This window comes from Bombus fervidus, chromosome 4 (genome assembly GCF_041682495.2).
Source record: "Bombus fervidus isolate BK054 chromosome 4, iyBomFerv1, whole genome shotgun sequence".
NCBI lineage: Eukaryota > Metazoa > Arthropoda > Insecta > Hymenoptera > Apidae > Bombus > Bombus fervidus.
Window position 1 is genome coordinate 16,120,909 of NC_091520.1, and position 943,974 is coordinate 17,064,882.

The 943,974-nt window shown below is 36.1% G+C and overlaps 85 protein-coding genes, 12 long non-coding RNA genes and 1 other non-coding gene across 208 annotated transcripts; 45 read left to right on the forward strand and 53 right to left on the reverse strand.

Annotated features, from left to right (window-relative positions):
- Positions 1-635: 635 nt before the first annotated feature.
- LOC139986511 (tumor protein D54) lies at positions 636-22,320 on the reverse strand. 5 transcript variants are annotated; one of them, XM_072001911.1, is made up of 6 exons: positions 22,084-22,320; positions 8,615-8,745; positions 7,769-7,917; positions 5,585-5,644; positions 4,186-4,348; positions 636-3,093 (listed from the first exon to the last, which is right to left on the reverse strand). In XM_072001911.1, exons 1-6 carry the CDS (start codon positions 22,100-22,102, stop codon positions 2,965-2,967), a joined length of 651 nt encoding a protein of 216 aa, XP_071858012.1. In that variant the 5' UTR covers positions 22,103-22,320; the 3' UTR covers positions 636-2,964. The 5 variants fall into 5 exon arrangements, with proteins under 5 accessions (XP_071858012.1, XP_071858007.1, XP_071858011.1 ...); XM_072001906.1 differs by lacking the exon at positions 22,084-22,320 and adding an exon at positions 11,657-12,755; XM_072001910.1 differs by lacking the exon at positions 22,084-22,320 and adding an exon at positions 11,000-11,233.
- On the forward strand, positions 13,014-13,895 carry LOC139986522 (uncharacterized). The gene is made up of 2 exons (XR_011799661.1): positions 13,014-13,416; positions 13,490-13,895. It is a non-coding gene; the product is annotated as an uncharacterized lncRNA (long non-coding RNA).
- Positions 22,321-22,812: 492 nt separating the features above from the next.
- Positions 22,813-37,889, reverse strand: LOC139986510 (oxysterol-binding protein-related protein 2). 5 transcript variants are annotated; one of them, XR_011799655.1, is made up of 11 exons: positions 34,974-35,575; positions 32,890-33,088; positions 32,694-32,803; positions 31,838-31,996; positions 31,233-31,433; positions 30,863-31,052; positions 29,682-29,798; positions 28,446-28,663; positions 24,037-27,424; positions 23,876-23,952; positions 22,813-23,780 (listed from the first exon to the last, which is right to left on the reverse strand). XR_011799655.1 is itself a non-coding variant. In XM_072001905.1 (9 exons), exons 1-9 carry the CDS (start codon positions 37,751-37,753, stop codon positions 27,322-27,324), a joined length of 1,314 nt encoding a protein of 437 aa, XP_071858006.1. In that variant the 5' UTR covers positions 37,754-37,889; the 3' UTR covers positions 22,813-27,321. The 5 variants fall into 5 exon arrangements, 2 of the variants coding, with proteins under 2 accessions (XP_071858006.1, XP_071858005.1); XR_011799654.1 differs by having other exon boundaries at positions 22,813-23,952; XR_011799653.1 differs by having other exon boundaries at positions 23,876-27,424.
- On the forward strand, positions 37,882-39,704 carry LOC141445744 (uncharacterized). The gene is made up of 3 exons (XM_074111689.1): positions 37,882-38,396; positions 38,644-38,868; positions 39,468-39,704. Exons 2-3 carry the CDS (start codon positions 38,657-38,659, stop codon positions 39,688-39,690), a joined length of 435 nt encoding a protein of 144 aa, XP_073967790.1. The 5' UTR covers positions 37,882-38,396; positions 38,644-38,656; the 3' UTR covers positions 39,691-39,704.
- A 286-nt stretch (positions 39,705-39,990) lies between these two features.
- LOC139986512 (cilia- and flagella-associated protein 20) lies at positions 39,991-41,410 on the forward strand. Of its 3 annotated transcripts, XM_072001913.2 has the most exons (4): positions 39,991-40,109; positions 40,295-40,486; positions 40,605-40,837; positions 40,956-41,410. In XM_072001913.2, the coding sequence occupies exons 1-4, from the start codon at positions 40,026-40,028 to the stop codon at positions 41,395-41,397; spliced, it is 951 nt and encodes a 316-aa protein (XP_071858014.1). In that variant the 5' UTR covers positions 39,991-40,025; the 3' UTR covers positions 41,398-41,410. The 3 variants fall into 3 exon arrangements, with proteins under 3 accessions (XP_071858014.1, XP_071858013.1, XP_071858015.1); XM_072001912.1 differs by lacking the exon at positions 39,991-40,109 and having other exon boundaries at positions 40,129-40,486; XM_072001914.1 differs by lacking the exons at positions 39,991-40,109; positions 40,295-40,486 and adding an exon at positions 40,129-40,294.
- Positions 41,411-41,515: 105 nt separating this feature from the next.
- On the reverse strand, positions 41,516-43,019 carry Taf9 (TBP-associated factor 9). Its single transcript, XM_072001922.1, has 3 exons — positions 42,823-43,019; positions 42,237-42,686; positions 41,516-42,024 (listed from the first exon to the last, which is right to left on the reverse strand). Exons 1-3 carry the CDS (start codon positions 42,959-42,961, stop codon positions 41,882-41,884), a joined length of 732 nt encoding a protein of 243 aa, XP_071858023.1. The 5' UTR covers positions 42,962-43,019; the 3' UTR covers positions 41,516-41,881.
- LOC139986516 (transcription initiation factor TFIID subunit 9-like) lies at positions 41,516-81,601 on the reverse strand. Its single transcript, XM_072001921.1, has 4 exons — positions 81,355-81,601; positions 80,769-81,218; positions 80,107-80,556; positions 41,516-41,599 (listed from the first exon to the last, which is right to left on the reverse strand). Exons 1-3 carry the CDS (start codon positions 81,491-81,493, stop codon positions 80,411-80,413), a joined length of 735 nt encoding a protein of 244 aa, XP_071858022.1. The 5' UTR covers positions 81,494-81,601; the 3' UTR covers positions 41,516-41,599; positions 80,107-80,410.
- LOC141445725 (26S proteasome non-ATPase regulatory subunit 1-like) lies at positions 43,276-44,455 on the forward strand. Its single transcript, XM_074111690.1, has 3 exons — positions 43,276-43,389; positions 43,498-43,707; positions 44,001-44,455. Exons 2-3 carry the CDS (start codon positions 43,585-43,587, stop codon positions 44,064-44,066), a joined length of 189 nt encoding a protein of 62 aa, XP_073967791.1. The 5' UTR covers positions 43,276-43,389; positions 43,498-43,584; the 3' UTR covers positions 44,067-44,455.
- LOC139986514 (pancreatic lipase-related protein 2) lies at positions 44,173-47,465 on the reverse strand. Its single transcript, XM_072001919.1, has 7 exons — positions 46,895-47,465; positions 46,653-46,818; positions 45,991-46,139; positions 45,330-45,584; positions 44,829-45,017; positions 44,554-44,677; positions 44,173-44,342 (listed from the first exon to the last, which is right to left on the reverse strand). Exons 1-7 carry the CDS (start codon positions 46,914-46,916, stop codon positions 44,282-44,284), a joined length of 966 nt encoding a protein of 321 aa, XP_071858020.1. The 5' UTR covers positions 46,917-47,465; the 3' UTR covers positions 44,173-44,281.
- On the forward strand, positions 48,976-64,820 carry LOC139986521 (uncharacterized). Its single transcript, XR_012453370.1, has 6 exons — positions 48,976-49,232; positions 50,100-50,162; positions 50,893-51,051; positions 54,981-55,074; positions 63,001-63,052; positions 63,967-64,820. It is a non-coding gene; the product is annotated as an uncharacterized lncRNA (long non-coding RNA).
- On the reverse strand, positions 55,129-58,986 carry LOC139986515 (pancreatic lipase-related protein 2-like). Its single transcript, XM_072001920.1, has 9 exons — positions 58,941-58,986; positions 58,441-58,476; positions 58,273-58,367; positions 58,039-58,204; positions 57,389-57,537; positions 56,280-56,534; positions 55,801-55,989; positions 55,555-55,678; positions 55,129-55,281 (listed from the first exon to the last, which is right to left on the reverse strand). The coding sequence occupies exons 3-9, from the start codon at positions 58,295-58,297 to the stop codon at positions 55,245-55,247; spliced, it is 945 nt and encodes a 314-aa protein (XP_071858021.1). The 5' UTR covers positions 58,298-58,367; positions 58,441-58,476; positions 58,941-58,986; the 3' UTR covers positions 55,129-55,244.
- LOC139986513 (phospholipase A1-like) lies at positions 64,243-75,595 on the reverse strand. Of its 3 annotated transcripts, none has more exons than XM_072001915.1 (7): positions 75,512-75,560; positions 75,285-75,444; positions 67,115-67,263; positions 65,448-65,702; positions 64,941-65,129; positions 64,696-64,819; positions 64,243-64,425 (listed from the first exon to the last, which is right to left on the reverse strand). In XM_072001915.1, exons 1-7 carry the CDS (start codon positions 75,543-75,545, stop codon positions 64,365-64,367), a joined length of 972 nt encoding a protein of 323 aa, XP_071858016.1. In that variant the 5' UTR covers positions 75,546-75,560; the 3' UTR covers positions 64,243-64,364. The 3 variants fall into 3 exon arrangements, with proteins under 3 accessions (XP_071858016.1, XP_071858017.1, XP_071858018.1); XM_072001916.1 differs by lacking the exons at positions 65,448-65,702; positions 67,115-67,263 and adding exons at positions 72,752-73,006; positions 74,778-74,920; XM_072001917.1 differs by lacking the exons at positions 64,243-64,425; positions 64,696-64,819; positions 64,941-65,129; positions 65,448-65,702; positions 67,115-67,263 and adding exons at positions 71,553-71,730; positions 72,002-72,125; positions 72,247-72,435; positions 72,752-73,006; positions 74,778-74,920 and having other exon boundaries at positions 75,512-75,595.
- On the forward strand, positions 71,447-80,004 carry LOC139986518 (uncharacterized). Of its 3 annotated transcripts, none has more exons than XM_072001925.1 (3): positions 71,447-71,508; positions 79,114-79,351; positions 79,470-80,004. In XM_072001925.1, exons 2-3 carry the CDS (start codon positions 79,203-79,205, stop codon positions 79,867-79,869), a joined length of 549 nt encoding a protein of 182 aa, XP_071858026.1. In that variant the 5' UTR covers positions 71,447-71,508; positions 79,114-79,202; the 3' UTR covers positions 79,870-80,004. The 3 variants fall into 3 exon arrangements, with proteins under 3 accessions (XP_071858026.1, XP_071858024.1, XP_071858025.1); XM_072001923.1 differs by lacking the exon at positions 71,447-71,508 and adding an exon at positions 75,568-75,658; XM_072001924.1 differs by lacking the exon at positions 71,447-71,508 and adding an exon at positions 78,667-78,995.
- A 199-nt stretch (positions 81,602-81,800) lies between the features above and the next one.
- Rpn2 (Regulatory particle non-ATPase 2) lies at positions 81,801-168,754 on the forward strand. Its single transcript, XM_072001889.1, has 14 exons — positions 81,801-81,957; positions 82,218-82,335; positions 82,415-82,584; positions 82,662-82,870; positions 82,954-83,427; positions 83,517-83,743; positions 83,854-84,106; positions 84,580-84,768; positions 90,910-91,125; positions 92,881-92,945; positions 163,531-163,865; positions 166,268-166,620; positions 167,218-167,563; positions 168,398-168,754. The coding sequence occupies exons 1-14, from the start codon at positions 81,801-81,803 to the stop codon at positions 168,466-168,468; spliced, it is 3,183 nt and encodes a 1,060-aa protein (XP_071857990.1). The 3' UTR covers positions 168,469-168,754.
- Positions 144,596-268,400, reverse strand: 5-ht2b (5-hydroxytryptamine receptor 2B). 2 transcript variants are annotated; one of them, XM_072001892.1, is made up of 7 exons: positions 267,873-268,400; positions 260,701-261,234; positions 180,353-180,585; positions 162,557-162,773; positions 156,003-156,339; positions 148,391-148,911; positions 144,596-147,107 (listed from the first exon to the last, which is right to left on the reverse strand). In XM_072001892.1, exons 2-7 carry the CDS (start codon positions 261,101-261,103, stop codon positions 146,614-146,616), a joined length of 2,205 nt encoding a protein of 734 aa, XP_071857993.1. In that variant the 5' UTR covers positions 261,104-261,234; positions 267,873-268,400; the 3' UTR covers positions 144,596-146,613. The 2 variants fall into 2 exon arrangements, with proteins under 2 accessions (XP_071857993.1, XP_071857992.1); XM_072001891.1 differs by lacking the exon at positions 267,873-268,400 and adding an exon at positions 263,545-263,629.
- Positions 268,401-284,498: 16,098 nt separating this feature from the next.
- LOC139986508 (pickpocket protein 28) lies at positions 284,499-299,774 on the forward strand. 2 transcript variants are annotated; one of them, XM_072001896.1, is made up of 12 exons: positions 284,500-284,846; positions 287,246-287,373; positions 287,464-287,651; positions 290,913-291,063; positions 291,810-291,949; positions 292,235-292,331; positions 292,452-292,715; positions 294,300-294,405; positions 294,819-294,875; positions 297,958-298,084; positions 298,409-298,515; positions 299,222-299,774. In XM_072001896.1, the coding sequence occupies exons 1-12, from the start codon at positions 284,795-284,797 to the stop codon at positions 299,512-299,514; spliced, it is 1,710 nt and encodes a 569-aa protein (XP_071857997.1). In that variant the 5' UTR covers positions 284,500-284,794; the 3' UTR covers positions 299,515-299,774. The 2 variants fall into 2 exon arrangements, with proteins under 2 accessions (XP_071857998.1, XP_071857997.1); XM_072001897.1 differs by lacking the exon at positions 298,409-298,515 and having other exon boundaries at positions 284,499-284,846.
- A 3,642-nt stretch (positions 299,775-303,416) lies between these two features.
- Positions 303,417-388,580, forward strand: LOC139986509 (uncharacterized). 5 transcript variants are annotated; one of them, XM_072001900.1, is made up of 10 exons: positions 303,417-303,491; positions 309,159-309,476; positions 326,906-327,118; positions 329,009-329,047; positions 330,214-330,460; positions 371,603-371,817; positions 378,131-378,294; positions 382,300-382,391; positions 383,455-383,647; positions 387,181-388,580. In XM_072001900.1, exons 2-10 carry the CDS (start codon positions 309,289-309,291, stop codon positions 387,414-387,416), a joined length of 1,587 nt encoding a protein of 528 aa, XP_071858001.1. In that variant the 5' UTR covers positions 303,417-303,491; positions 309,159-309,288; the 3' UTR covers positions 387,417-388,580. The 5 variants fall into 5 exon arrangements, with proteins under 5 accessions (XP_071858001.1, XP_071857999.1, XP_071858002.1 ...); XM_072001898.1 differs by lacking the exon at positions 303,417-303,491 and having other exon boundaries at positions 308,518-309,476; XM_072001901.1 differs by lacking the exon at positions 303,417-303,491 and having other exon boundaries at positions 308,521-309,476; positions 329,039-329,047.
- A 3,595-nt stretch (positions 388,581-392,175) lies between these two features.
- Positions 392,176-393,123, reverse strand: LOC139986520 (uncharacterized). Of its 2 annotated transcripts, XR_011799658.1 has the most exons (3): positions 392,686-393,123; positions 392,516-392,628; positions 392,176-392,415 (listed from the first exon to the last, which is right to left on the reverse strand). It is a non-coding gene; the product is annotated as an uncharacterized lncRNA (long non-coding RNA). The 2 variants fall into 2 exon arrangements; XR_011799657.1 differs by having other exon boundaries at positions 392,516-393,123.
- Positions 393,124-396,088: 2,965 nt separating this feature from the next.
- LOC139986371 (mitochondrial pyruvate carrier 2) lies at positions 396,089-396,755 on the forward strand. Its single transcript, XM_072001646.1, has 3 exons — positions 396,089-396,301; positions 396,373-396,514; positions 396,614-396,755. The coding sequence occupies exons 1-3, from the start codon at positions 396,202-396,204 to the stop codon at positions 396,753-396,755; spliced, it is 384 nt and encodes a 127-aa protein (XP_071857747.1). The 5' UTR covers positions 396,089-396,201.
- Positions 396,756-396,787: 32 nt separating this feature from the next.
- LOC139986366 (peptidylprolyl isomerase domain and WD repeat-containing protein 1) lies at positions 396,788-399,738 on the reverse strand. Its single transcript, XM_072001639.1, has 8 exons — positions 399,575-399,738; positions 399,122-399,224; positions 398,839-399,035; positions 398,551-398,744; positions 398,139-398,476; positions 397,873-398,062; positions 397,211-397,786; positions 396,788-396,968 (listed from the first exon to the last, which is right to left on the reverse strand). Exons 1-8 carry the CDS (start codon positions 399,669-399,671, stop codon positions 396,825-396,827), a joined length of 1,839 nt encoding a protein of 612 aa, XP_071857740.1. The 5' UTR covers positions 399,672-399,738; the 3' UTR covers positions 396,788-396,824.
- Positions 399,739-400,706: 968 nt separating this feature from the next.
- On the forward strand, positions 400,707-402,248 carry San (Probable N-acetyltransferase san). Of its 2 annotated transcripts, none has more exons than XM_072001644.1 (4): positions 400,707-400,893; positions 401,393-401,549; positions 401,656-401,822; positions 401,924-402,248. In XM_072001644.1, the coding sequence occupies exons 1-4, from the start codon at positions 400,886-400,888 to the stop codon at positions 402,096-402,098; spliced, it is 507 nt and encodes a 168-aa protein (XP_071857745.1). In that variant the 5' UTR covers positions 400,707-400,885; the 3' UTR covers positions 402,099-402,248. The 2 variants fall into 2 exon arrangements, with proteins under 2 accessions (XP_071857745.1, XP_071857744.1); XM_072001643.1 differs by lacking the exon at positions 400,707-400,893 and adding an exon at positions 401,143-401,287.
- On the reverse strand, positions 402,141-406,966 carry Hsl (hormone-sensitive lipase). Of its 3 annotated transcripts, none has more exons than XM_072001628.1 (10): positions 406,738-406,966; positions 405,488-405,922; positions 405,208-405,409; positions 404,905-405,118; positions 404,590-404,780; positions 404,164-404,446; positions 403,699-404,061; positions 403,226-403,551; positions 403,022-403,147; positions 402,141-402,946 (listed from the first exon to the last, which is right to left on the reverse strand). In XM_072001628.1, the coding sequence occupies exons 2-10, from the start codon at positions 405,868-405,870 to the stop codon at positions 402,878-402,880; spliced, it is 2,157 nt and encodes a 718-aa protein (XP_071857729.1). In that variant the 5' UTR covers positions 405,871-405,922; positions 406,738-406,966; the 3' UTR covers positions 402,141-402,877. The 3 variants fall into 3 exon arrangements, with proteins under 3 accessions (XP_071857729.1, XP_071857730.1, XP_071857731.1); XM_072001629.1 differs by lacking the exon at positions 406,738-406,966 and adding an exon at positions 406,195-406,589; XM_072001630.1 differs by lacking the exon at positions 406,738-406,966 and adding an exon at positions 406,054-406,155.
- A 304-nt stretch (positions 406,967-407,270) lies between these two features.
- On the reverse strand, positions 407,271-456,403 carry Appl (amyloid-beta-like protein). Of its 6 annotated transcripts, none has more exons than XR_011799630.1 (16): positions 456,059-456,334; positions 429,158-429,211; positions 428,234-428,365; positions 425,763-425,889; positions 421,958-422,048; positions 421,086-421,216; positions 414,906-415,131; positions 414,401-414,611; positions 413,874-414,056; positions 413,118-413,189; positions 412,795-412,985; positions 412,503-412,663; positions 411,850-412,076; positions 411,618-411,764; positions 411,281-411,453; positions 407,271-410,690 (listed from the first exon to the last, which is right to left on the reverse strand). XR_011799630.1 is itself a non-coding variant. In XM_072001632.1 (16 exons), the coding sequence occupies exons 2-16, from the start codon at positions 456,113-456,115 to the stop codon at positions 411,343-411,345; spliced, it is 2,121 nt and encodes a 706-aa protein (XP_071857733.1). In that variant the 5' UTR covers positions 456,116-456,217; positions 456,290-456,403; the 3' UTR covers positions 407,271-411,342. The 6 variants fall into 6 exon arrangements, 5 of the variants coding, with proteins under 5 accessions (XP_071857733.1, XP_071857734.1, XP_071857735.1 ...); XM_072001632.1 differs by having other exon boundaries at positions 407,271-411,453; positions 456,059-456,217; positions 456,290-456,403; XM_072001633.1 differs by having other exon boundaries at positions 407,271-411,453; positions 413,874-414,047.
- Positions 456,404-459,460: 3,057 nt separating this feature from the next.
- Positions 459,461-465,235, reverse strand: LOC139986367 (persulfide dioxygenase ETHE1, mitochondrial). Of its 3 annotated transcripts, none has more exons than XM_072001640.1 (6): positions 464,991-465,229; positions 463,934-464,078; positions 461,115-461,300; positions 460,683-460,771; positions 459,816-460,026; positions 459,461-459,668 (listed from the first exon to the last, which is right to left on the reverse strand). In XM_072001640.1, exons 1-6 carry the CDS (start codon positions 465,123-465,125, stop codon positions 459,613-459,615), a joined length of 822 nt encoding a protein of 273 aa, XP_071857741.1. In that variant the 5' UTR covers positions 465,126-465,229; the 3' UTR covers positions 459,461-459,612. The 3 variants fall into 3 exon arrangements, with proteins under 3 accessions (XP_071857741.1, XP_071857743.1, XP_071857742.1); XM_072001642.1 differs by lacking the exon at positions 464,991-465,229 and adding an exon at positions 464,667-464,865; XM_072001641.1 differs by lacking the exon at positions 459,816-460,026 and having other exon boundaries at positions 464,991-465,235.
- Positions 465,236-465,790: 555 nt separating this feature from the next.
- LOC139986369 (small ribosomal subunit protein eS19) lies at positions 465,791-466,507 on the forward strand. Its single transcript, XM_072001645.1, has 2 exons — positions 465,791-465,937; positions 466,078-466,507. The coding sequence occupies exons 1-2, from the start codon at positions 465,867-465,869 to the stop codon at positions 466,469-466,471; spliced, it is 465 nt and encodes a 154-aa protein (XP_071857746.1). The 5' UTR covers positions 465,791-465,866; the 3' UTR covers positions 466,472-466,507.
- A 558-nt stretch (positions 466,508-467,065) lies between these two features.
- Positions 467,066-521,379, forward strand: Asap (ArfGAP domain of ASAP). Of its 12 annotated transcripts, none has more exons than XM_072001621.1 (18): positions 475,404-475,588; positions 475,695-476,205; positions 501,055-501,127; positions 503,422-503,567; positions 505,661-505,915; positions 506,743-506,828; positions 507,075-507,231; positions 507,357-507,621; positions 507,819-508,046; positions 508,134-508,356; positions 508,433-508,613; positions 508,910-509,185; positions 509,275-509,394; positions 509,469-509,691; positions 509,889-510,221; positions 510,288-510,454; positions 511,675-511,743; positions 514,548-521,379. In XM_072001621.1, the coding sequence occupies exons 2-18, from the start codon at positions 476,140-476,142 to the stop codon at positions 514,761-514,763; spliced, it is 3,084 nt and encodes a 1,027-aa protein (XP_071857722.1). In that variant the 5' UTR covers positions 475,404-475,588; positions 475,695-476,139; the 3' UTR covers positions 514,764-521,379. The 12 variants fall into 12 exon arrangements, with proteins under 12 accessions (XP_071857717.1, XP_071857720.1, XP_071857728.1 ...); XM_072001615.1 differs by lacking the exon at positions 475,695-476,205 and adding an exon at positions 480,735-480,787; XM_072001617.1 differs by lacking the exon at positions 475,695-476,205 and adding an exon at positions 480,735-480,787 and having other exon boundaries at positions 509,889-510,170.
- On the reverse strand, positions 510,762-514,391 carry LOC139986373 (uncharacterized). The gene is made up of 3 exons (XR_011799631.1): positions 514,265-514,391; positions 512,272-514,186; positions 510,762-512,201 (listed from the first exon to the last, which is right to left on the reverse strand). It is a non-coding gene; the product is annotated as an uncharacterized lncRNA (long non-coding RNA).
- Positions 521,380-522,131: 752 nt separating the features above from the next.
- On the reverse strand, positions 522,132-533,151 carry Smg (sterile alpha motif domain containing protein 4 smaug). 2 transcript variants are annotated; one of them, XM_072001638.1, is made up of 9 exons: positions 532,993-533,151; positions 531,039-531,375; positions 530,643-530,961; positions 530,314-530,558; positions 530,119-530,211; positions 529,678-530,049; positions 529,414-529,573; positions 529,045-529,297; positions 522,132-528,963 (listed from the first exon to the last, which is right to left on the reverse strand). In XM_072001638.1, the coding sequence occupies exons 2-9, from the start codon at positions 531,250-531,252 to the stop codon at positions 528,796-528,798; spliced, it is 1,824 nt and encodes a 607-aa protein (XP_071857739.1). In that variant the 5' UTR covers positions 531,253-531,375; positions 532,993-533,151; the 3' UTR covers positions 522,132-528,795. The 2 variants fall into 2 exon arrangements, with proteins under 2 accessions (XP_071857739.1, XP_071857738.1); XM_072001637.1 differs by having other exon boundaries at positions 530,119-530,229; positions 532,993-533,150.
- A 399-nt stretch (positions 533,152-533,550) lies between these two features.
- Positions 533,551-535,038, reverse strand: Yippee (yippee zinc finger protein). The gene is made up of 2 exons (XM_072001647.1): positions 534,784-535,038; positions 533,551-534,147 (listed from the first exon to the last, which is right to left on the reverse strand). The coding sequence occupies exons 1-2, from the start codon at positions 534,942-534,944 to the stop codon at positions 533,958-533,960; spliced, it is 351 nt and encodes a 116-aa protein (XP_071857748.1). The 5' UTR covers positions 534,945-535,038; the 3' UTR covers positions 533,551-533,957.
- LOC139986374 (uncharacterized) lies at positions 534,562-534,922 on the forward strand. The gene is made up of 2 exons (XR_011799632.1): positions 534,562-534,703; positions 534,761-534,922. It is a non-coding gene; the product is annotated as an uncharacterized lncRNA (long non-coding RNA).
- Positions 535,039-536,121: 1,083 nt separating the features above from the next.
- On the reverse strand, positions 536,122-543,340 carry Bbx (bobby sox). Of its 2 annotated transcripts, XM_072002784.1 has the most exons (9): positions 543,184-543,340; positions 542,860-543,099; positions 540,339-540,539; positions 539,653-540,108; positions 539,373-539,560; positions 539,159-539,281; positions 538,972-539,079; positions 538,547-538,884; positions 536,122-538,051 (listed from the first exon to the last, which is right to left on the reverse strand). In XM_072002784.1, exons 2-9 carry the CDS (start codon positions 542,884-542,886, stop codon positions 537,963-537,965), a joined length of 1,530 nt encoding a protein of 509 aa, XP_071858885.1. In that variant the 5' UTR covers positions 542,887-543,099; positions 543,184-543,340; the 3' UTR covers positions 536,122-537,962. The 2 variants fall into 2 exon arrangements, with proteins under 2 accessions (XP_071858885.1, XP_071858884.1); XM_072002783.1 differs by having other exon boundaries at positions 542,860-543,335.
- Positions 543,341-544,375: 1,035 nt separating this feature from the next.
- On the reverse strand, positions 544,376-546,838 carry LOC139986985 (inositol-tetrakisphosphate 1-kinase). Of its 2 annotated transcripts, none has more exons than XM_072002787.1 (5): positions 546,702-546,838; positions 545,888-545,986; positions 545,682-545,823; positions 545,422-545,558; positions 544,376-545,357 (listed from the first exon to the last, which is right to left on the reverse strand). In XM_072002787.1, exons 2-5 carry the CDS (start codon positions 545,927-545,929, stop codon positions 544,773-544,775), a joined length of 906 nt encoding a protein of 301 aa, XP_071858888.1. In that variant the 5' UTR covers positions 545,930-545,986; positions 546,702-546,838; the 3' UTR covers positions 544,376-544,772. The 2 variants fall into 2 exon arrangements, with proteins under 2 accessions (XP_071858888.1, XP_071858887.1); XM_072002786.1 differs by lacking the exon at positions 546,702-546,838 and adding an exon at positions 546,141-546,693.
- On the reverse strand, positions 546,757-618,566 carry LOC139986983 (uncharacterized). 3 transcript variants are annotated; one of them, XM_072002780.1, is made up of 9 exons: positions 618,423-618,566; positions 616,846-617,293; positions 616,665-616,752; positions 568,627-568,891; positions 552,754-552,920; positions 547,975-551,712; positions 547,733-547,778; positions 547,128-547,319; positions 546,757-546,890 (listed from the first exon to the last, which is right to left on the reverse strand). In XM_072002780.1, exons 2-9 carry the CDS (start codon positions 617,237-617,239, stop codon positions 546,861-546,863), a joined length of 4,920 nt encoding a protein of 1,639 aa, XP_071858881.1. In that variant the 5' UTR covers positions 617,240-617,293; positions 618,423-618,566; the 3' UTR covers positions 546,757-546,860. The 3 variants fall into 3 exon arrangements, with proteins under 3 accessions (XP_071858881.1, XP_071858882.1, XP_071858883.1); XM_072002781.1 differs by lacking the exons at positions 616,665-616,752; positions 616,846-617,293; positions 618,423-618,566 and adding an exon at positions 571,133-571,300; XM_072002782.1 differs by lacking the exons at positions 552,754-552,920; positions 616,665-616,752; positions 616,846-617,293; positions 618,423-618,566 and having other exon boundaries at positions 568,627-568,769.
- On the reverse strand, positions 574,353-589,015 carry Pits (Protein interacting with Ttk69 and Sin3A). 2 transcript variants are annotated; one of them, XM_072002585.1, is made up of 5 exons: positions 587,580-589,015; positions 580,040-580,248; positions 579,559-579,745; positions 579,012-579,256; positions 574,353-578,916 (listed from the first exon to the last, which is right to left on the reverse strand). In XM_072002585.1, the coding sequence occupies exons 1-5, from the start codon at positions 588,289-588,291 to the stop codon at positions 578,776-578,778; spliced, it is 1,494 nt and encodes a 497-aa protein (XP_071858686.1). In that variant the 5' UTR covers positions 588,292-589,015; the 3' UTR covers positions 574,353-578,775. The 2 variants fall into 2 exon arrangements, with proteins under 2 accessions (XP_071858686.1, XP_071858687.1); XM_072002586.1 differs by having other exon boundaries at positions 580,097-580,248; positions 587,580-589,004.
- Positions 596,046-598,380, forward strand: LOC139986275 (uncharacterized). The gene is made up of 2 exons (XR_011799605.1): positions 596,046-596,567; positions 597,825-598,380. It is a non-coding gene; the product is annotated as an uncharacterized lncRNA (long non-coding RNA).
- LOC139986273 (uncharacterized) lies at positions 598,431-608,475 on the forward strand. The gene is made up of 2 exons (XR_011799604.1): positions 598,431-600,268; positions 608,164-608,475. It is a non-coding gene; the product is annotated as an uncharacterized lncRNA (long non-coding RNA).
- On the reverse strand, positions 608,132-609,229 carry LOC139986276 (uncharacterized). The gene is made up of 2 exons (XR_011799606.1): positions 608,543-609,229; positions 608,132-608,368 (listed from the first exon to the last, which is right to left on the reverse strand). It is a non-coding gene; the product is annotated as an uncharacterized lncRNA (long non-coding RNA).
- Trnat-cgu (transfer RNA threonine (anticodon CGU)) lies at positions 609,653-609,724 on the reverse strand. Its single transcript has one exon. It is a non-coding gene; the product is annotated as a tRNA-Thr (tRNA).
- A 415-nt stretch (positions 618,567-618,981) lies between the features above and the next one.
- Positions 618,982-619,661, forward strand: Tim9a (translocase of inner membrane 9). The gene is made up of 2 exons (XM_072002161.1): positions 618,982-619,198; positions 619,386-619,661. Exons 1-2 carry the CDS (start codon positions 619,151-619,153, stop codon positions 619,620-619,622), a joined length of 285 nt encoding a protein of 94 aa, XP_071858262.1. The 5' UTR covers positions 618,982-619,150; the 3' UTR covers positions 619,623-619,661.
- Positions 619,662-619,749: 88 nt separating this feature from the next.
- Positions 619,750-622,795, reverse strand: LOC139986663 (G patch domain-containing protein 2-like). Its single transcript, XM_072002158.1, has 5 exons — positions 622,533-622,795; positions 621,846-622,021; positions 621,164-621,515; positions 620,858-621,060; positions 619,750-620,798 (listed from the first exon to the last, which is right to left on the reverse strand). The coding sequence occupies exons 2-5, from the start codon at positions 622,000-622,002 to the stop codon at positions 620,089-620,091; spliced, it is 1,422 nt and encodes a 473-aa protein (XP_071858259.1). The 5' UTR covers positions 622,003-622,021; positions 622,533-622,795; the 3' UTR covers positions 619,750-620,088.
- Positions 622,796-623,123: 328 nt separating this feature from the next.
- LOC139986658 (uncharacterized) lies at positions 623,124-631,669 on the forward strand. Of its 11 annotated transcripts, none has more exons than XM_072002150.1 (11): positions 623,124-623,766; positions 623,827-623,958; positions 624,759-625,283; positions 625,358-625,461; positions 625,545-625,734; positions 626,037-626,157; positions 626,815-626,962; positions 627,292-628,151; positions 629,272-629,839; positions 629,938-630,508; positions 630,609-631,669. In XM_072002150.1, exons 1-11 carry the CDS (start codon positions 623,571-623,573, stop codon positions 630,776-630,778), a joined length of 3,585 nt encoding a protein of 1,194 aa, XP_071858251.1. In that variant the 5' UTR covers positions 623,124-623,570; the 3' UTR covers positions 630,779-631,669. The 11 variants fall into 11 exon arrangements, with proteins under 11 accessions (XP_071858251.1, XP_071858252.1, XP_071858253.1 ...); XM_072002151.1 differs by having other exon boundaries at positions 623,124-623,736; XM_072002152.1 differs by having other exon boundaries at positions 623,124-623,736; positions 623,827-623,952.
- A 1,178-nt stretch (positions 631,670-632,847) lies between these two features.
- Positions 632,848-658,855, forward strand: Setd3 (SET domain containing 3). Its single transcript, XM_072002156.1, has 7 exons — positions 632,848-633,467; positions 633,798-634,289; positions 634,688-634,811; positions 656,500-656,614; positions 657,197-657,349; positions 657,758-658,081; positions 658,193-658,855. Exons 1-7 carry the CDS (start codon positions 633,347-633,349, stop codon positions 658,316-658,318), a joined length of 1,455 nt encoding a protein of 484 aa, XP_071858257.1. The 5' UTR covers positions 632,848-633,346; the 3' UTR covers positions 658,319-658,855.
- Positions 634,831-646,103, reverse strand: LOC139986660 (uncharacterized). The gene is made up of 2 exons (XM_072002154.1): positions 644,678-646,103; positions 634,831-638,371 (listed from the first exon to the last, which is right to left on the reverse strand). The coding sequence occupies exons 1-2, from the start codon at positions 644,807-644,809 to the stop codon at positions 635,342-635,344; spliced, it is 3,162 nt and encodes a 1,053-aa protein (XP_071858255.1). The 5' UTR covers positions 644,810-646,103; the 3' UTR covers positions 634,831-635,341.
- LOC139986667 (uncharacterized) lies at positions 649,595-651,403 on the reverse strand. Its single transcript, XR_011799694.1, has 2 exons — positions 650,671-651,403; positions 649,595-650,604 (listed from the first exon to the last, which is right to left on the reverse strand). It is a non-coding gene; the product is annotated as an uncharacterized lncRNA (long non-coding RNA).
- Positions 658,856-658,920: 65 nt separating the features above from the next.
- Positions 658,921-662,166, reverse strand: LOC139986661 (uncharacterized). Its single transcript, XM_072002155.1, has 2 exons — positions 661,706-662,166; positions 658,921-661,508 (listed from the first exon to the last, which is right to left on the reverse strand). The coding sequence occupies exon 2, from the start codon at positions 661,468-661,470 to the stop codon at positions 659,923-659,925; it is 1,548 nt and encodes a 515-aa protein (XP_071858256.1). The 5' UTR covers positions 661,471-661,508; positions 661,706-662,166; the 3' UTR covers positions 658,921-659,922.
- Positions 662,167-662,637: 471 nt separating this feature from the next.
- LOC139986664 (uncharacterized) lies at positions 662,638-666,369 on the reverse strand. Its single transcript, XM_072002159.1, has 4 exons — positions 665,984-666,369; positions 664,092-664,288; positions 663,765-663,987; positions 662,638-663,426 (listed from the first exon to the last, which is right to left on the reverse strand). The coding sequence occupies exons 1-4, from the start codon at positions 665,996-665,998 to the stop codon at positions 663,016-663,018; spliced, it is 846 nt and encodes a 281-aa protein (XP_071858260.1). The 5' UTR covers positions 665,999-666,369; the 3' UTR covers positions 662,638-663,015.
- Positions 666,370-667,341: 972 nt separating this feature from the next.
- Positions 667,342-671,408, forward strand: LOC139986665 (uncharacterized). Its single transcript, XM_072002160.1, has 3 exons — positions 667,342-668,017; positions 668,448-668,700; positions 669,860-671,408. Exons 1-3 carry the CDS (start codon positions 668,003-668,005, stop codon positions 670,354-670,356), a joined length of 765 nt encoding a protein of 254 aa, XP_071858261.1. The 5' UTR covers positions 667,342-668,002; the 3' UTR covers positions 670,357-671,408.
- Positions 671,409-678,606: 7,198 nt separating this feature from the next.
- LOC139986454 (sensory neuron membrane protein 1) lies at positions 678,607-691,916 on the forward strand. Its single transcript, XM_072001807.1, has 9 exons — positions 678,607-678,848; positions 680,084-680,200; positions 682,735-682,892; positions 684,147-684,346; positions 686,088-686,290; positions 687,027-687,282; positions 688,030-688,241; positions 688,977-689,203; positions 689,957-691,916. Exons 2-9 carry the CDS (start codon positions 680,093-680,095, stop codon positions 690,174-690,176), a joined length of 1,584 nt encoding a protein of 527 aa, XP_071857908.1. The 5' UTR covers positions 678,607-678,848; positions 680,084-680,092; the 3' UTR covers positions 690,177-691,916.
- A 456-nt stretch (positions 691,917-692,372) lies between these two features.
- LOC139986449 (G-protein coupled receptor moody) lies at positions 692,373-721,305 on the reverse strand. 7 transcript variants are annotated; one of them, XM_072001794.1, is made up of 5 exons: positions 721,167-721,299; positions 699,148-699,357; positions 696,835-697,073; positions 694,268-694,580; positions 692,373-694,124 (listed from the first exon to the last, which is right to left on the reverse strand). In XM_072001794.1, exons 2-5 carry the CDS (start codon positions 699,355-699,357, stop codon positions 693,144-693,146), a joined length of 1,743 nt encoding a protein of 580 aa, XP_071857895.1. In that variant the 5' UTR covers positions 721,167-721,299; the 3' UTR covers positions 692,373-693,143. The 7 variants fall into 7 exon arrangements, with proteins under 7 accessions (XP_071857895.1, XP_071857894.1, XP_071857899.1 ...); XM_072001793.1 differs by lacking the exon at positions 721,167-721,299 and adding an exon at positions 704,208-704,663; XM_072001798.1 differs by lacking the exon at positions 699,148-699,357 and having other exon boundaries at positions 721,167-721,305.
- Moody (G-protein coupled receptor moody) lies at positions 709,610-729,133 on the forward strand. 3 transcript variants are annotated; one of them, XM_072001813.1, is made up of 9 exons: positions 709,610-709,787; positions 721,182-721,320; positions 721,468-721,608; positions 721,807-721,977; positions 723,928-724,055; positions 724,141-724,294; positions 724,452-724,651; positions 726,118-726,306; positions 728,066-729,133. In XM_072001813.1, the coding sequence occupies exons 1-9, from the start codon at positions 709,625-709,627 to the stop codon at positions 728,149-728,151; spliced, it is 1,371 nt and encodes a 456-aa protein (XP_071857914.1). In that variant the 5' UTR covers positions 709,610-709,624; the 3' UTR covers positions 728,152-729,133. The 3 variants fall into 3 exon arrangements, with proteins under 3 accessions (XP_071857914.1, XP_071857915.1, XP_071857913.1); XM_072001814.1 differs by lacking the exon at positions 709,610-709,787 and adding an exon at positions 720,839-720,887; XM_072001812.1 differs by lacking the exon at positions 709,610-709,787 and having other exon boundaries at positions 721,188-721,320; positions 726,118-726,387.
- Positions 728,736-736,694, reverse strand: LOC139986487 (ras-related protein Rab-32-like). Its single transcript, XM_072001874.1, has 6 exons — positions 736,280-736,694; positions 734,947-734,979; positions 732,926-733,022; positions 731,238-731,294; positions 730,655-730,899; positions 728,736-729,916 (listed from the first exon to the last, which is right to left on the reverse strand). The coding sequence occupies exons 1-6, from the start codon at positions 736,380-736,382 to the stop codon at positions 729,792-729,794; spliced, it is 660 nt and encodes a 219-aa protein (XP_071857975.1). The 5' UTR covers positions 736,383-736,694; the 3' UTR covers positions 728,736-729,791.
- A 1,320-nt stretch (positions 736,695-738,014) lies between these two features.
- Positions 738,015-748,446, reverse strand: LOC139986472 (phosphotriesterase-related protein). Of its 3 annotated transcripts, none has more exons than XM_072001851.1 (8): positions 748,237-748,446; positions 741,774-741,879; positions 741,332-741,491; positions 740,561-740,751; positions 739,676-739,828; positions 739,218-739,382; positions 738,790-739,010; positions 738,015-738,260 (listed from the first exon to the last, which is right to left on the reverse strand). In XM_072001851.1, the coding sequence occupies exons 2-8, from the start codon at positions 741,802-741,804 to the stop codon at positions 738,129-738,131; spliced, it is 1,053 nt and encodes a 350-aa protein (XP_071857952.1). In that variant the 5' UTR covers positions 741,805-741,879; positions 748,237-748,446; the 3' UTR covers positions 738,015-738,128. The 3 variants fall into 3 exon arrangements, with proteins under 3 accessions (XP_071857952.1, XP_071857951.1, XP_071857950.1); XM_072001850.1 differs by lacking the exon at positions 748,237-748,446 and adding an exon at positions 745,984-746,705; XM_072001849.1 differs by lacking the exon at positions 748,237-748,446 and adding an exon at positions 741,952-742,186.
- A 200-nt stretch (positions 748,447-748,646) lies between these two features.
- Positions 748,647-753,123, reverse strand: Cdc27 (cell division cycle protein 27). The gene is made up of 13 exons (XM_072001780.1): positions 752,947-753,123; positions 752,342-752,417; positions 752,111-752,258; positions 751,663-752,043; positions 751,277-751,601; positions 750,998-751,186; positions 750,630-750,876; positions 750,336-750,516; positions 750,034-750,259; positions 749,788-749,915; positions 749,370-749,691; positions 749,133-749,280; positions 748,647-749,018 (listed from the first exon to the last, which is right to left on the reverse strand). Exons 1-13 carry the CDS (start codon positions 752,968-752,970, stop codon positions 748,891-748,893), a joined length of 2,523 nt encoding a protein of 840 aa, XP_071857881.1. The 5' UTR covers positions 752,971-753,123; the 3' UTR covers positions 748,647-748,890.
- Positions 753,124-753,579: 456 nt separating this feature from the next.
- Positions 753,580-756,665, forward strand: Brn (beta-1,3-galactosyltransferase brn). Its single transcript, XM_072001811.1, has 2 exons — positions 753,580-754,276; positions 754,358-756,665. The coding sequence occupies exon 2, from the start codon at positions 754,395-754,397 to the stop codon at positions 755,778-755,780; it is 1,386 nt and encodes a 461-aa protein (XP_071857912.1). The 5' UTR covers positions 753,580-754,276; positions 754,358-754,394; the 3' UTR covers positions 755,781-756,665.
- Positions 756,666-756,695: 30 nt separating this feature from the next.
- LOC139986492 (microtubule nucleation factor SSNA1) lies at positions 756,696-758,864 on the reverse strand. Of its 6 annotated transcripts, none has more exons than XM_072001883.1 (3): positions 758,729-758,864; positions 757,256-757,455; positions 756,696-757,105 (listed from the first exon to the last, which is right to left on the reverse strand). In XM_072001883.1, the coding sequence occupies exons 1-3, from the start codon at positions 758,862-758,864 to the stop codon at positions 757,001-757,003; spliced, it is 441 nt and encodes a 146-aa protein (XP_071857984.1). In that variant the 3' UTR covers positions 756,696-757,000. The 6 variants fall into 6 exon arrangements, with proteins under 6 accessions (XP_071857984.1, XP_073967785.1, XP_073967786.1 ...); XM_074111684.1 differs by having other exon boundaries at positions 757,190-757,455; XM_074111685.1 differs by lacking the exon at positions 758,729-758,864 and adding an exon at positions 757,617-757,890.
- Positions 758,865-759,142: 278 nt separating this feature from the next.
- LOC139986478 (uncharacterized) lies at positions 759,143-762,065 on the forward strand. Of its 3 annotated transcripts, none has more exons than XM_072001860.1 (6): positions 759,143-759,271; positions 760,160-760,249; positions 760,478-760,639; positions 760,847-761,061; positions 761,153-761,416; positions 761,591-762,065. In XM_072001860.1, exons 3-6 carry the CDS (start codon positions 760,505-760,507, stop codon positions 761,847-761,849), a joined length of 873 nt encoding a protein of 290 aa, XP_071857961.1. In that variant the 5' UTR covers positions 759,143-759,271; positions 760,160-760,249; positions 760,478-760,504; the 3' UTR covers positions 761,850-762,065. The 3 variants fall into 3 exon arrangements, with proteins under 3 accessions (XP_071857961.1, XP_071857963.1, XP_071857962.1); XM_072001862.1 differs by having other exon boundaries at positions 761,171-761,416; XM_072001861.1 differs by lacking the exon at positions 760,160-760,249 and having other exon boundaries at positions 759,149-759,271.
- A 102-nt stretch (positions 762,066-762,167) lies between these two features.
- LOC139986483 (uncharacterized) lies at positions 762,168-764,138 on the reverse strand. 2 transcript variants are annotated; one of them, XM_072001868.1, is made up of 5 exons: positions 764,039-764,138; positions 763,372-763,689; positions 762,990-763,255; positions 762,611-762,753; positions 762,168-762,373 (listed from the first exon to the last, which is right to left on the reverse strand). In XM_072001868.1, exons 2-5 carry the CDS (start codon positions 763,536-763,538, stop codon positions 762,224-762,226), a joined length of 726 nt encoding a protein of 241 aa, XP_071857969.1. In that variant the 5' UTR covers positions 763,539-763,689; positions 764,039-764,138; the 3' UTR covers positions 762,168-762,223. The 2 variants fall into 2 exon arrangements, with proteins under 2 accessions (XP_071857969.1, XP_071857970.1); XM_072001869.1 differs by having other exon boundaries at positions 763,372-763,692; positions 764,039-764,055.
- A 29-nt stretch (positions 764,139-764,167) lies between these two features.
- Strump (WASH complex subunit strump) lies at positions 764,168-770,263 on the forward strand. Its single transcript, XM_072001750.1, has 17 exons — positions 764,168-764,660; positions 764,828-764,930; positions 765,075-765,266; positions 765,615-765,829; positions 765,898-766,264; positions 766,402-766,677; positions 766,758-766,983; positions 767,245-767,480; positions 767,563-767,814; positions 767,917-768,099; positions 768,174-768,290; positions 768,373-768,545; positions 768,757-769,019; positions 769,101-769,284; positions 769,359-769,579; positions 769,689-769,842; positions 769,920-770,263. Exons 1-17 carry the CDS (start codon positions 764,539-764,541, stop codon positions 770,071-770,073), a joined length of 3,438 nt encoding a protein of 1,145 aa, XP_071857851.1. The 5' UTR covers positions 764,168-764,538; the 3' UTR covers positions 770,074-770,263.
- LOC139986491 (small ribosomal subunit protein eS10) lies at positions 766,020-796,458 on the forward strand. 3 transcript variants are annotated; one of them, XM_072001882.1, is made up of 3 exons: positions 766,020-766,028; positions 795,843-795,987; positions 796,083-796,458. In XM_072001882.1, the coding sequence occupies exons 2-3, from the start codon at positions 795,844-795,846 to the stop codon at positions 796,416-796,418; spliced, it is 480 nt and encodes a 159-aa protein (XP_071857983.1). In that variant the 5' UTR covers positions 766,020-766,028; position 795,843; the 3' UTR covers positions 796,419-796,458. The 3 variants fall into 3 exon arrangements, with proteins under 3 accessions (XP_071857983.1, XP_071857982.1, XP_071857981.1); XM_072001881.1 differs by lacking the exon at positions 766,020-766,028 and adding an exon at positions 795,194-795,283; XM_072001880.1 differs by lacking the exon at positions 766,020-766,028 and adding an exon at positions 795,221-795,349 and having other exon boundaries at positions 795,841-795,987.
- LOC139986795 (allatotropin) lies at positions 771,781-773,064 on the forward strand. Its single transcript, XM_072002403.1, has 3 exons — positions 771,781-771,890; positions 772,447-772,694; positions 772,841-773,064. Exons 1-3 carry the CDS (start codon positions 771,822-771,824, stop codon positions 772,983-772,985), a joined length of 462 nt encoding a protein of 153 aa, XP_071858504.1. The 5' UTR covers positions 771,781-771,821; the 3' UTR covers positions 772,986-773,064.
- On the forward strand, positions 773,528-780,129 carry LOC139986791 (uncharacterized). Of its 6 annotated transcripts, none has more exons than XM_072002393.1 (8): positions 773,528-773,788; positions 774,999-775,391; positions 775,485-776,512; positions 776,575-777,068; positions 777,782-778,041; positions 778,142-778,546; positions 778,706-779,086; positions 779,206-780,129. In XM_072002393.1, exons 3-8 carry the CDS (start codon positions 775,501-775,503, stop codon positions 779,615-779,617), a joined length of 2,964 nt encoding a protein of 987 aa, XP_071858494.1. In that variant the 5' UTR covers positions 773,528-773,788; positions 774,999-775,391; positions 775,485-775,500; the 3' UTR covers positions 779,618-780,129. The 6 variants fall into 6 exon arrangements, with proteins under 6 accessions (XP_071858494.1, XP_071858493.1, XP_071858496.1 ...); XM_072002392.1 differs by having other exon boundaries at positions 775,011-775,391; XM_072002395.1 differs by having other exon boundaries at positions 775,011-775,314.
- Positions 780,548-782,851, reverse strand: Fitm (acyl-coenzyme A diphosphatase Fitm). Its single transcript, XM_072002402.1, has one exon. It carries the CDS (start codon positions 782,286-782,288, stop codon positions 781,107-781,109), a length of 1,182 nt encoding a protein of 393 aa, XP_071858503.1. The 5' UTR covers positions 782,289-782,851; the 3' UTR covers positions 780,548-781,106.
- LOC139986792 (uncharacterized) lies at positions 783,598-787,386 on the reverse strand. Its single transcript, XM_072002397.1, is given in 4 exon segments — positions 783,598-784,926; positions 785,278-785,826; positions 786,120-786,447; positions 787,061-787,386. Coding segments are annotated over 4 exon segments (1,713 nt in total). The 5' UTR covers positions 787,196-787,386; the 3' UTR covers positions 783,598-784,225.
- On the reverse strand, positions 789,437-794,406 carry Cds (CDP-diacylglycerol synthase). Of its 3 annotated transcripts, none has more exons than XM_072002401.1 (11): positions 794,141-794,406; positions 793,335-793,450; positions 792,359-792,483; positions 792,131-792,227; positions 791,878-792,054; positions 791,301-791,503; positions 791,067-791,223; positions 790,829-790,981; positions 790,632-790,763; positions 790,411-790,545; positions 789,437-790,069 (listed from the first exon to the last, which is right to left on the reverse strand). In XM_072002401.1, exons 2-11 carry the CDS (start codon positions 793,401-793,403, stop codon positions 789,980-789,982), a joined length of 1,338 nt encoding a protein of 445 aa, XP_071858502.1. In that variant the 5' UTR covers positions 793,404-793,450; positions 794,141-794,406; the 3' UTR covers positions 789,437-789,979. The 3 variants fall into 3 exon arrangements, with proteins under 3 accessions (XP_071858502.1, XP_071858501.1, XP_071858500.1); XM_072002400.1 differs by having other exon boundaries at positions 793,335-793,687; XM_072002399.1 differs by having other exon boundaries at positions 793,335-793,840.
- Positions 796,459-796,549: 91 nt separating the features above from the next.
- Positions 796,550-798,514, reverse strand: Bc10 (BLCAP apoptosis inducing factor bc10). The gene is made up of 2 exons (XM_072001886.1): positions 798,362-798,514; positions 796,550-798,282 (listed from the first exon to the last, which is right to left on the reverse strand). Exon 2 carries the CDS (start codon positions 798,220-798,222, stop codon positions 797,980-797,982), a length of 243 nt encoding a protein of 80 aa, XP_071857987.1. The 5' UTR covers positions 798,223-798,282; positions 798,362-798,514; the 3' UTR covers positions 796,550-797,979.
- A 268-nt stretch (positions 798,515-798,782) lies between these two features.
- Positions 798,783-802,212, forward strand: LOC139986443 (DNA repair and recombination protein RAD54B). The gene is made up of 10 exons (XM_072001781.1): positions 798,783-799,224; positions 799,297-799,396; positions 799,477-799,569; positions 799,636-799,765; positions 799,853-800,421; positions 800,539-801,289; positions 801,363-801,522; positions 801,599-801,725; positions 801,806-802,030; positions 802,101-802,212. Exons 1-10 carry the CDS (start codon positions 798,944-798,946, stop codon positions 802,173-802,175), a joined length of 2,511 nt encoding a protein of 836 aa, XP_071857882.1. The 5' UTR covers positions 798,783-798,943; the 3' UTR covers positions 802,176-802,212.
- Positions 801,829-803,719, reverse strand: LOC139986481 (enoyl-CoA delta isomerase 2). The gene is made up of 6 exons (XM_072001864.1): positions 803,523-803,719; positions 803,062-803,234; positions 802,856-802,976; positions 802,672-802,761; positions 802,469-802,609; positions 801,829-802,391 (listed from the first exon to the last, which is right to left on the reverse strand). Exons 1-6 carry the CDS (start codon positions 803,631-803,633, stop codon positions 802,236-802,238), a joined length of 792 nt encoding a protein of 263 aa, XP_071857965.1. The 5' UTR covers positions 803,634-803,719; the 3' UTR covers positions 801,829-802,235.
- A 67-nt stretch (positions 803,720-803,786) lies between these two features.
- Positions 803,787-805,281, forward strand: LOC139986499 (uncharacterized). Its single transcript, XR_011799651.1, has 2 exons — positions 803,787-804,146; positions 804,268-805,281. It is a non-coding gene; the product is annotated as an uncharacterized lncRNA (long non-coding RNA).
- Positions 805,282-805,934: 653 nt separating this feature from the next.
- Positions 805,935-807,634, reverse strand: Apt1 (Acyl-protein thioesterase 1). Of its 2 annotated transcripts, none has more exons than XM_072001872.1 (7): positions 807,441-807,634; positions 807,058-807,089; positions 806,919-806,984; positions 806,745-806,792; positions 806,389-806,635; positions 806,149-806,313; positions 805,935-806,062 (listed from the first exon to the last, which is right to left on the reverse strand). In XM_072001872.1, the coding sequence occupies exons 1-7, from the start codon at positions 807,492-807,494 to the stop codon at positions 806,015-806,017; spliced, it is 660 nt and encodes a 219-aa protein (XP_071857973.1). In that variant the 5' UTR covers positions 807,495-807,634; the 3' UTR covers positions 805,935-806,014. The 2 variants fall into 2 exon arrangements, with proteins under 2 accessions (XP_071857973.1, XP_071857974.1); XM_072001873.1 differs by lacking the exon at positions 807,441-807,634 and adding an exon at positions 807,327-807,428.
- Positions 807,635-808,266: 632 nt separating this feature from the next.
- On the forward strand, positions 808,267-811,915 carry Akirin (akirin). Its single transcript, XM_072001876.1, has 5 exons — positions 808,267-808,790; positions 809,300-809,499; positions 809,569-809,731; positions 809,822-809,881; positions 810,004-811,915. Exons 1-4 carry the CDS (start codon positions 808,613-808,615, stop codon positions 809,830-809,832), a joined length of 552 nt encoding a protein of 183 aa, XP_071857977.1. The 5' UTR covers positions 808,267-808,612; the 3' UTR covers positions 809,833-809,881; positions 810,004-811,915.
- On the reverse strand, positions 809,379-811,352 carry LOC139986494 (uncharacterized). The gene is made up of 2 exons (XR_011799645.1): positions 811,207-811,352; positions 809,379-809,828 (listed from the first exon to the last, which is right to left on the reverse strand). It is a non-coding gene; the product is annotated as an uncharacterized lncRNA (long non-coding RNA).
- A 297-nt stretch (positions 811,916-812,212) lies between the features above and the next one.
- Positions 812,213-814,725, forward strand: Arr2 (arrestin 2). The gene is made up of 7 exons (XM_072001824.1): positions 812,213-812,364; positions 812,491-812,612; positions 812,744-813,043; positions 813,133-813,360; positions 813,441-813,629; positions 813,712-813,880; positions 814,009-814,725. The coding sequence occupies exons 1-7, from the start codon at positions 812,298-812,300 to the stop codon at positions 814,152-814,154; spliced, it is 1,221 nt and encodes a 406-aa protein (XP_071857925.1). The 5' UTR covers positions 812,213-812,297; the 3' UTR covers positions 814,155-814,725.
- A 74-nt stretch (positions 814,726-814,799) lies between these two features.
- Tfiiealpha (transcription factor IIEalpha) lies at positions 814,800-817,311 on the reverse strand. Its single transcript, XM_072001822.1, has 8 exons — positions 817,079-817,311; positions 816,585-816,747; positions 816,347-816,513; positions 816,152-816,280; positions 815,763-815,989; positions 815,486-815,690; positions 815,188-815,416; positions 814,800-815,093 (listed from the first exon to the last, which is right to left on the reverse strand). Exons 2-8 carry the CDS (start codon positions 816,709-816,711, stop codon positions 814,918-814,920), a joined length of 1,260 nt encoding a protein of 419 aa, XP_071857923.1. The 5' UTR covers positions 816,712-816,747; positions 817,079-817,311; the 3' UTR covers positions 814,800-814,917.
- Positions 817,312-817,368: 57 nt separating this feature from the next.
- LOC139986485 (rab-like protein 3) lies at positions 817,369-818,835 on the forward strand. The gene is made up of 5 exons (XM_072001871.1): positions 817,369-817,462; positions 817,765-817,974; positions 818,054-818,202; positions 818,279-818,392; positions 818,461-818,835. Exons 1-5 carry the CDS (start codon positions 817,417-817,419, stop codon positions 818,638-818,640), a joined length of 699 nt encoding a protein of 232 aa, XP_071857972.1. The 5' UTR covers positions 817,369-817,416; the 3' UTR covers positions 818,641-818,835.
- A 174-nt stretch (positions 818,836-819,009) lies between these two features.
- Positions 819,010-821,857, forward strand: LOC139986461 (putative ATPase N2B). Of its 2 annotated transcripts, none has more exons than XM_072001820.1 (8): positions 819,010-819,150; positions 819,518-819,901; positions 820,208-820,393; positions 820,476-820,717; positions 820,789-820,957; positions 821,020-821,160; positions 821,252-821,371; positions 821,443-821,857. In XM_072001820.1, exons 2-8 carry the CDS (start codon positions 819,530-819,532, stop codon positions 821,563-821,565), a joined length of 1,353 nt encoding a protein of 450 aa, XP_071857921.1. In that variant the 5' UTR covers positions 819,010-819,150; positions 819,518-819,529; the 3' UTR covers positions 821,566-821,857. The 2 variants fall into 2 exon arrangements, with proteins under 2 accessions (XP_071857921.1, XP_071857920.1); XM_072001819.1 differs by lacking the exon at positions 819,010-819,150 and adding an exon at positions 819,274-819,432.
- A 337-nt stretch (positions 821,858-822,194) lies between these two features.
- On the forward strand, positions 822,195-823,725 carry Dera (deoxyribose-phosphate aldolase). Its single transcript, XM_072001859.1, has 5 exons — positions 822,195-822,481; positions 822,546-822,724; positions 822,808-822,943; positions 823,021-823,397; positions 823,475-823,725. Exons 1-5 carry the CDS (start codon positions 822,457-822,459, stop codon positions 823,637-823,639), a joined length of 882 nt encoding a protein of 293 aa, XP_071857960.1. The 5' UTR covers positions 822,195-822,456; the 3' UTR covers positions 823,640-823,725.
- A 184-nt stretch (positions 823,726-823,909) lies between these two features.
- On the forward strand, positions 823,910-826,054 carry Rps4 (ribosomal protein S4). 2 transcript variants are annotated; one of them, XM_072001865.1, is made up of 6 exons: positions 823,910-824,036; positions 824,487-824,745; positions 825,015-825,112; positions 825,197-825,368; positions 825,431-825,560; positions 825,878-826,054. In XM_072001865.1, the coding sequence occupies exons 1-6, from the start codon at positions 824,034-824,036 to the stop codon at positions 826,002-826,004; spliced, it is 789 nt and encodes a 262-aa protein (XP_071857966.1). In that variant the 5' UTR covers positions 823,910-824,033; the 3' UTR covers positions 826,005-826,054. The 2 variants fall into 2 exon arrangements, with proteins under 2 accessions (XP_071857966.1, XP_071857967.1); XM_072001866.1 differs by lacking the exon at positions 823,910-824,036 and adding an exon at positions 824,327-824,346.
- LOC139986452 (probable tubulin polyglutamylase TTLL2) lies at positions 825,140-830,898 on the reverse strand. 2 transcript variants are annotated; one of them, XM_072001805.1, is made up of 10 exons: positions 829,942-830,898; positions 829,577-829,765; positions 828,315-828,440; positions 828,124-828,227; positions 827,921-828,050; positions 827,550-827,826; positions 827,275-827,477; positions 826,937-827,200; positions 826,552-826,850; positions 825,140-826,477 (listed from the first exon to the last, which is right to left on the reverse strand). In XM_072001805.1, exons 2-10 carry the CDS (start codon positions 829,652-829,654, stop codon positions 826,357-826,359), a joined length of 1,602 nt encoding a protein of 533 aa, XP_071857906.1. In that variant the 5' UTR covers positions 829,655-829,765; positions 829,942-830,898; the 3' UTR covers positions 825,140-826,356. The 2 variants fall into 2 exon arrangements, with proteins under 2 accessions (XP_071857906.1, XP_071857907.1); XM_072001806.1 differs by having other exon boundaries at positions 826,552-826,760; positions 829,577-830,456.
- A 111-nt stretch (positions 830,899-831,009) lies between these two features.
- Positions 831,010-857,021, reverse strand: LOC139986425 (PDZ and LIM domain protein 5). 6 transcript variants are annotated; one of them, XM_072001740.1, is made up of 17 exons: positions 856,572-857,007; positions 846,579-846,730; positions 846,323-846,494; positions 846,101-846,237; positions 845,925-846,025; positions 844,762-844,984; positions 843,157-843,342; positions 842,967-843,066; positions 842,545-842,691; positions 841,896-841,949; positions 840,955-841,078; positions 840,378-840,422; positions 834,622-834,772; positions 833,786-833,972; positions 833,587-833,707; positions 833,382-833,497; positions 831,010-833,272 (listed from the first exon to the last, which is right to left on the reverse strand). In XM_072001740.1, the coding sequence occupies exons 1-17, from the start codon at positions 856,674-856,676 to the stop codon at positions 833,195-833,197; spliced, it is 2,199 nt and encodes a 732-aa protein (XP_071857841.1). In that variant the 5' UTR covers positions 856,677-857,007; the 3' UTR covers positions 831,010-833,194. The 6 variants fall into 6 exon arrangements, with proteins under 6 accessions (XP_071857841.1, XP_071857840.1, XP_071857843.1 ...); XM_072001739.1 differs by lacking the exon at positions 840,378-840,422 and having other exon boundaries at positions 834,622-838,405; positions 856,572-857,021; XM_072001742.1 differs by lacking the exon at positions 840,378-840,422 and having other exon boundaries at positions 856,572-857,005.
- A 1,961-nt stretch (positions 857,022-858,982) lies between these two features.
- LOC139986444 (uncharacterized) lies at positions 858,983-867,839 on the reverse strand. Of its 6 annotated transcripts, none has more exons than XM_072001786.1 (11): positions 866,471-867,829; positions 865,845-865,996; positions 865,070-865,136; positions 864,711-864,958; positions 864,296-864,608; positions 861,157-861,634; positions 860,559-860,861; positions 860,397-860,455; positions 859,795-859,964; positions 859,418-859,580; positions 858,983-859,311 (listed from the first exon to the last, which is right to left on the reverse strand). In XM_072001786.1, the coding sequence occupies exons 1-11, from the start codon at positions 866,567-866,569 to the stop codon at positions 859,255-859,257; spliced, it is 2,109 nt and encodes a 702-aa protein (XP_071857887.1). In that variant the 5' UTR covers positions 866,570-867,829; the 3' UTR covers positions 858,983-859,254. The 6 variants fall into 6 exon arrangements, 4 of the variants coding, with proteins under 4 accessions (XP_071857887.1, XP_071857886.1, XP_071857884.1 ...); XM_072001785.1 differs by having other exon boundaries at positions 859,795-859,967; XR_011799643.1 differs by lacking the exons at positions 858,983-859,311; positions 860,397-860,455 and having other exon boundaries at positions 859,439-859,580; positions 866,471-867,831.
- A 1,277-nt stretch (positions 867,840-869,116) lies between these two features.
- Positions 869,117-871,189, forward strand: Def8 (differentially expressed in FDCP 8 homolog). 2 transcript variants are annotated; one of them, XM_072001809.1, is made up of 7 exons: positions 869,117-869,320; positions 869,401-869,692; positions 869,771-869,941; positions 870,083-870,136; positions 870,240-870,481; positions 870,554-870,789; positions 870,861-871,189. In XM_072001809.1, exons 1-7 carry the CDS (start codon positions 869,117-869,119, stop codon positions 871,105-871,107), a joined length of 1,446 nt encoding a protein of 481 aa, XP_071857910.1. In that variant the 3' UTR covers positions 871,108-871,189. The 2 variants fall into 2 exon arrangements, with proteins under 2 accessions (XP_071857910.1, XP_071857911.1); XM_072001810.1 differs by lacking the exon at positions 870,083-870,136.
- A 159-nt stretch (positions 871,190-871,348) lies between these two features.
- Positions 871,349-874,571, forward strand: LOC139986484 (phospholipase A2-like). Its single transcript, XM_072001870.1, has 4 exons — positions 871,349-871,917; positions 871,976-872,135; positions 872,197-872,349; positions 872,424-874,571. Exons 1-4 carry the CDS (start codon positions 871,614-871,616, stop codon positions 872,512-872,514), a joined length of 708 nt encoding a protein of 235 aa, XP_071857971.1. The 5' UTR covers positions 871,349-871,613; the 3' UTR covers positions 872,515-874,571.
- Su(r) (dihydropyrimidine dehydrogenase su(r)) lies at positions 872,108-877,188 on the reverse strand. The gene is made up of 16 exons (XM_072001761.1): positions 876,925-877,188; positions 876,738-876,848; positions 876,252-876,584; positions 875,869-876,177; positions 875,469-875,792; positions 875,181-875,391; positions 874,925-875,109; positions 874,621-874,836; positions 874,396-874,560; positions 874,161-874,313; positions 873,975-874,095; positions 873,642-873,904; positions 873,381-873,557; positions 873,064-873,288; positions 872,822-872,979; positions 872,108-872,751 (listed from the first exon to the last, which is right to left on the reverse strand). Exons 1-16 carry the CDS (start codon positions 876,967-876,969, stop codon positions 872,673-872,675), a joined length of 3,075 nt encoding a protein of 1,024 aa, XP_071857862.1. The 5' UTR covers positions 876,970-877,188; the 3' UTR covers positions 872,108-872,672.
- Positions 877,189-877,266: 78 nt separating this feature from the next.
- Positions 877,267-879,764, forward strand: LOC139986464 (odorant receptor 49b). Its single transcript, XM_072001823.1, has 7 exons — positions 877,267-877,715; positions 877,781-878,059; positions 878,332-878,873; positions 878,950-879,049; positions 879,123-879,230; positions 879,291-879,446; positions 879,509-879,764. The coding sequence occupies exons 2-7, from the start codon at positions 877,784-877,786 to the stop codon at positions 879,563-879,565; spliced, it is 1,239 nt and encodes a 412-aa protein (XP_071857924.1). The 5' UTR covers positions 877,267-877,715; positions 877,781-877,783; the 3' UTR covers positions 879,566-879,764.
- Yip2 (yippee interacting protein 2) lies at positions 879,600-882,299 on the reverse strand. The gene is made up of 8 exons (XM_072001826.1): positions 882,144-882,299; positions 881,410-881,576; positions 881,187-881,318; positions 880,814-881,078; positions 880,546-880,721; positions 880,253-880,453; positions 880,022-880,176; positions 879,600-879,941 (listed from the first exon to the last, which is right to left on the reverse strand). The coding sequence occupies exons 1-8, from the start codon at positions 882,160-882,162 to the stop codon at positions 879,857-879,859; spliced, it is 1,200 nt and encodes a 399-aa protein (XP_071857927.1). The 5' UTR covers positions 882,163-882,299; the 3' UTR covers positions 879,600-879,856.
- A 135-nt stretch (positions 882,300-882,434) lies between these two features.
- Positions 882,435-893,550, reverse strand: LOC139986424 (E3 SUMO-protein ligase RanBP2). 2 transcript variants are annotated; one of them, XM_072001737.1, is made up of 11 exons: positions 893,419-893,550; positions 893,221-893,328; positions 892,493-892,718; positions 892,250-892,426; positions 891,849-892,161; positions 885,160-891,758; positions 884,856-885,077; positions 884,442-884,786; positions 883,114-883,580; positions 882,910-883,035; positions 882,435-882,845 (listed from the first exon to the last, which is right to left on the reverse strand). In XM_072001737.1, the coding sequence occupies exons 2-10, from the start codon at positions 893,290-893,292 to the stop codon at positions 882,910-882,912; spliced, it is 8,547 nt and encodes a 2,848-aa protein (XP_071857838.1). In that variant the 5' UTR covers positions 893,293-893,328; positions 893,419-893,550; the 3' UTR covers positions 882,435-882,845. The 2 variants fall into 2 exon arrangements, with proteins under 2 accessions (XP_071857838.1, XP_071857839.1); XM_072001738.1 differs by having other exon boundaries at positions 893,395-893,481.
- Positions 893,551-893,674: 124 nt separating this feature from the next.
- Positions 893,675-895,015, forward strand: LOC139986476 (RNA pseudouridylate synthase domain-containing protein 1). Of its 3 annotated transcripts, none has more exons than XM_072001857.1 (5): positions 893,675-894,108; positions 894,177-894,420; positions 894,494-894,553; positions 894,653-894,770; positions 894,846-895,015. In XM_072001857.1, exons 1-5 carry the CDS (start codon positions 893,902-893,904, stop codon positions 895,006-895,008), a joined length of 792 nt encoding a protein of 263 aa, XP_071857958.1. In that variant the 5' UTR covers positions 893,675-893,901; the 3' UTR covers positions 895,009-895,015. The 3 variants fall into 3 exon arrangements, with proteins under 3 accessions (XP_071857958.1, XP_071857957.1, XP_071857959.1); XM_072001858.1 differs by having other exon boundaries at positions 893,837-893,967; positions 894,042-894,108; positions 894,494-894,770; XM_072001856.1 differs by having other exon boundaries at positions 894,494-894,770.
- Positions 895,011-896,229, reverse strand: LOC139986480 (DNA repair protein XRCC3). Its single transcript, XM_072001863.1, has 5 exons — positions 896,111-896,229; positions 895,839-896,036; positions 895,598-895,728; positions 895,318-895,527; positions 895,011-895,241 (listed from the first exon to the last, which is right to left on the reverse strand). Exons 1-5 carry the CDS (start codon positions 896,211-896,213, stop codon positions 895,032-895,034), a joined length of 852 nt encoding a protein of 283 aa, XP_071857964.1. The 5' UTR covers positions 896,214-896,229; the 3' UTR covers positions 895,011-895,031.
- A 320-nt stretch (positions 896,230-896,549) lies between these two features.
- Positions 896,550-898,855, reverse strand: Riok1 (RIO kinase 1). Of its 2 annotated transcripts, none has more exons than XM_072001802.1 (5): positions 898,726-898,855; positions 897,547-898,568; positions 897,254-897,465; positions 896,870-897,154; positions 896,550-896,790 (listed from the first exon to the last, which is right to left on the reverse strand). In XM_072001802.1, the coding sequence occupies exons 2-5, from the start codon at positions 898,559-898,561 to the stop codon at positions 896,689-896,691; spliced, it is 1,614 nt and encodes a 537-aa protein (XP_071857903.1). In that variant the 5' UTR covers positions 898,562-898,568; positions 898,726-898,855; the 3' UTR covers positions 896,550-896,688. The 2 variants fall into 2 exon arrangements, with proteins under 2 accessions (XP_071857903.1, XP_071857904.1); XM_072001803.1 differs by lacking the exon at positions 898,726-898,855 and adding an exon at positions 898,645-898,663.
- Positions 898,856-898,899: 44 nt separating this feature from the next.
- On the forward strand, positions 898,900-902,606 carry LOC139986448 (dystrotelin). The gene is made up of 11 exons (XM_072001792.1): positions 898,900-899,004; positions 899,470-899,599; positions 899,721-899,928; positions 900,036-900,279; positions 900,343-900,454; positions 900,540-900,706; positions 900,991-901,103; positions 901,183-901,405; positions 901,484-901,808; positions 901,922-902,218; positions 902,288-902,606. The coding sequence occupies exons 2-11, from the start codon at positions 899,500-899,502 to the stop codon at positions 902,407-902,409; spliced, it is 1,911 nt and encodes a 636-aa protein (XP_071857893.1). The 5' UTR covers positions 898,900-899,004; positions 899,470-899,499; the 3' UTR covers positions 902,410-902,606.
- LOC139986470 (glycerophosphodiester phosphodiesterase 1) lies at positions 901,871-905,288 on the reverse strand. Of its 2 annotated transcripts, none has more exons than XM_072001837.1 (6): positions 905,132-905,288; positions 904,264-904,846; positions 903,810-903,985; positions 903,525-903,726; positions 903,215-903,444; positions 901,871-903,076 (listed from the first exon to the last, which is right to left on the reverse strand). In XM_072001837.1, the coding sequence occupies exons 2-6, from the start codon at positions 904,597-904,599 to the stop codon at positions 902,935-902,937; spliced, it is 1,086 nt and encodes a 361-aa protein (XP_071857938.1). In that variant the 5' UTR covers positions 904,600-904,846; positions 905,132-905,288; the 3' UTR covers positions 901,871-902,934. The 2 variants fall into 2 exon arrangements, with proteins under 2 accessions (XP_071857938.1, XP_071857937.1); XM_072001836.1 differs by having other exon boundaries at positions 905,088-905,276.
- A 13-nt stretch (positions 905,289-905,301) lies between these two features.
- On the forward strand, positions 905,302-907,074 carry LOC139986475 (40-kDa huntingtin-associated protein). The gene is made up of 8 exons (XM_072001855.1): positions 905,302-905,441; positions 905,550-905,686; positions 905,783-905,829; positions 905,901-906,103; positions 906,183-906,384; positions 906,447-906,549; positions 906,634-906,752; positions 906,826-907,074. Exons 2-8 carry the CDS (start codon positions 905,628-905,630, stop codon positions 906,993-906,995), a joined length of 903 nt encoding a protein of 300 aa, XP_071857956.1. The 5' UTR covers positions 905,302-905,441; positions 905,550-905,627; the 3' UTR covers positions 906,996-907,074.
- Positions 907,075-907,270: 196 nt separating this feature from the next.
- LOC139986468 (UDP-glucose 4-epimerase) lies at positions 907,271-910,091 on the forward strand. 6 transcript variants are annotated; one of them, XM_072001830.1, is made up of 7 exons: positions 907,271-907,557; positions 908,484-908,733; positions 908,813-908,926; positions 909,007-909,183; positions 909,294-909,474; positions 909,563-909,844; positions 909,916-910,091. In XM_072001830.1, the coding sequence occupies exons 2-7, from the start codon at positions 908,488-908,490 to the stop codon at positions 910,008-910,010; spliced, it is 1,095 nt and encodes a 364-aa protein (XP_071857931.1). In that variant the 5' UTR covers positions 907,271-907,557; positions 908,484-908,487; the 3' UTR covers positions 910,011-910,091. The 6 variants fall into 6 exon arrangements, with proteins under 6 accessions (XP_071857931.1, XP_071857932.1, XP_071857933.1 ...); XM_072001831.1 differs by having other exon boundaries at positions 908,487-908,733; XM_072001832.1 differs by having other exon boundaries at positions 907,271-907,472.
- On the reverse strand, positions 910,092-911,964 carry Mettl4 (Methyltransferase like 4). Its single transcript, XM_072001827.1, has 5 exons — positions 911,585-911,964; positions 911,139-911,503; positions 910,642-910,816; positions 910,384-910,555; positions 910,092-910,306 (listed from the first exon to the last, which is right to left on the reverse strand). Exons 1-5 carry the CDS (start codon positions 911,837-911,839, stop codon positions 910,116-910,118), a joined length of 1,158 nt encoding a protein of 385 aa, XP_071857928.1. The 5' UTR covers positions 911,840-911,964; the 3' UTR covers positions 910,092-910,115.
- A 74-nt stretch (positions 911,965-912,038) lies between these two features.
- On the forward strand, positions 912,039-914,843 carry LOC139986455 (lariat debranching enzyme). Its single transcript, XM_072001808.1, has 6 exons — positions 912,039-912,366; positions 912,447-912,738; positions 912,881-912,981; positions 913,065-913,622; positions 914,086-914,306; positions 914,383-914,843. Exons 1-6 carry the CDS (start codon positions 912,170-912,172, stop codon positions 914,463-914,465), a joined length of 1,452 nt encoding a protein of 483 aa, XP_071857909.1. The 5' UTR covers positions 912,039-912,169; the 3' UTR covers positions 914,466-914,843.
- LOC139986500 (uncharacterized) lies at positions 913,072-914,840 on the reverse strand. Its single transcript, XR_011799652.1, has 2 exons — positions 914,729-914,840; positions 913,072-914,566 (listed from the first exon to the last, which is right to left on the reverse strand). It is a non-coding gene; the product is annotated as an uncharacterized lncRNA (long non-coding RNA).
- LOC139986489 (uncharacterized protein C16orf52 homolog A-like) lies at positions 914,836-915,877 on the forward strand. Its single transcript, XM_072001877.1, has 3 exons — positions 914,836-915,077; positions 915,228-915,440; positions 915,516-915,877. The coding sequence occupies exons 1-3, from the start codon at positions 914,975-914,977 to the stop codon at positions 915,701-915,703; spliced, it is 504 nt and encodes a 167-aa protein (XP_071857978.1). The 5' UTR covers positions 914,836-914,974; the 3' UTR covers positions 915,704-915,877.
- Positions 915,878-916,758: 881 nt separating this feature from the next.
- Positions 916,759-921,987, reverse strand: Usp10 (ubiquitin specific protease 10). The gene is made up of 9 exons (XM_072001770.1): positions 921,667-921,987; positions 920,887-921,073; positions 919,416-920,777; positions 919,137-919,335; positions 918,764-919,013; positions 918,601-918,687; positions 918,352-918,516; positions 918,049-918,277; positions 916,759-917,968 (listed from the first exon to the last, which is right to left on the reverse strand). Exons 1-9 carry the CDS (start codon positions 921,694-921,696, stop codon positions 917,682-917,684), a joined length of 2,796 nt encoding a protein of 931 aa, XP_071857871.1. The 5' UTR covers positions 921,697-921,987; the 3' UTR covers positions 916,759-917,681.
- Positions 921,988-943,974: the final 21,987 nt, after the last annotated feature.

Consider the following 943,974-nt stretch of genomic DNA (forward strand, 5'->3'; position numbering starts at 1 on the left):
AAATGAATTTACAAAAACGAGGTTTATTTGCAAATAAATATATAAGACGATGGTTAAGATAGTCTATAAAGTGGTCCATTTATTATAAGCAGGAAACTGGAACACTCGAAAGTAGAGTAGTTTCCACAAATTGTTTCTTATATTAGGACGGTAATCTTAAAATATCATACAAAGTACATATATACTTAAACAATATGCAAGATTATTCCAATGACACACTGTATCATGTAACACAGAAAAAAAAAAAAACTCTGAAACATTCTGCATTCTGTATAAAGGGGGAAAAAAAGTCAATCATAAAATAAAGAATTATCTCTAATTTCTATTAATAATCACACAGTGCCAATGTATAATGGAATTACGTAGAAAACGATTGTCAAATATATATTAATATTCCGTGGAATAATCTTAATCTAAATGAACAATCTTATCTAATTAACTAGAAATCGTAGAGATCCTACTGAAACTAGCAAAAGAAAGGGAAACTGCAGAAATTTTCATAAAAAATATATTATTAAATTGCCATTATAAGTACGAATAAGTTCCATATAATTAAGAAGCACACATAGATTTTTAATATGTAACAAACGTTTAGTCACGCTCCGTACTACGGGTGAAAAATCGCTCTTCACGTGTAGCATTTTTCAAAATAATTTATTCATCAATATGAACAAGTAGATCGTGTAGCAGGTTGTCGATGACGATACGAGCACAGATCTTACGACACATTCGCAGGGATTAGATCCAGTTTCAATGACATATAGAGTTCGTTAAATAGGCAGAAAATGCTTTATGTATATGCATTTTTATAATATCTGTGTCCGACTCCTTAAATTAACGAATTTCTTAAACAAGCAAACGCGCTCTGGTCATCGCGCGTCCGCGCCACATAATTTCATTCTAGAGCTTAGTAAAAAATATTCTTCGCTTTCCTAGACAATTTGCAATTAGATCGGTCTTACACGTGTTTCTTTAAAAGTCGTCCTTAAGGCTCAATGATCACGGAACACGGGAAGCCTCGCTGTACCATTGACTATCGTACCAAGCCATCCTTGTAATCCTCATAAACTCTTCAAGGCAAAAACAATTCTTCTTAATATAGTGTAACGCGTAACTCACCTTCCCATTGATCGATTGTATGAAACTCTTTTTCGTTGTATATCTTTAAATACATGTTTCGAATTTTTAAAGACTTTTAAAGACTTTTGAAGATTTATAATAGAAAAGTTAACAACGATCGTTACGACAATTATTACAGAGCAACGAATAACAATTATTGAATTTTATTTTGAAAAACGCTGTTTTAACGAGATGCCAGGTACATTTTCAATTCAATGGGCGTGTTAATTATCAGAATAGCAGATTTTGGGGCAGTGGAAACTGAAGATTTCTACATCAACGAGAATTGCATTCTGTAAAGATTATAGTTTGATGTAATGTTATGTCGCAAAAAGAAATCGCGTCGTATTCTTCTTTCCTTTTTAAGGCTTGTACTTGCTCCTCCGTTATACATTTTTTCAAAAGTCTGAAATAAGAATTTAAAAATATACAATAAAGAAAGTTATACAACTGTTAAATGGGAAAGTGACTTATCGACCATTCTCTATATGTTCGAGCATAGCGCTGAAGAATTTGATTCATTGCAAACATGTATAATAGTATCGCGTTTAGTAACTCTCACAACGATAGGATTTCGATTTTGAACGAAATAACATGGTCGTGATAGCCATAACAGCTTCGTTATTTAAGATCGATATTAGTCTCGCTTAAATGCAACGAGTTATAAAATGTTTCGTAACGTAATTATAAGTACATTTATCAACGTACAAAGATAGATACTTATTCAGAAATATTTTCGGGAATATTTAAGATGAATCGAATAATCGTGAAACAATGGCGGCCACCTGTGTCCCGCGTAAAGTAATCCTGGAAACTCTACAAATGCACGAATTCGAATTATTTTCAAATAGACTGCACGATAGAGGTCGATCATTTTGTATCACACGAAAATAGATAGTATTGTCGAAGCACGAGTCTTATCGAAGAAGATTGATAGTCAGAATTCGTATGTCATAGGAATACATCGAGGTATCGTTTCTGATGTTAAGATTATCGATATCCGGAAAAGGACGAGAACGCCACCAGAGTAAAATATCTATTCAAAGCGTGTGTGCCTACTTTCACGAATTCGTGGTGCAAAAACAGGTTGAACCGCTAAACGTTAAGGTACGTATCCAACGATATATTATATTATACCTTATTAAAATCGCTGTAGTGCAAATAAGTTCGATAAAGTAAAGAAATCAATTGCCATCTTCTTGAGTAACATGTTCCCGATACGAAGAAACGCAAACTATTGATACAACGCTGATAAGCTTGTCACAACTAACACAGAAATCCTGCACGTTCTTTAAACGACAAAAAGGAAAAAATATAAAGAAAAGAAAAGAAACGTCAAGTGTTAAAAATCAACAAGATTTCTCCACACATTTCTAAAAATCAATCCATTAAAAAAGAAATAAACAAGAATAATCCCTAAAGGAAAAAAAGAATCACAAATTAGCTTTTCCGTTCTCAACAGGGCATTATCGTGCAACTTATTAAATCACGAAGAAACATCAAATTGCGAGTTCAATTCCAACAACGTTCAATGTCTTACACAGCTTTGTGCGCGCAAGGAAACATCCAAAAGACACAAATTGTTCGAATCGTTGTATCATATCGATCGATATCCGCAAAGCCAACTCATTTTCCACGACTGACTTGACTTTTTTTTTGCTTTTTTATTTCGTTTTAATAGACGTTCGATTACGTAGACGACATCGCATAGCCCTGATTAATAGCAATACGCAGTGGAAAGTGACAGTTTGTAGCATAGGGCGAAACACCGGCATCGTGGATCGACGCGTCAGCATGTTACGCAGAGAAGAGGCAGAAATCGATGTAAACTCGAGATGCCCAACTCTAAGACAGAAGCTTGTCTTCCGGAATGGTCGGGCTGGTAGCTGTTGGTGCCGAACGTAACGATTCCGTGTCTCGGAGCATCTCGTTGAAGCTTTGCATTGAGCTGGATCTTGAAGGCACGACTTTCGTCTGAAACATAACGTACGATATTAACTATCTACGGCGTCCGTTTTCAAAAGCTACAAAACAGCTATCTCCAAATCTCTTTTGATCCTGTTCTGTTAATTTGTTACATACGAAACAGCCGGATTCCTTTCTTTCACTAACCTCTGTCATCCGATCCGCATTTGTCCTTCGTTCTCGCATCTTCATCCGCTCTTTCATCGATGCAAAATTCTACATATTCACACGCACACACAACACCGTTCATCCTTACACGCACTCGCGTACCATGTGTTTCCTTTCTTTCGTTTAACGCAAATCGGTGCTAACATTGTTCATAAAATACGTCAACGTGGCTCTATTAAATTAAACAATTGTCGACTAACTAAGAATAGCCACTCTAAAAATAAAACATTTCAAAGACCAAGAGGATCACGACGCACAAGTTGGAAAGGACATTGTACCAATGTCGCGTGGTAAAGTTGAATACATGTAAATTAAAACGAATACGAAGAATGAAATTACACACAGCGAAATTATTCACGATTCGTCTATTAAGTCTAAAAGCGTAATCATAGCATCCAAAGACGAAACGAATCGTAGCGTATGAGTCAAGTTGTACGCATTATTTCATTCTCTTTCGTAATATGCTCAAATTACGTATAAATCCAATATAGGACAAGTGGTATTTTATTATTAAGATCTTTAAGAATCATTAACGCGTACGATCGTTTACGTAGAATAAAAATCCAAGAAGTTCGTGAGAATGTAACATTTACAGGGGACTCTAAGAACGTGTCTTAATTAACATCGGGTCTTGGCTATCTTCTTCCGATCATTGTGAACACGTTAAGGAAACTAAGAGGGTCGTGAGCCACAGTTTGAAAAGCCAGGCTTTACAAGTTTTGTGTTATCATTTTTTAAACGAAACTTGGTGGAGCCATGTGTCGCTGTCTACGAATAAAACGACAAAAAAGATCCTGCCAAGATTAGGAAGCATTTGAAATTTGCATAAAAATCAACGATCTAGAAATGGACCGAAAAAACGCGACAGGTTTAAAGGAAGCTTTTCTAAACGGCTAAAAGAAACGGAAAATTCTTTCAATAGTCGGTAACAACCTTCATGTTTTCGTAGGCAGATCCAACTCGTTCCTCCAGGGAACGGAAGCTGTCGGAGTTACGCATCTGGCCGAGCTTCATGGATAATCCACTTCCGAAGCCGCCAAGAATGCTGGTCGTCTTCTCAGCCGTGGTCTTGAACACAGACTCTGTCTTCTGGAATCTGTGGAAGGAGGAGAATGATAAATATTCATTTTACGCGGAACTTGTTCTGTCCAGGCAAGGTCGCGTTGTCCGTGGTCACAGATGCTTTTGCTCGGGACTTCGATAATGACTCAAGCTCGATGTATATGCCATGCATTTTACTTTCTCACACACGGCAAGCTCCGCAATTTCGTAACTACACATTTACATCGCGTTATTCACAAGCATTCCGTGCTCGTCGTTAGATTGTCATCATTATAAAAGCTTATGCTTCTCTGCTATCGTTACTTTTACGCAAGCGGCTAACAGAAGACGCTGTTTCGTGGCAACCCGAGGTCGATACACCCACTTTCTATCTTGGACACTAATTAGCTTAGCGGTGCGTGCCTTTCTATTTTTCTATCTGATTATTTCTCGAGTCTCTGTACATACTTCGTTTCGTCTACATTAGAGCAATCAGAACAACCTGAAGCGTTGTGAATTTTGCGCGAGTGGCGTGACAACGTGCAAGGGAACATCGTGGTAAGAGGAAGTTATGTCTAATACGTATAAATCGCGTTAATATCGTGATCCAAAATTTCTCTCGGACACAACCCTCAAATGGTGCGGTACGATCAGGTCGCTCGCAAACGTAACGTATGTTCTTCCACCTTCAGCGCGTTGTACTTGTTTTTGGTACTCTTGTAATACAGAACGAATGGAGGATTACAGGAGCCACAGGTTTTACTCATCTTACGGAGGAACGATTTTTAAATTCGAGATGTCGATCAGTTTCGTGTTAGTAATTTCTCTTTCATCGTTTAATTTTCCTATTGAAATATGTGGCAACAACTGTTTACCACTTTCTCGGACGTTTTAGAAATATCGATCGTCATTACATTATATCGTTGGTTCGTTACGAAACTACGTTTATCAGGTGTTCCTAAAAAGCTCGCATCTTTGAGTTTAACGAGATCTCCAACTGAGTTATGTAATCACGTAATTTTGTACGATATAATGTCGATGTAAGCACGTTTTCCCTGTGTGTTCTTTAATTGTTAACGGAACTATTTCTCGATCAATTATCTATTTATTGCTCGTTTATCGACGATCTGACTCGCGCTACACCAGTTGAGAATTCTAAGGAAGAAAAAAGAAGAAAAGAAAAGAAGGGAAAGAAGAAAAGAAGCTTATTTTAGTTGAAGATGATAACGGTTAATGGTCGATGGAAGAAATGTTGGATCTGAAAGGATAACACGATTGCTTGTGTACTTACAAAGTGTTCTCGGTGACCGCCTTGCTGAACTGACCGAGTTTCTCGCCGACGTTCTGATAACTGAATGAGAACCCAACCAAAAGTCAAAGAAAAGTGTTCTACATGTCTGAAGAGCAGAAGTAGCAGAAAATAAACGGAAGAGGTACGGAGGGCTGGCAGCCGTCACCTTACGCGCAATTTAAAAATCAACTTTAATTAGAAGTGTGCGGATAAAGTCGAGAAAGTAGAATAAACTGTGTTCGTCTGACGTTTCGTTTTCGAGAAAATGAAATTCGGAAGATTCCAGACCAATTTTTAACTAAACATTTTTGCAACTCCATTTTCTCGACAACGAAGTCTGCCATAGAAAAATTTCATTTTACTTCTATTAATTACTTGCTCGTACCCGGTTGGTAGTCAGTCGAGTTCGTGTTAATCGATTAAACAAACAGTGAAATTCGATTTTATCGGATACGAAAACTCGTATGAGAAAATTTAATTCTATGCTTTTCCTATTATTTCCAATTTGTTTGCTCCCATAGAATTAACATCGTCGTCGACTGTACTACGATTACATACTGGCACTCCCCGTATCCTATTATAGTTCTATCATATCCAACTATGAAACTTCACCACGATAATATCAGAATCCAGAATCGAACCCGCCCCGTTTCTTCCAATCCGTTTAAGACCCGTCAGATACAATGACAATTCTGTCCATCCGCACACATCTAACTGTAAGTCGTCGATACACGTGTAAATGTACAAAAACTTGCGTATTATGCATGCGTTTCGTCTATCGCGGTTCGTAACGCGGTATCTGTACAGGTGATTTAAGAAACCTGTCGAGCGAAATAATAAAATGGGGATCTCTTAACAACGGACATCTACTTAAGTTGCGCGACAATTGGGAATGCTTTACGAAGAGATAAACGAACCGCTCATTTGCCAAATTCGATCAACATCGGGAAACAAGAATCAACAGAGAAAATTGATGAAGTTATAAAGACAGTTTGTCGGTGAAATTTCCAACATTTTTCGTAGAGTGGAGTTGATCATTTTGGTCCGTGAACGGCACGAATAGACGCATCGATTTCGATAAGAACGAAGTTACAGCAACCTCGACGTCTTTCTAGTAGCGACAAGCTTTCATAGCTCTAGCTCGAACCGCACAAATTGTTCGCGTGTGGCATTCGTAACTGTGCTTGAAGTCTCAGGCATCAGCAGCATGCGGTAAAACGAAATTGACCTGTTAACAGAACAGCTATAGTATAATTAAACCGTAACTGCTACGTAAATTGAAAATTATACATTGGCTCTCTTCGATAGAATTTTCAGTTACCCTAACAAAAAGTTGAATCCTTTGTACTCTAACGGCGCTGTCGCAGTAGCGTTCATTGATATAGTATAAAAAAGTTTCGCTTTGTTAAACGATAAAAAAAAAAAAAAACGGGAAGGGAAGTAGGTCGCTGTGTAAATACGTTCAAAGATATTCATAATATTTTTCTTACGAGAACGAAGCTTTCGGTTTTAAAAAGGAAGTTTCACTTTGTTCGATTTTCACAGGTAAACACATAGAAGAGGAAAAATAGAAGGTTGCTATGTAAAAAAAAAGAATACATAGGCATTTATAATATTTTTCTTTCGAAACAGCAGCTTTTCGTTTCAAAGAACATCATTGAAAAAGTACGCTGAATTAATCGTATCGTAAAAATTGTCAGACTATAAAGGGAAAATGATACGCGTAAAGAAAGCGAAGAAGACTATTATATAAATCAATTCACAGACGTTTATAATGTGCCCTTTTCTTTTGAAAATGAAGCTTTTGATTTCAGAGAGTCACGAAACATATTGATTTAATATCCATGGAAACACAACAGTAATGTAATTCGTACGAAGGAAATAGAGAATTTTCTAGCTAAATAATTTATCCGTCGCGAATGTTTTTTCATTCGATCATCGAGAGATAGATGACTAGCTGCTCGATTAACAGGTCGAAACAAGTATTTCATTTAGCGAAATTAAATAACATAATCGAGTAACAATTAAGTACGTAACGATGAAATGGTTGAATAGATCATGCTGCTGACAAGCCTGCGCGTGACAGCGCTGGCAAAAACCCAGCCAGAGACTCCGTTCGTGCAAAATGAGGGTGAAAGATAAAGAAAGAAGTACGTGCTTCTGCAGGACTGAATAAAAACGTACACTTGACTCTCCTTAACGTTTTTCAAGCCCTGATTCATGTCGTCAGTGATCTCTTTCCAAACGCTGATGCCCAGCTTCCTCTTCAGCTCTTGAGAGACTCTGATCTTGTTCGCCAACACGTGCCTCAGGGTTTGAATCTCCTCTTCCACCTACGACACGCGGCTTCTTCAGCTTCTTCGCGAAATAGTTAATCGTTCATGCTCGAATTTCTCTTTTGCACTGAGACTTTTCGTTAATTAAGCGTAAAACATCCGAAAAAACACGAGATCACTATTGATCTTGATCACTATTGAATTGCGTTATGTGAATATTAATCGGCGATCCGCCATAATCGATAGAAGTGACATTTTTATTCGTAAAATTATCGTATTTAATAATTGCAAAGACGTTTGCGTTTATTAATAATTATTTTTCCAATGTGCAAGGGAATTAAAGATTCAACGCAAACGTTCTCCAATGAAATATACTAAATAATAGTAAAATCATAGTTATGTGGAGGATGTCTAAAAGAATGTCTAAATGTCGAATAAAAATATAGCTACGATTTTTTATAAATTTACATAACCATCGTGGTTCGATAGCATGATCGTTTTATTTGAAGTACAAATGCGCATATTTATGTTATAATCAATAATTTTCCAAAATCCATCTTCTATCTTTGAAAACGCCTTTGAAAAAATACAACTAGTTGAAGAATAAAGACCTTGAGTATGTATAGGATAAAACTGTCTTGGCGGAATTAATTGAAACAGATCCTGTAGCCAGTGAATTTCTTGCTGGTCGTATTTCACAATTCTAACTATTTCAGTGCTTTCGACGGAATGAAAAAGCATGGTAAATACGTACCTTGGCCAGTTCCGCGCTCCATTCCTCCTTTTGGCGATTCTGTTCTTCCAGAGAGAGTCCTTGCAGCTCGTTCACTACGTTATCTGACGTTGGCGAGATGTAATCGGCCGAGTGAAGAGTCGCGTCTTCTCCTGAAACCCCCAAAAAGCATTAGAAAAAACGGCTTCGTTGCACGAACGTTAAAAAGGATACATAAGATATCCAAAATACGCTTAGATTCCATAATGATAAAGGCGAGGGACAATGAACGCCAAAATCATTTAAACGATTATTTAAATAATTCTAACCGAAGTCGGCTCTGTACGATAGAATATAACCTTTGGACGAGTGAATTCAGTCGATAGAAATTTGGTAAATTAAGTAGTTCCGAAATTTCGTTCGTCTAAATACAATTGTACATGCCATGTACGCAACTGGACAAATCAAAAAGGACAAGTCGTATCAGTATCGTTCGTATTCGATTGAATTTATTCGATTTAATTCATTGCTCGATTTTATTAGGAATAATCGCTCCAAATCGAGAAATCGGTCAACGTGATCAGACTCACGGATATCATAAAAATAGGACGTAAAAAGTTACGCAAGTGTTCGACCGCCGCAATCGAAGGGGAATGGATCATTGCCATTTTATTGATCGTGTTACGATTAGTCATAGCCTCTCGAATCGCAGATGCTGGTCTCTTCTTACATAAAGAGTTAGTTAAGTTTTTGCTATGTTAGCTGTTGCAGTAGTTTGTTTACGTTAATTATGACTTTTCACGAAATCATCGTGCGAGATTTTTACGTTTTCTAATATTGGTATGTTTAGAATCTAGTATCTAATCTTGTGTATCTATCGATAATTGTTCGACAGAATAAAGATAAGGCGAAAGAAAAGCGTCTAAAAAGGCTCGTATTTAAACAGGAAGTTAATATAAAATAAGAATTTATAAAATACACGCCACTAACGATAACAAGATCTATACATATATATATATGCGTGGGCTTCCGGTTTACGTAAACGATTGCACCAAATTAAAAATGTTCAATTAACAAAAAGGAAATCCGGAAATTCCGCGCAATAACATCGCGAAACTCTGCATTTTCACGTGAGAAACAATTTACGCTGGGTGAAAGTAATAAAACGCTCGTGAAAATACGCGAAATCGGTGGATACAGCAGTTTTTCTACGTTTGTACTGATAACACGACGATAGTAATTTTACCGTCTCTAATCTGTGATTTATATGATTTTTCAACGATCGTAAAATGATGCGAAACTGAGATAATTATAAGTTGACACGTGCTCTTTCTTGTAGCAAAAGGTCATAGTCTTCTTTACAAGACAGATAACTAAATAAAAACATGTATAAGGTGAAGTTGCTATTTGCAGCAACAACGAAAAGACAAGGCCTCGCAGTCATTAATAATGCTTTGTAATATGAAGAAAGATTCGCGGTCAGTTATAATAATTTATTTTAAAAAGTTCCTGATTTTTATTTTACAATTCGGCCTGTGTCTTTGATGGTAGTAGCGATCGTGAAACTACGTACGTAAAAGCGTTAATCTCTGTGATAATTAGTCACTGTGAAAGACAAACTTCGCGTAAGGCGTGTAAAATTTGTGGCAACAGTTTTCACGATTCCTCGAAAGCCAATAAAACGTCTGTCTGCTGGTATAAAAGAAGCGGTTTCAAAAATATTTCGATGTCTGAATTTTTGGCTGCGAAGATAAGAAACGAATTAGATAAGCGTCTTGTTATATATAAACACACGATTTTTCTACGAGACACGGAGCCCGACGTTAAGAAATTAATATTCAAGAGGCAGCGCTTATTTATACGATAAGACGCGTGAAGTGTAACAAACAAGCAGCTTCGAAAATGTCGATAATATCGGAAAGCATATTATTTTCGGAAGAATCAAATATTTAGGAATGCATCATAGATTTCAGGACATATTTTCCGATTAAAGGTTCAGAAATATATCATGAGCCGAATCGATGAATTTCTTACATAATATTACAAATTTCACCGTATAAATTTCACGTCAACTCTATTTGAAAATAGTTCTTCGTGCTATTAATGTTCTCCTAACCATACATAGATAGAAATAAAAAATAAATTCATCGACTATCGAAATAATATCTTCGAAAGCTTAAAATACAATCAACCTACGAGTACGCGTTGCGTTTCATCGCAAATATTCACTGATACAGCATTTACAACATACAAATATAAATTTACCGCCGAAAAGATACAAGCTCGACATCGCTTCGTTGTTCCAATGTTCTTTTTACGACGGAACAAGTGCACGAGGGAAATTTATCGCGACAGTAATATCCTTTGCCTCTAAATAAAATACAAAAGTAGTTTCTTGTCATTACCAAAATGGTAGCGTAACGTTACCCTGGTGTACCGTTGCCCATCGGTATTCCGTGGAAGCAATACCACGAAACGTTGATATAGTTCTCACTTTCATATCTTGCAACATCGTTCTACTTTTTATGGCCGTTTATATATGCATCTACCGGTTCCAATTCACAATTCGCGCAAGAGCGATAAATACGCCCGTGAAACAACAGCTCTTGGAGCCGGCCCCGAAAAAATATTTTACTTCGAACTTCAATCGGACGTGTAAAACACGCGTAAGCTATAAATCTGCAACGAGTACGTGTATTTAAACCAATACTTTAATCCAGCTGGGAATTTTCAACGCAAGCGCATCGCGTGACCGCCATCTATCTGAACACGATCTAAACGAGCTCGATCTCGACCGTAAATAACGCAATTATGTACAACACTCGTAAATTTATAGGGCGCCGGATCTCATAATCGAAACACACATATCCAACGAGCCGATGTATGTGATCGACGTATCGATCGATCTGACGGAAGCCTGTTGTTGTCAAAAGCAACGATAAATAATAACGAACTGTGAGTTTTACCGAGTACGAGGAACAAAACGTTCGAGAGAGGAACCGGTACAAGATACGATATTATTTACTTCGCTTCGGAATAATTTATACGTCGGACTGTACCATTTTCGCGAATTATATGCTGCACCTTTTACCAACTCGAGGAACTTCTTGTAATTTTGGCTGTTGCTGATCTTGGCCAGATACGGCTTCGAGAAGTCCTGGAATATCACTCGAACCGATTTCCTCTTTTTCTTTCCGCGACCAGTGGCGCCGTCCTCGCCGTCAGGCGTCAAAAACTGCGTCTCCACCGATAGATTCGCATCGTCCACCACGATCTCGTCTATATCACCGTTCGAGTCCCGCCAGCAATGGACAACAATTTCGTCCGCATCGTCGCTCAGCTCGTCTATGTCGTCGAAGCTGGGAGTTGCAGTTAAATTCGAATAATAAACGTCTTCCTCGTATTCCAGTGACTCGAACTCGTGTTCGTTTTCACTCGGACAATCCTGTTCACCGTGGTCCGTACACACTCTCGATCTCGTACTTTGTTTCGAAGAACCTCGGCGATCTTCGACTTTAGCCTGGTCCTGTTTAACGTCCGGCATATCGGTTTTCATGTCACCTGAGTTACCCGTTTTTCTTTTTTTTTTTTTTTTTTTTCTTCTCGAGGTATCGAAGCGAATACTTAATTATCATTCGATTCGTTCATTTGCTTATCTGTTTATTTATTCAATCTCGATCGAACAAGTTAGGCTAGTTGTCAGCAAGGTTCGTAGAATAAGCGGACGAGTGAAACGCGAAACGGTCACTTTTGATCAGTTCGTTCGACCGAGATTTAACGTTGCAAATGGAGAACTCCCACGACATTGCGAAATTGTCAAACGTTTTTATGTCTAATTATCCCCCGCATCGGAGATCGTTGATAAAATGCTTGTCATGTCGAATGAAACGTCCTCTTACTGGATATCGCGTCTTTGTTCCTTCGCTACCGGTAAAACGAGTTCCTTCTAAAAACTGTTTACCGTAACCGCGTCAGTCCCGCTAATAAAACCATTTGCACAACTTATCCGTGGATCACACCACAGCGATCATCCCCGCAACGATCTACGAGTTAAACTAAAGCTTTTCGTCGGAAGCGCTGGTCTCACTTTCGCGAACAACACGGTGACCAGTCACGCGTCTCGCGCGTAAACAATTTCAGTTGAAGTTAGGTGTCGCACACATCGAAAATTGCCGCGAGGAAACTTCACCTCTTAAATCCACGGTTTTCCATTCGAGTAACGATCAACGACGATTCGCTAAAATTTTTTTTTTTGCCAACGATCCGAACGACCACGTGCGTCGATCGCCGCGTGCAGACGACGATCACAGCTGGCACGATCACGCTTCGTTTTCCCGACGCGAACAGATCGCGAGTTTCGAATTTGACCAACCACGGCGCTAGTATCACCCGGCCACGTATCCACGAAGGAAAGAAATCGCGGCCAGTTATTTACCTGTTCCTCTTTCGAGAAGGTGAAAGAGGAAGGGACCTAGGGTCCCCACCATTTCCTACTTGTTAGTCCCTCCGTCTTTCCTTGCAACCGATGTCGTCTCGTGTGGCGAAATAAAATCTTTCTCGTTCATCAATTTCCATTTCTACTTCGTATTCATAACGATATTCGTCCTAAACTTGGCATTTAAATATTTAACGAACGTTCATGACACATAATCCTCTTTCAAGCTCGCCATATGCGACACGGAATATGTCCAGAGTCAACGATTAAACAGCAATAACGGTCGCTTTTATGTTCATCGACTTGTTTCTAGGTATTTCGCGCACCAGGAGAAGATGACTTTTGCTACGAATTCGATAAATCGATTGGATTATTTTCCTTTCACCGATTTTGCGTCGTGCAACACCGCGTAAGTGAATACGAAAGGTAAAAGGACGGTGTCCGTTAGAGTCTATACGATAAAATAATTTTTGTATTTTTAGCGCGTGATAGTGCGCGTACACGCTTTTCAAGAATCTTGATCGAGGATAAAAAAGATGGATTGGGGATAAAGGAAAAAAATACGCGCCTGTTCCTACCAAGGATCTCGTTGGATGAGGATGACGGAACGGAATCTTCAACGGTTCGATGACCCTGCTCGGATATTGAATTTCCTCTTGCGGTATATAAAAATACGGATGAAAAGTGGCGTTAAAAGGAACTACCGGTTTGAGAGAGCTTTTTCGGTTATATAAAATTTTTATAATACCGATAGCACCGATAGCGAGTGAAAGTCAATTACGCTTATATAACAATTCTTTTTTTTTTTTTTTTACTATCAAAAATGTTCTTAAAGGTATTAATTTTAGATCCTGTAGGAAACGTTCGTGTTAGATTAAAATGTAAAATTTCAATATAGAGTTATTTTCGTTTAGAGCTTACTCGTTCTAGAGACAGTACTAAGTAGGTTGCACACGGTAAAAATGTGCGATATAACAGAAGAGACGGAATCAGTTCTAAAGTGGCGTTAATTTAGTGCTGGAAAAATAACACAATAATTCACATCGTAGACAGAAAGTATTTCACCAGAATTCTTACAATGAATCTTTCAATTCATTTTCAATTAAATTCCATTTTAAAGCTAGATGCCATCGCCAGTGAAGAATTGCGCGCATCAAATTGCAACACGACATTCGACCCACCGACAATTTCTTAAAAATTCATATACCTAAAAAGCCATCGACCTTCCCATAAAATAACAAACAGAGCGAAAAGAAATTATTAATTCTCAATAAACGTGCAATATATTGAATTATATAGATATAATAGCGTTTAAAGGTCTTTGACACGCTAGCTATAAAAACAGAACAAAGAACAAATAGGAAGCGTGACAAATAGGGATATAACACGTATTTTCAATACCGAGAACTCAGAACGAAGTTTGATAGGACGGGATCTACGTGGAACCGGTTCATCCGCTTCTTTCGTTTCGATGTAGTTCTAAACGTGACCCTCCCTCGGTAACAGGAACTTCAAGGTTAACGGCTGGTTGTCGTAATAATGCACGGATGAAGTGACCGATCGTTTGGAAATATTAAAAATTCCATTGCCGTTCTACAATCGTGTAATTATTATTTCGCTACAGATATCGAACAGCGATAGATGTCGAACGAATCCTGCTTTCCATTCCTGCAAACGTGATTTATCGAAGTGGGTCGCAGAGTAAGTTCGATATAGTGACCCAAGTCCTGCTTCTGTGTAATTGAGTTTAGTATAGAATAGTGGATGCAATTTCGATATTTTAATATTATGACAAACAATATCTAGAAGAATGACCAGATCAATGTGTACATGTTTATGAGCATGTTTTTCTTCTGATATTAAACAAATGTTTATTTTATATTCGGAAAGGAATAGCTTTCTCGTAATACAAAATATATATTCCCTGTATATTCGCAAAAGATGTTAGGTTCTTAACGTGGAATATAATATTGCGCGTATATTTCTATATTAAAAGAAGAATCGAATCCCTTTCTAACATCGTATGAATATATGTTCGATATTTTGCGCTAGCAGGGTAGTTGCAAAGCTAAACTTATTTTTATCTTAATAACGAGGAGCGTCTCCTGTTCTCCAGCGGAACGTTTCCTTGTTTCGCTATCGAAATGCAGAAGGTAGAACGAATACTTGGGATTTTTCGCGAAGCAAGGAATCAGTTCGAGGACCTTATGTGCCTTCAAGTCGACCGAAACACGCGATGTCGGAATTACGGTGGGCAGGCCCGACGTTAGTTCAAGTAAAGATCGATAAAACTGCCGTGCTAAGTATTCGCGAAACTAACAGCTTGCCGTCGAAGTCAAAGTGGCAAGTGAACTTTCTCAACGGCCTGAAGTTACGCTTTATAAGTTTCGCTTTGGCCGGTATCGATGTTGCGACCATCTTTTAATAAATTGCTCGCCGAGCGAATTTCGCTCAACCAGGCTTCAGACAATTCAGCTTACGTGAAAGCGGAATGAAAAAGAAAGACAAAAAGATAAAAGATGAAAGTGGAATCCAAGGTGTAATTTGCGCCGATGAGTACGCTTTCTAAGCGAGAAGATCGTTTGACATATTAGCTATTGAATCGAAAACGCGGGAATTCGGGCGGCTAGAGAATTGTGGTCTTATTAAGAGAAATGGGATTTTTTTTAGAAACGTGAAATTAATTCTACCTCGTTAGAAAATCGAGAATATTCTCGCGTCTAGCGAATCGACTGCGATGAAAATTTTGCCATTTATTAAACATTCTAAGAAATACTAAAATACTTTGGATATTTTATATATTCTATTTATATTATGTGCATTCTGTGTATTTTTGTCACTTCAAATTGCTCGCAAATGCATGAAAATCCGCTGCTTGGCGATGAAAGTATCACAGCTGGTTGCAGAAATTCTCTTCGATAACATTCGATGTGAGAAGATTAGTTCAATTATTATCCCTACATATTTAAATGACAAGTAAAGTTTTTTAAATTTCTCCTGTGAAATGTAATGTATACGTAGGTTTTTTAGATGAATAATATGCAGTAATTTATGCATTATACGAGCCAGATGGCACGTTGCACGGACAAGCAATAACAGCAATAATATTTTATTAGCACGACAGAGAAACGGCTATTGAATGTGCAAGGGAAAAGCGGACAAAAGGTGAGATATTAAACGGGACGAGTGCTGTACACTTAAACTCGTTGTCGGCAGAACGTTTTGCCTTTAATTAATTTGCTGTGTGATTGAAGACGGCATCGTGGCTTTGATTTTCTCTCGTTTTCATATTCCAGGAGCAGATTTTTCTACGCGATTCACAAATCATTAATATTTTGAGAGAAAATAAAGTAAAGTATCTTGATGAATTTTTTTCGATAAGCGTTTAATATCGCGTTAAATACAGGAAATAGAGTTAAGACCTTATTGATGATCATAATATGAGTAAAGTATGCATATCGCGTATGTATTCTATGCTGGATCAGATTTTCTTCTAGAACATTGAATCTCTTAAGAATGAGAATACTTTCAATGTTTGGTTATTACCATTGAAAGTACTTGATAAGTTTGATAAACGAAAATATCTTTTTTAACATGTTGTACTATATATAGAAGCAATTAATTGAGTGGCTGTCTCTAATTAAGAAATATAAAACGATATATATTATATAGTCTCGAAAACCGCGTTGCTACTTCAGCTATTTGGAATTTTTGTTTTACGGTCTACGGGTCACAGACATATTTGCGCATCCACGTGAAACCGAATCTGAATTCTACTCTTTGACTTAGAAACACGAAATCGAGAGAATATCACGAGTTCACTTCGTATGGGAACTGAAAATCGACGACAGTATTTCTACTTGCTACCATTGCATATCGAATTGACGTCAAAGTAAATCTTGTTAATAAAAAGTTAGATATTCGCGTGAATTTTAATACGAAAAATTAAATTAATTTTAATCTTGCGATTAATCGATTTGTTTTCTGTCATTTTTCTCATAATGAATTCATGGTGGAGGATACAAAAACCGATAATCGACTGCTAAACAAGTGTATGCAAGCATAAAGATGAAATCGTTTAAAGTACACGTTACAATGGAGCACGTAATTGAGAAACCTTCAAACTATAGTTACCTTCTAAATTTGCCACTGAAATTCTAACCGACAATTATTTCTAACAAAGGTTTCTGCAACGTTCATGACTAAAACAATTACACTGGAATGTAGATTACGAATCTGTGAATGTTGACTTTCACTTCTACTTTTTATGCAGCTGCACAGGAATGAAAAATAAAAAAAAAAAAGACAATATTTTCTTTATAAGATTAAACGTTAGATCTAGCTAAAATCAAATTCTTATTTCTCTGTTATGTTAGAGAAACTCTATGTTAACTTCCATTATTCGTATTAACACGTTAAGAGTCTTTTATCTCGCTAAAAATTTCTTTTGGATTCAAACTAAAACAATGAGATTGAGATATAAGAAATCGCAGAACCGAATCGTAGAATTAATAACAAAGACGAAATATAAAAATCTTAAATCTTGTTATTAAAATAATAATTATTATTTCACGTATTGTAAAATCAACTGCAAGAGAGTCTTCGATATTTTCCAATGAGTTTTCCGTTCTATATCTGCAAGAATTAAAATATATATATTTCTATACATATCTTAAGTAACATTATTGATTTAACAAAAATGTAGCATTGTAAAAATGCAAGTACAATGCAATTTTACCAAATTATTAAATGCGAATTATGGCAAAAAATAACTACGTTGCAATGAACAAAAAATAATCTAACAGTATAGATAATATTTCGTATGTTTCATGAGGTGAAAGAGTAATGGTTGATAAAAGCATTGAGCATAACAAGTTCACTTACAATCAATCAGATTATGCAATAGATCAATGTTTGTACATAACCAATTATCTTCCTTGCGATTTCAAGAACAAGTATGCATACGGTAGAAAATTTATGTTGTTTCACGAAGCGTGTATGAGAAGCAATAGAAGAGAAATAAAAGTTATTTATATCAAAAATGGTATCATAAATAGGATGCAGGAATACAATCTCGTTTCTTTATGAATTTAAAGATAAAAATTGAAATATAATAATAATTCAGATATACTTCAAACTTTTTAATTGAGTCGTTTATTTTACATTAACTAATTAATTACGAAGCTAATACAATAAAGTAATAAAATATGTAAGTACAGATATTGAATTTCTATTTGAGATAGTTGTAATTTTCAGAATTAAACAAGCGTTTATACAGCGAGAAGAATAATGAAATAATTTTTTAGACTTCTTGTCGAATATCTGTCTGTATTTTTAAAAACAACGAAACAATGAAATATTCTCTTTCTCCTACATCGTTTTGCTTTAGTAACAGAATTTAAAAAAAATAAAATTAGACTCTGTGTTAATAAAATATTCTAAAAGACGAACTTGTGAAGATATATTGACTTGGTAGAACTGTTCTATTGCTTCTGACATGTCGTATATTTTTCAAACCAAAGTATACAATGACGTATCGGAGACTTGGTTCGAAGTAAAATAATCAACAATTTGTTTATTTTGTAGAAAGATACGAATTGTGAGGTTGACGTACATAGATAATTGATCGCGTGTATTTTGAAATTTCTAACAATAGAAGGAACATCAAGCCTACGAAAATACGAAGTTACTAGTACAACTGCTGCATGAAAATAACCACACAGAATTTGCTTTCACGCATTGTGTGAAACAGTGAAAGCAATAATATGGCGGAAGAGCCGTCGTCGAAACGTCGATACACCAAAAATCGCGTATTGTTCGACAAGAATCGCGTTCAAATGGAATTTCAACGAGAAACAAAATCGATCTGACCTTCTCGACAGAAGGGTGAAACAGGAATAACTGTACAAAGCATTTTTTTGCGTGGCGGTATTACATTGCAACCAGAACAACCGCGCGACGCGATTTCCGCGAACACGACACTACGGCGGCCTCAGCTTTTGCAACTTTCTCCTCGCGATTCTGTTCGCTGCAGAATCAACGAATAAGGGCATTGGTTTATACAGAATATTACAAAAAAAAAGGGGATCTAGGACTAAATTTATAGTATTCGCGGAAAAAATATACGCTTCTCTCTCGAATTAACATAAGCAAAAAGTTAATTCTTTTGTGAAAAATACGAAACCCTTAATATCTTAATTCGAAGATTAATTCTTTTTGGGAAAAATACAAAAATTCGTTTCCATGTTTCCACGAAATTTTCGATACAACGTCTTCTCGTTTCAATACCAATTATCACATTCCTAATTATACAAATAGTACACTAGGAATTAATATTATCAGCGAAGTTTCAATCTCATTACCGAGATACAAAAATCATATTTCGCTAATTCTTGACGCGAAAACTAGTCGATTCTAAGTATCAAAATAATGCTCAAATTTTTAAAAAAATTGTAAACTACGACGAATATTCGTGTGAATAGAACCATCCTTTTATCGTCGCACGTCTGAGCGGATATTATAACCTTTATCCTTTGGATTACTACGAGCCAACTGACGATATTGACAATAAGATGTTCGTGAGTAACCAGCGGAAAGGTTCACCGTTACTCTTCCGATTGGTTCGCGGAAAAAAAGGCGAGCGTTTCGCGTAAATCAGTCGTCGCGATACTTCCGCTCATAGTCGGTTTACACGCGGTAAACGGGAAATATTTGCACTGAAAATAACGGGGCCGTTTATGAAAACAGAGTAAGGGAAAGTATGCACGAAACTTGGCCGTTAAACCATGAAAGATAAAACACTAAGTGGGCCTTTTTAATGTTTGGCGTAGGCCGTGAAAATAAGCTTGGTCGGAATCTAGAATCTCGAAAGCAGCGAGGAATAATTTAGCTCGGAGGGGTTCTTCGTCTTTTAGATCGTGCATTGCACAGCTCATAGATCTTTGATGGGATTAAGAATGAATGGTCAAGAACGTGGAACGAAATGGATTCGCGGTACGTACGAAATGAGTTCCTCGTATTGCAAGTATGGTTGATATGTTCGGTGTTTCGATTAATGATATATTTTTTGATGTAGTATTATTTTTGTGAAAGATTAAATTGGTAATATTCCTGAAATATATAATATCCGAATTAATTGTTTAAAAGAATAAAAGTTCTATTGTGGGTATAGTGGTTGTAGAAAAACAAAGTCATTGGATATGTTTTACAATGAAGTGCTTCTTCTTATCGGGTAATATACTTTTAATGAAAAATATTTTTTGTGATACTTTTGTGAACATTCAATAGTACAAATCGTAATAGGACGCTAAATGTTCTCAATATTCAAGTATTTTCAGCATTTTTTATAACCTCTACGCATATAATTCTACTGCGTTTAGTACTTTATGGTTTTTGGCATCCCTAACACAATTCGCTGTATTATGTAATGTTCCTATTAATAGGGTTGACTAAAATAGCACATCTATTTTTATTTTATATATCGCAAAAATATTGTTTCGGTAATTTGAAAAATTTTGCAACTTTTATACCATCAATACTATAATTTAAGAGATTTTTGGTATCAAGTATGTAAGGACAAAGATGACGTGTATGATGTACTTTGTATTTTATCAAAATATTTCACAAGAAAACAGGTAGTCCAATTTTACGTGCAAATCTAACCTAAGCCTAAATTACGAAACATATGTTCCAATTTTTCAAATTCGTCCAAATAATTTAAAATACCTTTTAAAATCAGTAAAGTAGGAAAAGAAACCTATCTATTTATACTGAAACCTAGTTACTATTTTCAGAGTTACAAAAATACGAAAATGATTTTTAACTCGACCTAATTAATTGAATCAACCTTAACCAATTTCATAATCGCAAGAATAATAATAAAGAAATAAGAGTCGTATAAGACATGTAATTTTCATATTTTTCCAACGAAGGTTGATTAAATACGAACAGTAATGATACGTGTAACCATTAAAAACAGTGTATGTGTATAGCACGTCAGGGCGATAATAATTTTCGCGATAAGAAGTTAACAGCGATGACGATATTACTACACGAGTGCTACACGATATAGTTAGCGACATTTACCTATCGTCGCTAAAATATCATTATCTTTCTAGCCACTTACGGCTACGTAATTATTACGAACAAAATACAACATCCGAACCGCATACTCATGTTTCATTCACGAACCAAAACGTGCACCATCTGTTAACAATGTTGATAACAAAACTAAATAAGTAAAAAGATAAAAATGTTCAATATTCCAAGAACAATAAAGCATTTAATGTATTTCAATTTTTTCATTGTTTTCAACGCGTATTAAGTAACAACGCATTTACATAAAAAACGGAAAAATGACGAATGGTATACGTACAAGTAAATGCTGCCCTCTCATCTCGTTAAAGACCACCTTAAACAAAGGCTGGACAAATTCTAATCACGTTAGCGTAATTAACGACCGCCGCGAGACGAGAGTAACACAAACCGGTATATATATATATAACGTGTCATGTATTTGTCCGCCGCGTAATTGGAGAGGTTAGGGCAACGATTGTTCGAACGGTGTACGTTCTGACTTCCTTAAACACGTCATTAACTTTCAACGATAAAATCGTAAATATCGTATAAATAAAAATAATGTTACATGAGATATAATATTCAATATGTTAAATATAACATTCACGGTGTTGCATAAAATATAATATTCACTGTAAAAATTTCCAAGTATTTTCGACAGTTATCTGGTGCAGGATGGCGAGTGATATTTTTCTTGATATCGGACGATTATCGTGTTAGATCGACCGCGCGTCATTCAGCTAGACAAGTGGAGTGATTTTAAAGGCTACGCGAAATGTGAGTGATTCGAAAAAAAAGTCAGCATAGGTTAGGACGCGTTAGCCAGAAATATCGTGCAATTTATATTCTACGTACATGAAATTATATTTCTTGTAAAACTACTCTTTGAAAGAGAAGAATGTTTGAAGTGTATGGCGTGTCACGCCGAAAATATGGAATGCGTTCTTGCAGAGGAAAATAAGAAACGTAAGTCGGGAAAAAGTGGCGTCAGTGATCTCACCTGTTGGTACGTTGCTCATTTTGTCGAATCGATGCGCTTACGTGGATGTTCCCTCTCGCTCGCACACGGATCCACCACTCGCGGTTAATCAACGAAACAATAATACGGACACGTTTTTCCGCGAGAACTTTCGAAATGTGGATACTGTGACGTGTTCACTGCTACCGAACCGAGATCGATTCTTTCCGAATCGCTTCTGAGGAACGGCACCGCGGCCATATTGAAAACAGTCGGCGAGTGGCGGCACCAAGCGACCAAGCAGGAACTAACATGCGCGCAAAACCGCGTTTGAATTTGTGGCGGCATTTCACGATTTCTACGATATCAAATTGCCTACGTACACTGTACAGTAGCTGCAAAAAGTATTGATATATCATTGTATCTATTAAGTGATTTACGTATTAATCAATTAGGTTCGAGCATATTAAATTTTGTAGCATTCAGTAGTACTTTCATATGACTACAAAAATTTCATCGTTCTATGGAAATAAAATGCAGAACCTGATAAAAAAAAGCTCTTTATTGAAAAATAAGGAATATGCTTTTAGTTTCTGTAGCTACTGTACGTTGATATTGTGATATTGAAAATGTGAAGAAAATATGCGTATAACTGGCACTATAACATGATTGATGAAAATATTTGAACAGTTACCGTAGAAAATGGTAAAAAGAATAAAATTTTGTGGGTAAATAGATGTCTATGACATTACGATAATAAAAGAAAATGACAATTTTTCTTTATAACATTTATTTCTAATATCTATTTATCTATGTACAGATACATACATTTGCCTATGCAACATAAATACAATTATATCCTACAGTCCGTGACCCCGATAGTGTAGCTCTTCTAAATATTATTGGCGCTCTTCAAGTAGTATATTTATATTCTGCCGTTCTTATTATTAGTGTAATAATAACAATTCGCGTTCGTAGTCAATGGATCATACCGATCATCAGAAACGTTATACAGAAGCGTAAGAATGTCTGTTATTACGCAGAGATCAATTCCTATAAGTGTATGTATAATCCATGCGTAATACTGTTTCGTTTCGCAGTAATACTGTCGAGTACATTAATTAATGTCTATGTGCTGTGATGTAGAGAGACTATCTTATCGGTGTTTATCGATAACATCTTTCTTTTCTTCGTCTACGCGACAATAGTCGAACAATTGACTTTAGTTGAAAATGAACTCCATATATTCTAAATTATCATTACAAGTATCACATTTTTTTTAACATATCATTAGCCAAAAATCTATTAATTCATCTAATCTTGTTTCTACGTTAGTTAGTACAGGCGAAAAATTAGAGTTGTTTAAATTATTATCAGAAATTTAAAGTCTTTTACATTACGAACGTAATATCAATGGCGTATGATTTTTAAAAATAATATGTAAATTATTACACAACTAATTTCATAAAGAAACCGCTTTGTACAAAGATACGTATACTCTGTCATATTCTAAAATGATATCATAATCCTTCAATATAAAATACGTATTTCAAATTATATATAAATATAAATAAATTACCCTGAAATGAAGAAACGTCTTAATATTAACTTCTATTGTACAAGACATATCCAGTAGCAATTAATTGATAAAAATAAAGTAGTCGGCCAACGATATAATATGTACAAACTACCTCATGTTCTACTTTCTCCAAGGTGTTGCAATCATCTCAATTTCATCCCTAAACAAAAGTGATTTATGAAATATGAAATCGATAAGTAAAGTAAAAGCAGTTGGTGGTTAGCTGGAAAGATTCATGAAATACAATATACATACAGTTGTAATACACACGTACGTCTACCAATTATGGTATCACTTATGACAAATATTTCGTCAAAGTTGATCAGGATCCTCTATAAAGCAACACATTTGGATGATTTTGTACAACAAACTCTAAGATTTGATGGATGTTAGCTTCTCAAAAGCGATGAACATACTTTTAGCTCATACTGGCCTAAATGTCCACATAGTTTTGCGTAAACAAATCGTTAACAAACCGCGATTACAAACACGGCCGGACGACACTTACACGCTAACGATAAGCCGAGCTAAACCCTATGTATGCACCGGTGAAACTGGCAGAAAATGTGTGAATACGTACGACTATACGTTACACGTTCGAGAAAAAATTAGCATGTTGTATCAGCATGTTGTGTTGGCACTGCTGAGTATCAAATAGATCTACGTTATTTTTAGATTTCGAATCAAACTATCTACGCTATTTGAAAAAATTAAATTGTCATACGATCGTTATTGGTTAGTCGATCATACGCGCATAAAGGCTTTCATGGCTTTTAGCTGTCGTAAATGAGCCTACTATCGAAATTATGGAACTGAATCGGAAAATTCTGTAGATAACTTTTACTGTATATTTCTAACTCTGTTCGAGGATTCTCACGAACGGTAAACGATTATGGTCGAAGTAGTATAAAATAAAATTATAAAATAAAATAGTGTAAATCAATCTTTAGTCGTCAAAATATAAAAGGTAACGATGTTAGAAAAATTAGTTACATCGTTGACTTCATTAGCAAATACGTTCCAAGATAAGCTGCATATTTCTTACGGATATCAAATGGAGAAATCTGCAACGAAGGCAACTTTACAAATCCTAATTCATTTAAATTTCGACAATTTTTTTTGACCAATTTCCAGTAGTATTATCACGTGCTTCGAATCTATCAGTAAGATTTTACAATAAATATCAAGAGACATCATTATGCAATTAATATACGCAGTGAACTCCATAGACACAAATTTCGACAGATAGTAACCTTGAAGAAATCCCTATGCGTATGATCGACCATTACCATCGAGCGAAAGTCGCTTCTGAATGGAGTCAGATAATGTAAAAAATGCTAACGAACCGACCAAAAGTTTGAACAACACCAAATGAATTTACGAAGAAAGAATAACGATTAATATTAATTTATTGCTCGTTCGATGCGTGGTTGCGAAGCTTCCCCGGAGACTTGAGCTAACTATTTTGAGCTAACTTGGTCGAGCGATCGCTCATTCCGCTAGAATTCACCGCCTCGCGCGTAAAATCCTTCTAAATCATTAATATTTAGATACAAGTGTATAGTACAGTCGCTGTATGTACAGAAACCTACTAGTCAAAACTAACGTATCGAGAAGGATGGCGTCGGCTATGGGAGCCGGGCCGGGCTCTCCTTTCATTTAATTCTCTTTTTGTTATAAAAATAGTGTCAGAAGTGATCTTGTGTGCTATGTGTAATCGTAAAAACGAATGTGTTTGCGTGAGAAAGATACGATCGCTGCGATCTCTCGATGGTTCTCCTGGAAGGAAATCGAACAGAAGTACCGTTTCTGTAAATGTCCTGTGTATGTGAGTTTATACGAAGTGCGACGATACAGCTTCAGGAATAATTCTGGGCGGAAATCCAACAATATAGACAATTACCTTCATCTGATCGTTTATTATTAGTTAACATCGATACCAGAAATTATGTTAATTAAGGATAACACGAACAACGAATCAGGAAACGATCCTAGATTTTAGTTAAAAAGATTAGTGCAACGGTAATAATTAAAAAAAAAAAAAAAAAACGATAATAAACGAATTATTCTAGAAACATTACTGTCATATCTCGTACATGTATTGTGTCTGTCTTTATGTAATAAAAAATTTGCGGCTATTTGTTCACCACAATTTCGTTCTACAACGAACATCAACTAACGGATGGACTTCGTGCTGTTATCCTTGTGCCATGGGAACCACCTTAACCGCCCGTGCGAAGCTTTTATAACCGTTTACCGGCCGCCACTACTCTGGCAAAGAACAGCCCGTATAATGATAATAAATTTACGTAACCCACATTCCTGAACGAGGAAAAACAAAGATGGCATAAAGAAAACAACAATACTTCGATTTTCTTCAGCTTCGAAATGATAGACGAAACATTGTAACTAAAGAGAGTAGTTTCGTATGCTAAAACAGCGATCAGCAGAGATCGTGTCATCTGGTTCGTTTCTTCGTGTCGTAAATTCTGCTATGCCGCGTTCCTCGATGGCACTCGAAGATAGAGCGCTAGAACACGTATTTGATTACCTAAAAAAGACTATGCACGTACGACCTGCATACGGAATTGCTCTACGAGGCGTAAGCTTGCTCGTCCGGTTCGATCTATCCGACAGTAGATCGGACATTAGAGATTCGTTGGTATTTTCTCTTCGTGGCGCAGCTTGGGTGACTCTTTTGGATCGCGTCGAAAGAATCTATGGAGGACGATCTCGTGCGAGTACGAGAAAAAATACGCTATCGGTCAAAAGTTTGGAACTATCAGATGTTTAAAAATGTATCGAGATAGAGGAGATTATTCTATTTGAGAGCACCGATCCAGTGATTGTCGAGTCTTCGATCGATAATCATTTGTGTTACAATTTTCTATTTTTTTTTTATTTTAGTAGAATAACGCATTTTAGCTGGCAGAAGACATTTGTAACACAATGAAATCGATATCTCGATTTATTGACGAACGAAAATTATCGAAGGCTCTACAAAAACCCTTTTAAATTTCAATTTGCAATCAACGACGCGAATTGATGAAAGATTCAGTACAACTGATTGGAAAACCGATAGCAAATCTCTTTCCAGATTGGCAAAGCGATGTCAGACTTTTGACCGACAGCGTAGATTTCCAGAGTACTGGGATCGCGTTATCGAGATAAGCGTGTGCCTGTCGTGTAAAGCTGCGCGTTGTACAAAAGTTTCGCTCCTCGCAACCGGAGCATTTATTTGACCTAGAAATCTGGCGCGGTTCCATTCTCGTTGATCGATCGTACAACTGTCATCGTCTTGATGGAACACAATGGTACTTGTCGAGAGAAAAAGCTGCTCTTTACTCTTATTGCGCTTTATCCTCCTAAAACGTGTATTCTTCACGTGCTCGACGACAATGTTTTCATAAGTGTGTTTGAGCGTCGTGCTTGCACCTTCTGTATGATTGACTCTCTGTTATTCGTAGATACATATACATACACGGTATCGATACAAGCGACGAAACTTCGGCTTTAAATCGTTTGAGTACAACAAATCGACCAACGATACAAAATTTGAACGATATCAAGGTAGAAGGGCAACCACCTCGATTTAAGTATATCGGCAATTTGTCTGAATACTCCTCGCCAGGACATGCGAGCTAACTTTTCCATTCTGCTACTCGTTAATTATTCCGCCCGGATGAGGGTTTCCACGTATATTAAAAGATATCTTCCATGTTGCCGTAACCACGGTCCCAATAGCCTCCGCGGTATAACCAGTCCATTTGGTTTGTATATGGATTCATGCCCAATTGGAACCACCTGTGACATATCCGATAATCGATATTTACGATATCTTGAAAGAGCAAGATAGTATATATATATATATATATATATTAATTTTAGAATGGAGAGACTGATACTTGATAAAACAAAATTGAATGAGATTAAGCTTGACGAAGCGAAAGTTTTAGAATAATTTTGAAGGAAGCTGAGCGATTTTAGATGGCCTTCTAAAATTTAGAATTTCAAAGTTCGAAGGAAATATTGCGCGCATGAGGGGACTTCGGGAGATATTTTTAACATAAAATAGATTCTCTGAGCATCGTCACACGGTTTACACTCACGAACAATGTCGAACATCCGCTCTAACTTTACTTATCCATCTCACGTGACAATGATGTTACATAATCCTCCGTGTAAAAGTACGAACGAATTAAAGATGTCTCACGATATAAGAATAATTGTAAAAGGAAAAGGAAATTCAATAAGCTAGAAACCATGAGAAGGTATTATGATAACTTTGAACGAACTGAAATATTTATTTTTATTGGTACCTTACTTTTTCATCGTGCCTAGATAAACTAATCTAATAGAACGATTACATCAGATTGATCGATATTATATATTTTTCCTGACTATGAAAGCACAAATTCTCTTCTAATATACAGATTCGATAATTACAGTAGCATGTCGTTATCAATTACCTAGCACAGAAAAGAAAAATCGTCTGTATATTATTCAAAAAACGGTATCTGGATAATTGATCGTGACGATCCAATGTTTAAAACCAGTATAAATATTCAAACGGTTTCTATGAATATTTAAACAACGTTATTATATGTATTCTTTAATTATCTAGTGAAATCAATTAAACAACCAAGTCACTCTGCTGCGCTAAATAAGCAGGTGAGGAAATCAAAGGTGAAAAAGTGTTATGCAATATGCTTGATAAATTATTTGTATGACGTTATTTGTATGACGTTATGGGAAAGATCAAGTAGGAGATCGTGCGATCGTTCGATTCTTTCAAGCAATGCAATTATTTTTAATTATTTATTACCTGGGTGTCCAATCGTCTCCTTTCTTGTGCTTTCGCGATTTCCGTGTATCTCTTTGCTTCTCTTCGAGTCTCGTCTTCTCAGCCGCAGCTCCATCTTGATCGCCGTTCTCCAATTTCCTAATATCCGGCCTTAATCTCGAATCCGTCGGACATATAACTTTTTCTATTTCCGGTGTCAGTTCGTTTAACGACATTGCAAACGTTGTAAACTGGTAATACTGGAAAACGATCCGACAAATGTTTTAAACGTCACGCTGATGCAGTGATTCGCGAAAGTATTTAATTACGCTGACCACGGAATTTTCCTATGGATATATTGTGTGTATTATAAATTTATATGCATTATGAACTTTCTAAAATTTCGTTAGCTCTGCGACGAGACACGACTGTCGTGATTACAATAGTATTTAAAATCGATTCGAAAATCTATATGGAATTTACAAGACATTGATTGCTGTTGAAGTGGTCAGCACTTCTAAGAAAACTCTACATCTGGTCTTTTTAGTTTTCTCAAGCACCGATGCCATCGACAGCGTATAGACAATAGACTGGAAGCGTGCGGATCGGGACCAGCTCAAATTATATTCCTACTTGTACTTACACTTCTGTATTAAAATATATTTTCTACTTTACAATTTATCCACGCGTTCCTCTGTTCATACATCTAATAACCCTAACAATTGCACGTACAATTAGTAAAGAAATTAGCGTACTAATACACGAACAGTAGCCTTAAACGTATAATTAAAGCTAACAATGGTCTCGTTACACGTAGCTTATTAATACAGTGAATAATTGACTGTTCAAGTGGTTTGATCATTTTTGTAAAGTGTATGCTTTCGAAATACCTTGCAACTTGTTGTATATCCATTTTCAGATTCGTTTCAGATTTCACGAATACAACACGATAGTCGTCTCTCGTTACAGTGCAAACGAAATTTCAAAACGTTTCTACAAGCGTCCGAAATACTTTCGTGAGCCACAGCGCATCGAAGGAAATAAGTTTAGTAAAATGATTCAATGGAACACAACTGCGGATATTTATGCAAATTCATATTTTTGTGAATACAATTAAAAGCGGAGATTTGTCACGTCTATTAAATATTGTAGTATTCTACTTTGGATACTTTATACATTTTTGCATATTATATGCGTCCTGTGAATTTTTCTACAAATTTTCCACAAATGCATAAAACACCCGCAGTCTAATAATAATAATAAACAAGGTTTTATTACATCTGCGCTATTAGTTGGCCTCGGTGAAGCTTCCCAAAGAGTAATCGATCCAGGAATGTCTTCGATCGTTGGAGTATCGTCTCCGTCTATACTCGCTGATGGATCGTCGATCGCATCCTTAAATAACCGTGAAAATTGTTTCAACAAATGTATCGAAATATTCCAGTGAAACATACTAAATCAGAATACGTTAAAACGAAATAGAGCGAACGCTTAGGCAGCAGTATTTTATTAGAGTCAAATATCGTAGAAATATTTCATTAGAAATAATCCTAATACGATATTTTATAAATTTTGAATGTTCTAATTATTATCAGTTTTTAACTGCAAGATTTCTTCGAAGAATGACACGATATAATTACTGTTCGTAAATTACGTGAAACATTTGCTAATCCTTTCACGGTGAGATTTTTTTTTCTTTTTTACGAAGAGAACTTGTTGAAGTTGTTGAATATTCAATGCTTTAATGAATGAAGGTACGTATAAATAGGGGTAACATATGATGATCCATATATAACTCGCTTTTAAAACAGTCACTTGAAAGTTGAGAGCATAAAACCGATGAATGGAAAGCAAAATTTTTATACTATACGCGTGTGTGTTATCTTTTGATCGTAATTATCTCGAATTTTAGAGAAATTTCCCAGAAAACATGAATACTTCATTATACGCGTGTGTGTTATCTTTTGATCGGAATTATCTCGAATTTTAGAGAAATTTCCCAGAAAGAGGAAGGATCGTTTTTATCTCTCGATCATGCGTTTCAAGTTGATTTCGCGTTATACCTAAAGCGTAAAAGTTACTCGTACACGTTTGACATTTATCATAAAAAAGCAAATCTCCTGTCAAGTGTCGGAATTAAAATTTGTAATAAATAAATACGAAACCAAGAGACTACGATACATGTTCATAAACACTCGAACATTCATAGCAAGCAATTCATACATCCAAATCTTGTGCATCTTTCCCTACATTTATTCCACTTTCACAAAAATAGAAATACATTTTTATCATATTTCCATTGAGTAGCTCGATCAATATGTAAAACTTATAGTAAAAAAGGATCGTGTCATACTAAAATCCTCGAAAGAAATAAGAAACATATTATTCATCTCTCTCTTTGAAAAAGACTACGATTCTACTAAATTTCTATCAAATTCCTCGATTAATATCGCAAATACCTGGTGAGAGGGTTTGAACGCTCCGACCTTGAGGCTGTGCAGTTTCGCGAGGACCTTCTTATGGCCAGGACTGCCCTGAGGACTCTTTGCCTCGCGTTTCACCTTCTCCAACGCTTCTTCGTACAACGCAGGATCGCACACCATCATCCTCTCCGTCCATTTTCCATAAAGAAATAGCAGTTTCCTCTTCCTAAACGGTAAACAAACGAGACTTAAGTCCAAACCATCATTATTTTTTGAATAGAAACTGTCGTCGATCGAAACGCGTGTAAAACGTGTATACGGTCTATCAGCATGCAGCTCGGTTTGCTACGGAGAATCGCTGTTACCGTTTGCAAATTCAAGTGATGATAAACTGTTACCAGCTTACTCTTGATCCGTTACGAAGCCTTCGACTCGATGAAGGTCCTTGGCATTGCAGCTAGCGCTTTTAAAACACAGAGTCGCCTTCAAGTTCGCTCCGCCGCTTTGTTTGATCTCCAAGGAACCGAGCTGTTCCATCCATAATTGGCCTACCAGCACGTTGTGCAGTATACAATTGATATTCTGCCAAGTATACGCTTCCTTCCATCTGAATTCGTACAAAGTGCTTTCTTTAGAACGCCGGATGCAATCTTTATTTACTGAGTTTTTATTATTTTGGCGCCTTTAGTCTTAGATCTTTGTTTATTTGTTTCTTTGAAACTGGTTGTACAGAGCTTCTAGTACAACGAGAACGATGATAAGAAACCGTAACGGAAATGTAACGAAAGAATATACCTACGTATGTGTATATTGCTGTATGTACGTGGTCACTTTTACAAGTTACTCGAACGTGCAGTCAAATTTTCTTACTGTTCGAGTACATTCGAGAGTAATTCTATTGGGTTGGCAACTAAGTGATTGCGGATTTTGTCATTAGGTGGTATTGACAAAATCCGCAATCACTTAGTTGCCAACCCAATATACGCAACAATAAACGAATCGGGCACTTACTTAGGAAGCTCGACGGTGACAATACCCTTTGGATGTACTTGGATAGATGTACCCCAGAACTTCAATTTCGGGTGTATAGTGCCGTGGAATGTGAATTCCTCGCTGTCCGCGTGGAACGCGGATACCGGTGGATGATGCGACACTTGTTCGCAGACTATTCTAAATAAAGACACAGAGTAAACATGCGTGAACGAGTTCCTACATTTTCTCGATAATGTTACAAATTGGTAGATTGCGCTGTTTCCATGCTTAATGGCAAATAGACTTTAATCCTTTGGAGTTGTCTAATCGTTTCTAGGATATTCTCGAAGAATAACTTCCCAGATGCTTCGTTGGAATATAATCGCAATACGAAATGTATTAGGTTGTCCGAAAAGTTTCTTTCGTTTCATGAGACGACGATAGATGAACAACAATTTCTGTTTAATATTATTTTATTGAATTAGGTATAATCTATTTCGTTAAAGTTCTATTACTACGTTCGTGGATAATTCAATAAACTAATATAAAACAACAAACATCGTGTGTCTATTATTTCCTTATAAAACGAAAGAAACTTTTCGGACAACCTAGTACTTCGATAGAATAATTCAATATTAAAACTTCATTCTGAATTGAGTACTTGTTACCTACTCGGCAACTACTCGACCACAAACTATTAAATTTAATCTTCGGTATAGCAATTTAATTAAAATTCATCTAGCTATTGTCATTTGATAAATTCATTAAACCACAAGTCGATACTCGAATAATACTTGTCAGAGACCGCGTTAACAATCGAATACTTAATTAACTTTGACGCAGAAACTAAACTAAACTGAAATGTTTTTGATAACTTGGACGGTCGGCCACTTACCGGAAGTCCTCGCGCTCCAACTCGTAAGTTTCACCGAGTATCGGATTGAAGGGTTTGCCAAGTCTTTCCCAGTTCGAAGCCAAAGCACTTACAGCGAATGCAGCGACGTACTACGACACAGAGAATATTTTTTACGCTTAAGGAAAAAGATTTTCCTTCAAACAACTTTCGCAACGTAATAAAAACTTCCATTTACCTGCAACCTTCCAATTGGAGTTTCTTCTTGAGCCGCTAGCTTAAGCAATTTCGCGTATTCCATGTACTCTGCGACACGTTGGAGGAAGGAAAGTGGTTCGTTGAATATGACCGGCATGGTGATCTTGCTGAGGTCTTTGCCCAGTGATATCACCGAGCATAAATTCACTTCCGAATGACCCGGAACTGGTAACGTTGTTCTTAAAAGCAAATGATTATTATAAAATTTCATGAAAAATTTCCACTCGATAAAATTTGTACAACGATATCCAAAGATCTAATACCGATATTTAAAAGCTTATATACGATCACCCACAAAGATTTTCGTATATTCTATAAAAAGACTATTCTTTTAAATGAAAATGTAAAACGAAATTAAAATTAAAATTAAAACTGAAATAAAATTAGAAATATACTTTATCATTGATGCGATATTACTTATGCAAGTAAAAGAATGTGCTACGATATTTCACTGTCAAGTTAGTATTAATTAACACTTACTGTGCTAAGTAAGACAACTAGAAACCGTTTTATTATTACTCGACTGCGTGTATTTATACAGACTCGTATCATATTTGTGAACATAATTAAAGAAATGAGATATAAACAAAGCTTGTTTCACCTACTAAATATTACGATCAGTGTTCTACTTTGGATATTTCTATTTATTTTTGCATCCTCGAATTTTTTATAAACGAATAAAAATCCACAGTCTGATTGTTACTCTATATGTTAGGAGAATAAATATGTTATCGTACAATGTTGAAGAGATATCAATTTGGTCCACTCCATCGACGATAATTATTTGATTTTTAAAAAGTTGAACACCAATTATACCAATTAATTAATTAGTAGTATAATAACGAATGCTTTTCCAGCGTGAAATGAGAGAGACTCGGGCAAATCGTTAAATAGTATTATACATTGTATATTTTAAATGTTATCATATATATTGAGATACGTGCTTTATTTTCGGAATTTTTCGTTTCTTTTTTTTTTTTTTTATTAAGATGTGAAGAATTTTTCCAGAAATAAAATTCGTTATTTTAATTTCTGAACAGCTCGCGTATATTTTATTTAAACAAAGAATAGTCCGTTTATAATACGCATAGAAATGTTGACGACTGATTGGCACATTCGGAACACAGATTTATATCTTAGACGTAAACCTATAGATCATAAAATGGAAATATTTGTCTTAATCGATCTTGCTAATAAGCAGCGTAAAGCATGCATGTGAGAGCAGTGCGCAAAATATAATCGATCGTCCTATAAACGAGTTGCTTTAGCAACAATAATATTTAATCGGAATCGATAAATTGGCCAGAATCTGGTCAAGTACGGTCGTCAATTACGTCATTTAAAACACTAGCAACACGCTTATGCAACTTACGGTCGATGTTCGTGCAAAGAATTTCCGAACTTTCTTACGAAACATTTAACCTGTCTGCACAATTGTCTCAATAATTATCTATCGAACCCGATAAGAGCTGTGTAAGATCTTTAAAAATTTTGGAAAAACATAACACGTCCGTTATTATTGATTTTCTGATTCTCATGTTGCTTGATGATTCGAAGCATATTATTACCTAACCATTGCATAATTGAAAAGATACAACCTATTAAACCGAAAGATATAAATCTTTTTCGTACGTTTTTTAGAACTGGTACTGTAGTAATCGATATTTTTTGGTGAAAATATATGTCTAATTTCAAAATTAAGTAGAGCCAAATGAATTAAATTAAAAAGACCACAATATAATATCACCGACAACGATATTGGTAATATCGTCAACATGATGGATACAATTTGACACGCTTCTCATGTTATTTGAAAACTCATAGAGAAATAAGAAATGTAACTCATCGCGCTTTTTCTCTACGATCTTCGTACACTGTCCCAATTTCCACGAGTCATATGCCAATATCGAGCAACAGTCGCGAGGATCGCTTAACAAAATCGCCGTAGCTGCTGTTCAGGTACTTTATCGGGAAAGAGAGAGCGGCTTCGTGGCCGGCTGAGCTGTGATTCTCGCAGCAAGTATTCTTTAGGAAAAGCCTCGAAGCGACCAAGCGATCACGCACCTGTACGGTCTCTGTGTTATTTCGTTGGCCATCATATACGAGCTTATCGGGATTATCGAGCGTGGGCAACTGTGTTCCTCGAAACCGTGGCCTCGAAGCGGCTCGTCCCGTCTCTCGGTCCACCGTCTCTAAACGACGACGTCACGGCAACCAACGACATCCAGATAGGGATCAAAGATTCGTAAATCGCGTGGCTATACGACGCACAGCCGCCCCTTTTTTTTCTTCTTCTTCTTTCGCTACGGTAACCCTTTCACACGTACAAGAATTACATTCACACGTACATTCCACGGTTACGCGACTGAACGGAAGCTGAAGATGGGTGCACGAAGACGACCCTTCGCGTTCTCCAAAGGTGCAATACCCGGCTATCGCCGTAACATCCTCGACTCGGATGCTAAGAACGCGATTTAGAAGTGATTCGTTGGAAAAAGTAAGGTCAGTTTCAAAGGGATCACTGGATTGCTTGACATGTGATCACGACGATATAGCGCGCCTGTTTGCTTGCGAATCACGGAACTCGCGATCAGCTGTACACCCGGAGACTGCACACGTTGAGCATGCGGGCGTGACGAGGGCTCCGGCGCACCCTCTTCACCCTCGCCGCGTCCTACTCGCACCCTTCCGAGCTACACGCTTCGCGCGGCATACCCGTCTCACTCGTGTCGCGCTCGTTACTCTCCAGAAAATATCAATAAGTTGGAGCATGGTTATTGTGGCTCGTACAACGTTCTGTTCCGTTGGACGGGGACGTCTTATTCGCTGTGGCGACCGGCACGTATGTGCGCAGCCGGACGCGGGAGAAGCTTGTACGGAGATTTGAATTTCAGACGCGGCGGTCTTTCTTGTCAAGGGCCAGTTCTGTGCGAATTAATACAACGTTATTTAACATGCAATTATTCCTGATCAAAGCTGTATCATTAAATTCTAAACGCTTCTAGATTGTTCTAGATTCTAACGTTATTTAGAAGATATTGAGCTCGGATGGTCTGATTTGAAACTTTATTAGGAATAAGATCATGCAATTTTTTCGTTCTACTTAATTCCTTGATATTGAATTACCCAGACAATTATACACTTTTATATATACTCGTTATCATTATTAATATACATAGTTTTTAAACAATTCAACGAGTTCGATGACCATAGTCATAATCTAATCGTACTAATAAGGAACCAAATACAGCGTCACGAGCAGAAGATACTGAATTTATTAAATGAACTCAACAATTAAATAAAACACTCTGAAACTAAAGTAATAAAAATTGTAATTTAACAATTTCCTTTTTCAAAGCTAAATCCCTTCCATAAATGCCACAAGTACTTATATTAGGCTTCCTGAGTGACCCTACGTTGGCGCGACCAGAGTTAAACGGGCAACAGTTTATTTTTAACGCAATTTCTAGCACGCTGACTATCACCGGAGCAATTATACCGGGTTAAAGAAATTCTGTTTAGCTAACGCGTTGTAACGAGATGATAGCTGAGTAGACGAAAGGGCAAAAGTTCGTCGTTGACCCGTGTGTTTGCAACTACCGTTTATCGATTGCAGTACACGATTACTTAGCCGATACGAAACCGTGCACGGTTTAATCGATGCGGTAACGAAGTTGTCGGCGACATGTCTGCGTAATTGTAATCGAATTTTCATAGCTCCTAGGAGCGGTGCGCAATATGCCGTCGCACAGAAACGAGAAACCAACCCCTCGAGGACTCGATAGCGCTTCGATAAATATCCTTCGTGCTCTGCGTCTATTTCCCGAGACAATAGCACGCGATGAAGCTCTTACCGCAGTTTCAATGGACTATGTACGATACACGTTAATTAAAATTCTTGTCTGTTTTCAGGATATGGCCGTGACTGGCTATCGATGATTCAGAAATTTGATTCTATACGCAGGCTAGTCTGAAAATTGTGATATAATCGAGAAACGAACTTGTTAACACGATGACTGTCACGGTGATTATACCCACGTTATTAAACTTTTTCGAACGGTTAAAATAAGATAAATCTCACGGATTAAGAAATTTTCGACAATGTCAATGATTTTGATTAAAGATCACGAAAAGGTTAATCACTTTTATAAAATTTTCTTATCTTATGTATATGATAAATTATATTTTTTAAGAAAAATTATATGTACTTTCCTCGTTAGTGATGTATGAAGCAGAAAAAAAGACTAAAGAAATTTTCATGAATATTCTTCACATTGGTAAATACACATTGTCATCGCAACACGCGTTTAATTTAATTATATGTCGTTTCGTTCTGCGTGTAAAAAGTGTAATCGATAAAAATGACAAAAATTGCTAAATGAAATATACATTACTGTATCGTTATTTTGTTATTCTCATTATATATTATTTAATGCTTATAATTATGTATATTTCACTATCACAAACGAAAAAGTTTTCTAATTCTTTATGATACATTCAAGAGATCTCTTATACTTACATCTTATCAGAAATTGTGTATTTTACGTATTTTTCAACATCGTAACAAACTTTTCTTACAAAAGTTTCTTTATGTATTCGCTGAGGCATGCATCCCTATTAAAGTAAAATGACATTTATCCTTTCTTGATATTTTATAAAAATAAATTTCTCAGTTCTTTGTAAATATAAATAAATATTAAGAAATCAATTTAAAGTTGAATGTAGATTATACATATGCAAATAAAGGAATCATATCGAGTTGCTGCATAAGTAACTTCTCATCGAATGCAAAACCACATTCTTATTGTTTCTGTAGTAGATACTTACCTCAAATACAATGTCATCGTGGAAAGGTATAATAAACATAATTCAATTAATTCGGTTCGTCTTAAGGATCGTGTAATTACATACTTCACTCGTATCACTCTACAGATTCGTCCCAAACGACAAATTCAGTACAACTGCGATAATAGTGTGTTACATATAAATACAACAGGAACTTGTACACCTGCCATTTCCATTACCAGAAATTAATTTAATTCTCTAAACAGGTATCTTCACGAACTATCGTGCAACGTACAAATGGAACGCGAGTCATAGATCGTTCGTGAGCTTCGTCGCGGCGTGACTTTATCTGACTGGCAAATTCCTGAGATTACCGCATAATCTTCTCGCAGTCGACTAATTGGAATGGATTAATGGTTCTGTGTGGGAAGTTCGGTGGTTCGACGTGTACACAGGCAAACGCATTGGAATAAGAATGAACCGAATCTCTATTGATTCACCTGGAAACCAAATCGATATCCGTACGAGGCACAGGGGCTCACTTCGTTGCAGATCGGCCAACTTTCGTCGGATCAACGGAGAGACCAGTCAGACTCGCCGAATCGACCATCGAAAAATTCTCCAGTTCGAGCTGCGCGTTTATGGCGATCATCACGTTCCCTTCTTTCGACCATTTAATTTCAAATTTTAGCTTTATCCTGCGTGAGTAATCGTTTTCTGTGATATTTCGTTTCGATAAAGTACACTTGAAGAAACAATTAAATGTATTAATTATTCTAAACACTTTGGAAAATCTTTGACTTGTGTAATTGTTTATACTGTTTTTATGAATTTTTCGCCCATTGAATTGAAATTAGAAAATGAGAATTGCTTGGGTTTCATTCATAAATGATTCATAGGTAAATGATTTATAAAAAAAAAAAGTCGATATTTTTGTGTGAATTCGTAGTTTATGTATCACGATGACCGATCAGGAAGGAGAGAAAATTGTGGATACGGAAAATGACCTGGATCATGATAAAGAAGAGCTTACGACCGAAACGAAGGAAGATATTTCTGCAGCGAAACCACGTGCTAGGAGATATCTCACGAAACATATGAAATTATATCCGGAATTGTATAGAAGCGATGTCTCGATACATCCAAGTTATACTACTCTTAAAAATCTACCTTAGTAAGGATTATTTCATTCGCGAAAATAAATATCATTATTTCTACTAAATTATACTTTGACTTGGAATTAAATTGGATAGCTTTTTAACAATTTCTTCTGTCCTTTGGTAGAACTTATATATTACTTTCAATACAGAATAGTTTCAAAAATATTAAAGGCAAAGTTAATTTTCTTATTTTGCTGTTACGATATTTTGATATAAATTTTTACCTTTTCTTTATATTCTTAACAATTCAACGTAGGTGACATCCTATTTGAAGACTGAAATGCTCTCCTTGCTCTTTAATATCCTTTCATCCTAGATATTCTTAATTTAATTGATAATATTTGTTAACCTCGTTGTTTACTTATTTTTCTAAATATTTTCTGTTAAAACGCGTATCAAACATTTAACGATTATGGCTGTAATTATCGTTGAACATTCAGCAACTAAATTTTACATAATTAAGACGACACAGGGTTAATAGCAGTGAATGTGTCAATATCGTAAATATTCAGAGAATATTAAATTATAAAATATATAAAAACATTTTTATATCTCCTCGATATTTCAATATTTCAAAAGTCGTCTTTCGACAAAATGTTTAATCTGTTAAAAGTTACGTGGTCTGCCGACGACGTGTACAGAGGACCAAGAAGCAGATCAAGCGTCAGCTGAACCGCGATATCATGCACTTTGCGATGATGCAGTTGTTCGCCATCGATAGCGTCAGGATCGACCGTGTATTCAGCGTCGGGATGCCACCGAAGACATTGATTGTCCCCGATTTGCTAACCGTGAACGAAAGACGTCACATCAACGAGCTTCTTCGTGACACATAACGAAACAGCATCTCATTGTGCTCCCAACATTCATTGTGTACGATATGTATCGACATGTGCGATCGAATAAAAGTTGCATTGATACATTGAATAAAGTGGGCGAGTCTATTTCCTTCCTGTAACAAAAAGGTAAACAGACTCCCGAAGCTTTCACGCGAAATCAGAAGAGAAAACAAATTCGATTCGACTAGGAGGGAAACAAAGAAATTCTCATACTTTACGTGTATTAAATGGTTAAACGTGACGTTTTCTCGGGATAATGATAACATGAAAATATTATAATACTTTTTTCCTTTTGATTATTTTTATTAATTCGATGAGAGCAGAAACGTAGGATGTTTCGTAACAAGTATCAGCATGGACTTATGTCTGTTTTGTACAGCTGCGGATCACGTCCGCTAGAGTTATGGGATATGCACGTAAGTTCATCATAATATAAAGAAAACATAAGGAAAGATAACTCTATTTTATGAAATTAATAAAAATAGTTTCACTGTCAGATTTAACGCCATTAATTTCTCCAAATATTATATCTGTTCAAGTTAGTAAAATAAATCTCATTGCATTTGATCTGTTTGCTCCGAGTATCAATCGTCTCGTACAGGTGAAAAATGGATACATTCGAAGAGTAACAGACGACGAAGTGAAATCTCTAGCTCTGGAAATAGCCGGAACCAACGTCACAACAACGTACATCTTCTGCCCATGTGATCCCAAGAAAGTCCTTGGCATTAAACTCCCGTTTCTCATAATGATTATCAAGAATATGAAGAAGTACTTCACGTTCGAAATAACAGTAAATGTCTCACGAGGAAAGCCCTTTACTGATTATATTTTTTTCAATAGCAGTAATAGTATTTCGTAAAACTACAATGAATGTAGAAAAGAAGTATATTTCATTTTTGATTCGACAGATACTCGACGACAAGGATATGCACAGAAGGTTTCGCATGAGCAATTTTCAAAGCACCACGCGAGTTCGACCATTCTGCACATCGATGCCGATCGGTCTATCCGGTGGTTGGAATCAAATTCAATTTAATCTCGCGGACTTCACGCGGAGAGCGTACGGGACAAATTATGTCGAAACTACACGCATACAGATCCACGCAAACTGCAGGGTTCGACGTATCTATTTTGCGGACAGGTAGAAAATTGATCTGGTTTTCCCAATATTGATACTAAACGCATGAAATTAATAGCTACCTTTTTTAAAGAAACTTTTCTTGCGTCAAGCTTATGGAACGATAAAATATGTTTTACAGACTTTATTCGGAAGATGAATTACCCGAAGATTTTAAACTCTTCAAGCCACTTCAGCGAGTGAAATGCGTGCGGGAAAAGGATGTGGCGAAAGAAAAAGGAAAAGAACCGGAGAAGATTGAAACCGAAGAACCTCCACCTTTCGAAGCGGGTGAAGTAGCGGAAGAAGCAGAAGAGCCTGAAGAAGAGCCAACGGAAGATGAATTGGCCGAAGAAGAGATTGCTCCTATAGAAGACGTGCGAAGGCCAGATGAAATGGAGGAAGAGGATGAGGAAGAAGAAGACGAGGATGAAGTAGAACCTGCAGATGTAGGTGATTACGTAGACGAAGACGAAGGTGACGAACCTGTACCTGCTCCAACAACTCCTGGATATGCCACAGAAGACGAAACTGATGTAGAACAAGATGAGGCCGATGAAGATGAAGAATACGGAGTTCCATAGTGAACAGCCCTCGACTTTGTGTAAATACGGTGAATAAAATGTGTATATTTGCGAGGCTTAAAATAAAATTCAAATAGATTACCTTCGAAATAAGTAGGAAGTTGAGAAATTCTATTAATTTATTTAGACAATTATCCCACTTTTTTCTTTATTATCTTATATTGTTTCATGGAAATATTTTACAATACTGAACAAAAAATATCTCTATTATTTTCTTAATTTCCGCTTGAAAAATGTTTAGGAGAAATATAATATACAAAATATGATGATATACAATAAATATATGCAAGTAGAATATAAATTTGTTGAATTCACTATGTACACATTTGTACAATGTCCTCCAATAAAAAATATACAGTTTCAAAAAGGTAAAATTTAATTGAGGCGTTATGTTAAATAATAAAATTATTTTGATACTATATACACCGATTTAAACGATAAAAAAACAAAAAATATAAAATAATTTATCCACCGCCCTTTATTACTATGATACGTCATGATCATCATCTCTTTTTCTTTTTATAGTATCGTCAATCTCTACTTTAATAGGTGGCATTGTTTGTCCTGAAGAAATCTGTATTTTTGGCTTGGTTACTTGTGCCTTTACGGTAGTTCCTCCAGTTGCGGCTATAAATTTAAACGATTAATATAAACAAAAAGAAAAATATAATAGCAAATATTATTATTATTACACAAACAATTTTGTATCTTACGTATTAATGAAATATGGATAGAGGGAATAGATGTTTGGGAATGCAACGTCCGTAAGGGATCTGTGATACGATATAATTAACAAATTAGTTTCTGTCATATATTCTTTACTTTCCTGTATCATTTACCTGATGAAAATTTCAGGACAGGTTTTGGCATTGAAATGCTTTGTGTCCTGGCAACTGTTGCAAGCGTCCCAGGCCTTTTAACTATGGATAGGCCAGATTTATTACTTTCTACTCTGATCTTAGACTGACCACTTTGGATGTTATTTCCAACCAAAGAATGCAATGGTTTCCCAACCACTTTCTTCGTTGTATTCTTAAGTTTATAATTTGTTGCATTCAAGCAAAATCTGTCAGGTGGTAATCTTAAACCACTGTTTGATTTGACAAATGGCAGTGGTACGTTGTTTTTTGCCCGAGCAACATCTAATAACACTTCTCTTGGTGGTGGATTTGTAAACGTACGTTCCAATTGCATCTTAACTGCTAATCTAACGTCATCCAAATCGATAAACTTTTTTTTAGCATGATTTGCGTAAATTCTACTGTCGTCTAATATGCAAGTAACATAACCTGCGAAATTTAAGCCGAAAATAACTTTATAGCTTACTTCCAAATGTAAAATCATAAATGCAAAATCATGCACGATTATATACTTCATTGCATCTACATTACTTTAAATAAATTGTAAATATGATAAATTACGTACGATACGTAAATTCGAGCAATTGGTTTATAACCTTCGAATCATAATCTGTAATTCCCATGTCTTTCATAATTGACATTATAACTTGAGCATCTTTTGGAATATGTTTTAGGTGGCTTATAGTTTTCGGTTTTTCCGCCATTTTAGGAAATACTTCCCTTATAATCGTACTTTTTACAATTGCGAGTGACAACTACATGTATCTTGACTTAACATTTCAACTCAAAGTTTGACTAAACATTATGAAGTACACGCCAATATCATGCAGTGCTACCATTTAGAAAGTTTAAACTTTACAAGATCAGCAATTTATTATTTTCAAATTTCGTAATGAATAATAATTATTCATTGCTGTAATCATTTTTACTATTAAATATTTTTTTTGAAAATCAAGAAGTAAATACATGAAAAGACATGAAAAAATTTGTACTTTTAGTGTGATAGTTAGTGTAGTTAGTGTGGTAGCTATTAAAATAGAGTTCATCATATTACAGTTAAATTTGTTTATTGGGTTCGTGAGTTTATATTTGTTATTTTGGCGAATGTATGTATGTATTATGGAATTACCAGGTACCAATTTTTGAGGTAAATATAGCTCGTTGTATTCAACTGATTTTATGCAAATTATATTTTTAAAGATCATATTTAGTTTTTATTTTATTTTATTTTACATTTTAGAGATATGGACAAAATTAACAGCAATGGCATCCTTAGGGGTAGTTGACAGACATCATGAACAAGAGTTCTTAGCTGTAACGCAATCTTATGTACTATGAGGAGCTGATTGTTCCCAAAGTAGTGGCTTGTGTGCTAGGGCTCATTCATGCAAACCATGGGACAACAATTACAGATTACTTACACACCAAGTCGAAGGACGCACAGAATGAGGTATAATGATCTGCAAAAATCATAGTCATAGAATCAATTGAGCAGTAAAGTAAATGCGTGTTGAGCAATGAAAAGACAAATCAAAAGATAAAGCAGGGAATAGTAAACTTGAACTTATAGATCACAGTTTATTAATAGTTAAAATATCAAATATTAGATATAGAGAATAAAGTTAAAGACATAAAATTAACGTTATATACATAGGATTGAATAAAATAATAATATTGTTTCTTTATATCAATTTGAAACTGCTGGATATGGTATATTTATAATCTGGAATGATTTTCTTATAGATGACCTGTCATTGGAGCTGTTTAGGATTGAGTTTGGCTGCTACAGGATCGCTTGTGGACATCTGAAATTCAGCCTTTATCAAAGTGATATTATTATGGATTAAGGGTTCCGCTATAGGCATGATCATTCTTGGATCCAGATCAATGCAAGCAATTGAGGATATGGTTAAGGTAAGTCGAAATAAAAGTTTGTTTACACATATTTCGATGATTAATACGATCATCTGCTATTTATTTCTCAACTTGAGTAAATATGTTACATATTCATACGAAGAATAACTTTATCCACCAAGTGCATATGGATACTGCTTGTTAGTTTGGAAGGTGTAGGTTCCTTCAGCTCTGTAAAAGAAATTGATATGTATTAGTATCAGATAATTAAATTAATATTAAAAAGAGTAGGAGCCAAAGAAAAAGGTTTCCCTACTAAATATTATAATAAGTACTGTATTTTGGATATCTGCATTCTATGCATTTGCGTATCTTCATATTTCTCGGAAATGCGTAACGCTCCGCAATCATAAATTAATGACAGTAGTAAAGTAAAACTCACTTCGGGTCAAGGGTAGGACCACCCATGTATGCCATCGCACCATTCTGAGATACACCGAGGAAGCCTTTTGAATTCATAACAGATTCACTGTAGTATTCGTAGCTGCGTGAATGTGCGCAAGCTCCTGTATTTCATAAAATTTATTTTTAATATTGTACACACGTGCACAGGCACACGCGCGCGCGCATACACACACACACACACAAAGTACGCAACTAATATCTTTTTCAATTGATAGCTGTTAGTAACTCGAGACTATATTATATGTTCTTTACCTATCAAGTCATTATCGCATCCTGGTTGATTTCTTCCATCATTGGCAAAGAAATCAGAAGTACCAACAGAGCTATCCAGACCTAAATATCCGGCGCATGTGTGAATAACTTGAACATTTCGCGCGTCCGATTTATCAACTCTTCCGTCGGGTCCTTTGTGTTCAAACATTGGCTTGGCAGCATCGAGTGCTATAACGACAAATATTTAGGGATTTAGCATAATTTACTGTATCATGACTACCGGATATAAAATCAATTTGCCTTAAAATGTATAAAGATTTAAAAATTACTTTTCTCCGAGTTAAGTTAATCTAAATATATCTTCGATGTTTTGAAAATTTATCCTTCAAACTTGAAAACTTCACTTATCTTTCTGTTTATCTTTCATTTGCCAATCTCAATCAATCTATTCTATTGTTTCCGATGTGACATTAAAAACTGCGCTCCTCGATCTTCGTGGAGAACTTTAGAATACCATTTTACTAATATATCGTTACCCACCGATAACTTCCGCGACTTGGCTCGTACTTCCTATCTCTAGTGCACTTAAGCCTGCGACATGAGCACCGAGGGAGTGTCCAACAATTTTCAGTTTAGACGTTCGTAAACCAGCGCCAGTTTGTAGGAAATTCACGAAAGCAGCTACACAGAGAGCGACGCGTGGTACGCTTTTTGCAACGACGGAATAAAGCAGGTTTTTTGCTATCTTTCCCCAATCGACGATAATGACGTTGCTATCCCAGACATTAAGGAAAGCTGAAAACAACAAATATTGTTTGTCATAATATTAAAATATTAAAAATATAACCATTACCGTTCATAAGTTATAGCACACCTTCTGATATTCACCACGAACTGATTACTTTTTACTGCTCTTATTTTCTAAATGTTTTGTTATAAATCTATTTCATTGGTCCGTCTTATAATGTACGTGTCTTATATATTTGTTTTATAATGTAAAACATTGATTAAGTTCAACTCGATAAAGTCAGGAAGATTCTGTGTCTCGAAATAAGATGAAAATCAAAAAATGAAATTTCCAACGTAATTTCGCTGTTCGTTCTTTTATTCTTATTTCGAGATCACAAAATCTCCTCTCACTTTAGTTATATCACGAATTTTAGCTCACAGTGTATTTATTACACCGATGAAACTTATTTACCATCGCGTACGAGTGTACATGACGAAGATTGACCATCGGAATTCCAACCGTGAGTAACTATGATGGTTTCCCTGTGCGGGTTCCAATGACTCTCTCGTACAGAGACTATGTCGTTTAGATTTAGCACATCACCAGTTCTAGGGTTATCTCTAGAATTAAATTTTTCAATGTTAATTCACCGAACACGGGATGACCTGCTTGTAATTGTTTCTTCTCTGCGAAAAAAATTTTTTACTTTGCGGACTTATTCTCATTTTAGCAAACGAAGAGCAACTGTAATGTTTTAACATAGAATAGAAAATTGATGAATAACGATAAGACACGTTTTGCTCAAACTGAAGATTCTTTTTAATGTAACAGGTTGAAAATGATCATTGCAATATCATGCGAGGTTTTCTATAGTTCTCTATAGTTCGTGCGTAAGGGTAGACTGACAGGCGATTATTATAGTGATCTTTCATAGCGAACAGATTAGCTTTATTATAATTAGTTTAGTACAAATTACTTTTCTGATCCATCAGATAATTTTAAATATTTTTTCAGTTTATCTTAGATCGTGCATTTTTATGCACTCGTAGAAAACTTAAATATGCAAGAATATACATGAATTGTACATAAGATATTTTCAATAAATAAGAAGGTTACCAAAAAATAATTCTAACCGTGTGTAAAGGTTGAAACTGATCGATTCCACATTGATACCTAAAACGGCAAGTTCTAATTCAGTTAGTGGAGAGTTATCGATTTTAATCAGATATGGCACTCCCGTTTCATCCGGAAAAATCGTATAATTGTTTTTCGTTAACACCGTGAGCAGCGCAGGATAAACTGAAAAGAAATTCTTTTTCATTAATCAGTTACTCGATTTTTCCGTGCCTAGATCGAATAATATTCCGATACGAACTTAATGCCATTCCAGTTGTCATTGCTGTTGTCGTGGCTCACTATGCACACCGCAATATAACAATCCGACTTCTTGGCTTTCGCGTTTTGCCGCTTCTTTTTATAGGTTTAAGGGAAACAATGGTAATCCACTCGAGTATTATACAGTTGATAAGTGACTGATACTCGATTGATGGATTAATACCGAGTCACACTCACGAATCAACTACGAGTAGTTAGAAAAATAGCGTGGATTTTCTATTCTTAACGAAAGCACGGTCTTAAGTGCGAAATTAAGTTCAGTTAAGTGCGAAGACGTTTAATTATTTGTTTTACCTATACTTTAGACGTATTATATGTATTAGAATTTCTTTTAGTTCCTCAAAATTTGAATTCTAATATTTATATTTTGAATCTTTGATTTAGCGATGCTTTAAAATAGGTTTGCTTTAAATTTTTCTATTCACTTCGCGAGTATTTCATTACTTCGAAAGTAGGTAATTTAAATTTGTTGATTTAGAGTGTTAGGCTTCTTTTTAAACTGTTCAATATTTAAATTTGAAGTTAAATAGCACGTAGTAATTTCAAGTAATGCGAGAAACAATAACATTCATATCTCTAAAGTTAATGTCTTTTTCTTTTTTTTTTAATTGGAGCTATCAATTACTTTAGTCTTACTTTTGCTCACCTGGTAGAAGCTCGTTAAGAAAACTACTCAATGAGGTATTACGCTTTATGACATTTCTTTATATTCGTTTTCAAGCTTTTGGGGCTATCTGTAAAACAACGTGAACAATATACAATGCACATAATAAATTATTATGGAAATTCCGGTTATACATAAATAATTGTTAATAGCTATTCTTTAAAGTTCCTTGAACAATCGATAAGTATTAACTACGTGCCTAGTAGACAGGTGTTTGTAATTTTTAAAAGAATATACGAGGAATCGTAATCAAATGATGTAGCCTTGCGGCACCTTTCGTTACTATGAATAATCATCATGAATCATAATAGAACTCATTTGTTTTTCGAATTTTTCGGAACAAGTGTTTTTACATTCTCAAGAATCGCTTCTTGGACATAGTAAGGCCCATCGAAAACTGTAATTTACCATTTCTTTTCACTCTAGTTGTTTTTACAGAAAATTACGATAGTCGTTATTATCTTACCCGTGTTTTGTGATTAAACGATCAGATTAGACAATTCAGGCTGTCCGTCGGTTTCTTCATAGATTGTTATCGAATCGAAATTATTGTGGCATTATCAATACTATCGTCAGAACTGTCATTAGAAATAATTTATTTCGTGATAAAGTAACTATTTTTCTAACAAGTTTTACGCTCGAGAATATCTTAAGTTTCGAAAGACGAAGCAGGGCATTATTCGAAATTGTTTCACCGTAAACTTCACACGTCGTTTGTTGATTACGCTAGCTTTGAAATATTGGATGTGGCCACTCGTTGATTAAATAACTTTAGAGATATAAACGATTAAAAAATTGCACACCTTCGAACGATCGTCGGGCGTTTGTTTTTTTAGACTCACGAAATCATCGTTAACTCATCGTTTCCTTTAGAAAGAGATGTGTCTGTTTTCATGTTTAACACGTAGGATTTATAATAACTGTTGAAGTGATCGCTACTTTTAAGAAAACTCTACATCTAGTCTTCGGTTTTCTCAAGCGCCGAGGCCATCGATAGCGCATAGACAAAAGAATACGTCGATGACAGACCATAAGCGGTACACGTGCAACGTTGGCTTCAGGGTTCTTTTAGTCTCAGGGTAACATTGCTAGCGTGCGAATCTGGACCAGTTTACATTGTATTCCACGCTTTGTACTTTAATATTCACAATATATATATACTTACAATACCTTACAATTTACCCACGCGTTTCTTTGATTCCACATACATCAAATAACCTTAACAATAACGATGCGAGATTTCTATCAGAACTGACCTAATATTAAATCATCTCAGCCTTGTTCCCATTATGGTTAAGTATCTTTCTTTATTTTCCTCGGAAATTCGTGCTTTATGGCACGTGTTAAGTACCCGATATTCGGATAATAATTAGAATTCCAAATATCCGCTAAGGGTCTTTTTTATAACGGCTGGTTGCAGTTATTTCTTATCGTAATTCTTCGCTGCGAGCAATGCCATATTTTCCTAGAGAGACTCGTGCATAATTTTGGCTCATTTATTTGCCAGATTCTCCTTCGCAAATACTGGCGACGAAAAGATAGGTGCAGGACTAACCCCATCGATTTGTCAGCGTTGTTTCACCTGTCTCCGACATAATTTCGTCTCGTGCCACCTCGTTATCGTTGGAGTAAAAAATTACACTGGGTTTTTCAGGTAATATCGATGAAAATGTTTATGCACGTATAAATCTCGTCGCTGTTACATGACGATTCTTCGAAATATTCTTTAAGATCGTGCGAATTATCATTCTCGGTTTCTTGAGAAGCCTATAGGTTTTTTCTAGGTAAATACGTTAAGAGCGATAAGTGTAGCGGAGACGAATGTTCTTCAGATTCTATGTTTTTATATGTTTCCATAATACGATAAAAGACAAAGGGAAAAGAAAACTATGTGAGCGATGAACGAAAGGATCCTTTTTTCCTTTCTTTGGAGAGGTAATGAATTAATGATTAGTTGGAAGAATGTGTTTGTAAAAATTACGTAGATTCCTTTGAATTATTAATTTTTTCTATTAATTTCATCGTATAATTTTTATGTAACTGTGTAAAAATTATTAAACTTGAATATAAACTAAGAAGGAGACAAACACTCGGCCCTTGTTTTTAATAGAATTTTAAGAACACTGAAATTTATTATTAAGTTTCCTTTTCGCAAATTATACACTTCGTACGTTTTTTTTTTTTTTTTTTTATCTACAAATTATACTTCAGTTGCGGATAAATAATAGAAATGCGTGTTAAATACAAATTATTTACTTGTGCCGATTCAAGTTGATGTTTGGTTCATGTATTTTTAAGAAAACACTATTTTGCATATTTTGAAATTTATCTTTTTGTCTAATGCTATCAGTACACATAGGAAAATAAAAGCCTCGCGTTAGAATATGATTTACTTTCGTATTCCTACAAAAATTTATATACTATATATATATATATAATAACTAGATATTAAATTGTTAAAATGTAACGTGATATTTTTATAAAATGAGGAATACGAGTTATCAAGATTCAATGTTTTCAGGTTTATTATGAATTATAAAGGATTATATTCGGTCATAAGTATAGGACTCCTCTAGGTGTTCAGGTGAGTACCAATAAAGAATCAGTGGAATCAATATCACATTGCGGAATGCGAATTCCTCAAAGCGACCAGCTAACTATCGCTGTGTTTTCCGCAAGTCTGATATTCTACGCATAACTCGCATTCGCGCGTCTCGACATATACCTTCTAGCGATTACTCAAATATATATTTGCTGTGTTTCTCACAGTGATTATTAGAATTTTTCTGAACTATTATGATCTATAAATGAAAAGGAATTTTGTATTTTGAAATTTTTAACAGTCCAGTTCTTCCTGACTATACACCGTGTAACTTCATCATTCAACGTTCTTCTTTTTATTGGGCTGTCCGAAAAGTTTCTTTCGTTTTATAAAGAAATAATAGACGCACAATGGTGTTTGTTTTATATTAGTTTATTGAATTATCCACGAACGTAGTAATAGAACTTTAACGAAATAGATCATACCTAATTCAATAAAATAATATTAAACAGAAATTGTTGTTCATCTATCGTCGTCTCATGAAACGAAAGAAACTTTTCGGACAACCTAATACATTTCGTATTGCGATTATATTCCAACGAAGCATCTGGGAAGTTATTCTTCGAGAATATCCTAGAAACGATTAGACAACTCCAAAGGATTAAAGTCTATTTGCCATTAAGCATGGAAACAGCGCAATCTACCAATTTGTAACATTATCGAGAAAATGTAGGAACTCGTTCACGCATGTTTACTCTGTGTCTTTATTTAGAATAGTCTGCGAACAAGTGTCGCATCATCCACCGGTATCCGCGTTTCACGCGGACAGCGAGGAATTCACATTCCACGGCACTATACACCCGAAATTGAAGTTCTGGGGCACATCTATCCAAGTACATCCAAAGGGTGTTGTCACTGTCGAGCTTCCTAAGTAAGTGCCCGATTCGTTTATTGTTACGTATATTGGGTTGGCAACTAAGTGATTGCGGATTTTGTCATTAGGTGGTATTGGGTTGGCAACTAAGTGATCATTAGGTGATATTGACAAAATCCACAATCACTTAGTTGCCAATAGAATTACTCTCGAACATAATAATAAAAACGTAACGAAATAGATCATAGCTAATTCAATAAAATAATATAAAACAGAAATTGTTGTTTATCTATTATCGGTTTATGAAACGAAAGAAACTTTTCGGACAACCTAATATATTTTGCTCATTTAAAATAGAAAGTTTTATAGCATATCCTTATCTTATTTGATCTTGTTAGAAAGTAAGGCCACGTAAAATATTATGCGAAAAGATTTGGATTTTGCACTTCGTGTTTATTCAACAGCGACATTTGCTGATGACACTGCTTTATTAGTATCTCACTCAGACCCGATGATTGATTCCTCAACTCTCCAGCGAGGTCTCGACTCTATGGAAGAATCGCTCCACAGATGACCATAAATAATATTCCAATACCAAACAAAGATTCAGTCAGATATCTGGGCATGATTCTAGACAAAAGAAATGATGGCACATGGTAGATAAATCCAAAGAACTGAAAACAAAACTAAAAAAGTTTTACTGACTCATTGGCAGACGCTGCAACTTAAATATGCAGAGTAAAATAATGCTGTACAAAGTCATATTAAAACCTATTTGGACCGATGAGATCCAACTATGGGGAACAGCGAGCAACTCCAACATAGAAATTTTTCAACGATTCCAATCAAAAACTCTAAGATCCTTAATAGACGCACCTTGGTATTTTACCAACGAAACGATAGATCGCGACCTCAAGATACAGTCAAAGAAAAAATATCCAAATTTATAAACAGATATAATATAGAAGTTAACAACCATTAAAACCCATTAGTTACCTAATTAATTTACACGACGGATCAGATCCGCAGACTAAAAAGGAAATACTCCTTAGATCGAAGCATTAGATTCAACTAGAATCAAACATATTATAAACTTTTATAATCCAAGTTACAGAACCACGCCAAAAAAATTTACTTAAAATTCTGTATGAGAATTGATTGTAAATAATCTACTAAATAAAAAAAAAAAAAAATGTTTATTTAAGGAAGAAACGTCAAAATCTCATTTATTTTTAGACGTCCCGGTATCAGCCTGATTCATATTATTTGTGTTTCTTTTTGTCTCACATTGTCGACTATCTCGATAACCAGCATCCTACCACATCTAAATATTGTTCCGAATTGACGAGAGCTTTCAGTTTTATCGGATCGGAAGTTTTTACGCAGAAGATCACTGTCGTTGATTTCCTGATTATTTTTTATTTGAGATTTTTAAGACGATAAGTCGTGCTTGCGAGATCGAAAGATTCGCGAAGGTTTTTAATAGATAGCTTATCGTAGGTGATCACCGTTCGATGTTAACGTATTGTCTGACGTATGTTTATCGTATCATCGTGGCTCTATTTATACACAGTGTTTAACCGAGCGTGTGCCCAGTATTGTTCAATAACAGGTACTTGAAGAGAGGGTTAAATTATTTGTAAGAGCTGGAAATTTTTATCAACAGGATTTGTCATACTTGCGAAAGAAGGTAGAATTTCCAGTATTTCAATAAAAAAGGAAACGATCGTTCGAATAAGAGCATTGTTTTTAAAACAATCACTTCCCAAAAAGCGACGATTATGTGAAAACGTCCATCATCGTGAAGTACATTAAACGAAACAATAAAGTAGAATAAAGAACAAGAATAAAGTTGGTATTTGTGAAAATTATGTATCAGATTGTCCGGAAAGTGTCTTTCTTTTACAGACACGTCTTTCACAACGACGCATCTTTATACAAACATGAAACCTAATCTGTCGAACGTTGTGATCTTTATTTTGATAGAACAAAATGGATCATACGGTTACTTTTGTCGAAACGCTGTTATGTTACGTAACATAGGACAATGTTACAATACAAGCCATTTATATTATTAAGTTCTTTGTTTAATAATCTTCGAGATAAAACAAAGTATTTTTTGTTAGTCTTTGATGGTCTCATCGAGTCACAGTTGTGTCGGAGTTTCTGTTTCAATTACGAATCAGTAGGTTGTTGCTGTCGTGTATTTCTTTCATTTCCAGTGACTATTTATAAAGTTATTTATATCGTTATTGAAACAGTGTGCTATTTTCGATCAAAATTCAGATGGAGTGAAACGCGCACGTTGTTATTGAGCGATCATACGCGGACTAGTGAATGAAGTTTGCATTTAATCAAATTGACATCTAAAAGAAATATTGCATTAAGATATAATCTCTGCCTTGCACGATTATTTGTTTCTTTTAGAGAAGAATGATTTTACTTTAATCAATTCGATATCAGCTTATCAGAGTTTCATTGGGAATTGAGAAATTGCTACAGCTTAAAGATCGTATTTAAATTTAGAATGATTTTTTTGCTTCTTTACCCGCTTCAGAAAAAAAAAAAAAAAACTGAATATCTGATAATTTATTATACATATCTACCCAAAATTTTGGAGAAATAACTGAAAGAAATCTAGTTTGCGCACGTATTATACTGCTTTCTGTCTAATTTCAAATTCCCTCGTGACGAAATAACGTTGGAACTTCTTCATATTTCGAAAGTGGACATAAATCAGCGATTAGAGCCACGTGCGGGCCAACGTTGTCGTCATCGCGCTCGTTGTTTCGCGAAATTATAGACACCAATCGATCATGAACCTGTCGTTTCAGATATTTGCAGAAAAAGACAAGAAATTGTATCAATTAAAAGTAATTATACGTGAACACTTGAAAAAAAGACTACAACTTTTGCATACATCTGTCATAAGTCGCATGAAGAGGCACCGTTACTCCTAAATTATATCACGTTGCACTGCTGACGTTAGTTCATCACGATTATTGCATCACATTATCGCAAATGTTGGAAGCTCAGAAAGTCGATCAGATGATGCAAATTTTGACAATCCGAATTTAAAGACAGGTCTGGAAGGAAATGTGTTAAACGTACCATCTGAATGTGTAATTAATTAATAATTATAACGCTATATTTTTGCTAAACATTATTATATGCCTAGCAAATAGAAAATTTATACTCATAGATGCTGTCGTGCTAGACGCATAGTGGAAAATCCACTTGACGTACTCCCTGATCGATTTCGCGTGTTCCGCAAAGACTAGCGAAAATCGTGAATGCTTCTTTGTACTCGACGCGATCGAATAAGAAAAGTAAACTGATACCAAAAATCATATAAACGGATAGATTGTACCTGACAATTGTTTAAATACCTGGAAATTGTTCAAATAAATTGTTGCATATTTGTTTGCCACAGGAAATCGCCATTACGTGACTGAAGTTCGTTTTTACTAGTTGGAAAGATATAAAAATAAATATCGCATATACAGGACAATTTACAACCATTCTGACAGAAAGTGAAGATTAGGTTGTCCGAAAAGTGTCTTTCTTTCGCAAACATGTTTATTTACAACAGTGTACCATCGTACAAACGTGAAGCCAAGTTTGTGAAATATCGCCGTGTTTATCTCAATAGAACAAAAATAATATAAAACAAAACCTTGTGCGCTTATTATTTCCTCGTAAAACGAAAGAAACTTATTGGACAGCCTAATATCTAGCGACAGGCCTTTTAGTTCTATTTTTATCGGTTAAAGCCGCTAATTTAATGCGTTAAAATACTACCACGTCGCATCGTTTCTCACGTTTTATTAAGAACTTGAAACCTCGATGAAAGTCGATCTCAGTCTACAGCAATCATAAGTCGCTCTATTGTTCTCTAATCTCAATTTGGAACGATACAAAAATGTTCACTTACGATCTTAGCATACGAAAATGAATATTAACAATTGAAATTAATTTTTATGAAGATGACGCTGTTCCTGGCGAGGCTGCTGGCATCGCTATAGATATATGATCATGCTTGCATCGAAATCAACTCAAACAGCCGAGAATATAGTTGGGGTAAGTGGAAATAAAAGTTCTGTTACACAAATTTCAAGCCATAGTAAGATCGAATGCTATTTACTTCTCAATTTATTTCTTAATTTGTACAAGTACTTTACAATTATTAAAATACATCGAAATATTGAATATTCAGACGAATAATTTTATCCATCAAGAGCATAAGCATATTAACTGCTAGTTTTGAAGTGATAGGTTCCCCTAGCTCTGTAAAAAAATTAACATATATTAGCATCAGCTAACTAAATTAAATTCTAAGAGATAATTAAACAGATATATTCAGCAATTAACTCTCAAGTATCTATGCAAATTCATATTTTTATGAACTCAGCTAAAAGTGCAGGACCAAGAATTTTCGCCTCCTAAATATTATAACATGTACTATTCCATTATTTATTTGCATTCTATGCATTCTTTAAATTTCCCGGAAATGCGTAAAGCTCCATAATTTATCAGTAACAGTAGTAAAATAAAACTTACTTCGGATCGAGGGTAGCACCACCCATGTATGCTGTTGCACCATTGTCAGCTACACCGTTGAAAGCTTTTGGATTCGTAACAGATTGACTGAAGTATTGGTAACTGCGTCCATGTGCGCAAGATCCTGTGTTTCATAAAATTCATTTTTAGTATCGCATATACAGGCGCGCGCACACAACCGCGCAAATAATATTTTTTACATCGAAAATTGTCAGTAACAGACGATTCTCGAAGCATATTACTTACCTAACAAATCATCGCCGCATCCTGGTTGATGTCTTCCATCATTGGCAAAGAAATCGGAAGTACCAATAGAGATATCCATACCCAAATATCCGGCACATGTGTGAATAGCTTGAACATTTTGCGCGTCCGATACATCGACTCTTTCACCGGCTCCTTTGTTTTCAAACAGTGGCTTGGCAGGGTCGAGCGCTGAAATGACAAATATTTAGGGATTTAAGTATAATTTACCGTATCATAATGTCGTTTTGTTGCATGATGATGTTTTTAAAAACGTTTTCTTTCGAGTTACCATAATGTAAACATATTTCTGACATTTTTAAATTTATCGTCCAAGATTGTGAACCTCATTTATCTTTCTGCTTATTTTTCATTTGCAAAACCAAATCAATTTGACGTGTTCAACCTGACGTTAAAATCAACGCTACCGGTGTTTCTTCGAGAATTTTTGAATGCCACTTCGAAAATATATCGTTACTTACCGACAACTTCCGCCACTCGGCTCAATTTTCCTACCTCTCGTGCGCTCAAGCCCGCGACATGAGCACCGAGAGAGTGTCCAATAATTTTCAAGTTGGACGTGCGCAAACCAGCGCTAGTTCGCAAGAAATTCACGAAACTAGCCACGTGACTAGCTACGCGTGGTACGTTCTTTGCAACAGCGATGTAATCCTTGTGATCTGCTATGTTGCTCCAATCGATGACGATGACGTTACAGTCACGGACCTTAAGGAAAGCTGAAAACAAAAAAAAAAAAAAAAAATATTGTTTGTCATAACATTAAAATATAATATAAAATATCGAAGATATGGCTACCGATGCTCGTAAGTTGTAGGATACCTGCTGATAATCTATGCAAATTGAATAATTTTTACTATGTTTAGTTTCGAAGTATTTTTAATATAAATCTGCTATTTTTTTGTTATCGTACCTGTCTTACGATGTAAAATAACAAACGATTTGTTAGATCTTTTCGATAGATATCTATGGCCGACCGGATATATGTCATAGAATACTTCTCTACATTTAAAAACAGTCTTGGAAAATAGAATAAAGTTGTCCCGTTTGAGGCCATGTTTTGAAGAAGATAGGCTTTGAATACGCTCGATCACGTATACTTGACAGATGCAATTTTTTCGAAAACGAATTTTCAAGCGAACAAATTTTATTCTATATTTTCGATTTATTTTTCGCACGTAAAATAATCTCTTACTAATTGTCTGCTTCTATATGATCAATAGTTACGCAATATATTATCAAATGTCTCGTGTTATACCATTTCGAGACGTGAAAAACCAGAAATTTCATTTGCATTTTGTGGCGTTAAAATATTCGGTTATTAGCCTGCATAATATGCATAATTTTATTTAAAAGATAAATCTCACAGGAAGCTTCGAATAAATCAATATATCTTGCAGTATACTTGTCAAGCTTTCAAACTTGATTTTTTCATAAGGTCAAACGTGTAACATAATTTCGCTGTTTCCGATTTTTGTTTTCGAATCACACGATCTCTACTGACTTTAATTATTTGTCACGAACTTTAGTTCACGGTGTATTTATTGTATTACATCGATGATACTTTACTTACCATCGCGTACGAGCGTACATGATTCAGATTCACCGTTGCTATTCCAACCGTGAGTGATTACAACGGTTTCTCTGTTTGCGTTCCAATGACTCTTTCGAACCGACATTACGTCATTTAATTTTAGGACGTCACCATTTTTACTGTTTTTTCTAGAATAAATAGTATGTTTAAGCGAAGCTGTTAAACGTATTTCGAATGTATATTCATGTAACACGGTTGTTTGTTTGCTGGAAACAAAGTTTTAACCCACATTTTGCACATTTTTGCACATTTCGGTCTTACTCTGATTTTAGCGAACAAAATCGCTTTCTCATATATTAAGTTCAAATTGAACATGTTTTCTAATGTTGGAAAGATATAATTGGGTTAAAAATGATCGAAAGAATGTAACAGGGTTAAAAATTCTCTAGATGGATAAAGCAAATTTTACAACATTAAATCGCAGGTTCCTATTTTATTTAAAATTTAACCTGTTTGAATAGGAACTCTGATTGTACGTTAGGAAGAAAAGATATAATTCGTTACGGTGTTTTGCTGTGATTTAAAAAATTAAAGGTAATAATTCCCGTAAGTAGATTTACGACAAAAATGTACAAAATGTATATAAGAATTTTCCATAAAGAAGGAGATTAATATAAAATAATTCTAACTGCGTGTAAAGCGTGAAACTGATCGTGTCCACATTGGCACCGAAAAGAAGCAAGTCTGCTTCACTTAGTAAGGCGTTATCAAGTTTAACCAGAGCCGGGTTTCCTTCTTTGTTCGGTAGAATCGTATAATTGGCTTCTCTCAACGTCGAAAGCAACGTAGGATAAACTGAAAACAAATTTCTTTCGTACTAAGCTATTCGATTTTTCTCGATCGAAAAATATTCTGATACTAACACAGTACCAATGATGCATTTACCATGGTTGTCAAATTGATTCGCTATACGCACCGCGGTATAGATCGACTTCTCAGCTTCCTTTTTTTACCGCTTCTTTTTATAGGTTTCAACGAAACAATGATTATTTACTCAAGCACTGCACAATTGATAAGAAACTGATACTCACCTGATGAATGATGGCCGACTTACACCGATGAATCTTCTACAAATAGAAAATTAAGGTGAATTGTTTCATCTTAAAGGAAGCACGATGTATAGTATATATATAAGTACGAAGTTAAGTTAAGTTAATTGCAAAGATATTTAATTGTTTGCTTTAAGTATAATTTCATTTATTTCTTAGAAGTATATGTATAAATTTTGTAATATTGTATGTACTAAAATATCTTTTAATTCTCCAAAGTCTGAATTCTACTATTTATTTTGAATATTTATATTCACTTCGGGAGTATTTAAGAAATTCGTATATCGAAAATAGATAATTTAGATTTGTTGACTTTGAATGTCAAGCTTCTTTTTTAACTGTTCAAAATTTAGATTTGAAGTCAAACGGTACGTAACTATTTCGAGTAATACAAAGAACAATAATGGTGCTGTATCTAAAATTAATTATCCGCTCTTTGTTTTTATCGAAGCTATCGCTTATTTTAGTCTTACTTTGCTTACCTGCTGCAAGTTACTCCGTAAGGGAACTATGTATTCAATGAAGTATATCGCCACGAATTAGTTATTTATATCTGTTTCAAGCTTTTTGGACCGTCTGTGAACAGATGTGAACATTTTATACAATTCATTATGATGGAAATTTTGATCATACGTAAATTGTTCTTAATAGCTACTATTTTAATTGATTAGTTAATGAATTAATAGCTCTAAGGTTTTCGAAACAATCGGTAGATACTAATTACGTAATAAACAGGTGTTTGCAATTTTTTCAACGAGGGATCGTAATCAGATGTTGCAGCACCTTTCGCTATTAAGGTGAATTATCATCATCATGAATAATAAGAGAATTCGTTTCTTTTTTGGTACACGTGTCAGTATATTTTCGATAATTACACTTACGATCTGTCGTCAATTGTAAGAATTCGTCTGAAAATTATAAGATCCATCCAAAACTATAATTTACGATTCCTTTTCAGTCTAATTGTTTCTACAGGAAATTACCATAGTCGTTATTATCTCATCCATGACTTGTGATTTTGTGATCCTTGAAAATTTTCAGATCCAAAACTGTAATTCGCGATTTCTTCCTCATTTCAGTTATTTTTAGAAAAAATTACTACAACCCGTGATTAGACGACCGAAAGATTAAACTATTCAGAGATTAACCATCGGTTTCTTCATAGATCGTTATAGAATCGGAATTGTTGTAGCATCGTTAATATGAATCGTACTATCTTGCAAACTGTCATTAAAAATAATTTATTTCGTGATAAAGTAACTATGTTTCCAACAAGCTTTATGCTCGAGACTATCTTAAATTTCCAAAGACAGTCAAATATATTTTACCGTAGACTTCGCACGTCATTTTACTGATTACGCTACGTTTGAAATATTGAATATGGATATTCGTTGATTAAATAACTTTAGAGATATAAACGATTAAAAAATTGCATACCTTCAAGCGATCATCGAACGTTTGTCGTTTTCTAGACTCATGAAATCACTGTTAACTCGTTTCCCTTAGAAAGAGATGTGGCCGTCGATGGTTGACATGGAGAATTTATAATAACGATGCGAGATTTCCATCAAAACTGACCCGTGCTCTCATTCAGCTTAATTATTTTTTAAATGTTTCTCTGAAATTCCTGTTTTATGGCATATCTTAATCATCCGATATTTCGATAATAATTGAAATTCCAAATATATGTGTCATCCCCTAAGAGCCTGAATGTGTTTTTTCGGGGCACCGATTCCAGTTATCCTTCCATTGACAACAACAATTCTGTGAGACATCATACTGTGAGACATCATACTGTGAGACAATGCTACGAACTATTTTAGGATAGTCGCAGCGTAGTAATTTACGGCGTGTTTGTTGATTCGAAACTTGTACACGCAGGCGATGGCTTACCATAAATTATCATAGACAAATTTCTTTTAAGTCGTTCCATCTCCAACTCTGTTTTGCTATTTGTTCTTTCATTGTATTACTCGAAACAATCTTTCCTTATCTTCGGTTTACTAGTAAGAATGATGATATCTTGGATGTAACAACTCTTATGAATTAACCATTGATGTAGGTAGAATGTCAACAAAAATATTTACCTTCTCCAACGTAAATATAATACGTTGTTTCTTGTGGAACAAGTGGAAACTGTTCCACTTAAGTGTCATCTCGCGTTCTCAGGTATTGATTTTAATCGACGTAAAAAATTAAACGTTATCAGGGTCATTACGGACTGTATTCTTAAGAAAGTAAGATAGCTGGATAATTTTACCAAGACTAGAATTGAGTTTTAAAACGTAAGGTTTTACCAGCTTAGATTATGGAGATTTGTAGAAAATATTGTTTGGAGAAAAAGAAATAGTGGAGAGATAAGTAAGGTATAAGAGCATTTTGTGTACATCAAAGAGTCCTGTAAATCTAACATCAAAGGGTAAAATTCATTCGTCGGATCAGAGAGTATTATCTAGTGGCAGTTGATGATGATAACGATAGAACCTTTACGAAGGAATTTTTATAAAGAGTATTATGTAATCTCATTTAATACATCTAACGTTTTGTATAAAGATAACAAGTACAGGATAAAATATTATCGTGCAAGACTATACTTCAAAACAATTTAGGTTTTCAACATTTATTTCTCATTCAATTACACGTACAATGTTTATCAATCTTTATAATGAAAAATGAATGATAATGTCTCAGGTACATTAAAATTACATTTCTATCAAGGTGAATGGTGGTGATTTTTTATTCTTTTTTAATCGCTATCATATCTGTTACGTCGGCCGTTACGACTCTCTGCCTGAACCGGGTCACGCGTCGCGGGCAGGATGACAATCAGATGTCTTCACATCCTTACCGCGTATCCTCGATAGTCTCAAGTACCCTCCATAAATCCCAGGCATTTTCTATTTAAGGTCCTGCAGACCGACCAAATATTCTTTCACCGAATAGTTTATTGTCTACTACGGGAAGGTATGGGAAAGTTGGTTTCTCTCACGTTCAGTATCTTCCGTTAGCGACTTTCTCTCAAGGGCGGCTAAGACCCTTACTAGTCCACCAGCCCTCTGTTATCCAATCAGAAGCAACGTCTATTGCCCTCACTTTCCTAGTCAAAATTGTTATCAACAAATCCGATGGTTCCGTGCGCTAGACACACCCATCCTTAGCTTTCCTCCGCCACAGCATCGTCACCGAACAGTACTGATTTTACATCTTTCGAACGGTCAACACCTTTGACGGGGTTTCCATCTTTAGATCAGTCACCTACTTTACTTATACATACGCACCAATGTAACTATATTCATTACAAAGTTGTTGGAATAAACTGTAACTTATAATTTGTTATATCAGTGTCACATTCAATTTAACTATCTCTATTCTCCTAATCGAAATAGGGGATCGATCGTTTCGCGGCGTCGATTGTCTAATCGTAACGGGAATTTACGACTCCCGTTGATGTGCTTCCTCGCGATCGCGTCGCCGGCTTGTCCCGCCTGCCCCGTGTCCCACGGCGACGAACTGTTACATCTAGGTAGAAAGATCAAAGATTTATTAACTACGCGACTACACGATACATAGAACCGCTCTTTATTTTCTGTCTTCTGCTATAGTAACCTTCCTCACGTACGTTCCACGTTTTCGCGACAGTACGCAAAGAACCAACACGGATCAAGAAACAGTGATATGAAATAGATGTACGAAGACGTTCGTTCGCGTTCTTGAAAAGTGCAATACCCCAATATCAGCGTAACATCGCGACACCGAGTGCTAGAAACACGATTTAGAAGATTTACAAGATAGAAGATTTTGGAAAAAGTGAAGTTAGCATTTCAAAGCGATCACTGGATTGCTTTACATGTGCCATCACAATATTATAGTGTGTCTGTTAGGTGGCAAATTATGGAATTCGCGATTAGCCGTACACCTGGAGACTGCACGTATCGAGCTTGTGGGTTTGACGAGGACTCCAGTGCATCTTCTTCATCCTCGCCGCGTCCTACTCGCACTCCTGCGAACCACATGCTTCGCGTGGCATACTCTCCAGAAAATATCAATAAGTTCGAACATGATTATTCGTAGCTCGTACGACGCTCGTTCCGTTGGACGGAGACGCCTTTTTCGCTGTGGCGATCTGCACGCATATGCGCTGCTGGACGCGGACGAAGCTTGTACAACGAGCTTTAATGAGATGATAGCTGAGTAGACGAAAGGGCAAAAGTTCGTCGTTGATACATGTGTTTGCAACTACCGTTTATCGATTGCAGCACACACTTACTTAACGAAATAGGAAACCGTGCACGGTTTAATCGATGCGGTAACGAAGTTGTTGGCGACATGTCTGCGTAATTGTAATGGAATTTTCATGGCTCCTAAGAGCGGTGCGTAATATACCGTCGCACAGAAACGAGAAACCAACCCCTCGAGGACTCGATAGCGCTTCCATAAATATCCTTCGTGCTCTGCGTCTATTTCCCGAAACGATAGCACGCGATGAAGCTCTTACGGCAGTTTCAATGACACACGTTAATTAAATTTCTTGTCTGTTTTCAGGATATGGCAGCGACTGGCTACTGATGATTCAGAAACTTTATTCTATAGACAGGTTAGTCTGAAAATTATGATATAATCGAGAAACGAACTTGTTAACACGATGACTTATTAAACTTTTTCGAACGATTAAAGTAAGATAAATTTCACGGATTAAGAAATTTTCGACAATGTTAATAACTTTTGTTAAAATTTTTTATCTTAAGTATATGATAAATTATATTTTTTAATAAACATTATATGTACTTACCTCGTTAATGAAGTATGAAACAGAAGAAAATACTAAATAAATGTTTAGAAATATTCTTCACATTCGTAAATACTCATTGTCATTGCAACACATGTTTAATTTAAATATATGCATAGCTGGAAATGCGATTATGTGAATTCCTTATCGCAGTCGCTTCACTCTATCTATAAAAGATGTAATTAATTTAAAATGATAATATTTAATGAATTAAACATACTTTACAAAAGTTTCTTTATGTATTTTCTGCGGCATATATTTGTATTAAAGTAAAGTGACGTTTATCCTATCCGTAAGGCGTACTACGAGCGGCTATAGATTACGTATTGTACATACGACGAGTATTGTACATCTTCAAGCCTTTTATTAACAATAAAACAAGAGAGCAGTGTATATGTTGTCCTCTTTCCACAATGAAGAATTGGTTGACACGAAACATTATCGCATGCAAAAATTAATTAAAAAATCGAAGTATGTTGTCGATTATAATCGATCGATGGAAACTGTGGATCAAATTGCGATACCAGTGCGAGATTTGCAGTGTCGGCCTATGTGAAATACTATGTTGCGAAAAATACTACACGCAATACCATTATTAGAAGCTATTAGTATCGTACAATTATATTATATCATATGATATTATTATATTGTGTAATGTTATTCGTTTCTAAATTGTAATTAAAAGTGAGTGTGTTAAGAAATTATTAATATTTTGTTTTGAGGGAATTCTTTTTTCTTCGAAAAACACCGTTAGAGCAGCTCGATTTGCAGTGAGACGTAAACGCGACCGCAGACGATCTTTCTCGCGTGCACTGTTTTGGCGCGAAGGCTCGTTCAGAGGGAGTGCCGCGAAGAAGTCGCCCGTAGCGAAAGGATTAAGATGGCTTTTGCTCGACATCGCTATACGTATGCTCACGCTTGCATCGAAATCAACTCAAGGAATTCAGGATATGGCTGCAGTAAGTGGAAATAAAAGTTCTCTTATACGAATTTCAATCAACAATAAAATCAACGGCTATTTATTTTTTAATTTCCTTCATAATCTATACAAGTATGTTACAAATATTAAAATACATATGTTCAAAATACATCCAAATATTGACTATTTAAAAGAATACTGTTATCCACCAAGAGCATAAGGATACTGACTATTAGTTTTGAAGTAATAGGTTCCTTTAGCACTGTAAAAATTAACATATATTAGCACCAGCTAACTAAATTAAATTTTAAAAAATAATTAAACAGATATATTCAGCAATTAACTCTCAAGTATCTATGCAAATTCATATTTTTATGAACTCAGCTAAAAGTGCAGGACCAAGAATTTTCGCCTCCTAAATATTATAACATGTACTGTCCATTATTTATTTGCATTCTACGCATTCTTTAAATTTCCCGGAAATGCGTAAAGCTCCATAATTTATCAGTAATAGTAGTAAAATAAAACTTACTTCGGATCGAGGGTAGCACCACCCATGTATGCTGTTGCACCATCTGCACGTGTACCGAGAAAGCCTTTCGGATTCGTAATTGATTCAGCGAAGAGTTTGTAGCTACGCACATGTGCGCAAATTCCTGTGTTTCATAACATTCGTTTTCAACATTGTATAAACACACACACAGACTGAGGTACAGAGATAATATTTTTTATGTCGAAGTGTGTCAATGATAGAATATTCTGTAGTATATTCCGTACCCAACAAGTCAATGCCGCATCCTGGTTGATGTCTTCCATCATTCGCATAGAAGTCTGAAGTACCAACAGATAGATAATAACCGAACTGTCCAGCGCATGTGTGGATAATTTGAACATTTTCTGCGTCTGATTTATCAACTCTTTTACCAGGTTTTTTGAGTTGAAACATTACGTTGGCAGGGTCAAGAGCTACAATGACAAATACATAGAGATATAGTATAATTTACTGTATCGCAATGATATTTCGCAGGACATGAAATCGACTTACATTAATGTACATATAGGATTTGGGAGTGCTCTTTTACGAGTTAACATAATCTAGACATATCTTGGACATTTTAAAATTTATCGTTTAACCTTACAAACCTCATTTATCTTTCTGCTTATATTTCATTTGCAAAACCAAATCAATCTACTTTACTGTTTTCAACCTGACGATAAAATCAGCGCTATTGAATTTTCATGGGGAACTTTAGAATACCACTTTAATAATATATCGTTACTCACCGACAACTTCCGCCACTCGGCTTGATTTTCCTACTTCTCGCGCGCTCAAGCCCGCGATTTGAGCACCGAACGAATGCCCAACAATTTTCAAGTTGGACGTTTGTAAACCGGCCTCAACTCGCATAAAATTTATGAAACTAGCTGTACGTTGAGCAACGTACGGTACGATATCTGCGACGACAGAATAAACCAAGTTGTATGCTATCTCACTCCAATCGAGAATAATAACGTTGCAGTCTCGCACCTTAAGAAAACCTGAGAACAAAAAATACTCTTCGTAGTTAATTTTAAATTATCGAATATATGGTCACTGCCGCTCAAAACTCGTAGGACACTTGTTCACATTCAGCAACAACTGAATACTTTTTACTGCGTTTATGTTCTAAGTATTTTAATGTGAATCTGTTATTTTATTAGTATTATATGTGTCCTATAATGTGAACTACCACGCAGAGTCAAATTGTTGTAGCTTATCAATAGATATTTATGGCCGACAGTGCACATATCGTATAAATGTATCTAAATTCGATACAACCGAAGTCCAGGAAGTTTCTATGGCTCAAATTAAGACGAAAATCAGGAGTAACGGAGTTACGTTGTAGCCTTTATTTTCGACAAACTGGAATTTAGAAATTAGACAAATATACGTGAATTTGCCTGGTTCCTAATCACACAAGAATAAAAAATTGGAAAAACGAGTCTAAAATGTGGAATAAAATTATCTCGTTCAGTGTGTAGTTTTGGACAAGACACGGTTTGAACCTTCACGATACAAAAGGAACACAACTGTGTGTATCCGATACCAAAAATATGGGCTCGCTATCAACTACTGTAACAGAATTCGAGCGTGCGTTAAATATGCCGAGATTAACCTTTTTATTTTATAATATTTTTCCTCTGCTATTTGTATATTTTTCTTTTTATTGTTCAATTTGTACTTTACAACTTGTTCAGCTAGACATTCGATAAATATTTGTATATGAGGATGTTAGAAAGGTTGTTGAAGTCATTGAGATTTGTGGCGTGTGAGTGGTCATCTCCATTCAGATGCAATTAGGAAGTGACGATGTATTAGGTTGTGCCAAAACTTTCTTTCGCTTTATTTAGAATTAATACACACAACGTATTTTCTTTTATATTATTTTATTGAATCATGTATGATCATAATAGTAGAAATGTAACAAAATAGATCATACATAGTTCAATAAAATAATATAAGAGAAAAAATGTTGTGCACCTATTATTTCCTTGCAGAACGAAAGAAACTTTTGTGACAACCTAATATTTATATACACTTGTACACATTTGCCATGACCGGTATGTACTAATCATTTATACTGAGATACGTGGAGGTGATGTGGACATTTCCAGTGATGTGGGCGTAAACTTTTGCTGTTAATTCTTTGCTGCATCGTTTAGCATAGTTGCGTATCTCCTTCTACTTCACGATTAGAAATACAAGGTCTTTTTAAAATTCTAGATCGCGGAATTTCATATTGCCGTATTCTTGGCAACTTTCGAAACTCAAGTTTTTTTGAAAAACGAAACCGTGTAATTGTAAAACGTAATTTTGTTGTTCTTTATTTTCGTCTTAATTCGAGTCATCGAACCTCCCCTAACATCAATTATATCACGAATTTACGGTCACTCCATATCTGCGTATTTACCGTCACGTATGGTTGTACAAACTGGACTTTCTCCGCTGTGACTCCAACCATGAGTGATGATAATGGTTTGTTTACTTGAATTCCAATGACTGTTCCGGACGGACTCTATATCATTTGGTTTTATGACATCACCATTTGTGGGATTCTCTCTATATCAAAAATGATATTTGATTTAAACCGTTGAATGTACCTTGAATCTGCCTGTTGTATATTCATTAAACACAAGACGACCTTATATAGTTGTTTCTTCGCCACAAAACATGTTTTAGCCCTACCGATTCACGAATTTCTACGTTTCAGTTTTATTCTCATTTCAGTAAACGATAGCGATGTGTAATTCTTTAAGAAGAAGTTAATTAGTCCTTAAGTCCATCTTTCAAACATTAATCGTAATTAGATTGCCAATTTTCATGCGCTTCTCGATAATTCAAACGTGCAAACTGTACATAAAGATTTTCCGTAAAGAAGGAAATTGATATGAAATAATACCAACTGTGTGAATAACGTGAAATTGATCGCGTCCAAGTATGTGTCTAAAGTGAGGTTTTTAGGCAATGGGTCTTTATTGATTTCAATGTGAGTTATGTGTCCATCTCCATCCGTTTTAATTATTGGATTGATATAAGTCAACACCGCAAGAAGCGTAGGATAAACTGAAAAGATTTCTTTCGTTACTATTGTTACTCGATTTTTCCGTGTTTCGATCTAGAAAAATTCTGATACGAACGTTTTGATAATAATATATTTACCATGGCTGTCGTCGCTATTCACTATACACACCGCGATATTGTTTTACTTCTTCTTCTTCGTGTTTCGCCGCTCTTTTATAGGTTGATGAGAAATAATAATTTTCCACTCAAGGAATGCACGGTTGGTAGGTGACTAATAGCCAATAATGATTGATGAAAACCAACTAGACTGATAATGGATAAAGACCGATATAACTGTTGATTAACGACCGATACAACTAATGATGGATGAAGACCAAATTTATTCCATAAGTAAGTAAGCAGTTAGAGAAATAAGGTAAATTTTTTACTTTGACGGATGCATGATCTGAAGTGGCAAGTTAAGTTAATTGCAAAGCTTTAATTATTTGCTTTAAATATATTTTAATTTATTTCTTAAAAGTATATATATGTGTAAATTCTATTGAATTTAGTACACCAACCGAAGGGTTGACTTTCCATATATTTACTGGAAGTCGGTCGAACGATATAAATTGAGAAGGACGGAGACTTAGGAGAGAAAATAAAACAGGCTTTTGAGAAGCGAAGATTGAACAAAGATGAAGAAAAACAAGTTAAGAGTTGGAAAATGAAAGAGAAGAGGGATTAGAAGCAGAAAGTTTTGAGGAGATACGGAAGAAGACTTAGAAAATCGATTCTTTCCTGATTTCCAAAAATATTACGCTATTAAATATATATCTGTCGGATCATCATTAAGTTTAGGGGCGTGTAACGAATCTTTCTTTGGATTAGACATTGTCGTTATGCAAGAGCGACGATATTTATCAGTATAATTATCATTATGACAGAATTTGACAAGTAACCGTGGTAATTAGATACTAATGATCTTAGACTGAATAACGAATCTACGGTCAATGGGATAACGAATGCGATTTCTTCCACAGTCTAAGTCGAACTCAACTTATTGATCCACGATTCGGGTGTGACTCAACGTACTTCACGGTACAAGTAGAATTTGTCTGACTTGTTGAAGTTGTCACGGATCGAACTTCTGCTTGGCACGTGTTACGCCAGATGCGATGGTCCTCGCGAGGCTCCTCATGGTCTGCGCGCCAAGACCTGCACATTGTTACACTGACCCGCAACAAGCCTAAGGAGATACCATAAACCAAATTTGTTCAGTTTCATTTCTCTTCACATAAATATTTTCGGTTTACGGATAGTCCTTATGTTTGTTGTACGCTCTTACCTATTACGGAGAAAGCGGGTGTCTGGCGAGATAACAGACTTTTCCCATGAACAAGGATGCCCACGAGCCACATTTGCTTTTTCTTTGTCTTCACAGTTTCATTTATTAACCAATAGACATCGCGGATCGTTACCCTCACTTTTCTACCGAAAAGCGTGAACGACGAATCCGCGTTCTAAGTTCAAAAGGGCACACCTACACCGAGCTTTCCTCCTTGATGATACGAGACGGGTCCGGACAGTTCCTGTAATCCTTTTGTACGAAAAAGAACCTAACTGTGCTACTAATAAAGCCAGCCGTTTACTGAACTAATCTGTTATCATTTGAAATTACGTGACAGCTGCAGGGTTTTTCAGTCTTAGGGTAACACTGCTAGCGTGCGGATCTGGGCCAGCTCACATAGTATTCCACACTTTATACTTTAATATTCACAATATATATATGTCGGGTTGACGTTGGGGCTTGGGTTATGGGCGTGTAAAGAATCTTCGCCTGGGTTGTTCATTGTTGTTGCACAATCGAGATAGCCTTTATTATCACGGATACAGATGAAATAAGATCGACCAGTGACCGCGGTAACTAGACGCTAATGGCAATGACCTTAGGTTTGATATAGCGAATCCACGGTCCACGGGCTCACTCTTTGTTAAACTCAGAATAGAATTTTATGTACAAAAGTAACGTTCGCTGTAACGCTCGGTATATCGCTCTCTAGACGATGTGTCACTCACCAAGGAGATCACCAGAATAATTGACTGATGGAAACTTTTCTCTCCTTACGATTACGTTAGCTTTGTTGAACATTGGCCCGGGATACCAACAAAACTGCAGCCACCGTTGCTAGACAGACCCGCGTAGCTGCGACATTGCTCTTACCCGGGGTTTGATTGTTAACACAACGTGTGTTTCATAATATTGGTACTTTTCTGTTAGGTGGAACGTTCATCCCGTGACCGTGGCTACGCTCGGCGACCTGTTGTCGCCTCCAGCCTAAGCTCATTGTTTCAAGTTTCGAATGACTGTGTCTGGATTATTTCGTGAATGCTATTGAAGTTTTTCCAACTAATTTCAACAGGTGACCCCGTTGTCCTTTCATCTCCGACATATATATTTTTTTTCTATCTTACAATTTATCCACGCGTTTCTTTGTATCCACACACATCTAATTGTTTTTAAGAGGAGGTATTTGATTACCTCTATTAGATACAGCCAAGGTCATAAATATCAGGCACTCATTCATATTAAATCATAAACAACAATTTCCCAGTTTTATTATTTAAATACAGCTATAATAAAAAGCCTAAACTAAAGTATTGGGGACCTTCCCAAACATTGTAAAAGGAAGGCCCCAATGTCCTTGCATCTCCGACATATATATAATTATAATAATAATTTAATAATTTCGGAATAATTTTTACTAATACGAAAAATAATAACAGTGATGTTTCTAAAACTAGCTATTTCTTTTATTCAAGCTGTCACTTACTTACTTGTGTTCAACTCATCCAACGAACTACTTAATGGAGTATTTCATTATATCTCGGACCTTTATATACAATGTCGAAATGCTGCTCCGGCAATATGCAAATATATGCAAAAATGCTCCGGTGTAGCTCTTCTTGCAAATTTCGCATTTACGAATAAAACTTGCGAGTCTATTTTCTTCCTTTATTAAGGACCTAAACAGACTCCCGAAGCTTTCACGCGAAATCAGAAGAGAAAACAAATTCCATTCGACTAGAAGCGAAACAAAGAAATTCTCTTACTTTACGTGTATTAAATGGTTAAACGTGATATTTTCACGGGACAATGATAATATGAAAATATTATAATACTTTTTCCTTTTGATTATCTCTATTAATTCGATGAGAGCAGAAACGTAGGATGTTCCGCAACAAGTATCAGCATGGACTTATGTCTGTTTTATACAGCTGCGGTTCACGTCCGCTAGAGTTATGGGATATGCATGTAAGTTCATCAATATAAAGAAAACATAAGGAAAGATAACTTTATTTTATGAAATTAATAAAAATAATCTCACTGTCAGATTTATCGCCATTACAATTCTCCAAATATTATATCTGTTCAAGTTAATAAAATAAATTCCATTGTATTTAATCTGTTTGCTCCGAGTATCAATCGTTTCGAACAAATGAAAAATGTATACATTCGAAGAATAGCAGCCGACAAAGTAAGATCTTTAGCTCTGGAAATAACCGGAATCAATTTCACCACAAGGCTCATCTTCTGCCAAAATGGTTCCAAGAAAGTCATCGGGTTCAAAGAAGTACGACACGAAGTACTTTACGTTCGGTAAATTTTTCGTGAAATATCGCAAAGCCAAGATGTATATGAACAATTGAAATTGAACCTTTATGAAGCTGACGCTTTTACTCGCCATCGCTATGCTCATGCTTGCATCGAAATCAACTCAAGGAATTCAGGATATGGCTGCAGTATGTCGAAATAAAAGTCCTCTTATACAAATTTCAACGAACAATAAAATCAATTGTTATTTATTTTTTAATTTCCTTCATACTCTGCACAAGTATCTTACAAATATTCAAATACATCTGTATCAAATACATCCAAATATTGACTATTTAAAAGAATACTGTTATCCACCAAGAGCATAAGGATACCGACTATTAGTTTTGAAGTAATAGGTTCCTTTAGCACTGTAAAAAATTAACATATATTAGCACCAGCTAACTAAATTAAATTTTAAAAAATAATTAAACAGATATATTCAGCAATTAACTCTCAAGTATCTATGCAAATTCATATTTTTATGAACTCAGCTAAAAGTGCAGGACCAAGAATTTTCGCCTCCTAAATATTATAACATGTACTGTCCATTATTTATTTGCATTCTACGCATTCTTTAAATTTCCCGGAAATGCGTAAAGCTCCATAATTTATCAGTAATAGTAGTAAAATAAAACTTACTTCGGATCGAGGGTAGCACCACCCATGTATGCTGTTGCACCATCTGCACGTGTACTGAGAAAGCCTTTCGGATTTTTAACTGATTCAGCGAAGAATCTGTAGCTACGCAAATGTGCGCAAAATCCTGTATTTCATAACATTCGTTTTTAACATTGTACAAACACACACACAGACTGAGGTACAGAAATAATATTTTTTAAGTCGAAGTGTGTCAATAATAGGATATTCTGTAATATATTCCGTACCCAACAAGTCAATGCCGCATCCTGGTTGACGTCTTCCATTATTCGCATAGAAGTCTGAAGTACCAATCGAGAAATCAATACCTAAATTTCCGGCACATGTGTGAAGTACTTGAACATTTTCTGCGTCCGATTCATCAACTCTTTCACCAGGGTTTTTGTTTTCAAACGTTGGCAAGGCAGGATCGAGTGCTGTAATGGCAAATATTTAAAGGTCTAGCATACTCCGCTGTATCATACTGTCGTTTTGTCAGACATGAAATCAACTTACATCAAAATATATATATAGATTTTAAAAATCCTTCGAGATAAGATAATGTTAGAATATCTCCGACATTGTAAAATTTGTCGTTCAAACTTGTAAACCTCAATTATCCTTCTGCTTATCTTTCATTTGCTAATCACAAATCAATCTACTCTACTGTTCTTAATCTGTTATTAAGATCGGCGCTACTAGATTTTCTCGGAGAACTTTCAATTGACTCTTTAATAATATATCGTTACTCACCGATAACTTCCGCCACTCGGCTCGATTTTCCGACCTCCCGCGCGCTCAAGCCCGCGATTTGAGCACCGAGAGAGTGTCCAATAACTTTCAAGTTGGTTGTTTGCAAACCAGCCTCAGTTCGCATAAAGTTCATGAAATCAGCTAAATACTTAGCAACGTGTGGTACGGTCCCTACGACCTCATAATAATTTATGAAGTTTGATATCTCACTCCAATCGAAAATAATAATGTTACAGTCTCGGACCTCAAGGAAAGCTAAGCACAGAAAATGTTTCTTTGTAATTGATATTAAATTATCGAATATATGGCCACTGTCGCTCAAAACTCGTAGGACACTTGTTCACATTCAGCAACAACTGAATACTTTTTACTGCGTTTATGTTCTAAGTATTTTAAGACGAATCTGTTATTTTATTAGTATTATATGTGTCCTATAATGTGAACTACCACGCAGAGTCAAATTGTTGTAGCTTATCAATAGATATTTATGGCCGACAGTGCACATATCGTATAAATGTATCTAAATTCGATACAACCGAAGTCCAGGAAGTTTCTATGGCTCAAATTAAGACGAAAATCAGGAGTAACGGAGTTACGTTGTAGCCTTTATTTTCGACAAACTGGAATTTAGAAATTAGACAAATATACGTGAATTTGCCTGGTTCCTAATCACACAACAATAAAAAATTGGAACAACGAGTCTAAAATGTGGAATAAAATTATCTCGTTCAGTGTGTAGTTTTGGACAAGACACGGTTTGAACCTTCACGATACAAAAGGAACACAACTGGGTGTATCCGATGCCAAAAATATGGGCTCGCTATCAACTACTGTGACAGAATTCGAGCGTGCGTTAAATATGCCGAGATTAACCTTTTTATTTTATAATATTTTTCCTCTGCTATTTGTATATTTTTCTTTTTATTGTTCAATTTGTACTTTACAACTTGTTCAGCTAGACATTCGATAAATATTTGTATATGAGGATGTTAGAAAGGTTGTTGAAGTCATTGAGATTTGTGGCGTGTGAGTGGTCATCTCCATTCAGATGCAATTAGGAAGTGACGATGTATTAGGTTGTGCCAAAATTTTCTTTCGTTTTATTTCGAATTAATACACACAACGTATTTTCTTTTATATTATTTTATTGAATCATGTATGATCATAATAGTAGAAATGTAACAAAATAGATCATACATAGTTCAATAAAATAATATAAGAGAAAAAATGTTGTGCACCTATTATTTCCTTGCAGAACGAAAGAAACTTTTGTGACAACCTAATATTTATATACACTTGTACACATTTGCCATGACCGGTATGTACTAATTATTTATACTGAAACACGTGGAGGTAATATAGATATTTCCAGTGATGTGTGCGTCGTAAACTTTCGCTGCTAATTCTTTGCTGTACTCTAAGATCCTTAATAGATGTAACTCGTGTATGTTACCAACTAAACGATATATCGCGATCTTCAGATACTCACAGTCAAAGAAGAAATATCCAAGTTCAGAAACAGATATAATATAAGAGTTAGCAACCATCAAAACCCATTAGTTACCCACTTACTTGACACGACGGATCAGATCCGCAGCCTGAAAAGGAAATAGCCCTTAGATCGAAACGTTATATTCAACTAGAATCAAACATACTATAAACTCTTATAATCCAAGTGACAGTACCATGCCATAATAATTTACTTATAATTCTCTATGAGAATTGATTGTAAATAGACTACCAAATAAAAAAAAAAAAAAATTCTTCGCTGCATCGTTTAGCATAGTTGCGTATCTCCTTCTACTTCGCGATTAGAAATACAAGGTCTTTTCAAAATTCTAGATCGCGCAATTTCATATTGCCGTATTCTTGGCAACTTTCGAAACTCAAGTTTTTTTGAAAAACGAAACCGTGTAATTGTAAAACGTAATTTTGTTGTTCTGTATCTTCGTCTTATTTCGAATCATAGAATCTCCTCTAACTTCAATTATATCACGAATTTGCGCTCACGTATCTATGTATTTACCATCGCGTACGATATCGCATGCTGAACTGTTTTGTATCCAACCGTGTGTAATTATGACGGTTTGCTTGCTTGCATTCCAATGACTGTTCCGGACGGACTCTATATCATTTGGTTTTATGACATCGCCATTTGTGGGATTCTCTCTAGATGAAGAATGATATTTCATTTAAACTATTGAATGTATCTTGAATCTGCCTGTTGAATATTCATTAAACGCAAAGCGACCTATATACTTGTTTTTTTGCTACAAGACACGTTTTAACTCTACTGATTCACTGATTTCTACGTTTCAGTTATTCTCATTTCAGCAAACGACAGTGATATGTAATTCTTTAAGAAGAAGTTAATTAGTCCTTAAGTTCATCTTTCAAACATTAATCGCAATTAGATTGCCAATTTTTATGCGCTTCTCGTTAAGATATCTCGTTAAAATAAGATAATTCAAATGTGCAAAGTGTACATAAAGATTTTCCATAAAGAAGAAAATTGATATAAAATAAAACCAACCTTGTGTATAGCATGGATTTGATGACGTCCGGGTAGATGTCTAAAGTGAGGTTTACGGGTAGTGGGGCTATATTGATGTGAAAGAAACTTTCGTATTTATCTTGCACCATTCTAGATATTGGATTGGCATAGAGAAATACCGAAAGGAGCGCAGAATAAACTGAAAAAGTTTCTTTCGTTACTAAGTTACTCGATTTTTTTCGATATAGAAAAATTCTGATACGAACATTTTGTTGGTGATACTTTTATTGTGAATATCATCGCTATTTACTACACACACCACGATATTGGACTATTTCTTCGCCTCCGTGTATCACCGCTTTTCTATGGGTTTACGGAAAACAATGATTTTCCACTCGAGTACTGCACGGTTGGTAAGTAACTGATAGTCAATTGATGATAGACGAAGAACGACTCACACTGACGAATTTAATTTTTTGACTGCAACCGATGTACGATCTTAAGTAGAAAGTCAAGATAAGTTAATTGTAAAGAATTGTTTATTTGCTTTAGATATATTTCAATTTATTTCTCAAAAGCATATATATTTGAAGTCAAACAGTACGTTAATTTCTAGTAATACGAAAAACAATAACACTGACGTTTCTAAAACTAGCCATTTCTTTTATTGAAGCTATCACTTATCGTAGTCTTACTTTTGATTACTTACTTGCTCTTAACTCACCCAGCAATCCAAAATTAGAGAATGGAGTATTTCATTATGGCTCCGTCTCTTATATACAATGTCGAAGTTTGAAAATTACGTAACTATCAATTGCTGCTCCGTACATACGTAACTATACGCAAAAATGCTTCGGTCTTTTCGTGACGTCGTAGCTCTTCTTCCAAATTTTTCATTTACAAAATTGAAAGTATATTGTAAACAAACGTGTAATATTATCCACAGAGTATATCGTCTGAGTACTTATTTAGCATAATTATGGAAGATTATTTCTAATAATATGTTGTAATTAGTCTGTATTATCATAATTATTTAAATACTTCCATACGACATCACAATTTCTCTCTCCATTATAACGCATCTATCATAATTTATTTTCTTTAAACGCTGTTTCTCGATGCTGTTACTCTTAAGGGCAACTTATGCTGTTGTTAGAATACCGAGTATCGTTTTTTATCGAATATTACTTGATTAATATTTTTATATTATACACGCACACATTGTACTAAATTAACGAATTAAACTTTAACACTAATATAATAACTATACGTCGCTCATAGAATTACAAAAATACCAAATGCAAACGACAGTGATGTGTAATTCCTTAAGAAGAAGTTAATTAGTCCTTAAGTTCGTCTTTCAAACTTATGCTGTTGTTAGAATACCGAGTATCGTTTTTTATCGAATATTACTTGATTAATATTTTTATATTATACACGCACACATTGTACTAAATTAACGAATTAAACTTTAACACTAATATAATAACTATACGTCGCTTATAGAATTACAAAAATACCAAATGCAAACGACAGTGATGTGTAATTCCTTAAGAAGAAGTTAATTAGTCCTTAAGTTCGTCTTTCAAACATTAATCGCAATCAGATTGCCAATTTTTAATTGTCACGGTCAATCATTTGTTAATTAAAATTCCCTTTCGCTTCGATGACAAGTGTAAAGTGCCGGAGGTTCTGAACATGTTCCTGTTTCGTTCGACGTTCTTTATTCGGTGATGTACAGTGTAAAGCAAAATTGAGATGCTGAGTCATAATGCCGCGAATCATGTTAAATCTATATATAATTATTGCTGATTCGTATTGGTTGAAATATAAATAACATTGGTATTTTCAACCGTGAAATAAATATGTAACAAAAATTTCTTTCGTCGGTTATTTTTAAAAGTATCATACTGATTTTACAAACGCGATTAGAAATCTATCTCCATTGCCTATTCCTATCAATTCAGTTTTTTATGTCCAATATATCCATTCAATCAATTTTATTGCACTCGTCAGCACATGACCTTTCCGAACCCAAGAGAATTTGGCCGTGAAGCTCAAAGATTTGTATAAATCAAGTTTCTCTAAAACTTTAACTTTCAAATTACAAAGCGATAAATCATATACGTGAAATAATTATTGCATTTTTAACTTGGCAAAAGATTGAAATAACAGATATTATATGTAATGGATGAAATTAAAGTTATGAAATTAACACTATATATATATATATATATATATATATATATATAGGATAAATATTGATAGAAAATGATCTCATTCACTCTACATAGACCAAGCCACACACCGCGGGCAAGATTTCTTTTTTTTTTTTTTTATTTGGTAGTCCACGTAGGACCATCCTAGTCCACCAACCTTTTTATTATCCGATCAGTAGCAATGTCTACTGTCCTCACTTTCCTAATCAAAATTGTCATCAACAAATCCGATGGTCCCGTGCGCTAGACACACCCATCGCTAGCTTTCCTCCGACACAGTATCGTCATTAAACTTCCCTTATTCTTCATCGTTAGAATAGTCAACATATCTGTACCGGATCTCTACCCTTAAATCGATCACTTACTTAACTTGTACATGCGTAACTATCTTCTTTACAAAGTTATTGGAATAAACATTAATTTATACGTGTTAATTCAGTGTATACTCAATTGAACCACCCCTATTATCTTAACAGAAATAAAGGGATGGATCAGTTTGTGGCGTCGATTATATAATCGTAACGGGAATTTACGACTCCCGTTGACGTGCTTTCTCGCGATCGCGTCTCTCCGCGAGTAGTCGATGAAACAAAAGATTCAGATCAAACTGAAACGCGGTATCATGTACTTCGCAATGATAAGATCGTATATTCAGCGCCGGGATGTCATCGAAAACATTGGTTTGCTAATGGTGAACGAAAGACCATCAACGAGCACCTTCGTAACGCATAATACGTGAAAACAGCACTTTCATGAAACAGCATCTATCCCTTTGTGCTTCCAACTTTCATTGTGTTCGATATGATCCACATGTACGATCGAATAAAACTGGCGAGTCTATTTTCTTCCTTTATTAAGGACCTAAACAAACTCGCGAAACATTCACACAGAATCAGGAGAGAAAACAAATTCCATTCGACTAGAAACGAAACAAGGAAATTCTCTTACTTTACGTGTATTAAATGGTTAAACGTGACATTTTCACGGGACAATGATAATATGAAAATATTATAATACTTTTTCCTTTTGATTATCTCTATTAATTCGATGAGAGCAGAAACGTAGGATGTTTCGCAACAAGTATCAGCATGGATTTATGTCTGTTTTATACAGCTGCGGTTCACGTTCGCTAGAGTTATGGGATATGCACGTAAGTTCATCAATATAAAGAAAACATAAGGAAAGATAACTTTATTTTATGAAATTAATAAAAATAATCTCACTGTCAGATTTATCGCCATTACAATTCTCCAAATATTATATCTGTTCAAGTTAATAAAATAAATTCCATTGTATTTAATCTGTTTGCTCCGAGTATCAATCGTCCCGAACAAATGAAAAATGTATACATTCGAAGAATAGCAGCCGACAAAGTAAGATCTCTAGCTCTGAAAATAACCGGAGGCAACGTCACAACAACGTACATCTTCTGCCCATGTTCCAATGAAAATGTCAAACGAAAGTCCTTGGCAAATTTCTGTTTCTCATAATGATTATCAAGAACATGAAGTACTTCACGTTCGAAATAACAGTAAATGTCTCACGAGGAAAGCCCTTTACTGATTATATTTTTTTCAATAGCAGTAATAGCATTTCGTAAAACTACAATGAATGTAAAAAAGAAGTATATTTCATTTTTGATTTGACAGATACTCGACGACAAGGATATGCACAGAAGGTTTGGAATTGCATGAGCAATTTTCGAAGCACCACGCGAGTTTGACCACTCTGCACGTCGATGCCGATCGGCCTATCCGGTGGTTGGAATCAAATCCAATTTAATCTCGCGGACTTCACGCGGAGAGCGTACGGGACAAATTATGTCGAAACTACACGCATACAGATCCACGCAAACTGCAGGGTTCGACGTATCTATTTTGCGGACAGGTAGAAAATTGATCTGGTTTTTCCAATATTGATACGAAACGCATGAAATTAATAGCTACCTTTTTTAAAGAAACTTTTCTTGCGTCAAGCTTATGGAATGATAAAATATGTTTTACAGACTTTATTCGGAAGATGAATTACCCGAAGATTTTAAACTCTTCAAGCCACTTCAGCGAGTGAAATGCGTGCGGGAAAAGGATGTGGCGAAAGAAAAAAGAGGAGAACCGGAGAAGATTGAAACCGAAGAACCACCACCTTTCGAAGCGGGTGAAGTAGCGGAAAAAGCAGAAGAAGAACCTAAAGAAGAGCCAGCGGAAGATGAATTGGCCGAAGAAGAGATTGCTCCTGTAGAAGACGTGCGGAGGTCAGATGAAATCTGGCAAGAGGATGAAGGAGAAGACGAGGATGAAGTAGAACCTGCAGATGTATGTGATTACGAAGGCGAAGACGAAGGTGACGAACCTGTACCTGCTCCAACAACTCCTGGGTATGACATAGAAGACGAAACTGATATATAACAAGATGAGGGCGATGGAGATGAAGAATACGGAGTTCCGTAGTGAACAGCCCTCGACTTTGTGCAAATACGGTGAATAAAATGTGTATATTTTCGAGGCTTAAAGTAACGTCCAAATAAATTACCTTCTAAATAATTTGGAATTTGAGAAATTCTGTTAATTTATTTAATCATATTTTTCTGTTTATTATCTTATATTGTTTAGTGGAAATATTTTACAATTCTGAACAAATAATACCTCTATTATTCTTTTAACAATTTCTGTTTAGAAAATGTTTAGGGGAAATATAGTATATAAAATATGATGACATATAATAAATATATGCAAGTAGGATATGAATTTGTTGAATTCACTATGTACACATTTGTACAATGTTCTTCAATAAAAAATATACAGTTTCATTGGAATTTTTATACAAATTTCAAAAGATACAATTCAATTGAAGTGTAATATGAAATGATAAGATCATTTTGATACTATGTACACTGATTCAAACGATACAAACAGAAAGTATAAAATAATTTATCTGCGTTCTTTATTACTATGAAACGTCATAATCATCATCTTCTCTTTTCCTTTTCATAGAATCTTCAATCTCTACTTTGATAGGAGGCATTGTTTGTCCTGGAGAAATCTGTATTTTTGGCTTAGCTACTTGTGCCTTTACGGTAGTTCCTCCAGTTGTGGCTATAAATTTAAACGATTAATATAAACAAAAAGAAAAATATAATAGCACATATTATTATTATCAAACAAACAATTTTGTATCTTACGTATTAATGAAATATGGATAGAGGGAATAGATGTTTGGGAATGCAAGGCCCGGAAGGGATCTGTGATACGATATAATTAACAAATTAGTTTCTGTCATATATTCTTTACTTTCCTGTATCATTTACCTGATGAAAATTTCAGGACAGGTTTTGGCATTGAAATGCTTTGTGTCCTGGCAACTGTTGCAAGCGTCCCAGGCCTTTTAACTATGGATAGGCCAGATTTATTACTTTCTACTCTGATCTTAGACTGACCACTTTGGATGTTATTTCCAACCAAAGAATGCAATGGTTTCCCAACCACTTTCTTCGTTGTATTCTTAAGTTTATAATTTGTTGCATTCAGACAAAATCTGTCAGGTGGTAATCTTAAACCACTGTTTGATTTGACAAATGGCAGTGGTACGTTGTTTTTTGCTCGAGCAACATCTAATAACACGTCTCTTGGTGGTGGATTTGTAAACGTACGTTCCAATTGCATCTTAACTGCTAATCTAACGTCATCCAAATCGATAAACTTCTTTTTAGCGTGATTTGCGTAAATTCTACTGTCGTCTAATATGCAAGTAACATAACCTGCGAAATTTTAACCGAAAATAACTTTATAGCTTACTTCCAAATGTAAAATTATAAATGCAAAATCATGCACGATTATATACTTCATTGCATCTACATTACTTTAAATAAATTGTAAATATGATAAATTACGTACGATACGTAAATTCGAGCAATTGGTTTATAACCTTCGAATCGTAATCTGTAATACCCATGTCTTTCATAATTGACATTATAACTTGGGCATCTTTTGGAATATGTTTTACGTGGCTCATAATTTTCGCTCTCTCCGACATTTTAAAAACTACTTCTCTTATAATTGCACTTTTTACAACAATTCCCAGTCACAACTATATCTATCTTAGGTTAGCATTTCAAGTAAAAGTTCGAGTAAACATTATAAAATACATGCCATATCATGCAGTACTACCACTTATAAAGTTAAAACTTTACAAAGTCAGAAGTTTATTATTTTCAAATTAATAAATATTCTTTGTTGTAATCATTTTTACTATCAAATATTTTTTTCGAAAATCGAGAAGCGACTATATGGGAAAACGTGAAAAAGTTTGACAATTTAATAATTTTATCAGCGATGTTAGTATGGTAGCCATTAAAACAGCTTGCAGCATATTTCAGTTGAATTTGGTTGATGAGTTCGTAGTTCGGTATTTGCTATTTTGCTATCAAACTCTCTTTGGGAGTCTTTGTTGCAGGCAGACGTATTGTACGAAAACGAAGATGAATATCACATCAGCAGGTAAATTATGTGTTTTAAGTGGGATAGTAAATGTATATCTAGATTTTATTATTAAAAATTTATTAGTACATTTTTACATTGTGTTTGATTATCTGACATGCAATGATTTGCAAATCTCGTGGGTCATAACCTATGTAACTTTGTATTCGGAGTTTTAAATATTGTCGTTTAGTTGATATTAACAGACATTGAGCTCTGTTTTATGATTTTAACTTTTTTTAAATTTAATTGATTAATCAATTTTTTAAATCTTATTTCAGCTGGTATCATTTCCCTCCTTGAGGAGCCTATGCCTGAATTAAAGGTGTTTGCATTGAAGAAGTTGGATATGATAGTAGATGAATTTTGGCCTGAAATTTCTGAAGCCATAGAAAAAATGTATGTACTGTATATGTCATCATCTATTATTTTGAAGATGATTTTAATATGTTATTTAACAGAATGTTATATTTTTCAGTGAGATTCTTCATGAAGATAAGGCATTTCCACAACATGACTTAGCTGCATTAGTTGCTAGTAAAGTATATTATCACTTAGGAAGTTTTGAAGATTCTTTGACTTATGCTCTTGGAGCTGGAGAACTCTTTGATGTTAATGCCCGCAATGAATACGTTGATACTACTATAGGTATTGACAGTGTTTTATTGACTGTTAGTATTAGATTTTATTGGGTAGAGATTCTTTACTATTCTGTATTATTTCAGCTAAATGTATTGACTATTATACTCAACAACGTGTGTTGGAAGCTGAGGGAAAATTACCACCAAACAGCAAAGGAATCGATCCAAGATTGGAAGGAATTGTAAACAGAATGTTTCAACGATGTTTAGATGATAATCAATATCGGCAAGCTTTGGGTCTTGCTCTTGAAACAAGAAGGATGGATATCTTTGAAACAGCAATTATGCAATCAGTAAGTTATATTACATGTTTATTTATGCAAGTAATATAATATAAATAATATAGAAATTATATTTATTAATATGTTTGTTATAGGATGATGTTAGTGGTATGTTATCCTATGCATTCCAAGTTGTCATGAGTCTTATTCAAAATCGTGGATTTCGTAATACCGTGCTTCGTTGCCTAGTGAGCCTTTATCGTAACTTGGGAACACCAGACTATGTCAACATGTGTCAGTGTTTGATATTTCTGGACGATCCATTAGCTGTAGCTGAACTTTTAGACAGACTCAGTAAAGGCTCGCAAGATTGTGTTCTTATGGCCTACCAAATTGCATTTGACTTATACGAATCAGCAACTCAACAGTTCCTTGGTCGTGTCTTACAAGCTTTGAGAGCAACAGCTCCTATTCCAGGAGCCCTTATGGTTAAACCAATTGTAAAACCAGCTGTAAAAGCAACCACTGAAGTTAGCACCGAGCCTGCAGCAGCAACAACAGCAGAGACTGAAAACAGTAGTAGTACGCCAGCTCCAGAAGAGAAATCTCAACGTAGTGTTGAAAGTTTGGTAAGTCTTATTGTTTAAAGAAATAATACTATACAACATTTACTATATAGTAATACACACTGTGCCAATTGATTATTTCACTTGCATAGAATGCCGAAGAACGTGAGCAACAAGAACGCGTAGATGCTTTGTCAAGTATATTAGGCGGAGAAATTTCCATCGATTTGCATCTCCAATTCCTTATTCGTAGTAATCATACCGATATGCTGATACTGAAAAATACTAAAGATACTATACGTGTGTCTATTTGTCATACTGCCACTGTAATCGCGAATGCATACATGCATTCTGGAACTACTAGCGACCAATTTTTAAGGTAAATATACCTTACTGTATTCAATTGATAACTGTATTCAATTGATAATTACGCGGATTATATTCTCAAGGAATATATTTATTTTTCACTTTATTTGTTTCACATTTTAGAGATAATCTAGAATGGTTGGCTAGAGCTACGAATTGGGCAAAATTAACAGCTACGGCATCCTTAGGAGTAATTCACAGAGGTCATGAACAAGAAGCCTTAGCTCTAATGCAATCTTATCTCCCGCGAGATACTGGTGCGGGAGCTGGTTATTCCGAAGGAGGTGGTCTGTACGCGTTAGGGCTCATCCATGCAAACCACGGCGCAGCAATTACAGATTACTTACTTGGTCAGCTGAAAGACGCACAGAATGAGGTACAGTGGTCCATAGAGACATAGTGCGATCATAAAATCAATTGAGCGGTAAAGTAAATGCGTTTCGAACGACGAAACAACGAATTAAATGATAAATCGGGAGATAAGAAACTTGAAATTACCGATAACATCTCTAATCCTATGAAAAATTAAGGTATCAAATATTATATGTAAAGGGCGAAATTATATATATACAAAGTAATTTCCATTTATTCTAATAGCAAGTGTACTGTAGTCAGCTATATACAAGTTTTTTCCAGTTTATTTTAACATCGATTGAAACCGCGATTTAATATTCTTAAACCGGTTAAATTACTATCACATCATATTTTTTCTTTAATTTTATTAAGTACTTGAAACTTCGGTAGAAATCGATTTCAGTCTGGGGCAACTATACATCACTATTGTTATTTTATCTCAGTTTGAAACCACACGATGTCACATATTTAGAATCTGCAATGATTTTCTTACAGATGGTCCGTCATGGAGGCTGTTTAGGCTTGGGTCTAGCCGCTATGGGATCGCATAGGCAAGATGTATACGAACAATTGAAATTCAATCTTTATCAAGACGATGCTGTTACTGGCGAGGCTGCGGGCATTGCTATGGGCATGGTCATGCTTGGATCGAAATCGACGCAAGCAATTGAAGATATGGTTGCGGTAAGTAAAAATGAAAGTTCTTTTAGGAAGATTTTAACGAATCATCTCATCAAGAGTGATTTATTTCTCAACTCGAGTTTGATACATATTTATATATTCAAAATACACGTGAAGAATAATTTTATCCACCAGGAGCATAAGGATACTGACTATTAGTTTTGAAGTAATAGGTTCCTTTAGCACTGTAAAAAATTAACATATATTAGCACCAGCTAACTAAATTAAATTTTCAAAAATAATTAAACAGATATATTCAGCAGTTAACTCTCAAGTATCTATGCAAATTCACATTTTTATGAACTCAGCTAAAGGTGCAGGACCAAGAATTTTCGCCTCCTAAATATTATAACATGTACTGTCCATTATTTATTTGCATTCTACGCATTCTTTAAATTTCCCGGAAATGCGTAAAGCTCCATAATTTATCAGTAACAGTAGTAAAATAAAACTTACTTATGATCGAGGGTAGCACCACCCATGTATGCTGTTGCACCATCTGCACATGTACCGAGAAAGCCTTTCGGATTCGTAATTGATTCAACGAAGAATTCTGTGTTTCATAACATTCGTTTTTAACATTGTACAAACACACACACAGACTGAGGTACAGAAATAATATTTTTTAAGTCGAAGTGTGTCAATGATAGAATATTCTGTAGTATATTCCGTACCCAACAAGTCAATGCCGCATCCTGGTTGACGTCTTCCATCATTCGCATAGAAGTCTGAAGTACCAATAGGCAGAGAATAACCGAGCTCTCCAGCGCATGTGTGAATAATTTGAACATGTTCTGCGTCCAATTTATCAACTCTTTGATCAAGTTTTTTGTTTTCAAACATTAACTTAGCAGGGTCGAGTGCTATAATGGCAAATATTTCGAGGTCTAGTATACTCCACTGTATCATAATGACGTTTTGTCGGAGATCAAATCAATTTACATAAAAATATATATATATATAGTTTTTAAAAACGTTTTTTAACCTTCGAGTTAAGATAATCTAAGGATATTTTCGACATTTAAAAATTTATCGTTCAAACTGGTAGACCTCACTTGTCTTTCTGCTTATCTTTCATTTGCAAAATCAAATCAATCTACCGTACTGTTTTCAATCTAACGTTAAAATCAGCGCTATTGGATCTTTTTGGAGGATTTTAGAATGCCATTCTAATAATATATCGTGACTTACCGACAATTTCCGCTACTCGGCTCGATTTTCCTATTTCTTGCGCGCTCAAACCCGCGATTTGAGCGCCGGACGAGTGTCCAATAATGCTCAAGTTGCAAATCAGTCTCAGTTCGCATGAAATTCACGAAACTAGCCACATGGAGAGCAACGTGTGGTACGATCTCTGCAACGATGGAATAAATCAAGTTGCTTGATATCTTACCCCAATCGACGACAATGACGTTCCAATTCTTGACCTTAATAATAGCTGAAAAGAAGAAATATTACTTGTCATAATATTGAAGTATTGTATAAATACTTTCTTACTTTCTAAGTATTCCACTATAAATCAAAACTAAGAAAATTATTTATTATTTATTGTATCCGCATACGGACGTTCTGTGACGTTAGTATCCGTAAATAAATGAATTATATTTAATTGACGCCTTACAAGTACGTTAATTATCGCTGGTTTTTAGTAATATTTTCCAAGTTTCAGTTTACAACGATACAGAACCGCGTGAAATCACGAACAAGCATGTTATCCACTAAAACTATAGAATTATTAAAATACTTCCGTAAAATGTAACATTTTTTCATTTTAATGTATTTCATAAATTGTTCTTATCGAATATCTCGACTTGTATGAATACGAAATTACCGAATATTAATTTATTGCCATTTTACTCGTAAAATTATGAAATACCAATGTAACTCGTGGTTAGTAATTATTTCCTTTGACTTCGAAAGCAAGCGTACGATGTCTGAAAATGTACTTTACGAAATTCTGCTATAAATGCTTACATGTTTACAATCTACAAACGTAATGTACGTTGCAATTTTATTTACTGTAAAATTCTGCACCATAGTTACTAGAATCAATTCTATAACCGTTTTGGAACCGACACAGAACTTAAAAAATAGTAGTTAGGAAACTGATATGGCAGCTAGTATAAGAACTGTAATTGAAATCGATATATTCCGAAATTTAGGTTCTGCATAACAGTCATTCAGAGTAGAGGTTCTTTGTAACCGTTTTACTCGGGTCCTTCGTATAACAGTTTGAAACAGTTATTTTCGAAACTGTTTCAAACCCTCAGCTATTGGTTTAGTAATATAACATCCGATGTAATATAACATTCTAAGGACTGGTCGAAGCCCACGTGTACTGGCACGTATAAAACAGAATACAAAGCGAAAGACGCCGCAGTGTAACGTATTTTAATTTACATACAACCTCGGTACACGCTTTTTAATTTTTCGTTTATTTTAATTGATCGGGTGAACTGGTATTTGTTGTCGAATCAAACGCATTTATCACAAGCGAAAATAGGAGCCGATTATGGACAGGTGTGATCGGTACGAGATTTATTGCGATGGAAATTTTGGACGTTAATTGTTCTTAATGGTTACTCTTTAAAGTTCTTTGAACAATTGGTTCTTTATGTGTACTACGCAGCTGTTGTTAGTTTTTAAAAGGATATACGAAGAATCCTAATTAAATATAGCAGTGCTTGCAATCGTCGTGATCGTCGTTATCGTGAATTAAAACAGAGTTGTTTGTTCTTTGAATTCTTCGAGACACTTGTCTTAATATTCCCCGTAGTTGAACACTGCCTCCCTCGGTTCTTGACAATTTTCAGATCCAAAACTGTAATTCACGATTTATTTCTCATTTCAATCGTTTTTAGAGAAAATTACTACAACCCGCGATTAGACGACCGAAAGATTAAACTGTTCAGAGACCAACCATCGTTTTCTTCGTGGATTATTATCAGGACGAAATTATTGTAGCACCATCGGTATGAATCGTACTATCATCGAGAAAATGTCATCAGATATAATTTATACAATTTTTTAATAAAATAGACGATACTCCGCTTGTCCTTATAGTTGACATGTATAGGATTTGTAATAACGACGCGAAATTTCCATCAGAATTGACCGAACATTAAATCACTTCGGCCTTGATCTCATTATGCTTGATTATTTTTTGAATTTTCCTCCGAAATTCTTGCTTTATCGCGCGTCTCAGGCACCTGATATTCGGGTAATAATTAGAATTCTAAATATATCCGTCACCCTCTAAAGGTCTTTAAGTGCTTTCCGGGGGACTGGTTGCAGTTATTTTTGATCGTAATTCTCCTCTGGTTACAACGAAACGTTTTCCTAGGGAGACTCGTGCATAATCTTGGCCCATTTATTTGCGAGATCCTTGTTCGCAAAATAACGAGGCCCACGTGACGTCGTATTTCTTTGCGAGACGATTCTCCGGCGGGTAACGACGAAATCCACTTACTGTCGACGGAAAAATAGGTGCAGGACAAACTGCATCGATTTGTCAGCGCTGTTTCAAATGTCTACGCTGCGGCTGAATTTCGTTTCGTTGCTGATACTTCCTACGATTTCCCTGTTACGTGCTACCTCGTTATAGTTTGAATAAAAAATGCCACAAGATTTTTTACCTAATATCGATCGAAAAGTTTGCGTACGTATAAATATTCTTATCGTAAGATCGCTATTACACGGTGGGACGACGATTCTTCGAGGTATTCGCGTTCTTTAAACGAAATGGCTGCTCATTTCCTATCACTCCGCCACTTTTTAGTCAGTCTGTTATTTTATTAGGTTGTCTAAAAAAAAAAAAAAAGAAAGAAAAAATATTGTGCATTTATTATTATTTTTTTTATTTATTAAACTCTACAGTCTTTTCTTCGTATCTATATTGCGTATGTATCGTTTCCTTATAAAACGAAAGAAACTTTTCGAACAATCTCATGTAATTATGACACACTTTTTGAGAAAATCGCATTGAATGCGATCTGAAATCCAATTGAAACTCGTTATTGAAGCTTCGCCATATTATCTTAATTGATTTTGCACACATATGCATCATATGAATTTATTTGCTCATTTCCTGATAGTCCCATACAGTTACAGAAATCATTTTCCGAACCATTCGCTTTTACTGGATCGTTAGATTCAGAAATTGCCTGTTCTTTCAGTGCATTTGTAAGTCGTTTCGCTTCGATAGAGCAGTATCGGATGCAGGAATCATTTGTCTTGCGCGTAAACGTCGATTAAATGAAAAAGAACCCAATTCACGTAAACGTAACGCAAATAAGATTTACGCGATAGCGGCCGTCAAATTGTTAACATCGCGTTGATTATTATTCTTGGTAAATTTCTTGAGGAGTCGATAGGTATCGTTTTGGTGTTTAAATGGATTAAGAAATTTTGTCTTTTTATATATTTTTTCGATGAAAGGAAAAGGGGAAAGGAAACTATGCGAGTATCGGGTTAAAGGATCCTTTTCTTTTCTTTCTTTGGAAAGATAACGGATTAATGATTAGTTGGAAGAATGTATTTGTAAAAATTACGTAGGTTCTGTTGAATTATTAATTTTCCTATTAATTTTATCGTATAATTTTCATGTAACTGTGTGTTAGAAATTAAGATACTTGAATATAAATGAAGAAGAAGAAGACAAAACTTTGGTGCTTGATTTCAATGGAATTTTAAGGACATATACGTAACAGGCTTCTTTTTTACAAATTACCGCCCTGTTATTTCCTTTTGCGAATTATTTTGATATTTTTCATTTCAATTTCACCTTCATATTGCTACAAAAATTTGTATAATATATTATAACTGGATACCAAATTGTTAAAATATAATATAACCTGACATTTTTAGAGAATGAGGAATACAAACTATATAAATAGCCATTTTTCCCACTGATTTATTTACAATATTTTTAAAAGGACCTTCTTTTTTTTTTCTTTTGCTAACGCCCGCAATTCAATTTTTTACCTTTTCAATTTTTTACTCTTCCACCCTTTGGTTTATTCTCATTGATTTTTTGGGTTTCCCCATAGCTAATCCACTCACTTTTCCACTCACTAAAGTGCACTCTAAAACTACCCATCTGTGCATTGCACATATTCACGCTGTACATATTCCTTCTAAAACTTCATTTTCATTCATAGAATCGATTTAAATACATACCTACTTGCTTGAAGCAGGATTTCAATCTCGAGCAGCTACTTCATCTTTTTCACGTTACCTTAAATAAATTTCACGCGTTGCCATCTAAATTACCAGCATTTCATTTTACCCTCGCATTTACCTTTATTCGCAGAAAGTGAATTTCAAATTGAAACGCGGCAAAAGATGTTATTTTTACTCGTTAAAGATGATTACATTGCAAATTATGCAGATAAACCAAATTGAAACGTTATTAAAACATGTTGTAGAAACGAAACGATGTTTCAAAAATTAGCACCACCGCGTTCGTTAAAATGGCTATTTCAAATTTATTCACATTTTTCTTTCAATTATCAAAAATTCGCCGCGCCGTACTTCTGAACCAATTAACGTGGAAGCTTTGAAATTCGCTAAATTTATTAAATGTGTCGCGCGTTTCCGTTTTCGTTAGAATTCTATTTTGCCATTGTTAGAAAATTTCTTAAATTCGAAAAATCCAGATAAAATATGAGTACGAAAGAATTGTTATTGATATAAACGGGAAATCTGACTTATCGTTAGTTACATATCAAGGTAGTCTTAACATTAAATTGCAAATCGTCGCGTCATTCCGCGAGTCGTTTGGAAAATTTTCAACGTTTTGGACCAGTCGATATTAAATTGCACTGTGCATTTACCAGATTGGAAGGGAATTATTCATTACGAATTTCTGGTCAAAACACGAGATACTGAATTTGAAAGCATACAACTCTTAGTTGGATACTAGTCCTTTGTAGTTCTACGTTGACCTGTTCCTGACACTTTAATAGAAATATTTTAATGTAAATGAGTATGGTTGAAATTGGGTACGAGGTCATCTAATAATTTAATGTTTGCTAGTAAAAAGGTTTATCAAAGAAGAAAAGCGCAATAAAACATTTTTCACAAATATACAATAATATATTTTTTATTATTTTATTGTATAATCTTATTTCCTTTTTTTCGTAGTATGCCCAAGAGACGCAGCACGAGAAGATCCTTCGAGGATTAGCTGTGGGTATCGCATTTACCATGTACGGTCGTTTAGAGGAAGCTGATCCTTTGGTTGCTTCCCTTTGCGCCGATAAGGACCCGATTCTTCGAAGAAGTGGCATGTACACGCTAGCGATGGCTTATTGTGGAACCGGAAACAACCAGGCTATCCGGAAGCTGCTGCACGTTGCTGTAAGTTGTCAGGAACAAATCTCTTTTACATCCTCCTGTCTTGAACTCTGTTTTGTTATTTGTTCCTTTATCGCAGAGACAGAAAGGGATAGAGAGAAAGAGAGAGAGAGTATTATATTTTAGAAGAAGAAGAATAGTTAGAATATTTTAGTTACTTTGAAGAATTTTATGAATGTAACATCAAAGCGTAAAATTCATTCATCGGATGGCAATTGATAGTGATAACGATAGCACTGATATGAAGCATTGTTTTGTATGAAAACAAGCGCGAAAGAGTATTATAAGTCCCATTTAATACAACAAACTTTTCGTATAAAGATAACAAGTACAGGATAGAATATTATCGTGGAAGACTATGCTTTGAAAAAATTTAAATCCTCAACATCTACGAGTCGTTTAATTTCATAAAATATTTATCAATCTTTATAACAGAAAAAAAATGACAATTTCTCAGATACGTTAAGATTACATCTCGTTCTGGTTGAATGGTAAAGTTTTTATTTTTGTTTTCATTATATCGTAAAATAATTAATATTTTTTCGTCTGTACATTCGACACGTGCCCAACCTTCGCATACGTCGTTTCATTCGAACATTAAAATTCTCCACGAGTCGTATTTTACCTTCGCTGAGTAGCTTCAAAGTCCCATTCGCGTTCACCTCTGTTCATTTGCCTTTTCTCTGCTTTGGAATATCAGGCAATTTTATGCGGGAAAGGTAGAAAAAAAAAAGATTAATCTTCCTATTTAATTCGAGTTGCCAATAGGTTGAACTTACGGAAAAAAAATTTCCTTTGTACTGTCCGATCGCTGATTAATTGCTAATGAATGACGATTACGTGGATGCGTTTTAGACTACAACGTGTATAATATACAAAGAAAGGTACAAAACTGACGTTAGTAATTATACTTAATGGACTAGATATCACGTACTTGGTACAAAATAAGTCATTTACTTATCTGAGAAACAACATGGATCCGAAATATGTTACACAGAATTGTTATATTCATTTAATTCAAATTTATCATTCAAATAAAGTGCTAATACCTGACGAAAAAAGCCAGAACTAATCTTGGTTAGTATTGTACAACTCTTGTCCACCCAAGAAAATTTGTTCGCTAATTCGCCAGTTTGTTAGTTACAATAATTTAACAAAAACATGCGAATACCAAATATCGAAATTAATTAATCAATGATCGAAATTCTAGAAATCAGCATTAAAGTAATATGGGAAGAAATAGAAACAGTCCCGACGGTGCATTCAGGATTCTAGCGTAGGATGTTAATTTTTGTAGCAGGTTTCTGAGAAATTGTTGCTATTTCTTTAGCGCCGGTAGACATCATTAGACGTAATTCGTCAGTACATAAACGTAGAAATGATAAAATATTTCTACAATTTTTTTTTTTTTTAACTCAGGACTACGTTACGTTATATTAGGTTGTCCGAAAAGTTTCTTTCGTTTTATAAAGAAATAATAGACGCACAATGGTTTTTGTTTGATATTAGTTTATTGAATTATGCACGAACATAATAATAGAAATATAACGAAATAGATCGTACCTAATTTAATAAAATAATATAAAATAGTTGTTGTTCATTTATTAGCACCTTATAAAATTCGGACAACCTAATACTTTGATTTATAACGGAAAGAAACTAGTTAAAAGCTAGTTAAAGTTTTATTTCAAATTTGAAGCATCAAACAACCCGTTCTATTATAAGACGAATCCTATAACGTAAAATATGTTGTTTCAGGTCTCCGACGTGAACGACGATGTTCGGCGTGCTGCGGTCACAGGCCTGGGATTCCTGCTGTTCAGGTGAGTACCAGTAAAGAATACTTAAGTTCGCGGGGTCAATATGAGGTTGCGGAATGCGAATTCCTCGAAGTGACCAGCTTCCTGTCGGTGTTCCAGACCACAAGTCTGGTATTCTTCGCGTAACTCGCATTCGCGCATTTAATAATGTCATTTTTATTTAGAATAGATTTTGGTCATACAATTTTCTCCTCTCAACTGCAACCATTTCTATGATTGAGAGAAATAATGGAAGAATTTCTATGATCTAGCGATTACTAAAATATTTCTAACAATGATTATTAACATTTTTCTAAATTATTTCGATCTATAAATACAAAAGAATTTCGAATTACGAAATTTTAAACGGTCCAGTCCTTTCTGAGAATATACCGTATAATTTCATCGTTTCGTAATATTCTTCTTTCAAAAATATAGGAAAGTAGAGCTAAAAGCTACATTTTAATATCGTCCGAAAGAATCTGGATTTCTCATTTTCTATTTATTTAGGAAAGAAATGTCTGAATCTCGTTTATTTTTAGACGTCATGCGAAAGAAGGTAGAATCTTCGGTATTTGAATAAATAAGGAAACTTGGTCGTTCGAATAAGAACATTTCCAATAGTGGCACATGTTTTTTTCCCTATAGTGATAGTTTAGTAATCGAAAGAATGACTTCTCAAGGATATTGTTCGTACGAAGTTATCCATTATCATTCGACATACCAGAAGTAGAATAAACGAATATTCATTATTTATACAACGAAGAGAATTACGTAGATGATCATATTATAATGACACTGTGTCGATTATTGGCTAATTGAACGTGTATAATAGGTACATCTGGCTGTTTTTGTCGAAACGGTGTAACGTAACTGTTTGATCGTTTCATTGATCGCTTCATTGATCGCTTCATTGATCGCTGTTTGACGCAGCAGTGTCAGAGTTTCAATGGAAATTACGAAGCAATTGATTCTTGCTGTTGTGTATTTTTTTCAGGCGTTTCATTCTAAGTCATTCAAGGTGAACTGTTTATAAAATTGTTTATATTAACATTATTGAAGGAAATTTCAAACTGTGTGCTATTCTCGATGAAAATCTAAATCGAGTGAAACGCGCACGTTGTTTCCGAGAGATCACACGCGGATTAGCGAATGAAGTTTACATTTAATTAAATTTAAATCTAAAAGAAATATTGTATTAGGGTATAATCTCTTCGTTGCACGATTATTTTCTTGGGCATGTCTTTGAGAGAAGAATCATTTTACCTTAATCAATTCGATATCAGCTTATCAGAGTTCCATCGGCAATTGACAAATTGCCACAGCTTAAAGATCGTATTTAAATTGAGAATGATTTTTTTGTTTCTTTACCCGCTTCGTCGTCGTTTAATTCATCTTCAGAAGAATAGCTATACATCGAGCTGTCAAAGTCGCGGATAAACGACTAAATATAAATAGCGTGTTCTCTCAAGTCGTTTAGCTTTCAACTCGAAAATCACGTTTTCATTACTCTGTTGGTTTCTCTTGCATGGAACGTAGTTTCAGAAAAAAATAATTATGATTTATCTGGGGAAAATTTTGGAAAAATTGCTGAATATTATAGATAACGTACTTAAATCGTTTGAATTTGAATTAAGTTGAAAATAACTTATTGTAATGAATTTATATACAATGAAGTTGTGAAATGTGAGTGATACTTTTAAATTGTACACAACTCTTCTTTTAGATTTCATTCAGTTTCTCGTTCATTGTTACTTTAAAAATCTCTAATCTCTAACAGTTTACCAAAAATACATATTTGCACGAATGTCCATAGTTTAATAATAATCAAACTTTATCGTCAACAAGAATTACCGGTAATGTGCACAATGTTTGCGTACAGTTTCGATCTTGTAATTGGTAAATTTGTTGGAGAAATTGGCAAATAATATCGAATTTCATGAAATAAATACAACGAAGATACATTATGTAAAATATGCGATCTGTTGTTTCACTTTTAAAACAAAGTATGCAAAATACACGAAACGTGCAAAATAAATATGTGGTTGAAACCTTTAAAGGGGAAATAAATTGCTAAACTGTGCGATATTTATGCGATATTATATTTTCATAAATACGGCCGATAAAATGAAATTCGCATAGAAATTTGCTTCATTTACTATGCGTTGTAATAGGTATTTTACATTGGATATTTTATATTTCTTTCATATTCTGCGTAATTTGTACGATTTTGCTCTTTTAAATTATCTACACATTCGTAAATATCCGCCTTCTATTAGGTCGTCCGAAAAGTGTCTTTCTTTTACAGACACGTCTCTTACAACGACGCATCTTTATACAAACATGAGACCTAATTTGTCGAACGTTGTGATTTTTATTTTGATAGAACAAAATGGATCGTACGTAATTCGATAAAATAATATAAAACGGAAAATGTGCACCATTATTTCCTTATAAAACGAAAGAAACTTTTCGGACGACCTAATACAAATAAATTATCGATACTCCATAAGAATATTTACAAAGATATGTTGGATTTATCAGTAATGAAAATCCATTCTACTCTTCGGGTGTTTTATCCCATAATTCCTCGATTTTTCAACCGATTCAATTTCATCTATTGTAAATTTATCCGACGCTTAAAGGCGCGACCGAATCTCCGAATCGGAGCTCTTCCTGAAAATTCCTCGAATTTCCTATTCCAGCCGTGCAGACGACACGGACCGTTTGTTTGCCATCGAATACCTGCCATTGTGCTACGAAACGCGCGAAACTTTTTTAATACGTCGACTTACCGAGTATCCCGTTGATCGACGATCGAAGACGCGAACCAGAGAATGCCGATCGATCGATGCTTTTCATCTCTGAGAATTTGACGGATCGAACGTTCCTTTGAGAACGCTGGCCATTCTCGTTTCGCGATTTCACGCTGCAATTTTCGCGGTCCCGAGGTCCGTACTTAATCTGTACCGACGTTTTCTATCAACCAGACGGGACCAAGGATCGATCAAACCCGTCACTGGTTCCTTTCTTTCGTTCGTCGTATCTTCGGTCATCGGCAGAAACTGTTTTTTCGCGATCGTCTTTATTTATCTTTGGAGTTTTATTTTTTTCTGTTTTGCTTCCATCGATCAGTTGTCGGCATGGCTGTGCTTAGCGATGGGCTCAAGCGCGTCTCGAGTACAGAAATTTGAACATCGACTGTGTCTGTAAACTCGAACTTTCAGTACGACGTTCCGAAATGTCCGAATTCAAAGTTCTCTCAAAGCAGCGTATAGTAAAAGAAGCAAAAAAAGAAAAGAAAAAGAAAATAAGTCTTAATAGACGTACGTCGAAATATTTCGGAATCGTGACGTATAGTAGAGTCCAACTGGTGTTCCGTACATTTGACCCATTAACCGTTTGAGTGCCAGGGGTCTTTGAAAAAACAGGGCGGAAAAATCGCAAACAGCGCGATAGCGCTTGCCTTGATCGATTGTGCGAAGAGAAACAAGCGGCGCAATAGCTCTCGTCATATTTCTTATTTTTATGAAATACATGTTATTATATATGCGTACTATTAGTTTATAAATATTTCAAGTTTTGTCCAATAAAAATTATTCAGAAGATAACAATGAAACACAAAATACCGTCAGTTGTCCGTAGCGTTCAAATGTACTGCGATTTTTCCATACAAAATCTAAACAGCGCGATCGTTCTGCTTGGGACTCAAACGATCAAAGGCAGAGCAGTAAAATAGCACGTAAGAATTGCATAAACGCGCATTATTATAAAACATGGCGCAATTTGCGTACTTTAGATAAGGTTCTAAGGTACTAGTAACCGAGAAAACCGCGATTGAAATATCCGGAGAACCTGAAATACGTCGATTTACATATTTATTAAGGTATAAGAAGCATATTTATGGATAATACGTGATTTAGAGAAGTCCGCTATGCAAATCTGCAACATATACATTTTCCATGATCCGAGGGAAAAAATTGATTATAGTGCTACATGTGTACATACCTCAATTTCCTTAGGATTCATAAAATTTTCCCAGCGGATCTTGGTGGCGGAAAAAAGTACGTATTAAAGTTGATCCCATCGCTATCCGGTTTCCTTCTCGTGTCTGCCGTAAAGTCTTTCGCAGATTCGATAAGGTAGATCCGATCCCGTTTCTGCAGGAATTTCCATTCCTCTTCGAGATGGATGAGCGTCGATATAGAATCGTTTCGTGAACGATACTCATTGTTTTCCTGCCAGAACAGGATTAGGGGTGGCTAGGCTTTTCTATTAATACCGAAAGAAGCTTTTTGTTGTCGTTTAACCCTCGTGCGACGAAGCTTGCTCGATCCTTTTAAGAGCATCTAAAGTGGAAACGCGCGCACATCTTTCCTCGCGATTAGCTCGATCATAATGCCGCGACAGCGTTTCTTTTTCAATGACTTTGTAACTCGCGATCGTTTTACGAATTTCCAATCGTACGATCTAACGCATAGTTTCCGTATCTTACGACGATTCAACTTACGCAAGTAAGTTGAGGTGTTTTGTTTCTCAAAAATCGAATGTTAATTTCTTTTCAACTTGAAAATATCGATTCTTCGAGAAAGTGGAGTCTTCCCCACTTTGCGGACGAGGCTTGTTCTCTCGAAGCTTTGGTTAAAAGTATAACGGTAAACCAACGTAGGTGTAGGCGGTGGAGAAGAGAGGAAGTGCGTCAGAGACGACTTTGAGATTTGGTTATCGTATCGTCGTTCCAGGGTCAGATGAGAAAGTTGCGTATCGACTTGCTTGTCCAAGGATTATCGAACGCCCACGCGGAGATTCGCTGTACGGAGCTTTACGACCTTTGAGTTAAACGATATCGTTGATGGCAGCGTGATTCATCCCCTGTCCGATTGACTTCTAATCTTTTCACCCTCAACAGCATAAATTGCGTGGAGCGTGTTGTTTCACGATTAAGCGACGAATATTGCTTTCGCTCGTGCTAGGAATATACCTGATGTTCAACGTCTCGTACCTGATGTTCAAACGTACGTAACATATGCGAATAACATTTGCAAAAATTTGAAACCATACGAAACGATAGAAAAATTGTAAAGTTATATCACCGATGTATGCAAATATATCTTGTCGCACTTTTTACGATATAAATTACAAAAGGCAGAGAAGAATCATCGATTCTCCATTCAACGAGCTGCGAGGCGTATCAGTTTGCTTCAAGAAAAAAAATTTTTCTCTCGTATCGAAGTTTCGTCGTAGAGCGTGTGTGTGTTCGTGTGTTGGAATTCTTCTTGTTCAACGAGTTCAATGAATCTCGATCCGCGGTGGTCAATCGATACCAGGCTAGGTAGAAACTCTTAATTGAAAACAGTCGATCGATCTCCGTGGTATCGCGGAATGGACTGTCGAACAGGATGAATGGTTGGTAGCCTTGCAACGTGTGAAAGCTGTGGATCATTGAGCATCGATTACACAGGTTGAATTTACTCGCTGGCGAAATATTGTTGGATAACCTTTCGCTACGATCGAATCACTGATCTGTCTCAATGACAAAAGTCACGTTCGACCACATGTGCTCGTATTAATATTTGGATACCGCATTGTTGTTTCCGTATCTGTTGCTTCGTACGAGATCGAACAATTGAAATATCGCGTTGCTTATTTTATTAAATTGTCCGAAAAGTTTCTTTCGTTTCATAAGGTGATAATGGATGAGCAACGATTTCTGTTTTGTATTATTTGATTGAATTAGGTATGATACATTTCGTTGTATTTCCATTATTATATTCGTGCATAATTCAATAAACTAATATAAAAGAAAAAACATTGTGCGTCTATTATTTTCTTATAAAACGAAGAAAACATTTCGGACTAATACGAACCTAATACTTTGAATATAAATCATTCGACGCAGCTTGAAAATACGCAACCAACTTTTTTTTCTTTTAACGAGAACGCTTAATCGTTTGGTAGATATTTTTCTTTCCATTTCGATGATGATAGGGGATTTTACTGTCTATCCTTGCGAAGTACTCGAGGGAGCTTGAAATTTCACGCTGCAACGAGCGTATTTCCGACTTGGAAACTTCCGCCACGCGGGTAATCGAATATTTACCGCGACTTCGGCGTCAGATACGGGGTGAGACGTGACCCAGGTGAGAGCGAGTTGTTGTATCGATGCCAGTCTCTTCTTTTCTTCTTCTAAGGGTTAGTACGTCGCTAATTTTCCGAACTTTTGACACTATCGAGTCAAATATAGAGAAGAACAATATCTTCTATCGCGCAGAAGCATAATTTTTCTTTCCACGATATTAGTTTGAGTATAGAAAAAAGGATCTCCCTTCAAAGAAGAGATCTTCGTGCGCAAGGGAAGATTTAGAAATGTAACGCATACAGATTTATAAATCTCCGTAATCTTCGTGTGAGAAGTAGTTCGTTTAGAGGAGAAATTTTGCAAGGAAAGAACTACATCTCTCGTGGATTAATTAACAACTATTTATTAAAACTTACGCTGATAGATTTGTACGTTTTCCTTTATTAATCGACGGAATATTGAAATCCAATTTGGAGGAAAGCTTTGTAGATATAGTTGGTATGCATTTAATTGAAAGTGATTTATAAAAAACGAAACAGGCTTTTGCAGATTTCGCTCTATGATTCGTTGGAAATGGTGGCTTTTTAACAGAGAATCACGAATAATTAATGTAGCGCAGGTTAAATACACTCGAACAGTAGGCGAAATGATGATAACCTCTGACGTTTTCGTGAAACGTAAAAGAGGCCCGAGCGAATTTTAAGCAGACAGGATCCTAAGCTAAGCTCGATTTTAATCAACGCCGGTAATCGGAGGATAAATGTAAATTAATTTCTACGGGGGCCAGACGAGCATTCCCATCCACTAAATGAGATCCGCGAATCGTGACTAGATTATTTGAATCATCGTCCTCCCTAAACCGTGTCCATTGATTTCTGTCGTGGATACGATTGTTTACGCTGTTCATTGAACTTTTCCATTTGCAAATTTTCTCGTTTCACTGAAACTTAAGATTTCTACCTGAAATACATTAGTTTGTCACACAAGAAATTGCAAGAAATTACTACTACATTTTAAATTGTTACAGTATTTAATATTGTAATAGTGCTATTAAATTAGGCTAGTAGTATCATAAAATTTTTCCACATTTTGCTATAAGTACGTGATTTTCCACACGAATTTCTATTTCAAAAACGAGCACACGTTGATTATATGTTGAGTGTAATCTATTGAATTGGCAACTAAGTGATTGCGGATTTTGTCAATAGCTGGTATTGACAAAATCCGCAATCACTTAGGTGCCAACCCAATACTCAAAAGCAGTTTGAGAGATAATTGTCCGAACGAGATTGTTTCGTACGTTGGATAATTTAATTGTTGCAACAATCGAGTGTAGCCAAATATTTGGCCATCGCTGTTACATCGCAGGCGCTTTTTATCGAAGCAAATCAAACCGGATGCGGTCGATAACGGAGATATATCGCGGTCGTTAAGCGCAACGGTATTTGCATCGTGTCTATTTGCACAATCCATAATTTCTAGGAAACGAATAGAAATTCAACGTTGGACGAATCATTCGCATTGTTACGTTCTTCCCCCTTTTATCTTCTCTCTATCCATCTCCGTTCATAGCAATTTCGAGCACGAAATGATCGAGTTAGCCGAAAAATATTAGCCCGGAGAGCAGGATAGAATAGCAACGACGAAATAACGTTTATATGCATCAGAGAATTTGGTTGCGTGTCATTCTAATAAGAATTTCGTATTTCCGTGGAATATTCGATGTGCTGGCATTTGAAAATCGAAATAACGTGACAAGCGACGGAGGATTAATAAACTACATCCTCGAATGAGTTTTGATTAATCACCGTGGCCTAGTGCGATACCAGGAAGCAAGGATAATTTCCTTAAATTGACGTGATTATCAAGCTGCCCCCTTTCCGCGACTTATCTTCCTGATTATCAGTGTGTAATGCATCATCCGTGGTGACAACCATGATAATAAGTCGGCTTCTTAATTTATTCGATTTTCCCTGCGCATCAAAAAATCGTAGCTAAAAGAAGCGTGTTCTATATTCAGACTTTGTTCGACTATTTTGGAATTTTATCCTTGGAACTTTTCATTTTATAATCTTCTTAACAACTTCGTTTTTGGAATTTCAAAAATTATCTTGGGTACCTGAAAAGAGAGACCTTCGCTCTGCAAAACTCTTTTTTTTTTTTTTTAAATACAATGAAATTACATTTCGACTTGCAAGAAATTTCTAACAGCCTCAACTATTCGTTGTCGACTTATTTTTTTTTTCGCGTTTGACGATATCGAACATCGCTTGACCGAAGATGATCGATTTGATTTTTAATTACGTTCCATTCGATCGCCGATCCCACGCTCGCAATGGAAGTTATCCGTACCAGATGATCTCGCGGGAAATGAAAAATCATTAATGAAGTGGAACCGGAAAAATCGAGGTTTTTTACTCCCTTAACTACTTAAATCGTTCTTATCAACCCTTCCGACGAGGTGGGCGTAACACTCGGATACCATCAGCGTTTTTTGTTGTTTAATGAATTCCCTCGGTCGAGCTTTATAGCCGCTTGCGTACGCTCTGAAGTCGTTTTTCCTTTGAGTTGCTTGAGTAACCATTAATCTCCCGTGGAGGGTACTTAGCGTGCATGCTATATTTATGATAATTGCATCTGTTCCTTCGCAAGAAGTTCTCGATGCATTCGCTTGACGAGCACGGTAAATATTAACTGGCTCGGCACTGGCATAGCACACGCTATATTTAGTAACACAGATATTTCAAGAATAGATTAACATTTTTCAACGATTAATCGTTGTAGCCGATATTTCAATCTGTAATTTTGGCACATGCAGCGTGTGCAGCCTACGCGAAAACGAATACAGCGCGATACTTTCTGCGAGAATTAATTAACATCGTAGAACTGAATTTCTCTATCCGAGGCTCAGTTTCTGCGACGATATCGATGATTTTCAACCTTCTAAGAATAAAATCTTTAAAATATATTTCATAGAACGAATTATCCAATGCGCTAGGAATCAAGCAAGCAGATCGAATTAAATTATAAACAAATTATAATTAAAAACAAAATTCACCGTAGCGAACAATACGTTTTTTACCATCTTGCCCTTTTCGCGTTTAAAGCCTCTGAAAATTTTCATTCGCGATATTATAAGCAGCACAAACCCAATTTCTCTAAACTTTTATGGAAAATTGATGTACGCACGTAATACACACGTAGATGGGTTCTTTGTTAATATTCGTTACACGCGTTTAATTACCCGGTAGCTGAACGGCGAAGGTTATCCCCGCGTTGGATTATTATTTCTCGCGCGATATTGTTATACATCAGCATAATTTATATTTTATACTCGTCTTATATACACTCGCGATCACAAATATCAGGACACTTACCGATATTTAGCACGGATCGAATATTCGAACGATCGTTTCTATTGGGTTGGCAACTAGGTGATTGCGGATTTTATCGATACCACCTAATGACAAAATCCGCAATTACTCAGTTGCCAACCGAATAAAACTTCATAGTCAACTATGGCATTGCGCATCGTAACAATTATGAATTGCAGCTAGTTATACAAAATATAAATTTATAGGGTTTGTACGAGGTATGATCGAAAAGTTCGTGTAATTTTTTTTTCCTTTTTTTTTAGAATGACATGTATATATTTCTCAATATTTATATTTTCCTGCTCAAATCAATCCCCATTAAAAATAATACAATTTTATTTTTCCCAGTCCTCAAAACATTTTTGGTATTCACTTTGTCTTATGCTTCTTAGATCGCTCATATAGAACTCATATCTTTGCGAATACGATTAAGAAAATGGAACATAAAGGTTCGTTTCACCCGCTGAATTTTATAGCGAGTTTCTAATTAAGCGCATCCTTCAAATTTCACGTAAATGCGTAAACACCCGCAGTCTGCTTATAACATAAAATACTAAATAAAGTAAAATTCGTCCGAGTATTCAACACTAGAACTATCGATAGTTAACACGAAGCTATTTCTATCAAAACCAGTGAAAATCACTGGTCTTTAAAAAATACGTAATAATAGAATATTTTTATATTTATTGATTCATTACTTTCTTACAGAAGGAATTCCATGTCACGTAGTAGATTTTTGGTATTATTTGTTGAAGTAACTACTCGAAGAAAAACTCTACATCTTTATTTATGTATACCCGTGACCTGGAGATTGCTATTACTCAGAAATATTCTAAATAAGAAGCAGCGCATATTATTGTATCGAGTATACATTATGTTTTGGGTTGCAAGGTCTAGGAACAAAGGAACTAATAAACAGATTTCTATTTATGTTCCCTGTAGCTTCTAGCCCAAGCTATAAGCTTAACCTTTTTGGTAATGTCCTTTTGCTATAAATATATGAGCGTGCTCCCTATCATTCCATTGTCCAGTAACACTAAGAGAGTAAGGATCCGAATCAGCACAAACTTATACATTATACTTATACTTATACCTTTAATTATTTCAATATACTTTTCTATTACAAATTCATCCACTCGTTCTTCGATCAATCAACCTCAACCTCAACGTTGTTAATCTATCTGGGACCATGATCCCTAAACGAGGGTTGACACATTTATAAAATTGTAGAACCAGTCATTTTGAGTGCTGTGGCATTTCTAGCGTTAACATCTAGCGATCTAGCGATCGATTCGGAATTTTCCTGATAACCGATATCGTCACATCGAATGATACGCGGTAAAAATTTGAAAAACGTGTGGCAAGTTGTAGAAAATGAGGAAACTGGTTAATTGGGGTTCGATAAACAGATTACAGCACCCTTTTACACTTTGACAAGTACCAGTCATATATTGGTATAAGTAGCCTTGATACAAAGCTATTTTGAATTTGAATACATAAAAAATAAAACAAAATTCATTATATTATTCTTTTATTTATCGTTGCGAAAGTCATTACATCATCGCGGGGGAAAATATAATACGAAGTAGGAATTATAAGATAAAATTGTAAAACCAGTCAATTTCTAGTGTTAACAGATCGAACGAGTAGGTATATAGCTGATATGTATTTATGGTCGTATAAATGTGTGTTTAATAGAGTCGCGAAGTTTGATACGTTAAATGAAACCGGCCAATAAATAACAGCGTTTCGTGAGAATGTAGGAAACTAATCTCGAGGGAAAGGTTACGCGATTTGAAGGGAAGCAGTTAGGATAGTAGGAGATATGTTTCCCTCGGGGTTATTTTCCTTCCGGGTCATCGATGTTTCTTTAAATGGGAACACATCCTTTCCATAGCCTTGTAGGGGATGAAAAAGTAAATTCATATATTCATAACCATTAAATATGCTTCTTCTATTTCTGATATAGACGGTAACTCGTATCGATGTTCGAACGTTTCTTCCTCTATTTATTTGCCCTTTTGCTTATTTAACTGTTCTAATATTTTCGAACGAGAATTTTAGTTATCTTCATTTTAGTGTACAATGACGAGGTATATTAACTCTTTGACGTGGTGCACATTACGAGTTTCCTATACCGCGTTGTACAATAACGCGTCAGAGACGCTTTAACGACGAGGGATTAAATAATTTTCATTATTAATTATTTAATTTCAAATACGAAAGCTTTTATTCTGACGTCATATACGTTGTTTTTTCTTTCTTAACATCTGTATGGATGCAAACATTCGAAGAAAATCGAATGGTGTTTATACGAAAAATTCCTTTTCGCTGGATCGTACGTTAAAAAGTTAAGCTACGTTAGTAGCGCAGAAAGCAGACTACAATGAAAATTTAAGTACAGTGAAGCCCATTTTATCCGAACACCCATTATCCGGATACCCTAATGTCTATTATTTGAACATAATATTTCCCAACAACGGATACCTTTTCTCATTTCAAATATCCAGGTTGTATAATTTTATACTTTCATAATACTCTCTTTATATTAAACAAGATATATACTAACAAATATAGGCTTTTGTTAATCCCACGTTCCTCTGCTCTTTCTTTTTTAAACAGAGATAATTATAGAAATATAAAGTACAGTATAAAAATCAGTTTTCTCCCTCAAAGTATATCTTTTATCGTCGCGATGCATGAAAGAGAAAATTTGAAAAACCTGGTTTATGGTACAGATAATTTTTTCGTAGAATAAAGAGCGTCGTGCAACAATGGACGGGTAAAGTAGTGTAGATACCGATAATACGCTGCTGAGTATACTAATCAAAAGCTGAAGCATGCACAATGCACATAGCATAGGTATATCAGGTAGCCAGATAATGTCATCCAAATTAGACACGCGATAACCAGCTGAACATACGGGTTCATCCGTGCAAAACAGCCAGCCAATAACCACAACTACGCATCGTTTACTCTAAGAATTTTACGATAATATCGTTGATTCTCTTCTCGTACAAATTGTTGATTTTTCACGCGCATAAACAGATCGTAAACAGTTTATTCAATTGTGGCCAGACTGCAAACTTGTACTTTTCTAAAACCAATTATTAAAAAAAAAAAAAAAAAAAGAAAAAGAAAGAAATGGAATCTGAGTGGAGATTTATTAGGAAATGAAATTGTCCGATTCGATTCTGTAAAGAAGAAATTTTTTAGGAGGATCTCGTAAAATCTGAAACTAAATTCGAAACTCTAAGAACTCTAAAACACTTTATTATTTCGCAATATTTTCGTCCATATGCTTGGACGCTATAGCTAAACGTCAGTCTCGCTTCTTGGTTTCGGACGATTGCGTCTGTTCGCGCAACCTGCACGGCACAGGTGCGTCACTTTTATTATGCAGATCAGCAGACACCGCGCAGAAAAATTCCCTGTTTCCCTGGATATTCGAGTTTATTCCTATGGAGACTCGCGGCCGACCCACCGATATTCAAATGTTGCCAATAACACCGTTGCACTGAATATCATACATGAATTTCAAGCCACTGTTATCCGGTGCACTCTGAGGTATATTCGATTCGTGGTTTTTCAAGTCACCCGCAGCTAAGATCGAACAGCTTCATCGTATTGTTGATTCACTGTATTATTTTAGAGCGTTACCGATCAAAAGTGCAAGAATATCGTATTAGGTCGTCCGAAAAGTTCCGTTCGTTTTCTAAGGAAATAATCGATGCACAATATTTGCCGTTTTATGTTATTTTATCGAATTACGTTCGATCCATTTTCTTCTATCAAAATAAAGATCGCAACGTTCGATAGATTAGGTTTCATGTTTGTATAAAGATGCGTCGTTGTAAAAGACGTGTCTGTGAAAGAAAGACACTTTTCGGACGACCTAATATCTTGCTTTTCTGCTTCTTTCTAAATAAAATGCACGGTAAAGTCGACATACCGATGATCAGTTTCATCGAACGTCGTTTTTTCGTACGAAAATGCCTCGGTTTCCTTTGAAATATTATTTGACCTGATTATTAAGAAATATCATTGTAGTACTATATTGTAGTACTATATCTAGTAGACAAAAGACGTAAATAGCGCGAGAAGCAGAGAGAGAGAGAGAGAGAGAAAGAGAGAAAGACTGGTGCAGTGTAAAGGGTAAAGACGGGCAACAAAGGAACAAGAAGAAGAAAGGAAAACAGGCGGAAAGAGAAGTGGGTGACGACGAGGTAGAAAAGCTATATAATAGGTGCGAAGGGAGAGAAACGAGAAAAGGCATCATCCTTTCGTGCAACACTCATTTATATTCTTTAGGGCGCGTACAATTTTCCGTACAAGTTCGACCTACATTTTCTCGCTATAAATTTTGTAATAACGCAATCGTAATAAAAATTTCTTCGTTTTCTCTTCTTAAATAAGTTAAACAAGTTGCACGATCGAATATAAATGTCGAATCGATCGAGTAATTTCCAACTTACGTATGTTCGAATTAAAAAGAATACCACGCGCGTTTCGACAATTTTCAAACACATTCCATGTTGCTCGCTTTTAAAAAACAAAAAATATTATTTATTGACCCGTGCATTTGTTAAATCTCACGATACATAGTCGGATTATTGAAGCCGTAAAATTGGCCGTTTAAGGTTCGTTAAGGTGAACAGGCATTGAAACGGATAGGTCAGGATGGATCGAAGTTCATTAAGTTATCGTGCATGGGATCGCGGTCATCCGTTCTAAATTTCCTTATCACGAGCACGTGTGAACGTATGAAACGCCGCTACGTAGCCGTTCCTATCGATAACGAAACTATCGTTTACCTCGTTATCACGTTGTCTTGTCCAATTTGTGGTTTCACGACGTGGAATCCGTACCTAGCATCGTGTATCCATGTAATCGTTAAATTCACGAGTAGAGCTCGAATGAGAACGAGTTTTAAAAATGACCGCATACGCTTTCTTTTCCATCGGCGATACAACGAAAATAGTTGTCAGATATAAAAATGATTCGATTGAGTTCGCTGCCACCGAATCCCTTGACAGTTTAGCAAATTTTATTGATATAATTTTAATTTTTCTATAATTGCGGTTCGACAGTTCACGACATAAACAATTTTTCTCAAATTACGTAAAGTAGTTTTTAGGTTTCGATATATGGCGTAAGATATTAATTATCTACTGATAAACCGCTGATTAGTTGGAACGACAATTACGCGGAAACGTTTTAATTAAATTACGTAAACTGGGGATGATAATTACGCTTAATGGACTAGATAATATAATATACACGATAGAAACAAATCATTTATTTATCCGAGATGCAAAATAGCAGTTCTAGAAAAAGTAGCTCCAGAATTTATACGAACCTATAGTTAGAGAGTACGTAGCGTTTCAAATGATTTCTCGTAAAGATAAACGGAAGACGTATAGAGTAGAAATTTTTTATTGGCCACTTGAGTTTCACGAGATAGGGATGTTAAAAATCGCCGAAATACGGGTACATTGTATTAATTCGGACAACCTTGTTCTTTATTACCTTACGCGTTGCCTTACGAATTAATCTTACTACGATGTATTCACTTTGTTGTTAAGGTGGTACGCGTACAGTCATACAGCACTCTGTATAATTAAAAATTAGACGAAGTGGAACGAGATGGTAGATGCTATTAATAAAACAGGTAGTTTCTATTAAGTTGATGTTAAAAATCTAGTTTCATAATGAAGTCATAACAGAATGGCTCGTTAGTAACTATACCATAACGAAAAAAAAAAAACCGTAGAAAGCTGCTTACGAAATTTTTATCCGCGAAATAGTTACCGTTGAGAGATTTCATTAATTCGTAATTCCGCGTAATGCTATACCGAGGACAGGAGTTTGGTCGGCTCTTGCGTTTTGCATAAAAATTGACAAATATAAAAGCTGGAATAATATTACAATTTTTGTCTCTGTTTCTCTCTTCTTTTTTTCCTTTTTTTTTTTTTTTTTTTTTTTTTTTGTCACCACATATAAGAATATAATCAAAATTTCAAAATTTCTCAATTTCGATTTGTCCGTTTTCATCTTCCTTCTGTATATCTATATACATAGACTGCTATAACAAAGAACATTTTGACTAGAATAATTAATTATTCCGCTATGAATGATTAGCTTAATTTTAATTTATTCCGAAAAGGTTACGAACAGCTGAACAGAGAAATGGAAAACAGTCCGACATAAATTTGCATTAATGGCATATGTGCGTTCCTGCTCTATCGATTTTGCCGCCAATTATATTCCTTCCTTTCTACGAATGCCACGTTCCTCTCCTCGTCCATGTGGCTTCATTTACGCCGCTTGAATTACACGGATTTCTAAAATTGCACTATGTCCTTTGCCAGAAGAAACTAGAAATATTTCCTTGATTCTTTCAATTCTAAAGGTTAAAATTCAATTCTACAGGCGTAGAAGTAATTCATCTTCCCGATGAATTTATCTTCATTTCGCCAACAAATCGGTAACAATTTATTTCTATATCCAATAAAAATTACACCAAAATGGATCAACCGAGATAATTGTATTGGATATACATATTTTTAAAGGGATACACGTATTAGAAATATCTCTTGAAATTGAATTATAGTTGATATCAAGACGTTATCGTTCAGATTTTAGCAAGAAAACTATCAAGTCGACGGAGATTAGACAATTTTACATTGTCTACGTTCTAAGTTTCGTCAAACGTAGGATTTCAATTTCAAATTCAGTTGCTCCGTTCTTTTTCTCAGTTTTCCTGGAATTATTTTACCGTCCGCGGTATTTTACACGATTCTTTCGCCGAGCCAGCGATTCGTCGATCGCGGTTGCTACCGTGGATTCCAACAGCGGCAAGTTGGTGCAAATAAATATTTCGTTCTCATCGCGTTAATGCCGGCCCTCTCGAGATGACACTGCCGGAAAGCTGCTACTGACATCCGCCGCGAGCTCGAAGGAAAATAACCGGACGTCGAGTGGAGTCGCTATTGTTTCCCCGGTACGTCGCAGATACTTGAAAATTCTACCGGTGGCTAGATCTGCCAGGCAAATATTATTTTCCATTTCGAGCGGAATTTTTGTTCGCCATCTAACATGTCCTTCATGGAGAAATTGTCTCGCGCACCTGTGACCAATGCGATTACGCTTCGTACAATACGTAGATTATTTTATTTTACCTCGACGATAGCGCTCCGTCTCTTTAAATTCGTACAATAGCAACGTCGATTTATAAGCTTTGAGATATTTTCGTAGGTGGGCAGAGCTCGTGGGAGTAATTTGCTCGAACGAGATTTCATTTCATTTCCTTTCCGCGTATAACTTCGTTCATTTGCTGATTTACCTTTCAGAGTTGGTCAACCGATCCCGCGGCTTCATCTCGTAGTTCGATAACAGTTGCCGCGATTTCCGCGGGCAAACGTAAAAAGAAAAATGGTTATGCTGGAAGAAACTCGGCCCCTTTGTTCGCGTGGATTAACGAGAAACTAGAAGCCACGGGATTAATTCTTTACGCGCAAACAGATTTCCGTGAAAGGAAATCGATCGACGCCGTTTATAACGGCCTTGTCCACCGGAAATCTGTTCGAGAATATTTGCGCTAGTTTACAGGCAACTAGGAAAATGTTGCGATGATTTTTGAACAATTTGAGAACTTATAACGCGGTTTAATCTACACAGGACGTGCTCTGCCGGTCTTTATGCTTCTGACGTTTAATTATTGGCTTGCATTTTTTGTTTCTTTGTTTTCAGTGCGGATAAATAATGGTAATATTGCGAAGCAAAGGTTGGTGATTATGAATTGGGAAATAGCCTTCGTTACGAAGTCGAGATTTGTTTAATAGTTTCGTGTACGTTGGCCCGTTGTAATACTAAAATTGGTTGCTGACCGTAAGCTTGAAAAATTAAAACGTAATGCAAAAGGTGGTTCACGTAATTGAATCGAGAAACGATATATAAAATTGGACGGACACGAACGTGGAATTAATAAAATTGTTTATCAAGTGTGGCTAATTTTCCTTCGATTTCCATTCTACGATACGATTGCCGCGCTTAACGTTCGATTAAATAAGAAGAAATTTCCTATACAGGTACCATTTAATTTCTCGCGCATACAGCGGTGAAAAAGGAAACAATGTACCTGCAATAGCAAGCGTATAATTAAAAATCCTCGTTCGCGAGTTTGATTAATTGTATTCTGAAAATTTATATCTCATCTATTGAATCAAATTTTCCTTTAATATTCTCTATGGTAGGATTACATTTCAAGCGTGACAATTTGTCTTTTTTTTTTTACAAACGACAGAGATATTCGATAATTCTAAAACTTCGGAGAAGTTGGACGATACTTCGATCTTTTAGATTGATCGTAATAACTCGAATTTACGACATATCAAGCATATTACGTCGCGAAGAAAGCGAATGCGATGGGACATTTTGAACCTAACCCTATCATTTATACCATTTTTATATATCATTTATACCAGAAGAATAAAAACAAGAAAAGTTTCCTCTCGCTGTAGCAATTTGAAAAACGCGTATCGAAATGGCCATCGATATTTCCTAGGCGTGTTTTAGCCATCGTTTAAGAGCCTCTATTGAAATTTGTATGACTATTTGCAGAAGAAAACTGCCAGTTTCGCAGCGTTAATGAGAAACGTGGAAACACACGAAATCACACAGGTGTCCCAGTTTCTTCGGTCTCGGCGTGCTGTTTCGCTTTCATTAAAATTCCGCGAATAAAATCAAAGTGAGTTTCGATCGAGTGGCGTTCGTCGCGCGTGTTTCCACGAATAAACTGACCTTCGAACGGACTACAGATACGTCGTTTGCCACCTTACGTTTTAAACTTTCGTCGTCCCTGCACGGATATCGCAAATATTTGCTTGCGCGAATAAAAAATCTCTCGTGTCTTGGAAGAACGGGGAGCGGAAGACGTCTGTTCGTCGATATCTTCCTTCTTCTCTGACTGTCGTTGGAACAATATCAACGTTGCCCTTTAAAACGACGTAATACTGTGATTTTTGCAAATTGGAAAATTGAAAGAATCGAAAATGAACGAACGATTTTTGCTCTGATCGCTTCTCTAAACGAGCGTCGTTAGCATAGAGATGACGAGGTAGAAACTGTTGGAGCGCAATTCTCTCGGTCGATTTCCGCCGATCTCCTTCAATCCAGGATAATTACAAATTGCCTCTTAATTACCATCGGTTGCTGGAGTCGCAGTAAAAGGGCCCGAGGCTCGTATCGTCGACCAAATAATCGCGTCTTACAATTAGTCGGGCAAGTTATCCTCGACCCGGTGGCCAACTTCTCGCCGAACGTTCATTCCGATCGAGCTCTCGGCCTCTAAATAATGATCGATCCTCGGCCCGACAAATTCGGGACGACAGCCGATGCTCGATTAATCGGGCCGCTCTGTAGCGTAATTTCGTTCGCGACGACGTTTCCCGTCTGGAACATTAATCATCGCGTTCCAGCGGATTCCATTCGACGTTTTCGCACACGCTGGAAGAAGAATTCTCTGCCGGTTGGAATTACAGCGACGTTCACGAGAGTGTTCGATCAACTACCATAAAAATGTTTTACGTCCGTGTTGTAGAGAAGCGAGAAAAAGGTAACGTCTGTGTCAGCAGCGTCGAAACTGTTGTAAAAATTCAACTTATAGCAGCGAACGCGTTGATCTGTCGCGGTGGTTCGTCTGGAAATATTTGAATTCTTCTGGTAACGCTTTTTAGTGGGAGTTTTAATAACTTGAAACGTCTCCGTCGATTATTATAAATTCTTGTCGCACGTCGCAATTAACGTATCACTTTACAAACCATTTTACGTTGTACGCGATTTACTGCTATAGTTGTCGTATTGTTATTCGACGCAATTCGATATCGCAAAATTATTTGAATATCTTGGGGAAACACAGCCAGGCTGAACGCTATAGACGCTGCAGAATAATCGAAGTTTGAATTATTTTGATTATCATTGAATCGTTGTGGAAGTGGAACTAGATCAAATTGGCTGTATATCAAAAGCCCATCGAGGACGAGCAAGTGTTCATTTGCGTTCCACTCGCGATTTAATCGTATTCAAACCATATCGAATTCAAATGTGTTCCTGGTCTGACTCGTTTTACGTTTAGTCACTGTTATTGGCTTCTACGCGCAATAAATCATAGCCGTTGCTTGCTTGAAAAACGGGCCTCCTGTTGAAACCGAGGATACGAACTGTAATATATAACGAGATTAAAACGTTCTGCTTACCTGACGTTTTTTGTTTTGCTTATCGTTTATCAGAGAAGATATGAAATTTAAATTAGCGTTTTTAAAGTAACCCTTGTTGATACATCGCCATTCAAATTCTCAAGTACTTCTTTAGCTAGTTAAATGTTCATGAAAATATGAAATTGGTATAGTAATAACTGGAATAATTCACATTCTACTTATAAACATTCAGGTTTTAGAGTTTCATGCGGAATTTTTTTCCCCAGTCCATTCATTCTTCTGACATTTTCTTTTATTTCGTGGTTTTTTTTATCCTTCTTAGGTTTTTTCCATTTAACAATTTATGATTTATGAATAGTCTCAAAATTTATTACAGGCGATACACCTTGAATTTCAAAACGAAAGTTATATTTTATAAAAGTATGAAATAAAAACGTATATATTTATATTTTAAATCCGGTTTGTGCCGATCATCGCTGCAATATCATTCGTACAGAGTCTTGAGGCATTTAGAATGTAAGCAACAGATCGTGAAATATGAATGACATAATTCAAGACTAAAAATTCGCAATTTACGAAGGATTAAAAATTAATTGGACAACAAAGATAAAAGTTGCAACAGAATGCAAGTTTTCTTTCTCCCCTTAATTCGTGTCAAATATTGGCCGAAAGTGGCAATTAAAAGTATATCCAGACGTACGTTCATAAGACTAATCCGCGGGATAATGAAACTTTATTTTGCAGTCCGCGGCTTAAGACATTCCGTTCTTTAGTTATTGTGTCCGTAAGCCGCGCCATTTTTTAATCTTCCTTCCATCTAGAAACTGTAACAAAGTCTACGTAAAAGGAAGAAAAATACTACGAGAAGAGAAATTGTAAGGATTAGATGACAAAAAAGATCTTTTTCCGTCGAAATTTCGCGCTTCAATCCTTTCGTTGAATAACAGAATTTTGATTATATTCTTCTTCTCCTCCTATCTCGCTGCTACACATCGTCTATATTTTTCTTTTTCCTCGTTTCACGGTGCTTGTTTAACCTTTTCTTTCCAACGCTCGGATTACCATCTAATGGGAAATTTCTACTTCCACCGATACGAAATAACGCGAAAGCGTACGAAATATGAACAATTTATTTTCCATTGACACGATTATTTAACTTACACGCGGAAAAGCCAAGTTTACGTATTATTTTCCACTATCATACCCGTATACCGAACGTATAAGAAACGTATCCACGAGAGATATTAAAATATCAAGCGTAATTTACGAATGCTTCATACTCCCGTGTATTAAATATCGCGCGTAATTACTGCTACGATGCAGATGTAATTTATACATCCAGAGGATATTATTTTACAATATTATCTAGCGAAACATATTTCTCTAAATTCGCTTTGTAATATTCATTCCAGTTTTGATTAATTTCCGTTTCACGTCGCTTCGTTGTTCCGCGAAGGAGAAAAAAGAAACGCATGGGAAAGCGAATAGTCGTGTTCGCAACAATAGCGAATTTTTACAGGAATTTAATAGCAAAACGTTTCTCCCCCCATTTTTTTTTTACTCTCGTGCTCTTTATATTCTACGATATTTACGGAAAAAGTTTCCTTGCACGTGGAAAGAAACACGCTTCTTTTTGCATAGACATTCTTTCTCTTTGCGCTCTATTTGCATTGTGCAAACGTACGTTTGCCTTCCGTGTAATAAAATTCTGAATCGTTTGGATTATTTGAATTATGGACGATGCAGTGTCTTTTTGCGCTCTTGTAAACTCGTTTATCTCGTTCCTTTGACGTCCCACGCGCCAATATTCGTTAATTACTTGACTACGGATTTTCAAGAATTTTTGATTAAGTCAATAAATTACAAAATTCCACAGAACGCATATAATATACAAAGTTACACAAAATATCGGAAATGGAATACTTGTTACAATTTTGAACAGACGAAACAAATTACCGTGTACTCTTCGTAGATATACTAAACTGCATAAATAAACTCGTAGTCTCTTAATTTCTTTTACGAGTAATATTTCTAATATTTTTATTTCATTTGTTTTATCTTCTGCCGTGCCGTGTAAAATATTGATACGCAAAGCAAAACGTTTCGATGGATTATAGGAAATATAGGATTATTCTATTCGTAAATGGAAGAAAGTAGAAAAAGACGAATCGTTGCTAACATCATTTTATCTGCATATTCATACCTTTGTCTACACTTTGATTTATTTGCTATTCGTGTTTACGCTCGACTCTTGTACAACCTTTGTCCAAGCCATACCGTTTCCTTTAATTCAATCGTCCTGATTAACATTTTGGAATATTAGAGAAAATGAATTATCTTCGCACCGCCCTTGTCCTCGTGGATCGAATCTAAAAAATGTAGTCATTATCTTGTAACCGTCTGCATAATTGTTTGAAATACCTGTACGTGCAGCAAATGCAATTAACGTGACAATTAATTAAACGCACCAGACGGAACATTTTATTTTCGTCAGAAAAAAACAGAAAAGGACACGTCGGATGACGCGAGTATTTAATTAATTCCATTTACACATCGAGAGACGATATAAACACAATATTCATTGTTGTCGTTATTATTATTATTATTAACAACACGAATGTTCCAAGCCGCAGGCCGAGGTACAGTCGGTCCGAGACAATGTCGTTCCGATATCTTCGATTACAGAACCGAAAAAATGGAGATTTCGATGGTGCAGTTAATTGCAAGAACAGAGGCCACGTTCGAAAGCTGGCGAACACGATTCGTGGACATTTCGCATTGCATCGACCAGGAAATAAAGCGAAGGCTACGGATTCGCTCGAGCTCCTGGTAATTGTTTAATGGCGTTCCAAAGTTGATTATCGGACGTGGTTCTTGCGACAGATCGAGCGCCGGTAAACAATAATCGTTTTTGGATCGACCATTTTCGCGAAGTTAAGCGCGGATAAAGAGCCCAGGAATTTGCAAGTGATTTGTATTTCTCTATTTGCGATTATGCGGTATCGATTCGCTACTACAGAGAAGACAGCTGCAGGCTGTTGCATCGTTATATCTCGCTGTTTGCAATCAATGTACAGTTGATTGGGATTTGCTGCCTTCCTTTATCTTTTTCCATTTACCTCTTTCACGCTTGATTTACGCAAGATTGTACTGTGATATGCACATATGCCATGGATATTTATACAAATTAATCTTTTGCTAAAGAAATGCAACCTGGAAAGAAATTCGTTTTATTTATTAAATATTTGTAAAGAGCAGGCACTCTATGTTGTTTTACGATGTTTTACATATTTTTACGTTTTATGTGCACCGCGCGCGTTTTTGCGTCTTTAGATTTCCCACGAATGCGTAGAAATTCTCAGTCTGTTAGTATACTATTCGATAATTCGAAATGAAAAAGATAGGATTTTTTATAACAGTTGTTTTTTCTTCTTCGAAACGATGCACTGTGCCAATCCATTTGTTGATTGACTTGAATAAAAATTCATCGAAATGTGGGATTCAGAGAGAGAGAGAGAGAGAGAGAGAGAGAGAGAGAGAGAGAGAGAGAGAGAGAGAGAGAGAGAATAAAATTTCACGGAATGGTCGAGAAGGGAGATGCTCGCGCAAGTAGGAAGTCGAAAGATGATGGCATTTCGAAAAGCACAATTTACGAAACAAAAATTTATGAATAATTATTTGCTTCAGCTACAGGGAATTCAATTTTCGAAATAACCATTTACGCTGTTCTAGTGGTCAGAATAAACTTTGTTTCGCTCTACGTGAATGCATAGTTGCGCAATAGGCAATGGAAAAAATCGATTTGTTTGGAATTTTCTTTTTTCTTTTTCCCTTTGGAATTTTTCGGATATTTTTGTGGGTTCTTCTAACACGTTCATTGCATTTATCACGGATCCGAGTCGTCACGTACTTTCACGGTATACGTGTGACGCCAACACAGACAAAGGATGCAAATGGAAAATTGAAAAAAGACGGTTTGAAACAAAAATTGCAACAAATAAAAGGAAGAAGCGACAAAATGCATTAATTTAATTGCGTATCCTAAAAAATATATCATAGTACATACAAGGTACAATTAACACGAGAAATCGTTGGCAAAATTATTTTCTAACAATTCTGTTCATTCTTAAAATTATATTTTTAATCTGTCAATTTCGTGTGTGAGCGAGTTTCCACGTATTTTTCATAGTATTAATTTGTCTCTGTTTTAGGTAAGTGACCGGTGTAAGCAGTTTCCGTAAGTCTTCCACGTGAGTCTATTTTTTTCAACCCTTTATATACCTATGATTTATTTGAACTATCTATTACTATCTTTATCATCGTTGATACGAAGTTAATTCAAACTTGGACGAAAAAGAAAGAGAAGAAAAATCTATACATTACGGAATTTAACTTGTACGAGAAATCTTTTTTCACGAAAAAGCTTCTCAACTTGATATACCGTGGTTATGAGAAAGTATTGACACATGGCCTTATTATCCAACGAAATTTTCTTTTTATCTTATCAGCAAGCCATTTTTTATTCTCGGAAATTTTTACAGTCGCGAAAAACTACTACAAATTTAGATGAAATTCAACATACGAGTATTTGTATCTAGTCGATTGATATTTAAATGGTATAGCAAATACAATGACGTGTCAATACTTTTTGTAGCCGTTTTCCACTTCATACTTCCATAATGACCAATATTCGTCACATGGTTATTACATTTTTACCATCTCAAACTTGTTAATTTTCTTTGGTACCGTTACTGCCCCTTGACGAAAAACGAAGGAAAATCATGGTCTCGTTACGAGTCGATGGTTTACATAGTAAAATACGTTCGGCGGAAAAATTGGCTGTCTTCTTGATCAATCTCATTTGAGAGGTCTAATTAGTCGAAGATGAAGAGACTGGTAATCTAGGAAAATTTTCGTGTTTGCCCTGAAGCGGAATATTGTCGTTAGTGTGATTTAATTAACGGGATGTCAGGCTTTTACCGGAGATCGATGGAACCTGGTAAAAAAATTACCTCAGCAAGGAAATAACTCTTGCAAATTATCGTGATTTATCGTCATAATTTCGTCAATATTATCTTTTACTGTCATTTTATATTCTTTCATTCTACTATTTTATACCTGTCTGCTATTTTTTTTTCTTTTTTCTTTTTTTACTTTCATCGCATCTCTGTTTCTTATTATTATTCCACTACTATTTCTTCGTTTTTTGGTATTATTTTTCTCGTTTCGTTAGCGTTTCATCTTTGTCGCTTTGTATTAAATTATTACGAGGTCTATTTAAATTTACCTTTTGTAGTAAAAATTAAAATTGACGGACGAATATCTAGAAGATGATACGTGGAATTTCCAAGAATATCTTTACTCCCTCTTCGTTTAATTAGAAGATAGCTACGACGTACATAGCCATATCAAAGTCAGATCTTCCATCGCGCAAGGACAAAGACATTCTCTTTCTTTTATACTCGTTATTTATAATTGTGCAAAGGTGGTCTCTTACAAACACGCACTATCGTTTCTTCTACGAAGAAGCAGAACCTATACCGTACGTTGTATACTCTCTTCTGACACTTTCGGTTTTCGCTCAAACAATTCGATGAAAGCTCTTGGCTTTCACAATCCGTTTAATGTCAGTCTTCTGTTTCGTCTTACGTATGAGAAATAAACTTCCTCGAGTCAGCAACAATTTGATAATTCATACTCGGCTAGTCACAAAGCGATCGTTTTGTGTATTTTTTTCAAGCAAAAAGTCAGACCGTTAAGTGTCTCGCGACACATTTACTCGCAAGCTAAACGAAGTTTCGTTCGCGATGAATTTACAAAAGAAAATCCGAGTATAGAGAAGTTCGAAAATTAACGAAATATTTCGCGGTTAAATTTAATATCACGAGATTTCTTGTGCTCTCGGAGATGACATTTTTCTTCGCAACACGTCCGATCGGTCGAGACGTGAAAATTCCCACCGCGAAATAATACAGCGCGCGCTCGGTTCAGAAGTCACGCGTTTCACGTATCGTATCGGTATAAAGTTTGCGCCTTCAGGATCCTGCGGCCGTTTTCCTTCTTGACACATTAACGACGTTGCATCTGATAACTCGGCGCCGACTGTCATGGCTCGGTTTACGATGTTTCGTGACAAACTGTTGAACACGATGAAACGTTAGAATTACGGCGTGACGGCGGCAACGTGAAAATTGCAGGCTCCATTAGCCAGAATTAATTTATGGAAATTTTTGTTTGCAATTTAAACAGGTTGCCGTACGCTTATACAGAGTGAGTCAATAAGCGGCACTATCTAAAACAACACCTTACCTATTGGTTTTCTTGAAAAACATTTGGAATGAATTGTGCCACTTATCGGATGGACGCAATTTTATTCTCAGATATCAAACTGACCTTGAGCTTTCTTAAATGCCGCGGTATACCTTCTATGACGTTGGTCGATCCAGCTGGGCGTTCTCTGCAAAACAGTATTAACCAATTTATGCTGAGAAAGCATCGTAGCTTGCCAGGTACTTTAACCATAGTTTGTCAAATTTACATTTTTCTATACGTCGTCTTTCTTCTTCGTATGTGAAATTTGACAAATTAAGGTTGCAACATCTGCCAAACCACGATAGTTTTCCAGTATAAATACTTGTTTCTAGAGAATGTCCAATCGGGTTGACTAGTGTTATAAAAAATGTAAAGTGCGATTAAAAAAAAAAAAAAAATGAAAGAACACTCAAGATGGTACCTTGATATCACAGAAAATAGAAGATATCAGAAAATAAAATTGTATCCATCGGACGAGTCCCTTCAAACGCAACATAGTTCGTCCAGGACGTTTCTCCATAAAACCTACAATTTAAGGCACATTCCGATCGACTCACTTTGCATATACACTAGTGTATTACTTGTAATAATTAACTAACTAACTAACTAATTAACTAACGTGTCTATGTAATATAACGTATCATACAGCAGAAAGTGGCAGTTATATAACGAACGAAAGGCAACTAATTTACATTGCAAGCACATAACAAAGAAAGTGGTATAACGAATTGGAAGAAGCATATAAAATTATTGTTAAATATATCGGACAAGCATAAAGGACAATAAAGTTGGAAAAACGACGTTCGAAGAGCAGAATCTGCGAGAAGCTGCAGATAGCGTGGCATAGCTGGCATCGAGACTATTCCCTCGATACAGAGAAAAGCCAATTGCAGTAGACATGCAGTTATTAAGCTCGTTATTCATTTTGCATCTGCTCGAGCGCGCCTTGTTGAATTATTCAAACTGGTTTCTAGATATGTACCCGGTCGCTTGTTATTCCTCTTCATCTTCTCGTTGCCTCTGAAAACTTCCTCCCGTAGAACGAATAGTTTAACGAGTACCAAGCCACACGCGTCACTGTCTCGGATGCTGGCGCTGATAAATTATTACAATTCCCGGTTTTCGCACCACCACCGCACACGGTTCTCGCGATCAAGCTTCTTGCCTTGTAACGCGGTTTCGCTGGAAAATGGGCAAACTCACACCCGGATGAGCAACTCGTGAACAAGCTGTCTCGTAAAAAGGGAATGAACCTTGTTACTACCAGGCGCCATTTCATAGAATCATTGAGAAAAAGAGAGGGAGATGAGACACGTGAAGGATTTGTTGGTTTTTTCCCGAATTGAATACTCTGCGTTCCTGGCGAAGGACATACGTACACGCGGTGTTTGTTTGTGGTGTACAGTAAAACGCGTTTACTATGGGATATTTCTTGTTCCGATTAGAAGGAAGCACGAGGTGCAAATTGCGAGCGTTCATTTTCTGTTTTATTGCTAATAAAACGAAAAATCAATAAACAGCATGTCAGGAAAGTTGCCTAACTTGGATCGGACCCTAAATAATCGAGCTATAATCTTCATCGGCGTACAAATTGCTACGTTTCTTAACTTGCAGTTATAGCCTCCGTGTTGCTTAATAGGAGCGTTGAAAGGAAACGCTGTAGAATGATCAATAACCGATGACGCGGCGATCGTCAAGCGTGACTTTCTACTGGTTGGAAAATTTCGACTTCGCGTGGCTATAATCTTTTTAAAAGGGTCGTATCTTGCGCGTGTTACCTGATACTTGTACTAATTTTTGTTTGTTACACGTGAACGTTAGAATCGAGCGAGTTTCTTAAATCGAACCACCTGATGGTTCCTTAGTGGACCGGTCGAAATTATTGAAAATAGTATGGAAGACGTGTAGTAACGATAGATAGAAATGGTGTGATAGATTCGAACGAAATATCCAGGAGATATGATGTATCAAAATTTACGCCGAAACGTAAAGTCGACGATTAGAACAAAAGTGTTCAGGTTTATGCAAAAAATTTGAACGTGTCGCGGATCTTTCTAGAAATAGAAAAAAAGAGATAGCAATTCGCGTTTTGAAGTTTGAAAGACGTCTCTGTGGGATCAGCTGCATTTTTTTATCTTTTTTATTTCTATTTTTTTCAATTTGAAATCTGTGGCCCAATCTAAGAAACCGATTTCCTACTTTGGATCATTGATGATATTTAAAAAATATTTTTTTCCTAGCCAGCGTCTCATTCTGTTTCATATTAGACTTACGCATCAATTACGATGCTACAATTGTTCTGAAAATTGTCCGCTCTCAAAATTATAAAAGCGTTTCCGATTTATACTTTCTCAGATGGCCATCGGATATACAGGAATTTTCCTTTACTCAAATCTTCATATAGATTTTTCCGAATAAACCTATCTCATATATCATACTTATCAATGACGATAGAAACTGTATACACAGTTTCGACGTAGCAATCACACGTTGTAAATAGATTAATTAATCAAACGAATATTTTAACACTTTTATCCCACCGCTAAGGGGTTAACCGCGAGAACGGAAATTCGATTTTGATGAACCGCTCTATATGATAACTACGCGCGATATAAAATGATTTATTACGCGTTGAACCGGCTATACGGAAATGGTCCGTGAGTTATTGAATAAAAGCGACGTGGTTCGACGTGTCGCGAAATTGAAAATGCCTACCATCCCTCCTTTTTTGGCCATCGCAAAGCGCTTTAATTTACGCAATCCAGTTCAATTTGCCGGGCGAACGCCAACACCTCTAATAAGATTCGCATCGTTACCAGAGAAGATAGATAGTGGTAGTCAGCGAACGTTCGTCCGAAGATAATACCGGTACGCCAATTAATTTCGCGAATGCCGCGTTTACTCGTCGTTGTCGTCGTTCGAGTTCTCTCTGACGCGTTGCTCGATGGGAAAGTGGCCATAACCGGGTTAGCTATAACGGTAATAAAAATTACCGGAAGGATGCACATAATTTACGTAGCGTGATAATCGAATTTTGTTAAAAAATATTTTATTGATCGATAAGCTCTGTTGGCACATTTTATTTACACGCTTGCGTACGTTGACGAAAATACAATGTATTTGGTTGGCAACTAAGTTATTGCGGATTTTTTCATTGGGTGGTATTGACAATATCCGCAATCACTTAGTTGCCAATAAGTTTGTACGGTGTGCGAGATTTGTCGAGGGCAGATGAGATTTTCATATCAAATGCTTTGTACGTAAGCCATTTCTACGAATACGATATAAATTCATTCGCTATAAATTCATATACTGTATACTATAAATTCATATAAATTATATTTCAGATAATATGTGATATATCATCTTATAATATTATGGAAATTGTCAGTTCGCGTAAGGGCATTCTGATTAGACTGGAGTGAAATGTTCGCAACATTAATAAGCATACCATCGGTTCAGCCGAGCTTATGCGAATTTTTCCCTTGAGAAAGAAGATTTCCCCTGGATTGTCATTTCAGTCATGCTATTACGGTGATGCAAGGAAAATAGAGGTAACCCGTGACGTAGAAATAGTTACGCGATATATTCACGGTAAATCCTTACGATCTAAATGAAAACAGATTATTCGTTTGCGCTCGACGTGTTACGCTCCTATGCAAATACGGCTCATTATGAAAAAAAATGCCCTAAATGAATATCCATTTTGTGTCTTTACGTGAAAAATATAGCTGTCAACTCTATGGGAATTAGGAAATAGACAGATAGTCGGAGAATAGCGTCAGCGTTAGAGGGAAAAGGAGCAGTCAGAGGTTTAGAATCTCGTAAAATTCCGACAACGTTGATTTTAGAGCTGCGTTTCTCCACGCGAGACACACATCGCAGGGGAACGATCCTCAATATCTTATTTCAGTATTTTCTATAATTAGAAAATTATGTTGCGTCCGTTATCTTCGTCACTGATAATACAAAAGCCACTACTGTTTTGCTTGTTACTAGGCGTTTTATCACGTAACATTTTTACATGTTGTTAGTCTTCCGATTACTCAAAAGTCGCTATACTGTTAATTCGAAACAAATGGATACTTTGCTGTAATTACATCAAGTTTGATCGACAGTCTAGAACATAATCTCGCATATCTTTTAAATTCACATTCGCCGAAGATGCTGAAATTGAAAACAGTTTTACCTATGTTTCCTGTATTTCTTTTTTTTAATGCAGCTATTTATATCGTATTTTCGCAGAATTTGATTGATTGTTACGCCAGAGAGATCTTCGAGATCAAAATTGAGATCTGTTAAGGTTATTGGATGAATGTGAATACAAAGGAACGCGCGGATAAATTGTAAGGTAGAAAATATATATATTTTGAATATTAAAGTGTAAGTACAAAGTTCGGAATATAATTGAGCTGATCCAGATCCGCACACTAGCAGCGTTATCCTATGACTGAAAAACCCTGAAGCCAACGTTGCATGTTTATGGTTTGCTTTCGACGCAGTCTTTTGTCTATGCGCTGTCGATGGCTTCGGTGCTTGAGAAAACTAAAGACCAGATGTAGAGTTTTCTTAGAAGTGGCGACCACTTCAACAAGATCAAAATAAGACACCGAGGCAGGATCCGAAATAGTTTGAAAGAAACACTAGTTCGATACAATCTAAACCAACCCACAGAACACCACGAAAAACTCTGTTCTCACAAATTCGGACAACAAGGCCAGACCCGAACCAAGATCGAACCAAAGTATCGTTTGCGAAAGTTAACGATTGCCAACAGTCGAATGTCGGACGTTCTACACGGCCCTCTCGATATTCTCGCTCCAAACGCGAACACTCCACGCCGCAAGTGCATCTGGCAGTGACTCGAGTTTAAGCTCATCCCCGTCCAGCTTTGATCGTACTCGACGCGCTGATTGACGCGCACAGACGCAATAACGCGAACAACCCTTCTGTTTGCCCGCGAACAACCCTTCGACTGTCGGCCACCGCTGGATGCCTTGTTTCTCCAGCGACTCGCGACCACTCACGAGATTCTTGCCCACGTAGCAACTGTGCAGAACAGGAAAGATGGCTAATGGGATGGCAAAGAAAGCGCTGCTTTCTCTCTCGCTCATCGCCACGCGTTGTTATAGCGCGTCGATCGAGAAAAAAGATAGTTCGCCGTGGAAGAAGTGACTTTCGACGTTTGTTCGGTGTACGTGAGTTTGGCTAGTTATCGATGAGCGAACAGTCAGAAAGAAGATATTCTACGCGCGAAGAAGCTTCATTTTCATGAAGATCGAGTTTGCTCGTGTTTAACGAATAATCGCTTTAGTACGCGCGAATGATAAATTTTCAAATTTACGTTTCACGGAAACAAAGCGCCCTGTGAACAATTTTTATTCGATGCTCCAGCCATAGCGGAGAAATGACGAAATTTAATGCCGTTTATGTTAGATCGATTTAAAGTAGAATTAAAGGTACTTGTAATTCGCCACACTATTTTGTGATATTTTGCCTATTTAAATAACTCTTTGAAATACGTTTGGGAAAAATCACCAAATTGCAAATGTTGTTACTCGATATTTTATAAAAGATAGGTTGAAAGAATCTAGGCAGTTACGTCAAATTAGACTTCTCTTGCGTCTGCCTGTGCGCGTATGAACAACGATGATATAATTGTAAAATTATTCTATTCGAAATTTTGCACTAACAAGTAGAACGCGAAAGATTATTTCTCATGTTGAAGTAACTACTTCAAGAAAAAATCTACATCTTTATTTATGTATATCCGTGACCTAAAGACTGCTATTACGCAGAAATATTCCAAATAAGGAGAGATGCATATTATTATACCCTTGAATATACATTATGTTTTGGGTTGCAAGGTCTAGGAACAAAGGAACTAATAAACAGCTATAACCATAACTTTTTTGATAATGTCCTTTTGCTATAAATATATGAACGTGCTCCCTATCATTCCATTGTCTAGTAACACTAAGAGAGTAAGGATCCGAATCAGCATAAACTTATACATTATACTTATGCCTTTAATTATTTCAATATACTTTTCTATTACAAATTCATCCACTCGTTCTTCTATCAGTCAACCTCAACCTCAACATTTCACACACGGTATGTTATAGATATCAAACTGTTAGCTAATAAATTTCACTCTATTACATCGTGTTAAGTTCTTCGTTCACCAGAAGATAACACTTTAGCAGGTTCTTTCGTAAAAATTCTCTTTGCCTTTTCTTTTAAAACACAGAGAAGCCCGAGTACAGCTTGATCCATTTTTCGCTGAAACCATCCGACGAGCTTTCATTATTTCGTCTTTTTTTCTTTGTCCGACGACGGGAAAACTCGATGCCACCGCTAACAAGCTACGTTAATTTCGAAAATCGATAGCCCGTTCGGTACCTTTCTTTCAGCTTGACACGCCTTTCGTTTCGTTCCAAACGGAATCTCTTCGAACGACCATTGCTATGTATACGCTGAGAAACTGCCGTTGGAAACATCGCATCCTGACGATCAGTCGATCGTACAGATATATTCTACGTACCGTTAAATCTGTTTATTCTTAGAAAGTCTCGTCTCAGGAATCTTTCTATCTCGACCTGTCATCTTTTATCCGTTTTAGCGTCTTAGGTTGTCCGAAAAGTTTCTTTCGTTTTATGAGGAAATAATAGACGCACAAGGGTTTTTGTTTTATATTATTTTGTCGAATTACGTACGATCCATTTTGTTCTGTTGAGATAAACACCGCGACATTTCACAGACTTGGTTTCACGTTTGTACGAAGCTGCATGGTTGTAAAAAACACGAAAGAAAGACACTTTCCGGACAACCTAATATTATACTTTTAATAATTTTAACGTCAAGGAACATGTATTTAATAAACGACAGAGAGGAAAACTATTTTTCGTATCCTGAAGGACGTTGATAAAAATTCGTTTATGTAAAATATTTGGTAAATTCGTTAACCCCTTTGATCTTTACGGCATTAAGATACTTTCTTCTCTTTAGACGTATCTGAGTTTGAATTTACATAGTCTTAGCTGAATTCATCGGGCGAAAGAACGCTTTTAATCAATTTCTATTATCTCGAGTGGCAACAACGCTACTTTTAAACTAAACAATCCTTTTCCGTTTCTTACATTTACGTATCCTTTAATTGAATTCTGATTTCCGAGAAGATTAAGAGAAATTTATAGCTGCCTGCCGTGGATATAATAAATCACCGATTCGAGACAATTGATTCGTTCGCGAGCAAGCAACAATCGAAGAAGAGATTAAATCGTACGACGAGATTTTTTCACCGATTTTACGTATCCTTATTGAATCTACTCAACGATAAATCGAGTTTAATAAGATCGTCTAAGTGTTCGCGGACTCGTTATAGCGTCAGGTAATTCTGGTAATTCATCGTTTTCTTTGTATTTCTTTCGCTTTCCTCTGTGCAATCTTGGCAATTCCTATCATCGCGCTAAGTACGTTTAATTAAGGTACGTTTTTACGTAATTAACTAAAACTACTCTATTAAATTGTACACGCAGGCAATGGCAACGAAAATATTAATTCGCCTAATATACTTACTTTCTCTGGAGAAATCATCTCTTCGTATTGCAAGTTTCACTGCGTTTTGTCCGAGAAATGAAATTTCCCCTCTACTCTCTGTATATTATTTAACGCTCAGTGAAATTGCAAATCCTTCGAACGTTCGGATGTACAAAGATTACGTTAGAAGTAAATTTGTAGCTACGTACCAATCGATAAATAATAAATACACACAACGACACATACATAAACAAATTTAATCTGAAATTTCTTTAAATTCGATTTCAAATTGTTATAAATTCTACTTCGAAGAATAATCGTTCGAAGAAAATTGAATCTTGCCATGTTACGAGAAAAAAGAGATCTGTAAATGAGTTAGAAATACGAGTGCAGCAACGACCAGTTTGTTCAATCGACGTCTATGGCTATCGTCTATGGCTGATAGAGATTATTGTGCTTGGCATGTGTCAGTTATAACCGACAATCTCGTCGAAAGGGCTGAGTGGAAAAGAAGTTTCAGTGCTCCGAAAATATCGATTCGATGGTTCTTCTGTTCGGATCAAATTTTTCTTATCCTCGTTTCATCGTCATTTGGATTTTCATGTAAATAATTTGTTATGATCCGATGCTTTGCTTAAAGAAACAAAAAATAAACTGCATGGATGTTGAGGATCTGGAAACCTCGAGAAATTTCCGACTCGAACTCGCGGATCCAAAAATTCTGTTTCGACTCGTCGTTGCCATAGATAACAGACAAAGACGACTCTGTTCAAACTTCAAACTTTTCAAAATCCTTTATCGTCGAAGCTATTAGAAAGGACGCGTTATATTTAAACAACCTTGTCAATTTATCCTTTTAAACGTGTCTCCGGGGGCAATTAAACGCATCTGGGATTCTCGTCATAGCAGCAGAGCAATGTTAATGCAGCGCAGTTGCATTAGTCAGACGGCCAATCCTGCTACTCGGCATTCGCAATCAGAGCATCCTGCTGAGCATTAAGCGAGCGACAATTTACCAAGCTTTCCCTTTCCCTTCAAAATTCGTGTCTCTCGCAATTCTACGGACCATCTTGCTCGTCGTTCCGCTGTCGAGGCGAAACGGCCACCTTGGAATTGCCATACATAATTGGCAATCCGGCGCAATTAGCTGTGTCCCTTGTCGACTGGAAAGATTCAACGGCAATTTTCACAACTGTCTGGCCATTGATTCGAATTTTCGATGCTCCGCGTCAGAGTGTAAGCTCTCTTAAGGAAAATTATCGAGTGAACATGTAATTCTGCCCAAACTTTCTACCAATCGATACTTCGACCTTCCATCGTTTCGTTAATGCACGTTTCAATGATCGAGGCTCTACTATATCACATCGTTGCTGTGATAGTGACACAACTTAAAAAAAAAAAAAAAAAAAAAAAAAAACAATGAGAGTTTTAGAGGAGAAACTTTTTAAAATTTCTAAGGAAATTTTCGCCAGTCATTTACGAGCGACGATAAAAGCAGAAGATACGTCAGTTCTCGCGAGAGCTTTTATTTGCGACGCCATGAAACAACCGCGAGAATGAGCCGGCGTTGTTGCGAAGCTAAGGACAGGCTATGAATAATAATACTTACGGCATAAATAATAATATTTACTTTCTGACGCAAAATTGATGCAATTATAAATATACCGTACGTGATAAAAGTAGAAACACGGTACAGTCTATTTTTACGATAAAAGCAAATTTGACAATTTTCGAATCGCGCGTCCCATTATCTCTGGCCAGCAGTGATATGGCAGTGTATCACATCGTCGTTCTTTCCGATAAAACACCGCAAGTACGATGTAGAAATATAAAAATCGGCGTGTCTCGTCCATCAGTTGGTCAAAGAATTAGACGCTCGAAATGGCTCACTTGTTGATTTTTGACGAGGGCAATTTTCCTTTGACGATAGAACGACTTATGACGGATGCCCTTGTGTATACATCAACGAGGATCCGTCGGTCTGAGAAATGCGACGCGATTCTATCGCGAGCTTAGGAGATGGAGGCGCACGACTGGCCAGAGAAATGCTGGATTAAGGTTAGTTGTCTGGAAGAAATTCGCTCGGAAGAGACGTATTTTGGGAAGACTGGCAGAAGTGGGTTTTAACGGATGGGAGAATTTTTCGAATTAAACGGATATGAACGTTTAGCGTTAGCTTCCTCGGTCTTCACGTAAATTCACGTAATTGTCGAAATTCAAGATGTAAGAGAAGGAATAAGGTTAGTGTTGAATGGAATTTATATTTGTATTATCTTCGAGACATGCTCGATTATTCTAATTAATCGAAATTCGCGAGCAATTTACGCGAAAGTATATTATCCGATTAATTCTCAGGTTTTGTTAGTGTAACAATTTACATAAAGTTAGACGAACGAAAGAAACGACGATGAATGTAGAATTTGAAATGAAATGAAATTTTGAAGCTGATCGTTTAACCGTGCCTAGTAAGTTTAATGTTAAATGGAATTTATATTTGTATTATCTTCGAGACATGTTCGATTATTCTAATTAATCGAAATTTGCGAGCAATTTACGCGAAAACATATTATCCGATTAATTCTCAGGTTTTGTTAGTATAACAATTTACATAAAGTTAGACGAACGAAAGAAACGACGATGAATGTAGAATTTGAAATGAAATGAAATTTTGAAGCTGATCGTTTAACCGAGCCTAGTAAGGTTAGTGTTAAAGAAGATGCAAATATCGCAGTAAATTTCTAATCGCGAAAGCGGAAGCCTTCGACGACGTCGGCAGTGGTTCGTCGATTTTATCGTTTTATTTGATCGTCGTTTGTAATATTTTACGGTCCCGTTGTCTGTAACTGTGTCGCATCTGGCAATTTGAAATTCTGAAATAACAGTTTTGTGAAAGTTCAATACGCGAGGAAATTGTTTGATGTCCGTAAATATAGGAACAGGACGATAAAACGCGCGATAAAAGTTTCAAGAGCCGAAAAAGATAGTGACACAATTAGCGACCGGTAACTTCCGGCAAAACGAAGTTAACGCGACAAAGGAAATTAAATTTCAGCTACATCCCCAAGCGCTTCGGGGTTACCATTGCATCTTTGTATTTTCTTTGCTACTTCGAAACTTCCTTCGAGCTTATCAAATTCAACAAGCATCGCGTTTAAAAACTTTCAAAGTCGCCGACTTGGATAACGATTGTTAGTTAACACTGACGAACGAAATCAAACAAGAACGAAGTGGAACGACGAACTATTCTTCTTATTCTGTTTGCTAACTTACAAAAACGATCGAGTATCTATTATACTTTTAACTAGTATAACACACGTAACATGACTTTACAAACGATGACTATACCCAGGGGGGGCACGTCGCTTTCTGAAAATTAATTCAATCGCGTCCTAATATTCTATCGTGCGTCCACAAGTCATCGGATATTTGTCTTTGTACAAAATGATCGTTAAAACGTATTTATCTTTGATGTTATGCGATCTCAACATTTCAACGTACACGCTAATTTTGTTTCGTAATGCAGATCGTTTTATAGCATAAAATCGTGCAGATTTTAACTCGACCGAATAGAACTGCAGACTAAAAAAATTTGTTCTATATAGTTGGAGTTTATCTGATAAATTATAGGAGTTTGATTCCCTCATTATGATTTTTCTTTAATACGGTAGGAGTTCACGTTTTAAACAAGCGGATTCGACGAACAAGAGTTCGCTTAATCGGCTACTGATAAAAAATTTTCTGAAATAGACTGAGTTTTACCGCAACTTGTGGACGAACAGTATCGACCTAAAAAGTCGTATCTAAATTCGAAAAATTTATTTTGCCCGAAATAGGTGAATGTCCGGTGATTTATGGACGAAAGGCTACGTGATGATTATGGAAACTAAAATCAGCGTAATTTAGTAATTGAAACACGTCTGGTGGGAAAAGGGGCACGTGTTTCGATACTAAACGTGCTGGCGCGTACTTATATGGATTGATAATATTTTTAAGCTTCGAAGAAAGCACAGTGGCGATTAGCGTGTGCCGATTATTCTAAGAGAATGAAGCTGACACCAGGCTGAAAATTGGATTCTTCGCCTAAAGGATTATCGGTGCGTTGAGAAATTGCTTGCTGCCGCAAATTCGCATTTTCCAGCCACCTTTGAAACCTCGTCGCGCTCGAAAAATATTCGATGATCGTAAAAGTCAACCTTAACCTTATCACGCGGTAACTATCGCGTGGGAATTAACTCGAGGCAAGAAACGAAATTGAGTTTTCGAAACGTTCCGCGCGTCTAGTCATGGGTTAGCGTTGTTCCGACTTTGGTGGCTTTGCAATTCTAGCGGAAATCTTCGCCTCTTCGATACCCAAGAAAATGGTAAGGATAAAGAGAGACTTTGAAACGATATTCGTGAAACGTTGCTCGATGATCGTCGGACAAACGTAAACGAAGAGGAGATAATAGAATTCCGAGAACATCTTGTTGCGTCGAATCGTTATCGCAGTTAAATGTTTTCTGCAAATGATGCAAGTATTCAGCGTTGCTCCTTTGTCGCTGTCGAAGATTACGAAATTAAGAAATTCTAGCAGCGGAGTAAAGTTAACGCCAGCAAATTGAATTCTATGTTGCGTCCCCGAGTGCCAGCGAGTTCTCGTCGCATTCGCGAATTAGTCGCTTTAATAACTCGTCTTCTGTCTTCCTTGACATTTCACGAATATATTCGAATATGTTGTCGCCATAATTTCCATATGCATTCGAGATTTTCCTATTACGAAATGGAGAAGCAGACCGCCACCGTCTTGCGAATATCGCTTCTAGTTTCCAAAATTATTATCGTTATCTCGAAAATCGAAAAATCCAATATAGATAGCATTTGAAAAACATTCTCGATACGATTTCAAATTTCCACGCAATTTGTCTCGTGTATTAGATGTTACAACGAGTACTCCACTTTGGACACCCTATACATTTTTGCACGTTTTGCACAAAATTTCGAATAAACGCGTTCGTGCAACGTAGGTTCGTAGTCTAGTTACGAAGATCAATTTAGAACTGGAATTCGGCATTAACATTTGAAAATACTTGCGTGCGCAATTACCTAATTGAAACATATTATTACGGTCCCCTTGCAAATCTTTAAAAGTCATCGGTTTCGTACAAACGGAGCTTCCCTGTAGCCCCCTTGACACGTTGGAACTGCAGACGTACGAACTTTGAGCAGAGTGGCTGACATGTAGAAGCTCGTGCAACAAGGATATCCTGAAACGCGGGCACGTTGCTGTTATAATAAAAATTTAAAAGTTTGCAAGTACGAGGATGCAGTTAACGTTCGATAACTGTCCGTGGAAGGCAAAGCGAAGGCGAAGGGGCGGAGTAAAACTCCGGCTGCTTATGAAAGCCAGACACGCGCAGCAACTTGCATTCTCAGTTTCAGGTTTGTAGCGAAACCAGTTATTAGTTTTCCCGATATGTCCCATAAACGTTGTACGATATAGTAAAACATATAGTTGAGCCGGTTTAAATAGGAAATTCAAAGATGCATAGGATGAGCATAATATGCAAAGCTGTATAAAATATTCCGAGTAAAATACGATGTTTAACGAAGGAAATAAATTATCATTTAAATCATATTTTTCTATTTACGTTTGTAGAAATGTGATATCGCATAAAGATCCACGGTCTACTACTACTAACCTTCGATGTCAAAACGACGTTAAGACTAATCTGAAATAAAAATAAAACGAGAGGGAGAGAGAGAGAGAGAAAAAAAGGAAAAGACGAGAAATCATTTTGCCCCGCAATTCCCACGTCCTTTTTGTCGATTGGCTGGCACGCGGGAACTCGTATCGCGGTCGGTGCGATTATTTTGCCGCGTGCCGAGGGTTAATTAACGTCAAGTCGAATATAGGTGGGAGCCGGCTTCGTTCTCCGCCTCCATGCCACACGTTTTGTCGCCCCAACGACTCAGTACTCGTCGAAATCCCCGAGAAATCGTTATTTATGGCTGTTTTCTTCGATTTGTTTCGGGCTACTGTTTACGAAACACTTGGACGTTGCTCTATCATCTTGTTTCTTCGTTTCGCGGCTTGTCTCGTTCCTAGTCATCCGGTTGCTGGCTCTCGTATGCTCTCCACAAACACACACAGTTTGTTTCTCTTTGTTTTCGTGCTTCTTCGTTGAAAAATAACGTTCGCTTATTTGTTTGTTTGTTGGAAAATTGTTTCGTGGTTGCAACGAGGCTAACTTAAGGCAACTGATATTTTTATTCTTGCGCTTCTGCGATTATTTCGTAGCTCTTATGGCATTTTCAGTGCGGAGAAAAGAACCTATTAGCGCGCACGACGAATGAATTTATAATTCATTCCATGTGAAACGCCGAACAAGATCAAATTTCTTAGTCTTTTGCAATAGTTTTAACGTCCCAATGCTTACGATCGCTAATGTATGTGTAAGAATTTTTAAATAAATTTTGTACCCTCCAGGTGCATACTGGGTGTCCGAAAACATCGAGACGAAGCTCACACTATTCGTTAACGAGATCAAGTTAATTAATAAAACAAGTTCGTATAAACCTACGTCCGGAAATGATTTTTCGAAGAGTTATAAGAATTTTTTTTTATCAACTTTTATCAATTCTTCTACCAATGTATAATAACATACGATAAATGCGAGAAATTTTCCCAGAACTAACGATCGTCGAATTTTTCAGAACGTTTCTATTCTTGTAGAAATACATAGTATCATCTATACTAAATACTAAACGCATCTTGGATACATACAGCCGGTGTTCCGTTTCTACCACATTTTTATAAACCACGAACGACACCGCCGGAAATCTTCGAACGCTCCTAACTCTTCCATAAAGCATTTTCGGGCACGAGTTTGTACGATTTGTACCTTTTTTTTTTTACCCGCTTGATTTCACTAACACGTAGCACACGGTCCACGTCCACTTTCGACTTTTACCGTATTGTAGGTTCGAGCGACTCGGCCGATTCGCTTTTCGATCGAACGATCAGATTGTTTTTCTTAGAACCTGGTTATTGGTTGAATTGCAGCGGTGACGAATGAAGGTACATTGAAACCGACCGACTTGCCATTTCTGACGTTTGATCGGCAGCGAGGTCGAAAATACGCGCGTCGACCTCTTTTAATATTACTCCGCGTTAAATCGCGAGTCTAATCCGCCATTGTACGAGAAAATCTTCGTCCTCTTCGGCTTTTCGAGAAAGACAGTCGGATATTAAAATTGGGAAACTAGTGGCGAAAGAATTCTTCGTTTTTCATCGGAACGACGCTTACCTACCGTGGATTTAAACTTGGTTATAAATTCTGAAATTCTGTTGAAACGCGATTTCACGAACAAAGCATTTCCTTTCTATTCGTATCGTACCTTTCCTTTCCTTCTATTTATCTTCGATATTTTTTTTCTACTTAGATTTATATCAAATATTTTTACATCAAGTTAGACACCTAATATACATAAAGTATCTAGACAATTTCTTCGAAGATACCTCGCAATCTCCTGTTTTTACGTTAGAGCCGACGATAAAATTCGCAACATCGAAGAACGTCGTATAATGGCAACGTCCTCGAGAAAATACAATATTTTTCAGCTTTCAGTTAAGAAATTAATTATTTAATTAATAATTAGACAAGTCGTGTTTTATTTGCACCGGGTCGTTCGCCCGGAATCGCTCGATCTTGGTCCGTAATTTCGCTGATGGAGACTGGAAGCTGGCTAGCGTGAAAAATCCGGCAAACGTCAGATAATTTCGAGGCGTAGCCGCTGATGAATCGACGTCATTCTCTGTTCGCGATACCCGGCCACACAACAAACATATTTCTCCCGGGGGATGCGCGTCTTTTCCGCGAAAGGGTAGATCGGTGCAGGTTTACAAAAGCTTGGAGGAATCAGGCGAACGACTGCCACTTTCAAAAGAACCGACGACCGCCCCTTTGTTGTCTTCTATCCTTTTGCTTTTCTCGTTTGCGACTCTGCTAACAACGTGCAGCCTTTGAAGTGTTCGCCAGTTTCCTTTTCTTCCGAGCGTTCGTTTCAGCCTGTTTATGCGATCGGCCGCGATCGAAAGAGGAAAGGAAACAGCGTGATTAAAGACTGTGCGCCACGATGTATCTCGTTTGTCATTTGGATTCGAGCGAAACGGGTAGGTGAAATGTTTGGCAAGGTTGACCGGATTTGTGTTTTACGAGGTCGTGGAAACCGCTGGGAGCGAAGGTTATTGGGTTCGATGTTGATGCATTCGTAATGCCCAGTCGATGTTATACGATCTACGGTTTAATGGATTTTTTCCCGTGGTTCTGAATATACACAGTAATGCAAGATAAAATGTTTCACATATAAAATAACAAAAATAATATCTCTTTAATATTGCTCTAGTTTTAACCTTTTGCACTTCTATGTCGAATGTGACTCGACGTCAGTTTTTATCTCAGGAGCTCCTTTGTCGAGTTCCATTCGACATTCTTTCAGTTCCACTATTTTTTTTTTTGTGAAACGTACGAAAGAAAATGAGGATTGTATTCTGGAAATTGTTTCAAGATATATCGTACACTTAAAAATTACAAGATACAACAATAGTGTGAATAAAACTGGTATTTAAGTGAATTTGCTTCTTCCTTTATTTATTTAAATTGTCTTATTTTTTAATTAAAGTAAATTTTAAATAAAACACTTAAAAGCGTTGGCAGCTGTTGGTAACGAAATTGAAATAAAATTCGGAGTGCAAAGGGTTAATAGTTGTTTATTTCAAGTGTTAGTTCCGAGGGGGAAACAATGAAAATTCAATTTTAAATAGCGAATATTAGAAATTGTTTCAAGATATATCATAGACTTAAAAATTACAAGATACAACAATAAAACTGGTATTTAAGTGAATTTGTTTCTTTCTTTATTTATTTAAATTGTCTTATTTTTTAATTAAAGTAAATTTTAAATAAAACACTTAAAAGCGTTGGCAGCTGTTGGTAACGAAATTGAAATAAAATTCGGAGTGCAAAGGGTTAATAGTTGTTTATTTCAAGTGTTAGTTCCGAGGGGGAAAAAATGAAAATTCAATTTTAAATAGCGAATATTTCATTTTCAATTTGCAGTCTCACATTTCGATAGATTAGAAAACATTCTCGTTTGTCATCTGTATGGTGTTTTAAATTCTTTACCTATCATTGAAACTTTTGCATTTTTCTATATTTATATTACATTTATATCGTATGGAAATTGATCAACTAACGTTCTGAATGGTAGCAAGTGCATCGAGATGTTAATTCCACGATCGCGTTTATATTCAATTTAGAAGGATCGTAAAGAACGGTAAGAGATAAATTGAAAAATCCTATTTTCGAAACTTGCGTCGAATTAAGTAAATTATACGATTTCATTTTACCGACAAAAAGAGATCGCGTACTTTCGTCCCACTTTCCGCCCAGGCTAACGAAGTACGTATATCGATTTTTCAAATATCTTGATCATTTACGTACCGGATTTACATATTGAAATTTTATATAATTTGCCAATTACTTTCTCGACGCTAGCCAAAAACAACGAGGTAAAACCTTTTTACGATTAAAGACAGGCTTCTATATGCAAGACGAGACTTGGTCGCTGATGGAAAATCCGTTTCTACCTTTGCGCGATCGTGGCGATGAAATAACGAAATTCGTAAGTAATCAGTAGCAGGGATATATACAGTCAGTGACAAAAGTCCACAATACAACCTTCGTAAAATGTCAAAGTGAAAACGCCAACTTCGCTAATTCTTTTATCACGTCGAGGTAACACGTGGTTAAAGTGTAACGCTGTTCGCTTTCAAATTTGCCAAGAAAAAGGAAAAAAAGATATAAAAATATGAAATACAACGTTAAAAAAGTTACATATTTGTAATTGCCTGTTATATGTCTGCGTGAAGTGGCAGAAACGTCAGGCTCAACGTTGCATTAATATTTTTTAGATTTATAGATAATGTTTTTTTTAAATATTAACAATATTTTTACTACATACGTATCTCGTTGGCATTGAAAGAAAGTCAAAGGCCGTGGCATTTCTGATGTAATCTTTCATGCCAGAATTTTTGCGAGATAAATATCTGTAATTTTTTCTAGAAATTCATTAATAAGAATCGCATTGATACGCAAGAAGAAATAATACCGTGACAAAGGATCTTTAATTTCTTCGGTCGGATAAATAAAATCCGATAGGTTTACGTAGACTTTCGTGACCGACTGTATATATCCCACTGATCATCCAACCAGCTGAATATCTCGCATCGAGAACTTCATTCGAGCAGTTCGACCTACTTTTCCTTTGACCGCCTAATACGAATTGATTTCTGGATATTAGAAGTACAATGCGAAATATCACGTCTTTGCTACTGCGTTTCTTCCGTCGAGTTAACAATTTTATCATCGGTGTGCCTTTACTCTCGAACAATTGCGAACACCGTGATTTCGTTCAAATGTATTTTTTAAACGAGCTACGATATAAGCACGGTATAAAACGTAAAAGCTCGGAGGAATAATACGTAATTAATAAAGGAATAAAGTAATTAAAACGTAAAACCAACTTTTACATACTAAAGCAGTTAAATGATAATACGTTAAAGTATAACGTTGCGTATTTGCAGGATTTTGTTTTAATCTCCTCTGTAAATCCTTCCTGCCATAATATTAGGAAGCCTCTGAGGGGAATAACTTGTTAGAATAATTAATCGAGAATAATTTGTCGGAACAATTTATTATAAATTAACAGTGGTAAAATGGTGTTAAAACTTTACACGATGAAATATAATCCTTAACGATTACAATTTCGTTTAAACAATTTCTTCGAAACGAAATTACTCTCGTGACACGGAAGTTTGTTCCATCGATCGGGCGATCATTTCCACGAAAAATAAGTTACCGTAACGCTGCGTGTTCACGCTGCAAAGCGTGACAGACAACGTTAATTACGCGCAGCGGGACGACCGCTACGAAGAATATATTTGCACGATGTGTGATTCTGATATACAGAAGGCGCGATCAACCGCACGCACAAACTTATAGCAGTTGCATGCTTCTCCGCTCTTCGCTCTTATACGCGCGCACAGCTACCACTTTTATAAATATCAGTGTTGGTAGAAACGCTGAACGTTACTTAAACTTAGGAAAATTCCAGATGACCAATGGAGAAATCGTTAGGAAGTTGCATCTCGTCAGGAAGCTTCTCTTTAATGTAGAACTTTAGATTACAAAGAACCTACGAATTTATTGTTATAATAGACGTTTTATTAATTACGTGCGGTAAACTTTAAAGAATCATCGTTTCTTATTTGCAGCTCTAATCTAGAAAGAATTTACATATTCGACGTTATAATAAAAGTTAGATTTTTCCGCTTAATATCCACGATATCTCTCGATTACTGTTTTAATCCTTTTGAATGGGTGGTTCGTTTTAACGACACTGGCGCAAAAATTTGGTATTTCAGGTCGTGTATTTTACAATTCCGGCAATTAAATTCGAACGAGTTCGCGCGTTACTTTTTTTTTTTTTTATTAAAAAATGCTTGCATATTTCGAAATATCGATATTTATAGTATATTTACAGCGGTATAAAAAGGATACGATTTGGCGTTATCCTATATACACAGGTTGTTCTACATTATGGATAGTTATAATAACTTGAAATCAGATTCTGTAAATGTATTACTTGCAGTAGTTAATGGAATTTACGTATTCGGTAACGAGGCAGAAGCCAATTTCGTTTCCACGAGTATCATAGCTTTTGCAAATCGCTATTTTCCATGATATAATTGGTTGGATACTAATTTAGCCGATACTATATTAATTTAGAGAAGATTCGATTTGTCAGAGAGAAAAATACTCTCTGTTTCAAATAGTTAACTAATCACTTGAAAAAAGAAAAGACTCAAACAATAGCGAAATTATTGACGAAATTGGTAAAAAAAAAAAAAAATTACTTGAAGTAATTAGCAAAATGTCAAGTATTTTATTCGAGTAACACGTATAATCAAATTACCATCTGTTACAGATATTTCTTTAAATTCAAATTTATAATACGTGCGCGGATCGATTATTTTTAGATTCGCAGACTTGTGTCAAATAATTACGGGAGTAGCGGTTCCCACAGAGGATTAACCTAAGAGCTTCCATCACTCCGCGGCTTATCTTGCTCTTGAAGCTCCTTTGAAGCAGAACCATTAGTTATTTAAATTCCTGTCCAAGTTGATCCGAATTTACGGTGGCGCGGCCGCACCGTGGTCTCAAAATTCGCTACGGTCTAAAGTTCATGATCAGGATCGAATCTCTTATATGGGATAAAGCTTAATTGGATTAGAATACTGTTTATTTTATGTGATTATTTTGCCCAGTTGCACGGCGTGTCAACGCGAACAAATTCCTCTGTTGTTGCGAGTTTTACGAAGAATCCGGGTGTCTCGATTTCTTCTTGCTCGCATAATTTCCAGCGTTTAACGATCGCTCCGACTGTTTATCCGCTTTGTAAATTCTATGAAATTGTTAAACCGAAATTCAAACTAAGAACGAGGTCGATCCCGACTCGGGAAATCGTCGACGCGGTTACGAGCAGATTAAATAACGACGTATTTATCCTTCGTAAATTAGGATTCGCGTTCGGGTTACGTATGTAAACAATTAAAAATTAATTATATCAGTCTTCAATCGCGTCGAATTTGTTCTCATATCGTAATTGCAATTAATAGTTTTGTATTATAAGCGAGGTATATGAATGGCATATAACTTTGTTATTATCGTATTTGTTCGATTTCATAGGATGAAAATTATCGGTCGTTTTTTAGCTTAATCGTTTTCCTATCGACCTGCTGGTAATCTTTCATTATCCCCTCTCCTTCCTTTATTTCCCCTCCCTCTCTCACCACCCTTATTTCACCGTCTAGGGTTGAGGTGAAACTGTCTTTCACCTTTCACTTTTTCCATCCATCGTCCCCTCCCCCCTCGTATTTCAGCTTTTTTTTCCTTTTCGATTTTTCATAATTTTTCTTGCTTTACCTTTAACCTTTTCTTTTCCGATCGTTATTTCCTCCGTCTTCGTTTTTAACCTTTTGCCTCCGTACCTTTTATTTTCTTTTTCGTGCTTCGTCTCTCTCGTCTTTAGTTTTTTGATTCATTACACTTTCTTGTTAATATCTCTTCACTTTTTTTTCTTTTTAAACCGATTTATAACCCCTTTTAACCCACTTAATTTTAATTTTAATTTTAGTCGTCGTTCTATCTGGACTCTATCACGTTTCAGACTTCCCTCTTTTCTAATTAATCTTTCTTCCTTTTTCTTCCTTCCGATATTCTAAAATCCTATCCCTTGCTACTTTGTAATTTGTCATATTTCTATGTTTTCCATTCGTCCGTCGCTTCCGCAGCGACGTAAACGTTGTCGCCGTTACGTTTCGCGTCTTTTTAACAATTCCAAGCTTTCTTTCGATTTTCCATGTTTTTTCTGATTTTTTCTGTTTCTCTGCTTTGCATTTGTGCGGGGGGCGTAAAGTTGAAAGCAGGGCCACCATCAGCTTGAAAAATCGATTTTCACGCAGGGCTACGTTGCGTTCGTTGTTTATTTACGCTATGACCGCGTTAATCATTCTATTCAGACGTTGCTCTTGCGGTGATTAATTTTAACTTCCTGACGGACCGTTTAACAAATCTCGCGTTACACAAATGCGATTTGCGATTAACTATTTATTCGACTGTTGTCCTAGAACCGTGTTATCGTTACCAAATTGCGTGTCATCTTTCTATAGTTTGTATTGCTTACGGGTGATTCGTTCTCGTTATTTCCAGCCATTTATTTCAGTTATAGACCCGTCACAATTTTAGCTTATCGATCTGTGATTTGCTTTCTGTAAATGAAATACGACGAAACGTATTTTTTCCCCGACGAAAGGGGGAAACAAACCAACCGTAAAATACGACAAACCGACAAAACTTGCACGTACTGCTAGTTTTACCAAATTTATCACATAAACGCATTTGTTTAGATTCATCGAACGATTTCCCGTCGGTTTAGCGGTAGAATTATAGCGTAGAATCATCTTATGCACGAGTCTAAGAATGCTGGTCGTTATTCTTCAAGGCGTACGGTATATTTCATCGACGAGATGTCGCTTGAAAACCAGCAGTCGTCTCAAAATATATCGATCAATTTAGAATAATTAAGGTAATTAATTAACGTTTAGAATAAATATCATTTTCCGTAAATATTTGTCGTTCGGACAATGTGTCGCGACATATTTATTTCGTACTAACCTGGGGCAAACTGAAATTCCTTGACGAAGCTTTATTTCGAATGCATCGACCTATAATGCTCCTGTCACTTGGCTCATAAATATTACGACGCTTACAGAAAGGCGAAATAGAAGTGAAAAATCGTTAGGAGATTGTCAAAACCTTCGACGTTCTGTTCGTCTTGCGAAGAAAAGTTGTAGAAAGCGTAACATCGTTGTGAAATCAGCAAAGCGTTAACGGTGAAAGAATCACGTCGGTGAAACAGCGATAAATATCGTGGAAACGCAACGATTTCGTACGATCGAAGGGAACGAGGTCTTGTTCGCGATTGCAATCGGGTTCAGGATTAGCGAAAGGGATTTCTGGCTTCTGCTTGGGCTCGCAATCTTCCTAAGAATCTCTCAGAGATCCCGCTACTCTCTCACTAAGCACGCGAGATTAACGTTTTCTAACCACTAGTTCCTTTCTCCAATCGAATCCTCGAACGCTCATCTCTTCGTTCTCACCTTCGATCGTTATTCACCTATACTTGGATCATACACGCACACACACAGGCGGTCGCGTTCAGGTGAATTTTACTTGATTTTTATTTACATTTCTTAACAATATAAATGACGATTACGTTCGACGACTATTTACAAATATACTTAAACGCGCGAATTAAATTATCATATCGATTATACTCGGTAGCTTGAATAATTTTTCCGACTTAACGATACCTCGCAGTATTTGCTAGCTTTGAATCGTCTCTAGATCGATACCGTGTTTCGTGTTGATATTTTATCTTCACGCGTTGGATAATTCCATTTTCTGCTACCTATTAGGTCCCCCGAAAAGTTTCTTTCGTTTGATAAGGAAATAATCGATGTACATTTTCCGTTTTATATAATTTGGCGAATTACGTATGATCCATTTTCTTCTATCAAAATAAAGATCACAACGTTCGACAGATTAGGTTTCATGTTTGTATAAAGATGCGTCGTTGTAAGAGACGTGTCTGTAAAGGAAAGAAACTTTTCGGACAACCTAATATCTTTAACTTTTTATCGTTCTTTCATTTAACGCATTATATCGATGTTCAATTCGATTTTACGATTAATCAATCGGCAAAAGATATGGAATTGGCGTAGTAACGCGCGAACGTTTTATTTACAAACGTTTTCGGTGCGACCTTAACGCAACCAAATATCCAACTAACCCGTTCGGAACGACGTCACGAATCAATCAGTCTGTAAAAAATATTTAATCGCCGTGTAGCGTGCAACACGTTGCGACAAACGCAGTTGGATTTTCCGCCTGCAAACGAGAGCAGCTCGGATCCGACGCAACTCGACAACGTTCAACCGACGTTTTCAGTTGAACGTCGCTAATTAAGCAGAGGTTGGAAAATATTAGATCATTATATACAGTAACGTAATTTTTCTTTTTCGTCGTAGTATCACAAATTAAGCAGTCGTTCAAAACATCGGATTACCGCGTATCGTAATAACGCGCGACTATAAACATTTCGTTTCGACGTTTCATCTACGAACGATGTTTAGTGGCAAGGAAACGCGAACGAAAATTTGAACCAACCTTTTCAGACCTACGTTTTCGATTAATCGATCGTTCGAGAAATATCAAAATCGCTGTATACACGCGAACGCACAATTGGATTTTCTTTTTACAAAACGACTTTACTTGCGATTACACGCAATCGGTGTCGGGGAACCGGCGAAAAATCAGCCAGTAGACAGTCGGTTCACGCATTCCATTTGAGGTTTTATCGTCAGACCGCTCGCCAGAGTAATCTGTCGAAACGAGCAGCAACTTCTTACGGCAGAAAATTGCCGAGAAGCTGCTTTTGTGCTTTCTTTCGGTTTCGCCTCGATCGGGATAGTTATTTCGCCGCTCAGCCACTCTTCCTTTCCACCTTCCAGCAGGGGAATATGCCTGTCGTATCGACTTTTGACTTCTCCGCTCTGTTTGTTCTCGCTTCGATTAAGTCAATTCTGCTCACGTTCTCTGTGGAACTCGGTACGGAGAAACGGAATCCGTTCTTCTAGGTTTTCCACCACATCCTTCCAACCTGAATTCTCTTTTTTACATTCCACATGGATCAGCCAGGCGACACGACTGTTCCATTTTGTCGACAGACTCCGATTGTTTAAGCATTTCCATAGTAGCTACATTCTAACCACTTTTTCAGTAATTAACAAACGTAGATACGAAAATGCGAAAAAAGGAATCGTCTCTCGTTAATTTAGTTTGCCCTGCGACAACTTTTACTTCGGTCTTAAACCCGTTTCTCCTTTGAGTCGAACTCCTTGAACACGAAAATCAACCATCAGAGTCTTCCTACTGTTGTTAGTTTGCCTCTGTGCGAATATAATTTCCTTTAAAATTTCAACACGCGCGAATATAATTTTCTTGAAAATTTCAACACGCGCGAATATAATTTTCTTGAAAATTTCAACACGCGCGAATATAATTTTCTTGAAAATTTCAACACGCGCGAATATAATTTCCTCTGAAATTTGAACACGCGCGATCAATTTTTCGCTGTGCATGATCGTGATCATCTCGACGCATACCGAGAGGATAGAAATTTTCAAACTACGTCCACTCGAAACTACAATCGAACAGATTCCCTTTCTCCGAATCTAGTATTCCGCTGGTTCAACTGGCCCAAGCTGTTTGCTTTATGACACGAACTCGGCCAATCCAGCTACAGCATACAGCCGTTTCAATTTTCGCTGTAGAGCTTCCGGTAGGTTCCCTGGGTTTCGCATCAAGAGAAAGCGCTATCGATACACTTTTATGTATGTAGGTTTTATCGCAGCAGCCGGTTGTTTGTTACGAGAACCTTTCAGTGGTCAATGTGATCAGTTCCGTTTACAATGGAGTCTCGATTATCCGTGATCGTGTTCTGAAAAGGAACCTCGCTCCTATTTACGACCTTCGCGTTTCGGTTCCCCGTGACCCGTCGCTGTTCGTATTCCTCTCGGAATCCTACGTCCCGTAATTTTTAGTGATTGTCGTGTTTTATTGCGTCGACCATCGAAAGACAGTGGAAGAAAGGTGGTTCGGTTCGTCTGATCAAGAAACTACGAGATATTATTCGAATAAATCTCTGCTACGGCTGCAAATCAGCTTCGTGAATTATTAGCCAGCTCTGATTGTCTCGCATTTAACGTAAGATTGTAAAAGAACACATGGAAGAAAGGTTGTTCAGTTACCGAAACACAGTGAAACAGTTACACAGATTCAAAACTTTGAGATATTATTCGAATTAATCTCTGCTACGGCTACAAATCAGTTTCGCGAATTACGAGCCAGCTGATTGTCATATTTAAAAGGAAAATTCTACAAAAAAAAAAAAGAAGGAAAGGAAATAAGACGAATCCAGCGATAAATAATAAATTATCACGCTAAAGTGTCCAGAATACACGAACGTCCATGCTAATGTATATTCGTCTTCTTATTTATCGTTTACAGTAACAATTTACTAAAATTCATCGTCGCTGAACAACGCGTGATGATAGGTTCTTAACCAAAGTATTAGGTTGTCCCGAAAGTTTCTTTCGTTTTAGAAGAAAATAATAGATGACAACGTTTTTTGTTTCGAAACAAACGAAACGTGTCCTGCGACAGCTAGAAGACGATCGAAGCTAAAGACCACAAAATTTGACAGATTAGCTTTCATGTTCGTATCAACGTAGCCAGATAAAGCAGCTGCGTGCAAATAGCGAAAGACATTTTTCGGACAACCTAATCTTTCTCGGCGAAAGGATTCGAGAAAGTGCCAAGTGCGCTCGATAGAAATGCAACGATATCTTTGTATCGCCTTCAAGCGATCATTTTCCACTATCAAAGGTATCGAGCGAGTAAAATGAAACCACATTTCGTCCGATTTTAGAGCAATTTAATTCAGGATTAATATTTCATTACTCGACTTCTGTTTCGCAGAAGGTTGAAGAATTTGCATCATCCGTATGATACTTATCGTTATGAATACTTTTATCACGGAACAATGTTTATTACGCAGCAAACCTATTACCAACAGATAGTTGGCAAGAGAACCGCATTGCTTACGATATAACCTAATGTTATCTTACCTACTTTCGCAGTACATTTGCTTCAACTGTGCATTATAATGGCCATTCGTACGCAGAGATAAGTTTGCGAAAGGCCACGGCAGTGGCCATTAGTAGCGAAAGGGCTAGACTATGTACAAGAATACGAAGTATTTAATACCGAGCTGTTGGTGTTCGTTTGCCGTGTCGTTAAATGGACAATGACCTTAATTCGTTAGCTGAAAGGTTCTCGAGCAACAGCGCCTCGTTTCCACCGGGAAATCGTAACGAAGATCGCGAATTACTTACGTTACGACCTAACGCGTTCGTCGTTCTTTGTTAATAGACTGCCGCCTTTTATGCATACGCACGAAACGTTGAAGAACGTGGAAACTCACAGAATACACGTAAAATGCAAAAATATATCCTATATAAAATTTCCAAAATATAGTTAGCACTCGTTATGAAACAAACGGATAAAAGAAACGTCTACTTGGGTTCCGTATCGTTGATGACGTTTAGAAAAATATTCATTCATTTGCATAAACGTCCACAGTGTTAAGAATCGCACGGAACGTGTAAAGATGTAGAGGGATGAACGGGTGGAAGTGGTGCGACAATTTTTCGAATCATCGCCGTCATTTAATTACGACACACAGATGAATGTCAGGCGGAAGATTTGAGCTCGCTTTATGTCGCGCATTTAGGGAAGCTCTTCTACTAGCCTCTCGTCTCGCTTCTTTTAACCCTAGTTCGGTCAAGTATCGCAGTTTCGTTTATCGATATCGCGAAAGCTCGTCGGACCGCTTTTGGAAGATGAAGTGTTCGGCTCGCATTGGAAACCTTAATCCTCGAAACTGTGCCTTAACAAGTCGATTATCGTTAAAGTCCTTAATCTAAATTGCTCGTCTCGCGTGTTCCGATTTCCCAACTCGCGGAAGCTCTGCCTACAGAAGGAAGGAACGTTTATTGCAGTTCGTAGTTCACTTAGGAGTTTCGTTGGAAACTCTTCATTTCAAGTACACCTGTCTTCGCGTTGTCCGATCTACGTAAGCTTCTCGAATTATTTTATTAACAAAAGGAAGAAAGAGTATCCTTTGTATCGTTCTTTACAACTTTACTGAACGTCACTCGCTGGAATTTCAAATATCTCACTTCGATTCAATATTTTTCATTTTTCGATTATCTAAGATTCCATAACAGCTTCTTCGGTTTTCCTTTGAGAATCAATCTAACCATCACTGTTATTCGTAATTATTTTATTTGAAAAAAAAAGAACTTCTTTATCGCGATGTATCACTCACTGCAGCTTGCAACTGATCTACTCGCTTCAATTTTCCTACCTTTCTCGATTCCGTATTTTCCCCAGATTATTAAACCTTTTACAAAAGCTTCTTCACTTTTTCCTCCACGATCAAACGATCTAACTGCTTGACCATGGTCCGTGACTATATTATATCGAAAACATCTTTCTATCATACTTCACAATTCACTAAACATCACTTGTTGCAACTAGGAACGATCTGCATGGTCTCGATAATTTCTTTTCGCTTCGCTTCGACTCTTCCACTCGTTTTAGTTCAATGGAATCCTCGTTTCATTTTGACTCTAAACTTTCACGGAAGCTTCGAATACACACACACACATACACACACATATATATTATCCAGATTTTCATAAAATCTTCTTCAGTTTATCCGCGATCATGAAACAACCAAAGCTTCACCGTGGCTCGTAATTCGCCGAGAAACCACGGCCGGTCAACCACGGTTCCTCCGCTTCCGCTGCTACCGGAAGCCGACGTTTATTAACGACTTTAAACCCTGGTGACGGCGATCCCCGGTCTCCCGGGGCCAAAGGCCTACCTGGATGGCCTCCAGCTTTGGTTTCTGTATCTGCAGAGCAACACTTTCTTGAAGGCCTGCCGGAACACTTTGTTGAAGATCGTGTAGAAGATAGGATTGACCATAGAACTGGCGTAGCCCAACCAAGTAGCCAAATCGAAGATCTTGTGATTGATCTGCCTTTCACAGTTGGGACACACGGCTAGTATCAAATTGAGGACGAAGAACGGCGCCCAGAGGACCACGAACGTGAAGAAAACGACGCCTAGAACTTTCGTCGCTTTTTGCTCCAGCCTGATGATCCTTCCGTGTCGCGAGCTATTTCGTGAAACAACGCTGCTGGTTCTCGAATGGTGGCTACGAACTGGCCCTGAGTATCTGTGCGGACATGGCGAGGATGAATTGCTGCTTTGCTTAGAGCTGATGCTCGCTGCTCCGTTATGAGCACGCATCGTCGCTGCACGCCGGATCGGACCACCTCTCGTGGTCAATAACGCGGTTCTTGTGTTCCCTGTGGAATTAAAACGAAGAATTATAGTTTCCTAAGACTTGATCGTGGGCGCTGTAATTCGATTCAGATTTTTCCACATTTATGCGAGAAAAAGACGCTGTTGCGAATTTTTGCTAATCTATTTCGTTGCTCTCTTGGAATCGAAACAAAGGACTGTAGTTTTGGAAGATTTTACGATTCGTTGTGGCGAACACGATTCGAATGCATCGTGCGTCTTCATTTATTTACAGGAAAGTTAACTCCACGATGAATTTTTATGTTTCAATCTTACAAATTTTAGCGAAGAAAAAGAATTTGTGAGATTTTCAAAAGGATGACAAGTTTCTGATTCTTCGCATTTCAATCCGGTTACATGTTAGCGTGTTGAATAATAATACGAATCGATGGCTAAAAAGTAGTGGTTAATCCTGAAGGACACACCCTATATATGGGTGTACACTGTATACCGTAGTTTCGGAATTGATCATGTGTTGAAGTTGGTAATTAATTGAGTTACAGCCTGTGTTTAAATTAACGACTATCAGTTAATCTCTACAGCTGTTCTGCAACATTAAACGCATCTGACAGTATATTCGAGTTAACAACTGCTTCTCCAAAGTGACAATTAATTAGGTCACTAAATTCGCCTCGTAAAACTTTTAATACCTTAAACGAAACTAAATGCGAACAGAAACGAAAACGACGGCAATCGAGACAATCGATATATTATATCGATTTCCGCGTCGACAGGCTAAAAAACTAAATCAACTGACATCGAACTATTATAGAAACCGCTTTGCCGATCAGTTCCTATTTCCAATCAACTTGAACGTTACACCTAAGCTGGATCCTTCGTCGTCGTCTCGTTCACGCTTCTAAATAATGGAACTACCTTTTGACATAGCATAGCGAAGCTGAAAGTTTTCTACAAAACACAGCACTGTCTCAATTGCAGGGAAAGAAACGAATTCGTGTCTGCAATTCCAAAGCTCGTCTCCTTCCAAAAAGGAAGAGGAAAGAAAAAAGTGAAAAAAGATGAGACGAATAGCAGCAGCAAACCAAAAACCACATTATCGATTCTCCTTATTCCCAATACCTAATCGCCTTTTAATGTGAGCATCGCGAGAAGGAAGATTTTTCTCTATAAAATACAGTATTCTCTCAATTACAGGGAAGGAAATGAACTCGTGTCTGCAATTCCAAAAGCTCGAAAGAAAAAAGAAAAAGAAAAATCAGACGAATAGCAGCATCGAACCAAAAGCCACTTTATCGATTCTTTTCATTCCCAATCAACTCGCACCCACCTAAACTAGATCCTCTTCTGCCGCTCCTCCACGTGACGATAGAATTTGGCTCGTAGCTTCTGCTCGCCTCCATTCTACCGCTGTTGCTTCTACCGAGAAACGCAGCCTCCAGATTCTTCCCCGAGATTGGCTTCATGGTATCGCTGGAAACGATCACGATATCGCTGGATGGTTGCGGAGGTGGTCTCTTGGACGATTCGCCGAAATAGGGGCAGGTACACGGCGGTGGTAACGCGATTTCGCCTTCCTGTTTATCGCTCGACTTCCTCTGCGTGCTCGAGGTTTCCTCGTTCGACGAGTTCTTCCGCGAAACGGAACCACGGCCGAACACTGGCTGCTCGTGGAAGCTGAAAGATCGTTTCCTGGGTGTTCTCGGCGAACCCGATTCCGCTCGTTCCAAATGAGCCTCGTTGAAGGTGGACGCGCGTCGCCGATGCTTCCACGGGGTGGGCGAGCTTAGGTCTTCCGGTATCGAGAGGCTCGTTCGAGAATCGGACGCGCTGCTTCCGCTTTCTCCGCTCCTGGAACGTTAAATAGTCGCGGTCAGCATTTCGTGAGATTCTTCGTCGTATCGATATGAAATTCGGTTTATACGTGCACTCTGTAACTTGCATGGTGACGCGTAGTAGACAGAATCGTCCGAGTTCTTGGTACTCGTTTTCGACAAAGTTTAGATACTTCACTCGAGAGTACAGTGATTTATTATAATAGATTAACATCGTTCGTTATAACCTTCTCCTTTCCTTTTTTCCCCCTTTTTCTTTAAACTGAAGATTTACTACGTTGCTGTTGAGAGATGCGCTATTTAATCATCAAAGTTTACGATTTATGGACGCAGCCGGAGTATCATATTTTCCTGCCAACCTCTTCCAGCGATACGATTCGTAGAAAGTAGGTGAAACGAGAGATTCGGTTACGGCGGACTAGTTTCGGTTTTTCAAACTTTCCTTCCTTTCTATAGCAACTTTGATTATCGATCAACATATATTTTATCGATTCAAAGTATAATAGCTCGCAGCTACTGGAAACCGAGCATCGTATCGATGCATCCTAGAAGCGAGAAACGTACAATAATTCGTGGAACGTGACACAGGACGAGGCTCGCGTTCCATCCCGATGGAAAAGGTAGTTCTCGAAAGGTAGTGCATTTTTAGGTTCAACTTCTCATTTTTTCCTTTCCTTTCGCCCTGTCTGTATGGAGCGCGGTAATGGATCGCGTGGATTGAAAAAAAAAAAAGAAAGAAAAAAAAAAAAAGAAAATACAGGAACGGTACAGCCTCTCGACGAAAAAGGCCGACGAATGCCGCTATAAATCGGACATATATGAAACGCAGCTGCGCCAGCCACTTTTGACGCGTTCTATCCATTATTGGGGATCAACCAGCCATTATTGCATGCCACGAACCAAAGGCAAAGGCGCCGATGAAGCTCGGTTTCATCGCGAGCAACGCCAGTTCGAACGACTCGTGGCTCTTGAACGTATCGAGTCTCAAACGAATTAGAATTAAAACGAGCGGAGTCGCAAAGGCTTCCAACACGACCAACGGTATGTTTGGAATTGAAAACGAGTTGGAATTAAAGCGAGCGAACTTGTACAGGATTTCTGTTCGGCCGATAGCGAATTTGGAATTCGAAATACGTTGGGATCGAAGTTCTCGCAGCGAAGGTTCGTCGAATGGTTGAATCCAGTCGACGCGTGTTTCGGGACGAATCGAAATTCGGTTAGATCGAGAACGGAGGAAGACGGAATGAAACTAAAAATAAAGAAAATTATGATCGAAACGATGGAGTTCGGAGGCGATGTAATTTTGAAACGTTCGAAGCAGGTGGCAGTGAAATTGAAAAGGATGAATTAGGAGACTTGAAAAGTTGGAACGGAGATGGATTGGCATTAAGACTGGATAAACTTGAAAATGGAATTAAAGTTAAGAGAGAAGAAGGCGAAAGAAAGAAACGCGGAGGAGAATGAATTTAAAAATATCGAGACTCGGATGAGTTTGAAGTTTAAAGTAAGAAACGAGTTTCGAGTTTAAGATAAGATAAATTCCGACGATACTCGCGTCGTAACCGTTCGCATTCGAAGAAAGTTGTCGAGAAGGAAAATGAGAATGCCGCGAATCATATTCCTTTAGCAGATTAAGACGTCCGAAGTATCAAAGCTTCGCATATATTTCGATAATCTGCCTTGTCTTGCGTAAAAACAAGAAATTCATAATACAAAATTGAGTAAAAACAGGGAATCTGCTCTATACGAAAGAGGAATGTTCAGATATGGATAACGTATAATCTTTTTTCTATATCTCCGGCAAAGTTATTTAATAATAGCCGCCGGCTATTACGAAATATGTACTGTACAATACTATCGTCGAAGATTCTTCATCCAATCCATGCGGCTTTTCATTCCCCCGGAAGCCTGATTATTGCAAGGAATTCTTCGAATAACTTTCTCCGTGTTTTTAAAATTCCACGGGAAACTTTCATTACAACGATATCAATTTCATAATAGCGTTAACATTACCGTTTGAAACAAGGCACCGAGAAAAGACGACAACGAAGTACGCAACCACTGACAAATATATGTCAAATTACGCGAAAGTACACGTTGTCGAAACTAATTCAAAGTATAATTACTTTCTGTAACGATCGATAGGTAAAACAATTTTCTACCGATTTTACAATTTTCCTGCTCTATTTTTTGAATCGCGTTCTCGAAACCACGAATTTGCATAAAAATCTGTCGTCCACTTATTCGAAGGAAAGACAGAAAGGAATAACAGTTTTCGAAAGCAAAATGGTGTCGATTCGTGGAGAAATGGATGGCGTGTAATAGATGAAAAATGGGGACAGTTGGGGAAACATCGGTGCAGAAATTTTTCAGCTCCTCGATGGCTTGATAGAACGATTCCCAACACTTTCGAAATTGAAACTGGAATAGGATATTGTTACCGAAATCGATCGTTGAATGATCGTTGACCAAGGTCTTCCTATTCGCTCGACCGATGCGATTGATTGAAGATGCTTCGAGTGCTTGTGGCAAAATCAAAACGCGAACGTATCCGATCCAGCGACACTTCACATTTTTCCCTTCGATCGGATATATTTCAATGGCAGGCATTCACACGTTCGTTTTACAGACGAGCACGTCGATGATCCAAGGAGAAGTCATTGGAAGGTTTTTTCCAATAGAATTTTTAAACTGCAGTTATTTTATCGAGAAACGTAAAGTTCGCAGCATTTGCAATTAAACGTGCGAATTTTATCTGCGATTATAATCGAACGTTGTGTGGAATCGCGTCGAATCAAGTTCGTCAAATTGTTCGCCGCTTGTTCGAACGAACCACGTCCATTGACGTAACTCGGAGTCACCGGTGAAAAAAAAAAAAAAAAGAAAAAAGAAAAAACAGGGAAAGATTTAAAAAGTTTGAAAAAGGAAAAATGCAGGAAATAAACATCGGCGGAAGGGCGAGGGAAGAAGCGAACGGAAAGGTCGTTCCGCGCGAGAAAAGCCATTATATATGGTGGTTCCAGGCCTCGGTAGTGGATCGCACTTAGCTGCTGGGCATTCAAAGTGCAAAACGGGCCGGTGGCCACTTAAGTAAACTGCTCTTACCTACCTGGGGCACTCTAATAAAGGAATGCACTTAGTCGTATCCACAAAGGATTCGTGTCGTAGCTTCGTGCTTTGCTCGTCACTTTGAAGCTCTTTGAAGGGCCGAAAGTTCGGGAGAACTTGGTCGTGCCTGGTAATTGTCCTGGAAACGGCAGCCTCCTTTTTCTATCCATCCGGCAAAGCTTTCTTGCCGAGAGAAAGAGAGACAAAAGATCTGTCCGTATCATTGTTCTCGAAATAACGATTCAATTAATTCCACGCAAACGGATTCTTTGTTTCTTGCCGTGCAACATGCTTCGTGCGCCTCTTGCCGCACAGACCACTTTCCAGGCTTTCATGCTACTAAACCGTACGAAGCTTAATATACTTGCGCCTTATTAATCGGTATTGTAAATGCTATAATAAATAATATTTATTGCACGATGATACGACGTTAAGTGGTACGATAACGCTTGCGAATATAGCCACTGTAATGTACCACAATATATGATATATGCAAAGTATATTGCTCGTTATAACGCTTAATGCGTAACACAAATGTTCGCGTGCCATTTCTCTAATTGTATTTATAAAAGTAGGAATTTGCATGAATATCTACGCGGTCTATCTATTACAAGTTCGGCCATAATTTTCTTGCGCTTCGGATGTAAAAAGTGTGGCCGCATTAAACGCCAATATTTCACCGTGAAATCCCTCGGGCAAGCAATCTACGCTAATAATTGGCAAATACGGCCCCTAATTCCCAATAGCGGTCAAGTGCCACATATTTCAGACCGGTGTGACGCGAAGTATTAGCGAATCGTCTCACGGTCCATACTTCATCGAAGGACGCTTAACGTCTGCATGCCGAGAACGCTTGAGGCAGCGTGAACTTGCTATATTATCGGTGAACGCGACCGCTTCGCAGCCAGGCGAAATGTGGTCACGTCGGCATGTTTCGTCGCTACCGCGTTCGACAAGTTACCTCGTATCCTTGATCGACAGTTTCGAGCGAGGATCGAAGCAGCCCCGAAGCATTGCCTCTTCGTTTCCTTCCAACTGACCTAAATTCGTTAAGATTACTCCTTACGTTGTTACGAGCCGATGGAACAACGATTCCAGAAATTTTACCTACTCTTCGGCAGTGGAACTTGAGATTGGTTTAAGTGGTTCCTGACAAACGTTGGTTCTTCGTTTCTTCGCGTTTTCTTCCTTTCTTGCTATTCACTTCCGGCGAATTGTTCGCAGGCGAAGCTTTTTCGTTCTCTACGGCTGCCTTTTTCACCTTTGATCGCAATTTAGGACATTGTCAAACGTATTATTATATGATTTATTTTGTTGATTCTTTACGCGTTATTTCTGATTAGTAAATTCCCGAATTAAAGCTCCTGGCCTTTTCTTGGATCTATTTTTTTTTTTTTTTTATTTTTATTTTTGTTACACGATTATCGTATAATATTACGTATTCTACGATCATTATATCATCAGATAATTTAATCCTGATCATCTCCTTCGTGTGTTCTAACTACTAATTTCTATTTTTATGTGATTTTATAGACGTGGCAATGTTGTGCAAAATAATTCGTTGGATATAAATATGATGGTGCCGCTTAGTTGTCCTTTCTCTCTTATCTGTGCCTGTCTCGTCCTATTGTAAGATGCAGAGGTAGAGAATGCAAACTAGCGCACTGCGTTTGAATATGTTTTTCAGAGCAGAAGAAATGGCAAAGAAAGATCGACGAAAGAAACGTTGAAGGGGTGTTTCAAATACACACGCCCGTATATACATATATACGTGTGTAAAGCATTGAAACGGTATATAACTATAATTCTAAAGCAAGATTGAGTCGAAAAGAATAAAAATGGCTGAGCTGTCGGCCAACATAATTTACAACGGGAAAAATACATTCCGGAAATATTATAAAATTATACCGACGAAGTTTAAAAACCTTGTCGTATTAATAATCGAGCAATTGTTATTTAAACAACGACGATTCTGCGACGTTCGAGCAAAGATCCATCGATTCACCTTCACCGCCAAATCTCTCGATAAATAATCCCATTTTCAATCTGAAACTCGACACTTTTCTCCTTACACTTTTCCTCGTTCACCGCAAACTTTCGTCGTAGTGTCTCCTCGCGATCTCAGCTAAATTCCCTCGTGAATTTTTCCCCATCCACGCTTCCACGATCCGGCAACATCCAACTGAATTCCCTGTTCGGTTAGCCGTAGGGCCCAGAACAGTAACGAATAGCCAATTTCCGTGGCGGGAATAACGCCCCATTTGTGCGGCCAACTCTATCTTCACTTACGCGTCATTGGAAGTAGATCAGCCTAGACGACGATGCCTTGAACATCGAACGACGTCGACTTCGAATAGCAAAAGACCCATTGAAAGTGGTATCTCGTGTACAAGTGTTGATGCAAGTATTCGAACGCATATCGCAGAAAATTTTCATGCACACGCTGTATCGTGTTGCGTAAAATATTTTGAAATTTCATTAGTGTTAGTATGAGAAACGAAACGACTATATTGATATATATGGAACCAATTTGAAAATGTACGTGGAAGATTGCAAGGTGCTTATTGCAAACATGTATTTGGTAATTTGCACTTTTTCGGGAACTCATTTTACGCATCGTTTGGGAGACTAGTTCTCCTAACTTGCAAAAAACAATCAGGTCGTTTAGTGTAATTTTAAAAATATTACAATGTTTCGAAGGGCGTGTGCTCAGGTTCGTTCGTTGCTGTATGTCGTAGGTTCCATCTAGTTTAATCACGATAACCAAGCCTCATTATAGCGCTAATGAAATTTCAAAACATTTGCTATAGCATAACGTATCTGTGAAAGGTTGCCATAAATGTTTAAATATTTTAGTCAGTCGTTGTTTATTATCGTTTAGAAGAATTCGTATAGAAGAAGAATTTCTTTTTCAGAGGAGCGATTTAATTATTAAACTGTCATTTGGTAGACCGTAACAAACCTCGTGAAACTATCCAATCTTTTGCTGACAACGTACAACTAGCGATACGCTTAAATATCAATTAAAAATCAAAAGGAATCGTGTTCGAGCCTCTTTAAATTAAATTGAATAAAGATTTTCCATCGCGTAATAAAATTATCCCCATGAAACTGGCGAATCTCTCAGACGAGAAGCACGAAGAAATCTTCGATGAACTTTTCTGAGAAAGGAGCTTCTGCCGATCCGAGGCAGCTTTATCAACTCGAATCGCGACTACGTCGACAGGGGTATCGGTTCGTGAAACCGTGTTCGATCCGAGATATCAGCGGCGCAGCCAATCTCCACGTGGAATACGAGACGCGAAAAAACGTACGTGACGCGAGAATGAGAAATATTCCGCGGCCCTCGTAAATCTGCCGCGTTTCCCGCTGCTCCTTCCGACGGGTACCCCGAAGGGAGCCACGGAAAGCATCCGTAAATCGGAATCGCGATCCCGTGCACTCTCACGCCTGGAGAATATTTTCCAGTTGGATGCAGTTCGCCGCGGTGACAGTTGTTTCTCGAAGGAAACTGCGATCGACCAGGCGATCTGCCGAGCGTGAAGTATCGTTTGATATTTTATCTCGCAACGTGACTGAGAAAACTTCTGTATTTACGGTGAAATCGACGCTTCCAGGTCGTTTTACAATTTTATTCGAATGTATTTCAGGTTCGTGTTAAGGTGGTACGAGGTCGAGTCGAGTTTGATGTTACTTTAGGTTTGTAGGTTTCGCGCCATTTGCCTACAAACTATTTCTTTCTTCCTTTGTGGAAGGTTTATGGTTATCGGAGGCTTCCTTTTCTCGTAGAAGAGCATATTCGAAGATTGAAATTCGATGTTCCGTATTAATGGTTCAAAAGTATGTCGTAAAATGATAGAATCGGTGCTTGGTTTGTACTTTAACCAGTGCAATCGTATTGTACGATATTCTAACTTCGCGTTTCCATACATCGAACATTGACATGGTGTAGAAATATGGGTGTGGAATTCGCAGCATACGATACTATCGTAACCTTACCCGTGTCGAAAGCTGCACCGATGCAATTGTTGCTGTTGCTGATGATGCTGGAGCGAGTGTTGAGGCGTCGACCTTGGCGTTCCCATAGGAGTAGGGCTTCCGGGGCTGGCGATGCCCTCCAAACCTCTGGATAACTTGAGCATTTCGGCGCCAAAGGCGTGAAGCGCGAACATCGCCGACGGCGGTGGTTCGCTTTCCGGAAGCCAGAGTTCGTGGGTGTCCAGCGTTGTCAGCTCGGTGTCTGTCGATGTACCGGAAGTGTGCTGCGGCGTACCGCCGCTTCCGGCCGAGCTTTTACTCAACAGGAACCGCTTCCAGGTCCCTCGTCTGTCTAAACCTATGGATGCGAAGAAAAGCCGGTTAATCAGAACTTTTTTTCTGCCCCAATGTATGACATGCAGATGTCTACGACTTTCTAAATCTTTATTTATCTTTATTTATTTAACAAGTATACGAAAAATAAGATTTCTTTATCGAGGATGACGATGATGTCGAGTTGGATGCTGATTGTGCGCTTGGATAACGCGAAATCGACGGAGGAATTGTTCAGTGTGGTCGATTTAGCTTCTAAAGGACTCGTATACGTTTCGTGGCAGAAGGATCGTCGACTGTTATGGCGTAAACTCGGCAGACGGGTGAAAATTAAGAGATGAGAAAATAAGAGATAAAATAAGAGATCAGAAACTACAGTCCTCTAGTTTCGTTTCTGAATCGGTTGATTTATGCTCGCCACTGCACCGCCTCTTTTGTATCCCGTGCCCTCGTGTCTGTATCGATTAATTCGGTCTGAACGATTATTCGGAAGCGTCCTTTTTAGCATACCGTGTCACGTCCGCAACTTGTGCATAATGGGCCACGATTTGCATGCCCTCGCGTACGTCGAAATTTCTTATCGTTGTCAACGAATGGGCGGCGCTGGATGCCGAAGGAGGCGAAAAGGAGCACCATGCTTTCGATTGGCGAAGAAAAATGTCGCGCGAGTTGCGCCAAACGACTGATCGACGGGGCTAAACGATCGTTTTTAATCCTTCGTCCATTTTCAACGTTGATGGAAGAGGCGGTTCGCTCTTCCCAGAGATAAATGTGACGCGCTCTCGTAAAAAGGGGTTAAGATAGAAAAAAATCGATTTTGACGTTTTCACGTCTCCTTTTTCTTTTCTTTTAACGGCCAAAGTGTATGTTCTTTGCAACGAGATCAACCCCGGTTTTCTCGAATAATTATCGAATACTTTGCAATTGAAGATTGGAATTATATGTCAATAACGAAAGCAGACAATCGTTCGTTGTATTTATTAAAGTTACGAAACGTCTTTAGAAAGTCTCTTTCTTCGTTTCGTCTTAACGTGTTTCTCGTTTTCACGTCAATCAAAAAGTATATTGATATATTAGCTGACTCGATATACGATGTTTCGAAATTGATGTATCGATCGTTCTTTTTTGGTACTGAAACACAGCATTCATTTGGCTCGAAAATACCAGTGTCACCCACTGCATATTTCAAAGCCAGATTTGTAATTTATTTCGTCCGATATAACCACGAATGTAGGATTCCCGGAGCTCGAAACGGTGCAACGTGGAGCAGGGATTGACAGTTAATTTCCTTCTTTCGATTCGGAAAAACAGTTGGTATGCATTTTAAAGCAATACGTTGCTGCAGAAATATTATCTAAGGGAAGAAATAAGTCATCTGGTTTTGCGCACGAATATTTGAAAACCGTACTCATCTTCGTTTCTCTAATCTAACCTACGTATCTACATTTTATATTAAATTAGAAAACATTTTGCATTGATCAACGTTTTCAATGAACGTAATATTATATTGTAAACTTTGTAGCTAATTATAATCTTCTTTTTCGCGATCGAAAAGAAAAGAATTCCAGTTACAGAGGAGACATTAAAGTCAGCTCCTGAATTAAACTTTGTTAAACTTGAAACCAGATTTGATTAAAGTAAATTAAACTCTAAATTAAAAACCGGCAACCATTTCTGTAGTTACCCTACAATCAAATGAAATTCTGTATATAGATGCTTAACTATTCTAAAACCTGACGAAAGTATTATAGATTCACTAGAAGGAATCTAGAGCGGCCTGATTTCTGACAGTTCTTAAAACGGCGCCTTTTGTTTCACCGACACTTTTGGCGCACGTTGCAAAACACGAACGATCAATTTGCAAGTGAAATCGGCCGATGCAAATGTTTCAGTCGAAAGAGGCGTCGTTTTGTGTCCCAATTTGCGCCACATAACCTCACGAAACTTTTCCAGCGTTCTTTGCAATTTTCTAGACTTTGCTCAACAACGACAGAAATCTCTCCCTTTTCCGTTAGAAAAATTGTCAATCTCCGGACTACTGTAACTTCGTGGGATAAAAAAAAGCCTACCACAAGTCTACCTGAGCTGATTCTAAAGAGTGCAGCCTCTATTTTTGTATCTCTAAACTAAATCTTTCAAAGATCTTTCCACGCTATAGCGGAATAAGCGACAAATTAAAGTTGCCTTTCGTTTTTGAAATTGTACGAATTCAAACTGTACGAAGTTTAACGAAGCTCTTTTGAAATTCGTTTTAGAATGACCTTGCAAGAGGAACTTTCTCTTGTCGTAGTGAAAAAAGTTAAAAATACCTAGAACTTCAAATACCTCGACGTACGAAAATATTAATATACGAAGAAGATATTAAATAGGACGTTTTAACGAAAGAAAGCAGCGTGTAGCTAACACGTAAATTCCCTAGTAATTCCCTAGAGACTTCATGCTGATAATTAGCGCGTCCCCTCGACAAACGATTTTTCTCACGAGCTCGTACCATTTTTTTCCCGTGACAGCGGAATCTCACTTTGGATGGCTCGAGGTAAGGGAAAGGGTTTAATTTCTTTCACGAAGGAAGCTGCGCCGTCGAACAAAGAGGCCGGCCAATCTATAGAACTCTTAATCGCAATCTCCGCCGAATCGCGCCAAGGCAAAGGCTGGGAAACGTTGCCGGATTACACCGAAATTCTCTGTAATACCCTCTCTCGGCAAGCTCCCCGACAGACACGAACGACACGGAGGCTATTCGCGTTTACGTTCCGTTCGATTCCCTCTGGCTTTGATTAAAAATCGCCCCTTCGCCACGAAAATGTTGTTATCGGTTCCGACTTTGATCCGAGATCAGACGAAATCGGCTAGGATTTTATCGTCTTTTTGCTCGTGATTCTCTTATTTCATTTTCATTTTCTTCTTCTTCCTCTCCATTCCACTTCTTTTTTTTTTTTCTTGTCTTTTTGTGTGCGAGCGTATGGTCGTGAATAGAAGCTTAGCTAACATCGATTGACAGAATGGTCGATTATTGAGAGCATTGATTAATGGAAAATTGAGGAATGATTCGTCGTAATAGAGGTCGACAGACAAGAATTTTTGGCATTTAGTTAATTTAATCGTAGCTCGCAAGTGAAACATCGTCGCGTAATCCTCATATAGGTCGAGGAAATTCTTTACTCGTGAAACTAAGATCTTTGTTATTTACTATCGCCCTGTACAACTTGTATTGTAGCGGAGAATCTAAAACGATTGCTAAGCTTCCAAGTTTTCCGTCGATAAGATATCTTCTTCGTCGGGTTTCGACGCGACATTTTTTACCTCCTTTTCTGTTCTTTTTTTTTTTCCTGTTTTTTCAATTAAAGAACATTTCGTTTTAAAATTTCGCTGTAAAAGCAGCGCGATAACTCGCTTTGTTAAGTTCAGACCCGGAGTAAGGGCGATAAAAAGTGTGGAGTACGCGAGACAATGCTCGAAAGTAAGTTTGACATTTCATTCTTTCGTTGAAACGCGAGGAAAAACTTCTTGTTTGTCGGGGATAATTCTGACACGTGGACGAGCAAAATGGAAATGATGTCTGGCGTCAGAGATGGAGGAAAATGGTTAATAATATTTGATCAGGGAAACGTGGGGGGATGATTCATGACGCAATGCCAACGCTATAGATAGAACGAACCCGTAATAATGACAAAGGATGCGTGGAAATTTTATATTGTTGCGTGACTCTCATAAAACAAATTGCAATATCTCCTGTGTTATTTTATTACTTTTATTGTTACTGGATTATTTCCCATATTTCCTCCTATTTGCTTTTAAATAATATGTTTTATCTTTTGTTTATACGTGTGAATACAATTTATTAATAGCAATTAAAACGACAAACAGACTGTTTAAATGTCAGAGTATAAACCTTCGATTTTCTATCTTTCGTTTCTATTGTCGCGTACCACTGAACGATACTTCGGTCGAAGATTATAGCTTTGCAGAAGCTGTCTGATCGTTTAACGTTAGAGATTCGTCGACGCGCGAACGTGCCGAACGTTGACGCGTTCCCTTCGAAACGATGAAATATCGTCGACGTAACGTTCTGTCTTTTTACGCTTACGTTTGTTCGTTTGCAGTGGGGCGAACTGCGAAATTCAACGTGCTCCGGTTTCACGATTTTGCAAATTTTTACACGCGTTAGATGGCAAACAGCAAGAGAAGCAAAGCTCAACGGTATTGCTGACAGCTTGGTAATTTAGATTTACATTGAAAATACATCCGTACGATACAGCGAAGCATAGCTTTTATTCGACAAATTGAAATATTTATTTTATTGGATTTTTATCGAATCTGTTCGACAAGTGAAATGTTAGTTCGGTAAACTTAACTCGTAAATATCAATATGCAGCATAAATATCATCTTGCTGTGTGTCGTATTAATTCGTACTTTATATCTCCCGTATTTCTCCTATTAATTCACCTTTCCCGTATTTACCATGTTAATTCATATTTTTATAATACAGCGATGTTACAGCGATGCAAATAGGAACTTTGACAGTTTGAATCAACAGTTTCAAAATGGTATCCTTTAGCTTCATAATTATCAAGTTTCAATTTCGATCTCTACCGCAAAATATGTTTTAGTAGCTTTAAATTCTTCTTATACTAATAGATAAAGGTTTACGTTAATAAATATAAGAAACTATCTTACGAAAAGTAGTAGGAAATTGATGTGCATCTCTCGAATCCTCAGCTCGTACTCGATACATCTATGACATGTTAATACAACATTTTTGTCTTGTTCTTGTACGTTTTGATATCGAACAAGTCGTTTAATCGCTGCACTGTCAATTTTACGAATTTTCTAGTAATTTTCAAACGATATTAATTTTCATTGCACTCGTAACATATGTTTAAAGAAACTGAAGGATTCGCAAAGTTCGTTTTTCTTTTTCATTTCTTTTCTCCTTTCTTTTGTTTTTTTTTCTTTTTTTTTTTTTAAGTAACTTTCCAATCTCGAAACTTCATAATATGAAATCTAATACTTTCCTTTACTTCATCGTTCGCTTGCTCGAACCGAACTTGCCAAGATACACGAACTTTCTCTTTTAATACCGACATTATAGAAGCACTTCACATTCCATTGCTTTACTGCTCGTTCGAAGAATTTCCAGAGGCTTTTGTAAATAACAGGACAGAAAAGAGTTACTACATAAACTTTCCTCCTACGAATTACTTCTTCTCCGGTAGATCGATTCGATAGTTCCATTTGAAAATCGATAACCTGCAGCCAGTCGGCCAACTTCTTCGAAATACATAATCGGTTAACCATAAGCAACAGGCAGTCACGTAGAAACTTCTGGCCTTTTACAAGCATTAAAACTTCTTTCTTGGCCGTAGCTAAATCTGTTTTCTCCACTCTCGAAACAAATAATTGCACAGGTTCCCGTTTTTTTGCAAATAACGCGTTTATTATAAGCAAAACCTTTGTAAACTTCTACGTACAGAAAAATATTGGAATTTTAGACGCTTGGAAGTTAAAGTTAAAGGGGACGAACTTTCCAAGAACCTGTCAAAGCACTGTGATACTGGATCTCGCTTATCGTCTTATCTTTGATCTTACAGTTCGCTTAGTATACTTCGGAATAAGTAATTCAACTCAAACGTTTGTTAATCAATCTTTATTTTTTTTTCCTTTTTTTTTTTTTTTTTGCGTACATTGTCAGGACCTTTTTTATTTTCGAGCGAATACATTCTCGAAAGACTTGAATTAATTTTATGTTTATTAAAAAGTATCGAACGAAATTCATATTCGAAGCATATCATTTTTGTCTGTTTCCACATCTTTTTCGAAGCTCTCCCATATTAAGAGCGTAGGATCGTTCGTATTGGATATTTGAAATAATTTTTACCACAATTTAGATAACTTGGATGATAGAAAATTGAACGTCCTTCGCAAATTGATATTTATTTCTTCGTATGTAAATAACCGCGTGATAATAGCAAAATTTTTACGTCTTCTTCATCGAATTCCTGTCTCTGTACGTATAACGTAAACGTAAATACGATAGAGAATCGCACGACGTGTAAAAAGATATGCAGATGGGGAGGGAATCATAGTACTCAGGAATGACGAGAAATTTAGAAATTAAAAAGACACAAAGGAGACAGTAAATGAATCGGTTTACGGATATGAGCGGAGTGCGTTGAAACGGGTGTCGTGGAATGATGGAATCGCGAATGTAGTGGGTCAGTGTACCTGATAATACACTAACCTCCCGAGGGTGGGCCCTGTGGGCCACCCAGCCATCCGGAGGACCAACCTGCAGTTCCTCCTATATTCTGTTGCTGCTTCGCCAACAGTCTGACTGTCAAAGCGTACGTAAGCAACATCACGCCCAGTGGTATGTAAAAGCAGATTATGCTGCCGATCAACTTGTACAGAGGATCCGGTATTTGACACGCGCCGTTCACCAGCACGGAGTCGTCTTCCTGAAACATCGGTATACAGGATTATGCACTTAGTGTCGCGACATTTCACGTTTAACTTTATCTTTCCATTTTATATGGTGTCTTTCTTTTTTTTTCTTTTTTTAAGAGAAGTTGGACATTAGCGGTTTGGTTATTTATTAATTTTTTTATATTATCGTGTTATATATGGAAAACGACGCAGAGGATGTTTCTACGTGTGTCGTGGTATCTGTTACGGATCTAAGGATTATTTGGAACCCCACAAATTTTTTCGTTACCATCGTGTTACTCCGAGATTTTTAAAGTACCTGGAATGTCGTAAACATCGTTGCAATTCCATTCGCAACTAACACACGGTGCTAGCAACGAGCGTCTCGATTTATCTTCGCGTTACGTTGAACCGTGTAATCCACGAATTTCCAAATTTCTCGTCGAAATGCCCGTGAGCCCGATCAAAGGACAGCCACGTTTCCATTTCACCGTAGATTCGCAACAAATACATTCCTCGCAATCTACTCGCTCGTGACGAGATTCGCATCAATATACGGCGAATAGATTGCTCGCAGTCTACTCGCTCGTGACGAGATTCGGCCCGATTCAGAATGAATAGATTCCTCGCGACCTAACAGCTCCATCCAAACCACGCAATTACGTCAAAAACAACCTTGAAACTGTATGATCGATGAATCTCGCGAATGCATTATCTCAACGAACCATACATCATCTCTCATCCGGTATATAAATCAGTTAATGGAGAGCTTTGTTATTTTTGTTGCAGAACACCGGAGCAATGTCCCAGTGTAGTTTCGTTGCTGGCGGAAAGCTACAATCCTCACGTGAGATACGGCGCAGCGATGGCCTTGGGAATAGCGTGCGCTGGCACAGGCTTGAAGGAGGCCATAGCTCTGTTGGATCCTATGACGAACGATTCGGTGAACTTCGTTCGTCAGGGTGCTCTGATCGCGTCTGCGATGATCTTGATCCAGCAAACCGAGGCGACGTGTGCTCGCGTCAAAGATTTCAGGGCGTTGTACGCGAAGGTCGTCGTGGACAAACACGAGGACGTAATGGCGAAGTTCGGCGCTATCTTGGCCCAGGGTATCATCGACGCTGGTGAGTTAACTTTTGAAGCGACGTTCATTCTCTTTCGTACGTTGTTACCATCTTAGATCGCGGATGTTCGTGCGAGTTCAGATTTTTATGGACGCAATTGGAGAAATGAAACGCGAGCAGAGATTTGTTCTGCGTGTTAGATACTATAGCGAGAATTATAATATATCTTCGTAGGTCCTCGCGTTTTTAAATTTCCCACAGGCGCAAAGATATCCGCGGTCTACTTAAATTTCGTTCTCATCTTTGTTTCACAACGACTTCGAATCGTTTTTGAACATGAAAGCGCAACGTACAAATGGGCACGCAATATGAGAGAATTTATAAAATATCCAAAGTATAGTGCTTTCTATGATAACGGGTAGGTAATGCAATGTTCTATCGAGATTCTAATTGCTTAATTATGCTGTGAAAATTATGAATTTGCGTAGAAGTCCGCAGTGTACGTATCGCGTAGACAAGGACTCGGTCCGATTTTTCTCAAACTTGAGAAATTTTGCCAACGATAGGGAGATACGATTCGGCGAAGAATCAGCCGATGAAAGGGCTAGGGTGAAATTGGACGATACTCGATAAGTCTTCTTAGCACGGAAATATAATACAGATGGGCGATCAAAGGTTCTTATTACGAAGCTTGTCCTTTCGTCGACGGGAAATAGCGAAATCGAAACTTCTCCGTTTATCGTTGTAGCGTTGCTTGTTGCGACGTTGTTTGAGGGATAAGTTGCAAGCTGATCGCTTCCTTTTGAAGTGTCTGATACGTTCGATGTGTCTGGATGATTGCGGATTTGTTTTACCGCAGTCCAGCTTATTTTTCAGTTCCGATGCTTTCGATATCGTCGAACAACCGAGTTACGAGTCTCTTTGTAACGCGAAGAAATAGTTTTTTGGTAATGAAAGCTCTCAAGCGGAATATTATTCGAAAGAAATATTGCAAGTCTTTTATAACGTAATGCAGAAATTTATTAAAATTTATGATACGGGGCGACTTTCGTTTTAAAACGTGAAACGTAAGTGACAATTTTACGTATTGGACTTCGAGAAACGTGTTTTTTACAACAGCGCACCTTCGTACAAACGTGAAACAAAGTCTGTGAAATGTCGCGGTGTTTATCTCAACAGAACAAAATGGATCGACAGAATAATATAAAACAAAGAACGTTGTGCGTCTATTATTTCCTCATAAAACGAAGGAAACTTTTCGGACAACCTAATAATTTATCAAGGGAACTAGTTAGTGTATCGTGGTGCACAATGGAACGAGAAAGAAGATTCAAGTTGTACGAGTTACGTGTAACAATTGCCCATTATTATTGCAAATGTATTATTGCCACTAAAAGTCTAAATATATGCGAAACGGATTCTCAATCTTTATTTTAAACAATAATGGAGCGAAATAGTTCAACTAGGGAATTACACTTGAAGAAGTTGAGTCATAAATTTGATCAAGACAGGCGAACTAATTAACTTGTCCACCGTGTTTCCCCTGCAAATGTGTAATTTATCGCCTGCAGGTAAGGCAATAGCAATTATTTAAACATCTTTTAATTGCTTATTAATGGAATGCGAACGTTCGTAATGAATTTATGAGAGGTTTAAAGGCTGCAAAAATACACAGCATGTACACACTGTACGATAGGTCCGCTATTTATTGCATTAGATTGTAACATATTAAACGTGCAATCTTGAACACGTTCTTCGTATCCACGACGTAAGGCGTAGAATATAAATTGAATTGAAAAATTCTGAAATTAAGCGATCTATTTTCTAATCACTTTATAACCCAACGATATCGTAAGATAACATTCTAAACTTCAAAATAACGAATATACCTACAAAAGCAATACCTACTTATCGAATTATCGCGCGATGAAACCGAGATGGTATTAAACGTGTTAGTTTATGAAAAAAGACGAGTGATAAAATTGTAATAGTCAGTGTATATTAAAATCACTTCAAGTACAAGTATAGAGATAGTGTATGTCGGTTGTAATCGTCGCTCTAAACACTCTCCCACCTAAAGAACATGTTCGTTTATTTATATCGACCAGTGAACTTAGAAAAAGTTCAAATGTGGTTCCTTTTGACGATTACTCATAACGGCGATAATATTTTTGTCCGAAGTTCGTTTATTCTTGAAGCTCGCGAATGAAAACAACGTTGACACTCCAAAGCACAACAATATGAGTCACTGCCTACGCTACGAAACGATTCAATATCTTTTGCACGAGAAAAAATTTTGAAAAACCACCGCGACAAAGTTGAATATCTCGAGCGTTACGATACATTTATTTATTTATTAAACAGAGAGAATCTTTGGCTAGGCCCCATTTCCTCGATGCTCATAAAAATATGAATTTGCATATTCAATATTCGCTTGTACGTAAGAATGATAATGATTCCAGGTGGCCGAAACGTGACGGTATCGCTGCAATCAAGAACAGGTCACACGAACATGCTGGCAGTGGTCGGTGCATTAGTATTCACACAGTATTGGTATTGGTTCCCATTGGCCCATTGCTTGGCTCTGGCCTTTACTCCGACTTGTATAATTGCTCTGAACGCTCAACTAAAGATGCCAAAGCTGGAAATTCGTTCGAATGCCAGACCAAGCGTCTATGCCTATCCCGCGCCGCTCGAAGAAAAGAAACGCGAGGAAAGGGAGAAGATCACGACCGCTGTCCTCAGCATCGCTGCCAGAGCTCGTAGACGCGAATCCGAAAGGCGTGCTCGCGATTCTCACGAAAAAATGGAAGTGGTGAGTTTGAACAATTTTCTCGAATATTTCGTCCTTCAGTCGTCGAGTGGTTGTCGTATTGTCAACATTGATCGGGTTCGTAGAGTCACGAGCGAGAGGTTGAGAGAGGGGATCGCAAGTGGGAAAATTTCCAAGTTGAGAAATTAGTGGACGAAACTAAACTTAAATATCAAAGTGCTACTTAAAATATTAAAATACGTAAGATATATTGTATGTATTTTTAAAGGCTTAAAGTTCTGGATAAATAAAACTCTCGTACATGCTTTGCGGTGCTTATCTGGTTTTTAAAAAACGATGCACTTGTATCCCACTTCTCCACTAAGCCCTCAAACAGTCTCGCAGATATCTTTGATAAATCTCAGAACTCTTCACAATTTTCCTTCCTCTCGTCTCGCTTATGCGATGTTACCTCCGCTCCTTGCACGATTTTCTTTCCAGATAATCGTAACTGATTATCTCTCCGGGTCATCCGTTTTCCTAGAGCGAAGACCAATCTCTTAACGCACTGACTCGCCGCAAAGCCAGATAAACGATGCTTCCACAGGCTGGAATTGCCTGCTTCTTTTTTTATTTTCATCGTTTAATGTTTAATCGCAGGATCCGCCAGAGACTGCGAAGGAGACTGTCGAGGCGGCGGCCAAGGAGAAAGAAGAGAAGAAGAAAGAGAAGGAGTCAGCGAAGGAAATGAAAGAAACGAAGGAAAAGGCCGAGAAGAAGGGCAAGGACGAGGCTGAGAAGACGACAGAGAAGGAGAAGAAGGAAGCTGAGCCTAACTTCGAGATCCTTCAGAATCCGGCTCGCGTGCTGAGACAGCAGCTGAAGGTGATACAGTTGGTAGAGGGTAGTCATTACACTTCTGTCAAGGACATTCAGATCGGCGGCATCGTCATGGTGAAACACATTCAATCGGATACCGAAGAGGAACTCGTGGAACCAGTTGCCGGTAAGTCGATACGTTTTAAAGAAATTGTTGCTTTGCGATGACACAAATTATTTTTGTCTTTATATATAAATTAAGTTACGTGTTAGGGAAAAGTAATTAAAGAAGGATTTGAACGAAGAATACATTTCTGTTGCAACGTATCGAAAATGTAGCAAAATGGAAATTATTTCAAGAGGATATATAACGGTACGCATTCGTAAAATACCAATTTAAACGTATTTACTGTTTATCACGAGTAACAACAGATACAACGATGAACATAAGAATAAGTATGATGTAACGAATGTTTGACATAATTGTCCAAGAGTTTGACAATTCGATCGACGAGTTAACTCATCTTCCACGGTTATCGGGTTATACGTTGTTATACTTTGAAAATTACATTTCTCCTTCATTCACATTCTCGCTGACATAGTTCTAAGTTAGGAGATTCTTCCCTCTTCTGTTCCTCGGAAGAAAATTTTCCACCGATAAATGTCAAGAGACCTTCGCACGAAACAGGCAAAGCGAATTTCAATATTTGTCTGGTGAATAAGAACTTTGTAAAATCCAAAAGGTAGATATTTTGCCTACAAAATGTCTCACACAGTTTTCCAACGATCAGAACTGAGAAACTCGTTCCTGGAATTTCTTAATCGATAGACGAGCTTTCTGAAAGTCAAACTCATCAACTATACTTTTTGCGTCTCAAATTTTCTTTGCTTGTAAAAATTATCGCAGAAAGCCAATTACTGTCTTGTCGTTAGTTAGTTGTCCGTAGCGCTCGCCGAACTGATTCGCTTTTCGAAAAAGCTTATCGTCGCTTTGGGTTCGATTATGGTCGTTATGTTTCAGCTTATGGCCCTCATCCGGAAGAAGAGCAAGAAGCGGAACCTCCAGAGCCATTCGAATATACCGAAGATTAAATGGCGTGTGGTAGAAATTCTTCTTGTAGCTCCATCGACGCAACACGGGTCATTTGTTCACGCTACGCACTGTAGTTCACTGTTGATAGAAGCAACACGGGAAAAATACTATGGCCATTTCCTCTCCATTTTATGTAACGCCTACGGCGACACCTCCTATCTCTTATTTTTGTATAGTTAATTTTATCATCGTTAAGCAGCAAATTCTTGACATCGTTTACCATATACGGTTTACAACTGCTGTTTCATTCGAGTTTTAATAAATATATTATTTGGTCTAATCGCATATACGTGTATGTGTTATTAATCCAAAGCTCGTGCTCGTTTTAATATGACCGAAAATTGCGGAAAAATGCGCGTACGAGAGAATTCTGTGGATAGTTGTATAAATTTTCAGTCAGAGATTTTGTTCGTTCGCGCGTTAACTTCGTGCTAAATTTCCATAGTTTTTTAAGTAAATGTATTGCAAAGTTCAAAGCAACTTTTTGAAAAATCTCGGAATTTTTTTCACTCTCGCTATATGAATAGAGGATTGAAAGCTGAGGATTTAACTTTACATAGATTCTTTTTGCAGCCAGTTTTACGTTGTACGCAATTCTTGGCACGCAGGTTTTACGTTTAGCAAACATTTACAGGACTTTTTTAATTATTTTAGTACATACAAAGGATCTACGATACGTTTTATGAAATAAACGAAGATAATTTTAATAATTCACCTCGTAATTAATAATGAAACGAAATTAACGATTAATAAAAGAAAGTTTCTGATGAATAATTTCTACCGTAACAATATTTTAACAATTTCTTAAAGTAAAGCATTAAAAGGTAAGTAGATTTTACAAAATTTTCACGTAATACTTCCATTATTACTTATTCTATCTTTATTGCATGTATTATCTTTTCTGTTGTTCATCGTGGACTATCTTCAATAATCTCTTTTAAAATGGCATTTCGATATGATATTTTCCGGCTTTTCTGCCGACTTATCTTCGAACGTAATATTATGACTCTTGAATTCGACAAATCAACATTTACATAAGCTTCTTCAAGCGGTGAATTTATATTTTCAGCAGCTGTTACGATACGCTTTCAAAGTCGAAACTCATAAAAAAGTTACGCCAGTATCCCGTTGATTCATGACGTCGAATAATGAAGTTCTAACAACTTTATTTTAAATCTTCTAAATATTCAACAGCCGTGCATTGTATTGAATTTTTTCCTCTCCTTTAACCAGCTTATATTAATCAAATATCTGGCAAAATTTTCGAATACGATTAAACTTTCCGCAAATAAAATTTCATATGCACGAAAGTAATATGTATGATGATATACGCTATATTGCATTTGCCATTATACCATCTAGATTATTTTCTTCTCAAGGTTACATATCCCCAAGTTAACGATTCTGCTGCACGATTTTTAGCGCGAACCTTGCCGGCTAAATTAAATAGTTAAAAAGCGAAGAATAAATTAGAGATAGTGCTCCATTTTTCGAATTTTACTTCGTTGATCCAAATATTTGTTTGTCGCGTGACTGCATTCCAAGAACTTACGCTTTCGAGCATAGCACACGTACATACACATACAACAGCAATTTTCTATAAAGATAGCAGAATCCTGAGTTGACCTTTTTCGAACTAGCTCTACGTTCTATAGAATACATAATACGTACTGGTCTGATCGTTTGGTCGATACTGTATTTCATTATACGAGCCAGAAGCCACATTGAACAGCTCCATAAATCGAAACACTGCGATAAATGAGCTTATAGAAAAGAGCGATCCGTTTCTTGGAAATGGATTTATTAATCGTTTACCTAATTAATGAATTAGAAGAATTAATAAAAGAAAATGGAGTCGATCAATTTAGATAATACGTGCGTTAATACGTTAAAGTGGACAGATGTAATATCGTTCTAATTACAGTACCAATTGCATTAATTCTGACATACTTCGTACAGTAATTTAAATAGATGTTCCGATAACTTCACGGAAAAACGAGAAACGAGATTGGTATCAGGAACGATTGATCGGATCACGCGAGATTTCTTTCTAAAAAAAAAAAAAAAAAGAAAACATCGCGATTCATCTATCCGCCCCTTTATCGATATTCTTCTCTTCGACGAGATATTGGCGTGTCGTATAGAGCGATTGACGAATACCTTCATCCGTAACCTCCATCCAAAGCGATCGACTCAACGTTCATCGAACAGTCGGGAAACGAGCGAACATGCCGTTTGAATTCGTGACTCCGTGAGAGCTCTAAACGAGGGTTAGTATCTGCGAGGAAAGAGGCGTGTTCTCGTGGAATAAAAGAGCTCGCTTCATTGTCAGTCACTGATGACAAGACACTGGTCAATCAAACTGCTGGAACCAGTGTTTGTACGCGGTTCCGTGGAACTTCGTTTATCGACGCGCGATGGTGGTTCATTAAATGAGATAATCGGAGGTGAAATAAGATTTATAATTTGGGTTGGCTACTAAGTGATCGCGGATTTTGTCAATATTCTGCAATCACATAGTTGCCAACCCAATAGAATACAGAGAAGAAAAATGTGGCTTGTAGTTTCATTTTCTACTTATCCTATTCGTTTCCTTATCGAGTTTTTATTAAAATTTGACGAAGAAACTTTCCGAACGATCATGAGAAATACAGTTACGTATAGAGGAAAGCGATAAATGATATATCTTGATGCTTGAATTAAACTGACAAGATCAGAACAGGGGCTCGATTGAACTTTTGTAAAAGTTGGATAAAAGATATTAGTAAATAGATAATATTTATAGCGTATATAACAGGCCATTTCAAAATGTGTAGTACTGTACATTTCATGGAATAAGTTATTATTTTAAAAAATTGAACGTTGATTGAAAGATCTCTTTTCATTTATAATATCAAGCTTGTTTACCTATAACCTTTTACTACGTACACGGAAAATGATAGTCTCGATCGAGGCATACTCTCTCGTCCTATTCTATTTCTCTTTTGTCCCTGCTATTATGAAATTCACTATATCCGTCGGTACATTTCCAACCAATTTTTTATCAAACATCGATGAAATTTGATACGCAATCACTGGATTCATTTCACTTCTACCTAAATTGTTTTACCGTCAACGAATCCGAGTCTATTAAAAACAGAGGGTACAATAATATCAATTTCTATAATAGAACGAAAAAGATTTGAACGTTTTGCACACAGTATTTCATTTCATATAGGAAATGAATTTTGAAATGGATAAATTTTTATTTTCTAACGCTTTTTGTAATTCTTAACTGGGTCAGACAAATTATAACTATCCTTTCGATTGTTGCTTTTCTGTTTTTAACGCATTTTTTTTTTTTTTTTTTTTTTAAATTTGCTGTACATCCCGAATATACGTACATTTGCTATTGCACGTTTATATTTACAAATTTTTACATTAGCAAAGCTTACATTTCCTGTCGTACTTAGATTTATAAAAATTGAAAATTAAAATTAACGCTACAACTCATTTACAGTAATTAATTTTCAGTTCCATGGTTGAATTCTTTCGAATTCTTTTAAATAATATAACAGACAGTTAACAGAGCGATAGATCATAGCTGTCGTCACTCGACTCAAAATCTGCAATAAATATTCTATAACATTTTAATTTTTGTTTTCGAATATGAAACGTGAAAAGAACGCAAGAATTTCAAATTAATGTTTAAAAGAATATCGGTAAAAGGCATCTCTGAACAACTTTTCCAACTTTCCACCAACGACATCGTAAATAAATCATTACGATAAATTGGGTGTGAAACGAGGTTTCCTTTACAATCGAATTCCCGCGATTTTTCGCTACGCAATTTTTGCCCTTTAGTCTTGTGACATGCAGAGTGCGCTGCATGCGGTGATTGCGAACGTACGCGATTCGAGTGCGCGGGTATTAAATGATCTTTTCGCATTTCGCCGTGTCGTACAAAGTGATTTTGCTTTCGAAAATGTCTTACCACGAAACAATAACGTTAAATAAACTAAATACTTTAAATTTCTCCGCTTAAAAATGATGTGCGCGTAATGTGTATACCGCGATTCGAGTGTAAACACACAATGGGTGCCATATTGAAGAATTTCGCGCGTTTTGCTGTGTCAGAATACTATTTATTAATTTAAATATTCGATATACACAAACGTATTACGATGAATCTTTGATTATTCGAATTAATGTTGTTTCAGAATGATCAGATAATCACTGTGTGACGATCAGGCTGGAAAAATCGTACGATTCGTGTCATTTACTACGTATCGATGTGTAATTTATTACGTATTGTTATGTTTGTGTGTTTTTATCTTCTTCTCGTCTCGCAGCGTATTTTCTCAATGTTTTTGAGTTGCTAACATGCATCGCGCTTCCTTTAAAGTTCTTTAAAGTAAGGTTAACCTGGTCTTGTGTTTCGTTCATATCATCGTTAAAATTTTCATTTCGAAACGTGTCGTTAACATAGTGTTTGTGCACAACGCTACAGTGATCTGAATTTCCATTATCGTGTGACAGGATTAACGTAATCGAATGTTCCAGCAACGGGTGTTTGGATAATCGAGGATCCGCTTCACTAATATTTGGTAAGTTTGTAATTGTTTGGTTATGTGTTATATATGACATAAGTACAACTTACTTTGTAGTTTCAAGAATTAATTTCTACCGAATGAATCGTTATATTATACAATATTACTCTCTGATTTCTTCGGTTTCTACAAAAATGAAATATATTATGTATGCTTACGAAATATACTATATATTGTATCGATCTAGTATGGAATGTCGACTATTCGAGATAATGAAAGGATAATATATTTCTGGTATTCGATAAAGCAGTTAGGCGGGTTGTAATATGAAATTAATATTGTTAGTCTCATACTTACTATAAATAAGTGTTTAAATAGCTCGTTCAAGGAAATAGAAAGAAATATATGATAATACAATGCAATTGCGAAAGTATCTGTACCTCAACGAGCAAAAGATTATATAAATAGTTTTCTTCGCTTTGATAGATTCTTCGCTAAAAAGTTTTCCGAAAAAAAGTAGAATTCTGAGTTAATTGAAATTGTTGACTTTGATGAAACAGATAGCGGCAAAGAAATTAGAGTTTAATATTATGCGCGTATAGAATAAAAATATAATTTATTAATAGAGTCGATCTAAATGTTGCACACTTAACATTTAGAGAAGCCTACATACATTATCGATGAAAATCGACGTGATAATTCACGCGATATAAATATTAATACACATAAAACGAATTTGAATTTTATAAAGTTTTTTCCCGCGATACTCGATGCATTCTAAATACCTGCATTTGCATTATAATACAAAATTCTTTCCTCCTAATTTTCTTCCCCGAGGCAAAACTTTCAAGGAAACAGATACTACGGGCAAAATTTCGAATACAATTTTTCCCAATAAAATTCATCGCGCCTGGAAACATTCCGCCGCTTAAAACAACGCCTTGAAATACAAACCATCGATTATTAATTTTACGCGCGGCGTGTTGGCGCCAATTTCGTGCATGCTACGCGTGTCGAGGGAAACGCGCGAATTACCATTCGGAATTCGAATTTCCATAGACGAAACACGGACCGAAATTCATCGTTTCTGCAGCCAGAGTCTTGTATTTGACTATGAAATGGTTCACGATATTAACGTTCGAGGATGCAACGGCGCAAATTAGATATGTTAGACCCGCCTGTGAACGTTTTTTCGTACGTTGTCCGCGTGTATCGAATTTCTTCGGTTCGCGTGAGAATATCCCACGTGTTCAACAAAAAACACTCGCCTTCTTTAGTCGCGTGCATCGCAAAAATACTATTTCTCTCGCTGCCGAACAGACTTTTATCGTTTTCGATGTTTTCTCCTTGCGGGAATTACAAAGCCGCGAAGATTGATGACCGTTGGAACGATCGAAATGAAATTATCGAGGATTGGAGATTTAATTGCGTGAAAATTGTTTCTTTTTTTTTTTTTTTTTTTTACAAGTTGCGATCTTTTTTTCTGATTTAGAAGAAATATTCGGAACACGTTGTAGTCCATTTGCGTAAAATTCAGTATCAACTTTTACGTAAATTCTTCTTGAAACGTTAGTGGGAAAATATTTTTGTTCGAAACGTGAAATGGAAACGCAACGAGGTGGAAATGTAAGCCACTGGAAAGATAATAAGTTTATTAGTTAAATATCTCGATTATAGTTAATAAAACGTTCGTACATCGCAATAGAAGAAGAACATTTTTTAGAAATTTCATTTGTTATGATTTTCATATCTGGTTAAGTTAAAATGCTACATCGTTCTCATTCCTTTTTCCTGCGAGCATTTTCCACGTATTCTGCATCTTGAACGACCTATTCGAAATAGTCATAGAATAAAATCACATACAGACTTTAGAAATATCAAGTTCGTAAGGTATTTCCAATTTTGCTTAAAATTGCACGTACAATAAACTAAAATAAAATAAACTGAAATATAATCTATTGGAACGAAAAGTTAGTTTTTAATAATTTATTAAAGTAATAGAGATCAGAGTAATTAGGGAAACGATATTTTATATTTCACATCTGTTTACTTGAATTTCAAATATTACGAAAGATATAGAAGTTTCCAACCAAGTTTCATCAGTTATATCGTAAACGTGGATTTCGAAAGTTTTTCCCAGTTTGCAGAAATACGAATGCTCAACGCTGCATACATAAGTATGTACGTCGATTCTGAATCCAATTTACACTTCTGCCTTTCTTGCTGCTCTCTCAACAACATTTCTTATTAAAAGACGTTTGTGCATTCATGGCATAGAATTTTTATTCCTACCGAGAGATACCGATAAGAAATGGCGAAAACAATCCTGTGAAGTAGCAGATGCTCTCGCAAATTGTTTGCAGTTTCGAATTAAGTGGAAGGAACTGTTGGAACAGTAAACGCGAGTAGCGTTTACTTAAGACGAACGAGAAACTTTGCCGAAATCAATGAATTTAAGAATAAATCGATGAAAGTTTTTCCAACAATTTCCTAGATGAACCTCGGAATAACTTACGAATGTTCTTGAATATTCGACTGATAATAAACAGAAGTATAGCAATCACCTATGATCCATCGCCGGTATCGGTCGAATGTTAAAATAAAAAAAAAAATCAATACAAATTTTTATTAGTAAAAAATGTTTATCAAATGTTGTGTGATTGTAAATTTCAAAAAAAAAAAAAAAAAATCGCGTTTTGCTTCTGCGGTTTTCGTTCGCATAAATACCTGCACCACACGCGAAAGAGTTGCGTGAAACGTGTCGACGCTTCGTTAAAACAAACGACATCCAACCGTAAACGATGAGCATCGGGTGTCCATGGTGCGTTTGGGAATTAATATTGTTCGAATCGCGTTTTAATCCCAGTCGGGTTAATTGGAAGCGCGTTGGTGTGTTCGGTTGTTAGGCCAGTGTGCCACGTTCCCGCACAGAAACCGTGTTACATATTTTAGCGAGTTTAATGAGTACACGAGGAGAATAGGAATTAATAGGGCGGAACGGGATAACTTTTCTTGCTGTTGAAAATTACAGGTGTTTGCGAGACTCTCCGTGAGCCGCCAGCCGAGTGCTTTTTGACAGACAAACCCGTAAGCTCGACGAATATATCGCTTCGCTTGTCGTCGATTCGTGCGTTCCTTTTTTTAGCGAATAAAAAACATACCTTGCGATGATGTTTGAAAAAATAAAAATTTTTATTCGAAAATTGTACAGGTTTGTTGGGTCGTGTATATATATGTATACACGTGGCGGATAAAAGAAAATATAAAATCGAATAATCAAATAAGAACGATCTATTGGGTTGACAACTAAGTGATTGCTGATTTTGTCATTAGGTGGTATTGACAAAATCAGCAATCACTTAGTTGCCAACCCAATATTAACAGATTCAGCAACAGTGTCAGATCTTAGCCGCAGAATTGAATTGTGCGATGCTTTGTTAATGCTATAAACAGCAGCTCGATCGAAATGACTTACTAATAGAGTGGCGACAATTAGAAATTTAAGACATGGGTGAATCTAGGTCAGAATTATAACGAAGAGTTAGATCAAAACGAACTACTAATAAATTCATGGCAATTAGCCCGTTTTGATTCCAGTTAGCGATTCTGAATTTCTGATGAGTCTTTGCGCGGTACATAGCAGAGTTTTACATATTAAAGCTAATGGTACGCGATTTTCGCATAGATGAGTTGTACAATAAAATACCATTGGATATCGCTTTAAAACACCAAAATTATTTAATAGCTTGAGAAGAGAAAAATTGGATTCGAAAGAATTAGAGATTTGCGGCTCTCACAGACCAGAAAAATATGATTTCAGAAATATAACGCCCAAATAAATTGCATTTGCCAATTTTCAAATATATATACCGCCGCTGGAATATTATTAATTTACAGCTAAAATTAACAAGAAAGATAATTCGTTCATTTAGTTATGAAGTGTTTTCTATCAGATTCTATATACGTTTTATTTCCATAATATCGGATTTTTGTAATCGCATGAAAGTACCAGCAAATGATACGAAATTCAATACAATTCGATCAAATTAATAAATGCAACAAGAAACGCGGTGTTGTACAAATGCATTTTGTAGCCACTGTACGTTCACAATTCCGTGATATCAACCTCGAATACTTGAACTCTCGTTCATTAAGACTCGATGAAATTATTGTTGCCACCCGGTTAAACCGTCTTTAGGACGAAGACTTTCCGAAGAAGACACTGGCGATCTCATAAAAGATTTCAAGTTCGCCGAACTGGAAAATTAAATCGCAGATAAGACATTTTATGACGAAGGTTGTCGCATTTAAGACTGTGGTGTTTCCGCGAGTATTTCAGTCGATCGAGTTTCTCATTGGATCGAGAATAGAACGATTCGATCATCCGGAATGTTTCTCACAGTCTCGTTACAATTATCCAGTTTCATTTGACATTTATCATATTTTGTATTTTTGCAGGCGATAAAAATAGAAAGAAAGAAAGAAAAAAAAATGAAAATGTAACGCGAAATGTCGCAAATACGTTGAACCAACCCACGCGAATTATATTTTATTAAAAAGCTGCACGTTTATCGTTCTACTGGCGAGGCACGAAATTTGCAGAACGAGATTTCGTAACTAGGTGAATTGGAACTACACCGATGACAGTGGCTTGGATTCCGTAAAAATGCAAATATGAAATTCCGTGAAACATTGGCAGGGAGTTTTGACCTGGAAAATTCAACGACCCAATTTATCATTTGAATTTTCCCACGGAAGGCGTCAGGATTTGGATGTGGAAAATTATCCGCATTTCATTGTCTGCTTCCTTGTTTGTCTACCGTTTTCGTGTTATTTCGTTGTTTGCTTGAAATTTTCAAGAATTTATTGCAGTAGCTATTTTTAACTGACTGTTAAACGTTTGAAACTGCGCGATGTAATTTATTGTACGTGTGGAATATTTATTACCATCCTCGTACCAACTATTACATATTTATTTCTATCATCGTGTTTAACAGCTATATTAAAAATTAGAAATAAAGCATAGTTTAATCGATTATAAATATATAAAATTATAAATAAATAAATTTTTTTTAATGTTCATATTAATCAATACAGATCTTCTAATGGTTAATATTTATTTCTGTCGTTGGGTATCATAGAAATTTCTTTAAGTTAAGTTAAGTTAGACATTTTGTAATATTCAATTAGACACCTGTATTTTACAAGCTTACTCGACCACGCTTGATTCGGTAAAAAATAATTTCCTTTAGAATATCAACTCTACAGAATTCTTAGTAATTCAATTTCAAGTTGCCACAATTTAATTTGAAATTTGTTTCAAACTTGCGTAAAGGAAGGAAACGTCGTATAATATTTTCCCATTTCTTACGAGAATCTATTTTAAAGTATCCCTTTGTTCAAAATGCAATTGTGATACAAAAGAAACGATCCTATTCAGAATGAGATTTCCAGTAAAAATTAAACAAACTTAGGAAAGAAACGACCAGCGAAACACATCATCCTACGATATTTTGTATGCTTTTATTCTTGTCTTTTTTTTTTTCTTTTTTTAATTTCGTCTTAATGCTGGCTTGATCGTAATTAATACTTAGCGGCCGACACTGTCCCGATAAAATTTGTAATAAAAGTTTGCCATGAGATACATGCAGATAAAATATTTAACATTGGATAGCAACGATATCCTTGAACTCCTTTTCTGCAAAACTTTTCAGAATAATGTTCTTGAAGTGGCTGCCGGTTCTTTGTATTTCATAGATTTTAAAAGCACTTTTAAGAGGTAGCCTTCTACACGCATTCAGTTTCTACGATCCTTGTCGGAAATACACGAGCGAAGAAAGAGCTTTATGTTTCGTGTAGCACGAAAAGCCCGTGAAATTCCTGTCAATGGTTTCATAAACGAGTTATTGGAAAACAAAAGCTGTTTAATGCATTTTTTCTTTCCCATCTTTTTATACGCTCGCTCTGATCTAAATTTTCTAATTGATCCCTCATACACTATAAATTACACACTAATTCGAAAGATTACTTTTCTACTTCCCCTTTTGAGACCAAATTATTCCTTTTATTTTCATTTACCACGTGCGTACATCGAGATATCTTCTATCCTATATATAGTATCGTGGACAAATGGCTTAAGAAATATCGAGTGAACCACAAACAATGTTGCGGCAAAGCCTAAGTGCCAACAGGCCTATCAATGTGTCGTCGGTCCTTCGGTCGAATAATTACGCGGAAAAAAGTCTACATGACCATGACCTCGGACGATTACGGAACGCGTACGTGGTGAGGCTATGAGAAAAGACAAAGGGATGCTTAACACTGTGACGCCACGGTGGTCATTGGTGACCGGAGCTCTTTAACTTCTTACAGTTGTAAACATTGAATGAAAATTGACAGTTGGGGCATTTTGAATATAACCGAAAAATAGAAGATACTTTGAAGTAAAAAGTTCCCCATTGAACGATTAAACATTTTTATTAGAACACCGATGAAAAAAAATGAGAAGAAATCTTGCATCTAACGGTGCACTGTGTTTGCGTTCACATCTTTGAGGGGTAATCTACGAATATTATTATAAACACAGCTTAGAAAATAATCGTAAACGCTGCTTTGCAATCGTATAATTGAAGTTACGAGTGCGAACATACCTTACTATTATATATAGAATGAGCAAATACCGTTTACTAACATCTTCTACACGTTTCAACGATATATTCTGCACGTTTTGCTTACAAAGAAACAACGAACGCGAATGGTTTGTTGAAATAAACCGAGTCTTGTTACAATATGTCGCTATCAACTGTTATCAAGGTGCCACGGTGGTCACCCGTGACCGCCAATGAGATAAACGATGCATCGGGGAAGAATGTTGTCCTACATCGTCAATTTATTATTATTTTGCCATTACATGCTTTGAATAATAAAAATATTCCCGTGGGGTCCTCAGCAAAACGTGTGATTTCGGCGTGGCAGTCAAAGTGTTAAGGGAGAAAGACGAATTAACAGTCAGTAGTTACTTGAGAATTCAGCGCATTGTCAGCGTTCTCGTGGAGGATGGTCCGCGCGAAAGATAGCGTTGGAACCGTGGTGACAAGAATTGTAAATTAACTATTTAGTTGTCTTAGTTATATCACATTATTCTAATTAGTTCACGTTAAATAACCATCGTTTCCTGTTTAATATTTCCAAATAAATAAAAAAATTTTACATATGTAAACACCATTTCGCGGAGAAAAAAAATCCTAAAACATTCTATATAAGGCGTATAAAATGGAATGCCTGGATATCGCGTGCCGCTTAGTTTCACATGAATCGTAACCCGGCATCGATTGTTTCGTCTTAAGTGTCTCACCTTCGAGTACATGAGACTGAGAGGCAGGCTCATGGCGATGCTCAGTACCCAGACGAAGCTGATTTTCAGCATGACCCGCCGCCTGGTTTTATTCCGGCCGAATTTCATCGGGTACCGTAGACTCAGGTACCGGTCCACGCTTATGGTGCACAAGTGCATGATGCTCGCCGTACATAATAATACGTCCAGGCAGATCCACGCGAGGCAGTAAACTGACGGCAGAGGGAAGTATCCTGTAATAAAAATGAACGTTGCTCTATTAGACGCGTTGATTATGCAACTCTATTAAATTCAAGCGTCAGATCATTTGCACTTTGCAATATTTTCCTTCGCTACTTGCACCCGCGCAAATCTACCACGCGAACGTTCTTGTCTTTCAATTAGATTGTTTACCAGTAGTTGTATACGATTGATTAGTATTATCGTAACCTACACACCGCGATTAAATTATCTCTCGTCAGGCATTAGAATTTCATTGTAAAATCCGGTATACGATTCTATGTCGCTTCAAGGAGGAGGGATTTTCGTGCGAAGACGATAAAAGCAACCGAGTTTTCGAAATTTTTGTTAGATCGATTACTGGTTATATGGAACTAGACTTTTTTGAGATGTAAGTAGCGTAGATATAGTCGTGGAGTAGAAATGTAATGTTTTTATTTTAGTTTTTTTTTTTATTGTGTACCGTATAGCGTTTGTCACGGACACCTGAATGCAAAGGTTAAGAAATTTTGCTAAAGTCAGATAGTTTACGTTGAGACGAAACTAATTTTTTGGGGAGAGAAACATGAAATATTGGAAAGTCGCAGCGTTTAGAGGAGAAACGTACTTCTTTGCCAGCAGATGAATAGAGTTGACGTTGTTTAGAAAAGTATTATGAATAAATAATCGAATAAAAATTGCTCCAATCCCCGGAGAAATTTGCAACAAGGTGGATCAGCTTCGTTCGAAATTGATTGATCAATTAGTTTTCCAGTTATCGTGCGCGCCAGTTTGAAAAGTTATTAAACGTGGCGGTATTCAAAAGTTAATAAACCGCAACAAGTATAAATAAATAATCGAATAAAAATTTTGTTCAATCCCTGGCGAAATTTGCAACAAGGTGAACGAGCTTCGTTCCAAATTGATCGAACGATTAGCTTTTTTTAGTTATCGTGTACACCGCAGTTTGAAAAGTTATTACACGTGGCGATGGTATTAAAAAGTTAATAAACCGCAAGGAGAATCGAAAAAAAATTACATCCGTCCTTGAGGACCATATTTGCAGCCGAAAATGACTATGTAGTGGTCGGTCCAAAAAAAGAAGTTCATAAGGTCACTTTGTCACTCTGCTGAAATTCTCAACACGAATTCGCAAGCGTTCAAACTTTCTCGCTGTTTTGCCGCTAAAATCACGTTTTTTCTGAAAGCTTCGCGAGCCAAGCGTTGTCGACGCTGTACGTTCCAGCGAAACCAATCTTCCGTAGATCTCAACGAGGATTTTCCTCGCCGGGAGGAACGGCGCAGCCACTCGGAGAACTCGGCAAAATATTTGACGAGCAATTAGGAAGTTCGAATCCGGCGGCTGTGGGTTTCGGCGCCCGCTGTCCGCAAAAAGCGCAAGCTACGCGCCAGGATTGATCGGAATCTCAGTGCGACGGTGGCACGTGTGATTTCTCGTTCCGTGTTCGCGAGAGTTTCCGGCGGATCGGATTTCCGGGATCGCTCGGCGCGCGAGCGTCGCTTCGCCCACTCTCGCTTAGCTTTCCACCCTCGCGTTTCTCCCCGCCCGCGTTTACTCGCTCAACTTCACCCTGATACTCGCCGTTTTTCGCCACGTTTTACCTCCACGCGGCACGCGAACCGTAAAATAATTTACTGTTAGCGAAATAGTTGGCGGTTTGCTACAACGAACCTCGACTGTCAACGTATCTCGTGACGTAGATCGATTTTCTTCGAAATTTCCGCGATATTTCCAGTATATTATCTGTTGAAGTAATTACTTTAAGAAAAACTCTACATCTTTATTTATGTATATCAGTGACCTGAAGACTGCTATTACGTAGAAATATTCTAAATAACCCATTTGCATCCAAGCGCGGATTAATCCACGCGCTGCGACTGCTTTTTATTTCAGTCGCTAAGTATTCTTCAGATGTGAGACCCTTTAGATCGAAGCATTAGATTCAACTAGAATCAAGCATACCATAAACTCTTATAATCCAAGTTACAGTATCACCCCAAAATAATTTACTTAAAATTCTGTATGAGAATTGATTGTAAATAGTCTACCAAATAAAAAAAAAAAAAAAAGATGTGAGAGATCACGTTTAACCCGTTTGTCAGCATCTCGCCTATATCAGTTTATTATTTTCTAAACAAGTCTTACTTTTGTTGTGAAAATCTTTTTAACTGCCACTATGAGTAAATACTGTCAATCTTAATTAAATTTAACAAATTAAATTTGAAAAATATTCTAATTTTATAATGTAATTTACATGTAATAACATTATGTATTCACCATTTTAAAGAATCCCATGAGAAATGATATGATTTAATTTCCATTTTAATCTAAATAATTTTTTTTTTTAATAAATAATTTGTACGATGTTTGCGATTTTTACGAAGTAACATAGTTTTAACCAATCGTTTTGAACAGTAAATTTTCGATAAACTCCATGAAGAATTCCGATGTCATTTACTGCACCTACGATCGACCTCGCGTGGTCATAGGGATCAGTCGTCAGTTGAACGTCGCTGATGCCTTCAACTGTCCTCTTAAGTAGGGTCATGATGCAAATGGGATAAGGAGCGGTGCATATTATTGTACCCTTGAATATACATTGTGTTTTGGGTTGCAAGGTCTAGGAACAAAGGAACTAATAAACAGATGTCTATTTATGTTCCCTGTAGCCTCTAGCCAAAGCTATAAGCTTAACTTTTTTGGTAATGTCCTTTTGCTATAAATATATGAACGTGCTCCCTATCATTCCATTGTCTAGTAACACTAAGAGAGTAAGGATCCGAATCAGCATAAACTTATACGTTATACTTATACGTTTAATTATTTCAATATACTTTTCTATTACAAATTCATCCACTCGTTTTTCGATCAATCAACCTCAACCTCAATATTACCTATACGCGGGTCGAGTTTTGAACAAAAAGTTCAAGCCTTACCAAGATAGAGATCTTCATTCTTAAAGTAGAAACTTTAACGCGTAGTGGCTACAGCGAGCCGCTGTAGAAATGATTTGTCGTTTAATTACTGTTAGAGAAACTGTTCTTACAAAGTTGGTAGAATGCTTTCTTGAAAAAAAATTATATTAATGCTTCAGGACCGTATTTAATTGCAAAAGGATCTTGTATAATAACTGGCAGCAGTTAGTTTAGAAGAATTTCATAGAAATCACTTGCTTCTATCGTCGTTGCGCGACAGTTGCTTCTTAATTTCTCAACACGAATTCGTAAGCGTTTAAACTTTCTCGCTATCTTACGGCTAAAATGATTTTTCTTCTGAAACCTTCGCTAGCCAAGCATTCTCCACGATTTTTTCTTCTTTCTTTCCTCGTTTTTCCAACAAATTCAGCTCCGACCTCGTCGTTTTCGAACGAAAGTAACGCTAAACGCGTAATATCGGTAATTTCAACGTCTAAGACGTATCGCGATGTGAAGTTCCCTCGATTTCTCAATTGTTTGTTAGTGCGCGCGTGTATCGAGTACAGACAGCCAAGAAATTTCTTCCTACGAGAGGAATGTCAGCCATGCGCGAAGAATATGGCTTTCGAGTCTCGGCGTATTTTACTTTTGAGAGACGTTGTCGCGCTACGAATACCTTAAATGGTATTCTTAAGGTATTTCTCCTCGTACAGTCGCTGGCGAAATTATAGCGCGCGGAAGCGCGACAGACTGCGTGTCAGTACACGCGGCAGAGAAAGAAGCTTTTTGGAAAAACTGAATGCAGTAGCTCGCCCTTCGCGTAAGCTCGCATGGCTTGTGTTATATCTGTGCACAGCGCACACTCGCACACGCGTGCTTTACATTCGTCCAGAACATTATGCAATTGCATATTTTGTATTTCTCTGTCTCAAAAATCATACCGGTCAGATCTGCCCCTTTTTTAATACAAAATTTCCAACACAGATTTTTTACATCGTTAAAAATCTCGTAAGAAAATTTTCGCTGTAATAAACGAAAATGTTATCTTGTTGTCAAACTCGATTTTTTCATTGTGTTAAATATGAAAACGTTGAATCCTTGAATCATTTCCTAACACGTAGCAAAAAATTTGAAGAAATTAATTTGGTTGTCCGAAATAAGTTGGAGGTATGATAATTGGATTCGAGTTGTTTCTTAATTAAAAAGAAGAAAAAAAGTCTACGTACACGGTAAATATTTTTCAAATTCATTTCAGTGAGAGGAACCAGTTTGCAGTGAAAGCAGTTTCCTTTAATTACATTTTTAGTTGTTTTTCACGTACTTACGGTATAGGTATAGCTACTTGTTAAAAGCTTGTAATTTTTACACATTTCGAAATGTTCATGAAATTCTGCACTCATTAAGCAGAGAATATTAGTATTTTAATAAATGCTATATTCGTTAACAAAGTATCATATGAAGTTTATTAAAAGCTTTCCATAGCGTACGAACAATTTCATCAAACGCATGTCAACGCCAATAACACCGGCAGAGACAACAATTTTAGAGAAAATAAATTATATCACTTCATATAGAACTCTCCATAACATTCAAAATTCCCGTGAAGGATTATTATTATGGAACAATCGAATCTCTCCCTGATCGAACGTTTCAAATTGTCCTTATCGATCGACGCAACCCATAATTGCCTCTAGTGTTTATTTATTAACCAACAATTATCTCTAGTGTTTATTTGTTCAAACGTAGAGGAATACAGTGGCTTACGAAAGAGTTGGAACATTTACAGAAACCCTCTATGAATAATTGTGCGTGTCATACGGAATTTTTCGATTTTCACTTTGACTCTTTTAATTTCATTGACAGCGCGATAACAGTTAAATTCTTGTTTTAACGATTGAAATTTAAAGAGAAACACCAGAGGAGATTCATTGGCATTGTAACGGGTAGATAGCAAATTTTTCTGCGTCTGTAGGAAATTTGAGAACGCAAAATTGCATAGAAGTTTGTTAGTATTTTCTATAGAAATTTCTACAGCTTCGGATTGACACGCTCCAAATCTCATCTAATCTAATGTACATTTTGAACATTAAGCGGATTAAATTGAAAGATAACACGTTCTTATTTACTTTCACGAAACTTGGTTTTCTAGGAAAGATTTAGAAATCTCAGATCTTCTTAATAAAATACTCTGTATCAATTTCTCGAAACTCAGCGATTGATTTTTTGTTTGGACTTGAACTAAGCTTGCAAAAGCAAGACCGAAGAAGTTGAACAGCAGTAATTAAGAAAGTCGGCAAACTTCGTAATTACCGTAAATATATCTACAAGTAGAATGTAGAAATTTCATGGAAATTCACCGAGGACACCTCGGTAAATGGCGTTCCGTTTTGTTCAGAGGGTTTCATATTCGCGTCGGCGGTCGTTAAAATTAAACGTGGCGATCTTCTCGAGCGAAGACGGCCACCCGCTTAATGACATCGCGCATAAAAGGAAAACTGTGCGTCGAATTTATCGTTAGCCAGCAATTACAAGCCGAGTTGACAAAGTAAGCTGCGATAATAAAAATAAACGAGCGAACCGCGAATCTAAATAAACGTCGTCGTCCATGGATTTCGCGAACCCGAGATGCAACGCTGTTCTACGAGATGTTTTTTCGTGGATTTCAAAGGTACTTTCCGCAAGTACACGCAACGTTGACTAGGATCGCAGAAACGACGAAGCAGTTGACTGAAAGCTGTAAATTTTAATACGGCGGTTCGGGCTTTTTGATGTTAACTAAACGTGTTATAAAAACAACAGATCTCGCAGTGGAATTTTTTAACATTTTCCAGTGGTGTGAAAATGACGAGAGAAATTGTTTATATACGCGCAGAATTTTATTGGATGATAAAACGTAATTACAGAAAAATGTGGAAGTTAATATGAATAATAATTGAAGCCGATGGATATGAAATCGATTTCAGTTTTCATTGTATGATGCGCTTTCTTCAAAGAGAATAAAACGTTCAAATAATTCCTGTAGAATATTTTGTTCTCTATTGTTTGCATTAACGTTAACGACTAGCGACTATTATTTGCAAATTGTATAATACAAAACCCTTTGTAATATAAAAGACGTTACGAAGCATCGAATAAGGCACTCTTTAATTAATTTCATTATGTCTTTCTATCAGGACGAGGTTGTGCTTTTTTCCATATTATCGCTTAACCTCGTCGATTACACAAAAATACATTCCTTTCACATAAAATTAGTTGTTCTTTATGAAAATTGATATGATTAAAAAAAGGGACTCGTTACCAATAAAAAAGAAGACGTATTTTTACGTAATCGGCGTGAAATATTAAAAAATACGTATATACATTTATACATATTTAGCATTTAATATTTTTCACAAGATGCTTTACAAGATTTCTTCTCAGTCGCCATTTATTTGCAAAAATTGTATTAACACAGACAATGTATCTCGTAACACAGGAAGAATATTTTTCCTGCAATGAACACGTGTTAAGAATCGATGACTATAAAACATCAAGCAACGATCCACTAATTTAGAGATGTGTACATTAGACACTTCCTTAAGCGAAGTAATATAAGTCGGTTGTTCCATCCTCCACGCTAACATAATATACTTGAGTATACAGCGACACAGGTATGATCATAAATCAGCTTTCAAAGCGCGTCGAGTCTACCCTCTTCGCGAATATATCCACGTTCAGCAACGATAAAGCTCGCACGATGTCACGAACAATCACAGAAACATATCCTATCGTTGCTCCCGAAACTAGCAATAACGTCAAACACACTTCTCCGAAAATTGATATAAAACTCAAAGAACTTGTATACCGAAACAGAGTTTAAACTCAACGAGAGTGTAAAACGAAGCTAGGGCGAGTAAATGGAGAATATAAAATCATCTAAATGTACAACCGTCCACGAAAGTGTTTTTACACGCTGTAAAAAAAAAAAAACCATGTTTATTTACCGTGCTCAGAGAAAATCGCGAGATTAAGTTAAAAATTCGCGTGGATTTTGAACGAAATTTTTATGAATTGATTTTCCTGTAACAACTTTGAACTTCGTAACGCTTTGTCAATAACATTACAGATATTTTTCATACATTGGACAAGTACAAGACGATGTAGCTTGAAATTGGAGTATACGTGTTTCTCTTTCATCGGTACAATTATAGCTATTTTTTCTTTAGCTATGTTTTTCTTTTTTTTTTTTTTTGTTGTTGTTTTTCTTGTTTGATTTTAAAGAAACGTTACCTGGCATATAGCACGTGATAGAGACTTTTCAACGTTTCTAGAGAAGTAGCGCAGGAACATCGTGATAAGTTTGCGTTACTCGAGTCTATAATTTCCGAGAGCAATCGCCTTGAAAGACGTAATACCTTCACTCACGCTATTACGGTGACGTATAACGTGCCAATTTTATGTTCATAGGCGTTTTCATGTCATGATAAAACAAATATAAAGAAAGTAGATTAAACTCGCGGCCAGATGTACTTTTATACATTTTTATCGGATCCCGGGGTTAATTTCAAAGATATTCTTGACTGGTTGTCGATAATGCAACGTAGCACGGTTTATAGTAGTCAATACGCAATAAATTATATGGAAATATTAGGAAGTGTTATTAACTTTAGAATATAAGGCAGAATAATTGTTGGAAAATAATTTATCGCGCGAAAGTTTGCTATTCCGTGCAAATAACGTCGATAAAACTTTTTATATAAATAAATATTATTTAGCTGTGACTATGGAAATACCGTTATACCGTGACAAATATGTTTTCAAACTGTATCATGCATTTTTATGGGTAGTTATCGTTCTTTGTCTCTGACCGTTTTACCGCGCTATAGTCTCCATACGTTCGAACTTTTCATACGAGTAGCTATCAAAGTGAAAAAAATTATAACTATGTTTAATCGTTAAATAAAAATTGGCTGATATCATAAAGGATTAACCTATCGACATAGACAAAGAAACCGAAACATTAAAGATTTCCACAGAATTTTAACGACACGACAAAAAGAGAAAACAGCGGTTCGAATGGAATAACGCGAGATCCACGAAGCTGCGTTAAAAACACAGAAATCGAATGTATTATTTCAGGCGAAGAATTTTAATATCGCATTCGCGCCTCGAATCTGCCGCGCGTCTGAACCCAAGCGAAATTTAATTTCTCGTTTCCGCGCATCTGCTTCGGCGGAATCGTTTAAATTCGTTTAATGCGCCGCAAGGAGTTTCATTTTACTTGTCACGTCTATCTTTTCGCGGCATCGCGAATCGAAGGAAAGAGGCATCGGCGAAATTTAAATCGAAAAAGAACCCTCGCCGCTAACTCGGGTCAGTTATTCGTCGCGATTTTCCGATCGTGGAAAAACTTTTCCAGAACCGAATTCGACCAGTTTCTTGGCCAACTTCCGCCTGCAATCGAACGATTCCTGATTCCGTAGCGTCTACCCATCCTACGTCGCTTCTCCTTCAGTTTATTCGAGTTTCGTTTGAACTTTTTTAGTTACCAGTTACCAGTTCTTTTGCCGTTTTAAGAAACGCGTTCTTCGTCGACACGGCACCTACCTTTCAATGTATATGTATGTAAATTCTATAGAATTCAAACTACCCGCCAATCGACATATTTACTTTTGCTTTATTTTACTGGCAGCTATTTTACTGAATAGATTAGATCACGGGAAAAGGACGGTATTTTAGGACTTAGAAAATCGAGTATCGATTTTCCAACTAAAATTCTTAGTAGATTCGTTATTAATTGTTATTGTATATAATTTAAGATATACCCAAAATAAAGTCGATTTTCCAGAATCGATCGTCTCATTTACCCCAAGGATTAACGTTATTACATGTGTATCGGCGAATCGGTATGAAAAGGAACTTGTGTGCCGGAATCAGGATAGCGAGTATAATTTTGTAGGCGATAAATTTCCTTCCGAAATGAATCCTCGAGAAGGCTGCTAATTTATTAGGAGCGAAACCTTCGAGAAGGTTCGAGCAAAGCTCTTTTTTTTTTTTTCTTTCTATGTCGCATCAACTACAAGATTTATAGCGACAGCTTAAGATTAACTATGTCGGTGTTACATTAATCCGTCGATTAATTTGGACTCTTTCACGAAGTCAAGTAAGTCGTGACTCTTCTCATTTTCCAAATTGTCTTTAAGCGAAGGTTTCGATCTAAATTTATCACGAAGACGTTGTACTTGGAGCAGCGTAAGAGCAGACGCTTCCGCTGCAGTTGCGAAAGAGTTCTCGTAGTATCGAGCAACTGGGTCCTTTGACAGAATATGGGAACACGAAATTTTTGCAATGTCAACTTCTAATCTAAAATTAGCCACTTTGTCTCTTCTGGAAAGTGTAATACTCGTTCTACACTTTTTGAAAAAAGTAATATTTTTACCGTGAGAAGAGACTGTTCGATTCCATTCGGATTCCCATTGCAATATTAATCTGTGTTTAGCTTCTTTTAGCAAGTCGTTCGTACGTAAATCATCGTAAATCATCGCGTTTAGAGAGTCGATCAGCTTTTTCGTTGCCAGAGATTCCAACATCAACGGCAATTCGTATACGTTTGATTTCATTTCCTCCTATGATGATGTTTCGGTGGATTTGAAGAATTTGTAGCATGCATTACTCGATTATGTATTAATAATGGAAGTTACTGCGTTTTTAGAATCGGCAAATACTACAGTTCTTTGCTATGATTTATCCTAAGAAGCTCCGAACTCCTGCTACTTGGTTGGCAATTAAGTAATTGAGGATTTTGTCATTACATGGCATTTCACTGCTCGATTTTGCATACTTGTCTGATCGGATTTTGTCCTGATCACGTTATTTTACCTTAGTTCGTATCTACGTGTATATGAAGATTTAATTTATATATTGTTAATATTGTTGTAATAATATAATATATACAAACAACCCAATATAATTCTACTGGCGAGAATGTTGAAGTAACTACTTGAAGAAAAGCTCTACATCTTTATTTATGTATATCTGTGACCTGAAGATTGCTATTACTCAGAAATATTCTAAATAAGAAGCGGCGCATATTATTGTATCGAGTATACATTATGTTTTGGGTTGCAAGGTCTAAGAACGAAGGAACTAATAAACAGATTTCTATTTATGTTCCCTGTAGCCTCTAGCCCAAGCTACAAGGTTAACTTTTTTGGTAATGTCCTTTTGCTATAAATACATGAACGTGCTCCCTATCATTCCATTGTGTAGTAACACTAAGAGAGTAAGGATCTGAATCAGCATAAATTTGTACATTATACTTATACTTATACCTCTAATTATTTCAATATATCTTTCTATTACAAATTCATCCACTCGTTCTTCGATCAGTCAACCTCAACCTCAACAGAGAATAATAATCACGACGAATTTGATTTGTCTTATCTTCATTGACTTTCGTCTTAAATCTCTGCCTCGCGGAACGTCGATCAATGAAACTATGAAATTGCTATCACGTCGTAAGACCGGCTGAATTCGTACGTTACCAGCTATCGTCGGATTCGTTTGAAAAACGTAGCCTCTTTGCAATTTCAACGGCCATTTATTCCGTAATTCGCGGATCCGACTATTCCAAAATCCCGAAGTGTCCCTGTCCGAGCTTCAGAGTGCGCATTTAACCAGCAATTTTAGAATCTAGTTACCCCAAAGCTCTCGAGCACGAAATTATTCAGCAATTTAAGAAGCTGGTTACGCGGACGTTTCCAGGTCGCGGTTATCGCGGCGACCGTGGCAAAATTGTTAAAAAAAAAAAAAAAAAAGGAAGAACGAAGAAAATAATCACGTTCCTCCTCGTTTTCTCTCTTCGTCCGCGGATAAGGAGAGAGTTATGAGGTCCTCATGCGTGGTTGAACGATAATGTGGTCGGCCTTGCTGGAGTTATTAAACATTTTTTCCATTAGGAATTTTTGTAATAATATTTCAGGAGGAGAGGAGCATACACGTAGCCAGTACAAAATGAAAGTATTAACGAGTGAACTATTTCGAACTGTTCTTGTTATACTACTGGGACTCGTTAAAATCACCATCAGTAGGGAATCAGTAAATTACGAATACATACAAATTATGTACTACTAATGTAATGTAATACAAATAATTGTATAATTAGTAGTACTACAAGTTACGGTAGAAAGATAGTTGATAAATTACTACGTCAGAGAGCGATAAATTACGAAAAGAAAGATGGAAAGCAAAGGATGGTTATTTTAACGAGTTTAGTATAGTTCAAATGTTGCCTAAAATATCGTTCGACAGATGGGTATATTTATGTTGCAACCAAAACAGGTAAACATTTGGATTGCTCATGTGTGATAATTTCTCGTCATGTTTCAATTTTCCGAATAGAGTTATGCGGGTTTCGCGGTTTCGTGTTTCAGTGGATAATTAGCGAAGCAAATTGAAACGTGTACGTTGATTGAAAAACACGGGAATTTTGTGAAACTTTCGTACGCGTTGTACATCCATGTAAATCTATTAAAACTGTAACTCTAAACGGAAGCTTACCGCATCAAATTGATCCCAGCGCAAGGTTTATACGGTTACAGTTTCGCATCTAAACTTAAGTTATTCGATAATATTTTCATACAACAAACACTCGCTAGAATATCGCGTAAACTTACAAACAAGCTTCACATTTAAGTAACATTCTTCGGAGGAGAAAGCGTCACTTTTAGGTGACTTTTAAGGTAAAAAGTTACCCGTCAGATATAATTATAGGTATAAGATTATAAAATTAATAGGAGAATTAAAATGTTTCGTCATATTTCTTGAAGAAAACCCAGCATATTCTAGTTATATTATTTATCAGTCTATCTCTTAAAATAATTCGCCAGAGACGATAACGTCTGAAATAATAAGTAGCCAGAAAATATTAAAAAGCAACTTAAAACAACGACTCAAAGAAGAACATTCAACCATTAAAGATACATGTATATATAAGAATAACCCATCGTTACGTACACTGTATAATTATTCTTGACGATGCAATCCACATTTTCATCAAACGGACCGCGGTTCCACGTGATTTAAAGTCGACGCACACGAGCGACAGGTGTCAGTTTTGTAACCGCGTTTTAGCAATATATAAATTTATACGAACACAGGTTCACACGTGACGCAATTTCTGATGGCAATTTGTCTTGTTTGTGCCTAAAAAAAAAAAAAAAAAAAAAAAAATGTGATCGTAGCTACGATGGACACATGCAACTGGTGCCTACACGGTTGAAAGAATCTCGGCTATAAATTATGGCATCGTGGCAATTTACTCTTTTTCTATAAGTGTCTTAATATACACAGAGGTGTATTTAAAATTCGCTGTCCACGATCGAATCGATATTTATGAAAGTCCGTCAATCTGCGCCACCGTTTGCAACAATAAATCCCGAATATGTACCATCTGAAACTGCAGGATCGACCTTTCCGGCCCATTGTGTCCCCTATGATCGATCGGACGTGCATTCGTTTTCGTCGTAACTCGTTTCATAATAAAAGCCAAAAAGAAAGAAAGAAAGATACGAAAGAAACAAAAATGGGGAACAGAAAAATGAAAAATATCGAGAAAAACGAGAAACGGAAACAGAAAGACAGGAGCAGCATCATTTCCGACCGGGACGATAAATTATGCTTCGGCGTATCCTTCCGGCCGTGGAAAATTTATATCCGTGGCTTGTAGAGGATTTCGTATGGCGAACGAGGAGCACGAAAATAGTACGCCAATGAAAGATATCGATTACGTCTGTGCAATTAAAAGCAGGTTCAACGATCTGCCCGTGTGACACAAACGCCTCCCTCTTTCGATCCTCGCGTTCTCTGGTTTTTACGCAAACAATAGGATATTGTTAGGAATCCCGTTTTGCTTCCTTGCCAACCCCTTCCGCAGCACAATGCCACGACCTCGACGTGGCTATCAGACGAAAGTCCAGATATATCGTTTAGGATGGCTGACCATCCCAAGTTTACGATGCGGTCGAGAACGTTCGCTACTTTTCACAGTCCGAGTATTTCAATTTGTTTGGCCCCGTTGTTAACGCGTTAGCCGTAGAATTTCATACGTGAAATTCATGTAATGTCGTTTAACGTAGCGCGATGCATCGCTTTTCATACCGACATTGGCCGAACGTGACATGCCGATTTTCATAAAACTTTGTAAATTCACAATTCTTTTTGTTCATCTGCAAAATACAAGCTCTTCTTTGAATTTGCAACTGGTCCGATCGGCTCATTTAGCGAATGCGATCTTGGCGATAATTCGGCGTACGAGAAAGTGCCAGAGTTCAGTGAGAACTCTTATTAGATTTAGGTTTTACTCTGTGCAAAGTTCCGAAGGTTTACAAGCTTTTATCTTCAGCCGTCTTATCTCTGTTAGATCGTCGATGAGAGAGCTTGCCGGCTGATGTGGATGATTTTGTATTCTGTGTTTATGCGCTGTCGCGTGTTCTCTCGCATATTGGCGCATCCATACCATGTTAAGCTCTTCGTTCCTCGAATACCAAGAGGACTGCTATTATCTTCCTAAGAGTTTCGCCTTGCAGTCGTTGAATACATCAGTTTTTGATTTTTAGCGCAACTTGGTAATCGAATTTCACAGGTCCAGATCAGGATGAGCGCGTCTTTGTGCGTTCAGGAGTTCGTCGTCGTCTATCGAGAGCTGCCAGTTTTGTCCAAAGTTCCACCTCGTTTTATTTCATTTATTTTCCAGTCGTTGCCTCCTAGCCGCCTAGGTTCATAGCGTCTTAAAAATATTCAACGCGTCCTTTGTTTCGTACGTTAGAAAAAGAGAAGAATCCCTTCGTGGGAAACGTTCAAATTTCCGACAAATGCCGACCCAGCGTTCGTTACTGTCTGACTTGATAAGACGGTCCATCAAAGATAAAACGAATCTAGGGATTGCAGGATCGAAATCGGGCGAAGCTTTAATATCAGTCCACTTTAACGAAGCGTCGGACGAACAGGGAGTGCTCGATGGTCCTAGAGTTCGTGAATGTTCTGAACTATGATGAAGAGCAAGAAAGTTTCCGGCACGCTGTCACAGTGAGCAAAGAAGCGTTCGCCGACGACCCTGACTTTGCTCCCTCTCTCTGTCACACTGTCTGTCTTTGGTTAGTCCTGTGGACCGTAGATGGTTGCATATTGCAACAGGCGGCGCAGCGTGGTACGGCTGCATTATTAAGAAGTTGGTGTAACGCGACGGAGACATCGTTGCCGCAGCTGTGGTCGCCGGGAAGTTGCCCTCCTCCCAAGGAAATCTAATAAGCGAGCACAAGTAAATTAACCGAGCTAACTTTTAACCAGTCGAATAATCTCGTTCTTAGCGAATTCGTTTCGCTTTGCCGCGTCTTCACGAGCGCTCTCTGCTAGGTGAATTCGACGCTCGTACAATTGATTTAAGCAGCCTAAAGGATATAAACGATGCTTTGTTTTCAAGCAAACTAAGTCGAAGATCGTAGACGTAGAGTGGGACGAGCAGGTTTTTGTAGAATGACGTAGCGTGGTTGTGATTGTTGGGACTTTTGATTGGAATTACCGAGATGAGAGGAAATGTCTCTCTTCGGTCGTCCACAAGATACCCTTCGTGTTGCAATCATCCTGAAAACTGACCTGAATTTTAATGGATCGTCTTCCGTAGCTAGAGAATTTGAAAGAACTTGCTTTTACGGTTAGCAGCTAATGGACAAAAATATTTTCTCGAAACTCGGAAAGCGTTACTAAATTATTTTCATATTTTTACGTAATAACTGGAGGAGACCAGGAGATACTCGGAAGGGAGGACAAGAAGCAAAGACGAAAGACTTGTAGCGAGATACGGATATGGAAATCATTCTAAATCGAAAGAATATTGGATGGAGAATGCGGAAAAGAAGCGTAGATTCTGTGGGATGAAGAGGGAGGAGACGAGATCCGTGCTGGAGGAGTGTGAAAAGACAAGAACGGAAGAAGACGCGAAGATGATATTAGGATCAATGGGTTGGAGGATAGAAATACCGGGCAGAACAGAGAGAATAAGACGATGAGCTAAGGCAGGCAGGAAGGAAGAGGAGGGGAGAACAAAAGGGTTAGGAGCAATAGTAAGAAACAGAAATCAAAGAGAGACAGGAAACAATATTGAACACCGGAAAGGAGACGAATAGGAGGAAGAACGGTATAACAGAGGGAGAGAACAAAGGAAGGATTTTGGGTAAACGATAGACGTTGTTATATGCAAATGTTGAAACTTTAGAATAGGCTATAGGCTGAGTGTGGGAGGTAAACGTAGAAAATAAAAGGAAAATATAAAGCCGGAAATACGTCCCAAGCCGATAGACAAATGGGCTATGCATAATAAATAAATAAATTACACGAACGTATAATAGAAAGGAAATATCATCGAAAGTGACTATAACGTTGAATTTTACGTTGAGCCTCGATTTCGCAGATTCCGTGTACCTTAAAGCAACAGAAAAATGCAATTAACCGTCGCTGTAAATCTTTCTTACGTCTCGTTGCTACTTTAAAAGATCCAAATTAAACTCGATTCTTCTGTGCGTGACTGGCGTTAGACTGCACTTTTTTGGAAGTGGAAAGAATTTTCATATATCTCTTATCGTTTCTATTTCATTTTAATTCTGAGCCGTTTTATCGAAGAATATTATAGCATTTTTTTCGGTTGTTTGTTCGACTATTAAAACGACTGAGAAAGTGGCTCGACCCGAATAGAAAAATTCGCTCCCTTGGAAAAACCAAAGAACGTAAGACGAAGTATCGAATTTTCGCAAGCTTAGTGCCGCGACACGACGTTGCACGTCGTAAAATATTTCTCAAATCCTACGACGAAAGAACACACACTTACGCACAGACACGGACCCGAGTTAATGCACGAAGGAACGAGGAATTAGCTGTAGAGCTTCACGTGTCGAACGAAATTGCCATGGCTCGTGGAGGCTTGCATATTCATGGACCTGGATTATCATCGTTTACACACGATACTGCATCGCGCATTATTAATGTACTCTCCTTTGTCTAGTGATTTTCCCATGTTCTAAATTCCTTCCACACCTCAGACAGATCCTACTCTGTTGCTTCGTTTCTTCACCAACCAAACGTCATTTACTTCTTTATCGAAGATAGCGAACAGACCAACTTGAATTTCTACAAATTTGAATCAAATCCAATATCCAGGTTTCGTTTCATAAGACTTGAACACTATTCCTACGATACAGTGTTTCGTTCATTGTGCTTGCCAAATATCCGATCTTCGCAAGCTGCTTTCGAACCAGTTTTCGGAACCAGTACTCACCGGATTCGAAAATCCACTTACAATTAGTTGGATAATTTAGCTAATCGGATCCGATACAAACATACGAAACTGAATCACCGTAGAGTCTCGATTATCCGAGATGATACGAAGGTGGACCTACCTCGGATAATAGGGAAAGATCTGTCAGTGTTCGTAAATCGTGTAACAAAGTCATAGAAGATATTTTGACAATGTAACGTATTCAATTATTTAATCGATTATCTGCGAGAGTTTGATTAACCGCTTTCACGATAACCGGTTATTTACGTTTTCGCAACTTTCGTTTTAAAATTTCGACAAAAGCGAAGTTACGGTAAAGTTCAAAGCGTCCCGGACGCTATGAAAACTTCGATTAAACGGTACTCGGATAACCGAGACTCCGTTTTAATTCCATCCATCCACGTCAATTTATATTTCCAATATTTAAAATCCTGAATTTTCTATTTCATTCTCCCTCTGAAAGATTAAAAGCGTATAATTCAGAAGAACACAATTTGGTGGCGAAATCTATCCAGCTTTCCTTTGACGCACAGCGCTCTCGTACAAAGTGACATTTAAACGTCGATTCGTGCCACGTGCGCCGTTCGAATCGAACGTAACAACATTTTCCCGGGTTGACTTCACTCGTCTCGATGCTCGCTGCGGTTTAGAATAGAACGGAGAAACGAGCAACAAGCCGAACGCGTTTCGTCGGGACAAAGCGACCGGTGGTTTTTAACATCGGCCAGTCGTCCATTCGACCATCTATTTCTGGATTTGCCAGGACAAATGTCTCCTGGGTCAATAACCGAGCGCAATTGTAGGTATTCAAGACTGCGGCGACATTCTGGTTGCCTCTCAGGTATGGCAATCGATACGTCCAACTGTATTTTTGCCGGTTTATCGATATTTTCGGCCGACCAAGTTGCTTTATTTTCGCGAAACGAAACGAGCTCCAACGAATTGGAGAAAGGATTGCGCGGGATTATTTTTTACGAGTATTAGATCCGTGCGAGGGGCGTAGTTACTCTTCTATTTTTCGTTCTTGCTTCGGTAAATTTGTCGGTGAGCCGATTAGAAATATTTAACAGAGAAACGGTTAGCAGAGTTGGTTAATTTCTTAGCGAATTCGTTGGAAGTTGATATCTCGTTGTTTTCTTGTTCGGTGAATTCTTTATCGTGTTTACATTGTGAATTTTAAATATAGTACAGATCATTTGTAGGATTTACTTATTTGTAATATTAAGATAATATATGATCTGTGTTATAATAGAATATGGTGATTAAATGTTACGTTTAAACGTCTAAACGTTTAACTTATTTGATTTATGGCGATTAAACACGCGTGATGTATATTACATTAAATATCATGTCGTCGTTAATTGTACGAAATGAAATAGCTATATTGTAATTATATGGAATTATTTCATACTTTTTGATGTTTAGTATCACCTCCCTATTTGCTTTTTAAATTAAACGCACGAGGAGATGGAGGCACCGATATATGTAAAAAGCTTTTAGAAAGTTTTTGATGAAATTAAAGTAATCATATTCGTACGGCCGTTAATTAAAACGTTTCGACAAAATTTTTACTTTGATACGAAAATTTGGACAGAAAAATTACTAATTATTTCGTATTACTTTTGACGCGTTCAACGTGCGTTTTAATATTTAAAAAATTTGTAACATGCGAAAACTGTTGGCAGTGAACGAACGAAACAATAATATAATCATATTATAATTTACAGACTACGTAAAACTACGATAATTAATTTAAGACAAAGTACATAAACCAGCCATGCAGCGAAATTAAAAAAGTTGTTTCTCCTTCCAACTTATTTCCTTCCGCCTAACGTAAACGTCGCGCGTTCCGAAGAAATCTTAAAGTTCGTACGACGAATTAAATTCCTACCACGGAATAAATGGATAAATTAAAACGGGTGAACCTGTTTCCATCGTCAAAAGGTTTCCATTAAAAACTCAATCTCCGATAGAACGATGATGGTGGCTCGTTGTTTAATAACGCGACGCAATTACCGGCCGATGTCAAGAAAATATTCCGTGATCGCTTTAATCTCGAGTGAATCCGCTGAAAACTTATGGCAAATCATTGGTCGCCAGTCACGAACTCGAACCTGTGGTATTTCGCACTGGGAACGAGAACAAAAACGAAACGTCGTTCCAGGAAACTCGTTGCTTGTGAAATAGTTGTACGATGTCAGTCTCGTAGGAAGACGCTTTCCAGTCTTTCGTGTTGTATACCACGAACCAGTGTCGGTCTTCTTTAAGCATTAGAAATCTCATTAATACACCAACCATATCCTGGATCAACGGAACTAAACCGAAGCAGACTGGAAGAAATCGGCGATTTGTTTTCGCTAATAAAACATCACAACGAGTATCGTCCCTCGAGAGTATATCACTCGCGTTCTGTAGATTTATACGCCATTAAACTTCTCATAAACGCGCGTAAATTCCTAGTCTAATTATCATGTTCGAAGATAATTCTTTCTGCCTTTTCTCTTTTTTCTCTCTCTTTTGCTTTTTTTCTTTTCTTTTTTTTTTAAATTATCAGAGCAAGATTACAACGCGACATAAAAACACCCCTGGATTTTTCGAATCTGATCGCGTGCACCGAGCGTTTCCGGTGCGTCACAAGTGTAACGATTCATTTCCCAGAAATTGCGCGACGCTGTTACCTTTTTCACGACGAAACTCGTGCGATACGGTCGTATTTACGTGTAATTGCTGTACATCGAGAATGCATGACCTATGCAAAGCTGAGTTTGTCGGAACCAATCGAATTTAATCACAGATCCAGTACGGCCGTATGGTCGTAATCGAACACGTAGTCGACAGACTTAAGTTCGTGACCCTCTCTCCCCCTGCTCCTGCACCTCCTGAAAACGCGTTTCACGACCAAACCAGTGCTCTTAAAACGGTACCGTTTTCTTATCTGCGTCACGAAAGCCCTTCCGTGGCTTGGTTCGCTTAGTAATAGGGTTTTAGTGTCTGACAGCGAATCGCATGGCGAGAAATGTTTCTTGGCAGAGGTGAAACTTTCCGCGAAGTAGTAAAACTAGAAGCTGTGGAAGCTGTGGTTCGGATAATAATAAAATTCCCAGTTAACAGGTCCGCTTCTTTCGCGTGGTTGCGAGTTCAGTTTTGCTTCTTGTATCGGGGAATTGATTCCATAAACGTAACGTAATAAATACGATGCAATAAATATAAATATCACTAGAGCTGGTATTTGTAACATCGCCTACAGAAATCTTCATACAGCGTGTCTTTTACAGTATCTGGCCATCGCGTTAGGATCTTTAAATGTTCGATAGTCTTTACCTTTTCTTCTTTTTCTTTTCTTTTTTTTTTCTTTAGTAAATTCTACTTTTTTTAGTGCGCTACGAATACGAAGCATTTTGAGATCTCATCAGCTCTGCCGCGAGACTCGATCATCGTGCAAAGTTTGAAACAAACGCAGAGAAGTATAAGTATAGAAATTACAACGTAATCAGTGCAGTAAATGTCTTGCAATTTCTATAAATAATACCAGAGTCGCTTGACAATGTCCCATCGTAATCAGCATACTCCGATTACAAGCGAAACGTCGCGCAAACATAACGTGGGCCTTCGATCGATTAAGGACCGCTCGTGTTAATACCACCGGACACGACTTTGTTGATAATCTGCAAAAGTCAGTAAATTTTTATAACAAATGGAAGCTGCAATCTGTTCTGTTTGAAAAATATATACAGTAGTATCGCTGGCTACAACGTAACTTTCGCCACACCCAGCATTGATAAATCGCCATCGTGTGTATCGTGTCGGTCGTACAATCGTGACACACGCGATAAGCGTCATTCAAATGTTATTCGTCAACCACTGGCTACGCCCCTGTCGTTCACCATCAGAACTGACGTTTCTGCTATAATTATTGCAACCGCTGCGTATATACAATCTATCGTACAATTAAATATTATTAGGAAGAAATTGTTTATGCATTTTCAAGCTGCAACAGACGGTAGACGTAGTTTCGTAGAATAGAATTAACAACACGATGCTTAAATCATCGCTTTTGTGCTCGAAACGACATTAATACGAGCAACTGTACGTTTTCAATAACTTGCAGAGAGGCTATTACGAGAAGAATTACCGATTTCGACGGAATTTACTTAATAGCATATTGCGTGTAACGTGATATATGGCGGTGTATCCTATCAGCAAACGCTAGCTCTCTGTCCGAATCGATTTCACCAATAAATACAATCGATAAAAGCAAACTTCTATCTGTGAAAAGCAAACAAACGGCCGCGATAGCGTTACGTCAACGCACGACGCTTTTAATATTCTATGTATTATTTTTCTCTGCTTTTACGAGGTTTTCGCTGCTGTATCTCGCGAAACGATTGTCACGGACTTTTGGGTAATGCGAGCGTTTATTTACGTTTCTTTGTGATTTGCGTTAATTGAAAGCCGCAGGCGGCGAACGTCCAATTCAATTTGTCGCTTTGAAATTTCAATGAAAACGACAGAGACGAATATCGCGACAAGGAATTGCGCGCCGATCAAATCGCTGACACCCGAGCCTCGATTTTATCCCTGTGGATTTACTCTTTTGTTTCAACTTTGTGGGAACAAGCGGTCTACCGATTCTGCATTCGTTTGACAAGTTTGCTTTCCGTGCGAAATTTAACGGCACACGCAGAACCGTGCAAGAGATCGACTGTTCTGGCTACGTTTCACCATCGTTCATGTTCATAATAGACGCACGACCGTATTTCTCAGACTATTAGGCTGATGAATGTCAAATGTTGTTCCTTCGACGCTGCAATTTAACGTGCTAATAACAACTGTTAAATCTTGTTGTATCGTTAATTATCAACCGTCGAAGGTATTTGTTAGAAATCGCACACAGTATGTTCTGTTTAAGTGGAAACGCTCAGTTACAGTGGAACCTCGATTATACCAATTAATCGTATTCAGAACAAAGGGATAATGGAACGGCTCGCTATAACTATATTATAACTATATTTATAACTTATAACTATATTTTGCGCGAAAAATCATTATTCCTTACGCGTTACGCGTATTACATACATGCGTTTTAAACGTCGTTGTTCTTCGATCTTTTCTGCTAAATTGCATATTCTTTTTAAAGGTAGTATTGCCATTGTATGTCTGTATTCGTCACTATCCTTTTCAATGCCACGGTCAAAGAAAAAATCGGCAGGTACGCAGAAAAATAGAAGGAAAGAACGGCAACACATCGAAACCAGCTGGCTGCTGCAGCGAGCAAAACTCTCACAAAAAAAAAATACTAAAAAGAAAACACACCACTGAGCTCACCAAAGAAATAAAATAGTCAAATTCGAAAATGGTATCCCACTGGGGGTAGCCATCCACGTGTTATTTTGCAATTAAGCTATAAAAATTTACCAAATGTCCAGCTGGACAAATTGTAAAGTACAAATTAATAAAAAAAAAAATTCTACATAGAAGACTAAAGAGAAAACACCCCACTGAGCTCACCAAAGAAATAAAATAGTCAAATTCGAAAATGGTATCCCATTGGGGGTAGCCATCCACGTGTTATTTTGCAATTAAGCTAGAAAAATTTACCAAATGTCCAGCTGGACAAATTGTAAAGTACAAATTAATAAAAAACAAAATTCTACATAGAAGACTAAAGAGAAAACACCCCACTGAGCTCACCAAAGAAATAAAATAGTCAAATTCGAAAATGGTATCCCGCTGGGGGTAGCCATCCACATGTTATTTAGCAATTAAGCTATAAAAATTTACCAAATGTCCAGCTGGACAAATTGTAAAGTACAAATTAATAAAAAAAAAAATTCTACAAAGAAGATTAAAGAGAAAACACCCCACTGAGCTCACCAAAGAAATAAAATAGTCAAATTCGAAAATGGTATCTCGCTGGGGGTAGCCATCCACGTGTTATTTAGCAATTAAATTGGAAAAATTTAGCAAATGTCCAGCTGGACAAATTCTAAAGTACAAATTAATAAAAAAAAAATTCTACAAAGAAGACTAAAGAGAAAACACCCCACTGAGCTCACCAAAAAAATAAAATAGTCAAATTCGAAAATGGTATCCCGCTGGGGGTAGCCATCTACATGTTATTTAGCAATTAAGCTATAAAAATTTACCAAATGTCCAGCTGGACAAATTCTAAAGTACAAATTAAATAATAATAAAAAACTATCCTTTTCTATCTTGTTTATTCGTATATATATATTACATAGATTTATAATTAACATAAAAGCATCAATAACTAATACGTAAATAATCGTACTTCATTGTAGCTCGATATATTACATTTCATACAATATTACAAAACTGTTACCAGACTGGAACGACGTTACGAACACAGTTACCAACACTGGCGCGTTAGAGTTCCATCGATGATTCCTAATTACAACTACGGTTGTGAGCTCATTATTTTATTAAGCCGCGTAACGAGCCGTCAACGGCTGTGCATTGTTAACGAGCACGTCGCGTTTCTGTTGAATCGCGCTGGCATGTCGTGGGTGCAACGATTTCACCGCCATTTTACCGGAAGCCGCGGAATCGTGTGTCCAAACCAAGCCACAGAATCGTGAATCGACCTTGTTCTGAAAAATTTACCGTATCTCGATTAATTGAATATCGCGAACAATCGGTTTTATTTCTTTAAATATCGATCGGATTATCGAAAGTGTTTTAATGAAGCAAGTTGAAATAGTAAGGAAGTAAGAAATAGTAAAATAGTAAGTATTAGGTTGTCCGAAAAGTTTCTTTCGCTTTTTGTTTTATATTAGCTTATTGAAGAAGGGATTAGAAGAGGTGAGAAGTGGAGGGACACGGATGGAAGCAAGAGAAGAGCAAGAAAGAATGACAGTAGATCAAATTATAGAAGAAAGGAGAAAGAGAGAAGCAGAAGAGAGGGGGAAAAGGATAAGGAAATCAAAATATAACAAACATTATAGAAAAATCGCCAAAGAAGAGTTACCAAAATACTAATAACTTAGAAGGGAGGATGAAGTGGAAGGATAGAAAAATATTAGCAAGATTCAGATGTGGAAACGGGAGCAAAGCAAGGGAATACTGGAAAGAAGAGAGAGAAACAAGATGCAGGCTGTGTAAAAGAAAAGAAGAAGACCCGAGGCACGTAATAGAAGAATGCGAAATAACGGGAGGACCAAAGGACACAGAAAAAATACTAAACGAGACTAGAGAAGGACTAATAGAATTGAAAACAATAATGGAGAAGAGAAGGGCAATACAAAACGGGGAGGAACGACAATAAGGAAGCACACCAAGGAGGCAAAAGCCCAAAAGTTGTCATAGTTTTAGAGACAGAATATATAATGCAGTGCAATGTAACAGAGAGATGTAGATAAGAGAGGAGGTAGATAAATAAGAAAAGAGAGACAGACAAGAAAAAGAGTTTAAGATAGATACAAGGGAGGAGGCAATAAGGTGATAACGCCACAAGACTGATAGAATGTAAAAAGCGTGATAGGTAAACGAGATGTAAAACCGAAAGCTCGTCCAAAGCCGAAAGGCACGAACTAAGTAATAATAATAATATTAGTTTATCGAATTATGTACGAACGTAATAGTAGAAATAGAACAAAATGGATCACACATAATTCAATAAAATAATATAAAACAAAAATTGTTGCTTATCTATTATCATCTTATGAAACGAAAGAAACTTTTCGGACAACCTTATACGTAGCTCGAAACACGTAATGGAATCGTAACGTGCGTTGTATCATTAACAACACGAAGATTTTTCACTTATTCATAATTTATTTCAAGTATTACAAAAAACGCAGAATGTAATCGGTAGATTACGTGGCAGAAAAAGATGAAGATGAATCCGTTCACGATTAGAAATTTTAATCTACGTATCTGTTGAGAATTGCGAATCTTAATCGCCGAAATAAATGTATAGGAACACTTCATTATACTTAGAATTGATATCAAAATAGTTTCACATTTATTCGATACGTGATTTATAAGATATTCGTCGATACACATTTGCACGCTTCTCAGCGCTCTCTTTGTCTCGCCATCTCCTTTACCACACTACCAACGGAACAGTTGCATTCATTGTTTTACGAGACGCTGTGCACGCACATACTCCCACACGCTCATACTCGTATACGTGTGTCACTACTACGCGGCTAATCCAGTGCAGCACACAAAATTACACATATCTCAATAGTATTAATTAATTATTTCTGATAGTTCTTTTCTGTTATGCGTTCGCGCAAGTATAGATTATTCAAAAGAATTCTATTTTATGATAATATATTAACGCGTGATAATTATGAATAAAGTAATACCTGTAATATAGTTTGTCATAATGCAATTACTTGTACCTGCGTATCACACGTGTGTCATTTATAAATTGATTGAAACGAAAATTAGGTAGCAGATACAGGTAATAGGAAAATGAGCGTGTGTATAGTTGCGAGCAATTTTTAGTGAAATTAAGATAAAGAAATATTACGATTCCCTCGTACGTATAATTTCCGCACAAACTTAAGACAGACATTTTTTACAATTCGTAATAGAAAGACACGATATACAAAACCTACGACTAACATAAATCATCAGTTCTATTACCCACGAACACGTTAATTGCCATATAGCGTTTCTTCGAAAATGTCTGACATTAAAACATACTCTTTTTTTAAATCGTTACACCATCTACCTCGTACGAATACGAATGTTAACGTACGTTGATGTCGTAAGACATTAAACTTGCGTTTCGATTTTGTATCACGCGAGCTTCTGGAAAGTATTGCGTCATTTGACCAATACATACCCAGATAGAATCTGGATTCTCTTTCGTAATTAGAATACGCATGAGTATCCAGATAATTTAATTTCCGTTATTTAATCTGCTAAGATTACCAAGAAACCTTCTACCAGAGCTACCTATTTTCAAAGTTTCTAAGTAGAATAAACGAGTTAGGAATGATTTCTATTTTAACCGTAGATATGTTACGTATCGCCATTAAATTAATTCGTTTGTTAATATAATTCCAAGGATTAATTAAATCGAACACTGTACGATAATTGAGTTCGATGATAGAGTCCAGAGCCTAGGGAATGTCTATGAATTACGTCGATATTTTATCGCCGATTAATATTTCATAATATGGCAATTAATAACAGCAATTATTGCTGTTTATTATAACAGGCGAAATATCGTGCAAGCAATGTTCTATGAAACGAAATGTTCGCGTTGTTTCGTAAAATGTATCGTGATTTTTTGTTGGTAGTGGCGAGTAAGTAGGTAAATAGGTAATTTGCCATAAAACGACGAAGTTAGTTTAAAACTAAACCAACGAACTCCTCTCTGCTTTGGTTTTCCAAACGCTATAAATTAAGATCCGAAACGAGGAAATTAACGATATCGCGTTATCTTCGAGCATTATCACCGTCAATGCATTATCATCGTTAACCATTACCGTCAAGAGACATTATCATCAAACATTCGTATCAGTACACTTACATTCAATATCGAAATTATCTTCGGCATCAACGTCGTAATTAACTGTTAATCCGATCAATTCTAATTATCCAAATATTAATAATCCTTTACCAAACAAAAATCAGTTACAGTTCATTAGCCACACGCGCAGCGTACCGAGAATTATATTCTCATTGTGCAGTTGTTGCGATGTATCGATAAAAGCAACGTCGTTCGTATAATAAGACCCTCCCTTTTTATTTTAATTTATCTTCTACACGAAAAATTATAGGAGATTTGAGCGAGAAAAGCTGCAATTGTATAAGACCAGATTCCAGTTCATGTTAACTTTCCCTGGACGATCTTCTATGTGTTAGTGATTATTACGTTCGAGATTGACAAGATTCGATGAGATTCTCGAACAACGGACAACCATCGTTCTTTTCATACGAAATTTCATTTATTCGAATACAGACAAAGATAAATCGACAAATTCTTGAAATACTTGCCGATTCCGTATTTATTTGCCTGCTGAGTCACATAATTCTTTCAACGATACAAGTAACTGCATTGAGTTACGTTCTTTCTGTACTTGAAACCATCGAAACTATATTTCCTCTCTATTACCACTTTCGTTTGCTATTTCCATTTGTATGAAATCGTCGTTATTATCGTCTTTATCGCAATGAAACAATTTCATGGCATCGGTGTATTTTGAGGATTTTCTATTGTCGTCAGCATCCGAGGAATCCACGTGGTCCAAATAATTCTCAACGTTTTTGTTTTTCAATGTCTGTGATTGTGACTTTTCCAACACCGTGTATCTTCCTTTTTTTAGTTCCATGGCATTTACACCACTTTCGATATTTTTAATTACGCGGTACTTCGTCTCGATAACTAATGGGTTGGCAACTAAGTGATTGCGCTTTTTTCCATTAGGTGGTATTGACAAAATCCGCAATCACTTAGTTGCCAACCCAATAGAACGCCATTAGATTCATACTAAATTCATTTAATCAGAATTCACTGGATCGAATAAAGGAAAAAATACACTGTATAGAGAAGCTAGTAAAATACGATATATATATTACGAAATATTACGTTTCGGACTGGAATGTCTCTATTTTGTAGATTGCTGTGGAATGTATTCTACCTGCTCTGCGTATGTTTTGCAAATTATTCTAAACAAAAGTCTTTATCAACAAACTCCGCTAACAGTTGGTCTATTATTTCATCTCGTTATGGAAATAGACACACTTTGCGGTAATAAATGCAAAGCCTGTGTAGGGCATTCAGCTGTTGTTGAGGATACGTTTCGGTTACTTCTTCAACAACGTGAATGATGTTTGCCTGTTTTTCAAGTGCAGGATACACTGACATGATATTCGTATATAGGATTTCTGGAACTGCAACTCTAAAACCGTGGCAACCGAGTTACGTCAGGTCTTGCATTATAATTATGGAAATAAACTTGATATTGTTATGTAAAACGGTGTAACGCAAAACATGTCCAAAATATTTTCTCTATACTTAGTACTAATTGTAATTGTAGTTTAAGACTTTCTAGTCTTTATTTATAAATTAGAAAAATAAATATTGTACTATCGTTCATGCACAACGATATTGATAATAAATAATTAGTAATAACAGCGGTGAAAGAATCACGCACGTAGATATAGTATGTTGGTAAATATTTTTCACTTCTCACAGCGGATATACATATTTTGTTATTATTAAACTTTGAGTACTTTTATATCTTTATGATCGCAATGAAGAACATGGTGGAATCTAAACAGAGCTACGTTTCGCTCATGAGAAATTCTAGCGAATGCTATGCTTTAAATACGTCATATGTTTTAACATATTACGCGAATTCGGCGCATTTTTGCGCCTTTAAATTCTCCATAAACATCGAAATCCTTTCAACAATTTTATCTGTCTTCCTTTCTAGCCTTTTATATTTGTAAAATCATTTCGCTAAAAAAATAATTCTTAAGGTTATTATTAATTAACGTCGTTGCGATCTAACGTTTCTGCCAAACACGAGATATTATAAATTCTGTCACGATTTACCGCAAAAAATGTTTTCGTACGCGAGAAATGTTCACGAGAACGAAACTGATGCATATTATAATTATGTATCACGGTTGATTTATGACTTTATCATGAAAACACGAAATGTATTTATAATTGCCTCGTATTATCGTGCTGGGAACGTTCACAGCGAAACGTTTTTACACGATTTCGTTAATCGATTTCTCCGCTAGTATCGCGATCGAGATATACTTCACTTATTCGATCGCGGAGAAAAGAATTTGGCTAAGGTAGCGCGCCGAATAAATTTCCAAACCTACGACTGGATTTAGGTTTATCGGCGGATAAAGTCGAATTTAGCTGTATCGTTCCTGCGGCGAAATACATTTCGAGTGTTCTTTAATCTAGATACTAAGCTAGGATTAAATAAATTCAGGTGAATTTGATAGAATCTCTAAAAGGAAAAAGAACACGGTATTTCCATTGTTTTTTCTACGAGATTAATACGTAGAACAGTATAAACGAATGTGTAACACGTGGAAATTTAAAGATAGTTTTAATTGCTGTAACAGTACACGATATATGCAAACGATATCTTGTTCCTTGCTTTCAAACATCCAGAGACTATTAGCTACCTATTGAAAGGAAAAATCTTGTCGTTAATAAATGGTCAACTTACTTAATAATTTTCTATCTCAAATATTCTACTTTAAGTAGAATTTAGTACAAAGTTTTATTTGTCCTAGTCACGCCACTCCTTGAATAACTCAACGTTCTTAATCTCAGCTGCGTTCTTTGCTTCTTTCAAGATCCAATCCCGTGTTTTATTAGAACTACCAAATTTCAGATTGTTTTTTTTTTTTTTTTTTTAATTACCGTATCTTAGGCCAAAATTAATTGTCGTTTAATTACGACTGTTCTACTTCGATCGGTATCATTCGAATTATACCGATTTATATCAACGTAGAATATCTAGGTACCGTAATTGCGGCGTTAATTCCCTTAAGCGTCTGTTAAAGTTGTTCTTCAATCGTTAAAAATCGTCTTGCTCGTTAAATGGACATAAGAAATTGCGACATAAGGGAACGAGGTCCGTAGCAGCGTTAATTTGCTACAAGACAAGCGCCAAGGAATATGACACGCTGATCCAGCATAATCCTTCTTCGCATTTCCCATTTTTCTCTCCGACTCCTTCCAAAAAATTTCATTTTCTCTCGTATCGTTTCTTTTTTTTTCAACGTCGACGAATCCCTCGACCAGGTGCACGCGATAGGCGTCTCGTAAAGAATAAACAGACGATTCTACAATATTTAGCCCTTCGAATACAATTTGCCCATTCGTCGCGAGCTTTCCTTCCGCGTCCGCCTGATTATTAGTCGTCAACGTTAGTGTCCTTCAATTAGTATCCCTCTCCCTTTCTTCTTTCTCTTTCGCCACCTTTGTCCGTTCAAAAGGACGAGCAAGGGAGACGAAAGGATGCGTTTGACGATGAAACGCGAGGTTGGCGCGTATTAACCATTCGAAAGTGACGGAACTGCATGTAAAAGCGGCATCATGAACTTTAATAGCTCTCGTCACCGGCTTGGAAACGTGAATTAGAGTACCGCTTTCAACGGATTCCTCCTCCTAGTTGAAAGGATGTTCCAGGCGTCGAATAATAAAGACGCGCCACTGTGATCTACTTTGCGTTGATTATTCTGTAATTTGCCGAGGGCATACGGTTCTAGCGGTGTTTAAAGAACCCTGGGAAATTTCATTTCGGAAATAGTTAAACGACCGTGTTCCTTCTGCAGTTCGATCGCGTTATTTATCGTCTGTCCGATTTAGAAATAATTATCTAGGTGGTTATTGTTAATAATTATTTACGTGGTCTATTGGAGGTGATTATTTCGTTTAAACGATCTTCTCTCTGATCTTTGGTAGAAATCGTAAGGTTGGGCGTCGTTCGGTTCGAAAGAGTGTTCCATTTGCAAGAACTTAGGAGTCATCGCATTTGATTAATTAAAAGTGTTGCGAGTACGAGGCAGCTAACGTGTTACCTTATAACCACGTGACAGTTCATTTGAATAATGAGCAGAGAAATTTCGCGAGCTCCTTACAAATGGTTTTGCAAGTCAAATCCAGGAAAGTTGGGGCCGCGTGACGTGCGCGTGAAGTTTGGAAATAGTCATCCAGAATGATAAATAATTGCCCCAGTTACTACGAGTGTTGCGAATATTCCAATTTGTGCAACACTAATGTCATCTAATAAGACCTTTGTTATTAATCATTTTTTGCCCAACTTGACACAATTTCGAGTACAATTTGAAATGAGGAAAATACGAGGAAAGAACGGAATCAAGGCGAATCGATACGAATCAGAGAATTATCATAAATCGTTCAATTTTCCATTTTACTCGAAAGTTTCGAAAATAAAGTGAAATAAAATTGAAGGCGGTGTTCGAAAAGGCAAATCCCATATAAACGAACTTTATTCCACAATTTTGATTTATTATCGTAACAAACGAACAATTTATTTCTTTTTTTCTTCCTATGTATTCCGAATCCTCTCGCTTTCATATTGCATATGTTTTTACCTTCGTTGCAACGAAAACAAAAGTGGTGCATAAATTCGCGCATTCAACACGTGGCAACGTAAATTTCCCTATTCGTTTCAATCCATTCATCGGCCACTAAAATAAGAAAAGACCCGCGTTATTACGAAAACACGTCCTCTCTATTCAAGGTGCGCGACAACCAATCTAAAGCGGATGCTCGCGTGGATATAATATTTCTCTCTCGCGTAAAACACGAATGTTCCAAATGACAGCGAACCAGAAGGGATAATCTTGCATTTGACAGCGACAAGAACTATATCCTCTTGCGCTGCCGTAGCTCTTCTCGGCGAACGTGACAAAAAGCTGCATAAAGTTCGCCGAGAACACTAGAGAATCTGGCTACTGGCTCTTACTCCTAATGGAGGCACGTTTTGCCGCCCGCCGTTTTTCTCTCGGCCGCGTTTTTTCTTTTTTTCTTTTTTCGCGCCGTGTCAAAATTTTCACCCTATTAACGGAAACGTACGGCCGATAAACGCAATGCGTGGAACAATACGTTGCTCGAAATTCCGTAATTTAATTACGAGACTCGAGGCAAGCTTTTGGTGAAACTTTCTATTGCACGGGGTAATTTTTTCGCTGGTTAACCGAAAGGCGAGTTAACTCAATCACACCGCGGATCATGAACTGTGGTTTCCATTGTTTCCCACTTTTCAAACGCCGTTATGGTAAAAGCTAAACGACTCAGAGCGAAAAAACGTTCACCATCGGGAAGAGTGAAAAATTTCGTACGAGAAACAAGTAGAATGTCATTTCAAAGAAAAAATGGTCAACGTAATACACTCCGGCTCTGGAATCCAGCTACGCACAATGGCTCGTAAAAATATTTGAACTCTTATAGAAACTTCTCGCGAATACAGGTATTTCTCGCTTCGAGAGTTCCCGCTTCGCCAATTTTTCCCATCGGAACTTTTATTTTTATACCGCACCGCGCGAACTGAATTCTAATCGTTTTCGGTTTCAATTTTAGTATATTATTATATTACAGATTTTTATATCTTATTTGGTATAACGTTATTTGGTATTGTAGTATATTTTAGTACAGTTCCCATATCCGAAGTAGGTGAATAAAAATGATCGATAATTCTGGCAATGAAGCGAGAGAAAAATATTTTGTGCGGAAGTTATTCGACGTAAGGCGAGTCGTTTTACGAATGTAACAATTTTACTGCAAATGCAGTTACTTACGAGACGTCGGTCGTTTCTGCTTTTTGTTTTTTACGACGTATCATACATTTTGTTCGTAGTTATTTCTCTGAAGGAGTCGCATACGGAGGATTAACGAGGTCTGTCAACCGGTCGCGTGTATCTCTATAAACCTAGGACAAAGTATAGCCATAGCCGCATACTCGTTGCTACAGAGATGTATTGTATGTATTTTCGCCAAAAATACAACTGTGGAAGCATTCGTGGAACTATTTTTTAGGCGTACAGAATGTCGTTTCTTCGAATAAAATTGAAATGTAAATTAAATTGTCAATTTTCAATGATTATTTCTTATTTTATTTTTATTCTATATTTTTTTTTTTTTTTTTTATTTTATATCTTTTTACGCCTTTCCTCTTTACGAAGATGTAAACGAATAAATGGTGTTGTTTTCTAACTATATGTGTGTCAATGTGCTAACGAAATTCACAAAGCTAACGTTTTTACTACGATATTTTATATTTAACGGGTGTACGTATTCGTTTGTGACTGACCGCGTATATACGTTAAAATTGTTACACATATTTTACCGAAACGGTGAACAGCGTTTTCACGGTGCATTACGCGTTGCTCGTGTGACGCCACCGAAAATCCAGACATCTGGGGACATCGGAAATGTCAATAACACTTAGTCATGCGATAGCAATAAGAAAAGACAATAGTCGGACTCCCATCCATAAGATATGTGGATCATAATGAGTAGATAAAAACCACAGTCCTTTAGTCAGTAAGTCAGTCTGTACTCTGCAGTTAATAAAGTATACGAATGGGCTATTGCTCATTCGCCTTTTTATAAAACTTCGTTATTTATTACGTGACACTCGCTGTGTACCTCGTCCAGATATTAGGTTGTCCGAAAAGTTTCTTTCGTTCCATGAGGTGATGATAGATGAACAACAATTTCTGTTTTATATTATTTCATTGAATTAGGTGTGATCCATTTCGTTTTATTTCTATTATTATGTTCGTGCATAATTCGATAAACTGATATAAAAGAAAAAACATCGTGCGTCTATTATTTCCTTAAAACGAAAGATACATTTCGGACAACCTAATATAACGACACCTTATTATCATCGTACTCAGCAAAGTTCACTTTTACGATTACGCGTGAGAGCCTCGTAGCGTCTAATACTTGCTGCAACTTCTAATCCGAAAAACAAATCTTCCAAGTTCGCGGTACAGTCGGTGTACGTTGATATTCGATGCACGCGCTTATGGACTATGAAAAATAATATAAAAGACGTGGTTTCACGGTAAACTGAAAGTACAAGGCATCTGTGGTACTTCGCCCGTATTATTCAACTTTACCAATGAATATGCAACATCAAAGAATTGCAAGCAAACTGTTAGATTGCTAGTTAGTGAGAATTTTCACGGGGGATTTCCTACTTTCGCGCTGAAGTAATTTTTCATTCCGTGGGGAATACCAATGCAAATGATATTATATCGTAACGCTATATGCAATTACGGATAATTAGATTTTAATCTCGACATTCGAATTACTATCGTTTTATTTATATAAAAATGTGTACACGAGACATTTCTTTTTTTTTTTTTTAATAATTTGTAGTCCGAGATATAATTACTTGCAGCTTGAAATGGAATACCCTGTGCTCTTGATAAAAGTTTGGCATAACTACGTTGCCATAATTAAACTTTGCAGAATTGAATTCCCATTTTAATCAAAATTTATATAGTTAATTACGATTTGGAAAAAAGAAGAAAATTATTACAAAATGATAATATCTTAGACAAACGGTTAGTTTGAAATATGAAATTTTCTAAATTCGAAGTTCTAAGTTCAAAAACATCAGACAAATACGTTTTCGTGGCGTTCCCGCGGATTCATAGGGAAAAGTGGTCGCCAATTTTCCAGAAAGAACAGTTGATCGTATCTCGGACAACGAATAAAGCCCTCGGCAGTCCAACATTACTTGGTGACCTCTTGCCTCCATAGTTTAACCACGAAGAATAGTGGCGAATCCATTTGAATAGATTCGATAGAGAAAAAAGAAAGTTGAAATTTTCGTTAAAATGCTGACTCGCAACTGCATTTACAATTCTCTCGGATCCTCGTGGTAATTAGATTTTCTCTGATAAAAGTATTTGGAAAGGATACGGAAGGAAATGATACTATAGCTTTTAAGTAAAACCTACGTTACGAGCGTTGTAGCGGCTAACTTGTGTATGTTACTTTGAGAAAATTGCGCTTCGAAGCAAAAGAGAAAGATGCAATTTATTTTAATCTGATCTAATTTTTACAATTAATTCCTTACTTGTAATTCCTATTACAATAATGAAACGAAAGAAAAGATATTTGGAATCATTTTTATAACGCGTACAACACTTTCACCTACACTATAGTACTGTAGTATCGTGGACGAAAGGCTTAAGAGATATCGGACAAACTATAAACAGTGTCGCGAGAAAGCCGAAGTGCCGACAGATCCAACGATGTATCGTCGGTCCTTCGATCAAATAGTTTTGCGAAAAAGACCCGTGTGACTGTGACGCCAACCACATCTCAATCAACATCAGAGACCAGGCCGCGTTTTGGAACCCGTGGGCTTGTCACACACTGAAGAAGACCACCCGCTCAGTAACCAGATAGACCGAGCACCCTGCATGTCACATCTGTTGAAACAATAACTAAAAAGGCCCCTCCAAAGGGACTAGACCCTCGATAGAAGGACCTTCCTAAACCAGCGCTCGAACAATCCGTTGTAGCATCTCAAGCCAGTCTGTTCTAACATTCCGAACCACGCTGTTGTAACGCTTGAACCGTCACTCTGTTGGATTTCTACAATAAATTTCATTGTCGCATACGAAGTTCAATTTTCTTCGCCCTATTCGTGAAAGAATCATTTCGTTCGAACCGCGACGCGAGGTGATCACCGGCAATCCGTTAATTTCGCGATTTCTTGTGTCTCCGACGTGACAGGCTCATGACGAAAATAAAGGCGGCACTCGGCGACGACGTATGTCGCCGAAGCGAGGTGCCTAATGAACCCTCGATATTCCAACGGTCCTTTCGCCGAATGTTCGAGAAGAAGGCGTGCGTGGCAAAGGTCGCGGACGCCTAACAAACGCGTGGATAGTAAGGATATTGAGGGGTGAAAAAGAAAAGAATCGGATCCCATCGAAAGTCAAGTTGTAAGAGCGTCAGTCTTGAAAAGTCGCGGCTAGAGTTCGGAAGTGAATCGTAATCGGTGTAAACAAAGCGTTAAGAAATAAATTCTCTGTTTTTTTTTTTTTTTTTTATTATTATGACCCTAGCCACAAGCGGTTACGGAACACGTGCGTGGTGGGGCTAAGACAAAAGACGAAGGGATGCCAAGGCAGAAACACGAATTAACAGTCAGTGTCGGTTAAGAAGCCAGAGAGAGTGTTGGTTGAGAAGCGAGGAGTGCGAACCGAGAAGTCAGGGTCAGAAGTCAAATAGTGTCGCTAGTGTCACGTCAGAGACACAATAAATTACGAAACCGATAGATCGCCGGTGATCTCCTCGCGTCACAGTTCGAACGTTTCACGAATAAGGTGAAGAAATTGAACTTTGGGTATGATAATGGAATTTATTATGCAAATCCAACAGAGTGACGGTTCAAAGAGTTACAAGAAACTGGGTCAAAATATTTTAACAGACTCGAGCGCTTATTTTGGAGCCTTTTCATACCGAGGTCTTAGTCCCTCTGGAGGAGTTGTCGTCTGGTGTATTTCAGAGGCGCCTATTCCGTTACTATTTGGTTATTGTTTCGATGACTGTGGTATGCAGGGTGTCTAGCATATCCTATTATTGTGTTTGAGCGTGTCTTCTTGAGCGTGTGACACTAGCGTTGTCGAGAAAGCGTGGTCCGCGTGAGAGAGAGCGTTGGATCCGTAGTGACGAGAGTTGCAGATTAACTATCTACTTGTCTTAATTATAATACGTTATTATGATTGGTTCACGTTAAACAACCATCGTTTCCTGTTTAATCAACATCTGTTTAATTCATTTATTGTAAATAAACTAATTGTAGCAAAGATCCTACAGTACAACTGTATTTCAGGTATTCGATGGTCGATTAATTGACAAGTTCAAACAAATTTAGTTATAGCGTGCGTATAAAAATATTTAAGTTTGCGATGTTCGGAGATATTTTTCTTGGAATCGATTTTTAGCGCTATCGTGGCGTTATTACAAAAGTTAAAACAAATATACATTGCATTCGACTTAATCTCTATTTGAGATACAATTAAGATAAGAAAAATACACTTCAGGATGGAGAGAAGGAAAAAGCATTTACAAGAGAAAACGTAACGATAAAGTTGTAACTGTTCTCACGGAAAATCTGAACTTTATCTGTTCTTGCGCTGATTCTAAGATTGGTTAATTCAATAATTTCAGTAATAAATTATCATACAGTGGAAGATCACCGAAAATACCTTACCAGCTGAGAAATTGATTTAGAAGATCGATAATTCAATGATCGCGTTAATAAATTACCGTGTAATTGAAAATTACCTAAAATACCTTTACCAGAAGAGAGAAATTGTTTTAGAAAATCGATTAGTACCATTCAGGAATTTCCTCGCTAAACACAGCGCTGTGTAAAGGGACTTACAGTTTCTTCGCTGCGCGTTCCAGTTTCCACGAACAACGCTACTTAACAAATTTCCCGGTGAACGTGGGACGTGCGATTGTACGCGCGATCCAGCATACTCGAAAAGCCGCACCCTTTAATCAGAGATTATTGAAAATTCCAAGGAACTCGGCGGAATGAAGTTCTACAAGTTTCTGAGCGCGCGTCTGATCGGCCAGTCATTAATTAAATTTCATTCATTGCGATTCGACTGCAGCTGTTTAAAGCCCAAGTTTCCAGTAATCTCGCTTTGTGTCCATCGTTGTTCGTGCTACGTTGAATTCTACGTTTGAAAATTATTCTCCATACACTCGTTCATAGTCTCGGATCGTGTTCAAAGTAAATTCACGATCTTACTTTTTCAACTTTTGGAAGATAACGCAACGCAAAATTCTTACACGCACGTTACAGTATACCTGGAAAACGTGAAAAATTGTTTTGTGTGTTTTACTATGAATATTCGACTAGAGGAGAAAGTAGAGCGTGACGATGATGTTTAGGGCTGAGAGATAACGCTAGCGATTTTCTATGCCGAGAAATTTTTATAGGTACGCCAGATATGACCGGTCGTAAATTTTAAAATGATGAAGATGGATGACGGCTCGCGCTGCTGAGCTGCATCGAGAATTGTACTTGCCGTGAAATGGACGCGGATAATGGTAATACGCGCCTTATGTGCCAGGTTTTGAGGACAAGACATTACGTTATCTCGAGCCAGTGAGAAAAAAGCAAGAAAAATTGCAACCATCTTTGCTCTAAGGGATAAAAGTTTCGGGGATAAAAGTTTCTAAGGGATGAAAGTTTCATTCGATATGAAAATATTTCTATATTCGCTATCTATCAAAATTAGTTCATTTTATTCGTCCCTGGATGAAAGTATTATTAGATACAACAAAATTTAATATCTTCCGATTCCATTAAGCAATATTTGAATTGAAAAATTGATCCAGAGATCGTACAAATTTAAAACGACAATTTTTGACCAGCAAAATTATTTAAATATGCAATTCCTTCTCCGATTTCTGTACTCCGTTTTAAGAAAAGTTCTTCTTAATTCACGACGATAATGAAATTTCAAAAAGTTCTCTGATATTTATACCTTGGCATAGAATTTGGATAAAATAAGATCTTTAATTTGTTCACTTGCGCTATATTTCGAAGCTACTGATAGGAAGAACATAGTAGAGATAGAACTACGAACGACGTTAAGTGCATAGATTAACACTAGAACTACCGATAGTTGAACGAAGCTATTTCTACCAAAACCAGTGAAAATCACTGGTCTTTACAAAATACGTAATAATAGAATATTTTTATATTTATTGATTAATTACTTTCTTACAGAAGAAATTCCATGTCACGTAATATATTTTTGGTATTATTTGTTGAAGTAACTACTCGAAGAAAAACTCTACACCTTTATTTATGTATACCCGTGACCTGGAGACTGCTATTACTCAGAAATATTCTAAATAAGAAGCGGCGCATATTATTGTATCGAGTATACATTATGTTTTGAGTTGCAATGTCTAGGAACAAAGGAACTAATAAACAGATTTCTATTTATGTTCCCTGTAGCCTCTAGCCCAAGCTATAAGCTTAACCTTTTTGGTAATGTCCTTTTGCTATAAATATATGAGCTTGCTCCCTATCATTCCATTGTCCAGTAACACTAAGAGAGTAAGGATACGAATCAGCATAAACTTATACATTATACTTGTACTTATACCTTTAATTATTTCAATATACTTTTCTATTACAAATTCATCCACTCGTTCTTCTATTAATCAACCTCAACCTCAACGTTGTTAATCTATCTGGGACCATGATCCCTAAACGAGGGTTGACACATTTATAAAATTGTAGAACCAGTCATTTTTACTCCTGTGGTATTTCCAGCGTTAGCATCTAGCGATCTAGCGATCGATCCGGAATTTTCCTGATAACCGATATCGTCATATCGAATGATACGCGGTAAAAACTTGAAAAACGTGTGGGAAGTCGTAGAAAACGAGGAAACTGGTTAATTGGGGTTCGATAAACAGATTGCAGCACCCTTTTACACTTTGACAATAATAAGTAGCCTTGATACAAAATTATTTTCAGTTTGAATACATAAAAAACAAAATAAAATTCACTATATTATTCTTTTAGTTATCGTTGCGAAAGTCATTACATCGTTGCGGAGAAAAAATATAACATAAAGTAAGAATTTTAAAACAAAATTGTAAAACCAATCAATTTGACTGGTGTTGTAGTTCTAACGTTGAGCAGGCAAATATTATTACAATATTATCGCAATATTATTACAATGTATAGATTATAGTCGATGCTTTTATATAATACACAATTCGATCGATTTCCATACAGCTGTTTCGCACGCTTACGAGATAAGCTTTGAAAATATCTATGTAGCAGACGTAGCAAAGAATCGCAAGGGAGGCAGTCAAGGAATCAACACCTGCGCCATCGACGTAGGCTTCTACGTTCCCACGCAAGCGATGCGCTTGCAAGTTAGCTGGTGACAGTTTCGTAAGCTCGTTGAAACTTACGGTGAAAACTTTGTACTTAGCGCTTGGTAACCACGCCGCCGGAATGGAGATGCATTTGTTGCAGTCGTCGAGCAGAAATGCTCGTGGGAGCACGTTGGGAAAACCGATTGTCGAATTTTGCCTCACAGCTCTGCCGTCAAGTGTTTGTGGCTGGTAAATGCATTACAAATTATGCTGTTCCATGGAGGCCACATTTTCATTAAAATTTTGTTCCATCGATGTCTTGAGTTATATTTCAACGTATGATCCAACCAGATCCAATTCTTCCTCGTTTTTTTTTTCAAATAATTTTACTTGTAATAATTTTTTCTTTCAGTCGTCGTCTCATCCACTTTTACAATGACAATTGTACATATTCTGTCTTGTGTTTCCTTTCAGCGTGGATCGTATCGGTGCAGCTGACACAAAGGTTATGTAAATTGGTAGCAGAGGAGGGTAAAATGAGTTTATCGGTCTATTGTGTCCAACAAATGATTACGGTTAAATCTTCCATTTGGTACGCGTGAACTGCTTTGAATTTCTGTGGTTTACAGAGCGTACAAAGCGTCTAATTAATCCAATTGATTATTCTGATCGACAGATCTGTGTTATCTTCTTGTGGAAAAGAAATCTTTTCCAGTTTAATTAACACAATACATCAGATGAAACAAAACTTTCCAAATTGACCAATTATCGTGTTCCTCTCCCAACTTTCTAGTTCCAACAACTCAGAAATTCTCCAATCCGCGTGCTACCGAATTTCCGCGAGAAAACAAACTTCCCGAGACTCGTCATCGTTCTACGATCTTCAGTCTGCAGTGTACCAACTTGTCAGTTGTCTTTAACTCGTGCGTCTAACAAACAGTCAGTTAACATCTATCGCTTTGCTCTGTCTAAGCGTCGAATTAATTCCATTCGACGATCGAACAAACATCAAGTTCGCCGTCTACCACGTCGTCTATTGTAAAGGCAGAATAAATAGCGTGCTCACCGGAGGTTAACTTTGTCCATTGCGTTCCGAGTGAGTTCAAAATTCGCGTCCTGACCAGCTCGCAAACCGCTAAGTCGCTAAGAGCGCGACTCGCAACGTATATTACGCGTACTTATTGGACGAAACTTTTTGAAATCTCATGAATTATAACGAGACGAGGTTACAGAGGCGACGTATAGTTCGCCACGTCGACCAGCCGAGAGCAACTTGACGAAGCCGTTGTCTTTGACGAAAATAGGACGTAAGCTTGAAAAATAAGTTTGACAGCGGAAAATACCTTCCGCGGATAAACTTGAATCAGCCATAACCATAATTACAGAAGTTATCCCGGAAGTTGGGGCTCTGTAAAGAGAAGAATTTTCTAGGGACGAGGAATCTGCACGTTGGAAATGTAGTTTGAGAAAGTTCCAGAATTGTCGTAATAAGTTCGCCGCGGTCATGTTCGCAAGAATGCAAAATGACTGGTTCAGAAAAAAGATTTCTCCGTTATACGACAGATATTTATGGGATTGTTTAAAAAGATGGTATCAAAATTGAAAAAAAAATTTGTGGATAATGTATTAGGTCGTCCGAAAAGTTTCTTTCGTTTTATAAGGAAATAAGGGATGAACAACATTTTCCGTTTTATATTATTTTATCGTATTACGTATGATCCATTTCGTTCTATCAAGATAAACATTACAACGTTCGACAGATTAGGTTTCGTGTTTGTATAAAGAATACGTCGTTGTAAATGACGTGTCTGTAAAAGAAAGACACTTTCCGGACAACCTAATACTTTCGGAAAATTAAAATTTCATTGGACAACCTGGATGTCTGCTGTACTGTGTTTCTTTCACGACGTTGCTTTATGATTGCTTTCGCAAATAAGTTGTCGTTTTCGTAAATTCCAGTTCCAAATGGTTCTTGTATTCCAAGGTATTTCGTTCCTGATTGTTTAAAGAAGTTTTGTAAAAACTTTGATATGCTGTTCATCGGCAGACAAAGCTCGTTTTGTTCAGAAACGATGTCTTCTTTATTGATCGACTTTGGATCTTTTTCGTCGATCGTTGTATTTAAATTTGGAATTTCCCTACTTCGCGAAACTGTATAACAAACGATCATCTTGCGTTTTTGAGAAGGATACGAATTTCTTGAACGAATTTAATGCCAATTTTTTTTATATATTCTTTCACTTTATCGAATTAAACTTTCCTGTCACCGTCCTTAGTTTTGTTGGAAGAATGTTTACCAATCTTTATGAACGGAAGTAACAATATTATCGAAAAGATAGGCACAAGTATGAGAAGTTTATATTTTTTAAGCCTTCTTTATGTGAAAGAAAAAAATTCAAGATTTAAATGCTGGATAAAAATCGTCCTTCAACTTTTCAATATGTGATGATTATATGTAACGCGTCATTATGGTTATCGTTACTTCAGAAAAAGCTGTAAGTTTAAAATTGTTAAGTTTTATCTAGACAGGATAAAAGTCATTTTTGTAGCTTTAATTATTTTAATTTCTCAGTACGTTGTTATTAAGTTGGGTACACTATTATTAATCTTTATATCGAAGAAAAGCAAGCTTCTAACTTTAAAGTTTCTATTACAACGCGATAACAATTATCCTGTCGTAAAATGTCGATGTACAGCGTAGAGTTGCAAAAATTAAACTAATTGTGTATTTGGTATTCTGAATTTGACTTTGCTAATTTATTTGTGCAGCAATTTTGTGCGATTAAATAAAGTTTCACTTGATGGTATCTTCATCAAGATTTAAAAACTTTAATTGGATGTACGTAGACATTTTGATTAATGTATTCACGAAACCGAGCAAAGCTAATTTATTGTAAATTTAATAAAATTAATATTGCCTGATTTTTTCAATTTCCGTACATTTTGCTTACAGCATACGATGAATACGATCATAACATATCAATAAATTTGTTTTAAATATCTAAATTAATATACGACGAACCGATGAATCGTTATTAATTATTTATGGAATTATTAATTATTTATTATTATGTTTGAAAAATACAAATTAATTTCGACCGAATGTAATTACATCGCGGAAAAATCTTACCTAATTAAACGAATTCTGAATTTCATAACGATAGTTGTTCTCATAAAAAGAACTAATTGTCATTCGAACATAAATCGAATATTTCTTGATACGATTCTACAATATTGTAGTATATAGTATATAATAGTAGTAATATAGTAGTAATATAATAGTAGTAATAATATTGTAGTATTGTAATATTGTAGTATATTGTAGTATCAAATGGCCTAAGAAATATCGGCCGAACCATAAATAATATTGCGAGAAGTCCCAAGTGCCGTTAGGCCAAAAGGCCTGGTAGTTTTACCGGGTGGTCTTTATCTTGCAGCTTTTACCGGGTGGTCGTCACCTGAAGAGTCGAGTGGGGTAGTTGTGAGTTAAGAGTCGAGTGGAATAGTCGCGAGTTGAGTAGTTGAATCGAGTAGTCGCGAGTTGAAAGTCGAGTTGAGATAACCGCGAGTTGAGTAGTCGAGTGGAATAGTCGTGAGTTGAGAGTCGAGTTGAGGTAGTCGCGAGTTGAGTAGTCGAGTTGAATAGTCGCGAGTTGAGAGTCAAGTGGAGTAGTCGTGAGTTGAGAGTCGAGTGGTGAGGAGTCGAAAGTTGAGTTTCCGAGTTGTTAACTATTAGTTGTGATTTGTGAATTATCCATTTAGCCGTCTTAGTTATAGCACATTACTATATTTAGTTCACGTTAAATAACCATCGTTTCCTGTTTAAACCATTGTAAATAGATCTATCGATCAATAAACTTAGGATAAAAATCATTGGAAATCTTAATTTCTAATATTTCTGAATAAATAAAAAGTCCTATAATATCCACTATTTTCATGTTATTTATCATTCTATCTTCCATCATCAAGTATTTGATTAATTCTACTATTCCACGATATCGATCCCGTGATATCGGAATTTAATCATATTTCTCACTACTGGAACGCGCATTATTATTTAGAAAGACGACAAATTTAACTGCTTCTCCGAAGTATACTCGAAAGAATCCACTTTCTTTGACATATTTATAACTAGAAAGCCGTGAAAGCAATCTCCTAAAAGGATTCCTAAAGAATCACAATGTTATGAGTGTCGATTCCCTTTCGTCTCAATCAGATTTCCTATACACCACGCATCACGGTGAACTCAACTTTCCGGCTCTGTCGAGTGTATTGTTGCTTCTCGAACGAGGACCGCCTTTCGACGAATTCCAATCGAAAAATGAGCGCTCGCGCGAGATCGAAATTACTTATAGATTCAGTGTTCCGCTACGAAACGAAAATTCAGCGCGTGAAATATTCATCGGGCATGGTGGCGTTTCCGTCGAAGCGACTTCCAGGTGTTTCCGGAAGACAATATCTCTTATTTACTCGGCAATCTTCGGCCGTGATGCACTTCTCGCGTCGGAACGCAAACGCCAGCGAGCGAACTGAATATTTCCTTTCATATTCGAAGGTGCTATTCCTGTATAGGAATTGCAAGGACGAAGAAACGAATATACACAGGGTGCCCCATTTCAATACTTCCACGAAATTGTCTAGCGAAGTATTTATTCGTTATGGTAAAAAAATGTTATGCATAAGACTTGTTTCGTATCGAGGAGGATGTCTTAGATGACCAGGAGATTTGTGGCGAAGGCGTTTCAAAGCCGATCTTTGATTTCTTAAGCGGAACTATACGTCATTTTACTATACATCGATCGATGCAGCTTTTAATTGTCTACAAGAGAGCATCGAGGTACTTGTATTTCAAAATGTTTAGTTAAAAAAAAAAACGCTTCAACGTTAGTGTCATGAAATTGAGCGTATGGAAGACAAGGAAACCTTACGTTTTATTATTTTCACGCGATGAGTTTTACAGGATCAAAGTTAGAATATTTTTGAAAATATCTTTCATCTAATGCGTCTTGGTTAAAATGGGACACCCGGTGTGTTGCGTATTGCTCGAGATGCAATAGGACGTAAACTCCGGCAAATATTTGAAATTAAATTCTATCATACACTCCCCATTTTTATAGTGAGATTCTTCAGCATGGGTTTAAAAGACTATTCGTGTATTGTGGAAGAAAGTTTTGCTTAACCTTAGAACTATTCATCCATCTTTGATAATAATGTACACAGCCAGTCTTATCTATATTCGAACACCACGGTACTCGACAGATTATTGTTCGGTATTTTTAAGAATTGTGAATCTTAATTGCCGAAATAAAAGTAAAGGAACACCAAGGTTATACTTAGAATTCATATTAAAATAGTTTTAGATTTATTTAATAAACGATTTCCAGGATCTTCGTCGATATACATTTGCACGCTTCTCAACACTCTGTCTCATCATCTTCCATACCTCACTGCCAATGGAACAGTTACATTCGTCTGTTTTTCTGTTGTATGTGCACACACATACTTTCACACACTCATATTCACATACCTGTGTCACTACTACGCGGCCAATCTAGTTTAGTACACAAAATTATGCATATTTCAATAGGTATATTTATTGTTGAAGTAATTACTTCAAGAAAAACTCTACATCTTTGCTTTTGCATATCCGCGACCTGGAGACCGCTGTTAAGAAGAGAATAGAATTTAGTGAAACAAAAAATTCGAAACAAAGAGAGGTCCATATTATTGTGCCTTTGAATGTGAATTATGTTTTGGGTTACAAGGACTAGAAACAAAAAAGCAAGTAGATTTCTATTGCTGTTTTTGTAGCCCTCAACTAGAGCTACAAGGTTAACTTTTTGGTAATGTTCTTTGCTATAAATATACGAACGTGCTCCATATCATGGATTCTTCTATTGTATTGTAACACTGTAAGAGTGAGGATCTGGATCAGCATACACTATACTTATACCTTTATTTATTTCAATATATCTTTCTATTACAAATTCACCCACTCGTTATTCTATCAGTCGACCTCAACATTTATTTGTAATATCGTCAGCGAAATAATAGTTCCTTTCAATATATTGAAATGTAAGTTTATTATTAGTAGTATATCGATCATTATTAATACTATATATTCGTAATAGTGATCTATAGTTAAGCCTGCAATTGCGTGGCTCGTTTTCGACCAGTAATTTTAAGTAATTTCTCACCTTTTCCATATTTTTTGTCTAAATTTCGCTTTGACTTTCTTTAATTAATTTCTTCATTAAAGAAATGAAGGTAACGCGTAGCAAGGAGAACTGTTAGATTATTTTCTAGAAACTCGGAAGGGTGCTCAAGCTTTTCTCGGGGTTTTTTGCAGCACAGAGACCTAAAAAAAGCTATATGAAGTTGAACGAGGCAGCATGCTAGTGCTATTATGTGTAGTATAGAGTAGCATTCTTGGAATTATTATAGCGCTGTATGTATCTTTAAATTTATACAATAGTTTACAATAAGTAGCTGCACTGTGATCCTGCGACATTCCCTCGCGAGAGTAGTAATTCTAGTAATATCCCGAGTATATCTGTGCCGAATGTTTGTCGAGGATGTAATTCGATCGCAGATACCAGAACGACATGCTACAAATAATTTTCGTAATTCTCCATTAGGAAAATTTATGAAACTGTATCTGCAAATCTATGGATCAAACCTAGAGTTAGTCGAATTGTAAATCGTCCTGATTTCGTCCGAAATGAGAATCACACGTTTCGTCCATACAACGACTCTTGACTATTAAAACTTCCCTCTCTTTTTTCGTACAGTTAAAACTCGTATCTTTAAACCTTCCGGAAGAAAGTAATTCTTAATACCTAAAAAATATAGATTATTATAAAATTGAAAATCTAAAATTGTTCTAAAATTTAAGAATCTTCTACTATCGCGTCGATATAAATTATTCGAGCTAACGAAGATATTGCTATGACTCGAAGCGACTCTGATTATGTTAACGCGTTGATTTATATTGATTTATATTTTAACGTTGCTTTACATTTTATTCCGTAATAACGGAGTTTATGTGATTTATAGTTACAGTAATTTATTATGCTACTAGTGTTGATATCAAATATACTCATTTTTGGATAACCAGAATCTTTGCTAATCATTCGGTTGAATATAACGTTGAACGAGGAATTTAAGCTGTGAAAGTCACGTTATTATCCTAGAGTTTCCACATTTCCGTCGTCACATGATCCCGACGTCTTATACCATCATTTCGAGTAAGTCTTATCGTCCCATAAACCTACGACGTGATGCACGTCACTGACTTTAGCGATATTATAATCCTCGTGTCTCGTTTCTAGTTATATGTATTTAGCTCACTGATTACCTTATACATTGTATTTATTCGTAGGGAATAATCTCGCATAGTATTAAATTTAATTTCTCTCTTACTATGACCAACTTTTTCATCGCTCTCTACATTTCTCTAAATAAGTGGCTATATTTTAAGTGTTTTATTACTATGCCGTTACAGCAGTTTGTAAAAGTTGCCACTTTTTGTCATTTTTCTCACCTGTAGCTGATAGAATTAAAGTTATTATTGAGAGCGATGATGATAAGTTACATTAATACATTAGGACGCAGCAGAGGGCGCATTTTAACCCTCTTTCAATCCATTACACGGATCAAAGGATTCATCCATATGGGGTTAATATCATATTTACAGTAATTAACGTGTTAATACCGTGTTAAGCATAACAGCTGCATATAAAAATGTAGGTTTCAAAGGTACGAAAAGATTACGTTCGTTAATTTTATTCCAACTTCAAAATAAACTCGTTGCAACTACGTTAGGCTACGTTCGAAGTTTCACGGACAATGAAATATACTTTTCATCGTTTTTCTAGCAAATGATTTTCGAGAACAAACGATCGGCAGCGATTTAATCGTAAAAAAAAACAATCTTCTAACTTATCGACTTAGATCTTGAAACCGAACATTGCTGAAATACGAAACGTTATGCTGCGTAATGTTTGACAAAATGTGAAACACGAGATTTTGCTGGATGTCCGATCGTAACCGGAGACGCGATGTGCCCAAACGTCTATCGTTCGAGATCTATCGTCCAGTGACATAGTACGAGGATCAACATCCTTAACTCAAATAGCTGACAGTGACGTGGCACTGCTTCGTCCTTGCTTTCCTCCGCTAACTACCGGTGTTAACCGTACACTGGTTTGTCGACGAAAGCTTACCTTGCGGCTTCCAATGATCGTGCGCCACTGATTCGTCCACGTTCGTCTGTCTTTGCACTGACTCTATACACACTGGTTGTTCTTCCAATCCCGTGCTGCAATCTCAGTTTATCTAGTCATGTCCGGTTCTCGCAATCGTAACACTAGACAGAAACAGCGGGACAACCATAACAGCCAATTCTGTTTCAATCTAACGCGTTTACCATTAATTCGAAGATATTGCTGTGACCGTGAACGATACTTGAAGCGACACTGATTATGTTAACGCGTTGATTTATATTGATTTATATTCTAACGTTGCTTTACATTTTATTCCATAATAACGAAGTTTATGTGATTTATAGTTGCTTTACGGTAATTTATTATTGTCAGCCGAAGAAGTCGATATGTAACGTAATAATCTAGTAATGAACATTGAACTTTGTCACGTGCCGAGGTAACATTCATAGTGGAAATCTATAATACACGGTAAATGCATCGAGACAGAACAGAGGACAACGTTTCGAGGGCAATTTTCATGCTCGTCGAGCGTTTCTCAGCCAACGAGGTCACGTGTAGACACGTTCGAGTCCACCTGGTCTGGTTAAATAGCTTGCTATCATAGTTACGAAACTTGTGCAGCTGCAGAGGCCATTTCACCGCAAACGGGAACTTTCTGTTCCGCTTCGGCAACACTCTATCCTGGCTGCGTGGAGGGAAACTTATCGCACGAGTTTCCGCCTTTCCACATGCGAGACGTTGTAAAAAATGTATTCTGCTCCTCCTCTGTCTTTCGATGAACGCACAGTCAGAAAGTTGTAATTCCTCGGTTTCTTTCGATGCTGAGCTTTTCTGCCGCCACTCTACGCATCACTTTCTCATTAATACGAATTTGTTGCTACGTTGCGAACTTTGTCTGGAAAATTGCATCTCCACGAGAAAGTTCGATTCGTGTCTCGTGGTATTTCGTTCTTATTAGGTTAGATAGACCAACGAAAGTTCGATTCATATTTTAACATCTTTTAACCAGACGTTTTCTCTGTGTATTAATTAAAACAATTCTACCAGTTTCGAGAGTAATTTGTTAAACGGTGCAGAAAATTCTTAAAGCAATTTGGAAATATACTGAAATATTCGATAAGGAATTGATCGTTCGCAGCACGACAAATACGCACGTAGTTCATTCTTGTTTAAATATCGCGTTTTTATATATCGACGTGAGAACTGGCTGAAATTATTAGGAAGATAATTAATCGGTAAAGATTCACAAATTCATTGTAAATGACTCCATAACGTAACGGTTAGCTATACATGTATCGACGAGAAAATGTTAAACAAATTACATAGAAAATGCAGAAGAGTCTATGGAAATCTCGAATCTGCCTGGCGAAATCGTTCGCGAATAAATTATTAATTCTAAATAATTTTCGTCTTAAATATGGAAATTTTGTTGTGAATCGCAGTCGACAAGAAAATATCACGATCGACGAAACAACATGAATTTAAAAGAAAATGAATTTAAGCTGCAAGTAGTTCATATGCCGGTTATTAAATATCCTGTTGAACTTCTTCTGGTCTGACCTTTTCTCAACAACTTCTTACTTCAAGTATATCGTTCAACTTGAATTTCTTTCTCTTTCTCATTCTCTTTTCTCTCGGCTTCTTTCTCTCCTTTGTATGAGGTATGATCATTTTATTAAAGTTTCCTGTTAGAGAAATCACTTCTTCCGAAAGATAGAGTCTCGCGATATTTCCAGACAGATTATTAAAATGTACTCCTCGGCTGCTTCGTGAAAGAAAGATATCAGCGAAACATTTATGACGCGACGTCGTAGCCGTTTCTTATTGAGAAATCTGAATTTGCAATTAAAAAGATAGCTAGACCATACACAATAACGTAACTATTCTTATTTAATAATTTTGAATTGTTATTGGTCATTGTTGTTATTTCCGTATTTAGAGGTAGGATCACAATAGCTATTATTTTATTCTTTGGATAAATCTATCACACCGTTCTGAGCCGAAAAACCTTCATTGCGCATTCTTCCATGGACTAGGGATAAAAACAGAAGAACATCTTAAACCTATCGATTATATCTAGAACTATCTTCTATTTACTATTTATTGTAGCTGGCGCATCTGCATATGGACGGCGAGCGCGAACTCGCGTTGTCATTTTCCACAGCCATTCTAAATTCTACGTCGTGTAATTATGTTAATTTATAGTGTACGTATAGATGCAATAAAACATTTAAACAGCTGTAGATACTTGTTACCTTATTACAAGTATTGAATCACTCGATTATTTTTGTATATCAAAGAGAAGGCGTTGAAGTGGCCGCCACTTCTAAGAAAACTCTACATCTGGTCTTTAGTTTTCTCAAGCACCGAAGCCATCGACAGCGGATAGACAAAAGATTGGGACGAAGGCAGACCATAAACTGGCTTCAGGGTTCAGTCATAGGGTAACGCTGCTAGCGTGCGGATCTGGACCAGCTCATATCGTATTCCAAACTTGTACTTACACTGCAATATTCAAAATATAAAAATATATATATTTTCTACCTTACAATTTATCCACGCGTTCCTTTGTATTCTCATATATCCAATAACCTTAACAGAAGGAAATACAGACGACTAGTGTTGATCATATTGGGTTGGCAACTAAGTGACTACAAATTTTTTAATAGCTGATATCGACAAAATCCGCGATCACTTAATCGCCAACCCGATAGTATAATAAAATAAACCGCGAAATATTTGTTCGACGATAAAACGTAAATTTCAAATGCAATTTAATCTTGTATTCCTTGAAACGTACATATTTTTAAACATTTCATCTCGTAGTCCTGTCGTAGAGAATACGATCTAACAGTTTGCACCAATATACAATCATCGTCGATGTAACATCATCATTGATATACATATGTTATTTGCCGCAGATTCAATTTCTGCTAGCTACGTATCAATTACCTGGTGTCTGTCTCGTCATTGTCCGTTAACCCATATTCATTCACGATTATCTGGACACGAGTAATCGTGGTCCAAACAGAAATTGGCAACTGCTTGCTCTTTAAACGCAGGCTACTTGCTAATCTTGTTATTAACGTCAATTTTCTATATTCGAATGATCCATCTTTTAGTCCGAAGGAAGAAACAGAACCTTTGAACGAAGCGTAAATTTATTGTAATTGGCGTAATATTGATGAGAAGCGTAAAGAACGTACTTTGAACGAAACGAACCTAAAAATACGTTCAAAGCGGAGCTGCCTCCTTATTACCGCGATTACCTCGATTATTATGAAACGTACACACGTACGATACAAGTCGCACTTTATCGGCCCAACATACGGCGGACTTACAGCAATATCTCATAATTTTCGCGATGCACAGGTACAGATACTACCGAAGCATTCGATGAAACATTCACGAGACGGAAAATTCAACAACCCCGTATCACACATATGGAAATGTATGCTGCTAACACGCTATCAATATTGCAGAACGCGAGAATTTCTAAACAGGCTACCCTTGCCACAAGCGCAATATCGCGATGCGACACGCCAGCAAATATTTTCACCGTCGGGAACGTGACGTTCTGAATGTTTAAGTCGAACAGCGTCGAAATTCGTGGCTCGTTGCCTATTTTATTATCGCTACCTCGCCGAATATCATTGCTCCATACCAGACAGTATAATTTAGTCGAACAATGAACAAGGACAAACGAGCGGTAGTTTGATAGTTATTCGCTAATCACGAATAATCTTACCTTATTTTTCTATTTTATTTTATTATTTTGTGAAATAAGAGAGTCGAATGAAATAGTGGAAATTGAGAAATTAAATGTTTTACCGATCTTGCGCCGAGGCTCTACTTTCTTAAATTATATTCTCAAAAATTTGAATCCGCGTGGATAAACCGCGATTTAATAATCACGTTAACGTGGATCGCGCGGACAAAGTTAGGCGATAATCGTTGCACTGCTAAACATAAAATAGTGAGAAAAGGAACATAAATATATACGTAATAAGTGGAAGATAATAGACTAAAAGGAGATAAAGTAAAGTAAAAGTAATACTCAACTGCTGCGTAATACCGTGGAACGTTGCATCGTGTAGCATCAAATATTCGTCGGTCGGTTTCCCGTACCTCGTCACGATTCCGTCGCCGCGGTTATTTCATTTTGCACACGTTGTAAAGCACCCGTTGCTAACGTACAGGAGATACATTGGAATAGTGGAAGAGGAAAGCATTTTTCCATACAGGACACGCGGTGTCGAACAAAGAGGTTGGAAAATTCGTTTTGTATCGGGGAAGAAGTCGTTTTCCAGAGAGACAAACGGCTACTCTGTGCTTCGGTGCTCTCGCAAGCAGTAAGTAAGACTGCAAGACAGAACGATATAATAAAGAGAGAAGAAAGGATAGGAGAGCAGAAAGTAGATGTGCAGAGATCATTTAAATTGTTGAAGTATGGCGTCGTCTATTTTAAAAGGATTGATTTGTGAGGCTATGGTGACTCGCGAAAATACATTGAATACTTGTCATAGAAACTTTTCTATATATAGCGAGACACGATTTTTATTAGGTTGTCCGAAAAGTTTTATATTATTTTATTGGATTAGGTATGATTCATTTCGTTCCATTTCTATTATCACGTTCGTGCATAATTCAATAAACTAATATAAAAGAATAAATATTGCGCGTCTATTATTTCCTTATGAAACGAAAGAAACTTTTCGGACAACCTAATATAATAAATTATGTGATGGATATATATAGAAATGGCAAGACATCTGCTGTAAATACCTACACATCTCGTCGAGATGATAAAAGTATTTGATACGATATATAAAGTAGTGGAAGAAATGGCCTGTCCAAATACAGGGTGTCTCGGTTAAATGAGATCGCCTAAACATCTACCTTATTTACTATTGTAGGAAACACCGTCTTATGACGTAGTTAAACTACTTCAAGGGGCGCTTGCGAGGGTGGAAAGAAATTTTTCTCGCGTTTATCTCTTCAAGGAGATTTCAAAATTATCGGTATATTTTTTAAGTGGAACCCTATATCTTTTTATCCATCAATCGATGCGTTTTTTTTTATTCCCTAAGAGAAAAAAGTATCGTGGTACCTGTGTCTGAAAATTCTCAGTTTAAAAGATATTTTAATTTTAATTTTAATTTTGTAACACTTGGCGTATAAAAGACGAGGAAAGTCGCACAGTGAAACTCTCCTATCTTTATGTTTTCCTTGTCTTCCATGTACTACATACGACATGATATGATGATTCAACCGAGACAATTAAAACGATCGATAACTAATCGTTTAGAGACATAGAGGCATTTTTATATCTGGTTCGAACTTTACCAGCATAGAATGGCGGACAGAAAAAAAGTTTATAAGATACGAAATACAAAAAGACGCCACAATTTTGCAAACTGGATTTTTATTTAATAAGAGCAATGGAAAAATATAACATACACTAAACGGTAAAAAATTGTCGGTATAAAGATTACTAAAATTCATATTGTGTCAATCTTAAACTTTCTTTTATTCGCCACACCAGTCACGTTAATCCTGGCTCGCAATTGATCAAATTTTTAAACGATTTATATAACACATTACGTTTATAGACGTTTTCTACAAACGTTCGAACATATTTTGATGATAGAAGCGCTACTTTTCTCCCAATCGGACGATCAAACAATTTGTAATCTCATTGTTACAATCCTTGTAATCTCGTGATAATCCCTGTTAATCGATGGATTACAAATCATTCGTCCAAATCGCAGACCTCGTAATAGACTCGACTGTGCACATAGACGAAACTCAGGAAAGCGATGGTATTAATGCTTCGATGGTTTAATCTTCACGAGTTCTGTTCCACTTCTTGGCTGCTATTCGTCGGTACGAGTCAGTCAGCAAACGAGTTTCGAGTTGTCGGTTTCGCGACGAGCACTTTGAATGGGCCGTGGTTCAAAAGCAAACAGGTATTTCATTGAACCTTTGACTAAGATGTGGGAACGCCAAGCGTAATTAGATGCTTTCTTCGCGCAGATATTTCCTGCAGAAATTATCGGAAAGATTTAACGATGTTTAATCGCGCTTTGATTTTAAAACAGCTTCTTTCCTTTCATCAGACATAAACAACTTCGTTAAAAGTATCCTTTGAAATCTATAATATCAATTCGTATGATAGTTACTTACTTTCACCATGATATTCGTCTTTCGTTGAATTTCGACCGAGTCTTCATTTTCTTAACGTATAGTTACGTTTGTGTCTCACTCGTTTTACAGATGTTTCGTATTGCTATTACAATTTTTTCAAAATTGTAAGAAACTGTAACGATCCTTCTTTTTTCTCGAGACACAAATTACCGCAAACCTAATGTTAAAATTATTGAGATACGTATAATTTTATGTGCTAGACTAGGTTAGCTACGTAGTAGCGATACTTGTATGTGAATATCAGTGTGGAAGTACGCGTGTGCGCGGCGTCTCGAAAACAAATGAATGTAAACTGTTCAGTTAACAGTCTGGAACGATAGAAGGTGAGACGCGTGCAAGTGTGTATCGATGAATATCCTTGAAATCGCTTATCAAATAAATATATAACTATTCTAATATAAATTCTAAATGTACATTTAGTGTTCCTATACCATTATTTCGGCTATTAAGATCCAAAATTCTCAACAAAAATTATCGACAATTGAAAGTTACAAATATACGATTTAATGTAGCCTGTAGCTGTTGTCACTATATTTACACAACCCTTTACGCATTTATGATAAACTACATTAATTGAAATATATTCTTACAAAAGAATGTAAAAAATATATGAATGTATAATATATAATATAAACACATAATACATATAAAAAAAGAACATATTTTTATAATCAAACTTCTATCCATTATAACTTTTTTTTTTCTTTTTTATCTATCTACTTACATTCTATAAAGGTACACATTTGCAAGGACGTCCGCAATCGAATAATAATTAAAAAACTGTAAATACGAATGGATCTTTGTTCCTCTCTTGCCAATTAACGTTTAATGTATATATTTATCGTATCTTGAAGAGCAGAGCGTACGACCTTAGCAGTTCATAGTAGAAACACGGATAACGTTCGCCGCGCAGTAGTCAGGGACGGGCATTAGTCAGACGTAAGCAATGCGGTCGAATAGCTCCGCAGTGATAACTGTGGCGCATTAGTCAGACGGAGTACAAGTGATAGCGCGTAGCATTCTCGGTTAGCAATGCACATTACGTCCGAGGGGAATGTTATCGCGCCAATGAACCACGTACGACGCTCTACGTTCTCCTCTGATTCGTTCTAATCGTTTTTTGATCATCTATCTGAACTAACTATGGTACGTAAATGAAAATTACGGGAAAATCTATACGACGAGCAGAATTTTGTCGATTTTGTTATTTTCATGTTATTTAGTAGCTAAAATGCCATGCTTTGGTATAACATATATCGTTATATATTATTATATTATATTACATGGAATTATAAGAAGCTTGTGTATTATCATAAGCACGCCAACTGTATGACAATTATTCGTTTAAAAAATCTTACGTTAACGTAACTTTCGTTTCTGTTGAAGTAAATGCTTCAAGAAAAACTCTTCATCTTTTCTGTTGTATATCTGTGACCTGGAGACCGCTGTTAAGAAGAGAATAGAATTTAGCGAAACAAAAATATTGTAAATAAGGAGGAGTTCATATTATTGTGCCCTCGAATATAAATTTTGTTTTGGATTACAAGATCTGGAAACAAAAGAGCTGCAAGTAGATTTCTATTGCTGTTTCTTGTAGCCTTCCGCTAGAGCTACGAGATTAACTTTTTGTTAATGTCCTTTGCTATAAATATATGAACGTGCTCCCTATCATCCTTTCTTATTATATCGTAAGACTGTAAGAGTGACGATCTGGATCAGCATACACTGTACACTATACTTATACCTTTATTTATCTCAATATATTTCTCTATTACAAACTCATCCACTCGTTCCTCTATCAGTCCACTTCAACAGTTTCATATACAGTTGTTTAATATACACAACGTTTGTTCATACGTGAATATCAATTTTGTCCAGCGATATAGTCTACAGCATAGCGAAAATATATTCTGATTAGTAACGTATATTAATATATGTTACGTTATATGACATATATCGTCGTAATTAGAATTTTTAGCAATAAGTTCCATGTACCTGTTGATCAAATTCTTAAGTTCCCTAAAAGGATGGCCAGCCTCTTGAAAGAATATCGAGTAGCGTGAATAGTATTATACTAGAAAAATCAATTATTTCTTGTTTTTATTTTAAACTCTGAAAACATGATAGGCATGTCTGACTTATCATACGCATTGTATGTTGCACTATTACTTGAAAAACATTGAGAGCTACGTAATACCGAGGAAGGTAGCAAAAGACGACAAGTAAAGTGACAAATCGATATTATATCAGATTGATCAAGTAATAGCATTTCTAATGGTATTAATGATCCGTCGTATACAGCAAGTGGTCAGAACGTATTAGTCAGACAGTGGTAAGCAGTACGCAATGTTCAACGGTCAGTGGTGGTACAATACATTAATCGACCAATAGCCAGACAACCGCATTGGTCAGCAACCTATCGAGCTACATTTCTGGCTCGATACATCGAAATTTGTCGCTTGGCAATAATATCATTTTTAATAACCGTTCATATATCATTGCTTGACAGCAAGACTTTAATTTTTAACGACCAACCGAATTCATATATATATATTTATATATATGTGTGTGTATTGTAGATATACATTCTGGTTATGAAATTTCTAATAAATTTTTTCATTTGTATTTTAGTTCATTATTAAATAGAAATATTCTTGTTGAAACAACGTACCGTTTCTCAACATTGTCAGGTTATCTTATGAAAAATATTAATATGGAAGAATTTGTATCTTTTAATTTATTTCGATGGATCTTGATGCAGTTTCATACCTTACTAATTTATAGTGCAAATAATAACGTAAACATCGACAAAAATAAACCCGAACCGCTAGCAGTTAATTTTTCTAACTTCATCCGATTGAAATAAATTCATCCACTTGCGTGTGTCGATCGACGTGTACAAGAAAATTGAATTCAATTTGCAAACAAAGCTTGACGCTAAAAATTTCTACCAGTACCACTATCTAATTCACACGTTCCACTCCACAATTCGCAGACTCATTTTTCTTCGAAATAATTTCTTATCGGGAAATTGTCTTCCTCATCTGCGATTTATCTTCTCGCGTAGAATATAACAATTCGAAAAAGGGGAAAAAAAAAGGATAAAATTGCCCGAGGAAGAGAATTCGCGAGAATAACCATTAACGATATCTTTTATCTGGTGTAATTAACCGTTTTAGAGACAATCCATTGGGATCGAAACTTTCCATCGTTTACCGGTTAAACCGCGGCCAATAGCTTCGACGGGGATTCGATAAAAATCAGCCATTATCGAGGAAGGTTGGCCGAAGCGGATAGGAAGGTTGTGCGAGGTCTCGAAGAAGTTCCGAACCACTTGGCTGGATTAATCATTATTATCGGGGAAAGTGTCAGTTTGAACAGTCGGTGACGCGTTATTGTCGTGGCCGGGTCATTAATAATCGTTCCTCTCCAGGAGAAACGTTCCTGAGTGATTCGCACGAGGAAGTTCCCTTTTATCGGTGAACTTAGCGAACCTGATGAACTTGGTAGTATTCAGCAGTTCCTTTACATTCGCTTGAATGTGAAAAAAATGTAGGAAGTGATATTCTTAAACGTTATACGCGAATAAAAAAGGAATAGAACGTACGATAGTTGACGCGGAGATTGTTATACAAAACGTTTCGAAATTTCGTTAAAATAATTTCTTGAAAATTAGACGTATCGCTGCTACGTATAAAAAAACTATCGGATAAACTTTTCCGTCTTTTTCTTCTTTTCCGTCAGATATTATACTCTTTAAAATTTAAACGATTTATCGCGACGCTGCTCTTCGAAAGTAGAATTTCTAGAAACTCGAAAACTGGGAAATTACGAAAAATCACGGAATCGAGGATCTCGTATTTCTGCAACCGAATGTTCCAAAGACGTTTCAGCGTTTTAACCGGTCTGTAAGCTGTGCAAAACCATCGTTCTTTAAATACCTGACGTTTAACTCTTTGGATTTACGAGACGGATACTCCTAAAAACACTCGAAATTTAGCCCCGAGAACATTCGCGAGACTCGAGAAACCATCGTTCCTGGAACACGCGAAATTTCCTTCAACATGTGAAATTTCCCTCTTGCGAACATCCTAGGGACGTTGAAAATGGACGTAGAACGTTCGGATATAAACTGAGCACGAAACGAGCGTCGTTCGAACCCACTGCGCTATCCGGCCATCGTATTCCTTTCCTCGAGTCTTGAAAAATAAAATTGTAACGAACGATGCAGCGTTATCGATGAATAAATTAAACAAAAAATCGATGGACGAGGATTTAGATAAATAGCGATGGATGGAACACGCGTTAGAGCAGATGAAAACGGGTCACCGTGTCCAAGATGGACTAACCGAATTGAAACGTGAGTCAAGATAAATCTGGAAGGGTTGTTACGAGTCGAGGAATCTGCCGGTGGATCGAAGCGAATCAGAGGGGATTAAATGTAGTTTAGAGGGATCGGCGCGCGTTCGATCAGATTGCTGTGTAATCGATTCAAATCGAATTCTAGTGGATTCAAGAACGTCGAAACGTGGCGTTTTCAAAGCGGCAAATTCCATTGCATGCCGGACGTTTCTTGTTTGTTTAGGCTATGGCTGAGCCGAGACTCGTACAAATAACGGTGAAAAATTAGTTTGCTCTTCTTTTGTAATAGAACTTAGCTTTATGATCTATCCGATACGATAGAAACGTGACAAATATTGCCTCTGATTATTCGTTCGTCTTTAATTTGAAATTTTCGCAATATTCGCGTGCTTTTATCAAAATTTTATCCAAGTTGTTCAGACACGTCTATGAGCATCGATGCGTTTTAACGTTCGAATAACAGATATAGGAAAAGAAGATGAGAAAGGAGCATTTATTCGGTTAGACAAAGTTAACAAATCAAGTTTATTTCTATCGAAATGTTTTGCAAAGCAATTCATCGTTCTCGAATTTCACGGGCTCGTAAATCCTGCTGGTTACGCTTGCTCACGATGATTTATCAAGAACATGACTTATATGAAATTAATCTTTCCAGTATAAATTGCTTTTTTTGCAGTTTTATCCGAGTTATGGATTGTTTTATCGATTTTCGTATGTTTGCGAAATGTAGGCTGGTAAATAACGTTGAAGAAAATTCCCAAAGAAATTTCACTCGTTAATGTTAAACGAACTATATAATTCGGCAACAAAACGTAATGTCATAGATCGTTAAATTGCGATTAAATATATAATTTGCAATTGCAGAGAAGATCGAATTGAGTGTATTTTTTTGAAATAAGAGATCAGATACTTTTGTGAAAATATTATTAAGCGTATCGAGATCTGAGCAACACGAAAATTTACAAGTAGCATCTTTGAAAGCTTAACAAATATCTTGGTCATTGACGTTGATGGTTCGCCAAGTTACTATCATCTCTAGTCATTTCTCTCTAGCATACAAGTTGCTCGTAAAACAATTTCATTGCTCCGGATGTCGTACGATCAAGAACGAGCTTTATGAGTGAAACGATATTGTCTCGTTTCGAGGTTCATAAAGCGTAACATCGATCCTGTAAATGTTTTGTTTCCTACTTTTCGCTACCTACGAACACGTTCTAAAATGCTCCGGAACGTTGACAGCGTTACGACTTTCTACGATTATGCGTCTTCAATCGTAGAATTCAACGTAGAAACTCAAATATCGAAATCGTGTGTTACGTTCACGCGTATATTCCCTCGCGCGGATAATTTTTTATAATTTTTGAAAAACTTTTAAACATTTTTCTCGATACATTTCGTACGAATTTTTTCCTTCGTTCTTCCAAGAAATAAGATCATCGTAATCGCAAGCTCGATTTCTAAACGTAATTAATTACAGTTTCAAAATATCGCGAACGAAATATTTATTTACCCAAGGAACTCGTTCTTTCTTTTGCAAATTCTACCGTAGATCCTAGGAAGCGTGTAAGATTCCAATGCCAAAACAATTAACAAAAGGAAAAGCAGAGAAATAAAAGACAGTTGCTATGCAATGTGTCGATACGACAAAAGAGAAAACTTGGATCGTTTGACAGATCGTTCGGAGTAAAAAATATCGTGTGGACATAGGAATCGTTTCGTAGGAAATTTCACAGGACAGTGCCGTGATAATACGCGATCGACGCGCAGCGTTGGAAAAGTTACGGGCGTCGAATAAAACGACGCCAACTCATGAACTTCGAACAATGTGGGATGCAATGGGCGAAAGTGTTTGAAGCAGGTACCGCTCGAATCTGCTCGTATTCGAGGCTAACGAAGCGTGTTTCGCCTGTCATCAGGACAAACTGCCATACTTTTTCACGCTGCACCTGTATTGGCAGAGCTGACGCCCGGGTCGGATTTATGAGTGATACAACGCGGTTTCCGGTGCAAAGGCCGGGATTTTCGATGCTCGTTCGTTGCCATGCGTTTGTTCATTGTTGAAAGGCAATCTTTTTCGTTTGTCAGTGGAATATCTGTTTCTAGCTTTGTATAGAGTGATTAGCTAACGACGAATATACAACAGCATCAACTATAGCCCGCAGATACGTTACGTGAAATGCATAGAAATTTGCTACGTTAAATAAGTTATTCTTTTTTTTTTTTTTTTTTTAACTACGACACTGTGAGAAAAATAGTTAACTTGCTGATCAATATGAACAGTCTGTTGTGTTCGATAAAAAATTTAATAAATTCCAGACGATTTCTATTCGCGTCAAAACTGTACCAGAGATTGGATATTTAAATAGAATTGAACTATTGTACAGTGTTGCTGATGATCTTCTATGTCGAAGTTACTTTTCTGTTTGATAATTTTTGCGTGTTATAATCGAGATTTCTTGTTTCACATAGCATACACGATGAGAGATAGGAAAAATTAGCCACGCGTGGTAAACCTAAGTTAACAAACTATACAATCGATAAAACGAATAATTCATTGCTCTTTCACGACGCATAATTGATTCGCAACCTGTTCATACGTTCTACGTGTAGAATCAATCAGTGCAACAAACCGTTTTTTTCTTTTTTTTTTTTTCTTTTTCGAATCGAGAGATATAAAATTTCGAGATGGATTTACACACTCAGTAAAATGAATAATTTATTGTACCTGTACAAATGAATAATTGATTTGTAATTTATTCATACGTTCTACGTATAAAATCACCGGCCAACAAACCCTTTTTTTTTTTCAAATCGAGAGGTATAAAGTTTCAAGATGGATTTATGTAATCGATAAAATGAATAATTTATTGTACCTTTACAAATGCATGATTGTTTCGTAATTTATTCATACGTTGTACATGTAGAGCCATTTGGCAACGAACCTTTTGTCTTTTACAAATCGAAAGGTACAACGTTCCGTGGTGGATTTTAAAAATTCTCTCTTCTAGCATTTTGTGTCCTACAAATTGGCATCTTCAAATATCTTATTACATTTGACAAAAATCATGCGTTCAAAGGTTAAGGTTATTATTTAAGTAACCAGTGAAGTCATTAGCGTCAACAACGTTGTCGCGATTCTAATCGGAAAACGATATAAATCTTTCTTCTTAAAAGTTGCACCGTTGCAAGTGCCGATAAACCTGTCCCAGCCCTTGTACTTGACAATTTCTTTTTTATTATTTAATTTACACTTTACAATTTGTGCAGCTGGAATTTTGGTAAATTTTTCTAACTTAATTGCCAAATAACACGTGGATGGATATCCTCAGCGGGATACCATCTTCGAGTTTGACTATTTTATTTCTTTGGTGAGCTCAGTGGGGTATTTTCTCTTTAGTCTTCTTTGTAGAATTTTTTTTTATTAATTTGTACTTTAGAATTTGTCCAGCTGGACATTTGGTAAATTTTTCTAGCTTAATTGCTAAATAACATGTGGATGGTTACCTCCAGTTTGACTATTTTATTTATTTCATTTCTTTAGTAAGATCAGTGAGGTGTTTTCTTTTTAGTCTTCTTTCTATGAGAGTTTTGCTCGCTTCAGTAGCCAGCTGGTTTCGATGTATTGCCGTTCTTTCCTTGTATTTACTTGCGTACCTGCCGACTCGACAATTGTGCAACAACTTTAGAGCAACAGCTTGCAATATATTCATGCTCCTTGCGAGATATCGGACGTGTTACGAATCATCGCGAAAACATAGACGAGATATGAAAGTGGAGGAATAATTGGGACCTCGAGGAACCGACCGACCGATGAGTAATTTTTCTCAATTACCCGTCAGAAAGCGGCTGAAAGAAAAAGATCGGACAGAAAAGCAGTCCGCCGGTAATTACCTTCCTTCTTATATCACGAAAAGTAGGTACTATCGGACGTAAGTGATTTATATCATTAATTCCCGTAGCTAAGAAGGTGAAATAGAAAGATAGAGGAAAGACGTCGAACCGACCAGTCTCGTCATCTTTTTTTAAGGCGTGTCTACGTTGAATATTAAATATAAATCAATTACAATGGCGAAGGTAAAGAAACAAGAAAGGGTAAAAAGAACGCGTTTAATTGAATTTCTTTGAATTTTTATACGCTTGCGTTTGTCTAGCTGCATCGATATATTAGTTGGAAACATCAACGCGCGATATATCTTTATAAATAGATCTGTTTCACGGACTAACGAATCGATTATCTCGTGAATTATAACGCGAAAAGAAAGAGAGTATACTCGTAATTATTTATATGTTATTATTCAATTCGTTTCGTTTATTTTACCACATACCATTATTTAGTTTAAATCAACGAATTCTAAATTGATGCTGTACTCTATCTACATCACAAATTAATATTACAAAAGCGAGTTTGAATTTTGAATTAGACAGCAATGCGGATCGATTCGACTATACAACGAAATGCAGGCTTATCGACCACAATACCACACAGATTTTATCGAAATATTCAGACGAGTCCTTCATGCACTTAATTTAAATTAATTCTAAATTAATTCGACCAAATTTTCAGGACAGAAGAAGAAACAAGATATATTATTCCTGTGTTTTTTAACAGATAATTTAAATGTACAGTCTGCCGTGCTTCTGATCACCGTCATTTATACGCTTTAGTATAATTCACAGTAGACTACCGATCTGTGCTGTTCTGCGACCAAGTTTTCAGGACAGAAGAAGAAACAAAATATATTATTCGCGTGTTTTTTAACAAATAATTTAAATGTACAGTCTGCCGTGCTTCTGGAATAGTATCGTCCCTGACCACTGTTATTTATACACTTTGGTAAAATTCACAGTAGTCTACCGATCTGTGCTGTTCTGCGACCAAGTTTTCAAGACAGAAGAAGAAACAAACTATATTATTCGCGTGTTTTTTAACAGATAATTTAAATGTACAGTCTGCCGTGTTTCTAATCACCGTCGTTTATACGCTTTAGTATAATTCACAGTAGACTACCGATCTGTGCTGTTCTGCGACCAAGTTTTCAGGACAGAAGAAGAAAAAAATATATTATTCGCGTGTTTTTTAACAAATAATTTAAATGTACAGTCTGCCGTGCTTCTGGAATAGTATCGTCCCTGACCACTGTTATTTATACACTTTGGTAAAATTCACAGTAGTCTACCGATCTGTGCTGTTCTGCCACCAAGTTTTCAAGACAGAAGAAGAAACAAAATATATTATTCGCGTGTTTTTTAACAGATAATTTAAATGTACAGTCTGCCGTGTTTCTAATCACCGTCGTTTATACGCTTTAGTATAATTCACAGTAGACTACCGATCTGTGCTGTTCTGCGACCAAGTTTTCAGGACAGAAGAAGAAAAAAATATATTATCCGCGTGTTTTTTAACGAGTAATTTAAATGTACAGTCTGCCGTGCTTCTGGAATAGTGTCGCTTCTGATCACCGTTATTTATACACTTTGGTAAAATTCACAGTAGACTACGGATCTGTGCTGTCTTGCAACCAAGTTTTCAGGACAAAAGAAGAAAGAAAAGATAGTATCGTATAAAAATAGCGCTTTTGAGCGGCTTAAATTCAATTATAACTGTAATGTTAAAAATGTAAATCCGACAGAAAATATCGTATGGCTACGTCGTATCGTCGTGTAACGGTGCTTTTGCCAAAACCATTTTCCAATAGAAATTCCTTGTTTATTGAGAATATACATATGTAATATATATTTTTATATATGTTATATATATAGAGTTTTAGTAAAATTTACATTTTAAGCGATTACTTAAGATCGTCTGAAGCGTCCGTTTTTCTATAAGCGGTAGCATATAAACGTGAAAACGGACAAAAATCCCTTCTTTGTTTCTATTTTAGACGTTCGCATCGTTTATCATTTCGAGTTTTTAAACATCAACGACCGCGGCACCTTCCGAAACTCGTCAAAAACAGTCGATAAAAAGGGAGATAGGAAGTTCCTTTACACGAAATAGACGATCTCGTCGATATCAAATATCCGAAACGACGTGATATCGAGGAACGAACCCTCTCCAGACAGAAAATCGTTCACTGGTAAGGAGAAACAATACCGTAGCTTCTATTTGTCTGTTCTTGAGTGATTGAAAAACGTTTCGTCGATTTGTCGGACGATGCTCCACACGTTGTCTACACGGAAATATGATGCATAAAGCAGAAGCCTGTACGAATCAGAAGCAATTGACGCCATCGATCCTCTCGAGTGAAAATACAGGCGAGATCTGCACGTCGGATAACAGAGAAAATCGGCGATCTACTGTTTTCACGGCTGGATTCAATTTGTCGTATGTGTAACTGTACACGATCGGTCGTGAGAGTCTACGTACACCTATCGAACTTTGTACGCCTGACTTGACAATCAAACTAATGAAAACCTGCATTCACGCAAAATTATTTACACTTACGCATCACGATACAGTGATTGTCGATGAAAGATAAACATATTTACAGGGCTGTAAAATGGGCGAGGAAATTAGAAAAGAGGAAAGAGAGAAAGAGCGATGAAAGTGAGAGAGAGAGAGAATCTGGTTAAGTAGATAATTAGGCAATTAGGTAAAGATTTATGCAATAGATAATAGATGATAGGCGTGTATAATAGTTGGTAGTCAGACAGATGATAGACATATAATACTGAAATAAGGGTAAAATAAGGTATGTGTGTGTGTACGAGTAGATAGGATGTGTGTGTGTAGATTTATAATAGGGCAAATAGTTGTAAACCGAGTTCCTTTTGTAGCCAGAAGATTGAACATAGACTATGCTGCTACTGTTACCACTACTACTATCACTACTACTATCACTATTATTATTACTACAGTTAATGTACAAAAGAGCCTGCTTTCTATCCAAACTAATAGGAAGACAAAACTGTTGGGATAATGGAATTTTCAGACAATAGAACGATCACTTTTCTGATATGAAATCTCATTTATTCGAATACAGATTATGATTAATTGACGGATACTTTAAACATTTGTAAATCCCGTATCTTTTGGTCGCATAATCTTCTCCACGTAAGTAACTGCATGGAGTTGCGTTCTTTTCACACTTCGAATCATCGATGCTCTTTTTCGAATATTACGAATGCCTCGCCATCGGAAGGAACTTCTCCATTACCATTATTTCGTTTGATATTTCCATTTGTGTGAAATCGTCTTTATTGCCGTTCTTATCGCAATGAAACCATTTCAGGACATCGGTATATTTAAGGCTTTTCTACTGTCGCCAGCATCCGACCAATTTACGCGCTTCAGATAATCTTCGATATCGTATTTTTGCTTCTTAACGTCTGCGACTGTGACTTCTCCAACGCCGTATATTTTTGCTAGTTCCTCGTCGCGATTATACCACTTTCCAGATTTTTAATTACGCCTATTTTGTTTCGATAATTAGAACGCTTATTAAATTCTTATAATCAAAATTCACTAAATCGGCTAAAAAAAAAAAAGAAAAAAACGATACATTGTACACGAACATTAATAAAATATGTTCGGATAATAGAGAGTCCGAAGATTAGGGTATTCGGATAACGGGTGTTTGAATAAGAGGCAGCTCTACTGTACCTACTTCTAGAAGGGATTTAACAAAATGAAGACGCTTATATTAAAAGAATTCTTGGAGTAAAATTACATCAGAAACGATAAGTCACTTCATAGTTAGTCGATATAGTTATCTTTTGAACGTCCAGAAAATAGCAACGATTCTTACGTGTAACTAAACGGCGACTTGCGAAGATATTCACTTACACAATTTACACTTACACATTTTACGGGTGTATTACGTACGTTATACGAAGCTTTCGAAAAGTTGGTTAGCACCGTAACGAGACGCGACGATCGGTCGTTCTTGAGCCATCTGTTCTCGATGAAACTTACTCTCATCGAGCAATTTTTCGAAGAATCACAGGAAGTTGGCGATAACGGCAATCCCCTGACACGAATCGTTTTCTGCGACGAAATCAAATTTCTTAGTCGCCTGTTATCCTTCCTTTCGTCTCTCTAGCATGATTCGCCATCGGCTGGAGCGCGATCATTTTTCACCCCGTAGCCTGGATCTTTCTTCGTCGATTCTTTTTCAGCCGAACGTAGAACCGCGAGGGAAACACCGAAAGCTTCAAAGGAACCGACTTGCGAACAAATATTTTCCCTTTGCCGCTGGCATGAAATTCGTTCGAATTAATTGATCCGACTAGCGATACTCTTTCTCCTGAACCGTGCACTGGAAAGCTTTCGCGTGTACGCTGAACAAAGCGCAGCAGGAGCAGCAGGTCTCCTTTCGTAGGTTGTGTATCACCGTGCCGCAATTTTCAGCGAATCTCAAACCGACTCAGCCGACACTTTGTTACGTGTGTACGTTACGCGAAGTAAGTCGATAGGAATTATTTCGCTGACTAGTTCTCCAACGCGAGTACAAAATATTAGAGTGTGAGTTCGTCGAAAGACGCGCGAGATCACCTTTGCTCCTGAAGCATCGTTCCGAGGCGAACAGAGAAAAATTACGCGAGAAAGCGTAGTGCATGGTACCATAAACGATAAAATACGAGAAACTGATCGAAGATCATAGCCGATGAGTATCTCTGTATATCCAGGAGGAAGCCACGGAGAAACGCGAGAAGAATGGAAATCCCTTCGCGAAACGCGTCAATCGAATCTCGTGGCGTTCGAGTTCCCTGGACGAGCGGTGTAAGAAGAGCCAGACACCTTAAACGTATTCATATTTATGCGAGGTCCGGTTTCCAACCTGCCTGCTACATTTACGCACGACTTTGAGATGTAAATGGTAGGCGGAATTTGATTCGAGGGACACGGATCGTTAGGTTAACGCGAAGGGAAGCACGCGATTAATTTTTCATGTTTCGCCCGCTTTCCGCGTCCTGTCATCCACTTTCGCTATTCTACTTTTCTTTTCTTCTTCTTCTTCTTCTTCTTCTTCTTTGGCGTTACACGTGTCGCCGAGCCGGCTATGAATTCGATCGGAGCAACAGCGTCATAAATTTCGGCTCGCAGAAAAATTAATATGCATGCAAAGAGGAGGCTGCTGAGCCCTGTTATGGAAATTAATGTTAGGGGCTTAGCTCACGAGTGGCTGCTGCTTCTTCTGTACAAAGTTTCTCTAGGTGTTACGGTTATCTTTCAAGTTGCCGACGTGATTTATAGATCGCAAGGTACTTTCGATGGGTTGTAAGCTTTTACGCGGAACCGAGGTTCCGTGGAATTACCCAAGTCGAAAATATTGCACTGGCAACTAAATGATTGCGAATTTTGTCATTAGGTAGTATTGACAAAAGCCGCGATCACTTAGTTGCCAACCCAATATGTAACGCGTTCGATGTTCCGTTCGAAATGTGGAATTTATTTATTTGCGCGAGAAATTTATTGATTTTGTATGTTTAAATAACGCCGCTATATTTCTGATTATTAATATCCAACTGGCTTTCTTTTTTCTCGTCTGCAGCTTCGCGAAGCATTTTTGACGAGACTCTCGTCCTCTTTGTTAACGAGTTTCTCCATGTACTCTCACAAGCTTTTAAAGTACTTATTCAAGCCCTTGTCGTTGAATAATACATTATACAGATTATTTCACGCAGTTCGACCAAGCTATAGTTTTCACATTAATGTTAATTTAATATTCGGTCCGCTAGTTTCATTTCTATCTCTCTTCGTTCCCTTTCGTATCAACCTGATTCTTTCGTCGAGTCCGCAGCCTGTAAAAACCAACAAATTTATGAAGCAAAATATCATTTACAGAATGTTGATCTTAAAGTTGATAAATGATACTTATCAAAGTAAACGTAATCGTTCAGATTATTCGATGCTTCGTGAATTTGAACGAACTGTTCCTCCGAATAAAGTTTAAATAATTCCATGCTCCTGAAACGAGAATTACGAGACGAGAGTAGAAACGATTCGTCGTTCGAAATTGTTCCTTTTAATCTTCGCTAGAGATCAAATTTCATCGAGTCTGCTACGTGCGCGTCAACTTAATAGCAACGAATAATCCGCTATTGGCAATTTTGTTTTTTCAACCATCCTAATTTCCATATATATTCGTATGTAGAATAAAAACTTCTTTCTGCTAACATGAAAAATTAATTGTCCTAATAAAAACGAAATTTCCCATCCGCTCCAAGGACGAACGTAGCGAATTATTTAATCGTTAACCTTCCCAGCCCCTGCTGCTTCGTGCACCGCAAAATTGACCGCAATTATCAACGTCCACGAGACGTCTACCGTTAAGCTGTCCTATATACAGGAGATATGGTTGATATACAGGCATCCGCCAACCTGGAATGCAGCGTGGAGCCAATAGATTGTCCACAAGAACGGCCCAGTAATTAACGGCCGATTATCGTCGCTTAAGGATACCTTGTCATGCAATTAATTAGACGCTGTGAAAGTATTGAACGCGTAAATGAACGCTACGCCTGTAGACTTTAGATTGGCCCGTTTCCGATGACCAGACTGTGGCTCTTCGTGCAAATTCATATTTCTATGAACGAAATTTGAAATTGGAATTTACTTGGAAATCACTTGCTAAATGTAACGACCGTTGTATACTTTGCACATTTTGTTTATTACGCGCGGTCGATGTATCGCGTTGTCCGGAAAGTGTCTTTCTTTCGCAAATGTGTTTTTTACAACAATGCAGCTTCGTACAAACGTGAAACCAAATCTGTGAAATGTCACGGTGTTTATCTCAACGAAACAAAATGGATCGTACGTAATTTGAGAAAATAATATGAAACAAAAAACGTTGTGCGTCTATTATTTCCTCGTAAAACGAAAGAAACTTTTCGGAAGCTAATATCTTTAGACTTTCGGATTTTCGGATAAACGAACGTCAGCGATCCATTAACAAGAGTCGTTTAGATTTCAATATTTTCCTATTTTACGAAACTCTGAGAAAGAATACTATCGAGGGATATTTTGCTCTAAAATATTATTTCTAAGGTTTATCTCGAGATTTTCTTTTCACGAAAGAACCGTCGAATTTTCCGATATCCACTGCTCCGCGTATCTGGGTTTGCCTATGCTTCGGGAATATTTGATATTTTTTTTTAAAATATTTAAAGATTAACTACAGGTTGGTCCGTAATTGTAGCGCAGGACGATTGTACCACCAGTTAGGAACCATCCTGTATGTAAAGAAGCGTCGTAAAGGAATGAGGAAGGAGCGAAATTTAGGCTAAGCGCGCTAAGCAAAGACGAAGCTGCTTTATCGCACGAGACAAACTTTAAGCGAAAGTTCGGTAATCTGGTCGGGGAATCAATTAGCTACGTTATCTTTCGCATTCTTTGAAAATAATCCGTCGAATTGCCAATTATCTTTCTAATTAAATCTCGCAATTAGACGGTGTTAGCGGCTGGCTTCGAGCGAGTTCGTCCGGAAAAACGAACGACAATCGGCCACGCGATTCTAGACACGCAATCTGATCTCGTTTCTCGACTCGTTAATCGGTTTCGCAGGTTGAAATTGTTGCGTTAAACCTGCAATTTGCAGAAGCTTCCGGTGCCAAACGTTAATGATCGCGCTAATTACACATGCAAATTGTAATCCTTGGCAACACAGAGGTTCGAAGTTTCCAATGACATCGTTACATCGTTTACGCGTTACGACGTAAAGTACAAGAATCGATTAAGACTTATCTGAAGAGAAATTATACTTAGAAGAAGCTTCGAAGAGATAAGAGAAATATTTCTTATCGTCAGACTGCTGATTCTTACGCAAATTCATATTTTTGACAGTACGACAGAAAAGGTAAAAACCGTACGTTCTCTGTATTTTTGCAATTTAAAATGTCTCTAATTTATCAAACCTTCGCACTATACAGCACGACGCTTTTCGCTAATGATCTGTACATCATCATCTCGTAATCTACTTATCATATTCGAGTTAAAATTGAATTGCACGATGAATATTCCTTACTGCGTCGTTCTATTTAAATTACCACGAATCAATATGCTTTTAGCGATTGCTATTAATTTCAGGATTTTAAATTAAAATAGCAATGAAATATTTACAATGCTCGGTCTCGTTGAAGCGATATCATCACGACGGATAATTTAATCCTATTTTGTTATTACGTGTATTTTGAAAACGATACTCGAGCTTGTACCATGACAACTAAAGAACGTATCTGATGAAAGTCATCCCCCAACTCATCGGAAGTAATAGCTTTTTAGAGAGCAATATGAAAGTGGTAGGAAACAGGTGAAACAATAAGCTCGTAACTGGCTGAAAACGAGATATACGAGTTCGTGCAAGCAGATAGAGAAAAATATTATTTCATTTACTACGTGCAGAGCTGGATTCAATTTCCAGGCAAGTTGTCCCTTGGTCGGTTCGCGTTGTTGCGTCGTCATCAATTACAGCATAAATTAGCAAAACAACAGGTCGACGAGACGGCCGTGCTAATATCAAAATCGCCGGTAATATATTCGGTACATTGTACGTGGCTGGCATGTCGTTGTTCGATTTACAATTAACCGTGCACCCTCGTGTTTCCTGTCGTCCGCGACGGACACGATAGTTTGGCCAGGATACACAGAATGTTCGCGCGAGATACCGAGACCCGACACTTTCACTCGACATCCTGTCAGCTTTCAAATTGAAATTCGTCGGGAATGCCAACAATTTCTACGCCTGGAATCTAATTTTTATCGCGTGAAAAGAATCTGTCCAACTTCCCTCGCTAGGCTATTTTTCGTGGTTTTATCGTACCAAGCGAACGTGACTTTTATCGTTGAAACGTAACTGTCGAGACAAAGTGGAGGAAAAGTCGAATTCGCGAACAATTGCCTAGAAAATAATTGCCTTATACAATTGGTAATTAACGCTAGAACTATCGACAGTTAACACAAAGCTACTTCTACCAAGTCAAAATCACTGGTCTTTAAGAAATACATAATGGTAGAATATTTGTTTATTTATCGATTTACTACCTTCTTACGAAAGGAATTCCATGTTACCTAATACATTTTTGATATTTTTAACATTAAAACTACCGATAGTTAACACGAAGCTATTTCTACCAAAACCAGACATTTTGGCTGGTCTTTAAACGATACGTAGTAATAGAATATTTTTATATTTATTGATTTATTACTTTCTTACAGAAGGAATTCCATGTTACGTAGTAGATTTTTGGTATTATTTGTTGAAGTAACTACTTGAAGAGAAACTCTACATCTTTATTTATGTATACCCGTGACCTGGAGACTGCTATTACTCAGAAATATTCTAAATAAGAAGCGGCGCATATTATTGTATCGAGTATACATTATGTTTTGAGTTGCAAGGTCTAGGAACAAAGGAACTAATAAATAGATTTCTATTTATATTCCCTGTAGCCTCTGGCCCAAGCTATAAGCTTAACTTTTTTGGTAATGTCCTTTTGCTATAAATATATGAACGTGCTCCCTATCATTCCATTGTCTAGTAACACTAAGAGAGTAAGGATCCGAATCAGCATAAACTTATACATTATACTTGTACTTATACCTTTAATTATATCAATATACTTTTCTATTACAAATTCATCCACTCGTTCTTCGATCAATCAACCTCAACCTCAACGTTGTTAATCTATCTGGGACCATGATCCCTAAACGAGGGTTGACACATTTATAAAATTGTAGAACCAATCGTTTTGACTCCTGTGGTATTTCTAGCGTTAGCATCTAGCGATCTAGCGATCGATCCGGAATTTTCCTGATGACCGATATCGTCACATCGAATGATACGCGGTAAAAATTTGAAAAACGTGTGGGAAGTTGTACAAAACGAGGAAACTAATTAACTGGGGTTCGATAAACAGATTGCAGCACCCTTTTACACTCTGACTATAATAAGTAGCCTTGATACAAAATTATTTTCAGTTTGAATACATAAAAAAGAAAATAAAATTCATTATATTGTTCTTTTAGTTGTCGTTGCGAAAGTCATTACGTTATTACGGAACAAAAAGTAGGAATTTTTAAATAAAATTGTAAAACCAATCAATTTGACTGGTATGGTAGTCCTAGTGTTGTTCCATTTGGGATCACGATCCCTAAATAAGACTTGGTACGTTTCTAAAATATATCGCAAAGATTTTCACGCAATTATAGGAAATCCGATGTTGAAAAAATGCATAGAATGCAGAGAATGTGCAGAAAGATATAGACATAGAAAAGCACAGTACTTTGTTTAGTATTTAGTAGATAAAATAATTCTCTATCCAGATTACACTTTTTAAATGATATCGTAGAAAAAATATTTCTGACGCGCAGTGATAGCACGTGTCGAACGAATTAAGGAAAAAGATGAATGAAGAATTTAAAGGGAAAAACGAGGAGAAATATTTCGCAGCCAATTTCTACCGATTATCTTCGCGTAGACCTCGCAGTTTCTCGCAAGCGGTTAATTTCCATGCTGCGATAAACAATTACCGAACTGCCAAGCTTTGCACGTACGACCATCATTATTTATTAGCCGCGCAATCAGTTGCATTTCATTAATTTGATACATGGCATAATCGTCCAACGCGGTTACAAGCATAAGTCGGATTTACGAGCCGATTCAATTTGTTTAGAGCTTCCGTATTATATTACGAATTGCGTGTTCCACATCCTCGCATAACGCAACAGAGATTAATTTGCCATAGGCTAACGTACATTATTGCAATGGACGCATCAAATTTAACGCTGTAACGGAATAGATAATCGAACGAATATTTCTGATCGTACTCGTTACAGGCGTTGCTGTTGTCGCGTAACAATTCAACAAGTGACTAAAAAAAAATAATCGTCGATCTCCAAACAGGAGATCGAGTTCTTTATTTCCACTCAATTTATACAATAATTTAATGGTAAACCCTTTATAGTATTTGCGGTTCGCAACGATAGACTTTTAATATTCAGGCTGGCTCGGATGATTTTGGGAGGAGTATTTATATTCTTTATTCGTTGGAGTGGAAAAAGACTTTGGTCGTACTTATCATATATTTGTGGCGGCACTCGACGACAAATACCGCCACTCGACATCAACTAGTACCGGACGACGACAGCACAGTGGTTAAGGCCTTTCGTTACGGACGTTCGCGGGATCCGGGTTCGAATCCCGGCGACCGTAGTCCGATATTTTTCTTCTTCGATACATAAATTAGAAGAAAATACAGCAGTATCCCAGCAGCGACATCTGCAGCCAGCAACAACTTACAACTATCACGGCCTATTCGCCTTATATTTCTGAGAATGGGAGTAGAGTGACCGAATGCTACCCAGACGGTCACTCATGGGCGCTTGGAATTTTTACTATCTTATCGCATAATTAGTCGAATTTCACTTTTGTGACACTGTATCCGCAAACCGTAGTACTCGCATTTCCAACCTAACTCATTCTCGTTTCCAACCTTCTTGCGATGCAACAGCTCGTCGAAACGCGCGACTAATCGGTCGTGGCTTCTTTCGCAACATCTCCGTCTTGTGAAAGCTGAGACGCGATACGTGAAAACGCGACGATTATAAATGCTCCGGCCGAAGCTGTTTTTCTTCTCGTTCAATGTTTCAGAGCCGCCGGAGCCGAAACGAAACACGTGCGAAGCGAACAGAAAACAGCCGTCGGAATGCGGACAAAGACAGATTTCTCGTGACTTGCCGCACCGCGAATTCCCCGCGAAATATTTTATTGTCATCGTTGCATGATTCAACGTGACCGCGACTTTGCGTTCCAGTCTGGCGGCTCTGTCGCTCGATCGTCGCAAGGTTCTGCGCTCGATCCAATTCAACCGACGAGATTGAACGAGCGAGGCAGAGTGGCAAGGGGGTTCTATTGCTCTCTGATTGGATCTTTCTTTGAATTTGTAATCTCTTGGCCTGAAATGACGAGTCTGACTCGTCATGGTAATTTGATCTCTCGGCCTGATACGACGAGTCGAACTTGTCGTGGTAATACAGCACCGACGATATACGTAGATCGAGTCAATAACTAAATTACACTGGCCGCGTAAACAGAATACAAGCGAATAGAAAAGATATTTTTATTATCAGCACGAACTTACGTTCGACCATCCTTTCTCGATGCATTCCTCGACCACCTGCGAATGCTTATCATAACGAGGAACCAATTTACGTAAAAAGCAATTTATCGATACTTGGAAATTGTGCATGGGAAATAATATCAGGAAGATGTCCGCCTGTAGACGCTGTGCGAACTCGAGCGTCGATCGCATTTTTCATTACATTTTCACACGTTTCGAAAAGTATGTTCGTCATCGCTTCCTTATTGACTTATTTGTGACGTAATATTCAATTAATGCAACAAATGCCTGCTTCGGCTCTACGTTTACTTGCTTTATATCTGTTGAGAATTGCGGATCTTAATTGCCGAAATAAAAGTAAAGCAACACTAAGATTACACTTAGAATTCATATCAAAATAGTTTTAGATTTATTTATTAAACGATTTCATACCATCCTTCACACCACTGAGCTGGATAGGTCGTGATAGATACGGAAGAAACACTTGAATATATTTAACAATATATATTTATTAACATATACTCTGTGTGTACACTATACGTAGGACTCGCGATTACTATTAGCGTATCTCAATAATATGCATAAAAATATAGATTTGTATAAAAATTCGCAGGCTAGTAATAACGTTGTGTACGAAGTATAGAATGACGAATTAACTTTAACTTTAATTCTCAAGGCGAGAAACGCAAGAGAACGTCCGTTTTCTTCTTCTCTCTGCCTTCGCCACAATTTTACGAGCTTCGTCTCTGTCTATAGTTTTCTCCCGACGACGATAAGAGAATCGTTGGCGAAATATAGAAGGGCGAAAATTGTTCAGAACGCGCAACGATGCTCCAAGACATTATTCCTTGGAAATATTTTAAAACGCTGTAACACGGCGTGTCGCGCTGCTAAATCTATTGGACCGTTAGTCGAGGTATAAAATGCGACAGCGTCGAAACAAACGCCATGTTAAAAATTAATAGAATCGGACAGTCTGCGACGTATTCCGTGGCACGGCTGATTTTCTGGCAAAACAGACGAGAAAGAAAGAAATTCTTCTGATAAAATATTTCGCGCCAAATGCGTTTCCAACATTCGTATAGTTTACGATCGAAATTATACGGAAAGATGAAAATCACGATTATTATAAGAATTTAGAAGTAGAGTTTCATTTTTTTAAACAAAAATTTGTGACGCGAATTTTTCATCGTTTCTATTATTCGATTCTAAAGTTCATCGTGAGCGAATTTTATACAAATTTACGAAGAATTTCTTACTTTTCAATTATTGACTTGGCAACTAAGTGGTTGCGGGTTTTGTCATTAGGTGGTATTGACAAAATCGGCAATCACTTAGTTACCAATAATTACAGATTAATTCGAGATTGCTCCGAATTCTCGTGTAATTAATAGATTATTGAAACAGCAGTTTACATAATTACGTAATACGAGCAGTAGCTATGTGTAAGCGGTATTATGCGACTGCAAGAGGTTTGGTAATGTTCGACGAGAAGAAACGAGAAGGCAGGAGAATGGCGTGTCTGACTACGTACGCGCCAGTTCCACTTACAGTCGTTCCACTTACACACGTTTCACTAGCGGTTGCAAGTAGCATCAGTCCGAACTCTGATCGATGAAACTCGCAGAATCTTTGCTCTTTTCCTAATCATTTTCAAGCGTCAATTTCGCCAAGATTCCACAATTCCATTGTTCAAACTGATCTATATACTACATACACAGTGTGTTGCTAATTCTCCACTAAAGAGCAACCGGTCAGGTCAAACCGATCGGTCGATATCGCGTACCTCGAATGAATTAACGCTCAAGGTGGAGGAGGTTTAATAGATCGAGTGTTAGAGTAATCTAGCACTGTATTTGCACTCGTTGTATAAAAGTAAAGTGTGATGTTATGAGTGAAAATTTGAGTGAGAAGAATTTCACCCACACGGTACGATGTCTGATGATAAACTGTTCTCCTACGTTGCTGATTCTCCCTACCAGCCGTTGGGTTTCGTCTGTCCATCGTTCCCTTCCGGCTGGTCTTTTCCCGAGGTTTTTTACCTGTCCTCGGAGTCATTAGGTTTATAGCTCGGGCAGGACATGTAATTCGGAATTTCCTAAAGAAGGGAATGGGCCTGTCCGTGCCATAAATGGACGGCCACTCAACTAAAAATCGATCGAAAGGGTATCAAGCGCAAACTAATAGCAAAGACATAGATAAGAGAATATTATTCGAAGCATATTTCTGATTCTAATTGTGACTATATAGGAAAGAAAAAAAAAGAAAAACTCTTTTTTCGTTGTGACGTTGGAATGATAAAACGATGGAAATATTCAGAACGAGCTAATAACTGTTATCGCGATTTAAACGAATAACACGTATCACCCAACCATTAGCTGCTCCGATTTAAACTACCATTTCTTGTAACAACGATCCGTCTGACGACGATCGATCGTCAGACGTTTGTATCCGAAACCGTGCAGAAACTCAGAACGAGATACGTATGCGGGGCATTGTTAAAACATTCAGTCGAAACAAGCTGGCAAGTGAGTGAAAAATGGCGACTCGGGGGATCGAGGGTGCTACAAATTGGCCACTTACGTTTCCGACAATTCCGCTGGCATTACTCTCCCCGAACGTGTACGGCAATTTCGGCCAAGCTGGACGGATGTGCCCGTTCGTCTCACGTTCCTCGCTGTTTTCCGCACCGAAAACGCGATCCCCATCGCAACCACCGTTTTCTTATCCGACTTTAATCGACCTGCCCCGCGATCCGAGCTTCTCCTATCGTTGGACAATTAATGGCTCCCAGTCGAGTCGTTCGTGGTTGCAATTTGCGAGGGAGAACAACGAAATCGAAACCGTGCATTTAGAAATTGATCGTAACAGCTTGCAACGATCGCAGTTACCGCTCCGTCTGTTCGAACGCAAGCCACTTTGATTATTTTCCGTTTGCTGGAACAGTTGCGATGTTTATCTTCGCGGAGTCTCCAAGTCGCACGATTATGGCTGACAGTACGTGAACTTTGTGAAAAATCGTATGTAGTAGGTTGTTTCTTCGTTCTTTAAGAGTTTCCTTCGTTTTAAAAGGAAATAATAGACGTGTTACGTCGGCCGACTCTCTGCCTAGACCGGGCCACACGTCGCGGGCAGGATGGCAACCAGATGTCTTCACATCCTTACCGCGTACCCTCAATAGTCTCAAGTACCTTCTATAAATCCCAGGCATTTTCTATTTAAGGTCCTTCAGACAGACCAAATATTCTTTCACCGAATAGTTTATTGTCTACTACGGGAAGACACGGGAAAGTTGGTTTCTCTCACGTTAGCGACTTTCTCTCGAGGGCGGCTAAGACCCTTCCTAGTCCACCAGCCGTTTATTATCCAATCAGAAGCAACTTTTCTCCTCGAGGAAGATCGAAAGAATAAATACCAGCGTGCTCGGTCCCCAGATGCAAACTCTAAACATCAGTTTCCAAGCAATTCGCGGATAGTTAGCTCACAGGTGATCGCTTTTTTCGCGTGATAGGTGGAAACACCGAAGGCCGTTTTTCATTCAGCGGGCTTTCTTATGCATAATGGATCGGCTCCCAGAAAGGATCGCGAGAAAAGTATAATTGTCGGCGCGATTGCTCGCGAGGAAAATGAGGTCTAATATCGTTTAAAAGCCTGGAATTATCTATTCTCGAAAGTAAAAGCCAGGAGATTCATCGCCAGCTGCAAACTGTGCATTGACAGATAATTGGTGAAACGCGCGAGTCATTTTTCCACTTTCTCTGCTTGTACAAGTTTTCGTTGTAGAGTCGCATACGTGTACGTCGCATTATTTTTCGATAGAATCAATCGATCTATTAGAAGGTTAGAAAAATTGTAAAAATTATCTGAAAGACAAATTTAATGTTATTTAATTCGATTTAATATTTAATGTTAATATTTAATATTTAATATTAATTGCAAGTTTTGCTCGACTTTAACACGTGTCTTGAACACGTGTCCTATATTCAAGTGTTATTATTCTTTGTTATTCTTACTCATAGTATAAAAGATATACGTGAGATTTTGTTAAGGAATAGTCAAAAGAACCTGTTTTACGTATACTACATTTATGTATACGGTTATGTGTGTGTACAGTTTGAGCATAATTTCGCTAATTACAAAAGAATAGGATTGGGAGAAAATTTGCTTGTGTAAAATTTATATTTTCATTACGTTATTACGGTATACTACTTACCTTGTAAATTGTTGAACATTCGTGCAATATTTTCTGTCAAATATTTTTCTATTTCAATATATATACATATATATTTTATATTTTTATTATAATGCATGGCGCAAAGCATAAATTGTACGCTATGCGAATTCCGTATCGTACGAGATTTATGATTCATAGATAATACGAAAACATGTTATTTATTGCAAAAGATAGTACGGATGCTATTGTAATTTTTCGTCGCATTATGCCAAATATATCGCGTACAAAATGCAAACAAATTCATATTTATATATTCACCGATATATTATTAAAAATTTATGAATTTCTTGTTAAATGTTCATTTACGAATCTATATTTATCGACAGCAATATTTTACAGTGAAATACAGATATTTTAAACCATAGTTTTATGTTGGAATTAATTTTAAACTTGGCAAATATGTTGGTTATTTAATCGGATTTAACATTATCGCTGTATTTCAAATTTAATAATAACCCTAGTCCGAAATACGTAGAAATCGTTGCTTCATCTAAAATAATACTACTTTTTAAAGTTCTAAAACTAATTAACAGTCTGTTATATTCTGCGAAAATTAGACTCGTTCGTCGTATTTGAGATCATTATTTAAGCATAATCGAGACTATCTTTAATGTTTAAATTTCATTAATGAAAATTAACATTCATTGACGTCAATGTGTACCATTTAATTGCAATATTTATGTACGCGTCATCCTGAAACGTGACGTAATAGAGAAAGAGATAGAAGGAAAGCTAGCAAATAGCCAAGAAATCAGTGACAAGTGAAAATTGGTCAGCATTTCCGGATTCCAAGTTCCGCCCACATTGTCCTGTCTAACAACAGATGTGCCGTGTAAAACTTTGTCAAAGATCTGGACCTAACAGTTGCCCGGCTGTCAAAGCCATTGATTACGTGTAGCATACTGTGAGTTTGTACGTCGATATCTATCGAGGACGAACAAGTAGTAAGACATGCAAATACGTACTGTATATACGAGAGTTAAAAGTTGGTTTATATAATTATAGCCTGCGAATGTAACGATAACAGGATGAAACGAAAGCGGAAAATAAAGAGGAAGCAAGAAAATCAGAAGAGAAATGCTCTACAAACAATTTTACGTAGAATGTTACTTCTATTGGACGCTATAAATCAGAGGGATCCAATTATTCCGCATAAAACTCGTTCAACATCGTTAACCACGTCTCTGCATCCTCCTGCGCATTCTTCCGTTAATTAAAATTATTTTCGACAGCCTGACATTTTTCAATTATCCTACACCTCCACTTTCAATTTATCTGGAAAAAAAAAATATATAGAACTCAAAGGGAAGAAAGAAAAGAACAAAGGGAAAGAAACAAAAGAACAAGCTTCCAGCCGGGCTGTCTATAAAAATGAACTTTAAATCGTTACTCGTCGGTGTCTTTCCCTCTGTTTCAATTTACCCAGATTCGCCAAGTGTAAAGATGAGAGACGAAACGATTCGATCGCGTCAGAGGCGCTATGCACGTACACAGATACTCGCATTAATATTCGGACACGGAGCCATCTCCGTAGAGTGATATTTTTAAGATTTCGATATCTCGTCGAATGTTCTCAGAACGCAAGAAAAATGCACTGCAATGCAGTAGAGACGTGAGTGGAATATTTCAGGAATTTACGAGTTACACTCGGCGTTGGATTAAATTTCACTTAATTACGATATTATGCAGATCGTGAAAGTTCCAGGAATCGAACATTTCCAGCAGCTAATGCAAACAAAGTGTTCGTACATTAGATATTCTAATTCTAAATTATTCGGATGACCTAGATGGGAACAGGCTGGCAGGAAATCATAATTATTTTTTCAATTAGAAGACGTTTCAATTTAGAACGGTGCACGAAAAGTTTCAAGCTTTTAGAAAGCTTTCGGGTAATCTAGAAAATATATTCGTCTAAATCTACTTTTAGATCGTTGATAAGACCGCACCATTGAAATTCGAACAAACAGAGTTCGATATTTTCGAGGTACACGATTTTCAATGGAATCTTATACGTGTTTTTTGAAATACATTGGTCGATGCCATACGTCATTCGCTATGCAAAAGTACTAAATTATCTACGCCAAAGAGCCGATAGTTTACACACGCTTTAACTACCATATTATCAAGTAGAACTCGATTTTGCACATCGGTCGTTCAACAACGTATACACAGTGGCTATAAAACATACTAATGCACGCTCTTCTGTTCCAACGAAGCCAGTTCTTTTCTTTTTTTTTTTTTTTTCTTTTTATTTTTCTACCAAACTGTACGTTTCACTTTGAAAGTTTGCGGAAATTTTCGAGAATCACGCGAAGATTAAACGATATACCCGAACCTAATTAATTAGTACGCGAACTAACTACACCGATAGATAAGACAATAGTGTGCCGGCTACTTCTCGCAGCCACACGCTAGTTTCTCATGCAACCGAACGCTTACCTCTGACCAACGTAAGAATCCCAAGAGGCATCACGAGCACAGCGACCAACAGATCCGTGATCGCCAGGCTCATCAGGAAGTAATTGGTGACGTTTTGAAGCCGCCTTTCCCTGGCGATAGCCAGACAGACCAAAATATTGCCAGCAGCGGTGCCCAGGACCAAGACCAGAGCTAACATAGCCCACCAATTATTCAAACCGTCGACGTCGACGTCCAGACCTGTTCCGTTCACCGGTTCACCATCCAAATCGGTATCGTTGCGTACTCCAGGCACGGCGAATCGGGAACCTTCGCAGAGCACGCCGCTGTCGTTGGCCAACAGCAGAAGGTCCTCGTAGCAGGTATCGACCACGGCCTCGTAAGGATCCGCGCGACCGATCGTTGGCGTCGACGAGCCGATCATCGCTGAAACCGGCTGATCTAGGAATTTCTTGCCTCTACTTGCTGCACGACACCGCTGGCATCTGCGACCGCGTCCTCCTGCTTCTCCGTCTTCTTTGGCTAATCCATCGGATCGTGCACGTGCTGATTTCTCTAGAGGGATGTTTTTTTTCTTTCGTTAGTCTTCGTGAATTTTGAACGTCGTCTCTATCTTTAGTTTTTGAATAAATTTATGAAAATCGATGGATTCTTCTTGAATCACCATTCTCTACGGATGGTGACGCCTTGGCTTTCAGGTTGATCGTGATCTTGGTTCGGTCGTAACAGGTAGAACCTCGATGCACATTTATTTATAGATTGCGATTAGCCGATCGTCGCGCGTTTTATAGGAGATTTGCAGAAACGTACGCGAGTAGCATGGAGAGATAGAGGAAATATTGGAAGCCAATGTAGACGACATTTCGTCATTTTATTTTCCAAGCAAACGATGAATTATTGCCATTGCGGAACGCGAAGCAAGGATTTTAGATTTTCTAACAACAAGCGAAAGGTTTGATCGATGATTTCGTTAATTGCGTGCATCTTCGACCTGGTTTTCGTAGAATTATCGAGGTTCTAGCGTAAATGGAGAGGAAGGAGAGATTTCAAGCAAAGTGCAACGTTTCAATTACTTGGACTGTTTAATTTAACGTTAACAATCGGCCGTTCTTTTGATAATTGCGCAAGGTATTAAATCTGCGAGGAAATTTCATTGCTTTTTATACTGTTGTACTTATGTTTCTATATATTCGTTTTCTATACTAATTCGTAATATAGTGAGCATTATTGTGCTCTCTATGTATAACAGTGTAAATACGAATATGAATTTATACGAATTTAAATAAATCATTTTCTATGTAATTTATCGATCTTTTTCCATATAAATTCGTCGTTTTTTTTTTTTTTTTTCGTTCAGATTACGTCGTCTTCAACTTTGATATATTTTTCGTCTGCAGAGCGTAATAGCGAATCGAAGTGGATTATAATCAGAAGAGAAGGTTAATTGTCTTCGAAAAGAGAACAGAGGCGATATATCATGGCAAAAGATACTAAGAGTATCACGAATTACAATAAAATTAAGATTCTCATACAACGAGTTCCATGTAGCTGGTGTTTCTTTCTTTGAAACGTTCCTTCTTTGAAATATCATTTTCTTTTTAATTGACAGTTTACATTTTCACGTGAAATATGTCATCTATTTGTTTCAGTCGATACACAATTATCATTGATATGTACTTTACTTTTAAATTATAAATAGTTGATTAATATGTCACGTGAATTCGATCCAATTAATACTATGATATCATCGTTATACTGCATAATATCACTAAGGTAAACTGACATATTTTGTTGTATCGCTCTATTATCTGCGACTGTAATGATATTAAACAATTAACATTATCAAACAAAACAAAATCCCCATTATCTCACATCTGCATCTCATATTTTACTCTCAAGCGTTGATTCGCTATCACACGATCGAATAAACAAAAAGATACTTGTTATCGAAATTCATCACTTTCCAGGAACGTTAAAAAATATTTCCGCCAATTATTTCCGACATACGGTACAAATATCCGCCTCTACTTATAAAATAGCGCTTGAATTTCTAAATTTCATCAATTTATTACCAAGTTACGATTATGCGAAGTTAACGATTTCCAATTTTCCCCTCTGCTCTCTTCATACCTCGATCGCATTTTTACAATTTCCCGATCATCTTGCCGAGAAAAAAAGATTGTATTTTCATAATTTCTTGGGACCTACAGAACAACGTCCTTGGAATATTTATGCTACCTGAGCTATGCAAAACCGTCTTCTAGCATCCATCAAAATTTTGTCTCCTATTTATGGGATACGTATTTCATAATTACCAAACACACTTAGCTAAATAGTATTTCAATTCGATTTAAAATATGCCTTAAAACTCTTTTCAAGAAGATAAACATTGCTCGTATAGATATCGCTGTCAGCGAAATTAAAGCAGCTTCCATCGTTAATTGCGGGTTAAATGTCGCGTTAACGTTAGTCCTAGACGAGTTAATTTGACGGGCATCTAGTTGGGGCAACATTTCCGAATACGCGTAATCGAGCGTACAGTCGGATAAATTGGCGCAGAGTCGAGTTGTCACGATACGACATCGTATCGTTTGCTTTTGCAGAAACTTCACGTGGATCGAATACCGAGCCACCAATATAAATTCAAATAGGATAGCAGCAAGTCATCAGAGACAACAAGCTTGCCCGTAGTGGAACTACTCGCGAAAACGCGATTGATTCCCGTTTCCATTTTCCGATCGCGCGGCTCCGATCGTCGCCGGTGTGACAATGTCGCTCTGACCGACCAAACTTTCATCGTCGAGTCCTCCTTTTGCTTGTCTATCGATCCGTCAAACACATGCAACCGTTTGCCAGAGAACTCACTTTCAAACTCGTTGAAATATTTACGTCCAGTCATTTCGTCGAGATCGCTCGATTTCTCGTACGATTTTCGTAAAATTGTAGCCAACGAATTTCCTTCTTGTCTTAAATTGTCTTTCGTGATTGAAATGCACCACGTTAAAAGGAAATTTGTCGATACGCGGGGGTGTGGTGCTACGAAAGGCACAGGTTCCGATGATCTTACAACGAGGCAAATCATTTTGCCGAAATTCGAAACGTACTACGAGCGAGAATTATTCCGTCGTTTCTGACAACGCCACTGTCTAGTCGTTTCGCGTAAACTTCGCCGCGGTCTCACTCGCGACACAATAGCAACAACGGACTTGACGTGTTTCGGGTGCAAAAGGAAAATTTCCTTTGGTTTCGCTGTGGCGTTTTACGAAACAAAGTTACGTACGAAGCGTTAAAGCGCCATATCGCTACGAGTAGCTCGTATTCAAGAGTAGGAAAGGAGAATATTCGACGAGTAGGTTACCGGGGCAAATTGATACAGGCCCAGATTGATACGGATAGAAATTATCTCGATACACTGCCTGTACCATGTACTCGATTATGTCGAATTGCGCTTATCGAATACTTACTACCACACAGTGTGTACATTTCATCTTCATCCAGTTGTATACGCAATGTCGAAATAATTATTCTCTGGATCAACGTGCCCCTGTATCAACTTGCCCAGGTCTCACCAAACTTGATCGATCATTTTCCTTGTCCTCAGCTTGTTTCAATATATAGCTCGTCTATAGTCTTGAACGAGGCTACTGGCAAACTATTTTATTACCTCAATGTCTCGTAGATTTCCGATATACGTACTTGTAACATACCGTTCGCGGATATTCCTACGTCGAACTTGGTTTCTAGGACGCAAATTTCGTGGAAACGTTTACTTTGTAATCGAAGAATCTGTCAAAGTATTCCAGATAAATTACACTCTGTAACTGATGATTTGTAGCGCAAGGAGTTCATTTTTGTCACAGGTTCTACCGCTTTGTAGCGTTAGAATGTAGAATTGTAGTTGGCGATAAGTTTATTTCCATTAACGCGTGCCTTTCTTGCCGCAAACCTGACGACCCATTCAAAATCACCTAGTCGCGAAAGGGACATTTTCCACTGGTTTCAAAATCTAAAATTCTGTTATCTTCTGTTACTATCGATGAGCTTGTAATACATTTTTATCACAAGCCAATGAACGCGCTTTCTTCTTTCGTTTCTCGATGAACTTACGTTTTCAATATCTGCGATCATATCGTGAGAAATCGACGCTAAGAAACATCGTTCCTTTCGTAGCACCTGTCCCCTATCAGGAAGATTTCAGTGAAAAACGACAGCCGAAACGCGCCATTTTTCGCTTTTAATTTATTTCGAGAACCAAGCAACCAGCAGGAAAGCTGACCGTAGGACGCGATGGAACGTACATTTCTAAGGAGAGCGTAGAAAGAACTGAAAAATCACGTTTTGTTTCTCGTACGAAAGCGAAACGGTTTGGTAAAACACGCGACGGCGACAGTATAACGTATGTATGCAGCGATGATGTACGATACTGTGCTGGAAACATAGCGATTTAGAGATTCGTTTTGAACGCGTAAAAATCTACGAGATTCATCGATCAGAGATCGAAAAAGAGTTAAAATTCGAGATGATAGTAGCGTGAGCTAGTCCACTGTTAGTCTTCGTAAAGTAACGTTTTGCGTTTATCACTATAAAATATCGAAATTTACTTCGATACCATATATATATATACGTCGATTTTTATCAGAAATAAATTTCGAAACTGGCCACTTTATTTTCCCTCTCTCTTTCTCCCTCTCTCCAGGTTTCTGTACACCTTGATTCGCGCAATCAAAGATTCCTCGCCATTTCCAATTTCGCTATATTCCTCTAAACAATTTTTCTATTCCATCGAGTCGTTCTTGGCGATCACGATACATCTCTCATAATTATGGCTGTTATAAAGATCTGTACGAGTTATTAAAGCAGTGTGCACCTGCATCGATTTCCGTGTAATCGGCTTACGTGGAAGCAAATTGACGTCAATACTGGCGGAAAAACGAAATCGATATCGACCCGTTGAGAGAGCAAAACGTCGTCTGGGCGGGGAAATTTTTGGCTCTATCGATGCACGCGGTGAGAACGTCCGTTGGCAGCGTGCTATCAACCCAACGTTTTCCGATTCCCGGCCGGAAAAGCCGTAGATCCATCCGCAGAAAGGGTTATCCTTCATTGCCACGAGCAGACTCTCGGCTGCATCAGCCGATCTACGTGGTTATACAGGGCGGCCGGTTATTGATTGTACCAGGCCGAAGAACATGATTCTTTGCGTAAAAGAAAAACGAAATTGGAGAATCTAAAAGAAAATTCTTTCTCCACATAGTTTCCACTCTTCTGCTTCATCTATCAAATGCATGAACATTTGTCTGCGAATTAACGCGGTATCTAACCCGCTTACGTTTGAAAGGACGTCGAAAATTTGAAATGAAATTCGAAGACGCACGTACGTAAAACACCTTCTCCGACAGATTTATCGAATTTATCGGTGTTCTTTTATTTCTTTTTTCTTTTAACTCTAATCGAAGCAAAGAAAGCGGCAGGCATATCAGCATCATCGAGATCTATCTATCGTAAAGGTAATTTAAACGGCCACGATGACTCGTAGAAATATAATAATTCGAACGTTCGACTCTCACGATCGAACGATCGATCGGAAAGCACCGCAGTTCGTTTCCTAGCGTACGAAAAACACGAAATCCAACGTTGTAACAATGCTCATTCTCTTCCGGAATGACGTGCATCGGTGCAATTTTCTCTGGGAGGTTTTGTGTTACGGATCAGAATAAACGAGTTCAATTTATTATCATCTCGGCAGAGAAACGAGGCACAGCTCGGTCGGATTAATTTATTAGCGGGCAATGTGGAGTTTGAATATTCACGAGTAGCAGGACGAAAAACTCTCGAGCCTTGTGACTCGAGATAACCCGATATCTCGACCTGGTGCAATCGGTCGCCCGCAGGGCAATTCAAATTAAATCGTAACAGTTGTGCTGCTGGAAAGCCGACAAGGAAACCTTCGTTAACGCGAGCAAACGACGATTACAAGTGTTTGACGATTTATTAATAGACGAGTGGCAGCTGGATAGCTAGAGCTTTGTGACAAAAGTGGGATTTTGCGTAATACGCTGCTATAACGCAAAGGGAGAAGAGAAAGAGAGGCGTAGACAAATTTCTGAAGGGAAGGTACGAAAGATAACGAGAGATTTCTTATGGTTGGATTGAACATTAACGACAAAATCAATATTTTATTGATAGTTAAATTGAATACACGTTCGTGGCATAACTGGATGTTTAAGGAGCGAAAAATGATCTTCGTCGAAATATAGGAAACTGAATTTTACTTTGATAGAACGTTTGTTTCATTTCCAAGAGATTCGTTCAAGCTGTATTTGTATAATATTTTTCCAGCAGACTTAATACACGTATCTGTAAATTGAAACGAATGTATTTCACCATTTGGATATTTTAACGCGTGCTTTAGAAAATTATTTGCACAGATATAGAACGCAAAGCTATTCGATACTCTATGGAAGAATCCAAATTTCTCAAATAGAATTTTTTTCAGTGAGAAAGAAAAAAACTGTATAATTATATTTCGAAACGTTATATTTCATGGAACAATGAAACTTTTTTCAAAGAAAAGTTCTCGCGTTACCAATCAAGCGATTAATAATCGAATCTTATCTGGAGTAGCGCGCGAAAGAGTAGATCTTTCTTATCAAGAAGGGTGAAACCTTGGCCTCTCCCGCTAGGGGATGCTGCCAACCCTTTTCTCCGCTCTTCTTCGTTCTTTTCCTAAATCAATTATGCAATTATTCTGCAAATAAAAACCCCAATGGAACCTGCAATTCTCCAACGTTCCAACCTTAAATTCCCCAAAAGAACTAAATTTTCATTACAAACTTCTACCTCCGTACAAACTTGCACACTCTCAGTCTCTCCCCTTCCTCTAAAAACCAGCCTAAATTTAATTTGCGATCAATTTCGATTCGCCTTGCTCGATCTGCAACCGATTAACAGAATCCTCCGACGCACAAGAACGTCCAAATTTTCTTACCCCCTGCAAAAATCGCCCTAAATTTAATTTACGATCAACAATTTCGACTCAACTTCTTCTATCTCCTACCAATTACCAGGCAACCCCTAACGTAATATAACGTTCGTATACCGCGTCGACATCGGCGTACAAAAATCTGCAAACTCTCTCTCCTTCCTCTAACAACCATCTTAAATTTAATTTACGATCGACAATTTCGATTCACCTTGTTCGATCCGCGATCGATTAACAGGCAGCCATTAACGATAGCCACCGAAGCAATTTTTCTTCGATTTCACAGCACCGCGCACAAACACACAAACACATACACACACGCGCGCGCGCGCGACTATTTCTTCGCAACTTGGCAAGTGTTTTCGAATTTCAGTTCGCAGGTAAACACTTTCACGGTGGAATCGAGAACGTAACGCACAGAGACAGACAAACAGACAGACAGATAGACGGACACACGTGCACACAACGCGAGAATTTCAACACGAATCCGAACGAATCACGAAAGAAACTTCGAACGACCACTCACTCGCCACAATTCCATCGAACGATCCTCGGCTTCGCGACGTGCCGCGCGCGAAACACGTGTCTCGCGACTGCTCCGGCCCGAACTTGCGGTTCACGGTGCTCCGCGTTCTCTGCGAAGCGTAAGGGCGGCCGCGGCTCGGGGCTGGTTCGCGCGGAATTTCGCGAGGGTTGGCGAGAGGAGCCGCGCGACGGCCGACGATCTACTGAGGCGACGTTATCGCGGATACTACTAGCCCACTGGCCCTCATTCCTCGCAGCGCCCCTTCTTTCCGGCGGCGTGCTTCACTCCCCGTGCTTCGTCCAACCCTGATCGCGGTCCTCTTGCTGGATATAACCGCTTTTCCAGCTGTACGCACGCGCCACGTCGCCACGGACGGCCCACCGTCGCGACGACACAGACCGCGGACACCTGTTCGTGCCGGCGTTTCAGAACTTTCGTTTATGTTCGACCGATCTTGACAATTTTATCGTCGTATCCTGCACATTTTCCCTTCTGTAGAATTTCAATAGAATCGTTCTTCTTGGCGCCACTTTTACGACACGTCGATTAATTCCTAACGATGGACAGTTTGTTTTCTGACAGTCGTCTTTAGGACGATGGAATATTCGCCAAACCGTAGCAACGACAGAAACGCTACGTACAATACGATTTCAAATAGCGACGATCGAGTGTTTTTACGGTGCGGATGACATTTTGAAAATTTGTTGCACCACACGCACGTCGACGTATTTATGAAATGTTTGTACGAGTGTTCGGATACTTTCACCGACGATGTATTTAAAATTGTATTGGCGTTTGTATTACGTTGTCCGGAAAGTGTCTTTCTTTTACAGACACGTCTTTTACAACACCGCATCTTTATACAAACGTGAAACCTAATCTTTCAAACGTTGTGATTTTTATCTTGATCAAGTAAAATGGATCATACGTAATTCGATGAAATAATATAAAATGGAAAATGTGCATCCATTATTTTCTTATAAAACGAAAGAAACTTTTCGGACGACCTAATACGTACGCTATGAAGGAATGCGTACGCGATTGGGATCTTCCACGAGCCGCACCGAAACGTTTCAGTGCGTTTTTAGATCTCGGAGGAGAAGCTGGCTGCTGAAACGAATACCCGCGAAATTCCGCAAGGACATTTCTTTTAGACAGCCGAAACACTCGTTCAGTGTTGGGTACGATAGTGTCAATCGCGATGAACAAATTGGTAATATCGTTAGAGGCGGATGTATTTCTCGGTACACGCGAGGTGTAAGGAAAGTTGGAGCGATATTTCTAAAGAGATGCCTTCGTTTCTCATGCTGTCTTTTTTACACGATAAATTTTCATCGACGATAATGACGCAAGAATTTCATAAACAATTAGAAACTTCGATTAAAACGCGCAAACATCCATCCGCCTCTGGCGAAAGAAATTCATTTCAAGCTTCCGGAGAAACCGCATTAAAGCTAGCATTTTAATAATCAAACTGGCCGATCCCGTCGAACGAAACGCGATAACGATAAGCGAAGAGACGAGAGGATCTCGGACGCTACTCGAGCGAAGGAAAGTCCCGCGAGACTCCATCGGCGAGCTAATATCGTCCTCGCGTGGGAACCACTCGTTCCAGCGGAAGTTTTCCGCTTTACGTTGTTCCGCTAAATTTCGCGCTCTATAAATTCGACGTTTAGTCGCGTTCGTTAACGAGAACCGTTCGACGTTGTCTTGGTAAACAGGAGGAGCGCGATAAAAATCGCGTTAAAAATTGGAGAAAGATGCGAGCAGCGAGGAAGCGAGTGACTACGGTTGATAAATTTTCACGCGAATAGGTGGAGAAAAGCGAAGTAGAAGTTTCTTCTGCCAACTAAATTTTCCAGCAACCGAGATCCTCGACATCATCCAACTCAACCACCGCGCTTTACTACCACTTTTGTTGCCAACTATTCACCGACTAGAAACATTTTGCGCACGGTCGTTGCACAAATTTCGAAACTCTACCATCGTACGGATTGCTCTTCGAGGTTGGAAATCCAGAATTAACCTCGACACACGATTCTACGATAGTCCGCGCCGGAACAAACAACTTTTCTATGAAAAATCCTTCTTCGCTTTTGACAATGGTGGAAACGATAGCTCGTAATTTAACCTTAAGGGAATTCCCTCTATCTCGCTGTGATATCTCGAATTTCCCGGCTAACATACCGCGGAATAAAGTACACCCAGACGGACGAACGTAAAACCCGAAGGTTGACTCACACGGTGGAAAAGAAGAAAATCGTCTAAGTATTGTAGTATCGGGGGAAAAGCTTACGTAATTAACACTTTGACTGCTAAGCCGAAATCGCACGTTTCGCTGAGGTCGCCACGGGAGTATTTTTATTATTCAAAGCATATAATGGCAAAATAATAATAAATTGACGATGTAAGACAACATTCTTCCCCGATGCACCGTTTAACTCATTGCTGGTCACGGGTGACCACCGTGGCACCTTGGTAACAGTCGATAGCGACATATTGTAACAAGACTCGGTTTATTTCAACAAACCATTCGCGTTCGTTGTTTCTTTGTAAGCAAAACGTGCAGAATATATCGTTGAAACGTGTGAAGATATTAGTAAACGGTATTTGCTCATTCTATATATAATAGTAAGGGATGTTCACACTTGTAACTTCAATTATACGATTATAAAGCAGCGTTTACGATTATTTTCTAAGCTGTGTTTGTAATAATATTCGTAGATTACCCCTCAAAGATACGGACGCAAACACAGTGCACCGTGAAACGCAAGATTTCTTCTCATTTTTTTTATCGATGTTCTAATAAAAATGCTTAATCGTTCAATGGGGCACTTTTTACTTCAAAGTATCTTCTATTTATCGGTTACGTTCAAAATTCCCTAACTGTCAATTTTCATTCAATTTTTACAATCGTAAGAAGTTCAAGCGCTCCGGTCACCAATGACCACCGTGGCGTCACAGGAGAAACCGTGGCTGTTCATTTCAACATGGCAGTCAAAGTGTTAAGAAGCTCTATTTGACCATGAGACATGTGCGGGCCAGGTATACCGGAGTCAGCGTATAAAAGGTAGCCGTTAATGAGTTTGCGAGTCTTTAGTGTTGCCGACGTTGTCGGGTTCAAGAGTGTTGTCAGCGTTGTCGAAGACTGTCGTCAGCGTTGTCAAGGAATGTGGTCGGCGTGAAAGAGAGCCGTTGTGACGAGACGGGTTAGTGAGGAATTTTTATTGATTATTTGTTTAAATTTTTACAATTTGTCCAGAAGGACATTTGGTAAAATATTATAGCTTAAAGAATAAAGGGTTAGTGAGGAATGACGACTGCGTGCATATAGACTGACGGAGCATCATACTTGATTTTGTGTTAGCCTGAACGATATTGACATAAGTCACACCGTTACCAAACCTACTACCACTATATATATCTTATATATCCAATAGTATCGTTAATCGTGATAAAGGTGGCTTGTTTGGGGATGATAAGATACGATATACGCGGCGATGAGACGTTCGGTTAAATGCAGAAGGTCGCCGCCAGTCAAGTTAAAAAGAAGGTAGGAAACGAAAGGTGCGACGCAGGAAGTTACGGACGGTCGACGAATGAGATCGGTCATCCTCTGGGCTACGAGCCAGTTTTGCGAGGTTTTATATTCTACGAAACTCTTCATATCCGTTCTATTCTCCCGCCATAATGATTCTCCAGCCTTTAAAACTTGGAACGCGGCAACGCGAATCGAACGCAGGGAGGAAAGTGCCTTGAAGCTTCGCCGCTTTTGCTCGAACCTTCTTTACGAGCAATTCCGTCATTCGTGTACGTACGATGGAGCTTTCGTGCGAGTAGCTTTTACATTTCTGAGAATTTTATAGGACCCGCGCGGGTTCCACTTTAAAGCGGGCTTTTAATTTTAATTTCAGTAATTAACATGGCTGAAAGAGAGATGGATACTTGCACGTTGCATATCGAAAGATACATCTGGTCGATCCTAGAAGTTTTATTTTCTCTTTTAATTTATCTTCCTCGTATGGCTTTAAATGATAGAATTCCGTACGTATGTAGATTATATACCTGGAAAATCGACTCGTAAAGAACTTGGTATTTTACTATTTTATAAAACGATGTAATTTCAAATCGCGGTATTCAGCTGTAGTTGTCGTCAAAAGATGTAATTTCACGTCGGTGGTCGGCGAATGCGGTAAGTACAAAGGAGTTGTACGCGAATTTACCCTTTGACGAAATCTAACGATAATTATATGTACGTGTCGCTCGATCCTTTACACAACGATGAATCCACAAATACCTTACATTTTCCTCTTTACAATTTCCCTCGTCCTTTGTATTTCAACTTGTCTTTCGTTACCAACGAACCGCCAATCAGCTCCTAATTTTCCCTAAAAAGGGAGACGACTATGATTCAAACTTATAACATAAAATCTGCTCAAAAACTGATCGTCGAATACGAAATATAACGTGTACGAAATATCGCGATTCGTATCGCGGTGCCTTTTTGTAGAAGGAAAATCGACGTTAAGCGCGTTGCACAGTTAAAGAAGAAATATCCAAATTCAGTAACATATATAATATAAGAGTTAACAACCACCGAAACCCATTAGTTACCCAATTACTTGACACGACGGATCAGATCCGCAGACTAAAAAGACAATGCTCTTTAGATCGAAGCATTAGATTCAACTAGAGTCAAACATACTATAAACTCTTCTAATCCAAGTTACAGTACCACGCCAAAATAATTCATTTATAATTCTCAATGAGAATTGACTGTGTAGTATCGTGGGCAAAAAGCCTAAAAGATATCGGGTAAATCATAAACATCGTCGGTCCTTCGGTCGAGGAGTTTCGCAGAAAAGGCCTACGTGAACCTGGCCACTAAGCCAAAGGGACAAAACACTAGGACAAACGCTAAGACAAAGGGACAGAAGGGATGCTAAGGCAGGAAGACAAATTTACAGGCAGTGTCAGTGGAGAAGTCATAGAAAGTGTGAGTTGCGTTGTCGAGGTAGAGTTGCTAGTGTAACATCGACCACATCTCAGTCCGCATCGGGGACCAGGCCGCGCTTCGGAACCGATGGGCTGATGACGGAAATAAAGATGTGGCGGCACTCGGTGACGATGTATGTCGCCGAAGCGAGGTGCCTAATGAACCTTCGATATCCCAACGATCATTTCGCCGAATCTTCGAGAACGCCTAACAAACGCGTGGATAGTGAGGATATCGAGGGATGACAAAGAAAAAGAATCGGATTCCGCCGAAAGTCAAGTAGTTGTAAGAGCTTCGGTCTTGAAAATTCGCGTCTGGAGTTCGGAAGTGAATTGTAGTTAGTGTAAGCCAAGTGATAAGAAATAAATTCTGTCGTTTTATTTCTTTATTTTTATCTTTTATTTTTCGCCTTCGACTTCTCTTTTTTATTTTACGTGACACTAGCGTTGTCGAGATAGAATTGCTAGCGTTGTCGATCGAGAGAGTGTGGTCCACATGAGAGAGAGAGAGAGAGTGAGAGAGCGTTGGATCCGTTGTGACGAGAGCTGCAAATTAATTATCGAGTTGTCTAAAGTATAGTACGTTATTGCGATTAGTTCGTGTCAAACAACCATCGTTTCCTGTTTATTCAACATCTGTACAATCCATTCATTCGTAAATAAACCATCAATTGTCATTATTCCCGATACTACAATTGTAAAAAGTCTATCAAATAAGAAAAAGCGCGTTACACTGGAACGTGAAGCTAGAGATTCCTTAAACGTGTACCGATCAGTCTTAAACGTAACTTCAAATACAAAATTTCTCCCAATTCTTCGTGTTACGTTTGCTCTTTTCGTTTAGTAACAAAGAACCACTTTACGCCAACTATCGTCGCAATTTCGAATTATAACGTTGCAACCGGAAAGGAAGAAGCGAGGAGCAACAAGTTCCTCGTCGACTTTCCGATTGTAGCCAGGCCTTTGAGTTCCTCTGGCGCTCGTCGATCGCTTTATTTCTTCATTAAATCGATCTAATTAGGATAAAAGCACTCGGGCCAGGGTCTGCAGAACAAACAGGTCCGTGCAAAAGCGCGCCAGACCGTATTCCGGAATATAATCACGCTAATGCGAATCCTGCGAATCTCGATAAAGGTGAAATTGCAGGAATTAAACGTCAACTGGCAGAGAGAAGAAAACCACTAGTTCGGCTAGTAGCGTCAGCTCGGTAATTGCTGTTCCTGTATCCGCGCCGAATTCTAATCGAACGTCCCGCTCGTTGATAAATTTACGTTAGATCGAGTCAACGTTTGGAAAATTTATTTTTCCACTTAGTTCCTCTACTTTCCCGTTATAAATATAAATTACGTATAACAACGTCAAGCTTATTCCGACGAACGCTATAACGATATATATGTTTATTACGATGAACAAGTTATGATATTATGTGTACAGGATGTAGCATAATATTAGCTTGTCCTAAAAGTGTCCTTTTTTACAACAGTGCACCTTCATAAAAACGTGAAACCAAGTCTGTGAAATATCGCGGTGTTTATCTCAACGGAACAAAATGGATCGTACGAGAATAATATAAAACCAAAAACGTGCGTCTATTATTTCCTCATAAAACGAAAGAAACTTTTCGGACAACCTAATACGCGAGATCTGGTTCAGGAGCGGACAGCAGGCAGAAAAACAATGAGAAAAGTTCGTGCGTATAAGCAAACGTCCTATCCGATCTTCTTCCAAAGTTGTAGCCATTTCATCTCGTTTTATGCTCAAAATGGTCAACTTCGGTCTGCGTGCAAATTCGCAGCGCGCCTATCAAAGAAATTCCGCGATGTTTAAAGAACTCTGCATATTCGTCGAATCTATCGGCAACCTCGTCGTATACGCACGCCAAGTACTTCGACACTGGCAATGTGCGTCGAGCGCACGATTATTTCCAAGTAGCCCGAGAAATAAAAATCTAACGATCTACTGGATTGGATTGGCAACTAGGTGACTGCGGATTATGTCATTAGGTGGTGATGGGAAAATCCGCGATCACTTAGTTGCCAATCCAATAGAACAGAACTGGAATAAGTAAAAATCAAGTGCGGAGAACGAGTAGGTTGCAGGCAAATAAACCCTCGTACTATGGATCTTTCTATTTGTAAGGAAATCGCGAGGGTACGCAGTTGCGGGCTATCGAAACACAAAAATGGCTTTAACTTTGAAACAGGATCGAATAAGACACACGTTCGTACGAACTTTTCTCTTCTTTCGTGTCTGTTGCTCGCTCGTCGGCTGGCTCCCACGTATCACCATACACCCTATATATTATTACATTTGCCTGTAAAAGGTTAAAGCGAATCTCATTAAACCACGCAACGAGAAATAAGCGTAACGAGAAACCATCTCGTTAACGAGTTAACGAAGCAAAATAAAATTGCTATTTAACACGAATCACACGTAAATCTGAAATTAATGCGAAAGCTACCACGCGGAAGTTAGGTCGTTGCAATCTGTTGGTATAATGACGATCATTATAACCAAGACGGTATTCGTTCACAGTCAAACGATTAAATGCACAATTTCTCTCTCTCTCTCTCTCTCTCTCTCTCCCTCTTTGTGTCTGTCTATCGAGAGAGACAGAGTTTGATAAGTGCCGCGAGCGAGAGATGCGGAGAACTTCGTGTTTAGCATGTCCCGCGCGAATCACGTGCTTATAACTCACTTGACGCTGATTGAGTTACGCTTAACGTGCGTGGCAATCACTACGCTTACTGTAGACTTTACGTCGAGGCTCGTCGTCGTTCGGTAACGTTCATCGATCCTCCGGTTTGATCAGATTTTATGGTGTCCTGGATAAGTTGCTCGCTGGTTTGTCCTTGCGATAACAGTGCAAACCTTGCATAATCTTATGAGGAAAGTTTTAAGAGCATGGCGTTAGAGTATGGCGTGTTGCATCCGTGATTCTACACTTATAAGTAGAAGCGATAGCTTGGATTACAATGGTTATCGTCGTAGTTGGTAATTTCGATCATTGACGTAATCGAGGACAGTGGCGAAGAATTCTCGATTTCTTGGCGAATAATTCGCCCGATTTCGTCTCCAAATCAACTATTTTTCGTTCACCCAGTTCTTCGATTTTCTATGTCCGTCGGTGTTTTTACGCGAATCTAAGTTTTAGGCGAATACAAGTAAAAATAGAATTTAAATTTAAATTTAAAAACCTACCAAGTTCCGCCGATGAGATTCTAATTATAAATTCTAAATCATCGGTTGTCCGCGAGTTGTCACTCGTGTTGTCTAAACAATTTAACCTGTAAAATAGAGAAAAGTGAAAACCAAATACAATTGGAAGCAACGAGTAGGCGTTGCGCGAATTAAAGATTAAAACTTGTATCGTTTAATCGAAACGAAATTGTTCACGGTGAGTGTAAATCTGCGAAACGAGCGCACTTTGGGCGACCGCGGCTCAGGAAACACAGGAAAAGGAAGGAAAAGAGACGCTATGTAACGTATGCAAGGGATATAAGATAATGGGATCCTGTGTATGCAACGTAGGAGATAACGATCGTTGGATAATAATAAAGTTTCAAAATTCCGTGGAATTAAGCGAAATTTAGTTACGTGCTTTCGCGATAGTCTAGAAAATGTAACAGCTTGTATAAATTGCATGCAACGCGTGACATAGTGATTATAACAACAACAACAACAATAATAATAATAATAGTAGTAATAATAATAATAATAATCTGGCCGTATTGCGCGTAAAAAGAATTACACGCAGGTGGCAAGATAAAACACGGATAAAGTGGAATGTAAAAATAGGATTGAATTTTACGAGCTCTCGTAATAACTGACTTTACACCTTCTCGCAAAAAAATACACGCGTGCTATCGTTATGCTCTTCTGAAATAAATTCACAATTCTCAAAATTCGACTCGTAACAGAGTTTTACGTTCCCGTAAAAATTCGTTCATTCGAGGAGACAGCTAATTTTACGTTAAATATCTCACCGACGCAGAAAAAGGAAAGACAAGAGATAAAATAGAACGTGTATAGCATAGGCCAGTACACATACAGAGACGTATATCGCGTATGTATAATAGGAACGTACAGACACGATGGAAGCGAGCTTCGGTTAAGCTTTGCACTGACAACGAAGAAAAAGGAGAAAACGAAAGACGAACATCGACACCGACACCACACAGACGAACGTCATAGGCGTGTAATCGTTGAAACTATTCAACTACACCTTCCCTAACACCTTCGTTACGCGTCGTTGAACGAAAAATCTCGTCGAGAAAGACCTGCGCGATCCTCTTACTTTGGTAAGAAATCCTCTCCGCCCGAAGAAAACTGCAATTTGTACGGAGCACACGATTACGTACACAGAGAGAATGCTTTTACGACGCGCGGTTGACATCCGATTCGTCTCTTTCTGCAGATTTCCCGACGGGAATGTTTATAGGCGATCAACGAAATCCGGTACTCGGCCGAACAACCTTACGAACTGGTATTTTTGTGACAGATAATCGATGCCCTGTCCACGCCTGATTTTAGTCGGTCGAAAAATCGCAGTTCATCCGGCGAAATCGAATATCGGCAGAGGATGAAATCGCGCGTTACGTATGGACCGTGAAATTGTTCCGAATCGACGATGAAATCGTGCCCGGACCATCCTGCCTGTGCCGTTTCAAACATGCTTTTTCTATGCAGTTGTGTCGCTGTGTTTAAACGTATCGGTATGAAATAAATTGCTGTCGTTTAATATAGAATCTGCTGTCTGTTGTTTTACACAAATTTTCCGCTTTCTTCGTCACGTTTTATGGGTCGTCTTTTTCATCGTACGATGTGACCATTTGTTTTATCAATATTGAGATATGTATAATTTTATGCGTTAGACTAGATTGACCGCGTAGCAGGGATATACGTATGTGAATACGGCGCCTCGAAAGCAAAGGAACGTAAACTGTTCAGTTAACAAACAGTCTGGTATGGAAGAAGGTGAGACGCGTGCAAGTGTGTATCGATGAATATCTTTGAAATCGCTTACCAAATAAATATATAACTATTCTAATATAAATTCTAAGTGTAAATTTAGTGTTCCTATACCATTATTTCTGCAATTAAGATCCACAATTCTCAACAATTAGATTTTGATCGCGGATAAAACGTTTAGCAAATTATATCGACATAGAGATACCATGGATAGATGATATTTGTCGCTTTGTTATTTTCCTTGTGCATTACGAAGCACTTGGCTTCTCTGCTTCGTTTAGTTAGACAAGCTCTGTCTTGTATTAGGTTGTCCAGAAAGTGTCTTTCTTTCGCAAACGTGTTTTTCACAACAGTGCACCTTCGTACAAACGTGCAACCAAGTCTGTGAAATGTCGCGATGTTCGTCCCAACAGAACAAAATGCATCGTACGTAATTCGACAAAATAATATAAAACAGAAAATGTTGCGCCTCTATTACTTCCTCGTAAAACAAAAGAAACTTTTCGCACAACCTGATACTTTACTCCCTGTCGTCCCACTTCATTCTTTGCCAGTTTAGTATTCGTGTTTGCTTAAATATCCTGTCTTCGCTCCGCTGTTTCTTGCAACACAGTTCCGTCTTCTCCTTTATCTTCCCCGCAATGTTCCCCCAGCCTCTCTTCGAATCTAACCGCTCTAAATGCTTTCATTCCCGGCTTTTCCCTCTTATTGGGTTGGCAACTAAGTGATTGCGGATTTTGTCAAGAGGTGGTATTGACAAAATCCGCAATCACTTAGTTGCCAACGCAATAGTCGCGCCCGCAACGAGACGTTCAAACGTCGTTCTATTCGACAACAAGTTCAGCCAGCGTTTCAGTAGGAAATACGTATAACGCGGTACTTTAATTTCCTTTGAAATTTTCTCTGTTTCCAATAGTTTGGGAAATATATCGTCGCAACAGGCTATGCGGAATATCGTGTATGTTCCAATGAATTGGTAACAGAAGTCTTTGAATTTGTATTTAAAGAAAGACGCGTCTTGTACGTTATTTTCAGCACAGATTCATCTTGTTTTTGGTAGCAGATACACTTGCACCGCTTTTCGCTACCACTGCTCGTACTCGTCGCGTTTCAATGGATACCAAGACAAAAGTTATTTTTCTTTTTCAGCGAAACATCACTCTGTTCGTCTTCTTTTAGCATTTACAAGATCTTTCTTTTTTTCTCCTTTTTGTTTCCTTTTTTTTTCTGTTTCACGAAAGGGGACTTTACACAGGAAAAGAGACGAGACGAAGAGCCGTTGAAATTCGCGTTTTCAGACGCAATCGGATCGCACGGAAGCCTCTTTGGTCGTGCGATTCTTGTCTGGAAAATGACGTAGAGTGGATGGAAACGACGAATCACCACGAAATATTCCATCTGGCTGACAGTTCGCAATGAAACCGATGATTCTTCGTCAATTTGTGGTTCCATCAGTTTGAAAGCTTTCAGACCTTTCTCTCCGCCGCGTACAGTCTCTGCTTTCTCTCGGTTCCACGAATAACGAAACTGACTGCGAGCTTTTCGCTCTTTCGAAACTGGAAATTTCGTCGCCAGTTTCGTAACTTACACGTCGCAACTAGCATCTTGTCGATCGCTTAGCGCGCAAATATCGCCTGTCCACTTCTCGCCTTCTCCAGACGAACAGTTTCCAAAATTCACTGCCACTTTATAATCCGACGAACATTTTCCCCATTGTCTCTGACTTTGCCACTGCTGTCGTGAAATTTGTTGCAAGTGGTGCATTTTTCCGTACGATAAAGCGACAAAGGTGGAGCACTCGAAAATATGGAACGCTTCTCGAAAATATCTCCGTATACGCTGGATACAAATTCACCAACTACGTATAAATGTGATCTTTATACGACACATATACATATAAACAGTCGAGAACCATTTGTTGCGTACGAGAAGTGAAACTTGGCCAAAAGTGGACGTAGAATATTTACACGTCGTAAGCCGTCGATGTAAACGCAACTCCACCGCGAGTGCTCTCTCGTGCTACTCGAAATTATCCGAAAAGTTGCAAGTAGCTGGCGCGATCGACGAATTACACGGTGCAGAATTTTTAAAAGGCGCGTTAAAAATTTTCAAGACGGCGAGCAATTCGATCTCAGCCGGCATGGAAAGTTAAACCGGGAATTTTCGCCCGGCAGGAACGAACGCTCGCCGTGAATTTCTCATCGATCATCGCCGACGTCGGGACGAGAAACGAGGCTTTTCCAGCATTCCGCGTTGCTTGTTCGAACACGCGTAGTCCGTAAGATGGAATCCTTCGAGCACGTCGACTTTTCTTCGCCGAATAGCAACTTCGACTTTTGACTTATTGCGCGAACCTTATCGTACACTCGTGACGAATCAAAAGCACGCGGTGAAAAGACAGACGGTGAATTATTTACTCGTCCGATCGATCTGACTGGCAACTTTTATTTCTTTTCTTCTGTTTTTTAACTTTTTACTAACTCGTTTAACGAGCACAGGATCCTTTGCTATCGGATACACAGGTATGTGTATCGCTTCACGAAGTGAAACTGAAAAGATCGAACGGAAATCTCAAGCTACGATTTTCACAATTTGCTTGGCGTACACGTTCGTCCAGGTCAGAAGGTATTTTTGAGAAAAAAGCCTCTCAGCGTTCGACGATCGGGCATCGATTTCGTCCCACGTCACAATGTACAAACACCGTTACGGTTTTTTTTATTTCATACGCGCACAGATGAACTGTGTTTGCACTAGCTGGCAACAATTGCTCGATGATCGAGCGAAAGTTACAGGTACGCCGTTTTCACCCAACATGGCAATATCGTACGAACGATCCGACTGCGCCAAACGACTTGTCATCCGACAGGCTCGTACAAACCGAACCTGGTTGATCGAGTCGGAATGAGCAAGAGCGTAATTGATCGACGGGAGCTTATTGCAGGTGTGAAAGTAACTAGGAAATGTATAATGAAACGTTTTCATAAGACGCTGCGTTCTCGAGAGAAATAAATTGGAAAATGAGTGGCGCGCCTGCGCTAAACCACTTCTGGACCAAACAGATGCAAATTTCATTTTCTCGAGAACGAAGCCTTAAGGGGAAAAATTGTATCTCACATTTTTCGCTCATTTTCCCGCGTACAATAGTCTCCCGTTGCTCGTTTACCTGCACCTGAACCTTATAATTAACTAAATTTAAATATACCTGACAAACGTTCGAGCTGTCGATTTGAGCTGTTTTTGATAGAAACGACATTCGGAAGAATTTTATTTCAAATTTTCGACTTGCCTTTTCACGTAACGCTCTGTATACACGCGGGTAGTCGAATTTTCTCATCGTCTAAATATTAGGTTGTCCGAAATGTTTCTTTTGTTTTATAAGGAAATAATAGTTATAATTATTATAATTATATATTATTATAGTTATAGTTATATATAGTTATATATACAATAGTCATAATTATAATTATTTTATAAGGAAACAATAGTTTTTTGTTTTTTAGTTTATTGAATTATGCACGAATGTAATAATAGAAATAGAACGAAATGGATCACACATAATTCAATAAAATAATATAAACCAGAAATTGTTGCTCATCTATCATCACCTTATGAAAGGAAGAAAACTTTTCGGACAACCTAATACTTCCGAAGGCAACCGCGTAATCGAGCGATCGATATTTTTCAAGCGCTTTTCCCATTCCTATGTATTTTTTCATTTTTTTTTTTTTTTTTTTCTGATTAACCGGTTAAGTTTGCGCCAACGATTGCAGGATGTGAGCAAAAACGAAAACGTAGCGCGTCAATCTTGCGGCTGTTTTTCCACGCGCAGTCGGCTCCCATTGAAAATTCCTGTTTCAATTTTAATTCGTCCGCACGGCCGACGATGTTTGTAACGTCCGCCAGTCTGATTGCTGTCAATATTAACCTACTTATGTTTGCGCGGGCGTCATCCGTTTCGCGAAATCTCCGCTCTAATAATCGATCAGAGTCCGACTCGTCCCTGGTGACACGCGGAAATGCCCGAAATTTCAGAACACCGCTGATGGCGATTCGATTTCCTCCCTTGTGAATTTTCCAAAGCGAAATTCCGATATCGGCGGAACGCGAAGATATCGGCGAAAATTTGAAAAAGTTTGCCGACGTTCGCCAAGTGAAACGTTCGAAATTGCTTACGGCCGAAGAGAATTTTTCTGCGGAAATTGTACGTACGAGAGAATCGTAGTATTTCTTTATCTTAATTTCACTTAAAGTTGCCCGCAACTATACACGCGCTCATTTTCCTATTACCTGTATCTGCTACCTAATTTTCGTTTCAATCAATTTATAAATGACACACGTGTGATACGCACGTACAAGTAATTGCATTATGATAAATTATATTACAGGTATTACTTTATTCATAATTATCACGCGTCATTATATTCTCACAAAATAGAATTCTTTTGAATAATCTATACTTGCGCGAACGCATAACAAAAAAGAACTATCAGAAATAATTAATTGATATTATTGAGATATGTGTAATTTTGTGTGGTACACTGGATTTGTCGCGTAGTAGTGACACACGTATACGAGTATGAGTGTGTTGGAGTATGTGCGTGCACAGCGTCTCGTAACACAGACAGACGAATGCAACTGTCCGTTGATAATGCGGTAAAGAAGATGGCGAGACAAAGAGAGCGCTGAGACGCGTGCAAATGTGTATCGACGAATATCTTGTAAATCACATATCGAATAAATGTGAAATTATTTTAATATCAATTCTAGGTGTAATGTAAGTGTTCCCATACATTTATTTCGGCGATTAAGATGCACAATTCTCGACAGAATTAATAGCCGATCGAAAGAAACATAGAAACGTACAGCAGGAAAATTGGGATGGTGACAATAGCGTGGTTAATTCTCCATTTCCCATAGTTCGCGAAATGTTTGTTTTTCTTGCTTTTATTACAAATCCGAAATACTTTTCACTACGTCTCGTTACGTGTATTTCTACGCGTCGTGAAAATAGTATTTACAAAGGAAATTCACGAATCTAATTTCATTGGTATGACGAATTCAATGACGAAACTTGGAAAAGGCGAGAAGTTCGTGAGACGTGCGAAGACGAGATCGTTTCTACCGCCCATCATCGATCAGCGATAATTCAATCGCGTAGAAGATACGAGCGATTCGTCGAGATACTCGTCGAGTAAATCTGCGCGAACGAACGAACGTGGATAACCGTTTACGCGTCGATTAACGTATCAAGCGAAACTGTAATCGCGTCGTTATTTGACTGGCGGCGTATCAAATCTAAATTAGTACCGACCGTCTACCACGGTTTCATGGAAGTTAACGAAGTGAGTAATTCGCTAGCATTACTATAATTCCGTGGAATTTACGAGCTTCTGGTCGTAATGTAAATGCATCATTAATTCACAGACCAGCGTATTAGCCGAATTTCAAACTTCCGATAGGAACGACCGGTACAAGGTAAAGTTCAATTTGTTCGTACCGACTGCTCGTTCGTGAAAATCGTTTCAGTTCCATCGAACGTTTTTCGCGCCCATCTCAAACTTTATTCTTCGATCGTGATCGCATCGAACACGATATCGTTCGTGACTTTAAATCGTAAAAGGCGTAACAAGAACTCTGTTCCTTTGCGCAATCGGTATTTCCACAGTTGTATCGCTCGTCGATGGTGTCACGAAGTACCATAAGAGGTCAGGTCTATCCTGTATCGCGTCTCTGATAAACCAACCGTTACCGATAACCGTTGACAAAATAACAGACGAATGGATCGACCGTCGATAGACCGATGTAAATACTACCACGGACGATCGCTGCAGACCATCGACTAAGAAAAGAATAAACGTGACGTCGACCAGTTAGCTGTTTGTGGCGAGTATAGTCGTCATGCGGAAGTGGAAATATTTTGTGTCTTGTATACTCGTTGTCGCTTACTTTTTGCCACACGTTTTAGGTACACGCTTTTCGAAGAGGTCGCAACAGCTAACTGGTCAAATAGAATTTTGTATCTCGGGTTCTGAAGTATCCATAGATGGAAATACCGACCTGGAAAAGAAGCCGAGTGTTTCTTACGCCCTCTGCGAGTTGCTACGACGAACGAAAAATATATCGCGGACCACTCGTCGTCGATGATTCGCAAGAAAGGAATTTGTACGATATTTCGATTTATAATAATTACAAGCTTTCGTCCGATTCCTCTACAAGATTTTGCATTATTCAAGGCTCGTTATTTCACATCTGTAAATTTTTCCTACCTCACTTTTCCAATCGTATATTATAATTACGTTCAATAATTAATTATCGAACACATCGATCTATCGCTTGTCACCTTGCCGGTCCCTCGGCCGCGTATCATTTGCCTAAGTGGTTACGAATCGAAAGTGGACGTCATCGTAACGACGCTTCGCGGAATTGACGGGACGAAATTGGTAGAAAATGGAATTAAAGGCCGCCGATAAAATCAACGCGACGTACAAACGAGTTAGATATTATCGCGAATCGACATCTTCGTTCCTTCGTTAGTTCTGACTCGCTTTGCTCAGTTTTCTACGAGCGTCGAACAAGTTGAAGAAGTTATATACGGAATATTCGTGACGAGTGTCGAAGAAGTTTAACATCGACGTAATAGGATGAAGATTAAGTGTCACAGTACCCGCGGATGGTACAAGAAAAAGCTAAAGAGTACGCGTTTACCATATTATTTCATTGTAATTTCGATTTATGGTAAAGTAGTTGTAACTTTACGCAACACAGTCGATTATTACGACATTACGCATGGTATTTCTACTTTTTCCCACAGAGTGAACACGTTATTATTTCATTGCTTCTTTATTCCTTCGTATAAAAATTCACACACTGCCAATATTACCATGGCTTTCTCTTTCGGCCAATTCCATCGTTACTCCTCTACCTTCCTTCTTGTTTGTCGATTCTATTACATCGTTCGCGTTGTTTCATCCCTCGTCATTTCGAATTCATTTTTCCCAACGATTCCCCACGGTAGAGTGCTCTCCATCCCGCATCGAACATAAATTACTATAGCCAATGTATCAGCACTACGTACTACATCATATTTATGTTCCTTCGAAAATAAGATAATAAATCGTACGAAACGTTACACACGATAACACGGATCGCGTTACATTCTTTTCTTCGTACGCTGTAGAATATTACAGACGAGGCAGATTTTGCGTTTAATATCTCGTGTCTCTACTGGCAACTAAGTGATCGCGGATTTTGTCAATACCGCCTAATGACAAAGTCCGCAATCATTTAGTTGCCAACCCAGTACCATCGATGTAGAGGTTCTACGTAAAATAGCGATTTGCACGCTTTCGATAGTTCGCCGCGTGAATATCTAGACGTCGTTGAAATACCGAAATACGAATATAGAAATTCATATTTCGGCAAGAACGATTCAAAAAATTCCAACTACGCGGAAATTTGTTTCCTCCTCTAACACTTAACGCTCCAAGTGCGCCTCTGAAGTACTGTAGATGAAGCCGATCGATATGCATCAACATATTGTTTCCTGAGAAAATCGTTGAAATGGTGGGAGAAATTGTTCTTTCGGTAGCTAGAAACAAGCGTAATAAATGTTTATATACCTTAGAAGATTTCTCAGGAAATATAAGTTTGTCAAATTAGTGGCAAGTCAGCTCGTAACTTTCGGAATAACAATGCGTACGGCAGGAAACACATAAGGAACAACGTTTAGATGGGAAACTCCATATAATAAATCAGTTGCCGAAAGGGAAAAAGAAAAAATGTCTTGTTTGTTCATGAAAAGAAAGTAACGCGGTAAAAAGCAAACAATTTTCTACTGTGAGAACGCAAACCCGGTTTGCATCCCATGTTGCAATGTTTTAAAAAATTCCACACGTTACTTAATTATAATTAACACTTTGACTGCCAGGTCGAAATCACACGTTTCGCTGAGGACCCCACGGGAATATTTTTATTATTCAAAGCATGTAATGGCAAAATAATAATAAATCGACGATGTAGGACAACATTCTTCCCCGATGCATCGTTTATCTCATTGGCGGTCACGGGTGACCACCGTGGCACCTTGATAACAGTCGATAGCGACATATTGTAACAAGACTCGGTTTATTTCAACAAACCATTCGCGTTCGTTGTTTCTTTGTAAGCAAAACGTGCAGAATATATCGTTGAAACGTGTGAAGATATTAGTAAACGGTATTTGCTCATTCTATATATAATAGTAAGGGATGTTCACACTCGTAACTTCAATTATACGATTATAAAGCAGCGTTTACGATTATTTTCTAAGCTGTGTTTGTAATAATATTCGTAGATTACCCCTCAAAGATACGGACGCAAACACAGTGCACCGTGAGACGCAAGATTTCTTCTCATTTTTTTTTATCGATGTTCTAATAAAAATGTTTAATCGTTCAATGGGGCACTTTTTACTTCAAAGTATCTTCTATTTATCGGTTACGTTCAAAATGCCCTAACTGTCAATTTTCATTCAATTTTTACAATCGTAAAAAGTTCAAGCGTTTCGGTCACCAATGACCACCACCGTGGCGTCACACGAGAACGAGGCAGTCAAAGTGTTAATATAAACATTGTAATCAAAATTCTATTACTTCTGAGATGAATAAAGATTGTTTCGAATGACTTTAATATTATTATTTATACGTGATCGTAGTGTAGAGGATGGTTGTGTGGTTTGTTGTTTCAATAACGAGATAACTCGCTGTTGAAACCGTCAAGTTTATTTTAAAGTAATAAATAAATAAATACCGGCAACATTCGCTAACAGTAGCTACAGAATTCACATACATAATTCATACAAATATATACAGTATTCGCTACAGTAGCATTTAAAATCTGACGCTTAAAAACTTGCAAGTCCAAGTATGATGAGAATAAATTGGAGTTCCCGGTCGCGTATTCGCAATTAAAAGTCGGAGCGTTAAGGGTTAAATATCATAATATTTATCATAATACGTGTGTAACGTATCTAGCATATTTCATGTATTTTTGTCTATGTAAATTTCCTATAAATATTTACATTGTAATTAAAATATTCGCTTGTTTCGATGCAGATAGTCGACTGAATATCGCACATGGTGTAAAGCGATTTTTTCGTGATTATTGCGAGAACACAGGGTTGCATGGTTTCCGATACATCGTTACAGGCAAGACAACATGTCATAAAATAGTTTGGCTCATGGTAAGAGAAAGACTCTTGTCCACGTTTCTTGTCGCGTTGGATAATTTCGATGAAAAATACAAAACTTTCTTTCATTCGTTTAACGCGTAGGTCTGCTTGGCAGCGATCATCTTCTGCGTAATGCTGATGTTACGTTTGTGGGAATATTATTCGAACAATCCTACGGTGACGATAATAGACACGTCGAACCCCATAAGAGACTTACATTTTCCAGGTATCACGATATGCAACAACAACAAAGTTTATAAACCTCATGCTGATAAAATCGCGCAGAAATTGTAAGTAAATCGTAGTTCATAGCTACTTGTACGTTAACAAGCGTGTCTTAAATCGCTCTCACGAAATTCTTTCAAATTTTTAATATCCTTTTAGATCGTAGATTGTGTTGTATAATTTGTTGCACAAATTTTCAGAATATAGCGTCAGAAGGTACGTGTTACAATTTTCCACAGTATATAGCGCTTGATCAAATTTGTTTTTCTCAGTATCTTTTAGCAAATAGAAAGTGATGTTATATTTAGTATGAATTTCATCTTAGGATAATTGAAACGGACACTCGTTGAAAAGCGACGTTTATTGCGTAGGACTTTGATACCTAGGCGAACAGAAATAATATTTTATTCAAGATAGAATAATTTATAAATGTGATGTTGCAACTTTATACAAAACTTGCAAGGATCTATGAATACACGTAAAAGTGAACTCATTCTAACGCATTAATAATACCGACGCCTTGTCACATTCTTTTTCAAAACATTAATAACGAAATGTTCGCGACTCGATAACATCTTCTCCGATAATACCATATCGTCCCTAACATCGTTATTATTATTTATTTATTTATTGTCGCATCGATTGATAGTCACGAGCTACTACAATTACATTACGCAAGATAACATTTCTCACACGAAATTAATTGATACTTAGGTGCGACGAGGAAACGTTACGTCGCGTGTCTCCTATCAAATTATAGCGTTGTCGTTGAAACGTTTGTAAATAAAAGCTCGTCATCGCCTTAGTATCGTACGAATCTTGACATTTTTTGATCTACAAAAGTATCTTATATTCGTTAACACTACAACTATCACACACAGTCAAATTGCCTGGTTTTACAATTTTATTTTCAAATTCCCACTTTATGTTATATTTTGTCTCGCAATGATTAATGACTTTCGCAACGACAACTAAAAGAATAATATAATGAATTGTATTTTCTTTTTTATGTATTCAAACTGAAAATAATTTTGTATCAAGGCTACCTATTATTGTCAAAGTGTAAAAGCGTGCTGCAATCTGTTTATCGAACCCCAGTTAACCAGTTTCCTCGTTTTCTACAACTTCCCACACGTTTTTCAAGTTTTTATTGCGTATCATTCGATGTGACGATATCGGTTATTAGGAAAATTCCGGACCGATCGCTAGATCGCTAGATGCTAACGCTGGAAATGCCACAGCACTCAAAATGACGGGTTCTACAATTTTATAAATGTGTGAACCCTCGTTTAGGGATCATGGTCCCAGATAGATTAACAACGTTGAGGTTGAGGTTGATTGATCGAAGAACGAGTGGATGAATTTGTAATAGAAAAGTATATTGATATAATTAAAGGTATAAGTACAAGTATAATGTATAAGTTTATGCTGATTCGTATCCTTACTCTCTTGGTGTTACTGTACAATGGAATGATAGGGAGCACGTTCATATATTTATAGCAAAAGGACAGTACCAAGAAAGTTAAGCTTATAGCTTGGGCCAGAGGCTACAGGGAACATAAATAGAAATCTGTTTATTAGTTCCTTTGTTCCTAGACCTTGCAACCCAAAACATAATGTATACTCGATACAATAATATGCGCCGCTTCTTATTTAGAATATTTCTGAGTAATAGCAGTCTCCAGGTCACGGGTATACATAAATAAAGATGTAGAGTTTTTCTTCGAGTAGTTACTTCAACAAATAATACCAAAAATATACTACGTGACATGGAATTCCTTCTGTAAGAAAGTAATGAATCAATAAATATAAAAATATTCTATTATTACGTATTTTTTAAAGACCAGTGATTTTCGCTGGTTTTGGTAGAAATAGCTTCGTTCAACTATCGGTAGTTCTAGTGTTAATCCACGCGCTTAACGTCGTTCGTAGTTCTATCTCTACTATGTTCTTCCTATCGGTAGCTTCGAAATATGGCGCAAGTGAACAAATTAAAAATCTTATTTTGAGTTGAACGTTTCAATTTTCTTAACTGCTTTTAAAAGTACATTAATGACGATAATTGTATCGATATGTAAATAATTTCGCAACGTAAAGCGCGTTTTTAGTTTCTCCGATAAGTGTGAGATACACGAAATCCGATAGACACATACAGAGTGTTCGGAAAGGTCGAGGACAAACTTATACTGCGTGTTAATAAGTTAAAGTGGATAAAAAAGTTGCTACAAACTCAACGACGATTTATCTAACAGTTACGAGCGAGCAAAAACTGTTATCGTTTTGACAGTTGTAATAAATTTTTGCAATTTCTTTCCCCTGCAAGAATGCAGTCTTCCATTCGTCCAACTCTTTCAAATATTCCCATTCTTGTATTTTCTACCGCTAAACCCACTTTGCACGCATTTCCAAAAGCTGTTCCGCCGTTTCTATCGCATTTTCATAAACCGACTGTTACGCTCGAACCCATAAAAAAGGTCCGCCGAAGTTAGATCTGATGACCCGGAAGGCCAACTAATTGCTCGTTAAAAATTATCTGTGTGCATACGTATAACGAGTGGAAAGTACAAATTGTCGTTCTTCCTCCATGAATTTTCGAACATAAATTCATACGAAGCTTTCTTTACTTGCTGCTTTGTTCTACTGGCTCATTGGCAGACGCTCCAACCTAAACATGCAGAGTAAAATAATGCTATACAAAGCCGTATTAAAACCTGTTTGGATCTATGGGATCCAACTATGGGGAACAGCGAGTAATTCCAACATAGGAGTTCTTCAACGATTCCAATCAAAAACTCTAAGATCCTTAATAGACGCACCTTGGTACGTTACCAACGAAACGATACATCGCGACCTTAAGATACCCACAGTCGAAGAAGAAATATCCAAATTCAGTAACAGATCTAACATAAGAGTTAACAACCATCAAAACCCATTAGTTACCCAATTACTTGACACGACGGATCAGATCCGCGGACTAAAAAGACAATACCCCTTAGATCGAAGTATTAGATTCAACTAGAATCAAACATACTATAAACTCTTATAATCCAAGTTACAGTACCACGTCAAAATAATTTACTTAAAATTCTGTATGAGAATTGATTGTAAATAGTCTACCAAATAAAAAAAAAAAAAAAAAAACTTGCTCCTTCCTCTTATTAACGCGCATCGTAAATTTCCCGTTGACCTTTTCGGACACCGCGTACATGGACTGCATGATGTTCGCCGAACATATTTCACACGTAGTACACGCACACGTCCAATAAACGAAACGGAGCAATCAAGCTGCCAGATATATATTTCTGAGAAACAATTTCTCTCAATAGGCTGAATTATGGATTCGATAGTGACATGAGCAACAAATTGTTCTCTTCGCTGATGAAACTGATACGACCGGACAAAATTGAGATCGATAACGCAACCGCGTCTTGGGCCCTCGACATCCTCGGTTACACGGTCGAGAGACTTATGCTCGAGGTGAATAACGTTGTTCTTACGTTCTGACAAATCTGTAGAGGACTTGTGTAGAGGATGTTTCACCGTGAGATTTATTAGACGAAATTGCTCGTTGTTGAAACCGTCGAATATATTTCAAATAATTAAATAAATTAGTATACAGACAATATTCGCTGAGACGCTCGTACACTGTATAAATCGCAAAATAAGATTGCTGATAAATACTCGATAGATAACTGGTTGATAACTCAACTCTTTTCGGTTGAGTCCGTTTATTTATGCGGAGGAGAGTCGGAAAATACAAATTCGTCTTTGTTCGAGGGTCGCACGTAGCGGCGTCATTATTTTGCCCGGAGTTTATTTATTATTACATTACGTGTTTCTTAAAGATAAGAAGCAACGACATGATTCGAATCGTCCTCTACTCATGTGCCTCGTTCATCAAAAAAGATAATCGTCCGGCTCGTGGAGAAGATACGCTCGCTCGTTCTTCTTTCCTTTTTTCTTTCTTTTATTTAAACGAAAGAGAGAGATACAAAGCGACGACGAACAAGCAAGGAAAAGTATTTGTCTCATTTATCTCGTTAAATGGGTTCTGGATGGATAGATAAGTTCATGGAAGAATTATATTAATTATGCTTGTTCCTCGAAAATTTATGAATTTTTGTCTCTTCTCGTGTTTTCCATCGTGTTTCCATCGAACGAGAATTTCATATTCTCTCAGCCCGTTTGTTTCAACAAACACGATAATCTTTACTTTGTTGCAGTTGATGCATCCTTGCAACTTGTTGCTAGTGAGATGCGGCTGGTTGGGACAACTTTACGACTGTAGTAAAATTTTCAAAACCGTCAGGTCGAACGAAGGCTTCTGTTGCGGCTTCAACTATCATTTTGTCGGCGATTACAGGTAAATTCGAAAATCCGGAAGTTTCTGCCGATATCGAAACTGTGCTCTTTATAATTGACACAAGCTTCTGGTAAAAAGTATAGAACATAGCTGATATGTTGGGAAATCTAAAAAAAAAAAAAAAAAGAAGGAAGAAGTTTCATCGAAACGTCTCCGGCCTTTTATTTACTTCGTTTCGATATTCTGAATTATTCGATTAATTTTCCCTATCAGAGATTTTTTATTTTCATCGCTGGTATAAACATAGAAATTTAATGTTTGATTGGAATTAACGATTGCTTCTAGCGACGAATATTCTTGGTTAATGAACATCACGATGGACTCCGAAGATCTAGACGTATTAAGTTCGAATAATTCTTTCCCGGGCGTTGACAACATACTGGTAATAGTCTGCAATGATTAATACGTAAACGTATCGCCTGATAATTACTCGGCAAATGTCCACGAGCTACACGGTGAAAGGATTAACGAAGAGGTTAAACACACGAACCTTCTGCTTCAGCACGTGCCTGGAACAGGACGTGATATTGGCTTGGCGGTGGCGTTGAACATCGACGCTGACAATTACAAAAGTTCGGTGGGGCAATTTGTAGGTGCCACGGTTTTGATCCACGATCCGTTAGATTACCCGGATATCGGTGCACAATCCGCCTCTCTGCAACCGGGCCACGTAATGTCGATGACGCTGACCGGCACGAAATTAGAAAGCTCCAAGGATATTCAGAATATACCTCTGTCCAAAAGGATGTGCTTGTTCGATGGCGAGGTACGCGAGGCAATTGATATACGCGGTGATCAAAAAAATCTATCGGTAGATCGTTAACGTTTATCGTATTTTAGCATTTACCTTTTTATTTTACCTATTTATATATCGTACCGTTTAATACTAAATAGTATAATAAAAATATAATATAATATTATTAGTATGATAATATAATTAGTATAATATAATAGTATAATAAAAATAAAAAAGGTAAAAATAGTAAAATTTAGTATAGTAAAATAAAAAACGAATATATTAAATTGCAACCACTGTTTCTCGTTTGTTTATTTATCTCGGAAATTTGTCTTTATTTCTCTTTGGAAATTGATAACGAAAATGATGCGATCGCGAGTAGCAGCGACAGACGAAAGGAACTTTGTACGGGAAACGTGGAGAGAGAAAGAGAAATATTTGAAATATCATATAATAAATATATGAAACAAAGTATAGATATATTTGCACTTTGTGATTGTACGTGTACGTAGCGTGATATCATGGTTTTTAAATTGATAATACGTCGCAAGGAAGCTTTTTCTAACAATTAATATTAAAACTATTTGCCAAGTAACGTTATCTCTCTGAGAGAGAAATAACATTTTATATTTTCTGCTTTGAACTTTGTGTGAATATTTCCCGTCGAATTTTCCCAACGCTTAATGAGATCGCCGTGTTAGACTTTCTTGAACGCCGCTGCTATTAACGTTATCGAAACAAAAATAAGAACTTCGAAAACCAGGGCCGGCGTGACCTGAATACACATTCAAATCTTACACTTAAATTTTACAACGAGGAATTATTTATTTATTACATATTATATATTTTTGTAAGCAGTTTTTTAAACAAATCCAAGTAATATTTTTTCGTATCCATAATTCTCTTTCGAGGGGTAAAATATTCAACGAAAGTACAAAATCTGTAATCGTGTATGACTTTCGCAAAAAACTATCGATGTAGTTTAATTTCTCTAAAGAGTACATTTCTCTGAAAGCGCCTGGATTCTTTTATCTAAAGTAGTTTCCACGATACGAGGACTTTATAGAGTTACATTGAACTTTGACGAAGTTTTCCTTTAACCTGAACCTTTAAACTGAATCATCGCTACTAAAAAAAAATTTCTCGCATCTGTCAATGGTATCGTTATTCTGTAAAGAGCTAATCAAAATCGGTGTTTTTTAATTGGGTAATTTTCATAGACCGCGGAGCCTCTCAAAACGTGGCGAACCTGCCTTGCGCCGGCCCTGTTAAAAACCGTTGTGTAACAAGAAAATAAAAGAAAGTCCACGAACGTACGTACTGGACATATTTCATAAACATTGTTGGCCATATAATAAATGCAATTGTGAAATAAAAATTGTATTAACAAGCTGAAGAGAATACTAAAAGTGATAATTCTCGTTAACTAGAATTCAAGAAATTTCTCGTAATATACGTGAAATACGTGAAATAGATAATTTTTAATAATTTTCCTTTATGAAACGTTTAATTTAATTTAATATGCGTGTATAGAATTTTTAAAACTTTATACCACTGCAATGTAATTTATGAGACATTATTATTATAGAAAGAAATTTCTCTTCTTACTTTTAGATAGCCGGGGAACGAAGATATAGTTATCAAACGTGCATTTCGGAATGCCTACAACAGAAAATTTATGGTTCCTGCGGATGTTTACCCTTTTTCTTTCCAGACCAGCGTGAGTAATTTTTAGACGTAACTTTTGTTAAAGCTATCGATTATTAATAATTTCGTCTAATTTTAAGCGCTAGAACGCAGAATCGCAGAACGAAAAGTTGAATTTCATAGATCGTACCTTTCGCCAAGTAATATTTCAATGTTACACGCTCGAGTATCAAAAATTCAAAGTTATATGTCGATAAAGATGCAAATTGGCGGGAAACCTTTTCAGCAAACTTTCTCGTACGACCAACAGCTCAAAAGAAATTTAATTTATGATATACATAATTCATCGTGATACATAATTCATGATATAAAAATTAAAAAATTCATCGAGGATAGAGCACAAAGTGAATAGCAGAATATCAACCTGATAAATCAAATTCTCTTTACAAAAATTATATCCTTTGTTCGTTTACTGTTTTTTAATAGATCCGAACGTTCGTACTTGTTATTTGACCGACGTGGATTGCATCTTGTCCCGTAGAAGTAAGTTCGTTAAACACCTTCTTTTCTGTGATTTATAATTTCATTTAACTTGCGATTTACTTTTCTATTATCTGTTAGTATCGAATTAAGAAACTCGAACGAAAGTACGAGACGTATCCAGAAAATAAGTTCCGAACTGCTATCAAAAAAAAAAAAGGCAGAAATTAATTTTCAAAACCTCAGGAAACGCATTCCGCGTGGCTTAGGGTGTGTGCAATTATGTTGGCTTTGAAAGCACGAAATTTCCTGTTGTATTTTTCTAAAGCTCGATGTGTGTAAAATACTGCGGTAAAAGAATATTTTGAAATTCTAGAAAGACGCGCGAATGGTACGAATACGTCTGCCACTGAACACGAGTGCGTTCTTTTATTTCGGTGAAAGATCAATTAAAAATTATAAACGCGTTTTTCTCGAAACTAGCTTCTTCCATTTTGCACGGTAAATCTCCGAAACTTATCCGATTAACTTGAAACTTTTGTTCCCGCGTAACATTATCTACGTTGTAGCGTACGATTTTCTCGATATCTTGATCCATTTTTTCTTCTTTTATTTCTTTTAATAGACGTTAATTAAAGTTGTTTTTTTTTTCAGAGAAAAATAAAATTTTATTCTTAAGAAGACGCTATTTTCGTGTTTTTTAAAGTCAGAAAAAAATCGTACGCTACATCGAGGATAATCTGTTAATAATATTTTGCTTTCTACCATCCAGTCACGTTCGCCGCTGGGTACAAGTAAACGAGGTCCCGCAGACGATGTCCTACCTCTCCGTCATTTTGTAATTTTACGTAACAAAAAAAAAAAAAATACGAATCCAGAGTTAAGATGTTGCTCAAGGTTATCTAACAAAATCTTGTGTTAGAATTTAATCTTGAAGTTTACGTAACAAAAAAAAATACGAATCCAGAGTTACGATGATGTTGCTCAAGATTATCTAACAAAATCTTGTGTTAGAATTTAATCTTCAAGTTAAGGTTAATAACCTTTGGAAGACGCAATGTTTATGTTGAAATAATATTCAGTAATGTTTATTAAACAAAAACTACAGAACCTGACGTATACAATAATTGTTGATTGTTGGCCGGTTACTCTCAGATTTAGACTAGGTAGTGACTCATGATCCCTTAAATACTTTGAGCCCCACTCTCTATACGGTAATGAGTATGACCTGTGTAAGTGTCCTGTTCAAATGCCTGTGTGGGTGTCTGTGTAAGGGTACTTATGCCTATGCGTGAAATATTCTTGTATTCCAACATCTTGATCCTTTAATTGTAGCTATAGGCGAAAGAAAATCCTAGATTTACCTTACCTTTTTAGGCCTGTAGAGTTGCACGTCCTTTGAGTTGGCAATTAAATGATTGCGGATTTTATCATTAGATAGTATCGACAAAATCCGCAATCACTTAATTGCCAACTCGATACTTTCGTACGTACGTCTTGCCATTATTCAGACACTTGTCGTAACAGAGCTCTAGTTTCTGTATCCTCGCATCGTAGGATGATGCCGGCTAGGATACCACCCATATAATGAGCATAATTTCCGAAATTCCAGACGATGCACAGTGGTCTGTCTGTTAATGATGTAGCAGGGCAATAATCCAAAATCACGACCCATTGAAAATGAATAAATCTTTGTCATACCACAAGCCACCCACTTGAAGATATTGCAACGTCACCTGGTATGCAACTTTCTATGTGTTTCGTATAAATGTCGCGTTCCTTTCGCCGATCGTTTTGTAATCGATTCTTAAAACGCACCGGTATCGGCTAAATATCGCAAGTGCTTGGTTGTATCGCGATTTAAATCGTCGGTATTTTTACAAGCAAACGGCAAACATCGAGTTTCAGCCACGTGTTTCAATTTCCACACGAACGAAATAAAATACGACCGTAGAAATGATTTTTCGATAACTTTCCTTGGAGAAGCTGTAGGATATCCAGACACTTGGTGGAAATTAAAAATTTGTTGTGCCGCTTCGTTCTATTTGCTTGGCGGAGGATATGTGCGCGAGTTACAATTGCAAATATTTGCAATTCTACGTAATTGTACAATCTCTTCGTAGTAAGAAGAATCGAACCGAAAATAGGAATTCGGATTTGGAAAAACCATCGGAGATCGAATGGTGAAAATTTCAAGGATACTGGAACAATGTCCATGGTGTTTCTCAAACAAACGAGGAATATTTACACCTAATGTAATGCAACGCACTCAAATCTTTTTGCAACTGTTTCACCGCCGACTTGAAACGCCCATCAAATGCGCATACAGCCAACTCGTTCGAAATTTCGCAGTTCTTGCTATCTCCTTGTCGGAGACTCATTGTCGTCTCAATTTCAAAATTTACTGCGATCGACGTCTCGTCGTAAGCTTCGTACGAAATTCAGTTCGAAAATCGGCGGATGAAAAATGGACGAACGAATGGAAAGCGACGACATTGTGAAAATCGTCTGTTGTCACGAACTTGTTCTTTGACTGTGCGCACCAAATCGTCATCGATCGACGGACGGTCGAGCGTTTCGCTGATCGTCGCTAAAATTGCCAACACGTCTTGTCGTAGAATCACGCGTCACTTGTTCTTCATACGCTTGACGAAGTTGACGATGAATGGCTGCCGGTTTCACGTTTCTCTCATTCAGAACGCGTCGCACAGGCCACGGGCCGCTCTATTGTTTCGAACGTGAGAAAAACGAACGAATACCCGTAAACACGATCCGATTGATTCCAACTGGCAATTACGGCTTGTCAATGAACAAAGGAAATTGGCGTGCGTGTGCGCAATTCCGAACGTAGCGTAGCGTTGCTGCAGCGATATTTGTTAAGGGAACATACTTTGTGGAGGCGGCTCGTACACGAAATTTAGTGATAAGATTGACCGTATCGTTCTAAAATGAAAATTAACGGACCAATCGATGGCAGAAAATTTTCAAGAAACGCGTTCAAAGAATAATTTAATAACGACAACTTTTTTCTTTTTTTTTTAACAATTTTTACGAAAATATGGAACGAATAGAGATTATTTTTAATCGCTTCGTAACAATTTTGTCATTTTTCAAGTTTAACCTTTTTGTTTCATTTTCTGAGCAGGAAGTTTATCGCTGGTACAGTCGCATATAAACGATTGCAGTTGCCTTCCTCAGTGTAACGATAAGAGTTACGAAGTGGTCTCTGAATCGGTACAAATGAACGACGTAGGATACGATTCCGAATTGGCGTAAGTCATAATATTTTTTAACCCCGCTGTGCTCATTCTCCGCCCAGCTGTATTTTTCTCGTGTTAAAATATGTCTCATACGTACGTATAATACGATGAAGTTGTTATCGATGCGCGTGATTTCTCATTTCGGCTTGATATTTAAAAGAACTTCTTAGAAGATTAGAAATTTTGCTTAAAAATTTCCTTCCCCTCGTAAGAGAAATGCTGCTTTTGTTAACAAGCTTTTGTCAGCGTCAGATTAAGTTAGACATTTTCGAAATGTTTGAAAATGGAAGCTTCTGTCTACAAGGGTTTATCGGGAGAAAATTTGTTCGTTTACAGACGTGGCTTAGACGTCCAGAGTACTTCGTTTCTGTACGCGTATTTTCGAGATGGCACGTACCTCGAGTACCGGAAGCAAACTATCTTAGGATGGGACAGCCTTCTCGGTAAGAGGGACTTTCTCAGAAAGTCATCCACACGTTCTAGATTTTTTTACACTTCCCGATCGTTGGCATAAGTGGCTAATAGGAAAGCACGGCTAGGAGAATAAAGTAAAATTAAGCTGACTTTGTCGCGTAACTAGGCACGAGTTGGGGAAGTTCAAGAGAAAAAGAAGGGGACGATGAAAAAGTTTGCACGGGAGAATAAGGGAATTTTCTTTGAAAGTTCGCGATTAAGATCGTGATGACCAAGATATATATTTTGAATCGCGTTTATCTATTTATGCGAGAAGGTGAGGTCAGCTTAAAGTAACAGAAAGTAATTTTATCAAACGTGCTGCGAGCTTCGTGTAATCTTCCACACAATCGTATTTTTCTAGCGTTGAAAAGTTCCCTCACTCTGAAGATAAAATTGCAAAATCATTACGTTGTTCGTTCCAATTTTACATATAAACGTTTAACAGTAAAAGTTAAGCGAAAATTAATTGAGAAGCTCTTTCTCCCTTGAACGTAATTAACAAAATTCGATTGTAATGTTAATCTATATACATATATTATATTCGGTAATGACAAATTATATTTAAACAAATTATTCCATTGTATTATTCGTTCAAGCTGTTATTCAAATCGATATTAAAAGCACAACGTGAATTATGATTTATCACAGCGAAATTAATTATGTTATTGTACTAATCAACAAAATAAATTTCAGCTTCCTTCGGGGGAATCTTCGGACTCTGCCTCGGTGGTTCGGTGATAAGTTTAGTGGAGTTCGTGTATTATTTATTTATAGACATCTTTTCATTTCTCAAAGAGAGAACAGAACACCAGGATCGAGATCTACCACCTGCCTCCAAATTATTCGTTTCTGTGCCCGCAAACATGAACTTGAAGAAATATAGCACGTCGAATTTGAACAAACGCATCTGCCTTGCATGGGACCGACAGCTTTCTCAACGAACTCGGAAAAACTCCGAATACACGTGCAATATGTATCACGAATAATCGACGATATCGTGTTTAATTGCATATTATCGAAAGTGCGTAGAATTTCTGGGAACTAATTTCCAATTGATTTGCAGTGTCTAATAAAGTTTAACGTTTAAGAAGAATTTAATTTAACGATATTTAATTATCGTCTAATATAATCTATCAGATAAATGGCAAAGAGAAGATTAGCTGAATGAACAAGAAATGCCAATACTGTAATTAACTCTATTTGAAATTATAGAAATTTAGATCGTATTAATTAAAATCCTAATTATTACTATTTGAATATTCCTTAAATCTCGTTAAAAGCTACCCGCCTAACCCAATATTATTTTTCTTGACGTTTCAAGAAAATTATTCAAAGTTATTTGCAATTATTAAACAACGTTTCAACGACTACAAATTCCAACAAATATTCGTTTTTTACGAATCACCGCTGTTTGTACATTGAAATTCACCCACCTCGGGGGCGACTTTATTTCTGTCTCTCGATGACGCAGGTGGTCGGTACAGAAAAAATTTGAAGGCGTTTTCCGCGATACGAAGGAAATGGTAGCGAAAGAAAATTATGCTGGAGTAAAGGTGGGGGCCAACTTGGAAAACGAGGCAAATTAGAATAGCATCCAGCTTCAAGAACCGACTTGAATTGAACGCTGATGAAACGTCGACTTCACCCACGTTTAATCGCGATTAAACGAACCTTTCTCTTTCACTTCTTAAGAAGAAATGAATAGTATTTGAGGAAAAGTTCTGTTAACGCGAGAACTTTGTATTTTAGGCTCGTGTAAAACAACGGTGATTTCAAGACTATAGCGTTTTTACAGAATTAAAACGACGCTAAATTCCCTCAAGCTTAAATGTTAAATTAACAATGAAATTTTATAATCTTAGGATACCTTCTACTCGTACCTTCTACGGTTTCCATTCCAAGAAATCTAAATCGTTATTTTCTCTACGCTCATATACAGCTTCCTCGTTGCTATTCATAGGAAAATGTAAGGGCTAAGCATCGTTAAACGGAGGAAGTTTGCCAGAACAAGGAAAACCTTTCCCTTTGTCTAAAACCATAATGAACATAGGCGCTTTAATAAGTTACAATGACTCGTACAATATATCTTCTTGAATATTCATTTGTATTTAATATTTGTATAACAAGCTGGCAAACATTGATTAAGTAGAATTTTGCAGTCTTACAGGCGGTAATTCTAATGATAATTTCATTGATTTAATTAGTAATTCTTTGACGTTATAATATTGTTATTGTGATGTTATAATGAAACGAGATTGTTTAGCAAAAGAATTTGATCTTCGATGAACGGCAAACCTTAATCATGATTAACGACGAAGAAATTTCTTCCTATTGAGTGTAATAGAATGGCTTGATCGATCCGCAACGTGTAATTATAACCAATTAAATTCTTATCCTTTCGATCATTAATCATATAAGTCGTATATCTCTAGAAGTATGTTGCTAGAAGTAAGATACGATAATAAGAAAGATAATGACAATTAAATTTGTTAAAGTCATTTCTACGTACATCTTTCGATTGGTTTCAAATGTTACCAGTATAATCATGACAGTTCTGTCTCATTACAATGTTAGTAAAATTTTCAAACGTTTCATGTAACTATTTTATGTAATTTATATTTTATCAATGTAATCGCGATAGTCTTGTCTCGTTGCAATGTTAGCAAAATTTCAACATCTTCTATGTAATATGACATAATGTAGCATACGTAAAAATTCTCTATAATAATCGTTTATAATACTATTCTGAGCCACGATACATAGTACGAACTTACAACAAAGTGATTATGCTTCGATAACGCGATCTTTGAGGAGAAGATCATGCACATGAGCGCGTGGATCAAAAACTTCTGCGTTGGTCGGCGAATTTTATTAAGCGGTCATAATAAACAGTAGCCTCGTCTTAATCATTTTCAAGCGTTAACGAATGAGCTTTGATGTATCCATGGTAACAACCGCGGATAACGATTATCGATCCCCCACGGTACTCGAACACCTTCCGTCACTTCCGTGACGATAAATTAATAGCAGGAAAATTTCAGATACACATCCACGTACAATATTCTTGTCTGCTAACGTCGATTGCCAATTGGAGCGAGATAATTTCATTTCCGGGTATTTGCCGCGGCCAATGAATAACTAATTTGCTCTTTAAACCTGCACAGCTGCCACTTGCCACGTGATTTCCCATTGACCCCCCTGTTCCAGTGTTTTATCTACTTTCCTCGCTCAGCCGTTTCTTCGTTTCGTTAAGATAATTGTGAGTAAGGACGTAACGTTTTCCTGTATTTTATAGCGGACGTCTACTGATTAGACTACGGACGTTTATGCAAATTCGTATTTTTACGAACACGGTAAAAGAAATCGTAGAGAGAGGAAAAGCAGTGATTCGTTTCATCTATCTAATGTTCTAACCAGTAGGAGAGCCCTGTGAAAATAAATTCGGAATAAAGCTTAAATTTAATAAGTACGTGTAAAATATTTGTAAAAGGATTAGATAAATGTTGCAATATTTTCAAATGCCATTCTATATCTCGGAACTCAGTGATCACAATGAATAAAATTTTGTAAAATTATTTTGGAAACTGCTATGGTTTATTATTAATTGAATTCCGTGTTTTAACAAGCGACACGAGCGCGAAGCATGTGCTACGCATTTAATTAATAGAGTTTAATTTAATTAAAATTTTAATTGCCGTCTCATTTTTTAAATGGCAATGCGCATATTTGTTTTATTTACTGAATTATCGTGCGTATCCGGTTGCGCGATCAGACTTGTTATTATCTCACTTTCTCCCTTCTTGCTTTTTCCTGCGGTATCGTCTCACGCGCAATTTTATAATTTCAAATAATAAATGATATCTGACAATAAAGTTTGCATTTCACCTAACAAACTCTGAAAAAATCACGATATTTTGCGAAATATTCGAGGAAAATGTTTTTTACTTTACATAATAGATAAGCGATTGGCTAACATGTACTTTCCAGATAATTTTTCATTCATCTATGTTTTATTTTATTCCTTTAGATTGCTATTGTATATTCAACTGTTAATTATTGCAACAAAGTTACGAGCAACCGACAATAGCTCGAAGCTACTAGCTGGTATATCATAAGCTCCGAGTGGTTGATATTGATAATTAGAAAGTTTAACAATTTGTCGGACCGTGATACTTCTATGCCATATTTTAAATTACTTTTTACAGTTCATCGGCGGCGACTGAAATTTCCAGTTTTCGTGAAATTATAACGATACCACGTTTCTATTTTTAATTTGAAAAGTCGACGTAGCTTCCTGTACAAGCGGCTTTTCCTCCTCTCTTTCCATTCCCTCGGTTCTCTCCTTTTATCTCCGCTGCAACCTTACTTCTGCGAGTGAATATTACATTTTTCAAGTGCAACAGTGGAAATTCATGGACAGGTGAACATGATCGCGGCAGAAATTTAAGGAGAGATATTTCCTACGAGTTCGATCAATTTTACCAATTTCCATATAATATCAGTAATTTTACAAAATCGTTTTATACGATTTTTGAAAAATAGAATTCGCTCTATGTAAAGTTTTACGATTATCAGTTTCAAGATTTACATGTTCGCGTAATTATGGAAAATTGCTTTTTTATTTTTTTTATACAGCGCAGCGGTGTAGAGGGGAAATCTTTCCACCTACGTGTGACGCGCGCATAGCGTGTGTGGCGGTTAGATTTACTTCCTGTTCCGGTCGGTCGAGACAGATGTACGTGTTCGCGACGAAGAGAATAACCTTGTGTGTTCAAATTCCGATTCTATGGAATATAGTTTATCGTCGTAATTTTATCCTCCATACAAAGTGTTTCCTATGAGTGAAAAATATATGGTCTATATCGTTCCCGTGTGTGCCATAGTGATCGTTGGTTTATACCGGAAAGCAGTACCCGATAAGGACTTTTGGAGAGCCAAGAGAACGGTGGAGGATAAGGACAAGGTAGGATGCGTTATTTTCTATATTATTCTATAAGGAGGGAAAGCTCTGTTAGAGGGGAATCAAGTTCCTCGTTCCGCTTCATGCCTGAACATAGTTTCTCATAGTTTCTGCCATCTGTTTTATTATTCTTTCGATCTGATGATACGAGAATTTACGAACTGTGAATGTCGTCGAATCTATAGTCTGTCCAACGAGTCGAGTCGGTAAAGGTAAACAAACATTTAGCTGGTAAGTAAATATGTACATATTTACATACGACTTACATGTAGCAGTTTTAGCTGCTGGCGCGTATTTACATGGGTCGTTGTTAGGTTAGGACTTGTTTCGGCTTCTCAGGTTTATGACGCGACATATAAAGGTTGCGAGCCATTGTTCCAATGCACCAATCATATACGTCTGTATCGACTCGACTCGTCGGACGAGATATAATCGAGATATCTCGACAAGGCAATGTCCGAATCTAAGAGAGATACATTTGTGTTTGTAGACGACGAAATTTCTGGTTATACAAGGTTTGTTAGGGAAAGGAAACGGTTGTCCTGACAGGTTACCGGTTCTCTTTCTATCTTGATCGGGATAGGTGTCGCTGACACGCGTTTCTCTTTCGACGTCTTAAGTAACGTCTAAAGATAGGAGCATTGTCTTAGAAGCGGGCCTCTTTCTCTCGTCGAACTCTCGAAAGGGCCACTGATCTATGAATAGGTCTTTGCCGCTCTTCTTCCTTACTCCTCTTATAATCCTCCTCGTGCCTCGTCGTCAACCCTTTTTATCGGGCTTCACTCGACGTTGCTGACACAAAGATGGTGTTAGCTGCTGGTGAGCTCGATTTATGAACGTAAGAAAGAAATTTGTCGCTGTCTTTTTATAAAGCTCTGAGGAGAACGTGTAGAATGACCAGGAGATTAATACCATACTTATGTAACTTTTTTAATATTTTTATTTAAGGCTTCTTCTTATTATTTATTCATTGTACATAATCTCTTTGTACTTTGCTTCAAGATTTCTTACTATTATTTTCTATTCGATGCTTCAAATTATCTTCTAATCATACTATTGTCAGAAAAAATATACTATCTAAATGGTATTCGTAGTATAAATAGTAGGGGCTCAGATAGATTTCAGTAAAGATTTTTTTTTTTTTATTATTTAATTTGTACTTTACAATTTGTCCAGCTGGACATTTGGTAAATTTTTTTAACTTAATTGCTAAATAACACGTGGGCTACCCCCAGCGGGATACCATCTTCGAGTTTGATTATTTTATTTCTTTAGTGAGGTCAGTGGGGTGGCAGTGAAGATTAGTTGAGTATTTTCAAAGCGTACACACAAACAATTAAAATATTTTTTAATATAGTCATCGGTGATTGTGCCTTTAGCTTCGATGCTACACGTAGTTACATAAAATCTATTTCAACGTAAATTGTATCTTTAAATACTTGTGCTTCTTATGGATCAGATAGTAGGGAAACGAAATTTCGAAATTTCGTGATTTTTAATCTCGCGTTCCTCGGTACAATACTCGAACGAAAGCTAATATTTAAAGAAAATTACTTTTCCATAAATTCTTCCAAAATTTTCTTTCTGTCCAAGCCACTTCGTCGTATATTACAATTTAACTTCATAATCTTTGTTCTACGGTAAATCTCATCTCCATAAACTTAAGATGGCGAGGTAATCTTGTTTCAAGTAATGTCACAAAGTATTTAGAGATATCTATCTGAAATATGTGGGCGCTAGTTTGTTACCTTCATTCGATAGTTATGGCTATGTCTAGCCGTGGAAAAAGTCTATGAAGCTTCGTAGAGTTTCACGCGAAGATCAAAGTGGTTGCCTCTGTTCTTCGATAAAGATCATGTGCTTCGTAAAATTTGCAATAGAGTAGGTCGTATCAGATGCTAAAATAAACGATAAAATCTTTTACTTGCGTCGCCGGGATAAGCTATGGAATAGGTTTAAGATTTCAGCTACTGCAGCTTTTAATACCGTCTGAATAATTCAATGAAACGAAATTGGAAATTCCAAGTACGAATCATTTACAAACGATAAACGAAATGAAACATTTTATTTTGCGCAAGCTGACACTATTTTTAAGACATACATTTTATATAAAATATACAACTTGAACGATACAATATAATATCGTCCAAAAGTATTGTATAGCCATGTGTGGTTTTACCATACGTATTCATACGTATCAAATATATAATTAGTATTTGGCGGATTCTGGTCTTCGTATAATACGAAACCACTCGAACAGATGACCTTGCATACTACTCGCAATGAGAAGTAGCTCTATAGACCTTTTTTTCCCTAGGATGGCAATTTTTATCAAGCTAATTAATAGTAATTCTTATCGCACCAAGACCACGATATGCTTATTAGACACTTTTTATCCGGAATGACACTCTAAATTAACGTGTGAAATTCTAATTTTTTTTTTTTTTGTAGGAGAACTGCTTTTACATTTATTAATAACATGTAACTTGTGGGAAAATTAATCTACACTTTTATTAAGATCGAGATATGATTATTTATACATTTTTTATCTTCATCGTGTCATTTGAATTATAATTACAGTATGTGCCGAATATTTAAATAGAGATTAGAAAGCTGTAATAATAATTATTAAAATTTTCATTTGTCTGTATCTTCGGTATAAACAATTTTACGAGAAGACTGCAACGGTTATAATTATATTCTTAGATGCAACATTAGCCTTAATTGCTATTTATTTTATATTCCGATAAATCTACCTTCGTGTTACGACGTACGTGCTACGAACGAGAATATAAAAGGAACGAAGATGGAAGCCTCCCAACGACGTAATCTATACACTTCAGCAGTAACTACATCTTCGTTAGTTACTGAATTAATTAATTAATACCTACTCTAGGTTTACAGCCTGTTTATACTGTTTGGAAACTTATACGTAATTTCCTTGTTATCGCTGACGTTCTTATATCACGCATTTTATATTACGCATCAGCACATTGATTAAAAATAAAAAAAAAAACAATCGAAATTCAGGAATCAAAATTTAACCAAAGGTATAAATAAAGAAATTATTTATCGTCGATTAAGATTTATTTTATCCTGGTGTAGTATCGTGGACAGATTGCCTAAGAAATATCGGGTGGACTATAAACAATATTGCGAAAAGGCCTAAGTGCCGATAGGACGAAAGGATCGAGGAAACTTGGATAGGCCAAGCGGCCCATCAATGTGTCCAGACGGTTGCGGAATACGTACGTGGTGGAGGTACGAAAGACGAATTAACAGTCAGTCGTTAACTGAGAGTTGAGTTGCAGAGTTGTTATGAGTTATAAACTACTAGTTGCGAGTTGTGAATTATCCATTTAGTTGTCTTAATTATAGCACATTACTGTATTTAGTTCACGTTAAATAACCATCGTTTCCTGTTTAATCCATTGTAAATAAATCCATCTATCAATAAACCAATTTCTAATATTTCTGAACAAATAAATCCTGTACTAGAAATTTCTTTGAACCAGAAATCGTCCTCTCGTTACGCGACGCGTGTATGGAAGAAAAATTGTGGATTAATCTCATCCTCCTATGGTTTGGATCTATGAGATCCAACTATGGGGAACAGCGAGTAATTCCAACATAGAAATTCTCCAACGAGAAAAATTCTTCCAAATAAAAGAAAAAAAAAAAAAAGAAATCTCATCCTACGCTGCGACAGATCTATCGTTGCAAAGACGTTCCGTTTGTAAAAGCGCCACTTAATTTGGCCGATCATCGATAGAATTTGTCAAAACTAATCGGTTCATCTTAGTCTCTTATACGCGCAACTGTTCCTATTCTCATCCTGCTATATACAGGGTGAACAACATAAACCAGATTACGTAAATATCTCAAGGTTATTCTTAAAAGACTCCGACATCATCAGTGCACCAATATACCAATAACAAACATCATCTATTTATAAGAATTACGAGCTCGTAGGCTTCGAATTAAGCCAAAAGACGGCGATCGATCGCGATCTTCTTTCGTCCTAAAACAACGAAATTCTAATCGCGGCGGATCGATTTAACCACTTGGAAACATCAACACCTCAGCTCGTAAACATCAACACCTTCGAGTGTGAAACGTAAAAAGAAAAGCGAGGGTCCTCTTCGAAAAGTTTCCATTCACAACAGAAGCTCGATGTCGAGGCATCGATCAATTTAGCCCCCGATGAATTCTATCTTGGACACGAAGCCAGCTATAATGAAACGAAAGAGGAAAAGTAGAAGTCTCCTCATTGAACCCAGAGTTATCCCGTCTCTCGGCCCCGCTCACATCGTTTCCCACTGATACTACGAGGATAAAGTGATCTAAGAAACACTCCACACGTCTACTTTCGTCGTTGACCCTGTCACAGCGTCTTCTTTCTTTTCAACTACAAATGTCGCAAGGGTCTCTGGGTTTATGCCAGATCGTCGATCGTTTAACTTAACAACGCTGCAACTACCGAACTTTGACTCTGATACGTTTAAAATTGTTTCAAAATTTGCAATAATTTCCAAGCAATTTTATCATGCAAAGAGCAATTCTTAGCGATATTCAAAGTCGAATTCTCGACTGTTTCTTCGACGCTGTATAAAAATCACATTCGCCTGTTGTACTTGGGAAATCTGTTAATGATAACATTTCTCTTTGCTGTATTTAGCGTCTATAGGGGTATTTTCAAGAACCGCGATGCATCTTTGTTACTTTACGTTGCTGAGAAAGCGTGTGTTTAATTGCGAGACACGTAAGATCGAATTTTTAAAACCGTTTTCCACGCTGAAACGCTGGAAGCGGACGTTATTTGCGCGACGAATCGTCGATACGTGAAATTCTCTTAAATTCAACAGCTACCTCGACGTATTCAGAATTAATTTGTCAAAAAGCAGACACCGCGTACATAATAGACGCACAGAGCTAGAAAATAGTCGCGGAAGCTACAGCGAATGGTCAGTTTCACCGAGTTATCGCTTCGCCTCGTTTCGAGGGAGCTTTCGGGGTGAGTCACGCTTGCGCAAGCCGCGTGCACTTTGCGAAGCTAGAACGGCGCGCAACAATCATGCGAGCTTCAGTTTTCACCAAGTTCTCGCCGGGATTGAACGATCGTCGCTCGGCTCATCTTTCGACAATCATCGTGAGATTATTTCGTCCGTGAAAAACGAAAATTTTATCTTCGTGTCACGCGTCTTCGAGCCGTGATTCCACGTGTTAGTCGATCAGAAACAACGCCAAGAATTCGTATGAAAGTTCTTCTCCATCCACGTGAGAAGCTTCACCCTCTGTACCGCGATCCCTTGATCTTCCTACGCGTTTAGATACAGTGTATCCAAAGAAGAACCACTGACTTTTTACATTTTATAAAAACGTCTTTTGCGAACGTCGAATATCGTGACTGTTTCGACAACTTTCTACGCTCGTCTCCACGTTTCGTCAGCGAAGAGATCGGAAGATCTAGTCAAAAGCGAACGCTTTGAACTTCTCAGCCTTTTCTTGTCTTGTCTTCTTCTTTCTCTGCAATTAGAATTTCTATCTAAGATCGCAGAAATTTTGCCGTTTTTGTCGCTGGAGAATCGAACGAAAGACGGTGATTTTCACGAATTTTTCGTTTCTTTCCTTTTCGGGAGAGTTTTCTTTTTTTTTTTTTTTTTATTTAAGACTCGAAGAGTTTCGCGATTTCGTGGTGAACTTTCACGAGACAACGAATGAACGAGAGATGGAGAAAAATGTGTAGAGAAGACGCGAGTTAAATTGTTGCGATTTCTTAAAAGACCGAGTGGTGTACTATATGGCAACATCAACCGTATCGGGACATCATGAAGCTGTCAAGGAAAATTCCACGGAGCTTCTTGATCGGATTTCCATGAATAGTTGCCCGCCAAGTAGTTTTCCAGACAATTTTCAAGACTTCTTCGCCGCTCTTAACGAAGACTCGGACGATCTGCCCAGCATGCTCGAGGATAAGTTGATACCCAGGTGAGAATATGGATGTTTTCATCTACTGTCATTCGCGATTTTCGTTCGAGATCCAAAGGGTGAGACATTGACATTGAAAAGTAAGATTTTGCAAATTTGATACCCAGCTGAGTATACCTCCACTTTTATCTACACATTGTCACTGATAATTTTTATTAGAGCTTGAAAATTAAAGAAAATAATAATAATAACAATAATAATAAGAATAATATTACCAAGTAAGCTTTAGAGACTTGGAAAATTTACAGTAGGTTGCAACGTACGAAATTTTTGATCTTTAACAATTTATTGATCTCTGACAAACCTTTCACTGAATTATACCAAGCAAATCAATCTGCTGTGCCAAAAATCCTCCTTGTAACAGACGCAATGTACAATGAAGTATTGCTATTGTACGTACACGACCGACCATAAATCACATTGTAACAATACAACGTGAGTACAATTTTCTGGCTCGAGTTCATCGCTTAATTTTGCGATATAACGCTGTTTTACGATGATATCCGAATTTAAATGTCCACGTGTATAAATTGAATAAACATTTAAAAATGGATCGCATCCATAAGTATGAAAAATTATACGGCGTATTACGATAGACAGAAGAATAAGGCAAGAATAGGCAAAGTGGAAAGAACAGTTAAGGCAACTATTAGGAGGAAGTTGAACGATGATCACAGTAGAAGTATTAAAACATAAGGTAATCGACAAAGTGTCACGGCCAGTTCACGCGGCTGATGAAAACGAGATATAAGATATTTCGTTAAGATTTTTGACGATACGATTTGACTTACTTATTCTTCAAATTAGAAACGATTGATATAATAATAAATGACATTTTTATTTCATGACGTAGACCCTTTCATAATAAAGAAATCGTTCGTATGCAAATTTCAAATTTCATTCAGCGTTTAATGCTAATGCTATATAAAGCCATATTAAAACCTGTTTGGGATCCAAACATGGGGAACAGCGAGTAATTCCAACATAGAAATTCTCCAACGATTCCAATCAAAAACTCTAAGATCCTTAATAGACGCACCTTGGTACGTTACCAACGAAACGATACATCGCGACCTTAAGATACTCACAGTTAAAGAAGAAATATCCAAATTCAGTAACAGATCTAACATAAGAGTTAACAACCATCAAAACCCATTAGTTACCCAACTAATTGACACGACGGATCAGATCCGCAGACTAAAAAGACACCTAGAATCTTTGTCAGAAGACATCTAAAAAGACAACTAGAATCAAACATACTATAAACACTTATTATTGTTATAAAATGGCCACGCCAGAATAATTTACTTACAATTCTCAATGAGAATTGATTGTAAGATTCTACCAAATAAAATAAAATTCAGCGTTGACTCGTGGACAGAGGTGTATTTACTGGGTTGGCAACAATTGATTGCGGATATTGTCATTAGGTGGTATTTACAAAATCCGCAATCGCTTAGTTGCTGACCCAATATTTGTTTAATTTTGACCTCGCTGTGAAGAAATAGACTGGTTACACGCATGACAGTATACTTATTTAACGTATCTAATGTACTCAAACATACTTATCCTCCATTTTCGCACCCTCGCGTCTATTTACGTCTGAACTTGTAATCTATCCAACGAGACGAGGTGCTAAACATAAACAAAATTTGATTGCTATAGCTGTTATAATATTTTACTTGATAATTTACAACCTCGCCTTGTTGAACACGCCATAGAGCTGTCTAAACCTACAGCTATAACAAGAGAGAACAAAAGAATCTGCTATTGCAACGACTCTAACTTTCATTATAACGAAGTACTATGAATTCTGATAACACGTGTGTTTGTGCATCTAAAAATTAAACGACCAACGACGAAGAGAGTTTTCAGTTTTAAAACGACGCTTAAAGTACAAAATATTTCCTAGTAAAAAGAGAGAGATTTAGAAAGTTGATAGATCAACAAAGGTTTCCTGGAAAAAATAAAAAAAATACTTAACCCTCGTGCGTCCCTGGTTCTCTTTAGTAAAATTATCCGACGATGATGCAAAATTGACGCTGTAATAGAGAAGCATAATGAAAATCGATCGCATAAAAATTCTGAAGATTGAGACGTATAATCCTATTGTTTGCAAATGATAAAACAATGTTCTGGATATACTGTTTTTTTTAAATCATTCATCACGTTAATTGACGCAAGAGACGCAAGAGAACTAATCAGCGTGAAACATGGAGTTGCTATCTTTTCGTGCAAATGGTTGACCGGCGAGTACAAGTGACTTAAATGCAAACATATTAATATTGATGATATCGTATTATCGTGACAAAGAAAAATTACTACGATAGAACGTAGGAGAAGCATAGCGAGATGAACAATTTTATTCCCCTTTTCGCAAACTATATTTGATGCGTCTTCCTTCTATTCCAATCCGACCTTTCTCTCACATATTTGCGAAATTATGAATCATGTCTGTCGTATTCTATGTACGTTCTCTGACATTCGTATATTTTCCAATTATTGTCGCAACGTACGTTGTTCTTAAAATACGGTTAAATGATAACTCGTATCGCAACTCTACCGTTGAAAGTAAAATCAAATTACTGTGGAACTGGATGTGGAAAATTGCAAATATGACAACGAACATCCGTTTAACCCGAGATGACGTTTTCCAAAAAAGTCCTGTAAATTCATTGGACAGGAAACATCAGTCGATACTCGCAAGGCTAAGAATAGGTCACACGAACTTCGCCCGTGTTCACCTAATCGCGAAAGAAGAATCGAACAAGCGTAACATTTGCAAAGAGAAAAATTACTATTCTAAAACACCTATTCATCGAATGCGGAAATTTTCAAATCGAAAGACAACAACGCAACCAATTAACATTTCTCCAATTAATTAATCTAGCAGCTGAGAAGCAGGGCCATTCGCAATGTCTGACACACTTTATAAGTATAAAAATATACCTAACGATACAATGTAAACATTGTACGTACTTATGACCAGGCAATAGCACGTTAGTCTAATATATTGGGTTGGCAACTAAGTGATTGCGAATTTTGTCATTAGGTGGTATTGACAAAATCCGCAATCACTTAGTTGCCAACCCAATAACATTGTATAAACCTACAAAATGTAATTATCATAATTACGGCTATAATCACTCACAATCCTCACAGATGGATATGACTGTAAATAAATAAATAAATAAACGATAATCCTATTACGAATATCAAAACTGTAATTTTAATTTAATTATAATAATTCAACATTAATAATCGTATTATAAGTATCCCCACTATTTTACTCTGCAAGTATTGATTCTAGGATCAATAATAAATGAATTAAGCCATTTTTTTTTTTTATTCCTCTTGGAGAGTACTCTATGGCTTTAAGGTCTTGCACTACTTTTTTTTTCTACTATTATTGACTGGGGTGTGCTAATCAATTAAAGCAGAACGCATTGTAAATTTTACGATATGATTCATTGTTTACAGCTTTACATATTCACGCATACGTTGTACAGTTTTACCTATTAATATCAGGTTACTGCATAAATACTGTTTGCATTTTCGTTCATATAAACATAATAATAATTATATCATTGCTATATAAGTCACTATGAAATATGAAATATAACGTATTCCTAAAGTTTACCAAGGACAGAAATAAAAAAATCTTCATTAATTCCTGTCAAACGTGTTCGTAGAACTTTCGAAATTTCCTTTCTATCGCAAGAATTTTCATTTAGAGTTGGCTTTAATCCTGAATTTTGTACGGGACTATATTTAAGGCGGCAAGTTTGGCAATTAAAGATATCGCATACTGCTGCGACAGATTTAGAAATTAAATGCGAATACGCGTATATAAATCTAGCCTGACCAATTCTAATTCCATTTAATACTATCTGTTGTTCACGGTCGAGATATACAGTGGCTAGATTTTTATTAAAAAAATCCTCCGTTGATTTACAATTGGAATGCCGAGGAATTTTTCTATTCATTGTCCTAAAAGTATTGGACAATGCTTTTCTACAAAAGTTTATAGGATTACGTTTTTTTATACAAATTCCCAAGGTCATTTATACGAACACGATCTTTCCATAAGCCTATTTATACTACGAGGAGATAGTATAAATAATGGTGAATTCTAAAAACCATCGATACACTGTGAACACATTTACGCAAATTGCAAATGTATAGTTTTATGAACGCAATTTAAAAAAAAAAACAAATAGTATAAGATAAAAAATTGTTTTACTCAATTAATTAGTTTGTTTCGTTACTTTGCATGTCTTTCATATTTTCGCATACCGTGTGCATTCAAATTTCCCACAAATCCATGAAATCTCGTGGTCTAATTATCCGCTTTCTTTTATGCAATTGATCGATAACAGCTTGCGCACGACTGACGTATCAAAGTCCAAATTGAATCGTATGATTCGAATAAGATTCAAATTTCAATGAGAATGGTCTTTATCATGCGTAGCTGGAAACGGATATTAATCGCGTTCCTTGTCGGATTTCGACAGGTTGCAGATCCTTTCTGTATCGATGGAAATGTCGAGGTCGGCTAGAAACTCTAACAAGGCCTCTAATGCATACGATACAGATATATGTATCTGGATTTCAATTAGTTCCAGATGCTCCTTATCTTGGTTAAAACGTCGACGTTGTGATATCGTGCCTATTATTGAAATGGTTGATGGAGGGATTAAGCGTGATCTGTAATAACGCTGGCCACTATGCAATGTATGGCAAAATCGGTCGCTGCAGCTTATATTTTGTTACAATCGTGGAATCTCGCGAAATACGCTCAGGAAAATTTCATTTTCGCGTACGGTAGCAAACGAAACAGAGTTTTAAAAATTGCATTCCTCGAATTACGTACGCTATGAATTTCTGTAAAATTTGAATCATATTGATAGTAGCCACGTATTCCGTGTATTATATTCATTCGTTGTATTCATTAGATGTAAACTGTTTTTGTAAAATTACGCTCCTCTTTTCTCTTATTTCATAAAGTTTCTTTTGTTCGATATTGTACGTACAGTGTCTAGAGTTTCGTAGCACAGGGAATCTATTTTATCGGTGGATCGCCCACATGAAAACGAAAAAGTTCGTATAAAAGTATGTTTCATCTTGTTTCCCAGCTATAGCGAATTTCTTCTTTAACGAACTGTTTCTTCGCAAGATCCGTTCGAAATTGACCTGTTTGCATACGAACGTAAAACTGGCTACGTTTCGTCATTGACCAGGTGCATTTACAGAATTACAATGCAAAGTTCAACGTCAAACATATTCACTTCCTTTTTCTAAATATATAGACACGCGAAATTAGTTCAACTATACTTGCATCTTTCGACGGAATTATTCCAACGTAAAGTTCGTTGTAACTCGAAAACAAGGTGGAACAGGGCATGTATGTTCTAAGTTCTGTCGCCTTTTTTAAACCAAGGATTCTAGATACACTTGTGGAAGATAAATTTCCGAGCTAGAATGACACATTTTCCCAACACATAATTTATATTTCAACCAACTTGTCGTACTAAACGGTTAAACAGAAACGCGGAGTTTTCTACTCGAATTTAGGGACAGACGAGAATGTTCCTCGTTGAACTTGTAAGACTTCCAGGAACTTGAAGAAACTTTTCGATGTAGAAACTGCACGCATACGTGGATGACAATGAACCTCTGGACTAACGAACTTGCTAATTGCTGTTGACTTACGTACGGCCAAACGATGGTGAGTTTGATGAAAAAAGGGAGATGACCCCGAAAATTCATAACCTTTTCTAAACTGAGCCTTATATTTTCTTACTGGTTCAAATTTCAACGAGAACACAGTTAACAACGGATGGACGAAGAGATCGGGTCAATCTCAAGTTTGTCCGCGTTCTTGTTTGCTCTCTATCGTTCCTAATAAATGTTTTACGAAGATGAAATTAGAAAGTTTTAGATTCCAGATTTTCGCAGGTTGTTCTCTTTGTTTCTTAAATTAGACGCGGTCGTCTCTGTATCTTCCGATTATATCTGCTATTTATTGATACCAATAATTGTGCGATTTCGCGAATAACTTCTATCCTATTCTCCGTGATAAATTACAAGCTGTCTTCCATGGAAACTATTTTATAACGTTAAATCTAACATAACATTTAACAGTGTCAAATGTCAAAATTTCTTAGTGTATCGTAAAAAGGTGGTGAACGGTGAGACGTGCTGCTGGTTAAATTAATAACGAGACGAGTTGATTTCGTTAACTATATTTACAGATATTTTAAAATGTAGAATACAAAGTTAATCGCAAGCGTTGCTCGTTCGATGATATTCGTTATAAGATTGCGCGATACTACTGATACTAATTGTTATGCTGATTTGTTAGACTGATTCGTTATTCGCTCGAGTTATACTTATTCGCTCGACCGATAATCTCGATGACTCGATGCTGATATTGATTCGCGCGACTGACTGACTATGTCTGGAGAACATGGTCTTCTATTTATACTGTTTGGGAGAGGGGGTACCGGAAGGTTTGGACTTGTCGCCGGTTGTCGGTTGCACGTAGCAGCGAAATTGCTTTGTCCAGAGTTTCTTTATTACATTATGTGCGTCGTACAGTGTTAATTCTCTGTGGCAAAACAACTACGTGAGGCATCTTCGAATCGAAACGTCTTAAGACGCATATGCCGCTACAAAAATATTAGCGTGTACTGGGCAAGATAATTGTACAAGATAAATCTATTTCGCAGTTGGAGCTGTATCTAGGAATTGCTAGATAGCAGAACGTAAAATAGAAGCTGAATATTAGTGTTACGTGAAAATAAGACGATGTTCTGTTAACCAGTTAGCTGATGCGATCTCTTTGAAAAGCGTGTACCTAAAATGTGTCGTAAAGAGTAAGCTTTGACGAGTATACTTTGTAACGAAATGACTGTCCTATGTTTTAATTTCATTGTAGCAACTTATCGCGATCACTAAATTGCAATTTAGTCAGAAAATTCTAACTACTTGTCACGCATGACGAGATACTCGTCGGAAAGCTGACTGTTTAAAGATTTACCGTACAATTAAACCTTTGAATTCGAGAAAAGTTTATTCGCGATTTCGTTGTGCAATTATGTATTTATTTTTGTTATTTATCTATCAAATGCGCTGGGCGAACTCGACCATGGTCTCGGTACTAGAGCTGCACGCTGATCGACGGCTTCGAAATTATATCTGAGGTGATATTGAGTGTAGTGCGTTGAATAATCACTGGATGTTTAGATCAACGATATATTTATTAACAAGTGTCTCCTTTCGATCGCGTCGCGTATCGCTCTCGGTTTCGCTAGTTGATCTCGCTGCCCGGTTACAACTTTATCGCTATCTGGTTCAAACTCGACTTTCGATCGCATTCAATTCTTTTCTTTCTATCGCCTCTCAGTATCCACGCGTTTGTTTGGCGCCACGCACGCCTTCTTCTCGAACATTCGGTGGAAGGACCATTGGGATATCGATAACTCATTAAGCACTTCGCTTCGGCGATATACGTTGTTGCCGAGTGCCGCTACGTATTAAATTAACAAATATCGATACGAATAAATTGTTTTCGAAAAATCTTGTTTTTGCCGAAATTCCCTGAATTCGAAGGGTCAAACGTTTACGTAGAAATTGTTTACGTATGTTCAAGCTGCGATAGACGTAGAACTACCAACGCGATATTTAAATATCCAGCAAATCTCATACGAATCAACAAACCTGAACACAATGTGGGTGTCCGAATATGTCAACATGAATAATTGCGTGTGCAATGAATGTTACGTTGAAACGTACTTTAAAAAAAAAAAAGAGAGAGAGCTTAGTAATGGATGTGTAAAAAGACAATATTAAACGTTTAAACGTGGCCGCGCAAATTGCCCGTTATTAATACATCGCGAAAGGTTGAAGTTAAAAGTGTCAACGAGCAGCCAGGGTTTAGCGAGCAATTATCCGGGAACGGAGTTCAAAGAGGACGATTCGCCTTGCACGCGACCAAATCGGGATTGTTGTACGATAAGATAACTACGAACACGTAGGACGACTGATCCGATTAGATTGATCTGATTACGGAGTATTCTGTCCGAAGCTATTCCTGTAAATCATTTACACCTATCGCATGTCAACGTGCACATAGGTACGTGAATGGATGACGATTACATCGAATTTGTCCGTTCGAGTCTGCGCGTGTCGAGACGTCGTACGGAGGAACTTTGATAATAATCGTTCAAGCGGCTCGAAGGGTTCGTTGATACCGCAAGAATTCTTTCCTTCCATCATTTTCTCTTTTTTTTTTTTTACTTTTATATTTATTTATATATAACGATCGTTACGTGTAAATATTTCGTTGATCACGCGTTACGTTCTTAAGGTATTCATAGCGCGACAATAACGACGATACGCCTGAAAAGCAAAACACGAGATTCTTCCCGGAGGAAGAAATTTCTTGGATGTCTGTACTTCCTGCGCGCGCGCACTAACAAACTATTCAGAAATGAACAGAACGGTGACTTGTCACTGCGATAAATGGTATTTTCGATAGCGAAATTACCGATATTATATATTTCACGCTATTTTTATTCGAAAACGGCAAGGTCGGAGCTGATTTTTTTTTTTAAGAATTCTTCTAGTCATTTTACGCAATGCGTTAGTTTTTTTAACAATTTTGTAAGAACGGTTATTAATGTTTTCCGTAATTAATGAAAACGTCATATTTGCAGCGATTTATTACGCAGTAATTACGTGTTAGAATTATTCATTAAAATTGTTAGTTTCCTTTACTTGAAAGATGAACATAATTCACGGTACACCTAACGTACAGGTTGTCCCGTGCAACTGAAACAAGCTACAGCTTCGAAACGGTACGAGATAGAAAATAATTTCATTAACAAAATTAAACGGTTTCGAACGATCTACGTTTCGCTATGTGTGGCCATTTCGAAAGTACCGATGTTTCGAGTATCTTAACACTTAGCCAACCGCGTGCGCCACGGCGAGCTATACGTTTTCACCGCGTTCGGATAAACTAACTAATACGTTGTCCATCGAGGATTAATAAACACTACTTAAAACACAGAGAAATATAAAAATGATTTAAATGGTTAATTATATTTTTCGGTAATGGTTTTATTTAACGATTTCACATATTGTTTATACAAAACATCAAATTAAAAGTGTATATTAAAGTATAAAAAAATATAGGTAAAATTAAAAACATTAAAGATAACTAAAGATAAATAAGACGACTTGAAGGTGAAATTAAAAAGTTTATAATACATTTTAATATTTTTTTGCAGTGTGGTATCGTTCGATTATAGATTTATTTATTCATAACTGGTAGTGCAACTTTTTAATTAATTTTAACACCACTAAAGCTGTATTTTATCATATACTGTACTTTATAAAAGCAGAAAAAGTGGCGCAATTAATTGGCGACAATTCCACATAAACAATAACTGATAACAACGACAAAAGAAAGGAAAACGCGTTGCTAAAATCGAAAACGAAGATCTTCTCGTTCGGGCCCTATTCGGTTGGCTAAGTGTTAAAATCATCCCCATTTTTTCAAATAGAACTATATACTCTCTTACTCGCCGATCGATGCATTTTTCTACTCTCTATAACGAAAAGTATTACAACAAACACGTAGACCGAATACCTGACAAAAAGTACGGAGATTCGCGTTGACAAATTTTCATAAGATCTTTGCACCCTGTTTCAATGTTATCAGAAGCTCAAATAGACAAGATCATACAGTGTCGCCCTCGATATCGTACAAGTTTTCTCCGAAACATTTTTCCTATCGTTCATACCCCTCGATTATCATTTTTCAATTTTTCAAGTTGAACTGCCCCATGTTGTATACGTTATATCTGTGGTTATATGCGACACCCAACGTTGAATATGTCGATGGGGCAGGCAGCTACGCGCGTTAACCTCCAACTCCATGGCTGGAATACCGCGGGTTCGAATCCTACTGTCCCTGGAATTTTGTACTGCTACGAAAATTTCTTCCGAAAGTACCAAACAGCTGAGAGAAAGGGACGAGGGGATGGGAGGGGGTAGAGCCTGTCCCCGAACCTTTCCGAAGTTTTGTTTGGTAGTTTGTGTGGAGCATTTCTTGTTTATGCAGACGAATCCAGGTGACGGGGACGGCGGACTTACACACAGCTATATTATCCTGTTTCCCATCCGTGGAGGTTTTAGCCGGTAAGAATCCGGCACTACCTTGCGTTCTGTCTTACATTCCAAAAGAGGAACGAAGCTAAACGCGGTGTCTATGAAGATTTCCTCCACGTAAAAAAAAAAAAAAAAAATTTTTTTTTACTTTTGTTTAGTTTATCTTATAGAATTTTCTTTTTAAAAAATTTCTTTTTTTCATTTGCAATATTCTGCTGTTTTATTTATTTCGTTCTTATTTAGCTGTCAATTCACTTCAAATATATTCCATATCGATTTTTATGCAATTTCATATTTCTATAAATGTAAATACAAAGATAAAATTGAGATCTATTTCGTCCTTTCCTTTCTTCTTTTTCTTTTTTTTTTTTTCTTTTTTTCTCTTAACTTCGAGTGAATCTTATAGAGTTATATGGCATAAGAGTCACATTAGGTTTTATTAAATATCGTAACAGTTGCTCCATTTTGGATATTTCATACTCTTTTGCATAGTGTGGGCAGCAGCCCGTGCATCATTTCGCCTTCAAGTTTCCAAGCTTTATTCGTTGGCTCTTGAAATTCACTGTTATCGTATTTAACACTGCTGTCTTCCTCGAGTCTGTACAGCCCCAGATGAACGTTACATTTCAATAGGTATTGTTAGAATATACATAATTATAGAATATTTCGTTCTACCAGGCGATGTAATTTTTGCACCTCTTGTGCGTTACACGATCTTTATGGACGAATAGTTGAAAAAGAAGGAGACATCTGAGGAGATACGAATCGAAGAAGAAGCGAGAACGACGGTGGAGCTAATAATTAACTCTAACCTTTCAAATATTTTAAACATGGAGGAAAAAAATTTAATTGGAAAATTAGCCTCGTAATTAGGATCATGCTATTCCTAAAGATACTTAATCGTAGTTCTTTGCGTTGTATGATAATAAGTTCGAAATACGAATAGAATCAGCTGCCAACAATCGCCATGGAATCTACCAGAAACACTGTATAGACGTCTAATCGATATTTCATGATTTCTTTATAGAGATTCATACGACACGTGCGTAGGTGCAAAAACTATTTTTTACTTTCTCAATAGTTGCAACAGTTTTTAGAAACATAGAAAAGTATAATTAGTATATCGATCGCGTTATATTCTGTCACACAACGATAGAAACGATAAAAGCTCTATCACAGAATCGAATCGAGTAGAATTTTTCTATCTGTTTTATAATTCCTCCGACGCTGCTTCCATTTTTCTACCTTTTATTTCAATAGATTTGCGTACACGGGGAGATAAAAATAGATACGAATAAAACTTTGTACGTAATTGTGATTCGCACAAAGTTTAAACGGGATACTCTGAAACCTGTTTTTGCAAATTCACATTTTTATGAACATGACGAACAACTTATTGTGTATGTACGTCTAACGGTGAAAAATAAACGAGATATTTAAGTATCTTCTTTCTCGTGGCTCGACCAATCGTTCTCATTGTTGTTACATATTGTTAGAGAAAGCAAAGAACGTAAATAAAAGAAAAAGATCCGCGGAAGCTACCTAATGCACGCTCTTCTCTCGGATCATTTATCAAACTAAATGACTGTGAGTACGTTTTATCTCGTATCCAATCCCATCGTATGAAATTGAGGGTTGAAAGGAATTAATGCAGCTCGGTGTAACGTCCGAGATACCAGCATACTATGCACGGCAAACCGCTATTCACTGTACTATAATATACCTGGAATACTCTATTATTCACGCATTATAGGCTTGTGCGCTATTGCATTACTAGCACGTCATATTCATTTGACGTTGACGAAGGAACGTCACTTAAATAATTGTAACAAATTCAGAAGCTTTCTCTTTAGTTTACGACACGAAATATTTTCTCACGCTATAGCAGACTGTGTGAGGAAGATAATTCATAATTCATATAAATAGCATTTCTATTGATAAGCGACAGATATCACATCGTTTGACATAATTAGAGAACGACATTACCATTTACGTGTACGTTCGTGGAATATTGTTGCGTCATTCGCGAGTAATATAGCACTGTTCATCGTATTATAGTCATCGAGCTACAGCCAAGAGAAATACTGTTGTTGATCGCGAACGATTCTGTTATTATACGTATTTTATTGCTTTTTGCCCTCGCAATAGCTTCCGTGAAAAGAGAAAAGGTATCAACAGTTCGTTGGAACGGAAAAGGAGCGATCGCAACGTGACTAACAGAGAAGAAGTTTAATTTTGTTCCGTGGCACGGTTACACGCACTGATTACGCCGTTTCCTCGAGTCTCGAAAGAAACCAATCTCATCGAAGTTTTAATAAGTCTCGTCTATCAAAAGGGTAACCAATAACGATGACCTATTACCTAGATTTTATTCCTGCTCGTTCGAACGAATCAAACGACGATGGACTTCCGATGGAATTCTTAACGATAAAAACGCTGCAATTATCGTTGCAGTACTATATAATTATTATTCTCGTAGATATTGCTTCTTTTTCTCTCTTTTTTTTTTCTCATTTTCTTTTTTCTTTTAAATCGCAAAAGCAGTCAAGAAGGGAAGACGTTTCTTTTCATTAGAGATATATAAATTTCATTAAGAGATCTACAACGACGTTACAACGTGATAACGATATAAGCGAAATGTTAAAACGTAGAATTGGTCTTACAGTTAATCGACGATCGTATAAATAACTTGGAGGAATTTGCTTTCAATATCGCGGCAATAATTACATAATCGTTCGCGCACATGCAATTATATGAAATTATTACCAGGCGGAAATCGATTCTCTGATTGTCCGGTTTTAATTAAAATTTGGTAATACGTTACAGGTAGCAAAAAGACCAATAATTCGCCACGTTTTAAATATTACAATAAAATTGTCGATATCGAAGAGCAATCAACGATAACCATCACTGTTATTACTTTCACGCAGGAAACAATAATTCCACCGCTAGTTCCAAACAGTTTCAGTTCGTTAACGACCTGCTATAATTTGCGAAACAGTCGATTATGTCGCCGATAGCGAGTCCACGCTGTCTCGCCAGCAAATAGAACCGTTTTAAATCGTCTTCGACAAAATTGTTCCTCTGTGTGCTCGCACTTAATTCACAGCGAATTGTAAATCCTTCCTTCTTCGCAGATACGCGTGAATAATTAAGTGGAATTAAAGTCGGAGAACTCACCAAGGTATAGGTACCTTTATTTATCGAGCTCCTCGACCCGGTTTCCCTTCGTCCAGAGATCGTGCGCAGCTGGTGCGCTGTATTACGAGCAACGTAATTTTAGTAGCCAAAATTGTCGTCCTTCCTTCCACTCGTACAAATTCAAAATCACAGTTGATTACTTATCGCCAGGAATAATTTGACGAACGTGACCCGATCTTACGAGAGGTTAAATTTTATCAATTTTAACGAGCGTTATTCGAAGATCATGGAACGTAGAATGTAGGTCGTACGAATTACCATTAGCGTTCGGCGTATCATACGCTGGCAAACAATTGTTAAAAAAAATTTCTTTTCCTCTCGAATTCAGATAATCGTCTCCGCGGCTACGTACGCGAATCACGGGGATATCGCGTATCGCTTTTCCGTTCGATGTGCATATTTCGTAGAGCGAAGCGGAAATCAAAGGTCTGATCCCGCAAATCTGCGTCGTTCTGTCAGACTTTGGATCGCGCTCTACCGAGAACTTTCGAATTACAGGCTGATTACTCGTCAGCCATTCCCATCACTCTTGGAACAGTGATTCGGCCGCTGGAAATGCTGATTTAATTAGAACAGAAACCCGCGGGATTACAGGATGCTTCGCATTAAGCGTCTTTTAAAAACAGCCGAATACCATCGTTGCTCGTTCGAATTGTTTTCCTCTTTCTTTCCGCTTCGAGAGTAATTTCATTTTGTATTTACTCGGATGAAAATTGTGTCGCGCGATATAATCCCATTGAATATATGTATACGATATAATTTGAACGTAATCACGTTGCCTCGCGTATAAGTAAGATAATGATGATTGATGTTAAACGTATTATCGCGTTATCCTGGATCTGGCTGAAAGTGTGATCTTCACTCTATGCGACTTTGGTATTACATACAAGCAGTGTTACAGAAAAATATCGATGGATATTGGACGTACCGTAATGTCACTTGTGAAATTTCATCGCCAAAGGCGACAATTTTTGTTACTCGTTATTTTTATCGTTTATTACGGGGAATGGAGAAATTAATTTTGTCGAATGTTCCGCTACAAAATGTACTCAACTTTAAGATCAGTTTTACCGATAATATTCATCGTTTGGTCGGTTACAAATTTGTGTCAAAGTTCAGTGTAGGGTACGTCGCTGCGTCAGCCATGAAACATCAAATTAAGGAACCATTTTTTATTCAAAGGACTCCATGTATCCCATAACGCACAAAGTGTAATTTTTCCTTTCCTACGTCATCCTCGTTAACACATTTGCATTGCGTATAATACTTGATACGATGGTAAAACTCGTCGCTTCGATATATGCTTGCAAAAATGAACTTGCTTCGAATTCCTTCATAAACGCTGTTTGATTCGAATAAAACATTCATAAAGTAGACCGTACCGAGTCCGAAATACCTGCGAACGTTATTGCGAACATTTTGCGTCCGCAGGATCGTTTGGCGCGAAATTGCGAATGGTAAACGAGGTAGTTGCAGTGGTTCAGAAATGGATCCCGTATCGAACATTACGACTTTATCGTAAAATCACATTTCCCTATGTCCCACCTATACGTACAGGGTGTTCGTTGGAAAATTTCACGATGAATTTTCAGGAAAAGTACGCGTTCTAGGAAGAAGATATTCGAAAAGAAAGTATCGCGATTTCCAGATGGAAATACGCTCCACGTTTTTCATTTTTTGAAACCTTTCAACCTAACGCGTACTTTTCGACATCGAACGTGAAATTTTCAAACGAACACCCTGTATATAGATATATCTTCTATCTTGGAATTCATATAAGTGTGCGGACACTTAGTATAGTAAGTACGGGCGCAAATCGACCATTCACGCGGAATGGAAGCCATTTTCAGCGGAAGACTCTCAGATTCGGGTTTGCCATGTAAAGCGATTTTATGGCTGATACGCGGCCGATAAATCTTCAAGATACGAGCGAAATAGAATGAAGTTATCGTGCCTGACACCGTCAACCGCTAATTTAATTGGCTAACTCGGTCAGGAGTCATTATCGACATTCCGGAGGAGTAAAGCGGACTTAACCAGTCGCAGACTCCACTCAAGTTAGGTATATTTCGATGAAATAATTAAACGAAACGCGCAATAAATACGCCTATTTTCGTAAGATTCGGTGAGAAATTTTAACGCGTGATACTCTCCCAGAAATATATTTAGAAATCGTATTTTCTTATTAATAAACATGTAAGATGAAAGGAACAAATTTATTTAGAAAGTTGAAAAAGAAGACAATTTAAAACTTAGATTATTAATTAAATATTTCAATAGTCTTCTTCTCTTCTGAATCGAAGTTCGATTTTTAAACGTGGAAATTTTATTCACATTTAACGATTAAATATTCGCGTCACATGTTCCTCATAATTTGAAAATGTAGTCCCGAATGAAACGACAAATTTACGAGTAACACGCTACAGTATCCGAATAAACGATGTCAAATAGGTAATTTCTATCGAAATGTTTGTAATCGCTCGAGTATTTAAAGTATTCCTTTGAAACTATATTTTATTTACATTTAACAAGTTAATATTTATGTTACGGAGATAAACGTTTAAAGATAAACGTAAAATAAAAAGAATTCTGGAATGTATGAGTACGCATACATAGTAGTAACTGAACATTACGCCTACAGTGTAAAAATGTCGTAGTTTATTAATTAATAAACTGCTGTCAAAGGTTACGGGTTATTCTGAGATAAATATCGCCATAAAACAAGTACCGTACTTAATAAACTGTATCAAAAATTTTGTTCAAGTTTAGAAGCAAATAAATGCTTGCGATAATTAATATTTCCAACTAAATTTTCGAAGTCTAACATCATTGGTCCTACAATGGAATGGAAAACAGTTTGGAATAAAACCAGTTCTATCGGGTTGGCAACTAAGTGATTGCGGATTTTGTCATACCACCTAATGACAAAATCCGCAATCACTTAGTTGCCAACCGAATAGAAGCGTTCGAGTACTTCTGTACGCCACTGTGTGTGGAGTCTGTCCGAGTCAGTGATTTACTTCTAATTATCACATTATCCTATTCGAAAACACCAATTTTATTATCACTCGTTTTATTTAAGGTTCTATCATTTTGTACGGTCATTAGCAACGGCGATTGACAATCGTATTTATACGTCTTGAACGTATATCGTATGCAGTACAATGCAGTACGATTAACCTAAACTTACATTAATATCATACAGTGTACTTAGAGCTAGCAAGGTAGCTTACAATATCATAATCGCTGATACAAATTAATACGTTTGAGAAAATGAGGAAGAACCTTTCTCCTTTTCTATTTACTTTTTTTTGTGGTTAGTTGGCTCGTTTAAAAAAAATTTTTTTTTTTTCTTTGGTTGTGTCCAATCCTCGGTTTGGTGAGAATAACTCGCTCTTTCGTATTAAATAAAAATCCAATACATTTGGATATATGCTTGTGTCTACATGTAGGCGCGTTTTTCGAGAAATCAACTTGACAACACAAACTACAGATACATATTGGGAATATATCGTGCGGAGCGTGCTAGGAATGACAAAAGTTGCAGTTGCGTCAAGAGAAGCATTACTTTGCCAATATTTAACTACAAGATTCCTGGACAATTTAGCGCGACGTTAGAAGCGACGAAACAAGGACTCGACGCTCCTTGTCAAACTCTGACAACGATAAATAACAAACTTTAATATTAATGGCAAACAAAGAAAATAATATTACCCAGGAAACAACGTTACCATGAACTTTAGGAATACAGCGGGCAAACTTCACCGCTAATTTTAATCGTGTCACCTAACTTTGAATGCTATCAACAGAACGCAACACCGTCTAAAGTTGCATCGGGAAACACCGAAGGTTTTTGCCCGTTCTCCGACGCAATCTTCGAATTTCGATGATGAATCTGACCACTAAGATTATCTCAATTTCGCACAAGTGAAAAACGACGTCTACGATCGCTTGGACCAGGCCTGGTAGAAACGAATTTGGTGCGCGTGCTACGAAAATAGCAGGCTAATTGAATTACGTTTCGCGCTAACTGAAAGTGGTCCTTTCAGAAAACAGGAGGCCTCGAACTCCGACTCGAAGAGCAGACGATGGAGCAAAAGAGCGTTTCAGAGAAGAAGCAGCGAGGTGGAGGTTCGTCTGCATCGCACCTCTTTCACAGGATCTCAAGGACACTCGAGCGTCGATGGTCCAAAGTCGCCGACTCCATCCAGACGTCGTAGCTCCAGCATAGCGGTGGCCAGGCCGACTCCTGACTTGCACAGGTAAGCGTCTGAAGGGATAAGTCGATTTGTTTCTTTGGCTACGTTACTTGTTGGCAGAAAAGTTTTCCTGGTTAAAAAGTTCGGGGTCGGGATTACCAACTTGGCGTTCTTTACACCCAAATTCTGGAAATCTGGCTTCTCTTCAACTTGACTGGCGCTGAGAAATTTTATTTGCCTTTTTCTTCCAATCCTTTGAAACATTTCTTTTTTTTTTCTTTGATAATTTCGTTGGTTACAATTGCAAAGCTAATTTCTTTTTCCTGTGAATATGAATGATAATGACGCAGCGGATATTAGCTACATTTGCCCTCACTACTTGTCTAATGGCCTCCGTAAGCAATGCTACAGCTGAGAGGGGTTTTTTTTTTTTCTCTTGTATACTTCGTTAAAACAGAAGCAAGAAACGGAATGCGGTTGAAACTTCTCGATACTGTTATAAGAATTAGGGCAGAAGTTTTACTCTCGAACAAGCGACGCAAAGATTTTGTCGTATCTGAACAAACGCTTGACAACTCAACCACAAAGAAAGTTTACGAATGTAATTTCAACGAAGAGAACCTGGACTTCGAACTTCTCGCAATTTAATTACAAAAAATATATTTCGATACGTTTGCCGTGCTCCTGTCTATTATTTTTAGCATTGTTTGGCTGAAACCCGAGTGTTCAAGTTGGCAATCCTACTCAGAATCTGTAAAGACAAATTGTGTTAATTGCACGACCTGTTCTAAAGACGATATCTCGATGGCTCGTTACGGAAATATTCTCTCGTTCGCTTTTTGTGAGATTTGATTTCTCGTTCACGACGAATAGCTCTCGATGGTTCTTTTACCCTATGTAAAAATCACGTTTACATCTACTTGAGAAAATTCGTGAAAAATATTAATCGTGTTTACATTTTTAAATAAATCGCCCTTTTTAAATCTGTTGATTTATTCGTGCGTATGATGTATCGGTAGAACATTCGTGAAAAATATTCAAATTCGCATGACAAATCTCTTCGGTGCCCGAGGGCTTAATACGAATGTTCATCGGTATATTAAAAGTGCTACCTTTTCTGCTAGAAAGAGCATAAATAAATTACCAAGTTTATAATATAAGTTTCAGTTTAAAAATTATTATCGCGTAGGGCTTTGAATTCCGGGTCGGAGTCGAGCAAACATTGTTGAAAAATGGACTAAAATGAAGATGGACAGGTTTTGCGTATTGGTAATGGCCTCTTTTGATGCTGTCACTGTGAACGTAATAAAACTTTTGGGAAATTGTGAATTTTATTCAACTCGCTGTAATTGCTGTTTTGTTTAATTCATTTACGATATCTTGTTTATGAAAACGGTATTATACGTAATCGTTTACCTTTTCTCTTTCCAGTCCAAAAATTACAAATCAATGATTGTTATAAATAAATTAATTATGCATTAATGCATTTTTTGATTGGAAGAATGCATAAAAGAGTAAATATATAAAATAACATACTATACCGCTTCAGTTGTGCTACATTTATTTTCAGATTATCATTCAATGAATTATTTCGCCTAATAATTTAACAAATAATTCGTTGGCATAATTTGTTCAGCAATTATTTAAATGTAATCAACTCATCCAATAAAATGTTATTAATATCGATAAGTCCATTAATATTTAATCGAAGTAAACATAAAATCTGATAAATATTGATACTGCTATTTATCATTTAATTTCATTGCCTTTATGTGTAAAATTTTTAATAATGTGTAGTTTCTACGTGAGAAATAATAATAACACGATGTAGATATCGACGATTTTTTAAAATAAAATATGTTACCTTTACGTCTAAGAGAATGTTTCAAATAATCTTTTCTATTTATTTTCCATTTTTTGTTTTTTTTCTTTTTTCTTTTTTTTTTTTTGGAGGAAACTAGTTGGCCCTTTTTTACACCACAGTATCATACAGTTAAGTTTCTGCATCTAAATATTCTTCTGTTCAGTTCTGTTTTTAATCCGAACTTTTTATACGGCTGCGTCTTCGCAATCGCTCGTGTAATTACTTTCTTAATTACTTTCAGTTTTGAAAACTTTCAAATTATCCGAAACTCTTTAAAGCTACTCGCAGCTTTTTATATCATTATACATTGACCTGTTTATACAAAATAACCGAAATAAGAATTTTGATTTTCTCCACAAAACATTAATTTACAGCATTATAATAATGGCTGTATGAAAAGTTCATACGTAACACGAATTGAACGAATTTTTTACGTATTAATCTTTCCACTTTAACATAATAGAATATGTATCAATTTAGCATACAATAATAATGTAGCCTAAAATCAAATTTTTCTATCGTAGACTGTATGCAAATTTGGCTATTCGATCCTAATAAAAATTGCAGATAACATTTATTAATTAATAACACGTCAAGTAGTTTAAAACTAACATATAACACGTCTAAGCAGTAAAAAATCCTCAACGATAAAAATACAAGTAGATACGTACAATGACCACAAGAAGTAGATATTTGCACGTACAATACTGTTATGTACTTGTACGCGCGGTATACGCTACACGAAGTTAGAAATTCGCTAAATTTAGCTCTTTAATCCTTAGACAAAATTAAGGACGAGCGAATCACACAGCCTTCTGCGTACAGTCATACCTTAAGGGAAAATATCCTGCCACGTTATCGTAGGTTACGATTTTCTGCAACAACGCTAGGCGTTTGAAACTGCTGGAAAAATGGCTCCGTGTGATCGCTGATGGAGCAAAGTAGTCCTCGTTGGAATTCGATCGCAAACAGTGTTGTCGCAAACATATGCGAGTTAGTAATCTGCGCTCGAATAATTGAAAGCGTTGCCAATCAAGCAAAATAACAGTATTTAAAATAAAGCGATAGTAAATTCCTCTGTATTGTTAATCGTATTGCAGCAACAACTTGCTTCCTTCTCTGTTTATTTATCGTATTTCTTTCGGTATCAACGGAGTAGAAACTTTTTTTATTTTCCGTCATCATGCTGCTTTCCGCTTTCTCGTTATCATCTAAATGCAACAACTTACACCTATCTTACTATCGAAACCTATGATTAAAATCTCTCATTAAATTCTCCTCGCCCCAACAATAGGTTTCTACAAGCAGAAACCGGCCCTTGGGGTCATTTATCGCCCTCACCGAGGAGTCCCACAAGAACCCCGGCCATAAGTCCTGGAACAGCGTCCTCTTCGTCTCACTTGAGTCCAGGCACGAGCCCAGGCGGACCAAGTCCAACTAGTCCAGCTGGCACAGCTGGTTCAGCGTCAGGATCCCGAGCTCCAGGACCAAAGCAATATCGCGGAAGAACCAGCAGTATGCCGGCGGTTCCACGACACAGAGTAAGTCGTTACTTACAATCGTCATATTTCCTAATGAAACGATCCTTTTTTTCTTCTTTCTTTTTTTTTTTTTTTTTCTCTTATCAAATTTCACGCATTTCATCTTCACGGTATTAAACGTCTGTACTCACGTGACGATATTGCCAAACTCTACACGGAGCTTAATATACAGTTGACAGAGCCTCCGATATGTCAACTAACAGGGAAGCTATTTGATACAACTTTCGAATATTAAAACAATCACTTTCGTGATATTAACTTTCATTCGTTCAAACAGAGATCAAAGAGATGGTGTATTTGCTTTAACATCAGAGGGCTCCGTACCGTTTTGTCGCGCCAAACTGTAGAAATTGTCGACGCGAGAAGGTCTATTACGTTCTCTTTTAGCATTCGCCGTTTATGCTCTAACGCGTACGACGATGCATGTGCTAATGTTGGTCGAAAAGAAGCGTCGCTTCTCAAGAACGTAAGCGTGTACTCCATTAGACGCGGCGATACGTCCACGCCAGTGTACAGTCTGTAGAGGATGTTGTTGAGGATGATTGTTCGTGAGATTTATAAGACGAGATTGCTCGTTGTTGAAGCTGCCAAGTGTATTTAAAATAATTAATAAATAAATACAGATAATGTCGTTAAGACGCTCGTACTAACGGATTCGCTAATATACTCGCTGATTAGATCGCTGATAACTGCTAGATACTGTAATCCTTACGATCGCGCCCATTTATTTATACTCGTCGGGGGAGAGTCAGAAAATTCAAATTCGTCTATGTTTGAGAGTTGCACGTAGTGGTGACATTCTTTCCCCCGGAGTTTTTTTATTATTACATTTCGTGTTTCCTAAAAATATTGATACTCCGAGGCGAAGCAACAAAATGATTTGAATCTTCTAGCTCATGTGCCGCTACAAGTCTAAGAAGCGATCGGTAAGAGATTTTTCCTCGCTACTAAAATGTCGAGCGACGTGCAAGATGCTTCCACCCTACATCGCTACATTCGTTTACAGCTACGACGTCGTACTCGCCTCGCTACTGACAATTTCAAGCCGAATTTACAGCGTTTCGCTTTACATGAACACAGCGGATGAACGCTGCTTTCATCTCGTTTCATCCGCGCATGAAACAAGAATGAAAGCGGCGTTCACCCGCCGTGTTGTTGCCAAGTGAAAGAGCGTAAATTCGGCTTTAACGTCAGTTTTCGTGACGGAAACGCGCAGCAACGAAAGCGAGTGGTCGCTGTTTCGCGGACAGGTGCACGTTACTTCACAATGACGTTAGGATCAACGCGTTTAATACACGAAGCGATACTTCGTGGATAGAGCGGCTCTTTCCAACGCACACGTCGAACGTTCGGCTAACAAAATATTCGAATAGTAGGCGGCTCTGCTATACTTGGCTCTGCTATACTCTACACACTAATTAATTAGCACATAGCCAACGTGTATACGTACGTATTGCGTTTCTGTGGCTCGCATTAATTTGCCAAAGTATCGTCGAATGTGCCGTGTCACACGCCGCGCAAAAGCGTCTGCTGCAGCAATATCGACAGTTTAATACCTTCCCTGCCACGTGTACTGTTTTCCGAGACACGCTGAACTTTTCATTCGAGTAAAACGATACTGCTGTTGTTAACGAATAAAGGATGGTGAAACGATCGACAGACTCGTAACAAAAGCCACGGAAATTTGTGCAAATTTCTTTGATAGTAATGCATTTTCATTGACGAAAGTGACGAAAGCCACGATCCATGTTCCGGCGTAGTTCAAACGAAAGAAGATTAAATGGTTTTATCGATAAAAAGCGAATTTTATCAATCTGATGATTGAATTAAAAAGGAAACATAAAGGTATAGCAACGTATACGAGGAATACGTACGTATAAAATACGCGTCAAATAGATCGAAAATACGCCACGATAATGAAAGTGTTATCACTGTAGACATTATCGTTTGTAATTTAAATTTTAATAAGCTATAAACTGGTCTCTTCGCGTCACTTGCAGTTAATTGATGAGCTTTATCGTAAGCTTGTTTGCTGCAACGTTTCTCTTATGGCCATCTATCCTGGAAAGTATGATAATAGGGCACGTGTTTTTGTATTCAAACTTTTTATATACAAAACATCCATTTTTCTCTGCTATAGACTGTTCAAGATTTATCGACAATCTTTCCCTCTTCTCGAATTCTCATAAAATATCCATTTCCTGCCACCTGTTACGACTTTCTACGAGAAACTTTCACCCCTATTTTCATCTTCCATTTATCATAAACTCTTTTACGCTGCTATTTTAATGCTGTAACTCTCGTGTCTCGAAGGTTGATAAATTAATATCGTTGATTGGAAGAAAACACTTATGGAAACGAGCCAATTTTAACGAACGATTTATTAGAAAATCTAGTAGATACGCCACCGATTGTTAACGTTGTGCGTTTAAGGGTCAAATAACCGTCGGCCTTCTCATAAAACGTCCCTCGTAAAACGCCATAAAAACATAAACCAAGCGATCCGGCATAAATCGTCCGCAATTCTGCTGATAGAATTGATGCCGTGGGATCGAACGGTTCCCTTTAAGTTGGCAAATTTTCATCGGTGCCGGTGAAAAGCGCGGACAAGATGCTCCCTCGTTAAAACAATGGAATTACGTGTTAGCAACAAGATCAATAACGGTCCGGTTTCATTAATTTCTGGTTCTGTTGCCAACAGCCAAGTGAAATACGACGCAGCTACGTGATACACTTCAGCAACGTGCACGTGCACGTGCATCGTGAACAAAAATCGTTGCGTAGCCGACGTTTGTAAAACTGCGGGTTCGCGTCGACTATTATACTCTGCTCGTTGCATCGGGCTAACAACGAAGCGCGTGATCAAGATCTCGCGAAATAGCTGTTAACGACAAAGGTGTTAACGCTGCGGTGTTGTATTCAAATGGAATTTTGATAAGCGTGCTTCGAGTACCTTCTCCTTCTTCGCTCTGGTTTTATGCGTGGCATTTCCGCGAAATGCATATCACGTGCGATCCTAAAATTCAATCTTGCGATTAGCGATAACATCTAATGATACGGTTGTCGATAAATTCTATATGTTCGTGAAAATATTTGAACGTTTACTATAGAGAACTTTCACGAAGGTATTACAGATGTGTCTGTCGCGTGAAACATTTGGATATCTCGTTGGAGTTATAAAGAAACGTCGTGATTTTATATTAGCAAAATTCGCAGCTAATTTGAGAACAGAGATTACGAGATACGTGTCATCCTACATCCCACTGACCTCACTAAAGAAATAAAATAGTCAAACTCGAAGATGGTATCCAGCTGAGGGTAGCCATCGAAATGTTATTTAGCGAATAAGTTAGACAAATTTACCAAATGTCTAGTTGGACAAATTGTAAAGTACAAATTAAATAATAAAAAAGAATTCTACGAAGAAGACTAAAAAGAAAACATCCCTACTGATCTCAATAAGGAAATAAAATAGTCAAACTTGAAGATGGTATTCCGCTGGGGGTAGCCATTCACGTGTTATTTGGCAATTAAATTGGAAAACTTTACCAAATGTCCAGCTGGACAAATTGTAAAGTACAAATTAAATAAAAAAAAAATTCTACAAAGAAGACTAAAAAGAAAACACCCCCAATGATCTCAATAAGGAAATAAAGTAGACAAACTCGAAGATGGTATCCCGCTGAGGGTAGCCATCGAAATGTTATTTAGCGAATAAGTTAGACAAATTTACCAAATGTCCAGCTGGACAAATTGTAAAGTACAAATTAAATAAAAAAAAAAATTCTACAAATAAGACTAAAAAGAAAACACCCCCACTGATCTCAATAAGGAAATAAAGTAGACAAACTCGAAGATGGTATCCCGCTAGGGGTAGCCATTCGCGTGTTATTTGGCAATTAAATTGGAAAAATTTACCAAATGTCCAGCTAGACAAATTGTAAAGTACAAATTAAATAATAAAAAAGAATTCTACAAAGACTAAAAAGAAAACACCCCATTGACCTCAATAAGGAAATAAAATAGTCAAACTCGAAGATGGTATCCCGCTAGGGGTAGCCATTCGCGTGTTATTTGGCAATTAAATTGGAAAAATTTACCAAATGTCCAGCTGGACAAATTGTAAAATACAAATTAAATAATAAAAAAAAAAAAAAAGAGAAAAGGACGTGTCATCCTGAAAATACACGGTGTCCCATTTGAAGCTTCGCGCACAATTATTAATCATTGGTCGTAAATCTTCTCTAGGTGGATGAGCTTTCGAAATTTTCAGCTGAAACTTTGTTTCTTTTTTTTTTTTTTCTTTTTGTACGGAATTGCGTGTTATTGTTCAGGTAGGTAGGTTGTAGTTCGCACCGTGACGAATTCATCCGACTGTAATATGTCTCCCGTATCAAATGCCAACAGAGGGACGAAAATGTTCGGATAATGGAACTCTCGGATGGTAGAACGATCTCTTCTCTCATTGTTAAATTTTATTTGCTCGAGCAGACATCGTGGAAATCGTCAGTTCGTTTTAATATCCGAGAACCTCGTATTTCTCTACTGTCACGCTGATTATCTGTGAACCGTTAGGATATCTGAAAAACTATAAAACACGCGAAAAAATGATTGAAACGAATATAGTAGCGTATGAAGGGACGTGTATCGTGCTGTTATTTATACGATCTCGAAATGGTCCTGAAATGCCCAGTGATCCTCACGTTCAAGTTTTTAAATTCGTTTCAATATCTGAGAACCTCGTATTTTTTCATTGTCGTACGTTTATCTGCAAACACTTAGGATACCTGAGAAAATATTAGGTCGTCCGAAAAGTTTCTTTTGTTTTATAAAGAAATAATGGATGCACAACATTTTCCGTTTTATATTATTTTATCGAATTACGTATGATCCATTTTGTTCTTTCAAAATAAAAATCACAACGTTTGAAAGATTAGGTTCCATGTTTGTATAAAGATGCGTCGTTGTAAAAGACGTGTCTGTAAAAGAAAGACACTTTTCGGACAAGCTAATATAAAACACACGAAGAAACGATTCAAACGAAAGTCACGAAAGAGCGCCTATCGCGCTGTTATTTATACGATCTCGAAGTGGCTCTGAAATGCCCTGTGGACATTACGTTTAAGTTTTTAAATGGATCTCTCTTATTCTTTGTGTCGTTTGTCTTGTAGCTGACGTCAGAACATTTTGCACAAGATAACATCGAGATACGAGACGACAAAGCCATGCCACGGCATTAATATTATATCCGATATACAGCGCAAACAAATTGCACACTGGAATTATAGACGCACGCGGAACGATAGCAACAACAATGGTCGAAAAATGTCGGAGGGAAACCCGCAGGATCAAGAATCGCATTTACGCGAATCCCGCTCATTTGTGGATCGTCATACTGGATTATTCTGCGCACGTTGCAACGCGTTACATTACACGCGTAAAATCGCCTCTTCTCCACGCTGTGTACATCGAGTAATGCTAACGCCAGTGACACGGTAACTCTGCCGTTTCATCTCTCGAAATTGTCCTGCAGAAAATACATACGTGCGTACGCAGTATTTTGGAAATGTTCTGACGTCAGACACGAGAATGTGTAATAAAAAATAAATAAAAGAGACTCGTTTAAAAAATTAAAACAACGGTTGCTTCAAGATCGTACAAATATCAACTCATAAACATTTTTCTTTTTTTCGTATTTTCTATAATTTTCGAGATATTCAAATGTTCGCGGATAAACACACCGTAGATTAGTGTTCGTATTGGAATTATAAATTCGAGAAACAAACGTCGAACGACTTTCCTTGAGCGTAGATCTTCTTCGCTATCTCGACGTCCAGCATCGGAAGTTTAATCATCGTCCACTTCTTTTCAACGACCTGTGCATCACGCTTTGCATTTTGTGACTCAAACGGTACGCATAGTAGATATATATTTCCTCTAAGCAAGTCTAGCGTAATAAGAGACAGTGTTAACTCGATATAAACGAAATTATATCACAAGTTACACGAAAGTGTTTATCATACCGAGTTTACCATACTTTGGGTGAATCAAGTTACATTCTTAAACATTTAACGAATGTTAATATACATTGATGATACAGTGGTTGATATAATATTGTTAATCGATGTAGAAGAACTGAAACATGATAGCTGTTCACGATGTAGAACGGTGATGTATTCGTTTTACCACGCGAAACAATGTTTCATCCATATCAGCAGCAACGGTAACTGTATATCTTTTTTCCGAATGAAAGTTATCGGCGAGCTGTAACTTACTTATCGATCCACTCTCCTATATTAATCCAATACACGTTAGGATGTTGGGGAAGTTCGGAATGTTATTGAAGTTCACGCACACTATTTCCGAGGGTCGTAACGTTTTTGAAGTTTCAGACGTTAATACCTAAATTCTGTTGTGTATTTCGTGGAATTGAATAGGGATATAAGGAAGTCTTAACACTAGAACTACCGATAGTTAACACTAAGCTGTTTCTACCAAAACCAGTGAAAATGACTGGTCTTTAAAAAATTCATAATAATAGAATACTTTTATATTTATATATTTATTTATATATTTTATATTTATTCCTTTCTTATAGAAGGAATTCAATGTCATGTAATACATTTTTGTTGTAGTACATTGTAGTACATGTAGTACATTTTGTATTACATATTTGTTGTAGTAACTACTTGAAGAAAAACTCTACATCTTTATTTATGTATTTCAATGCCAGTACTTAGAAATATTCTAAATAAGAAGCGGCGCATATTATTGTATCGAGTATACATTACGTTTTGGGTTGCAAGGTGTTTTTTCTTTTTTCGTGGAGGAAATCCGCACGGACTCCCGCCGCTTCTAGAGGGAAGAGCTGCGTGGTAGTGTCAGCGGCGAGAGTCAGGCCCAAATATCTCATATTAGTCCCGACCCTGATCTCTGCCTCCACCAACCTCAGGCGATAGTCCGCCGGAGGCGTCCCGTAATTGGCCTCCCGGCAAAACCACATTGCCTCGGACTTCTCGGAGGATACCTCCAGCCCCAACCCTTTGATCGCGGCGACCTGCCCCATGTCGACCCCCATACCAAACCAACGTGTCGTCGGCGTAGCACGTCAGCGCCGAGTCTGGGAGCATCGGTGCCCGAAGTACCGTGTCGTACGCGAGTCCCACAGCAACGGGCCCAGTATCGAGCCTTGCGGGACACCACGGCACATCGCCCTGCCCATCATCCTTCCGCCCCGCCCAGTGTAGACGATACTACGGTCCCGGAGGAAGGCCCGGACCACACCCCGCAGGTAAGCGGGCACCCGATGGAACTCGAGGGCCCGGCTTATCCTGACTCAGGGGATGGGTTGCAAGGTCTAGGAACAAAGGAACTAATAAAGAGATTTCTATTTATGTTCCCTGTAGCCTCTAGCCCAAGCTATAAGCTTAACTTTTTTGGTAATGTCCTTTTGCTATAAATATATGAACGTGCTCCCTATCATTCCATTGTCTAGTAACACTAAGAGAGTAAGGATCCGAATCAGCATAAATTTATACATTGTACTTGTACTTATACCTTTAATTATTTTAATATACTTTTCTATTACAAGTTCATCCACTCGTTCTTCGATCAGTCAACCTCAACCTCAACGTTATTAATCCATCTGGGACCATGATCCCTAAACGAGGGTTGGCACATTTATAAAATTGTAGAATCAATCATTTTGACTGCTGTGGTATTTCCAGCGTTAGTATCTAGCGATCTAGCGACCGATCCAGAATTTTCCTGATATCTGATATCGTCATATCGAATGATACGCAATAAAAATTTGAAAAACGTGTGGGAAGTTGTAGAAAACGAGGAAACTGGTTAACTGGGGTTCGATAAACAGATTGCAGCACCCTTTTACACTTTGACAAGTACCAGTCATTTTCACTAGTATTGGTATAAGTAGCTTTGATACAAAATTATTTTCAGTTTGAATACATAAAAAAGAAAATACAATTCATTATATTCATTATTCGTCTTGTTTATTCGTCTTGTTTTTTTCTACTGCTAAATCAAATTTTGTTAATACATCGAATTACGTTGTATTATATGTTTGTACCTCAAGTTATCTAACCGTAAATCCTCTTTCTAATAGTAGCCATAAATACTTCGAAGCAAGAGGGTCATTTATCCCCAATTTCACCGTAATCTTTTCTTCTCTTCTTCGGTTTCAGAGCTGAAAATATCGCTATTTTTGTTTGTATTCATCCAAATTTCAAATCTTTTTTTCACCTGTATCTAGATACTGGCATTTCTTTGCACATATTTTCTACAGGCTCCGTGTATTAAAATACAGCGTAATAATAACAGAAATCATAATACCTGTTACACCTTTATTTTCCAATAATTTTTAAATTACTATACCTTCAAAAAAAAAAAAAAAAAATAGAAAAATAGAAAAATGATCGTCTCATCGTCAACAACAACTTGCTAAAAGCCTCGAAGTACTCGAGTTTCTAGTAAAAACGAAAATATACGCGTACGTTGTTTTAATAAAAAAAAAAAAATAGTAAACGTTAATAATTCTACGAGTTGTTACGACTTTAAATGATAAAACAAAGTATCTGAAAGTTCGAATAAATTGCAACACAGTTAAATGAAAGTGCTACTTTAATAGGTATATCGGACGTTTAATACGAACAGTCACAATACATAGGCGAGAAACAAGCGGACTCGAAAAGTTGGAAAAAATAAAATGAAAGAAAAAAATAGACATCAAAGTGCGTTCTTACAAAAGACAATTCGAAACGTCGACAATTGGTTGTTCACGCTTCGATTTCGAAAGCCAAGCCGACTTTGTGACCGCCTCTCGTCACATTCGCACAGTCGATGTTAAATGACAGACTTAACGTGGCATTCTCGTCGAGTTTCTGCTGCAAGCTCAAACCCAGCTGAAGATCGGTGTTGAATTTACAACGGAACGTCGATCCTTCGTCGATGTTACATTTCGCCGCGGCGCCTAGCGTCCATTTCTGCATTCCACCGCTTCTAGCTAGAATACCGTTGATTGCCGCGTCCCAATCCGAGTTTACTTGAAAAATTACAGAAACATCGTTTATTTCGTCGCTTCTATCTGCTGAAGATACTTTCTTTTTTTTTTTTTTTCACATTTTAATTAACATTCGTATAGATCTGTCGGTTCGCAAATTTTTGACATTTTTACATTTAGATTCAGAAATTTACAGACCTACAGATTCGTAGACTTACAGATTCACAGATTCGTAGATCTGTACATTTTATAGGTTTAGAGGTTCTGGTATTTCGAAATTTTGAGATCTACAGATTTGTAGAATTTAGGAACGCAAAGATTTAGGAAGCAGCAGATTCGAGAACTAAATTCGAGAATTTAGCGATCTGTAGATTTATAAATTAATCGACTCGTGGATCAGTAGAGTAGAAAATTAGTCAATTAGCAGATTAGGTGGATTTGTAAATTCCTAGACTTTTGGACTAATAAATTTGTCAACACAGAAGCCAGTTAAAAATAGATAATTCAATTTTCTCGCGTGGCTCTTTATCTTCAGTTATCATGAACACGAGCTTTGATGCTCTTTCGCAGAAGAGAATTTGTTACACCGTTTAATATTTCCTTTCAGTTTCTCATTACGCAATCCACTACGTAAGATAAACTCTCGACCAGATCCTTTGACTAAACACGTCAGGAAAGATTCTAGTTACGTAAAAATCGATAACGAAAGCATGTGTGCTTGCTATGCTTTTTCATATTTCAAGCACTTTGATGTATTCACACAGCTAGTCGTGAAAGCAGGAAAATCGATAGAAATCCACGGTGTAAAGAGCAAAAAGGATTTTCTATGCCGTCAGATTCATCGGCCCCAAAGTTCCTTCGCCATCAACGCAAAGAAAAATGTGTCACGTTAACGAAACGAACGAAACGAGAAGGGGAGAAGAAAAACTCGAGCTTTCGTGTCTCGTTGCTAGCACGTGTGAACAGTCGTTAATTCAGGATTATTTCCAGCCAGTATCCGATCGTTTATTTTCTTCCTGATAGATCCGTAATTACAAATTAGTGGCGTGTGAAGCGTAAACACGTCGGATTATAAAATATGCATGGCAACTATGAACAGCGTGGTATCAGAACGACGCTGGCCATCGTCGTCCATTTGCATCTTACGCTGCAGCTGGAAACTGTGAAATAGCGTAATTTAAAAAGACGTAAAAGATATGAAAAATAAAAACAGCTGTGGAACGTGAACGAGAAAAATTGATCGTTTAAATTTAACATTCGAAATATGATATTACGTAATGGATTTATTTTTATATTACTATTATTATTTAATAGAATAGAAAGAGACAAAGTATGGAAAAAATTTTTTGTCACACGTATATGGAAAAATGTCGTACGCATGAAAGAATTTTATCGGGGATTCAAGAAACGTTAGAAAATCGAAAATTCTAACGATAATTCATCGTTGATTATGAGAAATATTTATATCGTTTCGAAATCACGCTAAAATCCGTCAGTTTCTCTATACGATTGTTTAACATTTTGATGGAAATTCCGTCGCAAGAGGATTTTCCCAGAATTCGTATTTTGCTTTCCTCTCCTGTATTTTCATATCGAAGAGCGTACAGTTTTAGCAAACATTGAATACGAATTACGTTGTTGCTGTCCCTGCTACTGTTTGTTCAAATTTCCAAGGAAAAATTGCCTAGGGAAACATTACCCTGTTTCCTATTTTCGAAATTAAACCGCCGAATAAGTTAGAGGTGAAAAAGAAAGAAAAATGAAACAGTTACAAGTAATCGTTCCTTTGCCCGCTTTTTATACTCTGTCCGACTGTTGTAATTTCGTGTTACAAGCAACGTGATTAACTGTCAACTGCTACCGTGCGACTTTGACACAAGAAGTGATCGTATTCCTTATGCATCTAATTTTCTACGATCCAGCGATAATATAGCGACGTTGGAGAATGCGGCAAATCCAACTGTTTTGAAGCGGTCATCGCTTCCAAGAAAACTCTACATCTGATCTTTTAGTTTTCTCAAGCACCGAGCCATCGACAGCGTATAGACAAAAGACTGGGACGAAGGCAGACCATAAACTGGCTTCAGGGTTTTCAGTCATAGGGTAACACTGCTAGCATCAGCTCAATTATATTCCGATTTGTATTTACACTTCAGTATTTAAAATATATATTTTCTACCTTACAATTTATCCTTTGTATTCGCATACATCTAATAACCTCAACACCCACGAACCGTCGTCAAGAGCTTGAGAAAGGAGAAAGCTAAAGTCTGTAACTACTTTGCGGAAAATTTCGCTTTAAGGCTAAGGCAATCGTCTTGGTGTTTACCGTAAGATCGAATAATACTTTTCCATTACAACAGCATGGATTACAAAGTAATCGAGATAGATCGAATTTTCTCTTTTTCCTCGCAATTTCTGGGAAACGATAGCAAACAAGGAAGCTAATGTTATTGTTTCATCTTAGTCCAGGGGAACACGGTATAAATTTCAATATTTAGCGATTAAACTCGGTAATCCTTCGTCAATAGAGGCCACCAGAGCATTGCAAAGCTATCAACTTGAACACCGTGTCTCGTGTATTGTCTACTCGGTGCAGAAGCTTTCGAGAACTTGCTACGTAGGTCGAAATTTACCGGCCACGCAACAGATAATCGACAAGAAGTTTTGAAATTTCCATCAGGGAAGGATTCTCGTTTAACAGCAAAAACATATCCAGAATCCCACCTTTAACGTTTAATAAATTCCAATAAACCCTTCGGTCCTCTGGGGAGAGCTTATACGGGAAAGCGTAAACTTACCATTTTATCGTGAGAGTTGGTTAAAAAGTTCACGAGTATGAATCCATTGGAAAATAAATAAAAAGGATGATAAAACTTTCTCACGACATGTTGTTCGTTCCACTTAGCTATTTTAAAACAGTCGGCAAATATAATGATCTCTCACTTTTTAGCTGCTGTATATATATGTGTGTGTGTTCTAGTTTGTAAAGAAAAATGTAATTCAGCATAAAAAAAAAGGTACATCTGAAAAAACATATCGTATAATTAAAATAGCTACGAGCTTTGTTCCAAAGAAAATGAAATCCGATCGAGCCTGTATCATTTACAAGGGAATATCCCCAGCTCGCAAATTCCAGAAATTGTGAAACTTTCAGGATATGTAGACGACATATAGTCATAATATTACGCAATTTTTCCTTCTGCCTAAATTCACTGTACGTGGGTGAAATCGATCTCTGGAAATTCAGCTATTTCTCGACTTTGCGTTATAACTAGCTACGAAATTAACAAATTTTTTACTTTAAACGATAGTCCTAATTAAAAGAAGTAACTTTTGCCTGAAAAGGTTTTTTCTATCTCCCAGAGTTCGCGAATTACAACGCGAAATCATGAACTAGCCGGATTTTCGGGGCTCGGTTTCACCCCCATGAAGTCGTTTGGCCAGCAAAAAGAAATTCCATAGTCTATATATATCCTTTACACATCCCCGAAGTATCATAATTTTTGGAATTTGCGGCTTGGGAATCCTCCTCTTCCCTTGTTAATCTTTTATTTGCAACTTTTAACCGCTTAGCGGACTCTATCAGACCAAGTCTGAATTAAGCTGCAGCGTGTAGCATTTAGGCCAACTACCACTCCCGAGTATGGTTCACCACATGATAAAACTTCTAAATGGAAGAGTCTAACAAAAGTGATCACAGCTATCGCAAACGTCTCGTTGAGAAAATATCAGCTTGTCCGTAAAGTTCCTTTCGTTTCATAAGGCGATAATAGATGAACAACAATTTCTGTTTTATATTATTTTATCGATCCATTTCGTTCTATTTCTATTATTATATTCGCGCATAATTCAATAAACTAATATAAAAGAAAAAACATTGCGCGTCTATTATTTCCTTATAAAAGGAAAGGGACATTTCGGACAACCTAATATAAATTAGAATGTGTGTGGTGCTGGTGTACGAGCGTAGGCGAACGTCTCACTACACAGCGGCCGAAATTTAACCCCCGAACCTATCTCAATCTGGTGACACAATTCTATACAACACGACAATACTACGACAATATTGCGGTAACACCAACCGATACGAAAACTGACGACGTTTGCCAACGTGACGCATTGTACCATTTCCGACGGACGATTGTTCGTCACAACGAAGGGACCTTTCAGTCGTGTGCGACGCACGATCTTGAACTTCCATGGCGAAATTATGTGTATTTTCTGAGCGGGGAACATTTACGATAGATGGGATTACGGGTCTGCCAATTGACATCTCCAAACGCAATTTTTTTATGAAAAAAAATGGACAGTATTCGTTGGTCCACTTTGAGAAAAAAGAGAAAAGGTACGATGGAATTGAAAAATTTGACATCAGCATCCAGCCGTGAATATTTTTCATCGATTTTGTGAGTGGGATATGATTGTCCGCGATTTGCGCACGTTCGTGCACATTCGCCCGACGAGGATTTTCGATTATCCACTTTGCAAGAAAAAAGAGGAAATTGATGTTTATTTTTTAAAAATTTTTCACCAGCGCTCAACAGCTTCCATTGATTCGTAAGTGGAATACGATCGTCCACGTCGAAAGGATCGACTGTTCTTTTGGTAAAATAATCAATTTTCATTGAATTTATTTTCCTTGCGTAATGTTTCCTCGAAAACGATGAAATTAATGAAATTTGATAAAAATTGTAGCCAGAACATTTCGAGATGAACACTTTGCAGATACTACTTTTTATCGAAAAAAGAATGCTTTTGTCCTTCGTGGTAGCCTGACGAATCTACTCGAGATTCTCTGCTCGTTATTTTTCTAAACGAAGGGCACTCTTCCGCTTTAAGAACGCGCACATCGAATTTAGAATTACTGGTCGTAATTTAAAAATATGTAATTTTTATACAAATAAATAAAATTAAGTAAAATACATTTTTATGTAATTTAAATACGTAATTTAAATATAATTATAATTAAAAAAATAATTCTCGATAGACTAAAGCGTCCAAGCGTAAAATTGTCAAAGCATTTCAATATCTACGACGAAAAATATCTAGCCAGTTCCAAAAAATAGTTTTGCATTTTTCCAAATCGAAATATTCCCAGTACACTGTTCCCTACATAATTGCGCAAGGATCACTTTCGACTTCTTGTTCCACCTCTTAAGTCATTATTCTTTGAAGTGTCACGTACCCTTCAGGCGGAGACACATTTTCTTTTTTATTATTATTATTATTATTATTATTTAATTTGTACTTTACAATTTGTCCAACTGGACATTTGATAAATCAGGAGACACATTGCTCTTCTTCTTACCAACTGTTTAGATTATATGCTCGTGAAATGTTTATCCTGCGCCGCGGATAAGCACTCTAACTTTCATTAAGCTGCATTCAGCTTTTAAACAGCGCTATTCGAGACTGCCTCGTGAAAGAATGCAAAAGCCCAAACCGCTTCGCGTACTTTCGCACCACTGCGCGTTCGAGCAAACGGAATTTTTTAATCACAACTTTATCTTCTCTTCTTTTTTTGTTATGTGGACGAAGGAAAATTTTGGTCGGGTAAACGAATAAAGTTTGTTTTTTATAAAAATTTACGCCAGCTTCACAGACCTCTCGTGGACGTTCTTTGTTGCGTTTCTCTGCTCATAAACGTTTCAACGATGTGTCGTTCTCGTGAGCGAGCGTTGGCCTGCATATTGGGTTGGCAACTAAGTGATTGCGGAGTTTGTCAATACCAACGAACGACAAAATCCGCAATCACTTAGTTGCCAATCCAATAGCAAGAATCGAAGCGCTCGTAGGAAGCTCCAAGTGTAAGTGGCAAGAAACGAATCTTTCGGGAACAAATGAAACCTTACGTGTTAACGTAGCACAAATTCATGAGAAAGTAGCGTATCTGTAGAAAATCGTATATTTGTCACACCTTTGTTCTAAAGAAAATTGGATATTTCGTTCGTTTTATCGAGTATGTGTGTGCACAGCGTCTCGAAAAACAGACGAATGTAACTGTTCCATTGGCGGTGTTGTATGGAAGACGGTGAGACGAAGAAAGCGCTGAGACGCGTGCAAATGTAAATCGACGAAGATCCTAGAAATCGTTTGTTAAATAAATCTAAAACTATCTTAATATGAATTCTAAGAGTAACCTTAGTGTTCCTTTACTTTTATTTCGGCGATTAAGATCCACGATTCTCAACACGTTTACATAGACAACATAGACGCCAAGAACAATCGACTAATATCTTTTATCGGCTGCTATATTTTTGTCTATGGGGGAGACGACGCTGCGGCAGCAAGACCGCGGATTTTTCTGCGTTTGTTTGAGAAATTCAAAAGCGCAGAATTTTACAAAACGTACATGTTAGAATTTAATCTTGAAGTTAAGATTAATAATCTGTGGGAGACACAGTGTTTACGTTGAAATAATATTCAGTGATGTTTATTAAACAGAACTACAGAACCAAATGTATATAATCGAGTGATATAATTAACAACGTATACAAGAATTGTTGATTGTTGGCCAATTACTTTCACACTAGACTTGGGTAGTGACTCATGATCCCTTAAATATTTTGAGCCCCACTCTCTATACAGTAATGAGTATGACCTGTGTAAGTGTCCTGTTCAAATGCCTGTGTGGGTGTCTGTGCAATGGTATTGTGCCTATACGTGAAATATCGTTGTATTCCAACAGTACATAACACTGAAAAGATACATGAAATATCCAAAGTATAGCGCTTTCTATAACACTTGATAGGTAAAATGAATTCGTAGCGAGATTTCACTTGTTCAACTATTAAAAGTTTCTTCCGTTTTATAAGGAAATAATGGATGCACAACCTCTTTTGGTTTTATATTACTTTATCGAATTACGTATGATCCATTTTCTTCTATCAAGATAAAGATCACAATGTTTGATAGATTAGGTTTCATATTTGTATAAAGATGCATCGTTGTAAAGGACGTGTCTGCAAAAGAAAGACACTTTTCGTACAAGCTAATGTATTCTGAAAAATGTGAATTGATATAAAAATCCGCTATCCATGAATAATTATTTAGAAAGGGAGATTGCACTTAAATTCTATACTCTTGCACTCTCGTTAGTACGTAGAACGTTTCACGTTGAAAGATCAAAGTTTTTCCATTTTCGTACGTACAGTGTTTTCTATGAACACTTTTCGATTATGGTAAAGAACAACCTCGGGGCATAAAAGTAATTAAAAATGACCTGCTATCGAGTATGATAGCTCGCGATGCTCGCTTTCTCTCGAGAATAATTCAAGTGAAATAGAACTGCAACCCCTTGTTCAATTTCCTCCGACTACGAGTTCCTTTGCGAGTGCTTGTACGATATTCGCAACATTTTAACGGAAGCGTCGTTCGCTCATCAGTCAACCGGAAACCACGATGAATTAACGGAACCGTTTGCTTTACGAGAAATGTCACTATCGTCAGGGAAACGAATTTGGAACCATTTTGCTGGTTTCGGAGAACGAGGACAAAAATCGATTGGTTAGAACGAACCTTAGGAGCTTGGAAATGCTTGTCTCCTCGAATATTGTTAATTTTGTGGGGAAGAAAAAATGTATCGGGGAAACAACTGTGTGTTTTGTACGATCCAATGCGTTACAGCTTTCGTACGATTAATTTCGATTTTTGGCTGATGAATAATTTAAATTTTGATAATTTCAATGGGGAAAATTTCGTGGCTATCTAACGAAGGGAATTGTGACACGGAAAATAGAGTAAAGTTAAAATTGAATTTAACGGGGACTTAAATTTGGTCGAATAAATTAAAAGCAAATAATATGAATAATAAAAAATAAATTTGATTGATCGATAAAAATATTATACGTGAGAGTAATCGATTCACAGTAATTTTCAGTACACCGTGGCGATAAATATTTTTCGAATATTAATTAATATTATGATAAATATGAAATATTATTAATGATATTTATGTTTCGTTAATAATAATTTATAGATACTTATATTTCATTTAAATTATACGATACGTTTAAATTGTCCGTAAACAAGATTCAAATTATTCGAAGATAAATCGCAAGTATTTCTTCTTTAATTTTTTAAAGAAAAATCGCACCCGATGCGCCAATTAACTATCGCATCGATATTAATCAAGGCAAAACTGAACCGATTATACACGTTGAATTAATTCTGTTAATTACATCAGTTGAATGTGCATTCGCGTGTTAAACCAGATCCATACTAATTTTGCGCTCTAAATTGCCAACGAAATTATATTACCATTACATTTACTTTAACCATCGTATCCGTTACGTTCGTTCTCGTTTCTTTTATAACGTTAAATATAAAAGATTAATAATATACTGTTTAAAACAAGAAAAAAGCAAATCGGTTTTGCTCTTGTCATGGGCAAAGAAGAAACGTGTTAAAAAATTTTAATTAAAAATAGATTGAACCAGCAGCTTCGCTATATGTATATATACTTTAAAAACTAAAAAAAAAAAAACTAAAAAAAAAAGAAGGCTTATAAATAGTAGACTGCGAATATTTATGCATTTAGAAGAAACTTGCATATGAAAATATATACACGAGATGCGAAAAGATGCAATATGTATATCTTTTGAAAAGAGTATTCGTTATAATATTCCATTTAAATTCTGCTTCTTCGCTTATATTCATGGAAGAATATGAAATTACACAGACATCCACAGCCCGGGTATAAATGTTTGCAAAAATTTGTGTTTAAACATCAACCTTCTTTTCTTTCACATTTTTCTACCGGTGATAACAAAAAAGGAACGATGTAGAGATATAAAAATACAAGAAAAAAATGTTCACGTTTCAAGGGTCAAATTATGTCAAGTATGTAATTAAACAATTTAGAAGTTTCACTGCAGTCGGTTTTGTTAAATAAGGGGAATGCAGAAAATTTGCAGTCTACGGTCATCATAGAATGTAATGAAAATTTGTAACCTTTGTACAAGAGGGAAAGTCCGTACTCGTACGGTATCGAGGTGCATCGAAAGTGGAAACCAACGTCCTGGTAGCTGAAGGCCAATCCCAGGTCGTTCTTCGTCATTTTGTTCGTTTCCGTGTTGTAGCCACCTTGATAACCGATCAGGAGACCCTTTACTGCGGTGACTATGGAGCCCAAAATATCCACGTTCGACTGCGCGTCGCTTGCTGCGAATAGAACAGATTTTATGGTCGAGAAATTCGTTGGATTCCGAGGAAAATTGTTCTTGGCGGAAAATATTACCGATTTTTATGCGAATTCGTACTTTCGAGAGTATAATTTCAAAAAATAGAAGCATCGACAGAAAATTATTTTATCCAATTTTCAAGCACCGTAGCAACCACCGGTATAATATTTTAAACGTTTTATATATTTTTTCGTATTAAATACGTTTCGCGCGGTCTTGCACTTTGCCCATAAAATGCATAAAACTACGCAGTCTAGTTTTCACAAATCGTTTCACCTCTCCGCGGGCACCAGGAGTTTCGTGAAATTGCGAAAAAATTTCATTTTTTAAATAAAGTTAAATGTCAATTACAATGTGTGACGCATGGATGGCGAAGAATAATAAAATAAAAAATAATTTGGATATATATATTTATTTCGGTAAATGGTCGAATATTTTCATAACTGCTATTACTATCAATTTTTTGTTTGTTTGTTCGTTAACGCCCCGTGACAAATTCACAATTTATACGAACATTCGGTAAACTGCTGTATCGTTTTGATCGATCAGCGAGTAGATACTGTGCCACATCGGACAGTATCTGGGTCTATTACCAGCAATATTAAGATATTGTGCGGTGGTCAGGTCATCCGGATGTGCTTTCTGCAATCTTCGAACTAATGTGTACAGGCTGCGAGCTGGGCTATTTGGATAATTTTCTAGCCGAGCTTTATATTTGTTTGCAAAGCGTTCTATTTCTTCTTCGTCTGTTCTAACACGTAGGTCTTTCCCGAGGTCATCGTTACAAGCGTACCACGGGCCATTTACAATCGTGCCAAGTATTATCGACTGCATTGGTACTATCTTTTTAATGCGGCTGTCAGCTATTGTTCCCCGTGATTCGATGCCTTACGTCCACATGGGTCTTACGATAACTTTGCATATTAATAGCTTCGGGATTCAAGGGGGTGTCCTGAATTAGAATGTTCTAAAACAGCATCTTTTTGTGATTTTTTTTAGAAGACAAAATTTTAACAAATTATTATATATTTTTCTTCTCGATGAACTAAAAAAGGTCGTCAAAGTTTATTTAAATAATTGTTATAGCACCTTAAAGTTCATTTTTTTCTTTCATAAAACACATTTTTTCTTTAAACCAGCCAAAATTTTTAATTTCATACTATTTTCTGCCTTTTTTTTTTAATTTAATTTAATCCTTTTTTGGTTTTTCGTTTCGGTCAAGAATTACAAGGTAGAACTTTCACGCCGATTGAAAGCTGTAGCTCATGAAATAGGCTGAGAAATCTGTTGCAATTTTCTTTTTACTTCAAAAAATTTTTTTGCATTCGTTAAATATATATAAAACCATACCTCAAAATTCAATAACTTCATTTCCTTCTTTCCCTTCTAAAAAAAAATCACAAAAAGACGCTGTTTTAGAACATTCTAATTCAGGACACCCCCTTAATTACAAGTATCATCAACTTGCTGTAAACCAACGCGTCTATCTTCCTCTGCTATATTTACTCGTTTATTTATTGTTACCAATCCTCCTCTATCGGATTTTTCACAAATCTCCGGTTTTACGTTACATTCTCTAATTCTCTGGTCATTTTCGAAGTATACATGTCGCTTCACGCACGACGAAATAAACAAATTTTCAACGAACCATATACATTTTACAAGGAATAACATTTCATTTAGAACTCGATAGAGTAGCTCTGTCCTTCCATCAAAGAAGATGATTTACGGAATCCTACGCCGCACCATATCAGCAACTTCGATCTCCTATTCGACTTTCCACCACGCAACAAAGATATTGCATGGTAAACTATCCTCTGCTGCGGTTCTACACAGTTTGTTGGTAAACATCGAACGTTCCATCCAATTGGCGACGTCGTGCCCCCGATGTTATTCGATATCCGACATTGGTGTGACGCGTAACATGCGGTTGAACCACAGTTATTACGGTTAAAACTGGGAATTATACGTAAACCGCGTGGCAACAGTGATTTTCGCCTAATATCGATTTCATTCGGATATCAGTGACGGCTAACGAACTTTGCAATATCGAGTTACGTTTGGCATTTCCGTTGCCTCGCTGGATACAAATGTCAGTCACGTGTGTGAAGGTAAGGTTCAGTTCGAAGATACGCACACATGGATATTTACATAGGACGAATCTCATTTCCGTGTACGTAAGCGGGACGTTGTTAAAGCGGAAAGGGAAGAAGGCAATTAGGAAATTACAAATTGCGGATCACCATCGTCTTTAAATATTGGAACGTATATCTTGCTGTTACCGCAGAAGTAATACGCTACTTTCTTCGGTGATTGATCGCCGTTATGTTTCTTATAATTGATCGATCGTCATGCCCGCTACGAAAGGGCAATTCCATCTTGGTGTTCCCTTTGACACGCCGCCAGATTCGAATAACGTGAACCTTCGAATTCGACTGGCCGTGAAACAGTATGCAATTATTATGCACGAGAAAACAACGGAACTGAGACTTTCAGTGAAATAATTCGAAGATGAAAGCAATTAAAAATGTAGCGGCTCTCGACAGCAAAACTTTCCAACGGTTTCTGTCCCATGGCTTGCCACACAAAGACTCTACCTAGGGACGACGGCAGAGCGGTGATTTCTTTTCTTTTTTTTTTTTTATTTGGTAGGCTTTTTACAATCAATTCTCATACAGAATTTTAAGTAAATACGCGTTCCTTTGTATTCACATACGTCCAATAACCTTAACACCAGGAAATATCATCCATATTGTGTAACAACAATGGCTAATTCAAATGAAGATTCGTTACACGCCCCTAACCCTAATGAGAACTCGGCATATATAAGTACATGATGTAATGAAATCTGGAAGCAAATAACAAGGAATGCAATAGAGAAATGAACAATGTGAATGGCAGAACTGGTCAAAGCAATGACGGAGAAACGCGGTTAACGTTTTTGACAAATAGGAGAGGTGCATATTGTTACCGTTAAAATTAGACGTCTGTAAAATAAGGTCTCTCTAGAACCAAAGTACAAGTAATACAATAAAATTCGACTAACGTCAAACAATGAAATCAACTAACAGATCGAGCACATCGCGTTGAAGGCTTGCTTGGTGAATTTGGCGCCGACTTTTATCGCTCTGGCAGTTGTTTCCGGATTGTAACTAATCTCCGAGTTCAGGCCAATATCTGGGATTATCGTCTGTCGAAGAGCATAGCCCAGTGTAACCGTACCATCTGTTGTCCATTTTTGCAGAAAGCTTCCATAGTCTTGCGTTTTATATTCTGCATCGGCGACGCCGGTCAGCTGTAATTGGAAAATCGAAAATGGACGACTTTAATAAAAAATCCCTCGATACCGTGCTAAATAATTTATCGTCGATTGTTTTCCTTCTAGATGAAAATTATAAGAGAATTCCCGTACGAAGAGATCCGAAGAATTTCATTATCCGTAATAGCCGTAATTTCGAAGCACAAGTCGTTTATATCTTTAAAAACTGGTATGGGAATTGCGCGCTTCGCAGCTTTTATTCGTATTTCTTACTATTTTCCAATAACACGATAGTCGTTTCGTTAGTTAGGCGGAGAAATGTCATAATGGAAAATAATATCACGACTGAGAAATAATTATTTCGAGGATTTTGATCAATGCTTCGACTGTTTTCGTGGATATCGAGAACGATGTGTGCATTGTCCTTGACAAAGTATAGTTTCGATTTGTTTAACGATTAAAAACTTTATGAACACATTATGAACAGCGATAAGACACAACGTAAACTGTAAAATATTTAAAACGCTTAAGTTTTTGTACAGTTGTGATACTTCTGCGAAAAAGTTTATCATATCGGAAAGTGTCTTTTTCCTTCGATCTTTTGCATAGTAGGTTATTTACAGTGCACGATCTAAAGGATGTTCGAAAGACGAAACGCAAAGTACATTAACTCTTTGCACTCTGAGCATTTTTTACGATACGATCGATCGATAACCACGGCACACGCTTTGCTGCAGCACAGTGAATCTTTTTGAAAGTCTTGTATAAATCTCGCATCGTATTTGCATTACACGTATCTATTATCATTACTCTCTGTGACAAAAATTATTGCTTAGGAAGTCCAGATATATCGCGCTTAAATGTGAATTTGTCTTTTATATCCGTTATAGCGTCTGCTATCAAAGTATACGTTGATAATAGTATATCACGGTAACAAAAAATATATCCTTTCCTTTACAAAACATCTGATAATATTCTATGCTTATGTATAAAGCATAGTCAAACTCGAAGATGGTATTTCTCTGTGGATAGCCATCCACGTGTTATTTAACAATTAAGTTGGAAAACTTTACCAAATATCCAGCTGGACAAATTGCAAAGTACAAATTAAATAATAAAAAAGAATTCTACAAAGACTAAAAAGAAAACACCCCACTGATCTCAATAAGGAAATAAAATAGACAAACTTGAAGATGATATCTAGCTTGGGGTAGCCATCCACGTGTTATTTAGCAATTAAGATGGAAAACTTTACCAAATATCCAGCTGGACAAACTGCAAAGTACAAATTAAATAATAAAAAAGAATTCTACAAAGACTAAAAGGAGAACACCCCACTAATCTCAGTAAGGAAATGAAATAGTCAAACTCGAAGATGGTATCCCGCTGGGGGTAGCCATCCACGTGTTATTTAGCAATTAAGTTGGAAAACTTTACCAAATATCCAGCTGGACAAACTGCAAAGTACAAATTAAATAATAAAAAAGAATTCTACAAAGACTAAAAAGAAAACACCCCACTGATCTCAATAAGGAAATAAAATAGACAAACTTGAAGATGATATCTAGCTTGGGGTAGCCATCCACGTGTTATTTAGCAATTAAGTTGGAAAACTTTACCAAATATCCAACTGGACAAACTGCAAAGTACAAATTAAATAATAAAAAAGAATTCTACAAAGACTAAAAAGAAAACACCCCACTGATCTCAATAAGGAAATAAAATAGACAAACTTGAAGATGATATCTAACTTGGGGTAGCCATCCACGTGTTATTTAGCAATTAAGTTGGAAAACTTTACCAAATATCCAGCTGGACAAACTGCAAAGTACAAATTAAATAATAAAAAAGAATTCTACAAAGACTAAAAAGAACACACCCCACTGATCTCAATAAGGAAATAAAATAGTCAAACTTGAAGATGATATCTAGCTTGGGGTAGCCATCCACGTGTTATTTAGCAATTAAGTTGGAAAACTTTACCAAATATCCAGCTGGACAAACTGCAAAGTACAAATTAAATAATAAAAAAGAATTCTACAAAGACTAAAAAGAAAACACTCCACTGATCTCAATAAGGAAATAAAATAGACAAACTTGAAGATGATATCTAACTTGGGGTAGCCATCCACGTGTTATTTAGCAATTAAGTTGGAAAACTTTACCAAATATCCAGCTGGACAAACTGCAAAGTACAAATTAAATAATAAAAAAGAATTCTACAAAGACTAAAAAGAACACACCCCACTGATCTCAATAAGAAAATAAAATAGTCAAACTGGAAGATGGTATTCCGCTGGAGGTAGCCATCCACCTGTTATTTAGCAATTAAGTTGGAAAACTTTACCAAATATCCAGCTGGACAAATTGTAAAGTACAAATTAAATAATAAAAAAAAAAAAGTATAAAGCTCGATACGCTATTATATTCCATATACGCAGTAGCAAAAGATTTTGTAAGACCTACGGAAATTTGTGACTTTTTACGAACATGGAAGACTACTCGAACTGTTGATCGCGGATCGGTAGAATCTCCAGTGTAATGTACTTACTCGTTCTTACTTGTTGCGTCCGGAATTTGCATAAGTAAGTACATGCAGAAGGTTAGTAATCGCGTAACACTCGCTTCTAAGCGGGTTACAACTTCTTATATACAAAAGTAATTATACTTGGCGATAATAGTATCACGAAGAATTTCTCAAAATGCGATCGTTCGGTCGCAAATTATTTTGGTATTACTTTTACTTTGTTGCTCCGGTCGAATTACTATGCTTCGATGTTCAGATTATTCGCCCCACAATTTCGATATTTAATCGAAAATACATAGAAAGGAATAGAATTTGAAGGCAGAAACGTGGTAGAAAATTACCTTCGATGTGTCGCAGTCCAAGCGTAAATCGCTGCCCATTTCCAGCGTGTCGATAGACCTCGATTTAACACCCAATTTGATAAGACTTTTTCCATAATGATAGCCAGTTCTAAATACATCTCTCGCGTTTGTACCCAGATCCTTAAAACTCGGCACACTCATGTCGTGTTACTTCCGGAAGGTTAACACCGACTAACGCACCAACAGTATTCGATTTAGCTGTAAAACGTTGCTGTTTTTAGATACCATAAATACCTATAGAAAGACGATGATTAGGTATTAACCTTAATGTATTTAACGCTCACTATCATGGAATAGCAAGAATATTTTTAACTTGCAATTAAAAATTAAATGGCAATAAATTTCGTTTACAGGTGTAGAAAATTAGTGCAGTTTTTTTCGTAACGAATAAACTACAAGTTCGTTTTCATGTTACTTTAATACTTTCAACGATATTTGTGTAACATTAATTTATTCACAGATACACGTTCATCTAATCAAACGTTAGGGCCAGAATATATGCTAATCGATTATATAGAAATTAAAATTGTCTACTTATTTCGATCGTTTTAAACAATAATTATTAAGCACAGTAAGTTAAAGTAGTTAAAAAATAATAATCATTCGAACGAACTAAGTTCCAGTCGAATATATTTCCGGATAACAATGAAACGTTATTCCTAACAAATTATCCCGTTTACGTATCTAATGGAATAGCTGTTGCAACAGATTATTCAAGAAATTATTATCACGTTTTCGTTCGCAACTCTGTTAGAAAACAAATATCCAAGCTATTCGAGATTAAATAGCATTCGCGTTATTCGAAGCGTTTAGGATATTAAGGAACAAGGAGAGAAATTCCTCAAGCACCGTGTTCACATTCGAAGAGATTTCAGATTCTCTACAACGACAAATTCACTGTAAACTTACCTATGGAAAACTGAAATATAGAAAAATGTACAGGGGACAAATGTACAATGTGACACGCAAAAACGTACAAAGTATCGAAAATAAAAACAGAAAGCTTTGTAATATTTAAAAATTGAAAGAAATTCCGTTTAAGTCTCGCTTCTTCGGTTCGCGTTATTTTCATAAAAATACGAAATTACACGAACATTTCAATCTGCGAATCGCCAACATCAGCAATCTGTTTATCACTGTACAAAATCTCCTATCTCTTCAAATTGCTGCAACGTGTTGCTCGAGCAATATTTCCAACCCTTTCGAGTAACACGAAGACTGTACAATATGAAACAACGTGGATATCTTGTTTGTGACGAAGGTTGGCAAAATTTGAGGCAGAAGGATTTGCACGTAAAGGGGTTAAACGACATTCACCAGACCGAGACGTCGACGTAACTGGACCCGACGATGAACGCGACGATCCTCTCGATCGTGTGCAACATCGCCGTCCTTAACCTTCGTTGAAACGATGAGTCAGTTGCCGAGGTATCGAAAAATTGTCCCAGCTACCAGATTTTTCTTATCTGTTTAGACAGAATTTGAACGATAACAGTGCCATTGACGTTTCTCACGGTTAGTGCGCGGCGGTAAAACATTACGAGCTACGATCGTGGAAGGCAACGATTCCTCGATGTTAAGCTTCCTTCACATCGACTTACATTTTACTCGAAGTCGGATAGGTTCAAGCGTTTGCGACAAATTGTTGGCCATACTAAACTTTATCACGCGAATAGAAGTAAGAAAATTCTTTAGCTGTTAATGAAACGTACAATTTCTTCAAATGTTTCTTCAAGAAGATAAATTCCTCGGTCTTCGACGAAACAAGGAAATTCTTTATTTTTTACTCATTCACAGGCTGAACAAATTCAAGAATCCTTAGGAATAAATAAATAAATAATAGTGGATGTACGTTATTTTTATTCCGATATCGATGCTCGTTTATATATCAACACGAAATTCGTGATCGATTTACTTGGAAGAACCGAACGAGCAATGAAAGACTAAACGAAGACTAAACGTGCATTGTTGAAGACGCTCTTGAAGACGGACAAACCTTTCGTCGCCACATGAAATATTCACTCGTTTCGAGCAAACTGAAAATTAAGATGCAGTTAACTCGCACAAACTGGAAGTCAAGTTGCTAGACTAATGCGAACCAGGCTCTGGAATTACCGAGATTTCAAGTTTTACATTCAAACTGTTCCCTACGTTTACCTGCAATGAATAACCATACGCATACAAATAGAATTTACAAATTACAAAATACCTTTAAAATTCCTAATTCAATGTCATATCTAACATTCATCCGTAGAAAACAGTAACTTTTGATCTTTATTGAAGAAACTATTACTCGTACGAACGAATAATCCAAATATTTCCTTGAAGCTGAAAACTCATTTAAAAAAGAAGGTACATCGTTTCTACAACTTCGAGTCGTCCATCAAAGGCAACTGACGAATTCCATCGTGGAAAAGTGTTAGGAAGATGATACATTTACACTGTACATGGGAATGTGTGTGGAAGCGTCAGAGGGTGTCCAGGCCTTAGTTGGGACAAAAGACGATAGTCAGTCGTTTAGAAGCGTCTGAAAGAGTCGATTGACAACCAGCATGCGTGCGAGTAGGTTTACGAGGTCTTCAGAGTGTAGGACATATGTATAACTGTTGTGTGCTGAATAAAGTAAATTATTCGTATTTCCGAATCCCTCCTATATCTTAACAAAAAATGCCGCGTCTTTAACCCTTTCGCTTCGAGCTCCGCAAATAGGCGGCGATCAGGGGACGACTCCTGTGTCACCCGCTCAGGAACAGTAATAGGATAGACTAGACATCCTGCATACCACAGCCATCGAAACAATAACCAAATAGTAACGGAATAGGCGCCTCTGAGATACACCAGACAATCCCTCCAGAGGGACTAAAACCCCAGTATAAAAACCCTCCATGATCATTAAATTCACAATAAAGTTTGATAAAAAGAAGGTTAACAGTTGTATTACGGCTCAACCTTCTTGTTTTTATAATCTAAGTGTCAAGTTTACGTGACAAGATCACCGGCGATCTATCGGTTTCGTGATTTCTTGTATCTCCGATGTGACACCTGAGTCCGGCATCCAAATGATGCATATATAAGTGTTAATATATTTTTTCGTTATCGGCAGAACATTTTCTGTTGATTTTATTGACATATTGGATTAATCGCTTCTTCAAGTTACCGTTACGTCGGCCGACTCTCTACCTAGACCAGGTCACATAGGCTGGCAGGCTGGCAACCAGATGTCCGCAAATCCTCACGGCGTACCCTCGATAGCCTTAAGGATCCATCTTTAATCTTAGAAAATTCCAGCTAAGGTCCTTTAGATCGAACAAACACCTCTTTGGTTTTCTAACAGTTTATTGTTTACCACGGGAAGATTGGGGAAAGTTCGTTTTCTCACGTATAATGCTTCCCACTCGCCACTTTCTCTCAGGGACAGTTAGCCCCTTCCTCACTCACCAACCTCGAAGCCTATTTGCCTCGCTGTCACAGCGAAACCCTGTCTTCAACGAATCAGCTCATCTCATGTCCGTGGATCCACCCATCACAAGTTTTTCTCCGTAGCATCATTTTCATAGAAAGTCAGTTGCTCTTCCGTTTTCGACCTTTCAACGGGAATTTACGACTCCCGTCGACGTGCTTCCGCGAGTGAACGAAACAGTTACTCATTGTTGAAACAACATCAAAACGTTTCACGCGATATATTTCAAACATCCAAACGATCGTATACTGCTTCGTGCTAAAAAATCTATTAAATTCGTTGACGGTGAAACGATATTTCATATACGATTCTTACAAGAATTATCGTTATTTAAGGCTTAGGAAAACGTATATACAGCAACCACGTACACTGTGCGTATTCCTGGCGCGTGTTTCCATTCACTGACAGTACTTCGGCGGATTGGACTGCCGAAACGAAAGGATTAAGCGAGACATCTTTGTATCTGGTCTACTAATTGGAAGTGAGTATATCGGATAAGGTGTGTTACGTTTGCAGATCGAAACATGTAATAATGCGAAGTAGTAACGTCTAATGAATAAGCCTACTGCTGCGAGACGTCGCAAATAAGACTCATTACGATGTCTTTTGTCGTAAAAGCAGTCTGTGGCCTGGCGTTGTCACACAGCAATTTCACAGAACGTTCTGCTTTGTCTCGGTACCTTCGCGATCGCATCTTGTCTAAGGACGCAACATTTCTCCGTGATGGAATTCGCTGCTCGCGCTGGTTTAAAGACGCAGAACGCAGCGACGAGTTCTTTGATCGAACAACTTGCGGTTTTTCTTTTTTCTTATTTTTTTTTTAATAGACTTTGAGCTTCACTGAGTAAATTGGATTATTCATCCGTACAGCAGTTACCTACGATACTTACACTGGCTGTTACGACCGTTCGCGGAGAGACGCGGTCGCGAGGAAAACGCGTCAGCGAGAGGCGTAAATTCTAACGATTCTGCTAATCGACGCCGCGAAAGAGTCGTTCCCCTTGTTTCGATTAAGATAACAGGGGTGGTTGAACGAATAAAACACTGTATTAACAGGTTAATATGGCGTATGTATTTAACAATAGATTGTACAATATTATGAGCGTCACAAAGTATTTGGCGATGAGTACAGTTAATGCGTTACAGAAATTCGACCCGATTTTACGATATCTCTCAATGAGTTCGTTAGATTAAGCGACTTTGTTCGTCAGAGTTCTCGACGTATGCAGTTAGACCTTACGAAACGGACTGATTTAAGGGTAGAATCTTATAGACTTGTTGAAGGTTATAAACTTGTTGACTGTTCTGACGACGAAAACTACTTGAAAGTGACGATGCTGTGTCGGAGGAGAGCTAGAGAAGGGTGTGTCTAGCGCACGGGACCATCGGATTTGTTGATGACAGTTTTTGGCCCGGAAGGTGCGGATAACAGACGTTGTTTCTATTGGCTATTAAGACTGTTGGTAGACTAGGAAGGGTCTTACCCGCCTTCGATAGAAAGTTGATGGTAGGAAGCATCGCACGTGTGAAAAACCAACTTTCACGTGTTTTCCAGAAACAAACCATAAACCTTAGAAGACGCTTTCGTACAAAGATCTTTGTTCGATCTGAAAGACTTTAGCTAGAATTTTCTAAGATTTATGGTCGGTCCCTGAGAGTCTTAAGGGTACGCCATAAGGATGTGCGGACATCTGGCTGCCAACCCGTCCGCGATGTGAGACTTAGTCCAGGTAGAGAGTCGGCCGACGTAACACTGGCAATTAAAATACTTTCACAAATTTACTGCAACAAATTTATTAGATTTTTAATTCAGCGATATTCCTCCATTTTATTAAATTCAAATTTGTTTATCTAAGACACGTTACGCAGCAAGATCTAAGTTTGCTACGATGTTATTGATATTCGTTTATTTTATAAATGTGCGATATTTACAAAGTTGGAACGATATTGGTTATAAGTACGATCGTGGAGAACATTGCAGACGGATGAAGAATAAATGTGTGAACGATAAATGAATTTCAAACGAATGGAATTATTTAAACGAATGAATAAAATTCAGTCGCGTTAAATTATACGCGGAATTACTTCGAAATTTCCAACGAAAAAGGAGGACGCTTAATTAGATCTGATTAAATAGCTCGATAATTACATCTTGGAAATCTATTAAAAAACTTCCTATCGATTAAACGCATCCTCGTAATATCGCCGTTAATCGCATCCTCAATTTTATATTTTAATACTATATAATAATTAATTATATAAACCTTGAAACCGATAAATTGTTTCATAAATTTATCGATTAAATGTTCAAACTATGCTAATGAACAGCTCACTGGAGTTTTATTGCGTTTAATAAACGAATGTCATCGTGATTAAACTACGGAAATTTTCACGCCGGAAAATCTCATTTCTTGGAAATAAGATTCATCGTCTCTGCTAGAAGATATTTTATAAAAATGAATAATTATATTCTGTGTATATAAACTGTACTGCTTTTTGCATGTTAATTAAATATTTACTTATTTACATATTTTAACTATCGGATACACGAGCGCATAAATAAAAATAAGAAGAAACGAACACTAAATACAAGTGACGATTCCTGCGATTTCATCCGAGACAAATACTATAGTTGCTTTAAAGATGGTTACGGATTCGTAAAAGAAAAACGACGATCTCTGCAACGTCGCTCGCAGCCGAACAAAGTCTATTTTAACAAAATCGAAGTTACGTAAGTTAGTCCTGTGTATAGCGTTAGGAAAAAGTTGACGAATTTTTACTACGTTTAACTAATTACGGTCGACTGTACTAAAAACTATAACACTAAACGAACTAATTCGAAAGACCGAGCACACTTCAAAGCGTTAAGAATTTTGTTATTAATCTTGCGAGCTCGAATTAGGACAGTAAGCGACGATAAAATGCCACCAGAATTATTTATATCAGAATTAATCAACTATTCGGTTGGAAACTAAGTGATTGCGGGTTTTGTCATTAGATGCTAATGACAAAATCCTTAGCACTTTGGAGTTACCTAGTCCTGCATGGAGCGATAGGAAAAAGTTGACAAATTTTTACTACGGTTAATTAACCGACTGTATTAAGGACTATAACACTAAACGGACTAATTCGAAAGACCGAGCACACTTCAAAGCGTTGAGAATTTTGTTATTAATCTTGCAAGCTCGAATTAGGACAGTAAGCGGCGCTAAAATGCCATCAGAATTATTTATATCAGAATTAACCAACCAGAATTAACAACAATAGATCGTCCGTGTAACTCAATAACACGGAATTTGCCGATTCGCCAACGTCTCCTTCCTTTGCCAGCAATTTGGCTGATTAACCGCGCGAGTAGGAGTAAATCCGGGTCCTGCAGGACGGACAAAGCGTCAGGAGAGGAGGATTACGCGAAAATCCATCAGCTAGGATTTTTCGAAACGTCGAGGAGGAGCGAGTCTATCCGTGGATTGAGTCGACATTACTCGGTCTAACTACTCTTTCGACGTCCAATGGATTTCTCGTGCAGATCGCGTGAAGCTTCGCGTCTGCGAATCTCGTAAATCCGATGAGAAACTAGAACGAGAAAGCGTAGAGCGATATAGCGGGGCCGTTGTCGAAATGAAAGCCGAGGTTGCCGGTTGGCGATGTTGTCCCAATGTCTGACACTTTTGTTCCTTCTTTGCTGATCGTGTTGAGTTTGACGCGTGTTAGCCGAGAAAGTTCGAGAGCCAACGGCTTAGAAGGATCTACGCCTCGACCGATAAAAGAGCAAACTCGTCGACAAGCGAACAAAGTCTGTGAATCTTTTTACGACAGATTCGCGTTAAGTAAATTGTTTTCGACAATGGTGCGAGCTGATACTGCTGAATCTCTTCAAGATCTCTGCAATCGATAGATTGCATCGAATGTATAGCAATGGAATATTTTTGAGAAGCTGACTAGCATAAACGTGTGGTACTAGGCTAAACTGAAGCGTATTAGAGAGGCAATTTCGACAATTTTTTACTTTTCTTCAACTTTTTTTTTTTTTTTGTGTATTGCGATGTCAGAGAGATGTCTCTTTCTGAATGACTGTTTCTTTATTAGAAAGAACCTAATCGTAGATTCTTGGGATTTCGATAGCGTTTAAGGAAATAAAGTATGTTTCTGGTTAATGTACAATTTATTATTAACCCTTTGCATTCGGAATTTTATTTTATTTTATTATGCAATCCTGCTTTTCTTTCACACGTTTCACAAAAGAAGGTGAGAATGAAAGAATGTCGAGTGGAACTCGACAAAGGTCTACCCACACTCGACATAGCAGTGCAAAGGGTTAATACAATTTTTATTATTCGACGAAACAAATTCCTTTCGAACTGAAAATACTTAGAGAATGAAACCATTAGGGAAGAAGCTCGATGTCGACTAAATGTCACACGGAATATTTGAGTTCTACGCGTTACAAGAAATTAGGCTAAAACGCGAGACATCGGTTTACAACAATACACCTTAATGCCCGTAATGAGCGCGTCAGTATTCGAGGATTCACTTTGACCCTAATCTCTCTTCCTAAGTCTCTCACATGGTACATCGTTTATTCGTTATTCAGTAACCTGACATTTAAAGCGTTGATGTAATCGAGGCCGAGAATTACGCTGACTAAATATCACTCGACTATAGCTTAAATCTTTTCCTTACTTTTTATTGCGAATAAATTGCAAACAAATAAATGGGGTGATACACTGGACGAAAAAGTTCGATGACTTTAACGCGATTAACGTTTATATAGTTACGACTAGTATAAGTCTTAACAATTCTACGACCATTTTAGGTGGAATATTACAATTTTCAAAAATTTCTATAAATTTTATTAATATAAATATAAAACTTGCATAAAGGATTGTAGCATTAAAACGAATAAATGAACGTATTATCCTTGTAATCACTCGCCGTTTTATATTAACCAGTGATCTGTTTTTGACGAGTATATTCGTCACGAAAAATGACAATATTTTGTGCTACGAGGAGGCCTGTCGGTATTAAAATTCAAAAACAAAACAGTCGTTTCGTTAAGACTTAATTATATGCTGTAAGAGCTACGCATACTGTGCGTTTGACGAGTATTCTCGTCACGAAGAAATGGCAATATTTTGTGCTACGAGGAGGCCTGTCGGTAATAAAATTCAAAAACAAAACAGTCGTTTCGTTAAGACTTAATTATATGCTGTAAGAGCTACGCATACTGTGCGTTTGACGAGTATACTCGTCACGAAGAAATGGCAATATTTTGTGCTACGAGGAGGCCTGTCGGTAATAAAATTAAAAAATAAAACAGTCGTTTCGTTAAGACTTAATTCTATATTGTAAGAGCCACGCATACTGCGCGTTTGACGAGTATACTCGTCGTCGCTTGCTTTTTCTCATACATTTTAGGTACACGCTTTTCAAAGTTTTCAAACTGATCGCAACAGCTAACTGGTTAATAGAAATCTCTACGTTGAAAATGCAAATTGAAGAAATGAAAAATTGTTGTAAAATAATTTTAGTGAAATCATAAAGAGTAACGAAAGTGTACCGTGTCCGATATAGAAACGAACGATCAATTATTAATTTCTAAACTAATATTTTCGAATATGATATTCTCTTTCGAAAAGCTCAAACTCGACAAATCAAATAGGTAAAAGCTTCCATTATAAAATCCAACCAGCTATGAATTTTTAAATGACGTAGAATGTACGTTAGCGGTAACAAGTTATCGATTTTAGGATAATGTAGAACTACATCGACAGCTGCCAATATGTTAAGAAGCAGTTTATAATTTATAAAGATCTTTAACCAATAAAATTGTTATAAAATGGATTTAGTTAGTCAAAGTATTAGCAAGATTTATAAAAGATTTTTACAATATTTAAAAGCTGTCAAAATATATACGTAGAAACAGTTAAAAGAAAAACTGATATAAAAATATCGATAACGTTAAATATATTCGAGCGATTTGATTGTTCGTTTTACCACGTTGTTGCCCAAAAACGGTATTCCTAAGTTAAAGATTTTAAACTGATATTCTTGGAAAATATAACGGCGAGAGATGCGGGAAAGTTTTGCGTCTGACAGGAACTGTAATTGATAAAGTCAAGTATAGTATAAGTATCGAATAGAAAATCTTAGTAGTATTAAAATAGTAAGGAAAAGGAAAATGGTAAATAAATTGCGAGACAAAGATGTTGAATTTTCCATGAGACAATCAAACTTATTTTATACGACCAAGATATTACGTACTTTAGATTCAGCAAGATGAAGCATCAAAATATGAAAATATAAAAATACATCGATCTATGTTAGTGTCATTACCGCTATCATTGGCGTACTGTATCGAACGCGACGATATAAGTCTACGAAACCGTACGGTAAAATGTATTTTCTCTTGTCGTTGAAACGTCGAGTAACGAGAAACGACGTATTTTAATAACATTTGTCATTTTCATTCGTCGAGGAAAAATAGAAATCGATGGCACGACCCTTCTGCGCGATAGACGAACAAGCTTCGTCTGATGGAACCCATTCTACTTATTTAAAATGAAAGAACTCAAGGAGATTCTTAATTAGGATGAGTTTGACGATAGCAGATGCCAGAACGAAAGGAAAAGATCGATGATTTAAAGAACGATGGAATTCGACGAAGAAACGAGGCACTATGCGCTTCGATTATGAATTTTTTTCTTCTTTTTTCTGCTTCTTCGACTTTCCATGGCTGAAGAAAATAAGAGAAAGAAGAAAAGTACTAAACTCGCGCTGCTGCAGACTATAGCGATACGTGCGTCGAAGGTGCGCACGAAATTCCAAGCCAATTGGACAAGTAAATTGGACAAGTTAGTGTTAACACTTTGGCTACTAAACCGAAATCGCACGTTTCGCTGAGGACGCCACGGGAGTATTTTTATTATTCAAAGCATATAATGGCAAAATAATAATAAATTGACGATGTAAGACAACATTCTTCCCCGATGCACCGTTTATCTCATTGGCGGTCACGGGTGACCACCGTGGCACCTTGGTAACAGTCGATAGTGACATATTGTAACAAGACTCGGTTTATTTCAACAAACCATTCGCGTTCGTTGTTTCTTTGTAAGCAAAACGTGCAGAATATATCGTTGAAACGTGTAGAAGATATTAGTAAACGGTATTTGCTCATTCTATATATAATAGTAAGGGATGTTCACACTTGTAACTTCAATTATACGATTATAAAGCAGCGTTTACGATTATTTTCTAAGCTGTGTTTGTAATAATATTCGTAGATTACCCCTCAAAGATACGGACGCAAACACAGTGCACCGTGAGACGCAAGATTTCTTCTCATTTTTTTTATCGATGTTCTAATAAAAATGTTTAATCGTTCGATGGGGCACTTTTTACTTCAAAGTATCTTCTATTTATCGGTTACGTTCAAAATTCCCTAACTGTCAATTTTCATTCAATTTTTACAATTGTAAGAAGTTCAAGCGCTCCGGTCATCAACGACCACCGTGGTGTCACAGGAGAAACCGTGGCCGGTCAAATATGACCAACGTGGTCAAAGTGTTAAGAAGGAAACTGCATTTAGAAACCTTCTACACACGGAATAACTCGATTAATGTTAGAAGTTGAGGCGTAGCATAGCGCGAGCATATTTTTACGATCGTATTGTCGAAGAAAATGTAAAACAAATTTTTTTTCCTAAGCTTTGCATTTAAAACATCGTTAATTCCCTAAAACTTATAGCGTAGGTTTAGAATAACAGTTTTCATCCGATACCATTGTACGGCACTCGAGGTGGAGTGTGGCCGAGTCGACGCGAAGCGATAAAAATTTCAAGAGCCGGAGGAAAAAGTTGACATTTCGCAGCGGAGTTTCGTTAACCCTGTCGCGATCGATGCGCACACTGAAAAGGAGCATGAGCGTAAATTCGTCGCACAATGCGCTATCATTTCAATGGGCTTTTATTTGAAACACGGCACGGTTCTTTCGCCGAAGCGCGAATAAAGCGCACGTGCCGCAAAATTAACCTACGCGAAATGAGAAAACGGTTTTACGGCCGAAGCGTGGAAACGAAGTTATTAAATAACTCGATCCGCGCGCAGAAATAGAATTTTCCAATCAAATCAGACTCGCTCAGGCCGATTTCAGGTATCGATCGTGTGATTCGTACGGAACAGCTTCGCATTATGTGCAAAAGAAATCTCGTATTACGAGGTAAAATGTTGGTTTCGTATCTCTTTGAAGGAAAACCATCGGTTCGCCAAACACTCCGCTATTTCGTACGGTGCAGAACGAAAGTTAGGCGAAAGAGAGTAAAGAGAAACGTAACACGGTCGCCTTCCTCGATTTCGTGTTATTTTTATCACATACTCTTTAGTTTCTTTATCGATAATCGAGGCTCTACAACTTTGAAGGTAATTTAAGGATTTTCTTCGATAAGTGAGAAATCTGAAAGTTACTTTCTACGGATATTTCCTTCTTCGTGGTTGTTGAGAATTGTGGATCTTAATCGCCGAAATAAAAGTAAAGAAACACTAAGGTTACACTTAGAATTCATATTAAAATAGTTTTAGATTTATTTGATAAACGATTTCCAGGATCTCCGTCGATTTACATTTGCACGCCTCTCAGCACTCTCTTTGTCTCACCATCTTCCATACCACACTACCAACGGAACAGTTACATTCGTCTGTTTTGCGAGACACTGTGCACACACATGCTTCCATACATTCGTATTCACATAAGTGTGTCACTACTACGCGGCCAATCTAGTACACAAAATTATACATATCTCAATAGTGGTAACAGAAGTCTTACGAGGTATAACGTATGGTATAATATATCTTGAAAAGATGAAATAAAACCACTTGAATTTAATCGATTTATTTCTATTTGCGAAATTATTTTTACTGGCCCGTCGTTTAATCGACATAAATCACTTGATTATCGAGGATATGTGTTACGTTGCAGGTATTATTTTCATGAAATTTCCACCAGTTAAATATTCCAGAGTACTGAAAATACGGTTCTGTATTCACGCAATATTCTGCATATTGGATAAAGCAAAGTCGTCCGTCAAAGCTTTGTCAGTCAAATTTCACCGGTTCTTGCGAATATCCATTTTGCCACGTGTAGTCAGAGCGAAAAGGGGATATTTTTTTCTCATGGCAAACAAACCTGTCTATTTTTATTTCTAGCATTAACCACTCTAGCTAACTATGCTCGATTTCTGTTTTATCATTTCTTCTATAAATGGAACGAATAAGTGTTCGAAGATGTTTAATTTTCAGTATATTCGTTTCCAAAGTTGGCGATCGATTATTAGCCATGATTTAATTAAATAAATTACTTCCACTTATTGGAAATGTTATTATCTAATAAGCAATAATCGAAGTTAACGAAAGTTCAGAAAATGTATATCAAGCGAATAACTCGGATCAATAAAATAATTTTCGACGAAGAATAGATACATTTCGTTGTATTAAAAAAAAAGAAAAAACGCATTTTTGGAAAATTCTATCACGCCTTTTGTTAAACACGCTGTTTCCTTTGTGATTTCTAATTGTCTGCTTAACTAAGGCAAATAATTTTAACGTTACTCCAATGACAGATATTCATTAAACAACTTGGGTTATTTATTAAAATATTTGAAACGCTGGTGTGTCAAACCTTTTGAAATCTCTTATTGGCGTTTAATGAGCAATGCGATAAGCAGCGTGTAAATGAGAAAAAGCGACTGCTATTAATAAAATTCTGATACACAAAAGATGTAACTATATGATATAAGTAAAGTTTGCAAGCTTTGCCCTTCGTTTTTATTAAATTTCATGCATTTAAAAAACTGCAAAAAATTAAAGTTACGCGTTTTTAAACAAAGGTGCAAGTTTGAAGGATTTTCATCCCTATAATGTTATATCTGGACATATTAAAAATACGTGGAACCTCGATGTGAAAAAGTTTCGGATATTCTTTCGAAATCCCTTTCTGATGCAAAGGGATTAAAACGTGAAAAATATTACAATTGATACACAGCGAACAACAAAGGTTAAACAATGATTTTAACGAAACTCGGAGGTAACGTCACGACGAGATAAAAAGGGAAAATATCGTCATTTAAAATATCATTGAATTGTTTCCATTTGATTCCACGTTTCTCGATTTACCAAACATTCGTTCTGTACATTTATCGAGATTTAAAGCAGATCTTAGTTTAATTTAATCGCCGTTGCCTGCAATTAACTGTAAGAAATAAACAAAGTCGTTATTTGTCGAGAGATAATAAATTCGCCAAAGTGAAATTCACGGAAATGGTTTCAATAAAAAGATATATATTTGAACATTTGTAAAAGAAACGTTTACATATCGAGATATTACGTAGAGAGATGAACATTTCAAGTAACAAAAAGATACTTTAATTATCCACCGTCATATTTATTTCAATATCGAGCTTATAACATCACATCGTCTTCTCTCGCAAACATCGCATTGCACACGATAAAACTTTTATTGCGCCAACTTCCATCATCTTTTATTCGAACATAAAATATTTCGGTATCCGGACATGCCCCTTTATTAAAACGCTATTTTTCCTTATGTCGCGTCTCTCTTTAACTCCGTTCGTTCTACCTCGTTGTAACGTCACGCAGAAATCTTCCTTAAATAAATAAATTTCACTAGCTACCACATAATCGGCCCATTTTCTTCCATTCAAACCTAAAAATACAGCTACTTTTACTTGAAAAAAATCACGTAAATTTCACGTTTTTCTTCGTATTCGAACCACTTAACATTTGCTTTACCAACAAATTTTAATTCCCGGAATATCATTGACATTTCTTAGAGATATAACACAATGCACTTTATCCTATAAAGCCTTCTCAGCTCGAATAACACGAACCGTACTATGTACATGCAGTATATCCTCTCATCGTGAGCAAGCTGACTTAAGTGAGAACATCTGAAAGCCCCACTCTCCATTCGCATGAAAAGCAGCAATCTTCTTTCGACCCTGCGAACCGTCGTGTTATTTCAAATCTGATTCTACTCTACTAGTTTCTTTCTCAACAAAGGATCCGTAGGTAATCTCGTTTGCCGGCTGTTCCGATCGAATTCAATCATGCTAATCGTGACAGGGGAAACACAGCTCGGGACAGTCTCTATCCAGGAATCTGTGTAACTGTTTGATGTAACAGCTTCTGAGAAAACAATTCGCACGGAACGGAGTTAACGAGAACCTATTCTTAGTTGGCAAACGTTGTTTTAGCGGTACAATCGATGCTGAATCGTAGCTGTTACCTGTACGCGTATACCGTTTGAGTTGTTAACTGCAATTTGTCGCAGTTCCGCCGTTTCTCGGAAAACGGTCACCGGGTATTGTCGTTGATTATGCGAGTATTCAGTTTATGATCGAATCGAAGCCTACGAACGATCGCTTTTGTCGCGTAGGATATTTTGGGAAAATGTATTTCTTGTTCCTGTACCTGTTTATTCGTATTCTTTCTTTGTAATTTTATTAAGTTGTCCGAAAAGTGTCTTTCCTTTACGGACGTGTCTTTTACAACGACGCATTTTTATACAAATATGAAATCTAATCTGTCGAATGTTGTGATCTTTAAAGAGATCTTGATAAAACAAAATGAATAATTCGATAAAATAATGTAAAATGTGCATCCATTATTTCCTTATAAAACGAAAGAAACTTTACGGACGACCTAATATTTACGTTTCTTTATATAAGATTTATTTTGTTGTATTTAGGAGACAAACTCCGCAGTGTTTGTCACATATTTCGGAGAAATTGTGAAATTTTTATTTCAATTTATTACATTTTTACGAAATGTTCCGAACTGGTTGAAAGCTCGTGGAGTATTCGTTTAATTTCAATTTGTTTCGAATTCTTTATCCAGATTTGTAATATTATGGACATTTCGTTGATTATTTGAGAGGAAATTTATATAATAGTACGAGGAAGACTGACATAATTGTTACTTTTCCCATATGAAATATTTGTACGAAATTTTACGAATATTCTGTAATGCGATTGCATGGAAATATATAGACAGTTCTAAACACAACTGGCTAGTGCAGCTGCTACTACAAAGGGATAAAGCATTTTTATAAAATCTCGCAAAATTGTTCTGGTATTTTTTATATTATCCGTTTAAATAGAAAATCGTAGGTACGTCGACAGAGCAGCCTACAAGCTATTACCTTTTAAATTTTATTGAATTTTACCTATCCCATAATTCGTTCGATTAAAGATCTTTCATACCGTCGATGGAACCTGAAAATTCTAATTTCGTCAGACGAGATAGTTTCGAAAAATTCCATAGAATATTTACCGATACTAATATATCCTGCGATTCGTTCGAATAAAAAGTTTGTAATACGAACGAAGCAGCAAGTGCTAGTCTTGTCACGTAAAATAGCTTTCAAATGTTTCGTAGAATTATATTAATTTCGATATATCCTAGAATTCGTTCGAATATTTATAGATACCTAAATATAACTATATATTTGGTATTTCATCTTTACATGAACAAAAAGGAATTAAAAAGGTTGACCGTGAAACTTGCAAAAAAAAAGCTCATTAATCGTTTCGTTCCTATGCAGAAGCGTCCGTTTGCTGCATGAAAATGACGAACAGAGGAAAACATTTCCTATTCTATTGACAAAAGTTCGAAGACGTGCTCCGACAACCGCCCACGCAAACAGGTCGACAGAATCTCATTGCAACTATTCTCACGTTCCGATCGAATTCATTGTTTGACGAAACAAAACACGCAGATAGCGAACCATCCTCTGTCATTAATTCACTTTGCCTTTGCAATCGGTTCTTCGATATTAGTTTGGCTGGCAATTTTCAGCGCAGCGTAATGTGTACCTGTATCCGAATTGCCTGTAATGATCGTCCTCGACGTTCGAACTGCCAGTGTGTGACATGCATCGTAGCTAAGCTGTTCTATGTTTAAATCAACGTAATTCGTATTTACAGTAATTGAAACAAATAGATTCGTGTAACTACGGTGAGGAAGAAAAATACGTGGATAAGTGTGAGTGACGATAAAGGCAATGAAACATTACTGTTTAGAAAAGTACTATCCTGATTCTCTATTTTTAATCATTTAAATTAGACTTAAGACGTTTTCACTTATTCGTTATTTCTTAGCATCGACCCTCCTCGATTATATCTTTCTTATAATCCGTCGTTTCCTCATCCGTTCCAAATCAAATTGCGACGGATCGAAGAACGTATAGAGAGTTTGCCGAAGGGTCCTCGAAAGAGAAGCACATCAATTAAGAGGATTGTTTCGTTTGGTTGCAGCCGATGCTCGCTGAAACGAAACGCGGCGGCGCCAGCGGGGCCGATGAGGGAGAAGAAGATGGAGTGGAATATTACAGGCTCAGGTCGTTTTCCATAACAGCGAATGGGGTCTATAACCTCGGCGATTCGCTGAAGAGCCGACGTAGCAAGAGTATCAACAGCGTCACATCCTCTGGCACTAGCTGCAGCAGCACCAGGGAGGCCAGGTTATTGAGGTGAGAATAAATCAGTGTATAAAGCACATGTCGCGCATATCCATTATACATGGAACGTTGTTCGGCTATAACAGCGACTATAACAAACGGTTAAAACGCGCGACAAGGGCTAGACACACATTAGGCATAGAATGTCGAGACTTTTGTTGAAACAAAGGAAACCTATACGTAACACTTACCACTGTGTAAAGCTGTTGGAACATTGCACAGGGGTAAGGACAACGTTCCTCTCTCTTTTGTACGTCGTCACGCGATGCTATATATAGTGGGAAAACGTTACGTGTATATTCTTCAAACACTTACTATGGGAAAATGTTAAGCGTATATTGCTTGAACACCTGTCGTGGAAAAGCGTCATGTGTATATTCTTTGAACATTTAATATGGGAAAATGTTATGCTTATATTCCTTGAACAGCTATCGTGGAAAAGCGTTATATGTATATTCTTTGAACACATCTCATAGAAAAATGTTGTGTGTATTCTTTGAACATTTACTATGGAGAAATGTTGTGTATATTTTTTGAACACATATGGAAAAATTTTACGTGTGTATTCTTTGCACATTTACTATGGAAAAATGTTATGTGTATATTTTTTGAACACATATCATGGAAAAATGTCACGTGTGTATTCTTTGAACATTTACTACGGAAAAATGTTATGTGTATATTTTTTGAACACATATCATAGAAAAATGTCACGCGTATATTCTTTGAACATTTAATATGGGAAAATGTTATGCTTATATTCCTTGAACAGCTATCGTGGAAAAGCGTTATATGTATATTCTTTGAACACATCTCATAGAAAAATGTTGTGTATATTCTTTGAACATTTACTATGGAAAAATGTTATGTGTATATTTTTTGAACACATATCATGGAAAAATGTCACGTGTGTATTCTTTGAACATTTAATATGGGAAAATGTTATGCTTATATTCCTTGAACAGCTATCGTGGAAAAGCGTTATATGTATATTCTTTGAACACATCTCATAGAAAAATGTTGTGTATATTCTTTGAACATTTACTATGGAAAAATGTTATGTGTATATTTTTTGAACACATATCATGGAAAAATGTTACGTGTGTATTCTTTGAACATTTACTATGGGAAAAAGTTATGCGTATATTGCTTGAACACCTGTCGTGGAAAAGCGTCATGTGTATATTCTTTGAACACATATCATGGAAAAATGTTATATGTGTATTCTTTGAACACTTATCATGGAAAAGCGTCAATTCTTTGAACACTTATTAGGGAAAAACTTTATGTGTATATTTCTATTTCTAAAAATATTTTTGAATTTCATTGGTTGGCTGTCACGATTATATTGGTAAAACTTAAAACCAATCTGAAAAAATATACAGATACGAAGTACAAGATATAAAAGATATCTATATAGAATTTCATTAGTTTCAACTTTTATCGATATAATCGCGACAGCCGACTAATGAAATTTCAAAATATTTTTGTATAATGCGCAATTTCGCAGAGTATAAATATACACGTAACATTTTTCATTAATACACAGGATATCTATCAGCGTAAATGATATCAAATACACGAGCTTATTTTTATAATTGTATCAAATCTGTCAAAAGTACTTAGATTCCCCCTGATCTTGTCCCGTTTCAATATTATTCCTCCGCCAATCTGTCCGATTTACACGGTAGACATTTACACGTGGCATAGCACAGACTGTGTTATACGTCAGATGAATTTGACTTGTAGATGAATCTTGTACTACGATTTGTACTGTACGTGGATCATCCGTCACGCACGTGTATGTATGCAGCCGCGTTTATGCTAAAAACTATCATCCCCTTGAAACTATTATATCTACTTATCGATATTACGACACGAAATGCCATTTGTCACGAATAGCAGCAACAGCAAGTAGGTCGATCTACGTGAAAACCTGCTAATACGATAACATACATCACGTCCAAAATAGCATAATATCCTGCCCTAATGTGCATACTATCTCAAGTTAAACGACACGCTATGTCGTGTACCGCTTCCTCGGATTTATCTTTCCTCGAAGATGCCCTTGAATAATAGCGCCGAGCGTAGGTAAAGGCATAAAAGACGCAATAAAAAATCAGGGCAGATTTCCTCTTACAAAACGTCCACGGAAATGCTGTTCTCTGTGTCGTACGCGGTTCTTTGTTCAAGAAAGCTAACTCATAAATTCCAAGTCCTTGTCCCCTCGTGCTATTACACACGTATCAGGCTTGCGATACGTCGATTGCCATTGGGGAACCATCGCTGTTGTAAAACTTTCGCAAGAAAGTCGATTGATAAGTCCTGAGCATGCGTCATTTCTTAAGAAAATACGTAATCCTTAAAGCACAACCGACTTCCCTCTCGCTTCGATATTTTCTCTCCACCGCACAATATTTTCGATAGTTGCACGGAATACGGTACGCCTGACCGATTTCAACCAGCTTCGAATATATCGTCTAGATCGATCTTCTGAACAAACATTCTGCTGTACGTGTAACCGCCGCACAATCTTCGTTTCCTACATATTCGCAAAAACCTTTAATTAAATTCAGTTTTCATTTACAATCCATTCTGGCATACACGTGGGTGACCGGATTTTTATTGCCTAAATTAAACTAGCCGGAAACCAACTAAAGTCACCCAAAATTTAACCCGTTCGTACTGACCATCTACGACGCTAACGCGACCCAATTTTTATTTCGCGCGATCTTTTAAGCGTATCGTAAATTTCATTAGTACCAATTATTGTTATTTACAGATGTATCATTGTATATTGTCAAACGTGTTTCTATCTGTAACTGACAAAGTAAACCCGTGCGTGGTTATCGTTAGATTACGCGCGACGAACGTGTATACGTATCTGCTGACTCTAACTATTAGTACACGCTACGTACGTGACGAACAACCAGATAAGACACGGCGCAAACAATTCGCACATCGGTAGATTCATTGAAAATTATTTCACGTTGCTAGTCACTGCTCTAGCCCAACCCATAACCCACTCATCCTCTTTCTTCTCCTTTCTTTTCTTCGTTTGAACAACGTTAAGAACGGCTATCTCTTTTATCAACGAGTTACACGTAGGTTGCACTATATAAAAATACAAACATAAAATGTAATATAAATTGTATCGCAGTTTTACGATTCGATAGTAAGCGAATACAAGTTGTTCGGAAGATAGATGTTAATAAGATATTTCAAGATCGTGGAAATGGGCGGCACTTCCCTGTCTAATTACCACATTTTCTCCAAAACTTCGGTAATATCGTTACAAGCACCGACGTAATTTCTCTTTTAATTATACCATTTGCATACAATGACGGCAAATCGCTTGCGTCCGAAAGCGCTACGAACAGCTTTTCATTTCGCCAGGGTCGATTCGTAAGAATGGACTGACTGAACTTTCCAGCGCCAGCGTTGCAATGGCGAGGTATTTCGGCCTCGATTCTCGACGTCTGCCACTCGTCTTCCTCTCGTCGAGCAATTAACAACCGCGTAATTACCGTCGAGCAATTACAACCGACGCGCGGTGTCGGTGAGACGAGCGGAGGCCGAAAGATTCTCCACGGTTACGGCTCTACTTAAACGAATTAAAGGCCCTTTCTTGCGCTCCTCTGTCTCTCGCGCTCCTCCGCTGTAATTCCACCGCGGCGGTGTCTGTCTGTTCGTCGAGTCCCAAAAGGTTACCCGCGCCGCGAGACGGTCGCACGACCGATGGAACAAGACGCAATCTCGGCAAGTGCTCTTCCGCGAGAAAAAATGCCGAGAATTACGAGCAACGCCGGTCGACCACCGTTTGAACGCAGCGAGGTGTAAACGGGTATACGCGTTGCTGATGGGACAACAGGACGCGACACGAGGCGAACCCCGATGAGAAAATAAGAATAAAGTATATGGAACAGAATATCTTCGTCCTCGGTTTTCGCGAAAACTGACTTTGGATAATTCGTTCGATATATTGGGTTGGCAACTAAGTGATTGCGGATTTTGTCAATACCAGGTAATGAAAAAATCCGCAATCACTTAGTTGCCAACTCAATATTGGACGTAGCCGTATGTACGTGAATTGGATTGCAGCTACCGAGCAGGCGCGAGTAAACGATTAGAAGAAAGTTGTGGTACGTGCGAGAATAAGCGAGAAGCGTGGAATATGATTCTTTCGTTTAACGCTCGGTTTTCAAGAAAACACGAGCACGCTAAATTTTCAAATTCATTCTTTTCTCGGAAACAGGGCGTCTTAGAGACAAATTTTATTTTCCGCGCGTAGAACAATATACCAGCAATATGCTACTAACTTATTTTCGTCCATTTAGTCGGAAATTAGCCGCGTCCGAATACTTTTTCCTCGACAAAGTATGCCTCGGACGAAAGAATTTCACTCCAAGTTTTCTTCTTGTTTCTTCGCAAAGAATCAGCCCATAGCCGCGTGCACGTTGAACCGCGCCCTGTATATTTTCAGGCAGTTTTCAACTTTCATATTTCGCTGATACTTCAGAAACAAACAAGTTGTTAAAAAAAAAAAAAGTGCAAACAATTTTAGTTTCGCGTTTCCCTTTCCGTGGAACGTAGCCTGCAATTTTTCCGTAAAACATATTTTTCCTGGAACGTGATATTCCAAAAATTGTTCTAACCACTCGCGTTCCGCTTACGTACGCGACACGAGTAAACTGCTTCTAATACGATTAGAAGATAGCGAATCGGCAGAACAGTCGGAAATAGCGCCGTCGTTGCAGCGGGTATTAGCTTCTAAAAAGAAATAGAAGAATGTCCAGGAAATGAGGGTAGGAGAGGTATGGGACGAGTGACAGAAAATCGAAGGAAGACACGCCGGGAATTGTGCAAGCTGACAGGAAAGCCTCGTATTTGTCAGAAATAGGGGTGGCTTTTTCCCTTTGCAGCGCAAGGCGCGCTTCCTGTTGCCAGTGCGTTCTCTCGAAACCGGAAAATTACGGTGAATCTGCCGCTGATGTTGGGCCGGATAAAAAAAAAAAAAAAAACGCAGACTCGACCAAATTTCGACAAATTTCCATTCAAACGTAAATGTTTCGAACGTTTAAACGGTTTTGCCTCTGAAACGTATAATCCCGTGCCTGTAAATATACGCTACGCCGCTTTAATTATTTCAAATCTCTTCTTTCGTTTTTCCTCTACCGGCGTGTATCTCCGCTTGGCAAATAATTATTTTCGGGATATTTACAAAAGCGTGTATTTAATATCGTTTATGGGTTAAAAATATTCTCGAGTTTTCAGAAATAACGAAAACCGATCGATTTACGGAATGTCGAGACCTTATCGAACGAAGATAAGGACGTGAGATTTTTTCGTCCGTGTTTCTTCGCCAATTTCACAAAGATCCGGAGAAAAATGTAATTTATAACGTACGTATGAGAAATCAGGAGAGAAGGGAAGAAGTGCGATGCGTTGTTGGTGTATCGTCGAGACTTAAACTGACGTCATGTTATATTCACGAAGGTCGTTTCAGTATCATAAAAATGAAAGATAAAACGGTAGAATGATAATACCTGCAGAAATAGAACAGACTGCGATAAAGCGACCTGAGGCTACTAGCTTTTGCTTTTATACCTCGTTATGACTGCACGTGTGTACGTTTATATTCGTTTACTTATGTAATTAAGCGTTCTTCGGCGAGTTTCTTCTTTCCTTTAATAGCTCGGAAAATCTACTAAAATCGTCAGACGTGAGATTCTTCGTAAGAGATCGTAGCAAGTGGAACGCGATTTGTTCGAAGCAGACCGTCTGATTAAGCGTATTCTCGTTCCACTGAATTCTTTGCTCAACGTTTAAGAATCGCGTGTATCGCGATAGAATTTACCGATGAATTTCTCGATGTAACGCAAAATGATTGCGCCGACAACGCGTCGAATCTTCAGATTATTTTTCAATAGAACACAAAGAACACCGCGTATCGTGTGCTCTACGAATACCGGAAAATTCGAAAATAGAACACAAGCTAAATCGATCGCACGAAACTATCTGGACAGTGACAGTAGAACAGGCTACGGTCTCTGCTTGTTTCCAAAATTTATGCAATAAATCTTAAAACGCTCGAAGACACACCAAACAAATAATAATCTGCCAACGAAACTAAAATCCGTGCTTCCTGTTCGGTGAACTTTCTTCTATTCCCCGGACGAGAATGCAACGACGCTGAACGTAAAAAAACCGACGACGATGCAGACGAGTAAGACGATGAACTCTGTTTTTCTGATGTCGTCGATCGATACCGAGTTTCAGAGTCAGCCACATATTCATCGCACGCTTTCTATCTACGGTGTTTCAGCTCGGCGTCACAGCTTTCAGGCATGGAAGCAGAGGAAGACACGAGCAACGAACGAGTGGCCACTTATAAAGTCGGCATGCTGGGTGCATCCGGGGTTGGGAAAACCGCCCTCACCGCCCAATTCACCACCAGCGACTATATTTGCGCCTACGACACTTCCCTGGGTGAGTGTACGTCGCGTTCCTTTGTTTTCCATAGTTGTAGAAATACCAGCAGTTTGATTTGTAAAAGTAGACTGCGAACGTTCGTGGGGGAAATTTCATTTACGACGGAAGAGGGTGTCAAGAAATGGCCACTTTTTGCGCTTCCGCGGTGATGCGATGGGAAAGTTGAAACGGATGAGCGCGAAGATAAAAACGAAGTGGCTGCGGTCAAACTTTATCTTCGTCTTCTTCGGGTACCGATCCACCTACGAAATGACTCTGGAAATTCAGCCGGCAAATCGTTGGAAGTTTAGCATCGAGGAAATCCGATACGAACAGCGAACAACCACAAGTTCGTCAATTTTCCACCGACTTTCAATGAGCTTCCGACCCGCGAACAAAATATTTTCAATTAACTGCGGAGCCGCTAGAATGGAATTTTATTTCGATGGAAGTCCGTCGTTGATAGGTCGTATCTCGATCCGATATTTTTCGTAGTCAATGAAATCGGACGCTGACGCGATTTGCCATTCAAAGTGCTCATTCCGAACACGAACGTCGAAGCTGTCGGTCGCAATGCAGCAAAGTCCTATCTATTTGTTTACGTGTTCGAGCTAATAACATCTCCGATTATTCCGATATCCGTCGCGCTCCGTGGTTACTTCAAACGAAAGTGTTTTACGCTAATTCTATTTCTGCACCGAGTGCAATTCGTTCGTGACACTCGACGCATACGTATTATACGGATACAAATTGAGCGAGCGTACTGTTGGCTATTGTTCTCGGGCACCAGAAACCTGATGATACTTGGGATTTGCTCGATTTCAAACTCCGATTGATTTATCAGCAGAATCTCCGGAGGATTATTACGTTGATTTAGACGAATAGTCATTTTTTGGCTGGATGAGAATTTGAGGAAAATTAGGATTAAGCGTAAGGTATCCCTCGTTTTTCTTTTTCAAGTTTCCCATCGTATTTGGGGTAAATAGTAATGACATTTCTTCTTTCTCTTCTTAAGTGGCCTGCAAGAACTTTCGTTCGCTAGCAGATCCAGAAAATGATTATTTTGTGAACATCCTCCCTTGAAAGTGCAAAAATGCATGGGACATATTTAGCGTGTAAAAATATACAAAATATTATTTAAAGTATGATATTATAACATTTAATAAGTGAAACAAATTCCTGTTTGGTTTCCATATATTTTTTTTTTTTTTTTTTGGTTATCTAATTTTTAGTTTAGTTGTAAAAATATGAATTTAAATAAACATTCGCTGTCTATAGTGGGATTAATATTTACAACGTGAAGATTATTTGAAAGAAATATTAAAATTCATCCTGCTTTCGTGTGAAATGAACCGAATATTTTCCTTTGGATTGTGTCTCAAAAATGTTGATGACCCTCTTTTTTAGGTCAACCAAATACCGGAAGATCGTATAGCGTGTGCGAGTAACTGTTTCAAATGAAAATAAAAGAAACGTAAATAAAAACAGTTTTTTAGTTTGACTGTGCTTTCAATGGATATAAATTCCAGAAAAACTTTGGCAAAAGTTTCGTGTAAAAATTAGATGCAGTTAGAAACTTCATGTAAAACCTGAGTCGACATTTTCCAACGACGTGTGTCGCTAAAAGTAAAATCATAAAATCGTAAGGGAAGGAAAGACGCGTGTTAGGGCAAAAGATTTGCGGACGAGCGTCACTCTGCGATACTTTGATTACAAAAATATTTGTGTTCCATTTAAAGCGATATCGAAATTGGAAACAAAAGAACGGAAAAGGAGAAAATATAGGAAAGACCTGGAATTTGCAAAATGTTTTGTGCCCTTTGTCAACAGCGACCAAATCGCTTTGTTAGATATAACCCACTTTTCACTGCGTCGCAGGATTTGCTGACCCGATTTGCAAAATCGTGAATGAATTCGTTATCAAGCAGGAAAAGCTACTTTCACGGAATAAATGCAAAAATACTGATAATAAACGAAAGAATAATTGCGCAGTTATTTCTTTAATGTCTGATATTTATTATTTTATATTAGTTTAATCGAAGATCGAACGGTAATTTAAAAAGAATGAATCGAGAAAGAAGATCAACAATTAACGTCCTATTAAAATGCAAATGTACAAGGTCTAATGTAATGTAAATGGCAAGTTTCTTCTGTTTCAGTCTCTCCTTCCCCTATTTTCTTCTCTTTTTACGTACGTGTTCTTTACGTATTATTTGCTTCCTGTTTGTATTCTAATGGGAATTTCTTTCCCGTGCAACGAATAAATAAATAAATAAACGTAATCTTAATGTGATATTTTAAGCTTATTATGATTTTATTTACGATGTTTAACGTTAGACCGTGCACTTCTTGTTACAAAATTTAAATTTCTAAACATTCTGGAATCAAATATTATTTAGATAATTTTTGACTCTGTTGTCTACCCTGTTTTTACAATAAAAAATATTGCCATGTTTTTCAACTTAAAGCGAATCGTCTGATTAACTCTAGAATGAAAGAAAAAGAGAAAAAAAGGAGGAAGGTCATAATTTTCCGTGTATTTATTTTCGTTTTATGGGACAGGAAAGAATTAGCTATTTGTTTTGAAACGATTCTTTTTTTTTTTTAATTACATATTTGAGACTATTTCGTCTGTTGGAAAAAATAAAGTCTTTCCCCTTTTTTTCTCTTTTCTTTGTTTACATCCAATGAAACAAATATAGGAATATCATATTAATCGAATGTCATATTTTAATAGGGGATTTCGCTAAATTCGCGCTTTGAAGGTTTAAAGTGTCAAATGTTACGCTTAATCGAGTTTCGCAGAAAAGAATCGCGCGAGCAACTGCACAGTTTGTTACACGATTTTAATTAACTTCCAATCCGGAAGCGTTACTTTTGTAAACGCGTCGGCTGCCCTTGAACCGTTCACCTGTGCACGTAATTAACATGTTCAATACCGTGGAATATTTAGAGTTGCCGTTGAAAAAATGAACGAACGGCTTGACAGAAATATTTTTAATTAAAGCCAGCCCGGGGTCTGGTTATTATTGAACAAAGCGATGCAAAACCTACGGACAAAGGAAATTTCAAAATTGTAAAATCAATAACTGTGCACATGCAAACATTTCCCGTTTTCGGTTCTTCCTCCCCGTTGTTTTTCTTTTTTCTTTTCTCCTCATACGCAACGAGCAGTTGTCAAATTAGAAATTTTATTTCCATAAAAATTATATTCGAAGATGAAGATCGTAGATTCCGAAATCGTGGAGATTTCGTTTTCATTGATTTAATCGGTTAGCTGTTTTTGACGAGTATACTCGTCACGAAGAAACGACGATACTTTGTCTTATGACAAGCCCTAATAAAATATAAAAACAATCATTTCGTTACAATTTAATTCTGATTATGACAGCCACGCGTACTCCTTGCTCGACGAGTATACTCGTCACGAAGAAACGACAATACTTTGTCTTATGACAAGCCCTAATAAAATATAAAAACAATCATTTCGTTACAATTTAATTCTAATTATAACAGCCACGCGTACTCCGTGCTCGACGAGTATACTCGTCACTGAAGAAACGACGATACTTTGTCTTATGACAAGCCCTAATAAAATATAAAAACAATCATTTCGTTACAATTTAATTCTGATTATGACAGCCACGCGTACTCCGTGCTCGACGAGTATACTCGTCACGAAGAAACGACAATACTTTGTCTTATGACAAGCCCTAATAAAATATAGAAACAATCATTTCGTTACAACTTAATTCTAATTATAACAGCCACGCGTACTCCGTGCTCGACGAGTATACTCGTCGTCGCTTACCTTTCGCAACACATTTTACGTACACGCTTTTCAATGTTCTCAAACAGGTCGCAACTAATTAACGTATTACGCGTATTTTTATATTTAGTCGGATATAATATAATACCAAATATAAATATAATACCAAAAATATTATGCAAATTATGTAATACGCGAAACACGACACGATATCGCAATGAGTAATTTTCAACTGACGGTTTGATTTGTTTCAGACGAGGAATACGGACAGAAAAGTGTTTCCGTGATGCTCAATGGCCAAGAAACGGAATTAGAAATCATAGATCATCCCACGGCGGAAATGTCGGTAAGCTTAATTACGCAATTACGATAAAACCCCCTTTATCCCACACGGTCCACTAATTCTACCTCTTTCTTCGCTGTTTATTCATTCGTATAATCGGAATTAATTTTCATATAACATTTCAGGAAGTGAACCAAGTGGGCTCCTTCCCTCGTAAGGCAAAAACATTTATTCGTGCAAGCGTATAAGGCAGCTGAACTCGGATAACGGAAATTAAGAAACAATACGTTCGATAAATCCGACGATCCGATAACGTCAGTTCGAATAAACGAAGAGGCACTCTGCTAAATCTGATAATTTCCTCGCTTCAACATACGTACATATATATAACTTCTACCCATCTTTATTTATTTAATTGTACATATACAAACACTCTGTACGCTCCTTTTCTCGCTGCGTCTCTATTCTCTTCCATTTCTTCTTGTTTATATCTTCTTCGGCCACATCCATCACGCAGCGTCCCTACGCTCGGATTTCTGCGGCTAAAGGTTTAGCTTGCTTATTAAAATTGGCGGACTTATTTCTACTCGACATCGTACTACCTTTATCTTGATGGAAACACGCGGGATTATATTGTACATCTAATTTGCTACGAGTTGTAAAAGAAAAAAGAAAGGGAACACGAGGTGAAGGGTGTAATAGAATCTTGATAAAATTGAACTTTCTTCTCCCTCGAAAGAAAATTTCGTTCAATCTTTTATACGTCCCTGGATTTCTCTTTTATCCCGCCGCTGCCGACTATACGCGCGTTTCGCATGAAACAGGACTTAATTTTATAAATATTTCGCCATTATGCTTGTATCCTTCTATATCGCGCTACTTGTTGCCTATTTACGTTGTCACGTATCTTTAGATATCCTTTACGTCGAGTCCTCGTAATTTTAAATATGCACAAAGGAAAAATACGCAAGTGGAAAGTTACCATCTCTTTCTCGCTTGAATAACATCGGATATTTATCCATTTGCAAGTGATAATCCGCTTGCCTCTTCTTATGGGGGTAGCAACCGGTAAGACACGAGAATATCCTAACGACTAACGAAACTCCCTTTCTTTTATTTGTTCCAGGTGGAAACGTTCTGCTCGACGTACAATCCGGACGTTTACGTGGTGGTCTACTCCGTGGTGGACAGGCGTAGCTTGAAAATAGCCGAAGATACGTTGATGTATCTATGGAAGAGCGATTATATGGCTAGTCGTGGCGTGATTCTCGTCGGCAACAAAGTCGATCTCGAGAGGAAACGGGAGGTTCCGTCCGTTGGTGCGTACGAGCAATAAGAAACGAACTTTGTAACAACTATGGGGGTGGACTTGGTTATTTACTCGTTGCACGTGCGATACTGGCTTACTTTTTCTACTTGACTTTCTTTGCTACTCTCCAAGCTTTCCTTGGCGTTTATTTGCCATATTTTTGCGCGATCATACTTACGCAAAATTTCCAACTTTCTATTTTTCCTTATTTTGATTATATGCCTTTAGAACGTGCCCTGCTTGCACGTTCGATAAATTCTTCTAATTGTAAATTATCACGTCGGTGACTTTCCCCTAGTTGTCGTCTTACAGCATCTCGTGAGATTCCTACGACAGGACGTTCCTCCTCCAGTTCTCGTTTAATCCACTCTTTGTACGTTCGCGGGGCTGGTTTCTCAGGACATTGCGCAATTCTTTTCTTATGTGTCGTTCCGTCTCTTAATTTCCTCTTGGACAGTTGGTATTTTTACATCTTTCCGTTCGATCTTCGTTCCTGATGTCACCACGAGCCATTGACAGCTCTTTCCCCAGCTCTTTGCCGCTGTTTCCCCATAGAACTATTCCATAAGTTTATACGAGTTTGATTATCGTCTTGTACATTGCCAATTTATTTTCTATGTCTTCCATATCTGTCTTTTTTTTTATCTTCGCGTTTTCAATTATCTTTTGCACCTGGTCCGCCCACGTGAGTTTCGAGACCAGGTGCAGTCCTAGGTAATTAACTTTGGTTTAGTGGACGATCGTGTGATTTTGCTGGATATTCGATTGGCAATTTGGAGCTCGATTAAACGCGTGTAACGTTATAGTTGGATTATAGCTGGCCACGTGAGTTTTGTTCAGATCTCTCGCTTCGTTTGATTATTTATAATAAAAATATAAATAACGAAACTATTCGGTTGTACCAAAAGTTTCCTTCGTTTCCTAAGGAAATAATATCATTTTATGGAATTATGTACGATCCATTTTCTTAACTTTCCAGCCAACTTAATACATTATAAATTCTACGATCTACATGCCTAGAGTACAGTGAATGCAAAATAAAACCGCGTTTTGCATTTTAATTAACAATCGCCACACGTAATTGCAACAAGATACGTATTCCAGGATTTCTTGTTTCGAGTTTGAGTATCAAAATTTTCCGCGAACCATTGCGACGGGTTTCCTCGGACCACTAAAACGTTTTACACATTTGTTGAAACGAAAGCGCAATCGAGACGTAAAGAGACGAAGATCGTAGGAAAGTTAAGTACTACATAAAAGAAGAAGTAACTTCCCTCTCTGTACAAAGATATAGCCCGGTGCAATCGCTAGAATTGCTCTCCGGAACCAGTTCACTGAATTTCTTTCTAACGTAAAAGCTTCTGAAACTAGAAAAGGTCAACAATAAATAAACTTGTTACTCGCGCTGATTAACATCAATTTTTATATTAATGAAAGCTGTTGCCGTGCTTATCGGTTTCTCGCTAACTACACGGTCGTTCTGACGAAAGCTGATAGTTGCCATTTGGCGTGATGATAATTACTGGTCGCGTAATTACGCTTCCGTGTTCGTACGTATTAGACGAGATTCAGTGAAACCTAAGTACCACTAATTTGAATCAAGATTAGGCTTTCTTTTTCGTGCATTAAGTATCATTAAGCAAAATTGATAATCCTAACAACTACGCAACGTAATAATTAATTCTTTTGTTCGTTCTTTCGTTTTGCATATATTTATAGTACTTGAAGTAAACAAGCAATTTTCAATGACACGATCGTGAGGCTGCACGTGAAGTGGCGGACACACGACGTGATCTATATTTATAATATTAAGGTATAAAGTATAAAGTATCAGTGAATAAATAGATCGTTGTACGAACTATGCTAGCTTTTATTCTTCTGTCTTATTCTTTCTTTTGTAATCCGAGTATTTTAGCTTTATTCGTTATTTGCTGTTGCCTTCTTCCAGTGTATTTTACAGACTGTAGTGTGTTTCAGAAATTGGATGGAACAGGAAAATATAACAAATAAAACAGATTTTTCTATGGCAGATTTTCTATGGACGCGTAGATTGACAGCTTTGAAACGTTTAACACTAGAACTACCACACCAGACAAATGGACTGGTTTTACAATTTTATTTTAAAATTCCCACTTTGTGTTATATTTTTTCTCCGCAATGATGTAATGACTTTCGCAACGAAAAGAATAATATAATGAATTGTATTTGCTTTTTTATGTATTCAAACTGAAAATAATTTTGTATCAAAGCTACTTATACCAATAGCAGTGAAAATGACTGGTACTTGTCAAAGTGTAAAAGGGTGCTGCAATCTGTTTATCGAACCCCAGTTAACCAGTTTCCTCGTTTTCTACAACTTCCCACACGTATTTCAAATTTTTATTGCGTATCATTCGATATGACGATATCAGATATCAGGAAAATTCCGGATCGGTCGCTAGATCGCTAGATACTAACGCTGGAAATACCACAGCAGTCAAAATGATTGATTCTACAATTTTATAAATGTGCCAACCCTCGTTTAGGGATCATGGTCCCAGATGAATTAATAACGTTGAGGTTGAGGTTGACTGATCGAAGAACGAGTGGATGAATTTGTAATAGAAAAGTATATTGAAATAATTAAAAGTATAAGTATAAGTATAACGTATAAGTTTATGCTGATTCGTATCCTTACTCTCTTAGTGTTACTGGACAATGGAATGATAGGGAACACGTTCATATATTTATAGCAAAAGGACATTACCAAGAAAGTTAAGCTTATAGCTTGGGTCAGAGGCTACAGGGAACATAAATAGAAATCTGTTTATTAGTTCCTTTGTTCCTAGACCTTGCAACCCAAAACATAATGTATACTCGATACAATAATATGCACCGCTCCTTATTTAGAATATTTCTGAGACTCCAGGTCATTGAAATACATAAATAAAGACGTAGAGCTTTTCTTCAACGAATAATACCAAAAATGTACTACATAACATGGAATTGCTTCTGTAAGAAAGTAATGAATTAATAAATATAAAAGTATTCTATTATTAAGTATTTTTTAAAGTCAGTTTGAGTGTTTTTGGTACAAGTAGCTTCGTGTTAACTACCGGTAGTTCTAGTGTTAAACGTTTTAATATATCTGTGCAGATCGTATACTTAAGGTATTTGATTCTGTTGTAACAGCAAATTATTTAATTACAGCAAATTAGGAAATTCGAGAACGAATTTATTATTCGTTGTTTAAACAGCGATCATTTTCGATTGGTAGAATTACACGACGCAAAAATTGATCCGCCGTTTCTTGCTTCGACTGTCGGATCAATCTCAATAACTACGATTATTCAACGCAATAACGAATGCGATGTTTGTCATTTAAATAGCGATAAATAAAATTCCATTGCAACGATTCCGATGCAACGTAAATAGTCGGCTCGAAGAAGATGTTGAAATAATTTATGAAAGCAAGAAAAAAAGTCATCTTCTGTAATCAAACAGTTATTTTCGCATTTACTGTCTCAACTTCAGCCTCTCAATTCGTAATTTCTATGTCAACAGTTGGCCGACGTTTGGCGAACAACTGCGGCTGCAAGTTCATCGAAACCTCGTCGGGGCTTGCCCATCACGTGGACGAGCTGCTGGTCGGCATCCTAGCGCAGATTAAGCTGAATCCACAACGGGACCGCGACCAGGCAACCAGACGAAGAAGAAGCAAACATCGTAGGAGGATCTTGAAACACCTGTTGGGCTTCAAAAGGAAAACGAAAAGCTGCGAGGACCTGTTCGTCCTCTAACGTTTGCCCGGCTCGAAGTAACGATTAAGAATACGTGAAAATTAGGTTTGTCGATCGTCTGATTCTTCTTTTCTGTGTACGTGAGAATCGATATATAGGATGTATAAAAAATGCTGAGATTAGACCTAAGGAACATGTAGTAGTCGTTAAAATAAAGAATAAGAAAAGCATCTTATAAATAGGGCGCGGATATTTATGCGAGCATATTTTTATGAATATAATAAGATAAAAGTGTTATCTAGATAGACAGTTAATTTTATTTACTAAACGTTACGATGTATTTATTTGTGTATCTTTGTTTATTACGTGGGATTTTGCGTACTTTGCCGCTAGCTTTCGATATTTTCAATTCCACGTAAACGCATAAAAATCCGCAATGTACTTGTAAATATAGATACGAAAATCATTATTTTTCCAGACACACCACCTTTTTCAACTACAAATTATCCTTATGAGTTTATATGCGTTTCTTTCGTACATTATTTGTATATTATTAAACAATGTTAATAATATCTAACGTGATGCGACATAAACGTAATAACTCATTTATTATTCGATACTCGGATAACAACGAGAGGAAATCTAATTAAGTTTTTGAATAACGTCAAGGGAATGAAAATATGTAAAAATTTGGCGATTAATTTCTGGCCCCTTAACAGAAGCCTCTCGCACGCCTCTGAAGAAATGAAATTCGAGAATAGAATCCGTCACGCTCTCCATATTTTATTTATCTTTGCATACTAAACGTATTCTGTACATTTTCGCGCTCTTCAATTTTCCATGAATACATAAACCTACCACCTATAATAATAATAATTTTCGTACCAATATTTCTGAATAGCTTCTTTCTTACTGTAACAACGACAACAACAACAATAATAATAACGATAACAATACTAATCGCCTATAACGACTTTATCTCAGTATTTTCTACTCCTATATTCTAATTGTTCTTAATTTTATTCGTCGAAGCAGAAGGCTCTTGCTTCTGACATTGTTTGTACAAAATATTCTAAGTTGATTTTTGTCTAATTTCTTGTACATTAATTTCACTTGCTCTTTCTCGGTTATTAACAATACCTCAGGATGATACTCCGTTTGTAATATGCAATGTACACGCTGAGTACCGTGCACATTTGTACAATATATGCTGTTTGGTTTCTAGTTCGTAGTTATTGCACATCGCAGCATTTTCCTAATCCACTGCTGAAATATATCGCCTCTGCAGCTTAAGATAATTTCATCCCATCCGGTCGGTGGGATGCCGCGCTATGTCTCCTCTTATCGTCGTTTTTATTTTACCGAGTACTATATGTTCCAACTTCTGGATAATTTGACTGCAACTTCTTTCGACATCCTACGTAGCAGAAAGAAGCTGAAATACAACCGAAGATCGAATACGAAATTAACGTAAGCCGTAAGCGTGTAAAACGTTGGAAAAATACCAGGAGTCTGAGAAATATCGTTTATCGAGAAGAGAAAGCAGATTGCGGAGAAGTATTTTTCTTGGAACCACGTGCAACGGTTTTTCAGACCTTTTTTTAATGGAATTCAGTTTGTACCATTCCGATCGGGCTTGAATAAATCGAAATCGATTTGAATGAAATTGAACCAACAGAGAGAACATCCCTGAGGAAACACGGATCTGGGAATGAGATCGATGAAAAAAGTATAATGTATACTTTGTATACTACGCGCGTGATATTTTCAATTTCGTACGCGTTTGATTTCAAAGGGGAGAGAAAGGGAGGATGCGGAGATCCGCGTACGAATTTACCAAAGTATGAATTTATCAGGGATGTTCCCGGCGAGATTCTCTGTAAAGTTTCCACGTGTTACCGATGCCACGGCTTATGCCTCGTGCGAAACGTTAATGTAAAAATACGATTTGAAATGACCGGCTTCGAAATTTTATTTAAAACTTACATTCCTCGTTATTTCTTTCGTTCGTCCAACTTTATATGTAAATTCTTATATGAACAAAAATTGGGAAATTGGTTAATCAGATAATGTAGATTCTTATGTGAACAAAAATTGGGAAATTGGTTAATCAGATAATGTAGATTCTTATATGAACAAAAATTGGGAAATTGGTTAATCAGATAGTGTAAATTCTTGTGTGAACAAAAATGGGAATATTGGTTAATCAGATAATGTAGATTCTTATATGAACAAAAATTGGGAAATTGGTTAATCAGATAGTGTAAATTCTTATGTGAACAAAAATTGGGAAATTGGTTAATCAGATAATGTAGATTCCTATATGAATAAAAATTGGGAAATTGGTTAATCAGATAATGTAAATTTCTATATGAATAAAAATTGAGAAATTGGTTAATCAGATAATGTAGATTCTTACGTGAACAAAAATTGGGAAATTGGTTAATCAGATAATGTAAATTCTTATGTGAACAAAAATTGGGAAATTGGTTAATCAGATAATGTAAATTCCTATATGAATAAAAATTGAGAAATTGGTTAATCAGATAATGTAAATTCTTATGTGAACAAAAATTGGGAAATTGGTTAAACAGATAATGTAGATTCCTATATGAACAAAAATTGGGAAATTGGTTAATCAGATAGTGCAAATTCTTATATGAACAAAAATTGAGAAATTGGTTAATCAGATAATGTAAATTCTTATATGAACAAAAATTGAGAAATTGGTTAATCAGATAATGTAAGAATTTACATAAAGTTAGACGAATTTAATTAAATTTTGGAACCGGTCGAAAAATCAATGTCGAGGATTAGAAGATAAAAGCTTTGAAGGAGAGAACGACCATTTGACGTACCATATCAACGGTGTACTTCATCCTTCGTGCGAATTAGTTCGTTTCGCGACATTACGGGAGAAGAACGTGATAAGTAGACTACTGCGGATTTTTATGCAAATTCGCATCTTCATGGATGCTACTAACAAAAAAAAAAAAAAAAAAAAAAAAAAATATGGGAACCAGACAGAAATATGCTGTATCCGTTGATCGTATTTGCGAAGAATATCGTACATTCGTATTTTCTGTATACTTGCGTATTGTCCGCGCGCTATTCTTTTCTGCGCGCTTTGCATTTCTTACGATCGCAGGAAAATTCACAGTCAACAATAGGTTACGTTTTCCTTTTCTATTAAAATTCCCCTGTCGATTTGTTTTTGCAGCTAAAGAAAATAAACGAAGCTACGTATTCCAAAGCAGAGCACAGATCCATCGATCGCTGGAATCCCAGAGAAAATCGGTTTCTTTCGTTTGTATCGAAATGTTAAAATATCAACATATTAAACTGTATCAAGATGTTCGTTTGCAATCGTAAAATGTCATTAGACTTTAAAAAAAAAAGTCGATCAAAGTGTTTGCAATCTTGTCGTATCTTCCCTGTAATCTTCAATTGTTTACAAAATTTTCTGTCTCATGGTTCTTATGTAACGTTCATTGTATAAACTACATAGAAGTGAAATTCCCTTCTTCCAGTTGAAAACAATTTGATGGAAGAAGAAATGGGAAACAAAAATCGTAGAGAAAAGGCTAGCGCTTACAATAATTAATAATAATTGAATAAGCTTGTTCAAAAACAAATTGCAAATCCTAACAATCTTTGCAAAGCCTAATTATTTATTCGTTGAAATAGTCCTTACAATTACTTCGTTACATTTATCAATATTACCCAAACATAATTATACCAATTTATTTACATACATTTTCAATTTATTCCTAAACGTAAGAAAATCGAGTGTTGTAAATTCTTCGACGTTCTAGCGCTTCTTCTTTCCGTATATTTGTCCGCTACGCTAAATAAGATCTCTCTAACGATCCTTGAAATTATAAAGCGACGATAGCTAGGCGGACCTATTACCAATGCACTACGTATAAGCGTAAAAATCGAAACGAATAAGATTTACGAGACCGACAGCAACGACTGATAAATTGTTGTTCTTGCGAATTGCTACTCTACATAACGACAACATGCTTCGAATAATTGTAAGAAGAAACGAAAGAAAAACAGAGGGAACGAAATGTGTTATAAAATGTATTTTAGACGAGGCGAGAAAACGTATATGCGTGAATTTATCAGTAATCGATGGACGATTATCCGTGTCCAACGTTACATCGGCTGTTCTCGTCGTAATTGCGTTTTTTCTTTTTTTTTCACTAACTTTTAAGCTTCCGCTGTGAAATAAATAGGATGTTCGAGCGTTGTTATCACTGTGGTATTCAATTTCCAGGATTCGTTATAAGCTAAGCTTCGATTTCAACGATTGGAAGATTTCCTAACCTTTAAATCGATTCGAGACAAGCGTGATTGTATTTTAAGCTTCGACTCATGGGACCCGATATGGACATACGAATAAAGTTGTTGCGTACGATAATCTTGTCGCACATTTAAAATAAGGTTTAAAGTAAGCTTTCTTTTCTCGTGTTTAAATATTTGACGCTTGTTCGTATCTTCTTTTCATTCCAAAATTGCCTGAAAATCTCTGTCGATGTTTGTAGTATTTTATTTTAATCTATAACCTCTTTACATTGTTTACAGGCTGTTTCAATGTTGTTTTTAACGTTGTAAAACGTGTAACTTGGGCAGGAATCAAATTTTAAAAATTAAACAGAAAGCGATTCGATGTGATAGAATTTGAAATTACGTTAATAAGCGAGTAATAGATGAATACATCGATCAACGTATTAATACGGATTAAAATACAGATGATTTTTAAACATTTCAAACAATCTATACCCATTAAGCGTTTCGTGCATTATTTTATTTGTTGTGTTCATATCACGTTGTGCGAAGATTCTCAATGTACATCGAAGTTTAAAATAAATATTATATATCATACAAATTCGGAACGATTCTTCTACAAATTTTTACACTTTTTTTTAACTTCGATCATTGCTCGAAATCGATAGACAATCCGTGTCCAGATATCAAATAAATTTTCCAAAACTGTTCCCACTGACACCTGCTAAATTAAAATCCCCCACTTATCATCGTGTACGCGATCGAACTAAAAAAGCGAAGATTTAACGAAATATATTTAAAAACAAAAGCAAATATCGATCAATCTTCGATCAATATCAATGTTACCTACCGAACAATTGTATTACCTACGTATACGTTCCACAGCTTACTCGTGTTCAATTCAATTTTCAATTCGATACTCTGTCGTTTTTCTTCGTATGGTAACACGTGAGATCTCGTCATCGTCAACAGTACGAAACTACAAAATATGAAGCAATATACGAAATACAATCTTATAAATAATTGGTTAACGTACTTGATTGTTATTAAACTACGAAGAAATTAAGTTATCGCGTAGTGTGTTCTATTCGCAGCTCGTTAACATCGCCAACGCTTTTGTAACATTTCCTCGGAGCTCGTACGAGGCATAAAATGCTACTATAAAATACCATTTTTGTTCCCGCGAAACTTTATCGGCACAGCTAGGGATAAATTATGTCGGTCTACGTTATAATTACATTTTAAAATATTGTCCGCCATTTAAGGACGCAGCACTGGCGTCTACGACAGCAAATCGAATCTATCGCATTACTAAATTTCTTTTCTCGATAGCGGCAAATACGTCGGAAATCCTTCGCGATAACTCCTAACGCCATCTTAATTCGTCTTTAACGACCATCCCTCTTCGCGGTTACAGCGACGAATGAAAGTCCATTGACGCGATATCCGATGATCTGTAGAGCAAAAGAATCGATCCTCCTTCACCTCTATCTATTGTCGAGGTTAATGATCGTTTAAACATTGCCAGCATTGATTGACCGAATCAACGACCTCTACAAGTAGATATCAGAAACAGATAGCGGTAATGCTTTATTAATTACGCTGTGCTGACGAAACACCAGCCCTATTATCTCCTAGTATTTTCTTTCTGATAACTTTTTAATAAAACGTTCTACATATTTCTTTGCTTATCCATTTTGCTTGTAGAATATGCTGGTAAAGTTTCGCGGGAAGAAACCCTTCGGGACACGCCGTACTAATTATATACACAAATTTAAGCATACGCTGTTTTAAGTGAAAACGAGAATTAAAGAGTTGAAGAATCTAATTGTAATGTAAAACCGGAAGTGCGGCGAAACCCAAAAGGCTGGGTCTATGTAAATGAAAAATAATAAACTATATGCTGTCCAAAGGGATGGTCGTGCGTTTGAAATTTTAATCTTCAAAGGCAAACAGACGGCACCAGTGTCAGATTCTGTGTATTTTTGCACCTGAAAATCTTTCGTAAACCCGTAGAAGCACGCGTGGAATTTTTTGATGAATTTGAAGATACAAAATTGCACAAAACGCGCACTAGGAAACGTATACAATATCCAAGGTATAACTGGTAACGCAACTTTCAAAATCTAAGTCCTATGTTTTTAATTATGTCCATTCTCAATTACGAGTAAAATTTCATTGGATATACCGGATTCGATACGGATTTGTGAGCGTACATCGAACTCGATCACTGGCAAGGAGATGGCAGGAACTGCGAAATCTCGAACGAGTTGGCTGTGTTCGATGCTTTAGGTTTACGTGAAACAGCCACGAAAGGATTCCCGAGAAATTGACGTGTCTTTTCTATAGCCTACTTTACCGATTCTGTTAACACCGATATCGGGTTTCCATTTAACGTTAAACGTTTGCCACTTTCTATTTTGAGAAATTGAAACTTTTTGTTATTTCCGCCCGTTACAGCGCTGCTGCGTCTCCTTACGATTTTGCGAAAATCGGAAAGAAATACATTTTAAAACATCGATATCCTTCCTTAAGTTTAACGTTAAATGCTGCTCGTTTTTTATTTCGGTACAGACAACTCGTTCCAGATTTCTTACTACTTTTTACCATCTGCCGGTAAGATCAGCCGATTACAGAAAACGGCGCTCTAGATAAAGCACTTTATAACAACTCACTTGGATAGCACGGCAGTGGAGAAGGTGAAACGCAAGGTTTCGATGGGAGTGGAGCACACATTGGTGGTGGGAAACAAGTAGGACTGGGAACTATAGGTATCCGGCAACAAGGAGGTGATGGCGAACAAGAGGGTGGTAACGGCGCGCAACAAGAAGCTGATATTGGACAAGGTCGTGGTTGTGGACAACAGGGGGTTGGTGGACAACGAGGAGGCGGACAGCAGGGTCTCTGAGGAGGAATAACTGGACACAACTCCTCGATTCTCGGTGGTAATACAACGGAACACGTGGGTGGAGGTGGTACACTAGGACACTTGCTGCAAGAGACATTTATGAAAAGTTTGAGAAAAATGTAATCTCTGTTCTTCGGGTAGTTTTCTTTTTACAAAAATTCAATCTTCTACGTTTTCTACATTCTTTCCTATGTTGTGTTCGTGTAAACTTTTTTGTTATTTAGTTTATTCTTCTATTTAGGTTAGGTTTTACAAACTTGCTCGTACTTTCTAAATTCTTGTTGCATTATTTTAAGATACTTGCTTTAAGAGGCGTTCTTTAAAAGATAGAGGAAAACGTAATCTCGATTCTTTAGATATTCTTTTTACAGAAATTCAAATTTCTAAATCTTCTGTATTCTCCTTGTGTCGTTTGTGCAGCTTGTTTGTTATTTAGTTTATTCTCCTATCGTTAGATTTTAGAAACTCGTTCGTGTGAAACTACTGTGAGTTATTATGATGTACGTGAAATAAATTAGATCTTGAGTATGAATAATGAATGTAGAATAATTAAAAGAGGAAGAAATAAAAATATTCCATCAAGATTCCTGCATGAAATCGAACCACATTCGTATAGAACATATTGCTGTATACATAAATAAAAATAATTCAGAAAAATAATGATTTATATACGTTTAAACTAAGCAATTTCACATAGTTCTGCTTTTAGTAGTAGAAATATTATTTCCTTTATCACTGCATAAAATTTAAGTCTTTTATCCAGAAGATAATAACGAGGGTAAACGTACCAACACTCGATAGCGCAAAGCAAATATTTCATTTCCTCCAAATCGTTCCATGTTCCCTGATTTACACTGATATCGCGACAACTCATTTTGAATTTAATATTACAGAAGTTCGGCTGTGTCTTAATATTGACGACATTCGTGAAAATCTTCTTAAAATTTAATGAATTATATTTTTATGCCATGTGGGTTATATCGTCTTAAACATAATACAAAATGAACAATTTTCGAATCGTAATCAAAAAGTTACCAACAAATATCATTTGTTTTAAATTTCTATGAAAAATACTTGACAAAATAAATATTTGTGAAATTATCTGTATTTCAATATTTTGCGATCTATATTGAAATATTTTGCAGAAGAATAACATATAATAATATAATAGGATAATATATGAAAAGCAAAAATCTGAAATGAAATTTTATACTCAAAATATAATTTTTACATAGAAAAAATGTCAATTTTCTGTTCCTTATTACGATAAATTATTCTAATAATTTTTATTACACAAGTTTATAAACAAAATGTTCTTTTACTTTTTTATACGTACGTCTTTTTTAATTTAAGATCATCTAATACACAATGGTATCACAATTGTAGCCATAAACGCATCTATAAAATAAGTAATATCTTAATTGTTATCCTAATTAATTAACTATAATTACAAATATTTATATTATCTAAACGTGTTCATATTTTCAATTTCTCGAAATAAGCTTTATTTATTAACATCACTAGATATAATCAAACTTCAGTATCAAACCTTCTATTATCCCACATATCATTTTTTTCCTGTCAAACTTTATGACAAAAAAAGATTTTACGATCGAATAAACAAAAATTAATTACCATCATACGATGCCTCCACCGAAGAAGAAAAGTGCTTACCAACGGTTAATGATACGAATATCTTGCCTCCTTCCGGCAAAACTTCGTCCTGTTTTTTTACATCCTGCAGGTTGGGAAAATTTTTCACGAAGACAGTCCATAAAAGCTTTTAATTTGTTGTTAATATTTTTATTAATATAGGACCGACTACTGTATTCTTTTGGGCACCTACATTTAAATGGGGTTTGGTGTTAGCAGGATTGGGTGACATGAAGCGACCACCAAACACGATTTCTCTTACGCAAACTGCGAGTCTGATGATTACTGGTGCCATATGGTCCAGGTATTATTTAAACGACGCTGTTTTCCTTGTAAAAATGTATACAACAAACATATCGTTTTAAGCGAAAGAAGTAAGATTTACAAATTATTTATCCATCAGGTATTCACTGATCATCACACCAAAGAACTATAATTTATTCAGTGTAAACGCATTTACGTGTTTAACGGGAATGTATAATTTTATACGAGCTCTGCTTTACAAAATAGAGCAAGAGAAGACTGAAGAAAAGGATTCAGAATAGTGTTCCGAAAAGGATGTGTATATAGCATATCATAAATTCAATATCATTATTTTATTAAAATTAGAGACATTATTTCACAGTAACACTAACTATTCGAATATCATCATAAGGTTTATCAGTTTTCGGATTTGTTTTTACTTGACTAATATTTTGTACAACTTCCATTCCTTTTACCACTCTACCGAATACGCTGTGTTTATTATCCAACCAAGGCTGAAACAAATATAACATTAATATTAATTAATATGTTAACGCGTTACCATTAATATGTGTATTAAAATGTGAATGATTTCAATTTAATTTTTAATCAATTTCTAATCGATTACAAGATAGTAGTAGATTTTTCACATGCGCTGCACTGATAAATTGTATAAATTATCTACTATTCGTCCTACTTTCACATATTCTTACATAAAAAAAAAAAAAAAGAATTACGCAAACTCATCCCAACTTACAGTTGGCGTTAAAGTAATGAAAAATTGGCTGCCATTTGTGTTCGGTCCAGCATTAGCCATACTTAAAGTATACGGTCTGTCATGTTTTAAATGTGGCCTAAATTCGTCTTCAAACTCTCCTCCCCATATACTTTCTCCGCCAGTACCAGTTCCAGTAGGATCACCAGTTTGAATCATAAATCCCTTAATTACTCTATGGAATATATGTCCATTGTAATAACCATTTTTCGAATGAACACAGAAATTTTCCACTGTTCTCGGAACATCTTTCCCAAAAAGATTCAAGTGAATATCTCCAAGAGCTGTATGGATAATTGCTGTATCATAAATCTTTTGTACGTTGGTAGCTTCTGTAGAGGAAATAATATCTTCTTTCGATGGTCTTTCATTGAAGACATCCCTATCACATTCTTGACTTTTGGTATCCTCTGGTTCTCTCCTTGTAAACATATAAAATCTATTTTTTTTATAAGCTGTACAAAAGAGTGTTGGATCAGGACGATTCATTTCCAATGTTGGATTTTCTGCAGCCTCCATTTCTACAGTCATAGCTGCTGTAGTCTTCCTGGCTTTCCCCTATACATTTTTAAAATATTAGTTGTTATTAGCCAAAGTTTGTAAAGATACAAGCATCTTTCGAAACGTGTAAATTCTATACATACCTGGAATAAAGCTAATTGCATAGGACGAATATTTTCAGGTTTCCCCATAATCCTAATACATCGATTTGTGTACAAATTTACAACTTTTACACCTAACATTGTGCTATATAAAATTATATAACCTGACTCATCAAATACAATATTTCCTAAGTTCGTTTCTGTCTTATCTAGTTCTCTTTCAACCGCCATTCTAAAGACGTTATCAATAACTTGATTAGAAAATAGATTCATTTTTATGCTAAAATTTTATTAAAGAATAACATTACCTTCGTCCAAATTCCATATTTGGTAACTGCTGTGTCATTTGTTGCAATTCAGAAAACCTTTGTAACGTTTCATCAAATATTCTATACAGTTTCCCAGTACGAAAGTTAAAAACCCTAACTTTTCTATCTCCACTGAGAGAAGCAAACTTTTTACCATCTGGTGATACTGCTAACCCACATGGATAAGTTTTATTTTTTGCAAACTCAAACAAATCTGTATCCAACTTGGTTTTAAACGTAACACACTTGGGATGCCTGTACTCCATTTTAGGTCCTGTCCAATATTCCACAATACCGGCTTTGTCTGCAGAGATGCATGTTTCAAATGCAGAATTGTACTACAAATGATAACAGTTTACATAAAAATTACTTAAATAAGATCATAGAATATGACTATGCTAATTCCCCTTACTTTCATTGCAACCACAGGTTCAATATGTAATTTCTTAAAAATATGTAATGGTGTATTGGTCCCTTGTCCATCATAAATATAAATTTTATTTGATTCTTGAGCTGAAACTGCTACAGCAGATATTGCATCACCAGGAGAATATATCCATTCGCAGCAAAGTGGAACAAAATGCAGCTTTATCATATTAATCATGTCTGAAATAAAACGTTAATAATATCAGATAATTAAGTCATATTAGTTTGATGCAACACAATAAATTATTGAACATATCTAATAAGATCTACTTACCAAAATTTATAACATCAAATATCTTTATTGTTTTATCTAAGCTTACAGTACATGCGTGAATACCATTACAGCTAGCAGCCATAGACTGTATAGCCATCATATGTGCGCGAAAATGCTTTACAAATTCTACTAACTCCTCTTGTTTTTTCCAAAATTTAACATGTCCATCGGAACTACCTGTTATTACAAAATTTGATCTGTACAAATACAAAACACAAATTTATATTATAAACATTATATTATTATTTAAGAGATAATATTATATATAATAATAAATACTAACTTTGTTACCACAATGTGGGTGATTACATCTCTGTGCATATAAGATTTTTCGTAACATTCACAACATGGTAAATTGTCTATGTATACTTGTTCATATCCAAGAACTGTAAAATTAACATTGAATTTAGTTAAATAAAAAACATTAAAAATTATATATATACAAAATATTGTATTTTCCAAAATTATAAATTACATTTATTGATAATGAAAAACATGTAATTAACATTACAAACTTATCAAAGGTAAAAAATTTCAATACTAAAATCAATTAATTATTTATATAGTTGTGTCATATTTATCTTATAAAAATAAATTTTCACTTCTCAGTTATATTTAAGAATCATATTGAAATTTTATACGATATAAAAAATAAAACATATAAATAAGAAAGAACACATTCATTTTCTATAAAATGTCAAAAACAATAAACATAGAATAGGTTATACATGTATACCTTTCTGTTTCTTTCGAGATACAGCTTCTGAAGGTAATGGTCCAACCCAATCTTCCTCATTATCGCTTCCATTATGTTCTCTTTTATTATTAGACATTATTATAAAAAAGCGAAACGAAAAACTTATATAAACTTATATAAACAATAAACTACGCTTTACATCGACGCTTAATACTACGCTGCACATTGGCGTTTAATGCTACGTTTCACATTGACGTTTAATAGTACGCTTTTGACACTACGTGTCTCTAGTGTCGTACGATATCATTTCTATTGAAACATTTATTATTATTGATATAATATATTTTTTATGACACAAATTTCTCTTATATTAAAAAAGAAATGTAAGGTTTATAAATAATTTACTATAACCAAATTATGTAATTTTATTTCTATATACTTTAAAAAAAGGTACAATTTTTTATGTATATAATATTATATCATAAATAAGCATATGACATTATGATTTTTGTTTCTTTGTGTCTGTACCACAATGATTAATATTATTTCTAAGTTACAATATAAATTAAATGTATAAAATCATAAACGGCGATAGCATTCTTAAATTTGGCCGAAATTTTCATATATAGCTTTATAATTATATATTTCTATAAAATTATTATACAGTTGCCTATTTTAGTGTAATGTATATTGTTAAATTTAAGTTTTGCAGCTACTTAACTGATTATGTATAGTAAATCAAATTCTGTGACAATAATCAAATTACTAATAAGTAATGAATACATAAATTATTGATAAGTAATTTGCGTCGTAGAGTATTCCATATATTTATATTATTATTTTTTATTTAGATTTTGTGAATACATTTTATATTACACCTTGACAATATAATAAAACGTACAATAATGATATAACTACGCACAAATTTGAAATATAATAAAACATATTATTGAATTCAGTTGGATCTGAAAAAAGTCTGTTGAATTGAAATTTTATGAGTATATATATTTTTCAATATATAATATACAAAAATGTAATGCATTGTTTTCATATATATTTAAATATAATAATACGCATGATATTACTTTTTCTTACAATTAAATATGTTATTCACAAATAATTAATAAATTTTTATGTATTCGAAAACCTATCGAAATGTGAAGAAGCAGATATATGTATATTTAACCTACTCCACTAATAAAATTTCAGCATAAGAAGGACGAAGCCGCGTAACGTTATTGTGTAATGTATACGGCTTATTTCTTTGTAATTAACTTATAAAACAATTAATATCGAAATTTGTTATTGTTATTTATTCGAGAAGCGTTAAAAATTGTTGTACTTCCTAATATGACTAGGTAAGTCTAAAAAATTTTAAGGTTATATTGTTATATTACGAATCAAAACATTCTAAAAACAATTACATTCGTTTTATTCCAACATATTATTAGAAGATCTATACGATCATTTTTCTTTCACTTGTGATGTGCTATAACTATCTGTAAATTGAAATTTTAAATATTCGTGTTTTCAAGGGCATGTTTATTTAAAGACGTGTAATTAGAAAATCGTAGTTACAGCATAAAAAAGTAATGAATGAATGTAAAAATAATCTTTCAAGTACAATAATTTCTAGAAAAAGAATTATTGAAAGTAACAAAATATGAATTCCATAAAAATTTTATAATTTCGCGGTCTTTAAAATCTTTTGTTTTGATAGATAAAAACATGTTTAATGATATCAATGTGCATGTATGTATATATACATATAATATTTTCAAATTTGTATGTGATGTATGAATAAATTATTATAAATATATTTTACACCAAGTAAAAGTGGAAAATTAAAAATTACAGATCAAAAATAGAGTTAGGAGATGTAACACCACATAATATAAAACAGCTCAAACTCCTTAACCAAGTGGTGTTTCCAGTCTCGTACAATGAAAAATTTTATAAAGATGTGTTAGAAGCAGGAGAGCTAGCAAAGCTTGCATATTACAATGATATAGTGGTATGTCATATTTGTTTATATATTCAAACAATACATTGAAAAACATGTCAATATTTTGAATAAAAATTGCTATTAATTTAATAGATTATAATATTATTAATTTCAGGTTGGTGCAGTTTGTTGCCGAGTAGATACTTCTGAAAATTCTAGGCGTTTGTATATTATGACATTAGGATGTCTCTATCCTTATAGAAGATTAGGAATAGGTACTGTAATGGTACAACATGTTTTAAATTATGTTTACAAAGATGGAAACTTTGATTCAATCTTTCTGTAAGTATTTAATGAAATTTATTAAACATATAAAATTCCATTTGCAAATATTCATATATAAATAATAATTATTACTTTTATATGTTACTTCTTGTTTACAGTCATGTTCAGATAAGTAATGAAGGGGCTATTGACTTTTATAAAAAATTTGGTTTTGAAATAGTAGAAACAAAGGAACATTATTACAAACGAATAGAACCTGCAGATGCTCATGTATTACAAAAAACTTTACGCCCTAAAACAAATCAAACAAATAATCAACAAAATAATCAATAAAAATCGTTAATCATTAATTTATCACATCTCAAAAACTACATGTTTTCATAGTCTGGTAATAAAATTATTTTTATTGTACCTCCCAGTGTGTTATAAGTTATAAAATTAGAGTTTTATAAATAATTTAATAAAGTTGATAAATACAATGTACATCGACGTAAACAATATAACATAACAATTGCATAAATTATTAATACTCGTAACAAAAAATTTATAATTTTCTAGTTATTGCCAACATTATACATATCACTCTTATACCACTTCACTAAACTCACATTACATTTATAATACTTTATTTATCTCTAATACATTTAATAACTTGTGTTAGCTGCAAAAAATATTATAATGATCAGAACTGAAACAATCTCAAATATTTTGTACAATCAATATATCTATAGTCTTATTCTTTAAATATTTTCTGAGTAGAAAATTGAAAGCTAATTCGCTTTTCTTGCAAATGCACATTCAATAAACATAATACTAATACAAAGATATTACCATTTAAGTACAGTAACTTGAGATTATTTGATTTTGAATTATTTAAATACTGTGGTTATCATTAATAAAATATAAATATATAATATAAAATATGTAGATAGAAACACACTTATGACATTTATGCACCAGTGGATAAAGCTTTTGGCATATTGCAAATTATTGTGTTTTTGTACATAAAAAATCAATTAAAATTAGCATCTGAAAAACAACAATAGCAAAGAAACTTTTGTTCCCGCATATTAACATTCATATATTAATGAGTATTTTTTATATTCATATAATTATAATGTTAGTAGTTCTTGCAATCTTTTCGCACATAAGTCTGACCCTTCAGATGCCTCTTTTGAAACCTGTAAATTTAAATAATTCGATATAATAGAACATAATTTAATATTATCGATTTATTTGATGAGAAAAATATTTACTGGTGTTAAGTTAAGAAACCCATGAGGTAAACCTGGCAATATGTCAAGCGTGATTAATACACCAAGCGATCGAAGTTTTCTTGCGAACATGACAGAGTCATCCAGGCATGGATCCAACTCTAATGTCTATAATAAAACATTTATATATATGTAATCTTTTTCGCATATTGTATTCCATACAAAATTTACTGTTTAAGAATTTACCAGCATTTTAACGGGTGGTAATTGTGCTAAAAGATGGTCTGCTGCAAGATAAGGACTTAAATATGGGTCTCTGGGTACTGTAAATATAAATTCCTCCATACTACTTTTCGCATTTTCTATATCCAGTTCTCTGGATTCTTTATGTCTTCCACTAAGAGACCATCCAAAAAAAGACCATGATTTATCATTCTTTGAAATATTGTTTTCTGTGCTAATAGTACTATTTCCAATATGTGTTGAAGCATTTGTGCCACAATTTCGATACAGTCCAAAAAATTTATTAACATATTCTTGAGATCTTGCTTCTTCTTGTAGATGTTCTGTCCCTGTTATGTTACAGAATGTTCAAAGAGTATTTAAATGTAAAACCGACTATAATAAAAACAATGAACTGTAATAAAAGTTATATAATACATTTAAATTATTTTCTTAAAAAAATATCTTTATATTTAATTCATTGTGTGTTTATATACCGTCAACTTCTGTTAAAGTAACAGAATTCAAAGTAGAATCAGATGGTAAGGATGCTAACTTATGTGCATCATTTGTTTCATCTCCATTGGGACTAAGAGCTAGCGCTATTAGATCGCTTTCACTCACTTCAGCAAAAGATTCTGATTCTGACTTAAAACAGTCAGCTGCATAAGCTTTTAAGCAACGTAGAAGAAATCCCATAGGTAATAATGGGTCTGTAAGGCAAAGTAATCGTGAAGGTGATAGTACAAAGTCAACAAGTACTGGTGTGTATGCCATAAATATTCCATCAGGTTTTCTGATATTTAACTGTAAACATTTTAAGGTAACTCCCAAATTTAAATTGGCCCCAGCAGAATCACCTATAAAAATTTAATATACTTATTCACGAATATTATATATATAGCAATATTCACATAAAACTATGTTAAGAAGTTAACACCATACAATGTTTTACATCTTACCAGCGAAAAGTATTTTTTGAGCTGTACTCCCAAGCAATGTACTTGCATGATTTAATGCCCACGCATATGCATATAGCACTTCTTCGAGTGCACGAGGGAACGGAGCTTCAGGTGCTAAACTGTAATCTATACTTAAAATAGGTATACCGAGATTTATTGCCCAACTACGTAAGTATGTTTCATGAGATAGCGAAGTCTGTGCTACAAAACCTCCACCATGACAATGAATTATTAATTCGTTCGACAGTCCATGCAGTTCTCCCCCTACTCCACCTGAACCAACCTGAGAGAAGCATGTACTGCACAGGAGTGAAACTGATGATTCACAAAAATTTCTACTCAATTAAAGGTAAAATAAAGATAAAAATAATAATGAAAATACTGCTAAAATTACAGATATATAAAGTAATCGAATTATCTCTTTACCATTCCTAAACGACGTTTAGAACTAAACAGTCTAACATGTATTGGCTTTTTTCCAATATGACTGTTTGGTATTGGAATTGAGATAGTTGATCCACTTAATGTAGGAAGTGTCAATTCTTCGGGTGGTATAGAAATTATTTGATTTATTGCTAAAGAAGGAGCTGTTATAGCAGGCAACCTGCGTGTAAGATCTAAAACATAATAATATATATATATATGACATTTTGAAGTAATTAAACTATAAACATAATGAAATAATTATTACATTTAAAATAAATTACGCATATATTATCATTAAAAATCGCAGTATATTACCAGCCTCATTGAGAAACCAAAAAGCTTGACAAAATGAGATATCAGCACGTTGAGACACATCAACAATACGACGTGCCCTTATTTCAGGATCTAACATGTACTTGACAGAATTAGCACATCTTGCTAATAATGTACCATTAGAATAAAAAGCTTCGCTGAATGTTGCCATACAAACCATTATAGTTTTTAATATGGGTTTTAGATTGTCATAAAACTGAAAACACAACATATTGAACTAGAAAATGTTAAAGTAGTTAATTATTAACTAAAACTATATATATATAGATATCCTTATTAGTATACCTGGAATCCTAAGCACCTGCCATAAAAACAATACTGATTAATACTATCTACTTTACTTAAAATTTCATGTGGATTATGACTATCTCCTATAAAGAGAGATGGTTTTCCATCGCTTAAATGTTCACTCCAAGAATAAAGAGTTTGTAAATGTTCTAAGCAAGTGCACAAAGATGCCAATAGCTGTGAGCAAGCCTCAATTTCTCTATAAATATTTGTACTTGTTAATATAACTTTAAATAAAAATATTTAATAATTTTATTTAGTGAATTTTAACGACTACCTCATATAATAACTTTTACGAAAAAATAAAGAGTCCTTCTGGCAATATATTTGATGACAGACAGAACGAGAGTGAATAATACATTTGTCTATTAGCACTAGAAAACTTCTATATCCATTACCAGGTGTTTCCGCATCAAGATCAAACATTGGTGCAATTCTACTAATTTCTTTGTATAATGGTTGTAACTGTACCAAATGATCTAATATAGCCATAAGCGCAGCTCTAATTCTAATACTGTTCTCATCTTGATGCGACACAAAATATTCTGAATTAGCATGACATAGTTCCCGTAATGCTCCCCATTGTAAAGGCTCAACATCTTCAAATGGTCTGTCAAAGTCATCATCGAGTGACATCTGAGCTGTTTCCTGTCTAGTCATTTAGTAATAAATTTTTAATTCTTTCTTTTACCACAAACAATAACTGTGGAATCTGCAACATAAACATTTATATTATTTTGTTATTTGTTGACAAAAACAAGTGTCCTTATATTTCGTAACAACGTACTGCTATTTTTCAACATAATTAAAATATAATACACATAAAATATCGTTAATACGTACAAAATGAATGCGTTCATAATTGGTAATGAAGACTGATACCTGTTAGTACCTTTACAATTCATGATGTTAATTCGAATTAGGTTATCAAATTTACTCAGGATATTCAGATTACGTTTAATTATTTTTTAACTTTCGATGTACATTGCATCATGCTTACATACATTAAACTCTTTGAATACATTGTATTGTATGTTAGGTAATAGCTTCTATTTTGAATTTGACATTTCCTAAATCTTTATCATGGTCGCCATATTGTTTTTTCGATCGATAGCATTATCTCATCGTAATAGCACGCGCTAGGTACGAATTAAGTGTTATTGACATGCATGTGTTTGAACAATAAACTACGTGTAACTAGCAAGAACATAGTTGTAAGATGGACTTAAAATAATTCTTGATCGGCTATTGTATTTATGCTAAGAGAAAATGATTATCTTTCTGTTTAATTCTAATGTAAATTAAAGACTCGTAACATTCATAATCTTAAATTCATAAGAGCGATAGATTTTATCAATCAATTACTTGATAATTATTGACCTAATTAGAACAGATTATCAAAAGCTTGAGAATCCCTATTATTGAATGAGACCGAATTACTTAAATGATAATATCAACAATATAACAATTAAGAAGTACATATATATAACAAATAATTTTATTATCGATATCAATAGGAATACTTACTAGATACGTGTATGTCTCTAAGCTGTGGTATTTGGAACGATAGCTAAAGAAACCAAAGAAGCGTACATATATGTACATGCGTTGTTTCGGTACCAATTTCGTCAGACTAATGGCAATGAACGACAAACAACAAATTACATTTCTACGATCGCTGATGTTACGTATTAGGTAATGCAGTCGCGTCAGATGAATTAATCACAAAGATATACCAGCGATATCTAATAACACTCAAAAAATAGATTTTCTTAGAAATTTGGTTATCTAAGATTTTTACTCTGAACTATACTTATATGTAATTAACACTAAATGCTATTGATTCATATTTAAAATTATACCGTGTATACTACATATTACATATGAACTTAGTTCATTGCATGATAAAATCTTAATATTAATAAACGATATCATTTACTTTGTGAATATCTTCAGATATAAATATTCTGCAAATATGATTGATACGTTATTCATAAGGAGATATTAAATGAAAAGAAATTTTTGCCGCTGCCGAAAAGTAACTAACGTTCAACTAGTAATTATCTTTGTAATTTATTTATTGATAAGTAAAATTACATATATCCACAAACACAATACGTTCTTTTCACGGAGTGTATTAATGCGATAAAATTTGTGAGTGGCGAGGAGAAATCCTTGTGTGATGGAGAGAAAGAGGGAGACGGGGGAGTTAGTTTTAATCCTCCGGTTAGTAACTTTTCTACTCGTCGAAGAACGGTCACAGAAACGTTCTATAGCAAACGTGTAGTTTCCGATCCTACAATTAAAGGCAACTAAAAAATTATCCATCGTGTTTCTTCGATTTTTCTCTTTTTTCTTTCTTTATCTTTTTTTTTTTTTGCTTCGGTTCGACCAAGTGGGCGTTCATATGAAATATCAGATTTTTTTATCGAACCACGACGCTGATTAAGCCCATGCAACGTCGATCAATCGGTTCGCACAAAGCCAACATCTTAGTCGAGATATTCAGCTGCCGATAAACGATACATTACTGAACAACGTATAATAACATATAAAAATGCGATACCGACGTGAACTTTGATTTAAACTTTGAAATCGCTTTGTTGTCAAATGGCAACGAATGCAGGAAGTAAGATCGAAAACTAATACAGCGCTGTGTATAGGCGTGTACACGAGTATATATTGCACGTACAATCTTGCTCTCGCATCTCATCATTGTTACGATATTAAAGTTCATCGAAGACGCGATTGAATCGATAGAATCGTAAGAATCGATCTATACCGAAAGAACTGCAAAAATAAAGTTTAGTTCCGTTATTATTCCCATTTTCGCCGACTTCTAAGTCCGAACCGCTACGCAAAGGACGTATTTATTTTTCTCATTTTGTTCCTTCATTCTTAAATTTGTTTCCTCTTCTTCTTCTCCTTCCTCTTCTTCTTCTACTTCTTCTTCTTCTTCTTATTATTCTTCTTCTTCCTATTCCTCACTTCTCACGTATCTTTTTTTCCACATTTTTTTTTTCTTTTCTTTAAGCTAAAGTTTAATTACCTCGGTAAATATTTATTACCTCTTTACAAAAATCAATTCTTAAACTTATACAGAGTGGCTCGATGCAAATTCACAATATCTTGAAGTGAGAGACTGACGGATGCTGCCGCCAAACCAACAGACTAAAACTGATATGCTTCGAAGGGGCTTTTCAAGCTTTTCTTGTCCTTAATACTGATGACAGATTTATCTTCGCGTTTCCCTGATCAATTGTCATTGAAGAAACATTTTTCTTTTTTTTTTTTTTTTGTTTCTAACCTCAACATTTGATCGAAGGGATGTTTCTTCTTCTGTTTTCTTCTTTTCCTTTTGTCTTTCTTCTCAGCGTGTATAAAGCTCTGCCAATATCTATGGCGAAAGTGCGTTACGCTATTCAGAAGATGGTACGCAAGGTAAATTTGGCAAGCACTACAGGTGCTGTTCGCATCATATCTTTCGACAAATATAACGTATGATGAGCAACAGCACATCCGCCAACGTAGGCCAATCGACATATGGTCGCGTACCATCTCTGTTCTCTTTTTGTTCTTTCGTCGTATAATGGGTAAAAATCACTTAATAATTGGAATGATATCGCGATTAAAAGAAAGAGAAGCATTTTACGTGTCTTTTTTTCCTTTTTCATCAAAAACATGTTTCTTCCTCAACATCTGTGAATCCGTATCAAGTCAGTTTTTTTTTTATACGCGACGTGTCAATGTTTTTTTTTTTTTCTGTTCATTATAACGACTATATGCTATAGGTACATAATGTATAGTTAATTTGATAGGTGTACATGTATATGCATATGTATATATATATATATCTATGTATATATACTGTTCATATATTACACACACACACACACACATACACACATGAACATATATATTTATATATAGATATTTATATTATTATTAACGCATTGATGCTATGCTTTTGTTGTATTTCCATAGACATATGGATAATTGCTATCATTTTAATATATCTAAAATAATATTTTTAACACTCAGCGATGCGCGAATGTGTGTGCCTGTGTATATACTTTTTTTTTTTTTTCATTGGCTCATTCTTTCACCGGAGTTGCGTGAGAGAAACAGTATGTTCAACTATGTTCGCTAAATAGGAAGGCAGCTGCTTCACGTGCGCTTAGGAATCCAAGGATTATTGTTCATTGTCCTCGGTTTGCGCATTCGCTTAATTTATTTTAGCAAAGAATTAACAAGAGAGAAACCTTAACGATAGAAAGAGAGACAGAGAGAAATCAAGTACAACTCTTTAATGTAGATAGTACTTAAAGTAGAAGCATCTTGAAAGATCGTCGTTAACATAATACTTGCGCGACTAAAATTATTGATATTTTCTGTTGTTCGTAATTATACATAATGGTTATCGAATTGATATATGTATATATTAAAATATGGTTAATTTAATTAACACGAAGAAATATAATCTAAATAAAAATGAAACGTGCAATATTCATTGAAATTAAACGAAAGCTATGCTTTCCCACGCGACCCTGGCTAAAGCGCAGCCTACTACCTTTTGACCATATACAAATATATAAGCATTAAACGTGTAATATATTATCGTCATCATATATAATTAATATCCTAAGATAGTTATTGTATGAACCATCTTTCGAGAGAGAGAAAAAAAAAAACGATGAAATAAAAAAAGGACAGAAACACGCTTGCCTTTAACAGTCGCCACTTATTCGACCTAAATCGGAGGTACTAATGCCACTCAAAAAAACTCCTGTGTTAAACTGTTCCTCTTATTCGGCAACCTCGACGTGATTCTTTCGATTCGTCCGTTTCCATCAAGGAAACACGACGATAACTCGGCCGAATCGAACAAAGCTGACGAATATTTTCCGTGCATACGTTCGGACAGCACCTCGATAAGATAGTGGACTTTTGTTATGGAATGATAAAATATCTTGCTTCTCATTAGAACTTTAGATACGTTCATGATTCAATTTCTTATAAGTATAAAGTTGTATAATCTAAGTAGACGTTAAGTACTGAAAAGGTCGCTGAAAAAATCAGGCAGTGGGAATCGAACGGAGATGAAAAAACAGCTGCAATCACGAAGGTGAACGTGCATTTGATCGCCGTTCTGATATTTTAAGAGTGTCGTATAGAGCATACACGTATTTCTTTTATCGTATAGTGCTATTTATTTAATATGCTTATCATTTCTTGTTCTTTTAAGTCGGATTATACTTTTATATTGCCACTGTGTAAGCTGCTACCGCTGCTACCATTTTTTTTTTTTTTCTTATTGTTAGTTTCACGTATTATTTAAGCTGCGTTTACTTTTATTGCCATTTACTATCTCGAAAAATATCAGAACTCAGAAATATACAGCAAAGAGCGCAACAGCACGCATACTGTGAATGCGTCATCGACGAGATACGTTTCTTCCATCCCATACGCATTTCCTATTGCTGAAAAAAACAATGAGTTCGTAACTGATCATAGTCCACAGCCTTCTAATCGAAGGGTATCGCGTATAACATTTAATATGAGTAATGATTCTCTTTTCATTCCTTTTCTTTTCTTTTTTTTTTTTTTTTCTTTTTTCTTCACCATGAGCGCTCCTTCCTGTGTTTAGTTTGTTAATAACATATATGACAACGAAACGAAAACAACGTGTATGAGATACTTCCGAAGACAACTTTACGCGCTTCCCATATGGCACATTGGCATGTTGTTTCCCTTTCGAATTGTCTCGTAGATAATCCTGGCAGTACGAGCGTGTGTTCTAGCTCGTAACAATTCTATCTACTACGGTGTTTTGTAATATTGCTTTATACATATCATAGATCGTTAAATGTGGTCGTATAACATCGCAAGTTATCATAAAGAGACGTTCACATCATGATACTGTATCGCAATACCTATTTCCCTATGGACAGATTGTATTCCATATATCACTAAGATGTAGATTTGTATACTTTCGGAATCTTCGGAAGAACCTCGAACCTGAAAGTTATCTTACACTAACAAAATACTATGACATTCTTGAAGAACATACGCGAGAACGGACAATTAAAGACCAGTTTCAAATAAAATCTCTTGTAGACCGAGGTGATTAAATTATTCTTTGATCTCGAAGTATTTATATGTAGGATTTTCATATCCATTGATCTGCATGTTTGCAACATGCCGCTCCTCTGGTGTAGCTGCTTGGTCAACTTCAATGAATCCCTGTTTAAAATCACAAATATATGATTGAACTGTAAAATTTGGCTAAAAACTGATTAATGTTAATTTTAAAGAATATTAAAAATCTTAGTATAAATATCATTTAATAATAAAATCACGAGTATTTAATTTTTACTTCGTTTAAAACAGTCTTCTTCTTTATGTACCTGACTGTGAGGGCTTCTTGCATTGCGTCTTTTGAATATTGCTATGCCTACCACTGCTGCAGCCATAAGTGCGATTCCAGCAAACGCAAGTGTGAAGTAGACAGATCGACTTTCCCTGTGATACATCTCCCTTCTCACAGAGTAACCCTATATAACAAAAGGGATAGAAATATGTTCGTATTATGATATTTCTTGGATATTATTATTCAGGCAATTTAATGACTATATTTACCGGTTCAGAGTGGGAAATATCATGTGTCATGCTGTGAGCTGCCCTTACAAGTCCTTCGCTGTGCATAGCTGCTACTGCGGACGGTTGTTCTGGTGGTTGTTGAATATCCTTGTTGTCGTTTATCGAGTCATTTTCTTCCTGTTGCGCCTGTTCCGTACGTAACTCGCCACGTTCAGCTTTGCGTTGCTCCTTGCGTACTCGTTCCAGTAGTTTTTGATGTTCTTTTTCTATAAATCAATAAAGTATATTTAAATATAGTTCTTGTCGAATTTTGTCGCATTTGTTGAACATTATCGATGAGAGTCGAGGGAGCAGAATACAATAAATAACATCTTTTTATAGGAGAGAGAGAAATTCAGTCACCAAAGTTGTCCTTTTCCTTGTTTCTGGGATAAACACGTATTTTTTCGCTGTCACCATAATTTAAAAAACATTACTTACTATAATATTAAAAGATTGTTTATCTTGGCAGTTATATGTCTTTACTTTTTTCAAAGCTTCATCAACTATGTCTTTACATCGAACAGGTTCTTTGCATTTTTAACCAAATTTATATTACAATATTCCTTATTATATTTATCACAAAATCAAGTCAAGAGCGTTCTTATCATGTTCTTTCCCTGTGTTCTTCATTCGTTAAGTTTCGAAGTTACCTTGCTGCTTACTGGTAACGTCAGCCTGATATTTATCTAAGATGGCTGCTTCCGCTTCTCGTGTCATCGCTAGCAGCAGTCCAGGAGTCTCATCTTTGCTCCTGAGGGCCAAAACGTAATCATCCATAAGGCGGCCAATTTTTGCGCTTAAATCAGGATACCTAAATATAACGAACGAAATACATATAGTGTTCTATTAAGTTAAAATATATGTATTTTTTCTGCACTGTCAAAATCTGGAATCTGATATTCTAAGACGTTGACTGTTACGTTATATCGACCGACACGTTACCGTTCTAACATCAACAGACTCTGATTGGTAATTCTATCGATCTCTGCCAAGTGTTCCAATGTTGCTGGCTTCTCGCGTTGAGCTTGTTCCAAGCTGCTATCCAGCAGATGTTTGTAATGAGCAATAGTATGGTGCCTGTCTTTGTGAAGAGCCCGAAGCAATTTCTGAAGACATTTCTGAATACGATGCATCTGAACAAGAAATAAGAGGGTGATATATTATTCGAGGATTTGCGAATGGAATACTTAAATATAGAATATTTCTATATAGAATTCTATGGAATGTAAAAATATGGAATATAGAATATCTTTTGAGAAGCTTACATTTGGTGGAGTTTCGTTCAGAGCAGCTGTGTAGCATGACATTGCTTCCTCGTTTCTTTGTTTAACAGCTTCCTGTAAATTAATACCATACATAATAAATATTATACTTGCCTCTATCTTTTTCTTTTCGTATACACGATGTATATAATTAAGCAATAAACGGCGCTCATTTTAGGAAGAAATGAGATCCATATATTATGATATATTTTGTAATCTAAGTGGAGATAATTTACTAGTACGAAAGAAATTTGTATATATATAATTCTACTATGTACCAATTAAGATAATATTACAATTATGCGTTTCTCTTTCTATTAAAATCAAATTAAACTCTTAATTCCAACATTTTAGAAAAGGAGAGAATATCATTAGTTAGAAACCACATAGTTTGCAAAGTTTGAAACGATATTCATAATATAAATTAGACATGTAAGAATGTGTACATGCAAATTTAGAAGATCATCTATTTTAAATAAAATCATGATGGGTCTGCATGAACTAATTTCGAGAATAAAGCAAAAGAATAAACCAAAGCAAATAAAACAATAAATATATTATATCAACTAAATCTTTAAAAACCCAATATATTAGCTTGTTCGGTACGGAATACGACGTTTAAAAAATACGAAGAAGAAGAATATAATTATTATTACGATTCGCACATAGGAGTGTCCTTCGGCTACTGAAATCTATCCACGACTGTCTCCTTTCTAAATGCTCGTCACCTGCATCGATTATTCTACTCAAATCACGTACTTGTACTCTTTGTTGATGCATAGCGCTCAACTGATGTTTCTCCGCGGCACCGCTCTCTTCCAGAGCAGCAACGGTTTCCTGGAATCGCGCGGTCATCCATCGTTTGAAAGCATCAGCTGCGACCGGGTCATGGGCACGAATGTCTTGATATTTCTCTTCGAGATCACTCCAGTCCTTCATCACCTGAAAACGTTGTAGCACAAAGATTTCGACACTAGTGTCCCGCGAGATAATAGCTATCTCTGGAAACTCGACCGCTTATTTTTCTCTGTCCTCCGTAATAGCTGTCTCTCGAAACTGCTTGTTTCTTCATTCGATAAATTTACGTCATTCGTGATTCAACAAAAGCGAAGAAGCGAAAACAAGGAAAATTGAATGAAAGCAAAAGTGAATAACCGAGTGAACAAGAATAAAAAAAAAAAAAAAAAGAAAAAAATAGAAGGAAAAGACAATAATATCGTTTGGTTTATTCAAGGAAAAATGAATGAATGAAAAGCGAAAGCTAGGTGGTAACAACACCTGCTTACTTTCGTTACTTTCTCCTTGTGCACCTCTTCCAGCCTCATTTGTGCTTGCTTGTAGCTCTGGTGCTCGGAACGAGGATCGAAATGAGTCAGATACGGATCCGGTGTGCTCTGCGATTGAGAGGACTGTTGTGTGCTGGTGCTAACTGGCAACGGCATCGCGGTCACGTCCTGTTTCGGTTTCTCCGTGGTTGAAACTGTCGTTGACAATCGACTGGACAGAACGTGCATACATCTCTCGTTAGTAAATGAACGTTATATTATTCACGATTATGCGATAATCAGGTGGATTTATTGGTAAAATTTAATGGTATTAAGTAGATCGGTAATTAGTAATTTTTAATCAAAAGCGGGTAATTTCTAAATAATGTCCTTGAGGATTTCGTTCTACCTGCAACGAGCAGCGCGTTACTTGATCTCAAGTGAACACGGGATACAACTGGTCCTTATCGATTAAAATTATATTTAATATTTATGAGTTAAACTTGCAGGTTCGATGCAAATTTACCTCGTCGTGGTGTCGTAATTGTAATCGTCGAGATATTCTTCGTCGCTCTCGTCGTCGTCGGGTTGATCGCTAAGCACGTCCTCGGGATCAGCTTCAGAGTCATCTTCGTCATCCGCGTCGGTGTCCAGGCCGTCGTCATCTTCGAGATCATCCTCGTCCTCGTCGAGATCTTCGTCCATACTCTTGGGAATCGGCAGGTCGATCGGTTTCTTGGCTTTCATATTTTCTGCAAATTACACATAAATGTAAATAATATTTTACCGAGATCGTCGGACTTGTTAAAATTCGTTACATTCCGCCCAAGTTCTGTCCGCTGTTTTAAGAAAACTCTTCTGATATTCCAAATTATCCATCCTTCTATCTGAAGTGATTAACCAGTTAGCTGTCTCCGACGAGTATACTCGTCACGAAGAAGCGGCAACGTTTCGCGTTACGACGAGCCCTGTCGATAATAAAATTCAAAAATAAAACGGTTTATTCTTTTTCTAACTCTATTTTCTGTAATTCTATTGCAACAGCTACGCATTCTCTGTGTTCGACGAGTATACTCGTCATCGCTCGTTTCTTGCCACGCGCACGATTTCAGGTACGCGCTTTTCAAAGAGATCGTAACAGCTAACTGGTTGACTAAGATCGAGAGGCATATGAAAATTCTTTATTCGACGTCGAAACAGAGTGAAACTACCGTTTTCAATAAATTCTTTCCGAAAGAGAAATAGCAAATCGATGGAAACAACTTATTTCCCGACAGCGTCATTTGACTTCGTTTCAAATCTTTGCACATCCACCCGACATAGGCTGACACGTATGCAGTGCGACGAAAATCTTTTCTATTCACCGACATCCTTTCAACGAGGATTTAAATTCGTATTACGCGACGCATAAAGAAAAATTTGAATCTCGCTCGGCAAAACGGCAGAGACAGAAACAGAAAGAGAGAGAGAGAGAGAGAGTCACGGAATTAATTTGCATAGCTAACATAAAAGCTGCCGATAGTACTACACGGAGAACGAATGCAAATTACAGGGGAGGTACATGCCGCGGGGATCGCGCATTTCGAAATCCGCCTGTCCGTTGCATCTCCGGCAAGGCGATGTTTTTCCGCGACTCGCGTCCCTTTTCCACCGTGAAAAACTCTAATTTGTCTCTGTTATGTTGAAGAGGACAGCCGTCTTGACTAACTAGGTTCTCGAGATGTCCCATTCTCCGAGAATAGACACGCTGATGAGCTGACTTCTCGAGTTCTGCAAAGGCAGACAAAAGCTTCGCCCGTCGTATCCTCGCCGCTATCCTTTTATCTGGGTCACGTGGCGGTTGTGTTGGCACTTTTTCCATCGAGAATATCGTCCGGCTATTGCACGAACGTATCGACGTATCGTTGTTGATCGAACCCGCCCTCGGAGGGGACGCTCATCCGCAAGTTTCCAACGACGAAGGAAGGAAATATCAAGATTTGTCCGACGATATACCGAAAAGAAACAGAGGGACCGACGATCAACCCCTCCGACCGACCGATACCGAGGGCTTTCCACGTATTTTCACGGACACAGAGGGAAAGAACGCTTTGCCAGTTCGTCCGTGAAAATTACCGCCGTTGAAAACCGTGCACAGCTGGACGCTCGGCTCTCTTAAAAATAGCGGCATAAACAAAATGTGCAAACAAGTAACTCGTCACCGCTACCTGTCGTCCCCTACCAGTCTTTTCCGAGTAGAAGAATTTGACGGTAGGAAAGTTGGACGTGTCGCCGAACTGACCGTATAATTTCAGATAAGGTAATTTTAAAAGAAGATACATAAACGAGAGACGTGGGGATGTTGAAAATTTGCTGGTATTGTTTGTCGCTTCGAATACCGATTCTTATATCAAAGGAATACTCTCCAGGTCTCTGGAAAAGTATACCTTCTTTACAATATTCTATAATATTCTTTATTAAGAAGAATATATAATTTAGAAGATTGAAGAATATAATCTACGAAATTGCTAACCGTCTTTTACTTATTGTATCAGATTTAATCATCACCCTTTTTTTTTTAATTCAACTTTTCATCCCTCTGACGGTTACAACCCTCTGAGAAATTATAAGCCCTGAAACCCCTAAACTTCTACCTTCTTTCCACCGGCCAATGTAGAAAATAAATGATTATTCTCCATTCTCCGACTGATTATTTCTCTTGCTATACGACAGAATCACCTCCCCCTTTCTCTCTCTCTCCTCCTCCTCCTCCTCTTCGTGATTGAGACTTCGTCACAAGCTTGTCAACACAGCGTACATAATAAACCCGGTGAAAGCACCACCCTACGAGCGGTGGTTGGTCGACGATGGTTGCGGTGGCGGAGGTTGGAATTTCGTCGGTGATTCATCGGTCATTCCTATTGATCAGTAAGCTCGAGGGTGGAAAGCCAAGGGGACGTGTCGCGAATCAAGCCAGCAGACAGTGCGGCTACGATGGATAAGCGTATTGGCTGCAGTTTATTAGCTACACACGTACAGCAGGCATATCGGCATCGTGTATTGAAAAGAAAAGATGCGCAGGAACGAGCAAAACCATAGTATTACGTTGCGCAGTCGTCGGGAACGTCGACGGCCGTTATTGATTGCACGAGCGAGTAAGATAGAAGCGGCAAGGGTAAACTACCCCGTGGAGAAACGGAGAGGGTGAATCGAAGTGTACCCACTTTCTTAATGCACTCTCTCTCTCTCTCTCTCCCTCTCTCTCCCTCCATTACCTTCTTTCTCCGTTTCTTCTTTTCTCTCTCTTTCTCTATCTCTCTCGTTTTCAAGTTGCCCGAACGACGCTCGATCGCAAATAGGGCACAAAGTAGCGACGCGATCAAGTTCAACGTGTACGTTACCGTTGATAAGTAAACTGCAGATGTTTATGTAAACTCGGATTTTCATGAACGTAATTGGAAATATGGAACTTACAGTCAATCGCGAAAGTCTATGTACATAGACATCCTTTAAATACGAAATACTCGAGTAAAAAGACTGGTTCTACGAATTTTCACATTGGCTGACGTACAGTGGTTCGCGAAAGTATTTGAACTTGGAAATTAATGTACGGTACGAATAATAGTCTTCAGCGTGCGATTCAACAGCGAAGATACAGCATAGTTAAATATTTCGGCTCGTTGGTACAGCGTATAATTGGCCGTTCGAATCTAATTTTCCGACGTACTTGAGCTCATGGCTTGCACGAAGCTCGCTATCAGACGGCTGTTCGCGATCAATATCGAGCGAGAAACGAACAGACGCGGGTTTTAATTATTAAATTAATTTGCGTTATTAGAACGTTTAATTCTTATTAAATCGTCCTTCTTTTTCTCGTCGTTCATTCGCTTCTTGGGTACGTTGTGCTTTTTAAACGGTTCGCACGTCATAGGCACGGTTTCCAAACGTTAAGTCTCCTTTGTCACTTCGTTAAAAGCTTACATACATCGATGATTAACGGAACAACGACGAGAACCGTTGAAACGATTCAACGATATTACGAGATTCGATGAATTCTAGAATGGTATTGCTCGACGTGCGAAAAAGGGCCCGATTTAAAGCGAGAATGGAACGCGAGAGAACGACAAAGAACGCGTTTTTCGCAGGTAACGCCGATAGTATTTACTCAAATAGATGAATCGGGCTACGTAATATTTTCCATCGTTTTGCGCGCAGATCGGATTACAATAACACGTTTTCCTTTTCAGCGATCAAACGTCGGGCCACGAGTTCGACTCCTACGTTGTTCGAAACACGCGAGTCGTGAAAATGAATCAATAATTACATACACGCGGACACAAAATAAGGCCAACATGTTTTACCGAGTTTACATGGTAAGCAGAATCGATCGTTATTCGAATAAATTTTTATTTGGATAATTATTCGAACAGACGAACTATTCGATGTCTTTATTCGCGAATACCTGGTTTTTCCTCATTTACGATCGAAGCTTGCTATAAGTATCGGTATCGGTGAGGACGAATTATTTAACTTCGACTCTGCTTCACTTTATATTCATAGCTACGTTTTCCAATAATAATCATGCAACGAGCTACTGTGAGTTGCAACGACAACAGCAGAGCATGCAAAATACAAAGTATCTACTATTACCGCCTATATACATCTGAAACATGTTGCAATGCACGGATCGAGTTCTAGATTTCACGATACAACTTACGGTTGAAACCGTAAGACGAATTTCAATAGGAAGACGACGGCTAGGAAAACGTACGAAATAGGCTTTTGTTCATTTCCTGGCTTTTTACGTGTTAATCGATAAATTCGCTGGATTTCGAAAAATATCCCTCACATTAAGATAATCGTTTTCTTCTGGCATCGAACAGCGGGAGATTTGAACAAGACATAGTCGAAAATGAGAACGATCTACGATAAAAGCAGTTAAATCGACGAATTGTCGAAACTTTGTACCAGTCGGAAATATAATATTATCAGGACGAAGAGTAAGTTTCGAAGAGACCGGAAAACGAACGTTTCACTGCGAAACCAAATAAAAGGACATGGGATTACAGAAAGGAGCAACGTAGGATTAATTGGCAATGGACTAGATTTTAATGAAAATTAGAAAAAAAATAGAAAATGTAATTTACTGTCAAAAATATCGCTTCATAAAATTCGTTTAATCTGCTGTACGAAATACGGCGATAAAGTTTCGAGCGCGATTCTCTTTCCGGTAAAATTGCAACAATGTGAATAATTACATTCATCCGTTGTATAATCAGATTACGTTTTTCATCGATATGCGCAAGGCGAACACCGTTAATTATTTTAGTTATTGCAAACATTGTTTCTATTTTTTGTAAAAACGTGTGTGAGATCCGTGTTGCAAGAAAAATGGAATATAAAATTTAAAACAAATAGCTGTAGCAAAATTTTTGATAAAATATGGCCAATCGTCGAGAGTTTATGGAAAGGCGAACAGGATTTATGGAAATTCCATCACGTTGAAACCACGCGTTTTTCATTCGGTAAAAGAGTTTCGAGAGGGACGTAAATCTATCGAAAATATAAAGTGTTCAGGGCGATCTTCCATAAATCGACTAGATATTCTTAGGAAAAAATTCGTGAATTTAAGATCGACCATAACGGTGAGCCAATCTTCTCCTCGTTTTTCCCTGATTTATTCGCTTATGATCGTTTTCTTTCCTCCTTTTCTTCTTTCTTTTTTTTTTTCTTTTTCAATTTTTCGTACAAAAGGAGCTACTCGTCATTCCTAAAATTCGAACTGATATCGTCGATATCGCGACTGATATGCCAGAAAATGTGTGTGCGTTAGCGGAAATATAATAAATAATGGATTCGACGTTGTAACGTGCAATAAGGTACGAAAATAAAATTCCGACAATAGACTACAGCGAAACCCTATTCATCTGAATTCATCGGTGAACAAATAATTCACGTAGCGCGGTTCATATTATAACAAGGTAGTTGAATTTTCTCCATCACCTATCGCTTTGCGTTTACGTAACAGGAGTTCATATTCGGACAAGCGAACTGAACCGGCAAAAGTTCGTTTAACTTGAAACTTCCAAACGTTCCGTATAACGCAAACAACGCGCTCGTAAAATGCGTCTACGGGTATTCGAATGCTTTTAGGATCTCGTACGCGATATATCAGGCGAAGTCGGCGGTTTCGAAGTTTAATATTCTCAATAAAATCTCTTAACGTCTTCTCCTCGCAACTTTGTACAAGTCGACTCGATCGACTTCAGGACACGCACCGAAGGATTTCAGAATGTATTTTCACATTCGACAGAATCAAATGTCGTAACTTAAAATCGGATACGTGCATTGCGTCTCATTTCGGTGCATATAGGCGGTGTAACCCATTCGCTGCTACTGCGATACGATTATTTTATCACTGGAATTGGATTTCTCTCCACGCGTCACCTTTAGCTTTAAGTAATAATTACAGTCTCCTATCGCGTCATCGTTCGTTGCATCGTTTAACTGTCAAAACATAATGACTTTGTTAAAAACTTTGTTAAAATGGGAGGAAAGATAAAACGCAACGGAATTGCAACCAAATAGCGCCAATTAGATCATAGATTAGTGTGCGTCGGTAACAGCGAATGCGTTAAGGGGCTACACCGTTCAACACAGAGATGAGAAAAGTCGTCGATGAACGAACGTGAATGATGATATGAGAGAATGTACGTACGTTACGTACCTTTGAGGTGTTTCGGGCAGCACACGAATTCGACGCCAGAGAACAGCGATATTCCACAGGGCAACAACATCGCGAAGCTCCTCAGGTTCATATTCCTCTCTCTGCAGGTGTCGGCTGCGGTCGCGTTCCATCTGAAACGGAAGATTCCCGGATTATGTTCCCAGTTTCTGTTCCTTTCAGCGAATTACGAGCTTGCGTTTCAGAGAATTGCGTTATATGTTCTGGTTTGGGAGATTCTATTCGCTATCTTCAACGGGGCTCTTTCCATCGGACACGTTCCTCGGTCTATCGTTGTGACAGTGGATATCGATGAGTCTTCGAGAATTCTAAGGCTGCAAAAATCTACAGAATACACGTGCGCGAAAATGTATAAAATATCCAAAGTAAAGGCACCTATTGATAACATTCGGTAGACGAAACAAATTTTGTTCGCTCCTTGGATTCATAAAAATATAAAGCTGTACAAACGTCCACGATTCAGCTATCGCGACGCACTTGGAGCATCGCCTTGAATCAGCAGAGTAAGTCGCAACGTCGTCTTTCTCTGATGATTTTAATTAAGCGTCGAACAAATGTAAACGTTTGTCTGCTTATTATTAGACGGTGGATTTTTATTCGACCAAGGAACGTTTAATGGACTAAACCGAGCGTGTGAGCAAACACGAAGCCATCTGAAAATTCCGGTGGGATTAGCTGCGGTCACCTAACGAGGCAGCAGGTACCTTATTTCAAAGGCAACTTGAAATTATTATCGAACTGGGAACCCCGATGGAGCGTATGGTCGTGGAGGATAGGGTTACGCGGTGGCGGACACGTAAATCGATACGCGTTGGCTCGTCATCGACGAGACGCTCGCTCGTTGGCTAGCTTACCTGTGAGATTCCCAGCATTTCGTCTGATTGTGAAGGTGGTCGAACAGGCAACCTTCCGGCACGAGCAACGCGTCGCTTTGGAACGGTCCCTCTGAAAAGGAGAATGTGTCGATGTGAATAAAAGCGAAGGGAAAAGGTCGGGTACTGTGGCATGGACACGCCTATATTTATCGTTGAAAGAGACACGAGGCAGAGATCGCGTCACATGGTACACGTACAGGTCCATAGCTGTCTACTCAACCCCTTAACGAGAGCCACTCTAGCGCTACGACGCGGCACAACTCCACTCGACACGACTCGCAGGAATCGATACGGCAGAAACTGCAAATCAGAGTGACTCGCTTTGGGGGTGCAAACTTGTATACGGCATCCTAAGACTGCGGTCAGAATTCGCTTGGGATTACGTTCCGTACTCTACACCAGCAAGCAGGTGTTTACGACGTGTACGAAGTCGTGGGAACAGCTTGATTATTAACAACTTGGTTGTTACAGGTTGCATCGACTGAAAGTTGTACAGTTGCTCGTGAAAGTTTACATAAATCAATCGAATCTCGTGAACGCGAACTGGCAACCAAATTAGAAACGCTTTTCGTCGCAACATTTATATTTACGTATTCGATACTCGCGATACGTTATTCCATTAATGGGAAAAAATTGATCTTCGCATTTATGAAGAAATTCTGCCTCTCTGGGGTTATCTCTTTTACGAACCGTACCAATTTTTGTACAATTTAACGCTTTCGCTTGTTAGATACTCGAAACGATGGAGATATTTCGGACGAAGAGAGTTCAAGTTTAATAAATTTACGTAGTTTGTGGAAGAATTCGGAATTTAGATTTCTTGTTTGTCGCGGTACGAGGCGAAAACTCCATCGAATTTATAAATAGCTGGTATCTCGTGCGCACGGCGAAATTAAACAATTTTTGCTGAAATTACCGTTCCTTATTAAAATCGAAGAAAAAGAAGTTACATTTTTATTGGGAAAACTTAGGAAACGCTTATGGCAGCCAATTTATAACCCAAGCTGTTTCATCTATGAATAATTGCTGCGAGTTATTACATTTTTTATTTTTTACACAAACAGAATAAAACGCAAAAGGAATAAATAAATGATTTTGAAACGTTTCGCAAAAATTGTACAACGAGGTTTTAATACAATTTTAATGCCGAAAACGCCAAACGTTTAAATTGCGTTTCATTCGTCGTTCGGAATTTATAAATGCGCCGGCGTGAACGTAAATTTATAACAGCAACAGAATTTGTAAGCTCGAAAAATGCAGCGATACTTTTTTTACGCTTTTGTTAAAAATCCATCGTTGCGGAGATGTTGCGCGAAAAAGGAAAAAGTTGAAATTTAAACATTGAAAAGTTCACAATGGCCAGAAGGATACTTCACGGGGGCTGTTTGTAAATTTTATCTCTTTCTCGTAGTCGTTTTATCAGCTTCGAGTAGAGATTCTATAGGGGAACGTTGTGACGTGTAGTGCGATATTTTTTTATTACGGGCCTTCTATCGTTTTATTATACTCGTGTGCGAGCCCGTGATTCGACAAACGCCCCGTGAATCTTCAATTTTTATTCGCCTGGCCTACAGTCGTACGTTAAAGCTAAACGATTCATCGATCATCTAAAATTCAAATATCAAAAACATCTTGGACAACTTCAATCTCGTTGAATTCTATTTTAACGTGGAACCTGTTAAGCGGAATAAAATTTCCTATTTAATAAGGGAATAAAAATCCCTGCTCCCAATTACCAAGCTCGGTAGCATGACTGAAATATTTCTTGTTGCACGAATTAAACGATCCTCGAGGAAATCTGTTATTACGATGATACGGCAATGGGACGTCCGATTAGCATGGACGAAGTCGAGGAAAGTATATTAACGGTTATAAGCGTTTGTTAAGATCGCCAAGAAGATTTAAATTATCGGGAAACTGGGCGAGAGGTGGGGATTTGAATTTTAAAGCGAATATATTAGCCGGATCGCATCGATACAATGCCTGCGAGGCACTGGGAAAATGGAAAATGGGAAATAAACACGGATAAAGATCTTATCCTAACGGAATGATTATTACGAGCGTCAAGTTGGAAATATTTGTGCGTCGCAGCAATTTTCATATCGACCGAACCGAGTCTCTTTAAATTCGCGGAATTAATAAGCTGAGAGAGAAACTGAGAGATAACGATCTAAAGGAAATATCACTTCTGAACAACATATATTATACAGGATGTGCTAAATGTGGCAAACTTTATCGCTGTATCCTGTGCCATGTAATGCTTAATCTTAAAAGATATGGAACAAAGATATGAAATTTTGTTTACTCGTAGATTATGGAAATTGTTACACAAAAATTATTATAAATGCTAGAGATAAGAGCCGGTGGTAGATAGTCCTTTATTGTTTCGTACTTTTGTTATAACGTTTTTAATTAAGAATTTCTGCAACCATGTATGTATAACAATTTATCTTTTGTTTTTATTCGCGGTATATGCTGACAGATATTTTACAGAGAAAATCCAGGACATCCTGTGTACGCGTGATCCTATTCAACGAACGCTTTATTCCATCCGGATCTATTTAACCTATTTCTTTTCACTTCCTTATGAATGCCACGTTGCAAAGCAAAGGCGATATACATATAGCCGGCTAATCATATTTATTAACGAGAACACACGTTCGGTTGACGCGAGAATAGAGCGATAAACCGTGTTTTCGTTATAACTAATAAACGTACGCAGGTAAACTTTAGCACAGATACTCTTCATGCATATTTAAATTCGAATTCATAAATTTCACGCGGAATGCAATAATTTTGGAAAAAAAGAATGGAGGTGGAGAAAACAGGAGCTTTCTTTAAATTTGTTTGAGATATGCATAAAAGTAATATCAGCGGTGTTACAAAATGGTTATTGGGACATGCAAATGTTTTTCCTTGCACAATTTTTCTGTTGTAAAAAAATATACGAGTGTCAAGAGTAAAAAGTAATATACGTTGGCACACTAAATCGTATCTTGAACGTATCTTTGAATATATTTTTAGTCAGCAGCAGCAGGTGATTTTACATTTTCAACAGAGATCTTCTCACCGCGTTAGGTTTCTTTCTACCATTTAAATATTCAGCCTTTTATCTATGCTTTTACCAAACGCAAATAGTAAAAGTACGCGTTTACTAATCGTCCGTGTACACTTTTTCCCATTGAAATTGCCAGGCTAACATACTAATTTCTCGCTTTCGCTTCAACGCGTTAACGACTGCTCTCGACAGACATTTACGTTAACGTGCAGAAATAGGAATTATGAACGAGACCTTGTTAATTGGTACCACTGAGTTATACGGTAGATGACCATTCAGCCTAGATCAGAGTCGAGTTTCTTAAAATTTAGGATATTCAATTTCAATTCATATTCTTCAATGCCACTGACAGCCTTCGTAACTTACAATACACAGAATACACGGTAGAATCAGATAAATTAAAAATCGTGCTAATGGAAATTGTAATCTTTTATGTGGTTCATCGCAATCGGACTCTCTCGGAGGCAATGCTTCGAATAATAAAAAAAAAAAAAAAGAGAGAATCCTTTGTTCCATATTTTAGATTCAACGTTGCACTAGAAATCACTTCGCGTACATACATCTGCATATTCAAATTCTACCTTTACGTCAAAATTCCATTCTTTATTGACTTAGAAAGCCACGTCGACTCCATTAAAGCGAAACGAGCTGCTAAAGTTAAATGAAAACTGAAACACTGTCCATCCAGATCACTTATCAGAGAGCAATTCTGATGCTAATACGTACCGAGACATCTGTACGGCTTGACCCAACGTGACAATTTGCATTTAGTTCTCCCTGGCTTGCACCAGCCGTTAACCCTCACGTAATGAGACGATTCCACGATATTGGTGATGTCTCTCTTCGGATAAGCCTAGAAATACAAATGTAAATGTAACTTTCTATCCGAAATATTTTCATATTTCGTTAGCGCTACAACAATTGCGTTCGTCATAGTTGTATCGATAAAACTTGAAAGCAATCTGAAAATGTATATGCAAGTTACAAGTTATATATTTGGAAAAATAAGCAAAGAATTAATATGTAGAGCGAATAGCTACGAGAGACGTATAACAAACGTAAAATTATTCCCATCGAACGAACGATTAATTGTTCAAGTACTCTTGTCGTATAATACTCTATGAAACATATACTTGCGCTAAATATTTTGTAGCTTCTGTACATGTGTATATATATCTTTTTTACAAATTTATTTCAACTTTACCTATATGATCACGATAGCCTGTGATTACAATGCCAATAAATTTTCAAAATGCTTCGTACAACGCACATGATAATTCGCGAGAGACCCTTAAAAATATTCTAAAACTCCCGTAAGTCGTTATATCGTCGAGCAATTTTTACCCGATTATACCCACGAGATATACCAACAAAGTTTGGCTGTTAAACCTTGCAACTCTCTGTACATCATAAATTAATAAATATCAATAAATTATCGATAATCTGTGGCACGTAACATCCCTACAGCTTGACCCAGATAATCGTCGTTCACCTACGACCTAGTAGTATCCATTTAAGAATTCTTATTCCGAGCTCTGGTTTATATATCTTTTTATTTTTTTTTTCTTTCAATTTTTCATTATAATTAGAGTAAGCGTATTTACTACAGCGTTCCGTTTCGATCGACGAAATTATACGACACGCGAAATTATCGTACCTTTCACTCGATAACACGGGCATGCGTCGAGAGAAGCAGAGAGAGGTGGTTGCCTCGCGGATATCGAAACTGCAGTGCGCTCGTTTCCGTAAATTAACAACCGGTACGCACACGACGAATAAATTCGCGCATCCCTTCGTAGATTGAAAGTGGATGATAGGATACAAATGTCCGAATCGTTTGAATAAACGAGTCCTACTGAATTTAGTTCAGCTGTTTGGAAATCAGGGGAAGTTCCTATCGCAATTTCAAATTATTTTTATGTAATTAACTCGGGGAGATATATTTTAAGTTTGTATTAGGTTGTGGCAAAAGTTTCTTTATAAGGAAATAATAGATGCGCAATATTTTTTCTTTTACATTATTTTATGTGCGACTATATCTATTTTGTTCTATTAAGATAAAGATCACAACAATATTGGGCTTCATGTTTGTGCAAAGACGCTTTTGGGACAAATTAATATTAATTTAAAAATTGGAAATTTTAATTGCGCGAAATTTGTAATCTAAATTAAGCGAAGATCGTAAATTTCGTTCGATCATAGTTTACATATTTTATATATATAAAATAGAAGATGTAGATAGTCACGAAATTTTATATAGACGATACAAAGTATTAAATATTCGGACAAAACTACGTAACTCGAGTATGGATTGTACGGAAGTATGTAGTTGAATTGCTCGCGAAAGTTTGAAAACATTCTCGCCGAATTATTTAAACAGCTTCGGACATTCGAAGAACGTGCTTGATATGCTTTAAACAATAATTCAAATTATGTAATTTCGAACTACTCGAGAAGCAAGGTTAACTTCTGACATATCGAACTATTCTACATATTAATTTTAGCAAACCCACAATCGAGTTCTATCTTCATGGGAAGGGGTCAAATTGATGACCTATTTACTCCAAAACTACGGAAACAATTCCCAGGCAAATTTGGCCGAGCACTCTGCCAATATACGGTATCGAACAAATTCAATATATGATCTTCCGTGATCTTCTAGAAGAATGATTACGTACGAAGTACAAAGTTCTTCAAAATTTGACGAATAATTTATAATAGAACAAATGTTGTTCTTGTAATTTAATTATCTTTTACCTATAGTATCAAGTAAATTTAATATATCATCTTCCTTAACCTTTCAGAAAGATGATTACGTAAGAAACAAAAAGTTCTTGAAATATTGACGAGTAATTTATAATAAAACGAGCGTTGTTCATCTAATTTAATTATCTTCTATCTACGGTATTAAGCAAATTTAGTACACGATATTCCGTAATCTTATAGAAGAAAAATCATTACATATAAAGTAAAAAGTTGTTCAAATGTTTACGAATAATTTATAAGAAAATGAGCGTTGTTCTTCTAATTTAATTATCTTGCAGAAACTTCAAACATTTAGATCTCATCCAGGGTCCTAACGTTAGCTCTAGCTGCTCGATTCTACTGGAAAGGTTGAAAATCACGGGTATAAATCAAATCATTTATCACGCTGAATGTAAACGTCGGCAGAGACGAACAACGTTCCATGAACTTACCTTCTTGCAATATTCGAGAATCTCTAGCTTATCCGTCATGCAGCTCTTCTTGTCGGCGGATGAGACCCAACGTCCCTGTTCGCCCATGTGTTGCGCCAGGTACACCTCTCCAGCCTCGCATAACGTAGCAACCTGAATGCATAGCGTTCGCATAAACACTCGTCGTCGCGTTTTTCTACTCGCTTGAAAATTCTTTGACGCTATAACCGGCTACTTTCGGCAGTAAGTTTCACTTTGGGATGGACGAGTCCCCTTAGGAATTTGCAAAACGCGAAAAATCCTTACAGCGTTAAAGTTATTCCTCTGACCAGTGAGCTGTTTTCGACGAGTATGCTGACCATGAAGAAACGACAATATTTCGTGTTACGACGAGTATACTCGTCACGCGTAAAAGGTAGCTACAATTTCCTGTGTAAATCGCAATTTAGTAATCGCAGTAAATTGCAATAATAACATTTCTTGAAAGTCGTTTCTCTGTCTGACGAGTATACTTGTCGTCGCTTACTTTTCGCCACGAATTTTAGGTACGCGCTTTTCAAACAACTTCGCAACAGCTGACCGGTTAATTGCCTTATTTATCGCTATTTTCGGGTCAGGAAATAAAATACATCTCGTACTTCTGTTCTCTTCTTTGCCTCTTTCGTGCACGCGGACCTTAGGACGATCTTAATTTGAAGGGAATGGCGCGCGGCTAGAAAATCGAACATTTCGTCAGGCAGCGAACTGGATTTCGCGAGTTACGTAACGTTGAAGACTGGCGAAAATGGGATGAATGGGAGGGACGTGTATTGGAATGGAAGAGATTTCAGACATCTCGTGTGTGCGACGGTGGGAATTTCGTCGCGATGCAAAATCGCTGAGTGGCACGCGGCCTTGATGACATTCGTAAGGAAAAGGAAGCGTACATTTTCAAGTGGTACTCACTTGCGGCTCTGATCTTCCTCCAGCGGGTGCCAACTCGAGCCTCTCCGACACCGCCTGCAATGCAGAAAACATGGATAAATTCAGCTGTCGTAAAACTGTACGGTAGCCAAGAATTTATAGCGACCTCGCGGACATTTTCGCGTATTTCATTCATAAAACTTTTTCTATCGACCTCGGACAACTTCAGGATCGCGTTACACAAGTACACTCAGACACAAGAGTTTACGTCTACATCGCTCGAATATAAGACGTTGTAACGTAACTTACCTGAACGAAGTTTATGGCTAACGACTAATTATTCGACGCGACAATAAATAGACAACGATAGAACACTAATCTTTGAAAGTAACTGGATTCAATTTGTAACTGTTTGGTCCTCGAATTAATAATACAATGTACGAAAAGAAGATGAAACAATCGGATCAATCTTTGGGAAATTTAATTTCTGTGAAATGAATATCCGTTGCTTGTAAAAAAATATCTATTGAAAAAGAAAAGCGAATACGTGTGATAATAATCGTATTCTTTATTTCTCACTTATAATAGATATTATTCTAAAATTATCGGTGCCTGCGAGAACAAATATTTAAATCTTCGAACTGCGCAGTTCTCGATAAAATATCGACGTTTAAACAACTCGGTTAATCTTTAAAGTTTGCTAAAGCTATTGATATAGTCGCGAGTTTCATCCCCGCTTTAAATCTTTCCAATATTGCAAAAGTGAGGTTTTATTAAAAGAAAAAAGAAATCAGCCAACTTTCCTCTTCGTAGCATTAAAATTTATCGATCCGATTTATGTGGCGCAAATATTATTTTCCTTAATGAGAAGTAAAATTTGCACGATGCGAGAAACGATTAATTACCTCGATCATCGGAAACCAAATATTTCCTTGATCAAACTCATTAATACGGATTGCTTCTTAGTAATATCATCCCCGCGTAGTTCGCAGAACACTCTTCGAACGTTCTTCTAAAAACATCTCCCGTAAAAACCTCTTAGGAAATTGAACGAATTCTTACAACGAGTAATTTCAATTCAATCTCCTTAGTTCTTCGTTTAAGGTTTATCACGCTGCCCTATTTTTTATCCATCGAAACCGAAGATCCTTAAATTTGTATCATCAACTACGACGAGTATCTCGAAACATAGAAAAAGCAATTTGTTCCTAGGTGATTTCTCAAACAGAGGATAAACGGCTTGTCGATCTAAGATTAGTTCCAATTTTCAAGATTCATTCTCACGATCCAAGATTAATCTCATAAAGTTAATTGGAAATAAAATAAATAGAAATTAAAACAGGTTACAGATTCGAAGGTTTCCCAGCGATTTATTTTTCACCCTGCATTTATGCTACTCGTTCGAATTTTCTCGAGTTCTAAATATATTCTTACCGAAAAATTCAAATATTTGCGTCAAGCAAATTTGACTTTCCACCTCCGGTAACGATCGACCACCATAGCGTGCAACGTAAATCGATACAAGTGAGCCGTTTATCCGTGCGCGGAATTCGATAAACCATCCAGAGTCCAATAACCAAGCAATCTCCTTAAAATACCCTCACCCCATCGACAAAGAACCACCCTTTCCAAGTACCAATCTTCGAGCAGTCGCTCGTCGAATCTCCTAAAAATACTCCTATACAGTGCAAACAATAAGCGTCTCCAACTCAGCGTGCAATCACGCCACTTCCGGCCTACCTAATCCCTAAACCGTTTAAACGGGCTCTCGAGCAATTCGTCCAACCTTTCGCCGATATAATGGGCGACCATCGTCGAAAGGCGGAACTTCGCCTCGACCCAAACAAGCGAACAACGAAGGGGAATTAGATCCCGGCCGTAATCGCCTCTGCGGACCTTGTATCGTTGATTTAGTCATCTCACCTCGGTTAATGACGTATTAATGGGCTATTGAGCGAGGATATAAGGGTCCCAGAGTAGCAGCGTAGAATAGTAGCATTGAACCGACGAGCCAGCCACGTGACTGTTAGGAAGAGTCACGAGCTTTAGACTTGACGCGAACGAGAGTTAAGATTCGAGATTGATTCTCGCTAATGTCGCGTCTCTACGATTCTTCAGCCATTGTCGAGTTTCATTTCATTTCGTTGCTATCGAGCAACAAGTACTTTAAACTACGCTGACTTTTGACGGTAGATTTACAGAATTTATAGAGTTTAGGTGTCACGTGCGAGTCCCTGCACGAGCGAATACGAACAATTTAACTGTTTTCGAGTTTCATCGGAGCAATATTTTACACTGCGGTTTAATTAAAAAGTGTGGATTTGAGGCGACGCATTTGAGGATTTCTGACGATACGAGTAGGTCGAAAAGTGACGCAGACGCGTAAATATTGAGAAAACGCGGATTGGAATAACGCAACTGATCTGTGCGAACTCTAATACTCGCGCGGTACTTGTAAAAAATGAATTATAACGAGTATAATATTTAGTACTCGTTATAATATGCCGTTCCTCGGACAGTGTATTCAGAACTTACGCTTACGTTCTACAATTATATTACATTGACCGATTAACTGCGTTTGACGTGTATACTCGTCGTCGCTTGTATTCATTTACGCACTCCGTGACCTAACCCCGTGAGACATTTTTAAACCTAAATTCCGCGGTTAACTGGTTAACCGAGGTAGGCGATGTTTTTATCGCTTCGCGAGGGCGGTGCAGAATAGACTGGCATAGACACAGGGAAGGTAGCGTCGTCTATTGTTCGCTATCACTCATCGCTGTATTCTTTATGCAGCTGTATTGCCGCATGTGTGACACTTGCATCCGATGCTCGACACGCGTGTTTATCTTTACGATGTGTTGAGCCTGTGAAGTCAGAATTAATCGATCGCATCTCCTTCTTTCCACCTCTGCGTATACTATGTGTAATTATATGATATGTATAATTTTGTGTGCTAGACTAGACTAGCCGCGTAGTAGTGACAAACGTATGTGAATATGAATGTATGGAAGTATGTGTGTGCCTAGCGTCTCGAAAAACAGATGAATGCAACTGTTCCGTTGGCAGTGTGGTATGGAAGATGGTGAGACGAAGAGAGTGCCGAGACGCGTGTAAATGTACATCGACGAAGATCCTGGAAATCGTTCATTAAATAAATCTAAAACTATTTTAACACATATCTACATAAACATAAAATACAACATAAAAATATTAAAAACACACTATACCATACTTTTTATTAATTTATATTCTGGATAATATATTACATTATCCTATATCGTATAGTATTCGTTAAAACATTCCAAACACATTTGGGGTGATTTTGGGAACTTCGAAAAATAGTTATAGACTACTCTCTACTCTAATCACTTTCAAATATATTTTCACGCTGTTTACTGAACATTTTGAGGAGAAAAAAATCACCGATGTACGTCTCACAAGTATGCTTCTCGACTAAATGAAAGATCTGAGATATCTGCCATGAGACCCCTCGGAATACTCTAGCTGGATAGCCTATTGCTTTCTCCATTTCAGAAATAAATAATCTTTTCTTTATAATGAATCGAAGGCGATAAACGATGAATTCCTGCTTGTCGTTCTATTTACATTCGGATTTGGGCCCCGCAGGAAACTTAGCCGAATCACGCTGGGCGACGAACGTGTTAATATGAATTCTAAGTGTAATCTTAATGTTCCTTTACTTTTATTTCGGCAATTAAAATCCACACTTATCAACATAACGTATTGTACAACAATATGCGCTATACGTGCGACATGTACTAATATCTGACTAATATTAATACAACTCAGCGTTGAGTCTCTCCGCTCTGCACTGAGAAGATGCGCTAGAAATACGCGATCTACGCTCGGCCGAGGCAAAACGCGTTCTACTCATCCGCAAACCAACGTACATATTACGTAGCAGGTTCGATAAACTTCTGTCTAAGTCTCCTTTCAGTTATCTTCGCGACAATATAAATCTGCGCAGATATAAAAATATTCTCCACCTCTAACTTCGATCGCCTCGCAGCGGTACGTTACGCTTCCTCGAGGGTTAAAACCACACGTTGTATCACAGCAGCCACTACGTCACCTGTTAACGCACACGCTATACTCTGCTGTCGTATCATAAATCCATTAACTCGCGTTCAATCACGCACCTCGCTATATGACACACGTGCCTCGAACACGTTCATTACTGGAATCGATGAGAACGTTTCCATTTACCTTGAACAAGCGTACGCACTGCTAGATAGTCGGTAAGTAAATACGTTCGCGTGAACGATTCTACTACCGGACATAGGATCACGTGCCACAAATCAGCGGCCGAATCGTTAAAAGCCGTCTTTGAACGTCTCTAGACTTATTAGTCAACGGAGTGCCAGGTTTTCCCGACATGCGAGCGGAAACGCGACGTTCTGATCGCGTGAACGCCGAATATCCATTCGAAATAAGCATCCAGTCGGGATAAATGCACGCGAGTGGAATTGTCGGACGAACACGTTCGATACGACTCTCCCGGGGAGAATATCTTAAGACTAGCCCTTAGGGCGGTGTTCGTAAACGTTTTGGGACGGTTGAAGTTCGCAACGAGTATAATTCTCGTTAAATATATATTGACTTTTCGAGTATTTGTTTAAAAAGATAAATAGTAAGTAAAAGAGTAATTGTATTAAAGACGCAGAGATACGTAAAATACTCAAAGTACAGTATAGTCCCTATAACAGTTCTTTCTATTCAGAATTCATTCTTTGAATTATACTTATAAGCGATTTAACCAAACCACTTTGCACTGTATGTTATTACTGATGACGTAAGAACGTGCACCTTTAGCATTATTTAATCAACGATCATGCAAATGTTGTGGATTTTTTACTTTTTAGATAGAATTCTAGATAGAATTCTTACGAATATTTTCAGTCTGTAATTTAATTAAACGAAAGGTTCGATACATTTGCTCGAGCGAATAAGCGTTAGTATAATTATTCTTATGCTGTTAAATACCTTAACGGACATATATCTCCGAAAACTACATTCTTAGCAGCCAGTTTTACGTGAGAGCAGCTAGGTTACCTAACAACAGGAATTCGCGGAATCGATCTGACCTTTCCATTTTATTGTACTGTACGCGCCGTAGCAAAAAACTATCGTCGAAATATAGATGGTTTTTATTTATATTTTTGTATTTATATCATTTTATAGTTACTATTATTATAGTTTTTTATTTATATAATTATAGACGTATTTCGATGCTATTAGGTTGTCCCAAATGTTTCTTTCGTTTTATAATTGAATTATGTATGATCGAAATAAAAATTCAATGTCGCGCATTCGTTATTTCCTTATAAAACGAGAGAAACTTTTGCAACAACCTAATACATTTTCACGGATCTCGTTGCTAGAATATATCTACCTTTTCGACGAAGTAGGAACGTGATTTGGGGCAACGATATACTTAGTTAAAAAATAAAATATAGCGACGAACGACTCAAACTCCGATAAAAAAGATTCAACGTAGCGTAAAATGTCGGAATTATCTATATTGAACGATAAAAGAAATTGTTCGCTGCTAGTTTCCTTGTTGTTTAATTTATACGCTGAATTTTCGTCGAATAATTTCACCCGAATTAACCGGAAACCTTTCGATAGATTTTTATAATTTTCTCACAGTTTTTACACAGTATACATTTTTCTTATGGTAGCTGCCATTTGCGTAGTAATCATAATTTCTATAAATTTAGAAAATAAAGATGCCTGTCGTATACCTGTGCCTGTGTACCGTGAGACGATACAACTATGAAAAATAAGAAACTATAGTATGCAAACAAAACAATTACAGAACCGTGGAATTGTTACAAATATACTAAATATAGTAGTAATTAGAAAATTACATTTAATAAATTTAGAAATAGTAACGAGCCTATAAATACTTATATCCCTAAAGATGAATAAATAAATGGATTTCTATAAACGAAATTCATAGATAATACGTAATGCTTTGACGTTACCTTAACTAACAAGTGAAATTGCTTTGAGAAACGGAATTCTATATACGAGATCCAAGGAAATACGAATACAAACGCGAGATTTGGAAGATATACTGGCTCCAATATACTTACGTGCGTTACTTAATTAAGGATTTCATAAGCCGTACAGCTCGACGCAAAGGAACTATGAATATTTATCGTATATATCGCGTCTAAAGATTACGTCTAAAATTTAGCGGAAGAAATATCTCTTATCTGAAAGCATAAATTAAAATATCCTAAATTAAGTAGCGTACGTAAATATAGGGCCGCCACTGTATATAGGTCAAAAGTAATTCGGTAGAAAATCAAGCGAGACGAGCTTTAAATCATCTCGTTGTATCTTTCCTCGTGCTGCTCAATTTTAAGAGGAAAAACCAGGAATAACGAAAGCGTATACATAGTTTAGCCGTTGTTATTATCCTAGGTATTTATCTTGCTTTCGAAAAAGTTTCTTCGAATGAAGCGGACGACGTAGCAGAGAGCGCAGCAGGCTGAAGAGAGCTTGCAAAAAAATGAACGCGAAGAAGGTTAAGTAAGTCTAAGGAGAGCACGCGAGGAAATCAGACGTTTCAGAATTCAAACCGGAAACGGCACTGCGTCTGCTTACTTCCAGTTTCTCTCTCTCTCTCTCTCTTGGATCATCAAAACTCGTAATTTACATAAAAGAGCCGGAAAAGTTTGTACGCAAAGAGACCCGATCCTTTCGACTGAATTTCGTAATGACGTAAATTTTAATAGACTCCCATTGCCTTCGATATTCTCGTGCAACCAAGTACACAGTTCTAATAAGTGAACTTTCCGCGTGCACCGTGCACCGTCGTTGCCAACGACGACAAAATAATAATAAAAATTGAATTTCCTATCTTCTGTCCGATTTTTGTAAATACATGCACGGAGTTCGTGCTATTGCACGAAGATCATAGGAAAACACAACGACGAGTGTATGTTCGTTGGTGATTCGATTTTCATGTTATCTACTGGCTGAAAGGATATACGTGTTTGTACTTAATGATTTAATGATTCAATACCATCACGGTGCGATTCTAGCGATAGACAATCTGCGGCGAAACACGCTGGCTGAGTCAATAAGAAGCATCAACCGAAATAACTCGTTACCTGTCGGTTTTATGGGGAAACGTCTTGAACGAGTAACGTCGCGTTTCAAGGGACTCATCGGATGGACGCAATTTTATTTTTTAATATCGTCTATTCTCCGCGGTATCACAGCGATGTCTTGAGCTCTTTAAAACCCATTGTATATTTTTAATATCGAAAAAGCGTTAATTTTATTTTTTCCCCATAACACACTACAGTTTGACGGATATTTTTAACTTGAATCTGTCAAATTTAACGTATGAAAGGGGAGAACAGCGTAAACGCAAGAATACCGTTTCACGCTTGTCCTTCACGCGTCAAATTTGACAAACTGAAATTAAAATATCCATCAAACTACCAATTTCTCGACACGACACTTTATTAGTTTAATACTTTCTTGCAAATATAATTTGTTAATACTTGATATCGCGTAATATAAATAATTTGAACAGAACAATAGAATAACGAGATATTGTTGCCGATCCGGTCCTGATATTTCACTTGTCAACTGGAAACTCGTAAACATTCGCAAGAACGTCGACAACGATATCCGAAAAATGGAAAAAAATTAAAACACCTATATTTACGACAATTTTCGTGGCTGGCAATTGGATGACAAGACGAGTTCCAAAAGCAATTGACGTTCGTGTTGCAGCATACTCGATTCTTACGCGTATGTACGTATATGTACTTGGACAGAGCCGAAGGCACGATGCAATGGCGAGGTGTGGCTGGCGCGTTATGCGTCGTAAATGTTGTCGCGAATTACATCGAGGTGTACGTCACCATCTCGCTTTGCATTCTCCTCGGAGCGGTAATAAGAGTAGATGGTTTCGCTCTACGGGTGTCCTAGCCGTCGATCCGGATTGCATGCTGATGCCTAGGATCGAGTCACGGCCGACGCAACGGTTATTAACGCTTAAGAGTTTATTTAACAACGTGCAGGTCATTTTACTTACGCCGACTTTGCCCGTTTGTCTGGATCACCTGTAAAGGAATATTCGTGCCGATTACGGTTACCGCTTGCGGCAATTACGCAGAAGAAGAGTATGAACGAAGAGAAGACGTAGATAGAGAGAATGAAATTGGTTCGTGGCAGAAATTTTTCAACGAGTTCGACACGTTCCCTGGTCTCTGCTATTATTACACGATGGCTACGTATTACGCGACAGCTAGTTTTATTTTCCAAGGGACCGTTTTCTTTATGCGGTTTATACGCTTCGTTTCTATCGCAACGATTTCTTGTAAATTTCGCGCGAAAGCGCTATTTGGCGATACAAAATTTCAGATAGTCGAGCCGAATTAATTAGACGCTTAAACGAAACTCTAAGCGATTAATCGGTAAACTTGAGTAGGTCGATGCGCGAGACTACGAGCGGACATGAAACTTCGAAGTTTTTGAGCGAGTTTAAAACGCGCTCGTTGTGTTTTATATTGTACGATGATTACAAAAAGCATCGACGCGTAATTTTATCTTCTAAGAATTTAGGAACCAGGTTCTTTTTCGTTTTCATGTTAAACATTTCCGTAGTCGTACAAAAGCATCATTCAATGATACGAAAGTTGATACACTCGGAGCTAATTAATTAGCATGTAAATGCTGTCATAAATATGTATGTACAGTGGCGTGTCGATATTATTTTTAGCCGCTCTGTATATGACGCATAGAGTAAAACGAAAATATCACGCTTGCTATGGAAATTGTCTATGAGTATCTCAAGTAAGTTATACGAAAACAAAAAGCATTTTGTAGTTGTACTATGCACCGTTGTGACAAAGCTGCAACCATACGTCTGTTAGGTTGCTCCGTGTAAGTTGTGTCTACCAAAGTAAATCAGCGACCAGTTCGATTCGCAAAAATCGTCCAGCCGCGTTGCGTCTCTTTCGTAAAAATCTTCGGGTTCATCGTCGAAAGAAGAAGCTATCGACCTATCGCATCTTTCGCGACTTGAAAATTTCTGATTATTTTTCGTGCACACGGTTCTGATCGAAAGAGATGAAAATCTACTCCTAGTGGATCTATCGTTGTAAAAGGGACTAGTGAAAATTGGTATATATAATACGCGAGGAAAAATGGTAATAAAAGAAGCAAGATCTTCGATGGATGATTTCGAAGAGAATAAGAGGCAAGAGAGAAACGTTGAAATAGACGACAATGTTTCAAAAGGAGTAATCGAAAATAATTCCCAACAGCGAAACAGCGAAGGAAGGGTAGTACACTTTAAATGAAACTAAGTCGGTGTACCATTATTCGTCGCTCGACCCACATAGCAAACGTAAAGAAAATGGACAAATGGATTCCGCATAAGTTAAACGATGCGCACGACACGACGAATGCAGTCACCTCGTTACTTTCATATTTCTCGTGCATACGTTCTTCGTTTATCGTCTTTTGTAATTTCTTCCGAAGAATAAGTAGCAACGGTTATAACGAGGTTGTGTAAAAGCAGCGGTTGCAGGAAGTTTTTCCATTCTAAGGTAAAACCGATGAATTAACGTGAATTTGTTATTACGGAAATATATATTACAAGAAATTTACGTATGTGCGTATATATAATTTGTAATTCCAATTTCAAAATTATTTCATACACGTACTTGAAACATTAAATCGATACACGTATACGAGCTATCGTGTTACAATGAAACATTTTAAACAGACGCATGTATATTTAATTAAAATAATTTTCACGTGCTTCCGTGTACTTTTTCGACTACCAGATAGCTTGGTTGTATTATATTTTTGAAAAATATTTATCAAATATGTATTCAAATATATATACGTGTCGATGTATCTTTATTTATAAAATGTATCGGTAAATTCATTATAAAATATAGTTACGAGGAGTTCATATTAATTCATCGGTTTGTAAATACGTTTTATACTTTTCAAAAAAACGATGTGATGAAATTTTACAACGAAATTTGACGTATAAAATTTTATTACTGCGCGACTATATTTAATACTCTCTGGCGATTTATTTTCTTATTATAAAATCTCTTAAACCAATTGATTAGCTCAATACGTTACAGGTCACTTGTTTTTCAAGTAGCCCTAATTGTAAGTGATTTAAGCTATTGCTCAAACTATATTAAGCAAGTTCTCCAAACGTTCAATCTGCACGAATCTGTTCAAGAGACCATTCGAAGGATTTTTTCCCCCTCAAGCTTACGCGAACAATCGAGCTACTTCATATTCAATTTATTCAAGTTATTCGGCTTAGTTTTTATATTTTAAGCCGACAACGAGTTCCGCCCCCCCCTCCCCCAGCGGTTCGCTTTTTCAACCCGCCGACACGTAAAATGGGTAAAACACGTTTTCAACGTTGCTTTAACTTTTCACCAGATTTTCATTTAAGGGTAATTTGATTTTGTATTCGATGAAATTGTTTGATTTTACGGTAATGGAATAAAACTTGAGAAATGTATTTTCCCTTTGATAACGTCCAACAATTAGTTAATGAAATATTTGAAAACGGTGTTTTGTTTATTCGATTATTTGTTTAATTGCTTATTGCGACGGTGATTTCGAAAATGGTCCTTGTTACGTTATTTTATATTTTCTTCGTAATTTCCTACGGTCTAATACGTTCAAAATATCAGTCGTAACACATTTTTAATTAATATTTTAAAATCAATACGTCGCATAAACTGACGAACCATTTTAGAAGAACCGCGTTCTCTGATCGATTTTATTTGCAACCTTTTCTTCTTCTCGAACGTTCAAATTTATCTAACCAACGTTCAGCGTAATTCTAATCAGATTGTTCGATATTTTTTCAGCGATCGTGGAGATCATTTCGATTACGGACGTTTCTCGAGATATTACTTTCTTTTTTCTTTACTCGATTATCGCATTTTTATGATCTACGGACATTGTTATCCGCGCATCTCTGAATTGCCAATGTTTTACCGCGATAATTCGCTTGTTATTGGATATAAAAAAGTTAGAGGGAAAAAGGGCACTTCTCGGGAAACGTCCTTGTTCGATCCGACGTTTTTCCACGCTACAGAAGACTACATTTTTACAGAAATTGTAACTTTTAATTTTTGTCGGTTTTCATCTTAATACTTTTAAATAAACATGTATCTTTCAAAATCTATTTTTTCGTACTTTTAATGATATTTATCATTGACTTGTACGATGCATTGCGAATTCACGTTCAAAATTAATGACACGTTAGTCTCGTATATGAAACTTATAGACGTCTACGTGAATAGAATTAACGTTGTAAAATTACAAAAAATTATTGGAAATTAAACTTTAAGAAACAAAACGTTTATAAATATTTCTATCGTCATTGATATAATTTGGAATAATGAAATTAAGCTACAAATGTAATCTTCTCCCAGTATTTCTTTTCTATTCGATAAATATTTGTAAGAACTCCTGTATCTCTTCTTATTATTTCGTATCTGTTTGAACGTGTCTTCAATAAGATACTGCACGTATGTAGTTACTTTCAACGTTTGCGATGCTTATGATGGAACGAGGAAATCCGATGTTCGGAAAGAGAGTGTGCAAAATCATGCTTTTAAAGCTTTGTCACTTTTATCGCAAGTGAAATAATCGGTTTTCGTTTTATTCGATACTAAAAGTGAACTTTACGCGATATCGATCGTACAGACTTCTCGTAAATACTATCGCAATCTTACAAACGAAAGACAGTTTCAACTTTCGAACATCTCGGAACACGATTTTGGCTGATACGTCGATATTCGAAACAACTTCTCGATTTAATTATTCTTATCCCATGACGTTACTACCTGCAGTTAAAAAAAAAAAAGAAAGAAAAATAAAAAAAGAAATCCTGCGAATTTTTCCTTCGCCGTTTAACATTACCCACGATCGTCGAATATAATCGCAAGAATCTCGTCGTTCCTACGATCTTCCGCTCGATTAAAATTCGTTTCTTTGGTGGCGAGCAAGCGCGAGATTAAAGTTACACGCAGGTCTAAAATAAAATAATCGTTTTTCGCTTAAATCAACCTCGTTTAATGTCCGCTCCGGCGACTAATCCCATTGCAGGCAAGAAAATCGAACCAGGGCAGCGCCGAAAACGATCAATACAAATTCAACTATCGTCAAACAAACCGACCCGAACCATTACTTCGGCCAACAATCTCAACTGCTCCCTTTCAAACGATTCCAATCTATCCAGGTTGCAGAGGACCGCGCCGAACGAATCTACGAGCGTTTCATTTACACGGCGCTTCGCCGGTCGATCGACGTTTACACTCGCTTTTCGTCTCGAACGCAGCCAGCGGCCAACGCCTGCTACGATTTCACGTGCCACCGTTTCAACCACGTTTCATCCAGTGCTTTTACCGATCTCCTTTTCTCCGGTCCGCCAACGGACGAGAATGGAAACCGGCACTCTGATTCTCTTTTCTCTTCTGTTCTCGTTTCCGTTGGTTGCATGGCCGACGCGCGGCGGTATTTTTCATCGGTATTATTGTGCGTCGTCTGGACCTGTCTCTCCTTTTTCGATCCTATCGATGACAAACGATATTTGACAGAGACGAGACGAAAGGAGACTGCTGCGCTTTCCAACAACTCGAGGACGAAGAGACGAAGGCGGTTTGTTGTCAGCCTCCGGGCGGGTTTGTCGAACTCTTCGTGTACGAGTTCGGAAGCGACGATCTTTAACCGTTCGAGTGTCAAGGGTCTTTGAAAAAACAGGTTTAAAAAATTCCGAATAACGCGATACGCTTGTCTTAATCGATTACGAAGAGAAACAGGCGCTCGTCGTATTTCTTATTTTTATAAAGTACATCTATATTATTATACTACACGGGTACTATTAGTTTATAAATATTTCTAGTTTTGTTAAATAAAAATTATTGAGAAGATAACAATGAAATACAAAATACCTTGAGTCGTCCGCAGCGTTCAAACGCACTGCGATTTCTCGATATAAAATTTTAATAGCGCTGCTTCGGACTCAAACGGTTAATATATCGATATAGATATATAGGGTGACTGTATCCAACGTAATACCGGAACACGTGATTTCAACTACTTAGCTGTCGCGTAAGAAAGAAATAAAACGATCGTTTCGTTACAACTTAATTCTATTGGATTGGCAACTAAGTGATTGTTACACTCAATTGTTGCAACAATTAAATTATTCAATATACGAAACAATCTCGTTCGAACAATCGTCTCTCAAACTGTTTTTGAGTATTGGCTTGGCAACTAAGTGATCGCGGATTTTGTCAATACCACCTAATGACAAAATCCGCAATCACTTAGTTACCAACTCAATATATTACAACAGTCGCACGTACTCTCTGCTTGACGAGTATACTCGTCGTCGCTTACTTTTTGTCACGCGTTCTAGGTACAAGCTTTTCGAAGATATCGCAACAGCTAACTGGCTATTACTAAATCGAACTCGTAACTCTGCAATTAATATGAAACGTTGCAAATGTAGCTTATTACAGCGATATTTTTATCGCACGATAGCCTACGTTAAATCTTTAGAAAAAGAAAGGAAACCCGAAAAATAACGATCTTACGTAAAGGTACACGCGTTTTTACCCCGTGACCCGAGCAAAGCCGGATAGAGTAGCCGATACTGTCCCTAGCATCTGTAACATTGGAATGGATCCAACTGTTTAGATTCCTAACTAGTGAAACAACATTCATGGGTCCATCCAGAACAAGTTATACACTGCAACCAACATTCGTTCGATCTACATGCAGCGGATAAGATTGCCGACAGTAGATGCAAACATCTTCCCTCTTACCATTATATTTCTGTTCTTCTTGTTACCGCTGTCGCAATCTTCTGGATTCTTGTTCGACTTTACGTTTCTACGATCTACGAAGTAGTATGCGAAACGTTAACTCGACACTAGGACTACAGACAGTTCCCTTGCTGCCAACCTCAACCAGGAGGCTTCCCACAACAACAAAGGGAAACGACAACGAAGGAGTGTTGCGGTAGCAAATCTAAAGAAAGGAACCGGGACACCCCTGACAAGCGTCATGAAGACCACCGTGGGGTTTTAGTCGGTAAGAGTCCGACATTACCCGCCGCCCCCCAGAGGGCGGCCAGGCGTCCATGAGGATTTCCCCACGAAAAAAAAAAAAAGAAAGGACTACAGACAGTTAAGGCGAAGCTATTTCTACCAAAACAACGACTGGTCTTCAAAAAATACTCGATGATAGAATATCGTTATATTTATTGATTTATTACTTTCATTATTGTAGGATCTTTACTACAATTAGTTTATTTACAATAAATGGATTAAACGGATGTTGGTTAAACAGGAAGCGATGGTTGTTTAACGTGAACTAATCACAATAACGTATTATAATTAAGACAACTAGATAGTTAATTTGCAACTCTCGTCATCCAACGCTCTCTCAACTCACATTCTGTGACTTCTCAACTAACACTGACTGTTAATTCGTCTTTCTCCCTTAGCACCCCTTTGTCTTTTGTCTTAGCCCCACCGCGCACGTGTTCCGCGACCGCTCGTGGTGTCACGTAAAATCGCAAGTCACAACTCAGATTATGAAAAAAAGAAGAAGGTTGAGCCGAAACACAACTGTTAACTTTCTTTTCTATTGCACCTTATTATGCACTTAATAATCACAATTGAGTATACACTGTATTGGCACGCATAGATTACACTTTACTCTAACAACTTTATATAAATTAAGTAGGCAACTGATCTAAGGGTAGAAACGCGGTAAAGAGACATTGACTGTTCGAAAGTTGGAAAATCAGTAAAATGTAGCGACGATGTTGTGGCGGAGGAAAGCGAGCGATGGGTGGGTCTAAGGACACGAAAAGAGCTGATTTGTCGAGGATAAGTTTGCATTAGGAGAGTGAGGGAAATAGACCTCGCTGTCAATTGGCTGATTTTCTAGGTTGGTGGATGAGGAAGGGTGCTAACTGCCCTTGAGAGAAGGTTGCTAAAGGAAGATACCGAACGTGAGAGAACTAACTTCCCCGTATCTTCCCGTAGTAGACAAAAACATAAAGAACGCTTGTTTTTGGTCCGAAGAACCTTAACTATGAAAATGCCAAGATTTATGGTCCTTAAGAATATTGAGGGTACGCCGCAAGGATGTTTAGACATCTGCTGATTGTCATCTTGCCTTCGACGTGCGGCCTGGTCTCTGATGTGGTTGACGTTACAATAGCCAGGGTCACGCAGGCCTTTTCCGCAAAACTATTTGATCTGAGGACCGACGATACATTGTTGGGCCTGTCGACACTTTGGCTTTCTCGTGGCATTATTTATAGTTCGCCCGATATCTCTTAGGCCTTTCGTCCACGATACTACGTTATATTATATTATTTCACAGGAGGAATTCCTTGTTGCGTAGTACATTTTTGCTACTACTAATCCATCTGGGACTATGATCCTTAAACGAGAGTTGGCACATTTATAAAATTGTAAAACCAATCATCTTCACCGATGCGGTAGTTTCAGCGTTAACAACCTAAATGCGTTTGCAAAATGGACAGTACGCGATGTCATAAATATCGTTATATATTATTGGGAAGTTTTCGTTGGATAAGAGTAGTAAAAGTGGTGAAAACTCTTAGCGAACTGCATCTCTTCAAAAGTCTAGGAAATTTAACGTAAAACAAGGATTGTACCGAATGAACTTCCCAGGGAAAAATATTAGGTTGTCCGAAAAGTTTCTTTCGTTTCACGAGGAAATAATAGACGCACAATGTTTTTTGTTTCATATTATTTTGTCGAATTACGTACGATTCATTTTGTTCCGTTGAGATAAACATCGCGATATTTCACAGACTTGGTTTCGCGTTTGTACGAAGATGTATTGTTGTAAAAAACACGTTTGCGAAAGAAAGGTATTTTCCAGGTAACCTATTATAAACCTGTTAAACCTTGTTACGTGTTATCACATATCGATTTTACAAATATTACCATAAATCATCCGTACCCCTACGGCGAATCGAAAGAAACCCATTTGCATATCCAGGCTTCAACACGTAATACAGTCGAACAGCATAATTCGTAGCAGAAACGTACTTACCTAGACGATATCGGTAATCGTAGAGCTAACAATTCGTTGGAAATCGTCAGAGAAAATCGCAGCACTCGCCATGCCACGGAAAGTATCATAACGCTAGAAAGCACGCGCCTATGGCGATCGTATTTTGTCCAGGCACTGACCCGGATGACGACGACTGAAGGCTGTGGTTGAACGCGCGAAAATCCCAAACCGTTTTAAAGGTTTACAACAGCAGCCTCGAATTTTAACCCAGCGTATCCAATTGTTTCCAGGTGTCTAATTGTAAGATTAGATTTGTACCTGTTCGATACCTGAACAGCTCCTGAAAAGATCAAAGGACAGGAACCATCGTTCGCCTAGCCTTTAATTACATCCGTTAAAACGTCGTGCACTCTGTTAATCAGCTGCAGGTGCGAGAGACCAATTAGCCGATACTCGAGAACGTCTGTCAGAGAGTTCGATCTTAATCGTTAACATCGGCCCAACTGTTGGTCGGCTGCTCGAAAAAGGAATTTCTGTCCACTCGACGAACTTTCCGAAGCTCGTTAAAAAGAGAGGGTGAAGGGGCCGGGGCAACGAACCAGGCAAACGAGCCAGGGTATTCAGAGAGAGAGAGAGGAGAGAGCAAGATTGGCGGCAGTTTCCTTCGACGCGCGTCCGGGAGCGCAGCCCTTTAAAGCTGATTAGCCGATGTTTTATATAAGATTCGATCTAAGTGGATTTACTTAATGCACTTAAAGCGAATCTGACCGCAGCCTTAAGGAGCTTCGGCCACACGCGACACCGAGCGAAACTGAGTTTTTTAGACGCTGACGCACCGAAACGCGACCCTCGTTCTCTTTCTTAAGATGCTCTACGAACACAGCTCGTTCTCTTGCGCGTCCTCCTTCGGACACCTCTTAGCCGACTATGCCGATCGATTCGCAGTTCGTTGATAAATGACAGTTACAACGACAGTAGAAAACTGTGATAGGGGACGATGATAGTAATTGGTAACGATTAACAACAATTTGCACTTACTTAGGAAAGTTAAACGTTGACGTAAATAATACACGCGATACGAAAATAGAAGATTAAATCGACTGGCGGTGGTTGACCGAGGAATCGGATGACAAGTCTGCTGCGTAATGTAAGTTACAAAGCGGGAAGGTATATCGTTAAAAAGAAAATGTCAGAACGAATACGTGCGTCCATTAAACGTAAAATATTATGAATATTAACTTTGTGAATTTCCTTGGACAGATTAAAAGGAATATCGTTGAAACGTAATAATTTGTTCAGTTTCGTTTTTATTGGGAAAAAAGGAAGCGAAAAATGACGAAACAGAAGGTTACAAAAATGCGTACACCTGTTATATATCTAGCTGGGGGAAAAAACGATAACGAACGAGAGAAAATTTTGTTTCGTTGGTTAGTTGTTTCTTAATAAGTTTGTTCCTTGGCGTGATACTTTTTAAACATCAAATGAATTTCTACATTTTCCTCAGATATTACTAGTGTCATTTAGGGGGAATTATTTTTGGTCAGAGTTCGTTATTTATTACGAAGCAAGATTAGATTCTGCAACGTACACATGGCATGCTATAATATCGAGTTATAATCGGCCACTGAAACGTAAGCAATTAGTGAATTTAATTCGAAGCTTATAATATATGCGCATTCGTATCTGCTAATTATTATGCCCTTGCGTGTAATTCTATACTAATACATACTAATACGTATTATATTCCTATACCTAGTCATATTTTATATATAGTAACCAGATTATAGATTCAAATCCTATAATCCTTGTACAATTTCTACGAAGACAACGATTTTACCGCTATCTTATACTGGGTGTATCGCACCCATCGCCTGATCGAGAAGGATCAAACGATCATAATTTTCCCATCTTATTGAAACATTCAAAGCGCTCGAGCAACGAAAACGACGAACCGCCGAAGGCATACAAAGGAAATAACATAGAAAACGCATTATACAATGACTACAAAAGGTATCGACGCGTAATTTTATCTTCTAAGAATTTAGGAAGCAGGTTTTTTTTCGTTTTCATGTTAAACATTTTCCGTAGTCGTACGAAAACACCATTTTATGATACAAAAGTTGATACACTCGAAGCTAATTAATTAGCATGTAAATGTTGTCATAAATATGTATGTACAGTGGCGTGTCGATATTATTTTTAGCCGCTCTGTATATGACGCGTAGAGTAAAACGAAAATATCACGCTTGCTATGGAAATTGTCTACGAGTATCTCAAGTAAGTTATACGAAAACAAAAAGCATTTTGTAGTTGTACTATGCACCGTTGTGACAAAGCTGCAACCATACGTCTGTTAGGTTGCTCCGTGTAAGTTGTGTCTACCAAAGTAAATCAGCGACCAGTTCGATTCGCAAAAATCGTCCAGCCACGTTGCGTCTCTTTCGTAAAAATCTTCGGGTTCATCGTCGAAAGAAGAAGCTATCGACCTATCGCATCTTTCGCGACTTGAAAATTTCTGATTATTTTTCGTGCACACGGTTCTGATCGAAAGAGATGAAAATCTACTCCTAGTGGATCTATCGTTGTAAAAGGAACTAGTGAAAATTGGTATATATAATACGCGAGGAAAAATGGTGATAAAAGAAGCAAGATCTTCGATGGATGATTTTGAAGAGAATAAGAGAGAATAATAATTACTCTTGCGTGTAATTCTATACTAATACATAGTCGTATTTTATATATAGCAACCAAATTATAGATTCAAATCCTATAATCCTTGAAGAATTTCTACAAAGACAACGATTTTACCGCTATCTTGTGCTGAGTGTATTACGCCTATCGCCTGATCGAGAAAGATTAAACGATCATAATTTTCTCATCTTATTGAAGCATTCAAAGCACTCGAGAAACGAAAACGACGAACTACCGAAAGGATAGAAAGGAAATAACGTAGAAAACGCATTATACGTAGTACGAATAATACGCTACGTTTCTCCAACTTGAAATCGTTGTAAGATTTAATAACCTACATACAAGAAGAGAAGAATATAATATTCCTCTCAGGCTCGCAGCCGTAACCCAATATAAAAGGACGGCAGACTGCACAGAAGATAGCTGGGATAATGCTTTGCAATTATTCGGCCACAATCATGCCAGCGGAATGAGAACGGCTAGAAACGAGCACACGATTACAAATACAATACGTAACGATAGTAAGTCAAGTTATATTTTTGCTCATTAACGTTTATCATTACTCGAACGATTTCAAAAATACAGACCGTGTCGGTAATTTGGAATTTCGACGAATCGCTTACACAGCGAATATATTTCAAGCATGTTACGTTAGTCGAGCAATTTTCCATTCAATTGTATCCATTTTCCTATCGTTGATTAATTTCTTTAATTCGTACGAACCGTACGAAATAATTGTTATCGTTTGTCCGGTTTCAATTTTACGTTCAAACAATTATTAATAATTATCGTGGTTTCTCAGTGATATTTCGTACTCTATATATTTTATATTTGTGTTTCGATCGTTGTATTTAACGTTTACTTACCGTTAGATCGTCGCAATACGAATATTTAGTAAAAGCAAGTTTTTGAACGGAAGAAGAATCATCGAAATCGATACGTGAGAATTTTTATTTCAATCCTTGCAAATAATCTTGGTAACAATTGGAAGAAATATATAGTAGAATCTATCGACGTTTGTTAAAATTTATACTCACGAAGGAAAATAGCAGGAAATCGAGTTCCCGCGTTCTTCGTTATAAGAAGAGAGAAAAAGTGTTATTGCTTTAAAACAATTGCCTAGCCAATGAACAAGTAAAATACGAAAGCTTTCTAAACGAACGAGAACAGTCAAGTGGAAAAATGGCATAAATCTCTAAAACTATAAGTACAGAAATTTCGAAATATCCGCATGTATGTAGAAATTTACTTTTATAAAAATGTATAGCAATCTGTTTTATATAATAGATGGTCTAAAAATCAGTTTCCACGGTTCTTCCAGCTAAAGATCTGTTTCGAACAAAAGTTAATCGGCTTTCGGTCGAGTACAGATCGCAATATTATGAATCTAAAAAAAAGTCTTGCTTCGACGAAGAGTCAAGCTTACAGTCATTTTTTTTTTCTTTTTTTTAATGGAGCAATGAATTTTTGTATACTCCGTTCGATGCACTTTCTAATTATGCGTTATTCCGTTTAAAAAAATAAACGTCACTGTGACTCTTCATCGAAGTAAAAATTTCGTTCAAGTCAGCGCAACATTGTAATTCGCAGTCGATCGGTAGCTGATCGATTTTCCTTCGAAATATTCTTTTGTCCGACTATCGAAAATGATTGAAAGATCGTGGCAATTGATTTTTAGATCATCCTTTATACGAGTTTTTTATTTTACGTTTCTGTTTGAACCCGTAGATCGTTCGAGTTTAAGCGCTGCGAGAATACAAGCGATAAAAGCATAGACAATAAGAAATATAAGAGTTACCTTCTATGGTCGAGTCTGAGTCGTTGATTGCGAGTCTAAATGTTAAGTACGAGAGTTAAAAGAGTGGAGCTCGGTGGTTAGAAAAGTAAACGACGAGGGTAAACGGAAGAGAAACGTAACCGGAGATTCACTGCAGCTCGGAGAGGAAGAGCTATGAAAAATAAATAAAAGATATAATTTATTTATTTATTTTTCAGCTTCACAGTACAGGAAAGAAGACTTGGCTTACGTATTTCTAACTCTCATTCGTTGCCATACTTTAATTAGGTCATCCATCACGTTCAAAGGTCCACACCCATCCACACTCTCATCCCAAACACACATATTCCCTTTTACATATACTAAATTAAACATATATACCTTTATTTCTCTTAAGCTACACACACACACACACACACACATACTGTGCAATATTTAACCCATGTACTATCGCAGTAATGTGTTTTCATATTTAGCGCGATACAGATTTCCCTATTAAAGTTTGACTTTAGCCAAAGTTTCGGTAAATTGAACATTTTCTCGTTTGTACCGCGTTCCCTTGAACTTCTCAGCTGTTAGAGCACTTTGGAAATTCGAAATAGCTGTAAAGCAAGACCGCGAAAAGCGACGTTCATTATGCAACAAGCTAATGGCAGAGAGTATTTCTTGGAATTTAGTATTTCGTTATTTGTCAGAAGTTGCTGATAAATTATTCCCATGCAATCTCGCCAGACCTATAGTACAGATAACTTTGTATCGATTAGGATACAGGAACGAATTCTCCGAATAACCCAATACACGTCTAAAACATTCGAAAATAGAGCTACCGATAACATTCTCGGTGCATATCCACGATATCGAGATATCGTTATGGATAATCTGATGTATCAAATTTTCCAGCAGCTCTTCCATCAAACTTTACTTAGGTTCGATCGTATCGAGACCAACGACGATTGACTTAATCGGTTTGCATCGGGTTGGCAACCAAGAGATTGCGGATTTTGTCATCAGCTGGTAATGACAAAAGCCGCAACACCGCTTAGTTGTCGAGCCAATAGCTCTTGCTCGAAATCAACATTTTAAAACGCTTGCACATCTGAGGCGCTTGGAAATACAGGAAATGTATTTTGAAATTCTATATCGTAGAGAAGGATAGAAACTTTTCCTACTTCTACGACTAATTGGATTTCTGTTTACAGACATTCCCTTATTTACTTTTGCAATTTTTGCCACATGGCAGATTCCATTTCTTTGATCGAAGGATCTTCTATATGAACACCGGCGCCAATATCGAAATCGCATTTATCGCAAGAGAAAGAGAACTGCGGATTTCGTGGCTGAAAGTTTTACATTAAAAAGCGCAAAAGTTTCTTACTAATATAATAATAAATATATATATATATAAGTAATATATTAACGATATTGGTCGACTAGGAATTTGTAGTACACTTGAGAAAGCAATTTGCTTTTCTATCGATTTTTAGCGGCTTTTTATCGAAATTGCAGGAGACTGAAGCTATTAGCTTGTCCAAGAAGTTTCTTCCGTTTTATAAGGAATTAATAGACGCACGACATTTTTGCTTTTATATTATTTTATCGAATTATGAATATGAGCCGTTCTCTAAACAAAATGTTCCACTGAAACAAAATGAATTATACATAATTCGATAAAATAATATAAAGCATCTGTTATTTCCTCAGAAAACGAAAGATTCCTTTTCGACGATCTAATATACTTTCTCGTTGCAACAATCCCTTCGATCATACTTGGAAAATAAATAAAATCGAACGTGGAAATTCGTGGTACGTGTCGATAATTAATCAACGATCGTTATAATAACGTTTCTGCTGCAGAAAATTCGCGATTTCGCTGGAGATTCGTAGCGCACGAAAGTAGCCAAACGCGTATCGATTCATACGCGAGGAATTCGACTACGATTTTGTACTGTGTTTCGTGTATCGGTCGATGTTAAATACAAATACCTAAATTTAGGTCGTCGAGCTAGCTGTTAATTTATAAGCACCGGTGAAACTACTTCACGTCACCGTCTGTTATCCGAATGGCCCTTACGGGTGCTCTGACGATTTATTAACACCGTATTGTTAAAAGCTCTCGAAGCGTTCACAAGCAGAAGAGAAACCGGCGTTGCAACCGAAGGGGTTGTTCCATGGAAAAACAAGGCGAGTTCCGTTTCGTTCTCAACCGTTCGCCAAGTTAATAACCACGCGAATCGACTTCTCGAACAAGACTTACTGGTCATTAATCTTCGCGTCGAATCTCTCGACAAATCTGCCAGAAAATCAATAAATACGAACTTAACGCGCCTTTCCCGCGTGCTTTTCATTTCCCACTTCCTTCTGCAAATACATCCACGTCCTACCATGCCGAGTTCTTTTCAATTCGCGCGGCCATTACGAAAAGAAATTTCGAGAATTTCCTTCACCTTTTTCGTTATTATCTCTTCTTCCAACTACTGATTTTGTGAAATTTGGAAAAAAAGAAATAAATGCAATTATTACCCCACACCGTTGTGACGAATTATCAGTTGGGTTGGCAACTAAGTTATTGCGGACTTTGTCATTGGGTGGTATTGCAAAGTCCGCGATCATTTAATTGCCAATCAAATATTTTCTCGAATTATAGAAAGTCGTCATCTCTGCTTCCAACTACTGATTTTGTGAAATTTGAGAAAAAAAAAGAAATAAATGCAATTATCATCCCACATCCTTGTGGCGAATTATCAGTTGAAATGGCAACTAAGTTATTGCGGACTTTGTCATTGGGTGGTATTGCAAAGTCCGCGATCATTTAGTTGCCAACCCAATGTTTTCTCGAATTATAGAAAGTCGTCATCTCTGCTTCCAACTACTGATTTTGTGAAATTTTAAACAAAGAAAGAAATAAATGCAATTATCATCCCACATCCTTGTGACGAATTATCAATTGGAATGGCAACTAAGTTATTGCGGATTTTGTCATGGGTGGTATTGCAAAGTCCGCGATCATTTAGTTGCCAACTCAATATTTTTTCAAATTATAGAAAGTCGCCTGGCGTCTTTGATTTATCAGATGCGCTTCCATAACGCGTATCCATAGTTTTATCGGATTTTTCGGAATTTGCACAAACGATAACTCGTTTCGTTCGCTCGTTAGTTAATCAGTATTTAGCATCCGAACGCTGCATACCTAGTTAGTAGCTTAACGGGCGAAACATTTGGAAGAAGGGGCGCCGAATAGCGAAATAAACCGGCATTCTCATGAATTTATGATTCGCGCAATTTATCAAACCACTAGGCTGAATCGCATAAACTGCAACGTATTTCCCGCTCTCTTTTTCGTAACAAACTCTTTCGCGCATCCAGCCGTTGGATACTGGGACTCGGGTGCGTTGCGCGAGATTTTCATTTCCAGCCACTCGATTAATCGTCGCTAAATTATCGCGGGGCGTGAGTTTCGCGCGAGTAAATCATTTGCGTTCGCTTGCCATTCGGCGTAATAATTGCGCAATCGATTCCGTTAGCGTATTAATACGCAGTTCGATTAAAAAGAGCGAAACAAAAAAAACAGGAGAAAAAGCGGATAAAGGGGATAAATAGAGGAAAAGAAAAACTAGAGAAAAAAATAGGGAAAAGAGGGGCGGACGAAAAAACGAGAGAAAATAGCGATATGAAAGGTGACCTTAAAAGAATCTGCGTCAAAAATGAAAAATGCATTGAAACTCTTTCGTCCTCATTTACTCCGTCCTCTATTACCAGAGCATTTTCTCGTACGCCAGCATGGGGACAAGGAGCCGCATTTAAGCGACGGAATATCTTTTTTTTTTTTCCTTCTTCTTTCTCTTCTTTTCCTCCTCTCTTTCCTTCCCTTTTTCTTTTTTTTTTTTTTTTTTTCTTATTCCGTAAAAACCAGGCTTTACGGCGAGAAATGGGACCACGGGAAATGAGGAAACATCGAAAAGCACGGCAGATCTTTAACTGTGCGTTTCAATCGCGCGACACCGCGTGCCTTTAGCTACGTGGCGAATCTAGGTGAAGATCGTAATTGCTGTTGAGTACAAAACCGCTGGAATATCCAGAAAAACCGATGTGGCTGCGTCAATGAATTTTCGGTTCACCGCGGTGATTTGATTCTGATATTCAGTGAATGCAACCCGTTGCCGATGAATAAAAGTTTTATTCCGATCGCCAATTGAAATATTTGTGTCCGACAGTGGGACGATATCGTAAAAGCACATAGACGTAAGCGACGAACGCGTTGAACGAAGCATAGGATTTCTTTATTCGTGTTTGAAAAACTGTAAATTTAAGGATTTAAGAATGGGTATACATCGAGTATAATCGTGATTTGTTCAATGATTTATAACAATTACGTAAATTGTTCCGCCATTTCGAAATTCATTTAGAAATTTTGAAGAAAGAACGAGTTGAGGGAATATGCAGAAGAAGCGAATCAATTTGATAAAATACGCGAGTTTCGTAACTCTTACTAAATTTGCTTACAAGGTTTTCTTGAAAAATATTTCCATCGAAAATATTCATTTCTCGAAGCTATCGATCTTCGTATTCTAGATGCTAGGTAAGCCATCGAAGTTCCCGCAAAACTTGGTCAGTTTGTCATCTACACATCGATGAAAGGCTCGTGTCATTGGACCGAACAAGTTGCTCTCCCTGCTAACTTCAGATATGATAAAAATCAAAAGATCAACGAAGTCGTAGTCATCGTACCATTTATCCGTGACTTTCGTTCGTTAATCAGACGATCTTGCCTATTTCGTATTCTGTGGTCGTATTCCATGACCAAACGGTGCGATACATCTTGCCAGTACGAACTTTTCCATCTATTAGACACGATTCTATTTCGTAGTAATGGCGACGAACGAGCACGTAAATTGAACTGTCACACGGAATTAACGTTAACGAGAAAATCGTTCGCAAATCCGTTTCCCGACTTACGTATTTGCAATCTCTTTGCTTTGTCTGTGCCTGCGGAGTTTTGCCTATGTTCGTTCGTGCGTGATAATTTGCGCATACACACAAGGTTACTCCCCCGAGATAGGTGCGCTTTGAAACGTTTTAAAAGCGAACGCTTCCTAAGGACCGTGCTTCTTTTTTTCCACCCCGGCAAAAAAGAACACACCGAAAGTTGCGCGGCGACGCTTCGACACTGTTAACACTTTGCCAACCAGAATTTCGAACTAACATTCTTATCGAACGTTACATAAGGACGCTCGGAGCAAAATTTCCAACGTGAGTCAGTTGAAAGTCGATTTACGGTCGTTTTACGACCCGATGAAAACCACGAATTACGATCTCGTTGATAATTATCGCATTTCTTAAGCTAATGTTCTTATCGAACGTTGCTTAAAGATGTTAGAAGAGAAGCTCTTCGCTTCTCTAGTAAGCTCGCGATTAACAACGTGAATTACGATTCGACGTGTATAAAATTAACAATTGATACTGGAACTACTACGGTAGTCAAAATAACCAATTCGTAATTTTTCATTAGAGTTTCGTAAACGTATAACGTTTTAGTGCGGTTTTAAGAATTCGAATGATTTTTACAAAATATACGAACAAGTAGTAAATAATTTTTCTTTTTGAATTATATGTTTCCTCGTATACGCCTTTCGTTTTAATTTATGTCGTACAAGTTCCGTTCTCTGATGCCTGATATAGTACCTATGTAATATAATACAGCATCTAACATAGCCTTATTCCAAGAATCTCTACGCGAAGAAATCTTTACTCGTTAAACTCAATTCCCGATCAAGAATCTAGGCGATTCGATAAAAAAAATAGGAATTAGTATCGTCGCATTACGATATATGACATTAACGTTTAAAATAGCCAGGAAAGTAGCGAGGACAGGATATCGTGAAATATATAACGTCAGATCGGATTAATGCCGCTTGGTCGCATGGAAAGAGCGTTGGAGTCCAGTAGGCGGTTATGTATCGCGTAGTCCTCGAACGAAAGCAAACACATTCTCGTAACGTCGAGCTGTCGATCGTTACAGAGCCGTACACGGTATAATGCACTCTAAATGAACGCATCAAGCATCGTGCGGTGGCATCGATCGAGGCACCATGAACAATTTGACAGGTAGCACACACGGCTTAATTGGCAAGCATTTAAGGGGAATTTCCACGGGACAGGTACACCGTGGCTACTACATCGATCGTGATGCGCGTTGCGCGTGACATTTGCCGCTTGTTCGACGAGAGGGTAAAAAAATAAAAATTGTCATCGAGACTAGTCGCGAATAAATTGTCCGAGGCCATAGATTCCGATTAGTCGTAAGTCTACGCGTTATCTGTTCTATGTTTCTTCTATTTCATTGCTAAATTGATACAGGTACTCACTTGGACCCGGCAGACCATCAAGACGCCCAGCAGTGCGGGCACCAGCATCCCCTTCATCTTCCTTCGTTTGGTCGTCTCTCTATAAAACTCCCCGCACGATGTCTATGTGTGTCGTTTCGATTTCAGGCCGGTTACGATTCCCTGACTCGTCTCGATCTTCTACGAAAAAACGACGACGCACTGACTGAACAAACGGCAGAAACAATTTGCTGTATGCAAGCCACCACTCACCCGCCGTATACGAGAGCACAGCGTACTACTGTGACACTGCTGCTGGGTGGGTCGCTTCACGAGAAATCAAGATGGAGGTGAAGCGCGGCGCCGGTGCCGCTGAAACGATTCGACCAATCAAAAGCTGTCACTAGATGACCGCGCCGGAGGGTGCGTTCACATGCGCGCAATGGTCAGTCGATAATGTAGCGGGAATATCGTGATTTTAAACGGTATTACATACTTCGAACGTAATTGTCAACTTTGGACAGATTTTCCGCCGGAAATGTTGCTTTCAACGAAACACCTGACTGCTCTATTCTATCCAGACTACTAATATTAATCGGTGGAATAACTTTTACACGAACCGATGAATTAAAACGAGTGTTTCGAAATTTTCTTGTTTTATTTCTGACGTACAATATCACTTTTCTAATTAAAAATAACTAAACTAAAGTACAGTATTTCTAAGGAAATACGTGTAATCACGATCTACGATACATAATTTAGATTAGAAAAATTGTATTTTAAGAAATTTAATAAAAAAAGAATCGTTATAAATTATTTTCTAGAAACGAGTTTACAAACTACCGTTTTTTATTTATAAAATCACCTTGAAAATGTTTTCCGCGATAGCTTTGTTTCCGTGCGCGCGTGCGCGCACGTTTTACACAATTTTGTGATATTTAAATGTAAAGTTGGAAAACAAATTCAACATCGAAAATCCGGAAAAAGATGTGTATAATATTTGCGTTCAATCTTCGTTCGAAACATTCGTTTATTTTCTGTGAAAATTTCTGTCGTTTTTTTTTTTTTTTCACTAAAAATTTACAACGTCGATGAAACGTACAAAATAAGAAGAAACTGAAATGCCGAATCGATATATCGCGAAAGTAATTTACACTATAATTAAGATATCCATGTATCGTTAAAATTTGATAAGATTAAATTGATAACATTAGTATCATCGAATAATAATTGCGTTTTAACATATGTAATAAATATTGACCGAATCGCACAGTACTCATTACCATTCCGAATACGTATACGATTAACAACGCATAATTGCATAAATATTCGCTTAAGCCATAAATTCAATCCATCTATATTTCAGGCGTTTCAAGTATTTAATACGGTGAACCGAATTGTCCAGCCAACGAATAGAGAACTGGCTAATACCGAGCGATGAGAGAATTTGGCGCGTCATCCGTCGCAGTCGACTGACACCTCGGGTTTCGATTTCAAACGGGAAAAAAAAAAGAGGAAACCAGAATAAACCTAGTATCCTCGTTCACTATACGTGCGCATGATTGAAAGGAAACATCGTCGAATATTTTTAAGGTCGTTCGATCAGGTTGACGATTTAGAGAAATTGCGCGTTACTGAAGAATTTGAAAAGTTTGCTTTCAGATACTGTCGTTTATTATCGCTTATTTTTATCTAATTCGGATGATAGAAAAAAATTCTCCTTTGTCGATTTCCTTGATAATTGATCTATCTGGCCATAGCTGTGGAAACACGTAATATTAAGTTAGTAGTAGTTAATGCGTTAAAACACGAAGCAATGATTCAGTCTGACGCGAACCTTCTCCAGCTAATCCACCCGCAACGATCTAGTGCAGCAATGTAATCGACATTTCTCACAAATAGCATGTCCATTATAAATATTGTTGATATAAATATCGTTATGACGTATTTACGATTACCCGATAGGAGGCTAGTCTAGTACAATATACAATAAATGTGTAAATCAATCTAATGCAATTGTATGCTACGATAGTCGTTAATTATCCTCAGAAATGGGTGCGACTAAAAAAGAAGCGATTCGATTCGAATTACGTATCCGCCGATGAACATCCAAACGTTAAAGATGATAGAGTTGTAACGTTTCAGGGGCTACTACCTTTTTACTGTGCATTTACATAATATCTTCGCTAATACGCGTCCGTAATAGCCCTATTAATACACAAAGTGTAATATACAACGCTACGACATCGTTTATATTCGTCTCTAATACTTTCATACGTCTATAATACGTAATGAAGGCGAGGCCAAGAGGAACGGCGAGGTACACGAAGACAAAATCAAACGGTATAGAATGAAATATCGTGAGCGGCATATATATCTGCGCATCAACGACTCTTTAAACCGGACGAATTGCCAACACTGTTTCGTTGCATCCGCTCACTTTCCGGCTCTTGTCGTTTTTACGGTTTAGAGAAGCGTGCACGTAAGTATGTACGCCTTAACAAACGTCTCTTGACATTTCATTTTTGTTAACCAACCGCATACTCCGTGCGTTCGACTTCTCTCTATTTTCCGTCTAAGCCATCGCACCCAGAGAAATTACACATTCCGCGTGGCTTCGTCTGTTTTTCTTCCTCCTCACCCCGCTAGCCGTCTCTGTCCGTTTCTTCCTCTTTTTTTTTTTTTTTTCAGAAGAGCATGAAAACGCACGAGCAGATAGCCTTGGCCCATACCTTTGCCCGTGTGTCGGCCACCGTACCCACCGGTTACCCTGGAAACGGTATCGATTTCAACCCTCAGCTATGCAGTAGAAACCAGCGGCACACCATGGGGGTCTCTTCGTCCCGAGTTTCGACAAGACAGCCCGTTTAAACTACCCGATTACAGCAGCCTCCATCTCTATTACCGCCTTACGTTTCGTTTCGCGTGCTTCAGAAAATCAGCCCGCCCATAAACGTCAAAGTAGCTGAGTGGATGGGACGTCGTAAAATCGGCGAAATTTTAACCAGAGCTATCTTTTCATCGCCGCTGATATCCACTTTCGCACGGCGATTAACTCTTTCTTGTTTACCTATGCTAATATAAAATCTCCTTTGTACAGGATAGTAGCGATAACGCGTTTACGGTAAAACTATGGCTGATTCGGTCGAGAAATAAGAACACGCTCGGTTGGTACGCTGCGATAAATACGGTTGGAATTATTTTGAATTATAATTGTGCGTCGAGTTCAGGCTACCTACGCCGTGCACGGGTGGAAATTTAATTAGTGTATAAAATTTAGCATACGTTATTTAGAAGACGTGGCCATAACGTTTAATGAGAACAAAAGGGTTGGAAATGACGTTGCGTTTCTTTACGTGGAATTTTAATTTTAACTTTAATACTAGCACAAATTTCAAAATTAAACAGGTCGAGAGTATTAATTAACAACGATGGGCCACTCCGTTTCGCTTTTAGACTATTACTTTTATTTTTACCGTACGATTGATACTCTTCTATATTATGCGCTATTATCGTACGCAAAACGACTAAATCGAATTAACAACAAGCCGATCGATGAACGTAAAAATATCAGCCGGTTCATCTCTTCGTGGTTTCTATTCCTTCGCAACTTCGTATAGACCGCAAACTTTGTTCGCCGGTACAGCTTTGTCTGCAAAGGTTAAACAGATTTTATCATTACGAAAGTTCAAAAATGTAGCTAGCGGAAATGTCAGCCGCCGTCGTAAATTTCCAGACAACGTTTTCAAACGAAAATCAGGCATCGCGCTTTAAACGACACGCAAGCAAATTAATGTACCGATCATTTTTGGGTACGCCAGATTAAGGTTGTTCATTATGTCGACAAATTCATTTAGGGATTTAGATAATCTAGGATTAAAGGCCTTCTCCTCGGCCACCGTGGTTACTGTTCTACCAGAATAATCGTGGGCAGGATACAGTCTAAAATTTGCTGGCAACGTAAAGATTTTCGAATGAACTGAATTGTACAAGACTTCCGCGGAGCCACCCTGTAATGCAAGAAAATTGCAAAATATTAATTTCGTTAAATACGAATATGAAACAATGAAATGGCGTTTCTCTTACGACGCGTACGTGTAGTGCGCGTGAATTTACGGATTTTTGACGAAATTTGGAGTAAACTGTTTCAAGTATCAATGTACCTACGTCGGATTTTAAACTTGTTAGCGTCTAAATAAATGATGCGCCCGTGTATGCAAGAGTTACCGTGTACGATATTGAACCTGCGCACAATTTTACTTCAACGTTTCTCGTGTAAAATATCGTCGCCAGATTTTGAGACTAAACGAGCCGCACCATCCCCTTGCGGTTAATAAGTTAACCACGCTACGTAAAACGCGATATTTAGAACGTTTTTGAGATTCTTCGTGATACCGCGTATTAAACAACGATATTATGTCAAACTAATTCGGCGCTGTTGCATAAATTGTAATTACAAGGCTCTATAAGAACAACTAGGAACAATTATAAATCCGTTCTGAATCTCTACATTTCTACGGCAACGTAAGATTTTTCAATTATACTCGTATTTATATCTCATATCACATTTTACCGTCGTAATTTTAGATTCAGAATTATGAACCTATTAAATTATCAACTTACGAACTCTTTTATTATAACGTAGGTATCGTTCTTTCGTACAAACCTGGAAATCTGTTCGTCCACATCCGCGTATCAACAAAGCATCGCCTGTGAACGCTATACCTTGTTCGTAGCATACGTAGGTAACGCAACCTGTTAAAATACCAATGTATTGATTATGAGCTGGCTGGCATTCTGATGCATTGGGATACAAATTCGTTGAAAACTTGTGGTTTAACCCTGCTGCGTTCATTACGTCATTTTCGATCTAATTGACATCTCTCTAACGGTACGAAATACCTGGTGTTCCGAACAAACGCAAAAATATGAAGAAAATACTTTACGCGCGATCTCTCGTTTCAACTTTACGCCAAACGTCTCTATGCAAAAGCAAAATTCTCTCGCCGAATAAAATGTCCGCGTATTTATGAGCAGTGGCGTTCATTCTCAAGCACGAGTACCTGCTTTTAATGTGACGAAAAAAAAAATAGCTGACCTTCGGTGTGTCCGGGAGTAGGCAGCACCAGTAAATTATGCTTGCCGAAGCTTATTTGGTCATCCGGACTCAAGAGTATATCAGCCTTAGCACCGCTGCTACGTGATATCATTGACTGGCAACCAGGTAACAAACTCTTCAGCTTTCCTGTTCCGGTGATATGATCAGCGTGCATATGCGTATTTACTGCAAAAGGCGTTTATCCAAACGGTTATCAGCGATCATGTGCACACGCGAGAGCGCTCTTCGTCGACCACTATCGTCCATCTCCTTCTCGCCATTCATTTATAATACAGCGAAACTTTGATTATCCGAAGTAATTAGTTACAGCAAAACCGGATAATCGAATTACTGGAAATGTGAACAGTATTTCGAGTAAAATATAACCGCAAAGTCGAGATTCCGTTGTATTAAAAATCTCAGGCAAGCGATAGCACTTGTCGTTGAACGGTTCCTACGGACGTTTTCATTAATTTTTGTAAGAGCTAACGATAAATATAAAAGGAGCGCCGGAGAGCTCCATTTAAATTATTAAGTTTGTCAATTAAATCGGTAAGAACTTAGAAAATACGAGAAGGAAATTACGAGCCAACGAATCGAGAAAAATGATAATGAAGACGCGGAATATGGTAAAAGTTCCATTTGAATTTACTTTGAGTCTTACTGCGGTCGTAAGTCTATGTCCATTGGATGTTTCGTCGAACCGAATGAAATTAATATCTTGAAAACTGTTAGAAGTACGAACAAATTTCAGAAAGACGAGTTGCAACGTCGTTACTTTTTTAATAAAATTATATCGTTCCTTTCAAACTTTCCTTCCAACTTTAAATATTTCTAGTTAAAAAGTTATATTCTAAAAAAAAAAGAGAGAAGATTAAACAAAGAATCATGGTTTTTACAAAACACCAGATTCGACAAGAAAAGCCAATCTGCGCCAATATTTTCATTCATCGCAATATACCGTTTGTTCGCAACCACAATATGTTACATAAAATTGAATATCGCTTTTTCCAGCTATCTATCTTAATTATATTAATATTAATTCGTTACATAAATTTTGTCTATAATTTATCGTTATACCGCTCGAAACTTTTGTCTATTTATTTTCGATATGTATACAGCTCCATTCAATTACGCGAAACACCCAGTACACAATGTACAAAACTGTGCTCTTTGACTTCTTCAATGAGCCGATGGCCATATAATTACATGTTTTCAAGAGACTGTTTTTTACGTTTTAGTTGGTATAGAAGACTTCTAGTGGCAATTTGAACAATTAAGCGCACGGTTTCCTTAATAATACCAGCACTTCATTTAAATTATTGAATTACCGGCTGCTGTACTCGCGCTCAATAGACTGCAGTTAAGAAGTTTTAACCGACAAGAACGTTTTTGACCTATTGTACCAGCAGATATATCAACGCGGTACATTAAATCGTTCGAGTCTTTGTTTCATCGTACGCGATCTTTAACTGTCGTACATTTCTCCGGTGCAATGTAATCAGATTGAAACAACTGATGGTTAATTTAGTTGCTCGTTCCTCGCAGTCGGAACAAATCAACCGAATAATGCACTTAAACACACAGCTTTTACGTCCAAACAAGATTTGATGCGCTTCGCTTCTCTACAAGGTAAACTGAAAATCATGGTAAAATTGAGAACAATGGAATTGTTCTAAAAGAAACGTACCTTTATGTACGCTACAATATTATAAATTTACAAGAGAAAACGCGTTTCGAGAGAAAATTTTCTCGTGAAATTCGATGTTTTTTTTTTTTTTTTAACTTGACATGAATTGCAATTACTTCAACCGGTGGATGTAATAGTCGAAACAAACGATAAATGGCGATCTTTTGATTTTAACGAACGACTAATTTATCGGTCTTTATATTTCGAAACGACGACACGCGAGTGCTACGAATTATATGCAAAAGCTATGTCAAATATATTTTTAAAGGGATTATATTATACGAAATATTTGCTTGTTTCACGAAAGAGTACGTGCCACGATATGTCGCGAAGGCAATAAAATGAACGGTAAAATGCGCAAACCGGTGATTAATATAGAAATATGAAAAATTATCACAGCTGTGACACGCACCACTTTTTCACCGTACCCTTCGATTATATCGTTCAACGCAATTTTCGGTCCTTAAAAAATCAATTTTCATCGAACCGGATAGTTAATCTGTACTTCATATATGATTCATGTATGATTCATGTATGATAATGCTTGATTGAATATCGACTGATTAAATTTCATTACGATTCTCTGGTATTGGTACATATTCACACATAACAGATGTAAATTTATAAATCGATATGATACGAAAGAGCATATCGTAGTATCACAATGATTAATTTAAAGCTAACTTAATCATTTACATATTGGCAGTGCGACAAATTCGATTAGTTAGTAGCATGAACATGTAGATGTGTAGATCGCAATGAAAAATTTACAGTCTGCCGTTAGCGCATCCCTATTTGGCAGCATTTTTACAAATATCTTGACCGATATTACTACGTACGAGGACAAAGAGTAATTTTTTCGCATACGTTTTTAGCGAAATACCAGAAAGCATTATAACGAAAAGCGTTCAATTTTATTCCAGCTGAAAGTATATTCACCCTCGAATAATTTTCAAAGTCGTTTCTCGAGAATGAAAAATATGTTCGCCTGGGAAAACATATTCCGTGAATCCAATTTTATTTTTCTGTGCAGCAAAAAATGGTCAACCTATTTCCGGTACTGCCGCGAATTTCAAGCAACAACGAATGGAGAATGATTTCTGCGAACGTGATTATACTCTCAACTTACTAGCATATTTTAATGTTAATCCCAATTCCTGAATAATGGTTTTATCTCGTTCTGCCCATTCGATGACCGGATCAATTAAGACCGCGGTCTTATCGTTGATGTCGGCCAATAGATAAGTATACGTACTGGACACGGGATCGAACATCTAAGAATTTCAAGTAAAACTTGTTAAAAAGGGATTCGAAAGTGGTAAACTGAAATTTATGGAAGATTCTAATTTCTGATGGATTTACGATAGACTACGATTATTGATAAAATTTATGTATATATAATTATGTATATTCAATGATAAAATGAAAGTATTGGTATAGACGAAATATGCCTTAAAATTCTACACAGATATATAAAGCATAGGATTCTTTATCAAATTGTTATGTGGGACATCATTTTTAGAAAAATCTACATACTGTGTAATTACGTTATCGATAACGAATAGACTGCGAATTTTTATGGGAAATTTGAAAGAGCAGAATTGCACAGAAAGCACTTACTCTGAAAAAATGAATAAAATATCTAGTAATACTCGATAGGTAAAATAACGTTCTACCGAAACTCTACTCTTTCAATTGTATTCTCAAAAATATGAATCTGCATAAAAATCCGCAATCTAATGACGAATAATTTTTTTGTAATTGCACAATTTTACATAATTTTACATTGCACGTAAGTTTATAACTTTGTATAATTTACAATAATTCTTTTACGCTAAAAGCCGTTGAAAATTATTACTTACCGGTTACTGTGGATAACGATTAATTTGAAGTATTTGTATATCGGAATACTATTGAAAATATCCTTACTATCAAGAAACATGTCATAACTACAGTCGTTACGTAATTCATAAAATTAATAGTAGAGCAATAATATATATTACAAATTTAAATACAAATAACAAGATTTGTATGAATCATAAATCAAGTTAATAAAAGAGTAACATTCAACGTGAAATGCTCAATTCGTAAAAATTGATTCTCTGAAACTGTTAATACATAAGAAATCGTCAGATGTCGCTACAACCACAACAACAGAACGAAAATCTACGCAGTTATTGACTTACTTGACGAAAAAGAAAATCTTTCGAGAAAGGAATTGGCTCCGTTAACGCTACGTCCTTACAATAGGGATTCATAGTGATTAAATTATATTTAGAAAACGAAGATTTTAGATACTGTTGACACAAAGTTTTAAACATATCAAAAGTTTACTGGAATCTCTATTTTACGTCGTAGGAACAACGTATTTATGTTCTCACTTGCAACTACACGTTCAGCAGCGCTGTTTGTCAAAATCAAAATGACGTCATGATTAAAATAAAATTCACCTTTGCGATTACGTTATCTTTATCAAGTATTTAGTTTGCATTTTGATAATATCAGTAAACTTTGTAAACCCTTCGTTTGTATATGTCATGAAACTTATTATAATGTATTTACATGTATAAACGAAACTTTATATAAATTTTGTTATATCCTAACATAATCGAAGAAGTAGTTAAAGATTCAAAATCTCAAAGATAAAATCTAAACTATATTCTTCAATTATGTATATTTTGATTATCGATCAAACAAATAGTCTACTATATTTTTATTAAGACACGTTTCTATGTATCGAAATTTCATGGTCGTTTCCTGTTTGTGCCGCCATTTAACAATTTGCTTCTAGCACCATCTTTTTGCTACTCTCTTTCCGGTTGGCGTTCGGACAAAGGTGTCTACTTCGTTCAGTTTTCCAAACTCGACATATTATTGTAGAAAGAAAGGTAATATAAGTTATAATACAAAGTAATTAACGTACTTTATATAATATTTACATGTATATTTATATACATGACGTACTTTAATTGAACTCTACGATATTGTTACAATACACGTGTGGAGTAAACTTGTACAATATTTGCATTGTTGACAATTTTTAATTACGATGTTTGTTTCAGATGCCGTCTGTAACGCTTAAGGACGTTGACCAGCACAAATTCGTAAAAGCTTTCGCAGCCTTTTTGAAAAAGTAAGTAATTGTTTTTATATAGACGTAACTAACCTCAAAAATTTTCATGACATAGAAGCTTATTATAAATTAACAACAAAATATATATATACCCATAATTTTTTCAAGTATTGTAACTATCGATTTGTTTAATATTTTAGAACTGGTAAAATGCGAGTGCCAGAATGGGTTGACATCGTAAAATCTGCACGTTTCAAGGAACTTGCCCCGTACGATCCAGATTGGTACTACATTAGATGCGCGGCTTTGGTTCGTCATATTTATATTCGTAGTCCAATTGGTGTCGGAGCAGTAACAAAAATCTTTGGAGGACGCAAACGCAATGGCACTCATCCCAGCCACTTCTGCCGATCTGCAGGTGGTGTTGCCCGTAAAGCTCTTCAAAGCTTGGAACAACTGAAACTCATTGAAAAAGCTCCACTAGGTGGACGTAAGCTTACCAGTCAAGGTCGTAGAGATTTAGATCGCATTGCTGCACAAGTGAAGGCAAAAAGCAAAAAACAACTCAAACTACAAGAGACTCTTGTTCTTTAATTTTTCTGTTTCTATAATAAAAATGAAAAAATTGTATTTCGATAGCTCTACTTGTGTCCAAACCTTATTTACTTTACTTTAAGTTAAATCTTGGTAATTTTGAATAAGTTAAACATCGAATAATTAGAGTAAACTTTGATAGAAATGCGTAATTATATTTGGTACCTGACGCTACAATTTATTTTTGAATACTTGTTACCGTACTCTTAATCGTCGTGTGTCTGTAAAACTATAATGATCTATTCATAAATCAGAAAAGGTAATTACAATAGTAAAACTTGGACATACGCCTAAGTATATGTATATTCACATTTCTACGAATTATAAGATTTTTAGTGTTACTATATCTATGACTCTGAAATAACATTGTTATAACAATATTAATAAATAATTAGATATATTCTACATTATATATCTAACACGATATATCTTTGTAACATCACAAGCAATAAATCAAAACTTCAAATTGGAACAGAATTAATTTGCTGAAAATCACAATAATGTCGCCAGATGGTAGCACCAATGGATCCGAATACGAACGACCTTCTTCCTATGAGCAAGCTCAATGGCGAAGGTGCGAGCGTACGCAGCGCCGCCTTAGTGAAACTTAGACCGTGGACGAAAACGTTTCGGCACCGATCAGGTTGATTTTAGATCGAGTGGCGAGTAGGTGTAAAGAGATTTTTCTGGGACGCAGCCGCGTACGCGCGTGAAAGTGTGTATGCAACGCGAGCCGCGCGAACCAAGAAAAGGTGCGAACTATGTTTCCTCGCAGTCAGTGCAGGAAACTCCGATCAAGCAAAATGTTAAAGAAATAATCGTGTCGCGCAAGTGTCTCTCGCTGGTAGAGAAGACAGACGACCGTGTGCTTGAATTTTCTTTCTCTCTTCTCCTCTATTCAACCCCCTTCCCTCTCCTTCTTCTCTTTGTGTCCTTCCCCCCTCCCGCGGGCGCTCCTCTCTGGGTCCGTTCGTCGCACCGGGACGACGTTTACCGTGCGTCACGGGAAACGGCATTGGGAGGAGACAGAAGGTGACAGCCCTCCCGCGGAATTTATGGTGCGCACCGGAGAAACGGTGAAGTGAGTGGTGTTGACGAGTGAAGTGAGTGTGTAACGGCACTAACAGTGCTAGACCGGTGACAAATTTCGGGGGCTCCCCACAATTTTGGCCAATATAGGTAAAAAGAGGGAAAAAATGCCGGGCCTAATCGCCGTAAGTGAGTTCGTCGAGGAGACGAGGGAGGATTACAATTCGCCTACGACATCCACCTTCGTCTCGCGGATGCCACAATGCAGACAGACAATCACATCCCTCGAGGAGGTAAATTTTCGCTTACATACATACACGTTCCCTTCGTTAACGCTAGAACTATCATAATAGACGAAATGTGCAATTTCGATTTGCTACAGTTATACAATCTGTCAGATTTGGAACTGGCCTGTGGACTTTTATGCATTTATAAGAAATTTAATGGTACAGAAATACGAACACGGACAAATGCGTAAAATATCGAAAATATAACACTCGTTGTAATTCTTAGTGGCTACGACAATTCTCTACTAATAGTTCTCCTTCCTTTTTTAAATGATACTCATCAAAATATGAATTTCCGCATAAATATCCGCAGTCTATCTTGTAATAGTGGATTTTTCAGCATTTTTAACGATATATATCTATCAGTTGGATCTCTTTGATACAGGTTTAGTTATAGTCTAGTTACAGTTCTAGCGTTAAAGGAATTAAAGTACATTTTTTGTCGACCATCAAAACCTATGTTGAAAAGCGTATATCCAACGTAACCTTACCGAGGTTTCTGATCAGTGCGGTGGTCGAGCGCGTGTTCTAATGCGTGGGCGTTCCACAATTACATACTTCATGGGTATGCCTTACCTATGATATCCACTAACACTATTGATGTAACGATTTTTCGATGCAACACGCATCGCATTAACCTCTTGCGAATGTCTTTCGATGCTGCACGCAACTTCTACCGTGCTCTCTCTTTCTAGCCTGCATCTCTCGCGCAGTTTCCACGTATCGATGATGTAAATGTCGCTTACGGTCGATTCGCGACTTCCAGTTCGGGTAATGCACGCAGACACGCCGTCATTGCTGTATTTCGTTCGCGTGTCTTCCCTATAGAGGAAAATAATGATCAAGCAAGCAATTTTCAACGCCCGACACGGCCATCGACGAATCATTTTAGACCCAAGAATCAATTTTCTTTCATTTGTACAGCTTTTCATGAGATTTCTCCTCTCACTTCGTATTTCATAGATATTTTCAAGATATTTGTTTACTTATTTATTTAGAGTAATAGACGGTCGTGTAATTGTCCGTTACACGGCAAAAATTCTCCATAATAACGCTGGAACCAAAACTAAAGCTAAAAAGATAACGCAATAACGGAACAATACGAAACACGAGTTTTATGCTAGCAGATAAGATAGATTCACTTGTATATAATGGCGCGTATATATGTATATATATAATCTACACATCAATATGTAAAATTCGATTAGTTTTATATAAATGTCAGAAAGATTTTGGAAGATTTCCTCGTACAATTAATCAATCCATATATTCATCTAAGAATTAAATTCAATATTTATTGAATTTAAAGCAAATGCGTAAATTTCCTGTTTCTCGATCGAAAGTAGAGAGAGATTTCTACATAGTAATAAACATACAAAATTACTATATACATATATATTTAATTAGATAAATGTTACGATCGTAAGGCCTAAAGAGGCTCGTCGTAAGTATTTTAGCGCCGTGCGCCGTGTTAATGGCACTGGTGCACGCATTGAATCGTTCGAATTACCGGGATCCAGGAATGTTTACACGTATATTTTCTCGGGCACCGTGTATACGGTCTGCTGATCGATGATAGTGTATTTTCGCGGTATTACGTGCTCTTACGAGCAAGGCGTTACATCTATGGCCGGACTTTGAGTCAGATTAATTAAGAGGATAACGCAAGGTGCGTCTAGGAAACGTGTGGAATAAAATAGAAACGTTTCGTTGGAAAGGAAGGCGTCCGGTGAACGCGATTCATGCAGATGCGGCTAATAGATCTTTTGTAACAACGAATCGTCGTAATATGGCAACCGTAATTATCGGCGAAGAATGTTATTGCGCGTGTCTTTCGTAATTTAACAGGCATCGTAATTCTTGCGGATAGTAGTGCTGCTTGGCTGAAATAACGTGTATGTATATCGGTGGCCAAAGCAGTCGAGAACCGTTTCCAAGTTGCTCGAGGTCGTGAAAATTTTCACCGATGGCTGCTGCTCAAATCGAAGCGCCCACAGCGTCTCGTCGCACTAACCTTAACGACGAGCCATATTCTTTCCACTATCCACCATGTTTGTTTACTTACTACCAGTTGCAACTTTTTTCACGAAAGTTAAAATATCAGTATCATATATATCGTTGCAAATCGCTTATTAATTGTTAATATCATCCGGAACCTTGTTTACTCGCAAGGTCCTTTTTCCTCGCGTTATAAAATATTACATTTACATTTGCAGGAAAATATATGCATAACACGATAAACGAACAGCGCGCAAAACATTAATGCATTAATGCGTACTGAATACCTATTAACGCGATATCGATATTACATGAATTATTAAATATTAGCCTTCGTACCAAATATCGAAAATAATATAACTTTAAAATTAATTATTATTATTATATTATATAAAATTAAAATTATTTTATAAATAATTTAACTTTATTTCATTGTATATTAAGAAAAATTGAGAAATTAATCAATCGAATAATATAAGAATGTACATCGATTTAGACAAGCGAAAGAGATAACAATGAACGTACGATTTTAAATTGAACATCAACGGATTTATAACAGATCGAGATACAAAGTATTTTCTATCGCTCTATAACTTTCGACAAATTTTTAATACGTTTAATAGATTAGATACAGCGTACGCTTGTTTACAAACAAAGTAAGTTACATGTTACGAGCGAAAAATATATTTTCTATTAGGCTGCAGCGGAATTTGTTTATCAAAGTGAACTGGGTCGATCTGTGCATACGTATCGCGTTTCGATTAGTTCACATGGCGTTTAATTACAATCGGTAAGGAGTGATAAGGCGAACGTTATCATTGCAACACCTCTCCTTTACATATTATCGAAACGTGGGCGTATTTTGTAACACACGTAGATAGGAAACTTGGCGCGGAAAGTGTGCCGTGCGGTCGGAAGTAGAATTTATGCATGGAATTACTAAACTGAAGTTTCTTTTCACAAAGGAACACTGGCTGAGGCTAGCGTTGATTTTAAAGTCGATAGCGCGGAATTCTCTCCGTCGATAAACATTTGTACGGAAATTATAACGATGCATTATGCAAAGTATCGTAATTATACATTTATATGTATAACGCGATCCCAAGCTCGATTATAAATTCCCTTCTTAAATTATTTATCCGAATTAAAGAACGATAGAAGAAACGATCGCAGACATATAATCGTTTATATTAAAATTACAATTATATTTATATTTCATGTATACAGCATTTACATATAGCGTAATGGTATCCGTGACTTTTCAACTGTTTCAAGGACACCTTGTTTATCTTTTCACGTAAACAACAGGGTAATATTAATTTTATGTCGTTCGATTCATCGACACGATTAATTCACGGAATAATAATAATGCAAATAAAATAAGTATGCTTCATAACGTATAATAATAGAGGCAAGAACGATGGCATGGCTTCCAGTAATTTGGGGATCACTTACTCGAACCACTTTCTCGCACGCTACAATATTCGATATCATAAAACTTTCGATGACCCGAATACGACAGTTATAAAATAATCAAGAATTGTTCCTTCATTGCTTCATAGTGAAATTTCGAGTGATAGTAGCAGCAGCAGTAGTAGTAGTAGTAGTAGTAGTAGTAGTTTATTTCAGAATTTGGCGGAGAAATAGGAATTTGGTTGCAAAATTTGCAGAATGTAGAGTATACGTTACACGCGATATTTCTGTCACCCCTTTCTTCTACGGCAAATTTTTTTTTTTTTTTTTTTTTTAATAAATATACGTTGACTTTATTTTCTTTTCTTTCTTTTGTAAATATATATTACAAATATATTTTTTTAAATAATTATTTGTTCGATGAGCATAGTCTGTTTGGAGGTTTAGTTAGCAGAAAGAATGAAACGAAATCGTAGAGTAATAGATGCAGCAGAACATTGTTATTTTCTATGTATATTGTTCGTTCTACGAATATTCTTGGAATGAAACTTTTAATTTAATTCGTGCCTAGTTTAATTTATGCACAAGCATAAAATGGAAGCTAATAGAAATACGTATCTATAAATAAAATTACGGACGATCAAATTATCGCAATATGTGGTACAATAGCACATTGTTATCGTGACAATAAATAATGCTCCCCCCTGACATTCATTTATTACAGTCAATAAATCAGCAACGAATACTATACTGTTTAGCGTAATCTGAGAGTCACGAGTGCATTTATTCAATCTATTCGTTTTCTTTATCTCGTGTAAAAATGTTATTTAAAAGTAGCTCTGTATAATAAGAGGTTATGGTGAAACAGTATCGAATAATGTTACGCGTACTATTTTCAGTTAATATACGTACGCTGCTAGCAGATTAATTTTTCATTTATTATATTTGTAATTGAAGTTGAATAAACAAAATCGAATATACGTTTTAGTAAATATTTCGAAATTCATTAATTTCTCTGAAATTACGAAGTTTCGCATATCGAAATAATTAAATAAATTAATATTTATATCGTTAGTATCTCGTCGAGTAGTTCACAGTAGTTTATCAGTGTTTGAAATTTTTGATCGATTTGTAACAATACGAGACGAATGTTATTAAAATAAAGAATAAAAAATATATAATAAGAATAAATTAACGACTAAAAAAATCACCTTCCTTGGGGTGCGATAGATTATCCATTCAAATTATTCGTTGAAAAACTTGCTAAAATTCGTCGAATTATCCGATTTTGGATATCGTCGTTTCAATTAATCGCGATAATCCTTTTATCAATTGAGGAAAACCTTCTTCTTTTTTTATCTAACTCGCAGTTTACTTAAGGCATAACTTGGGAATAAAAATGCTTCCGAAGTAACACAAAAGGATTTAATTTTTAAGAATCAATTCCATTACTTAATTCCATTTTATTCGTAGTTTAATCTTATTGATTAAAGAATAATACGAAAGAATAGAATCTCGCTACAGCTTTTTTTATCCGTAATTTTATAATTACATTCTATATAAATTACTAAGTTCTGCAATCAATACTGTGAAAAATCAGCAAACGCTTGTACGTTTCTAAGCAAAGAATAGGATTAACCAGGCTACTTCTTAGAATTAGCGAAAAAGATGACAAGATATCTAAAAATTATTTTTTTCCAGATTTGTATTTTTCTTGATCGTGTTTTTAGAACATTTCTTAAAATTCATTTCTTACTGCGCTATCGATATCGTGGTATTTTATTACTGTACAATTGTACCGATCAGTTTGTTCGTGTCCAGTTTTCGACCCAAAGAACTGTAATCTGAGAAACTGTAATCATATTGGTGGTTTTCTCTGATAAGCAAAGCAAATTCCGGTCGTAGGAGATTATATTAAAACCTGTTAGTAGAATATTTACACAAGGGGCATGTATATGGAAAAAAGAAAGATAGGAAATATCCTGCGATAAGTATCGCGTTTCATTATTAAGAAATACCAAAAGAATGTTACAAATATTTGTATTAAAAATATCATTACCATCTATATCGTAATACACTTCGCTATACCTCAACGTATTAATTTCCTAAACGTTAAAAAATTGATTTTTCAATTTTTAATTTTGATCAGCGGCGAGGTACACCGGGTTAAAGCGTAATCTCGTCGAGTATATCGCGTGTGTTACTTTTGCCTCGGTCGAAAGTCGATATCGGTGCACTCGTACCGCAACGGGTCACTTTTACGGTGCAATTCGACTTGGTGCTTTCTTGCAAATTATACTCAACCGCTTCCGTCTGCTTTGATGCGCCAGCAGCTTCCGGGTCAGTTCGTTTTCTCCTGCTTCTCCTTAACGATCCGAAGGACTTCCCGCAGGTTGCGTGCACTCGCCGGAGCAATCGCTTTTTTCTCAACCGAATCCTTTTTTTTTTCTTCCTTATTTTTTCGTTTTTTCCTGTTTTTTTTTTTCAACGTGCTATTGCGAATAGATACAGTTCAAAGAGCAGAAAAATTCTCTTTCGACCGAAGCTACATAAATTTGTTCTATTTCGAACTATTTAAAGATTGTCGAAGAAACGTGCTTGCGTTGCAGAAACTCGAACGATGCACCTCGTTCGCGACCTTTTTCGATCACATTACATCGTGCAATTGTATCAAATGTTCGATGACAAAACAGATATTTCAGTGGCGAATATTACGTCTGTGCAGCGCGCTACTTCAACACTGTACGAAGAAGTTCAATCTATTTAAACCTGTAAATCAAGCAACATTAGTAGGCCAATAAGAAGTGTTCATCGCTAAGCAAACATTAAATGGTCACCTTCAAGTGCCTTCAACGTATGCATGCTCCGATTGCCTCAGCTTGAATCACGTATTACGCCTATCTACCATAAAAAGTGACGATAACAAGATGATCTCACTAGCCTAGTAGTTTGCTAATAGGAATAATCTCTTTTCAGCTAATTTCGCGAATCAACCAGAACATTGGAAAAGATAGAACAAAAAGACTCGATTTGAAAAGCTTGACGCGAAACACGAGTAATTCTATCGCGTGCTGAAATTTCAATTTTAATGTACAGGGTGTTCCGTTTAACTCCGAAGATGGCGAAACATCTTACGAGAGATCGAGGTTAGGAACAAATTATTCTTAATCCTTTTTGTACAAGCAGAAATCCGTTTCTTTGGTTTTTCTCGTACGCATTTAATAAGAGATAAATCGCGAAAATTAATGAGATACGTTTATTTCCATAGCTACTCGATCAAAGTTTTCCAAACCGAATAGAGAACAGTTTTTTACATCGCTGAAATTACACGAAATGAATTTTTATTCGATCGACGTCGTTAGCCTCGACGATGCGTTTTTGTCTCTCGCGATCGATGTCCGTCGAGCATCGGTACGTGTATCAGTTACGTTTCGTACAATGTCAAACGATCGGTCGATCATTCTGCAGTCACTCGGCAACATAACACTAACCTTATCAGAACCGGTCAAACGACCAGTTTCAAAATTTAATCTAGAATTGTGTACGTTCGCCGTTATCTCTTTCGTTCGTCGTTCGTGTAAATTTTGATATCGATAAAAATTCGGCAATCGATTAATCGGATAATACAAGAATTAGCATAAAGTTAGACGGATAAAAGAAATAACGACGAATGTATACAATTTGAAATTACGTTTTAGAAGCGGTCACTTGACTGGCTTGCTAAAGTTAGCGTTAAAAAGTAAACATCTAATTCTGGTAAACGTACGCCTATGCAAACAAAGATCGTAGCAGCCTTTAAGTCTCGCTACGATAAACAATAAAACATGTACACGTAGAGATTACGATATTACAACAAATACGATCTGTTTTCCAATAAATGTGACCGACAGAAGGCTTCTAAAACGATTACGACGATGTAATCGATATTCTTCGTGCCATCGCTAGTTTTACGTCGAATCTTGCTCCTCGTGTCTGACGATTTAAAAGTTGAACAGTCGGCCGGCACGGAACTCGCCTAACCCAGTATCGTCTTCGTTTACTCTTGACCCTGAGTGGGCCGTGTAAGTCACCCACTTTCCCGCTTTAGCGGCGCGACTTACGACACTGGCGCGCGCGCCATCAAAATTTACGTTCCGCCCGGCTATTTTCGATGCGACGCGACCGCAGTCTATTCTCGTTTGCGTCGAACGACGGAAGGAACGCCGCTCTTCCGTCCCTGTTTTCTCCGGCCGCGCCGTTCCAGCAAAACTACGCACCCGCCGTTTTCCAGCCGCTCGATCTCGTAACCGCATGCCGCGGAGCTCGGTCGTCCGTGACGAAAACTTCAACGCGATGACTTTCTTCGCGACGCGCGTTCTCAAACGTTGCACCGTCGACTTCCGCTTCCCAGGTAAACCGTGGATTCGATCGCGATCGCCAGGGAATTGCGTTTCAGCCGGGCGAATTCAGAGGGAATTTTCATCGGTCGATTCGTGACTTTTTCTTGAAATTTACAGAGTTCGTAAGGTTCGCAGAGTAGCAACGGTGCGTCGTCGTCGACGTCTTTCAGGAGGAAAGTTAGCACGCGCGAACGGTTTCCCCTTTCAGAAGCTTTTACGACACTTTACGAGGCATTTTTAGGGCTGTTGCACGCTCGTAGCTACGAAGTCCTGCGTTTCTGGATCGCTCGATCCAAGTACGCGGATCAGTTTGCGATTCTCGTCGCTTACCAGCAACGAGATCAGAAAATTCTCTTTACATTTTTCGGAGAGACGATCGGCGGGAACGTTGGCCGATCGTGTGTAACGTTCCGCCTGTCGGTTATGCGTTTCCAGCTAGACGCGGGTATCTTACAAAATTGCGAACAACAAGCTTAGAGGAGAGAGTTGGTTTTCCACGTCTCTGCGAAGAAATCGCGGACGTGCAGTCTTCGAATAAAATTCTGTTGGTACGCGGGAAGAAATGCGTTGTGAAGTTTCTTCTTTATTGGACCGCGTGGGGAGGGGAATCGAGGACAAAGTTGTATTTGTAAGTGACCTGTTTCTTCTTATTTAGGCTTTGTGCATGGAAATCTTCGTTATCAATGGTTGGCGATAGCTTGTACGTGTGTACGTAGTTGGAAAGTCACACAGTCGTGTACCTACGCTTCGTAAATTGCACAATAGTATTTCAATATTACACCGTTAGATCGCCATCGAGCAATTTATTTATAGCCATCGGTTGTTTCTGCTTCTCTCATCGTCCTCTTACACGTTCAAAATTAATGTAACGCACGATGGCTGGCAAAACTACTGCAACCTACTTGCCATAGGAAATTTTGCTGTCCGCGTTATTTTCAATTTTCATTAGCGCCAATGTCGTGATTGTCTTGGTTGAAGAAACCAACTTGGAAATTCGCAGATGTGGAAATTACCAAATATTTATCGCGAGCATATGTTTGGTAAAAAATTACTGTACAGCGTATGATAATAATATTGACTTGGCAACTAAGTGATTGCGGTGGCATTGACAAAATCCGCAATCACTTAGTTGCCAACCCAATATTATTAATAGATAATTGATCGTTTAAATTTACTTTGACGATGTCTGAGAAATATATATATATATATACGTAGCTGTAGTTGCATTAGAAATATGTTATATTGTATTTACATATGCAAAAGTAGAAGAAACCTAGCTAAAGATTTAATTCTGTTTTATTAATTTTTAATTTCACAATTAGACGAATCTTTCGTGTGTGTGTATATATATATATACGTAGCTGTAGTTGCATTAGAAATATGTTATATTGTATTTACATTTGCAAAAGTAGAAGAAACCTAGCTAAAGATTTAACTCTGTTTTATTAATTTTTAATTTCACAATTAGACGAATCTTTCGTGTGTGTATATATATATATATTTCTCAGACATCGTCAAAGTAAATTTAAACGATATATATATATATATATATATATATACGTAGCTGTAGTTGCATTAGAAATATGTTATATTGTATTTACATTTGCAAAAGTAGAAGAAACCTAGCTAAAGATTTAACTCTGTTTTGTTAATTTTTAATTTCACAATTAGACGAATCTTTCGTGTAGAATACGATTCTCGATTACTTTGCTTAAATCGTTCGTTAGAAAACTGATAAGCAGATTTGCAGATAAACTAAAATGTAAGTTTCTCGAACATCGAAGCTCTTCATGGTAGCTTCGGCATAGATAAGCTTGTAGCGGTTAAAAGAGAGAAAATACGCGTATTATGCAAGGTTTCTATTTCTTGGAAAGTTTAAATTGCAAATTCTATGATTCACTATACACGAGTAGGCTGATACTCGTAAGCCAGCTATATTTAAACATTTTTTATTTATAGTCCGGCGTAGAACGTTCGAAAAAAAAGTCACGTTGTATATCGCGTAGATCTCAAGTTGGAATTTACATTTGCACCTTATTATTTTCGTAAGAAACGAACGCGCCAAGTCCCATTTTCCAAAGATGTCCACGCTTTTTTTTTTAAACAAGTAAAAACAATAAAGCTTTGAAGAATTGAACCTTTGTGTTTCTAAAAATGACGTTTCTACATCTGTGCGTTGATAAATGGAAATAAAATCTCGATCTAAGATACGGTAACATATTTTTCCTCTAAAATCCATCGAAGAAGATATTTCGAAGAAATAAATGTGTTTTTATCGCATCACTCGTTCTACGTTTTATCGCCTTATACTTGCGTAATATTCTGCAATTTGTTAGACTAACATTTTACGACATTTTTTAGCGTATTAATATTAGAAAAAAAGTACGCCGTATCTTACTTCGTTATGGATCATTTAACACGATTATGCAATATCTTGCGAATGCCTGATTGACGATAAACGAATGTAAATATCCTCGTTCAGCTTCTTTCCTACTGTATCGAAGACACCGGTACGTATCGTAGGTTCCTTGAAACCGATAAGATTGCCAACTCAGCTTTACGATTCTTTATCTTATCCAGTAAGCTGATACACTTATTTTAATATCTAACTTAATTAGCGTACAAAATGTGTATCTACGTACATGATTAACCTTTTGCACTCGAGAACTTATTCGGTGGGGCGTAGCAGCTACTCCGCGTGGTTTAGCGTACACGTAACGCGTGCCTTACAGCTAGCGTCAAATGATTTTATATAGAAATTAACTTGCAAAAAAAATTATATTCTAATAATTTATCTATATTCACATCTTTGAAAATACGATTTTGTAATATTAATTTCTGTATTTTTTCTATGATAATTTATAAAGCATTCACCAAGGTGCATTCTTATTTCTTTATTCAATATATCTTCAAATATAATATAATGTAGTTCAAAAACGGTTCAAAATCAAGTTCTTCTTCGTTTCAGCTAATTACACTTCCGAAAACTATTTTTAAGGCTTTCTAAACTATAATACTTTTGCCATGATCGTCGAACCCAAACTAAATTTGAACACGTTGTCGGAACTGTTTATAAAATAGTTATAGGAAATATAAATAATAAATATAAATAAAATATAATAGGAAATATTTTATCTCCATTTTAAAGCCTAACATTTTACGCTTCCTAACAAAGAACACGGAAAACTAAGGAACCAAATAAACAGGGCCTGTCGCTTCTCGCTCGCCACTGCAGTCGCAGCACGGAACGTCGTGATGACTGAGAGTCGTCTCTCGAGTGCAAATGGTTAATTAAGTTCAAATATATTACGCTAATAGTACTTTTACTAGTACTAAGCTAATAGTACTATTACGTTAATAGTACTTTTTTCACGCGACTGTTAAACGAAAAATTTTGTATCGCGAGAGTGAAACGTAGAATCTGTTTGGTTTGGCAACTATGTGATTGCGGATTTTGTCAATACCATCTAATGACAAAATCCGCAACCACTTAGTTGCCAAGCCAATATTTGACGTTTCGTTGGAAAACAACAAGGACACGACGCGGTGATACTTTTTCGTAGTCATCGTAAATGGACCTAAGGCGCATCGGAAATAAGCTCTCTCAGCGTCACGTAAAAACAGTAATTCAATTCCGTTGGCGGCTAACACGAACTCCAGTTAAAAATAAGCTTTCCAGCTAAAGCAAACCCGCGGAATGTTAATTCCCTGCTTTCGATCGGATCCTGCAATTAGCTCTAGCAGACCGGTGATTCCGTAAAACACCAACTCTGCATGCGTTTGATTACAAGCGTATTCTTACTTTAAAATCGACTCGAAGCTTGCGAGTATTAGATTGATTCGAAAGTTCTGTCCGTTTGAAAAGTTTCGCTTTCGAAGATAAGCAAATCGACTGTACTTTTGTTCGTCGAGTTTACGATACAGCGTGCGTGCGTATATCTTTATCTTGCCGATTTATTTATTTTCCATTCTATAAGAGTCTCTTAGTTTTTGTCGTTAGCAGATTTCTATCGATCTCTTCATTTTTTTTTTTTTAAAAAGAAGAAATCGATTGGTCGAGTGAAATTTTTGCCAAGTAATTTCTAGATTTTTTTACTAAATTGCCAAGTATTTCCATTTATATTTTGCTACTTCGTTGTGTATGTCATCGAGCCACAGATATTTGGCAATTTATTTCTTCTGTTTAGTTTCTTTCGCAATTTCCCATTTTTACCGTTAGACGATTTCTATCGCTTTCCGCGTCCTTAGAAGGAAAATCGCGGAAATTACGAGAATGTACACGATTTAATCAAATTTCTTCGTACACCCGAGAGTTGGAAAATTTGTAACGCGATGCAATAGCAACATAGTGTTTCTAATATTACATGCGTTGTCCGTGTTTTATGAACTTCCCTTCCGCGTTAAAAATAAACGTTTATTTTTTTTCAAAGGGTTCAGGAATATTTTCACCGCTATTTCCATAATTTATAACATCCCCCTTAGCCTATTCATGACAAGACACACCTACCCCATCTGTCTAACCTTTTACTTCGAAGCTCGTCGAACTACTTGTTCCAACGAATCTCTTCGAATTTTCAAATTGACCGAAAAACTTGCTTAAAAAAAAATTGTATTTACATGTAATAAAAAACCCATCTCTTAGCTATCTTTTGAGTAATTTTTTAACAATTGTTACTCGTCTAAAGTAACAAAATAGTATCGTTATTTATTATATTCGTTCTATAGTAAAATACAGAATAAAATTGAAAACAGAACTTTCCAATTAATCTAATATACATACATATAAAGCTAAATAAACATTAAAAAAATTATTAAGCAAAGAAAGATAAAGTGACAAATTTTTTGGAAAGAAACTAAAGCGGCAAAGATCAAGATTAAACAATTAAAATTTCAAGAAGAAAAGTATTCGGCAATACCATCGCTTGCCACGTTTAACGCTTTTCTTTTATAATTATTTTTTTTTTTTTTTTTTGTATTCGTCAATCTTTACGTTTGTAACCGCGTGGAAAAGCGTTTTGTCCACCCGATAGGAATACGCTTCGTGTCGGTTCCGGACTCGACGAAGATCCGCGCGAGCGAGCGAACGATTTCGAGCGGAAACGCGGCTCGGACTTTCCACAAGATTTTCACTCGAGTGCGGCGTATCGATTGAAATAGTTGCAGGAAGCATGTTGCGTGTGCTTACCCTCAAAGACGGTAGAGGAATGCCGGTAAGCTAATTCCATCGACATGAATTCAAGCAGCATGCCACGTATTGGATTTTGCGTAACCGGTCGTTTACATGTTGCCGACACATTAACACGCTCCAGATAATTTTTTGATAATTGTTCAACCGGCTCGAGGGGTTCTTTGATACCGCGGATTCTTTCCTCGATCGTCTTCTTTTCCTCGATTTTATATTTACGCGTTGTCTATATATAACGATCGTTACGTATAAATATTTCGTTGATCGTCATCGTCATCGTCGTCGTCGTCATCGTCGTCGTTGATCGTTGTCGTGCCATTACATCCTTCTTAAGGCACGTACAGTGTGCTGCGTGTAATTACGGACGAGGAAAAACATTTTCCGGCTCGTTTCTTCGATATTTCCGGAGAAGTCACCGATCGTGCCAACGTGGATACGTTGAACGAAATTATTTTTGCGAAGGGTAGATTTAATTGCTGCCTCTCGTAATCGAGACGGAAGATAAAAGGACGATTTTTCAGCGAGACAATGCTTCGATTCGTACAGCCGCCAGAACGAAAAATATTGGTTTCAAGATTTCGGAATAGAATTATTATCACGACTGGCATCGTGCCTTCGTGTCCGGAGCCGATCGAGAGAACCTGCGGCCAATTCTAGCGAGAAAAGTTTACGATCGAGAGAAACCATCTATAGGAAGTATCGTTGGACTTGAAAGGAACGAATAAAATCCGCGTGGCGGCGGATATTCGAAAGGAAACTTTGGATAAGTTGGCGGTCAGCGTACACACAGATCGATAAAAGTGAAAGAAGAAAGAAAGATCTACTAAATTTCGGACGGAAACGCAATAAAATTAACAGCGAGTTTATATGTGCTTTACAGCCGAAGATAAAAATTCAGAAGAAAATTTTCATTCGTTGTACCTTCACCTTTGTACCTTTTGTTTCACCTTATAACGCTGAAATTATACAGAAGATTTTGTCAATTTTTGTTTCAATGTTACGGAGAAAATTTAAAAATGGGCTTGAGTTTTTAATTATTTCGCAATTAGACGATAACGTTGAAAAGTAAGACACGCTCTGAGACTCGAAAAATCGTATTCTTCGCGCACATCTCAGCTTCTCTGTTCAGAGAACAAGAGATTTCTTGGCTATCGGTAAAAAGAACAATTATTCCTTTGATATTTAACTCTGGCATCCTCGTCGTTTCTTCCTCGCGTTTGTATCTCCTTGGGTAATCTTCTTCTTTTCAACTATTCTACTATTTTACTCAAGGAAACCGTGGAATACGCAAAGAACACAAGAATTCAATTGGATGGTAAAGTTTCGGATGATAAAATATCTCATCGTTATACCGTTTGTTCGTCTAACTTTGTATAAATTCTTATATTATCCGATTAATCAAGTTCTTATCTTGAATTAAATTTTGAAACCAGTCGTGTTCGACCGGGCTTGGTAAAGTTAGCGTTAATAATATTATCGAAACGTAACATCTATTTCGGGTGATATAGAAGCAAAGAGGACAATAGGATCAACCGAAAATACGAAAAGTACTGGTATTTTATCGACGCAAAATTGAGCGTACACGCTCGTATCTGGGGATGATACTACGCGAATAAATACGCATTGATATTTTGTCGCGCAGCATTTGACTTTAACGACAGTCTATAATCGGCGTGGGACTCGATCAGTTTCCAAATAAAGAAAGACGATTTTGTCAGATTCTTCTGGAGAACGGTCGGTAAATAGAAACAGAAGGAAGAGAAACAAACCTTTCGACGCAAGAATTAATCACTGCCACGCATATAAGGTATCAAAGAATATTCAAAGAAATTGTAAGAAAGTCGATACACAAGTACCTCGCGCGTTCTCGTTGGAAAATGAGAAATCTGATTTTTAAGCATTTGCCAAATCTCCGTCGATAACCGAGAAGCTAATAGATTCGCAGATTTTTTGTGTCGTCTGTACGCGAAATCGTAACGGAAACTGTATCGATTTGTAATCATCGCTTCCGATATCAATTCGCTACGATCAATTTCCGATATTAATTTTCTTCGGTGAAATCGGTTCTCGTCTCGAATTCGTTCCAATCGTGAAATATAAAACGAAACATCTCGAGTGATACCGATTTCTGCGTCTCTCTTATTTGTAATTCGTACATTTGTATCGTTCGAGATTAAAAATTCAATCTTGGAAATAACCCAATTACGAATTATACGTATTGTATATATTGCGTGTTAGTTCCAGTACGTTGCATTTTAATATAATAATAATCAATGTCTATAAATGATTAAATCGAACATAGTACGCGGCTGGAAAATTCAAACATTGAAATTCAGCTCGTTCCGACCACCGTGATACATTCCAGCGGAAATAAGCATTTTAATGGAATCAGTGGCGCGGAAATTCTGCACCTGCTCTATCAGCGTTTATTACGCGAAGAAATTTCGCGTTACGTGATTTTTTTACACTTCCATTGCAAACGATGATTTTGAATACGATTTGTCGATGGGAACGCGATTAAATTAAATTTATGTCTCGATGAAAACGTGCGTGATGAGAGATATTTATTACTCTGGTCTTTTTTTTTTTTTTTAGTTTCCTTTTTTCCTTTCCTCTTTTCTGTCTTTCATTTTATTACAATAAACTAAAACTATTTCGTTAACCATATATATAGTCGCTATACCAACACGTTTAATTTTAACATCTTCTCACAGGAAGTTGTATAATTTAATCCGTAAATTAAATGATTATATCACACTAATAAATCTCCGTTAAACAAGCTTTCGGTATCGATTTATTTTTCTTTGGTTTCGCTCTAGTTCTACGATATGCGTACGAAATTTGCTGTTTTAACAGAAAGTAAACTGAAAATATATACGTTAACACCTCTGATGTTATCTAAGATACGAGTACGAATTTGTTAGAAAATCTAATTTGTAAATAACAAAACAGACGTATAGTAGTCGAACGTGCTAATGTGAAACTCGATATCAGACGTGGTGGATTTACCAGCGATTTGAAAAAATATTCCATCGACGTTTTACTGCTTCCCTGTCTATTCCCTGTAACGCGATATCTTGTTTCCCCGTACGAGCAGAAATTTCAATTTGGAATTTTCGAAATGTCCAATGTGCTTCGTTATTCGCAATTCAGCGTATATACGCATCTCGTACGGAATTTCCGTAGATCGAAAAAATTCACGGAATATCGTTGCACGATCTGTTTCGTTCGCCCTGATTAAAATCTCTGCAAACAGTCGACTCAATGTTGGAAATTCAAAGCGCGCTTCGCTGATCCGACGAAATATCGAAGCAATTGCGCGTGCGACGTTGTAACGAAATACGCAAAATGGTGGCCAAAAGAAAGTTTAAACTTGCGTTTATACGGGTTGCCAGGCGTAACTGGGACAAGAAACAACTTGGAAACGGTGAGAGATAAAAACGAATTTCGTTAGAAAAAAATTACTCGCCTCAGTGGCTGATAACTTTGTTTTGGAATGTGGCCAAACGAAAATTTTTATCGGTCGAACGTAGACAGTCGTACGCCACTTGCTCGTCAACGAAAAATATTCACGACGCTGCTCATGACAAATTCTTTAATTCTACGATAACTTTTTTTTCTTCCTTCTCGAAGAATTCACAAACAAACTGGGTTTTTAATTCGACGAATCGCGAACAGACGAATACCGTTTGTTTCTCTTACGAAAATTTGCACTTGGGGGCGCCAACTTCACACACCACACGCACGCACGCGCGCGCGCGCGCGCGATTATATCCGTAAAGAAACGCTCAGCGTTTCATACGACAAGGAGCGATTGTGCTCATAAACCGGATGCTATGAATGGAAAAATAAATATCCTCAACGGCTTACGCTACGATATATTAAGATATCTTCTTGCCCAGTGTATTTTCCTTCGCGCGCTTTGATACGTCTCGTTGAAAGAGGTCGAGCGTGTCCGCCATAGTCGAAGCATCGCGGTTACCTCCATCAACGTTTGCAAATCGGTCCAGGTAAACGACTCGGATACGAACGACCTACCAAGGTCGCGCAGCCAGGAATTCCTTTCGTTCTTAGTTGCCTCACCTGGTTGTCGCTAGAGAGAGAAAGAGAGAATAGGAGCGAGTAAGAGAAGAGAGGACGGAGATAGGTCGTGAAGCTGGTTTAGTGGTCTAAAGTGTGCTCGATTCTCTCTGGTCCCTCTACGGTCCTCCAGTGACTCATCTGCTTTTTCGTGTCAACATTTATTGCATGCTTGTTACGAGCCTACCGACCTGCATCTCGCTTTAATTAACTGCTTTCAGATTCGTTTCACGATTCATGGCACGTTTTCTCATCGATAGGATAGTTTTTTTTTCTTCTTCTTTTTCTGTTTTTCCTTTTTCTTTTTTTTTCTTTTCTTTTTTTTTTTTGTTACATAATTGAGGTTAGATGTTTGACAAAATTAGCCTGTTACAGATTGAAGCAGTGAAATAACGCGTAAAACAAGAGCTTTATCGTCGCGTATTGATTTTTAGAAATCAATTTAGTCGCGTCGTAATATTCCATTATACGTACAGCCGGTTATGAAATTTTGTATTTATATATACTTTCATTTATTTATTTATTTATTTATCGTTCCAATAGAACAAAATGAATCATACGTAATTCAATAAAAAGTAATATAAAATAAAAACTGCAGTGCATCTAGTATTTCCTTATAAGGCGAAAGAAACTTCTCGAACATTCTAATATATTTTTTATTTATTATAATCTTTGCCTCAGGATGGCTCACGATGGTTTCCGGCTTACGTCGTATTTGCTACTTGTCACTAACTTACGTGCCGATATTCTACGGTATAGAAACGAATTTTCTTCGCGATGTTTGCGTAAGGATGGAAAAAACTTATTCGTACGTCTAATACATATGAAATGTTACATACGCTTGTAGAACTTTGCGTGTAAATAGCATGCGAGACAATGAGATCTGTGGAACGCCGTGTTGTGCAAATATCAAATACGAGATTCGCATGCCCGACGGAAATATCCGCGGAGAGAAAAGCCTATTTTCCTTAACAACCGCTCGTGGTTCTTACGAGTGGAGAGCAAGCTGAAAAAGCTTGTCTGGTTGCTCGCGGCCAGCCTCGTTGAATGAAACACCTTTCTGCGGTTGAATCTCGCTCTTCTGTTCGTGTGGCCCATTACAACCGAAATGGAAGCTGCCGATGACGCGATTTAATTGCGATTTATTTCCATGGAAACGATCGATTTTTCTAACGTTATTTATTTATTTATTATTTCTTTCCTTCTTTTCTTCTTTCGTTTTTAAATGTATCGATATCTTGAAAATTTGATATCCATGTCTCTTCAGAATGTGTTAGAACGATAGAATATATCGAGAAAGTTTGATTGTAAAAATCCTAAGACACGAATGGCTTAAAACTCTCGATGTTATGGTATGTATATTTTACGAAACGCAGGTCGAATTACACTGCTGTATTCTAAGATTCGCCTGACAAAGTGTAACGGTAGAACGTTCCAAGAGTGTTTACATTTGTAAAGACCGGAGACTAGGCTATTGAAGTTAGGAAAAATAATATATTTCTATAACGTGCTATAAACGACTCATCGAAGAGGATAGTATGTTTTTCTTTATCCAGTGCGGATAATAGCGTACCATTTATGGGATAATTAAGCGCCAGTTGCCCTTACCGACTGAAACGCACGACAAGACACTTAATAAGTTGAGAGATAATTTATCATACAAACATAAATCATGTGGCCGAACATGGGGATGATGCTGGATCAACTTGGCATACTCTGTTATGTTCACGATTATACGTTATATCGTATTATATTATATGTAATATACAGAGTGTCCTACCTAACTTTACTTACTCTCAACCAGTTAGCTGTTTTTGACAAGTGTACTCGTCGTCGCTTATTTATGGTCACACATTTTAGATACACGGTTTTCAAAGTTTTCAAAGAGGTCGCTACAGCTGATCGCCTAATTACTCTGTAACAGTACTATTTTAAGGTTTTATTTCTTAGTAAAGAGAGGAAATGCGTGGATGAACGTATAATAGAGAAATATATTTCTGTAAGTTGAAGTATCGGTACAATGTGTATGCTAAATCCGCAGGCTGGCAGCATTACCTTACGAAATACCTACGAATCCATGAATCTATTATGGGTATTTATATAATTATGAAAACTAGCCTCTCTGTACCCCGTTACATTATTTGTGCAAGGCTACGTCATGTTCCTAGAAAGGCAAAGGGACCGAGAGGACCTTCGTATTGATTTTGCTAAACAATACTCAATGGATTAAGGAGGATTAAAAAAAACTAAAGATTAGATAAGATGTGGAGTTTTCCTTGAAGCGGGACCCACCTCAACAAGTAAAATTAACAAATATATTCGGATGCTTACGAAAATTCTTATGCCTTTTATGTTATTCCTTTTGTATTATACGGCAGGGGCGTTTTTCATAATGCTGACCATGCTAATAAATGGCATTGCCAGGGGGGGGCTCGAGGTTGTAGTTTTTCCTAACGTGTTCAGTACTCAGTTCAGTCAGTCAGTCAGTTACAAGCGGAGTTAGAAGAAACTTCAAAATTTATACGTCGATAGTGGGTGCCGCGAGAGACACGAGTTTCTAGTGTTCTTTGAAAACGTACAAAGTGCGCGATGAGAAGAAACGAAGATTCGGAAACAAGCGTTAAATGCGATCGTATGGAAAATTTAATAGAAACGTTTGCTCAGGCATGCGAATACGAATACACCAATAAACGAAGTTCATTGGCTGAAAGTAACGCGGAAACCGGTTTCATCCGTTTATTCCTACGGTGTTGTTGGCGCAGTGAGAACATAAGTGAGGTCAGTTCCAGAGGTGGGCCACGTTTATCAATTTCCCTGTGCCGGTAGTCAGCCTCGTCGCTTTTCGTAAGTTTACAATTAGAGAGCGACGACGCGGCTTTCCGAGACCAAACGCGATTTCTGCATCGTCGCTGCACGATTGCACGTCGATTGCCTCGTTGCGTCTAATCTGTTTCGCGATAGAATTTATCTTCCTTGCTTCGTGTTTCTCGTACAATTTTTATTTTACACTTTAACGCTAAAACTACCACGTCATTCAAAATGGCGGGTTTTTTATTTTAAAATTCCCATTTCGCGTTACATTTTTCCCCCGCAATTACGTGATAACTTTGACGGCAATGACTAAAGGAATAAATATAAAGTTTATTATATTATTATATATATATATTATAAATATAATATATATAATATATATATAAGTTCCCTTTTTATTTATTCAAAATCAAAATAATTTTCTATCGTGGCTACTTACTTCAATACCAGACAACATGACTGGTACTCGTCAAAGCTTGAAAGGGTCCTACAACCTGTTTACCGAATCCGAATTATCCGCTTTCCTCGATTTGTCCTCGTCCAGTCCGGAATTATACATGTTCAAGTATACTTGAAATTATACATCTTCAAACTCGATCTTCTCGAAAACAACAAACATGTTTCTTTTTTATTTTTTCATAAGAAATCGCTATAATAATCGTATCCGCTCGTACGTGCTATTTGACCGCATCCTGTTTACGCGAAATAGACCCACGACGGTTCATAAAGTCTCGGATAATCGAGATTTCGTACGTATCGAAACGAATACTTGCGAGCTTACAGTTTCGAACTTTCCTCCACTGAAAGCTCGACTTGAGAAGCTACGAAACAGCCACTTAGCGATAGACTTTCGTAAAGAAATGGCGTATCGCTGTGGCGATAGCCACAAAAGTATAAACATAGCTGCACGGCTCGAATTACAAATTCGCGTTTCAGCGTGCAACAGATCGTTCGACGAGGCCCAGGCACGCGAGATAAGTTTGTCCAATGCGCGGAGAACGACGACGTTCGACAGGCGCGGCTCAGTTTCGGTAGCGAAATAACGCGTTTAACGCGCTAAATGCACGTGCTATTGTCATGTGTCTCGCGCGGCTGGGAAATCCGTACGTACGCGAGCAGTCGCGTTGTTTTAGTTGCTGCGCGCGTGCAACTAAAATTAGAAAACGTAATCGCGTTTGTCAACCGTGTTTTAACGGGCGGGAGACGCCACAAAAAGAGAAACGCCGCGTGCCATGGGAACGCCCCACGGTATTTAGTCGACGATAAGAAGTTTTAATCCATTCATACCGCAACCTGGTTCAACGAAATCTGCTCTCTTTAATCTGCTTAAACGCTTAACTCGTCGAGGATGAATCGTCGTTAGACGTACGTTTCTCCGCTTGTTCCCAATCTTTTGTTTTTTATCTCCTCCCCTTCGCTTCTTAACGTTACTTCAACCCTGTTTTATATCGTTACATACGTACAATGTCGGATATCATTGAATAAACGACGGTTTAAATAGTTGCTTAGAGAGAAAGAGAGAGTGAGACGTTTGCCGTTTAACGCTAACCTTACCAGGCCCGGTCAAACGACCGGTTTTAAGATTTCGTTGTAAGAATTTGCATAGAGTTAGACGAAGAAAAGAAATAACGATGAACGTACGATTTTTAATTAAATTTTGTAACCGGTTGCTTGACCGGATCTGGTGAAGCCGGTGTTAAAGAGTTCAAAGAGAAAACGAAAGTAAATTAGTTGTTACTCGGACAAGTCTAAATACGCTGTATTAAAATAAGGAAATTAATTATTTACAAATATAACGTTACCATTTCAAGAGAGAGATTACCGTGAATTACAATTTGTAATTTCTAACGACTTTTCGTATCCACGATGAAGCGAGTAGGTTTAAGAAAACTAACCATGCTAATTTCACGGTTTTACGACAAAGTGAAACAGACGAGACGAGACCTGAAACTGTCTATATATAATCATTCACCGTCCTATTAAATCCGAACGAGGAATAAAGTTTCGTTCGTAAATAGAACAGAAGCAACGATCAAGTTATTTTTGGCATCGTTCAAACGACTTTCGTTCGAAGGTAGACAATTTTCCCGTACCAGGAAACGTGTACTTTTAATTTTTCCAGATATTTGCCAATTTACGTACTTCGCCATTCTATAAAATCTACGACTCAACGTACGCACACGTCTCTCGATAAAAGTTTCCCATAACAAGCGTTCAAATACCTTCGCGAGTCACTTAATATTTAATTTCGTAGGATGTTTCATACGCGCGTACGGATACGGAAGCTGGCGGTAGAGTCATCGAGTTTCTGTCATTCTGTCTTCTGTTTTATTCAATTTGTTCAGCGACTCTGGCTCGCTTGCTGTACGCGTCCTATGAACAATAGGAACGTTCATCGATCCGAACGTTTCCATTCCAACTTTCCAATTATACATCGAGCGACGTCTTCGTTCGGCAAACAGCCGCTCTCCAAGATAACGCGCGACCAAAGGAAAGTCCGTCGATTTAATTCTCAGCGTATCGACAAGTCTGTTAAGTCTCGGCTGAACAAATTCCATTATTATCGACCGAGTTTTGCTGCCGGTCAGGTGTTAACGCTACAAATTTCCTGCCACTATCCGAGCTGGCTCTCTTTTCGCTTTCCAATCTTTACGCATCTCGAACTTTGACAGACTTTAGTGAGACGTCAACGACTATGTTTCGTAACCGTCCATTGACAGAGTTGTTGACAATAGCAATGAATGGATATGATTTTTCTGATGAACGCTAATTGTAAATAAAATGTCCCAAGTTACCTATTTTCAATTTTTTTTTTTTTATATTTAAATCGAACATTTGTTAACCGTCAGTTTTTAAAAAACGAAGTTTCCATGCTTTTTCTTACGTTAAAATGTGCAACGTGGTTTAATTCGCCGAAAACCTTTTTGCAACTAGATTGAACAGAACGCAACGAAAAAATTTAAAGATATTCGGTGTAAGATTCCTCGAGTTTATTATTATTATTATTAATAATGATAATAATAGCGCGGAGATCTATTTCTCTACATTCAGTGGCTTATTAAATTCCGTTCGATATTTTATTTTCTTTACAGAGACTGATAATTTTCTGTTGGAACGATCGACGCGAGGATATCCTTGCGATTATCTTCGACATTGTGTTCCTTTTCTTTATTCGTTGCACGCAGAACGCTCTATGATCGTGTCGCTGATTGATAGTTCCACGTTGCAAATGTCACGCTTAACAGCAGCACCATTTTCCAATATCTGCATATATATTTGTGTCGGTTCAGTATGTCCTGATTTTATCCACGGTTATTACGGTTTCGCTCAACTTGCGATTCGACTCTTCGCTTCTCCTCGAATCATAGAAGCCAGAGATCGATTTATGAACCGACGTTGCATTACGTAAATTTACGTCCCAGGTTCGCTAGCGTATCACTTCGATACGTTTTAAGACGTCAAACCACTGATGTTGCGTACGGAAAGCTAATTCGGTTCTTTCGTCGCGATTTTTGCTATTGTTGGATCAGTCAGTTCGTTTCCAAAGATATTCTCGCGGCGATGTGTGCCAACGTAAGCACGAAAATCTGTCTGTCGCAAGTTTTTTCGATCTTGTAAAACGGTAATAGAGTGATACTAACGCAACGAAATTCTCGTTTTTTCTCAACCAGTTAACCGCGTTCGACGTATATCGCGTCAATCGAAAAGAATATTTCGGTGCGGTTGATGTATAACATCGGTCACTCGGAGAGCTCGTTCCGATTTTTAAAGAATTTAACGAAACGATAAATTTTGCTCGGTACCTATCCATAGGGGGAAATTGTTTTCAAACGCATCACGCTGAAAAACGTTACCAAAAGTTTCTTTAAATACGCTCGTGAATTTTTAATAAAATATTACACTCGTCGTACGCCGCCCGGAAAGTTTATTCGGATTTTTAACTCTTTGGTCGACGTAAAGAATCACATTGAAAAGTTTCTCGCCGACAAACCCCAGAGGTTCCGGAAGAATGGAATATTCCAGTCGCGTGAAAGATCGAAAACCTCTTCGAGTCTATTCGATGACTGCAAAAATACACGACGATTCAGACTATCTGCTTGTCGGAGCATAGGATCCCCAGAGTGTCGATCACACAGCTCGTAAGAGACTTTGAAAACTAAATTCCGCGGTTAACTGGTGAAACACCTACGTCTGTACGTCGTCCTGATACGAATCATACGCAGCATGTTTCCGTCCATGCCACGGCTTTCCACCAACAAGACGCTGCAAGACGCGTACGTTCATCGTACGTGGCGCACCTAATTTCTCTGGCGCGTGCAATCGTTTCGCGTAGAGCCGTTGATAGCGCGTTTGCAACGCTAAGTGCACGTACGAGGGACCGCGTGTGCAGCGATAATTAAACGTTGCACGTGTTCCCTCGTAACGCTGAATTGAATAACCGGCGACACGAGGTACGACGATAAATATCAGATAGCTTTGGATAAAGCAACGCACAATGGCGAGAAGGAACGCGCGTATTTTACGAGTAACGAGCAAACCTCCCCTCCCCTTCTGTTTTTTCCCTACCTTTCGAGCCGTACCAGTCGATCGCATCAGCGACAAGATACACCGGCCACCACGTATCGTCGAGCACGTTACGCTGACACGACACTTTGCTCGGCGATTGTTCCTCGCGGAATTCGTGTTTTCCCTGTTTCTCATCGGCGACGAGTCCTCTTGATCCCCGTCGCCTAGGCTAGATGCGCCAACCGATGTCGACGCCGACGCGACGTCAGCAAGGAAGGTTCCATCTTGCCGCTTCTATTCAGCAGGATCCACGACGTTCGCGTACAATTGCAGCGACGCATATATAAACGCATTTGTATATATAATAACGTTAATTTTTGGGGTAAATCGGTCGATCGATTCTGGAAAATTCAGTTTATTTCGGGAATAACTAAATTAAATATATATAAGTATATATAATAATTTAAATTCTTAGGGTAAATCAGACAATCGATTCTGGAAGATCGAGTTTACTTTGGCAATAATTAAATTAAATATATATAAGTATATATAATGATGTAAATTCTTGGGGTAAATCAGAAAATCGATTCTGGAAGATCGAGTTTACTTTGGCAATAATTAAATTAAATATATATAAATATATATAATGATGTAAATTCTTGGGGTAAATCAGAAAATCGATTCTGGAAGATCGAGTTTACTTTGGCAATAATTAAATTAAATATATATAAGTATATATAATGATGTAAATTTTTGGGGTAAATCAGAAAATCGATTCTGGAAAATCGAGTTTACTTAGGAATAATTAAATTAAATATATACAAGTATGTATAATAATGTAAATTCTTGGGGTAAATCAGAAAATCGATTCTGGAAAATTCAGTTTACTTTGGCAATAACTAAATTAAATATATATAAATATAAATAATAATGTAAATTCTTAAGATAAATCAGACAATCGATTCTGGAAAATCAAATTTATTTTGGAAATAATTAAATTAAATACAATAACAATTAATAACAACAAATCTACTACGAATTTTACCTGGGAAATCGAGAATCGATCTTCCAAGTCTTACATTACCGTTCTTCTCTCGTGATCTAATCTATTCAGCAAAATGACACTGTAATAAAACAAGACAAAAGTAAAAATATCGGTTGGCGAGTAGTTTGAATTCTATAAAATTTACATATATATATATAGATGATGTGATCTAATCTATTCAGCAAAATGGCACTGTAATAAAACAAGACAAAAATAAAAATATCGGTTGGCGGGTAGTTTGAATTCTATAGAATTTACATATATATATATATATAGATGATGTGATCTAATCTATTCAGCAAAATGGCACTGTAATAAAACAAGACAAAAGTAAAAATATCGGTTGGCGGGTAATTTGAATTCTATAGAATTTACATATATATATATAGATGATGTTAGCTGGCGATTTTCTTTTTAAACATCGCATTTTTCTTGTTTACTTTCCTTAGTTTCCATGTTTGTCTTACGTCGTTCCCAACGAGCGATCAATTTTCTCGGAAGACTTTGCGCACAAACTCGGGAGAGAACGTCTTTCGTCAGCCTCCTATTTTTTTGAACGTTACCGGTTTGAACCGGTACAGATGGTTCGGAATCGTTATAGTTGTTCCAGACGTAGTTTCAGAGCGAGATTTCGTGATCAATTTCGATTTCGATGACAATAATCTTGGAAAACGACAGCCAGCAGGACGATGAGCGACGATGATAACGTCGGGCTGCGCATGGCTCCAGTCTCCGTCCTTAGCACGAACCTTATCACACCCGGTCGAACGACCGGTTTCAAAGTTTAATTAAAATCGTACATCCGTCGTTGTTTCTTTCGTTCTTCTAACTTCATGTACGATCTTATATCACCCGATTAATCGATTTGTCGATTTTCATTGATAGGGAAATTTACGTAAAGTTGGACGAACGAGAGGAGTAACGACGAATGTACAATTTTGAATTCAATTTTGGAACCGGTCGTTTGACCGGGCCTGCAAGCGTAACTCTGGCTGGCAAGCACTTTCGAAACGTTACAGAAGCGCGAAAATGTCCCAATTTCGTATTTTTTCATCACGAAGAAAGTTGTACAAAATGGCGGAAAATATTTCGAACTTTGATTTACGATATGATCGATCGTGTACGGATAGAAGAAGATTGGACAAAGAAAGACTAGAATTTTTGCATATACGCGAGGTTAACTTTACGTTAACCTTAACAAATAGAATATAAACCTAGAAGGGTCTATAGTAGTACATTTTGGTCAAGGTTGAATTGGCTGCAAAGTATGGTTCTAGAATCCCTATCGATCGTTTTAAAGCACAGGGTGCAGATATTTCATCGGGAAGCGTCGTAACATCGAACGCAAAAAGCGCGTTCAAAGTGTTTACAAATTTGCAACTTACGGGAGAACGTAATTTAAAAACAGCTTCTCCAAAAATATGTTAAACGTTCCTCAGACTTTTCTAATCCGCGGATTCCATTCAATTTACTATTTTTCTATCGCCAACTGTACGTCCGAACGATGTATTGCGTTTAACAGGTTAGCTGCTTTCGACGAATATACTCGGCGCGAAGAAATGGCGATATTTCGTGTTGCGACGAGCTCTGTCGGTAATAAAATGAAGAAATGCAACGATCGTTTCGTTACATTTTAATTCTATGTTATTAGAGCCACGCATATTCTGTGTTCGACGCTTATACTCATCGTCTCTTACTTTTTGTCACGCGTTTTAAGTACAAGCTTTTCAAAGTTTTCAAAGAGGTCGCAACAGTTAACTGCTTAAATAGCTCAGTATGGTAAAACTGAGAATAAAAGGTTTTCCGCTACAATGTCGTTATTGTATCTCTTCCGCTAACTATTCCAAGTTGGTCGTAAATACAATCTTCTCACGTTTCGTGCTAAAAGTTTCGAGAAAAGGTTGATTTCATATTTTACATTTATCAGGCAGTTCGTAAATAGTTGATCCTCGAAGCCCCAAACACTCTTCTTATCAAACACATCTTCTTATCGTCACGCGGTAATTAAGAAATTTTACGACTATACTGGTGAGTTAATTTACTGTTAACATGGTGCCATCGGTCGGTTAACGATCGACGCGTCGTTCGCGTCTTTTGTCGCACCACCAACCAATTAAAATAGATAATTGAAGGCTTAAACGCGGCTTTCTTGCGTTAATTAATGTCGGTCAGGAAGTCGTTGAATTAATTAATATCATTGTTTCCCCTCTGGAACGCGCCACTATTTCGGTTATAACGGGCAAGTCGATGTAACGTGGAGCAACTCGAACAACAGATATTCTTCCAGATGTATCCACGTTTTTGTGTCTCGAACGCGTTTGTTTGTATCGAAAGTAAACGATTTACTGTCCGCTAAGATTATTCGTCGCAAGAAAATGACACGAATACAGAGATAAGTGTGCTTGGAATTTTACATTGCCTTTAATTGAAAAAAAAAAAAAAAAAAAAAATAGGTTGATATTAGAAATTTAGAAATTATAAACGAAACATTTACAAGGCGCTATTCACAAAGTTTAGCAATTCTAAGTAACTTGTGGCTTCTCGCTTTCTGATTGCTCACTCATCGTGTCATTTTGTGAAGTCAGGTTAAATACCGAAATTGGATCAATTTTGAAACGTTTAGACGTAGAATGTTTCAAATGCAAAATTGCAGAACGTTTTCTACGATTGGATGGAATATAATGGTGAATAATAAGAACGTCGTATGAACGATGTTTCAATTCCTTTTCATTTTTTCCTCTTTTTAAATAAATTAAAATTTATCTACACGCTGTAAAATATATCTTCGTCAGAAAATTCCGCAATTTGCAATTTCCCATGCCAACTGTCCATCGAATTTTATTCGCTGTTTATCATCCGATAAATTCCCAAGCGAAAACAGTTTGACTTTTCGGCCAAAGCAGATTAATCGAAACTAACCGAATTAAATTATTATTCAATTTTCAATAGGAAGAATACATTTTGACACGATTCTCCTATGTTCTCGAATAAATCAAAATCCCTTCCTCTGTCGTAGTTATAACGCGGCATGAAACGTTCTAATCCAAGTTAAACACCTCGTTGCAATTTCTATTTCAAAAAAATCACATCTCACGATGTCACTGGTTAAACAGAGAGATAGACAAGCTCGTATACAAAAACGAGATTTCAATTTCAGATACTCCACCGAGCGAAGCGTTCGCCTCTGAGATTTATCGCCTTCCTATACATTCACATATAAAATCGAGGGTTTAATTGCCATCTTCTTCTCTTCTTTTTTTTCTTTCTTTCTTTTTTCGTGTTTTTTTTTTTTTCTTTTTTTTTCGTTCGAAGCTTCTCTCGTACGCTGTTATCATCGGGATCGATAAGGATTGCACGAGCGCGCGCCTCTACCGTAGCGATGGAATCGAGTTCAATATGTATACACTAGAACGCCTCTTATTTATTCTTGATGAAAATTCTTTCCAAGGTTTTGGGTTTCAGGGTCAATTAATGAGAGAACGAGCTGTGAAAAAATACCAGCTCGATTGGATAAGGGAAAAGTCCACTAACGAACACAATTCTTTTGTACAACGAACAATGTTCTTTAAACAGGATGATTCTTCGGGGATGGGAATCAAAATTACACGTTGCTTTTAGCTTTTAATGATCAAGAAAAAAGAATTTGATTAGGAAACGCTTTAATTTTCAAGATTAGAAAAGTAATTTTACCGCTTGTTGCAGGCTTTCTCTCCCATTTCTTTCTTTTTCTTTTTTCCGCGTGTCGAAAAGAAAGAAAAAGGAAAGAAAGTAACAGAATATAAAAGATATATGCTCCCTGTCTAAGTCTACGACTTTTTTCATATAATCCGACATGTTTTTCGATATAATCCGTAACTTGGAAGATGATCGAGTTTTTCGTACATTTACGTAAGAAGAGTTTAGCGTTTGGGATTCCAGTGGCGCGCTTTCCTCTTACCCGAACGAGCTCGTACTTTGCACAGATTCTTCTTTTACCAACTGGAACCATCCTAGGAAGGCGATTGCTAGCGAAAGAAACGTCGAATAAAATTTTCATCGAGAGTATACAAGAGCCAGTCTAATATAAAGCCGTGTGTATGCTTCTTTCACAGACAAATTAGAATCGCATGCAGAAATGTTGCTTGTCCAATCGTAAGATCGCAGCAATTCGAGCACGTACCATTTGATGATACCTCGACTCGAATGTGGTGGACGAAGTAAAATTCGCGAAATTGGAACGAAAAAGTATTTTACAATCGCTCGTATTAAACGCACGCGTAAAGGAGGATGCCGAAAAATTGTCATTTTTCCACCTGCTTACGAACAAAAGTTTCTTGCCGGACGTCTAGCAACGTGTCTCGACGAACGAAGAATAGTTTTTTATTGGCATTTATCTGAAATGCTATAGCACGTGGCTGTCTGTTCGGTAATCTGGTCGTCTTTTTCGTTATCTGGAATGCCGATCGTGGCCTGAAATCCGATGACTTTTATCGACGACGTGTCGAAAGTTCGAAGAATAATAATATCATCGGATGGTAAGTTCGACATTTTTCAAATCCGTGAATATAAGAAATACGCATGTAGGAGGAGCTCTCGTCCGCTATACTTTCGAAAACGTGGTTTGTGGCGATTGATCGAGGCGTAGAAATCGATGCGTTCTCGGCGAGTTTTGTCCGAAGTGATGCGCGGAGTGCGGTTACCGCTTAAGCGTGATCGTTTCGACGACAAGGAAGAGCGTGGATTCGAAAGAGACGCGAAACCGCGCGAGAAAGCGTCCAGGCAGATCTCATAGGCAAATTACAGGCGAGAAAAGCGAACGATTAGCGCGAGACGCGAAAAAAGATCGACGACGATCGGACGATAAAGTAGGTGTAATCTGTTTTAACCATTTGAGCCCAGGGGTCTTTGAAAAAACAGAGTCGAAAAATCCCGAACACCGCGATAGCGTTTGTCTTAATCGATTGCGAAGAGAAACAAACGGCGCTCGTCATATTTGTTATTTTATGAAGTATATCTATATTATTATATACGCGTACTATTGGTTTATCAATATTTCAAATTTTGTTCAATAAAAATTACTGAGAGGATAACAATGAAATACAAAATACCGTCAGTCGTTCGTGTAGCGTTCAAATGTACTGCGACTTTTCGACGCAATATCTAAACGAAATCGTGCTGCTTGAGTTTCAAACAAACGGTTAAAGAGCGCGATGTAAATCTGTAACTACCACCGGATCGAGACCACTGTCGGATTCGAGTTTAGAGTCGCGTTCTTTGAATCCCACAACATCGACAGGCAGAAAACGAAAAACGAAATAGGATTCGTATCGAATCTACCGATCTTCGTTCGCCATAGCTAAATTGCTTGTACGCGTACGCGTACGTGTTGAATTTTCCGTGTTGGAAGAGTGGCGAGCGCCGCTGTATTCGCAACCTGCTTCGTTGCATCGCCGACTATCTTTCTTTGCCCTTTCCACGGTTCTGCTTGTTCGCGTTCGGGTTTATTGAAAATGGTGAAAGCGCGGTGCGAAACGTAAAAATCGCTCGATAAGAAGCGCATGGAACGAAGATAGGCGAATCTTCTGCTCGACGGAGCGTGAGCCGATAAAATGTATCGTTGCTTCGCTCCGCGCGCACGGCAATTCCTTTTTCTCGTCGTCGTTGCTTTTCCTCCTGGCGGCGCGCCGGCCTTTCGCGGCGTCCTCGATGCTGCGTACTCGACCTCGGCGATATCCTCGCCAGCTGCTTACAAGCACCGCCAGAGGATCCCCGTGCAATTTCCTGATCGAACCGGCGGAACTGTTTGTTGCCTGCCGGGCGAATTTTTATTCCCATCCTCCGTGTTACTGTACGTGAAATCGGACTCGCGCACGTAGCTCCGTGTGTATTTTGCAAGTTACTTGGCGCTGTGGGCTGCGCAGTCTCAGTCGGCGACGGTTCGCATGGAATTTCTGATCGCTCGAGTCCACTGGACATACGTCCACTTCGTCTTTGTACGTATCGTACAAAGAGGCGGAAAAGGTGGCTGCAATAATTTAGAGTTTTGATAAAATCGTTTGATATATGAAAAATAGATCTGGCTGCGTTTTTATCAGAGCACGAGATGTACAGATGAAAAACGTCGATATAATACGCAACAGCTACCTTTCCCATGGAATCTCGTGCTGAACCGGATTGTAAATATTGAATTTCGCTGTTCTCCGTATTGCAGAGAAAATTCATATTTTATGATATACGTTTCAGCGTACACGATAAATATTCTTTCTCTTTACTCTTCTTTCTATCTTTATGATTTCTTTCTTTCGTTTGCCTATACCGTTAGCGTAGTCTTTACTTTTCCCTCGTATAATACGTGTACATATATAAACGTATGGTGCAATAAGTATTAGCGATTTAGTTGTATACGTGCATACAGAATTACACGTAGAAGCGGGCACGGCGTGATTCCTTGTGAGAAAGTAAGGAAATAAAATAAAACTTTTTCGTTTTCGAAACGGACAAGGAAGCTCGTTGAAAAATATTGTCGGAGCGCGAAGTCGAAGTAGCACAGAGCCAAGAGGATTGGCATAAGGAGCTCGGCTATGCCATTATTACAGTGTACAAAGAAGGTATTTCATTAAGAGAAATCGCGAGAAAATTGGGTATTTCGTACAATGGAGAGCACTTGACGATGAAGCGTTTTCGAGCCATCGTTCGCACAGGTCATCGCATCGACCGAAATAAAACGAACGATTCGCAATACTGTAAATTATGGATCGGAAACTGAAACAGAAGTCAATAACGATAAGACGTCAGATAATTTGGTATCGGTTGACTGCAGTAAAAAAAAAAAAAAAAAAAGCTCGTGCCGTTATTCGTTCTCAATGGTACAATGATAATACGCATAGAAATCACATTTGCAGGTAAAATTTTCGAAAACGTAAAGATGAATTTTATTCGAGAGTAATGAAGATTAATTCGGTCGAGATTCTGTTCGCTTAGAAATCGTGCGTTTATAACGTGCGAACGAGCGTTGGTTAAAATCAGACATCCAAAATAACGGTTCTTTTAAACGTTTCTCGCGCGAGATTTATCGACTGAAACATAATTTTTTATTTAAATCGAAGCTACTTGTCGATAAATCGAATACACGAATAAATAAAAACGAAACGATTAAAAGGTACTAATATTTAATTGTTCCGAGTAATAATCATCATCGTGAATGATTAAGATTTTCTTCGACTACGTCAATAATCATCGTCGATTTTTATTTTTGTTACCGACAAACATTATCGATAGCGAAAAATTGTACGATTAATTGTCTTACACGTTGTCGATGAACGTGTACTAATTATCGGTAATGGCGTTATCTACATGCGATCTGCGTTATCGTGTATACGCGTATAATTAAGATAAAACAGATACTAACGAACGAAATATCATCCGATGATACTCCATCTTCTTCTGCCAGTGATACAACGATACAAATTCGTTTAAACGCATTCCGCTACAGTTGTAGCAAAATTTCTCTCTTACCGCGCGTCTCTAAATAGAAAACACACGCGCTAAATCCACCGTCCAAATTGAAATCGAATTCGGCTCTCCTGTTGCGTTTGCCGCGAGTCGAACATAAATCACTTGGTGTTACGTCGTCGTACTTGAGCGATTTAAAAGATTCAAGGCCAACGGTGTCGGTCTCAATTAATTGACTTTTAATGTAACACATCGACACAATGGAAACAAACAGTGCATAAGCCTGTTTCCATTGTTCGATGATTATAAAGGAGGAGAAGCGCGTGTCTCCTTTCACTCGACCGTACGATCCACATCGCGCAATAAGAAGAATTACGAGTCGAACGGAGTTTACCTAATTTTTTACGTAATTGTTGCAGACGCTGGACTTCGACAGAGATGGTCTGACGAAGCTGAAGAAAGCGATCAAAGCTATCCACAACTCTGGAAATGGTGAGTGCCACGATTATTTGACAATTTGGAAATTCAACAGACTGTTGCAATAAATGTTTTATTTATTTATTTATTTAAATGTTCCGATTTGCTTGTTATCGCGAATATAGACAAAATACATATAGCCGGAAGAAACGAAGCTACCTCTTTTCTCGAATGAAAATCCTCGAATTAAATTCGCTCAGATTCAGCTCGTCGAAGGTCGGTAGATTTTTGCATAACGCAGGCCAATTAACGTGCGTAAGCGACGCGAAGAAACGAACGAGGTAAAACGTATACGTAAATGTATAAAATACGTGGATGTAGTTAATTAATTATTTACGTCTACAGTTCGTTTAGAAACGCGTTACAAATCGATAGCTGTGGCGTTGAAACGAAAGGAGATATGGAAATCGGCGTAGAACAAACGCAGGCTTGCATTTGTCACGTTAAATACGATACAGTTTGACGCAACTCGGAAACAGAATAATTATATACAAATACGTATTCCCTTTGCCGAGGATCTCGTGATTCCAGCGTATTCTGTAACTGAGGCGAACAATCTGCGTTTGATATACCAAGCTGGTTACCAAACGTAATTATAAACTTATTAACACGAGTATTGTACATTCAGAAACATACAACGATAATGAACACTGTCACGAATTTAATATCCTGTCGCCGAGAATATCGTTGTCGAATGAAATTCACGTCGAAGCTTAGTTCGTTGAAATTAATAGAATTTTAATAAGAGAGGTAGAGAACATGGGGAGTAAAATTGCTGGGAAATTTTTTTACAAGTAGACAAAAGTATTCGTGCTTCAAATTCTCGACTCCGATTTTTTCTCTTCTTTTTTTTTTTTCTTTTTTTTTTAATTTCACTCGAAATTATAACCTGACCTGGCTGGCGAAATTACCTTCAACGCAGCGACGAAGACGTTTTAATTAATACTCGAATACGGGGATACGCTAACAATTAGAGATCGCTGTTCCTTGACAAATCTAATTACACTTTTATATTCGATAGATTGCGCGATCTCGTTGCTCGTGGAAAAAAATTCAAGCGAAACTTCTCGCTTAAAAAAAATTGCCCGAGCTTTACGCAAAATTTGCATAATGTATACTCTCGTGCACGCCTCCTTAATTAATTCGATCTGCGATTAATTGCACAGCTGCGAGGAGATCGTCAAGATCTCGAGAATTATGCTAATGTCGTACGTTGCAGGGAGAAAGAGGAACACGGGTTACGAAATTTGGATAGTCGCAGATTAGAATCGCGTATTAACGTGCAAGAAGAAGATGCAGTTTATAGATAACGAACGTATGTTTCGTGACAGATTCGCGTTAGAGTAACAAGTTCCAACCTCGTTTCTTTTCTATTTTTCTTTTTTTTTTTTTTTCTTTTTCTCTCGATGTTGTTAGTCTCGTGCGTTTCGTGCATTTGGTGCGTTTGGTTGCACAATTAAGCTGGAAAACCGATCGTTGCGTCTGCGATAATTATACCGCGGCTGTTCACGCGGCTTATAGCAACGTTGCGATGAAAATATGAAAATATATGCGATACACCGCGCAGTATGAAAATATGAAAAGCGGACTCGTCCAAGATCCTCGAATCGAAACCGCTGGAAACGATCCTCGTTGAAAAGCTTATCCGAGGAAATCGAAAAGATAAGTTTTCCAAACGTTGGATATCAGCGAGTAAAAATCTCCGATAGCAAAATCAACGTCCAAGTAGTTAACGGTAGATCAACTTTCTTATTAACGTTGTATTAACACTTTACCGACCGATAGTCTATTAATCGGTTTTCTGTCGCCGACGTTTACCGACCGATAGTCTATTAATCGGCCTTTTGTCGCCGACAATTTTTCTCATTATTTGTACAGTCATTTGTTATTTAGTACTAAGTTATCTTGTTCAGCTGCGTCAGTTGCGTTGCTTTGTAAGCTCCCACAGTTTTATACCAATTTGAAAAACTTACCGTTCGCGACAAACGAAAAGAATCGTGTTGGAGAGTCTAAACCGAAACAGAGCTAGCGCCAGGGAGAATCTGCGGCCTGAGCTACCGATCGGACGTGCGTATGCTGTCGAACCGCTAGCGGTCGGTAAAGTGTTGACATAATAAAAAAAGTTGCAGTAATAAAGCAACCGAGAAACAACGACGCGGATAACGAGCGAGCAAAAGGTGGAATGTTTCGATAATCCGGCTTTACGTAGCAGAGGTTTCTACCGTGTGAAAAATTAGACAGAAAATTAATCGGAGATAAATAGCGATGAAAGTGCGACTCATTTTGTTTGTGTGGTTCTCGTGTTACAGCTCACGTCGATAACGAGGTGTATCTTGGAAGGGCACTGGAAAGGCTCGGGGATGCAGCCTTGAAAGAACAGGAACCGGATATCGGTGCTGCTTTCTTGAAGTTCGCCGTCGTCACGAAGGAATTGAGCGCTCTCATGAAAACTCTGGTTCGTATCAACATCTTTACACACGGTTCCATAACAATCCTTCGATCCGACCAACTATACGTTTACGTTCGACGCTGCTTGAACGACGAATATCTCATTAGATCGTTCGAAAAGTTTCTTTCGTTTTATAAGGAAATAATGGATGCACAATATTTTTCGTTTTATATTATTTTATCGAATTACAAATTGTAGGATCTTTACTGCAATTAATTTATTTACAATAAATGGATTAAACAGGAAACGGTGGTTAACGTGAACTAATCGCAATAACGTGCTATAATTAAGACAATTAAATAGTTTTATTTGCAACGCTCGTCACCACGGATTTAATGCTCTCTCGACAACGCAATTCGCACTCTTTGACTTCTCGATTCACAATTTTCAACTTCTCAACTAACACTCTCGTTAATTCCTTTATGTCCCTTAGCAACCCCTTGTCTTTTGCCTTAGCCTCGTGTCTTTTGTCCTAGCTCCACCACGCACACGTTCCATAACCGCTTGTTTATAATTCGCCCGACACCCCTCAGGCCCCTCGTCCACGATACTACGGTACGATCCATTCCCTTCTATCCAGATAAAGATCACAACGTTCGACAGATTAGGTTTCATGTTTACATAAAGATGTATCGTTGTAAAAGACGTGTCCGTAAAAGAAACACACTTTTCGGATAACCTAATATTAAAGTAAATATATTCCAATATCTCGATACGTTACAACTTTCATCAACGAAGAATACGATTTTACCATTCGAGTTTTCTATCACAAACGTGCTACGTTTTTAATTGACAACGAAGAATACGGTTTTACCATTCGAGTTTTCTATCACAAACGCGCTACGTTTTTGATTGTTACGTCGCAATCGCGTCTACAGGTCTGATACAACTTGTTTTTATCGAATTTTTCACCGAAGCCGAAATTCTCGATTTTATTCGTCTCGGCGTCTAAGTATCAGATACGCGTTCGAATTACACGCTGGATTTTTTCAATTCTTCGAGTATCTCCAAGATATTTAATCGCCAGACTGCCGCAAAAGTCAGTTCTCTTGCCAATTGAACTGAAATTTCCTACCACCTCGATTTTCACTCGAAGAAATCAAATTTCCAATTGTCTCGCTGATCTTCCTCCTAATACGCCTAAAAATCCTCAACGTCCGGTTAGACCGATGAAAATTGCGCGTTGTAGATTCGTCGATTCTTCTCGAAAACCATGTTCGATCAAGTATTCGATAGAAGACCAGCGCGGCTGTTTTCCATAGAGGAAAGAGCAAGTTATTCTCACCAGACTTGGAATTCGCCGCGCTAAGCTGAACACGCTCTCATCCCGTGACTAAAATTGAGCCAAATAAGTGCAATCACTGCGACTGTATTCCGTCTGTGTACATCATCTTCTCGAGCGTGGTAACGTTTACTAATGCGAGGTTAAATTTGGTCTTCCAAGCGAGATTCAGTCGCCATAATGGCGACTGGACCATAAAAGGTATCGCGAGATTCTTTATTTTCTCAAAATCGATATTAATTTGTATCGCCGATTACAATGCCGCCGTATCATATCGGTTCAAGCTTAGGTTCGTTTATTTATTTATTCAGCTTGTTATATAATTAATACATAATTGACTGTGTTATTATTGCACCATTATTTCTATTATTATATATTATATAATACATAATATATAAATATTAAATTAATATAATTATGTACTATATAATAATATGTAATAATACAATATATTAATATAATTGATATTAATATTATAATAATTAATATTAATATGATATTAATATGATTAAATTATATTAATATTTCATTAGTATTTAATTAATTATATATAGCTGTATTAATTATTAATATATTTTATTATTATATAATATATTAATAATTATATTAATATAATTAATACTAAGTTTGTAACTCTAGCGTTCTTGTATTTTACACTTCGCCTCCTCTTTTTCTCTTTTTTCGTTTTTTTATGTATAATCTTGTCGCGTGTCTCGAGATGAATCGCCAGCGACGAGAACGAGAAATGTATGACGCTACCTTAAACGAAATAAATAAGAAGGATAACAGCCTGTTAATCTGAGATCTCGTTGAACAGATGCAGAACATCAACAACATCGTGATGTTTCCCCTGGACTCGGTGCTGAAGGGTGATCTGCGAGGCGTGAAAGGCGACTTGAAAAGGCCGTTCGAAAAGGCGTGGAAAGATTACGAGGCTAAATACGCGAAAATCGAGAAGGAAAAGAAGCAGCACGCGAAAGAGGCTGGCCTCATTCGAACGGAAGTGACGCCGGCCGAGATCGCCGACGAGATGGAGAAAGAGAGAAGATTGTTTCAATTGCAAATGTGCGAGGTAAGGCCGCCGAAACAGATCTGCAACAGCCGACTATAATACGTTCACGTTCTATGATTATTACGCGACGATCGCTGTGACTTTTCTGGTCTGCCAAATAAACCGATCAACGAGGAAAACCCGTTCTTTTGTAATCGCTTTGGAACAAAAAAAAAAAAAAAAAAAAAAGGAAGAGAAAGAAAAAACGAAACTTTAGACATCAGAAGCGATTTCGAATTTTCCGCTTTGCACGAATTCGAACGAATAGTTTTCTATCGCGAAATCTCGATCTTTGCTCCCGTTAGAATTTCGAATTTCAAGCTTGTCGAATGGAATTAGTTTACTGTCCTCGGGCCCTTAAACTGCAGACGTTCTTACAAACGAGGTTTCGCGGACGAACGAAAATTAATTTGACGAGTCACGATCGGAGATTGATGGAAACCTGGAAATTTCCAAGTAGATTGCCGCTTGTTGTTCGCATGTTACGCTGATTATGCATGCAAGGGCAAACTACAGATTAATTACTCGGGAAACAAAGACAGAAATTATTTTTAGCTGGTAGGCGCCACGTCCTTGCGTAAATTATAGTTTATTCTACCGAACGATCTCCCATTAATTCTTTTGCATCAATTTCCAATGAATTATTCTCAGATAAAAAAGGAAAAAAAAAAAGAAATCGTAATACGTAGGTAATTAAGGAACGAGCAAAGTAATTTCTGTTTATCGATTTCGAGATATCGGCGAAGGAAGTAGCAATGTAAGATCGTGAAAATTAATACGTAAATGATCTTATGTTATGTAGATCTAATTTATGATATTCTTATATGCGTTGTGTCTCTGTTTCGCAGTATCTTATAAAAGTGAACGAGATCAAAACGAAGAAAGGAATTGAACTGCTTCAGCATCTAGTCGAATATTATCATGCACAAACCAAGTAAGTGCGATATTTTATTTTACAACGCTGTACGTAATATGATTTTTCGAGAATTACAACAAATCTCTCCAGTAACGCGATTCTCGACGATACCTTTCGTTCTCTGTTACAAGCTAAATTATGGGAACATCTCTTTTGAAACGTTCTTTAAATACCCTTCATTCTGTCTTTTAAAATCTTTGAAAATCAACTAGAAAAAAAAATTGGATAGCCTTTCACGTTTTACATCGTTTCTGCATTTTACAGTTACTTTCAAGACGGCCTAAAAACCATCGAACACTTTGGCTCGTACGTGGCGGACCTGAGTGTGAAATTGCAAAAGATCAGGCAGACGCAAGACGAGGAGAGAAGGCGGCTAACAGAACTGAGGAATCTGCTTAGAAGCTCAGGTTGCGACAAAGAGGTAAATTATTAGCCAATCTCCGTATAGGATATTCGAGTATCCTATTGGTTCATTGGGATAGCAATTTATATAAATGTTTAATGTATCGTATCAACGATTGTCATATATCGTTACGCGATTTCCAGTTGAACGTAAACGCGAATGCAGGATATTCGCTTCACCAGCTGCAAGGAGATAAGCAACACGGCGTTACCAGGTCCGGTCATCTTCTGAAGAAAAGCGAAGGAAAAATGAGGAGAGTTTGGCAAAAGAGACGTTGCGCGGTTCAAGCCGAAGGCTATCTAGATATCTGTCACGCGGACGAGAATAAACCACCAACGAGAGTGAATTTATTAACCTGTCAAATCAAGCTAGTACCGGATGACAAACGGGGTTTCGATCTCATTAGTTGTAAGTTGAACTGTTAAGCTATCGACGATGAGGTTTCAAGGCGAGATTTCCAACGATCCTAAACAGATATCTAATATCTATAAGCGTTTGGACACCTCGTGTTCAGATATTGTTACACGAATAATTCAAAATATAACGAAATATATTTGTACTTACACTTGATTGATATATCTGTACTTGATGTTCGTTCGTTGCAGACAATAGGACGTATCATTTTCAAGCGGAAGACGAAGCAGACCAGAGAGCGTGGATGTCGGTTTTGGTAAACTGCAAGGAACGTGCCCTGCTTCGAGCGTTCGACGCCAGTGGCAAAGCAGAGGCTGGCACAGGAAATCCAAGTTTAGTCGAACTTCAACAGGCTGTAATACGATGTGTTATGAGGTTACCTGGAAACGATCAATGTTGCGACTGTTCGTCGCAAAATGGTAAATTTTGTATATAGTATCCATGAACATGATTCAGTGATAATCTGTAAAGATATAAAACTAATGGGATCCTTCTTTGTTCGATAGATGCTACATGGCTCTCTACGAATTTTGGCATAATCGTATGCATAGAGTGTAGTGGAATTCACCGGGACTTAGGAGTGCACATATCCAGAATACAGTCCTTAACGTTAGACAATGTTGGCACTGCTCAGTTACTTCTTGCACGGCACATGACCAATCAGGCGTTTAACGAAGTGATGGAAGCTACATTGCATCATAATCACAAGCCAACGCCAACTTCAACGATGTATGTGCGAGCCAGATTTATTTGAATTTTCATATAGTTTCTCTGTGATTAAACGTGTTTCATTCGTGTGATTTAGGGAGGAAAGATATGAATTTATAAGAGCCAAGTACGTGGATAAGAGATACGTGATGAACACTTGCGCTGATGAACGAGATCTCCTTTCTGATTTGGAACACGCCGTTAATAATCGCGATCTGCAACAGCTTGTACAAGTCTATGCTGAAAATGTGGACTTAGCAGCACCCTTGCCTACCTCGGTACGATTTTTTCAATCGAATTAATGAAAAATAAAAGATGCGATATAGAACGCTGATTATCTCGAGTAAAAATATTTTGTTTTGTGCGAAAACATAGAATGTCAAAAAAAAATAGAATGCAATTTATTTATATTTATTTATATAAAAAAAATGAGCTCGTATTAAAAATTTAACGAGCCTCGAATACGACGATACAATTGCATTAAAATGAATAAATCTGTCATTGAAAAATCAATGTTAATAATTCCAAAAATTGTAACTTGTCAGCACTTATATTGTACGTTGTTTTCCTGTAGGATCTGGGCGAGACGGCTTTACATTTAGCGATTCTACGCGAAATGGGAAACAGTTTGCACATTATAGATTTCCTAGTGCAGAATATGTCGACGGGTGGTATAGATAGGACTACGATCGACGGAGAAACAGCGTTACATCTTTGTGCACGACACGACAGAGCAGAGGCAATGAAGCTGTTACTACGGGCAGGCGCTGATCCAACACACCGAAATAAACAGGATAAAACTCCGCTTGATATTGCTCAGGAAATGGGACACCACACGTGTAAAGAACTGGTAACGCATCAAACAATTGCCATCTAATTTGTATAACAATATCGTACGTATGTACACACAATAACAGTTAACTGTTTCATTGTCCTCAGTTGAGTCATGCTCTACAAAGACAGAAAACATTGTTTGATAATGTTAACATCGATTGGAATCTTTCACACGACGAAGGATCTACTGATTTTTCTGACGATGAAACGATAATAGAAGACAGGGTATGTTTAAAGAATAATAAGTCTAGAAGTTATTGAAATCATTTGTTTTAACAATTAATGCATGTTTATTTTAGAATGGTTGTTTAACACCTGAAAAGAAGTCTCGCAGTAGGCCGCCTTCTTATGTAGGCGGTGGTGGTAGTGGTGGTGGTACCGGATCGGGAGATTCACCAGTGACTTTACGTAGTCGAAGTAGCACTTGCGACAGCCTGCAAAGCGGTTCTTCCCCAAGTTCCTCCACAAACAGACAACAAATGCCTCCACCACCACCACCTCAGTCGAGGAAACCCGTTGTTGGTATGATATCGTATTAAATTAATATTGAATTAGCATCGAATACCGTGCAGATATTGTTAGTTCAAAGAGTCGAGCCAAACAGAATCGATCGTGTGATATTCGCGCCGTTCTCTTCTATTTTAATCTATTTCATAGTAGTTATTGTATATTACACTTTCACCTGCAAATTGTGGATTAAAATCTTATTGCTTTTTCAGTACCTGCTCCCATGGCTCCAGATATTTCGGTCAATATTCATGGATCACTGAAGAAGCGTGTAGCGCCGCCACCACCACCGGCCGGAAGTACAGGTGGTATACCTTCCTCTCATTACGGTACACTACCTCCGTCCGCGTCTTTAGCAGCGTCAACGCATAGCCGTACAACGAGCGAACCGATCTTAGCTGGGCATTCTTTACATACTCTACCACATGCGTTAAATACATTAAACAATCAGCATCATAAAAGATCGCCCAGTGGAGATTCTACAACGGGACACGGTGCGTTTGAAAATTCACGCAAACTCCTCTACGAACTGCCGTCTAGTTCGGGTAAATTTGGAACCTTCCCATCCAATCTGTTCCCCAAGTTTATTCGGTTTTCTCTGTTATCGTTAGGTACGGACAAAGTAAACAGTTCGACGCTTCAGAGGCCGAGGAATCCTCCACCTCCAGCCCCATCCGGTATCAGTTCGTCGAGATTAAGCAATGGACGTAGCAGCGAATCGTTAAGCTCTATGTGTTCGGATCATAGTTTGGGTAATCCCATTCCGCCTCCACGCAAGGTAAGTTCACATCTTAGATTTAGCTTTATAAAGACTTAAAGTGACTCACGCAAGTATTCGAACAGGACACGATTGTTGCGATTATATTGGCACAATTCGAGACAGATAAGGAAATCTACACATAAGAAGTTCTAAGATGTTTATTGGAAGCATATTCATAAAAATATTCTATGATATATGATCGGATACTTTTGCGAGTGACTGTGTGTACGAAAATAGGGAAAATAGGAAAATAGAGTGGCGGGATTTTTTTTTTTTAAAAAAGGAACTATAAAAATATTGAATTAAGGAAATCGAGGAATAACTGTTTTTTTTTTTTTTTTTTTTTATTTTTGACTATGTATTGCGAGTCCATTGAAGTATTATTTCACGCTAAGGCGAATAATGTTTTATTTGTATTTTATTTGGCGCATATCATACATCGATGCTGGTAGATATCTAATATATCCTTTTAAAACCATGTGTATGTACATACATCCGTTTATACGTGAAAATCGTTCATGTTAATATTAACGTATCACGCTAACTATGGAGATATTAACACAATGTTATTCCTATCACTGCCCCATGTAGTACTTAACCAGATAGCTTCTTCTCGATTCTTGTTTTTAGGAACTTTTGGTACTCTGCATATCATACTAACTACACATGTACACCAGTGATTTAATATTCTTATTTATATACGTATTATGTCTATCTCTCATTCACGAATAAAATGTTTATTACACCTCACCAATGTTGAACCTTTGCAAAGTGATTCACATTTGTTCCTATGTTTGCATAAATCATAAATCATAAATCATAAATCATAAATCATAAATCATTAATTCATGTCATTTCAAAAAATAACCAGAACAAAATATTTCAAAGTCTAATATAATAAATACTAATCTTATCAAGAAATTTTGCTATATTTAACGACGCCATATAAAATTGTAGTATAACATTAATGAATCAAGAAATATTAATCAAAGAACTGAAAATTTTGTTAAACAATGTCTATCCTTACAAGGGAAGTTAACAAATGACAATTAACATAACAAGTAAATCTTTCTTATCAAAGTGTTATTTGAATATTAAAAGAGCAAACAAGATACTTTCCACGGAAGAAATCGAGACACATGCCCATTTTCTTTTCAAAATACCAAATTGGTGATTAGACACTGCATGTATCTCAAAGACAATGCTTTATGGTTTGTTATTAACCATTGTTGGTACAGCGAAGGGACCGGGCCAGGCTAGAGAGCTACGCTGAGGAGCCTTCATCTTTGCTCCCAAATCTGAATATGGTAAACATCAATCATCGCACATTACTGCCTGCTACACTTGAAATGTTTTTTGTCGATCGTATACAATACTCTAATATAAAAAGACCAGTGCAAAAATTAAAACGTCAGGACAGAAAAAAAAGTCCAATTATAGAAATGAAATGTTAGCAAATATGTTACTTGCTATCATTATCATTTATTCCTTTGTATATCTCGTTTATTAGTTTATTACTATTATTTACTCAAATATATTTAGATATTTGTATATATTTTGTACCTTGATAATATTGCATATGTATTTCAAAAATGATACAATTCAAACAAGCTTTTCAGGAAAAGCGACTTTAATTGAAATAATAAAAATGGTAACGCAAAAGCATCATTGGATGTTCCTTTCAAGTGTAGTAACACTTTGCATGATCAATCGTGCTGTCCGTAACCATCGTTCTTTCATGTCAATGCTTTTGGTATTATCTCTTCTAAAAACATGATCTCACTAATTTTTGTTCGATCTAATTCATCATAATTTTGTATCGTGATCGTACTTACATAGTTTTGACAGTTCTGTTCGATTTCCGGTCGATTTGTTTCATTTCCTGGATTTCTGCTGTATTTACGAGTCTAATCATTTCTGGCAATAAAATGTTTTGTGTGATTAGGACACCTGGTCGTTAACATGATTCTGTCAACAAACGTCCATGCTTTACCGATCTTAATTTTGAATGTAACATTTACGTTAATCGAAACTTCTGAGTCTGTGTGTGCTTTAGAACTTAATTTGCGCATGAAATTGTCCCGAATTTGTGTTTGATAATAGCACTTGAACGCACTGAACCCGTTAAGTTATTCTAACGTAATATTACCCTCGTAAGCTTGCAAAGTGGATGAAATTAGCGGCAAGGTTAATGGCTACGACCTTACATAGTATAGAAGCCGTGCCATAATCATCTACCACTTTGTTACTAACAATTTTATTAATAGCTTAAATTTGACAATTGTAAATTATTTACAACAGGCATGAAATTGATGTGTATTATTGGAAATTCTAGTTCACTAAAAATAAAGCATTTGGTAAACAGCAATAAGCAAACTATAGAGATTAGATTTAAGAATATTATATTTCATATTCAAAAGAATGTAAATATTGTATAGTTATTTTTTATTTACATTATGTAATTAGAAATTTGTATAATAATTATTTCTAGCAAAGAAACATAATTAAGAGGTACATTAGTTATACTTATATAATTAGACAGTACTTAAATTATATTATAATTTTATTATAAAAGAGTTGTATTATCTTTATAAATTTACAGACAGACATATCACAACACATTGCGTACAGCTAAGAAATGTCCTGCTTTTCTATTTTGTTTTATTAAATGCTATTTGCTTGCTACATTTCAGATAATTGAATCTGAATAATACAGCTTATATTTTGCAACAGACATTCCTGCAAAGGAATCGTGAAATGTACTTGCTAAGTGCCTGCGAAAATTTAAGATAGTTTCAGTCCATTGTAATGCAGCTTCAGTATGTTGCAATGAAAGCATTTTGCATGTCAAAATGCAAACAGAAGAGCAGAGGAATTATTGATCAGTAAAAGTAGATAGTGAAAAGTTGGCTTCATATAGTTTATAGTTCATTTTATGTTATCATTTCAGTCTCATTATTCCTCCATTTCTGAACAAATAGTTTTTATTTAAATCAATTTGTGAACAATCGTATCTAAAAAAACGTTTAATCTACTGCTAATATGTTTTATTTAAATGTATCAATAAAAAAATTATTTTTGTAGGTATGAATATTCATATTTGACATTGTTTGTTAAAATGAAACAAGCAAACATGAGGGAGCACATATTTTAATAACGCCATATTAACAATGTATACTATTTATGAAAATATTTGTTATAAAATCTTGAGCTGATTGAGTACTGTAAGAATAAGGTATGCGAATATTGGTTTGTAAAAAATCTGACTGTATTCATGTGATATGAACAATTGATGTATAGATACTCGTTAATTTGCAAAAAAAAATGTTACAAAGTATCACATTGTTCTTATTAAAATCATGAGTGCTTTTCATCTTTTAAGGATATTACATTTGTATTAATATTAAAAGTATTTCTTACCTGTACAAGATATATTTTTGCATTCTCCAGTAATATTTATTGATACAATTTATTTATATAATTACTATCATCGTGTAAACAATAAATAGCATTTAATTTAACTTCAGAAAATATGAGCATCAATGAAAGAAAATTAATAACATTTATTTTGAAATTTTGTTTAATTATCGAGTATCTACAAAAACAAACGTCTTAATCTTTATCTCTATCTATAAAAATAAAAATAATCCTTTTACGAAAGCAAATAATTGGAACAGTACACTGTACGCAATGTGTTGGTCTCCTACTACAGATTCTTCAAAATCTAGTTTCTTCCATGCATGACATCCACTACAATGTAAAGAAGAAGAACGGAAAAAAAACCACCAAATCAATTAGAAAATAAAGAAAAAATAAAAGTTTACTTACTTATGCACGATCTGCATAGAGTCTTGTCAAAAAGCTATCCTCTTTCTCTTTCTTCCACTTCTAGAATTTCCAATTTAACTATCCTTGCGATCCAAGGAAGCATTCTTAGCACTGTTCTTGATCTTGACTCGCGATCTCGATGCTCGTGAGTTCGTTAAAGAGTGCTTGCTTCGTCCGTGAAAGACTAAAAAAGAAAGAAAAATGCACAAAAATGGACATACGTCCATGTCTCTTTCGTCCATACAGTTAACCATTCGATGGCTAACCATGGTCTTCCTTTTAGCCAACTTCGTCGACCCTAAGCGGTCTGCGACGCTGTCGAGCCTTGTACGACTGCGAAGCGGACAACGAGGACGAATTGTCGTTCCGTGAAGGCGAGGTGATCATCGTGACGAACGAGCAAACTGACGACGACAACTGGATGGAAGGTGCCCTCGAAAGAGCGCCTGAAAGGAGGGGAATGTTCCCGATCAGTTTCGTGCACATGCTGCAAGATTAACATTCGGTAAGCCTGAACTCGTTGGCAAGTGTCTCCAGTACTGCCAGCTCCGTGAGCGTTGCTAGTCTCGGCAGAAGGTCTTGGTTGAGAAAACCAAAGGATTGAAGATGAAGGATCGGGCGTTTGTCTGGCGATTGTTTAAAAATCGTCGATTTCACGATGTCCATTCTTTTGGCACTTCTTGTCTATGTTTCTACAACACACTTGTAGGCCTCGAACTTTTGTACACGAAGTTATTGTCGTTCGAACTAAACACGCGAGTGTAGAAAGTGCTTCGGAAATAGGTAGCTTTAGTGCGGTATTCTAACCTCTTTAACAATAAACCTAATCATAACCTAACCCTAAGAATGAAAGAAGATCACTCTAATATAGATGTAGGAACTCTTTCTTTCTGGAATATAAATGATTTCCGTTTGCACGCATCGTACCGACGTTTTCAGAGACATGCAAAAATTCCAGATGTATTCTGAATTTTCTCATGCGCCGAAATAATTCAGATTTTTAGTATTATCACGCTATAAATAGTATTACCATCTTTCTCCCCATTTCTGAAGCACCATGTATACTATGAACTCGTTCGATCTGTAGTTCGACCAGAACAAGATTCGGTATCCTAACTGCGTTTCCACATAAGCAAACATACATGGTCGAGTGTGTACTTTTGTCACAAATAGTAGTTCGCTCGAACGTAGAAACGTGCTTAGGAAGGTAAATCATAGCCACGCTATGTACTAATGTGGAACGAATCAAATTAATTCACTGTATCGCTTGGTTCCACTGGGATAAATTGACTCGGTTGAACATGTCGGACCTGTTTCTGGTTCAGTTTTTGGAGGTTATATGAAATTTGAAATAGTTTCTTAGCTTGTAGATGACAATCAGCTTGAAATTACTCCGTAGACACATATTGATTTTCTGAAATGGAGATTTTGGCATTTGAATAATGTAAAAAACAGGAAAATAAACGAAGAAACTTTTTTTAAAGATGCTTGTCTACGTCTAAGAGGAGGGGTAGAGTTTGATGACTCTTATGGAAAGAAATATCGTTTAATTAGGAGAAGAGCAATTTGAAAAGGATGGGGTTTGTCTTCGAGAGTGATTTAGAAACATCACGGAGAGTAGCTGCTATAGCCTGAACAAAATCAATTGGCTTTTTTAAAGCCACCGAGAGAAACCCCCGCCATTTAGCTGTTACGCAAATTGACTCAGGAAAAGTAATCTGCAAATGTCCATTCAATTTTAATCATATTATATTTAAAAACAGTAGAAGCGCGTAGTAAAGCTGCAAAAAAGGTATAAAACGGTAAAAGAATTATTTAAAGGAATTATTTTATAAAGTGAAATGCACTAAAACAAAAGCTTGAACAAACTTGAAGCTATAAAGAAAGTTGGTATAGTGAAAGTTTATGCTAGTAGTATAGTTAACTTAAGGTATTTAATGTAATTATGGTAAGGATGATATATCGGAATAAAATTATAATTGGTATGTATAGAAGAAGAAAAGTATATTAGAGTTGTATTTTTTTGAATAATCTTATTGCAATTGGGTTAAAAAAGATTTTAGAAATCCAATTGACATTGTTCAGACTATTAGCCTCGATACTTCATGTGCTGTATCAAAACGTGCCTACTCGAGTCGGATATTCAAGCGTGAAGGAAACGTGTCTTTGACGATTCTACAATTCTAGAAATGCAAAGAATTTCGATAAAGGAAATGCATTCAGTGCCAGAAGAACAAGAACGTAACATTTTGATTGTTTCAAGCAAGACGTCGAAATCGAAGACTGGATCGATTCGCGGTTCTGAAGACCGACGGTAAACAAACAGAAAATGTGATATAAGATATATTTCAGTATAAATTATTAGTATTACGAATCGGATTTAGCGAACAAAAAAAAAAAAAAAAAAAAAAAATTCGGTACACTAATAAAATGGCGCTGTCGTGCGTGTTAATCAAGGCAGAGCGCTGCGATCGGCAAGTCCATCGTAAATTACATTAATTCGTTCGTAACTGATTAGAACTAAGCGGATACCGGTTTATCTTGCTGCTAATTATTATCGATTGTATTATGTAAAACCCAGCAGGTATATTCGATCGAAATAAAAAGTAGACTGCGGATGTTTATGCAATTTTGTATCTTTATGGACATTTTTGATATTTCTGTAGCTCTCGCAAACGAAAGTGTTGTAAAATGGGAAATCACGGAAAATAAACATTCCTCGTCATCCCCCTCCCTCTAATCTCTTCATCTGCATTCTGGAATCTTAAATTTCCCAGTTAAAAAACCAGTAAACGTCCGCAGTCTGGAGTTACGTTCGGTAAATGTGCACAATTTCGTCTATACAGAGCCAAACGTAAAAAACGAGAAAAGATAAGTGTATGTGTGCGTGCGTGCGTGCATGTGTGTATGCGTGCAATTATAAGGAGAACAAAAGCAGAACGGAAAATACAGAGTTTGATCTGTTACCTGTTGCATGTCTTAAATATCTGGCGCACATTTCTACTCTGTACTGCCAATGCTGAGTATACTCTACTATACAGTCGCGTTTCAGGCGAGTGAAACGAAAAGGAATATCATAGAAAAAATTTCTGTGAAATAGACGCAACGAGTGGCGTCGATCGTTATAAAAGATATAATATAAACTTAGGATGTCAAAAAGAAAAAGAAAAAAAAAAAGAGAGGCGTTCATCTCCATAAGAAAAGAAACGATGTGACATTAAAATATTGCATGACACCGATAGTATTATTAGCGTATTCGACTCTTAAGAATCACGTGGTTACGAGCGTATGTACATTTTTGTAATGCCATATTATTTGTTAGTAAATATATATATATATTTATATTTATATATATAACATATAATATATATATAATATAATATATATATATATATTGTGAAATAGAATTATGAAATTAGAGATTTATTAGTCATTAAGTATATATAGTATAAATATATAAATATATATATATATAATGAGATGAAAAGGAGGAGCATAAAAGAAAGGACAGAGTAATGAAGCCAAGCATGTGCTGCGATTTAATCGAGATTTATGCGCCAGAAGCGAATTGAAATTTTTATTTGTTACATATTTTTGCTTGAAACACTCTGAGACACATACGAGACCAAAGAAAACATTTTCTCGCGAGCGAGAGGGGAACCGTTGATGCTGTCTAGCTCAATCTTGTGTAAAAGTGGACTGTAATTTTCTTTCTTTGTCTTTTTTTTTTTTCTTTTTTTTCTAAGCAAGTGTAAATGTTTACTATCCACTTTACTTCCGACACTGAACCGTGTGCTCGCCTTTTATTTTGTTTCTCTCTCTCTCTCTCTCTCTCTTTCCCTCTCTCTTTTTGTATTTAAAATGTTTAACCGGGAAACGTCACCAAATAAATATATATAATTATACACGTATGTTATGTGAATGATGTGCTATTTATGGATTCTGTACTCGTATCGGTTCAAACGAAAAGGAACCACGAAGAAACCGCAAAGCGTGAAATCAACGATCGATAAGGGACTGTGGTCCGTTGCCTAGTCGAAATCGGGATATTATTTATGTTTCTTTTTTTCTTTTCCTCCTTCGATACCGAGACTTTTGCTTTGTATTGAAATTCAAATTTAAATGTATTTGTGATCGTCCGTACATATTTACAATTATTTCACGAATCGAAGATATACAATGTTAATAATATATAATAAAACAAAATATAATTTTAAATAGTGGAATGGCAATGACATTATTTTTTACGAAGTATTCTCGAATTTGCATTGTCTCTAATATTACTTTTTGGATTGATATTTGCTTATATAAAAAAGTAAAATTAATAACTGAGTATAATCCATCAGTTTTTATATAAATTCTTTTACGAAAGAATTTAGAAATTAATCAAAACAAAATATATATATATATAATAATAATAATATTAAGATAAAAAATAAGGTTAATCTAAAAGGATGAATAAATTATTTGGAAATTCACCTGAAAAATAAAAAAAATTAAGTTATTTCAAACATGTTATTCTTTGCTATTATAAACTACAAAGTAGAGTACTCGGAATGATATTATTTTCTATATATAATTATATGCTAGGCTCGCAACGTTTTAATGTTTCACTTGATCAAAACGGACGAAAGTTTTATATGTATGTATAAACAGCTCCTGTTAAGTAGCTAAACGATACGCCGTTAATTAATAAACTTAATTAATGCGCTGTTTATGTGAGAGTATTACGAGAATGACGATCAACGTGTTTCCAATAAACCCATGAAACTTTACCTTGTAAAAAATGGCATCGCTTCTTCACTTAATCTTTTTCCAAACACTGTATATGATAAACAATAAATATTTATAATAAATATAAACAATAGGTCATCGCTTAGGAGTTATTCAGCGGATAATTCAAAGTGATACTTGTTAAACGAAAATGAAAAATTTCGTCACTATCTTGCGTTTGCAACGATGATACTTTCAGAAAATATACACTCTCGATGAGAGTAGATAACAAAGGATTTTTTGAAAAAACAGGGTTAGACACAACAAGTTTCAAGTCATGTCGCTATGTAATGCCAATCTGTAATAAAAGAATAAATGTAAAAGAAGTGAAGAAAACAATCTAATCTACAGACTGCAGATTTTTATGCAATCTTTTGAGAATACCATTAAAGAAATAGAAACTTGTTACAATATTAGTAAGAAAGTAGAAAATTGTTTTACATACCTACCAAGCGTTATATAAAAAGCACTGTATGCCATGCATAAGTATTTGGATACTCGATGTAACCCAATCAAGACATTGATGCATATTTTTATTATATTTTCAACATTATGATACAAGAATCCTGTACTTCTTCCTGTAACTGAGATCAAATATTCTGCTGAATTGAAACTGACGCAAGGAATATGCCTACATCAATTAAAGTCCATATTTATCTCTGATAAATAGCTGACGCTGCATAAAATCTGTATGAACCTTTAAGTGTAGTTTTAAACGCATATTCAACTCATTCTAAAATCTCAACGCTGATTATGTGGATATACTGAAGTAGTAATACATAAGTCATGTAAATTAGGTGTTTCCAAAGAAACAATTTTCATCCAAGTCCAATTTCTATTATTTATTAACTATTGTTTTGAACAACATCCACCAACTGTTATATGTATCCTTGTACTTTTAAATTTCCACCATAAATGCATAAGAATCTGCAGTCTACTAATTCGTTTAGCATTAAGCTGCCTTTAAACTGTGTTTACAACATCCTCGCAATTTTTGACGCGTCTAAACGAGACACGACTTGTTCATATATGCTGACAAAATGCTGAGGATCATACCGTTGGTCGATGTACATATGTGTATAGAGCAAGTGAGCGATCGAGGAATGATTGTCGATGTTTATACTATTTAAGCATACGATAAATGATAGCGTCTTAAGCATGTATTATATGGATATATTTAATGAAACGCGTCGATAACGAAAACGGTGAATGACTCCTGTTCCTTGCATAAAACTTCTGCTGTAGATTGTACACCATGAATAATGTTAAAAGCAAGATGTTTATTTAAGATAAACAATACGTATGGAGAAACTACATGATTTTAACATATTCAAACATGTTATGGACGACAGGACTCAAGTACTTTCTCTCTGAAGAACATAGGATCTTTTTTCATTTCAATACGTTTCTCATCTTCCCTCGAAATAATCTTTAAAAGAACTATCAGAAATTTACTTAGCGGAAAAATAATTTTCTATATAAAAGAAATTATACTTCTAAATAAAGTGTCACATTTATCGTGTATTATATATACTATAAAACGTTCTCAAACAAAGATTTTTGTAGAATAAATGTGTTCACAAACTAACAAAGATTACTTGTTAAATAATTCAAAAGTATATGCAGCAAGTATTTGTTTATTTTTCACATCTAATAAATCAAACATCTGTTATTCGCTACTACAAACTGCACGAACAAAATACCAACTATTTCATTAAATTTCTATTGTAACGAAACTGTATTGGTCCAGTCTTCGAGAACAAAAGAAGTCAATATAACATCAATGCAGATTCTCAATGAAGAACAGGAGTCACAAGCGTACCACTTTGTCCTCTGAACTTATTATACTTTATGCATTTAAAGAATCGTTAAGTAGGCTATAAGTATTTATTACTATTTCGTAGTTACTTGTACTAGGTACGAAAAACGCACGTTAACACGTAATTATATTGAAAGGAGATTTGACGATATAAAGTGTTTTACAGAGAGAATGAATCTTTTAAGACGAGGCGATTATAAATGGCGTGAAATAAATTTCTCGTATATTTGGTAATTTAAAAAAAAAACAGATGCAATCTGAAAACGAGGCGCTGTTATATTATTAAGTCTACCTACGTGTATGTACCTAATAATGCCCGTGCTACTGAAAAAAGTTTATGAAATCTTGTTTAGGTACGGCCTTCGACGATATCGAAGCAGGTCTAAATATCGATATTATATGACGGTAATGTACTAACGTTTACTGTATCCTTCGTGACTAAAGCGCAGCAGGATTGTCTTTCGGACAGTTCAAAAACTTTGAAATGTATCAGAAATAAATATCATTTAGAAAACTATCATAACGTCATTTCTTTTTTATTTAACAATATAATCCATCGAGGGCCAAATCTCGTTTGAGATCAGTCTACACTCTACAATTCCAAGAATTTGCTCAACGGACGCAATCTCAATTTTAATCGATCGAGTTCGCTGAATTGGTGGAAAACAAAAATTCTGGTATTTTATTTTGCTACCAGAAGAAACTAAAAATTTTATTTCTCACGTAGTACAACAGATTCTTATAATTAATAGAACGAAATAAAATTTATACCACGACTATCCGATAACAAAAAAGGAACTATTTAATAAATTCCAAATTAATAAAACATCATCTCATACAGCATACAAACCTCGAATGATAAAATCAGTATTGCGAATAATAGTACGTGAGTTACATTCTAAAACATAAAAAGTGCCATCTTGTACACTTACAACGAACGATCAATCCACCATTATCACACCAAACGACTAACAACGTTTCGTTTGCCACATTATCACGTTACCACAGATTATGACGTTAGCAGACCTTACAGTGACTCGCATTAATATTTTTTGGACATCTCAAGAATTTTGAGAATTATTTAGCTTATTATTTTTTATTTAGAAAAAGTATGTGCGTTAGACGAAGAAAACATATATTTATAACAACTACGGTAGTTGTCCTAATATATTCAAAGAAACAATTGACTAGTTGATTATTAGAAACAAATATATAGAAATATTAATGCCACATTAACGTCACTGTACATATAAAGAGAAGAACACAACCATCAAGTTGTTTGCGTATGAAAAATTTTTTATTGAAAAATGTTCTTTCACGCTACAACGTCAGTATACCTTCGTCTATTTAACGTTATAACAGTACAAAAATTGCATTTTTACAAGTTATCCAGCTTACGTGACTAAAATATCCCAGTTAGCAATCTGATAATTCAAAAGCTACGTCTCTTAATAATTAACAGAAGGCGCCGTGTATAGCAGAGGCATTCTTTGGCCAAAACGCAACATACCCAGTCTCAAGTGGAATTCGTCCACCTTCGATAAATCAATCGGATCGATAAATTCATCCTACAATGTGCATCTATCTCGTCAAATATCGACGAAAACTCTGTTTCTCCTGTTCAATACCCGAATAGAATCGGCGTTTGTTTTACGGTTCGCTGAATTTGCTATACGAAATTTCATCCGGGTCGATACGTCGTCTCGTCACGCACATACGCGCGACTTGGAAACAGGAGAATCAAAGAGAAAACAACGACGAGAAAAGAAAGGAAACAAAAAGAAAAAAAAAAAAAAAAAGAAAAAGAGAGAAGTATTCCGTATCATTCGAACCGTAATGCACAAACGACCGAATCGAACGCAATCGACAAGATACAGAAAGCTAAACTCGAGAAGTGCTTGTTAAAATTGAAACGTGTCAAATAGTCGCGTTCGCCGGCCAAAGCACACCTAAAAAAAGAGCAGAAGCCCTCCCAACACGAGGAGGCGTTACATTTTCACGCGTGATTACACACAGATCGTCTTTCTATTCTTTCAGCTGCTCCTCTTTCGCATAAACTCGTTTCTAAAGCGCATCTTCCGTTTTTGCCTAGCTTCTTTCTCTCGTCGAAGCAAATGTCAGTCGATGGTTGTTTATTTTGCTACCTGGGTTATCGTCAATGACGCTTTATTTCGGCCGGAAACTTGCTCTTTTTCGCTCTTTTTTTTTTTTTTTTGTTCCTTTCTTTAATATATACGCTGTTGGCGAAAATTTATTTTCTTCCATTATTTACGTTCTTCGAGACGATGAGTTTTTCGGCTACATGTTCTCACTTTTCTTTTTTTTTTTCTTTTTGTCCTCTCGATCTCATCGAGATACACACTACGCGTACGCTCTAAGTATGTAGACTACGGATATTTATGCAAATTCATATTTTCATATTAATATAATCAGAAGAATGGAACATAATAGATTAGAAAATCGTTTCAACTATGAAATATTGTAATATATTGTACCATGTGCATTTTGTGTATTTTCGCACCTTTACATTTCCTGTAGATGCATAAAAATCCGCAGTTCAGTTCTAAGTAGTCGATCACCTGAAACGCAAGCATCCGGCCAAAGAGTATATCCTGTGCTATATAGCGTTTTAATAACTCATTTGTCCCCGCGCCGGTACAAGAGATCATATCTCTGAAGCGGATTAAAAGCAAATGCAACGAATGGATAAGCATGGCGACTGATCGTCGAGTGTCAAACGTCTGCATCTATAATGCGACGGGGCCTGTCATCTTGGCCGCCATCTTTGCACAACTCTGGCTGGTACAAATATCGGAGAATTCAAAGCTTTCACAAATCGATTTCTTACCGATCGAAATTACCAAAGCATTTTCCGCGTGTATAGAGCATCCTTTTAGAAGAATTCTTTGATAGCGTTACAGCCAACTTTCTCAGAAATTTCACAATATACCGACAAAGCTGGCTAGCTCTGTGAAAGATCTAAAAAAAATATAAATATTCGAGTCTTAGATGGGAGCAACATAGCGTCTAACGTTAAGATGGACGTTTGGAATGATGAAATTAATGCATCAAAATCTTCCAAAGGCGCATGCGACGTTCTACATGTTCCTATGGGAACTGAACCAAATTTGAAATACGCGGTTCAACGGTTTCGACCTTATGATCCATCAGTTCCCAAAATGTTTACTTTAAATTCTATTTAGGTGTCTTTTAACTCTTGATTTAACTGGGATATCCAATCTATGACGTTCTATATGACTAGAGAGCCCTTCTTAAATAAAATATTTCATCCAACATCTTTTTTCTTTTCTATCTTTTAAAATATGCAAATATTCGAGATGACCCGTGTCTTTTAAAACAAGTTATATATACAGCCTATTATAATATAATTACTAAATATTTTCGAATCGATATTATTTAACGAAGAAAGATAAAGGACGGCGCAGGGAAGTAAAAATAAAAATCGCAGATAAGATGGTTCTTAATCGACGAGGGCAGTAGGATTGGTTACGTGTTCGTTGTTGAATTTGATTTTACACATGTCGTTGAAACGTACATGTTCTACTCTACGAATATATAAAAAAATATAGAAGAAAGACAAAAATAAAAAAATTTTCTTTTTCTTTGCAAATACAATTTAAATTTTATACGATGCGGAGGTAAAGTATTCGCACATCATATTTTTCCAATTGACTTATACCGATAACGAAATCTCGTAACGCCAGGAAATCGTCCTTTCAAAAAGGCACTGCACCCGAAAGTCTCCAGAATTTCAATGGTGAGAATATAAATTTAACATCGTCTTATCCATTCGATGCCATCGAATCGCAGTAAGCTGTGCTTCTGCCGAAAGCCACCGCACCAGTTATCCCTCACGACTATATGAGGCAAAATTTATGGAATATTGTCCACGATCAAACAATGGACTCGATATATAACGACAGCGTAAGTACTATAAGTGCAACGTTCCCTTCGTATCTCGTTTATGCGCGAGATGTACACGATAACTTCTTTGCCTCGTATTAAGATTGGTTTCCATGCAGACGATTTTATTCGCAATTGTGACGCCAATGGAATTCGACAGGTTCAAATTTTTAACGATTAAACCGCGAACGTTTATCCATTTATGGAAAATTTAAATTTATGAAAACCTAGAGAATACATACTGTGATATATATATATTACAACGTAAGTCCTATGTTCAGTCGTATTCGTAAAAATTTGAATAAACGTTCGCAATCTACTAATAACCTAATGCACGCGACCGTGTAACCTTAATATTGGAATATACACGGTACAAAACTGTGGAATCGCATAGCGTCACTTTTGCAAAAAAATATCGCATGGCTCATTAGCATTGAAATTCGGCAAACGACAATTTTCTAAACAAAGACAGGGCGTCGACAAACGTATCGGATTTCGTATTCCTCGTTCTTTTTTCGTTCGTCTGTGATCGTTACAGCGGTCGTCGATCTTTGGCAGAATCACGCTTCCGTTACATTTCTCTATCTCTTCTTCTCTTTCTTTTTTTTTTCCGTTTTTTTGTTTTTTAACTTTTTCTCATAAACACATCATGCATGTTCACTCGATGCGGATAATATCTCTTTGCGTTTCTTAGCTAGTTCAGGTCCTGCCCTTTTTAAAATTGATCGCATTTATTTAGATACTGCGTTTCAGTACGAAATAATAAATCCTACGTTGAACGAATTTCCTGAAGTCGTTTGGAAGCAGTCTTTCAGCTTTTATTTTTGCATGCGTTAACGCTAAAGTCGTCATATATATATTTTTTTCCTCCACCACCTGTTTTCTTTCTTCTCTCTAGATCTTTCCTCCCATCTTCGTTCTTATCTTCTTTCTTTCTTTTTTTTCTTTTTCTTTTTTACCGTTTCTTATCTTTTTTTTCATTTAAGGATTTTAAATCGCGCGCGCTCGCCCTCGCTTTCACTTTTTATCTTTCATTCGTTTCTTTTCTATCTTTTGCTTTCCTTTCCCCGTTTTTGCGCAATTAAATGTACAAATTATATCTATACACATTTAAAACTGGTAGAAATTAGAAATCGTATTCACGTGTGACTAGCTTTTGACCGTCTCTCCCGAAAAATTATTACGTTATCCGTCTTCCTCTCTATATACGAAACATCTCTGGGATTCTAGTCGGATATACGTAGTGTCCATCTGTGTATACGAGTGTCTATGTATGCATGCTATATGTACGTGTATATGTATACGTGAGTAGGATGATACGTAAAATCGTATATGAAACTCGATTCTTTCGTCAATTTGTTCTTTTTTTTTTTCCTCGCAATTATAGAAAGGGGGAAAGAATATGGGGGGGAGGGGGGATAAATGATCACCGCAAAATATCGTATCGATTGATCGTTCCTCTAATCTGTTTCGTGTAGACGAGTTCTTTTTCCATTCAAACAGGCTAATTAGTTAACCGAGAAATCACCGCGCGCCATTACGTAGATTCATGATCCTAATAAGAGTATAATCATTAGAATAAATCGTTATAACCTAGATATATAGCTAGCAAATTACTCTGTCGTTAACTTGATATATACTCTCACACGCACGCACATACAAACGTATTCTCTTCTACTCCCGCCCTTTCATCCAATTTTCTCTTTCACTCGATTTTTTGTCTTCATTCTCTCTTTCCTCTCGCGCTTCGTTCTCTAATTCTTAATATTTTGACAGGTTTTTCCTTCCACAGTCTTCCAATTATTTTTATTCACGCGGCCGTGCAGCTGTTCGAGAATTAAACGAACGTAGAAACGCCCGAAATTCACCACGTGGCTCACGGCGCGTGAATTGTTCAGTCTTTCGTTTATATATTTGTTTTTTTCTTTTTTTTGCTTATTTGTTTGCTTGTCTCGTATATTGTTTATCGATACGTTATATCAGTTTATCGCTAATACTATTATATTTAGTTATTAAATTTAATCTTTCCCGTATCTTTACATGTTCCTTTTTCTTTCACTTCTGTTTCTCGTTCTTTCAGCGTAATCATCACCACCATCCGTTTCATCTTTTCTCTTTCTCGTATCTCCTTCTTCCTCCCTATCCTTGTTGCACGAAAAATATTATGCTACGGTTTTACTCGCGACGTAGTTACGATTAAAGTGCTAATAAGTGCATATTTATAGAGTAGTATGGTGTACGCTTATAATTTAAAGCCACAGATTTCGATGTCGCATCATGAAAGCATAATGCAAGTTTCCCTTTTCAATTCTAATATTCCTCGACTCGTTTCGCTACATGTGTATATTTAATTATTTAGTCTTATACCCTTCCTAGTGTTCGTTAGTACGAGACATATACCTTTTTAAGGCCTTAAAAAATCCGTTTATTATTAATAATCTCTTCGCCTTCTTCCGCTACTCCCTCTCTCTCTCTCTCTCTCTTTCCTTCGGTACTTCTTATCCTCTTCTATTTATAGTTGTTAACTGCGACTTTAAAAGAAGAGACACGTGGTAACTCTCTCTCGCTTTCTCCCTTATCTTCTTCCTCGCGTAAGAGTATAAAGAATCACGAGATCTGTGCGCAAACTACAAAGTATACACACCGCTGCATGTCATCTTTTTCTATTCTTTTTTTCTCCAACAATCGTGATTGCGAAGGCGAATTTAGAACGTGTACATGCGACAGCGCTTCGTCTCTTTCCTTTCTTCCTTTTCTCTCAATGCATATAACGAAGTAATATCGTGTATTATATCTTTTAAGTATGATTTTCCATTTCCTCTAAGGAGAACTATACAGTAATAATGACGATAGCGGGGAGAGTATAATATGTTATAGTATTAGCAGTACTCATAATAGTAAGAGTAGTTGCGAGGGCTACTTGTAGTAGGGTAATGGTAATAGTAATAGCATAGCTGATAGATGATAATAGTAGAAACAGTCGTAACGATAGGAGGGTAAAAATAGCAATAGCGTGAAAGCATATTAATAATGGTGTTAGTGGTCACCCGGAGAAATGGTAGTAAACAGTAGCAGTAATAGGAGTTTACATAGTAATAATTGTAGTAATAACTATAATAATGATGATAATAGTAATAATAATATGACAAGCAGTAAAGACAATGATGAACATAATGAGAATGATGGTGTGGCGAATTAGCTATCGACCGGAATAGTAATAAACGATGTCGACAGAAAATAGAGTAATGAGTAGTAGCAATAGCGGCGGTGGCAATAAGAAAGTAGAACGGAGAGATAATTATCGTAGTAATGTTAAAAAGAAGTAAAATCAGTCAGTTCGTTAAAATGAATACATTAGTATATAATGTGTCCTGGCGCTTAAAATCAGACAAATTCCATTTCCCGAAATGGATAACACACGAAAATAATATTGCAAACATCGCACAATTAATGTGGTGTACCTTTTTCGTCCCCTTTTTTTTCGTTTTAATATATGTTATACGTTTTTTTATCCGCTTCCCATAAAATTCTATCTCATATGTGTATACATATATATTCTTTATATAATACATTTATATAGATGCAGCAATTAGTCAAGGAAAGAATCTATCTTTCTAATAGCATTTGGCTTGCCAAATTCTGTCAGTTTCAATTAAATAGTATAATTGCATCAGATATAATAAAAAATATTTTTTTTTTTTTTTTAGTTTTCCTTCGCGTGTCGTTCTGACATCGCAAAACTGGGTTTTCTTGGTGTAAATGTCTCAAATGTTGGACATTTCATTTGGTAGGGCTATTAAAGCGTGAGAATGCATGCACGTTTATACGTGCTACTTGTCAGCATTTATCATTGCTGTCGGAGTCTCTTTATTCTCGCAAAATGTAAGGGTGTCAGTCTTGCCTTCGACTTTGGAAGAACGAAGCTCGGACACATATGTCGTTTTATAATTTTTCTGTTTTTTAACAGGACTTACTTACTGTGTAGATCCAGTCAACGAAAAAAGTAAAGAATTTATTAGGCCTCACCGAAACCACCGATTGCTTGTTCCGTCATTCTTAAACAAAGAGATTCGAGACGAGAGTTGATTTCTGGCTCCGTTGTTTCGGATACGTTGTTGTTATTCGAGTTAAGAAAATGATCCCTCGGTGCACTGTATGTGCGTTGTAACGTTCTTTGTAACTGCTAAAATGTGAATAGAAATTAATTTTTCTCGTGAAAAAGCTCGCATCTAAATGCAAAATTAAGCTTAATAAAAAAACGTACCTGTAAACTAGATTCTTGTAAACTAGGTCGCTTTTTGGTCGCGTGGACTGAACGTAAAGTATTCTGATTTACGCTTTGGTTCTGATTATTTTGTAAATATGGTGTAGATATACTGTTTCTGTGAGTGCTAACCACAAAAGAATTGTTTTGCGGATGCGTATTATGGATGTGTCCTAAGTTTAAACTTGGTTTTCTATTGTGCTGCTGCGGGTTACAATACCTTCTATTATTGTAGCCATAATTATGTTGCCATCTGAAATTTTAATTGTACGAATGTTAATTGTATATCCAGCTATTTATTTCGAAGTTTATAATTATCATGATTTTAAAAGAAAAATTATTTCTTTTAGTTATTGCTTTTTTTCTTACTTTGGAGTTGGTCGTGGATTTCCAAGTCTACTGCGCCATTGTTGTACCTTCTCCTTTTGATTTGGAGTAAAGCAATCATGCTGCAATACTTTCTCTAATACGTTAATACAAGCGCATAAAATACCGTCATCCACGCTATCCAGTGCCAACCGGCTACACACTACAAAACAAACAAACACGACGTGTTAGAATATTTTTATTCTTGTTATCTGGTACGTATCGTATTATCTTGAAACATTACATTAATAATTATGCAATACTCACGTTTTCCAAGAACCTTGGTGAATTGTGCAGGTATATCCTGAAGATCATTTTCTTGGCTGGGTTTCATGGGAGTAGCTAAGATAGTTTTTAATTCATCGATCGTATTAACCAACACTGTTGGGCCTTGCAAAAACGAAGCCGATTGTGTATTATCGCGCGTTGGTTGTAATAAGTCTTTCTCTAAATTTAGAAGTGTTGTATAGCGTTGTTGCAATTTTGCGATAGAAAGAGCTAGTTTATGTCGAGCCCCTTTGGTCACGCCTTGTTCTGCTAATTGTTCCTCAGTTAACTGAAGCATTTCTTCGTAACTGAGAGTAACAAATAGATAACTATATTTATGAAGGCGTAAAGTTTTAAGCCATGATGGGACATCTGAGAAATAGATAATATGTTACTTTTCTTATCGATGAACTGTAAATTTATGAAATTATATATACTTACCTCTCATACCACTAGCAAGCGATCGGGTAGACGTTTCATCTAAACGTCCTTCGCTGCCGCTACTTGCGCAAGAACTTTGAGGACTCAATGGGCCTAATCCAATAAGATTGCCTGTTTAGAAACCAACAATTATTCAAATAAAATAAAAGTATAATCGAAATACTCTCGTTAACATTAACTTCAAATTAAACTAACTTGTATGATCTCCAGATACGCTGAAGCTTCGTGGCTTATGTTTAGTTGTACAATTTATATTGTTACTGCGATCAACAACTTCTAGATGATGAGATGGAGCAACGGGTGGTGTTAAACTGTTCGATCGTCGTTGACGAGTTACAGGTGGAGGAAATTGCAAATTGAAGGCAGTGCCTGGTTGTGTGCCAAATAAACTTGTCTGTTCACTTTGCTGTTTAGAATTTCGCTGCCATGCATTATCCCATCTAAAATAAAGGTAAGTAAAATTAATATAATAAATATATACATAAATATTATACATAAATATTATACAACTGTTTCTAATTCACCTAATAGTAGTATTAGTGTATTCTTCGAGACTGTGTATTGGTGGTGTACCACTAATACGTTCTTCCAGATGTCGAAGCCACTGAGTCAAAGAACGTCTATCTTGACTAGTTATAGCTGGATGAATCAAACAATAACTTAACAGTTGTTGAGTTTGTTCGGTAAATTGCCCTGTAGTTACACAATGGCTTACTAATTCTGGTATTGCTACTAAGTAACATTGTTTGCACTCTATATTCCCAGGCCTTAATAATGGCAAATGTGTTAGAAGTTGATTTATAGCAATTTCTGTCGATTCTGATAGCAATGAGTTAATAAACGCTACAACAACATTGTTTAATAAAGATCATTTACATTTGTAGACTCTTAAATTCGTACATACTAATTATAAAAATTACCTGGATTATTAGCATTTAGTTCCTGTGAGTCTAATTCAGAAACAGAGTGCAAGGAATGCTGCACTGCTTGTGCAAGAAACCTTGCTTGAACTGCAGGAATGCGACGAAGTAGTGCATATAAAACTACAGTTTGCTCACACTCATTCCATTGTGAGAAAACTCGAGTTAATTCACCAACTTGTTCACAGAATAGAGCACCGGGTGACCACTTCATTTTTAACAGTGCTTTAGTGGTAAGGAGCAAATATTAAAAGCTCCAATTCTTTTTGGATTATTCAGATTATAATTCAATTGTATTCCAATAATATTTAAGCAAAACCAGGTATATGCCAGCGCTCTGTATTAAATATAAAGGATATTTACACTTTTAAGATGTATTCTATGTAAAATAATTTATTAGGAATTTAACCCTAATGTTCTCCCGGAATCTAAATGAGGATTATATTTTAATAAATATTATTAAGATATAAATAGTTATCAAATGTTTGGCTTTTACTATTTTCTGCGTATTCTAAGCTGTTCATGAATAAAGTATTCCAAAATTGGAGAAGATATTGTTTGATACACAAACAAAGAAGAAGTGAGGAGAACAGCAAAGTTAAATATTTAAAAATAAAATTGTACAATATATGAAGGACGATTTAATTCATTTGAAATTTATTGCTAAAATATTGTTCTAATACCAATACAATACATTTTTAATATTAAATTTAATAGGGTAATGTTAATAATGATTTTATACGAGTATATACATTTATTCGTATGTAATATATAAAAAAATCTTATTATATACATACATGATAGAATTGCATGGTTAACTAAAATACATCTTTAAAAACTATCTTTATATTAACTGTATTATAATATTCAAATAGCAAGAGTTGCAGATTTCAATTATTCGAAATTTAATTATTAATTTTTCTTTCTTAAATCACCCATAACTTTATCGTTTAAACCTAGTATCATAAAATTAATATTTAACATAAATTAACATATCAACTTTCTAGAACAGTGAAAGTGTGGAGCAAGTAAAATCGAACGCCTAATATTAATTAGTCTTACAAAATTATTATATTAAACCTACTTGTATTTATTTCAAAAATAAAACTTATAACGTACAACGTACCATAAAAAACAATAACAATAATTTATTACAATTAGGTACACTAAATATTCCAAATAATTTTTTCACCAACTATAATACTGTAAACACTATTTCAGTTTTCGGGAAAAGAAATATATTAATTCTGTAATATCGAATCGTCGGGTTTCTTCGGTCTTTATAGGCGTGTAACGAAGTCTAATGTCCAACATAACCTCAAAATATCTGTGTACACTGCATCGACATGTAGGTACATCGATAAGAATTCCACTGAGGTCAAGTTTGTTTACCCCGCGATGCGTGTGTATTTATAGCTTTCCTGTTACGATCCATTCGGCGGTGCAATGGCACCGTGTGCGAGACTTTACATGCCTCTAACACTGATAGATAAGATACGATTCTTTTTACAGACAGAAATAACGCAACTGTCCATCAAACTTCCACCAAAGCCTCTAAAACCCTCATATGATAAAACTAAATGTTTCTTAGAAAAATTTCATTTTGTATTTCCGTAGAATTCTTTGAGTCGCTTTCATCGGTGCCGCTGCTATCTTTGTATGCGTGGGATAGTAGAGGGGAAAGGACAGAGAACGAACAGAGAAAAACAAGAGAATAAAAAATAATTCGTTTATGTATTAATATTAATCGACTTTCACAGTAAAACGTATATGTAGTAAAATTATCGAAATTGTTGCGAAATAGGTGAAAGGGATATTCTATAAATGTAACAAATATACTGCTACTGTGCGACTAGCACTCGGCCATTGAGCCGAACAGCAAACAACAAATTGTATGCTGAAATCGGTCAACGCGCTTATGCTATATAATATAGCTACATATTGATATAATTACCGTATGCAAGGCTGGAGGTGGCTGTTCCACAAGTTCGTTGTACCCTTGCAAAATAATAACAATACACAATTATAGCATTTTAGACGACGTCGAGTTAAAGGAAACATGTATCCACCATGCGGTATGGTGGGCTTACGTGACCACACTGGTTCGTCGTCGCAACTCGTTGCAGAACTTCACCTCTGCTATTGGACCACGCTCGAATGGTAACAACCAATTGCGTTATAGCTTGGGGCGCGGTTCATTTGTGTCTCAAATGTACGTCGATTTCGTTTGGCTTTTTAGTATATGTTCAAAATTCAATTAGGTTTCTTTCTATTTTTAGTGTATATTTATTAATAAACTGAGGATTTTCATGCAATTGTGGGAAATTTAAAAATATCAGCAGAATACAGAGTGCATTAATATTAAAAATATATAAAATATTCAAAGTACAATATCCGTTTTAATATTTGAGGTGAGTAAAACAAATATTTTCTGAGGTTCTATTTTATTAGTATTACATATTCGTAAAAATATGAATTTGCATAAACATCCGCAGTCTATTTATTGATCAGTATAAACTAACAAATTCTCTGAGATTTATTAAGTTAATTAATATATTTGGTCGTAGTTGACAATTTATCTTACTTATTCAATATAATCTATATTTTTCTTTACAATAAATTTTAATATAAAAAAACTATTGTATTCAAAATTCTAACACAATAATAGACCGAACGTTTATTTTAAATGTGACCTAGCACGAAATACATTGTCGAATGAAACATAGCTTTAAAATAGTAATATATATTTCATGTTTACAAAAATATTAGATATTAGATATAAATCATCGTATACTCATACAATAATCTTTTGTTTTTGATTATTCCAAATAATGAAAGAACACAGAGAAATAGGACAACTGATTTAGCACTGACTATAAGGTATTCTTATCCTATGGCGTGCTACTTATGTGTATGTTATTAAATATTGTCGCCCATTCCATCGCTCTCAGTGACTAAAGCACGTTCCAGGATGACACGGCCTTCCTTGTATCGTTGATTCTCGTCTGTGGCAAATTCATACACCCACCCAAGTTTAGCATCACAGTTTTTGCAGCTGACATCTCGGACCATGTGTCGACCCGTCAACATCACTCTATCCTGTACCTCGCTGTGTATCATTGCAGACAAATTAAATTATGAATGGACAAAAATAATATAGGATTATTCCATTAGTACAATTTCTCTGAGATTTTGTACATTTACGAATGGTATCCTGTGTGCTAAATAATGTTAAAAAGCTACATATGTATAAACAGGCAAATCATGTACCTAAGAATAATATATAATAAACATAAAATAAGTAATAAAAGTTACAAACATTTAAATAATCAATGAAACAATAAAATTATTTTTGTTTGAAATAATGATAAGTTTTTTTAGAATGACAAAGTTTCTTTAAACTGTACTAATAAATCTTAACGTAATATACAAATAATACAATGATGATATCAAAACAAAATGACGCCATGTTGTACTTTCGTAATTAATTTTACAAACAATTATTACAGTTCTCTTTCCCATATGTTTATACACATTCTCCTCTAACGGATAATTCGAGTTTTTTGCTTAAATTTAACTCCTCTGTCCCTCTTTCTTAGGTACATGAGTATAATAACATTCCACCTTACACAATTGTCTTTGTTAAGCGCGAGAATTTTCAAAAGGTAGAAATGTAAACATAAATTTATTGTATATTACGTTTGACGTTAATTTATTTAAAGGAACAAAGGAAAAACGTGAATACCTGTAATTCAAGTTGACGACTTTGTTGAATAGAAAAGCACGGCCCGTCGCACCCGTAAAACGCGTGCTTATCAGCTGACCTCTGTTTGTAAGATTGGTGTCACAAGAAGCGCAGGAGAATAACCGAGTACCTCCGATGTGTTCCAAGAAAATTACGCCCATCCTGAAATATCGTAAATCGCTTTCCAAGTATCTACTGTGAAATAAAAACGACTTGGTAGATTCAAGCGAACTGCTTGACTCTACAAACAAGCAAGGCGTAATTTGGCGTAACTGTACTACAGCGCGATGCACACTCTACGCTACACAATACGATACAACGCGTGAGTCAGGCTGTTTAACCATGATGCATAGATTTCAAACTTCTAGATGGCACAACCGCCTACAAAAATTTTAAACTCGTACGCTGCGATCGGAGCGACGCTGAAAAAAATACAAAAATGACATACAAGACTGTAAATGTAAGATAACATTGCATCAAAATTATTGTCTCTACTATAAATTTTCTTTCGATATGAATATTATTACATACATAATCAACAGTTTAAAAATGATTTAATAAAATAGTGAATAATTTGAAAATAAAACATTTTGTATATAAGTCGTAATTTTAAAATGAGAACGCAGTATTTAGGTAAGTTTAAGTCGAAATTAAAAGAACTATATGTTTATAAAACATGTGTCACTATAGTCATGAAATAAGTTTGATGTAATGTTATTTAACGGTTTTATATGTATATTTACGAAATTTATTTACTTATATCAACATCAATAGCGATACATGAAAATTGATTATTTTTTAAATTAACAAAAAAACAGAAATGTGTAAAACGAAATACCAATAAGAGGATGAATAAGATAGATTTGTAATCTTAACGTTAAAAATCACAGCTGAGGAGAAACATGTATATATATTATCTATATTTATACACGAGCAAATTAAATAAAACATAAGCATCATAATATATTTTTGGAAAATGACGAAAATGCCGCAAATACATATTACTCAAATATTTATTTAATTTCATACCTCATACAAGTATTCGTATGAATTACTATCCATATTCGCGTCTAAAATACACATGCGAATTGGGAAATATTTTTAAATAAATATCATAAATAAAATTAACAAATCTTTTTTAATAGAAATTTTTAAAAAATTTTCTTTGAAAAAAGTACTAAACTTTCTTTAGAATAAGGCCCCTTACACATTATTTTTTTTTCTTTTTTAAAATAAACATACATTGAAAAAATGAATAAGTTATTTTAGAATAAGAACTGTTATATATATTATCCCTGTTATATATATTCAAAATATCTTGTAAATAATTTCAAGAGATTACATCAAAATATTATATCTTTATTATTCATATAAACGGTATACAATATGTTACAAGTATATATATAATATAGATATATATATAATATATATGTTCGTGTAAATTATACTTTTAAAGCTAGGTACATAGATGTTTGTGCAGTAAAATTCGAAACACTTTCCCTTAATTTTTTCTTTTATAATTCCAAATATTCGGACGTTGGCCGTAAAAGCCTCGCTATAATTATGTACCGTAACCACAATTAGAAAATGTGGAAGGTATAAATGTAAAAGCCAAAAAACATTTAGAATTACGAAACGAATCGAAAATATATTGTTGGTCATTGTTTAATATCTATGTTCATATCTCTTCAAGGCACATTTGAAATATAATCAGTATACTCATTTCCATATTACAGAGGAATTTACTAACATTAATTGTTCCTATCATTTCACTAATAGTGTCTGGAGTTAGACTTCAATGAAATTAAAAAAGTGAGAAAGAAAAACGAGAGAAAAAATCAATAGAAAAATATAAAATATTAAAAACTCCTTTAGCCAAAATCACAGACAAGTCCCTTACTTTCTCAAACAGAGCACAGAAACGCATTTTTCATGGTCTTAATTCTAGAATAATAGTTATATAAATATTATAAATATACATTCATATATATATACGTAGTCTTATCAAATTATATACATACACGTATACATACGCTTCTTGATATTGAACATTCGCTAATAATAAAATTTACATTTTTTATTTTGCATACGTAACGTTATTATGTATATTTACATGTACGCACGTACAGCATATAAACAGTGGTCTCTTTCATGTGTACATGTATATTGCGTATGTATATATATATATATATTTATACATATATATTTTGATTATATCCTTTTTTGATATTCAGATCATGAAGGATATCTTCCATAATACTGCACCTATTTCTATGTACATAAAATGTTTACAGAACATAATGAAATATAGATAAAACGTACGCCGATGATAATAACAAAAATAGTAACAAGTGACTTTGCAATTATTACGTGTTATCGTTACTACACATAGATATGATAAAATGCCCTGCTCATCGGCTTTGTGAAGGTTCACGGCTTTGTTACCGTCCCTTCTTCATAGTATTTATAACATTTCATATTAAAAAAATTAATTTGCAAGATCAAATCCTTGCTCTGCCAATATCATCATAATACACGCTCACTAACACTCTTTTATTGCATGCACCTTTCCTTTCCTTCAGCGAATATTTACCTAGTCAGGTCCTATATGACTATAATACGTCCGTTGTTGGAAGTTGCACAAATTTCCCAATGAATATCAATATGCGGGCATTTTTATTTCAAGTTAGATAAAATGGCTATCATCTGCACTGCAGGTATTTATTAACAAGTATAGAATGCTTGACGTAACATTTTAATAATTACACGCAACGCAAAGTGAAAACTAGAATCTTTCTTCAGTATGTAATAGTAACAAGATTATTCATTAACAAACTATACAAGAAACTATATTCCATAAACCACATTTGTGGGACATTCATGCAACATAAAAGAAATATTTTTACATTTTGTGTGACGAAATAATTATAGCAGTCACAGTATTAATATTCATATTAACAGCGATTAACGACATAGATATTAACAATAATAACGTAGTACATTTTTGATAAATCGGAAACGTTATTATTTTTTTTTTTTTTTTTAACAGCAATCAAAGCAATTATTTCAATAATTCAGCTAATAAGAAATTGTATTAAGAAATAAATGAATAAGATTTTGGTTTACTTAGCACAAGTTTACGTCATGAACGACTGCTAAATATGAAAAATATATATCTCTTATGTATTATTTTTGGTAAGTTTTGTTCTGTTGGCGGCAACTGCTGCAAGACATGCCAGTGCTTCTAAGTCCGGCGATGCACACCATGCTATCAATATTTGCACAATTAATTAACTTGATAATAATTAAATAATATAAGCTTATATCGTATTTATAATAACAAACATGAAAGGTAATATCCTCTAGTTTCATAATCTTAAATATTTTAATTTTAAAACCAAGAATGTTTACAAATTATAAAACTTAAGTACAAGTGAAAACTTTGCAGATTGGAACGTAAATTTATGTTTTCTAACTCATACATAAATACCTTATAATATAAATTGAAGCTTTAGTTAACTGAATTCTAGTTCCTAATAAAAAGTACAATTTCTTCTTGTAACTTTCACTTCTTTATAGATGAAAACATAGATAATCTAAATAAAAGATAAGACAATTTTTATAAGTTTTTCTTTCATAAAAATAATAACGTTCCAATCTGAAAAATTTACAAGAAATATTTCTGTTATATTTATGAACAAAACACTAAGAAGTAAAATGAAAGTAAAAAATAAACAATACAGTTTATTTAGTCTATACTTACATTTATTGGGTTCCTCGATCTCAATTTGCTTTGAATCATTTATAGCTGCCGCGTTACGTGTAATGCTTTGTTTTCGTGCTTTCCTTTTTTGACTTCCAACTAGAAGTTTCTCAGCATCTTCTGAATTTTCACGTTCTGTTTGGGACATTTTTGTATTGTTTTGACTGTTTGTTTGATCGTTGCTGTCGAAATTATTCTGATGCCTTTTATTATTCGAAGTCGATGTTAATTTTTGTACAATTTTTTTCTTTTTCGTACGTTGTTGCTTCTTCTTTTCCTGAAATTCTTCTAAACTTAAAGATGGTAACGCTTCAATTTTCTTTTCTAAATTAAAGTCCCTACATAAGAAAATGAAAATAATACATTCTCGTTGTATATTACACAATATTTTAATGAGTACCAATATAAAATGACATTAAACTTACTCAGCTCGAAACCTTTTTCTTGCAGTCCATGGTCCAAAATCAACTTGTCCTTCTGCACCTTCAGTTTCTGTCTCTTCTGGTTTTGATGCTTCTATATTTCCCTCGGCGCTTTAAATAATACTTATATTATTTCTTTTTGTTTCCACATATATAATAAAAATGCAAATGATAAACGAATTTAAATTACCTTTCAACAAGATGCTCTAATTCGCCGCGAGAGCTATTTCCACCTTCACTACTCAAGGAATCTGTTTTTTCACTGACATTTGAAGAAATAGAGTTTCTTCTTTCAGTTGCTTGACCATCAATGCTAATGAAAGCATCAATCAGAAGTAGGTTATTAATGATGAAATCATATTTTACATGCAACACAAGTTTAATGAAATATTGTAATTATTTACCTACGATTTCCAGTTTGTCTTCTTCTCTTAGGCTGCTGTCCTGATGCACCAACATTTTTCATTTGTTCTGCAAGGAACTTTTGATAACGTAAACCTTTGCATGTTCGTTCACTTCTAAAATTACTTTCTTCTGAAGGCATGTTCGTAGTTAAAAAATTATTTATTTCTGTTTTTTCATCTTCTGTATCCTAAATACAATTGTTAATGTTAGAAATTTTAAGAAACAGTACGACTATTTAATTATTTAAAGGTAGAAAATTTAATTAAAAAGGTCCCTTACATATTGATGCACATTATTATTTGATTCAGATTTTTTTCTCTTTTTTGCATCAAAAAGATCAGCTTTACATTCTCTCTTATTATCAGATGAAAAAGGTACTTCTAAATATCTTTTTTTAGGAGGTTTTGGAACTTCAGTATCATTTTCAATCACAGAACCATTAATAGTCACTTTCTCATCTGCTGCTTGTGTTTTTTGAGGTGTAAATAATGAACTGAGGCCACCAATTTGGGATTCATCAGCTAATTTTCCTGGTTGAATTGATTGTCCATCTCGCTTATCAGATTTTGAATAATCGGAAGACTTGTTCTCACATTTTACACTTTCTACTATTTGCTCATTAGAATTTGTTTCTGCCTTTTTGTTTGTAGGCCTAGTATTCAAAGTACGTAAAGGAGGTGCTGGTAATTTGTACCACTTAAAGTCAGGATTTGCATTTAAGAATGCATCTTTGTACTGAAAAATTTTAAATTGTAATCATAAAAATTGAAATTAGGAAAATTAAAAATTTGTAATTAAGATTTCTAATATATAACTTAAAAAAAAATATTTAGTTTTTAATAAAGATTTGTATAGGATTGTAAACAGTATTGAGTTTGTAAGATTTACATCTGACTATGTCAAATTACATCAACAGTATAATTACTAGCATGACATTTAACTTCCTTATTATGCAAGTAATTTACCTCCTGTGCTAGATTTGTATAAGAACGTTTTTGATCTGGATGAAGAGTGGCCCACCATTCTCCAAGAACTCTTGTAACTGCTCGATTTTCTAAATGTGGGAAACCAGATCGCACAGAACCACGGTGACGTTTACAAAAAATAAGAAAAGCATTCATTGGTCTCCTTGCATGGTGGGCTGGTTCTCTTAATTCTCGTGATTCCTAATTGTTAATAGAATTTGATAGATCTATTAATATATATCTCTTTACAAATATATATAACTGGTTAATAAAAATTATGTAAAGGAATCTGATTGAAATAAAACGTGTGTGTGTGTGTGTGTGTAATTATTTTCTATTTCTATTTAAATATGGTAAAAATATGTTTTTAATACTATGTTAAACAATTAATAAGATACGAATTAAAATATTTGTAATTAAATTAACAAAAATATTTAGGTATAAACACAAATACCATCTCTTAAATTAAGTAAATCATTATTATTTATAGAAATTAATATATATTACATATTTAGTTGTTATTTGTTACAAAAATTATATAATATGATGTATAACAATAAAAAAATTACATATATTTTTAGATCAGAACAAAATTCAGTTATATTACAGCACTTGTGAAACCTTAAAATCACATACCTTGACAGATTCTAAGGTCACATATGCTTATCTCTACATTCATAGATAATATCAATATATTAAAACTAATTGTTTATATTAAATGTACAATTTAAAGAAATACACACAAAAATATGTTGTTACTAATTTAAGAAATGGATGTATGTGAATAGATTACTCATCTATGTCTATATACCTTTTTTAACATTGAATAAGCACAAGTGTCATTTGAACATTTTTTAAATGAAATATTTATTAAAGACAATTACTAATATAATATACTAAATGGTAAATAATATGCTTTTCAGTTATTTATTCAATGAAGCATATTACGAACGAAATTATAAGAATATTTTATCATTTTATCTAAGGTAAATTAATTTTATAAAAATAATTTTCTTGATAAAAAAAACTTTATTGATTATTTGATTACGAGTGCAATTAAATGCATTACTTGTAGTATACGTTATTCCCCATACTTTTTCTAATGTTCTATTCACGTCCATACTTAACGAATTGTTATACAAGTGATGAAAAAATGTAAACGTGAATCAACACACAAATATGACGGAGATTGTGCATATACACGTATACAACGCATACATACATATAAGTGAATAAAATAAAAACAGAAATATATCCATTTTAATGGAATGTAATCTTTTCGTTATTTATCCTTATCTTTTCAATATTTTTACCTTCACGATAAGTCAACTTTATTACGAAACGAAAGTATAATAAAAATATATTAATTTGTGTTCTGTGCACAATATTATGAAATCGGTCATAAAATTTAAACATTAACAGTAAAAAGTCATGAGAAAGATTACATTTGCTGCGACGTTTGTAAAAACGATTTTTCCAAAAAAAGATTGCGTTCCATGATAACTCTAAGACAAAAAAGAAAATCACGTCTATTTATGGTACAACGAGGAGAACGATCTACAAATGCTTTGGATTGGTAGAGAATCCAATGTCAAAGGAATGAAAGATTCGCCACATTCCCGAAATATTTCGTAATAATATTGACAATATACGATTAATATTAAAATTGACGGTAGTAGTAGCAGTAGTCTCATTGAAAAAGAAATATAGATATCCGCCGTCATAACAGGCATATGTTAATTTTCGTATTCTGTCTAATTACTTCAGCTGCACAAAGTCCAGGATATTTTCAGTATGAAATGTCGCAATTCCTCACTAATTTCGATTTATGTAAAAGTCGGATCGTTAGTCAAAAATATGATGAAAAATATAACGAAGGAAGTATAGTCAAAAATTGTTAGGGCATGTCGGTTGTCATACGTCGCAGCTTTCGTTAATGCTATTGTACGTTGATTACCTCGATCGCACTACCTATCTCCGTCAAATTCGTATGAGCTTTCGATGTTTTGAAAAAAAATTTCCAACATATTTCATATGAACCAGACATCGAAGAGAATTGCACATTGCACATTTTTTCCAAGACCTCATGACACCTTTCCGATCATCTACTGACAGCTGCTTGTGCAAATGTAAATACTGCATATAACAATTTATACGTCTTTCTATGCACCGATGATCTGGCAAATATTTGAATGAAGTGAAACGTCCCTTGAAAAAATTCCCATTCACACAAAACGCTACTATATTCTTGTATAATTCGTTCTTGAGTCCCTCTAATTGTCAAATATTTATTAACATAGAACTAAGCCCAAGACGTTGTTGTTCCTTTTAGTATGACTAGTCTCGAGACATTGTATAAATCCCGTTTTTTGACTCAAAATCATCGCGAATAAATCACACGTTCGACTGTTCAGAATGATAAATCTAACCTTAGACAGTATTACGAATTCACTGTTGACACAGACGTATCGAAAAGCCATTGGCAATTCGAGAAAAATACAATGTATTTCTCCCTACTCACCTTGCGTTGTTGCTCGTTGGCAGCCATTTCTGATTTCACTTGACAATTCACTCAGCGGCGCATAATAAAGATAAAGCTTCGGCACTGAGTGTCCTCTCTTTTCCTCCGTATCTTGCTTTCTTTCTCTGGCTCTTTTCCGTGCACGAATTAACCTCTCCTTCTTACGTACTATTTCTATCTTTTTCCTCCTTCGATGCCTTCGTCCACATTTGTTTCTGGTGGCCCACGTGAAAGAAAATTCTGGCAAAAAGTCACGATATTTTATCACATTTCACGAAATTTATTAGTCGCTTTGAAAAACATTTCGGGCTATGTTTTACTCACAAGTCACACAAACAGTATTATTCCAGCGATTTGTGTTTGCAACTAAATCATTTGTCGTGCAAACGTCACGAATCTACAAACGTCACTGTTAAAACCAGTCACGCGCCTATATGTGCTCGTTCCAAAAGAATTAATCTGAGTGAATCAATAGATTCTAAATAGTATCGACTGCTAATATTATTTTAAGTCTCTAATGAATACTGAATTCTTGTTTCGCTTCGTATAAAATTACACACACTATTGAGAGAGCAATACGTTAATGTTGTACACATTTTCAGCATCGTGCTCATTGTGTTCAAAAAAATAAAAGGTTCGCGCGTATGAGCATATCAGTATTACCAATTAAACTACACAAACATTACTAAAAGAGATTTATTATCCTTGAATATTTTACTTTTTAACCCTTTAAAATGAAGAATTTACAAATTTGTATAATATTTCTCAATTAATATAAATGACAATATTAATTTTTTATTATAAAATACGCATTATCTTTGAGATTAAGGCATTGATTAATAATGAAGATATTTTTCAGTTTGTGATAAAAATGCTGAGATGATTGCCAATAAAATATAATGGAAAATCAAAATGACTGTGCAAAGCATCTACTGCACGATCATATGAATAAACAGGTCTCGTCACTTGCTAAAGAAAATCGTTCGAAAATTGAGTTCTGAAAAATAAATATGGAAGACAAAAAGGGTCTCGTTCTGTGAGACAGGCAAAGATGAGTAGACTGTCACTGTCTCTGTCTCTGTCTCTGTCTGGGACATTCGTAATATCTGTATATATGAATATATGATTATATATAATTTTTTTCGACTCAAAAGACAGATGACATCGCCGATACCTTCGATATGGAAATGTTCAGATATGTTTATAGTTGATAAGACCGTGGTATGGACACGCAGATCTGCCTTATTTATTGTTGTATGAAAAAGTTTTTCAAGACGAAATTACAGTATTTCAATGGTCACACATAAAAGCGGAGATATTTAGATAATGCCATTTAAACGAACCACCCTGTATTTACAGTTTTGTCAAAATAAGCAATTACATGAAAGTGTTTGAACAAAAAAATATAGTATTCAATAATTCTTTCATTGTGTATTTTTAATATTTTTATAGTAGTTTTAATGTACAATTTCACAGTTCACAATGAAAATGTAAATTTATAAATATACGTTACATATATTAATCCCAGAGGTGTTTTATTCAACCATTTATGCAAATATAGTATACAAGTGAAAAGTACAAAATATTCTTTGGCAGTCATGCGTTTCTTACCATAATGGGCAAAATTTATTAAAAAATTTCAATATAGTTAATAAACAAAATTAATCTTTCCCTACTACAACTATATACCATGAACAAACAACCCAAAAATGTTAGAAAGTAGCAAGGTCACAAAACGCAGATCTGCTGTAACAGTTTCAAGTACCGTCAAGGGTAAACATGAAATAAGTCATTATAAAAAAAAGCATACATTGCTTCATCAAATTATATCACTTTGTACTTGTTACAATATAGTGAATTGGAATATCAGTTTGATATATTTATTAATCTCCTTCACTTTCCTGTTATTTATATTATTTATTCTTTGTAGAATATTTTTTCTTTTCGTCGCTTTCAAACCCAGAATCCAAGTCATCGCTTAAACACTTTTTTAATGTGTAAATTTTAGAATGCTGCTGCAAATCTCTGTTTTCAATTGATAGCTTCTTTATGCAGCTTATTAATTGTTCAAAGAAATTAGGATAACTATCATATCCAGGAAACATATTTACATCTATGATCGCATATTTTTCGGTATGATTTTCAATAACAACATCCACACCAACCAAAAGCAATCCAAAAAGTTCCGTAACTCTCTTAACAATCTTCTTTAGTATTTCATGTTTCGGTTTTACGGTTACTGGAATGTCTTCCTCTGTCAGAATTGACCATTTAGACCTGGAATCGCTCTTACATATATCATGAGAACTAAAAAATATTGTGTTTAATGCAGTACAGTCTTCTTCATAAAAATTTTTGAAACTAGGTCTTTCAACTACATGAAAGTTTTCTCCAACTATATATATTTTATAAAGAATTGCATTATGGTTGACAAATTGTTGAGCCACACAAGGAGGCTGACAATCCTTCACACCTGCTTCATTAAAAATAACCATCATCTAAAAAGCATGATTATTATTAACCTTTAAATAACATTCGTATGTTTTCTAACGATTAAATTACCTTATGTGCATCGTTGGAACCCTGAGCCACAAGTGGTTTACAAAGAAATGGGAACTTAATACCTGCCATTTTTAACAGCGATATATTCTCAATAGCATTTTTACTTTTAATTTCTACAAACCTTGGAGTAAATACCCCTATAAAAAGATTGATCATATAATCATATAATTCACATATTTTATATATAGATCATTATTTATTAATTTTATTACCTTTAATAAAAAAATTATCAAATCTAACTATTAAGAATTTTTATTTACCATCGAGTTGTAGCTGTTCTTGTAAGATTTCATACGATTTATAACGATTTATTAAAATCCTAATATTATCCAAAGGGTCGATAACTATTATTTCGGGATGTTGGTAGAAGTATTCTTTCATTCTTGAGATAATTGCTTTGGCCTGGAATATAAATTAATTGTCATAACGTTGTTAATCACAATAAATATAAAAAATTTGTTCATACATATTGATCACCATATTCAGCATGTGCTAGTTTGTCTGTCATTTTGTATATAAAAACATGGAATGGTCCCTGAGGTTCAAGATCAGAGTTTATATCAATCTGAAATCAACGTATCAATTCTAAGATATTTGATAAAATATTATAGACGTATATAAATTATAAATAAAACATTTTATACATAACCTCACATTATTATATCATGTATGGCATAACTATTTAATAATAATTTCAGAAAGCTTAAAAAATTATTTACCATTTTTAATAGAAACCCTTCAGATTCACAAACACTACAAAAGTCATTCCAATTAAATTTCTGTCGTTTTTTTTCAGATATCGAGTAACCGATGACATACTTGTCGCACATTTTTTTTCGCGTTGTTTTCTTATGTTGAATATAATTTTCATCCATTAAAGCGTATACAATACATTATTTCAATAATAACCATTAGGTAAATTATACTCTATTAATGCGTTGTCTCAGAGATTCTTGTGTCAACTAATTTCATATTTCTCCTGAAATGTAAGGTTATGTTTGCATGATTTAAGAAATACTCCACGGTATTATTGTATTCCCTTTGGTTATATACATTTTACACAATCAGTTTATTTTCTTAAAGCAAAGTATTTTCTCAAATTTTATTCTCATGTACAACTTGGGTTATCGTTATATTTATTTTAGATAGTGTAATAAATGATCACAGGTTATTGCGATATAATAATGACAAGCACATTTCACATTATTTATGCTTAATTACACGACACTTATAATAATCCAATACATAACATGATTATCTAAAATTAACATTTTATTTACAATACTTTCATGATATTTTTCATCGTGTATTTAATGGTCCTTTCAAATCGTAAATATTCGGGAATGTGTCACCGTCGTCGCATCTTCAATTTCAGTATTTGTAATACACGTTCTTCATGTTCATGTTTCTATGGCGCGCTTTCTATCAAATCAGCAATTTTAAATTTCCCCCATGCTCTGTATGAGAGACTAAAAATAAATCGATTAAGTATAATTAAAAAATATAGTTCTCATAATAAAGGTTCAATTAACAATATGATAATATAACATTGAAATTTCTTTAAATAATTTAATTTCTTACTAAGATCTTAACTTTAAGATTTTAATTTATAATAATTCTAATACTAATACATATTATTATACAATAGTATAATTTTAATATTATTTCATGTATATATATATATATTACGAAATTTGTTATTTTACCTTCGAAGATTCGTTCCAAGAAGCCAACATCTCTTTCGTAACGAAAATCGCGACGTTATTATCGAAATCATCGGTGTTTTCGCCATCTGATCGAATCTTTGTCAACATTCGAACTTCTCCGAGAGAATACGAACCGGAACTTGGCATGTATAGTTCCCCTTCGGAGTGTGAAGTATCCGACGAAATTTCCATCTGAGATAATGAGACGTAATTAGACGGAGAATTTAAAAAATATATAAATTTCAATATTAATTATTTTTATCGATTTTATTCGGAAAACTTTTGCGCATGGAATTAAAAATTAATAAAATCGAGCAGATTCGTCTTAATTCTCACAATTGCGAACATGATAATATATTCTTAATACAAAAGGTAGGAGACTTTCTGCCAAATGAATTATTGCCGGACTACTCTATTAAAAACGGATTATAAAAAATTTCAAGATGAATAAATATACAGAATACGTTATAATATTTAACAGAGAAAACGAACTCCTGCCTAGATTCTATTATTTTAATTATATTCGTAAAAATACGAACTTGTATAAATATTCGCAGTTTAATTATCACATTGGACACATTAAATGCTAAAGAGATATTTCTTACCTTGTTCGATTCTATCGTAGATATCGTAGACGTACCATTAGAAAGCCTGTAAAAAGTATAATTTGAGAATTTCAACAATTTCAAGGAAATCGATTAAAGAAAATAATGGCAGTAATTAAATAATTGTAGATATAATTTCATAAATATTTTTTTAGTTAATACGACCAAACATTAAACGTATAATGATCGATTAATTAATTAAGTTACTTGAAATTGCGCGTGTTTTAAGGTATTTCCTTTACCTCTGCCGTTGATTAAGCAAACTTGAATAATTGGTATTGGCATCGAGACAGGTAGAAGAGAAGAACTTTTTGTCCACTCCGTCATACACATCGGATAAAATGTTCTTTTTCTCCAATAAGCTATCGAAATGCGAGTTATTTATACTGCTTATTTTATCAACAATCGCATTATTCGTTTCCATCTGCTTAAATTCGTTCGCTTCCTGTGAAAGTTTCGTATTATTCGATGAAGTTTTCGAAAGGTTTCTCGAGGAAGATCGAAGAGACGCGCAATCGCGCAAAGAATCAGACGATAAACCCTGCGAGATATTATTATTATCAAACTGTTCGTTTTTCCCTGGATTTTCCATCGAACACAATTCTACAGATTTCTCTTTTTTCAATTCATCAACCGTATCGTTCGAAGATACTGATCTTTCATTCCAAGTTTCAAGGTCATCGCGCTTCGCATCTTCGTCATCGTTCGTTTTCACCGAGGTTTCCTTAATATCCTTTACAACTGCCTCGTTGTTGCGTAAATTCGTTCTTTCATCGATATTTCGCGGCAGATTATCTCCTAAAGTTTCAGCAACGTGGCATTCCTTGCTCCTGGTTGGTTCGTGAATAATATTAGACGCGGTTATCGTAGAGATTTTATTTTCCTTCTCGCTTACTTCCATCCGCGAGTTCGCATCCTTCTTCGAGATACTATTCTCGTCGTTCTTTTCGGGATCCTTTTTCGTATTATCAATTCCATCGCTTATTTTAACATCCTCCGCCAATCCGATATCGCGGTCTATTTTATCTGCAGAATTTTCGTTTCTCGATATATCAACGTTACATTTTAAAGACGATCGGTCCTCGGTATTAAGAATCGACTCGTTAAGAACAGCGTCGTCGCGTTCAGATTTATCCTTCATCGAAATATCTTTTTCGATAATTTCTTCGTTCGAGTTAGTTTCAACCCGCGCATGTTCCAATTGCGAATCTCGTTTCTCAGATTCGTCGCCCGATTTCGTCGCTCCGACCATACGAATGTTGTTCGAAGCCGCGTTGTATATCGACGATTTGCCAGAAACTAGCGACTGCAGGTTTCCACGACTGGCCTCGTCGTTCTTCAAACCCTCCAACAAGCTCTTCGCCATCAGAGGCACTATCTCGTTTACCTTCAGCATGTTCTTTATTTTATCTTCTACGAAGCGCGTTTCTTCTCGAAGAGCGCGCGCCATCAAGTTTTCCTCGATCCTCTCTTCCGCTTCAACATTTTTTAAGACAGCGGGGCGAGCGATGTTCCGCAACGTCGTATCATCGAAGTTACCTCCCTGAACCTCTCCTTCCTTCAACTCCAGCGCGTTTATCCTGAGAATCGTCGCCCTCTCATCGCGAGACTCGTCTTTGATCGTCGCCGACCTCCACGTCTCTTGCGACATTTTCGTATCGTTCGCGCTCTTCGTATCCGTACTCGAAGACTGCGGCCAAATCGAAGAGGCGGTTAAGCTCGAGCTATCGTTCACGATTCGAAATAAACGCGTTCTACGAGGAAAAATGTCTCTCGGCTCGTTGGTACCGGTCGTCGTTTCGCAATTCCTGCTGTTATCTTCGCTCGAGCCGGTGGTTTCTTCGTTCGGCGTTCTCCTCCGAAGGGCCGGTCGATCCTTCGTCCTCGAGTTCGTTGGGAAAATTCGCGCCGTAAATTTGTCCGAGACTTTCGGCGCGATACACCTTCTCCTCGAACCATTCTCATTTCTCGTCGATACAGACGACTTTAAACACGTTGTAGCTTTCGTTCGCTCGATCCTATCAAGCTCCCACTCTTCGTTCACGTTCGCTTTATTTCTCGTTAGCAACCGTCGATCTTCGATCGTCGATTTCGTCCGATCTCGACGTTCTTCCACCTCCATCTCTGCACTCTGATCAAATTCGCAATTTTCCAATTCAATCGCTGTATTCCGCTTTGCAAACTTCTCCGGCCTAATCGTCGAGTTCTTCTTTACTTTTGATACCGCGCTGTGTTTAGCGCGCGAGTGAAACCGATCAGCCAGCGTTCTTTGTTTGGATAAATTTTCCGCTCCATCGGTTTCCAGCGTTGCGATCTTCGCGCTGTTTATCGCAACCAGATCAGCGGTATATTTCCCGTCGGGTTTTTCTCTCGTCGTATCTTGCGCGCGATATTCGTCGAGCTCCGGTCGCGAAAGAAACCTGTCTATCGTTTTCGTCGATCGAACGACGCTCTCGATTATCTTATCGTACGAAAGCAACACCTGGTCCAGTTCGTCCATGGAAGGTTCGTACAAATTGCAAAGATCGTCCGATTCCTCGCTATCTTCCGTGAAGATCGCGCTCGACGAAGAAACGTTGTCCTCCGCGTAGTTTCCTCGCTGTTTCTCGTCTCCGTTGCAATATTTTTGAACGATGTTTGCGAAACGTTTATCCATCGCCTCATAGCGCTCATCCTCCTCCGTTCTTCGCTTCTCGCAAACCTCCCTGTGTCTTCTTTTATTGGTCTTGTGCTTTTCTTCCACTTCCTTGCTCGATAAGGGAACCTGCTCGTCGTTCGTTTGAAGTTTCCTCGAAGAGCCTTTGAATCGTTCAGGTTGATCGTTCGAAGCTCGGCGGCTTTGCAAACGTTCGACGAACGTCAACGATGTTTTCGAATTCTCCTCGCAAATTGCATCTGCTCCTTCCGTATTTTGCGACTCCACGCGACTTTCGTGATTTTTCGCTCGCGGCGGACTCCCGTCCTCCGCTATTTCCTCTTCAGGGGATTCCTTCCTCTCCGAGATTCGCTCGTCGAATCTCACTTGCTTCTGGTTGCCCCTCGCCGATATTTTCATCGCAGAATCGTCCGTCCTTTCCTCGATAATTTCACTCTCGGGTTCGTCGTTCGAAATGTCCTCGATCGTTTCTCCAAAATTCTCCTTCAACGCGACCTCGTCGTCGCGATCCGTCGACTCTAGGTTTCCCTCGCTCTCGAGATCCTTCGCCGTCGTTTCGCGCGCATCTCCCAATTTTTCGTCCCATTTATCGTCCAATTTTTCGTCCAGTTTATCGTTCAATTTTTCGTCCTTCGCCAAACTATCGCAGGACCTCTCTGCCGCAACTCTATCCGATTTTCTAGGAACGCGCGCCGCGTCCGATCCATCGCCACTTTCCACACGGTCTTTCCAACTTGCTCTCTTCGATTTCCCCTTCGTCCTACTTTCACCGTCCTCCGCTATTCTTACGACTTTCTCCCTCTTCCTCGGAGAGCCGTCCTTGCCGCGAAAGTCACGACGAACCACGTAAGTTGCGACGTTGCGACTTTCTTGCACGAACGACGGATCCGGTGAGATGCGAATGCTTGCCAAGCTTTGGGTGACCAGGTCACCTTTGATATTCACCGAAGGACCCATCCGCACAGAGAACGCGTTCGCTCTCTTGTCGTCTCTCCGCGTGTCCTCTGGCGGAGGACGTGTAATACGATCTTCGTCTCCGCGCTCGTCGTCCTCGGGCGCGGGACACGAAGAGGAAAGTCTTTGAACGTAGCGCTTCCTTCGTCGCGAGAATTCCTCGTAACGATCGTCGGAAATTTGAAATTTGGGCGCCGTTAGGTCGATCGCCCTCTTGGCTTTGATCGCGTCGCGTTGCTCGCGACCAGGTCGATGATCGCTGGATCCCGCGTCGATCCAGCCGTTCGCTTCTTGAAACTTGTAGGCCACTCGCTCACGGATGTACAAGAGTTGATCGTTCTCGTCGTCGAACGCCGATTCGTCTGGTTCTCTGAAAGAAACGCCAGGCTGTGTATCGATATGGTTGAGAATCCGACGAAGGCCGAGAAGGAGCGGGAATTTTTTGAACCCTTCAACCTACAGCATCGTACGAGAAATCACAAGCAACACGTGCGAGAGACGCGGTACGTGGATGTTATTGATTTATTATTTACTCGAAGACAGTAAATCTTCCTTGTTCGATGATCAATTGGTAGCAATTATTTATGGAACATCTTGGAAAATAAAATTAGTTGTATCTTATGTATTAATAAGCATTTATGTATCAAAAGACATGTGCGGTTTGAACAAGTTGGGACGCTTAGACAAATGGCTCGACGCGTGACCGACTATGTTGTTGCTTGTGGCAGCTGCTATTGAAACTTAAACCGACGCGATGAAACTTTGCAAGCTTCGAGGTGAGTTGGCGTTGCATTGGAATGTTTTGTACGTTGCGAGTGTAACATCGACCACATCTCAGTCCGCATCGGGGACCAGGCCGCGCTTCGGAACCGATGGGCTCATGATGGAAATAAAGATGTGGCGGCACTCGGCGACGATGTATGTCGCCGAAGCGAGGTGCCTGATGAATGAATCCTCGATATCCCAACGGTCCTTTCGCCGAATCTTCGAGAACGCTTAATAAACGCGTGGATAGTGGGGATATCGAGGGATGATAAAGAAAAAGAATCGGATTCCGCCGAAAGTCAAGTAGTTGTAAGAGCTTCGGTCTTGAAAAGTCGCGTCTGGAGTTCGGAAGTGAATTGTAGTTAGTGTAAACCCAGTGCTAAGAAATAAATTCTCTCTTTTTATTTCTTTATTTTTATCTTTTATTTTTCGTCTTCGATTTCTCTTTTTTTTTATTTTACGCGACACGAGCGTCGTCGACGCGCGTTTTTCTTCCAGACGCTCTTCGTTGGCTACGTAGTTCGTTACGAAGTCACGGTTTACTACATGAAATTGGAAATTAAATACATAGCGCGTATCTATTGATCGAGAAGAAAAACGAGCGTAGATTTCGTAGGAAAAAGCACATATCGATCGGGACACTTACACGTCTGTGCATTTTTGAAGGCGACCGCACCTAGCGGACATACTTATCTCCTTCATTTGGATCTGCGCGTCCTTCACCAATTTTTCTACGTTTTCGAGAATGGCCGTCGTTTCCGGACTGAGCACCGGTGAATCCGAAAGAATTGCGCTGGATCTCTTGCTATCGAGCTGCAAATCAGACAACGAATAAACCATCTAACATCCGAGTGTTTTATTAGGTTGTCCGAGAAGTGTCTTTCTCTTCCAGACACGTCTTTTACAACGATACATCTTTATACAAAGGTGAAACCTAACCTATCGAACGTTGTGATCTTTATTTTGGTAGGACAAAATGGATCATACGTAAGAAATCATCATCGATAATAAAATGGATCATCGATAATATAATATAAAATGGAAAATGTTGTGCATCCATTATTTCTTTATAAAGCGAAAGAAACCTTCCGGACGATCTAATACTTTCTACGCGTGACTGTTGTAACATAGAATTAAGTCGCGACGAAACGACTGTTTTCTTATTTTCTGATTTTATTACTGCAACTTACTGCGATTACTAAATTGCAATTTAAAGAACAACTGTTAGGTTGTCCGAAACGCGTCTTTCTTTTACAGACACGTCTTTTACAACGATGCATCTTTATACAAACGTGAAACCTAACCTATCGAACGTTGTGATCTTTATTTTGCTAGAACAAAATGGATCATAGGTAAGAAATCATCATCGATAATAAAATGGATCATCGATAATATAATATAAAATGGAAAATGTTGTGCATCCATTATTTCTTTATAAAGCGAAAGAAACCTTCCGGACGATCTAATACTATCTACGCGTGACTGTTGTAACATAGAATTAAGTCACGACGAAACGACTGTTTTCCTATTTTCTGATTTTATTACTGCAACTTACTGCGATTACTAAATTGCAATTTAAAGAACAACTGTTAGGTTGTCCGAAAAGCGTCTTTCTTTTATAGACACGTCTTTTACAACGATGCATCTTTATACAAAGGTGAAACCTAACCTATCGAACGTTGTGATCTTTATTTTGGTAGGACAAAATGGATCATACGTAAGAAATCATCATCGATAATAAAATGGATCATCGATAATATAATATAAAATGGAAAATGTTGTGCATCCATTATTTCTTTATAAAGCGAAAGAAACCTTCCGGACGATCTAATACTGTCTACGCGTGACTGTTGTAACATAGAATTAAGTCGCGACGAAACGACTGTTTTCCTATTTTCTGATTTTATTACTGCAACTTACTGCGATTACTAAATTGCAATTTAAAGAACAACTGTTAGGTTGCCAAAAAGCGTCTTTCTTTTATAGACACGTCTTTTACAACGATGCATCTTTATACAAAGGTGAAACCTAACCTATCGAACGTTGTGATCTTTATTTTGGTAGGACAAAATGGATCATACGTAAGAAATCATCATCGATAATAAAATGGATCATCGATAATATAATATAAAATGGAAAATGTTGTGCATCCATTATTTCTTTATAAAGCGAAAGAAACCTTCCGGACGATCTAATACTGTCTACGCGTGACTGTTGTAACATAGAATTAAGTCGCGACGAAACGACTGTTTTCCTATTTTCTGATTTTATTACTGCAACTTACTGCGATTACTAAATTGCAATTTAAAGAACAACTGTTAGGTTGCCAAAAAGCGTCTTTCTTTTATAGACACGTCTTTTACAACGATGCATCTTTATACAAAGGTGAAACCTAACCTATCGAACGTTGTGATCTTTATTTTGGTAGGACAAAATGGATCATACGTAAGAAATCATCATCGATAATAAAATGGATCATCGATAATATAATATAAAATGGAAAATGTTGTGCATCCATTATTTCTTTATAAAGCGAAAGAAACCTTCCGGACGATCTAATACTTTCTACGCGTGACTGTTGTAACATAGAATTAAGTCGCGACGAAACGACTGTTTTCCTATTTTCTGATTTTATTACTGCAACTTACTGCGATTACTAAATTGCAATTTAAAGAACAACTGTTAGGTTGTCCGAAAAGCGTCTTTCTTTTATAGACACGTCTTTTACAACGATGCATCTTTATACAAAGGTGAAACCTAACCTATCGAACGTTGTGATCTTTATTTTGGTAGGACAAAATGGATCATACGTAAGAAATCATCATCGATAATAAAATGGATCATCGATAATATAATATAAAATGGAAAATGTTGTGCATCCATTATTTCTTTATAAAGCGAAAGGAACCTTCCGGACGATCTAATACTGTCTACGCGTGACTGTTGTAACATAGAATTAAGTCGCGACGAAACGACTGTTTTCCTATTTTCTGATTTTATTACTGCAACTTACTGCGATTACTAAATTGCAATTTAAAGAACAACTGTTAGGTTGCCAAAAAGTGTCTTTCTTTTATAGACACGTCTTTTACAACGATGCATCTTTATACAAAGGTGAAACCTAACCTATCGAACGTTGTGATCTTTATTTTGGTAGGACAAAATGGATCATACGTAAGAAATCATCATCGATAATAAAATGGATCATCGATAATATAATATAAAATGGAAAATGTTGTGCATCCATTATTTCTTTATAAAGCGAAAGAAACCTTCCGGACGATCTAATACTTTCTACGCGTGACTGTTGTAACATAGAATTAAGTCGCGACGAAACGACTGTTTTCTTATTTTCTGATTTTATTACTGCAACTTACTGCGATTACTAAATTGCAATTTAAAGAACAACTGTTAGGTTGTCCGAAACGCGTCTTTCTTTTACAGACACGTCTTTTACAACGATGCATCTTTATACAAACGTGAAACCTAACCTATCGAACGTTGTGATCTTTATTTTGCTAGAACAAAATGGATCATAGGTAAGAAATCATCATCGATAATAAAATGGATCATCGATAATATAATATAAAATGGAAAATGTTGTGCATCCATTATTTCTTTATAAAGCGAAAGAAACCTTCCGGACGATCTAATACTATCTACGCGTGACTGTTGTAACATAGAATTAAGTCACGACGAAACGACTGTTTTCCTATTTTCTGATTTTATTACTGCAACTTACTGCGATTACTAAATTGCAATTTAAAGAACAACTGTTAGGTTGTCCGAAAAGCGTCTTTCTTTTATAGACACGTCTTTTACAACGATGCATCTTTATACAAAGGTGAAACCTAACCTATCGAACGTTGTGATCTTTATTTTGGTAGGACAAAATGGATCATACGTAAGAAATCATCATCGATAATAAAATGGATCATCGATAATATAATATAAAATGGAAAATGTTGTGCATCCATTATTTCTTTATAAAGCGAAAGAAACCTTCCGGACGATCTAATACTGTCTACGCGTGACTGTTGTAACATAGAATTAAGTCGCGACGAAACGACTGTTTTCCTATTTTCTGATTTTATTACTGCAACTTACTGCGATTACTAAATTGCAATTTAAAGAACAACTGTTAGGTTGCCAAAAAGCGTCTTTCTTTTATAGACACGTCTTTTACAACGATGCATCTTTATACAAAGGTGAAACCTAACCTATCGAACGTTGTGATCTTTATTTTGGTAGGACAAAATGGATCATACGTAAGAAATCATCATCGATAATAAAATGGATCATCGATAATATAATATAAAATGGAAAATGTTGTGCATCCATTATTTCTTTATAAAGCGAAAGAAACCTTCCGGACGATCTAATACTGTCTACGCGTGACTGTTGTAACATAGAATTAAGTCGCGACGAAACGACTGTTTTCCTATTTTCTGATTTTATTACTGCAACTTACTGCGATTACTAAATTGCAATTTAAAGAACAACTGTTAGGTTGCCAAAAAGCGTCTTTCTTTTATAGACACGTCTTTTACAACGATGCATCTTTATACAAAGGTGAAACCTAACCTATCGAACGTTGTGATCTTTATTTTGGTAGGACAAAATGGATCATACGTAAGAAATCATCATCGATAATAAAATGGATCATCGATAATATAATATAAAATGGAAAATGTTGTGCATCCATTATTTCTTTATAAAGCGAAAGAAACCTTCCGGACGATCTAATACTTTCTACGCGTGACTGTTGTAACATAGAATTAAGTCGCGACGAAACGACTGTTTTCCTATTTTCTGATTTTATTACTGCAACTTACTGCGATTACTAAATTGCAATTTAAAGAACAACTGTTAGGTTGTCCGAAAAGCGTCTTTCTTTTATAGACACGTCTTTTACAACGATGCATCTTTATACAAAGGTGAAACCTAACCTATCGAACGTTGTGATCTTTATTTTGGTAGGACAAAATGGATCATACGTAAGAAATCATCATCGATAATAAAATGGATCATCGATAATATAATATAAAATGGAAAATGTTGTGCATCCATTATTTCTTTATAAAGCGAAAGAAACCTTCCGGACGATCTAATACTGTCTACGCGTGACTGTTGTAACATAGAATTAAGTCGCGACGAAACGACTGTTTTCCTATTTTCTGATTTTATTACTGCAACTTACTGCGATTACTAAATTGCAATTTAAAGAACAACTGTTAGGTTGCCAAAAAGCGTCTTTCTTTTATAGACACGTCTTTTACAACGATGCATCTTTATACAAAGGTGAAACCTAACCTATCGAACGTTGTGATCTTTATTTTGGTAGGACAAAATGGATCATACGTAAGAAATCATCATCGATAATAAAATGGATCATCGATAATATAATATAAAATGGAAAATGTTGTGCATCCATTATTTCTTTATAAAGCGAAAGAAACCTTCCGGACGATCTAATACTGTCTACGCGTGACTGTTGTAACATAGAATTAAGTCGCGACGAAACGACTGTTTTCCTATTTTCTGATTTTATTACTGCAACTTACTGCGATTACTAAATTGCAATTTAAAGAACAACTGTTAGGTTGCCAAAAAGCGTCTTTCTTTTATAGACACGTCTTTTACAACGATGCATCTTTATACAAAGGTGAAACCTAACCTATCGAACGTTGTGATCTTTATTTTGGTAGGACAAAATGGATCATACGTAAGAAATCATCATCGATAATAAAATGGATCATCGATAATATAATATAAAATGGAAAATGTTGTGCATCCATTATTTCTTTATAAAGCGAAAGAAACCTTCCGGACGATCTAATACTTTCTACGCGTGACTGTTGTAACATAGAATTAAGTCGCGACGAAACGACTGTTTTCCTATTTTCTGATTTTATTACTGCAACTTACTGCGATTACTAAATTGCAATTTAAAGAACAACTGTTAGGTTGTCCGAAAAGCGTCTTTCTTTTATAGACACGTCTTTTACAACGATGCATCTTTATACAAAGGTGAAACCTAACCTATCGAACGTTGTGATCTTTATTTTGGTAGGACAAAATGGATCATACGTAAGAAATCATCATCGATAATAAAATGGATCATCGATAATATAATATAAAATGGAAAATGTTGTGCATCCATTATTTCTTTATAAAGCGAAAGAAACCTTCCGGACGATCTAATACTGTCTACGCGTGACTGTTGTAACATAGAATTAAGTCGCGACGAAACGACTGTTTTCCTATTTTCTGATTTTATTACTGCAACTTACTGCGATTACTAAATTGCAATTTAAAGAACAACTGTTAGGTTGCCAAAAAGCGTCTTTCTTTTATAGACACGTTTTTTACAACGATGCATCTTTATACAAAGGTGAAACCTAACCTATCGAACGTTGTGATCTTTATTTTGGTAGGACAAAATGGATCATACGTAAGAAATCATCATCGATAATAAAATGGATCATCGATAATATAATATAAAATGGAAAATGTTGTGCATCCATTATTTCTTTATAAAGCGAAAGAAACCTTCCGGACGATCTAATACTGTCTACGCGTGACTGTTGTAACATAGAATTAAGTCGCGACGAAACGACTGTTTTCCTATTTTCTGATTTTATTACTGCAACTTACTGCGATTACTAAATTGCAATTTAAAGAACAACTGTTAGGTTGCCAAAAAGCGTCTTTCTTTTATAGACACGTCTTTTACAACGATGCATCTTTATACAAAGGTGAAACCTAACCTATCGAACGTTGTGATCTTTATTTTGGTAGGACAAAATGGATCATACGTAAGAAATCATCATCGATAATAAAATGGATCATCGATAATATAATATAAAATGGAAAATGTTGTGCATCCATTATTTCTTTATAAAGCGAAAGAAACCTTCCGGACGATCTAATACTTTCTACGCGTGACTGTTGTAACATAGAATTAAGTCGCGACGAAACGACTGTTTTCCTATTTTCTGATTTTATTACTGCAACTTACTGCGATTACTAAATTGCAATTTAAAGAACAACTGTTAGGTTGTCCGAAAAGCGTCTTTCTTTTATAGACACGTCTTTTACAACGATGCATCTTTATACAAAGGTGAAACCTAACCTATCGAACGTTGTGATCTTTATTTTGGTAGGACAAAATGGATCATACGTAAGAAATCATCATCGATAATAAAATGGATCATCGATAATATAATATAAAATGGAAAATGTTGTGCATCCATTATTTCTTTATAAAGCGAAAGGAACCTTCCGGACGATCTAATACTGTCTACGCGTGACTGTTGTAACATAGAATTAAGTCGCGACGAAACGACTGTTTTCCTATTTTCTGATTTTATTACTGCAACTTACTGCGATTACTAAATTGCAATTTAAAGAACAACTGTTAGGTTGCCAAAAAGCGTCTTTCTTTTATAGACACGTCTTTTACAACGATGCATCTTTATACAAAGGTGAAACCTAACCTATCGAACGTTGTGATCTTTATTTTGGTAGGACAAAATGGATCATACGTAAGAAATCATCATCGATAATAAAATGGATCATCGATAATATAATATAAAATGGAAAATGTTGTGCATCCATTATTTCTTTATAAAGCGAAAGAAACCTTCCGGACGATCTAATACTTTCTACGCGTGACTGTTGTAACATAGAATTAAGTCGCGACGAAACGACTGTTTTCTTATTTTCTGATTTTATTACTGCAACTTACTGCGATTACTAAATTGCAATTTAAAGAACAACTGTTAGGTTGTCCGAAACGCGTCTTTCTTTTACAGACACGTCTTTTACAACGATGCATCTTTATACAAACGTGAAACCTAACCTATCGAACGTTGTGATCTTTATTTTGCTAGAACAAAATGGATCATAGGTAAGAAATCATCATCGATAATAAAATGGATCATCGATAATATAATATAAAATGGAAAATGTTGTGCATCCATTATTTCTTTATAAAGCGAAAGAAACCTTCCGGACGATCTAATACTATCTACGCGTGACTGTTGTAACATAGAATTAAGTCACGACGAAACGACTGTTTTCCTATTTTCTGATTTTATTACTGCAACTTACTGCGATTACTAAATTGCAATTTAAAGAACAACTGTTAGGTTGTCCGAAAAGCGTCTTTCTTTTATAGACACGTCTTTTACAACGATGCATCTTTATACAAAGGTGAAACCTAACCTATCGAACGTTGTGATCTTTATTTTGGTAGGACAAAATGGATCATACGTAAGAAATCATCATCGATAATAAAATGGATCATCGATAATATAATATAAAATGGAAAATGTTGTGCATCCATTATTTCTTTATAAAGCGAAAGAAACCTTCCGGACGATCTAATACTGTCTACGCGTGACTGTTGTAACATAGAATTAAGTCGCGACGAAACGACTGTTTTCCTATTTTCTGATTTTATTACTGCAACTTACTGCGATTACTAAATTGCAATTTAAAGAACAACTGTTAGGTTGCCAAAAAGCGTCTTTCTTTTATAGACACGTCTTTTACAACGATGCATCTTTATACAAAGGTGAAACCTAACCTATCGAACGTTGTGATCTTTATTTTGGTAGGACAAAATGGATCATACGTAAGAAATCATCATCGATAATAAAATGGATCATCGATAATATAATATAAAATGGAAAATGTTGTGCATCCATTATTTCTTTATAAAGCGAAAGAAACCTTCCGGACGATCTAATACTGTCTACGCGTGACTGTTGTAACATAGAATTAAGTCGCGACGAAACGACTGTTTTCCTATTTTCTGATTTTATTACTGCAACTTACTGCGATTACTAAATTGCAATTTAAAGAACAACTGTTAGGTTGCCAAAAAGCGTCTTTCTTTTATAGACACGTCTTTTACAACGATGCATCTTTATACAAAGGTGAAACCTAACCTATCGAACGTTGTGATCTTTATTTTGGTAGGACAAAATGGATCATACGTAAGAAATCATCATCGATAATAAAATGGATCATCGATAATATAATATAAAATGGAAAATGTTGTGCATCCATTATTTCTTTATAAAGCGAAAGAAACCTTCCGGACGATCTAATACTTTCTACGCGTGACTGTTGTAACATAGAATTAAGTCGCGACGAAACGACTGTTTTCCTATTTTCTGATTTTATTACTGCAACTTACTGCGATTACTAAATTGCAATTTAAAGAACAACTGTTAGGTTGTCCGAAAAGCGTCTTTCTTTTATAGACACGTCTTTTACAACGATGCATCTTTATACAAAGGTGAAACCTAACCTATCGAACGTTGTGATCTTTATTTTGGTAGGACAAAATGGATCATACGTAAGAAATCATCATCGATAATAAAATGGATCATCGATAATATAATATAAAATGGAAAATGTTGTGCATCCATTATTTCTTTATAAAGCGAAAGGAACCTTCCGGACGATCTAATACTGTCTACGCGTGACTGTTGTAACATAGAATTAAGTCGCGACGAAACGACTGTTTTCCTATTTTCTGATTTTATTACTGCAACTTACTGCGATTACTAAATTGCAATTTAAAGAACAACTGTTAGGTTGCCAAAAAGCGTCTTTCTTTTATAGACACGTCTTTTACAACGATGCATCTTTATACAAAGGTGAAACCTAACCTATCGAACGTTGTGATCTTTATTTTGGTAGGACAAAATGGATCATACGTAAGAAATCATCATCGATAATAAAATGGATCATCGATAATATAATATAAAATGGAAAATGTTGTGCATCCATTATTTCTTTATAAAGCGAAAGAAACCTTCCGGACGATCTAATACTTTCTACGCGTGACTGTTGTAACATAGAATTAAGTCGCGACGAAACGACTGTTTTCCTATTTTCTGATTTTATTACTGCAACTTACTGCGATTACTAAATTGCAATTTAAAGAACAACTGTTAGGTTGTCCGAAAAGCGTCTTTCTTTTATAGACACGTCTTTTACAACGATGCATCTTTATACAAAGGTGAAACCTAACCTATCGAACGTTGTGATCTTTATTTTGGTAGGACAAAATGGATCATACGTAAGAAATCATCATCGATAATAAAATGGATCATCGATAATATAATATAAAATGGAAAATGTTGTGCATCCATTATTTCTTTATAAAGCGAAAGAAACCTTCCGGACGATCTAATACTGTCTACGCGTGACTGTTGTAACATAGAATTAAGTCGCGACGAAACGACTGTTTTCCTATTTTCTGATTTTATTACTGCAACTTACTGCGATTACTAAATTGCAATTTAAAGAACAACTGTTAGGTTGTCCGAAACGCGTCTTTCTTTTACAGACACGTCTTTTACAACGATGCATCTTTATACAAACGTGAAACCTAACCTATCGAACGTTGTGATCTTTATTTTGGTAGGACAAAATGGATCATACGTAAGAAATCATCATCGATAATAAAATGGATCATCGATAATATAATATAAAATGGAAAATGTTGTGCATCCATTATTTCTTTATAAAGCGAAAGAAACCTTCCGGACGATCTAATACTGTCTACGCGTGACTGTTGTAACATAGAATTAAGTCGCGACGAAACGACTGTTTTCCTATTTTCTGATTTTATTACTGCAACTTACTGCGATTACTAAATTGCAATTTAAAGAACAACTGTTAGGTTGCCAAAAAGCGTCTTTCTTTTATAGACACGTCTTTTACAACGATGCATCTTTATACAAAGGTGAAACCTAACCTATCGAACGTTGTGATCTTTATTTTGGTAGGACAAAATGGATCATACGTAAGAAATCATCATCGATAATAAAATGGATCATCGATAATATAATATAAAATGGAAAATGTTGTGCATCCATTATTTCTTTATAAAGCGAAAGAAACCTTCCGGACGATCTAATACTTTCTACGCGTGACTGTTGTAACATAGAATTAAGTCGCGACGAAACGACTGTTTTCCTATTTTCTGATTTTATTACTGCAACTTACTGCGATTACTAAATTGCAATTTAAAGAACAACTGTTAGGTTGTCCGAAAAGCGTCTTTCTTTTATAGACACGTCTTTTACAACGATGCATCTTTATACAAAGGTGAAACCTAACCTATCGAACGTTGTGATCTTTATTTTGGTAGGACAAAATGGATCATACGTAAGAAATCATCATCGATAATAAAATGGATCATCGATAATATAATATAAAATGGAAAATGTTGTGCATCCATTATTTCTTTATAAAGCGAAAGGAACCTTCCGGACGATCTAATACTGTCTACGCGTGACTGTTGTAACATAGAATTAAGTCGCGACGAAACGACTGTTTTCCTATTTTCTGATTTTATTACTGCAACTTACTGCGATTACTAAATTGCAATTTAAAGAACAACTGTTAGGTTGCCAAAAAGCGTCTTTCTTTTATAGACACGTCTTTTACAACGATGCATCTTTATACAAAGGTGAAACCTAACCTATCGAACGTTGTGATCTTTATTTTGGTAGGACAAAATGGATCATACGTAAGAAATCATCATCGATAATAAAATGGATCATCGATAATATAATATAAAATGGAAAATGTTGTGCATCCATTATTTCTTTATAAAGCGAAAGAAACCTTCCGGACGATCTAATACTTTCTACGCGTGACTGTTGTAACATAGAATTAAGTCGCGACGAAACGACTGTTTTCCTATTTTCTGATTTTATTACTGCAACTTACTGCGATTACTAAATTGCAATTTAAAGAACAACTGTTAGGTTGTCCGAAAAGCGTCTTTCTTTTATAGACACGTCTTTTACAACGATGCATCTTTATACAAAGGTGAAACCTAACCTATCGAACGTTGTGATCTTTATTTTGGTAGGACAAAATGGATCATACGTAAGAAATCATCATCGATAATAAAATGGATCATCGATAATATAATATAAAATGGAAAATGTTGTGCATCCATTATTTCTTTATAAAGCGAAAGAAACCTTCCGGACGATCTAATACTGTCTACGCGTGACTGTTGTAACATAGAATTAAGTCGCGACGAAACGACTGTTTTCCTATTTTCTGATTTTATTACTGCAACTTACTGCGATTACTAAATTGCAATTTAAAGAACAACTGTTAGGTTGTCCGAAACGCGTCTTTCTTTTACAGACACGTCTTTTACAACGATGCATCTTTATACAAACGTGAAACCTAACCTATCGAACGTTGTGATCTTTATTTTGGTAGGACAAAATGGATCATACGTAAGAAATCATCATCGATAATAAAATGGATCATCGATAATATAATATAAAATGGAAAATGTTGTGCATCCATTATTTCTTTATAAAGCGAAAGAAACCTTCCGGACGATCTAATACTTTCTACGCGTGACTGTTGTAACATAGAATTAAGTCGCGACGAAACGACTGTTTTCTTATTTTCTGATTTTATTACTGCAACTTACTGCGATTACTAAATTGCAATTTAAAGAACAACTGTTAGGTTGTCCGAAACGCGTCTTTCTTTTACAGACACGTCTTTTACAACGATGCATCTTTATACAAACGTGAAACCTAACCTATCGAACGTTGTGATCTTTATTTTGCTAGAACAAAATGGATCATAGGTAAGAAATCATCATCGATAATAAAATGGATCATCGATAATATAATATAAAATGGAAAATGTTGTGCATCCATTATTTCCTTATAAAACGAAAGAAACCTTTCGAACGATCTAATACTATCTACGCGTGACTGTTGTAACATAGAATTAAGTCGCGACGAAACGACTGTTTTCCTATTTTCTGATTTTATTACTGCAACTTACTGCGATTACTAAATTGCAATTTAAAGAACAACTGTTAGGTTGTCCGAAAAGCATCTTTCTTTTATAGACACGTCTTTTACAACGATACATCTTTATACAAAGGTGAAACCTAACCTATCGAACGTTGTGATCTTTATTTTAGTAGAACAAAATGGATCATACGTAGTTCGATAAAATAATATAAATTGAAAAATGTTGTGCATCCATTATTTCCTTATAAAACGAAAGAAACTTTCCGGACGACCTAATTAATTCTATGTTACAACAGTCACGTGTAGAAAATAAGTGGCGACGAAACGACTGTTTTCTTATTTTCTGATTTTATTACTGCAACTTACTGCGATTACTAAATTGCAATTTAAAGAACAACTGTTAGGTTGTTCGAAACGCGTCTTTCTTTTACAGACACGTCTTTTACAACCATACATCTTTATACAAACGTGAAACCTAACCTATCGAACGTTGTGATCTTTATTTTAGTAGAACAAAATGGATCATACGTAGTTCGATAAAATAATATAAATTGAAAAATGTTGTGCATCCATTATTTCCTTAGAAAACGAAAGAAACTTTCCGGACGACCTAATTAATTCTATGTTACAACAGTCACGTGTAGTAAGTAAGTGGCGACGAAACGACTGTTTTCTTATTTTCTGATTTTATTACTGCAACTTACTGCGATTACTAAATTGCAATTTAAAGAACAACTGTTAGGTTGTTCGAAACGCGTCTTTCTTTTACAGACACGTCTTTTACAACCATACATCTTTATACAAACGTGAAACCTAACCTATCGAACGTTGTGATCTTTATTTTAGTAGAACAAAATGGATCATACGTAGTTCGATAAAATAATATAAATTGAAAAATGTTGTGCATCCATTATTTCCTTAGAAAACGAAAGAAACTTTCCGGACGACCTAATTAATTCTATGTTACAACAGTCACGTGTAGTAAGTAAGTGGCGACGAAACGACTGTTTTCTTATTTTCTGATTTTATTACTGCAACTTACTGCGATTACTAAATTGCAATTTAAAGAACAACTGTTAGGTTGTTCGAAACGCGTCTTTCTTTTACAGACACGTCTTTTACAACCATACATCTTTATACAAACGTGAAACCTAACCTATCGAACGTTGTGATCTTTATTTTAGTAGAACAAAATGGATCATACGTAGTTCGATAAAATAATATAAATTGAAAAATGTTGTGCATCCATTATTTCCTTAGAAAACGAAAGAAACTTTCCGGACGACCTAATTAATTCTATGTTACAACAGTCACGTGTAGTAAGTAAGTGGCGACGAAACGACTGTTTTCTTATTTTCTGATTTTATTACTGCAACTTACTGCGATTACTAAATTGCAATTTAAAGAACAACTGTTAGGTTGTTCGAAACGCGTCTTTCTTTTACAGACACGTCTTTTACAACCATACATCTTTATACAAACGTGAAACCTAACCTATCGAACGTTGTGATCTTTATTTTAGTAGAACAAAATGGATCATACGTAGTTCGATAAAATAATATAAATTGAAAAATGTTGTGCATCCATTATTTCCTTAGAAAACGAAAGAAACTTTCCGGACGACCTAATTAATTCTATGTTACAACAGTCACGTGTAGTAAGTAAGTGGCGACGAAACGACTGTTTTCTTATTTTCTGATTTTATTACTGCAACTTACTGCGATTACTAAATTGCAATTTAAAGAACAACTGTTAGGTTGTTCGAAACGCGTCTTTCTTTTACAGACACGTCTTTTACAACCATACATCTTTATACAAACGTGAAACCTAACCTATCGAACGTTGTGATCTTTATTTTAGTAGAACAAAATGGATCATACGTAGTTCGATAAAATAATATAAATTGAAAAATGTTGTGCATCCATTATTTCCTTATAAAACGAAAGAAACTTTCCGGACGACCTAATTAATTCTATGTTACAACAGTCACGTGTAGTAAGTAAGTGGCGACGAAACGACTGTTTTCTTATTTTCTGATTTTATTACTGCAACTTACTGCGATTACTAAATTGCAATTTAAAGAACAACTGTTAGGTTGTTCGAAACGCGTCTTTCTTTTACAGACACGTCTTTTACAACCATACATCTTTATACAAACGTGAAACCTAACCTATCGAACGTTGTGATCTTTATTTTAGTAGAACAAAATGGATCATACGTAGTTCGATAAAATAATATAAATTGAAAAATGTTGTGCATCCATTATTTCCTTAGAAAACGAAAGAAGCTTTCCGGACGACCTAATATTATCCAAATTATGTGCATACAGGGTGTACTCGTATTCAGAGGTATCAGGAGAGTGGTGAAAGGTAAATGATACAGTTGTTTCATAGGGTGACTCCTTGCGTAGCTCGGAATCTATCCCTCGGTCGAAGCGGCCATTCGTCACGTGAACACAATTAGTTGGGACTAAGGGACTGTCATAAAACGAGTCTTTTCGATTTACCGTTAAGCCGTTAAGAGGCATAAAATATCTTCGAGTCAAGAGGTTCCTTATGGTTATTGCTCTATCAAGTAAAAATGGGGTTTCCCATGTTTCCCGAAATTCTACCCTCGAGCGACCAGTGGTGAGTCAATCGAGCAAGAGTTTTCCTTTGCAATAGCAACCTTCATTTGGATTAGCCATTGTTGTTATACAATATATATGATAGTTAACGGTAGAAATATGATTATTTCAGAATTTGACAATTGGCCGTGGCGATTAGATACTCGAGATGCTAATGACAATAATCTTAAGTTCAATAACGAATACACGGTCAACAAAATGACAAATGCGCTGACTTCTCCAAAGCCCAAGTGGAACTAATCTTACTTGTCCACAGTCCAAGTGAAACTGCACTTACTTGTCCAAAGTCCAAGTGAAACTCGCTCATGTACTTTTCTCTGTACCCCTTGGGTCAATAATATTTTTAAGGAGACAGTTGTACAGTTACTCCATACCTCTGTTAGGTAAAAACGTCCATCCCATGACCGTGGCTATGTTTAACGACCAGATGAATCACCTCGAGACCAAGCCTACTGTCATAAATCTCTGGCAAACACAATCGGATTAAATCATAAACAACTACTTCTAAGTTTTATTATTTAAGTACAGCTATAATAAAAAGTCTAGACTAAGGTATTGGGGATTTTCCCAAAAATCATTTTTCATCATTCTTTCATCTCCGACATACATATTATAACCTCAATGTTATATTGTTAACCTCAATGTTCTACTAATTCAACCACTCCTATTATCCTAACCAAAATAGAGGATCGATCTGTTCGTGGAGTCGATTAACTAATAGTAAAGGGAATTTACGACTCCCGTTGACGCGCTTCCTCACGATCGTGTCTCTCCGTGACTGGTCGAATAAACAACAGGTAACTTTGAAAGATCTCCACATAAGAAATTAACGAAATCTCTTTTTCGGAATTATCTCGCTTGAGATTATCGATTACGCAAAATCCGCACGATATTGTAATAATAATCCCATGGATTTGAAATACCAAAATTGATCCTGTATCTTATCTACGTCTACCACATTTTACGAGCGTTAGTTTCGTTTGCTTTTTCTTCTTCTTTTTATCGCTTGTTATTCTGATCAATTTTCATACTCGTCATATGATCGCGTTTCGTGTTACATCGATACCTGTTCATCGTCGACCTCTTTCGCCGCTGCTAACGTAACTTTCCTCGCGCTTCTCGCCGTTTCTGTTCGACGAACGGAGCTTCTCGACCCTCTGATACCGCTTCTTGCGTATTGAATTTCCTCTCTTTGACGAGCTATCGGCACGCGAGTTTTGCAATAACAATCGCACGCCGACTGTGACTGCATTCTCGAGTGGCAAGACGCGGGCAAACGAAGAGGCGGATCTGTGCACAGGTCCAGGTATTCTAAAACGTCAGGCTTCTTCCTGCGAACGAAAGAACACATAGTATTTATCTGTAGAACACGCGTTTGTAAATATCGTGGATAGAATTAATATTTTTATGAACATAACCAAACAGGCACGTTCTATTCGTTGAAAATTCTAACGGATACTTAACGTACATTTTACGCTCTGAAGTTTCTCGCGAATACATAAAAATCTGTGATCCAGCTATAAAGCGTTTTAAAAGGAATTTATCGCTCATCGAGTGTTATTATAAAAATTATTTTACGAATCGTTCGTAAGCTGGCATTACAGCTAAGAAGATTCTGTTCAAGATTATGCTATGATTTAATCAAATCTACAGCAAATATTCCATCCATCTTTCGTAAATTGCATAAATGAATTTTACATGTGCGTTTATGCAAAATAAAATTTCACGAATCATTGGTAAATCGGAATTATAGTTAAGAAGATTCTGTTAAAGATTACGCTGTAGTTTAATTAAATCTACAGCAAATTTAAATAAAGCTACGACCTGTATTTCATCCATCTTTCATGAATCACATAAATAAAATTTATATATAATTCAAAATAAAATTTATACAACTTGAATGTTTTCAACGATAAGCTACTCGATATCTAAATAATACCAAATCTCCTGTTTCTTCCGCAAGAAAAGTATACTTGGCCCTCTATCGATTAAGAGAGAACGTAAGCACGTTGCAAGTCGCGACGTTGCGTCGGAACGAAAGAAGGAAAAATAAAAAATATCGTCGTTTAAAAACGGGTAAGTCAAAGAATCGACGATAACAAACTTATTTTGAAATTACTGATTTCTGTGCAACAGGGGTGGTTGCCCAAGTCGAGCTTCCACCTTTTCCACGTTCCGTGGTAGAAAATCAAACCGTGGATTACGTCGTCAGCATTGTACAGGTTGCTGGCCACGCTAAAAACTATCTAAACGCGGTAATATCGATCCTTAAAGGGAGCCGCTTCTTTCCTCGTTATCGATTTTCTGTCGTCCACCAAATTGACCAGTTTCTCAAGCATCGAACGTGCCAGTATCGACACTTGAAATTTTCGAATCGAGAGAACTCGAACTTTTGTCTCGTTATCGTGTTCTATCGAATTATTTAATTCGCCGATATTCGACGTATCGATTAATCGTCGTCGCTTCGTTACCACGTGTTCGTTCCGCACGTTTCACGATTTTTTGTTTCGTCGTTCGTTCTCGCTGAGAGAAGCTCGATCGCCGTCGATACAAATAAGATCGACACGTAAATGAAACAACGTTCCTTTGAATTACGATCGACGAGAATTCAGCTACAAGATGGAATATCGAAGCAACGATAAACTCGCGATGGAAGATATCAAACGAGTCGATTTCGAACGCTTTTGGTAACGACGAATATTCAGAAATATCTACTTTACCAACTACGAAACGTTTATTCATCTATGCAACATGCATGCAAGTGAATATACCCGAAAAAAAAATTGTACGAAAAGAAAATATCCGAGAGCCTTTGAAGCGGAAACTTTCGGAATAAAGCTAGGAGTTTCGAAGTTTCGAAGCCTGGAAAAACACAGAATGCTAAAATTTCGAAGCTGACCGTCGAATAACCGTGTATAAAAATTCAAAATAATTCATAGACTTTAATAACACGATTTCAACGCAGAGCAGCATTAATATTTATCGTCGTATTCATAGGCAACGATAGAAAAATCGACGCTGGAATTTCAAATCGCTCGATTAAACGCTCGGCTGCTTGAATAATGTATAAACATCGCCGTAATAAAGATCTTCTCTCGTTAGACGCTTCGTACGTTATTTTCATTAATTTAACTCGGCCGATTCCGGATAAAAACGTGAAGTATAGGGAACCTGAAACAATGAGAGTTGTAGTATCGTACAATCTCTGAGATTCGTATCGCTTCGAATTCCATTAAAACTTTTCAAAGATCACTTTGACGATTAAAACTTGCTCCACGACGATTCCAAAAATCTCTTGGAATTTTTATAAATTGTCCGTCTTTCTATCTTCCAAGAGACGAAGAACTACTCCATTTCGTTTAAAACGTTTATTACGAAACGAAGATAAATAAATCCGTATTCGTATGTATTTCTATATTAATTTGTCCATTGTGATTACGTTGGAAACACAGAGCAGGCGGTCGTGCGAAAGATCGCACAATTTAACGCGCACTCTCGACCGTTAACGATAACATCAACGTTTCCCGTTTCCTATTCGAAGGAAAACGAGTTTCTCTAATTAAATAAATTACCTATTTTCGCAATTCGAGTAAATGGCGGATCACTCTCGATAGCAGCTTGTAAGGAAGATATTTTATAAAGTACCATACTACCATAAGTGTAATCGTAAAAGTTTTAATAGAACTTTAATGGATCAAGATCTCAGCCTGTACGAAAATACCGAAACATGTGTATGAAAAAAATAATGCTTCGTATGTTTCGAAACTACGCCTCTCACCAAACCTGTTAGAATTTCCTCGTTGGATAAGACACGTAATCGCGAATGAAACATTCGATTACGGAGGAATAATATAAGGCGCGAGCACGTTCGCGGTTGAAGAAATTGTTGATTATTTTTTCGATGTTGCGTGTACGCGTGTTTTCTCGGTATTACGGTACACGCACGAACGTGAAAAATTAACGCGTTTGATGACTCTTATTATTCAGACTCGATGACAAAAGTTTGTTCAAGGTTTCTATCGCGCCATCGCTCGGGATATTTGCGATCGATAAAGAGATAATTTGTGCAAAATTTGAGCTCCATCGAATAATCGGGAGAACCGGTCTTCGAGCCCTTAAACGTTCAAATGGTTTATCATTTCCTACATTATCAACTGTAACAAAAAGCGACGCATGGTTTTCGGGTAAAAAAGAAGTGGAATAAGAAGATTGGAATAAACGGGTGAAATTATTTCTTTGATCTTGAAAATTACAGCGTATCCTGATCGTTCTCTCGTCGATAAAAGCTAAAAATAACGTGTAATTTTGAGTTTCATCCCTAAGGGACCATTACATTTAAAGAACATTGTTTATCGTACAAGAAACTTGTAGAGAATTTTTTTTAGATTATTGGAGTTGATAAACAATGTATAGTAAGGAAGAAAGAGATTGAATGGAAAGTAAATTCTCTATTTATTTTTTACTTTTGACATCCATTTACAAACATTAGCTTCCAGAACAAGCTAGAACATACACTTTTTGTTCCTCGTTTTTCACAAATAGTTTGTTATATTCTTCCGTTAATTCGATACGACAAAAACTATTCGACAGTTATTTTCTCCATCGGTAATAGTCGTTACGATGATGGTAACGTTACGAAACGATAATGATCGGTAACGATCGTTATTCTTCCAAGTTAATTCTTACTAAGCAATATCGTTATTTTCGTGTACTATACTGTCACAGTGTTACAAATTGCTGTTTCCAGCGTAATAAAAGTTGTCATACCACGTATAAGGGGTCTGTGCTTTTTACTATAAACGGCACGTGGTCTAGATCCACCTTAATCGAGCTGGATTTATACGAACACCTTAAAAATCCTATTAAAATAAATTACCAGAAATTGGCTTATAAAGTTTTGTTTACCCAAAGGAAGATACCTTGTATCATTGTAAGCAAACTTCAATCATTGATCGTGCGTTATTGTTTTTTGGCAACCGGTCGACGGTTTCGTTATTTTCACTGTACGTGACTTCGTATAAAGTAAAAGTTACTTTTATTTAAGCACGATGTAAGAAAAATATTCGCTGTCGTTCAAACCAAAACAAGACTAAACCAGCCTAGTCTGAGAATAATTTTACAAAGATAAAATAGAATTTGTCAGATCTTTTGAAAATTATATGGAATTTAAACAAAACGTTCCCGAAGCGTTCAAAATTACAGACGCGTTGTCTTTAGCTTTGGCAAAGAATGATTAAGACACGCTTTAATTTTCAAAATTACAAAAATAATTTTTATGATTTTTCTTTCGGGTCTTTTTCACCCAACTCCTCTTTTTTACATTTGGAAAAATCCTATATATTGTTTCTTTGTGTATTAATATCGTCTCGTATTGTGTGTGGTTATCTTTTATTGGAATGGTTTGAAAAAACTGTCAGAACCGCTACAGTCCAATATTATGTAAGTAACGTTGATGATCTCTCTTTTTTTGTGTGTGAACTTCTTCGACGAATATACAACAATAAAACACCATAATTTCTAAGGCATTTTTCGTTGTACAACGGGAAGGGGCCTCTCCTCCTTTTCCTTTCTTGCCTTAGGAGATTTGAACTCGCTTTACCGTAAGTGGTAGCCAACTACGTTACCTACTTCGTTAACTATCAGTTTCGTTTACAAGGCATGTACGTTGTTATTATTCGTAAGACTGCAGACTGTTAATTTTATACTTTCATGAAAAGGACTAAGCGAATGTAACCTATACGGTAACTTGTCTCTTTGCGAATATAACACGATCGCTATAATACGATTATGTAAATAGGTGCGTTAATTTTGCTGCACGCTGTATCTTCCTATTTCGTCGGTCGGAAACTTTCTTCTATTTGACAAAAATATGAAAGGATCCTTGTTGCTCGCGATTCGTCGTTTCGATCTATATACACCGATAGCTTTCGTTAAACCGATTCACGTATTGCGTTATAAGGATGAAAATTCCCTGTAAAAATTCCTCACCGATACACGGCATAGATAAATGAAAATTCGATCAGCGGATGAACGCATTAACCACTCTAAACCACGCGATGTCTATCCGCTTTAAGATTTACGGAGTCTCTGTGGTTGCGCAGACAGTGAAGCGTGGCTGGCATTCGAGCCGTCTGCTAAAGGCAGATCAATATGCTGCTTTTGCCGTTTTCTTCCTGTCTACGTTCCTCCTATACAGACAGGCAGGCTCTTTCTCTCTCTTTGGCCCAACTATCGCACCAGCTGAACATTGGCATTGATTTTCAAAGTTCAGGAAACGTTGCCTGCCTGCGAAGCCTGCGGAGGGCTCCGCCGACTGTTCTCTGTGACCGGGCTACAACGTTGCATGCACTTTGGCTGTGTCGACCGGATCAATACGCTCGATACCGCGTCAATTTTGCGCAGAGGCCGTTCGCTCCGTACCGGAACTTATGATCCCACCGCTTCCGGTCGGCAGCAAGCGTACAGCGCGGGAAAAATATCGAACGCGTATACGGTATACGTAATATCGTTAACCTTTTCCAATTGGAATATTTTTTCCATTAGAAAAATAAGAAAAAAATGAGTATGGCAACGTCGTAGATTACGTAACTATCTCGAATTACGGACAAAAAAAAGGAAAAAGAATTCCGATATATCGTAAGGGAGAAACAATTTAATTTATCGAATTCTTTTAGTGAGGAGAAGCGAAACTTTAGAAATTCGCTTTAGAAAGGAAACTATAGCTGTAAATACTTGCTTACATGTAATAAATGAGAAACAATTGGGAAGAATGGTAGGAAAGAGGACGCACAATTGTTACACATCAACACATATATTTTGCTTTTGCATGTTGCATACATACGATAAACAGTATAGTGTTTACGCGTTCCTCGAGGTATGGTATACTAGAAAATTTCATTATCCACTACTACAATTGCTATTCGACGTATTATTTCGTTACTTCCGCTTTCCTGTGTACTTCTGCTGTGTAGCTATCATGAGAGAGAGAATAATCGATAGAAAAAAGAAAAAAAAACAAAAAAAAAAAAAACAAAAAAAAAGGAAAGAAATCAAACGGAACGAACAAGGTACAGCTGTGAGAGAAACACACTCTGCTCGTAATGATTCGTACAGTATATATATATATATATATAATACATTATTTTTCTTTCTTTGATTCGTCTCTGGAACGAAGATTGCGCGTTCTTGATGCATCTTGGTTTCGTTCGGAATAAGAAACGAAAAATGGGGAAAAACGACGTCTGACGAGAAAGTTGCTGGCTTTTCTTTTTGGTCGTCGACAATGAAATTGGGCGAATGCAAAATGCGACAGGCAAAAGGGGCGGATTTCTAAACTCTATATAATTATCCAAGATTAGTGTAAACAGTCATTATTAATATTATTGTTGCTGCAACGAAACGATCGTTTCCTTTGTGCATTTCCAATTTCGCTCATCTGGCCGACGGACACGGTATAAAATAAAAATTAACAAAAAAAAAAAAAAAAAAAAAGTAGAAGAAAAATAATAGGAGAAAAAAGTAAGGTAGAAACCTTTGCTATATTCGCTTAAAGATCAACGCATACACACACACTGCCTGAGGGAACAATAAACGGATTCGTACGTCGATTATCTTCGACCGATATTCTTCGTTTGTTCCGCAAAACGTCGTCCAAAAATAGTAATCGGAAATTGAGCAAGCGTTTGAGAAAAACGATCGCGCGCGAACAATGCGAAAGACAGCAAAACGGACAGCAAAAAGAGCAAACGATCGCCGCTTAGACGGTCGATTTCGACGACCAATGGTACTTATTGTATCGATGCATTTATCGAGGATAAAGGCTCTCTCGGGTTAACTCGTAACAAATCGATTTTTCTAGAAACAGCGGCCTGAAAGTTATAGCGATGTAAATGAAAATTTTCTAAATTCTATTTGCTCGTCTTCCTTACATCTGTCGACAAAACCGCTCGTTCAATTTCTCCGGTTTGACATTTTCATTCGAGAAATTAATAATTTTAACGCTCGGTTAATTTTAAACAATATATCGAAACTTTTTGAAATGATTTTCACCAACAAAATACATACACGATGTATCTTCGTAACGTTATTGCGATCGGTAATTGTCCTTCGCATCGCCGTAATTTTCAGTCCGCTAAATGTGACGTGGAAAAAAAATATTACATCGCTCGGACAGAAAGAGAGTAAAAGACGGTTCGCAAAATCGCGGAATACGAGGAGAAACGAACGGAATACAACGACAACAGGAGGTTGTATCTGCGCGAAGAACTGTGTCCTTTCTTTTATAGCGAGCCTTCTCTTTTTTTTCTTTTTCACTTTTTCGCCAGTTATCCTCTTTCGCTTTCTATGAACATTTTCTCATTTTTGCAAAAATGGGATAGATCGTATAATAAACCCTTTGCTTTTTTTTTCTTTTTTTTTTTTGAACGAGCGATTCGATTAACTTTGATATCGAAGGTAGGAGAACTACCTGCCTCGGACTAAAAAGTATCATGTACAGCCTCTGTAAGTATTGCTACGATCAATTGTGCTCTTTTCAATTTCGGCTCCTCCATTCTCGTTCGCTTGCATTCTCCGCTCCCCTATAGTCTTTCCCTTTTTCTCTTAAACCTTTCGCTACGATAAGCCTTTAATCATCGAATTATAATTTGCCGAAAGCGTATACAGAAATCTTCTACGGTACAGAATCGTTTCTACTTTCTCTTATACTCTTTTGACTACCGAACTCCTACACTCCTACTCCTAAACGTCGTATTTATTTTCATTTCTCAACGTATAATTAGTTTGTCAAAAATACGTTCTACCAAACAAGTACTTTTTACGCTTGAAATAACCATCGCGTTAACTTACAGTTTTTTATGTTGATAGACATTGACAAGTACTTTGGAATTTTTCCAAATTTTTCCGAAGCCAAGAATGATATAAAAAGAAGTTAGTTTAACACCGATCGACGATCCAATACGCTAGAGACAGTCGACAAAAGTTGCTCGGTTCTGTGTACCAAAAAATTGTTAAGACATTAAAGTTGCAAAGGTATATCGTAGCAAAAGGATTAAATCCATCTTTTGCTCTTTTCCGCGGTATCTCGTCACTCATTCTTTCGCACTCTCTTGTCGATTTTGCACTCCTGTACTCCGGTACAATAAATTCGCTTACGCTAACGCAGATAGCCTCTACTACACTTGGCTACTTCGATCGCGATCACCGCGTCGAAGCAACGTGTAATTCGAAAAAAAGAGCGCCGTTGACCAACAGAAACGATTGTGTTCCTCAAGTTCCGCCGGAAATCAGAGTCCCAACAACAGAGTACGAAGCATGCATGCATCGTCTCTGGATTAGAACTTGAGCTACGCGAACGCATGATTGTTTCCGATTTCGCGCGATTTCGCCGCTCCGTTCTTCGCTTATTGTGCCAAATCCGTTTTGTACAAATATATACAAAAAGGAGCCGTATGTGTTCGCGTCCGAGGGACCGTCTCGCTTGGAGCGGACAAAACTCGCGACAGGTTCCTCGAACGTCGGCAAGAGAACAACGTATGCTTGCATTATATATTTTTCAGTTTCTCGTTTCGTTTCTTTCCATTCCACTTTTTTTTCGCTTTCTTTGCTTCTCGTTACTTATTTATTTACTTTTTTTCGTTTTTTTTTTTTTTTTATTCTTTTTTACGTTTTTAGAGACAATAGCGAGTGTATGGTTCCTATTTGACGGGCATCACCTTTTTCATTGGCAAAATGAAAAACCAAAAGGCCCTCTCACTTAAAGTCTAGCGATTAACTAAAGGCGAAAGTGGACGTTACACAATCGGATACCGATTCGTCTTTTTATTTTTTGTTTTTTTTTCGTTTTTCTTTTTTTTTTCTTTTTTTTTGTTTTTGTTTTTCTTTTAATGAATGACTGGATAAGAACGATGTGTCTCTCCTCTCTCGTGTGTTTTCTTATTTCGGATACCACCAGACGAGTCTTATGAAGAGAATTCGCGATCTTCTTTTTTTTTTTTTTTCGCAAAAACGAGAAAGAACGAAAAGGAAAAGAGAAAATGACGAGGAAAATTGAACAAAATGCGCTCGAACGTCCTACAATGGTTTGAACGTACGGTTCTTGTTTCCTTATAAATGATTCGAGAAGAAAGAAAAAGAGAAACAAAAAAGAAAAATAATTTAATAGAATAACACGCAAAACGAATGTAAGTTTTCCTCCTTTTGTACATTTAAAACTGGTTACTCCTTTAATCCATAAGTTTTATTAATAACGTGGTATGTACACATATACACAATGTACAGAAAACCCGTACGCTGGGTCTAAATATGTCCGCAATGTTTTTTTCTTGTCTTCTATCATACAATGAGTGTGTAGTAATAGAAAGAGTATACAAATAAAAGATTAGAAAAAGACGACCGATCGGAAACTTGTCCGATAAGTTTCAGAGAACACCGAAGCGCGATACTCTCGACTTCGGTTAATCCGCGATCACGCGATAGCGTGAATAAAAATAAAGTACAATACAACCGCCTGACTTTAATGGTATCGTGTTGTGTTACCATAATGTATTTTATGTGTACATATGTAAGTGTCTCGATTTCCTGTGTGTGTGTGTATGTGTGTATGCGCGCATGCGCGCGTGCAAAAAGTCTCTGTATGTATAGTGTTTCAAAAAAACGCGAGAACATTCGCGACACAAGAAATAATAAAGAAAGGCGATCGAGTCTAAGTACAAACCCAAACCGGACACAAAATCTCTCTCGCGTTTTCTTTCAACGTTTATTCGTACATATTCGACAAAAACCACGTCTGTTTCTTTTTATTTCCTCGCGCATTAACCGTTCTATGATTATCCCATATATACACGTGTGCAGGACCGACGCCAGCATGTCAAAAATTGCCAAAGACTTCTTCTCTAGACCAGTCAAAAACAATTGATCGATGAACGAACAATCGATCGAAACAATCGGTTGTCTCGGTGAACAGAACACCCAGCGAAACGTGCCGCTGAAAAAAATCGTCCACTTTCCCCGACAACAACTTCATTATTAATTCCAATTTACACCGACAACGTCTTTGGCTCGAATCGAATAACGTTGGCAATATCGTCGCCAAACATGTATCATCACCGTTACCAAAAAGTATTTTTTGGTTGAACCTTCACGGTTCCACCATGATTAACCCTCGTCAAAGAGGGTGCAAAATTTGAGCCCCGTTTTTAAAACAGCGTGAGAATCTTTAGGTTTCTCTCTCTTTCTTTACTTTAAGCCCAGAGCCTGTGGTATCGTCGCCCAAGATAGTGGCTATCTCGCCTTGCATAAACGCCCATGGCACTTGGCTGTTCGCCAGTGGACATTTCTCTCCACTTGGGCAATAAACCTGAAACGATTGAAATTAACGTGAAATTGGGTCGTTACATCGAATGACGATCGTTCGTTCTAGATGCAGAATAGATATTTCAGTCGGAAACCCACCTCTGAGCCAGCACCCTGTCTCTTTATGCTCTCTCGGCTGCAAGGGAAACAGAATTTGTGGTGTGGCACGCTGGGACACTGAACAAAATGCGTGTCCTCGAGGCGTTCTTGACACAGGGTGCATTTTAATATCGGCGCTGGTACTTGTTCGGCTCCGGTAACTTGGGCAACTGCTCCTTCCGATGACGTTGTTACAGTCGTCGACGACACGTGCCTCGAACCATTAGATCTCCTACCCGAGGATCCTGTAATCGATTAGTATACGCACAATTTAATTTAACGTATTTCTACCAATTTTATGCGCGATAGTAATTGGCATTTAATCCTCAATTTGTACCATTGGATCGTAGACGAACACATAGTTTACATTAGATCTAACTTCAATTATTTAACCTTAAAGTACATGATTTTAATTTGTATATCGTACGAAATAAATGTCATTGGTGGTTTGCAATGCGTAAAATATAACGTATACTACCACCAAAAATACTAGTTGAGGATTTAAACGAAAAAAAAAGAAAGAAAAAAAGGAAACAGACATAATTACCTGAACTGTTCGGGCTATGCTGCGATCCTCTGGAAGCACTGCGTTGCTGAGCGTTCGTGGCCGTGGTCGGTGGGCTTCTACTGGTCGGACTCGGATTATTCGGTGGCTGTGGCACTGATTCCGGCGACGCTAAGTTGTCAGCGACAGACATGAGCGCAGCCATGGGTGACGGGCCATTTGTCGAACCCTAAAACACAACATTCCTTTCAGTATATATATCGGATAGAGCGACATATAACCTCCAAATGATATCGTTAGATCGTACATGATCGTCAAGATTTTAGGTTAAATTACTTAATTTTAGCCTACGCTTCGTTTCAACTTGTATACGATATTTTATATGATAGTGTGAGAAACGAATTAAAGCTTAATATCGAAAATTCAAGTAACCTAAGCAAAAATGTAATCGTCTCGCGATCCAACGATGTCACTTGAGAGTTAAACGTATAAATAGCAAAAAATAATGAATCCTTAGACGAACATTGTTATCCTCATAGATGTATTCGCACGCGGTCGTTAACATTTCGAGCTTGATTACCTGGTGATGATTCGTCTGTGGATTATCGTTGGAGGCTTCCTGCGCCGGTGGCGGCGGTGGTGGAGGGCTCGTTCGCGGGCGAAGAGGAGACCCTCCACCGTTTGCCGCCACATTCGCTGGTGCCAATGGGATAGACGGACCAACGTATGCCCCTGAAATTCGATCATTAATTAACATTTTTGCTATTACTATAACACAATCTATTCTATACGTACTATTAAAATTAACGTGACCAAGCGATTGCTGAATGCGAAAAAAAGAAATTTCGTTCGAAATAATTCAAGTTATTCAAGATAACCTATAAACATCGTCGTATAAGAACAGAGACTCTAATAACACTTTCTATTCTATGTTATTAAACCTAACCTAACCGAACGATTATCGATTGTCGAAAATACGAAATTTCACGCGGAATAAATTATCTAACATAACCTACAAGCATCATCGTATAAAAAGAGCAGAGATTTCAATGGATCATTGGAAGACAGAAATAGATATTCTTTCCCCTCTACATAGAACAGCACGGACAACGTCGTGTGATTATGCTAATTGAAACGAGTGTACTTTTGTCATTCGTTGGTCGCATCGAGGGCAGACAAGCCTCGTTCCTGGATCTTTATAAATAGACTGACAATAGTGACACACGGATATTCGACCGATTTCCAAGCGTCTACAACCAAATCGAAACAGCTGCTGCCCGTTAAGTCCAATAGGTTAAGTCGAACGTTAGCGTGAAATTGATATTCCACGAGAGATCGTCTACCGAACGACACATACAAGACGTGCCATCTGTGTCGCCAGCTGTATACGAAGTGCTTTTCGTGACTTATTTGCTTTCATGAGCGCGCGATTGTTGATGCTACACCAAGGAATATCGAGCATTCTCGTACCTCGATATAATACCACTTACAGTTTACAGGACACATCGCGAGGTTACGCATTTTGATATTGTTTACGAACCGTTTCTATACCATTCTTAGGTCACTTTCAACGATAAAATCATTAACACGCGATACGCGTGTTACCTGTACGTTTATCAATAGTATAGATATGACTGTACGATTACATCGATACTGTATATCATATACTCGTTGGCCTTCGAATTTTCAATATATCGTTCGACGATAAACGTAGAAAATGCTTGGGATTTTTATGAAATATATGTTACAGTAATTACTTTTACTTGTATTAATATTATTCCAAAATACAAACGCAAATACCAATATAACTGTACAATTATAATTCAACTAGAATTAGAAATATTTCAAAATGTCTATATAATAATTAACTTTCGAATTTTCAATACATCGATTAAAAAATATTATTATTTTTGTTATAGTGAAATAATTTGATTGTAATTACATGAGAATTGAGATTTAAATAACGGAAACCTAACCGCAAAAAAAAAGTATTTCAAAATGGAGACGACATATCAAATAAAAGATAAACGTATGGAATAATTGAAGTTTTTATGAATTCAGTCTACTATATTCTCTTTATTATTGCTATAATTAAAAATATTTCTTTAGTTTAAAATTAATTTTGGATATTAATTTTGGGTGGTGACCGCATCGTTGAAATACTTTAAAATAATATTAATTAGTAAAAAATATTCTAGGTTATGAATTACCGTGTGATACCACAATACTATTTTACATTGTCAATGTTCATAAATATGTTCCTTAAAATAACAAACACGCATACCGATAGTTAATTTAATATTTCATGAAAATATGATCCGTTGCCTTATTTAAAAGTGCGTTCTTCTTTTACTTAATCGATTATACGTTAAGAAAGGTCAACAAACAAAAGACAAACATATTCTCCACTGGATACACTTTATTTGATGGCGCTCCTATCTACTGCTGTTGACACTCGTAATATGTATTACCAAAGCGCAATAACATACACTAGGTTGTAACATAAATACGTTCTGTTTTTAAACATACATCATTTATGATACAATAGAGTATATGCGTATAAAATTGATAAAAATATTACCTGTACAAAATTGTTAATTCTCAAAAAATATAAGTATTGCAAATTTTTTATATAGTTGATATTTATACGAATATGTATTTCGTACGAATAACTCCACAAAAATAAAGGACAGAAAAATGCAAGCGAAAGGAATTTCTTTATCCAACACTGATTATTCGTACTTAGAATCCATAAGCTTCCACGAATAAGGCAATTTCAGAACGGCGACAATCTCACAACTTTACTCTGCCATTCCACGTACGATGTTATCAAGAACCGCGCTACGCAACGAAATTCAGCCGACAACGTGCTACTTCTCGGTTATCGCGTGTCTCGTTATTTTTCTTGGCAAGATGTTTACGCGTTTCCGAACCCACATACGAAGAAACGCATTCCCCCTGGTACGAACAGATAAGCGAACGGATCGATATTAAGAAAGAAGTATCGTTTCGTCACGTTCTACGGAGGACCGTGACACGCGATATCTCAGATGACTATATCCACCGACGATCCTGTATATTCCAGTGGAACGCAGCATCCGCACGTATCTATCCCCACCACGAAGAGAAACAGGAATACGAGTCACCGAGATCTCGACTAGAGCGTGGTCTGCCATCGAGAAGATGTGTGACCGGTACTTTTCCGTGACGACTCTGATAGAAGCAAGGACCGTTGGCGCGTCTCCGCTCTCTATCTATCTCTTGAATCGTACACGAAGAAACGTAGCAGCGATGATTCCTGCTGTACCGGAGGAAACGAAAGAGAACGATGGTCACGGAATAAGGAGAAGCAAGAGGGGCGACCGACCCGAGAAAAACGCATGCGCGGTTTTGTAACAGACATCGCATGATGCACGTAGGCGGCCGGCTTAGTCACACTCTGTGCTTTGTATATCGCAGCTAACCGGTCGACTATAGTGGCCTTGTTTCGAAAGTATGACCCTCCCAGCGCGTAGTTGACGCCGTCAATGCGCGCATTTACGACTAACGTCTCTCTACAGAGTGTCCCGAAATGTTTATTTTAAAGCTACGTCCTCACTGAAATAATAATTTAATACTTTGTGTTAATGTTCCATGTTCCTTGAAAATCACATTGTTTCTGTTGCCAATGATAAAAGTCACTGTTGCTTGTTATCGTCCGGATAGATCCAGATAAAAGATCGAGGACTAAATGTTTTTACAAGTAGCAGTAAGTATTTACGTAGTAAGTATTGTTTAGGATGTGCAGCAATAACAGGAAACAGTTTCTCATTGTTGCTTCAGTGAGAACACAGCTTTAGGTTATGTTTTCTATTAGCTTCAAGTTAACCTTGATGAATCGGTCGTGAAACGAGAAAAACAATGCGGTTTAGCTTTGCAACTGATCGAAATATTTAATTATTTCAATAACACATGACCTCACTACGTGCTATGTAAACTACGGAAACTACGTGGTAACAGAGGACAAATAAAAGCAAATATATATTTGTTTATTTCGTTATTTATGCAAAGTAACGTTGAAAACCATTGAATAGTAATACGCCAAATAGATAGCTATAACGTCTTTATCGATATCGTATGAGACTAAAGTTCTGTCACGTATTTTGCAACACCTTGTATATGGCATGGCGAGAAGAGACGTGCACACGAACGCGATACTCGTCCAGTGACGTAGGACGGAGCCGATGTATACATGTCTCTATCTGTACGCGATCGATCGAGCATAGTCGAGAACCGCGAACCGTGGCGATCATTGCGACACACGATTGAAGCTTGCTGCTCTCGTTACTCGGTTACTACCGTTGCTGACAGCCTGTCATTTCTCATCCATCTCTCTCTCTCTCTCTCTCGTATGAACGCATACGTGGCTACGCGTATATTCTAAAACGACTCATCGAACGACGAGAAGAATCGATAACTATTTTTCGGGACGTGATATCGTTCTAAAAACCGATGAACGATGACCATACTAACCTATCAACTGTTTTATTTTATTAATCTTGATAATCTTAAAATTGTTAATATAAATATACACGTGAAATGTTGAAAATAGTAATTTACATGAATATAAGTAAACGAATGAATTCTTAAAACGGAATAATTCTTTCAAGTGAAGAGCTAATTCGTTTTTATCAATTGAGAGGTTAGGAAGTTTGAAACGAAATAAAGATATATATTAAACCAGAATTCTAATTCCACAGGTAGGCTGTTATTTATTTGATATAAGTTATTTCTTTGTCGGATATATCTATGAAATTTTACGCGTTCACTCTTCATTAAAGAGAATAGCAGTGCTTAATGTACGTTAACTCTCTTTGAAGAGGCACAGAGTGACGGGAGAGAACGTAACGGACACACATAGAGTGAAATGAGCAATAAATTTAAATAGCTAGAGAGAGAAAATATCACACGAACGGTCAGATAATTGCCAGTAGGATTATACCGACTCGACTGTTTTAATACGATAAGGACACACGAGAATGATATTATAATGTTTGTCACGTCTTGCGATACTCTCTACGTTTATGAAAATAACTAAAATATAGTAACTTCCTATATGTACTTAAAAATTAATTTCAATATTAGCTATATAGAAAAATAAATTATTTGCAATAAATTTATAGTTACGTAAAAACAATTTCAAAAAGTACCAGAATTAACTTTAAAAGAGACATCTAGACTCTACAAGTAAATTAATAGCAACTTAATCTAACCTCTACTAAGGTCGTAAAAAGTACTTTCTACGATATAAAAATTAAAACAAGCAGGAAAGCTGGTTTTCTATTTTACAAAAATTTTCGGAAAATCCACGTTTATTTCCAGACTATAATCTTTGCCAGCGGCTAATCTATTTTTATCGAAACATGCGTACGTAAACGGGAACCCTGTCTTCCCAACGGAAACGCTACTACTAAGGACAAAAAAAGGATTAGATAAGTTCGGGAAACAGAAGTAAGTCGTCAGAATATCCGTCGTTATCGCTCTGAATTTGATATAGTTTCACGCGTAGGTCCGAATCTATTTAGGCGGCAATTCAAATATTTACAAATATCGACAAACAGTAAACCAGATTTTTATCTTTCGCTACTAATCCGAATCCTCTGTAATGTTCTTTACAGACAGCTATTTACGTGTTTCCTCCACTCTTAGCAAATCTAGTCCCGATCGTTCGATTCAAGTATTTCTTACGGTTATTTTATGTAAGACAGTTTTTAGAAAGCGTTAGATTTGTTCGAATGGTTTCTTCAGTTTTCCAATCCGTTTTAGGCCGCCGCGATGACCGTTAATCGCTAATTTAAATTTAACTCAACCGGTAACAAGCGTCTCAAGATCGGTAATGGAGAAAATTGTTGAAGTTCGATAACGGCGCTGACACTGATCCATTACGCTACCGATTCTTTCCTATTATCTATTACTCAGCGAATAAAATCAGATATATATCTTATGATCATCCTTTTGAATATAATAAATATATTTCTGTTAAATTACAATTTACTGTGGACGTTTCAACGAATAGCGATCAAAGTGGCATTTCTCTAGCAAGAAATTACACGGTGAATAATATTGGATCCGAGTTATTCGTCTCTATTTCTTAGCTGAAGCAACGATAAATCAGTGTATTGTTTCGGGAAACGATGAGAATGATACTAAACTTTTGTTCGGCGTAAGAGAAATATTTATAGCAAAGAGCGAGGCGACAAGACAGATGGCCTCCCTCGGTGACTGCAGCGAACCACCATTCGATAACCGTAAACACACACGCGCGTTAAGGTCGAATTAGAAAGTGGCCAGTGTCGAAATAACGGTCGATGACCAAGGTCACCCCGGCTGTACGTAGGTATACATACGTAGTACGTACGGGCGCAGCAAACGCGAACCTCGGACTCGAGCATCGTCAACCCGCCTCGTCAATGAGCCACGTACGACGGAAAGGAGCGCAAGAAAAAAGGGGGCCACGCTACAGTTACCTTCGCGGTGCAGTCGCGAAAAAAGGTAAAATATATCGCGTACAAGTTGAACCGGTTTTTGAAAGTATTGTAACGACGCGGTACTTCAACAGGAAAAAGAAACGATTTTTTCCACAAAAATTGTACTTTCTATACGTATAATATTCGGTACAGTTGGAAAATGTATGTTCGACAAAAGAGCAATATAAATACGCTAATATTATATCCCAAATTGTTGGTCTTTTCTTTATACTTTTAGTACAAGTCAGTTTCACTTCTTTAACATTCTCTTACCTGAAATTCTATTAATAGAATGTCAAAAATCTAATGCTGATCTTACATTGCACTAAAGATTATAAATAGTTCTCTGCAAGACTTAATAGATCTTATGTACATTGTTTTGCCCGGTCATCACAGATATACATGTTTATTCCATAAAATAGAAGGTTACGTTGACAGTCTGTGGTCAACATTTTTTTTAAAGAGATTTGTCATATCTGACTGGTTACGATCCAGGAGCGAAATTACATTTGTAAAATGTTTGCGACGGTCGATGAGATTTGTATTGAGCAACAACGGACTCATTCATTGTATCTAAATATACTGAGTGACGTCATTCGATTGGACGTCACGGCACGGTACGGCACGGCAACTCGGTGTATCTTTTGGTCGTCCCATCACGTGCTCAACGTACGTCTCCTTTATACGCGTTTGGACGACTGCCGTTCGTCCAGAATGAAGGAACTGGCCGAAGGAAAGACGAAGAGAGAAAAACGCGCGCTGACTCGGAGGCCGCAAGGCAACGCGCGTCCGATTTATAGTGGGAGGAAGAGAGAGAGAGAGAAGGAAGATGTATCATCCTTTTACTGCGGCGCGGATGATTCCCCGAAGCCCAAAGGCTGTGTCTTTTAACTCATACACGCGGTTCCTTTCCCGTGCCAGATGGCCACGCGCACGACCAAACGTTTACCTATTTTTACTACCAGCCGATAAGAGCAACCAAGAAAAAGCATCTGCTTCAAAATGGAAGAAACTCCAATACCTTAATTTCGACATAACCGGCAATCGGTGTTACTAGACCATAGAAAACGGAGATTATATTTTGGTTATACGTAGTTTTACGGTATTTAATTTTGATATTTTCAATTTTACACGATAAACGTTATTAATGGTCTTTGTGACGTAAAATATGCAATAGAAATTAGATCGAAGTATTCCGAGATGAAGCAACTGATGCTAAAGTCTTGTGGGTCAATTACAACAGAACGATACCAATTGAGACGTAATATCGGGATGCCCGGTTAAAATAATGTTACATGCATCTTGGATGGTTATAAATATCAACAACATTACTGGGAAGAATATTTCATCTGTCTTCCAAAATATCTAATTCCTCGTAAAACAATATATCTATGCCCAATAAGAGTAACTATATAACTTCTATAAAAATAAACATTGCAGCCATAAATAATTCTTGGTCGAAATCGAGGATGGCGAAGAGACTACTAGCAGATTTGAAAGCGGAAACGCGTCCATAACACGCGAGTAGCCGGATCGTTTCTTCTGCGTGTAACTCACCATTGGTCTTAAATGTAGTGGCGGTCTCAAAACTGGGCGCTCTAACAGGATGCTTCTCCTTGTTTCTATCCTGCACGTAACTGACGGCAAGGCTTACAGCTGGCAAAGAATCGCCTCTGGTCAATGGCGGCCTGACCGAATGTTGCTCCTCCAACGTGAGCCTCTTGTCTGTATGCTCGTCCTCGTCGATAGTGGAAATACTTCGCTTGAGCTGTGCGATGCCTCTGTTGTGGCTGAGGTTCACGTGATGCGCCACCGCGGCTAGGTGGGCGTTCGGGATTCTCACGTTATTACTCCTCATGCCATTCGCTATCTCATGAGTTTCCTCGTGTTGCCGAGAAATCTGCTGTCTCGACGACCCTGAGTTAAATTCTGTGATAGAATTTCGATGATGAAGCTGCGAGTAACCGGTGATATTGTGATGCCTCGAATGATTCTGTCCGGTATTCTGTATCGGTAGAACATCCAAATTAGCACCGCCGTTGTGTTCAGTGTGTCCAGTTGTTCTATATGTTTTCGATGTGGAGGATCTGGCTTCGTGGAATCCGTGTGCCTTTTTCATTTGCTTGGCCGATTCCAATACTGCATCTATCCTATCGGCACCCTCGTAATTCACGCAACCGCGGCATACGGGTTCCGAAAATTCGGTGATCATCGCCCAGGGCATCCTGGGCAGATCGCACAAGTAGCACTGCGTTCTCTTTCCCATCATTTTGCTCGAATTCTTCGTCCGCGAGTACTCCGCCGAATCGTCACAACGTTACAAAACGTATCACTCACATCCACTTTATCCACGTCTACTATCCTGTTTCTTTTTCTTTCTTTTTTACGTATCTCTCACGCACTATCGAGACGCACAAAGTATCGGTTTTATAGCATATTTGGCATGAGAGATTGCGCTAGTCACCGCATATAAACACTAGGTCAAAAATCAACTTCACTCGCAGAGAAATCACTGAATTATACTCCCACCGCGTCTTTCACGTTTCCTTTCCACTTCGGTTTCGTAAAACTACATGGATCGAGTGGCGACGAGAAAACGATGCCCGATATATTGTTTGTCGGTTATTACGCCGGGAATTCAGCGAGCGCGTATTAACAACGCCCGAAGTGAGCGACGCGCCGTAAAGGCGGAGCTGAGAAAAAGAAGAACACGTTACTCGGACGCCAGATATTTTTACCACCGACTTACTCTCGTGGTAAATCGAAAGCCGACTAACAACTAACCGCCATTAGCACCGATGCGCGAACGTACGATATGTATACAATAGAAACCGTATTCTAGGTTGAACACGAGACACGAAATAATGGTATGCGCGCGACACGACGACGTGCTCTCGCTCGCCTGGTTGCCGTACGAGGAGACGAACGCTCGAGAATGCGGCGGTAAAGCGGAGCTACGGGTGTCGCTCTCTTCCCCCCTCGCCGGTCCCTGCCTTTTCCTCGGCCCCGCTTCGCCTCTCCGCGCACCGCTGTCCGACAACGCGACGACGACGACACAACGGCGGCTACGACGCGCTCCGCCAATCGGGCGTTGTGGCGTCATGGTGCATGACGTCATAATCGCGAAGCTGCGCATGCGTACCGGCTGCCTGCCCTAGGGGACACGTAGTCAGCGACCGGGACTCGAACGCGAACATAGAGTAAGCGAGACAGAGAGGGAAGAGAGAACCGAGGAAAAAAAGATGACGATAACACGCGCGCGCACTCGCGCTCCGTACCCACTCTTCGCAACGAGAGGTCCACTTTACACTCGAGAAAATGCTGTTAACGAACTACTCTTCGATTTTACTGAATATGGATGGGATCTTATAATTTATTGGGGGATTAAAACCGACGATTATTCAGCCGGCTGGATACCTCCTGCAGGTTACTTTTGTTACTGTTTTTAATTCGAGTTCGCGTCGCGATCTTTTGGTGTATTATACGTACATATATATATATATATATATACACACATATACATATATACGCACGTATGCACATGTACGTGCACGTAGAAAAATTGAAAAGGGCTCCACCCATTCTAATCTGCATGTAGTATCTGGATTTTTAGTTCGCCTGGTAAAATGGCGCCTACTAAGAGATACAACTGTATATCGTCCTTGTTGGTTTAATTAACAGAATATGAACTGGAATCTAAAATCCGATTACGCTCTAATTGTGCTCGATGTTTGTTAATGTACTTAACTGAGACAGTATAACGCACAAACACGTATAGCAATGCTAGTTACTACCTCACAACTGACTCTAGTGTGTATACAGTTCTAACCAGTCGGCTATATATTTATAACATAATTAGCATTACGTTATACCTACCGTTACGTAATAATTAGAATTTAAAAACATGCCTTTTTCATTCTCGACAAATTGTCGCTGCAGATTCAATTACATTAATCTTCTCAGTTTGCTTTCCTTTTACATTATCCGAACAATCGAACTGTGTTACTATTTTCTATATTAATTTATGCATTATATATTTTCATTTATACCAAATAGTATATTTTATAGGATATTTCGCAAACCAATTTTCAAAGCTATTCAACTGATAATTTTTCACTTTTATTTTACAATCTTGTCGCCTTCCTAATCTTTTACATAACAAACTGAGAATTTAAAAGATTCCGTTGGAAAGCAATTGTACGAGATATCGTAGACACGATTTTCTCCTTTTTTTCCCTGGCAATCTTAACGCCGCCATTCACCAATTTTATCATCTTTATCATAATCGTTGTTGATCAACGACTTTGGTTCGTTGAGCAAGCATATGAATTGCAATCTTCGGATGCAATTAAACGAAATTGCTTAAGCCAAACGATATAAACAATGGCTATTCATACCATAATACGAATCCAATGATCGCATAATGGTGGCGTGCCATTTTATCGGGCTTTTCGCGATAAGGGAATACGAGATAACGGTCACAGGAGGCTTGGCATCTAGAGTAGATAGTTTGGTTATTGACTGCGTTGCTGTCGTTACAACGACGAACTGCGCGTGATGAAACCTCAGATTATCCTCTACAGATGACCATTGATAAACCCATGTCGTTGAACTCTCTTTCTCACCACTTTTAATTTTATTGATCGTACCGATAGTAGAGATATTATACGGTATTTTGTAATACCTGCACAACTTAAATAGAAAAATTAATCCCCTTGAAAAACGATATCGCGAAGAAAAGAAGAAAGAAAGGTACGATAAGATAGTATCGCCTTATCGAAATATTAAATTATGTGATTACCGTATCACTCGCGATAGTATGTATCTTTTCGTCATCTGTAACATCGTACGCGATGGTGAAATCGATTTTATATCTTGCGTTGTTAAAACGCGATAAAAATTCACGTAATCTGTGGAAGTAACGTTTCACGTGTACACATAAGTCAAAAATAACCAGACACTGGTGAAAATTCTCAAAATTTCTAACTAACAAACATCGCGTTGTTTATACGTAGACGTTTTCATTAGCTCGCTTCGACTATTCTAAAAGTGTTGCTATCGTTTCAACACGATACAAGGAATACGAGCGTCCGATTATGTATGCGCGCAGATGCATATTTATTCCGTTGCCACGAGTTAAAAAAAAAAAAAAAAAAAAAGAAACGCAATTGCAAATTATTAATAATATTCACCGCAAAGTTTTACACGATGTACAAATATCGTGTATCTATAAAGGAATGACATCACTCTGACATCATAATACGACATGACTTCGTAACGCAAAGCTTAGATGCAGCGATGCAGTCGGACAAAAAATTTTACCGGCAACGTTATATAATTTGCGCGAGCTGAAACGGAGAAAAATGAATGACCGCATAGTTTCGTTCGAAGGTATATTAGTTTCTACTATTGCAACTCGATCAGCACGGTTGAACCAATATTATCAGCGAAATTTAACGAGTCGCGAGTTACGAGCTATCGGCACTAATAAATTCTCTTACGTAACAACAACAATTTTCATAATAAAACAAATGAAATTGTACATATAAATATCATAGATTATAAGTCAACCGATTGTTCTATTTGATATTAATTTGTACGTTTTTGTAAAATTCACATACTGTTACTACAAAATCGACTAAAGTATCCGGATGCTTTGCACAAGCATCCGTGCAAGTGTGTCAAACAACCGGCCGCAAATTTAGCCAATTGGTAATTTTAATACGACCAGTTTGTCGATAACACGGCCATGTGCAAGGCTGGAATAGTTCACCGTTAATCTCTCGAAACACATGAAACGCGTCGAATATCTATTTACAGACAAGGGACAAATAACTTTGTCACTGCACTCGATGATACGATTTTATCCATTAACCCTTCCACGTTCTGTGTCAGCGCAAGATTTACATAATTACTTTCCCGAGTATACTCGTGCGACAATTTTGCATGGCACGTTGCATATTGATGGTACGCACACTTAGAAAAATATCGTGTGCATAATAGCGACAAGTATCAGCCACACTAGGCTACCATATTTCATAGGGGCGACTGATAGGGCGACTTTATCTAGCGCGACGCGCTGCAAAATTATTTCCGCTTCGCCGAGACACGCGGTAGACGTGTCTGGCTCGATGACGCCTTCTTTAATATGCTTTAATTTCTAATTTGTCTGCACAGCGTCACGAGTGCAGTGAAATGCAATTATGTGGATGTACGATCGGATAGATACGTCTCTTGTTACCATCGAACGTTACGTAATACTGTGAGATTACTGAAAAACATGTACGGTGACTCACGATAATATTTGAACACTTATACAAACTTCCAGTGAATATATTATGCATGTAATACAAAATATTTTACAATTTCATTTCATTCAGCTCTTTAATGAGATACCACGATCATCGTTATTTTAGTGCAACTTGAAACGAAATATAATAAGTAAATGTATATAAATGTTACGAGGCATTTATCGTAAACATACACTGCGCAAAAATCATCGAAATATTCGAATAATCAAGTATCGATCGTGTTAACTACGTAACGATATTTAGTGGAACTACATTTAGCGCTGTTTGTATGTTGACATTATTTATCCTATGTACTAGATTTTTATTAAGAATATATTTGCAAGGAATGTGTCGTAATCTCTAAATTCTGATTGATTTCATATTTTAATATAATGTAATAATGATAGCCTCGTTACAGTGACAGCGAATTTTCAAAATGTTTCACAAAACGCACATAAAATATCCATGAATATTTTCTATAGCAAGCGTTCGAATATCTTTGTGAGTCAAATAGGTAAAGTTAGTTTATGAGATAAAATTTCTATTCATATATACGAACATGTACGATATGTATAGGACAGAAAGATAAACGTTCAAAAAGTATACTTGCTAATAAAAATGGTTTTACATATCGCGCATTACTAGAGTTTGCGGTATCTGTATCCTTGGTAATCTACTTCGAACGGAAGATTTTTTCAATAGGCGGTTGGTCACGTGAATGAATGTTATGTTTACAATCTTGCAAAACACTTGGTATCATTCATAGATTATCACCGATGATACAAGAGCCGAGCAGTGCAAACGAAAATTTTAACAGGGAGGGTCGTAATTTCTTAAATACTTAATATTTGATGATATAAGTCGAGAATAAATATCCGGACACACCTGGTACGTGTCATAGGGTTATCGCTACAGAAACATTACGTAACGGAATTTAAAGATTCCTTAACGGTGTGGTTTGTTACGCTGTTGGTAACGCGCAAAAACGCGACGAGCTAACCTTCTCTTTCCTTGCGCGGGAAAACATCACGAATCGTCGACACCGTAAGGCGTGATCGTGTACGTAATATTCCTCGTATATTATTTCCCACGAAACTCTTGAAATTCGTCAAAAAATCATCGTTAAAAGATCCCTAGAAGTAGTCGCATAGTATTGTAATTTGTAATAAAACGTAAAAAATATTTGTAACAAATAATAAAGATTTTCAGAATGATTTATAAAGGCTCGTGAATATATTCAGGCACCTACCACGGAATCTTTTTATGAATATATTATGTGCATTATACGAAATTTTTCGAAATTTTGTCAACAGTGTAACGAGACGCGACTATCGTGATTACAATAGCAAAGTTTGAAACCAATTCGAAAATGTATATAGAGATTTCAAAATATTTATTACAAACACGCATTTAATGCAAAATTGGTATACGGCATAAATAGTAGTCTTGAACGTGCAATTAATCTCGTTAAATATTGTGACTTATTAATACATATAACGAATAGTTGATTGTTCAAATATTCTGACGATCTTTAGTGTATGCTCCTTCAATGAATATGTTAGAATTTCTATGCGATAATCCTCGCGTCTCGTTACAGTGCTAATAAGATTTCAAAATGCTTTGTACGATATGTACATAAAAAGTTTCTAAGATCGTTCAAATACTTTCTTAAATCACTCTGAATACATTTACTAAAGACTTTAACGGATCTTAAATTCAAGAAGCGTATTATAACCTATAATTATCGGTTCGTGAATTACGATGCTATTCGTGGAGATTTTTCTGGAAGCTACGGTTTTATCGAAGCGAATACAGGCACAGAGCGTGGAGGACGTAGTTTCTGCATTTCACTAACAATAAGTGCAAACGAAGCGGGTAGATGCGATCTCCGATTATTCCTATCGAGTAACAAAGAGAGCGTTGTACTTTTCCGAGCGTAAGTTTGGCTTTGCCGGCGAGCTGCTTTACGTACTCGTTCGGGAGTCGTATGTCTTGTGACGTCACTGGAGGCGCTGGCAACATTGCGAAAGATCATGCGACGTTGTCAAACCGCTCCATGTGCCGGAAATTCAAAGTCTCTTTCGCCTCTACGTAGATTCGAATAAAGTTCTTACTTGTTTCTTAAACGTTTCACATCGACAATAAAAGCTTTTACGTATAATACTCGAGCGTATGAATTTTCCATGTTTCTCAATCCGTTCGACCGATTCGAGAAACGTACGCTAGATCAAGAGGAAACTTTCGTCGTAGTTTCATAATGGAAGGAGTACCTTTAGTGCGGGTTCGATCGTAAAGAGCAGCACGTTGCTCAGAGCGGATAATATCATTCTGTCACGTCACAGTGTACGCTGGCCAGAGAAAATCAATCCGGCGCTTCTCTACTAACCTTTTGCCTGAACAGCGCCACACTCGCTACTATCCACCTTAAAAACACTCTGTTCTTCAAGGGTCCGTTGCGATATTGACCCGAGGTTGCGTTAGGTTATTTCTGTCGAGGTTCATGTACCTTTTCAGGTGAAATGTTGGAATTTTTGTGAATGCTCTTACAGGCATGCTCTTTATAGCATTTATTAGACGCATTCGGGAGACAATGTTATATCATAGATCGACTTCGCTCGTGTCCTTGACCTCATTGGTAGTTCAAACGGTTAAACGTCGCGTACAATATCGTGGTATGTACATGTTGTTTACTCGCTCTGGCTATTATAACTTTGTAGTCATTTCAATTCGAAATAAACAGTTGAAAGAAACGTTCTGTAAATTAATACAATGTACGAAATCAAGTTGATATTCTAATGCCATGCCAATTTCTCGAGATTTAATTTGGATGGTGTATAATATATCTATAGAATGTACAAGTGTCGTTTAATTATTATTACTATTTTGTTTAAACGCGTATCATGTTTTTTTGTTATTTTCATAAATTAGTATTCTTGGAGCAGTATGTCTTCAAGAAACAATAAGAAAATGAATGTATTTAACTTTTATAGAACTACGATTTGAAAATTTTTATATCGGTACAATTTCCTTATGTTACATTCGAAATGTAAATTTCTAAATAAAAGACAATACAATACGAAAAACATACGTTCGATATCTTTTTTTAATCAACGGATCCAAGTTCGCGTGACAAAGAATCGTCAGAAATACGAGCGATCCTTTAAATCAACCCCCTGTGCTGTGTTTACCGTTCGAAATGGACCAAGGGAAGAGGATATGCGCGCGATATACGACCTAATTCAGTACCCTACTGATAACGATGACGTCACGATAGCTCGTCTACTTGTTACTAGTCACGGACGGTACGTGACACGAGACCAAACTGTAGAGATGAGCAGGATGATAATGGTGTTACTCTACATTACGTTATGCGTTACACTATTCCTCGTGGCACAACACGCGGTGGTTTATTCAATTCTCCCGCGAATATTTTATTATTCGTCCGATCCATTTGCTACGAACGTGATATTGACTAATGTCGAATATTTACGCTTTGCTATTCCTATCGTTACATTATGTGTTTTACCTTTGGTTTATGTGGCAGAATTTTACTTTTCAAAGCGATAAGCTAGACTAACTAGCATGGTATCGATTCGAGTCGAAGACACGCGAAACGTGAGAAAATGAAAGTAGCAGCGGGTCGCTTTTAGATCGATCAGCCAGCGGCTGCAGCAGCAAGCAAGAGCCGCCAAGGGAACGGGGAGACCAGTTGTCGTCTTTCCATCGTCGCGTCGTCCTTTCGTCGGCATCACGAGATTGCGCGATGATGTCATGTATTCGGCCGAGTTTACGCGTGTTTGTAAACAGGCAGAGGGAATGAGAGAAATAACCCAGAAAGCCGAACAAAGAGGGAGGAGAGAAGTGGGAGTAAACGTGTTGAGGACGCGAACGAAAAAGGTGGCGGGGAAGGGATAAGGAGAGGTAGGAGAGCAAGGGGAAAAATTGCCTTGTGTCAGGCACCTTGCTGTTCCGACTGCGCAGCATCTCTCCGCTCGTCTCTCGTACGCCTTCGTCGAGGCTTCCTACGCAGCGTTGCTCATCTCGTTTTCTCGTACACGAGCGTGACGTCATGCTGCAAGTTGCACAGGAGTAACCGACCGTGGGAAGGGGACCAGGGGGGAGTAGTTACGTGGGGATACAAAACGAGCGAACTCTGGCGCGCGCGCGCGCGCATCAGAGAGCCGCAGCGTCGATGGATTTGCTGTTAGCTGTATGCAACGGGCTGCATGTAGAATACACACGCGGTGACATCGTCGTATGTAGTCGTTGGTTAGCTGCTTCCTCCCTTTACCCCCCTTTATCTTCGTCTACCTAACCTCTTGACGAAGCATAACCGGTTCCGCGCCGCGTGCAAACTCCTTCCCATCCCCCTGGCCCCCGACTGTCTCTTTCTTTCTTCCCCCAGTTTTCTTCCTTTCCGTGCAAATCCTATCTCTCTTCCGAACAGTTCCGCCCTCCCTCGCTCGCTCCTTCTCGCTTTTCTTTCTCGCGTTTCATTCTCGCTTCCACCCATTTTCAATACCATGCTCGAACCACAGAACCGGACCGAGTTAACCCTACTGTGTAGCAGCTTGGTCCTGCATTTTACGCGCTTTTCTCTCGTTCTCTTTCGTCACTGATGCACACACACCTCGTATGTGTACAAACTTCAGCTTGGCGGGCGATTCTCGCGGTCATCCAGCGGGACGTGCTACTTTATGCTATAGTTTCTATCTTTTTCTTTCTCTCAATCTCTTGCTCGTGCTACGCGATTCGACGTGCAGTGTGCTTCGCCACGCTACAGTTGCTGCCTCGGTCAATATCACATCGTATTCCGACTACGCGCAGTGCGCGTTAATGCCACACGGCTCGCGGTTTCGTTTTTAGGATAGGTTAGATCAGCCAGGTCACACACCTGTTATATGCATAGATGTATATACATGGATTTCCTTTACCATGAAATTTACAGCACCACTTATGGAGCGATAGGAATTCATCCATTGACAACTCAACTGAGAAATATTTCAATTATTTTTTATATTACAACCCTAACGTCTCGTCGAAATTTAAGCGCGATTGGCGACAAAACCATGGAAAAGATTGGGTTGATTTCTGTGCATTCTTGGTTCACATTGGCCTCGTAACTCAGTCTGTTCCTTTCGGCCAGGGTATGTAATAGCTATCGCAAAGGCGATGGCATGGCGGGGCAATGCCACGAAGGAGACGATGGTCTGAGTCTGAGCGCATATTGCACCGGACGGTTAATGGCGTGATGGCGTGACATCGGTGCACACGCACGCCGCGAGGTGGGGCGAACGGAACAGAACGAAACGGAACGAAGCGAAATGAAACGACCGGAACGCGATGTCGCGTGTCCTATGCTGCACTCGCGTGTGTCGCAAGTATTACACGCGATCTCTTGGCTAAATGCTTTAGCGCACGAATATATGTACTCGTACATCGTTTTGCTTCTGCGTCTCTGCTTCTAATCCTTAACCCTTTAACTCTTCTCTCGTGGTTGATACTGTTACAGGTGGCTATTACTTTATGGTTGCGCAAGATTAGACGAGTTTATCGTTGCACGACAAAACCATATAAATCTCGCCACGACGGAAAAAGGGTGTACGGCCAATACAGGCCGCATTTTGTTTTCTCGGCAATGCGAGACGTATTGCGATTCCATCTTCTACGCCGGCACGTTGATTAACGTACGTACGAAGGAAAAAGTCGACGTGTGAAAAATGAATATTCTTAATTTCCGTGTAATACACGTTGTGCAGCCTCGCGTATCCTCCGAAGAGAAAATGTACTTGTCGGCTTGTGAACTTGGATGGAACGTTGTGTATGCGTTTACGTGTTCTTTTGTCAGGACTCGTGAGAAAGCGTTCCATAATGACACGGTCATACTCATACTTCTTGCGGAAAGGAATGAGTTAGCAGCAGGCCGAATGCCATGATGTTCACGAAATGCTTTATATTTATATACGTTCGTCGCGTTGATGTCTTTATTTTATTAAGTTGTTGCAATTGTTTGCTCGCATATCGTACATGTATAGTTCAAAAGAAATTAAAAATTAAATTTTATTGCATATACATATATGTTTATGTAGAATGATAATAAAATAAAATAAAAAAATAAATAAATAAGCAAAAATAATACATAAATAAATAAAGAAAAACAAAAATTAAACAGAAATAGTAAGTATTCTAAAACGAAGTAAGCGCAGTAACTTAACCTAACTCTCGTTAATCACGTACGATCTACGACAACGACCTAACGTTACTAATTGAGGTTAAAAATGACTACATTCTTTCTACATCGTACAGCCAATTTTAATCGACCAACTGAATATAAACATAATACAATGTACCTTTTATAACCGCTCCATCAATCACACTTTGACTGTTTCGAAAACACCATATCCCCGGACACATACCACGTGTAACTTCCACAGGCGTCGAACGTGGGGCGTGCAGTGCACAGCTGTACAAAGAACGATCCGCCATGGAACTCGATCATTTTCTTATTAGCGGGCCGAGGAAGCGGCCCCGACGCGAAATTTTAATAGTCAACGGACCGATTATCCGCGGCTGGATCTTCATCAGATAGCCGTCGAAACGAGAAAAAGAAGAAAGGAAACGAAGAGAACGTTAGTTCGGTTTGCACCCTCTTCTCTTTGTTTCGATACACGGCGCTCTGTTAAAGCCGCTCGGAGAAGAAACACCTGACGACGTCAGGCGGAGAGTACCTACGTGCATACCTGTGGCAGGTGAATCGAGTCAGGTGCCCGAGCAGATGGGTGTCTCTACTCGAGAAAGCGTTATAAAAGCGGTCTATCTCATAAATGTGGGTTACCAGCTAGAACTAACGCCCGTCGTTAGAGCAACGTCGCGATTTTGCAGGTTACCTCTGTGACTGATGTTATTCTATAAATGGTACCTTGAAGCCATAACGTGTTTTTCCTCGGCTCTTTAAAATTTAAATGACGGTAAATGCCAGGGATGATGTGTAATACGAAGAAGAGTGTTGTTCATTCTTTAAATGATAGGGTATATTTATGAAAATTTCTTTGGATTTCAAGACCGTTAATTTGTAGGATTTTTGACTTACGTAGCGAAAGATGAAAAATGGAGTAACGCGAGAGTTTTAATATTGACAACTTGCCAAGTTAGACGATCATAGTAAATAGTTTTTGTGCGATAAAATACGAATATTTAATTCTGCATGTATTAGTAGTTATTTACCTTTTGTATAAATTATTTAGAGTAGATACTAGATTATTTTTAATAGTGCCATAATTTCCACGATTCTATGGGTGTACAGCCGCCCCGAAAAGTAAGTTAACGATCTTACATTTAAACTACGTATAGCGTCAGTCGAAAAATTTGTACAGCGTTCCTTTCTTAGTTCGAACGTGAAATTCAATGAAATACACCGATTTTCTAAAACGTTTTAATGGGTAGTAAAACAGGAAACGCTATTTCACATCTGTCGGCGGTAAACAGTGAGATTCGAACGTCCTTCGAGACGTTCTCGTCAAGCGAAGGGGTATAACGAGCGGATCTTTTCTTCTTTCTTCCTTCTTTTTTTTTTCCTCTTTTTTCCATAGACACGTGTCGTGTGCAGTGCACACGTAGTATGCATCTTTGGTGTACGCAGTCGCGCGGACAAGAAACTATGTGCAGTCACGTGTAAGAGTGGAATAGCGAAAACGTGATGCGATTATGCATTCTTTCTACGTCGTCATTTCTCACTTGGTACGAGCCGGGCCTCGTGTGTAGATATACATACTTATTAACCTAACGTTTTATGGTAATTTTATTAAACGCTTCTTTTTTACCACAGACGTCACCGGATTTCCACCGACTACAAACATCGTCGATCAATATTCGTCGATCGCGAAATCGACGATGATATCGTTAAACCGCAAATACTTAACATATATCGGTCTCGAGCAAGTTTTCTATCGAATGCAGGTAAAAATATAAGAGCTTGAAGTAATCAGTGATCATTCAATTAATTTACTATTTTTACATGAAAAGTAATTCACGCTTAATTTAATTTTATTATCAAGTATCAAGTATCAAGATAATTATGCACAGATCATTTTCAAACAATTTAACTATTTCAAATAACATAACAAATAATTTGGCTTTTAATATCGATTGGAATTTGACGTATTAGCTGTTGCATGAAGCTTAGACAAACTTTATGTGGAATAAAAATCAGAAATAACGATACGATGAAATAATTTTCGTTTTAATTGCTTTATCATTTTTGTTTTATGTTATGAAATAAAAATACGCTATGGTTACGCTGTTTAATATAAATAACACCGAGGATGTAATTTCATTCTGTTAATTGCATGTACTATTTCAAAAGTATGTTACGATATAAATTAAAAATTCATTTTGAATCCTTCAAACGGAAACTCTGCTCTTATCTTCCCCGTTATGCGAAAATTCTTATTATACATTTCTAGACAGATTTATCGATTTTATAAAATACGTCACGATGAAACAGCCTTGAATATGATCAAATGTTTGAAATAATTTTCCTAAAGGAGCAAATATAGTAATTCGTGGTCTTGCCTGAATAATTTTAGTTAACAGGTATTTTTATCACCCCTTGTGTACTTGTTTGTATTTAATTCTATTATGAACCTCGATGCTTTCTCGACGCAATTGCGTTCTCGTTTTATTAGAAGATGCCTTGATTTGGAAAAACGAACTGTTACGTAAAGTGAGAACAAAGAAACTCGTTTGTAATTTGTAAAAGAAAAAGTTGTAAATTATATACAGAAAAAAAGAAGAAGAAATTTTTTAAAGAATGTATTTTTAATGAAAATTATTTCAAGACCGTGTTACGTAGTTCGTGTACAACATCTGCAATAAAAGAAGGGCACTTTTATTAATAGAAGATAAAAATAATCTCAATACCTTAATATTTAAAAAAAGAACTAACAACGAATTGGCGTCGTTATTTTTTAATTTTATTTCATTTGATTTCAGGAATAAAACCAATCACTTATAATGAATTTTCAAAAGATCCACACAGACAATGATATTCTTTTATACTATGCCAATTTATTAATAGACTGTTATTCTTTATTATTAAGTTAAGGAAATTTATTTTTATGAAGAGATATTTTAAAATTGCGACGATAATGTTTCTAAGGAATTTATATAAACGATACTACGATATCTTCTTCAATGTTCTATATTTCTCCGAATATTAAGTTAATAATGAAACATAATACAAAAGAAAGAGAAATACAATTAAGATTCGTAATAATTGATAAATTAATTATTTAATTTCTATTACGATAATAAGTATTAGAAAGGTGAGATGTTAAGTTTATAAACATTACAGACGATTTAAAAACTCCGCTATTTATGAAAAATCTTCTTCTTCTACTATAATGTTAAAAGTTCAAAAAAAAGTTTAAAGTTTAGCTATCGATTTTTTCCAAGTTGATGACATTTCATCCATAATTCCCCTATAAATGTAACGAGAGATAAAATATTCGTTTAACGTTGCTGTTGAAAACCGCTTGTAATCGTTAAATGAAGCTGGTTTCGTGTTCACTAAAAATGTCGATCGATTGAAAAATTTTGGCGATAATAAACACGTATACAGGCACACACGAAACGATAACGGTCGAAAGTAACAGCTGCGAGAACGTTCGATTAGACGTGCCGATGGAAAAAGGAGGAAGAGATTACAGCAAACAAGATTTTATCGTTTCAAATCACAGCTGCCTTCGATCATCAATTGCTGCCAGTTATTCCTCCAATGCCACTTGTGCGAATTTTGCAAAATCGAGTGGCGGTTGGCGGCGTTTGAAAAATATTTTTTTCACGAGTTTACTTCACCTTTTTTTTCTTCGCGAGTATTGTTACATCCCTTGACCTTACCATAAACTACAGTCTATCCTCGTGCCATCTGTACAAATATATTAACTCGAACCTTTAATAACCTTAAGAAAACATAATAAAATTTAACTTTTACCCTTCTGTCAACGCTCTTAATTGCTACAAACACCTTTCGAGTCGAAACGTTCTTTACGGTTATTACCCCTTAAGGCAAAACATGAGAAAAGCAGCTTTTCCCATGTACAATATTCGGCGGTTTCCTCTACCCGTGAACGACCGTTGGTGGGGGGTGGACAGCACCAATCACTAGTTTCGTATAAATATGGCCGTCACAGAATATATATCTTAACTTGCTCTAAACTCTTCGCTGAAAACACTTCTACACGCAGCACTCACATTCTTCAAAGTTGTTGGAAAGAGAATATTTAATCTGCTAACTCAGTGTTATAATTGTTCAACCACTCCTATTATTTTAACCGAAATAGAGGATCGGCTGATTCGTGACGTCGATCATCGTAACGTGAATTTACGACTGTCGTTGGCGCGTTATACTGTGAACGCGTCTTTCCGCGAAGCGGTCGAACAAGTATCTTTATTGTCAGACGACGTACACCGATACCCTTCCCTAAAATAATCAGTCTTTTGTATTCATTTTTCATCAATTCGTATATTTATGTATATGAACAAAGAAACACGTAAAACACCGTGATGTGTAATCGTTGCTATGTAAGAAATTAGTATATAGGTTGTTGTCGATTATACGATAACTGCAACGTTTCACGAAACTATTCCAACAGGGAATTTTTGTACCGACATATTACGTGCATTTATAGAAATTTTTGTTGAAATTTCGTCAGCGCTCTAACGAGACAGGACTATCGGCGATTATAATAAAGAAGCGAAAGAAAAAAGCAATCGCCTTCGATGATATTCTGACACCGATCTGTTAAAAACATCGCGGCAAGGAAAGTTACAAAGCTTGGGACTTTTTCTTTCTTTTCGAATCTTTCGATAAAGAAAATGTTGTGAAATTTTCGATATCGTGCTTCTTAAAATTCGACTTTAAATTTCTCGTATATTTATCTGATCTTACGTAAAACCATAGTTTTTCGCCATTTATAATATTTATATTTTAGTTAATCGTAGAAAATACCCTATTGCGTTTGTATTATCGAACCTTATCGAATTCACGCGTGAATTCATTCATAGCACACGTCGTATGTTTATACAAATTTTCCGTAGTAAACGTTGGAATTCTTTCGTAAGTCGCTTTAGCTCTGTTTTTGCGAATAAAAAGCTCGAGCTGTAATACCTCCCTCGGCGAAATGCGCGCGAAACTCGTTTCGCTCGAAAGGGAAAATAATCGTGACGCGATGGTTTCTCCGTTTCAGCAGTACACCGGCTTTAACAGCTGTTATTACAAGGAGAAAAGTTATTCGTACACACACGCGACAATGCCATTTCGCGTGTATCGTTCTGACACAATGTACGGTAGTACGGTAGTTTATCACAAGGGTGACACAGGCCAATGAGTGGTCGCCAGTGTCGCGCGAAAATGCAACTTTTCCTCTGTCAGATAAATATTTATGTCACCTCGAGACTCTCAAACCATCGTTCATCGTAATCTGCGCCCGGAAGCGTGTACACCGACGGTCGAAAGTTTCGCGGTCGAGCTTGAGAAACGACGGTAATTTGACTTTTCTCTTGTTTTACGCGATCAATTTTCCACGATCGATTTTACACGACGAGATTCGATCGCGGACTTCAACTAGGCGTTGTCGAATCACACGCGAGCATAGTAATTTCAAATTATTCGATATAATATTTTTTCGTTTCAAATTGTATTTTACAGGGTTTCCTGATTAAAACACGATTCGGTTAACGTATCAAAATTCCTTCGGATATCGCTTTCGAAATGTACGGCGAAAGATCTGCCCAACCAGAAACTTTTATACGTTACTGTATATACGTTTGAAACGAAGGATCGTGAATTTTTAAATGACAATGTACGTTTCCTTTTGATTGCAAATTTGCATCTAATGGAGACGAAAAGAAGAAAAAGAGAACGCACGGATTTTATTTATTTGAAATATTCATCGGTTTTTTGAGTAAGAATAATCGGAGGGAAGAAACGAAAGATCGACGTGACGAATGAAGTAGAACGATTTACTAATTTGTCATCGTTACGCCTACATCTGATACTATGTATCCGTTTTTTCTTTACGCTGATAGTTAACATATATCAAAGAATTATATTTCTACTCGTAGGAAATTTCCAAAGCTTATCTATGATTTATGTTTGTGTCAATGATATACGTTTATTGACTCGTCGTGGGTTGTACGTTTATGTAAAGCCGATATAGATACAGATTATTGTACGTCAGAACATGGAATCGGAGGCTATAGAGGTTGTTCAACTGCTAATGTTCGATTGTTAACAAACTCCGCTCATTTTTGCTGCTACGAATTTCCTCTACGTAGTTGGAATAAAATTCCAGTGGTCGCGTATTTTTACGATTATATTTTCACCGCAAAGCCACAAAATGAATTTAAAATGGATTTGAAATCTTTCTTCTTAATTGTTGATACGTGTAACGTGAGTATAAAATGTACTTTGGATTCGTATGAAGGTAAATGTATTCGCAAAATGCTTGGAGATATTAATAAAATGTATCTATCACATTGTATTTTTGCACAAATGTAGATTTATGTATTTAGAATTGAGACTCGTTTTAATTTTGTCCCAAAATTTAAATTTCATTTTTTAACAAATTCACTGAAAATGATTGAATTCCAAAAATAGCTTTCAACATAGTACCAAAGAAAAAGAAGGAACAAGAAAAGAGTAAACGAATCCAAGCGATGGCGATAAATTTGTAGGAATTAGCAAATTACTAGTAGTACGATAAATCGTAAATGAACGTAAAATTACATTTAGTTGCAACAAAGTTGTATCACAACTCATCGAAAATTGCAGGTGTTGCTTTTAGCTACATACAACTATCAACGCTAGAATTTGTCTTATCTACTATGTTTATTCGTACGAAAAAATAAAAATAAACTAAACAACATTACTAGAGTACTTCGACTAATATTCAAAGCTCTATTACCGGAAGACTTCTCATTTAATTCTATTACACAAATTATACGAGGAGTCCACCATCTTAAACCGATACGTAAGTAAACGGGACTACAAACAAAAATTTAATCCTTTCGTTGTCAATGACCACTTTACCGCTAACACTATCGGGACAATAATCAATCTCGCTGCCATGTTATCAAATTTTTCAAGAAAATGTTCAACATAAAATTAAAATAAAATATCGTACGTACCACTGACCTTCTCCATGTTTTGTTGAAACCGCGTGAAGATACTTTTTAAGGTTAGAAAAATGTAATTGGGTTGAGAATGACCAAAAGAACGTAGCAGGGTTAAAAACACGAGGAGAACAGAACGAGGTTAAATATACCGTAAAGTCTATGCGCGCAGAAAATTTAAATCTATCGCGATATAATTTTTATTTTGGGTCGCACAGACCTCTGGAGACAGGGCAGTGTTAAATATACCATAAAACGTCGATGCATACACGTGTGTCGATGCACGCGCCCAGTGAGAAGCGCGTGCAAAGATCGCGCAGGTGTGAACGGGGCGCAACTGCGACGCGATTACGAATCGACGAAGAAAAAGCGGAAAGTGACGCGGCGTGCAACACGTAAACTGTAAACGAAACTTTTGTATCGATCGCTGCTAGAGAGTCACGTTGCCCTCGCATGTCGATACCGATATGTACCCCGTCACACCCCTCGTATTATGGACCAACGTTGTGTCGTCGTAGTTGGCGAGATAAGCGGTTTATCGCCGCGTATTGCGATACATACCGTGCGTTGAGCGCGCATGAGCGACCGTTCCGATAGAAAGAAAGCCGTAAAGTATATGTATGTATAGTTACTTATTTAGGTGCTACATCGTCTTGCTTTGTTGTGTGCGAACACGTGACGTAGCCTCGATCTCGTCTAGCTCGGTCGTGCGATGATAAACCGATACACGTGTAGGTACGTCGTCGCTAGCGTTGGACTCAAGTACATCGCAGGTACATTAGAATGCATGAGTATTTGGACACTTCCAAAGTATTGGAATTATATGAAACATACTACGAACGAAGTGTGTTTCTTTAATTTAATTTTCGCATCTGATCTTATCTCAGGCAACTATACACAATAGATATTGATAAAAAAAAAAAAAAAAAAAACAGTTCTTATAGCAATATCGATTAATATAAATAAAAAAATAATAATTAGAAGTGGATGAAAATTACTTGGAGGGAAACATCTTAAGCGTATCTGTAATGAGATCTCAGATGATTGCGATATGTAATTTTAAACACTTTCTGAATTGTATATAGATTTCATGAAGTATCAGCTATTTACTAGAGATAAATATGGAACTTGATCGATGCAGATATGTTTCTCGTTTCAGTCTCGATTTAGCAGAACATTTTCATTCCACTTGTGCTAAAGAGTAGGAAATTAAGCGTAGAAAAATGTTTTTCTGTCGCAGCGTTGATAATAAGGATATCAATCTTATGATTGGATTGCACTAAGTGCACAATTATGTACTTGTACTTGTACTTAACAGATTACGCCATTTACCTGCCGTTTATACTAAACGAGCACGAACGACGTGTTCTTGCCTACTCGTTTGTTTTAAGCGCACCTTTAGTGCGAATGCGGCATTACTTATGTTTTCTACATCGTGTTCATTTCCCGATATTTTCAGAATGCTTTCGGATGCGCACGCTCGAGCGAACGCCTCTGGCGTTATTCACTTGCAATTACCCGTTCAGTTCTGAACCGTTACGGAATTATACGCGGTAACGGGATTCGATTCACTGGAGTAAGACTTGCTTAATTTCCCTCTTGAATATAACTTACGAATCTGGGCCATCAGACAGCGAGCATTTTTTCGAAACTTGGATGATACCGCTTGGATATTCCATTTTTCGAGATCAGTGGACGAGCCGGCTGTTTTATAAGCTCGACAGAAGAAAACCGAGGATGTTTAGTTTTAATTCGTCACGTATTTGTTAGGTTATATTACATATTATTTTAATTAACTGGAAAGATGTATAAATCAAGAAACAATTTCGTTTAAATGAAAATTATGCATTTTTGAGCAGTTAGGTCGAAAAGGAATCGTACCCTAAGGGGTTAAGGCACACGTTTTATTCACCCCTGGAAGAAACAGTCGATAGAATCGATGTCGATTGGTCGCGTAGCGAAGGAACGCCACGTACGTCGCGCGGCGAGTTCCGTAATTGTGGAATATTTTGCAATTCGTGGATTGGAAGGCGCCTTTCTCGAAAGAGCGTTGCTGGCAATGCTGGTCACGTAGGCCCGTAGTTCCGAGGGTGCCCCGAGCACGGCACAGAATACTAGAATACTAGCGGCGGGAATGCGCGGCGAATACCCGCAACGCGAGTAACCGCTCGTCCGCGAACCAACGAGCCAGCGAGCAAGCGAATCGTATGCCCCTCACGCTTCGACGCGCCACTGTATATACTTGTATATATATGTATGTATCTATCCGCTTAAACGTACCTATGTACCCCTACGTAGTCGGCATAATTTCAACTTTTTCCGTCGCGGCGGAAGTTAGTGAAAAATTAAGGAGCTCTCACGAATTCGCGATAAAATAATTTTCTAATTTTTTGCTATCGTCCGTGACGTTTCGTTCCGTCTGTCATCCGCTTCCGTTAGCCGCCGCTGGGCACATCGTTTGTTTGAATATGTTCATCATTTGGATGTATACGTATGGAGAATCTTCTCTTAATATTTATAAAATTTTTAAGATAGGTAGTTTTACTCTCTCTCTCTCTCTCTCTCTCTCTCTATCTCTGTCTCTTTTTATCTGTAACGATTTTGAAAAGTATGTACAATTAGAAAAATCATGAAACGTCAGTAACATTAATTAGAAGATTTCATTTTTCATTTTACAGGCACGTGAACCTATCGCAGAGGGATTTCGATTTTCAGCTGAACGGACCATTACCTCGCCCACGTCGCAAACGATCGCCTAAAGTCTCGTGATCGAGTAAAACCGGTTTGAATGCGCCAGTGCTGTAACAACTTATCAGCGAATACTGGGATTAGAGAATACTCCTGAATTTATAACATATTCGTTGTCTCTTTCGTTCATATAAACTAACAGATAATATATTTGTTATAGATGATTAAATACATGATATAAAATAGAGACTAATAAGAAGAAATACTAATAAATGAACATTTTTGTATCATAAATTACCAAACTGATGATATCATTTACAACTATTGACCTTCGTATTATTTATATTGAATATATATATATATATATACCTAATCTGACTAGACGTAAACTCCTTGGAGCGTCGAGTTCTTGCGAGAACATCATTTAAATCACTTTACGATTCTACCCAATGCGAGTAGAAAACGAAAGCGATGATGTAAGAAGACGAGGATCGTGGCCGTGGTTGAAAGTCTGCTCGGCGTAATATCACAGTTTTTTACGCTTTTTCGAGCCCGACCGGGATTTCATTAAGGAACCAGATTCTTGCCGATCGAGCGTCTAACGTCGAGAATTAAGATTCCGTTCGTTCGCTTCGCGACTCGGCGGTATTCCTCGTGAAAACGAGGGGAAAAACGTCTTCCATCCATGGCACGTCACGATCCCTAACCCCTCTCTGAAACAGCCAGGAGTCCAGGAGTATCTCGCTCGGTATTATACGCGAGCGACCTCTGGTTCTCCGCTTTACAGACATTTTACGGAAACAGTACCGTCTCTTCTGGTCGGTGTGACTCTTGAATATCGAGAATGCGCAGCTTCTACGTGGGACGCATTCGCAGCTTCCAACACGCAAGCTGAATTCTGAATCACCGTTTCCAGGCCGATTTCTTATAATAATTGACGATGATCCAACGAATCTCTCCTTACATTTACATTAATTTGCCTTTCGATTCGATAGGTGGTGTTTGGCACGAGCCTCGGTTAAGCACCACTTTCAGTTAAGAATAAAATGTATTAGGATAGTTTACTTAATTCTCGTTTTTACGTGTTAATTATTTCATACAAGAGAGTCTAGTCCATCCGGACAGGTCGGTGAACAAGGCAGTTCGTATAATCGAATAGTTTCGATAATAGAGGTCACTAAATTGTTATCCTGTCCAGCTCCTCTTATTAGTTCAAATATTAGGCTTTAATTGTTACAATTTTTAACTATTTCTTCTTTGACACAGAATTTACTTTGAATAAAAACAAGTGACTGCATATATACTCATTATAAGAATACATGTTTGAAATTACATTCGATTCATAGTTTGTGCAATAAAAGCTCGACATAAATTTGTTCCTATAAACGAATTAAAGCTATAAGACAACGTTTCTTGACAACGTTTAATGATTTCTTCACAATTAAAATAGGAATCGAATGTAATAAATGCAAAAAAATTTGCCTCCTGTGAGGTTTGAACTCACGACCCCTGGTTTACGAGACCAGTGCTCTGCCACTGAGCTAAAGAGGCTCGCTCTTTTTCACTCTTCCCATGAAATTTATCAGTATTTGATTTTCTCTCTGATAATATTATAATTTATATTACAATAATAAAGCTATAAATGCAAAAGAAAAAGAAAATAAAAACATTTTTACATTATAAACTGTCAAATTTATATCATTTGTAACTACTTGTCTCAGCTCAAAAGACTGGTCTCCATCATTTATATTGTATATTAAGCATTATGATATATGTATGTAACAAAAAAAGAAGGTAATCTCATGTGAAAGTATTACTAAATTATATAAAAATTAATATACTTGAAATTAATTAATTAGTTCGTAGGTGCCGTAATAAATACAATGGTGAGCAAATGTGTGTTATGAGTGATGTTATGAGTATGTTACACAAGAATTTAAATATCGCTAGAATGATATAACAATTTACGTAACGAGTAATTGCACATCATAGCAATATCAACCTAAGTACACATTAATTACCGAAATCGCGCGAGTGCACGCTTCAGAAATAACAAACGCAGTTTGGCGGCTATGAAGCACGCGATTAAAAGTCATCGGCACCGCTTCTGCGAGATTAACGTGGCTCCTGAACAAAAATAACCTGCATATTGCGCTTCGTGATAATAGAATCAGTGAAGTTACGTTCGTTTTGATTACGCTCGAGCTGCTCGAGTTTCTATTTGTTAACGCCCGACCGTTCACCGACTGATAACTGTTTCGTGTCTCGTTACTGTACAGTATATCACAATTTGTTTTATTTTGTTGTTTTTAATATACTGCGTATTTAGGATATTTTTCGTAGCGCAATTAAAATCCTAACATGCTTCGTACTTTTGAGTGACAGTACCTACGTACGTTGCGACCTAATGTTCATTCGCTTCTCTCGGTTTTCCCTTCGTTTCATTCACAAAAAACAAGCTTAAAATTAGAAACAATGGATGCAACTCCATACGCTTCGCGTTCTCGATATTTCCGGCGTCGGAAAGTTTTTCGAAATAGAAAAAAGCGTTATTTCGAGACTTACGCACGATCCAATAATACGCGTCTCGTGGAGAACGGACCGAATACATTATCTATTTCTATTTAGCGTAGCCTGAATCGGCAGGAAACATGTTTATGCCAGGGCGAGCATGCACGCAAGGCAACCCTGTCATACGCCGTTTCAAAAATAGTTCGACCCAGAAATCCTGCATAACGCAAGACAGATGTCAATTGTCGCTTCCCGTTTTGCGCGTCGATCACAATGAACGCCACCGAGATCCCTTCCTGAAAGGACACGTGCAAACTCCTTTTTCTCTTTATACGTATATATGCACGTATAAGCTGCCCGAGCAGATGTTGAAACCGTCTTAAAGATTTCGGGAGGGAGAGACCCTTTTCAGGCCCTTTTCGTCCTACTCTTTGAGACGCTATAATAAAGAACCCAACGGAACGTACCCGTAGGTCCATTGTGCGATTAAGCAGATGTTATCCAGTGAATGCGCAATGTATAATATGAATCGCGGACAAAGGACGCGATTTTTCTAGCCTGGCCTGGAAATTTTTGCGTTTTCCCAGTTCTCTATATAATTGAGAAAAATGATACCGTTGCCTCACGGTAAAAATTCGGTGCTGTGTAGAGATTGATGTATGCATTAAACGAGGGATGGCTTTAGACAGTTTTGTTCAGTTATATCCAGAGGACAGAGGATGGAGAAAGATCGTAGACAAATGTTTCTTGCATGGTTTTAAGAAGTTAAATGTCTATTGTGTACGGGTTTTTTTCGTCAAACCGTTTGTTGCCCTTGCGGAGTTCTTCGTAAGAAGAGTGGCAGATGAAACTCTTTTACTGTCTGTGAGAAGATAGTTTGGTATAATGTTCTGGGATCGTAGATTCGACATATAGGTTTTGCTCCTATGAAGAGTAGAATTTTGTGTTACATGAGGCACTTTGAACGAAAGATGAAATCTATGACAAGTACGTTTACTTTTTATATTCAATTACAAAGTGCACATATGAATTTTATAGTCAACTAAAAAAATTAGAATTACCAGTAGCGACGTAGTGACAATGTAATACAATAATCAAACTGTTCTAATGCTAGTAAAGCAGCGATTGAAGTTACATCTGTTCCTTTTAATCGTAACTTCCTCTCAGAAATATATTATCAAATTTCATTAAGAATTATGGAGATAAAATTTGACACTACCATTAGTGACTATATAGTACAATAACCAGGTGTGTCGTAATAGTGTTAAGGAACATAATCAAAGCTACATCCGTTCTTTTTAATCGTAACCCGCCCAGAAACATAATATTTAAAGTGAAATCGTAGCTGAATTCCACTCCGTTTTCATCTTTTGCTCTCATTTTCACGACAGACATAACAATGACTCGGCTTCTGTGAGTCCCACTAGGACAGCACACGGCTGGTGCGCGGTGCGAGTGCGAATGTCAGAGTTGTAAATCCGTTTCCCGTCGATCTCGACGCCAGGGCCGAGGTCAACCAGCAGCAGGACACAGTCGACTCGATGACTCTCTCCTTTCTGTTTTTATTCACTCGCTGGGATCCTTGCCAGCGGATTCTATGTCTCGAAGAAGATCACAGCTATCGCGGCAAAATAGCCTCGTTACTAACCGCGATCCTCTTGCGTGGCTATTCAATGACTCTGCTAAATACCTCGATTATTACACTGTGTTTCGTATGTTCATTTATGTTCTCAAAAGTGGTGCGAAAATTGTATCTTGAAATACCTTATCAACGAATGTACTGCAAGCATGTGCATACGTATCGTTTCTTCGTATTAATGGGTTGACATGACTCAAGAAATAAATATTTTTAATTTTTAATCGAAAGACGGTTCCAAACCCAAAATACAAACAGTCATGTACTTACGATTGCTATAAGTACTACTCAATGTAGCAATTACAGTAAGTAAATGACAATCACAGCATGGCCAAGTAGCGGTTATTAAAAATGCTCCATCTCCTTTCATTTTAAAGGCCGTTGAAGTGAAACTTTGAAGACACGTAATTTATTTCGAGACTACACAGACGTGTCTCGAAACTAAGAAAACGGGAATTTAAAAGAGACAGAAATAAATGGAGGAGACGATGACTCTGAACGATTGAGTCGGTTTAAAATTCCACCATGAATAATCGGTCACGCAGCGTATGCATCAAATACTAGGAGCATTTAACTTCGTCCGCATTTCAGTGGAACAGGGAATTTCTCCGAATACACGAGTAAGTATATAAGTAACGTACAAGCTTTTTACGCGCATCTTTCGAGAAGTTTCCCGTTGGATGAAAGCGGACATGCGGCCAACTGTTTCTCGGGACAAGCTCCCGGTCGTGTCGGACTTAGGGACGAGCGGAGCGGAGCAACCTCCACTCCGTACCCTTGAACCTAGCAGACGCTCGCAGCGTTGCCGCCTCGTGCAACTATGCCGTGTCGTCTCGTTCGGTTATACTCGGCTTCTCTCGGTTAGTGCTTTCTTCGCAAGAATTCCGCGCCCGGCGTCGTTGCTGGCTGGCGCGACGCCGAGTGTGCTGACGTCACGCCTTGGCGTTACGCGTAGCGTTACGTAAAAAACGTGCTGCTCAACTGCTTTACTCTAACATTATAACAACGTCGTACCATATAGTGGCGCGATGTAACATTCATTCTATAAAAAAGAAAAGTTTTATGAAAATTTCTGATCGTCCGTTTGCGATACGATAAATTCGAACGATAGGAAAATGGTAGGAAGAGAATAAAATAAAGGAAATGATTTTACCATAGAATTTTGCCAGTCGGTTTCTATCAGTGACGTTGTACGTTAATAACATAGACGTTAGAAGTATAGATCTCGGATTGCGTCTTGAAAAAATGAGCTTTGTTAAAAAAGAAATAGAAGTAAATAACAAGGTCTCTCTTTTCTTTTTTATCTGTTAGAGACAAATATCTTAGAAAGAGAAAGAGAAACCTTAAACCTCTTTACGTTCTTTCAACAAGGGCAACGCTGTTCATAAGGCACCTGTGGACTATATTTCTTATGTGTATGTCTATGGTTAGTAGTTTTTTCTTTCGTCGTACATTGGCCTTGCCGTTCGGGATTTAGGTTACGCTCAATCATGCTTTCTCCGTAAGATTTCCGTGTCTGTCGACGACGTTGGTTTAGCAGACACACTGCACGCTCTGACGTCACTCGCCGGTGTTACGTAGAAAAAACTGTGTCCTATGAAGTTGATTAACGCGTGCCAACGTTTACTCTCGTAACTCTAATTGTAATAAAATCGTCTCGCTCGTTTTGTTTGTTCAACGGAGGAATTATCTTCGTGTCGATTCGACGGAGAGCAGAAATACATATTTTTTTATTTTTTTGCTTGTTAGGACATTGACCTTGCGTTTACAGTCATCGTGGATCTGGGCTGCGCTCAAGCATGCTTTCTCCACAAGAATTTCATGTCCGCCGACGATGCTGACTGGTAGACAACATTGAGAGTACAAGCTGACGTCACGTGCAGCGTTGCGCGTAGCGTTACGTAAAAAAACGTGGCTGACGAATCAGAAACGCATCGTTCTATTACTGTTAAGGCCGTGTGATGAATCGGCTACGCGGTAAAGTATATAATGGACTTAGCGTGGGTTCATTACGATGAAAAATAACTGGCATTGGTAGTTATTTTACAACTGTAATCCGATACAAAGATAATGTATCCTCGGAGATATGCTTCGAGTGTGAAATAATTGTAACGAAACGAGTCGAGTCGTAGTAATTTACGAAATAATTCGCTTCCTTTTTCGAATATATTCCCGAGAAAAATACACAGGCTCATAAAAGTGTTCAAACACTTATGGATACCTTTTATGAGTATATTATGTGTATTGTATGAAACATTTTGCAATTTCATTAGGATTGTCATCAGATAAAAAAAAAAACAGATATAGAAATTAGAAGATATTTAATATAAATATATACTTCGCAGAAATCACAAAAATACTTAAACAGCCAATTATCAATTATACTAATAAGCTTCAATATTTACCGGGACCATGTTTGATACTTATTATACTATGTTTAAGACGGGCAGTTCTGTTATATCTTATTTAGTAAATATGCGTTTGCGATAAATATCTTTAATTCCTATAAACATGTTCAGACTGATTTCAAATTTTGCCGATATAATCATGACGCTCCATTCTCATTATAGTGCTGATGAAATTTCATGATACATACATACAAATGTATGTAATATATGCAGTACGGACTTAAAAATTTTTTATAGTAAATGTTCAAATATTTTTCGAGTGTATTGACGAAATATCGCTTTACTGTAAATCGCGACCGAGAGATTTCCTTCCTTTGCTTGTCCTTTATTCTTACTCGCTCTTTCTCCTCGTGTCTGTCTCCCGTTCGCACGGTCGTGTGCCATTTACGAGGCAAACCGGTTTACGCTTTTTGCGAACCTCGGCTACACGAAGAATGTTGATTTTTGCGATATATACCGCTGGGAACCTAACCTACATCATTATCTGGATGAGCTGGCCGTACTTGAAGTCTCGTTTCCTCGCAGACCTTGAATCCTCTCGTATCATTTTATTTTTCGTTTCCATTATTAACGCGATAGGGAATGATGCATTTGAAAGTATTCAAGACGAATGTCCTCGGGACTCGTGACTCGACGAAGTAAAATCCTTTCTCGATACGCACGAGCATGGTATCGGCGAAATGACAAGCGTGCACGTATGCTTAAAGATCAAAAATTCAGTCACGACGAAGGAACGACTTCATGGTCGGGGACAAATTCGGCAATGTCTCGGCGTTCCTCATTCGTAGCACGAGCTATCGTCGAAAATATTTTTACTACCGAACGCGCGCGGCATGCACCTCCGTTGATTAGCGTAAGTGGCTATTGTTCTCACTAACCTACAGCACTATGCTCATTATCATTTTTCATTCGTGACGGTACTACCAAAGAATTACAACGGCCTCCCGATAACCATATACTCCGTATCTGTGTATACGTTAACCGTTCGCCGCAACGAACTGCGCTAAAAGCGCGCGAAAGTTAAAATTGACGTTCCGAAAAATATTTTCTCGTTTGTAAAATTATCTACATAATTTAATGAGTCATAAATCTCTATTATCTTCTACCACATATCTAAATATGATTCATCCACATACATATATACATATAAAACGAGTATATTCTTTAAAAAACAGCTAATAATTGTTATAAGTTAAGGACAAAAATAAACAGCTAATTACGTTAAATGCTATATGAACTGTGAAGTTCATCTTGATGCAAGCACCAACGAGTACTAAACGGGTATTACTGTGTACGCAACCAGAAACCGGTTAGACGAAACTTTCGAAAATTCCAGAATGACGTAGTCTTTCTCGCGTGTACATATGCATCGTGAAGACACACAATCGTGTTTCTCCCATCGTTCTTCATTTACAGTTACTTACGTAAGATACGCACTCTCGAGCTTATTTCTTGACTCTTCGACGCATAACAATCAGCTTGGTCACGTCTTATCGAGCATAAAGAAAACGTATATCTTATCAGGAACCATTATTAAAATACGTTAGTAACGAAAAACTATTTTTCAAATAGTAATAATAGAAAAATATAAATTTCTCTTCTACTTACCTTGCTCACACAGTCTAATTATCACAACACCATGATAAAACGTGCAACTGGTAATTTATACTTAAACAAATACACATAACACATAACATAAAGTAAACATTTTGCACTTTCGTGTAAATACGAAACACGTGTTACGAAAATAACGACGAAGAAGCATTATACATATCCCACAACGAAAGTGTAATTCATATAGTCCGATTTGCGATTCCAATTTATAGAATGTATTAATTTTTTCGATTCAGAATTATGCAAATTTTGCGAATCTGCATTAATATCAGAGATGTATAAATAGTATAAGTAAATGTGCATGAAAGTATATAATACTCACGTAGCTGCTGAGAAATCAACACGCGTTGTAGAAACCTTGGAAACGTTGTTAGGACTTTGTTGCCTCTTTGTGGTTTCTCCGGAAGTAACTGTGAATAATGAAAATGCAATGGTGATTAATTATAAATATGCGAAATAAAATATTTCATAAGCATTTTATGATGAGTTAACTCATAACGTACTATAATTGTAACTACGTTGTTCACTTGGAGTTCCAGTAAGCCTTTCTTCAGTTCTAGGTGTTAGTAGTTCATTAATTTTCCAATCTTGTATTTCCTTACGCAACACAGTAATTGGATCGTCGTCAACTATATCTTCATAGCTTTTGTTATCGATGGACTCCGCATATTCTTTGGATTCAACTTTTTTTACTTTTATAATTTCATCTTGGACAGGAATATTTATCGTATGTTGATATTTTGCGGTAGAGCTATTCGTCCATTTTCCTCTCCTTTTGTTCTTTATGAGCATTTTCGTAGATGACGTTTGTTTCGACGTTATCGGACATAATCTTTTATTGGTTACGAAATTCAGAGATTTACCGATTGAAGAAACATTTCGATTATCATGTGACATCTTTCGAAATATTGTACCAATCGAGTTTTCGTTCCTGTGCTTTCATCCAGTTTTCTGAAACAATATAATTATAATAATATTTTAGCTTGTAAAGTATTGATAGTTAATATGAATAAAAAAGGTGACAATTAAAAGCAATTTCATATAAACGATAAATTATTTCTGTATGTAATTAAGTATTAAAAATTATAAGAATTATTTAGGTGTATAACACGCACGTATATAAATACATATAAATAAATGTGAATGAAATAAAATTAATTAAATTACATGGAATAAATGAAAATGAAAAACATTGCGCCATCTATAGAATGCAGCGTTCGTTGGGACAATAATTTTCTTATGGTAGTATAGTAATCACAAATTTGATTACTGAAATAAAAGTACATTGTAAAAGTAGTAAAACTTATAATTATTTACTTACTTAGTATTTTATCAACTAATTTGTGATGGATATAACATTGCCGTTACAAAGCTCATGAAATACAATATTAACAGCATCAATAAAGCATTATGATTTACGACTAACAAAAAGGAAAAGAATTTTGTGGGTAACATTTCGTAACCTTGCAAAGTTTAACTAGAATTTAGCACAATACGAATAATGCTATGATTATAATAACATACTTTAAATTGAAAATGTGAATCTTGTTAATTTTGTTTGAACTGCATTCAAAATGTTAGAATGCATTCATATAACGTAACGTATTTAAGCTTTCTGTTGCTTTTACGAACCCTCGTTTGTCAACTATTTTTGCACCGTTACTACACCAGCGATACAATACTCAATAAAATACGATGAAAAATTGGATGGAAAAATATATATGTATTTTTTAAAGAAATATTTTCTAATTTATAGATCAAATATTATACACATATGTAAATATAATAATATTCATATAATATTAATAATATTGATATTATATAATATGCAGAAATTGATTTTATATAAAAATTGTACAAAAATATTTACATATCCCAATAAAAGTAATTAATTACAAATATTTATTGCAATTTATTACATTATTTTTTCATATGTGTATTGAATTTGAATTTTGATTTCTTTTATGCCGACAAATATGCATACAAATTTATTTTGTATTATTGTAATAGATAAATTAATTACTAATAATATAGAGATTATTATACAAATAATATATAAAAAATATAATGGTCGTCTTACCTTTCAAATATAAGACTCTCGATACATCCAAAACAAAGGCCAAGTTTACTTTGACTCAATACTACCATCAACCGCTGACATGAAACATCTGCTCATTTTCTAGAACTTGGTTCTTTGCGCAGTTTCATTGATAAATTTTACTCTATAATAATAAATAATTTTTATGTTTACTTCTAATTAACTGATTATTTACTAATTTATACAATAATATTTTTTCCATATTTTTACCATTAATGCCTTGTACATATTAATACTTAAAAAATGATTATACATATATTAAACAATTAATTAAATAAGTATTGAGTAATTCTTATTCTTATTACTTGTGTAATCTGCACATATTTTAAATTTTTCTATTACCTGAAATGTTAATTTATACTTCGTTTCCGTAGAATTAATTTGTATTCACAAAGAAAACTTTATAATGTGTTCCAAAAAATATATTAATTAAAATTGGGAAAGTCGAGTTTTAGAACGTGCGACTGACATTTAGATTTGATAGTTTTAGGATCGCATATCTTTACAGCCTATGAAAAACTTTCGGAAGACTAAGCTCGACATTTAACACATGATGTATATACAGTGTACATACATATTTCCAGCGTACACGTGCTTGACAAGAGAAGTCCAAATCTAACCTTTAATTTATATCGAAGGTCTTTTAATTCTTTGTGGTGTATCGATAATTTATTTATCTAAATATATTTTAACAAAATCAGATCATTACAATGGCAATGCAAATTCCTACAAATGTGGATCCTGAACAAATTAAATCTGTATGTATTTGTTATTGTATCATGCATTATTCCATAAAAGAACCAAATTAATCTTATATAAATAGATGATAAACATGTTGATATTCGTTGATGCGAAGATAAAGGATTATAAATTTCATTATGTGAAAATAAAAATAAGTTGTAAAGAATAGAAATTTAAATTATTGGAACTTTTATAATGTTTCAGGTTCGGGATTTTGTGGCATCCTATAATAGATTGATAGAAACTTGTTTTATTGACTGTATAAATGAGTTTACTACACGAGATGTCCAAGCAAAGGAAGAAACTTGTGCTCTGAACTGCATGGAAAAATATTTGAAGATGAACCAAAGGATGTCACAACGTTTCGAAGAATTTCAAATGCTTGCTAATGAAAATGTACTTGCTGCTCAGAAAAAATTAAGCGAGGGTAAAAAGTCTTGAATGTTGTATCAATAAAGTATGTAAATTAATTATCTTTAATATTTTGTTACCTTTGTTTATTAATTATTGGCAAATAGGATTGTTATTAAAAAATTGGTAAGAAGATATCAAAGAATTAGTCTTAGAGTCTGCAAAATAAATAATGTTTTAATTGGTGAGATATATATTATGTGTAACGCTACAAACAAATTTTAATATAAATACATATGTATTATAAACAATATTAAATATGAAATGATTGACAGATTAATAAATATGTATATTAATTTGTTATCAATCTGAATAAAAATATTTAAGAAATGTATATATTTAAATAATTCTAATCACAGTTGAGAACAATGTAACAAATATTGAATATTTAATAATTTTATATATTAAAAAAGTAATACATGAAAGCACCATATATATATATATATGCATAAATAATTTATTTTAAGAAACAAATTAACAAACAATATTGTTTAGTTTAACTCGATTTTGAATGATCAAAATCATGTAATTTTGTTTTCCCATGAATTTCAATATCCATACTATTTGAATCCCACTTGAAATGAGAAAATTGTGGTAATCCTTGCAGTGATTCTAAATTTGACATAGGGCTTATGATTTGTGAATCAAAACTTGTACTAGAAATTTGGTGTTCTTGATTACGTATTATTAATTCTGAATTAGGTGAATTTGGAGGAGTTCTCCTCAATCTCTTGTAACCAGAAAATCGGTTAAATGATACTTGATCTACGCAAATAGCTTGTGTAGTATGTCGAGTTTTATACAATATTGGACAACCTAAATCTCCTTTTAAACTTAGACTATACAAATTTGCAAGCCGACGAAGTTTTTCTCGCTCAGGCTGTCGCATAGGATGTAATCTAAGCTCGTTTTGTGTAGGATCTTGTAAAAATCTAGAAACTTTCTCATTGGCTGATGTAATAATCGAATATCCAGGTTTATTATCAACATGCCGACGACCAGCGCGAATTTCTCTTCCGCTGAGACCTTCCCGAATTCTTTGAATTCTTTTCCTATATGTTTTCCTTGTTTCAAGTGTTGTATGTTCAAAATTTCCATGTATTATCATTTGGAATGATAAGTCAGTATTAACTTTATCTTCATTAGTACTTTCTCCATCATCCCACCAACTTGGTTCACCAATCCAATCAGACTGTTCATCATCTCCTAAAGATAATGTAATCAATTAATTATAGTTTCTATTGCATATATCATTCAGTTAATACCTTCACGATCTTCATCATTTGTGATAAGTCCAGTTTCTGAATCACTAGATGAAATACTTGAACTAGATATTCTTGAGCAATCAATCCCGTCTTCAGTTTGCATTTTGATGTGATTTTTTGATTTTGTATTTCTGTTTGGTTTTAGTGATCTCATATCACAATCTGTAGATCGTTCTCTACAAGACCTCTTACGTTTCCCACACCTACAATAAAAAATTATTTTGGAATTAATTAATAATCTGTAATACTGAATGTAATCTCTTATTATTGTATAATATTTTCTTATATTGTTATGATATACATTACCATATTGTTCCATATCTACTTTTACAATCACTTCGAAGAATTCTCTTTTTATTTGCAAGTGTTGCTGACATTGCAACAGTCTGAGAAGTTGAAGGATTAGACTCAGAGTCAATAGCCATTCTTTTAAATTTTCGTTTACGTCGTGGATTTACTCTAGGTACAAAATTCTCATTAACTGAATCACTTTCAATGTTACTAGCATTATTTGAATTAGAAAAACATGCAAATCTTTTTGTTTGATTAGTATCATCACTATCAGATTGATATTTAGAGACAGTATTACTTTTTGGAATATGGATGTCACAAATAGAAGATGAACTGTCATCTGATTGTTTATTCATATGAAGTGATGCTGAAATAAAAAATAATTATTTAAAGATTATTTTCCAAATTCTTTAATTGTTTTTCAAGTGTTAAAAATTACTTTTCAAAGATTTATAAAATTTGACTTCTTTGAGCAATGAAATATGGTTTCTATAAACACAATCTTGATAACAATCCTCTGTCTGCCTTGTAGAAGTAGACTGGAACTGATTTCATAGACATGTGATTAGAATATATGCGCTTGAACTCATTTTAGTCTTTGAGATACATTTGCATAACATATTAACTCACGAAGTATTCATATAATTTCATAGAAAACAAATTTTGTTGTTTTATGCTTTTATTGCTTTATACTTACGAATATTGCCCGTGGAACGGGCCCTTCTCCTAATACCCCATCTGCGTCTCACATTTGCACTGTTATTGCTTTCTTCTAATGCCAAAGTTAAATCATGCACAAGTGCCTCCATTTTTACTCTTAAATCCGCTGGTACAGCTTTCAAAACACGCTCCATTTGAAGGATATGTTTGTTTCTAACAATGAATAATACTAAATATGATATATAATTTAGAAAATTGTAACAGTATTAAAAAATTGTTATGTAATAAATTTTAATTAAACTACTCTATTAAATTGTTAAATAATATTAAAGATATAAAATCATCTAATCTATTATACTATTTAATTATAATTGCATAATTATATATAAATAACAATACATATCTACTATATCTATTAATTTCTATATACTAACTTCATATATAATTGATAAGTATCTATAAAATAACAAATATATATTATTTAAAAATTAATTCGAATATACTGTACAATATTTACTTTTTTTAATAAGTTTATCTTATACATATTTTGTTTACTATATTACTGATAACAAATTTTAATGAAATATATATTAAGATTTAAAATCTTCATCTCATTACTAAGAAGATTTGATTATCAAGAGTAAATTGGTAGCTGTAGAAGAAATTTCGAATACGTCGTCTTTTAATCAGTCACAAGATAAAAAAATGCAACTTCTATGCTTACCTTGTATATATAATAGCGGAAGGTGTAAATTTTCCTTAGATTGATAACATTGTGGAGCAATGTTTTCGTTAGTTAGCAATGAAAAAAAGGAAACAAATGATAGAAATCTGTGAATTACAAAAGCGTTTTCACTTTGTGCCACAGATCCTCACTATCTTCTTTATTTTGGTATGGTGTGAAGCTGTATTTGTAGAGTATGATATATGTGCGTCCCCACAAGAAATAATTTGGTCATGGTTCAACTAACATATCACCGGTGTGTTCTAAAACTAATCGGTTATTAACATGTTACATTTTATATATATTATATATATATATATATATATGTATATACAAATAAAGGTGATAACAAAAGTACTCGTACATTATTTATTAATATTAAATCAAACATATAAATATTAAATAATTCACGAGTCATTCTTATGTACATCATATGTAAGATACCGAACTATATAAGTTACGAAATGATTCATTACTTAGATAAAATTTTCGTCATAGTCCTGTTATCAAAGTAATTTCAATTATAAATAATTTAGAATTATTCATAAGACACCGCATTGAAAATTATGCGCATTGTAAATACGCCTTCTGCATATTTTTTTCGGCCATTTCCGGTTGTGTGTTTTATGGACGCTTCGTGTCTGTTCAAGGATTTTGTCGTTTTTCATTCGAGCCAGTTCAAACCGTATTTACGGAAATTAAATAATTTTTGCTGCAGCAAAAGTTTCTTGGATCAATTCGAAGTATGAGTGTGATGTGCTAACGTAATGAGGAACTGCTCGAAATTGTATCAAGAAAAATCCTGGCGGTTGTGTAAATAGCGCGTAGTGGTGTCTGCGCGTATGTAATGCGCACTCGCAGACAGATGAGCGCGGGATTGCGGTATCCAGACGCGAGGGGACTGTAGTACAATTGCTTATATTTTAAAACGTTTGATGGAGTCTTTTATGAAGTGACAAATAACAGAAAATCAACGTTTTTCACGCATAGGTTGTTAAAGTACATAAGATCGGTGTTTGGTCCCAAAGGGGCCATACAATGGACGGTATTAATGTGAATGGCGGGAATGCCGATGGGGCGCGCGAGGATCCTAACCTAGAAGCTGGTAGTGTGCCGAATCTACAAGAGACGCAAGTTAAAGTGGATACCTCTAAAATGGATGGGCCGGACGTGAACGGCGACATTAGGAACTCGCCGAAAAAGGGTATGGAAATAAATGTTGGAAGAAAGCTACGTAAGTTCAAGGCAAATTCAACTAGTACCATTGAAAGTGATTCAACATTAAATACAAAAGGACGCAAACGGAAGCTATCGGAACTGGACGATCTTAGCTCAGAGGAATCTATGGAATTCAATGGTTTTGATATACAAGGGGATAACGAAGTGGAACCAGCAAGTCACGTTTTGAAGAAATTAATTGGTATTGGTAATTATTGTTATGGTTTATTCAAGATGTAAGCCTACATGCTTGCCAGCAAATGTCATATCATGAGAGCGAAAAACTATGCCAATGACATGCTGCACAAATATTGTATGTCCACTTTTTGTACAATTTGGTTTTTTATATGCAGCAGATAGTTTTTGATTGTTGCTTTATGTTGTATAAAAAATACATTTATATCTACTTCATAAATTTGTTAAAAATAAAATTTTTATTTATGGTATTTAATGTACATAGAGATAGTTTCAACAACCATGATTCACTTTTGTCATTTTATGTTTCTGAAAGGGATCAATGCACAATTTACAACCAATTTTATAATACTATTAGTAAAGATAAATATAATGCAAAAAGTATTTATTTAATTATAAAATACCATTGAATTTTTGTAATTGCTAAATCTTGTAATTGCTAAAAATGTGTATACAATATTTATGAAGTAAGCTATTGATGTTATGCTTAGAACAGGTCATTATTTTTATAAACGCATATTCTTTAAGAAGTAATCATTTGAATTAATTTTTAAATAAATATATTTGAAATCTTAATCAAACATACTTATGTTAATAATATCTCTTTACTTTTATAAATAAGGCATGAAATTATATAAATATAGGCTATGTATGTAATAGGATGCTATATTTTTAACATATTTGCATTGAATTAAATTATGATATAAATATATATTAATTTATGAAGATATATTGTTTCAATTATGTAGATACTTTAAAATACAAAAAATTTATAATGAAAAAATTAGGTGGCATTAACATGATTTATTGTAGCTGAAGCTGAAGTAGCAGAGGCACAATTGGCAAAACGGTTTAGATATAGTATAAGGAAGAATTTTGATACAAAAAAAGATGATGAAGATTCGGATGATAACAGAATGCATGACAGTGAACATGTATTAGATATAGATAAAGTAAAGAAGGAGAAGGAATCTGATAAATCAGAAACAGAATCACTTGGAATGCCAAATACTGTGGAATCAGAAACAGAAGTACAAAAAACAGATGACACTTCCCTTAAGTCAACAAATTCATCATCTGCAGCCAGTAGTCCAGCAACATCAATAAAATCTAAAGGTTATCGTTTATTACGAGGAGTTAGTCCAGGAAGTACTGGGAAACAAAAAGTATCAAGTGATATATCAAATCCAGCATTCAAAGAGCCTTTTAAGTATGGTTGGAGACGAGAATTGGTATTCAGAGCAAGTAATGATTCTAGTCTTAAAAGAATGGCTGATATCTATTATTATACACCAAAGGGCAAAAAGGTTAGAAGTTTCAGAGAAGTTGCAGAATTTCGTAAGTATAGTTTTGTATACTAATAATAATAATATAATATAAGTAATAATTACAGTAACATGTTTTTTTTTCAGTTAATACGAAGGAGTTAACTATTGATAATTTTACTTTCCTAAAAGAACCAATTGGTCCTGATGATCCGGAAAAAGAGATTATTCGAGACGCAAAAAGAATGAGGGTAAATAACTTGCTTTATATGTATTTCAATATACGTTACATTTATTAAAATTGTATAAAATGTTAACTGTAATTTGAAAATAGGGGCCTGGAATATCAGCTACTCCACCAAGAAAGAATATAGGGTATAAGAGAGGTACATCTGGTAAAAGGGTTATAGAAGAACCTGCACCAGTGCCTGCTCCAGTGGCTACAAAAGCTGCTACCAAATCACCAAAAGCTGCATCAACAGGATTTAAGGTGAAAGTGTCCGCAAAGAAAACTCCACACATAAGTATGCATTAATATCAATATGAAATTTTTATTTGTATTTTGTTAAGTAATTACTACATTATTTTACTGAAATTGTTTTGTGCAATTAATGTTTTTATCAAGTAAAAAATTCACATTTCACTTCTAATTACCGTATATAGGATAACTTTATTTATCTTTGATATCTGAAATTTTTTGCTTAATGTTTATGTTAAATTTTGAAACTTCTAAATTATATATATATATATATAAGTAGAAGTTTCTACATATAATTTTTAAGATAAATTATTATTTTCACAAAAATTTTTGTTCAAATATGCATAGCAGAAATAAAGTCACCTTCTCAAGAAAGGGAGATACTTCCACCTCAAAGAACAACAAGTACAAGAAGAAGTCAGCTACCTGTAGAAAAACCAACACCTCCTAAACCAAAAAGACAATTAACGTGAGTACCTGATGTTTTAATTATTTTATTATAGTATTCAATTGTAATTAGTTTGCAATATTTAAGGGTATCCTAAATGCTTAATAATTAAATGTGATAATAATTACATTTAATATGCTTTAAAAAGGCCCAATGAAAAGTTTACAGCATGTGCACCTTTAAATTTTTTCATGAAAATAGTTTCTTAGAATTTTATTATATGTTAGATATATAATGTACAATGTATAAAGATATATTTAACATTTTATATAAAATTTCACCATTACAATTTTTATAGTAATTATTATTGAATAATTAATGTATTTGTTTTATTATCAAATTTCATAATTTCTAATTATACTAATTATCTAAAACTTTTTCCTTAATAATTGTAGTAAATGTTCTTCTTCAATGAAGAAATGTTAAAAGAGAAAGTTTTACATTTTGCATTGTAAATTAAAAAATACATTAGAGCACATATTGATGATTAAAGTGCATGCTGTATAGTAAATATATGTAATTACAGAGTTCAAAATTTTATTTTGAAATAGTTCAAACTTTTCCTTCTATTTTTTTCATAACTGTATGTCCTCCTTTATCCTTTTGATCCTTAAATCCCTTACTTAAATTACTTGTTTTATTCCTAACCCCTTTCCCCAATCAACGCACATCTTACAGGCCCAAAGTTCAAGAACCATGCAGTATAAGATGCTCAACCAGTATGGGGTTGATACCAAGCTTACAGTGTCGTGTGTGTCTCTGTTTATATCATCCTGAGTGTGTTGGTGGTATAGAGTTTGCAGGAAGTGACAATTATGTTTGCAAGGTAAGTTTTTTTTTGTAAAAAAAGATATATTTTTGTAAATTTATTTTAACTTATTAAACAATTTTCATATTAATATTTCACAATAATATTATTCTTTTATAGTATCATATATAAACAGTATAATTTGTTTCCCAATTTTGAGATTCCTCTTTTAAATATCATAAATATTTAATATTTAAATATATTTTGATATATTATTTAAAAAATTTATTTTTAATCCCCTACTTATTTTTTATTAAATATATTTTAATAAATTAAATAAAAAATTTGAAATACACGTTGGCTGACAGTAATGATATGTTAAATAAACAGCGTTAATTTTGTTGTAGAACTGCCAACAGGATACTAATGAATCTCATCAATCTCAAACGAATCCATCTTTAACACCTCCTCCACTGATACCAATCAGTATGCTAGGTGCACAAAATACAAAACCAAAACATCAAGTAAATCTAAGCCCTCCAAAGCTTCAACGAATACCCAAATCTGATAATGTAGATTCACAATCGCGGAATGCTACTAAAGTTTCAAAAACATCCTCTGCAACATCACATTCTCCTTTAAATTCAGATAATAAAGAAAGCAGTTGGTTTGCTCAAACAGAAAACGAATTTTTACAAAGTCATGATGGAATTTTACCAAAACCGGCCCAGAATATTGCTCTAATGGGGGGCAAGAGATATATTGTTGTACCAAAAAATAATGCTATGGCTGTTCAGCCAGCTATAACTGTGAAACCTGATAAAATTGGTGATAAACCTCCTATACTTCAGGATGGTACACTTACGGATATATCAAACGCTGTTGATAATTCTATGTCCACAAAAGCACGTACTTCTTTAACAACAAAATTTGTCGAAAAAGATGCTTTTGATAAATCAATTGATAAAGATATGTCAAAAGATGTAGCGCATATAGGACTTCCACCAGATTGCATAATGGAGAAAACCAATGAAACGTGTAATAGTAATGATAGAACTGATATATTGTCTGCAACTAAATCGCAAAATGACTTATCTAGTACAACAGATCTTGCAATAGAAAGTAAGAAATCAGAAAATTGTAACAAAGTTGAAAAGAAGAGTATAGTAAAGAATTCAAATACAGCTAACACAAATAATGACTTATTTAAAGTAGATACACAACATTCTGTGACAAGTAGTTTGGGTACTGTTAAAATAAGCAACAAGTAAGTGTTTGTTTCTCAAACACACATATATTTGTTTTACTTCCATTTTTTAAATATTTTCTCCAAATAAGTTAAGGCAACTCTCTTTTGAGGTTTTGGCAGTTGCTTTGTACATATTGTATTTACAAGATATACGTGTTTTTCAGTGATTTTATATCATGTATATGTATTTATATAAAATATTTCATTTATTTGAATATTTTTATAAATTTTATAGAATTACTTCTATAGAATGATTCTATAGAACTATAAAAAAATAATGCATGTAACTACATATCTTTTTCGTGTCATATAAAATTTATACAAATAGTATTGTAAATGCAATATATACTGACGTTTATTATATTTGGAAATATAAAAGTTCGAGGTGGAAAATGAATTTGATTTTATCTTGTGATCGAAGCACACTGCCTTAGCTTCTTAGAAATGCGGCCAAATTTTCGAGACATGTGAAAAGTGAACAAAACAATCACATATCGTTGGTTCTTGCAGGTATTATGCAATTGTAGTATCAAAGTAAAAGTTTGTGTTTTAATTGAAAGCCTTTTCTAAAAATGTATGCAGCAAATTGGACAATACATCATTTACATTCATGCTACAATTACAAATACAGCTACTGATAAGTGCTTCAGTGGAAAAAATCTAATTCATTTTTACTTTTTATATTTACAGATATAAAGACATGTGCGAGCTGAAACACAAAAAAACTCTTAGTGCGTTTTCCCAAAAACGTCCGAAAATCCTTGTTCCTCATGATTTCCACCTCCTATTTATGTTTGTTTTTTTGTTACTATACCTCCATTCAATTTTAGACCGATAAATTTTCGACCTTTGAAAGTTTTTTCAGAGGCTTTTATTTACATTTAATTATTTTCCATTTAACATAGCTAGTATAAAGTTGTCGATTATTATTATTGTAAATCATTGGTCCTTCAAAAGCCTCTTTAAAAATCATAATATTCTTTTATTAATTAAAAGATTTCATCAATAGTGTAAAGTTAGTTTCTTTTTTTTTTTAATTATAACCAACATCATACATATAAGAAACGATACCCTTATTATATAGGCCAGTTGTTTTAAAAGAAATCACCTAAAAATATTTTTATTTTAATACTTTCAGAAGAAAACAAAATCGGCAGGACAAAGAACAACAGCAGCATTTTATGGATTCAGTGTGTGCTGGTTATCATGCATTGCTGCGCATATTTCAATATCTTAAGGTACAAGAATTACTTCGGGCTGCAAGAGTGTGTAAAATGTGGCGAGATTTGGCTGCGCATCCTTCTCTGTGGAAAACAGTACGAATGAAAAATAGTCAAGTAACAGATTGGGATGGCTTAGCAGATACATTACAGAGGCATGGTACTCAACATTTAGATCTTCGAAAAATGCTTGTAGCAGGCGAGTCTGACAGCATTTGGGAGAAGTTTTTAGTAGTAATACCACGTGTAACTAGCCTTGTCAAACTAGAATTATGTAAATGTCCTGTGATGGTTGTTGAAGAAGTTATTAGAAGTTGCCCTCAGTTAGAAGTATTGAGTGCAATGTCGATAAAGTGTGACTCCCTAAATTTAGAGTCAGTTGGAAATCTTAAACGTTGCCAAGAATTAAGGCTTAAAGCAATCAGTGGTATGTCTTTAAAAGAAGATCTGACACCTCTACAAGAACTAACGCAACTGACACAGTTGGTAAGTATAATTGCTTTTGTCTATATTTTGCTTTAATTTTATACTCTTCTTTCTTCTAATTATATTTTCAATATCTAAACCAAATTTATACTTCACAGAGCTTGACGTCAGTTAAGGAACTTGGAAAGAAGGGAATCAATATAATACAAGCATTAGTTAATTTGGAAACTCTAGAATTGGGTGAATGCTCAGATTTTCCAGATAAATTTGGTACCACAGTTTTAATAAAATTACAAAAATTAGAACGTCTTAGGTTGGAAAAGGGTCAAGACTCATGTTGTACATTTGACATTTTGGAAGGTGTATCTAAGTTACAAAACTTAAGTCAAATGGAACTGGTCAATTTTGATGTTAAAAATGGCTTTGACAAATGTCTTGCAAACTGCAAGAATATTAAAAGGCTGTTAATTATACCAACGTACATATCTCAATCGGCAACGTCTAACAATATGGTGCTTGGAGGTGTTACTGAACTATCAAATAATTTGACGCATTTCGTATGGGGCGTTACACTTGAGTTACTTAGGGTTACAGAATTATTTATTGATCAATGTAATCTAATAATAAGTAAACAGATCACTGGCGATGCGATACCAGTACTAAAACCGGTACCCTGTCTAAAGTTAATCGAGAATGTTGAAGATGAAAATGACAATCAAAAAGGTACTTGTATGTACCTTTAAAATATGTGTATCCCCATTTATATTATATATAAAAAAATGTGAATGTGTTTTAGGATTAATTCTATATATTTTCTTTTATTTTTCAGGTGATGACAAACAGGAACCAAATGAAACAAATCCTCAAGTGGATATATTACCATTACCACAACTCCAAAAACTTTTATTAACCGCTTTGCCTAAAACGAGGGTTAAAATCCTGAAGATTCCTTTCCATGCTACGTGGCGACAAAGCATTTCAGATACTGCTACACAATAGAAGAAAATGAAATAAAGTGTATGAATACATATACTAAAAAGGAAAGAAAAATACCTGATGTGAGAAAATTAAAAATTTTGTAAATTTGACTCCATAATGTCTGCACAATTTACTCCAATACTTGCGCATTGGATCAAAAGTAATTTAATATTAATATACTATGTGTTTTGTAGCCTTTAATTCCCCTTGAATAGTGTATTGATACACTCTACAGTAACCATGAATATTATTCTTCTCGAATCCTTTAGTGATAAAAACAGGGGACCACAAATGCATCACGTGCTATTTTAGCTGCAAAGCAAAAATTCATGAGAGGCTGGTATCCTTGTGGAAATAATTTAAAAAATTATGAAAGTCTCAACATTTGTAGATTACAGTACTTGGAATGTATGCTCGCAAATTATTTGGTATACTGTAATGTGTATCCACAATGAACAGAATTGTCTGAATTATAGAGAAAGGGAATCATAAATGTTTAAAATAATTATATGAGACTAAGATATATGAAAATATCGCGCACATTTATTAAGGGGATAAAGTGTATTATTTTCGGTTTTTATAAAGTGTAGAACTTTTATGACATACACAATCCATTGAGTCAAAACAAATTGTAGTTTTAATTTCGTGGTATAAAGTGAATTTCGATAAGTTTCTATTGAAATAGCAGTAAAAGAGGAAATCATGTTGTCTATAAGGCTCTATTTAGAGGTTAGGCTGTATAAATAACGGTATATATTATTAAATTATGTAGTAAATGTATGTGTATCTTTAATATTTAAGATACGAGTTTTCCGCTGCAAAGAAATATTAAGCAGTTAATAGGCAAAGTTGTAGAATGTATAATATAATTTTGTATAACGCGTAATTAAATATAATCTAAAGACATAGTGATTTATCTGTACAATTTACGCAATTATGATAAATTTCCTAACCAGGATATTTGAATTCTCTGCCGATTAATATAGATGTTTCTATCCCTATTCTTTCTCATTTTTTATTTTTCTGATAATATTTACGAAATGTATAGCAATTGAAAATTAAAGTCGGAAATTAAATTTTATATTCAGATAACAATAAACAAACACGAAACATTTTTAATGCAAAAAGTTGCACATGTAGTTTTAAGGCAATAAAAAATATTATTTGGCGAGTAGTGATATTAGTAAATAAAATATTTCAATTAGTGATATTAATTAATTACACTAATTTGTTGTGCTTAAATAACTTATGTACTTAGTGTCCGTATTTTGATTGCTTTTGTAAAAAATTTACAATTAGTTCTCTTACTTTGCAGCGGAAAAATTCTATTGTTTTATTATGTTATTTTTAGTTGTACACAAATCGAATAATTTATAAATTTTAAGGGGGCCCTAAAAATATATTCTTAGTAAATGACTTAAATATATAAAAGAAAATATTTTTTACGTTAAATATAAAATGTGAATATTATAAAATTAAATATAAGGATAAACATAATTGTGGCTATTAGCCTTAATACAAGTATTACAAAGAATTTTATATCAAATTAATAAACGTTAAACTATTGGTAATATTTATCTTTTTCCAAATTAAAATCATTTTCCAAGTTTTTGTTTCATTTATCACATATTTTAATTTGTTTATCTATTAAATTTAATTATTTCCTGTCTATTGCCCATTTTTCAACAACTTCACAAAATTTAAGATTCTTGTTATCTTACATATAGTATATGTACTAAGCATTTGTGATTCTTTTATTATGAATAATGTGCCTACATTTACAAATATAGATAGCAAGATAAAGTAGGAACTAGATCATTATTTTATGTTTGTAAATAATTATCTCACCTATGTTTTTGGATCCTCCTTAATAATAATTTTATAAATATAAAAGCAATATAAATTTATTCTTAATATTCAAATCATTTGTTTATTTCCATACTTTGTACAATACAAATCTTATACTAAAACGAAACTTGTGTTATTTATGCTTTGTGTACTATTTCACTCTAATTTACTAAGTAATTTTGGGGGAAACGTACAAAAAATAAGGAAGATACTTAAATTTATATATAAGTATACGTATATGTGTACTTTCGGAATGTAAACATATGCGTGTTTAAGAAGATATATCATATCGTGTAAATGTCAATATAAGTAATATAATCATTATATTGAATAGTCACTTTTTGTTATATAAATGCAACGATACGGTTAATTTTGCTACTGAACATATATTAAATTTATTCAGGAAAATTGCATGGGCATATATCTCGGAGGGAAAGAAAGGAAAGAGTGTTCAAATGTGATTGTGACAAGGAGTTTGGCGTAATTGCGAAAGTAGGTGACCTCTGACAGAAATTGAAATCAATAAAGTGCAGTGGAGTTCGTGGTATACACAGAACGAAAGTAGCTCTCCTCTGCAGCTTTGAGGTTATGTCGCCCGAGTCGAAGGAGGCAGAGCGTCGAATGTTCTATTTTCGTTTCGACGAAAAGTGTTTATTCTTGCCAGTCGTAGGCGCGCGTTACACATTATAATGCATCTAAATGCGAGGAGAAGTCACGAAAGTGCCGTGAAATAGTACAAACATGGACAGAAGAAACTCTGATGGATCATTCACAAGTGAAGAACTCGTTTTATATCAAAGGCAATTAACGAAATTAGAGAACAGAAACGTGATAAATGCCTTGTGCCAAAGACTATTTATTCGTGAGTACGATTTTCATGAATTATTGTTACATATCAATTTATTCTTCCTACAATTCTATCATTTTCTGCGCCTTCGCGTAATACGGTTGAAAAATTATGAGATAGTCGCATTACATATTTATATTATCACTGTAAAAATAAACAAATACATTTTAATATTAAATGTAAAATTATTTTATGAATATTATATCGTTGAGAATCTAAGATTCATGAAATATGTATCTCGTTTAACCTCTCGTTTAGAGGTTGAAAGAGTCTCTCACATGTAATAATTTTTTGATAATGCATTCAGTCTATCACAAAGAGTAATTCTTATCTTTTTTGAAATAGTGTGCTTTAATTCAGTATGTGAGACGCAACTATGGAACAATTACGTGGAGATATCAACGGTTTTGGAGAAGGTTAAACAGTTGGAGGAAATGAAGACGGAGTCGCCGAAACGGTCCCAGGGGATTGGACGATTCATAAATTGGCTCAAACAGAATGGCGCGAACGTATACGGAGCAAGCGTGGCTGAATTTCCGGGATACGACCTAGGCTTAAAAGCGGAACGTAATTTTCTTGAGAACGAGTTGATTTTAAGGATACCTAGGGAACTAATTTTCAGTATTCAAAATGCAGCTCCAGAGCTGGTCGCTCTTCAAAACGATCCTCTGCTACAACTTATGCCGCAAGTAGCACTTGCGATTGCCCTACTCATTGAAAAACACAAAGAATATTCGAAATGGAAACCTTATTTGGATATTCTTCCTACGACTTATACAACCGTACTATACATGACTGCTGCAGATATGAATGAACTTAAAGGCAGCCCTACATTAGGTAAATGTCGATGAAATTTATTAAAAACATATCTATTTTGATTTCTTTTACTGTTTTAATTTTGTAATTTTTAATTTTTTGCTAATCGAAGAATATACAACAACAAGATGGTAGCTCTAACGAAAAATAAATAATAATATTAAATTCTATTTTTGTATCGGAAGGGAAAGAAAGATATATATTCAAAAGTGTAAATGTTTGTTACTACGAGTAGTATTAGTTGACTATGAATTTGTAGCAGAAAGTTCCAAAAACTGATTCTATTGTAATTAATTTGGAGTTGGTTTTGTTACTTTACTTAAATTACTGAAAAGCAATGTAGCGTCCTTATTACAGCGATCCTTTCATTCTCTATTGAAATTCGACTTTACTAAGTTTCAATATAACTTTTGTTGCAGAGGCTGCTTTGAAACAATGCAGAAATATTGCAAGACAGTATGCCTACTTTAATAAGTTATTTCAAAAGAACAATAACGCTGTATCTGCTATACTCAGGGATGTTTTTACTTATGAAAAATACTGGTAAGTAATAAAACAACGATTTTAATATTTTCGTATTTTATATAAAATGCAATTTATTTCGCCTATGAGTTGTTTATATAAATAAATATGTTTTACTCTTTATATACGTAAATTTGAAGGGTAAGCTTACAATACTAGAAATTTACTACGTTTTCCGATATTAAAAGAAGTTCCAAAATAAGATCTTATGTAATATAAAGTTACACGAACTTATATCTTTTATATTGTGTTAGATTTTATCGGTTATTGGGATAATTATCAAAAACTCTATACAATCGTATGTACAATCGCCCACATCTACAAAATCAGTGTACAAATCAGATAAAAAAACATTACATTACAAAATATTACACTAATGCTTAATCCTGTGCAGTAGTTTGTGCTTTTCATATTGAGTATCTAAATTTAAAGTATACAACCGATTTTTAATATATGTATGCTTTAACTTAACATAAATGTGAAAATACTGTTATTATTTTTTTCTTTTTCTGTATTTTTCTAAAGACTATTACAAATACATTTAGGTCAATTTATTTCATATAATCAGGTATGGTCTCCCAGCTGTCGTTAGCATCTAACGAGTCATTATCAATGTCACTCTTGGGATCCATCTCTCCTGTAGGTTCTTGGTTTTCGTTTTTCTCTGGCCTTCTCGCCGTTGACGTGGCGACCACGTTGACCATCACGGTGCTTAAGCTGCTCGAATTTGATAGTTTTCTGGCTGCCATTACTGGACCCTGAAACACCGCTCTAGAAAACGTGTTGCTGTACCTATATTTCTGTTTCTGTCGGATCCTGCATACGATAAATATCGCTAGGAAAACTACAAGAGTTACACCAAGAATTGCGCCACTAGCTATTATGCTCGGTTTCACCTTCGAAAGAGTCTTTCCTTTCTCGCTTTTGTTCTCATCTTCACCGAGAATGTTGCTACTTTTGCTGTACACGGTCTGAACGTCGATAGAACTTGGTTCCTGCTTTACAATCTCCTTAACGAAGCCAGATTCTACGATGTTTGAAGTATCGTTGACGCGTATCGTTTCCGCGTCGTTGTTGATCAACATCACGCCAACGTCGCTCTCCTGTACGAGCAACTTTCTTTTGTCTTCGTTATTATACTGACCAGAAAATTCTCGCTCAATATCCTTCATGAATGGGAAAGAATCGAAGGTTGTCAACAGATCAACAATCTGCACTGTACGATGCCTCTCCTTGTCTTCGTTCTCGTTGTTCATCTTTGAAGCATCAACAAGCTTTGCATCTTCGTCGTTAGTCTTTGGTTCTGCATTAGGCATCGATCGTTCGGTCGTGATCTCTTCAGCATGAAGGAGATCCATTGAATTTGACAATGAATCGATGCTTTTTGAATTTTCAGTCGATCTTGATAAATAATTACCGACTTCTCTATCATAGTTGTCATGATTTACGATCGCTCTTCCTTCGTGGAGGTCCTCTTTAGGCGACAAAGAATTTGTTGCTTTCAAATTATCCGTATCTTTTATTCGATATTCATCGTTAGATTTGTGAGCTCTGATTCGCGACACTTGAGCCAAATGGACCTTGCTAGATCCTCTCTGTCTCAACGCAATCAGTTCCTCCAAACTCATATTTCTCGATTTAAGAAGACGCTCCAGTCTCTTTCCTGCTGACCCAGAAGCAAATAATTCAAAGATCTCGGCCCGGGCTTCTGGCTCCACTTCCGACACGATATCATCGTAACTCTTTTTCTCTGTTACATTTATATCCTGATGGTTTTTCAGACTATTATTATCATCCTTCTTCGCGGGTGGATTCTTTGAAAGAATTTGATGTGAATTCTCTAACGTGGAATTGATATCGCGAGACATCGCATCCAACGCAGACTCTAATTCCTGCATTATGTTCCTATCGTTCTCATCGGTGAAATTACTAATCCGAGTGCTCTGTTCCAGGTCATAGTATATCACTGGCGTGTCACTCTGGTATTCCTTCTCGGAAGAAGCGTTATAGTCCTCTTCGAAATGGTCCATGGCCTCGCGTTGGTCTTCATCTTTGGGTATTCCGCTTCTATTAATATTAGTCGAATCACCAAGAAGCTGCTCTTGGTTTCCAGTACTCATAGACAAATTGTTCGTCAATTTTGAACGTTCCGTAGGGCTGAGTATTTTCTCGATGCTCAACGTGGATCCTCTATCCTCGAGGTGACTCTTGGAAGTTTCCAGTTCAGTAGGACCGCTGACATTCTCGTCTTTCATCATCAGCCAGACGGGAGACACGCCGCTCCGTCCTTTCTTGTAATCAGTGAAATCGGAGAATTCCATGATTTCGTCCTCGTCTAAGCTCTCGGCTCTGATTTCACCACTACCCGATGATTTCACGGTGGCGTCGTCGGCTTGCAAGAGCTCCATGGAATTCGTTGCAACCGGCAACGGCATCGATGTCGTAATCTTAACTCGCGGCGGATCGACATTAGCGAGAAACGATTTGCCAGCCGTTGCGTTTCCTACTTCTGAATACGTTTCGCCGTTGTTTATTTTGTCCAAGGATGCTCCCGCGTTTGTCCGATTCTTTGGCGATTCGATAGTCATCGGAATCATAGAGATTACCAGTTCTTCGTCCTTCTGAGAATTCTTCGTTTTTACAGGTTCCGTAGCGAACGTCCATTGCGGTTTCCTGGTGGTGGAAAGTTTGACAAATGAGTTGGTCATCATCTTCGCAGACTCCTCGTAGTCCTCGCTTTCGTCCACGTCTCTCATCTTCAGAGCATTGATCACGTCAACTTTGCCCTTCAACAGATCATCGAGAGTCAGATTCCTCTGCTGCAGAATCTCGGACAAGCTCAGACCTTCCTTTTGTTGCATCTTCAACAGCGACTTCAATTCCATGGCGTTCTGTGAGAGAGCAACGCCCTTGCTAGCTACTTCCGCAGCATTTTCCTCACCGTTTAGCCTCGACCAAGCTCCAGAATTGTTTCCTCTTCTCCCTTCGTGCAACATTTCGTTTTCAATCAAAGCGAATTCGTAGTTCTGCGGTGGCCTCCTTTTCCTCGGTCGAGGCTTTAGATACTCTTCGTCGTTGAATTCGTGCTCGTAGTCGTTCGGTCGTGCTTGAAATATCTCTTGATATCTCGCCGATGTTATCTCCTTGTCTTCTTCCAAGCCTCTGTCTAGGTCCTCCTTCCTCGTTTCCTTGAACGTAGCCACGTTTTCGCCAGTCCATGGTCGATTTCTCTTCCGTGGTAAGATCTCTTCTCGTTCACGGTATCCGCGCCTGCTTTCCGTTAGTTCACGGTCCTCGTAGTCGCTGTACGGTAAACGAGGGCTGTTCCTGGAACGAAGAACAGTCCCTCGCCTGTTGTTCTGACGATATTTCGCTGCTCGACGATCGTAGTCGTCTTCCTCTTCGCTGTTGTCGATTTTGTCGCGGGAGAAGCGGGAAAATTGGGAAAATGGAAGCAACGGAACCGTGTCACCGTCTCGCCATTTCGGCTCCAAGGCCTCGCCGTTGTTCCGCCACTTGCCCACCAGCTCGCCTCCCGAGTTTTCGTCCCTGGTTCCTTCCGGTCGGCCTCGAGTTTCCCTCTAAAAATAATCGAACGTTGAGAAACGCTTCAGTGAATTATTTGAGTTCGCGAAAGGCTGAAATAACAGGCTCTTTGAGCGGTTTCTTCTTCTACCAGCGAAACTTAAAAAAAAAAAAAGGAAATGCATTCTTATATACGAAACTGAATTTCATTCTGACTTTTGATTGAAATTTTAAACTGAAAGTTAATACTTTTTCGATTCCGAAATTGCCAAATGTAATTTCTCATCTTCTACAGAATGTAATAGAAAGAAAATACATACTTTCCTACTAAAAAGTATTGGTAATTTTGAAAAGGCTAAAAAAGATGGAACATTCTTTCAAAAGATGCTTTAATACATCCCATCGTGAAAAACAAAGAAGATACTTAGTTAGCGTTGTTTGGCTGTTCCAGCCTCTATATAGTCAAATTTTAGGAGTAGCTACACCGTATGTTTAACTCTGCTACGTTCTCCGGACTCGTTTTTTTATCCAATCGTATTTTCCTATTGTCGGTAAATTTCTAAAGCGCGAGAGACACGTGAAACAATCCCTCTGTTGATAAGAGCGATCTTCTCGGTTCAGTTTCTCGCTAAATATTTTGCAAGAGCATTAACAGCCTTATTCGTTCGCTAAAAGGACTCGAACGAACGATTCGATCTCGATCGATATCGTTAGGTCATAGGTGAGCGCTAAACTGCGGACGTTACTTTTTTATTGTGCGTACGTATGCAGTGCACATTATGGGGAAATCTGCAGAACGCGCATGATATGCAAAAATATACGAAATATCTAATAAATGTACGCATAAATATATAATATACAAACATACTAAAGTACGATAGACGATGACGATTTTCTCGACGGTTCAGGTTCTATTTCTCTATTTGTATTCACAAAAATATATATCCGCGTATCTGGATATAAGTTTAGTTTTATTCTGTAATCTACTCGATACAAGCAACGATGGTGATCGTGTTACATAAAATAGGGAGTATCGCAACAAAATACTCCGATATCGATCGATTCAAATTTCAAGATTTAACGAGATCATACAATGAGAGAGGGCACTGACTTTGACAAAGTATAGTCACCCGTGACCCAACGATATCTGTTAATGAGCCTAACTCGGCGATACCGGCTGAAGGTTAAGCGGAAGTGCAGACTTTTGAATATGGATAAGTGCGATAATTAAATAATTATTTTTATATCTAAATAATTTTTGCAGAGAATCCGATAGCCATAATCGCTAATCGCTCAATTAAGATCGATAAGGTAAAGAAGCAAAGCAGCGTAAGAAATAGCCGAGATCAATTCGTTTCTCAAAATTTAGAAAACTCAGGCTAGTAATTTCACGCTTAACTTTCCTGCTCTTTTTACGCCATTTTCTAGCCATTTTGCGTTTTTCTATTATCCAAAATTTATCGGGAATCTTTTTATCGCTAGAAAGTTTCTTAAGCCTTTAGACGAACAAAACGAAAGAACAGCCGATTGGCACGCGTAGTAATTTCTATTTTATGCGTTGAGATTTTCCCCAGGCACGAGAAATGTCCGCTCGTTGAAACGAGAACGAGATTGAAACGCAATATTTCGGCAAGGTTTCACTCACGCGCTGTAATTTGAAACGCGAGATAAAACGCGGTAGATGAAGAGAGTTCGAAACTTTTGCGAGATGGAGGCCAACAATTCGAACGTCTTCGTATCGACCGAAGATACGCAACCGCTTTCTCTTTACCTACGACCTTGATCGACCCTGAGCCAACCGCGTTGCAACTATGACCCTGAAACTCTGCTTCGAATAGCGACGCAAAAATGTACACTAATTTTCCATTTCCCTCTATTTCCTTTCAAACGAACGATAGAATGCAACTGATCGACGAAATACGCGCGCATCAGCTCTATTCGTTCCAAATAGTAGTACAAAAAGGACGCACCAACTTTTTGGAATACCCAAATAATTCTCAGTTTCGATTTTTCCGGAATGAGAAAAAGAATCGATCAACCGTAATATCTTCTTCTCGTAAAGAGAAAATCAATGAAATTCGGTCGTAAGAGTCGTAGAAAAATTAATTCACTTTAGAAGGGGAACAACAAATTTTAGAACATTACGTCGCCGTTCGATGTAGAAACGGTTCGCTGGTTTTCTCTCGGTTTGTAAACAAGCAAATTCTGTTCTCGCGCTCGAGGAACGACGCTGACCATTATTTCGCCTGGATTTTCACTCGTAACGTTTACAACGCGTATCGTCCTTCTGCGTCGCGTGAATCTCGTTACTTTCAGACGTGACTTTATCGCTCTTATTAAATAACATTAAAAAGGAGAAAAAGTGGAACAGAGATTTCCGTTACCTTGTTCGCGATATATTCTTTCCGACGCACGCTTTTCGACCTCGACCATTCACAAGCAAAACCAAGTATCTATTTGTAACGCGTCTCGGCGATGTTTCGATCTAGCTCAAATCAATCAAATGAAAGTTTCATCGCTCAATTTGATCGCAGCAATTAATTAATTCGCTGATGACGATCGCTTAGAGATTTCTCCTCCTTTTGCCTCTTCGATCTTTCTTCTCAGATCTACGAGACAGCGTAACGTTCAGAAACGAATGAAACAAATATACAGCTAAGCCTCTCGTATGCGAACTAATAGCAATAAATAAAAGTAAAATAGCATTGCGGTAATAGGACAGCCACTTTTTTGCTATTAAATTTTATTCTTTGAATAGAGGCCAAGGAAATTGTTAGTTCGTTTTAGCGTCTAAAGACCGCATATATTTTCAGCTGCTAGACTGCATAAATTTTTGACGTGAAAGCTATCTATGTACTCGTTATTTTCATTTGATATTTATGTCTCTCGATACACGCGAGACAGACGTAAAAGATAAAAGTTATTTGTGAAATTTTTACGAAGAAAGTTATCGATAGAAAGGTTTAATTTTTTTAGTTTTAATTTTTATTTAAAGAGAAAATATTAGTGGCAACTAAGTTTCGAAGGTATCGATCTTCGAGTATTCTAGTACTATCTACGAATAGCCATTGTAAGTGATCACAATCTTCTTACCAGTTACCGATAACCATTATCGAAGAGAGAATCTTTGTTGATTGTCGATAACTTTATATTTAAGGATAATCCCTCGAGAGAAACTTTTTCCGTCAGCGACGACCATTGTTCGCGATGAAATTGTTTGTGGTCATAACCATTATTTGTGATGCATTTTTTTTCTTCCTCACCAATAACCGTTATTCGTGACGGAACGAATAATGGTCAATATCGGTGACCAAGAAAATTTTCATGGATAATCGTTACCGACGATCAAAAAATGATTCTCTCACATACATCGATGACACTTATCGGTAAGCAAAAATATTTTGCTCGTTTATAAGTGCTATCCCATTGTATCCAAAATCGGTTAATCTGTCAATTCTCATACCGCAATATCTTTTTCCATCTGGGGCACAACTGCTATGGTCCCCGAATCATAGCGATTGTAACAGGAAAAAGCATCCGTTACTGGCAAACGTTCTGTTCGAACGACAGAATACTCGGAGAATAGAACGTCGAGGTATGAGAATATTCGGTTACGAAAGGTTCTTCGAAAGAGGTATCAGTCAACGAAGAGCTAATTGAGAAAATGCGACGAATGTTCGAAGATCGTTTAAACACGCGTAATATGCGAATAGTAAACAAATAAATAAAGCGTTTGCAAAGTTTCCAAGTTTCCGTGCGCGGTGCCAGCTTTCTCTTTCTCTGGTTGTTCGTGTGCTACTGTGCGCGGCCAATTCTCTTTCTTTTTTCTTCCTTTTCTTGTTTCGCCGGCCTCGACGTGCGTGCGTTTTGACATTTGCCACCGTCGGATACCGCCAAGGAAACGACGAGAAACTCGTTGCGAGTCTCGCCGTTAACCCACTGCCTTACGATTTCTTTGGTGGTTATCTAAGTTCGTTGCCGTAACACCTTGTCGGATGACACGAAATTGGAATACGTACGCGATCAGCGGCGATTTTCAACCTGTCTCATCTCGTGACACGCGTAAACCGATTACTAAAATTGCCTGGCACAGCAAGAAATATATTCGGTCGACACGTGGCTGTCGTTGTTTCTATTTGACGATCCGATGGGAAAGAGGACAGTGGGAACAAGTGTCCGTAAAATTAGCATCGTCGGTGGTTGGATTTTTGGAACGAGATTAACACAATGAAAACGATTGGAAAGATCGTTAGTTACGAACGTTCAGTGGATCACGACGAATCGATCACGACTTCCTTCTCTTCGTCTCCTCCTCTCTTTCCTTCTTTTCGCCGAATTACGAAACGAGTATCAAGGTTCGAATTAATAGGATGTTTCGAGATTGGCGTTCAGGCCGTTTCGCGAAAATTGTTGGCTACTAGCGTTCGATGCTTTCGCACACAAACTCGATGTTGACGCGTGGCGAGTATTTAACGACGTGTCTTGTACCACCGAGGAACAAAATAACACTGTTTACCGCGAGTATTCGTACGCAGCCTTATCTTCCAACGAGGCGTCCTCCTATCAGGTTTCACGTTCCACTTTCGTGTCGAATTTTTCTATTCGTACGAAAGTGCTGCCAAACGGTACGAAATTTAACAGGCTCGGACTCGATTAATCGATCACATCGCGTTGAAAGAGTCGATTATTCGAACATTTCCGACTCGAAAAAGACTCGTTGTTGTCAAAAGCATCTGAGGATTATATTAGGATAACAATAAACGAGAAGGCTAGTACGCAAATAACGGGATAATTACCAGAATCTTTGAACGAGAATCCCTAGAATCCTTAGAATGTTTGCAGCCTATCGAAAAGCTAGAAATTTTACGAACTCGTTAAAAGATTGCCAAAACTCTGTACAATGATTGTGAAAAAATGAAACGACTACCAAGCGAACTGCTAGATCAATTATTTTTTTCGATTACCCGTGGAGACGAGCGTACGACGATGAAAGAGAAATTAAACAAATTCTAGAGGGTCGTTCGAGATAGTTGGACCGAATCATCTTTGACTATCTTCTCGAACAGTGGCTAAAATTGTGTATAGCAATTACTCAACCCAAGAGTATTGCTTTCATTGAGAATTGCTTTTACATTTGTTACTTCCTTGTATTAATTCTTATATACGGTGGCAGGAAAATATGTAACGCTCGATGTCGTTAATAGGAATATGACGTCGAGTTTGTACGTAAATGAGAAGATTCGAAATTTCGACAAAATTATTTCACAATACTAATTGCCGATGTAATGGATTTGTGTAAAATACATATAGCGGCTATTAAAGATTTCCCACTACCAGGGTAATTTTATTATCGTATTTATTTCATCATAGTACAGAGACGAGTAACGTTAACAACGATAGGTTCCTGCGCAAGTGTGCCACGCGTTGTGCCTTGTAAAGAACGTTGCATGTATTAATAGGTAATTTTTCGTAGATAGAATTTTATTCGTCCGGACGTTGGTACGTACATGTACGTTTTTAATTTTTCTTTATTCGAGCGTGATTTGCCTCGTGAAACGGTAGAACATCGTTCTACGTGTGAAAAATAGTGGGAAACGTAGAATACAATTCGCTTCGTTTCCGAGAAAAATAAATTTGAAAATTTATCGTACGCGTGTACTAGATCGACCATTAGACTAGAACAAACTCTATCATCTTCGAACGAAACCTTAACCAGTCAGCTGTTGCGACCTCTTTGAACGTTATGAAAAGCGTGTACCTAAAATACGTATAAATATACAAGTTAGTGACGACGAATATACTCGTCAAACACGGAGTACGCGTGGCTATTCAAACGTAGCTGTCTTATCTTTTAATTTTATTACCGACGGAGCTCGTCGTAACAGAAAATATTGCCGTTTCTTCGTGACGAGTATACTCGTCGGAAACAGCTAACTGGTTGAAACGGAAACATCGTATTCCACCTTTTTCACCTATTTTCGCCCTTAGGACAATCTTCTTCTGATCGTTTACTCGTCTACTAGTGCGTCTAGTCGGTAACTAGAGCCAAGTTCGTAGGTCTCGAGCAAATCTGCAAAGTCCGCGTTTTCTCGAAAAATTAAACCTCGAACGAATAAATTTTATTCCATATTTTCTCTTCGTTTCCTTCGTGATAAATAATTATCGGTCGTACGCGTTACTCGGTCGCATTCTGTGTATCTCGTAGGAAATCAGAATCCCTTAGGGTACGATATATACAACAGGACAAAAGGAAAAATGCAATCACCGAACGCGTCAATGCGCGTTAGACACGAACCCGAACTGAAAAACATTTGCCAATCGTCGGCAGCGTATGTAACTGAAATTTCTCTTTCGTTTCTTACCCGATGGCTCTGATCATCGTCTCGGGTTACGAGCTCGGCGTTCGTTCGAACGCGCTCGGCTCCGGCGAGCCTATCGCGAGGGAAATCGAACGTGAAAAGCATCAACAAGAGCAGATAGAATGTTTTCCACATCGTTGCAGTGCGATCGAAACACGAACAGCTCCTGGTCGTTGAAGCACCAGTTCTCTCTTAGCTCGTCCACGATGTGGCCGCTTGGCTCCTCCGTTTTCGCCTCCTCCTCCTCCTCCGCCAACAGGTGTACGAAAATCGCCGCTATACACAGGAAAACGAAAATCGCGTTCTTCCTGTTGCACAGGCCGAGTATATCCTCAGGGTTCATGCAGAATCGCTAGGAAGTCCTGCCACGCTTCTAATTAACGGCTCGCGGTTTCTCCCGTCGCGGTTAATTCGCTTTTGTTCTCGCTAGTCTTCGCCTCTCTTTACAGATTCTCCGATCTTTCTCTTCGAGCCTTATCTTCGAACGTTATTTTCAAACGTTGAATGAGAAACGACGGAACGCAGCCTCGCAGCCTGTCGTCCGAACGTTCCACCAACTTTCTATTCCACTTGGAAATACGTCTCTTTCTCCTCGCCACGATTTTCGTTGTTTTAACGCGGTTCGTACAGTAGTCGCGAGTAGTCGAAGTTTCCTACGATTTTGAATCTTTGGTCGAGGACTGTGCATTTGCAAGTGTGTTTACCTCTTTGTTCTTCCGTTTTATCACGATCTTGCTTCTTCTAATGTGAAACACGATATTTGGAAATACGCTTCTCTCTCTCTCTCTCTCTCTTTCTTCGACGTACTTTTACCACGGTTTTGCTCGTTCCAAAGTAGACCACATCGACGAACAAACGAATAAAGTCGTGTCTAAAAATCTCTCCCTTCCTTTTCTACCTATTTTTATCAGATTATTGATCGTTTCGACACAAAAACACACGAGTGCCGGATCTTTCAGCGATTAATCTTCGTTCGAGCGGTTATCGTATCTGAGAATATGTTTCTCTCTTCTTCGTATATTTTTTGCCCGCGATTTCGTTCGTTTCAACCTGAACGCCACATGCGTTAACGGACTCTTCGCGAATCTTCGTCAAACGTTTCCGTGCAACGGTACACGGTATCTCGCGCACGTTGTTAAAATCACTTTTGGGTGGATTTAGTCTCGTGTTGCGTATCCTTCTCCTCTTTCGTTTTCTTTCTATTCTACGGTCGGATCCCTACGGCCGTGCGTTTCGTTACTTTCGAAGCGGCACGCTCCTCCACGCTCGGCAAATCGTTCTCGCGGACTGACGCCGGTTTTCTCCGTGCTCGGTCCTAAGTAAGTCGGTGAAACTCGAGAGCAGTCTTCTACTAAAACGCTCGCCGGGGACGCTCTCCTGTTCCCCGGCCAGCGATCGGCCACGACGATGATGAATTTCATCGCGACGATCGCTGACCCACGTTACCGGAGGCAACAACTCGTCCCTCCCCGCGTACCAAGCGACGCAAGCAGCGTTAAGTGCGTGGAAAAAGTAACTGCGGTTCGTTCCTTCGTAATAACAAGGAATCGAATTTTACGCGGCGATCGATTAACGCGACGCGTGAGATTCGTTTCGGTTTCGGTTTCGGTTTCTGTTTCGGAGGCTACATCCTCGCACACGCTGCTTCTTCTCCATCTACACGGCGCTGAACAGGCGTCGCGAGAAGCGAAAAAATTCCTGCTCTCTTCCACTTTACTTAGAAATCAGTCATTTTACTTGAGAAACTGTTACTTAGAAGTTACAAAGTGTACGCGGAGAGAAGCTGCTGTTAGCGAAAGGACAGCGCTAAGATGGGGTTCAAGGAAGGAAACGAATCGTCGCGACGGCGAATCGCGTTCAGGACATGCGTCTGTCACCGAGAGAGATTAGCGATTGGACACGAGTATACGCGTGCGAACTGGCGAAAAAGGTGGTTCGCTCGTGGAACGAGAAATGGCAAACAATGGCAGGAATTATTTTCTTGAGTAAAATTACGTTTTAACACTTTGCGAACTCGCGTCTTACGTCCTTCGTGCGGCCCTATAGAAATGTCAACTACTGTAAAATAAAACAGTAGAAGAGGCAACGTGTGCTGTAAACGAAACGTTGTGAATGAGTTTTTGTGTTACTCGAATAATACGAAACCGTTGTCGATATGTTAGATATTATATGGGTCGGTCGGTAAGTTGCTTTCGATTTTTGAGGAATTTCACGAAATGGTAAATTCTGCTTGATACCTTTCCATCGGGCAAATTATTTTCAAGCGAATCACGCTGAAAAACGTTACCAGAAACATCTTTAAATAAGCTTGTTGATTTTTAATGAAATATTTCACTCGTGGAACGCCGCTCGGAAAGTTCCTGTTAAAGTAATACTATTGGGTTGGCAACTAATATATAATATACAATAAAACTCAAACTAAAAATAATAATATAATAAAACTCAATACTACCTAACGACAAAATCCGCAATCACTTAGTTGCCAACTCAATATATAACGTTTTATTAAATGCAAAATTTATTAGAACAGAATAACTATTTTATGTATAACGTAATAATTTGAAATATTAACGAACAGCTTTCTATTATCTTGTATTAGGTCGTCCGAAAAGTTTCTTTCGTTTTATAAGGAAATAATAGATGCACATTTTCCGTTTTATATTATTTTATCGAATTACGTATGATCCATTTTGTTCTGTCAAAATAAAGGTTACAACGTTCGACAGATTAGGTTTCATGTTTGTATAAAGATGCGTCGTTGTAAATGACGTGTCTGTAAAAGAAAGACACTTAATCGGACAACCTAATACATCTCAAACAGGAATGAATTTGTTTTATTGCACATTCATTCATCTTCCTCTCTTTCATTCCTCGCTCGTACAATACAGATGTGCATACATCTATTTTCTAACTGTTCCTTCCGATTTTTATCCCTTTGATCGACACAAAAAATCATATCGAGAAGTTTCTCGCCGAAAAACCCGCGAGGTTCAGCAAGGACGAAGTTCTCGACTCGCGCGGAAGATGGAGCAAGGTTATGTAACAAAATGGCATCTATATAGTTCCATAAACGTGCGTCGAATCGAAATGTAAATCGGAACGAACTTTTCGATCGACCTTTCGAATCTTTTTAATCGTTCCAAAAATACGCGGCAGTTCAGGTTATACGCTTGTCAGTGCGCACGGTCCTCAAAGCGTCAGGAAGGACGAAGGTATCTGAACTTTGTTCCAAAGATCTTCAGCCGCGACTTTTTCCGCCTTTTTTGATGGCAAAGCTAATTCCGACCGATCTACGAGACACGCTTCGATAGACTCAACCGCGAGTTCCGGAAGACTCGTTGCATCGAGAAGAGTCGGCGCCTTTTTCTGCTCTATTCACGCGGAAGAGGATTGCGCGAATCGTTTCGGATACGAAACTATAATCGAACAGGAAACTAAATTAGAAAAATGTAAACTTCTCGCGTTGCCATCGCTTCCGACAAATATTCTCAAATTTCATCCAGGTTTCGAAGCTTCCAGTTGTTGTGTCTTCTTAAAGCACGCCGTCTCCGTGTCGACACAGCGTTTGTGGTATTCACTTTCCCTTTTTTTAAGTTTCTTTGATTTCTTCTAATTTTCTACGAATTATCGTTTGCGTCATTCCTAATTGGTCGACCGATTCTTCTTACGTTCGCGGCTAATGGATGTTAGTCCAACAACGCCTGTAAATCATCCCCCTGTCGTTTCTTGCCGCCTCTCCGGACGTAGCTTATCGCTCAAATCGAAATAAAAATACTGGCTGTGAAATTCTCCGAAGCATCTACGATACGCGGCGTTCACGCGTGAGCAACGATCGTTGATAATAATCTATCTGATAGATGTGACGAATAATTTGGCGCGATAGTTCCGATCCCATCAAAGTTTTCGTATTTCGTCCAAAAGATGGCGATTTAATCAGATACGAGGTATACGCGGAGATAATAAAGAAGAATCTTTCTCACGTCTCAGTACGTTATGGAATACGAAAATGCAATTAACGATTTCATTAATTCGTATGGGTTAATTATGCGACGGTTGTGCAACGATCGTTGTTTACAAAATTTCCGTGTTAAGAAGCCGTGCATTAAGCACGTTAAAAGTTGATTTTCATGTTCCTAGATCGAACAATGAATCGGTGAGATACGGAGATGAAGCAATAGAGACGTACGTCGGGCTTTATTTTTCAGTAATTAAGTGGTACAGTATATTTCATGGTAATTGAACAGGCGAAACGTCGAATAACGAGCGTACTGTATCTTCTCTGTTGATTCGCCATTATACGGCAATTAAATAGATTTCCATTATTGTTGGTAGGATCTTGCCTGGCAGGAAAAATTCATTACTTCTGTTTGCAGAGGATAATTTCTTTCATAATTAAACGTCGCGCTACCATATTGTATAGATGTTAAATATAATAATAGATAATACGGCAGCTGAAACGAACAGTCGGATTTCTGCGCGACGTTCCCAATTTGTTGCAACCGCAGAAGCATAAATTACCAGTGAAAGTAAAAAAGAATATTGTACAAAGTTTTGCTGCTATTTGTTTGCTATCTTTGCTGCTTCGCGAATTTTTTCACCGATACTTCGAAATCCAAGATCATAGAATATGATAATAATTTATTTACTCTTCAGACCCATAGTCTGTTACAAGCGAGTCGCCTATATCTATTTACATGTCTTTTATCGCACTATCCGTACGTATCAGTGTTTTCGGATATAATACACCAAGTATAAGTCTAATAATGCTACAACGATCTATAAAATGTGAAAACAAAAAGTCATAATACTGTTCGAACATCCGAGCAGTCTTGCTGCTTCGGTTGCTATTCCCCATTGCTGTGTATCTGCTTACGAAAATATATTTTACGAAAATATAGATTAAATATTATAAAATATACGTAATGTATATCGACAAGTATTTATTATATAGAATTTATCAACTAATTAATTAAGCCCATTATCAGATTTCATTTCGTAGTATATTTCGTACGACTACAAATTGTTTGATACATTCGCCAGATAAACCGTAGAATCTGAGAACAGAGAAACGTTTCATTGGAAGATAAAGCTGTATGTACGAATTACAAATAGTCAGCGTAAATAGCGACAATTTCGCGATCGCGGTGCAATACGGAGGTAAACCTCCGCCGAGTGAATTCTAATAGAAAGTGCGCTCCGTGAAGATCTCACGATCTTCGATTCATAGCACGACCTTCCCACGTGCAGTGGACTGTGCATCCATCCCCACGATGTGCAAGAACTGCAAGAAGCCGCGCTGCTCAGCTCGTCTCCTGATCTCTATCTATCCTAGTCGAGCAACGATATTGCGAAACTACCAGTGACTCTTCTTTTATTCTCGTTTCCTTTTGTTCTCAGCATCATCGTCGTCGTTGTTGTCGTCGTCCTCGTCGTCTTCGTCGTCGCCACTCTCTTTCATCGCGCTCATTAGCTACGCTTTTGTCACGTTTTCCTTTTTAATTAACCGACGCGACGCTTCTTCGTTCATCGGTCGTCGCGTACAGGCTGAATCATCTAACTCGTATAATCGAATAATTTCTAGAACGTTGTTCAGAAATTAGAACTACGAGCTTAGAAAAATAGCGATAGTCCTTGTGTCAAATACAATTTAATTTAATTTGCAATTATTATTCAGAGCAAAGGTCGCAGATGTTTTTGCGTTTCTGTAGTGTTTCCAAGAGCGAAAGATTATTTATTTAATTATTTATGTATTGTCGCAATACCTTATCTCATCTCGTAATGTAACTGTTCTCGGCGCAAGATTTATCTTCGTACGTCCTTATAATCTCGCTAAAATAGAATTAAAGCCAAAAGTAAACTTCGCACAGACCTCGACTTCGACTTAACCTATTCAACGTATCTTGCACCTGTTTCCCCTGGTACATCACAGCCTAATAGGAAAAATATATTTTGTAGTTTTACTACGCAGACTGACGAAAGTATTCGAACGCTTTTACGTTAGAAACTTTTCTATTCGCCAACGGAAATCCTCTGCCTAAATTCGTACATTTCGTATGCAAGTGTTGGGTTGACAACTAAGTGATTGCGAATTTTGTCACTAGGTGGTATTGACAAAATCTGCAATCACTTAGCTGCCAAGCCAATAGAACGCGCGCCATCTTGGCAACGCTAAAAACAATCTCCTTTATTCGTCTACCTGTCTCGATGTTCGCAGACGTTCTACATCGTTCGTTCTTACTTTAAATTTATCGTTCGCTGGACCAACTCATTCATTCCACTTATTCGTGCCACAATGAACACACGCAAAATTGAAGATTCAGTCGACAAATAGCTGTATGTAGGCGTAATCGTTCGAGCGTAACCATTGATTTAATAAATAAATTTCTTTTGTCCCACGAATTTGCTTTGGACCAGAGGATACAAAACTACGCGGTAGGTAACGTTGTAGAATTTCTACTTACGAGTTACACTAAATAGGTAGTTCGTTTATTTAGACGAGTATTTAGAACGTGTTCGTATCCAGATGTTACTAGACCATGTTAAACTTTGTTGTTTAGTTGAATGCGACATTTGCAAGATAGATTCGAGAGAAGAATATTCTTTATGGACAAAAGGGGAGAGAAAGATGGAGAGAAGGCTATTCGTTCGTTATTCTTCGTTGACTAATTGTTCGTTTCGTATCACTTACCTACAGTTACAAATTAATTTCTATAATCAAGCTGTACTTTGTAATTGTCTTATTATTAATATTGTTTGAAGTTCAACTACGATACGATCAAGCAAACTTAGAATAACAAACGATAAAGGAACATTCGTTGAAATCGGTTGAAATTAATTTATTCGTTGAATAATTTTTTTTGTCTCGTTTAGCGATGTCACGACTGTTTTACGCAATGTCACTTTTAATTAGCATCTTATGCATGTGAATATTTCCGTTGCTTAATGAAAACCAGCTGTATCATCGAATAACGTGTTTGTATATAGCGTTGTTCCATTAGAATGTTTACTTCCTATTTTACTTCTGTATGTTGGTCACTTCTATTTTCAATTATTTTTTTTCTCAATCTTTTCTCTGTTTCTAATCCTTCTAGAGCTTGTTTCAGAAAAATTTCTTCTCGTCGATTATCGATAATGCAATCTATCGTATCTATCCTGATATTTATAACGCGTTAAAATTTCAACTCAATTTTGCCGAAATTAAATTTATTACATTTATTTCATACTTAACACCTTACCGATCGATAGCCGATTAATCGGTTTTTTGTCACCGACGTTTACCAACCGATAGCCTAGTAATCGGTTTTTTGTCGCCGATACTTATCGACCGATAGCCTATTAATCGGCTTTTTGTCGTCGATAGTCTTTTTCATTATTTGAGCAATAATTTGTTATTTAGTACTAAGGTACCTTGCTCAGTTGCGTCAGTTGCGTTGCTTCGTAAATTCCCATAGTTTTATACCAATTTGAAAAACTTACCGTTCGCGATGAACGAAAAGAATGGTATTGGAAAGTCTAAACCGAAACAGAGCCGGTGCCAGGGAGAGTCTGCGCCTGAGCTGCCGGTTGGACGTGCGTATGCTATTGAACCGTTAGCGGTCGGTAAAGTGTTAATTAATAATTCGTGAATTATGGATCGTTAGAAAGAAAGAAGTAATTTATTTATCTTATGGGGGATTGGAAAATCAAAATACGATCTTTCCCTCTCAGAATCTGTTTTCATTTTTCACTCGAAAACTTTTACACGCCTGATTTACAGCAGCGTTCCTCGCATATATATTTCTCGTAAACGTTTAAATCGTAATATTTCAAATAACGCGAGATTTCCATGTAGATGGTAATGCCAGTCTAACGTTTATCTATTATCTAACGTTACGTAGAGAAATGTAAATATCAAGTTTGGTGTATCGATCTCATCTTTATGGTACGTTATTTATCGCGGTTTTATATTCTCCGAGAAGACTTGTATTCATAAAATAGTACGATACTCGACGAGCATTCCCACCGAAGAGAGTGTCAATTTCTTGCTCGTCCATCGTGGATGGCATTAACAGTTGCGCAATGTCTATTACGGCGGTGCAGCTTGATATACTTCAACCAGTTGGATTTATTTGATAAGTAATAAACATGAAAGACAGCGAATTGCCGCGAATTAAATCTCTTTTATTGAGATTTCAGAGCGAATTCTTTCAGTACGTAAATTAATTAACATTTATGAAATAGTTGTTAATTCCGATAATTGTAATATTTTTAATCGCTTATTTTAATACGTCGAGACATTGGAACAAAAAAAAAAAAAAAAAAATAGATTTATATAATTTAGCGTGCTACGTTCGAACTCCGACAATGGGAAAGAGACAACGAGCTAAAATTTCCAAAAGATTCGAGGAAACAAATTGGAGATGGAGAAACAGATTTGCTACCGAAGTTGTGGGAAATACGTTGAAACAAGGAGTGGAAACTCCGAGCGGTGAGGTTCAGGACACGAAAAATTTTCAGACATTATCTTTTGTCCCATTCTCGTTTGCAAGACATCTTCCTTTCGAGCATAATCGTTCTCGTAACACGAATTCGTCGAAGTTAATCGAACTTGACGCATTATACGTGTTGGAGCGTGTTCGATTAAAAACTGGCTCAGCGCACGCATTTTCAAATGTATTTTTCTCGAAGACGAAGCATCTTACGATAAAATTGAATCCCACGTTTTTTACTTATTTTTACACGCAGTTTAACCTCCCGTCCATTGTTTACTTCCGTTTCGTTCTGAACGAGCCAAGTCCAAGTACTTACTTGGCGAATTTTCAAACTCGATTTTCTCGCAAACGAAGCATCGTGGGTAAAATGTTTGTTCCGTATTTTCGACTTATTATCAACGCGATATCTCGTTGATGGATTTGGACGAAGAAGACGATGTGTCGTGGCTGGTAAGAGTGTGCTCCGGAGTCGTAAAACGAGAGAGGAGCCGCGCGCACTTTCACACGAGGCTGAAACTTTCATACGGTTTATCTGCTCGGTACGGTACGCACGAGAAGCGAGCGTTCGTTCCCTTTTCCCGTTCTTTTTCCACAGGATATATAATTTTCTATTATCACGTAAACGCGTCTGCTCGCTTCCAGTTTCCCAGCTGATTTGCTGAATCGCATTACCCTTCTTTTACGTTGGTGGCCTATTCGCGATGCATTATTTATTGTGCTCGCTGCTAAAGTAGTGGAAATGAAAAAGCTACTACCACGAGGAACGTTGATTCTCTCGCGACAATGATGAGTTTCTTTTTCATCGGATCGGCGTTTCTTTTTTCTCTCTCTCTCTCTCTCTCTCGTACTCTTTCTCTGGCTTTTCTTTCGTAGGTTTTCTCTCGTAGCTTTGCTTTCGTTCCTGTAACTTCTCTTTCGTACGTTTCGTCGCGTACTTGATCCATCGTAGACAAACCAGCAAATCGAATTGGCTGCACGCGAGAGATCGAGTGGGACGAGACGATAGAGAAATCGTGAAAAAATATTTTTGTTTCTTTGGACAATGACGAGTGAAATTACATCTTGAGCAGAAACTTCTCTTTGCCAGCCACCATATATCCGTACCATATTTGTTGATCGTAAAATCCGCTTTTGGAGCCAGATTTCCTCCTTTTACGTAAGAGGAAGTAATCTAATAGCCACGCGACAAGCAGAACGATCTCGACAACGCGATCGGAGCTTTCATTTGTCCCGTAAAATGCCCACTTTTGTCCAACTGTGACCACCTAGACAAGCCTAAACGAGAAAGCATCTGTACGATCGCGTTGGCGTGAACATCGTCGAACGAAAAGAGAAAAATCCAGTAAAAAAAAAAAAAAAAAAAAAAAAGAGAGAAAATAGCATGTGTGTAGATATAAAAGCTTGGAACGTCTTAGGGAATATTCATCTTTTCGATATTCCACTCTGATATCTCTTTACGCGTGCCAAATTTTTTAATAGAACAGAGCACTCGAATAAATATTATAACGAAATATCGATTCCTTTTTACAATTATCGATTTTTTTTTTTTTTTTTTTTTTGTGTCGTAATACCTTTTTACGTGATCGTTTCGAAGAAGAAGGAGAATCTTGATTTGCCTTTTTCGGGTTAATTAATTAGATAGTTGTATTTATGACAAAAACGTAGTAGCAGGCAATGTAATAGCTTACAGTGCTATTTAACTTGTTCTTCCGCACAAAATGTTCCCTCTCGCTTAGTTTTACGCAAATTTTTTACATATTTTTACATAAACATACTTGCCACACAAAACTTAAGGCTACTCTACACGTTACAATTTTGTGACCCATTCTGTGTATACAAAATTAAAGTTACTGAATCTTAAATGTTTCTTAAAGCACTTGAGATACATTTGTAGAGTCGTCCATTTTAAGCAATGACCTAGAATATATTATAAGGTATACATCTTCCTTGCCATTTCATTTCTCCCATTACTTTCTACCAATTCTTACTTCGATTCTACGTTATGTTCTTTGGCACGCCCCTCCTAATCATTTTTCTATGTATACGCCATGTCTCAATGTCCAACAACTCCCAAGGTCACTTCCGTTTACATCCTCTCCCCCTCCGCCATTACCCGCCTTCCTCCGCGCTTTTATTCCACCTTCCATTCTCGCTCTTTTACCACCAAGTTTTATCTCCAAGTATCGTTCATTTGCCAAGCATTCTTCGACTCTTCGCCTCGTTTCTAAAAGAGAAAACAGTAAAAGTAAAATTCATTTTTCTCCCGTCAGTTCGATGTAACGATAGAAATTGATCTAGAAACGACGTGGTCGCTTCGAGGATCCATAAAAACATCTAAACCGGCGAATTTACGTTTCGCGTAAACGCGTGTATCTCGCCTTAGAAAGCGACTAAATGTTCGGATCTATTCTTTTTCTCTCTTTCTCTCTCTCCTTAATTTTCTTTCCCCGCTTTCGTTACCATTTTACGAGGCTTTGTCTCGGATTCAGCGCTTCCATACAAGGTGTTCGATATTTCTCCTTGTAAACGGTATTTTTATTTGAGCGGATTCGCAGTCAGCGTTTCCCCAGAGAGAGAGAAAGTCGACGGGAACCACGACGACGACGACGGTGACGACGACGACGACGAGAACCATGGCGATGAATCTTCTTTTACTTCCATTTCCGGATTTGTAGGTCAAGTTCTTGCCCGAAAAGCAGATACAGCTGCTGCGTGTGCGTGGCTTGGCCATCTAGCGTGCCTCTCACGAAGGCGAAAGTTACTTGCACGCGTCTCAGGACCGCTTCCGTGGTTAATACGATGTCTGAATATACAGGGTGTCACGATAGTTATCAAGATATCTTTACACACTGTCGATAATTCGACAGAGGAATGGCACGAACAGGTGACGCGTCTATGGGAGATTTAGAAAGACGAAATTGTACAAAGCGCGTATGATGATACAAAAATACACACGGGGCATCGAAAAGTAGAGTGTGTATTCGTTAGAACGTTTAACACGTGGTCTGCCGCGAGAAACTTCAGCTATGTGGGCCACGTGAATTATACGCTGCTCGACAGCAAAAAGAAAAGGAAAAAACAGCAAAGAAATACGTTCATCGACGCTCGAACAGTCTTTATCGCTATCCTGTTCAAGGATGAAACAACTCGCGCATGTTTTAAGTTAATCCAGAAGCAAGTAGAAAATATGATCGCGATTGGTTGTCGCATTAGAAATTCTGCGTTTCGAGTGAATGCAGATTTACGCGACGGGAAAGATTCTAACGAATATCGGGACGGTGAAATAGAAAAATCGTAATATTCGAGCAGAAAATCTTCATTTTACAATTCTTTCAATCTATATTAATGTTACAGCTGGGCAGTTTCTACGGTAATGACGAGGCAAAATATAATTCCCAGCAAGGACGGTACACTCATGATCCACGCTTTGATCCCAATGTGGGACATGTGCAATCACGAGAGCAGCAAAGTGAGTTTATTTATTCGTGTTTCATACGTGTACACTATCGTACGGAAGTATCCAGACGCGACATACCCATTATTATTAATATTTTCAGTAGATTATCGAATAGGTGATTCAACGCGCGATATACGAGCATAACCTATATTATCGTCATAGAGATACGTTGCTTATTTCGTCTGCATGTATGCACGTACACAAATTGTATATACACATCATTTTATATCTTGTTAAATATGTATCATATCCGCTTCGTTGTTAATTACTTTCTTATACTATAAAAAAATGTAATCGTTTTGTCTTTTTGAAATGGAAAAAAGGTTTACTCGTTGAGGGATTCGATTCTTCCTCTTAATCCAAATATTAATTCAGAAATTGACGAATCCGAGGACGAGGACATTGTCGAATAACATAAATGGTTTTGTTAATTATTTATTAAGACTGAACAATTAAAGATATCCTATTGTACATAGCGGTTCGATTTATTCGTAATCTTGAGGTTGTCATACATTTTCGTCAAAAATAAGACAACGGTCGGATACGTAGCAACGATATGGACAGTTTCCTATATTCTGCCCGTTTTCGTTTCAGATCACCACGGATTTCAATGCGACGTTAAACTGCTGCGAATGCTACGCTTTGAGAGATTTCAAGAAAGCAGAGCAAATATTTATTAGCTACGGGCCCAGAACGAATTCCGATTTCTTTGTACACTCGGGATTTGTTTATATGGATAACGAACAGGTACGTGTCTACTATCGTTCAAAATTACCTTAATTATCATCGTTCTACCATGTTGCAAGTTCTATATACCCGTACTATAATTGGCAAATTTTTTAACGAATAGCCTTTTTAAATTATTTCTTTATTATGTATTAGGTTTCTCAAAGTATTAGCTTCTTTTCACGGCTTTATTTATTATGTTTTGTCTACAGTAAACGTAATTATATCAATTAAAATAATATTACATTACAAGAAATAATAACATAATTATATTAACATATTATTTCTACCACAAATAACGAATAGATATAATAGAGACAATTTCACCGACTAATAAGCAAACAATTTACTTATAGAGAAAGAAACATTTTGCATTTATTTCTTGCTCAAGAGATTAAGTAAATAATATTTATCTTTTTATTCTTGCAGGATGGCTTTAAATTACGGCTTGGGATCAGCAAAGCCGATCCTCTCCAAAAGGAACGCGTAGAACTGTTAAATAAGTTAGATCTGCCAGCGGTTGGGGAATTTCTATTGAAACGAGGAACAGAACCGATCTCGGATACGCTGTTGGCGTTTCTTAGAGTATTCAGTATGCGTAAAGAGGAACTGGTGCATTGGACCCAGTCGGATCGCGTTAACGATTTGAAGCACATGGACTGCGCACTGGAAACTGTTGTCGAGGAGAATGTCAAAAAATTTCTGCTTACTAGGCTGCAGCTGTTAATTGCTAATTACCCGACGACTCTGAAGGTGAAAGTGAAATAAGACACCGGTTTGAAATACGAGGCGACCGCTGTGGCGGCATGAAAATTGCAATTCTTTCTGTTTTAACGCGTTTCCTCTTTTTTCCCCTTTTTATAGGAAGATCTGCAATTGCTCGAGACCACGTTGCCGCGAATTAAGAAGTTAGCCGTTCAATTAAGGGTAACGGAGAAGAGAATTCTTCAAGGCGCGCTCGAATACGTGGAACAATGGATCAAAGCTTAAGAATCTGAATTTGAATCTCTATCGATGAAATCAAATCTTTATTTTTATTTAAATAAGAATCTTACAATGGAATATAATTTATATGGATCTGATATTTAACTGTAATTTGTTCCGAAATGATGGATAATTTAACACATCATTTGACGAATGACCGAACGTATATATACATATATATATATATATATATATAATAACGTGCAAAACGATGAAGGATAGATAGAAAAGGGAGCAAATGGTGTAAAATACATTAAAGTATATAAAAAATTGAACAAACTATATATCTATGTGTATTAACAAGTATACAGTGCAAAATAATTGCATGTTCCACAATAACGTAAGTCTTGCTTTCGAGAGATGAGAGCTTCGTCGGTATAACATCGTTTTTAAAAATAATATCGATGTTTCCTTATCGAAATATAACTTTCCATTTATATGCTGATCGAACTCTGATCTCTGATCACAAGAAGTTACAAATATAATACTCTTATTTTAGCTTTGATAAAGAAAGAAAGACAGAGAGAGAGAGAGAGAGAGAGAGAGAGAGAGAGAGAAAGAAAGAAAAAAAAAAGAAAGAAAGAAAAATAACATGTACAAACGAAATGTTACTATTCATGGATATTTATTTTTCAAAGGAGATAGTTAAGAGATCTAATTCTTTATGTAAGCTATTGTGCGGTGTTACACAGGCCTACAAAAGTCAGACTTACAAATGATTAATACACCGTAAGATTTGTCGATAATTGTATTGAATTCTAATAGTACGCATAAAAGTAAGACAAACAGCGAGTTCCAGATACTTTTCAGCCATTAAAAGTTGTATTGTATCATGTTTATCCCCGAGATTTTATGCGATTATATTTAAAATACAATTGAAGGCAGTACGCTTATGTGGATGGTAACTATACATACATATATGAAAAAAAATATATCAATGTATTTAAATAAACGCTATATATAAACCAGTTCAATCGCGTATAACAAAGGATAATAAGGTAGAATGATAATTAATTAGAGATCGCTACAGCAGGACTGATAGCTCTGTGTATTGCTTTTTTCAATACATCGGGGCAGACATGATACAGCCAAATGCAAATGTCATGATAACTTAACGTTACATTTCTCTTCTAATACAAAACATAGAAAATTCACGACGTGATTACATTACTTTAATAAAATGCTAAAAAGTTATCTTTACTATCTGATCCAAAAAGTTCTATATATTATCGGAGGAGTTACATGAGGATCTTAATTATATTTTTTAAAGTAATATCATTTACTTTGTGATTATATGGGTATGTCGAGTAGAGGTGAGCGTGATAATTCTGTATTTTACATGACTGCTAAAAAAATATACAGATATATGTTTATTCTCGAGAGAAAGAGAGGCGAGTTTATTTCAGAACTTTTTGATCAGATATGATCGAATGCATTTATCGGTAATTTATAAATTATTTGTTGCCAGTCGTATTTAATTGTGTTTAATATATACTACAAAGTGACTTATAGCAACGGCACGTTTCGTTATTATGAATAATTTTTAGCGATCGTCTTCAGACCTTGTACGACTTCTTTTATACCCGTTATCTAAAAATTGCAATTTATACTTATAGTGCGTTCTGCAGTCCGATTTTATTGTTTGCTAAGGATACATTATTATTTCCACTAGTATAATTTGCAGACTCGTTTCTTAATTCGCGGAGTATCATGTCTCTGACTGACTCTTCCTTTTGTTGTTCATTGCAATCATCTTTTACTTCCTTCTTGACATTTACTATATCGTGATCCTCCTGAAGATGCAAGACTAAAGAAGGTAAGGCATAAAATATTTTGTCACAAAGATTACACTGGAATGTCTTGCCATCTGTTGCCTGTAAGCAGTACTCGTAATCTTTCATAGAACTATATGTTTGTCTATGTAACGCTAAATGCTTTTCATGGTCCATAGCGAGAATAAATTCGTAAGAACAAATTGGACACTTTAAGTTATGCTTTGTCCACATTGTATGCGCTTTTAATCGATGCAAACTATCATAAACTTTACCACAAACAGGACACTTCATGCATTTATGATTATTTAGGGTCTCTCTGCTTTCGTATAATCCACTACATTCCTTACATTGATAAGTTCTTTCTCTTTTACATGCATGCTTAAACCAATGCTTTTCTAACTGTGGTAACAAATCAAATACTAGTTTGCAGAGAGTACATACGAATCTTCCTCGATGATCTCTTTTCATAGTGAAGTTCGATGCTCGTATGTCCCAATGTTTTTCGAAATTATTTTTACGCATTAAGTTTTCGTTACAAAACTCACATTGGTCCTGATGTTTAGATAGATGATTAAATAACATACCAGGCTCTGTATTTGTGTAATTACAAAAGGAACATACAAAAGTATCATCTTCCTTGTACACGTGTGAGTATAAGTGTTTTTGGAATGAGTTTGAAGTGAAAAACATTGCACCACATGCTGGACATTTTAAATAAGGTTTACCACTTTCAGTGTAATATAACGGCAAAGGTCTGAAGCTTTGTAACCAGCCAGCGTTATCTTTGGAATCTAGAATATTTTGCTGATCCATAGAAGACTCTTCGTAATCTATTTCTTCCATGGCTGGCACACGTTCGTCTACGTCTGTAGAAATGATCGAATGTTCTTCCTCTTTTATTTCAACTATTGGTTCATGCTTCGGTATCAGTTTTCTCAACAATAATACTTTATTATGTCGCTTAGAACGATGTCGAGATTTAGACTTTTTGTTAGCCAAAGAGCGTTCATTATTTAATTTCTTTGTCATTAATGCATTGTCCGATTCCAACTGCGTTATTATTATAAACTCCTTATTATTAGGTACAGAAGTAACGTACGACAAAGGTGAATCCGCTCTCAAGTCATCCCAGTCGCTGACAGTGGATTCTGAATCATTTTCAATGGACAAAAGTTCGGAGGACACGTCGTCTTCTTGAGATCCAATGTCATCATCATCATCATCTTCCGCGGAAAGGAGCGCTGTTCTTAATATTTCTCCATTCGATATTGGATATTTATCTTTTTCATAGTTTTCTCCATCGTTTCTTCTCTCGTTAGTTTCTTCATCTTCCATCGCAGTTTTTGAAAAATCTTTGCATTCTGAATCCTCTAGCGTTAGCATTTTGCGTTTGTAAAAATCCTATGATTTGTACTTAATTACTGCAACACATAAAATTAGACATTACTCTGCTTATAAACTGTTTACACGGAGAGTTCTCAAAGATGAAACATAACCTTAGTTTCCATTTTATACACCGCATCTTTCACTTTTAAACAGCTCAATCGTAAATGAACGATGATTAAATCAAATCTTTAAACAGTCGTTGTTAATGATCAAGTAAACAAAATGTACTTACATGTGGACATTTAACGTGGCCCCTCCTTACGACGCTCTTTGCGGTGCAAACATCGATTTGTATCTGCGTGGAATTCTTTAAAGACGTATCAAAAGATGGACAAAAAAACTATGTGCCATAACGTAAATTCGTCATTTAATTTCCAAAATTCCACGCGAAACTCGTAAATCTCGTAGTTCTCATTACTATTCACACTTGAATAACTTTGATCAGCTGTTTACTGATTACACAAAATTGACAGGACGTCTCAGTTCGCGTCCAACCGATGACCTGCCGATGGTGACACGAAAAGTATCTCTCAACTTCTCTTTGTTGAATTTCTTGTGTTCTATGACATTTATTCGAGGTAAAGAAAGACTACTTGAAATACCTTTTACGATTACGTCGTAAGTTTCTGCTGTTTACGTATAATCTGATTAATTATTTCTAGTAATGAAATTTTATTAAGTTATATTGAAATGCGATATACAACTCCGCGTACCTTATACGCGTAGAATGTATAGTTGAGAGACACTGTCATAGGAATAAGCCATGTATGTAACTGTATGCAGATATAGAGGAGGGATATAGGAGGGCTCGGAGATTTATTAGAACACGTACGAGAAATTAATATATTTTTAACATCGGTACTTGTTTCATTACAAAATTATCATATAAAATCATTGTAATATACAAAATTATTGGTACTACATTGTACTTAAATGTTAAATGCGTGTGTACCTCGACAGTGCGTATATCGAAAAGCAAGAGGGATAGAACAAACAAAAAGAATAGTAAGTTGACAAATATTTTTCTTAAACTATAACAAAAACTTTTCTATCTTGACTCTAAAATTATAAATTATAATCTTCGATATAGTTACTTAATTACGTGTTAATGTATATAACTACATGAGACATATTATCTACGAGCTCTCACTCTTTTACAGAATACTTGTATAAAAGTACTATATTAAATTAACAAAACTTGAAGCTTTTAACAAATGCAATAACACTTATTTTTTAAACTTCCATATACAATTCCTTCAAGTTAATTATATATTAACAAGTCTCAATTCACTGTAACAATCGAATATTAATACATTCTACCCTTTTGAATTATGTTAATTAAAACATTCTATCTATCATTTTGAAATTGGAGAAAACTGATCTCAAAGACTGACTGGGACTATATATCCCAGTTTCAAAGATATGTTTTATCTAGTTCAATGTATACTACAGTACAAATTATTATTGCTTTTATCGTCGGAAGACGAATTCGTCGCGAAAAAGTTAAGGGGTTAAAGAGCCTCTCTCTTGAGAATCGGCGCTTCAATTCTTGCTTCGCTTTTTGTGTTCGTGTCCATGACCGACGTCGGCAGCGTACGCATGTGGATAGTCGTAACCGTGGCCGTGACCGTACTCGTGGCCGAAACCGTGTCCAAAACCGGCGCCAAAACCATGAACGAACTGCGCGGGCAACGGATGGCCATGCAGCCCGTGGCCATGCAACACGGGATAAAAGTGACCGCCGCCATAACCTCTACCGTTGTATGCCGGTGAGCCAACCGGATCAGCGCCAATCAGCGGGATCGGAGCTGGATGGACCGGAATCGGAACTGGAACCGGGACCGGTATTGGAAACGCTTGCTTTACCGGTACTGGATACGGTTGTTGTACTGGCACCGCCACGGGGTGCTTCACCGGTATTGCAATTGGGCGTTCCACCGGGACCGGAACTGGCTATGGATAAATAGATTTCAAAGATGAATTACCTGTTTTGAGAAGTAAATTCTGTGAATGAAAGTAGTTAGATGGAATGTGGACCGTTTAGGAGGAATTACAAAGGTTAACCTTTCGTTGGACAATAGCATACAGAGTGATTTCGAAACTGTAGTACAACCGGAGAGGTAAGAATAAGCCGAAAATATAGAATAAAATTTATTCATACCACGTTTCGAAAATATAGGGTAAAATATAGAATTTCAAAAAGATTGTTAAGCGAATATAGAACGAAAATGTTGTCGATATAGTCTAGAAAACGAAGCGACAGGTAAAAAAATTTAGGGATGTTTCCTTACCTCGTGTATCGGAATGGGAACTGGGACCGGTTTGTGAATGATCTTTTCGATCGGAACTGGCACGTGATACGGTTTCTCGATGTAAACTGGCTGTGGAACAGGAACTGGTCTTTCCAGAACCACGTGTTTCGTTATGTATACTGGAAACGTTTTCAACAAATCGGCCCCCCCGATTGGTAAAGGGATAGCGGGTACTCTACCGTATGATAATCCGCCATGCAATCTATCGATCACAAAACATAAGCATCATCATTCTAGAGATTTCAAGTCAGAGATGATTCCAATCGAAAGTTAAAAATATGAATTACAAAGTTATGATATCATTACCCTCCATGAGCTAAGTTAAAGGGAGGAAATTTGAGCCCTTTCCAACCTGGATCACCTAACCATGGTTGTCCATGGCCGTACCCATGAGAGTTTGGTATTCCAACCCATCCGCCAGCTTCTGGTATCCCCCGTTTACTTTGTTTCGTATCGTTTGTTTCTGCAGTTAGCGCGTAGCCACAGCAAAGTATTAGGAACAGCTGAAATTCAATGTTTTTACAAAATTACTTTATAATTGTTTAAAGTTAATCCAATTCTCTTCCATTTCTTCGTGCTTTGTATTTTACACTTCTTGACAACGTAACTTCAACGCAAATTCTTCTCGCACATTTAGAGATATCTAACTTACCAACTGAAAAATCAAGTAATTCCAAATTTATCGATTCGTTTAATAATTTTAACTTTGTCCTGACGATGTCTACCTTTAGTTTGATCGTTTGAACCGTCGAATGACAGGAAATGGTTGGCTCGCTGTTACCACGAATCTATCACGTCTGTTTAACACAGTGTTGCGGATTTCTTAGCGTACTTGGCTCGGATCCAGGAATGATCAAAGAATCACAATTCACCGGACGTGTTTGTGTTTACTGATCGGTCTCAAACGTTTCTGATCTTTTTTTAAGCAAAGAGGATAGCAAAGTGAGTTAAAGTAAATTGTTCTAAATATGACGACCATAATGTGGAAGGTTAGAAAGAGTAGAAGAAACTAACGAAGTCTTATGTTTCATCATGAAAGCAGAATCCAGTAAAACATCGTAGTCAACAACACTAATTGTATAATCACTGTAATACGTGTTATAACACCTATACGTACTTTATACACACACGTAGACACCTGCAGGTACGTATACATAAAATATTAACGAGTCACGTAGTGACTGTACTTACTTACATAATTTACTTTGTGGTCGTTAATGACTATTTATCATTAATAAAAAATAAATAAACAATAACAATTAGAGGACCGAGAAACGTTTCTGGAACTTTGTGCCGAGTACACGTATTACGAATTGCACCTCTCAATGCTGCATGATGTAAAATGGATTGTACAAAAAAAGGTAATCGTTCTAAATTACTATCTTGTACTAAATTACGAGTTCTGTTTGAAACATGTTTCGAATAACCAGCCATTCTTCGAGATAATTGCATTTACAGATTGAAATGACTGACTGCTCTGTTTGCAAGGATTTTAGATTATATATAATTATGAATTATATAAATTACACGTATGAACAACATACAGGGTGTACCGAAAATCGTGGTGCGAGTCAAAAGGCGGTGATTCTCCCAGGAAAAGTAAGTGGAAAATGTAGAATGACGACAATTGCCGATACAAGCCATCGTTTTCAAGAAGATCAACTATGAAATTCCGTCCACTTGACTATCGTTACTTTTCAAGCGCACGTAACGCAACTTTATAGTCGATTTTTTCAAAGTGTCGTATCACGATTCTTCACTACATTCCGTATATAAAATATTCAATGCGAAATACTCGTTATAATATAACTAGATAACTAGATCTCTTATCTAGGTTCTATTTTTTAATTAAATATAAATATCAGCGTTGTATTCAGCGCGAAGGAGTTAATACTCGTGCATACAATATAATATATCAGATTATACAGGCTTACAGAGATAATAGTTCGACGAATAGATCGCCAATTAAAGATTTTGTCATATCACGATTAGACGTTACTAAGAAACTAGAATTTACTTAGAGATTAGAGATCATTAAATATTATAATAAGCGCTTTAGAAATTTTATGTATATTTGCATATTATTGCGTATTCTGTATAGTTTTACACGTCTATATATATACATTATATATTATGTATTATGTATTTCGTGTAAGTGCGTAAATATCCGCGGTTTACTTATGATTTATGTTTCTTACCGAGATCATAGACATTGCGGTCTCGTTGAGGAGGAACTGTTCGTCAAATCGAGAAAAGCGTTAGCTTTATATATTCGCTGTTTGTCGAGGTAAACAGATCGATAGTTCCGGATGGTCCAAGTCAGGTTCCCGTCTTTGATAGGATCAGGAACTCGACCTTGTTGATCGGCGAGTTTTGTATTTCCGGTGAAGAAAGTGGTTAAATACTTACTATAACGAATCTGCTTCACGTTGACGCTGTATACGATGGCCACGCGTAGCACTGATCTCATATCTTTGCTCCAAGTGTTTCGTCGAATTGAAACGTTTATCACTAGGCCGCGGGTTTTTCCAAAATTAAATAAGAAGATACTTTGACCGACGCAAGATTTGTCGTAGACTTTAGATGTTAGACTTTCACGACGATCGGATGGAATATTTGTGATCCTGTGGTTTTCAATCGCGTAATTCTTTTTTTCTTCTTGCAGGTCTGCCCCGAGAAAGTGAACCGGAACGTCCATGAAACGTCGCGCCACAACAAAGCGCAACGCACTGTTAATACGGTTGAAACACGAAGAGACGCAACTGTACGTCGTAGGATCGATCGACAGCCTATCGAAAATAAAATTCCGTTTGAAGAAATTGTTGCTACGCAAACGATAGAAAAATTTCTCTGCGATCTTCAAGTTTTAATAGTTATAAGCAGCAGCGTATGTTCTCCGTGAAATCGTTTCATCGACGCGATCTTCGTACGGTCGTAAAAATACATAAAGCTTGTTGAAATTGAGCGAATCGCAATTCGTGTCACGATTTAGAATCGGTGAACGCATAGCATTCTTCGGTTTCTGTAACGCGGAGCTGTCGCCTTTACTCGGCCAACGAGATCAACGAAACCGGCTGGTCCGTTTCTTGCACCAGTGTCGCTGGTTTGTTTCCGCGTTGGCCGCATCCGCGAACTTTCTTAACTTTCATTTTCTAATACGTACGAGCTACTTCTAATGCCGGCCACTACCTTTCATCCATTATTCATCGTTATGAACGCCGGTGAGCGCATAACAGGCTCGTAGTACGTACGTATTGGCCCTACAATGACGAAATACCTGACGGTCAAGTTAGACAACTTCAATTAACTTTCAGTTAACCAAGCAAGTCGTTGGTTCGTCAGGTACAAGGTCTCAAGTTAAATCGATATGCTTATACGAAGGAAGTTGTTTATTATTTGATTAACTTTTACCGCTAGTGACATTAATTTTTAACGCTTAACTGTTCACGAAATTTTCAAATTCCATTTGTCCGCTTGCAGATAACGCCTCGAACAAACGAACCTTACGATCTTACGACTTGTTTTCGCATCGCTGTAACTCTAATTTGATTTATCCTCGTTAATGATCGAATCTCGTTCTTACGAACTAAACTCGTCGAGTATCGTTCCACGATACGCACGTTCAGCTATAACGTAAAGCTTCTTTTCTAACGCACGTCTCACGCTTACGTGAAACACACATTTGTATTCCCTTTTGTCTACGAGCGCAGCCACGCTTCCGCCAGGATATGAAACAAAAATGTCACGAAACTACGCTCCAACCGCATAACCAGGTTGCTATAGAACCGTGTCACGATTCGGCGCATCGCTATTCTTATTAATTTGAACGTTCACGTAGACAATTTTCACCTAGCCGTCGTTCGGCTATCCGAACGATCTCGAAGACGGATACTTCGTCACGCGAAATTGTTCACGTTCGTTCTAATGTGTGAATGACGGATGATACCGTCTCGTCCCGTGTTATGCACATAGTCATGCTCGTTACGTGTAAACGAAAGAAAAGCGGTCACGACCGCTATTTGGCCATCACCCAGGATTGGACGCAGCGAAAGTCCATTGAGTTCGAACCAAGACAACGATGGTTCCTTCCTATTGCGATGTGTCACCTGTGCATGCCCTATAAATACTTATGGGGGTCACCGATAGCGAGCAAACGCAGTTTTCCTTCGGCCTCGTAGTTGCGAGCTAGGATTTAGGGAGCGTCTCGAGGATCGATCATGAAGATTATTTTGGTATTGTTTCGTTCGTTCTTTTCTTTTCTCTCTCTTCTTTAATTTATCCTTCGTCTATTTTTTACTTTATTTAGTTTTATCGTCCTTGCAATTTTATTCCTTTCTACCGCCACTGTGTTTCCTTCTTATTTCGTAAAACAACAAAATTGTTTTTGGTTTTGGACGGTGATAAAGTACTTGGTGATTAAATTAGCTGCGAATAAGTGATCGAAGGATTGCATAGCTTCCGTGGATTGTTGTTCGATCGTTGGTGAGACGTGTCCTGTGGTTTGAACAATTTTTGTATCAACAGTGAAGTTTCAGTTTATATATTTCCGCGAAACATGTATGAGCTTATTGTGTTCGTAAAATAGGATAAAACTTTTCCGTTTATTTTTCTTTCTTCTACGTTCTACGTTCACCGTTCACACGATATCCCGTTCGTTCGCAGGTCTTGTCGTTGTTCCTGGCGGTCGGTGCAGCGATTATCGTCGACAAGCACGAGAGGACCAAGCCTGTTGCGTCGAAGAGACACGACAAGAGAGGACTCGTAAATTTGGAATATGGTGTGCCCGATCATACGTACGGTCATCCTGAACCGGCGCCCGTCTTCGAGCCTTCTCTTCCGGACGTGGGTGGACACTTGGAGTCCGTGATCGCGCCTGTAGCACCTCCGCCACCGCTACCTGTAGCGCACGCAGCTCGTTAGTACTTTACCTAGTAGTTTACTTTGTTTTAATTACATTGAAAATTAATGACACGCTGATCACGATATCAACTACAAATTACGATAAGATACAGGAATCATTGGTTTGAAATTAATTAACACAAAGTACGATAATCGATACAGGTAGACACATTACAAAATATCCAATTCATTTGTCATATTCATGTCGCGCGGTTCAATGTTTATTGACGAGATACAAAATGACATGTAGTACTCAGTTTGAAAAACCGATGGTCAGCTTCGTTTTTCTACAAATATTGCGGAAGCGAGAAATTCATGCTCGTAATACCTTTACTTTTATCATTGACCATTTGTGAGAGAAACGCTGGCGCAACAAGCGATTACCTTGTATGCGTAATGATAAGAAATTCGATCGCGTTATTACCATTGCTAAGTCCATGTCCGAGATGGGATATACCGTCATCAAAGAGAAATTCTTGATAACGCCCTTGAGCAACGGTAAAAGCGTGTGTCGAAATTACGAAAGAAAAGATTATTAGCGACACCATTCGTTGTTTAGAACGTGGCTTTGAGCAAACGATGCAATTTAAACGTCGAATACGAATTAGAATAGGGGATTCCCTACGCGTTCTTCCTCTGTCTCTCTGTAGCCGTTTCACTTGATCGTGCGATATCCAGCACACTTGGTGCAATTTAGTGCGTTAAATATTTTGTTATTTCTATACATAGGTATTTTCAAGCTGCTTTATACGTTGGAAACTTATCGTACAATTAAATGCGTATTTTCAAGCTGCGATAAATGCATCCTCTCGTAGAGCGCGCAACACGATGTTCAAATCCCATTCTCAGGCCATAGTCAACGCGGATAAATATTGCGCTCATGGCGTTCCGACGAACGAAATATCCAAAGACCACGATGCACCGAGTCGTACAGATCTGCGTAAATATTTAACTTACTAATTCAATTCGTTGATACATTGACGCATCGAGTTCTCAATTGCCGTCTCAATTCTCGTACAAACCAGCGAATATAGAGGTAGCGCATTTTAGTTGCGTCCGGATATCAACGCGAGTATAACCGATATACGAAATGCAGAAACGGAGCTGGATCGCGTCTGGTCGCAAGAAAACGCCAAACAACTGACCAAACTGAGATCTCTTCTTTGTTTCAACAGCCGCGATTCCAGTACCGGTGCCTCAGCCGATTCCACAGCCGCAACCGTTTCCAGTCGCGGTGCCTCAGCCGGTGCCGCATCCGGTTCCAGTCGCCGTGCCTCAGCCAGTGCCACATCCGGTTCCAGTCGCGGTTCCCGTGACGAAGCACGTGGCGGTGCCTGTACCAGTCGATCGAGCGGTTCCAGTTCCTGTGGATCGTCCCGTTCCCGTGCCGGTGGCTGTTCCCGTGCCAAAACCGTATCCGGTTCACGTGGAGAAGATCGTGCACGTCGATAGACCAGTGCCAGTACCGTTCGACAGGCCAGTTCACGTGCCAGTGGATCGACCAGTGGCCGTTCCTGTTCCAGTACCCAAACCGTATCCGGTTCCGTACGAAAAGGTGGTTCACGTGGACAGGCCTTATCCTGTTCACGTAGCAGTGCCTTACCACGTTCCCAAACCTTATCCAGTACCCGTTGCCGTTCATGCTCACAAGACGCATGGATGGTTCAAGTAAAGTTTCTTCGAGATATCTCTGTCGGTTAACCAAAATTTTCTACGTCGGAGCTACTGGCGATCGATGGCGTTGAGAAGTTTGCCGTCGTTTCATCGATTTAACGCTTTGGCCATTTCTCGTCTCGGACGTTAGAATTAGATCGCGCGGTACGTAGATGTTTAGGGGCATTTGAGGATGCACAAATGCACGGGATTGATACATTGTACAAAAATATGTAAAATATCCAGAGCAGAGTATTTCTTACGTCAGTTGTGACAGGCGTAACGAGTCTCTACTCTTTTTAGATTACGTTCACAGAAACAACTCTGTTTCGAGCGCAGATTAACGCGGTAAGGTTTCTCCGAGTCTTACCACCGACGATTTCTAAGCATCGAATCTATCGACCCTTAATAATACACCGACGGTTGTTAACACACCGACCGAAGTGAGAAATTGACAGGTTTTTGGCAAAAATTTACAACGCCAGCAGCGTATTTGGTACAAAATTTGAAATGAACTTGCTGTAGTTTATAACGAGAAGGAGCTACGTAGAGTTATACGAGAAACTGTATAAACAGTCTATAGAGAAAAACTTGGAAAAATTGGAGTAATTTTCGTTTTTAAATTACAAACCAGTTGTTTTGATCGCGTTGGTAGCTCTTGCGTCAACTCTTAACTAATATCGTTGTATCGTACAAGTGGCCGTTAGAGTTTCGTTTAGATCATTTAATTTTATATGCTAAAGATCTATCGATAATTTTTATCGCGTATAATACAAAGTAAAATTAAACGATCCAAGCGAAACTACTACGACCAAATTTAATCTAACGAGACCAGTTAAGCGTTAAATGACTTTTTCCAACGTCATTTTGGCTAATCGTCGTTTCGAATTTTCTGACACTAGTCCATTCCAATAGTATAATAATTGTTGCTAAAACGTTAGAAGAGCGAATTGTGTGAATGGTGTACATAGTACTACGCACTGACACTGCCAAGAATTTTTGTATCGATGAATCTTTAATACGTTTATTTGTTGTTACATAAACGAAATTTAATACCGTTAAGGATTTTTATATTAACAATCTTTTCTTCTTCTTCTTTTTTTTTTTTTTATACGTTTGTAGTTGTACAAGCGAGGATTAATAAAGTTCTCCCTTAGAAAGTATGATTCGCTTGATTTGTAGCGACCTTGCACGAAGAAGAAAGTTAGAGCTTAGAAACTTTTTCTGTACGAGGATTTCTTTTGCGATAATTTTGCATAGATTAATCCTTTAGTCACGTTGAAATGTCAAACAAGCAATCTCCATCGATTAACGTATTTAGACATGTAGGATATGTAGTTTGAAAGTTCGTTTATTCACGATTCATTTTAAGTAAACTATCAATGAGATTCGTGCAGGTTCCATATGGAAATATATTAATTCCTTTTATTCCTTCAACCGTAAACAATCCACATATCCGAATTTATATTAACAATCTCATCGATAACCGTATGTAATCAAACTAAATTTCTTTTTCCTACATTTTCTACGTATTCTCTATCGCCACATTGGAGATGCGACTGTTCACACTGTTCACTGTTCACACTGTTCACTGTTCACACTGTTCACTGTTCACTGTTCACTGTTCACACTGTTTACTGTTCACACTGTTTACTGTTCACACTGTTTACTGTTCACACTGTTTACTGTTCACACTGTTCACTGTTCACACTGTTCACTGTTCAGTATTCACACTGTTCACTGTTCACTGTCCACACTGTTCACTGTTCACTGTCCACACTGTTCACTGTTCACACTGTTCACACGCGTCATCTTGTAATTCTACCTTCTTCTGTTGCTCCATGTTTCAACAACAATAATACGAAAACAATTACAAGCGACAAAACATAACGTAGACGTAATGTTCTTTTAATTATTTACGTACTCTACGTAAATATTTCGTGTCGATAAATCTGAGAAATTGAAATGTAAATAGATCTAAATGTAAGTCGCGAGAATAATTTATTGTCGCTTGTACTCGAATATTTCTTATCGATCCGTGTTTCAACAACAATAATACGAAGGCAATTACAAGCGACAAAATACAACGTAGACGTAATGTTCTTTTAATTATTTACGTACTCTACGTAAATATTTCGTGTCGATAAATCTGAGAAATTTAAATGTAAATAGATCTAAATGTAAGTCGCGAGAATAATTTATTGTCGCTTGTACTCGAATATTTCTTATCGATCCGTATTTCAACAACAATAATACGAAGACAATTACAAGCGACAAAATACAACGTAGACGTAATGTTCTTTTAATTATTTACGTACTCTACGTAAATATTTCGTGTCGATAAATCTGAGAAATTGAAATGTAAATAGATCTAAATGTAAGTCGCGAGAATAATTTATTGTAGCTTGTACTCGAATATTTCTTATCGATCCGTGTTTCAACAACAATAATACGAAGACAATTACAAGCAACAAAATACAACGTAGACGTAATGTTCTTTTAATTATTTACGTACTCTACGTAAATATTTCGTGTCGATAAATCTGAGAAATTTAAATGTAAATAGATCTAAATGTAAGTCGCGAGAATAATTTATTGTAGCTTGTACTCGAATATTTCTTATCGATCCGTGTTTCAACAACAATAATACGAAGACAATTACAAGCGACAAGATACAACGTAGACGTAATATTCTTCGAATTACTCGCGCATTCTACATAAATATTCCTTTATACTGGTAAATGGTTGAGAGAAATTTTCAATACATCGAGCTGCGTTGAATTGTATTCCGTTCGCGTCTCAAACCGTCTAAGTATAAGACGCGGGACGAATTCATCGTCGCTTTCATTGTAATATTTTTTTAGCTCGAGCTTCTAAAACGTTGATAACAGTAGTCAGAGTAGTAAGACCGTTGCGCTCCGAACAAGGCCAGTCGGTAAGACGAGGCATCTTAATATCCGCTTACGAACGAGGGTGTATATGACGTTAGAAATTGACAACGACATTAATAAAATACAATCGCGCGTCCTTGGCGCTGCCACTTTCTTACACGTAGAATTCAAATGGATTATCGTAAAGTCGCACCTAAATGTGTAAAACGCGCATATATCGTTCTGTCTATCGGTAAAGGTCAGGTAATTCCGCGTAAGGTGCACTATACGAGGCGATGCGGATATGACGCTATACAGGGTGTTCGGGGCGTAAAAAGATTTAGGGGTTGATTCTTGGAGCTAAGATAAGACGAAAGTCAAGAATAAAAACATTGCATTTTTGGCCTTGTCTTTTGTCCACCGGCGATTGAAAGATTATGCGTGTTCTTGGCCAATGTATAAATCGCTGAGAAATTGAAATGCCTTTGCTCGCTAACTTCGGTCGAAGACATTTGTAGCGTAGATTCACTTTCCTGCGATTTTCTTGAAGATTTTACCATACGTTGCTCGGCGTATCACCTAAACACAGTTCCATTTTTAAAGAAGCTAGCCTTAGTAACTAGCGAAGATACTCATCTTCGAAGTTGATAGTCTTAACGCGTATTCTTTATAGTATTTGTTTCTCTTCAAGTGTAATTATAGTTCAGGCGATGCGGACATGACGCTGTACAGGGTGTTCGAGGCGTAAAAAGATTTAGGGGTTGATTCTTGGAGCTAAGATTGCGTTTTTGGCCTCGTCTTTTGCCTACCGGCGATTAAAAGATTATGCGTGTTCTTGGCCAATGTATAAATCGCTGAGAAATTGAAGTGCCTTTGCTCGCTAACTTCGGTCGAAGACATTTGCAGCGTAGATTCACTTTCCTGCGATTTTCTTGAACTTTTTACCATACGTTGTTCGGCGTATCACCTAAACACAGTTCCATTTTTAAAGAAGCTAGCCTTAGTAACTAGCGAAGATATTCATCTTCGAAGTTGATAGTCTTAACGCGTATTCTTTATAGTATTTGTTTCTCTTCAAGCGTAATTATAGTTCAGGCGATGGAAACTTTTATTAGAAAAAGACGAGTTATGTAGAAGCGCTTATGACGCATCGATCGATCTAGCGTATCATTTTCTATAAGACGAAAAAAAGCTTGAATCATCGAAGTCAAAAGATTGTCAGTTTAAAATACTGAAAAATAAGTCTTCGCGTTCTTCCATGAAAAAGATAATCGCGTGAAATCCTTCGATTCTTCGTGCGATTTAATTCCAACGTTTTACAACATTATTAATTAACAGTTTCGATGATACGTCGAGTTTCTGACCCGAAACTCTGCTGTTGCGGCTATCATTAAATTAAGAAAATGCGTACCAAGGAAAGCAATCGTCTTGCGATAGACGTAAAATCTGATATACAATTATTATTATTTTTCTTACATGATTATTACTTTCAAAGTATCGCAAAGCCGAGGGATTTCCTTGCAGCAGAATAGAATCGAAATAGACAATTGAAACGTATCGGAAAGGAAATAAAACGCGTCGTTACGTGTGACAAATGTAATAATAGGCAACGAAACACATTTGTAAACGTTTACGTAAATATATGCAGATTAATCTGGCGCTTGATTGGAAAAGACGTCATTTCGCTTGCTAATAACTGAAATTTAACATACAGCAAAGGATCGCGTTTACTTGCTCTATGCGTTGAGTCATAAAACTAAATGACTCGCATAAATTATTGCCGAGATGACTTTATAGACACTTGTAAGCGAATATCGTTTGATCGTTTAATTACATAAAATTATGATAAATACATTGTATATATATCGACGATGTTTAGGATCCTATGCATAATTATAATACGGATAAAATAACAGAAAGAAGGAACGATGAAATAAGTAGAATAATAATTGCTTTAAAATTGCAATTAAGCTACTCTATGCTATATATATATATACAATGTAACGATAGTGAAAGTAACAATTAAAATTCACCATTGTTTATTCGACAAACTATCGTGTATAGGCGTTAATAGATCGACACGAATGGCATTAGCATAAAGTAAAATAATTAAACGGATACAACAGCTCGGTTAAACATGGTAAATATGCATCGTTTTGTATTATAAGTTGCACACGTAAAACTTTGCAATTCCAGCGTGTTCCACTAACAGTTAACTATAGAACGCTCATATTTAATACATTCTTCTGCACCTTGACGCTCGATAGGCGTTATACTTGACACCAAAGGACAACGTAGTGTCGTACACAGGTGCAAATCTATAAAAGCGTTCCGTTATACGAGAATCGCACGTTCTGTTACGCTTAAATCCAGTACATTGATGGGAAATTTAAATTTTGACGGAATCCAATGTCGGAGAACGTCTAAATGAATTTTCTAAGAGAATTTATGCGACGTTTAAATTTCAATTCCTCTGGTCAAGAATAATATTTTCTAACGTCGAACTAGTCGAAAATTTAAATCTCTCATTGGCGTTACGGACAAGAGCGACAAAGCGTGCAATTTTACTAGAAACATTGTTTTAATTTCACACTTTTATTCCGTAGAAATCCTTTTAGTACAAAATCGATCCTGTGGATTCAACGTCGAATCTGTTGGAAATTGATATTTGCGGATAGAGAGAGAGAGACTGATGGCTGAGAGATTTAATTTTGTCAACTCGATGCTACAATTTTATTTTTCTTTTAAAACGAACAATTTCAAAGTCAAGCTGCTAAAGAACCCGAGAAGAAGGTTCACCTGAAGAATAAAATTGAAAACGCAAGGAAAGCAATGGTTTTACGCGTAACGATGTAACACGCTGTTTAATAACGCGCGCAATTAATTTATTCGATCGTAGATTATTTCTTACACAGAATGAATCGCGTGGAAAACGATATCTTGTCGAATGATGCATAAAGCGTGTCTTAATAATTTCAGCGTTGCGTAATAATTTCACAATGTTTCGAAGACATCGCGCTATTGTTAGCATCACACGCTTTCATTATTTCCCCGAATCAAACGTATTTCTGTTTTTGTCGTTTACTTTTACGATCATGCGCATCACTGTCAAGTAGACTTTCTTATACATTGTATAATAATTAACTAAGCAAAAATATCTAATTTCATAATAACTCGTCGTTGTATGGAAGACGAAGGATCTCGAGGACAGTTTCGGTCAATTTGGACGCAGCATAAGAAAATACAGAGGAAGAATAATTTTTCTTCCTTCGTAAATCACGTCGCAAAGTTTAGAAACAAAACGATCGGTAATTTTAACGTTCGATAAAATTGTTCCATGTAATTGACGATGTCTCTTCGCAAATCGAAATTCGCTGATAATCTCGTCAACAGACTCTGAATGAAGTTCACCGACCAATTCGACTTCTTTCACGAGGCAAAATCAAAAGTCAGAAAATCGTATTCGCTGATAATCTCGTCAACAGACTCTGAATGAAGTTCACCGACCAACTCGACTTCTTTCACGAGGCAAAATCAAAAGTCAGAAAATCGCATTCGCTGATAATCTCGTCAACAGACTCTGAATGAAGTTCACCGACCAACTCGACTTCTTTCACGAGGCAAAATCAAAAGTCAGAAAATCGAAATTCACTGATAATCTCGTCAACAGACTCTGAATGAAGTTCACCGACCAACTCGACTTCTTTCACGAGGCAAAATGAAAAGTCAGAAAATCGTATTCGCTGATAATGTCGTCAACAGACTCTGAATGAAGTCACCGACCAACTCGACTTCTTTCACGAGGCAAAATCAAAAGTCAGAAAATCGAAATTCACTGATAATCTCGTCAACAGACTCTGAATGAAGTTCACCGACCAACTCGACTTCTTTCACGAGGCAAAATGAAAAGTCAGAAAATCGTATTCGCTGATAATGTCGTCAACAGACTCTGAATGAAGTCACCGACCAATTCGACTTCTTTCACGAGGCAAAATGAAAAGTCAGAAAATCGCATTCGCTGATAATCTTGTCAACAGACTCTGAATGAAGTTCACCGACCAACTCGACTTCTTTCACGAGGCAAAATCAAAAGTCAGAAAATCGTATTCGCTGATAATCTCGTCAACAGACTCTGAATGAAGTTCACCGATCAACTCGACTTCTTTCACGAGGCAAAATGAAAAGTCAGAAAATCGCATTCGCTGATAATCTCGTCAACAGACTCTGAATGAAGTTCACCGACCAACTCGACTTCTTTCACGAGGCAAAATCAAAAGTCAGAAAATCGTATTCGCTGATAATGTCGTCAACAGACTCTGAATGAAGTCACCGACCAATTCGACTTCTTTCACGAGGCAAAATGAAAAGTCAGAAAATCGCATTCGCTGATAATCTCGTCAACAGACTCTGAATGAAGTTCACCGACCAACTCGACTTCTTTCACGAGGCAAAATCAAAAGTCAGAAAATCGTATTCGCTGATAATCTCGTCAACAGACTCTGAATGAAGTTCACCGATCAACTCGACTTCTTTCACGAGGCAAAATGAAAAGTCAGAAAATCGCATTCGCTGATAATCTCGTCAACAGACTCTGAATGAAGTTCACCGACCAACTCGACTTCTTTCACGAGGCAAAATGAAAAGTCAGAAAATCGTATTCGCGAACTAAGACGAAAATCTTCCCGTCTTCGTGCGACACCGATGTCACGCTAATATTATCCGTTGTACCGATGCTCGTTTGCGTGAAATTTTGCGTAACTTTACAATGCGAGAGAATCTGAATATTTGTCCCGTTATGCTTCCAAAGTTGTACCATATTACCGTAAAAAAGCGGTACGTAGCAAGGTCGTAAAAAAGCATGCACAGTGGCTACGGAGAATATCGACAGGTCGTTGTATTTATACTGTCGTTTATTCTGTTTCAGAGTTTCCTTGATGTTCTTTAAAAATGCAGCTTTGCCGAGCGATGGAGGAACGAAGACGATAGAAGAGGCGAAGCGCGAAAGGACAGAAGCGAAGATAAAAAGCAGAGAAGCGGAAAATGGAAAGGCTTCCCACAACTGTAATATCATTTACACGCTAATTAATTAGCATTGTCAATTGGTATACTTTCGCGTAACTACGAAAATTTTCAGATTGTCAGATTTGCGAGGATTAAACCGATCAGAAAAAGGAGCGTAGAAGACGATGAAAAAGCGCTCGGTTGGAAATCGAGGATACGCGTGCGAGAAACAAGTGGCTGATACTTTCCACAGTCTTAGGAAAGAGGAGTATGCGAGGGAAATAAAATCGAACGATGTATTGTAGGTTTGTACGAATAAGGAGAGAATAGCGAGAAACGAGTGCGAGAAAATGGAAGGGAAAAGAGAAGAAAGAAAAGAAATAGGCGATAGAAAAGATAGACATCCGTTTGGTAGCTCTGATCAGCTACCGTTGCACAGGTAGCGCGAAAATCGGCTGTACGTGGTGACGCAGGAGTGGGCGCTTTGCCGGTGTCGCCGTCGTTCCACGACGAAGCTCGAAACCGTCAGTTCACGCGAACACTCGAAGATCAACGGCACAGGACGAGGAAGCCGGTCGACCTCTCGTACTCTTCTCGATCGGCCAGTCGACATCGTATCCACTAGCTAGTCCGTTACAAGGTGTGCGAATAAGCTCGAGAAGCTCTTGTCGTCGTCGTCGTGTCGAACAGTGATAATACTTAAATCCACGAAGGATTCGTCGAAAGGACAACCCGAAAGGATTACTTTTAATGGACGCTGTTTAAATCAAAAGTATTTGTACCGAAAGGAGAAGAATGTTTCTAAAAAAAAAAAAAAATACCTGTAACGTTGGAAAGAAGACGTAGTTAGAGATGGTTCGTTCGACGATAACGAAGCAATCTTGCGATCGTTAGATTGGAAAATAAATAGAAATTCGCGAAATTCGACGCTCGAAGTAGATAGACGAGGATTTTTCGAGGATTTTCAAAGGAATGCGTCTGAAGCCTCTCGCGCGTGATTTTGCCGCTTGTGTCTTTCGTCGAGGCGTTAATGTTACCCGGTACTCGTCGCTTTTGGGTCTACTTTCGTTTTTAACGACCGGACGAAAGCTTCACGAAACGCTGCGTGCCCCGACCACCGGACACAAGGTTTCCACAACTTCATCGAATAACCGGCTTTTCAGAATTTTTATCGGTCTTCGAGATCGCGTTTCTTCGACATTCGATAAAGAATACATTAACTTCTCTCTTTTTTTTGTTTTGTATTTTATTTATATTCTTCTTTCCATCGATTCATATCCACGCGTTTCTTTATCATTTTTTTCTCTTCTTTTATTTTATAGTTCGATCTCTACTAAACAAAGATTACTTTGCTATTTACTTACTCATTGTTTCCTATGGTTATTCGACAAAGATGATCGATCCACGCGTCGAGAAACGCTAGATCTCTTTTCCTTCGTCGCTTTTACTCGCTTTCCTCCTTTTCGTTTCCGTTTTCCGTCATTCGAGTCGTTCTGTCGAAAAGCAGGTTCTCGTTTCTTCGTCGCATTTATCGCTTAATTTTCTTCCTTCGTTTCCTCCGTCATTTTCTGTTTTCCCTTTCATTTTCGCCAGCGTCGGTCGAAGAAGAAGCGTTTTCGCTTCTGCCGTGGTATAGCAACTATATATAAACTATTCACGCTCGAGTTCGCAAAGTTTCTTAGTTTATATTTATGGTATATCGAAGCTTCGAACGGAAACTTATTACTCGCTTACGCGTCATAGTTATTGTTTCGGTGCATTTTGCCTGCATTTTGAGTTTCCGTCACTGACGTTGATCCACGTACATCGGCCCACTTATCGCCAATGTGTTTCATCGACAAACTCCACTCATACGGCTAACCGTGATTGTTCCAGCGTGTTACTATGATAAAGCCGAAGAAACTGGGAATCGTCGGTGGCTCTCTGTTCGCCTTTGGAGTTGTGTTCTGTGCGATCGTTTTCCCACCCTTCTTGAAGTGGAAGATCAAAAATGTGAGTAGTGGCCAAGCATCTCTGGCAATCTGCCGATTATTTACGCACCTGTAGGAAACTCTGTCGCTATTCTTATTATTATCACGTTCGATCTATCCGTTTTCTTCGTAGCGCAAAATTTACAGTCCAAGATTCTTGTAATTTCCTAAGGACGCACTTGAGTTCCTGTAAGAGTTGTAATTATTGGATTGGCAACTAAGTGATTGCTGATTTTTTCCATATCACCTATTGACAAAATCCGCGATCATTTAGTTGCCAAGCCGATACTTACGTACGAGGTGTATAATGTAAATATAGTGTGTATGTAATTAATGTAAATCAGTGTGTACTAATTACACACCGATTGCACGCGTATTTTAACACACTGTGCTATTGTTTAACGTTGCCAGACGATCCCTTGTCGCGTACAAATTAAATAACAATTTTGTTTTCTTTTATCTCTCGCTCGTTGTCGCTTGTCTCTTGTCCCTTTTAGTTAGAAATTACAATCAACGAACGAACGTTGTCTATAAAGTACGTGTTCACACACACCGTTACCATTTCACGTCCAACTTCTTACGTCCAGTTTTTACCTGCTACCGCCTTCTCAAGAGCAAAACCGCGTTTCATTCGGAATAATTGTCGTTGCCCTTTGTTTCTTTTCGTTAGTTAAAAGTATTTTTTTAACTTTATATAATTTGTTCACGTTGCGCGTGTGTCGTTGTTTCGACGTCACAGTTGCTGCGGCTTCCGTCACCGTTGTTCCTGCAATTCCAAACCATTAAACGTTAATGTACACACCGATCTACACGATATCGTTAACGCGTTGTACCAGGATATTTAGAAATTAAGATTCAGCTTGAAGCAGTAAATCAAGAGCGTGTCATGAATTACAATGTTCCAAAACTGCGTCTTTTTGTGATTTTTTTTTAGAACAGAGAGAAAGAAGCGAAGTTGTTGAATCTTGAGATATGGTTTTGTATATATTTAACGAATGCAAACAAATTTTTTTAAAGTAAAAGAAGAAATTATAACAGATTTCTAAGCCTGTTTCATGGGCTTGCAGTTTTCGATCGGTGGGAAAGATCCACCTTGTAATTCTTGACTGAAACAACAAACCAAAAGAGGATTAAATTATTATATATTTTTCTTCTCGACGAACTAAGAAAGAGGCGGAGAATAGCGTGAAATTAAAAATTCTGGCGGGTTTAAAGAAAAAGTGTGTTTTACAAAAAGAAGAAATGAACTTTAAGGTGTTATAACGATTATTTAAATAAACTTTTTCACGAACTTTTTTAATTCAACGAGAAAAGATCGTAATAGACGCAATAGTCTCGATAGGATAAATAATTACGATACAATACGATACAACGGAACATGATAATAACATTAACGATAGACATGTTAATATTATACGTTTATCGTATTATCGTGTAATGTTACATGTTGCTGTTTGTTACATCGATATACAGGGTGTCCCGGTATTTTTACGCGCTACGAATCAGCGGTAATTCCGCATGGAAGAATAAATGGGAAACGATAGAACGAATATCTTCCGTCTGATTTCTCTTCTGTTCCGAGCGACGAAGAGTTTCAGCGAAGCAACGTAGAATAAAGTAGCACACGAACGTCAATGACATGACGGTAACACGCCAAGAAACGTGATAAAACGTTATGTCCGCGGATAATAATTGTCTATCCGCCGTTTAATTGGATAACGCGAAACATTATATCGAATGACTAAGTTTCCACTTTGTTCTGTAGGCGAACGACGGGTCGCGGATCACTGGCGGTGACGCAGGTCGGAGATTTTGTGTATTCGAGTTAGTCGTATTTCTTAATTTTTTTAAATATTCCTCGGGCGATTCTGCACAGGTCCCTGGGGATTTCTCTTCCTTGCAACAGAAGTACATACAACCAGCAAACGAATTTCCTATCGCTTCGAGGAATGAAATTTCAGAAATATTTAGGAAATATCGTAAACGTAACGCGGAGACAGGTATTTTATAAAACGTGTATTCCGATGTAACGTCTGTCACAGCTGATTTTAAAGATACTAATCTCCACGAGAAAATGAGTTATCTGCAGTTTCGTACGTACAAAATGTATCCTGACACGTACATGGTAGCACCCGAACAGGAGGCAGAAATACGACGAAGAAAGTTCACACGAACGTGCCACCTCCTATCCGACAATGTTTCAAAATCGCAGCCAATTTGGTGTTTCGAAGCTCGTCGAAGAATTTGACGATCTTCAAAAATTCCAGCGTAGAACTTCCGCAAAGGCAAAGCAAACAGTTAGTTTGCGGGTTATCGAGACGCGAAAATGGCTACAGATTGGAAAGAAGGTCGGACAGAAGGCGTTGCTCGTAGGAACATTTTCTCATTGTATCGCGTGCCTCCTGTCCACTCGTGAAGCGAGTCTCGCGCGTCGCGATACGCTCTGTATAGTAATGGTAGTTTACACACACGTGTGCTTACATAGTTTTCATCGAACGTATAAAAGTTGGCAGTATTTCGTTCGTACGTGACATTAATTAACGAAATGATCGACAGCAAGTAACGTTGAAACCTGATACCGAGATGCGCGAGTTATGGTCCACCTTTCCTGTTCCATTGGACTTCAAGATCTACCTTTTCAACGTGACGAATCCTACAGAAATTACAGCAGGGGAGAAGCCAATCGTCGAAGAAGTAGGACCATTTTTCTACGAGTGAGTATGTCGAGGATCGTTTCAGCCGCATAGAACGCTACAATCTACTTCTGTCTTTGCGTATTATCTCTTAGCGTAGATTAACGTGGGTCTACGATTTGCTCGAAATTCCAAGTACGTAGCTGCAAGCGGAGGCTCGCGAGTTAATACGAGCGCTCGTGTTATTTAATTAACTCGCGAGGCTCGAAATCAACTTGTACAGACGGAACACTTGGCCGCTGCGACGAACGAGAATCGTCGTATCTTCGATGTTCGAAATTTAACGAAACTTACGAAGCGAATTTTGGCTATTGGATGCGATTCGGGTTTATAAGTACGTACAGTCGTTGAGAAAAGTTAGACAAACGACAACAGGCATCGGTGAAGTTTAATGGAATCGGTACTGTTACATTCTCAAGTTTTATTTGTTATACATGGTCCTATGGGTTCCTCATCTTTCACGCAACGAGTCGAATATTCCATGCTTCCAGAACTTCTCAGGTTTTTCGGCGAAGAACTTTTCCATACGATGTTTCCGGTCGTCCGAATTGCTTTAAAAATCTGAACGAATCTCCGAACGACCCATAGGACGATATATAATAAATAAATATAAATCTACAAGCTACCTGTTTACTTATGTTTGTTGCCGACTGTACGTATCGAATTTGCTCACATCGCTAGTTGCCACAAGTCGCCAATTAGCACTAGAACTATCACGCCAGTCAAATTGTCTGGTTTTACAATTTTATTTTAATTAACGATAACTAAAAGAATAATATAATGAATTTTATTTTGTTTTTTATCTATTCGAACTGAAAATAATTTTGTATGAAGGCTACTTATACCAATACCAGTGAAGATGACTGGTACTTGTTAAAATGTAAAAGGATCCTGCAATCTGTTTATCGAACCCCAATTAACCAGCTTCCTCGTTTTGTACAAGTTACCACACGTTTTTCAAATTTTTACCGCGTATCATTCAATGTGATGATATCAGATGGATTAATAATACCAAAAATGTACTACATAACATGGAATTCTTTCTGTAAGAAAGTAACAAATCAATAAATATAAAAATATTCTATTATTAGGTATTTTTTAAAGACCAGTCATTTTCACTGGTTTAGGTAGAAATAGCTTCGTGTTAACTATCGGTAGTTCTAGTGTTAATTTAATCGACATTCGTTCGAGTACATTTATCGTCGCGAGTATGCCACGTGTATGCGGTAAATTTTATTCGATTACAGCGAATTAGAAAATATGTCTCTTCTTCAGCGAATATAAACACAAAGTAAATATGGTCGATCGAGAAGAAGACGACAGTTTGGAGTACAACTTGAAAGCAACTTGGTTTTTCAATCCGTCGTTGAGCAGTCCATTGACCGGCGAGGAGGAGCTGGTCTTTCCTCACGTTCTTATTCTCAGCATGGTGAAACTTACCCTTGAACAACAACCATCTGCGATAGGAATTCTCAGTAAGTGTTGATCGTATCTTTCTTAACCGTTGAAGATTCAGCGCATGATCGACGATATTGTCAACATACGTAGAGTAGGTCGAGGCGAATCGGATCGTTTTCGGTTTTCATAGTAAGCAAATAACAACGATCATCCATAGCCTAAAACAAATACCACGGTAAAAACGGTTCCATCGAATTATTTATTATAACAAACAAATCAAGCAAACAAATCGAACGATCGCTCGTTCGAATATTCGTATCACCCGTGCGAAATTTGCATACTCGTTAAAAATTGTATTTTATATATTTCTAATTTATTGTCGCGATATAATCGTTATGGCGTCAGCGAAATGTCCAGAAGGTTTCGCCTAACACACGCAACGCGTGGATAAAAAGCGTGAAAAAGCGTGGGTATCAGTTTCTTAAGGGAAGCGGCGTCTTTAAAATTCCGTCTCGTGCATTAAATCGAACGTTCGTTCGTTTCGATCCAAAAGTAAAGGTCGGCTTGGCCTTAGCTAGAAATACACGAGAATGAAACGACGCGATGATTTAAAAGCGAAAGAGGGTCGCGAGAAACGTTTTACTTATGGCTAACGATAAGTTACTTACCTTCTCCTTGAACGAACGGATCAATCGATTCGCTTAACGCCTCGTGTACTCTATTCTCTTCGTTTCCTTGTATACTTTTCCGCAGATGTCTTTCGTGCGAATCTTTCCACACGCTTCTCCGGCATCGGTGTGTAAAATTAAAGAGTTCGCGAAAAATTGTAGCGAAAGCTACGTTCAGGTGGAAGAAGAATAGTTTTCTAAGAGAAAAACGTTATATGCTTTCGCATTTCTAATCGATATATGCTCGATATATATTTCGATATCTTGCTACGAAATACTCGTGACGAGTATCGTATTAGGTTTCTTTCGTTTCATTAGTTTATTATATCTAGCAGTAGTTTATTATATTTAGTATAATATACTAAATATCGCTTGTTCTATTGAAACAAAATGGATCGTACGTAATTCGATAAAATGATATAAAAGGAAGAACGTTGTGCATCTATCATTTCCTCGTAAAAACGAAAGAAATTTTCGGACGACCTAGTACAATTGCCGTGAGCGTTGCAATTGCCATGATCGTATTAGACAAGAAACATTAACATGCATCATCCAATAACACACATAAACATTAACATACATCGTCCAATTAACGCTCGCTATTTCTCCACCCAATAACAAAGCACCATCCAATCGTAGAATCGAAGAGCGGTCGTAGAAGACTCTGTAAGCGTCAAAATTGAAAAATTTCCATCACTCGTCGGAGAACGTTCTCTACGTTGCAATGAAAACACCGCGGTGTAGAATCTAAGTGCAATTTCCCTTCCTAAATTAACTGTTGAAAATGACAACGCGAGTTCGCGCTCGCCATCCATATGCAGATGCGCTAGTTACAATAAATAGTAACTAGAAGATAGTTCTAGATACAATCGATAGATTTAATCGATAGGTTCAAGATGTTCTTTTGTTTTTATCCCTAGTCTATGTAAGAAAGTGCAATATAGGTTTCTTGGCTCAGAACGGTGTGTTAGATTTATCCAAAGAATAAAATAATAGCTATTACGATGCTACCTCTAAATACAGAAATAAAGTAAGGTTCCTTTTCCTCCTGGAAAATTTGTTTCTTCCCACTTACACGGTGTTTTCTACGAGCGCTCTTCGATCGTCGATTAAACATCATCGTACGAGTGTTCGTAATTCACATCCGCAGATAAGGCTGTGGACAATATCTTCAAGAAACCAAGTTCTGTATTCGTAAGAGCAAAAGCAAGAGAGATACTGTTCGATGGTGTGCCTGTGGACTGCACGGGGAAGGACTTCGCTTCGAGCGCAATCTGCAACGTTTTGAAAGAAAAGGACGACGCTTTGTTACCCGATGGGCCTGGACGCTATCTGTTCTCCCTTTTTGGCCCAGTACGTACACATACGTTTAACGTGTATGAGTGTCGCGGCTCATTCCGTGTATCAAGTTATTACGCGTTCGTTTCTACTCTTAACACTTAGCGCTTGTCTTACATCTATATTATTATATATGCGTACTATTAATTTATAAATATTTCAAGTTTCGTTGAATAAAAATTATTCAGAAAATAACAATGAAGTACAAAATACCGTGAGTCGTTCGTAGCGTTCAAATGTACTGCGATTTTTCCACACGAAATCTAAAGAGCGCGATCGTTTGAGACTCAAACGGTTAATTATAATTCGCTTTGCTCTCGTTCTGCTACTTCCAGTTTCTCTTAGCCGCGTTTTTTTACGCGCTCTGTACGCGTAGTTCTCACGGCCACGAACATTTCTGAAAAATTATATTTTCGCCGGTTCATCTTCGATCGAGCGGAATTTGACTTTCACTTGCTCGCGACAAGAGGAGGTTACGGTCGTCTGTTACCGACTCGATCGCTGTTGTCACGTAAAAGACACAGGAAATTAACAGATCACCGGTTGTCTCCTCGCGTCGTTTTAATTATTTCGCGTTAGTTTGCACGTTTCTCAAGTAAGCTGAGAAATTCTGACTTTAGATATAATGTTGTCTCCTGGCTTTCGGACACCATTATGTCTATTGTCTGTAGCCTGCCGGATGTTTGGTGTCCTGTTACTGTTTCATCAGTCGGTAACACTACGATCGACCTTCTTTTTTTTTTTTTTTTAGAAAAACGGCACCGTTCTTCCCGACCGTATACGAGTGTTACGAGGGGTAAAGTACTGGAAGGACGTCGGAAAAGTGACCGAGGTGAATGGAAAGCCAGAGTTGGACATTTGGACCGAGGACCAATGCAACGAGTTCAATGGCACGGATTCCACCATTTTCGCGCCGTTGCTCACGGAACAGGACGATATCGTGTCATTCTCACCGGACATTTGTAGAAGTTTGTCGGCTCGGTTCGACCGCAAAACCAAAGTCGCAGGTGAATTCCTTGAGAAGTAAAAGTAGCTGCAGGTAGACCGCGGATCTTTGTTCAAATTCCTATGTTTACGACTATGAATTAACAGGGTGGAATGTAAGTAAAAAAGAAAGAACTGGTTCGCGTATTAAATATCATAACGTGTAACTATAACTTGAATGTCTTCCACGTAGGCATAGATGAAAAACCTACGGTTATTTCATGTACATGCTATATTTTATTTATTTTATTTATTTTTTATTTTTTATTTTTTATTCTTTTATTCTCTAAGCTATAACATTTTACCAAATGTCCTTCTGGACAAATTGTAAAAATTTAATAAAACAAATAAAAAAAAAAAAAAAAAAAAAATTTCATTGTATGCGTCAACCTTCAAATTTCTTCTAAACGCTAGTCGTAACAAACGCCACGCTGTACTTTCGCACGTTGCTTAACATTCGTAAAAGCTCGCAGTCCAATTGCAAGGAGGCTGCGAACGTTCTATGTAAAGTTGCAAGTACGTTTCTATGAAAAATTTGTAAAGAAAAAGAGCAAGAGCCGAACAGAAAAATCGTTATGCGTCTTATCTTGCGTATTTCATGTGCCGCGTGTAATACAAGGTGTCTCGACCATCGTAGTGCGATCGACAACGTGATGAATCCACGTGAGACGAGTAAAATCGTGGACACCTGGTTTCCTAGATTTTCGCGTAGATTAGCATAGAAACGCTTCTTTCGATTATCATTACTAAATGGAAAATTCGTTTTACAGGCATCAACACTTACCACTACAAAGCTGATTTGGGCGATATGAGCACAAATCCCAAGGAAAAATGTTTTTGTCCCGCGCCAGATAATTGTCTAACGAAGAACCTTATGGACTTGTCCAAGTGTGTAGGCGTGCCACTTATCGCTTCTCTACCACATTTGCTTGGGTCGGAGGAAAAATATCTGGAAATGGTCGATGGACTTCATCCCAACGAAGCACGTATTTGTAATTCTTACTCTCGTTATCCTCGTCGAGCGACAGCGTGGTTGTACTTTCGTTTTAAAAATCCTTACTTTCAATTAATTTTAACCAACTCTGGTTATCGATATCGCTGTGCGTACGACGTGCCGCTCGGTTTAACTCGAAAAGCTCGAATGTCTGAAAAAATACGAATGTTACGAAAAAATACGAATGTTACGAAAAAATGTCTCGAACAAAAATTGTATTGCGTCGAGGTCGTGTTATACTCTCTGTACGATTTACTGTATTGCTCTACGATCTTCAAACGAGTCTTCTTTTGTTATTTATCGAATGAACAGGTTGCACGTAAAAAGCGCTACGAACTTGCGTCTTTCGCGTCATCCATTGTCGAGACGGAAACGATCAAATTTGGTATACACCAGAGCTAGCCGACAATCGTCTGTTAAAACACTTTTGCAAGTAGTTTTGTAGCTATATAGCTAACTAGCTATATGGACAACTGTCCAACAAATATCCGGAAATTGTGACTTCTGTATGCATTGTCAGATTCGTCTGAAACTTTGCCGAAGTAATCGCGATGGTCGACTATCGTTACAGTGTCAATAAAATTTCAAAATCTTCTCTACAACGCGCGTCAGATATTCTTAACGGATTTTCAGAAGCGTAGGGATACTTTCGCGAGCGACTGTATGTAAAGATAAAGAAAAAGAAAATACGTATTACGTTTCTTACACGGTTTCCTTTTGCAGGAAAAGCACGGCATTGACATGGACTTCGAACCAATGACAGCCACTCCTTTAATTGCACACAAGAGGCTACAGTTCAATATGTTCCTTCACAAGATTGAAAAATTCAAGTTAATGAAGAACTTCCCAGAGTGCTTATTTCCATTCTTCTGGGTCGAGGAGGGAATAGAGCTCGGCGGTGAGTTTCTGGCGAAGCTGAAGATGGTGTTCAAGATGATAAGCGTAGTCGGGTGAGTAACTTCTCACGAGAGTTTTAGGCAAACGCAAAGTAAGTGACAAACTGTTTATAATTAATAATACGATCATTTAGTACGAGTTATATAAATTAATCGGAACACTTCCAGAGTAATATTTTATTAAAAATCAACGAGCACGTTTAAAGATACTTCTGGTAACGTTTTTCAGTGTGATACGTTTGAAAACAATTTGGCCGATGAAGAGGTGACCGAGCAAAATTTATCCTTTCGTGGAATTCCTCGAAAATCGGAACGCTTCCAGAGCGGCATTCAACGAGCGTAATATTTTTTTAAAAATCAACGAGCACGTTTAAAGATACTTCTGGTAACGTTTCTCAGCGTGATACGCTTGAAAACAATTTACCCGATGCAGAGGTGACTGAGCAAAATTGATCGTTTCGTTAAATTCCTTAAAAACAGTTTTCATACTATTCAAGCGTGTAACGTAAAAACACATTCACAACGTTTCCTTTATTCATCCGTTGCTTCTCTTTTTTTTACTGTTTTATTTAACAGTAGTTGACATCTTCGAGTACGTAAGACGCGAATTCGCGTCTGCAGTCCGCAAAGTGTTGAGATTTAACTGGAAATTGCGCAGAGTATGCCGGTAATCAGCATGCAAACGATATTAACGATACGACGCAGGATCATCGACGATTAAAAAAGAAAGCGCGGGATTGTTCTAATGATGTTCTAACCGTGTTTCGACGTAACGAGTTTAATAATTTACCTGTTCGTGTCAAATAGGTTCATGAAGTGGCTGACGATAATAAGCGGCACTTGCGTGAGCGGAGCAGCTGCCGCGATGTTCTTCAAGAACAAAGACAAAGGGTCGTTGGACGTGACGAAGGTAACTCCGCAGTCCGCAGCAAATGGGAAAAACGAGGATGAGAAGAAATGGCCTAATCAGATGACCATCAGTACGATACAAAGCGCGGTGGTGCCACCTAATCTCGACGCGAATTAAGTTATTAGTCAGTCGTATCTGCAAGCTCTACGATCTTTGTATAGTCGAAAGAGAATTTGTCGAATAAATGAAAAATCAACGTTCGCGTTAATTAGACGAAGTTTCCATCGTGCGATAACGTTTTAATATCAAGATTAAGAGGTCGGTTTCGAAACGAGTTGATTCTCTTCGTACAAAAATATATCGTTTAACGAAGTTTTGTCCGTTTTACATAGACGACAGATCATAGGGAAAGAGAAAGCATCGATACTCGTCACTCGTCACTCGTCACTTGTACAAATTCGCTAATAATATTAACATAACTCTAATGAAACTCAGGAAGTATACAGAAGTTGTAGATCGTGTATTAATCGAGGACGTTTTGTTTTTACGTATGATATATATTTAATATCATTCTTTTCCCTCTCTTAGTTATAAATCTTGTGACGACAGCGTACAATAATGTTAAAGCATTGCCAGACAATTCCGTACGAGTGTGTTGATAGTTACCTTTTGTCACTAATTCTGATAAGTGCAGTTGTAATCGATTAAGGCGAAACCAACGAAACGCGTTTGTCCAGTCGTAATTTACAACGTGTACTTCAAAATTGCTCAATCTGTTGCACAGAGTATTAGATTAAGCTATAGATCACGAGATAAATAGGTTTACAAATGACTTTGTTACATCGTATAAAGACAAACGGTAACCATTGTCGACTGGAAATGTTATATATTTCGATCGAACGTAAGAGACTCGATTTTTAGTCTCAGCTCTTATACATTAATGTCTTTAGAACGAGCGTAAATATAGCTATTTTATTCGATTACCTTTAATTCGAAAAGCTTAACGTAAGTTTCTGTTAAAACACGTTTCTCCGACCACCTACGTACGTACTTTTTTTTCGTGTATTTTTACGAGGTAAAAAATTCTGACGAAATTGCAGCCAACAACAAACGATTCTTTATAAAAATTCTTATACGTATCATGTACTTACTTATATTCTGATAGTATTACAATTAATATACGATATAACATACATTTAATGTAACGTATCACTCTTATATATTTTTCTACATTGCACATAAATATTAAAAACATTTCTAGTGGACAATATTATGCTCTGCTTGTATGACTTTCTATAGCAGTCCTGTATATTGTGTATGTACAAGTCGCAAACGCTTTAAACGTGTAATTTATGCGAATAGATCAGCACATTCATTTCCTTTTTTTCTTTTTTTTTTTTTTTTTTAGAAAAATTGATAATTATTAAATCGTTAAACTAGAAGTCAATTTTCTTTTAGCAATAACTTTCCTGCGGCGTTTCACCGTATTCGTGATTATACTTGATTCAATTTCCTAACCTCTTAATGTGTTAATTCTTAAAGATTATTTTAACGATTTCTCGCAGTCTATAACACGAACGAAATTTCGCTACATTGCGATATTGAACGTAATATACAAATGTATTGTTGTTAAATTTGTGCGTTTCTCTTATCATCGGCTTTATCATTTTCTGCAAACGACAGGCAGGACATAGCGTAAATCCTCAAATCTTTGCGTTTCGATGTTTAGAGACACACAGAGATCTCCTCGGTTGGAGACTAATTTTATTCACGATTTTCTCAAATCGAAGATCTCGGCACTTGTACCGTGTTTCCTTTGAACTTCTCGCTTAGTTCTGAATGTTACGTTACTTTGAAATGTAATCGAAGCATAGATCGAACCGTAAGAATAAATAAATAGTATTTTCTAACGTGATATCTTCGGATATTTGTTATTCATTAAATATCGTCCGGTAAACGATCCGAAAGATTCCATCGAAATCTTCTGAATTAATTCGTCATACCTTTGACAAATACACTTTTGCTTTTGGTAACGATATTCATTTCACTATAAAAAATAAAATTGACGATTTTGCTACGCTTTGTAGATTATAGAATTGTGAACTTTAAATTATAATACGAAGAAACGACACCAAGTCATCGTGTATTGTCTTATAAAACATAGTTATTGAGCATAATATCTAATTCTAATACGCTTAAAGATTGAAATCTCATCGATGATTTGTTATCGTCTCATTGATTCTACCAATCGATTGACATACATTTTCCGTTAATGAAATTCCACTACAATTACAAACAACTTTCATAATATGTTTTTAATAAAAATAGTCGCTCGGTAAACGAGACAGTTTTTCTTCTATCTTGTTGTTTGAAAAATGTCTCGATGAGTGAAATGCTACCTTAATCTTCAATCGACATAATCGATATTTACGCAACGTTTATAACAAACGTACTAAATTATACAACGCGTAAACATTCGTCTATTTCAGTTTACATTTCCATAGTGAGAGCGCGGATATTTACGCGATGCGTATATTTTTATGGCAAATGGACATGAATCGATTTACCATTTTTCCACGATTGAAATTCACCTTTTTCTTCGACATCAATTCGAACCATGAAATTCTAATTGCCAGATCGAATCGTAATTAAGCTATAAAAAGACATATCTTCGTGCAAGAAGTAAGTATCGATAACCACGAAGCGATCAACAACACGATTTCAGGGGAATATTCTTTTTATCATCGAACACGTTTCTCGAAGCCACATAAACTCCTCTTAATTCGTTCTTTTTTTTAAATCTTAGCAATAACAGTGAAAACGACGATTATAAATTTAACCGAAAGAAATTTCCTGCACGTCGCGTTATAAATTAACGTTAATTGGCCAACATAACCTATTAGCTGCTCGTACGTGCATACTATAAAAATGTCATAATTACAAGTAGCTAAACAGCAAATACCGCATCGTTAAAGCACATGTTGCTCCCTATATTTCTGCGCACGTTTATCTCTATATCTTCGTATTTCACGTAATTCAAATGCAGAAACATTCGCGGCCAATGCACGATGCAAGTCCATCGCTGAAACGAGCTATAAAATCCAGCTTGTACACGCCCACAAGCAAACTGGCGAACCCTTTTCTTCATCCTGGTGACCTCCTGGTTCCGCTTTTCACCCCGGAATCGTTTCTACAGAGCAACAGATTTTTGTACGCGCTTCTATACTCGGAGCTCATCACCACGTAAACCACAGGATTGATACACGTAGTCAAGTAGATCAAAATGTAACTAGCGATATTCAAGCCTCTCCAATCGATCGCATCCTTGAAAGTCTTAGTGACCGTGATCGGCAAGTAACAAACGAGAAACGACGAAAATATCACCAGAATCATCTTCAGCAGTTTCTTGTCCTTGTTACTCATCCTCGGTGGACCATCGGAATTGCGGAATTTTCGGACGCTTCTAAATCTCGACTCTCTGCGAATCATGGTCGGTCTCCTCCTGCTATTGGCCGATCGATCCGGTGTGTTCGATCTGGAGCTGTCCAATCGGTCGCCGTCCATAGACGCTTTAGAGTTGAATCTCTGTACCCAAAGAGCCGACTCGATGACGAACGAAGCTCTGCTAGCCATTCTCTGCAATTTATTTCGAGCGTTCGCGGAAGCTTTCTCGGCGGATTCTTTGATCTTAATTCGGTCATTCGCGAGAACAGTCTCAGCCGCGTCCAGATCGTCCACGTACGGTATATCGTCTATCTTTATTTCGAAGCTAGGCTTCGCTCTATCACAGTCGTCGACGAGTCTTTGGCTCGTCGCTTTCTGCTTCCTCTTCCATTTTTGTTTCTGCCTCCTCCGTTGCTGCGTCCTCTCCTCTTCGTTCTCGCCTTCCTCGTCGTCGTCGTCGTCCTCCTCCTCCTCGGACCCGGCCGAATTCTGTTCCCATGAAAGTTGCTCGGACAAGGATTCTTCGATCGCCGATCTCGAAGGTGTACTGGAGCAATTGAGCCGGTTTGGCGAAGTTACGGTGCATTTGGAGGAGAAGTTGGCGCAAAGCACGCTCGCCGCGCAGCTCGAACCCACCACCGACAGTTCTTCCTCTTGGAACCTCGGTGATATGGATCGTCTCTGTAACCGAACGAAGCAAAGAATAATTTTCGAAAGTCGATGGTTTACGAAAAAAAAACGTAGGCGCTGAAGGAAAATACGATTTACAGGTTTCGACTGACGAGCACCTACGACGTTAACCTGTCGCTGCGCGCTACGCTTACCTCGTGGTTGCTTTCAATAGCGTCCGTGCTAGCATTTACGTTCCGATTTCTACTTTTGCAAGCGGTTTTCCGAACGATGTAGAAGATCCTCGCGTAGCAAACGACGATCGCGATACAAGGAATCAAGAAGGCAACAACAAAGAGGAACTCCTTTGGACTTCGACCATTTACGTCTGGCAGGATCGAACAAGAACCAATGGCGACGTCCAGTCCAAAGCGACCCCAGTTGCCAAACCACGTAACGACCAGGGCACCGAATGCGATCATCCACGTACTTAAAATCATCGGTGTTATGTATTTCGATTTGTATATCCTGAAAGCAAGTAAGAGAGGAGACTTCAGAATATTCGCAAATATTTGCAGAAGCATCGTCCATGGCGAAGAAAAATTATCCGCATGCTGCTGAACTGGATAATAATTCGACTTTGCAAATAATTCAAACGCGAAAGAATAATTGACGATCCGACGAATATAATTGTATAGACGAATATACGTGTATTGATACGTACACACAGTCGATTAGGATGAAACGCGCGTGTTTAGTCTACTGTAACTCATTTTCATGCCGGATGGGGTTGATTTATACCGCGATACGAGCGTATCACGCTGAACGACGAAGTCGTAGCTTTTGTCGTATCAACAAAATTACAAAATCCATATAGGCAATTTCCTTTTGCGTTCGTATGATTTCCGATGGTTAACCGGTTTACTGTTTTTGACGAAAAGTTTCTTTCGTTTCATAAGGTGATAGTAGATGAACAACAATTTCTGTTTTATATTACTTTATTGAATTAGCTACGATCCATTTCGTTCTAGTTTTATTATTATTATGTTTGTGCATAATTCAATAAACTAATATAAAACAAAGAACATTGTGCGTCTATTGTTTCCTTGTTCAATTTATATTATTTTATCGAATTACGTACGATCCATTCTGTTCTACCAAAATAAAGATCACAACGTTCGATAGGTTAGGTTTCACGTTTGTATAAAGATGCATCGTTGTAAAAGACGTGTCTGTAAAAGAAAGACACTTTTCGGACAACTTAATAGTTGCTCTTTAAATTGCAATTTAGTAATCGCAGTAAGTGGCAGTAATAAAATCACAGAATAAGAAAACTGTCGTTTCGTCGCGACTTAATTCTATGTTACAACAGTCACGCGTAGAAAGTATTAGGTCGTCTGGAAAGTTTCTTTCGTTTTATAAGGAAATAATGGATGCATAACATTTTTCAATTTATATTATTCCATCGAATTACGTATGATCCATTCTGTTCTACCAAAATAAAAATCACAACGTTCGATAGGTTAGGTTTCACGTTTGTATAAAAATGCATCGTTGTAAAAGACGTGTCTGTAAAGGAAAGACAATTTTCGGACAACTTAATAGTTGCTCTTTAAATTGCAATTTAGTAATCGCAGTAAGTGGCAGTAATAAAATCACAGAATAAGAAAACTGTCGTTTCGTCGCGACTTAATTCTATGTTACAACAGTCACGCGTAGAAAGTATTAAGTCGTCCGGAAAGTTTCTTTCATTTTGTAAGGAAATAATGGATGCATAACATTTTTCAATTTATATTATTCCATCGAATTACGTACGATCCATTCTGTTCTACCAAAATAAAGATCACAACGTTCGATAGGTTAGGTTTCACGTTTGTATAAAGGTGCATCATTGTAAAAGACGTGTCTGTAAAGGAAAGACAATTTTCGGACAACTTAATAGTTGCTCTTTAAATTGCAATTTAGTAATCGCAGTAAATGGCAGCAATAAAATCACAGAATAAGAAAACTGTCGTTTTGTCGCGTCTTAACACTAGAACTACCGATAGTTAACACGAAACTATTTCTACCAAACCAGTGAAAATGACTGATCTTTAAAAAGTACGTAATAATAGAATATTTTTTATATTCATTGATTTATTACTTTCTTACAGAAGGAATTCCATGTTATGTAGTATACTGTTGGTATTATTAATCTATCTGGGACCATGATCTCTAAACGAGGATTGGCACATTTATAAAATTGTAGAATCAATCAATTTGACTGCTGTGGTACTTCTAGCGTTAGCGTTTAGCCATCTAGCGATCGATCCGGAATTTTCTTAATAACTGATATCATCACATCGAATGATACGTGGTAAAAATTTGAAAAACATGTGGGAAGTTGTACAAAGCGAGGAAACTGGTTAATCGGGGTTCGATAAACAGATCGCAGGATCCTTTTACACTTTGACAAGTACCAGTCATCTTCACTGGTATTGGTATAAGTAGCCTTCATACAAAATTCTTTTCAGCTTGAATACATAAAAACAAAATAAAATTCATTATATTATTCTTTTAGTTATCGTTGTAAAAGTTATTACATCATTACGGAAAAAATATAACACGAAGTAGGAATTTTAAAATAAAATTGTAAAACCAATCAATTTGTCTGGTGTGATAGTTCTAGTGTTAATTCTATGTTACTACAATCACGCGTACTCTTTTTTCAAAAAGCTTTTGGAAAAGATAGCGACACGTAACTGGCGAGGAAAAACATCGCAAAAATACTTGGTTTACTTACCTGGGATAAAATCTAGGATGGCCTATCATAACGTAACGATTGATCGTGATCGCTAGTATGGAGAACAGGCTTACTGCTACCAAACCGTATCTTAACAAAGGAAACAGTTGACATAGAAGTGGACCGTGTCGCCAGGAACTATGCCAGAAGGTTGACGTAGCAAGAGGAAGGTTGAAGCAACAGAACATCAAATCCGAAAGTGAGAGGTTCATTATGAAGATCGCGGTGGCGTTTCTTAACTGCGAACAATGGTAATTAAATTAAATGTAAATTTAATTACGTACCAAATTACGTACGTAAATTCAATCGTAGAAAATAACGCGATTGTACATACACACAGTTGCGCATAATCGTAGTTACATATACAACTACATATTGTAAATCGTAAGTAGGTACACACGCGATCATTTTAAATTATTTTAAGTATAATATAAACATTTCATAATTCCATCGACTCATCCGCTGCTTTGTTTTACTCGCGATAGTCTGAATCACAGATAACGGTTTTTCTTGGTACAGAATCAAGGCGAAAGTTTCATAATACACTGAAAGTCACAAACCGCGTGTGCATCGTCAATTCGAAAATCGTCTTCTGCGTGACAGTCCTCTACGATACGAGAACGTCTCGTTGTCACGATTCGACGAAGATAACAAACAGCAGAATAAAAATGAACTATTTGAGTTGGAAACTAAGCGATCGCGGATTTTGTCAATAATCCGCACTCAGTTGCCAAGCCAATAGAAAAAATATCGGTCGTTTAATTCGACGATGACATAATTCTCACAGAGAACATCGTCTGATTTCGAACAATCGCGTAACATTCTTCCATTTGATTAAATAATTCCGTGACAAATTCGGTTCTTATTTTTCTATCGTTCTGTTCGTTTGATATCGCGCAAACTGGTTCCTCTTTCTTTCGCCTGTCTGCCGCTCTTCGTTGGTTTTAGATAAATCGATAACGCGTTCTGCAATATTCCGCTAATAATATTTTCAGAAAATAGATTAGAAAACGTAGATTAGAAAATGTAAATTAGAAACGTGGATTGTTTTGAGACTTTTGCGCGACACGCTGCAAGTCGAATGAACCGGAAGAAAGAGCAACGTTTATAGCGACGCAGCGGCAAGTTATCATCGCGTGGAAACGTGTTATCTTGGTGATCGCGTCAACTTGGTAAATATACTTTCTTAACAGATAAATGTTGGCGCGTTTGTAAATTACACGTAAATCCAGCGAATGCCCGTAAATTCGATAAGTCTCGGTGTTGCCAAAAACATCCCGTTGCATAAACGTTGGTTGCGTTTCGCCAGACGCATCGAGTTTTCTTACAATTGGCAAGCTTCGACCGGATCGCGAAACTTAAAAGAAAAGAAAGTAAATTCCTGGGTTTTTCACGAATTGTAACGTAACTTTAAAGGGAAACCGTTCGAATCGACGAAACCTTCATTTTTATTTGCCACTGGTTAAGCTGTTTATTAGCACGACGAAGCGTGAAATACACGGGCGAATAAAAAGAACAAATGGTCGGTGAATCTTTTCTCGTAATTACAATTCCATCATGATTTGTTCCAAGATTCGCTTCACTCGCGTATGCTAATTTACTTACGCCAGCTTTTAACCATTCCTTACGTCACTTTTACTTTTTCCTATTGTCTTGAAATGAGATTCGAGGTGAACCACTTATTGACCTAGTCGGTGTACAAGCGAATACCACTTAGCACGCTACGAGTAACTAGAAATTCAAGTAACCGCAACGCCGTCGAGTATATTTCATTCCACGCGACAGATTCGTCGTATGACATTTTTTCGCCTCGTTGTATCCACGTTTGCTCGACTTACGCGCAAGCTCGTTTACAAATCTCTTAGAAACGTGTCATCGCTTTTGCTAACATTTCGTTGGATCGTAACGCGGGAAATTCCCGATTTCGCTGAATACTACGAACGACGTGTTCGCGGACAAACCACAGGACAGAGATAAAATTCCTCTTTGAAGAGGTGTTGTCGCTGACGATAATCTAAAAATCATGATAATCTAAGAAATGTGTGTTGATCGGAAGCTTCGAACGTTTCAGCGTATCCGAAGAAATAAAGGAAAACGAAAGAAGAGAAGAAAGAATAGACAGAGCGTGTTCATCGAGGACAGAAACGCGTGTTACTCGAACGCTATGAAATACAAAGATCTCGGGTGTTTCGGCGCATGTTAGAAAATGAAAAAGAATAGAAGAAATAAATAAAAGAGATATAGCGATAGATATAGAAAATTTGAACGAAAGAGGACGAAGACGCGGAAAAGACGTATCGCTGGAGCGCTGACCTTTTTAGTGCGGAAAAGAGCAACGATGGTGAATAGATTTCCCGGGATGCCGATGACCATGAAGAGTATGCAACATCCAGCGGCGAAGTGTAAAAGCCATGGCGGATATCCGACGAAGAGGACCGCCGATCCTGGATCCCTGAGGACCTCCTGAATTGTCTCCTCTGTGCCATTGTGACCGGTCTCGTTGCTCGCCATCCAGTACTCCATCTGCGGACAGCATGGTAGACAGGTGTCGTTTTGTACAGGAGCGTAAAAACTGGTCGCCTGTTGGCGACGACCGGCAAAAACAAGCCTTTTTTAACGAGTTAGAAAAACGATGTTACGGATGTAGTTGCGAAATGGAAAATTGAGTTGTACCCCAACGATCATTATAATATGCGTTGCATTAGAAATAAGTAAGCGTGGTTCGTTCAAGTATTCCAACTCTTATCGCTTACGGATTTCCTTTTTTTTCTTTTTTTTTTTTACAAATATATCGTATTATGTTTTATCTAAAAAATTGTTGAAATTTCGTGGCTATCGTAACGAGAGACGATGACTATACTATAGCGATTGTATAATCGTGGTGGAAATGGACGAGACAAATTGGACGGAGACAAGTTTATGGCAAACAAGCGATTAATGAAAAATTAGTACGTGGCATCGACAAGGATCTGAGACGTAGAATTAGCAGGACGATCTGTGACGCTACCACGTGAACGTAAAGGTGTATTACACGAGACACGAGAAAACAGTGTTATGCAGGATACAAAGTATACGAAATAAAGAAATGCCAAGCGATCAGTTCGTTTCGCCAACGTCGCTGTCTTAGCATTTTATCCGTGACACGAATTGAAAGAGTTGGTTTATCGAGAAAAACCAACATCGGAGGATACAGAAGAAAATCTCGTACGAGGTTTTGGTATTGGAAACATCAGGTTTATGCGTCGAAGAGAACAACCGTCAGTTTGGGCATCTGTGGGTTTCGGAATCGTCGATCTAGCTATCAATTCGTATCCGATTTGTATTTATATTTAAACAGTTCACCCAGTACGTATGTATCTGATAGTAATTGATGAGCGATAGCAATTAGCGAGAGCCACACCCACGGTGCTGACCAGATCAAATGCACAGGTATGTACATACACGTCAGAGTTTCCCAACTAATTTGCAATTGTTCGTTGATAGAGCCAATCAAGTTCTAAAATTATAATATAAACAGAAAAAGGTATAATTTTAATGAAAACGAGATCAAATGCACAGGTATGTACATACACGTCAGAGTTTCCCAACTAATTTGCAATTGTTCGTTGATAGAGCCAATCAAGTTCTAAAATTATAATATAAACAGAAAAAGTATAATTCAAATGAAAACGAGATCAAATGCACAGGTATGTACATATACGACAGAGTTTCCCAACTATTTTGCAATTGTTCATTGATAGAGCCAATCAAATTATAATATAAACAAAAAAAAGTATAATTCAAATGAAAACGAGATCAAATGCACAGGTATGTACATACACGTCAGAGTTTCCCAACTAATTTGCAATTGTTCGTTGATAGAGACAATCAAGTTATAAAATTATAATATAAACAGAAAAAAGTATAAATCAAATGAAAACGAGATCAAATGCACAGGTATGTACATATACGACAGAGTTTCCCAACTATTTTGCAATTGTTCATTGATAGAGACAATCAAGTTCTAAAATTATAATATAAACAGAAAAAGTATAATTCAACTTAAAACTAGATCAAATACACAGGTATGTACATACACGTTAGAGATTTCCAACTAATTTGCAATTGTTCATTGATAGAGCCAATCAAATTATAATATAAGCAGAAAAAAGTATAATTCAAATGAAAACGAGATCAAATGCACAGGTATGTACATACACGTCAGAGTTTCCCAACTAATTTGCAATTGTTCGTTGATAGAGACAATCAAGTTCTAAAATTATAATATAAACAGAAAAAAGTATAAATCAAATGAAAACGAGATCAAATGCACAGGTATGTACATATACGACAGAGTTTCCCAACTATTTTGCAATTGTTCATTGATAGAGCCAATCAAATTATAATATAAACAGAAAAAAGTATAATTCAAATGAAAACTAGATCAAATGCACAAGTATGTACATATACGTCAGAGTTTCCCAACTAATTTGCAATTGTTCGTTGATAGAGCCAATCAAGTTATAAAATTATAATATAAACAGAAAAAGTATAATTCAACTTAAAACTAGATCAAATACACAGGTATGTACATACACGTCAGAGATTCCCAACTATTTTGCAATTGTTCATTGATAGAGACAATCAAGTTCTAAAATTATAATATAAACAGAAAAAAGTATAATTCAAATGAAAACGAGATCAAATGCACAGGTATGTACATACACGTCAGAGTTTCCCAACTAATTTGCAATTGTTCATTGATAGAGCCAATGAAATTATAATATAAGCAGAAAAAAGTATAATTCAAATGAAAACGAGATCAAATGCACAAGTATGTACATACATGTTAGAGATTCCCAACTATTTTTACAATTGTTCATTGATGAGACAATCAAGTTCTAAAATTATAATATAAACAGACCTAAAAAAAGAAAGTATAATTCAAATGAAAACGAGATCAAATACACAGGTATGTACATACACGTCAGAGATTCCCAACTATTTTTGCAACTGTTCATTGATAGAGCCAATCAAGTTCTAAAATTATAACATAAACAGACCTAAAAAAAGAAAGTATAATTCAAATGAAAAAAAAAAAAGAAAAATAAAAAAACTTCGATAACAGAATATAAATGTAAAAGATCGGATACGATCGTAGCAAGGCGATTTAATCAAATCTTTGATTCGCATTTCAAGTTGCATTTCGTTTTAATGTCGAGTTTCGTTTAAATCGATAGCAACGCAATTTTCAGACATTCGACGAGCTAACAACGCGTAAAAGCGTCACGTGAAAATAAACGTCTGTTAGAATAAAAAACACCGTTTCGCGCGATATCGTCTCGCAGTTGCGCGCGAAACAACCAAAATTGCGCGCTGTTAGGCGCACACGCGTCCCACGTTGGGAAACACTGATACGCTCGTATGTACGCGACATGGAATCCGATACGGTACATACGTTATTTGCGTATGAAACGTGCCTATTTGTTCGCGACACTCCCACTCAATTCGCATATCTAATAAATCGACACACGTCTATATTAAGCAGCGATATACAGATTTGTGTTTAAAGTACGTTCAACCGTACACTTTTTCGTACGCGAGTATTACGTGTCGCGTTTTCTTACTTTTCGGCTATTGCTTTGTAATTTACCGTCGCTTTCGAAATCTACGAGGCTACGTTAAAAAACAAAGTATTCAACGTCTTGATAAATAGGATCTTAGAAACACGAGCGGTCGGAGGATCGGAAACACGGATCACGTGATACGTGGGTTCCTCTCTCGCTGCACGTGTTCCACCGCTTTGATGCTATAATTTGGCCCAGTTACGCGAGACACGCACGAACGCGTGCTCTATCAAAAAATATCGTCCAAGACTGGATAATGTTAAATCGTTTCCAATGTATCGCGATTAGTTAAACAAACAATTGTATAAATTATTAAGGTAGTAAAGCGGTAGTTAAACGCACGGGAGCTTCAAACGTAAATTACTAAGTTGCCAGCTAAACATACGATCGAGTAAATTCTTAAACCGGTAATCGTAAGATGGTTTTAAAAACGTAGCGTTTTTTAAACGTTCCAAGTAGCTACGATCGCCGTGTCGCTGTCTCCGCCAGTGGAAAACACTCGTACGTTCTTAAACGAAATTAACAACGCTCTTTAGGTAAATAAGCTTGTTTCGCTTCGATCTTCCTCCCTTTTCTCTCTGCTCGCTCCTCCGCCGTCTATACTCACCATTTATTTACTTTCTCCCCGTTCAACCACTGTTTCACTCGTTTTCTTTCCTACACGTTGAGAAAATGCAACGAAGCTACGTCTTTTTTCCTCGCGTTCAGGCGCCGAAGAGGAAGAGAGAGAAATCTATTTTCGCCGCTCGTGACGATACGCTCTTTCAACCGCACGGCAAACTTCGCCTCGATCTTCCGGCGAATTTGCGTTTCTCAAGGGATCGCCAAGTCCCAGCGAATAAATGTATTTTACAAAATCAACTCGTACCAGGCAAATATATTTAATCGAGCGAAAATCCTACTTTCTCTCTCGAGTCGCTTCGTCGAATCGCGTTTCTCCTCTCAGTTCGCGAAACAGAAACGCGAAATTCCGCGTTAGTTCGGTCTCCTGCGTTTCTCTCGGTCGTTATCTCGATGTACTTCGACTATTGTACACGGATGCGCCAATACGCACTTGTATTTCGATTTATCCACTCCTTCGGATAAGCACGTATCGCGTTCCTATTAAAAACGTACCGCGCTGTGTTCAGCAAATCTCTTCCAATCTCTAATTTCTAAGTTCTAATCTCCGTCGAGATGTTAAAAACGATCGATCGTTCGAACGTTCGACGATTATTAGCACAGGCAATCTCGACGTATATTCCTTTCGTTTTATCTTCTCTGCTCATACACTGTGCGTGTTTGTGCTTCTACGTACAAATCTTATTTCTAATTTACATCGCGTTACAACTAGTATTTACTTTTAATTAACATAAACTAAAGTAACGAGCTTCCTTTTCCTCTCCCTTTCTTTTCTACGTTTACGTCTACTTCTTTGACAGTCTAAGTCGACGCTTATTTTTACTTTAACGCAACTATAATCGGAATCTTAAGAAACAAACAGGCATCGTCTCGATGTTTCAGCAGAAAGATTGGAAATGGAAGTTTATAATTATATAGAGGACAGAAAGATAAACTGCGGAGACGAAAAGCTGATAAACTGGCTAAAAATCGACGGCTGACGATAATCTGTGCATCGACGAGTTACGCGTTTCGAATACGAACGAACAATCTTCTTCTCCAGCGTAGCGTCACGAGATGGTAGAAGCGAATTCACGTTTTGTCAGCTGTTTCGTGTACTGTTATCGTCGACGGTTCTTACCTACGATCAATGGAAGAAGCGCTTACCTTCGTAAGAAGTAGACGCCGACGGTTCTGAGTTCATTGATGCGAATCATTTATGCGACTCCGGAAGAACAGAAGCACGTGCAGATTTCGATCGGTTCGGCCGAACCGCGTCTTTCAGCTTTGCCGGTAAATTTCCTCTTCGATCTGCCTCTTCCGCCTTCTATTCTCATCTTACGCGTTCAAACTATCCAGTTTCCATGAAACGTGCACGCACAACCAACTATGAATGAAATTTCACGCCCTCGCGAAGTACAAGACGCGGGCTACGATCGCGTTTAGCAACACGTTCGTCGCCTTTCGCAGGGAAATCCAGAGAAATACGACGCGAGTATTTGAACCTGTTGCGCATCTTGAATCTTCGTTTTTCAGCAAAGGGGGCAAAGTTCCGAGGGAATTCTCGAGATGATCTTCCGCGCAAAATTTCACACCAAAGATATTCGCCACACTCGCCTGTGTATAAAACGTTTTATTTCGACACGCACTAGAATTGAACGGATTTCCAGCGGATCGAAGGATTCGATTCTTCGCGATAAAAGTTCTTCGGCTCTTGCGCGATGAAAATATTGCGGAAATAGAAATTGCCACGATTCACTTCTTATTTATCTTTCGTAGTACTCGCACAGTCCGCGTTAAAAGTTACAAAGGACTCGTAGTTACATTTCTGTTCGGTCGTAAACTGTCGACGACTGGACCACCTCTCGATATTTAAGAAAGCGAATGCGTGGGTCGATTTTTCGACCATCGAAATAAACGTAGGCTTTCGGTTCTAACGAGAGACCGAGACAGCGAACATATCACAAAAATAGAAATCTCGATCGGAACTGGTCTCGCGGAATTCGCGAAGCGACTAACCGATCGGCTAACTGGACCATCGAATTCGCTTGTACGGATGAGTTTTCTGGATCCTAATAGAGCGCAGGCGTGGGGTTAGTGTCCTTCACGAACAAGAGAATATTTATTCTACCGGACGAAAATCTATTTTATTAAGTTTCTTGAGAGAATCGCGCCAATCTACGTGCTATAGTGACCTACATACACCGTCGTTTATACATATTTAGCCGATGAAAAAATCGTATTATAAACGAAACGTGTTACAATTAGAAACGTCAATATAAAACGTTAACTTTTAGACATCGATTAATAAGAATAAGATCGTTACGCATCTAATTATCGGTAATTTTAATAAACGATAATTAATCGTTAAGTTTATTTTCCCTACTATCTCGATAATACGTATATTTGTTCTACCTACGTTTATGGTCGATATATTTGTTTCTCGTAATTCATCTACGTTTTCAGAAATCACAGAGATCTTCTTCTTTCTTTTTTCTTTTTTTTTTTTATTCGGTCGATCATTTTCTAATTTTATATTTATTTTAAGAAGACTCGTTTACTTTTGCAAGGAGAACGATAGACCTTCGATCGGTACAATGGCAAATTAAGGAGGTTTCTTCGCGAATTACGACGATCTCTTTCAATCTGGACCTGTTAACAAATCCGAGGGCGGCAAGACGCGAACGGTGAAATCAGTGAAGTCGTGGTTTAACGAACGACGTTTAACGTGCCACGTTGTGGAGGCGTGGATGCTTAATAGAATACACGACGAGCCTCGGCAACAGCAATCACGCTGCTGCAAAGTAATCCGTCGATTCGAGCAAAAGTCTCTTTCACTTTCGTACGAAACGTTATTTTTAGACCGTGCGCGCGGTTTTATATTTTTACGCGCATAATTAAATAACTGGAACCTAAATAGCGATCTTTCTCGTCCACCGAATATCACGATAACTTAAACTCCTCGAGTTAAACAACGTCTCATCCATTTTTACGTATCGTACGCGTTCCCTAGACTTTCGAAAAATCTTTCGACGTTCGTATACCACGATACACGACATTACGTAATATCAAACACCGTGTTACGCCTCTACGTTTCCTGTGTTTCTTTTTCCGCGCAAATTTCCTAAAAACAAAAATAAAAAAAAAAAGAAAGGAGGAAGAAGAGAAGCGAAGGAGAAAGACAATTGAAAGACGTTAAAAATTCACTGTTCCAGGCAAACGTCGGAAACGCGAACTTTCTACAAAACCGACAGCGACGAAGATGTCTGGCAGCGTTTTAAAATTCCACGTAAATGCCGTCGTATTGCACGATGACTTCCGGTGCGCGCGACATTACAAATCACGCGATCGTTGTCCGTAAGAAAGCTGCTGGATGTAGGTGTACACCGCGATTACGCTTGCCGAATGATTTATAGAAACGTGGCGCATCGACTCATCCTCGATGCTTACTCTTAAAGCACCTACGCTTTCGTTCGAAGCACGCGTTCCGTCCGCATGAAAACACCACGGTCCCTACATCCTTTTTAAAAATAATTACATTTGCTAACCAGGCAGGCTGCCGTACGATCGAGCCGTACAAAGGGGGAGAAAGCAGCTGGGTACGAGCGTGCACAACGGAAGAGCATCTACCGCGCCCCTGATAAATCGGAAGTGGAATCACCGTTCTCCTCTTTTTTTCTTTCGTCTGCCTCCTCCTTCGCAAGAAGGAAACGCCATTTACCCGTTCGCTCGCTCGATCGTACACCGGGTAAATATAATTAATTAAAACGGATGCTTTTCGTCGAGACGATTTGACGAGGGGATGATTTAAATCGTCTCTAAACCGATGCTTCGCGCTTAGGTCTTCGCCGTTACGTTTTATCGCGTTACGCTGATTCCTCAAGATCTTCCGTCGATGGTCGCACACAGCCGCTGTTTCCTACGATTTTCCAATCGATTCTTTCCTTTCTACGTCTGTCTGTTCGTTATCTTAGAAATCGAGAGTCGTTGAATTTTCATCCGATTTTCCTCCATACAATTCGTAACGACGGCAGACTTTTGGTCAGGTTTCCGGCTAACGTTCCTGTTTTAGAGGAAAATGAGTGACTGATAGATTATCAGTGAATCCGTGTACGAGAGTCTAGGGGAACTATACGTAAAAATGGATGAAACGTTGTTTAACTTAAGGAGTTTAAGTTATCGTGATATTCGGTGGACGAGGAAGATCGCTTATTTAATTACGTAGCTACTCGATAGATGTACAAATAAGTGTACAAGGTAACTCGCAGTGACCATTTGTATATATTTGTCGAAATGACCAATAACCGTGATATATTTTGTATAAATAAAACGAATGAAAAAGCTTCTAGCTTATCTACTCGTCGTCTGTAGTTTAGAATTAATCGAGATTTAAAGGCAGCCATAAACGATCGTTATCGACTATATTAAACGTTGTTCTCGGGTAAAACAAAGTCGCGGACACGGCTGATATCGTACACTTCGCGATAAACGACTGCCAACTTTTTAATACGTTTCTATATCGATATAGTCGCGCGATAGTTTGTTCGTTCAACGCGTTCGCGAAGAAGAAGAAAATGTCATCCGTGATTTCATAAGTAATCAAATATTTTCGTGAGTCATCGCACACGCACGAAGAAACAAGCAATCGTTCCAGAAATTAGAAAGCGGCGCTTTCGCGTTAAACGGCGAAATTTCTTGGAACGCGAGATCCGCGGAAAACTATGATTCGAATCGATGAGATCGTTTGACGCGCTATCGTCGCTAAAGCTAAAGCGTCGACGGTTTGCCACTCACCGGCAGCGTTTCATATTGCCCCAGATTAAGCTTACGGTTACACCCCCGGCTCTAATAAAAACCAAGCGTTTGACGATTTATTATCAAGGGACCGCTCGTTGTTCGGCCCCCTTTCTATAAAAACGTCGACCTAAATCGCTTTAACTTTACTCCGTACACGATACCGTACATACGCCGTAAACTCTAACAAATTCGAAGAATCGATACGCAGAGACGCGCACGCGAAAATCTTAATCAACGCCAATGGACGTTCGTACGTGTGATTTATCTTACGCTCGCGTCGCTCACAAATTAACGTAATCTCGTTGGTTCCTGGTACCCGGATGCGGGTTTCATGGAAACTCGTCGTCTACGTTGATCGACAGCCACCGTAAAGAATATCGCTGATCCTCAAAATGTGAGTCATCGCCGCAGTGAGAAAACCAGCGTCGCCCCTGAACGACGATGACTTTGATGGTGACGCGTCTCCACGGATACCTTGAGTCATCGTAATCGCGTACCTGTTGACGCGCGCGTTAGGTTTGGAAAACGTTGTGCACGGATACTTCCGCGAGCGAGGAACAGGCGCTGGTTTTAAGCAACTTTGTCATTCCTCTGACGATCTAGCAACGTGATTCTATGTAGTATAGTATAGTAGTAGTAGTTGCGTGTGCGTAAGCATAATTTTGATAATCGACGCGAACAAATATTTTCAATTACCGCGATCGTACGCCTGTTAACACGTTTATAAAATTTTGCTGCGAACGTCGGAATACTTTCGCGAGCCAAGAACAGGCTTCGGTTTTACGAACTCTGCGTTTACAAAGCCAAATGTGAGAAAGATACGAACGCGCGTCAGTTTGAGAAAATATCGTAAAACCAAGTCCATTTCCTGTGAGCTGCGAAGCTGAAATTAAATAAAAAGAATTATATATATATATATTATTCGCCAGCCACTGTGCGTACTTGTTCGAACGAGAAACGAAATTGTCGTTGAACAATTACCACAAAACGCGTGATAAACGTTTCCTAAAAGCATCTCCGAGCTTCGTCGGTTCGCTCGTAGTCGTATACATGTCAACAAGCAGCTTGCATTTACGCTCGTTGTCGTTCGAGTCGCCTAAGTCCGTTCCCCCTCTGTTGACTCGCTTTGGGCCCGTATCTAGCGCGGTAAGCAGTCCATCCGCGGTGACGGTGACGAACAGGCCGATCGCACGTCGCTCCACGCCATCGTCTTTCTTCCGTCGTGACGATCGGTTTCCGTTCGTGCATCGCGATCCATACAGACAGTGTCGTACGTTGTCGAAAGTCGCGAATTTTAATTAAATTTTTCTCGAATTAATTCCATACATCGTCGACTACTCGAACGTGGAAAAATTGAAAAATTGAAAAAACGGAAAAGAAACAGTGCGTTCGATCTTGAACTGTCTCCAGCTATTTAGTAAGAAGTAAACTTGACTCGACTTGACAAACGTTACATACAGTCAGAAATATCGTATTTTATCGTCGTTTGGTGAATTTTACGTTCAGTTTCATAGACTTTGTTTCGCATTACGTGCACTGGCAACTGCTAATCTGTCGAGGGCGATCGAAGGTTTTCCTCGTTCTACGGATGTCCTGTTACAATGACGAATGACTCGTGAAAGGAACTAATGCGGTGAGTCAGAGACGGAATTCGTACGCGGTTCCCACGAACTTTATCTGGTCGTTGAGTATTGCTGTTAAGAAAAATGCGAAAGTACGAAAGTCGAGTGGAATTTTCAAGTGACGTTGAAGTGCGTCGAGTGGACGCGAGAAGACGATAGTTAGCGATGTTCTTTCCGATACAGAATGGCAATTGGTCCCGGAGACGACATGTGCGTCATTTCGAGGACCAATGCCAAGATCGAGGCAAAAAGCGTGCCTATGGACCTCGTACGACGACGAATGGTTTTGAAACGAAAAAAGGACGATACAATGCGCGACACGCACGACGTTCGTGTATTTCCTTCCTTTTCTTTTTTTCTTTTTTTCTTTTTTCTGTTGCGTCTTCTTTGTCACTGTCTCCCCTCGGCTGCAGACGTGCGGAGCACGTGGTGCGCTGTGGGCGGGTTTCGAATGTGTCACAGCTCCGATCGGTTTTCAACTCCGTTCATAAACGCGCGTAGTAAAGTATAGTCAGTCGCAACAGTCTATGGTACAGGCTTTGCACGTGGAGCATAGTTGCAGATAAGAAGAGCTCGACTCTAAGAATTTTCTGCTTACCTTTGGAAAACCTCTTTGATAATTTTGTACGATAATTTTTAGTAAATACACGCCAAGATGCTTTGTTTCGTAGATAAAATTTCAAGAAACCCGAACGTATTTTTCAGCAATTTAAGAATGGATCTTGGAAGATTAGAAAAATTGTAGCGCGTAGTAAAGTATAGTCAGTTGCAACAGTCTATGGTACAGGCCTTGCACGTGGAACATAGTTGCAGATAAGAAAAGCTCGACTCTAAGAATTTTCTGCTTACCTTTGGAAAACCTCTTTGATAATTTTGTACGATAATTTTTAATAAATACGCGCCAAGATGCTTTGTTTCGTAGATAAGATTTCAAGAAACCCGAACGTATTTTTCAGCAATTTAAAAATGGATCTTGGAAGATTAGAAAAATTGTAGCGCGTAGTAAAGTATAGTCAGTCGCAACAGTCTATGGTACAGGCCTTACACGTGGAACATAGTTGCAGATAAGAAAAGCTCGACTCTAAGAATTTTCTGCTTACCTTGGGAAAACCTCTTTGATAATTTTGTACGTTAATTTTTAGTAAGTCCACACCAAGTTGATTTGTTTTGTAGATAAGATTTCAAGAAATCCGAACATATTTTTCAGCAATTTAAAAATAAATCTTGGAACGTTAGAAAAATTGTAGCGACTAACGTTGACACAAGTCGAACGTTACTTCCGCTATACGATATATTAGTTGACGTTATCCGAACGAAAAATATGCAAGATCAACCCTGCCGTTCACTATGTTTCTGTACGATCCGAAATGGATGTTATATTTTCATAGACGTTGTCAAAATACACGCAGTTTGTAAATTCGAAATATTTGTTTTCATCGTTCGATCTCTCGGTGTCTGTTCCTTTCGCGTATTCCGCCCTTTTCACGGGCGAATCAATTAGCAAAAAGAAGAGAAGATATCCGAAGCGATACGAGCGCGAAGAATATATTAGGTTGTCCGAAAAGTTTCTTTCGTTTCATAAGGTGATGATAGATGAGCAACAATTTCTGTTTTATATTATTTTATTGAATTAGCCGCGATCCATTTCGTTCTATTTCTATTATTACGTTCGTGCACAATTCAATTAATTAACATAAAAGAAAAAACAACGAGGTTCTACCAAGTTGCGATTATTGCTAGTTGAAAAGAAAAAAACAATGTGCTTCTATTATTTCTTTATAAAACGAAGGAAACTTTTCGAGCAACCAAATACAATAAACGAAGAATATAAAAAATAAACAAGCAAAACAGCAAAGACAAATTTTTCCCAAAATTGAAACATCCTCCGATCGATTATGAGCTCGTAAGAATAGTTTTTTAGCCACCATCGTTACATTTTTCTTCGCTTTCCCGTTTCATTAACAAATCGTTACGATTCGTCTTGCTCTACGTAGCCGTCGTTTAATAAAACGCAACGACATCCCCGGCTTATCCCCGACCTTTTCGAGTTTCTTCAACATCCATCCATTTGCATAAGTCTGTTTTGCTCTTTTAAATCCATTAAATATTTATAACGACGCGAAGACGTATCGAGCCGGGGCGAACGCATTTGCATCTTTCGTTTAGAAAGCATTGCCTGTTCGTGGCGCGTAATTATCGACGTGGATACGAAAACTCGTAGTCTGCTTAACAACGCGATAGCGATTAATTAAAGGCAATCTAGAATTCTCGGAAACTAACGTGAATCCTCAATTGCGGCAGTCCGTCTGTCCCATTTTCCAACCCGCGCCTTGTTCTCCCGATCTCGATACATTAACCCTTTGCTCTTGTGCGTCATCGTCATCGTCATCGAGCTTTGGCTGCTTCGTATCGCGCCAACGAAATTTTACCGTGAAAAGGAATACGAGTCACGGCGAAACCTTCCTAATTGTTCGTCGAAACGTTTCTCGTTTGTAACAAAGGCAAATGGAATACACGAGCGTTCAAATTGTACATTTTGTACATGGACAAGACGCGTTTACCTGCGTACCGTGAATGGAAGTGACGGACCGCTGCCTTCTGGACAACAGCCAACGCTTTAGCTCCTCTCGCAACTATCCACGTGTCGCGAACTATTGACTTGGCAACTATGTGATTGCGGATTTTCTCATTACGTGGTATTGACAAAATCCGCAATCACTTAGTTGCCAACATAATACGAACCGCGTCGCGGTAAAATCGTGCAACTAAGATTAACAGGCCCTTTGGCCGCGTACACGCGAGCGTCGCTCCTTTGACTTCTTCAGGCCCCTTTCTGTGACGATCGTCGCCTCCGCGTACAGCGGCTCGAGAAAGTTTTCCAACGCTTTTCCAACCACACCACGGAACATTATTTTTACTCTTTTGTATTTTTTATTTTTTTGTTTGTACTTTGCAATTTGTCCAGCTGGACGTTTGGTAAATTTGTCTAACTTTATTATTAAATAATTGTTAAATGACACGCGGATGGCTACACTCCGCGGGAAAGCATCTTCCAGTTTGTCTGCTTTATTGGACGGGCAAACTAAGTTACCACCTAATGACAAAATCAGCAATCACTTAGTTGATACCACTAACACGATACCTAACAGAATCGTAGAAGACGATATTTCGAATATTTTCTGTTTCTTCGTACGTGCACTCGATGCGATTTTGAAATTTCCTAAAAACGTATAAAAATCCACAGTCTTCCCGTCGCGCCACGATATTTTCCAAGCTTTCCTCTCGCTTCTTTTTACAAAGATAGCTTTTCTACGGTGTGCGTGACTATGTTCGCGAATTTAGAAGAAAATATAGAAACGGAACGGTGGAAGAGAACGGAACTCGAAAGAATGTTGGAAATTTTTAAAAAGCTTTTCGGAAGAAGAGGAAAAATTTGAAAAAGTGTGTTCCAAGAGATAGAGGTTCAAAGTCAAGGAACGGTAAACGCGATCGTGGCGAAGGAAACCAGAGAACGAAACAATGGCTGCGCGTTATTGTGACACTGATCGTATTCTTAGCGTTAATGCTGTTAAAGCACTAGTACAGTATGCACATTGAAATTTACAGTCGCTCGTATTTCGACAGCAACATGTGGACGCTGTGCACACGTGCACTCGAGTTCAGGGAAAGCTCACCCACGCGAATAAAACCGGGTAAACATTGTTCCTAAAACAGTAAGTCGAAATGAAATTATTTATATCCGTCCGTAGTCTTCGTACGGTTTATCGTCATCGCTATAGTTCATTAGGCTTTGCTATGGTTTGATACCTGTTTCTTCATCCCAAAACTGGCCATTAGATTCTCGTTTTTTCCATTAAATTACATACATTTCGCAAGCTCGTCCGGCACCCGGACGAGCCAAGTTATCGCAACTTTAAAATTCGACTTAAAATTTCAAACGAATTTAAAAATAATGCATAGAAATTGGAAAATATTTATCGACGATGTTACGTATCGCGAACGTCCAAGTATTTGCGTACGGTCGATGTTCTTGCGCGTTCTTCGCTTTATTCGATCCACCGAATTCTCATTGTAACGAGAGCTTAGTTCAAAACTAATAGCGTTCTAACTATCGAAACACAATACGACGTAGCTGAAAAAAATTGGAAAGTGGTGAGATCGCTTTATTGGCAGAGGTACGTAACGTTGGAGAAGCCACAGTCGCGAAGATACTAAGAGGCAAACACACGATATCGAAAATTGTTTAAAATTACATACATTTCGCAAGCTCGTTCGGCACCCGGACGAGCCAAGTTATCGCAACTTTAAAATTCGACTTAAAATTTCAAACGAATTTAAAAATAATGCATAGAAATTGGAAAATATTTATCGACGATGTTACGTATCGCGAACGTCCAAGTATTTGCGTACGGTCGATGTTCTTGCGCGTTCTTCGCTTTATTCGATCCACCGAATTCTCATTGTAACAAGAGCTTAGTTCAAAACTAATAGCGTTCTAACTATCGAAACACAATACGACGTAGCTGAAAAAAATTGGAAAGTGGTGAGATCGCTTTATTGGCAGAGGTACGTAACGTTGGAGAAGCCACAGTCGCTAAGATATTAAGAGGCAAACACACGATATCGAAAATTGTTTAAAGCTCGTAGATCCCTGCGGATACTGGCAACGATAGAAGAATATTAGATATACCGACATTGTGAAATGGTTTGAAAAAAATGAAAACGATAATCGCGTTTTCGTCCAGTCGCGGGGAGACGCGATCGCGTTGAAGCGCGTCAACAGGAGTCGTAAATTCCCCTTACGATTATAACAATCGACACCACGAACAGCTAGATCCCCTTGTTTCTTGTGGGATAATAGGGGTGTTTGTTGTGTAATAAAACTGTAATCTACAGTTTTATAAGATTTATATTTTCAACAATTTATTACACTAATTATAATGCGCCGTGTCGGAAGATATATTTGATAATTGTATACTTGCTAGTTGCTTCGTATAAGCAAAAAGTAGATTAAGTTGATGACCGTAGCGAGGCGCGAGTTTGCAGCAACGGTAGATGACTACGTCGAGATCGAAAGAACAATAGATTTGACTGATCTAAATGTGTAGCGATAGTAGATGACTGCGCTGAGATGGAAAAGACAGTAGATGACTGCTCTAAGGATAAGACTACACGAAGATTGGAAGATGTTAGAATTTAATCTTGAAGTTAAGATTAATAATCTGTGGAAGACACAATGTTTCTGTTGAAATAATATTCAGTGATGTTTATCAAACAGAACTACAGAACCAAATGTATATAAGCGAGCGATATAATTAACAACGTATACAAGAATCGTTGATTGTTGGCCAGTTACTCTGAGACTAGTCGCAGGTAGTGACCCATGATCCCTTAAATATTTTGAACCCCACTTTCTATACAGTAAAGAGTACGACCTGTGTAAGTGTCCTGTTCAAATGCCTGTGTGGGTGTCTGTGTAAGGCTACTTATGCCTATGCGTGAAATATCGTTGCATTCCAACAGAAGAACAGTAAAAGACCCGTCTCGTACTATTAAGGAGGAAAGCTCGGTGTGGGTGTGCCTTTTTCAACTAAGAACGCGGATTCGTTGTTCACGCTTTTCGGTAGAAAAGTGAAGGTAACGATGCCCATTGGTTATAGCTAACGTTAATAAATAAAAATACGAAGAAAAAGTCTCCTGCAGATGTGGCTCATGGGTGTCCTTGTTCATGGGAAAACTCTGCTATTTCGCTAGACGAACATCCGCTTTCTTCGTAATTTGTAAGAGCGTGCAATAAACGTAAGGACTGTTTTAAGGACCGGAATTAAGCTAAAAAGATTCGGTTTATGGTGGTTCCTTAGGTTTATCGCGGGTCGGTGTAACGATGTGTTGGCCTTGGCGGCCAGACCATGAGGGACGTCGCAGGACCATCTCACGCGACGTAACAATAATTAAAGACGATAATAAGCACCGTTTTATACAAATGGAAGCAGCAAACGAAAGTGGTAACGAAGAGAGAATGCCATTAGTGGCATTCGAAAAACGGTTCCGAAAAAGAACGTAATTCTATGCAGTCTCTGTCGAACGAACTATGCGAATTACCAAAAACTATGGTACGAAACCCATAGATGTTCAAGGAATCTGTCAATTATCGTCAACGTGTGCTCGAATAAATTGCAATTTCGAGTCAGAAAAGTGACCGTTTCATCGTTCCAACGGTTTTGTCTTCCTCTTAGCTGGAACAAAGAAGTTTCTACCGCGTTAATTCACTTAATTCATCGCGATAAATACTCCTGCAACTTCTATGAATTGATCGCAAACTTTACTACGATAATCGCGACAGTCTCGTTACGACAACGTTGACGAAATGAAATGTAATTTTCCATAAAATTTATATAAAAAGAAGACTAAGGAGAAAACGTCCCATCGACCTCGCTAAGCAAATAAAATAAACAAACTGGAAGATGCTTTAGTATCTAAGTGTAACCATCCGCGTGTCGTTTAACAATTATTTAATAATAAAGTTAGACAAATTTACCAAACGTCCAGAATGGACAAATTGCAAAGTACAAATAAAAAATAAAAAATAAAAAAAAGTAAAAATAATGTCCCGTGACGTGATTGGTAAAGCGTTGGAAAACTTTCTCGAGCCACTGTACGCGGAGGCGACGGTCGTCACAGAAAGGGGCCTGAAGAAGTCAAAGGAGCGACGCTCGCGTGTACGCGGCCAAAGGGCCTGTTAATCGCAGTTGCACGATTTTACCCGCGACACGGTTTGTATTGTGTTGGCAATTAAATGATTGCAGATTTTGTCATTACCATCTAATGTCACTCGCTTGGTTGCCACGCCAATAGAACGCGCTGTTCAACTGCATCCTGTATATCCTGAAAAATGAATTTCATGAATTTCACGAATAATATAGATACAAAGTTCACGCAAGGTGTCTACGAGTATTCAAATAGCCTACTCGCCAGTCTGTGTATATCTAACGATAAGTGGTATCTTATTCACACCTACATTGTAGCCATTGCAAATCCAATGTGACCGTCGTTCTTGCCCATGAATGGAGGCAGTCATCGTCCTAGGTAAAAGTACATTGTCGATAAACAAGATAATCAGTCGATTTGCATGAGCGCAGTATGCGTGCCGATGGTCCGCGACTCGTCGGCCTCTTGACACCTCTAGATACTTTCACCGTGACTCAACTTGACTCATTCATTGCCATTCGCCGCGTGATTAACTCGGAAATCATTCGGTGACGTCAGTCGATCACCAGTCGGATTCTATGGAAGACGAGGTACGTGTCGTCTTCTACGCGGTTTTGTCACGCGTCAAGGTGTACCACGCTGAAACACGAGAAATACCATCGACCGTTCGGTAGCCTGGGAACGCGACGACAACGCCAAGTTTCTCTACGCGCGGAATATCTAGCAGATGAGGCTGAAAAGAAGAAGAAGCGATTTCCTCTTTTGACGTGACGCAACGACGCGTCAGTCAGCTTTACGCGCTCGCTTGCAACTACGAAAGTATTCGAGAAGCGAGACAAATTTTTTCCAAAGATCAACCCCTAGATGGCACAGTCTTGCGAAGAATAAAATTCAACGATGAAATTCATATATCTTGAAACGTTGCAAATGAAAGTTGTCGTAAGACTTTTGTAATAAATAACTTTTTTAAAAAGTAAAATTTCGGTCTATTCGTTGACTGAATATATCCTTTATCAAATTTCATACTCTCAAGCTATTTTGAATGGCGAGTGCGAGTGTTTGCACGGGTTTGGATAATTTTTTATTTTTCTATATCGTCCTACAGAGAGCGACGAGCGGAAAAATTGACATTTGCGGTTTACCGCTTGCTTGTCGCTCCATACGATCGCGATTTTACGCAGATATCTACATTTCCGACCATCGTCGGTCAAATGTCCGTAAGAACGAATTTTGAAGAGCGTTCGCTTCCGCGAAAAAGACCCTCGTTTTCTGATCTTTAGCGATCTGACACACCGTTCGAAAAAACACGTTCGAATAAAAAATGTTACTGCCCGGATAGAGTAGACTGTGGCCCGAAATCGATGTATTTAGTCGATCGTAACCGGCACAAAGAGATAACAAAAGGTTCAGTGTGGAGAGAGGAGATACGAGAACGAGACAACGACATCATCCGTCGGTTCCCATGTCTGCCATCAGTTTTGACGAGTTTTTTGTTACGGGGGACGCCTAGTACCGGGTGTCCGTTAATTTCCCTTAATTAATCTCAATGGAGGTTAATGCACCGCAGCTTGACCCTAGTTTACTAAATCCAGCGTAGCTTGAACACATCGTATAGCTTATTTATCGATATCTCTGTCGTTTCCTTCGAAACTATTCTAATTCTAATTCTAATCCCAATTCTAATTCTAATTCTAAATTCCAATTCAAATCCTTCACATCGTATTCTCGCAACGATGAATTCCAGCAAGTAAATCACTCATCTTTTGACAAGTCTATGACGAAGACTAATCACGTACACCTGCCTGACATCATCGAGAACTTTACAAAAATTGTGGATTATCGTCGATGACATTTTTCTTCCGAAAAATGTTTTTTTCTTTTTTGTATGGAGCGTTCATCGTCGGAAAAAATAAATTACAAATATATCGGACGATTGGTGGAACACTCATCCAGTTCGCGTTAAGTCATAGAACGAATCTTCGCAGTGAAACGCCACACAGCACATCGAACATAACAGGATACGATAAAAACGACCATAGAGTGAATATAAATTATTATAAGTCAAATTACAGACCGCAAATGACAAACGAGGATAAATAGATAAGAAAGAAGATATATCAGGAAAACGTGTATTGCGGTGAGACACGAACCTTTCATACGCCACTTACAACGTGTTAAAGATAAATATCATATTGTAGAAATTCCTCGTCAATATGAATAATTCATAATTTCGATGCAATTTGGATATAGCGTTTCTCGTTTAACGTTAATAATCGCTCGTAGAGGAAAGAATTAATTAGGATGACGCTGTTCGCAATCGTCTTATATCGTCCTTCGTAAATCCTCCAGATGACCTACTTCCGTCGGATAAAGACAATCTTCCAGTCTGCCCATAAATAATAACACAGTCCTTCGGTCACGTTTTATCATCGACGTTCCTTCCATTTGTATCATACAGCTTTCTAAACGATCGCAGATTATCCGTAACGATTAACTCTAGAAATACCAGAGTTCTTTTATCCTGACGATCGTCGAAGAATAATTTACCGTCGTTGGAAACAATAGGGAAAAACATTTAACAAAACTTGATCGTGCTATCGTCGTTGATTTTCTACGCTTCGGTCTTACGCGCTTATATCGACAAACGAAAATGCTTCTGACGTTTCGGAGAAGATGTTTCGTAGAAAAATTGGAATAAAAAGTACACGTGTGTCGGTAATAGTATTCTTTCGTATTGCATTCAAACGCGAGATGCCGTTCGACACGAGAAAAATACGATCGGGTCGATAATGACCGAGAGAACGCAGCGAGGTTAGTTTGTCGATCGATTCGTTTCTTAAATCAGGAAACATCGAAGAATTAAAATAAAATTGATTTGGCTAGCAATTAAATAAAATGAAGAATTGCTAGTTAAAGACGAATCGATTTCAGTTGGAGATATAATAGTCGCGAATATGAGAACGATACGATTTATTTTTGACAGAACGAAGACTAAAATAGAGGAATTATCGTCCAGACGATGAATCGACTCGTGTTTACCAAGTTAGCTTAAAAGTACGTAATTAGCGGATGAGTAGAAGCCATACTAAATTCAGAATAATACTCTGTATCGTATTATATTACATCATTGTAGCATCATCCACCGATAAGAAATATCAATATTTACATACACGTAAATTTCGTATCTCTTGGCTTAATCAGTATTCGTTTGCGATTCAGCTTGATCGCATTGATATTCGTCGTTCCACTGTAACTTTCAGATTTCAAATTTATTGTTTAACGAAGTGTAGATATGTATATTTGTTTATTTGATATAGTTATTATTCTATTATTATCTGTATTCGTCATGTAGCGTATATTTCGAACTTTCGTGACAGATCAAACGCGAGATAAATATTTTTCGTAGCAAAATCTTGTTGTTCTTACGAGTTGTTTGTTTTTTTTTTTTTTTTGTTGTTCTCTTTACAAGATTCACAGCGTTTAGACGATCGATGGCGTGCAAATCACGACGACAATTTTATTTAGAAGTTTTACGACGCCTAAAATTATCGATCGATCGAACAATTTTCAACGCTACAGTTGCGTAAGTAATTCCAGATCGAATCAGACTGTTTCATTGAATATGTTTCGATTCGGTTTAGATTGTTTTAAAGCAACGACCCAACTTCCTCTTTACGTCACGCATAATGCATCACTCTGCAAGTTTAGGTCGCGGTTTCCTCTTCGTGGGAATTCACGTCGCCCTGTGTTTATAACGCGTAAATTCACAGGCCTGTAAAATTCAATGAACAAATGTATTACAAATGTCTCTTATCTTTGCACTATTGTTATCGTTCTTGATACGTTTCGTGACACACAACTTCCGAGTTCCATTGACTAACTTTACGATTTTTCTGAGATACGATTGTACGAGAGGAAACACAGTCTCGAATATTTATAATTCACGATATCATTATTTACGAATGTATAAACTAATTACACATAGACTAGGGCTAATCGTAAATCATTTATAATTAGACTAATCGAGTTCGAACGTTTTATCGTAACATCGGAAAATCATTTTCCTGCTTTATGAAATTCTGGACATCTCTAAGAAGATGTACACAATTTTTCGTTTGTTAAGATGTTCCAGATAGACCAAGCTCCAGAAAGTTTCTGTTAGATCGGTTACTCTATGAATATTGTTTACACTCACTCTACGTGTATTTGTTCGTAGTTTTACGAGTTCTTTGTCTCGGATTTTAATCTAATCGATTTAAATTTAGTTTCAAATTTAGTTTAAAAATATAATTTAAATTATTAGAATAAAAGTCCAGCGTCTTTGCTATTTCGGAATCGTTCTTCGTTTTTTAGAAAAATCTATGTGTACGAGAGACAAGTCGAACGTAATTGCGTTAAAAATCAGTAGAACGTTAGCAAACTAACGAAAGGAATAATAGATCGAAGGAAATCTATCTGGAATGTTATATAACTGAAAAATGACCGAAACAAGACCTTGTCGCATGTCGACGTTTATTACTCCCGACGATCTGATATTAAATGTTGTTGAATCGTTCTAATAATATTGTTACTTCGATACTTGTTACAAGCAGCGATATTAAACGCAGAGCAGTATTCGTTTCGCGTTGTTGATCTTCTCGTATCAACCAGTTGGCTGTTTCTAACGAGTATACTCGTCACGAAGAAATGCGAATATTTTGTGTCACGACGAGCCCTGTCGGTAATAAAATTGGAAGATAAAACAGTCATCTCGTTTACGACTCAATTCCATGTTCTAACAACCACGTATGCTCCGTGCTTGACGAGTATATTCGTCATCGTTTACTTTTCGCCACGCATTTTAGGCACACGCTCTTCAAAGAGATCGCAACAGCTAACTGAATAATGTAACGATATTAGTCTCCACTATCGTTTATCACAGAATATTATATCTACGTGGAATTATTTAAAATTAGAAGACTTATTATTAATTAAAAGTCTTAAGCCTTATTTTATTTACCGCTGTTCCTTTCAGGCCTCGGAGGTGGTCAGAATCGAGTGAACCGCAGGAAACCAGACGAAATTCCTTTCAAAATGGATAACTTGGCCACATGGTTGTTACGCGCTTCGGAGAATAACACGGAAAGTACGATAATCGACGGCGAAGTATCGAGGTAATTACGAATGTTATCGATACTCGTAAAAGTAGAAATCAACATTTCTTGAACGTACGAAAAATTGATCGATAAAAGGATGCTAATAAAGAAGGACGCTCTATTTGAAAATAACGAAGTTTCAAATTACATCGTTTTTACGTGCAGATTCCCTAAACCGCTGCAGACGTTCGCAGCTGTGGTCGCGATACTGATTATGATCACTGGACTCGCTGGAAATTTATTGACGATCATTGCCCTGTGCAAGTATCCCAAAGTTCGCAACGTAGCTGCAGCCTTCATTATAAGGTATACAAACAAACAGAATTACATTTTCAAAGTCGTAATTAAATCGTAATTAGATCACGATTAAGATACAAATATCATTTCGCTATCTACGAACAAAGTCAAGATTCGAAAAGGAGGTGTCTGATCGAAAATCTCGTTGCTTTTTTCGCTATAAAATCAACGCATCGCAATAAATTCGAATTTCATTGATTCTTCTAGCCTCTGCGTGGCAGACTTCGTATTCTGCCTTCTTGTACTTCCGTTCGATTCCATCAGATTCATCGATGCAAGTTGGGTGAATATACGGTTTCTCTGCGTTCTCGTGCCTTTCTTGAGGTATGGAAACGTTGGCGTGAGTCTCCTCTCCGTTGCAGCTATTACTATCAACAGGTATGTATTATGTACTTTAGCCGATGGTTCAGCTGAAAGATAAGCCAAGCTACGCTACGTTGCGCTAACCTTACAAATATTTGCTGCGATACATACGGAAGTATTCGTATACCGTAAGACATTTTTATTAGTAGCCATATTGCGCGTTTTATACAAAGCATCCTGAAATGAAAATTTCATTACCACAGCGAGGAGACAACGGGTATCACGATTCTAGTGGCAAAATTTCAGCTCAATATATATATATATATAGAAGATACAGTGGTGCGTGGAGGTTTCTGCCCAAAGAAGTTTCTCACTTTAAATCCCAGAAGAGATATTTTAAGGACCTTTTTATGTATGAGTTTTTACGTATCGTACAATCTTCTTTTACGTGTCTCACTCGTATTTTAAATTCTTTTGGCCATCGAATATAAAGCGAAAAAATGATCTAGTTAGACATTTTTGCACAGTGATTATATAAATAAAAAATATCGCATAAATTCTACGGCATATTATTTTATTTTAAATAATATGCCGTATTTTAAATTCTTTTGGCCATCGAATATAAAGCGAAAAAATGATCTAGTTAGACATTTTTGCACAGTGATTATATAAATAAAAAATATCGCATAAATTCTACGGTATATTATTTTATTTTAAATAATATGCCGTATTTTTAATTCCTTTGGCCATCGAACATAAAACGAAAAATGATCTAGTTAGACATTTTTGCACAGTTATTATATAAATAAAAAATATCGCATAAATTCTACGGCATATTATTTTATTTTAAATAATATGCCGTATTTTAAATTCTTTTGGCCATCGAATATAAAGCGAAAAAATGATCTAGTTAGACATTTTTACACAGTGATTATGTAAATAAAAAATATCGCATAAATTCTACGGCATATTATTTTATTTTAAATAATATGCCGTATTTTAAATTCTTTTGGCCATCGAATATAAAGCGAAAAATGATCTAGTTAGACATTTTTGCACAGTGATTATATAAATAAAAAATATCGCATAAATTCTACGGCATATTATTTTATTTTAAATAATATGCCGTATTTTAAATTCTTTTGGCCATCGAATATAAAGCGAAAAAATGATCTAGTTAGACATTTTTGCACAGTGATTATATAAATAAAAAATATCGCATAAATTCTACGGCATATTATTTTATTTTAAATAATATGCCGTATTTTAAATTCTTTTGGCCATCGAACATAAAACGAAAAATGATCTAGTTAGACATTTTTGCACAGTTATTATATAAATAAAAAATATCGCATAAATTCTACGGCATATTATTTTATTTTAAATAATATGCCGTATTTTAAATTCTTTTGGCCATCGAACATAAAACGAAAAATGATCTAGTTAGATATTTTTGCACAGTGATTATATAAATAAAAAATATCGCATAAATTCTACGGCATAGTACAACGTAGCGTCATCTAGTACAACATGACAAAGCCAAAATTTCATTAGCACAGCGAGGAGACACGGCTGTCACGATTCTAGTGGCAAAATTTCAATTCAAAAAAGAAAGAAAAAATATATATATAGAAGATACAGTAGGGCGTGAAAGTTTCTGCTCAAAGAAGTTTCTCACTTTAAATCCCAGAAGCGATATTTCAAGGACCTTTTTATGTATGAGTTTTTACGTATCGTACAATCTTCTTTTACGTGTCTCACTCGTATTTTAAATTCTTTTTGCCATCGAATATAAAGCGAAAAAATGATCTAGTTAGACATTTTTGCACAATGATTATATAAATAAAAAATATCGCATAAATTCTACGGCATAGTACAACATAGCGTGATCTTGGCAAAGCTTGCAGCCTGATCTTCCGGTGAATCTCCGGCTTTACTTTCACTGGGAAAAGAATTTGTAATGGAGAACCTTTTCGTGAAAAAATTTATCTCGCAAGATCAATTACGATATTACGATAATTTCAGATACATCATGATAGCCCACCACGGATTGTACAGCAAAGTTTACAAGAAATATTGGATCGCTTTTATGATCGTATTCTGTTGGTTGTTCTCCTATGGGATGCAGGTGCCCACCCTCTTAGGAGTTTGGGGTAAGACATAAAATACATCACGATTCGCGCTAAGTTGTACAGCAGCAGAGTTTTATTTTCTCTTATTTGGTCTTTTACGTTTCAGGTAGAATCGACTATGATCCGAATTTAGAAACTTGCTCCATCGTAAAGGACAGCAAAGGCTACTCATCGAAAACCTTTCTTTTCGTGGTGGGTTTCGTGATACCCTGCGTGATAATCGTTGGATGTTACACCAAGATATTCTGGGTCGTACACAGGTAAACAACTTATTTTGCTTCTGCATTTAGAAATTAAGAAAGTATTTTCAAAAATATCTCATACGTTCTCCATGCTTCGATTCGTATCGCAAATGCTCGAAATATATTTCACGAAATATATAGAGATGTACGTTGAAATGTCTCTTCTGGTTCGTAGATCCGAGACAAGAATGCGAAAGCACGCGTCTCCGACGATAAAATCGCCGCATACACCCGGTAGGGATACCAGAGAGATCAAACAGAGACGTAGCGAATGGCGAATCACAAAAATGGTACTAGCCATTTTCCTCAGTTTCGTTGCCTGTTACCTTCCCATTACCATCGTTAAAGTCGCCGACGCCGAAGTTAGATATCCAGGTAATACATCTCACGAATCTACCTATTTACCATCAATACATTAACGCACTAACGACTGTGTATTAATATAAAACCTCTAGACCAGCGTAGAGCCATTAGTAAAATTGTTCTACCTTCAGGATATGAAAAATAATAAAATCAATAGCCATCGTTCCTTAAACTTGGTCAACTGCACGATGTCCTTCCACTCTATCGAACACGTACCTTTGTCACGACAATCAAGCAGACTTATTCTTCGATTGCCTGCTACGACGCAAGCAATTTCACATTCTGTATGGTTTCAACTAATATTCTAATATTTTATTAAAAATCAACGAGCCTATTTAAAGATACTTCTGGCAACGTTTCTCAGCTTGAAAACAATTTGCCCGATGGAGAGGTACTAAGCAAAATTTATCGTTCCGTCAAGTTGCTTCAAAATTGGAACAAACTCTCCGAACGACCGATATTTTTGTAACGTTTTATTTAGTAGGCGACGAGAAGGTAGCGTCGACTGACGTTTAATGCAACTGGCGATAAGCTCCACTTTCGGCTAACTTGCTATGTGCGGGAATACTGGCACGGGACAGGATTAAAGTTGTTCGAAAGTGGATTATCAATATAAAATGAACGGATATGAGATTCTTCGGTTGACAGGCGATGATTCTTCTGTAGACAAATGATAACTAATTCTTCGATAGATAAAATGATAACTGACTCTTCGATAGACAAAACGACAACTGACTCTTCGATAGGCGAACGCTAATTAATTTATTCGGTTAATGAATACGAGTATGATAGCGAGTATGAGTATTAACCAAACGGTAAATATTCTCAAACTCAAACTCATACTCGTGCTGACTTCTCTGAGTCGCTACATTTATATCCGTCGGAGATGAAGAAACGTCGGAGTCTTTCTTTTGAAAATGTTTGGAAAGATCCCCGACGTTTGTTCAACTGCCGACTTTGTTTACAATTTAAATCGTCATAATATCGTTATAAAAACATAATATAAAAGCATAGTTAGACGAGTTTTCGCAAGATATAGCTTCTAGCGGCTTTAATAACCGCCTTTCGCTTCAAATACCGTAAACACGGTTTCGAATAAACGTTTTAAATTACCTCGGTTTAAAACGTGACATTATATTTCTTCTATATTATTTTATTGAATTATATATGATCCATTTCATCCTATTAAGATAGAAAGCGCAACATTTGACAGCAAATTAGGTTTCACGTTTGTACAAAGATGCAAAATTGTTGCAAAGGACATGTTCGTGAGAGAAAGACACCTCTGGAACGATATTTTGGGATTAGTCCGAGGAATAAGCTCTATACGTCGTACAAACTGTCTGCGGTTCGTGGATTGTTTCGAGCTTATTACGAGACGATTTAATTACAACGATTTGCAATTTGTTTTTTCACCTGGCAACAAAGCGCCAATCGTCCGTAAACCATTGTACGTTACGTCCTGTTTCTTGCCATAGAATTTCACGTTTTGGGCTACCTGCTCCTCTACTTTGCCTCCTGCGTGAACCCGATCATTTACGTGATCATGAACAAGCAATACAGACAAGCGTACGCTGGCGTGATAGGATGTTCGCGGATAAGGGCGAGTCTGTCACCCTATGGGAGCAGCGCACCTGGTCATCATCAACAGCAGGACTACGGCCAAGGTAACTTCGAGCACCGTCGCGTGGTAACGCTCACCAAGCTCTGACCGAACGCGAGCTAAGCGACCACACTTCGCTCACTTCGTAAGTCAAGGGCACAAATTCGCTGCTTTCTAAGATCGCAATTGGTCACGCGTGCATGCACACGTCTTTCATTTTTCATCTCGTATTTTATCATCTTTGTCATCTCATCTTCGCTTCGCACGACCGCTAAATATTAACAGCAGGAAAAATGTCGCTACATTTTATTTCGTTTTATATCGTGACAATTAAGTTTCTGTCGATAACAATTACGCTTTAATATCGATTCCACTTCTGTAAAAAGATTACTTTGGAAATTTTAATCGAGCGATTTAAAATTGCTAGAATTTTTAAAGCCAACCGATCTCTTCCAAACAATTACGAAAACTCTTTGTATAATAGAATTATATTCGACTTTGAATTCTCTTTGCACACGCTGAAAGAATCCTAATATCTTCTTTACATCTGTGATAACTTGTTATTTAGGAAAATATCAACTAACAGCTTGTATAAGTAGAGTTGGTACGTCGTAACGTACGTAAAACTACGATATAATTTCACAGTAATCGGTAGGTGAAGTAAAGTATGGAAATGTGGAAGATTAACATATTAAAAAATATATTCGCCAATTAATTCCGCAGATTTAGCAAATATTTTAGTAGCCTGTTAATTCTTTTATCCTAAATCTAAACTCTTTGAATCGCAGCAGAGTAGAAACTTCATTATCTTCATTAACAATTTTCTCGAATTGACATAGAAATAAAAAATACATTCGCTAATTAATTCCATAGATTTGGCAAATATTTTAGTAGCTTGTTAACATTTCTGTCCCAAATCTAAACTCTTTGAATCGCAGCAGAGTAGAAACTTCATTATCTTCATTAACACTCTTCTCAAATTTAAATAGAAATAAAAAATACATTCGCCAATTAATTCCGTAGATTTAGCAAATATTTTAGTAGCCTGTTAATTTTTTTATCCTAAATCTAAACTCTTTGAATCGCAGCAGAGTAGAAACTTCATTATCTTCATTAACAATTTTCTCAAATTGACATAGAAATAAAAAATACATTCGCCAATTAATTCCGTAGATTTGGCAAATATTTTAATAGCTTGTTAACATTTCTGTCCTAAATCTAAACTCTTTGAATCACAGCAGAGTAGAAACTTCATTATCTTCATTAACAATTTTCTCGAATTGACATAGAAATAAAAAATACATTCGCCAATTAATTCCGTAGATTTGGCAAATATTTTAGTAGCCTGTTAACATTTCTGTCCCAAATCTAAACTCTTTGAATCGCAGCAGAGTAGAAACTTCATTATCTTCATTAACAATTTTCTCGAATTGACATAGAAATAAAAAATACATTCGCCAATTAATTCCATAGATTTGGCAAATATCTTGGTAGCTTGTTAACATTTCCGTCCCAAATCTAAACTCTTTGAATCACAGCAGAGTAGAAACTTCATTATCTTCATTAACAATTTTCTCGAATTTACATAGAAATAAAAAATACATTCGCCAATTAATTCCGTAGATTTGGCAAATATTTTAGTAGCTTGTTAACATTTCTGTCCTAAATCTAAACTCTTTGAATCGCAGCAGAGTAGAAACTTCATTATCTTCATTAACAGCTTCCTGCTTGCTGCTGGACGACACAACAACGTTTGTCGAAGCACGCGTTCGAAAGAGAACCAGCATTACGAATTGATTCGCATTCGTACGATGTTTTTTCAGATTATTCGAAGGACTTCAGTAAGACGATGGTGTCGACAGTCTCCATTGCTATGAATCCAGTGAGAAACTCGCGTTTCGAGGAATAAGCTCGATTTTGCGATTGAACCGGCCAGAGAAGGCGAAACGTATAAAGAATATTAATCGACCTTTGAGGACAAAATGTCAGTATTCAGAGTGTTTTGTAACAGGAATTTTTATTATCCATTTCGATGGGAGATCGAAAAGCATGGAAACGCATACGGTAGAAACTCGATTAACTTGCTGATCAAGAACAGTGAGAAACTATACTCAGTGCGTAACATAAGTCTGAATTTAAAAGACAAAGATAAATATTTCGAGCAGATCTTATACAGACTAGTCGAACGATCGAATGGTTGCTCATTTTTATCGAAGAACAAAGCTACAAGACGAAAGCAAAAACGAACAGTGTATACGTTTGTATAATATTGTAACTGCGATCATTGTCCATGACTAAAATGAATTTCGCGTCTGAAATGCTACGATACACTTGTATTTACTACGATTAAGTATATAAGTAAACTATAGAAGAAGAAAAAAGAAAGAAAATGGTCGTTGAAAGAGAAGAGAATGTAAATAGAGATCTGCGAACGGTATACATAATTATTTAGAGGTTTAAGAGAATAGAGGAAAACTAAAGACAAACAGCAGAGCTGTTGTTACATTTATTTAGATTAGTTAATAGCGAAACGTGGCCACTATCGTATAATAAATGATACGTTATTTGTCGACCGACAAATTGCATATTGTAAAACTTGGCAAGGAATACCAAGTATATTTAATTTTATAGCACACTGCAACGAGTGTTGAATATTTACCAAAGGCAACACGTGAATATGTTTGTACATAGATGTTACGTGTTAATTCTTGTTACCACGATGTAAAAATACAATGAGAATGTAATAAGGAATTTTAAAGACATTCGTAACTCGCGACGTTACGAATTCGCTTCGTATTTATTTATAATATTTCTCTTGGTTGATCTACGAACGCAAGTAATGTTAAAGAGTTATCAAAGTACAAATTAAACGAATCTATCGATTTAAACGATTCCCCGTTGCTTTTACCCCTTGATGCGTGATTTCGTACTGAGAAACGCTTAAATAAAACGGTTCGTTTCAGATTTTTATAAAATACGCAATTATTATCTAACAATAGGTGTAACGATAAATACGAAGAAATGTAAAAAGTTGAGCTTTGTAAAATTATCCGCTCGATAGTTACATCGAAGGAAACAAAGATCCTACTGCCTTAAAAATTTATTTTGCATTCTAAAATAAATATTCGTAATTTCTCTCCGCAATACATATTTACGAACATCCACATCGTTGTGCATAAGACTATTATCCGCCATGTAAAAAATGCAAATAAGACTATTATCCGACGCGTAAAAGATCGGTAATCTCTTCAGGATTATTTACCTGTAAGTTATTACACGAGATAAAAACTTTGTCGCCCTAGAAATTCATCGTGCGTGTATTTTCAAACGAATATGTTTAATTTCGCTGCAGCGTTTTAAAACTTTCGGATTATTACGCGTATCTGTAACACGTCAACGTCCATTGACACGCACCTACAGATCACGATTGATCGTTATGAACGCATCAAAGCACGCGCATCGCGGATAAATTAAAATCGTATGGAAAAATCGAGTCTCTCGAACGTGCATCATCGTGGCGCGATAAACACGCAAACTATAATCGCGCGATTATAATTTGCAACATTCGCTCCTTTCTCGAACCTTAGATTTATCTCGTAATCGTATGGAATCACGAATATCAACGTCGATTCTGGTCTTCAGCACGTTCTCCACGAGATAACGCATCGCCACATCTGAAACACAGATACGAAATTAGGCTAGTAAAATATTACGATTTAACAAAATTTAAAATAAGCAATTTACAATACGACAAGCAACATGGCAATTGTTAAATAGTAATTGTTAGGCAGTACAATTTATTTTTAGCCTGCCTGCCACGACAGGAACTGTAGCTTCGCTACTCTCGCTTAAACATCCCACGCGCATCGCCTAATTTTACCATTATTTTACTATCACGTATCTACCGTCTGCCATCTGACTCTCGACCATTACACGCGTCCATCATCCGCTGCATCTTCGCAATGATCGATCATCGATCTTTACCTAAACAGGCAAACGCCTAATTTATCTACTTGTCTAGATTCCTGCCTCTCTTTCCATTTCCATCTTTTCCAATTTCCCCGGCCAGTCTTTTCCTTCCTCGTTCCCTATCTCTGCCATATCGATCCACCTTTCTAATTGCAGCAATCGTACAGCAACGAAGCAACGAGTAATTGCCGGTTTGTTTAATAATCGCGCGATGCGTTGCATCTCCGTTTAATTACAAAAATACAAAATGAAATAAAGTAAGCGAGAATGAAATTGGCCGAGTCTATGGAACGGAACAGAGGTTTATTCTCGTCCACCGATTAACGAGCACGCCTCGTTCGTGTATCGGGAGATGCTTCGGGTATCTTTGAACGTATCGCGAGATCTTGCACTTTCAAATTTCTCGCGAATGAATAGAAATTCGGAATTCGTCGCGTACTTACCAATATTCGTATTTTCTTTGGCAGACGTTACATACCAGGCACCAATGTTGTTCTCTTTGCAGAACTTGGCAATTTGTTCGGTGGGTACCGCCGGGCAAGGAATGTCGCATTTATTCGCCAAGAGGACGACTGGTATCTCCGAACCATCTGGGAGTGTGACCTTCTCCCGCAGGTCGCACAACCATTTTTTGATCGACTGAAACGTGGCTATCCGCGAAATATCGAATACCAAAGCTGCGGCTACTCTGGAAATTAAACGCAAAATTATCACAGCGTTATCGTACGATTTTATGGGACTAAAAATAGCTCGTATAGTCTAATCGGATCGATGTTTAAAAATAAATCTTCGGATGCTGCGACAAAATTTAATTAACCCTCCGACAAAAATTTTTTTCATCTTCCGATAGAATTAGACGTTGTTAGGATAATAGTTTTTTAAAAATGATTTTATCCGTGTGACTTTATCGTATGAATATATAGCTATAAAGATAGTAAGAAAAGAAATTATCGTTGCACTTTCGATGAATAATTTTGTTAGAGAATTACGTGCTTGTAATTTTCAATAATTACAGTAATTACTTACGCATATTTGTAATAAACTCTGGTCATGTATCCAAACCTTTCGTGGCCAGCGACATCCCTAGAAATAGAAATCAACGATGGTAACAATATGTTTTTTGTATCGAGATGGTAATTATATTTATCTGTAGAATTTTATCTCTCTCGATTATTAGGTCAGAAACCTCGTTTTTAAATACCGATCTTTCGAAATTCGTCGTGTTTCTTTCCCTCGATTTTCTTCCGATTAATGAACAGAAACAAAATTATCGTAGAAGTATTGTATCGCGTCGTGGTATTTTTACAAGTTACTAATTAACGATAAATATACGTAAAATTGGTCTCCACTTGTAATACAACGTATCTTCTTTGCAAAATTATTAAAAAATATATAGCAATTTATGTTAGTAGTAATTAATAGAGAACTAATTTTCTTTCTTGGACGAGGAAAAAATTGAATCGTGAAAGGACTAATTCTGATACACGATGATTTAACTTCGATTAACGAAACGTCGAATATATATTTCTCGTGTGTTTTCATGCAATAGTTTCGATGATTCTATCGAATTAACATCTTTATAAAATTATTGAAAAATATATAGCAATTTATGTTACTAATAATTAATAAAGAACTAATTTTCTTTTTCGGACGAGGAAAAAATTCAACCAAATTAACATCTTTATTTATGTCAGTAGTAATTAATAGAGAACTAATTTTCTTTCTCGAACGAGGAAAACATTGAATCGTGAAAGTACTAATTCTTATACACGATGACTTAACTTTGACTAACGAATATATGTTTCTCGTGTGCTTTATGCTATACGGTTTCGATGATTCTACTAAATTAACATCTTCTTTACAAAATTATTAAAAAATATATAGCAATTTATGTTACTAATAATTAATAAAAAACTAATTTTCTTTCTTGGACGAGAAAAACATTGAATCGTGAAAGGACTAATTCTTATACACGATGACTTAACTTTGACTAACGAATATATGTTTCTCGTGTGCTTTATGCTATACGGTTTCGATGATTCTACTAAATTAACATCTTCTTTACAAAATTATTAAAAAATATATAGCAATTTATGTTAGTAATAATTAATAAAAAACTAATTTTCTTTCTCGAACGAGGAAAACATTGAATCGTGAAAGGACTAATTCTTATACACGATGACTTAACTTTGACTAACGAATATATGTTTCTCGTGTGCTTTATGCTATACGGTTTCGATGATTCTACTAAATTAACATCTTCTTTACAAAATTATTAAAAAATATATAGCAATTTATGTTAGTAATAATTAATAAAAAACTAATTTTCTTTCTCGAACGTGGAAAAAATCGAATCGTGAAAGGACTAATTCTGATACACGACGATTTAACTTCGACTAACGAATATATGTTTCTCGTGTGCTTTATGCTATACGGTTTCGATGATTCTACCAAATTAGCATCTTCTTTACAAAATTATTAAAAAATATATAGCAATTTATGTTAGTAATAATTAATAAAAAACTAATTTTCTTTCTCGGACGAGGAAAAAATCGAATCGTGAAAGGACTAATTCCGATACACGATGATTTAACTTCGACTAACGAAACATCGAATATATGTTTCTCGCGTGTTTACATGCAATGCGATTTCGATGATTCTACCGACTTAACACGCGGAATAACCAGCAGGCAAACAAACTGATAAAGCAATACCATAATTGTAAGTTAATTTTAGTAAACTGGTCCCAGTCGACTGCCTTTATTGCGAAATCGGCGCCTATGGTAATCTTATAATTGGACGTAAACTTTCCTGAAAAAAAGAGAAACATCGATCAATCATTGAAGAATACTGACGTACCAATCTACGTATTAAGCCAAAGCAGAAGAAATCGAAGATATTTCATAATAACGAGCAACGTTATTCTCGATCGTTAATAACCAACTAATTACTTATAACGAAGCTTATGCACAATTCACAATATTATCGGTTAAGGAGGAACACGTTTCTTTCTTGTTAAAAATAACGAATACTTCAATGAGAACGTTATTTACGCTTATTTACAGAGATACGAAAGAATAATGAGAAGATAACGAACATCATCGTTAACCTTCACACGTTACGGAGCATATCCCATTGTTCTTTTATATTTCTTTTGCAATTAATTCGAAGAAGAATCAGAGAAGCATGAGAAGAAGAATCGCAGAATGTCGCAGCTTAACTAGAGCGGATTAAGAGCACGAAAAATGACTTTGATAATTAGATTTTGACTTGTATAATTCAACGTTAAATTCACCGAATATACAAACATCGTTTTTGTATATTTAAAATGATTTATCAGAACCTCCTGTGATTTTAGTAAATTTTTTAATTACCGCTATCCTACGATTTCATTTCCAGACGTTTACGAACCGAACAAATTTGTAGTTTCTTTAGATCGAAATCTAGCGAACTCCTCAATCCCACAGTGTGCATTTGACTCGTTTTCGTATATTTAAAATGATTTGTCAGAACCTCCTGCGATTTTAGTAAATTTTTTAATTACCGCTATCCTACGATTTCATTTCCAGACGTTTACGAACCGAACAAATTTGTAGTTTCTTTAGATCGAAATCTAGCGGACTCCTCAATCCCACAGTGTGCGTTTGACTCGTTTTCGTATATTTAAAATGATTTATCAGAACCTCCTGCGATTTTAGTAAATTTTTTAATTAATTTTAATTAATTAGCGAACTCCTCAATCCCACAGTGTGCGTTTGACTCGTTTTCGTATATTTAAAATGATTTATCAGAACCTCCTGCGATTTTAGTAAATTTTTTAATTACCGCTATCCCATGATTTCATTTCCAGACGTTTACGAACCGAACAAATTTGTAGTTTCTTTAGATCGAAATCTAGCGAACTCCTCAATCCCACAGTGTGCGTTTGACTCGTTTTCGTATATTTAAAATGATTTGTCAGAACCTCCTGCGATTTTAGTAAATTTTTTAATTACCGCGATCCTACGATTTCATTTCCAGACGTTTACGAACCGAACAAATTTGTAGTTTCTTTAGATCGAAATCTAGCGAACTCCTCAAACCCACAGTGTGCATTTGACTCGTTTTCGTATATTTAAAATGATTTGTCAGAACCTCCTGCGATTTTAGTAAATTTTTTAATTACCGCTATCCTACGATTTCATTTCCAGACGTTCACGAACCGAACAAATTTGTAATTTCTTTAGATCGAAATCTAGCGAACTCCTCAAACCCACAGTGTGCGTTTGACTCGTTTTCGTATATTTAAAATGATTTATCAGAACCTCCTGCGATTTTAGTAAATTTTTTAATTACCGCTATCCTACGATTTCATTTCCAGACATTCATGGACCGAACAAATTTGTAGTTTCTTTAGATCGAAATCTAGCGAACTCCTCAAACCCACAGTGTGCATTTGACTCGTTTTCGTAGATTTAAAATGATTTGTCAGAACCTCCTGCGATTTTAGTAAATTTTTTAATTACCGCTATCCTACGATTTCATTTCCAGACGTTTACGAACCGAACAAATTTGTAGTTTCTTTAGATCGAAATCTAGCGAACTCCTTAGACCCACAGTGTGCATTCAACTCGTTTTTAAAGAAAGTTTCCTTTACTTTGAAAAGAGAGAAAGAAAAGAGAAAATTGCAAGTCGTACACAATTTTCTCTGTAATCAGATTTTATGCGATAATGTATGTACTAATATTTATATTACCTTCTGTGTATCTTCTAACCAATGCCGTCTTTCCTGAAAAACAATAATAAATTTTTAAGTAAAAAATAAGGATTCATCGAAGGAATAAAAATAAATTCTAGGAAAATTACAATTTTAGAATTTTTATAAAATTAGATTATTCTTGTAGGTTGTGTATGATATACCGGAAAAAGTAGGTCTAAGATAAATTTATCATGCGTATTTATACATAAAGTTCAAGTTGAGTTCAAGTTTAATTCAAATTGTATCCAACTTGAGGTTTATGTTAAGTTCCCTTTTGTTTTTAATTCTAATCCAGCGAGATTACAAGAATACAGGTTTTCCACGAAAAGAAACAACAGCGATATAAAATTCCAACATTTTCAAACATTTTTCATTTCAAACTTCCGCGATAAAATGTCATGTTACTGTTTCTTCAGGAGCAATCGTGCACGTTGCATTTTGAGCCGACGTTTCGTAGACATCGCAGTTGTGACAAACCTGAAGAAATAGTCTGCAACATCTACGAAACATTGGCGTTTAACATTAAACGTATTAAAATACCTTAATACATTTCCTACTGATCGCATAAAAGTATCTCTTCTTTTCTTTTGTTTTTTTTTCTTTTTTTATTATTAATATCGAACATTTTTTCCAGTAGTAACAATTTTCTACGCACCTTTCTAGATCGAAACATACATGTGAGAACTTCGTACGAAACGAATGTATTTCCGCTGTTAAGCGGAAAATAGAAATGCGGAGGAGACGCGTTTTACGTGACCGACGCGAAGTACTTTTACGTTGACGCGTTTCGCTCGCTTTAAACAACGTTCTGGTCAAAGCGTCTGCTGATCGACAACGATACACATCCATTACCGCTGCATATACTCGCTAACGTTACTCGCATAAACAATAAATCGTAGGTCGGAATTGTAAATCTGGCGTAACAGATAGCAACTTTATTCCAGAAATACTTTCGGCTCTCTCGACAAGGAGGAAGAACAAAGCACGCGAGAAGTAATTGTCATTGTTAATTTCTCGCTATTATCCACTCGCTTTTCTCCTTAATCGGGTCATGCGAGTTACGGTGAGCTCGAAACACCGAATGTCATGGGATATTGGATCGTTCGAATTTACATACAAAACTGTGTCAGTTGTAAAGCGAGCACCATCGTACGTTCCACGACGACTCGATAAGCAAATTTCCACGACGCGAGAACCTACGAAACGGAGGGTCTCTGTCAAATTGTCACGACAAGTTAGAATAAAACTACGATAAAACTACGATGATACTAACGGGTGGAAAGCGACGGCGGATTTTTCAAAAAGGAATTTTAAAACGTCCTGGACGCACCAACACCATAGTCACCGATTACGAGGAACTTGAAGAGCAGCTCTTTGTGGCCGAAATTGGACAGCAGAATTTCCGAGTCTCTCCTCGACTTCCGTATGCTCATCTTCTCTTCAGGGTTGTGTATCTCGTTGCAAATGGACGAAAGCACGACCGATGGTCCCACCGGCGATTGTATTTAGCTTAGCTGGTAAACTGACAAACGAACGAAAGCGAGAAGCTCGATCTCGATGGCTCGAGGGGTCGACACACGACGTCTCTTGCCTCCCGATTTATAATCTATCGTGTTCGAGCACGCTATCGCCTTTTCCTGTGCTCGTCAACACTCGGTTTTTCCTTCGTTTCCGACGCTCGGACCTTGTTACGTCCGATGACTCTTTACGTAAACTAATAATCCATCCCTAGATCGGGACGTTCCTTATGATTATTGCTCTATCAGATAAAAACTGGCAAGGTCGGATTTTTCCCATATTCGACGGTCATTTCCATTCGCAAACGACCAACACCCAGCAGTAGTTTTCCTCTGCGATAGCATCGTTACCGAACTTCGCTGATTTGTCATCCTTAGATCAGTCAACATCTGTTGACTAGTTTTCCATACGTTGACCGGTCAATGTCTTGACTAGTTTATCAGCCTTAGATCGGTCATCTGTTTAACTTATATCTACGCGCACAGAGTGTAACTATCTATGTTTACAAAGTTATTGGAATAAAGTGTATATCGTAATATGTTGCTTCGGTGTTATAATCAGTTCAATCACCTCTATTATCATAAACAAAATAGGGGATCGATCGTTTCGTGGCATCGATCATCTAATTGTAACGAGAATTTACGACTCCTGTTGGCGCGCTTCCTCGCGATCGCGTCTCTCCACGAAGCCGTCGAACAGACCTCTTCTACGGAATGTCCATATAATGATAAGCTTCTTATTTCGATAACGTCACACCGATACAACAGATGTCTTTGGTAATTGCTGCGACATCGTATTTCGTATTCGTTTAGCTTCCTTTTTTCCTTGACAAAGGTGCAAGAGAATAAAGCGCGAATAAAAACATTCGTACAGATAATCTTCGTATTTTGCATCCGCTGGCGCAACTCTAAATTTATGTATCGCAAGAAACAGAGGCGCGAAGAACGAAAATTGAGAAACGCGGTTTATCGCGCTTTCCTTGTGCGATCTTCCATCGTTGTTCCATCGTTTTCGAACAAATTACAACTTTCAGTCTTCGTCGATCGTCGCGTGAAAAATTGTGGCACACGTTACTAGCAAGAGTTACGAGAGCAACCGCACGGTCGTCGTCGGACGAGCTGCCCACGCCGATTTTATCGAGACGCTTCGGAACAGCGTGGATTCTGTGCTGCCACGGATAAGTCGACTCATTTATATTTAAACTACATATAATACCGAGACGTTAACGTCGCTTCGATGTCATCCGTAGTCCGTATCGCTAAGCGGACGATAACGTTTAATCTGCTTCTGGTACGCAAGTGCGCTCGCAGATACGTACTCGAAGAAGATCGCGATATCGGCGTTTTCTTGCGCGCATCTTCGTTGTATTTTCATCGACATATTTTTCAAACAAGGTATCGCTTCGTTGCTCGACAAGTCGCGCTGTTAATTCAGAAAAACTCTATCTATTTTCAGGTTCGTACTGGAAATTGAAATCGCCGATATGCAACGTTGTTCAAACGTTGAACTGTTTTGTAAATTCTGATCGTTTTAATAGAAGGTCGGTCTTATCGCAAACGTGTATGCACAACACGAAGTTTATTTGAAATATAATTTTTTAGAAATATACAAATATTCTTTCGCCTTAATTCCGATTTCGCGATACCTCTCGCTGGAAGGCTTCAAGACGTCAACCAAGTTCTTGGATTGTGAATAGTCAGCGTGTCGATTTCTTCGGAAGTGAAACCCTTCAGCGTCATTCTTGGCACGACGTTGTTCAAAATATGAGAAAATCCGTGTCCACCAAATTTCATCTTCGTTTAAAAATGAAAACGCGATACATTTCATTAGAACAGTCAAGAAGGGTCTTTTCGTATTTCTTTTGTTCTATCGGATGTTTGTGCATCGTTTGGAAATTTAAAGGTGCGTCTATCTACAGAACGCACGCAATACAATACATAAAGATTTAAATTGAAACTCGAGATTCTATTACGTGAATATACAGAGTGTTCTGTTACAGGTGTCAGAAAATTTAAAGGATGATTCTTGAAACCAAAATAAGACGAAAATAAAGAGTAAAAAAGTTTCGTTTTCGGCTTTGTTTTTTAATTATTGACGATTAAAAATCGGCCCGAATATCCCTGCACGCGGGCAAACCTCCTTACGCGAACGCAAGGCGGTCAGCCTAAGCAGCGGGGCGTACAGCATATAAAATACACGGTACATAAAATATCCAAAGCGTGCCGATTGTCGTATTTAGCTTCAGTTTCATTTATACGAACATAAAATTGCACAAACGTCCGCAGTCTAGTGATTCATTCAGTAAAGTGTCTAAGTACGTACCAATCTGTGTTTCGTGTGAATGTCGTGACTCAAGAGTACACGATCCAGCTTTTGGTCATCTCGAAAATATTTCACACGATCGATCCGTTGCGCGTCAGAAATCATATCCACCGATGGACTTAGCTGATAAAAGGAACATTCGCATCCGAAAAGATCGAACTGGCAGTAACATTTCGCGTCATCGGCGAACTCCAGAAGGTCCTCGGGGCTCGGTATAGTTCCTGTCGATTTACGAATCGTGTTAACCAGGTAATAAGAGCAAAACAATTGGCAATTGTGCCACGTCATGCACGAAATGAAGATTTATATGGATAAAACAGTTGATGACTTCTCGTTGTCGCGATTTAGAATTTAAATTCTACGGAACTCGGTCCACCTTGGCCTAACGTAACGATATCTATCGTTTAATAGCATATGATTACACGTACGATCGAGATGAGAGAGAATCGCCTTTTTCGCATCGCCGCCAGCTTCTTGGTAAATTCTCATTATCTCCGAGGGTGCCGCGGCATTTCTTCCAGGATGAAAGCTGACGGGGCACTTCAATTGTTGCTGGACCTCGCCGGTTGCTTGGATAGCCCGTTTTTCGAAAGCTACGCGAGAAATCGAAATACGATTCGTACGATTAATCAAAAGTATTCGACTTTGCTCGTACAAAAGCTCATACGAAAAGATTCGGGCTACGCTGTTGAAAACACGGAGATCATTTAAGACCAGAAACGTACGAATGCCTATGGAATACCTCGTGTACAAATTAATTTCACGCAGTAAAAGGTATTTTCGCAAGCCACAAAGATTATAAAAGAAATCGTGTAAAATTAATCGTGTAAAATTGAACTACGAATTTATGGATTTCTCGCAGTAACATTCAACGCAAGATACGTACGCGTAATTGGCCAAGTGCTTCCAACTTCTCCTATGAATCCTGTTTTTACATCAGGATACTCCTCGCAACCAATAGTCATCTCTTTCAACATTACATCGTACATGTCTTCTTTCAGCAAATCCTCCTTAGTTTGAGTCGCGCTAACGTAATAACCTTTTAGCAAATTTAGATAAGAAACAAGTTCGACGTTGTAATAAAACGAATACGAGATTCGCTCGAAGAGTATCCAGTCGCATGATCCTTTCAAAGACTCACGATGCTCGTGTGTCCGTAAATTTCTGAACTTTAGCTGACCTCTCATTACATCTACCGTAAAAAGTTGCTCCACTTACGTACATCAACGTCCAACGCTAAAACGTAAAATGTAAATTATCGCAATTACATAAAATGCATTTGTTAGCGCGCGAAGGCTGGCATAAAAATTTTAGCTCGACCGAAACGATGTTTGGATTTTGACGTTGAATCAACGCATAGTATTCGTTCGAATCCAAATCCGAAGGAACAACTGACACGCAGCCAACTGAATCACCGCCACCCTCGACCAACACCCGTTGATTCGTACCGGTAACGCGTTAACCGGTTAGCTGTTGCGATCTCTTCGAAAAGCGCGTATTTAGAACGTGTCGCAACAAGTAAGCGACGACGAGTATACTCGTCAAACACAGCTGACTGGTTAACGAGCGAAAGGTAGCTCGGCATACGATCGATGTTCCGAGTCACTGTATATCCTGCTATCTTGACGAAATGGCTATTCACGTACGTATAGCGAAATTTGTCTCGAGTGATCTTTTAAGTTACATCAAGATGCGCTCTCGCACGTTCGAAACGACTGAATATGTCACGAACGAATCTGGTATTCGTCGATAAATTGCGAAAATACGTTACCAGTTCCGGCGATGACGTTAATTCCAGTCACTTGGCTGACTTTCCTCATGAATGGAATGTTGCGTTGCAAGCCATAATTACTATTCTCCACGATAGTACCGCCGCCAAATTCTTTGTACAATTTTACATCCTCCAGAATAGCTTCCTCCGTGCATTGATCGTTGTATATTAAATTATACGGGTTACTGTAACTGTGAAAAGAAACGCAAATCTTTGTAATCGTTCCCTACGTTCGTTTGAATCAATACCATAGCTATGATCTGCTACTTTTCGTAGAACGTAGGTAAAGGAATGAACGAAACTTAGATAGAAATTCCGCAGGAGGGCCGTAACCTCCTTCTGCGAGCTAGTTACGCTGCGGAAGGAGGCAGCGGAGCGGGTGAGGGAGCGGGACTCCCATCCCGAGAGGATCGGCCGACGAGGGCACAGCGGTTGGGGGTCCGGACCGCCCCCGGGGATGGGACGCGATGTGACATGGCAGCACACCGCGTCATTTGCGGACAATTATTTATTGTGCGCGGGGGGGCCTGGTGTATCGCCCCAGCGATTCCCGGGCACCCCTCGATCGCAAGAGGGACGGTCATCGTGGAGGTTTTAGTCGGTTGGAGTCCGACACTACCACGCCGCTTTTCCCCCTAGAAGAGGCGGGTGTCCGTGCGGATTTCCTCCACGAAAAGAAAAGAGAAAAAAAAGATAGAAATTCCTGTTCAATTAAATAAAAATGTAACTTTCCGATGTTTGAATTTCGAGCTTCGCTTATTCTTCACTTACGGATATTGTTTCAGCATTCCGACGTTTCGAAGCTCGATTTGGCCATCGAAGAACCGTTTCAAATGACCTGGCGGCTGTACGTAAAACGTGGCAAAGTTCAAGGATAGATGTTCGTGCGTGAGGGTCCTTCCAAGCTGGTTCGCATTTTTCTTTCCAAGAACTTGAAAAGAGATCGTAGTTGAATAACGCGATCGTAACGCCCACCAAAACTTAACGACAAATGTAAATGAGTACGCGAATGAGAATGTAAAAATTACGAATTATACAATTATACAAATATGAATTTTACAATTTCACGTCAACTCACATAATTCAATAGCTTGTAATCTATATGTATAATTCATTTTTTTAATTTTAGTCCTTTTACTATCGAACCTATCGTACTATTATCAGTATCGCACAAGGAATTTATTATTTAATACAAGTACGTTGTATACTTTACCAGTTTCTACAGAACTGGATGCATGCGCCATGCTTCACACGAATATGTACCAGTTTTCCTCCGTATTCGGATTTTCAAAAATCACAAAGAGACCACCGAACAATTTCTGCAGACACGAAATAAGCGAAAAGATAATTAATTCCTGTCTGTACCATATAACGTAACAAAAGTATCGCACACCTAAATAATCTTATTTTTCCGTTTGCAATCGAGTCCTTGAGATTCGTGCGAACAGAAACGCTGGAAAACGTTCAACTCCTTGCTCTACTAGTCACGCACTGACATTTCGTATTTGTATACGTTGTAACACTAGTAAGTTACGTAATAAAAATATGATCTTTAACGCGCGTACTTCGACAAGGTCTTGGGCGAGTCTTTGTCTACCGAATAATCGGACAGATTAAATAAATCTATTTCGATTAAATTAGATCGCTAGGGGAAGGATTATCTTTTAAAAGATAATTCGCTATAACAATTAGAAATCTTTGAAGGAAGCATGAAAACAATTTCAAAGGCGATAAAACGATAGCCTTTTTACCGTAACGAGGTCATTTTTTATCCGAGACAAAAATATCAAATGAAAAAATATTTAACGAATCGAAGGTCATAGTGGCATAAGTCAGGTTTTCGAAGATTTAAACTTACTCCAACTTTCGGAATTATTTTTTAAATAAAAATAATTTAAAAACATAATAAATTGCTTACGATGATAAACGAGTGTCGAAGTGATCGCCACTTCTAAGAAAACTCTACATCTGGTCTTCGGTTTTCTCAAGCGTTGAGGCCATCGATAGCGCATAGACAAAAGAACGCGTCGATGACAGACCACAAGCGGTACACGTGCGACGTTGGCTTCAGGGTTCTTTTAGTCTCAGGGTAACATTGCTTCGCCGTCATAGAAGAGCGCGGCGAAGGAGCCGTCAAACTGAGGAGGGTCTGGGCTCCCCCTCAGACTCGCACGACGGCCCAGGGAATGCGGCACTAGAGAGGGAATGGTCCCCCTCCCTTGCTGCCAACCTCAACCAAGAGGCTTCCTACAACAACAAAGGGAGACGACGACGAAGGAGTGTTGCGATAGCAAATCTAAAAAAAGGAACCGGAACACTCCTGACAAGCGTCATGAAGACCACCGTGGGGTTTTAGTCGGTAAGAGTCCGACACTACCCGCCGCCCCCCAGAGGGCGGCCAGGCGTCCATGATGATTTCCCCACGAAAAAAAAAAAAAAAAGGAAAGGGTAACGTTGCTAGCGTGCGGATCTGGACCAGCTTACATTGTATTCCATACTTTGTACTTTAATATTCACAATATATATATATATACTTACAATACCTTACAATTTACCCACGCGTTTCTTTGATTCCGCATACATCAAATAATCTTAACAACGAGAAACATTGTTTTAGGAAAATTCGCAACCTACTGACTTTTTTCACTCTATTAGGGTGATTTTATAATTATGGAACGTGTTGGAATACAAGGATATTACACGCATAGGCATAAGTAGCCTTACACAGGCACCTACACAGGCATTTGAACAGGACACTTACACAGGTCATACTCATTACTGTATAGAGAGTAGGGTTCAAAATATTTAAGGGATCATGGGTCGCTACCTGCGACTAGTCTCAGAGTAACTGGCCAACAATCAACGATTCTTGTATACGTTGTTAATTATATCGCTCGCTTATATACATCAGGTTCTGTAGTTTTAATAAACATCACTGAATATTATTTTAACAGAAACATTGTGTCTTCCAAAGATTATTAATCTTAACTTTAAGATTAAATTCTAACAGAACGTAATTAACGTATTTCCTTGGTATCGGATTTTTCCGCATTTCGTTGAATGAAATTAAAACCTTAAGAATATTTATTCCAAGTTGGTCTTATAATCTAAATAAAAAGGATAAATTACAAGGTTTCTTATTATTATCATTCATTTTATCCAAACATTTACATTAATAATATTCGTTACATACTTTGGATTACTTTAATAAATTATATCTCAAAATATAATAAACAATTTGACTAATTATTTAGGTAGAGCTATCGTTTTCGAAATTCCTACTGCCATTTTAGTTTCAATTATTTTAATTACTTATTTTTTTTTTTTTTACATATACATTATCTCTATAAGACAGAATTCTTATTTTTATACAATAATGTAGTTTCCAGTATTTCCGCACTCGCATCGCATAGAATGTTCGTTAATATCGTTATAAAAGAAAAAATTCAATCGATACTCTCGTATCTTTGTCTAACTTATAATAACAGATAAATACATTTTAAAAGTTTCCGAGCGGACAGACTTTGCTCTTTACGTACGAGCAAGGATATTTTAGAGAATTTTACTAATAATAATTGATAAAAAGTTTCCTGTTAAATGATTCAACTGATATCACATAATTATATGTATAACAATGTTCGTTCGTTCAATATTAAAATTAATATTTGTTTGTCAAGTTGTTTCTCGTTATCATTTCCACTGATAAAAACTGGAGAAAAGGAACAACACCACGAATAAATTTACACATATTTATAACTTCGTTCCTTCTCCGAACAGAACCCTTGGTTTTGACAAATTTTATTGCAAAACTGGTCGATCGTAGCTATCGCGAGTACTTGTTAATTGCTCGACGAAACGCAATAATATCAAACGAACTAAAAGACTACGGAAATTTTCGAAACGCAGAATCGTACGATTAGACCGCGGATAATTTATGCAAATTCATGTTTTCGTCATTGGCGAATTCTTTATGCCATATCGTTCTACGTAACGTAAAAACTTCAGCGTTTTCAGTTAGTTTAATATCAGCGTGTTTGGTCGAAAACTTATCGCCACGTCTAATACGAAAAAATTCTCAAAGTATAGCGTTCGCATAGAAAAATGCAATTTTCTTTGCTTTTCCTGTCGAGAAACATAAAAATAGATGATATTTGTCTAACAATTTCTTATGAGTCGTTACAAATGAATTATTTGTTACTTTTATTCTAAGTATCCCTTTATTATTATTAGCCCCCATTTTACGATATCGGAGATTAGAAAGAAAGTAACGCTTTATACAAAGTGCAGGCCTTTATTTTGCACATACATCTTTCGCAACGAGTAACACGACAAAGAAATTACTGCAACTTTCGACTCTGTCCAACTGCCATTACAAGACTTGGATAGGCAAAGCAAAAACACACGGCGAAGAAATGAAACGTTTCGTAACGACCCGTTTATACAATTTCGTAGAACGTTAACCCGTTTGTACGACGTTGTTACTTTTCTCTTTTCCTATTTCTCCCCCTTATCTGTACCTTACAACTAAAAAGCGTATCGATGAGTTGTAGGCAACAGTCGAGGATAAGTCAAAGGGAAGAAGCTTCGATCATTCGCTCGGATAGTCGTGTTACTTTCGTTTCATCGAGTATGGAGAGAAAAAATCGTTTAATAACGATAAACGAATAAATAAATAAAATTAAATGAAATAGAAAGAAGAAGAAAATTATCGTAATGAGAATCAAAATCATCAAGCGTATCTGAATTCGAAGCCGATAAAATTGTCGAATGGTTTTCTTTAATTAAAGAGCTTGTCAGCTTCGTCGTAGAAATTCTCTTTGGTTGAATTACGCGCGCAATAATTTTGTATTATACTTACAAATCTCAATGTAATTTTTTTTTTATATCTCCCTCCTTACACGGAAGAGAAAAAGAAATACATACATTACAAACTAACAAGAAAAAAGAAAAGAAGAAATAGCCCGAGTTTCGTGTCTTTTTTCACAGTGCTTCTGAACGCTATAAAATTCATCGTTTCTCAACTTTGTACAGGAATCATAAATCTAAGAATAAAACAGAAAAATGAGAAATATACAGTCGTCTTCAGTCCACCGGGAATATTAATAAATCATTATTCCAAACTACGTTTACAAGGGAAATTCAACAAACGAATAAACGATAATTTGTAAAAGAAAAAGAAAAAAAAAAGAAAAAAAAAAACATGGGATGTGCTTAAATTGAAAAAATTAATGGGACGAGATGCCGTATCACATATATCTATACTTATATATTATATATATACAGATTTCAGTCGGCAATTCGTCTATTCCTTTTTCGTTATCTCTCTTTCCTTCGAATGTATACAATATAAAATGCTACGAGCTTCTCGTGCACTTTTTCATGCAGCACATATCAGAAATCATTGTCGTCATTAGAATGCATACCTTTACGTAGAATCTGGTAACACAATAACGCATCGTTAACGCGCCTAATATACGGCACATATATTTTCTTATGAACATGAACACCAGATACCGTCGTGCAGCGTATCATATCGTGATAAAGAGATTCTTGTCGCATACAATTAAATAATATTCCGACAGTTGAACACCACCGAAAAGTCTATGACATGTGTTTACGTATCGGATCACCCAACTTATTCCGAACAAAGTGATCGTTAGAAACACGTGTTTCCAACGCTCATCGAAGTATAAGAATCAATATAACGTTTAATCGAGATAATACGAAGTTTGTGTGACACAAGGGAGAAACAAGTTGGATATGTTTAAGGCACACCAGAATTAAAAGTGATCGTTAACTACTGTACAGCAAAAAGTTCGTGATCGTATAACGTATACTTCATTCAGAACAATAACTGGGTCTGTCATTGGTAAATATATGACATAGACTTTCATGATATTTCGATGAACACTCGCGAGTAGGGAAAAAAGACTTCCGACTCGCTTATGGTCCTCAGAATCGTTTAGACCTACGCTCTAAGACGAACGAATAGTACACGCGTGCCATCTCTAATTTCTCGTATTAAGATTATCGTAGCGCAAAAACTTTGAACGTGTGGGAAGACGACTATCTTCAACGAATACGTAAACATAACTTAGATCGGCGATATGTATAATGGTATAAATAGAAAAAGACCTGACAAAATGAAAACCTTCTTGAAGTATAGTAATTAAGACGTTCTTTGTAAAATCGATATTTTCACGATGGGTTGTGGCAAAAATTGTTGAGTAACAATGAAATAAACACGACTCTCGTTTTAAAAAGGCGAAGACTAACGATTACAGATATAACGATGGAAATCAATCAAAGTCGTTTATAATTTATTAAAAGATGTAAAATGCCTATGGTAAAAAGATACCTATGCTAATGGAAGACTAGCAGCACTATCTTAACGCGAGACAAGGACAATACTCCGTACTGCATCACAAACTATTGTACCACTGCGAGAGAAATCGTCCGCGAAGCTAGGATAGAAACTAACGGTCAAAACGTTTGTCGTGTGCCACAAACAATTACAGATCGGACAAAAATACAGGCGATTAACAACGAAACATAAGAAAGGACGACTGGCATCTGCGAAGAAACATGTACACCGAAGAAAAGTTATCTTTATCGATGAGAAACGGTTCAACTTGGATGGTCCACTCGCATGTTCGTACTATTATCGAGATATTCGAAAAGAACCATTAAGAAAAATAAATAGTACGATTTACCTGCAATTAATAAAAAGTCACATTGACAAGTATGCAGAATAAATTGCTAATCCAGAATATATGTTCCAGCAAGATAATGCTGCTGTGCTTATGGCAAAAATTATTCAAGAATATTTTTCAAATGAGAAAATTTCCGTTCTTCGATGGCCAGCGTGTTCCTCGAACTTCGATATCATTGAGAACTATTGTAGATTGCTATTACGAGCTATCTACACAGAAGGCAGACAATTCGAAGATTTGCACGATTCAAAATCCTGCAATAAAAGAGAATTGGAAAATATTTTCCAATGCACAATTAATGTCTTGTATAAATCCTTATCAATCAGGATGACTGAAGTAATTGATAACCATGGAGGCTCTGCACATCATTAAAAACATCTATAACTACGTTATTTATATACTTTTGTATTTATAACTTATGTAATATGAAATATAAGCTTATATTTTTCAAGTGTGCTATCACTTCGTCTGTGTCCATTTGTGTATTTATACTAAGAGAACTCATTGATGTAATGTCGATCTAAATAATGTTTAGATTAGATAGATAGCGGAAGGTAATCTTCATACAACATTCAAAGTTTTCACAGTACCATAATTATAATATGAGAAATTAAAGATAGCACGCGTGTTCTGTCTTTTTGTCTAGAATTATTATTACCCATTGCACAACAGTGCATTACATCGTGCATAAAACAATCTATCCATGATGAAACCAATTCCAAGATCAATCCAACGGTGACTACTTCACGACGAGAATTGCACGATCGTCCAATGACCACTAACATGGCCAAAAATATTCTTTTTGTTGTTTGTATGTTTTCATGATCACTAAATCAGCAACGGTAATTATATGAATAATAGTACTTGTAGCACTAATGGTGATAATATAGTAATAATAATTTACATTTACACTTTTCCATACTTATTTACTCAGTTAATTAATTATATTTCCTATCTACTTACGACATGCTTACGTTTACACTCGTTCATACTTCAACGCAATACAGTCTGTACTCAATCCTTAATGAAAATCATTAAACACTCGAACATATATATATATATAAAAGTAAGACAAGCAATTGTAAAAAATATACAGTGAAACGCGTAATGTACAAAATCGATGAAATAGATATTGCTGAACCTCTCTCACCCTCTCTCTCTCTCTCTCTCTCTCTCTCTCTTTCTCTCTCTCTCTCTCTCTCTCTCATGCTTTCCTCTTTTCTCTTTTTCTCTCTCATTCACTCACTCACTCACTCACTCACAAGTGCGCGCGCACGCGCACGCACACACTTTCTCTCAAAAAACTATCGATCATCCAAAAGTACCTTCTTTCTTTTCCGACAAATGTAATAAAAAATAAACGACCCAGAGAATAGCGTTTAGCTTACTTTTTAGCTTCTCAAACAGACGTAGCACTACTAAAAGTCTACGGAAACGATATAAATATTAAAGATAATAATAGCACTGCTCAGACGAAATTGACGAGTGCACGCGAAAGTATGGATCCACAATGAGCTAAATTAGTTGAAAAATTGATCGTATCGATCAATACAAAAGTAAATGGTGACGCGCAATAATGCTTCATTTTATAGCAATCTTGCACACAATAGGATATCTTCATAAACTATCGTCGCTATCATCGGCATGAGCTTCAACTGAGACATTTGCGGCGAGCCTCGCGGCACTTGCTTCTCTACTAGTATCAATCTCTTGTTCCATCGAATTACTCTGCATCTGCTGTTCGTCTATACGTATATGTGTACATAAATGATACCATAACACGTTAACAATGTTAATAAGTTTTACGTAGTAAAGTTTCGTTTATGTAAAATTTATACGTTGAATATTATGCTAATTACCTGATTGAGTCGCTGGAGATTCTTCGTCTCCTTGACCTGGACCTAATATAGCTTCTTTCATTTGACTATTAACACCCTTTGGATCTAAGTCCGTCGCCCAACTAAAGTACATTAGTGCAAGATCGGTATTACCCAACTTTTTATGTACCTAATGAAAAAAAAAAACAACTTAAGTAAAAGAATATAGAATGTAATGACAAAAAAAAAAAAAAAAAAAAAGAACATAGCAATGCTTACTTTCCCTATTGAATAATAGACTAGAGACTCTTTGGGTACAATATTTTTTAATTCCTCAAATTCCCTAAGTGCTTCCGCATGCCGACCAATTGAGAAGTTGATACTTGCACGATGAAATTTGCATAACATATTATCAGGATCATTTGCAATTGCAGTATTCAGAGTCTTTAAAGCTTCATCAGTTTTCTTCAGTGCATGTTGCACAACACCAATGTGACACATTATTGCCGAATTCTGTGGACTAATTTGTAAAGCGCGTTGAAAATGCAATTCTGCTAGACTATATTGTTCCTGTTTAGAGAATATTGTCCCTAATCCAAACCTATAAAATAATATAAACAACATATGTAAAATAATACAATTATCTCGTTATAAAATATCTTGTAATTTCCTAAACAATTTCTTCGATTAAACTTACCATGCATTATAATGCCTAGGATCAAGTCTGATAGCGTTACGAAATGCAGTAATTGCCTTATCCAATTCTTCTGTAAGAACATACTCATGACCAAGCAGTGTGTAGGCATATGGAAAATTGGGATCTACCTATACATTTGAAAAATAAAATTTGCATCTCAACTGACAAATTTATCACTATATAAAAAAATGTAAAACGAAAATTAAAATCTCCGTTAATATTAAAGTGTACAAATAAACAACGTACTTGAATAGCTCTTTGAAAGAATTTAATTGCAGTTTCATGCTCAGTTTGTGCAGAAAACAGATTTCCTGTAGCGCACCAAGCTGCTGGAGAATTACGATCTTCGGAAACAAGTTCTTGTGCTAGAGTAGACAGTTGCACTTCAGCATGCAAATGCCACAAAACTGTACTATAAATTTCCATAAGTTCAGTCCTTTGAGGTTCCAACTGCCTCACTTCAGCGAAGTAACTACCAAAAAATAGTGAGTTAGAATTTCTTATCAACTATTTCAACTTTTTAATTTTACAGTTTAGTGGACACCAACCTAGCAGCTTTCTTATAATCTACCATTTCAAAATGTGCACGAGCTAACATAGATAATACCCATCCTGTATTATAATGTCGTGCTGGAAGAACACTTAATATTTCAACAGCTTGGGTACAATTAAATTGACTTAAATGTTGATATGCCTCTCCCAATTCTTGTAGCAATGACATTAAACCCTCTGAAGAAAAGAAAGAAATATATATGTGTATATACACGCATATATACATAATACATAAACTGTTGAGAAAAAATAATTTCTTCCAAAACGAAGTTATAATATTGATAACATACCAGCACATTGTTTCTGGAGTGTTACTGCACAGACATTAGTACTACCTTGATTGTTTAATGCATTTACATTAGCTACAGCTTTTTCTGATGTAATCGTTTCAGTTTTTTCTTTTTCATTTCGATTTCTCTCATTTAATTCATTAAAGTTAGCTTTATTTAAGTTAGTTTTTGAAAGTCTAGCTTTTGTTTTGCGAGACGGAGACTTTGGAGTAGCAAATTTATTTCTATTTGGAGATTTATTATTTTCCTAATAAAGAAAAAAATTATTTTGAGTATAGTTATAATACTATAACACTGAATGTACCTACAATATCATACAATACCACACAGTTAAGAACAAAAAATTATAATAAAACAAATAAATCTACCTTGACTGAATAGCTGTGACTGAAGAGCCTTGAGGAACGTCTAACATTGGTACCTTGCAGTGTTGGTGGAGCTGGTGTTGGAGTGGTAGGTGTAGCTGTTACAATATTAGCGTTATTACTCGTATTTCCAGATTGAGAAAAAACTGGTTTCCCTTGCTGTAAAGGAGTTTCCTTCCTTGACATTAACTGCTGCAGGTTAAAATATTTTCTATATAATTTAGTATATTACGGCATATATATATGCATTTATAAATCAAATGGTTGCAACTTAAATCTTACCCCTACATGAGCCCTTAAACTGCTAACACGTTTTGCTAGACTTTTCTGATCATTAGCTTCTGTAAGAGTAGTATGTGAAGGTAAAACTGTTGGTTCAGGTGTATTGCTTTCCAATGGTAAAATACCAAAACTTGGAGTAAGTGGGCTCATTGTATTATTGAACATACTACGATACCGTGGAAGTTTAGCTCTTGGCGATATTGAAGGACAATTATTATAATGCGTAGGTAAACTTTGTGGACTTTCATCTACAGGAGAATATAATCGTATACCAGGTCCAACGCCATTAATTATAGTTGATGCCATTGTGATTTGTGCAGGGGTACTATAAAATACAAATAATATAATATAAAATTATTTAAATACTTTAAAAATTGCATACTTACACAGTAGTGCCATTTGTAGGTGTACCATTTGAATTATTTGTAGGTACAATGAGATCAGATTCAGTTGCATAAATGGGAGTAGGTGTACTACCATGGCACATTGCAAAATTATCTAATTTATCTAACTGAAAAATTTTTGTAGGATCTACTACTTCACCAACATTACATAATTCCTCAAATGAATGCCAAAGAAATGGATTTAGCTTCAAAGCCAATTTATGCGCATCATTTCCCTTTGCTGTACGCATCATCTTATAATAAATCTTTGCTATAATCTGAAGCGAGAAGCATGCATGTTCTCCAAATTGAATTGCTATTTCTTCCAGATTTTTCAGCTGTTTATAATATCCCCCAATTATCACAGCTTCTGCTTCTGCATATCTGGTAATTAAAATATCAAATTATATAGATACATTAAAATAACAAAATGGAACAATTTAATACTTACTTCTCTAAATCATAACAACATTTGGCTAAAAGAAATCTGCATTGTGCAGAATTTGGAGCTTTCTTGGAAAGTAGTGCATAAGCTTGTCTAACTCGCCCTGATCTATAATAACATGTTGCCAAAAGAAATAAAGTTTCCTCTGAGTCAACTAAAATGACAATATAATATCATAATTAAAAGATATCAAGAGATAAATTGAATGTTATAAAAATTATAATTAAAAAACCTTGCCTTCTGCACACAACCTTTCTGCTAAAAATATTGCATCTGGATAAGCATAATGATTTAAACAATGCCATATGGCCGCCTGTAATCATACATGTTAGAATATATTGACATAACACACAAATACACATAGTGACAAAAACATTTAATCATACTTTTACAAATACAAAAGTACATACATCATATTTGTTGTTAACTTCTAATACACAAAGAAACATGCTAACACTCATAAAAATTTATTGGTTTATGTACAAAATACAAAAGATTCATAAACGTCATAAAGGTTTGTACTTATTTATAGTCATATCCCCTCCCGTTTACGTCCATTTCGCAAAAGCAAACAACCCTAAAGAAGTTCACCCTCACATAAGAATATATTCAATATCAAATAAACTAGAATCTTGATAACCTGATTAATGGTAGAATATCGCGAAAGTAACGAAACATCATAAAATATCGCACAGAATTGAAAATCAATTTTCTGTTGAATAACAAACATGCGTGTAAACGGTTTTCAATTTCTCATGTCAGTATCAATAAGTGTGGATGATGCGTCCAGATAGAAAATCACACGTCACTGCCAGTTATTTCTCAAACTTAATCAACTTTACCTGCACTGGCTCCTGTACAATCATCGTTCACACGGCAGACTTGGTCATATAAGAATAATCTCGAACGTTTCAAGAAAATTTAATGAAGAAAATCCAAAGTCGAATGACTGGTGTGTATAAAAATTTCTTAGGAGTCCATCTTTGCTCCGATTCTTTTGAAGTGAACAACTAACTTCAGAACCAAGGTTTACCAACATTAGAGGAATGTCAATTCCATAAGGAATTAATAGTGTATTTGTAGAAGAACTAAAGCTATCTTCAAGAGTTAAATACTTTCAACAGAAATTACTTTTTCTACAAATATAAATTTTAAGTTAATAACATACCGTTTATTTAATGTTTCATTTAAAATTTAAAGACGTAGGGAAAAACTAAATTTCTATCACGATTATCCGATATGTATTTATATATATCAAATTCTTACGATAAAAATAATTATAAAATTGTTATTAATCATATTAATGATTATATCAGCATAGAACATTGCTTAACTTTGTTATAAATATATTTATTACATCTTATGTACTTTATTTTAGTGTTTTATTATTAACGTTATAACAACGCGAGTTTTGAAAATTTAAATAATTTGTTAAATTTTGTTGGTAACATACTAAAGCTACCCATAGAGTATAGAGATATAAGGATGGAATACGTGAGCGAGCTGAAAAAGTGATATAGGAATGAAAAGAGAATGCTTCATAGAGACTCTTTGGATCCTTGTCTAATAAAGTATGCACATTCGTACAATAAATATGAAGTATAACACCAATCTATGAATATTATGTCCATGCACCGATCAACAAACGGCGACAATGTCATGCCTGATCAGATAAGGACTGAAGGGACCTTTACACAACATTCTCTTTCTATTCTCATATTGCATCCACTTACATGGAAACATATGACCGCGTACTCTATCTGTATACATATATATTTATAAATACATATATAAAACTACCTCTACCTACCGACAAAAGCTTCGCTGCTAGCGAAAAAATATACAATAAATCACTAAGCTTAAAATATCGAAATGTATTATAATTAATAATGAATATAAAAATGTTTGTTTAATTGATACTAATTGACACCAACGTTTAATTGATATTAATATAAAACTAAATCGATGTATTCAAAACATTACAAATTACACCTGTATGTGTATATCCATAGTATAAGTCATTAGTCCAAAACAATAAGTAGCATTTTGCAATTTTATTCTTAGTAAAATAAATAAAAAAGTAAAATATTGATATAATTAAGATATCAATAAATTTATCATGTTGGAGTATACCTTAAGAACATTCTTGAAATCCATATACATAACAATCATGTAAGTACTTACTTACATTTTTACATAAAATAATAACATAAAGATAAATGAGGCGAAAATATAAGCATATCTTTTTTATAGGCAATGAAGCAATTATGTAAAAATATACTTTATAAAGATGTATTGTTTACTGCATACCTGTTTTCACTCAAGCCTTCGTTTAACATCAAAGATCAAGTTAACATATATTTGTATTTGTATTGGTCTTATTATATTGCTTAATTATTTTGGAGCATTCACACATTTATTTGAAATTACATATGATTCAAATTTTGTTTACCCATACGAAGGTGATGTACATGAATTTGTGAATGCATTACGACATAATAGAAAACCTACTGTTGAACCTATAAATGAATATAAATATGCATTTTTAATTGATAATGAACAAAAATGCGTAGACCCCGCATACAACATGTTTCGTGTTGTCTATATAGTAAAATCTGCAATAGAAAATTTTGAAAGACGATTAGCAATTAGAAATTCCTGGGGTTATGAAAAAAGATTTTTTGATGTACCCTCAAGAACAATCTTTATGTTAGGTGTACATCCATATGATGATGAACTTCAAACAAAAGTGAGAATTGAAGCTACAAAATATAAAGATATCATACAAGCAGATTTTATAGATTCATACTATAATAACACTATCAAAACTATGATGGCTTTTAAATGGCTAGTAAAATATTGTTCTAACTCAAAATTTTACATGTTTGTCGATGATGATATATATGTTTCTGTAAAAAATGTTTTAAGATTTATAAGAAATCCAACTAACTATCCTGATTATTTAAAAGAGCCAAAAAAAATCGATACCCATAAAAAGAGAGAAATTAAAGATAGTGATAAAATGGAAGAGTTAAGTAATGATACAATTACACAAAAAAATGTTCATACTTTTGATAGAAAGAATTTATTTGTTTATGAAAAATTAAAAAGAACACTTTTTATGCATAGATTAAAGCAAGATTTTTATAATAAAACATTACATACACTTCCTGCAAATAATTTTGATATACAAAATAGTATAAATTTAAAACCTCACCAGAAAGAACGTATAAAAGATGAATTGACAATGAATAGAACAAAAAGACAAATTTTTGATTTTGAACTTCCAGAAGATGTTAGATTATTTGCAGGATTTGTATTTGTATCTTCACCTCATCGTCACAAGTCTTCTAAATGGTATATTTCTCTTAATGAATATCCTTACCATTTATGGCCACCATATGTTACAGCTGGTGCATATATACTGTCTAAAGAAGCTCTTTTAGATATGTATTATACTAGCCTTTATACTAAGTATTTCAAATTTGATGATATTTTTTTAGGCTTAGTTGCGAAAAAGGCAGACATAGAACCTTTTCATTGCGAAGAATTTCATTTTTATAAGAAGGATTATACAAAATTTAATTACAAATATGTAATAAGTTCTCATGGATATGGAAATCCAAATGAGTTATTGAATGTATGGAATGAACAAAAAGCTCTTGGTAATGCCTAAATTTTTAATTGCATCTAAAATATTTCTAATATGAGTTTTATTTAAACATGAATATATTTTTATAAACATGTGAAAATAAAATTAAATATTATGTAGTTCCATATCACTCATATTTCTAAATAAGGAAATCAGTATGTTATATATATTTATTTTATACAATAAATATATTTAACTATTGTATAATGTACCCTCATTAGTAATTCAAAATATGTATACTTGAAAACAATTTTTTGAAGTCAAATTATAATAGATAAATTAAAGTGAATACAATAAGTGTACATACATAATTAAAACTATGGTTAATTCGATGATATATGTATAGGAATTTCATCTCATAATATGAATTACTGAAAGGTTAATGAATTAATTAATAATAGACTAAAAATTCTTTAATATAATCAATTTATTATAAACTATATTTAAAAATAGTCTTATAAGAACAGACATAAATATAATAATCAATTTTTATATACATAATAAGTTATTATAGTAAATATAATTACTTATATAATGCTTTTATACGAATATCACATAATTTATAACTCATATTTGAATAACTAGTTACAATTAATACTAGTTATTATATATGACACAAAAGCAGGGAATTATTAATAAGGGAACATATGCTCGCATACAGCATTATAGCATAGAAATATATGTACAAACGTCTTAGCAGATAAGTCAAAATAACAAAAAATAATGAACTAAGAAACATATAGTAAGCTATATAGTAATTAGGATATAGCTACATTTAGGTAGTAAATTAAAATTTATCTTAGTGGAATAAATTTAGATAGAAACAAAATGTATTAAATGTGCAAATGTTCAAAAGAGATTGTAATAGGCATAAGCTTCAATACAATAAACGAATACAATACAATACAATACTAATATGTAATATTATTACACAAAAACTATTATCTCACACAAACTTTATCAACAAAAGTAAATTATTTTATATCATCCTTACATAAAAAATGAAAATACAACTGCAACATAAGATTATAGATTATAGATTATAAAAAAATAAAATATTCTATCACATAAATATAAGGATTTTAAAGAACAAGTTGTAAATTTTTTAGATATTTACAATTTTGTACTTGTTGCACTGATATCTATAGATTTGTCTCTATTTATAGTTACAAGTTCAGTAAATATATTTTGTAAATTTATAAACACAGTGTTCCCCATTTTGTTTAATTTTTATTTTACATTTATCATTGACACTGTTGCTTGTCCATGTTAGCTTTAACTAATGTTTGGTCTAAATTTGTAGCTTCTCTCTTGATCATATTTAATAAAAGTTGTGAACTTTCCAAAATCTGTAATTGTAACAACTCTTATATAAATTCTTATAATAATAAATATACTTGTATCTATATATTATAGTTACTATTTATGGTTACTTGTGACATAACAAGTTTTTATTAAATCTAATTTTTGTTCTAAAGTATAAGAAACAATAGATATACCTTTACATATGCTGTTTCCGTATCTGTAATAGTTCTATCATATTCATTTCTGACTGCTATCTTTTTACTTAAACTATCATTTAGGCGTGTTAATTTATAAGACAACTTTTCTATTTCTCTTTGCAAATGATTTTTTTCTTCTTCCTGAGATTCAATTTCCGCTTGTAACTCTGTACGCCTCAATTTCATCTCTTCTAAACCTGCAGAAAATAAAAAATTAATAAAGTAACATATCAATATTTACATACACAAACTTATAACCTATATGTATCATTTAATATTATATTAAAATCCATTTCTACTTTATGTGTTCATATTTGAATATAAAATAATAATAAAACAAACATATCGTATTAATTACATTGATTACAAATAAATAAATATAAATTTACACTTTACAAGTTCTTGATTATATGTTTGCAAAGCAGCACCGTGTTGAGACATTTCAAACCCTCCATGCACAAATAATAAAATTATAATATTTCTACAGCACCCAACAAAAATTATTTTTCTATTAAAAAATTCAACAATAATTTATGCTTATACAATTAACGTACATATACGAAACTAAACGAAGGTTTCTGTTTTTGGCGCGGAGTTTATAATACACCACTTTCAACGCATGCGCAATTGTTAATATAATTGATTATAATTTAAAAATCTTATATAATATTGTTTTTAACAACTAATTTTTGAGACTGAAAGAGTTATTTAGAACTTGATAATATCGTTCAGTAATCAAAATATAAAATATTTAAAAAAATTTTAAATGTTCTTTTCAGCCATAAAATAAAAACTAAACTGAAAAATAAAATTCTTGATTAAAGACTAGATTTTTGTATTCAAATCTTTTTATATCTTTATTTCATATTCAAAATAAGCCCTCAAAATTCGGAACAGATCTGTTCAGCAGTTTTCGATTAATTGTGGTGATCGATTTTGAAAATATCGTTCTGAGAAAAACGTGTTTTTCGTACACTTGTCGGTATCTTTTATAGATATTACGAAAAATTTTGAAATTTCATTAGTACTATAATGACACTCAACTATCATGATTATATTGGTAGAACTTGAAACGATTAATTCTGAAAATGTATACAAAAGTTACAAGATATTTAGTATAAATATATATATTTTGTAGAAATTACAAAAATATTTAAACAGGCAATTATCTGCGATATTAATAAGACTGAATATTCGGTGGGTAGGACGATTTAAAGCATTTATTAGATGTGTAAGGTGACCTATCATACTTTATATTAATTTTTTGCAAAACATAAATTTGCAGTAAATATCTTGCATCTTTTGTATATATTTTCAGAGGGTTCAAATTTTTCTAGTATAATCATAGCAGTGACGTCTCATTGTAGTGCTAATGAAATTTCAAAATGTTTTATATAATACGCACAATATATGTATAGAAATTTTCTGTGGCGAGTGTACCAGTACTTTTGTCAGCCACTGTATACTTACTTAAAGAAAATATCAAAATCCAACAATCGAATTTTTCGAAATTTCTAACTACAGAAGACCTCTTAAAGAATTGTACTGGAAAAAAACAATGCAGCTTTTCGCCTTGCCTTTTAAAGGCGTCACGAAGTGTTTTCATCTACCAAGGTGTAATAAATACACCTTTCGCCCGAGATCTTCACACTAACGTGAAAGCCTTAGAAACGTGCAGTTATATTCTACTTGTATCCATCTAGACGTAAATAAATCAGTATTGTTGAAGCAAAATCTTGGTGTATTTTAACATTTAAATGTTTTGTTACAGTGTTTTGTTACAGAAAAGTGCACTAATGTACCAAATGGTACCGTTAATACTAATATTTCTAAAATCAAACATCCATGATGTATCAATATTATTTTATGTTTGACCAATATTTCCTGAAAAAAGACATCTCTACATAGACAAGAATTAATAATTAAACACATAATAATTATATGAAATCCGTAAATCTCGAGTTTACACGTAAAATTTACTTTCGACAAATCTCTTCGACATGAGTGTTTCAGGTATGATGTTTATAAAGATCAATCTTGATATCTGGCCTATCTAGGTACATAATTATACAACAATTTCTATATTACTTTTCTGTACATATGTTTTCCAATCAGATAAAAATTTGCTTTTTGTAGTGCATTAAGTAAATCAGTAAAAATAAACATAAATTAAAAAATAATATGTATTTGGTCTTAAGTTGACACGATTTATGGCGCTTGCGCAGGTAAATCTCTCAACGTTATCCTTCGAAATTTTCATAGTGTACGAAAACATATTTTTATTGAACAATGAAATAAAAGGAAAAAATTAACATTGCTTAATGTAATAAAAAGGGCATAATAAATTATATATATTTATCTCATTTTACCTTTAATTTTGAATTTTGTCGATTTAATTAATCTTTCTTAAATTTTTACCATATAAAGAAAATTTAAGTATATTGGGCCATAAAATATAAATACATGTCCCAACAAAAATTTTAAATTAAAGAATAGAAAATATTCAAATAAAAATTGAAAATTGCATTTTAAATGATCACATTATCGATTGAAGATGCATATGACCTTGTCAAATGACATCACGTTACTAAATTAGGAGTTTACTACCGCGACAAATGTGTTGTCACATACACCATACAATTAAAAGATTCTATGATGATTACGTGTTTTGCAATTCATTTGCAATTTGCCATTCCTACTTTGTTGCCCCCACATCATTTAGAGGAAATGTAATGCACATATTCATTCATCATATCAAATACTAATTTACTTATATTTAATATATTATCCCTGAACCATGATAAATACTAATAAATAATGAAAAATGTAAATATATAATATAATATTATATTATTGGAAAAATTCTTAATAGCATTTATTACTACATAATAATTTTTACAGGTAATACTAAAAATATCTAAATATAATAAAATCAAGATTATCTTTTGAAATTTGTGATATCACATAAAAATATTATTCACTATTTACTAAGTAAGTCTTACTAAAATCAAGAATATATAATATTTAATTCTGTTATCTAAATATTATGTAATTATTTAGAATTTATAACGCATCTTTCTGCCTCTCCTATTTTTTTTTTTTTTTTTTTTTCTTTTGAACAATATAATCAATTTTAATTATTATAATTTATCATCGTTTATGTTTATTAATGACAAGGTACTGGTTTAAACTATCTGTCAAGTTTTTTATACTTTTTAGATAAATTATAAAAATTTAAGTATCATAATGACAAATAATTCAAGATATCTAGGATATCACAATAATATAAATAGAGAATATTTAACAGATGGAGATGATCATCGTGCACCATCAGATCGTACAGTATCTGAATATATTGTATCTACTGACCATGCTACAATGGTAATTTATAACTTTTATTCACAATTGTAAACATATATACTATAATTAATATGTTAGTAATTATGAAAATTTGCATTGTACATAAAAATATGTATTAAATAAATAGTGTATATATAATACAATATGTTACCTTATAATACTATTTACTACTATAATAGAACATTCAAGAGATCTATTATTTATTATATATGTACTTAAATTTGATAGATGAAATCAATGAAAAAAGACCATTCAGACAAATATGAAAAAGAAGAAGGAAGACAATCACGAAATGTACACAATAGTCGTGGTTCAATATTATCTGGATCTTCAAGACATAGTCTTCATCCCCTTAGTAAAAGTATTTCACATGGTAGCATATGTGACAATGGTTCAGATATATATGTTACAAGTGCTGCATATAGGGCAACTTCAGATATAAGGTTGTAAATATAATAAAATATAATGTTTTACATGTATATGATTGTATCATTATTGTTATATATAACTGTATCATTATTATTTAATCAATAGCCATGTATCACATCACAGTCTAACACCAAGTTCAAGATTAGGACATCGAGCACCCAGTCATTGTAGTTATGGTTCTGCAAAATCAGTAAAATCTCACACATCTAAAAAAGATGGTATTATTATAGAAACCATGTCGACGCCTAATCCTTTTTGCCCAAATACCAAAGGAGTTTGCTGTCTTATGTTACTTCTTAATCTTGGTTTAATTCTTGTTGCATTAGGCTTTGTTATAGTGATTCAATTTTTTCAACCATTAATAGTTTGGTGAGTATATATTTAAAAGGAGTTATATAATTTTCCTAGCTTCTCTTCAATTTTATGCAGAACAGTATTATAAATTTTAATAATTTATATTATAACTTAATTTCATAAACATATTGCATATAAAGGAATTTATTTTTAAGATTTCTTAAAATTAACATTTTGGAATTGTTTTAGGATTTTGGGAATAGTTTTCCTTGTTTTCGGATTCTTAACATTGATAGGAAGCCTCATATACTGCGTACATGTATTTCGAAATGCTAAACATCCACATGATATCAATCCAGAGGATCTTTATTGGACACGATATTGGCAAGGACATGTAGGTTCAGCACCTGAAGTATATTACAAGGCAGAGGATAAATATCATGATGATGGATACAGTGATCGTTTGAGCAAGTATTCACATAAATATTATGATCGGCAAAGATATTAAAGAAAAGAAAATCTAATTCATGTAAATGTGAATATATCCAATGTGTTTATAGTAATCTATACATAACTTACATATGAATTGATTTCAAGATATAAGAAATGTACATTACATATATACATTAATTGTACTAACATATTTAAAATTTAGTTTATGAAACTATATTTTGTATAAAATAGTAAGTATTATTTATTTTATACATATATATTATATATTTTATTTTGTAATGAGTATATTTTATTTTTATAACTTATCTTCATATGCATAATCCAGTAATATTTCTACCTTGCATGCAATAATAAAAATAAAAAACATATTAAGTAGCTGTATTACATCTCTAATTTATTTATCATAATTTATTTAACTATAAAATACATCTACCAGCGTCTTCTATTTCCAACTGTAGAGTCAAATAATTTTTCATTTAAAAATTTTCCTTGACCATCGAGAATGAAAAAAAACCTTCTGCCTTGAATCTTCATTGGCAAGTAAGATTTCATTTTGTGCCTTGCTAATGTAACTTTAACCTTATGGGTAAAGGACACATAATTAATTACTCATTATTTTAAATTAATTACTAATTTATTTTAATTATTATATCAAGTATTTTTAGTTAGTAGATATATTAAAAACAATATTATGTTTAGTTTGTTTAAATGAAACTATAAAATATTTTATTAAACTACGAATATATATACTTTAAAGTAAGATAAAAATGACTTTTGTTATTGTTATTAATAATAAATTTAAATAAAAATACATACCTTTTCAAGGGGAAGTGTAATGGTATCATATTTTTTAAATAAATGATTAGTGATTATAGATACATCTTTGCCACCTTTACGTAAAATAACATATTTTATAATTCTTTGATTAAGCAAATATAATACTGCACAGGCAGGAGGTCCTAAACATGAAAATACATGCGTGAAAATAAATTTCTAACATATTATGTATTATTTTAGATTTGCTTTATTTTATCTAACATATATTTATTATGTATTAGATTTCACCAATGAATATAAGCATGAAATATAATTATTTTATATTATTTATTAAATTTATTATGTTATTTTATATTATTTATTTTTACAAAGCTATTTTATAAATACTTGAAAATTAATTATATATATTGTATATTACCTATTGTTATGGAATATGTAAAGTACATGAAAGATGTTCCATTTATTTTTATATACTCTGTCCAAGATATATCCTTACGCCATGTTGTTATATATTTTGGATTATAAGTCGCCACTGCTATTAATGTATTACAAAGAAACCACCCATACAAAAGTAGTTTCACTATTATGAAATCATACGTGTCTTTATTCTTATATAATATTACATTATTTTGCACATTTGTATTTACGTCTCTCAAATCATTATATAATTGTTTCTTACATTCTCTATAAAATAATTAAATAAAACATTATTTAGGTACTTTACAAAAAATAATTTATTTTCATAAAATTGCATTTTTTGTATAAGTATAAATATAAATCATAAAAAATTGTTATATTACCTTATATTTTTTATTTTAAATGTACATTTGGACGAAGAGTGGAGAAATTTAGGAAGCATAGAATTCCTATATTTAGTATTTCTTACCAATGATTGATAAACAAATTGTAACTTACAAAAAGAATTTGTTGCACTTCTATGAGATAAAATATTCAACAGCATTGTCATATTATTTTACCTTTAATTATTTATGATTTATATCACTTTCATTTCATTTCATACTTGAATTACATTTATTTTATGAAATAAAATTAATTTAACATTTAGAACGTACACATTAGTACATCTTTTGGTTATGTTATCATACATCATGTATTATCTGCTATTACAAAGAAAACATTTCATTCATATGATTGCATGTAATTTGTAATTGTAGAAACATAAAACAGCATTATCTAATTTGCATTCTGAAATATGATATAATATAATGTATTATTTCAATAATAAATCGTAATGGGTAAAATAAGTATAATACTGAATTTAAATATACAGAAAAGATATAATATAAAATAAAAGTTTGACTATACAATGATACAAAAAATAATATTTTAAATACTTTGTAAAAAATTTTTTTTTGATTATCTATCTTCAAATAAAATTATAAAGAAGAAAAATTATTATATATTATATAAAATTTCATATTCTGAAAATATATAATATTCACGTACATTAGCGCATTAATCAGTCTTAATCATGAATGCTAAAAATAAGAAGCTTTTGGTTAAATAAATAGACTTAAAAATGATTAGAATATAGGTAGCATAATAAGCGAAAGCTGATAAGAAATTATTATTATTATTACTATTATTATTAATTCTTAATTTTCTTATTTCTGTATATTAAATGATGTTTCATATCTAATGAAACACATTTTATTTTTACATATTTTAAATTATAGTTATTATTTACAGTATATTATATTAATCGACATTTCTTAAATTTACAAAATATATACCATTAATATAGCTTTCGGAAAATATTGAAAAACTTATATCACTGTTGATATTAATCTTTTTCGTGTTACGTTTTGATTAACTATCGAAATTAACCAAACGATCAATTTGACAGTTTCCTTCGATCTCTTCACATCAATGAAATTGTTGACGTTTGTTGCTAGAACGATGCCCATGTATTATCAGCTGCTTTTAATAAAATAAATAAATACAAAATGGGTGACTTCTTGGCATCTAATAATATTTGTGGGCAAAATTTATTACGATTAGTATCTCGTGGAAATGCTATTATAGCAGAATTAATGAGATTAAAGGACTATGTGCCACCTGTATTTAGGTTATTTATATTCTATTAAATATTTTATATAAATGTTTTGTTATTAATATAAGCACGATTATTAGCCGAATTGTTATATTTTAATAATTCTTAAATATTACTTATAATATATTGTATAAATTGTATCATAAATATATTATACAAGTACATTAATTTTCTCTTTACAGCTTGGACTCAAAACAAATTATACAAAAGTATGGATCTATTATAATTGATTTTGTATATTTTAAATCTGCTAGTACATATGAGCAAAAAATAGAAAGTGACCCAGTAAGTACATAGGAAATGATAAAATTATATAAATGAACTCAAATAGTTTTTAACATTTATTTTAAATTTATAATAAAATTTAATATTTTCTTAGATTTCTTTATCTAAAATTATTTTAATTGTTCTAACAATTATTCTCTTTAGATACTTCAAGAAACAGATGAAGAATTACGAAGTAATTTTTCTGATATAATTTCAAGATTTTATTTAGCCTTTGAAAGCATGCACAAATATGTAACAGATCTAAATCTCTACGTAGATGAGTTAGGAGATGGAATGTATATTCATCAGTCTATAGATACTATTATGCTCAACGAAGAGGGAAGACAATTAATGGTATTTCTATAATTTATAAATATTTGTTTTGTAATTAAAGATATCCTAAATTATATTATTTCTTGATATTCATTAAGTTTAAATTAAATGATTAAATTTTAAAGTTATTTTTATTCCTGTTGCAATTATGATATTAAATTGTATTTTAAATTATATCTTAGAAATATATTAAGTATTGTCCTATATTAAATATTAAATTTCTTTTATTAGCTTTTTATTTTTATAAAATTCTATAAAACATTACAAATGTTCAAATGTTTATTATATGGTTGTACTATTTTTATAATAAAACTTTTGATGTATTGCATTTGCCTAAAAGAAAGGTAATAATCATATTTATGTTAATAGTGTGAAGCAGTATATTTATATGGTGTTATGTTGCTTTTGGTGGATTATCATTTTGAAGGATGTATAAGAGAAAGATTACTTGTTTCTTATTATCGATATAATGCTCAACGTTCATCCTCTACAAGAGTGGATGATATATGTATGTTATTACGATCAACAGGATTTTCTAAAATTTCTAATAAACGACCTGCAAATTATCCTGAAGAATATTTTAAGTAAGTTCATACAATTTTTTCATTTTATAATGAATCTATATCTGTTTTATAAAAGATTGATTTTGCAGAAGAGTGCCACTAAATGATTCCTTAATTGAACATATTATTGGACGCTTGCGTTCTGATGAGATATACAATCAAAGCCTTGCTTTTCCACATCCAGAACACCGTAGTACTGCTCTCTCTAATCAAGCATCAATGTTAGTTATAATTTTATCATTTAAACCATCCATATTACATACTCATACAGCTATAATGAGGGAAACAGTAGACAGATTTTTCCCTGATAACTGGGTGATCAGTATTTATATGGGAATAGTAATAAATTTATGTGATTGGTGGTTACCATACAAAGCAGCAAGAACAGCACTTAATAATACTTTGGAATCATCAAATGTAAAAGTAATTGCACAAAACTATGGTCAAAAAATGAAGGTAACTACATTTTTTATTTTTAATGGTAAAGTGTTCCCCAAATACTTGATTTTAAAATAAAAATAATTTAAAATATTTTACCTTATTTTATATATATATATATATATGTTATTCATTATGGTAAAAATTTATTTTAGAAATTAATATGTGAAACAGAGGAAGTGCAATTAGCAGTGACTTTAGACGAGAGTGCAATAGGTTCTCTGGTAAAATTAGTAAGGGAGTGTAATGTAGTATTACATTGGATACTTTTACATACTGCAACGTCAACTATATCATTAGAAGATTCAAAACGTTCACGCATGCTTAGACAATTAGTAGTGACTGAAAGCAAATATACTACATCTGATTGTCTTCAATTGTTATTAAGTACTGCTCAAATTGAGCAAGGTGTTAAACAATTATATAAAGACGTATGATTGACATTTCTTACATTGTATAATTATGTGAATAATTTAGGAAAAGTTTCATTAACTTTCTTTTCAATTTTTAGTTGTTATTTGGTAAAGAAACTAAATGGATTAGGGATAAAGGAACATGTGTTGAACGTATAACAGATCTTGCTCAAATATTTGGTGGTAATAAATCACTTGATGGTATTGAAAGAAATCAAAATTTGCATACTTGGTTTATGGAGATAAGTAAACATATTGATTCATTGCAACAAGAGGATGGAAGAAAAATAGTGCAATTATTACAGGCATTAGAAGAAGTGCAAGGTAAATATAATTTACTTACAGATAACATATATCATAAATAATGCAGTAGAAGAAGAATGTACAGATCCTTCCTGGACTTCGGAAAGATCATGGAGTTACTTTTAGGACGAAAGACATGTTTTCGTTTCAGACAATAATTCTGCAACTTTCATTGGTAGACTTGCTCGTGAATAAAATAGAAGAAATTATAATTAGCTTAACTCTTTATTATGATATTGATTCATAATAAAATGTTAATTTTAATTTCAATAATAATTTCAGAATTTCATCAATTGGAAAACAATTTACATATATCACAGTATTTAGCTGATACACGAGAAATATTGCATAACATGTTGCGTACAGGAAGCATAACGGAAGATACTATGATAAGTTTAAATATAGTGACAGATTGTTGTTACGCATGGAATATAATGGAATCATTTATTGATACAATGCAAGCTAGTATAAAAGAAAGTCCTCCTACTGTAATAAAATTAAAAGCACTTTTTTTGAAAGTAAGCTTCATTTATGATTTAAAAAATTAACTTTTATTTATAATAATCAACATTTCTTCTACTGTAGCTAATTTATTTTCAGATGGCTTCAGCTTTAGAAACTCCTTTATTAAGAGTAAATCAAGCACACAGTGCAGATTTATCATCAGTATCACAGTACTACAGCAGAGAACTAGAAAAATATGCAAGGCGTGTCCTGCAAATAATACCTGAAACTGTATTTGGTTTACTTGCTGAAATAGTACATCTTGAAACCAATGCCTTTAAAGAAATTCCTACTAAACTGCCAAAAGACAAATTGAAAGATTATGCACAATTAGATGATAGATTAAAGGTATGTATATATTTTTAACTTCTTTGTTTTATTTAATTCAGTCAAAATTTAGAATGAACTCATATTTTTAAGTCATCATATAATAATAACAAATTATTTTAGATGGCTAAATTAACATATGCTGTATCAGTATTTACAAAGGGAGTGTTGTCTTTAAGAAGTGTTCCATTAGGTGTATTAAGAGTTGATTCACATCGCCTTTTAGAAGATGGTATACGACAAGAACTTGTAAAAAAAGTAACTCTAGCTTTAGATAATGGTCTTATTTTTGAACCAAAATCAAAAGTAAGATTTTATTGCAATGTGTTTATTGTGAAGATATTTTATTACAAATTGTTATTAATGACGTGTCATTCCAGATATCATTGTTACAAAAACTTCATAATTTAACAGCAATAATAGATGGCTACCGTAAATCATTTCAGTATATTCAAGATTACATAAATATTAATAGCTTAAAAATATGGCATGAAGAAGTTTGTAAATTCATAAATATTTGACGTGTATATATTTATTTATATTAATATAAATTTATACATGACTTTTTATGATTCACAGATAACATATATCATAAATAATGCAGTAGAAGAAGAATGTACAGGTTCTTCTTGGACTTCGGGAAGATCATGGAGGTACTTTCAAGACGAAAGACATGTTTCCGTTTCAGACAATAATTCTGCAACTTTCATTGGTAGACTTGCTCGTGAATTACTTCGAATTACAGATCCTAGGTAAATATTTTTTTGTATTTATATATTATAAGTAAATTTATTTTTTGTACTACTTTACTATATGTCTTTTATTATTTTGTATAGTTTACATTTTCATATTAATTGCTTTTCTAAACTTAATATATAGATATAACATAATTAATATATTATAGTATTCTATATATTCTATTGTATTGTCATTAATCAATAATTTTTACACTCATATTTTTAGAACAACTGTATATATTGAACATTCTCTTGCCTGGTATGACCTCAAAACACAAATGGAAGTATTAAATTATAAAATTTTTTCAAGAACATTAGAAGCAATTGGCACACCCGGTTTAACTGGTCTTGATAAACTTATTTCCTTTTACATTATTACTGAATTAAACAGTATGATACACCATATAGAAAAAAATATTCGCAATAAAATGTGGTCATCTACAATTGATTATTTTGATGCAATATTGAATTCTGTGGATGGTCCTAAAGGTAATGTTATTGAATGATGATTGTTATTTATACATCTATAGTAATTTGTGAACATTTATTTTATCAAATATGTGTATTTAGGTAACATGTCAAAATTTCACAGTTCCATTACTGCTCAAACAAGTAAATTTTGTCCACAATTACTTGACTGTGTATTGAAAGTCGGACATTATCAACTTCTTAAGAAAAAAATAGCGTATGAATTAAATACAGCTTGTAAATTTGAAGCAAAGCATATGGAAGCGGCATTGCAAACATTAAACACGTATGTATAAATATTAAAAAAGTATTTCCTGCTCATATTAATCTCCTTATTTCATATATTTTTACGGCTTCCAGAGCGATATTATTTGAAATTGATAAACAAAATAGCAATGAACAAACTGAAACCGAAAAGAATGAATTACTACACGAGCTTAGTATCAGATTAGATTGGGCTGGTATAAGCAATCCCCATAATAATATTTATATTAAATCTCCAAATATAAATAATATTGCACTTATTATGTTTTTACTTACTGTATTACAATTATCCAAATTACAATATTGTAAAAATACAGGTAATTGAAATATAAGTATACATATAAATTTTAAAAAATAATGATATATACATATAAATAATTATAATATATAAATAAACAAATAAATAACTTTACGACACAATTGCAGGAAGTCTTTTGAGTAAAAGACCTCAAGATCCTCTTGATGCTGTAGTTTTTGTTATTGGAGTACAAACTATTTTACGTCAATGTACCTATTCTGCAATGACACGCTATGTTAAATATCTTTGTATATATGTTCTTTCTTGTGTTGCTTCAGATAGGTATAACAATTTTTTACAATATACTTAATAGAAAAAATTCCTCATTACGTATATTAAAAACATTTTGCTCCTTGCAGTATAAAAGCAGGAAGTGATGGAGAATCAGAAGGATATAATACTTTACATATTCTAGAATTATTTACGAGATATTCTGGTATACCACGGTCACTTATACTTAAAGAAATTCCTATGATCATTATGGATCATTTCCAAGCAAAGACTGCTAAATAAATAATATAATTTTGTGGCTAAAAAAGTAATTCGCATTACATTGAAATATGAAAAGTATAAATATCGTTTATTTTGTACATACATTTAAATATGGATCTGTATTTTGTACGTACATGTATTTTAATATATGTATGATTGTATCAGTTCTTGTTAAATGAAAAATAATAAAATTCTATTACTATTACAAAAACATGTAGTTATTTTTCTAATAAATACATTATTTATTTACAATAATCATTAAGTACTATTATTTCCTAGACAACTGATTGTTGTGTTCAAAATCGATACCTTTTGATATTCCTGAGTGAAATTTGAGAATATTTTTTATATTATATACTAAACAGGTAATAAAGTAATAGTATTCAATAAATCGTTTAACATATTCTGCTAAAAAGATACAGCTGTACTGCATAAAAGATTATACATTTTTTTTCATCAAAGATACCTTTATTTTAAATAATGAGTAATGTCTGCTTCAATATATTGCCGATTTCTTTTTTTAAATTTTTCATCGAAATGTATGAGAGCACATCGATTGCGTCAGCAGCATTAGGAATTTTAAATGACGCAACTTATATGTTGCTAATAATAAAGATGTTAAATGTTACAATAAATTATATCACAAAAAATAAAATATGAAAATAAATATGAAAGATTCTTAATAACAATATTTATCAAAATTCGATCAACTGAAGCTTTTAATTATAGTATATCTTACTCTGAAATTCAAATAAATTAAATTTTTATATTAAATTTTCATGTAACGAATACATATGTGAAACTATAGCTGCTCGTCATCCCTATCTGCAGCAGAAATTTACATACGCATTGGCGGCTCAACACGGTATTCGGTGCGAGCGGCGGCAATACGGCGCTTCTCAAACAATTTCTGCTATATCCTCGTTTCAAATTGCATTAAAATATTATTTTTAAACCCACACCAAACATTATCACGATTACGTAATTATGTAGTCAATTTTAAATTGTATCATATTTTATATTTTGTTAAAAATGACAAAATGAACGACATAGAAATTTTTGCCGGCAAAAACGGCCGTTATCAGAGCGTGAAGACGCCGACCGCCGCTTCACTTCCTCATAGATTACGAGAAAATTTACTGTAAATATTTAAGAGGATATTATAATACTCATTAAAATGCTTATAAAGTAAAATTATTTTTCTTTTATTATATTTTGCATTATTTCAAATTATATACACAATATTTTAAATAAATAAATGAAATAAAATAATATCATTGATAGGATATATGGGCGGCTAGGACGTCGTTGACGCCGTCAGCGGTGACTGCAACGGCGATGCTGACGGCCTGCTACAAAAGAGACTGCGATAAACTCCGGGCGCAGTCTTTCTTGCTTATACGTGCGGTTACAACATGGTCTATTTATACTTAGAATTTAAGTTGCAATTTCTTAAAATTTCAGATATCGTATTGATGCCAAAATGTGTAGAAAAAGTGTTTATTATATTCTTATTATCATTAGAAACAATATTATATATTAACACTATACTTTTTATGCTTAAAATCTAAGTTGCAATTTTTAAAAGCTTTATATAATATCGTGCTGATATAAAAATACGCAGCAAAAGTGTTTATTACGTTTTTGTTATGATTAAAATAATATTTTATATTTATACCACATCTTTTATTAATCACTGATTTGTATATCCATATTATTTTTAAATATTTAGTATTAGTAGATTTCCATTTCGCTTACAATATATATATATGTACATAGGTATTTCAAATTATATTATGTATTATATACTTAATATAAGAAAGCAAGAAATGGAGTATGTAAGTATCATAATTTCTCAATTATATTTATATTCCAACTTTTATGTTGCATTTGTGATTAATGATTACGATATGACCTCGTGGTATGTATCAACTTGAATTTAAGAAGTTCATCACTCTCGTAATACTATAATTTGCATAATAAGTATTGCAGAATGAAGACAAAATCATATTGATATCAAATTTTTATTCTTCTTTAATATTATTAAAAATTGTATGTATCAAACTAAATCAAAATTACAAATTTTCAACTTAGTTGGAAAATGTTTAATTTACTATTTCCTACAATTTAACAATATGAAGTTGTCTAATATAAAATACAAAATAGAAAGGAAAGAAACATATGAATGACACTTATAGTTATTAAGCTAACATTAATATTTTTCATTCAAAGTTTATACTCTTCTTACACATTGTTTTCTCTTCATATATGTATATAAATCTATTTATTTCTTTCACATAAGAATATACTATAAATAAGAATTAATTAAACAATTTTATTATATAATTTTTATAAATGTACAAGTATAATTAATAAGGCTTTTTTTAATACTAGAAAACCATGCGAGCAAGTGTCATTATTGTATTGGCTTTCGCCGCTGGGATTGTTGTAGCCACATCTAGAAATCATAATTATTCTCATTTCGTAAAACATCATGCAAGACCACGAGTAATTCGAGGCTTTAAACCTGAATATATGTCTACGGCATATGGTTTCGGGAAAAGGCAAAGTACTATCGATGTTCCAAAACTCAATAAACAAGAACGAATTTTATCAACACTTTTACGCTATTTTCCACAAGGGTACATACATGTTTTAATAATTTAATTCTGTTAAATTATTCCCGTATATCAACAATTAATAAGAGAGATGCAAGTGTTATTTAATAAAATAATGAGCAATCAAATTTTTTGATATAATTAATACGATATAAATATTTTAATTTCAGAATTCCCGTAGATTGGTTACTTCAACAATTGAAAACGAATCCAACCTTTGCTACGAAATTAACACAAGCGTTAATGGATGAACGTACTGATTTTACGTCAATGATAGATCGCTCTAATCCAGAAAGAATAACTTGGCTATATTAAATCTTTTATGTATGATCAAATGATATATACAATTCCTAGCTATACCTTCTAGTTTAATAAATCTGCGATATTTAAAAAACTCTTTTGTTGTTATTAACACATTAGTTTCCTAAAATAATGCACATAATAAAAGTAATTATAATTAAATAATGTATCTTTAATATATGTACTATACTATTTTTAAATATCAATATACGATATTCCCTCCTAAAGAATTTAACAGATGCAATTTAAAAACTAAAATGTGATTGACAGTTCTGACAACCTATCATTCTATACGTTAATAAGCAATGGAATTCTTCAAAGTAAATAGAATTTCAAGTTTATACTGTAGAGAAATTTACAATTTGTAGCCATTACAAATATAGAAAAGGTAGATTGTAATCATAAAACTAATGTATTGTTAAATCATTGTTGCCAACTATAAATTCTGAAAAGTACGCTGAGGAACAAAAGATATACATGCATACATACATATATATATATATATATATATATATATATGTAGTTTCAGGGTGTGACTATCTATCTTAAGAATAATCAATGGTTTACAGCCCAGAAGGGCTTTCAGTTTCTACGTTTCACGGACTTTTTCGTTTGTGCATTCTCCTGTTGTAGATCTTGCGGTAGCAAAATTGATTCGAGACGCAGATATATTTAATTTTGGAATAGAATTAATCTGAAAAAGAATAAAACGGGAACAGAAGTGAAATCTTGAATACGCAATATCTAAGTGACGCCGGCCAGCTTAAGCCTTGGAGTCTTAAAATCTCCAAAGGCCCACAGGCATACGCGAGACTAAGGTAAGAGTCCCACGAGACATTCTTAACAATAATATATATATATATATATATATTTTTTTATAAATGATACATGAAATTCCGTGACATCTTTTGTTCAAAGTTCTACAGATTGGTACGCAGTAATATTTAATAATATTACAATGTTAACCTCAAATATTCATAAAAATCTTTCAATAAAGTGGGAGTCAGTATAGTCAGTCAATAACTAATAACATATCATGAAAGAACTGTGAAATTTAAACCCTTTTTAATGTGATTGGAAATTTTTGTTTTAATGCACATTAATCTTAATTTTCTGCATTATTTTGTATATGATAATAATTCACAAAACATTCAAAAGTATACGTGTTATATACAGTATATATAGTTCTATATTAATGTGCAGCTTTATTGCATTGATGTAGAACTAAATTTCAAATATTATTTTATTTATAATTTACAAATTACAAACATTTTACATTACTGACATATATATATATATACACACACACACATATATATATATGTATATATTTCATGTTATATATTCATAATTATTAGGTATTACATTTAACGCCAAAATCTGTAATAAATTCGTTGCGCAAAATTTTCTTCTTATTGTTTTTTAATATCGTTTTGAATTCTAGTTGTTTAAACAAATTTTAAAAACGACTTCCCATTTATTAAGTTCTAAAAAGAAATATATTGGTTTAAATATGAATTAATACTGTGTGGTTGCTTTATATAATAATAATTTATAAAATATGACATTGACATCAGTTAATAAACTCTGATTCAGCTTTTAAATATTATTACTTCAATCTGTAAATGCATTAGTGATATACTATTGAATTTTGGTGTATGTTTGCAAATATTAAATATTTTTATTTTATAGTATTTGTAGACAATTACTTTATAGTTAAAGAATTTATATTTATAAATATAGTTTAAATTTAATTAATTTCTTGCTTTCTTATTTGTAACATCTTTATTATTGTCATCAAATCTATAAATTATATTAATTTTCTTATTATTAATGACAGTCTGCTATACATTTATATTACATTTATATTATTTGGTATATAAACCATAAATGACATGATAGAAAGTTAAATGATTTTTGTTCTACATAGTTTCACTTACGTATGATGATAAATGTACAAATTCTTTAGTTTCTCTTTTCCTAAATTTTTCCTCTTCCCTTTGTTCTTTCTTTCTCCATGCCCAAAAGACATTCTTACAGGTTGAAAGTCCGTTCGTTATAGTTTCTAGTGCAGTACAAAACGGTTTGCGGTTTACCGGTATTTCTTAGTTTGTGTTGTGTTCGAGTTGAAAGTTTAAAACGTAAAATAAAAAGTTCGGGCAAGAAATCCTGAAAATTAACAGTATGTATTGTAAATGTGAAAAAGTTCAGTTTATGTATAAAGTACAAAAGTTGTTAGTAAAAAAAAGTTATCAACGTGATATAAAAAGTATGTTCGACACAATATGGATTGCTCGCGTTGTGCCTTCAAGAGCAAGTACTGCACAGGCTCTTATTGATACAGGTAAGCCCTGTGATGCTACTGATGCAGATTTTTCAGTGCTACATTTGGTCGGTTCGGCTAAAAAATTCACTTCTCAAGTAAGGGGAATTAACAATTTCTTTAAGCAGTGGTCCCATTTTTTGTCAAATCATTATTGTATATATTATAAAAAAAGAATAACTTTTTTACAGGTTAGAATAATTCATCATGTCAGACTCTGGTTCAGAAAGTTCCTCTTCGGAGGGTTATGATGGAAGGAGAGATCGTGTTGCATCTGCTGACAATGTGGCATCACCAAACTTCTCACACCATTCGTCTGTATCTGGACGTAAATCTAGAGCAAGTTCTATATCTTCAAGAGAGAAGTCACCTGGATCTATTATATCAGAAAGAGATTTAAAATCCCCAAGATATACACCAATATCTCCAAAATCTCAAAGATCTGGTTTAGCATCTCCTAGTGAAATGGGTTCTCCAAGATCAACTCGTAGTTTATCAAAATCACCACCTGCTTCGCCAAAATCATATCACTCAGGAAACAATTCTTTGGATTCACCAAGAACTGATCGCAGTTTATCTCATTCTCCTATGCAAGATGAGAGATCATGCCCATCTAGTCCCCATGATTCTAAATCTTTACATCTAGAAGATACAGAACGTAAACAGTTTGAACTGGAAGTAGATGCACAAAGATCTGGAGACAATTCCCTTAAATCATATTCCTATAAAAATAGTGAATCGAGACAAAGTTCACCAAAATCACCAAGGTCTGGACGTAGCTCAGCAAAATCATTAATGTCTGGAAGAAGTTCTCCAAAATCAGGTCCAGCATCTCCTATGGATGATCAAGAGTCAGAAAAGCATTCACCACCTCATTCTCTACCACAACATACAAAAACTTCATTTAATGAATTGGACGGGGAACAAATTTCAGATGGAGATATCGAAGATGAACCTGAATCAATAACTAAATCAAAACCTACTCCAATTACACATGGTGAAGATTTATCAGATGTTTCTGATCTAGAAAGTATAGATGGAGTTGATGGTACTACTGAGCATGAATCAATACTCAAAGAAAATCAACAAAATGAAGAGAAACGTATGAGTAATGATAAAATAGAAAAAGAAGATAAACATGCACCAGTTGGATTAACAGAAGAAAGCGAACAACTAGATTTTGAAGCTGATGGTCAATGGAAAGATGAACGTGATGAAGGTAAATAATCCAAAAATTATAATTTAAAATAAATACTATTAAAAATTAAAAACTATTTTTAGGTGAAGCAGAAGGACCAATTATTAAAGAATGTAAAGACAAAGATGATAAAGATGGAAAAGACAAAGATAAAGATAAATTAAAATCAAAAGAAGGTGGTGATGCTAATGATAAGGAAGAGGGAGAAGAGGATGGGGAAAAAGTAGAATCTGAATTAGAAGAAGGAGAGCTTAGTGATGGTGATGATGTTCGACCAGAAGAAACAGAACCAAGACCTGTTTGTCGCTTTTATAACCGAGGACAATGCACATGGGGAGTTAGTTGTAGATTTTTACATCCAGGTGTAACTGACAAGGGAAACTATACAATGTTTGACATGGTACGACCAATGGCATACCCACCACATGCAGCTACTCCACACGAATTCAGGCCGCATATTGAAAGGCCAAATATGGTGCGACCATTACCTGGATATGGAGCACCATCACATACACCAAAAGTGGAAGATCTTCCTGCTGAATCAGCGTGGGAACGTGGATTACGACATGCTAAAGAAGTAAGTTTTTATTACATACTTTGTAAGGTATCCTATTTGAAACAAATTGCATCATTACTTTTCGTAGTTATAATGATATAAAAAACATCTTGTATGTAATTTTCGTAAGCTTTCTTATTTCCAGTAACTAAATTTTCAGTAACCACAAGTATACTTTTTACAAATTTTTAAATTTTAAGCATACAGAAGATTTACATTTTCTTTAATACGCTTTTATGACTTCTGAGACTAAGTTTCCATGGCAAAAAAAAATAATCTATAAATGTAAGAAGGACATTAACTATATTGAGAGCTCAGAAAAAAGTGATATTAGGAAAATTATTGTTTTTACAGTTTTTCCCCTTTTTTTGACTCAGCAGCCTTGAAGAAAGATCTTGGTTGGTTTAGCTTACAGAAAACTAAAATTAAACTAAACAAAAAACTAAACTAGAACTAAAACTATTGCTTATTGTCTTTTGTTCTTGCATATCTCTGACCCCTTCTTCCTTTCTCTATCCAACATCCTCAGTCATTCTGTCCCTCCTTTTGATATCTTATTGCTTAAAATCTCAATTCTTACACTTCTTTTCCAATTTCAATTCCACATCATATTATTTCACTGCCATGGAAAAAATACTTTTGAGTAAAATGCTTTACAAAATAAACGGAAGTTTTATATGTTATACGATATTTTTATAAGAAATATTTCTATTCTTATCTACTTTTTTACACAGATGATGCGCAAAGCAAATAAACGCAAAGAATCAGATATGGACTTCGAAGAAAAGAAGATGAATTTAAGTTTAGGACAAGATGAATTAGATAGAGAAGCAGGATATTATGTAAGAGCAGCTAGTCCAGAACCACCTGTTGAAAGATGGCCTCCTAGAGAAGCACCTAGAAGAATACCACCACCAAGGCTTACACCAGAAAGATATATTGATGATCCTGATACTTATTATGCACCACCAGCAGCACCACCAGAATATTACAGGTAATATTTATTATTAAAGTCAAAAAGCAAATTAGAAGTATTTGTTATGTATTTTTCAAATTTTTAAAACAAATATTCGAATACCGCATTTTCTTTCAAGGAGAGTACATTATAAAGCAGACTCTCGAGTCACTGCTGAATATAGGGAACGTATCGATTATCACGCAATTCCTCGTGGAACACCTCATTCTGTTTCTCCACCACCACATACTAGAGAAAGAGAGAGAGAGAGAGAACGTGAGCGTGAACGCGACAGGGAACGAGAATATTACGAGAAATATGAGAAGAAACATAAACGTCCATCAAGGGAAGTCATAGTAGAACGTATTCCACCGACGAAACCTTGGCGAGAGGAAGAACCACCACCAGAAGAAAGGAGTAGAGGAGATGAGTGGGCAGATCCTTGGATGCGCCGGAAATCTCCAAGTACGATACGTCGAAATACATCATCTCGACGATCACGAAGACAGTCGTATTCTTCAGGTTCTTCGTATACGTCCACAAGGTAACTTTTATTTTTAATTATAGAAATAATATAAAGGCTATAATTTTGATGTTACTAAATATACATTACAAAATTATTTAAATTATAATCTAATTTTTTAATTTTTTTTAATGTTTACACTAGAAAAATCCGTACAAACGTACTGTATGCTGTTTTTAGCTCTAGCCGTAGCTCAAGCCGCTCTAGCTACAGTTCTTACGACTCCCTATCCAGGTCCCGTTCACCATCCCCTCCCTCTAGAACCCGTGGTGCTGGCAAGGGGAAAGCAGTGGTGACATCGCCACCTCCTAATCCGCCAACGGTTGCAGCTGCTGCACCTCCGCGTGGTGCCATGTTAATGAATCCACCTGCACCTTCTCCTCGTCCACCTAAAGGTTCTATTTCCCCTACAACTGGTACGCTTCACCGACGTGCTGGTCTTAACCCACCTGCACCGAGTCCACTTTCTTCTCATCAACGTCATCACGAGAAGGCAAGAGACAAAGCAGCGATAGCTGCAGCTGCAGTAGCTAAAGTTATTAAAAGTCGATCGAGATCGAGGTAAAAATATAAAAATTCTATTTCATTACTGTAATAAAATTTAGACTTTGAGATCTTATATCGATAAAAACAACAAGATACAGCATGTGTATTACTAATATAAAAAAATATGTTTTCAGGTCATCACACAGTAGTTCAGGTTCAGAAAGCAGTGGTAGCAGTAGTGACTCTAGCGAGTCAAGTTATTCCTCTTCTTCCAGTGAAACACGTCGAAGGAAAGGCTCGACTCCACCAGTAACGCGAAAGGATTCCAAGGGTATCGATGCCTTAAAACTTAGTGGTACTAAACAACAAATCAAGCTTACATTAAAGCCACCAAACAACACTACGACAGTTAAAAAAGTTGACCGATCTACTTTAATGGCTGGAAAGAAAAGAGGTTTAGAATCACCACCGTTAATTGATAGTAAAGCAAGCGTTGCTGCAGCTGCAGCTAAAGCAGCAAAGAAAGCTAGTTCACGACGAGAAGAATTATTAAAGCAACTCAAAGCTGTGGAAGATGCAATTGCGCGTAAGAGATCAAAAGTTTAATAACGCAGTATACATTATTTGTCATTTTAAAAATATGTATGTATACATACATAGACACAAATATTTCTTAGATATATATAATTAGCTGCTACAAAGTAACATGCGATATGAAAATAAAATGAAAAATTCATATCAGGGCAAAAGCATTTCTAATTTCGCAAATTTTTCTAACCACAATGTCAATATTTAACTCCTTCTTTTGTCACCATGTAAACCAACATACAATGTTAAGTGTAGTACTGTGTCATTATAACTTCTTCATTATTGAAAATTTAAAAACTATTTGTGCTTCACTATACACGTACACATATGCCTGTACGCGAATGCATATGTAAAGACTTCAAGCCGTACTTTATTTCTAAGAATTGAATGATCAGATTCTTATAAGTAGGATAAAAATAAACAAGATATCGTTATAAACTGCCAAATACACGTAAATAAAAACAAACGTGTAATTTATTTGTATATGAATGAAGGATTCTGTTAAAATATACAATATATCTATGATCATAGCAGACCTACTATTTTTAAATGTATACAAACAAATTTGGTGATATTAAACGACAATAAAATGTCGCGCCAGTATAAATATTCTATAACCTCTTTTTTATCTTATAATAAATTAAGTTCATTATTGTCACTTTGTCATTATTGTTCATTCAGGCGGTTAATAGAATTAATTCATTATCTACAATATTTCAAGATCTATTACAAGATCTATTATTAAAAAGCGTGTCTATTTTATACAGCTATTTTTACGTTACATACAGAGTTGCAAAAATTATTAAAAAAGATTTCGTTATAAACCGGAATAAATAATGTAGTTAAAATATGGTTTTGTTATACATAAATTTACTAGACAAATTTGGCGATGTAAAGCAATTTTCTTCAAATTTATAGTGTAAATATAATAACCATAATACAACAAAGTTTGAATAATAAAATACATATGATGGTTTATTACAAACATTTTATCAATAAGACAAACAATAGTTTAGTAAATACAAATTACAAAATAAGATCACAAAACATGTCTATAACAGTAATTATGTATACTGCATAACAATGTCCTAATTAATTTAACAGTCCATGAGGAGATAAAAAAATTATTTTGTTTAATATTTCATATATAAATTAGTAAATTACAATAGATCGCAATACTTACATAACTGGTTTCTATTTTAAAAGGAAAATAGCAGCTTTAATTTGACAAAACCACTCCAGTAATAAATACAATTTATCCAAAGTTCAAAGTATGTACATTAAAATGCTATATATACAAGACTCATAGAGTACCATTTTACTAGCACTTTCTTCTATCAGATAAATTTAGACTTTATAACTATTAAATACCTGCACAAATTAAGAGAGATAAAACTATTATAGAAATATGTTAAATAAATGTAAGCATCTCAAGATACTACATTTTTACATTTAATCTATATAGATGTAAAAAGGTGATATAAGCTAGAAAGTTATTTGATCATTTTTATGTTCTGGAAGCAGATATCTCCGAATCTGATTGCCTATTAGTACCAATTGTATCGATATTATCCTGACTTGGGCGGATAGGAAATCCCATAAATCTATTGGTACCATTCAGCGTATTACGTCTCGATCTGATCGAGCTATTGTCATGGGTCTTTGTTTCATTGTATTTAAATAAACCATCACCGGGCGCGGGCAATGAGTTTTTTGGAGACTTAAACCACCATTGATAGGTAACATACCATGTTAAAATAGCGGCTACACCTCCAAGAAATTTTTCTATCATAATATGATAATAGAGCATTGTAGATATCAACATAGTATCCCAAAGTAATTGTTGCAATGTCATTGCAACGAAAAGACCTCTCAAATAAGGGGTAAGCGCTTTATGCGCCTTCTTTAAAAATTCCAAATCGGAATCAGAAAGATTTCGAAGTGGTCCGATATTGGGCTCGTTTGGTGTAACTCGCGAATGTTCTTCGCGCATAATTAAATCCTTTATACCTTCCCAGCCGACTAACGAAGAGCCTTCCTCGGCTAAAATCAAGCTTGAATATATAAGAATAAATGTATGCCCGGATATATCAAAACCACTCCAAAATTTACCAGATTGGAGACATTTTGCTTTTGTCTGTAATTGTATGTCCTTTGTACTAAGGCATCGACCATAATTTGTTTCGATATAATTAAACAATTTGATCCATAATAACCATGCAGTTGTGGCTAAACCCAACCTGGCAAGGTGTTTAAGTAAAACTGATCTACGACCACATCCAAGTGTGTGCGCGGTCAATGCAACCCACGGAACAGTTACGGTTAGTAACCATCCCCATCCCCACTTTACAAAATACTGGTTGAGAGCATTATCTGGACGCGAGAAATATGTCCTTGGCATAGTGATAAAATCTGCTACCAATGATACTACGAATATCGCGCCGCAATATATAGCTACCTTGAGCCTTGTATCGAACAGCAGAGATTTTTTGCAAACGTGTAAAAACATCGTTACAAGTATAAGACCTATAGAACTTGGGGCAGCTGTCGGCCGAGTTCCACCTCTGTCTTCTTGAGCCGAATTCGGACGAAAATTTAAACGGCTCGACCTTAAATTACTTGGTGACGAGCCGAACATCGTGGAGCTACCTGGCGAAGTGTGCATGCCTCTTCGTTTCTTCGTAGCCATCGTGCAATCAGTGCACAGAGGTTATCATACGTGCGTTATTGATATTTAGGATGTACATTACCGCATGATAAATTAATTTTCCTTTCACACAATCAAGGTTAGTTTCTAGCTGTTCCGTGACACGTTTCTTTCACATATAGTTAAAAATGCTTAATATACTTGATGTGCATGAATCAGTTGGATTACAGATTACAGATTATCAGTAGATATAGGATATTCGATACTCAAAATAGTGCTACGTAACTACGTATACTGTATATTTCTGACTAGACTGATTTGCTCTGTCATCCAATAGTCTTCCCCTCCCCTTCTCTGTACTTTGTACTTTTACTTGAAACGTTTTTGTTAAGAATGAATATTCCATGTGCTCGTTTATCGATCGTTTTGAATATTTGCGCCATCGATCGCTACGATCGATGATCGATGAGTGGCTCACTGATAAGGACCCACGTCTCACTGTAACTGATTTGATATGTATTATGTATACTACGGATACGAATTTGCCATAACCACGGGCCATAAGCTAACTGAATTGCATACTGTTGAGGCAAATTGAAAGAAATTTTAGATGCCAGCGTCGCCATCGTTCGACCTAAGTAATAGAGGAATATAGCGCGAAATTCCAAAAATGGAATTTATAAAGGATTAAAATAATAATGTAATGCAATAATATAGTATAAATAATAATATAGTAACATAAATAACAGTATAATATGAATTGCTTAAAACCAAAAAACTTAATTAGATCAAATGAAAATGGTGTTAGTGAAATAAATATATAAATATAATACAAAAGCAACTGAAGTTCGCAAAAAATTTTTCGGTTAATTATTAAATGCGTTTTCGGTCATGCGGTCAGCACAACGCAGATATATATAAACGTTTTATGTTTTATTAGATGATAAGAAAACTATTTACAAAATTAAAATAGTTTTTTTAACTGCAAAAAGATACGAGCGTCTGGAAGTATTTTATTTTATCTTAATTAAATTATGTGAGAATAAAAATCAGTATTCGTATTGTCTTATTTATCTCATACCAACGAAATTGTATTTAAATATATAATATTTAGGACATTCTGATCATATTTATGATTATTGTTTTTATATTTCAAATTATTTTTGCAGCAAAAAATATTACATACATTATATGTATTAGGATAAATAAAATTTCATTTTATTAAAAAACTATATTAAAGTTAATATTACCTTAATCATAGATTGAGACATTTTTATGAAGGAAATAAAACTTTAAATGAATTATAAATCGAGGAACATAATATTGTGTTCTGCAATGATAAATAAATATAAATGTAACTAGAGGGAAATTTTTATTTACTATTAATCTTTCATAATACTACACTAAATAGCATTTATATGCAATAAGCTTCATTTTTTATAACGAAGAATTCACTCATAATGCAGAATAAATTTAGATAAAATACATTATTACTTTACATTATCAAATGATATTACAAAAGGAACTTTGCTATCTCTTTTAAAATTTTGTTAAACATATAAAATTTTTAATATATTCTCTCTAATAACATGCAATTATTTTTGCAAATTTTATATATTTGCTCATGTTTCTTGTATACAGCTTCTGCAAGGCACCATTGAATTCTTTTAAAATATGTGGACATTAACAATAATTGTTCATTATGAAAATGACTATTTAAAAATTATTTTATTTAATTAGGCGCCTATGAAAATCGTTGCTACATTACTACCAAGTGATGACTAGTTCTAATAAGTCTATAGCCAAATACCACTTATTAATGGTAGTGCTGTCATTTATTATAGTATAATTATTCACTTAAATATATTTACGAAACAAATATTTTCGTTTCGTTGTTAAAATGTTCATTAATAATTTTACACAGAAGAATTGAATGATCAATTTGTCTATAAACTAGCAATCGTTAGATAAACCAAAGATTAAACACCTGTATGTGGAAGATCCATTACAAGCGAATCTAATTTTACAACCTGTACTTTTGATGTCAGTACCTTTGTTGCTTCTATGTCATATGAAGACCAATAAGTTATTAATTCTGGAAATCCATCTTCACTAATATAATCAATTTTGATTGAACTAAAGCGAGCACGCAAACTCAAATTTGGTTGACAATTTGCGTTTTGGCATAATTGAATAATATCAGTTTGATTTGCATTTTTAACTTGTACATCTGTATAATTCACAAAAACAATCAATACTCTTTCTATTAATCTTCTTTCTGTAACAATAAATACTTTTTCTGTACGTTCAGATGTTGAATTAGTCCATTGCCAAAATTTAATGGCAAATCCAAAAGTATAAGGTTTCCTGGATATATCCAGAAAAGCTGGTTTTGAGACAAAAGAATTAGGACTAATATAATTCCATATTACTTTTGATTGATTTCCATGCTTTTGTAATTTTAGAGTTACACTAGCTGTACAAAATTCTTCAGGACATAATCCTTTATTTTCAATGGATAAGTAGTGATATGGTGTAGGCCCCCAGTTATTCTTTTCATTATTGTATTTTAAAGTCTTGAACGTGCTAAATGCCATTGCTGGTTTCATTATCAATTTTTTATACTCTGGTAATTTCATAGCATGTAATAAACCTTTAATAGTCATAGTTTTAATCATACCTGTAAATAAGAAAAGATAAATTACATATTAAATAAATTACATACTGTCTTATTTTTCAGATAAGATATGTATTAAAATCTTCTGTGTGTTTATATATTTGTATATATAAAATTGTATATAATTGTATATATCATTGTATGTATAAAACGAAAAATATATTAATATTTCGCTAATTTTATTTCATATAAATACCTATAACAATTAATAAAATTTTACAATCAACATATCTCTCAATCATACATTATTAACAATTTTTCTTTCTTAATACCAAAACAAAATAAATATAATTATATATTTATACAAGAAAATAAAAATTTATCTTTTATAATCGTAGTTGATTTTTTACTTACTTCTTCTATTACTATCATAGCAAATATAAGATACAGTATCATTAAGGATGTGATTATCTATATCAATGGACGAACAATTTTCAGGTGAATATCGCCCTAGAAGATGTCCAGTTCCACCAGATAAGAGAACAAGATTAGGCATATTTTTTGTTGCTACTTCTATACTCAAAAAATCTTCTATTTTGTCTGAATCAATATCTGGTAATATCAGAGGTAGTTTTTCATATGTATAAATTTTGGAACTCCAATGAATAGTGCCTGCAATAGGTTCGATACTAGCCAAAAGGCCTTGATCTCCAGCAACTATGCAGTCTGGTTTTCCAGATCGATCAGTATCCACTGAAATACAATCAATTTCTGTAGGCGGTCTTTTCAACGAAACTAACCACAATGGTAAACCACTATTTGCTTGCATTGACATAATCCCTCCTCCTTCTGCAGATATTTGACCCTGATCATTTGTATCATTTTCTCTATATCGTTGTCCACGAACAAGAAATATCAAGTTTGATGGATTTCCATGAATGATGGAGATAGGACCATGTAATTCTAAAAGTATTTAATTAGAATATTAAAATCTATTCGTATAATTTATACTAATCAATTATTTAATATTTTATGAATTTTTTATATGTATGATGCATAATATTTTATAAAAATATGTAACAATTTTTTATATGTGTATTAATAAAGCTTTTTATTATATTAAACAATATTTACTAAATAATTACTAACTTTGGAGAAATTAATTTAGAGAGATTGGAGCTTATTTATTGTTTCTGCAACAGTGAGTAAAATTTTATTCATACACTGTACTTTTACAAATATTTAAGTAAACTTACCTATTCCTTGTAAAGTTTTATCCCAAGATATAGATGACTGAGGTTCATTTACTGAAGGACATACCATTGAATTATCACAAGGTAAAACATATAGAAATATAACTATTGTTACAACACATAATAATATAGAAGCAACCAAACAAAATCGTCATAAGGGTGACATATCGTGTCTTTTCCACAAATCATTTTGGTCACTGCCTTCAACTACCATTATAGGTACATCATCTCTATAATATTTAAGCATATTTTGACCATTTCTTGTGCGATTTAAATTCCTTGTTTCATCCAATGGATAATATATTCCATTCTCGTGAATAGTAGTTGATTGCTAAAATTTTTATATTCATTATATACCATTATATATATATTATATACATTATATAGTGATTTTGTCCTTTTTTATTATAAATAAAATTACATTTATATTACAAAAGTATACTAATAAAAATTGAATGAAACTAAAGATCTTTAAATATATAGTATTTTAATAAGTAGTTACCAAATTGATGCAATATATTCTGAAGATTAAATAGATAAAGAAAATTTATATAAACCCATATCCAAAAATTATTTATTACAGAGTTATAAAAAATAAAAGAATCATTATCCATTGATTAAAGTTCGATAATGTTTCTTAGTTTTATAGTTCTGTATAATTGTTTGTTAGTGATTATAATGACTAATCAATTTTAAGACAACCATTTGTTTATCGTGAACTATGAAACAGGGAACTTACTTAATGAATAAAGATTCTTTTATTCTTTATGGCTGTGTAATAAACGATTATATGGGTTCCTAGGTTCCTAGACCTTTTTCATCTATTTGACCTCAAAAATACACCAACCTATTGAGACACCCTGTACATTCTTACACCAATTACTTATACTTCTAATTTATATTATAAATAAAAAGAAAATATTGTTCGCATGATTTCAACTTACCAGTTGTGTATCATCAACATGATCTTTAGGAATTTCATTTGACTGGGCCAAACAATCATCTTCATCCTCAGTATCGGTGTTACTTATATTTTGCGGTAATGGGGTATAACCTTTTCCACCGTGATGATCAGACATGTTAAATCTGTATAAAGCACTACAAATTGAAATTTAATCGAATATTTTTATGTGTATGGATAAATATATGCGTATTTTATGTATTTATTTTATCCTAACACCATTGAACATAAAGTATTGATAAAGAATGAACAAAGTAGAATTCAGAATCGATATATTACATTACTGTTACGGAGTACCAATAGTTAAATGTGACGGTACTTGATCGTATTTAATATTTTTGTATTCGGTACTTTAGCGCGGCAAATTTATAACAAGAGATAAAAGTTATTCATATAGCTGGAATATAGAAATAAAAAGATAAATATTTTGGTGATTCACGTAGTTGTAACAAGTCATACCCTTTTTTGTAATTAAAGTTGGAAAAATATATTAGAGGAAAAAAATGAATGATTTAAAGCGGACTGCATATTTACGATTATACGTTTTTCGCAAGTACAACTATTGATATAATTTCGAATATTAATTAACAGTACTAAACAAATACTTTCGTCTCAATAATCGAATGACTTAATCAGGACAGAATCTAAGAAGACCTCCTACCTTGATTTGAATTTAGTATTGCTGATGGCACTACTTGAACGGTAAAACGTTGTTATGATTCTTCCTTATGCAGGAATCTTTTTTGTTTGATAAAATCTTTTTTATTAATTCGCTTTTTATTATTAATAATAAAAGAACATATAATTCTGCACTTTTGTCATTACTCAATCACTTTCTGATAAAATTCTTATGATAGAACTAGAAAATGTCTAATTTATGATTGTAAAAAATTTGAGTTGTTTCGAAAACTAATTTGGAAACTTGATTAATAAATTTCATATTATTATCATTATGTATTATTGTATAAAATACGTTTACGTTTAAACTGTAATCGTTACAATAAAATTAAAATAGTTTTTTTGTACTTTTGTATATATTCCAAAAGAAGAGAAAAGATAGAAATTTTATTAAAACATTTTTATGTCGAGTATAATTATCTTAATATGTGTATTCGTGATAGAACAATGTGAATACAGGATATAATAAGATAAAAGATTAAAACACGAGATACAAGAAGTAATATTTCCAAGAAGTTTATTTTCTTGTACTACTACATAAATATATTATATATTTAAACTTAAGTCACTTTTAGTTAAGAATTTATAATTATAATAACATATCTGTTATTTCACAAAATTTTCCATTTACATATATTTATTTTATATTATACTCTTCTATTAAATAAATATACTTGCATTTATCTATTTATCTATTATTGTTTGTTTTTAATTTTTATACACATATAAGTTACTTTAACATCCTATTTCCAATATTGAGACAATATATAAACATCTAGCGATAAAAGAAAATACAAATATTTAATTAGAGTTAGGTACATTGTATAATTTTCTACAAAGTATATGTAAGCTAATCATGTAAAATATATGCAAACATTCAACTGGAAATGTAATGTAATCACACAACAATGTTACTAGTTGTGCCATATTGTTATCTTTTAAATAATTACACAAGTATAAGATTCATTTACTTGTACGAATTATTGGCACAATTTTAATTATAGTGTAAAATAATTTGAAATAATATTTTGTAGTACGCAGTATTTTAATTCAATCAAAACTTTCAAGTTCTGCACATTTTATATTTTACTTTATACATTAATCTTATTAATATGAAATAAGTAATAAATAAAATATTAAAAGGATACTAACTGTGAAAAATTGTTACATTTCCATTTAATTTTTATTTGTAGTAAAATTGAAGATATAAGAAATAAACTCTATCTTTTTTATACAAAATTCTATGTACAATTAAAATAAAGTAACATTCAGTGCCATGATATTCAATAATTGTTGTATACAAAAGTATTTGAAACAATTCAACAAGAGAATACTAATAACATATTTTATTTTATTTAGATTATATTCTTTGCAAATGTTTCATAGCTAATACAACAAAGTATCATGATGGCATGGCACTGGTTCTAATAAAAATGTTAAAATCTATTGTGATTTGTCATCAAAGGTTTTCAATATATGTATAGTTGATAACAATTAAAGAAATATTTTATATAACAATTAATAGTAGAATTACTGTTTTCTCAAATAAAATAAGCCGTCGAATGCCATCTATTACCTCAAATTATATGCATGAAAAAACCTTTATGAGATTCACATCTAATACTACAATTACTAAATGCACAATAAGGATTTAAAAATATATAAATATATTGAGATCTGATTGATTTAAGTATGTATATCTAATCTTGAGTAAACATTTACATAAAATTTATGTGTATTGGTAAAGTCATTATTATATTAGAATTTATTAAAGAAAAACATTTAAAAAATATTTAATAAACTTCTCAAATATTTATAAGAAATTGGAAGTTTGTTTTCTATGAGATACAGTATGCTTAATGTTCTTTGGTTTAATTATTATGAAAGAAACATGTAATCAAATTTCTATCATCATTAAAGTTTAATAAAAATTTTTGGTAGAAAATGGACTGCTTGACGCGGAATGCAAAAGAACTACAAATGTTGCATGTTTCTTAGCTTCTAATTATAAAATAAATTTTATCGTTATATAATTCAATTTAGGATACTTTGCGACTAATATTGTTCATGTTATTTGTATAACATATGCATTGTCATTAATATTATTAATGCTGTTTGCGCAAACATTACGCAATATCAAAATAAATGTTAGAAATAATATTCCTAACACCTTTCACTATTTCAAAGTAATTAATTATTAATAATTACTGTTAATACTGGAACATCAATAGACATTCAATAAACCTCTGTTTTGTAAGGAATCTTTTAAAGTTTGGAACAACTGCAGCTGCTGCTCTGGTTTTAAGTTATAAACCTGCAATAATAAAAGAATTTCATATATGCAATATAACAATTAAATTTGCGGATAGATTTAGAAAACAAAAACATTATAAGTATATATTACATTTATATTTATAAAACTGATATATATTGGCAAAGTATTTCTATAAAAACTAACTTGTTGATGAGAAATTTTTATGTTGTATGTATATCTAATTCTATAAGCTTATTTTTAATTATACCTATATTTAGTTGAAATATTGGAAAAATACTATGAAATATTAATTAAATTTACATAACAATAAATATATATAATTTTCTTAACCAAATTATTAAAGAAAATAATAAAAATGATTAAGAAATTATCATATTTACCTGCTGCAGAAGTTTTTGAGGTGAAGCAGTTTGGATAAATGAAGATATATAGACATTTACAAATGTTGCCATTAAATACTGACAGTCAAATCTATCCATTATTCCTCCATGACCAGGAATAACATCTCCAAAGTCCTACAGCAAACATATAAAATAAAGTTATTGCACAATTTGTTGCTACTAAAAAGAAAAAACGAGAAAAATGTAACTTGGCAAATTACCTTAATTTTGAATGCTCTCTTAAAACCGCTAGCAAAAAAGCCTCCAAATGGTCCGATTACAGAACTAAATACTGACATTGATAATGAATGAAGTAAAAAGGGATACAGAGTTATGGTGGGCTTTCCACTAAACTATAAAAAAAGATTGTCATTTATTTTTATAAAAATTATTATTTTTGATTGTATAAATATATTACCATTTTCCATACAACTTGCAAACTATTAGGCAAAATATATTCTTGAGGTTGAAACAAAGAAGATGGTTCACAATCCATAGTCATTCGTCCTAAAGCTTCACTATATTCTATAGGGCAAACAAAGTAACGATACTGACACATGATGTATGATACCTGAAATGTATTTTATGAAAATTTATATGTTTAAAAGATTTAATAATATGTAATATTTAATCTAACAGTTTAAACATAAATTTACCAGTAAACCAAGCAAAACTGTTGAAATACCACCACCTATAAAACCTTCCCAAGTCTTTTTTGGTGATAGTTTAATCAAAGGCGTTTTACCAAAGAAAAACCCAAACATATACGCCATTACATCATTTATCACTATCATACTAACTGGAACAATGAACCTATACCAAACAGTCACATATTACCATAGAATATAATTACTAAAATATAGAAAAGATATTAACTTACATAAACTTACCATATCAAGCCCTCAAAAATATTCTGAATTATAAGATAACTTTGAGTTACAACAATAAGGAGAGCAACATGAGTCCAAGCAAATAAGGAAAATTGTTTCATATAATACTTTTTTACAAGTGATAGTACGAACCATACAAAACCAACAATATATAGACAAAAGGAAATAAAACGATGATATGTAACAAGTACACGTAAATATTCCTGTAAATAAAAAATATTATAGATTTATAATTTAAATATGGATATGAATAGAATTTTGAACTTTATGAACATATTAGTTTATAAGTTATTCAAATCTAATCATATATATAGGTACTTTTCAATGTCATGTATTTGAGATAATATCACATTAACATAAATTTAGTACATAATTAAATTTCTGGGGGAAACCTCAAAAAAAGAACTAGAAGCCATATAAAGCATATAAAGATAATGCTTCAGAAAGCTCTATTTATTGATTTTATATCAATGCTAGATGTGTTCATAAAAATTCTAATTAAATTTAATCATACACTGATAAGCATCTTAAAGATATTAAGTTAAATTAAGTTTCATTAGATTGACATTATACTTACTGTACGGTTAATTACTACAGCAAAATAGTCCATTAAATTTTCTCCATAAAAGAAGTAATTGGAAGTAATTAAGAAATACCATGATAAAGATCTGAACCAAGGTAAACCATGAATTCTATAAACTGCATACCCAATGTTAATGATCTCTTGGAAACATTTCACTTGAACAATTAATGTCTGGAAAAGAATGAAAAAACATACCTTGAAATTTTTAAATAAATATATATTTATAAAACTAGTATCGTAGACTTACTGTAGCCATCAGTGCTAATGGTCCAATATAAATAATACCGCAAAAGCCAACAATCATAAACAAGGTAAAAATACTCCTAATTACCCAATTCCTCCAGCTATAAAAATATTTTATTTTTTAAACCTGAACATTTATGTAAATATTTTATATTAATATTCCAAACTAATATGTTGTTATTTAATATATTTTGTTACGTATCAATTAAATTATTATTTTAAAAAACTTTACCGATCGGATAAGCCAGAAAGAGCTGAATCCAATATGTGAGGAGTATGATTTGTTCCTTGTGGTATGGCTTTAGCCAATTCCTCAACTTCCAACTTTGCATCATCTTCAGATTCCACATCTTCTTTCTATAAGACATATAAACCAAATTATTTGTTAATAATTCTGTGGAAAATATAATATTAATTACAAAATATCTAAATTATTCACTTCACTATGTGATTAAAATTAAAAATACTTTACTTCCAAAATAATTTGTATAGTTAGAACTATATAATAATCTTCACATTTTTGGGTTAGGAGAAATTATATTACAAATTATGTCTCGAAAAACCATAGTTTTTAACATTGGCTACTAGAAACAATCATATAAAAAAATATTTAATCTATGAAATATATGTAATCCATATACAACACATATAAAGAATTATATCTTAATTTAATATCACTTATATAAAAGAGTAAAAGTAATATGATAAGACATATAAAATAAATATTTCTATACATTTATGATGTATGAAAGTATTCTTTTTATCTCCTATTATATTGTTTATTTCTTGAACTATACATTTTATTTCATCTATTTGTTTTTTTATTAAAATATGCTACAAAATATAATTTGTATACAAAATTTCGTTTATAAATCTTACTTATTAATCTATTAATACAAGCATGATGCAATAAAAAAATTTCAACAAATATTTATATAGAATACACAATAAAATAGATATAGTAAGTATTATAGTTATATAGATTGTAAAAATTATAACAGCGTATCAGTTTGGACCATGTGATTTAGTATTAGTAACTGTCATAGTTATCATTCAATTTAGTTTAATACATATATATTACGAAAGGGAAAGGTCAAATGGCAGTCAATCAGGCTTAATAATCGAAGACGTTGATCAAGTGGAAAAAGGAACTTATTACAATGCTACAACGAAACTTTGGAAAATAAGAAATATATATTTGTATTTACCTGATCATCACTGACATCCCGCGTTTCTGGCGATGTATCTCCGATTGTTCTTTTACGAATTTCCGACATTTTTTACTACGTTTAAAGATTTATAATATATAGTACAGATACAAAAACTTAAAACAAAAAATAGCACTGTAACCACTGATTTATGCAATATAATTGCATATTTATGCGTTTAAATATTTAATTAGAAGGAGCGGATGTGACAGGCACCGATCATACTTGCGCAAATCAAATTGACAGGTTCGCGCACGGTATAATCATCGTTGATATTCGGTTTATTTCGAGTCTCTTCGGAAAATCAATAATAAAAAAAACTACATGGGATCTAATGTTTTGTTTATAATATCCTGTAGAAAAGCTATGTTCATATCGTATATCACCATTAAAAACAAAAAATGTATCTTTTTCGAATAATAATTTAATAAATAGATCGTAATATTGATTAGGTACGCTAGACTTGTAGTATTTTGTTAGTTTTAACCATGATCATATAAACAGATCTGGAACCGAAAACCGAAAGCATAGACGAAGCCAAAACAATATGGCAATCAGAGTAGAGTGAATTCTGCGCATCTGCGAGATATTGCTATTTATTTGAATATTACAAAATTGACTAAGTAGTTATTTTTTTATTCGGATCTTTTCCTATCATTAAAACAATTATATAATAAATCCAGGAAATAAAAGCTGTAGAACGAAATGCTACATATATTTTAAATAAAGAAAGAGAAAAATTGATAGTAAGAAAATATAAAAATTCTTATGGTACAAGAAATACAAAGATGAAATTTTTAGATTACATTTAATTTAAATGATTTAACCGCACTGATATGTACACTAGAATACATCGCTCGTTTACTTTGATCGTGGCATAACCCAAAAAAAGTTAACTTTAGAGGAAAGAGATTTTAAAATTTTCAAAGAAATTTTCATGAATTATTTCAACGACACTATAAGGCTGACTTAACACAAGATATGTCACTATTTATGAAAGCAGTACAACTTTCCACTTGTAATGTTACAAAACAACTGAAGGTGAGACAGTAAAATTAAAACTAAAGCCAGACTGATAGCGGCATAAGTAATAATTTTTTCCTCTGACGTAAAACCGATGGAATTATAATTTACATGATAAAAATAGAAACACGATGTAGACCTTCTATATGATGTAGATCTACAATAAAAGTAAATATGAAACTTTTTGAGTTGTGCTATCATCAAAGCGAAGTAGCGATACGTATATACATATATAAATGATACAATTGAATACAGTTTATACATATTTTTAAACTAACATGAAAACTTTATAATTTCTATTTCTATTTCGGAGTATTTAAACTACTTATACAATATACAGTCTTATAGACCAGCTTTAAAATGTTATTTTTTTATAGTTTAAAACGTACTTCATTTTTCTTATTTCTAACATTTTATTGTTTTGTAACTTCATAGGCGACTTTATTAATGCGGTGCTTTTATTAATAGCTAAAGCTATTAAAAAATGGCTTCTTAAAAATTCTTAAATATGCTAGACGAGACACTTAATTAAAAATTTCAATCTATAAAATAATTTCAACAAACAGAAAAAATATTTCAGCATTTAATTACTAATAAATATCTAGAATTTGCATTGTGTACATTAAATATGTTTATATATATTCCTTCATACAATAAAGTTACATTTTTCGAATTCGAAGAGCAGATTCAAATATTAAATTTTACGTGATACATATGTAATTTATAAGACAAAATAAAAGTTTATAATGTCGCATGAGAATTATATTTTTAATATAAAAATAAATTTAAATAAATTTAAATGTTTCCATTATATGTTCGCTATTTCCGGTTAATCTCGATACATCACGATATATCGATTTGTGCATGCGAAATATCCAACGCCTGAAATTTTTCTTTCCGACAGAACGTTGCTGTTGAAGCGTCAAGTATGTTAGATTTCTCTAAATATCTATCTTAATCGCTTTTAATTTTCAATTTAAACAAAAAATAGGAGATTTGTTAAATTATTTACTCTGTGACAAATTGAAAAATTGTTATATGATTTGTGTTTTTATTCCTTATCGTAACAAACAATATTGAGGTTATAATGATAACCTAAAATAATGTTTGTCTTTCTCTAATTTCAATAAATACTAATTAAAACTAAAATACTAATTTATAATGTCAATACCTTCTATGATTTGGAATAAAAGACATGGTTTTTTTATGATAAAAGGAACACATTAAAATTACTTCTAACACGTGAGAGATAAGCGTCAAAACTTCGTATCAAAGCTAACCTCTCAAATTGTTTGTCTGTGATAAATTAAACAGTTCTTAGTCTTTTTTTATTCATATATATTTTTCTAGCTACACATTTCTTTCACTTTATAACATATTGTTCACAGAATATAGACTATTAATTCCTCCTTATTTTTGGTCTAAAATAATTATATCATTAAGTTCACAGTAACTAGTTTTTAATTATCTTTTTATTATTTTTAGAATGTTGATGCCAAAAAAGAATCGTGTTGCAATTTATGAGTACCTTTTTAAAGAAGGTGTTATGGTTGCAAAAAAAGATTATCATGCACCAAAACATCCAGAATTGGAATGTATTCCAAATCTTCAAGTTATTAAGGCTATGCAGGTAATAATTACACGCAATATAATTTTATATTGGATACTCGATATGATTTAATTTGTTATATTATTAAAATCTATATCTCTTATTTATTTTTTCAGTCTTTGAAATCGAAAGGATATGTCAAAGAACAGTTTGCATGGAGACATTTTTACTGGTATTTAACAAATGAAGGCATTGAATATTTACGTGGATACTTACATTTACCACCTGAAATAGTACCTTCTACACTCAAAAGGCAAACTAGGTCAGAAACTACAAGGCCTAGACCTACAACAGGTGCAAGAAGTGAAGCATCTAGACCCACAGAAGATCGTGCTGGATATAGACGAGGTCCTGGAGGCCCAGCTGGTCCTGGTGATAAAAAAGCTGATGTTGGCGCTGGTACTGGAGATGTTGAATTCCGCGGTGGTTTCGGTCGTGGTAAACCACAATAATATTTTAATGTAAAATAAATAAACATTTCGTAATATACAAGCATTGTTATTTTAATTATCCTTACATTTTGAATAATAATTTCAAAACACAAGTTTTAGGGATTAATAAGTAAAGATCAAGATAAAACATGTTTATCATAATAATCTTTTATTTTATTTTATGTCGCATTATAAAATTGTACATTTACTTACAAATTGTATAATTAAATTTGTTATTAACATGTAAAGTCATAACTGGAAGCAAACAGTAGGCAACTGTTATACAATTACAAAATATTGAAATTATAAGTTTGCGAAATAAATATATCATTTTTGACAAAACCAAAGTTAGAATAGGAAACATTGTAGATATATATTTGTGCTAAAACAAGAATTTCATCAAAAATTTTGTAACTCTTCTTCAATTAGTTTTCAGAATTTTTTTGAGAAATGGTTTTAATATATACTGGCAGTATGATGTTGCTTTTTGTTTCATAGCTTTTTTATCTTTCAATGCAAAATTTTTCAAGCTCTTTTCGATTATTGCATCAATGTCTTCTACTTTCTTCATTTCTATGATGAAATACTAATACCTACATTTAATGGAAAGGTATATTTATAACAAGCACATCATATATATTTTGTTCATTTCCCATATTCGCTATGATTCAAAAAATAAATAGGTGTTATAAATCACCATTAACAAATTTTACATTAAATTGATGCTTTAGATAAATGTTAAAATGAACTAACTTAAACTTTATGTCTTAGCGCAATATATATTTCTATCGCTTGTCATATTTGTTTGTGTTTATATATATTTAATATTATATTATAATACCCTTAGTTTCTTCATTCAATAATTACCAATTGTACTGCTGAATTATTTATTTAGAATAATATATAAACAATAATTAAGCTCAAAATTTTAATTTAACATTCATAATGAATGATATTATATTTCAAAGTGTTTGATGTTCCTAAATTTGACATTTATATCTAGTTGAATAGTGAATTTTATTTAAAGAACAGTTTCTTATACGTTTAACCAAATTGAAGAAATTGCAAAAACATTAATTTTTTGAGTATACAATTTATAAGAAAAAGAACATCTTTAAATAAAATAATAATGTTACACAGTGTACAATCAATTAATAGGATTAAATTAAATGGAATTAAACTTAGTTATATATACAAAAAGATGTATCTTAATTCTATAATATTGAATTGTCATAATTTTACACTTGGAAGTTTCTTAATTTCATGCAAACTTTCTGTGACCTAGCAAGTTTGTATGTATTTATCTTCTTTATGTATAAATACATGGTATTGTAAGCATACATGTACATATTCATGTACATATGTACATTACAAATATATATATCATGTGTAACATCTATAAAAGTTATGATTAAAACCATAAAATCATATTTGCATACAATTAATAAGAATCATGTATATGTAATACATATGAATTCTATGAATAGGTTATGTTGTTATTGATGAATTAATTAGACATATTCTTCAAAAAGAAATAAAAGTGGAGGCAATTTTTTAACCTAGGATGAACGTTCTAATAACCTTAGCTATTGTCACATCTCACTGTATCACAATTTGTACTCCAAAGGAAACAATTACCAATGCCACTATAACAAATTAGGAAAACTGCAAGAAGAAATACTAAACTACAAACAGTGCATGGTTTTCGTTCTAGGAAGAATCCAATTAGATAAAGTGCCATAAACATGACATGCGTTTGCAGCAGTGTTGGATTTACTGGTTTTGGTATCAGGAGCACTGGAATTAGCCACTGTAGGCAATACATCCTCTTTACTTTGTTGTTAGAGATGTATTTAAACTAGTTGTTTCATCTGTGGCGAAACTTCTGAAAAGAAGTATATAAATTATTTTCTCTCAGTTTATTCGTAAATTCGCTTTTTACACGCACTACGATTTTTGCATACCTTATTTGGAAGCACCATAATGTTCTCGAAACATCTCGTCCTTCAAATTTGAAACGATTTAACTATACTCATGCTAGTAGGTACAAATATTTCCAATCTAAATTTTTCCAAATATGAGATTACACACATCTACAAATCAGATAGGAACATACAATATGACTAACAGCAGTTTACTTTACTGTTGTTTTCATGAAAACAACCTTTACATTATCTTGCAAAATGAAAAAAATTATTTAGAGAATTATTTTATTACCATCTGACTTCATATTCGTTAATAATAAATATATTTATTATTTATTATATTATGTTATGTTCTGCTGTCTTTTATCCTGACACTAGAAATGAAATTGAGATGACAAGTTTGCTTCATAGTATTAATTTAAAAATTACTATTATTCTCTTACGCGGGAATACCAAATAGTACTAAAAGTAAGCACTGTCAGAATAATAGCATTCTGAGAGAAGCAAATTTTAATATTTGTAACTTTAATTAATCTGTAACTAGTGCGCGTTATGTTGTATATTTCAGTTATAAAGTATTTCAAATATAAAATATTATAATGTGTTATACAAGCATCTAAAATGTATTGCAATAATTTAAATAAAAGTTTGAAACCAACTTTGAAATATCAACAGCCAGTGTGTGCTAAATCTGAAAAAAGTTTAGAAAATACCAATGTTTTAACAGAAAATTCAGGGCAAACTTTTATTAGAAGCACTAAAAAAATTCTTAATTTATTTAAAAAACCTGTTATCAATCATAAGGAAGAGAAACGGGAAGACAGTGCTTCAATTAAGGGAAAAGGAAATAATACAATTATTGTTAAAGAAGGTTTATCCATTATTACTGATAGTAATACAGCGTATGTACATAAATTTTTAATTCATTTAAATAGTAATTTTATTTTTAATAATTTGATTATTCCCTTCTCTAGTATCTTTAATGTAGTAATTGGTAAAAAGTCTATGAGAAAACATAAAAGATGGGAAAATGATGGAACATTGGAAGTTACAGGAAAACATGCGGTCTTAAAGGTGATATATTTGTACAAACTGTATATAAAAGATTTTTTTATTAAAGTTATAAACAAGCTATATATTTCTGCATTAAACAGGATATAGAAGGCAGTGTTATTCATAAAACTACAATTAATCCAGAAGTTTTGATAGAAGGCTTTAGAATGTACATAGATAATAAAGAAATTGAGGTAAAAATGAATGTATTTATATTAATAATTTGCTTATTTGAATCACTGATATTAAAATATTTATAGATAATTGACAGAGCAACATCCAAATACGTGCCCAATAAATCTATCTTAGAAAAAGTTTCAGAACCGCCCATAAAGAAGTTGAAAACTTCAAGTTCTAATCCATATCTTCCTTTAGAGCCATTATGTAAAGGTATGATGTACTAAAATGAATAAAGGTACATTATGAAACTAAATTTTATGATGTATAAAATATATTAATCTTCGTGTCTTATTAAAGAACTGAAATTGAGATGCTGTCCATTGGTAATGCCATCTGTAAATATTTCAAAAAGTTGGGTAAATCATGATATGTCAGAAAATGAAACAGAAGTATTTGTAGATACCTGTTTAGTAAATGTACTTAGACCACATCAACGTCATGGTATTGTATTTCTATATGAATGTATTATGGGCTTAAAGGTACCTAATTATTTTGGAGCAATTTTGGCTGATGAAATGGGGCTTGGTAAAACATTACAATGCATTACAATTATTTGGACATTGTTAAAGAAAGGACCATATGGATATCCAATATTAAAATATATATTAATAGTAACTCCTAGTTGTTTGTGTAACAATTGGAATAAAGAGTTTAAGCATTGGTTGGGTTTCCATAGGATATCTCCCTATGTTGTAGATGCCAAAAACAAGTCAAAAGATTTCAGAAAACATATAAGAAACTCGGTTATGATTATTAGTTATGATATGCTTACCAGATGTGAACAAGAAATTAAAGAAATACCTTTTAATTTAATCATATGTGATGAAGGACATAGATTAAAAAATAATGATATAAAAGCAGCAAAGGTATCAATATTTAATTTTAATTTAGAAAGAAACAATAACTAATATATGATTATATGTATGTTTAATACTATAAAGTATGTGAGATATATAAAATTTTAATATATTATATTTTCCTAGATTTTATATAACTTGAAGTGTAAAAGAAGAATTCTTTTGACTGGAACTCCAATACAAAATGATTTGCAAGAATTTTTTACTTTGATTGATTTTGTAAACCCTACTATATTAGGCAGCAATTCTGAATTTAAAAATTATTACGGAAAACCTATTGTTGCATCACAATGCCCTACTGCACCAGACCATGTTGTATCTCTTGGAACTGAAAGAGCTAATGAATTACGTGAAAAAACTAAATGTTTTATATTACGTCGTACACAAGAAACAATTAATAAGTACTTACCTTCTAAGCATGAATTAATTATATTTTGCCGTTTATCGATCGAGCAACAAGATTTATATTCTCAAGTTACGGATTCATGGTTCAATAAAAGTCTATCAAATAATAACATACCACATTTAGCAGTAATAACAGCTCTAAAAAAGATTTGTAATCACCCAGAATTATTTTATAATGAGAAAACTGAGCTTTTCTGTATTGATTCAAAATGTATACATAAAACTTCTAATATAAGAGATAGTACAAAAACAGTATACTGTGGAAAAATTTCAATTGTACAAACATTATTGAGAAATTTAAAAAAAACGGAAGAAAAATTAGTATTGGTTTCATATTATACACAAACACTTGATATATTAGAAACTGTTTGTAATAGAGAAGGCTTACAATTTCTTAGATTAGATGGTAGTACAACAAGTAATACAAGATCTAAGATTATAGAACGGTTTAATTCAACCAGTGATAACAGTAGTTAGTATAATCTATACTATTTTTAATTTAACAGTCACCTAACATTTTCTGAATGTTTATACAACTATTTTAGAAGTATTTTTATTAAGTGCAAAAGCTGGTGGAGTTGGATTAAATTTACCTGGTGCATCTCGACTTATATTATTTGATTCAGACTGGAATCCAGCATCTGATTCACAAGCTATGGCAAGAATTTGGAGGGATGGTCAAAAAAAAGATGTTTACATATTACGGTTTGGATATTTTAAGTTAGAAATAAATATCTACATGTTACAGATATTCTTATAACAATATAAATAAAACTTGTAGATTATTAACAACTGGTACTATTGAAGAAAAAATATTTCAAAGACAAATTAGCAAAGCAAGTTTAAGTGAAACTGTGGTAGACCTAAATCCTTTGTCTTCTTTTAAGTTGTCTATGAGTGAATTAAAGGTTTATTTTATTTATGTATTTTAAACATTATACATTTTGAAGCAGTATCAAATAATTTATAATATTTGTAATATCTGTAGGATTTATTTACATTAACAGTAAATACGAATTGTTTAACGCATGATTTAATGAAGTGTTCTTGCAATGGCTATAAAAAATCAGAGGAAACATCAGAAAAATTACATCAAAAAGGTGCTACAGGTTATCAATTTCTAGGAGATAAAACTTTAAAATCAAATTTCACCATAAACCAGCTTTTGAAATGGGAACATTACCAACAACCAATTTCGGATAAAATAATTCAAGTAAGAATAATTTAATACTGAATATTAAAACTAGACATTAAATTAATAATTATTTTTAAATATTTTGTAGGAAATTATGCTATCAGAAGTATCTGACAATATAACTTTTATATTTAAAAATTCTGTAGTAAATAGGACAGATTGAAATGATAAAACAAATATTTATATTTCATATCATGAAATAGGTAAATGTAAAATTAAATACTTAAAGTTTGCTTTTATGTAATATAACACTTATTAATCTTTCTATGCATTTAGGAGATTGTAAAAGTTTTATAAGTTTAGTCGTTTCTTCTTCATTAACTTTCAATAAAATGTCCTGATTCCATCTGTTAATTAAACATTTAATTGCCAATATAGACTGAAAGAAGACATTTATTTGAAATAGTTGTATCAGTATCTTGCATTTTACGTAAAACAGATTAGATCAAAGTATACCTCTAATGAAAGTTTAGTCAACTTTTTTAAATATGTCCAAACTTCATCTAAATTTTGATATTTGTATACTTCATTAACGAAACCATAGTGTTTAGCTTCAAGTGCACTCATTTTATATCCTAAATATAACATTTCACTAGCCTAAAAATTGTTTAAGAATTGTAATTTAATCACAAATATAATAAGTTCACAATTTTAAATACCTTAGACTTCCCAAATATATTAGGAAATGTATATGTAGAACATCCTTCTGCACTAAGGCCTAATCTTGTAAATGGTGTTTCAAAATAAGCCTATAAGATAATAAATAACTACAGATTAAGCATAATTTAATGAACATAATGAACTACAATGGAGACTAATAATATATAACTAAAAATTATTTACAGTATCTGCTGCATATACAATGTCAAATAATGGAAGAATTGTTACTGCAATTCCAATTGCAGGACCATTTATAATAGCTATTAAAAGTTTAGGATATCTAATTAACATTTCTACAAATTCCCTGAAAAATTATTTAATAGATTTTTATTAAAATTTAAGTTTGTGATATTAAAGCATTAAAGATTAACATGTTTACAAATACTTACTTCAAGACATTAATTATACTTTTGATATCAAAATCATCTTCATCTTGGCTTGTTAATAAAGATTTAAAATCATTGCCACTACTGAAAAAACTTCCATTGCCAGTTAAGATGACTATATATATGGTACTATCTTGAATAGATTCATGTAGAATTTTTATTAAATCTTTGTACATCTAACACATGAAGGACAAGTTTAATAGCAGCATTATTAATGAAACTTTTTATATGTAAATATACATTATTGTACTGATAAATTACAAACTAGACATTAATTATATATTATGTAATAACTGCTGAATAAAATTACTATTTTAAAAATTACATTTAATTTCGCTCTTTATGTAAGATCTAAAAATCTAACTTTTGCACCATTACATGTTATTGTAATATATACTCTAATCTCTACACAAAATTTGTAATAATAAATTAAATTTTAATACTAAATTTTAATGGTTACTTACAGAAATAGTAATAGCATTTCTTTTTTCTGGTCGATTTAATTTAATGTTTAGTATTCCGTTATCCACCGAACATAAAATATCGGATAAATTTTTATTATCCATTATAAGCATGTGTAGTTATTCAGAATAAGGTTTGAGAAATAACTTTTTCATTAATGAACCAACTTTAATGATATTATGTACAGCGAATGTTTACGATACAGTTGTACGCATTAAGTTAACCTTAGGACCTTCAAGGTCTTTTTTATCTCGAATAAATTAACAATTCGAGACATTCCGCAGCACGTTTAGTGAATTCCTTATCTCTAACTTAGAATTAATTATAAAACTTTTATATTTTTCATTTTCATGTATATTTACTTCTCAAAGAGGAAAATTTCTTAAATATATAGTGTCTGTACTATTGTTTAGTACGATATTTTATATAGCAATTGCCGGCTTGTCGGGACACGTATTGCAGTAATATGTTGTCTGGTGTCTTTTGCTGGACTCATTTCATTGAGAGTAGATCCTACAATCCTTCCTAATTCTTTTTAAAATGACATATAGTTTTCCATTTATATCTATTTCTAGGCTCTAAAAAAATACTTTTCACAACCATTTCAAGGATTTCCTTAAGAGACAGTATGTTGATGAGGCATATTGGTTGGCACGATCAACGCTACCCATATATATTATGTAGTTTATTATAGCATTGGGTTTTTCACTTTAACGGCAACTCTATCTCGTAAAATTATTTTTATAGGAGTCAATCCTGGATTATACCAATCGGTTAGACATGTCACAACCGTCCTGTCTTTCAGTGCTAAAGCTAAGTATTGCCTTCCCGGTATGCTATTATGGATTTGTTATAAAATTTTGGTTTCTTTATAAGATTTGGCAAATTCTTCATATTTGTTAGGATTGTCCCGGTCAAATGATATTTCAGTTTCCGTAATTCTTCCGACAAGGTATAACTTGTATAATATCTGTCTGTAATTATATGATGTTCCTGAGCACCAGGAATTTTCTCCAACGTTGTGTAAAAATGCAACAGTATTTTTGTTGATACCGGAAAATCGAATCTTATCAATTTCTCTCTCTGTTAATAATATAAATAAGTTATGAAATTATATAAAATATCCATAAAGATAAATTTAAAAATCTTGAATATATCTGTTTCATATTTCAGTGTGTTTTATAGATAACAATAAGTTATTTGATTTAATATTGTTAGTGAAATATATGTTTTCAAACAATTTACACAAATCAAAAAATTTATTATTCTGCAGTAATAATATATACAGCAAAGTTTTCAAATGAAAAGATTATCTTAGACACATAAAGATGGTACGACATAAGACAACTAATTTTATATTTACAATATTTATATTATACGTTCTTAAATAAATATCAAAGAAGAAAAGTAGCTGTTTAACAAGTATGATCCATTCTGTTTTAATAATACAAGTAAATGTTACAAATGATGATCCTTACTTTTTATTACACAGCTAGTATTGCTTTTCAGTTAAATACTTGTTTTGTAACTGATTATAATCGCAATTCTTTTTATTCTTAATAGTACCATTTCGGTAAACCTAAAATATGAGACCTATAAAGATAGTACTTCTGCACTATACACATGTTCACAATGTTATCATATTTGACATATATATTTCTTCACGACTAGCACTTGCACATACTAAAAATTACAGAGTTCACTGATTTCAAAATTATATTTTGTAATCACAGATTACATGGCCATATTACTGTCCCTAGATATTTCTACAAAAATTATTATTTCATAAATAGCAGTGTATTTGTACATTATATATAACTTACATGAAACGTAAATGAATATATGTATATATATTTACTTTTATAAAGAATATTTAAATGCTTCTATAACTTAAGGCTTTTAAACGTTTTAATTAAACGTAAACGCAATAAAATTAAACTATTGGATATTATTATATCCATTAAGAAGAGGAAGCTTTATCCGGAAATAACTAATGAATTTTTTCTATCAGAAAGATAGAAAGTGTTTGAATTAAAAATTATTTAACATTATACAAAGTGCACAATGCAAATTAAAAAAATTACAATTCTATAAAAAGAAATTCATTTAAAACAATTTGCTACACCTTAATATTATTATCTTCTATATATATTAAAGCATTTAGAATTAGATATAAGAATCTTGTGATTGTTAATTCGTTTTGTAAAATTAGAAACTGGGAATATTACAATAGTAACTTTGGTATCATAAAACAGAAGTAGTTCATTCAGATATAATTTACACAAATGATAAATTCATTGCTATTTCTGCTTGCTTTCTTTTTTTAAGATTAAAAACATTTCCACCTACAACACTCCACCTACTGCTGTTTTTACTCCTTCACCAAGCGCTAGAATTAAGTAACAGTGAAAAAGTTGGAAGTAATTAATTTTTAATAAAGAACAGTAAAGTAATAAGTTTAATGTTTAAAATATTAATATATTTAGTTAAACTATTACGGCTTCAAAACTTTTTCAATGAATTTCTTCATGTCGCGCATTTCCTGTGGAAGTGATTATTATTTGAAGATGATTATTATATGAAATAATTACAATACAAAAATTTTATGAAAGCTAAGATGCTGCTTACCTCATCACAAGACGCATGCATCATCCCTCTATATGTTTTGAATTCTGTTTGTGTCATAAATTGTTTTAGAACTGATGCAGTCAATTGACCCCATCTGTATGGCACTATTGGATCACAATCACCATGACATTGCAGTAGTGGAGTATTTTTATTTCCTATTGCATCCTATAAGATATATAATGTTATAAATGTTATGATATTGTAAAATATTAAGCATGAACGTAGTGTGAATATACACACAGCAGGGAATTTTTGATGCAAAGGAAGCCAAGCTGATAAAGCTATAACACCAGCTAAAGGTTCTGGAAATGTAAGAGCACTATATATAGCAAGAGCACCACCCTGACTAAAACCTCCAAGAACAATACGTTTTGTGGGTATTCCTGCTGCAACTTCTTCTGCAATTAAAGAATGTACCATTTCTGCAGCTCTGCGAATACCTTCTTCATCTTCAGGCCCACTTGGTTCCAAAGATCGTAAATCAAACCTACATTTATTGATATACATATTATTTATTATTAATGAATTATTATATAAGTTTATATGATTAATAAGAATTGTAAATTAATTTATTATATTACATATTACTTACTTACCAAGAAGGCATTCTAAACCCTGCATTTAATGTTACTGGCATTGTAGGCCTAAAATGATAAAGCTAAATGATATATTTACTACCTAGATAAAAGTTAAAAAAAAGATACTTAGATAAAATTACTAAGAGCTCTTATTGAGTCATATAGTGTTATTTTTATATCAATTATACATACGCAGTTGGACAAATAACTTTAATGTGAGGAGATCTTACTGCTCCCATTGAGCTAGCCCAACCATGACTATAAAATACATTAAATAAATTAAGAGATTATAAAATTGATATATTATATAATCATAAAAATTGCTATTTACCCTGTATCACCCAATCCATGGAAAAATATAAGCTGAAATAAAAATAAAATTATACTATATAGAAATAATAAAATCAGCTATAAAAACGTATATTATTAATTTCTTCTACTTTTTCAAACCATGTGCGTATTTATTGAATAAAAGTATTTAAAACTAAAGTATTAATTTTTTGAAAATTATTTTTGATACTGATAGATTTTAATTTAAAAAAATAATTCAAATCTCAAATATAAAAGAAACCTAGAGTTATAAAAATATCAAACACATACTTAGAGTTTGTATGATAAAATTATGTCAAGAATAATTAACTTATGGTTAATTAAAAATCACTTTGCGCCTGGCATAACCAAAAAAGAGACATCTTGAAGAGATTTTCCGCTTACTGTTGCTGTATGTCTGGCCGTAGCTGCTATCACCACAGGATTCACTGTTGTCATTATTCCTCGCTTTTTTGGACGGGCTGCAAGAAAACGGATAAAACGTATAGCAATTCGGTAAAAATCGTAAATATAGAATGGCGGAAGATTCTTCTTGACACTGCTTGAAATTCCCTAAAGCGAAAAGAGAGGGGTGGACAAAAGTTATGCGCATGCTTTACGAATCTGCTTTTAAATGAAAATCTAAATTATTACGCAAACCTGAAAAATTGCCCATTGTCAAAGCATAATTACAAAATACTTTATTATCATCAATGACGTGGTAAAATATCTAATTTTCTGTAAACTATCCTTCATAAATCGTTTGAAATTGTCAAATAATTACAGATTAATATTCATAACAATGTATGTATAGCTGTCAAAGAATATACATTTCCTAGAAGTGTTACAATTAAAATCCTTTTCTTAAACGAACCACTGATTATATTGAAAAGAAACTAAAATCTCTGTGCAAATTGAATAGGAAGAAAATTCCATAAATATTGTTGCAATTTTCCAAATGCATTTTCCATTTGAATAAACTTAAAGATTCCTGTCTCTAGAAAAAAAATAATTCCTCCCAAAATATTAGTTAATTCTTATGGAAGCTGTGGATTTATAAAAGAAAACATATATCAAAGCTATTGTACTTTGAGGAAAACAATTTATATGTTAGAAGCAGCCGAATCTTTGATTTTTGAATTTCAATTAAAATACATCAGAAGAAGGAAATGCAAAGAGACGCCACCATGCAACATATTGACCAATCAGAATCGAAGAGTCTCAAGTTAGTTGAGTCTGCGACGTATACATTTCGGAATGCAAGTAGTGACCAGTGAAAAGATGGTGCTTTAATGGTTGAGACATTCGTTCCGTGGTCGTTCCTAGCCGACAAACCGTGGTTGCCAGCCATATTGTTTTACCGCAGTGTTTGTTTTGGTGCAGCCTAGTCAGAATACGAAGAAATCCGAGGGGATCGACACGAAGGAAGATAGAAGAATTAGAGTGCAGTTAAAGAAACTACTCAGGCAGTGCGCGTATACGGTGGTTTTGCTGTATTTTTCGGCATAATCATCGTAGCTCGCGGGCTAAGCCCATAATCTGAGTGTCAGTTGTGAACAGGACGGTAAAGGAGAGAAATGGCCTGCGCCACTCTAAAGAGATCTTTGGAGTTCGACCCGGTACATAGTCATGGTCGTCCTAGTAAACGACGAAGATGTGTACCAATGTGTGTTTCCCCCGGTACATCCACTCAAGCTAATTCCAGGCCACAGAATCCTTCGCCTTTTGGCGAAGTAACCCATAAACTGACGCCTGGTAATTACTTATAAGTTACGGCCATTTTTCTTTTTTCTATTTCATTCTTTCTTACCACGATACGACAGAGAAAGGATAGTTAAATCGTATCAGCGATTTAAAACTTGAATTCACGACGTTTAAAAGGGGGAGGGAAGGTGCGGCGTTTAGGTAGGGGAAGATGCGTAAATCATATGGTAATGTAGTAACGGACATGGAGAATCAACTCCCCTTTTCTCCTTATTTATAAACGTTCATGTTTTTAGAAATTATTTGGTTTTGTGATATTATAGGTCAATTATTAAAATAAAACACTTAAAAGTTGTAATATTTATGTTTAAATTTACCATATTCCTAGCATTTTTTGATTGCTTCATCCCAGTAATTAATTTTTGTTATAAATTATTGATATTTTGACATAACTTCTAAAAAGTACATTTATTGTTTAGAGTTACCTTAAAAATTATATTGCTTTAGAGATCGCTAGAAAAATACAATATTTTGAATAAAAATAATCTTTTTGTATATAGAAAAGATGGCTGCCAATATAAGAGAAGAGATCCGGAGACTGCATCGGCGCAAACAATTGCATTTTAGTCCTCAAAACAATACTGGTGATTCTTCAGACATGGAAGGTCCTGCCAGTCCTTCAAGTCCATCTGCTTGTGGTTCAAATTCATGTAGTTATAACCCTAGTGGAAAAGAGAAACCTTTATTTACATTCAGACAGGTTACTTATAACTTAAAACTTTAATTAGTTTATCAAACAGGAAGTCTGATCAATTAAATGATTTTATAGGTGGGATTGATTTGTGAACGAATGCTTAAAGAGCAGGAGACACAGATTCGAGAAGAATATGATCATATCTTAAATATGAAGCTTTCTGAGCAATATGATGCTTTTGTTAAATTTACCTATGATCAGATACAAAAGAGATTTGAATCTGCAGCTGCGCCAAGTTGTAAGTAATATTGATTAATTTGTTGATCTCTGAGAATATTTTCCTTATATTTTGAAATATATTTCATATTAATTTTGTGTAATGTTTCAGATCTATCCTAAAACAAGATTCTTATTTGTAAGGATACTATGTTTCTGTGAAGAATATTAGGTGAGATATATAATGTTAACATCAGATTGAATCATATTCCTGATATCAATTATGTAAAAGAATTGTTTCATTTCTTAACAAGTTTAGTAAGCTTCTCTATTAGTTTTTTTTTATTATTATAGATTTCTACCATGTGAGAAAAATTTTGCTTGAAATTTAAATCGAGGTATGCAGCACCACCTTGTTCAAGAACAACTTTAAAGAATTCAAACTACGACTTACATTGAGAAAAATGTTTCTGGTAAAAACAAAAAAAAGAAAAAAGAAAAAAATTAGTGATGTAAGTTTAGTAGATTTGCAGTAAACAGCAATCATACTACAAAAATCTACAGTGTATACTATTGAAACTAACAATATTTGTACTGGCCGATGTTAGAAATGCGCTGGTATCAGGGAACTGTAACGAGATTTTAGTTATGTACAAACATGAATACATGTAGGAGTTGTATACAGTGCATGACTATGCTTGGAGTCAAGAACTTGACTTGCACAGGGTTCTGTAATATCACGTAACTGATTAAAAATAGATTTAAAAAAAATGTTCATTTCTTGCACATTTTAACAACATGTGTTAAGAAATGACAAGCAATGATGCAAATAATTCCTTGTTAATTTAATAATACATGTATTAGGTATTGCTCAACCATATGCGAATACTCTTGTAATGCAAACATAAAACTGTATATTGAGGTTTTTGGCAGAAAGTACTGTGCATATGAAGAGAGATTACATAATTAAAACATATATCTATTGGGGAAAGTTGTTTTCGTTGAATCTTAGTTATATTTAATTTTTGTAAAATATAAGATAAATATACGCAATGTATTTTGAAAATCTTATTTTAACCATTGCGATATGAAATATTTGTTTTTGTGTGTATGATTTATTGCATATGTAAATTTTCAATGTAAGCAACATTTCCCCAAATATGGATGTGTTCGAACTTAAATGACGTACATAACTTGTAGAACTAAATTATCAATAATATTTTGTTCCTTTTTGAGATTAAGAATTAATCTTTGAAATCTCAAATAAATTATTCATGAATAGATTATTGATTTGTCATGATTACTTAAATTTTGTTGAGTTTTTATTATGTGTTAGCTTTTTTTTAGCAAAAACATCATCTTGTTTAAAATACAAATATAAAAATTTGTAAAGAATTCAAGATAAGGTATAGTATGTAGCATTGTACGAACATATTGTCAAAAATGGATATTTGAAATAAAGATTTCATAAAATTTCGCAAATATTTCTGTTCCCTGGTAGCAACGACTTTCTTTAGCATAATAAAGCAGTAAATAATGGATATATAATACGTATACCTTTATTGTGCCTGTTATTAGACATGTTTATCGCGATAATTCTACTATATATTATCTAATGTTATCGATTTTTAAATTTTTAGTTTATAACCCTTCATTTTTATATCATATTTCGCGTTTCCTTGCTTTTTTTGGTATTTAAAAAAAAAGTTTAAATGTAATATGAATGAGGCTTTCTTGGTTGCTGCATGCATTTTGTTTTGTTATAAGATGACATTCACTCATTTTAAAAACCATTAGGCATGAAGAAGTATTTAGCCAAAAGAATTACTGTGACCATGTTATGATTTATTTTTATTACTACCTAACATTTATATATTGACAAAATTTTAATTCCCTACCTGTAAAATCACATTTTGAAAGGGGGCATTAAGAATTGCCTTATTCATTCCCAAAAAGGTGTCTTTTAGTTACCAGAACAATTTGGGAACACAATATTAGTGTTCATACTTTCATACAACAATATACATGATATGTCAAGTGTTTGTTGATTGCTGAATGTGAAAAAAGGAAGGAATATAAGTGGTTCTAATTGTCAATAATAAGTAATATCTACTTCAGAAAAATATTGTTTACCATTAAGAAAAATTTTGTGAAAATATACCGATGAGATTCCTTATGAATTCAAGGAATTTAATTTCATTTAAAATACCTCCATATTACATTATGTAAGCACTTATTATTGAAATAAATATAAATATAAGACTGATCACGTGTGCTCCTTTATTTTAGCCTTTTTAAATTAACTGAATATATGTAGCTGCACATACTACTTTTTTATTAAATTAATTTAAAAAATATTTCATATATTATGAAATAAATTCACATTACTGATGGACTTGACCATGTTTTCTAGTTGAAGGTACATGAACTACTGAATCAGTTCCACAATATGTGTAACAAAATCCTTAGATATGTGTTCTAATCTCATTAACTAACTTGTGTAATAAACTAATACAATTAATAGTATGGCTTCAAGGAAAGAAGCCCCTCCAAGACTATATGAAGTTCCCTGTTCTTGCTAAGAGATTGTCACTTCTGGGTGGGAAACAAACTTCTGCTAGTTCATTTAATTGGAGAAAAGGTGCCAAATGTTTCCTCTCTTGTTTTTGACTTTTATTGTAGCCATTAAGGTATTCAAGAAAACAACTCCAAATGGTAAGTCATAAAGTATTAAAAGACCAACATATAAAAATGTAATAGTTTTTTAGAAACAATATTAGAAGAATTAGTTTTACTTTGACACAGTTTGTTTTCAAAGTCGTGATTTCTTGCTATCTACAGGGAAAGTCACAGTTTATCTTGGTAAAAGGGATTTCATTGATCATCTGGATAGCATAGATCCCATTGATGGCATTGTTGTTGTTGAAAATGATTATCTTCAGGGACGAAAAGTTTATGGACAGGTAAGAAATAAGAATAAAGAACTTTAATATACAAGATTATGTATATATACATATCTAAGTATCGTACATTATGTACATATATATCTTCTTGCACATGAAAAAGTCATTCCACTTATTATTTTATTATTCAGGTAACAACAGTTTTTCGCTATGGACGCGAGGAAGATGAAGTTATGGGTGTCAAATTCAGCAAAGAACTCGTTATATGCCGGGAACAAATAGTTCCAATAAAGAAGGAAAAACAAGATATGACACCTATTCAAGAACGTCTTCTGAAACGTCTTGGAGCAAATGCATATCCATTTTTATTTCAATTCCCACAAAGTTCTCCTAGTTCTGTTACATTGCAACCTGGAGATGATGATCAAGGAAAACCATTAGGAGTAGAATATACTGTCAGGATATATGTTGGTGAACATGAAGAAGACAAGGTAATACTCTAATTATAGTCAAATGTTAATTTACCAATAATGTATATTATATGTATATAAAATGTATGTAATTTATAATTTTTATATAGGGACACAAAAGGTCATCTGTTGCATTAGCTATAAAGAAATTGCAATATGCTCCACCTTCAAGAGGACGTAAATTACCTACCTCCCTTGTTTCAAAAGGATTTACCTTCTCTCAAGGTAAACTGAATCTGGAAGTTACACTTGATAGGGAGATCTATTATCATGGAGAAAAAGTAGCTGCAAATGTCATAGTTACTAACAACTCTCGAAAGGCAGTCAAAAATATTAAGGTATATACATATATATATAATGTAATGGAATAATAGTGGTATTGTATCTAGCAGTTAATTATAATATTTATATATTTTAGCTCTTTGTGGTACAACACTGCGAGGTGACAATGGTTAATACTCAATTTTCTCGACACGTGGCTAGTTTAGAAACACGTGAAGGTTGTCCAATCACACCTGGAGCATCCTTTACAAAGCAATTTTATCTTGTTCCATTAGCTAGTAGCAATAAGGATCGTCGTGGAATTGCTCTTGATGGCCATTTAAAGGTATGCAACATGCAACATAATTAAAAATAAATGTCATTTTTATTGCTGTTCACATTTTCATATACTTTTGTTGATATTATAGGATGATGATGTGAATCTTGCATCTTCAACTATGGTAGCAGATGGTAAAACTCCTAGTGATGCTATGGGCATTGTCATCTCTTACTCTATTCGAGTAAAATTAAATTGTGGCACTTTAGGAGGTGAATTAGTTACAGATGTTCCATTTAAACTAATGCACCCAACTCCTGGTAAATAAATTTTACTATTTCATATATTAAATATTTTAATATCAAATGTATGTGATAATAATATTAGTGAAATAATTTATTTTCGAAATTTTATTATAGCATTTATAACTATTACTTTATTATTATAGGAACTGTAGAAAAAGAAAAGGCCACTTTAAAAAAGAATAAGAGTATTGAAAGGACACGATATGAAAATTCCTGTTATTCGAATGATGATGATGACAATATCGTGTTTGAAGACTTTGCTCGTTTGCGCTTAAATGAACCAGAGTAAAAAGGGAACATTTGCAAAAGGACAAATACTTGTTTTGAAAGAATCTTAGATTCACAATTCTTTGTAGTAAATTTAAAACAGAGTATAATAGAACTATATACATATACGTAGAATTTGTTGATTCTAGGATTCTTTTGATATGAGTTATGTCTAAGAATTGAAAGAATAATAAGAGGTACAGAAGGCAAACAAATTATAATATCCATATGCGCTCATTGGTATATAGAATCGAATATTAATATATCAAGAAAGATGTAACAGAAAAAAGTACAAAAAAAACGGAAAGCATAATAAAAAAATTTATATCGTCTTATAATTTCTACCCGGTGGTGGTGGTCGGTTAGAAATTCACATAAAGACGAAAAAAAAAAAAATTAAGTAAGCTTAATAAATAACTTATATTCGATTAAAATTAAAATCTTCCCACCTTACCAGAAGTGACATGTATGTTATTATCTTTGATTTATGGTGATTATAACGTGTCTGTAAATGTTCGTTTATTACAAACTAATGACATTGTTAAGCCATATCTGTATATTAGAAGAGAAATATAAAAATTTCGAAATATTAATTTTTGTGTTTGTTTGCTTTATATTTTATTAAAAATACTATGATTGCTTCAAAAGAAAATAAAGAGTATGAATATTTACCAAACCCAGAAAATTATTTATTTTATGATTATACAAAATATTACAAGGATTTTAACAGTCAATCAGTCTTACAAAACATTGTTAAATATTTACCAATGTTGACTGTATTCTGGTTAGTCATACATATGCGAATAATATTCCTGATATGCTTGAATATATGCTTCTTTCTCCACGGGAGTCATTTCTGCTATTAACGCATCATTTACATCTGCAATGGCTACTGTTTTTCCTGCAACAGTTACAGTTGGTACAAGATCTTCATCTTCAGAATCCATGGTTTCTACTTCCCCTAAAAAAATTTAGTATATATGCATATTTTTTAAAATAATAATATTAATATAATAATTCTGCAATGCACTTTAAACATTTTGTGAAAATGATACCTGTATCAATAGCTTGCATTTCAGCAACTTCTTCATTATCACTGCTATCACTAGATTCTTGAGGTAATACGGACTTTATAGCAGCTGCTGAATTTGTTCCTCCTTTTTTCTCATGAGCCAATAATACAGACATTATATCTTCACCTTGTTTGTTATTGATTGATGTTGTATTAGTGGCAGTAGCTGCAGCTTTGTCCAAAATGTTTTCTTGTGTGTTAACTCCATCAGGCTAAGGCGAAATATTATTAATGAAAGATATAACAAAACATTAGTACTAAATTTTTAAAACAAAATTTACCTGTGAGTCAGAGTTAATAACAGTACTTTCCATCATCCAAATTGGTCTTTCCTTCCTCCTATTTGCTGCATTATCATCGATAGAATCATCACCAATTGTAACATCTACTCTTGTATCTTCCACCATGAAACCTGATGATCTGGTAGCTTCACCAGACCACTGTTCACCAGGCGCTCTTAGACTGCTTGGTTTCCTTGTATCAATACTAAGAAGAGAAGGTATAAATAATATTCAAGAATTTTGGCGTATTATTAATAATTCCATTAAAAATCTATACCCTTTAATTGTATTTATATCAACTGGTTCAGGTTCCAATATTTCAGGAGCTAATTTGATACCTTCTACCTCCCTTAATAAAATATAAAGAGGTTCTAGTTGTTCATTGAATTTAGCTAATAATAGTCTTGAATCTTTTTTAGGAAGGGCAGATTGGTCTTCTTCCACTACTTCACGGCAATATGTACATCTAAATTCACCAGTAGTGATGTCAAATAATTGATCTGCCTATATTATATTATATTAATAAGTATTCTATTGTCACTAGGTTTATGAGGTAATAAAATTGTGTTTCTCAAATTTACTTCATATTTTGTTCTTTTTACTTTTACATATTATACAACTGAAAACTTTGAAAAACACTGTACAATTTACAAATAATTTACATACCTCGAGATCAGTAAATGTTTTTAAACAATTTGTACATTTAAAACTGGCCCTACTAGTTGCATCTCTTTCTTCAGTTTCCATTCTTTTTCTCATTAAATCTAGTTTATATTTTACTACATTTACAAAAGTCTAAAATATAAAAATGTACAATAATTTGCTTGATAAGAACAATGGAGGTTAAATATTTTGTTTTACCTTATAATTAATAAAATAATAGTTGACTTTTTGTGCTTTTCCATCTGATCCAGTTTCCATTTTTAATCTAACTTGTATAAATTTATCATTACGTAATGTAGATATTCTAGCTCTTAACATCTTGCGTTCAAATTTTAACAGTTCACAAATGTCATCTTCTTTCATACCTAACAAAACATAATAATATAATCACGCATTTGCGATAGTATAATAGATAACTTATATCCAATTCACTTACATGGATTTCTAACTAGCATATCAACAATTAAAGCATCTTCTATCGTATAAAATCCACGTACTACTAAACGTGCTAATTGTTTTAAACTACTGGGAACTTCTGTAACAAGTCTTTCTTCACCGCTCATCTTGTGTTCAATTACATATAATACAATATGAGAGTACTGAAAAATGTGTACAAATTATTAAACCCTATTATTAATCTGCAGATAAATTATATGTATTTTTCCGCTTGTACAATATATTTTACAACGTTTTAGCATTTTATTAACTTTTTAATTATCTTGGAATGATGCTATTTTTAATGATATATTTCATACAATTTAAATCTAAGATACATTAAATTTTTCTAATATAATGTAAGACACCAAAAACAAGAATGTGAAAATCCTTGTAATTGGCTCTGGGCCTAGAGTACAATAAATAATAATAATAATAATAAAAGAATTTCGTACAATTTATAATTGTAAGGTTAATTTATAACAAAATACTAACCTTTAAAGTAATTTAAATAGCACATTTATCATTAAATATTTTGATTAAATACGAGTATAAGCAAATTAAAATATGTATTACAATATTAATTGTATGTTCTCTCAAAAGAAGTAAAAAACTAACAAGTCAAAATACATTATTTAATTGTTTAATTAAATATTACACAGCACCGTTCTAAGGGACGCTTGTTTATGCGTAAAATAGTTTTTAGGTTATGTATTCATAATAGAAAATTATCAAATAACTACCTGTCAAGAAACCTGTAACCTGAAACCTGAAACCTGAAACTGTAAAGAAACAAAAAGATACATTTTTATATAGTTTCATAAAAATTATTGATGGCTGCAATCGATAAAGTTAAGATTATTGTTGTTGGTGATTCTGGTAAGGATATGTATATGAAGCAATTCTATAATATCTTTTTGTTATTGTCAGTATCTGTTATTTTGTTTATCTATCTATTATTATCTAGTATTTCGTTAATTACAACATAAATGTCATATTTATTACTAGAATATATTTTTCAAGCTTATTTAATTCCTTAATTTATAAAAAATTATATCTGATGTGCTTCATACATATTTTTATTACATTATTTGTAGGTTATCTATTTTTTTTTACATCTATGTATATGTAACTCCTTACGATTAAATAATTGTTAAATATTCTTCCTTTTTTATATTTAGGCGTTGGAAAAACATCTTTAACACATTTAATATGTCAACAACAACCTATTAGGAATCCTTCATGGACTATAGGTTGCTCGGTGGAAGTTAAATTACACGAATATAAAGAAGGAACTCCTAATCAGAGAAGATATTTTATTGAATTATGGGATATTGGAGGAAGTCAAAGTCATAAAAATACAAGATCTGTTTTTTATAATCCTACAAATGGTATAAACATGAAATATATAACATTAAGGATAAAATTAGTAAAAAATTTAGAAATTATCAATCATTATTAACAATACAGGTATCATATTAGTTCATGATTTAACAAACAGAAAATCACAGCAAAATCTTCAAAAATGGCTTGAAGAAGTTTTGAGTAAAGATAATAATTATATGAAATCAAAGCCATTTGATGATTTTGATCCTGAAAAATTTGTAGGATCTACACAGGTAATGTTAATTATTTTTGACATAATTGTATAATTTTTTATCATGTTCTTTTGTGCAAATAAAATTACTTTTTTAGATACCAATTTTAGTTATTGGTACAAAATTAGATCTAGTTGCGGAAGTCAGATCAAATGTACATAGACGTTCTTCAACTATTGCAGAAGAATGTGGTGCTGATGAAATATTTTTGGTATATCATCTATTATTTTAAATTATTACACACTGATATTATTGTTTTCAAGTTAACATTCTTCTTAGGATTGCCATCAAGTGAGATCACTAGCTGCTGGTTCTAGCTCTTCTGTTAAATTGAGTAGGTTTTTTGATAAAGTTATTGAAAGACGTTATTATTCGTTAAAAGAAGGAATCAATCCTGACAAACGAAGACTGCCAATGTATAGTGCTCCATACAGTTCTAAAATTTATCATAATGATTGAAATTCAGAAAATTCATCATGTCTATTTTAACATTAATAGAATTTTCGTTCCTAAATTTCTTGTATTACATTCCTAATTTACAGCAAAGTGCAAGTCATTAAAATGAAATGTTATAAATAATTATTTTGAAAATAGTGTTAAGATATTTATATACAAAATATAATAAAATTATACATTTTGAATTAAAATATTAAACGTATTATTTCTTATATAATTAGGCTTAAGAACATTTATTTAATTAAAATATTGAAATAGAATGGTATTTTATATCTTCTTATTTTTTTTGTTTGTGAATAAAGCTTTATGCATCAATATGGACCCTTATGAACAGCCATTAATAAATTGCATCTGATGGTTCCATATTTACTTTTTAATTACGTCATAACATAACGCGCGGTAGATAATTTTTCAAACTGAATTTCTTTGTAAATGAAATTTCTTTTTAATAATATTAAAATATCATGAAAGAATCAGTTTTAATAAATAACAACGAAGGAAGAAAACAGAAGCGTAAGTACATAATTTGATTATATATTTTCCAGTTATTCAATTCTTCATATTTATCAATATCATGCTTCACACCTACCTTTTTAAATTTCCTAGTGTGGGTATTCTATTTTAAGGTAGATACATGTAATGTATTTTCATATGTAATATAAAGGTTAACATGCTGATTGTCTGTCAAACATAAATTCGATAAATATGTGAATATCTTTGATCATATACATTAGAAAGTTTTTCTATATTTTGTTAATTTTTTAAATTAAATGTATATTTGTCAAATATTTATCTGTAAGAATAAGTATTTACCTAATCTGGCGTTTAATAATATGCATAAGTAACATACATAGATAACAAATAATGACCTTTCCTTTAGGACATCTTTCCCATGATGACTTATTTGTTACCAAAAAAATTTTTTAATCAAAACTATTTTACAAATTTGTCCAACAAATTTGTACAACATATTCAACGTCATGCATATGTTCATGATGTTAGTTTAATTGAGAAAGGCCCAATTGTTATGTTAAAAAATAAAATTGCAAAAGGAGAACTAGTGGAAGATGAACATCAAATGAAAGTTGCTAGAACATTGCAGAGCATTTATGAAGAAATAAATGGATACAAACCTGAAGAATTCAACTTATTAGATAAATGGTTGGGTAGGAAAAGAAAACAACCACCAAAAGGACTATATATTCATGGAGCGGTTGGTGGAGGTAAAACAATGTTGATGGATCTTTTCTACAAATGTTGCCAGGTATTATAGTTTATAGATCATATAATTATTGCACATGGATAGCCACAAAATATTATTAACAATTTGGCAGTTCATAATACTTTTCAGCATAATTCATGCATATAATAAAATAATTAATGCAACAAAGGAGTTACTTTATATAGTAAAGGTACTGATGACAAAAAAATTTTCTTTGAACTATGATAAAGGTACTCTAAATACTATAATTACTACAAGTAATATAAGTGGTTTTCCATATGCAGTTCATTACAAAATAAATTTTTTAATTAAGGAAACAAGTAATTATCTTGAAATGTATTATTTTAGATTGAGAATAAAAAAAGAGTTCATTTTCACTCTTTTATGCTTGATGTACATAATAAAGTACATGAAGTAAAGAAAAATATTGTACGAGATGTTAGTAGTACTAAACTACAACCATTTGATCCAATACCACCAGTTGCAAAAAGTATTACTGAAGAAGCTTGGTTACTTTGTTTTGATGAATTTCAGGTTCACTTCTGAAATATACAATCAGTTATTTATGATTTAATGTAACACGTATTAATAAAAGATTATATATATATATATATAGGTAACTGATATTGCAGATGCTATGATATTGAAACGGTTATTTACTGAACTCTTTAATAATGGAGTAATAGTTATTGCAACTAGTAATAGAGCACCCGATGATTTATACAAAAATGGACTACAAAGAGGAAATTTTATTCCATTTATACAGGTTTTAAAAAATTATTGCGTTATAAATTCCCTAGATTCAGGGGTAGATTATAGGCTGAAAACAGGACTTAGAGATGAAAAAATTTATTTCATGTACGTATAGTGATGCATAAATAAGGCATGTAATAAAATACTCCTCTCTAAAAAATGATAAATTTTTATAGAAAAGGAGAGGATGCAACTAGTGATGTGGACAAAGTGTTTAAATATTTATGCTCAAAGGAAAATGATGTTGTGAGGTCTCGAACTATTTCCATAAGAGGTCGTAATGTTACATTTGAAAGAACCTGTGGTCAAGTGTTGGATTCAACTTTTGAAGAATTGTGTGATAGAGTAGGTTATTACAAATTTTCATTAGATATTTATAATATAACAAGCAATTTTTTTATTTGCAGCCACTTGGTGCTAGTGATTATTTAGAACTAAGTCAAGCATTTCATACAGTTATTATAAGAGATGTACCACAACTAGATTTTCGTCTTAAATCACAAACCAGAAGGTTTATTACATTAATTGATACACTATATGACAATAAGGTAAGTTTACGTATATTCTATCCACTCTTTATATTTAACAATTTAAATCATTATAAATGTTTATATTTAAATATAAAAAAATTTTTGTCAGGTACGAGTTGTAATATCTGCAGCTGTTCCACATACAGAACTTTTTATCCCACAAGGAGATAGTGAATATACAGATGAAAAACGAATGCTAATGGATGATTTAAAAATATCACACGGTTCAGTAAGTTACAAAACAAAAGTTGTTGGTTTCATTAACTGATATATAGTTTTATAACTTTGTACCTTCAACAGGACAATTACAAATCTAATCTTTTTACTGGAGAAGAAGAACTTTTTGCTTTTGATCGCACTGTATCTCGACTTTCTGAAATGCAAACCACCCAGTATTGGGAACAATGGCAACATTATAGATAATAATAATTTAAATTAGTAAAAATTTTAGTAGTTTTGTTTAGTAATTTTTTTAAGTTTGATGACTAAATTGCAAACTGTTGGTAATAAATTTTCAAAAAAAGAATACTATTAATTTGAAAAAGTAACAAGTACATTTGAGTACGCTATATCAAAGATATATCAAATTAGTTTAAAATGTATCAAAATATATTACAGAAAATATTTATAGTATTTATTACTATTATGTAAATTTATTTATTATATATTTCATTATACATAATATTCAGCAATAAACGACTGCTATAATAAACTTAGATGTTAAATAATATTTAATATGTATCAATAATTATAAAATAAAAATCGACAATTTCAATCCTTCATTCCAGAAATAGGCACGACAAGACAGCTTCTATATCACAATTGCGACTTTATCTGAAGAAAAATATTCTTAATGCTTTTATAAATAAAAATTAATACTTATAAGTTAAGAATTATACTGATGAGTCATTCTCGCTTTAGAACGAATATTTTTTAGCTTGTAAAAGGCGTTTTATTTTAATTTTCGTGAGGTATATGTGATACATTGTATAATGTAGCATTTGATAAAAATTATATGTATATATCACAATATACAATATCAGAATAAAGTGGGAGAAGGTTTATTAAGATAAAGTAACTGAGAAATGATATGTTGACAAATGCACACATATATGAGTCTTACATACTTTACTGTATCATCTGCCAACAATCGTAAATTATAGGTCATTGCGGTGTTATCAATTACTAAAAAAATTTTCTAATCGATATCGTTCCTAAATATAAAGCACTCACACTCTTCTTACGTGTTCATTTTTACGCATTTTACGTATTTAATTAAGGTTAAATATTTCTGAAAATTTTAAAAGACGTATAATGGATATTCAAAAGTTGGCTAATGGTAAATCGAATTTAATAATTTTACAATTTTTCATGTTTTTAACATCTATATACCTGTGTTGTAGCTACAATGAATTTCGATCAATCTGCAATAGATGAAAAAATTAATTCTATACGTTATAGAGTTAATAAATTGGAAAATCATGTTAAAACTGCTTGGTTGGTAAAAGCAATAGGTTTCATAGATTTAACTACTTTAGGAGGTGATGATATACCTTCAAAAATTGAAACTTTGTGTACTAAAGTAATACTTAGTGTTATATTAAAACTTTTGATCTCTACGACATCTTTAAAAATATTGATTTTCATATATTTCAATAATTATAGGCAGTAAACCCTCTTAAATTACCAAGTAACTCACATTTGCATACTGCATCTGTATGTGTATATCCCATGAGATTTGTAGATGCAATGTCTATATTGGAAAAACTTGATAAAGAACATAAAATTTCCAGGGCTACTGGTAAGTATACATGTAAGTTCTTTTCTAATAATATTTAAATTAAAAAACAATAAAATATATTACTGTTATCTAAATAGTGGGTGGAGGATTTCCATCTGGACAGTTTCCATTAGAAACACGTCTTCGTGAAGTAGAAATAGGTGTTGAACTAGGAGCTGATGAAATTGATATTGTTATTAACAGACCATTGGCTTTGATGCAACAATGGAAAGAATTATATGAAGAACTAAAATCATTTCGTGTTGCTTGTAGTAACAAATGTTTGAAAGTCATACTTGCTACAGGAGAATTAGGTAATTTAGAGAATGTATATAAATCATCTATGATAGCAATGATGGCCGGAGCAGATTTCATTAAAACATCTACTGGAAAAGAAGCAATAAATGCTACCTTGTCTGCTGGAGTTATTATGTGTCAGGCAATCAAGGATTATTATGAATCCACACAGAGAAAGGTATAAATTTTTGTTTAAAAAAAAACAAAAATCAATATTTCATACCTTATATTTGGTATTGAAATATATTATTTTAGGTTGGTTTAAAACCTGCTGGTGGTATTAAAGTTTCACAGGAGGCTTTAGAATGGATGATGTTGGTTCAAATGGAATTAGGAGAGGAATGGCTATCTAAAGATTTATTTAGAATTGGTGCCTCAAACTTATTGGACAACATAGTTGAAGCAATACAATCAAATTAATATGGTCATTTAATCTTTTTCAAATAGTTATTGTAATTTTGTAATACTTTTATATCCATTTATTAAAAGATTTATATATTATCAAATACCTTTTACATTTTCCATTATACCATTGATTCTTAAAGTCAGAAATATTGAAATAAGAAAATACATAATAATAACAACCATTTTATGATTACAACATTATCATATAATTACAATTTCTTATATAGTATTTATGCCTTGAAGCATAACTACAATTTATGTTAGTTTAAAATTATGAAATTTTTAACTCAATATAATATAAGTCGTTTAAAAAAGGACCAGTTATACACACGTATCCGCCATATTGGCAACAGTGGCGTTGCAGAAAGTAACATCGCGTGAACGTGCCTTTTCCATTTAGAAAACCAAGATGGTAAGTGCGGTTATTTGTTGCTAACATGAAATCCGTTTACATCGGCTAAATAATGTGTTGTATTTTTTAATATCCAAGTAAAGCGTAAACTAAATTAATTAAAGTGAATATTTATCTTCATATGATTTGTTAAATTTATTTCATTTTTATGAAGCAAGACATACGGTTAAGTTGTGCGCGTTACATTTTTATAACGAACAGATCAATACTTCATATGAATATTTGCTATAAATCTATTTACGGAAATAAGTTTTTAGTGTGATATTCGACGATTATTATATTTTAAGGAAGTAAAAGAGATAAAAAAATGGTAAACTAACTTCTAACCTAACCTCTTTGTTTATGGAATGACTATTATATTGAATGATATTTTTGACATTAACAAGTTCGTTGAATTCTTGTGCATTTTATTTGAGACGATAACATTAAGTATGTGAAATGTGTTTTTAGGCTCGTGGACCGAAAAAGCATTTGAAACGTCTTAACGCGCCTAAAGCATGGATGTTAGATAAACTTGGGGGTGTATATGCTCCACGTCCATCTACGGGACCTCATAAATTAAGAGAATCTCTTCCTCTTGTTATTTTTCTTCGCAATAGGTTGAAATATGCGTTGACTAATTGTGAAGTAACAAAAATTGTAATGCAACGTCTGATTAAAGTTGATGGTAAGGTTAGAACTGACCCCAACTATCCTGCAGGTTTCATGGGTAAGTTTATAAGATACTTAATTTTTTTTAAGTATATATAAGGCTATATCGAAGATATAACATTTTTCAAACAAAATGTTGTAGTCAAACATTAGCCAATAATAAAATAAAAGTTCTTTATTTTGGTCACAGATTGAATCAAATATTTTTTCTGTATAACCCAAAAAGTGCACATTTCTAATATCATTTAAAAAAATATATTTAAGACATATAGAAAACTAAATGTAATTTGTAAGTTTGTAATTAATAAATTCAATTTATCTTTTTAGATGTTATTACCATTAATAAGACTGGTGAATATTTTCGATTGATTTATGACGTTAAGGGACGGTTTACCACTCATAGAATTACAGCAGAAGAGGCCAAGGTATTTAATCATTGACAAAAAATCATGGATAATTCAATGAGATATCTTTTATTTAACTAAGAAATTAAATATTTTTTATTGCAGTACAAATTGTGTAAGGTAAAACGTGTTCAAACTGGACCAAAAGGTATTCCATTCCTGGTAACGCACGATGGAAGAACTATTCGTTATCCAGATCCTTTAATTAAAGTTAATGACACCATTCATTTAGATATAGCAACAGGCAAAATCTTGGATTCTATTCGATTTGATTCAGGTATAATATCTTTTAGTTGTAAATGTATATATGAAACTTATTAATCGTTTATTATCGTTTAGGTAATCTCTGTATGATTACTGGTGGAAGAAATTTAGGACGTGTAGGCACAGTTGTTAGCCGCGAGCGTCATCCCGGTTCCTTTGATATTTGCCACATTAAAGACTCACAAGGGCATACTTTTGCCACAAGGTACTTAAAATATTTACTCTTTATTTGCTTATACTTCATGATCCTTGCACATTCTTTTTTGTTTTCAAATTTTTATAAAAGAAAGAGTAAATTTATTTTTATGGCGACCATAATCGAAGCTATAATATATTATAAAAAATATTGTAGTCAAGAGTTGGTCAAAATGAATTTCCTTCATATTGGTCACTGATTGTTTTCACATAGACTTTTCAGTATTACCCATTTAGGAAACACGAGTATTATTGTTCATTAAGTTAATCTAAGCTACGTTAGATTATTGATCCGGCTGTTATATCATACATAAATCATTCGTTTAGGTTGAACAACGTTTTTATCATTGGCAAGGGTACAAAGCCGTATATTAGCTTACCAAGAGACAAAGGTGTTAAGCTTTCGATTGCTGAAGAGCGCGACAAGAGGTTAGCAGCGAAGGGAGTGAATTAATGTACATTTGCAAGAAAATATTCAATAAACCGAGAATTTCTTGGTGAATATATATATGTCTCTTTCCTTTATCCCGCATATTAATTACCCACGTATGGTACTTTAGAATATACGACAATAGAATGCGAATGTTCTTCGTTAATATTTCTATCACAATTATGTTTAGAATACGATTTTAAAACATATTTCGCTATTAAAAATATTGAGAAATATTTATGGCTGTGAAAAGTTTGGGCTTAAATGTAGTATTATCGAATCGTTTAATTGGTCAAAGCATATTGTGCTGATTTGCTTAAATGATAAAAAGAATATGCAGATAAAAGACCCGAATATCTGTTCTGTATATATTAAGTTATTTCGATGGCAGCCAAATTTCGGTATTTAATTCCATCATTTTCCGTAATGTAGCATTATACTGTTCATCTCTATATTTCTCATTCTTTTTGTGCACTTCTTTGGCAGCTTTTAAATATCTGTAAAGGAAACCAATTATATATACTTTTCTGATATTTTGCTATAAATTGGAAAAATTTATTGAAATTATTACTTTTGTATAGAAAGTGCGATATTTCTGGTTTCCTTTTCTGCAATTCGTGTAGTTTCCGATAAAGATGATACATAATTAATGGGATTCTCTGATTTGATTCGTGTCAACGGATAAATGCGAATCCAGCCTCCCTCTCTCGCGCATGGCGTACTCCAATCTTTACCATTATCCCATATCGATGTTTTATTGTTGCTTTCTGGGTTATTACCCTGAAAACCGCGTGGAATATATTTATCCACTAACAAGGGATTGTAACGAGACCATAAATTTGTAGAATTGTTGATAGTTGATTGTTTAAGCTAATAATTAAAATGGGTATAGAATGTAACATTTCTAAAACAAGAATTCAATATTTGTCAATAGCTACTTTATTTTAGATACATACGGTAGGTCGAAGTTCCGTGCATATATTTAGAAAACCATCAGTTTCCCGATAAGTTTTCGATTTCTTTTTCATGGTTCGATTTGTACAAAACTTGGAAGACACTTCAACCTCATTGTCAATCGGGTTTGTTGACCATATCGTAAAAAGCGAGAGACCAGTATTGCATACTGGAAGACCTAGTAAATCGAATAGGTCATGCAGCAGAGGTTTCTTCACTTCAGAGTCGATTTCGCAGTCATTGCTTAAAGCTGGGCTTAAATTGACCTGTTCAAATGTCGATTATCGAATGTTAACAATAATTTTTATTAATAATTCAAGCGAATGAGATATCTCTTAACCTCTAGTAACCATGGTTTTAAATTTCTGTCGATTAATACGTCAAATCCGAAAAACTCGAAACAATTGGAAGATTTTGGTATGCTCGCGGCTTGGCTCAATATAGTTAAACTGACTAAACAGGCTATTCTTTGCCAAAGAAACCAATCGTAGTATCCAGCTTGTTCGAAGTATCTTCTCAATTGTCTAAAGGTCCATTTGCAACCTGCGAATGTTCGAATTCTGCTATCTATGGTACAATGCAAGAAACTTTAAATTAGCGACGGTGATTTTATACCAGAACCAACGCGTTCCTTCTTCTCAGAGTATCCTGGACCCAATTTGTTTAACGAAAAATTAGTGAGATGCCGGAAAGGATCGTTCAAATGCTCCAACGAAAATTTTTCTGTAGCGAAACGCGCCAATCCTTCCTTGTACAAGTATATCGTCAAAGGCCGATAAGAGGGTACGCACACGTATAGTCGTAGATCGAATTTGTAACCTCCGATCAGAAAGGGATTCTCGATGTATCTTTGAACCACCGCTGCATTGTCGTATGTAAGATCGCTTAATTTCTAGAAACGTAAGATTGTGCGTTTGACCAGTTCGGTTAATAAGTTAAGTTTTTCCTTTAATCATCGATATTCATGTAGCACGATTGATTCTTACACGAAACAAAAAGATTCCTTTCCCCTGACTTTGACCAACTGGCTTACAGATCCAAACTCTATCGTGTTCACAGCGGCTGCATTCTTCCGCCAATTTAGTATATTCCGATGGCAAGTTATATCCTACAGGACTAACGCGTTGTATTTTTGATAACGTTGATCGAATATTATTCTCACGATATCTTGATAAACTCTAGATTATACCTGAAATCGTAGATCGAACCGTGCATCTTCTTCATACATCTAAGATGACGGATAAGATTGTCTTTTCGACAGATCGAACTCCCTTTCGGAATTCTGTTGATAAACTGAAAGATTTACGGGAATACGATTGAAAAGCTGTCACTTTGCTTCCGCAATCGATTTTAAGATAGGAGATTCAGACGACCTATTACCTGCCATGGGAGTAATAGCTTGTAATGGGGAAGGGGGAAGCCGCCGGATCGCCACCATAAATTCCATCGATCTTTGAATACATTATTTTCGCCAGTATATTCTCTCCAGCCCCGTTCCGTACAAACCTGTGACCAAAGTATGCGATTCATATGTACAATTCGTTTATCAACTTACTTACGGATCAAAGTTCGTTCTTCTAACAATAAGGGAAGAACATTTGATCGCGTGACTTTCGAACGAATGGAACAAAAATATCTATTAAACTGGAACATTACGCATTCTATAATTGTGAAAAGTTGGAATGCGCGTGCAAAAATAGCAGAGAACGCCCTTGATTTATTTGTCGTGTTATTAGAGCATTAAGAATGGTTATTTTTGATATGAAAAGCGAACCAAGGCCTCTAATTACAATTAAATTCGAGTATATCTCTTTTCGCTGTTACGGTAGCCTAGTTTTATTATTCTTTTCTTACAACTTGAACATCGATTCGCTGCGGAAGGTCATCGACCACATTTACACTCTATTCTTATAACCTGAATTGTTTCCGTTTCGTTTTAATAGCCTGCTCTTTCTCTCTCTCTCTCTCTCTCTCCCACCCCCATCTGTCTGTCTGTCTGTCTGTCTGTCCGACTGTCTTTCTTGTCTATCTACCCATAATGACTAAGAAATTAATTTTTACGTAACGAAACGCCCAAAGGAACATTACGCTTATATCAAAGTTGTCGATGAAAGTTTGTTTCGGGCTGCATAGTACGTACATCGCTATTGTGTTAGATCGTATGGAAGGAAGAGGTGAATCGTCGTAACGGTGCGCCTCAACAACTCTATTCTTCGTCTATTATTATTGCATGTCGCATTTAATAGCCGTGTTTCTAAAAATGGTGCACGCAAAAGCGCGTCGCATCTCGTTTGGCTCTGCAGGTATGTACGTGCATATGCACACCGTACGTACCTTGAAAAGTATTCAGTTCAAGGGCACGGCTAAGTTTGTAACCGTGTCGAACAAATTCCAAGCGACATAAAAGCGTGACGGAACGTATCTAACATTTATGTACCTACCGGTGTTACGTGTATTCATTGCATTTTAGAGCTAAACTACCCACGCAATCGTGATACACACTTTACTGAAACGTGACTCGCTCGATTTTCGTCTTTTCAATGAAGAGCATCTAATATCATCCATACATAGCGCTTGTACTATTCAATAGCTAACATTGAAATTGAAGGAAACGTTTGGAGCGATTCTAAGAATATCGATACCTGTATAAGAAGATGCGGTCCTGTACCATTGTCGTTGAGTCTGAACACAAAAGGACCATCCAAGTATTTCACTGCCATATCGAAACATTATATTTTGGAAGACCGCGCGAAGACAATAACTCTGATTAGTAGTATCACGGTAGCATAATCGATCTTCTTTCTTGAAATAATAGCGACACTTTTGTTCCTCTGATTACGTGAAACGGAGAAAATAGATTAAAGCGTTAAACGATATTTTTACTTAGGAAAGCGTTCAACACCGGTTTCCCGTCGTTCTTGTGCCAAGTTTGAAAAGTTCGAAAGAGAAAAGAAGAAAGGTAATTAGTAACACAAAGTAAGAAGAAATTCAAGATATCTTATCATACCTCGCACTTTTCATTCACAAAATATCAACATGTAGATCTTGATGATTTTAAAAAAGCGTGTAATCTAGACATTTTCGATTATATCTATCGTTCTCTCTTTCTTTTTTTTTTTTTTTTATATCCAAGAAAATATTTCTTAACGATTATAGCGAGTTATTCTTCGAAACGACATTCTCGTCAAAGATTAGTCTTTCGTATTTAAATATTTCGATGGGCCCGCATGCAAGCGAGTCGGAATCTCGATTCTCACTGGTGCACCGCCACGTTTCGGTCTACGCAATCGCTATGACCTGGTCGCAGGCGCGCAGGTTGCTCGTATGCCACCTTCCACGCCGCTTTCCAGCTTTTATGGGCTTTCGCTGGACACCGCGAATCTACAAGGACACCGGAAGTCTCATCGGTTGCGAGCTTCCGAAAGAATTACACCGATTTCCGTTTAAGGATATTGCGGACACGCGACTTTCCGACAGATCTATTCATCGAGATTTGTGCCAGATTTACTTGTACCAGAAATAGCATAAATATCGACTGGTGTAGTTTGAACCTTAAAACTTGTAATAATGCGCATCGCGATGACAGGTTCCTTTCACCCGTATCAAAAAATCACATTTCTGACATGTTTCCGGAGAAATTCGTAAAAGCGCGACCGGTATTCCTCGCAATCTATGTCCGTGGATATATTAATAGGAATACTCTCATTGAGGTACGCGATTATGACGTATCAATTGTAAAAAAGATTCATCAAAATGTTTCGCGTGTTTGGCTGCGTTGTAGGTAGGAGGTACCGCAAGGTTACTTTAATGACAAATCGATGAAACGTCCCTTACGGTGGAGTTACTTCCTGGTTAGAGACGAAATGGTTTGTGATCGAGCCTTCACGTGTTTTATTGTACGCGGTCCGAGCTCTTTCTCTTCGATGACCTAACCGCTATTTATGGTTAAACGAATGCTTTTTGTTTCTTGGTTTATCTCTTAGCTCGCGGCTATCTTAGATCCGTCGTCGAGATCTTTCTGGCAAATGGAGATCTCTTCGGGAAAATGGATGTGAAAGAAACACCTGGGCAATGATTTACATGAACATTTTAGTTTATTGTAAGCAACACGTAACACGGATACAGAAGCTCGTGCGATATTCAGCTAGTAGTCGATCTGATTAATATTAATACTAATCGTAAATTGCGCCCGTTATGATATTGCTTCGGTCTATCACGATCGAACATCGAACGTCGGGATTAGTTTTCAGGATCGAAAGGACATTCTTTCGATCGAATCGATCTTTTTCTTGGACGTTTACGCGACGTATTGCGCGAACACCGCGTGTTCTTACTCATTAAATTATACAATGTACGCTTAAACATTTCCCTCCGATCTGCGAGCTTCGCTACCTAGTATATCTTATCGTAGCTACTATACGACACGAGCCTGTAATAATGGCACAGAAATCGGTAACCTTTTCTAAAATTACATGGCAATTGCTATCAAGTGAGAATTTCTCGATTCTCGAAGTCAATCTTTTCTTCGTATTTTAATTTTGTCGCATATCCTGAAACTTAGGCACCTAAAATCTATTCAAGTAGAACGAGAAGCGTATTTTCCTCGTGTCTGATCGTTTGTTCGATTTTACGCAAGCTTTCAATCGCGAAAGTTCAATCGTCGAAATTAAAACTACCTTCTTGGTGAAACGATTGGCCGACTAAACGACTGGAAGAAATCGAGCCTGTTATTTCGCTCGTTCTCGATCGCCTGATTTCAGACTGGCATAGTTCCGCTGGATGATTTACGGCGAAATTCGCATGTATGCAGATTTTAGCAAGTGTCTCTATCGTTGATTGGTAATCCACACGTAAACGATAGATATTCGTTGTGTCTCACGATGCACAATCGCCAGTCAGTTATTCGTATATTACTAGATCTTGAATTTAGAATTTGACATTAAGAATTAATCAACTTAGACAGTCGAATAATCGTGAGAAATTCGTCGAAATTGGAAAATTTCAGAAATCAAGGACAAATGTATCGCAGCTTTTATCTTCCGCATACTTTGAATCATTGGCAATTAGATCGCAAGAGGGTTGCTTGTCGCAATTTCCATCAACAGCTAATCCTCTTCGAATCTTCAAAGGATTAAGCCGACATTTTCGTGTTGGATACACCTTGGTAATGCGAAATATGTGATAATGCCAGTAATACTAATTGCTTGGATGACCTTTGCGTGATTCGAGCAGGAGACCAAGTCGGCGCGTTTATTGTATCGTTGCAGAATTTTCTGCGGCAACGATTTTACGAGGTATTCGAGACCTGTCCGCCACGGAAACGCGATTACTCGTCGCAAGCGAAACCGCAAGGCACAAGGAGTTCGCGTCTCATCGATATCTTACGGCTGCTTGATCCACCAATTAGTCGTGGAATGTCGAGGCAGCGAAACTCGAGGAACTTTGCCGACGCAATGACCTCTTAAGAAGTTCTTCTTCTGTACTTTCGTTCAAGCGAGTCTCTAATCTGCGAAATCGGAAGCACGAATTACGTGACTGTATTTCGCTTCTGACGAACATTTTTCCCCTTTGCCCGCTGGAATTAATTACCAAGCAGCCTATAAAGTCGGTTCGATACCGAGTCGCGACTATTTGCCGCGAGGATACGACTTTATGGCATGGATAATCGTCGACGCGATAATTGTCATTTTGGCCGAACGTAGCTGAATATGTAATTGCCGGTATAATTACTTAGATAGTTACATGGGCGCATGTAAATAGTATTTATCGTAAGCGAGCACGAGCGCGGCCGATCACGGCAATTCGAGAAACGTGATCGTTCTGGGACTGCGATCCTCGAAGTACGAAGGACGCTGTTTCTAATTTTCGATCGACTTTGCCGACTTCGAGGTGTCCTGCTTCTCTAAGCAGCGGAAGATACTCGAATATGAAGGAAATTGTAATTAATCGATACAATTAGATTCGTTCGTAAATAAATATATTCGCAAATCGTCCTACGGTTATTTGACGGTCTTGTCAACGTCAATTCGTTGGGTTAGTTGTCGTCGATCGAAAACATACAACAAGAACAAGAAGTAATCACGGTAAATTATAATTTGTGCAGAAAGAATTCGTGCTCGTAAAGCTAAGATACGCGTTTTCTTTGTAATATTTTCCGTTTCTCCTATTTGTTTTTCCAACGCTCTCGCCCCCTTCCTTCTTCGTTTCCACGCCCCCCCCCCTTTTCTTTTCCTCGTGCGTTAGAACGAAAGAATCAGGTTTTAACGTGCATGATTTTTGCAGAACGGACGACCGCCTTTCGCGTAGAAACTTTGGCCCTCGAGATTCTTCTTACACATCTGTAACATACAGACACACCCCGTTAACGATTAAAATACGTTTCTTTAACTTTCTCCGCTAGAGATCGATCGGTTTATTTCGAGAAGCATTCTCGCACTAATTGCGTACCGTGCAGTTGAAACACTGGCTATGGTAATTATTGTTCAGGGCCTCCACCCAGCGATCTCCAGCTTCGACTGGGAATCCACACGCGAAACATTTCGTCGTGAACAATTCGTTCCAATCTGCGCAATAACGTAAAAGAAAATTCAATTTTTTAACGTGTTTGCTTTCAAGCTGGCTCTTTAAATCGGATTAAGAACATTTAACCAACCAGCTTCGCAGTAGGGCAATCCTTCTTCGAGGAAGAACTGACTGTTGCCAAACAGCTTGCCACAATAGGAACATTTGAAGCATTCAGGGTGGAAATGCTTTCCAATTGCGTTTAGACAATCCTAAAATCATAAACAATATACGGATAAGTTTCTATGGTAACGTTATACAGATTTAAATAGCTTTTGCGAAAAACTTACGCCTTTGATCTTGTTGTTGCATCTGTTGCAAGATGGGGCGATGAAACGTTCGAAGCAGTATTCGCAATAGAGTTGCCCCTTTTCCTCTACAAAGCCGATATCTTGAAGAGGTCGACGACATTGGCTGTTTACGCAGACGAAATGATCGGGGCACCAAATTTGTCCCAGAGCGGTAATAAACGGTCCCCTAAATAATCGCGATGATTACACATTTTTCCAAGCCGCTGATGGAAGCTAGTATTTTGATACGAAAGAAGCAAGACGTAGCACAGCAAAGAACGATTGCCCATAAGACAACTATTTTACGAACCTTATGCACTCTTTGTCGTTTTTACAGCACACTGGTTTTACGACGAGACCATTTGACTTGTGATTAGTATTTTCTTCGTTAGCTGTTAACATCGTGCAAACAAGTGAACATTGTTAATCACGTCAGAACAGGATAACGAATTAAAGTTATTATTAGACAACCAAACAAAACAAGTTTTGTCAAACAATACTCGTAGATTATAACGCACTGCAGACGTTCTTTTGGTATTTACAAGCAACATCACCGATTTTCTAATCAAACGGTATCTCCTAATAAGAAGATGGGATCAAATTTGTACACAATGAAGGTGTAGTCAAACTCTGTCCAACAAAGTGTTTAAAAACATCATCAGTCAGATAGTCCCTTCCCAAGCGCATGTCGATGGATCGATATTTAAAACACGAGGAGCTAGAAAAGCGACTTAACCGTCGTCGTTCGATGACGGAGAACAGAAAATATAAAAGGGGGATGCGGCAAACACTGAAAAAAACAACAAACGGAACACCTAACAACAAAGGGGGAGTACCTGACGTAAGAGTTGCAATAGGCGCACAGGGGCAATCGTGATCCCGGTCCAGTTGCTTGATTTAGGATGCCCCTTCCTCGTTTTGGCGCGCTGCTACCAGCGAAAGTTCCGCTCTTCGACCCGGCACCACCGAGACCACCGACTCCGGTACCTAGATCCGGGTGGGATGACAAATTTGGTGGGTCTACTAAACTGTGGGTATTACTAGAGGGTTCACAATGGATACCGTCCTGACAGTAATTTTGGGTTCCACATTGATTTCCGGTTTGACAACGGTTGTTAATCGAACATTGATCACCTGACTGGCAACGGGTTTCGGTGGAACAACAATAGCTTTGGGTTTTGCAGCAATAACTCTTAGTCTCGCTGCAGCTTTGCCTTTGGCTTTGGCTCTGAGCTTCGGGCTTGTACAATTGCACGGTGGGAACGTTCTGGCCAGTTTTGGCAGTCAGTCGTGCGAGCTGCCCACTCAGATTAGTGCGAGGCTTGTGGATAGGCTGGAAGGAGTTTTTACTTTGAGAGCAGGCATTCGAAGCGTCCTCGTAGGGTAGAGGGATCTGCGGGAAAGGAAGCTTCGCCCTCGACGAAGGTAGACCAGGTTTGGAGCAGGGTGCCACGCAAACGGATCCATCGGGACACGGTGACACGCAGACTCCGCTCTCTGGACAGTTCGGAATATCGATCTCGCAGGCAGATTCTCGGCCGCAGCGACCAGACGGTTGGCCACAGGTTCCAGTTTTCATGCCAAAGCAAGGCGAAACGCATACTCCCGAGCGATCGGCAGTTGGGACCACGCATACGCCTGATTTTTGACAAGAGGTATTCGGTCCTTCGCACGGTACCACTACCACGCCTGCTTTGGTACCTTGATCGGAGTGAGCTTTGCAAGGTAATACCGTTACACCGGTGTCTGGACAGGGTTTCGATGCTGGAGTTCCGTAACTAACGTGACGCACTTCCGTCGAGCTGCTGTAAACTGGCTGAACGGCGGAGCTCGTTTCCGTTTTCGAGACCATGGGACAGAGCAGCGAAGGTTTGGAGGGACTTGTTCTGCTAATGGCACACACGCCTTTAGGTGGTTTCTCTCGTGGTTCTGTTCTCTCTGGCAAAGGCCGAGCTGGAACTCTTTTCTCGCATCTCTCGAAATCTTCGGTGACTTCGAGCGATCTTTTCACCACCGATTTCTTCTCCTCGCTCGTTTCCTCGCTGGTCATGTATCGTTTCTCTTGATACTGAGCATGAACCGCGTCCGTGGGTTCTTTGCCTGGATCGTCGGTGCGTTTTTCGTCGAAGCCTACGGTCTTCGAAGCAGCGTACTCGGCGTGTCTATGCCCGTCGTCGGTGTCCTCGTCTACTTTATAAGACACGCTCTTTTTAGTAGGGAAATGTATCGAACTTCGCTTCGTAGGTGGAGGATCTTCTCTGATTCTGGGTGCGTGAGCCTTCACGTAACAAGGAGGAGGTTCCGGAGGTCCTTGAGCCGGTGATTTAGACCTTCTTGGAGTCGGAGTCGGAGTTCTGCTCGGTACATACGTGTGACTTTCAACCGCACCTTTTCTCATGGCCACTAAATTTCTTTGATACGACGGAATAGTGTCTGGTTTCTTCAGAGAAGCGGTTATAGGTTTGCTACTAGGCGTCTGAGGTCGCGATCTCACCGGAGACGGGGAAGTATCTCTCAGGCGAAAATCAGGCGGAGGAGTAGGCAAAGGTCGAGGAGTGCACGGTTTAGGCGGAGGTTCCGTTCGGCTGCTTCTTCCCTCGCCGTATAAGATATCAGCAGGAGGACAATGAGCGCTTCCGTCTGGGTGAAGCGAGGGTGTCTGAGAACGACTGGCGATTTTCTGGTCCTCGGGTCCGATCTCGCGACTAAGAGGCGTATACGGTCGTTCCGGAGCGATCGTGAGTGCTTCCTGAAACGGAGAAATCGGTCGAAGTTCTTTCTTGGGCGGTTTAGGTCGACACCTATGGTCCAAGTATATAGTTTCCTCCGTGTACACTTCCTTCACGCTGCTGGAAGACGTACTGAGAGGCGTGTATGGTCGATCAGGCGCGGTCGTTAGAGCGTTCACCATTTCAGACTTCCACTCTTTAGGAGTCGAATTCTGAAGGGCAGAATGAGGTATCGGTTTCGGGCCTGTATCAGTCTGTTTCATAAATTGAACGCGTTTTTTATTCGTTTCCATGATTTCCTGAGCTGGAGGATACTTGGAGCATACGCGTCGATCCCTCGGTGCTTGTTGATCCCTCAAACTTTTGTGGACTTGTACCTGTTCTCTTAAACTCTTCTTGCGCTCATCTTCGATGCATCTTCTTCTAACGCGTTCTTGAACCAACACTTCTTCCGTGATCTCCTCGTAAGTCTCTTTGATGAGCTTCTTGCGTCCGGGAGTGTCGCTATCGGCTTCCGTCACTCTTTCCTCGCGAACGACCGTCCTTCCCAGAGGTTGTTCTCGAACTTCTTCCACTTCTTCCTCACCTTCCTCGAAAGTCACGTGTCTGCTTCGTTCCTCTTCCTCCTGTCGTTTTCGCTCCTCTTCCTCTCGTCGTCTTCTTCTTTCTTCCTCCTCCTCTCGTCTCCTCCTTTCTTCCTCTTCCTGCTTACGTCTCTCCTCCTCCTCCTCCTCCCGCTTTCTCTCCTCTTCTTCCTGTTTCGCTTTCTCTACCATTTGCTGCACATCCACGGCAGAGGTGACCACTTCGGCAGACTCAACCACCGTCTTTTCTTCAGCGTCCTCGACGTCTCTTTCGACCTGAGTGGTAGTCCTTCTCGTATAAGTTTCTTCTTCTTTTTCCACCATTTCTTCCTCCGTTGTTTCGTCTCTGGTCTCCTCTGTAGGTTCCTCCACCTTCGGAGTACTGGGTCGCATCGGTGACGGTTCGACGGTTTTCTCTAAAGTCTTTTTCGTCTTGACGTGCATTCCATCGACGTCTTCTTCCGACATCTCCGTTATGAAGTCGTGTTCCCCTTTGATTCCTACCGTACCTTCGTCTTCGATCTCATCCGCCGGTCTCAAGTCTACCACCTCCTTGTCGATCTCGGTCGTCTCCTCCTTCGCTTCTTCTTGCTTTACCACGTGTTGTGTCGGCAGCGGCGGCTTCTCGCAGATGGTCTGTTCGCGTCTACAAATTTCCGCCCGATACGAACGATGCTCTTCCCGAAATGGTTGATTCCTCTCGCATATCCTCTCCTCTTGACAGATTTCCTTCTGATGGAACTTCTTGCACACTTTAGGAGGCTCCACCCCGCTGTAACTCTGTTCGTACAGATTGCTGCCTGTCGTAACGGTGGCTGTCCATGGTTTTGGTATAGGTTGAACGATTCTGGTCGGCGTGAGAGATCTCCTGACACCGTCGGACGAGCCGGGTCTCGATGTTACCTCGCTTCTCGACTGTCTGCCGGTGGTCTCCACCAGCTCCACCTTTCTATAAGCTGGACCTGGACAACTGACTCGATCCATCGGTTCTTCCTCAAAGCGATAGCACTGTTTCGTGACTCTGTCCACCTCCCTATCTGTGCTTTCGCCTCTCTTCCTTGTCAACGCCCTCTCGCAGGCCTCGATGCAGGCTTTCTTTTCTTTTACCGCTTGTCTACTTCTTCGATCGAGGGCAGGATTAGGATCGATGTACAAAGGACTGGCAGTGGGATAAGTAGTATCTTCGATCGGCTTTGGAGGCGGCCAGGTCAGGCTTTTCGATTTTACAGAGCTAGGACGGTACTCGGTTTTGGTGTCCTCGACGATCTCGTAATAGTAGGACTTTTCGTGGGTTTCCGTCGAGCTTTCTGGGATCATGATGTTTCACGGGATCGTTGCGAAGGAGGGAGATCGATGGAATTTTGCCGGGTGCACGGTCGGAAGCGAGCATACGGAAATCAGATTGCACGAGGCACACAAAACGTTTGACACACGCGTTTGATAACACAGGCGGTAGATGGGAGTTTTGGGGTGTGTTAGAAAGAACGAAAGAAAAACAAAGAAATCAGCTGTGAGTAAGAAGCACATTGACCGATACGTGCCCGTGATCCTTTTATCGTAAAGCAAGTTCATGTTGACGATCATCGTATATTTAACTGAAAAGATAATGGGCTATTGGATCGCGGGCACGTCCAGGATGCTAAATAAAAAGAAGCGCAGCTTAAGAATGAAAAAAGATAATAAACGATAGCCAGGATCACGAAGTTAGACATTTTCGTGATCGGCTGGCTGCGTTCAAGCGATGAAAAACCAAAGCTCGTGATTAAAGCGATTGATCAACGCGTTAATTAAGCGTTACGAGTGAGCAGACGCACTTCTCCAAAATCATTCGCCACTCGAACACTCTGTCATTGAACGATCTACAGATTCGAAGATCAATCGCATCTCTAGACGATCTTACAAAAAAAAAAAAAAAAAGGGAACACGAATTTCGAGCGCTGTGGGTTAGCATCTCGACCTTGAGTGCACCTCGAAGGAGTCGATGCGAAGCTAGGAAAAAATGTAGTTAATCAACGGTATTTTGGAGGATCTTGAAGATGCGTGTACGTGTGTATACGTCCATGTATTGTAATATATATGCGTGTGACACGAAGTGGTAAAGGGAACAACATGTATTGAGCGAAGAGCGCTTGTTCGGCTTAACTATCGCTTTATTTCGCAATTGCAGTAAGTTCTCAACACTTTACGAGAAAATCATTCGTCGACAATAATACACGGCTCGAGTCACGATCTTTTTAATTTCGAAATCACCGATTCATTCGATCGATATAACAGAGAACCGAACGATTGATGGACGTTGAACAAATTCTAATTCCGTTTCGAATCGCTGTATTCGAGATTAAAGAAGAATCGCGAACATCGAATGTAAATAGTTATTTGCATAGAATTGGATTGTTCGATTCGGCTGTCAGCACGAAGACGACGACGGCGTAGCTGAGAGCTACCGACTCATGCGAATGTGAGGGAGAAAGGTCTGGGTTTCGGGTTGAAAGATGGACCGGCTGAAAAAAGATAAGAAAAGAAAAAATTATGTCTGGAGGAGCATGAACGGAGTATGACTTTTAATCGAAGTACCAATTCGATTTCCGATTTCTAAGCCATTCTTTTCGCTCGTATATGCGTATAAAATCATTCGCTATTAATATCGTACGTGCGAGTAGTATAAGAAAAAAATAAAAAGTATTTACACAGAGGAGATACCATCGCGAAAAATAACACATAGTCGTCTCTAGCAAAGTCTCTTCATCGTTACGTAAGATCTTTCTATCGAAACAGGCTTGACTCATTTATACGCTATTTAGGTCTCGAATTCAGTCGTCCCAGTTTTCTTTCTGATCAGCCTGCATCGTCGTTGCTCCATAGGACCCACCACGAATCTCGATCGAAGTTCGAATAAACGTGTCACCCTGACGACGGCGATTGTCGAGAATGTCTCGTGATGTAGAATGAAATGTCGCAGCCCTCAGAAATCGTCGTCGACGTCGTGAAAACGACGAGCGGATGAAAGCAAAGTTCGACAGAGAGCTTGCAAACGACAGAAACGTGACGGCAAATAGTTCGAATGATCCGTCGATCGTCGTGAACGCGCTTCAATGAACGGAGTTGCGAATAGAAACAGATAGATAGATAGATAGATAGATAGAGAAATAGAGAGAGAGAGAGAGAGAGAGACAGACAGACAGACAGAAAAAAAAAGATAATGCGAGGGACACAAGCCAAATGGGGCATATTAGCCAAAGCTAGAAACTCGGTCAGAGGATTTGGATCTAATCGTCGTACCTCTGAAGGGCACATTTTTTGGCTTTGGTAGTACCGAGAAGAGACCTATTTGCAACAATCGAAGACAAAGTGAGGCCAAGGATAATAGGCGGATCCCGCCATTAGGATTACACCGATCGACCAGAGATCGTTCCTCCAGATAACAAACGAGAAAGTCGAGCTTGTCATCGGTAATTTATACGACCGCAATTTCCGCTTTTGTTTCCTGCTAGCGTTCCGGGTTGACATGGCTTTGGCGTGCCTGTCGTAATTATCGCTAGAATGCTCGCGTCGCGACGCGGAATTTCATGCACGTAACAGTCGAGGCGAAAAGCAGAGGTACTTCTAAAATCATGCTTCTACGGAAAAGGAGCTCAACTTTTATCTCTTTCGTCTTATCCTTTTTATAGATCTCTTTTCGTTTTAACGACGAACGTAGTTACATAACGCGATCGTCAATTATGTAATGACAAGTCGTAAGATGGAAGAACGATTTCACGTACGTTTAAACGGCGATCTCGACGATTCTCGTAGTCACTTTTCCCTCGTCATTCTTTAGCGAGTCTAACCGCGATGTATTACGAAGAAAGAAACTTACCGGTCACAGTCTGACTCTGAGGTCGTGGCAGAGTGCTATTTCCTGTATTCGCTAGCGGTGGCGATGATATAGTACTCGATCCTCCAAAGGGTTTAGGACCAATTAAATTGTTCGATGCTGGAGCCTGTATGATAGAAGATACTCGATTATTTATCGTTCTTGTTCGATCAGAGCACGATGATAGTACAACGATACGATTAACAATATGGTTGTGTGATCGGAACAATTAACGGACAACGAGGTTTTGCATTTCAACAAATAACAATGAAGGTACACGTAGAATTTCGTTAAATGTGAGATTAGTGAGGCGTCGTGGCAAACAACATGACAAATGCGATGCATAGTGCTACGTTTAATAAACTAGCGTCTACGTAACGAGTCGAGAATTTCGATTAGCGTGAGAAACGAACGACGAACACTGATAACAATTATATTCGCCGCTGCCTTGACATCACGTTGCATCGACACACAAAAAGAAAAAAAAGAAAAAAAAAGGAAAGAGAAAAAAAGAAGAAAAAAAAGAACAGAATATACACGGTCTTATCTCAGCAATCGCGCAGCATCGCTATCGTAGTGAAATTTTCTCCACACGCTGGCATCGTTCTCTGAAAAAAGCGACAACTCTGAGAGAAATCATGGTGTCAGCGACGTTACCCTTTCGCGCACTAAATCACGAACTGAACGGAAAATTACGAATTCAAGCACAACGTTCGCGATATATTCTCCATGCTCGAATCACACAGCAAAGGATTTCGTCGACCTTCGTTTTTCTTTTTCTTTGCGTTTAAACTTTGCGACGTACTTCTCTGGAGAACATATCTGGTATTCAAAGCAGCGGCACCGCGGTCAGCGTGATTTTCATCGGATCGCTAAGGACGTACCTTACCGAGCGTAAGGTTTCGAGTGTGAGACGTTTAAGACGAGTCGCGTTGGGACATTACCTGCACTGATCGGAAACTGGGTGGATTGACGGGCGAAGTGCCAAGGCGGGTGGGCTGTAATACATAAAACGACAGAACGATGTCACGTGGAAGTGGCAATTAAAAAGGGGCGAGATTCGTGGCAGAATCGAGGCAACACGCACACTCGTAGTCGCGCCAGGCTAATTAGTCACAGCTTCGAAATAATCGTCGCCGACGCGAATGATTCAGATTTTCCACTGACAAAACCTATTCTTGCGTTTACTATCGGCAAGTACAGCAGCAGCGCATCGGAAGGACGATCAGGTCGAATATCACAAAGACGAATATCATCCGAGTGATTCATATCTCTATCCTCGCCGAACTTTGACTTTGTTTTCTTGTTTCTATTTCGCTCGATCTCGTTTTTATATCGATCCGTATTCCCTCTTGTCTTCGTTCGCCGCGTCTTTCGAACGACTGTTTACTTTCGAATTTAACTCAGAGACAAGATCTTTCGGATGTTCGAGTATCATAGAATTCGTCGACGACGAAACCGCGATCGACGATGCCGATCGAGACTCGATGAATCGTCGTTCGCGTCGGAGAACGTTTGGGTAACATCTCGGGGAAATGTCGGAGATTTAACGACGGTCTTACTGTCGGATAAAAATCACCGGTATTGCCTAACCTCTGTACAACCGGTCTGAATGGTGATCGTGCTCGTAAACGTTTTCGATTCCCAGTGGCAGTTGTCGTTGCTGATGCAGCCGTTCCTATTCGGGGACGATAGCTGAGAATTCGGGAATCCGTAATCGGGACTCGTACGGTTGCAAGCCTGGAAAAGCAATTAGCGCCAAGCAAACACCACACGTGTTAAGTCTTAAAATTGTTTTCTTCCTAGATTCTTTGAAATTCGATAAAATCAAGTCGATCGGATAGAACGATGCCCCGAGATATCCAGGCAAGATGAAAGCGTACAAACGATTGACTCGGTATGATTGGCGAGCGCGAGAAGCAAAACTGGATGCGACATATCGAAACTATATAAGAGGCACGTATGACAAAGGAAAAACGTGGACACGAGGACGTGATTACGCGAAAAATACTTACGGAGAATGGTTGAGGCGATGATGCGTGATTACTCAAAGGTGGAGACAACGGTGCATTGGCGAGTGCAGCGGAAATCGTGCTCGCAGGAGCCTTTCCGCCTCTGTGACATTTAATTGACATTTTATTCAAATTCTACGCATATTTTGATCGTTGTTCTATAGATTTCGCGTCGTTATGATATAATACTTACGGTGGTATGGTAATTGGAACCATGCCAGCAGGTGCATTTTGCCTGGCGACTAGTTTCGCGTGAATGTCGCAGTACAATTTGTTGTTGATATTGTAATAACCGACGTTCTTCAGGGAAGTGCCACAGGTGGAGCATTTGAAACACTCTACGTGAAGATTTTTATCCTTGATCCTCACGAACACACCCCTGCGGAAAAGAATGTCCGATTAAGGCGACGATATATCTTTATCCGTTTGATCGTTTTAATAGGTGCAAAGTGCATTGTTGTCGGATGTGCCACGAGTTTTTCATCGAAATATTTAGAGGGGGAAAAAAAAGGGGGTGTAGAATTCGATACCTCGACGAGGGAGGCCGAGAACACAGGGGTTATCACGTTGTATCGTGGTGTTTTTTTTAAAAACTAACGTCTGTTCGTGATTGCGATGCCGTGTTAAGCGAAATGAGTCTTAGTTAATTCTTAGTACGCTACGTATCGTTTACATACTTTTTGAAGAAAATAACGTGTACTTGACTCGATGAAAAAATTGTACGAAATACTTAAAAATATGTATGCGTATTCAACGACGCAACGAGAAAGGTTCGTAAAGCACGGGGAAAATTATTCACGGAACGTTTTGAAGATGTTCGATTTCTTAAAAAAGGGCGTGAAAGGTTTGCGAAAAAGATATGTTGACAAAAATACTAAAAATACGTACAAAAAACACAACATTTATACAAAAAAGGAAAAAACACGTTCAAAAACAAAAAAGAAAAGTCACAACATCGAAAGCATAGTTTATACCATCCTGGTGACTACGTAACCAGAACAATTCGACGGATAACGCATAGAATGCTAATGATAAGTCGAAGAAATGTGCGATGGAGGACGAAGAATGATCAGACATACGTAAATCTTGCTAATCAATTCCCATGAAAATTAAGCAAGAGAAGCTCTCACAATTGCCAATGATCTCCACACTTTTCCGCCGAGTAATGAGAATCGCGAATAAAAAGATACATCCTTTTTCCAAGGAGCGACACTGACGACGATAGAGGCGACAGAGAAAGAGATAGATAGATAGATAGATAGATAGAGAGAGAGAGAGAGAAAAAGAGAGACAGATTCTGTGCTTCCATTCAAAAAAACATAGCGACAAAACGTGCACGTTTACAAACATCGATATATCGGATCATCGATTTACGATGGACGAACGCGGGAAACGCACATCCTCGTCTTACTTAGTCGAAAAGCGTTTCGGGATGATACTAGCGTACGACAATCGAGCAAAATCAAGGCGGCCATAATTTTTGCGTACTCTTTGTCCGGCCAAGAACGTCACGTTAGGAACGAGAGTCACGATTCGCAACGAGACACAAAAAAAGAAAGAAAGAAGCAAAAAGTCCTGCTACAAAAATACTTGGACGAATGATCGTACAAAATATCACGGAATCGCGAGCTCGTTCCCACCCACACCCAAATACGTGACATTACTTTTTTGTTCTTTTTTTTTTTTTTTCTACGGGCGAGACACTTAATAGAAGCGACATATCGTCGAGAAGCTAAAATTCACCGGCCCATTTCGACCGTGCAAGGGAAGAGAGGATTTCACGTAAATATGTAGTTACACGAGAACTCGGTCGCAGTTGCTACAACGAACAACCGATGATGCCGGGGAGGAAGAAGAGGACTCCTGTCGTTGCACTTGACGTTTCGACGACGGACATTCATTGTAATTGACGGCCGGTATACCGTGCAGGGCATGAAATAGAGGCGTGGGTGATCTCGGCGACGTGGCCCTTCCGCCAACGGCATGGCTCACCGACGAGTAAAACTCTGTTCTCGGAGGTACTACGACATGGAAGTAGAGAAACCGTACTGTGACTCGAACAATACGAGAAATTTGTCTAATAGCCGCGAACAACTAACGAGCGAATTGTTCTCCGTGGGAACATTCTCTGTCATCTCTTATCCTTCACGTGAACGAATTTCTAAATCGTATCGGATCCTTCTGATACGATCTCTCTTTTTTATATAACGAGGACGAACATTCCGGTGTCAGTTACAATTTAAAACGATGGAGAATTATCGTTCAGAAAGTCCGATTCGACGTTAGAAATCGGAACGTAATCGCGCCGCTCTCTTCTTTCGTGCGTCGAAAGGAAATGGTTTCGTGGTCGCTGCAACTATTCGAATCGTCACGGTCCTATTTCCTTTCTCGTTCTCGATGTCTCCGGTCTGAAAGAAATAAAGTAACGACCGAGGGGACGATGCGCCTCGGCGCGAACTTACACGATGAGCCTCTCGCATTCGGCACAAATGTTCTGTCCAGGTGGAAGGCTTGATTGCGGCGTCGACGGTTGCTGCTGCTTGGTTTCAGGCGCCGAGACTGGCCTCAGTCCTGCCAGGGCCGGCGAAGACGGCGTAATCACGCCGCTCTGCGCAGTTGGCTCCGCTATTTCGCAAAGAAGTTATCGTACCGGCATGCACCAGACTAACTGGAGCCAGCTGATCCAGTCGAAAAATCACTGGAGAGAGACTCTTTATCGCGCGTTACGCTCCTTTTAAGAAACGTTTGTTCCACGTTTTGCGCTCCACTACCGTTAACTTACTTGCTCAACGACTCTCCAGAGATTTTTCTTAGCTTCGTTTTGCATAAAACGTTCAACTATTAATAACAAGACAGAAGTAAACTCGAATTCGTTCTCGATAATTCGACAGAATTCCACGAATCTAAGAGGCATCGATGTTTCTTTGCTATTCGAATCTCTAAACGCGATTAACTACTAACCGGGTTCCGGCGTCTTTGGTTCTTTGTCCGCTTCCTGAACCATCTTGAATACCTCGCTGTTCTCCGCGTTGTAGTTTTTCTCGTTCTTCTTAAAGTTCACCCTGCAAACAATCGGCTCTGTTACCGTAAACAAAACTATTCCTGTAATGGTTACGTTCTATCGTAGAATATCTTACCCAAGCACACCACCGGCTAGGACTTCCGCTTGCGCGGAAAGAGTTTCCGCGATAGTCTCCTCGCTATATATACCCACTGGGCTGTTGTACTGTTTGTTAACTATAGATTTGATCGAACCGTCTCCCGTTCCATTCAGCTGAAACACGCGAATAAACGTTCGTTAGATGGTTTTTGGCGTTGAGTCCCAAAATTCTCCGCTTCTTTAACCAATTGACACTAACGAATGGCTTTGGACTGAAGTTGTGACCGCTTCCGATGTGCGATCCATCTTGTTTCTTGGCTGCCAAGGATGTCTTCGTAACTGGAGCGATATTGCCAAGCCCTGCGGTGGGCGATGGCGATGGCAGGGCCGAACTTATCGGAGACACGTGCGGTTTCCAGGTACTACCGCCTCTGCGAACGACAGTAACGAGATAAACATACGGTAATAACCGATCGCTGGGAAAATGTTCGAGTCGCAGTCGCGTCTATTGCTACCTCTGTATGGTCAACTCGAAGTTGTTCCCAGCTCTCACGATAACATCCTGCGCGTCCTTGTGCCTCAGATTGTACATCTCCGTGTTATTGACCCTGATAACTGCATCGCCGGCCTTCAAACCAGCCGCTTCCGCCGGCGATCCGGTATTAACCTGCAATGCACGATGTTTACTCAACAAACGAATATCGTGTTGTTCTCTAAAAATGATAATTCGGACGAATTCGTCGTCGATACGCGCCCATTTTCCTGGGATACGCAGACTCTCCTTCTTCCGCGGAGGAGAGGTTCAGAAGACTCGAGCCGCTATATTTAAGTGCACGCGTTACACCTCGAATGTCGGATACTGTGCATCCATTCACGCGAGGACGTTCGAAAAAAGAAGGTTTCGCTGAGAACACGAGCAGGAACGTCGAAGATAAACCAGGGGGAGCCTTATTGAAGTCTAAGAATACGTTTTTTGCTCGATCTAAAACCCTCCTGCTGTTTATTTCTTGCTGTTCATTAATCGTACACGAAGCTTAAATGCTTGATTATCGTCCTTTCACGCTCGCGGATCTGCCCGTACGTTCTCGAAGAAATCGCCAAGTACGCTTCGTAAAGAATTCTTTCTAGAGGTTCGAACGGCCCAATCGCGACACTGCCAATCGTCGTTATTTATGCATCGCGCAGTTTTATCTTTCTTCGCCTTAGTCAAGTTCAACAGACGCCCGGCGATTAAGGAAATGAATTACCTTGCGTGATCAATGAGTCGCTTTAAATCATCATAATTTATCGCGTAACACCTCACACACTCTTCTAACCGTGATTTTGCTGCAAGTTAATTACGCTATTAATATATTTGGTAACCAGTATGCGCGGAGGATACGCGATCCGCTTTGCTCCTCGTTGCTTTTGCCCATTGAACGAGACGCTTGATCTCTTTTCGGCCAGCGATTAAGAGTAATCGATACTTTCGAGAGGAAGAAAAAGGAAACGAAAAGCTCATTAAGAGCCTCCTACAGTTAAAGAGTCGGTTCTCGTCCCTCCTTTCTTCCTCCGATGTTCTGGCGGAATCGAATATAATTAATAGACACGCATCAGACCGATCCAGGCCCTAGTTCTTTCTATAAATAGTAACCCGTACGTTCGTTGATTTATTATCGTTATTTTTATTAACGGATCTCGTACACCGGAGAACGATGCCTTTTCCACGCCACGTTCCTTTTATTTCCAGTCCGTCGAGCTACGAATAATTTTTCCAACGGTTGAAGAGAGTATGGGCCCGATTCTTAGGCACGCACGTAAGCTCTCGAGCAAGAGGTTTTTAACGATCAGCCGTGTGGGCTTCGTACTTAAGCTCGCGTCACGAAGACGAAATCAGGGCAGAGGGTGAGTTGTTCGATTTGCACGTCTGCCTCCAGAAATAGGAATGCGAAGTTGCGTCATCGTTGTTGCCGTAATAGTTGGATACGTTTGCTGTGCACGTTATTATCAACAGCGTGGCCGTTGGAACGAGGGTGGGGAATCATCGGTGTTTCGCGTTCCGTGAACACTGGCGAGAAGATTCCAGAGCAAAAACGATACCGATTCGCCAGACGCGGCTAATGGTCAAGGAACTCGTGGCGTTCTTCTCCGTCCCTAGGTCCACGAAAACGTAGGACGTGGACGTAAGTCAGGGTTAAGCTCGGTGTGCATCGTGAAAGCCTGCCTCTAAAAATAGTCTCGGACCGGTTTAAAAATAGGCCCCGAACACATACGCCTCTTATTTGTACGTATACGTACGAGCAGCAGACCGAACCAACAGTTAGAATGCATCAAGATGCAGCATAGTCTTATACGTATGACATATCGGAGCCCAGGCCGTGTATTCATTCTACGAACGCTCCTGCCACCGCGTGAACCGCGATGAATGAACGAGTACGCGCGGACATACGTGTTCCGAGCGTACACCAACTCGAGCCGGAGCGCATGCTTTGGGTAATAATAGCGTCTGACAATTTTGGATAAAGTATACTTTGCCTCTGCTGGCCTGACCGCCTCGTAATGGAGTATACTAATTTCGTAATTAACTGGTCGGCAGGCGTGTTCAATGGAAAATGACGCGAGCTTCCCTCTACATCGAGCGTCGACGCGTATTTCGTAGAACCGAATCAACGCTACTAGGTTTATTTTCCTTCGGGATAGAAAGTGAAACTCGCTAAACTGTTAATACACGTCGTATCGTGATCTTGAACGAAAGCGTACTCGTTACGAAGTACGTGGGGCGCGTATTTGTGACGAACATCCGTGACTTTAGTAGCTACGGAGCTACTGAACGTAATATTAATAACGACGTATCTAAAAATATATCCCGAAAATATGTGTGACGATGCAAGTAGATGCACTTGAATGCAGTGGAACCGAGAGCGAGAATACGCCAAGGTGTACGAGGTACGCATTCCAATGGGCGGGTTATCAGAGACGGATCCATCCTACCTTCCATGCTGGAATGCATTTCTCTTCTTTTTTCTTTCTCTCACTTTGAGGACTTAAGGCTCGTTCATACGTGCAATACTCTCGAAAAACGTGGACAGGGAACGGGCCTCGGTCAGTGACACCGGTTTTAATCGGACCAAATGAAAGGGAACGCGCTCGATGGAAATAAGTCACCGATACTTTCGCGTCTTCGTCTCCTTCTTGTTTCGCTATTTTAACGTCGTGCCGTTATGAATTTCATCGCGATCCAATAACAGTACTAATCGTTCTGCTAATGGAACAACGCGTAAAAATACGACGAAAAGAGAGAGAGAGAGAGGTCGCAATTCTATTAGAATTACCGGTGAAACGCCACTCTCGGCGTTCGTCCATGTAAAATGCAAGCGTGGAATTTCAAAGATATTCTTTGTATTCGAGAATCTCCACGCGGGAACTTGGAAACGCTCGGAAGCCATCGCGTTCGTTCAACGTCTTCGATTATCGTATCATCCCGTTTCTCGCGACTTCGTCCACATAGTCGTGACGCATAGACCGATAAACTTATCTGCCACATTCGCGAATACTCGCGCCACTCTAATTATATATTCCTGCATACATAGATCGGAATGGTTTGCGGTCGCGGGAAGAGGCAAAGTCAACGGTAGCCTCTGTTGTCCTAAGGTAAAGCAGAAGAAATAGATAGTGACGTCAGGCCGAAATTATCGGCCTACGTTCGATCTGGCCTTATCTTTTCGAACAAACTGCACGTTACTATTCGCGCGCAAGATGTAACAACATACATACGTACGTACTTACTTACGTACGTACGTACGTACGTATCCAAGCAAACGAGTCTAGACGAGTGTATCGTTCGCGTGTAGCCGAGTCGTAAACCTCCTTCTACGGAAGGCTGAATATCGATGACGTCCATGCCTCTAGAGACCGAGGTTCTACGATTTTTCGTAATGCAAAACGGTCGACTGTGTCGAAACGCGTTAATACATTTTGATCTGCCAAGCGAACGCTCGCTTTTCCTTCGTTTCATCGCCTTCTTCGTATTTGCTGTAATCACGGCGAAGCGATGGCGCCGAACGTTACAACGACAGGGACGAAACGTAGACGCGTTCTCGGAACGGTGAGTAAGTGATTACGCGTTTCGATAAGGCAACCAGGAAACGGAGTGCAATGTATGCGTGAAAGTGGATTCGATTCTCGGAGGTGCTCGTGATTAGGCTCGATGACACACTCGAGCTGCAAGAGCGTCAACGTCAGCCACAAAGGATCCTTGTTAGATGCTGCTCGAGAGAATCGTCGGCATAGAGTCCGACGACTCGAAGAATCGAACGCAAGATGCGCCAGTCTCTCTCGTCGATGACGCGAAGCGAGCACTCGCAATGAGCTCACCTCGCTTCTTCGTCGGTTGATAAAGAAAGCGACGGAGGAGCGCGTGTAGTCGATTAGGTTTATCGCGGCAACGTCTACGTTTTCCATTCGACGTTCGCATTTGGAACTTCAATGACATACAGTAGCGATATGACGTGCTATTTTCAAACGCGGAAATAGACGCTCGCAACGTGCCATGTTTCTCGATGCAACAGACATTTTTCTCGCACGGATTACAGTTCTACCAGCTGCTATGAAAAACGTTTCGCGAGTCTCAAGTTCGATGATGTCGTAATAGCGATGCGATCACGACGGCGAGGGTGTCGTATTACCCACGAATTCAAGAGGTGCTACTCTAGAAGAGACAAACATACGGCAGAAGACTGATTTCTGGTCTGACTTTTGGCAAATTTCCCACAACTGCCTCCCACTGTGTCTCTTCATTCCCGAAATCGAATCGGCATTTACGATGGCGTTCCTAAATCTTCGACTTCGTCATCGAGATACAATTTCACTCTGCCTTGTCTGGCTTTCCTCATTTGTCTCGCGGACAATACAGGGGAAAAAAATCCTATATAACACGATATCCGACGAGTTCCTGTTTCTTTCACGTGTCGTTTCTAAGAAAAGCTTCGACGATCGTTTCGAACGATATCCCAATTACGCGCCTTCCTCTAGAACTGTGGCTAATTAACGATCGTACGTACAACGTTGCGCGTAACGATAGGTAATTTCCAGAATACAGGAAGCGTGAAAAGAAACGCGCCAGTGAAAACGAGACGATAGAAATCAGGGGAAAAGACGGTGGCAAGACGAGAGGAGGGCACACGCGACTCGTCATGCCAATAAAATCGTACGAGATAAAAGAACGCCATGGCGTCGTGAAAACGGTAAAAAAGTCGAGGAATTGGGAGGAGGGGTGCGCAGTAAGAAATAAAAGCGATATTTTTATATCCACGGGTGTAAGCTCGTCTGTGGCGTCCGCCACCGGGCCTCGGTCTCTATTAATATCCACGGGCCGGGCTTCCTTTCGGCCTCCGCAGCAATTCTCTTTGCACCGGCGGACCAACGATCGACCACCGGAAAGAGAAGCTTCGATTGGAAAAAAAATTTCGTGTCGCATCTTCGGGCTTCCGCGAACGTCCTTCCGTTACGTGACTCGTCGACCAACGAGATTTCAATACCAACAACGATCGTTCTACAAAAGGACGTATAATTTTTTTTTTTTTTTTTTTTACCAATGCCGTCTCGAAGAACGTTAAAAAAGAAAGAGAAACGTTCGCAAGCCAGTAAAAGAATTCGCAGATGAGTAGTTTCGAGTATTTTTATCGCAAACTTAACGATTACGCGCCCGTGTCCTTGGCTGCATTTGCATTTACGCGTAAAAGGAATAACGTATAGCGAGCAAGTCTGGTTGCTCGGCGAGTGGGCGATCCGACGATTAAAAAGCCGTACGTATTTTAAACGCGCTGATATAAATTTGTCCGAAGATCGTTTTCCGATGCGTACGAAAGGACGGTGCGGCGGTTGGAATTGCGAAAATACCGTATGTCACATCGATTGTCATATCGACAACTTCGCCGACGCTTCCCGTCCATGGGCCAAATGTATTTTCGTACCGTGTGCAACGGATTTCTACATCTCTGAGAATCTGTATCTCCAGAAAATCCGGGCCAAAACTCCCACGAACTTGCACGGATTTTCCTTCACGACGGCGACCTCGTCTTTAAAAAATGTCAATCTTCTCGGATGTTTGTAGAAGGATAAAGAGGACTTGGATAATCGGTCGATCGATGTACCGTTTAAAACCCAAGATATATTATCTACGAGTTCTTGACATCTTACGAGAGGAGCACGACCCCTGAATCTTCTCGGCAATTGTGCCAAGTTTAAAGCATTTATTTTTCAGCGATAATTTCGCGCGTCCATGAAAGCAAGAACTTTAGTCAACGTGCTTTCACGAATTACGTAATCACGAAAATAGTTCAGATACTATCGAGTACGATAACCGGTCAGGAACGAAGATAATCGAATAGTTTATTTGAGCTGATAACGAGCAGGTCGGTAAACAACGTTGGGTGCAATTGTTGCCAGGTAGTCAGCGGTTGCCAAGCTTTAGACGAGAGCTACGACGATGCCAGAGTTCTTCGATGTTCGCTCTTCGTCGTTGAACCGTTGCGTACAGATGATGATTTATCAAGCAGATATCAGTCTCGAACACGGTTTTCGTTCTGAAAGACGTTAAATCATTTTATTACGATGCTGATACTCGCAAATCTTGGTACAGCCGTCCGCTCTCTTCCTCGCATCTCTCCCTACGCGTGGCAGATCGTACAGCGATCTATTTTCTCGGGTTTGATCCCAGCTTCGAGGAACAAATCCCGTCGAATGCGGGCTTCGTGGAAAGCCGGAAACTCTTGCGTGTCTTTTTCTATCGCTCGTCGGAATTACGAGGTTGCAGCCGGTGCGAGGCAGCTGGCGACATCCTGCGCCAGCTTCGAATTCGCGATTTGCACCCCGCTGTTTCTCCCATCGCTCGTAAACAAATCGGCCGTACAACTTTTGCCGCGCAACGATTACGTTCTCTTTACCGTGTGCAACACGGAGTTAAGCACGAAGCCGGGCCTCGTAGACATAAACAGAATTCACGAACGGTGACTCGACGCGACGGCTTATTTTCGATAATGACGAAAATCGAACAGCAAAAATATCGCTGTTCTCGATACCGTGCCGTTCGCCTTTCCTCCCCTGCATCCCCCAACCCCAACCCGTCGCTCTTTTTCTTTCACTCCATTTTTCCCTCCATTCCCATTTCTTCGTTTCTTTTTCTCGTTCTCTACTAGAGCCCGTTCACCAAGCGGTTCTTGCCAAATGTATTTACGAAGATTTGCTTCTATGTTTAGTCGGGACGCGATGCATAATTTGCTTCGTGTTCGTTTCGCGATGCCACGGTGCTTCATTTTTCAGCGGCGAATTCTGTAAATCGCTTTCTTCCCACGCGGCTGGCAAAAGCCCAGCTATTGCCACATTCGTGTGTTAACCTTTATCGGAAGGAAGTGCCTGCCTCGGATAGGCAATATGCAAGATATTTTTGTTCGTGCCTGGGCTACCTGTTAACGCCAATCGTTGCGCAATATTATTGTCGTACTCTTTGCCTTGAACATACGAAACCACTGGAAAAATAATATGTCGTAGCAGCGCGTTTAACGACCATAGTAGTTAAGTTATCGATTCTATCGCTGCTCGAACGTATTATTACAGACACGGACAATTATCGTCGAACCGTTCCTTAAAAACGATCACACGATTATCCTGGTCGAAGGTATCTTTTCCTTTCGTTCGAGTTTCTAGCCTTGTCAAGCCGACGCGACGACGCGTTCGACCGCAATTTACAAACGATACAATGCTAGAACGAATCGAATCTAATCCCGGCCGAAGCGATCCACCACCGAGCGAACTATAAGAAGTTATATCAACTATCCCCTGAACGATGCGTGTATGTTCTTTGTACTCGTTATCTCGATTTGTAATTAAAAGTTGTTGCAACGATACGGTAAGAGAAAGAACGTTAATAAAACGCGTTATGGACGTGACACTATAATCGGCTAATGACACGAGAAATTTATGTCGAGTCCTTCCTCGGTACGATAATGCGACTCGTACGCATCGGTCGCTAACGAAATATCGCATAACAACGCGCCCACGTTGCACCGACCGCGTCGCCGCGGAATCGCGGAAACTCGCGCGCAAATACACGCAGCTGTTGGTCGCAGATTACGAGACCGAAACCTCTGTCCGTCTATGTTTGTAATGTTACGTATGTTATGTACGTAAAATTAGTCGTTGTTGCCGAATCTCGCGGTTATTTAACCAAAATCTACGAAACGATTTCTTTATTTCGAAACATCAGAGTTCGCTTGTCAATTGACGGACGAAACGTACGCCTGTATCGTTCGTCAGAGTGAAAAGATTACACGCGTACGAGCACGTTTCGAGTTTCACGTAGTCGCGGCTCGTCGATAAGAGCGTTTCTGTCTCGCGTGAATCGCGGCCGACGCTTCTGTCGTTTAGTCTCCCTTTTTTCTCGAGCGAACAAGCAGGAGACGCACGTGCTACGTCGACGATTGGTATTTTTATCGATCGACACAAGATCGCTCCCTCCGACGAAAAATTTATTTTCGCGGTGACCAACGCGGTCCAGGAAGCACGAAGCCGTCGACGACATCGTCGTCGTCGTTGCCTTCGTCTTCGTCGTTGTCTTCGCGAGCGGGGCTCGACCCGGCTTGCGCGTTTCGCAAAGGCACCTTCTAGAAATAGAACGCCCAAATAATTTGCCTCGGATTACCAGCGACGCGACGCTACCTCTCTCTCTCTCCCTCTCTCCTTTTCCTTCCTCTTTTTCTCTCTTTTTCAACGCCTTAGATGCATCGATTTTTAAAAACGTTCCTTCCTCGATTATTTCTCCGTGTAGATATTCGGTCATCGTTATTTCATATAGGTTTCAAAATATTTTGTTTCGTCGATTCTTTAAACGCGCGAACGCGTAAAAAGGCAATGGTATGCCAAACATCTTCAGAAGTCTACGAATATGTTTACCCGATGAACTCAGCTAATAACCTTTAAATAGATTCGTACGCTAAGGCCCACTAAGTGACCGGTTGGTTTGGTAAATACAGGCGACGATCGTCGTTGTCACGAAGCGGCGGGCGAGGCGTACGTTCTGAGATTGACGATGTCGAAGAACCGGGGAGACGTCGGATTAACGACGAGAGCACGATCTATAAATCCCGCTAATGGTTACCGCGATGAAATGGCAAACTTCGTTAAAGCAATTACTCGCGATTAATTTGTAATTCCGTCGGGTGGGAGCGTTTGACACCGGTAAACTCGTATTTCTCTCCTTTCCGAGAAACTCGAGGGCGGCCGGACGTCGTATTTGCGGCCTCATAAAATAAACGGAGCACGTGCTGCTAAGAAGGCCAAGTTCGAAATGTCGATTGTAAGATAAAACTGTTGAACGTTCGAACAGAATCCACTTGCGTTTCGCGATCGTTTGGCGAAAAGCAAAAACCCTTGAGGCGCAACGTGTTTTAAGTTATATGTCACCTGTTCGTTAACAGGTGGGTAGTTGAAATATTTCCTGATCGATGATTTATCGTGTACGTTACAGGTCGCTCTTAAAATACATATTCTCTCGCTCAACGATAATAAACACGAACGCGTGTACGTACAGCAAGATGCTGGAAAATTTACAGCGGCGATCGACGTAACTTCCGGCATGATATTTCGTCGTTAGATTCATTGAATAAGATCGACATCGAAGTAAACGAAGAAAGTTGAAAATTCGCTGGAAAGTCACGGCGATAGTAGCCAAAAGCTTCTCGTGTTACAGTACGCTTAGTCGCCAAAACACGGTGGCGACGACGGTCCGCGCGTTTCGCACGTAGTTGGCAGCGATTTCTACCGATGCGCGTGAAATAATTTGGCGTTTGTTAGGCTATTACGTAATCTCGACTTACAGTCCATTATGGCGAAAAAAGACAGTTCTCGTGATCGTTGAATACGTTCAAAGAATTAAATAGCTCGGACTCCTGTTATTTTCGAGATTTCGTCATGGCCGCTAAACGTCATCAGTGATCGGCGTAGCTACTCGTTGAATAGAATTTCATTGAATTTTATCGTCCACTCGAGTTTTTTATGATAGCCGATTTTTACTACGCAAGAATTATCTCAGAGTGTTTGTAAATTGCGTAATGTTTGTAACACACCTATAGTAATAATCGGTTGAAGACGAAGTCTTTATCGTCGTACGTCGATATCGTACGTCGATAATGACAATTCATTGGCGCAATAAGTTTGAACGATTTCCAGTCGCTTTATCCGAGCTATCTGATAATCGTAATAAAAAAACTGACGATTTTTCACGCTTGTTGAAAGGAGCAGATCGATAGATAGCCGGAAGAAAGCCACGATAGTCGCATCAGGCGCTGAAAGAGCGGAATGTCGATGCATAAAACACGATTGTTCGAAATTGAACGCGTTCCTATCTATCTAATGTTCTATCGAACTTTGAAAGATCCGTTGCGATGTATCCACGTTGGAAATTTCGAAACAATTAGTAAACAACGCGAACGCGTTAAAGAATATGTCGGTTAAGATAAGAAAAAAAAGCTCACCTTTTGTACGACGAGCGGTGTACCAAAATCCTTGCCTCCCTGAAGACGAAAGCCCCAGGGGGATCCGTCGAATCTGGAGAGTTTGACGTTGATCAGCTGGGCCATATCACTGTCTTTTCTTTAAGCGGTTGATAAAAACTGAATCCTGTATGGGCGACGAACAACGCGAAGAAGTAAGAAACAAGTTGGCTGGTTCGTCGGTACGTCGGCGAGACCGATTTCCTATCTGTTACGACTGAATTCGAAACTAAAGGCAGAATATGCACGTTGCACCGGTCACGGTTGACGGCTGCCTTTGCGAGGCGAAATCGCGCGGTTGGGAGAACGGCACGTACGTTCCTGAAGAACGCGCAGACCGGAGTAAAGGTACGGTACAGCAGACGTCGAGGACGGTCAGTCGGGCAGCGGGGCCTGCCTGGCTGCCTTCCTTCCATCCGATTCGGCTTTGCCGCGGTTCTGGCCAGGGGCGGGGATAGGGATAGAGACCTAACACGCGGGTAGGAACGAGACCGCGATCCAGAATTATTCAGGGAGGGAGTGAATGGAAGGTGCGACAAAGAGGAAGCTCCACGTTTCCACGCGCGAAGGAAAGAAACTACCAACGAGATACATATATCTGTTTCGACTGTGTATCGCGGCCATTAGATACAAAGGGCAGCGATGATGCGGGAGACGATGATGCGGCCATGGGAAACGATGATTTTCGATTAAAATCGGTGAACGGCGGATGCCTGGAAAAATACGACGCGACGAAAGACGATCTTGGGCAAACGTGGAAGAAACGATAATTTGGGGATTTTGCTAGGTCGTCCGAGACGATGGATTTACAAGAACAGAGATGGACGCGACGAAGAACGACGTCGAGGAGAAGAGAGGAACAGCGGTTTGCGGAGCCGGAAACAGGGGTTGATAGGGTAGCCAGCGGAGTGGAAGAAGGTACGGAAATGACCTCTTTCGCGAACGAGGAGGAAGAGTCGTAAAGAAAGAAAATGGAGAAAGGAAGGAAAGATAAGAATGAATGAGCTAGAACCGAAATGCGAAAGGGAGGGGTACCGGGGAAGGAAGTAAAAGAGAAGAGACGAAAAGCAGACAAGGATAAAGAAGGATACGTGGTTGTGGTGGTGGTATCAGGATGGCATTCCCGACGTTTCGTTTCTTCTTTTTTCCTCCATTGTACCTTTCTTTCCCCCGCAGCGCCGATTCCTACCGCTCCATCTTCTGTCATTGCTCCCAATGCTTCGACCATGAAGAGAAGCACCTTGCTCGCCACACTGTCCGCCCATGCACTTCTCTCTGCGATAATTTATTCTCGATTGTACTTCGAACAACGCGATCGACCGATTAGCCTGCACTACGATCACACTACCGTCTCGCTCTTCCTATACAATAACTTTTATCACTCGTAATTTGAAAACTACGACACAGCAAGATTCTATATTAAAGGATGGAGCATCGATACCGACTGTTGCGACGATATTTCTTCTGAAAAATTGTCCATCGCCGGGTCTCTTCCGGTCCCAACTATGTCAGATACTCGTACTTCCAGTCGGACAGCGTTTACCTCGGATCATCGATGAGGAGGAAAGACATTCTGAAGGGAATACTTGCGGAAACTTGGAGAAAAACTTAAGAAAAAGTATATGAAAAATTGAGAACGACAGGTTCGAATGGAATTGGGATGAAACTAAAGTTGCCGATGAAAATATGACAAGATATACGCGAATATCCAGGATAGGGCGACAGTTGGTTCAGCCGAGGAACGTTATCTCATAATCGTGGCTGAAAGTCACAGCACGAAGCAGAATCTGAAATGCATTCGGCTGCGCGGCCGGATGAGCCTAGATTTTCGTGCTGTCGAGAGTGGCTGCATTTTCTGCGCCGGTGGCGGTCACGAGGGCGCGAACTAGTTCGTGAATCATGCCTAGAATGCTTTACATAAATTGCTCGGGACCGACGTCACGTTCTCGGACCCTAAGCATGAGACGACTACCGCGTAGGACAGAGAAAGAGAGAGGAGAAAGAACGTTCGTTGGCCACGGCAGAAGTGACTCAGCCCCCTGTACGCATGCGGGACACGGTTCGGAACAGAGTCGGAAACTCCGGAAAGGTGAAAGTATGCGCGACTCATCCGCGAGTCGAGCCAACTCGTCCTCGGATATCCTATTGCGCGAAAGGATCTTGCGTAAAGCGCGCCAATCATTCGGATTACCGCGTCGAAATGGAACGATCGAATCATCGCTTCGATGAGAAACTTTGCCTCCGACTGTGACGTCTTCTTGCGCGATTCCGTGAATTTTTTATGACGAGGCTGATTATCGCGTTTCGACAACCTACTTTACACGTCGAGATAGTAAAGTACCGATACTCGCGGAAGAAAGATAGACGAAAGGATGGTATTCGTTGAAATGACGTTTTACGAAAAAGAATCAATCCTTTTATTAACGCTCAATCCGTATAACATGTATATACGACACGCACACGTACTTAATAATTAGCCTTATGTTTTTATATTTGATACTTTCGATCGCAGCGCACGTATTCGTATCTTTTTCCTCTTTTTCCTTCGTCGTTTCTTAAGTATCGTTGGGCCGTACGTCGGTTAGTTGCGTCCGATCGCTATTTATTCGATATCTTCATGGCGCAAGAAAGAATTCTATTCTTTCATCGTCGATGTCTCGTGGGTTCAGTGACTGACGCTTCGAGTGCTCCTGTCATCCGCGATGCTCAATGCTGGAGACTTCTGGAATGAAAAGACACGCAGCACCGCTTTGAGATCGGCCCTCGAATATTTTTCTTTTATTTCTATAACGGCCGGAAAAATTCTTTAGATCTTATCGGATACGTACGACCCTCTCGATTATGTCTTCCGCGGCGTTTACTTTGGCAGGTCTAGCTGGAATTCCTCGTTTCGGTTCTCGCTCCATCTTATGAATCATCTTATAGACGCTCGAGTTCATTAAGTGATCGTAGTTCGGTAGATTCGTTTTCTCGTACTTTTTGAAGTTCACTCTGCGATCATAAATCACAAAGATTACTAATAGTTCCACCAAGATAATTAATCACGTAACCTGCATCGTCGTTCTTCTTGCTGTAACTCTCGGTGAAACGAAACCACATACTTTCAAACGTACGCGTGTAAATGCACGAAGCAACCGCATTGCGTTATTAAATCATTATTGTAGGAATGCAAATTCGCATGAAATTGATAAAAAGTTAAGCTTACCCTAGAGCTCTGCCTCGAATCACTTCCGCCTGGGAAGATAAAACCTCGGCAATCATTTCGTCATTGAAGAAATCATTCGGACACCTCCATCTGCGGCCGCGCGTAAGTTCGACCTGCTTAGCCTGGGGCCAGAGATCTTGCGAACGTTTTCTCCCTCGTTGCTTTACTCTCTGCTGCAAACGTATGAAAAACATCATTCCACCATCCACAGCTATTTAAATTAATCGTTTCTTCACGATCCAGGAATGCTTTTGACACGGGGTTACGAAGGAATCCGCGTGCTTCCCGTTCGGACGTTCAATGGAATGTACGTGGCACAGATAACTTCATCTTCACGAAGTATAAGGATACAATTAGGGAAACAAATTAGTGTTTCTCACGTTACGTTATTAAATTTTTAGGTTCGTGTTCTTTTTTCTCTTTTTTTTCTTTTTCTTTTTCTGGGATAACTCAAAAAAGAGAGATGCATTCTTTGTGATATTTGTCGAAGAACGACAGCGATTAAGATAAAGTACAGGATGCTGGAATATGCTAGATGACACAGTGTAAGAACAACAGTTACTACACATTCAATTTACATTCCGTATCATTCTCTAGAATACCTGCAACTCCTGAATAACTTGATCTTTTGCCGATAGATTTGGATCTGGTTCGAAACTGCCTATAATACACATCGCCTTGTTTCCGTTATCTTTCTTTCACGATAATAATTCGTAAAGATCGTTTTATCGATCGATGCGACGACGAGCTTATCAAATATTTACCATGAGAAGAAGGTGCAGGGCTCGGCGATTTCAAAACCTTCGTCTCGTACGAAACGACAAATTTCTTCACTCTGCTTCCTTCTTCGCTCTTTACGGACAGAGTTCCTTCCAGTTCCTGCGTCTCGGTCTCTTCGTCGTCTTCCTCGCTGGCTCGAACGATTTGCACATGCTCATCGGAATAGGCCGAGTACGAAATATCTTCGGTGTACTCCGTCACATCGTGTTCCTCCGTTTCCTCCAGTTCCTCGTGTTCCTCGTGCCGTTCTTCCGATTCTTTCGCCTCCTCTGTATCTTCTTGCGCCTCTGAAAAATCAAATAAACGAGTCCATCGTTGCATCGTACAATTCCAGAGCGATAACTATGCCGAAAGAGTTTCGAGTTATGCGAGGAAGGAACGCGAATGGCTGGCAAATCGAATCGAAGGCAGTCTGGTTGGTTTCGCAACGAAACATCGGTTAGGCCGGACGTAGTTGACGCTTGGCAGCGCTTCAAAAGTCGCGAACGCGTAAAATTTGAAAATATGCGTGTGCGTAGGCTGGCACGAGATACCGATCGAGGCTTATTCGCTCGAAAATGTAATCTTAGAGAGCGAGCATACCTCGCCGTCCCTCGTCGTTGTCAGTGGCGCCGTTTTGTACACCGCTCAGCTCCATGATCTTCTGCAGTTGCTCCGACACGATTCTCAGGTGATTCTCGATCTCGCTCGGTAGCTGCTTCAACGCCAGTAACTGTCGTTGAACGTTCTCCAGCTGTTTCTCCAGGTTAATCTCCGTACTGACAAGCTCCTTGATCTTCTCTTTATCGACCTTCGCTGCCACGTTCGCCATCTCTTTCTCGATCTCGCTCAGAATAGATCCCTGTGTCGTTCGCTCCTGCTGCGTTTCCTCCTCGTGAACGCTTGCAACCTCGTCGTTCCCCTCGTTGCACGGTATCGTTTCTTCCGGTTGCTGCTCGGTTTCGCTTTCCTCCGGCTTCGATTCGGCTTTCGATTCGGCTTTCGATTCGGGACGCGACTCGAGCTCGCGTTCTTGATCCGATCTACAGCCGCTTGGCTCTGGAGTGGCCGACGGTGTCGCCTGAATTCAGACAACAAACTATGTACAGAGTATACAGGGCTCGTGGACGCTGAACGGTGAACGTTCGGCCGGTCTGTCGTGCAAAGACACGGGATCGAAGTGCATACGGAACGTTTTTACCACCTGCGTCGCGTTGTTACGCTAATTTACCTGTTATCGCTTGACAAGCGAATCGGTTTTTTCAATCGCGTCGTTCAATCTCCTGTTACGTATGCACCTCCGATCCGTTCGTCATCGTTTCTGGAAAACAGAATGGGATTTGTGGGAGAATCGTGATCCCGGGCGAAACGCAGCGTCCTAATTGCTTCATTTTGATATTAAGGGAATTATTATCGAGAATTTTAGCATTGGGTGCATCCAGATATACGCATTTTATTTCGAATGTACTTTTCTCTCGACAATCCATCGTGAGTACATTGACATTGAGGTAATTATACGTAGATATTACATGCATCGATCTGCGCGTGCATGATAACGCGAGATTTCTGTACACTCGTTAGACTAGATATCAATGGATCGACGTGCGAGCGCGATCACTGAACTTCTTTAAGTACATACTACGTTACATATACTTGCAGGACCGTGCATTTTACCTTGCGTTACCTTAAACGTATGCTACGTCTCTTTCGTCAGTTGGTTAAATAAAATGTGTAACGTTTAACAGACAAACTACTTTCACAACTTTTCCCACAAAAGACAAGTTTAGTTTATGTGTTTTTTTTTTTTTTTTCTTTTTAGTTGATGGATAAATTTTCCTTGTCCGGTTGTTGCACGGCCCTGGAAACAAGTATAATTGGCTATCTCTAGTTACGAGAGAAAGGTTACGGTTACATTGGACAGAAGATACAACACACACTTTTACGAACGACGAACACTTTTTCATTTTTTTTTTATACGTTTACAGATGGTCCATGATGATCTAGCGTCTGTTAGAGATGTCCTAGAACAAGTGATGTTGTTTTAAATCTAAACATAATCGTAATCATTAATGGTACCGTCTCGAATCACCTTATCTAAATAGACGTTGATTAGACCGTTTACTCGATACGAATATTACTTGTACATGTACAGCAAAATGATCGAGGTACAAGGGATAAACGCATATGCCACTAATCTAGTGAAATCCACGTCTATACGATTCGTTAGACCCTCGTAAAGAATAGTCGGCACGAAAGATAGCCTACGACCGTCACGATCGTTATTCTGGATCATCTTTTTATCGTTAATCGTTCGATCGGCCGATTCTCTGGTCAACTTCGTAGGAAGCCAATTAAAGAGATAGCTTCCGAAAGTATCGAAGATGTTGGAAGAGCCGGCAGATATGCTACCTCTGGATGATCTTGAGAGTCGTCTACTGCCACGGTGAAAAACCTCGGCCGAGATAAAGTCTTTGGAGGAACGGATCAAATTGGAGAGAACGTCGTCTTCTTTCATGGACGACACAGGCGCGTCGGTTTGGCGCGAGTTCAAGGACGAACAGCCTGGAATAACGACGGAAGAATCGGAAATACCTTGGACAACCTGGCAGCGAATGTAGTTTACGATTAAACCAAGAGCGTCCAAGTGGTTTTTAAGGATACGTTCGACGTAACGAGTTCGGGCGAAAAATTTCTTCCTCGACGAGACAACGGTCGAGCGTGCCGAGAAACGATCGCGAAGATCCTGCAAATCCGAGAATACGTTTTCGAACAGATACGTCTCTAAATAACGACCTTTCGTTTTGATCATCGTCGAGCTTCTCCTTCTGTCTTTCCTGCCAACATCCTTCGAACACGCTACGTCTTTGATATAGTTAATCAAACGGACAAGATTGTGCGAAAGAATGCGCCGAATGTAATGACCTTTAAAGTACAAACGTTTAGCAATTTGTGACCTGGGTTTTATAGAATTTCCGACAACCGTCGAATATCCTTGTTTGAAATATTTGAGAATGTCGGAACGAAGGCGAACCGCGACAAAGTTTCCGCTTCGAACAAGTATTTTCTCCGCGTAACGAGTTTTTCTCAACGAGATTCCTCTGTTTGATAACAGCCTATCGAATAATTTGCTGGAGGAAAAGCTATCGGTCTTCTCGAACAATCCGTCGATCGTTCGCCTCATCCAATTATCCTCTCGTTTCAAGTACGTCTCAAGGTAACGACCTTTGATCCTGGATTTCGAAGATTTCTCGATGCTATAGCGACGTGGAAGTTGTCGAAGCTGCTCCATGCTGCGACCGCTCGATCGCGCAGCGTCGCTTTCCTGGAACCGTTGCCTGAACGAAGGCTTTACTTTAATCGCTCTCTTAACGTCACCGTGGCTTTTCTTCCCGAACAAACACCTTCGGAAGTAATGCCCTCTCGTACAGAAGCTCTTCAACTTGCACTTGTTCGGCGCACGTCGTGCTAACGTTACCTTCTCTCTGCGTTTCGATAACTGTACCGGGGATGTAACATCCGATCCCAAGTTCGTACAAGTTTCAGGTTCGATATCGAGGGAAGACTGACTCTGGCAAATCTCGATCGGAAGTTCGAGACATGGAGAGGACGACACCGTGGAACGCGCGACGATTGGTTCGAGCGTTTGTTGCGAGCATAAACTATCATCGAGCGGTATGGACAAAACGATCGACGAATCGTTTCCCTCGATTTTCGTCTCCATTTCGATATTTTCCGTGTTTACCTCGGGAGTAGGTGGTTCCGGAGTACTCGCGTCCTCAGGTTTCAGCAGACCCTTCTCTAGCAGTCGGTCGGTCACGCTCCGCTTTTTCTGCTTCTTTATCACCACTTTGTACGACTCGACTTCTGTCTCTTCTTGTTCCTCCTGTTTCTTACGTGGTGTAGGTATCGGTCTTTGTGGTTTTTGCAGAAACACCGAGGTACGTCTCAACTGTTCCACCAAAGGTGGTTCGGCTGTGGCGATATTCTGAAGTTCTTCGATCACCTTCGATTGTTTCAGAGCAGTGACGCGGGGCTTGAGTTTCTTAAAGTTCACCCTGGAATACGTACATTGTTAGAAGCTTGCCGATAGCGTAATTCTTCGTTATCCGTTTTTAACGATAAAAGAAGGAGGACGAGTAAAATAACCGAACGTATACCCCAAAACGCCTTTGTCGGTCAAAAGTTCTTCTTCCTCGAGGATCAATTGCGCGATCTCGTCGTCCGTAAGATTCTGATTCGGTACGATCTCGCTGTTGGCGTCCTTAGGCTTGTCCGGCAGTGGTTCCACTTCTGGCTTCACCTCCTCTTCGGTCGGCTTCGCTTCGCACGTTATTTCCTCGTGCCGCTCGATCACAGTTTCCTGTTTCAGTATTTGCTCTGGGAAAACAGGTGGCAAATCTGCGAGCTAACGAACGTGTTTATGAAGACCGATCGAACAGGCAGAAAATTTGAACTTTCAATGGAAGAAAATTGTCAAGCAACGTCGAATTTATCGACATTGTCTTAAGATACGTACCGGAATCTTATAGGGCACGATGTTCTCTTCGGACAACGCCTCCACAGCCTTCAGCGAATCTTCTTCTCTGTGTAACACAGTCGTGCCTGATTAATAGCGTTTCGAATTGAAATGTTTCGATCGATCTGTCACGCGTGGTCTGTACACTGTTCCGCGAACAGCGATCTTCTAGGTGAGTGGAATTGGAACGGGGAACGAATTTAACTGCTTTTTGAAGCTTAATGCGAGCCGGTTCACGCGCGAAAGGGTAATGAGGGATCGTGGAACAAATGTGTGCGGTGTAAATGCCAGCAATAAAATCGCCAACCAATGATAAACAGATTTCATTCTGGGTCACCTATTTATAAGTGTTGCAATTCTCGTTACCACACGTTGCCCGTACGTTGGGATATTCTTGCTGCGACGCGTTATAATAATGCGTACGAAATATACAGGGACATCGATATGTTTTTACCATCTTTTTCAATCTTTTTTAAAATATTACCGATAATTCATCTAATAAATTGCCGTGAAATGTAAATTTCAGTAGCGTTCATCGAAGGATGTTCGCCATGAATCACGAGGTACTCGAAATAAAGTTGCAGTTAAAAGTAGTTCAAGTTAAGCTTGCCCTCCAAGCGGGTCAATTCAGTGTAACGATACAGCGTGTCGTTGACATTGATATCGAATTGTTTTCATGGCTAGCTCGTAGATCTACTTTCGGTAGAAATCGAACTACTCTCTTCGAGGAGTCTATAGATTCTCTTCTGTGTACCCCTTTTAGGTATGTACTTACCTCTGTACGCCCAGAACAAAATTATTCCCTGCTCGTATCAGTTCTTCGTGTGCCTGACCGTGGGTCAAGCTACCGATGGGTTGATCGTTTAATCTCACTACCACATCGCCCACTTTTAAACCCATACATTCTGCCAAGCTTCCCTCTGTCACCTAAGAAATATTTCTAAATCGATTTCCATTTTTATTCAATTTATGTTTTGCTAAAAATATGTAAAGATTGAAACTCGTTAGAATCATACAGTTCGAGAATAATTATCAATGCGTTTCAATATGCAATATGTATGTACATATATTTACGGTTACGGTTGCACTTTCACTTGAAATACCGCAGAGTCGATAATGCAGGAATTTCTCTAAATTCTACCTTAGAATTATTCTACCTTACCGATGTTTCTAAAATATCGGTATCATGAAATACTCCTGCAAGCATGCAACCTATTGTACTTTCCTGCATTCGGTTATACGAACGTTTATTGCGCAGTAATCTAGGTAAATTCCACGTGTATCAGTTTTTTATTAATTATTCATCAACTATTTAAACTAAAAGCTATTACTTATCTATATGTCTGTATACGTTACAAGTAATAGAAAGATAATATCCGATATATAATATAAAGTACTTACTCTGATCACAGTCAGCGGTTGTGGAAAATCGCTTCCACCCGCCAATCGGAATCCCCATGGTGTGTTGTCAAATTTTGTGAATTTTATGCTGATAGCCATGTCGTTCTACATCTGAAATTCACGTTTTCGCAGTAACATTAAACCGGAACAGTTTGCGGTATTTGAACTAGCACGTCGTTAACTTCGGGGAAATTAGTCTCTAAACGGATTTCCGTGCCGATTTAATCGATTATAATGCAAACAAGTGAAAGTTAATTATTGCATGAGAGTGAATTTTATAGAGTTGTTTCACGGACCGTACTAGATGTCCGGGTTGCCTGAAATTATACGCATTCAAATTTCGAAGAATCTGCAGAGAGTTTCCCATCACGAACAGTAAGTTTAAGAAAGTATAATTTACGTGAATTAATAAGAATTTTGACATTGACATTCTCAAAGTTACCAATTAAGGAAAACGATACCACATTGAATAAGGCATAGAATAATTTATATGGACCAAGGGTAGAAAAAATTCGCGTTCGAAAGTTTTCCTTAATTTCATTCTCGTTACGTAACGCTGATATAAAAAAGTGACAGGAAACGAACGATTAATATTTTTAATACTTGTGGTAATTCTACAGTATTCCCGATCGATTTTCGAATATCGACGACGATTCGAATTAAATCTGCTTTCCCAAATTTGCTTTTCGACGATTAAAAAATAAGAAAAAATAAAAAGGAAAGCGTTTGGAACGCGGCGGCAACCGAGAGGAATTCGTAGTATGTACACGGAAGTGGCCGCGCACCGGCCGAAACGAATATAGTTTAGTTAGTGCGCGAATTTACAGAATGATTCATGGTTACTTGCCAGTAAGTTGGGCGAGTAATCGCTGAAGAATCGTTGTATCACGATGCACGCTAAATACACACCAAGGAAAATTACTATATCACTGAATTCATGGATCGGAAGCGCGCGGCCAACAACCGGACCGGTCGATACGGCGGAAGAACCGATCGAACGAACCCGGCCAACTCTTCAACACGCACAAAACGGTGTCACGATAATGTTTGCCAGAAGGCGATCGTAGCTACCGACTTCAACTCCACAAATACACGGCCTCTTCTCTCCTCAACCTCCCGTCCCCTGTTCCCCTTGTTATCCAATCGTAAAACAGTAGGAAGCAGGCTCGATCTATTTACTGATCGATTTATTTAGATTCGGGGCCTCGATTTCTTCCTTGTTCTACGGACTCTTTCGCTCTCGCTGTTACTCTTTCGTAAAGTAACGATATCTATCCTTCTCTGTGACAAAGAGACCGAACAACCTTTTTTCATAATTTCGCGCCGAGATCAAAAGAACCGCGAATCGATTTAAAAATCGCAATGCACTCCTGCCATCTATCAACGTATTGAAAATGTCTGAATTCAGTTCTTTGCATTAAACGCGCGAAACTCATCGGTGCAAATTTTAAATATAAGAATTAAGAGACAAATCAATCGTTATGTTAATTACAAAATTTTTATATTCTACGACAATAATGTAATTTATATTTATGTTTTATGTGATACGTTATATGCGTATCTACATCAAATACTTGCGGCTTAAAGTAAGTATGTACAAACGATATACATACTTAATGTATGAGTACTGTAAGTATATAAACACTTAATTGACTAACAAATTAAAGTAAAAAGAGATATGGAGTATGAAAAATATTATAATGTAGATTTTATTCTAATCGACGTAAGCTCACTGTAATCGTTCAAAGCCTGTCTTTCGATTAAAAATAAAATGACATGGCGGACATTAATCTAAGGCAAACTTTAAAAACGAAAATGTAATTAAACGTTGATCTTTTATATATAATTTATTCCATTTATCTATATGCCTACATTTTTTGTACATAAGTGATCTTCATTAAATATGATATGATATTGTAAAAATTTATAAAACGCAACGTATAATCTGTATTACGGTTATAATGTTTAATTTATTCTCTTCTTTTTTTATCATTCATATACTAACGATCAATTAATACGATTACATCAGAAGAAACGATTATACGATCGAAAATCGTTTTTTCGCTAATCATTTTTTAAGTTGATAAAAGCATAATACGCACTCTCATAATAAATAGCGAATATATGACGTTTACGCTGACAGATGTCAGTAGTTTGCAAATTTGTTATGCCTATATGTAAATACCATTTATACTACATACAACATGAAAGTAGTATGTATATACGTTAAAACATAATAATGCTGTATCATAGAAGTAAAAATTTAGTTAAATATTAAAGTGTACATAATTTAAAGTGTTCAGAAATTTGCATGAAACGATATATCAAGTAAGTATTACCAGTATTACACTTACAAGTTTTAAGGAAAGCTAGGTATGTAATTTATAGCTTCATTTAACATTTTATGCTTTTAAGTAGGTACTTGTTATAACATATTTATAAATTACTATCTTTTAATAATTATGATATGCCAATATCTAAAAATTTCTGTCATTCGCAAATAAACAAATAAATGAATATTATTATTGACTATAAGCAAATATGATATTTAAAATACTTATTTAATGGTGTAGTTAATAAAAGTCAACAAAAGTAACTACAAGAATACTACTTCCAGCCTATAATTGACTGCAGTATCTATGGAAAATGGTAGATATAAAAAATAATATAAATAAATCATACGATTCTAATCATGAATCAAGAACCAGAATTAACAGTTCTGATACTGTGCCATCAACACCTTCTTCGTCATCTGATTATATGACAGGAGAAGCAGATGATAGTTCAGACAGTAAAGCTGCTATACCTTTTAGTTTAAAATCAGTGGAAACTGTACTTTCATTATCTAAGGTATGAAATAATTTATATAAATATAATATACCAGATATTGTAATAATTCTTTGTTTCATTTAATTATATTTCACTTCTAGGCTACTTCTGAAGAATATCTTAAAGATATGATAGAAAAATGTAAGCAAATGGTCTTAGAAAGTGCAGAATGTTCTGCTGAACGAAAATGGCTTGTTAGACGATTAATTGAATTACGCTTAAGAGTACAAGAATTAAGAGAGACGTCAGAAGAAAATTTACTTGAAACAGAAGTCATTTTAGGACATCATTTAGTACCACAAAAATATTATATAACTACTTCTGGGCCTGTATATTGTGATCATTGTAGTGGAGCTATTTGGACCATGCTCCAATCATGGTATATGTGTAGCGGTAAGACTCGTTAAAATATAACTTATTATCTGTAAATGTATGTTTCCATGATGTTTAATCTTTACTATATTGTTATAGATTGCAAATTTTGTTGCCATTGGAAATGTCTAAATAATATATGTAGAGTATGTGTTCATGTAATTGCTAGTGAAGCAGGTGGTTATACTTACACAAAAGATATTTGTCCTGAACAGGGTTTATCAAGTCAGAAATACAGATGCGCTGAATGCAAAGTTCGAATAACATTTAGTAAGTATATTCATTAATAAACACATTATAAGTGGTATATTATTAGATTAAAATAAACTCACTTTAAAAAAGAGTAACTTTCTATGTACAAGAGATATTCTACATTGTTGTGATGTAGATAAACCGTATTTTTATTACAAGCTTTCTCAAAAGGACTATCTTTATCTTGTTTTGGCAGTCCATTTAAAAATACAGGTAACATACATAAAGGAAATTTTTGGAAATATAGATTACAAATGAAAACATTTTTTTTCTATGTATTAATATTTCTTTTAAAATATGTTATTTGTAAATATAGAATCAGCATGGATTGAACCCCGTCTTTGTGACTATAGTGGATTGTATTATTGCCAAAGATGTCATTGGAACACTGCAATGGTAATTCCTGCTAGAGTGATTAGAAATTGGGACATGGAACCAAGATTTGTTTCCCGTGCCGCTGCACAGCTTTTAACACTTTTAGAAGAACGTTCTGTTTTGTTACTTGAAGAATTAAATCCAAAATTATTTACTTTAGTTCCAGATCTCTCTGTAGTGAAGGTAAATTAAATGATTATGACTTTGCATTAGAAAAGCAAAGAGTTTTATTAATTAAAAATAAATAATAAACAGAGGATGCGGGAGGAAATGCAGATGATGAAACGTTACTTAGTTTTGTGTCCAGAAGCTAATAAACAAGGATTACCATGGAAAATTGGAATACGCACTCATATGATAGAAAACTCGGGAAATTATTCGATTAAAGATCTCGTTGATCTTAATAATGGAATACTCTTAGAAGAAATTCGTACCGTGTATGATACTATGCACACTCACATCACAGAACAGTGCGAATTATGCAAAGCAAGGTAAACTTCAATGATCGTAGATACTCTGTCTAAGTTATTTTATAACTAAGTCGCTAAATACTAATGTACAGAGGTCATTTATGCGAATTGTGTGGTAATGATGAAATTATATACCCATGGAATGCAAGTTCTATCACTTGCCGTCAGTGCTCGGCTGTTCATCATCGTGCATGTTGGTCGAAACAAAATCACTATTGTTCACGATGCGCAAGGCTTCAAAAGCGACGTGCTTTGCAAGATAAACAAACTCTGGACACAGATGATATTACAGAAAATGGATTGAACGCGAATGAATCGCTAAGTGATACAACACGCTAAATATAGTCGTGCTTATTGTGATTTGTGTATATATATCATGTTTTGTGCAATTCTTTTATAAAATAAAACTGATTTTTAAAAATTCGTATCTATATATTCTATAATATATATGATATGTCAGCATCTATTTTAAATAATAGAAGATAGATATTTTTAAGTAAATCTGTTGTTTTTTCATAAGTGGATTACCAATTATAATTCGCGTAAGAAGGAACAATTCAAATAAAATTATTTTATACATTATTATTGATACAGCATTTGATAAAAAATCTGTCGTCTAAAAAAATGATAGGTAATATTTTTCTTGAAGTTACTCTTTGCTAAATTAATTTTTAACAGCAACATTTCTTTCTATTCTTTTTTAATCAAAATCTAATTGCTGATACGTTACTATCTCTGTAAAACTCAATACAATTGAGGAAAACTTCGCTGTTTACGTAGTAAGAACGTCACTAAAAAATGATAGAAAGATAATTGTTACATCACGCATTTTCCAATCGTGTTCTATGAGTAGAAATATCATGATTTCTACAATCTATACATTTTTATTATGTACCACAGTCACTTTGGCCCTTGAATCTGATTCTAATTCAATAACATTAAAAGAAACATATATTACTTCAATGGAAAAGTCAATTCAAATACTAATAAACTCTGAACAAGCAATCCATAAGAAAATTGTGAGTATTAAAAATTATTTAAAGGGGCTGGCATCTGATATGCTTCCCAAGAATGAAAATACACGGAAAAAATCAACAATTGGTGATGTTTTTAACTCATTTAAATCCAAAATTAAGGCAATATATCCAGGTATGTAATATTATTTAATATTTTTTTAATATAAATATGTTGATAATGTAAATTTTAGGAACATACTGGTGTGGTGATGGTAATGTATCTCCGAATGGAGAAGATCTTGGACTTTTTGATAATACAGATGCTTGTTGTAAAACTCATGATCTTTGTTTGGAGAATATTTCAGCAGGAGAAAAACGAGAAGGACTTTTAAATAATGGTATATTCACAAGGTAATTAATACTTTACATTAAATTAATTGAAAGGGACTAAAAAAATATGTTCTATTTACAGGTCATCATGTGAATGTGATAGAGCATTTTATCGATGTCTTAAAGAAGCTGATAACATTTTTGCTACTAATATTGGAAGAACCTATTTTAATGTTTTAAGACCCCAATGCTTTCAGACAGATTATCCTATTGTAGACTGTAAAAAATACGCAAGGTAATATATTTCATAGTTTCTTTGGTTGTTTCTACAAAATATTTTCAATGTGATTCGTTATCATTAAATTTTAGACATCGATTGATGAATAACAAATGTGATGAATATAATTACAATTTCTCACTGCCACAAATAATGCAATGGTTTGATAATCCAGATTTTTAATAATCTTTAGTGAATTGAATAATATAGTGTAAATAATTTGTAGCAAGCTGTTGCTATATTAAGTAAATTTTTGTACTAGATAAAAATATTAAAGAGCAGAATGTACTTGTTGTTACCACTGAAACAAATATTAGCGCTTAACGAAGTGCTTGTTATGGTTAGAAATGTTCAAATTCAAGTGTTCCTTTCAGTGGTATTCCTCTTTTAATAACATGAGGTATTGTTTTAGGCACCATACTGAAAAATAAATTAAACAATTATATGCTTTTTATAACTAAAATTTTATCTTAATAAATAATTAACTTACGTAATACAATCAATAATAGGACACACTGAAAGACAAAGTGTACAGCCTGTACAATCATCCGTTACTAATGGAATGTGAGTTTCAGAATCAAATCTGATTGCTTGATAACCAGAATCAGCACAAGCCATATAACACTTTCCACAGTTTATGCACATATCCTAACGCATAGAATTGTTTACCCTTAATATATAATGATAAAAATGAATAAAACTTGAAATGATTAAAAAACGATTAGGACCTACGTCATCTATTAACGCTACCACTTGTTCTTTGTTATTCAAGTCCTTGTAGGTATTGATATGACTTAAAGCTTTACCAATAACATTTTTTATAGTTGGTACAGGCGCAATAGGTTTTGGAGCAGGTCTCGTTATTTCGACAGATTTATCGAGTGGATTAGAGTTAAGTTTAATCTCGGCTATTTTCTGTTCTCTAAGTTTTTGATATTCTCCAAAATATGGTATATTCTGAAACACAAAGCAATTATAATATATTATAGCATATTTGTATTTAGTACATATTTATTTTATTCAGTCAGTTAGCCAAAAGTTACGCTTACCTTGCCAAGAGCATGTAGTAATACAACTGGTTTCCCTTTTTGATGTTTAAACGTCGGTGGGCTTTGTCCATCCCAATTTTTTACTTGTTCTAAACTTTTCAAGTACAGCAAGGCTTTCAAACCAGTCACGTAATCATCAATTAGAGTAAAATCTTGATTCTGTACAGCGCTGCAAACCTATCCACCATTTAAAAATAATTCAATGTAATTGATGTTATATGTAGAAAATTCATAAAAAGATAACATGGCTAACTGATTCACCTGCAAAATAGATGCTCCACAATGTAAAAACTGAAGAGCAACATCCGCTGAATCAATACCGCCGATACCAAGTATCGGAAATCCAGGAAGATTTTTCGAAATAGAAGAAACTGCCCTTAGAGCTAGCGGTCTAGTTGCATTCCCTGACATACCTCCATAAGTTGTAGCCTTCTTAATGCCAACAGCTGGCCATGGTGTTGCATCCGCGTGCAATCCCATTAAACTTTGAACCGTATTTATGGCAGATACTCCATCAGCATGACCTATACAAAAGATTATTTCTTCGAACATCTGTCATTAAAATATTTTAATTATTTATATGCGGAAAAGTACCTTCGTAGGCTGCCTTAGCTATCGAAACGATGTCGGTAATGTTTGGTGTTAATTTCACGAAGAATGGTATCTTTATAGCTTCCCGAACCCATCTTGAAATATTTCTTACCAATTCGGGATCCTAATATGTGAAAGTTAGTATAACGATTGATAATAAAATGATAATAAATTATTTAAATCATGTACTTGACCACAAGCTAAGCCCATTCCAGATTCTCCCATTCCATGGGGGCAAGATAAATTTAATTCCAGAGCATCAGCACCGGCTGATTCAGCTTTCTGAGCAAGTTCCGTCCAATCTGCTCTATTGTATGTACACATAATACTAGCAATAATAATCTAAAAATAAATTTGAATCTTCATCAGCAAGAGTGATGTAAAAATCTTATAAAAACTTATATAATTGTATGTTTTTTTAAACCTTAGATGGAAAATCTTTTTTCAGCTCTGTAATGCTATTACACCAGTAAGCTTCTGACTTTTCAGATATCAATTCAATATTCAAGAAGCTACTTTGTTCCGGACCGTAATGGTAGCGTGAAGTTGTACCTTTAATTATTCGTGGAGACACATTTGTGACAAGATCCTAAAACATTGCTTCCTTGAAATAATTTTCCCAAAAAATATTTAACAATGATTTAATTACTTTATTCAAAGAAAAGGTTTTCGTAACAACGAAACTCCATCCAGCCTCGAAAGCTCGTCTAATCATGGTACTACAGGTGGTCGGTGGTGCAGAAGCAAGGCCAAAAGGATTTTCAAATTTTAAACCGCACATTTCGACGGATATATCAACGTCATCGATTGGAGTATGAAACTTAGGTAATTGAGGGACTTCGGATACTTCCAAATTATAACAATTCTATCGGGCAGCAAATAAAACATTGTTTAAACTACTTAGATATATGATTCTAACAGATAATTATTTCGTCGATCCTTTAAATTATTACCTGAATATATTTGTGAATATACCATGCAGCTATTTTTCCGTCATTTACAGATTCAACGGTAGTATGTGCAACACCAGCAAGATCTCCACCACAGAAGACTCCGGGTACAGAAGTACTCATGGTTTCCGTGTCTACTTCCGGTAAGTTCCATTTATTCATTTTAATGGGTACCATAGCTCGCGTTACTTAAAAGTACAATTCTTTAAAAATATTTCTTCTTAAAAAAAAGAAACGTTAATGCAACTTAAATTATTACCACTCGAATCTTGCAATCCTGATCCAAAAGCAGATATAATAAAATTTGCTTTTAATCTGCAAATTTGTTCCTCATCTTCTATCCATTCATCATTCTCGTCTTGCTCGGTTCGACAGAATTCTATTGCAACTATTTTTCCATTTCGAGTAATTACTCGTTTCGGTGATTGAAAAGGAACGAACTCGCATTTTTCTTCTCTTGCTAAATCAAACTAATCACATCGAAGAACTTAAATTATAAAATAATACAAGAAGAAAGCTATATTTCATTTTGTACGGCAATAATTACTTCTTCAGGGACGGCTCGAATGTTAGTGAATCCTTTTCTAAAAACCACGAAAACTTTCTTTGCGCCACATCTTAGCGCAGAAGTAGCACAATCGAAAGCTGTATCTCCAGCACCGAGAACAACAACATTCCCACGAAGAGAAGGTAGTTCGTTGCTTTTACATGCGCACATTCCCGGTTTACTACCTTTCGCTACTTTTGGTAAAAAACTCTTCGATGTAAAAAAACCCATCTCTTCTGTAAGATTTGAGAAAATTGGAACGGTCTTTGCTTCCGGAAGACCAATTCCTAAAAAGATTGCTTTATATCCGGAACTTTGAAGACCCTACAAAGTTTTAAAAAGTTAGTTGAAGCTAGTTGTACTTTTTACCAATTATGATCATATTATTGCACGCAAATACCTGTATCGTTAAATCATTCTCAGATAACGCTTTGCCCAGTTCAATCTTAACACCTAAATCTTTGATAAGATCTATCTCAAAATTAACGACATCATACGGCAATCGATATTGCGGAATCTCTGATGAGCTTAAACCACCGATGTAATTTTCTTTCTCGAATATTGTAATATCATCATACCCCAAACGTGCAAGAAATGATGCACAGGATAAAGAAGCTGGTCCACAGCCAAACAAAGCGATTTTAGTATCGGAATGTGGAACGGTTTGTCCGGGAATTCTAGTTTGAGGTATGTTCATTTGTTTGAAGATCTAAGGAACAACGATTAGCCAGTCATGTCGTATTTAATGCACAAAACATCAGTCAAAATTGTTTGGCTCCTTACATCTGTCGCAAATTGTTGAAGACCACCGATATTTATGGGCCCTTCCTCAGATGCATACAAATTACATCCACCCACGCACAAATCACTTGTCGGACAAACCATACCGCAAGTAAGTCCAAGAGGATTATCGGACAGAATCGCCTTTGCTGCACCATAATAATTCTTGTTTGAAATGGAAGTTATAAAAGATTTAATATCCAGTTGCGTTGGACATGACTTTTGGCAGGGAGCGTCTGTACATTTTAAACAGCGCGCGGCTTCTTTTAATGCACTACGTTCGCTTAATGTGGTGTGCTTTATGTCATCGAAATTTTTTGTTAGAGATGGACATTTCTGTAAAATAATAAAATAATAAAATATAAAATATATAAAAATATATAAAATAATGAAATAATAACAATCTAGAAAAAAATGATCTAACGTAAGAGTATCTATCTTGTTCAGATAAGATTTAGTCGGTAATTTTTAATCAGTAATATATCTTACAATGCAGTTTTCATTAATATTTCTCTTCCATATTTTCTTATTTTCTGTAGTATGCGCCGAAGGAACAAAATTTGCAAATGGTTTTATTTTCGGATTTAAGCTTAAAAGATTCTGGAAAGGAATGTTTAGAATTAGATTAAAAATGTACCTAACAGATCTTCAATGCCACGATACATTAATTACTTACTTCAATATCAGGCACATCTTTGCTAAGTAACGCGATAGATGCCATTTTTTCGACGATATTAAAATTTCACACAATTATTGAGTAATCACAAGCGTAAATATTAGATTCGTAAATGTTATCAATCGTTATAACAACTGAAGCAACTTACTCCGAGTTACTGTAAACACTGACTGAGTGGTTTACTTGAAATGTATTTGGAATTTTGAAACTTCGATATACTATATCTGTTTAAAACATACTAATGAGTCATGGAAATTCATTATCTTTGGTTCGAAAGTACAGATAAACTTAAACAGAGCCTTTCATATACAATTACATACATACAATATGATAGTTTCTAACTTTTTTTTTTTTTTTTTGTCTCTGCTATAATGCTTATTTTATATGTGATAACTCCATATCAAGTAAAACAACTTTATCTGCATTACCGACTTCTTCAGACTTATAGTACCCGAGAAAAGAGAATCACTTTAACTTCAATAGGGAAGACTGTAAAGAAGACAAGAACAGTAGGGAATACTGTACTTTGATTACAGAATACGTTGAATCGATAAACGATGAATATTAAAAGTGATGTACTCTCTATAATCGAACATGATTATAGCCCAAAGAAACTATCCGTTTTGAATGTCGTTTAATTAAATACAAATAGTAGAAAGCGCTCTCTTCCTCGATATAATTACGATTCATCATAAAATAGTCCTGTAATTTTGTGAACTCTTTAATTAAATGTTAGAATTCTACGATGTAAATGTTACAAACCCACGAGGCAAATGGCAAACTGATACAAAGTTAGTATTCCCAATATAAAGGTAAATTCAATCTACAAAATTGCAACATAAGTGATTTGTTTAAGAAAATGGACATTTTTAGGGAGAAACAAACCAAGTTCAAAAAGATACGCCCTAATAAACACTTGCAAAATAGTTTATCGATCATTTACTATCTGGGATTCTGGCCGGAATGGGCCAAATATAAATATTTGTATAATATATACACAACTTTTAATTTAACATTTTTGCTTGGAAGTATTATAGCTAGCAATATCGTATACGTAATTATAAATTGGGGAAATATAGAGGCAATGATGGCCAGTTTAAGTATTCTCATGACTTATTCTACGTACGCCACAAAGGTATAATTTAATGTATAAGATATCTTTTTGTATATCTTAATCGTTATGATACAATTTAAAAACTGTATCATGTAATAATATGATTGACCAAATATTTTTGCTCGTTACTTCTATTCTCTCTCTCTCTCTCTCTCTCTCTCTCTCTCTCTCTATCTATCTATCTATCTATCTATCTATCTCTCTCTCTCTATGATAGATATGACACACACTTTTAGAAAAATAGAATAAATAAACACATTATTCTATTAGATACTTTTTACATTTGTAAATAGGTAACTTACATTATTTGTCGACGTAGGCGTATCAAAGATCTTATAGATATAACAAACAGCGAAATGTTTAATCGAGATAACGATAAATACGAACGCATTACGGCATATTATACTTGGCAAGCAATTTTTCATCAAATCACTTATCAAACTTTTGGTTTCATTGCTGTAATTTCTTGGGGTAGTACCCCGATATTATATCAAATCAGTGGGACATCTAAACAATTACCAATGGTAGGATGGTATCCTTATAATGTAACATCTACTCCAGTTTTTGAATTCACTTCTTTGCATCAATTTGTGGTCGTCTGTACAAGTTGCATTAACAATATAGCAATAGATACTTTAGCAACAGGTCTTATAGCGACTGCTTGTTGCCAACTAACAATCTTAAATTATAATATTTCTTCGATACATTGTATAATAGAAAAAAAATATACTTTATTAAATGATAATGTCACCATTGAAAACTCTACCTTAAAAGTTTATAGTAAAATATATGAAGATTTGAAACATTGCATTGAACATACTATTATGATATTTGAGTAAGTTTCTCAATTAAAGATACAAATTTCAACATCTATTCCTCAAATATATACTCACATTACTAAATATTCCCAGTTTCTCAAAACAAATCCAAGATGTATTTGGTACTTTAATATTTTTACAACTTCTAGTAGATTGTATTGTCATTTGTGCTATATTATTCAACATATCACAGGTAAATCTTGCATATTAACTTTGTTCGGTTTACGCAGTCGTAAGTATGTAGTCTGTATTTGTTACATTTACAGATGAAAGATTACGTTACATCTGAATTTCTTGGCACATTACTATATACGTGTTGCGTGATATACCAAATTTTCATATATTGCTGGCATGGAAATGAACTGCATCTTCATGTATGTAATTGTGATAAAAAATTTAATAATGAAAATTTATGTTAAAAATCACATTTACAGAGTATGAGAATATGTTCATCTGCCTATGCAAATAACTGGTGGGATAACAGCAAGGATTTTAAACATGCCTTACTTATTATAATGGCAAGAGCACAATGGCCTCTTATATTAATTGTTGGAAATGTTATGGAATTATCATTACAAAATTTCGTTCTAGTATGTATATATATCTATAATGATTTCATTTTTTTTTTTTATTCATTAATGTGATCTTTTAGATTCTACGTACGTCGTATTCTATTTTTACCGTTTTAAGAACTTCTACAGCTACCTAGATCTATTAATGATTATAAAAATTTACAATAGAAAAATATTTCAAATGTTTATTCAGACATTAGTAAACATGGCAGAATTTTAAATATGAAAATCTTCTAGTCATGCGATCAATATTAGTATAAAAATATAGATTCAACAATCTTTCAATAACTTTGCAATGTATATAAAATATAAAAAATAAATATATGCATAAACATATATTTTATAATATATATATATATATATGTTTCGTTAATCGTTGTAATCCGTATTTCATATCACAATTTATAACCATATAATGTGTAATATGATTATAATGCTTCTACCATCACAGCTATTCCTTGACCTCCACCAATGCAGGCAGAACCAATTCCTAATTTTCCACTTTTTCGTCTCCTGCAAAAGTAATTATGTATTATTCTCGTAAATTCATTCTATATATTCATTAGTTTCTTATTCTTTAAATATTAACAAACCTTAATTCATGTATTAAATGTGCAGTAATTCTAGTACCAGATGCACCTAATGGATGTCCAAGAGCAATAGCTCCACCATCCACGTTTAATTTATTAATATCTAGATCTAACTCTCTAGCACATGCCAATGTTTGAGCACCAAATGCTTCATTAATCTAGCAAAACATATAAATAATTACATGTTTGATTTATACATCTACATTTAAATGAGATTTTTATTAATATTTTTACCTCAACAAGTTCAACATCATTCAAATTTTTATCAGTAACTTTAAGAAGTTGTTTGATAGCCGGAGCTGGACCAATTCCCATAATACTGGGTTCTACACCTACAACGCTGTATCCTATCAAGCGTGCTAATGGTGTAAGTTGCTCTGTCTTAACAGCTTCTTCGCTAGCTAAGATAATTGCTCCTGCACCATCGCAAACACCCTATGTAGAAAAGTTATATGCATGTCCAGAAAGTATAAAATATAACTCTAATGTATTTACAGTTAACTTTAATAAGACACAAATTAACATACAGATGCAGATCCTGCTGTAACTAAACCATCTTTCTTAAAAACAGGAGGTAGTTTGGCTAAACTTTGAGAAGTTGTTTGAGGTCGTGGATGTTCATCAGTACTAACGACAACATCTTGCTTTTTCACAGTGATTGTAACAGGTGCAAGTTCCTCCTTAAAACGACCAGCATCATTGGCTGAAATAATTGAAATTCAATTTCAGTATCTTTATTCATTTATATTAATATTTTAAATAACTAACATTGAGTTCAATATAAAAGGCATTTACCAGCTTTCCATAATTGTTGACTTCTTAAAGCAAATTCATCTACCTCTTGTCTGTTTAAGTTATATTGAGCTCCAAGCTTTTCTGCAGTTACACCCATAGGTAAATTGCAATAAGTATCAAGTAATCCAAGCCATAAAGCATCCTCAAACTCATATTTTTGCCCTAGAGTTGTACCAAACCGAACATTTCTTACAACAAAGGGAATTTGACTCATATTTTCTGTTCCTCCTGTTAAAACTATCTTAGATTGCCCTGTTAAAATATCCTAAAAATAATAATTAATTATTTTTTATGTTTGCATAATTTTATTACAAGTAAATTTTATTCTAGTTTTTTAATATATACATATATTATGTGATACATGAATCTATACCTGTGCACCATTTACAATTGACTGAAATCCAGAACCACATAATCTATTTACAGAGAATGCTGGTTTTTCTAAAGGTATACCAGACTTCAGTGCAACATGACGTGCTAAAAAACCTCCATCAGCAGATGATAACTTGTAAATAATAATTATAAATCTTATAAGAGCATGGAACATTTAACAAAAACAATCAACTGGTACATGTAAATATTGATTAACTACATACAGGTAATACATGTCCAAAAACAACACTATCTATTTTATCAGGATTTAGCTTTGCAGATTGCAAAGCAGATTTGGCAGCAACAACTGATAGATCAGTTGCGCTTTTATTGGAAAATACACCACCCATTGTACCAAATGGGGTACGTTTTGCAGCTACAATAAAGATACCTATAGGAAAAAAAATGTTGAATTATTTGAATATATAATATATATATATATACAATTGTTTGATAGTTTTAATTACTTAAAATATAAATATAAATACATACAAACGCATTTTAGAATAATAAAAGTAGCAGTTATTTAGTTATCTCTAACATTAAGTCCAAAGGTTGAAAAAGATATTCGTAAAACACCTAACATTTATTCTTTTAAAATTATATATATTATTTATATTACATTTTTTTCAATATTATTAAATATATTTTGTATATATATATATATATTTAATATTAATTATTTATTTACAATTTTACTCTATATTAAGACATTTTTTCTTATTTTCCTGTCGTATAATAGTTATAACGTTTATATATCCCAAAGATCTTGTAATTATAAAACTTCGAATATAATATACTTTTGTGCTGAGTCAGAAGTATCATAAAAATAAATGGAAAAGTTGGAAGAATTATAGATAAGGAATTTAAGAAAATATGTAAATATTTATTCAATTTTTTAATTAAAATCTCTAGATATATTTATTTTTATATACTAAATGTTTTGAATATTACATACCTTTCGTTACAACAGACATTGTGTAACAATATATTCTGTACTACAATAAAATAAGTACAACAGAAATTCAAACCCTAACGTATTGCACAGTGTCCAATATGTTAAATTATTTATATATGTACCGCTATCTACTACCACACGTTTGTAACAAACATGTTCATTATATAGTGGTTTATATATTAACGCATGAAGATATGGCTGGCTGCAGTAACGTCGCAAGCGATTTCGTTACCCGTTACTACAGATTGAATTTTATTTTTTAAGAGGTTACTTAATTAAAGGAATGAACACTTGGAACATACATGCACTTTTATTGTAATAAATATTTTTATAAATATCAGTAAAGTTCTTTAAATATCACATGTTAAATTTGAACTTACAGTTAGATACGTAATTATTAACCAAGTAATTTTGATTTATCATGTATCTTTTTTTACGAGCGAAACGCATCACAATTGACGAAAATTTACTTATTTTCATAAACTCCTAGATAATTTGTACAATTATTTATTATACAATTACACCCATAAAAAAGGATGAAATTGGGAACTACTTATCCTATAAATTAAAATTAAACTAAAATTAAATGATTTTTGTTTACAAGAGATATAATACTTTATTATAAGAAATATAAAGAATCATTTTATTTTATTCTTCATAGAATGGTTCACTGATGTGTGCTTGAAATGCGTGTTCTACCCCCTGTTGAAATCAATAACTAATTTTTATCATTTTCTTTTTATATTGCATACAAATTTTTACTTACTTATTGAAAATGTTTATACATTTCCTGTGCGACATGTACCGAGGAAAAAGTGGCACTTAAAGTGCGTTTTGTCGGCGGTGTCAAGGCATGATCAATTGCCGTCCAAATGCATCGTGTTCCATTCACCTTTATAAAATAATAACTGGAAGTTAGTTAATTCAGAATCAGTTAAATTGTTACATAATATAATTTTAATGCCTTTACCTTCATGTTTGTTGTCGTACTAATAATTGTGTTGCTTACAACTTCATCTGTCTCATCTGCTTTTAATATTATTCTTTCACCAAAAATATTAGAATCATAATAAATAATTAAATTTCCTGATGCAACAAAGTTCCAGCCACCTTTTTTATTTCTAGCAAACACAGAAGCACTTTTCTCAAAAGTAATGGAGTTCTGATCATCCTCCTCCTCCTCTTCTTCCTCCTCATCATCATCCTCATCATCATATTCATCATCATCCTCATCATCATCCTCATCATCATACTCATCATCATCTTCATCATCTTCTTCATCATCATCATCATCATCATTATCTTCCTCTTCTTCTTCATCCTCTACTTCATTTACTTCAACGTCTACTTCGCCTTCATCGCCTTCTTCATCTACTTCTTCATTTTTACCATCTTCTGGTTCTTCTATTACTGGTCTATCTTCTACATTTTTTTCTCCTGTATTTATATAAAAAACATAAATTTGCATCGAAATAACTACTCTAATTAAATAATATGAACGCTATGTGCAAGCAAAAAGCTAGTGTAAAAGCTACTATCCTATAAAGTTATCTTATAAAAATATATGTAGATATGTATAAATATTGAACACATTTAAAATTGAGGAAAACTTTTATTTTAATTGGTGAAAATAATTTAAATTGCGTTTTGTATCGTAAATTACATTTTATTCAACGTTATGCAACTAAAATATGTATTTGTACAAGTTAGTTTTTAATATAAATATCGACAGTTATTTAAAAATTACTAGAAAATTAACAAAAAATCAATAGATATTGATAAAATTTATGATAATAGTACATTTGTTTAATAGTAAAACTTTATCCATTATGAAGTATAATATAAAATAGTTCTATTGTCATGTCTTGTATTTTGTTTCTTTCATTACAAATAATAAAAGTTGAATGGAATTAAATATGTTTTAATAAAATAATTTTATACATGTCTATATGATGAATCAATATTATTATTTGTGTATCACAATTAAACTTACAATCAAATATATTAATCAAAAAACATTTTTTAGACAGTCCTTTTAAAAGGTAACAAAACATGTCTTCGTACCGATCTCTGTATGATTGCCTCTTTATAGCATATTTGATATTAAATTATAATATTTTTAAACAGTATTACATTTTATGAATATAAATAAAGATACATTAATATTTTTTAATAATGAAGAAATATATGTCTTTTATAGTATGCATATAACATACAATGAATACACATGCAGTCACAAGCAAGGATTATAAACTAAGGAAAGCATTATAAATAAGAGGTTTTCATCTTATTCCTTACGGCTTTCGCTTAAAGTTTGTTGAATTTTATCAACTGTATCCTTGAAATTTTTTGCCAGTTCTAGAGTTTTAAATTTAACTGCTAATTGCTCTATACATGGTTGCTCTTCAGCATAATTCATGCCTGCCCATATCCAAGAGCGATCATTCGTAGTGAGTTTAGTAAAGACAATGTCTGGAGTAAGTAAGAGATTGCATACTACTTTATAAACTTGATCTCGTCGTAACAGCAATCTGTAACGGTCATATTTTGGATGATGTAAAATTTTCATTTCTCCAACACCCCTTTCTTTCCACTCGCACATGTTCTTATCGTATCTGTACAATTTAGCTCTTTCGCAAAATACTGTAACAAACAAATGATCATTTAAAGATAAATACATTACTCTTTTCAAACAATTATTTTAAATTATACCTTTCTCTTCCTCTTCTTCTCCGGTATGTACTTCGATAATATCAGGCAGAGGTATAATAGGCTCGAAATGAGGATCATGATCTTGATCATTTTCGGTTTGATCATATTCTTCTTCTTCATTTTCATCTTTTTTATCTGTTGTAACTTCTTTTGCTTTTTGCACAGATTTTGATTTTGAACCAAATACAGCTGACCCAGCACCAACAAAAGAAAAATTTGGATCTATGAAATAAACATTTGTATAATAATGTTATCAGTTCTTACTAATTTAAATTGCTATCGGATAATGATATGAAAGATGTACCTGTTTTGAATGCCATCTGGGAACTTTGAGCTGCTAAAGTTGAAAATGATACATCTGTCGTTGGCAAGAAAGCAATATCACTGTCCTTTTGTGTTTCACTTGTTGTTGGTATTAATGTTCCAAAAGCATTAGTTGTCACAGGATTTGAAATTGTAAAAGATGATGTAGTTGTACATGAGCCGGAGAATAAATTGGACGAAAATGGTGTAGATGTATTAGGAAATATTGAATTAGTAGATTTAGCAGATGTATCAAATGATGATGAGCCTGTGGTTGAGCTTTCAGAATTAGTTTTCAATGCAGAAGATCCGAAAATAGAAGTACTAGCACCAAATACAGATGTCATTGCAGTATTTGTATTTGTTTTTGGTTGAGTGTTGAAACTATTTGAAAATATTGATTCGGAATTATTTGTACTGACACTAATGGAAGTAGGCTTAAGTAATCCAGAAGAATCTTTTTTCCACGTATTTCCACCAAAAATATTCTTTCCTGTATTATCTAATTTTGTCATTCCAAATATGGATGTTGTAGGTGTTGTAGACGATGTCATAAATGAAAAAGATGTAGTCGATGATACTTGTCCTTGAGAATTAGTGGGACTGCAGATTTTTAAATTTTCAGGTGTTAAAGTATCAGATGTAGATTTTTGTATCTCATTTGTAGTAGATGTAGTTTGGGGCATTACAAATGAAAAACCAGTTTTCTTATCACTTGATGTGATCATATTAGTATTCCCAAATGATATACTTGATGTAGTTGTTGTAGGGAGAGAATTCGTTGCAAATTGTGATGTGGTTGTAGTATGCAATCCAGACTTGAAAATGGAAGAAACAGTTGTACCAGTATTTGAAACAGGTGTTTGAACAGTTGTGACTTCGTTAGATGCGGGACTTAAATTAATAGATTTTGAAAATAACTGTATTCCAGATGTAGTAGTCAAAGGTTTTTGATCCCCTGCAGGTGTTTTTGATGTAGATGCTGCTTTTTCAGAATTTCCGTCTGAAAATAACGGTACATCCGAATATTCTTTACAGCCTCTACATCCAGGACAATCTGGCTTTTGTTTGTACGCATAGAAGTTTTCTGGAAGTTGAAACTTTAATGCAGCTTGTTTTTCTTCAGGTGTTACTTTCATCTCGTACAGAACCTCAATATCTCGTGTAGGCGAAACTTCGGTAAATGCTTCTACTTTCGTTTCAGCAGTTTTTTCAATGGATGGGAGCTCCATCCTTGATTTGTCAATTACATCTTTGAAATCGTTAGCAATGTCAGATGTTTTAAAACGACACGCAAAGAGAGTGGGTTCGATTTCTCCTTCGCTATAATCAGCAGCATTCCACATCCATGTTTTCTCATCTTTCGGCTTCAATTCCAAATTTGGAAGCACGAAATGATTTAAACACAGCTTTAATATTTGTTCTCGTCTCATTACTAGTCGCAATTTGCCCGTTTCCTTGTGTCGTAATAATTTTATGTCACCTAAACCACGTTCTTTCCATTCATTTACCGATTTATCGTATCTAAACAACTTCGCTCTATGACTATAAAGGACTTCTTCTTCTTCTTCACCTGTTTTAACTTCAATTTTATCTGGTAATGGAATTATTGGTGAAAAATGAATGTCATCACTTTCCACCACTTCCTCTTCACTATTTTCTTCTTCGCCAGACTTTGTTGGAGATGACTTAGATACAAAATTGAACTCAAACGATTTTCCTGGTGTTCCAAAAACAAATTTTGCATTTGATGTATCTGTTTTATCATCAGATTTTGCAGCTATTAAAGATGTAGATTTAGAATCTATAGAAACATCATTAGAGGTAGGTAAACGAAATGAAAATCCACTTGTACTTTTCTTAGTAGTATCTTGTGGAATACCAAACGTAAATGTGGGTGTAACTCCAGAGGAACTTGTACTTATCTGAAAACCATCAGTTTTTGGTTTAGGTGGAAGAGACAAATCTTTTGGTGTGTCACAGGCAACGCAATAATTACTTTCAGCTACATTAACAATATCGCAACATTTACATTTCCACGAGCCAGCAGGTGGTTTAAACATTTGTGAAAGAGGTATTTGACTTGGTGTAATTGTATTTGAGATATTTGATTTATTCGACACAGAAGAACATGGTTCTTCACAAGCTATACATTTTGCATTCGATTCAGCATTTCTTGTATAGCAAGCATTACATTCCCATGATCCTGCTGGTGGCTTAAACATTTCAGACAAGGAAGTCTGTATTTTGTTTGTTTGTGTATTTTGAAGAGTTTCTGGTTTTTTTAAACTTTCTGCTGTAATACAATTGTTTACCATCTTCTGCTGATTGCTAGTAATTGTGCTATAGAATTGAGATGCTTGACTGGATGTTTTAAATGTTGCTGCAAACATTCCTATTTTGTTGTCTAACCCATATTGTAGACTCCAATTGACAACTGTGTTACTATTACTTTTTAGTGTAAATGGGCATTTTGCAAAAATATCATAATTATAACAAATTTTCAAACTATTTTCATCTCTCATTAATAAACGAATTTTGTTCGTTTTTGGATTCCATAACATCTTTATTTGTCCAGTACCTCTGTTTTCCCATTGTTTGGCATCACTGTTGTAATACTGAAGGCTAATCTTTTCACTGAATAGCATTTCTTCATATTCAGTTTGTTCAAGAGACCTGCCTACATCTTGAATACCCACAAGAGCAGAGATTGGAACAGTAGAATTTGCAGGAGCAAGAGCAGGAGCAGGAGCAGGAGCAGGAGCAGGAGCAGGAGCAGGAGCAGGAGCAGGAGCAGAAGCAGGAGCAGGAGCAGGAGCAGAAGCAGGAGCAGGAGCAGAAGCAGGAGCAGGAGCAGGAGCAGGAGCAGAAGGTCTTCTAAGTGAAAATTGAGGAGTACTAACAGAAGTATTTTCGCTAGTAACAACAGTATTGATTGATTGTGAAGATGAAATTGACGAGTTATGAACACTAGCAGTTGGTACTGTTGTAGCCCCTGATTGAGAAGTTGTAGTTGCTTTTGTAAATGGAAAAGTAAACTGTGATGCAGCTATTATTCCAGTAGTCGAGTTTTTTTGTGTCGTAGTTGCAAAACTTTCAGCATTCGTTACAGTCTTATTAAATGTAAAACCAGCAAATGGACTAACTTCTGATTTAGTAGGAACTTTTGAAGATTCTGTAGTGGTTGTTTTTTGAATAATTGGTGTTGATGTAAATGAAAATCCACCAATAACTGTTGTAGGTACATTAGTTTTTAATTTCTCTGATGTAATGGTTTCTGTCACATCAATAGATTGTTTCTGAACAGTTTGTCCAGAAACAAATGGTGTTTGTTCTATAACTTTTAAATCTGATTTTGTTTTCTCTGACTTTTTAATATTACTTGATGTAGTACTAGCTTTGGTTGGTGTTTTATCAATACTTTCAATTATTTTCTCAGATTTAAGACTTGCTACAGCTTTATCAAAATGTTCCTTAAAGGAAATACCTTCTTCAACAGTCTTAAATCTGATACAAAACTTTTCTAGGTTTAATTCTCCATCAGCAAAGTCATGTGCAACCCAAAACCATGCCTTTTCATTATTTGATTTAGCAGTTAACTCCATATCTGGCACAAGATAATGATTTGCACATACTTTTAATACTTGTTCCCTGCGCATAAGTAAACGAATTTTTCCTTCTTCATTTTTAAGTAATTTGACGTTTCCTATACCACGTTCTTTCCATTCATTATCCACGAAACGGTAAAGTTTAGCTCTTGCACAAAACAGTACCTCTTGACCCTCTTCTCCAGTAGTAACTTTAACTTCTGCGGGTAATGGTATAACAGGAACAAAATCCGGAATTGGATCATGTTCATGATCTGAACTATTTGGAGATCCAGTTGAACAGATAGTATCTTGTTTTGATGCCTCTGATACAGAAAGATTTGCTGAAGTAGTTGTAACAGTATTTGATAAAGGCGGTAAGTTTACTGTTGTTGGTATAGTAGCTTGGGAAGGCATAGAAATTTGATAACAATGTGGAGCAGATTGTTCTGTGGTAACTGGAGTAGAAGAACTACTTTGTCTGAAATGTGGAGGAATCGTTACACTAAGTGTTGGCTGAACAATTGGTGCTGTAGTTGGAAGTGTATCAGAAGTGGTAATAGCAACATTAACTGGTGGAATTTTATTTACAGGAGCGTCTTTTATAGTCGATTCTGGCTTTGATGTTTCTACTTTTTGCAGTGGAATTTGCAATGATTGATTTGTTGGTGGCATAAATAAGCTTTGTTGAAGAATGTTTTCAGGCATTTTTGATCTCGTATTAGGATACAATACCGGCATTGAATAAACATTTGGAGGGTATAAAGAAGGAATAGCTTGTGTATTTGGATCATTAAATGACATTCCTGCCGGATAATATCCTTGAAAAGTAGCTGAAGGATATACCAACTGAGAATATGGATGTCTATGAGAAGATTGAAACATATTCCCGGATATCGAAGATGCGGGGCCTGATTGATTTGCGTTGTAATTCAAATCATTGTAATCATCTTCGTTTAAAATGCACAAATCTTCTTCTAGATTCGGATTAACATTAACATTAATCTGAGTACGTTGTTTCTGAAATTCTTTTCGTAATTCTGTTACTTCTTTTGCTAATTTTTCGACTTTCTCCATTACTGTTTTGTTCAATTCCAATATAGCTTTATTTTGCTCTGCTATCGATTGTATCTTATTATCTTTTGCATGAATCATTTGATTTAGTGAACGAATTTGAGCGTCAAGACGTTCAGGACTCGGACGTGCCTCAGAGCGATTCCGAGATAAATCCAATATATCCTGGTGTTGTGCTCTACAAGGAGTGCTAGACTGTTTTGGTGTACGGTGTATGTTTTTTTGTGGTGTACTCAGAATATTAATTGAAGCATTTAATCCCGTTAATGTTGATATTTTTGTAACTGCTTGATCAACAGCACTATGAGCAGAAGAATAACTTTCATCCGACATTCCATCGCATTCATTTCTGCTTAAATCACCTCGTGATAAGTCTGGATCAATCCTTTTCAATCTATTTTCAACATTGGAAATATATGTGGAAAGTAATAAGTTTAAAGGATGTTTCGGGTCTGTACCTGGGCTGCGTAAGCGATCTAATGTTAGATAAAAACATTCTCTTGCTTTTGAGAGCATGATTATATGTTGTGATCTCATTTCAGATGTTAAACTTTCCTTGGGTATAGAACTGATGATCTCATCTGCAAGTTTTTCATACATTTGACCCTGTTGAACTGAAGCTTCTGGACATTTCAAAGCCTGTAATGCATCTATTGCTTTTTCATATTGTTTGCTGCGTACAAATCGTTGAGCTAGAAGCAATTTACCTTCTTCTAAAGCTTTAATTATTTCTACATTATTCATTTCTTTTTCTTGATAATTAAAAAATTTAGAATTAGTTATACGAATAACTTGATTATTTTGTAATCTTTCGAGAAGTGGTATTGCAGCTGACCAATACATCTCAGATCGTGCTTCTAAATATGGTATATCATTATTTTCTTGATCTATTTCTTTCAATGTCTCTGCTCTATAATGAAATATTCGTGCTAAATGAACTAAAAGAACAGGATGCAATCCGTGATTTCCAAGGCAACGTACTACTTCTAAGCCTCTCTGTAATTCTAATCTCAATTCTCCAACATCTTCGTCCAATGGCTTTTGTTTATCCATAGAATATACTTTATAAGCATAAGACCACCACTGTTCCTGGGCACTAGTACAAAGAGTGTTAGTAAGATCTGCGGGCAATGTAGGTAATTTTTCAGGGTTTAAAAGCCCACTCAATTTCTGTTCTTCAAGTACAGAAGAAGTATAGATAGCAGCATTTAAAAATGCATCAATATCGAGACGACTTAAACTTTCAGGAGCTGCTTGGTGTAAGTTATACACAGAAAACTGTAATTCACAAAAAACACGTGACGTTTGATTTGGATGCGGCCCATTATCTTTATTTTGAGAGGCGTGGGGCCGAGCTCTTAAACCAAGCCAAACTTGATGGTGTAATGAATCTGGCCATACTTCTTCAGATATTTCATCAAATCTTTTTAGTTCATTAAATGAGCATAAACGTAATGGTGGATTTGAAACTGAAGAATTCACGAAATATGATGTTGTTTTACCATCTTGATACAATCGACCAATAAAGATTCTTTGATATACCCGTTCTCGCCATGAACTTGTACAAAATTTATCGATTTTATCTAGTAATTTCTTAGTATTATCTCGAGCATAATCTTGAAGTACATGACCTGCCTGACTACATCTGTATGATCCTTCTCTATACCAAACATGTACTAGATTCTTAAGTCTATCTTTTAAATGCATAGTCCATACAGCAGTAGGATCTATAGGTGCCACATGTAATGCAGTTAATAAAAGAGGTCCACACAATCTGCCTGCTTCAGACCAACTATCTTCACCAGCCTTAGTTTTACGTAAAATTAAACATGCTAAATGGAAATGTAATTGACCCCACATGTGTAATAACATGTGTTCAATAAAAACAGGATGATTAGAGAAGTTCTTTGATTTACATTCATGTAAACTTTGATCAAAACTGCAATATGAATGTTTTAATTCAGTAATATTAGTTATTTATATATATATTTCTAATAAAATATATGACTCCTAGTACAAATATACTTACTTAAATACTGCCTGTGTAATATCCATTATACTTTTTCTAATAACATTACTCTGTTCTTTAAGACAAAGTGCTGCATATCTTTCTAACACAGAAATATAAAATATCCAAAATGTCCAATCTGACTGTTTACTCTCTTTACACTTCACAAGCAATTCAGTTAATGATTGATACCAAATGATATTATTTCTATGACACTGTGTTGCCTCTATCTCAGTTGCTTTATTGTATGCATCTTCAAGCCTATGATTTCCTATATAATACTTGAGCAACTTCACTTGTAGATGCACATCTGTTTGTCTTACTGATAATTCAGCTAAAAAAAACGCATTACATTATTATAAACAAATTAAATTAAGTTGTACAAAATCATATAATTATGTAGTAGAGATTTTATTACGTACATATAATAAGTTTTTCTAAATCATCATCATCACCATTTGGTGTTTTTAAAGTTAACAATTTTTCCTTTAGCTCAAAAACTATTTCATGATGTGGAAATTTCTTATCTGCTCTTTCTACCCAATATTTTATTTTATTTATATCTGTATTAATATCCATATCAGACAACAGCTCACATACTAAAAAATATTATTAATATGTGAGTTTAAAGTAAGAAATAATAGATTCAAAATATTGAATTATACCTTTTAAGAGAAGATCATCCTGCTTTGGTTCTAATTCAAGAGATGTTTTATATCTTACAAAGGCTGCTTCTTTCTGGCCCAAAGCTTCAAGAGCTTGACCTAATAATTTATGAGCTCCTGCAGATTTATCTCTTATTTCCAAATAATTTGAAACATATTTTTTTGCAGATTCATAATCTCCAACTTGATAATATAATTTTGCAATATTATAACATCGAAGCTTTTTCTTGAAAAAGAAATGCAGATATTATGTACAAAATACATTAAAAATGCAAATTTTCATGATAACTAATAAAATTACTAATTACAAAATATTGTAAACATCAAAAAAGAAAAGAAGGAAAGAAAAGGCAAAAACAAATATATTAGAGTAAATAAATATTTACACAACTGAATTACTTAAAAAATATTTGAATAAGTATAAAAATGTTTTTTAAAGACATATAAAATCAAAATTTGCTTCAAGTCGCAAAAAACCGTTAAACCATTATATAGGGGTTAGTGCATGTGCATGTATGTATCTTTTTCATAATCAAGTCAAGGCCTTCAATGCTATACAATTTGACATTAGATAGAAATATTACGAGTTAGTATGCATACAAAATGCATTTGAAATAAAAGAAAGGATAATTTCAAGAAATCATTAAGTACTTAAATATAAAAAATTAATAAATATATTTGGACAACATTTAGGAACAACGACGTTTTCTTCTGAAAAATAACCTCACCTCTCCTGAGTCTTTAAGTTTGATAAAAATATTCTTCACGTGTCGGTCAACATCCTTCTTCGATCGAAACATTTTCAGAATATAGTACAAAACTTCCCTTAATGATCGCTAAAAAAAAATAACAGATAATATTCGATTATAATGAAATTAGAAATACCGTTATATAGTACGCACTCCACAATGAGACTTTTCTCATACCACAAATCGCTTTCAAACGGTCTTATCCAAACGACTCTCATCCAAATCAGAAATACTAAGTTAAGTGGTGCCCTCTGATATAGTTCCGGAATGATTTAAAATATATGTAATTATTTACAAGAGATATTTACAGTATGATACTTGTTTAAATTATCTCCAAAAACCAAATTTTTCGTGCTTTAAATTTAATATACATTAATCACTGATCATACATTACAAATCATTGTTGCATCACTTATTGCAATCAGTGCGAAGTTACAAGCAAAATTCAAAACGGAAAACAGACAGCCAATAGGAAGGATTAAACAATATAAAATCATAAAATGCCATCTTTCAGGAGTATAACAAGCAATCTTGTACCTGAAAGAAACTAGATACACAATACCCAACCAATGTTTATCATTTTGATAACGTAACAGTTTTCAAAGATTAGTGTTATGTATATTTTGTTACTTACAGAAACAAAAACTAATATTGCATAAAATGAATATAAATAAAATATTATACAATTGTAGGATGTTTATTCTCAAATTAACGGAAATATTAAAAGTATTGTTAAAATTATATACGAAATACTTTATTGAAATCAAACATAAAAATAATGTAAATATATTATATCACAGCGAAAACTTTTTGGTGGTTTCTAAACCATACGATATGTGCATTAATAGTAATAATCGTGAAAAAAAGGTATGGAAAGAACATTTTTAAATTAGAAATAGTATACTTATTAGTTTGATAAATATTAAAATTTTTAGGATACACTGCAATTTGAATTAAAAAAAATTTTACCAAAATTAGTCAATCCAAATTTATTTCATGAATTTCATTTTGTACATAGATTAGATTATGTGACAAGTGGTGTGATATGTATTGCATTAAATAAAAAAGCAGCTCGAGCTGCTTCTAATGTATTCGAAGCAAGAGCAGCCAAAAAATTTTATCTGGCATTACTTCATGGACATATTAACGAACCTTACCTAATCATAGATAAAGCAATTGGTTGGTAATTGAAACAAAACAATAATAACAATTTGTGAAAAGCTATTTATTAACAATAACATTATTTTATTAGGGATTGATGCTAGAGAAAAGAAGGGAAACCATAAAATGTGTACCAGTGATAACTTATTTTGTGAGAAACCAAAAGAATCTTATACAATTCTTATAGTATTAGAAAGAGGTTTCAGAAATGGAAAACCAGCTACTAAAGTACTATTATGTCCTGGTACAGGTAGAAGACATCAATTAAGAGTGCATTGTTCATATATTGGTCATACTGTGATTGGAGATTACACATATAGTGAGAGAAAAGATATAGAGCCTTATCGAACATTTTTACATTCCTTCAGGTATTATATGCATAACATATACATATACATATAAAGAATATTTATGTATTTATATTTGCTTCCTCATTTTTGAAGACTTATATTGAACAATGAAATGGAAAATTTGGATATAAGAAGTACAGATCCATTTGTAGCTTCTGATCCAAGAAATCAATGGTCACCAACAAATATTGCTAGGATATTAGATGAAGATATATTTTATGACATTTATAATCTCTTGCAATCAAATAAACATTAAACTTTTATTTCAATTTGTTTTATTCAACCTATTGCTTTTATCCCATATCCTTGTATTTCAAATGAAATAGTTCTTTCTGATAAATTTGATGACAATTTGACACAAGCATATCTCATAGTACCTATTCTGTAAAACTGTATGGAATTAGTTATCATACTTAACCAAGTTATTCCCAAAGATGGTCGTACACTCAAATAATCATTAGATTCATTACTCTGCATAATTGTTGTTACCTGTATATAAATTGTCTGTAAGCTATTTATGCTATTGAATTATTAATTACTATATACAGAATTTATCTTTTTTTACCTGATTAATGCAAACTACACAAATGTCATTTTTACATAATTTATGTAACTGTTGTCCAATTGTTCTCAAACTTTTTGCTCTTTTATTAGATTCATCTTTCCAATCTTCTACTCTATATGGAGCAGCAATTGAATCTATAATTATTAATCCTATCTTTTGTACAGACATTAATATTGGAATTCTATGAAGCAAACATATCTCCAGTTCCTCCTACAAGGTAAAAAAAAATATATTGTATTAAAAAGTTAATGTATTAAGTTAAGAAATATATTATAATTACAATAGTTGATATATGTTCTACAAATACTAAGTCACCATTTATTCCATATTTTTTAGTAATTTCCAGTTTCTGTATCAATTCCTGTAATCTTCGTGAGGGAAATGTACATTCAGTACAAATATATACTGCACCTACATTAATTAGTAGATGTACTTAAAACGAATGTATGAAAAAGAATTGAAAAGTGAGGAAATACTAATATTCATTTATAATTTTATAAATAATTCAATTTGTAAAATACCAGCAGCAAAGCCACCTTCTGTTGTAGGTAACTGTACTGTCAGGCATAATTGTAAAGCTAATTGTGTTTTTCCTGTACTTGCAGCTCCATAAATTTGTGTAATTCCGCGAGTAGTAATACCGCCTTGGAGTAACGTATCAAACTTCGGACAACCGGTTGTGAGAAATTTTTCACGTTCCTTTATTATTTTTGCGTTAACTAATTTCATGAAACAAAATGAATAATATAATTCATTGAGATCATAAGATGCAACAAAAATACAATTTTAATACCAAAATAGTTCTCCATTATATTTTTTATTTTAAAATATTTGCTAAATGATTCACTCTTGTAATGATCCAATCCACGATCATATAAACAGATCTGGACACTCATATATTGAAAGCATAGACGAAACTGTCCATCTTTTGAGTCAAAAAATCAAGTGGGAAGCAAGAAAAGGTCTTGCTTTGCGCATGCGTGATACGTATATACATATACACATATAGATACTATGAATGTCTCAGATAGAGGCCAAGCCACTCTACTCATCTCTTTATGTCGCAGCATGAGACCTTTTCTTATCTTCCATCTTAATTTTTTTCAATTCAAAAGATGGACGGTTTCGTTTATGCTTTCAGTATATGAGTATCCAGACCTGTTTACATGATCATGCTTTATACATTATACAATAGGGTAATATATTACAAAGGATGCAGTATGTATGCTAAATTGTAGTAAATAGGAAAACATATTTTTATTATCTTTTTTTAATTTTTGAAGATAAATATGTAGGAAATTAATGTTTACTTTCACGTAATGTCTCTGTATTTTGAATTTCTTAAAATGTTTTCTAATAATACTTCAACTATTATTTTTTTTTTAAGACCTTTTCTTTCCTCTTTTTTATATGTTTTTTTATTTTAGTTTTTCTCTTCTCAGCTTGCTGTTCCTTTACTGCCTTTTTTCGTGCCTTTAATCAAATATATATCATCATATATTATATTTTATATTATCACATGTAAATATATTATAAAAGACAATTGTATTACCTTTTTACTGTCTGGACTCTCATGCCGAGGTCGAGCTGAATTAACAAATTTTGGTTCGTTTTCTGTTACATCTTCTTCTTCACTATTTTCATTTTCAGAATCATCAATATCTTCAGATATATCATCTTTCTCTTCCATGTTATTTGTTTTCTTTAAATCTTCACTAAGAATTTCAGGAGTATTAATGGGTTTGGATAAGTCTGATTTTAAACCAACAAGAGTTTTATATATTAAGTCCTCTTTTCCAGATTTAGCAAGATTGATATCACGTTCAATATCAATTACCTAAACATTACATTAAAATACATGTACCTACAATGTGATATACATATACCTAAATATATATGTAAATAATTATATATTTACGTTCCTACAATATATTACCTGACTTAGGTTTTGAGGAATATAAGCTTGCTTAAACACTTGTTCTTCTATTTGTTGTTTAGGATCATCATCTTGTTCTTTCTGTTGTGTCATTTGTTTTGATGTTATGTCTAAATACTTATCCATATTTTCTTCAGTTATCGTCGGATCTGTTATAAAGTCAAATAATTTTTTTACAGACATCACACCTACATCGTTTTTCTTAAAAAATTCTGCAAAAATATTAATTTATTTCAAAATTTTTATAAAACATCTCAGTAATATCATTATAAGAAATTCTCATTCTCACCTACCAGTGATATTTGTACAATCTTTTCTAAGAAACTCAAGTGCCATAGGATGATCATGTTCAACTGCTTGTGATACATCTATTATTATAATAGATCCATCATGATACAACATATTATATTCACTTAAATCAGCATGAACAAGTTTGCATTTATTATATAATCTCCATATTGTTTCAACACATTCTCTGTATAATATCCTTGGTTTAGAAGCAGTGAGAACAACATCTTTCAATTTTGGTGATGGCCAACCATTAGTACCTATGAAGTCCATTAATAGAACATGACCACGGAGTAAAATTGGTTTTGGAGCCTTTACTTCTCCCTGGTGAAGACGAATTAAGTTTCTAAATTCTTTCTCTGCCCATGTCCGTACCATCTTTCGCGGATTATGACGACAATATCCATGACGAAAGCGAAATTCTCCTGTAACGTATTTGTCTCTATCTTTAAATTGCAAAATTGATGTTTTATATATCTTTATTGCAAATTCTACTTCTGTTTTTGATTTTGCATAATAAACATTAGCTTCCTTCCCAGTTGAGATACATCCATTAATTTTAGCAATTATACCCTGATTTAAAAGTTTGAACAATATCATTCTTGTACGAGGATCTAAAACTTGTTCGACAGTTGCACGATCATGTTTGTCTTTGGTTCTAAATCTATCTTTTTCTACACGTTTGTCATTTTCAATAAGGAGATTTGTTGCATGTTCTGGTAAAGTCGGGCCTTCATATCTTGCAATGTTAATTTTATTAGCATAGCGACGAAATAATTTATCTGATGGTTGATAATTTGTAATTTTATTGGAAACATTTTGTGCATTAATACTTTGTGTCTGAATATTTTTCGTAATATTTTTTATACCAGCTTTACTTTGATTTCTCTCCCAAATAAAATCACTATCTAAATCATCATTATAGTTTTCATTATCTTCTTCTTTTTCACTGTTTGAAATATGCAATTCGTGCACACCTTTGGATAATTGACAATTAAATAATGGTTGACCTTCACACATTTCCCAACTGTAACAAAATTAAGATCAATATTTTACATAAGTTATTACAGAGAATATAATCAAATGATATATTCTATAAGTACTTTGCCTCGATTTTATAAATATTACTAAATTCAGCCTCTTGACTATATTTTTAAAATTAAATTTTATTTCTTTATACTTACTTTATTTTAAATGGTAACAAATATGTAACAAATAGAATGCGAGGAACACGTTTTTTTACAATTTGACATAAGATAGGTTACGTATTACTAATATTAAGGCGCATTTAAAATAATATAAGCGGTACACAAATTTAGTTAGGTTTAGTCAAGGTGCTTTAAATGAGCTACCTTTAAAAAACTATGCTCTCTATAGTCTTTATTATTTATGATTAATTTGTGAGAATATTTTGTTTACATGTACCACTATTTAAATTATAAAGTTGCGAGGGATGAAAGGAAGTAAGACATTAATTATAACATTTTATTTAAGAATGATTATATTTATCGTAATAATTGAACAATATAACACAATACAGATACTTATAATGCAATATAATCAAATATTAAGAGTTCTCATATTTTTGAGATATTAAATTTTTAAAATATAAATAAAATATCATTATATTTTTTAATTTTGTTTAAAATTTGTAATATTATAAATGATATAATAATTTTTTCAGATTTTATAAACTCATACTTGTTTATAAAAATATTTCGTAGTATGACTGTAATCATTAAATATTATTATATTCCAGTGGTAAAAAACTATAATAGTTTTATATTTTCATTAATTATTGACATAATTTTTAATAATTGTAAAGATATATGAAACAAATTTTAAACATCGACTAATTGTTTTATGATATAAGTTTTAGTATTAGTAAAATGTAAAATTTTATAATAATTTATTTTTTCTTCTTATAGGTAATCTGTTACTATTTTAAATATTTAAAGATGCAAAATATTATACAATCTATAGAACAATGTAATGTTATCCGTTATACATCTTATAGAACTGCAGCAAAAATGCAAATTTTACATAAAGAACTTAATAGTAAGTTTAATAATATATATTCCCATATTGAGTGTTTATTATATTCAGATTAGTTTTACACTACTAGAGTAATTATTTTTTTATTATATTTATATTCAATTATAATATATATCTTTTATAGTGCAGTATGTTCAACTAGAATTAATTGCTGGAGTCTTTGAACGCCACAGACTTTCAATTACAGAAAATTGTGTAAATTTAGACCCAGGTGAAATTGAAGATGTTCTTTCTGATATTTATTTCGCAGCATGCAAAGAAAATAATACCAATTTTGATATTGATCTTGTAACAAAACTGGCATTGAATTATATTTTAACTACATATGACAAGTATGTTATTCTATATACTACTATCAATATATTACTATCTAAATTTATTAATTAGAATTGAAATAATAAATAATGTTTTACTATCATAAATATTATAAATGTTATAGACAATGTGCTAGGACTGTTTCTGTATTTTCTGTGAAAGTTGCTTTAATACTAATTAGTTCTGGAAGATTACAAGAGAAGTACGGATATCTTTATCAACAATTAGCTGATCATAATGCATGCTTATCCAAAGCTAGTTTACATACATTGTTGATGAATATTTGTAAAATTACGGAAATGCTTGGAGAAAGTGCAGCATATGGACCTCAAAATATTCAATCGCATATTGATAAGTGTTTTTCAAAGGTATAATTGAATAATGTTTTGAATACATTTGAGCTATGCATAACTTATAATATTTTACAATAGTCTCAAGGATGTCTTGGAGTTACTGAATCAGAGTTTGCAACGTGGATTATGCAAGAACCTCCCTTGTTTGTTTGGATAACAACATTTAATCGCATAAAGTCTGCAGAAAAGAGTATGCACATTTTATATTTTAAAATATTTAATGATATACTTTAGGAAAATGAAATGGAAATAATAGATATTGTTGTTTCTTTCAGTCATACATAATGTTAGATGCTCATATTGTAAAACAACTCCAATCCAGGGACCACGTTATACATGTCTAAAATGTGCAACATATCATCAATGTCAACACTGTTTCTTATATGACAAAATATCTGGAAAGCATAAATTGAAGCATCCAGTTCGTGAATTTTGTACCAAGGTACAATTTATAAAATTCAAGCCTCCAGTTATGAGTTATTTCTTCATGGAAGATATGTTTCAATGTTTCATCAGCATTACACCTAGCTTCATCAGAGGTCAAATACACTGATGTTGCAATCTTAGTAAAACGTTGGAACATGTCTTTCATAAAAACACAGCTTATATACAAAAGTCTTTATTTTAAAAATTGTATGATATTAGGCTGTAAAAGTCTCAAATCTCTGATTATGTTAATATATTTAATTATCTTTGTATAAAATGTTATGCATAATGTTTTTTCAGACTTCTAATCGAGAATTAACAAAATTAGTTATTGAATTAATAAGAAACAAATTGAGATTATGTCCTGCTAGATCCATCGAGTTAAATATTGATGATCAAATTCCACATATAAGGTTGTAGTCTGAGACAATATTACTATATATAAATATATTTTACAAATTCCATATCTTTCTTTTTAAATATCTGTTATAGTAATGAAATAACACATACGGATTGTGAATCAGTAAGAAGTACAATGAAAAGACGAGTTTTAAATGATCCCCAAAAAGAACTACAAAGTATAATTACTCATTTGGAAGAAGAAAATAAACAATTACAAATTGAGTTACTTGATATACAGGGCACTAAAGCGGAAAGACTTCAGCGTCATAGAGTTACAATCGAATCGCAATTACAACGTCTAAAGTTATTAAAAGTATATTGTACATTTAATAAATAATATTATTATTGAGATCTAATGAAATAACACGAATGTTTCTTTAATTTTTTACAGAAATGTTTGTTTACTGATAAAATTTGTATGCCTCGAGTAATTAATTATATGCAAAGTACACCAATGGTTCCGCCTCTTCCATCAAGATTAACACCTTTGCCTATAAATTTTGAATTGAGTCCAATTATTCGACAAGAAAATGTAGAACAAATTTCAAATGTGAATGATACAGATATATTACAATCAAACGATTTTAATCCAACTGGAGATTATGTCAATAAACAAAATCACGATGTTATTATTGATTCTGCAGAAGCATCTACAAGCTTAGGATTCAGTAATGTATTGGAACCTACTCAAATAGAATTAAGTACATGGATCGGAGGTATGTTGTATTATTGTTTTATTATATTTCGAAAAATGAAATATCTTGTAGAACACTAAATGATTTGCAACTTTATTTATTTATGTATATTTAATTTAACTTCTCATTATTAGGTACAAAGAAATTAGAAATGAACCCATCCGATAGTGGTTTTTCTCAATGGTTGGGTTCTAACAATTCGGATAGTAAAGAAGAATATCCAATGAAAACTATGACAGCTAACACTGAAAATGAATCGTCTTTACCAATATCTGATTCTCTTATAGGTATTCACAGAGATAATACACCATCATCTTTACAAAGACCTGATAAACATTCACAACATAGTAGTTTGCAAAATATTCAAGGCGATCTAAATGACATACTAGATAGATTACAGAATATGGTTACAGACGATCGTTTACTTGACGGTAAATTACTATACTATAAATAATACATGCTACTTTATATCAATATTTTTACATAAATGTTTGCTTTAGATTCCTATGTTGCTAGTGACAATTGCAAATTGAAACGTGCTACCACAGAAATGGAAGATTTATTAACGGGACTTATTCAAGGTATGGAATCCCGCAAAAGTAAGCTTACTACTATTGTGTAGTAAATTTATTAATTACAATTATTATTCTCTGAAATTTCATCATAAATAATTACACAATATATATTTCCGTCCATAATTATTAAGTAATTATAAGGTGTTGATATTAATTATAATAAAATATGTAGTGTAAATGTAATATGTAAAAATAATGTACAATTATGGCAACATTAAAGTAACTTTTTACAAAAATTAAAAAATGTATGAATCCTCAGTTTTTCAATATTATGATATACATCTTTTTAAGTCTACTTTAAATGTAAATTTTAAAAGTGTGAGACAAGCATACAAAATAAATATATATGTCAAAAGGGCAGTATGTTGATGTTAATAAACTTTTCTCAGAAAATTTCGATTGTTTTTTTCTTTTTGCTAATTTACTTAACAAAACATTAATTTTTTTACAAAAAAGATATAAATAAGATTCATCATTTTGATGAATAGACTAGATTATTAAATAATGTAGTGATAATACGTCAGTAGTATAAAATATGCTCATTTAGGACATATAAAATATATGATATATTATTACATATCTTTTTCAACTAACAATGTATCCGTCAAATATGTAACTTTAAATAGCCGGGAAAAATGTAATTTCTCTGATGGTAGGTTCACCGTCCATGCCATTATACGAATATCACGATTATACCATTTTCTTATAACATACCTAAAATAGATATATATAATATATATATGTGTGTGTGTGTGTATATATATATGAATATGAGTAGAATATTGTGTTTTCTACAATAACTACACATAATTACTTAATATGATGTTTGGAACTGAATATCTAAATACATACTGATTCAGTACATCTTTATGCAATAATAGAGTAGATACACCCACAATATAATATATAAAACAGTGGAACATCCATGCATAAATATGGTCGAATAAGCAAACTGCTATATGTTTAAATGGATTGTTATATTTTGTTGGACCTGGACCATCTGAACCTGAATATGACACTCTTGAAAAATAATGTGGTCTCCATGCAAGACCTGCTACAATTCGAGGTTCCTTTCTTCTAATCTGTAATAATAAAATTATTTGACACACCCATGATCAATAACAGTCATTTTGATATTATCTTTTTTAACATATGTTTTTACCATATATACAATAATAGGATTAAAACTGGATACAATTGCTCTTTGATACAACTTTGGATACTTTTTATATGTATCTAAAATTACTTGCACAATCTCCATTCTTGATTCTTTTATATCAATAATTATTCTTTGTTCATTTGATAAACATGTTTCTATAGCCTCACAAAGTAATGGAATTTTTTCACCTTCAATAAATTTATCTCTGTAATACATAAAAAGAAATTGCATTTAAATATAATTTTAATAATATTTTTGTAATAAAAGAATATATAATGTTTTATTTACTTAAGTGGATGATTATAGGCAATATCTAATTGTTTTAATTGATCCCAAGTCATATCCTTAACATTACCAGTTTTTCCAGTAACTCTATCAATTGTTAAATCATGAAATATTATGGGCACATTATCTTTTGTAAGACATAAATCAAGTTCAACAGCAGTACACCCTCTTTCTTTGCTCTATAAAATATTTTACAACTAATCAATGTCTTATATATAATTTAATTTATAAAAGATAAATTAAAAAATGTATTGTTTTCACTAAAGTAATATATTTTTTGTTAGTAACTACTATATTAGTACTCGTGTTTACATTATAGAATAGTATATAAAATTGTTTTTGTTATAAGATATCTAATATTTCAAAGTAGTTAATAAAAAACAAATGAATTTGTTATCTTTTACTGGAACAATTGTCTAATGAAAAACAAAAACCATTATTATATATAAGATTTTACATTACGAAAGGCTGTTAAGCTGTTCTCAGGAAAATCATATCCTCCACCACGATGAGCCACCACTCGCATGCAATATTGTTCTCCATTACCATGTTCTTTGGACATGGTATTATCTTTTTTCAATGAAAGAGGATTTACACCAAGCACTTCTTGCACAATGCTTAAATTTGGTGGTGGAATCCTGGCTATTTTTAGTCCAACTGCGATAATGAGAGAACCCCAAACAATCCATGGTATGCAAAAGTTATAAAAAACACTTATCAAGATACTCCAAGTAACTTGTAAAGATATCCATAATAAAGCACTGTTCAAAATTAGTTCAATAATTCCATGCATCCTTTAGAGAAACCTTTAGTCTTGTTAACGTTTTTTAAAAGAAAATGTGAGTTATTAACTCTACGCATACAAAAACTTCAACTATGATATTGCTGTATAGCACACTTTATTACTTGGAAATGTAATTTTGCACATTCTTGTCGACACTCTCTAAACTTCTTAATATATATATAGCTATGTCTGATAACGTTTGTTTACATTACAGTATCAATGTTGAATAGATATATAATTTAATATCTTTATGTCCCTGAAACATTAAACATTTCTTTAATGACATGTATCTTAAACGTAATTAAATTTTAAATACCAAATACTATCTGATTTTTTAGAAACTGTTAATTATAATTATATTCTATCAATTTTATTGTACTTTATAATGTAATTACGGTAAACGTTGTTGACAATTACTAAGTTCGTCTTGTTGGGCATTTCTAAGTAACGCAAAATTTAATTTTAATTGTAATTAATTATAAATATTGTCGTAATACCAAAATTCAGTTTATGTGAAAGGTATTTATCAAACAATATTAACTTTTTTGTATAATAAAAATACATAAATGCATACGTAACATATAGTCACGCATTGGCGCTACTAATGGTTCACTATATGCAAGTATATACCTACTACACCGTCGATCGTCACCATCTATACCAAGGTTCACTCCAAACTACATCTACACCAATTAATAAAATATGTACACATGGGATGACTAAACAAGTACATTTATAATAGCAAAATTAATTTTATACTTTATATAATTTGATTTACTATTAATACATATAAAATTATTAATTACATATTATTTAATTCGGAAAATAAAGATATGATTAAGTAATACCAGGTAATATTGAATGAAATGGAAGCAATTTAGTTACTTAATATAATATTTTGCATTTAGTATCATATATTGAAAAATTATTTTGTATAAAAGAAGATGTTTATTGTTTAGAGTAAATATATAAATAAACGAAGAATGTACAAATAAAAGTTAATCAGGAAAACGGTACATTTAAATCAAAGAAAAATAATGGGAGATTCATTAGACTTTTTAACGAAGTATCATAATATATCTAACAAACTTAGGAAGTAAGTATTTTGTTATTCATATTATTACTTTTATAGAATGATCTAGTCTTTCCTATAACAAAATCATTATTATAATTATTAATAATTTAATTTTAGACGGTTTTTAAGAAAACCAAATGTTGCTGAAGCAAGTGATCAATTTGGTACGTTACATGGAAATTTTATGATGTGTAAGAGAATGATAATTTTATTAATATTTTTCATTATTATTTAGGGACATTAGCAATTGAATGTGAACAAAAGGAATTGTGGCAATATGCAGGTTTATGTTTATTAGATGCTGCCAGGTGTCAAGAAACACTAGAGAATATCTTTTCTGAATTAAATTATTTAATAAAAGCTGGTCGAGAATTTCTTGTGGCTGATAAGAAAGACAAAGATATAGGATGTCCTTCTATAGGACAGGAAAATACACAGGTTTATTAATTTTGCAACTTAAATTAACAATTAGCAGTATAAGTGTATTAAATATTAAAGTTATAATTTTTTATGTTAGGCATCAATAAGTTGTTTTGGTCATGCTTTAGCACGTTGCCATAATCAACCAGGATTCAATACCATGTCAGCTGGATTAGCACTAGAGCTAGCATTAGCCTTAGGTTCTACTCCAGCTGGTATACAACAATTACGTAAAGCTATTGATATTTTCCCAACTATAAAAGCTATTAATACATTAATATCTTATCATATTAAACAAGGTAAATTTTTTTTTAAATAATTATAATCAGCTATAATAATTAAATATCAAATATTTGATCAGGTGATTATGTATCTGCTTTACAAATTCTAAATGATTTTGTTGAATTTGTTGAGAGTTATATTAATGCTGGTGCAAGAGGCAATTATAGTGTTATATTACACAGGTATTAGATACAATCTAAAATAATATTTTTTGGAAAGTTTGTAAAATAATGAATTCATTATTTAATAATTGTATTAATACATAGGTGCGAGGTAACTAGAGTGCTTTTATTACTTATACTTCAACCATCACCACAAAGACTAGCACCTTCTCTAGCACAGGTGTTGGAAAAATATGCATGGGTAGAAGAAAGTACAAATAATGGCAAGTGTTCTAATATCGTTCTTTTTCAATCATTTAAATAGCTACAAGCTGACTAATAAAACATAAATTGCAGATTTTAATATGTGTGAAGACGAACTATTATTGTTACAATCATTAGTATTAGCATGTCAGTCACATGATTATCAAGCATTGCTGGAATTAGAAGGTGAATTGTGGACTTATTTAAATGCTGAACAAAAGGAGTTATTACATAAGTTAATCCAAGTTTTAACAATACAATGAATGGATATTGTTACGTTTCATATATGTATATGATTGATTAAGGAATTTATTAAATTTGTAAATGACATTTTTTATTTAATTTTATACTTATTTTTATTTAAGTAATATCTTCCAAAAATTTAATTTCATTGAAATATTCACGATAAAAACTATTGTTACTTAATTACATTATATTTTAATGAATCAATCTGTTAAAAATTGTCTGATGATGTAAGCAGTAACTGTGTAGCTTGTATATGACCCATCATTCCCCCCATTCTCGTAAAGGAGGTAAGTGAATAGGTGAGCAGTATCTGTGTGAAAGGAAGAACTTGTTGCTGAAAGCAAGGACTTCAGAGGGTCGAACTGTGTAGTGTGCATATTTCTGTATATGTACGATAATTCGTACGATAGTATTGTAAAAGAGGGGATGTCTCGCGTTCCACGAACATACTAAACTCTACTTTCTTATATCCGAAGAGGAGGCAAGTCGTCAAGGTAGAGTCAGTGATTACGCGGCGTGTCCATAGATCTTTCTGTATTGGTTTGACGTATTCATTATTTATAATTTTATTTTACTGAGGTAATAATTAATATTTTTAAAAGTACAATGTACCTTTATGTACCTTTATCTCGTTTTTAATTTGATAAAGGTATTTATTTTTTATATTTGAATATTAATTCGGAACATATACTTTATACAATTTTTATATCTTAATCTATAGTATAAGGTAAAAGAAAATGTTGTTATATATTTTGTGCACATAATACATTGCAGAATAAACATTTTATGTAATTATTAATATTATAAACTAAATATAAAAAAAGTTCTTCTCTTGTATTCACTACGCTTAGATTTTATATACGAAAATGATATTTTTACGGATATTTCTTATTTTTATATTTCATTTATGTATGTAAAAAATAATAATACAGAATCGAATTTTATTTATCCGTATTTCTATTGTGTAAATTAATGTAATGTTCTTAATGTGTTGGAAGCGTCTGATTCTATACAGTACCGTTAAATTCAACAGCTGAATTCTGAATATTTACTATCTTTATCCAGTGATTAACAAAACTAATACATGATGATACAATACAAAACTAATACAAGTGATGAAACTATATATATATATATATCATAATTATAGTAATTTATCGTATATTTTAATGACCTTGAACTCAGTTCGATGCAGTTGAATGCCCGAAACGCTGTGTATGTACTTTGCCTAGCATTACAAACTATCAACATGTACATATATATTTACTACTTTTGTTTGCATAAAGCTAGTTTATGAAATATATAAAATGAAAATACTTAAATTGAATACAGATATTATTACGTGATTGTAGAAAAAGATCATAATTACGCATAATGGTTCAGTTTGACAAATTTTTTAACACGATTAATAACTTACAGATCTAAGCATAATAATTTTTATAGAGTTATTGTAAGATGTTTCAGAAAACATATACTGTATTATTTTTATAATGATTTTTTAATAGCAGCATGGCCAAAGATTGGAGAACTATTTTCGTAACCGGAGGAGCTGGTTACATCGGAAGTCACTGTATTGTCGAACTTTTGGAGAGTGGATATGATGTGGTTGCAATAGATAATTTTGCTAACAGTGTTACTGAAAGTAGCGGTGAATCCGCAGCTCTTAAAAGAGTGGAACAAATTACAGGGAAGAAAGTTACATTTTACAATTGCGATCTCATCGATCGTGATAAACTTGAAACAGTTTTTAAAAAGGTACAAAATATAACTTAAGAAAAGAATTACCTTAAACATTTTTATGATATTTTTAAAATCGTTATATCTTAAATTTTAGCACAAAATAGATTGTGTAATTCATTTTGCGGCAATAAAGGCGGTTGGTGAATCAATGCAAATTCCACTTCATTATTATCGGAATAATATTATCGGTGCCATCAATTTGTTAGAGGTAAAATGTAATTGAGTAAGTCTTTATGTGCATAATGTTTTTCACATTATAAAAAGGAATAAACTTAATCTTTTTACAAGGTAATGAAAGCTGCTGGGTGTTTCCAATTAGTGTTTAGCAGTTCTTGTACCGTGTATGGAGAACCAAACGTCCTTCCAATTACGGAAGAACACCCGACGGGAAATATTACAAATGTATATGGTAGAACAAAGTACTTTATTGAAGAAATGCTTAAAGATATATCGAGAGCTGAAAAGGTGAATTTTAAATAATTCGAAAATATCAGAAAAATTAATCTATTTAAAATTTTACTAGCAATCAAAATTTTGAGCAAAATATATATAAAATTTTGATTTTTATTTAACAGAATTGGAATATCATTTCTCTAAGATACTTTAACCCAGTAGGTGCTCATCAAAGTGGTTTGATTGGAGAAGATCCTACAAAGTCATTTACAAATTTAATGCCTTATATAGCACAAGTAGCTTTAAGACATAAACCTGAACTCATCATTTTTGGTGGTGATTATCCTACAAAAGATGGTACAGGTACAAATAAATTTTTTATTTTCTCTTATGCAACATTAAAGGCATATATTGTTTAAAGTAAAAAATTTCGAAAATATATATTTTGTAGGTATACGTGATTATATTCACGTTATGGATTTAGCTGCTGGTCATGTAGCAGCTTTAAATGCTTTACACAAACGACATTTGAGGCTAAAAATTTATAATTTAGGTACTGGTAAAGGTGTATCTGTACTTGAACTGATTAAAATTTTTGAGAATGTCACAGGAACAACAGTGCCATATGTTATAAAAGACAGAAGAGACGGTGATATTGTTTCTATGTATGCCAATACAGATCTAGCAGAAAAAGAATTAGAATGGAGGACTAAATTTAATGTCGAACGGATGTGTAAGTGAAATAACATTTTCACTATATTTTCATATTAAATAAGATTTCTTTCTAAGTATTTTTTGATATAGGTGAGGATTTCTGGAGGTGGCAAACAATGAATCCACATGGTTATCGTAATTCAGTAAAAAATGGTATTAGCGAGCATGTAAATGGCACTTTATAATACTGTTACTTCATCGTTATTAAAACATGACTAATTTATGATAATAAAATAAGTGCAATAAAGAAAATAATAGTATCGAAATATCTTTTCTTTCCTAATTTAATACTAATTAATCAATTTATTTACAACTGTGTTAGTGTTGTTTTGAGTTTCTTTTGTTTCTTCTATCATTGTATATAACGATAAGTGTTGAAACTTCAATACTTCAAGACCCCAACTTGTCCATTTAGGAAGTAGGTATCTAGCAAATATTTCTAAACATTTTGGTTCATTTGGAAGATATTCTCTCATAACTTCTACAATTTAAAATAATATTTTTATATTCCTTCATTAATTTTTTCAACATAAATTGTTATTGACATATAATTTTTACCTGTAAGTGGTGGTTTATGGGAATGTACAGCACTTGGTACACTTATTAGTAGTTTACCACTAGGAATGTTTATTTCATTTCCATTTACTACAGATCCCAGAACTAGCAATTCATAAGGTTGTTTACCAAGAGCAGAATTAAAATTACATATTGTATTTCCTCCTTGAGTAATCTAAAATATAAGTGGAGTGAAGCATAATTTATAATATAACTGACACTTTTAATAATTTATAAAATTTGGCTACGTTATATACTTACTTTAACCCAATACCATTTTGCTCTGTATGTAACTCCCCACGATGGAAATATGTCATTAAAGATGCTATGCAGATGACTTGGAGCATTAGTGCACCATATTGCCACAAGCCCATTTGAACATAATAATTTGCCAATTGGTATCTTAGCCAACTCTTCATTGTACATCATTTTATAGCTGTTTAACAAAGAAAAATATAAGACATAATTTGCACATTATATAAAATATTGTTTTTGCAGCAAATTGCTATTAAGAATTAAAATATTTTTACTTATAAAAAATACAATTGATTAATGTAACAAAAATAAAATCTATCATCAGTACTATTCAACATGAGTTTCTTTTTATGATGATAAGTTGCATCTAAAATCTTATTTACCCATATGCTCACAAAATTGAGAACAAGAAAAACTTATACTATTATCAAAGTACTTGTTCTCATTAAATTGTTCAGAGAGCTTTCTTTTATAATGGCTTATATTGAACCATACAAGATCACCTAGCTTCTGAATATTTGTTTTTTTTCCTTCTTATAGACTTGTTCCACCAAGGAGGATCCAACAATATAAAATCATATTGGTTGTTTAGGCCCAGCTTGTTTGCAATGTCTCTTACATCATAGCAATAAAATTTACATTTTTGAGGGAAAACATATCTCTTCTCCTTTAATTCTGACGTAATAGCTATATCCATATCATTGCACCCATAAAAATTTTCCTCTTCGTTGCAAAATGTATCCTGATAAAATTTTTGTGATGCCAAGCGTGCTGCTTCATTATTATCAGATAATATATTAGTAGAAATTAATCCCTCTGTTTTTACAATTGAAATTATTTTACTAAATGTTTTCTTGATATAATTTATCTACAAAATAGATTATTATAATGTATATAACTATTTTGTTTAATGATTAAACTATTAAACTCCCTGTTTTTTATTACATACTTCTTTTAAATCTGCGTCTGGCAAAAGTTTTGATCGCTTTCTTTTCCTAGTTTTACTTTTTAATGAAATTCCTTCTTGTTGTTCAGATTGAGTTGTTTGATTTTGTCGTAAGTATTGAGAATTTATTTCAAATAAAATTTCATCAAAAATTAGTTTACATTGTGTGTTATTATTTTTTACGTTTGTATAAATATTATTAAGATATTTTAAATGAGATATTATCCATCCTTCTTCAGTAGAAAAAATTAAACTCATAATTGATATAAATGCACCACACTACGCATTAAACATAACTATATATCTTTAATTTATTGGTTCTAATTTTCTTATTATCTTACGTATAAGCAGCAACCATTCAATGTATGTGTTTCGATTCTATGACTTATATACTTGATGTTTAGACGAACTTCATGGTACCATCGTATCCATGGTAACATGAATGTTGAATTACAAAATGGCTAAAAATTGTAAAGTTAGTGTATGTGATTACTCTATGCGTTTATTTTAATGTTTTGAAATCTTTTACCAATTCTAATTATATAATTGAGTGAGAAATACGCAAATGTGATAATATATAAGAAAAAGATGAGAATTGCTGTAGAAGGTTGTGCACACGGTGAATTAGATATTATTTACGAGACTATCCAAGAAATGGAAAAAGTTAATGGGGAAAAAATAGATTTACTTATTTGTTGTGGAGATTTCCAAGCAACAAGAAATTTGAGTGATTTAAAATGTATGGCAGTATCTGATAAATATAAAGACATGCGTACCTTTTATAAGTGGGTTGCTAACCTAATATGTTATTATATGTTGTTATGTTATGTTATATGTTAAGTACAAGTACTTAAAAATTTTATAGATATTATTCTGGCGAGAAAGTTGCTCCTGTGTTAACAATATTTATTGGAGGAAATCATGAAGCATCTAATTATCTTCAAGAACTACCATATGGTGGTTGGGTAGCTCCTAATATTTATTATTTAGGATATGCTAGTGTAATAACAATAGGTGGTATTAGAATTGCAGGATTATCAGGTATATATAAAAGTCAACACTGGATGCAGGGACATTACGAAAAACCACCATATAATGAAAACACGATCAGAAGTGTATATCATATTAGAAATTTAGAGATATTTAGATTAAAACAGGTAATACATTGGTAATACTTGCTTTTTCATATTTTGGACATATAATAACTTTTTTGCTTATCACATTATTTTTTATTTTGTTATTCATTATTGTTCTATGTTCATTATTATTCATTTTGTTTATGATTTGTATCATTTACAGCTTACTGGTAATATTGATATTTTCTTGTCACATGATTGGCCATCAGGAATAACTAGATATGGAGATGAAAATGTTTTATTAAAGGAAAAACCTTTTTTCAAGTAAGATAATAAAAGCCACTTATGTAAAATATATTAATTTTTGAATATATGAGTGTTTACGATAGATTATTGTTTTGTTATAGAAATGACATCAAGAATAATATGCTTGGTAGTCCACCAAGTATGGAACTTTTGGAACATCATTATCCGAGCTATTGGTTTTCTGCTCATTTACACTGTAAATTTGCAGCTCTTGTTCCTGAAAAAGGAGGAACAAGAGTAACTAAATTTTTAGCTCTAGATAAATGTCTTCCAAAAAGAAAATTTCTTCAAGTACTTGAAATAAAACATAATTCAGATTTACCACTGAAATTACATTATGATTTAGAATGGTTAACAATATTATATTTAACAAATCATTTATTAAGTGTCAAAAGTGGCATTCACTATATGCCTGGACAATATGGTAATACTAGATGGGTATTTACACCAACCGTAGAAGAGAAAGCAATAGTTTTTAAAAAATTTAACTGTGATTTACAAATTCCATTGAATTTTACACAAACTGTAAAATCATATAATCCTGATTGTACAGATGTGTCAGTGGTATCACCACAATTGATATTAAATAGTCAAACAACACAATTTTGTAACACTTTGGGTATTGACGATCCATTTGTTTTACTACTATTAATACAAAAGTAAGTAATACAAAAGAACTGAAGGCTTTACTATAGTATCTGGACTGCAATTATTCGGCTGGAATGACACATTTTAAGGTTGTTGAAGCCGAAAATGGTGCTCAGCTTTTTTTGTGTGAATTTCAAATTCATGGTTTTTAACGTGACCTTTTTTAAAATTTATTTCTCTGTATACATTTGAATTGTGAGTATTGAATTAGATCTGGATTATTATTTATTTCCTGGCCGTCGTAAGACGACAGATTAGGCGGATTTTTAAAATTAAGATCTTTGTCGGTTAAACATAATAAGGATGAATTTTTAAAGCTGTTCATTTCCACGATAAATGATCCTCATTTTCGGCTTTAGCGATTTAAAATATCTCCTGAAAGATACATTCAGACCAAAAATTTTGCAACCCGGATTCTGTAGTAAATCCGAATTGAAATCAAATGAATCATTGCTAATGAAAACGTATATCTAGCTCCCACGAAATTTCTATTTCCTTTGATGAAGATAATGTTTTAAGTTCTACATTTGATGGAAGATTAGCTGGTGACTTATTTAATCGAACATCACCATTAAATTTATCTCCAAAAAGTAATAATGGAGAACAAGAATCAGAAATAAGTAGCAGTAAAGATATAACAAATGAAAGTCTTAACAATTTATCAGCAGCAGTAAATCATGATTGTACAGATGACAGTAAGTGATATATTACTATCTACATATAATGTTTTCACCATTCTTTACGTAGTAAGATACATTATTTATTTTGCAGGTAATAATCATTTCATACAGATTGAACCAAATTGTAAGAAATTTAAACGTCGAAATTATTCTATATATTCGAACACGCTTTAAATAATTTTATTATTTAATAAATATCACTGTTTGTATTTTTTGTGTATCTCTTTTGTGTTATTTTAATAATATAAGATATGTACTTTTATACATATATATGTCTGTGATGAAAGGACACTTGTCAATCTTGTACCATCTATACCTGTGTTAATAAACGCTACCTCGATTATGCGACAACGATAAATAACCCAGGTGAAGATTCATTTCACGTCCCAAACCCAAGTCCTAACGCCAACCCGACATACACACACACACACACCAACGCACGCACGCACGTACATATAGGGACATATGAATATGTATTATTAAGTGTGTATTACATGTCACGAGTGTTTAGGTTAGAAAACTGTGTACTTTCAAACGAAGTGACATCAATACCATAGTAAAACAAACAACCTCGAAATAAAATTACTTTTCGCCCAATTATTAGAAAATAACGTTTTGACATCAATGATACTAACTATTTTTAGTAACTTAAAGTAAAATTATTTAATTATTATTAATATAAAATGGATAAGTTAACAATTATTTCGGGAACATTATTTCTTGCTGCCGATATATTTGCAATTGTCAGTTTGGCTATGCCTGATTGGATTATTACTGATGTTGGTGGTAAGAGATTAGAAATTATATTTTTCTTTTATTTATTTCTTAGTAATTACATGGTTTTAATGGTATAATGTAATAAATTTTATTATTTCTATAATATAAGATATATGTATTTAAGTATAAGTTCTTTTCACAAACTAAAACTTTTTTTAGGAGATACAAGACTAGGACTAATGTGGTCATGTATGACTTTATATAATAGACCTCAAGTTTGTTACAGTTCAAATTTGGAACCAGAATGGTTTATGGCTCTTATTTGTATTTTTGTTGGTTGCATTTTAATAACAGCCACTATAATATTATTAGCTACTTCTCATTGGGATCGTAATGTTATTTCTTATGCAAGATGGGTAGGATTTACAGCTAGTAAGTGCAATTAATAATGTTAATTACCCTTTAAAAATGAAGTTTTTACATAAAAAATATAAGATTATATTTTAGTGGTGCTGTTTTGCTTAGCAGCTGTTATATTTCCAATGGGTTTTCACATTGATGAAATTGGTGGACAACCATATCAGTTACCAAATTCACATCAAGTTGGCATTTCTTATATACTTTTCGTTTTAGCTTTGTGGATTACAGTAATTTCAGAATTATTTGCTGGTAAAGTTTGTCTCCCACATTTTTAGCATATATCATTTCCTCAATATATTTTTTACATCTGTATGATATTGTTCGTGGCTATTGCATATTCTGTAGGATTTAAAGCTACATGATACATTATGAGATGCAACAAAACTGTTAAATATTAAGGGTCTTGTTTATAATTAGAATAAAGATAGAATATAAATAATTAGAATAAATATTTGTTATTATATAACTAGAATGAAAAGATCCATTATTACATACAACTGAATATTATATATAACTGAAATATTATATAACTGAGAACTATTAGAAATAAGTAATTAATAGTAAGTTTATTAATTAATAAGTATTAAACAATCTTTTGTACTCTTTATTTATTAAAATATATTATATGGTTGTAATTTTTTCACGAATTTTAAATGTCACAGCGCTATGATAAAAAAAAGTGACTATAATATCTGAAATCAAGTGTCAATATTTGAAATAAAAAATATCTTTTAGTAAATGATAATCAAGTTTTGATAACATATATACATATTTTTATTAATTTTTATAAATCTTAAATATACATTTTAATATATATATATATATAAATATATATATATATATATATTTACATCTTCGTAGGAAGTATTATTTTACTAAAAGTATTTCTTATCTACATTATGTGAGAAATAGAATGTAAATAAGATGTTTTGCAATGGGAATTTTGTTGCTTTATCAACAGATTATATTCATATATGAATATCAATATATTTATAAACTAGAAAGAATTAAAAAAGATTTGAAAAGAATGATGTGGAACAGGAGAGTTAAAACCATACACACACTAGCCCAAAGCAAAACAAAACATTTAACACATTACCTAGATAAAATCAATTAAGTATACAGTAATTTTTATACTTTTAACATATTTTGGTGATAAGTATCTTGAAATTGTTAAAGTATTTTTATAATAACGATACGAATACAACCAAATTTGTGGATCCAAATTTGTAGTCATTAAATTAATTCATTCACTAAAATTATTACAAAAAATAGAAAATGTATTCTGTTACATGTATTAACATGTATAAAATGGCAATACATGAATATATTTTTATTTCTTTTTTTTGTTTTTTTGTTTTTTTTTTTTGTTTTTTTTTAAAGAACTGTAATTAAAGACACAAGTTTGACACATACAAGGTAGTTTTGTACACAAATTTCATGTTTATACAATCTTCTTCACTGATAACGTTAGTATTCCATCTTACCAATTATTTCTTTTGTTCGAAATCTATATTTTTTACTTTTTCCGAATATTTATCTTAATAATATGGCATAAAGATGTATTATCACGAAATACATATGCATTTTGAATAGTTATTCAATTATCTTTTATTTTTAATTATAGAATAGCTATCAAACTAATATATGCTAAAAATAATTGGCAGGTTGGAATATTATAAGGGCGCAGGAAGGTTATATACAAAAATAACTTAAGGCATAAGATGTATCTTTCTTCAGACATATATAAAATTTGCATTTCATAGAAATTTTGTCATTAAAGTAGAAAAACCTTTCTCTATTTTTGCTTTCTTTTCTACAAGATTATCATGTATATCCTTTTCTTATACATTGTATATTCATAATCAGAATATGAAAGATATGTACAAGAGATCGTGACATTTAATATTTTGATAAAATGTAATGTGTAAGCGCTTATTAACTTCAATAGAACTATGAATGCCAAAATCAAAACTCTTCTTTAACTTTAACTTCAACTATTATTTATTTCGCGTACCAAGAAAACTATGCATAAAACTTGTAACAACATTCTTAGTACAAATGTTTCATGGAAGTACAGCATATTGAAAAGAAATACTTTTCTATTTTTTTATGATATTGGTTAATAAACATTCTCTGTACTTAGCTACAAATATCAACAAGAACCACAAACCTGTAAAATCTATTCTTTCAAGTTGCCTCTTTAGGCTCAGAATATAGATTTATTTATATTCATAATTAATGCTTTTTGCTTTAACGTGCTTTACCACTATTTGACTGATTATTCCCAATAGTGTCACATCGTCGATAATATAATAAATATGGAACTCTTGGAGGAGTAGGTTTTAATACATTACTTTCAGAAATACCTTTTAATGAACTATCATCATATCTAACCCATCCACCATATCCCACGTGAAAAGCATCTGTAACATAATGACCTTTTGTTGCCTCTTTGCCATCATGGTAAGTAACAGCAAACAGTTTATAATGTTTTTGCTTAGGATTTAGTTTCTTTATAGCATTTGGCGAGAGCAATTCTGTAAAAAATGAATTTGATAATTTAATTGATTTGAATCTTATAAATTTAATGACAAGAATTAATAAATTGTCTACTAACTGCTATCCAGCTTCAAATCAATTGGAAATTCCACACTTTTCACAATTTTTGAGCAACCATCGAGTTTGTAGTCAAACCATTTTAGATGTAATATAAGAATGACAGGTAATTCTTCTAAAGTAACTTGCTTCCAAGCTTCTATTTGTTGTTTTGTTTTGCTGCATGTCATCCCTTCCAATTGGTCTTTCCCAACAAGAATTTCGAGAGCACCTTTCACCGATTCTGCTTTCTAAAAGTAAAACATTGTATTAATATATTATTGTATTGCAATATTATATTGGATTTCTTTATGAGTATTAGTACTTCAATATCAAGTTGTAATGTGAAAAAGGGTTGGACATTATCTGTCGGCTGTTCTCCTGCTCGTGATACTCTAGATCTTAATTGTCCACGAAATATATCGGATAATGGTGTTCTTTCAAATTCGGTACACCGTGTAATAGATCCTTTATTCTTTGGACCCATAACCTACAATCCAAATCTTGGTATTAATACCTTCTTTCTTTGATAATGCATTGCTAAATTATTTAGTTGAAGTGTGTTGTATTTTACCTTCCATTCTTCTTCTCCATTGTTATAACTTATATTATTTTCAATATTATTTGTTACGTTTTGATCATTATTTACTAACTTTATAAGCTGGAATAAAGAAATAATATCATCCATATTATGCTATCAAAATTCATATTAAGACGAATGTTAATTAAGATCATACTTCAAGCATCTCGTCATTGATACCATTCAGAAGGCACGAGAGAAATTCTTCTGCGTCTTCTTGCCGCCCTTCCACAGAAAATACGCCCGCAGCTGACGTATTTTTTAACATTGTATATACATAAAATGGTTCAAAGGCCACTCCACTTTGTATATCTACTATTGAATCTTCCCCTCGTTTATTTGCTCGATCTTTCCTGGCCAGTCGAGCACCATCTGATAAAGGTGTAAACTCATGTACAAATTTAATCCTGCGTAAAAAATAATTAAACATTTTAGGGAACATTATTAAAATGACATAATATACGCTAAATCAAATGTATAGAAATATTGAATTTACATTAGATATCCTAATAAATTTTATTTTCACTTACATATTATCAATAAGTGGAGTGGAAGACATTTTATTGGAATTTTTAGAATGTGGTAGTGCCATTAAAAGATTGTAAAAAGGTGGACAAGCAAGCAAAGCTTGTAATATACTATTAATATAACAATAATTACTGCGGTTTGTCAACCCTCTAGGTAATAAACTCACAGTTTGCTTATCCATCTGATAACTTAATAAGAATTCTAGAAAAAGAAATTAAAGATATATTAGATATATTTAAATCAGAAAATATTTAAAATAAATAAATTTGAGCAATATTTACCACCCATACGAAAGGCAATAGGATCATTATAATGATTCGGTAATGATTCTGCTTGAGAATTTTTACTTTCATTTCGTATATTAGATGAAATATTTTCATTTGTAAATAGTATTGTACTGCTAGGTTGATCTTTCTCTGTTAATTGTGATGAAACTTGTGATGTTATATTATTTTCTGTCATTGGCAGAGGATTAATGCGCGCTGTTGGTTTGTAATTTGACAGATTCTGTTGTGCTTCTGCACTTCCTTTTTTTAAAATACTAGCCCAAGATATGCTAGATAAAGCTGGGGATGGTGTAGCAGGTACAACTATTGGAGTATTTGCTGCATTAGAAGAGTTGCTGGGGGTTTTAATAATAATTTCATTTTGCCCATTTTTCCTAGAAATATCTTCCTTATGTGCTTCATTTTCATTTTTACAAATTGGTTTTGATAATGTTTTAACAACAGTAGTTTTAATACTAGAAACAGTTTCGTTCTTATATTCTTTATCAGTTTCTCCATTCTGTTTCACTTCAATACTGCTATTAATATTCACGCATGGTACATCATTTTTTTCAGCTCCATTGCATTTTTCATTTACCGTAGATACAATGTTATGCTCTATTTTAACATTAACGGGTGGTACTTTCCCATTTGTGTTTGAATTTTTCCTATTGGCAGTTTGTTCATCTATATTATCGGTACATTGTTCTACCTTACTGTTATTTACAGTTATAACTGTAGTGACTATATTGGTCTGTGAAGAATTATCCTCTTCAGTTACTTGATGAAAAGGTTGCTTAACTGGTGTGTAGAGATTCTGTACTCGTTTCTCATGAGACTTTGTAGCTTGTACTTTAGTACATTCTTGAGTAGGTTGTGAAAGCATAGGTGGTACTTGTCGAACACATCTTATATTTCCTGAAGGATGATGATATGGAGGATATCCATAAGCAGGTTGCGTATGAGGATGTGTATTTGTATGTGTATGAATATTTGGTTGATATATAGCTAGTGGAGGATAATGAACATGACCAGAAAATTGTTGTTGCTGTGTTTGATCTGGATACATAACAACAAAAGACAATGGTGGATGGAATTGGCCCTGCTCTCCCATATATCCTGATTGCATTTCATTTGTAGGATTTATTCCACGATTGAAATTTTCTCTTCTTATTCCTCTTCCTCGGTTGTTCCTTCTATTAGTTTCCCTATTACAACTTACATCATGAATTTCATTTCCAAGATTATACCCAGGATGAGAATAAGTCATAGCAGGCATAAATGGCTGTATATGAGCATCTGTTGGAACAGGATAAATTGGTCCCTGCCAATCACTACACATTATTTGTTGTGCATATGAGGGTTGTGGTGGCATTGCTAAATGAATGACAAAGTTCAATATAATATACAAATAAATATAAGATATATACAATCTGAATAAATATATAATATACAAAATGAATAAATAAGTAAATGAAAGAATTACCATTATGATACCATTGATTATGAACTTGTGGAATTTCTGTTATAGAAGCATTGACGTCATTACCAGACTCAACAGTGTCCCATGGCAATTTCAAGGTATCATTAGCGACATTGGATTTTAAAATACCTATTAAATGATTCTTATCATTGTCATTTAAATCATGTAAATCTAAGAATTGGAAATCAAGCTGAAACAAAATAAGATATTAATTAAAAGTTAACATCTTAGCATCACGAGAAATAATATTGAAATAAAATGTATTAAAATAATCTACATGATATTGTTTATGGTGAAGCATTGCATATCATATAATTTATTTATATTACACAAAAATGAATTATGTATAATATTCATAAATAATTTCAGGTCAATCAATAATCAGTTACTAAAATTAGTTCACACACATAATTATTTTGTTCTCTTTGTTAATTAAACAATTATTAATATACATTAATTTCAAGGAATTTACAAAATATTGCAAAAATACATGTATATATGTACAAAGGAATGATAATTAATTTAAACTAATATAACTTAATATAACAGTAACATGATATTGTATAATAATAAATATACCTTTCCTACAATTACATGATATTGCAACATTCTATTATGTGAATGATATATTTCTTTAGTTACAAATCTGTGATCAATAATAGTTTCAATTTTATCTTCTAACCATAAGCCTAACCTCAAATCCCATAACAATAAAAAAATCATTGAGAATAACATTAATTCTATGTTTTAAGTAATCAAAATTTTTATTAATAAATATCATACCTCATTTCGAATATCCATCCTTAAATCCATATAGCGTATAAAACATTAAAAATAATACCAGCAGAGAAACATGAGGCTTCAATGATTTGTGTCGGCAGCAAAAAGGATTGACGCTGATATTAGTAAGTTTGTTTTCTATTTGTATGGAAATTATATAAAAAGTGTATTCAATTACAAAAACACAGTATTTGTATTATTTCTATGCAACAATAAAATGAAGAAGGTGAATGATAAACTATTAACAAATTACACAATATGAATGATCATATTTCGGCAGTTATATGGCTAAAATGGCCCAAGCACGTTGCCTCACTGTTATTTCTTTTGTTCATAAGATTGGTGTCGCCACTCGTCACTACCATTGCCAATTCCAGGAATATCTACCGAAACAGACTTTCCCGCTTTCTTGTTCCCTCCCTTTTTAGATATTGGTCAACGTGAGAAATCAAGACATCTAGTTACTTTGGAAATTTGCATTATTTTATAAATTTTATTTTATTTCAGTTTGTTCTGTTTCTATAAAGTCTAGAACTATATATGTCATACCTGTAAAATAGTATTGAAATGTGTTTTGTACAAAATATAAGTTGAACATATCTCTAGATATAATTTATTTTCTCCAAGCATATGCAGTGTTAAACAAATGTTTGGTAAGTGTGAAAATTATTTAGTGTAACTTTTGCTCGTTCCGAACAGTTAACTTTATCCTAGTAGTACGAAAGAAGATTAATATTCTTAGATCTTCAAATTAAAAGCAAAGCTGGAAGTAAAAAGATTCCCTTTTGTTACGTTCCAAATTTGAATTCAGATTCAAATTTACAAATTCAGTTACTAAAGATTCTTATCTGAACTTGTTATTAACAACTTTGAAGATAAAATCACTTATTCAGTTAGAACGTGACAAAATTAAAAAAAATTAGGAGCATAGTATTTTCTATTCAAAATGATCATTTTATATAATCAGTTATTTATTCATTCAATTTGTATAAAAATGAGTACAAATGCATATGTACATATTATTATTGGTGAGGTACAGAACATCTTCCATTACGAACATAATTTAATTATTAAATATGTTTTCTACTCATCAATTTAATTATGATCACGTTACAACTATTTGACTACTAATTATTGATTATATGATGATTATTTGATCAGGTTAAATTAGCGTGCGCCTATATAGGAAAATCGGACGTTTCTATTGGCGTAGAATATTGTAAAGTCAAATCGAGCGTTTCTATTGGTGGAAAATATTGTAAAATTTAATCGAGCATTTTTATTGGCGTAGAATATTGTGAAGTCCTCACCACTGGTAATTTGAAGGAGATGCGTGGTACGGGGTGGCATTCAATTGTTAAAATTTGTGGAGCGAAAACTCGCGCGATATTTCGTCATTATCAGCACTTCCATTTTGATTTTATCATCATTTCTACACTTCTATCTGTTTCATTTAAACAGTACGTCTTTATCTAATCATTTATTAATCATCATTTTTGGTAAAATTAAGTAATTTTTTGAAATCTTTTTGTCGTTGACTGCATATTTAATGGTTAAAATCGTCGATAACTCATATTATTGGCCTTTGAGTCAGAATTGCGGCTCTATTATTGCTTTATTTTACTATAATTAGTTTGATTATCGTATATTATTGGTTTTATCATACATTTATTTGAAATTGTTGGTTTCCTTTTTGTACAGATTATTGGCTGGTCACGTCATTGAAAGAATAAGATTCACTTCACAGCATAGACAGCACATATGATTAATAATCAATTCGTTGATTATTTCTGCAGATTTGGTAATGATTGAATTAGTATAACAAACAAATAAACGTATGTACATGTTCATTTTCTTTTTTTATTGGATCAATGGTGATCAATATTTGCTACATAATTGTTATACAGCTTACAATTGCTCTATAATGACATTCATCTGTAAATAAATATTTTATAAAGAATATTCACAATTGTATTCTTCCTGAAAAATTGGTTTTATATTTTAGAATATTATTAAATATTTGGAAATATATTAGAAAATATCTTATGATATATAAACAGTGTTTGAAATATTACACGTATATTTCATTTTCATAATATCTATATATAATATCCGTCTGTTGGTGAAAAACGAATAACAATCGGTATATAGTATATACGTCTTGGAAAACAACAGTATTTCGTAAACAAACACTCTCCTGCCTCGCCTTCTTGCTAATACAACTTTTTTTCAGAGAATGTTTGTGACCGCGCGCAATGCGGTTGGTAGAGTCAGTGTTTGCTGCGTAATAACATTTTGTATATTTTCCGGAGCACAATATTTCTCAATAATTCAATTACAACCGTACAACGTTGTACGCTAAATTAGAGTCAGTGTGTTCGTCGATTGTTACTTAAACGGACGCGTTAGTAGTGTCTTTTTCTTTTTTTTTTAAACATTCGCTTTCTGTAGTAGAATCGCATGTTTCGCAAGAGGATATAGCCTTTCCCGGAACTGAAGAATGGTAGTATTTTTGTATATTGTATTCTGATCTATTTTATTATGCGTACTTTAATCGATCTATTATTAATTTCTATTGGAATAAAATCTTAAAGTTTTAATATTGATACATAATACAAATGTTTAGTATGCTTTAGAAATTATTAGATTTTCATCATTTTTAGATTAAAGATTTTTATTTTTGTTTCACTTTTTATAATAATTACATTTTAACAAAACATTTTATTATTAAAATTTCAAGTTTGACTAGAGCTTTATTTTGCACTACAATGAACGGTATATTTTTAAGGACAAATTATAATATTACACACGGTTTGTTTCAGGTTTTGCACAACTTCGAGTTCTTCCTGTGCTTTGGGAAGGATGCAGTGATCCTTTAAAACTAAGCATGTAAGAATCTTTGCATATCGTATTGCAATTAATTTTATTCCTTGTATTTTGCTTTAATTATTATTAATTACAAAATAAAGTCCGATCTTAAACTTTAATATTAGAGTTTCAATTGTTATAGTAAGTAGCAATTTAACTTTTTTACTATTATTAGTTCAAAATTTTCATAGAAATTCGTTATTTGTATTTAATTATCTCAAATCGTTTGGTCAATCATCACATAGTTTCTAAAACAAATTAATCACACATATATATTATTCATATATAATAATAATTTATATCTTGTTAAAGGTTCATCACTCCTTCCTCTTGCTCCTGTTTCCTGAAAACGACCTATTGGGGCTTCAAAAGCCAAAAATGTAAGTAATTTTGTAATCTATACTTCATTTAATCCTATTCGTTGTATTTAAATTAGTCATTTTTGAATCGAATATTGTCATTAAAATTTCAATAGAGATCAATAGAGATTAATCTTCCACTAGATCAAATTTTCCAAATAATCAATATTATTCTTAAGAAGGAATTATAATATTTCATGTCTCGTTACAGTTTTCTTCCATTGGATTGCATGATTCCTCCTTGATGACGGTCTTCACGATTACTGTCCCTGGATTACTACAGCGTCAATGAACTACGTTCCTGGTATCTTATCGTGAGTCGTGTGCATTTTTGTTCCTCCGGTTATTCAATCATGTCGTAGGACGAAAGGTCCGAATCGACACGGGTGACTGGTTGTATTACGTAGAATTTTTTGCGAGCACAGTGATCGCGGGTATTTATCATACCCGTGAGTAGTAACGTTTCCTTTTCTTATGTATTATTTATTAGTTCAGGATAGGTCTTCTTGCATATTGCTTTTTTTTTTTGTTAATTACATGATACTAATGAATTTTATATTAATAATATTAATAATGATGCCACCTGATACAAACGATGTTATATTAACAATTAATTTGATCGAAGATATGTTCACTATAGTTACTTTCAAAATCGAAATGTACTAAAAATTGGAACGATTCGATTAAATATTTCGTAGTGACGAAATCGGATACCCTCCGACTTTGTTGCATTAAAAATTGCAATTATTACATATTTAATGATAATAATAATAGTAAGTCATTTTTTATCTCACCTTCTTTTCTTTGATGGCACTATTTCAAAGGACTTAATTGTCTGCCTTTCGTTTCTGAATTTGAGTATTTTGAATAATTTAAAATATACATATAGAAATATTAAAGTTCAAACCTGTCGTACAGAAATGTATCGAATTTTATATGCAAGAAGAAACTTCGCGACAGGCAAATTTTGGAATCAAAGCAAAATGTTTTGAACATTGCTTTCGTGTTTTCGAATATGTGCTTTGACGAAGAAATCGCCTGAGGTTGTTTGCATTAATATTTAACTTTGAGTCAATTATTAAATCAATTTCTTATTCATTGTCAATCTGTCTTTTTTTGCAATGGAATTTCAATAATTCACAGAGTCAATTATTTGTTCATCTTATTTGTGCTGTTCTCTATAAATAAATTCAATATTGGTATTTTGGTAATTTATTAAATTAACAATGTAGAGCATACAGTGATAGTAATTGAGATAAAATTCGAGAATAGAAAACGAAGAAAGATTAGCCCGTTAAATGCAAAATAGATGCGTTAATTCTTTTTATTAGTTAGGATTTTTAGGTTTAACCACTTCCGTGTTTATTGCCAGGACCTCGCTCACGTGCCCAGGTGCTACTTGAGCGAGGAAAAGGCAATGAGTACGATGACTATTGATCTCATAACAATTTCTAGCCGACTGACGATGCGTTAGCGTATCGTGCACGACGTACTTTCTGCATAGTGTGTATGGGTAGGCTGTGGAATTGCGTCGTTTTAGTGCTTGTTTCATTTGCTACAAATTTAAGTAGTAAGAAATATAAATCATTTCAATCGCAACCAGTGAAAACAGATTTGCTATGAAATACAGCGAATCGTAGATATCGGTATTAGTAATTTTATTAATTAGATTAAGTTAAATTGTAATAAATGGTACTAAATTTCGTACCATCTGTAATTTTCCTGAAAAATAGATACACTCTTTGAATTACGAATATTTGTAATTAAAATTGAGGATTAGTTTTATTATGTTGTACGCAATGGTCGCTAGCCGTCGTCGGTCGATTTCAGGGAAATGGTACGTAAATTAGAGTGTGCAAGTAGCGTGCTGAACTCGGGTGTCGGAGGCGTCCCGGGACGTCCTCTCTAGTGTAGGTCCTTGCGCCCGGGTGGTATGCGAGAGAATCGTGGAGCGAGTGTGTTGGTGTGCTTGTTTTGCCATTTTTAAATATAGGGCTAGGTAGGATAGGTAGCATACTTTCTGGCGTGTCTGTTGCGTATAATAAGTAGGTAGGGCCGGGCAGGTTGGCACAGTCTCTGGTCGGGTAGGCGCGTTTTCGCGTGACCAACCTGTTTCAGGGAATCTAATTTGAAAAATCGTCAGTAAAACTAGAACTAGTGGGGAATGCCACTCGTTTATGGTTTTGCCTATCGGTTTTTTGAATTGCGCGGTCGTGGTCGCGAGTGGGTCTCGGTACGCACGTTTATGTATCGCTCGAGCACGCACATGCGAATGGGCAACGATCACGGTCGTGATCGTTGGTCAGTCCATGCGCATTTGAATCAGCTTTCGCGATTTATATTTTTATTTCACCTTTGTATGTTATTTTTTGGTTTACGATTTAGAAAGTTCTCGAGCCTAGAATGTAAGTTTCAGCGGGCATCGCGCCCGAACAAAGAAGAGGCTATGAGCTGAAGAGGCCCGGCAAACTGCCATCGAAGAGGGCAACTACTAGTGGCTTTCCATCCTCTGGATCACCCAGAGCATGGAAAGTCACTCGTTACTACTTTGTCACTGTGCTCGCTTTTAGTATTTGTAGTACAATAGTATCAGTTGTAATTTGTCATGTTGGGCAAATCGCGGTCTTCGAGTCAGCGTTGCGAGTTCAAATTTCGCCTTGCCAATTATCGTTGCTTTGCCTTGGATTACCGTTGCGATAAAAAGTAGATAAAGCTTGTTTCAGTGTTACGAATAAAGTAGAATTTTAATTTGTCGCGTTTTGTTTTATTTAAAGTTGTACGGTAACGACGTTAACTTTGAATTAATTTTGTAACTATAACGCGTAATTGAAACAGTTTCGTTTTTACATCTAGAAATAGAAATAGTAACTTACATTAAAATTCGTTTTAAGAATTAGCGTTGCTATACGTTCCATCGAGATTGTTTTAATAATTTTTTCGATTAGCGTTGCGTTGACGAACGATCGCGTTCTTGTATGTAGCGTTGCGTCTATGAAATGCCCAAACTTTTTTCATAGAGATTATGGAAATCTATTCCTGTTTCTGGATCACCTGATGCAGCTAAGACAGTTGCACAGAAGTGGTCAAGCATCAGCAGCTTCGAACGTGGCTGCACTTTGACATCTCGTTGTTAGCGTTGCGTATATTGAAATATGAGTGCACGTACAGATTAGTATTTATCAGCGTTGCGTGAATAATTGAAACATCCTACCGCGGTGTCTGCTTTCGCGAATTTTCCATGTTTTTCTGTCTTTTTTTTTTCTTTTTTTTTTTGTCAATAGCAAACTAAATAGTATTGGAAATAATCCGTGATTACTTCGCACTCTTCGCGATTTATTTCGAGAAATTTCTATTTTGTGATTATGGAATTAATAGATTTAATAGATTTAGAGTTGCGAGGTAGAAAAATGTTCCACTCACGGTTTGTTCGGGATTGTATCGAGTGGACCGCCCTTCTGGCTATTGGATCTATTTCTTTTTCAGCGTCCCTTTGAGCGTTTGTTAATGGAAATACCGTTGAACGATACATCTGTTCGATACCGACGAACATTTGTAATTTATTGCTGTATTGCTTAAAACTTGTTTCATACGTGACTTTACTTCGTCACTTTATATGGGCATATGCGTTTCAAGAAAAACAAGAGACGATATGTCAATAAGTTTGAAATATATGATATACAAATTTTCTACTATGTGCAAAGTAACGACAACCAAGTTAATAACATTTTATAGAGTAATAATTTAGTTGAAATATATATCGCCGAGATTTTATTTCATTATTTTAGAATATTAACAGTGAGCGTTCGTTATTAGAGTCATCATTTTTTCGTCCATAGTATTTTCGATCGACTAATCACAAAATGACTTTATAAATGTTCGTACTTGCTGTGCACAGATTAACGTTCGTTCGCGAGCATTGTTTATTTTCAAGAATTTTGCATAGAAAACGTTGTACGAGTGTAGCTCGACATAAATTCGACTTTCGACGATTTATGCAAAAATTATATAACGAAATAGGAATTATATAAGCAAGGCTATGGTTAAGAATAATTGGAACTGTACATATACAGTCACTGAAATGAAAAGAAGAAAAATGATAGAATTGGCGTTAATCTTTAATGCAAAGAACAAAAGTTAAATTTATCCTACAAAAAGATAGTGTAAATGGATTATTGAATAGTTCGATAAAGAAATCATGGTTTCAATCAATTCTTTTTTCATCTTGACATTGAAAGTAAATTTTCCATTTTTGATAGCTTCCAAATCCAAATATTCAAACTGAAATAGTTAATTTCGAATCCAAATTGAAATTAAAAGACTGTTGGTTATTTTTATATTTATAATGTCAGCTGTACATTTTTTCTATTATATATACTAATACAATAAATAAGTCTGTTGTAGATCTATTAAAACAGTTATTACGTAAATGGTACTTCAAATTATGAGTACTACATCAAAGATTCGATGCTCCGGGTCCTAAGGAATATGGATTAAAATGTAGCAATGAAATATGAATTGGAGATATGTTTAAAAGAAAAGAGATAAAAGCCTTGCTTGTTGCGAATTAATATCTATATTTGGCAGAATTTTACTAAATTTTATGCGAATCACACGTTACAGTGGGCATAGAAAAAAGATATTGCATAGAGGTCCCTTCTGTCTCTGTCTAATCAAGCATACACATTGACGTCGCTCGTTGATTGGTGTTATATTTACATGTAAAAACGTGTCTAATAAGCAAAGGCACAAGGGCGTTCTGTGCAACGTTCTCTTTCTATTTCTATACCGCTTTTTCACTTTGCTCGCGTATTCTATCTTTGTGTGTCTAGTCAGCGGCAAAATTTCCAATTTTTTACACGATCGGTATTTCAGAATATGGCACACAAAGCATCGACGAGGAAGTCTATCCTGTATTTGACCATACTCGTCTGTGACCTGACGAAAAAACCTTCGAATGGTCGGTATTACAGAACATGCGATGCGACGTCCCGTAAGATGCCGGCTCCATTTTTATCGCTTTGGACGGTCGAGTTGAATTGTTTAGTATCAGTGGTATAACGTCATGCCTATTCCGTACCTAGTCGATGATCGTAGTTGGTTAATTAGATAACGTCTATACTTTAACACACGCAACACCGTTTACCGACCGTTTTAGTTTCGAAAAGTCCGCAGTCAGGCAATCTAGTTTGCGTAGGTGTCCGTACGATGGCTATAGTTTCGAATGGCGCCAGTTTTTAATTGAATATGTATAGCACAAGATGTAACAGTATAGTATTCGTAAATCATAGCTTATGAATCTAAAAGGATCTAAAGCATAGAGCCTGGATTAAAGAAATTTGTTTTAAATGAATCATCTCTTTAAGTATCATTTAATTTATAATTTACGTTAAGAATTCCAAACACTCCCGTCCTTTATCTTTGCGTGCATCTTTCGTTAGTTTAAAAAATGAACCTTTTTTTTAAAGATTTTATTCTATTCGTAACATTCTTATTATTTATTTTTTCGATACTTTAACCCGATTGGTCATATTTTTGTTCATGGCCCACGTGTGAAATACATTTACGCGTCACTTACACTATTTGTATTATGGACCATTAATACCGTCGCCAGAAGGTGCAACTAAAAGTAGCAAGGTTTCTTTATTGCGTGATTATGTCATTAGCTCGCGGCACGCGCTAAAGATCGCATTATGAAACAACACGGTCACGAAAGAATGGTTTACGTTAAAAATGGTATATGCAAATGTGTACGCATTTCCGTGTAGTAACTTTTACGTTAAGTTTCGCAGCCCTTGGTTTACGTTTGATCCTTTGATTCTGCGATTATTTCCTCTTTTTTTTTCCGTCTTAATATACTTTTGAAGGTAAACTATATCAAGCAGTCAGGTGTACTTTATTGTTCACTATCCTCGATGGTACAAGCTGAAAGAAAGTTGCCAGTTTTACGGGTGAAACGCGTTTAAGGCTGCGTTGAATGACAAATAAATATGCTAATGGCTATTCCGGGAACTTCAAATGCCGCGCATCTTAGCTTTTGCACCGCATCGAAAGAAGAAAGTTAAGTTAAGTTGCTCGGTACCTTCGCGGCCTGTTTGGAAGGAAGTGCCACGAATGGCCAAAACGAAGGGAGGCGGCTAGAACGAAGAGAGACAAGTTGGAGGGAGCGAGCGTGCAAGATGGAACGAGAGTTCTCTTAAATAATAGAAAATTCAGAGGAAGTTGATAAGCCAGGGCGCGTTCAAACTTTTCACTCGCCGCCTTCCATTTCTTATTATAATGAATGCATATCGGCTTAGTCGAAGCTGGAAAGCTACGACTATAAGAACCCTTTTCCACTTTTTGCGGCCTGTGCTCCTTGCCTCGTGCTCTAATACCACTGATTTAAAACACGTTCGTGTATCGTAAGATAAATAACGTTTTCTTTTTCTTTCTTTTTTTTTTTTTTCAAGATTCGCGGAAGAAAATTAGTTGTTGTATCGGAAAATTAATTTGTTCAGCCTCGCCGCCGGAATAGTCCTTGACGAGTTCAATTGGAAATGTCAGTGGCAGATTGCGTTTGTCGAACCACATGTTGCCAGTCGACATGCCACGAAATCCTGTTCACATGCACGCATACGACGAATAAATCGCCGAATATTTTGGCTATTACTATTACGGTAGCTGGCGTGTCTTTCCGTGCGACGGCTGTACGTTTGTCGACCAGGGCGCACGCTTTGCCATTTTCATTCAGGATCGATCGTGCGATTTTCCAGTAAACTTTCTCTTATAAAATATTCGTTTCGATGATACCATCCGTAAATAGCTTTACAATTACGCGTCCGAAACTGTCGTGGCAACGTTGTTGCAAAATTCCAAGCCGAATATTTCTGGATGTTAAACGAAAACAAACTTATAAATTTGCCGAATCTATCAAGAGGTAGGAGAAAATTGAAGGAAATAGAAGATGTATTTCTGGAGGATGAAAATCGTAGGGAAAATTTCCGACTAACCGTAAAGCCTAACGGGGTTGCTTTATTAACAGCGGGGCAGGCGATACAATCCACAGAGACAAATGGCCTCGGCAACGTTAAATCATCATGAAAAAGTTTGCGATTTAATAAGCAATTTCATGGAAATTCCGTGATCGTTAGCGTAACGACTTTCTCAATAAAAATTTCAGGATATTCTCGGTTCTCGCGCTTGATAGAGGATACGGGAAACGCATTCGAGATCGTTACGTTTTTAATACAACTCCTGAAACGATCGAAGCGTTCGTTATTCTTGCTTCTTTACCTCGTTACGATATATTCCTACGTCGTCGTGGATTCGATGGACGTTTCAAAGATGATAGAAGCCAGATAAAATATTCGCCAACGAGGAGGGTGAATGTAAGTCGGTTGACAGGGATCGTCTTAAGCGAAAGGACACGTCTTTGAGGTGAGATGCTCGTTGATCCTTTGTGATTCCACTTTTTATCCCGTCGAATCGATCATTCGCCGTGTTGCTCGGCTATCGGATACGTTGGCACGGCTGTGTCTATGAGAATTCGTTCGATGTGTATCGTTGTCATCGTAGACGAGATCAGAATATCATCGGGTAACGTACTTATATCGCTGGAACCGGGGATAAAATAACTTTTGGCTCGGCGATATCTCCTTGGATTTATTTCGACTATCGTTTTTGTTATTGTTATATATCGTTTGCATCGCGTTCAGCATTTTGGCAAACTGCTGTCGTGCTTTCTCTTTGAACGATCCTGTTTAATCGCGATTTCGTCGATTGCAAGAAGAATCGCTGAACGTGGTTATCCGTGAGCCGATCGGTTTCGAAAATATTTATTCGCGTCACGGAGACTCGCGATACGACAGTGCTTTCAAAAGCTCAGAAAACGCTATACACCTGTAAGTATGTATTATATGCGGGTGGTGTGCACGCGCTAGTGTGTGTACGCAGGCAGCAAGAGGGAAAGAGTGGAGCGTATGGTCGAATGGGTGGATATGCGGAGGACAGCGGTGCGCCTCTTTGCGCAACCCCGAAAGCAATATATCGATGTTTAGCAACCAATAAACGGATCCCTCAAAGAGGGCTTTTACCGTAAAGCGCTGGTGCTTCGACGTCTCGTTCCTTCCATAGATGCGCGCTCGCACACGCTCGTTTTCCGCTCTACGTACACGGCGGTGAACGTGTGCGAGTGTACGTTAACGGTGGCAACCGAAGCACGCCGCTTTTATGGCTCAAAGTAAACGCATTTATAGAGCCGTTTTGCCACCACCGCATCGGCGTAACCTCGCGAGCGACCATTTAACGCCGCTTTTATGATAATGTTATCAATAGCCTGACCCTCCTTCTTTTTCGCCATCAGTTGCCTTTATTTATCGATTATTTACGACTCTTGTCTATCATTCACCTGCTTCGCGGAGATCGTTGTTTGCGATGGCATATTTTTCACGGGAACGTACTCTTTTTTTTCTAGGGAAAAGTCACCGAAATGATACAAACGATATCGATAACACAATTCACGATGCTCTTTTCCAAAGTAATTTCAGTGTCGTTGATAAACGGTTAAGCAGCGTTATTTATTTCATTCATATCATATTTACATATATATATATCGTATCATTATTTACGCGGAACATATTTTTGAACGCGTTGTATAGATATTATCCTTCGAAGATAGATATTGAATTTAAAACGACTCAAGGAACGCGATTACTATTTATCTTGCATCAAAGTAAAAGCTTCCAACGAGCGCGTACGTAATTTTAACGGGATTTTACTCGAGACACATCGTCCACGACACTGGCGTTTTTATTCCTGCGTAATAAAATGTTCGTATACCGGTGGAAGTAAGCAACGATAACGCAGCCTGGGGTGAGAAAAAACATCGAGTAGCTCTGGTTGACGGGGACTAGGGATCTTCAAGGCGTTCCTATATCGTCGCTGGCATCACGGTGTCACTCGCAGCTTCTTCATAATTCTCTCGTGAAGTAGCGGCATAGTTACGACGAGCGAAGCAAAAGGGATTCCAAGTGGCAGTCGCAGTCTCAGCTTCTTAACATAGTCCTCGCGAAAATCTTACGCGATACGTACGTTTTGGCGTAGAATTATCGAACAGAAAGGTATCTAGCGAGATACGTTGGTGTTCGTATTGGCGTATTTCTTGGACGATCTACGTCACTAAATATTATAACCAAACGAACCGCCATAAAATTCGACGCGGCGAGTTCTAACCCGGCGATATAACGGATCATTGGTAACATGGCATCCCTGATGTACTGGTTGTTCCATAGTGACGGGCGTGTACGTGCGCCAGACATACACGTAGAAAGGCTGTGGCAAACACGTAGACGAAAGATCGGGAACTTGGGAAAAGCGAGTAAAAAGGCGGACTATTGTAGGAATCAGCTTCCTGGGGAGACAACGGCAAGAAAGAAGAAAGACGGTTCGGGTGAAAGAATCGAGTAGTCGAGTAGGGCGGTAAGGGGATGGAAAAAGAGGCGGCAGCGCTGGGGGATGATGGTAACGAGAAAAAGAAGCGGAACGAAGGAAAATGGGGGTTTTCTGCTAAAGTACCGAGAGAGCTGACTGCTGACCAGTGGGCAGCGGTCTTGACGTGTGTGCGTATTGCCGAGGAAAAGGCTACGTGTACCCGTACGATGTTCTAGATTCGCCCACACCCAGGATTTCGGGGGAGAATCCTTGAAAACCGGAGACCAGGACGCTATTGGCCGCTCCGAAAGCTCCGTCTCAGCTCGGCCAATCGTGGCCCGAGCTGATAACGGTGGCGGTTCTTCTCTTCGTTCCGCCTCCTCAAGACGGAGCGCTTTTGGCACGCTATATCAAGCCGGGTATATATCGGCTAACCTATATCGTCCACTTGTACGTTCTTCTATATGGATCGACCATCTTCTTTTCTCTGCTCGGGAAATTTCCTCCCGTCTGGATCGAGTCGACCCCGAGATCGTTTGCCACAGCTCTTCCTTATACCATCATTTCCAACTTCTTACTGCTTCTTTCTCTGTATTTTTTCGGACATCTGTGCGACCGAATTGTTTCTCGTTGCCGGCAATCTCTGGAGTATACGAGACCTCCTCGTCGAAAACGATGCTCGAATTAAAAACCCATAACGTTATTAGATATATATCCATTGTACAATACAGACGATAGCCAATGGCACAAATACGATTATCACAGAGTAAAGTTCACCGGCAATAAACAATTTCACCACGCAACAACAAGCTTTCACTGGAGATCCATATTATAACAACGATATGAGTACCTAGTCACCAAATGAATATAACGACAAATTCACAAGGTGATCATATGACCGTCACGGAATTTGACAATTGACCACGACGATTAGATACTCGAGATGCTAATGACAATAATCTTGGATTCAATAACGAATACACTTACTTGTCAAAAGTCCAAGTGGAACTGAACTCATGTACTTTACTACGTACCTTTTTGTACTCCTTGGATCAATTATATTTTTAAGGAGAGCTGTATAACTACGTCATACCTCTTTTAGGCAAAAACGTCCATCCCGTGACCGTGGCTACGTTTAGCGACCAGATGTGTCACTTCGAGCCCAAGCCTATCGTCATAGATCTCGGGCAAACGTAAAATCGGATTAAATCGTAAACAAATACTTTTAAATTTTATTATTTAAGTACAGCTATAATAAAAAGTCTAGAGTAAAGTAACCGGGGATTTTCTTAAAAATTGTAAAGGAAAGGCCCCGATGTTCTTTCATCTCCGACATATATATATACACATATAGACGCTCGATGTTAATCGAATCGCATTACGTTAAAAGGAAGACGATGGAAGTACTAAATAAGCAGGGACTAATATTACTAAATTACATCGATAACAGGTGTTGTTTTTGTCGTAAACGTAATATTCTCATCAACTGGAAGCCTTATACGAAGCTGGTAACATTAAGTAAACTTAACCGCATTGTTAAAACGTGCAATTTATCTCGACTCATTACGTTTCTAATGTAAAAAATGTCAACTGTAATTGTTTAATACCATCGCTCGTTATTTGGCGCACGATAAGGTAATAACGATCCTCTTAATGGTATACACACGAGTTGTTGGAAGTTGAGAATTGGCGCGTTTATTTACTTTCTACCAGCTAACTAGCTTTTTCCACGTGGATGCGGGATCGGCGATCGAAAGGAGATTTGACAAATGTATTCATATTTCAGTAATTTGAATAGCCGATTGATTCTTAATTACCAGCGGAGAGCGCGAACCGCACGTACAACCGAAACGATCGAAGTGATCCGCGATTAAGGTTTGCCGGTTTATCAGCGCGTTCGATCACAGGTGGTGTCGTTCTTGTCGGTAACATCTTGGTTCGCGTGCAGGTTCCGGTCGAGGTTGTTTAAGTTAGTTCCGTCCTCTTTCTGAAAGAAGGTGCCCGCGCGAGTCGGTGCCCCGTAAGTGGCGTAATAGGACTGCCCCTGTGGTTGACAAGATAAAGAGCGACGATAACGCTGTTTCCCTGTGGAGGGACCTGGAGAAACGAGGGTGCGTGACCGTAGTGTGCCGCGTGACGCGTGTAATAACCGTAGCGCGGCTTCTTGCACGCACCCCATAGCAGAAAACTAAGTATACATTTACAGGTATACTTGGCTGCGTGCACCTTGGTTACACGACAGGTGCCCATTGCCGAGGATTCTTAAGGAAGCATGGCGGGAACGGGGGAACAAAGGCGCAAGGGCTGCTAGAACCGACTTTCTTTGATGTTCACTCGATTCGCGGTCTTTGCGACTTCCACGCCTTCTTTTTAGATTGCATTTTCGCTTTATCAGCATCCGCCCGTTTCTCGGACGTTGGTTGAAAAGTCGATAACGTCGCCGGGCCAAAATCTAACCTGCAGCAACGTTCAAAAATTATGCCGACGCTTAAATACGACGAACGTATCGTATTCGATAGACGAAACGCTCCAACGATCGTACCTCCGCAACAAACAGCGTTGTCGAAATAATTAACTGGAGTTGCACGGCGGACATTAAGAGCGCTATTAATTCGCGACGAACGGAAATACGGTTCGTGTCGTTCAAGAAGCACAATGACGCGTTTCATATCGGAGGTGGTCGATAGCACCGGAACAGGTTGAAACGAGCACGGATCATTTGCGCCGAACTGCGAATCCATCGAAACGTAAATCGCATGGGTATTTTACGGCATCGTGGCCAGATTACAGGCACAATTAGCATGAGACTACATAATTAATAACTCGATTAATGCGTTGAGGCGAAATGTCTGTCCATCGGTGCTTGTCAATTCGGTCGGTCTGTTCGCTGGTTCGTTTGTTCTGGTCACGATTCGTGATCTCCTATTTACGCCAACTTGCCGCGCTGCGCCGTTAACGTCGTAATCGATTGTCGTCGTACAATATCGACGTAGATCGCTTATGCTTACCGTTCGCGATACATTCTCACGGGTGAAAACTCATTAGCGGGTCATTCCATATTCCAGAAGGGAAGTCAGACCGGGTTTGAACGCGGTTCCACGCCAATTCCGGTCCATTGTCGAGAGCTGAAAATCTGCCTCGCCCCAGCCAGTTTAACAGTTACCCGCTGTTACGTCCCACCGTCTAGTTAATTGCAACGAACGATTGGCTTTGGATCGACCAACGATGATTCGATACGCGTTCTACGGTGTCCGACGTATATTTTTTTCACGCGCGCTGCTGATATGCTCGGTCTGTCGACGATGTTTTTCGACGCGGGCGAAAATTCATCTTCGAGGCGATATTTTCTGCTCGTATTTCACGGATGTACGTACCGATCGGAGAAACGCGTAATACGGTATGCAGAAACGAAAAGAACGAATGCCAGCGCGGCTCGAACGCCAGGAGACGTCGAACGGTGATAAATTTCTGAGAAAGATTTTTTGGACACGAAGCTTTATCGCTTCCTTGGTTCGACAGAGCGTCGAGGTCGACGGGGAATTAGAGAGACGGGCGTTCGTATACAGGTAGTCGGTATCGAACATTTATCAGCGACCAAGACGGGGAAGCTGATCTCGAAAGACAACCGCGATTGAGTTACGTTGATTTTATTCCGCATTATTCCACCCAGCGCCGTGATACGGAACCGCTTCGTGGCTAGATCAGTTTTATTTGCCGGATTGCGGTGGCGCGAACGGCAAACGCTAGCCTGAATCCACCGCTGCCACCATGGGATTAACGTCATTGCGGTTTTTAAGCAGGCAATTTCCTAATTCGGTTGCCTCGAGATCCCTGATTTATCGCGCTTTTGCCAGTTATTCCGTACTGTTGGTGATTTACGACGTTGCTTCCGTTCCCGTTCCTGTTTCGCTTCCAGAGTTCCTCCTTCTTCGACCGCTCCTTCTTTTCCTCTTCTCGCGGCACGGTTCTCTTTCACGTAGTTTCCATAGTCAGTGGAGTGGCGCGCCGCCGGTACCTTCCTCTTTCGCGTTCTCCACTTTCATCGGAGAACCCGGGGATGCGGTGCGCGAGATCTCTGTTGGCGCGGTCGCGAACGCAGCCGCGGATACCTCGTGGATGGTTCTTTGGAGCGGGTCGACGAATCGTTTAGAGGTAAAAAACGGTTCAACGTACTTAACAGATTAATTGAACACGAAGCGTTCACGGTGCGTGCTACGCATCCGCGTGAGAAATTTAAAGTATTGTGCGGGGAATTGGACTCGAGGGAACTCCGGCTATCCCGTGTTTAAGTCAATAATTAGTTATAATCTTGGTATAATCGTGGTACGGCACGAATTAACAGTTATAATCAAATCCGTTATCGGCGAACGTAATCGCTGCATGGTAGCGGCAATTAGACTGGCTAGAACTAATGCGAGACATACAATGAGCGTAATGAGAAACGTCTCGTTCGCGTTTCCTGCAGTGTACGCGTTTTATTTTTAGAGTTATCGCTGTGAAACGTAGTCACCCCTTTGCGGTTTAGAATTTAATTCGTTGTTGGCGAGCTTTGCTTTTAATAACGGCTTAATTGGAGAGCAGCTCGGGGAACGACGCTTCTCTCGAGCAACGTTCTCCTCTGGGGGTTGATAGAATCGAAAAGCAACCGGACAACCGTTTTCCAGCTGCGTTCCGCGCAGCCGTAAGGTGTTCCACGGCGAGCCTTCTATTTCGTGCTCGATCGAGCGCGCTCGATTGTATATTTTTACACGGCCACGCGAAATAATACCCTACTGCGGTTTTAGTTATGCAGGAGAACGGGGAAACTGTTGTTGCACTACGTGCAAAAACAGAAGGTACGCGGTGGTTCCGATTCACGGTGGACCGATCATCGCGCGAAAACACGAGCGGTTTGTTTTTGCAAGCGGGAAACTCGATCGGGTTTCACTCGTCGGAATACTTCGTTGCTGTCTGTAAAAACATACTTAAGAGATACTTGAATCCGTTTTAACATCGGACCTGTCTTTCCACTTTTCTAATTGCCTTGCATTTTCCATTGGAAGCTGAGCGAAGGGAATCGGAAATTTTGGAAAAGTCGGGCAAAAAGGGGCGAAAACGGTAAACGGGAAGAGTGGAAATAAGACGCGATGCAGGCGCGTTAAAGGGAGAAACTGCTGGAAGGATCGTTTCGGGGTTAACGAGGAGGGCCGTGATTCCGGTATGAGTGGCTGAAGGAGACTGTGCGAGGGTGGTAGCAAAACAGATAATGGCGGGGACAGCAAAGGCAACGGTAATGGTGACCCTTGGGACGTTGCTCGGATTCGAAGGAGTCTAGCAAGGGAACGCTCGTTAGCACCTTCTAACCATCGTGAGACGTAGTCGCGTTTATGGATCCTGACACGATAGCCAACCTCTGTCTCTTTGCCTTCGTCTTGGTCCGCTCCTGGACCCCATGGGTCTATCCTTCCTGGCTAATTGTATCTATCTCGTCGTTAATTGACGGCTAGGCCGGCACTCGACCGTTGCAATTTTATTGGTCCGATCTAACCGAGCTCGTAGTCCCGCGGGACAGAATAGAAATTCGAATTTTCAGGTTGAACGCTGCTGGCGAATTATGAGACCGATAAATAACGCCGTATCCACGGCGAAATTATAATACTCGTAAATGTCGTCCGCTTTATGCGCGAGAACGATAATTTATAAAGAACGCTGAATCGCGCTTAATTATCTTCGTCGCGTTCGCTTTACCATTGTGCTTTTAATTAATTTTACGGGAACGCGAGCACTATCGAGCATCTTTGCGCGTCGATCGCCGCTAGTGGAAATATTTTGATTCGCTTTATACGAAAGCTTTTCGAAAACGATCTCGGCTAAATTACGCGCATAAATTAGAGAGTTTGGTGGTCTTCGGTTTACACGTACCTTGTTTTGACGCGAAAACAGCGAAGAGAGAAAAGGACGGGGGGGAAAAAAACCTTTGTCCTTTCTGGTAACGTTCCATAAGTCGAGGCGATATCAAGCGATGGTCGTTAGATGGCCGTTATCGCCGTCGCCGTTAGTTACTCCACCTATTGTAACAATTTCATAGAGGTCCGTGCAGGGTGTGTAAAACCCTGCAACGGCCTCGCGTGTCGGAAGACGATAGTCGTCACAGTGACTGTTATATCAAACGGGGTCGAGATTGCGATAACGACTGGAACATACGTAGGATACACGGTTTACGTACCTATACTCGTACGGTGTAGTTAGCGAGAACGTACTCTCGTCCTACGCACGAGAGGGTGCAATGTCGTAGGACCGATTTCACTCTCATTTCCGTGCCTGTGTACCTAACTAACTATTTAATCGTCGCGCGTATCGCACAACTCCGACAAATTACTTACAAGAAAAGTTTCTCCACTCGACTTGTCCCTATTTTCGAATTTGTCAAACGTCTTTCACCTACGTTACGTCTATTTTAACCGCTAATCCTTTCCGTTGGAAAATATTTCACGCGTTCCGTCCGTCTCTAAGTACGCGATGAGCACGGATCGCGGTTCGTAGAGAAGGTCGCGAGATAGGGGAAAGCTGGAAACAAGGTGGCAATCCATTTCTACGCCAGTGAACGGTAGGTGGTACGTATGTAAAGGAAGCCCCAGTTCTACGTAAGCCGGAACGGCGGCGTTCGTGGCCGAAGCCAATCTCAGTCGACGCTGGCCATTTGGCGTTTCCTCGGTCGTGCCGGTCGTGCACACACGGGCTTGCCTTTTATTCCGTTTAACCCCTGCCTCCGAGGTAGCAGCTCACCCCTGGTCGCGCGGCTCGCAACGGAGAGGCCAGGCCAGCTTCCTAAATGATTAATTACCGATCTCCATCGCGCGGAGGGATCCCGCAGGAAGGCGGGTCGTTGGACGGCCTTAAAGTAAGCTCATTTCTAAAACGGATATTCCGTGTTCCGCGTGCCATGGAACGGCATTCGGTGGCCCCCAACGTTGCTGCCACTTCGCTGCCGTCTGCCACCCCCGCGTATCGCACCCCTCCCCCCTTCCTTACTTGCGTAAGCTCCGTAGACCAACCAACGGGGTTCCCTCTTCGCGTGGCTACCGACTTCGCAGAGATTGCGAGCTCGATACCCCGTCTTTTCTCTCTTCCACCCTCTATCCTTCTCTCTTTCTCTCCCCTCTCTCTCTCTCTCTCTCTCTCTCTCTCTCTCTCTGCCCTCCGCGTAAATGAAACGTGTTACGTACCAGAAAAAAAGCTTCTACCTCCTTCCGCTGATCGATGGGTCAGAAATTTCTCGCGCGAAGCGCGAAACTAACTAGAACGATGATGTAGGAACGCCTTGTGCTCGGCAAATTCTTTTCTTATCGAAAACTTTAGCAAAACTCACCAACTTTCTTCTCGTGAAATATTAACTCGTACCTCGTAAAATATCAAGCCTGTTCAGCTTTTTACCTCATTTCTTTTCCAGCCAGAGTGGAATTTACGAACGAACGCAGTTCTTCCGACGTAGTTATTGCCGTATGTTATTTGCTTTTTATTTGGACGTGGCAAGAGCGCGTTGTAGTAGGAATATCGAAAACAGTGTGCAAGAGAAGAATTGAGTTTAGCGGCGGACGGTTGCAACTAATGTCGCGATAAAGATCATCGGGCAGAAAAAAAGGGAACGAGGAAGAGATTGCCTGCGTGGAATCTCAGCAGACGACGATTCTCTCCTTCCGTGCCCTTTTCTCTCTCTGGTACCCTGTCCGTTTGCCGGAATCTTTGTCTGTGTGCGCGTTTTCGTGCGATACGCTGTGTTATCGTTTGCATTGCAAATGGCAACCCACCCCGCCCACATTCAAACACACCAGGACCGAGGAGCGTGCACGTTTTATGGTGAAATCGGACGCGTGTGCGAGCCCGCCGATATATCGAGTCCTACGCGGATGAGTCACGGGAATCGAAACAACCCTAACGATGCCCTCTTAAGGGGGTCGACCTGTCGAATTTGGACACGTTTCACCGCGTTCTCGAATTATTTTTAGCGTTAACTTTGGATTGGCGTGATTACTGTAAAAGTGGTAACGAACGTTCTAAATTGGTTCGAGGAAATATCGAAGTAACTGCTACGCGACATCGAAATGGCGCTCTCGAAATGTCTGCAATCGTTTTCACGAGGAATTTTTCTCGCATCGGCCAACTTAGTCGTTCGATCGTTCGTCGAAGCCACGGAACTGAAAAAGCAAATATTTTCCGCTCTGAAACTCGAACGTCGGGTTACTTCCTCTCCCCCGGTTCGTATTTTAATTCGTTGCGCATGTTTTCGCGTAGCACCCCATTTTCTTTCCACGACTCTCGGTCTGGCAGGACTTATTTTTTTTCTTCTTTATCCCGAGCCAGGTTTACTTAAGATATTAAAGTGCTCACCCTTCTTTTAGCTTTCTTTCTTCTTTTCCCTCTCTCCTTGCCTCCTTCCTCCGCTCTTTCGTTCCTCCGGAGGGAGTTTGAGATTCGTCCGTCTTTCGGGACCATCCTCCAGGGAGTTCGGAGCCTGCAGCACGGTCTCGCTTAATTTGTAAGCGGATTTTTGCACTAATCAACGGATTTAAGAAGGACAAGCCGAAGAAAGAGGGAGAGGGGGCGGGGACGGAAGAAGGAGAAAGCCTGCGAGACCAAAGACGGGGGACAAGAAAGTCATTTGAATTTATTTTAATTATACTAACGAACAGGCCGCGGAACGAGGGCCTAACGAATTATTTGCTCGAATATGATTGCGCGGAATTTCTAACGAAGGATCGACCGATCTCTGGCCGCGTCTTTGGGGGAGAGTTGTTACCACCGGCTGACGGGCATCCATCCTAACCATCACGAGCATCCTATTTTCGACGAACAATCGTCGGCAACAGACCTCGTTAAAGTCAACTTTCTACCGTCTCTTTTGCGTTGCAGCGTGACGGCGAAAAGGAAGAAATTTGCGGATAAAAACTGACGTATGTCGGATCGAAACTGGGCAAAGCGAAGTAAACGTGAGATTGCACTCTTGCCACGTTCGCTAATAAATCATTTCGTTAGCGACGGAGACGTTAAAGAAACCGATGCGCGATAATGGATCGCGCGATTATTCACGGATCTCGTATCGATCGCCAGCGATATTGCAAGTGACTAGCGTGACCTGGACACGAGACGAACGCCCGCCTCTTTTGCATCGGCCAGGGTGGTGAAGCAGCTTAGACCCGATCGAGAGCAGTCGAGTCAACCGATATCTACGATAGCGTTCTACGATAGCGAAACGTATTTTCCCAACTGCAAACGGAGAAACAACTCGTTGTAGATCGATACGAGGGAGAATTTATTAATTTTTATTATAATATAAAATACGAACGGAATTTGTTCTCGCGTTTTACGTACACGCGCGATTGAACGATCCAAAGCGAAGAAAGATACAAATAGGCTCGTTTTCGTTTGATTGCAATCGAATTTAAAAGAACAATGAGTATCTTAGAGTTTGGACGATCGTATTTCTTTCGAGGTACTCGTTAAGGCTCGCACAGCATAGCGAAAAAAGAAAGAGGAACGCGGCGAAAGGGGGATGAACGTCCGCCCGTCGGAAGACGGAAGGCTACAAGCAGGAAAGAGAGAATGAAGAAAAGAAAGCGTGGTTTCCTTAATGAGAAGTACAGAGTAAAGCTTTCTTTGCGCGTCCTTTTGCCTGCGAGCGGTCCTTCACCCTCCTGCT

Coding starts and splice junctions, on each gene's coding strand:
- LOC139986665 (XM_072002160.1), top strand. Junction 668,701..669,859: donor ACCTGTAGCGCACGCAGCTC/GTTAGTACTTTA, acceptor TTGTTTCAACAG/CCGCGATTCCAGTACCGGTG.
- Cds (XM_072002401.1), bottom strand. CDS start 793,403: ATGTCGGAAATTCGTAAAAGAACAATCGGAGATACATCGCCAGAAACG. Junction 792,484..793,334: donor GGGATGTCAGTGATGATCAG/GTAAATACAAAT, acceptor TATGTCTTATAG/AAAGAAGATGTGGAATCTGA. Junction 792,228..792,358: donor CTTTCTGGCTTATCCGATCG/GTAAAGTTTTTT, acceptor ATATTTTTATAG/CTGGAGGAATTGGGTAATTA.
- Arr2 (XM_072001824.1), top strand. CDS start 812,298: ATGTTTCCTCTCTTGTTTTTGACTTTTATTGTAGCCATTAAGGTATTC. Junction 812,365..812,490: donor CAAGAAAACAACTCCAAATG/GTAAGTCATAAA, acceptor TGCTATCTACAG/GGAAAGTCACAGTTTATCTT. Junction 813,630..813,711: donor CTCTTGATGGCCATTTAAAG/GTATGCAACATG, acceptor TTGATATTATAG/GATGATGATGTGAATCTTGC.
- Setd3 (XM_072002156.1), top strand. CDS start 633,347: ATGGACAGAAGAAACTCTGATGGATCATTCACAAGTGAAGAACTCGTT. Junction 633,468..633,797: donor GTGCCAAAGACTATTTATTC/GTGAGTACGATT, acceptor TTTTTGAAATAG/TGTGCTTTAATTCAGTATGT. Junction 657,350..657,757: donor TTTATATGGATAACGAACAG/GTACGTGTCTAC, acceptor TTATTCTTGCAG/GATGGCTTTAAATTACGGCT.
- LOC139986452 (XM_072001805.1), bottom strand. CDS start 829,654: ATGGCAGTGAAATACTTGGATGGTCCTTTTGTGTTCAGACTCAACGAC. Junction 827,827..827,920: donor AAGGAATCTTTTTGTTTCGT/GTAAGAATCAAT, acceptor TTACGTTTCTAG/AAATTAAGCGATCTTACATA. Junction 827,478..827,549: donor GAAGGAACGCGTTGGTTCTG/GTATAAAATCAC, acceptor GAACATTCGCAG/GTTGCAAATGGACCTTTAGA.
- LOC139986985 (XM_072002786.1), bottom strand. CDS start 546,296: ATGGATGAAAATTATATTCAACATAAGAAAACAACGCGAAAAAAAATG. Junction 545,824..545,887: donor CTGAATATGGTGATCAATAT/GTATGAACAAAT, acceptor TTTATATTCCAG/GCCAAAGCAATTATCTCAAG. Junction 545,559..545,681: donor AGAACAGCTACAACTCGATG/GTAAATAAAAAT, acceptor ATCTTTTTATAG/GGGTATTTACTCCAAGGTTT.
- LOC139986483 (XM_072001868.1), bottom strand. CDS start 763,538: ATGACAATGCTGTTGAATATTTTATCTCATAGAAGTGCAACAAATTCT. Junction 762,754..762,989: donor TACATATTCCATAACAATAG/GTAATATACAAT, acceptor TTTCATGTTTAG/GACCTCCTGCCTGTGCAGTA. Junction 762,374..762,610: donor TTACACTTCCCCTTGAAAAG/GTATGTATTTTT, acceptor TTTACCCATAAG/GTTAAAGTTACATTAGCAAG.
- LOC139986461 (XM_072001820.1), top strand. CDS start 819,530: ATGATGACTTATTTGTTACCAAAAAAATTTTTTAATCAAAACTATTTT. Junction 820,718..820,788: donor GATGAAAAAATTTATTTCAT/GTACGTATAGTG, acceptor AAATTTTTATAG/AAAAGGAGAGGATGCAACTA. Junction 821,161..821,251: donor ATACACTATATGACAATAAG/GTAAGTTTACGT, acceptor AATTTTTGTCAG/GTACGAGTTGTAATATCTGC.
- LOC139986478 (XM_072001860.1), top strand. CDS start 760,505: ATGACAAATAATTCAAGATATCTAGGATATCACAATAATATAAATAGA. Junction 761,062..761,152: donor AGGGCAACTTCAGATATAAG/GTTGTAAATATA, acceptor TTTAATCAATAG/CCATGTATCACATCACAGTC. Junction 761,417..761,590: donor TTTCAACCATTAATAGTTTG/GTGAGTATATAT, acceptor GAATTGTTTTAG/GATTTTGGGAATAGTTTTCC.
- Mettl4 (XM_072001827.1), bottom strand. CDS start 911,839: ATGAGTTTAATTTTTTCTACTGAAGAAGGATGGATAATATCTCATTTA. Junction 910,817..911,138: donor AACAAATATTCAGAAGCTAG/GTGATCTTGTAT, acceptor TTTGTTAAACAG/CTATAAAATGATGTACAATG. Junction 910,556..910,641: donor CAAAATGGTATTGGGTTAAA/GTAAGTATATAA, acceptor CTTATATTTTAG/ATTACTCAAGGAGGAAATAC.
- LOC139986661 (XM_072002155.1), bottom strand. CDS start 661,470: ATGCTAACGCTAGAGGATTCAGAATGCAAAGATTTTTCAAAAACTGCG.
- LOC139986425 (XM_072001739.1), bottom strand. CDS start 856,676: ATGGCCCAGCTGATCAACGTCAAACTCTCCAGATTCGACGGATCCCCC. Junction 846,731..856,571: donor CACCGCTCGTCGTACAAAAG/GTGAGCTTTTTT, acceptor CGTGCATTGCAG/GTTAATACCGGATCGCCGGC. Junction 846,495..846,578: donor TTCGAGTTGACCATACAGAG/GTAGCAATAGAC, acceptor TGTCGTTCGCAG/AGGCGGTAGTACCTGGAAAC.
- LOC139986472 (XM_072001851.1), bottom strand. CDS start 741,804: ATGGCGCATGCATCCAGTTCTGTAGAAACTG. Junction 739,829..740,560: donor TAACGTCATCGCCGGAACTG/GTAACGTATTTT, acceptor ATTTGCTAAAAG/GTTATTACGTTAGCGCGACT. Junction 738,261..738,789: donor TTCACACGAAACACAGATTG/GTACGTACTTAG, acceptor TTTTAAACGAAG/ATGAAATTTGGTGGACACGG.
- Yippee (XM_072001647.1), bottom strand. CDS start 534,944: ATGGGCGTAATTTTCTTGGAACACATCGGAGGTACTCGGTTATTCTCC. Junction 534,148..534,783: donor GTCGTCAACTTGAATTACAG/GTATTCACGTTT, acceptor AATGATACACAG/CGAGGTACAGGATAGAGTGA.
- LOC139986476 (XM_072001856.1), top strand. CDS start 893,902: ATGAATATAAATAAAATATTATACAATTGTAGGATGTTTATTCTCAAA. Junction 894,109..894,176: donor GTAATAATCGTGAAAAAAAG/GTATGGAAAGAA, acceptor TAAAATTTTTAG/GATACACTGCAATTTGAATT. Junction 894,771..894,845: donor ACATTTTTACATTCCTTCAG/GTATTATATGCA, acceptor TCATTTTTGAAG/ACTTATATTGAACAATGAAA.
- LOC139986791 (XM_072002393.1), top strand. CDS start 775,501: ATGTCAGACTCTGGTTCAGAAAGTTCCTCTTCGGAGGGTTATGATGGA. Junction 778,042..778,141: donor GCACCACCAGAATATTACAG/GTAATATTTATT, acceptor TTTTCTTTCAAG/GAGAGTACATTATAAAGCAG. Junction 778,547..778,705: donor TCTTCGTATACGTCCACAAG/GTAACTTTTATT, acceptor TGCTGTTTTTAG/CTCTAGCCGTAGCTCAAGCC.
- LOC139986983 (XM_072002780.1), bottom strand. CDS start 617,239: ATGTCACATGATAATCGAAATGTTTCTTCAATCGGTAAATCTCTGAAT. Junction 616,753..616,845: donor ACAACGTAGTTACAATTATA/GTACGTTATGAG, acceptor CATTATTCACAG/TTACTTCCGGAGAAACCACA. Junction 547,779..547,974: donor TTGCTTAATCAACGGCAGAG/GTAAAGGAAATA, acceptor TACTTTTTACAG/GCTTTCTAATGGTACGTCTA.
- LOC139986513 (XM_072001915.1), bottom strand. CDS start 75,545: ATGATATTCACAATAAAAGTATCACCAACAAAAT. Junction 75,445..75,511: donor AAAAGTATCACCAACAAAAT/GTTCGTATCAGA, acceptor AAACTTTTTCAG/TTTATTCTGCGCTCCTTTCG. Junction 65,703..67,114: donor TTGTACAACCATACGTGACG/GTAAATACGCAG, acceptor TTTTGTTCTCAG/GTTTTCTTAAGGTGCGAGAC.
- 5-ht2b (XM_072001891.1), bottom strand. CDS start 263,578: ATGACTGGACGTAAATATTTCAACGAGTTTGAAA. Junction 156,340..162,556: donor ACAGGGCCCACCCTCGGGAG/GTTAGTGTATTA, acceptor TCGCATCCATAG/GTTTAGACAGACGAGGGACC. Junction 148,912..156,002: donor CGGTGCAGCTTTCGACACGG/GTAAGGTTACGA, acceptor TTAACGTTCCAG/GAGCGGAGAAAGCGGAAGCA.
- Brn (XM_072001811.1), top strand. CDS start 754,395: ATGTATTGTTTACTGCATACCTGTTTTCACTCAAGCCTTCGTTTAACA.
- LOC139986470 (XM_072001837.1), bottom strand. CDS start 904,599: ATGCATGGAATTATTGAACTAATTTTGAACAGTGCTTTATTATGGATA. Junction 903,986..904,263: donor GCTTAACAGCCTTTCGTAAT/GTAAAATCTTAT, acceptor AATATTTTATAG/AGCAAAGAAAGAGGGTGTAC. Junction 903,727..903,809: donor GCCTATAATCATCCACTTAA/GTAAATAAAACA, acceptor TATGTATTACAG/AGATAAATTTATTGAAGGTG.
- Rps4 (XM_072001865.1), top strand. Junction 824,746..825,014: donor CTATCCTGCAGGTTTCATGG/GTAAGTTTATAA, acceptor TTATCTTTTTAG/ATGTTATTACCATTAATAAG. Junction 825,561..825,877: donor GGGCATACTTTTGCCACAAG/GTACTTAAAATA, acceptor TCATTCGTTTAG/GTTGAACAACGTTTTTATCA.
- LOC141445744 (XM_074111689.1), top strand. CDS start 38,657: ATGACCGATCAGGAAGGAGAGAAAATTGTGGATACGGAAAATGACCTG. Junction 38,869..39,467: donor ACTCTTAAAAATCTACCTTA/GTAAGGATTATT, acceptor ATCTGTTAAAAG/TTACGTGGTCTGCCGACGAC.
- Appl (XM_072001632.1), bottom strand. CDS start 456,115: ATGAAGGGGATGCTGGTGCCCGCACTGCTGGGCGTCTTGATGGTCTGC. Junction 429,212..456,058: donor TGATGGTCTGCCGGGTCCAA/GTGAGTACCTGT, acceptor TCTGCATTGCAG/GCGGTGTCGGAGAGGCTCGA. Junction 422,049..425,762: donor CAAGCCGTACAGATGTCTCG/GTACGTATTAGC, acceptor TCTCCTTTTCAG/AGGGACCGTTCCAAAGCGAC.
- LOC139986516 (XM_072001921.1), bottom strand. CDS start 81,493: ATGTCGGAGAGAGCGAAAATTATGAGCCACGTAAAACATATTCCAAAA. Junction 81,219..81,354: donor ATTGCTCGAATTTACGTATC/GTACGTAATTTA, acceptor AAAATTTCGCAG/GTTATGTTACTTGCATATTA. Junction 80,557..80,768: donor TGTCCTGAAATTTTCATCAG/GTAAATGATACA, acceptor TTAAATTTATAG/CCACAACTGGAGGAACTACC.
- LOC139986515 (XM_072001920.1), bottom strand. CDS start 58,297: ATGGTAAATGCATCATTGGTACTGT. Junction 55,990..56,279: donor CCGAGTGGCGGAAGTTGTCG/GTAAGTAACGAT, acceptor TTGTCATTTCAG/CGCTCGACCCTGCCAAGCCA. Junction 55,282..55,554: donor GGTGCTACCCTCGATCCGAA/GTAAGTTTTATT, acceptor ATTTTTTTACAG/AGCTAGGGGAACCTATCACT.
- LOC139986455 (XM_072001808.1), top strand. CDS start 912,170: ATGAGAATTGCTGTAGAAGGTTGTGCACACGGTGAATTAGATATTATT. Junction 912,982..913,064: donor AAGGAAAAACCTTTTTTCAA/GTAAGATAATAA, acceptor GTTTTGTTATAG/AAATGACATCAAGAATAATA. Junction 914,307..914,382: donor TCATGATTGTACAGATGACA/GTAAGTGATATA, acceptor TTTATTTTGCAG/GTAATAATCATTTCATACAG.
- LOC139986484 (XM_072001870.1), top strand. CDS start 871,614: ATGAGTAGAAATATCATGATTTCTACAATCTATACATTTTTATTATGT. Junction 872,136..872,196: donor AATAATGGTATATTCACAAG/GTAATTAATACT, acceptor TTCTATTTACAG/GTCATCATGTGAATGTGATA. Junction 872,350..872,423: donor GACTGTAAAAAATACGCAAG/GTAATATATTTC, acceptor ATTAAATTTTAG/ACATCGATTGATGAATAACA.
- LOC139986511 (XM_072001906.1), bottom strand. CDS start 12,128: ATGAAAACCGATATGCCGGACGTTAAACAGGACCAGGCTAAAGTCGAA. Junction 7,918..8,614: donor GGAGCGCGGAACTGGCCAAG/GTACGTATTTAC, acceptor CGCGTGTCGTAG/GTGGAAGAGGAGATTCAAAC. Junction 3,094..4,185: donor CTGCCTACGAAAACATGAAG/GTTGTTACCGAC, acceptor GTTATGTTTCAG/ACGAAAGTCGTGCCTTCAAG.
- LOC139986795 (XM_072002403.1), top strand. CDS start 771,822: ATGTACATAGGTATTTCAAATTATATTATGTATTATATACTTAATATA. Junction 771,891..772,446: donor GAAAGCAAGAAATGGAGTAT/GTAAGTATCATA, acceptor TTTTAATACTAG/AAAACCATGCGAGCAAGTGT. Junction 772,695..772,840: donor TTACGCTATTTTCCACAAGG/GTACATACATGT, acceptor TTTTAATTTCAG/AATTCCCGTAGATTGGTTAC.
- LOC139986485 (XM_072001871.1), top strand. CDS start 817,417: ATGGCTGCAATCGATAAAGTTAAGATTATTGTTGTTGGTGATTCTG. Junction 817,463..817,764: donor TATTGTTGTTGGTGATTCTG/GTAAGGATATGT, acceptor TTTTATATTTAG/GCGTTGGAAAAACATCTTTA. Junction 817,975..818,053: donor TTTTTATAATCCTACAAATG/GTATAAACATGA, acceptor TTAACAATACAG/GTATCATATTAGTTCATGAT.
- LOC139986424 (XM_072001737.1), bottom strand. CDS start 893,292: ATGTTTCGATCGAAGAAGGATGTTGACCGACACGTGAAGAATATTTTT. Junction 892,427..892,492: donor GGATGATCTTCTCTTAAAAG/GTATAATTCAAT, acceptor AATATTTTTTAG/TATGTGAGCTGTTGTCTGAT. Junction 883,581..884,441: donor ACAAACTTTAAGCGAAAGCC/GTAAGGAATAAG, acceptor ATATAAATACAG/GAGAAAAAAATGTAGAAGAT.
- San (XM_072001643.1), top strand. Junction 401,550..401,655: donor CATATTACAATGATATAGTG/GTATGTCATATT, acceptor TATTAATTTCAG/GTTGGTGCAGTTTGTTGCCG. Junction 401,823..401,923: donor AACTTTGATTCAATCTTTCT/GTAAGTATTTAA, acceptor TCTTGTTTACAG/TCATGTTCAGATAAGTAATG.
- LOC139986366 (XM_072001639.1), bottom strand. CDS start 399,671: ATGTCTAATAATAAAAGAGAACATAATGGAAGCGATAATGAGGAAGAT. Junction 398,745..398,838: donor ATTTGATGTTATAAATTTTG/GTAAGTAGATCT, acceptor GTTTTATTTCAG/ACATGATTAATATGATAAAG. Junction 397,787..397,872: donor TGCAATTAGCTTTATTCCAG/GTATGTATAGAA, acceptor AAAAATGTATAG/GGGAAAGCCAGGAAGACTAC.
- Hsl (XM_072001628.1), bottom strand. CDS start 405,870: ATGACTAGACAGGAAACAGCTCAGATGTCACTCGATGATGACTTTGAC. Junction 404,447..404,589: donor CTAAACGTCGTTTAGGAATG/GTAAAGAGATAA, acceptor TGCTTCTCTCAG/GTTGGTTCAGGTGGAGTAGG. Junction 403,148..403,225: donor TACCACCCGTTAAAATGCTG/GTAAATTCTTAA, acceptor GTTTTATTATAG/ACATTAGAGTTGGATCCATG.
- Dera (XM_072001859.1), top strand. CDS start 822,457: ATGGATATTCAAAAGTTGGCTAATG. Junction 822,482..822,545: donor TATTCAAAAGTTGGCTAATG/GTAAATCGAATT, acceptor CCTGTGTTGTAG/CTACAATGAATTTCGATCAA. Junction 822,944..823,020: donor TAAAATTTCCAGGGCTACTG/GTAAGTATACAT, acceptor TTATCTAAATAG/TGGGTGGAGGATTTCCATCT.
- LOC139986508 (XM_072001896.1), top strand. CDS start 284,795: ATGAAGATTAAGTGTCACAGTACCCGCGGATGGTACAAGAAAAAGCTA. Junction 291,950..292,234: donor CATTTTGTCGGCGATTACAG/GTAAATTCGAAA, acceptor GATTGCTTCTAG/CGACGAATATTCTTGGTTAA. Junction 298,085..298,408: donor GGATACGATTCCGAATTGGC/GTAAGTCATAAT, acceptor GTTCGTTTACAG/ACGTGGCTTAGACGTCCAGA.
- LOC139986518 (XM_072001925.1), top strand. CDS start 79,203: ATGCCGATCGGCCTATCCGGTGGTTGGAATCAAATCCAATTTAATCTC. Junction 79,352..79,469: donor CGTATCTATTTTGCGGACAG/GTAGAAAATTGA, acceptor TATGTTTTACAG/ACTTTATTCGGAAGATGAAT.
- Riok1 (XM_072001802.1), bottom strand. CDS start 898,561: ATGTGTGAAGGTCAACCATTATTTAATTGTCAATTATCCAAAGGTGTG. Junction 897,466..897,546: donor AGATTGTACAAATATCACTG/GTAGGTGAGAAT, acceptor ATATTTTTGCAG/AATTTTTTAAGAAAAACGAT. Junction 896,791..896,869: donor AGAGTCCAGACAGTAAAAAG/GTAATACAATTG, acceptor ATTTGATTAAAG/GCACGAAAAAAGGCAGTAAA.
- LOC139986454 (XM_072001807.1), top strand. CDS start 680,093: ATGATAAAGCCGAAGAAACTGGGAATCGTCGGTGGCTCTCTGTTCGCC. Junction 684,347..686,087: donor ATCTGCGATAGGAATTCTCA/GTAAGTGTTGAT, acceptor TCACATCCGCAG/ATAAGGCTGTGGACAATATC. Junction 689,204..689,956: donor AAGATGATAAGCGTAGTCGG/GTGAGTAACTTC, acceptor CGTGTCAAATAG/GTTCATGAAGTGGCTGACGA.
- LOC139986481 (XM_072001864.1), bottom strand. CDS start 803,633: ATGCTTATAATGGATAATAAAAATTTATCCGATATTTTATGTTCGGTG. Junction 803,235..803,522: donor GAAATGCTATTACTATTTCT/GTAAGTAACCAT, acceptor TTCATGTGTTAG/ATGTACAAAGATTTAATAAA. Junction 802,762..802,855: donor TTGTATATGCAGCAGATACT/GTAAATAATTTT, acceptor ATTATCTTATAG/GCTTATTTTGAAACACCATT.
- LOC139986510 (XM_072001904.1), bottom strand. CDS start 35,008: ATGATGGCCAACGAAATAACACAGAGACCGTACAG. Junction 31,434..31,837: donor GTCACCGTCGAGCTTCCTAA/GTAAGTGCCCGA, acceptor GTACGAATTCAG/ATGGAAGGAAGCGTATACTT. Junction 31,053..31,232: donor GGCTTCGTAACGGATCAAGA/GTAAGCTGGTAA, acceptor TTTACCGTTTAG/GAAGAGGAAACTGCTATTTC.
- LOC139986512 (XM_072001912.1), top strand. CDS start 40,160: ATGAAATTAATAAAAATAGTTTCACTGTCAGATTTAACGCCATTAATT. Junction 40,487..40,604: donor ACTTCACGTTCGAAATAACA/GTAAATGTCTCA, acceptor TTGATTCGACAG/ATACTCGACGACAAGGATAT. Junction 40,838..40,955: donor CGTATCTATTTTGCGGACAG/GTAGAAAATTGA, acceptor TATGTTTTACAG/ACTTTATTCGGAAGATGAAT.
- Bc10 (XM_072001886.1), bottom strand. CDS start 798,222: ATGTATTGCCTACAGTGGCTAATTCCAGTGCTCCTGATACCAAAACCA.
- Asap (XM_072001615.1), top strand. CDS start 475,489: ATGCCGCGGAGCTCGGTCGTCCGTGACGAAAACTTCAACGCGATGACT. Junction 509,395..509,468: donor AAACGATAATAGAAGACAGG/GTATGTTTAAAG, acceptor TGTTTATTTTAG/AATGGTTGTTTAACACCTGA. Junction 510,222..510,287: donor CGAACTGCCGTCTAGTTCGG/GTAAATTTGGAA, acceptor TGTTATCGTTAG/GTACGGACAAAGTAAACAGT.
- LOC139986444 (XM_072001783.1), bottom strand. CDS start 866,569: ATGGCTATCAGCATAAAATTCACAAAATTTGACAACACACCATGGGGA. Junction 865,997..866,470: donor AACCGCTGACTGTGATCAGA/GTAAGTACTTTA, acceptor AATATTTCTTAG/GTGACAGAGGGAAGCTTGGC. Junction 865,137..865,844: donor TTTGTTCTGGGCGTACAGAG/GTAAGTACATAC, acceptor TGTGTTACACAG/AGAAGAAGATTCGCTGAAGG.
- LOC139986448 (XM_072001792.1), top strand. CDS start 899,500: ATGCAAAATATTATACAATCTATAGAACAATGTAATGTTATCCGTTAT. Junction 901,406..901,483: donor AACGTCTAAAGTTATTAAAA/GTATATTGTACA, acceptor AATTTTTTACAG/AAATGTTTGTTTACTGATAA. Junction 902,219..902,287: donor AGACGATCGTTTACTTGACG/GTAAATTACTAT, acceptor TGTTTGCTTTAG/ATTCCTATGTTGCTAGTGAC.
- LOC139986371 (XM_072001646.1), top strand. CDS start 396,202: ATGCCTCCACCGAAGAAGAAAAGTGCTTACCAACGGTTAATGATACGA. Junction 396,302..396,372: donor TGTTTTTTTACATCCTGCAG/GTTGGGAAAATT, acceptor TTATTAATATAG/GACCGACTACTGTATTCTTT. Junction 396,515..396,613: donor ACTGGTGCCATATGGTCCAG/GTATTATTTAAA, acceptor TTTATCCATCAG/GTATTCACTGATCATCACAC.
- LOC139986468 (XM_072001828.1), top strand. CDS start 908,168: ATGCAGTTGAATGCCCGAAACGCTGT. Junction 908,734..908,812: donor TTGAAACAGTTTTTAAAAAG/GTACAAAATATA, acceptor CTTAAATTTTAG/CACAAAATAGATTGTGTAAT. Junction 909,184..909,293: donor ATATATCGAGAGCTGAAAAG/GTGAATTTTAAA, acceptor TTTATTTAACAG/AATTGGAATATCATTTCTCT.
- Tim9a (XM_072002161.1), top strand. CDS start 619,151: ATGGCAATGCAAATTCCTACAAATGTGGATCCTGAACAAATTAAATCT. Junction 619,199..619,385: donor ATCCTGAACAAATTAAATCT/GTATGTATTTGT, acceptor ATAATGTTTCAG/GTTCGGGATTTTGTGGCATC.
- LOC139986660 (XM_072002154.1), bottom strand. CDS start 644,809: ATGTGGAAAACATTCTATCTGCTCTTGTTGATGCTTTTCACGTTCGAT. Junction 638,372..644,677: donor ACGATGATCAGAGCCATCGG/GTAAGAAACGAA, acceptor GATTATTTTTAG/AGGGAAACTCGAGGCCGACC.
- Cdc27 (XM_072001780.1), bottom strand. CDS start 752,970: ATGATTGTACAGGAGCCAGTGCAG. Junction 752,418..752,946: donor TTGTACAGGAGCCAGTGCAG/GTAAAGTTGATT, acceptor GTATGATTACAG/GCGGCCATATGGCATTGTTT. Junction 750,517..750,629: donor ACTCCAGAAACAATGTGCTG/GTATGTTATCAA, acceptor TCTTTTCTTCAG/AGGGTTTAATGTCATTGCTA.
- Akirin (XM_072001876.1), top strand. CDS start 808,613: ATGGCCTGCGCCACTCTAAAGAGATCTTTGGAGTTCGACCCGGTACAT. Junction 808,791..809,299: donor AACCCATAAACTGACGCCTG/GTAATTACTTAT, acceptor TTTTGTATATAG/AAAAGATGGCTGCCAATATA. Junction 809,500..809,568: donor CTTTATTTACATTCAGACAG/GTTACTTATAAC, acceptor ATGATTTTATAG/GTGGGATTGATTTGTGAACG.
- Smg (XM_072001637.1), bottom strand. CDS start 531,252: ATGAAGTGGTCACCCGGTGCTCTATTCTGTGAACAAGTTGGTGAATTA. Junction 530,962..531,038: donor ACTAAATGCTAATAATCCAG/GTAATTTTTATA, acceptor ATGTTGTTGTAG/CGTTTATTAACTCATTGCTA. Junction 530,050..530,118: donor GCTTGCTAGTGGTATGAGAG/GTAAGTATATAT, acceptor TCTATTTCTCAG/ATGTCCCATCATGGCTTAAA.
- LOC139986509 (XM_072001900.1), top strand. CDS start 309,289: ATGGCAACATCAACCGTATCGGGACATCATGAAGCTGTCAAGGAAAAT. Junction 371,818..378,130: donor AGGGAGGCCAGGTTATTGAG/GTGAGAATAAAT, acceptor ACGGTGTTTCAG/CTCGGCGTCACAGCTTTCAG. Junction 383,648..387,180: donor ACGGGAGGTTCCGTCCGTTG/GTGCGTACGAGC, acceptor CTATGTCAACAG/TTGGCCGACGTTTGGCGAAC.
- Yip2 (XM_072001826.1), bottom strand. Junction 880,454..880,545: donor TTACAGCAGGATCTGCATCT/GTATGTTAATTT, acceptor TTTTCTACATAG/GGTGTTTGCGATGGTGCAGG. Junction 880,177..880,252: donor ATGATGTTGAACTTGTTGAG/GTAAAAATATTA, acceptor ATGTTTTGCTAG/ATTAATGAAGCATTTGGTGC.
- LOC139986464 (XM_072001823.1), top strand. CDS start 877,784: ATGGACATTTTTAGGGAGAAACAAACCAAGTTCAAAAAGATACGCCCT. Junction 879,050..879,122: donor TATTATTCAACATATCACAG/GTAAATCTTGCA, acceptor TTACATTTACAG/ATGAAAGATTACGTTACATC. Junction 879,447..879,508: donor CATTACAAAATTTCGTTCTA/GTATGTATATAT, acceptor GTGATCTTTTAG/ATTCTACGTACGTCGTATTC.
- LOC139986664 (XM_072002159.1), bottom strand. Junction 663,988..664,091: donor TTTAACTTAGCTCATGGAGG/GTAATGATATCA, acceptor TGTGATCGATAG/ATTGCATGGCGGATTATCAT. Junction 663,427..663,764: donor TTCCCATTCCGATACACGAG/GTAAGGAAACAT, acceptor ATTTATCCATAG/CCAGTTCCGGTCCCGGTGGA.
- Apt1 (XM_072001872.1), bottom strand. CDS start 807,494: ATGACAACAGTGAATCCTGTGGTGATAGCAGCTACGGCCAGACATACA. Junction 806,636..806,744: donor GGGTTTAGAATGCCTTCTTG/GTAAGTAAGTAA, acceptor CAATAAATGTAG/GTTTGATTTACGATCTTTGG. Junction 806,063..806,148: donor TGCATGCGTCTTGTGATGAG/GTAAGCAGCATC, acceptor TCACTTCCACAG/GAAATGCGCGACATGAAGAA.
- Taf9 (XM_072001922.1), bottom strand. CDS start 42,961: ATGGCGGAAAAACCGAAAACTATAAGCCACCTAAAACATATTCCAAAA. Junction 42,687..42,822: donor ATTGCTCGAATTTACGTATC/GTACGTAATTTA, acceptor TAAATTTCGCAG/GTTATGTTACTTGCATATTA. Junction 42,025..42,236: donor TGTCCTGAAATTTTCATCAG/GTAAATGATACA, acceptor TTAAATTTATAG/CCGCAACTGGAGGAACTACC.
- LOC139986475 (XM_072001855.1), top strand. CDS start 905,628: ATGGGAGATTCATTAGACTTTTTAACGAAGTATCATAATATATCTAAC. Junction 905,830..905,900: donor TGAAGCAAGTGATCAATTTG/GTACGTTACATG, acceptor ATTATTATTTAG/GGACATTAGCAATTGAATGT. Junction 906,104..906,182: donor TAGGACAGGAAAATACACAG/GTTTATTAATTT, acceptor TTTTTATGTTAG/GCATCAATAAGTTGTTTTGG.
- Bbx (XM_072002784.1), bottom strand. CDS start 542,886: ATGGCTGCCAACGAGCAACAACGCAAG. Junction 540,109..540,338: donor ATACAAATCTAGCACAGGAG/GTAAATTACTTG, acceptor AAAATTTTTCAG/TACAAAGATGCATTCTTAAA. Junction 539,080..539,158: donor TTAGAGCATCTTGTTGAAAG/GTAATTTAAATT, acceptor TATTATTTAAAG/CGCCGAGGGAAATATAGAAG.
- LOC139986449 (XM_072001794.1), bottom strand. CDS start 699,357: ATGGAGTACTGGATGGCGAGCAACGAGACCGGTCACAATGGCACAGAG. Junction 697,074..699,147: donor CTCTTTTCCGCACTAAAAAG/GTCAGCGCTCCA, acceptor CATTGTTCGCAG/TTAAGAAACGCCACCGCGAT. Junction 694,581..696,834: donor CATCCTAGATTTTATCCCAG/GTAAGTAAACCA, acceptor ACTTGCTTTCAG/GATATACAAATCGAAATACA.
- LOC139986489 (XM_072001877.1), top strand. CDS start 914,975: ATGGATAAGTTAACAATTATTTCGGGAACATTATTTCTTGCTGCCGAT. Junction 915,078..915,227: donor GATTATTACTGATGTTGGTG/GTAAGAGATTAG, acceptor AACTTTTTTTAG/GAGATACAAGACTAGGACTA. Junction 915,441..915,515: donor ATGGGTAGGATTTACAGCTA/GTAAGTGCAATT, acceptor ATTATATTTTAG/TGGTGCTGTTTTGCTTAGCA.
- Tfiiealpha (XM_072001822.1), bottom strand. CDS start 816,711: ATGAGCGGTGAAGAAAGACTTGTTACAGAAGTTCCCAGTAGTTTAAAA. Junction 815,990..816,151: donor AAACATTTACTGATCTCGAG/GTATGTAAATTA, acceptor AATATAATATAG/GCAGATCAATTATTTGACAT. Junction 815,094..815,187: donor AATGCAAGCTATTGATACAG/GTATCATTTTCA, acceptor AAATTTTTTTAG/GGGAAGTAGAAACCATGGAT.
- LOC139986492 (XM_072001883.1), bottom strand. CDS start 758,864: ATGAAAACACTTCGTGACGCCTTTAAAAGGCAAGGCGAAAAGCTGCAT. Junction 757,456..758,728: donor GATTTTGATATTTTCTTTAA/GTAAGTATACAG, acceptor TATTTTCTGCAG/GTTTAGAAGAGATGAAATTG. Junction 757,106..757,255: donor CGGAAACAGCATATGTAAAG/GTATATCTATTG, acceptor TTACAATTACAG/ATTTTGGAAAGTTCACAACT.
- Fitm (XM_072002402.1), bottom strand. CDS start 782,288: ATGGCTACGAAGAAACGAAGAGGCATGCACACTTCGCCAGGTAGCTCC.
- LOC139986480 (XM_072001863.1), bottom strand. CDS start 896,213: ATGAGTGTCCAGATCTGTTTATATGATCGTGGATTGGATCATTACAAG. Junction 895,729..895,838: donor AGAAGGTGGCTTTGCTGCTG/GTATTTTACAAA, acceptor TAATTAATGTAG/GTGCAGTATATATTTGTACT. Junction 895,242..895,317: donor GTGTAGTTTGCATTAATCAG/GTAAAAAAAGAT, acceptor ATTTATATACAG/GTAACAACAATTATGCAGAG.
- LOC139986443 (XM_072001781.1), top strand. CDS start 798,944: ATGTATTGCAATAATTTAAATAAAAGTTTGAAACCAACTTTGAAATAT. Junction 799,570..799,635: donor TAGATAATAAAGAAATTGAG/GTAAAAATGAAT, acceptor AAATATTTATAG/ATAATTGACAGAGCAACATC. Junction 800,422..800,538: donor ATGATATAAAAGCAGCAAAG/GTATCAATATTT, acceptor ATATTTTCCTAG/ATTTTATATAACTTGAAGTG.
- LOC139986369 (XM_072001645.1), top strand. CDS start 465,867: ATGCCGTCTGTAACGCTTAAGGACGTTGACCAGCACAAATTCGTAAAA. Junction 465,938..466,077: donor TTCGCAGCCTTTTTGAAAAA/GTAAGTAATTGT, acceptor TTAATATTTTAG/AACTGGTAAAATGCGAGTGC.
- Rpn2 (XM_072001889.1), top strand. CDS start 81,801: ATGGTAGCCATTAAAACAGCTTGCAGCATATTTCAGTTGAATTTGGTT. Junction 82,585..82,661: donor ATACGTTGATACTACTATAG/GTATTGACAGTG, acceptor GTATTATTTCAG/CTAAATGTATTGACTATTAT. Junction 83,744..83,853: donor ACTAGCGACCAATTTTTAAG/GTAAATATACCT, acceptor TTCACATTTTAG/AGATAATCTAGAATGGTTGG.
- Strump (XM_072001750.1), top strand. CDS start 764,539: ATGGGTGACTTCTTGGCATCTAATAATATTTGTGGGCAAAATTTATTA. Junction 765,267..765,614: donor AAGAGGGAAGACAATTAATG/GTATTTCTATAA, acceptor TTATGTTAATAG/TGTGAAGCAGTATATTTATA. Junction 765,830..765,897: donor TATCCTGAAGAATATTTTAA/GTAAGTTCATAC, acceptor TTGATTTTGCAG/AAGAGTGCCACTAAATGATT.
- Pits (XM_072002585.1), bottom strand. CDS start 588,291: ATGATGGGAAAGAGAACGCAGTGCTACTTGTGCGATCTGCCCAGGATG. Junction 579,257..579,558: donor GCATAGCCCGAACAGTTCAG/GTAATTATGTCT, acceptor AATCGATTACAG/GATCCTCGGGTAGGAGATCT. Junction 578,917..579,011: donor GACAGGGTGCTGGCTCAGAG/GTGGGTTTCCGA, acceptor CAATCGTTTCAG/GTTTATTGCCCAAGTGGAGA.
- Moody (XM_072001813.1), top strand. CDS start 709,625: ATGTTCTTTCCGATACAGAATGGCAATTGGTCCCGGAGACGACATGTG. Junction 709,788..721,181: donor CAATGCGCGACACGCACGAC/GTTCGTGTATTT, acceptor TGTTCCTTTCAG/GCCTCGGAGGTGGTCAGAAT. Junction 721,321..721,467: donor ATCGACGGCGAAGTATCGAG/GTAATTACGAAT, acceptor TTTTACGTGCAG/ATTCCCTAAACCGCTGCAGA.
- LOC139986658 (XM_072002143.1), top strand. CDS start 623,571: ATGGACGGTATTAATGTGAATGGCGGGAATGCCGATGGGGCGCGCGAG. Junction 625,284..625,357: donor CAGAGAAGTTGCAGAATTTC/GTAAGTATAGTT, acceptor TTTTTTTTTCAG/TTAATACGAAGGAGTTAACT. Junction 628,152..629,271: donor ACTGTTAAAATAAGCAACAA/GTAAGTGTTTGT, acceptor TAATACTTTCAG/AAGAAAACAAAATCGGCAGG.
- LOC141445725 (XM_074111690.1), top strand. CDS start 43,585: ATGTACTATGAGGAGCTGATTGTTCCCAAAGTAGTGGCTTGTGTGCTA. Junction 43,708..44,000: donor CGAAGGACGCACAGAATGAG/GTATAATGATCT, acceptor ATTTTCTTATAG/ATGACCTGTCATTGGAGCTG.
- LOC139986514 (XM_072001919.1), bottom strand. CDS start 46,916: ATGACAACTGGAATGGCATTAA. Junction 46,140..46,652: donor AGTTTCAACCTTTACACACG/GTTAGAATTATT, acceptor ATTTAATTCTAG/AGATAACCCTAGAACTGGTG. Junction 44,678..44,828: donor ATGCGATAATGACTTGATAG/GTAAAGAACATA, acceptor TATGAAATACAG/GAGCTTGCGCACATTCACGC.
- LOC139986491 (XM_072001882.1), top strand. CDS start 795,844: ATGTTGATGCCAAAAAAGAATCGTGTTGCAATTTATGAGTACCTTTTT. Junction 795,988..796,082: donor AAGTTATTAAGGCTATGCAG/GTAATAATTACA, acceptor TTATTTTTTCAG/TCTTTGAAATCGAAAGGATA.
- Usp10 (XM_072001770.1), bottom strand. CDS start 921,696: ATGGATTTAAGGATGGATATTCGAAATGAG. Junction 919,336..919,415: donor TATTGCCTTTCGTATGGGTG/GTAAATATTGCT, acceptor TTCTTTTTCTAG/AATTCTTATTAAGTTATCAG. Junction 919,014..919,136: donor ACTCCACTTATTGATAATAT/GTAAGTGAAAAT, acceptor TTTTTTACGCAG/GATTAAATTTGTACATGAGT.
- LOC139986487 (XM_072001874.1), bottom strand. CDS start 736,382: ATGAGCATACGGAAGTCGAGGAGAGACTCGGAAATTCTGCTGTCCAAT. Junction 734,980..736,279: donor AATCGGTGACTATGGTGTTG/GTGCGTCCAGGA, acceptor ATTGTTTTTCAG/GAAAGACGGCATTGGTTAGA. Junction 729,917..730,654: donor CAAAGAAAATACGAATATTG/GTAAGTACGCGA, acceptor TCTGTGTTTCAG/ATGTGGCGATGCGTTATCTC.
- LOC139986663 (XM_072002158.1), bottom strand. CDS start 622,002: ATGGAGCGTGTTTTGAAAGCTGTACCAGCGGATTTAAGAGTAAAAATG. Junction 621,516..621,845: donor CCGTTCCACGGGCAATATTC/GTAAGTATAAAG, acceptor TTTTTATTTCAG/CATCACTTCATATGAATAAA. Junction 620,799..620,857: donor AAATGATGAAGATCGTGAAG/GTATTAACTGAA, acceptor CATTATCTTTAG/GAGATGATGAACAGTCTGAT.
- LOC139986367 (XM_072001640.1), bottom strand. CDS start 465,125: ATGTTTAAAACTTTGTGTCAACAGTATCTAAAATCTTCGTTTTCTAAA. Junction 464,079..464,990: donor AAGATTTTCTTTTTCGTCAA/GTAAGTCAATAA, acceptor TGAAATTCTTAG/ATGTTCGATCCCGTGTCCAG. Junction 459,669..459,815: donor GGCGTACCCAAAAATGATCG/GTACATTAATTT, acceptor TAACCTTTGCAG/ACAAAGCTGTACCGGCGAAC.
- Def8 (XM_072001809.1), top strand. CDS start 869,117: ATGGTAGATATAAAAAATAATATAAATAAATCATACGATTCTAATCAT. Junction 869,321..869,400: donor CTGTACTTTCATTATCTAAG/GTATGAAATAAT, acceptor TTTCACTTCTAG/GCTACTTCTGAAGAATATCT. Junction 869,693..869,770: donor ATCATGGTATATGTGTAGCG/GTAAGACTCGTT, acceptor ATATTGTTATAG/ATTGCAAATTTTGTTGCCAT.